The 947,523-nt window shown below is 42.3% G+C and overlaps 2 protein-coding genes across 8 annotated transcripts; one reads left to right on the top strand and one right to left on the bottom strand.

The window, feature by feature from the left end:
• Nucleotides 1-2,816: 2,816 nt before the first annotated feature.
• Nucleotides 2,817-15,449, bottom strand: GRPEL1 (GrpE like 1, mitochondrial). Its single transcript, XM_074992448.1, has 4 exons — nt 15,337-15,449; nt 12,650-12,818; nt 11,866-11,947; nt 2,817-5,013 (listed from the first exon to the last, which is right to left on the bottom strand). The coding sequence occupies exons 1-4, from the start codon at nt 15,405-15,407 to the stop codon at nt 4,667-4,669; spliced, it is 669 nt and encodes a 222-aa protein (XP_074848549.1). The 5' UTR covers nt 15,408-15,449; the 3' UTR covers nt 2,817-4,666.
• An 81,467-nt stretch (nt 15,450-96,916) lies between these two features.
• Nucleotides 96,917-919,507, top strand: SORCS2 (sortilin related VPS10 domain containing receptor 2). 7 transcript variants are annotated; one of them, XM_074992445.1, is made up of 28 exons: nt 96,917-98,032; nt 361,608-361,675; nt 570,885-570,984; nt 779,661-779,825; nt 785,003-785,076; nt 803,562-803,626; nt 806,558-806,676; nt 813,528-813,617; nt 831,805-831,984; nt 842,577-842,723; nt 844,206-844,308; nt 856,505-856,581; nt 868,179-868,270; nt 869,764-869,871; nt 886,987-887,107; nt 889,140-889,273; nt 890,365-890,493; nt 893,057-893,228; nt 897,229-897,415; nt 898,029-898,162; nt 899,486-899,609; nt 901,893-902,005; nt 905,650-905,775; nt 908,397-908,496; nt 910,001-910,103; nt 912,635-912,738; nt 915,871-915,932; nt 916,295-919,507. In XM_074992445.1, the coding sequence occupies exons 1-28, from the start codon at nt 97,466-97,468 to the stop codon at nt 916,316-916,318; spliced, it is 3,588 nt and encodes a 1,195-aa protein (XP_074848546.1). In that variant the 5' UTR covers nt 96,917-97,465; the 3' UTR covers nt 916,319-919,507. The 7 variants fall into 7 exon arrangements, with proteins under 7 accessions (XP_074848546.1, XP_074848545.1, XP_074848542.1 ...); XM_074992444.1 differs by having other exon boundaries at nt 915,871-915,950; XM_074992441.1 differs by having other exon boundaries at nt 912,635-912,792.
• The last annotated feature ends 28,016 nt before the right edge of the window (nt 919,508-947,523 follow it).

Raw genomic sequence — 947,523 nt, 5'->3', positions numbered from 1 at the left:
TAATTGTCAGAGTTGAGGTTGTATTCAGAGTAACTACCCTATAGTACAAATGCAATGATACCCTCTACTTTTAAGTATGCTACTATATCATAGCCCGAACACTGTATATCTGCGGTGATCCATGAAGTTCCAGTGAAGACTTACCAAACCAGGCTTTTTGTTTGGGGGTAGGGAGATTGGTTTGTGTGTGTAACAATGAAACATTTACGCTCGCTTTACAAATGCGTACTAATCAACTTTGGCTTTAGCACTTCTTGTTGTAGAAGGGTTTGTATCAGAATGCTGGAAGCAGGAAGACCATCCTTAGTACTAGTACCTAAAGCACTTTAACATTTTTTCTTATGTAGGGCTGGTGCAGTGACAGTGTGCCACTCAACCTCTTCCAAGATTCTTGTGCTTGTACAGGTGGGAAGAGAGGAAAAATGAAGGGAGTAGTTGATAGTAGATTTGGTTTTTCGGAGTGATGCAGCTGATCAGGCAAATGACTTTTCTCCTCAGTAGGCTAGTTTTAAGCTGCAGGATACACTCTATTCAAGTAGCTTTTTCTGTCCTACACCATGGATAGAGTATTCAGTTCTGATGCCTCAAAAAGGGCCCAGGTTGTCATTTTCCTACTGATACTGACTTCAGGCTGCTTCTCCTCTTTCATCAAACCCTGCTTGGCATACTTCCTGTTATCTCATCTCCTCTTAATCTTCCACCTGCCCCTTTCGTGCTAGATTGTGGGGTGGAAGGAAAGAGGTTTTAGGTAGCAGCTTTCAAAAGGGTGTTACAAAGAGGGAGGAAAAATATTCCTTCACCTCTGATGCTAGGATCAGCAGCACTGGGTTTAAATTCCAGCCAGGGAGGTTTAGGTTGGACATTAGGAAAACTTTACTGTTTATCAGGGTGGTTAAATACTGGAATAAATTGCCTAGGGTGGCTGTAGAATCTCCATCATTGGAGATATTTAAGAACAGGTTGGATAAATACCTAACAGAAGTCACATAAATGGTGCTTGGTCCTGTCATGAGATGGGGGACTGGACCTGATGACCTCTTGAGGGTGTGTCCAGTTCCAGTATTCTATGATTCTAGGCATGCCAAGTCCCTCAGGACCTCTGGTTTTTGTGATATAGCTTAGCTAGTTGCTGTTGTTCTGACTCCTCAAAGAGAAAAGGAGACAATGGTCACAGACATGCTAAAATAAAAGTAGTCAATACTCAATTTTAAAACAGGTTCAGTTGCCTGCTTATGGATGTGTGCTTAGGTCTGTATTTATCTGTTTTGAGCCTGTTAAGGGTAGGGTGCTGTGTGTGTGCGCAACATATGAATCAGTTCACCGTGTTGTCTTCTTTCTACTATTATTTCAGGGGGCTGGCTTCCACTGTAGCAGGCTCTACCCTGTTTCTAAATGGGACTAGCTACCTCTGAAATAATTTTGCTAGCTCTGAGATTAGTAGAGCATTAATTGTTTTCTCATTTTGATCAGACAGGTACTCAGTTCAACAACTGTCTAAGCTGGTGCTGTGTATAACTAAAGTAACATTACAAACATATACCACTGCTCAGTAAGTAGGAAAGCAGTACAAAGCTGCCAGTGGATATAAGAATATTAAGAATCCATCTGCCACTTCTATTCTGCCCTTGTGAGACTTCATTGCATAGGCACTTTTAGTGTTAATGATGCTTTCAGGTCAGCTGTTGTGCTTTGCAGGTCAATTAACCCAAACTGATCAATGCTGCAGCAATTATTCTTGTTAATGCTAATGTCACAAATGTTCAGGTCCAAAAGCACCAGGCTGTAGCCAGCATTGCGTCCCAGGCCTCAGATACTTAGCTGAGGCACTCAAAGTGCAAAAGAGAGGTCAGAGCATACCGACATATTTTGCGCACCTACTGTTAGCAAAATGAGGGAGTGTTCCCTGACAGTGATCAAAATTGTTTTGGGAATGGAACATAAAGCACTACCTGTTTTTCTTCCTTTCCCTTCAATTCCTGCTGTACAAGTCACAAAAATAAACAGTATAGTGACAGCTACGTGTATACACTGATGCAAAGTATGTCAGTACAAGGTGCTTTCTTTTTAAGGTGTTAAACATGTGGCCCCAGCATGATTTAAACATGACCAGATTTGGGGGTTTTGCTATCACTGCAATTTTTCCAGCATGTTATGCATTAACTAAAAGAATGCCTTTAAGGACAAAGACATGATGGCTATTTAGTTTTTGAGCAGTTAACAGTCTGAAATCTGCAGCTGCTGATCAAGGCACAAGAGTAACTCAAATCTCTCTCTTCCTGTATACATACAGATGGGGAGAGGGAGAGATATTTAGCCTTCCCCCTGCCCCAAGGTAAGGAGTCTCTAATATTACAGAGCAACAGACTCTTCCCCCTCCCCCCCTTTTTTAAGTTTAATTGGCTAGAGTAGGAACTAATTAAGATGCTGCTGCCCTACATTGTTAAAGCGGACAAGTATGCATGTGGAGAACAGTTGAACAGTAAGGAACTAGCACTTTTGCTTTTACAAATGCATGACATGGTATTGTCAAACAATTCACTGGGGTGTGTCAGTTTAAAAATCACTCCCTTCCACGGCTAAACAGACTGGATTTAGAGAATATGCATATAGAAGTGCTCCAGTAAACAGATAAGAATGCCTCAAACCTGACTCCTGGGTTTAAGGGAATGCATTCCTATACCACAAAATATCCAAAATTTGAGGATGGAATTTTTAAACAGACCTCGGTCTTGACCCAACACAGCCATCTGCAGCCAAAATAGTGAGAAGAGCCATTCTTTCAAATTCAGCTATAAAAATCAATCCTTCAAGAGCCATAATGCAAACTGTGCTTTTATTCACCCCTATTTTAAGAACAGTGCACAAAATGATTTGTACCAGTTAGAAAGATGTTACCCCCTCATCTCCAGGCTTTACACTTCTCAGCCCCCAAATCCTCCTGCCCCCATCCCCAGGCTTAACTTCTCTGAGCACCCCCCTGGGCTTAACTCACCTCAGCACATAATTCCGCCACAGATGCCACTGACTCCATCTCAGTGCAGCTGCATGGCTCCAACAGGGGTAGGCTCAACCACCCCTCCTGCCAGCTTTCATGATGGCTTAGACTTCTACCCAGATGGGGTGGCTCCCTACCCAGCCAGCTTTCCCTGCCCTGCCTCAGCTGAGTGGCTCCAGCTGTCACCACTTAAACAGAATTAAATTTACTTCATTCAACAGCATGCAACTAAATTCAGTTTTTTGTTTAAGTGGTGGTTGGTTGCAGCAGGCTCTGGAAGCACACGTGGAGTCAGCACCAGTAGCTCTTGGAGCTGCAAGTCACCCCTCCAAGAGCCAGAGGTTGCCAGCCCCTGACCTAACTATTCCCACTGAAGTCACAGTTTTTCCTAGACAGCCCTGGCAACAGTCAGGCCACTGAGCACCTATGAAAATCCCACTCTGCCCAATGGGAGGGATATATAGAAGTGATAAGGCTGAGGGAGGGATATACAACATGTGCACTTTTTGGCCAAGTGGACGAGTAGGCTCGGTTATAACCTCAGGTACAAGTGGCTAACAAAGGAGCAGGACTGATGTAATGTCCAGCATAACTGTTATTCTGTTCATAAAATGTTGTGGTTTCCCAGCTAGCAGTCAAGGCTAAAATGTAAACCAATACATAATAAAAGTAAATCACCTGTTGCATTTAGCATGGTTTCTGGTAGCAGCACAAGTATCTAGGCAGGAAAGTAAGTCTTACTAAAGAACGTAAATAAAGAAGGGTTCATTTATGTTGTTTGATCCAGTTATTTTGACAGCGATCACCAGATAGTTATACAGCCATGTGAATTATAAAAGGGTTATAGATGCCCAACCACTTTTATATATTTAAGTTTTCTGGTGGTTGCTTTTTTTGACCTTCAGTATAGTTGCAAATAAAATTCTGCATAGCAAACTGACTGGATTTCAAAACATCCAGAGACTGAAGTAACTATAGAAAAAAACCTGTCCAATGCCATACAAATATTAAATGGTTTCCTTGCTAAAAGAATTAAAGCATATGAATATAGAAGAAATGAAGTCAATCCTCCTCCCCTACCCCTCACCAGGTCACATTTTATTTACAACCTCTTAAAACCAGATCTGGAATCACAAAATGTGTTGAGAAACTTTTGCTGTTCAAAAGCCCTATTCTAGGAAATAGACGCATGACAACGAAACAAGTGAGCAAACAGCTGAAAGCTGGTGTGGACACCTACAGACAGATAATTATAAGAACAGCCTCATGGACACACTACTGTGATATTAGAAAAGTAACACAAAAGGACACAAAGGGTTTTTCATTTCAGGTACTAATCCAACAGTTAACCATGCGGTTTCCTGCGGATATATTTTGTTTCAAACATATCTTCAGTAGCCAGGATTATTACAGATGAAATGTTATCCAAAACAAATGGTTTAATGGGTCTCGTCAGCTCTGCTTTTTATGTGCAAAATACAAAAACTTCACTGTAGCAGTCCAGCAAATTACTTATGGTCCCTTAAATACAACGTCTACATTTTTCTAATTTACTGGTTAATTTACGCTTTCACAGTGTGTGAATGTGGGGAAAAAATAGATATTGGAAGAGGAAAATTATTGAGCCGTCTAATAGTTGTATGGCATTTTTAATTCTTACAAATTGAGCCACTATGCTTCTTTCACAACCCCCACCAAAGCAGGTCTCAAGGTACGCCCATGCAGCTTATAGCCAACCTTGGATACCAATGCAACAGAGCCAGGCTCCTTCCCTTCCATGGGAGCATGGAACAAAGCTTCATGTTCATAGGGATCAAACTTGGCTCCAACAGGATTCAGTTTGAGCAGGCCATGCTTCCTGAAAACTTTTTGAATCTGTTCTTCTGTCATGACAAGACCATCATACAGGTTCTTCAGATGAGGGTTTTCATCTCTGAGTTCCTCTTTTGGAACACACTCTGTTGCTTTTTCCAAAATGTCAGCAACTTCTAATAAGTCCTTGCAGAAGCTCTGAATCCCTGTTACAAGATAGGCAGCCATAAATTACAAGTAAAATCCAGTGAATTCTTATTAAGGAGATATAGTTACTTTTTTTTTTTTTTTTTTTTTTTTTTTTTTACAAAAACGTGTTACAATTATGGGCTGAACCTCTTTAGTCCCACACACTTTGGTCTGGCAACATCCATGGTTCGGCATCATATTAGTTAGCCCAATGTCCACTTATCATAGGTATGGCCAAATTTCCCACAGTCCCCTAAACTTTGTTTATAGCCACCAGTCTAGCCTCTCAGTGTCCCGTGCTGTTGTTTAGCTCTAACTTTCCCCTAAATATCTTCTAGGAGTCCAGTAAACTGTAGAAGTGTTGGTAATGCTGCTAGACAATACTGACCTGTGTGGTTCAGCAAATTCTCTGGGTGGGCACCAGTTGGGTTCCTAGGGTACCATGCTAGAAGGGTTCAACATTCTTTAAGACTAAACATACCCAGGTTTCTTAACTTTTCCTTACAAATCAGGTTTTCTAAATATCAAATCTCCTTTGGGCTCTCTAATTTATCCACATATTTCCAAAAGCGTGATGCCCAAAGCTGGACCCAATACTCCACCTGAAGCTTCACTATCACAAAGTACAGTGTGACAGTTACCTCCCATGTCTTACATACCACAATCCTGTTAGTATGCTCCAGAATATTAGCCTTTCATACCTGTGTCACACCACTGACTCATTCAATTTGTGATCCATTAAAATTTCCATCTATTCAGTTGCTCCCGATTCTGTAACTGCATTTGTTTTTTCTTTCCCTTTCTAAGTGTAGTACTTCATACTTCTCTTCAATTAATTTCCATTTTGTTGAATTCAGACCAACTCTTCAATTTGTCAAGTTCATTTAGATTTCTAATCTGGTCCTCTAAAATGCTTGGAAGCCTTCTTGATTTAGTGTCAGCCACACTTCACTCAATTACCCAAATCATTAATGAAAACTACTTAGTGCTTCCAAACCCAGGACTAGTTCCTGCAGGAACCTCAAGATATGCCATCCCCTTTGATAGCCCACCTCTGATAACTATTCTGAGTACTGTCTTTCAACCGGTTGTGTCTCCCCTTGACAGTAATTCCATCTATACCACATTTCTCTAGATCACAGTTTACAAGTAAGTTATGCTTTGCACTGCTACAGATTTCTGAATGAATCCCAGCCATCAATTCCCTCAATGTAATAGTTAGTAAAATTGTCTATTAACTTGTGGCCGTCAGGCATCTGAAATTTTGCTTTTACACAAAGTCTTCCTGAGCCTTTTTTGTACTGCTGTAGCATCAAGGGGTATCAGAACCCCACAGTGCTAAGCACCATAATAGCACAAATGCTGTAAAGAGCGCATTTCAAATTAATGTATTCAAATGTTCACAGAAATTGCACAAGAGTCCTGAATACTGTTGAACTCCATGAAGTTTGCTGCTTTTAATCTTTAATTGGCAGTCTTGTTTGAAGCTTGAACTGTGGAGTTAAATTGATGTTATAACAGCTCATATGGCTGTATTTTCTCAACTGCAGATTAAGAAAGAATATGAAATAAGTATAGATTCACATCATATAGATTCAGATCCACAAAGGAGCTTAAAACCCAGTTTTAGGAACCACTGCAATCCAAAACATATCAGCTTGGCTGATTCCTAATTTGGTAGATGCCTAAAATCAATACCTACATTTATTCTTTTATGTTAGTCTATAAGGTGCCACAGGACTCTTCGTTGCTGTTAACATTTATTCTGTGTCTCCTAAATGCCTAAGTTTCTGCTCCTAAGTATGCACATCGCTACCTCACGCCTGAGCTCCATGACGATCCTCAAATGAAGTGAAGATAGGTAGGCCAATTCCTATCTTGTCCACAGAGCCCCATCATCTGGTGGGCAAGTGTTTAGCTAGCCTAACAACACAAAACTGTTGCTGTCAGGAAGACAGAGAGGAGAACTCAGTTGTTATGTCATTTACCTGGAAGGTAGATTTTTGTTCAACCCTCCCCTCTGCTTGAGCCAAAAGAAGATGGTGATAACTGCATGTGCTCAGCCCTCTGAAAGTCTAGCTATTTACTTACATTAACCTTAAGCATTCATGAGGTTCATCATTCAGCATTACCAGAAAGTATCTAAATTTCCAAAGGCTTTCAACACAGTAATAAGAAAGCAAGTAGTTGAATATTCCTGGGTTCAAATCTCTTGTCCTCAAGCTTAAAGAATGAATGGGGGTCAAGAGGTAATATGGGAAGAGGAAGAGAATTCAGACCACAGATGCACTGAGACCCAACTGATCCTATGTGAATTGGGTTTGGCTCCTTCACTTTTTACAATGAAAGCTTATAGGCAATTAAATTCATAACATAGGCTCTGGTGCCACCCGTAGGCATTAAACAGCTAAAACTTTGCTAGTAAAAGCAACACTTCATTGCACTACAGTAAATTCTTTCCTTATATAATGTCTGCACTTACATGTGGCATCATACAAATGGTCATACTGGATCATGTCAGTGCACAAATATTACTAGAGTCGAGAGAGACACTGATTGTCAGCCTCTTCAAGAAGAATGACAAGTCAAGATGTGGAAACTAGCATGGCATCTTCCTCCTTGCAACAGCAGGGAAAAATCTTAGCTCGAATCCTTGCAATGTGAAGATACGGAGAAGAATTACAGTGAATGTAAGACCAGGGAGGTATATAAAACAATTAGGAATATTAATAGGAAATGGCAAACAAAGCAGATGGCGATCAAAGATGAGAACAAAGAAGTGCTCATGAACAGGGAGAAGATTGGTGCAATATCTTGTCCATCACTGCACAAATCTATACAAAGCACAGTTGGACCCAAGTGTCTCAGAGAGACTGACTGAAGAACTGAAAGAGATATCTCCCCTGAGCATCGAGAGCAAGATAAATATTTTGAAGTAGGAAGTCAAAAAAGCAGTGAAACGACTTAAGAACAACAAGAGCCCTGGAAATGATAAGATCACGGGAGAGATGATCAAATACGACAGATAAAGCATGATTCAGGAAATAAACTGACTACGTAATATAGCATGGAAAGAAGGGAAGGCGCCTAAGGAATGGACAAGATCTGTGCTAGTGACAATACACAGGAATGCAAGAACTACAGAATGATTGCCCTAATGAGTCATCTAGGTAAGGTGCTGATGATGATACTGACTGAGAGATTAAGATCGCAGATAGAGGAACATACAGCAAACGAGCAAGCGGGATTCAGAAAAGATAGAAGTACCATACAGCAGATACTGGCCCTAAGACTGATAGCGGAGAAAGCTCAACGGAAGAAGAAGAACAAGAACGTATACACTTGCTTTGTAGATTTTCAAAATGCATTTGACAGTATAGATCAGAAAGTGACTTGGGTGGTGTTGAAGTCATATGGAGTGGATAACAGACTGATATGGTTGTTGAAGGATATCAATGATAATGCAGAGGCAGCGGTGAGAACATGCAGGGAGTTGGGAAGTTGGTTTGAAACAAGTAGAAGTACGAGACAAGGAGATCCAATATCGCTAAGTATCTTCATTGCACATCTGGAAAGAGCGATGGACAAGATACAGGAAGAGGTAGAAGGGCTATCTGTGCACGGGGAAAAGAATTAACTTGAGATTCATGGATGATATATAGTTATTGAGGAAGATGAGGAGAAGCTAGTGAAAACAGTGCAGGTGTTAAGTGAAGAAGGGAAGCGGTACGGACTGATTATGAACATAGATAAAACAAAAAACAGTGGTATTTGGAGATAAGGAAATAGGAAGGAAGATCAGTGTCAATGGTATTGAACTAGAAAACGTGGAGAAATTCACACATCTGGGGAGCAACATAACGTATGATCTAGACTGTAAGAAGGAAAGAGCAACCAGAATAGCGAAAACAAGAGTGAGTTTGAAGGCGATGGATATGATCTGGAAAAGCAAAGCAATTAGCTTAAGAATGAAGCTGAGTGTCTTGAAAACCCGTGTATTCAGCAGCATGTTGTATAGATGTGAGACATGGGTGATAACGAAAGATTTGACAAGAAGAATATTGGCATTCAAAAGGAATTGTTATAGAAAGATTCTGAGAATAGGATGGATGCAGAAGGTCACCAATGAGGAATTATGTAGGAAGATACAGCTGAAAGAGAACCTGCTGCAGAAGGTTATAAAATGGAAGCTACAACTATTTGGGCATATTTGCAGAGTGAACAAAAAATCAAGACCCTGGTATTCTACATAATGGACCGTTCGAATAGGAGATGCAGACCCCACAGAGAATGGATAGATGATGTAGTAGATTGGTGCAGAGCTAGTCTACAGAAACTAAGCCTCTCCACAGTGGACAGGGAAAGATGGAAAAAAAATAGCGAGAGAGACATCAGACACCAACAGGCGCTGAGCCCATGATTATTGATGATGATGAATCCTTGCAAACACTCCTGCTACTCTCAAAATCCCAGTGTGGCTTCCAGTCATTCTGAGGAACAGCAGACATGATCTTCACTGCCCTGCAACTGCAAGAAAAACGTGAACTAAACCAAGCCTTACACATGAATATCATTGACCTAACCAAAGCGTTCAGCTCAATCAATCCTAGCACCCTGTGACCATCCTCTCAAAGATCGACTGCCCCCAAAAAGTTATTGACATTCAGAGGCTGCTTCACAACAACGAATGCCAAAATGACCCCTTTGAGGTCAAAATGAGAGTCAAGGCTGTGCCATTGTCACCTCACTGCTCTGCACCTTCACTGACATGACTCATCAACGATTTAGATATTGGCATATACAGTACACTTATTAAGTTTGCAGATGATACCAAGCTAGGAGGGGTTGCAACTGCTTTGGAGGATATGGTCAACATTCAAAATGATCTGGACAAATTGGAGAAATGGTCTGAAGTAAACAGGATGAAGTTTAATAAAAACAAATGCAAAGTGCTCCACTTAGGAAGGAACAATCAGTTTCACACATACAGAACGGGAAGTGACTGTCTAGGAAGGAGTATGGAAGAAAGGGATCTAGGGGTTATAGTAGACCACAAGTTAAATATGAGTCAGTGTGATGCTGTCGCAAAAAAACATGATTCTGGGATGCATTAACAGGTATGCTGTGAACAAGACAAAGAAGTCTTTCTTCCACTCTACTCTGTGCTGGTTAGGCCTTAGCTGGAGTATTGTGTCCAATTCTAGGCGCCGCATTTCGAGAAAGATGTGGAGAAATTGGAAAGAGTCCAGAAAAGGGCAACAAGAATGACCAAAGGTCTAGAGGGCACAACTTATGAAGAAAGACTGAAAGAATTGGGCTTGTATAGTTTGGAAAAAAGAAGATTAAAGGGGGACATGATAGCAATTATCAGTTATTTAAAAGGGTGTCATAAGGAGGAAGGAGAACATTTGTTGTTCTTGGCCTCTGAGGCCAGAACAAGAAGCAACAGGCTTAAACTGCAGCAAGGGAGATTTAGGTTGGACATTATGAAAAAGTTCTTAACTGTCAGGGTAGTCAGACACTGGAATAAATTGCCTAGTGAGGTTGTGGAATCTCCATCTCTGGAGATATTTAAGAACAGGTTAAATAAGTGTCTATCAGGAATGGTCTAGACAGTACTTGGTCCTGCCATGAGGGCAGGGGGCTGGACACGATGACCCCTCAAGGTCCCTTCCAGTCCTAGCATTCTCTGATTCTATGACTCTTCACCTCATTGATGGCAAGCTTTCAGATGGTGTGAAATATGTCTATAGAACAAACAGGAAGCTTTTCAAACTCAGGAGACTGAAGGCTAAAAGCAAGACATCCGTGACTTTGATCATGTAGCTCCAGTACATGGATGGCAACATGATTACCACTCTCTCTCTCTCTCACAGCCCTTCAGACCACTTTAAGTGCCTTCACCAAAGCATACAAGAATCTTGGCCTTACACTGAACGTCAAAAAGACCGAGGTGCTCCACCAACCTTGCCAATGAAAGCTATTGCTACTGACGTCAACGGAGACTTGCTGGAAAATGTGGAGCACTTCCCATACCTTGGAAGTCATCTTTCTCCTAAAGTCGACATTGATGCAGAAATCCAGCATCATCTGAGCTGTGCAAGCTCTCATTTTACCTGCCTGAGACAGAGAGTCTTTGAAAACAGGGACATATATGCCAAGACAAAGCTCCTTGTATATCATGCAGTGGTTATTCCAATGCTACTGTATGCATGTGAAACCTGGAAAACAATACAAGCATAATTTGAAGGCACTGTAACAATATCATCAATGCTACCTCAAGAGGATCCTACATATCTCTTGGCAGGGTAGGCGCACCAAATACTAACATCCTGAAAGAGTCAAACATGACCAGCATTGAAGCCATTATCATTCACCAACAACTTTATTGGCCTGGTCATGTCATTTGGATGTCTGATCGGCACCTCCCAAGACAGATTGTTTTCCGAGTTGGAGGAAGGACAGAGAAGCCCCTTGGGGGCTAGAGGAAGCAATATAAGGACGTGCTGAAGATACACAAAGCGCAGCATTGGTATCAACACTTGGGAAAACTCTGCCCAAGACTGTCCCCAGTGGAGAACAATAATCCATGAGGGGATGCCACAATTTGAGAGGTCCTGCCACAGTGCAGACAAGGAGGAATGGTGAAGAAGAAAAGAGCGGCAAAAACTGCACAGCGCCTCTGCAAACTTGGCCCGGCGCCCCTTCTGTGATAAGACCTGTGACTCCAGAATCAGGCTGATCAGATATCAATGGATTTACAAATAGGAGAGTGACATGAAAACATCTTACTTGTTATAAAGTCACCACCACCAGAGAGAAAGCACCTTATAATACAACACATGCACAAAAATAAAGTCTCCACCTACCATATAACTTTGCCTCTTCTACCAATTTCTGGCTTCTTTGCCTCAAGTTTTCTGTATCTGCTAGGGCTCGCTTATATTTGTCCTGAGGAAGAAGATAAGGCATACTGCAGTAAAGATCCCGTTACAGCCAATCTATTACATAATAAACTCATACCAAGGCTCTCGTTCTATTAATTTCATTACAAAGGAATAGTTTAACAAGCAAGGCTCTATGGTTTATTTTGTTATTAAAAGTTGCATCCAAATTCCAAACTATTTGTACTTCGCATGTCAAATGAGGGTGCAAAAACTAGTCCTCATGCCTTCGTGATGAAGGCCTGCATTAGCCTAATTTCACAGATGGAAAAACAGGGGAGGGGAGAAAATCATTACTCCTGTGTTCACGCTCTTGCCCACGAGGTTCTGTTGTTGTTCTTGTTGTTTTAAGGTACTTGAGGTGAGAAGGAATTGCAAGTTACACCTCCCTGGTCTAGCATGGTCAAGACCCGACTGGTCCCAAAACAGAAAACTGCAGCCAGCCCCCAAGCTCTAGTCCTGTGCCCTGGGGGGATGCTGTGGCTCCCAGCCCCTTCTTCTGCAGGACTACCAGGTTCACAGGCCTGGCCCAGTGTTCCACAGGGGACTCCAGCCCCAGTACCATGTTCCCTGGGTCTGCTGTGGGGCTATGACTCTTGCAAAGGCAAAACTACTACAACATCTCATCCAGCCTGCGTACAGCTTGTGCAGTTGGAACTTCCTACTTTTCCTAAGATGTGTGCACCCCAGCTGACAAATAAACCCTTACTGTAATTTCCTTTAGTTGCTCTTCCAATCTGGCTTTTTCTTCAATTAATGTCTTCTCAGTAGAGCTTGGTTCAGCCTTAGCTTCATTCTGGCTCTGATTCTGGTCATCATCTAAGTTTTGTCCAGTGCTTTTCTGCTGGGTTGCTATGCAAAGCAATCGCGGAGAAGTCCTAAAGCAAACACACAGCATTAGTCAACTGTTAATCCTAGGAAAAATATATGGGGTTTGGACATACTGGACACTTGATTTGCCTTTATCATATCTAAAGGCACCACCATCCTAAAGCCAGAAAAATTATTTGTGAAGTAATGAAGGCTACACACCTGCTTACACATGCTTAACTGAGAGTAGTTCCACAGTGAGTAACATTTGCAAGACTGAGGCCCGAGTCTGTAGTTCCTTCCTAACTATAACTCAGTATCCAGTGTCATGTGGAATGGCATCCACAATAATTTCTGCTGTCTTGACAGCCCAAAAATAGTAAAACCCTACTAGTTGGCTTAATAATTGCTTCATATCCCCACATAAACACTCCTATTTATTCAAACTATCCTGGCAGAAAAATATCTTGGAAGCATGCACAGAAAGCTAGAAATCACTGCCTCATCATAATGGAGACAATTTTCCCCCCGTATTTAAAGTGAGGTGTCTGCTCACTGGCTTTTTCATCTGCAATTATGAGGCCTAGCACATTTTGAAATTAAAACTTACGTGAGAACACCTTTAAGAGCATTGGAAATCACTCACTCAGTCAAGCTTGAAAGGTATGCTGAAGCCTCAAGCCTTTAGTCACACTAATTTATTGTTCTCTCGTGTTCAAATATGATGGAAATTGGCTTGAAATATGGTTTTTTAGCTGGATTCAGGTGCTCTAGGCAGCTGAAGGCTTTTCTCTGCAGCAAGACAGTCACCAGCAGGCTGTACTAGAAAACACATTTTAATTGGTTCAAATAAAGATTTAATATATTTACTAGGGAAAATTTCAGTGGCTGGAACAAAAATGAGTGCCACTTCCTTTTCATTGGTATTTCATTACAAAACAAATACCAATAATTTAGTTTCCTACAGTCCTCATTAATTTACATGTAGGGCTGAAGTCTCATGATGCAACGATCTGCAACACTTCTGTCAATAAGTTTTGTCTACCACAAAGGGATTGGAATAACTATCGGCTGGTTAAAAAAAAGATGCTAATCCCCCACCAATTTCAACTTTAGGATGATTTTGTACCCATTTTTCTCAAGTGAGGAGAGCATGCATGTTGGGATGGCATGTGCAAAAATAAGACAGCACTTGAGGACAATCCTCTTTCCTTCACTGTTTCTTTGCCTCTTCCCCTATGACTCTAGGAGCTTCTTCACAAAGCTCCATGTATTTACCTCCCTCTTACCATGCATCAAAACTGACAATTTATAACCTCCAAGCTGACACAAAGTTAGGTACTGCCATTTTTATTTAGATGCAATAATATATACAGATCCAGCTGATTAACTTGTGAATGAAAGTTGTCTAAGAGTCTCTTCCTTCCAACCTGTGATCTCTTTTGAGAAACGAAACACACTCACCCTTGAGATCCATTGCTGAATAACAATAACTACTGTCATCTCTTCGTACTCGGCAGCCATGTAAACTTATAGCTGTATTTACTCTCAATATACTCTACTTATGGAAAACATAACTAAAATTTACTTATGGTTAAAATGCTGGTTATTTGAGAGTTCTGGATAACAGAATGTCAGATATGAAAGTTTACTGTACTAGTTCCTACTCATTTGCCTTGTCTACCTGATCACCATGGTAGGACATGACAGTGTTGCAACAGAATGGGTTTGGCTTCTATTTATTTTGCTCTTCTAGAGGATTCTCCCTGCTGTTGCATGAGTCACACAAGACTGGCAATAGTGAGGATTACTACTTAAGTGTTTAAAGTACCACGGAGTTGAAGATGAGGCATTTTATTACATACAAACCTGCACCCTCTGCTGGGAACGTAAAGTGTGACCAACAGAGGTAGAGTTTTGTGCAACTTCCATTGTGATGTTTCCCATCAGTAAATTACTGATGTCCCTCACAGTCCTGCCTCCCTCCCAACAGGTGGGTAATGCTTGAACCCAGTCCCCCATTCTTGGGGGGCGGGGGGGAAGCAGATGAAACTACAATAAGGAAATTCTTCTCTTTTTGACAAGGAAAAATGCCACATGGAGCTGCATCACTCCATCCCTAAAACAGACGGACGACCTTCTTCCCCCTCGACTCAGTGAGTCACTCCCTGTCGCTGCAGGGCTTTTGCCCGCTTTCCCGCTAGTGGGTGTACACGCACGGCGTGGGATTCTTCGCTACCGTCGGGCCAGGAGAGCCAGTCACCCCCCCCCCCCGCCCACCGGGCACGGGAAGGCGGTCCAGCCTGGGGAGGGACACGGCAAAGTGAGCAGAATGAGCACAGGTGGTGACAGCGGGCAGAGACCCTGGGGCAGGCGGGGCTCCCCGGGACCCGGTGGGTAAAGTACAGGCATAGGCAGCCGCGGGAAAGGGCGGCCAGGTCAGCCCGCCATTCAGCAGGGAGCGGGCCGAGACTCAGCTGCCTGAGTGGTGATCCCCACATCCCTCTGCGCCCTCACGCGGCCCCAGGCGCTGTGGGTTCACAGCCAGCTCCGTGACTGGGGGAGGAGGACTCGTTCCGCCCTTACCGCAGCGGGCAGCTCAGCAGCGCGTACAGCCGCGGGCTCAGCAGCAGCCGGACACTCCGAGCCGCCGCCATGATTCCTCCGCGATGAGTGCGTGCTGTATGCTCTCTGCCGAACGCCCAGGGTCACGACCCCGCACGGACCAATCAGCGAGCCGGACACCTGGCCTGCCCTAAGAGTGACAGTAACAATTTCCTATCAGCCTGGTCGCCCTCCCAAAGGGGGCGGGGCTTGTGAGTTCCAAGCTCTGAGCAAGCTTGAGGGAGAAGACGTTGAAAGGTTGCTGATGACGCGCGTTTGTCTTCGCTTAGGGGCGGGGGCACTGGTGAGCAATGGGCGTGGCCATCGGGAAGGGGCGGGGTTAGTTGGGGAGGTGAGGGAAGTGGCTTTTCCTGAGGTGGGAAGGCGGGGGGCTCAGGCTCTGCAGAGCTCCCCAGGGAAGGGGGCTAACGCTCCCACTCGTGCCTTGCCTTTCCAGGGCTGTCGGTGATCACTGCTGTCTTCTCTGTGCCTAGGGCTCTCCCCACTTCCAAAGCCCAGTAAGGTATTTACGTGCAGTCACAAACTCATAAAACGTTGGGATTAGAAGAGGCCTCAGGATGTCCTTGAGTCCAACGCCCCTGCTCAGAGCAGGACCAAGCCCAATGAAATCATCCCGGTCAGGGCTTCACGAAGCAGGGCCTTAAAAACGTTTAGGAATGGACATGTGGAAGTCCATGGGGTCGCACCTAATGCATCCGCAGATGCTGGAAGAGTTCTCTTTTGTGGATTTTATTGTCTGTTTTTAAGTAGCCCAAAGGCCTGGTCCTTGCTCAGGGCTCCCGAGGAAGGCAAAAAACCAGAATCTCTGGCCAATCTGCCCTGCAGGAAAGTTCCCTTCTGAACCCCAATGTGATGATCAGTTTGACCTGTGCAGGCAAGCAAGGACCCGCTGGTCACACACCCTGTCCTATTCCACCCCCAGAAACAGTGCATGTCCCAGTATTAGCCATTCTCCAGTGCTTTCCACTTGTCCAGTGCAGACCCCTTCTGCTTGCATCCCAGCAGATGTAACTAGCTGTTCCTCTTAGCCCAGTAGGTATCCCCATTCAACATTGTTTCCTGTGTACTGTCCACACTGGCTATGTTTCCTTCATCTGAAAATATAACCAAAGCCAATGAATTGCACTTGGAAGCGATAAGCAGGTTCCTCACCTCCTGATAAAGATTAATCCCCTTTTATCTGCTACCACTTAGATCTTGAGATGTGTGATAACCAATAACAAACCCTTTGACACAACATAAATTAGGAATTTTGTGGAGCTGATTTTAAGATCGTTTGTTAGGTCTACCAAATGCATCTCTTACATCTCCTCAGACCCAATTCCATTGCTCCATTGAATGGCATGTTTGTGGTTTCATATCTTAAGAGAGCCAGTCATCCTTCCAGGTGATAGAAAGGGCCATGAATGGATCCATCCAATTTGTACTTGAAAAGCCTGAGCATTATTTGTAACACTTACATCCCAAAAAGGCAAATCACCTTCACAAGTTAGTTCTTCAAAAGCACAGCCATGGCTGTAGGGATCAAAATTTGCAAGTAATTGGTTGTTCATCAGTTTTACATGTTGCCAGAGGAAGTAGATCATGAAGTATCTTGTAAAACAGAACCACAAACACTCACCTCTTTGTCAATGTGCTGCATACTTGGTTTGAAACTTGATGGTGATAAGTGTCTTTCTTCATTGTCTTCTCATTCTAGTTTTGGAAGTCAACTTTTCTTTCCTCTCTGCAGGTCTGGCCATATCTTCCTTTATTCTTAATAATGTGACTGTTTATAGCTTTCAATCTCTCTGAGGTTAGACCAGCTGCATTTCTGTCACCTGAAAAGGAAATGCCATCCGTTAATTCTTCCTGCATTGTTCTGAGGTGAATTCCTTATCTCTTGGCAGCAGTAAGATATCCTTTAGGAACTTTCTAAAGTTTTCTCACTCTCAAAGTTCAGATCAGCTGTATTTCCAACATCTGAAAGTATGGGAGGATCCATTCATTTCCACTTGAATGCTAAAAAATGTGGGGTTTTTTTTTTAACCATCATATATGCCTGGTTCAGCTCATTGCAATTGCATTAATCCTTTATAGAACACAATGGCCTGCTGGTCTTCTTTCTGAAGATATGTGATCTGCTGTAGCAATCAATGTATGCCAGATTACTTGATTTATTTGGTCTGTAAGTGTTGCTTTAGATTCATCTGACAACCAGGAAAACTTAAGTGCTCACCTGTGTCTGTGGTGTTCTGATGAATTGCTTCAAATTCAGATTTGCAATTACTAGAATTATTTGAAGTAACTAACTGATGTTTCCTTGATTCTGATCACAAGATGCTGTTATTTAGATAGAATGTATGCTGTTTTAAGTCTTGCATCTGCTTTTCACACTCTCCTCTTGACTAGTAAGGTCAACAGCAGTTATTCTACCTGAAAGTAAAATTGATAGTCTTTGATTTTCACATGGATATTTGAAGTCTGGTATTTATTACGTCTTGCCAAAGACAGCCATATTCCCTCATTTCTTCCTGATAGGAAAGGCTACCTAATCTGTTCACATCTCGAATTAGGAAAATTTGCAATTATTAATATTTGACAGAATTTTATTTATTACTCTTACCAGCTATGAAGAGTCATCAGTGGGGATGGTTCCTTAGTAGCCTGATCATTGGGCTTCTAGAGACTTTTCAGTGCTCACCTACTTGTCATGAAGTTATACCACATGACTTTGATTCTTACAAGTATGACCAGCTATGTGGGTTAAAACCCAAAGTACAAAACTGGCTACTTTTCTTTTTCTGAACCAGGAGCAAAAGGTGCTATTTTCCCTCTGGGAAGGGAATTTATCCTTAAATTCAGCAGTCTCTTCCTCCCTTTAATTGTAAGACCTTCATTTCACCTTCTGACAGGACAGACTAGGCTCAAAAGGCCCTGCTGAAACTTGTGACCATGCCTGATCCTGAATACCATAGAGGAGTCCTCCAAACCACAGGACTATCTGTATAAAAAGCCCCAGCTAGAAGTCCAGTTGGAGACCAGTCACTAGAGAAGGCAGATGCCAAATTTGAGCTCCTAGGTTGGGAAGCTAGTACAGCCCTGTAGAAGGCTGAGGACTGGCCCAGATATCTGGGTCTCACTGAAGAGGAGCTGCAAGTGGGGATGGAGACCTCACTGTACTCAAGCATGGAGGAATCTATTGTCCCTTGAGATATGAGCCGGAGAGAGAGTCTGGAAGTGGCCCAGAGATAGCTGGATTAGTGTGCAGTTTGGATTGCTGCTGACCAAAGTGGCAGACTGTTCTGCCATTAGTAGGAACTTGTGCCAGGCTGCAGTTGAGTCATTGGGCCTGTAACCCCCTGTCACTCCTAACCTCTCTCTTGAGGCAGCCTGTCCCTCTTGATGTTCTAGGTGCATGCCTCTGTTTGTTGTCCCTCTACCTTGCGAGGAAGCCTGCCCTTTGTGAACTGTTGTGTGTTTGTTGCCCTACCCTGAACGAGGGCGGGGACCTAGTGAGGCCTGAGAACAGTTGTAAGACTTCCTGGCTGACACCATCACACACCTGAAAACAGAAATGGAGCCTTTTACACTTGGCCCTGGGCCATGAGGAGATGGATTCCTTACCTCTTGATAGAAATTATGAGTTCCACCTATTTATTCTTTCTTTGATAAATAAGCAACAGTGATCAATCATGCAAACTACAATCTGTGGAATAACTCATCTCTGGAAATACAGAAGGTTAAAGCTCCTTTTCATGATGGGGTTAGTTTAACTTTTTCTTCAAAATAGCATCACTGCTACCTCCTTGTAGGAACAACCAACAGTATTACCTAGCAAGAAAAATGAGGCAATATCATATTCACTGTTAAAACAAGAAGTCCTGTGGCACCTTTATAGACTAACAGATTTTTTTTTTTTTTGAGCATAGGCTTTCATGGACAAAGACCATGAAGTAGCTCTTTGCCCACGAAAGCTTATGCTCCAAAAAAATCTGGTAGCACAGGACTTCTTGTTGTTTTTGTGGATATAGACTAACATGGCTACCTCTCTAATAATAGTCACTGGTAGAATTAAAGGCTGCTTTCCTCACATCTGCTCCCAATATTTGCTGCTTTATTTTACACAGCAACTTGCTGTCTTCAGAGAGTTGTAGATTTTATCAGTTACCATTTCTTCCACCCAAGAATAACACCAAAACTGTTGATAGTGCACATTCCCATAACTAGTAACAGAGAGGAAGCTGTGCTAGTCTATACACTATCAAAAAACAAAAAAAAAGCAGTCAAGTAGCACTTTAAAGACTAGCAAAATAGTTTATTAGGTGAGCTTTCATGGGACAGATCCCCATAACTGTATTTCTTACCTCTTGAAAAGGACAGATCAGGTAATTTATTCCTGTAGGCTGCAGCCATCTGACATACTTGCATCTCAAAATCTGACCTGCTGCAAAGATCTATGTTTGCCACACGGTATTTTTGTCCACCAACAAATATAATTGACTTGTTATGGGATTAATTTTGTAATGGTGAGTATAATGCATACCTTTTGTGTGTTGAATTGCTGTATTGGCTTGTTTCCCTCAATACACTTAGATATATTTTTAAAATATATTAGGTATAAATTACTGTTTCCTTATCCTTGATTAGAACATGTAGATAATGTTCTAATCTTTTTAGGAGCTTTGGTTATGCTTTATTCTTTATCACTTGCTTTATTCTTTATTATAACAAAACAAAAAAGCAGTAAAGTAGCACTCTGTTACTATTCTTTATTTTGTGCTTTATTCTTACAAAACTTACTAGCAGCCTCTGACAGCAAAGGATAGATTCACTTCCTTCACCTGGAAGTATGAGCTGGTTGGTTATTTTCCACTCAGTTGCTATGAAAAAGTAAATTCCTTACCTCTTGATTGGAATACCCAGTTCCTCTTGTTGCTATTTAATTGGCAAAAGTTTCTGACAGATAAGTTGCAATGATCAAATCAGCAGAAATAGGTAATTGAAATGTAATCTTTTGAAAGGTTACATGGCACCTGTCAGTTATAGCCAATTGTACAAATGCCTGCATTAAGCTCTAGTAGTTACAATTGTTTGCTTTGCTTAGATCTTGGCAATAACATTCAGAATTCTACCTGATGCTAAAAAAATTAGCCACAGTTCCTGACCCCACCTACTCCTGTGCCTCTTCTCCTTTCTCTTGTAGCATCTTTGCCCATTCCCACCTTGCCACCAGGCCCAGGGTGGCCATTACTGCTGCTGCATATATTGCTGTACAGCACATCAAGACTTTTCTGGGCCTGTTGCTCTGGAATCCATGGCCTTGAATGAGAGTGCAGGCTTTGTGGCAAAGCCCAAAAGCAGAAAATATCCACTGAAGCAGGCTAGCTTGGTCAGTGTGGCTGAGGAGCGCTGAGGGTGGCTCTGTGGCCATAGGAATGGAGAATACTGGGGTATTAATATTGTCTCCTGAACAGCAGCTCTCTCTGGTCTGTGAGTTTCCCTTTAGAGGTCTGTAGTGATTGTGAGTCTGAGAGATGAGGGATAATGAACTCATGGATTCATTGGGTCCTGCACCCCTGATGGATGGGTTTCTGGTTGGGACTACAGAAAAACATGGTATAGAAGTGGCAGCTTGGTTTCCTGCCCTTAAGCTGTTTTTGTCATCTGCTCAGTACACCATGAGGCACATCCCTGTGTCTGAGTTTCACAGATGGAAGCAGTATAAATTCAAGAAACTGATCGCTCAAGTGCATGTCTCTGGGACCAATGGAAATATTGGGTATTGAAATATATGGAGAATTTAGTGATTTTTGTTTTGAAGTTTTGGTGGCTTTTTTTTCTGCGTGTTCTGCTGGGTGCTGATCTAATGCACAATTTTGTGTATGGGTCTCTAACTGTACCTGCTGGGATACAGAGAAATGGAAAAAAAAAGTGACTCTTTTTGAGTACCTGCCCTAGAAAACCATTTCATTTTTGCATGCTGGCATGAAACACGCAAGCTGACAACCAAGCTGATGTCCTGCTGATCGGACAGGGAAGGTTTTTCTGAGCCATGAGTCTCCCAGCACAGGAGTTGCCACTCTTTTTGCAGATTGGATGAAGCCTGATTAGGTTGCCATGCAGAATGTTGTTCCTGGCCATTTATTGATGGTTCGAACTACTTCAATTTAAAATACACCCCCATCTTTATGTGTCTGTTCTCTGACTGTAGGGAAAGATAGTGTATTTTTTTTTTTCAAAGCTTGGCTGTTCTGACCAATTGTTTCACATGTGATATTTTAATGGGGAGGTGTGGGGTGTTTTTTTTTGTTAATTGTACTTTTCATGAGCGATTGGGTCGGAATCATTTGGAACCACATTACTGAGTGTTCATGGATTTCCTATGGTCTGTTTGGACCAGTTTATTTTTAATCATCACTTGTCTCATTTTGCTCTCTAGTTGCAGTGTAATGTTCCAGTTACATGAACATTATTATTTGTATTAGGGTACCACTTAGGGACCTCTGCTGAGTTTGGAGCCCAGTTACACTAGACAATTCTACAGGCAAAAGGCTTAATTTCATTTCATACTTAGAATAAGGAAAGGATGTGCTTACTCTCTTCAGTATTAAAATACTCCAGTTTGTATTGTTTTGGTTATGGTGCCACCTAGTGAGTTCATTTCATATATGCGGATAAGAGTGCCAATAACTATTTGCTGAACTCTTCTATGTAGTATAGTAACAGAGAGAACTTCTGTTTTGTCAGAATACAGACTAACATGGCTATGTAGCACTTTAAAGACTAACAAAAAGATTTACTAGGCGATGAGCTTTCGTGGGACAGACCCACTTCAGATCTATGTAATTTCCAGTCCAGACCCAGATATATATCACAGAGTTAGTCTGGCGATACCATCACTGGATCTAACCACGTTAATTATAAGATCAGGGGCTCACTCTCATGTTCCTTGACCAATATTTTATATGCCAGCAATGCCCCTCTATAATGTACATTGGGCAAACACTTCTCCGAAGGATGAATAGGACACAGAGCAGACATCAGAAATCTCAGTACGCATGTCTGTCAGTGAGCATCTCAATGGAGTGGACCATTCTGTTAAAGACCTGAGAACATACATCCTACAACAAAGACTTTAAAACAGATTACATAGGGAGATTTGTGAACTGAGCTTCATATTCAAATTTGACATGTTAACACTTGGTATAAACAAAGACGACAACTATCTCATGCAGTACAAGAACAGCTCCCCTTCCTTTGATGTTCGTAATGATCAAGCCCCAGTGCTGCTCTCAGGGACCCAAGTCCTTCTGATCAGGCAAGACACTTAACTTCCCTCACCCACCTCCTTCAGTTAATGTATTTGATTTAATTTTTATTGCAATTTTTTTTGGACCTCTGTGCTATATATCTGAGTCTGGACTGTATCGAGGATGTGAGTGACGTAAGAATAAATTTGAATATTGATTAGGCTAAGTCAGTCACACCAGAGCAATGGACTGGACTAAAACTAAGTCCTTTCCAATGCTCCCAGGATTTTACCCCACGACCCTGCTCGCCGTCTACGGTGGGTCTAGTCACAACGGGGTTTCAGGGTGTGTGAACTGCGCTGCTGCAGTGTGTTTACCCAAGGAAGAAATACGGACAAGGTGTTAGGTTTAAACAGGGAGAAAGGGTTTATTTAACAAAATAAAAGTGTGGATTATGATAAGCTAGGTGACACAAAATATGTGGACCCTTGTTTTTCTGAAATAAGCACAGGATTTGAATACTAATTGGCTTATAGCCTTAAACAATAGGTAACTGCTATAACAGCACTGCTATCTAACCCCTTAGCTACTTACTGCGCTTCCGGGACGGGCCGTGCAGCCTTCGATGCGTGCTGTAAAATGGAAAGGATAACTTCAGAGCTGAATATTGTATTTATTTATTCCTGGATATTCCTGAGGTTCACCAGGTCGCTCAACCCTTGGCCGACTACCGCGGGGAGCAGATCTTACTTAGAATAAGAATTTGCCTGCGCTAAGCTAGGTCAATTCTCTAGTTAAGTGGGTTGCCCTGCTGGCCAAGCAGGGGAGAGCCCAGTATATGCAGGGTTTCCTTCTGAGAGGTTATCCCCTTAGTTAAATGGTGGGGTTTTCCTAGTTAAAGCTTATCCCCTCAAAAAGGTACTGCCTATTTCGACCACCTTGTTATGGTAGCCCTTTATTGCAGACCTTCATTACCCTTAAAGGGTTACTAAGAACACCGGGGTTTTCCCTTTATAGGGTTATCCCTGACCGCTCTACCCTCCTAAATAGGGGGGAGCTTATAGCTCTGGATTATAATTATAAAGCAGTTTGCCTAACTATTCTTCTGTGTGCATGTAATAGTTTTAGGCTAGACCAATAGCATTGGCCTCCTGTGCCTTTACAAAGAGACAAGGGGTACAAAATATAAGACGCAGATCATGGACTTGGGGAAGTCCCAATCCACTCTCTGTTACAAAACTATATAAAAACATTAACTGCTCACCTAATTACTTATATTAGCCTTAAACCCAGACCACAAATACCTCCTTATTCCTGCTCTGTAATCCAGGCACTGGGCCTGTAGTTCTCTTCAAGCTAGGAAGATATAACCCTCATGGCACGTTTGTACGGCAGCCGCGTCAGGTCAGATAGTAAAGGAGGAAGGAAGAAAAAGAGAGCCAGGAGACAAAACCGGCTTGGTTAACAAAATCTCCTGTGTCTTTTCAGGAACGACCGTGATATTTCAGACACCGGCCCGAGCTAAGGTCGGTGACTGGAAAGGCAGAGTCGCTGCTGCAGTTTCCCCGTGCAGGGCACCGTTGTTTAGGTGGCGCGGTCTGCCGGGCAAACCCTCCGGATAAAAGAACCGGAGCCTTACTAGTGATTTTTGCTCTTTGTAGACTGGAGCTCTTCTGGTCTTCTGTCTGGAACTCTTCTGTTCTTCGTCGGCCCACGGCGACTAGCAAGCGATGACTGACACGCAGGTCAGCTTCGGCTCTTCCGCCAGCGATGTTCGGCTACAGGCTCAGTCCAGCTCTTAGCTCAGTCCTTCTCTGTAGTCTTCTTTCTTCTTTGTCTGTTCTCCTCTGAGGTCTGGTCCAGAATGCCCCAAGCAGCGCTGCTCTCCTGAATATATGCAGCCTGGGTGGACCTGTTTGACAACCTCTGCCTGCTAGGTCCTCCCTTAGTGCCACAATGTATCAAAGGGGCATTTGACTACTACATATGTATAAGGATTCTAAATTAACCAATCAGTTTGAAACCTTTCAAACCATAACTTCATACATATTCATAGCCCGCCAAATATTAATTGCAACTGTCATTTTCCAGCGGCCATTTTGTGTATCTAAACACCATTTTAACAGTGTGTAAATACATTTTAAAATTTATCTAATTTTGATGTGGTTTGTGAGGGAAATATGTCACCACTGCTGGTAAAGCAGATTATAAATTTTAAATGCTTAGCTTAAAGGCTGTTTGGTCAGGATGCAGGGCAACCACACAGACACCACGGCTCATGGACAGGGACATATAAATCACCTCAGAAGAGGATTTTTCTACAGACTGGAAATTATATAGATCTGAAGAAGTGGGTCTGTCCCATGAAAGCTCATCACCTAAGATTTTGTTAGTCTTTTAAAGTGCTGCTGCTTTCGTCTATGTACACCAGTGTTTCCTGTAAACTGAGCGCTTGGGTGGCCACCCTGGAGAGATTCAGGGGCTGACCAGCTGATTAGCAGAGCACCCTTACCCACGCAGTGAGCAACAAGTTTTTCTCTTGGTAGTGCACATCTACACATGTCTTGGTGCACATAACACTTATTCTGCCCATTAACGGAAAAAATTAGAGGGAGCACCACAGTATATCTGTGTTATTGACTTGTTCTCACAATGGCAAACTGGGCTTTCTTTTGTCCAACACATAAAATACTGTATTTGTGTAATGCATAACACTGTGCAGCCATGTTCTTCATGAGTTGTCGTCCAAAATCCCAAGTGTTGAGAGATGAAAGAGATTCATGCAGTATTTTGCTCTAGAGGGGGATGAAGTGACTCTGCTATACCTTATTTATGTGCGCTAATGGTCTGAATATGGTGCACAAAGCCAGGAATCCCAGAGTATGAATCCAAGGTCTGCTAATGAGACTCTCTTTGTGGCCCATGCCAGTCACTTAAATGCCTGATGTTAGTTTTTATTAGAGCTGGGTGTGGGAAACAGTTTTCCTAGTCTGTGAGTATTTTCTAGTCTCACATCACGATCAAAAGTTGAAATCTAAAATGTGTGTGAAATGAAAAGCCAATTCCTTTTCCATTGGTTGGGGCTGTAAAAATGTTTCATTTCACAAACTTTGAAGTATTGCATTTGTAGTTCAACTTTTTTTTTTCTTTAGCTTTATTTTTAGTCTGAAACAACTTTTAGGTTAAAATTTGTTAAACAGGAAAACTAGAATTTGTCATTTAGAAAATGACCAAACAAAATATTTTCACAATTTCAAAACTTCTCAACCCCCTTTGGGGCACCTGTCACTGGCCACTGTCGGCAGACAGGATGCTGGGCTGGATGGACCTTTGGTCTGACCCAGTATGGCTGTTCTTATTTTCCAGATTTGGCAATTTATCAAACCCAAGAGGTATTTATTTCAGTTTTGACCAACTGATGAAAAAATTCACGGAAAACTCTCAACTAGTTCTGTTTTCTGTATCTCCTGATGTAGGGCCATGTGACCGGTGCAAGGATTCTAGAGGGTGCACCATCCACATCCCCCCTACCTAACCCTTTTCCTGCCCCTGCTCTAGCCCCACCCAACCTTTTTGCAGAATCACCATGATGATTCTGGTGGGTGTGGAGTAATACCCTCCTTTCCCCTGGACAGAGCCTAGGAATAGTGCTTTTGGGTCACAACACTATGTGGGAGAGTGGGACTGTACCTGTAGACATTGGAAGTGGCGCAATGGTCTGGCAAGTGTGGAGGGAGGAGACACGGGAGGGGTTGCATATGTCCCCTGTATGTTGCCCATGTGTATAGTATTCTGGAGTGTCAGATAAGCGGTAAGGTGTTTTTTTATTTTTTTAAAATTTGTAGTAAAAGGGTTTGGAGTCTTTTGGGATGCAAAGTGCTATATAAATGTAATGTTTGTTCTTGAATAAGCTCTGCTTTAGTGTGAAGCTAAATTAAAATAGTTTTTATTTCAGTGAAGAGACACAGTAATAGTTCTCTCTCAATACTAAGATTCGGTCCATTGGTATTCAGCAGGCAATTAGAATCCTATTACATTCTGCTACAAATGTGAACCATAACTGTTAACTATGGCTGTATCTACATTGGCATTCCTCTTTTGAAAGAGGCATGCAAATGAGGGAAATCAAAAATGCACATGAGGTTCAGATTTACATATCTGGCGCCTCATTTGCATACTCTTTCAAAAGAAGAAAAGCAGTGTGGACATGGCTCTTTTGAAAGCAATTCCCATCTTTGAAAGTAATTACCATCTTTGAAAGAACCCTTCTTCCTAATATTTTTTAGGAAGAATGGTTCTTTCGAAGATGAGGCTTACTTTCAAAAGAGGTGCATCTACACTGCTGCTCTTTTTGCAAGAATATGCAAATGAAGCACCAGATATGTAAATCTGAACCTCATCTGCATTTTTGATTTCCCTCATTTGCATGCCTCTTTCAAAAGAGGAATGCTAGTGTAGATGTAGCCTATGTGTTAAGGGTAAAAGAGCAAACATGATTTTTTTTCTTTCCTTATTAAAGGAGATAGAATATTTGTATGTAAGTTTTTTTTAATCAAAATCAAATACCGAAGGGAAAAAGACATGTGAAATACAAAAATCTTTTGCAAATATTCTAGCACTCATCTTTCAAGGCAGTTATACAGAGATGTAAAATGAACTTCATTTTAAAAAAAACTATCCCATCCGCAAGAGCGTTACCAAGTAAGCTACCAACAAAATGAAGACAAAATTGTTACTCCCACCTGTGCTCTTTAGAAAAGATCTTTGACAAGACCATTTACCCATAATATAGTGCAGTGTGTTCCAGGGAGTATTCCAGCTGGAAAAAAATCATTATGGGAACCATCTTTGAACAAGATAATAAAAAGTTATGCCAATTAAACAGACTATTAGGATTGATAGTCACATACACCATTGATCCACTGCAAATGAAGAGCAGTAAATGGACCTATAACCCAGTGCCTGAACAAGGAAGTTTTTAAATCCCTGCAACAAGAAGTGGAGGGAATGGTCTAGTCTTACCTCCTTAATTTGAACATGACTATGGTGATGAATCTGATCATTCAAAATTTACAATTTTTAGTGCAAGCTGGGAGAAGTTACCTACCAAGAAACAGTGAAATATTTTGTTTTTACTCTCCACGTAGGTCTGACAGAGAATATGTGGAATAATTTATTTGTGGATTATAAAAGGTGACACTTTACTCAAAATTCCCACAGCTATTTTTAATGTCCGTGCTCAGAATCAGAAGGATATGTGCTATTAAGGTCTTGTTTCCTGGAGAATGTTGTCTGTATCTCAGAAATCTAACAGTTATAGCCACAGGGCCCTGAAGAGAGCAGTTTGTGGAAGCACGGTTTCTAGTCCTGCATGGACAGTGAAGAGCTCATGCCACATGGGAGCATACCACCACTCTCCGGGAAAATTTATTGTAGTGTTCCTTTGAGTCATCTGGTATGACAAGGGTTTGCAAATCTATCTGTTATGGTTTGTTTTCTTCACTCTTATGCTATTATGGACAGTCATGGATGTCCTGTAACCAGAGCGTTTTTTTTGGGGCAGCGCACCTTTTTTTGGAAGCTCTTAGCTGCCTGTCCAGGACTTGGCAACCTGTGGCTCCGAGCGCTGATGCCACTGACTCACTTGTGGCTCTGGAGGCTGCTGCTGCTTAAACAATGCCTGCCCTTATGAAATTCAGCTTTATTTTTTGTTTACGTGGCAGCAGCCTCTGGAGCTGCTGAGCAGTCAGCTGCAGCAGGGAGCCCCAGAAGAGGAAGCTGGTAGGGCAGGGAGCTGCCTGCACACTCCACGCGGAAGGAAATCTAATCCTGCAGGAGAGCTGGGGGACGGGGCGGCTGAGGCTGCCACTGCCGGAACCGCCCTGACAAGGAGGAGGCAACGGGGAGCAGTGGGGCAGAGGCAGTGGCCATGGAGGAGCAGAGCACAAACCTGACTCACCACACCCCCCAACTGCAGGTGCCCCCGGTCGTGCCAGGGGAAGAAAGCAGCCAGCTCACCTCCATGGCCAGTGCTGTTTCCTCTACTCCCAGACTGGGGCAGGGGGTCTCATCCTCCTCTTCTTCCTCCAGCTGCTGCCCCCTTTACCAGCAGCTAAGGGGAGAATGAGTAGCGGAGAGCTGCAGCAAAAGAGGAAAGAGGTGGCTGCTCTCCTGCCAGCTGTTTACTCTCCCTTCCCTGCTACTGCCGCTAGCTCAGAAGCACCCACCTGCAGCGCCTGACATTGGCACCGCCACTGCCCAGACTACTATGAGGGGATGGGGTGAGCACTGGCTTTGGGATGCCTCCTTACACCTCAGCGGCGGGGAGGGAACAGAAGGGAGAGCTGTTGTCTGAGGCAGGTAAATCCTGGGGATGGGGGGGCAGGTCAGGGGCTGCAAGGGGGGTTAATTCTGGGGGTGGGACAGGGAGCGGTTAGGGGCTGCAAGGGGTTTAAGACTGAGGGTTGTGGTGGGTGGTTGTGGCTGAGTTCAAGTACCTTTTTTCCTTGAAGAAAAGCACTGCCTGTAACATTAATAAAAATGGAGTAACTCTGACAGCCAAGCTTCATCTATCAAGGGTCTAAGAAATTGCTAGTTACAGATCAAAGCCAAGCTGCTTCTGTGCATTTGAACAATCTTCTGTTCTAATGTGAAGAAAAGCAGTGTAGACACAACTCTTTTGAAAGTAATCCCCATCTTCGAAAGAACCCTTCCACTAGGATAGCCTCCGAATTAGGGAGGCCCTCAGGCAGGCCTTTGGACAGCCACCTGTGACCCACACTCATCCCCCATGCACCTCCACCCCTCACCGTCCCCAGCACCCGCAACAGCACATCACCCCTACATCTGCCACCCACCATCCCTCCACAAAGAGCATGGCACAAGGGGGTGTATGGCAAATAAACATTTATGCACACAATGGAATGATACACGAAACTATGTACAGTGGGGTTGGGGAAATAGTGTACAGGGGGGCAGGAAGTCTTGGTCCAGGGCTGGGGTGCTGGGATGCAAGCCCCATCAGCCCCAGGGTCCCCTGCCCACCTGGGTGTGGGGTCCCCGGCAGGGTGGGGAGCACTGGCAGGTAAGGCTGTGGGAGGGACTCCGCAGGCATGGCAGTAGCAGGCTCGGTGGGGCAGGTGTGAAAAGGGGGACCATGAGGTGGGCTGCGTTGGCCGTGTGCTCCTGGAGTGTGGTGCCGATGCCCTCCAGGTGGTTAGCAGCCTGTCCCACGCCACCCTCCACTGCCCTCTGCCATTCCAGGTTGGCCTCAGTGAGCTGGAGGTGCTGCTCAGCCACATTGGCCTGGAGGCAACTGGCCAGGTCTTCCTCTGCCCGCCAAGGGGCCCTCCAGCTGCAGCCCCGATGTCGTGCCATGTTTGGTGGGGCCTGGCCACCCTCAACATCCACTGGGGGGGGAGCGCTCTCTGGGACCAGGGGTGGCATGGAGCTGTCCCTGCCCCCAGATGTTGCAGCTATATGGGAAGAGGGGCAGCCTGTTGGTACTGTATTACAGCTAGAGGAGCCTGACTGTGGGGTTGGCATCTCCCTTTCAAGTCACCTGCCCCCCTCCCAGGGCTGGTATCCCATCCAATGGTGCGGCAGCTGGGGGCTATCTCAGGTAGGTGGAGGTTCCAGGCCTGTGCTGAGTGGTCCCCGGGTGCTGTCCCGCCCTGACTGCCTGCTGCCCAGCTCACGGCCCTGTCCACTAGGGGAGGGTGCTGGCTATTGCCAGCAGGCCGTCACATGGTGCCATGTGCCACGCTGGGCTCGGAGGTGTGCAGCCCAGGACCACTGGTCCTGTGCGCAGTCGGCTGGCTGATGCATGACCCCCACTCCATGGATCAGGGTGTGTGCCCTGGTGTGCACATACCTGAGGTTCCCTCAGCGACATCCAGGGATGGCCCGCTCCTGGTTTCCTAGCTGAATGAGTGGGAAGGGATGTGTATGGTCAGGTCCCCTCCTTGCTTGACTGCTCTGTGGTGCCCTTGGCCTCTGGGTCCCAGGTCCAAACTGCTTCTCCACCTCTGGCTTGTCCACCGACATGTTGAGGAGCACTGGGGGTGAGGAGCTGTCCTGGGGACCCAAGATGCTCCATAGCTCCCTGTAATGGGGCACATTGCCAAAGCTGGCCTGGTCCTGGTCTCGGACATGGTCCTGCCAAAGTTCTTTCACTTTTGAGCATATTTGCTCAGCAGTACGCTCTGGGTGGCCCCCATGAGGAGGACCTGGGCCAGGCAGGCAAGTGCTGTGGCATTTCACTGCTTGACACCCATCTTGCGGAAGACCTCCTCCTCTTTCTAGAGGCCCATGAGGACCCTCAGCTCCCACTCCGTCCAGGAAGGGGCCCATTTTTTTTCTCACCCCCTGGGACTCTGGGAGCCCTGTGAGGGCTCAGGGTGGGGGCCATGGGGCTCCTGAGGGGGCTGGCTGCTGCTCTTGGTCTGTGCAGAGGGTGTGCTGCTGGAGCTCATGCTGGGGCTGCTCTGTGCTGCTTTAAGGTGACCATGTGCCGACCTACTCTGGGTCCCATGGGTGCGTGTGGGGTTTGATACAGCAGGGGGAGTCGGGTGGCCCGGGACCAACCACCCCACCTTTATAGCAGCCTTATATAGTGTAGCAGCAATATGTGAGTGTGTATCTACTTTAAAACCTAGGTTTCCACACTATTATGAGTACCAGGAACAATAACACTCTGTTTGTGAACACCACAATGCCCTGTGGCTGTTCTAAGTCCCAATAATTCTCTATACAGCCCCAGCTAGTCCAGCTAGTGGTATTTACCAATAGTGATTGATTCATTTATTCGTAACTACAATTACTTAACGCTTGTCTTATATGTATATTTATTTATTTGGCATAGGCTAAACACTAGGTTACATATAGCTGTATATAATTACATGTGACTTACCAATAACATCCAATGCTCCCACATCTCACCAACAACTACGTTACAGCGGCCCTTCAAGTCAGAGATACGGCTTGGTTGGGACCTTTCGTTGTGGTGACGTCCAGGTGATCAGGCCGGGGTCTGCTGTCTGGACTGGAAGTTGCTAGCCTCCGCCTGAGCTGCGTCTACACGTGCACGCTACTTCGAAGTAGCGGCACCAACTTCGAAATAGCGCCCGTCGCGTCTACACGCGTCGGGCGCTATTTCGAAGTTAACTTCGACGTTAGGCGGCGAGACGTCGAAGTCGCTAACCTCATGAGGAGATAGGAATAGCGCCCTACTTCGACGTTCAACGTCGAAGTAGGGACCGTGTAGACGATCCGCGTCCCGCAACGTCGAAATTGCTGGGTCCTCCGTGGCGGCCATCAGCTGGGGGGTTGAGAGATGCTCTCTCTCCAGCCCCTGCGGGGCTCTATGGTCACCGTGGGCAGCAGCCCTTAGCCCAGGGCTTCTGGCTGCTTCTGCGGCAGCTGGGGATCTATGCTGCAGGCACAGGGTCTGCAACCAGTTGTCAGCTCTGTGTATCTTGTGTTGTTTAGTGCAACTGTGTCTGGGAGGGGCCCTTTAAGGGAGCGGCTTGCTGTTGAGTCCGCCCTGTGACCCTGTCTGCAGCTGTGCCTGGCATCCCTATTTCGATGTGTGCTACTTTGACGTGTAGACGTTCCCTCGCTGCGCCTATTTCGATGTTGGGCTGAGCAACGTCGAAGTTGAACATCGACGTTGCCAGCCCTGGAGGACGTGTAGACGTTATTCATCGAAATAGACTATTTCGATGTCGCAACATCGAAATAAGCTATTTCGATGTTGGCTGCACGTGTAGACGTAGCCCTGGTGTCCAGGAGCCCACACCCTTATTCCTGCTAAATCACCTTTTGTACTGTTTCTTACTTGGGGGGTTCAATACCTGCCCAATTAAAGTGTTTGTTACCTAATTTGGGCTTTCTATGCTCCCGGCCTGTCAGAACATGTTACAAGATTTCCTCTGTCCTTGGTCATTTCCTGAACCTCCCCACAGGACCTTCTGATATTGCACAACCAAGATGTTCTCTTTGGGGGGCTTCCAGCTACTTGCCCCAGCTGTTCTCTTTGGGGACTTACTATCTACTTGTCAGGATGTTCTCTTTGGGGACTTTCCAACTACTTGTCAACTTTCTGATTTCTTTCTCCTGGCCTGGCTTCAGACCTTCCTGCCATTGTATGATAGCGTTCCAAGATGGAGTGTATGGTCATTCTGTCTTGCGAGTGAGGCCCGGCCACCAGGTGCTCATGCTCCCACATAAGGGTGGCCAGATTCAGGGATCATAGAGCCCTGCTGCTGCCGGCTGGAGTGGCCCTGCACTCCAGCTGGCCAGTACCATGGCAGACCCCTCTTTCGAAAGAGAGGGCGGTGGAATGTCTACAAGTGCACTGTTTTTGAAATAGAACAACAAGAAGTCCTCTGGCACTTTGTAGACTAACAGATATTTTGGAGCATAAGCTTTCATGGGCAAAGACCTGCTTCATCAGATGCATGACTCACGAAAGCTTATGCTCCAAAAATATCCGTTCGCCTATAAGGTGCCACAGCCCCTCTTGTTGTTATCAAAGATACAGACTCACATGGCTACCTCTCTTATTCTTTTGAAATAGTTTCTCAAAAGGGGGTGCTTTTCCTGATATGGGATCGGGGTTCAGTTTTCAACATCTGCGCCTCGTTCCTTTGATTTTCTTTCCGAAGAACATGTTGCACATGTGGACGCTCCTTCTGCTCTTTCAAAAGAGGGACACACATTTCAAACTTTTCATGCACATGTAGACACAACTGAACAGACAGGAAATACCACGTATTTCAGTGTCGCTTCTTAGGACACTGGTAAACCAAATAACTCCTATGGGCTTGGCCAGAGCTGGCAACTGACAAACTCATAGCTTGATACCAAATTGTCTCTGCCTGTATTTTAGTTTTCTTCAAAACAGGGATCAGTTTTACAAGAATGTATTCAACTAACCACAAGGTTGTGAGTTCAATCCTTGAGGGGGCCTTTCAAGGGTCTGGGGCAGGGCAGATTAAAAAAATCTGTCAGGAATGGTTATAGGTCCTGCTGTGAGGGCAGAGGACTGGATTCAATGACCTTTCAAGGTCTCTTCCAGTTCTATGATATGAAGTCCTTATAAATTGCTGCATGCATTAATCTCACTTAGAACATCTGTATTCTATGCAACAAAGTAAAGGGTTTGTATTATAAATGTAAAAAATGCAACCTTGTGAACTCATAAGAAAATGGCTCCCCCAACCCTTCTTGTAGTGAGTTTTTTGGTTACCCCATCTACCCATGGAGAAGGCCTTGTACAATTGGTTTGAATGCTGAAAGAGGGGAAACAAAAATGGCTAATACAAATATGTTTCGTCTTTGTGTGGCTACTTACAAGGGCTGGAACTAAAACAAGAAGCAGAAATCCCAGATTCAACCTGTTAGACCCTAAAAAAACATTCACTGCTGACAACTACATTTGCTGCTGTTTGAATCACAGCGTGAGACTCAGTTCTGTATATATGCTTGGTTACTCTAAACTGCAAATTACTCTTAATTTCCTTTTCCTAGTTAATAAATCTTTAGTTAGTTTATTACAGGATTGGCTATAGGTGATGTCTTTGGTGTGAGAACTGGAGTAAGTGACTGATCTCTTGAGACTGTGGAAGGAGCCTGCATGTTATGTGATATATATATATAATTTAGGTTTGTGACCATTTTATCAGGAAGTCCAACTTACCTAGATGGCAAGATAGACTGGAGAGCCCAAGGGGACTGTCTTGTCTTCATGGTAAAACTCTTACAGTGATTTAGGAGTTCATCTTTGTTCCTGCCTTGGTGAATTCTAATAATAGAACATACCTCACTTTGAGATATCTGCCCTATTTTTGACAGTCTTCCCTGAAGCTGATGTACTCAGTCATGAAGCACTCCAGAGAGTATAACATAGCTCACTTCATTCAACCAAAAAGGCACAGATGGAATTGGTTTGAGATGCTTGGTGAATGTATTTTTGATGTTTGTGCTCCAGCAGCTTTGTTTGAATGCACTGAGCAAAGATTGGGAGTTTGAATCTTTGGTTTTGTATTTTTCACCCTGATCACTGACTCACTGTGTGACACTGCAATAACAATACATTCCCTTACCATAATACATGATTATTGTTTTCTTCTAGCAGGGCATCTCCATTGTCACATCCTGAACAAGCTGCAAGCAGCATGATTTCCACTAGTTTAAGGAATTGTGATCTCCCTGCATCTATCCTGTATATTTTCATCAGCATCCCATAACATGGTAGTCTAGGAACTGGCTGTGTAAGTCACCTAATCATAATGGTATATGTAATTACCATCTGCTTTGCTGGGTTCCACAACTGTACCTTAAGCATCATCATATTTCTCTCTGATCACATTTTCCCCATCTTTGAATTTCTGCATTGGCATTCAGTGATCTGTATCGTCAAGCTGCTGCTTCTTGAAATTACCCAGTGGTTCTATTGTTGGGGGTGCATGGTGTTTGCTTTTTCTTTTAAAGAAGGGGGAAAAAAAAAGGAGCCAACCCTGGGGCTGCTGAGGTGCCAGTACTGAGTAGCGACACAAAAAAGCACTGCCATTAACATTCTTTTGCTGAAACTACGTGGTTCCAACATTGTCCAAGTTTGCATCCTTACACCCTGCTCTCTGCCTTTATCTCACCTCCATGCTTTCTATCACATTGTCTGAAATAGCTTCCCACCAAGCTTGCTCCATCTCATTTACAAAAAGGTGGTACCTGCCTAGTTTCTTGAACGAATTGCTCAGGCTCTAAGAGGAACTGCTGCCTGTTAGCACTCTGTTCTTGGGGAACCAGAGTGCAGTATCCAGCCTGTCTCACTCACCCCACCCTTCAGCCTCTGTTTGAGCCAAAACTGATCAATGAAAAGTAGGGGAAAAACACACCTAAACTCCTCTGGACAAGGGTTATATGATTAAGGAAACTCCCATAGCCTCACACATATCAAAGATGGGACAGGGAGGCATCTCCATTAGCATACAGAATAGAGAACAGAGACTCCAAGGCAAGAGCTGCACTGACCTTGACCAAGAAAGCATGGAAACATTGCGTAATGGGAAATCTCTGTTCTTGAGGCCAGTGAACTTAAACCTGCACACATGCAGCTCAGTAGTTATCAGGCCAATTTTAGTAATTAATCCTCCATTATTGTGGAAGATGACTGAGAAGTCGCTTCAAGTAGTCTATAATAAGGTTGGAGTGAGGGTGCCTCCTGAGGTAAGAGCCACAATTTCTCCAGAATTTGTAATGACCTGCACAACTTACGGGGTATTAATTAATCTTTTTTTATTACGCTTCAGCTTGCTAACCTTCTACAACTGAACTATTTAAAGCAGAACAGGTAATGTATTTAACAGATAGTTACAGCAGGTGAAGATATATACAGGCTTACAAAAACAACAAACACCATCCTTGTGAGGTGCTAGCTACCTAACCAGACACTTTCTTCTCTGTTCTAGCTATATGGTACCGTTTTCTGAGTCTTTCGCAATGTCTCCAAAGGTTTTCGGGGCAGGCGGGAGGAGCAGGCAAGGGTGATCAGTTCTAGCTGCTGCAGACAGGATTTGGTCTTCACCAGTCTCCAGGAGATCCTCCTCAATTTCTTCGCGCTGTTTGTATTTATACTTTGCCATCCCTTTGTTCTGCCCCAATTCTGGAACTTTCCACTCTGTTCCTCCCTTACTTTCCTTATACGGTTCACCATAGTATTACATATTCATGTAGTGTTACATATTCATTTGCTTCCTTATTTGGCAGTTGGTTAACCCTGCTGGCTGGATCTAGATGTAGGTCTAATTCACTGTTTAGAGATCTTTTAAAACTGCACTTGTATCCATTTAACTATCACTGTCTCTTGTTTCTCGTCCTTGTGTTACTGCACCCTTCTTTATAGGGCTAGGCTCTGCACGAGGTAGCAACAAGCAAACCTCTAGGCCCCTTTGGCAGTAAACACAATGTGAGTGCCCATGCAATACACCTGAGAAGTGTGGCTGTTATGTTTAAGCCTTGAGGGAAATTTTCCACAATTATATCTATGGAACACACGATTGATGCCATTGGGAGTCTCACACTAACAGCAGGGTCACCCATGGTGACAAGATCAAGGGAGAGGGTCAAGATGAAGAACAATCCTAGAAGCCCTCGATGGCAGAACAGGCAGAGGATAGCAAGGGTAAAGCTACAATGGCTGTGAAGGTGGATGAAGGCTGGAGCTGACAGGAGACTCCCAGTCATCATGGATCCCATGCCATTGGACCTGAGCCTTCTATCCGGCAAGAACTGTGTGGTGACTAAAGTGCAATAGTCCCCCCACGTTAAAAGAAGTCATGCACAGGCCTCTTCCTTTGTGTACTACTCTCTTAAACTTCAGCCCTACGGCAAAGGGTGAAGGGAGCAGAATTGTGAAATCTGGAAGCTGGTGGGTATGGGTATCAGTCATTACATTTTGAGGAGAGGTTGTAGAACGGTCCAGCTGCTGCATCCCTGACTGACTAGCCCTATTGAGGATCCACTCTGCTTACCCTGCATAGGGAGGGGGCTAGAAAAGGTGCCCTAAACATAGTCCACTTCAACGCCCCACCTCCCGGACTTGGTAACCTCGCTCAGTGGGTTCACCTCTGTGGCCAAAATCGAACAGTAAACTTTGGAACGTGTAATATTCGGACTCTAATGGACAACCCAGACAGTGGGTAAACCCAAAGACACATGGCAGTTATTGCCCATGAGCTGCAACAATTCAACATCAGTATATCCGCAGTCAGATGAGGAGAAGTGGAATCAAAAAAGAGCATCAAAAACTGCCCCATTCCCCTTCAACAGTTACCAAATTCTACCCCTTCTGTTATAAGATCTGTGGCTTCAGAATGAGGCTGATCAGCCATCAACTGACTCACAAAGAGGAGGGTAACATGAAGACGTCCTACTTGTTATTGAGTGACTGCCAAGAAGAATATCTATAGAATATATACTGATATTGAAAATACTGAAGCTGCCTAATTTCCTTATGAGCTCCCTCGAAGGCATACCACCCCATAGTCAGGAGTCATCAATTCCTGTTATCTAGATTGAACAAAACAACTTTTGATATACTCCCTTAAATCATCTGTTTTTCCATAAACAATTCTAGTGTTCTCCTTTGAACCCTTGTTGGCGGCGTCATCATTCTACTCCCCACCCCCCAAAATGTGCTACCCCAGTCAAGTAAAGTGTTCTGATGGCTGGATCCAAAATCTGCATCAAATCTATTGGGACTGCATCTCCTGACTGATCATGCTAGAGGCTCTCCTCTTCCTGTCTTCACTACTCCAAACCGTCCACTGCCACCTCAGAATCCCAGTTGATTCAAACTTCACAGAGTGGTGAGAACCCTTTCTTTCTCTAGGTAGAGCGTTCTGACCCTGACTTATGTGGTCAGTCCTAGTTTGCTAAGCCTTACTTTTATAATCAAATATAAGGTAGATTTAATGTTACAACTGTTTTGTTTGTTCAGTTCTCCTTGTGTGGTTACTACCTGGAAATAACAACACTCTTGGTTAGGGTGGTTGATTCTTTCTTTCTCTCTCCCTCCCTGTGATACTTCTAATGCTGAGGTTCTACCATACCAGATGTCCCAACAGGAGGTGCTTAGGAGGTGTGTCCCCTGCCACAGCTCTGTTTTTCCAGTTTTTGCTTTGATTTTTCTTAGATGCAATCAAAAATTCTAAACTAGGAGGTCAAACACTCCACTGCTTCAGTGCAGTGTACAGCAGGAGCTGTTTGTATGCCTCAGGTTTCCCATACAAAATTTGTATCTGTCCCCACCCTCCTATCTTCCTTTGGATTCAGAAACTCCCTGCAACTCCACCTGCTGCCCCTCCCTCATGCCAGAGCTCCTGTGTCCCCTATTTCCTTTGGCACCGATTTTGTCTTCACCCATCCATCTTTCAGAACCCCTTTTTGTTAAATTATTTCTTCTCTCTGTCTGGAAGCAAAGTCGTACAGGATGGTAACTATAATGCAATAATGGGTAGAACTAGAATGGAAGTGTAGTTACAGTTGAAGGAGATGGGGCTGCCATCAAGAGGTTATTGATCTACAGACAGTTATGAGCCTAGTTAAAGCTTATCCACGTGATTTCCAGACAGATGCCAGTGGCTCTGTGTGTCCCCAGTTTTAATCCCTTTTGGTTTTTCTCACTTTCACCAATAATGATGGCGTTTTGCCCCTCAGCACCCAGACCATGCCCTGAAATCTTGGAATTGATTGGAGGTAGTATTCAAGTTGTCTTTTATCAAAACAGACAAAAAAGCAGAAAAAAGGTTATGTTGAACATAGCTCTCCTTAGTTTAGCCAATGATGCTACTTTACCAAAAAACAAGCAGTCCTGTAGCACCTTAAAGATGAACAAATTTATTTATTAGGTATTTATTAGTGGGCAAGACCCACTTCGGATTTGGAGCAGGTGATAGGAATCCAGGGTTTATATAGTAGGAAGCGGGGAGGGAAGGAAGGAGGAGGAGAAAGGAGGGAAAAAAGTCATCTGTCTTTAGTAGGCCCAGTGGTAGAAGTAAATTAAGAGGGATGGGTGCTACCTATGATGATAGCAGAGTTCTGTGTTTCACTCCATGAAGTCAGAATTGTGCAAGTTTCAGTTCTGGTGAACATTTGCCATTGCAAACCTTTGGACAATTTGGGGCTTTTCTCAGCCCCAGCCTTGGCCTAAGGAGGCTTGTGGGCTCCCCCACCTTGCAAACCCTGACAAATTTTTCATAAGGCTTTGGGCAGATAAGTTGCCTGACAGATACATGGAATTCCCTAACCCCCAGTTCTTAAGAGGCTTTTGGGGCCTCCATGAACTTTAAGAGGTTCCTTGTGGCCCTCCAGTCCCACTCTGGACAGTGGAAGACTTGTATCTCTCCTCCTTGAGACTTGTGATTGTGAGGCTGGTTCTCAGTCCCCACTCTGGGTACCTTAAGTGCTCTGGAAGGGCTACTGAATCATGCACAGGTCTTAGGAAGTTCATTGGTCATGGATGAGTCAGCCACTAATCAGACTCAATAGGATCATTGGGATAAAACTGTCATATTTGCCCCCAATGACTTTCAGTGGGACTTGGGAACTTTTGAAAAGATCATCCGTAATCCTTCTGAGAGACTTATTTTAGCTCATTGGCATCTACTGACCAGCAAGCTTCCTAAGGATGGGGTAGTTGTGAGGGTCCTGTCATGAGCCGTTGTATATGTACAGTGGCAGCCCCAATTAGCTTCTTAAACTATCCGGGAGAGATGAAATGTCCATTTGTTCTCACTTCTGCTACCTACCTTTCTGCTTTGTATACGAACACCTCACTCTGCTGGTTGGCTGGTATCCACTGCTCTGGTGCCTCTTACCTGCTTTTAAGTTGAGAGGTCTGAGGAGTAATACAGAAAGCCCATGAAGTGGTGGGAAGGGGTCTGAAATGAATTAATTGCTCAGATTTTGAGCAGAAGTTCCATTTACCATCCCTTCTTCCACACCACCTACCAGGCCCCCTTTCTCCAGCCGGGACCTGGAGTATACTAAATGCGCATTACTTGTTGCTGATGTTTGTTGAATACCAGGTTGGTGATGCACCGTATAAATACCTATGCAGATGGATGAGATATGTTGGCATTAGGATAACAATTCGTTCACTTTTTGCAATGTACTGCACATGCACCCTGATTTCTGGACAGATGAACAGAGCAGATTGAACTAAAGAAAATGATAAAATGTATTTCATGGACTATAAAGCATGTAGCACTAATGGCAGCTGTGCAAAGACTGCTGGTACCACTGTGTTCTACCTTATTTCTCTTTTCAGTCATGCCATATATTATGTGTTTGTGCCTACTCGTTAATTTATCAGGACTCATGCTGACTTATATGTGACACAAACATAAATGTTAGCCAGGTGCCCTGACCGTACTGGAGATGAAACGCACTATGTTTCATCATAAATGCTGTTTCGTGCTACTCTGAAGCGGCAGCTAATACACACACCAGATTGAAAAAGTCTTCAGTTCTTTTTTGTTTCCCCTATAGATTTGCAATGAAAGCAGCATGCTGAGTGTGTTTTTAATATTCTCACTTCCTGTATTTGTGTCCTATAAATGTCTCTAAAAATCAATAAGAACAAATTAGATCCAGTGTATTATGTTATGAAAAGATTGTATTTTCTTATATTTATTCATGCTGGCAAAGGTGTTATTGCAGAATAGAATCTAGTATAAAACCATGATTCATAATGTTTGGGAGCCTCTTCCCAAAGAGGAGCAGAAGGTATAGAAGTGATTGGCTGTAACTAATAAGAGAAATATTTTTATCCTTTGGCATGTATTTGGCACATAGGATGGTCTGGACATCTTTTCCTCTGAATGTCCTCCTTCTGAAGTTTTGTTTTAGTCAGCTAATCCATTGCTGTAGTGAACAACTGCTGTAGTGAATCTGCCTTCAATGTTACACTAGAGGTGCAACCTCATCCATGGCATAACTTCTCTAAAGACATTACAGTTAGACAGCAGGCCAGCTTCACGGCTGCGATCTCATTGTCTCTGGCATAGTTTGTTGTTTTAGAGGGAACTGAATTCTAATGCAAAAATTCCTCTCTCCTTTTGCATACATCTACACTTTATAAATTTTAGAGAAGAATTGTCTTTTCATAATTCAGTATTTTTTAAATAGAGCAAGTTTTTGTGTGGCATGGTACTATATAAATATACCTGCATATTCATATAGATACCTGTTTTGTGTTTGTGAAATTAAAGGAAGTAATCTTTCACTACAAGCCAATAATCATCTCTTTCACTGCTAACAAGTGAATGAATTAAGTAGTAAGTAGGAATGGTTAGTGCAGGTGGCTAGCAAAATCACTTTGTTTATGTATCTAAACATTTAGCAGAGCAAACAGGAGAGAATGAAACACTCCGTACCATGCCTCACTTTCCCCGATCCCCCTGCCATGCAGAACTTCAAAAGTTAGCAACCCCACAGTCAATATCTTTTTATCAGCATTTATCTTCCCAGTGTGATCTTTCTTGGTGATGATGACGAATATGTTTGTTCAGTCTGCCCTTGCTGCTTATGGGAGCAATCTGTGCTCCTTCTGGACCCAGCGTTGGAAGTAATAATGCACATGGCTAACTTTACTTATGCGAGTAGCCCTCTGGAGATATATTTACAGATGAAATTTGTTTGCAGGTCAAAGCCCAGCATATGTGTAGAGACTAGGTGTGATTCAGGCTATGTGTACTCTACCAATTATGCTGATATAACTTTGTTTGCTCTGGGTTATGAATAAGACACTCCTGAGTGACCTAAGATAGCACTATGTCAGCAGGAGAGCTTCTTTTCCCTAGATAGCTGCCACTGTTCATTGCAGGTGGACTAAGTACATGGCTGGAGAGTTCTTTAGAGAACTTACAGCTATGCTACTGTAAGCTCTGTAGTGTCACCATAGTGTTAGACATTGCAGCTTTCAACTTGTGAGATGATGTAACTGTTGCTTCAGGGGAGTGTTTTTATTTCATACCCTATAACAGCAGTGGGCAAATATTGGCCTGTGAGCTAGATCCAGTTTGCCAGGGTTAGCCCCTGGCAGGCCATTGCCACTGTATTTACCCATACCTCCACAGGTATGGCCACTTGCCGTTCCAGCTGCCACGGATTGCAGTTCCTAGCTAAAGGGTGAGGCAAGAAGTGGTGTCACAGTTGGTGCTGCTTCCTGCAGCTCCCATTGCCTGAGAGTGGCAATCCACAGCCAACAGGAGCTGCAAGCACCTGTACCTGTGAAGGCACAGGTAAATATAGTGGCAGCAGCCTGCCCTGGCCTAACCCTGGTGAATCACTGCCATCTTACTGCCTGCCCTGCACTGTAACCTCATCTTTCAGAGAATCTATTCCAGAATAATCCACATTTTGAACTTACAGAACAACATCTCTCCTCAGAAGCAGAACAGTACAAACTAATTGGTAGTAGCTCCTGTATGACGGTCAGGTTTTGGTAGCCCAAACAAGTTCTTATCCCTGCAGTAGCATCTTTTCTTACCTTTATACAAGAATAGCTGATGGCTCAAAAGGGACGAGGCTAGCACAATCTTCCCTAAAGTTTCTATTTTCAATACATGTTTTAAGTCAAAAAGAAAGGGAGAGGAGAGGGGAAATAAGTTTTTTGTAATGGAATTAGGTTAAACGTGAAATCCCACATCCAGTTCAAAATCAGATTTTCAGCTGACCACATTTTCACAGTCAGCTCTTATCTCTGTAGGGAGCCTTAAACTCCTGCTTCGCAACATGAAAACCAAATCTTTCTTTATAGACAAGCACAATGTTGGGTATGAACATGTGATTTTTATTAAAGCTGATTCTAATGTTTTATCCCTTGAAAATATCAAATAACCAAAAATGTACATGCTCTGTTACTGTCTTTTGTTTTTTTTTAATTCTCAGGTTAGTTTAGTTTGGAAAAGAGAAGACTGAGAGGAGACCTGATAACTTTCAAGTACCTAGAAGGGTGTTATAAGGAGGAGAGAAAAAAATTATTCTCCTTAGCCTATTATGGTAATACAAGGAACAAGGGGCTTACGTTGCAACATGGGAGTTTTAGGCTGGACATTAGGAAAGACTTCCTGTCAGGGTGGCTAAGCACTGGAATAAATTGCCTGTGGTGACTGTGGAATCTCCATCACTGGAGATTTAAGAACAGATTGGAAAACCATCTGTCAGGGACTGGACTTGATGACCTATTGGTTCCTTCCCGTTCTAGTATTCTGTGATTCTATGTAATAATTCCACTCTGCTCAGGTGAGTTAGCATGACACCCTTTTTTGTGATACAGAACAGAGCAGGGGTCGGCAACCAGCGGCTCTTTAATAGAGTTAGCTGCAGCTCTGGAGGTTGCTACCACTGACCCCTCTTGTGGCTCCCTGTCCTGATGTCTCTTAAACAAAAAACTAAATTCAGATTGTTTAAACTAACTGAATTTCGGGCTTTTTATTTAAGTGGCAGCAAGCAGGGAGCTGCAAGAGGAGTCAGGAGCAGCAGGGCAGTGAGCCTGGAGAAAGCCACAGCATGGGGAGCCCCAGAGAAATCTGTGGTGCAGGCTGAGGATCCACACCAGGTCCGGGGAGCCCAGAGAAAGTGTAGACACAGCCTAAGTGAACATAAATGCTCTGACACTACTAGCACTGTTGATAGTGTCACAACTGTTCACTGAGTGTACCTTAATAATCTAGGTGTTAGGTAGGGCGACCATATCTCCCTGTTACGTATGGAGGGGAGGGGCAGCACCTCCTAGCTGCATCCAGTCCTGGAAAAGCAGCAACCGCGGGCACTCCTGGCCGCAGAGTCCCGGGGAATTGGCAGCTGCGGGTGCTCCCGGCCCCACCGTTAGCCCCCAATGGCCTAATTATGGGACAATTGGTCCCTTTTAAAAAATGTTGGGATGCCTTTTTGGCACCCCAAATACAAGACCATTCTACCAAATACGGGACACATAGCCACCCTAGTGTTAGGAGTCTAAAAGTGTCAAATCTCCGAGCTCAGGAAACAGGGCCCATGTGCTTCTTGGTGCCACACATGCCTTGCGAGGGGTAAATGGGGTGAGACTTTCTATGCTGCCCCTACCCTCTGCACAACCCTCGCTGTTACCATTGGCTGGAAATCACACTCCACACCTCTGCTTAGCTTTCAGGGCATGGCCCAGGCAGTGCAGTGGCCCGGGCGGTGCTGAGAGCTGGCTACCCCAGTACTAACCCCTCTGGGGGTGCAGAGCCAGGACCCCTCCACTCACCTTGCCTGGGAGCCTGTAGAAGATTTCAGGCCCCCCTGGGCCCATGCGTTTAGTTCCAACAGTCTCATGTTCAATCCTGCCTGCCAGCAGCCTGGGTTCATCAGCATTTCACGTGTTTTCCATCCCCTTGCTTCAAGGTGTTGCACTGAACCTCTAGATTGGACAGTGGCAGAATGGATGTTCGCTGCCATCGCTCTTATTACTGAGCCAGACCTCATTTTCCCCACTGAGCAATTACCTCAAATGAGAATGGAACCCAGATTTGTTGTATGGCAGATACCCTTTATGTCGTCCCTTATTCATCATAAAACTAAATCATTTTTCTTCACTGCATGCCTCCTTTTGCAGCCTCTGTCTGATTTTAGTTATGCTGTGATTATTGGTCTCTTGTGGTCTTATAAAATCTGTACAAAAACAATGATTCTCTAGTATCACTGCAGAATGTATTTTATTACCATAAGAAGCCACAAAATTGTACTTTTGTTTGATCAGCTTTCAAAAATTGTCCTAATGAACTGAGCTCCCTGAGAAAACTCAACCCAATGTAACAATACTTCTCAAAACTTCTGGTTTGGTTTTGGGTTTATGGATTTCTGTAATGATTCCAGTATTGAAATACAACATATGTATGTTATATGGGACCCATTTGTGTTGTACTACTTGCATTACCACAGATCAATAAATGCACTTAAAAAAACAAACCCAAACAACAAGAGTTAGACATAGGCAAGGGTCACTCTACCAGTCAAGCAGGTCTTTGCCAATGAAAGCTAATGCTCCAACATCTGTTAGTTTATAAGGCACAACAGGACTTCTTGTGGTTCTCATAGATGCAGACTCACACAGCTACCTCTCTGATACTTGTCTACCAATCAAAGTCTTCCCCCCTGCGTACCCACCTCCCTTATTTCTTGAACAAGATCAACCCAAGATGCAATTGCTTGGTCTAGTGAAACTATTTACCTGGCTGGAGTAGTATGAGAAAAATGAGGGGGGGTGGAAAGGATTTAAAGTAACTCTCTCATGAAAGGGCTCTCCTGGATTATTGACTAGGCCAGCTAATTCAAATGGAAACTAGAAGCTCCCATGTTCTCTCAGCAGTATAATTTATACATCACACCACATAGAGCTTCCAGTTGTCCTGATCTAACAATGGCTTTGGGTCCACCTGTACAGATATAGTAGCTCAATAGGGACCTAAACTGGTATTCTACCAAGTTCAGGTCACTTTTTTTTTTTTTAAGAATGTTCCAAACTAAATATCTGAGCATTTTCTGACATATTTCAAGCCCTGACTGCAGAAATAAAATATGGAATTTAAATGCTGTTATTAATTTTACCAAATACTGCAATGGTGACAAATTTCTTTCAAAACCATTCATTCCTGGAGATGAATACAAAGGAGATACCTAGATATATTTGTCTGAGCAATTTAACAGTAGACAACTGTTAAAAATAATCAATCTATTTTTTGTGCGTTCATTGTTTTTTCTGACTTTCTATTTGAATTTCAATTCCTTGTTTAATTTTCCTAGCAAAGTTACTATGTGAACATTGAGATAGTTGTGGAGACAGTAATTGTGTAGTTATTCACAGAACATTACAGCCTAGACAGTGGTAATGTAAGTGCCCTTGTCTTGTCTGGCTAATATCGCTCCAGTCCAGAGACTCCCAGCCTCTTTGAGATGGGGACCTATTCTGACAATTCAGGGAGATCCTGTGACCCAAGGCAATTGAAAATCAAAGGGTGGGGAGAGGGGGTTCTCCCCTGGGGAAAAACTTCCCCTCTACCCCCCCCCACTTAAATCCCTTTCAGCCCCAAAATACCCCCCACCTCCAGGTTTAAACCCTTCCTTAAGGGTTGCCAGATTTTTGGAAAGCTTATGTGGGACAGGCAGCCCCACCCATAGGATCCCCATACAGTGCTGTCCGTCCTGCATTAGATTTCTGAAAACCAGGTTGAGGGGGTGGGGACCCTGGCAGCCCTGTAGCTGGGAGCTGTTTGGGGCATAGAGACCTTTATGGCAGCACCAGCTGTGGGTTCCCTGGTTGTGGTATGGGGGAGTCTCTGCAGCCCTACAGCTTGAAGCTGTCTGGGGTGCTGAGCCCTGGCCAGCAGCACCAGCCACAGGATCTCAGGTGGTGGGGATCCTGCAGCAGCTCCAGGGGAAGCTGGCTGGAGTGCAGAGCCCTGATTGGCTCTCAGCCCCCTCTGCTCCCCATGTCCGCCGGCTTAAACCTGTCTTAGCCCCCTGGCCCCCCAATCTACCTTACAGGGGAGTTCCAAACTGCTACTGCTGACTCCCACTGCTCCGTTGTTGGGCTGCCTCCTCCTCTGCCTAGCTCTCCCCAGCCCTCCTACTCTCTTTTCCCCCCGGCCTCCAACCTGCAGCAGGGCGGTTCCCTGCCTTGCACGCTTAATGGTACTCAGTTTAATTGCTTTCAGGGTGGGCTCCCTCCTGCCGGCTGTTAAACCAATTAAATTGGTTCCATTTCAGCACCATAGGGCAGGGACTGGGAGCTGAGAAGAAGTCAAGTGGCTGCAAATGAATCCTTAAGTGCCCAGCTGGCAACCCTTAGAAAATATAGTAACAGAGAGGGAGCCATGCTAGTCTATATACTATCAAAACAAAAAGCAGAGAATTTATTTTGCTAGTCTTTCAAGTGCTACTTGACTGCTTTTTGTTTTATTAGAAAATATAATCATGACCCATGTTGGGGTCCCAACCCATAGGTTGGGAATTCCTGCCCAGTCTATTCTAAAACAGAAGGCCTACCTCTACAAGTCACAGCATACAGGAGTGGCAGGTTTGCCTAATTTTTGGTGTCCAAGTCCCACCTCACCCACACACACCTGCCTAAGGCTCTGGGAAGGGAGTTTAGGTGAGTTTGGGTTCGGAGTGCACGCTCTGAGGTAAGAAATGCAAGCTCTAGAAGGAAGTTTGAGTTCAGGCAGCAGTTTGGGGTGTGGGCTGTGGGCCAGGGCTGGGGTTTAAGGTGTGGGGCATGGGGACAGGTTGGGGATCAGGAGTTTGGGAAGCAGCAGGAAGGCTGCCCAGGGGTTGGGGGCCAGACATGACTCCACTTGTCCCAGTCCATTCCCTGCTGGCATCAGCGAGCTCCAGGGGAAATGTCCTGCTTCTCCTCCCTCAGCATGACACTCACCCAAGCCCTCCCAGGCTGCTGCTGAGGAGGTCCAGTCAGGATAAGCCCCTCTCAGAGATGTCTGCTGGTGGGGTTATGGGGGCTGCCAAGCACCTCCTTTCCTCCTCCATCCACATATGCAACAGCTGCCTCCAGCGCTACATCCCTCTAGCAGTCTGCTGCCCAGGGCAGGGTGGAATGCCCAGGGCAGGCACATGGGGGTGGGTTGGTGGGGACCAAGGGATGTTCAGGGGAGGCATGTGTGGGGGCACCAGATGGGGCTGGGGGAGACACGCAGTCCCCAGAATGTTTGTGGAACCCAGGCAGCATGTACCCATACAATTTACTGCCCCCAAGGGCACATACACTTTCCATTGTGTTTTGAGCCTGATTTGCCATTGCCCTGCCCCATATGCAGTCACCTACACCAATGCCATTCTGTATTAGTAGCATTTCATACCATTCTGCCTTAGTTTGAATTATTACCTGCAGTATGGGACAAAGGAGATTAGAATTATATAATGCATTAGCGATCATACTGTAAAAGATGCACCATTTTTTAACTTGTGAGCAAGGCCAAGGTGTCTAATGACCATATTGTAAATGTACAGTACAGGTTGAACTTCTCTGATCCGGCAATCTCTTATTGCGCAACCCCCGTAATCTGGCATGATTTTAGTTGTCCAGGCAACCACTTACCATATGTGTGGCCAAGTTTCCCATGGTCCCATAGAGTTTATTTACGGCACCAGTTCTGTGCTGTTACTTAGCTGTAATTTACCCCTAATGTCTTCTAAGACCTCAGTAAGCAGTGGAAGTGTTGGTAATACTGCTAGACAATGCTGACCTCTCCAGTCCAGCAAATTTACTCATTCAGCACCAGTCAGGTCCCAAGGGTGCTGGACAAGAGAGGTTCAACTTGTACAACCTTAAAGTTTACAAACACTTCGGGATTGGAGGTTATTCATAACTCTGAAATGTTCATAACTAAACAATGTTATGGTTCTTGCAAAAATTTACAGCTGAACATGGTGTTAATAGAGCTTTGAAAATTTACTATGCAGAAGAAAAATGCTACTTTTAGCCATCTTAATTTACATGCAAAGATCATGAAAACAGTTTATTTAACTTGTCAAATCTTTTTTTAAAAACATTCCTCTTTCTTTTTTAGTAGTTTTTGTTTAACACAGTACTGAAATACAGGAGTGTGTGTGTGTGTTTGTTTTTGTTTTTCTGTGTCTCTGCTACCTCAATGCCTTATTTCAGTTCCAAATGGGATGTTTGGTTGACTGATTATGTTTATAATGGATACTTGTAAATCTGAGGTTCTACTGCACACCTGTTTTCAGAGTGTAGAAGTGCCCTTGGCTCTATGTTGAGAATGCAAGGTGCCAATTAGTACTAGTGATGATGATGTTCTTTGTGATGTGGATATTTTTCAAAAGGCTGGTTTATTGAAAAATGTGATGTTAAACTGGTGTCAAAGGCTGTGTGGACACTTATTTATCTTTGCTAAGCTTGCACCTACAAATTACAAACTAAACAGGTACCAGCTTAGTTTACACCTGCTTATACAAGGCCAAGTCTAAACCCAGGAAATAAAGTTTGAATTTTAGTTAAACTAGTGTAACTTGGTATGTAGACTGGGAGTAACTTTTGGAAAATATTCCTCCCCAAAGTCCCGTTTTTCATAGTTTCTTACAGTTTGAGATCAGACAGGGCATGTAGGTCATCTAGTCAGACCTCTGGCATTCAGGAGCCTATCTCATTAAAAGTCAGTAGAATTTAGGCTGCTACATAAACCAAGTGCTTTTGAAACTTTTACCCTAGGCCTAGTAGAAACTCATTTTGCATAAACCACAGAAGAGCTAAGTTAGATCTGGACTAAACTTGCTCCAATGAGAGAAGCTGTAACTAATACTGGCCATGTAGCTCAAAAGCTTTTATATCTTTATATTGTGGAAATATAAAGAAAGTGGTAGAGCAGGGGAGGAGAACTGTCTAGAGGAAAAATGGTCGCCGGAACCTTTGGCAAAGATTTGCTGGGAAGAAACTAAAAGTGCCAAATAACAAATGAATATTGCAAAAGGAATTTTACATATAGAGATGCTTCCGCAAACGTCAAGTACACTTAGGTTCTGAAAGGTTTTTTGTTTTGTGTTTTTAATTTTGAACTTTCCCAGAAACACTTCAATAAAGCCATATTGGTTAAAATAACATCTTGTTTAATTTATTGAGCTTAATGCTGCAGCGTTTTCCAAGTATTCTGCATTCCTCTAGCTCTGTTTAACTGTCAGTGTAGTAACAGATGTTTCTGATTTTAAAAATTCTGTCATTAATTTTGAATTACAGGGTGTTTTCAAGATGAAGATTATTATTGATTCCACTCATAATTGGCAATAACTGGCTGTGGTGCTAGATTTCATATATCCTGAACCTGATTCTCCTTTCATTTACACCAGTCTTATATTAGGCTTACAATATTTGAACTTTCAAAAAAGAGAACATCCTTGAGAAGCAGTGGTCCTGTATTGGCACTCAGATTGATAGCAGAGAGCTCAACAAAAGAACTTCTACACTCTTCAATCAATTTTTTTTCTCAGAAGACACTTGACAGTATAGATTGTAAAGTGACTTGGGCAGTGTTGGAGTCACATGGAGTGGATAGTAGGCTGATACAGTTGTTGAAGGACATCATTGACAATGTGGAGGCAGCAGTGAGAATACGTGGAGAGTTTAGAACAAGTAGAGGTACGAGACAAGGAGAGTAATATTGCCGAGTATCTTCTTGATGCATCTAGAGAGAGCGATGGACAAGATTAAGGAAGTGGTAGAAGGGATATCTGTGCATAGGATAAGAATTAACAATTAGAGGTTCGTGGGTGATATAGTTGTCATTGAGGAAGATGAGGAGAAGTTAGTGAAAATGGTGCAGGTGCTAAACGATGAAGGGAAGCAGTATGGACTCATTATGAACATCAATAAAACAAAAACAATGGTATTTGGAGATAAGGAAATAGGAAGATCAGTGTAGATGGGTTTGAACTAGAGAATGTAGAGAAGTTCAAGTGTCTGGAGAGCAACATAATGTATGATCTAGGCATCAGAACAAAATCGTTACTAGAATAGCAAAAGCAAGAGTGAGTTTGCAGGCGATGGATGAGACGTGGAAAAGCGATTAGCTTAGGAATGAAGCTGAATGTCTTGAAAAAGTATGTATTCAGCAGCATGTTGTACAGCTGTGAGACATAGGTGATAACCAAAGATTTGAAGAGAAGAATATTGGCATTCGAGAGGAGTTGTTGTAGAAAGATCCTGAGAATAGGATGGATGCAGAAGTTCACCAACAAGGAATTATATAGGAAGATACAGCCGAAAGAGTACCTACTGCAGAGAGTTATACAATGGAAGTTACAGCTACTTGGGCACATCTGCAGAATGAATGACGAATGAAAAGTCAAGACCCTGGTATTTGGCATAAGGGAAGGTTCGAATAGGAGAGGCAGACTTCACAGAGAATGGATAGGTGATATAGTATATTGGTGCAGAGCTAGTCTACAGAAACTAAGCCTCTCCACAGTGGACAGGGAAAGATGGAAGGAAATAGTGAGAGAGACATCAGACACCAATGGGCGCTGAGCCCATGGTGGTTGATGACGATGATGATGAAATGAAGATGATAATCTTTACAGGTGCTGCAGATCTTAATTAGCATGAAGTATTTAGGTGGCAGAATGATCCAGCGTATGGGGCAGCGAACTGGGTGTCTGACCTGAGTTTGTCTTGGCTGTGCTGTATGTGAATTGGGGCAGGTCACTGTTAGCCGGTGGCCAGGTAATGTGCGGTGAGGTACTCCCCTGGGTCCTAAGCAACCCAGTTTTTTACTGTTAGAGCAGGCAGCTCCTAGCACTCTCACCCACGGCCAGGCTGTAGTAACCAAACGGTTGAAGTTCTTTTGTTGTGCCGGCTGTGTTGCAGTGACAAAAGGGTTAACAGCAGGGTCAGGCTCAGAGCTTAACTAGTTACAAGTTTATTAAGCTACAGTTATAAGCGTGCGGTTACAAAGGCTATTGTTTACTTCTTATATGCTAGCAAAGTACAGGTGTTAACAAGTTATGTTACAATCCAATACAAAGATATCTGTTACCATCTAACACAATGATATCTTGACACTAGTTACAGAGCTCTAATTCTTTAGCTGTGCACAAAAAAAAGTCGGAGACCTAGCATGGGTGTATCTTACCCTCTCTGCATCTCTCGATACCAGCGTAGCCAAGCTGGATCGGTCACTCAATTCCGCGGAAAGACGAATACGAGGTTGGGTGTCCCCAGTTGTGGACCTCGGGAGGCAATCACCTGACCCGACCAGCAGGTAGTTGGTGGAATGCACTCAAAGTTAGAGTTCTGCTGGACCCATCTTTTATACCCCTCTGAGTTACGTATTTTCTTTCTTATCTATGGTGCCAGATCATGCTGGTCTGTCTTTGTGACGCCAGTTTGTTACAAGGGCATTTCTTACTTAGTTTGCACTTGTAAGACAGAAGATAAGCAATTTGAGAGTACAGGACATTCTTTTGTGTGGGCGGGGCACGTCCCCTTCTGGGATGGTTGTGTGTGTGTGCATCATATCGATCAATGCCAGCTGGGGTGATTTCTTGAGGGTTCCCCCCCTCATGTTGACAGTCTGGCCTGTTAGCCTTCTAGCTGTACTTTCTGCTTCTCAGGGTCACGATAAGCCAGCATATCTGGGCCGCAATGAGGGCATCAAAGACTGTGCTGTCAGCAGCCATTTCCATGCCCTGTGTGCTCCTCGGTGGGTGGGTGGGGCAACGAGCAAGCTGGCTTGTAAGGGGGAGACTCTGTCTGGCTACAGTCACCTACCCTCTCCATGACTCAGTTTCTTCCCCTTCTCTTTCTCTATTTACACAGTAAATTTGATAAGAAAACAGATGGTCTTTTTTACTGTTTGTGCAGCTCCTAGCATAGTGGGGTTGTCCTCTTGTTGGGGAACTCAAGGTGCTACTTATCATAATACAAATTATAATTAACAAGGTACTTTTATAGCCAGAATTATCTTCAGACAGCAACTGCATTGTTCTTAAATTGGCCAGATGGGTCACTCCAGTCATTCAAAGCGTTCCTTCTTGCCTTCCTGTCACCGGAGCAGCACAAATCAGCCAGAGTGAACGTTCCACTTTCCCCAAACTTCTTGATCTCTAATTTTTTTTCTCCTCCCTATTTTTGCATGCAAACTCTCTGTCCTTCACCCTCTAGATTGTATTTTGTGTGCATACACACACCCAAGTTCAAACCTGGGTGGGCATTTCATTGCCCTTCTCCAGTACCTTAAAAAATAAACGCCAGTTCCCATAGAAAGGTAATTGGAGACCCAGAGCTCAGCCTCTAAGGCTATGTCTACACTACAGCGATCTGTCAACCGAAGTTACTGTTGGAAGTGATCTTCCGTCAAAACTTCTGTCAACGGATGACATCCACACGCAAAAGCAGATCGAACAGCAATCTGCTCCGTTGGCAGAGAGCCACCAGACTACCCAGCCACTCTCTCAACCGAATGGACAACCAGAAGCCCTGTGTGTTAACAGAGATCCCTGCCAGAGCCTCTACATGGCTTTTTTTTGTTGACAGAAACTGTTGACAAAGGCATTATTCCTCATCACAGAGAGGCAGAATGCTGTCGGTAGAAGTGCCGAGTTTTGTTGACAGACTGTTGGCAAAATGCATTTTGTGTGTAGACACTCCAAGTTTTGTCAACAAAACCGAGGTTTTGTTGACAAAACTCTCTAGTGTAGATGTAACATAAGAATTTTCAGCAGGGATTGTACATGGTTAGCCTCCTCACATTCATGTCCTGAAAAGAACTAAAGAAATGAACTAAAGAATTTAATTTAATCAAATCATGTTATAAAATCTTATGATAAAGAAACAATCTAATTTTTACAATATCACTATTTTATACATCCTCAGATATTATCCTGACACGTACAATAAACATATACAACAAAGAGATTGAACACTTGAAATTTGACCACTTCTGTCCACGCAAAACAGAGTCAGCAGCAACTGAGAGATCCCCAGTGCTTAGTTTACTTCATGTAAGTCTCAGTGTGTTCAGTCACCAAAATAGCACACTTTGCTGAGTCTGAACCATCTTCCTTCCATTTGCTTGTTGGAATCCAGGCAGATTTTCCTCCATTGTGGACTGCTAGACAGTCAGCTAACAGATTGAACTGAGTGATGGGTTAGTCACAAGTACACAGGTTTAAAGGAAACTGTTACAAGAAAACACAAAATCTGAGAATAACAAACTAGAAATGACTCTCCCCTTTGCTACCTTAACACTGCCCGTGCTCCCTTGGAGAGGATTAACACCATCACTAACTGCTGAAAAATACTTCAGAGGGAAGAGTAGCAGCCTGCTATCTGCTCCTGAGCTCAGCTGCTCCCAGCTCACACAGGACTGCCCTTTCTGCTGTCCCTCATGGAGTCTGTCCCCAGCAATAGACACAGAGCCCACTGGAGCAGACTCCATAACTACCACACCTGATTCCAGAACCTTCTGAGTTAGTGGTGTTAAATCTGCGGAGCAACAATGACTCCGGCACCACTCATTCCTACTCCCCTCCAGGGGTCTCTTAAAGAGATCTCCCTATTAGGTACTGTAGTTTGGTAGATTTACTGCCATATTGTGTTCTCATAGGTCTATAACTCTGTTGATGATAACCAGAAGGCTCTGTGTGTGTGTGCGCGCACGCGCGCACGTGCATGTTCAATGATATGGGCCCAATAATTGCAGCCCCAAAGACCACAAACCAGATAAGAGTCGAAGGTGCGCGGCCAGGGTTTATTGCCAAGCAAGTTACAAATAACAGTTGTCAAGTATACCTTTCTGCTCCAATGTGCATATGTACCTGCTGCAATGGACTGATGCAGTCAGTCGGAATTCCACTGCCCCCACTAGGTCAAAGATGGTCCACCCCCAAGACACCACATTATATACAGGTACAAACAAAGCATGCCTCGCTGCTGACATATCAGGCTGCCATCTGCTGACGTTGTCAGGTTACTGCCCATAACCCTGTACCTCATGGTTTGGTTAGATTATCTCTTATCCATTATGTTGTCATTGTAGACCCTTTCCTGAACCTAGATCTGTATGCATGAGGAGTAGGTACCAATGTGCATTTTAATTAGCTGGTGGTACCTTTTATGATTTCAACTTGTACCAATTATTGTTCAGCACCTGGGCTGCTTACCAATTTAGTATTTTGTACTCTCAGCCCTGTCTGAGCCAAGTTCTGCTAGCAGAGGCCTGCCTCTTGCTCACAGGTTAGCTTTGCTTTTAGCCATGTTTGGGTCATTATTGCTAGGTCTTAGGCCTCAAATCAGACCTCTGCTGTATGGCCTTAGGCTTTCATCTTATCACAGGAACATGGGTTACACATGTGCATGCTCACACACACACACAAGTTCCATTGTACTCATGATTTGTCACTTCTATGCTCTACTTAAGTAGATTTGGTTGAATGGAAAACCTTTGAAAAGAAAAAAAGTTAGGTTTAATGGTAATATTTTGCCATTTTTCATAACTGAAAGATTATCTGACAGCAGAAGTCTCTGGAGTAACTCAAAAAATGGATGGCATACCTTTGTTTTCAATGGGACTGAAGTATAGCTGCCTTCAGTTAAAGTACTTGCTTTTAAAGCGATTACAACTTCCCATTATTTCCAGGGAGACAGAAGTTAGCAGCCATCTTCATTATGATCATCCTCTGGCCTCCTGAGGATCTTTTGAGATCTGTGGAAGATGCCAGCCATTTTGAAAGAGTGCATTTCTACAGGCTATTCTCCGTAGTAGAATGTTACCTTTCAGCCCCTGCTGGTGCTACCAGTATAGCTCATGTATAAGATTTCCATGAGGCTTATCTGTAAAGGAAGCTTGAAGTGTCCATTATTCAGTTAAGAAAATCTGGGGCCAAAAAACGATTGCATAGTAGTAGTAAGCCTCTTCCACTCCTACATCTTGGAGCATAGGTGATTGATAGCCATTTACCAATGTCCCCTGTCCTAGGCAATCTTTTCCGGTTCTGACCAGGTATATGCCCCCTTTTTAGTGTCTGCCTTCAGGTCTCTATGCTAAGTGTTTCTTGGGTGCCCACTCTTCTGTTTTCCTCGTGGGTGTGTTAAATTTCTTAAAAGATCTTTCTTTTAACTATTTTAACTTTAATAAACTGTCCAGTTTGCTGAGTATTCCAAGTAAACTAATTCAATTCTCAGAGTAAATGCTCTAATTCTGATAGGGAGGGGGTATCATAAGTCTTGGAGCTAGGGGTGCCGGAGGTGCAGCAGCTCTGATGGTTTGAAGTCGTTCCCAGTTCAATTGCTTTCAGGCCCCCTTTTGAGGCCGAGGGGTTTTATTTATTCTTCATACCGAACAGTGGTTGAATCCCATTTTTAATTGTAAAGCTCATCTTAGCCTTAACTACAAAACTGTACTTATACCCTCTCCTCTTGCTCATTCCTCAGTTGACCTAAAGGAGCCCAGTTTTGGTTGACTTCAATAAGGATTGTAGGTGCCCAGCATCTCTAAAAACCAGGCCTTCAGTATTTAACATTAGGTCTCCCAAAAAGCAGGCAATCAAAATTGGAACAGGCTTAAAACTAACAAAAGGAAGTTTTTCTTCACACAGCGCATAGTAGCTTGTGGAGCTCCTTGCCAGAGGAGGTTGCAAAGACCAAGACTTTAACAGAGTTCAAAAAATGTATCCTGGATATTATCCAGGATAGAGAATGGTGCCCTTAACCTCTGTTTGTCAGAGGTTGGAAATGGATGTCAGGAGAGGGACAGCTTTCATGATTACTTGTTCTGTTCACTCCCTCTGGGGTATACTCGGAAGACAAGATACGGAGCTAGATGGACCTTTGCTCTGAACCAGTAAGTCCATTCTTATTTTGGAGGCTCCTCTTGAAAATGTAGGCCTTTTCAAGGTAGCCTTACTTAAACCCCTCTGATGTAGGTGTTACTACCTCCCATTTCTGAGATAGAGGAAGAGAAGTCCTCAATTAAGTGTCTTTGCAAAGGTCACACAGAATGTGGCAGTTTCAGAAATAGAACCCAGTCCTGGCTCTCAGTCTATACTGCCTGTACCACTAATTTGATTGGGCCAAATTCTGTCCTGACAGTCCTCTTATTTCCTTTGGTAAAATTTGGCCTTTAGCCATCAGAATATGTTACTATGATTTCATAGACTGATATTTTTGGGAATAGTCATTCTTTATAAACTATGATGTCCTTGTGTGCAAGCCTGTAATAGGAGACGCTGAAAATAAATAAAGGGAGGCTGACGCTACTTAATATGTAACAGTAGGGAAAATGAAAATGCTCAAAGCTGCGGTGATACCAATAACAAATGCTGACTTTGCTGTGATGGTGGTTAGGGAGTGTGAGTGCGTTTGTGCAGTGGTGGGGAGGGAGAACTAAATGGCGAAGCTAATCAACATCCTTCTCCCGGGTGATTTAAAGAAGAATCTGTGTTTCTCAATTGGGAACCAGTCCCTTTGCTGGCTCACTTCCCCTCTCTTCTTATCCATTTCCCCACTCTCCAAATTTAAAAAATAAGATCTAGTAGCAAGATTTATGCAGCGTATTGCTGGTCTTTCTCTGTGCTGATGTACTTTCAAGCCTAGAGGGCGAGCATTCTCCGCTCCCACTGACTGATGCAAGATGCTTGCAGGATTAAGAGCCAAAATTGTAAAGAAAAATACCTGTTCTGTCAGCCTCTGCTGAAGCTGCCAAGAGTGCCATAGGGTCCTGAAATTCTCCTTTGGCAAACTTTGCTGCTACTAAATCCATTCCTGGCAAATTCTCTCACCATTACAACTTTATTTAAGCCTTCAAAATGAAAGGAAACTTTTAAATGTGTCATGTGCAAACTGTGTGTACGAAGCAGCAGCACCAACAGCTGCTGTGGGCCCTGGAGCCAAGGTGGGCGGAGGGCCCAGCTCTATGCCCGGAAGGGGCAGGGCCAAAGGTGGAAGGGGCAGGGCATAGGGCATTCGGCCCTCCATGCTGCCAGGAATGCAGTGCTAGGCCCTTCCCCCACCCTGCGGTGGCAGTTCAAAGGGGGCTGGAGCTCTGGTCCCCTTTGAAATTCTGAGCCACACTGTAACTGTCCTCTTTGCCCCCACACCTGTTGGTGGGCCTGGTATGAAGTGCTATACTGCATTGGTCCCAACATATGAGATACAAGGTTGGTGAGATAATATTTTACTGGATCATCTTCTGTTAGCGAAAAGATACAAGTTTTCAAGCTACATGGATGATATTCCTGTAATTTGAATCCAGGGGCCAAGATTCTGATTCCTACAACATCTGCTTGCAATCACTCTGGCAGTGCCAAGTAGCCATAATGTAGGCTTATCTGCCTGGTGGAGGATTATACTTGTGCAAAAAAATCCACCAGTGGCATAGAGAGGCCTTCACAGTCTGTCATTACCTCCTTCTGTCCCTGCAGCAGTTGGCAGTCTAGGAGGCAGAAATAAAAAGGGATTATTTGGAAGCTCCAGCAATGTCAAACTGCCAGAATAACAACTTGGGGTTCAGATTTGTTTGGCCCCTGCTATAAACCAGAACAATCAGGGAGCTACTGTCACAAACTGGGGTGTGCCAGATTTGGGGTCAGAAGCAGTGGAAATCAGGCCTAGAGGTCAAAGGCATAGTCAGGAACCAGGCAAGGGAACAGGAACTGGAGCATGACAGGAAGGCAGAGTGTGGGGGGCAGGGCTAGAAACAAGGCAAATACTAGACCAATTGTAGTTTGAAGTGTAACTGTTGAGCAATTGCTGAGCTCGAAAGCACGTCTAACAATGTCTCACAGCCCATCACAGGGCCTGCTTATTCAGGGTGTTCAGTTAGGGCCAGTCAGCTGCAGGTCCCCTTCCTGACAGAACTCCCTCTGAAGGTGCCTTGTAGATATCGTGGGGCCAGAATTTTTACACTGTTTGATGGAAATCCTGTAGCATATTTAGAACATGGATGTTCTTCTCCTGATTCCAGGCCTGGATATCCAGGCTGTAGCCCTCCCAGTTCATTAAGTATTAGAGCTTTTCCCCAACTCATTGTGAGTCAAAAATTCATTTGACCAGCTAGTCTTTCTGCTGTTGAATGGTTGTGGGTGGTGGCAGTGGGTCAGAGAGATTTGCTAATGGGTTCTCAGTGTAAGACTGTAGAAGCAAGACCTGAGGTATAGAATGAATCTTTGAGGACTCAGGTAGCTGGAGTTTGAAAGTTACTGGGTTGACTGGTTCTGAGAGCATGAATAGATACAGGTTCCCATGGTCTAGCTTGGGCTGATGGGCAAGCTTATTTAAGACCCAGCGTGGATAACCAAATCCTGGCCTCTGTGGCAAGGTTGGAAATGACCTGGGGCCTTGAGAAGCATCGCACTTTAAACCTTATTTAGTGGGTTTCAGCTGTTCCCTGAGTTCTTGATGCACTTAGTGTGGGAAGTTGACTAAGTCAATAGCAGCAGGTACTGAGGAACTCAGGGGTGTGTCTGGATGGAAAGGAGAATGAAAGACACAGCTGGCAAAAGAATAGACTTTACCGGGTGGAGTTGTGGGTGGAATTATTATAGGCATATTCTATAAAGGGGAAATAGGGAAAACCTGTTGTCTTGGCAGTAATTGGAAATACAGGAAAGATACTGTTTGACTTGTTATATTTGCCCAAGGATTTGCAGATTGATGCAGTAGGAGCCACCCTGCCAAGATGACCCAGAAATTCCCACCAAAAATAAGAGGAACTGGGGACTGTGGTTCAAAACTATGCCAGTTGGTAATCCAATCACATAACAGAAGGTGTTCTCTAAGATATGTGATGGGGATGGCATGGTGTACTGTTTTAGTGAGGAAGCTGATCATGACACAGATAATAGTATGTCTATGAAAGCAACATAATTCCACAAATGATAGACTAAGCCTGGGGTGGAATAAGCCAAAGGGTGAGGGAATCTGAGTGGTCCTAAGCACAGGCCCTTGGTTCAGCAGCAAAGGTCACATGCCTTTTTTATATTCTTTGACTGAATCTAGGCTGTCTGGGACAAAATGAAATCCTGTGACAGAGAATGTCATTCTGTAGCTTGAATTTGGAGTTGGACTGGGAATATGCACCATGCACAGTCTGGTTGCTTTGGGTTGCAAATGGATCACTGGGCAGCAGAGAATGGGACTGCTGTCTACTGGAATGTTGACACAACTGGGCACCTTAAGATTTGTGATTCACTGTCAGGTTTTAATTGCTTATCCTTGAGAGACAGATCGTCTGCTTTTCTTTTTTGCCCATGTACAGTAGGTTACCACAAAATCAAAGGAGTGGATCGGGCATTGATTGAGATGTCTGGTTGTTCAGGTTCTTGTTTGGTTTGTAAGGTTTGCAAGGGAACTGGGTTCCCTCCAAAAGATTACATCATTTTTCGAAGACTATCTTGACAGCTAACAATTTCTTATCCCACATATCATAACTTCTTTCCACTGGGTTTAATTTATAGGAATGAAAGGCACAGGGATGAAGATGGCGATGGGAGCCTACTTGTTGAGACAACATTGTGCCTATGGCAAAATTTGATGCATCTGCTTCCACTATAAATGTTTTAGAAAGATCTGGATGGGTAAGGATGGGTACTATGGTTAGTTAGCTAATTCATGCATCCTGGGCAAGAGCTGACATCTGGCCTGCCAGAGTCACACTGTCTCTTTAAAAATATTTTATTATTAAGTGCTATATAAAGAGCATACTATAATAACAATTACTGGCTTCAGGAGTTGTAAGATATGGTACCTTCAACCATAACTGAAAACTAATATGCACCAATAGTAAAGTCATTGATTTTCACAGGATTATAGAAGATGGATAGAAATTGATACTGCAATGATGTCCTGGTTAATTGACCATTGCAGTGGTTCAGTAATACTGCTATCACTGTGAGAAGAGGTGTCCCTTTCTTCTGGGCTTTTTTCCCTATTGATGAGCTTTCTTTTCTCTCTCTTTTTTTTATAGTACAGATTTGCCCTCCCTGGTTCTGCACTCTCAGGACCTGAATAGTCCCGCACCAGGGAAGGTCAATGCCCTCCTCCTGGCCACCACCCCTGCTGTCCATTCCATATGTTCATGGCTGTGGCTGGAACTGGCTGCAGGCTGTCCCTGGCCAGTGCTCTCAGCCCACGTGGCCCCCCTGCCACCAGCTGCTGGTCTCCCTGCTTGCCCCTCCTCCCAGCCACCAGGGCTTTATGGTCCCACAACATTCATGGTGGTCCTGCCAGGCCATGGATCTTACCAGGCAAGAGAGTTCCAGATTTCAGAGGTACAACCTGTATGGCTCTAAGTTTCTGTTTTTGAGGTGTGAGCACTCAGAACCTTACACAGAACCAGATCTTGCATTTGTCCAAACCTACTACATTTATTTTAATTGTATCACTGCTTCATTGTTACCCAGAACTATATATCATCTGGGAAGCATATTGAAAGGGAGAGAGCAAAGACACTTTTTGTAGACTGAATTGGGAGAGAGTTGGAACCAATTTTAAACACTAGTGTAAAAAAATTTTTGTTGAGTATTATTTTCTCCAGCAGAAAAGGGCTTACTTTGTGAAAAGAGCTTTAACAGATGTATGTTTTGCCCACACTGTCTGGTGTACCTTTGGCATAACTTTGTAAGATGTTTATAGTAATCTTATAATGCACAGTCATACATGTAACTAGTTTATAATGTATTAATTTAATTTTATAAGTTATTTATAATGAATCTTAATAAAAAGGTGATCTTTTTAAAAATCTTTTTGCTTTCACACACAGTTTTCAGTGCATTCAGTGTTTTGTTTTTAAGTACAAACTTGCTGTTTCTGATGCATAGCCTCAATTTTAATCTCTTGGTCATTCCTGGTGATCAAAGTGGCAATTGCTTCTGGTTCAAATTTAAAAGTGGTCACTCAGTTGAACTATTATTCTCCAGTGGTGCCATCCACTGACCAATTACTGCCAAATGGTACCATGAAGATTCTCTGCCATATGCCTGTAGGGTGCATTTGGCTTTGTTTCCTCACATTTACTAGCTGCAAAGAAGGTTGCCTCAGTTGAGTCTGTTTCTCTTACAAAAGCACATTTTAACATAGATATTCATTTTGTTATTATATTCTGCACTCTGATTTGATGTTTCAAAGCCCAGGGTCTGCTTTGCTCTCTAGGCTTCTGGCTGACCTCTACTCTGGCCTGATTGCACCCCATGTCCCACACTCACTTTAGCCAGCTTGGGTAAAATGGTGCCACTGCGATGGGAAAAGGCTTTGTGGGCTATGTGTTGGTTACCACTGTCCTATACAAGCCTGCTAGCACACTGGCTCAACTCATATTTGGATTATGACTTTTATTGAAGTCTCTAATTTTACTTTGTCTTTAATTTAAACAAAAATTCTAAGTACTTCCAGTGTTCATGCCTGGTACAGCATTAATATATCTGGAAACTAATGCAATTTCTTCATCTAGAAAGAGTTTGACCAATTCTATTCTTTATGAATAATTCTGGTTACAACTCTACCTTTTTGGCTCATGATCCAATGCCAACTAAAGTCAATGAAAAGTCTTTCCATTGCTTCAGTGCTTTGGGTCAGGTCCCTGCTCAGTTCATAAGCAAAACTGTTTTTTATATAAATGTATTCATTGTACTGAGCAGTGTAACAACATTTTAATTATATATTAAAAGAACATTATGAAGACTGTACAGTCAAGCTGTGTTATTAGGTAATGTCAGAATTAAGATGGCCAGTCCCAGCCTCCCGTCTAACCCAAGGTACCATTATTCTTGACCAGTCAATCCCAGTTTCTCTTGTTGCCTCTAGTCCCAGTCTTGGCAGATTTCTTGTTTCAATCAAATCCTTTCCTTCCCCTATTTCCCAGGTTCTGGGAGGCTACACAGCAATGAAGCAGCCCTTTAGCCTGCACCACTTAACCCATCAGTTGGTGCTGGCCAGCCATGGGCATTTAAATACAGTGTAAAGAGAACTTCAGTGTGCTGGATATAGGTCAGCCCTGCTGGGGTAGGGCGACCATTTCTCCCTGTCCCAGTATGAGACAGGGAGATATGGAGGGGGACCCCCGTCTTTCCTTCCTGGGTTACTTGGGAGTAGGCAATACTCACTTTTGTGCCTAAGTCCCCCTGGTTTCAATATTAAATATCGATATTAAAGGAGATCATCAGTGTTCCAGTGGTGATGTTGATCAGTTGAGTCCCCTTTCCACTGCTTATTTCTAAAGTTATATAAAATGGCAGTACCCCCACCTGGCTTGGCTCCTGTATACACTTAATGGCATGACTTGGGAACCTCCAGGAATACTTACTCCAGTAATAATCTGTGTTTAACTCCAAAACAGCAATTTATAAATAATATACATCTAATTGCTCAAACTAGAATTAACATCTTAACTTAAGGAAACAAGGTTACAGGCTAAACTTGAATAAAAGGAATTGATGAAGTACACAATATGTATATGAAACTCATCTAGCTGGCATTTGTCAGTTATCCCACTCCACAGAGTACAGTCCTCTGATATCAGAGCTGCAGATATTTGCTTGCATTGGCGCACTTGCAGGTTTTCACCTGGGTTGGAAACAGCTGGTAGAGGTTCTGTGTGTCAATCCAGGCACGGCAGAAAGTTGAACAGCATTTCTGACACTGGAGTTGGCCCTGCAGCACTTTTAACAGGCATAGATAATTACACCACTATCTGCCTAGTTCTTCAGGAGCCTCTAGCTTCTAGCAGCAGTTCCTGGATTGGGGAAAAGGCTCCACACGTGCCCTTAAGTGGCCTGTTTGATCACAGGCCACAGCGTGCCTTCAACATCGTTTCCCAAAATCTGGCAATCCCCCTCTTTCCACACTGCCTGGCACTAAAAACAGTGTTTCCTTCCTTTTGAGGCCCAATGCATCATGGGAGTTGTAGCCTTTAGAGCCAGATTGCAGCACAAAGGATCCTCCCAGTAAAAGTCATAGGATCCTATAGACTGAGAAGCCTATACTAGTAAAGTCAAGACCATAGAGGCACAGCAGAGAATCTCATTCATTAGAATTCAAATTTAGTGGGAATTCCAGGCAGGTGAACATGAATACACCTTTCTGATTTCCATTGACATATGTATTCCTGACCACATAGTTTAAATGAAAACAGCTTATCAGCTCATGATTTGCTAATTTTTAATGAGGAGTGAAAACCAGCTTTTGAGAAATGCAGTCAAAGTCAAGGACTTCTTATTTTTTGACAACCCGGCTTTATTAAAATAGAGATGTTGGAAGGCAGAGTGTTTTGTTTGTCAAAAGAAAACTGATGTTTTTAATAATCTCAAAGGGTATGAGACTGGTTCACCAGGGAGGAATACTGTTACATATGCTGAATGGCATCTGATTCTGCAAGTGCCGCTTGTTTCAGTTGGACCATTTGTGGAGTAATGTGGAGTAATTCAGCATGTAAAAGAGTATCACAGTCTGTTCCTCTGTGCTCTATTTTCCTGTTTTCCCCTATTTGCTTCCCTCTGGCCCACCTCTGCCCTTTTTATATCCAAGAGCGCTTAAAAATATAATAGGAACAGGGAAATTGGATCAACAAATGCAGTTTACCTTTGGATATGAACTTCTTGTAAAAAATCAAGAAAAGATTCATTTGGTTTGAAAATGCTAAGCTGCATTTTAATTGTAAGGTTTCTCTGTGCTGTGTCTTCAGGTTGCTCTCAGTGGACTTTAGATGTTATGTGATGAATGACATATTGATTGTTAGGCTTCAGATGACAGATGCTATTAAATCTGAACAAACATTTTAACTAATACAAAATTCAAATTCTGATCAACTGGAAGACTAATATGAATTTCATATTTTGTTTTAATAAACATCTATCTTGCTAGCAGCTGAGAACATTGCCAGGCATCGCTGAGCTGGAACACCATTTTTCTGGGCTTAGATGCCAACGTAAAGAGTGGTTTGTCTGCTGGTAAAAGCAAACCAATTAAATTTCAGAAATAATTGAAGTTGATTTTCTCAGGTGGAAATAGTGGTAACAGCTTAGAAAATTGAAACTATAATATATTTTCGCACTGTGACAGGTACTTTATGCTGGTCTAAAGTGGGTAAAAATATGCAGTTGTGTGCAATACATGTTATCTTGTACTGTCACTGAAGACGAATAGGGACCAAGTTGAAATGAAATATCTTTGTGAATAATGTGGGTGAAAACAAAGGAATTGCTGTACAGGCCAGAACAGTGCACCAGCTAGTCTATATTCTGCTTCTAATAGTGGTCTATATCAGATGCTTCAGAGGAAGGGGAAAGAAACTTGACAGTAGGTAAAAATGTGCCTCTAGAGGACAATACTACTTTCAATAAGTGGTTTATACCCTGAAACATGAGGATTAGTCGTCCTTCAAGAAGAGAATTTTTTATTTTCTCTAATGTGACTTGGATGGTCTCTGTAAGAGTGTGAGAGCAAGGCCAGGCCGGGCAGGGGTTAAACAGAACCTGTTGGCCCTATCAGCCCCGCCCTGGTTCACCTGCAGCCAGTGTCAGGCATGGGGGAGTATAAAGGGAGGAAAGCCAGCCCTGTTTGGTGCTAACCAGCCACGGGGCAGGAGCTGGCTCTAAGGCAGCAGGGCCCGAGCCAGAGCTGCCACCTAGTTAGCCGCTGGAGGGCAGAGCCTCAGGCCTCTCTCCCAGGCACAAAGGTGGGGAAGCCCCTAACAGGGAACCCCTCTCCTGCCAGAGGGGAAACTAGGTTCTTGGGGCCACACCCCAAACTTATCCAATAGACTCTCTGGTGGGGCTGAAGACCCACACTCCAGGCCCCCTGCCAGGGCCTAGCCACTAGGCCATCCTGTCACTGGTGGGAACGGTTCATAGTCTCATTATACATATTAATGTCTAAGCCTTGTATGCATTTGTCCTCGGTATCTTGTGGCCATGAGTTTGATAGGTTAGCTATGCATTGTGCATTTAAACATACTTAATCAGTTTTAAACATCATATTTCAGTTAATGCCCCCTTGCTCTTCATGGAGAGAGTAAACAAGCACCCCATTCACCTTTGCTCTAGCATGCATGCCAGCCTCCCCTCTCCTTGGAGCACCTCTCTCACCTCCCTCAGAGGCACTGCAGCAGGGCTACTCACAAGAGGCTTCCCCTTCTTTCTCAGGTGAGGATGCAGGCTTTTCTCCTCACTGCTTTCCTCCCTCAAGAGCTCATGGGATTGACAAACAGCCTCCTTACCAGCCCTGTTACAATTATCCATGCAGTGGTATGGTCACCCATGGGGGCCACCACCCCTACCTCTCTGGGGTTCCTGGCCATATTGTAGCCCATGGGGCCCTGCCACATCTTACAGCAAATGACAGGACTCCCCTCACAGGAGCACTATCAAATCTACACCATTACCCCCACAGCCCACTGAGGCAGAACGGGACTTACCTGTTGCTGATCAGCCAGAGGACATACTGGATGATGGGTCTTCTCAACCTAATGAGGCCCCTGTGCCATTGGGTGAGGCTGCTCCACCCCCACTCCCACACATACTAGATGATTATACCGATTTTCAGGACCTGTTTAAATGGGTAGCAACAGAACTCCAAATTGTGGAGGAGGTGTCAAAAACCCAACATGAGTTGTTTCCATACTATATATGGTTATTTCCCAGCTTGACAAGGTCCTGGCTGGGATGAGTTAGATGGGATTAATCCTGCTTGAAGCAGGGGGCTGGACTAGATGACCTGAGGTCCTTTCCAGCCCTGCGATTCTATGATTTCCATAATACAGTCACACTCCTTGACTAAGGTTACTTTACTTTACCCATCAATGCAGAGGTTCTAGACCCAGCAAAATCAGTGTGGGAGACAGCAGCCACAGTGGCACCCACAGGCAAGAAATCTGATCACAAGTACCGTGTGCCTCCTAAGGCCTCAGAATATCTTTTCACCCATCATGCCCCAGATTCTCTAGTGCTGGAGGCAGCAAATGAAAGGGCCAAACTACAACAGTCCAGAACTACTCCAGCAGATAAAGATAAGAGACTAGACACCTTTGGCCGCACTCCAACTTAGGGTCACAAATTACTCTGCACTACTTGCCAAATGTGACCCCAAAAACTATGTGAGGTTTACAGATTTTTTTAAATGATCTCCTAGAGGACAAAAGACAGTCATTTCAAGCCCCCTTCGTGAGGGACAAACAGTTGGACGCACTACACTCCAAGCAGCTCTTGATACCGCAGATGCATCTGCGGTAACCATGGCCATTGCAATAGTTATGAGGTAAACCAACTCCACCACATTCCCTGAAGAGATCCAGAGCACCATGGAAGTCCCTCTTGACACCAAAAAGCTTTTAGCAGAGACGACCAAAGACATGCTTCACTCCATGAAAGATGCGGGAGCCCTCTGTCATCTTTGGGCATGCAGACACCTTCCACTACAAAATACCAGTTCAGATACCAACCATACCAGGGAAATAGATACTCTCAACAACAGCTGTACTCATATGATCAATGACGACAAAGATACAGACAGAGACTGCAGCATCGTCAACCACCCTCGAATGCCACACCACAACTTTCATCCTTGACTAAGCGCATTTTAAGTTTTGGTCAAGAGTCCAGGAGATCTCTCCCTCTGTCTAATGCAATCAACCCTCCATTTCTCCAACTGCCTTCACTACTATCTTGAATGTCTTGCAATTACCACCAGCAAATGAGCGTTAAAGATCATCAAATCTGGCTACACTATCCCCTTTCTTTCTATGCCATCTATCCTTCTCATGAATAAATATTACATCAGATGGTAGACCATCTCCTCAACTTGGGGGCCATAGGACCTGTTTCTCAGGGAAATGTTTTCATTTCCACTATACTGTAATCTCCAAAAAGACTGGTGACCAGTTCTCAACCTAAGAGGCTTAAACAAATTTGTAAAGAAACAGAGGTTCAAAAGATCACCCCCTCCACAATAATCCCAGTGCTAGAACAGGGGAACTGGTTTTCAGCCTTCGACCTGTAAGATGCTTACTTTCATGTCACCATACACCTGGTTCACAGGCTTCTGAGATTTACAGTAGAAGCTGCCACTACCAGTACAAAGTTCTGCCCTTTGGACTCTTCACAGCCCCCAGAGTATTTTCCAAACTCCTTACAGTAGTGACTGCACATCTCGGAAAACAAGGAACCATCATCTTTCCTTACCAGGACAATTGTATTATGAAAGCTGCAACATGGGAGGAAGCAACTCAGCACCATCACAGTGAAATGCTCTCAATGCTTGGGCTTGCAAATAAACACACAAAAAGCAATAACGCAACCTACACAGCATCTGGAATTCATGGGAGCTCACCTAGATGCCACCACAACTACTGCCTCCTTCCCTTACCATCGCTTCCAGGCCATCACCCAGCCTTTTAACCTCTGTACGAACTGCCCTGCAAACTACAGCACAGCAATGCCTACAAGTACTAGGCCACATGGCTGCATGTGCCTTTGTGAGCAGACGTGCACAACTACACATGTGAAGTCTGCAAAGTTGGCTTGCTGCTGTTTACAAGCCACAGAAACATACATTGACACTACCACTCACAATTCCTCCCAAGGTGAAAGACTCTCTAAATTGGTGGACACAACCCAGAAACCTATGTTCGGGAATCCCACTAGTTCAAGATTCACCCACACATTCATACCATGCATGCCTCCTTCACAGGGTGGGGAGCTCATTTACGACAGGATCTCTGGTCCATGGCCGAGCAGAATCTTCACATAAAGGTACTGGAATACAGTGCAGTCCACTACATTTACCTCTATTTCCTTCCACATGTAGTGGGCACTATGATTTGGGTTCTCGCAAACAATATGCTCTGCATGTTTTACGTAAACAGATAGGGTGGAGCTTGTTCCCCCTCTCTCTGTGCACGGGCCATCCAAGCTGTGGAACCAGTGTATACGCCACAGTATTCGCCTCTCTGCCTCATACCCGTGTTTTTAACAGATTCTCCTTTTTCATATGTTTGAAATACTAGCCATGCTGCTAATGTAGGGGAAGCTGCAGCTTATTAACTCTTCACATAGTTTTATTGTGTGTGCTTGCATGCGTGCGTGTGTGTGCACACATACATAAATCCCAGGAGTTTCTCTTATGTTGAAGTTTGGGGTTTTATTGAATTGATCAAGTCATTTGAAGTTTTCAAAAATAAATCATTCAGTGACTTGACAAAATAACCCACAAGCTCTTAAAGAGGAGCTCAGTCAGATTCTGGTCTTGCTTTCTACACTAATCTCAAGTAATTTCAGTGAAAACACAGAGTCACTTAGTGCATGGGGGTGCAAAGTGGGGGGTGCAAAATTTCTTCGGGGCGTGGGCTCAGCGTGATCGGCCTCCCCCACCATCCCGGCAGCCATGGAGGCACAGGCAGCATCATAGTGGCTGAAGGAAGGAAGCACTTGCAAAGAGAGGGTTTCGGTGCTAAAGCCCCTGGGAATACCACAGCATCAGGAAATGGATTCAAGTGGTTAACACAAGACAAGTACACTGAATGCTAGTCTGTAGGGATTCCCTTACTACAGAGAAAGACAGCTCTTAGCGTGATGAATCTTATGATTTTACAAATTCCAATGCCATCTTATCCTGTGCTCTGTCCCTACAGCCCTGGCATAGTGTGTAACGTGTCTCTTACAAATTTTACAGCTTTTACCTCCTGCATTGTAGCAGCTTGACAAGAATAAAAAATAGGTAAACTCAACTGCTCTAAACTGACTAGTAATAGAGAGGTAGCCGTGTTAGTCTGTACTCCAACAAAACAAAGTAGCAGAAATGTAACACTTTAAAGACTTACCACTGAATAAATCGTTTTGTTGAGTTTTCGTGGGACAGACCCACTTCTGAAGGATCTGGTCTGTCCCACCAAAGCTAAACTGACTAGCCAGCCAGCTAGATATTCAGATTCAACCAAAAGAGCAAAAGAAGTGATTCCAAGGGATAGATAACTGTCTGGGGAAGGGGGAAGAATAATTAGAGTTAGATAATGCAGTGACTTCCACATCGCTTCTAGGAGACTGCCACTTGCTTCTGGGGTCACCTGAGAGTTGCGGGGGAGGGTTTGCTAACTGCAGGGATGAAAACTGGGGTCTGACATAAAAAGTTCACTCACCCCTGACTTAGTGGACTGAAATCAGAATCTAGCTCTTTTTATTTAAACCTGGGCGGGGGGAAGCCAGGTTATTTTCATGAGAAATTTGAAATGATGGAGGCAAATGCTATAAATAGGAGCGAGAAGAGATCTGGGGGAGAGAGTGGTGATGGGAGTAAGGTTGTCATGTTCCTAGTCTTATCTCTATAATTGACCTCTGTCCTTAACGAAGCCCCTTCCTTAGGGTGAAGTGCGCAACTTCTAGAAGCTTTTTACTTTTCTGTTAGGCTTCCTACAGCTGAATCCAGTCTTTTACACCTAAACAATGAATTAAATTGTGACTTTGCAGCTGACTGCATAGCTTGGTATATACAGTAGTTTACTTTCTCCGGGAACTGCAACAGCCAGTTAGCCACCGATAATTGCTAATAATAATAATAACAGGGGTCACATGTTTTATCAGGGAGCTTAAGAAACCATTAGAAAAACTAACCAAGTGATATGGCGTACTCTCACTTAAAGTCTTTTTGTAAAAGATAGGTGCTAAATTATTAGGCCTTATTAAGTGAAATTCTATAGCCTGTTTTATCGAGGTTCTGATCATTATGTTCTCTTCTAGTGGTAAAAATCTATTAGAAATTACCTTTCTACTGTTGTAGAAGCACCTTCAACTACTAATGTGTTAAGAGGAGTTGAAGGCAGACTGTTAATGTGATAAATACATGGCTACCTAATTTCGTGCTTGTCATCCCTGGAAATATTAGAGCTACGTCTACACTAGAGAGCTCCTTCGAAATAATGTCTTTCAAGAGAGAGCAGTCGAGAGACGCCCTTTCAAAGGGGAGTGTGTACATATGGGCCGGGGCTGGTGCCATCGACAAGCGCCATCGAAAGGGCGACTTGCCACATTGAAAGGAGCCATCCAGGATGTCGAAAGAAAGCATCTACACTCACCAATGGCCTCTTTTGAAGAAAGGAGCAGAAAATGCTGTGGATGGGGTCACAGGGCAGCCAAGGCCTTCTGGATCCACAGCAAACCGCTCTTGTAAAGACTCCCCAGCACCCTTGGCCTGCACAGCACGGGGCCTGCAGAGCTGCCACAAGCCCTGCAGGCACAGTGCTCACAGAAATGGACATGGAGCATCAGCAGCTCAATACGCTGCTGGCTGCCACGAGCAGGGTAGGCGCCCTGCTGACCACAGCACTGGTGGCCTGGTGGCTGCCCTGCAGCTCCTGACAGGCCCCCCACAAGGGGCATAAGAGGATGCTCCAGACCATGGAGTGCTCTGGCCCCCAGGCCCCATGTGCTCTGCCGGCTCTGGGGCTACCCCACCAGCTCTGAGGGGTGGGATCAACTGGTCATGAGGGAGTGGGATGATGACTGGTGGCTCTGGAATTTCCACATGTGGTGGCAGACCTTCCGGGAGCCATGCCAATGGCTGTCCCTGGCCCTGAGATACCACAACACCTAGATGCAGCGCACCCTCCCCGTGGAGAAGAGGGGCATGATAGCGGTCTAGAAACTGGCCGCTCCAGACAGCTACCACTCCATGGGACGCCCATTTGGTCTGGGCAAGGCCACAGTTGGGGCTGTCATGATGGAGGTAGGAAGGGCCAGCCATGCACCCACTGGAGGGCAGGGTGCCCGGGGCAGGGGTGGGGGGGCCGGGCATGCCCTGCACACCCTCGCGGGTGCCCATGTCTTCTCCCTCACCATCCCCACAGGTGATCCACGCTCTAAACGCCCTGCTCCTCCAGAGGGTCGTCCACTTCGGGGACCTGGACTCAGCCATCATGGGCTTTGCTGCACTGGGGTTCCCAAATTGCTTTGGGACCCTCAACAGGACCCACATGCTTATCCGTGCCCTGGAGCACAGCGGAGGACAGTTCATCAATAGGAAGGGCTACCATTCCATGGTCCTGCAGCCATGGTGGACATCTGGGGCCAGTTCCAGGACATGCATGTGGGCTGGCCTGGCTGCACCCATGAAGCCCGGGTCTTCTGAAACTCAAGCCTGTGCTACTGGCTGGAGGCAGGGACCTACGTTCCCCAGACGGAGATCCTACTGGAGGACACCACCGTGCCCCTCTGCCTGGTGGCTGACCCGGCATATCCACTCCAGCCCTGGCTCATGTGGCCCTCTATGGGCCACCCCAGCCAGGAGCACTTCAACAGCTAGCTCAACCAAACCCACCAGGTGGTTGGGCGCACCTTTTGCCACTTGAAGGGGTGGTGGTGCTGCCTCTTTCCTGCCTGGACATGGGCACCATCAATGTCCTGCAAGTCATAGGCACCTGCTGCACGCTCCACAATATCATGGAGAGTAAGGGAGAGGCCTTTGTGCAGGGGTGGGCGGCCGAGACTGGCACATACTAGCCCAAGCCAGCCACCTCCCCTAGCTGCCAGGCCCCCGAGGATGGGATCCGCATGTGGGAGGCCCTGTGCCAGTACTTTGATCAGGGGCCCCAGTGAGCACCACCCCGGCTACCCCCGGCAGGCCTCCCACACACTCCACCCACCTCCCGCACATTGCCCCCACCCCACAAGCGAGCACACAGGGGTTATGGAAAAATAAAATGGTGTATTGTAAACTGCAAAAATTGTGTGGGTAATCCTTATTGACAAACATAACGGAACAGCTAACTACATACAGGAGCGGGGGGCTAACTATGTACAGGGGGAGGGGAACCTAGGTGGCCCACCCTGTGGGCCATCACTCAGGGGCAGGGGTGGAAGGGTACCCCCCCACCAAGGGTCCCTTGCAGGGCTGAGAAGGGGGAGTACAGGGACGTAGGGCTGGGGATAGGGCTCAGGCTGGCGGTCCAGGCCAGCAGGGTTCCCTCCAAGGGGGCAGGCAGGTGGGGCCATGGCAGGAGGAGGGGCTGCCAAGGAGGCAGCAGTGAGTACAGCGGGAGAGGACAGCCTGGCCAGAAGCTCTCAGTAGGAGGCCAAAATGTCTTGGAACGTGGACAGGAACGCCCACTAAGTTGCCTGGCATCAGGTGGTCTCCCCCTCCTCCAAACAGAGCCAGCGCTCGGGCAGCTCCACCTGGTGCTGGATGGAGGCGGCGAGGTGGGGGTCCTCCGCCGGCTGCCTCTGGCTCTGCAGCAACCAGGCCTGTCCTGGTGTTGGTGGCAGCTCTGGCTGGTCACTGTCCCTCGCCTCCGGGGGGCTGTCCAGGACCATAGATAGGGCAAAGCTCTCCCAGCCCTTGGATGGTGCGGCTGTGGAAACGGGAGGAAGAGATGAACAGTCTGTGAGTACCAATCCCTGCACCGTGGCCCATGCCCCTTGTCCGCCATCTGTGGGTGCAGTGGCCCTGTGGCTGGTCTCCTTGTGTGGTCTGCCCTCCACTCCCTGGGGGAAGGGTGGGGCGCTGTCTGTGGGAGTGGGTGCTGATGGGTACTAGCAGCTGTGCCGCTGTCATGGGGCCATGGTCCGCCTGGGTCCTGGTTGGCTGGGGTTTGCTGAGGTGCAGGGGGGCTCCCAATCATGTATGGTGCACCCACCCCATGATCTGGGGTGTGTGCCTTGTTGGATACGTACCTGAGGGTCCACCACCAAAGTTGAGGGATGGCTGTCTGGCTGATGCCCAGCTGGAGGTGTGGGAGGGGAGGTCAGTGACCTGGTTCCCTCTTCCGACCGGACCACTTTCTGGCCGAGGCTGGCTCCGTCTTTGGCGCTGGTGTTGTGGGGCTGGCTGCTGGTCCTGGCTCCTGCTCTTCTTTTGGCTGGGGCTCCTTGGAGGAGGTGTCCTGGGGACTCAGGATGCTCCGGAGCTCCCTGTAATAGGGGCAGGCAGTGGAGGTGGCTCCCAACTGGCTGGTCGAGTCCTGAGCACAGGTGTAACCCTGCTGCAACTCTTTAACTTTACTCCTCACCTGGTCAGGAGTGTGGGCAGGGTGACCCAGGGTAGTCAGGCCCTTTTCCAGCCAGGCAAAGGTGGCTGCATTCTGCCACTTGCTCCCCATCACTGGAGCACCTCCTCCTCCTGCCAGTGCCCCAACAGGTCCTGGAGCTTGTGCTCGCTCCAGGTGGCGGCACGCCTTTCCCTGCCTGGCTGGACCTTTTGGGAACCCTGGGTGCACTTGTGGGGCCTGTGGCTCCTGACCTGCCCGGCTGGTGGCCATCGCAAGCAGGGGGCTGCTTGGGGTCAAACTGGGGCATGCAGGGGCAGCACATGTAGCAGCTGCTGCCTGCATGCTGTCAGCTTTCTGCAACGAGGTTTCCTGCTCCATGCAGCTTTAAGAACCACGCCACACATATATCATAGAGCCCCACAGGGGCTGGGCAGCACGTCTCCACTTGATAGCTGATTGCCATCGGGGCGGACCCCGCTCTTTTGAAAAAGCAGGATGTGGAGCATCTACACATGCCCTTTTTTTTGAAAAAAGACACCTTAAGAGCAGCCTCTTCCTATTTTCTGTTTGGAAGAGCAGTTTGGATTCTCGCAGCACCTAACGTTGATTTCATCTTCAAAAAGCACGTGGCATGTATAGACATGCCATGTGCTACTTCGAAGTGGGGCCTGCTATTTCGAAAGAATTGGCTAGTGTAGACACATCTTCGAACAAGAGCAAGTATTCAACTCAGATCTTCCTGTTTCAGGAACCGTAACAGCCTGCCACTTGACCTAAAGAAGAATCTCCTTTTAATCACCTGCAGTACAAGACCTCTGAGACCCAGAAGAGCAGTTCTGAGTCTACCAGAAGAGGACTCTGGCACACACATTCTCAGTATATCAGACACAATCGGAGTGTACAGAGCTTTCTTTGTTGTAGGAGGTGGGACATACTAATCCTCATTCTCAGTCTACACTGACTTCTTACTCATTTAATTGTCCTTCTGCTTATCAAATTTCTCTCCAGATATAAGCCGGCTGACTTTTCCAACTACCTAGTCATCTCTGCGCTCCCATATGCATTCTGCTTCTGCAACCTGGGCCCCTTCCTGTTTCCTCATTTAAACAATTATTGGCTTGATTATTTCAATACATCTGTTATTCAGTCCTTCAGCAGGTAAACTAAGGCTACAAGTAAGATAAAAATAAAAAAGTCTACCTAACGGTTATAATTCAGACAAGAAAAATTATTCTGCAGGAAGACTGGAATGGTAGTAGCCAATAAACTGAGGAGGAAAAATTAGCTTCCAGAGCCTCTTTTATGGTGGGATAGTATGTCAGGACAGTAAAAAGTTCAGTCATGAGGGTCAGTTAAATAAAATTTGTAGTCAAATCCAGCCAGTATGCATAATGGCCCTGTAGCACTGTGGCAGCTTCTGAGTAATGGAGACCATAAGTCTGTAAAATAGTCCTATTTGCTCAACTGTTTGTAAAGCTATTTATCATATAAAAGAATCTAATAGAAAATGTACCCTCTAGCCAAATGAGATGGAACTGAGCTCTGTTCATGTCAGTAAAATACACTTTCTTTTGGTTACTGCTACTGTTCAGACGGAGGCAGATTAAGATTTACTGGGACCCTGAGTACAAAGAACATGTAGGGGCCCCACACCAGGAGCCCAGAGGCACCAGGACCAGGAGGAACATGGCCTCCCCACTTACAGAAGTGAGAGGGACATGTCCACTCACTTTGTAGCATGGGCATTGTAGCCTTGGCTTGGTGTGTAGTTTGCAGGAGGCAGTGGAGACAGCAAGCCTAGAGTCCTCTCCCACTTCATTAACCCTCATTTCTGGGCCAGCCCAGAGCTTGGACTCTCAGGTGGAGCCTTTGCCCCCCTTGCCCGCATCCCAGTTCTGAGCTCCCTCCTGCACCCCATCCCCCTGCCCCAGCCCAGAGCCCTCTCTTGCATCCTGAACCCGTCATTTCTGGCCATATCTCTGATCTTCAACTCCCTCCCACATCCCAGTCCTCTGCCTCAGCCCAGTGAAAGTGGGTGAGGGTGTAGGTGAGGAAGCAGTGGAGCGAGGGGGGATGGAGCAAGCAGGGGCATGGTATCAGTGAAGTGGTGGGGTCGTGGAGTTTGGTTGTATGTGATTAGAATGTTGCCAACCCCAGCAGCGGGGCAGGAGGCTGGCCCAGAGCCCTACCCTGGGTCCCACTGACAGTGTTGTGCACCAGAGGATGGGGAAGTGAGCTGGAATCTCTTCTCTGGACAGGGCTTGGGGTGTCAGATAATTGGACGGTCCAGGGATCGCAATAATGGCTCAGCTCTCAGAGAAGCTCTTACCACTGCCTGGCTCTGGCTTCCGGCCGGGCCAGAGGCGGTGCCCCTGGAGGAAGAGGAGGAGAAGAGGAGTTTTCGGGGAAGCTCTTACCATTGCCTAAGTCCTGGTACTCCTGTGGGAGCCCCCAGATTGATCAGGGACCTTGATCATGGGCTATTAATTCAGGTTTATGATCTATGTTTTATTTTCTAACAACATATTGAATCCTGCTCCCATTAAATTGAGTCAGAACTCTCATGCATTTTAATGAGAATAGTGTTAGACATGTAATCACTATGCTAGGTTTGTGATAAAACTGTCCAGATCTATATAATAACAGCTCTTGTATCTTCATACTAAACCACAATCACCTACAGGTTTCTGATCTCTGGATTTCATACAAGTGAGCAGTAAACATATGGAAAATCCATTTATAATTAAATCTTAACAATGAAGCTGCCCCTATAAGGAGGATTAGAACTGATTGTAGAACAATTTCTCTGTTGTTCAGGAGCTTAACAGTTGGTAAATTTCTTGCCCAGTTCAGCATTACTTGAAGCCTAAGAGTTTTACATTTTAGACAAAAGTAATGGCTCTAAGTGTTTAATAATAATCTATTTATAAGGGAAACAGTCTCCTGTCTGATTTTTAAGGCTAAGAATTTAAATACCAGAAACGAAAAGTGTGCTGCACGAATGCAATCTGTCCCAGTTGTCTGTCCCAGCTATCCACAATGCACATGCTAATCTGCCATTGTGCTTTCTTGGAGACTGAGTAATTTCCCCTGTTTTTAAATCTTATTTTTTTTCCTTTTCTTTTAATTTACAATTGACTCAGTATACAATGTGTTCCATCATCCTCTGTAAGTATAGAAGGAGTCTAGGATATACTGCTGTGTCTTGTGACAGTTCTGCTACAGAGCCTCCTCTGTTCTCTGCTACATACTCTATATTGCATTTTCAAGGTGCCACAACATTCCTCTTTGTTTTTGCTGGAACAAACTAACACAGCAACCACTCTGATACTTGTCCCTATACCAGGAGCTATCTGAGACCTCCCCAAAATTCTATAAAAATTCCACAGTCCACTTATGCTGCAACAACTGAGCTTTTCAGTAAATTAAAAGCCACGACTCCTATTTGGGCATGGTAAGCAGAGCCACAGGGGACTGTGCATACCTAAGCAACTCAGATTTTCTGCCCATGGCAGAGGGGCTTTAGCTTTCTGTCCCACGCCCCAGTGAATCTAACACTGGCCATGCGCTGGTTTATTTTGGTAGACCCCCGAGATCTACTCATGCCCCTCCAAGGAGCTCTGGCTTTAAACTCTAAGGTCCTGATTCTGTACTCCATCCTATTAGTGAATACAGTAGAATTATACTGTAAAACAGAGATAATTGAGATTAGAATTGTGCCCTTGGCCTTCACATATCTTGCTGGGAGCCATGATGTTCACCTGGTTGACTTGCTCAAAGCTTGTGAAAGAGAATACATTTATAAAAATAGTCACTACTATATTATCCATTTTCATTAGGTTAATGGTAACATGATGATGTTCTGATATTTGTCTTGTGAATTTGGTTAAACCTTTTAAAACTAGTGGAAAGTGTTGAGTAAATAAATAATTTAATTTCACATCCATTGGGCTCTCACGTTTTGCCGTCATCACTCTGTGCCTGGAGCTACAATGTCCTTGCAGAAACAGTAAGATGTGTTTCTGTCACTGCTCTTCTGTAAAGCTCCCCGACTCATTTCAATGAGTAATGGTGAGACAAATAAAATTAGGAGTGACAGTTCTGGAGGATCTTAATACATGATTGATAAGTGTTTGGCCACTATGCCCACTGTAACTGGAATGACAAAATTGCTTGAAGCATTTTCACACCACCTCAGCCTGTTTCTCGAAAAACACACACACAGCTCCTCTTTCAGTCACTGCAAAAATTCCTGTTGACTTCAAAGGGAGCAAGACTGCATGCTTGCCCTTGTGAATTCATTGTTCCTAATGAGCTGATTTAAGGCTAATCTGAAGGCCCAGTTTTCTTGGCTGGCTCAGAAGTTGCTTACTCTCAGGGGCACTGGAACAGTTTGTACAGTAGGGGCGCTGAGGGCCATTGAACCAAACTGTGCATCCTGTAGATTATGGAAACTACTTCGAGCCAAAGTTGGGGCAGCACCCTTAGTTCCAGCACGATGCTCACTCTTCCACTTAATATTCCCTCCAAACAGTGTGCACTTTCTTAGTACTGCATGCTTGCGGGAAACAACTACTTTTCCCTGCATCGGCTATGTGGAGGTGCCGCCTAACATGTTCCTGCTGCTCTGCTTAGTCACCTTGTTCATTCAGCTCCCCACATAGAGTGCAGTTCCCCTTTCCTACATCTCCTTCCATGCTGGGTTCATTTCTCCTTCCTCCCCTGCTTCCCCTCTGCATCGCCCTCTTTTCCACTCATCTGACCTCATTTTTCTTTCCCAACCCTCCAGACCTATCATGTATGAATAATAATACAGTAGACCCTCGCTTTGCGTGGACTCAACTTACGCATTTTCTTATTAAAGTGAGTTGAGTCTGGGGCACCCTACTTATGGTACCCTGCCTCTCTGCTTACCCCCATGCTGCCAGCCAGCTCAGGGGCTCGTTAGGAGACATCTCCTGCCTTACAGCTGCCCAGCAGTGCAACGCTGGGGTGGAGAGGTGCAGGCATGGGTGGAGCTGCCCAGGGCCCCGGGGCCAAGCTGCAGTGCAGTTGAAGATGCCACTGCCTGAGCAGCCCCAGGGTCAAGCCGCAGCACAGCTGGGGGGCCACATGAATGTCATGAATATTCTGCATGGCCAGTGACTGGAGGAGAGGCTCTAGCTGCCCGCTTCCCCCAGCTAGGGAAATTCCAGGGATCTCCCCCTCCCCCAACCTAAACAAAATTTGATTTACATGGAGGTTGCCCAGGAGGCAACTTCCATGTCAGTCGAGGGTTTACTGTAATCTGTTTGTTTTTTTTTCAGAATTATTGTGCAATGTCTGACACAGTAGGAGCTGTAAGTCCAGAGCCCCGATTGCACTTGGCACTGTACAGAAGGGGAGCTGACAGCCTCTATGGCCCCTCGACAAAATGTTTGTGTGTGTTTGTGGCAGTAGGGAGAGGGCTGGCTCTGTGCACCTGGAAAACTGAGGGCTTCAGGTGGAAGGGGCAGGGCTGGGGGCAGCCAGCTCTCTGCATACTCTAGAGTGTGGTGTGCTGCCCTCCTCCCCTCACTTTCAGAGCTGTACGGACAGTGCGGTGCAATGCGGTGCGATGCAGGGATCCAGCCAGCTCTGCTGCTGCAGTAGAAGCAACAGCTGCCCAGAGCCCCAGACCCTTTTCAATTATTGTCCTGGAGCAACTGCCCCCTTTTGTCCCCTCTCTTGCCGGGCCGGTGTGCAAACCTAACAAAAAGACAATCCCCACCCCAAATATAAAAGTATGACAAGGGAAAGGAGGGAATATATGGTAATAATTACACAGTTATGAACCATACACAGAATAAGCAGCAGTCACAATTCCTTTAAAAGTAGATCTGGGTCTGAGGTGAGCCCTGAATATCCTTCAACTTTGGTCAGTGAATTGGGGCTCAAAATCCAAATTGAAGTGTTGCTAGTGCCCCTGTATTTACAACTAACTGAGTCAACTGATTTATTCATACATCTCAAAACTCTGAAAAAGGGACATTAAAATCCAGAGCTGCATCTTTCATAGCATGGACGAATGTTTAGGTAAAAGTGTTTGGTTGGGGGGCAGGGGAAGCTTTTGTACTGTACTGAAAAAAACAAAACAAAGCATGTGGCTTACTACAGCAACATTCTTTATTGAAACATTGCAGGCATACAATACTCAGGAAGGCTTTTGCAGGCGTGACATCCTAACAAAATACTCCACTATTAAACCATTTACTGCAGAGGTACTTTTCTCCTCTTGCTTAATTTTGTTATGGTATCCTAACCTAAGAGGTTATGTTGGAGCTGTACATACAGCATATAAACTTTTGGAGAATAATAAGGTGAAAGTCACTACAGGAATAATACTGGAGTTCTTAAGAATGACTTTTAAATGGCTCAGTGAAGTAGAAACTGGAACTGCAATCTAAATGCTATCAGACAAGGTAATGGAAGATAGAGAAACTGGTATGTAGAGTGACTGGAAAACTAAAGGATAAAGCTTAGGGTGGAGAAGTATTGTTGAAATTTGGTATTATTTGGGAGCACTGTAATCTGAAACAGGACTATCCAATTTGAAGGCTGTGGCTACGCTACCCCCTCCCTTTCAGAAGGGGCATGTAAATACAGCGGTTTAAAATGCAAATTAGGTGCTAATATGAATATTCAACACCCCTTCTGCATAACTGTGGCCACCCGGCCCACTAAAAGTGCTGATTTTGAAATAAAAATAGCTGTGTAGCCAGGGTTCCTTTGAAAGGGTGCCCCAATTTCAAAAGCACCCGTCTTTCCAAAAAATTTTGCTTGATTTGCATTTTCAAATGGCTGTATTTACATGCCCCTTCTGAAAGGGAGGGGTAGCATAGCTACAGCCAAAAAGATGCAAGGAGAGGATGTGGCCATGTTTCTGCTCTCTTATGGCTTGGCCCAGAGTAACTGAGACTACTGCAAGTTTTCAGTATTTTGGTTAACCCTTGTACAGGTTAGAGCTCATGGAATTCTAAATAGGGTTCTGCGCTGCTTTCGTTGGCCGCAAATGGTGATCCACAGCCAATGAGAGCTGTAATCACCCAATACCTGCAGCAGTGCAGGTAAATATGGCGGCAGTGGCCTACCAGGGATTAACCGTGCTGGCCACCACTTTTTTATTGCCCACCTCTGATCGAAAGGGAATCCAGTCCCGTGAAGTGCAGAATGCCTTTATTATACCAATATTGATGGGTGAGAAAGATGCTTAGCAGAACCTTGCAGGAACTACTTGGCACCATGCTAGATTAGGCTTTCCTCATCAGGTAGACAGGTACTGCTGTCTAGTGCCTGATCTTTAATAGGTCCCTTGGCAACATTTTACCAGGTTACATTTCATATCCACTTTTCTCTAAAATGAGGAATTCCCATCCTTAGTTCCACTCCATTTGTGTTCCACAAACATTTTTTGTTGCGATGTCAAGGTAGGTTTATTATCCCTATTACTTTTCACACTCTATTGACTTCAGAGAAGTTGCATCTGCATAGATTAGCAATGTGTGGTCCTCTGTCTTCATATGTGCTTAATCTCCGTTTCCTTAGAAAATCAGACCTTATACAGTGCTAGCTCAACTGCTTGCCTTTAAAGATACTGCTCCAAAATTAAATATGCATTAGAGATGCTGATACAAGAACAGCATTAAATCACAAAGTGAACCAGGTGCTCTGCAGCCAGCTTGCTACAGACCCACCACAAGAGGGGCTATGATAGTGTGAACAGCCCAGCTAATTAGTGTAGTCTCTTAAGTGGGCACACTATCTAGGGAGACAACATGAGGGCAGCTGGAGCATGAACTGATTCCGCTCATGCCCCAGACGGCACTTATCAGTGTGGCTTTTATAGACAGGAAATTGAGTTTGACCTAACAATCAAGTAAGAGGGAAAGCAAATTCTTCAGGTGAATCTCTCCCTGGGATACAGTGAGCCAGACTGGTTCACAGAGGTGCTATTTATACTTAGTTTGTCAACAGCAGTGAATCTGGCCTGATATCTGTAACGGTTAAATTTCAACCAAAGGACTAAGGAGTGACTGTGGTCAATTATTTGAAGGGCAAAAACATTGTAATGAAGAGATGTAACTGTTCAGGTTGGCCCTGTAGACTGCTATCTAATTAGGAGCAACAGAAATTGAAATTAAGACAATTCAGGATGCTATTAGGAAAACAACTGAGCTGTGGGTTTAATGCGGTCACATCAGGGTATAACTTACCTACAAGTTTATCTGCTTTATAGAGGGTTTTATCCTGGTATACTACATAAGCATTACATTCACTTAAAAACAAAAAGGAAATCTTAGGACTGCCCTGTATGTTTTACGGCTAGACTGCCCAATGGCTGGAGAGAATGATTCTTAGTATGAGCGGAAAATATAGAAGTAGATGGTTATGATTATGAGGCCACCATTAGGTTTGGTCCCCAGCACACCCTTTAAACTGTGCTATTACTGATTCCCTTGACTGGATACAGTAGATAAGCCCTCAATATAGTTTGTGAAAATCCAGAATTACACCAATACAGTAATGTGCATTTGCATTATAGTGCATCTTTATATTGCAAACATGGTACTTATTTGGGGCTGATACTGCATGTGCTTATCATCCTCTGGTGTGGTATTCAGACTCAATGAACTCAAGAGATGCAGGATTAGAAGGGCTAAGGCACAAAATGAGCTCAAACTAGCTACAGGCATAAAGGGAAAAAGAAGGTTTTTTTATAAATATATTAGAAACACGAGGAAGACCAGGGACAGGGTAGGGCCATTGTCAGTGAGGAGGGAGAAATGGTAACAGTGAACTTGGAAATGGCAGAGATGCTTAATGACTTCTTTTTTTCGGTCTTCACTGAGAAGTCTGATGAAGGAATGCCCAACATAGTGAATGCTAGTGGGAAAGGGGTAGGGTTAGAAGTTGAAATAAAAAAAGAACAAGTTAAAAACCACTTAGGAAAATTAGATGTCTGCAAGTCACCAGGGCCTGATGAAATACATCCTAGAATACTCAAGGAGCTGATAGAGGAGGTATCTGAGCCTTTATGTATCATCTTTGGAAAATCATGGGAGACAGGAGAGCATTTCAATCGGTCTTGCATGATATTCTTATAAAAAACCTAAGCAAACACAATTTAGATGAGGCTACTATAAGGTGGGTGCATAACTGGCTGGATAACCATACCCAGAGAGTGGTTCTCAATGGTGCTCAATTCTGCTGGAAAGGTATAACAAGTGGGGTTCCGCAGGGGTCTGTGTTAGGGCCGGTTCTGTTCCATATCTTCATCAATGATTTAGATATTGGCATAGAAAGTACGCTTATTAAGTTTGCAGATGATACCAAGTTGGGAGGGGTTGCAACTGCTTTGGAGGATAGGGTCATAATTCAAAATGACTTGGATAAATTGGAGAAATGGTCTGAGGTAAACAGGATGAAGTTTAATAAGGACAAATGCAAAGTGCTCCACTTGGGAAGGAACAATCAGTTTCTCACATACAGAATGGAGAGAGACAGTCTTGGAATGAATACAGCAGAAAGGGATCTAGGGATTATAGTGGACCACAAGCTAGATATGAGTCAACAGTGTGATGCTGTTGCAAAAAAAGCAAACATGATTCTGGGATGCATTAACAGGTGTGTTGTGAACAAGACACAAGAAGTCATTCTTGCGCTCTACTCTGCGTTGGTTAGGGCTCAGCTGGAATATTGTGTCCAGTTCTGGGCACTGCAGTTCAAGAAAGATGTGGAGAAACTAGAGAGGGTCCAGAAAAGAGCGACAAAAATGATTAAAGGTCTAAAGAATGTGACCTATGAAGAAAGGCTGAAAGAACTGGGCTTGTTCAGTTTGGAAAAGAGAAGATTGAGGGGAGCCATGATAGTGGTTTTCAGGTATCTAAAAGCGTGTCATAAGGAGGAGTGAGAAAACTTGTTTTTCTTTGCCTCTGAGGATAGAACAAGACACAATGGGCTTAAACTGAAGCAAGGGAGGTTTAGGTTGGACATTAGGAAAAAGTTCCTAACTGTCAGGGTGGTCAAACAGTGGACTAAATTGCCAAGGGAGGTTGTGGAATCTCCATCGCTGGAGATATTTAAGAACAGGTTAGATGTCTATCAGGGATGGTTTAGACGGTACTTGGTCCTGCCATTGGGGCAGGGGGCTGGACTCGATGGCCTCTCGAGGTCCCTTCCAGTCCTAGTATTCTATGATTCTATGACTAGACTCTGGGGGGGTGCTGTTCTTATGCAGGTTTAAACCCTGATCCTGAAAACATGAACACACTTAATTTTAAACACCAGTATATGTAAACTAGGGTGGGCATGTCATTGCCCTTCTCCAGTGCCTTTAAAAATAAACCATAATTCCCATAGAGAGGTAAATGGAGATCAGAGGAGTTCAGTCTCTAAGGATTTTCAGCAAGGACTGCACAGGGTCAGCCCCTTCACTTTCAAGTCCTAAAGAGAACTAAAGGAATTAATTTAACCAAATCATATTGTAAAATCTTACGATAAGGAGACAAGTAATTTAACTTTTACAGTAGAACTATTTTATACACCCACAGATATTATCCTGACAGTTGCAATAAACATAAAACAAGGGAAAACAAAAGTAAAACTTGAACAGCTCAGTCCACACAAAACAGAGTAAGTAGAAACTGACAGATCCCCAGAGCTTACGTTTAGTTCACCTAAGTTTCAGTGTCTTTGATCACCAGAGCTGCACGCTTTGCTGACTCTGAACCATCTTCCCTCCACTTGCTTGAAGGGATTATCAGTTGGAATCCAGGCAGATTTTCCTCCACTGTGGATCACTGCTAGACAGTCTGCTAACAGATTGAACTGAGAGAGGGGTTAGTCACAAGTACACAGGTTTAAAGAAAATCCTGTTACAAGAAAATACAAAACTGTTGCTACTTAACAATGTCTCTGTTCCCTGGTAGAGGTTTAACACCATCACTACCTGCTGCAAAGTGCTTCAGAGCCAAGAGTACCAGCCTGCTATCTGCTCCTGAGCTCAGCTGCTCCCAGCTCACACAGGACACATGGTCTTAGAACAGCATCTGCCCTTTCTGCTGTCCCTCGTGGAGTGTGACCCCAGCAACAGACACAGAGCCCACTAGAGCAAACCCCAAAACCACCACACCCAATTCCAGAAGCTTCTGAGTGCATAGTGCTAAGCCTGCCTAGCAACAATGACCCAGACACCACTCACTCCTACTCCCCTCCAGGGGGTCTCTGAAAGAGAGCTCCCTATTAGGTACATGGGTTACATGAAACCCACAGAAGTCATTACTGGCTAGTCACATGCATAAAATTAAGCATGCTCTCAAGAGTGTTGCTGAGTTGGGGGCCTTTGCACAGAATGTTTCTTCCTTGATGTTATTAAATCATAATTTAATATGTTCCATAATTTATAGTCTGACAGTGACAGGCACTCTATCAAATCCTGCTATACTTCTTAATGGTTGCTTGACTGAACTAATTGAAAGTGGGAGAATGGTCCTGCTCTTGTGGGGAATTTTCCTGGCTTATACACTACCCTGGAGAAATGGACTAGTGAAGGGATCTGAGTTGTTGCTCCTACCTCCTTTAACCAGGAGCCCGCCTAAGATCCAGAGCTCCTCTTCCACTCTCCTGTGTAGCAGAGTCCTTGTAGCACCAACAGGTTCAACCCCCCAACTTTATTGAGGTGACACGGCAGGGATTAGAGCGTCCCCACTTCAGGTGCTCTGTCCATACTCTACATTGGGGTGGGCAATGATGTTTGCCAGGGAGCCACTCCACAACTTTTGATAAGCTGTCAGGGGGCTGCACATTTCTCATGTCTGTCACTATCTTTCATTTGTCACCATCTATTGGAGGGGTGGGCAAGGTACATCCAAGGGCAGATCCAACCCATGGGCTGCATCTGGCTCATATACTATTTATATCCCTCTGCTGGAGTAGCAGAAGGTGCTGGGAGCCACAGTCTTTTTCAAGAGCCATGGGAACCCCAGGCAACGCTCAGGTAGCATGGTAGGGGAGGGGACAAGGAGCCCTTTAAATAGCACCAGCTTGAAGGGATCTGGGGTCACAGCTCCTGGACCCTGCCACTAACACTCTGCCTGGCTGCCACCTTGGGTCCTGCGGCTCCCAGTCCCCACCACTACTCCGGAAGTGGGATATAAATAGTATGTGGGCAGATGCAGCCCCCAGGCTGGATCCAAGTGTTAGGCAGGCCAGGTGCAGCTTGTGGACCGTACCTTGCCCCCTTCTGCTGAACATGGTGGTTGGCCAATGGCAGTGTGAGGGCAGCCTTTGGGGTTGGGACAACATGTGGTGCTCCTTGGCTGCCTCTATGCATAGGAGCTGAAGCATGGATTTTTATGCTGGTTGCTTCCCAGGAGCTATACAGTGCAGAGATTAGCAGGGAACCTACCAGCTCTGCTGCATGGAAGCACCAGCTGGCCAGTCAACAGCCGAGTCAGCAGTGCAGATTGGAGACTCCAGAATCCCTTTTTTGACTGGATGTTCTGGTTGAAATATGGACATCTGGTCACCTTAGTTGCTACAGCTCCACTTCCAGCACTGCTGTGCTCTCCGGGCTGCTTTTGAGGCTCTGCCCCAGCACTGACTTGCTTCCTGGGCTGTTTCTGTTGTTCTGTTGTTGCTGAAGCCCTGCTCCCACTATAGATCTGCTCCCTGGGCTGCTTCTCTGGATGGTACAGCTCTGCTCCACAGCTCAGCTCAAGCCCCTGTTCTCTCTCCTGAGATTGGCCCACTCTTTTCCTGGCAGTTCCAGCTCTTGGAGGAGACAGGACCCTGCTGGCCTCCTGCCTTCCTCATTAGCTTGTGACCCCTATCAATCAGGCTGGACTGGAGCACTGGTGTCTGTCTCCCCATGGCCCTGGAACTGCCAGTCTCAGGGGCCTGATTTCACATCGACTCTTCCTCTTTCTTTTGGTGTTGGGAGCTAGCCAATCAAAAACTCCTACTGAGTTTTAGTAAAGGGGCAACAGTCCCCTTACACAATGAAATCCAGAAGACACATGCCGTATGCAAGAGATCCAGACAGGTCTTTGACAGTATGTTTTCAAAAATCAGAGGGTGACTGATCTAGTGTATTAAAAACTTGAATGGCTCTAACTCCATTTACCACTGATATAGAACCACTAACACCCAGTAACTGCAGCTAAGAGGTAGAGAACATAGAAAAGAAAGATATCATACAGATGAAAAAGAATAAACGAAAAAGAAATCTGGATTAGGTAAACTAACAAAGCATCTTCAGCGATATTTTTCTACTGAAAACAGAGAGACCCCCCCCATGAGATCATTTTCCTCTCCTTTTTCCACAACAGAAGATTTGTATGTCTTTCAATGTAGTTTGATGCATCTTGAAACTATAAGAGCAGAGCGCTGCTGGAATATTGGGGAAACATTTATTTCTTGGCTGAAATCTGAACAAGGAAAATACATAAACACTGCACTATAGACTCAACATATGATTATTTTTGCCACATGAAACAGTATTTTTTTCTAAATTCACAGGGAAAACTAATAAAGTGTAGGTATTTTAGATTTTATAAAAATCTGTCAAAGAGGTTTGTCAGCAACTGCTATCTCTGCTCTGGTATTCACAGCTTGTTTATGGTTTTCTCATGTAAAAGCAGGATTATTTGTTTATTGATGGATGAATTTGTATGATTATAGCAGACTCAAGTGACAAAAATCTAGTTGAGACAAATCATTTCATAATTTCAGTTTGTCTTGTAAATAAAATAAAATTCCACATGTATATTCTGGTTGTTTGCTTTTTATTTAAAAATACATATTTTGAGGATAAATGCATTGTTTTTCTAGCTACCATGCTCTGTATCTCATATGAAATCATAGTAAGTAATTTGTATGTGATTTTAAAGTGCATCTTGGCACTAAAATATTTAGAAGTTGCCTTCTGTTTCGTTAACATATTTTACAATTTAGGTGCTGAAAACTCAGATTTCCGTATGCACTCTCATAAGACATAGTGCTAAGGCTAGGATGGGAGAAGGCACTCCCTGCCTGGCTACTGTGGAAAGACCCACATCAGTGCACTTGCTTACCAGTATTGCCAACTCCAAACCTTCAAAAATTACGAGTCACGTCTGCCCCATCATTAAAACAAGGTTCTTTTTCTATGGTTTCTGAGCCTTTAAGGTAGGGGTGGGCAATAAAAAAGCAGCAGCTTGCCAGGGTTCATCACTAGATGGATCACTGCCACTATATTGACCTGTGCAGGTATTGGTGATTGCAGCTCTTGTTGGCCGTGGACTGTCATTTGTACCCAATGGGAGTGGCAGGAAGTGGAGTGGAGCAGGACACTACTTCCCACCACTCCCATTGGCCATGAGCGGCGATCTGTGGCCAACCAGCCTTGCCATCACCTGATACCCATACTAAACGTAACTGCTAATTACACTATGAATTAAAATGAAGGGCCTAAATTTCTGGGGCATAGTTAATAGGAACTGCAGTGACAAAAATACCAAACAAATATATGAGGACTCTTGAGAATTCAGTAAACAATGATAGCTCGCATTGTTAGAACTCCACATTCTGTTTGAGTTACAATTTTGATGCAGGAGTTGAAAGACAGAAATGCTAAATGAAGTCAGAACTTTTCAGATATGGGGAAATGTTATAAATGGAAAGCCAGATGTCCAAATGTGGATTTAAATTTATTTTATGAACCTAAGAGCCAAAAGGAGACAATAGATATAAAACTGAAGTGAATCTATTTAGATGAAAAGTAAAGTGATTTTGGCAAATACATACAGATAGATTTTAAAAGAAAAAACCCAGGAAGAATAGGGATGCTATATTGTGCTAATGCTTAATTTTGATATACATCTAAAAGAATATCCACCTTTTCTTTTTAGCTATCCATGACAGCTACACTAGGGATGACCTGGACATGGAATTTGTGCCCAGCAATAGCAATGATTTTTTTTAAAATTTAGTATCGGGCCTTGTGGCAACAAAAAAGGGTGTGTTCCCTACGTAGAAGTGATTTAACCAATGAAAATATATTTCTAAGTAAGGAAACAGTACAGATAGGGATTCATGTAGCATTAGCTTGTATCCAAGCAGATGTTAAAATAAAAGGAAATGAAATGGTGAACAGTGCAGGTAAGAGTGCAGTAGGAAGATTAATACATCCTTGAGTAAACAGGAATTCTAAAGCCTAGTGCAGAAAAGAGATGTAAAACAGTTGGATCGATTGGAAAATGGAGGCTTTTTTGACACATGCTCTGGAGTTGGGGTTAATTACATACTGCAGGGCCCAGATTGTTTAGTGTACTGACTACTGTGGTTTAAAGGAAAATCTTTTTTGAATATGTGAACACTGAGGTGGACTATGTGAATGGTGTAAGGTAAAAGAAACAACTGATCATTTTTATTGCATGTAAATGCTTTGATAAAGAAAGGGAAAAGCTTTCTGAGGAATTTCAACCACAGAAGGTTACAAAGGTCACATTACATTTTGGAATAAAAAGATAGGAGACATAGAGTAATATTAGCAAGCACAGAACCTGAGTGTAGCAAACACCTTTAATAAAAGAAGTAACTCAGCATTAATTTTGGAAAAAATCAAAAACAAGGGTTCATAAATGTAAACCATGAGTCAAAAGACCAGCACCCATGTACTTTGGGCAGCGTCCTTTCTTTCAGGTGCTTAAGTCCAGCAGCCCCAAATCCCCTTTAATGTGCCCTCCACTCACAGTTGCTGTTCTTGGTTAGTGCAGCACCAGAGTTCAGAACTTCATTTGCAGAGGTCACCGCCCAGCATGAGTGGAAGGAGGCAAATAGGCATCTCAGATGCTCCACTGTTCAGGTGTTCGCTTGCTACCTTGATGGCCAATGGCTTGCACCTCTGTGGAGCTCTGCTCTAGCTCTCTCTGCCAGCCATCCTGCTGATCACTGGTCATGCCTCTCTGCCATTCACCCTATGGGCCACATGGCTCCACCAACTGCCTTGCTGGCCATTCACAAAGATATCTTCAGGGCCCCCATTTAACTCAGCTCCCAGCAATCTCAGCTGCTAGCCAGGGAGCTTCATTGCTGGTACACACTTAGCAATCTTCTTATATCAGAAATACTGTCCCAAAGTAGGTATAATGCTTCAAAACAGTAACAGTGATTTCAGCTCTGCAGTATGTAACAAAACTCACAACTGAGTGTAAATTAGTTCCACTATTATACCACAAATGGGGAGGACAGTCAAATAATGCTCAGAGCCCACAGCACAAATATGTTTTTTATAACTCATGGGGCTTTGAAACCCAGGTCCCCGATAAGTGCCATTCAGTTGAGGGTGAGTCCCTCCATTGATGTGTGCCATATACAGTTCTGCTGCCCTGCATTCACACAAGAAGGATAACAATGCTTTATTACTCATGCCCCCAAAAAAAGAAACCAGGGGACCCAATGCCAGCTAAAAGTGATCATTTCAGCAAACAATCCCCTCATGCTGGGCACCTACGCAGCATGTATGTGCACATGCAAATGAGATCATCTCTGAAGTCCTCTTCCTCAGTTTATCACTAGATGTCAGGGATTAACTCATTCAGACTTTGCTTACACTTGCCTGAACAAATAAAGCTGGGGAGAGGTCAGGAGCTAGAAGGAGCAGCCATCAGGGTGGAACAGGTGCGAGGGTGCACCCTGAAACAAAGGCAGGAACTGGACTTCTAGGGAGAGAGCCTTGGAAGAGTTGGAGAGGAACAGTGAGTGATGAAGGGTCAAGCCTGGGAATGGCAGGAGTGAGTTTGTTTATAGTTGTATGCCAGTATTTATTGGAGGATTGCTGGAGAAAAAAAAAAAAAAAATTCTAGCCCAGCAAGAAAAGGAGCTTGGAGAGGCTATGGGGAGTCCTGCTGACAGCCTCAGGTAGGAAAAAGCCCAGGAAGATAGCAGGGGAAGGAAGTGAATGTAGACATATCTTCCTTGCTAACTAGTGTATCTGTGGGCTCAAACACAGAGGGAAAAGGGGGTCTGAGTTCCTCTCCCAGCCACCAGAGAAGGTGATAAGGATGAAGAAGAAGAATTAGAAGAACATTGGGGCCAGAAAACCTGATATAAGGGCACCAAAATAATATTTTGTTATGTTGGATGGCCAGTTATCTCAGAAAGGAAGAGACTTAAATGCCCAAGCCACAGGAGACTTACTCGAGTGTCTGTCACTGGGGGCATTACACATGAGAGAGATGTTATGTCATGATACGGTCTCTCATGATATTCTTATAAAAAAACTAGGCAAATACAATTTAGATGAAACTACTATAAGGTGGGTGCATAACTGGCTGGATAACCGTACTCAGAGAGTGGTTCTTAATGGTTCTCGATCCTGCTGGAAAAGTATAATAAGTGGGGTTCCGCAGGGGTCTGTGTTAGGACCGGTTCTGTTCAATGTTTTCATCAATGATTTAGATATTGGCATAGAAAGTACGCTTATTAAGTTTGCAGATGATACCAAGCTAGGAGGGGTTGCAACTGCTTTGGAGGATAGGGTCATAATTCAAAATGATCTGGATAAATTGGAGAAATGGTCTGAGGTAAACAGGATGAAGTTTAATAAGGACAAATGCAAAGTGCTCCATTTGGGAAGGAACAATCAGTTTCACACATACATAATGGGGAGAGACTGTCTAGGAACGACTACAGCAGAAAGGGATCTAGGGATTATAGTGGACCACAAGCTAGATATGAGTCAACAGTGTGATGTTGTTGCAAAAAAAGCAAACATGATTCTGGGATGCATTAACAGGTGTGTTGTGAACAAGACACAAGAAGTCATTCTTGCGCTCTACTCTGCGTTGGTTAGGGCTCAGCTGGAATATTGTGTCCAGTTCTGGGCACTGCAGTTCAAGAAAGATGTGGAGAAACTAGAGAGGGTCCAGAAAAGAGCGACAAGAATGATTAAAGGTCTAGAGAATGTGACCTACGAAAAAAGGTTGGAAGAATTGGGCTTGTTTAGTTTGGAAAAGAGAAGATTGAGGGGAGACATGATAGCGGTTTTCAGGTATCTGAAAGGGAGTCATAAGGAGGAGCGAGAAAACTTGTTCTTCTTTGCCTCTGAGGATAGAACAAGAGGCAACGGGCTTAAACTGCAGCAAGGGAGGTTTAGGTTGGACATTAGGAAAAAGTTCCTAACTGTCAGGGTGGTCAAACAGTGGACTAAATTGCCAAGGGAGGTTGTGGAATCTCCATCGCTGGAGATGTTTCAGAACAGGTTAGATAGATGTCTGTCAGGGGTGGTTTAGATAGTACTTGGTCCTGCCATTGGGGCAGGGGGCTGGACTCGATGGCCTCTCGAGGTCCCTTCCAGTTCTAGGGTTCTATGATTCTGTGCCTAGCCAAAAGGAAGTGCTCAGGCAGCGAGTCCTCTCTTACACAGACCTCTAGATGCTACTGCTGTATAAATAAATCATAATTAACAGAGGCTTCAGCTACAGGACTCCCATTGAAATTAACAAGTGTTAGATGGTTATAACCTCTAGTGGGGTCTGAAAGCCTCCTTAGGCGTGCACTACAGCCGTATAATATAATACTGATGTTATTGTGACCATTTCCCTGTTACACAGTCACAAACCTTTTATCATTGTGAATTATTTATATCTAAAACATGTTATTTTATGGTTGTTTAATAATATGGAACACTTTTAAAAGCTGATTGGATTTCTGTAAAAATTGCTGGTCTGCTAGAAGTCCCCTGTATTTATCCAGAGCGTTTCTGTGTCATGTTAGTAGTAGCTTTTTTCCATGGTAGCATTCCCCAATCAGTCTTAACTCTGTGGCTAGCTCTGAAAAGGTGGAAGAAAGAAGTTCAGGCTTCAGGCTGCCCTTTCAGTGTTTGGCCATTCCTGAGCTGGAGACAAAGGGAAGCAGTGACAAGTATATTCCAGCATGGTTTGATGCAGACACACATATACCAGCTGCATTCAAATGCCATGGTGAAGGATGTAGGAAGATGAGAATTGCCTGACCCATCTAGTCCAGTTTGCTTTGAAATCCTCTTGATTACATTCCAGTGGTATTCTTTCCTCTATTTATTGTGGGAAATCTGAGTGACTAAGAAAGTTAGGGAACTTGACTCAGTAGAACCACATTTATATAATTTGATCTGAGCTGTGCCTGGACAGACTCTTCTCCACATGGGTGATATGCCACCTCCTAAATAAACCAGACAGGAGCATGTTTGGAGCATGGGAAAGGCAGGTAGAAGAAACAGGAAATGGCCACCCATGTTCTGCTACAGATTATCCCCCTACTTCTGCAGACTTTCTGGCGTCCCTGCCCCTGGGCCATACTCATGAGGGCTGAGACAGCAAACTAGTTCAATTAATACCTTGTAAAAATGAAAATGTTTGCTTTACACTTGTGTGGATTTAGGAGTGATTTTTATACAGCAAGTCTTCATTGGACACTGGATCTGCACTTATAATGGTTCCTTTCCTTCATCTCTTCCTCTATCCCTGCAGCGAGGCTCTCCCAGATAAGTTTAAGACAAAAAAGGATATACAATGATATGTTTAATGGGAGAATTAACACCTCTGTGTTAGTGGACACTGTGCAGAGGGTGTGAAAGATTGTTCTCTAAGAAAAAAATGAACAGGGACATTAGGAGCAGGACGTGCAACAAGAGATACTGGGAATTCCCAAGGAAAAAGGAGAAATTTTGAGGCATCTTGTTAACCTTTAGGAGAAACACTTTGAAGCTCAATTTCATTTACAGCCCATTTCGATCGGCATGTCCAGATCATTGTAGTCCTCCTCCTTCGTCACACGTTGGCTTGGAGGACCGATGCAATATCCCTCCCAATCAAAAGTTGGGGAGGGTGCACAGAATCACACTTGCACATACACAGATGTTTGACAGACAAGGCCAGTGTGTTTTTGAATAGAAGATAAATCTGTCTTTTTTCCCCCCTCACAACTGTATTCCCTTGTATTTCCAAGCTCTACTGTAGTGGCACATATTACTGATTTTATATCTGTGTTCAATAAGAGTTCATTTCTTTAAAGTGAAATCATCTTTATTACTTCAAAGCTTGAGCATGTGGGGAAAAGCTGAGGCACTGAGAATGTGAATTAGTTCACATAGTGCCAGGACTATGGACAGAACCCTAGAGTTCTGGTTCCCCTCCCCGTCATGCTTTAAGCCATTGCGCGTACTCTCCTCATTCAGTGTAGCCACCATGTTGGCCCTTGTAAGGTATTCACTGGTTGTTGAGGAAGAGGTGCCAAGTTTTATGGCCTCCATTTTGTTCCCCTTCCCCAGGATGGCTGCCAGCCCTTGGTCACCCTCTCCTCTCTGGAAAGTGGGAGGGGAAAAAGGAAGAAAGGCGGGAAAGTGGAAAAGGCAGAGAAGATGGGTCACATGAGCCTAATCTGTCTGGTAACTGGACAGTTCTTAAGGGGTGGGAACCTGCCCCTCAGGGCTCTCTGTGTGCTTACCACCAGCAGAACCAGTGGTGGTAGGGCAACAGCTGGAGGCTGTTAGGCCTTGTAGGCTGTCTGGGCAGAGAAGCCAGTCAGTGCTAGGGCAACTGCCATCAGGCTGATTTAGGCTTCGTGGGCCAGTCACAGTCATAGCGACAGCTAGTGAGTCAGTTTGTTTAGGTTGGGAGCTGCGCCCCCCAAAACAGGATTCAGTCCTGATCTAGCAGGTGAGACTTAGCCCATTCTGTATGCACCAAGCACCTCCTGCCCCCACTAGCAGGAACTGAATGGAGTGTAGTGTTGTCTTCCCAGCTGTAGCAAGGGAGGTGGCTCTAGCTGTTGTTGCGGGAGGGACTGGGAGTCATTTTCAGAGTGAAGCAAGAAAGTATATTTCCAAGGCTACATGACTACACACATGGCAGCCATAGCAAGGTTCAGACAATTGGCAGGCTCAACATGCAAAAGCAACACACATTATCATGGGTCATTAATAAAGTAGGTTTTCAAAGCCTCACTGAGCCATATTTTGTTCCCCATTGAACTCTTCATATAGCCCTGTTATGTAGTAGTATCCATCTCTATGTCCCACCCTTTTGGAAATGTCCCTACCATCGCTTTGGAGATCTTCTGAGACAGCAACCAGCTGACCATGGAGATATTTTTTTTTCACTTGAGTCTGACCAAGTGAGAAAACTGCACCAGCAACTCTTCAAAAGGCCAAAGGTACCTCCAACCAGCATTCCACACCTGCTGAAGAAATTGCCGAAGTGCCCCTCGCAGCTGTCCTTGTGCCTGATGTACTGCTTCATGAGCCATGAGAGTACAGGGTAGGCTGGCTCTCCCACAATCATTCCAGCTCGCAGTTTTCTGATCAGGCCTGTGTTTTGAAAGATGTACATGTCATGCACCTTCCCAGACCATCCTAATTTTGATGTCAGTAAAACATCCCCAGTGATGCGCCAGTGCCTGCAACACCATGGAAAAGTATCCCTGTATGTGCTCTGTGGCAGGGTGGTCTGATGCCAAGAAAGGGCTATGTGTGCCACACCCAACTGCATTTTGGGAATCCCATTGGTTCCCAAAGGTTGGCAAAACCAATCATTATCTCCTGCACACTGCCCACAGTCATAACTCTTCTTAGCAGAACGTGATTAATAGCCTTGTATACTTGGATCACCGCAACATCCACAGTGGACTTGCTGACTCCAGATTGATTGCTCATTGACTGGTAACAGTCTGGAACTGCAAACTTCCATACTTCACTGTTACAGCATGTCTCAGTTTAGTTTCACTGCACTGCAGGGCTGGAGCAAGTGCTGCAAAAATGCCTGGAAAGTGGCCTTTTGCATCTGAAAATCCTGCAGCTACTGCTCATCATCTCAAATCTGCATGATAATGCAATTCCATCAGTCAGTGCTTGTTTTTTGGGACCAGAACTGGTGCTGTACTGTGTTCAGCTGCTCTGTAACAGCCAACAGCAATCAGGAATTGTTTTGTTTCATAGCTTCCAGTAAGGCTACTTGAAGGACGGTGACATTGCTGTATTCTACATGACAGTTCCTTGAGACTCTCATAGCTCTTAGCAGGCCTGACATGTACCATACCTTCACAGCTCCTAGCACTGACCAAACTGCATACATTTCAACACCAGTGAGCATGCTTCAGCCTGCAAGGAGGCTACCAGGAGGACTACAAGGAGCTGAAAAAGAAGGATTTTCTCTCTAATGTCTGGCTTCTCCAGGTGAGAGTGGAACCAGATTCTGGAACTGAAACTGAGAGCTGGGAAGTTGTTGCCAGAGGATGTTGTGAAGGCCAGAACTTTAACAGCGTTCAAAAAAAGAACTAGATAAATACATGCAGGATATGTCCATCAATGCTTATTACTCAGGATGGATAAGAATGGTGTCCCGAGCCTCTGTTTCTTAGAAGCTGGGTCTGGGTGATGGGGGAGGGATCTCATGATTACCTGTTCATTCCTCTGAGGCACCTAGCATTGGCCACTCTGAGACGACAGGATACTGGGCTAGATGGACCTTTGGTCTGAGCCAGTATGGGCATTCTTATGTTATGTTCTTATGTTACTATTGCATTCTCAGTAATCCCACTGCTGGTATCTGTCAATGTCAACAAGGAAGCTGTCAGACTCAGTCTGCATTTGAATGAAAGCAAGGCCAGCACTAAGAGCAATGAGTAGGCTGAGGCAAAGAGTCTGGTGTGAGGTGGTGGTGGAGGAGACTGTAACTGAAATGGTTGCTCAGTGAGACTGGGAGACATCGGGGAGGGGAGTCTGGGTCTTGGAGTCTTGAGTAAAATGGAGATGGACTGTAGCCAACAGAAAGAAAGAACTGAGATTTCAAAGAGCTTGGGAGACAGGAGGAAGCTGGGACTGGCTGGACAAAGTGAGTGGGACTGTACACCATTGGTGAAGAATGCTACAGAAGCACTGACATGCAGTGAATACTGAAGTTGCCTGGAGCTGTCTTTAGTTACATAAAGTTCTGTATAATGTTGAATGTTCTGAAAAAAATAGATCCTAGATGTCTGAAGTTGGTTACCCAAAATTAGTGGATACTTTTGACAATCGCCTATCCATGCCTCAGTATACCATCTGCAAAAGGAGAAATTCATGTGGCTATTGTGAGAACAAAACTTTTGTGAAGCACACTAATACCACAGCAATGTAGGACAGGGAAAGCCCTTGAGGAAATAATTCTGTCTGCGGGGTTTAAAGAGTGCTATAAATGAGATCTAACGCTAGCCGCTTAACAAGGAGGGTAAAAATTGAATAATTGCTCTTTAATTGAACACCTGTGCAGCACACTCAATGAGGTAGGGGGTCCTATGGAAAAATATATAATCATGTAATTAAACTATTTGTATAAGGTTGCACAGACCACCTGAATTCTGGCAATGCCTGAGTGCTTGACTTTACAACCTCAGTGCTTTTTTAAATGTGATTTGTGAGTGTAATTACATACATATAAAATACGCACATACCGTTTTTATCAAGCAGTGACAATGTATAAGGTTGAGCACAAGTCACATAAGGAAAGTTTATATGATTCAAAAGCAAGAGGTAGGCTGTGCCCCAGACATCCGGATTAGGAGGAGCGGGGAGGGTTTCTGGACACTTCTAAATTGATGGCCAAAGAACATGAAGCCTGCAGGAGTTTAGACTTTGCGGGCCAGGATCTATCAGGCAGCCGCGCTGCCCCTGTCAGCTAGCTGCCCGTTATTTGCGGCAGGGAGCGGCCCCAAACCCAGGCCCGCGAATGATCGCACAGGGCGTCTGTGGGTGGGTGGGACGCCACCGCCCCCCGTGCGTTCTGTGCAGCCGAGCTGCCGGCGGCTTGGGCTGCAGAGAGGCGCCAGCAGATGGCGGCGCCTCTCCTCGGCTGGGAGTGGAGTCCCGAGCACGTTGTTTCCAGTGTAAACCCTCGCTTTGGTTACAAACCCTGCCTCCCTCCCGTCCCTCCCCCCTCCGGAGGCTGTGTATCTCTCGCACATTCACATCCCAGCCTGTCACTATCGCATCCGAAGGCGAGCATGGCGCAAAGGGGGCCACGCGTGGCTCCAGAGGGGACCCTCCCCAGGACAGCCCGTAGCCTGGCGCTGTTGCTGCTGCTGCTCTGTGCCTGCTGGGCTGCGCGCCCCGTGGAGCCGTGGGGCGGCCCGGGCTCCCGCGGAGTGACCCGGGCAAGGAGGAGCTCGCGGGGGCTGCTGATCCGCGGCGGCGGCGGCGGCGAGGAGGAGGCAGCTGGGGCGCTGGGGCGTGCAGGCGAAGGAGCCGGGGCTGCTGCGGGGAGTCGACCCAGGAGAGCATCCTCCGCTTCCTCCCGGCCGGTCCGGGAGCAGGTCTCTCTGATCAGCACCTCCTTCGTGCTCAAAGGGGACGCGTCTCACAACCAGGCGATGGTGCACTGGACGGGCGAGAACAGCAGCGTAAGTAGAGACGGCGGACGGGGACCTTCCCACTCAAAGCCCTCCAGCCTTGCGGGGAGGCAGCAAGTCGTGGCGCCGCCCAGCGGAGAGCCCAGCCGCCGTCCCTGCTCTGTAACTTGCGAGGCACAGCGCTGGGCGCGGTGATAGGGGAGCTGCGCCCTGGGGAGCCTGGCCGGGAGGGGGCTTGGCTCTGGGACTCTGGTGCAGCGGTGCAGCCCCGGCGTGTGCGGCTGCGGGCATCCCCGGCCGGGGCTCGAGGCAGGTCCGGCAGCAGACAACCAGTTCCTCCTTGCTGGGCCCCGCCAGGGTGGCTCTGAGTGGGGGGAGGCCGGGAGGGCGGAAGCTCGGCGCAGGGCAGCGGCTGCAGCGAGCCCCGGGCCGGCCGAGCGATTTCTCCGCAAAGTTTGGAAAGTTTGCGGCGTGTTTCCCGCACATAGGTGGAGAGCGGGGGCTGGGTCGAGCCTGCGCCGGGAGCAGGTCTCTGGACTCGGGCTGCCGCGGCGGGTTTGGAGGTGACCGGAGGGGCGGATCGGGCCCGAGAGGCGGACAGTTGCTTCACTTTCTTGTCCTCGGGCGGCTGTTGGCAGCTCCCGGCCGGTCACACCCACCCGGTGCGCGGAGGAAGGAGAGACACATTATCCCCTCCCCCCCCCCGCCGGAAAAGGGCCCGATTGAATTGCCGACCTTCAACTCAGGAGCCCGCTTCTAGTCCCGGGGCGGGGCGGCGGCTCACAAGCCGGAGGGGGGGGGGGAACAACCGCAGCGAACGCGCTTGGCCATAACCTTGGCCTCCCGCCGGGTCATGGGCTTCAGCTGGAGCGTCAGTCCTGCGGCTGCCATGGCGCGGGGGGAAGGGGCCGGGGAGCGGAGGTGCTGCGGGAGGCGCTTTTCCATCCAGCGTGTCTCTCCCCCCCCGCTATCCATCATTCCAGCCTCGCCCTGTCCCCCCGCCCGCCGGTGTCAGCCGGCCTCATTGCACACTTACTGGGCTCCATTGTTGTGCAGCCCCAAACGCAGAGCTCCCGGTGCTGCCGCTGAGACGGGACCTCTCCAGGGGCACCACCCTGTCCTGCTCGTACCTGGGTCTGTAGCACACACCTGGAGGCGCCGGCGCAGTGTGGTTGGCTCAAGATGGAGAGAGTGTATGGAGTCGGCTGTCTTGATCTCTCAGCAAGGGAGCCCAGGGACGGATTTTACCCATTGGTGTAAATGAATGACGAACACTTTATTTTAGTGTAGCCACCCTACTTTCCTATAGTTGCCCCTTTTTGGAACCTTTTAACAAGTGAGTTTAGGTATCCATTGTGCTTTTATTAAAAATATGTTGCTGACACTGATGCTTCTTTGTTTATGCACAAAGTTACTTAACTTTTCATAGTTAGGGCATCTTGTGATTTTGTAATATTAAGTAATTATAGGAGGCCAACTTCTCAGCTGTCAACTTCCCATTGATTGAGCCAATTATCTGTTTTTAACTAATATTCAATCTGAGCTCTTCTTTATTTCCTCTCTAGCTACAGATGATGGGTATATAGTTGCACAGATGGTTTCTGGGGTTTGCTGCTGCTGAATTTATCCGGCAGCAAATAAGACATTATTTCATAACACTGTGCAACATAGGTAAATATTACACAGCACCAGGCATTCTGTAACGTCTATATAAACACATAGGCAGTGAAATCTTGTTATGAAAAATCTAGTATGATTTTCTCATCAAGATTTTATCATTGGAAAATCTCTGCTTTTTTTTTCTTAAAGTTTTTCCTGAGATCTTGGCCTGTATTTGAACCTGAATGTTGCAAATTATGCATGGTGTTCATTTAAACTTGACTTGGTTCAGAAAGCTTATGTTTTATTTCGCATAAATGTATGGATTAGCATCTTCCACTCTGGGTTGTCAAATCCACTTTGTGACAGTTCTGCTAGTGGGTCACACAAGAATAAGAGCTGTCCAAGGCAGATGGTCCAGTGAGCCAGCTGGCTGCTGGTGTTAAAATTTATGACATAATCTGATACTTTCAGATCGGCATTGGCATCAACATCGCAAAGCTTGACACCCAGTTTCTGATTTACTTAGGAGGGAAATGTGAACAGATGAATATTTTCTCTTCATATTGCAAATCACTAGCAGTATCTGCTTCTCTGAATTTTTTCTTTTCCTTTTCTGCTTTCAAAATAATGCCATTTATTTTCGTGAGTAGTGCTTGCAGGTTGCTAGAGCTACTTTCTTAAAGAAATCTCTATTAAAAAGTTGGCTTGAATTCAGATTTTGACATTCAAAAATATAACAGTTTGTACTCTAAAACAAATACAGTAATACCTTGCTAATCCTCACACTATAATCTGTACTTAAAACTGGTGGTTTCTCCCCATCTCGCTGCAAAGATTTAATATCGGATTCTGCATGCCAGTCTGTGTTGCTAACATTTCATCATTTTTTCATGATATTCTACAATATGCATGCTAGTATATGATGTGGTTTCCTCTGTAGCAAAAATTCATGACTCTTAGAATTGCTGTGAGAATGGAATACATTTGATGCAGTATCTTGTTCTTTTATTGTTTGTGCACTTACTGATTTACTAAATTAATGTGTGATGGAATTTCACATCATTAGTGCAAATAGATGTTCTCTACTGCATTTACTAATTCAGTGACAAGAATGTTTAGATGTGCTGTACTGTTTTGAAATCCTGCTGTTGCGTATGCCTGCTCCCAGCTGGACTATCTTATAGTGAGCTGGGCCAATGCTGTGTAGGGGAAAGGCTCCCTAATGCATTACCAGGTATCTGAACACCTAGTTCCTTTGCTTGGCCTGTTTTTAACATATAGGTAGGTGGCAGAAACTTGTGTATTAACCTATTTGTTTGGATGTGTTGTAGACTGAATTAATGGTAATTCTTTGAGAACAAAAGGGAACCAAAGCTGCTACAAAGAAGTGGTCTGAGGACTGCAAAGCTTGTAAAGAACTAGTCTGTCTTAAAAAAAAGTGGAGGAAGAGTGTCAAGTTCATGCAGTAAAGATGAGCTGAAAATGATACAAACACATGACACTGTTTTTCACTCTGTTATGAGTTTAAATACCTCAGGCAACTAAAAACCTTATTTAGTTTAACAAAGGACCTGATTTACAATCTATTGGTGTCTGTGGGAGTCTTCATTGACTTCACTGGGCTCTTGTTGAGGACATATAACCATGTTATGAAGACAGGAACTTTTTATTAACTTCTGATAAGTATTTGGAGTCAGGAACAATCATCTAAATGAAGAAATTTATAAAACTGGTTGCCATCCTTCTGCCCTATCCTTCACTGTTATAAGAATATCCTAACTCCCCTTAACTTCAGGGGGAAGGATGGAGCCAGGACCTACTCAGGGCCTGATCCAAAGTTCTCTGAACTCAGAAGAAAGATTCCTATTGGTAATAGTGGTCCTCATTGTGAGGTGCTGACCAACTTCAGATGATGCTGACCGAGGGTATGTTTACACCACAGCTGTGATGCACGATTTTTTTTTCAACTCACATAGGCTCATGCTAGCTTTGGTTGACTTCATCATCATCAACAACCCATCAGCACCCATTGCTGTCTAATGTGTCCCTCACTATTTCCGTCTGTTTTTCCCTGTCCAGTACAGAGTGCCTTAGTTTCTGTAGACTAGCTCTGCACCAGTATGTGATATCATTCTCTGTGGGGTCTGCCTCTCCTGTTTGAACTGTCCATTATGCCGAATACTAGGGTTTGACTTTTTGCTTGTCATTCATTGTGCAGATCTGCCCAAATAGTTGTAGCTGCCATTGTATAACCTTCTGCAGTAGGTTCACTTTCAGCTGTAACTTCCTATATAGTTCCTCATTGGTGACCTTCTGCATTCAGCCTATTCTCAGATGTTTCTGTAACAATTCCCCTCGAACACCAATATCCTTCTCTTTGAATCTTTTATCATCATGTCTCGCAGCCATATAACATGCTGCTGAGTACACACGTTTTCAAGACACCCAACTTTGTTCCTAAACTAATTGCTTTGCTTTTCCAGATCTTATCCATCGCCTTCAAACTTGCTCTTGCTTTGATTACTCTAGTTGCTATTTCCTTCTTACAGACTAGATTATACATCATGTTACTTCTCAGATACGTGAACTTCTTTACATTCTCTAATTTGCTCCTGTCTACACAGCTCTTCCTTTGTATTTCCTTATCTCCAAATTCCAGTCTTCATTTTATTGATGTTCATAATCAGTCCGTACCTCTTCCCTTCCTCATTTAGCACCTGCACCATTCTCACTAGCTTCTCTTTATGTTCCTCGATAGCTATATCATCTGTGAATCTCAGGTTGTTAGTTCTCATCCCATACACCGATATCCCTTCTACCTCTTCCTTGCTCTTGTCCACCACGCTCTCTAGGTGCGTGATGCAGATAGACAGCGATATCTGAGCTCCTTGTCTTGTACCTCTACTTGTTCTAAACCAACTCTCCACACATTCTCAGCATTGCCTCTGCATTGTTGTTGATATCCTTCAACTGTATCAGTCTGCTATCTGCTCTGTAAGACTCCAACACCACCCAAGTCACTTTCTGATCTATACTGTCAGATGCCTTCTGAAAGTTGGTGAAGCAATTGTAGATGTTCTTGTTCTTTCGTTGGGCTTTCTCCACTATCAATCTTAGTGCCAATATCTGTTGTCTGGTACCTCTGTCTTTCCTGAATCCTGCTTGCTCATCCGCTAGATGATGATCTATCTGTGATCTCAGTCTCTCCATCAGTATCGTCATCAGCACCTTGCCCAGGTGACTTGTTAGAGCAATCATTCTGTAGTTCTTGCACTCCCACATGCTTCCTTTCTTGTGTATTGTCACTAGCATGGTTCTTGTCCATTCCATAGGTGCTTTCCCTTTCCCTTCTTTCCACGCTATATTACATAGCTGGTGTATTTCCTGAATCATACTTTCTCTGCTGTATTTGACCATTTCTGCTGGTCAAATTATAATTTCCAGAGGTCTTGTTCTTGTGCTTGAGTTACCATCATAAAAATAACAGCATGGGTGTTGTTGCACAAGTGGTGGTTTAGGGTAGCCGCCCCAACTTGGATGTAGTTGGTCAGGCAAGCTTGGATTTGGTTGGCTGGCATGAACCACTACCCATGCTACTGTTTTTAGCATGCTCGTTCCAGCAGAGCTAGCATGAATCTGCCCACCCGCACTGGGAATCACAGCTCCCAGTTGCAATGTGGCTGTAAGCTGAGGATGATGGTGGTAGAACAGTTTTTATCCTGGGGGTGCTGAAGGTGGAAACCTTGTTGTTACTACTTAAAGTCAGGGGGTGCAGCAGCAATCCTTGCACCCTTAGTCCCAGCACCTATGCCTGAGGATGTGAGAACCTCTTTGGAGGCTTTCAGCACTTTGTAGTTGCAAATGCTAAATTAGTTCTCATGCACTTTGCAGGAGTGGTGGTTGAAAATTTGATAGCAGTGAGCTCTAGACAACCATATATCCCATTAAACACCTTACTGTGTGAAGTAAATAAAGGAGAAACACACAGTAAGATTGTTTCCTTGAGCTGCCTGAAGGAGAGAATACTCTTAAATAGTGAGTGGGCAGTTGTTTCTCGGAAAGATGTTCACCTGCATGAGTAGCTAATTGAAAGCACTGCCGTAGAACACTTGTGTGGATCAAGGACAAATAAATAAACTTGGAAAGGACTTAGCGTGCTTGATGTAAATACATTTTAGAAAGTTCGTGTTCATCTTGTAAATCCTACTGTGCCTCAAAGGAAATCCTTAATTTTTGTATGTGGAGGCCATAAATTAAATGCTCCTTCTCCTTCTCTCTGCTTTAAAGCTCTACTGTCTACTTTTATTATCCTTTCTTAATGTAATTATTTTCAGAATGAAGGAAATGTTGGGCTTGCTAGCAGAGAGGCATATACAGTTATAAAGTGAGCTTGAATATCTGGGAATATCAAACACTTCCTCATAGTGTTGACAGGGACCTCTGCAGGGAGCCGGCTACCTTGCTTCCTGTTTTTTGTCCTCATTACTTTGTTTTGTATTCCGAAGAATTAATTATTTATGAATTCCATAAAGAGCAAGCTTGTCCGTGACCTTTTCTGACGGTAGTCTGTCCAGCTGAAACATTGGGAATGCAAGCCTTGCAGTGCTGGTACTTTTAATGTCAATAGAGTAGCTGGTTAGTTCCTTCCTACAGTCTGTGTTTGCACTCCTGCTTCCCCTATTGATTCGAAAGTGCAAGGAGACCTGTCTTGCACTTTGACTTGCAAACAAAAGTTCTTGCAAGTGGAACTAATTTCCTAACCTGTCCCAAAAAATTATGTATGGGAGGCTTGACAGCTAGGTTGCAGAGTGTGCTGTTAAAATCCACAAGCGTTACTGATTGGTAGTGACTTACCTGATAAAGTAACAACATTTTTTCTGTAGGATATATTTCACTATATTTAAAATTTGCCATTTGTACAAATTGTTATGATGTGTGAAGTTTAACATAAATCTTTTAAAGTTTACTAGGGTTATGATATTTATATTTGAATTAGGGAAGTATAAAAGTGAAAAGATTTAAATAAAATCTTTAGAAGTAGATGACTTAAAGCCATTCAGTGTGCTGTGATTACAAAGTAAACAGTTTCTTCACAGTATTGTACTCTGACTAGCCCCATAGGGAATATCCGTTTTACCTTAGTGTTCACTTCTGTTTGAAAAAATCAAAATTCAGAGAAATATTTGAAGAATGCATCTCATATTCTGATTAGGTTTTGATTCATTGAACAGTGTGTGTAGACTGCTAAAGTGTTGTGAACAGGACTTCAGTCAACTGGTTCTTAAGTCTTCACTTTCTGTGTCTGTACATCTTTCTTTTTGTTTGCTCGACAATACTGAGACTGTGCAGTCACCCACCTGCCCGTTAGGTTTGTGTCTTGGTCCGGAATAGCCCTCATAAATGTGTAGCACAAGTATGCAGTAAATGCATTTAAATACCTTTAATAAGTTTCAGTATTTAGTAGTTGTTTATCAAAGAAAGAAAGAAAGAAAGGACTTGTGTGTAAACACACACATACCTAGGAATTTACCCACTTTAATAGCCTAGTTAATCCAGATTTTTCATTATTTGACAAATAAGTATTTTGCTTCATTTAAAAATGTTAGGTTTTGTGGTGCAGTTTCACCATATATGATTTATGTAAGTTGGTGAGCACTAAATGTATTCTTTTGCGAGATATTTTATTCAATTGGCTTTCTGTTTTTGTTCAGTTTGCAATAAATTGCGCGGGTGGAATCCATAAAGAAGATTGACTTCACAATTACTGTAGCAGTATCTGTCACCGTGAATGTAATTATTTATCCAAACTAAGCAGCACTCCATCTTGGTGATTTTTGTTTTTGTTTTTTATCAAGCATGGCCAGATTACTGCTTATGGGACAAAAAATAAAAGAACACATAGTCAAAAATCCTGACTTCCATGACTTTGATAAATGACAGATGTATAGGAGACTGCAAGGCAAGTTTCCCATAGGGAAAGATTTTTTTAATAAAAAGATTCTTTGAGGTGTTGGTGAGAATAAAAATAAGTCACTTGGAAGGGACTTGCAGAATCTTACACCAAAAGCTTTGAGCTTCTCAGTGATTTCTTAACTGGCTGAGCTATATTCCAAGATTAATATAATAATAAAGCAAAACATAAATGTTGCAGTTTGTATTATTTTCCCTTCCTTTTACAGCCTTTTTTTCCTTTTGGAGGCTTTCTGTACCCCAATTCCACTGGGAAAAGGTAGGGTGCAGCATGTTTGTAGACACACATGCCCAAGAGTCAATGTCTTCTAAGCAGACCCATGAAATTGACCCAGAAGTGCTTAATTAAGTATGTGCACCACTCCTTCCCGCACCCCCAGCCTCTGCTCTTTTTGAGGGGAGGGGGAAAGATTATATTAGTTTTCAGAATTACATGAAGGAGGAGAGCAGAATATTGCTATGACCAGGGTGGAGTGTGTGTGGGAGAAAAGAAGACAAAGGTAAAAGAAGTTTAGCAATTGGTAATAAAGATATAATATATGAAATGGTAACATGTCTAAAACTGTAAACACATAATGCGTGCATGGATAAACCATACCAGTATTTATATCATCTCATTAGAGATGTATCTAGGTGTTTTGGCATCAGAAATATATCCTGAAATGGAAATTTCAGACACTATCTTTCATAGTCATGACAATATTAGAAACCTATAAATAGAGACATCTGGAGAGGAAAATGAGAATGGCTTTAAATGCTACTGATTTTCAGTGAGGCACAAGAAGTGCTTGGAAGGATGAAGTAGGGAAATGATGATTATTGTAACTGAAGAGCAGGGACTTTCATTCTGAATCAATGCTTTTAGTATATATGTATTCACTGAACAGAGATATATTGGGGAGGCCAGGAGGTAGGGAGTGACATTAACTTCAGACAGAGGAAAACTTTGTGCCATCAGAGATCTGAGCCCCTAGTGTATTGCCAAATACGTGTTTCTATTTGTCAGTTAAGGCCAGCTAGATTGGCTTTAAGATAAAGAAAGACTCTATGACGTAAGTAGAGTTCTTGTTGCAACTGCAAATAAAACTTTATTTATACAAACAAAAACAAGTTGGAGCTGTGTTTCAGTGGAGTCTTATTGACACCATAACATCAGAACCTTCTTTACAAAAAATTTATACCTTTAAATAACCCACATGTCTCAGAATAAACTGTTAAGTGTCCCAATGGGTTCATCAGTTCTTATATTTTTGCATGGGTAGTACCTAGGAACTCCAGTCATGGAATAAGGCTCTCTTTTGCTAAGCATCGTACACACATAGAAAGATGCTTCCTGCCTCAAAGAGCAGTCTTGCAAACTGCAGTTTAGTCCTTCCTACACTCCCTGGGTGGAAGAAATGAGGATTTCATGTGCAGTGGGCATTGGAGCATAGAGATTGTGTACATACACCAAGCATCTGCACAAACAATTCCTCCTCACATGTGGATATGTGAGCAGGGAAAGACATGTTGCAAACTTGTTTGAAAAGAATTTCCTAAATATTATTCATAATATTATTCATATTATTGATGACTTTACAATTAGAATCATGCTGTTTTGCAATATTCTTGTTTATATACATTGTAATAATGGTCATAGCTAGAAAGAATAATATATGTATATGCTCTACTGTTTTTGGCAAGTAGTGTGTATCATTAATTCAGTAATGGATGGAGAGCAGTGGAAAGACTTTGGCCAGGATCTTGCAGATGCTTAAGCATCCCAGAATGGTATTAACTGTGATAGCCCAGTCACTTCAACAGAGCCACTCTCGTGAGTAAAGTTATTCACATGTTTGACTGTATTAAGTACTGGGGCCATTGACTGCAAATTCACCTGGTGAAAGTTAATCAGAATTCTGAAGGACATTAAGAAGTGTGGTCCAGTCTTCAGGACCCTTGTTTGAGACTCACTTCAGTTTCCTGCTCCACCACAGAGTTCCTACATAAACTTGGGAAAGCCACTTTGGCTATGGCTACACTTTTGAAAAGATCAAAGTTGCTGCAGTCGATTTTCTAGAATTCAATTTGGTGTGTCAGGTAGGGATGCACTAAATTGAACTCACAAGGCACCTGCTTCAGTGTTGGTACTCCTGCCCCTCATTAAAGGTAAGGAAGGCGATTGGAGCAAATTTATTTAGCCTGTGTTTTCTTGTTTTTTCTTATTTTTTATCTCATTACTTTTTTTTTTACTCCGTTATACCACCTGGCATAATTTGACTTCCTCCTTTGTCTTCATATCCTTCATATTCCTCGAAACAATAATCATCTTTCCTCTTTAGTCATCATTTCATTAAGTAAAATGCATTTAAATCTTCATTCTTAAAACACATTTGCCAGCTCTGTAATCATGGCATGTGACTCACCTATTATTGTAAACAGGGACAGAGCAAGTATAGTTCTTTTCTGAATTTCCCTCAGTTTCTCTTTCTTTGTTACCCTGAGTCCTCTTCTCTCTCACTGTAGAAATTTGCTACTTCTGTTAAGATTAAAGACAGATCTTAAGGAGGAGGAAGGTTTTGGAACATTCAGTTTTAGTTGCATGTACGTTGTTCACATGTACATCCTTCTTCAGAATTGTAACTAGCCATTCTAGTGCCCAAAGTGAGTAAGCATCATTTGTGTCCCCTAGAGGCAACGTGGGTTGGGGGGATATCTAAGATCACAGCCCCTTGCCACCTGATTTTTGCTTTTAGCACAGAGATTTTCAAACTCTGAAAGGAGGTTCACCAGCACCTGCAGGAGAACCAGGAGCACCAAGGCAACAGTGAGCAAGTGCCTTGGGGAGCATCTCTTGGCAGCCTGGCTCTGCCACAGGGGTCAGCTCCAGGGTTGTGGTCTACGAAAAATAAAACTGTAGAAAAGTGTAAACTGTGATTTATATTTCATTATGAGAACTTTAAACTACTTCAGCTAATGTGGCCAATACTTACATTTCAAAGGGTTAAAGCTCATTTTTATGCATAATTGAAAATTACATTATTTATTCATGTTTTTTCTTCTTCTAGATAGAATCAACAAATTAACAATTCATGTGTGTCCCTACCTATTTTCTACGAGATCAGTCTTTCTTATGTCTTCCTTTTTAAGCACATGCCAGATGGCTGAGCTACATGTACAACTGGAGCTGGGCAGGGGTGTTTCAATATACTGTATTTGGGGCGAGGGAGGAGGCATTGACTCAAAAATGTCATTTCATCAAACTCATAACAGTTCGCAAAACAGGGTTGATTTCAACAAAAGTCCAGGTCTGAACAACGATTGGAAAACAATTTTTACAATTGTCAAATAGGCACGTTTTGACATTTTCTAAACGAAAAGTTCCTCTTTTGAGTGAAAAATGACTAAATTAGTAAATACTGATGCAGACTTAAAAAAGTTAAGTCAAAATTTTCAAAAATTTGCAACTGACAAGAATGAAAAAAATCATTTCCAGTTCCACAATTTTTGTTGAGATTTTTTGACTTTTTATTCTGAGGGCTTTTTGTTTTTTTTTAGCCTAAAATTTTTGAGAACCATTTTCTTCCCTCTGGGCTATGCTGTAAAAGTCTGCTGGAAAGCAGAATTGTGTCCCCATCCCTACTGGGACCAGGGCACATTTTGTATCATACTCAGGCTATTTTGTGCTGGCTGGACAGGTGGCAAGCTACATTGTTCAGGGCTAGTCCATGCAAAAACACATTATCATTATTGTTGCTGTTACGTCTCCTCCCTCGCATAAAATGTAAGAGCTGTGGAGATGGGAGTGTCTTTTTCTCTGTTTGTGTAAGAACTAGTACAGTGGTGCCCTGATCCTTGACTGGAGCTGTACATGCTACTATAATACAAATAAATAATGGCAGCATAATGATGTCTTCCACCCTTCAGTTCTAGTTCTGTGAAATTTCCATCCACTTACTAGGCCTTCTCCATTAAGGTATTGCATAAGGTAGTTGTTTTTCTAAGGTACTGGAGAATAGCCTGCTTATGATTAATGTGTTCCCACACTTGCCTCCAACAACCATCATTGCTGTAAGGCAGATGCTTCAGGGAACGAAGTGAGAGTGTTAGCAAGAATATATTTAAACTTCACGTTCAGCTTGGGGCAGCATTTCACCTTGTTCAATGTGACCAGTTTGTGGAAGTATTTGTTTCAGTATCACAAACATGATTGTACCAGGGGATTGTAGGCTGTCAATAGATCTTCCAGGAGTTTAGTTCTGTAGGATATTCTTTGGTGTCTAGCTCCCTTGGAGTGCCCTTACCAGGTTTTCCTTTTGCTAGATCAGAGTTTCTCCTGAATCTGTCAAACAAAAGTCATGAGCAGCGCTCATTAAGTCTTACTGTTGGCCTTCTCTGGTCAACAAGAAGTGTTCTGAATGACCGTGTTTCTTCCTTTTGTGGAGCTGCATGCTGCCTTGATTCACCAGCTACTGGCTGCTTGCAGCATGAATTTTCCATCTCTGTAATCTTTCTGATGACTTTAAAAGACACTGTCAAGGGTGGGAGACCTAAAATTAGACCTGGCAGCTGTTCTTTGGTTTGTGGATCTGCATGTGTACGTCACATCTCCCATCCTCTGTCTTCTCATTCTGTGACCAGCGGGAATATTAGTGTATGAGAAACACCTGGTCAGGATTCATATATATTTCTGTCTTATTTGTGGTTAGAATAAAGCAGGCAGCTGTTTAGTGCTCATATGGAATCCTGTCACTTGGATTAGACTGCCCAGCAGAGAGGTTGTGAGTTCATCTAAATTGCTCTTGTTTAGAGAAACTGGGCAAACTTTGGTAGCGTTCTGGAATGGGGTGGGCAATAATTTTTCTAGAGGGCCACAACATGAATTTTGGAAAGGTGTCAGGGCTGCATCTTTTACTAATGAAATTACTCGCAATCTGTTGCAGGGGCAGGTAAGAAACGGCCCATGGGCTGGATCCTTCCCTTGTGCTGCATTTGTTTGGCATGCGATTTATATTCCAGTGCTGGGGTAGAGGTGGGGACTGGCAGCCATGGGCTTTTTAAATAGCCTCAAGACCCACAGGTGGTGGCCTGGCAGCAAGATAGTAAGGGGGGGAAGGGGGGAGCTGTGAGCCTGGAGCTCTTTAAATTGCTGCTATTTAAAGGCCTCCTAGCTCCCTGCTGCTACTGCGCTGTCCGGACACTGTCTGGGGTTCCTGCATCTCTTTAAAATGCCCATAGCTCCTGACCCCCACCAGCTCCCCGCAGTAGTGGGATATAAATAGTATGCCAACCAGAGGCAGCCCGCTGACCGGATGCAAATATTGGGCGGGTTGGATTTGACCCGCAGGCTGTATTTTGCCCCCCCCGCTGTAAACCATCCGTGTCCAACTTTTCCAGCTTACTGGCCAAATACATTATTTCAACCAGTCACAGCATGCGAGAAACAGTTTGGGGCAGATTTTCTGTCTTTTTGTGCTCCCTCTCTCTGCCTCAGGCAGCCTGAAGGGAGCAGAACCCACCCACAAGTTTTGGTTGGATATTGCTTTGCTTCAGGAAGTATAATGGGTTTCAAAGAGGGAGCCACATTCTTGCCTTCACCAATGGAGGTATAGCTGGTAAAGGTTAGAGAAACTCCCAGAGTGCTCTTTCATCCATCACGGCTGGGATGTAGAATCAGGGAGTCATAACAGCTGTTGGTTCTTCTGAGCCTTTCTCCTTCTCCTCGCCTGGGTTGGTGTGGGTGGCTGTGTAGACCTGGGGAGTCAGTACTGGCAAAAGGACCTGCGATCTGATCCCTCCTCTCTTTGGGGCTCCCACAGTCTGGCAAGGAACCAGAGCTTTTCTCACCTCTCTTCGTCCTTTTTTCAGGCTGTCTGTAGACTCGCTCTGTGAGGCTCACATTTGGAAGATTGCCTCTGTGGCCACCTGGGTCTAGAAACTTGTTTTTAAAATGAAAGATAAGCATATCCTGTGGTTTGAATGTGGTCTGTGGGCCATGTGTTTGATATCCTTACCTTGGAAGGTAACAGTTTTCCTTCATCTGTTCCCTGGGGGGATTTGATTGATCACTTTGGAAATGAAATGTTCCATATCCTCTTATCAGTCATCCAGTTTTGTAATCTACCTCTCCATCTGTAGTTCCCTGAGCTAAGAATTTATGTGTTTCCCCTCACTGTGGTATCTTAGTTCTTCAACCTCACTCACCCACTGTAGTAAAACTCCTTGCATTTTATGTTTAATACATAAATGAGACTTGGAGCAGGAGGGGAAAAGAAGGCCATGTGCTTTGCTGTATCCCTGATACCACCATTGATTTTGTCACCTGAATTTGGTTCAGATATTAGAGGATACTCTTAATTCATATGACACAATCAAGACTGGAAGGGACCTCAAGAAGTCATGAAGTTCAGTCCCATGTGTGGAGGCAGGGCCACATAATCTAGACCATCCCTGATAGGTGTTTGTCCCATCTGTTGTTAAAAACCTCCGAGGATGGGGATTCCGCCAGCTCTCTTGGGGTGTCTACACAACAAAGATTTTTTTTTGAAAGAGTGTTATTTCAAAATAAGTATCCTAGCATCTATGCAGTGCAACCAGTATTTCAAAATAATTTCAAAATAGATGTTGTCTTATTTTGAAATTGGTAAATCTCACTGCATGAGGAATAGTGCCTATTTTAAAATAGTTATTTCAAAATAGGTGCTATTAAGACAGGGGCTGTGGCTACACTAGCTCTTCCTTTCGGAAGGGGCATCAGAATGAGCCACTGTGGCAGATGTCTATGAGGCGCTACCATGAATATGCAGTGCCTCATTAGCATAACGGTGGCCATGTGGGTTCTGAAAGTGCCCCTTTCAAAATGCATGCCGCCTGTGTAGATGGGGCCTTTTGACAGGACCCCTTGATTTTTGAAAGCCTCTCCTTCCCATTTGTTTGTAGGAAGAAGGGGCTTTTGAAATCAGGGGGTCCTGTCAAAAGGCCCCTTCTACATGGGTGGTGTGAATTTCGCAAGTGGCACTTTTGAAACCCTCATGGATGTCATTGTGGTAATGAGGTGCTGAATATTTATGGCAGCACCTTATTAGCATCTGCTGAAGTGGCTCATTATCATGCCCCTTTGGAATGGAGGGGGCCAATGTAGCCACGGCCAGGGAATAGAGTCTATTTTGAAATAAACCATAGTGCATCCAATGGTTCTATATTGAAATAAGACTTTATTGTGTTTAGATGCTAAGTGGTATTTCAAAATGCATTTTGTGTGTAGCAGCATTATTTCAAAATAAACTATTCCGGAGTAGCTCATTTGGAAATAAGGCTGTTGTGTAGATGTACCCTTGGAAGCCTACTCCAGATTTAACTACTGTTATAGTCAAAAAGATATTCCTAATATTTAACCTAAATCTTCCTGGCTGCAATTTAAGGATATTACTTCATGTCCTTTCTTCAGTGGACATAGAGAACAATTGGTCACAGTACTTTTTATAACAGTCTTTAACATATTTGGGCGCTGTTCTCGGGTCCCCATCTCTGTCTTCCTTTCTCAAGAATGAATATGCCCCAGTTTTTAACCTTGTCTCATAGGGCAGGTTTTCTAAATCTTTTTTTCATTGTTATTGCTCTTCTCTGGACTCTCTCTCCAATTTATCCACTTCTTTGCTAAAGTCTGATACCCAGAATTGGACACTCTATTCCATCTGTGGCCTCATGACTTTTTGCAAAGTATTCCATGTTATTTTTTCATTGCAACCTATTAGTAACAAATCCGATTCCCCATGAAATTAAATATTTACAGGCTGTGACACAGTGCAGCTATTGAATAAGAATACATCTGCAAGAATTAAAATGAATGACACTGCTTTGAAAAACAAATGTGAGCTGCGGGGAGTACAGACAGCAAGTGTATGTGAAGCTGTCATGATTGGGGACTCTGCAGCTCAACATTTAGGCTAATCTGCTTATGCAGCTGTAACTGAGCCTTGCAAAGGTGAAGTTAAAAGCAATAAACACAGCTGATGCCACTAAATGAAAACAAAGTGCGAAGGCTATGTAGCGTGCCTGGAGTAAGGTGTTTCACTGATAGCAGTTGTCGTGCAGTCTCTGCAGTTTATGGACTGAAGGAGATTGGTAGAATTAGAGTGGTGTGCTCTGATATGAAAGTGACATTGTTTTAAGGCACTGAATTAGAATAACTGAAAATGGAGCCAAAACAAACCAGCAGTCCTGTAGCACTTTAAAGACTAACAAAATAATTTATTAGGTGATGAGCTTTCGTGGGACAGACCCACTTCTTCAGATCTGGCAAACTTTGGTGAAAGTAAACTGACATGACAAGAATTTAACAGAAAGATAGAAAAAAAAATGAAATGAAAACTGAAGAATCACCTACGTAGGATGAAAGGAGGGGGATGAAGTGGGAGAGAGAGGGAGGAAAATTGCTTATTGCAAGTGTCTATTAAGTTAAGTGGTTTGCCTGATCTCACTACAAATATCTGACTGAGTGCCCTTGGCTCTGCCCATTCTGTCTTCAGCCCCTCCTCTCATGAGGTATATGGCATTGGCTCTACATGCACATTTCTCTGGGGCTGGCAGTGACTGATTCAGATGCTTTTCATATACCCCCTCTGAAACAAAGAATGCCTTATTGGTGTATCTGATTCCATAAAGTCTCATAGATTGTATTCCCTAATTCTCTGAATTACTCTTAGTACTTCCTTGTTCATCTTTGTTATTGTGCAGATGCATGCCATTGTGCTATTTAAGTTCTATTTTAATAAGAAATACTCATTGAAAATATGTATAAGTACTTGGTGGTAGTTTCAGTAGCGACATTGCTGCATTTCTAGTATTGCCCTTGCTGTGTTTCTGTGATTTCTAATTTTGGAATTTTTAATTCTGATTTTTTTCTTCTTAGTTTTGGAGCACAAATTTATTCCTTTGGATCATGTGGCTTCCATTGTGACTAGTTTTCTGGCCTAGCCTCTCAAACCATTTTTTTTCAAACCTTCAGTCCGCCATTGGTAATTGCCTTTTGCAACTACTATTTTGCCTTTCAATCTAGCCTTTAGGCTGTGGCCACACTTGGCCAAAACTTCAAAATGGCCACGCAAACGGCCATTTCAAAGATTACTAATGAGGCTCTGAATTGAACATTCAGTGGCTCATTAGCATTAGGACACTTCCAGCCATGGTACTTTGAAAGCACCGCTTTCGAATGCTCGTGGCTCAGCGTGGCTACATGGGGGTCCTTTTTGAAAGGACCTCGCACCTTTTGAAATCCCCTTATTCCTCAGAGTGTTTTTGTGCCTCCCACAGTGCAAGTTAGGGCAAGTCAGCAAATAAGAACAAACTTAGGCATCCGTAAGAGAACATAGGAACTGGCATATTGGCTCAGACCAAAGATCCGTCTAGCCCACTGTGTTGTTTTCCAACAGTGGCCAATGCCAGATGCCCCAGAGGGAGTGAACAGAGCAGGTAATAACCAAGAGTTCCATCCCCTTTTGCCCATTTTCAGCTTCTGGGAAACAGAGACTAGGGACATAGTTTCTACCCCTCTTGGATAATAGCAATTGATGGACTTATCCTCCATGCACTTATTTTTTGAACTCTGTTAAAGCCCTGGTCTTCACAACATCATTTGGCAAGGAATTCCACAGTTTGACTGTGTTGTGTGAAGAAATACTTCCTTTTATTGGTTTTAAACATGCTACCAATTAATTTTGTTTGGTGACCCCTATTTCTTGTGTTATGGAAACAAATAAAGAACTTTTCCTTACTCACTTTCCCCACACCAGTCATGATTTTATAGACCTCTGTCACATACTCCCTGCTATTAGTTAAAATTTGCTACCCTCTGCCACAACACCTGTGTGACAACTGTTTCTGAATTTAAAAGCCAGGGCCAATGTTATGGGTAGCAGGGTAGTTGACTGGGGTCCAATGCTGCAGGGAGCCCTATAAAGCTATGTTGTTCAGGCCTTGGCTTCAGCACTGGGTGTCAGGGTTTGAAGCCCTGGCCTTCAGCACCAGATTGTGGGAGTTCAAGCTTTTTGCTCTGGATTCCAGCAAGTCTAGTGCTGGTCCTGCTTGCTGGAACCCGCCCCCCCCCACCGCCACACAAAAAATAACCCCTCCTTGTGGCCTCCATAGGTCCCAGACCCCTGGTTGAGAACAAACGTCATAAATATATTTAGTGCTGACTTATTCCTTTGACTCTTGTCACCTTTTGGAGTCATAGACTCTAATGTGTGTATATGTTGCCTGCTGAAACCTGTAAGTAACTCACATAATTTTTCGTAGTTAATATAAGCCTTCACTTAGTTTATTACAGAGTTGGCTATAAGCGTTGTCTTTGGTGTGAGATCAAAGGTACAAATTGACCTGGGGTTAGTGACTGGTCTCTTGGGACTGAGAGAAAATATTTTGGGACTGAATATTTTGTAATCTTTGATATGAATGATCATTTATCGCTAAGGCTAGCTTGCCTGGGCTGCCCAAGGGGCCTGCCTGGGACTGTGGTAAGACTGCTATAATACATCAGGAGTTCACATTTGTTGCAGGGTTGGTGAAATGTAATTAAAGAACATACAACCAGTTTGAGATGAGTGCCCTGCTTTTTGACAGTCCGTTCTGAGGTTGGCATTCACAGTTGTGAACCACTTCAGACAGCTTGACACCCCTCATGCTGCAAATTGAAATGGGTTCAGATTTGAGGGTTTGGCTTCTGAATATGCTAAGTAGCAGAAATATTAAGCATAGTAGCTAGAGCATTGAATCTTGAAAATGATCCTTAAACATTTTGATGTAAATGGTCTCTTATTTTCAACAGCGGTCTTATTTGCTATTTTTAAGACACAGTGAGGGTATGGTGCTGCAGGTTGAACTTCTGTCATCTGGCACCCTTGGGACCTGACTGGTGCCCAACGAAAGAATTTGCCAGAGCACAGGAGGTCTATATTGTCTAGTGCATTACCAACACTTCCACTACTTACAGGGCTCTTGGAAGATATTTAGGGGTAAATTACAGGTAAATAACAGCACAGAACACTAAGAATCAGCACTGGTGGCTGTAAACAAACTTTATGGGACTGTGCGAAACTTGGCTACACCCATGATAAATGGCCATCTGGCTAGTTAAAATCATGCCAGATTACGGATGCTGCCGGACGAGATACTGCTGAATTAATGAGGTTCAACCTATATTACAAAACACTACCACACCCTGCAATGTGTTATTATTAAAATAACATATTGTTTTCATTTACTCTTAAAATCCAGTAGCAGGCTCTGATTTAGCGGGGGACATGTATTGTTGCTGGAGGTGGAAACTTATTTCAAGGGGTGAGACATACATGGAAAACTGTCATGTTGGTGTCTTTTTGCTGTTGTGTTTTGAAGCATTTTTTAAAAGACATATTCAATAATTCATTAATCTGAAAGATGGGATACATGTCCTGAATGTTTTCTCCAGTTATGTGAAGTTTGATTAAGGCTAGGTAAATGGCAGTCTTGTCTGCTTGAGGATTAATCTTGAATTCAAGACATTAGTCTCCTGGTACACAAGCAGTCCAGTAGATGCTCTTAACTACAAGTGAGACCTCATCTTTTATTTATAAAAGTTTATCTGACATTATTCAAATGTCTGGCCCTTTCAAAATCATTAAGAAAAGGAAGTCTTTGATGTCTGAATCCTTGACTTTAAATAGTCAATCCTTCCTTGTGCTGTGTGGGAAAGCTGTTTTGATGTGCAGAATCTTTGCTTTTTGTTAGGTCAAGATTTCTGTGGCATAATTAGGCTTGGTTTGCTGGTTCAATAACAACTGTTGGTGGAAATATTTTTTAAAAATTTTAAAAATTGATTTTAAAAAAAAATCAAACAAAGAACCCCACCAAACTTTCTGCTCCTATGGAGGGACGTGGCAGTGACCTGGCGACCAGTTAGTGTGTTACCTGACCACAGCCTGCCTGCCCCCTAGGGTTTTGGGAAAGGTTGGAGATAAAAGGTCATTTGGAAACTTTCTTGCCTTCTCTTATTTATGACTGTCTCATGATCTTTTAAAAACGGTATCTGGATATTCCTCTACAGTTTTGAAATTAACTAGTAGGGCACCAATTTAATCAACCTGCTGTGAGATAATCTAGTGGGCTCTCCCTAGGGGCCAGGGGACCTCGCAGCTAGAATAAATCTGCCTAGTGCCATTAACTTCATTGGAGCTATATTGAATTACATCAACTGTGGATATATCTCCTATCTTTTAGTCTCTTTTACAGTTCTCAGTGGAAGAAAAAGAGGGGAAACCAGTGTGTGATGGGCTGTCCACCACTGATAGGCCCTGAGGGGCCAATCGGGTGCTTGGCTATACCTCGTGGGAAAACCAGGCTTAACTGAACAAGAACCTGAGCTGGACAAGGGTGGGTTGGATTATAAAGCCATGAAATTTGCAGCAGAAAAAGTCTTCAGAGAGATAATCTGCAGAAGATGAGAATTAAGTCTGGGGTTCCAGACAGGGAAGAAGGGCCATCCCAGAGGAGCTGTGGGGAAAAAGAGAACCTGCAAGGCCTAGGTATGGGGAAACAGCAACAAGGGGAAGGGCTGTGCAGACTTTGTGTGCTTGTTTATAGGATCCCTGGGCTAGAATCCAGTGTAGGGGAACCTAGACCCACCCACTGTCAGTCACTGTGAACTGTTACAGGAGCACTGGAGATAACACCCCAGTTGGCTGGTCTGGAGAGACTTGGTTACTTGGGAAGGAGGGGGTTATATGCTGACCTGGCCAGAGAAACCAGTAACAAAGAGGGAGCATCCTCATATGAGAAGAGCGAGAGGGAGTCCCAGCTAGATAATGGTTGAAAGAGCACACCAGGCCAGGCAAGGGTTGATCCCCAGAGCAGCTACACAGAGGTAGCATCTGCCAGGAGTGAACCTCTTCCAACAGTGTGGGAAAAAGGGAGGAGGGAAGGTACAGGGGATCAAGAATCATTCACAACAGTCCAAGATAACATTACACATTCTTCTCTCTGCTTTTGTTGTCTTCTTATAGCTTTATTACTCGCTTTCTCTGACATTTATATTATACTTCTGTAGAAAGAATCTATTATCTCAGTCATTGATCCCCCTTTCCACCTTCCTGTTTCCTTCTCTTTGGACTTCTGTTTTTACTCCCTTTTTTGGTCCCTTGCCTCCAGTCTGTGGATTTGTTTGTTTCATCTTTTTTCTTCTTTGTTTTTGTGTTTTTCAGTATTCGCAGGGTCAGCATAAATTGACAAGAGCAATACTTTACATATGGAAGGGCTGGCAGCTGAAAGGAAACTAATATCCTGGTGTGTTTCCCTCTGCAGCCACTTCATTCAGAAAGAAATCGACTGGAATTAGTTAATGGCCTTCTGCATCAATCTCCCTGCACACAGAACCAGCTGCACAGGAGAAGTGGCCAAGTCACTTTCCTTGTGCAGAAGGCTCCCTATGCAAGGTTGTGTCTGAAGAGATGCAGAATACTTTCATATCACAAGGTATACAGTAGGGATCAGCAACCAAAATAGCAAGAAGAGCCATTTTTTCCTTGTTGGTAAAAAACTCAATAATTCAAGGGCTGCAGTGCATGTGAATATGAGGCAGTCCTTAAAAAATAATGTCATAATTTTTGTAATCTCTCTTTTAAGAACAGTTCACACACAATGATTTGTACTGCGATACATGTTGACTGCAGGACATTCGCAAACTTTTTGCGTACTATTTCCTCATACTTTATGTGTGTGTTTGTACCACTGTCTTCCTGACTTTTACTCCTGAACCTTCTCTCTCTGGAGGATGCTAGGGGGAGTTTTCCAACGTTCTGAGGTCACATATCATTTGCTATTTAGATATGAGTTATTGACTTTTGGGCTTTTAGGTGTTCATTGAATTAAACTCTTGTACATCTACATCTCCTCCACTTCACTCTGTCTCAAGACAAAACTTCTAGCTGTCTACAGGAGTTACCCCAGTTGTTGTTCTTCAATCTCAGTGGATGCATGTTGACTGCAGTCTTCCTCTTTTGCATTTTCCTTATGGGTTCCATGTGAAAGCTTGACAGAGTATGCTGGATGATGGTTTTCTGATAGCATGGCCTAGCCATCCCCACTTTCTTCTCTTGATTTGAATGTCAAATGGTTCTTGCCCCACTCTGTTCCAAAGCTCCTCATTTGTGACCAAATCTTGCCATTTGATGCAAAGGATGTACCTCAGGCATCTGTTTATGAATGTCTGTAGCTTGTGATTTGAGACTTTTTAGCACGCCGGGTCTTGCAGCCATACAAGAGCACATTCTTCACATTTGTGTTGAAGATCTGCAGTTTAATTTTCGCAGATATTATTTGTGAACTCCATATGGGACAAAGAGTTTTGAATGCAGCTGTTGCTTTCCTTGTCCTGGCATTTGTATCCTTGTCTGTTCTTGTGTCTCTGCCCATAATACTCCCCAAGTAAGTGAACCGCTCCACATCTTCCAGGTCATCCCCTTCCAGTGTGGCGGTGGTGTTGTTGGACTGGTTGATCCTCATTGTCTTGGTCTTTCCCTTGTTAATGCTCAGTCCAGTCATTGAGGCAGTTTTGTCTCATGTTGTGACCTTTTCTTCCATGCTTTCATATTGATGTGAAAAGAGGGTGACATCATCAACAGCAAAAATCAACATCCTCTAGCTGTTTAAAAAGTGTCCACTGAATGCCCCACTGATTGTCCTGCTCATAATCCAGTCCATTGTGATTAAGAACAGGAAAGAAGAAAACAGGCATCCTTGTTGCGCTCATGAGAGTATGCTGAAAGATACTTCAAGAACCCATTTTAAACAACTTTGCATGTCAAAGGTTTGTATTTTGAATGGATCTGGATAATAATTTTGGATGCAATACCATGGTGTTGCAGCTGTTTCCACAAAGGGTCTCTTGATAGAGACACTGACGTTTGGTAAAGGTACATTAAAGATTGAAAATGTGCTGAGGTACTGTAATAATTAGAACCCTACCAAATTTATAGTTTATTTTGGTCAGTTTCATGGCTGTGGGATTTTAAAAATTTGTAAATTTCATTATTTCATCTATTTAAATCTGAAATGTCATGGTGTTGTAATTATAAGGGTCCCGATCCAAAAAGTGGTAGTGGTCTCGTGACAAGGTACCCCACCTTGGTACTGCTATCCTACTTCTGTAGCCCTGGCTACAGAGCTGGGGAATTACAGAATGGCAGTTTCAGGTTGGAAGTAAGGAAGACATGGTATTGCCATCCTTAAGTCTAGGCTGCTGCTTGCAGAGCTGGGCCCTCAGTCAGCAGCCACTATTCTCCGGTAGCCGAGCTCTGAAAGCAGCCCAGAAGTGAGGGTAGTAACGCTGTGTCCTTTCCTCCCCCCCCACTAAGCTTGTGACTCCCCTGCAACTTCCTTGGAGTCAGAACCCCCAACTTGAGAAGCACTGCTCTCACCCATCAATTCTGTGCAATGCAGGGTAAAAGCATGTAAAACACCAGGTTTCACAGTCTGTGACACATTTGTCATGGCTGTGAATTTGGTAGGGCCTTAGTGATAATGAGGGTAATATAAGGCAGCTCAGATAAATGGAAGGGGCAGAGTTGCGGGTTAAATAGTCAAGTCCTATTTCTGATGTTAATACACTATAATTTGTTACAGTGAGCTCCCATGTGACTTAAAGTTCTAAACTATGTCACTTTTTATCATGCCAAGAATGGGGTCTTAAGAATGATCTTTCTTTTAAATAAAGTTCACAGAAAATACATGTTTCTTACCGTGTACATTTGCTGTGCTGAACAAAATAGGTGCATGTTTCTGTTGGATGATACGATGATTAGCTAGCAACTCTACCTTCCTTAAACATTTGTTTAATGCATTTTCATTACTTTATCTTCTCTGCTTTAATTTACTAAGAATCTTGCAAGTTTTTCTGAAGAATCTTCATGCATAGAGCAGTTAGAAATGCATCATGCATTATTTCGCTAAAAACAATCTGGATGGCCTGTGATCTGAATCTGCAGGGCTATAAAATATATACAGCACTGTATTAAATTTTACAATGCTCATTACATCAGTGGTATACCTGTTGTGTGGAAAATCACTGAGGCGGATGAGGAGTAGTGCTGTTTGAACAGCAGAGTATTAGAAATGTTTTTATAGGGGTTCTTGGAGGTATGCGTTTCAGCGTGGGGTCAGCAAAGAAAATAATTGGTATTTAAGGTGTTTGCAAAGTAATACTGCTATTGCTCCACAGTGGAGGAATTACAAAGCAGTGAAGTGCTGTAAATTTTTTTCCTTTGGGCTAAAAAACCTGCCATATAAAGTTTTAGTTCTATAATGAGATGTCTCTGTGGTCTGGTGAACTGAGCACAAGGCAGGAAGTGAGAAGACTTAAGTTTTATTCCTGGCTCTACCATCGTGACCTTGAACAAATACTCTCATGGGTCCTGCTCCCACTGAAGCTGATGGACAATTTAAGTTGACTTTGATGGGAACAGAATCTGGGTCAGAATCGTTTGGTACTTCAGTTTCTCCATCTCTGAAATGAGGATGTGAATATAATTTGCCCTTCTATTAATTTTAGACGAATCTTTGTTCAGATGTTTAGGCTACAAATTCAGCTTAGCCTAAATGTACCTATATCATGATCTGTTAAGCTGTTTCTGCTGGAGGCTTGGAATCTACACACCTGCTGTGCAGCTGCAGTAGGCTTTAAATAGTTAAATAGCTAGATGTTTAATGTTGAATACTCTGTCTATAATTATAGACATAATAAACTTCAGTATTTATCTTGCACCTAGATATACTTGAATGGGGTTTTAATTTATGATCTGCAGAGAATTCATTTTTAATGGGCTTTGCATTAACATTGCTAATGGTTGTAATGCATTTGGTTTGAAAGAGCTACCCTATTTTAAGATTTATTGGAAAATAATGAATATTCCACCATCTGCTCCAGGCTGCACATGAGAAATTAATGTAAATATTTTAGGTATTGGGTACTGCATCCATAGCTTTCACTTCCATTACCAGTGCTCTGATTTGCTTACTGTGGATGGCAATGTAGAACATAGGTTATTATCCTCGACTGAATCAACACATTAATTGCCTGTTGCAAAACAGCTACTGGAAGTGTCATAAAAACATGATACAAGGCCATTATAAGGTCTTGTAGTCCTTTGTTAGGCAGCTCAACTACGGAGCCAGACAGGGTCAACAAGTGGGGGCATGGCAAACCTAATATCAAGCACGCCAGTCATGAGCTAACAAGAGGAGCCAAGGCCTGACTGGCATAAAAATAGGGAGGGATGAGGAGAGCAGACACTGTTTCAACAAAAGGAGATGTATGATTGGTTTGGAACAGCCCCACTGATTGGGGGAGGGTGCAAGTGCTCCAGGACCCAGCAATTCAAGATGACCAGAGCCCTGGCTCTTTTAAATTTCCACTGGAGCCACACGTAGCACACTCTGGGCAGTGCTGAGGCCTGTCTGGGGTAGGTGTGGTGTGCTCTGGATGGCATTGAGGCTGCCTGGGGCCAGCTACCTTCTGCCCACACCTTCTGCCCAGGGGCCCGCAAGGCTGTTGGCCCCACTGGTCTGGAATGGAGCTCTGAAATAAACAGGGCTTGCAGAATGCTAAAGGCAACTGAAAAGGAAACCTGGCAGGAAACTTCTGGGATGGACTGCTGTGGCCCATTTCCCTTGGCTGAGATGAGCTTGCCCCCAGCCCACTCCTGATTGAATCCAGGGACCTGCTCTGGTCAGTTCTAGCTGCTGGGCAGGATTATAGGCTCGGAGGTGACCACCTAAATGCTTAGAGACTAGCTAATGAAGTGCTTTGTGTAACATTAAGGCCCTGGATTGAATTGCACTATTGACTGCCACTCCAGTTCTCTGGGGGCTGCATTGCTCCAACCTAGGCTCAGCTGAAGTCAAAGCCTTCAAAACAGTTTAAAAGAAAGCCCAATTAGGAGTCCTTTACAGTTGCATAGCCTGGATGTGACATGGGTACGTGTGTAGCATTCTTTTGATGTGTGTGGAGTTATATACAACAATCCATCATATGCTGCTGTGAGAATGGAACCCAGCAGGTGCTTGGTGGGAGCATTACACAGCAGGAATTAAAGAACAGAAACATAAGGAAATCTCTTGTGTGCCCCCAAATCTTATTGCAGTCTTTAGCTGTCTTGCATAAGGCAACTTACACTAAACTGTTACAGCCACATTGGCAAACTTGTCTGGCTGTGTTCACAAAACTGGTGTGTACATTAAAACACTCCCCAGCCAGGCCTGGCAGTGGGCACAGGGGAGGATTCAGCCTGTAGAAGGTACCTACAAGCAGTGCTTTTTTTGTGCCAGTAATTGCTGGAACTCAGTACTGGCACCTCGGCAGCCCCAGCTTTGGGATTGGCTGAGGGTGAGGGTTGGGGACAAAAAAAAAAAAAAATGGTACTGCCTACAAGTGCCAACTGATGTGAGCGATTATCTGTTTTTTCCATGAAAGCAATTACCGTTTTTCTCATGCACAGATTTTTGTGAGCTTAACTTAGACAGCCAGTCTTGAAAACCTATTCACAAAAATAACTGCTGCCGCCCAGCTATTATTTACACTCCTTTGTCCCTTGCACTTTTTTTTGTTGTGTTGCCTCATCTGGCTCCTAAACATATACTATTGCATAGATGAAGAGCAGATGTTATAAGTGGCTTTTCACCATTTCATGTGAAGTTTCAGCTTCTGTTGTTTCCTGTGTATCTTTAACTTGCTAATACATTGCTACTTGTATCAACCCCTGGTCACTGGGGGTGTTATCAGCCTTCATCTTCCATTGGTCTAGTAGGTCTTTCACCTCTGCTTTATAGGCTTTTTTTTTTTTTTTTGCTCCAACCTTCTCTATCCCAGTCCCTCATAGCACCTTTCCTGCCAGCCTTATTCTTTCTGCTCTTCCATAATTCATCTCCTCTTTCATTCCTCTCACAGTTTGCCTACTTTCCTGTCACTTCCTTTCTTTTTTCTATTAACTAATCCCCTTTGTCCTTCCCTCTTCACTCTAAGGCCATTTCTACACAGGCCACTTTCTTTGAAAGTGTCATGGTAATACATGGCCTGAAATATGCTAATGAAGTGCAGATGCAAATTCTCCGCGCCTCGTTAGCATACAGTCACGTGATTTGGAGTCTGGAAGACCGTTCTTCCGGACTCCAAAATGCCATGTAGAAGCACAGCCCCGGGGGCGCTTCCGGAAGGAAGTCCTTCTTCTGGAGGCCCCTTCTTCCCGAAAATTTTTGGGAAGAAGGGGCCACCGGAAGAAGGAATTCCTTCTGGAAGACCCCCCCGCCCGGGGGCCACGCTTTTAAATGGCGTTTTGGAGTCCCGAAGAATGGTCTTCCGGACTCCAAATCACGTGACCGTATGCTAATGAGGCATGGAGAATTGCCTCATTAGCATATTTTGGGCCGTGTATTACGTACCTGTATAGAAACAGCCTAACTGTGCTCCATAGATGCTTACTGCATGTGGCTGTGTAAAGGCAAAACTGAGTACTGGCACCTCTACAGCCTGAGCCACAGGATTGGCTTAGGGTGTGGGGAACCTGCTGAGTACCAACTCCTTGTGCTCTCTCTCTCTCTCCTTTTTTTGAAAACAAAAAGCACTGTGTAAATATAGTGTAAATATCCACAGCTTAATTAAAATCAATGGAGGGTCTGATCCTACATGTACATATTAATACAGGGTGTTTGTGTGCATAAATCTTCATCTTCTCCCTTCCCAGACCTCTCTTGAAAAGCATGGAAATGTTTGCAAACCATTACTCTGGTCACTTTGGTTGTAAATTGCATCTCTCATTGCCTATATTGCTTATGAGGCGTGTAAGCTTTCAGAGCACTGACATTTTCTTACTATAGCTGCATCTATATGGCCCCTCCATTTCAGAAGGGACATGCAAATACGGCTGCTCAGACATGCAAATGAAATTTAAATATCTTGCACCTTCTTTGCATATTCTTGCATGATCTGGCTTCTAGAAAAGCCATTTCCATAAGCCAAAGCAGCCATGTGCACAGGGTTGCTTTGAAAGGAAACCCTGCTTTCGAAAGCACCCTTCTTCCTCAAACAAAATTAAGAAGAAGGATGCTTTCAAAAGCGGGGTTTCCTTTTGAATGAACCCTGTTCACATGGCTGCTTTGGCTTCTGGAAATGGCTCTTCTGGAAGCCATGTCATGCGGGAATATGCAAACAAGGTGAGAGATATTTAAATCTAAGCCTCATTTCTGATCAGTCACATTTACACGCCCCTTCCAAAGAGGAGGGGCTGTGTAGATGCAGCTTATGGGTGCGTATATCACCTATGATTTTGGTAGGAGGCTCTAGGTGCTACTGCAATACAAATAATAACAAATACTAGTGCTCAGTTTTACATGGCAGAAGTTTAGAAGCAGGTATCTCAGTTACCGTACAGCTTTTAATTGGCCCAAGCTCTTTCTAGACAGTGCAGTGGAATTTATTGAGTGACATTAATTGTTTCAGGAACTTGAAGAGCAGCAAAATGACAATATGGTGCAATAATGATCACAAACGCACCATTCCCTCCCTGTGCGACTTCCTAGAGAAAAATAAACCTGAGCTATGATCATGCATGTACTAGGTATTCAGAGAAATCGCAGTCTGAAGGTTTCTGAATACAAGATTAGCAAGATATAGCGAGGGGGCTAGTATTAAAGTATTATGGCAGCCAGCATGTAAGGTGGTACAGATGATAAGAACCTTTAAAGAGTAATCAGCATTGTAATAGAAGACAATATAATAACAAACATCTGGGGTGCTGTGTAATTATTATTAAATGCTATTTAATTGCATTTGGCACAGTTCATATGAAAATGTTTCACAGCTGATTACATATTCTACAAGTAGTATAAGCTGTGTAAGTTACTGGAAGCTTCTCTAGCAATAATTGAGGGCTGTAGTAGCCAAATATCTGAGTGAATGACTGAGCACAGGACAACTGAGGTGTAAAAAAATAGGAGGCTATTGATGCTATATAAACCTGGTGTAAGATATGTTCACTCCACTGTGGGACCTGTAGCGTGAAGAGACCTTTAAAGGATATAGTGCATCAGTTGGCCTGGGCTGAGTCACAGGTGATCAGTGGCTGTGGAAAGTTCATGGGCTTTAACAAGAGATATGAAGAAGAGGGAGAAAGCTTGGTGTGCAGGAAGAGTGAGGATTTAATTGTTTTGTAGGGCCTTAAGAAACTGTTCATTGTTCAGAAATATCCACACTGAGCATGAAAGACCTCTGAAGTTGACAGTGCTGCTGATTGGAGTCATTCCTGGCTATGGGCAGTGACTTAAAATGCTTTATTAGTGAAGGAATGAGATCAAGGATTTTTTCAGCCCATTTGGCTCAGAGAAAGAAATGGCCTCTGAAAAATGGTTCAGGAGACCACTAGGGACGGAGCGGTAGGGAGACTGTCAGAGGGTCAGCCATCTTGCAAAATTGCTCTGTCATCTAGTGTGAGGACAAAGAAAGAAGTCTGATAATTTAAGGACCTTAGGGAACAGGCTGGAGGGTGGAGCTGTGCTCAGAGAGAGGAAAAGAGATAAGTCAAGTGAGGAAGGATGGTCTTGCAACTAAGGTCATAAGGCTCTGTTATGGGGCTGTGTGAATGTGGACAAATCATTTGTTAGTCTCTGTCACTTCTCAGTTCCCCATCTCTAAGGTGGGAATCATTTCTTTCTCCCCTTCTTGGTTTGCCTGTTAAAATAATAAGCTGTTCAAAGCGCTAGCTTTCTCTTACCATGTGTTTGCAAAAAATGTCAGACTTTTGTTTTGACTTCTCCTGTTTTGATAATCTGTCCTGTAGCAACCCATGCTCCCACATAAAGCAGCTATGGACTAGATGAATAATTTTGCCTCATCTTCTCTCCCTCTATCATATCAAATATGTATCTGGACTGCAGCATTTCCAGGGCCAGTGCTAAGTCATTGTTTTCTTGAAGAGAGTCTGTATACCCTGGTACCACTACATACACTAATGTTGAACAGTAATAATCCAGATCTGAATTTTGTGGTTTAGACCCCTCTCTGACAGGGAGCATTCCATCCAGTACAGGGGAGGGGGCACAGTTGTTTCCTGTTGCTATATTAATCTTCAACACTCACACATGCAACTTCCCACAATCTGGAGTGATTTAAACCTTGGAGCTAAATGTTTGAGCCTCTGTTTGGCAAGCCAGGGGCATTAGCGGGGTTCTAGAAAACAAGTGTTTTAAAAAATTACAAGCACTGGTGCACAGGAAGTTTTAACTCCTGGGGGGACTGCATGTCCTGTGTCATCCATTTTAGGGCGGTGAAGAATCCTCCCCTCTCAGCATCTGGGTGGATTCACTGTAATTGCAGTCATATCTTTCTGCCTTTCTTGGAGCCTTCATTTGTGACTGACAGGGGTATAGATCTGTGGTGTCCAATACGGTCGCCACTTACCACAGACAGTGAATGGGGCATCGTGGTGTGGCAATTCTGGCTCTGGAGCAGCATGTGGCTCTTGGGGCCTTTAAATATGGCTCCTCCTAGAGCTGCATGTGAGTGGCCTGCCTGTGCTCTTGCCCCAACCTGGTGGGAGAAGTGCATGTTGACTCTGGCCCTGGTGGTGGCCCCCGTGGCAGCTCCTCTGGCCCTGATAGCTCTATTGAGTCTCTGGTATTAATTTAGAATGGGGAGCTGGCAGTGCCTTGCTCTGGGGGAGGTCATTTATTTAGAGGGGGACTAGGGGAGCCTGGCTGGTGTGGGGGGCTGTGGCAAATATAGAAAAGTGATAATCATAAGTGTGGCGATCTTTCAGTTCCCATTGGACACTGCTGGTATAGATGGGTAAAGAGAGAGAGGAGGAAGGCTCCTTATTCCATCCCTCTGTTTACTCACCCAGGGACCAGTTACAGTGTGGTTTTGGTTAGTACTGACCCTGGGGCGCTAGTTCTAAATCAGTCGAATGGGGTAGAGTTTGAGTGAGATATACAAAGAACGCTATGGCTGAGCCAAAGAAGCAATTACGATAGCACACGTAGCTGTTAACTCCTTAAACAACAGGTTTGTCAAAGAACAGGTTTTTTGTTTGAGACTGACAATGATTTAGGATTTTCAAAATAATTGAAGTGGCAGGTTGTTTCATCACACTTAGGTTTATTGATTCCATTAGCACATTGACCTCCTTTCTGCAAAACCTACAGTTTGAATCTGTGCTGCTTGGGATAGCTGAACAGAATATGTGTCTTCCCAGACCTATGCAGACTCCAGAGCTTTTTATGGGACAGGAAGGGAGAAATAATGCTGCTCTGATTCCCCTTAATTTAAATATGTTGTTTTAAAAATCTGGCAGGAGAATATTTTATTTGTTTTTTGCTGGTGATGCTGGTTAGGTGCTGAGCTGGCTTTTCCAGTGTAAAGTGGCAGCATCCATATGCCATTTTAATAAGCAAAAATGTGGAAGATAATAAAAATTCATATTAATAGGTGAGTAAGATAATCTGTCACAAGAGGACTGATTTATATCAAACAAAGATTCAGGACCTCTCAGCAGCCTCTGGTTCCCAGTAGCAAGGATATTTAGTGAAGCCATGTCACAGACTCCAAACTTTCAACAGAGTGTTTTGTGCTTAGACTATCACAAAGGTGAAGAGACTTCTGTTGAAATTCCAAGACCAGCTTTTCATGGGAGATGGCCCAGGCATGTTGTTTCCATTAAAGTGAGAGTGGACAAACATAGTGGAAGAAATAGTAATCTGGATCTCCAAGTTACCCTTTTAAAAAGTTTTCTGAACAGTCTTAAAAGGTGGAAATATTCAGGTACAGGATTTGATACAAAAAGCCCATTGAAATGCATGGAAAGATCTGAATTAAGTGGGAATTAGATTAGCCCTGTAGTAGGAAAGCAGAAGACAATGAACTGGAAATGGCACCTGCTTAGAGGGTCTGAGTTTCCATCTACTGACTTGTCAGGAATTATGCCAGATTTACACTGGTGTGCTGGGATGCCATGGTGATAGGGATGGGATAAGAACTTGAAAAGAACATAATTAATCCTGAGGTCTTCTACGTTGGTGCAAACAATGTGGCCACGTCATGTAGATGGTCTCTCATCACCCTTTTGGATAGTGTGACTCTAAATCTGGGCCATCTATGCAGGGCTATGTTTAGTATTGTCCTTCGTATTTACCATCAAGAATTTACAAGCTTTTTTAGCAGCCAAGTGGAGGGCATTGCTCCTTATTGTTTTGACAGCCTAGGCACTAACTGCTTGTTATGTTCACAAATGGGTGTAGAGATTCTTGGCAAAAAGAACAGGCCAGATTAAATCGTGCATGAGTACAGGCCTAGTTAAAGTATGTCCAAAGAGAATCTATCCACCCACACTGAACCTTTTTTTTTTTTTCATTTGTAGGAAATGAGGGTAGATTGTTTTGCCTTTCATGTGAAACAAGGGGTGATACATTTTAGAACTGGAACAATGTATTCTAGTCTCATTTAAAAATAAATTGACTCAACCATCTCCCCCACCGCAAATATAATCTTTTTTTCTCCCTGTGAAAAAACTGTTTTCCTAGCAAATTAGTGTTGAGGAGTTTCTGGTGATTTGTGTCGAGCAAATACTTGCCATGTGACAGGAATGAAAGTCAGAGTTGCCAGGAAACAGGAAGACAAGTATGATGTTAATTACAGGAGATGATCTGTGTTTGCTTTTGCCATCTAACTTCCTTCGGCTGTCGTTACATCACTACGTAGAGGAAGCACAAGAGGTGATAAAGATGTAGCCTTCAGCTGATTATGTTGTTTCTAGTGCAACCCTTCTGCAAGGTGGAGTTGGCAGCAATAATTTGGAGTCCAAGTGCTTTCTTAACTGTGCAATATGGAACTGGCTTTTTCCCCTTATTAAGTAATCTGGGAAAATTAACCACCACTCCTGGGTGCCCCTAAGAGGCAATGCTCCCCACTTGCAAGCACTGAAATTGTGCACAGCAGAGATAACTTTTAATAAAAAAGAGAAAGAAACCAAGTGTTCATATTGAAAAATGCTGCAATTATGATCTGAGCTCATGTGACCATAAGCAAAACTCCCAGTCCAGAGTACATTGCTGCTGTATTTTTAAATTATATTAGAGTTTGACCTATTTGACCTCTGATTTTTCAGAGTGAGCTTTCACTCAGTTTTTCACTTTTTACTATTGTCATTAGCCTTTGTCCTGCAAACATACATGTAAGCTTTGCCTTAATGGAACTTCAGTGGAACTACTCACGTGCTGAAGGTTAAGCACATATCTAAGTGTTGACAGGATTGGACCTTCAGGTGAAAAAGGAGGATTGTTGACTGAAAGTCAGCAGCTTTGGGTTTGATTTCTGGTTGAGCCACAAACATTCAGTGTTGCCTTTGGTAAGTCACTTTGGCCAAAATTTTCAAAGTGAATACTTTGCGTGCAATGACTTTTTGCACGCCAAGTTGAAACCTTGGTGTCCCAGACCCTTAAACTCTGTCCTTCGGTTTTATACCTGTAAAATGGGATTAATATTACTTCCCTAGCTTGTAGGATTACTGTAAGAATTCATAAGGCGAATCTGGTGATTTATCTGATATTACAGTGATCAGGACCGTATGAGTACCTTGAGAGATTGTTAGTATTATCTAATCATATGCCTTTTAGGCTTAATTGCACAGAACAGCTGAAATACCTTCTAGGTAGAAGGTGATGTTGCTAAGTATGCTGAGGCTTGGGCAAATGTGAAATTATGTGAATGAAGACTTCATCTTTTGTTCAGTCTGAGTTCACATTTTTCTTGTAATTTAAAACATTATTCCTTTCAACATTGGTTCACTTAAAAAAACAATCACGTGTTTTTTCAGATTCAGATAATTCTGTTTTGTATTACAGGAATAAAGCCCCAATACCATCCATTAAATAGTAGGCTGGCACAAATAGTGTCTTGCATATGGTATGAAAAGTACATACAATGGAAAAATTCTTCCATAGGAAGGACCCAATCCTCCAGTGTGCTGAGCATTTACTTCAAGCTGCTTAGTGTTCTTGATGGCCAAAGAAGTCTCTAGACTAAGTCCCTCCTATCTTGCAGCTCATGGAACCCAGAGAGGTTGCGTGAATGTAACCCAGTCCTCTGTATTTATACTTGAGCTGATTTTTTTTCTCATCACCTTTCTGCTCCTTTATTCACTTTCTCCTTTTTATAACACTCCTGCTTTCAGTTCTGTTATTCACCTTAGATTATTAATGGGATTTTCCCCCCGCTCAGTTTTCCCTACTTGAACATGAACTCCACTACCCAAGAGGAACCTATGAAGTTCGAGCAGACTGGCAAAAGCTGTGTCCCCCAGCACCACCACCTTATTCCAATTGACTGCAAATGTAATCTCCAATGGATTTGAATAATCATTGAAAGAAACTAGCGTATGGGGTATTTACATTTCATTTAATTTCTGTGTTTTGTGTTTGTACATACCTGTGCTTTTATTTAGTGCTTTAAGGTGCTCCATTGCTTTCTTTGTGAGTGGATTGTTGTGATGGTTGGTGAATCAGGCTCCTGCCTGTTGTTGTTAGTTGACACTATGACCATCTCTGATGTGCATCCACATGCTGTTGATGCTCCTGTTTATCTGCTGGCCTGCTGTCACATTCAGGATTTACTGAAGTTCAGAGATAATTTTTAAGGAAGTGATATAACTAAATCCACTTTAAGCATCTTTAAATATGGAGTAGTTAGAGCATGGGACTGAGAGCCAGGATGCCTGGGTTCTGCTGGGGAGGCAGTATTCTAGGGGGAGGCGTCGAGTCAGGTTTCTGAATTCTGTTGCTGGCTCTGCCATTACAATTGTTTTATCATCTGTATTACTGTAACACCCTGGAGCTCTTGTCACAGACTGGGATTCCAGTGTGCGAGGTGTGCTGTATGAATGTTACAAAATGAGATGTGGGATGCCCAAAGTTAATGCTCTTGAATGCATATTTAAGACCTTTAAATAAAAATGGGACTGACTTTCAAAAATCTTGAGCATCTGCAGCTCCCACTGCCTGTAGGTGGTGTTTAGTGCCAGTAAAATAAAGCCAGATTTATTCTGTAGATTAATACCAAGAGTTTCAATAATGTTTATGGGTGCCTCAGCTTTTGGGTATGCAACTTGAGGCTTCTTAAAGGGATTCTTAGAGGGTGGATGCTTGGTACTTTCTGAAAATAAGTTCCCTTTAAGTCACTGTACAATCAAGGCATCTAAAGTCACTGATCATATCTAAAAATCTTGAGTTCCGAAATTCATGTTCAGATGAACCTCAAACACTTAGATTTGGAAACATTGGCCTTAACTTTATCATGCTTCAGTTTATCCCTTTTTAAAATGGACATATTCATACATACTACACCAATGTTTATAAGAGACTTTGAAGTCCTTGCTTGCTATAGAAGAGTAAAGTATTCATTTATGTGTAATTCCTGGCTCTGCTGCTTTGCTTGTCTAACTTTTCTGCATCAGTCTCTCTCTAAAATTAATATAATAGTAGTAGTCTCCATTAATCTGGGCATTAGGCATATGCATTTCCAACAGCAGATGGAGACAGGAAGTCCACATAAAATAAGCAGCATCAGTCCCTGTCATAGTTAGTTACAATAAAGAAATTGACTTTTTCTTTTCTAAGCAGTTAGAAACAGCTGAGATGAAAATATTTGCTACTGCACCACTCCTTCCCCGCTTCTCTCATTTTGGGACTTATCCTTTGATAGTAATGTCTCTTTCTCCATCTTATGCATACTACCTCACACCTTTGTGTAGCTGTGAAGTGTGAGTCATCCAAGACAAGAACCGCTGTGCAAGGCATCAGTTTAAAAGCATAAAAGGCATTTCAATCCAAAGCCGGTTTATATTTATATTCAAATCATGGTATTATCTATCTGTGAAATTATTCATCATATTCATGTGTGAATGCTTTAAATGGCTTAATGTGTTCAGCTGATAACAAACTGCATGCTCAAACGTAATGTTGCTCTTTTTAGACTTGATTAAACTGCATCCTTGATTGTGATTTAATGGCTGTTCACAAGCTTGTTCACTCTTGCTGTTGCATATTAAGTACCATAGTATCCAGCCAGGTCTGCCAAACTCTTTTAAGAGCCCAGGCTTTCCCAAGGGAGATGAAAAGCCCTAAGTAGGCTAACATTTTGATTCGAGCTTGGGCTTGTGTTCGATTGCTCTAGACCACCAAAGATTTTGTCTGTAAATCTCCTTTGAAATGTTTAAGTGTTGAAAAACCAGCCTCAGTGCTGGATTTTTCTCTTCCTAAAATCCTGTTTAAATAATTAAGCCAAATCCTTTCAAAGGCAATTAAGCAAAAGCAATGGCAGTCAAAACAGTCCCAGCTATGAGGCCCTGTCCATTTTCCAAACATCTGTATGAGGAAACAAATATTGTCAGTGTAAAAGTTGGCAAAGGGCTAGATCCTGCCATTTTGATTCGTCAGGGTAATCCTTATTGCTCAGCAAGTTCTATTAGCATTAGGGGGACTGTTCACCTGGGGATTATTTATGTCAGTAAGTGGGTCTGGATTTGAGGAGATTTATTGTGCCTGATTCTTTACATGAGTTGCAAAAAAGAATGTGACCTGCGAATCAACCCAGTCCCCCCCATCTTTAATTGTTCAGTTAAGGTGGCAGTAAAGAAATCACCCAAACAAGCACTATTTCTTCTTATAAAGGAAATTAGTATATCAAAGGCTTTGGCCACATCTGAAGTTTAGGGACCTTTGGCTAGATCTGTAACACAGGGGAAGGGAGTGGAAAAGCTGAAAGTGGGGATTGAGATTTCCTAGGGTCTTTTCACCTGAATATACCTGGCGTCGAGAATAGAGGCATGTCGTCTTTCCAAGCAGCTTACATGACGTGGCAGGGATGCAACACAAGAAGGCAGTAAGTGCTCATAAAGCTATTCTTTATACGGCTTAAGCTTTCACAGAAACCCATGTTTCAAATGCTGCTTGTGTAGTGGATTTTGATAACTTTCTCCTTTATGGAAGGAGTGGGAGATGTCCACTTTCCCCTGTTGTACTTGTACTTCCAGCATTGTCCATCTTCAGGATCCTTGTTGTAGCCACCACATTGATCCCAATCGTTGCAACACAGGTAACTGAAGGCTGTTAGGGAAATTGAACCCGGCTTCCCCACCAGAAGTCATGGAGCAACACAGCTGAGCTATCACGCCAATCCAAAGCAAAGCATTTAGATTCTTTATACTCTCTGCACATCATCTTATTACAGTATGTTGAAACTGAATATCTATCCTAGAGATTATCTAGCTCCTGTTATCATAATATCTGAGCACATAAGAATTTTTCATGTATTTATCTTCAGAACACTCATGTGATCTTATTTTACAGATAGGGAACAGAGGCACAGAGACACAGGGACTCTCCAGGATCACATAGCATCAGGGATTTGAACCCAGCTCACCTAAGTTAGTATCCTACCCATTGGACCTTTGTTTATGTATATAACCATACACTTACTGTATACCCAGAGCACACTACCTTTACAATTTATGAAAGGTATCAGTGAAAAATCAAGAGAGAGACATTAATTAGGTGGGAATTTAAAACTAGCATGGACTTGTTTTAACCTGAACAATTTCTAGACAACATTGTGAGTCATCTACTTGAACCTGTCAGTGGAGGAAAAGGATGTGAATTGACATGTGGTGAGGTAGTAGGAAAGTGCGACTGAAGAAACTCCAGCACATTTAGTAGAATGATCTCCTCCTGGCAAAAATATCTTATATTCTGATCCCTCTCTAATTCTGGATCTCTCTATATAAACATACCAACCTGCATAAACTAAATGAGCTTTGGGCCAGATCAGCAGCTGCTATAAATTAATGCCTCTGGCGAAGTGGTTTTTCCCCCCACAAAAGCTTATGCTCCAAAAAAATCTGTTAGTCTGTAAGGTGCCACAGGACTTTCATTGTTTTTGCGGATGCAGACTAACATGGGGACCCCTCTGATACTTACAAATTAACTGAGCTCTGATGTCAATTGAACTGATTTCCACCACATTATCTGGCCCGTTGACTTGTTTTATTAATGAAATACAAGATTCCGAAGTCCTGATTCCTCGCTTTCTTACACCATTGTCACTTTTCCGTCCTCAGCAGGGGAATGATTCGTTTACACTTATGTAAGAGGAGAATCATGCCCTCTGTTGCCTGTGCCTCTTTCTTATTTTTGTGAGATTAGTGTAGCTTTTTCTCAACCTGAATTCTGAATATGGAGCATGTCTTGGGCTATGGAGCTTGGATATATTTCAGTCAATGTACTGACTGATTTGTTTTATCTGTGGTCTGTTTGTGACTCAGTCCTTCAGCTAGGTCATTACCGTGGTTCTCCCTTTTTGGGGGAGGAAAGGGAGGTCTCTTCATTTAGACAGGCTCAGGAGGTCTATCTGTGCACTGCTCCACCAGTGCCACTTCCCTGGTAGCTGGCTGGGGAGCTCAGGTCCACGTGCTAGTCAGGTGCCTGCTCACGGACCCACTAATGATCATTTGTCATTTTAATCCCTCTGCCTTGCTGCATCTCCCTGAGCCTTTTCCTAATCTTCTGGCTCTCCCTTCCTTCTCTGGGTCTGCTAACTTCACTGTTTCCTCCTCCTGGGGAGCAACTGGGGAGCTGCCCCATGTCTTCACAGCCACCAAACAAACTTTCCCCACTTAACAGGAAATGATTGTTTCCTTTCCCAGCAGCAACTTCTGTTGCCAGCTTTCTAGCATTATATAGGCCCTGCTTGTTCCTGCACTGGTGAGCTTCTTCTAATCAAGACTTTTCTGTAGTTTTAATTCTCTCCCCCAGCCCTCCATCTCAGTTTTCCACCTAATAGGCCAATTGACCTCTCTGACCTACCTCAACCTTTTTGGACCCAACCTTTCTATCCCATCAACAGTTAGAAAGCAAGAAGATCAGAACTTGGTGAGAGAGGGGTAATAGTGAGATGCCATAAACAAAGATTAAATTCATGGCTTTTCAGAGACAGTGACAATATTGTATTGAAAGTAGGTGGCCCTCCAGTACCCTGCTTTGGCTCACTTAAAAAGATTAAAACTTCTACACACGTATTCTGGTACAAGTTTCTCTTTTGTGCTTCTCCTCACCCCCATCCTTTGCCACTGTCTGCTAAAAGTCCTTCATTTTTCCATGGGGAAATAGTCATTCATCTGGAGTGGATTGTGAAATATTTTAAACTCAGTTTAATTACAGCTAAAGTGGTAGGCTTGTGATATGCCCTCTCTTCTTTGGCACCACTGGAAATATATGGCAGAGTAAGAACTGCAGTGGATCTTCCAAAGGAGTAACTCACTTTTCTGACTTATATTAATAGGTGATTGGGGTATTAGCTAAGATGTACTTTGAAATTCTTCCCTGGCAGGACTGAGAGTCTGCATAATGCTACAATTATGCCCTTACCCAAAAATATAGGACCTTACTTTCAGCAAAACATCCTGTAAGTATAAGTTGAAATACGATGGTTTTACTATGGCTATCAATTTTGTATTTTGTTGATATTTAATGTAGGCATTTTATTGGTCCTTAATAGAACCCAAGAATTAAATCATGCAAGTTGTAAATATTAGCTGTTTTGTGAAAACAATGTAGCTATTTACTTGAGCTTGATGCAACTGATTGAGAATTATTTACAGTGAATGGCTGTTTTAGTTACAGTGAAGCCTGAAGTATTTGTGTAATGAAATCCCTTGTCCCTTCAGTGGTGTTCATGGAGGAGGAGAAATGTGGTTTTCTAGAAGGGTGGGATTTTTAGAAATAGTTGGCAGTGGCTCAGTTCTGCTTCCATTAAAACCAATGGGAGTTTTACCACAAACCATGGTAGCAGCAGAGCTAAGTTGTGTAGAATGTTGATCCCGAATGAATAGTTTACTGTACATATCCAAACATTTGTTCTGAATAATTTTTAGAAAGTGTTTGGTTTAACATTGTTATATAATTTTAAGCCTACTTGCTAAAATCAGGAATCTTCTTCCAAAGGCAAGATGGTTTTGATTTTGCTTTCTATAACACATCTTATAGTCACAGTAATGATACCTTCTGTTTTGTGAGCTTCCCATTGAGTTCAGTTCAGCTCTTTCAGAACCAACCCTGATGTTGCCATCTTAAAGTAGTGCAAGAAATCACTCACCCACTCTAACTATATCAGACATTCCTTCTCCTCTTTTAGTGATGCTCCTTCAGCTGTTTTTTCATTGGTCCTTTTCTGCACCAGTCCTTATGCTTAAATATCCTTCCAATGGTTTGCTAGATCTCTCCCTCATTCAAATAACTCGAGTCACTGCTCACTGTGATGCTCGCAAGAAGCTAGTCAGTCAAGACTTTTGTGTTATAAAACTTATTAATTTATATAACCAAACACTTATCACAAATCAGACACCATTCATTTTTGTTCAAGCATGCTAGGCATATGTCTTTGCTGTGTTCTAAGCAAGACATGAAAAGCAAAAGCATCATGTTATTGCCCTGATCCATTGTTCCCACTCTTGTTTGTCCCTTCAGTAAGTCACAAGAAAAACTAAATTGTAAGTCGTTCAGAGCAGGGAATCCGTGCTATCCAGCACAGCTCTAGCAAGCTTCTTGGGAGCTGTGAAATAACAATATTCCACATTAAGAAAATCAGAAAAGAAATTTGGAGATACCAAACACACAGATTTTAACCCACGGTTTTGGCTTGGCTCTCGATGATATCCTTGGAAGCACTGTGATGTAGTATGATACTGTGTGGGATTCTCTAAGCACAGTGGGGTACATAGCAGATAGCATTGGAGTCTTAACTTCAAAGTCTCCATTATTTTGAAATATTCAGTGCATGATTCTGTACTCTCTCAATGGCTACGTCTACACGTGCCCCAAACTTCGAAATGGCCACCCAAATGGGCATTTCGAAGTTTACTAATGAAGCGCTGAAATGCATATTCAGCGCTTCATTAGCATGCGGGCGGCAGCGGCACTTCGAAATTGACGCGCCTTGCCACCGCGCGGCACGTCAAGACTGGGCTCCTTTTCGAAAGGATGCTGCCTACTTCGAAGTCCCCTTATTCCCATGAGCTCAAGGGAATAAGGGGAGTTCGAAGTAGGCGGCGTCCTTTCAAAAAGGAGCCCCGTCTGGACATGCCGCGCGGCGGCAAGGCGTGTCAATTTCGAAGTGCCACTGCGGCCCGCATGCTAATGAAGCGCTGAATATGCATTTCAGCGCTTCATTAGTAAACTTCAAAATGGCCATTTGCGTGGCCATTTCGAAGTTTGGGGCACGTGTAGACACGGCCTATATGTGAATGCACATGCATGCTGGGCAGAGGAGAAAATGCATAGGGAGTCGCCTGTCAATGAGTGTACCTGTGCAGCAGCTGGGCAGGAAGCTAACCTCATGCTCCTTTGAGTGCTAGACCTTTGCCTGTCCAGAGCTTACAGCCCCTGCCTCCATCTGAGAACACTAGTTGTTTGGGCATCCCATACGGTAGAACAGGACAGTGAACCATTAGTCCTATAGAATGTTAAATTGCACATGCTATTTCTGTCTGTGTCTTCTTCCCAGAGCATTGAAGCAGTCAGGTTCTTTCTTCTGCCTCCAGATTGATTGTTCCACTTTTGTGGCTGGTCTGTATCTGGGAGGGTAGAAAGTGGAATTTCCACTTTATCTATCCAGCTGATCATCTGATACCCTGAAACAAAAGATTAAAAGTCTAATAATGTTTTATGAATTATTGTTCTTGATAGTATTGTAGGCTACCCATAACACTGAATTTTAAATAGATGATTTGTGGAGCCATAAGTATCCAGAGGGTGGCCATATGTTATACAAAGAGGACAGTTTTTAGTAATCTTTCTGGATGCTAAGTGATTCACAGATAAAATAAAGAATGGAAAGCACATTGACCAGTGGCTGTCTCCTATAATGATTTTTTTAATTTGTAAAAATGAGAGCTGGTTTGGAGGTTGGCTCTCTTCATCCAAACGTTCTTCTTGATGTAAGAGCATAAACTATAGCCTTGGAATTCATTGCTGTAGATATTGAATATAATTGCTTTTGAGAAGTAGTTATATTCATTTTAGGGTACTGTATTAAGCATCTTTATGAAAGGGGAGAGAGCTTTCCCTGCACAGTATATTTTATGCCGTTTGAAAATCTGTTTCCACAGCTGTTTTTCTGCCTAAACCATCAGCTCAGCTCTGGGCTAGAAATAAAAACAAATTGTACTTTTGTGTACGAGGAAGGCCATGTGTCCAGGTGTTCACTCAGGGGACTGATGGTTGGGTCTTCAGGATTTTACGCCCAGTCTTTCCTCCTGACTGACTTTGTGATTTTTAAAAATTTCTTAGTTCAGTACTTTTGAACCTGAGTGCTTAAAGTTAGGCTCCTAAATCTGTGTGTAGGCCCCTAAATGGAAGCAATATGACTTTCATAGGATCTGGGCCCTACAGTCTCCTTAATCGCAGTAGGGATTGTGCACAAACATCACTTCTGATAATTGGGCCACTTCAGTGTAGGTAGCTAAATATGAATCTAGGAGCCTAACTTTAGGCATCCAGACTTTTGGCCTTGACCTATGGTTACATCATCTGTTCTCCACTCTGTCAAACTGACACAATAAGTCTACCTTGCTCAAGGGATTTGCTATGAGGATTTGTAAATGTCAATAAAACCCTTAGAGAGTCTCAAGTTGAATTTTCTTATGGTTAAACAGTGGCTGGTATTTTACAGCTTATGAATAAAAATAAATATTGTTACAGCATAAAGAAGACATTTATTTTGAATCCATTACCCTAAGAAAGTGCAGTCCTTTGTGTAGCAAGGGAGATATCTAGGACGTTTCTGAATGTTAGAAGTGTGATGATAAATGTAACCTATCTTATTTTGCCCCTGCCCAAAATGGATAATTCATAGTTTCTAATGAGCACTGGACTAGCTTCCGAGCCACATGTGCAATATCAGATTGGTGAGATAAAAGTTCATTTGCTACAGTCTCTGGCTTCATGAGCACACTGTCTGCATGTCCTGAAATGAAATTGCTTGAACATATCACAGAAAAGTCAACTGATTTGGTAGAGTTTTTAGTCCAAGATCTCATTTATACTGTTACCATTCTGTGTATCCCTGTTGAAGACAATGGAAGTGCTTGGCTTTGTACAGTCCTTCTGATTCAGTTTAATCGCGTGCCTCCTAGTTTGGACCAAGCAGCCAAAGGCCTGCCTTTAAATTACTTGATGTCTATTTCCAAAGAGGGTCTATGCATCTATGCATCAAGTCAACATGTTAAACCCCTTCTTAATATAGGAAAATGTGAGGTGTGGCGGGTTTAAAATGACTGGTTTAATAGCAAGTATGTACTGGGTATAGGCAGTTTCGGCTTGACATGGAGGTAAATGAATGATGAAAAGGTTCAAACGTATGTACGGTTAAGTGGTTCCAAATGTATATTTATACAATTTTGAGCCCTGAAACTCTAGGCATCCCCACCTCTACTTTACTTTAATATGGAATGAGTGAGCAGAGTCCAGGGGCAGTTTGGTGCAGTCTGAAATCTAATGCAGTTTAAAGCATGCATTGCTGCACAGCTCCCACTCACTGAAGCCTGCTTTTGCTCCCACTGAATTTAATGAATTTTGCCACAAGTGACAGCCAGAGTGGATCCCTATTACTAGTAAGTTACTATTACTAGTTTTCAAGAGTGGTGAAGGTCTGCAGCTTCCATTGACTGTCCTCTGGAGCTGAGCACCTCTGGATTTGTGCAGAACACAGAGAAGGACATGCTTGCTCATCCAAAGAGCTCCCTGTCCACCCAGACAAAGTAATTCAGAAATAAATTTCCCTGGATGGGCCTTGAGAGGCTCTGTGGTGGTGAGAAGAAAGTCAGTCTTGGCTGCACTTGATTCTGTAAGAGGTATGTGACAGCATTCTTCTTTTCATTGCATTCATGTTGAAAGGCTTCATTTCGTTTGATAAAAGGATGTAGTTTTCCTGAGAGAGAGTTTGATCCATTGCTCACAAGTTCTCTTCATGACTCTCTGGAAGAGCAATCTCTTAGCAAGTAGGTTCGATAAACCCTTGATTTAGATCTTTCAAAATCCAGCTGTTGGAGAGAAGTGGTGTGAGAGAGTTCTGTTTTGTATTTTTAAATAATCATAATTTATAAAGATCTTGATTTCAGTGTTTGTGTTTGTGGTGGTTCTGGGGGTGGGTGGAGGTTTTTTGTTTAAATTCCAAAGTGGTACAGCTGCTGAGCCTTTTTTTTCATTGGGACTAGAGTTGTTCATGAAGTGTGGGGACTGTGTGTGATATGGCTGCTTGAATTGTTTCTTTTTTTAACTTCTGTAGCAGCAGCTAGTTGGATGAGTCACATACATGGGATGAATTTTAGCTGGTGTATACATATTTGCAGAATATGCCTGAGAAAACATTTATTTGAAGGGGTGAGAGAAGTGAAGTCAATTCTTTTTTGGGCTTCTTCAAAGCCTCCTTTGTCTGAATCCTTCCCCTCCACCACCCCACGCTTTGTGTAGTATTGCACAATCTGTCCACAAATATTTATCATTTTCCAGTCAGGATTTACCTAATTCCTTCATCTTCAAAGAGTTTACTAAGAGAGAATCTAGAGTGCTAAAGCCAATTATTTCATTCTTATAGGGGTGTGTTTGATTGGTTTGCACTCATGTTCTGAACTTAGTAAAATACTGAGCACAATCTTTGATGCCCCTCTTTCTGTGCTAAGTCCCCCTACTTTAGGATCAAGGAGATGGGATCCAAGAGGCTGCTTGCTTTGTATGCTCAGAGGCAGAGCGTCATCAAGTGAAACCTGCATCTCTTCTCTTCTATTTTTTGTGGTGTTTCTTGTTGGCCATTGGATAACTTTATGTAGTTAAATACCATATCTTGTTTGTATAAAATGTACAAGTAGTGCAGCGTATTCCCTTTAATCAGGAAATCTAGGGAACTGCTTAAAGCCCCATGCATATAGTAATAGTAATTACTGTTTAATGGGGAGAACAGTTTGCTTAATGGGGATGTCTTCAGGTGACTTACTGGCACTAGTCATTTCAGTTTTGTACTGGTTCTGTTTTCTCCTAAAAAAACTCTGTCTTGTCTTAGCTTTGCCGAGTAAGGGACAAGCTCATTTCATATCCCACTACAGATAGTGCACCTTCTATGTGCGGGGTTACTCCATTATACCGAACACATTCGGCTCTTTTGTTTCCTTCAACTTTCCCATTTTTCCCTCAATGAACTACCATTTCTGAAGTTACATAAATCCTCATGGACATTACCATTCCTGTAATATCAGAAGCTCCTCCAAAACACTACTTTCAACAAAATGAACATGGGGTAAGAGCACAAGTGGTTGCCATTCCTAGATCTCCTAAGGCAGGGCTCAGCAACTCCTGGCTCATTTGCCAAGAGTGGCATGCAAGCCGATTTTCATCAGTGTGCAAGGTGGAATCTCAGCCTTGCCTCTGCTCCCCCATGCAGCTGGGAGCTGGCTCAAAGCCATGCTGCCTGTGGATTAACAAAAGACCAGCTAATGCTACCAACCACCACCAGAACAGTAAAGCTCTGCAGTGTAATTTATTTGTTAATGAAGCTGTTGTAAGTAGGACTATTAATGATTTTAAAAAGTGTCACTGGCACTCAGCTCATACATAGAGGTCAAAAGGTCAAATTTCGGCATTCTGCCTTGGAAAGGTTGCTGACATCCCGTCCTAATGTTTCTGTATTCTGTGGACTTTAGAGTGGAGATGATTTACTAGAGGGATTGGTATGAAACAGGAGAGGTTGGGGCACAGGGGAACCCTGGGGGCAGAAGTAATGCTAGTGTAGGAATCATGGAGAAAACAGGAAGCAACTCCTCATCATTGTAAGTCCCTTTGTATCACAGGTCCTGAGCAGTTCTCCATCTCAGCTGCACCCTTGTCCTGAAGTCCACAGGAGGCATATAGGGTGATAGTGGGGCAAGTAGTGATAAAGGGAAGGTTTTATGAGGTAAAGAAACCGAAACAGAAGAGATGCTGTCAGTGTGTGTTGGATGGGTTTTGCAAGCCATGGACAGTAATATAAAATGTATTAAAATCTATAAATGTTTAAGTCAAGAAAGTTTCTTCCTAACCCCTGATAGAAATTGTCTTCCTTGAAGCAGGAGGGTGTCTTTCCCTTTGAATACTGTGGGGTGAAATCTGGGCTCCAATGGAGAAGCTTGCATGGACTGAATTGTACCATTATTTCACCACACACCCCAACCTTTTTATAATTCCTACTATTGTAATACTGTATGGTCTTATTTTGACAGGGCCTTCCCCAGGCTTTATGAAAATATGCCTGTGTCTATGAATATGCATAACTGGAAAATGCTTAATGCAAAATAATTCTTGTAAGGTGTCATTCGAAAGCTTGCAATTTACTGTATATGTATATTCTATTTGTATGCTTGTACCATTTTTGTGTCTGAAATTAGAAATCTTGTGTAGATTAGTATCCATATGTTCATATTAGGAAAAGCCAGTTATCGGCCTATCGTGAACAATAATGAAGAGGGCAGACAAAAAGATAGCAGCCCATTAGCAAGTGACAACTGAGTGGGGGAGAACTGTCTCATGCTACGCTGCTGCTGACTCATGTACTCTACATGCTACAAAGGCATGTAACTATGTCATCTGATACCAGAATCCATCTTGGTCCTTGTACTTTTTCCACTGAAGGTTAGAACAAGTTTTTAAATCTATATAAAGGTGAGAAACCAGACAATAGGAGCAGTTGCCAGACATCAACACAACCCGATTTACCATCCAAGATGCTTATCACCCACGATGGCCACTGGAAACATGTAATACTGAACAGGGGAAGGATCAGGCCCAGGCTGTGAGGTTTTTCAGCTTGTGAGAAAAGATTATTAGAACTACTGTTAAGGTATGATATTGCAGGTAGCAATTTTCTTAGGCTGTGTCTACACAGCAGTGTTATTTTGGAATAAACTATTCCAGAAGAGATTTTCTGGAATAGCTTGTTTCGAAATACAGCATCCACACACATTAGAGTTTATTTCGGATTAGATCCCCTGGAAACACTACAGCTTATTTTGAAATAGCCCCTGTGCCCTGATTACACAGCCCCTATTCCCAAATATCTATTTGGAATAGGCGCTATTCCTCATAGAATGAGGTTTAGAGAATTTGAAATAAGATGTCTGCTATTTCAAAATTATTTCAAAATAGCAGTTTTTGCTGTGTGGAGGCTCACAAAGTTATTTTTGAATTATGGCCTTTATTCTGAAATAACTTTGCTGTGTAGCCACATGCTTAGGACTTGTCTACACTAGACCCCTCCTTTGAAGGAGGCATGCTAATTGTCCCCATCATAGGAGGCTAATGAGGTATTGCAATGCATATGCAGCACCTCATTAGCATAATGGCCGCCATGGGAACTTCAAAATTGCTAACTTCAAAGTGCTGACAAGCAGTGTAGCCACAGGTGCTTCGAAGTATGCACCAAACTTCACAGTTTCCTTATTCCCAAAATGTTTGGGGAGTAAGGGAATTTCAAAGTTCAGCACATACTTCAAAGTGCCCACAGCTACCCTGCCTGTCAGCACTTCAACTTTGAAGTTCCCGGGGTGGCCATTATGCTAATGAGGTGCTGCATATGCATCACAGCATCTCATGAGCCTCCTCCAATCAGGCTCGTTACTATGGCCCCTAGTATACACAAGGCCTCAGTGTAGTAGGCTTAACTGGCATGTTTTATTTTGTTTAATAAACTACATTGTTTATCTGCTGTCCCTTATGAGCTCTTAAATCCTACTTTTTATTCTTAATAAAATCATTTTTGTTTATTATTTAACCCTGTAGGATTAAAACAAAATAAAACAAAACATGCCAGTTAAGATTACAAATACGAGTTAACAGTTATCGGAGGGGGGAGCAAATACCTGTGCATATTTATCTTTCTCTGTTAAAGGGGGTGAACATTGTATGAGTTTGCTTGGTATACAACTTTATATAGAGTAAGATGGATTTAGCTGAGGTTCTGTCCCATTGGGGCTGTGCACCTGGGTGCTGTGGGAAGTCTGTTTGAATGAGCCATCTCTGAGTGGAACTGATCCCTGTGTCTGTATTACTGTGCTGTGGGCTGTGACCTCAACTTTGTCAGTGCTGGAGGGGACTATAGCAGGGTGGGTGTGTGCGTCTGACTTGTCAGGACAGGGTGCTTGGGCTCCCTGAGGGGCAGGTAGGCACATTCAGTGGTATTTTAGCACATCGAGTGACAGTTTCAAGGGGATCTCTGTAAACGAACCCATCACACTCATTATCCATGTCAATATTCCAGTTCTTCTCTTGAATCCTTAACCTGTTTGACTCAGTATGTTTGTTAATCAGTGACTTCCTTAGGCAAATTCTAATCCTAGCCTCCAAAGTGCTAGCAACCCATCCCATTTTAATGTTCTCTACAAAAATCATAAGCATCCCTTTCCATTGCAATATTTCCATTAATGACCAGGGTAATGAATAGTGCTAGTGGTTGAACTGACCACTGGTGCATTCCACTAGGTGCGTCTTTCCAGTTAGACAGTAAATCATTGAGAACTGATCCTGTGCACCCACCTTAAGGTAATGGGGGACTTGTATCAAAGCCTGACTGAAAACAGATATATCTTGTATACTGTTCTCCCTCTATTCACTAAGCCAGTAACCCTGTCAAAGAAGGCAATAAGGTTGGTTTATTCTGATTTGTTCTCAACAAGCCCATCCTGGCTATTCTATATAATTCTACTATCCTGTAAATTCATACATGTTTAGTATTTAATAACTTGCTCCAGTATGTTTCCAGGTATTAAAGTTTGGCTGACTGCTTTATAATTCTCCATGTCTTTGTTCCCGTTTTTAAAGATAAGTACTGTGTTTGCCATTCTCTAGTATTTTGGGACTTCATTTGTCTTCCATGAATTCTTAAAGATAATTTTTAATGGTTCCAAGATTGCTTCAGCTAGTTCCTTAAGTACCCTAGGCTGAATTTCCTCAATCCCCACTGAATAGAATACAGCTAACTTTTATCTAAATATTCTTCACTCTCTAACCTTCTACACTGATACATGTTCAATTGGGAATTCTGTTGCCTACCCAGACAAATTCATTGTTTTATGAGTCAGGTACAGTACCTTACCTGGCCTGACAATATCTGAAGTTATTATTTTATATAAAGTCTTTTACATAGTGTGTATCTGCCCGTGTAACAGTAGTAAGCTCACAAAATCACATCCACCAGTTAAATGACCGTTGGGGTTATCTTTGAGGACTGGTAATGACACAAAGTTGATGCCAGCTGATAGTTCTTGATTGACTAATGTGAAATGAGTTGATAGTCTGAGTCCAGTCCCTTGTAGAAAGACATGTAAGAGCTTATTCCAAAGCCTATTCAAATCAATGGGAGTCTTCTTGCTGATTTGAATGACTTTGATTCTGGCCCTAACTCATTAAACCACCACTGCACTTGACACTAATTAATACTCTTGTTGACAGGCTTAGCAGAGTGTCCAGGAATAGAATAGGCACATAGAAACCAAATTGCACTGTCTCCAGAGGTTGACTTTCCCATTCATATCTGAAGCATAACATTTTGTGGGGAACTTGTATTGTCTGTGCCCATGTTGTGCCAGTACGGTGCACAAATGAAAGATTTTGCTCTCCACTGTTGTCTGCATGGTATCCTTCATCATAAAATAACAAGAATAACAACATCTTTAAAGACTGAACCACAGTAGAATTAATACCCAAATTATGAGCAACGGTCTAATAATGTTCCATCTTCACTATGTTCTTTCTTGCTTCATGATAACGCAAAGTACTGTGGCACCTTATAGACTAGAAGATTTTTTGGAGCATAAGCTTTCATGGGCAAAGACCCACTTCATCAGATGCATGTCCGATGCATCTGATGAAGTGGGTCTTTGCCCGCAAAAGCTCATGCTCTAAAAATTCTCCAAGGTGTCACAGGACTTCATTGTTTTTGCGGATACAGACTAACACGGCTACCCTTCTGATACTTCATGATACCTCTGTGAAATTGCAATGTTTTAAGAAAATTGGATCTGCTAAGTCTTGCCATTGTTGGCAAAGAGGAAGCAAAACTTAAATACTTGTTTTGATTAGCTATGTATTTAATGTAGATTATAACTCCCATTAGGACATACAGATGAGATTATTGTGGTCAGAAGGAAATTTCTCTTATCTCTTCCCCATAGGCTCATAACTGTTTTTTATGGCAGTGTCTACTTTGGTCTTTGAGATATACACATTTCAAAAAGCCTGTGTCTGATCTACCAGAGTTGCATTGCCAGCAAGGAACAGAATGTATAGCCTCTCAGGCAGAGAATAAAATTACATGCTATTTATTTATTTGCACATTGAGGCCTTTTTATGAATAAACTGTACATTCATTTTTCAACCCCCCCCCATCAGATGTGGTTTCTCTTAGGTAAGATATTTACAAATTATGTAAATGATTGTGATTACTGAAACTAATCAAACCAAGGATGGAAGTAATCATAGCCTCTCATGTAGGGTATGGCTTCCTCACTCGACTTCAGACCCATGTTAGTTTTCCCTTCATTAAAATATATATGAATGCCATTCAAGAACTAATTTGGGCAAAACCATTATACTTTTTTGTCAGAAGCTTGTTCATTTTTATGGACAAACAGCCTGCTGAGTTTGAGTCACCAAGGTTACTTATATGCATAGGGGAAGAGTGACAGACGGGACTTAAGGGATGGTTTGCCACGACCTGTTGTCATTTTTGACTACACCCTCTTACGTGATATTCCACGGGGGATCACCTCTAAACACTTCACAAAAACGCATGGATTGGTTTTAAACACATTAAGGAGAAGGGAGATGTTATTGGACCAATAGAAGCAAAGTTGATGATTGACAATTGTTCTTAGTTGTTTAACATAGAATGAGTTGATGATCTCAGTCCAGTCCCTAGTTGAAAGGTGTCTTTAGGTCTGATACAAAATCTTTCCATTGACTCCAATGGGTTTTCGATCACACCCAAAAGCCACTGTTCAATGTGTCTGGATTTTTGTGTGTTTTAAAATCTTCTTTAGAAAAGCTATAAGCAGAAGGAGGCTGCAGAAATACCCAGAGGGAATACAGACCCAGGATCCCAAGGTAACTTTTACTCCAATAAATCCAATTATTTACCATCACCAATCGCAAGGTTGTGGGGAAAATGTTGGTGACTAAACTGTCACTTATGTCTACCAATGCGTGGTGTCAGTATAGTCTTTTTCCCTAGAACTGCAATCCTGGATATCAAGTTATGCTTCAGACTGGCTGACTGACTGAATCACTGGAACCTGCTTTCTTTGTGTGCTTTATCAGAGATCATCAGGCAGGCCTCAGTGTGATTGACTGACTGTGCAAAGTGTCAAGCAAAAGTAACTGAAATGAAGTAAAATGTGTGACAACTAAAGAATAAGCAACGATCTGTTTCTTCCAGTGAGTTGTTCTCTTTGCAGTTTGACAAATTGTGCTGATTTAACTGAAAGTTCTGCTGATTATTACTTGATTTAAAAATATATTCTGTTGAGAGCTGCTATTTAAATTCTTCCAGGCAAAGTGCTTACTGATATCAGTACAAATAAAGTAAAATGGATCTAAAAATCCTAAAATGGTGGAATTCTTCTGAGGTTATTTTCCTACAGGTAGACCCCAGAGCTCAGAGTGGTTGACACAGGGCTAAAAATCACATAGCTAGTATGGGTTAGCTGACCTGGGCTCACAGAGCTCAGAGTGTGAGGCTGAAAAAGCTGTGTTGATGCTCGGGCTAGAGCCTGAGCTTTGGAAACTTATAGGGGTCAGGGTCCCAAAGCTCAAGGTCTTGTCTGAGTCTGGACTTCTGCACTGTGGTTGATAGCTGTGCAACCCAACTCAACTGCCACAGGGCTGTGATCCCTGTGTAGTCATACCCAAAGAGCCCTAATGAGGTGGGAAATGTCTGTTTGAGCCTGTCAGCTGAATCCAAAGGCATCTGCCAGTAACCCTCAGTGAGGTCATCTTAGGTCAGGAGTTAGGAGCCTGTCCAGTTTGTCCAGTGTTTTTGTCTGTTCTAGGCGTGGAGTGTGTATCAGATGTCATGATAGTATATTGCATATAGTATATTCTGTAATCCTCACAAAATCGAATTGACCCACCATTCTTAGGCACCAGTACAAGGGGGAATGCCCATGGACTATTTGGAGCTCTTCTAATCCCACCATGTTGGTGATTTACTTCTCCAGGCCCTGGCCTGCTTTCTCAATAACTCTGAAGAAGGAACCTTTGAATGGATGCCCAACTTCTCCTAGTAGGCACCAAGTGTGGTTCATTCAGGCTTATGAGAAAATACCTGTTAAAAAGCCAGCAGTACCTTCAATCTTATCTTAAGGTGTAGAGATTAAGTGATCAGAGATAGGATATAGAATTCAGGAAGCGGGCTGGCTTCTGTTTTTGCTACCAGACTGATGAGGGCATCCTCTCCTTCCTCCCAGTGATCGCTCAACGTCTGGTCCAGATTTTCTGTCATTATATGATTTCATCATAGTCACACTGGGAGCAGAAAGACAGCTCCAGCACACCATTCCCCTCACTGACTTGATTAATGACTTCAGAGGGCTCACCACTTACAGCCTGGAGCCTATTCCTTGGTACTGGAACAAGCACCATAGCTTGGTCCCTGTATCAAAGGTCTGAGCACTAGATTTTCTGTTTTTCTTGCCTAGATTATTGAAGGCAAAGGTGTTTGGCTCTCGGGGAAAAACTCACAGACCTCAATGTGTATTCTAGCATGGCCTCTTCACTCAAGAGGCCGTACCTTCCTATTCCATCCTTGTTAGGTCCGGGCTTCTCATGTCCTCCTGTGATGGAGCAGTTCAAAGGGAGACGGTCCTGTGGACTCCTGGGGAAGATCCCACTAGGCCAAACAGTAGGTAAGGTAACCATGTATCCCAGTCACTGGGATGTTTAGTCAGTGAAAGGTTTCAGCATCATTTTAAGGATTTCATTACATCTCTCAATCAGGCTGCTAATCTAGGGGGAAGATGATCACAAGTGTTGCACATCATATTTCTCCCAGAGTCCTTTTTGCAGTGCAGGCATGAAATTCTCCCTCCAAAATGATCAAAACCTCATGGAGAAGCCTCGCCTAGCTGAATATTGCGAGCAAAACATTCTCCATCGCCTCTGCGCCACCCACTACCCAGAAGCAGTAGCACCGTCCTTTATGACCTGCTGCCACCAGAATAGGTGGTGATGATGAAGCCTCTTCCGCTTCTATATCTGGAAGCATAGGCCATTGGTGACTGACCAGTGGCCAGACTATAACCCTGTCACCCCAATGTCTACAGTGATCATCTGAAAGGGTTCTTTTATGATGGGAATGGGGATTGGGGCAGCCTTGCCATTACTCCTGTCCTTTCCAAGCCTTTGGCATGGGTCACAAGACTTAGTGTTTTGCACTGCCTCAAAAACCCCAGGCCAGGAGGAATTCTGGAGTAAGAGCTGTCCTGTGTGCAGCATTCCTGTGGCCCCAAGAATGGCTACTCAGTCTGGCCTGTGATATGCCCAAGATGGTACCTTTGTGTTACCACCAATTATACCTGTATCCCAATGACTCAACATTTACAGAGAGCATTCACTGTTGCTAGATTAGCCCCAGATTCCGGACAAAGTATTCCAGACATCCTCATGCCAGCAGACTGCCAGAGGAGGCTACTGCAGCTCTAGGTTTTTTCCAGAGAGGGGTCAGTCAGTTGCTTCTGCTTGAATTCCAAACTGGGGGCATTGAGGCTCAACTCAGCTGATTAGTGAGGCCCACACCTCTCCCTCTCAAGGAGGACAGTGTAACAGCAGGACTGTGTGTGGCCCTAAGTCATGTAGTCTCGCTGTCAGGTAGCAGCATCTCATAGCTGCTTCTCCATTTGCAAGTCAGGGTTAGAATCTAGAGCTTTCTGCTTTATGTCATAACCAACAAAATGATCTAAACTCATGTTAGGTTCTAACAGAGAGCCCTCTACTTCAGCCTGGGGAGTTGGGGGGCAGCCGTGCGGGTGCACTCCAGGCTTCCCCAATTATGGGGCAATTAGCCCCTTTTTAAAAACAATTCAAGATGCCTTCCTGGTGCCCAAAATATGGGTCTGTCTCGGTGGAAATGAGATGGATGGTGACCCTATTTGATCCAAACCCAGAACAGAGACTGGCCAGATCAGTTATTTCTTTGTATAGCTTAGGCCTTTCATCTGGGCTTCCTATAACAAGTTATCAGCAGAAAATGACTTTTTTCCTCAGGGTACAATTTCAGAAGGTTGGTTTTTTTGGATAACCAGAGTTGGGAAATTTTTGCATGAATTTCTCCCTCGGGAGTCTCCATAAAATCTGCTTAATGTTTATGGTTCCCAAAATCCATATTTGTCCATTGCGCTGTCAGTACTGTCTTTTTGAACTCACTTTTGTATTTGTCACATCTCACTTGTAGAGAGGTTACATAAACTCCTGGACCATAATTAGTACATAAACTTTGTACAATAAAGCTTTTCAGGGATACTGTGGAAAATGGCCATGTCTGTCAAGGTAAGCATCTAACAGTTTTGAGTAAAATTGATTTTTCTTACCTCTGATATTGTGGTTGTGTAGGAAGTAACGAAAATGGTATGGTAACACCTAGAGGTCACAGCCAAGATTGGGGTCCCATTTTGTTAGGTACTGTCCAGATGGATGGTAGTAAACAGTCCCTGCTCCAAAGAGTCTACACTATAAATAGACAAAAAAGACAAAGGATGAGAAGGGAAATAAGTTTGTTTCCTTAACTGAAGTGTCCACAAATTTTTTTTATCTATTGATGTTGTTCTGAGTAGGGGATAGTCTGGTCATTCTAAGTTGTCTTCAGTCAGTGGTTGATTCAAGACTTAATCTTTTTCAAATTAAAAATTTATGTGGCTTGAGACCAAACTTCTCTGCTTCTACGGGGACTGTTTATATTCTTCATTTAATAAATGCACTTATTAAGGAAAAAAAACCTGCTTATTCAGTTACTGTAGATCAGGCATCAGACACTAGGGTAAGCTACATGAAGCATAAAGTTGATCAATAAAATCTATTTTATCATCATTTCTTAGCAATCTCCCAGACCTAGTCTAAATAATTTTTTCAGATGATGTGACTTGAAGTGCTAAATGCATTACAAAACAAACAAAAATATCCTTTGCATTAGAATTGTGCATGATCAGGGGATTTACACTACGTATGAAGTTTGCATTTCATTCCAGGAAAAAATACCTACATGAAATACATATTTATGTATTCTAAAGTATACTAAAGTGAGATATATGGATCTCTTGACTGAGAGAAGCAATATAAAAATAACATACATCAAAACTTTGTGAATCTAATCTGAAGATTGCAGTGCGAACTAATAACTGCCTGGGTATCCAGGGTCAGATTTCCACGACATTGCTGACTTTTACTTCTTGTCTCCTTCCTCACCCTAGAAAATATTTTAAATTCTTACTCAACTCCTACAGAAAACCCTTTTAATTATTTCCATGGTACTAAACCTTTCTTCTGCTTTGAAGGTCCAGCATCAGTGTTATTGCCTTCCTGTGACTGGAGACTGAACACAAGCCTCTCTTCCATGATGCTGCTTGGATGATGAGCACCCTACTTCTATGATTTGCTGTGACTTGTAGAATCAGAGGCCTAGATCTTCAATAGAAGTTAGGCACCTCCATATCTTTGAGGATCTGGGTTTGAGAGATCAAAATTGAAAATTTGGACATGATCCAGAGTCCTGCTGTTATCTAGGCAAAAATTTGGAAAAAAAATCCAAAAAAAATAGGCTTTGGATTAGGACTGTAGTAGTGCATTCTTTTGACTGCCATTGTTAAGCTTATATGACTAAAGTTAGGTGCTTAAATCTCTGTTTTGTCACCTAAGGGTGTGACCCGTAACTTTTGGAGGTGATGCACGCACATAACTCCCACTAACTGCAGAAGCGCTCAGGATGTTGGAAAAGCCTGTTGTGTAGGTGATTTATTGTGATTTCTCCCATTGCAGTCAGTGTTATGGACTCAGGCTCTTAGACTTTTGTCTTCAGTCACCTCCTTTAAAGGAAGTACAGCACATATTCACTTTGAGCCCAGGCAATACTCAATGCTTTACAGTTCTGGCAATGTAGTCATAACAATTGCTTGTCTTACTGTTCTCTAATTTAAATTCTAAATATGGTTTCACTCTCTTGAGTTTTGATGAAGAACAATTATAGTGTCAGCCTTGGCACTGGGTTGGCATATTTTTAAATGACGTCTAACCATGTTCCTCCATTCCATTAAACCAGTTTTGTGTCAGTTTGATTCTCCTGAACTCTCATTTTAGGACCATGAAGGTTGTCTGTCAAGTACATACTATGAGTGTAGTCTGAAGACTGATTCTGGTCCCATGCTGATTAAATTCCAGTGGCTTCCGTGGACTTACTTTGGATTTACACTAGCGTAACTAAGATCAGGGTCTGACCTTTGTTGTTGGCTGGAGACTGTAATTGTGCTTTTTATTCAAATTGATTGTATTCTGCTCAGATGTTTAAAAAGTGTCAAGAGAGCCAAAAGGATTATTGTGTAGTGGTCTGGAACCCTTCTTACTCTTTTTGAGCAGTTTTGTTCTGGGAGTAAAATTATGTAAGCTGATCTTAGAAAGTATTTTACAACACACGCTGAACACCATCTCTGTGCTCTGTGGTCTTGTTACAATCTCTTACAGCAAAAATCTGCTTGGTGACTACAGAAGGCCTTGGAACTTAATTTTAAGCACTATCTTAATCCATGCTTACTCAAAAGGTATTTAAAAATGTGCTTAGTACTATTGAAGTTCTGATAAAGTTAAGCTCATACTTAGATGTTTTGCTGAATCTAGGCTTACGCTCATTCCAATGTGTGTTACGGTGATTGTGTTGTTTCATGCAGCATGTGTGCTGTAATCTCTAGGCATCATTCACTTGCCTTATAAGTAGAGCAAAGACCCCCGTCCTGGCCAAAACAAGATGGATTGTCACCCTATCTGGGGCACCGCAAACAAGGCTGCTGCCCCTCCAGCAAGGCTCCTGGCATCCCCAAGCTGTGGATGGCAGCCTGCACAGTTGCAGAAGTCCAGCTCCTGGCTGCCCCAGCTGGGGGAAGCCGGGTGGCTCCAGCTTCAACCCCACTGCGGCCATAGTTCACCCACCTCTGGCTCAACCCCCCCCATGGCTCCGGCTTCAGCGGCCCCACTCCAATTCCCCCAGCCCTGGCTCCTGCTCCAACCTCCGCAGCCCGGCTCACCCCCCCTGCGGCTCCAGCTCCAATCCCAGATCCTGCTCCAAGCCCTGCAGCCCTAGCACCTGCTCCAACCCCCTGCCTCTCAGGTCCCTAATCCAACCCCACTGAAGCCCCGTGCCCCTGCGGCTCCGGTTCCAACCCCCGAGGCCATGGCTCAGCTCCAGGCCCCACTGGGGGAACCCGGTGAACCACTGTGAAATATGAGGCGCTTTGCCCCCTTTGCAAAATAAATAGGGATGCCAGAATGGAACCAGAAATGTGGTTCTGTCCCACTGAAAACAGGATGGATGGTCACTTTACCTATAGGACATTATCACCCTCTCTGAAACACTGAATTTCCTTTTAAAAGGCACAAGTTTTCTTCAAATACTAAGAGACACATCATCTGTAGTACATCACCTCAGCAGTGATGTTCTGATGCTTCATAAGTTTGTCATGGAACTGGACAGTGAGACTGGCTGTATTTTTCATTAAATTTCATTTGAAAACATAAATGACAAAGGATGAATTCTAGTTCTATCCCACTCTGTAGACTTTGTACAGAACTTTAGCTTTCCCTCCTTTGGCTTATTATGTGCATCACAGTTAAGAGATCTCTTCACTTGGATTGAAAATAGATTGTCCAGACTCTGGGTAAAACTTGAACAAGAAATGAGCCCAGGTATAACTAGTCATAGTAACTTCGTGGTTAGAAAGAAAGTTTGTTTACAAAAGATTTAAAAAAAAATCACTCAGACCCATCTTAGGAGCTTTGGGCAAATATCTAAATGATTGTTGCCAAGGCCCAGCCCCTTAACTATTTTAATTAATATTCAGGAATTTAACACCAAGCATCACACTTTGAAGTGTCCCTATCATCTGCCCTGAAGCTGGTAATGGACAACAGGGGTTGATGTCTTGAGGATTACCAGTTCCATTCATTCACTTGGAAGCTCTTCAGAAGACAGGATATTGGGCTAGAAGGACCATGGCTTGAGCCAGTATGACCATTCTTATGTTCTTATCCCTAGGAAATATCAAAGTTGTTATTTTTTGTGGATATCAGCTGATATTATTCAATTCAGACAGCAGTTCCTGGTTCCTGATTTGAAATTCTACCATGTGATATGTAATGGTGTGAATAATATAAAGCGCCTGCTTACAAGTCAAACATTGTATTGGGAAATCTGGATGGGGGTGGTTCTGTTGATACCTCTAACCACATGATGAGCTGAACCAGATACAAAGATTAAATTTCAAAATATATGCAACTTTGACTGAAAAAGATGTTAAGAAAACAACCCAGATGAAAATGTGGGAGAGTAGCTGGAGAAGTAAAGTGATCTGGATGGGTGGGTTTCCACATAGGAAAGAGGATATGGGTGTTCACTTTTTGTGTGGATCATAAAAATGTATTATTTACAGTACAGATGAAATTTGACTCGAGTCATCATATTTGAGAAGTAGGAAGTGCTCTGTTAAAGGTGCAGCTGGGAAAGAGGAACATGATGTTTGTGTGCAGGAATTTGATAGTTTTGGGAGGACATTATAATCTCATGACAAAATGCCAGCTTTCCAGAGACTCCCTGACTTGACTACTTAATGCTTATTTAATGCTTCAGTAAAGGGTCTATATTTTAAACAGAACAATAGAAATTAATTTATTTTAATGTTAACTGAACTTTGTAGGGCACATTTTTGGACAAATGTGGGTTCTGGCCCTCCCTTGTGGAACTCTGATATAGAATATATGGACTGTCTCTACAATGGAAAAGCTTTCACATGAAGTATGTAAACAGGAGAAGCCCAAAAAGAGGATAGATATTTAGAAATGCAGTCACCTTTTTAACGAATCTCAGAGAAGGAGCTGTCCCCAGCCAGCAAGTCACAATCTTTGTCCAGGATCTTCAAATGTTAAGCTGATCTTTAATGTATGATGTAGTATGTTAACATTTTATTGCAACTTTGCCTTCATAAAAAGGTGGAGTTTTTTGGTTTTGTTTTTTTTTTTTCCAAGCTTAGCCGGCAGCAGTACCTCTGGCCAGTGATCTCTGACCTGCACAAGGCTGCAGCAGTGACCAGCATGCTGATGGGGCTGCTATTGTTAGAGGGCAGTGGTCAGCAACCTGCAGCTCTTTAAGGAATAGCTTGTGGCTCTGGGCGCTGCCACCACAGACTCCTCTTGTGGCTCTCTGCCCTGCCCGCACTGCAATAATGGAACTAAATTGAATTGGTTTAGCAGTCGTCAGGGTGGTGGGTGGGATCCGGCCATTCAACCAATTCAATTTAGTTCCATTATTTCAGTGGGGGCAGGGCAGGGAGCTGCATGCACAGCACGTGGGGGAAGTGAGCCCAAGCAAGGGTGGCCGAGTCTGCCCCACCAGAGCCACGCTAAGACAGAAGAGGCCATGTGGGAGCCTCCTGGGAGCCGAGCACAGCTTCCCTCCCTGCAGGGCCAGCACCTCCTCTTGGGCAGCACGATGCCCTCCAGCTCTTCCTCACTCTGCAGTCCGCAGCCCCTCCCCGTTTCTGCTGGCAGCCACTGGAGCCATGTCCCGGTGCAACTCAGCTCCCCCTGGACCTTGCCCAGCTGAGAGCAGCAGGTGGGTAAGTAAGATCTGGGTTCAGTGGGCAGGTTGGGGCAGGGTGGCTGAGAGGGGTTAAGCCTGGGTACGGAGGCATGGTTTGGAGCTGAGAGGGGTTAAGCCTAGGGACAGGGGTGGGTGGGTTAGTGGGAGGGGTGATAATACTTTGGGATAGGGCATAGATTTGGTAACAACTTTCTGATTGCTACAAATCATTGTGTGGGTGCAGTTCTGAAAATAGGGTGACAAAAAGTACTATTTCAGGGTATTTATTAAGGAACATAAGAACATAAGAACATAAGAATGGCCATACTGGGTCAGACCAAAGGTCCATCAAGCCCAGCATCCCATCTGCCGACGGTGGCCAATGCCAGGCGCCCCAGAGAAGGAGAACAGAAGACAAGTGATTTATCTCCTGCCATCCATCTCCTGCCCTTGTTATGAAGGCTGGGGCACCATACTTTATCCCTGGCTAATAGCCATTTATGGACCTGACCTGCAAAAATTTATCAAGCTCTTTTTTAAACCCTAATAGAGTCCTGGCCTTCACAGCCTCCTCGGGCAAGGAGTTCCACAGGTTGACTGTGCGCTGTGTGAAGAAAAATGTCCTTTTATTAGTTTTGAACATACTACCCATCAATTTCATTTGGTGTCCCCTAGTTCTTGTATTATGGGAAAAGGTAAATAATTTTTCTATATTCACTTTCTCCACACCATTCATGATTTTATATACCTCTATCATATCGCCCCTCAATCGCCTTTTTTCCAAACTGAAAAGTCCCAGTCTCTCTAGCCTCTCCCCATATGGGACCCTTTCCAAGCCCCTAATCATCTTAGTCGCCCTTTTCTGAACCTTTTCTAATGCCAATATATCTTTTTTGAGGTGAGGAGACCACATCTGCACGCAGTACTCGAGATGTGGGCGTACCATAGTTTTATATAGGGGAAGTATGATATCTTTTGTCTTATTATCGATCCCTTTTTTAATAATTCCTAACATCCTATTTGCCTTACTAACTGCCGCTGCACACTGCGTGGATGTCTTCAGAGAACTATCCACTATAACTCCAAGATCCCTTTCCTGATCTGTCGTAGCTAAATTTGACCCCATCATGTAGTACGTGTAATTTGGGTTATTTTTTCCAACATGCATTACCTTACACTTACCCACATTAAATTTCATTTGCCATTTTGCTGCCCAATCACTCAGTTTGCTGAGATCTTTTTGTAGTTCTTCACAATCCCTTTTGCTTTTGACTGTCCTGAACAACTTGGTGTCATCTGCAAACTTTGCCACCTCACTGCTTACCTCATTTTCTAGATCATTGATGAACAAGTTGAACAGGATCGGTCCCAGGACTGAGCCCTGGGGAACACCACTAGTTACCCCCCTCCATTGTGAAAATTTACCATTTATTCCCACCCTTTGTTTTCTGTCTTTTAACCAATTCCCGATCCATGAAAGGACCTTTCCTCCTATCCCATGACCACCTAATTTACATAAAAGCCTTTGGTGTGGGACCGTGTCAAAGGCTTTCTGGAAATCTAGGTATATTATGTCCACTGGGTGCCCCTTGTCCGCATGTTTATTAACCCCTTCAAAGAATTCTAATAGATTAGACAGACACGACTTCCCTCTGCAGAAACCATGCTGACTTTTGCCCAACAATTCGTGCTCTTCTATGTGCCTTGCAATTTTACTCTTTACTAGTGTTTCTACTAATTTACCTGGTACTGATGTTAAACTTATCGGTCTATAATTGCCAGGATCTCCTCTAGAGCCTTTTTTAAATATTGGTGTTATATTGGCCGTCTTCCAGTCATTTGATACCAAAGTGGATTTAAAGGATAGGTTACAAACCACTGTTAATAACTCCGCAATTTCACATTTGAGTTCTTTCAGAACCCTTGGGTGAATGCCGTCTGGTCCTGGAGACTTGTTACTATTCAGCTTATCAATTAATTCCAAAACCTCCTCTAATGTCACTTTAATCTGAGTGAGTTCCTCAGATTTGTCGCCTAAAAAGGCTGGCTCAGATTTAGGAACCTCTGTAACATCTTCAGCCGTGAAGACTGAAGCAAAGAAATCATTTAATCGCTCCGCAATGGCACTGTCTTCCTTGATTGCTCCTTTTATATCTTTATCATCCAAGGGCCCCACTGCTTTTTTAGCAGGCTTCCTGCTTCTAATGTATTTAAAAAACATTTTACTATTGTTTTTTGAATTTTTGGCTAGCTGTTCCTCAAACTCTTTTTTGGCTTTTCTTACTACATTATGACAGTTAATTTGGGAGTGTTTATGTTCCTTTCTATTTTCCTCACTAGGATTTGACTTCCACTTTTTAAAAGCTGCCCTTTTCTCTCTCACTGCCTTTTTAACATGGCTGTTTAGCCATGGTGGTTCTTTGTTAGGTCTCTTACTGTGTTTTTTTATTTGGGGTATACATTTAAGTTGGGCCTCTAGTATGGTGTCTTTAAACAGTTTCCATGCAGCTTCCAGGGATTTTAGTTTAATTACTCTACCTTTTAGTTTCTGTTTAACTAGCTTCCTCATTTTAGTGTAATTCCCCTTTTTGAAATTAAATGCCAGAGTGTTTGACCGCTGCGGTGTTCTTCCCAACACAGGAATATTAAAAGTTATTATATTGTGGTCACTATTTCCAAGCGGTCCAGTAACAGTTACCTCTTGGACCAGATCCTGCGTTCCAGTCAAGACTAGATCGAGAATCGACTCTCCCCTTGTGGGTTCCTGTACTAGCTGCTCCAAGAAGCAGTCATTTAAGGCATCAAGAAATTTAATCTCTGAATCCCGTCCTGAGGTGACATGCACCCAATCAATATGGGGATAATTGAAATCTCCTATTATTACTGTGTTTTTTATTTTGATAGCCTCTCTAATCTCCCTTAACATTTCAGCATCACTATCACTGTCCTGGTTAGGTGGTCGGTAATATATTCCTAATGCCATATTCATATTAGAGGAATGAATTGTTATCCATAATGATTCTATGGAACATTTTGATTCCTTTAGGATTTTTACTTCATTTGATTCTATATTATCCTTCACATATAGTACCACTCCGCCACCCGCACGACCTGTTCTGTCTTTCCGATATAATTTATATCCCGGTATGATAGTGTCCCACTGATTGTCCTCATTCCACCATGTTTCTGAGATGCCTATTATGTCAACTTCCTCCTTTGATATGAGGTACTCCAGTTCACCCATCTTATTAGACAGACTCCTAGCATTAGTGTAAAAGCATGTTAGAAAACTACCACTATTTATATGTCCGCCTTTCACAGACGTGGTGGATTTTTTTATGCACGACTGTTTCACATCTGATCTTGCCCATATATTATTTCCCACGTTCCCTATCTGACTAACTTCTAGGGAATCCCTGTCTATGGAGCCTCGTGTAAGAGAAGTCTCCGTCCGATCCAGGTGCTCCCCCGCACCAATCGGCTTTCCCCCACCTCTTAGTTTAAAAACTGCTCTATGTCCTTTTTAATGTTTAATGCCAGCAGTCTGGATCCACCTTGATTTAGGTGGAGCCCATCCTTCCTGTATAGGCTCCCCCTACCCGAAAAGTGTCCCCAGTTCCTAATAAATCTAAACCCCTCTTCCCTACACCATCGTCTCATCCACGCATTGAGACTCTGAAGTTCTGCCTGTCTATCTGGCCCTGCGCGTGGAACTGGAAGCATTTCAGAGAATGCCACCAAAGATGTTCTGGATTTCAGTCTCTTTCCTAGTAACCTAAATTTGGCCTCCAGAACATCTCTTCTACCCTTCCCTATGTCATTGGTACCAACATGTACCACGACGACCGGCTCCTCCCCAGCACTGCCCATAAGTCTGTCTAGATGCCTCGAGAGATCCGCAACCTTCGCACCAGGCAGGCAAGTCACCATACGGTTCTCCCGGTCATCACAAACCCAACTATCTATATTTCTAATGATCGAATCCCCCACTACTAAAACCTGCTTCTTCCTAACAGCTGGCGCTCCCTCCCCCGGAGAAGTATCCTCGGCACGAGAGGATACAACATCACCCTCTGGAAGGAGGGTCCCAACTACGGGATGGTTTCCCTCTGCTCCCCTTGACTGCTCTCCTTCCCTGAGCCTTTCATCCTCCGTAACAGCCTCAGGACTGTCAGATTGGAGGTGGGACAGCCCTACTATGTCCCGGAAAGTCTCATCCACAAACACCTCTGCCTTCCTTAGCTCCTCCAGTTCAGCCACCCTGGCCTCCAAAGCACGCACTCGGTCTCTGAGGGCCAGGAGCTCCTTGCATTGAGCGCACACATACGCCACCCGCCCACAGGGTAGGTAGTCATACATACTGCACTCGACACAATAAACAGGATAGCCCCCACTCTGCTGCTGGGCTTCTGCCTCCATTTCCTACTCTAGTTATATACGAGGGTTAATTAAATGTTTCAGATAGAGGTTGTTATAAAGGATTTAGTTTAAGGGCAACAGAAGTAAGTCACTGGCTCCCTCTAAACTCCCCTCTCCAAACTCCCTCCTGTTAGCACGCACCCTGTTTGCCAGCACCCGGTCGCAAAGCTCCCTGGTCGCTTACTAGCAGGGTTTAAGTGCTCAGCCTCCCTGATAGCTCCTCCCTCTGCCTACAGCTCAGCCAATCAGCACACGGTGTTTCAATTCAAACCTAATCAGCTTCCAACTGCCTGCCTGCCTGAGCACACGGCCTTTCAAACAAACAAACACACACTCAGCTCAGCACTCCAAACAAACAAACTCCAAACTCCAAACTCCAAACAAACACACAAGCCCAAAACCTCCAAATATAAGCAGCCACTTACCCCAAGGTGCTTTAGTTTGCTCCTTCCTTCTCCTCCTCCAGGAGAGCCTCTCCAAACTCCCTCCTGTTAGCACGCACCCTGTTTGCCAGCACCCGGTCGCGACTGTCTCATATTCACATGCACTGCAGCTCTTCAAATACTGATTTTGTAACTGCATTTGAAAAAAAAAGTCTCTTCTCACTCTTTTGGTTGCAGACCCCATTAGAGGGACTGACAGACTGGCTGGGCCCCTGGGCAAGGTGGGGGCAGGGGCTGTCTCCATACCCTGGAAGGAGCGGGGCTTTAGGCAGAAGGAGGGGAGCTCACCCAGGCAGCCCTCACTGCTGCCTGGAGCACTCTGCACATAGCTCCGGTGGCGACTTAAAGGGCCCAGAGTCCCGAACAGTGGCATTGCTTCGATAGTGGCAGTTAGGAGCCAGGGGCCCTTCTGAATTGCTGGGACATGGGGCAGCTGCCACCTTTGTGGCCTCTGCTATTGCTGTAGGTTCCGCATTGCCGATGCACCAGGGTGCTGAAAGTAGGAGCTCTGGGGGTGCAGCAGCACTCCCTGTACGGAAGTAGTTTCCTTCATAACGAGATTAACAGTTTTGCTCAATGGCTTTCAGTACGCCCAGTATAAAAACATGCGACAGTGCAGCAGGCCAGTTATGGCGTGTGCTCCATGTATGCATGTGGAAGCTTCTGTGGGATGGTGTTGCTTGTCAGTCCCCCGCACGCTAGGGCACCCTCACAAGAGCAGCCTTACTCAAACCCAAAGATAGTTTGTGAAGTGTAGCATTTACCTGCAACAGCCTTAAGTGGTGCTGTGGTTAAAAAATAAATTAACACACCAGATTCCTGTTCCTGCTTGAAGCAGGGGGCTGGTTTAGATGACCTCCTGAGGTCCCTTCCAGCCCTGTGATTCTGAGATGTTCATCTTATATCATTCTCAGTACTGGTTCATTGGCTTCAACGGAGCTACTCTTTTTTCATGTGTGTTCCATTCTGGGATGTTGTACATTCAATAGATATTTAAAATGCAAAGGTGTCTTTAGAATGAGGACAGAACACTGAGGGAGAATAAATGTTCGTAATTGACTTCCATTTAGCTTCAAACCTTCTTTGGGATTAGATTTATTCTTCGTGTTTCTGGGGCTGATATCTCTTCAAATCATCAAAAAGGGCAGCAGTCTTTTTAGAGTGAGCTTTTGCACTGTACCATCTCCCTCATCTGCACCATTGGACATGTATTTGAAAGGGATTTTAAAAAAATGGTAGTTTTGATTCCTTGCATAGTGATTTCCAGTCAGACTGAGTTTCCTCATGGGATATGGTTTGTCAATCACCTGCCAGTCATTTAATGTGCTTTGCTTTGTTGAATTCTGAAAAGGTATAGGATCCTGCTTTCAACCTGGTGTTATGAACTGCTTTTACCCATGATGAGTGGAATTTTTATGAGACTCTGGCTCCTGGAGTCTTTTCTTGATATGAATTGAGGTACTTCAGGCTGACCACAGAGCCGGGGTCAAGAAGAGGAGTAAAGAAAGGTGATCATGGGAGTCCTTTTACCCCCTTAGTTTTTATTTTAATAATAGAGTATTTGACAATGGCAAATGGAGCAGCTCTGTGAACGTCAGAAGTACTACTGGTCTCAATCTTCTGTTGAATGTTCTCTTGATTAATGGAAAAATTTAAAATATTTTATTGCCTTTGGAAAGTAAGGGGAGAATGATGTTTGATTGACTCAGTGTGGAAAAAAAATAACAGTATAGAGTGCATTGGTCAACTCCCCACAATGCTGGTGGAGATCACAGCAAACTATTGAATTTGTTTTAAATGAAAATGTCTCAGTTTGAATTTTTCAACAGAAGAAAGGGACAAACTTAATACGTGAAAATTTTTGGCATGCTCTAGGCAGCTCTACTCTGTTCTTTCTTTTGCAACTCTGTTATGGCAGTCATCTTGGGAAAAATGGATCTGTTCAATAAAATTCAGATCCATGGGTATCCTAGAGCTCAGATGTTGAGACAAGCTGGTTTTGAGTTGGCTCTATTTATATTTAAATATTATACTGGATGTAGTTAAATGTGCATAAAAGGCAATCCAGCCCTGAAACCTTACAGTTCCAGCTAGAGTTCAAGAAGGGGAGTACCTTATGTGCAGGAACCAAGTGGAATTGCCCATGCAGAACAGAAAGTATCTTCCAGGAGTAACAACATTTTGAAGGTTACTGGTTTTTACCCAGATGAATGCAACCTAATAATAAATATTGCATAGCACTGCATTTCAATATAAAGGGAAAACAGCATCCCTACTGATTTTTTTGTTCCATGTCATGCCTGTATTTCTTTATTTGAAGCTGATATTTTGAATTTTTAAATACTGTTTATATGAGTTAGTTGACGTTTGTTTGCTCTTTATGACTAAATATTTGTGAAGGATGATACTTCTGAAAACTATTTTTAAGACTGATTAAGCAGATGTTTCCTTTTTTTTCTTGTCAGTTAATGAGTAGAAAATAATGCTCATAAAAATCTTTCTGGTCTAGTCAGCGTTAATACAAAAAAGCACAGCAGTGTTACAGAAGATAGGAGGACAATATATCCAGGTAATATAGTCTGTAGCTTGTTACTTTGGAAAGCAGCTGATATATTTACAGTGTGTCAGGGGAGAAACATTTCAATTATAGCTTTTGATCATTCTAGCCATGCAAGACCCTTGTGGCTGCAGAATCTCCAGTCAATGTGTGCCTTTTCCTCTCTGAATTAATCATTGAAGTTTTACCTCAGCAATATTTAAACTCTGCATAAACTCTGATAGTATTTAAATGCCATTTTGATGCAAATATTTTAATCACTTAAAAAGAGCAGTCTTACCTAGTCGCAAAACAAAGGTTACTGAATATTTCATGTCAGCTCTGCATTTAACACCTGCAATGTAAATTTCACCTGTAGTCAAGCCATACTTCTGGATAGGAAGCAAAGGTAATAAATGATGATCATTTCACATTTATCCTGTAAGGTTAATTTCTTCTTGTGAAATTAGCCTGAAGATTTATCAATTTCAGTTTAGTCAGTAATGCCCCTCTCCCCCAAATTAATATATTGAGCATGACAGACATCAATCAGCCTTTTATCATTTCCATTTTCCAAATTGCTGTTTATTTGGGAAGGACTAGTGAGTGGAAACAATTGGGTATATATGTTCACATATCCCTACTGTAGAAGATATTAGTGTAAAATAAACTTCTAAGTGGTTCTGAGGTCTAACCTGCTGAGGTGGCTTATTCTCCCTCTACTCTAATCTATCATAAGACATTCCTTGCTAATATACTGTGCTGTGTCCTATCAGGGAAGTGTAAAAGATTACCTCAGAAGCTTGGTTCTCTGTGTCTTAAATATTGAGTCTGTTCTGGTCTGGCTATGGTCTGAAGAAGTGGGTCTGTCCCATGAAAGCTCACCTAATAAACTATTTTGCTAGTCTTTAAAGTGCTACTTGACTGCTTTTTGTTTTGATAGTGTATAGACTAGCACGGCTTCCTCTCTGTTACTACTCAGAAGCTTGATGTTTTTTATGTCAAGGGTTGTAAAAGCTGTGGGTTCTTTTCTTAGTGTAAGAAAAATAACACTTATTACTTAAAATTTGGTGCTATGCTCATGCTTGCTGGCAGTGGTAGGTTTATTATGTTCAAAGACAAATGTTATTGAGAAAATAATATTTGCCAGGTGGTCAGAGAGAGATCACTTGTTGTTCCTATATGTGAGAGCAAATGGAAGCAACTAAATGATTTTGGCTAAAATTTTCAAACTGGGGTGCCTAAAATTCCTATTGCCAGCCCAAATGTCTTGTCTTCTAAAGGTGCTAAACACCTGCAGCTCCTGTTTACTCTGCTGGGATTTGTAGGTTCTCAACACCTCTTGTATTTATGTACTTAATAATGAATTTTTTAACCTGATTTTGGGCACCTTGGTGTCAGAATTTGTCCACTATATCAGGGACATTGTTTCCTAAGTTTAAATTTCTTTGCACTATAGCTGTCTACTTGTTTAGGAGCATGACCCTGTGATTTGGCAAGGAATGTCTTCCCTCTTTAATTAAACACAAAAATGCAACACTGTGTCCTTCTTTTTCCTAGAGTGGGCCTGCATTCCCAGAACCTTTAGACACTTGCCTTTGACACCAGTTGAAGTCTTGTATTGGAAGGGAGCCCCAGCATGCATATTAACTGTACTGCAGCTTCTTTGAGGCTGAGCCCATCACTTATTTATCTGTTTGCAAAGTGCCTATGAGTGCATTAGCATTATGCAAATAATAATGCAATTTAGTGCAATACCATGAAGTTAATGTGCTACACAACAGTAAGTTATCTCTGCAAGCAATGCTGCCAGTGGGCATCTATTTTAATATATTAAATGTTAATTTATTAGAAGACAAAATGAGTAAATGGTGAAAGAAGTTTGTGATAACAATCATATTGAGTGGTACAAGGAAGAAACCTTAAATATAGCCATCAAATATGTTGCCACTTGCAGGAAACATACAATGGACTTTTGGAATCTGATTTTATGTTGAAGGTTATCTCTTCATTTCTGTAAGTTTTCCTGCCTTACTGAAAGGACCCACCTTATACTGTAGCTCATTCATGTAAACATCCTCTAGAGTTGTACTTGTCCTTTCTCATAGTCATAATTCATGTTGGCTCGGAATTTATCACCTGTCTCAGCGGTGTTTGTTTATGGAAGACATGTGTCTTAATGCACTAGGCAGCCTTGTATATTGTCAGAATGAGAAGCTGGACTTCAGTCTATCTAGGTCGGGTTTGATATATAGAGAGAGCGAATGTACAATTTGGTGAAAGGCAGGAATTGATGCTTCTGATCATGTTTTGACCATTGTATGAAATTCTGATATGGTGCAAAGACTTTGGTGCTGCTGCTGGCATATGTTGGAAGGCTGTAGCTATAAAATATATATGGTATTAATTCCAGTAAGTCATCTGTAGTAATTTTAATTGGGAAGGTTATTTTTTATTTGTTTGGTTCAATGCTGTAACTCTATTAACGACACTAAGACTTGTATTTGGGAGAAAAATATTGGAAATGACACTTATGTATTTGTCAAATGGATTGAATTTCTGCTGATAGTTACAGTGGGCTTTTGCTGTGGTAGTAATTTTGAAATTTTGCATGCATGCATGTGCAGTTTTGAGCGACATCCATTTCTCTTACATAACTGTATTTTGCATTTGTAGGTACTAGTGCCTGGCTGTTATCCTCGAAAATAAACAGATGATAATTCAGGCAGGTCAGTGATTTATTTCCACCTAAGTGGCTACGTCAGGTATTTCACACACTTCCCTCAGGAGGGAAATGCTGTCTACAAACTAGGCAGTGCAATAGTTGGCTTTGAGGCTGCTCTCCTTAGCATCTCAGATCAGTGGCTTAAATTGCTCTTGGCGTGTGGCACTACCCAACTGTCCAGTCACATAGGCCAGGATGAGGCACTGATTAAGCCAACTGTGGCTCCTGCTCTGAAGTTGTGGTGTCTCCTCCTCTAGTTGTGGTGCCTCTGAGTTCAAAACAAGCATTCTCCCTGAAGGGTGTGAGAATACAATTGTCCACTATGTTCCTGCATGGACAGCGATAAAAGCCAAGGCTCTCCCTTACAGGTTGCAGGTGGTAATGCATCTTCTGCCGTGACCAACGGAGCAAAGCAAATTTCTTCCTTTTTGCATGGAAAATACGTATGACAGGTCTGACAGGAATGGCATTTGAAAAAAATCAGTGTTTTTCTGAGGAAATTTTGTTTTCTTTGAATTTTTTCAATCACCTCTGGTAATTATTGGGCTGCCCAGGAGCTTAAGGAGCTAAAACACTGCGCATTTGCTGTCCAAGCTCAAGCAGCTTTCATTATTGGTGTCTAGCTGTAAAGCTGCAATCAGCAGACTGGCTGGTTTTCTGCAAGCCCAGGGAATGCGGTGTATATAGTAATCACTTTGTGTATATTGTACCTTGTTGAAGTGTTTATAAAAGTCATCAGCCTTTGTATTATAGTAGTCAGCTTAGTTAGGATTTCAGCTTGCAACATGATCTGAGAAGCAGCAGATAAAAACAGCTTCTGGGGAGACTTTGTGGACTGTTTTTAAGGAACTTACACTTGCAGGGCACTTTGCTTTTCAGAGGGTAGGTTTGCAATTAGGATGACAAAGCCACTGAAACAAGAGAGTATTTGACAGACCATTAATTTTTGTATGCGCCCCCCCTTGTACTTATAAATACCTTGCATCCAACCTGTAGAAACACACCCAGAATCCACTGTATCCTGCACAACAATGGCTGATAGTACTTGCCTTTATCTTTCTTGAACATTGATTGCATTGTGGTCTTCTTTCTGCAGTTCTCACTCACTTAGTACAGTAAACTCTTTCATATCTGGCATTCTGTCATCAGGAACTCTCAACTGGAATTTAAACCATAAATAAATTTTAGTCACTATTTTCTGTAAGTACGCTAGTGAAAGCAAATACAAATAAATACAGTAGACCAGAGACTTACGCGATTTTTGACTTATGTATTTCTTGCAATAATGCGAGTCAAAATTGTGAGTGGCAGGGATCTGGCTCCCTGCTACTCACTGGAGCCAGGAAAGTGACCAGTGCAGCAGTGCTGTTCACTTTCCCAGCTTCCGCAAGCAGAGGGAAGCTGGGAGCCAGGCTGCCGCTTGGTTCCTGGCTCCCTGCCGCTCCCAGGAGTCAGGAAACTGACCAGAACTGCTGCGTCTGGCTCTGGGCTCCCCGCTACTCATGGGAGGGTCAGGGGACCTGAAGGCGGCAGTGTCCCTCCCCCCACCCAGTCCCGACTTATGTGAAATTTGATTTAGATGTGGTTGCCCAGCGGTCTACTATACAGCAAACGTACAGCACTACTGTTGTTGGTAAATGAAGTACTCTGCATACATTTTTGTTTGTTTCTAAATATCTAATCTTGTTTTTATTTAGTGTTATGCATTGTGAGGTATAACTCTCTATTGTCCAGAATATTTGAATATCCAGCAACCTCTTGGTCCTGGAGCTGCTGGATATGAAAGAGTTTACTGTCATACTTATTTGTGTATAACCCCAGCTCAACGGGAATGCTTCTGTAAGTATTACTTAGAATAAATGGTGCAGAATCAGGCAAACATTCTTATATTTAAAATGTGTTCATCACAATGTACGTATAGGAGTTCTTAAAAGAAAACACAAAACAAAGTAGAAATCAGATTAACTTAACTTCAGTGGTCCATATATGACTGTCTACTAAACTCTTGTGACACGATGTCTTTTCCTTTGAAAACACTTGATTGGCCAAACAGATTTGGTGTTCCCAAGTGATTCAGGCATACAAAATTTTACTGTTCATCAGTAAAAGTAAATAGGCTTATTCTAGGGTTAAATTATACATGAACAAGCCCCTCAGGTTTAAATACAATCAGATTGGTGTATTTGTTTAATCTAAAGCATATATTAATTTAGGCCACGATTGCCAATTATGGATGTCTTAAAATTAAGCTCCTAAATTCTTATTTAGGTACTTAAAAATGGCTTGTTTTTTTCCCAAGGGTACTGGGTATTTACAGTCTTATTGTTGGGTGCTTAAAAAGAAATTCATGTTTTTTCCTTAAGGATGGATTTAGAAGCCTAACTCTGGACACTCATTTTTAAAAAAGAAACCTTGAGCTCTCTACCTAACTGCCCTCATATGTTGTTATATCTCTGTGTCCTCTTATGAATGCAGGTTGTATTGATTTATAGGTTCTAAGATTTCATATCTGGGGCACTACTATTGAGAACACTGTTCTCACCACTTTTCTTGAGTGGTTTTGTTTCTGTGGATGGTAGGGAGGATCTTGGAAAATGAAGTTTCTTTTAAGGAGGTTAAGAACTTTATAGAAAAAAACAACTTTAAAATTAGTTCTGAAATGAATAAGGAGCACTCATGGGCATAGACATTATGTATTCACATTGATCTTCCTTACCTGTGCAGTTTCGTGGTTTGAATCTGGATGGAGCATCACATGCTGGGATTTGTAGGCTTGGGGATTGTACTTCCACTGTTCAGACCAAGATGGATTGTTGTTATTTTACTGGATTTACAGCCTGTGATCCACATTTCATTGTTAATGAGAAGGATGGGGTAATCTGTTTTGTGCAGCTTGCTGTAAGTGTAAGCTTTGGACTGCTAAGAGCATGTGGATATGGTCCTCAGTTAAACAGTGTGAATGAAATTAAAATATTTAAAAAATTTAAAAAAAATTAAAGGAATTTAAAATAAAAGTGTGTGATCTTACTTTTCAACATTTGAGGAAGGAAACATTCCTGATTGACAGTGCTTAGCAGGACTTTTTGCAATGAGTTATGTTTGATTCAGGCTTATGTAGAAATTTAAAAAGTTCAGTCTCTTAGGAAAGTAGCTGACATAAACTATTCACCTGCAGGCAGCAGGACAGTCCAAATGTACAACAAGTGGTTTTTGGCCCTTGCATTTTTGTACATCTAAACTGGTGTTAGAGCTATTTACCTATAGAAGCTGTGAAGCCCTAGCTGTGTTCAGAAAGCTCCAAATCTGGAGCTTGGGGAAAAAATAAAAGTTTTTCAGGTGTGATTGTTTACCTGAACTTCACCTGAAATTTCAATGGGAATTGGCTGGTGTAAAGGAGAGCATAATGTAGAACTTAAAAACATGGCTATGGGTTGGACTAAACCTCTTTGAAACTGGAGGCATAACCAATGTCCTTCTTTTAAAACAGTTATAATAAGCTGTTCCCTATATAATCAGGTAGGTGATAACAATAACAGCCTCCACCCCAGAAACAGTTGCATGTCACCACCCAAACAATGGCACATGTGGCTAGAGATATTTTGCAATTCTGGTTTTGCAATTTGTGTGTCACAGACAGCAGGAATATCCAAGATGCGAGAGGAGGTAGCAAGGAAGCAGCAGATACAGAAACACCGACAGCTTGACTCTGAGTAAAAGCTGAAAGTGAGCATGCATGTGTGTGACAGAGAACAAACACATTTAGGCCATGTCCTGTCAGAAATGGGCTTGGAACTGTGAGTTAAGGCCAGGTCTACACTAGGGGAATAAGTCAATTTCAGATACGCAGTTCTAGCTATGGCAATTGCATAGCTAGAATTGATGTATCTGAAATCGACTTACCTGAATGTCTTCATGAAGGAAGGTCTACAGGAGTGTTTCTCCCATCGACCTCCCTTACTCCTTGCAATAGTGGGGAGTATAGGGGTCAACTGCTGATCCCAGACAGATCGATTTTGTGCGTCTCTACCAGATGCATAAAATTGAACTCTGGAAGATCAACCCTCACTGGGTCAATCTTCTGTATACTGTAGACAAGCCCAAAGCAACAGCTGTTTGGTCATTAATATGTCCACAGAAATAGGACTTTTTGTACATTCATTCTAAACAAAAGGCATTGCATCAAAGACACCCAACTTCACCATCAGCATCTCCTTCTTGTGGAAACAACCTTTTGGCTGGGTCTACACTTGCCCCCAACTTCAAAGGAGGCATGGTAATCAGGGTGATGGGAGCTTAGTAATGATGTGCTACGTCATTATGAATATGCAGCACTTCAAAGTTGCCACGGGGGAGAATTAGCCTAATGAAGTGTCAAACTTTGAAATGCTGGCATGTGTGTAGCCACGGGCTCTTCGAAGTGCCTGCACTACTTTGAAAGTAAAGGCACTTCAAAGTAGCCCTTGGCTACACACATGCTGGCATTTTGGAATTTGACACTTCGAAGTTGCCGGAGGGGAGAATTAGCCTACTGAAGTGTTGCATATTCACCTCAGCCCTTCATTAATGATCTCCCATCACTCTGATTACCATGCCCCTTCGAAGTTGGGACCAAGCGTAGACAAGCCCTTAGACACCCAAATTTTGGCTAACAGCTCAGGTTAAAAATTAAAAAAAAATAAAAAAGTTACCATGGTTTGCTGAGTAAATGGACCTGAGACGACTTATACAGCAGTGAAACAAATCTTCTAAAGATAAAGATCTGTGTCACTGATGTGATTCACTCTTCTCTCTCTCTCTCTCTCTCTTTATTTATTTATTTATTTATTGCAAACCCTTAATCTGTTTTAAGTCTCTTTTGTATATTAGATCAATCTAAAGGATTTAAATAGGGAGTGTTCCTGGTATTGAATTCTGAAGTACTCATTTAATTAAACATAATGATCTATACAATTCAATTTCAAGGAAATTCATTCTTTTCAATCAGTGGGTCAGTCACAACCTGAGCTGACAGGAATAGTTCTAGGACCAATTGTCATAGGAAATTCCTTTGTTCACTTTATTCTCTTTGTATGTTTTTCCATCTTGTCACTGCTCTTCTCTTCCTTCACTAAACAACAAAATAACATCCAGTACCTGGTCACCTATTGTTGTCTTGCAGCATTGTCTCCCCTTTGCTGCTGTTGACTGTACTGACTCCACTGCAGCTCAGATTGTGATCCCTGGTTGGTGCAGCATGCATGTCAGTGAGCAGAGCCTGGCAGTAGCAAGAATGTCACAAGACAGTTTTACATAGGGGGCATGGTACTGACAGCAAATAATTTAAAAAAAGGGGGAACCTTCCCCCACCAGTGGCAACTTCAGGGCTGTCTGGGGACCTTAGAACATCCAGGCTTTTGGAGTAATTTCATTCTAATGCCTTCTCTGCTGCTGACAGTACAGCTATTGCTGCTGTGTGAAGTAACATCAGCTGCCTGTGATGTCAGTCTATGAAATCAACTGTTTATGCAGGTCCTCAGGAGGCGTGGTCTGATGATCCTAACACAAGAGCTCTTGAGTCCTAGTCTTCATTCTGAGACACTGACTCCGACTGTATCCTTAGATGGGTCACTCAGGGTCAGATTTTCAGAGGTATTTAGGCGCTAAAGATGCAGATTGGCTCCTGGTAGAATTTTAAAAAATGAGTAAACATTGGTTTCAGTGGGAGTTATGCAGCCCTTAACCACTCATGCAAAACCACCTAGTGGGATTTTCATAGTTACACACCTGAATACCTTTAAAATCTGAAACCATGGGCTCTTTACCTCAGCTTATCCAAATATAAAATGGATATAATAATACTGACTTTTCCTCAAAGGGGTGGTTTTAGGATTAATCAATGTCTGTCAAGCATCCCAAGAATGAAGAATACTTGCAATTCAGAGGGCAAGAGGTTTGCAATATTCATTATATCTTCACTAAGTTAGTTTGAAATACATAGGGCTATTCCCAAAAAGGGTATGGTGAAGCAGTAGTTAGGTTGCTCAGGCTCCTACTAAGGAAGTAAAAGGCTCTTGATGGGCAGAACTCTAGAATCCTGCAAAGCAGGATGCAAACTGGCAGAATTGGTATGTTAAATGAAATGAATTAGCAAACAAGTAATTATATTTGCATGTAACTGCATTAAATTAATATCCTGTCCATCTTAAACCTACCTTTATTAGATGTATTTAATCTTTGTGACGCATGGAACAGTATATTACCTTTGACAGTTTCTAAAGTAAGAAGGACAAGAAGCTCTAATTGGAATACTGGTATTGTATAATGATGCTGAGCATTTTCATCTTCAGAGGGCTTTCCAGATGCTCACTAGCTAATCCCCACGTCTCCCTGGTGAGAGAGGTAAATTTTATTCCTGTTTCACAGATGGCAAAGCTGAGATGGAACAAGAGTGAGTAGATTAAAAACTTGCAAGATCTTAGGTCCGAGCATCCCTGTGCTAAATCACTGCATCCTCACACCCGGTTCTGTTTAGGTTCTTATGCTATGCCTTTCACCCTGTTATTTGACCCTTCACTTAGGACTTCCACTCCACTACCAGTTTCATGGAGTTCTGTGAGAATATGTAATAGTCACAACAAGTAAATTTAAATGTGTGGTAGGGTTGGTTTGTTTTCCTCATTTCTGAAAGGCTCTGCATATAGGATGTGGGAAATATCAGAACTCTTATTGAGATCAATGGGAATTCCATCCTCAGAGGGTGTGGAAGATCAGATGCATTGCATTGCCAATATCTCTGAGGAGCACAGGGCTGTACATTACATTGCAGAGGTCTGGCATTTAGGGAATTTGAGTTTACTGGTAGGTGCAATGACAAAATTACTAGCACTGCTGATGCTGTGGTTTTGTTAGACCACATCTACACTAAAGGGGAAGATCAAATTAAGATACACAACTCTGGGTACGTTAATTACATAGCTGGAGCCAGTGTACCTTGTTAGAGCTTCCGTGCGGTCTCTACTGCAGGCGGTTGATTGGGTCAAATGTTCCTATTGATTTCCCTTACTCCTTGAGAGGAGCAGGAGTACCAGCACCTGTGGGCGTGCCCTTTGAGTTCTATTTAGCATGTCACAACCAGACACTCTAAATCAAACTCTGAAAGATTGATCATGACAGTATTGATCTTCCACTTAGGGAAGACATACCCTTAGAAACCATTGTGTTGGGACATCAGCGTACCTTTAGAAGACACACTGTGGTTAAAATTAGCGTATTTTTCAAACTAAATTTCTTTACCTATATTAAAAAGCTTTAATATGCCACAGTGACAGAGAGCTAGCCATGTTAGTGTGTATTTTATCAAAACAAAAAAGCAGTCATGTAGCACTTTAAAGACTAACAAAATAATTTATTAGGTGATGAGCTTTCATGGGACAGACCCATTAATGTGCCATGGATTTCTATTGAAGAATGTATTATTTGTGTTAGTTTCACTCTGATTTTCCAGGTGTAGTGCATTAGTATGAGGGTGTTGATGTTTGAGTTGCAAATAGAGGTTAAGAAAACTTTTATTTATTTAAAAAATTTGGTTTTGGTCAATGAATAAGTCCTTTCCTTTGGTCTTCAATTTTGTAAAAGTGTCCCTTTGCCTGACATATCTTTGAATATGAATCCAGATTTGACTAGACAAAGTAAGGCTCACTTTAGAATACAGTAATGACATTTCTAGAATGATTTGGGCAAATATACAATATATGTTATATTATTAAATAATAAAATACCTAATATGCCATTGTTTTCAAATACTTTTTTACAAATTAAGTATAAATAAGAATTAAAATTCTTGATTTGTATTATGAAATTAATGCAACCAACAGTAGCTGCTGCCCTTTCTCCCTATTTCCAATTCTCCCATCCCATCCCTTCCTAATAATTTGAAGAGATACTTTTTTCTTTTCTTTTTCTCTTGTTGCCTCTCTTTTCCTGGGGAACTCCTATGTGGACACACTTGTTCCCCAATAAAAGGGAACATTGTCATTTAGCCTTTACATGAAATCTATTGGCTGAAATGACAATTCTGTTAAAAAAAATCAATATCCAGAAAGTCAGATCATTACTAAGGTTCTCCAGTGAACTGTTCAGGCAATCACTGAACTCAGGAAAACAGCCTAACTGAGTAAACGGCTCTATGATTGATTTCAAGTGCATCTGCCAGAATATAATTTTCTACCCATTCATTCTTCTCCCCTCTCCACATATACTTCCCATTTTGGGACCAAATAATCACTAAGAGTAATCATAAACAGCAAGTGTAGGAACAGAGTACCTATAAACTATACTCTCAGTTTTGCTTTCGATAGTTTGGTCAGATTTCTTACATGCCAGTTGTCCGTTCCCAGTTTTCACTTATATGATTACAGTATTTTTACAGCCCTTGAGTGGAATCCTGGCCTCACTGAAATAAATGGGAGTTTTGCCATATACTTCAGTGGATGCAAGATTTCACTCTTTTGTCTTTAAAATATCAGTTTTTTCTTTTTTTTCCTTTCATTTCATTTGCTAAAGAGTGTGTAGTGAACCAATCCAGTAAAATGCTAAGCACCCTAAAGTTCTTCTGATCATAATATGAATCTATGGCATTCAGTTTCTCAGAGAACAGGGTCAGCACATTGGCAGATCAGGCTGTAATTGAAAATTTTGTATGGAAATAGAATATGAGTTTAGAGCTGTATTCTGCTCTCTCCTCAACAGGTTGGAATCCAGAGTAATTGGGCGGAGGACTTGTATCTCAATAGAGTTACTCAGATTTTGTCCAAGTTCCTTACATATATGCTAAACTTACATCAATATGAACTGCATTTACCATTTCTATCCTGCAGAGAAATCCTGCAGAGAAATAAGTGAAATTAAAAATGTATTTTTATATGAAAAAGCAGGATCTGCCACTATATATTTTACTTGTCATGAAAGTGGGTCCCTGGACACCACCTAATCAGCATCTTGCAGTTCATGAGTGATGGAAAATTTTCAGCATAGTGTCATGTCAAATGGTCCTCTAAAATTATTCTATAACTAACATTTTATATCTAATACAATGGATAAGAGGCTGGATATGAGTCAATGGTGTGCCCTTGTAGCCAAGAAGGCTAATGTCATATTGAGTGCATAGCAGGAGCATTTCCAGCAGATCTAGAGAAGTTATTGTTCAGCTCTATTCAGCACTGGTGAGGCCTTATCTGGAGTACTGCATCCAGTTCTGGGCCCCCCAGTATGGGAAGGAGGACATTGGAGGACAATGTCCATTGGAGGACAATGAAAATGATTAGGGGGCTGGAGCATATGACCTACAAGGAGAGGCTGAAGGATTTGGGTTTATTTAGTTTGGCAAAGAGAAGAGTGAGGGGCTGTGTGGGGGAGCTCTAAAGAGGATGGAGAGAGGCTGTTCTCGGTAGTGAGGGATGGGAGAATAAGGAACAGTGGTCTCAAGTTACAGGGGCCAAGGTGTAGGTTGGATATTAGGAAAAACTATTTCACCAGGAGAGTGGTGAAGCACTGGAATACATTACCTAGAGAGGTGGTGGAATCTCCTCCCCTAGAGGCTTTTAAGTCCTGGCTTGAGAAAGTTCTGGCTAAGATGATTTAGTTAGGGTTGATTTTGCTTTGGGCAGGGGCTGGACTTGATGACCTCCTGAGGTCCCTTGTAGCCCTAGGATTCTGATTCTGATAATAAAAAAGCTTATTCCTCACCTCTCCATTAACACATTCAGTTTTTCATATTCATGACACAAATGGCTATTGAACTGACTATATTTAATTCAGACCTACTGATCTAGATATAGTCATACGATGTCCATCACCCTGGTATTAGATCACCTGTCATTATATGGAACATCATGTCAGCGTTTTGTTGTTTTTTTGTTTTTGTTTTTAGTATTACATGAATTTAAGTAGCATAATGAACTAGCACAATGTTCTTGTTTCATATATAAGACTTCTGTTTTTTGCGGGGGAGTGGGGGTTAATAATTAAAGTTTTCAGGGTTTATTGTTAGCAGTTTTGTTTGGTTTTTTTTTAAGTTTTATGTACATGTCCAAAATTGAATGATTTCAGGTCTTTAAACTGTAATGAGTAATAAATGTTATATAATATATACATTACTCATTACAGCATATATAACCCTAATCTCTTTGTAATGTTCCCTAGTGATCTTTAAACAACACTATGCTTAAGTGGACTACGGAATCTATAGGGTGTACTAGCAAGGTCTATATGAGCCAATTAATTTGTAACATATTAATGCACTTGGCTATACTTCAATGTAAACCCAGGGTTAGTGGAACTCAAGTCGATGAGCTGTGTTAGAGAATTCTGGGTTTGAGTAATTGCATCATATTTTAACCCTTTGTTGAGACTTTTCTCACCCATGCTTAAACCTAGGGCTCTGGGGTACACACATATCCCAGAGTCCTTAGCTACACCCCTGAAGTTCTAGCACTAGGTGAGTGGTGCACTGTGGGAAAACTTTACTTTCTGCCCTACATGTTACCTAGAAGCAGCTAAGATTATTTTGATCCTTGACCTGGCACAAGGGTTGATTGGTTTGGTTGCAAACACAGGAGAGTCTGGTAGTGTGCTTGAAGATCAAAAGAGAATGGACTAAAACCAAACTGAGCTTCTGCCCTTTGAAAAGGGAGCGTGGCTTCTGTTTTCAATAGCATAGACTGTAGATTTTTGGGATGGAGAGGGCTATGGAAGTTGTCCACTGGGAATGTGGGAAATGTCTGCTGGCTCCTAAGCAGAGCTGTGTCTTCACTAGAAAGCAATTAGCCTGAGTCCCAACTTAACTTGAGCTTGGTCTCTCCAGCCTTACAGGACCATTGGACCCTGAATCTGAACTCGGGGTTAGCACAGTTGCATGTAGACACAAGGGGCAGGGGTTGTTAGGCAGTGCAGACATACCCTCCGAAGTCATACCTCCATAGTTGTCATTCACACCATTAAAAGCAAGTAATAATTTGCAGTGTTTCCCAGATTTTATATTCTTTTATCAATATTTGTCAGTTAAAAACCTAAAATCAGAAGCCCTACACGCATAGCATATTACATACTTATCCAGAAGTGTAATGTGCTTTCATGTTTGGTTAAATATTACAATGTGATGTTGAATATCATGTCTCTTAATACTTTTTATTTTAGTTCTATAATAATGTTCTTAAATGCTCTTAAAAATATGGTTGTGAAAATGGCCTGGTGTTTCACATTTGTCACGTCTCTATGATTCATGTATGAAATATACTCAATTTACAAGTAAAACATTTTTTTTCTGGAGTTCCCAGCCCTCCACGCTTAACTTGATATCTCAAAGGTAAACTGGGCTCATTACTTGTTGCTTACCTCCAACATTTTTTTAAAAAAGGATTCTGCAGGCTAAACTAAGCCCTCTAAGACACCTGTTTAACCGTTGATTTTCAGTTGTCCCCTTGGTGGCCCTTCTACAGTCTCATGGCCTTCAGTGGGTTTGTACAGGGTGAAAAGGAGTAGTTGCTGTAATGTGTAGTTGCTTTTAAAGTCCTAGTCAGATTTGACTCTGAATTATACACAGAGAGCAGTTTTGTTGAAAGTGTCGGGTTTTTTGCTCACTTTTCAGAGTACAGTAATCCTTGACTATCTAATGCGGGCATGTGGAACCTTTTTTCTATCATGGGCAATCGAGCCACAGAAAGAATCAATCCCAGGCCGCGCACAGAGGTCTTGGAATCTCAGGACTTCCTCTGCAGCAGGGCGAACTGGTGATTTTGGCTTCCACGCTGTTGGGGGAGAGGGACTGCAGTGCAGAGACATGGAGTGGAGTCAGAAGTGAGGGGTTCAGATGACAGGAGGAAGCTCTAGGACTGCTGTGCAGGAGGGGTGAGGGCTTGGGGGTGGGGAGGAGGGATTTGGAGTGTGGGGGAGGGGGTGGTCTGGGCTGGTGCCAAGATGCTTAGAGTGCCAGAGTGGTTTGAGGGCTATGGTAATAGGTTAGGATGTGAGTGTGGGATATTGGAGGGAGTTAGAATGTGAGAGGTGGTTCTAGCCTGGGGCAGTGGGTTAGAGTGGGGGTGAGGGTGCGAGGTGCAGACTTAGGGAGGGAGTTAGGGTACAGGAAGAGATTCTTACCCGGGGCAGGGTGTTCAAGGTGTGGGCTTTGGCATGGCGGAGGCCACCCTGGTCAGCATCACAGTGGGACTAAGACAGGCTCCCTTCCTCTCCTGGCCCTGTGCTGCTCCCAGAAGCGGATGTCATATTTGATACCTACTCAGAGGTGCCGAATGACTTTGTAAATTAATGATAGGGGGCCATTTCCACCCTGACTGAATAGGCCTTGTCAGCTCTGGCCCTCCCTTTTACTGAGGTCCCCTCTTAAAATACTCCTATGAAACCCCCTGCCCCACTCATGCATCTGGTGAAGTGGGTCTTTGCCCACAAAAGCTTATGCTCCCAAATATCTGTTAGTCTATAAGGCGCCACAGGACTTCTTGTTGTTCTCGAATGACACTGTGGTCAGCCAAAGGGAACAGTTGCCTTGGGGCCTGGCATTTCATATTGGCAACAGTTGCTGCTGGAGCTCTAGGTCCCTTAGAAACACAGTGGCAGCACTGCTCCACGTGGCTTGGGTGAGGGGCCCAGCACTGTGGTCTGAGAGGTGCTAAGGGCTATCTGCCCTAGGCTCCAGCCCTTCCATCCTTGGCCCTGCTCCTTCTGGGGGCACAGAGCTGGGCCCCCTTTCCACGTTGCTCTAGGGCCTGCGGTGACTGTTGGCCCCACTGTCCACTAGTGCTGCCCTCACAGCTCCCACTGGCTATGGTTCCCAACCAATGGGAGCTGTGGAACAAACACTGGGGGCAGGAGCAGCACATGGCATGTCTCTAATCTCCCCTGTGAATAGGGGCAGCAGGGACATATCAGATTTGTCACTGGCCAGATGGAAGTAAGCAATGAGCTGGGTGCGACCTGCAGGCTGGAGGTTCCCATCCCTGATCTAATGAGTGAGTTTTCCCATCACTTTCTTTGAAAGATTATTGTCTAGTCATAGTTTCATTTTTTCTTGATATTGACTCCTTGCTGCACCCTTGCTTTTTACCATGCTAAATAATCCCTCTCTTTCCATCTTTCAATTATTTACAGACCTTTTTTTCTGTTTTCTTCCTTTCTTGCCTCACGACAGAGCTATTTCTTAGCCTCGGCTGTACAGATTCAGCTTTATTATTCTTTCACAGAAGTCAGTCCCTCCAGCCTTTAATCATGTTGTTCTTGCTCATCTCTGAACTCTCCAATTTGTCTACATCTTTCAGGTAATGAGATATCCAGAGGTGGTAATATCAGTCTAGTGACTTAAACCTTCTAAATTATATTAAAATGTATACATACAGGAGATGTCTATTACAAATATATTGACGAACACATTTTTCATATGAAATACATGTTTAACTGCTCTTCCTACACATTTCAACAGTGTCTGTAAAGGAAACAGCATGCATTTCTGTTGTTCTGAATGAATCCCTGGGCATATGTCACATGAATATATTTATGGGAAACCTGGCTCAAACCTATTCTATTGAGTCAATGTCAGTTCTGCCACTGGTCTAGATAGGAACAAGATTAGCCCTATAAGATGCATGTTGTAATCAGCAGTGGCTTTTGTCCAAGTATTGTGTGTAATGGGTCACTTGGTCACTTTTTAAAATAAACATGGATGGAAAACACTTGGGCAATTAAGGTTATTTTCAGAATTGTTAAGAAAAGATCTATTCTTTGTATAATAAAGCTTTATTAAGCATAATTAGTATGTTACAAAGTATATGAAATATAAGCTTTATTTCATTTCTCCTTATCCTGGTGCATGGAATATTAATTTAGAATTTATTTGGATAAGCATCAAATGAGAGACATGAAAGGGAAGAGAACACTGATCCAGCATAGAGATCTTAACAACTAGTGAATCCATACAGACAACAATGGTTGGGCTGAATTCAGATGTGGCTGCATCATTATTACATGTTGACCCTCTCTAGCCTGGGACTCTAGGGACCTGATTGGTGCTGTACTAGAGAATTTGCCAAATTACAGGCGGTCAGTATTGTCTAGCAGCCTTGCCAGCGCTTCCAATGCTTAGTGGGTTCTTAGGAGACATTTAGGGGTAAATTTGAACTACACAGTAGCATAGAACATTGCTTATAGTCACCAGTCCTGGCACTCAAGCTTTATGGGACCTTGGGAAACTTGGCCACAGTCATGATACATGAACATCCAGCTAACTAAAATCATGCTGGATCATGGATGTTGCTGGACCAGTGTGTGCTGGACTAGAGAGGTTGAACCTGTAGTAAATAAAATACAGGATGTGATGAATGCTCTACCCAATTTAGCTGTCTTGACAGACTTAAAGCTAACAGGTAAGCAAGATGTCTCAAAGAATAACCTACATTTCAAATATTTTATTTTTTTCACTTTAGATTATTGACTGATGTGAACTGCAAATTTGTGAGCAGGATTCAGATCGGAGGTTTGTTTCAGCCCATTCTAGAGTAGATCTAGGGAAACCTCTGAAATTTGAATCTGGCTCTGGGATAAGACTCAGAACTTGCCATTCTGACTATGTTTGATGGAGTTTGGATCTGTGGTTTTGTTTATTGGCTCTGTCCCCATTCAGATCTTCCTATAAAATCTGTCTGTTGGAATCAGCTTTTCTCTGAAACTCTCACATATGTCAATGGTGAACTTCATTAGTGGTGGGAAAGATAAGGCTTGTATTCTGTCAAAGTTAAGATATTTTACTTATGATGAAATCCTTCTTAGTTACACATGCATAATCAAATATCTGGCTTTACTCCTAGGGGAAATACTACTAAGATAAATGTAACAGCCAATACTACATTATTTGTGCCTAACTCACAGGTCTGTTCCAATTGCACATTAAGACACAGCAGGAGATATTTCTGATCTCATCTGATTCCAAGCACAAAATTGCATGTTGTTCCTCATTAGTAATGTTTTTTAAAATAATAAAAGGATGAAGGGAAACTTTGGGCAGAGCTTATCAGATATAATAATACCCTGGAACATTAAAGATATTAATGACTTTTGATCTTTATGGAAATAATGACTTATTAGAAAAAGAATGTGTATCTCTGTGTACCACAAAGGCAATGAAACTCATGTCTCTCTCTCTTTGTCTTGGTAGATCTGCGGTGGCTGGTTTCCAGCTCTGTATTTCTATATATTTAACCCATACCTGTCACCATACATCTGTTTCTGATTATACTTCTGTATATACCATGTACATCAATATTGCAGTCCAGTGCAGCATAGAAGAGATAGTGGTGGGCAAGTTACTTAGTCTCTCTAATCCCCTTGTTCAAAGATAAACAGTGAAACACATATGAGGTTCTGTGCTGCATCTGTAAAGTGGTAATGATAATATTTCCATATCTCCCTGGGGAGTTGTGAGGATAAAAGCATAAAAGATTATGAGATGCCCAAATGTTATGGTAATGTGGGGGTCTTGTAAACATTTTAGATAGAACTTATCCAACAGAAGAGCAGGAAACACTCACTCCCCATGTCTCACACACATACTCTCTCTCTAAAATACTTTCCCAATAGTACTACAAGTTCCACCTCCCTGGTCCAGCACCCTGCTGACCTGAGCATTCCTGCACCACAGATTTTGATAGACGGGGGAGGTTAATCATCTCCTGGCCCCTTGCCCTGCCCCCAAGCTCAACTCCTGGCCTCTGGCCACTTCCTGGCCTCAACCCCGGCTCCCTGGCTTGGCTCCAGGCCGCCACTCTGCAGCCAGGCTGCAGGCCTTTGATCACCAGCCCCAGCCACGGTGCCCTGGCCATGGGCCACTGCTCCTGGCCCCAGCTGGATGCTACCATCCCCTGCATCTCCTACCTTCCAACCCTCAGGAATCCAGGGCTCATACTGGACCACAAATGTTGCCGAACCAGAGAATCACATTTTTTAGAGGTTCAAGCTGTAATAAATACCAGCTCTGATCTCTTCCCCTCAAGAGAATGTTGCCAAAATAGAGGGTGGAGGGAAGGGATCCATCAGATCATGGAATCAAGATGGCATATTCTTGCACTTCCTTTTTTGAAGGCCATCCTTCATCCCTATATGGTGTCTATTTAGCTGGTAAGATCAACATTTTTCAAAGTTGGGCCCCTGTTACTATGCACCTATTAGAACTGTTGTTAATGTAGGATACTGTCACAACATTAGTTTAACTAACACTTCTCTTATTAAATCTAAAGGCTGGATGGTATTTCTACAATTGCTCTTAAGAGTGTGTGTGTGTGTGTGTGTGTGTCTCTATCTGCCCATCCATCCACGAGCTCCTAAATGGTAAGAGCCAGGACCGCCAAATTTGGCAGCGTCCTCTTATCACAGCTTACAGCCAGGTCAGGGTTTGGTTGTGTCAGGATAATGGAATGTGATTGTTTTGTAAAGGGAGGGGTGTGAGAGCAGGGACAGTTGTGTTCATCCATGACCACAGGGGGGCAACAAGCACAGGAGACAGTTATACTCATGAGTGACCCCAGGGGGCGCAGCAAGTGTTCCAGTGATGACTCGTGTATCAACAGTATGGCCCCTGCCACCATGACCTGCCCTGGGGAGCCACTGCTGGCCGCCCCATTGCCCTTCTGCCCTGGCCTGTCCCCAGGGAGAGCAGGCAAGGTGGCCTGTGCAGCACAAACCAGCCCTGGGAAAAACCTGAATTGCATTCCCACCCTGTCTCCCGCTCCAAGGAGCAAGCAGTGGATGGGTGCCTGGCCCCACCTTGCCCCAGGGAGAAGCCAGCAGGGTGCATGTGTCCCCCTTCTTCCATGACCCCTGCTGGGCCCAGGGAGCAGCTGCTGGGCACCCTGTGGCCCTGCTGTCCTTGGCTGGCAAAAGGGAGTGCCAGTGGGTGGCCTGCATGGCCTGATCCTGCCGCCAGGCTGGCCATGGGGAGTACAGGCTGGGGGTCTGCCCACGCCAGCCCAAGGGGAAGCCTGCTGCCTCAGTGCACAACCCCCTCCCCACCATCCTGGGGAGCAGCTGGCAGGTGAGATGCTTGGCTTCTACCTGACCCAGGCTGGCCGTGGGGAGAAGCAGAAGGGCAGCCTGCATGTCTGTCCTGACCTCCCTCCCGGATCCAGACCCAGATCTGGCCAACACCAGATAAGTCTATTAGTAATAAGTAATTAATATAATCTAAACAGTAACAAAACATATAAAAGTGTAGCCCCAGAGGCACTCAGACAAGTGAAAGTGAAATCTCTTCTGTGACAGCTTTAGCTGAGGCCCAGGGGGTTTTTAGCTCATGAAGTAAAGCAGGTGACTTTAGCCCCTAAAGTTTCAGGTTCAATCCCTCCTGCAAACCACACAGAGCATAGGCCTTACATAAACACGTGACTAAAATACTTACAAAAAAGCTAAACCCAGGGACAGTTCAACTCATACTTATCAGCTCTAGTTTGGTCAGGCAAGTGTTAGCAATGAACCATTTAAGGATTTACTATTTTATACTGTTTAACAAGCAAGTAATATCAGGGCCTATTGTTGCATCTTAGCTATGGAAGATGAAGCATTTTTTCTCTAAATAATGCATTAAATAAACTTATATACCCAATTATTTACTGTACCTGGCAGGGAGTTAAACATGTTTAATTTCTGTTACCTCAGATCAGGTCTTAAATATGACAACACTTGTATTTGGAAGGAACGCTACAAGTGTAACACCACAAATATTCTTATGCATTATTTGGGACTGTTGCTTATGCTCCTAACCCAAATCAGTGTTTCCTGTGATGTTGAATTAGCTGTTTTGACATGGGTTGAATTTCATACCAAAATAATTAACACAGTGATACAGAATTGAATCAAGGCTTTTACTGAATTAAATATGAAAAAGGATACTATAATTTTGAATTATAATGAAAATACCACTGAATTTCAGTGATGCTACCTGAGAATTTCATTTAAGCCAAGGGTCTTGCTATACTATTCAGACCCAGCTTGTAAGGGAACCCTGAAAGTTTACATTAACATAGGATTTTCAGTTACTCACTTTGAATATCAGTGAGCTTGAGAAATCGGACAACTGATTTCATCAGTGTCCCACTTATTTTGGTTTTAAAATGTTGGTGCTGTTTTCTCTCCTTACATTGCGGTAAATCAGGCACAACTCCATTTGCAATTATGTGACAGTGGAGTAAGCAAGAGAATCAGTATGCTAGTCATTATCTGGCAGTGGTTGTGGAATGCCCCAGACCAAGTGTTCCTCAGAAAATGGCTCATTGGTTGAGGAATCATGGAGTATACAAGGAAAACAGGGATGACTGAATGTAAATAAATGAAACCAAAATTAAAGAGTTCTGTGCTCTTCTAATTGTTGTCAATTATTTAAATATACAGAGCAAGTTTGATCTGTTAGTCTTGTAGTGAAAAGATAAAGAAAGCTTGTGGTGGGTAAAACTGAGCCTTCGCAGTAGTGATGGAATGTTCTCTTCAGAGTCTCTGGGAAAATTTTTCTGGGAAATCCACCTAATGACAGAGCCAGAAAAGAAACTGAAGAGGGATTATACTGACAGGAACCTTCATAAAAGGGAATGGATTGAGATTATCAGAAAGTAATACGAGAAGACTGAAGTGCCAGATATCTTGGCAACCTGTCAGAAGAGTTGTTCTCTCCCTGTTCTGAAACACGCTGTATGCAAGACAAAGGGACGAATGATAAAAGACACCTGACAGGTGACATTAGAAAGGAAGCCATTGAGGCATCAAGTGCCAGCAAAGATGATATGGCTGAAGACTGACATTTCTGGCCTCATAGAACCTGAATCTCGTTTACACTGAAGCTTCTTTACATCATTTTGGCAGTGCAAATGCATCTTTATTATAAATATATAAGAATTGGTCTCTTACTATTTTATGCATCTCTTTATAGAGAAGTCCTTATATGGAGAGGACTTGAAGTCCTGCCACACACCACTTTTGTGGTCCTCCTAGACTAAGACTCTGCCAAGCTAGTCAGTGTCCTAACAGTAGATCTACATTAAAGGGCAATGCTGACCTAAGGTACATAGCACAAGTTACCTGAATAGCATAGCAGTTGACATACCTTAGGTTGAGCTGCTGCAGAGTTACCATTGCGGAGGGTTGACAGGAGGGTTTCTCCTGCCGACTTCATTTAGACTTACAATTCCAGTGAAGTACTGGAGTTGATGAGAATGATCAGTGATCGATTTAGCGGGTCTTTACTAGACCCACTAAATCAACCCCTAGGGGGATCGATTGCCAGAGTGCTGATGTCTTGGTAAGTGTAGATCCACACTAAAACATTAGAGGTGAATTTCCTCAGCCAGGGTTTAGACAAGGAGGCTCTCTCAGTTGGCCCAGATCTTGGAGAGAAGTGGATTATGCTGAGTAGAAGCCAGAGAAAGGAGTTTTGTAGAGGAAACATAGGAAATATTTTGTCTGTGTTGTCTATATTTTATACTTTAGAGTTACTGCTTTTAAAACAGCCTGGGAGAAATGTACAACTAGAGACTTTTGCTAAATTAGTGTCAGTTTGGGTTAGATCAGAATCTCTACAGTAAGACCTTAGCTGGTGAAGGTGACTTGCAGTCAAACCGAACGACCCACTGATCTTCTCCCTCCTCTCCCCCACTATTCTACTGCTGGATGTCCTACCTTCCCAGTGTTCTCACGTTGCATGCCAGTGCGCGCTCTCCTGCATCCATTCTCCATTAAAAGCAATTGTTAAGGTTTTAGAATCAAGCACTCAGATGCTAGGAATTGCCAGAATTCAGGTCAGTACTGCTATGTGCATTTGACCCTCATATGCATATGCATCATGGTATCACCTTCAATTATGTCATCACATTCACTTTTTCCCATCAGGATTCTTGCATTATTCAGTGCACAGGATAGACAGTATTCAGTTTTTCACTCTTTTGTTTTCTCCTCATTGTTCAGTGTATGCGCTCAGGCCTTATTTACTGCACAGAAACTGTTCTGAATGAAGAATTATTAATTTTCTCAAGGGCTATACCCATTACTAGAGCCTGAGGGCTTCATAAATATCAATGTGTTTATCTCCACCACACCACTGTGAGGCGCAGGTGAGAATATAGTATTATTCCAAAATGCCATGAAGAGATTAAGCTCAAAAGTTTCCACTAATTTTGGGTAGCTAACCTGGGACCCCAGGGGAACTGAGTTTTCTCACACACACACAGAAAACTGGAAGAGACCTCAGGAGGTCATTGAGTCCAGTCCCCTGCCCTCTTGGCAGGACCAAGCATCATCCTCCCCACCCGCCTTTTTCTTTTTCTTTTTTTTTTTTGTCCCAGATCCCTAAATGGCCGCCTCAAGGATTGAACCAGGCGTGTCCAGCCTGCGGCCTGCGGGCCGCATGCGGCCCTGGACAGCTAGTAATGCAGCCTCACAAGATCGTAAACTTTTAACATCATTATGTGATTTATATACATTAACTATATTATATATTTTATATATGGCCCAAGACAATTCCTCTTCACTCAATGCGGCCCAGGCAAGCCAAAAGGTTGGACACCCATGGATTGAACTCACAACTTGGGTTTTAACTGGCCAATGCTCAAACCACTTAACATTGTATAGCACTTTGTATTATCAAGCATAGCTCTGATGATTTCAGTTGCAGATCTGAGTGTGCAGCACTTCTGCAAATCAAACCTCATCTCATGTATCAAGTTGGGCACCCAGAAAATAAAGAATGCGCGGTCACCATCTATGAAAAGCTTTGCTTAAATGACTTTTAGCATCACAGAGGATTGCAGACTGAGATTCCAATTCACCAGAGCAACATTGGATAGCTATAATCAGGAAACTGTGCTCTCTATTCCTGCTACTTTCCTGCCTCCTTCACTACACACCGTCCAATTTATGTGACAAATGAGTCAAGGGTCCTACAGACAAAAACCACCATTCATTACACAACCTTGACTCATCTGTAGACCTGATCTATTCCGTGCACAGAATGAGGTTGAAGTTTTGTGGAAAAAAGTAAAAGACGATCATGTAATTGAAGCCTGATGTGTAATGTTTGCACACAAGAGGCCTGAATTAGTGTTGCACGGGCAGTCTGGCATTTCTTAGCTTTTGAGTGCTTGATAATATTCTTTTAATAATGTATACTGTATAGTGACTGTGTGTATAATTTTCTAGTTTTTAGAAAAGCAAACTTAAAACAAATCAGTCAGTGACTGATAGCAGTAATGGGTTGCCATCCTTTGTGTGTATCAGCAGTAAAATACCTTGTCATCTCTGTCTCATCTCCTCTTTGCCCCATTTCTCCTTTCTGCCGTTTCCTACTCCAGTCAGTTGCAGTCTCCCCACTTTCTCTCAGCTCCTTGTCTGCTTTCCATCTCCCAGACGTTCGGCTCCCCGTCGCCACCCTCTTTCCCTCCTCAGCACCCAATGAGGTTTGTCAACTTTCTAATCACACAAAACCAAACATGTGCCCTCCTCTGAGGCCCTGCACCTGCCCTGCCTCTTCATGAGGCCCTGTCCCCACAATTGCTCCATCCCCCTTCCTTCCATTGCTTGCTGTCTCCCACACACTCATTCTCACCGGGCCGGGCAGGGGTGCAGGGAGTGACTGCTTCAGCTGGAGCACTAGGGTGGGGCTGGGAGTGAGTGTGTTGGAATGGGGGGAGGGTGTGTGGTGCAGCTCTGGGAAGTAGTTTGGTGCAGGAGGAGACTCTGAACTTGAAAAGGGTGTTGGAGAGTGGGGTATGGGGTCCTAGTGGTGCTTACCATGGTTTCTAGGAAGTGGCCGCCAGGTCCCTGCAGCCCCTAATTTTATTTGGGCTCCACACGCTGCCCTTACACCTGCAGGTGCTGCCCCCGCAGGCAATGGGAGCTGCATATGGGGTGAGGGTCGTGCACAGAGTATTCCTGTACCTCAGGAGTACAGGGACCTAGTAGCTACTCCTGGGAGCCCCATGAACCCGCTGTCCCAGCTCCCCAGTGAACCTTTGACCAGACTCTTAATACCCTAGTCAGCAGTGCTGTCCAGAGCCACCAGGGCTCCTTTTCAACCAGGAGTTCTTGTAAAAAACTGGCTTGGCAACCTTACACCCAGTCCTAGTCTCCTGCCTCTTACAGCCTCACCTACTACCCAACCCTAGCCTCTCTGCCCTTTGTCCTGGCTCCTAGTCACACTCCCCACCCCATCCCAATCTCATCAGATTATTTATCTCAGTTTATCTCTTCCCTTCCTATTTTTATGGAACACCCCCTTTTCCCCATATCCCAGAAAAACTAACTGCCTGAGAGAGATACCCAGGATAAATAATTTAATCCAGATGGGTTAAAATTTGGCAAAGTTATGAGCAACTGAAATTTATAAGGGGATGTGTCAGGCAATAATAGGTGATGCTACCAGCCACATCTAATATATCAGGATTCTCTTATTGTTTGAAAGTAAGGCAAAGATTTAATCTGCAAAGATTAAAACACATTCTTTGTTGTGTTCTTTTCTTTTGTGGGAAGAGAAGGGTTGACAATCTAAGCTTCAGATTTTAAATTTTTTCCTGGTACAAGGAGGTCACATCTTAGCAAGGCTGACTAAACTCTTCATCCATCTAAAGTACTTCTGTGGTCCCATTACGGCAGTCGTTTAACATCTCACCATCTGTAATATGTTTATCCTTTCAATGCACCTGTGAGGTAGTGAATGTTGATGTCCTCAGTTTACACACAGGTGACTTGTCCAAGGTCATATGGGAAATCAGTGGCAAAGCAGCATAATTTTATGTCACAGATTAGTGGCCCATACTTCCTCTCTGAGTTAGGCATACTGACTTCTATTCCATTCACTATCATAGAGGAGAGGACTTTAAAAACTACATCCTCTCTGCTGGTGTGGGACTGGAAGTTCCACCGCCTTTTCAGATAATAGCATAAAAAAATACCCACTCTTCTGAGTTTTGCAGGTTGGTTTCTCCTTTGGGCCAAAGGTGTCTGCATGTCAGTGATATGTATTTTGTGAAAGGCATAGGAATTTGTGCCATCAAGGGGCCATGCCTGATATAGTGAGGTACTGAGCACTCACCACTCCCATTGACAGCTGAAAGATTGAAAGTTGTTTGATATTTTATACCCATACATGTGATGGTGTCGGGGGGGAGAAAATGAAGAGGCTGAGAATGTCAATGAAAATTGGCTTGTTGAGCATTATTTCCTGTCCTTGCTGTAGATGCTGCAGTGTAAAATCATTATTGGAGTGAGTATGTTAAAAGCTGCCACTTGTGCAGGATTTGGCACACACAGGGGTTTCCATTCAGCTGGCAAGAGATTAAAATTACACACAAAAGTGGAGGCTTTTTTACAATGCTGCCATTGAAATGATAATGGCTGTAACCTGGGCTTTGAGTCTATTTACTGTAGGTTTGGCAGACTAGACTAGAGTGCTATTGAACATCCCCTGCTCGTCTCCCGACGAAGAGGACTAATTGTGGACGCTATGCTTGAGATGTCTTGGAGTCCATAGAATAGATTATCTGTTGCTTTTTAAGGCAGAAGTTACAATAATTGAATTGATTTGTCTTTCATTCGAGTCTTGACTGAAAGGAATAAAAAGCTTTAAGTTTATTGATTTACCTTTGCAGTCAAGTATTTTTCTTTTGTTTTAACTTCCCATGGGACCTAGGCCTTAGACCACATCTGCAGTTGTGTGAGGGCCTAATGCAGTAGAGATAATGCAGTTCTACTCTGCAGGAGTCTGAGTCAGCAGTGCATCCATGAATTGATCTCCATAGGCTCGTATCAGTCAGGCATCGCTGTAGCATCTGAGTCACTTCCATAAACAAATTAATTAAAGGTATGGCCCATAAGTAGTTTTTATTTATTCAGCCTGTCTGGGAGGTTGCTGGAGTATTTTTGTTGTTTATGCCTCTGGGAAGCAACTTCAGGGTAAGTTCTTGTTGGAGATTGCAAAGATACAAAATAGAATAACCAGGACATGTCCCATCTGATCAGTGACCAAGACTTTACAACAACTAACAAAGACATTAGCTCAGAGAATCCATCTCAGGTCTGCCACTGAGCCCAGTGGAATAAGGATTTAGGGTTAGTTTTTCACAACTGATCAGCTAATTTGCTCCTGTTGAAGTTGCTGTCTTTAGAGGAAATGGGGTTACATCAACACTGGAAACTTTTGAAGATCCCATCCTGGGAGACTGGTCAGCTTTGTGAGAATAGTCATGCAAAGGGACTTAAATTGTAGTGCTTTAATTTTAATAGCTCTCCCTTCATTTTAGTGCTGTAGGTAAACCACAGGAATTTGTCAGAAATAAATCAGGGTGTGGATACCAAGTCCACACACACAACGACACCAGATGTTTAGAAATCATGTAAAGGAGAAATGAGCAGCATATGCTACACTTCCCAGTTCCAGCTGCAGCATTTCTACCCTGTAAAAACAGGTGACTTGTTGGAAATACACATGTTGGAGCTAAGAATCCCTTTCCTCAGTTCTCCCCCCACCCTGCCCTTTACCCTCCTTCCCTTTGCTTACTGTGTACGGATGGAACCTCTCTAGTCTGACGCTCTTTCATCCAGCAACATGCATAATTCAGCATGATTTGGTAGCAGGATGACCACTTATCATGGGTGTGGCCAAGTTTCCCGTGGTCCCATACTTTCTCTTTACAGCCACCAATTCTGGCTCTCAGAGTTCTATGCTGTTATTTAGCTGTGATTTACCCCAAGTGTCTTCTAAGAGCCCAGTAAGCAATGGAAGTGTTGATAATAAGCTAGAAAATATTGACCTTCTGTGATCTGCCAAAGTCTCTAGTTGAGCACTGGTCAGGCCCTGAGGGTGCCAGACTAGAGAGTTTCAATCCATATCAGTTCTTTTCTCTTTGTCTGAAGGTTGGGATGTACTGTAGAGTAAATGGTCACTCACAATAGGCTCTTTTTTAAACATTTCCAATTGGACTGTGGCTTTATTTTAAACAACATGTTTTAGGAAGAAATATAAACAATGTGATGCTTGAAATCCAGTAGAACAATTATGTAACATAACTAGGATACAGAAAAAAACCATGAAATTAGACAGAGCAAGTGAAACCAATTACATAGTGGTTGTCACGTTTGGAACACACAGACTTCCTCTAACCACTAGCTGAAATGTGAGCAGGCACAGTAGAGCTGTTATCCTTCTGCATCATATATACTAAGACCTGTATTAATGTGTGGATACTTAGGACAAATCTTTTTTTAAATGAACAAAAAAACGAACCCCTGCCTTCTCTGCACAGACATTAAACGTCCCACTTTGGCTTTTTCATGTAATAATGAAAGTTTGTCTCATTGTCCTTGGCCGAAATTACTCCTTTCCCTTTCAACTGGCTTGCAGCAGCTGTAGGCTGGCTCCCTGCCACCGTCTGCCATAAAATTGTGTTTCAGTGTTGCATGTAGAGTATTTTAAGAGCTTTGGGAGGAAAGGCCTTATTAAATGTAAAATTATTTTGTTATGTTAAATATAGTCCTTCCATTAATTTTACCTCCATCTCCATCTTTAGAATCAGTAGGCTGTGTGTATTAGGAGAGGTTGCTTGCTTTGTGAAGAAACATTTCTATGAAGATAGACTTACTGTATTTTCAGGCTATTTCAAAGGAGATAGTCCTGGAGAACAGAGCACTGGACTGAGACTCAGAAAACCTGGGTTCCATTTCCAAGCTCTGCTGCTGGATGACCTTGAATAAGCCATTTTCCCTTTTCTGTGCCTCAGGGTCCTCACTGAAAAAAGGAAATTAAATAAAGACTTAAGTCCTTTGCAAAGTGCTTTGAGATCTACTGATGAAAAGTGCTCTCTAACAACTCAGGATTACTGTTTGTATCCCTAAAATCACTTCTTCCTCAGTAGATTTTTGTGAAAGCATTAAAGATCATGATCGATCTCCCTCACTGAAACTTGACTCATCCCTTTTAACAGCTGTTATTCTTATATGGTATGTCACATTCAGTAGATTCATAGCACTTCACGAACATGGGTAAATACCGTTATTTCAGTGTTGCAGGTGAGAATGCTTAAGCTCTAAGAATTAAGAGACATGTTTGTCAGCAGCTACATGGTGACCCAGGTTTCCTGTCTCCCAGGAGTTTTAATCACAAGGCCACTGTGCTATGCCATGTTGGAGTCACCTTGCAAAAGCCAAGCTGCTCTGTGGTTGCTCGGTAACAGTGTGCTGTCTTCAGGCCCGAACCGCATTCCCTGAGTTTGTGACACTGTGTGGTAGCTAAAGATTTTCCACCTTAGATTTGTACTCAAACTGGACTGTTCAGGTTAATTGTGTGAACCTAACTACATAACCCAACAAGGTATACGCTCAACTAGGGAAGCTAGATTTAGCTTTAGAAGAAAAGCTGCTCTTTATATTTGCTTGCTGAAGCCAGCAACATGGATGACTTTTTTTAAAAAGTGCTTTTAAACAGAGAACACTAACACTGTAGACATTAGTAAAATGCTGCAATTTATGTAAAGCTTTTCATTATGGCTCTATGGGGAGTTTCCAAATGTATTAGCGTTTTTTAGACTCTCTCTTATCAGCACTTCAAAGATAAAGTGGTGTGGGTGAACGCTTCTCCATTAACACTCGGCATACCGCTTATGCTGATGAACATACCGTATGTGCCAAATATAGATAGGAAAATCTAAAAGGGGAATTATAAACAGATGTTTTAAAATTGCAGACAGTTAATTTCTTTGGGTTTTAATTGCGATCTGTCACTGGGACTCTTATAGAAATGTTATCATGAACCAAAATATCAGCGGAAAATCTCTTATGTTAAGAGGGGAAAAAAAGTCCCCATCTCAGGATATTTTTTGCGAGTGGCTGCATGTGTTTCATTAATGTTTATCTCCAGTTTGTTGCAGTCATGGAAGCTCACGGTCAGCATGGTGATCCATCTCGGCACAGAACTGGATTATTGAGCCTAGTGCATGGAAGGCTGAATTTAATAAGTAGCAGCATTATCAGCCCTAAGGCTTTCACAAGGACTTTTGAAACAAACGAGTATACACCTCTAAGGAATTTTTCAAACCAAGCATTCCCATTTTTGCAAATAAATAAGCATTACTATAGAGAAGCGTCTTGCAATGACTGAGAATGAGATTTTAAAGCCCTTTAAGTGAAATTTCAGTTCTTCTCCTTAGGGTAGTTAGGCTGCTTTCAATCCCTTGTAAGAGGTTTGTGCCCTCTGAAGGAGACACTTGTGTAAGCTGTAGATGAGTAGGGTGACTATCCGTTCCATTTTTCCTGGGACAATCCCTTATTTAAGTTGTCCCACAGACATCTTGACTTTAAGAAAATGGGCAAATTGTCTCGTACTTTGTGGGGCTTGGTTCCCTGGCACCCAGTGTCTTAGGGTGGCAGCCTCTGCTACCAGGGAGCCCTACTGCAGGCAGCTTTCCAATTCCCTGGCACCATGTGCCTTGGGACGGCACCCCCACTGCCAGGCAGCTCCTCAGTGGGGAGCCTGCCCTGTTACCTGATGCCCTGTGCAGCAGCTCCTGTTGCAGGGGATTGCCTCCATGGGGCAGCTGCCCCATTCCCTGGCACCCCATGGTGTCAGCCCCGGCTGCCAGCAAGCTCTGCCACAGGACAGCTGCCTCATTCCCTGGTGCTCTCAGCCAGGGGAGGCAGCTCCCACTGCCACGGAGCCTCTCCGTGGGGTGGCTGCCTCATTCCCTGGCACCCCCGGTGCCTCGGTGAGGCAGTTTATGCTGCAGGGAAGTTCCTGTGTAGGGCAGTTGCCCTGTTCCCTGGGCTCCCCTGCTGGGAGGCTGTGAAGCCCTTATTCTCAGCCACTCCCCTCCCCTGCCACGAGGTTGCCAAGTCCCCATCCTCTGCTCCCACTCACCACGAGGCCTTGGTGTTCCCATCCTGAGTACCTCACTATGGGGCATCAGCCTCCATCGCCAAGGAGCCCTGACATGGGAGAGCAGCTCCCCCATCTCCAAAGGCCAGTGTACCGTATTTGCCATAAGCCAATGTGGTCACCCTATAGATGAAGAGAGCAAAGCTCTGACTTCGATGCTGTTGGTTGCAGTGAGTCTGGAAATTGGGAAATCAAAGAAACTGAAAAATCTTGCCAATACATGGAGCAGAACAGGTAAGAGAGAGAATCTTATATTCTCTTAAGGAGGTTAGCGATGGCAGTTTCTTGATTTGTACCTTTATGAGTGGGAATGAAGTTAGTGGTAGTGAAACTGAGTAAATTCCATTGCATTAGAGATGGAATCTTCAGAAGTAAATTTTACTGGAATGTGGGGAATTCTTTTGTGTCATCCTGATGTAAGAAATTAAAACGTTTCAGAGTTTCAGTAAGAAGAGGCAAAATTCAGAAAAGGCCAGCACATGTGCAGAAAACTCGGGTGAGCAGTAAGAACTTGGCTTGCACGTGTAAGCGTGTTCAAAAAGCAACCATGTTAGATCCTTCACACATTTGCATAGGGTGAAATATCAGAGTAGAGCACATGCTGAGAACCCATTATAGTGGAGTTGGAAGGGTTGTGTTTTGGAGAGGAAAAAAAAAATTAAGGAGTCCCTAGAGAGAGGGCAAGTGCAGATTTTGATGTGGTAAATACAATTCATTGGCTGTTTGTATGCGACTGCTTAACTAATTCCGCCCTGTGGCCAGTGGTAAAGGGATTCTCCATGTGTTCCAAATCCTAGCACTTAAGTTTTTGTGCATTGTACATTGTTCTGGAGCAAAATGGCTTTGCCACATCTTTTCTACATTGTATGTGTTTTTTCCCCTCTGTTTGCTGAAAGGGCTTGGCCTTTGCTCAACATAGAAATTGCTGCATCCACCACTAAGATGAAACATGGTATCTGTGTGAGAGAAGAGCAACACTATGCAGCATGTAAGGGACAGATCTGATGCCTGTTAAAAAATGAGAAGTCCTGTGGTACCTTATAGACTAACAGATTTTTTTGGTGCAAAGGCAGATGCAATTTCTGCCCACGAAAGGTTTGTGCCAAAAAATCTGTTCGTCAATAAGGTGCCACAGGACTTCTTATTGTTTTTGTGGATACAGACTAACACACCTACTTCTCTGATTGCATGCCTATTAAAGTAACTGGAAAGATTCCAGTTTGTTTCACTGGGGAGATACATTGTCCTTTTAAAAACATATATGAGAGCCATCAAATAAAAATGACAAAAACAGTGTGGGTATATTTCTGGAAAATAACCCAGTGGTGGAATTAGAAGTGGATGAGAATATGTGCCAAAAACCTGAACAACAAAACCAAGATACAGGTTATTTAGAGACTTTTAAAAGATCACTTAGTCCTTTTTAAAGTATATGGAGTGCTTACCACAGGTGCCCTCACTGAATTCTAGCACAGATAATAATCCAACATAAATCCATCTTGTCGTACCAATGGGATGTGATCATCTTTTTTTACTTAATATCCTAAAGTGCAATTAAAATAAGTGAGCACATTTTCAGATTGAACCTCTCTACTCCGGCACCCTCAGGACCTGGCTGGTGCCGGACAAGAGGATTTGCTGCACCATGAGAGGTCATATTGTCTGACAGCGTTATAAACACTTCCACTTCTTACAGGGCCCTTAGAAGACATTTAGGGGTAAATTACAGCTAAACAACAGCACAGAACATTGAGAACCAGGACTGGTGGCTGTAAGCAAACTTTATGGGACCTTGGGAAACTTGGCCACACCGACGATAAGTGGACATTTGGTTTACTGATATCATGCCAGATTGTGGAGTTTGCCTGACGAGAGAGTTCTGGCACAATTTTGGTAATGTTTTTCTTACCAGAGGTGGTTGGACAGCTACCTAAAATTTGCATGCCATGTTTCTGTGAAATGTGTGTGCACTATTGTGGTAACTGTGAGTACATGAGCATGTAACCCTTTCCACATAGACCATTGCCCTCTGCTGTTTATCATTTGTGTCCCATCTGAAATGCAGAGCCTAATAAAGGGGTTTAAGTACTAATGTGAATGAATGGGACAATCTAAATTGGAACCACAGAAGAAACCTGGCTTTGGTCATCATGTTTCATTTGACATTCTCATCTGTGAGTTCAACATGGTTCTCCTGAACACCTCTGAAGAATTCTTATAGCCACATCGTAAGTATTATCAGATTCTTATGTGCCAGTCCTATATATTCTTCCTGGCCATGAAGATGTAACAATACTTGGCAGACTTTCTCCCTGAAGACTGAATATGTAAGCTCTGTCTTTGGAGAATATGTACCAATTCTAAAACAACACTGCTCTGTAAACAGAAGCAGGTTTTAATGATAGCTATTGTCTTGTGAATACAGAACTAATGCAATCAAAGCATAATTTTTTGATTAGTGCAAACCTGGGGCATTACCAGCAGTGCTGCCAGTGCTTTTTGGCTTTGAGCAGTAGGAAAATAATAAAAATTTCCATAGCTCTTTTGCTCTGCAAAGCACTTTTAACTATAGAAAGTTGTATTCTTGCAGAACACATGCTCAAAGAACTAGGCCAAACTGCTCCTGACCAACGGTTTGTGTCTCAATTTCTTGTCATAAAATAATTCCTGCAACAGCTCTTGGTGAAATTGTATTTGATGGCAAAGGAATAATGACTGGATATAAAAACATTTTCTTTAAACACCTAATTTATTTAAGTGTGTTTACAGCAAACTTTAATAATGGTATAGTAATAACGTCTTCAGAGCTGTATTGTTTTGGATCAAATACTGCAGGATTTTTCATAAAGGTGCTTGCGAAAATGCCAAGGCATTCTTATTTCATGCAGTCATGGAAAGTCGGGGCAGGGGAGCGGAATGGTAGGGTTCAGCACAGGGGTGTTGAGGATGTGGGAGTGCAGGAATCAGGAAAGGAGTTGTGAGGGGGCTCAGGGCAAGGGACTGGGTTGGGGAGGAGCTCAGAGGCCACCTGTGCTTGCCCAGCTGCTCATGCACCAGAGTGACGGGGGACTGTGCTTACCTGGCTGCTTGCACACGGGGTGGTGGGGGTCCATGCTTACCTGTCTGCTTGCACACCAGGCCTGGACAGGGTCTCACCCCAGCCAGCCAGCCTCTTACCAGTGCACCAAACTGGGGTGCATCAGCTTATTCCACCTTTGCATACAGCATTGTCCCCATTACTTCCAGGCATAGTGGGACCTTCTGTTCTAACGTTTCTGGTGCCTGGCAGCCCAAACGTAATAGAGGTAGAAATTGTGGTACCTAAAACACAGTGTAAAGTCTGAGAGAACTTCGTAAACTTACGTGACAGAGGAGAGGTTGAAATGAAAGTCATTTTCTTCTCTAGTTTTCAAGCCTCAAACAAAGAGAGTGTGCTAGGAAAAAAAAAACATTTCCTTCAGCAATTAGAAATAAGGTCTGCTCTACACTTAAAAATGGTGCTAGCATAGCTGCTCTAGGTTATGATCATAGGGAAGAAAATCACATCTCTGACCAACATCAAAGCCCAAGTGTAGATGCAGTTTGCCTGTAGAGCTTATTTTATTCAAGGCACTGGTATAAGTCATTGGGGCAAAAGCACATTTTGGTGGGGTGAGAGAGTATCACCTCACTCCAGAAGAAAGAAGACTATTGAGCTCTGAAAGTCTGAGACAGCACTAACCAGACATGCTTGTAAGGCTTGTTGTGCCTGTAGGTAGGAAGTTTAAAAAGGGAAAGCCTGCCACTGGAAGGTAAGGTAATGAGGAGGAAGATTACTGGGACCAGGGACTTCTGGCTGCAGGGACAGATCAGCAAAGAGGAAGACAGTTTCAGATCTTGCCACTCATGAGACTACATATGGACCAAGTGTAAAGATTGAGGCTACATCTGCACTGATCACAGAAGATCGACTACTCAGCTTCAATCTTTGGGGGTGCTGTTTCATGCATGTGTGAACTGGCGCCTTCTGGGGTCAACGTCAACCCCAGAATCCTCGTGAGCTGTGAGGATTAAGGAAGGTCGACAGGAGAAGCGCGCCTGTCAACCTTCTGCCATGAAGACGGCCGAAAGTAGATGGCGGAATAGTCATTAAGTACACAACTGGCGTACCTAAAATTGTGTATCAGCTGTCAATCTTCCAGGTGAGTGTAAATGTAGCCTCAAAGGAGGGACTGAAGGCAGATCTTAACCCTTATTTATGACACTAGATAAGCTCAACCCCAAAGGGGTGACTAAGAGACTGACTACCTCTGCTTTTTTCTTTTACTCTCTTTCTCCTGAGGTAGGAAGAAGGAAAAGAGCCTGTTTTGTGTTTGGAAAATTCCTTGTGTGTTACAAACAGTGGAAGGACTCTGCAAGCATCACAAAGCATGGTCTGGTACACAGTGGGGCGAGGCAAGGGGGCACCCAGGACAGGCTGGAATATACTTCTCCACTAGGAAGGTCAAACCTTTCCTACTGTCAACAAGAACTTAGACTTTTCATCTCAAAGCTAAGAGGGAAGTGCTATAGTTAACCCTGGAAAAATGAAAAGAGGCAGTAAAACTGGCATCCTGCTAGTGAATTTGGGGGTATGCAATTATGGCAAATGGATATGAGGTAAAATTCGAGGCCAGGAATCTGCAACCTGCAGCTCCACATGTGGCTCCTTAAGGGCTTCTTTGTGGCTCCCAACACTATTATGGAAAGTTTAAAAAAAAAAAACAACTTTCCTGATTAATTTTGATAGTTCAGTGTACATCTAAAAGCCCAACAATGAACAACTCATATCTGAATTGCAAATGATACATGACTTTGAAATGTTGGATAACTCCCTCTTTAATATGTGCAGTGTATTGTGGGATATATGTGTGCACTGTTCTTAAAACGGGTTACATAAAGTATGGGTAGACATTGTTTATTAAGGACAGTCTTGTATTCACATGCATTGTGGATCTTGAATTGCCGATTTTTTTTTTAACTGAATTAAAAAAAAAAAAAGGCTCTTCTTGCTCTTTTGGTTGTCAGTGCCTGCCCTAGCCAAACTGGAGTTACCTCAGACAAAGACCTGATGGTTGCACAGCTTGTCATGCCAGTGAAATATAAAGAGGATTGGAACTCACTGATGTTGGGGATGCCAGTATTGGTACTTTTATCACAGATGCTCCAGGTTCCCATTCTTTTACTCTATCCTTTGGTCTCTATAGGAGTTTAGTATATGCTTCCCATTTTATTGGTTTAACTCAGCATTTCCCAAACTTATTTGGCTACGGAACACTTTTGGGCTTGGAATATATTGAGAGAACACCTACATGCTGGTCAAGGGAGGGAAGGGTTTTGCTGAATGTACTTCTCAAAAGTTGATTTGAGTTAATTTTTAGATGTCTTATTTCACACAAAAAAAAAGAAAAAAAAGAAAAGAAAATAACAAGAGAAAATCACCTGAATGAAAAACTAATATCCATCTGATAGGAAGATGGTTAGCAACCCTATAATAAAGTATAACAATTAAAAATTAAGTACAAACCAAACCAAAACATCAATATAAGAGCCAAAAGAAGGATGATTAGTGTCATTCTTTTGTACAGAAATAGAAAGGACAATATTATTCAAAAAGGACTGTCCTTCCTTAAAACTTTAAACAACAGTTTTATGAAAAAGGAACAAAAAATAAAGTAGGTGTGGAACGACGTTTTTAAATTTTGTGTTTTTATAAATTTATTTTAATAGAAAACTACTGGAAGATAAAAATAAGTAATATTTGGCAGTGTTTTTAATGGGAAGAGTGGTTTTGCATCTCTGTTTTGGCACAAGTCGCATAACAACTTTATATGAATGCATCATAAATATTAATATACCTACAATCAAAATACTATTCAAATACCTTACTATTTTTGATACACAAATAATTTCTTATTTAATGTCCCAGAAAGAAAAGTATCACTAGCATTGATAATTTTAGGCGGAACACTAGTCACATCACATGGAACACCAGTGTTCCATGGAACACAGTTTGGGAAACACTGGTTTAGCTCATAATGGAGCTCAGTTTCTCCAAGCCCAAGTCTTGTAAATGATGAGGTGTGGTGCAACTCTAGCTACATTGCTAAGAGCATTTGTGACTCAGAGGCTACGTCTACACGTGCCCCAAACTTCCCATGAGCTCATGGGAATAAGGGGACTTCGAAGTAGGCGGGGTCCTTTTGAAAAGGAGCCCCGTCTGGAAGCGCTGCGCGGCGGCAAGGCGCGTCAATTTCAAAGCGCCGTGGCCGCCCGCATGCTAATGAAGTGCTGAATATGCATTTCAGCGCTTCATTAGTAAACTTCGAAATGGCCATTTGCGTGGCCATTTCGAAGTTTGGGGCACATGTAGACACGGCCAGAGGCAGTGGAGAATGATTCTACAGATGAAGTCTTAGCTAAATGGTACAGCTGCTTGAAAACGCATTGGTAACCACTAGTCTAATCCTTTTGCCCCGCAAAATGTTCAAGTGCCTTGAGTTTCCTGTCTGTTTCCCATTGTTCATTTCCCCCAACCTCTTTTTATGCTGTCTTTCCATCTGGTGTTCTAGATAATCTTGTTAATATTTTGTTTAGACCTCACCTGATATATAAGATTGCAAATGTTAAAATACATCTTGTCATGTAGTTGTGTCCTAATTTTCACATTTAATATGCTGTGCTTTAGTACAAACACACGCAAGATGTGCGTAGATCATCTAGCTCGGGCCCGGGTATGAACGGTTAAGTGCAGCTGATGTCAACAATCTTGACTGACCAGATATGGGAACTATAGCCTCCCTTTTCTTCTGCACATAGTAAGCTGAGCTATTCATGGAAATTGCAGCTTCTTTTGAGTATTCTTTATTGCTATTATTCTCCACAAATGAAACGTGGCTCCTTCATCCTAAACAATGCTCAGGATTTAAAATGTTGCATCCTGGAGCATAAAGTCTGTTCTCCTGTAGGATGGATGTTTTGCTCTGCAGTCTGTTAATTATGGTCCTTTCTTTCAACAGGAATAATTGTGTTATTAATAGTCTTTTCATGAACAGAAGAAAGGCCTCTTTGGAAGGGGAATACTCTTGCTTCACAAAAGGTTTCCGATAGCCTTAAGGTGGATTTATCTGGTGTTGCCTTGGCTAACCTTCATGTTAAGTAGTCAGAGGTAGTTTGGGGCATATGGGGATGTGAAGCAAATTACAAAATAAATTAAAAGCATTATGGCTCAGCAGTATAAATTAATGCAGCTGCTGTAAGCTTCATCCTGAGAGAGTTGTCAATATCTGCTAAACTGCTACAGGAGAAAAATAAATTAAGGTGCACTTTTGTCATTTTTGTTTCCCATAGCACCACAATTTCCAGGGTCACACGTCTTAATTCGTTCAGTGCCAGTCCACTGTGTATACTCAGGGGATCACAGTGGGAATTGGTAAAAACAGCCAACCAGCTGAGGAAAGAATCTCCAGCATAAAAACTGTAAAAATCAGACATCAGTGACATCATTAATGCCCAAAGTTTGCCACTGCAGCTGCTTGTTTCTGCTTTTGCTGGCTTGTTTTCTGGAGGGCTTTTCCTGTCAGTTGCTCTCTTCCCCAAACCTACACGGTTTAGTGGAGGTGTCCTGAGAGAAGGAATCTTTTCAGTTCAGTTCTGGATCTGTGGGGTTGGTAACTCTGGCATTATCCTTCCCCATGAAGCTGTATCTGCTGTAGGCACTTGTTCTGCTCCCACCAGCTGTTAGTGTTATCCCTCTCTCTCCTGCTCACTCTCCTGGGATGTGGTCAAGTGCTATCAAATAAACTCTAGTCCATGGGTGTCCAACCTTTTGGCTTGCCTGAGCCACATTGAGTGAAGAGGAATTGTCTTGGGCCACATATGAAATATATAATATAGTTAATGTATATAAATCACATAATAATGTTAAAAGTTTACGATCTTGTGGGGCTGCATTACTAGCTGTCCAGGGCCGCATGCGGCCCATGGGCTGGACATGCCATGATCAAAGAGGGTCATGGGGACTACCCCCTTTGCTCATGACACAGAAAAGGGAAGGCTGCAGCAGGAAAACAAACATCCAAAGAGATGCTTTGAACAAAGAGTCTAAAACAAAACAGTTTGGGGGATCCAGAACCTGAACACTGAGGTGGACTAAGCAGTCTGGCATCATCAGAAGACTTGAGATTTAGGATTGTAGGAAAAATCATGATTATTATGTATTTAGAATAATTTATTTTTAATCTATTCTATGTTTGTGGGTCACTAGTTTGTTTAAGGCACTTCCAGGGAGGAGAGACTTCCAGACACTTGTTCCTGAGACAAAATGGAATTAAAAACATTTTTATTACTACTTATTGCAGTAGCTCCAGAGATATTCATTTGGATCAGTCCCCATTGTTCAAAACGTTGTCTAAATTAAGACAACATGTAACAAATGGATGTAAAAGATCACGGAATCATAGAAAACTAGACCTGAAAGAAATCTGGAGAGGTCATCAAGTCCAGTCTCCTGCATTCATGGCAGGACCAAGGACCCCCTAGACCCACAGTTTCCAAAACAATTGCCAAACAGGTTACTGCAGTATGGCGAAATGCGTCTCCTTAGAGCCCCACACATGGAGCACCTGCCGCCTGCTCCATGCAAATGCTCCACCACTTGGTGGGACAAGCCTGTGGTGGCAGTGGCAGCAGCAGAGGTAGCTTCTCTTGTGGCTCTGGTGGCCCCGGCAGCTGTGGCACAACACCTTCAGGGGTGGCGGCTCTGGTGAGTCACTGGCAGTTTGCATGGGGGGGCGGAGCCTGGCTCAGGGGGAGGGGAGGACATTTATTTTGAGTGGGATTGGGTTGTGGCAGTCCTTAAATTTCTATTTGACACCAATGATCTAGGCCAGCCCTGAGATGTGTTTGTCTAACCTGCTCTTAAATATTCCCAATGACAGAGATTCTACAACATATCCACACACTTTATTCCAATGCTTAATCACACTGACAGTTGGAAGTTTTTCTCTATGTATAACCTAAATGTTCCTTGTTGCAGTTTAAGCCTGTTGCTTCTTGTCCTATACTCAAAGGTTAAAGAGAATATTTTTTCTCCCTCCTCCTTGAAACAAACTTTTAGATATTTGAAAGCTGTAATCATGTCCATTCTCAGTCTTTTCCATATTAAATAAACCCAATTCATTCAATCATCCCTCATAGGTCATGTTTTCTAGACTTTTAATCATTATTTTCGATCTTCTTTGGATCTTCTCCAATTTTTTCACATCTTTCTTGAAATGCGATGCCCAGAACTGGACACAGTACTCCAGTTTAGGTCTAATCAGTGCACAGTAGAGAGGAAGAATTGCTTCTAGTGTCTTGCTTACAACACTCCTGTTAATACATTCCAGAATGATGGTTGCTTTTTTGCAATAATGTCACATTGTTGTGTCTCATTTAGCTTGTGGTCCCCTATGACCTTAGATCCATTTCTTCAGTACTCCTTCCTAGACAATCATTTCCCGTTCTGTATGTGTGAAACTGATTTTTCCGAAGTGGAGAACTTCAGACTGGTCTTTGTTGAATTTCATTCTATTTACCTCAGACCTCTTCTCCACTTTGTCGAGATAATTTTGCAATTTTAATTCTGTCCTCCAAAGCACTTGCAACCCCTGCCAGCATGGTATCATCTGAAAACTTTATAAGTGTACTCTTTTTATGCCTTTACCTAAGTCATTTATGAAGGTATTGAACAGAACCACTCCCCAGACTGATTCTTGTAGAATCCCACTTGTTATGCCCTTATGGCATGACTGCAAACCATAAAGAACTACTCTCTGGAAATGGTTATCCAGCCCGTTATGCACACAGCTTATGGTAGCCCTGTCTAGGTTGCATTTCCGTTATTTATTTATAAGAAAGTCTTGTGAGACTGTATCAAATGCTTTTCTAAAGTCTGGGTACACTACGTCTACTTCTTTCTCCTTATCCACAAGGCTTGTTATCTTATCAAAGAAATCTATCAATTTGGTTTGAAATTATTTGTTCTTTATAAATCAATGCTGATAAATGGAAAGGGAAGGGTTACGTTGATACAACTCAGGGTTACATAGATTAGTACCAATATGTATAAAATTAGCAGAAACTGATTGAAAATAATATATAAAATGAGATCTGAGAAGTCCCTAAAGGCTCCTGGCTAGGCACAGTCAGTTGCAAATTAACCCTACGCATTGTGGTTAAAGCGAATCTTGAAGGACAAGATTGTGCTTTGATGGGTAAGGCCTATAATGGTATGTTGCATGTAAGGAGTGGCATAGAAGAAAGCACAATGGAATCTGCAGCAGAAACGGGCAAATTGCCAGTTGAGGCTGATATCACTGGTGTAGTAATGACGTGGGTGACCCAAGATGTGAAATAAAAGAAGTAGGGAGAAGCATATGAGGCGATTTAGCATATGACAGTGGGTGCAAATAGTTACACTTGAGTTCACCTTCCAGCACTGATGAAAATGCTGTTACATTATTAGGAACAGAGTTGTACAATTGACTTGTGAGAATGGGACAGAAAACAAACAAACAAACAAACCAGAGGATAATTAGACTTGACCTGTCACTATGGACTTATGCAAACAATGAGATTAGTAGGGAACAAGGGAGGATGTTGTGAAAAAATCTGTTATCAAATGAGGAAAGAAATGGTAAAAAAAAAAAATTAAAAGGGCAGGGAGGAGAAGGTAACCAAACAATAAAGCTAAACATGTAGGTTTGCTGTCAGGAGTTAATTTCTTTATTATGTTTTGTTCTCTGAACATTAGTGATGGTTAGACAAAATGGTGCTTGCTGCAAACATTTAACCTGAGTCATAATAGCTAAGAATGAAGGATGTAGAAAGAAAATTGTATTCCAGTGAGTGAACACATTGTAAAGGAAACTGTTTTCAGTAAACAGAAAATGTAAATGAAGTAGATGGAAAGGAGCAATTGATTCTGATCAGCTTTGCTCTTTATTTTCTGTTTCCCTTACTGCAAGTTCTTTCACCTTATGCTGACTATTGGTATTACGGTATCTATTTTCATATAGATTACGATGAGTTGAATAAGTTTCTTTCTCAAACCATCTGGCTTAAGACGTCAAAGAATAGCTGTAGGTGGCTTTGGCTTTTAATGTAGGTAAGGTTCACCTCTATATAAAATAAAATAGAGCTGCCTGTACACTGACAGTGAGATGGAGACTTTGGGCCTTCGGGAATTCTGTTTCTAATTTTCAGCTTCCTCACTTCCAGACTTTCTTTCCACAGAAATTCAGAGCCAAATCTTACTCATCTCATTCAGGTGAACAGTTCTGGGTGCCAAGCTATACAAGTGCTAAATGTAGGTTTGGTTAAATAAATAAAACTTAAAGGATAGGGGGCTTATAAAAAAACAAACTAGGGCCATGGAAGTGTTCTAATTATTTTTCAATTTTAATGAATGTTTTTTCAAGTTAAATATACCTCACTGGTACTGTGAATGGAGAGGCTGGGTTCTAATATCACATTCATGTAAATATAGAATAAGCTCAGATTTACACCACTGCTAGAGTGGCATCTGGCCCAGAAAGCGAACCTAATCACTTCTGTTTTGCATTCCAAGCTGAGGGAAGAGGGGAAATTGAATAATAAACATCATGCCTGAAAGGTAAAGTAGTCTTTTAATAAATTCTGAAGTCTTAGAAGTAGCATTAAATTGCAGCCACTGTGGAGCTACAGAAATCTGGGAAGAACATCATATGGTCTTTGGCTCAAGAAAACCCAGTGCTTCCAGGAGTCCTGGGGAACATAGTTATTTCCCCCTCCTTGATGCATAATGGCAGTCCCTATGCTTGGGTCCAGGTCAGGTGGAAAGAGGAAAGGTTTGCGACCTTTCCCGTCCTTAAAGCCCATTGGGAAGACCAACAAGAACAGCATTGCTAACCTGGAGATGCTCTTGTGTTCAGGGAGTGAGGAGTGTTGTGTGACCATGCTAAGGGATGCATGAGTCTCCTTGCACCCTCTCCCTGCCTTTTTGTGCACCTGCATTATTCTGCATGCAATCACACTCGTGGAGTCTATCTTCTTCATGTAGGAAGTTCTACAGCCCAGACCTGAAATGAAACAAGCAAAACTCTGTCGGTGTTGCTCTTTTAGTAATAAGTTGAGCTGTCAAAATGGAGCAAAGGAGGCATGAACTATGAAAAGGGAAACTAATCCCAGGCTTATATAAAACCATCTTCCTTCGGTCTCTTTGAGAGGAACAAAGAGAACGGAGGCTGGGAAAGAGTGTGCAAAACTGTGTTTCAATTACGTTTTAGAAAATAACTGTAAACGTTCTACTTCAAAATTTGCCAAGCTTCATTGATTTAACACTGCACTTCACATGGGAATTTTCCTCCTGAGTGGTTAGGTTACATTACACCTGACCTCTTTCCTGTTCTTTTTTTTTAAAAAGCCTTTTTTGATAACTGTTTGAAAAGCAAAATTAATTTGCTTGTATAAACTGTCTGTACTATACTGTTGTTAGTGGCCATTGGAGTAATTGCTTATAGGGGGTGATTATGTTAACATTCAGCAAAAAATCTATAAACACAGTGTATCCAAATGCGTCTCCCTACTCTGAATGGATTCATTTTTAAGATAAGGGGCACTTGTATGAAGTCTAATGTGTAACAAAATCATGCCGTCTATAAAGTGCGCCAGCGAAGCTAAATGAAATTGGTATTAGGTTGGATGAGTTGCAGTGTTTTGTGCTTCTTGAATGGTGTTTCCGGAGAGTTAATCCAACCTTGTCTTCCTTTGTAAAATATGGGCTGCCACTAAGGCAGAGAGCAAGAAAGAAAGGGAACTCAAGGCTAGAAGAATTATTATGGAGGGTAGAGGACTAAAGGGAAAGTTGAAAATTTCAGCCCAGCTAATGTTTATATTTATACTGCAAATTGCTAATGAAAGGACAAAGAAGTTTATCCCAAGTATGCTGTAAAATATACAATAATGATTCCCCTAGTTATAGAGTAATCTACCCAGAGACATGAGCATGTTTTACGAATGTCAGTTAAACCTCATGCCATGAGGCAGATAGGAATTATTAAAGCCTTTGTCCGAAAGGGATAATTTGAAACAAAGACAAAGGTTAAGTGATTTGCCCCGGTAAGTGAATCAGTGGCAAAGCTGGGAGAAGAACCCAGGAATTCCATCATGCAAATTTTATCAAGGAAAAATGACAAGACAGCAAATTGTGTTCGAGTCAATTAGCCTTTTGCCCAAAGAGGTTGAATGAATAATTCCTCCTAATTGCGGAATGTTTTTCAGTGCTTTCTTCTAAAATTTTTCCAACATTCCCATGTGACATACTCTCTGTTTGATGCCAAGTAGAGCATTGCTTGGCTGGATTTCAGAGCTGCAATACCATGGCATCTCCTTGGGACAAGGGCCGTGTTATCTTATATCTCTAGACATCTGCAGACACAATAGGTACTATGCAAATAATGCCTAAAATCTTAGTTTATATCCGCTTTCTGTATTCGGTTTAACTTCACTCATATTTAAGCACTTCCAGCAAGGGACTCTAGAGAATCTGACCGGAGTTCATCATTCAGCAAGAATGATCCAGCTTTCACTTATGTCCTGGTTCAGCAAGCTGCTTAAGCACATGCTTAACTTTAAGCACATAAATAGCTGCATTGACTTCAGTCTTACTAATTATGCATAAATAGCATTCTGATCTGGTCCATTAACTGATTTAACAGCATTGTACTTACCATTCAGTAGCTGTTTTTTGTTTTTGTTTTTTTTAAGTTATAGACTGCTAATCAAAAGGCAGAAATATACTGGGAAAGTTTCAAATTAGTTCGTAGTACTAGGGGAACATTTTTTCAGATTTCAGTGTGTCAGCTCTTTTTTAAAATAGAATGCACAGTACCTGATAATTGATCAACTCTGAGGGTAGAAAGGCCAGACATTGCCTTTTGTGGCCTCTGGTTTGAATAGTAACAGTACATTTTCATGCTGAGTTTAGATGAATTGGCTCCTGCTTGTGCATGCTGGGCAATGTCCTTTCAAATTCTTGGTACTGGCAGTGAATATGAATTTGAACATGACTTGCAGATGTTAAGCTTATTGTAGGAAAACCCATCACAACGACTTTGCGCATCTAGTGTGTGTTCAAAAGCCAAGGGGCATATTGGAATTACTGAATTAAGTCAGTTGGTATAGGTTTTTTCCCTGCTCTGTGATGGCCTCTCTGGGCACGTAAACATGCAGTTGGTGACAGCTTATCTAGCCCCAGAACTCCCAAAACTACTTTGCTGTCTGAATATTGTTTCTGAAGAGAAATCTCAGGAAATTTGGCTGTTTTTGAACTAGATAGGGGTCTCCACTACACCTAGAGTGACTCCTTTTATTTTAGTGGTATATCTGAGATCAGAATCTGGTGTTACTTTTTTTTAAATTAAAAAAGGAGCTGTGTTAGGAACATCACAGATAGGTGCAGGGAGATCTCACAGCAAGAGTAGGTGGTATTTATGGCATACAAAGAGGCATCCTTTGTTTTACACACAGTGATTTATTACTCGTGTGCCCATTGCACTCTTAAAACTGCCAATTTCTTATTTTGATGGGGATTTTCCTGACTAATAAAATAGTAAGAATGAACATCAACTAACAAACAGATGTTACTTTTTAGGAAATACTGAGTTTTGAAGAACCTTTGTTTTTAAAATCAGAATAATGATATGGAAAAGTTGGATTTAGCATAGTGTATTTTGTGCAAGAAGGTCACTTATTTCAGCGACAGCATTAATTCTCCCTTCAAAAGGGAATGGGAGATAGTGTCAAAGTGCTAAGGAAGGAATATTATTTTGTCCTATGCTATGGTTCTGTTCTTCATTACAATTTTTCTCTGATGATGTGCAGTGATAGAGTGCTGTTAGCGGGGCTCCACAGGTGTAAAGGCCTGAAATTCAGTTAATGGTCCTGTTCATGTTCTGTGAACCAGATTAAATTCCAGCTCACTCTCTTCTTCGGTTGTGTTGGATTTGAAGACAAACTATTACAAAAAAACAGCATACCCTTAATTTTGGTGGCTATATATGGTAGCTCTGACTCCAAAGATGCACGAAGCAGATCTGTGGGTAAGAAAGTGAAATCAGGTAGATAGCTTTCTGAGTAAACAATTACGTTCCTAAGGTGAGATTCCCCATTCACATAACAATGTTGTTACAGTGCTAGATCCAAAATATACTGTGCAAAATAATGGAAAATGGGAATTTACAAGGAAAATATTAGGCAAATGAATATATCACAGGTCTGCTATTGTAACCCTAACCCATATATAATCAGCCCATTGTCGAAATAGGGAAATAGTTCCCTTGCACAATCTAGTGTGGTTCCAGCAAGTGTTGGTGCCTAGTCTTGCCACCTGCTGTGTTCCAATATGTAGAAGGAGGATGTTTTCATAACTAGGGTTCGGGTAACTATCCGTCCCGTATTTGGCAGGATGGTCCCACATTTGGGACGCCAAAAAGGCATCACTACTGATTTTTTAAAAGGGACTTACTGTCCTGTATTTGGGCCCTCCTCACTGCTGACCTTTTCCGCCAGCAGCTGTGCATGTGCAGCTGCGCGCTGCTGGCTGGAGAGCACATAGATCACTTCCCCAAGCTTTGGGTAAGTGGGGGGAGCGTGGGTAGCTGCCGTGTCCCTGTAGCTTCCCTGGGGCTCCTAGGGAGGGCCACTGGCTGCTGCTTAACTGGGGCTCCCAGGGAGCACTGGGGGCTTTTGCTTCCCCAGACTTCCAGGGAGGGCTGGCGGCTGCCACTTCTCCAGGGCTCCTGGAGCACACCGATGGCTGCCACTTCCCTGGGGCTCGGGGAGGGCAGGAGGCTGATGCCTCCTTCCTGGCTCCCCTGGGGCTTGGTGGAGCTAGGAGGAGATGCCCCCCCACATCTCCCTGTCCCGTATTTGGGACAGGGAAATATGGTCACCATAACTAAGGTGTTGGGTGAGGGCCAGGAGTTCTGGGTTCAGTAGTGGTCTCCAGTGCAGAAGTTCAGTGTGAACCTCTGCAGGTCTATTGAATCTTTCCTTCCCTCAGTTCCCCTCTGTTTTGAGGGCTTGTTCCTTAGTGCTTGTAAGGTGCTCAGATATGGTGGTGATGGGATCTGTATGAGGAGAGAGTGACACAACAGTCTCTTACAAGAAATAGCCCTCTCAGACAAGGTTTTGTAGCAATGGAGAAAAACTTCCTAACATTTCATAATCTTCTTGGTAGAGCTCTTTTCTAAATGACAATTGACATCAAACAATTTAATGCATTTTCACAATTTGTTAAAACTAAAGCCTCCACATTTTTTAGTAGGAGTGAACAAAAGAAATAGCAATCGCAAGGAAGCCCTTTGAAGTCTACAATGTCCTAGCATATCTTTGGGGAGACTTAAAGAAAAATTCATAGTAAAACAAGGAAAATAACTGAGCAGCCCTCTCAAGTCTTCTCTTTCTGCACATCAACCAATATTATCTAAGAATATTCTGGGACTGTGTTCCGGGAGTAAAAGGGGTTCGCTGGATGAGTGGTGGACGGAGACTAGATGAGCAGTGAATGTAAAAAAGCTTTATTAACAATGGCTTAATCAATGTTATGAGGGGAATTAAGGGGAAATACCTAGCATGCTCTAGTTGTCCACCCCAATACGATGTCAGGTGATAGACAGGGGAAAGCCTGTACTTAAGGGGCAGTTACCAAACCGCAGATGGTGAGCAGAGCCCATGCCAACATCTAGCTAAAAGGGTCTGGATTTTCGACAGGTGGGACAAATGACTTAGGCCGGCTGACAGGTTTATCAAGGTAGATGTCTTCAATTTGGGAGTGGAGAGTTAACTTTTTATCGGGGTTTGGACACAGAAGCAACCCCTGGGCCAATGCCAATGCGTTGTGCCCTTTTGCCCTTTTTAAGAGCTAGGAGTTTTTCCTTTTTAGGACCTTTTAATGCTTGGTGAGGCGGTGGTCTCACTTTTGCATATGTGACTAAGCCCTTAGCTGGCCCAGCTTCCTCATATGTGACTGAGGCCTTTCCTCCTCGACGGTGGTTTGTCAATGCACACTGGCATGCCCGGTTCTGATTGGGTAGCGAAGCCTTGATCATGCACAGGGTGCGTGCAGGCTGTGGCTTGCAACACTGTCATGGTTACGCCACAAACGGCTGTGCCCACAGAGTGTTGTGAGCTTCACTGAACAGTGGCATGACTGAGAAGACCACTCTTGCTCTACCCAGCTATATAACATGAGATCACAGCAGAAACTCTGAGAAAAGTGAAGGAACGAAAGGACAGAAAATAATGTCTGCAACGACGAAATTCTGGATCTTCAACATGAATGTAAAGAGTGTGCTCTTGTATGGATGCAAAAGCTGGCATACTAAAAAGTCTTCAAATGATAAACTGCAGCCATTCATAAACACATGTCTGAGGTGCATCCTTTGCATCAAATGACAAGACTTTGTCACAGATGAGGAGCTTTGCAACACAGCAGGACAAGAACCGCTCGATGTTCAAATCAAGAGAAGAACATAAGAACATAAGAATGGCCATAGTGGGTCAGACCAAAGGTCCATCCAGCCCAGTATCCCGTCTGCTGACAGTGGCCAATGCCAGGTGCCCTAGAGAAGGAGAACAGAAGACAATGATCAAGTGATTTATCTCCTGCCATCCATCTCCTGCCCTTGTACTGAAGGCTAGGGCACCATACTTTACCTCTGGCTAATAGCCATTTATGGACCTAACCTGCAAAAATTTATCGAGCTCTTTTTTAAACCCTAATAGAGTCCTGGCCTTCACAGCCTCCTCCGGCAAGGAGTTCCACAGGTTGACTGTGCGCTGTGTGAAGAAAAATGTCCTTTTATTAGTTTTGAACCTACTACCCATCAATTTCATTTGGTGTCCCCTAGTTCTTGTATTATGGGAAAAGGTAAATAATTTTTCTATATTCACTTTCTCCACACCATTCATGATTTTATATACTTCTATCATATCGCCCCTCAATCGCCTCTTTTCCAGTCTGAAAAGTCCCAGTCTCTCTAGCCTCTCCCCATATGGGACCCGTTCCAAACCTCTAATCATCTTAGTCGCCCTTTTCTGAACCTTTTCTAATGCCAATATATCTTTTTTGAGGTTAGGAGACCACATCTGCACGCAGTACTCAGGATGTGGGCGTACCATAGTTTTATACAGGGGAAATATGATATCTTTTGTCTTATTATCTATCCCTTTTTTGATAATTCCTACCATCCTATTTGCTTTACTAACTGCCGCTGCACACTGCGTGGATGTCTTCAGAGAACTATCCACTGTAACTCCAAGATCCCTTTCCTGATCTGTCGTAGCTAAATTTGACCCCATCATGTTGTATGTGTAATGTGGGTTATTTTTTCCAATGTGCATTACCTTACACTTACCCACATTAAATTTCATTTGCCATTTTGCTGTCCAATCACTCAGTTTGCTGAGATCTTTTTGTAGTTCATCACAATCCCTTTTGGTTTTGACTGTCCTGAACAACTTGGTGTCATCTGCAAACTTTGCCACCTCACTGCTTACCTCATTTTCTAGATCATTGATGAACAGGTTGAACAGGATCGGTCCCAGGACTGAGCCCTGGGGAACACCACTAGTTACCCCCCTCCATTGTGAAAATTTACCATTTATTCCAACCCGTTGTTTTCTGTCTTTTAACCAATTCCCGATCCATGAAAGGATCTTTCCTCCTATCCCATGACCGCCTAATTTACATAAAAGCCTTTGGTGTGGGACTGTGTCAAAGGCTTTCTGGAGATCTAGGTATATTATGTCCACTGGGTGCCCCTTGTCCGCATGTTTATTAACCCCTTCAAAGAATTCTAATAGATTAGTTAGACACGACTTCCCTCTGCAGAAACCATGCTGACTTTTGCCCAACAATTTGTGCTCTTCTACGTGCCTTGCAATTTTATTCTTTACTATTGTTTCTACTAATTTGCCTGGTACTGATGTTAGACTTATCGGTCTATAATTGCCAGGGTCTCCTCTAGAGTCTTTTTTAAATATTGGCATTATATTGGCCGTCTTCCAGTCATTGGGTACCGAAGCGGATTTAAAGGATAGGTTACAAACCACTGTTAATAACTCTGCAATTTCATATTTAAGTTCTTTCAGAACCCTTGGGTGAATACCATCTGGTCCTGGAGTCTTGTTACTATTCAGCTTATCAGTTAACTCCAAAACCTCCTTTAATGTCACTTCAATCTGGGAGAGTTCCTCAGATTTGTCACCTGAAAAGGCTGGCTCAGATTTAGGAACCTCTGTAACATCCTCAGCCGTGAAGACTGAAGCAAAGAAATCATTTAATCGCTCCGCAATGGCACTGTCTTCCTTGATCGCTCCTTTTATATCTTTATCGTCCAAGGGCCTCACTGCTTTTTTAGCGGGCTTCCTGCTTCTAATGTATTTAAAAAACATTTTACTATCATTTTTTGAATTTTTGGCTAGCTGTTCCTCAAAATCTTTTTTGGCTTTTCTTACTACATTATGACACTTAATTTGGGAGTGTTTGTGTTCCTTTCTATTTTCCTCACTAGGATTTGACTTCCACTTTTTAAAAGCTGCCCTTTTCTCTCTCACTGCCTTTTTAACATGGCTGTTAAGCCATGGTGGTTCTTTGTTAGGTCTCTTAGGCTGCGTCTACACGTGCACGCTACTTCGAAGTAGCGGCAGTAACTTCGAAATAGCGCCCGTCACGTCTACACGTGTTGGGCGCTATTTCGAAGTTGAAATCGACGTTAGGCGGCGAGACGTCGAAGTCGCTAACCCCATGAGCGGATGGGAATAGCGCCCTACTTCGACGTTCAACATCGAAGTAGGGACGTGTAGACGATCCGCGTCCCGCAACATCGAAATAGCGGGGTCCTCCATGGCGGCCATCAGCTGGGGGGTTGAGAGATACTCTCTCTCCAGCCCTTGCGGGGCTCTGTGGTCACCGTGGGCAGCAGCCCTTAGCCCAGGGCTTCTGGCTGCTGCTGCTGCAGCTGGGGGTCCGTGCTGCATATACAGGGTCTGCAACTAGTTGTTGGCTCTGTGTATCTTGCACTGTTTAATGAAAGTGTGTCTGGGAGGGGCCCTTTAAGGGAGCGACTTGCCGTTGAGTCCGCCCCGTGACCCTGTCTGCAGCTGTGCCTGGCTCCCTTATTTCGATGTGTGCTACTTTGGCGTGTAGACGTTCCCTCGCTGTGCCTATTTCGATGTTGGGCTGAGCAACGTCGAAGTTGAACATCGACGTTGCCAGCCCTGGAGGACGTGTAGACGTTATTCATCGAAATAGCCTATTTCGATGTCGCAACATCGAAATAAGCTATTTCGAAGTTGGGTGCACGTGTAGACGTAGCCTTACTGTGTTTTTTTATTTGGGGTATACATTTAAGTTGGGCCTCTAGTATGGTGTCTTTAAACAGTTTCCATGCAGCTTCGAGGGATTTTAGTTTAGTTACTCTACCTTTTAGTTTCTGTATAACTAGCTTCCTCATTTTAGTGTAATTCCCCTTTTTGAAATTAAATGCCGGAGTGTTTGACCGCTGCGGTGTTCTTCCCAACACAGGAATATTAAAAGTTATTATATTGTGGTCACTATTTCCAAGCGGTCCAGTAACAGTTACCTCTTGGACCAGATCCTGCATTCCAGTCAGGACTAGATCGAGAATTGACTCTCCCCTTTTGGGTTCCTGTACTAGCTGCTCCAAGAAGCAGTCATTTAAAGCATCAAGAAATTTAATCTCTGAATCCTGTCCTGAGGTGACATGTACCCAATCAATATGGGGATAATTGAAATCTCCTATTATTACTGTGTTTTTTATTTTGATAGCCTCTCTAATCTCCCTTAACATTTCAGCATCACTATCACTGTCCTGGTTACGTGGTCGGTAATATATTCCTAATGCCATATTCATATTAGAGGAATGAATTGTTATCCATAATGATTCTATGGAACATGTTGATTCCTTTAGGATTTTTGCTTCATTTGATTCTATATTATCCTTCACATATAGTATCACTCTGCCACCCGCACGACCTGTTCTGTCTTTCCGATATAATTTATATCCCAGTATGATAGTGTCCCACTGATTGTCCTCATTCCACCATGTTTCTGTGATGCCTATTATGTCGACTTCCTCCTTTGATATGAGGTACTCCAGTTCACCCATCTTATTAGACAGACTCCTAGAATTTGTGTAAAAGCACTTTAAAAAACTACCACTATTTATATGTCTGCCTTTCACAGACGCTTTGGATTTTTTTATATGCAATTGTTTCACATCTGATATTGCCCATATATTATTTTCCATGTTCCCTATCTGACTAACTTCTAGGGAATCCCTATCTATGAAGCCTCATGTAAGAGAAGTCTCCGTCCGATCCAGGTGCTCCCCCGCACCAATTGGCTTTCCCCCACCTCTTAGTTTAAAAACTGCTCTACGACCTTTTTAATGTTTAATGCCAGCAGTCTGGATCCACCTTGATTTAGGTGGAGCCCATCATTCCTGTATAGGCTCCCCCTACCCCAAAAGTGTCCCCAGTTCCTAATAAATCTAAACCCCTCTTCCCTACACCATCGTCTCATCCACGCGTTGAGACTCTGAAGTTCTGCCTGTCTATCTGGCCCTGCGCGTGGAACTGGAAGCATTTCAGAGAATGCCACCATAGATGTTCTGGATTTCAGTCTCTTTCCTAATAACCTAAATTTGGCCTCCAGAACATCTCTTCTACCCTTCCCTATGTCATTGGTACTGACATGTACCACGACCACAGGCTCCTCTCCAGCCCATAAGTCTGTCTAGATGCCTCGAGAGATCCGCAACCTTCGCACCAGGCAGGCAAGTCACCATACGGTTCTCCCGGTCATCACAAACCCAACTATCTATATTTCTAACGATCTAATCCCCCACTACTAAAACCTGCTTCTTCCTAACAGCTGGCTCTCCCTCCCCCGGAGAAGTATCCTTGGCGCGAGAGGATACCATAGCACCCTCTGGAAGGAGGGTCCCTACTATGGGATGGTTTCCCTCTGCTCCCATTGAGTGCTCTCCTTCCCTGAGCCTTTCTTCCTCCGTAACAGCATCAGGACTGTCAGATTGGAGGTGGGACAGCCCTACTATGTCCCGGAAAGTCTCATCAACAAACACCTCTGCCTTCCTTAGCTCCTCTAGTTCAGCCACCCTGGCCTCCAAAGCACGCACTTGGTCTCTGAGGGCCAGGAGCTCCTTGCATTGAGCGCACACATACGCCACCCGCCCACAGGGTAGGTAGTCATACATACTGCACTCGACACAATAAACAGGATAGCCCCCACTCTGCTGCTGGGCTTCTGCCTCCATTTCCTACTCTAATTATATATGAGGGTTTAATTAAATGTTTCAGATAGAGGTTGTTATAAAGGATTTAAGTTTAAGTTTAAGGGCAATAGAAGTCACTGGCTCCCTCCACGCTCCCCCTCTAAACTCCCCTCTCAAAACTCCCTCCTGTTAGCACTCACCCTGTTCACAAGCACCCGGTAGCAAGGAAAGTGGGAATGGCTAGGACACACTCTCAGAAAACCACCATCCAGCATAGTCCTTCAAACTCTCACATGGAACCCACAAGGAAAACACAAAAGAGGAAGAACTTGGACAGCATGGAGAAGATCTACTAAGATTGAAGGACAACAACTGGGGTACTCCTGGAGTCAGCTAGAAGTTTTGTCTTGAGACAGAGTGAAGTGAAGGAGATTTGTAGATGACTTTTGCTCCACTCAGAGGACAAGGATTTAAGTCAAAGTAAGTCAGAGCAACATCAAATCAAGAGCTGGCATTGTCTTGTTTGCTATTATAGATGGGAAAGTCTTTGTAGTGTTTAAAGGAATATGGGATGGTAATCCTAACATCTCTCCAAGAGATTTGACTTGTTGCAGATAATGTTAGACTAAAGTCAGACTCTGCCTTCCTTTTTTATCTTCCTTGTGCCTTTGCCTTCCTTGTGCAGTCCTAGCACATACTATCTCATTCTCCAATGACCTTCCAAGTCCTCGGTTTCCCAGTTTGTGCTATGAAGTAGGTATTGTGCTTGATTTCTCAAGGCACTTCATTTTGTGGAAGAAACATGAAATGAAGGTGTGAAACACTTGGGCCGTGGTTCCACTACACCTCCCTTTTGGAAGGGGCATGTAAATGCAGCTATTCAAAAATACAAATGAGGTGCTGATATGAATATTCAGTGTCTCATTTGCATAATGACAGCCACCAGCCTGTTGAAAGTGCTGATTTCAGAATAAAAATAGCCATGTAGCTGGGGTTCCTTCAAAAGGGTGCCCCAGTTTTGAAATCCCCCTTCTTCCCAAATTTGCTTTCGAAACCGGGGCACTCTTTTGAAGGAACCCCAGCTACATGGCTATTTTTATTTTGAAATCAACACTTTCAAGAGGCTGGGTGGTCATCATTATGCAAATGAGGCACTGAATATTCATATCAGCATCTCATTTTCAAACAGCTGCATTTACATGCTCTTTCCAAAAGGGAGGGGTAGTATAGCCATGACCTTGGAGTCATTAAAGATTGTACGTCTGTATGTACCTTTATTAACTAAGGCATCTCCTGGCTTGAGTAATTACATTCTGCCTACCTGAATTCCCTGTTTAGTTTCAATTGTATATGGCATTTGTATTCACAGCCCATTTTTCATTGATATGTAGAACTAGAAGGGACTTCGAGCTGTTGTCTAGTCCAATCCCTTTCTGTCAAGGCAGGACTACATCATAATTGTTACTAGACCATTCCTGACAGCTGTTTGTCTAGCCTGTTCTTAAAAACTTCCAGTGACAGAGACTCCACAGCCTCCATTGTCATATTGCCCCCAATGCTTAACTACTTTTCAGTTAGGCAGTTTTTCCGAATGTCCAGCCTAAACTTTCCTGGCTGCAATTTAAGTCTATTGCGTCTTGTCCTAGTCCCAGAGATTAAGAAGAACAATTTTTCATCCTCCTCCTTATAAACAATCTTTTATATACTTGAAAACGGTTATGTCCCCCTTTTCTCTTCTCCAGATTAAACCAAATTTTTTCAACCTTTCTTCATAGGTCATGTTCTTTAGATCTTTAATCATCTTTGTTACTCTCCTCTGGACTTCCTCCGTTTTGTACACATCTTTCCTGAAATATGGTGCCCAGAACTGGAGTCAGAAACAGAAGAGTTATTTCTCATGTCTTGCTTACAGCACTCCTTCCAGTAGAGTTGTGATGGGGTGTTCTGTCTAAGGTGGCCAGGCAGGCCTACTAACTTCACAGCTGCACATGGAAGAAGAGCCAGAGGGCAGGGGCTGATTGCAGCAGGCTCAACTGGGAAGGAAGAGGCAGGACATATGTAGCCAGCAAGCTGGCAACAGGCTGGGAGGAGGGGAGGAACCAGAAATTGTAGCAAGCAATCTGAGAAAGGATCAGTGCGGGTCAGGAGAGTAAGCCTAGAACTGCTGGGCTGAGGGTCCCTGAAGTGGAACCCATAATAGATCCTGGTTCTTCTACCAGCTGCAGAAAGAGTGGCACCTGAAGGTTTGAATGGGAAAGACAGGTGAAGGGGAGACTTTGACAATACGCTGAAAGGGGGAAACGCTGAGTGGTCTGGATGGAGGGCTAAGTCACTAAGAGGAGACTGCAGTTCCTGGAGTGGGAGAGGGTCTGCAGGCCAGAGAAGGAGATGGAGTGAGGGCATGCAACTCCAGGAAGAGGAAACAACCCAATGAGCTAATCCCCACAATAGCCAGGAGGAGACACCAGACTAGCAGTGAGTGGAGCACCCCATTGCAGCAGCCCAGACTGATGTTTCCCTTCCCCCGCCCAAGAGTGTTACACTGCTGACTCATATTTATTTTGTGCTACGCTATGACCCCCAGATCCCTTTCCATAGTGCTCCTTTCTAGGCAGTCATTTCCCTTTTTGTATGTGTGCAGCTGAATGTTCCTTTCTGAGTGGAGTACTTTGCATTTGTCCTCATTGAATTTCATTTTCCATATTTCAGATCATTTCTTCAGTTTGTCCTGATTGTTTTGAATTTTAATCCTATCCTTTCAAGTATTTGCAATGTCTCCCAGCTTGGTATTGTTTTTGAACTTTATAAATGCCATTATCTAACTCATTTACAAAAATACTGAGTAGAGCCGGACTCAGAACTGATCCATGAAGCACCCACTTGATAAGCCCTTCCTGCTTGACTGTGAATCATTGATAACTGGCACCATTCCTGGAGAGTAGCTATGCGCCCACTCTACACAAGGTCCAACTTGGTTGTATTTCCCTAGTTTGGTTATGAGAAGATAATTCAAGACAGGCTCAAAAGCCTTATTAAAGTCAAGATACACCAGATCAGCTACTTCCCTCCATCTTTGCTACCCTGTCAAAAGGAAGTTTTTAGGTTGGTTTGACATGATTTGTTATTCGCAAATCCATGTTGACTGCTACTTATCACGTTATTATCTTCTATATGTTTTCAAATTGATTACTTGATTATTGGCTCCTTTATCTTTCAGTGTAAGGTGATAGGTATGTAATTCCAAGATTATCCCTTTTTTATAGACTGGTACTGTATTTGTCTTCTGAAATCTCTCCCATCTTCCATGAGTCTTTGAAGATAATCAGTAATGACTCAGATATTTGCTCAGTCAGCTCCTCAAGTATTCTAGGATATATTTTATCAGGGCATCGTGAGTTCACATCTAACTTGTCCTGTCTTTACCTGAGTTCCTACCTCTTTTTCACTGGTGTTCCCAATCTAGCTACTATTTTTTATTTTTGATGGAAAAAGAAAAAAAATTGTCACTTGTAACCACTCGCATGCATTCTGTTATCTTTTCGCCCTACACAACGAGTATCAGACCTTCCCTATCCTTGGCCTTTCTCTTGTTTTAAAGAATTTGCAGAATGGCTTTTTTTAATCACTCATTATATGTTTGGGTAGTTTAATCATTCTTTATGATGTGGCCTTTCTAATTCTGTCCCTACATACATATGGTGTTCGTTTATAGTCATCTTTGTAATCTAACCTAGTTTCCACTTTTGTAGGACTCTTTTTTTTGAGTTTTTGATTATTGAAGATTTCATGATTAAGTGAGTGGTGTCTTGCCATTCCTCCTGTCCTTCCTATGTAGTGGGATAATTTGTTCTTGTGCCTTTAATAATGTCTTTTTGGACAGTTGCCCACTCTTGAATGTTTTATGAATTATGGTGAAGAATTAGTTGCTCAGACACTGTTCCTATGAGCAAAAGGGTCTGCATAGATAAAGTCCTTGGCCTACACAAGCCACTAGAGATTTTAGGTGTCCCCATTTTTGGCTGCCCGACTTGTGATATCTTGAAGGATCTGATTTGAAGGGAAGATGGTGAGCAGTTTCTGAAAATCAGACCCTTTTAAGACATTGCAAACAGAATAACTGAGATATTCAAACACAGTAACGGAAGTATTCAAAGTCCCTAGTAACTTTGAAACTTTAGGCCTTCGGTGGTAGTAAACATCTTCTGTATTCCCTATGAGAGATGTTCACTTTCTATCTTTAACTTGTCTTACAAGAATATTTTGAAGTTTAATTAGTTAAAATTTGGAAAACACCTTAAGATCCCTTGACTGATGGCTACAAAGAAGATCAAGTTATTTGTTATCTGTATTGCATCATGACCATTCTGACTGTTCTTAGTTACAAAAAAATTATTGTTAGCAAAAGACGTTGCCAGAACTTTGATTTATGTCTCAGTATCATCCCACTCGATTTTTTACAAGGTTTGACCTGGTTTATATTATAACACATTGTTCTTGAGAGAATTCTTTTGAGTAATTTCTGAAAAATGTGAGGCCAAATTTGCCCAGGTATTTTTGAGTAAACTTCCTTGTCTCAGAAAAGTTTGTACAGATCTCATTGAAAGCAGATTTTGACTAAAGAGTTTCAGCTGAAAGAGAAAATTTTCTGTTACATTCTTCATGCAAAAGCAGATCACAAAAAATAAATATCTCAGAAGAGAAACCCTTAAATTTTACTTGGAAAAGTCCTTCCCCTCACCTTTCTGGGGGAGATTAGAGAATGAGTGGAGCAGCATAATTAGTATGGACAACACGAATCCTCTAAACCAAAAGATGCTGGAATGAAAGCAGTTAGAGACACTTGTTCATTATTCTGCCCTAACAAGTTTCCCCAGAAGCTATTTCATAGGTCTGAGACATCTCAAGGTACAAATAGCACAAAGTTCCAGGAGCACAAGTAGTTCAGGGTGTCTGTTCTTGAAGTCGTCCTTTTTTTTTCCCCTCAGAACAGTATTTAGGGTAAATAGTGCTGTCATAGACCAGAAAAGCATATTGTGTCATATTGCTTCATGAGCATACTCCCTTAAAAATCAGACATGCGATTAGAAAGACTCATTAGCATCTTACGAGGCCACACCCTTGTCTGAGTACATAATTAGAACACAGAACTGACTTTATCCCCTTCGTTTATTTAAAAATTCAATTTTACAGCAACAGGACACTCCAGCAGAGGCTCTCAGGGGACTATTGTATTTGTTAAGTGGTTAATGTCACTCAGACTAAGATCTTTTGTTTCCTAATGTTGCCTGATTCATGCTGAACATTCACAAGAACATATTGCCTACTGTGGCTAATATAATATCCTTATGTACAACTTTCTGTAGTTTTTATTGCATTATTGGAGAGTGATTTCAAAGTGCAAATTTTGAAAGTCAGCAAAGTAGTTTTGCACTAATTAATAGTATTAGATGTATGCTTCATGGGTCTGCGAAGAGATGTGTATATATATGAGAGAGACAGCCTCTCCATTTGTAAATCCGAGGCTGATATCATTATTGATCGCTTCAACAAATTGTAGTTTGATTTCTGGGGCCAGTCAGAATTACAACAATTTATTTAATGGATTTTGATATGTCAAGTAAGCTAAGTTAGAATCTTACAAAAAGTGGAAACATAGGCAAATTACCAATGCTTAATTTGTAATGAAAGAGGCACCAGGGTTTAAGCCTCTAGGTGGCAGGGCTCAGGCAATTTTTGAACATCCATGACTGATGCAGCAAGCCCAGAGGTACCTGGGTTATGAACTGACAACACTAGAGATGCCAAGGGTCAGCCTTGTCAAATCCTGGAACAAATTAAACAGTGTGAATCATGCAAAGTAAAAGGCAATAAGAAGATTATTAAATACACGGGGAGCAAGAGAAGAAGGAAAAAAAGTGAAGGTCCTTCATGTAATGGCGGAGAGCAATAACCAATGACATCAAGACAGCTAAGGTGTTTAATGCCTATTTTACTTTAGTAAGCAGTAAAAATGTTAATAGTGACCAGAAACTCAACACAAAAAGGGGGAATGAATGCAAAACAAAATGGGAAAAACAGATTAAAGAATATTTAGATAGGTTAGATGCATTCAAGTCAGTAAGGCCTGATGCAATTCATCCTAGGGTACTTAAGGAACTAGCTGAAGCAATCTCAGAACCATTAGCAATTATCTTTGAGAACTTTTGAAGGCTGAGTGACATTCCAGAGGACTAGAGAATGGCAAACATAGTACCTATCTTTAAAAAGAGGAGCAAAGATGAGCTAGGCAATTGTAAACAGTTCAATCTAACTTAGATACCTGAAAAGATAATGTAACGTTATTAAAGAATCAGTCTATAAGAACTTTGAGGATAATAGGGTCATAAAAATAGCATGGATTTGTCAAGAACAAATCATAACAACAAACCAAACTTCCTTTGACAAGGTTAGTGATCCTGTGAATGGGGCGGGTGGAGGGGGTGGGGGAAGATGTAGATATGATATTAGTAAGGGTTTTGACACAGTTTCACTTAACATTCTTGTAAACAAACTGGGGGACTGTGGTCTAGATGAAATTACTATAAGGTAAGTGTATACCTGGTTGAAAGTCTACACCCCTAGGGTGCATCTACACTAATAACTAACTTGAAAGTTAACTTTGAAGTTAGACACTACTTCAAAGTAGCCTGCAGAGAGTCTGCACACGTTTTCCCTTACTTCAAAGTTAAGGGAGTCCAACTTCAAAGTCCTTACTACATTCCCAGCAATGGAGTAGCGCCCTACTTCAAAGTTTAATTTCAAAGTAGGGTGTGTGTAGACGCTCAACTTTGAAGTCTGTTACTTTGAAGTTGTATTTCAGAGTAAACAACTTCAAAGTTATTTTAGTAGTGTAGGCAGGGCCTTAGAGTAGGTATTAATGCTTCTCAGTCAAAGTGGGAGGAGAGCGCATTGGACTGGTGTCCCAAAAAGGTCAGTTAGAAGTCCAATACTGTTCAATATTTTCATTGATTACTTGGATAATGGAGTGGAGAGTGCACTTAGAAAACCTGTGGATCACACCAAGCTGGGAGAGGGTTGCAAGCATGTCAGAGGACAGGATTAAAATTCAGAATAGTCTTGACAAATTAGAGAGTTAGTTTGAAATTAATAACTTGAAATACAGTACAGATAGGAAGGAAAAATCATGAGCATAACTGTTAAGCAGAGAACATCAGGCTGGGTGGTAGTACTCTTGAAAAGTATCTGGGAGTTATAATGGATCAAAATTGAATATAAGTCAGCAGTGTGATGCAGTTGAAGAAGGGCTAATGTCACCCTGGGGTGTATTAACAGAAAGGTTGTATGTAAGACATGGGAGGTAATTGTCCTACTCCACTAGGCACTAATGAGGCCTTAGCTAAAGTCTAATCCTGAGCACCACACTTTAGGAAAGATGTGGACAAATTAGAGTTTTCAGAGGAGAGCAAAAGAAAAAAAGAAGTTTAGAAAAGCTGACCTATGAGGAAAGATTTTAACAAGTGTTTTGTTTTGAGAAGAGAAGACTGAGGGAGTATCTGTTAACATTCTTCCAATATGTTAAGTGTTGTTATGAAGAGGATGGGATGGTGTTCAGTTATTCTCCATTATCCTCCTATAAGTAGGACAACAAATAATGGGCTTAATATGTAGCAAGGAAACTTTATGTTAGGAAAAACTTTCTAAGTACAAGAATAGTTAAGCTCTGGAACAGGCTTCCAATGGAGACTAAACAGGGTTTTAACAACAGTTTGGATAAACATCTGTCAAGGATGGCCTAAGTTTACTTTGTTCTGCTTCTGGGCAGGGGACTTGGCATAATGCCCTTTCCAACCCTACGTTTTTGTTATTTTATGATAAAATTCTTTCCCTTTCTTAGATGTGTCTTCATCATTAAAGCGGGATCCAGGAGAAAGAATTTAAATATCTGTTGCTGCAAGCTGACAGTGCAAATTAAATTTGAATTGGATGAGCAGCATCAGAATAGGACAGTGCTCAATGGAGTTCTTGATTCTTTGCCACCAGCGATTTTCGTGTGCAACAGTGTTTGAGAAGTATTAAAGACCTCCTCGTTGAGCTGCTCATCAGTGATGTAGTTCAGCTGATTTCACTTGATTCCATATAAAAGGCCCAGTCTCACTCATTACAGCAAATTGAGACATTCTCTTTGACTTTGTTTGTGGGTTTTGGGACAGGTCTTAAACCTCTGTGGCCCTTCTGCAGTGTCCGCTACTGAGGACTAAAACAGGTCCTAAGTGACTGTCTCATTCCTAATGTGGAACCCAGTGTGTCAAACTCATCCACTTCTGATGTCAGCCTTATTCCATCCATCCCCATTGCTAAAATACCTGAAGAAATATAGTCACTCCAATGGTCTCAGAAAGGTAGCCATGTTAGCCTGAATCTTTGCATAACAAAGCAAGCAGTCCTGTAGCATGTTAAAGACTAACCATGTTATTCATTAAATAATGAAGATGCATGGCAAAGACCCACTTCTTCAGATTCTGGATCAGAATTGAGCGGAATTTTGAAGAAGTGGTCTTTCCCATGAAAGCTCATTACCTAATAAATAATATTTCTAGTCTTTATGGTGCTACAGAACTGTTTGCTTTATGATTCCAATGGTGACTTTTATTTTTGAGTACATTGGTGCCAGTATTTATTTTCTTAAGTCTACTTTTGCCCTTCCTGTCTCTCTTCTGGACTTACTTGGCTGGTTGCTGTGGTTTTCGAATGTGGTCTTTTATTTCAGTGTTTTTATTGCATTTTAAATAACTTTTTGAAGTGTGGTCTTAGGTATGAGGATCAATAGCATTGGTCAGTTGGTGCAACTGGGAGAAGTGCGTTCTTCTCGTTCACTTATTCCTAATCCATCTACAGTTTTATCCCAAGACCATAACTAAAGTATCTAAGTGCCTTCTGCAAACAAACAATATGCTGTTGCTTTTCATATTTTTCTCCCCAAGGAACTTTAAAGCATAGTTAATACTGGTAATTGAGTGACAGCACTGGAGAATAAAGATGTTTGTTTTTGGACAGTACAGTCATCCCCCTGACTCTGTTGATATGATGTTTAGAAACTATCTTTGTGGGTGCAAAAATTAATGTCTCTTCTGTGAGTAGAACGGGGCTGAGATATGCAATGCATTTTCTCATAGGCCACTGAATAGCCATTTGATGATAACAAGCCCCATCTTCAGAAGCTATACATTTCATTTACACTAGCTGAGGATTTGGCACAATATTCTGATCACTGCTGAGCAAGATCTGAGCCAGTGACCCAGAGGTGAAAAGCTCTGTATCCCATTATCAGTTCCCCCAGGGGATTCAATCTTTCCAATTTTCACTGTGTTTAAGGATTCATGCTTTCTCAATGATGATTGCCTTTGGCAGAGGTGAACCATTCATAACAAATGAGTTTGGATCATTTCCCTCACTACTGCACTCCCCCTCCCACACCCTGTTATAACAGTTTAGATAGGCAAGAAAGCAGTTATTTACTAACATTTGTAGGAGTTGAGCAGAAGAGCGGCACAGCCTCCTTCTAACGCAATCTTCAGCTCGAAATCATGCAGCCTGCTGTCATGAATGAGAGGAAATGGGGGTGGCTGTACAACATGCACGTATTTATAGTCCAAATCTTTGCCATTAACTAAAAATGGAAACCCTCTAAATCTGGACATTTTATAAGATTTGAACTTTCCTTATCTATGGGCAGCATAAAACCGAAAATACCCCTCTTTTTCATACTGAATAAGAAATGCAGCATGGTTCAGACTCTGATCTAAGTTAAACCCTGATGGGGTTTCTTGAACTTATTGTAAAATATAAGAAGTGCAAATCTGGAGAAAGTTGACGGTTTGATGAATTTCAGCTTCAAAGTTCTCAGAAAGAATTAGCCTTCATCAGTAGAAGCTATTTCCTTATTCCCAGAGAAAATGAGTGGACCCGGGATGCTGTATTCTAGCCGAATTCATTTACAATATCAAAATATCACAATTTTACCAACCTACCTTTAGACTCTAGGATAAGGAATTTGATGCAGGAGCCTAAGAGTAACTTAAAAAAAAACCAACCAAACCAAACAACAGCAAAAAACCCCACCAGCAAACCACATCCATTGCAGTGAGTCTTATAACTGGTACTAAGTATAGCATTGTAGCAATTGCAGCTTGGTCTGGGGTATGGGCTTTGAAACCTGGTGAGGAAGTTTGGTCTCAGAGCCCACGTGCCAGCCAGCATCACATCCTCTTTTCAACAGGGATATTGGATGGGCCAAAGAAGGCCAAAACTTAAGACTAGTGCACTCGTAATACAGCCAGGACATAGCTATTGCCAAATCTCTCTCTAAAATCTCTCTGCCTGATTTTTGTGTTTGTTTACACTGATGTTACATCCATTGATTGCTTGTGACTTACACTATTGTGAATGAGAACCAAATCAGATTCTTTTGGGCCAGTTTTGCTCTTGGTTCTGCTGGTGTTACTAAACAACATTTGGCCCGTTTTGTCAAACTACTGCAGGACTCCAAGTATTTAGCACCCTCTGACACAGTTAATCCTTTATTATTACTGGTTGCTATTGAGACCTGTAAGTACAGACACTGATGGGGTCTCCTAGAGCTGGGACTAAGAGACAAGAATCTATTCTGTTAGACAAACAGCATTAGCTTGCAGCCAAAAGTCTCTCAGTTCTAATCCTTACCTTTTATAGAGATTCCCAATGAGATGAAGTAATGTTATATCCAAGAAGTCATGCAAGTGAGAAAGTATTTCAGTAAATGCTTTTGGCCATGGTATTTAGACAATGAGCTGCTTGGAAACCCAATTTCCTTGTTATATATAATATAAGGGTGTAGCAAGGACAGGCTTTTACTCTAGAATTTCTGATTAAATAAGTGGGTGGAAAATGGAGATTCTGTGATTAAATTTGTAAGATAAAAAAAGATTTGACACAACTGAAGTAATCCCTGTTTTTCATATTGAAAAAGCATGCTGTGTCTCTAAGCACAAATGCTTGTGAGGATGATCATATTCAGCAGCCTGTTAGAAGCAAATTTAACAAGCCAGCTCTTAATACGCAAGGAAAATCAATTTGAACTGATTGTCCGAAATGGTAGTCAGTCACTAAAAGTCACAATGCCACCAGCGGAGTCTGATCACATTCCCAGTGGAACCTTATGGAATTCCTCAGTGCAACGTGCCTTTGCCACCTGTCTTAGTTCTTTAAAGTGTGGTTCAATCCATTCTGATTCAATTTTGTTTTTGTTCTTTGAGTGTTTAATAACCATTTCCAAATCCTCACACGGTTGGAGAATGACATTGTCAGGAACAGGTGCAGCCCCCTAAAATTGTATGTGATAATACTTGTAATAGTACTTGGGAGAAAGGAAATGGAAAATTAGTTCCTTCAGGACAGAATTGAGTAAACTGAATTGAGAGGTATTAGTATAAAATTATGATGATTTTTTTTCTCTTTGGTTCATTTTCTATAGTGAGGGAAGGAGGCTGGGCTTGTGGAGGTGGGAGTAGGATGACCTACATTCTAATGCCAGTGGTGACTGGCTCATTCTCTCACCTTGGAAAGGTCCTAGACTAAAATTTTCAATCCAGACTGCTTGTGTCCACAGTCAGATGCTTAAATAAGTAACCTGATTTTCAGAGGTGAATGCACAATTTGTTGCAATTCATAATGAGCATCATCCAGAGCTCTGAAATTTAGGTCATTTTATTTAGGTACTGAAATTCAAATGGAGGCACCTCAAGATTGCAAGTCTTGGCTTAATATCTCTGTGCTTGTTTTTCAATGATGCTGGGTATGCAGAACTCCCAGGGAAGTCAGGGGGAGCTCATCACACAAAAATGTGGTCCCTTTTCCCTCTGTTTCCTTGTGGTTAAATTGGGATGGTACTACAGGCCTTACTGGGATGTTGTGAGGCTTCATCAGTTAGGTCTTGAGCCTGTAAGTTACTGAACATCCTCAGCTCCAACTGATGCTAATGGGATCTGAGGGCACTCAGCACTTGTGTGCTCAAGACTCTTCTGGGAATATATGTAAATATTAAGTATTATGAATCTATACCTTAATGTTCGTGTCAGAGTCCCCATCTGTTGGGTCCTTAGCCAGTGACACTAGCATCTGCATCACAACTACATGCTGAACATCACCCTGACAAAATAGCCCAAGTGTGCAGTGCCTGTGGCCCCACAGCAACCATGCCCCAGGCCGGTGACTGGCTGGACACAAGCCCTCTCATTGTATAGCTGGACTGTAGAACCCCAACAGGCAGAGAAAGCTATTGAAACAATGAGCTACTGCCAGCTGCCTATTACCAAGACTCACTCAGTACCTTGTGTAGCCTCCCACTGTCACCTGTTCCCCCACCTATATTTACCTTTCTAACTTGCTGGTTGACTCCTTGGAATGGCTCTCATGGGTACTGACTGCTGAGAGAATGAATACCAACCATTGCGTGTGGCTGCTTCTGATAAAGATTGACCTGCCAGCAGTGTAACAAACTGAACACAGTAGACTGCAGCTCTGAACTTCCCCATCTTCCAGGCTGTTCAGGAGGCAGAAGTTGCAGTTAGCATTCCCTACTGCAGTGTTCCTTATGTTGTGTTTGGTGAACAACTGGCAGGTGTGCTGCGAGCATCTGATATTTGTTTGATATCATACACTGGTATGTGTTTTCTGTTATTAAAACCAGGTACAGTGTTACTTCTTCATTGCTATGATACCTGATTAAATGACTTTTTTTGTTTTTGCTGTTTATGTTGCTGTTTTGGGTTTTGTGAGGTGTTTTTTTATTTTTTTTATGTTTTTGGTTTGACAAAAATTTCTTTGAAGAAAATTTTCATAGGTGTTCCACATTAAAAATATTAATGTTTGGTCTCAAAAATGTTAAGAAATACTGCCCTACTTCACCTTCAGTGGGGACTAGCCCTTCATAGCAATGCTAGTTTATTTTACTTACTTTTTTACTTTTGGTTCTCTGGTTTTTTCCCCTGGCTGTTTCACAGAAGCGGTTTGAACTCTTTTCTTTAAAGAGAACGTTCTGGTGACTGTGCAAGACCCTCCCTTCCTTTGGGTATTTTCATTACCCTTTTCAATTTCTTTTTCTGGGTAGTTTGCTTAGACTTCCCTATGCTGCTTCAGTCTCGTAAAAAGCAGACACAGCCATCCGTCTCCTTCAGAGCAAAAGGATTAGAGGGGTCAGATGGTGTAAAAGTACATACTGAATGGAAACAGAGAGTAAGCCGTGCTAGTCTATACACTATCAAAACAAAAAGCAATCAAGTAGCACTTTAAAGACCAGCAAAATAGTTTATTAGGTGAGCTTTCGTGGGACAGACCCACAAGAAGTGGGTCTGTCCCACGAAAGCTCACCTAATAAACTATTTTGCTGGTCTTTAAAGTGCTACTTGACTGCTTTTTGTTTTGATACTGAATGGAGAATTCCCCACTAGAAAATCAGTTTATTGACTAAGGGAAAGTAGCTGAGGTGAGGAAGGAATGACAGGAACACTTAAGGGTATTGCTGTCATGGGTAACCTGTGGATCACAGAGTATGTCAACCCTCCCCTCAGTTTACGAGCCTCCTTTTGGCAAATATAAGTGATCATTTAGTAGGAAACAACCTCCCTTCCGAGTCAGTACTGAACCCATTAATCAACCAAGATACTGATTAATTAGGATAAATAAAGGTCTGGTAGCAGGTTTGCTAAGAATAGCAGTGTTAAGCTTGCTATCCTGGCCAAGTTGTAACTTAGGCAATTACATTCTGTTCACCTCAGTCATTTATCTTGTAGATGGTACCATCGGTGAGTATGATACGTTACAGGCAGCAGGTCTGATTCTCGCTTTACACTGGCATAGATTGGTTACTTCAGTAGAGTAACTGCTTGTTTACATTTGGGAGAGACCCTAAAGGTGTGTAAAATCTGGGAAAATATCACCCGTTGTGGGGTGCAGCTTGTTGCTGGTAGAATGTGAGTGCTGTTTGGAGTAGGAGTTGTTTTTTTATTGATTTTTAGAACAACCCTCTATTAGAATCCTGACTTAAGTATTCTAATGCAAAATATAAATACTGTTAAGACTAGAGTGAATGGTATGAGTTATTTATGCTGCTGGGGTTTTTTTTGTTACTTTTACTATCAAAATATTTTATATTGTGAGTTAGGTTTTTCTATGGTTGATTAGCATTGCATAAGTGTTCATACAAGTCTTCAAATCATGAGCCAGGCCACAAAAATCATGAGATGTAAAAAGATTCCACGGTCTTTCTATTTGTTTTATGGCTTTTGAGTTTTTACTGGACGTTGGGATCATGTTTGCAGGACTAGAAACTTACTATTTTTTGTTTTTAATGAATGCTGAGAATGGCCATGATCACGTGACTCCAGAAGCTTGGAGAATCAAGAGCATTGTTAAACATTGCAAGATTCCTGGTAACATTGCAAGTGTTTTCAACAGTGGCATTGATTGTCTAATGTGCCTGGTACGTTAATCAAATTAAATGTTCCCATGCAGAAGTAGAGGCGGTATGGGGAAAGAACTTAAAGGGTGGCCTCCTCTAGTGTCAATTGGATGATATACTGTTTTATTTCTTGTCCTGAGCTATATATATGGATCAGAGTTGCTATAAAAGTGCAAAGAATTATTATTTTCATACATCTAAATGTGTATTTCTTTGCATGAACTCCTTTACAAAACCATACTGTTCTGATGCTAGTCCTGACTCGAAAAACAAAAAATTATCTGTAATTGTTGCATGGCTATATTTTATTGGTTTATATGTTTATAGATGCCATGATCCAATGGGGAAATAAATCCTCCTATTCCCTTACATTCAAAGCAAATATGTCTTTAGATAGAATGTTCCACTAGAAGTTTTTATTGTTTCTGTCCATGAAAACAATACCAAAAAGGAAAAAGGTCTTAAATTTATGTTCTATAAACATCTAGATTAGCTATTTGTAGTCAAATTAACAAAATTTATTCCACTAGCTGGCTTGTATAGTCACAATTTCACATACAATATCTACATACACTGAAACCTGCACACAGAGTGCTGCATTTGATAGAGCTAGTAGTCTGTTATACAGATGTAAGCAACCACTCTAAAGTTGCCTGAGGGTTTACCGTACAGTAGGGTCTCAATGTTCGCAAGGGTTCCGTGTTGAGAACCCTCATGAATATTGAATTTCATGAATATGGTGCCTGGCTGCTGGCACTTCTGCCTGGGGTCCTGGGGGAAGAAACAGCTGCCAGCTCTCCTGCCTGGAGCCCCGGGGGAAGCGGCGGCTGCCAGCATTCCTGCCTGGAGCCCTGAGGAAGTGTCCGCTCGCGAATAAATGAATTCGCGAACACTAAGTTTGCGAATAGTGAGACCCTACTGCATCATCTTGTTCAACATTTAGTTGAAGATCTTCTCTACTCGGCATACGAACTTTGCACGTTTTTGAGAGTTTACTGTGGCAGAGCTATCTACCACTGATGAAAGCGAGCCCAAAAAGAGGGAGAATATTAAAGGTTTAATAATGAAAACTATCTTAATTTGAAAATCCTTTCTTAAACTTTATCTGATGAGCCACTCCATAGGGAAAGATTCTCCTATGTAAATAAAGAACCATAAATAAAGAACCACATGAGAAGAGCTCTCCTTTGTCTTGCCCTTTACATTACCAAAAGCAGAAAGACCTGGGCCTTCTTGCCCAAGTGGAGTGGGTTTTTTTTTTTTAATGTTTTCTTGATTTGCTCCAAGAGAAGCCAGCAGTGCTTACCTCTGGACTTAACCTCACATATCTATTCGAAGGTAGTGAAATTGGAGTTGATTTTATCATTACACAGCATCACATGTTGGCAGTAAAGAAGTACTGCAATATCCCATTGAGAAGAATTGGGAAACTGACAAATACTAGTTGAGTTGGCTTTGAAGATCAGGGCACTGAATTTGAGCTATTATTCTGTGGGAAGCCATTGCAGTGTCAGGTGGACTTGATGACCTCTTGAGGTCCCTTCCAGTTCTATGATGCGTGAAGCATATGTTAGCAGTAGCTGTGATTGCTAATGTGTGGGGAGCAACATGTTGTGTCAGCTGAAATATGTGCAGACCTCTAGTTTTCAGTCTGATGTTGAGTGCATTTCATGAGTTAAGCATGGAGGTCACACATAGTGAATGTTGCCCATACATGGATTACCTTGTCTGTCTTGTACTGTTGACGAGAACATGCAAGCCTACGTGCATTTAACGTATTTCACATAATGTTACCATTTTTATGGCTTCTAGGTAAAACAAGATGTAGTTCCAACTATTAGCACCTCAGAAGTTCATTATCTAAGAGCAAATTTCTTTTAAATATTTGTGTACTTTGGATTTTGATGTTCCTATGCTACCGCATCTAGCACCACCTGCTTCAAATCTTCCTTCTCTTATCTGTCAGTACATCATTTCATGCTTTACGAAGTGATGCAGATTGCAAAACCATCTGTTCATTACTCATGTAGGCATTTTGTGAAATATGAATGAAATATTTCATGTCTAAAAGAATCATTGTCACCTGAATCCAGTTTGTATAGTACTTTGGATCTAGAACTTAGTTATTTTCTTAATGGTCCTCTATCTCAGTACAGTACTGGTTTAACCAACGGCAGTTTTCAATTTTAAATCTCCCCACCCCCTTCACCCCATACCTTTTCCATTTTAACGTAGTTTGGGGTGTGTTTACTTTGTGGAGAGTTTGCCCTGGTTAGAGGTCACATGTCTATTTACTCAGGCCTCTGTGTATGTATATGTATGCATAAGTATGTAATGAGTGTATACATACACATGTGAGGGAGCAAGATTAAGTTACTGAACCTTACAGCAAATTGACAATGAAAAATATTGCAGACCTTTTCACTGAAATTTTTTACAATTGTAATTCAAAAAGTGTTAACCCCACATTACTCTGAGCTTTACTTCCCCATCTGTGTGCTCTATCAGAGCCACTTTTGCCATCTTCTTTTGATTTGAAGGAGTTGTACCTTTTAAAGCCACTGCCATCCTTATTGTATGTGTCAGATAGTACTGGTTTCTGCAACAGCAGGTTAATATCGTTGTCTGACAGAATTAAACGATCAAGAATAACATTCCGAGCTTTTTCAGAGCTATAGGGGCCAGCCATATGCAATAATAGAGATATGACATTATTCAGCACACATTAGAGAGTAGTTAAATGACATGATTGGATCTTTTGTGGGCTCATAAATTTGACTATAGTGAACTACTCATCTCTTGTCTTCTGTTGAGTCATTTGGCTAAGATGTGCCTCTAAGAATCAGGATCTCATTAATTTTCCTCAGGATGATCTGCATTCACTATTTTTTTTTAAGTGTTACAAGATATGGAGATGTTACGAACTCCATCCCAGATCCCTAGCTGGTATGAATCAACATAGTGTCTTTGATTTCAGAGGAATGATTCTAACTTGTGCCAGCTGAGGATCAGCTGTTTTCAGAGCAAAATAGACATTTCATGAATGAAGAAAAATACGATCATCTTTACAGATCAAAGAATAAAAATGCTGTGGAGTTTAAAATTTCATATGTAAAGCCCCATTAGTGTGTGGAAGAAAAAGGAAGAAAGTCATATTGTTCCACTATATCATTCTGTGATTAGGCAGTAACATCTGTAAATGTTCTTAATAATAGTAACAATGAATACAGTACTTTAAAAGTTGAGCAGTTATTCCATTTCCCCAGTTTTGTGTGTGTGCGTGTGCATGCATGCTAATGACCGCTGTAACTTAATATTGATTTAAATACTATTAATCTTGATTATCTTTGACTGTAGCCTTGATTGTCTTGAACCTGGTAAACTGTCTGTATTTTTCAAGCCCAAAGCTGTGTGGCAAGTGAAACTTTTTTTTTTTTTTATGGGAGGGGGTTTGGGGGCAGATTTTGAGATGCACATGTTTGGAGATCTTTAAGGCACTTGGTGGAATGGAAACTTGTGAAATAGAGGTATGGCCCTGTATGTAGCTTTTGTGCTTTGCTGGCATGAGATTTCATGCAGCTGGAAAGCATACACATGCTATGCCTTACAATCTAATGAATTGCGCTAATCCTAAAATCTTTGCTCCGTTTTTTTCTCGTGGACTTGTCAGGAATTAGCCTTCAATATAAGTGGAATGTGCAGCTGCATACTGATACCACATTTTAAAACTGCTTATTGAGGGACAACTTGGTCGTGGTATATATTTTTCTTTTATTTTCATGTTGTCAGCCAGCGAAGAATGAAATAATCATGTTCTAAAATCTGAGAACAATACACATAACTATATACATACATACATAACATGAACAACTCTTTGGAAAAATAGAAGTTGATTTGAAAGTGACTACAGGCTGAAGCTCTCTAGTCTGACACTTTCCGATCTGGCATCATCTGTGGTCTGGCATGAATTTAGTTAGCTGGATATCTACTTATCATGGGCATAGCCAAGTCTCCTGCAGTCCCGTGAAGTTTGTTTATAGCCACCAGTTTTGGCTGTCAGTGTTCTATGCTGTTATTTAGTTCTCATTTACTTTTAAATGTCTTCTAACAGTCTTGTGAGCAGTGGAAGTGTTGATAATGCTGCTCGACAATATTGACCTCTTGTGATTCAGCCAATTCTGTGGTTTGGCACAGGTCAGGTGCTGGATTAGAGAGGTTCAACCTGTAGTGGCTTGGTTACTGTAAGTAATCCCATTGACTGTTGTGCGATTGCAAATATTTTTGGGGAGAGCTTCTCATCTGTGAGGGGCAGCATGGGAGAGGGTGGAAAGGTGCTTAACTTTGATATTTCCAGATTTTGCAGTGCTTGTGCAATTTTTGCTTTCCTTTAACATCATTTTTATGTGGAATAATGTATAATTTTCAGAGAAGGAAACCAGCTGCACAGAGTTTGCTAGGCTAGCCTGTAATTTAAGACTGCATTGTTGCTTTTTAACTTAAATGTTTGTAGCCATCTGGAATAAATCTTTTAACATCAAGAACAAACAAAAGGGGATTCCTCATCCCCCATGTTCTATAGCCTCAAGTGATCCCCATTAAGGGAGATTAACCCTTATGTCACTGAGTCTGACCAGTTGTCGTGGGAGTACATATTGAGTCTACAGGTTCATGCTCTGTGTGGTTTCTAGGTTTATACAATGTGAGCTGTGCTGGGTCAGCTCTGATTCTACAAAATGACTCCAGCTACAGAAATCTGGAAAGCTGCTGGTGTTTGCTTTACTAAATAAAGCAAACTGTAAGTCAGATGTTTAATCGTGCCGTTCTGATAGGTAACGGATGGCCTGGTTTAATATAGCTCTTTTATTCACTCTGGTGTATTTCAGATATAATAAAGGCTGTTGTGGTGGATAAACTGTTTCTTAATACAAGCCTTCTGTGGAACCTTTTTCAAGCATGAGTGTTCTATAACAATATGAATCACCATCGTGAAAACTGTGCTGAACGAGTGTGGTTTTTTGTTCAGAAAATAACCTGCTGGCTTTATTAATGTTTAATTTATATCTTTACAGTTATTATTCTTAAATAGACTTATCCATTTGCTTTATCACAGAGGGGTATAAGTTTCTGAATGGTGGGTGGATTGGAATGTTGAGCCTCATCTCCTGTGAGGCTGTCCCTGAACATGAGAGAGAAGCTCTTTGCTTTTCTCAAACATTCCAACCCACGGCCACGCCTGCATATCACTTGCAGGTGTACATTTGTGAATGTGGCTTTTCCAGTTTCTTAGAAGACAGTTGTGAGAGGGGAATAAAAGAAGGGAGAAGAAGGGCTCCTTGTTTCCTTAACAAGGACATACCATTATGTCCTTTCAAATTTTTAGACAGGAGTCTTTTTTAATCCCTTTAATGCCTTGGGACATTCTTCATACCTCCAGTTAAAGGGAAATTTGTGGCTGTAGGGCCAAGCATTGAATGTTCTGCCAGGCAGTTAACAAGCGGTGTTATTTGTGAAGCAACAGTCTAACTTGGCTGCCCCTCTGAGACTACTTGCACAGACAGCAGAATTCAACAGGACCATGTTCACATGGGGTAGCCTGTGGTGTGGGCACTGCTGTGACATGGGAGACATGTAATACGTGTTTTTAAAAATGACTTTATTTTACTTTGAAGAGGATTGTACACTTCCTGTGCATAATCAGTCTGGGAGGTATGTGTGCCTGCAATTATTCTTGGTTTTGTATTAAAGGATCTGGCTTTGCATCCCTTTTTTCACAATAAAGGATGTGGCACCTCCCACCCCAACCCCCAAAATCTCAAAGAATGGAAGATTAGTCAAACATTGAAACTTAAAAATGAATGAATCAGTTTCTGATTCCACTTGCACTAGTGTAAATTTGGAGTAACTCTCTTGGAGAGCAACTCTCTTGGAATTATTTGAGTTATTCAGGATTTATACTGTTATAACTGAGACTGAAATGTGTTGATATTTTTTTGGTTGATATTTAGTTGAATTTTTCTATTCAGGTATGTGCATGTAAACTGTATTCACTAAAATGTTACAATAGACCCCCAATTTATGTGGAGGTTGCTTTCCTGCGCCATCGTGTAAGTCAAAATTTGTGTTACTTGGGGGAGCCAGGAAACTGACCAGCACTCTAGCACTGGGCAGTTTCCTATCTCCTGTGAGTGGCATGGAGCTTCAAGCCAGGCTCCAGTTCCCCACCGCTCACAGAAGTGGGAAGCTGGAGCCTGGCTCCCAGCTCCCAGCTGCTCACAGGAGATAGGAAAACTGTTCAGTGCTGCTGCGCTGGTCAGTTCCCAGCTCCTGTCAGTGGCGGCAGCCAAGAGTCAGGCCACCACCCCAACAGAATCTGTGAAACTGCTCCTGTCAGGGATGGTGAGAGTCAGGCTGCTGCTCATATCGGTGGTGGCAGCTGCTGCTGTCGGTGGTGGCATCGAGAGTCAGGCTCTTGGCTGCCACCACTGACAGGAGTGGGAGAACTGACTAGCGCTACTGCATTGGTTAGTTTCCTGGGTCTCCTGAGTGGCGGGCGTCCCGGAGGCAGGCGCCAGCTCCCTGTCACTCAGAGTTGTGTTAACCCGACATTCATGCAAGTTGCGAGCGTGTATCTTGGGTTTCTACTGTACGTTCTTTACACCATAATGGCAGGACTAATTAAATTTCTCAATACTCACAGCTCCAAAATTCTTTCAGAAAGATTGGCATTGGTTTTCTGGATTAGATTTAGTCTTTCAATCTGTGTTTGTTGTTTTGGCTTCCTGTAGCGGCAAGTTCCTGGTGATTTAAAAGAAGTGGAATACTTCTTCCTCATAGTGACCTTAGCCAGTGGAGTGATGCACTAGGTGAGGATTTGGGAGATTTATTTTCCTGATCTTTGCAAAGATCAGTTTATGCCTTCAATCATGAGATTTAATTTAGCACTCTGACCATGAATACACTGTGCAGACTTACTTATGCATATTTTAGAACAGAGCATTGAACAGTGGGTTTTCCCAGTGTTGATATACAGTGGGATTCAAGTCTTGGTGATCATTTGGCTCTTGGGGGAGGGGAGTAGTTACTATCCGAAAACACTTTGCTGTGGATGTTGATATTGTTAGCATCTGACAGTTGGTGGGGATGTTAGGAAGAGGTGGCAGGTAGTTTTGAAATTTTTCATTTACTTAGTTATGAAAATTGGTTTCACCTTTTTGGACTTGTTTCTCATCTTTAAATAAAAAATGTTGAAATTTGTGGGACTCCTACTTGGAGCCATTCATAAGCTGATGAACCTGCCTTAGTATTAAACTATCATGTAGAATTTGTTCTGCCTGTACTCTGGCACTTATCGCTGGTTTTGCATGTTCAGGTTTTTGATTAAAAAAAAACAATATGTTTACTGTGCATTTTGCACATCTAAAATCATATTCCCTGTTTCAAAGAGCTTAAAATCTGAGGTAGCACAGTAGTGATAGTATAATGACACCTAGAAATACAGGTTGAATCTCCCTAATCCGGAACTCTCTTGTCTGGCAGCATTTGTAATCCAGTATGATTTTAGCAGCCCAGACAACCACTTATCATAGGTGTGGCCAAGTTTCCTGCAGCCCCATAAAGTTTGTTTTCAGCCACCAGTTCTGGCTCTCAGTGTTCTGTTTACCCTTAAATGTCTTCTAAGAGTCTGGTAAGCAGTGGAAGTGTTGGTAGTGCTGCTAGACAATATGGACCTCCCATAGTCCAGCAAATTTGTCTGGCATGCATCAGATTCCGAGGGTGCTGGGCTAGGGTAAGAGACAGCATCTGCTCTGAAAATCTTACAGTTTAAATAGACAGAAGAATGGTAATAAGAAAAATCAAAGCAAATAAGGTTAAGTGACTTGACCTTGGGCATGCAGACAGTCTGAGGTGAAGCTGAGAATAAAACCTTAGTCTCCTGAGTCTCAATCCAGTGACCCAACTATTCTGCCTCAAAAGAAGAAACACTAGTTCCAGTAGGGAGAGTGGAAATCGGAGAGATAACATTAGTAAGAGTAAGATGAAGGTATATCTGGATGCAGCAGGCTGGAGAGAAGGCCTGTGAAGGCACTTGCTAGACAGTTAGAAATTGCTCTAGGCATAGGAGGCAGTATGATGGAAGGTACAAAGCTATAAGTGTGATGTGAGGAGATCAAGAAAGCCAGAAAGAGAGGATTGGGCAGGCAGTTTGGCAGCATAAGCATCACACATTGAATTTAGAATCCAGGATCCCAATCAATAGGGGAGATGTTAAAGTACCAAGAATCATAAATGATGATCAGGATTGCAGTACTTAGCGGTGACTTGAATCTTAGGCATCTCATGATTCAGTCATTATTTGGTGACTAATACGTACGCATGTGACTCTGCTGCTTCTGGTGCTGCACTGAGAATCCACCGGCAACATACCACTCAGAAAAAAAGAAGAGCTCTGTGTAGTTGAAAAGCTTGTCTCCTTCACCCACGCATGCTGGTGCAATCAAAGATATTTTGTCACCCACCTTGCCTGTCTAATGTTCTGAGATCAGCACAGCCACAACACTGCAAATATAGCACTAACCATAAAGTTACTCACTCTCCCACTTACGCCCAGATCACAGTTTTTCTGGAGTTTCTTTACTGTTACACAAGTTTGAGATGAAAATACAGGTCTGTAAGAAGACAGTCCTCAAAAATATGAGACTTGGGTCAGAGTATTTTAAATTGATTCTGAATCCACATGCTGAAATTGAATGAATTCTCTTTTTTTATAGCTGGAACAAACGCCTACCCACATTTATTGTGAGCAAGGTGAATCTAATTTTCATTAGGCTCCTAGAGGTCTCTTCTACACGCCTGTAACCCTGAGTTCCCTTTGTTGCTAAAGACTGTCATGGCTGCTATGAAACAGCCAGGCTCTGGATTTGAATGAGGGTGAAGATCACAGCGGGCCCGGGCACAGGAGTGAGAGACAGTGACAGATGGTTGTGGGGAATGCCATATAGGTGCTGCTCATGTTACACTTACACTGTGGCCACAGGACATCATTTTCTATCAGTGTGTCACTTTTTCCCAGGCACCACATTTAATATTTGGAATAATCCAATTTCAGATCTTAGGCTGTGTCTAGACTGCAGAGTTTTGTCCACAAAACAGAGGTTCTCTCCACAAAACCCCAGGGCACAGCAACATTGCAAAGTGCGTTCTATCGACCGTAAGTTGACAGAATGGAGCAGTTTTGTCCACAGCTGTACCCCGCTTGCCATGGCTCTTTCTGTCGTGAAAGATCTGTCAGCAAAAGCTGAGTATGGGCATAACCGAGGGCCCTCTGTCGACAGAAGAGGACTCCGGGATGCCACACAGGTCTTCCCGTCCCCACTCCCAACCCCTGAGCTCTCCAGCAGCTCCCCCTGTGAGGCTGCTGCCCAGCAGTAGGGGTCTGTGAGAATGGGATGGCACAATTCCCCAGGGGTGGGGCATCCCCCTTTAGCAGGATGCACCCCACCCCTGTGCAGAGACTGCAGCCTGAGAGTGCATTACCTCCATGAGGAGGGCCCCAGTGGTGGACTTCCCCATGCCAAACTGGTTGCACACCAAGCGGTAGCTGCTGGGGGTGGTGAGCTTCCAGAAGCGATTGCAACCTGCTTCTCCGCAGGGATGGTGGGCTGCAGCTGGGTGTTGCATCTCCAGAGGGCAGCGGGGAGCCAGGCACAGAGCTCCAAGAAGGTGGCCTTCTGCATGTGAAAGTTTTGGAGCCACCACTGGTCGTCTCACCACTCTATGACCAGCTGGTCCCACCAGTCCGAACTGGTGCAGTGCCTTCAGAGCTGCCTGTGCCCTGTGGGTTGTGGTGGACAGTGTGTAGCTCCTGCAGCCGGGACGATGATCCCGAAAATGATCTTGGGGTTGGCCTCACTGAGGAACAGGAAAGTAGCTGCCAGAAAGTGCAGCACAGGCTGCAGCGCATCTGTGTGGGGGCATTGCAAGAGCAGGGGCAGCTCCAGCAGCATGGCACCCAGGGACAAGCTGTGTTGCTGGCAGGCCCGCAACAGGGGCAGGGAACAGCTGTCTGGAGGGGTCCCTTTAAGCGCGTGTCTCTTCAGGGCTCCAGCACTTGCTCTTGGAAGGTACTGGTGACCTGCAACCCTGGTTGACGTGGTTCTGGTTGGCCATTTTGCTGAGAGAGCATTCCATCTGTCTCTGTCGGGAGAGCGGATCACTCTTTCAGCGCACTTTGGTGCCTAGACACACTCCATCAACAGAAGGTTTATCGGAAGATATCTTCTGATAAAAGCTTCTCTCGACAGAAGCCAGCAGTCTAGACATGGCCTTAAGAACAGTTTCATAATGCGAAGAAGGCGAGAACCTAATTGCAGAATGAATGCAGACTCTTTGGCTACCAGATTGTGTTAGCTGAGCGGTAATAATTCCTCACCAGTCCCCCCGTCATCTGCAGTTTAAAGTAAGCTATGTTCCCCTTTCCCTTTAAGAACTGCCCCTGCAACAGAGCTGGCTGTTCTTTTACATCTCAGTCTTTAAAATACATTGTAAAGAATAGTGAAAAAAAAAAAAAAGAAAATGGAACATGAACAATTTGAAAGTGGGAGCTGTTGACACTAGAAAAACACAGACAGGGATTTTGACAAGTTGGCATATCTCCTTCCACGTTTATAACCTTATCATTGGGAAAAGAGTCCCCTAGGCAGTCCCCTGATTTATGGCAGACCTTTTGTACATCCTATTTTGACTCAGAGCTCATCTTCAAACAGAGGATGGGCTGTGACTCAGAAACCTCAGTAGCTGTGCTGCAATTTATACAGGATTAGTATTTTACAGGAATGGTGCACGAGATTTAAGTAGGAGTAGGATCCATCACAGCAGAATGTCCTTTGCTGTCAGGGATGCAATCATAAGTTCATTTCTTTAAAGATGCTCCAGGCCAAATGTCAAGAAAAATTAAATCAAGCAGTGATGTGGGCCTGTGTGGAAAAGGTGTTTCAATTGTGAAGTATTCACAGATGTCACCTGTCATCTTGTGGGTTCTGACTTTTGGGTGCAATTACAGGCATTTGGGCCTGGTATTGCTACTTGCTGTGAAATTTGCCTATGATAAAAGATTATTTTTTCAGAGAAGACTTTAAGGATACGTGTAGCAATAGACAAATCCTCGGTGATACAGCATCTTTAACAGAAGAACATCAGCTCCCATCAATCACTGAGCAAAGACACTAGAACCATGATGGGCAACCAAAGCTAATGAGTGGGCTGCCTGAATGACCCTTCTTTATCTCAGTGGGCTGCAAGATTGAAATCTGGCATGTGACCCCAAAAATAAGATTAAATACATTGCAGTTGATTCTCCTTTTTTCAACACAAAGTGATCCATTATTACGGGCAAGTTCAGTTGCTGGCAAAAGTAACATGAAGCAGAGGAAGTACACGTCTCTCACAGCGTTGGAAGCGGGAGGAATGGCGTACAAATAAGTTGATTCACAGCACTCCAGAAAGTTCTGGAATGGGGAGGGGAGCTGGTAAGTGCAGGGCCACTGGCGCACAAGAGGCACAGAGCGACGGGGTGAGGGTGGGTTGTGAACCCCACATGGGCCACATGTGATTTTCAGGCCACAGGTTGCCAGCCTCTGCACTAGAATCTTTGAGACTTTTGGGTTCTGGAGTTTATGTGAGAATCATAGTGGATGATGCTTATCCAGATTTGGAAAATGAGGTTCCTTTTATGGAGTACTATAAGCATTACCAGTACCTATGTTTACAAACTAAAGAGGGAGCACTAAGGACTTTCTGGGATTACTGTTGCAAGATCCTGTACAAAACGTGGAGGAAGTAACACTTATACTTTGCTTGATCTTTGAAATTTTGCTACAAGTTCTGTCTTTCCTTCTACTGTGGCCAGTTTTAGCCCAAGCATGAATAGCTCAGTCCAAAGTCACCTGAAGCCAGTGAACGGACCCCATTGATATCAAAGAGCTTTGAATCCGATCCACATGCAGGAGGATTCCCATTGACAGATTATCCTGAAACCCCAACTTGGAGTCCTTTCTCGAGAAGTGCAGAATACCAGCTACTTTCTACCAGTCATCAGTGGTAAGGATACAGTGCTTCCCAGGACAATAGTCTTGAATTGATTCTTTTGCTGTGAAATGGACTGACGCCAAATTTCTACATGTTCCACTAAAATATGGTCCAAAAGTATTTTCGAGGGAGAGGGGAAGAGGAGAAGAGAAGCTACAGTTTCCATAAAACCATTTTAGCACTCAAGCATTTCAGATGTGGGTTTAGAGCAGTAACTGGCCGGTGGCATGCAATTCACACAAGGAGATCAGGGAAGGGAGGATGAATAGGAAATAAAGAAGGAGGGAGAGAATATACCACTCCCTGAAGGTGAAAATCAGTAATTCATATTAAACCATGTGACCATTGGAATGGACTATTCCCCAGTCTTATTTACTAATGCAAATGTCTGGGGGATTCTCAGTGACAGATGCAGGACCAAGGCCCAAAAATATAGGCTATGTCTTTGCTACAGTGATTTGTTGACAGAAGTTACCCTTGGAAGAGATCTTCTGGCAAAATTTCTGTCGACAGCTCACATCCGCACTCAAAACAAGCGATCCACTCCATCGACAGAGAGCAGCCAGACTTACTGGTCGCTCTCTCAACACAATGGCCACCCGGAAGCTCAGCAAACAGGACTGTCTGGTGAACTGGAAGCCCTGTTTATCGACAGAGGAACCCCTGGAGGATCTACAAGGCTTTTTTGTTGACAGAAACTGTGGACAAAGATGTTAGTCCTCATTGCGGAGAGGCAGAACACCGTTGACAAACCTCTATAGTGTAGACTTAGCCACAGCGCTCTCTCACTGTTAGATTCCATCCTGTATAGAACATTGTATTAACTCTTCTACTTCTTTCAGATGGTGTGGGATGGCTGTGGCTTTTTTATTGCCTTTAATTATAGACAGTAATAAGCCTTGTTATCCCAGTAGCCATGTGCACTGGTGTGTGGCATTCAAATATCCATGTCATACTCAGACATATTATTTGATTATTTTGAAGCGCTACACTTGGACGGTTCATAACACTCCAGACGGGAACCTGTTCAAATGCAAATAGGTGTTTAATGCCTTGCACCAAAACCAAGGCATGTTTGCTTGCAAGGCTTTTCATTTTGGAAGGGTCACATTGTTTATATCTTCTGCTGCTTCCATTTTAGAGACAACCACATTATTTCCTAAACAGCTGTAAATTAATGAGAAGTCCTGTGGCACTTTATAGACTACCAGATTTTTTGGAGCATAAACACTCGTGGGCAAAGACCCACCTCTTTCCCACATCTTTGTCCATAAAAGCTTATGCTCCAAAAAATCTGGTATCTGTAAGGTGCCACAGAACTTCTCGTTGGTTTTGCGGATACAGACTAACACGGCTAACCCTCTGATACTGTAAATTAAGATCACTCCTTTGACTTGAGTGACTTTACACCATCTGAAGATCTGGCCTGTTGTTTTGTCCATGTGTGAAAAGAGCTGAATCCAGTCAGATCTTTTATGGGATGTTGACAGCATCGTGGACATGAGTGGCTAGATTCTGCTGTTAATTACACTAATGTAAAGCCAGAATAACACCAATAGATTTACTTTATATTTATACCAGAGTAGCTAAGAGCACATTTTAGCCCTTCATATTTGAATTAAAAAAACATAAGCAAAACAAACTAGGACAAATTAAAGAATCTTGAATTATGAAAAGCTCTGAATAATTTCATTGTGCGATACCTAATGCGAGGGGTATTTTATAAAGCGAGCACATTGCATTCAGGCCCGCTGATGCGAGAAGCAAAGGGAACTGCCGCTTTGGGGCTTGGCAATTTAAAAGGGCCCAAAGCTCCCAGGCCCAGTAAATGTCTGCCAGAGCCCTGTGCAATGCTGTCTTGGTGTCAGACCCCCGCCATCCCCCCCCCCCGAGGCTCCATCCCATCTAGGAACATGGCAGTAGGCCTCCCACCTTTCCTGGGATGAAGCAACCCCTCTGTTGCCTACCCCCCTCGGTTGCACTGAGTTTTGAACAGAGAAACAACCATAAAGAACAGCAGTTAACTCTTTTCAGCTTGCACACATATATTAACGTTGCTGGCAGTGAGAATTCAACTAGTATTCCCAGGGCTCAGCTGCAGACAGCTTCAACTGGGTTCAACTTGCTCAGTTGGCTCTTATGGTCTGGTAATTCAAGCTGATGTTTGCCATGGCTGCATTACAAGGGGTCAATTTATGGCAGGGTGAACTGCTCTTGATCCCTTTCCAGCACACATTATAGTGGGTCATTCAGAGATGTGTCATGAGTATCCCCTCACCCTCCTAGGGGCATTGACTAAACTGTCTCATTTTGAGGAGAGTAAGAAAAAGCTCCTCCATGAACTCTTTCTCTCTGTGTATTTCCTGGCATCTTCTGTTATGGTATATCCCCCAAGAGTCAGGCAGTATATTACAGGAGCTGTAGGGACTGAAGGACTTTGGAAAACAATTACTACTTCAGGGAGTAGTTCTGCATTGGTGGGAAAATGAGTTGGATGATGGAATGGGTCTTTTCCATTACATTGGGCAAAAGTTTTCCTTGAGCTGCCCACACAAACAGCCAGGTCTTTTTATTGTGCGGTTAAGGCTGATGTAGAATCCATTTTCTTGTATCAGTGATTCAGACTGTTCTTTCCAAAGTGCATTACTTTGCATGGATTCACCATGAATTGCATTTGCTATCATTGTACAGACACCTCACTTTATTAGCTCCTACAGCAGTTTTTCAGCAATCTCTGGCCATTAATCTAAGTAATTATGTATCCTCACTAAGCTGTTAATAAATTATTAGATGTTAATATACAAAATCTAACCAGCCCTTGTATGAAACATTGGGGTGTCCATTTTTTACTTTTCATTTGGAGAATGACCACCTAAACCTACTCTCCACTTGCTACATTTCAACCAGTTTCTAATCTATGATGGAATTTTGTCTCTCTCTCAATAGCAGCAATAAGTTTTTGTTGATTGCTAGTTCTTAGGACCGATACAAAGGCTATTAAAAGAATTAATTAGCATATGTTGTTTATCTGTTGCTTTTTCATTCCCTGAAAGAATTGTAGTAGATTAGATAGGCATGATTTTGCTTTATGCAAACTGTACCCTTTTTGGCCCTGTCATATCTTATTCATACAAGGAATAGATCTTTATATGCCATAAATCATCATTCTGTTGACTTCTGTGCATCTATCACAGCCTACACCATCTCAGGATCTGTCCCTAGGTGTTCTATAATTCTTTCTTTAATTGCTACAACTAGTGTTTCTGTTATAGACAAAAAGCTAATTGGTAGACCTGATTTACCTTTTTTGAATTTCAAAATTAAAAGTATTTCTCCCTTCCCCCACTATAGAAATTATATTTAAAAGTGGTGGTGGTGAGAAATTTACCCTCCACCTCCCAAATTATACCTTTTTTCCCACCCTGTTCTCCTTACTGGTTTCTAATTGTTACAGTCCTTTGCTGTGTTTCAAAAGAGAAGTACAGCACTGATTCCCCTCCAATCCTCTAGAATTTTATCTGTATAGGTTGTTATATTACATGATGGCTATGTCTACACTAGCCCCAAACTTCGAAATGGCCATGCAAATGGCCATTTCAAAGTTTACTAATGAAGCGCTGAAATGTATATTCAGTGCTTCATTAGCATGCGGGCGGCCGCGGCACTTTGAAATTGACGTGCCTCGCCGCCGTGCGGCGTGTCCAGACGGGGCTGCTTTTCGAAAGGACCCCGCCTATTTCGAAGTCCCCTTATTCCCATGAGCTGAGGGGAATAAGGGGACTTCGAAGTAGGTGGGGTGCTTTCAAAAAGGAGCCCCGTTGGGATGAGCCGCGCGGCCGTGAGGCGCGTCAATATTGAAGTGCCGCGGCCGCCCGCATGCTAATGAAGCGCTGAATATGCATTTCAGTGCTTCATTAGTAAACTTCGAAATGGCCCTTTGTGTGGCCATTTCGAAGTTTGGGGCTAGTGTAGACGTAGCCGATGAGTGCCTTTTTGTATGGCTCTAAGTAACTTTATTAATATCTATCATATGTTTGTTTCATCAGCCTCCCTTAAGGAAGATGATTTTATACAGAAACTACAGTAAAACCTTGAAATATGCAACCAAGTTGTGCATGTCTTGGGTTACCACGACTGCTGTCCCTGGCAGGACTGGGGAAACTGCTCCTGTCAGGGGCAGCAGCCTGACTCTTGCCACCACACCTGACAGGAGCGGCTTCCCAGTCTCTGGAGTAGTGGGGAGCTGGGGACTAGGCGGCAGCCTGACTCCTGCCTCTCCTCGGCTTGCAGAGCTGGGAAACTGAGCAGGACAGCAGCCCTGGTTAGTTTCCTGGCTCCAAGGAGTGAAGGGGAGCCAGGAGCCAGGCTGCCCCTAGTTCCTGACTTCCCTCCACAGGCTGGAGCCAGGAAACTGACCAAGGCTGCAGCCCTGGTTAGTTTCCCAGCCCTGTAAGAGGAGGGGAGCCGAGCCAGGCTGCTGCCTCGTTTCCAGCTGCCCGCCACTTGTGGCACCCAGGAACTGACCAGCTCATGGCTGGTCAGTTTCCCAGTCCTGCAAGCAGTGAGGAGCCAGGAACCAGGCTGCCCCGTGGTTCCCAGCTCCCCGCCACTCTGGGAGACAGGAAACTAACCAGCCCAGGTGGGCTGGTCAGTTTCTCAGCTTCTGCAACTCCAGGGGAGCCAGGAACCAGGCAGGGGCCTGGTTCTGGTCTCTCCTTGACTTGTACGAAAATTTGAGTGACGTGGGATGCAACGCAACCCCCTGTAACTCAAGGGTTTCCTGTAATTTGCTGGATTAATTATGTTTTTAAGAGCTAGATTAATTCACTTGCTGTCTTTATTATCTGACTTATCATTGTCTGGTTAGAATAAAAAGGCAGTCCCTGCTCCACACAGCTTACAATCTAAGTATGAAACGCAAGACAAGAGATGGAGCAGACAAATTAATGGGGGAGTGTGAAGAAATAATGAGACAGTATTGGTCAATATGACAGGCAGTGGTCTCCATGCCCCAGCAGTCTAACAGCAGCCAATATTTTTATAAGTCTCACAGCCAAGGAACATTTTGAGGAGGGACTGGAGAGAGAGCAATAAGAAGTGGCTCTGGAATGTTGAGGAAGAGTATCTCCAAGCATGTGGGGCTAGAAAGCGAAGACAGGCAGCTTTTGTGTGATGTGTGAGAGAAGGAGGGAAATGATCTTTACTGTGGTGGATATATGTGAGCAGGGAAAGACTGTATTTTATGAGGCCATAGAAAAGGTGATGAGGTGAGCTGTGTGGATGGATAGGAGAGTTGGTGTCTGAGAGATGTTACACAGAATCTGCAAGACTGAGGCTCTGTCTACACTTGCACTTGATCAATAAATCTTTTGTCATTCTTGTGTGCTTGATCACTCCTCATGAATGGGACAAACGGAAGTGTGAATGCTGCTTTGTCAACAGCAGCACTCTGCTGTTGACAAAGTGAAACCTCTTCATATGGGGTGGAAATATTTTGTCCACAAAAGTGCCAACAAGCAGTGTTCACACAGGCTGACTTTGAGTGACAGGATGGTGACGACAGCCTTGTGGCTGAAAGCAGCATTGTGTAGATGCACCCTTAGACGTAACCCACAGAGAGAGAGGTCTGAATTGATGATGAGTCCCAGGCTGTGGGCCTGAGTGGCAGGCAGAATGGTGGTTTTGCCCACAGCAATGGAAGAGGGAGGTTATAGAGAGCTGGATACCGGGGTGGAAGGGAGATTAAGAGCATCGTTTTAGTCATGTTGAGTTTGAGTTGTCTGCTGCAAATCCATGAGGAGATGTCTGAGACACAGGTATTTTAGTGTGGACAGAAAGTCCTTGCAGCTTGTGGATGAATTATCCCTCATTTCCCATGATATACTACAATTTTAATGACCAGTTTCCTCTTTTATGGGCACCTCCATCTCTGACAGTGCCCCTTCTTTATTACCTGCACAAATGGCTTGGGGATAAGAATTTCCCTATTTTCATCCATTATGAAAAATGGTGAAAAGAAGTCATAAGCATTATATACTACTGTGCTGTAGTCCTTGCAGAGTTTGACAAGGGTAAAAGACGGCTTTTCCTGGCTCCCTTTAGCCACTGCGTGCATAGGAAAACGCAACAAGAAGTTAACAAATTCTAATCTTCAGGCACTCAAAACATACATAGAGATACACATCTCATAGACCCGGAAGGGATCTTGGGAGGTCATCGAGTCCAGTACCCTGCTCTCTTGGCAGTACCAAACACCTTCCCTTTTTTTGATCTATTTGCCCCAGATTCCTAAATGGCCCCCTCCAAGGATTGAATTCACAATTCTTTATTTAGTAGGCCAATGCTCAAACCACTGAGCTATCCCTTCCTCTATAACTCTGTTAACTAATTTTTCTGTCTCTCCATCTTGCATTGGAACCTCCAGTTCCTTTCTCCCCTAATTCTTCTCTCCTTCTCATCAGCTTCCCTTTCTTAACCTTTTATTCTTCCTCTCAGCATCTGTGCTTCCACTTTCCAGCTCCTCTCTTCCCCATTTCTTATAGTGGGTCTGCATCCCTTTACAATCTCCCCATTATTTCTGGCTCCTTTTCTCTGCTCCATCCTATACGCATCTTCCCTTTTGTGGTCAAGGGTGATCTCGAGTGGCATCTGTTTAGCTAACCCAGGCACCTGCTGTAATTACCATGGGCGCTGAAGCACAACCAAAGGATGTTCTCAAAGGCCTGCAGAAGTTTTATTTCCTTTCCGAGCTTGCTGTGGCAGGAGCCTGTGTGATAGATGGCACTTCCTCTAGGCAGTTAAGTTGAGGCTTTCAGAACTGAAGTAATAAGTGTACTACTACAAATAATAAAGCTGTCTGAAGAGATCGGTAGAGTAATGTAGTAATTCCAGTTCACTGTGCTGCAGCAAACCAATTCAACTATTTACTTAGTGGTATGGCATCATGAAGTGCAGGATGTACTGACTTTTTTGAGCTCTGGAGCTTTCCTTTCTAAATCGTGCCCAGTCCTGATTCAGCTTGGCTTAGGAGGTTCAGTGAGATTGTATGCCAGAGCTGTGTGGCTATAGTGTATGGTGCACTGTTCTGCCAAAAGCAGCATTGGGAACGGAACCAACTTCTCTCCAGTCAATGACATCTAGCAGCTTATTCTCTGTTTGTGGGACAACACGAGTACATCTGTGTGTGTGTGTGTGTGTGTGTGTGTGTTCTTTTGAAATGTGTCAGTTCAGAGTTTCAAACTCATTTATGTAGCACCGTGCGTATTGATAAATTAGTGGTGAATATGGTTTTTGTGATAAACGCTCGCAGCAGATCTGCTATGTCCCTTTACTGTTTATAAAGACTTTGGAGATTCTTTCCAAGCCATATGACTCACAACATTGAAGTCAGTGAGCAGAGATTCAGCCTCTTCTTCGCTCAATAGACACGTTCAACTGCAAATCCTACTTGTACATTCAGGGCTAAGATCTTGTCTATTGAAAGGGCTGTAGCTTCAAAACGTAGTAGAGCTGTGTTAACGCTTCATTTGCCACAGTGAATCATTTTGCCTATGAATGCGTAAGAGCTTGGGACATTAAAAAAAAACAAAACAACTCCCCATGCTGTGGAAGGGATTCTTTTCTCTTTCTCTGGATAACTTTATACCATGACAGCAGTAAAATGCAGTGATATAGAATAATTATGTGTTTTAAGCCTTTCCAGTTGATATACTGTTGGGTAAATATATGCACTTGATTTCACCTGAGTGACTTTGGACCGCAAAACACAAGAACATTATGAATAAAAGAACCACTCACTTACATTTAAATTATGGGGTATATTAACCACATTTACATCACTGTCAGGGTCTATTCAAGATTAAAGTAGGTACATTGACAGAAAAGTGATTGTAAAAATGACCTTGTGAGGCTGCATAATTTATCGTCTCCCAATGGTTTCTATATTCAAATTTGCTCCATTTCCAAGTCCAAAGGTGATTTTTCTAGATGCCTTAAAATTTAACTTGGAATCAGAAAATCCAAGCTCTGCACTTTATACTTGTACTAGCATCAGTGCTGGAAGGAGGGGTGCTTCAGCTGGAAACTGACTGACGACTTGGTTAGTGTTGCAAGAGACGGAATGGACTCCAGCTCAGGTTCCTCAATTGTCTTTTCAGTGCTAGCACGATTAACAATTTGACTTAGCAAAGTAAACTATAGCATATCAAAATACCAGATATGAGGAGTAAAAAATGCCAATTTTTCAAGGTAATTTTTCTGAGTACACCTAATTTTAGAGGGAACATTCTTTTTAACTCCAGCTGTTGGACTCCCTGTAAAAGGCTATATATTGTGAAGAAGAAATGTGGAGAGGATAGTGTATCACAGATCAAAAATCTGCTTCATATATTATTTTTGCCTGTTTTTCTTGTTTTCATGTAGTGAATTCGACAGCAGCATTCATAAATCTATAGCAGTAACAACAAATACCAGTCAAATGAGAGATTCGTAATTTGAAAATTGAGAAATAAGAATTTATTGAAGAATTTGGACATGTCAAATAATATGATAGTTAATGTACACACTGTTTTTCACATTATTATTAGTTACTGCAGAATTAATCACTGTTTCCAAAAAAAGAGCTATATAAATTGGTAAAAAAGGTAGCAAATAGAGTGATCTCCTTGTACAGCTAGAAGTTTGGCATTTTATCTGGGTCTATTCTTATGGGACAGGGAGATATGGGAGGGAGGGGCAGCTCCTCCCTGCTTCACCAAGCTCGGTCGAGCTGGGAAGGAGGCGGCAGCTGCTGGTGCTCTTTGAGAGCCCCAGGGAGGCAGCAGCCCCCAGTACTAACCAGGAGCCCTGGGAAGTGGCAGCCCTCAGCACTCCCCAGGGAAGCGGCAACCCCCAGTACTCTCTGGGAGACCCAGGGAAATAGCAGCCACCCATGCTTTCCCTGCTTCGGCGAGGCTAGGGGAAGTGACCTAGTGCTCTCTGTCCAGCAGCTGTGTCTGCGCAGCTGTTGGTGGAGAAGATCAACAGATGGGGGAACCAAATATGGGACAGTTAGTCCCTTTTGAAAAATAAGTAGGGAGACTTTTTTGGTGTCCCAAATATGGGACCATCCCACCTAATATGGGACAGATGGTCGTCCTATATACACTACAAAGTTCTGTCCACAGAAGTCACCATCAACAGTTTTTCCAACAGAACTTCTGTCTACAGAACACATCCACACCTAATAGGAGCTCCCCCTGTTGACACCCTCTGACGACAGAGAGCGGCCAGACTGCCCAGCCTTCTGTCAACAGAGGGTCCCACTGAGTGTCTACGCTACTTTTCTGCCTACAGAATCTGTCTACAGAGGTGCTATGCCTCAACCTTTCAAGACATAACTCTGCTGGGAAAAAGGTTGTGTTCCATCGACAGATTCTAGACAGAATGCGTTTGTAGTGTGGACGCTCTCTAGTTTTGTTGGTAGAAGGCCTCTTCTGTAGACAAAACTTTGTAGTGCAGACACAGCTTTTGACTGTTTATGATTATTTCACAGGTATTTTTGTGACTTTTTTATTTTAAATCACAAAACAAAAAAGAAAGGTCTGGAAAAAATATTTGCCAGTCCAGAGGAAATAAAGATAATGATGTGGAAAATCTTTCGATAGACATGAAGGCAAAGAGCACTGGAGGATTCCTGGTAGGAAGAAGCACCAAATCGGGAAAAGGTTGCAGCTGAGTTCCTCTGAGAATATAACATTAAAATCTAGTACGATAGTAACAGTGTGTGGGGATTTTTATGTGCCAAGATAGGTTGGCTATCGAGCTGCTTTAAAAGAAATTGATGAAATAATGATTGGGTGAAGTTCTATGTTATGCAATGAGCAGATTGTTGTGATTCAATCTCATCTTAAAATCTATGGCAAAAAGCCCCAAACTTGTTTCTGAAGCTTTGTTTGCGAAATTCCCCATCTTGATCCCATACACAGCAATGAAACTAATCCTCATTCCATGTGCAAAGTCTGAGGAAATGGCCTTTGTACATCAACTCACACAAGTGTTTAAGGGAACAACTTCACAACCCCACCAGCAGGTTGTGGAACACCTTCACAAGCTCACCACAGCAGCTAGGACAGTATTATTTGCAGTCCCTAATGTGGCAGCAGTATGTGTTTTGACCAGTGCATTCCTATTACGGAGCCACTGGTCATTTCTCCTGCTCTGTGCTTCTGTGCTGTGCAGTCCCACTTAATCATGATGATGTGGAGCACAGGAATGAGAAGGCCCCAAACAAACATGCACCTTGGCCACACTCCATTCTTTCATCAGAACCTTGCAAATCCTGCTTACTATGAGGACTTCTGTGGCCCTTTTTTTAATTGGAAGATTCAGTCGTCTGAGCTGCAAACTGCTTTTGACTAAGGATGAGGAAGTAATTAATTTTTCATGCCCATCTCAGCAGTGATTGTTAACAAGGATAATTAAGAGTGCCAATTTTGGAGGTGACAACCTCCCTCTACTTGTAAAGGGATTGGTCATGTCCCATAAGCATTTGAGATCTGGCAGAGAAACATGATTCACCTATTTTTAATGCTGCATAGAGCAATGTTACTGCTGTTCCTACATAAATGTGCTGTACAGGTTATGACTTATTATTTAAGGCACAGAATCAGTGAAAGATCTAGACATGGCCTTAGCCTTTAATTGTTGCTGCTGTTAGCACAAAGATTAAAAATGCTGCGTAGACAATGAGAACTTCTCAGGTGCAAGGGGTTGGTACATTTGAAGACAGTTTTCCTTTATTTATATGTGTGTATTTTTTAAAATGGCCTTTTGGCGATATGCATGGCTAATTCCTCAGGGTAGTTACAGAGGTGCAGATTGAGGCAGAATTTTGCCCAGTCTGTTTTTCTTTTTTCTTTGAATCATTTGTTTGCATTTAACAGTGGAAATCTTGCAGCTTGTGGTGGGGTGGCTGTCACAATTGCCCCGTAAATGGAAAGAGGTAATATTATCCCCAGTCTATAAAAGGGAGAAATTGAGATAGGGAACCCAGATCTTGGATGTGAACAAGTTCTCTTTGCTCTGTGGTTACAAGTTGCCCAAAGGGTATAAGTCAGAACTAATATTGGCACATAGGTGTTTAACTATTTGCCCAAAGTCTGTGAGGGAAATTGTATCACAGGCAGGATTTAAAGGCAGAATTTCCTGGCTCCCAGTTCTGTGGTCAGGCAGCTGTACTACAGTGTCTGTTCCTGGAACTGGACTGATAGAGCTGTTGTTTGGAATACACATAATTCAGAATTTCTGACAAATAAAATGCTGGACCTGCTTTTTGCTCCAGCTGTGGTCAAAACTCCTGTTGACTTCAGGATCATGGCTTTTTTACTCAGTCTGACCAGTTGGCTTTGTAATTATGTTTGTATTATTTTTCTTTTTTTCTGAAGTTCTCTGGCACGTTTTGCTTTTTCCCATCAGTCTCTGTCCAAATAAGAATGGTTTGTGAGGTTAGCTTTAATTCTTTTACTGCATCATTATAACTGAGCAGCCTGTCAGTGCTTCCATTTTAAGCCCTGTTACGTAGGGCTTTATAACTCAGCGGTATTGTTCTGAGTGGAAACCTGGGTTTAAATGACTGATTTGTACCCTTCCCCCAGTCTTTTTAAATCCAGATAATTAAAATAAATTGGCATTAAATGCTTTTTTAAGTTGGAGGATCAAGGGTGTGTCTACACTTGCATTCCTCCTTTGAAAGAGGTATGCAAAAGGTAAATCGAAAATGCAAATGAGGTATAAATTTGCATGTTCAGCACGTTTGCATAAAGAGAAGAAGGATTCTTTCACAGATGGGTTTACTTTCGAAAGAGCAGCATCTACACTGGCTTTCTCCTTTTGAAAGAAGCTCTTTTGAAATTAGAATATGCAAATGATGTGTCAAATATGCAAATTTACATCTCATTTGCATTTTAAATTTACGCCATTTGCATTCCTCTTTTGAAAGAGGAATGCAAGTGTAGACACACCCCAAGGCCATTTCTACACAGGCCACTTTCTTCAAAAGTGGCATGGTAATACATGGCCTGAAATATGCAAGTGAGGCACAGATGCAAATTCCCCGTGCCTCATTAGCATACGGTCACGTGATTTGGAGTCCAGAAGACTGTTCTTCTGGACTCCAAAATGCTGTTTAGAAGCGTGGCCCGCAGGGGGTCTTCTGTAAGGAAGTTCTTCTTCCGGAGGCCCCTTCTTCCCAAAAGAAGAAAGTGGCCTGTGCAGAAATGGCCCATATGTTTAGATTTGGAATGGTTCTGGAGGTTAGTGTTTGATCCTCTTACTTAGGGGAAAGGTGTATCATTAGTACTTCTAGCATATACTTGTAATTAATACATAGAAGAAAATCACTTCTAATTTATGAGCCTGGTTCTTCTGTCATTCCCACCCGTTTTACACTGATGTAATTCCATTGACTTCAGTGGGGTTACTCCTGATTTACATTGGCACGAGTGGGAAGAGATTCAAGTCCTGTATGTATATAGCCCTCTTCAAATTAACTTGTAACGCCTGTACATACGGAGACATCAGACTTTCACAACTTTTATAGCCCCTGGTGTATACATTTATTGTACTGATAAGTTAGATAAGGGTCAAATTATAGTTAGGGCGTTGGCTACATTGGTGAGCAATGTGGATCTGTATCAGTTAGTGACACTGGAATTTATTCTGCTTCTACCTACACCTAACTTCACTGATTTCATTGGAGTTACTTCCTGATTTATATTCCAGTGAGAGGAGAATTGGATTCCTCAGAGCTCTCTCTGTCTCTGTCTCTCTCTCTCTCTCACACACACACAAACACACACCCAAGATAAATAAAACATACTTTTAAAGTAATTGAATCATCTTACGATCGCATCTTGCTAATCCTGACTCTGATGACACGTTTAATTTTGAGAAAAGACGACTGCGGAGACACCTGGCAATAAGTCATCAAATGTGTTAAGCAGTGTAGTAAACGGCACTGGCACCAGTCATTTGGCACATCAACTGAAGGAAGGACAAGTAATGGGCTTAATATGCAGCAAGATGGATTTATATTAGATATTAGAAAAACTTTCTAACTAGAAGGGTGATTAAGCTTGGGAATAGGCTTCCAAGGGAGGTTGTGGAACCTCTGTCCTTGGACTTTTTAAGATGAGGTTGGACAAACACCTTTTCAGGCATGATCTAGGTTTACATAGTCCTGCAGCAGTACAAGGTGCTGGAGTTTGACTTCTTGAGTTCCCATCAGCCCTACACTTCTGTGATTCTGCATACCTGTTTCCCCAGTCCTATATTGATCTAGGCATGTGAGAAAGAGTAATCACCACACTCATAAGTGTTTGCAGAACTGAATTCCTAGTTATTATTTTGAAAAACTGGGATGTTGAGAAACTCATTTTTTAATGTTTTTAAATACAAATTGTATAGATTTATACCATGTTTGGCTATGATATGTTCTAATAGCTCTGAAAGAGCTGCCAACAAATACAGTCTCTAGCAACAGGTTTGTGATTTGAACATTCGCCTTGTAAACCCAGTTATGAATTCAGTCCCTGAGGTGGTCATTTAGGAGTGTGGGGCAAATAGATGTAAAAAAAATCTGTCAGGACTGGTGCTTGGTCCTACCGAGGGGGTAGGGGACTGGACTCCATGACCTCTCGAGGTCTCTTCCAGCTCTGTGAGATGTGTGTATCTCCATATATTTAAACATCTTTCAGAGTACTCAGTAGCCTAATGTACTGAAGGAGCAAGTGACAGTGATCCGTATAGTGACCTCTTTGAAAAAGAGGTCAAGAGAATCTATCATAACTAAATACGTCTAAGGTGAATGATCTGTGATGTGTTGAGCTGGGGAGAGCCGTAGCGCATTCGTTTAGCTCATGCCTCATCTTTCACTGAGACCTGGATTGAAGTGAAAGTTTCTAGAAATTTTTGTTTGGCTCTCATGACAGGCACTCATTCCTGGAATGCTCCCTGACATCCCAGCGTGGTAAATTCTTTACTTTAGTTTCACCTAGTGGACCTTCTATAAGTTCACTGAGGCTGGTATAAAGTTACTTGTACCAGGGGGTAGTTACTTAAATCGACTACCAATTCTGGTAAACAAACAAGCTTTCTTCTTCTATAAGTCCCCCAGGCTGTAAAAGGGGAAGGTGTTCCTTAATCAATTTACTACTACCTGCCATATAGACATCTGGATTGCCACGTTCTCTTTAGTGGAGCCTTTCACAGGAAGGGTGAATGCCAGGTCTCTCGGTGTGTGCACTAGGAATTACCTTTGAAGCTAACTTCAAAGTTATGCACTACATCGAAGTAGCCAGCAGAGAGTCTACACACATTGTCCCTTACTTTGAAGTTAACTTCGAAGTAGGGAGCCCAACTTCAAAGTGCTTACACCATTCCTGGGAATGGAGTAGTGCCCTACTTTGAAGTAGAGTGTATGTAGATGCTCTATGTGGAAGTAGCTTACAGTAAGCAATTTCAAAGTTATTTTTGTAGTGTAGACACACACTCAGAGAGCTACTCTCTGTGGCAGTAGCTATGGGAGTTATTTTTTTTTAAAGAAACCTTTTAATACTGCCATTAAAAAACTCAAAAAAGTTAAAGGAAGGTTCACAGTGATGCCTCCAAAGTGCATCCAAATAACAAAAGGATGGCACAAACCAAGGTTCTCAAAAGCAAGACTGAACTGAACCTTCTGGGCCTCAGTATTGCAGCATGTGACTCGAGCCAATCATAGCTTTTGATATGAACAAGTGCAACCCCCAGTGAGGTCAGTGACACTCATTCTTGACTTCCCTGCATTTTGTGGAGGGAATTACACTTGTTCCAAAAGGTGCATAAAGTGCTACCAAATCAGAATGGTAACATTTTATGCCCACTTAGCTTGGGGTAGATGGCTTCTCAGAGGTGTAGGCAATGGATAATTAAGCCCCAATGTAACTAGTTAACTTCAGTAACACTAATGGCCCAGTCGAGCCCACAGCATATAAGACCACACATGGTGAGTATGGAATCCTGTACAATATGCATATGGGCAAAGACTTCAGGGAGGGAGTCCTGGCTGCACCTCAGCGTATGGGCTTTTTGCAGTTAATTTCTGTGGAATCAGGATTTCATCACTAAAGTTCACATTTCTTATGGCCTCTTGTGTAAACATAGATAATGGCCCAACCAAAACTTTGAGCCAGCGTTTTGCAAGTGGGCACAGGCTGGAGAGGCATTGCTGTAGGAGGAATTCCTGGGGATATCAGGGCTGATTTACTCCAGCCTGGCAGGAGAATACAGCCTGATATCTTTGAGAGAGAGCTGAGGAGAAAGCAGTCCCTGAAGCACTCCTAACAGAAGGCAGCAGGCATTCTACCAGTGTTGGCCCTGGACTAGTACAGCTTCACAGGCAGGGTCATGGCTCTGCCTGACCTCTTCCCACTCACTTTGAGAAGGCTCTCAGGGGGATTTATCAACTAGAATTATGTCTGGTCCTTGCGCTTATTGTGTGCATACTCCTCCATCTCACTGTCATTGTGTATTTGTGTAGTGCTAGTCGGAGTCCAGACCTAGATATGTATTTATAAAATAAGCTGCTTTTTATTCAAACAAAAGTAATGGTTTGTTTGCAGCCATCAAGGTCAGCTGCATATATATATCTTTTCCCAGCAGCTATTGAAGAAGGAAAGATTCCCCCAAAGTATTTTTGACTTTTCAGGACTTAAGATCAAAAAATTGACTTGCTTTTTCAGAAGTCCAATATGGAAGGTCTTATCTGAAAATAACAATGTATTAAATATCTGCTGTCACTACTTACATATTTTGTTCATTGTTAGTTTGACAGTGCATAATGTACTGAGCATTTTGGGTGGAGTATTTAAATTAGCCAGAGGTATACAGGAATGAGTACAAAAATATTCTTAATTCTTTGACTTCAGGCAAAACTATTCTGGATTTATGTTGGTTTAACTAACAGTGAAATTTGTGCCATTGTTGGATTACAGATAAGAATGATTAGATTGTCAAAATGGGTAAATTTGTTTAAGCTCTACATCTTGACAATGACCCTTAAAAGTAACACAGAGGGATTTTTCACTTTCTTGTTTACATAATAAACTAAAAATGTGTGTGGGCTATGACCATTTTGAGCATGAATCTTATTTCTCCTGAGGCAGTTCTCTAATTGCATTCCAGCCATTATAGGCTGTAGTAACACCTTTGCTTTTTCTGGAGTTGCATTTGCATAAAACTGGTGTAATGCATTTGACAGCCACATCCTGACTGCAGTGGATTTTTTCCTGATTTACCGTGGTGTAACAAAGAGTGGGGTGTGACAGGCTTTTGCTAAACATGGTAAATTGTAAGTAATAGTGCATCTGATATATGCAGTCCCTCGTGAGCTTTGTCCCTGACCCATTTTTACTGTTCCCTGGGTTAAAAATCTTACAGTTGAATGAAAAAATAAGTGTTAGGGTTGTACAGTGATCAATCATGAGCAGGAGGGAAGTAAAAATTATTTTTACATGTGCCCAAGTGGTACAAACGGGAATGAAGGAAAGCCCCTATCTGTAAGCCTGAAGGAAAAACCATAGACTTTCAACACATGCCTGCATTTTTCCATGTGTTTATTTACAAGAGCAGCATCTTGACATGGTATTAGCAGTTAATCATGTGAATGAAGACTTAACTGTGGCAGTTCTTAAAGCAGAAGGCAGAGATATGCAGGAGTGCCATATGCTATGTGTTTAGTTCAGCTAGGGAGAGGGGGAAAACAACAAACCAAACAAACCCACCCAACATCCCGGAGTTATTAATCAGTAACTTTCAAATGAGCATGGCAATGGTTAAAAATATCTTTAATTCCAATAAGCATTAAGATAAGATAAATAGTTGTATTTTTGTTGTAAAAGTCTCATAGGGCCCCTGTGGCTAGCATATACATCTTTTATCACTGTTAACATTTTATTTTACATTACAACAAATGCAACTGCTCTGACCAAAACAACTCTTACAAGTGAATACACTGACTCAGTGGGCGTAGTACATTAAAAATGTCCATCTTTTTGTATTTGAGTACATTTTAATACAGTCTGTTTGCATATGTGCAGACTGATGCCAAGAAAAGCAAAGTTGCACATGCCTTATCTCGCTTTCTTACTCTGTATTTTTTCTGTCTTGAAAGCTGACATATTTTAGTCATTATTACCCCTGTAGTTTTCAGATATTTCAGATAAAAGGCTATAGCTTGATCTTTTGCAACTAGTTCACGTCTTCAGGCATAAAGCTTGTGTTCTTCCAAAATGTAAACGGCACACATGTTGGTAACCAGATGAATTGTGTGGCTGTTTTAACACTGTTTTCACATGGGATTAGTGAAATAGAGATGGCTCATAGAATCAGAACAGAAATACAAAACTCTCCAACTCTAGGTACTTTGAATCTAATGCAGGTCTGTAATGACTACAGGTCACCACCTTCTGATGACTGTTGGAGGGCTTTGTTAAATTAATTTGCTCCCAATGCAGTTATGAATGGAGGAATGTTCCCATCGTCAAAAGGTACAACAGTTAGCACTCTCAACAGGGCTAAATGAGATTGGTCTCTTTACTTCTGAGGGGAGCAGAAGCACATCAGTGGGGCAGCGAAGGAAAACTTGCATTTCTTTTGTCTGTGCTGTACCTACATTATACACAACTAGAGGAGCTGGCAATTAATTGGGCACGTTTCTTTCTTTAAAAAGATGAATCTAAGGTTATGTCTACTTTTTACTTAATATGGTCAAGAAACCAATGCCCTTCAGTAATCGAAATGAGTCATTGTTCTCTTATCCTTAAACCATCTTGTTTGATTCCTGTGGGTGCATTTTCTTTCCACGGTCACCAGTAAGAGCTGTCTTCTGAAAAGGCAGAGGTTAAGGAATTCAGTGAAGAAAGGAAGAATCTTTTCTTTGTTACAATATTGCGTGAGGAAAAGATCAGTAATACTTTGGTTGTTCCGTTTTTGAAAATGATACGATGCAGATCATCAGTGGCTCACCCCTGCTAAGCATGTGTGACTCTCTCATACACAACGAGATCAATATATGAATGCAAGGCAGGTGTGAAAGACAAGTTGAATTCTTTATCCTCGGATGCTTTGCTGTTTCTCACCAAACTCTTTGCATGGGTGGCTCTGTGAGGTCGATGTGATAACATAGTTTAACATAGTTTTGCCATGTGAGCTTCATCTGCTCTAGTAAAATTCAGGCACATAATTTTCCACAAGCGTAGGCAGTAAGTGCCCATAGATGCTCACCGCTGCTGCTAACCACCATCTCTCAAGATGAAAAGGGGCCGTAGGCAGTAAGTGTGGTAGTAGCTATGATGTAGGCCTGGCATGCACATTTTTACCTCTGCAAGAGAGAAAGTTAGGGGCAGTGAAGAAATTGACTATTATAAATTCATTTAGAAGCTGCATTTAGTTTTCTGTTGCGTACAGTGATCAGTGTGGGTAACACCCACACATTTATTCTGCACGCACGCATGCTTGAATGGGATGTAAAGATAAATGACACCACTTTTTTTCCTCCTCAGTTCTTGTTTCTTTCCTGTTATGCTTTTGTTTACTGTTTTTTTTTTTAAACCATTAGCATTTGGTGCCATGGTTGTCCTTTATGTTCCAGACACTTGGGAATTTGAACCTAGAGGAAGTGATGTGACACAAACAGCTGGGTGCAGAACTCTTGGTGTTAAGGGTGGTGTTTATTTTATTTACTTGTTTAGAAATTAGCACAAATTTTAGGAAAGGTTGAAATCTGAACCCAGCTCTGAATTTTGCCAATGTCCCCTAACTCTGTAGTAGCTTAAGCCAAAAAGTCAGACAGAAACAACTCACATACGTGGAGGTAGGAGGGTGTTTCAATAATAGATGTAAGTTAGTTATCTTTTGTCTCTGCTTTTTATTGTGAAATGCGAATAGGGAAGGTAGGTGTCCGTGTGTGTGCACGCATAATGTTCAAGGATTTTTTAAAAATCCCTTCTCCCTGGAATTTCACACGCATAAGCCAGCATGGGTTTTTTTTAAACCAATACTCTGGTCTTTACCTGCTCTGCAGACATGCGGGTGGATTGGCAGGCTGTTTTGAAGCTGCTGTGACTTGAGGAAAAAGCTTGTCTTCAAAGGAAAGCCAGTGCTGGAGGAAAGTAAAGCTGGCATTATTATGACAGGAGCTGAACACTGATGTTTTTAAAGCTTAGGCCCCCTCAGATTTTTTTTCAAATAAAAAAGCTTTGCTTTTTCTGAAATTCCAGCTTTTTAAGTGAAGATCATGCTGCTCTCTGACCCACAGCAATTTCAAATATATTCTGCCTGCAGTGGTTACACAGATTGGGCTGAAGCTGCTGGATGACACAAGATGCTATGGGCTTTGAGATCTCATAGGGTGCCAAAGTATATAACCAAAAGGCTCTCATTCATTAAAAACGGAATACAGAGTTAAAAGAAATATGGAAAAAAGACGTACAGTTTTTTTAAAAAAAGACTTGAAATGCTCCTTGAGTAATTCAAATGAGGATGTTAGTGGCTCCCCCCTCCCTCCTTGAAAGCTCCCGTCCATTTAACCTGTGAAAAATAGGCCTACGCATTAATATTAGTATTTGTTATTTATATTTTGGTATCACCTAGAGCCCTCCGCCGGCCCCTGTTGTTGACTGGTGCCTGACTGATGCCTCCCTCTGCTATGTGCCCTAGAGGTAAGAACCAGTGCCTGCCCCCAAAAGCTGACAGTCTAAACAGACAAGAGAGAGAACATGTAGGGCAGTGGTTCCCAAACTTTTGTGGCATCAGCCTGTCTTTTGATTTTTGAGAAGTCCTCACGCCCCCCACCTCTTCTTTACCATCATCCAAGCTCCCTTTCACAAAAACTTCCATATGTAATTTGAAATAAACACAAAAACTATATATAAAGTGTTATTTAAAATTTAAAATAAGCACAAATGGTTTTTCTTGGCTCCTTGTGGGTGCCTGGTGCAGCCCCAGCTGGCCAGCTGCCTGAGCCCCAAGCTGGTCTCCAGAGCTGTCCACACCAGATGCCCATCCTCCTGAGATCTGTGCTGCCAGAGCCGCCCGCCTGAGCCTCACACTCCTGGGGCCAGCCACCTGCTCACCCGCCAGCCGCCCAAACTCCATGCTGCCAGGACCAGCTGCCTGCCCACCAGCCACCCATGCCCGCCGCCCAAGCTGCCCACCCAAGCCCCATGCTCACAGGGCCAGCTGCTCACCCACCATCCCAAGTCATCTGAGCCCCACACTGCTGGGGCCAGCCACTGAAGCCTTGCTCTGCTGGGGCCAGCCACCTGAACCCCACATGTCCCACTGCCCGAGCCCTGCAAACCCTGCGAGCCACCGAGCTGAGCCCCTCCCCTGCCCTCCCACAAAGCCAGGGACCCCCAGCCCTTTATCTAACCCCATCCTCCTCCTTCTCCCCCCCACAATCCACACTCACTCTCATTTTTAGAAGGCAGATGGCTCCACGTGTGTCTTTGCCATCTGCCTGCTTTTTACAGCGGCTGTGCCGGGTCACTCATGTAAAATGGCAGGGGCTTAGAGCCAGAAGCAAAGGCTGGATCTTTCTTCAGGTGGGGGTAATGATGGGGATTCTGGGACGCCTCACCCCCCACAGGGGACACCCCCCCCAGTTTAGGAAACCATGATGTAGGGAAAAGGAAACATTCCCATTTCAAAGATGCAGGTAAGGAGGCAGAGAGATTTAGTGGGTTGCCTAAGGTAAAACTGGAAATATGTGGCAAAGCAGGGCATTGAACCCAGACCACTTTGGTGCTGATCAAGTAGCTTAGCCACATCCTTCTGTCTCCATGGACCTGTTTCAGACCTCACTAAACTCAGTAGGATGTTTGGTATGTTTCTCTAAAAACGTGACTGGGTTTTGTTCTTCTGTGCCTTCCACATGGAGAGCTCCCAGGTCTTTGCAAACAATAATGAATGCATCCTCTGAAAATCTGTGTGACATGATACGTGCTTTCTTACCTATCTGAGAGGAAAACAGAGAGAGAGAAATTGTCACTTTCCCATGTGTCACAGGTTTAGTTGCACACCCCACTTGGCCACTCACCAGACCACTGTAAGGGAATCCAGTGGCTGACTTGTTTGAAAATCTTTGGGCCTCTTAACATGATGTCTGGGCTGAGATCGTCTATCTGGCATCCCTTCTTGAGCACTGAGACCACCCAGCACTGGATGCGGCTCCTAGAACTAGTTCCAACCCCCTAGACTTTCCCTGTTGCTTGTGTAACCGCCCATGGGAAGACTCAAATCTGAGACCCCTTAGTGCAGGAGCCTCCGTGGAAAGGGTCAGCAACCTTTCTGAGGCGGAGTGCTGAAATTTGACCTTTTGACCTCTATATACATGCCAAGTGCTGATGACATTTTTAAAGACACGAATAGTCTGACTTACAACTTCATTAATAAATAAATTATGATGCAGACCTTTACCGTTGAGGTGATGGTCGGTAAAGTTAGCTGATCTTATATTAATCAACTGGCGGCCTGGCTTCGAGCCGGCTCCAGGCTGCTTGGGGAAGGAGGGGTGGGGCTGAGCTCCTGCCTCGTGTGCCGAAGAAAATCATCTCATATGCCGCTCTTGGTGCGTGTCCTGGGGGTTGCTGACCCCTGTTCTACAGTTGAGCTAAAGCCTGATGGCTCTCAGCTAATGCTGTAGAGGAGACTCATTCCTTCTCCGTGTAAATGGTTTAGGTGCCACTACATGGGACAGTGAACAACACCCCTAGGTGTGTGTGTTACATTCGCACCTTCTCCAAGAACTCCACTCAGACATTGCAGCTTACCTCTTCCGGGGGGCATGCGGTAGATGTAAAGCATGTACTGCACGCAGAATTTGTGTAGGATTCAGACACATTGCTCTTTAATAGAACAGAAAAAGTTCCCAGATCTGTCGAGAAATAATAAGACTTACATGTCCTTCCTCGGCTCAGAGTCCTTACCACTCCTGAGCATTCTTTGGGATGGAGCCCTTCTGCTGCAGTGCCAGTTGTGGGTGCCCGCCTCAACTGGCCATTGTCCCAAAGTGCTTCACCCTGTATAACAACTTGCTGAGTTTCAGTGACCCACTATTGTCTTTTGCCCATCAGTGAATTATCCCAGCCCTGCTAGCCTATGGTGGACTCCACATGTGCACACTGGTATTTCACGATACAACATTTTTTGTAATAACAATTTCATAGTATCAGCAAGAATTTACAAGTTGCCCAAAGAGATCCTCCAGTTAATTGCTCTGTGTCATCCCCAAGCCTGACATCTCAAGTAGGAATTACAGGACTGGTGCAGTTTTATATCTGCAGAACTCCATTAACTTGAGCAGAACTGTGCACCACTGCTAGTGAGAATGCACTGCTTTACTAAAAGGGCATATATGTATGAGATTGTGAGCTTGGTTCCCAGCTGCCTTGCACACACACCTGTGCAATGCAGGTGTGAAATGCTACCACTGTTGGAAGTCAGTATAGAACTTTGCTTTTGCAGAGCTGTACACTCACTTTGCATAGGTGTAAATTACAATGTAAAGTGTAAAGCCTTTCAGAGCCTTGTAAGTGATCACTTTGTGTTTTAGCCTGGCTGACTTTATACCATTTTCATATCATAATTTCTTTATATTCATCTGCTATTTTTACACAGCTGCCCCTTTATTTGATGTCAGTTTCACAGTTGGAAATAATTTAATTAATCCCAAAAGGCAAGAATTAATATAGTTGCTTCAACTTTTTACAGTTCCACTGTGTTGGTTCTAAGTTCATTGGCTCTACTATTTTTTAAAATCAGTTTAATTTTGGTTAAGAGTTTGAGCGTAAACATTTGACTGGCAGCTCCATGGACTAAGTATTCTATTGATTTTATCCTCTTGTAAATATCTGTTTATTGTAACAGTGATGCCATTTATAGTAGTGATGCCAACAGTGAAGCCATTTATAAACTCACCCCAGTATCAATATGAAAGTAGTCACCTGGAACACTACCTATAATTTACATATCCCTGTGACAATATTCTGGGATCACACAGCTGTAAATCCAGTATATCTCCAAGCACATTAGAATAATCCCATTTGCTTCCGTGGACTTACTCAAGGTTTGTACTGATCTAATGAAGAGAAAAACATGGTTTGGTGTATGCATCATATAACTAATTCAGTATCAACCAGAATGCATGAGAAGTAAATCTAAATTTTATTGCTGGTCTAATAAATTAACTGGCAACCTTTGTAATTAAACTACAAACTGGTTCATTAGATACAAGTAGTATAACTGGATTGTTTCTCATATAAGGTAGGTGGTTACCAAATTTGAGAGCGTGATTGGGAGAATTAGTGCTGTGACAACAATAGTTAATTCAACTGATGATAGAATTTTAATAGACAGCATTGTCTGACAGAATTAGCAAAAGAAGTTTTGCTGAATAATTGGTTCTTTCTTAGTACAGTATATCACTGATTCCCTTCTCCCTCCCACCAGACCTCTACAGTTGCAACCATCAATTTGTTAAAGTGCATTATAGTCTGGGAGTTTTTAAAGTTACAAGTGCAGAAATTGGACATTGATCATTAGGAAGAAATAACATCCATGGCAAATTTGAACAAGATTGGTAGACAAAATGCAGTATCATCAAAACAAACAAATCATGAAGCCAACAGAACCATAGATCTTAAGATGCACACTATGAAACAAGAGAGGAGATTCATTCAAGAGTTACAAATTACTGCTCTTCATTGGAATGGCAGCCTCCGACACCAGCAGTTTGATAAGCATAAACCTGCTGTGCTATTCTACCTGCTTCTAGTTTTGTTGAGGAAATAACTTATCTAATCTATGCTTTGAAAGGGAAAACTACTATTCTTGTAAAGCAGGTCTTACATAATTGTTCTAGTCTTCACTTATTTCTTAACTTGATATGTTGTCACATTTCTCTTTTTTAAAATAATGTTTGAAGCCTTCAGATTAATGTTTACATGTGGTTATCATTCTGTTTTGATCACTAGTACTTTTGTATTTACATGAACACTTTGTAAGGTACATACCAACATCTTACACCCTCCCAACTTCTGGTGCAATATTCTTTTGAGTGCTGCAGCATTAACATTTCACAGTAAAAATCTGTATGATGTGACCTGATGTGTTAGTTAATATAATGCAATTTTTGTATGCATTCTGATGTGCCATGGATTTGCTTCCAGCTTCAGTATTAGGGACCAGAGAATTGTTGTAATGCATACATTTTAATTACCAAGTCAAACAATTGGATGCAGATAACTAGAATTTTGGGGAAGTTTGGCTTTCCAGAAGTGCAATCAAACTTTGCCTGTGGCTTCTGTCTGTATAACATCTTATACAATAATATCTGTAAAGACTGGGAAAGTTTGGGTATGGATCAACATTTAGCAGTCCATGGCCCACCTCTGATTTTAATTTTACATTCTCTAGAGTCCCTATCGGGCCAAATCAGAGTTAACTTGCTCACCTCGCAAGAAGGTTGCTATGGTGACGAACATGTTATAAAACCCCATACAGAGTAGAAAAGAACGAGTTATATAGGTTCATCAATGCTCATTTTCTTGTACCTAGGCTTCCAGACTTGTCCTGCAGCATATGAACTGAGTAATCCCCTGCTGCTGTGGCTACCAGGATTTCTACACTTCACTCACATATAGATTTTATTTTTAAAGCGTGTAACTGAAAATAGGGGTTGGGTAATTGGGACAATCAGCTCTGCCAGTCTTGCAGGCCCTACAGGGCTGAAACACAGCTAAGGGTTGTTCCTGAGTGAAGGCTTTAGACACCTCCACAGAAGCAGGGATGTCTGCAAGTACCAATAAGCTGTTACTCTCTGTCAGACCTTGCCATTGCCTCTCTCTTGAGCTGTGTCTACACGTGCACGCTACTTCGAAGTAGCGGCACTAACTTCGAAATAGCGCCCATCGCGGCTACACGCGTCGGGCGCTATTTCGAAGTTAACTTCGACGTTAGGCGGCGAGACGTCGAAGTCGCTAACCTCATGAGGGGATCGGAATAGCGCCCTACTTCGACGTTCAACGTCGAAGTAGGGACCGTGTAGACGATCCGCGTCCCGCAACGTCGAAATTGCTGGGTCCTCCATGGCGGCCATCAGCTGGGGGGTTGAGAGATGCTCTCTCTCCAGCCCCTGCGGGGCTCTATGGTCACCGTGGGCAGCAGCCCTTAGCCCAGGGCTTCTGGCTGCTTCTGCGGCAGCTGGGGATCCATGCTGCAGGCACAGGGTCTGCAACCAGTTGTCGGCTCTGTGTATCTTGTGGTGTTTAGTGCAACTGTGTCTGGGAGGGGCCCTTTAAGGGAGCGGCTTGCTGTTGAGTCCTCCCTGTGACCCTGTCTGCAGCTGTGCCTGGCACCCTTATTTCGATGTGCGCTACTTTGGCGTGTAGACGTACCCTCGCAGTGCCTATTTCGATGTGGTGCCGCGCAACGTCGAAGTTGAACATCGACGTTGCCAGCCCTGGAGGACGTGTTTGCTACATCGAAATAAGCTATTTCGATGTTGGCTTCACATGTAGACGTAGCCTTGTAGTCCTGTTCAAAAGGTCAAGCTCTGCTCCTTTGCGTATTGTGTCCATCAGAGCATTTTCACATTGGGTAATGTGTTTCTCCTGCCACCTTTCCTGTATCTCCTGGCTCTCACTTGATGATGATGAATGCTGACCCACTGCTTTACTTATTTGGCCGTGTCTGCCCTTAACGTCTATTCTGCTGTTACACATTTGCCTGTTCTCTGCGATTTCTATGTGGCATGGTGTGCTCAGCAAAGTTTCCCTTCTCTCACCAGCCATTTCTCCTTTGAGCTGTGTGTTGCTGGACTTTTATGAAGGGACCGAATCATAACTTTCAGGATCTATGTGGGCCTGACATACTCACCGGGATTCCATGCTGGGCATACATTTGAAGAGGAATAATAGCTTGCACATTGAGCCATCCTATCTCTGGACATTTTTAGTACATTTGGTATAATCGAGAGATGTGTGTGACCTCTGAGGTCAGGCTGTGAAGTCAGTTTGTATCTCAACATCTTCAAAGTTGAGGAAGGCAGGAGTAGAATTCTGAGCCTGGATTTAGTTCCGGCCATTAATAGCAGAGTGGGGTTTTGCACTGAACCCCAGGGAATTGAGACAGTAGAGCTTTTTTCATTTCTAATTTCTAGGATTCTCAAGAGATCTTTTGCAAATAGATTTCTGCTCTATGAGCTCTAGGCTGGTCTTCAGGAGTTTACTGAATCTCTCTGGAACACTTTCTGCAGCTTTTCTTGATAAGGAACAAATGGTGCATCCTGGATCAGATACCTATCTACCAGCATCTAAAATAGTACATCTCTTGTCTGTATCATGAAATATGTGTTTTACTCCAATATTTAATGATTGGATAACACTGACCGTTGCACTTTAGGGGCAGAGCCCAGTTCCAATTAGTCTTTATGGTCCTTATATTATGAAGATATAAGATTAGGTGTAAGTGCTAAAGTCAGACCGTTTCTCAGAATATTGTCAATGCCACCCCTGAAATCTGGATTTTTCTGTGAATCTTCCATTCTGCTTTTGGTGATATGGGAGCTGGTGGGCTTTCTTTCTGACTTAAATAATAACTGAACCAATTAGAGAGTCCAGATGTCTCCTCCAATTGGAAGCTTAGTGGGTGGTGCCAGCTAGGGTCTACCAGCCCACATGCTCTGCTGGCACCACTGAGCTGCCTGGTAGTGGCTGCAGTCTGAGGGCTGTCTCAAGACCCACAGTCCCTCACACTGATAAGGATGAAAACATTGGATTTTTTGTGTGTGTGTGTATTAATTTTACCTATTTGCCTGTTTCAATTTCTCTAGTTTTATGTTTCTCTTTCCACCACCTGCCTAAATATAAATTTATAAACCATATGGTATAAATACGATACATTTCCATTGCATGTTTTTGTCTTTGGTGTGCTAGAAACACATAGGATGGGGTACAAAGCATGTCAGCCTAAGTTTCCCTATAGATTTAAAATTCTGGACTGGCTGAATATGCACTAGTAATACTGCAACTGAGCATTACGTTGACAACCAAATCACTGAGACATTCTTGGCGGGTTTTCCATTTAATTCAGTATTTGTTGGACAGATTAACTTTCAAAGTTCTGTGCTGGAGTAATGAAGTGTCCACTATAAAACCTTATACGCCTTTAAAGACTAATGCGGAAAATTGACCCTTGACAATAATTATAATTGTGATTAATCCTTAAAGATCCAATAGATTAAGCTAATTTGGCATTTCCAGCATGCCACTGTAATAATCTAGCTATTTAAATAGTTGTAAATTTAGTTTGAAAGTTAAGCTACTTAACAATGGGTAAAACACAAGTAGAGGCCTAGTCTAATACTTAGAACTAGAGACTGGGAATCAGGTCTCCCACGTTTATTCTGTCTTCCACTACTGTTTAGTTTCCCAGTCTGTAAAATGAGCACCACAACTCTCAAGTTGTGAAGCATAATGTTTGTACTGTCAGAGGGTTAGCTGTGTTAGTTTGTATCCGCAAAAACAATGAGAAGTCCTGTGGCACCTTACAGACTAACAGATTTATTGGAGCAAGCTTTCGTGGGCGAAGACCACTTTGTCAGATGCATGTGCAATGTTTGTAAAGGTCTTAAAATGTCTAAGGCTATGGCTACACTAAGTAAAAAACTTCAAAATGGCCATGCTAATGCCAAATCAGAGAATACTAATGAGGCACTGAATTTATATTCAGCATCTCATTAGCATGCCAGTGGCCACGGCACTTCCAAAGTGCTGTGGTTCACTCCCATGCAGCTCGTCTACACCAGGGTCCTTTTTGAAAGGACCCCACCCACATCAAAATCCCCTTATTCCTATGATCCTATGGGATTTTGATCTTGGTGGGGTCTTTTCGAAAAGGACCCCGGTGTAGATGGGTCGCACGGGAGCAAACTGCAGCACTTTCAAAGTGCCACAGCTGCCGGCATGCTAATGAGGTGCTGAATGTGCATTTCAGTGCCTCATTAATATTCTTTGATTTGGCCATTAGCACAGTCATTTTGAATTTTATACTAAGTGTAGACACAGCCTAAAAGGTATTCTAAACTACAAAGTGAAATTCTCAGGCTACCTAAGAAAGTGCAGTCCTGTTTTTCTGTTTGTGTTTCTGGTTGCAATAAAATAAAATGAAGTACAAGATTGAGGCTAAAGGTAAAACACAAATCCACTGTAGAGAGCTGAATGAGGAGGACATCTGATGTTTTAATATTTCTTTCTGTAGGTCTTCTCAAGTCTTGTCCTGTGCACATGTTGCTCTGTTTCAACTAAAAATCATTTTGAAAATCAGTTTACTTAAACTGATGTGGACATATTTGTATCAGTTTTAAAAGTGGTTGTAACAGCTTAGCTAACATCAAGCTAAACCAGGGGTTGGCAATCAAAAGAGCAAGAAGAGACATTTTTTCCAATTTGGTAGGAAAAAAAAACCTCAGTAATTCAAGAGCTGCAATGCACGTGAATATCAGATGGTCCTTAATAAATAACATAAAACCATACTTTCTGTAACCCCTATTTTAAGAACAGCGCAGGCACAGTGTTTTGTAATGTGATACATGTTTACTGCAGGACTTTCACAAACTTTTTACATATTTTGTTTCCTCACACTTTACCAGTGTGTGTTCATACCACATCTTCCTGACTTTCACTCCCAAATATTTGCTCTCTGAAGGACACTGGGGGAGTTATCCTGTGTTTCGAGATCACATATCATTTGCTATTTAGATATGAGTTGTTCATTTTTGTGCTTTTAGACATTCACCATTTATCAAAAATAATCAGGATTTTTTTTTTAACTTTGCAGTTATAGAGTTGGGAGCTACGCAGAGGTCCTTAAAGAGTCACATGTGGCTCCAGAGCTGCAGGTTGCAGACCCCTGAGCTAAACTGATTTAAAACGGGTTTCAATCCATTTAAGAGAGTCCATGCTGTTTTTGTACTGGTTCAATGCACAACTGTCCCATTAACTGTGATTAATGGTAAAATTAAAAATGTAGTTGTGGTTAACTGCAATTTTAATTGCACTGTTAAACAATGACTGAATACCATTTATTTAAGTCGTTTTGGATGTTACATGCTTGCTTGTGTGCTGTGCTGCGGCACATGGTGCCTGCCATACAACCTGCCATTTGAGGCAGGCTCTGTGCTGTTGCCTGGGGGCTGCATCTTGCCAGAATTCACAGACATCGTGCACTCCTGGCTCACCAGAGATGCCATTTTAGTTTGGGGTGTATGCCTGTCTGTCTTGTGGGAGCGCTGTCCCTTTAAGCAGACCATTCAGGAGCCAAAATGCATTTTCAGCCAGCAGCAACTGCTGTGAGCAGCATTCTCCCCTGAGCTGTCCTCAGCAGACAACTGCACCTTTCCCTCAACTGCAGCTCAGTAGCAACTGAGTGCTGGGAGAAGGGGACACTCTGGCTGTGTCTACACTAGCAAGTTCTTTCAAAAGGTTTTTCGAAAGAAAGGGTCTCTTTTGAAAGGTCTTGCAAAGCGTCTACACACACAAAGCATTCTTTTGAAAGTAAATTGAAAGAACGTGGGTCTCCTTTCAAAATCACTCTTCCTTTCCCATTTGAGGAAGAGCGCCCCCTTTTGAAATCTTCTTTAGAAAGAAAAAGTGTAGACGCTCCACAGGCCTTTTTGTTCAAAAGGGAGTCCTCATGGGGCCTGATTTTTCCATTCCCAGTCAGTTTTTTCAAAAGAGCAGGGGCTGTGTGGACGCTCTCTTTCAAAAGAGCAGATTGCTTTTTTGATCTGCCTCTTTTGTGTGTGGATGCACTCTTTTGACAGAAGTTCTTTTGGAACAGATCTCCGGAAGGGCTTCTTTCAAAAGATTGCTGTAGTGTAGACGTAGCCCCTGACATCAGCTCCTCACCTTCTCCAATCAGGAGACAGGATGTAGGCTCCCAGGCCAGAGCAGCTTGACTAGGGGTGGCTACAGGGGGTAGGAAGAAGAGATGGGGACAGCAGTGGAGCAGTGTAGTGGGAGGAGGGGAGGTATGCACTGGCATCCCCCTGGGAGGTGTCCCTCACCTTGCTCCCCTGAGGCCATCTGTGTCTCCCTTCTTGCCCCCCTTGCCACCATGTCCCATCTCCAGAGGTATGTAATTAATTCATTTTTTAAAAAAGTATTTTTCTCTGAGTTAATCACGTGCAATTACTGAGACTGACAGGCCTAGTTCAACCAAATTAGTTTAAACTGACACGTTGGTTTAACCTTAGGTTATAGATCAGTCTTAAATCTCTCTTGTTTGTTTCTCATTCTTTGTCTGTTGTTTTTATATACACTAAGGCCAAGATTTTCAAAATGGGGTACCCACAGTTAGAGTTCAAAGGAGGGATTTTCAGACACGCCTAATGAAGTTAGACCTCTGGGTTCCTGTATGTACTGTGGAAAATCCTGTCCATAGGCTGCTAATTAGGTGCCTAAATGAATGCCCTCATTTTAAGAAAAATCTGAGTGTCCCGTAGCTCCCATTGATTTTAACAGGGGCTGCTGGATATTGAGCACTAGTCAAAATCAGGTCATTTATTAGGATCCTACACAGGGAAGTCAGTAAGAGGCTGTTCACTGAAGTCAATGACATTGGTTCAGACCCTCATTGAGTATTTATATTTTGATTTGCAATTGTTACTAAACATTTAAAATACTTAAAAGCAGTGTTTTTTGTGCTGGTGCTTGACAGTACTGAGCACGTGCACCTGTGCAGCCCCAGCTGTGGGACTGGCTGGGGGAGGGGACAGGTAACGTGCGTTGGTCAATTGCATGTGCAATCACAGAACCAAATATTAACATGCTTCGGAAAAAGTTGTTTGTTCCCAAACCTATGCAAAATAGGTCAACAAATGGAAAAGCACATTCTGTTTAATTTACATGGTTAGTATTGCTTATTGTGGATGTATTAGTATGAAGAAGTAAACAGAGCAGGTTGAAAAGCCTTTGACTATGCTTTTTCTCTGTTGAGAAATGCTTTTGTTAAAACATATCAGTTTTGATGAACTTTTTTTGAGACTATTTCTCAACTTCAGGATGGAATTCTGGACAAAGAGAGAGAGAGTCCTGAATAGCGATGAACTCAGAGACCCAGGTTCAAGTCCCTGCTCTGAATCAGGATGACTGGGTCTCTCATGTCCCAGCTGAGTGCCCTGCTTCCTAGTTTACTGGATGTTCTGAAAGTGCTTCTCTTTCTTGTATTTTCATGAACAATTTTGAAAGGTCTTCATTTTGCTCCACAGTGACATGAAAACAGATTTTGAAACCTGGAATATTTTTTTAAGAGAATGGAATGATTGTTTTCTGGCTATCTTTATAAATAGTGAGGGGCCTGAATTTCACTGACTGGATTTGGATCTAAAAATAAAAATATTAAGAAGAGCTTGTGGTGTTCACGTATAGTTTTGGTTTGGGCTATTCCTAAAAAAATAGCACAAACAAGTCACATCGCATTTCATAACAGTGACTCAAACAGTGGTCTGAAAATGTTACTTCCCAGGATCAGGCCCTACATTACTAACTACTCTGGTCCTGATCCAGCAAAGCACTTGTATTTAAACATGTAAGTAATGTGATTGGACTTAAATTCTGTCAGTAGTTCAACCATCACCAACCCTTTCACAAGCAAACATTATCCGTGTACCTATTGTAGTCTTTAAGCAGGAGAAATGAAAGTAAGTAGAAGGCAGAGGGGTGTATTGTCTGTACCTTGGGGACTTCAGCAGTTAAGGGCAGAGTTCAGATTTTTCCATCTCCGTGGTTTTGCTTTTTTTTCCAACTCAAATTACTATGTATTTGTAAAGGAAGATGTATAAAATGAAGATGAAGCTTTTTGCTGCAACCACATTTTTCAGCAAATTAACCTTTATAAGATCTTTAATGCCACGTAATAGAATATATTTTCTTAGTAATTCATTAAAATTGTCAAACCAGATATGATCATACAATTAATGAGATTACATTTGATGTAAATTTTAATTCACTATTACAGTCACTGTGTTCATAGAGTCTTTAATAATATCAGTATACCATGATAGTTCAAAAGGACAGCTCAGGTGTGAAATGCATTCAGTGAACAGATGCAAACTTGGCAAATATCTTATACACATTTTGATGTATTTCAATATTGTCAGATTTCTGTGATATGCTGGTGATTTGCAGATAAAAAAATTAAATAGAAGTTAATTAAGACAGTCCTCCATGCTAGCAGAAAGTGTTAACTACTGTAATGAAAAGTTGTCTTCTAGATGGTTCTTTTGTCTTCTTAAACCTCCTCCCTGGCTGTCTCTTTAGATTTCACCTATTTTAAGTAATTCTTATGGAAATAACTAATAATCATGTGGAAGCGCCTGGTGACCTTACTTGTTATAATTGTTACAAAAATGTTTAATTCAGCATGAAAAGAATAACTTATGAGCAACTTATTTTCTGTCTTGCAAGAGACAGAAACTAACATATGTTATCTTTGTAAAGGAAGCAAGAGAATTCTTCACTTATCCAATTTGCTGGTGCAAACTATTTACCACTTGTCATGGATCCTGCTCCTTGTTGGCTTCTCTGGCACTCTTTTGTGAGCCACAGAGGTCCCTATATTTTCTTTTTTAGCTTCATCGATTACTCACCGTTAAGCAAGGCCACTTGGACAGGGTTCTGTTCTGCAGAATATAAGGGAAAGAGGGAAGGAAATAATGCCTGAGTTTACAACATTTCAGGGAAAGCCGATGGAAAAACCATCATGCCATGCTTTGTGGTGGTGGATAAATCTCACTGAGATCCTCCTGAAAAAGCAAAAGTTTGAAACTTTAAAAGAACAACAACATGATTGTTTTAATTTGAAGATGAGAAGATGCTTGCAAAGAGGGATATATACGAGGCTTGAACCTGGAAGTATGGCAGGCTGCCATCCTTCAGGACAACCCCAAGAGGTAAGGACATAGAGTGTATGAGTTCTAGGAATTAAGAATTCAAACTTGAATATGAAGCCTGAGTCTCTGTGTGGCATTGCGTTCTGCTGCTGCTACATGGATGGGCCAGTTAATATGGCTTACACTGGTGGTGGGAGGAAAGGAAATCTTTTAACCATATTTTAGAAGAGGCCAACTAACAGTGTGGGCTCCTCACCCATCTTGGAGTCCTTCACAAACGGTCTTTCATGTCTCTTGCTTGTCAATACCTCTGTGAGTTTTAGGAATGATACTACCTCCACGCCTCCATTACATTCCCTTTGCAGAACTTCTAACAACAATATCCTCCAGTCCTTTCTCCAGGAAGTGCAATGGTCCCACCAGCCACTGACCTAACTTCCCTGGGACTCTGCTAACCCTGCCCTTCTTTGTGCTTCCTTCCTGTGCTTTAATCAGTCACCCCAGCCAATGGGATAACTAGCTTCCTAGCTCATGAACCCTCAGTCTGCTTAGACAATTAAGTACTCTCCTCCTCCACCAGTCCCTTCCTTGTGGAGCTAAGTAATACTCAAGTGACCAGAGTGCTGGGTCAGCTACTGGCTGTCGGAACTCTGTCATAGGTAGCTATTGACTTTCTGTGGTAGGTCTGAGCCCCCTTGCTTTCTTCCGCAGAAAGGGTAATAGCTGCCTTTGCTCCAGGGAGCTGAGATAAGAAATTGAGTCATTCTGATAGCTTACTTTTCATTATCCTGTCAGGAGGGAGAAGTCAATCCCTGTTAAGATGATAAAGACCGATCTATCACAAACAAGGTCAGAAGCAGAATTGGCTTCATTCTCCTAGAATTACTGTAACTCTGCAGGAGTTGGGTATTGCTGGGATTTCCCTTCTCTTGGCTTTGTGCACATCAGCATACAGCAGATTGTCATGCAACAATATGTAGTCAGTTGTCTAACAGGGTGTCTGTAGGTCATCAACTTTATTCAAATCTTAAGTAGATCTGATATTTCTTAACACTGGTTACAGAAAAATGGTGTTTCTGTCTTGCATCGGGCACCTCTCCATTCCTTTCAGTAGCATCCTTATTTCTTCTTCTGTTTGTTTTGTCTGTTTTGGTTGCATAATGAGATTTCTGTTGGTCATGAGTAAGGTTGTCATAAAATCTCACTACATAAAGATCATTATCACATAGCCACGTAGAGCTTCTCCTTGATTAATTTAATCTTTTAGACGATGTGGTGCCATATTGTATTCTGAATCCAATCTATGCAACCCAAAGCTTTGCCATCATTGCTGTCTTGTTTGCTGATATTACAACGGAAGCACCAATAAATGTATGTTAGTGGTGAATTGGCAGGCTCTGAGGGATTGGTAAAGGATAATGGTGTCATTCAGTAAATGATTGCTTGTCCAACTCTAGCCTTGGTTGAGTATTCTAACTGGCTAGCATGTGATGGCTGAGCAGTGGCCCATGCTGTTGCTCAGTGTTTAGATACCAAGCAACGGGTATCTTGTCAGAGTGGTGATTAAAATAACAGAGTCCCAGGAGTTTTCCTCTTAAAGACAAGTTAAAATGAGTTTGTTGCTGAACCTTGGTAGGAAAGTGGGAAAGTTTTTATTGTTACTGCTCTTCTTGTACCAGTTTCATAGCCTGTCAGGGAGCGCCTGGCTTTCAGGCTGTTAATATAGCATACCCAGAAAAAAAAAGTGTTTGTTTTTTCCAGGTATATCATCTGGATCTAATCCTAGTCTTTTGATAAGAATTTCTGAACATGAATTTCTCTTTTCTTTTGTGGGCAGGTGCTGTAAATTGGTTGTCACTGTAGAACACCTCTCAGCTGATATACATTTTCAGCCCTTTCCAACATGAATTTTCCCACCCTCCACCCAACCACAAAAGCTTTTATTTGGGTTACATAAGTCCATCTTCATGTTTAATTACTAGTTCATTGTGACACAGTCTTTTTTATCCATTGTGTTTGGAAAAGCTCAATGGGTCAAGTTCTTTTAATGAATAGAGAAAACTTAATATACAACTTTGGTTAATGTTTACATTGTCCTGGTTACTGGTAATGCCTGAAATCTGTAGAGAGGAGTCATGGCCTCATTGACAACATTGCACCACACTGAAGAATGGTGTACTTGGCCAAAGGTGCCATTGACACCGACTCCAATAAGTATATTTTCTTTTTCTTGGCTGAATTTGGAGGCCTTATACCTACCTCTTGCAAGAAGATAATTTTACTTTTGTAATTTACTAGACTGATGATCTTTTGGTGCACTATTATAGAAATGTTGCATTTAATATTCGTGCTCTATGATTCATGACAAATGGAGGTGAGCAAAATTTCAAGATTCTGTCTAGCCCAGAAGATAATCTATCATGTCCTCTGTTGGCATGATCAAAGGTTATATTCGATGAAGCTTTTAGCTCATCAGGAACATCAAAATTAAATGTGTGATATTACCCATTACATCTTCTAGATCTTTTGGAATTTTGAAAAGCACTAAGATTTGGCCTAACTGTACTACACTAAGGTCAAAGGTATTTCTACTGTTGACTTAAATGGGAGCAGCATTTTTGGTCATCTCTGAGCATTTTTGAAACTCAGCTCCCTATTGTAGTTGTTGGGATGCAAAAACATTCTGCTAAATGTACATTATTTAAACGCAATCTCCTTTGAACCTGTATCTGCATGTCCTCCCCATGACCTTGTTAAACAGGGAACCCTTTAGGTATGAGTCTTTTAACCTTAACTATAATGTGTTAGTTTCTTTGCATGATAATATCTTCGGCCACAATTTTCCCTATTTCAAGAAAAGACTGCTTTCCATTGCATAGAGAAGACAGGAAGTCTGGCTTAACCAGGAGTTCTTGAATGATGTGAAAACAAAAAGGGGCTTGTCTACACTTGCCCCCAACTTTGAAGGGGGAATGTTAATCAGGGCAACAGAGATTACTAATGAAGTGCTGCGGTGAATATGCAGAACTTCATTGTGCTAATTCTCCCCCACAGCAACTTTGACGTTTCAAACTTTAAAGTGCCAGCATGCGTGTAGCCACGGCACTTCAAAGTGCCTGCGTTACTTCTAAGTCCTTTTACTCCTTAAGATTTTGAAGTTTGAAGCTTCAGAGTTTCTGCGGGGGAGAATTAGCCTAATGAAGTACTGTGTAGTCACTGCAGCACTTCATTAGTAATCTTCCGTGGCCTTGATTACCATGCACCCTTTGAAGCTGGGGGTAAGTGTAGACCCAGCCAAGGAGTCCCATAAAAAGAGGTCAAATTACAAAGGATGAATGTAAATAAATAACAAGTATGTAGGATCAAAATTGGGCTGTGTTGGATCATATGGAGTGGATAGGAAACTGATATGGTTGTTGAAGGATATCAATGACAATGCGGAGGCAGTGGTGAGAACATGCAGACCGTTGGGAAATTGGTTTAAAACAAAGAGAGGTACGAGACAAGGAGATTCAATATTGCCAAGTATCTTCATTGCACATCTGGAGAGAGCGATGGACAAGATCAAGGAAAAAGTAGAAGGGATATTTGTGCACGGGAAAAGAATTGACAACTTGAGGTTCATGGATGATATAGTTACCATTGAGGAAGATGAGGAGAATCTAGCAAAAACAGTGCAGGTGCTAAACGAAGAAGGGAAGTGGTATGGACTGATTATGAAAGTCAATAAAACAAAAACGATGTTATTTGGAGATAAGAAAATAGGAAGGAAGATCAGTGTAGATGGTATTGAACTAGAAAATATAGAGAAGTTCACATATCTGGAGAGCAACATAATGTATGATCTAGACTGTAAGAAGGAAATAGCAACTAGAATAGTGAAAGCAAGAGCAAGTTTGAAGGCGATAGATAAGATCTGGAAAAGCAAAGCAATTAGCTTAGGAATGAAACTGAGCATCTTGAAAACATGTATTCAGCAGCATGTTCTATGGATGTGAGACCTGGGTGATAATGAAAGATTTGAAATAAAGAATATTGGCATCCCAAAGGAATTGATATAGAAAGATTCTGAGAATAGGATGGATGCAGAAGGTCACCAATGAGGGATTATATAGAAAGATACAGCCAAAAGACAGCCTGCTGCAGAAGTTTATAAAACAGAAGATACAACTATTTGGACATATTTGCAGAATGAACAACAAATGAAAAATCAAGACCCTGGTATTCGGCATAATGGACAGCTCAAATAGGAGAGGCAGACCCCACAGAGAATGGATAGATTGGTGTGGAGCTAGTCTACAGAAACGAAGCCCCTCCGCACTGGGCAGGGAAAGATGGTGTCTGATGCTTCTCTCACTATTTCCTTCCAACAGTTGCTGAGCCCACGGTTATTGATGATGATGATGATGATGAGGGTCAAAATTAGAAAGGTGAACACAAAAAATGAGCTCAGTATAGCTAGAGACTTAAAAGGTAACAAGAAAACATTCTACAAACAAGTATCCCTGGCATAGAGAATATGTTTATAAAGTTTGCAGATGATACCAAACTGGGAGGGGTTGGAAGTGCTTTGGAGGACAGGGTTATAATTCAGCTGGAAGAATGATCTGAGCTAAACAGGATGATGTTCAATAAGGAGAAATGGAAAATGCTCCACTTAGGAAGGAACAATCAGTTTCACACATACAAAATGGGAAATGACGATCTAGGATGGAGTACTGCAGAAAGGGATCTAGGGGCCATAGTGGACCACAAGCTAAATAAGAGTTAACAGTGTGACAGATTAATAGGAGTGTTGTAAGCAAGATACAAGAAGTAATGCTTCTGCTCTACTGCTACTCAGTTGGATCTGAGAATGGAAATTTTTTTATCCTCTTCCCTGGTAGATTATGGGTAGAATTTGGTCACAGTGAACACAAACAGAAATGCTTCCTTAAAGAAAAACACAAAGCCCAAGCACTCTTTGGATGGGTCAGGTGGTATCATGGGAATGTTAGCTGTGTATTCCATCTGTGCTCAGGTGTGAGTGAAATGGTTATTAGAATAGGTCATGGAGCACCACACCTGCAATCCAGTCTCTGTCTCTGTGGAGTCAGTAATTACGTGTTAATTAATAAATCTGGAATGAGTGAGAGTTTGCATGTCAGCAGATAATCTATATGGTGACTAATAAACTGCAGAATGTTTTCAATTAGCCGTCTTGAAAAGGAAATCCCATTGAGCATTTTGCTTGGTTGGGAAAGGACTGAATGAATGCATTTTGTTGTTACAGCTCATGAAATAGGAAAGTGGTGAATTGAGAAAGTACATTGTAAAAATTGAGACCTTTAGAGTGAAACACTTAAGTTACAGATCCTAGTGGCTGCTGTACATCAATGAAGTAATTTAAAGTAACTGCAGCAAAATGTGCTAATGTATCAGACAAGGGAAAATGTCAAGAATTTTCCACTTTTGCCCAAAGTGTTCATTAAAAACCTGACTGTAAGGATGAAATATATTTTTAATAAAAATTTAACAGTCAAGCTGGATATGAGTCAAGGATGAGTGGAAATAAGTGCTGCATTCCTTCTACAAGGTAGATGCTGGAAGCAGAGGAGTAGCTCAGACACTGTTCTGAGCCTCAATAAAGCATTCATGGTGATCCCCGCATATAAAATTCCTTCCATGACACATTTACATAGTCACATAAAGAGAAATGTTATTTGCCAGTGACCTGTTTCCATGATCTGTCTATTTTGTTTAGTTTATTTCTGCGCCAAACACCATTCGCAATATCAGCCATATATTCAAGGGCTGTGTTTGGTGAGGTTATTTCTAAACAACTGCATGATGATTTTAGTTTTACTCTGTGAGACAATATGAGATTGGCAGGCAAAGGTTTGACCTGTTACAATTTAGGATCACAACTTTCAGTGAGATATGCCCAGGCACAGGGAGCATAGCTATTCATTCTGGCTGCTACTCACATTGTGGACAGATAGTAAAACATTCATTTTGTGCATTCCTCAGATGTTTTAAATAGACCAAAGCTGGTAAAACCAACCTAAAGGAATTATTTTAAAAATGGAATCTGACTGGCTAGATTGTGTCAAAGCTATAGTCTAGGATGATGGCAAAGGCCTAGGTCATCACCTCATATGGAAAAACCTTGCAGAAGGGAGCGCTGTGGAAGAAAATGCTTACCAAGAGCCTGCTCAGAAATCCTGCTGTATTGTCATGGTGGAGTTTTCTTCCTATTGTGTCCATCTCAAAACCTGGTGGATCCCTGTGGCTCATGGCATGCCACAGCCATTCATGTGGAGTCCACAGCAGGACCTGCCTAGGCACCCTGGTAGTTTGGCTTGATTGCTGCTATGTTATCAGGGCCACCATCGCATGAAAGTATTTCTGAGGTCCATGGGGAAGCATGAGGAATCTATACAGGAAAGATCATATTGACTTCCCTCATGCACTCCTCCATCCAGACCACCCCGTATCTGTACCCCACATTGTGAGCTGTGTGAAGAATTCTCTGCTGGGACAAGGGCAGCAGTGGCTCCAGAGCTGACTGAATCTACTTTTCATGTGGATGTGCAGAGGAGAAGGAACCTTCCATATGTGGGTTAGGGTACCCAGTTGGGCCAGGGTTATAGAGACCACAAAGGGAGGGTCCTTAATGGAACTGGTGACAGACGCCTAGTTGTAGCACTACTGACATCTCATTATGTCTTTGGCTATAAACGTATTGCAGCTATTGAGAGTTCATTACAATCTTGGAGTAATCACAATTTGAGTGAATGATAACAGACAGGTTTGGTGCTTATAGGTCACATGGATATACCCTGAGGGTCTAGTTTACAGGGGATGGCAATACTTTATTTGTAGAACAATGTAAGGAAATCACCTCTTTAGTTAGGTCACATCCTGCCCTTCCCAAGGGAACTACTATACCTTAAACCAGAGTCATGTGCAGATATTCATGACCTGGGCCCCAGCTGCACTCTGTGAGCTCATTCATGACTTCAGAAGGACCAGTGCTACTTCCACATCTTCTAGCATTGGTAGGCAGGATTGCTGGCACCCAAAGCCTATAAGGATGTTGAAATCTAATTTGGACATTATTGCCACTGTGAGAGGATGGAGTAATCTGTGGCATGTGTGGATGCCGGGCTCCTGTTTGGATTACAGTGTGAGAGATGGGAGGAGGCCAAGAATATACAAACTGAAAGTATGAAGATTATGCAATTGAAACCAGGAACAGATATAGAAAGCTTTTCGTTTATCGAGTTTATTATAGAGTTTAAGGCTAGAAGGGACGTTTATATCATCTAGTCTGGCCTCCTGTATATCACATTAAATTTCACCCAGGTATGCCAAAAATGAGTCCAATAGTCTGAGTTAAGCAGGAGCATTTCAGTTCTCAAGAGACTAAGCTGTTGTGTGCCATAGGCAAAAAACATGGGAAACTGAGGTGTACAAATATCTAAAATGTCTGCAATGGCAGGCAGTTTATTAGGAGAATTATACCCAGATGTTCTCCTCCTCGTGCACTGGTGCACATTCCATATCTGCAGCTGCGCTGGGATCCTGAGTCACTGACAGATATCCTGACATATTTGTCACTTCCAATTTGGGCAATTCTTTATTTATCTCTTCTTCTTGGTTCATGGAGCCAACTTCTTCCTCTTTCTCACATGATTGAAGTCCAAGGACTGATGTGTGATTTGCTCATTAATTGGACTGGGGTGAAGGTGTGAGTCTGAAGGACTTGGTCTAGTTGTAGGTAAAATGGGAAGACATTTTGACAAACCAGGCCAGCTGTTACAGTAGATCTCAGCTCCTTCAACTTCATGGCGCCTGGTGTTTCCAGTCTTTGCCGGTCTTTGACAGAATACATATGTCACGCTGCACAAAAAGGTGTAACTGGAACCTAGAGAGTTTTATTGAGGTATCTGGTTGCAACTGCAAGCTGTGCCAGGACTAAATGAAGATGAAGCCCAGCTGGGAGAGAAGCTAAGTAGTGGGTATAAAGGGAAGAAGCCCAAATGAGAAGGAGATCTACAGGGAGAAGCTTCTGTGTTTGTGCAGGGAAGTGGCTTTGGGCTTGCTTATTCCCTGTGCTGCATGTGTATCATAGAAGCCCACAAAGTGTGTCTGAAATGCTGTAGGCAGTAGTGTGAAATATTGTTCTATGGTTAGCGATTAACCCAGTTATCTCTGTCTACACTGCCACTGCACTGAAGGAGACTGCTACCATGGAGAACAACATTATGACGAGTCTTGTTTAAAGCAACTAATGGTGGTACCGTTGGGATGTTCTTGTGTATGGATGAGAGGTGTGTTTCAGCTGTATTACACAATGGTTAGCATCCCAAATTTCTTTTTAGTAGGCAATGCATCAGTGAGCATGGACAAGTCATTAAACCTCTCTGTATCTCTATTTCCCCATCTATGTAACAAGGATAATATTCATTACTCTATTTGCACGGGCATGACTACCTGCCTTTTCCTGGTTACTCTTTGCATGTAGTCCAGAGTCATGCCCAGAGAAAGAAAAATATAATTTAAAATATAATTAGTAATCCAAATTATTAAGTATTTATTACATATCTTAAAACTTCATATATAAAACGGCAGGTGAAAATGTAGCCATGGATATAAAGATACTGAAAATCAATACTCCATGATAAAAAACTAAAAAAAAAACCAAGTTAAAATATTGAGAAACATGTATAATATAATAGGGTACTCGGAGTGAAGCTCTGGGATTGCTATTTGTCTCTGAATATGGCCATCATGTCAGTAGTGGCATACAACACAAGTCAACATATTTTTTCCTGAAAATTAGAGGAATGATACTTACTAGAATTATTTTCTGAATTTTGTAAAGTAATAACATATGTTTGCTAAAAGACTTGTTCCAGCCTGGGCCAGTTTAATGCACACATTGCCAGAAATAAAACGTTAACTTTTTTTTAAAGCAACTTTCCAAATGCCTCCCTGTTTCAAAGTGCACTTAGAGACAACTTATTTGCTTGCACTTCCCATCGTAGAATCTGGAGATGCATCTCATGCATTTTGAATCTTAACTTTGACTTGCTGAATGTATTACACAATATGCCAAAATAAAAATACCAGTGGAAGAACTCCATCAACTCCCAGGGATGCCTTGTCTGGTTTGACCCGACCAGGAAAAATTCTGTGAAAACAAAACACACTAAGAGGGGGGAAGGGTGGGCGGTGTCCAAAGAGCCACTGTCAAATTGCTGCCTTGCTTTAGGCAAATCACTTAATTTGTCTGCACCCCAGGTGTCTCCATTTGTACAACAGGAATTCTATAGTAACAGAGAGGTAGCTGTGTTAGTCTGTACTTCAGCAAAACAAACCAGCAGAAATGTGGCACTTTAGAGGCTAACAAAATGATTTAGTCTATCACATCCATATTTTTACATGGTTCTCTGGAAGTTTTATTCATGAGTGCCTGTTAAGTGCTCTAAAACTCTTTAATGCAGAACTGCAAAACTGTTAATAGATAACTAAAACAGTTTCCTCCTCTGTTTAAATTGGGACCCCTTCCAGTGGTTTTAAGGGCAGCAGTTCTCTCTCAAACTGGTAGAAACTTCCTGAGAAGGGAAATAATTTGTAAAATGTTGCCACTGTATGAAATCCCAAAGAGGCTGATCTCCATTCTTAATTCACACATATGGCAGGGGTTCTCAAGCTTTTTCTTTTGGAAGTCCCCTCAACATGGTATAAAAGCTTCATAGCCCATCTGTGCCATAACAAGCATTTTTTCTGCAAATACACTAGGTAAAAAGCCATGACCAGCATAAAGGGAAATTAAGCAGTGCAATTGCTTAGAGCCCCCTACCAGAGGTGACTCCAAGAAGCTGAGTTGTCTGTAGCCCCATGCAGCAGGGTTCAGGCTTTGGGTTCGGCTCCAAACAGTAAGGCTTTGGCTTTCATCCCAGGGTCTCAACAACTCTAACACTGGCCCTGCTCTCTATTTTATTTTGATGGATTCCTTGAAACCTTCTTCTGGAGCCCCAGAAAGCCTGCGACATTTGGTCAAAAACCCCTGGAACAAGGTACGTGATCCTCTGATCAATTCCACCTTGGCAGAAATGGAAACGAGCACGGTTCTGTATGGATGCAGGTGTCCACTCACACAGATTGCAAACGAGGTTGTTAAACAAAATCTGCCTTATTCTGAGCTCCTTGAGTGGGACCGAGTTAACTAAAGATGGAGCCACATTCTGAATTTGGCATTTTGCCCCTTTAAGGCATTTGAAATTGGATCTTTGCTGTTATTTTTGCATAGTTTTAGGTATTTAATTTTTTATTAGCCATAAGAAGCTGAGGACTCATGAATGGGTCTCTTTTTGAGAAGCATAATGATTTCATCAGATAAATATTTAAAACATGGCTAACTCAATAGTCAACCATGATACAGACACTCAGTTTCCTCTGAGATTGTCTCTTAACTGTATACATATTTAAAAACCATTTTTATCATCTCTTTAAAAGTCACATCACTTCAGTAACCATTTCTGATTCTCCCTTGCAGGTAATATTGGTAATTAGTAATAAAACAGTTGTTAGCAGCCTTTTTTTTCAGTAAAATGCATGTCAGATTACCAAAAAATAATTGGGTATTTATTTTGTTTTTCATATGCCCTGCAAGCTGCAAACAGCTGTGAGAGATAGACCAGCAACATTCTGCTAAGACTGTCTCTTCTCTTTTTGTCTGGTTTCTTTGTACACTGCCTCTGAGGGAACTGCAGTCTAGATGCCAACTACCCTGGGAGAAAGGAGAGGAGCAGAGGATGAAAAAGAGGATTTCTTGATTACTAAATGCATGAGTAGATGTTAACTTTTCATGAATTACTATTGTCTCTTTCCTCCCTACTACACAACACGTAGGCTGTATCGTTTTAAAAATGATTAATGAACAATAACAGCAGAAATTAATTAGTATTTTTACACCAATTGTTTCCCCCAGTGACGGATAGAAAACATAATGGAATAAATCTGGCTGCATGGCTGCTGCTGGGTGCATATCACAGTAATGGTTTTGACCTATAAAGATCTGAGTGGTTTAGATCCTGGTTACCTTAGAGATGGCGTCCCTCTCTATTACACCAGAGCTGCAACGCTCCAGGTATAAATAGGAGAGTAAAGTGGCTGCAGGGCATTTTCTCAATAGGGCTCTTGCAGTGGGAATACTGGTTTTGTCTTTAAAACCCTGGCCTGCGATACTGAATTTAGACAGACCACCTCCTGGCTCTGCCACAGTGTTCCTGTGTCACTTTGGGGAAGTCGCTTAATCTCTCTGTTGCTCAATTCCTCATCTGTGAAAGGTCAGGATAAAAATACTCTATACCTCACAGGGGTGGTATAAGGCTACATGTATTAATATACAAATAGACTCTGTAACGAATGCCAGATAAATTTCTTTGTACACAAGAACTTACTTCCACCCACACAGGGCCCAGGTCAGTTCTCTATCAGAGCACTGCAGGGTGAGCCAGTCACCCAGACTCATGAGAAGGGGTTAGATTCTGCACACATTTAAGTGAGTACATAACATTACACCTATGTGTATCCCAGTAAAATCATGGGGCCACGTGGGGGTACAAAGTTACGCATGAGCCTCAGTGTTTTTTTTGGGACCCAAATACGTTAATGGGCAATAGAGACCATTAGTTTTGATATTTTGAACATGTGAGAGAAGTTTAGTTTGGAAGTGTTTCCCTATTACATGCTTGTCTAGAAAATAGGATGTAGGGTGAATTTTGTAAATTAAAAATAAGCTATATAAAGGAGCATATCTCAGGTGCATTTGTGCACAATCACAGAGTTCTTAAAAGAAGTTCACCCTACCAGTTTAAGAGGGAACATAATGCAAGTTAGTTCTCTGTCTTACTAGAGGGTGGGGATTGGTGACCAGCCTTGGCTTCACTAGCAATAACCCATGAGGCAAGAGTTTATAAGATTCTGTATGTGTCCTGTTTCACTGCGAGTGTCTGAACCATCCATGCAACCACAGATTTCAAGTTCCTCAGTGGTAGTTCTGAAGCTGGTTTGCTGACAGGGCAATTGCATTACTTGTGGCTGATTACAAGACCATGGTCCATCAAACTTGAGAGATCAGTTTGCTAATTGAATGGTATCCATAGTTATTTTCTCTTCTCTGCATATTTGACATGTGCGGAACTTTACATTTCTCAGGCTTTGTTATCCTTCAGAATTTTTCCAAAGGGATTTAAAGAAATATATATTTAACTGCAGTAGAGTTTCTCAAGCTATAGACCGGAGCATGTTGCCAGACAGCAAGCTGCAAATTAAAATTCTGCCTGAAAGTGCATTCCTTCTTCTTATGTTAAAAAAAAAACAACCAACAACCCAACCTCAGACAGCCCAGCTTCCATTATATAAGGAAATCCTTTGGTAGCTGTAATTATGAGGTTTGGTGGAGATGCTACAAAATTACCAATGCACGAGTGCTACAAATAAGAAGATGGAGATGAGAAAATAAGGCCATGGCTGCCTCCTGCAAAGTTTGTCTTATGATTAGCTCCATTGGTTTACACAGGGACTATTCACTCAAATAAGGCTATACCCAATGGGCCCCACATCTTTTAATTTTGCTTGAAAGGCATTGAAGTAAAAGAGCTGTTTGGAAGGACAGAATAGCTTCTTTCTTTGCCTGTGTGTGACCACTCAGCATATAGGAGTGAGCAGCAGACTGGGACATGTTGAATTGTTCTTTTAGTTTCCACAGCACACTTTCTGCTCAGCCTTGTGAGCTAATCTTGTGGTTTACAATGTGAACCATTTTAGAAGATCTCATTAGCAGAGCATCATGGTTTTATTATGGGGGAGGGGGTAAGTAATAAAACCCCTTCCTTTGGTTAGAAATGAGCAATTTAATTTTAATGTGATGACAGCCCGATAGCAGGGATTAATCTGCATTAATGCTGGAGCTTGGGAGTGACAGAGAGGGAAATGATCAGCATGCATACATATAAACCAGCCCCAGTGGGAAAAAAAATCAAAAGGAAGAAAATCTGTGGTGTGTTTAACTTCTGAGGCTTTTCTCTCCTCTGTCAGCTCAGTGGACATCTGTTAAGTAGCAAAACCTTTATATGAAATACCTTTCTCTGAATCTTTGTTTCTGGCTGTAAGAAGCCATCATTTGAAACTACAGCTATGAGTAAAATACGAAAGAACAATCCATCAGATGGAGTTTTTGACCTCTAGTTATGAAGTAAGCATTTAAATAAAGGACTATACAGACCTGTGTTTTGCCACATTGGAACTCGACCCACAGAAAAATGTTTCAGAAGGGTAACAGGGCTGGTCTGTTTCAGCAAAACCATGAGGAGTACTGTGGAACCTTAAGGACTAGCAAATTTAATTAGCCATAGGCTTTTGTGGACTGGAGCCCACTTCATCACATGCATCTGACAAAGTGGCTTCCAGCCCACAAAAGCTTACCCACAGAAAATTTCCATGGTGTCTATCCTAATGGCAACATTTAATTCAGGAAAATATTTCAATAAAGAAAAGATTTTAAATAATCTCACCACCTTTCCTTTTCAAGATAATATTCATATGTGTCACCAAATGCTTTGTAAAGATGGGTGAGTGGTGTTCTCCCCATTTTACGGTAGAGGCAACTGAGGGCAGAACTTAAAGTCGGTCCTAGATATGTAATTCCAGGTACGTAGCTGGAATCAATGTATCTATGATTGACTCCTCTGGCCGTCCTTACTGAGGGAGGTTGACAGGAGAAACTCTCCCATTGACCTCCCTTACTCCTCACAATAATGAGGAGTACAGAGGTTGACTATTGACCCCTGATAGTTCAATTTTGTGCATCCCCACCAAAAGCATGAAATCAAACCCTGGAAGATCAACCCTGACTGGGTCCATCTCCCAGTAAGTGTAGATTTGCCCTCTGATGCAAAGGTAAGTAACTTTCTGCTGCCTTGTGGCTCTTGTCCTTTCTTGACTGTTCCATCTCTCTAGTGCATCTCATCTCCCACAAGACTAAACTCAGAGGTGTAGGATCTGTCTTTTTCCAATATAGGTTGTATTGTACAGCACTAAAATAGCATTAATATATGCCTTTCATTCGAGGTCTCACAGAACAGGGAATAGAACCCAGGTCTTCTAACCACTAGACCATGCTGCTTTTCTCTTGTTCTTCATTGCTGACATTTTAGTGACTTTCAGCTAAAATGCCACAAAGGAACTTACATGCATTCACAGATGAAACAGGAGTTCATAATAGTGTGTTAGAGCACAGTGCATGCATGTTCCATCAGTATAAAATGTTATAATCCATAATCACTGACATATCAATGCCACCATTGCTACCTATTTGCACAGGGGTGCCCTGGGGACTAGAATTTAAGATCTTTGTCACCAAAGCCACGAGCCTTTAGTTGGTTAACCAGACTAAACTGTAGATGGAACTAATGTGTATCTGAAGGAGATTTGACATCCCCACTTTATTACCGTTTAATTGATTGAACGTATCATCCAGTAGAGGGCAGTGCTAGATATATGTATTCTGTTAAAGACATGTGCATTTGAATTCCACAGGAACCCAGTCCCTCCTCATAACATGGTGAATGTACAACTCCACTGGTAATTGTCTATTATAAGCCTCCCTATTGTGCCTGATTCACAAGGGTATGAGCCTGCTAGTGTTACTAGCAAGTGGAGTTGGCCTTTTTGCACAAGCTGTGGAACATCCTGCTTTAGCTCAGGAGATATTAGAATAAATCCCAATGGCAGTTGAGAAGGGAGTTGTGTTAGAGTATCCCCTGCTGAAGTAGAAAATAATGCTAGGAATGAATATTTCAGAATGTTCGTGGAAATAACCAGAGATTAGAAAGGGCAGGGAGATGGGATATTTCAGTTCATAGTTTGGGCATTCTGAGTAGAAGTTGTTCTGACTGGAGACAGTTGCAGTTCTATCTTCTTTGCCCTAAATTTGCTAGGCATTATTACATCCTTGTGGCATCCCCAATGTATGTATACACATGGAGAGAAAGAGTGCTACAGATGCATGAAACATCTAGCACTCAAGGGGTGGACTCAGTAGCCTAAAAGGGACAGTTGGGTTTGGTGGGTTGGTCACTGAACAGGGGTTCAGGTGATTTGGGTGTCACTGATCTTTGTAACCTTGGGCAAGTGGCTTCACCTCTCTGTGTCTTTTCCCTCCCACCTTTGTCTGTCTTGATTGTTTTAATTGTGAGCTTTCTGGGGATGAGACTGTGTTTGCATAGTTCCTAGCATCCTACAGGCCTGATTTTGTGAAGGATGGTTTTATGTGCTACCATATGGTTCATAATAATAATATCTTTTTTCCACCTCTAAACTTTGATAGCTTATACATAATCTTTTGTGAAATGTCTAGCTGTTCATTGTCGTTCTGTGTAGAGAAAGCTGAAAGAACGTTAATTTGGCACTAAAAATATTGAATCTTAAAGTAAGCAGATCAGTTATAAACATTTTGGGTGTTCTGGCACATTTGTATTCTCCAGGTTAAGTGCTATTTATTCTCAGTACTGTTGACCTGATTTTAATCCTAGCTACAGTAATGCCTTTGGCCATTGAATGGAATATATTGAGTAGAAAAATAAATTTAATCTTACAGAATGATGATATAACAGTGCTTTAAAAAGGTCAAAGACGGAATTTATTTTCCATATGTTGTTGAAACTTGCATGCTTGAGCATTCTGAAATTCAGTATGCCCTTATGCCAGGTGAATACTTGCAGGGAACAAGGGCTTTATCTTGTTAGCTGGTGAGCATACTTGCCGGTCATGTTGTTCAGTGGTTGTTCAGGGCACTCAGTATCTCTCAGGATTGAGCCCTGTGAGTACTTTCTGAACAGCCCCATTGTATTATTCAAGAATAATCACGAATAGAGTTCCTGGGTACATCTGAGGAAATTGGCATTTGTGGGGGTTGCAGACTAAGTATTAAATATTCACATCTGTCAGTCCTAGCCACCTTGGAATGAATGGGGGTTAGCTCTGGTAATCATGATGTGTATCCGAAGTGATTTTGCACACAGCCTCAGAAATCATGAGTGGCATGATTTTAAATCTGAGCACCGACTCCTCTCTAGTTTTCCTTTTGTTTTCAATTATTGGCTTGGCACTGTGTGCCCTTATTATACTGTTGTCTATCTTTTGTGAAGTGCATTGACTTGTCTTGGCAAGATAAAGTTCCATGTAAGTGAAAGTCAACAGTAGTTGGTGATAAACATTTGGGCTAGGGTTACACTTTAGCCATAGCTTGAAAAAAAGTTATGCAGCTTGCATTGTGGAAATTGAGTAACTTGTTTTGAGGAATCTTATTTCAAACCCAGTGCAGGCTACACGGCTACACTGCAAGTGCTTATTTCAAACTTCCCGGTAACCCTCATACAACGAGGGTTACTGGGAATGAAACACCACACTCAAACTAACCCTGCTGTATGGAGCACAGTGTTTGGCCGTGCAGTTTCTATTTTGGGATACAAATGCATCCCGAAATAGAAACAATAGCGTAGCCTTAGCCTGGGTGAACAAAGCCAAGTTCATAGTAACTGTTTTCTTCTGAACTTAACCAAGGCCATATACAATTTAAAGGCAGATGAATCCTGTACTTCGAAGCCAGATGCGGAAGAACTAGAGATGTCCAAAACAGCCATAAAATAGTATTTCATGAAACAGCTCAATGAAATGAAATATTCAGGATGGATTTTTGCAGATTTGTTTTTGATTGAGTAGAAATATACTCTACGAAGCTGCCACGGGTGCTGACTTTTGTTGAGGATAGGTGCTCCAGCCCTGCTCTGCCCCAGGGCCCCCACATCCACTCAGCTTCTTTCTGAGCCAGCTCCACTTCCTCTCCTCAGTGCCACCTATGCACTCCTATCTGACCCCTCTCCCAGCCACCTTTCCTGACTCCCTTCTGCCCCCTCCTGTTTTAAGAGTGAATGATGGGGGAAGGGTGCAGAGAACAGTGATGGGCAAGGGCCTCAAGGGAGGGAGCAGAGCAAGAGCACAGCACGGGTGGAGCCACAAGGACAGAGGCTGAGCAGGGGCAGAACCTCAGGCTGTGTTTTTTTCTGTGGGTACTTGAGACCCAGAACACCCACAGAATTGGTGCCTATGGAAGAATGTACATAGTGACCTCTGTTTTTTAACTTGATATACTCCTGTGAAGAGACAGAGAAGTTTATTAATGGGTCAACTGATGATTAAGCTGATTTCTTGACAGATGCTTTCAGCCATATCAAAATGTCCAATTAATATATGGATTTGGGTATAATGCTTGACGGTGGGACATGAATAATTTTACTATTACATTGGCTGAAAGCAAGACTATACGCACAATCTGATCTCCTTCTTATTCATGTCAATGACTCAACTCCTGTTCCCTTCAGTGAGAGTTGGAGTAGGTCCAAAGTGTCTGGTTAGAAATAAATTATTTTTGGACAAAAATTCCATAACTCTCTTTCTAACACCTGAGACCATTAAAGCTACCAGGATTTAAAAATTGATTTTTCTTTTCACCATGTGTGTGCCTTTAGTTTATGCTGTTTTTCTCTCCAACTGAACAATGAACCTACACTAGTTAGTTTCAATTCTATTTTCTGGAATATTTCACTTCCTGGGTCTCTGGGGAACATTTAATGCTAACAGCATGCCTTTCACTGAATTGTTAAAACAATTTATTTAATTTATTTAATTAATACTAGTTTTTAAAAATCTTTTTGTTTTAAATACACCTACATTTTGGACCCATATGACTCACCCCTTTCAAAATGAGAAAAGAAAGGTAAAGAAGATAGAGGAATTATTTTGGATACACCTTGCATTAATATACATAAACATATAGCAATACAAGAGCAATGAAAAACTTTTCCAGTGTTCTGTTTTTTGTGGGTGGCTCAGAACATACATAGGCAGGTGTACACACCTGTAATGAGAAAAGTTCTCAACAGTGTTTATAGATTCAAAGGGCAGAGGGGACTAGTCTGTTCTCCTATATAACACAGGCCATAGAACTTCCCCAAAGTAATCCCTAGAGCAGTTTTTTTAGAAGAACATCCAACCTTAATTACATTAAAAAATGGGCAGTGATGGAGAATCCACCATGACCCCTGGCAATTATTCCAATGGTTAATTACCCTCAGTGGTGATAAGAATTTACACCTTATTTCCAGTCTGCATTTGTCTAGCTACGACTTTCAGTCTTTGGATTGTGTTATAGCTTTCTCTGCTAGGCTGACGAGACCATTATTAAATATTTGTTATCCATGTAGTTACTTACAGGCTGTAATCATGTCACTGCTTAACCTTTTATTTAAGCTAAATAGATTGAGTTCTGAGAGTCTATCACAATTGACTAACTTGACTTAAACCCTTGTATTTGGGGTGCAGCATAGGTCATTTACAAATCTCCTCCACTTCACTTTGTCGCAGGACAAAATTTCTAACTTTCTAATTTCTAACTTCCCCAGGAGTATCCCACTTGTTTTCATGGAGTCTGAATAGATCTTCTCTACATTGTCCGAGATCTTCCTCTTTTGCATTTTCTTTGTGGGTTCCATTTGAGACCTTGACGGACTATGCTGCATGAAAAGCCATGCTTTCTTCTAATCATTCTGGAAGTTCTTTTTGAGGCCTCTCCAATTTATTTACATCCTTCTTAAATTGCAGGCACTGAAGGATTTTCTAGCAGTGATCACACTAATGCCAAATGCAGAGGTAGAACAATCTCTCTACTCCTGCACTGGATTTCCCTATAAATCATACAGCTGTGGAAACAAAAAACAAATTCTTCTTTACCCGGTCAGACAGAAGCATACATTATCTAGATGCGCCATTGTTCTATTTCTAGCTAACTTTTTTCTTTTATGCAAAGGTGATGGTAAAAAAATGGTTTTTGTCATTTTGGGCATTTTGATATTTAATAAATAATTTGGAAGTGTCTGTCTTTAATATTATTTTGAATTAGAAAGGGTTGGGAGAGTTGTAAATACGTAGCTGTATGTTGTCCCCATTAGGTAACATTTTTCTTGTACTCCAAAAGAAAAGGCAGTGGGACAAATTCTTCCCTAGTGTAAGATCTTTGAGATGAGGGCTATGACATGTACAATGCCAATGGACCCGGGTTATCAGCAGAAGGGATTGAACCTATGACCATAGGGTCTGAAGTCCACATCAGCTAAAAGCCAACTGGCTCTCAGTCCAGATTGTAGAGCAGAGACTTCACTCTCCCTAGTATGTGGTCTCAGTGCCTCTGGGGTTACACATGGATGAGTTTTCCCAATATTATTTTTACTCAGAGGAGCTGGCGGTCATTCTTGTCCCCTGGACAAGGTGCAGGGAGCAGCTCCTTGCTCCTGGAAGGGGTGGGGCTAAGGGCAGGGCTGAGGGCAGAAGGCCCTCACTGCCTTTTGGACCCTGGTGGTTCCTGCCTGGAGTGAGCTGCATAGCATCCCCCTTTCTCTGGCAGCCCTAAAAGGTGCATGGAGCACCATGGCAGCACTGACCGGAAGCAAATTAAAGGGCTCGGAGCTCCAGGCGCCACCGCTGCTGCCCTGAACCCCTTTAAACCCTGAGGGCAATTGCTCCCAATGCCTCCTAATCAGTGGGCCCGTGTTCAGTAACTTAATTTATGCTTAATTGTTTGGCATAACTGCCAAGTGTACTGTCAGTTTAATGATGGTTTATGAGACATGGTCTCTGTCAACTGTTGCAAACACAACGACTCTGCAAATGAAAGGTTGCATCACAGGCATAATTATTTTTTTGGTAAGTAAACAAATGAGGTGACACAAAGAGATGTGGGATGAGTTCACCCAGCCTGAGGAGAATGAATAATTGTTCTCCACCCCACACCCACCTCCGCTGCCCATTTCAGCAACTCCCTGCACGGTGAGACCCAGTATAAGCTGTTCCCAGAACAGAAGGACCGGTCTGTCAAAGATAATATCAGTTGTTTGTTTCCTGTTTGGTATCCTTGGCACATGGATGGACTGTAATAACAGCATAGCAATTGAGCACTGTTATTAGAATCACATTGGAGAGCCTGCTGCTTATGAATAACAGTTTTATAATGTGGGAGGGGCTAGGGGCAAGCCATGCAAAATAACTTGTGTGCCATCATCCAGAACAAAAAGCTAGTGTTTCTTAAACCAGCATTATAATTTGACAGACCTGGGGAGAGTACTGTCACCAGCAGCTGTGGTGCTATATAAAAACTGACCAGCATGGTATTGTGAAAAAAACAGACTCAAACCCTTAAAATGAATTTGAATGAATAGGGGTTCTTGCTTTAATTTTGGGAATGTAATGTAGTGTCATGGACCCTTCCAGCTGTCCAGGGTGCCTTTCTACTGCAAATGTAACAGTCCAATTTCAGACATAATAACCCTTATTATTCCAGCATCAAGAAAGCAATTGAGTGGATGTGTCAAAAGTGTAAGTTCAGCAGAGAAGAAACAGGGTTGGTCTTTTGCTATCCAGCAACCAGAGATCGTGTAAATATTAATCTTTGCGTCTGTGAAAAGAAATAACAGGGGCAATTCTCGCAGTGAAGTAGCCTCCCTGTAAATTCCCCTATATGTGAGTAATGTACCTTCACATTCAATTACATTCCCGATCTGTGACTTGTAACCGTATTTTCGTTAGTTGCTCTATATTACCCACAATTTTTAAGGCCTCTTTCAAGCTGATCCATTAAATATTTGAGGAAGGTGAGCATAGCCTTATTGAAATGCTAAGGATCTAGGACTAGATTCTGATCTGCTTCACTTGTGCAAATATGGAGTGTTTCAAGCTGGGTGAATTATTCTGGATGTATACTGGTGTAACTGATATGAGCCCATGGTCCTTAATCCTAAGTAGTGTAACTGAAATAATCGTCTACTCCCCTAATTTATTTGATTGATGTGCGTAATGCCCTTTATCCTTGGTGACTGTTTCATACATATTATAAGGGAAGGTCCTATTAGAAAGCAAAATGAAAATGACAAAGACTTGGTCTTGGGTGAGACATTGTACAGCCTATGGGGTTTTAAAGGATATTCTAGTGTTTAAATTATATGGTGTATTAGCAAATATTTTAGCTCTATTTGAGTAGATTGACAGCAGTGGGTACCTTTTTGAAAATGATCCACACTGGGATTTTAATTTTGTTGCAAATTATATTATTTTTGGAGAGAGAAATTGCTTTTGCTCCCAGAGGATGAAAATAGTTTGTCACTCATTATCTGACTTTTAGCAATAATTAAAATGCACTGGTGAATTAGGCTCAGGTAATGTTAATAATGAAGCAGGGCCTCTTTGCTTATGTGTGTGAGTTCTGTGTCCTCAAGGAACCTGAGGAGCTCTATAGTAAAATAAATTGGGTATCCTGTGCTTCATGTTTCAAATCACCCTTCTCAGTTTGCGTAGCTTTGACATTACAAGGAGGCCCAGGTAATCTGCTCCAGAGACAGGGCTACAGGGTCTTTCACTTAAATTGAGAATGGGCCCATTCCACCTCAGAATTAAGGGAAATTGAAGAACTGATTAGCAAGATTTTACCATTCCACATCTTGCATTGGCTACAAGGAAAGATTCTATTTTCCTGTGCTGCTACTCCTGGACTATTTATTCAAGGCTGCTGAAATCAAGCGAGGAGTAAGGTTTAAAAAGTAGGTACTGTGCGGTTTTAAAAGAAAACTTATTGTCATCTGAGTTGATCAAAGACCACAGTCTTTATCTTCTAGGTTTATAAAATGGCTGATGGGGAGGAGCCAAGGGTAGATAAACAAGATGAGTCATTCTTGCTTGTACACTAAAGCTTTTTACCAATGGTTCCAGTTGGAAGGTGTTATTTGTTTCCACAGAAAAGAGAAAAATAAAATAACATTCGTGTCAGCTGATGAGCATCAAATCGAGTGGATAATATTTACTGAGAGTAGGTGGCAAACATACGTGTCACCATCTCAGCAGAACTTGGCAGTTGTAAAGATTGTTTCCATCATAAATGTAACAGCTGGAGGTTGTCATGCGATCAGGGATGGGCAATAGTTTTTGTTGGGCAGGGCCACGCCGAGATTTTAGTAAGTGGTCAAGGGCTGCACTTTTCTGTAGAGAAGGTGAGGGGTCTGGGATGGAGTTTTAGTGCAGAAGGGAGCTCACAATAGGGGCTTGGAGGGTGGGATGGAGTTTGGGTGATGGAGTGGGTTGTGACATGGGGCAGGGTATTGGAGTGCAGGATTTAGAAAGGAGTATGGGAAACTGGCCAATTGGAGCTGAGAGATTTTGCAGGGGTCAGGGATAGCACGTGAAGCTATCCCACTCTGCAGCGCAGAGGGCCCCAGACAGATGCCTTGAGCAGTGCTGCTCCTTGCCATAAGGATGGGCTGCAAACTGGGTTTAAAGGTTTGGTGGGTCAGATTCAGCTTGCAGGCTATATCTTGCCTGCCCCTGTCCAAGGTGGATGGAATGAATGTGAGAGGATGCTGAGGATTCTTTTGGTTGTGTAACTGAAGGGAATGGAGAGAGCCTGTTAATCTTTGAGGGACAGAAATAAACATTTTATCATCTGTCTCTCAGTGTGCAGCTTGATGCAGAGAAAGAGGCAGACTAAGTATGGATATACTGAGAATAAAGCGTCTTGTTTATTAACAGATTGTATGTGTGTTAAACTACCAGTTTACTGCTTGCCTTTGCTTAATCGAAAGCTACAGGAGGTTAACAAACCACTGAAATGTTTTAACAGTTGGGGGCTTGGCTGAAGTCCAAAATTGGAATTTGAAATAGCATTAAGGTCTTGATGTAAATCCACAAAAGAAAGGCACTCCAGAGCTAAGGCGCACAAAGTATCTTTGGTGTACCACATTGTCCCCTACACATGGTAAAAATGAAAGTAGCTTTGCAACCTAACTATAGCATTGCTATGGAAATCCCTGTAATGTTCAGGCACAAGGGGACCAGTTAAGACTAGATTTATAGTTTGGCTCTGAAGTTTCATGCTTTTTTTAGCATGGGGGTCTTGCAGCCACTATCTCAATACAAGAATTTAATTTCCTTTCCTTAAAAATTAGGTCCCAATCCTACAATTTATAATGTGGGGTAGACATCAGCTCATGCAACATTGCACATTGTAGCACTGGAGGCTGAGGCTGTAATTTCCTTTAGGGATGGGAACCCTCCCGTATTACGCACACAGAGGACTCTGATTCCTGTTTGGGGTCTCTAGCTGATACTTCAGTACCAGTATAAGTGCTATAGAATAATAGTATTATCATAAAATTTGATGTCAGCCATGTCAATCTGCAGTATCTTTCTCCAAATTAGTTCTGAAAGTTATTCAGGGATGCGAGCACTCCAAGATTTTTAATATTCTTGTACTTATAAAAATAGTGTAATGAAAAGTAAAGTTTCCCTATCTTTTCTAACAAACCAGGGTGTCCTGGCTAAGGTGCCTTGTGTACAGGGAATACAGATCCAGACTGCACTAAAGGCATAGAATCAGGAATACAGACTAAATGCTGTACACACAAACATGTAGTAATTAACAAGCTTGGTATGCAGCAAACACAAGTGTTCCACATACAAAAATGTTGAACAAGTTGCTGTTTCTACCCAGGAGCTGAGTTTCCAACTTAAATATTTTCTGCTTCAGGAACACCAGAACTCACTCCCAAGATTTGCCGGCTCTTACTGCTCCAGTCAAGATCCTGATCTTAGAATCTGACTTGTAGGGGGAGTTCCCTATCCCTGTGTGTGGAATCCTGTTCAAGTCAATGAGGCGTCTGTAGGAGTGGAGGTGTGCTCATACAGATCATGTTGCGGCATTGGAGCCCAAGTCATATCTTTGTCCTAGAATTAACTGTCTGGGCTACCATCCCCGTGTTCCATGGAGGGAAACTGACATATGGGAAGCTTAGTTTCATATGTTTTATCAATTCCTTTTTTTCTACCTCCTTCAACCTCCTGCACTAATTGGTATTGAATATGTTGCAGTCCTATCTTCTAATTAAATAAAAGTCTCTCCTCCCCCTCCCCTCCCCTGACCTTGCTAGGGATATCTCCACCACTAGACGGAAGAATTGGTGGTTATTGCCTGATCCTCCAAACACTTGGACATCTATTTACCTTTGCATGTGTATTGCCCATTCATCTGTGGACTACACAAAATAGTTGACCTCAATGGGACCATTTTGGATACATAAAATTATTCATGTGTATAAATGCTGGATCAGAGACTGCCTGTCTCTCCAAGAAAAATCTTGACTGAAAAAAAAAAACACCGACAAAAGGAACACAAAAATTGTCATATTACAGCACAGTAATGGACTGTCTAATGCAGTCACTGTCACTAATGTTGGTCAGTGTCTAATGCTTCAAAGACAAATGCAAGGAACATTATAGCAAGCAGTTATGGATTACTATCAAATGCATATCATAAATTCTAATGATGCTGAGCTCCACCATCAGCTGAACTGAAAAGAAAACTGTAAAAATATTTCTTCAGAGGATTGTAGTACTTGTAAAAAGAGCATGTCCATTGTGTTGAAGTGCCTTTGATGTCTGTATTTTTGAATTTTGAACCTTAGTTGTACACCATGAAGTTTCTATTTCTCATGTACGGTCTTGTTTAGTTAAACAAAAATCTCTTGAGCTCAGTAATACCAATGTTTGCCTGTTTGCAGCTGCATTTTTTTTAAAATAACTCAGTTTTTCCCTGCTGTTCTCTTCCCCATCCCTTGTCCCTGTAAATCACTGACCTCTTCTTGGTCACTTCCAATCATCATTTTCATCTCCAGTTTCTAGTATTTGGAACAGTCATGTTGTATCTCTCTGCTTCATTGACTTAACCTTATTGACTCTCCATCAACCATCTGGTTTAATCTGAAAATATCTCTTTCCTCTCTTGCTGATATCTCTTAATTTCTCTCTCCCACTCTTATTCAGTGTTTGTCATTAATTGTATTTAGCTTTTTAAGAAAGTTGGAGATCCTGTTTGCTTTGAGGGGCTCTATACAGGAAGAAGTTGTATAGTATTTGCTTGATTATGTTAATTTTACTTGGTGCCTCTCTCTCTGTAACAATGAGATTCATGAATTCATGGATATACCCTGTATCACATCACATCTCTGTGTTATAAAACTGCATAATCCAGTTGGTGTATCAATGTTGATTAAATGAAGTAGTCTGGATAGTGAAGAGGGACAGCACTATTATTTTGCTACAGTTGCCCATTAAAATGAATGAAAACATTCATTAGAAATGTAAAGAAATGTGCTGCCATCCTGGACTGCTGTTGTGAGGGTGAAAGACATCAGAGGAAAAAGCTTTGATGTGGAAATATTTCTCTGTCTTCTGGAGCTGAAACTTTTACACAGTGAACATCATTTTGATATCACCACAGTAATTCTATTCACTTAATGCATTGGTCTTGATTTACCCAATGCATGAGCAGAGGAAGTCCCCGCCGGCCTGATGTCACTTCACTGACTTTCACTTTTGTAACTCTTTACCCCACTACCAAGTGTGTATAAAACTATCATTCTGATTGATGAAGTATTTTGTATCCCCTTTGCACAGGTGTAAATGATCATCCATGGGGAATGGTAGAGTAGAATCCAGACCACGTGTGTGGGACAGATTAAGGCCAGACCTACACTACAAAACTTTGTTGATATTATTACTCCCATCAGGGAGTATCTCTGATCAACATAGCTGTGTCAGCAAATGCCCTAGTGTAGATGAGGTGATCTTGGTAAAACTAAATTTTTACATTTTCCCATTTTTCATCTCAAGAAGAAGGTCTTACCCACAAAAACTCGTGACCTAATAAATTTGTTAGTCTCCAAAGTTTTACAGAACTGCTTGTTGTTTGTGAAGCTGCAGACTAACACGGCTACCCCTCTGAGACTACATTTTACCTCTGTGTGTGTGTGTGTGTGTGTGTGTGTGTGTACATTTTGTCAATATGGCTTACACTACTCCCTGTCCATGCCCAACCTGCAGTGAACTGATACTGACAAAAGTATATCATTTGTTGTCATAAGCTACTTCCATCTAGGGGGTCTTTCTTTCTACAGTGTCTTTATAAGCTACTTCCATCTAGGGGTCTTTCTTAGTACAGCAAAGCCTTCCAAGTGTAGAGCTGGCTTATGAGAGTTCAGGGAGAGAGACAAGTCCTTTATAGCTTTGTTCCAGTGTTGGTTAACATTCTAGCCCAGAGGTCTGCAACCTGTGGCTCCAGAGCTGCATGTGGCTCTTCGAGGACTTCTTTGTGGCCTCTAATGCTATTATAGCAAAGTTAAAAACAAAAAAAACCAAAACAAACCTCATGATTATTTTAATAAATGGTGAACGTCTAAAAGCTCAGCAATGAAGAACTCACATCTAAATAGCAAATGACATGTGATCTCAAAACGCTGGGTAACTCCCCCTAGCATCCTCCAGGGAGAGAGAAGTTCAGAGTGAAAGTGGTAGACAGTGGCACAAACACACATGTAAAGAGTGGGGAAATAGAATATGTAAAAAGTTTGTGAATGTCTTGCAGTAAACATGCATCACATTACAAATCATTGTGTGCACACTGTTCTTAAAATAGGGGTTATAAAAAGTGTAGTTTGACATTAAATATTAAGGACCATCTTGTATTCACATGCATTGTGGCTCTTGAATTATTGAGTTTTTTACCAAATTGGGAAAAATGGCTGTTCTTGCTATTTTGGTAGCTGACCCCTGTTCTAGCCTGTCCTACTCATATATGTATATAAGAGTGTTGCTTTCCAAACATGCAAAATGGCTTTGCATCAGGGAATAGCACTATCATGTGGGAAAACTGCATGTTCTGGTTTGTGTTCCTGAGGAAAGATGTTTTCCTTATTGTATTAAAGGTATTTTACAAATGAGTCTCTTAGTCTGAATTCGGTACCACAGAGCGTGAATCAGTGGATCCACACAGGATCACCTCCATTGCAAGGGGTGCAGAATGCCAAACGTACTCAACAATCTTTTGTCATAAGGCAACATAGGTACAGGCAAGAAGCCTGCAACTACCACTTGCATTAATCGTAATTACCTGTGAGCAGCCATTATAGGAGCAGAACCCTGAATGGTAATGTGTTCCGATTGTTATGCAATACATTTTCACGTTTCTGTGCTTTTTCCTCTCCCTTTTAAAAAATAGATTTGAGAGGACCGTGATAAATTCTGCCACCTCGCTGTTGGAGGGCAGAGCACTGACAAGACAGTGGCTAGACAAGGTCTTTTTCTGCCTTTTTCAAGTTTAGAGCTAGTTGTTTAATATTCAGTCCAACTTAAGATGTTTTTATCTTGTCAGACTGGTCTGTGTTGCAGTTGGAAATCCTCCTCCCTTGATGTGCTTCAGAGACTTCACAGCAGTGATAACATTTTCCTGTCCCATTTGTCAGCAGCTGTATTGGGCTGTTTGTTTATATGTTGTAATAAAATAAAGTGACAGTTAACACAGACATGTTTCAATTCAGATTTGTTATATTTCTTGATGTCTGTATGCATGTCACTGATTAACAGAATTACCAGGCTGGCACACTTACTGCATTTGCAAGTATAACCAACCACTGAGCATGTTTATCTTTTTCTATCAATTAAATAATATCCATTCTCAGAATAAATTACATCATATTCCCAAATGGAAGGATTTTAAATATTTTGAACCTGTCTTTAATATTCACTTTGATTCGCTCACTTTAATATTCAGTCTCCTCAATACACCTTGTTGAATTAAATGTCATTATTTTAAGAGTATTAAAAACATATCAAGTAGGCAAATGTGTATGTCTTACAGTTGGATTTTAGGGAGTAGGAATGACTAATATAAAGCTTGAGAAGTGCTATGAGCTTCAGAGGACTTCTGGAAACCATGTGCTAGAGTTAAAAAAAAGTGGGATCCTATGAAGTACTTGCAGAGTGAGAAAAGCAACTTCTCACCTCTGGACCCAACCTTTTGAAGCTGTGTTCTAAAGAGAAACCCATTGTATGCTGATTGCCTGGTCCAGAAGGATATCATCAGAGGTTCAAAGAGGATAAAAGAGTGACACACAGATTCATGGGGGTGCTTGATCTCAAGTACTAGACATTTTGGTTGAAAGTGTAATGAAGAACAGAATTATAAATTATTTTGTTAGTCTTTAAAGTGCTACTGAACTGTTTTTTTTTTTGTTAGATAAACCCAGTTGGTGAAGTCAGCTCAGCTTTAGGAAAGGGAAATCACACCCCGTTCTTTGGAAGTTGTGGGCAAGAAGCACATGGACAAGTGATCCAGTGGATGTTGTGTACAAGGCTCTTAATCATAAGATAAGGCAAAGTAACAACATTGTTTAGAGTCTCTGAGGAAGAAGCAAAACAGGCTCGGTAGACAGTCTGTTTTGCTGGGGAATTCACAGGATAGGCAGGGAATGGCGCAGCCTGGAATAATATGTTCAGGAGGCAGAGACACGCCACTCTAGCCAAGAGATGGGACCGTTGTGGAGCTGGAAGCTTGAAAGCATGTGCCTTTTCTGGACCACCACAGTGAGAAGAAAATACAGGTATATTTGGCCTGGAATGATACCTACAACTTATGGAAATTCCTTAGATATTATGCCCTCACATCAAGCGATTGCTCTTTATAGTGTGTATTAAGTTCTTACTGTCTCATACCTTCTTGAAATAAGACAGAGTTATGAAAAGGTTAATAGTGTTTTTTGGCATTGAAAACAAATCTGCTGAAGATCGGATCAGCTCTGTCCTGGCCCATCTGAAAGAATAATCCTTTGCCCTGAACTGATATTGCTCATCTTCAGGACGCTTCACCAACATTAGTTAACTGACTCTCACAACACTGAGGTAAATATCTTAGTGCTTATTGTGAAAGGTGGGAGGTGAAAGGTGGGAGGTCAATTGAAGCAGAGAGGTTAAATGACTTGTTCAAGGCAACAATCTGTGTCACAGCTAGAATTAAAACTGTGTTCCTGGCTTTTAATTCTGGGCTTAGATCACCAAGACATTCATTCTGTCTTTCAGTGAGTGCTGTCCCCAGTAATTGCTGAAGGGAGCTTTGGGTGAGAATAAACAACAAGGAAAGGGAAAAATGCAGAAACAAGAAAAGAACGCTACTAATCTCAGTGGCTATGCTTAGACTGTGGATACTATTTTGGGATACAAAGGTATTCTGAAATAGCAACTCCGCGGCTTTTCGTGGAGCTTGGAAAGGCACTATTTTGAGCGTGCTATTCTGGTTCCAATACCCCTCGTCATCAGATGGGCAACAGAATTTTAAAAATAAACTTTTATTCCAAATGTCTGTGCTGTTTGGACAGCACCGAGTTTGGAATAAGGTATTTTGAAATAATTTACGCAATTTACATTGTGCAAATTGCTTACATTATTTGGAAACAATGACGCAGTCTAAATGTAACCTAATTGTGAATTTAAAAAGGGTGGCTCAATGCTGCTACCTTCCCCTTCCTTTGTGAAAACCTCTGGAAGAAATCACTTGGTAGCATTTCTTAGAAGGTATGTCTACACTTAGGGACAGTGTGTAGAATACCAGCACTGCATGCCTACTTATCATGGGTATAAATAGCAGTGTACCTGGCTAGGCACAGCTTAGGTGAGTGGAGGGGAATACCTTATATTTCCATGGGTAAATAACCTACCTGGTGCTATATATGCCCAAGCAGAGCCTTCCTGTTCTGCACTTCTGTTTTTCACCATGTAGTGTCCTGCAGCTGGAGTCTTTCACCTCAGTGACATGTGCAGTGCCTGTACTCTACATTCTGCCAGAAGTGTAGGCAGTGCCTTGAAAAGTACAAGACCAATTAAGAAGAGAAGATATTCAGAAATGCACGTAGTCCGACTGCAGCCTGGGTTTTCAGAGTTGCAATGCTAGGCTAAGGAATGGCAGTGGAGGAATTTGGAAGTGAGGGGGTATGTACTGTTTATTGTATTTCAGGTCCTTTGTAGGAAAGTTATGATGCAGTGAGCTTGCAGTAACCCAGATTCTAATAACATAATTTGGGGGATGGGTATTTTTGTATGTCCTATTTTAAAATAGTAACGTACACATAGTGGATTTGTGGGGTGCATTTTTCTCTTAATATCAAAGTTCTCTGTTTCTGTGTATGAAAATAATCTTCTGTCCTATATGGAGGATAAATGAGACTGTGGGCCTTTGAGCTGCTAACACCTCTTGTGAGATTACAGTACTGCACTGAGAGCTATACCCTATACCCCCAGGCAGGATGCTGGGCAGCTCATGGGATGGGGACCTTGAAGAACAGAAATTGTTGCTAAGGCTCAGTGTCCCAGATTGCCATCAATAGCTCAATACACCTAATAGTTATTCATTTCATTCTAAATGGTGGCTGGGGATTAATGGTAGAAATCCCTGTATTTGCAAAGTAAGTGTGAGTTTTACAGAGTCATGCTTACAGTGAAGGTGGTAGGATACAGAATATCCTTTGCACATCAGTAAATGTATCACTGGCAGTAGTTATCATTTTTGGAAAAATAGAAAAAATTGTAACAGAACTATGGTGTGAACAATGAATGCTGGCTTCTGTGGTATTATGGATGGGAGTAGGGCTTATTGTCTGTTTGACAGGGCTGGAACAGGAGAGCTGGGTTCTGGTTTTGCCACTTACTTAATTCTAAGAACTGAGGCAAGTTAATGATCTCATCTGGGAGGTCTGGGGACTCCTGGGAGCCATGCGCAGGTTTCAGGGGATCAGCTACCAGAAAAACCAGGGCCAACATTAGACTTGCTGGATCACAGGGCAGAAATCCCAAGCCCCACCATTCACCGCTAAAGCCAAAAGCTGAGCAATTTTATGTTCTTAATTTAATTTTGTGGGGTCCCCATGGCATTTATCCCTTGGCATGTGCACAGCAGTTGAAAAGCAATCAACACATGCACTTTACACAGGCTAATATAGCTATGTCCTTCTGCATGGGAATCATGTAAAATGCTGGAAAGTACAGATTATACGATAAACACTGAACACATGTCCTGTGTCAATATCCATTGGGATATTGTTCCTTGGGATAATGTTATCCAGAGTCCTTGGAGCCACCCAGAACTGCTGACCCAGTAGTGTGGGAAGAGGGCAGTTGGCCATTGACCTGGCAGTTTAAAAGGCCTCTGGGCTGCTGTTGCAGTTGCCCCAGACTCTTTGAATCACTGCTGGAGCCCCATGTGGTGTGGTCTGGGCAGCACTGAGGGGTGGCTTGGGGAGGTTAACCCCTTAGTCCTGCTACTTCTGTCCCAGAGCGCATCACTTCTGGGGATGTCCTGGAGCCAATTCCCTCCTCCCCCTATATTGCCAAGGGCCTGGCAAAGTCCGTCTCCATCCCTGGAGCCACCTGGACTCAGGAATGTGGACAGGTTTCCCTCGCCCCATGAGCCTGCAGGGTGGTGGGTGACTTCTTTCCTAGAGCCCCTCATCTAGCTTCTCTGCGTTCCTTTGTTTAAACCCTTCCCAGTCACCTGGTACCTTTTTTCTTTTCCCACCTCTTTTTTACATTGCTCCTACTTTCCCCTTTTCCAGTTCCTTGAAGGAGGCAGCTATTTATTTACATCTTTATTTATTTATCTCATGCACTTTTGTGAGGTTTAAGTATTGTTGTTAACATTAAGACTCCTTCTTGTTACTCTCTTGGGTTTATCTCCTACACAGCCTGTCAGCTGTGATATAGGTACATACATATATAGGCACAGATGATACAGTAGTTTTTCATAGTATCTCCTTCTAATATCAGAATTTGTAAATTGTTCAGATGTAGCCCCAGTCATCACACTCTGCCTCTAGGAGTTTACAGTCTAAAAGACAAGATTAACAAGTGGGGCATGTGGTGGCGGGGAAAATGGTAAGAATAACAATGTAATTCCTGGTAATAATTACAGCTTGCCTGTCTAGCCATTAGCAGAGACCCCCAGTGACAGACCACGAGGGGTGGCGAAATAATTAATGGAAAATAAAACACTCTTGCAACTTTTTACTCTTCCCCCTCAAAATAATATGGCTAAAAGCACAGCATGATCTGAGAAAACAGGTGCCTATACAGTACAGTATGGACTTCATACAGCCTGCCATCAAACCAAATGTTCCCTTTTTGCACCAAAACCCAAAGGAATGTCATTTTGGCAACACTACCTGTCCGTCCTCATGATCAATCAGCTGCAAAGGGGCCTCCTAGTTCAGTAAAATGTGATTTACATGACCCTTATCCAGCATTTACAGCCTTGGCCCACAAACTTGGTAATCTCCATTTTACTGCCTGTGATGATGACTCTTAGGATGCATGCCATCTAAAATGCACGCTGTCTAAACATAAGGAAAATAATATGCAGGCGGGATTATAGCACTGCATTTCTCACTCTTTCTGTATTGACTAGAAGGGGCTTAGCTCCTGAAAGGCAACTGCTTTCTAAATGAAATATGTGGAGGGAAACCCTCCCCCCCATCATTAAAGGCCAAAGCTTGCAGCCTGCATGGAGATAATACTCTATTGAATGACAGCCGTGGCCTGAGTAAGGGGCATGGGGTGTGGCCCACAGGAGGTCTATAAAGGGGTGATTGTTGTATGCATGTACCTTCTTCATTTAAAGCCATACTGTTACTAGTGTTAGGAATCAGTCTGTCGGTTTATCTATCCATCTATCTATACCACCACCACTACCACCGTGGATTGGAATAACTGTATAGGATCCATCACAGTCAAATGTATCTAGAGGTTGTGTTTTGAATAGTCTTTCTAGTTACAGGTCTGAAGGCACAGCTCATTTCTTTCCCACCCCATACCATAACTTTTAATTACATATTTATTCAGCAAAACAACAAAAATAAACAAATTTCCTCATGCTGTATTGCCTAGAGCCATTACAGACTATTGATGGATAATTAAGTAGTTAGAAAATTGTTAAAATGTACACTGACTTTGGAAGAAGGCTTTTTTTTTTCATGCTGCTGGGAGTGCAAAACAAAAAGGAAATTCAGCTAAGAAATGTAAAACCAACATATAGGTAATATGTAGGGGTTTGGCTTAAGCTCAAAAATTCAAGGGAATTGAGAGTTCAGGCTGAAAGCCTATGCTGACAATCAGACTATTAGAACACTATTGTGCCACGTTTTTCACAATGGTGTGATGTGAGGCTCGGGTGTCAGCCTGGATTTTCAGCCTCAGCTTCGAATTTCTGTGCTGGTGTGGCTGTAAATCAGTCCCTTTCCATTTCATAAGCGCTGAGGGTTTTTTGTAACAGATTTGGTCACGATGGTACACTGCTGTTACTGTGAAAGCTGAGGCGAACCTGAAAGGGAAGTGATAGTCACAATAAGTACACTATTGAAATAATGAAGTATCAGCATTGGTGTGGTCCTTATCACCAGAGATAAAGGATTATCCTGTGGTCAAAGGAGAGGACTGATCTGGAACCCAGGAACCAGTGAGTTCAAATACTGCAATATTGCAGATCCCAAATTACCCTAAATCACAACGTCAATCCCCCAAAATCCTATTTTATTGAAAAGAGTGGTGGGTTCTTATTTCCTTTTTGGATTTTGAGCCTTTCAGTGTATACTCATTAAATATGTTCAAGATTTGTTCTGCAGCCGCCAGTGCTAGAAATATTTAAAAAACATCTTCAATTCTTGTCGAGTATCGTGACATGAGCAGATAGCACTTCAGCTTCTGCTCCATGCTCTGAAAATCACAATAGCAATAAAGATTTTAGAGGCAGCAGTGCTAGTCTCTTTCAACAAAAACAACAAGGGGTACCTAGTTAAAAGTACTAAATTCAGGAATAAGAAATGTCAGTCACAATTTTTTTAGTACTCCAATACCTGATGTGTTTGCAGCTTGTAAATATACTAAATCCCTCTTATTGATCCTGGGGGACACATAATGACAAGCACCAGTTAAAGCTAATTGAGATATCTCTGTCCTTTTGTCACACAATAAAACAAGGTACCATCACTGGACCTAACCACGTTAATTACAGAATCTGGGGCACATTCTCCTGTTCCTCAGCTAGCATCATATATGCCATCCTGTGCCAGCAATGCCCTTTGTATATTGGGCAAACTGCAAACACTCTTCGCCAAAGAATGAATGGATATAGAGCAGACATCAAAAATCCCCAAATACACAAACCTGTCAACCAGCATTTTAATGGAGTGGGCCATTCCGTTAATAAAGACCTGAGAGTTTGTGTTCTGGAGAAAAGAAGCTTTAACAACTGTCTACAGAGAGTGAGTTCGGAACTAACATATTCAACACATTAACACATGGTTTGAACAGGGACAGCAATTACCTGACCCATTATAAGGACTCTTTCACATACTTGGATGTTTGACCTAACATTTAACTTCTCCACCCCACACCCCCTCCCACTGCTCTTCTGATTTGCCAATCTTGATAACAATTTTTCTGATTTGTCAACCCTGATGATAATTTTTGAACCTCTGTGATTTATATCTTGAGTCTGTTCTGGTGAGGCTATGGTCTCAAGAAGTGGATCTGTCCCACAAAAGCTCACCACCTAACAAATTATTCTGATAGTCTTTAAAGTGCTACATGACTGCTTTTTTTGTTTTGATAGAACACAGATTAACACAGCTACCTCTCCCTTACTATTCACCAATAAAACAAGGCCTCACCAGCAGCTGGCATTTGCCTCATGACGGAGAAAATGACTGGAATCAGACTGCAAAAGTTGCCACCTCATTCTCACTACTTCATACAAACAAACTTGAGCTCTTCCTGGCCGCGTCTACATGTGCACGCTACTTCGAAGTAGCGGCGCCGACTTCGAAATAGCGCCCGTCACGGCTACACGTGTTGGGCGCTATTTCAAAGTTGAAATCAACGTTAGGCGGTAAGACATCGAAGTCGCTAACCCCATGAGGGGATGGGAATAGCGCCCTACTTCGAAGTTGAACGTCGAAGTAGGGCACGTGTAGACGATCCACGTCCCGCAACATCGAAATAGCGGGGTCCGCCATGGTGGCCATCAGCTGAGGGGTTGAGAGACACTCTCTCTCCAGCCCCTGCGGGGCTCTATGGTCACCGTGTGCAGCAGCCCTTAGCCCAGGGCTTCTGGCTGCTGCTGCTGCAGCTGGAGATCCATGCTGCATGCTCAGGGTCTGCAACCAGTTGTCGGCTCTGTGGATCTTGTGTTGTTTAGTGCAACTGTGTCTGGGAGGGGCCCTTTAAGGGAGCGGCTTGCTGTTGAGTCCGCCCTGTGACCCTGTCTGCAGCTGTTCCTGGCACCCTTATTTCGATGTGTGCTACTTTGGCGTGTAGACGTTCCCTCGCAGCGCCTATTTCGATGTGGTGCTGCGTAACGTCGAAGTTGAACGTCGACGTTGCCAGCCCTGGAGGACGTGTAGACGTTATTCACCGAAATAAACTATTTCGATGTCGCTACATTGAAATAAGCTATTTCGATGTAGCGTGCACGTGTAGACGTAGCCCCTGTGTTACATATTGTTTCAACAGTAAGCACCTCATCCAATGAATAGGAATTGCCAAGAGATGTGGATCCAGTCTGTAAAATACAGGCTGGCTACTGCTTTAAATAAACCACCCCTTTAGCTCACAGAACCAAGAAGGGATCCATTTTTTCCTTGCTCTGCCCAGTCCCACTTTGCTGTCCCTGGCCCTGATTCCAGAAATGATCCAGCCCTCCCTATAGCAGACACATGCACAGCGTAAGGCTAGCTGGCCTACCTGCCTCTCAGTCTAGCTCTTTGAAAAGTGATGATGGGGTGTAAAGCCCCAAATTGAAACTGTTCTGTTATCCAAGGCAGTGCCGTACTGCATAAATGAAGCAGACAGGTTTTGGAATTGTAAAAGCATTTTGCATCTTCTCATCACTTTCCATCTGCTGACCTCAAAGCACCTACCTCAAACCAATGAATTTACAGAAGCTCCTGTGAGGCAGGCCAGTACTTTTATTAGCCCTTTTTCAGATGAAGAAACTGAGGAACAAAATAATTAAATTCCTTATCCACTTAGAAAACAGTCAGTGGAAAAACTCCAGACTTAAAGAGATCCAGACTTAAAAGGAGTCCAGCATCATACCAGAAGTCTGTGACATAAGAACATAAGAAAGGCCATACTTGGTCAGACCAAAGGTCCATCTAGCCCTGTATCCTGTCTACCGACAGTAGTCAATGCCAGGTGCCCCAGAGGAGGTGAACCGAACACAATGGTCAAGTGATTTGTCTCCTGTCATCCATCTCCCGCCTTCGACAAAAGGGTAGGCACCCTACCTTACCCCTTGCTAATAGCCATCTATGGCCCTAACCTCCAAATATTTATCGAGCTCTTTTTTAAACTCTGTTAGAGTCCTGGCCTTCACAATGTCCTCTGGTAAGGAGTTCCACGGGTTGACTGTGCGCTGTGTGACAGGAAGCCCCTTAAGAAAACCCTGGGTCTTCATGTTTCCAGCAGCCAGGAGCACAGCCCACGGGCTGTATGGCATAGGGGGAGGATCACTCAGCCCCAAATTTTCATATGCAAATTTGACACCATAAGAATGGGTCTGAATAGGGCCTAAGAATGAGCTCTCTCATTACAATAAGTAATTTCCCATTTTAGGTATTCTCACCTTCTTATCCATATCTATCCTGATTGAATTAGCTCTAACACAATACTCCTGTCTCTATATCTCTACTACTTGTTTCTTTTTTTTCCCCCCACTTTATACATCTTATGAGGTGAGTTGAAACTCACAAAAGCTTATGCCATAATAAAATTGTTAGTCTTTAAGGTGACCTGGACTTCTTATTGTTCTTAATAATAATAAAATTACAAAGTTGAAAACGTTGATACAGACTCCTTTGGTATAGCACAAGTCTCTTAGGCCCAGTTTTTAAACATACCGAGGCTTTGCTGTGCTGAGCCTTGCAAGGCCTAACTGATTTAGTAGATAACAGAGAGGTAGCCATGTTAGTCTGTATTTTAACAAATCAAACAAACAAAAATGTTTTTATTTAGTAGGCTTAAATCTAAATGTGTGAATTCCTCTTGAACAGGAGGAGTTTAAATTCCATTGACAGACCCTCAACAGGATTCTAAGTCTCTGTCTAAAGCACTTTCAAAACTGAACACTAACCAGGCATTGCAGTGCTGAGTGCATGAATACCAAAACACCTACAGACCTTCTGTCTCCCAGCTTGTCACAACGTTGGTCATAAACATAGCCAAACAAGCCCTTTCTGACCCCTAGAACACTCCAGTGCTTTCTTAATCTGATACAAATTAAAAATCATAGGCTTTGAAGGGAATGCCTAGGCTGGAGAACAGCTTGCTTTTATGCAGTGCCTTGAAGGTGCAGAATAAATGAGGGATTGAGGCAGGATTCCTTGAGTCTCATGAGTTGTGCATGAGATCCCTTTAAATAAAATCAGAAAAGACAATTTACAAAAATGCCCTTTCTGAGGTTCTGTGTTGCCTGAATTAATCTTCAGAGCAGTTTATGCTAACAATGATACATACCTATCTCATAGAGCTGGAAGGAGCACTCAGAGGTTATCAAGTCCAGTCCTCACAACAGGATTTATCACCATCCCTAACAGTTCCCCCCAACCCTTTTTAAATCTACTTGCCCTAGAGCCCTAAATGCACCCCCCTTTGGGCTCACAACCATGAGTTTAGCAGGCTCCCACTTAAACCACTGAGCTATCCATCCCTTGTGCTGCTGTTTTGAGGTTTCTATTTCAACACTATGCAAATAAATATTTGAATCAGCCATAAGTTTTCAGCTGAAATTCATTTGATGTACAACTGTTACTTGTATCATAACTATTTACAGTGGCAATAAATAAATAAATAAATAAAAAATACAAACTTGTATTTTTCACTGAGTGAGCTATTATCTGGTGCCTGCCTTACTCCAATTTTTATCTCGAATCCAGGGATTTATATTCTAAACCTATCTGGAGAATTGCCATGCAGTTCGGAGTGGTCTGGGGATGTCTGGAGTTTAAATTCATGAGATGTTTCAGCAGGATTTTTAACAAACAATGCTAATATATTTCATTGGAAGGTAATGTTGGAGACTTGAGGTTTTCAGCTGAAGTTAACAGAAACCCCAAACAAATAACCATTTCTCCTGCTAAGTTATCTGACATTTCTGTTTCTTTTTTTTGGAGATAGAGGGAACAATAATGCCTTTAGCTCCTGAGTAGCTGTACAGATGTTATGAGAGACACAATCTGTGTTGTAGTGTAAGCAGTGACACTCTAGTATATAAAATATACACAAAGCACCCTTCTTTGAGGACTTGTGTGGGAAAAAAATCAGGTGCCAGAAGCGAAGGACAGTTCTGCCAGGCACAGCTTAAATAGTTTTGTCATTCTGTTCTCCCCCTTCTCCCCTTTTCCTTCAATCAGGAAAAACTGTATTGTGGTTTCAGATAGTCTTATTATTCTGTAGGCTGGAAAGACGACTTGAACTTTTCAGATTCCCTGCTGTGAATAAGTTTCCTACTAAGGCTTGCCTTTTTCCTAATTCTCCATTTAAATGCAGTTTCAGTGAAGTCTTTGGAGCTGACAGTCTTTCTGGGAAATTGTAGAGGTGGTGAACTTTTGGTTCTAAAATTGTGAATGAAGATCTGATTCAGAGGCAAAAACCTAATTCCTTCTCTCCCCTCCCCTGAGACTTGCTTTCTATTTGAAACCAAATAAAAAGCATGAAAGACATTCCTTTAAACATTGCTAATGACAGTTGTTTGCATTCCGCACTTTTCTTCTCTTAGGAGCACAGTCTGTTTTCACAACTTATTATCCGAATGGGAGAGAGATTTATTCATTTATTTCTAATCGCAAATCTTTTTATTTAAACTCCTGGGCGAAGCCTAAACCCAAGAACCAACTCAACTATTACACTGCATATCTAATGGATGAGCAGTATGTCAATGAATGTTTCAGCAGTATATGTGAAAAAAGGGTTAGCTTTAAGTCCAGGTTTAACTTTATCTGGGACTTATTAAAGAAGTATACTATTTACTGATCATTGTAATGGCAAGATGTTAATTGGAAAAAAAGACTAGATTAGGTACTAGTTAGCTCACTATTGGGTTGCTAGATTAAATCTAGCCCCGTTGTCTAAATTGTTTTCCATGCTTTGTGATGCAAATTTATCATGCACAGTACACTTTCACAGGTGTATCCACTAATAAAAGCCACCATCATAAATGGCTATTGGCTATTGTCAGTAGTCTTGGCAGAAAACATGGGCTAGATTTTTAAAGGTGGTTAGGTAGAATTTTCAGAAGCACTTATTTTCAGCTTTAGACATCAGAATGCCTTTAAAATTCAGATCAAGGAAGGCTGAATTCCCCAAATACTCCTGAAATGGCTCCTGTATGTTAGGATTAAAGTGTAAAGGCATAGCAGTGTGTCTCCACACAGCATAGGCTTATGCTGTATGTGTTGTTTGAATAGTCAAAGACTTTCTGTATTTAGGACTGATAGTTTTTTCAGATCCTAAATTCACATGGAGGAAAATGTAAGTAAATGAGAATACTCTGTCTCAAAGGTAGATCATTAAATCTCTGATCAGTTGCCTATGTTAGGGTCACTTATTAATGGTAATACAACCTATACTTTCACTATTTATTCAGCCACTAGATGTCTCTCTTTACTCAAGGAAAGGTGTGGTTCTTGCTGCATAAGGGACACAAAGCTGGAACTCAAGCTGTGTGGAATTATCTGTTTCACTGTAGTTGTTTTGTTTAACCAAATGAGTGTGATTCTATATATCATGATTAAGACCCTGTATAAATCACCATTCATTCATTTAGAAAATTCATTGCAGTACAAATTGGCAAAATGTAGCATTTCAGCATTTGCACAGAAGTACTTTGTTTACTAACGACAGAGAGATGTTCTTTCTGTTATATGAAACAATAGAAGAATAAAGGGATTAAGACTCAGGAGACGGAATCTCCTCTTGGATGGCTTATTGTCCTCTCGGTCAATATGACAAGAAGAGAACTCCTATTTTTACCTCCATACTCCATCCACATATCCTGTTCTTTACTACTGCTGACAACATCCTTCTCTATATCATCAACTCTTACAGCCTTAGGGGTTTTCCTCTCCTTCCATGTCCCCCTGCTTACTGTCGAGACTGTGACCAAAATCATACTTCAGTAATCTGTCTGTCTTGACTTTTTCTGCCTTGTAGGCTCCAGTCATCTCATGGTTTGACTATGTCCTTCTCCTCCTCCTCATCGGTGTTCTTAAGAGCCATCTTGGTGCACTCTAAGCCATCCAGAATGCTGCTTCTTTTTTACACCTTGCTCGGACCATGTAAAACCTTCTTTGGGTCCTCATTGTACCTCTGTCAAGTTCAAAAGTCCAGGCCTTCTTTTCAAAGTTTCATATAATTTAGTTCTTGCTTATAATCCCCTGACCCTGCCACCATACACTTCCTTGCAAATTCTCCAAGTCCTTCCATTCCACCAATGACAATTAACATCCCTTTAATTTTCTTCTCCAACTTTTTGTCTCTCTGCCTTTTTTCATTGAATTGATCTTGTACATCCCACTGATCTTGTACATCCCACTACTCTGCACTGCAATCCCAAAAGTGCATGTCTGTTTCAAATTCCAGTATAAATAAGCCAAGCTGATAATAAGGATATTGATTTTTTTCTAAGAAAATATTGCTAGCAAGAGCTAGAAAATATGTTTAGCATCCTGTTGGCTTTAATCTTTAGTGAACACAAAGTTTACAATGTGAATAACCATCTCATGGGTAAAATTTGTTCAGTGAACTCTGCCTCTCTTTCAGCTTCCTTTCCAGCCTGTCATCTCCAGCACCTTTCTCTTTATTCTTTCTTTCCCATTTGGTCTTCCTTAACAGCTGCAAGTCCTAGAATGCAGAAGTTTCTTATATCAGTGTATCACCCAAAGCCTGGATGAATGTAGCAGAAGAATCTGCCCCATAAAAATTTCTTCCCCAATTGTTAAGGGCTTATCTCTGTTTCGTCTTGAGACTCTTGCACTGGGGAAAATCATCTCATATCTCTCAGCTGTAAATCTTGCCTTTCTTGTAAACTATCATTACATTTTTCAGTTATTCCTTGGCAAGTGAATGCATTGCAGTTGTTTTTTCCTTATTCATCCTCCCCAGTGATCTTCATTCTTCTAATGTCTGATTCTAATATTTTACGTAAATTGGAATCTTTAATGCATCAGCACTACTTGCTTATTGGTAGAAATTTGCACTGCCATTTGGTCTTGGCAGCTTGGTATATGGGTTTCCACCTGCATTTTTTCACCCTGGCCCAGATTTTAAAGGTATTTAGCCATTGCTCTGATCAGTGTCCCAATAAGTAACTTATTTAGAAGTCTAAATGTCATTCCGATATGATTTAGAATCCTGCCATGCCTAAATTTCCTTTGGAAATGAAATGAAATCTCCTAAATCAGTTAGGCATGGTGACGCTGGGCACAATGCCCTAAATACTTTTACAAATCTGAGCCTCTTCTGGAGTTTGTTGACTGTACATTCTTATGTCTTATTAGCTGCATGAATGGTGCAGGCCCTTAAGAAGTCTGGGAAAGACTGCTCTGTCCCTTTTTTGTGTGACTCCATATAACAGCTGGGAGGTGTATTTCCTAGGAGGTGTACACATGTGAGTGCTAGCTCCAGTCAAGCCAGTGCCCTAACATCAACTGTGTTGACACAGCGGCTGGCACAGGAGCTCAGTTAGCTGCCAGGGTACAATTCTGCTCTGACCCCGGGGTATGTAGTTCTAGTGGCTAGGCTGAGCCTCTGCCTGTGTCACTGCAGCCTTGCTGCTATTTTCAGCTAGCCCTTGTCAGCCTACCTGTTCTGGGAAACACCCTCCCAGTCACCAAGTAAACATAACCAGAGATGTGGTAAGTAAACACATGGAATAATCTGGTCACTCTTCATTATAGATTCAGCTGCATACATCAGTAATTTTTTCCCCTTCAAGATGGCACCCAAGTCTGAATCTCCAACCATCTTTTGAGTGTTCTAAATAGTTTTAAAATAGCTTTTCTTACCATAGCTGTTTGGTGGGTCTTTTACCTGACAGCATGCAAATTTGACTGACTATAGGGAAGAAATGATGAAACTATACATCAGATTCTGTAAAATACAGAAGTAAGCAAAATGAGGGATGAAATTAAGAAAAGTAATTTATAAATGAAATAAAATAAAATAATTTATTCTTTTCTACTCGCTTTTCTTTAAAATAGTCTTTTTGGTACTTGTAACAATAATAGCTAAAGAATGTTTCAGTGAAAAGCGTGCTTATTAAGGATTGAATAGTGATGGTGTCTATTTTCTTGACTCTTGGGTCAGCTGTTTGGAAGAGGATTTTATCAGCCCATTGCTTAGTTTGATACCTACAAGAGCCTCATACCAAAACAAGTTTTCTGTTACATGTGTCCATTCCTGTTCATCTGCTTCTTTTTTGCAAATCATTCATTTTTTGGGAGAAGATGTACTGGCACCTTGAAATTTGTTTACGTGTTTTCAGTCAGTGATGATAGTGTGCATGCAGATTTGCCAAGTAAGATGTTGTCTGAATAAAAATAGTCTCTTTGTATTCAGATTGCGGAATCTTCCATCTGGGGTTTTAGTAATTAGACTTCTTGTTAATGAAATGTAATCAAGCTCTCCATAAAGTTAAAAATATATTCAAAATTGTGACATAAGTATTTGGTTGATGAATTTTTTGTCCTTTAACTGTAAATAAAATGATGATGATAGTATATTCAAGATGCCCATGGTGTCTCCCCTTTGCAGGTTTTAAAATTCCTTCTCAGTCATTCATGACACTTCTGTGGTTGCTATGGTGATGTCAATTTCCTGTTTCAAATTATTACACTTCAGAGAGATACAAGGCTTTTTTAAATCTCAGTTTTTTCTTTTTAATTTCAATTTTAGATTTTACAGATGCTCTTGATCCAGGACAGAAATACTTACAACTTTGCTCTATTTTCCTATTGTAGGGAACAGAATATGTTTAATGCTTTGTGCTTTTTTTATTCATAAGCCTAGAGAGAATTCTTGCTGTTTTATTGTTAGCGTTACTGCATATGTTCCAAGTTATCCACAATATGCCTTACAAATCCTATGTTCTGTTTTTATATGTGCCATTTAATTATGGGAGCACAGATCAGTCACCTAGCAGACCAAATCAACAACTGAATCTAACTTAAACTTATACATGTATGAAAAACAACCTTCTAAGCCATATGAGTACTAGTATGGTGATGTTGACAGCTAGTCTTAGAATTGCATTGCATTTGCATCCTAGTGTCCAAATGGCACTTTAGTTGAGGCGGGATTAAGAATAGAATAACTTGCGTGGCTGTGCTACAGTAAAAAGATGGGAGTGATGGTTACTCCAGAGAGAGTAACCAGCTTATCAGTCTCCCAGACTGTCTGTATGTGTAGGAAAGGGCATCCAGTGTTTCATTTTACTGAGGGTCTCTTGCAGCTTGGGGATCAAACTCCTCAACTGATACTTCAAGTTCTTTCATTGTATCCATGTTGCCACATCCTCATGGTCATGTTTATCAGTTGACATATTGAGTCTGGCAAGTATATCTTGTGATGGAGTATCCCTATTGATGCATCCATCCCAGTAGTCTCTATAGCCTTATGCTATGCCATGATTGCCTTGATCTTCTAAGAACACTTGACTTGGGCATGATTTATGATACATTTAGCCCAGTGCAGCTTTGTTCAGCAACTTTTATCAGAAAACATTGCGTATTCTGGGGCAATTAATTCAGTACTTGCTTTGGTAAAACCTCAAAATGTATCCCTATGCCACCAGTCTGGAGTTGAATACATTTATGGAGTTTAAACAATAGCAAAGGGAAATATTAAGAATAAGCAAAGGAGAAAAGAAGGGATTTGAGAGGGAGGAGGAAAGAGATTTGCAGAGAGATAAAGGAAAGCAATTCCATATGGCATGGGCTGCTGAGGGGGAAAGGCACATGTGGGAAGATCATATGAAGTGAGCGGGAGAAGCCAGTGATAGAAAAGCCCAGGGAGCAACAAGGGCAAAAGACAGAGACAAAGCCAATATCCATGAAATAAGCTTGAGGAGATTTAAACCAAGGAGGGCAAGTTTGAACTGGTCCAGGGATGAATGCATGGCTAGTGGCAGCACTTTTTTATATAAGAGAGAACACTGGCAACAGTATGTGAAATGTTCTGGAGATCAGTTTCTATTTAATGTACTTCTCCTCTAAGCATCCTTGGTTGGCAGGCCTGGCCTTAGGGCAAGGTGAGAAAGGCAGCTGCCTAGGGCCCTGTGCTCCAGTGGACTCTAGCATCCACCGCCCACTGGCCATGCATTGCTGTCAGTGTGCTGCCTTGGGCCACACTGGGTTGGCTGTGTTGGTGCTGTTGAGGTTGTACCCTTTCATGTCTACACAGCAGTGTTATTCCAAACTAAGGTATTGAGGAAGAGATTTCAGAATAGCTTATTTCAAAATAATGCTGTTACACACAAAATGCATTTCAAAATAGCACTTAGCTATTTTGAAAAAGAGCATCTACACACACAGAGCCCGTTTTGAAATAGAGCCATTGGACACACAATGGCTTATTTCGAAATAGGTTCTCTTTCTGTCGAAACAGCTATTTTGAAACAGACGCTATTCCTTGTGCCATGAGATTTACTTATTTCAAAATAAGCCAATTGCTATTTTGCGATTACTTGAAAATAGCGATTGTGTTGTGTAGATTCTAGGAAAGCTTTTTTGAAGTAAAGGCTACTATTTCAAAATAACTTTGCTGTGTAGACATATCCTCAGTTAACATAGATAGGGTTACACCTGTGTAAAATGATGGTGGGGAAAATAGAACTGTGTTTTAGTCCCCTTTCAGTTCCATTCTGTTCAATCCAAGAGCTGCTATTAATAAGTCCATCTCTAAGAGCTGAGGTGGGAGGGATGGGTGTGCTTCAAGAGCTGCAGCTAACTGTATTACTGTAGCATACCATTTGTAGGGTATTAAGACTTCTGGAAAGTCACCCCATGGTATTTCGTATTTAATTTTACTACTGTACTGAGCATCTTGCTTTAGATTATTATTTTAGCTGCCTGGGTAAAGGTATAAAACTAATACTAGTATCACTCTGCTATGGTTTTATTAGCAGAAAAGAGATTTTCATCTAATTTGATTCTTTGGGATTTTTTCATGCAGAGGTGACCACAATATTCAACTCTTAATGTACACCACATGGGCAAGGGCTTATACTTTTTAGCTTCCTTAGCTGGAAGATAACTACATTTCTTTTTCATGCTAGGCCTTGTTTTTTTAACGTTGGAAATTCAGGTCTTGCCTACCTTGGAACACTGTGGAAAAGAATTGTTTTCCCTTATTTAACTCTACCACCTAAAGAACACCTAGTTGAAAGGACTTTTTAAAATTTAATATTTCAGTACCATCTTCCCTCCAGCTAAGGTAAGAATACTTGCAGTAAACATATCCAAGAATCCCAAGGAATAATCCAGATAAGCAAAAAAAGATGAGTTCTGCCTTTCCTGTTTGTTTCGCAACTTAAAAAGTGTGTGTGTGTGTGTGTGTGTGAGAGAGAGAGAGAGAGAGAGAGTTCAACTTAAAACACTCCTTTGAGGTGACTATTTGCATAACATTTTTCATCCATATTAGAGTTTAAAGCTATGTTTGTGGCTTTCTGTGGGCAAGTGAAAGTTGAAAGCCTGTCTCACCTTTGCTGGAGCTCCATGTAATAATGAGCAGACTGCTCAGCCATCAACCTCTGTGAAGAAGAAATGGATGACTTGAGAGGAGGCAGAGGGCTGACAATCTGTAATGTCTTAACTTAAAGTCATCTATTTTTGCCATGTTTAGAAGTGGCAGGATTTCTGTTCTCTGGGATTCCCCCCTTTCTGTGCATTCATTCCCTGCCATTGACCTTTACTCTCCCAAATGCTGTTACATGTAAGGCAAAGATTTTCTTTGCTTCTGTATTGGCCATTTGCTCGTCTTTCTTCTGAAGCCACAGATCAGGACTGATAAATTTTGCACAATCAGTTAATAGGTAATTGGTACATCAAGTCCCTTAGACATTTCTTTCCTTCACTGAAGCTTGCCTAGGATGTGTTATGATCCAGTTTTTGTCATTCAAGGAAGAAAATCTACATGCCATTCAAGAACAGGGAATGCCTGTTCCACTCTTGGTCACACCCCCAGTAGTGCCGTCCTTGGTCACACCACTGGCTGATTTTTAAGGTGATTATCCCTCACCTGCAAAGCCTTATTGGAATAAGTGTTCTAAAGCCAGTGGGTTACCTTGCATGGCTAACGATTTGTACGAGGGCCCTATGGTATTCATGTACAATTGATCTTTGTTGTGGGTTAGGACCTCATTGGGTTTAAGAGGCAAAGATATTTTTATACTGCTTCCATGCCTCCTTTATTCTGGAGCCACAACACTGCTCTATATTGTCCCTTGTTGTCTGTAGCCTGAAAAGGTCATTGTGGATGTTGAATATAGCTGGAGCATAACTGTGCTCCAGTCCCATCCAATTTCCTCAGCCATGCTATCTAGATTGCAGTCTGCAGAGGAGCAAGGATTGTGTGGAATTGTTAATGTAAACTCTGTTCCATGCAGGGACTCCTCCCACATTGGAAAAATGTTTGATAGCTGTCTCTAATGGGCTTATAAACCTATGTGCTTTTTTAAAGGGATCCGTGCAATGTTGACTCTCAGGCCATTGATCTCCTGTCCCCTTCCCTCAACCCCCAAAACCTTTGTTTTGCTGCTGCTGTTAAGGGGCCATCCTGAGCGCATTAGTCAGCAAATTCCCACTGACTTATCTGATTTGTGGTCACCTTTTACTGGGAGTTCTCGTGGGTCCCTTTGTTTTAAAAACTTGTTTTTAAAAAATACTATAATGTTTGTCCCCTGTAATCCATTGGTCAAAATCTCATCTCTTAATTACAATGGCAAAAAAAGATGAAAAGTAAATTAAATGTTTACAGTTCTTTGTGTGTCATCAATCCACATAGCTAAGGTAGCATTTTAAAAGTATTCTGTATTTGTATTTCAGCGGTACCTTTAAGACCCAGCCATGCATCAGGACCCCATTGTAGTAGGAACTGTACAAACTCAGAACAAAAAAATGGTCTCAGCCCAAAACAGATTACAACCTAAGTATAAGACAAGAGACAACAAGTAGATGCAGCCAAGAAATGTCAAGTTTCTTATGAACTTTCTCCTGCTACTATCTCTTGCCCTAATGTGCAACTCAGTATTGATAGTTAACAGTCTTTTTCCCCTTTTTGGTGGAAGAAAGAGGCAAAAGGCCCTCAGTGTACCTTATACATTTATTATTTTTTTGGTTCATTATATGGTCTAGTTAGCAGGATGCAGTTTACTTTTTAGGACAGTTAGTTGCCATGACTTTGATCAGTGATTATAAAAGCATTTCATGCACTTCAGGTGAAACCTTTTACTAAGCAGGAGATTGAAAATGACACAGACTCATGTAATGTTTGTCCAGCATATTGCTTATTGGTGATAATCCCAGAGCTCCCTTATTACACTACGTTGCAGTGCTCAGAGCATATAACATTGCACACGGATCACAGATTCCCCCCCAGCTGGAACCTTGCTAAGGCACATGCCATTTTGTTGCCACACTTTCCCTGAATTCATTGGTATTCTAGTGATAATTCAGCATTGCTAGGGCCCCACTCCTTCTGTGGATTCTAGTACTAGCAGAAGCACAAGAACAAGGGTAGTTCCCCATTATAAATTTATATCACTGTAACTGCCCTGATGCAGCTGTGTCATTGCAGAGCACCTGGTGAACATGCTTTAAGCTAATGGATGAGTGCTCTCCCATTGGCTGATTAACTCTACGCCACAAGAGACAATTGTTATGTCGGTGGGAGAAGCCCTCTTTCCAATATGGGAAGTCTGCCATCTGAAGAAGGGACTCTAGAAAAAGGTTTAGTGGTCATGGTGGATAATCAGCTGAACATAAGCTCCCAAAGTCATCTTGGAATGCATAAATAGGAGACTCCTGAGTACAAGTAGAGAGAATATTTTGCCTCTTGTGGCACTGGTGTGACTGCTGCTAGAATACATGTCCGGTTCTGGAGTCAACAGTTCAAGAGGGATGTTGATAAATTGGAGAGTGTTCCAAGAAGAGGTAAGAGAATAAGTAATGGGTTAGACAAGGTGCTCAATCCATGTAGTTTAACATAGAGAAGGTTAAGGGGTGATTGGATTACAGTCTGTTAGTACCACACTGGGGAACAAATATTTGATTCATGAATCTTAGCATAGGTCTATCATGATCAAATAGCTGAAAGTTGAAGGTAGATAAGTACAGACTGTAAATAAGGCACATGAAAGTAGTTGATCTCAAGAACAGTTTACCACAAGTCATGGTGGATTCTCAATCACTGGCAATTTTTAAATCAAGGTATGATGTTTTTCTTAAAGATCTGCTTGAGGAATTATTTTGGAGAGGTTGTTGTGGCCTGTGTTTATTGTGGTCTCTTCTCAGCCTCCCAGTGCAGGATAGGCACCCATCACACTGAATCAAAAGCTGTCATGACTGTAACTACACCAATGCCCACTGCAGAGACGTCCTCCCCCAGCTTGTTCCCAACTTACAAGTCATGTAGATTCAGCTCCAGATTTCCTTCTAATTTGTAAACCTCAGAACAGAGTCTAATTTTTGATGTCTTTCTTGTTCTGGTCAGACACCTGATGCCCAACTATACACAAAATACTTATTGAACTCATGAGAGAATCTACCTTCTTATCTGAAAACACTCATAGGACTTATACTACTCTTACTAAAGGCCAGATGTTCAAAACTGGCACCTCCATTCCTCCCCCACTTTGTACCTTCAACCTGTGGATGTAAATAATTTCAGGTGAAAATCAGGTCGTGTTCGTGACTAAGCACCTGAGTGACCCTATAAATCAAATATGTTGAAGAAGAAATGACCATAATTGTACCCAAAATCGTTTATGCAAAAAAATTGAGAATGCACAGTTGAGAATAAATTAAAGGTTAAAATCAGACCCTGCATACCAATCAACTAAAAGTAAAAATATCTGGCTTCCAGAAAATCTCCTACTGTTTAGTGCAGAGAATACTCTTGTTGTAGTGGTGTTGTTCAGACAACGCTCTAGGCCCTCTGCCAGGGGATGAGTACTACAGATTGAGACTAATGAAAGAAATATTAATGCCATATACCATGTCAATTATCTTGGAAAGGTCTCCAGGAGCCATTTATCACTTAAACGTCCCATCATAAAGCCAACTACTAAATTGTGCTACATGTTTGGATAGTTCTGCCAAGTTTGATTCATAATTAACTTTCATTTGTTGATAATTTGGACATGAATTTTTATTCAAGTTATACATCTTTGTCAAGTTCATGAAATAGCTCGAATTTTAATGTTGTCTTAGCTGAATGATGTTACTCTTCCATTTAGAATGAGCCATATCCTCAAATACTTGAGTGGAAAATGTGCCTAGAGAAGTCAGTTTTTTTTATTGTTCACTTTGTGAGCCTGTGGGGTTTTGCGACCTAAATTGAGCTCTCTTAGGTGAGTGATGCACAGGTGAGGTGAGCCACTTGAATTTGTAATAGGTCTGTTATTGCATAACCATGATAGATTATAATAGGGTTTATTATTAGGATAACCGTATTTCCACAGTAAAGTGGGCCAAGTATGAAGGTGTATCATTTGTTCAGGTGTATACAAATGTATTATTTTGGTGGTGTAGGAAGGGGAGTTTGTGTCAGCTATAAGAGCTATGTCTGCACAGCCAAGTTATCTCAAAATAACAGCAGTTATTTTGAAATAACTTAGGCAGCCTCTAAATGATGCACACACCTTTTTGAAATAAATTTGAAACAGTGGGTGTGTTATTTCGATTCCAGTACCTCATTTCCTGAAATAGGCCATAAGGCTCCAATGGCACTATTTTGAAATAGTGCTATGGACCCAGAAATGTTTTTTCTCGTTAGCTGGGTACTATTTCAAAATGCATTTTGTGTGGGGTTGTGTTAGTTTCAAATAGCCATTTCGAAATACCTTACTTAGGAATAGGGTTGTCATGTAGACCTAGCTAGGAAGAACAAGGAATCATTGGGAGATCTTACAATAGGAAATATGATAGGCAGGGTGGTGACATGTTAAGCTTGCTGTGGCCTGGCATGAATAAAGGACCCCCACAGAACTCATCAGCTTCTGCTCTAAATGCAAGACAGCCTTCTGGAACATTCCTTCTCTAACATAAACACACAGCAGCATTTGTGTTTAAAACTAACCAAAAAGGCCACCCAGTCCTTCCCAAAACAAACCACTACCACTGCACATGTAAGTCTCCCCTTGAGGAAGGGAGGAGAGAGGATGAACCATATCTGACAGTTGTTAGTCATAGTTTATTGTACTACTGGAGGGAGCTCAGATACTGTGATGATGAATGCTGTGTATAAATCTGAGTAGAATAAATAGACTGCCAAATGGGGTCCTTGCTGCACATATACATTTAGTCAGGCAATATACAGTTTCAGCAATCGCAGCTGGCTTCTGCAGCTGGGTAGTCAATAGAGGCTTCAGAGAAGGACCAAATACTTGTTTGTTGGTAATAATACACAATGCTCTGAAGAGGGAGGTGGGAGAATCCTGCTATCCAAGGACACATGGACACATATTCATCATGGATACTCCATCTCAGTTTGTCTTGTCATCATAGGAAAACATATTTAAAATATAGCTGATTAATCATAGAACACTAGAACTAGAAAGGATCTTAAGAGGCCATCAAGTCCAGTTCCCTGCCTTCCTTGCAAGAGCGAGTACCATCTAGACCATTCCTGATGAGAATAATAATTTACACAGCCAGTACAAATGAATTTTGTTTGAAAATGCCCTTCTGTCTTGTCCCCACTTTCATTTGATTTTATTTATCATGGATTAAATCCTATCATTTAAATAATTTAAGTTTATTAAATCCCACATGCACCCATGCAGATGATACACACATGGCCGTAGGGCTTTTCTAAACTGATTTAGTCCAGCGACTAGATCACTAGGCTTTGAGTCAAGAGGTTGGGGATTTATTTTCTACATGTCCACTACTTTATTCTGTGGCTGCGTCATGGTCATTTGACCCTTGTACCACCTTTCCCCATCTTTACAATGGGCAATAGTTATGCATCAATATTTTTATGAGTTCATTGACCTCAATGAGACTACTCAGTTGCTTAAGGTTGATGTTACTTATTTGTATTGTGGTAGTGCCTGAGATCCTGGTCCACGATATGGGCTTCTGAGATGCTAGGGGCTGTACAATTTGTACTAATAAGGTAAGGTACATAGAGAAAACCCGCGATATAATGGATTAATGCGGCGAGGGGCATACGTTAAAACTGAAAGTCCGTTATATTGGGTGATTTACTGTGGGGGTTTGCTCCTCTGGCTCCCAGCCTCCCATGTCCTGTCCTGAGCATGGCAGCTCCTTAGGCTCCAAGCCGCCTGTGCTCAGGGCAGAGCATGGGGGCTACTCTGGCTCTAAGCCACCACTGCCACTGTGTGTCTCCCCTCACCCCCGCAGCTGGGATCACCACCACAGATCTCAGTGGGGTAGGGGAGCATGGCAGTGGCAGCTCTCCAAACCATGGCCTGGGCCCCCCACAGCTGTGGTGGTTCCAGCTGCTGCCATGGCAGATCCAGCCGCGGCTATGGACGCCACAGCCGCAGCAGTTCCAGCCATGGCCAGGGACCCCACAGCTGCGGCAGTTCCAGCCATGGCCAGGGACCCCACAGCTGCGGCAGTTCCAGCCACAGCTGCGGCAGTCTCAGCCACATCCAGGGAACCCATGGCTGCAGCAGATCCAGCTGCAGCGGGGGGCCCCGTGGCTGTGGTGGTGTCAGCCGCAGGAGGACTGGTGGCATCTGTGATGAATCATCATTAACAGTACTGTAGAGTACACTACTGTACTGTACTTTCTTTGGGGTTAGGTTAGAGGATGTCTGTTATTACCAATGCCCGGTAAAATGGGGTCTGCTATAGCAAGGGTTCACTGTACTTAACTACATTGCACAATCAGAACTTATATACATAGATTATTAATTGATGGTACCGTAATGCAAAAGTGCCAGTCTGCTACTCTGGCTCTGAGCCACCGCTGCCAATGTGTCCCTCCCCCTGCACCCCTCAGCTGGGATCACCGCCATGGATCTCAGTGGGGTGGGGGACCATGACGGTGGGAGCTTGGTGCAAACAGCCCTAGACATTTCGTCATCTGCTCCCAGTTTTAAGTTATTTCAAAATGCCCATGTTTCATTAGTATGGTGCTAAGACAAGCCTTACAAGTGATATCTCAATTTACTTTGTTTGCAACAAGTTGAGTAATTCTCTAACAGAGATGTGGAGGATTCTGCTTATCTGAACTGTACTATAAATAATTCTGATGCGTGTGTCCTTTCAAATGTACAGCTGAAAGAAGCTGTCAAACATCATTTTCATTCCTTAATGTTTTGTCTTCATCAGAACAAATGCAGTATTACTCACTCTGTGTTATGTTTTATTTCTTAGGATTATGTATATCTTCGGGGAGCTGTTGATAGCCTCCAGTTTTTAATTACTTGCTTTTATTTTAGTATCTCGTCTGGTTAATGACTGCTAGAAATGCCTTTTTAGAAACTGAAACACAGAATATAAATATCAACATAGAAAAAATATACAGATCCTTCATTCACTTTTACATAGAACTGGAAAAGACCTCCTCCTGGGTCATCAAGTCTGGTCCCCTGCTTTCACAGGCAAACTCACTTTATTGTTATAAACTTATAAATCTTCATATTAAAACTTGTTGAGATGTTTGTTCCCATAAGAAATTTGTGTGAGAAGGCTGTTCCTGAATTTTACTCCTCCTTTAGATACTGTAATGACATAGTCTGCCATAAAGGACAGTACTGCCTAGTGGTTAACCCATCCAACCATCTGGTATGGATCTGTAGGGTTCATAAGGGACTGACAGACAAACATGGAGACCTATGAATTCTGGGAATGACTGGTGCTTCAGGAAAGAATTCTGACACTGTATCTTTTTGGGCTTGAAGCTTTGCAGAGATGGCAGGGCAAGGTTCCCCTCTCACCTCATCAGATGGGAAGGAAATGGGCAAAGGGGACCACCATAAACAGTCTCTTCCCTCACAGCAAATGGACACTGAGAAGGAAGGCAGCCATTGGTAGGCTAAGGCAGAGTGTGGGTGGGTGGGGGGGATGTCTAGCCACTGACATTCCAAGGCAAAGCCTGAGACACAAACCCCAGGTCCAGAAGCAGGCTGAGGGAAAACACCTGCGTGGAGAGGAAGGTGGGCTTGCTAAGGACAGCTCGCCCTAAACCAAGAAGCTGCAGAGGGAGGACTGTGGGGAACTCCTGACTGGAGGTGGGAGATAGCAATTCCTGTAAAAGCAAGGGACACAGGAACTGTTCACAGTATAAGCCATACTTGGAGAGAAGGGCTGGGAGTGGTCTTTGACAAAGCTCCTCCTGGGCAGGTTAAAGGTAAGCTCTGGGGAACCACAGACCCAGACAGTGAGAGCAGAGTCAGGAGACCCACTGAAGACATTGATAAGCAGTGTGAAGAGAGGCACAACTCAGGGAAGCGGTAAAGGGATTGAAGAAACAGCCTAGGATTGGGGTTGTAGACTGAGTTTAAAAAGACATTGGACTCTGTGTTTTCTTAGTCTTCTGTATTTTCCCTGAGAGGGGAATGAACTGAATCATATCCTGGCCAGAGGGCTAGGCCACATAAAGTGACAAACTGATGTGGCACCAGAATAAAGGAAAGAGGTACAAACTGAGAGAATCCATGTGATCTGCTCCTGAATACGAGGAGATGTTGTTTAGGTGAGATGTGCAACTACAGACATCTATTTCCCACTTAAATAAATTTTTGCCTGTTGCTACCCATTTGTTCTCATGCCACCATTAACCTTTAGTTTAAAGAGCTCTTCTTTCCTAGTGTATTTGTGGAGATCATTCCTAACCTTTCTCAGCCTTAATTTTGGTAGGCTGAAGAATCCAAAATCTTAGTATTTTCTTGTAAGATGGGCTCTCCATTCCCCTGATCATCCTGGTTGCTCTCCTCTACTGTACCTTTTCCAGTCTGAATTCATTTTTCTTTGACATCAGTAATAGAATGTACACAGTATTCCAGATGAGGTCTTACCAGTGTCTTATACAATGGCATCAGTACTCCTGCATATCTACTAGAAATACATCATCTGATGTATTCTAGGATTATACTTGACTTTTACACAGGTCCATCACTGTGGTGGTTCTTAATCATTCTGTGACCAACTAATGCATATAGACCTTTCTCCTTGTTTGTTGTTTCCAAAAAAATTCTCATTAGTCTTTTGACTTTGAACTAGAAAATTTCATTTCACATTTATCACTCCAGACCTCAGGGTCATTTGATCCTTCTTGTCTAATATTCTAATCCTCCTGTGAATTGTTGATGCCTCCCAACTTTGTGTCGTCAGCACACTTCATTAATACACTCTTAAATAAGAGCTGTATCAAGACTGATCCTTGAACCACTTCACTGATACCTCCACCACACCGCGACCCAGTAGTTCTCCTTTGAGTGCAACGCACCATCATCTCCTCTTTAGCCAGTTCCTTAACCATCTAGGGTTATATCTAGATGGCACCCTAACCTTGAAATAGGCTATTTCAGCATGTGGCGCTGTCTAAATGGTGCCACATGCTGGAGTAAAGCCTTATTTTGAGACATGTCTGTACTCCTTACGTGATGAGGTTTACAGGGATGCCAGAATAGCGTGCCCGTTATCATGAAAACTGTTTCAAGACAACAGGCGCATTGCACAGACGTGGGCAGCTATTTCAGGATACCTATTTCAGGATACCTTTGTATCCTGAAATAGTGCCTGCCATCCTGACATAGCCATACAATTCTGCTAATTCCTGTCCTCTCCAGCTTAACTAACAGGTTTTCATGGGGTGCTGTGGTACAGGTGTGTTACTAATGTCCAGATGGACTAGGTACCTTTTGTTTATCGTGTCTTAAAAAAATCAGTTATCAGGTTAGTTCGCTATTGGCAAACCCATGCAGAATGTAACACTTTTTCCATTTACCATGCTTTCCTTCAAAATTTGTACAAGTTGAACCTCTCCAGTCCATGGGACCTCAGGACCTTACTGTGCTGAACAAGAGAACATGGGAGATCAATATCACGTGATGCAGCCTTCACCTTACCTGACTTTTTGCCACAGCACCTTCCAGGGTCACATAGGCCTTCTAGCCACTTGTGGTCTGGCCATTTAGCACCTTTGATGTCACGTGGCCTCTGTCCATGGAGCCTTCTGGGGATTACACGTCTGACTTCTTGGCCAACTGTGGTCAGTTGGAGACCACCTGGGGGTCATGTGACCTGTTTCCCTTAGGTCACATGACTTTCATCCATCTTTGATACCCTAGGCGCTCCATTAACCACGTCTTCCACTGTCATGTGAAGGCTTGTGGTCCACGTGGCTTGCTCTTCTTGTCCCGTAGCTGCCTTGATGTCACATGACCCACCTTAAGCTAGCCTGCCCGCGCCATAGGAACTCACATGACCAGGCCATGGGGTCCCATGACTCACTGCCGGGTGCCATGGCCAGGAGGAGGGGCTGGATCAGGGCCTTCCACATTTTACCTGGTATTGTCCTGAACACAGTCCCCTTTTGGGTACAGACCCTTGGTACCACCGCCGGCCCAGCACCGACAGATCTCTTTTTTTTCCTTCCAGAAAGATCCTTTTTTGTACTTTTTTTAATACTGATCTTTTACAAAAAACACTTTTTTGAGACATTATTTATAAATGTGCTTTGTATTAAAAAAATGGGCTGTTTTTGAAAGGTCGTTTTTATCGCCACCCCCCAATCTTATCTTTCCTCACCACCAAACTCACCTTATCGTTGTGTCTCATATATGGGGGTCCCTTCCAGCCAGCTGTGCCCTCCCCATAGAAATGCTCAATTACACTCTCCCTGGCACACCCTTACAACAGGGGTGGGGGTTCCCCATTTTTTCAGCCACCTATATACACTACTTTGTTGTGAGATCAATATTGTCTAGCAGCATTACCAGTGCCTCCACTGTTTACTGTGGTCTTAAAAGACATTTAGGGGTAAAGTACAGCTAAATAACAGCACAGAACATGGAGTGACAGGACTAATGGCTGTAAACAACTTTATGGGATCATGGGAAACTTGGCCACACCCATGATAAGTGGTCATCTGTGTAACTAAAATGCCAGCCTATAGATGTTCCCAGATGAGAGAATGCTGGACTAGAGAGGTTCAACCCTGTAGCTGCAATGTTGAACAAATGGAAGGTGTTTTCAGAACCCTCTAGTGGATGGCATTGGAAGCTTTGTACTTTGCAGGAGGCACTATACTGCTAATGGAGATGTTCTTTTAGCTCAGATGTCTCTGGAACAGTGAAAGTCGAATTCCATACTCAATGACATCAGGAAGATTGCAGGATTACTTCCTATGGTGTTATCTATATTTCACTCTGCTGCCTTAGGCAGAGTCTTAGAGAGGCTTCATTATCTGTAAGAAGTTATCTGCATGGAAACTGTTTAAAGAAACCATACTAGAGGCCCAACTTAAATGTATACCCCAAATAAAAAAACACAGTAAGAGACCTAACAAAGAACCACCATGGCTAAACAGCCATGTTAAAAAGGCAGTGAGAGAGAAAAGGGCAGCTTTTAAAAAGTGGAAGTCAAATCCTAGTGAGGAAAATAGAAAGGAACATAAACACTCCCAAATTAACTGTCATAATGTAGTAAGAAAAGCCAAAAAAGAGTTTGAGGAACAGCTAGCCAAAAATTCAAAAAACAATAGTAAAATATTTTTTAAATACATTAGAAGCAGGAAGCCTGCTAAAAAAGCAGTGGGGCCCTTGGATGATAAAGATATAAAAGGAGCGATCAAGGAAGACAGTGCCATTGCGGAGCGATTAAATGATTTCTTTGCTTCAGTCTTCACGGCTGAATATGTTACAGAGGTTCCTAAATCTGAGCCAGCCTTTTTAGGCAACAAATCTGAGGAACTCACTCAGATTGAAGTGACATTAGAGGAGGTTTTGGAATTAATTGATAAGCTGAATAGTAACAAGTCTCCAGGACCAGACGGCATTCACCCAAGGGTTCTGAAAGAACTCAAATGTGAAATTGCGGAGTTATTAACAGTGGTTTGTAACCTATCCTTTAAATCCACTTTGGTACCAAATGACTGGAAGACGGCCAATATAACACCAATATTTAAAAAAGGCTCTAGAGGAGATCCTGGCAATTATAGACCGATAAGTTTAACATCAGTACCAGGCAAATTAGTAGAAACACTAGTAAAGAGTAAAATTGCAAGGCACATAGAAGAGCACGAATTGTTGGGCAAAAGTCAGCATGGTTGCTGCAGAGGGAAGTCGTGTCTGTCTAATCTATTAGAATTCTTTGAAGGGGTTAATAAACATGCGGACAAGGGGCACCCAGTGGACATAATATACCTAGATTTCCAGAAAGCCTTTGACACGGTCCCACACCAAAGGCTTTTATGTAAATTAGGTGGTCATGGGATAGGAGGAAAGGTCCTTTCATGGATCGGGATTTGGTTAAAAGACAGAAAACAAAGGGTTGGAATAAATGGTAAATTTTCACAATGGAGGGGGGTAACTAGTGGTGTTCCCCAGGGCTCAGTCCTGGGACTGATCCTGTTCAACTTGTTCATCAATGATCTAGAAAATGAGGTAAGCAGTGAGGTGGCAAAGTTTGCAGATGACACCAAGTTGTTCAGGACAGTCAAAAGCAAAAGGGATTGTGAAGAACTACAAAAAGATCTCAGCAAACTGAGTGATTGGGCAGCAAAATGGCAAATGAAATTTAATGTGGGTAAGTGTAAGGTAATGCATGTTGGAAAAAATAACCCAAATTACACGTACTACATGATGGGGTCAAATTTAGCTACGACAGATCAGGAAAGGGATCTTGGAGTTATAGTGGATAGTTCTCTGAAGACATCCACGCAGTGTGCAGCGGCAGTTAGTAAGGCAAATAGGATGTTAGGAATTATTAAAAAAGGGATCGATAATAAGACAAAAGATATCATACTTCCCCTATATAAAACTATGGTACGCCCACATCTCGAGTACTGCGTGCAGATGTGGTCTCCTCACCTCAAAAAAGATATATTGGCATTAGAAAAGGTTCAGAAAAGGGCGACTAAGATGATTAGGGGCTTGGAAAGGGTCCCATATGGGGAGAGGCTAGAGAGACTGGGACTTTTCAGTTTGGAAAAAAGGCGATTGAGGGGCGATATGATAGAGGTATATAAAATCATGAATGGTGTGGAGAAAGTGAATATAGAAAAATTATTTACCTTTTCCCATAATACAAGAACTAGGGGACACCAAATGAAATTGATGGGTAGTATGTTCAAAACTAATAAAAGGACATTTTTCTTCACACAGCGCACAGTCAACCTGTGGAACTCCTTGCCCGAGGAGGCTGTGAAGGCCAGGACTCTATTAGGGTTTAAAAAAGAGCTTGATAAATTTTTGCAGGTCAGGTCCATAAATGGCTATTAGCCAGGGATAAAGTATGGTGCCCTAGCCTTCATAACAAGGGCAGGAGATGGATGGCAGGAGATAAATCACTTGATCATTGTCTTCTGTTCTCCTTCTCTGGGGCACCTGGCATTGGCCACCGTCGGCAGATGGGATGCTGGGCTTGATGGACCTTTGGTCTGACCCAGTATGGCCATTCTTATGTTCTTATGTTCTTAAGTTTGAGATACTAATGTGAATGATGCTACAGAAGGAAAAACATGACTTAAGAAGCACTAAGTGCATGGATCTGGCACTGTTTTCCATGATGAAAAACATTTCATTTTACTAATAGCCCCACTTAAATCATGGGACTATTCCCAGAGTGGGTTCTACCCAGTGAGTAAGAATGAAAGGCTTTGGTGCATAATATAGCACACTCTTCTTAGATAGAGGAAGTGTGTTTTATAAATATTTTGTCTGGCCAGACAAGATATTTATAAAACACACTTCCTCTATCTACAACTGGATGTGGTCTGAAGAAGTGGGTCTGTCCCACAAAGCTCACCTAATAAACTATTTTGCTAGTCTTTAAAGTGCTACTTGAGTGCTTTTTGTTTTGATAGTGTATAGACTAGCACGGCTCACTCTCTGTTACTCTTCTTAGATGTGTACTTTTATCCTGTCCTAGTGACACTAGTCCAAATTGACCACTGGCAAAAGCAGTTGTGGTTTCATAGTCTACAATGGAATAGTGAATTTCGGTAATTATTTGCTATGGCTACTGTGGCCATATTCTGTCCTCTCATGCATATTCAAGCTCACATTGCTTTCTTACTGGCTTTTGTGGTATTGCCTTTTCTCACTGACAGATGGGCTTATTTTCTTTAAGAGAAGATTTAAATCCCAGTGTAAAGGCCAGCCTAATACTGGTGAACCCAATCAGATTGACTGTATCTAGAGGTACTACTTTGCCATCCCCTCCTTTTGTTCTGAGTTCTCTTATTGATATACATGTGTCAATTTCACCTGTGCGCATATTCTGTTTTTGCTTATAACACATAATGCCTATTTTATGGCACCAGATGTTAGTTTTAAGACTGCAGTTAATTTTACGATTGCAGTGGTTGCACTGACAATGTCAGTACAACTCACAGCCTGAGTGGTTCATGGATTCTGTAATGCTTAAGATAGTTCTGTCCCAAACTACACCTGTGTCAAACCATTGAATTGAGAGGCTGTGCAACTGAATTCTTCTGTTTCCATGATCATAGAGTGCTTGCTAAGTTTCTGTAAAGTTATTGCTCTTACACTGACTGCAAGTGAGAGAGGAGGTTTGTCTGGCCACTGGATCTACATAATGGTGAATTGACTAGCTATGCCTTTGTGCCCCTCTTAAATGACCATGAATGAAAATTTGTCAACACAGTCTGTCACGAAGTTATACTTGCATGGGATTTCCACAGGACCACAGCATGTCATCCCTCCTCTCTCTTTAGTCTTTGGCGCCTTCTGTACTGGCAGGGAATGGAGAAGGATGGAGTTTTGACCTGAGCATTAATACAGCCTTGTTCATTGGGTAGACAATATTCTGTTCTCATACTAGTCTAAATCAGAAATAACACAGGGGAGTACGTTCATGTAAAGTTGGTGGTTTGGATGTTCAAAGCTATCTAGGGGACTTTGCCAAATATCACACTGAAGTTTAAAGGGAAATGTTTGGCAAAATTCCCCGGACTGCTTTGAAAAGCTCTGTCAGCATGACAGAGAATTGCTCTCAATTAGTTTTGTAGCTAGTTGTAACCAGCAGTTCATGTTGGGTAATCCTAAATTTAGATTTAAATTAAATCATCTGGGCAAAGCTACTACACTTGTGAAACTTCATTAAGGTTAATCTCAATGTAAACAAAGCACAATTTGGCTCATTACTTTAAAAAAATTCTAACAAAGTATTTAAAAAACCCTATTTCTTCATAAGGTTTTTCTTGCTACACTCCCAAGCTTGTACTTTTTCCAATATTTCTTTTTTAGGGGAGAAAATCAAGCCACAATGACTCTCTCTTTGGTTATTGCAATACCAGCAGAGCACTTGCTGGTCTGGAGATAATGCCTGTTAGCTTTGCAGCTCACCAGTTTTTTGTTTAATCATTTTTGACCTAAATAATAATAATAATAATAATAATAATAAAGCACTCATTTGTGTTGTGCTGACTTTCAAAAAAATCTATAGCACTCATTGTTGTAAATGTCCTGCACATCTCTCTCCCACACAAAAATTAGACAAAATTCTTCTAAAGGCATTTTAAAGTCCTATATTCAAAAATTTAATCTTTTAGCACGTTAAACTGATGACTGGCTTCAACAAAAGGCAGAAATGATGATCACTTAAGTGGATCGCTATCTCACAGTCTGCAGTAGAGACTGTTACACAGTCATCTCTCTAGGTAGGTGGCCATATAATTACCTTGCAGAATTCACTGTTGCAGGATATTACTAAAGCAAATAATGTAACTTTTAAGCATTATGCATTTACAGAATTAATTCTGGAGTGACAATATCACAGGCTTTAGGGCATAAGATTGTCTGTAAGAGGGAATTAGGAAAAGATACTCGATATAATGTCTTGTTGCATAGTTACATGCATTATTGAAGGTTTACCTTTCCTTTGGAGAATTGGTGTCTCAGGCTGCGTCTGTACTTGGAGCTAAGGGTGTGATTCAGAGCTCAAGAAGACATAGATAGCATCTCTGTGCTGGAAACAGGATTCAGGCCACAGGGTCAGGGTGTGTTTGAAGTTTGAAAGCAGAGTGGTTAGTCCCTGCTGCTGCCTTGGCTACCATGGCTACGCTACTATTATTAGAGTATTAACCTGTGGAAAGCTAATGTGAGTATATTGTCTTCAGCTGGGAATCATTAAATGAACCATTAGGTATCTCCAATAAAACTGGCTCAGGCTTCTTACCAAAGACCCAACATTATAGCGTTAACAATATATCAAATTTGGAATGAATTTGGGAATTGTTGTCCACATTTTTGTGCAGAACAGTTTGAGCAGTACAATTTTTTAGCTTGGAGGACAGATGGATTTTAAACAGCTTCTTCTGAGTCACCACTGCCAAATAGTTGATAAAAAGTGATGTATTACAAATGCCTGCTTTTAAAAATTTGTAACTTGATATAGAAAAAGGAGCAGATGTAATAGAATACATTCTTCTTTGGATGTATTTGCATAGCAACTAATAGGAGCTATCCTAGTGCATGAAGATGGACTGTACAACTGGTGATATTCACGTAGACCATGATTCTTTAACACTGGCTGAGTCTACTGGGGCATGGGCCGGGGGGCGGGGGTGTGAGAAAGACTCGTAATAGGAAATTCTTAACTGCCCATCTTAACCTTCCAAATTAAGACATGCTTAAAAAGAAGTCCTGAAGTTCTTTTACTGAATGAACATATGGTCACCTACATGAGAGAGGACAGAGCGTAAGATGCTGATGTAAAATTTCTGCTTTTAAACACAGATCAACAACTTGCATTTTGCTGTATACTCAGTGCTTACAGACGTGAGACAGAAACTTCACCTCTTAAGCAATTACTGGTTATGGCTATCAAAGATCTGAAAAATGCAGCTGTCACCAGGTGCTGAAGGAGTGGAGAGAGTAGTTTACAAAATTGTTCCACATGTTAGGGGAACAGTGTTAGTTTCAGAATAAATTAAATCGCTCTCCTTGTGTTCATTATATTAGAATTCGCTCAGGTTTGAAGAAATTCACTCAGGTTTGAAGAAATTAAGCCTCAGAGATCCCAGTTTTGATCCTGCGCACTGACGCCTGAGGTCTGTCAGCATTCTATTTACACCACAGTTTTACAGCCTGTAGCCTGAGTCCAAGTCAGCTGACACAGACATGACATGGAGCTGTGTATTAATGCAGCATAGACCTACCTTTGGGTGCAGAGTGATGAGGAGCAGAGATGGGACAAGAACCCCAAGCAGAACTGTCCCATCCCTAGGATGAATAGGGATGGCTGTCCAAATCTCTGCACTTTTGGGGGCCCACAGCAGCTGCCCCTCCTGTCCCGTAGACAGGAGAGACCAGGGGAAAATGGGGGCCTGGCACAGGATGGCTGCAGGGCTCACTTCCTATCCTCTACCACCCGGATGGTGGCAGCCAGAGCACCCAGCACCCTGCTCCACCCCATTGCACCACCCTCCCAACCCACTGTGCTTGGCTTCTCCACAGCAGTGGGAAATGGAGCATCCCACCCCAGGTACTCTGCTTGCTTCTACAATGGAGAAGCCAACTGCACAGAGCTAGGAGAGGGCTGTGTGTTGGGGTGGAGCAGGCTCCAGGGCCGCTCAGGGTCTCGCTGCTTGCATGGTGGGTGGTGGCCAGGAGGAGATGAGCCCTGCTGCCACTGCCCCTGACCTCCCTGACTGCGTTGCCTGGGGGACAGTGTAAGAGGGCAAGGTGGGGGTGGAACAGGGGCAGAGCTTGGGGAATTGGGGGAGTGGGGTGGTGCCTGAGGCAGGGAGGTTTGCTCCAGGCCTTGCAGGAGGATGTCCCAAGCCCTTCATCCCACTTGGGATGACCCTGACCTCGGTATGGGATGAGGCACACAGGAGTGAGGGGAGAAGAAGAGCAGGGATAACTAGACTTCTGGCACTTCTTAACTCTTAACGGCTTGATTTTGAAACATTAACATTCTTTCAGTATAGCTTAGTTGATCATTTACATCACATTAGTACCTTGGAGCCCCATTGAAGGTCACAATCCCATTCTACCCCATGCTGCACAGAAACAACAAGCTTACAATCTACATGAATGGGACGAAATGTGGTGGGGAGGAAATGCTATTGTCCCTGTTTTGTACCCATTACTGAGAAGTGCTTGCAAATGACCAGCATGATATTCTTGGGAAGCTTCTGGCAGATATCTTGATTCCAAATCATTTCATTGAATTCATCCTGTCTGTTACCACCACCAACCTCTGGCATGAACTGCAGGAGGTTACACTATGGGGCTTTCCAGTAGGCTTGCGTGAGACAAAAGCCACAACAGGTGGGCGGATTTGTTTATGACACAAGCCCTGGAAGATTTTGACTGAATGGAAGGAACTGGGAATTTCCATTGGTGGCCACAGCATTGACTGATGTTGGATACCCTTTGCTCAACCACTAAAATAATGCAGTGAATGTTGGAGTGTGTAAAAACAGTAAAGGAGGAATATCCCAGAATATGACAAAAACTAAACACACTGACCTACCAAAAACAAGAGGCAAGTGGACAGGACTATGATTAATAGTCTAGCGGTAGAGGCAGCAGATAATTAATTAATTATCTGGAATTATGCAGCTCAAACTAAGGAGGCTGTTGAAAGAAATCAGAAGTCTAGGAATGGCTCGATCTACAATGACCTCCCTTAAGGATACTTGGGAAAAAAAGTGTAGCTTCTTGAAGTATACAAAGCTTCAATTGGTGAAAAGCTTGATTTTTTTTGCATATGGACATGAATAAAGGGAAATTGGTGCTGTGAAGAAGATAGACATTGGAGCCATGAAGAAGGTAGACATTGGAGCCTTTGAGATGTGGTGCTGGCAAAAAAAACAAAACAAACAAAAAAACCCAAAACAAAACAAAAAACTTTAGGTGTTTGCAAGACAGAAATGAATGCAAGTGCTTATGTTAGGATATTAGAAAGAAGCAGATCTTACTGTCGCAACTCCACAGGTACAACCATATGTACTTTGCTCACATCAGGTGCAGAAATGGAAGTTGTTCTTCAGAAAGTTATTACGGAAGGGAAGATGGCGAGGTCATTATAGTAGGGGATGACCAGCAAAGACAAGGTAGAAGGCTGTTCGTTTGGGGGTCAGCTACTTAGCACCCAAAGTTAGCAATGGATTGAGAAAGGTTTTGAAAATTCTGTTATAATATTAGCAATATTCCCATATGAATAAATGGATTTTTACTTACACTTGTGGAACTGAAACTCAGAGAAGGGGACTTGCTAAAGATGACACAAAGTCCTAGCTGAGGTGATTTAGTTAGAATTTAGCCTGCTTTGGGCAGGGGGCAAGACTCGATGACCTCTTGAGGTCCCTTCCAGCTCTGGGATTCTATGATGCTATGACACTGGGCATTGCAGTAAGCTGGGAAATGAGCTCTGTCCAGCATGTTAACCACAAAGTCATCCCTCTGCTTTTCTTGACCCTAGTAAGGTTCAGCCTAGCCTTATCTACCTTGTCTCTGCACAGACTCCTGGAATCCTGGCTGTATTCCCTAAATTGCACAAGCCAATGGCACCTGTTCTGTTCCCAGGGAGTCCTCTTCCACAGCTATGGGTTGAAGCTTTATCCCTGAATATTTGCTCTTTTCTAGACCCAATGCATGCTGTCAGCTGTGGTAAGTTTCAAGCTAGGTCAGCTGTGTTTCAAAGAGGAAAGGGTGGAGAGGGATGCAGCACATAACCGTCTTTAAGGAGTCAAAATGTAAATCTTAAATTACCAATTGCATGGGTGACCGGAAAAGAAAGTGTGGGGAGAAAAAAGAATTCATAAACAGGATGATTAAGTGGATCCTATTTGGAGTAAATTATAGCATTCCTGAATGAAAGCTCTCTCTTTAACAGAGAAGTCATTAAATGTTAAACTCACACTATTATTTGCATTCACTGGAAAGACTTGCATGTGCAGAAATATTCATTTTAATTAGGGCTTGAAAAGAAGTCTCTCTTATAGAGCTGTGCCTGGTAGGTATTTTTATACTCAGTGAACTCATTTTATATTATGATGATTTCCTCTAATTTTTAATTAACATGTCTAAGTTAGACTTGGGGAAAATGATCAGTGTTTCATTAACTGGCTCGCCCTTGGAAATCTATGAAGACTTAATTGATATGGTGGCTACAGGGTCCTTTGTCAAAGTGAGCCATTCTGCCATTACCTTTCTTTCCCTTTCCTTTCATTCATGAATAAGAGGCAAATTACACTCTTATTTTTTAGACTCTAAAGTGACAGAACATTACTATACTAGTAATAGTAATGGGTTACATTTCCATATAGCTTTTCATTCAAAAGGATCCCAAGTATACTTGACTATGCATATAGTTCACTCATCTGTCAGTAATGTTACATGGCTATTCCCCACGCAGAAAACTACACAAGAACGTGTAGGAGGGGACGTGAAAGTGTTTCCTGCTGTCGCTATGTGTGAAAATAGTGTCAGCTAAAACATAAGCCTTCGGTTAGAATATGCCTGCTACACCACTCCCCACCCACCTCCTCATTTACAATATTGTTATGATCACAGATAGTCAGAACCTTACTTTTTCACTTGTGATCATAACAATATTATACAGCAGAACCTCAAAGGTATGAACACCAGAGTTACAGACTTTCCTGTCAACCAGACATCCTGTTGAACTGGAAGTCCAAGCAAACAAACATTGTATGGCTTGGGGCTCAGGAGTTTGCATCCTAGGTTGTTGGGGCTTCAGCCACAGGGTTGGTGGGGTCATGACTTGTGGGGGGAGGGGGAGTTTGCAGCTTTTGGTCTTTGAGAACACCAGAGTTTTAGCCCAGGGCGAGTGTTGGGGCTCAGTTCTTCAGTTTGCAGCACTAGCCCCAAGACTGTATTCCTGACTTAGTGCAGCAGGTGGCACTGTAACTCTGGGCCTTAGCTTGGAGAGTGCATGTTTTAGCCCCATTCCCCCCCACCCCCATAATTACAGTATTCAGCTCTGGGACGCTCCCCTCAAAACCAGCACTCACCATGGGACAGAAGTCCTGAGCCCTGGCACCCCCACTGTGATGCTGAAACTTTAAGTGGAGCCATGTGGCTGAAACCCTGAGTCCCAGTGCTCTCCCTGCCAAGTCAAAAGCCCTGAGATCCATTGTTCCCACTGGGCAGAAACCCTGAGCCCCCTGTCTGGAAACCTGGTTGGTCAGAAGTTCTGATACTCTCACTTCTACTGCAGCTGCAGTTTCAACTCTCCACGTGGCTGAAGTTATGGACTTCAGTGTTAAAGAACATTTCAGAGTTGTGGACAACTTCCATTCCCAAGGCTTCTGCAACTCTGAGGTTCTTTTGTGTATCTGAAAGAGAACAGCATCATGGGGAAATGGGTTCAGGTGTTTGAAGACAGTGTCTCCTGGTGGGTAGAGCACTGGACAGGGATTCAGGAGACCCAGTTCTGCTGTTGACCTCCTGGATGATCTCGGGTAAGTCACTTAACCTCTTTGTGCCTCTAAGTCCCCATCTATTGATTGAGAAGTGATCTGTAAAAGCAAGCTACTGCTGTTATTTTAATGCATTCATAATGGGTAAGGGGGTGATGTTTAAGCTCTTCCATTATGGTTTTGTTTAACTGTGGCAAATAGATACAGATATAAAGATACAAAATATATATTTAAAAAAAAAAAGAAAATTGAATCCACCATACTATGCATGGAAAATACATATTATGTCATGAAAGTGAATTAGACATTGTAGAGTCAAAGTTTGGAAACAAAGGATGGTTATACTGGAGATGCTCTCCTCTCTGGACTCACCATACTGCAGTGAAAACTAAAGTCCCGACTGTTTGCATAATAAGTAAATGACAACAAAAAAGACATTGCAATAGAAGTCATATTGATATGTTACAAATGATGCAAATATGACTTTGTAAGCCATTATTAAAGGATAGTATATATTTTCATGCTTCTATACATTGGACATCTTTTGTGATTCAATGTTAAAAGCCACAGCTAAGTATTTTTTAAAATTCAAAATATCATGCTGGCTTCCTGGAAGCTAACCTTAGGAACAACTGTAGGGATTTTATATAAACTATGTCAAAATAATGTATGAATAACCTCGGCCCGTTGGCACATAGTGAGAATAATAAGAACTCACTTTTCTTTCAAGCATCTTTCATCCTGAAAGATCCCAAAGTATTTTATAGCCCTTTCACAATAACTGTTGCTCAGCTAGCACTGAAATGGAACCACTGTTGGGAAGCCAACCCACCAGGAAGCAAAATGTTAATTTCCTCAAACCGTGTCATCCTCCTGCTTTAGCTGGTTTCAAGAGAGAAACTATTTTATCTGCCAGTTCACTTAACACCTTTACTTGTTTCCTTGACACGTATGGATTCACTGTGTATTAAGATTTAGAACAGATGAATTTATTTGAGTGCTGTGATCATTATTAGCTAGAAAGACTTCAGTATAGTATAGTATCAGAAAGCACAGCTCTAGAGTTAAGGTTGCATTAGCTGTTCCTTCAGAAATTCCTTCATGGGTTTGGAATTGGACTTAAAAAATTGGAGTAAGGGTAAGCAGTTATTTTTATTTAATGGGTTTTTATTGCTGTTTTTCCTTTATTTGAAGTATGATTTTGTAAGCCACACAAAGGCAATTCTTTTGAAACAGGCTGTCAGAGTCCCACTCATCCCTCTACATTTCCTCCTTTACTTTGCTTCAGGACCTCACATCATAACAAATCTGCCCTTCCAGATGGGTCAGATGAGACACTCTCGGTGATCTGTTAATGGGAAACAGGAGTTGTTACACAGCAATATGGTGGCTAATAATTAAAGATCCAGAAGAGCGTGTGTATGACTAGACTCTTCTCACAAAAATAGATGGTGCCATATGAAAGCTGCAGCGTCAGAGAATCACAATCAAATTTTATTCTAGCACCTTTCTGTTACTCATGGTAATAAAACAGTGAATTGGACATGCAATTAGTAAAGGTTTTGTGTATGTCAGTCAGTTTCACACATCTTCAGTTGGAGCTTTGATATCAGTTACATTGGAGACAGGATATGCAGAACACAAGAATATGGCTATCACCAAATATCGTGATATATTGAAGTTCCTATTGATTAGTGACCTGGGATGAAAGTTCCTCACTTTAAGATTTAATTTTCTATGGAATTGGAGGGTCAGTGGTCCTAATGATATTAACAGAAGGGAGACCATGGCCAGAACAGAACCCTAAAGAGCCTGATTTGTCAAAAATAATTGGGGTTGGATCAGGCCCCAAAAAAATCAACAACCCAGAACTATAATTTAGGACTTTATTTTAACTTAACTGACTGATGTACCTGCCCACTAGCTTAGAAGAACTCTTACGGTATCCTGTTCCTGGCGAGTTTCCATCGCTCCCATGGAATACTGACAGTTCCCATATTTTTTGCCCATTATAAACCTTTGGCTGCCTTTAGCTCCCATATTTCAGCTACTCTTTCCTCACTGGGGAGTGGACTGCAGCCTCCACTCCCCTGGCCTTGGAGCCAGTAGTTCCAGTAAGCTGGGTGCTTGTGTGGATGCTCAGGAGAGATTCAGATGCTGCCCAGTAGATAGGTTTTGTTTCTATTGGTGGTGCACATTTGCACATGCCTGGGTGCACATAAAATATTCTGCACATTGGTGGAAAATATTAGAGGAAAATATAGCCTGGAACCCCTCATTTTCATGACTTAGTTGGGCAGAGTGATTGTTGGTGAGTGACATGGATTTCCCCTTCTTCCCAAGGGACTGAACGCTCTAGATAGCATTTGTCATACTTCTAATGATTTAAGGGGAAAAAGCTGTCATTTGAGTTAAACTGCTGTCTGCAGAGACTAAAAAGACCTTTCACCCTCTCTAAGCCCAGGATGCCTTTTAATAAGGAAACATGGTTTCTTTCCCTGGTACATGCAGAATCATTGTCTTTTAAATTGAACAGATTTCTGCAGATTGGGGATGGATCTCAAAACAGAGCAGTCTGTAAATACAGGCAGAAATCAGGTTTTTATGTGTTTAATTCTAAATACCTCCTGGTCTTACACTCACATTAAAACCCTTCTATTGCTTTAAGAGTGCTCTTTCATTTGGGAAATACCAGTTCTTTTCTTTGTATAAAATTCAAAGCTATGCTGTGTTAAGTAACTAAGCTTGTTCTCGCACATTATATTCTCTCCTTTCAAATCTTCAAAGGAAGACTTTAATCTTTTTGATGTATATGTTCTTGTAGTAATCATAAAGGTATTTTTGCTACATGCATAGAACTGTTTGGAAATCAGATTAAAGCAGAACTGAGCTAGAACAAGTATCAGTGGGGCAGCTGAGTCAGTCTGTAGCCTCAAAAACAAAAGCAAGAAGTCCTGTGGCACCTTATAGACTAATAAATATTTTGAAGCATAAGGTTTCGTGAGCAAAGACCCACTTTGTCAGATGCATGAGTGTGGGTTCCAGAGGAGGGTAAATATATAGGCTCATGCAAAGAAGGGAGTCCCTATCAAGAAGAGGGCCAGAGTTGACAAGGTTAATTCAGGCACTGAGAATGTGTCCCATTATCAGTAGCTACTGTGGAGGTGTGAATGTCAAGAGAGGAGAAACTGCTTTTGTAATTGGCCAACCACTCCCAGTGTCTGTTTAATCCTTGGTTGATGGTATCAAAGTTGCAAATGAATTCCAGCTCTGCAGTTTCTCTTTTGAGTGTGTTTTTGATTTTTTTTTGTTGTAGGACTGCTACTTTTAAATCTGTTACTGAGGGAGATTGAAGTGTTCTCCTACAGGTTTGTCTATGTTACCACTCCTGATATCTGATTTGTGTCCATTTATTCTTTTACATGGAGACTGTCCAGTTTGGCCAATGTATATTGCATTGCTGGCACATGATGGCATATATTATATTAGTAGATAAGCAGGTGAATGAGCCCCGATGGTGTGATTGATGTGGTTAGGTCCTGTGATGATGTCACTGGTATAGATATGTGAGCGGAGTGGGCACTGAGGTTTGTGGCAGGGGTTGGTTCCAGGTTTAGAGTTACTGTGGTGTGGTCTATAGTTGATGGTGAGAATTTGTTTCAGGTTGGCAAGGCTGTCTGTAGGCAAGGACAAGCCTGCCTCCCAAGGTTTGTGAGAGTGAAGGATCAATGTCCAGGATGGGATGTAGATCACTAGTGATGCTCTGGAGAGGTTTTAGCTGTGGGCTGTATGTGATGGCCAGTGCTGTTTCTGCTCTTTTCATTGTTGGGCCTGTCTTGTAGCAGGTGGCTTCTGGGTACACGCCTGGCTCTGCCAGTATGTTTCTTCACTTCCATAGATGGGTATTGTAGTTTGAGAAAAGCTTGGTAAAGATCTTGTAGGTGTTTGTCTAGGTGTTTGAGCTAGAACAGTTATTTCACCATTTGTGAGGCTGATTTGCCTGGGAGACTCCATTCATTTCCTAGGGGGAAGGTGGAGGTAGTTTAAGACATCTAAGGCTTAGTCTACAATAGGAAAATGAGCAGATTTGAGATAGGCAATGCTAGCTACAGCAATTGCGTAGCTAGGTTTGACTTATCTGAAGTCGACTTACCTGACTGTCCTCACTGAGGAAGGTAGATGGGAGAGTTTCTATCATCAACCTCCCTTATAACTCGTGATAGCAAGGAGTACAGGGGTCGACTGCTGACCCCAATAGGTCGATTTTGTGCATTCCTACCAGACACGCAAAACTGAACCCCGGAAGATAAACCCTGAGTGGGTTGATCTTTTGGGTATTGTTGACATAGGCTAAGTGAAAATTGGGAAATAAAAAGGGGAACAAGAGCATATGATTTCCATAGGGAAGAGCTAAACCATCAGTATGCGCAGATTACACTTCATTGGTTGTGTCCACAGTGGCAACAACCCATCTGAAGGAAATTCCAGCAAGCCGCCTCATGTGGAAGAATAAATGCTCTATTTTCTCGCATTTTTCTTCCAACAATGGACTTTTGTCCCCTCTTCTAGGCCTGTATCTCAGGAAATGCTGACTTTTGGGGGATCTCAGCATTCTTTCTGTGCTGAGGAGAGGAATGCAGAGTTTGAGAAGCTCTGGTTTAGAGCAGTATCTTGTTAGTTTGGTTGGATGTAACTTGCTTAAATTTTAAAATGCAGGTCACTAAACTTTGACTCTTTGATATCATGTGTAGGGCAGCTAAATAAGGAGCCTGATTTTTTTTTTCAGGTATGTTCACAGGCACTGGGATATGGATTTAAGTGTCTAATTCAGGCACCTATGTTTGGTAATCATTTCCTAAATGACTTGTCTGTCCCAGGTTGAATGAAAAAATTGCAAATGGAAAGGTGGAGACCTCCTGATTCTGTTTTGGGATTCAATTACTAAGTACTAGAGCATCCATCTTGTCTTGAAGTGAATGGAGAATTTAGCTAATAATTTGTGACCACTCTGGGCTCCTCTTCCTCAGAGACCTTGATTCTGCTTTCCAGCACCATGATGTGCATGTGGAATCAGCTACAGAAATTTGTGGCAATGTCTGTAAAAATTTACAATTTATATTGGTGCACACTTAAATTTAGGAGACAAGAGTGCAGCCCTAAAGATAAATATATTTGCATTGTAAATCATAATGAACAAAGAATATATTTCTCTAGAGGTGTTGAGGCTAAACAAGTTGGACGTTATTCTAGGTATGTATTTTTTTAAATATTTGTAGTACTGAGAGAACTTTTGAGAAATATATAAGATTTTAGTTTTGGTGTACAGAGAGCCCAGTCCTACACACATGTGAAATTATCCTGTTTAGATTCATTTCAGTGGAGCTGAGATCTTTGGTCTGTCTCCATCCATCTTCTCTGATCTGTGGTTACAACATTCTTGTATCTAGCACTGAAAGTTTGTTTAGTAGACTGACCTTCAGAAGCACATTTATTGGTCCATCTTCAGAATACAACAATGTGTATCATTAAATTTAATTAGCTCTCACCTGTAGGGTTTGCCTAGAGGTCTCTTGTGAGTTGCAATGTTATTAAGTCACAAACTGTGAAGTTCTGTGTTTATTTGAAAAAAAAATACAGCATTGGTTGTATTTGCTGAATATAAGACACATCAAATCCTGGAGTCCTTTGGAAATTTTTGGTTTTGTCAGCAAGGATTTCTTTTTTGCTATTAAAGAACATTTTTCAGGGTCAGATTCACTTTTAACCCCTTCACAATTCCTACATCTTCCAGGCTGCTAGTTGTGGCTTTGTTTAGATTTCTGTTAGCTTCAGTGGACTTTGGACTGGACTCAAAATAAATGTAATGGGTGGGGTAGGAAGGAAAGACAAAGAACACCTGGTTAGTAGTAGTAACTATGTAATTAAATTGCACATATGTCTCTTGGGCCAATTGGCCTATACTATGTTTGTTAATCCATCTGTCAGGACTACGGCTATTACTCCAATCCTTTGGCTGTTTGTAGCCTCTCACTTTTGTTATTGTTTTTGTAGTGAGTTCATTTAAAATAAACAAAAAAAAATTCTCTACTGTCCTGCTCACCTCCTCCCCCTCCAAACAAAAAAATGGTCCAATCAGAATTTTAATCTTGTCTCATTTTTATGCATATACTCCTGCTCTGCTTGTCTCCTTTGTGACCCTGAGCAAGTAGCTTAGTCTCTTTCAGTATGTCTACAATTGGACATAAGATGTGGCTGCTCTGTTCCAGCTGACTTGGGTTTGCAGGGCTCAGATTAAGGGACTGTTAAATTGCAGCATTGGTGATGCAGCTTGGGTTGAACCCACACTCTTGCACCTTCCCACCTTGTAGGATCTCAGAGTCCAGGAGTCAGTCTGAACCTGACCATCTACACCACAATTAAACAGTCTTTAGCCTGAGCCCTGCAGGCCTGAGTCAGCTGGCATAGGCCAGACCCAAGTATCTAAAATGGGGATAATAGCACCATCCTACGTCACAAGAGTGCCAAGGAAGAGTACATTAAAGATTGAGAAGTGTCGATGTTCTGTGATAATGTCCATGTATCAAAACAATGGTAGAACATTTGTTTCCAGGGGGCTAAAAGTTAGTTTTCATTTTCTCTTCTGCTCTGCTGTATGCTATTAAACATCACACCAACTTTTACAGACAGAGGGGTAAAAATGAGCACTCCCAATAACAACTCAAAGAGCTCACTTAACTAATTTTAAGATAATTTTGGGCGCTTTTGGGAGGAGACCAGCTATCTAAAATTTCAGGCCTGAGGGAAATAAGTCCATTAAGAGGTTTCTCTGAAACTGCACTATGGCTTTAATGATACCCTGGCAAATACTGAACTATAAAGGACTTCCTCCAAAGAATCTGTTCCAGTCTTAATTCTTTATTATAGTGAAATATGTATATAATTAATCAGGGCCTGGCATTCTTTTCTGCTTGTGTCTTCTTGATCTGGAGGTCACTTTGAAAAACGCAATGGAGCTTTAAAATTGGAACTGGTGAATTTCTTGAAACTGGGCTTTAAGATATCCAGTTGCATTCAAATTCTGGAAAGTGGCTGTGATAGAATGTAGTTTCTATGTGATAGAACTGGTTGGTAGCTGTGCAAACTACATAGCACCTCAGTGAATAGAGGCATATCTCCTATCAGATGTGGTATGACTTTGACTTGATTATGGTGGTTCTGGACTGTTAAAGTAACTGAGACTTAGGAGAGGGTGGTGTGAATTTATGTCTAAGAGAAGGCTGGAGGCTGCCAAAAAAACCCTCTGTACTTTCAGATTAGAAAACTTCAGGTTTGGCTTTGGATCTTAATGTAGTGATATCTCCAGTGCTCCCCGGCCCCTTCCAGTGTTCCCTGCCCCCGATGTAATTGGGCTGCTACCCAGTTTTACAACTGTTCTTAAGCCCTTTCTCATCTTCTGGAGCATTTGAAAGCTCCTTTAATTCCCTCCTGACCTCCTCCCCTGCCCCAGACACTCTTTCCAGCGATGTAGATACTTGATTTCAGCTTCTTCAGACAAAATGTAGAAGTTTGCATGTACTTAGCACCTTCCAAGGGGCCTGGTGCTGATCTACTATACAAGTTGAGCTTCATACTGGAGTTAGTCCTATTTTTTCTTGCTGCAAGAGCAGAATGTCCCAAAGTGGATAGGGAATCTCAGAAGCTGAGCCCTAGCTAGAGTGACCATCCATCTTGTATTAGGCGGGATGGGCCCATATTTGGGACACTAAAAAGGGACACTAATAAGTCCTGACTTATTTCTTAAAAGGTGCTAATTGTCCCGTCTTTGGGCTCTCCCCCACTGACCTTTTCTGCGGGAGTCACTTCCCCAAGCCTCGGGGAAGTTGCGGGGGGGTGCTGGGTGGCTGCTGTGTCCCTGCCACTTTCCCAGGGTGGGCCAGTGGTGGGGGCCAGCAACCTGGGTCTGTCAGTGTTACACTGGGAAACAATAGCTCTGTAAAAGATGTGTGATTTCTCCCCACCCTCGTGTCCCGCCCCGACCACAAATGGCGGGACCTTTTACCACCGTCGGAGGGTGGGGAGCCCCGGTGGGCCAGCCTCTACTCCACCTTGGTCCCGCGGCCCACCGGGGACATCAGCTGGAGAATCCTCCACGGAGCAGTGAGCTCGGGTGTGTACCTGGCGCGGTTCACCCCATCCCAGATACCTGCACCTTTTGCGGCATGAGGGAAAACCTGGCACACATCTACGTCGAGTGCGCCAGGCTGCAGCCCCTCTTCCGGCTCCTCCAGAACCTCCTCTTGAGGTTCAGGCTGCACTTTTCCGCACACCTTATTTTGTCACACCCTATCCGCGGCCCCACAAAGTCGCGGGACTTCCTCGTCAGCCTCCTCCTGGCTAAGGCCAAAATGACCATCTACAAAACCAGGGAGAGGAGGCTGGCAGAGGGGGCGACCTGCGACTGTGGGGCCTATTTCCATTCCTCCCTCCGATCATGAATCCGAGCAGAGTTCCTCTGGGCGGCGTCCACCAACTCCCTGGACACCTTCGGGGAGCGGTGGGCGCTGTCCGGGGTCCTCTGCTCGGTAGCCCCTTCCGGTTCCCTTATTTTAAAACTCTGACCCTCACTCCCGCCCCTGTTTTTTCCTTTGTTGTCCCCTGAATTCACTTGGGACAGGGTGTTTTTAGTAGCCCCCCCCCCCGCGTTGTGAGAGGGGCCTTTTAGTCCCCCCCGGTACTCCAATATGAGGGTGAGCCAGTGGCTGCTGCTCATCTGGGCTCCCAGGGAGCCCGGGCGCCTGCTGCTTCCCTGGGTTTCCGGGGCGGGCTGGTGGCTGCTGCTTCCCTGGGTTGCCCAGGGAGTGTTGGCATTGGCAGCTGCTGCTTCCCTGGGGTGGGCTGATGGCTGCCACTTATCCAGGGCTCCCGGGGCAGGCTGGCAGCTGCCACTACTCTGGGGTTCCCGGGGCAGGCCAGTGGCTCCTGCTTCCCAGGGGCTCCCATTAAGGGCTGGCAGCCTCTGCCTCCTTCCCAACTGCCTGAGGCTTGGTGGAGCCGGGAGGAGCCACCCCTCCCCCACATATCTCCCTGTCCCGTATTTGGGACAGGAGATATGGTCACCTTCGTCCTAGCATATCCTTTCACATTCGTGGAAGGGAGTTTTAGCACTCCTGAAGAAATCAAAACAGGTTTTTGAACCAAAGAAAAGTTATGGAAAGGGTGAAAGAAATGGAAGGTTAAAATGAAATAAGGAAAGTAGAAATGGCAAGGGTAGAGAAGGAGGAAAGAGGACAGTCCACTCGAACTGTTTATGTGGTTTCACGAATAACAAGCAGCCCTGTATTACTTTAACAAATTTATTAGGTAATGAGTTTTTCTGGGTAAGACCCACGTCTTCAGATTATTGGAGTGGACAATGATAATTTGAAGAAGTGGGTATTTCCAACAAAAACTCATTACCTAATTAATTTGTGAGTCTTTAAGGTGCTAGAGTACTGCTTGTTATTTGTGAAGCTACAAACTAACACAGCTACCCCCGAGACTGTTTCTGTGGTGTTCAATTATTTGACTAGGGTCTGTGGTGTCCGTCCAGTTTTGAAGCAGTAGACACTATAGCCATACAGAAGATGACCCTACAGTGGGCTAGCCACATTATTCTGAAAATATATTTATTGTTCAAGACAACTAGCCACACTCAACTGGCCAAATAGTCACATGTGACTAGTGGCTAGCGTGTTGGAAACCATGGACTTAGCATTTCCCAAGACTTTGCTTTTCAGACCAGACTTAAGACTAATATCTTAGTTGGTTTATCTAATATATTATTATATGGCTCCTATTGCCGTAGTATTTGAGCACCATACAGTTTTCCCATATCATTATCCTCCCAATACCCCTCTAAAAGACATTATGGCCTACTGGATAGAGCACTGGGCTCAGACTCAAGGCTTGGGTTCTGTTCTCAGTTCTGCCACTGACCTGCTAGGTGTCCATGGGCAAGTCACTTTACCTCTGTCTGTTACAGTTTCCTTATCCATAAAATGGAGAAAATGATACTGAACTTAAGTGCTTTGAGATCCACTGTTAAAAAGTGCTACGTAAGAGCTAAGCGTTGTTATTATCTCTTTCTAAAATGTCATATGCTCTTATAGCAGGTTTTCACATATGTAAAGCACCAAATTTAGGTAAAAGCAGCAGCACCTTCGCCCCCCCACAGGGTGTGCAAAGTTCAGAACAATTTTCCAATTTAAACATACATGAGATTAAAGGTTTAGGCATAGGTTCTGAAATAGGAATAACAAGTAGAAGCAACTCAGGGGCTTGAGGAGTCATGTTAACTAATATGATAAATGAAATTTTGTAGTCAGAGTGGATGGGGGACAGGTTGTGATTAACCTCATGTGAACTTGTCATGATAAGTCATCCTGATTCTGGAGATCTCTCTAAATCAGACGAGCATTCTTCGTAAATTATGGTATCCTCGACAGATGTTCCCATATATCCTGCATTATGTTGTTTTTCAAAACTAAGATCTTACTCATATAAAATGTAATAATTAAGATAAAAACTCTTGCTTGCTTTAAAAAGGATTCAGTGACCCAGACCAGAAATATATTTAGATTTTCTAAATGTTACGTTGTACTTTCGTAGTACCAGAGAGATAGCTCTTTGTTTGTAATCTATCAAAACAAAAAAACACCCTTCCAGAACAGACTCTATATAAAGCACAAAGGTCCAAAAATTGTTATCAAGGTTGACAAATCAGTGAAATTGTTATCATGGTTGGCAAATCAGATAGAAGAGCAACAACAATGATAATTTTTCTGATTTGTCAACCTTAGAAACAAGTTTTGGACCTCTGTGCTTTATATATTGATTCTCTTCTGGTAGAGCTGTAGATCTGAAGAAGTGGGTCTGTCCCATAAAAGCTCATCAACTAATAAATTATTGTTAGTCTTTAAAATGCTACCTGACTGCTTTTTTGTTGTGCTTTCATGTGATTCAGTCACATGACTAGGAGTAATAGGGAATCAGCAACATAGGATTCTGTCTTTGGTAAACTGTCCACAAACAGCTGATATCTAAGGCACCTGATAACTTTTAATATTGGGCTTTTGGAGTATCTAGCAAAGTGTAAAAGATACTGTAAATGTTAGTACAAAAGTCTGCTAGACAATCTGGAATTTTCATTGGGAATGAAAGAGAATGTTTTAACAAAAATTTAGCTTCTGTTGGGATACCCAGTCATTTTGGGAATACATTCTTCGAGATACAAACATATATGGTCTCCTAATTCATGTTACTGTGTAAAAAAAAAAAAAAGACATTTGGGATCAAGAGGAAAAAGCAAAAAAATCACTTCATGCTTTGGAAATTTATTCTTAAACATACTTCTAGGTAAACTCCCTCCCTGTACTCCCTGTTGTAGGGCTACAACAAATATACAAACATCTAAAGTGAGTTTACAGCTTGCTTGGGAAAAGAATATAGTAGCAAATTTGAGATGTTCATACTAACTAGGGCAATATTTTTATATCTTTGGATGAGAATGGAAAGCTTAGTGGGATAGACAGTTAAAATTAGGACAATTAAAACAAAGGACTAATGCTCATAGCCTGTTGTGGGTTAATTGTAAGGATTTGTCTACATGGGGATATGCAAGAAAATGAACCTGAATTAACTACTGGTATAAATTTGAAGTGGATTAGTTAAACCATTAAATTCATGTGGGGTTGCTTTTATTCAGAATTAAACTGAATTAAAGCTACGTTATCTTAAGGCAGTTCTACACTAAAGGGGAAAGTCAAGTAGAGGTATGTAATTCTGGCTATGTTAATGTAGCTGAAGTAGATGTATCTTAATTCAGGCTTCCACGTTGTCTCCTCTAAGGGAGGGTGGTAGGAACCTGTGCTGTCGTCAACTTCTCTTATTTCTAATTGAGTGCAGGAGTACCATAGTTGACTGAGGAGCCCTGTAAATTCAATTTAGCGTATCCTTACTAAGAATGCTAAATTGAACTCCGGAAGAACGACGACGGCAAGATGGATCTTGCCTGTAGTGAAGACATACCCCTAATTAGCTTCTAAATTGACTTAATTCACCGTGAATTAAGCAATAACAAATTCACTTCCAAAGTGAATTAAGATAAACCAAATTAAGACCATTGTAATTCTGAATGAGAATGTTCATACAGAAATTCAATGTGTTTTAATTAATCCACCTTAAATTCACAGTTTTAGTTAATTTGGATAATTTTTTATGGATGTCCTTGTGCAGACAAGATCTAAGAATGCTGAGGAACGATGGCAAACATCTCAGCATAACCCGTGTAGATGCTGGCCAAGTGGTAGACTGTTAATTTGAATAAGGACTCAAGTGTTGAGATAGGAGATTGAATGAACAAAACTGTAGATTTTCTTGCACCAGCCCATATGGTAGGGGTGTAAGATTTTCTAACCCTTATCCAGGCCTGGGGCCAGGAAATAAAGATCCATCTCTTACCAGTGTTCCTGTGTTGATTAAAGTAGTTCTGACTGGACAGCATAGAGAGCACTGACCACATTATATACCTGCATGATGCTCAGTCCTGAGCCAAATCTGACACACTGTGGGGTGGGATGCCTGTGAGGGTCAGGGGTCTCGTGCCATCCTGCCATTGTTTTTAGTTCCTATATGTCACCTCCATATTACATGGTATCGAAAAAAAAACAAAAAACATTGGCAAAATTGGAGCAGAGGAAGCAACCTGAATCCAACAGGCAGGAAGGGAACCTGGCAAACTGGAGATTATGCCTACTGCTTTACCCAATGTTCATGGAAGCAATTGGCATAGCAGAAAAATCAAAAGGTCAAATATTCCACGTAGTTCCTTTGGCCACATGAAGCAGCCTTGAGAACAAGAAACAGCTGTGTTCTCAGAAAGCCACTGATGTACACTGATGGTTGGAAGTGATGGATGTCCACTGGACATCTGTTGATACCTGACTGCCCTGATCGCTCTATTTTTTCATACTCTAGGTTGATATTTTTTTCGTTTTTCCCCTTTTTAAGGCTTTCCATCTCCTTTAAGGTTTCTAATTTTATTTTGTTTTGAGCTTGTCAGGCAGAATGAATGTGGGAGTAATGACGGCAATGAGAGCAGTCTGGTGAAGTGGGGAGGAGAAAGACTGAGCAGAAATAAGACTTACAGGCAGGTGTGGGGAAGGCAGAGAGAAAGGGGTGTACTTCCTGTGCACATTTGGCCAGGAGCATTCCACAAGCCATACTACACAGTCCCAGGCATGTAAGAGCAGTGGTTCCCAAACTGTGTGCTGGTGGAATGCTGGTATTCTGCGAGCTATTGCAAAGTGTTCTGCCAGTGAAATTGATTACTGGTGATCTCTTCCCCATTCTCAGGGAAAGAAATAAACTTTGGGATGCAATTTGCTCAGTTTTGCTCACCACTGGCTTGGACCTACAGTAAACCATGGCTCAGTCCCCTGGTCCCAGCTTAACGCCCCCCAGCCCTGCATGGCTGTGGCTCAATCTCCCTGGCCCCAGGCAGCTGCAGCTCAACCCCCTGGCCCCAGCTCACCCCTCCGCCCCATGCAGCTGTGGCTCAGCCCCTGCCCCAGCCCCAGCTCAAACCCCCAGCCCTGCGTGGCCCTGGCTCAATCCCCCAAGCCCCTTGTGGCCATGGCTAAACCTTCCCCAGCCCCAGCTCAACCCCCTGGCCCTGCTCAGTCCCAGCTGAAACCTTCCAGCCCTGTGCGGCCATGGCTCAAACCCCCTGGCCCTGCATGGCTGTGGCTCAACCCTCCCCCACTCCAGCTGTGGCTCAGCCCCCCCAGCACCAGCTCAAACCTCTTGGCCCCACGCAGCCCTGGCTGAAACCTCCTGGCCCCGCATGACCATGGCTCAGACTCCTCAGCCCTGGCTCAAACCCCATGGCCCCAAGTGGTGGTGGTGCAAACCCTGCCCCCAGTCCTGGCTCACGCCACTTGGCCCCGTGTGGCTGTGGCTCAACCCCTCATCATTAGTATGAGGTATAAAAGCTGAAGTGTTCCACGGAAAGAGCCATGATGTCCAAGTGTTCCACAACCAGAAAAAGTTTGGGCCATGGGCCACCTTCTTTGAGTTGGTCCGTGGAGTGCATCAGAGAATTCTGGGGGATGTCTGTGGTAAAATAGTTGCAAGTGGCTGAACAGGTTGAACTAATATTTAATTATAATAGAGAACCTGTTTAGCCTAATTCCCCTCCCTCCCTGTGTAATAAATTTATTTGGCATTGCCCATTAGTTAATATAATATAGTCTGCAGAAGAATCAGGTGCCATTTCTTCATGTCTTTGTGCACCAAGCCTCTTTGCTCACAGGCAGCTCTATCACTCACTAGGGCAGCAGCATGTACAACAATTTGGCTGCTATCCAACCTGCAAAATGCTTTATAATTAAAAAGTCCCACTGAAATGAAATGAAATGCCTGCTCGGTAAATGAAGGACCTGCTTTTCTAAATGAAACGTGGAATGCAAAACGTCCAAACAGACTTACCTTTGGAATATTCTCAAAGAGATTCCTGTAAATGTTTGGCTTCATCCATTAATGGTCTGAGATAAAAAACAACTGTGGTTGGTAAGAGATTTTCTTTAGATAAAATGTAAAAATGGATTACATTCAAAGATGATTGTAGAATGGTTGGTGTATGTTTTTCAGATTCTGCGGTAAAATGCTTTGGCATAATTGAAATGGCTGTCAGCTTCTCCAACAACCTTAGTAGTCTGAGATTGTTGGAAGCCTGGTAATGCTCTATAAGGGCCTAAAGATGGCCATGGCTTTGCCTAGCCACTAAAGCTGTTTTTCAGAACTTAATTTCTGGTTCTGCGTAGGTATTTTCCTTTTTAATTAATTTACGAGCCCCCACTTTGGATGACAAAAATGACATCACTTCTATAACTCATTATTTGTGGATCAGAAGTGGCATACAGAATGGGTACCTCCGTGAGGCATTCCTTTACTACACATGACTGCTACAGAATACAATTTACAATTATCCTGAATGAATGGTTGTCAGATATGCTCTGTACACTGGCTTTCTGATTAGGTGAATTGCTGACAGTCAGCGATGTAGTGGGAACACTGGAGTCCCTTGTTTGAACCTTTCCATTTGTAAGCCTGTATTCTTTGGAAGGATTTGACAATGCTGTGTGACAGACTTTGCTTATACTGGGGGCATCTTGGACTGTTAGCTGCAAGAGTTAAGAGAAAAGGTCACAGCTGAGATTTTAAAAAATCAGAACCTAATGAGATTTTCTTCAGGAGATATCCAGGTAGCCTAATTAAAGACTAAATTTTCCTGCTTGAGCTTGACAGATGATGACTTCATCATACATTGCATCATCACTGAAAATCAGGAATAATTTTAAAATTACACATATGGGCTGCACAAGGATGAAACAGACTGATTTAAAACAATTTAGCTTCAGTGCTGTGTTTCAGCATGTGTAATGAAACGTAGAGTAATATGGTATGCCACTTTTCTTATCTTATAATAATTTTTCCTCTGGTCTGATGGGCCAAAATTATATTCTCATACATCATAAAAATACTCTGGGTAGATCTCTGTGATCTGAACAAATATCTAATTGTTAAAGAGCATGTTGGCCCTGTCTCTGTTAATAAGCAGAGCCAATGGGAATTTTTTCTGGTAGTAAAGTCTCCTTTTTCTCACTACCCAGACTGATTGCCAGCAAACCTGTACTTAGATACTAGCAACAGAAAAAGCAGTTACCTGATTGGAACATGCCTGGCAGGAGCCAGGAGTATCGGCAGTAAATCTCTGTCTTTTTTGTCAGTTCCCTGAGAACCCTGGGGTCATGATTCTTTCTCTTAGGTTGTAACATGACTTATAAAGCCATTAGAACTAACCAGTTTGATTTTTTTTAACTAAATTCTTTTGCAAGATGCCCCCTAGCTTTTATGTTTCTATACCAAACACCAATAATAGCAATAGAACATAGTGGCCTTCAGGGAATGTGAAAAAGTTAATATCTTTTAACGAATTAAGGTCTAATTCTGCAGTTTTTTGCACCAGTATAAATCCAAGAGTAACTCGTATGAATTCAGTAGCAATACACCATGGGGAGTGAGAGCCAAACTGTATCAATTTTGTATAGCATCCTTTACATCTATGGCATTCTGTAAATAATGCAAATAGCCTGAAAATGTTGAGTCTTTGTTCAGTCTTAATCCCCAAGGTACAGCAACCTTCATTCTGACCTACTGTAACCAAGGTACTAATTACTTGGATAATCAAAGCAAATGGCTAAAATTTCTGTTAGCAAAAGACTTCATCTGGACGTTGAGAACAAAAACTAGCAATAGGTAAATAAAAGCATGCTCCACACTGTTGGAGATGACTGATCTTGACCCCACATTAACCAAACTAAGAGCTGAGCAAAAAACCAGAGGTTCTTCTAATTTTACCTCTCGTAGGGTTGCCATGGTAACTGGTGTAACTGTAGGAAGAACTAATATGGTCTGGCAGTGAGTGAAAGGAAATTTTATTTAAGTGATCTGAATCTAAAATATAACAGCCAGCATGATGCAGGCGTTGCGGAGTAACATTTCACCCTATGTGGCCAATGCGTTTGTCGTAATTTGCAAAAAGATTATGACCTAACAGAACAGTTCTTGTTCCAGGGTTTTCTCTATAGACTGATGACCTTATTTTTCAATGTGATTTAGTCTTATTTGTTAATTTTTATTTTTTTATTTTTTAGTTCTGGTAATGTGTGAGTAACACAGATAACACAGTGCTCTCTTGGAAAACAGCCACCTCTTCAAGAAAAATCATAAGATGACATATCTCTGCTAGTTTTAATCTTGCACAGAAAACCAAAGCGACTCTTTCTGGATGAGATCCAATAACATTGTTTAACGCTTTGGATAAGATAAATTCATGTCCGTAGATGCCAAGTGAGCTGCATTGCAAATTAGGATTGTAGGCTAACTCGGCTGATCCTGCTGCGAAAGTCATTCAAACTGATTGGACCTTGTGGTTTGGAAGCTGAGGTGAATTTATGTGATGATTTCCTCTTCTCCCCTCAGAAATAAACCAGAAAAGTTTTACAAATGGAGATATTTACAGAAGACTTGTAATTGCCCCACTCATGCCTCTCCCCACAAGCCCTGCTCTCCCCAAGGACTCAGGAAACTAGTTTTTTACTACAGAAATCAGAATAGCTCTGAAAATGCATTTTTTAAAAACTATATTTTAGTCCATTAATCTGTACTTACTTTTACTCTCTCTCTGTGTAGGTGATCCTGATCCTTACCAAGTATTACCATACTGATATGGGGAAGGTGCTGGAGAGCTCTTTGTGGAGGTAAGTACTTAGCCTTTTCATATAAGAACATAAGAATGGCCATAGTGGGTCAGACCAAAGGTCCATCCAGCCCAGTATCCCGTCTGCCAACAGTGGCCAATGCCAGGTGTCCCAGAGAAGGAGAACAGAAGACAATGATCAAGTGATTTATCTCCTGCCATGCATCTCCTGCCCTTGTACTGAAGGCTAGGGCACCAAACTTTACCCCTGGCTAATAGCCATTTATGGACCTAACCTGCAAAAATTTATCGAGCTCTTTTTTAAACCCTAATAGAGTCCTGGCCTTCACAGCCTCCTCTGGCAAGGAGTTCCACAGGTTGACTGTGCGCTGTGTGAAGAAAAATGTCCTTTTATTAGTTTTGAACCTACTACCCATCAATTTCATTTGGTGTCCCCTAGTTCTTGTATTATGGGAAAAGGTAAATAATTTTCCTGGTTCCTATGCTGACCAAAGTTCCTATGCTGACCAAAAAATATTCCTGATTCCTAGGCTGACCAATGTTGGATTGTGTCTTGCTCCCTTTTACCTTTGGAGGTTGCCTAATGGGTTGAATTGCTGACTCCATGCCAGCTATAGGGTTGCCCAGACTTGCATCTTTTTTATGACTTGTGGTTGAGGGAAGGAGAACTTGAAAGGGGATTAGCAATTTGTGCAGGGGATAAGATATCTTTCTGAGGACACATAATAAAAAAAAACAGAATTCTAATTGTAAGTTGGCGTCGAGACATAATTATCCTCCTCCTTCTTTGTTTTAAACTTCCCGAGCCTTGGAAGTTTTGAACCAAAGTTAAGGCTGTTATTTTAATTGTTAGTAGCTTTTTCTGTTCAGCTCTGTATTTGGGTTAGTAAATTATCTGTAGGTAATGTGTATCTTTCTAGCCGTAACTTGGAAGCTGTCCAGGTTGTGTTGTATCTTTTGATGTTTGGAGACTTGTAGTACTTCAAATGTAACTTTTAAAATAATTTTTCATTTTTGACTTTGTCAGCTTTGTCTCTTGTGCACATACGCACACACACTCTGACACATTCACACAGAGAGACTTTGTGTAGGGTTTCAGACACTGATACAGAATCAGTGAAATTCTCTGTTACACCACTACAACCCCTTCCTATCATATCCTTGTATCCTTAACAACTTTTTAAGAGTGTATGAAGCAGATGCAGGGCCATTAGCATTCTATATTGTTGTTCTGTCAAAGTAGGTTTTTCTTCTGGTTTTTTTTTTTTCCTCCAGGGGAACTTGAAGTCATGGGTGCAATTTAATGTGTGTATTAAAACATAATCATAGTTCCTTTTGGAAAATCTTCCATTATTTAAGTGCATTAGTGCTAAACAACAAGTCACATATTATACATTCAAAATAGATATGTCCTCTGTTGCTGGATATATTTTGTACACCCTGCTTTTACATTCACCCAGATGGGTTTTTAACATAATGCTCATGTGACATGCATAGATCACATGCATTTTAAATATATGAGTGTTTCCAGTATGACTGATAAGCAAGGATTTTAAAAATCACTTGACATGGACAACATTTTTATGGATAATCATTAGTTTTTACATTTTGTGTTTATATATCTATAAATATAGCTATAGATACCTAAATTTTACTGAAAGTTCCAATGTCACTTATTCAATGTGCACAACCTCTCCTTGTGGTTGATTTTTGAATACGCTTTAAATTTATGTAATTAAACATACTCTAATAAACTGCTTCCAGAGGATAAAGGTTACAGAGTATAAAGGTTACTGATAGGGATTCATGTTTTAATTCATCTCAAATTTTCCTTCAACTCAAGGACTAACTCAGAAAGTGAGTAGTAATAATAATCTAATGACAATTCCTCACCTTGTGTAGCTCGTCCATGGGTCAGCCATGAACTTAGGTGTGTGCAAGAGCTGCTCCTTATATATGGCTGCAGGGATGTACATCACACTGAAAGGGGACAGGACAACACAAGATCTATAGTCTGGCCTGGCTTCACACCCACTTTTGAAGTAGTCTGGGTGCACTCATTGGAGGAGGCAGCGCCTTCTTAATCTGCCCAGGTTTCTCATACAGCAGTGCATCCCTGCACCATTCAGTATTTGTGCCACTGGCTAAAGCATGAACTCTGCTCCAAACTCTTGCTCTAATATTGTACATGTTGCATAAAGGTAAATAGTATCTCTTTGCTTCAGTCAAGCTCTGTGATAACTAGCACCTCTGAATGTGAAAGTTGACGAATGTGACCCTGATCTGGCCATCTTGTGCAGAGAAGCCTTGGCTCCCACGGACATCTAGTGGGAGTGGAGGGCATGGAACATCTCAAAAAAATAATGATTTGCATGAACTGAAACTATCTGAATGTTCCAGTTTTTGCCAGCAATTTTATGGGCTAAAATTAAAAAAAGAGACAAAATGGTTTGTCCGGACACTTTTGAAGCAAAACATTTCAGTGTCTCAATTCAGGGCTTGTTTCTTCAGCCCGCTGTAGCGTGGCAAGCCAGGGTGTGATCTGCAGTGCACTAGCACTCCCATGCTCCAGGCTTTACTGAACTGTAGCAATGTTCATCTTGGATATTCCTGGATGGCAAGTAAGGTGCCATGCAGACAAGGTTTTAGCTAGATTTGTTTTGTTTAAAGTCCAACCTCCTGCTTCAAAACATAACCCAAGGATGTGAAAACCCCACAATTTCAATATGCTAATATATTTATGGCTGACCTGGAACAACGATTCCTCAGCTCTTGTCCCCTATTACCACTCCTCTACTTAAGATACATTGATGACATCTTTATGATTTGGACCCATGGTACAGAGGCTCTAGAAGAATTCCACAGAGACTTTAACAATCTACACCCCACCATCAACTTATGCCTCGATTACAACGTGCAAGAGATACATTTCCTGGACACTACAGTACTAATCAAGGATGGCCTGATCAGTACCACACTGTACCAAAAACCTACTGATCGCTATACTTATCTACACCCTTCTAGTTTGCATCCTGCACACGTGACTAGATCCATTGTTTACAGTCAAGCTCTTAGGTACAGTCGCATTTGCTCTGATCCAACTAACAGAGACCAAAAACTACAAGAACTTTACCAAATATTCATAAACCTGAATTACCCTCCAGGAGAAGTAAAAAAACAAATCGACAGGGCCAGACGAATACCCAGAGACCAGCTACTCCAAGATCGGCCCAAAAAAGCCAAGAACAGAACTCCACTGGTTATTACCTACAGCCCCCAACTCAGACCACTGCAACGAATTATTAAAGACCTACAACCTATTCTTAATCAGGATGCTACACTCCAGAAGGCCCTGGGTGACATGCCTGTTCTTTCCTACAGACAACCTCCCAGCCTCATGAGGATCCTCACTAACAGCCACAGTCTATACCCCAGGAATACCAGTCCTGGAACGTTTCCCTGCAACAAAGCCCACGGCCAGCTTTGTCCACATATCATCTCTGGAAATACCATCACTGGACCTAACCAGGTTACTCACAGAATCACGGGCACTTTCTCATGCTCCTCTACTAACATCATATATGCCATCATGTGCCAACAATGCCCAGATGCTTTGTATATTGGACAGACTTCTAACTCCCTTATACAAAGGGTCAATGGGCACAAAACAGACATCAAAACACTCCAGATCCACAAACCAGTTAGTCAACATTTTAATGGAATGGGGCATTCTGTCAATGACCTAAAGGTATGTGTGTTACTGAAGAGGAATTATCGCACTGTTTTGGAAAGAGAAGTGGACGAGCTGACTTTTATATTCAAATTCGGCACATTAATGCATGGTTTAAATCGTGATGGGAACTTTCTGAGTCACTATAGGGGCTTGTCTGCATACTTGGCTCAATCTAATTCTTGACCTTCCCCCCCACCTCTCCACTCTCTGATTTGCTCACCTTGATTATCTTTTTCTGATTTGTCCTCCTTGCTTACTGTTTTTGGTTCTCTGTGTCTTAAATATTGAGTCTGTTCTGGTCTGGCTATGGTCTGAAGAAGTGGGTCTGTCCCACGAAAGCTCACCTAATAAACTATTTTGCTAGTCTTTAAAGTGCTACTTGACTGCTTTTTGTTCCCACAATTTCAGTTTTGGTTGGACCCAAAGCAATCCTTTTTTCAGATTTTTTGGTACCATCAGAGTATTGAAAAATTGATCATTAGATACTCCTGAGACTGCATAACCGCATGTTGTCTTCCAGCTATATTGGCCCATGGAATATATGTGCCCAGTTAGGTAAGTACAATTTAGTATAGTCGTAGAAATATAGGACTGGAAAGACCTCATTAGGTTATCTCAGGTTCCCCAGTGAAGCCGGACTAAGTTTTATCTGGATCATTTCTGACACGTTTGTCCAATCTGATCTTAAAATCCTCCAGTGATGGAGATTCCACCACCTTCCCAGGTAATTTGTTCCAGTGCTTAACTATCCTGTGGTTTATTGGCTCATTGCTTCTTGTCCTGTCCTTACAGGACTGTAGATACTTGAAGACTGTTCCTCCAGTCTTCTCTTCTCCAGACTAAAAACCAATTTTTGCAATATTTCCTTGAAAATCATGTTGTGTAAACCTTTATTTTTCTTTTTTTCTTTTTGCTCTTCATTGGTTATTCCCCAATTTCTTCCCATTTTTGCTGAAGTGTCTGGTAATCCAGATCCAGTAATCTGGTTGAGGTTTTATCAGTGCTGAGTAGAGTGGAAGAATTACTTCTCATATCTTGCTTACAGCACTTCTAGTAAGCCCCATGAAGATATTGCTTTTTTTGCAATAGTGCTATATGTTGCAGGAGATCATAGACTAATGTATATTTGTTAGTGATTCACTATAAACCCTGATACTTTTCTGCAGTAGTCCTTCCTAAGCAGTTATTTTCCATTATCAGAGGAGAAGCGAGCCCACAGAAAGCACAGTAAGGACCTGCCAGACACCCACTACACATGCAACAAATGCAGCAAGGACTGTCGCTCTCGTGGGGGCCTTCACAGTCACAGTCGACGCTGCAAATGATGATCCCAAATGGAACTACGAAGGGCGTGATCCATAGTGTACGTAGACTGAAGGATGCCTGCTACTATTTTCTATTACGTATTTGTGCAGCTGATTAGTCCTTCCTAAGTATAGTATTTTGTATTTGTCCATATTAAAGTTCACCCTATTTATTTCAGACTGTTTCTCTGGAGTGTCACGAAAATTTTGAATTCTAATCCTGTCCTCCAAAGTGCTTACAATACTCCCCACCCCTACCCCGCCTCCAAGCTTGGTATCATCTATGCCATTATTCAGATCATTTATCTCTCTATATCTGAAGATACTCTAGTTAGAAGCAGTCCCAGGAGTGATCCCTATGGCACTCCACTTTATATGCCCTTCCCCCTTGAATGTGAACTATTGAGAACTGCTCTCTGAGTAAGACTGAATATATATCAGACAAGAATCTTTCAAAATTATCCATTGGGACCCTGGACTTTCAACATAAACATTAAACATGCTATATATAACTCTTTTATTTAAGACAATTGCTTTAGGCTTGATTCTGATCTGAACATTCATGTAAATGAGGAATAACTATACTGAAACCAGTGGAGGTACTGTATATGATCATAAAACTACTGTGAGTCAAAATCTGTCCTTTCGTGTAATGGATTTACAGGATAATTTGCTTTTTAAAACCAGGATGAAGCACTGCATGAGGAAAATGCTTAGAAGCAGACTTGGAAAGAGTTGGGTGTTGATTTTAACCGTCAACTTATGTTTCTGGAATGCAGTTTAAATAGGAGCTTAGAGCAGAGGTTTGGAAGTAGTAGTGAACTTTGCGGTTTGGACGTAAATCTGCATTTCTGCAAATGGGAGATAATAAGTGAATATACTCAGATTGTAGCAGTTCTCAGGTTACAAAATTACCAAAGGCTCCAAAGACAATAGTAGCATTTAGAATAAACCCTGTTTCTTTTGAAAACTTCATGTACTGAACTTTGTGCAAAAAACAAGAAAATTGGTAAACAGTGAACCATAACATAATAGAAAACTGAACAGTGGTACTTTCACTATATAGTTAGTGAGAATAAATTGCTGTGTTTCCATTCACTTTCAATGTAACTACAATAGAATACCCAAACTGATGACATGTCCCAATATGTTCCTTTGTAAAAAGGTGTATTTTTTAATTTTGTTTTTTTGCCCTTGACACTTTATTTGCATCAGAACAAATATGCAATAGAACAGATGTGGAAAAAATTCATAGAGACTTTTGGCTATGTGTAAAAGCCATTCGTCTCTGAAATGTTCGTATATTCTAATAGGAATTGCTGTTGTACTATTTACTGAATGTATCCAGTATTTGTCCCTGTCTTAACTATCTTCCTGGCTAGAGCAATCCCACACGTTCATTGTTCTCTGTATGGGGGAAATAGTTACTTTACAGTCTTCCTTCCAATTTGATTCTGTAATGTCTTTGGTTTGTTGTCCTTTAGTCCCTATTGCACTTGCTGATCAGGAAATTGTAGGTAAAGCTACTGTGGCACTGAGATTGCTCTCACAGTAGCATACGAGGTTTTCCCCAAAGCCCTGCAGAATCTTAAACTTAAAACAAGCCTTCATAAAATGTGATTTTTAGCTTAATGAAGTCTCTATTAGCTTCATAACAAAACAGCTCTTTGTTATTGTTTCTTATTGCAGCTCATGTACAGGGTCTATTTCAGATCTTGAATACTACGGATTTAGTTGAATTCATTATGTTTTGCAACAATGTAAAAGAAATCAGAATCAGTACCACAGTAAAATTATGCTAATTACACAAATTTGAAGCCTCAGAGATGAAAGTGTCAACCTCCAGGCTGGAGTCCTTTGGCCCAGATAATTATATCTAGCTAATCAACCCTTTTTGCAATTAATAGCATGTTGTTTCGTGTTACTCTTATGCCCTTAAGGGGCACCAGTCTCACTTGCTATGCTAATGCCATCCGTTCCCTGAAATCCTCCATGGTTTTTAATTTACTCATGGATTATTTTAAAAGGAACACTTTCAAGGTTTTTTTAATCCTTTTGATGAAGACCTTCAGTTCCTGCCCCTATATCCTTTATCAAAATCCTTCACTAAAATCTGACTCCAGACACTATTTGGAGAATTCCTTTATTTGGTACCCAGTTGCGATCATTTGATATTGTGTGGTTAACTCTGATCAGTGTATTCTGAATCATTAGTGCAGATCTGTCCCATTTATCAGGCCACCAGACAATTTTGTGTGTCTGCTGAGAAGCTGCAGATGTTATGGCCTTGCAGTCAGCTATCTATTGGAAGATAAATTACTGACGCTTTTTCGACATACGCTTTATTTAACTTGTTTAATTTAGGGCAAGTCTGCTCAGCAAAATGAAGACCCCTAAGTTACTATAGCATTCAGCCACTACAGTAGTTAACATTGTTTTTGCATATGCACACTATGCTCCTTGTGCTAGCATCCTTAGCAGGAACACTTGCACTCATGTAACTGTCATTGTAGGGCATTGTGGGATGGCTTCTAACAGCCAGCAACAATTGATGTAAGCAAAGCAGTGTCTACACTGACATGGCATTGACCTAAGTGCATTGAGTTACTATGCCTTACAGCTGGAGTTATTAAGTTGGTGTAATGGTGATTTACATTGATGGGAGTTACATTTTAGTGAACATGCTTACGGCGTTAGGTTGATGTAAGCTGTCTTACGTTGACCTAACTCTGGAGTGTAGACCAGGCCTTGTATACCTACATCAGCCCTGGAGCAGGGGCAGTCTCGCAATCCTCTCTTTCAGTGATCTCCATGCAGACTCTCGAGCCTAGTTCCTGGAAAGCAGCTATGCCTCAAGGACTGATTCTTGATTAAAAAAAAAAAAATTAAGAGGCAGAGAGGAGACTTCTATGCTGCTTATTATAGCTACTCCGGAGAACCTGCACCAGAAAACCAGTGCACAGCATTTTCTTCTAACACTAAAAACTCATGCTAAGAAAAAGAGACAGTAGCAGTGCCATGTGGTGATCTCTGCCATTTGCAGGCTGGGTGAAAGTCTATAGCCTGTATTGTGCAGGTTCCAGGCAAGATGATCATACTGATTGTTTGAGGTCTTTAAAAAGCATTAAATCTATAAATATTAACTAGTATTCTTGTTCTCAGCTATTGAAAAGCCTCTGTCTTTTCTTCTGAAACTTGCTTTGACGTTATCCCTCCCTCTCTTTCCCATCTTACACATTTCATATAGACTAAATTAGGTCAAACTAGTGAGCTACTGGTACTAAGTAATCAAAGTGCTACATCAGAGGCATTAGCCAGTTCCACAGAAGCCCAAATCATCATGGAAGCCTAGCCAGGAAACTCCATGGTTGATTTGTGTACTCAGCTTTGTGTCTGCTGCTATGTATATTGTTTTTTCCTTCGTAGTTATTGATCTTATTGAGACTATGATAAATTTCTGTCTACTTATCTAGGTGAAAGCAAGCAAGATAGACAGGAAGCCGTTACCTTGTTTTCCTCTCTGAATATAATTTACCAGAACTGATCCTCATTACAAGTTAAGATGATTGTCCATATAATTCTTATTCGAGAGTTTTAATGAAAGTGTTAAACCCCAGGGATATGAGGCAAACATCATTTTAGCTATGTTAACTTAAACATAAAATATATTAAATTAATCAAGGGCTAGAACTTCACAACTGCCTGACTTGTGCAAGCAAAGCATGCGTGTGCATGGGGAAACCAGTCACATGGACCAGGGGTTCTCAGCTTTTCTTTCTGAGGCCCCGCAAAATGGTATAAAACCTCCCTGGCTGGCCTGTGGCACAACAGCTGTTTTACTGCAAAAAGAAGCCAGGGCCGGTGTTAGGGAACAAGCAGGGCAAGTGCCTGGGGCTCCATGTCACAGGGGTCCCCACAACACTAAGTTGCTCTGGCTTTTGTTTCAGCCCCAGGTGGAAGAACTCAGGCCACCTCGCTTCAGCCCTATGTACTGGGGCTTTGGCTTTCTGCTGTGGTCCCCAGCAAGTTCAACATTGTCCCTACGTGGAGGACCCCCTGGAACCTGCTTACAGCTGCCCACACCAAGGGCCCAGGATCCCTGGTTGAAAATCACTGGCATAGACAGGATACCATTCACCACAGAGGGTACAACTTATGAGTGAGGCACAGGGTATTGAGAAAATTTACTCCAAGTGCTCAGTTTTGTACACAAGAACAGATCAAATTATGCACAGGCAGATATCTGTATGCACTTTGTGTGCAATAGAATCTCTGTGTGCATACAGGCATATGGATGCATCTTTGGGCATATACATTTGGAATATGAGACTAAACATTCTATTTTAAATAAACAACAGTTAGGAAATTCATACTCTCTGCACCTTCTGCAGGCATGAACTCATTAGTCATCATAACACCTCTTGGAAAAAGGTCAGTAAGTATTATCTTCATTTTACAAATGGGGTGATTGAGATGTTAAGTGATTCACTGAAAGTTACACAGTAACTTTGAAGCATGCGTACCCGCAGTGGAAACTGGCCAATTTCTGGCTCTCAATCTTTTTGTCAGACCACTAGACAACACTCTGTCTCTGATATGGATTCAGCCTTCCCCTGCTTAACTTGTTATAGATGATGAATAATAGATTATGATGATTACTAATAAAATTTTAATTGTGTAGTTATCAGGCTTTAATGATATGGTAGTGTTACCGCCACTCACCATGTAATTGCCATTGTTCCCAGTGGCATTATCATGTGGGTAATGCCTAGCTGCAGCAAAATACCCTGCATTTTTCATGCTAAGTATGCTGTCTAACTCCTCATAGCATTCTATGCTGAATCCAGCACTTGCCAGTTCTCAGAGCTATGGGTGATTTTACACAATCTACCTGCTGTCAGCAGGCCATTGCTGAATGACTAGGTCAAAAAGGTCATACTCTTAGGAGAAGCAGCTGCTTCATTACACACACACACACACACACACACTCTCTCTCTCTCTTTCTGCAACTTTTCAGACATCACTGGGGCATCAGCGTATAATGATCATAGGCTGTCATAGCTAATATTCTCTTCAGAGAGAAACTTGTTTGTTTTGGCATATTTCTGAAAAGTGCCAACTCCCAACAATTCTAGGCACTTACACAAATATACAGAAGAACAAAATAAAATATTTTGCTCTTTATAAGCCTGACGCAATTCAGCACATTTCACCCAGCAAAATAACATCTCCATGCAATCACCTGTATCCTTCAGACAATCCTTTCTAGCAAAATCTTGGGGAAACCAAAGAACCTTCGAGAATTCTCCGTAGTTCAACAAATTCAGGAGGGAGGATCCCTCACAGAAATTACCCTTCCACCATTTAAATAATGGAGTTTTAGTTTAACGAGATCGGTTGATTTTAACTGCAGTGGTGTCTCTCACAGAGACAGACTAGCTAGCTTCCAAATGATGTATAGGAAAAGAACTATGTGTAACTTCCTGGAAAATAATAATAATAAAAAACAATACAAAGTAGACTGTGGAGTAATATTCTCTGTGGGTAGGTCTTCACTACAGGGAAGATTGACCCTACCACAGTCTATCTTCCAGTGTTTGGGTTAGCACGTCTGGTAGAGATGTTCTAAATCAAACTTGATGGACACCTCCAGTGTTACTGGTACATCTGCTCCTTGCATGCAGTAAGGCAAGTCAAAACGGGAGAGTTTTCTCCTGTTGACCTCCTGCATTGGAGACAGCATGGAAGCATAAATTAAGGTAAAAAATAGTCATTACTGTGCCTGATGGTAGTTTACATAAATTCATAAGCAGTTTTAATTAAAATTACCTGTATTGTCTAATCCACTTTTTTCAAGATAACAGCTTTATTTCAATTTAACTTTGTTGTCATCTATACTATGTGGTTGCATTATTTCAAAATTGGTAAACCTCATTGTATGAAGAGTAGTGCCTGTTTTGAAATATGTGCTATTCCCTGGCTGTGTCTACATTGAAAATGCAAATTAGGTGTGATTTACATATTGGACACCTCATTTGCATATTATTCCTTCAAAAGAGCTTCTTTCAAAAGAAGAAAAGTGGTGTAGATGCGGCTCTTTTGAAGATGGGGTTTACGTTTGAAAGAGCTACATCTACACTGTTTTTCGTCTTTTGAAAGAAGCTCTTTCGATGGAAGAATATGCAAATGAGGTGCTTGATTTGTAAATATGCACCTCATTTGCATTTTCAATCTCCCTCATTTGCATTCCTCTTTTGAAAGAGGAATGCAAACGTAGACACAGCCAGGCTGTGGCCATGCTCGCCCCTCCTTTCTGAGGGGCTATGGTAATATGGCACTTCTGGATATGTTAATGAGGCATGGGCATGAATATGCAGTGCCTCATTAGCATACTAGTGGCCACGCATGCTTCAAAACTGCTGGTTTTGAAATGCACACTGCCCGTGTAGCCAGGGGGCCTGTAGAAACGACCCCCTGATTTCAAAAGCCCGTTATTCTCATCTGGTTTTGGGAAGGGGCTTTTGAAATAAGGGGTCAATTTCAAAAGGCCCCCTGGGTACATGGGTGATGTGTGTTTTGAAACCATTATGCTAATGAGGCACTGCATATTCATGGAAGCACCTGATTAGCATATCCCAAAGTGCCACGTTACCATAGCCCCTCCAAACGGAGGGGCTAGTGTGGCCACAGCCCCAGGGAATAACGCATATTTCAAAATAGGCATTACTCCTCCTGCAATGAGGTTTACCAATTTTGAAATAATGCAACTGCGTAGTATAGATGACGGCAAAGTTAATTTGAAATAACAGCTGTTATCTTGAAATAAGTTGGCTGTGTGGCCTCACACATTAAAAAAGGGAAGAAGGGTTCTTCTGAAGGTGGGGTTTACTTTTGAAAGAGTCGCATCTACACTGCTTTTCTTCTTTCAAAAACTCTTTCAGAAGCAGAATATGAAAATAAGGTGCCAGACATGTAAATGTGCACATCATTTACAGTTTTGATTCCCCTCATTTGCATGGCTTTTGAAAGGGGAATGCAAGTGTAGACAGCCCCTGTCTTCAACATTCTTATTTTGAAATGGGCACTATTTTGAAATAAGTGCTATGTATATAGACTATGTATTTCAAAATACGTGAATGCTATACATTTTTGTGTAGCCTCCTTATTTTGGAATAGTTATTTCAGAATAGGAATGCAAATGAGGAAAATCAAAAATGCAAATGAGGCGCTGAGTTCTTGTCCTCTTGCCCTCTGTTGGCTCTTGCATGCTCTCAGTCCAATTTCTAGTGCAAAGTTATCTACATCACAAAAGATACTACCCCAACTAAATTGGTATCTTTCTTTAAAGTCTCATAATGGAAATCACAGATGAACATGGAGCTACAACTGTGCCCTTGAGCTTTAGTGGTTTTTCATGCAACTCATGGCTAAAGCATGTGTATAGGATGGGGAAACTTCTATTGCCATTGACACCTATTCTTTGACTGAACTGAGAACTTGTGTCTCCTGTGCTTTCATTTTGGCAGGTTTCCCCTACATTAAGGTTATATGAAAACTAGTTCAGGTACAGTGTTACTTAACTGGAAGAAAGACTAGGATGTGTTATGTGGCAGTTCATTAAGGCTATGGCTACATGGTAGCCATAACTTGAAATAACTTATGCAATTTGCGCAATGTAACTTACATAAGTTATTTCAAGTTTACTTATTTCAAACTAGGTGTTATCCAAACAGCACCAAAGTTTGAAATAAGTGCTAGTTCAAAGTTTCTGCTACCCCTCTTGCAACAAGGGGTTGCAGAAACAGAAACTGCTTGAAATAGCAGGGCTATTTCCAGTGTGTTGTTTAGTCACAGGGTTGCTAAATTGGGATACAAATGTATCTCAAACTAACAACCACAGTGGAGCCATAGCATAACAGTGCAATCCAAGCCTAGTTTTCCATGTCAACAGACTAGAAAAGTACCATTTCTCTTAGGAGTCTTTTCTGTTTCCATTCCCAGAGGGGGGGAATAAGGAATGAGACATATATAATGGCTGCTAGTTAGTTTGTTTATCACAGTGGCTCTCAGCCAGGGATATGTGTACTCCCAGGGGTACTCAGAGCTTCTCCCAAGTGTACATTAACTCAGTGTTTCTTAATCTTTTTTATTAATAAATACTGGACTTATTTTATGTTCATCTAAATTTTGCATGTCTGAAAATTGTAGTTAGTGGGGAGACATAATTTTTTTAAAAGGGGTACTGTATAAAAAACATGTTGAGAAACACTAATTTAGCACATTTTTGGAAGGTTCTCAGATACCATAGTGATGGACAAAGTATAAAAATCTGAGTACAATACAGTAAAAGCTCAGTTATCTGGCACCCAGAGAACATTGGGTTAACTGATGTGCCGCAGCTGCTGGGCTGGCAGCCATGGAGCCCGTTACCCAGCTGGGGCTGGCTGACCAGGGAGGGCCAGCTGCTGTGAGGCTGGATGCCCAGCTGGGGCAGAGCCAATCTCCAGTACCCCAGTTCCCTGGGGGTGCTGGATAATAGAGATTTTACTGTAGTATTTATTAAACCTCCTGAGAAATGGAGGCTCTGGGTTCACAGAAGGCTATGGAATCTAGAGGCTTGGGCTTTGGAGTGGGTATGAGAAGGTCTGTGTTCTATTCCTGGCTTAGTCCTGTGTGGTATGGGCAACACACTTCACCTTTCTTCACCCATTCCCCTTTCACTCCCTTTGTCTTCTCAGGCTAGACTGTAAGCTCTTTGAAGAAGGGACTAATTTTCATTACGTTTGTACAGGGCCTAGCATGGTGAGGCCCAATTGCTGTTGTGACTGCTGAATGCTACTGTAATTAGGAACTTCTCAAGTTCAGTGGCTTATTATAGCATTCTGTCTCCTTATGGCTCTTGACGGAAGGGTGAGTGAATAGCAAGTCCATCAGATGACACTTGACATATATTGAGCATCCTCTAAGAATGCCTGTCCTGCTCTTGAGGCAGTGGTTGTCTGTGCTGGCTGACAGTAACATAGCAGATCTTCTCAGCTGTTGTTTGCAAATGCTCTCCTGCGACAGGCATTCCTCCTGTTGAGCTCCTCATGTCCCTTGTGCAGTGTGTGACCTCCTCACGCTTAGTCCTGTGGTATGCAGAGAGTCTGCTCCAGTGCACCTCCTGCTAACGGATTGTGAATTAATTTGGTTGTTGAGGCTGACTGAATGAACAGCTGTGTAGTTAATTATGCAGAATGGTATAGAAAAATGTAGTGATAATGTTTTATCCCCTCATTATCCCTGCAGTATGGAATATATTTTTCAACCTGACAATGGCTAAGGTAATATTTCCCACATAATTTATTTATTACAGATATAGTGTAATATGCAGCTTTCACACCCTTAATTCTGGAAGAAAGGAAGGGTTTGGAATACTAAAACCTCAGTACAACTCTCTTTAATTCATCTGCAATTGAGGAAGAAGGTCGGGGGGAAAATGCAGTGGATACATTCACCATGTAGACAGATCTAAATATGCTGATTTGCCTTGCTGTTTTGCGGTGCAGCAGATGTATCAATGGATGGTCCCAATTTCACCTCCCTTTCTCCTCTCATCAATTGCTTGGCTGTTGTTCACTCCATCATTCCAAATTGCCTTTCTACTCTCTACTGTTTTATTTCTCTTCTGCCTTCTCCCTCTCTGCTATGATTTCCACTCATCTCATGCAGAGCACTTTCAAACCACCATGAATATAGCAGCAAGAACATATTCCCTCCATCAAATCATGTTGCTGATTCTCCCTCTCTTTTTTAATTGCCCACTTCCTCTGTCATGGGGTTGTCTTTCTTTTCATCTTCTCCTTAATCCTCAAACTTTCCTGCCATCTTCCACTAGCCCTCAAACTTTACTGTCATCGGAGAAACTGGAGCAAGCTTAGTTCCTCAAAGCTATTTAGGCACCCGACTCTCATTGAAATCAGTGGGAACTAGGGGCCTTGACTGCCTTTGAGAATCTGGGTCTAAGTCCTTACAAAAGAGGTGTGTCTTGTTTTTAGATCCAAACATGTCAAATGACAGCTCTGTCTAGCTTCCTTTGGAAGATGTTTTTAGCTGCCGCCTTTGTGTTGACAATATTCTTTCCCACAATGCCTCAAACCTGGACTTGTTTACTAAGAGTGGTCTTGGTCACTTGTGGAAGGATTAGTGGTCTCTGAGTCAACTTGGTCTCAGCCTTGTAGCTTGGAACCAAATTTTTGAATTAAACCCAGAAAAAATGTGTAGCCAGTGATTCATGTGTTCATGCCTGCCTTTGTTATTTAGTAGAGAGCAGCCGTATTAATTGTAATTTTTATCTGACATATACCTTAATTACCAAATAGATGCTACTTCCCTTCATGGGGGTGTAATCCAAATCAGAGCCTGTTCCTTTCTGAAGAGAAATCTCATCATCAGTCAAATCAACTAAGCCTGTGCAAAGAGCAGAAGTTAGGGTGATTGGCAATAGAGAGCTCATTGTGCAGTAGTGGGATATGTCATTGAATAAAGAACTTTAATACAACACACACACCATGCCCAAACTTCTGATAGGCACAAAGGAAAAAAGATGGTGAGGTTTTTTTTTCCCACAGAATGCAGATAAAGTGTTACAAGGTATGTGTGTGTGAGGTCACTTTCTAATACTTGAGCTGAGGTCACATGGATAGCAGAAGTGTTTCGGGGGAAATTATTTTGAATTTACTTCCTTCAAATATTCAGATATTGTTATCCATTTTTATTTTAACACTTACCATATGTTGTTTTCTATTAATTCTGTAATGTCACTTCAGGATATAGTTTGCTTAGAAAATTAGTTGAAAATAAAACTATTGTACTGAAGTGTACTGACCCCAGATTTATGATTTCCTTTCCATCCTAAGAGTTTTCAAATAAATATAGGTCTCTCAGATTTTAGAAGCATTTCAACTTGTCTTTTGTCTGACTTGCCTTATAAACCAGGATAATAGTCATTTTTGTTATATTTTAGGTTTTAAAATAATCCAAAATGAAATTTACTTATTGGTTCTGTGGCAATTCCAGGTGAGCTGCATTTAACCTCCGAGCACCTTTTTGGCACAGTTAGCAGGAGCTTACTTGGGAGGCTTTCATGCAAGAGAACCAGGTTTAACTCCTATTCAGAGTGCTTTCCTAATTAAATCCTCATGGACAGCAAAATATTCTGCTGCCTGGCTAGGAGGCAGTGCATCCAGACATGGTGAAGAATATAGTAAACTCTTTCATATCTGTCCTTCTATCATCCAGAACTCTCAAATAACTGACATTTTAGCTATAAGTACATTTTAGTTAAATTTTCCAGAAGTACAGTATAGTGAAAGCAAATACACATAAATACTGCAAATATAGTATAAGTTTATAGTGTACAATACTGCTTATTGTTGGTAAATAAAGTACTCTGCATACATTTTTGATTGTTTCTTAATATCTAATCTTGTTTTTCTTTAGTGTTATGCATTGCTAGGTATACCTCTATAATATCCAGAATATTTGAATATCTGGCAACCTCCTGGTTCTGGGCTTACAGATATGAAAGAGTTTATTTTTATTGTATGCTGGGTCGGGGGGAAGAAAAAACAAAACAAAACATTCCTTTGCATTTTCGATGGCTTCAGGTGAATTTATGAACCTTCCAGTGTTCCACTGTGGAAAGGTTGCCAAGAAGCACATTTAAATAAAATTAAACAAGGAGAGAAAGTTAATTATTTAAAGATCAGAAAAATGTGTTGTGTACAATAAGTTTTTCTTTGTTCAAATTATTGCGCTGTCTGAATAGTTTAAAATCAAGAAGCTCTTAGCTGCTTTCTCACAGCATAGAAGAAAGTGCAAAAACATGAGGAAATTAGTTGACTGTAAAAGAGAGAACTGTCTTCATAATATGCCTGCAACACTGACGGACCAAAGAGGAAAAAAAAAGAAAAAAAAGCTAGGACATTTTGGAATTCTATCCTTTCTTTAGCACTATTACTTGAAAAGCAAATAATAGGGTTTCCAAAGAGCACATATTAATAATCACACTGAATTTCTATAGTACCTTCCATCTGATGATTACAAGGAACTCTACGAATAACAACATTCTTATAGCATAGCTAATGCACAAGTCAGCAACGAATGTTTCCTGAATTTCAACTCTCCAAAGAAATCCCTCCATTTTATAGAGATTTCCTGAAATTCCTTTTTTTTTTTTCTTTGAGCTTTCTACTGTTGTTATCCTTATTTCTCATAGCACATCTGTGGAGGGCTGGGAATAGAACTCAGGTTTCCTGATTCACAGATTTGTTTCATTAACTGGTGACCAGTTTTCCTCTTCTCACCATTGGAAAATTAATTGTGTATTGCAGACACAAAGGCCGTGGCTACACTAGCACCCCCCTTTCGAAAGGGGGATGCTAAAGAGACACTTCGGCAGATGATAATGAGGCACTGCCATGCATATGCAGTGCTTCATTAGCATAATGGCAGCCACGTGCGTTTCAAAACTACTGCTTTCAAAACACACACTGCTGGTGTAGACGGGGGCCTTTCGAAATCACCCCCAGATTTCAAAAGTTCCTTCTTTCCATTTAGTTTTGGGACGAAGGGGCTTTTGTAATCTAGGGGGTCCTTTTGAAAGGACTCTTTCACTGGCGGCATGAATTTCAAAAGTGGCAGTTTTGAAACGTGCACAGCTGCCATTATGCTAATGATGTGCTGCATATGCATGGTAGCACCTCATTAGCATCTGCCGAAGTGGCTCATTAACATCCCCCTTTCGAAAGGGGGTGCTAGTGTAGCCACGGCCAAAATGTGTAACAGCTTTCATTTGTATTAAATATTTCAGGTCAACTTCTGTGGATAATTCTGTCTTCATAAATACTTCTGTGTGCCCTATCTGTTGCTTTTTATGAAGTCAGCAGATAGCTCTGTTGAGATTAGGTGTGTTATTTGTGCTTTTCTAGCTACTTTAGAAAAGCAACATCTGCTTTGCAATACGTGGCCATAGCCTTGCCCCAGCCACTTATTTTCTTGCTGTTATTCAGGCATGAAATCAAGGTTTACTTAAAACTTACTTAAGGATGTTAGTGACTGGAAATTGTGTACAGGGGAATTTGTGAATTATGAATCTGCCTGCAATTTTTGCATATGTGCCTTTGATGACTTCTTTTTGAAAGTGTAATGTAAATTTTTCAAGACCACTTAAGATAGTAAGAAGCCTAAATTCTGTTTTCAAAAGTGAATTAGCCACTTAGGCTCTTTGAAACTCAGTGGGACATAGCTCCATTTCCAAGTTATTTTTTAATGCAGGACTTAGACTTCTAAATCACTTAGGCACTTAAAATTTGTACTGCTAATCTTATATGCTCTGAACACTTAGGCAGCATCTACACTTGCCCCTGAGCAAGTTGGGAAGATGCTAATGATGCACTGCCATGAATATGCAGCACCTCATTAGCATAATAGAGGCCACACACGATTTGAAAGCACCACTTTCGAGTCACGTGCCGGCCGTGTAGATGGGGGCTTTTCAAAAGGACCCTCTGGACTTTGAAAGCTCCTTCTTCCTACTTGGTTTTAGGAAGAAGGGGCTTTCGAAATCTGAGGAGTCCTTTCAAAAAGCCCCCGTCTACATGGTGAGCATGAGATTAGAAGGTGGTGCTTTCGAATCATGTGGGGATGCCATTATGCTAATGAGGTGCTGCATATTCATGGAAGTGCATCATTAGCATCTTTCCAACTCACTCATTACCATGCCCCTTCTGAAAGGAAGGGACTAGTGTAGATGTAGCCTTAGTCACAGGGAAGTTGAATTTAGGATTCTGGTGTTTAACTTTGTGTCTTCTTTTGGTTAAGTGTCACAATGTTGATGGCTTTTTTATTTTAATTCTCTTTATTTAATTGCTTGAATATTATTTATGATATTGTTTGCTTGCAACTGCTGTAATCTATTTCCTGGTCTATTATTTCTAGCCACAGAATTATAGTCTGTTATGAAGTGATTCCCATGCACTTAGACAATACGTGAAGCAGTTGGGTCCAATATAGGTCATCCTAAATAAAACATAAATCAGGCTGGTGACAGGTTTGAGCTGTATTTTCCCTTTAAAGAACGGTGTGCCACAGATAAATGCTGTGACTTGTCACAAGGTGATAGAGATCAATTTTGGCAGAAAAGGAAACAAAACTAGCACCTGTCCTTTGCAATATTTTAGTTATACAATTTTTCTGACATTTACAAGGTGAAAACTCACAAAGTAAGTTTTGTGAGGGAAAAGAATTCACATGCCTCTCCCAAACTGTGAGCAGGCCAGGAGTGCTTGTGTAGGGGTGAACTTTATATAGGTTTTCAGAGCCACAAGAATAGGGATGAACAACCATGAATGGTGAAAGTGCCACATGAGTAGCCCTCCTTCACCTCAGTGAGCTGCAGCATGCCACAGCCCACTGGGGTTCACATTGCAGCCCTGTAACTCCTGATACTGGTGTTCCTTCATTCTTACCATAACCTCTTCCCTTAAAAAAGTCATATATTCAATCTGGAAAGCTACTGTTGAATTTTCTCATGAGCTTTCTTTTCACTCTTCCTCACAGGCTAGTGTGGTGAATACATTACTGCATATTTACAAAGCAAATACTGTAATGGCAATCAGAACAGGATCCCTGGAAATGAGACCAGCCAGGTGCTTACTTGCTTTTGTACCTTTTACCTCCCTGAATACCTCCACCTCTGGTATTTTGTTTGTTGTGGGTGGGAGGAAGGAGGAAAAAAAACCTTAAAACTCACTGTAAAAAGTGTTATATGCTTGCTTTGTATTACTCACGGGCAGGCTGCAAGTCATTAAGCTGCAGTTTCCAATATGCTTGCCGTTCTCCACATGTGGCAAACTGGACACCACAGTGTGGCAAAATGCAGATTCTTAGAGCCGCACACGTGCAGTGCCCACTCTGGGCACGCACCCCACCACCAGGTGAGAGAACTGTGTGGCCATAACGGTGGTGGTGGCTCCTCCTGCACCTTCATTGGTCCCAGTGGCTGTGGTCTGGTGCAGCTTGTGAGGTTCTGGCCCCCGCTTGGCTCTGGTGAGTTGCCAATAGTTTGTGCAGGGAGGGCTGTTTCTGTGGGGGGACTGGCTCTGAGGGAAGAAGAGGGCATTTATTTTGAGTGTGGAGGCGGGGGGGGCGGGGTCTGTGGAGGTCCTTGGATTTCTTTTAGACGCCATTGCATTAAAGGTTTTCACTGCAACAGTCACTCAGAAAGACCGCAATGGTATATAATTGCCACAGAAAATGAGCTTTCCTACTTGAAATTTTTAGTAATAAAACACCAAACAAGTAGGATTATGGGGACCAAAAGTGCAGTAAAACTACTGCAAGCTGGAGAACTCTGTCTTTAGTTGGGGTAAACTGACCTCCTTTCAAGTCAGTGGAGTTATACTGTTTAATGCCAGTAAGCATCAAGTCCTGTTGCTCAACACTCTTATTTATACCAATTGACCTCTACATTTTTATGACAAGTATGGCACAATTCTGTGGCATTTATTTCAAAAGAGGTAAGTTTTTTTTTTTCCCTTGATGGTTTGTTCATGTTGGCAAGTTTTCTGTGGATGAGTGGAATGGTAAGGAGGTTAATCTTGTATATATTTTGCATATCAGCCTCTGAAGCAATGAGAAGGTTAATTTTCAGCTGAATATTGAGTGTTTTCCTCAGCTTGACAATTAAAGCATGGCAGTTTTTCTTGCATCAGAAAGCATCTTCATCTGTGCAGAAACTTAGTGATCAGACTTCAGGTTGGAGAGTGGGAGAAAAGGGAATGCACAGGCTAGGCTGTTTTAATACTCAATTATGTAGGCATGAGGGCTTCTCAAGGGATTTTATTTTTTCTGATGCAGAGGCTGATTATTTTCTTAATTTAGACTTCATTTATTTTTTGCAACTATGAATTAGGCCATAAACTTCTCTTGTATTTGTTACTGGCCTTTCTACCTACCCTCTTATTCCACAGGTAAGTGTCTTCCTTCCTTATTATTCTACCTACCCCATTCTTCCACAGACAAGTATCTTCCTTCAGCCTCATACTTCCTTATTTCGTATTTTTGTAATTTAGTTTAGTGACCAGAAGATGCTAGTTGGAAAAGTGGGTGTGAAATAGATTACTAGTTAACCTCGGTCTCCATGTTGTCACTAACCGCAAAGGGCAGGAATCCCAATGATATGTAGAGTGTAACCCTCTCCCCTCTTCTCACTGCCAAGTTCCCCCAGTCCCACCTCAATTCTCAAACTGGGGCAGATGAGTAATGGTGAATTTGCCACAGGGCTAAAGGCAATAGTTAGCTGTGCCACAATTGGCTCACAATACCTCATTGTATGTATGTGTATAAGTAAATAAATGTTTTGTAACCACTGCCATTATATATAAGCATTAGAACCTGATTCTGACAGGTTCTGAACACCTCTGGCTTCTTGGTGCCACCGCTCAGATCCCATTATTAGGGTGTTCACTTGACATGGCATTTGTATCTGTTTTTTCTAATAAACAGCTATGGCTCATCTCAACTTAAGACTCAGTGGCATTGTTGGAAGTTATACACCTTGTGTTGCTAAGGCCTGGCCTAAAACTCATTGAAGTTGATGCAAACACTCGCATTCCCACAAAAATAGGCTTGGGAACAGAATCTATACAATCTAAAATAAGGCAAAGATTGTCAAAAATGACTACTGATTTATGGGTACCTAAATATTGGAGTGACCTGCTGTAGACTAGAGTCAGTCAAACCTTAGAATTTCTAGTTCATGGGAAATTTTGACACTTTTTAATTTGATTTCAGTCCAATGTGGAATAAAACCTTTAGTTTTCTTCTAAAATTTTCCCTGAAATTTTGGAGGCAGGCACTCGGTGATTCTGAAATGAAGTATCGGAGGGGTAGCCATGTTAGTCTGGATCTGTAACAGCAACAAAAGGTCCTGTGGCACCTTATAGACTAACAGAAAAGTTTTGAGCATGAGCTTTCGTGAGCACAGACTCTCTTCATCAGATGCTGGTCATGGAAATCTGCAGGGCCAGGTATAAATAAGCCAGAGCAAGGCTGGGGATAACAAGGTTAGCTCAGTCAGCAAGGGTGAGGCTTACTACCAGCAGTTGATCTGGAGGTGTGAACACCAAGGGAGGGGAAGCTGCTTTTGTATTTAGCCAGCCATTCACAGTCTTTGTTTAAGCCTGAGCTGAGGGTGTCGAATTTGCAGATGAATTGTAGCTCAGCAACTTCTCTTTGGAGTCTGGTCCTGAAATATTTTTGCTGTAGGATATCTACTTCTAAGTCTGCTACTCTGTGGCCTGGGAGATTGAAGTGCTCTCCTAAGGGTTTTTGTATATTGCCGTTTGTGATATCTGATTTGTGTGCGTTTATTCTTTTATGTAGAGACTGTCCAGTTTGTCCGATGTATATAGCAGAGAGGCATTGCTGGCACATGATGGCATAAATAATATTGGTAGATGTGCAGCTGAATGAACCCACGATGGTGTGGCTGATCTGGTTAGGTCCTGTAATGGTGGTGTTGGTGTAGATATGTGGGCAGAGCTGCTCCCCAGGATCCCAGCAGCTGATGACTTTTGTTTGGGTTTCACCACTGCTGTTTAGTGGAGAAAAAGAAATTAAAACAACCTTGACAATCTTCTTGGTTTCAGTCAGCAGCTGCCAGGGCTCCAAGGTCTGCTGCTCCAGGGCCACCCTGTCATGAGGCTTCTTTTGAGATAGGGAAACTTGGAGTTGCTCGGTTCTGAGCTCTGTAACAGGGAGCCTGGAAGGAAACTCTGGCACGATGGAACCCGCCTGGAGCTGTGAAATCTAGACATCTCAGGGTTCCCAACCATTCACTTTATAAGGTGGTAGGGAGTCAGAAACATTTCTGTTTAACACTGCTTGTCCTTTGACAAAATTTAATTGCCCTTGAACTGTTTCAAAAATTTCCAACTTATTCTAAGAGATACTTTAAAGAAACCTAATTCTCAGATTGAAAATTGGGTTCCTTTGAAGTGTTTCAAGTGGAATACCAAAAAATTTGGGAAAATTTAGAAATTTAAGCCTCAGTGAGAAAAGCCACTTTGCCTGGAAGATTAACAGGCTCAGGCTCTTCCCATCTATCAGAAGGTGTAGGAGCTGCAACAGCAAATGACCTTATTGAGAATGTCCTACTATTAAGCCTGGAAGAGTTCTCTTTTAAGAGAACCCCACTGGTCTTAATCACTGTGACAAGGCATGGGAGTCAAGACCCACGGCCTCTTAAATAACTGGGTTTCCATTCCTTCCATTCATAGGGAGTGGCTGTCATTAAGGAAGAATGGGTTGTGATTAAGAGACTCTGCTGGTCCAATCTGCCTTGCTGGGGTGCCTTAATGAATAAGTGTGTGTTGTGTTTGCATGTGATCAGCATCAGCTCCCTGTGCCTCCATCCTTTGCCAGTAAAAGAGGGATCATAATATTTCCCTGCCATGCAGGAGTATTGGGAACATAAACTCATCAGCATTTGTGTTGTGCATGAACACCATGGTGGTAAGTCCTTAAAAAAGTAAAATTGAAAAAAAGAGTAAAACTAAACAGTGGCTTTGTACACAGCAGATGTTAGATGTTGGCTACTGAGTTGTGAGTCCTGGCTTTGTCCTTTCCCTGGAAAGATGGATCCTGCTCTGTTCATACTATGGGACAGAAAGCATCACCAGAGGAAATTTTCATACTCTGCTTCAGTGATCTGGTAAGCAGTTGTCAAAGCCTTCATTTCCTTATGTGTCCCAATCTGTGCCCTGAATCCTCTCCCACACCCAAATGCCAGATGATTCTGGGTGTGCTGAGTGCCAGAAAGCACTCCAGCAGTTGCTGACATGGCTGGCTGAGGGGCTGCTCACACTGCTCAGGGAGCCCTTGGGCCAGCTGGATTGACAGCTGCAGTAGATACAGAAGTCCCAGAAAAACATAGAATCTGTGACCTCCATGACAGACTCACAGTCTTAATAGCAATACAGTCAAATATTAAGTACTGCTTCTACTCAGGGGATCCATGTCATACAAATAGAATGGGGGACTGTCTCTGGGATTCTGAAATGGATTTTGGTGCCGTAGAGGACAAACAATGTAATAGAAGCTCCTAGTGAAATGTTATGGCACATCAGCTAGCATGGTCTTTGTTTATATAAATAGAGGAGTGGTGAGTAGGAATAGGGAGGTGATTTCACCTCTAGATAAAGCATTGATAAGACCAGTACTTGGATACTATATGAGGTTGTAGTCCAGGATATCGAAAAATGGGAGAGGATGCAGAAAAGGAGCCTGACCAATGATCTGAGTGCTGGAGATAATGCCTGTTAGTGAAAAACTTAAAAGAACTCAGTATATTTAGCTTATTAAAGAGCACTCTAAGGCTATGTCTACACTATGAGATAATATCTATTTTTCCAAGTGCCTGTCTTCACTGTAAATTCCATTAGCTCGATTCATGGAGCACTAAAATCGACATAATATCAATATCATCGTAACCTGACGGGTGTAGCATTCAGTTCGAGTTTCAAATTCCAAATGAAGGGTACTGAGGAAGTGCCATGTCTTTAGATCGAACTCATTAGCCTCCAGACATGTCTTGTATGTGCTCCACAGTTCTCGACTCTGGCCTCTTCCATCTCCACTGGTCTCAGATGCAGAGAGATTAGGCAACAGGAAGATCGTTTCAATTTGGCACCTGGAAGCCCATGGCTGTAGGGTCATGAGAGGCTGAAAAATCTTTTTTCTTTTTGTTTGCTAGTAGTGCGACTATGGGGTCTGTTGTTCTGTGCATACTTCTGCTAACTGCCTTTTTTTCCTCTGCTGCCTGGCACCGCTACCCCTCCCCGTGCTATATGGCACATGTTGTGCTTAGATGAGAAACTTCTTTTCAGCCACTTACTTTTTGTCCTGACCCCCACATCCCTTCCCTTCCCTCCCCGCAAGAGGTGCAACGCAGTCTGGAACTTTCCCGCGCCCAGCCGTATCACATGACTTGATCCTGAACCAGTAATAGGACATGCTGTGCAAGGTGCCAGGCAGCTTGTGTGTGGTGAGGGTCCTGTAGCTGACCAGGGGAAGTCTCCCTGGTCAGTCATGATTTTTGAGCAACTGAAGAAAATACTTTGTCACTAAGGTGGTGGTCCTCTCTGAGGCAATTTTTGGATGGGCTTTAGCTAAAGGCCAAAGGACCGGCTGTAGCCGAGGGTCTATTAGCCACCCGGGGATATCTCCCTTGGTGGTCATGATTTTGGGTGCTGGCTGTATTAGGGAGCCTTTTAGCCGTCTGGGGGATGTCTCCTTTGGTGATCATGATTTTCGGGTGCTGGCTGTAATCTGGGGTCTTTTAGCTGCCCTGAGCCATAACTGTTTCAATGAAGGAAATGTAGTAGCTATACAATTACCACAGTTCTTGAAGTAAGTCTTGCAGCGAGGAGTATTCTTGTTCTGAAGGTCTTTTTTGGCAGGTCTAAACCTGGTTGTAGTCTGGGGTCTTTTAGCCACCTGGGGGAAGTCTCCCTGGGTGGTCACAAGTTTCAGGGCTGGCTGTAGCAGGGGGTCTTTTAGTCGCCCTGAGCTGTAACTGTTTCAATGGTTCATTCCAGTTTCAGTGTAGCACCCATGTCTACTTAAACATATTCTTCTTTTAAGGATCTTCTTTTTCAGGAGGCCTAAATCCAGATTCAGGACAAAAGCTAGAACCAAGCCTAGGTATGCTGTTAATAGGGGCTGGTGGTGGTCTCCCTGGATGATTACGATTTTTGGGCTGGCTGTAACCGGGGGCTTTTTAGGTGCCCCAAGGTGTAACTGTTTCAGTGATTCATTAAAGTTTCGGCGTAGCACCCAAGTCTACTTAAAAATATTCTTCTTGTGACGGTCTTTACCAGGAGGTCTAAATCCTAATCTAAGCCTGCAAAGATCCAGTGCTTTTGTATCTCGTTTTCAAAACCCTGTCACTTGGGACAGGTTTACTATCCCTCCTCTTCCCTCAATTATAAAAAGCACATCTCTTGTAAAGGCAAGCCAGACCACCATCTGGAAAAAGGGTCATTTGTTTAATACAGCAGGGGAAAGAAGGTGTGAAATGTGGGAAGATGTCTTCTGATACCCACATCTACTTGTGGGGCATTTTTTTCCCATGCTGCACCAGTGAAAATAGGCAGAATGCTACAGGGCTCAGGGAACTGTGGGATAGGCTCCCACAATACACTGCTGCAGCACTCAATTTAAGCTACTTGTGTGTGGCAGCAATAAGTTGATTTTTGTGGAGAGCATGTGGGAAGACAAGAATGCTCAAAATCGAATGGATAAAACCCAGTATTAATAAATGGATTTTAATAAATTCAATTTTAGCTGGTAGTGTAGACGCAGCCTCAAGCTATCTACACTAGGAAATAAAGTTGAATGTATTACAGTCAACTTTATACCACTAGATGTTATAAAGTTGATGGTGAGTGTCCACACGTTTAGAAAGTCGACATAGTACGTCCCCATTACCTTTGCTAAGTTCAACTGTGCTAGTAGTGCATTGTGGGTACCTATCCCACAGTTTCTGTGCCCCCACTGCATTCTAGGCTCCTGTGCCAGTGTGTGATGGGAAAAAAATGCACTGCAAGTGGTTGTGGGTGTCTGATGTCATCATCCCAGAGTGCATTGCCCTCACTCTCTGCTCCCATTGAAAACAAACTGCCAAATGCATTTTTATGCTACTTCTTTACAGCCTGCCTCCAGCACACACCATTCCAAGGCTAGTGGGCCAGTCCTGAGAAATATAAAATGCAGAAATAAAAATTTGAAAAGTTTCAATATGGAGCTATTGAAAAGTTGTTTTTTCATGTGGTTGAAATGCTTCCTTTTGATAGTGTTGTTTTCATTCATTTCATTTTGACCCGGCAGCTGCATGATGAGGGACAGCTATGTGATGTGGGGGGCAGCTGGAGAGCCTGGAAGCTCTATGGTGTGGTGGGCAGCCAGAGAACCCAACAGCCTCATGCGGGGGACATGCAGGGTACGGGGGAAGCCGTGTGGTGTGGGGGACAGCTGAAGAGCCTGCAGTTGTGTGGTGCAGAGGGCAGCTGGAGAGACTGGGCTGATTCCTGCTTCCTGTTTCCTACTTCCTACTCACCTGGAGAACAACGGAGGTGAAAGAAATGGTCAGAATGGACTCACTGGGGGCATTGTGGGGTACTTTTGGAGGCCAATAAAACTGAATTAAATAACACTGTTTCTACACTAGCATTATGTCAGCCTTATAAATTCACATTTGGCATTGCTCCTCATGAAAAAGATCCAGTATGAAAGTTGACCTTAGGACCCCTTAAAATTGACCTAATGATATTTGTAGTAAAAATATGTATATTATAAAATCGACCTAGCTCCCTTAAAATCAGCTTTATGCTTTAGTGTAGACATAGCCTGAGAGATGATCATGCAATGTATTTTATGGTGAGAAAATGTCAGATATTAAAAATGCTCTCTGAAATCTAACAGAGAGAAGCATAACAGGAATCAAGGGCTGGCAGCTGAAGGTGGACAAATTCAATAGGACAGACATTTTTAACAGTGAGTCTGAGAAGAACGACTACAGGAAGTGGTTGACATTTTTTTTCCTTTGTGTTTAAATCAAGACTAGATTCCTACAGGGAAGATATGCTTTTAGTCAAAGTCAAGTTATTGTGACCAATGTAAATGTAACTGGGTGAAATGTAGTAGTTTCCTTTATAGAGGAGGTCGGAAAAGATGATCTAATGGTTCCGTCTGGCCTTGAATCTACCAATCTTCTCTACAAAGTTGTTCAGCCTGAATGGCTGATTTCTTCCAACTTAGATCATTTTTGTATTATGTTTCCCTGTTACTAGGGCTGGCAAGGAAACAAAAATTCCATTTTACAAGAAAATTAAGCTTTACATTTTGCTTTTGTTCTGTATTAGGAGAAAAATCAAAACTTTTCAGAGAGAGAGAGACACACACACACACAGACACAGTTCAGGTTTCTGCAATTCATGATTCAGAGCAGTAATTTGAATCCACATCTTCCACACCCCAGGCTATGGGGTTCTTATGGATGGAGCTCTCTAAGAAATTCCTTCTTAGATCTGAAACCCCTTCTCATCCAGACAAAAACATTTCCACAAAAAGTTTACGTTTTTATAGATCAGATGAGAAACATCGTATCATATTTCCTGGCCCAGCTCTAGATGTCACCGGTGTGACCAATGTAAATCTGACTTAAATACTTAGTTACATTTTATTTATTAATGCATCTTACATGAATCATTTCATGAACTCTTTCCAGGGTGTTTTATATAGCTGCTGTTGGGAACAAACGAGGGTGAAAAGATCTTGCTTTGAGGCAGCAGGAGAACAAGGAACATCCTGCTGTGTGGGAAAGAGGGCTATGTTGAACCCTGAACATGTCCCATCTAAAGAATCCAAACCTATTGCTCTTTGTTACTGGCTTTGTTTCCCTTTGCATTAACATCTGCAAATGTAGAGATTTTTGGGTGAAATCCTGACTTCTTTGAAAGTAATGACAAAATTCCCACTGGCTTCAGTGGGAGTCAGAATTTCACTTTATTAATTACACTCTTTGAAAACAGCTTGAGTTCTGTTAATGGAGTCAAGAAACTTAGAATCTCTTCCCAACTTAATTGTCATCTTTCTGTATGACATCAGGTGAGTCATTCAACTTTTCTGCATGCATCTGCTGAAGCGGGTCTTTGCCCACAAAAGCTTATAGTCCAAAATATCTGTTAGTCCATAACGTGCCACAGGACTTCTTGTTCTCAGATATACAGACTAACACGGCTACCTCTCTGATACTTGTCAACTTTTCTTGCCACTCCCTTATAATAATGCAGTGGCTGGACAGCCACCAGAGAGCACATGAGTGCAAAGCATTACTATGCTAAAAATTATACATATTGTGAACAGAAATCCCCTTCATGAACATCCAACCCTTTTTCCACCTGGAAAGTTTCCACTTGTGCCTATACTTTATCTCCTGCTTACAGGATAGTTTTCCTGCACCCTACTTATCTCCTGGACTGATTCTTTTCCATTCGCCTGTGAGATGAAATTGTGTTAAATGCATTATTAACTTTCTTTAAGTAGATTGCATTCAAAGAATCTTTACCACTTAAGCCCTTCCATTGATTCTAGGATGATGAAAGTATTTTCAGTGAGTTTCAGGAGATTGTATAAGCATAATCTTCCTTTACTGACACCCATGCTGGATATCACCATAATCAAACTCTTGCTTTCTACCTTCTCCTCTACTTTATTCCTTGAACACAGACCTAAGAGAGTTGAGAATAGGAGAACTGTTCTTCCATCCCCCAGAATAGCCAGGCAACAACTCCTCCTGTTCATATATTAGAACAATTTCAGGAATGATCTGATTTACACCTCTTTTTCCACACTCCCGATTCCCCTGGCTTAGAAAATGGGTTGCATTCTCTGCAAGTCCAGGTTGTACTGATTCATACTAGCAGACAATTTGGCCAAGTAATACTAAGTGATTGTGGAAATTAGCCACCTAAATGTTTTACAGGGCCTATGATGCTTTAAGGGTGAAAGACTGAATATTTATCATCAGAAATTGTGATGTTTTAGAGTTGGTATAACAGCACTTTTATTTATGTAAAGGTGGACTGGAATGTATTATCACGGGTACTTCTGCTCTGCTCTGCTGGACTATCAATTAGTATGACATTCCAAGGCGTTAAATGCAGATATTCCAAACTACTGCCATTTTTGCTGCATCCTTTTCAGTGCATTTGGTTACTGACACATAAGGTCTTGATTTGTCTTCTCTACCTGAAAAATAAGTTGTGCCTGTTCTTTGCTCTTGGAGGTGGGAGACATACTGCCTGGTACCGAGACACAGCTAAGAATACCAATCTCGGGTCAGACTGCATTAAGGGCCGCCTTGTCCCTCATGCACCATCCAGACAAACTGGACATCTGTGGTAAATTATTGTCAAAAAAGAGAAATTGTACATAGTAAGTTCTTCGAGTCCCAAGGAACCAACATACCCCAAGTCAAATTATACTTCAGATCTTACCTAAAACCCAAGTTGGTGGCCAATCCTTTAGTAACTAAAAACTAAAGGAAAAAAAAGGAAGAGAGTTATTACAAGGTTAAAATGAAGCATATGTATTACAGTTAATTCCAGATTTTTCTAGATCAGGATAATAGCAGTGTCTTTAAATTTGCCAGTTTGCAATAAGTCTCTCTGGTTGATCCCAAGTATTGGAATCTTCAGTCATTGTCCAAAGCTCATCTTTGCTAGAAGTCATAATCAAGATGTATGGAACAGGAAAGAGGCAAAATAATGATATCACAGCATTCTCTTTATATCCTCAGTTCATATGCATGGAAAATTACTGGTACAATCATGGAATATTGGGTCACGTGTTCTTGCATGCCATCATTGAATCATGCAAGAGGCATCCATTGTCTGCATGCCCTCTGAGGCATCCTTGTGAGGGGCCCACTCGAAGAGTTGCTTCTCCTTACTGATCCATCAACCATGGCTGACTGTTTTTGACGTAAATTTGTCATGTATCTGTCACCTGGGAACATGACATGTTTGAGATACAAACACAGCAAATACTCATAATTTCAGCTACAATGATGCAACACAGATTTAAACAGGGTAATAATACTTAGCAGTTCTTCACTCTTCCAATGATACCTTAAGATACATTCTTTACACAAGATTTACTGCAGTTGTATAATAGTGTTAGCAGCAGTGATATAAATGATCACCTTTCTTTTTATGCAGTGTCACAGTGGGTTTGGAAAAAGACACTTTTTTATCTGCTCTGCTATGTAGGTATGTTATGCTCATTCTCTTATTGCCAGGAAAAAGTTAAAAAGATAAATATTCTTCTTGAAAATAGCTTTCTTAAATTTTTGGCATGTCAAAATATTTTAAAATGATGGTGCACAGTGAAATATTTACACAGTTGATAGACCTGACCCCCATAAAATTTAACGTTACGTACCATTCAGCAAATGTTGAAATGAATCAGTGGTTTCAATTCTGTTGCTGCAGGCAAAGGAATCCAAATAATCTTACATTCCATCAGTTGATACTGATTTGATCTTTGCTGGCAGTCTTTGTTGCTGGAATGTAGTGCTGGTATGGACTCTTCTTCCTGGAAGTGGTCTTCTGCAGGTCAAAGTTTTGGCACAGTAGATGATAGATTAAGATAAATTTGTACTGTAACAACCTGTTCTTTAGGTGATTTGTGGATAAATGCAGGATGCAATTTTCCTGAACTATTAGTTGGACACGTTTTTTACTAGCATTGGTGTTTTTGAATACTGAAGTGCATTTGATTCATCCTTACTGTGCAGTCTTTGAATTTTAGTTGTTCCTGCCAGATGATGATCCCCACATGCTTTACTAATGCTAATGCCTCTCACTGAAACCACTTAGGTAGGAAAATTGTAATAACAGCTACACAATAAATGAGTAAAAGAAATCACTAACCTTATAGATGCAGACCTGAGAATGGGGAAAGGCAAATCTGTATCGCTCACTGGGAACTTGAGAAGGTGGTACACCATAATGGGGCCCAGCCTTAATTGTTTGACCTGAGCCTTAGTCTTTAGAATGTGTAGCATTATAGGGAACAGTAGCAGAGACTGAAATTCTGCCCACCATTCTCCATGGGACACACATCTGGAGGCTTCTTATCCACAAGCTATCTTTCCTTCCTCTCCCAGCAGGGGTATGCCATCCAATGAATTATGCAGAACTGTGTTTAAATTATAAAGGGAAACCCAAATGTTAAAATCAAAAGGTTGAATGAACAAATCTTTCTGGTTACTGTTATTTTAATGTTGTACAAAAGGAGAATCATAATAAAGGGAGGAATCAGTTAAAGACTTAAATTTGCAGTATGCTAAAATGCAGTACTTACAAATGCCTTGTTGTATTTTAATTACCTAAGCGTTTGTAAAATGGGGATGGCACAGGAGACAAGGAGAGACCAACATCTAGAATTCAGAAATGCTTTAAATTACATTTCCCAAATATGGGTTTCATTTGAGTTTAATAACAATGCTAAGGGAATAGCACCTGGTTATTAAAATATATTTACTGATGCTTGACACTTATGGTATTGTTTATGAAACTTCTTTGTGTATAAAATATTTTAATGACCACTTTCTGTTTCAGTAACTCTCTTGTTAAATCAGTCAAGTGTGTATTTGTTCATTAATTTTATAAATTTATCTGTTTTGAATTGAGCTTCTAAGCTTGGAGTACATGAAAATGTTAGAATTTATTTAATGCCAATGGACATGAAGCACAAAATATTTAAGATAGATCCTCTGTATTGGGAGGATATGGTTTATATGATTGTAAACTGAAGCCATTCTAAGTGACCTTTAAAGACACCCTGAGATGGCAGTGACAGATTCTCTGTAGCACTGGGAATCCTAGCACATTGTAAAGCTAGCATAGCCAATTTTTGCCTCTCATTCCTTCCCTCCTTCTGTGTATGGGGCGTGTAGGGTGAAATGAGAATAAGGACAGCTAGGTGTGGAAAAGGGTAGGGCAGGAACACATATGAATGATGAAAGGATTAGATAACTTGTCTGATAGTGGTACCCAAAGAGCTCAGTCTGTTTTTTTAAACAAATAGAAGGTAAAGGGTAACTTGATTATAATCTGTTAAGTACCCACATGGGGAACAAATATTTGAGAATGGGCTTTTCAGTCTAGCAAAGAAAGGGATACCATGATTTAATGGCTTGGAGTTGAAGATAGACAAATATAGACTTTTTTATAGAATTTTTAAATCAAGATTAGATGTTCTTCTAAAACATCTTCCCTATGAATTATTTGGGAGAAGTTACACAACCTGTGTTATATAGAACATCATATCATGATAACCACAATATTCTCTTCTGGTCTTGAAATCTATGGACAAACCTCTCCAGCCAGCATAATTCCAAGGAGCCCTTAGGCTGCACTAATTATACTAGAGAGTCCATTCCAAACCGCAGCAGCTCCAGGGTCAGGGTAGGAGAAATCCATTAATATTGGACCCATTATGAGGAAGTTCTCTTTAGGAAAAAATAGAGACAGGAAATAGATTTTGGGATGCAAACTTCCATGGAAAGGAGAATCATACCCCAGAAAAGCACATGTCCCTTCATTGCAGGGCATTGGTTTTAAAAGGCTCATGTTTTCTATGGTGGCAGTTGCAATGCTGAGTGATGCAGATTTAATTATGTTAATCAGAAAAGCAAAAGAAAGCAAATAAAATTTTTTCTTTAAATTCCGATTGGGTCTAGAATTTATTCTTCTATGTCAAATATGTTTAGAAAGGTTTGCTGGTTATGCATGCATTTTGTACATGGGAAATCTGGAAAAAGTTAATCAAGAATGGTCTTCATTAAGATAATCTATTGACTTCAGCCAAAATGGAATGTAACATAGCCTATAACCTCAAATATTTTACTATAAATTATCCTTCCACAGAAATATTTCTAGGTTTTTTTCTTATCATGTGGCCATCACCACTGTTGACTTCAAATGCATTAGTGAGGAAAGACGCTGTAATAACATATTGTCTGCATTATATTTTTTAACTGTAAAAACATGTGAGTGATGTTAGATAGCATCTATTCCTTTTATGTTTGCTGCCCAGATGACATTTTGTCAGCCTGTGTTTGGAAGGGGAGGTGTTAGAATTGGGGTGCATTGAGACTGATTAAGAAAGGGTGCCCATGATGAGAAAAACATTCCTCCCCCCTTCCCCCACTCCCAGCTGCATCTCTGGGAAAATACTCTTTCAGAGAAGTGGATTTCATAAAATATTTAGCCATGTGTTCTTTGTACATTTGCCATCTGGCCTCTTTTACTTAATAAAAAAAAAAGAGTTCAGATACATAGTATTTAGCCTGAGAAGAAGTTGAAGATAACCAAAGACAGTTGCTTTGGTGAACAAAACAAAGATATCGTTCATAAAATTGAAAAACAGTGGATGTTTGTAAAAGCTTTCCACAATAGTTACAAGTATCAGTCAGCGTTCTGCGTAGCCAGGATTTCAGTGGAGGCAACCAGTACAGGGGTCAATTACATCAGTTAGTTCAGCAGTTGTACAGACCCCCTGTCCTTTGACTGTGATGGTTAATTATATGAAGCTGCTGTTGTGACTATTTGTGGGTTTTTTGTCTTGTTTTGTTTAAGGATAGCTGCCACAATTATTCCTTTTCCTGTGTACTGAAGTAGAACCAACCTTGGGGACGGCAGCTGCCCATGCTTATGAAATGTTTGTAACTCTGCAGAGAGTACCATTTGAGCTCCAGATCTAGCATCTGACACTCCAGGCTGTACTTCAGCAGCAGCTCAGCTGCTGCCTACTGCATGAGTTTGCATGCTTGTTACCCTCCCAGCAGGGCTCTGTGTGAAAACAGCCGATTCAGGGGAGGGGTGAACACGGTGCAGGCCTCAGTCTGCTCCTGCTTTGCTGGCTGGATCTGACTGCCCCAGCATTTTTCTGTAAATGGTTGCACCAATCATGGAGGTGGAGTAAGGACAGGCATCCCACATGTGCCCACCTTTAAGGTGCAATACAGGCAGAATGCAGTATTTACTTTTTTTTTTTTTTTTTCATTTTCTTTTTGTTTTGGTCTCTGCTCCTGCCTGATTGGTTACTTCTGGTTTCACTTGGTGTCTGGTTGACTGGTCAGTCCATAACACAGGTATCTTTGTCTCTGGGGTTCTACCTATGCCTCCGCTGATTTTGTATTACTAGTTATGAATTATTTGCTAGATTTATTTGTGTACAGTTTTGCCTTGAGTATTTGTGCATGTGATTGTGAATCATCTATCTATCTATCTACTTACTTGGGAGGTGGTAATTTCCCTCTTTTATTCAATGCATACAGGTAAAGTGGATCAATAAAACAGGAAACTGAAAAGTCTTGAAAAAATAAGCAGACTGTGTGAACTAAGTTCTTTTCAGAAGTTTTTAAATGTTTCCATGGGTTTAATTTGGGGTATCCATACGTTTGATTTGATGTATTCTAGAAGAATGTTTTTAAAATGTATATCTTTAACCCTTGATCTGTCAATGGTCTACAAGTAGACTAATTGGTTGCTATAGAGTGGTTTATGAGGATCTCACACAGTAAGCAATGAAAAATTGGATTACCTCAGAGGAGGTGGATGAAGTTGTAAAACACTACTTACGTTTTCAGCAAGGGGATTCAAAATCTGTGCGAAGAGAGAGGACAGTAGCAGAGAGAGCTTTTTGTGGTCATAGATGAAAAAAACTGCAGAAAAGTCCTGTGGAAATAATCTCATGTTCTCTCACCTTTTATTTTCTTGCAGGCAATATAGATGCCATTTGTAAATATAAATGACCTAATGGAAACCAACTAAACTGCCCATTGTTTTATATAGTAATTGAATGGTGAGCTCATTAATGGCAGCTCAACTACATATACTGTGTGTGTATGAATATATTATTACACTTGCACTTCTATGGAAGTGCTAGACTGTATACCCATGTAATATTTATGTGTATATGTGTGTATGAAACATAAAATGTGAGCCATGTAGGGTGTCACTAATTGCCCTTTGTGTGGTTTTTTCATTGGTTCTCATAGTTGAGACCAAACCAGATGTAGCTACTGAAGTGTATTATTTAATTGCTTTAGCTGCTGATAGCAGCAGTTTCTTTTGGAAAGTCTGGATGTGCCAGATAGATACATCCGGTAAATGAATGTGTCTGATATGACTGAATGACTCTGTTATGCCGTTCAGCAGGGGAGCCATAACCACTTCAGGCTGTGATCTTATCAGATCTAATAAGCAGGGGAGGGATGTATCAACTTAGAACTTCTATTCCTGACCAAGTATGGAAGCAAGTAGTGATTGCTAACTGAGGAAGTGACATTATTTTTCTGAGTTATCACTGAAATGGTGCCCAAATATGATGCAGAGGCTACTGTGTGTCTGGGCATGTTGGCTTTCTGATGAGGGGCTAAAACAAATTTCTGACTGCTTCTGTCTGGTAAAGATCCACTTTTTATTTGGTTAACTTTTGTCTGGAACAAATCTTGTTTAGGGCATTACATACAGTCCTCCTAAAATTTCCCTGGAAATTTCAGTTGGATGTGAAATTTTCACATCTTATCCTGTAGCATTGCTTTGCACTCCCACAGGTGATGATCCTTCAGTGATGTGCAGTGTTCTCTGTGTAAACACACACACACACACAAATGTTAGCATATACCTTCATGGGAAAGAATGACAGGTACATACTAAAGGGTTCTTCAGTCTAGCAGTGAAAGGCCTAACAAAAACCAATAGCTAGAAGCTGAAGCCAGACAAATTTAAATGAGAAATGAGGGCACATTTTTAACAGTGACAGTGATTAGCTATTGTACATCCTTGGTGACTTCAATGCTAGAGTTGGATGCAACCATCAGTCCTGGCCCATCTGCCTCGGTCATCATGGTATTGAGCAAATGAACAAAAATGGTCAAAGGCTTCTCAAATTCAGCTTTCAGAATGAGCTCTGTATTACTAATTCTTTAACTTGAAAGAGTGTCATAAAGTTTCATGGCACTACCCCAGATTTGGTCACTGGCATCAACTTGACCTTGTACTGGTATGCAGGAAACATCTCAACGCTGTCAAAATTACATGCACATACACAGTGCAGATTGTGACATTGATCGCTCCTTGATCATCAGCAGATGGAAGATCATCCTAAAGAAACTCTACATGACAAAGGAATGCAATAAGCCAAAAATCAATACTCTCAATACCAGATATGCACTGAAATGCTCTGTCTTCACAGATGATCTCATTCGCAAAATGGAACACAAACTTGACCAACAAACCATTGATGAAACATGGTCCATGCTGAGAGACGCGATATACGAATGTGCCAAATCTGCCTTTGGCACATGTAAATTCTCTAAGACTGGATCAATGAAAATGCTGACATTCTTAGGCCTCTTCTTGAAAAAAACACAAGGCACACCTGAATAACATAGAGAACCCATCTCAAAGCACAAGAGATCAAACTTCGACATGCAAGATCTGTCCTTCAGAGAGAATGTGCGAACAAGCGTTGGGCCACATTATATTCTAATATTCAAAAGGCATCTGACTTGGGTGACCTGAAAACCATGTATGATGGATCGAAGAAAGCACTTGGACCAAACATTACCAAAGTCACCCCACTGAAGCATTTAAATCGACAGGTGATCGCAGACGAAAAGCTGCATATGCCCACATGGGTGGAACACTACTCAAGTCTTTATTCCCACAAGCGTACAATACAACCTGAACTTGACAACCTCATCCCAGCTCTTGCAGAAATGTCTGAGCTAGGTGCAGAGCCTACAGAGGAGGAACTTTCTCGAGCTCTTGATGCTCTTTCCAATGAACAAGCACCAGGAAACCACAGAATTCCAGCTGAAGCCTGGAAGCAAACTAGGCTGTGCTCTTCCCCTTCCTCTATGATTTACTCCTAAAATGTTGGAGAGCAGGTGATGTCCCACATGACATGAAGGATGCAAACATCATCACTCTCTATAAAACAAAGGTGACAAGGGTGACTGCAACAACTACAGAGGCATCTCACTACTGACCATCACAGAAAAAGCATTTGCCCGTGTCATTCTCAAATGCTTGCAAAAACTCGCAAATTAAGTCTATCCAGAAACACAATATGGCTTCAGGGCTGGAAGGTCAACAATGGACATGATTTTCTCACTTCGACAACTACAGGACGAATGCAGAGAACAAGGAAAACCATTATTCATAGCATCTATGGACTTAATGAAGGCATTTGACACAGTCAGTAGATTGGGACTTTTCAGAGTATTAACCAAGAGTGGCTGCCCACTGACCCTACTCAAGCTCATAACATCCTTTCACAAAAACATGAAAGCAACAGTGCAATATGATTGATCTACATTGGAGTCATTTGCAATTAGCAGCAGAGTCAAACACGGGTGTGCCCCTACCCTTGTGACTTTTGCCCCTATCCTTGTGACAAAGCCTCGCTTGTCCTTGTTGGATCCTGCACTATGTGGCAGTTTAAAATGCAACCTCGGAGGCCCACTGTGTCTCCTGCTGTGCCTCCTGCTCTTGCAGAGGCTTGGTCACAGCATCACTGAGTCATTCTCATCATCGACGAGTCCAAAATACAGTCATTAGTGGAGGAGACCCTCCCCCTTGGGGTGCTCAGTCTCTTCATGCCCTTGGGCTATCCTGGGGTGTGGGGTGATCTGGAGGGAGCCTGGACCCCACACACACATACCGGGTTCTGGCCCAGGGACCCTAGGCAGCTGAGGCTAGAGGGGCTTGCCTCCCTGGGCCCTTCTGGTGCAGCAAACTGCCTCTGTGGGCCACTTCCAGCAGACACTTCCCCAGTACCTTCCTCAGACAACTGCAGCCCTCTCTTCTTGGGAGTCCTCCTTCCACAGTCCTTGTCTGTGCTCTATCTCCTTCCCCGCTGCTTACCTGAAAGAAACCCCTTTGAAGGGTTCCATAGGCATTGATTAGCCACGGGTGCTAAATTGGCCGCTGTTCTAGTTTAGCCTACTGCTGCTAGATGACCCTGGTAAGCCCCAGTCTCTGAGAAACATAAAGGCACACACCCAGCTGCCAACATATCTCCCTTCCACAAGGCTGCTGTAGCTGGCTGTGGGCTGGGGTCTATCATATCCTCTTTGGCATATTCTTCTCAGTTCTACTAAATCGCACATTTAAAAACTCAAACAGTGATGTATCCTTCACACAAGATTAGATGGCTCTCTCTACAAGCTGGCAAGACTCAAGGCCAAAACTAAGGTCAAGAAAGTCCTCATCAGGGAACTGTCCCTTCGCAGATGATGCAGCTCTTGTCACTCATAATGAAGACACGCTACAGTCACTGATGGATTGTCTATCCACAGCCTGCAAGTTGTTTTCTCTTGACATAAGCGTGAAGAAAACTGTTGTATTCGCTCAAGGTATATCTCAGTGACCCAATGTCATTCTGTATAACAGACCATTAGATATCAGAGGGATAGAGTCTGTGCTCACGAAAGCTCATGCTCAAAACTTTTCTGTTTGTCTATAAGGTGCCACAGGACCCTTCGTTGCTGTTACAGACCATTAGGTGTGGTTCAACAATTCTGTTACCTTGGATCTACTGTCACCACAATCCTATCTCTGGACAAAGAACTGAACATCAGAATCGGGAAGGCAGCTACTATTTTTGGCAGACTTACAAAAAGAGTATGGAACAATCCTAAGCTAACAGCAAAAACAAAGATATTAATCTACCTGGCATGTGTATAGAATATCCTGCTTTATGGTTTGGAGGTATGGACCACCTGCCCGAACCAAGAGAAAAAATTGAACAGCTTCCATCTTCGCTGCCTCCACAGAATTATAAATATCGACTGGCAAGATGAAGTTTCAAATGCAGATGTCCTGTCAAGATCTGGCACACCCAGCCTCACAGGGATCCTCAACAGCAGAAGACTGCAATGCCTTGGTCACGTGAGAAGAATGGGTGATGAACATCTTCCCAAAGAAATCCTCTCTGGTAAACTGTCACGTGGGTTGAGAGCAAGAGGAAGACCAAAGCAAAGTTCACCATTTCTGTAATGTCAGGGTCTTTGAAGAACAAAATAGGCATAAACAGACACTCTGACTAGACATCAGTTCTCGGTTATCTCTCTCTCTGTCTCTCTCTCTCTGCACTGTACCTGACAGCATTTTGGCGGCCAAAGACTTTTACCATTCTCTATGGCATACAGAAGGAATCTTTGGATCAGGTGGACATGATCAACTTTCTGTAACTGCAGAGACTTACACTGATGGCCCCTGCTCCCATCCATCTTGTTTGTTTATGTTTGTATAATTTTCTAATTAATTTTCTTACAGCTACAGTCAGAAACCCTAATTGTTTTGAGCAACAGTATGTTAAAATTTTGCATACCCAGTAGCTCTGGGGAATCCTTTAATGAAGGTGTTCTTAACCTTTTTTGCCCTCACACCTCCCCTGAAAGTGAACTTAATGTTTAACCTCCCCTCCTTCCCCAAATTAATCAATGAACCAATCAAGACATAATTAAGATGATAAAGGGATTTTATTTCCAGCCAATTCGTCACATACACAATAAATAAATAAATTAAAAAGTTCTTCAGGACCACCTTAATGAGATGGCCGTTGCTGCTTTTGGTCAGTAAAGACAGAAGTTCAAGGGACAGTCTTGGACAATGCTAAGCACATGTCGTGCCTGGCATCCAACTGATTTCTAGCCTTTGTTTTCACACTGACCAATGTTGAAAATCCAGATTCTCAGAGATAGGTTGTAGCAAATGGGGTCAAGGCTGAAAGAGCTTTCTTTGCCAAAACTGGGTAGGCAGCTATTTGAGAGCACCAAAATTCATCAAGATTTTGATTGGAGAATCTTTGCTTCAGCAAAGCTTTGCTCTGCAAATCATGCAGGTCATCCTTCTGCATGTCAGCATCATCCATCGAGTCCAAATTAAAGGTGAAAGGATTTTGAATCCACTCGTCATTTTTCAATTAATCTTTAACAAAGTAATTATTAAAAGAGTCCATGAGATTTTCCAGATGCCTCAAAATACCACCTTGAATCCAATCTGGGTACACCTCTAACAAACCCTCTCCAGAGAGAAGAACATTTTCCAGAGTAGGAAAATTTGCATAATTGTTCTTCTCCATGCTTCTCTTCCAAAGAGCCAGTTTTTGCTGGAAGGCAGCAATCTTTTCATTTGCATCCAGAACAGTCACTTCCGACCCTCGAAGTGAAATGTTGAGGTCATTCAATTGCAAAAATATATCTGCAAGATAGGCCAACAACTCAATGAAACCTTGGGTTTCAAACTCTTCACACAGTTTGCTTTCCTTTTCTTGATGTAACATGGCTATCTCAGTTCTAACTTCCATAACAAGAATGAAGACTCTTCCATGTGAAAGCCAGCTTACTTCTGTGTGATATAACAATACTTCGTGAGCAGCTCCAACTTCTTGGCAGAATATTTTGTAGAGTATGTGGTTCAAAGCTTGAGACTGGATGAACTTCACTGCTTGAGCAGTGGTATCCATGGCTGATTTCAGTCTTGGAGAAAGAGTTTTTGACACCAATGCATGGCAATGTAGAAAACAGTGGATGACCTCCACCTGTGGGACCTCCACGTGCACCAATGCTCCAAAGCCAGATTTCTTCTCCAGCATGGAAGGTGCACCTTCAGTGCATATGAAGCCCAATTTCACCATCCAGTGCAGTCCATTTTTTGAAGAGAACTCATTGATTAGCAGATACATATCAACAACTTTTGTGGTAGCCAACAGGGGTTCACAGAATGAAAACTCTTCTCTGATGCACGTTTTGGTGGCGTATCTCACAAAAGCCAAGAGTTGACTGTCTTGAGCCTCATCAGTACTTTCATCCAATTGAAGTTCAAAGGGCTGAGTCAGTTTCTTGACTTCCTCCAGGAGTTGATGCAAAATAACAGATGACATATCCAATATTTGACAACTGATGATGTCATTTGACAGAGGTATTTCAGCAATCTGTATCCTCTGTTGCTTTCCGAGAACAACTTCAACCATTTTAAGGGCACAGAGCTTGATCAGTCTCACCGACTGTATGAGGTTTTTTGTTTCTTATGATGAGATATGCCACTTTGTAGGAGGCCTCAAGGAGTGGCTTCTGAGTAGATCCAAAACCCAACTTGGGTAAAGTGACTGATGAGTGAACTCAAGCTTTCTTCTGCTTCAGTGACTCCAGCAAGTCTCCAAAATTTCTTGGGTGCACATTTACTAAATGGTCTCGGAGTTGGGCAGGCCACATGCTAGCATTACAGAGAACTTTTGCACATAAAAAGCACTGAGGTTTTTCTGTTCCAGCGCGGTCAGGATAGCATGTGAACCCAAAGTTCACATAATCCTTTTCTTTGACATTTTCTCATCTTCTTGAGGAGACATAAAAATGTAAATGAAACTATCGATCGTGGTAGAGTTAAACGCAAAAACAACTACCCGCGCTGAACACAGACAGCTAACTGAACCAGTGCATGTGGGCAAAGTACAAGACTATATGGTGTGATGCAAGAGAAAGCGGTACTCATGACTTTGAACAGGCGTAATCAAGGCATGGGATGTGTGTGAAGATTGCAGTAATTCTACAAAGGCGCAATATTGTGTCTGACCTAATTTTTTGAAAGTGTCAACCTTGAGGAAAAAAATATCACCTCTTGTTGCATTGGCCAATCAAAACGTAACACTGTTAGCAAGATGTTAGTTTCTGTCATAACCAGTTTAAAGCAATTTGGTGGAATAAGGTCGAATAGCTCTAAAGGTGAAAGTAGACATTCTCTTAAGTATCCAATCTCACCCCAAGTTCCCATATAATTAATAAGCAATTAATGTTAATAATTTCAATTCATAATATTAATTATAAAGAATTCTAAACTTTAGAATTTTATACAGTGAAAAAGCAATTGCGATACTTTTTCTGGGAGGCACCTAACACCTCCCCTGCATCCCCTCTGCACCTCCGCACCCTACAGGTTAAGAATACCTGCTTTAATGTATAAGTTGCCCTTAGAGGTCCACTTATTTTTATTTATTGATTTTGATATGCACATTTACCCAGGAAGTCAAGAACTTTTTCAAGCTGTTTTCTCAAATTTCAAATAGGTTAGGAAGACTTCTATGAAGTCATTTCTTATGTAGTTACTGCACATTAATTTGTTCCTAACTGTAACAGGTTTCAGATTTCTAGCCTGTGTCAGAAACCCCCACTAACTACAGACAGCTGCAGCTAAACAGAAATCATAACTCTGCAGAAGCATGTTACACAGTACAGGAAATTGGGTCGCTGGTACAAAAATGTTTTTTTAGCTCTGTGTGTGTGGGGGATTGACCATCTGTCCCGTTTTTCCCAGGACATTCCCTTATTTAAGTTGTCTCACAGGCATCCCAAGTTTTTTAAGAAGATGGGCTTATTGTCCTGTATTTTGTGGGGCTCCTGTTCCCTGGCACCTGGTGTCTTGAAGTGGCAGCCCCCGCTGCCAGGGAGCTCCTCTGCTCGGCAGCTGCCCCAGTACTGGCACCCCACAGAGGCAGACCCCACTGCCAGTGAGCTCTGCCATGAGGCAGCTCTACATTCCCTGGCACCCCCCTGCTGGGAGGTTGTGGAGCCCCTATCCTCCACTCCCCCTCATCAGGAGGCTGTGGAGCCCCCATCCCTGGTGCCTCACTGTGGGCGTCTGCTGCCCATTGCTGAGGAGTCCTGACATGGAACAGCAGTCCCCCATCCCTGGAGGCCAGTGTCCCAGATTTGCCATAGGGCAATGTGGTCAACCTATGTGTATGGCTATATGCCACTTCCAAGATTGGATAGGGTATTGCAATGATATAAATTTAAAGTAAACCTTCTTGTTACTTTTCGTACTGTCAAAGCATTGGGGCTATGGCTACATTACTGTTATCTGTCAACAGAAGTCACTGTCGGGAGAGTTTTCCTGACAAAACTTCTGTCGACAGAGTACAGCCACACACAGAGTCAATCGGGAGAGCACTCTGCTCTGTCGACAGGGCAACCAGACTTCCCAACTTCTTTCTTGACAAAACAGGCACTTGGAAGTACAGCAGATAGGGCTGCCCACTGTTGTGGCTGCCATGTGTGTCGAGAGAGTGACCCACCAGAGTGACCACACAGCTTTTTTGTCGACAGAATCTGTTGACAGCAGCTTTATGCCTCAAAGCTTTGAGGCAGAATGCTGCCGGTGAATGTGCTGTGTTTTGTTGAGATACTGTTGACAAATCTCATTTTGTGTGTGTGCACTCTATGAGTTTTGTTGACAAAACTGGGGTTTTGCTGGCAAAACTTGCTAGTGTAACTGTAGCCTAAGAGTAATTTAGATTCAGGGACTTGTGTTCAGTGATCTGGATTAATTTGTTCTACCCCACTATTCAAATTATTTGAAAATATTTAATAACCTCATAAGTAAAGGAAGTGGGAGGAGGATTCAGGGCATGAAAACTTTAGGGAATAAGTCCAAAGGGACCTGGTGGCCACCTTTGGGGACTGAATGAATCCAGCACAGATATGGAGCCTACCTTTGCTCTGGGCTCCTCTGCACTGATGATTAGACTTTTAATGGTCACTCACAGTTCTGACTGGAGCCACTAGCATCCATTTTTGAAAACCAGATACCTGGTAACCTTAGATAGTTACTAGTGAAGTCCATGGTAAGATGCCATGTGGAATGAAAGCCACAATCTACAGCTGTGGGTACCTGGACATGAGAAAAGATTTTAGAGGTAGCTGTGTTAGTCTGGTTCACCAAAACAACAAGGACTCTGGTTACACCTCAGAGACCAACTACTTTATTATGGCATAAGCTTTTGTGAGCTGTGACTTACTTCATCAGATGCATGAAGTGAAAGAAAAAGAAACAGATAGTAGGGATACAGTGATGGGAGTATTACATCAGAGCTAATTCAATCAGGCGGGATGTGAATAAGAGGGTGATGAGAATACAGAAAGTAGAGAATTTCTTATTGTAATGAGAGAGCCATTCCCAGTTCTTGTTCAGACCCATTCTAATAGTATCACTTTTGCATATGAATTTCAGCTCAGCAATTTCATTTTCCAGTCTGTTTTTGAAGTTTTTATTTGGTTAAGCATTGCAACTTTCAAATCTGTAAGTGCGTGTCCAGGAAGGTTAAAATTCTCTCCTGTTGGTTTTTGCTTATTACCAATCTTGGTGTCCAATTTGTGGCTACTTATTCTGTTGCATAGAGACAGTCCAATTTGTCAACATACCTGGCAGAGTGGCATTGCTGGCACTTGATGGCATATATCACATTAGAAGGTGTGCATGTGAATGATCCCTTGATGGTATGGCTGATGGCTGTTTGTAAGCACAGGGAAACTAACCTACATATCACTCAGTTCAAAGGCTTATGCTTTTACCCCTACTTTGTACATGATTTTGCAGGGTAGTAGATGAACTGCATAGAAGTTTTCAGGGGGCCAAGGGCAAAATCTAAAATTGAAGCCCACTGTCAAATATTGCCATGCAGATGAAAGAAGGAAAGGGAACAAAGGATCACAGGGCATTGGCCTACAGGGTTGCTGGCCCCCGAATGAGCACTAAGCATGGAGCATTCCAAGTCCTGCCTGTCCCAGAGCCTGGCTCCTGGTGGGAGTGGTATCTCCCAGCCAGTACAAGCAAGCTGCTCCTGATGCTACATATGGCACTTGCCAAACCTGGGTGAAAATGTGACCCTATACACCAGGTCACAATGCCTCTCACCAAAACTTGGCATGGCCACCCATCCATCACTCTGGGGAGTCCTATTAAAGAGAAGGCCAAAGGAAAACTCACTGCTTCCCAGGGCAGTCCTGGTAGTGGAGACTGTAAATGCTGTGGTAGTAGGCTCAGCATATACTGATCTATTTTTCACTTTACATGACTTTAGAGATGTACAGAGTGGAAATTCCCAACCTCCTACTATCTTTCTCTTATTTTCCCCCTTCAGAAGTCTTAGATGAAACAAGTGCTTTTGAATTATGCTAGATTGACAGCTCTGGAGACTAAAGTCCTCTGTCCATCCACAGATTTGGTGCAGCAACTGTTGCAGGGGTCACAGCTTCTCTGTCAATGTGTCTACCCTTTTTTAGAAGGGCCATTTATAGCGGTGAGAATTCAGTCTCTGTTGGTCATTCAGTCTATGGCATCTAGGCTGAGATTCCAACCAGGGTGCCAATTAGTGCTAATTTTGTTGGTAGCTTTTGTAAATAAAACCATTCATACTATTTCTTTGCCCTCAGTGGTTTGTTTAGAGTTGCCTCCTGTCTGTGCCAGAAAGCTTGTGCCTTGTGCCATACTTGATAGTTAAAGAACTCTGACTCTCTGACAACTAATTATTCAGGTCTTGCAGAACAAAAAAGCAGTCTGGTAGCACTTTAAAGACTAACAGAATAATTTATGAGGTGATGAGCTTTCGTGGGACAGACCCACTTCTTCAGACCATAGCCATACCAGAACAGACTCAATATTTAAGGCACAGAGAACCAAAAATAGTAATCAAGGTTGACAAATCAGAAAAATCAGACAAATCAGAAAAATATTATCAAGGTGAGGAAATCAGAGAGCAGAGGGGCAAACTGTGGGGAGGGAGAGTCAAGAATTAGATAAAGGCAAGTGTAAGGAAATGAAACTTTCTTATTTGTAAATGTGAACTTTCGAATGGAGTCCGCATGTACAAGTGGTAAGGGACACATTTCACCTGCCATCATTTGCCCATCAGTTTAAGCAACTATTATATCCAAGGCCAAGGGAGAAGAGTCAGTGGGCCAGATCCTCAAGTTGCTTAAGTCAACATAGCTTCACTGACTGCAATAGAGTTACACTGGCCCAGATCCTCACGTGCTGTAAATCAGTGTAACAGAATGGTGGGCGTGGTTGTGTGTACTTGCACATGCTTACAGGAAAATGTGAGGCAAGGAGCACGGATCTGGGTTAGGAATCTATCATCGTATAGGTAAGTAATCCCAGTCTAAGGCTGATCAAATAACAGCCTGAAGACAGATCACTTTTTAATTAATATTTTCCTAGCTTTACTTAAAGGCTGTTGGAAAGGTCCCCAGACTAAACTTTCTTTTAGGCTTCTCTGCAGGGTAAAATCAATTTTTCAAATAAATATTTTAAACTTTCAGAATGTTCCCACATTCTTTGGCATATTTTTTCAGGAAGTTGGCTCTTCTTCCCTTGCACAAGCCAAATTACCTTTCCTCTTCTTTTGTTTTTCTATTTTTATTTCAGTAGTGCCTGGAGCCCTCAGCGGCATAGTAACCCAGAAATGTGGCATTACACATTGGGAGGGCTGGATTTATGCCTGTTAGCCGGTGGCCAGGTAATGTGTGGTGAGGTACCAACTATGCCCTTGTTATCATCCAAGTTTAAAACTACAAGAGCAGAGAGCTCGTCGCTGCAAGCAGCCAAGACAGGCTGACGGATTCCCCTGGGTCCTAAGCAACCCAGTTTTTTACTGTTAGAGCAGGCAGCTCCTAGCACTCTCACCTACGGCCAGGCTGTTGTAACCAAATGGTTTAAGTTCTTTTGTTGTGCCGGCTGTGTTGCAGTGACAAAAGGGTTAACAAAATACTAAGGCTTGGATCTTAACTAGTTACAAGTTTATTAAGCTACAGTTATAAGCGTGTGGTTACAAAAGGCTATTGTTTACTTCTTATATGCTAGCAAAGTACAGGTGTTAAGTTACGTTACAATCCAATACAAAGATATCTGTTACCATCTAACACAATGATATCTTGATACTAGTTACAGAGCTCTAATTCTTTAGCTGTGCACAAAAAAAAGTCAGAGACCTAGCATGGGTGTATCTTACCCTCTCTGCGTCTCTCCATACCAGCGTAGCCAAGCCGGATCGGTCACTCTATTCCGCGGAAAGACGAATACGAGGTTGGGCGTCCCCAGCTGTGGACCTCGGGAGGCAATCACCTGACCCGACCAGCAGGTAGTTGGTGGAATGCACTCAAAGTTAGAGTTCTGCTGGACCCATCTTTTATACCCCTTTTGGGTTATGTATTCTCTTTCTTATCTATGGTGCCAGATCATACTGGTCTGTCTTTGTGACGTCAGTTTGTTACAAGGGCATTTCTACTTAGTTTGCACTTGTAAGACAAGAGATAAACAATTTAGGAGTACAGGACATTCTTTTGTGCGGGCGGGGCACGTCCCCTTCTGGGTGATTGTGTGTGTGCATCATATTGATCAATGCCAGCTGGGGTGATTTCTGAGGGTCCCCCCACCCCCTCATGTTGACAGTCTGGCCTGTTAGCCTTCTAGCTGTACTTTCTGCTTCTCAGGGTCACGATAAGCTAGCATATCTGGGCCTCAATGAGGGCATCAAAGACTGTGCTGTCAGCAGCCGTTTCCGTGCCCTGTGTGCTCCTCAGTGGGGGGGGGGGCAACGAGCAAGCTGGCTTGTAAGGGGGAGACTCTGTCTGGCTACAATGCCTTATATGCCTCTAGGCACAGTAGCTTCAGAACTTGTTCTGCCTACAGGTGACTTTTGAGTTGCACACAGTCTAAGAGTTAAGGTGTCCTTAGACTGCTGGCACCCCTAGCCACATGCCTATAGAGCCTAATTGTAAATTCATGGCCGAGAGTGATGACTATGGGTTATAATTCTCTGACAGATAAAATAAATTGCAATGGCTTTTGTGGGTGGGCCTACCCTTCTGTTCAGTGGATTGACCAACTGCAGATTCAGGATCTGTCATTTTCTGGGGAGTTGTGATTAATGGAGTCCCAAGCGAAAATTCTTCATAGTAATTAATGAAAATATGAAGCCAAAAACTCATTGTGTCATCAGGCTGGCATTCCCTTTGAAGAGACCTATCATATGTTGAAAATGTTTACTGTACATTATATATATTTTTTTAAATGGAGAAAGGGGGACAGAGGCAGTGTAATCAGCTCGGGTGTATAAGTGTGAGTTAGGCAATTTGGTTCAAATATAGATTAAAGGTTCTTGTAGCACTTGTAAATTCTAAGTCATGATTGGTAGAAGATGCAAAATTTGCATTTGGATCCAAATCCAGATTTTGACATTCTTCCTTCCCACTGCTAAAACATGATTATGTTTGAATAATTGCTCTGATTAGAACAGTTCTGAAGTTCTGAACCTAGATCTTGGTTCAGAGTCCAATCTCCACTACAGCCAAAGTTTGGGGTTTTTTGCTACACGTGTTTTGGTTTGACCTCATGGCTTCCAGCTCTGCCAGTGATTTGTGGAAATGAGACACCTATCATGATTTTGTACTGTACATCGGGAGGAATTCCTTTTACAGTCAGGAAACATTTAAGGAACCTTACTGCTGAAAATAATAGAGGAAAATGAAATTCTGCTGGATGTTGCTTAAGACTTATGACTTATGGACATAAAACACATGGACAATAATAATTACTTTTAAAATTTAACTGGAAAATTATAAAACATTTGGCTAGCAACAATATATTCACAATTGTTTTTTGTATATGATGAGGAAGTCTCAGTTTTTCTTTCATGTAATGTCTACACTTGCCTCTTGGACATAGTGATTCAACTCTCTTCTCACAACTTCTTTCCTTGAAGTCTGAGAAAATGTCCATTGTGATCTTGCTTAAAGAGGCCGTGTGTACACTAGCCCAAAACTTCGAAATGGCTCACAAGCATTAATGTAACAAACATTATAAACAAAAATAATAAATCACATCCTCGGCTATGAAGCTATGACAATTTACACCAACTAATGCTGACAGTTTTTGGTGGCTCTGGCCATGTCTACACTAGCCAAAAACTTCGAAATGGACATGCAAATGGCCATTTCGAAGTTTACTAATAAAGTGCTGAAATACATATCAGCGCCTCATTAGCATGCGGGTGGCTGCAGCACTTCGAAATTGACATGGCTCACCGCCATGCGGCTCGTCCCAACAGGGCTCCTTTTTGAAAGGACCCTGTCTACTTCGAAGTCCCCTTATTCCCATCTGCTCATAGGACTTAGGGGACTTCGAAGTAGCTGGGGTCCTTTTGAAAAGGAGCCTTGTCTGGACAAGCCACGCGGCGGTGAGCCGTGTCAATTTCGAAGTGCTGCGGCCGCCCGCATGCTAATGAAGCACTGAATATGTATTTCAGCACTTTATTAGTAAACTTCGAAATGGCCATTTGCATGTCCATTTTGAAGTTTTTGGCTAGTGTAGACACGGCCAGAGACACCAAAAACTGTCAGCATTAGTTGGTGTAAATTGTCATAGCTTCGTAGCCGAGGATGTGATTTATTATTTTTGTTTATAATGTTTGTTACATTAATGCTTGTGAGACAATTCTCATCATGCAATGATTCTTCTGATTGCACTGTATCAGCATTATGTATGCATGCGTGTGTTTAAAATGACAGTCTGTGGAAGATGAGGAGACAAGGAAAGCATTTTGAAAGGTAGATTTTTATTGGGTCCCTTTTTACATTTATTCACTTGCCCTTCTTAAAGCTTGCTCCTTCATCATGCTTACTGGAGATGGATCTTATCTCTCTAATGAGAAAGAACAAACTCCTGATTATAAACACAGCATCTTGACCATAGTGAGAATTTGCATCTGGATCACCACCATGAATCTCTGCCTCTTCTTTATTGAATAAAATAAATGTTGGTGAATGGTAAACATTTGTATGAAAATAAAGCCTTATGAAGAGCACCAAGATTTATAAAATCTGACCTGTGCCTATCATGCAGATCAGGAAATAATGCAAATGTGTATTGTTTGGGGATGGAGCACATTGCCATTATTTTTTATGGAAACTGCAGCTTCTGATTGAAGTGAATGAATCTTAACATATTACAGCATGCAAAACTGCCTGCCTGAGACAGAGGCCTAGACGTGTACCCCATTCCCTGATGGAAGCCTGAGTTATCACTTCTTCTCCCCTGATTTATTTAAAAGTATGACTACTGATGTTTTGATCTGTTTATAGCTACCCACTCATATGTCTTTCAACCTGTGTATAAATTTAATTAAGAGAAGTTTAAGAATACTGCCAGGCTAAAAACTTATAGATATATTTTAACCAGGTTGTGTGTATGTGTGTGTGTGTGTTCTGTGACAATGAAAACTGAAACTTTGAGCAAAAACCATTTACTTCTCGCTGTTTATAGTCATTTAATATTTTCATTGTACTTCATTTGAACAATGAAAATAGATGTGACAACTTGTATTTGAATGTACTTACTGATCATCGTTGTCCAGTTGACAGATGTGCTAAGACAAAGTGAAATTGGTTCACTAATGGCACATTTCTAGGAAGTTTCACATTTTATTCTCTAACTTTTAACATAGTGCTGCAATATTTCAGTTGCAAATGCTAGACCTGATCTTTCAGGGTATTCCAAGGTCCAACTTCCAAGGCCAGAAAGGACCACTGTGATGATCTACTCTTATGTCCATTATAACACAGACCATAAAACATCCTCAAAATAGTTCCCAGAGCATCTCTTTTAGAAAAAAAACAAAACATCCAGCTTTGATTTAAAAATTGCAGTGATGGAAAATACAGCCCATCCCTTGGTACATTTGCTCAAAGTTAATTGTACTCTATTAAAAAAAATGTTTTTACCAGTCTGAATTTGTCTAGCTTCAAATTCCAGCCACCAGATCCTGTTTTACCTTACTCTGGTAGATTGAAAGACCCATTGTCAAATATTCCTTCCCCAAAGGGTACTTAAACTGTAATCATGTCACTTCTTCACCTTCACTACATTGATTGACCTCTCTGCATCTGTCACTATAAAAGGTGTTTTTTATTCTTTAATCATTCTTGTGGCTCTCCTCTGAATCTTTTTCAAGTTATCAACAGTCTTCTGGAATTGGGAGCATCAGAACTGGACACAGTATTGCAGCAGTGTTCATATAAGGAAGTAAAATAATCTCTCTACTGCTACTGGAGAATCCACTGTCTGTACATCTCAGGGTCTCATTGGCACCTTGGTCAAGCATCATACTGGGAGCTTATGTTCAGATAGTTATTCACCCACTCAAATCCTTTTCAGAGTTGCTGCTTTCCAGGATAAAGTCCCCCAACATATAAATATGGCTTGTGTTTGTTCTTTCTAGGTGTATGCAACTATATTTAGACATATTAAAAAAAACATATTGTTTGCTTGTGTCCAGTTTACCAAGTAATCCAGAGCACTCTGAATCAGTGACCTCTTCATTATTTACAACTCACTCATTTGGTGTCATCTGTGATCTTTATAAATGATTAATTGTGTTTTCTTCCAGGTCACTGATTAAAATGTTAAAGTAGGGCCTCAAGCCAAACCCTGTGCAAGAACTGGAAACATGCCAGCTTGATGACATTCCCCATCTAGAATTTCATTTTGAGACCTATCAGTTAGCCAGTTTTTAATCCAGGTAATGTGTGCCAAGTTCATTTTATATTCTGTTTTTTCAATTCAAAATGTGGCAGGGCACCAAGTCAAACATCTTACAGAACTCTAAATTTATTATGCCAACCCTATTATCTTTATCAACTAATCTTGTAATCTTATAAACATTAAATTGGTTTGCTCTATTTTCCATAAAATCATTTTGAATTGCAAAATTGCATAATTACTCTTTTAGGCCTTTATAAATTGTCACATATCAGCTGGTCTCTTATGTTTGCCTGGGATTGATGTTAGGCTGACAGGCCTATAATTATCTAGGGCAGCCGATGGACCCTTTTCTTAAAAACTGGCACATTAGTTTTTCTTCTGGAACTTCTCCCCATGCTCCAAACTGTATTGAAAATGAGCAATGGAACTCCAGTGCATGCCACAGTCAGAGTTATTTTATGCGAGTTATCTTGCACCTGTGGATTTAAGAAGACTAACTTCAATAGCGTCCATCTAAGATCCTACAGAGACGCTGGTAAAATGAAAGACGTTATTGCCAAATGATGAGGTTATATAATTTATTCCTCCAAAAACAGAAGAGAAGGATCTATAGAAAACTTCTGGCTTGTCTGCATTATTATTGTTAATTCTACCATTTTCATCTAGCATTGACCAGTAGCACCATCAGGATTCATTTTGTTCCTAATACATATAAGAAACTCCTTCTTGTCCTTAATTCTCCTGGCCATAGATTTCTTCTTATGTACCTTTGTTTCCCACAGCAGTTTTCTGTGATTCCTAACTTCTGATTTATATGCATTACTATGCACTTGCCCTTTCTTTCATTTGTTGTGTATTATTTTGTACAGATGCCTTCACTTCCTACCTATTCCAGGTCAGTTCTTTAGCCAGCTTAGCTGCCTTTCACTGTGGGTTTTTGAGGCATTTATTGAGGTGTTCTAAAATGATTTCCTAACTATTGTAGGGAATGTGGCAGAAGGAATGCAGTGCTGCTGAAGGCTGGGAGGAATGAGTCTCCCAGAGGTCATCTGCATGAGAATGCAAAAGGTATGCATGTGTGATACCTTTTCAGGCAAAGCCTAATGGGTAGCAAGTAAGCCATGAGATTTGGTCTATTGTAAACATGTAGTTGTAAAATCACAATTTAAGCTGACACTTAAGGTGGGAGTTGTGAGATCTCACCAATGCTCTGGGTTGTTGTGGGGGACAGGGCAGTCGCCTTAGCTGTGTAAGACATTGATTACACAGGGCTCCCTGGTTTAAAGCATTGTGAGAGAGCAAGGGGAGGGGTACTGGTTGAGCCAGCTTGCTGAGTGCCTTGGCCCTGCCTATGCCTTGGCCATATAGCTATAAGCCTGGCTTGACTAACCCTCCCCACCTGTTAAAAGATAGAGCTGGATACTAGCGTGTTTGTGAAACCCCACACTAGAGATACCAAGAGCTGAAATCACAGAGTGGCAGCTGAGGCCACACAGAGCTGAAATCACTGGGTTCTGCCTTAGGGCAATCCCAAGCAGTGGGGTTAGGACTGGCGGACAACAGCAGGACCAGCGGGTGGCTGGTAGGAGCGGCGGCAGCGGCGGTAGACGACGGTGACCAGCGGGCGACCGGTTGGAGCGGTGGCGGACGACGGCGACTGGCAGACGGCTGGTGACAGCAAGGGGAGGCTACAGACAAGTGGACAGCTGGTATTGCCCTGGTGATGTATCTGTGGGCTTTGAGTTTGGGACTGCACCGCAGAGGGTACACCTTGTAACTGTGTGTGTGTGGAAAAGGGCCAAGAGCCCCAGCAAGAGACTGGGTTCTACTGCATGTGGGGATGGTATCTGGGTAAAAGGGGTTTTGTCTCTTCTGTGCTGAGATATACTGCATCTGTCGCTGTAACCTTGGGGTAGGTTACGGTCATTAAACAAGCCATTTCTATCTCAGACTCTGTGCTTGCGAGGGGGGGGAGAACCGCCTTACAGGCACCCAGCACGGGGGTGAAATTGTCCCAGGCCACTGGGTGGGGGCTCGAGCCGGTTGATTGTATCCTTGATAGGAAAACCCCACAAGAGTTGAACCCGGCCCTTCTGGCAGGCATCTGGCGTTAACAGAAGGGTTACATTATCATTCACCTTTTTTTTGATTAAATTCTTTCCCCCAGATTACTTGTCTCATAATTGTTTTCATCTTTGTGAAACTGCCTCTGTAAAGCTGCGTCTACACGTGCACGCTACTTCGAAGTAGCGGCAGTAACTTCGAAATAGCGCCCGTCGCGGCTACACGTGTTGGGCGCTATTTCGAAGTTGAAATCGACGTTAGGTGGCGAGACGTCGAAGTCGCTAACCCCATGAGGGGATGGGAATAGCGCCCTACTTCGACGTTCAACATCGAAGTAGGGACGTGTAGACGATCCGTGTCCCGCAACATCGAAATAGCGGGGTCCGCCATGGCGGCCATCAGCTGGGGGGTTGAGAGATACTCTCTCTCCAGCCCTTGCGGGGCTCTGTGGTCACCGTGTGCAGCAGCCCTTAGCCCAGGGCTTCTGGCTGCTGCTGCTGCTGCTGCAGCTGGGGGTCCGTGCTGCATATACAGGGTCTGCAACTAGTTGTTGGCTCTGTGTATCTTGCACTGTTTAATGAAAGTGTGTCTGGGAGGGGCCCTTTAAGGGAGCGACTTGCTGTTGAGTCCGCCCCGTGACCCTGTCTGCAGCTGTGCCTGGCTCCCTTATTTCGATGTGTGCTACTTTGGCGTGTAGACGTTCCCTCGCTGCGCCTATTTCGATGTTGGGCTGAGCAACGTCGAAGTTGAACATCGACGTTGCCGGCCCTGGAGGACGTGTAGACGTTATTCATCGAAATAGGCTATTTCGATGTCGCTACTTCGAAATTAGCTATTTCGATGTAGCGTGCACGTGTAGACGTAGCCTAAGAGTACCAAATACATATATCACTGAGTAGCTTCAGCTGTCTTTGCAAGATTAGACCCAATGGGCCCAGTATGTGAAATATTCAAACAACATTACTGAAAACTGTATATTAATGCTGGATTTAAAAAAACAACAACTATTTTTACAAAATCAAAATAGAGGTACAAGTTGAACCTCTTTAATCCAGCCCTGTTGGGACCCGTCCCATCCCAGACAAGAGAGTTTGCTGGACCACGGGAAGTCAGTATTGTCTAGCATCATAACTAACACTTCCACTGGTTGCTGGGCTCTTAGAAGACATTTAGGGGTAAATTACAGCAGAGTAACAGCACAGAACACTGAGGCTGGGTCTACATGAGCCCCTTCCTTTCGGAAGGTGCATGTTAATGAATGGGTTTGAAAGATACTAATGAGGCGCTACCATGAATATGCAGCACCTCATTAGCATAATCTGGTGTTAGGGAGAAGGGGTTTTTGAAAACTTGGGGGTCCTTTCGGAAGGCCCTCGTCTCCATGGGCAGCGTGCGATTCGAAAAGCCGAACTTTTGAATTGCCGTGGCTGCCGTTATGCAAATGAGATGCTGCATATTCATGGCAGCACCTCATTAGCATCTTTTGAACCTGCTCATTAACATGCCCCTTCCAAAAGGAAGAGGCTCATGTAGACACAGGGGTAGAGCCAGGACTGGTGGCTGTAAACAAACTTTATGGGACCATGGGAAACTTGGACACATGCATGATAAGTGGTCATCCAGCTAACTAAAATCCTGCCATATTACAGATGTTGCCTGACGAGAGAGGTCTGGATTAGAGAAGCTCATTCTGTACTTTACAATGTCTCCATAAATCTTCTCATATAATCTTGTGTGGTTTGGGATACTAAATATTATTCTTTAAAACAAGGTATTATTTTCCTCTTGAAGTTGTAAGTGATTCCATGGTGTTACCTTTACAGTTAGTCAGCTTGAATGAGTCGAACTCCTTCTTATGTGGCTTCTGCGTTTTTGTCTTTCTAATCCTGTAATTGCCCCTGCAAATAAAATTCATTGCAGTGTACTGTGGGACAACAAAAAATGTGCACTCTATTTCCTTAAAATGGAGAAAGCCAAAACATCCCTCTTCAATGTTTGGCATGAGGTGGTTTAGTGAAATCCAGATTTTGGAAACCGAGCTCTTCTGTCCAATAAGCCTATTTGTCGATAATCTACTAACAGTCAAGACCTGTTATTTGCTTGTCTTTCCCTTACTGAGCTGACTGGCTGGCTTAAATTTCATGACTAAATGAGTTTCTAAGCAGTAGTTTGTTCCATTCTGGGTTTAAGGCTTAATGAGAATGTAAAATGTACCCAGCCTGAGGTTTCTGTTTGATCTTATAATAGTAGGAAACAGACAAGGATATTGCACTAATCATTAACAATTGTTAGTGTACTTATTTCTCTCTACTGTAATTCAGAGTGACTCTCTAATGCATGGTTTGTAGTGGGTCATACTATCAAAAAGAAAGGTTATATTATCTTGCTTATGTAATGGCAGAAAAATAATATTTGTCAAAGTGGTTTAGAGAAGGCTGGCCATCTTTGCAAATGTCACTATGGTAGAAAATTAACTAGAAAGGGAGGAATCCTTATAGGACTACAATGAACTGTTCAGTGCATTCAGTGTGCATCTCTCCCCCAGGCTACTTCCGGTCTCACAACTGAACTTTGCCTCACATTCTTGCAACTCAGAATTGGCATCCTTCCTAAAATTAAAGCTCATTTTCCTATCTTTCAAAATGCTCAAGAATCCTGCTCCTGACGGCATCTTTTCCTCCAACACCTCTTGCTGTTGTAGCTTTATCTGTAGTTCTGGACGAGTTTAGCCAGTTACTTGCCTTAAGGAGAGGGTTTATGTCTACTTTAATCTGTGAGAGTTCAGCCCCAATTGATTACACTAGAGAGATACACAAGGGGTGGAGTGCTCAACAGTGACAACACAATATTCTTTTTGTAATTATTTTTATTAGCCCACTCTATGACTGTATGAAAACTGCAGTCTGGTAGAGAGAGAGAGAGAGAGCAATACGGCATGTCTAGCATTGCATAATAGGAGAGGCCCACTTTGTCGTACTCCTCATCATCATGCTCTCCACCATCAACATGACCAATGGTCTTCATCCAGGCATCTCCCAAGGCACACAGGCAGCAGTGCACTCTTCACAGTGTCACGTATCTTCACAGTGTGTTAGTCTGATGTCTCCTGGGTTTATACATACTTATGAAGGTTTTAATCCCTTTTCCTTATTTGAACTTCACATTTTTGAGGTGCTGTTTTGATTGTTAGTTCCTCTTCTATGTACATCATGTCATCACCAAAGTAACAGACAGTTACCTTAAGGAAGTCTCTAACATTTCACCTTGTCCATAAGCAGTCATTTATTGTATCTGATTTCTGGTAGATTTTATCCAAACTCTGCAATTATTTTCAAAACATAGGCACAAGATCAGCATATTTATTATTAGCTAACTAATGCTAACTTATTTGTATACGAGGATAAATTAGCTCTATGTCCCAAGACATTAGCTTTATGTCCCAAGCATCTTCTAAGCCTGAGGCCTGTAGGCCTGGGGTTACAACATTAATTAATATTTCTATTTCACCTCTTTTCTAAATATACATGATCTTTTTATGCTTGGCTACACCTTTCTCTCTGTACCCCTGAAGGTTCTCAGTTCACCGCACCACTAGATACCTCTTCTTGTGGGTCGTATGACATTTGGATGCTGAATAAAAATAAACACAGGGCAGGAAAAAAAGCATAATTTCTCTGTACTGGTTATTTATTATATTTATTACACAGTGTCTGTGCCATCTGAGAACAGAGCCTCATTGTGCTTGGCGTGGTACACAGAATAACAGAGCTTGTGTGCCCCAAAGAGCTTCCAATCGAAATAGATAAAGGGTAGTGGAAAGGACTAGAATATGTTAGTAGAGTGAACAGTGTGATTGTAACCTGCCTGGTGATTTTGTCTCTTCTCTTTATGGTTTTGTGAGAAACAATGCCATTCCAGGCATGTCCTGTTTTCCTGGCAAAACCAAATCCTGACTGTGCTTTACGTTATGACAGAGCAGAGGAAGCTCTGTACAAAATTTGGTGGTTTTACCACTTACTGTTTAAGAGGAGTTCTTAGACAGACAGACAGACATTCTCTCAAATACATAGTAGATGGGAACTGTGATTTTAAGATGCTTTGTGTCTGCTTGCCTGTTTAAAGGGTCAGGGAGGATTTTTCCTCTTTGGGCTCAGATTGGCTGAGTCCCAGTAGTGGGTTTTAGTTGGTGGTTTGTTTGTTTTTGTTCCTGTCCTTATATTAGTACATTGGAGAGAGTGTTGTTTTAAACAGCAGTAGGACTTAGTAATCTAACATTAGGAATTATGTGAATGTTTAGTCTGTTGCAACTTTTGGCCAGTGTCCAGTGTGGATAAAAAGAACAGAGGTCCAGTCCTCAGAAATGAGAGGTCTGGGATTTTGCTGGCAGGACTATGAGCAAAAGGGAAACATGAAGTCTTCAAACTATGGTCCCTCTTGGGTACCTTCTGTCCTCTTCTCAGTGTTGAAAGTGAATGGAGTCAGCAGAAGAAGCTGAGTCTGAGCTTATAACCAGTGGATAATCTAGCTTGAGCCATGGGCAATATGATAGAAGCCCTGTGAACCCCACACCAGACCCATTTAAATGTCTGGTTTGAGGAGATAAGGGAGGTGGAACCCCATTCTGCTATCAAGTTTAATAAAGTTGTGACCTGCTGCTTCAAATCAATCCCTCAGTCTGTTGTCCTTCACTTGAGTGAATCAATGTACTGAGTGAAACTTGCAGGAAACACTCTGACCTTGTTAATGTCTCTTGGGCCCTGCTTGAACTGCTTTCAGCAGCTGATGTTCCTGCTCCAGTGCATTACTGGCTCCTCCCTGCGGTTTCTTTTCCAAAGTGTCTTCAGGGAACAGGGATGCTGCATGGCTCCGGGAATGCCGCCAGAGCAGATGTGTACCTTGCACTGAGATACAATGTTTTATGAGACCAGGTGACTGTGGAAGAGCAAGTTCTCAGAGGTGAAAGTGAAGAGTAGCAGCAGAAAAAAGAAATGTGGCCTTCCTGCAAATAATTGGTGAGAGTCCAACAAAATCTGTAAGTGTGATAGGATCCCTACAAAAATGATTGCAATACCTGGCCAAAACTAGATGGCAAGTTTTTGATAGGGAAACTTCTAGAAATGCCTTTACACCTGTGTGAATCTTGCTCTCAGTTACCCTGGTGTAAATCTGGAGAGCAAATTACTTCATTGAAATTATTCAAATTTACATTAGTGTCAATGAGAAAAGAGCTGTATCCATGCATTAAGCCAACAGCATCACTTTAAAATGTGTTGCTGCCGAATGGACTGACATGACAGCTCCACACTGCTTCATATAAACTCTTTTGAATTTTGTAGTGCAGACTTGCAAACAAATATAAATATGTAGGTCTGATCTATGCTACAGAATGTGTCAGTGTTGACACCACAGCCTTCTTCCCACCGAGGTAAGTGCCCTGCTACAGATGTTCTCAACCTTCATCTTTCTGAGTCCCTTCCCCTCCCCAATGTGCTATAAAAGCATTACAGCCCAGCTCCGCCACAGGACATGCTTTTCTGCATATCCAGTAAATTAAATAACAGGGCCAGCTTTAGGGGGTAGCAAACGGTTTTGCAGTGACCCCTGGCCTAACCTGTTTTCAGCTCTGAGTGGCAGGGTTCAGGCTTCAGTATCAGCCCTGCAGAGAGGGTGGCCAGTCATCTCTTTTCCACCAGGGTATTAAAAGCCCAGTGGGTAGCACAAGCTCTCTGCCTGACTTTGTGTGTCTCCCAGGAAGCAAACGACATGTTTGGCTCTGAGGCAGGGGGCCACCGCGGGAGGGAGGGGGGGTCCATGCAATGACCCCAGCTGCAGATACTGCCCTGTGCACTGGTTCTGCAGCTCTTATTACTTGGGAACTGCAGGGAGGACACCTCAGAGCGTGGGCAGCACATAGAACCTCCTGGCTATCACTCTGCCTAGGAGTTGGAGGGACACATGGCCAGTTCCCAGGAGCTGCCTGAGGTAAGCAGCACTCAGAGCCTGCACTGCCCCAGCCCTGTGCTCCCTCCCATACCCAAGCTCCTTCCCACAGCCTGCACCGTGCAACCCCTCCCACACTCCCAGTCTCTCAGGCCCAGTCTGGAGATTCATTCTATACACCCAAATTCCTCATCACTGTCCCCATCCCTGAGGCCACACCTCCAGCTGGAGCACTCACCCTCTCTGCCATCCCACCCTACCCCACCCTCTGCACAAGACCAGTGAGCAAGCGGTAGGGGAGTGTGACTGATGGAGTGAGTGGGGGCAGAGCTTTAGAGAAGGAACAGGGCCTAGGCCTTAGGGAAGGAGCCGAGCAAGTGTGCTCATTTTTCTGCAGTTAGAGTGTTGGCAATCCTATCTGCATGGCAAGGCTTGAGCTTGGGCTTTCTTCCCTGGGCTCAGTGTCTCTAACACCAGGCCTGCTCTCTGCTTTATTTGGGCAAACAGTAAGACCTTCCTCATGACCCTGGCTCTCTACACAAGGTGTAGGACTTATGTTGGTGTAGTTAGGGTGACACATTGTCAGTGTAAAGACTACAGGTTACTTATGTTTGGCTGTTGGCTGTCATGGTCCATGAAATAGACAAGACAGTCCAGCTTGGATCTTAGGCTGTCACCTTAGGCAGGTGGGGTGCTCTAAGCCAGAATGCTGACTGGGTTCCCTCCCCTGCACCCTGGTCTCCCCATGCTGAGTGGGGCTGCTGCTTGGGCTCCCAAGTCCCCACTCTGTACTGGGAGCCCAGTCTTCTCCCAGCTGTCAGCAGGGAGTGCATGTGGAGCTGACAGCCCAGGCTCTCAGTCCCCTGTGCAACCCCTGGTAAGTCAGTGGAAGTGCTCCTGGTGCAGATGTGCATCACTGGCAGGAGCGTAGTGAGGACACGAGCCTCTGTAGTAATTGTAGCTGTGGTGGTAAATTAACCTAGTATAGGTTGACATATTTGTAGTGCAGCCACACCCTTAAGGTGTTTTTGAGTTAGTTCAGTGGTCTGCTTTTTTAACCCCAGAGCCTCCATAGTGAATATAGTTTGTAATTCACTTATGGTTTTAATTTTCCTACCCTCAGCTTTCCCCCACAGATGTCATATGGTTCCCTCCTCCCCTGATTTTGCTTTGGGAGTGTCCGATCCAAAACCTATTCAAGTAGATGGGAGCCTTTCTACTCACTTCAGAGGGCTTTGGATCATGCCCAATATGAAGAAGTTGCTATGCTGATGTGAGCTCTGCAGTTAGCTGTTGCTCTCTGCTTTGGCAGCAAAACAGTGAGGGCACTGCAACTCAGGTTCCCTTCTGAGCCCCTGTGTCTTTTGGCTCTTGTAGATATTAGACTGGGGTGAGCAAGATACAGACCACAGGCTGGATTCAGCCAGCAAAGCTGCCAGATCTGGCCCATGGACTGACCTACTGGAATTCCAAGGCACACAGCAGGAAGCCACTTAAAGCAGCATTGGTCTTCCTGCTCCATATGCCCTTCTACTGCAGAACCCAGGAGGGAGAGGGAGGCTTTGTGTGATGCATACCCCTAGCAAAAATCTGTCAGCTCCCATTGGCTGGTTTCTGGCCAATAGGAGCTCAGAGATTTTGCTGGCTGTGGGAGAAGCATGTGAAGCCTCCCCCTCCCTTTGGCATCTGGAACAGAGAACTAGATGGAGCCTGTGTGACAGATCTGGGGTTTTAGCAGGCAGAGAAACTTTCCTCAGAGGGCTGCTGGCCGGGAGCCACCTAGGTAAGTGCCTCCTTGTCACAGTCTGCCTCTCCCACCCCAGCCTCTCCTTCTCCCCAACTCCCTGTTTTAGGTCACCACCCAACCCTTGGCACCTCGTCCTACATCCCTTCCTCAGGCCAGAATCCTCTCTTGAACCCATACCCACTCCCAGATCCTGGCCCCCAAGCCTCAGCTCCCGACTCTCCTGCATCCCAGCCTGCTGCCCAAGCTTCTTTCTACACCCAGCCTCCATTCCAGACCCTGCACCACCTCTGTAGAAAAGTGTGGGCCTTGACCACTTAAAAATTCTGGGAATAATGCCCCCAGGCCAAAATTATTGCCTAGCCCCTATTAGACTGAAATAGCAATCTAGCCAAAATGTCCTGAAATGAAAGTATGTCCTGTAGGAAAAAATGTAAAATTAATCATCAAAAGGAATTCTATGGTTTCTTTTAAATACGTAACTTAAGCCCTGATGTAGTTTTCCTATCTCTTGGCTTGATGCCAGCAAGACTCACACTTTCAGTGTGGAAGCAAAGGATGCTAATGAAACTATAAGCAAGAATTCAGTTCTTTGGCACATGGCCAATCCTGGAACATGTCCAAACTGGACACTTGCAGAGGTGTTACAGACTTAAGCTTCAAGCCCACAGACGTTGCCTTGGGAGATCTACTGATCTGAAGAAGTAATAGGAAATATGTCTTAACACATCAAGACAATGACATAATGTATATAGTTAAATGAGACGTTATCCCTGGCCCTTTGAAAAACATCTGGACTTTCTTGTTTCCTTTCTTTCCTTTTTGAAGTTAGGCAAATAGCTACAGATATTAAGTCCTCTGGGGAAAGAAATTTCTTGCAAAGTATAAGGGTCCACTGTTCGTACAGCAGTTTCCATTGTTGTTTTTTTAAAGTGTCCATCTGACGTAGCTTTGTTCCTCAATTCCCTCTTCCCCACTCTCTCTCCACCCTATCCTGCACTACATCAAGACTGTCAGCTCAAGGGTAGAATAGTGTTAGGCCTGTTATGGGTGATGTCATAGTGATAAACTGGAATGGAAGCAGATAGGACCTAAAATCTTCCAGCAGTTTTTCACGGTTGAACTCGCTTTCCACAGACACTGTGAGCTGCCCTTAAACACTATGGTGATGGGCAATAATTTTTATTTGGATAATCTCAGTTTGAAGAGCTGAAAGTTTGATTGAGGTGCAAAGAAAATGACCGAGCAAGTGTGGAAAATATGATGCATTGCTTTAGAAAGTGATATTGCTATTAAAAAATAACCTCTTCTCCTTTTCCTGCACTGGTTATACAAGCAACTATTGCCATTAAAACTTTTTGATTTTGGACTGGACAGATGTCTTAATTTTTCATCAAATCATTTTGTATTTAAACAAATGTCCTGTAAATGGTCCATTTAAACTTAGATGCTAATGTAACAATATCAAAAAACTAAAGCTAAAGGAAGGTAAAGGGAAGGCAAAGGGAGCTATTCATGTTGTGGCTTGGGTGTAGGAAGCACAGGACAGCTGCCTGTGTTTTATGTAATAGGAATAGACTCTTAATGTGTTGTCTTACGCTCTGTTTACATCAGCGTACAGTTTGCAGTTAAGGTTGTTTTGGTTTTTTTTTTGTTCCCCCTTTTTTTTTTTTTTTTTTTTTTGCATTTTTTCCCGTTTTTTGCAATTCTTAGTGTTGGTCTTCATTTTTGTGGGCGTGATCCTCTACTACCTTTGTTCCTTTTTCACGATAATTGCAGGATGAACATAAAAGGCTGTATAAATTGCAGGACAGAGGACAGTCTGACTACTTAGCTGCAGACACTGTGAACACAGAGTTTGTCAAACAGGGAGGACTTTGCTTTCCTTCCAAAACAACCGTAGCGCTCAGAAACATTTAAGAAGATGAAGACTGTAACAACTGGATTTGTGAAACACTATACAGTTTTTTTTTTCAAGATTATAGAAAATGCTCTCCAGACACAGCCAGGAGAATCCTGTCACCCTGTAGCTCACCTTCCCTGTTACTTTATAATGTTCCTAGATCATTAAAAACGATGCCCTGTGAGTACTGACAATGGTGAAGTGGTAGATTTTTAAATCACCCCCTAACTCAAAGCGACCTGCTGCATTCTTCTTTTGGTTCTGGATATTCTTAAAATAAAGCAACTTAAAGGTTACCTCCAAAGATGTGATTTAATTGTTCATGATGAGGGAAATGACAATAAAGAACCAGATTTTGGATAGCTGCTTACGGCCAGAATCTTTCATGCTTTCTCTCAGTGAGTGGTACCTTATTCCTTCTGAACAGTACCCCTGAAAGCAATGGCAGTATTACAAGTAAAAGCTCATTCTCCATGGGAGAAAATTACAAAACTGGCACTTAATTTTATGCTTTCTTAAGAGACCTAAGGTAAGGGAAAGTCCAGAAGGAAGATTCTTCTCAGGCTCTTCAAACTAGCATGCTCATGGAGCTTTTTCTTGCTGAAAAGATCTAATTTGAATATCTTGATTCAGATATGCTTATTTTCTTGCTTTTTGTTCTCAGTTTTTTAGGATTCTTTATTTAGATTTTGGTAGAAACCAAAATGGCCTAGGTGTATTCCATATAGAAAGGAAAATTCTATCCCTGCGGTGAAGATACTTTTAGACAATGAAGAGAGTGATATGTATAACATGTTTTGAAGTCACTTCTGCATTTACTGTATGCACAACTCCAACTTAAGGAACCTTTCAGGATGTTCAGCGAGAATGTTGGCAGAAACTGTCCCCTGAAACTTTTTAGGCAATATTGTTCAGCAGTTGGAAAAATACTGGATCAAATCAACTCCTCAGTTGTGGGTTTATATGAATGATCATTTAATGTGATCATTTGGATCTTGATGCAAGATATAGTAAGGGATTTTTTTCTCTAGTAAGTTTGCTCCTGGTGAGTGACAGTAAATAAGAGAAATGGAATTGTTTCTTTATGATGCAACATCAGTGAATAGAAACTACAAGGAGTGTCCTTTCTCTACTTATCTGCTAGATGCATCATTGTATCCTCTTATTTTTCCTGGTGTCCAATAGATAACCTCTTGCATTATCATCTGTTAATGGCAGAGGCTATGTTGAAATTCAACTGCAGTTGCTGCTCCTCCTGCTAGGAGAATGAAATAACTGGCCTCTGTGAATGGAGCCCAGCAAATCCATGGAGATCCACTTTAAATGCATGGGTATCTGTGCAGAGCTCTGTCTATGAGACTTGGTGTAACCCATGTGCCTAAAAGGGAGATATCTCTTTAACAGGTTTGTGGCAGGTGGGATAGGAATGAGTTGTGTCTGGAAGTGGGTGTGGTAATTTTGGATATCCTCAATAGGTTCCGTGTAGCTGGACTAAGGCTGCTGCTACACTACCATTGTCCCGTTGGAGGTGCCATGATAATGAGGCAATTCGAAGCGGGCTAATGAGGCACTTGCATGCATATTCAACACCTCATTAGCATAATAGTGGCCACACCAACAGACTTCAAATTGCACCTTGACAGAGAAGATGGGGGCAGCTTCGAAATAAGTGCCCCGCTTCGACATTCCCTTACTTCCACAGAACTAGATTGGAGTAAGGGAATGTGGAATTGGGGTGCTTATTTCAGAGCTGCCCCCATCTTCACTGTCAATCTGCGATGCAAAGTCTGTTCACATGGTGGCCATTATGCTAATGAGGCACTGAATATGCATGTCAGCACCTCCTTAGCCTGCTTCAAATTGCTTCATTACCATGGCACCCCCAACGGGACAATGGCAGTGTGGCAGCAGCCTAAGACTTCATTGAGGGCAAGTGGGGAGGGCAGCTGTATTGCTGAAAAAAACAAGGCCTGTCGGGTGCCACAAGAGCAGAAAGCAGGCTGGATTTCCCTAACTCTAGAACATAAGAACATAAGAACAGCCATACTGGGTCAGACCAAAGGTCCATCTAGCCCAGCATCCCATCTGCCGACGGTGGCCAATGCCAGGTGCCCCAGAGAAGGAGAACAGAAGACAATGATCAAGTGATTTATCTCCTGCCATCCATCTCCTGCCCTTGTTCTGAAGGCCAGGGCACCATACTTTATCCCTGGCTAATAGCCATTTATGGACCTAACCTGCAAAAATTTATCGAGCTCTTTTTTAAACCCTAATAGAGTCCTGGCCTTCACAGCCTCCTCGGGCAAGGAGTTCCACAGGTTGACTGTGCGCTGTGTGAAGAAAAATTTCCTTTTATTAGTTTTGAACCTACTACCCATCAATTTCATTTGGTGTCCCCTAGTTCTTGTATTATGGGAAAAGGTAAATAATTTTTCTATATTCACTTTCTCCACACCATTCATGATTTTATATACCTCTATCATATCGCCCCTCAATTGCCTCTTTTCCAAACTGAAAAGTCCCAGTCTCTCTAGCCTCTCCCCATATGGGACCCGTTCCAAGCCCCTAATCATCTTAGTCGCCCTTTTCTGAACCTTTTCTAATGCCAATATATCTTTTTTGAGGTGAGGAGACCACATCTGCAGGCAGTACTCAAGATGTGGGCGTACCATAGTTTTATATAGGGGAACTCTGAAGTATTTCACAGCAGGTTAGTGATTCTGTTAACCTCCCACAGGGAAGACTTGGCAGTGTTAATTGTAAAAAGGGGAAAATGGGAGAGAAAACTCATTTCTTTTACTTTAAGTGTATGCTTTGAATATTTGATTTTAACTGAGCTGCTTTAGATAAATTCTCCCCTAGTATGATTCACTGGCTTTTCTCTTATTTGAATGTGATGCTGGGGAAAGTCATTTTATATTTTGCCAGCTTCAGTATTCTATTTTTCTTATAACAATGTTTTTCATTTATATGCTTAGACTGGTTAGTTGGTTAACTGGTTAGCTGTTTACTCAATGGAATGATTTCAGCAGAGGAGGAGGACAAGTCTGCATGGCTACCAGCTGGTGGTCCTCAGTGGTTCCAACAGCTGCTGAGGGCCCTGGAGCCCAACTCCACACTGCAGAAGGGTCGTAACCAGGCGCGGAAGGGGCGGCGCCAGAGGCAGTAAGTTCTCAGTACAGCTCCCATTACCCAAAGTTGCATGTAGCTGGACAAGTGCAGCCAAGTGCTGCTGCACCACTTCAAAGTAGTAGTGGCAGCAGCTAGAGCTCCTGGCCCCTTTGAAATGTCAGGCCTGGTAGCAACTGCCCCCTTTGTCCCCATCCACCATCAGTGGGTCTGTGGTCCTAGAAGCAAGAGAAAAGAAGATATTATTGCAGTGCTTTTGACTCAGCACACTGTATAGATTTTGGTGACCAAAATTTGAGACTCAGGTAACTCAACCTAAGCAGTTGGGAACTCCAGCTTACTTCTCACTGTTTCTATGAAGACTGAACTATTTAGATTTAATGTGTTTTCTTTATTTACATTTTTGTATTTCTGAAACTATGTTGTGTTGGAGAAACTAAGTTATCAATATTTAGTATTATTTCTCTTTATCATAAGATTTTATAAAAATAGCCACTTAAGAATTTAGTTAATTCTTTTTGGTATTTCTGGACTTGATTTTGGAGAAGTTGAACCTGTGTAGTCTTTGCTCAGATTCCCCAATGACTAAATTTTGGGTCTCCATGCCCTTTCCTGTGGCAGTTGCTTTTAGGGACTAAGAGGACAGGCCAGTAAACTCCAGCCCACCCAAAGGTTTAGCATTGCTAAGGAGCAGAGTGTTCAGGGAACAATCCCAGATGCAACTGAAGAGAGGACTCTTTGAATATTCCAACATCAGAAAGCTAACAGAAAATACAAATTCAATTTCCATTCACAACTGGAATAAGTTCAATGAGGCTGGAGCAGTAGAGAATCATGGCTTGAGAGTTCTGAGGTACACTTTGAACAGGAATCCTTTTATGGAGTCACATCAGTTAAGGAGCTGGTTGGTGAAATGGTTTGTTATTTATCAGTTTTGTACATATGTACTGAAAGGATTTCAATCCTTCCTGTTCACAATAGCTTATTAGAGTCAGCCTAAGCAATGAGGCCCATATTTTGTCTTTATCTGTACCTCACTTCATGTGGCCTTCCTTTACGTGTGTCACTTTGCTCGTACGAGTAGGAAGAAAACTACACGGATGGAGATCAGTAGAATCTGGCAACCCTGTGCATGAGCAACAGTAAACAACATGCCTTGCAGGCCATGCACAGAACCCCAGTGTGGGCAGCATTGCCGAACACTATTGAGCTTTTGTTCAGGCTCTTCCACAGACTTTATATATGATGCTGTTAATTGGAAGAGTGTTCTTTGGGCATGTTGCTGAGGAGTTTGTTTTTTAGAATGACTGCTTGACTTCTTTTCCCATCATTTCTGTTGATACACCTTGTTTCTGTTGTTTATAACACCCCACACCCAAAAAACCCCACCAACCAACCAACCAACACCTTCCTCAGTCCTCTCAAGGGGCATCTGTAGCCTGCAAAGACAATATTTAAAAACACATCAGCACCTGTACTGATAGGAAAGTTTAATATAAATAACTGAACAGGGGACTGGTCAGTGGTTTCTAAAACCAGATATTGGTATGTGGAATATGGAGCAGGTATCTGGCAGTTTCCACACATTTTTAGCTCATAGCCCCTCTGAGGGGACAAGGGACTTCTTGCATGATTATATGTCCAGCAAATGAAGAGAGAGGTGTGTGCCTCCTAGAATCTGCTCTGCATTTGAAGCTAGAAAATCTGCCAACATGAGGACTGTGAATGAGGTTTGGCAGATGGCATCTGCAAGTACCATAACCCTTCAATGATGTTCAGTGCTATTTTGCACAGAAGAACCCTCTGTTCAGACCCTCTCCTCCATGGGCAATACATGGAACTCCTAAGAACCCCTGCAGGCCTTCCTTTTCCCCGTACAGTTTAGAACTGAAGGTAGGGCGAACACCATTTATGTCCTGTTAAAACAGGAAATAATGCTAACCCAGACATGAGGTAGTATGCAGTCTGGATCGATAGACTGTATTGCCTCTCACTGACCCCCTCCAGGTGTCCTCTACATTGTCTAGTCCAGCTGACAAATCACACACACTGAATTCCTGCCTAATTTGGGCTGTCTAGCAATTGGGCTGCAGATGTGGCCCGTAGGATGTGCTCTAGATATGCAGCAGGCAGGCTGATACTATTTATGACCTCAGTGGGCCTTTAAGGGAGAAGGCATTAAGGCTGCCAAGTGTAACAGTGAGCCAGTCTAATACAGAGAGGGCCTGGAACCCCTTTCATCTCAACACTGGTACAGGACAGGCTGAGGAGTGCTTGTGCCTCTGTCTGCCACAGTGAGTCTGAGGATTGTCTGCTGATATGCACAGACCTTGTTAGGATCTGATGAAGTGGGTCTGTCCCACGAAAGCTCATCACCAAATAAATCATTTTGTTAGTCTTTAAAGTGCAACATTTCTGCTGCTTTGGTTTGTTGGAGTACAGACTAACACGGCTACCTCTCTGTTATTTGTTAGGAAGGTGAGAGCACTTTTCTGTGCTGAGCCTCAGACCCTCTTGCCAGCTGCCTCTAATCCCTGAGTTGTCTGGATAGTGGACAAAAGTCAGCATTAATTTATTTATGCATCCATCAAGCTGTGTGAGGGAGGTGTCTAGTGACTTACTGTGGAGTCTAAAGGAGAATTACCTGCGGGGTGGGGATTTTCTGAAGTTGTGTAGTCTAACTACAGGGATGGGAGGAGAGTCTGGATTAGATTAGGGGTGGGGGAGGAATCTGATGAGGGCAGATAGTTGAGCATAGATATACAAAGATTTGGAGGAGGCATCACCAGCAGACTGAGGGACAGCAGAAATGGAGTTGTATTAACCTTAATCCCATAACCCAAACCTTAACATACATGATCCTACATCCTTTCACTACTACTTCTAGTCCCACCTCCTAAATCTTGATGCTTCTCCCCGTCTCTAAGTAAATCCTCTATCTTTTTAAAGATACATTGTCTCTAGATACTGTCCCTTCTGTTATTTGAAGCATTGTAATTGCTAATGGTTCCTCAGTAAATTTTCAGTCTGATGGCAGTGTTCACAAGCTCTTTTATAAGGGCATGGTATTGCACACCTTATTAAAACCCAGCTATATTCCATTCCGCATTCTCTTAGCAAACACCAGTTCTGTAATTGTGGCACACAAAACCACACCAGGCTACTCTTCCGAGCCTTAGTTTGTTTTTGCTGGCTACAGAATGTATGTTTGTATGCAAGGGCACTCTGTGGCTGCTTCAGTTACATCTTTGTTTGGGGGCACGTACATCCCAGCAGGAGCTCTGCTCTCCCTCCCACCATGGCTTCAGACCCTAGCAAGGTCTTTTTTACCCAAGACCTCTGGCCCTTGCCCATTCTTGCCCTGAATGGAGCAGTAAAAGTGATTTTATTATGAACACCGTTCTAAATGATCTCCATAGCTAGGATAACCTATTTTTCAGTTTAACTAGCCAGAGCTAGTGGCTCTTGAGAGATGAGCTTCCCCGCTTCTTTTGTATTTCCTCCAAAATCTGCAGTGACTAAATAATCTTGTACTTTGCCATGTTGTACACGTGACAAATGCTTTAGATGCTTACAGAAAATTAGTGGATAAAATGTGGCCAAGACTTCATTAAAGTGAATGCAGATGCCAAACAGATAAGGAAATAATGAGAAAAACTGCTTTACATAATGTTCCTCTTTTTATTAGGAAAGAATTTGTAATTTGTTTCCAAGGCTATATTTGTAAACAGGTCTTTTTGTTTTGTTCTTTCAATGTCCTCTGCTATAGGCAGTTAAGAATAATGAATGCAATAGGTAAGTTAAAGGAAGAAAATTTGAAATTGGAGTACTGGAAGCTTGCCTGTAAACCATCTATAAATTAGTGATTGTGTTCTTGTTGCAGCTCCAAGCAAAGCAAAGTTCTTGCATGTCTGTTTCTCTTTTTGATACATATACTCAGCCTAAGGGTGTGTCAAAGTCAGCAATAGAGCTCCATGTGTGAGACCTTTGAGACAAACTGAATGGAACGGCAAGAAATCAGCAGAGCAATTCTAGATCTTACGTTGATCTTAAGTCTTTTGGAAGGGCTTAACCTCTCTCAGCTCCAAGCCGTGTCCCCATCCTCAGGTGTAACCCTTCTCAGCCCCAAACCACTCCTCTCATTCCCAGGATTAACCTGCCTTAGCCCCAACCTCTGCCCCACCCCATTCCCAGGATTAACTCACCTCAGCACATGAATCTCCTCCAGAGCCACCACCTTCTACCGCTGCTCCCTGCCACCTTGATGGAGCTCTGCAGCTCTGGCAGGGGCAGGATTGGCTGCCCCTCCCCACAGCTGTCTTGTGGGCTTAGTGTTTCCCCCATGTGCAGTGTGGGTGGCTCACTGCCAGCTTTCTCTTCTGGGGCTCCCTGCTCTGCCATGGCTTTCTTCTCCAGGGCTTTCTCTCATAGCTGACTGCTCAGTGGCTCTAGAGGCTGCTACCACTTAAATAGAAAACCCTAAATTCAGTTGGTTTAATGGTGGGCAGCTAAATTTAGTTTTTCTGTTTAAGCAGTGGCAGCCGCCAGAGCTGCAAGAGGAGTCAACGATGGCAGCACTCAGAGCCACAAGTGGCTCCTTAAAGAGCTGCATGGGGCTCCAGAGCCGCGGTTGCCAATCCCTGGACTAGCTCAAATTTGGGGGAAGAAGGGTATGTATAATGTCAGCAGATTCTTGGGCATCCCTGGGCAGAATCAAACATAGGACCTCTGGAGCTTAGCACACAAGCTAAAAGATAGATGACTGCTATCTAAAACTGTAGAACAGATTCATTTTCTCTATCAATGGTCTCAGTGCCACAAGGTGGGACAGTACTTGACTTATCTTGACTTAAACCCTTGTGCTCTGTGTGGAGCTAAGTCATCTATAAGTCTCCTCCTCTTCACTCTGTCTCAGGACAAAAATTCTAGCTGACTCCAGGAGAACCCCAGTTGTTGTCCTTCAATATCAGTAGACCTTCTCCACATTGTCCAAGGTCTTCCTCTTTTGCGTTTTCCTTGTGGGTTCCATGTGAGAGCTTGATGGACTATGCTGGATGAACGTTTTCAGATGATGGACTATGCTGGATGAACGTTTTCAGAGAATGTGGCCTAGCCATCCCCACTTTCCTCTTTTGATTTGAATGTCAAGTGGTTCTTGTCCTGCTGTGTTCCAAAGTTCCTCATCTGTGACAAAGCCTTGCCATTTGATGCTAAGGATGTACCTCAGGCATATGTTTATGAATGTCTGTAGCTTGTGATTTGAAAATGGGACAGTACACCACGCTCAAAAGGTGTGTGGCTTACGTATGTACAGCACATTCCACTAAGTGGGTGTTTCATAGAGCAGAATCCTGTTCATGCAGTCTGACAGGTTTTCTTCTGGCATAACTCTATCCCATTGTGCAATTTCCTCCAGCTATTGGCATATGAGCATGCTCATGATAATGCTGAGGGCTCAGGGAAACATGCCATTCAACATGGATTACAAGCACAATCATATTGTGTTATGTGGTATTTTATTTTATATAAATATTATTTACGAAAAACAGATTTTATAGCCAGCAGAGAGAATCTACTATATTTGAGTTCATAAAGAGTTCTCTGAATTTTTTGCTTGAAATCACTTATGACCATGAAGATAGCGATTGCTATAGCGTAGCAAAGCAGGCCTCAGAGCAACAAGAAGGATCAAAGGTCTAGAGAATATGACCTATGAAGAAAGACTGAATGAACTGGGCTCGCTTAGTTTGGAAAAAAGAAGACTGAGGGGGGACATGATAGCAGTTTTCAGGTATGTAAAAGGGTGTCATAAGGAGGAGGGAGAAAACTTGTTCTTCTTGGCCTCTGAGGATAGAACAAGAAGCAATGGGCTTAAACTGCAGCAAGGGAGGTTTAGGTTGGACATTAGGAAAAAGTTCCTAACTGTCAATGTGGTCAAACACTGGAATAAATTGCCTAGGGAAGTTGTGGAATCTCCATCTCTGGAGATATTTAAGAACAGGTTAGATAAATGTCTTTCAGGGATGCTCTAGACAGTACTTAGTCCTGCCATGAGGGCAGGGGGCTGGACTCGATGACCTTTCAAGGTCCCTTCCAGTCCAAGTATTCTATGATTCTATGATCTTCTTTCTCTTATTCTGGAATGGTTTGTCTCAAGCATGATTGCTCACTTTGTAAGCAAAATAGTCTCAACAAGAATCTGGAACATTTAACTGCCACAGTCTGAGTGCATCTTCACGAGGGAAAGATCAGTTGCTTGCCTGGTGATCTGTAGCTCTTCAGTAGCTCGAAAGACTGAGGTTAGCAGTCTCATGAAAGAAGTTGAAACAGCAGTTGCCCTTCCTGAAGCAATACAGATAAAGTGCAGGACATAAAATACCTCTTCTTTTACCATTAAAGCAGGGCATTCCAATTTTGTGCAATCAAGCGGTTGAATTGTTTTCCTTGGAATCAAGAATCCTGGAGGTTAAATATACCCTTCAGATAATCAAGCAAGAAAAAAAGGTGCTCTTCAAAGACTCCAAACTAGAGAAGTGCAAAGAGGAAAGGCTCATCTGACATCCTGTCAAATCCACATGAATTTGCCTGTGTGCTGCAAAATCCTACAAAATCACTTTAGAAGTTCTCTGTAGAGGTAAGTATTGGAGGGGTTAGTCTGGATCTGTAACAGCAATGAAGGGTCCTGTTAGTCTGGATCTGTAACAGTCTGTTAGTCCAGTGTTAGTCTGGATCTGTAACAGCAACGAAGGGTCCTGTGGGACTTTATAGACTAACAGAAAAGTTTTGAGCATGAGCTTTCGTGAGCACAGACTCACTTCATCATCTGGACCAGCATCTGATGAAGTGAGTCTGTGCTCACGAAAGCTCATGCTCAAAACTTTTCTGTTAGTCTATAAGGTGCCACAGGACCCTTCATTGCTGTCTGAAGAGGTAGACACCCAGAATACAATAAATAGCCATAGCAACCAGCTCAGATGTGAAAGTTATCTACTGTATGTGGCACAGAGATAGGGGTATTCAATGACATCTACTGAAGAGGGTAGAGAGCTAGTACAAGCCTGAAAGGTCAGAGGATAATGAGAATGTGATCCTGAATCTCAGGAAAGAGAACCCTGGCAGTGGAGGTCAGATTGTCAGAGCAGAAAACCTCTGACTTCAGTGTAAGTACATACAGCCATTACTGCTTTGTCATATATTATTTCTGCTGTACTGATGCACATCTATCAGATCTGTCCCATGAAAGCTCACCCAATAAACTATTTTGCTTATCAATCTGGAGTGATGCTTCTTTCATACATGTGTTGTTGGAAATGCAATACACAGTCACAGTCAAAAATTCAGAAACACCATAAGATGAATGGAGATCATAGATGACTGAGCCATTCAGATATGCATCTTTAATAAAGACCATGAGCTCAGTCAATTACATGCACCTGAACATCATAAAATCTGTGTCACCCTTCCACGTGCATGTCATTGGCATAGTAACAATATGAGTTCCACATGGCAAATAAGTCCAGTATTATATGAATCACTGGTAAACCAGAATTCCCCAAGAACCAGACTGCAGAGAGGCATCAGTATCTCCTGTTCTAGGAGTGTCATAAATTAAAGTTGAATCATCCAGAAGAGGGTAGTTTCCTTTCTGTCGGCTTCTGGGAGGGATAATACTGACTAATGGTCATTTGTGATTATGCCTCCATTCTGGAAAATTAGACCCACTTTGCTGAAAATATTACATCTTGTTCAATGTATCTAATACCCACTTTACTATCTCACTCTGCTTGGGAACACCAAGTGGTTTTTGAAGTATTGTGTCCTCTCTTTTCTTGAGAGTTGTGGGTGTAACTTGTACATCTTTTGTCAAACGAATACTGTATATCAACGGTGATAATCAGGAGACAGGATTTCAGTGCCATTCCCTTCTCTGCTGCTGATCTGTGTTGGATCTTGGGTAAGTCTGCATGTGGAAAAGAGGTTGTCCCTTAATAAAGTTGGTTGTCATGTCCCATAGTTTACAATAATGTAAACTGCTGCTCAGTGGTTCGGGAGGTTGGACAGGACGAGGTGTGTGGCAGTACTGGGAAGTCAGATGGGAAGTGTGGGGGAACCAGGAGGCACATTTAAGGGATATAGGGGAATAGAGTGGAAGAGATGTGGGGAGCTGGCAGAGGGAAACAGGGAAAATGTTGGTCTTGCAAAAGGGTATTGTGGCAGGGCCAGGGCGGAGGGCCCCCTCCAAGGGAGCCCAAACAAGCAGAAGTGCCTGCGAAGCACCAGTGGGGCAGTCACAGGCAGCTGGGCGGGCGATGGCTCAGCCTAATTGGGCCAGCTGACTCCATGACTGGGCTAATAAGAGGCCTTTAAAAGCCCTTCACAGGGGAAAGAGCGGGGAGAAATTGTGAGAGGCGAGTGGAGAGTGGTGAGGAGATCAGAGTAGTGGGAGAGAGCAGGTTTGAGAGGAGCAGAGGAGGGGGTCAGGAACACCAAAAAACACAGAGGGAGAGTGAGGAGCTTCAGCAGATCAAGAGTGTGGACTTGCTACTGCTGCAGCCTGGAGAGAGTACCGGGGGGAATCATCTGGGGAAGTGGCCCAGGGAGAAGAGCTGCTGTTCTAAGGGAGTCAGCCCTTCCCATTAGCAGCTGCATAGGGTCCCTGGGCTGGAACCTGGCACTAGTGGGCGGGGGCCGTGTTCCCCCCAGACCACCCCTTACCCCAGCAAGGGCAACTGGATGCTTAAGTGGGACCGGTGGACTGAATACTTGATACTTCGTCACAGTATCAAATTCCATTTTTATTTTACTATTATATTATTACTTGTATGAGTAATTTATACATGTTCAAGGTTCTTTAGTATCTATAGCTGTAACTCATCAACCATAAAAAGTATTGTAAGTTCAAAGTGGAAGTGTGAATCATGAAATATTAATTGGGTTTCTGGTTCTCAAATTATTTATCATTTAGTCCTTCTTTAGCAGAAGAAAGAGAGGGAATCAATGCAGTACTATGGAATGGCTGGCAATTCTCCTGACTTAAGGGTGAAGAGGTCACAAGTGAATTCTCCTTCTGAAGAGCCATGAAAAAGTGTGTGTGTGTGTGTGTGTGTGTGTACACACACAGGGTGATGTTTCTGAAATTACCACACATACTCTACTGGAGAAGAATTCAAGGAAGACGAGCAAATGATTTGGTGGCTTTTTAATAAAATGTCCTGATATTTGGGGATCCGACCCATGATATTTGATCTCTTGATATTGGAAAACCCTCAGTATTTTCACCATACTCATGGATAGGGATGCAGATATCCATAGCCCATTTTTGTGGATGTAGATGCGAATACAGATTTTGTATCTATAGTTCTGCAAATTTGCAGATACTTGCTTTGTACCTGCATCTGCAGATGTGGATATCCATAATCATTGTTACAGATGCAGATACCAGTGTTGTATCTGTGCAAGGCTCTAGCCATGAGAATAGTTGTGAAGTAAGGTGATATGCAGCCTGAATAAGGACTGGCTCTAATTAAAGTAGGTTTTTTGCTAGAATCTTGTCCTACTAAATTGAACATGTTTGGACTAAATACGCTGTTTTCCAAAACAGCAAAGTTTAGAAATAAAACAGTGAGTGCTCAAGTAAGTACATCAGGGCCAAGTGACTAGCTAGTATTGCAGTACATGCTATAAATCCTCAAAGTTCTGATTGCTGAGTCAGTACCCATTTTGGTTTTTTTTTGGATGCTATTGCTTCTTTTAATAGGTTTTAGCAGTAATGGCACTCAATCACAGAAATGACATTCGGAGAGCAAACTCAGTAAGTAATCAATACAAAACCTTTAGGAAGGAGATCTTCAAGCCTGTAGTAAAGATGTTTTGTAGTTTGTTGTTTACTCTCGCCAGGAGGAGTATAATTTTGCTTCCAGTTTAGAAAGCTAGCACAAACGTGTGTTTGAAAAAGCAGCTTCCAATGGCTATTCAGAGTCAGTCTGGTTGTTTATTCTTAAATTCCTTATGAACAAAGCAGTAATCTAGGTTGTTACTGAAACTACTCAGAAAGTTTGCATGGTTACCTGTACTGTTTGATTTAGATGGGCTACAGGTTCCAACTAGTGGATGAACGCACAGAAGATTTTAATTTTACTTATTTTTTTTAAATGAAGGAAGACCTCCCACGTTACATTTTCATTGTCAGGATAGAGCAACCTTGTCCATTATATATGTAGAGCAGAAATTTGCTTTTGCTACAGGATCAGCAAAGCAACCTTAAGAGAAGATTTTATTTCTTTTTAAATAAAAATGTCAAACTCTCCAAAGCGTGCATCATCGATACTGCATGTCGCAGAAATGGCTTGCACGCATTTTCTCTCATAAAGTCTACGGGGTCCAAAACCTCACATACAAAGAATATTATGTGCAGTCCATTCTATCCAAGACACATCACACAATCCATTGTCTACAGCCAAGCCCTAAGATACAACTGTGTCTGCTCCAGTCCCACTGACAGAGACAAAAACCTACATGATCTTTATTGAGCATTTGAAAAACTTAATTGCCCATCTAGAGAAGTTAAGAAACAGATTGACAGAGCCAGATGAGTACCCAGAAGTCACCGACTTCACAATAGGCCCCAAAAGGAAAGTAACAGAACACCACTTGTCATCACCTATAACCCTCAGCTTAAACCCTTCCAGTGTGTTATTGACAACCTATAACTTATACTGGAAAATCATCCTTCACTCTCACAAATCTTGCGTAACAGGTCAGTCTTCTCCTACAGTCACCCAACCTCAAGGAAAAAAAAACCCTCAAAACTATCAGGGATGCTGCTTGGTCCTGCCAAGAGGGCAGGGGAGTGGACTCGATGATGTCCCAAGGTCCCTTCCAGTTCTATGAGATGTGTGTACCAACCAGCAGCCATGCACCATACCACAGAAACACTAACCAGGAATCCATCCTTGCAACAAACCCTACTCCCAACTCTGTCTGTATATCTATACTAGAGATACCATCATTGCACTTAACCACATCAGCCACACCGTTAGGGGCTCAGATACCTGCACGTCCACTAATCTGATATATGTTATCCTGTGCCAGCAGTGCCCCTCTGCCATGTACACTGGACAAACTGGACAGGCTGTGCACCAAAGGATGAATGGACATACGTCCGACACCAGGAATGGCAACACACGTAAACGTATCGGGGAACACTTTACCCTCCAAAGACAGTCAACAATGGATTTAAAAGTAACCATTCTTATGCAAAAGGATTTTACCACAAGATTACAGAGAGAGACATCTGAATTGGAATTTGTTTGCAAATTCAACAAATTTAAATTAGATCTTAACAGACATCTCAATTATCTTACACATTACAAGGGCAATTTCCCTACCTTGGAGACGCACAAAAACAGCACACATCCTACGTAACTTAATTTGCTTCTTCTGTTGGTCCTGTTAGTGAAAGGTGACCACCTTTTTTTTCCACTTCTCTCCCCTGCCTGCCAAAAAATATCCTGGATTCATACTCCAATAACCTGGAGAAGTGGGTCTTACCATGGCACCTTATTACCTAATAAATTTGTTAGTCTTTAAAGTGCTACACTGTTTGTAGTTTGCTCTTCCCACTACTCAATAAGTAATATGGTAGCTCAGAAATAAGATGCAATAGACCGGACTCCTTTCACGTATTTCTTTAAAGTGAATTACTGTTGAGCATGAGGTTCGCAGATGAGATAGTTATCATTGAGGAAGATGAGGAGATGCTAGCGAAAATGGTGCGGGTGTTAAATGAAGAAAGGAAGTGGTATGGACTGATTATGAACATCGTTAAAACAAAAACAATGGCATTTGGAGATAAGGAAATAGGAAGGAAGATCAGTGTGGATGGTATTGAACTAGAAAATGTAGGGAAGTTCACATATCTGGGGAGCAACATAACGTATGATCTCGACTGTAAGAAGGAAATAGCGACTAGAATAGCGAAACCAAGAGCGAGTTTGAAGGCGATGGATAAGATCTGGAAAAGCAAAGCAATTAGCTTAAGAATGAAGCCAGGCGTCTTGAAAATGTGTGTATTCAGTACCATGTTGTACTGATGTGAGACATGGATGATAACAAAAGATTCGAAAAGAAGAATATTGGCATTCGAAAGGAGTTGTTATAGAGAGAGTCTGAGAATAGGATGGATGCAGAAGGTCACCAATGAGGAATTATATAGGAAAATACAGCCAAAAGAGAACCTGCTGCAGAAGGTTATAAAACGGAAGCTACAACTATTTGGACATATTTGCAGAATGAATGACAAACGAAAAATCAAGACCCTGGTATTCGGCATAATGGATGGTTCAAATAGGAGAGGCAGACCCCACAGAGAATGGATAGATGAGGTAATAGATTGGTGCGGAGCTGGTCTACAGAAACTAAGCCAGTCTGCACTGGATAGGGAAAGATGGAAGGAAATAGTGAGAGAGGCATCAGACACCAACAGGTGCTGAGCCCATGGATATTGATGATGATGATGAGGATGGTGAGGAGGAGTGGCCAACCAGTTAGCGACGAAGAGACAAAACAGCAGTGGATAGAGTGCAAAAAGCTGCACATTATATATTTATTTAGGTTTAGATTTTATATATCTATTTTGATATATAAAAATAAATATAGGTCAAGATATAGCTATATAAAAATAAATATCTAATACATGGCTCAATGCCCTCCCCGAGAGCCAGGAACCCCCAGCCCCTGCCTCAGAGCCAGGTGCTGTCAGCCTCACCCCACTCTAAATGAATGCCCCCCCCCTCAACCAGGCAACACCAGCCCTCCCTTCCCCCGCTCTAAATGAATACACTCCTCCTCCCACACAGCCAAGTGCCTCTAGACACGCCCCCTCACTCTAATTCGATGCTGGGCACTCACCAGAGCATCTGGAGCCACTGCCGCTGCTGCTGCTGTGCGCTTCTCCCGCAAAGTGGTAGGGCATATGCAGCAGACAGCACTCCCAGTATGTGATTCTGAGAAGGAGCTGCATTTAAAAGCTCAAAGAGCCCTGGGTTGGCACCTCTGCTCTTGAGTAATGTTGCTGTTAAGAATAAAATGATGTTTAATATTTCAAAAGCTAGCCATAAAGCTGTCTATAGCCATTTTGATGTATTTCATGCTAAAAACAACTGAAAGAAGCCGTACTTGTGGCCTCAAAAATCCTTTATTCTGTCTCTCAGCTTTATCTTAGTGCCACATAAATCAGATACACCTTTTATTGTTGCCTTGGGATATTGCCTTCATTACTTACCTTGGAAATGCTAAATTGTTCAATTATGGGTGGATATGTTTTAAAGAAGTAATTTCTGCTTCCTAGTAAGCTCCATATTTGGTTATAAAAAGGCAGTCCAGTAGTACTTTAAAGACTAACGAAATAATGTATTAGGTGATGAGCTTTTGTGGGACAGACCCACTTCTTCAGATCTTAGCCATACCAGAACAGACTCAATATTTAAGGCACAGAGAACCAAAAATTATTATTAAGTTTGACAAATCAGAAAAATTGTAATCGAGGTGGGCAAATCAAAAGAGCAGAGGTGTGGTAGGAGGGGGGAAGTCAAGAGTCAGATAAAGCAAAACATGTAAAGAGTCCTTCTAATGGCCCAGGTAATTGCCATCCCAGTTCAAACCAGGTGTTGACGTGTCAAATTTGAATATAGAAGAGTGTTCCGCACTCTCTCTTTGTAGGTGATTCTTAAAGTTCCTCTTCAGTAAGCCACAGACTTTCAGATCATTAACAGACATATTTGGTTATGTTTCTCTCCACCCCATATACTTCCCTTTTGAGTGAGTCTTTGTCTCTGACTTGGATCTTGGCAGTGAGAGCTTTTCAGGGAAAACTTCATAAATGCTTTACAAATCATTAATAAATTAGGCTCCAAGTTACATCAAAGTAACATTTGATCTCACTGTCCATGAAAGCATGTCTTGCTACAGAATTTAATAGTGATTATGGAATGAGGTGATTTTTGTGTTCTGGCAGGTATAGTTTCCAGTATAGATTGATAAAAAGACATGCAACAGGAACTGACATTTAGCTCTGTGTTAATGACTCATAGAATAAACAGAACAAATCCAGGACAAGGAACTGCTGAAGAGGTGAAGAAAGTGCATTGTCCAATAGATACTTTGTTATTGATCCAGCTACTGTTGAATACCTTAAGGACCTGATTAAGTTAACCTGACAGATTTCACTTTGTTGTTAATGTTAAAAGGGACTCGCCTAATTCACTGTGAAGCATGAATGACCTGAATTCTCACAAACAAGAAATTCAAATGCACATTGTCTGTCTGTTGACTAACTACAACTAGAATCACCATGGCTGGTGATGAAGGCAGAGTGTGGCAGCTGTACAACTACTTGTTTTCATCATCTCTGTTAATCCAGCTACCATTGAAAATGGTATTCACATTGTTTTAATTGCAAAACAGCATGAAGGCAATAGACCTGATGGCGTAGCTGAGTGAGAATTCTCTTCCTGTCCTGGGTCTGAAGGTGAGAGAGCAGAGTCTCTTCAACATCAACAGACAACAAATAAAGTGGAAAAAAAAGATGAAAACAAAAGGCATATTTAAGGCTGAAAAAACATTTTCACCAAAATTTAACAAATGATGGTAAATTATATGTTTTCCCAGGAACCAACATATTTTGTGTGTATTGCGGTGCTTCAGACAAAATTGGACAAATGCTCTTGAGAACTAGGCATCTGAGTGTAGTGATAGATGAGAGCATAAATGAGTATTGATGCTAGAGGAAGCACCAAGCCTGTATGTTATCAGGTTTCTGAGTGTTGTTATACCACTGCTATAGGTTAGGTTTCTCTGGGGCTCTGATGAAATGGAATAGAACAAGCATCTGTCCTGTTTTATTATAATATGACTGCTCAAGACTCTCAGTATGTGACACTAAGGTCAAATAGAAAAACTCTTCTCAGCCTATACTGTACCAATAGATGTGGGTGATACTGCTAGTTTTTGGTTGGTGTGCCTACAAGATCTCTTCAGGGATGCTCCTGTCAATCTGGAGTGAAATGTGTTACATCTAGCAAGGGAGAAGAAAAGGCACTAACAAGAGGCTCTACAAAATACATTAGAATCAAGAGAAAGACAAAGGAAAGTGTAGGTCCTCTTCTTAGTGGGGAAGGAGAGCAAACAGTGAATGATATAAAGAAGGCAAATGAAGCCTGTTCTGCCTCAATCAATCAGATTTCAAATCAATCAATTTGATTTGCCTCAATCAAAAAGGCAAATTCAGGTTGCATAGTCAATATTAAAAATGTGTTGGGGAAAGAATGCAAGGAAAAAAAGCAGCTTAAAGACTGTTGAGATAAGTTTAGATATACTCAAGTTGGAAGGGCCTGATGAATTTCACTCTTGGATCATACGCGCTGATGAGGGGTTGGGTGCAGGCAGGAGTACAAGGAGGGCAAATGCACATGGACCCAAAGCTTCAATGGGGCCCAGAGCTCCTGACTGCCACCACCACTACTGTGGCAGCAACAGTGACCAGAGCCCGATGACTTTTTGGATTGCCACTGGAACACTGGTCCATGCAGCTCTGATGGGGGTTGGGTAACGCAACTCTGAGGACTAACTTTCTGAGGCTTCAGCCCTTCCATCTGAGTCCTGCTCCATCCAGGACATAGAGTCAACCCCGTACCTTGTCCCATAGAGCCAACCCCCTACCTGGTCCCATGGCCTGAGGTGGCTGCCAGCCCCTCTTTCCAGGATACTTAAAGAAGTAGTTTGAAACATTGTTATCTCTGATAACTCATGGAAAGCAGGAGATGTTTATAAGGTGGGAAAAGGAACAAAGCCTTATCTCTAAAAAGGGGAATAAAGAGGTTCCCCAGGATTTACAGACAAGTCAGCCTAGTTTTGGTACCTGAATAGATAATGGAACAAATTTTAAACCAATCAGTCTGTAATCACCTAGAAGATAACAGCATTATAAGGAATGGCCAGTATGGATTTGTTAAGAAATACCAGACTAACCCAATTGCCTTCTTTGACAGTGTTGCTCACCTACTGGATTATGGGGAAGCAATAGGCAAGATATTTCTTGCATTAGTGAGGCAGTGGTCCCCCAAATGCACTGAAGAGGAAGGAGCCCCTCCCAGCTTAGCTCCGTCCCTGATATCTCCCCCCAGCCCCACACCTAACAACCAGTGTCCAGCCTGACCCTCACTCCCAACTGCAGCTATCAGTGCCTGACTCTGCCCTCACCTCCCCAGTGCAGCTCCTGGGCATATGGGCCAAGAAAGGCAGGGCATGAGCAAAGAGGTTTGAGAACCATTGTAGTAAATGTTTTGACACAATCCCACATGACATTGTTGTAAGCACACTGAGATAATTTGTTGCAGGTAAATTAATGTAAGGTGCATTCAGGACTGGTTGAAGAAACTAGTCAAAGAGTAGTTATCAATAGATTTCTGTCAGACTGAGAGAATATATCTAAAGAGGGACTGTCCAGAGTCTGGACCTAGTCAATATTTTCATTAATGATGTGGGTCAGGGAGTGGAGAGTGGATAACACCTAGCTGAGTGGTGTTTCAAGTACTTTATAGGTTAGTACTAGAATTCAAAATGACCTTGACAACTTGGAAATCTGGTCTGAATTCCACAAGATTAAATTCAATAAAGACAAGTGCAAAGTACTACATTAAGGAAGGAGAAATTGATCACACAACTACAAAATTATAGTACTGCTGAAAATGGATCTATGGGTTATAATGGCTCAGAGTGAGTCAGCATTATGATGCAGTTGTCAAAAAGCTTATATTCTGGGATGTATAAAACATGAGAGGGAATTGGTGCTACTCTGAACTGGTGAGGTCTCTGCTGGAACACTGAGTCTAGTTCTGGGCACCACACTTTAGGAAAGATGTTAACAAACTGGGGAGAATCCAGGAGAGAGCAACAAAAATTATAAAGGTTTGGAAAACTTGATCTCTGATGAAAGATTTAAAAGCTTGGGCATGTTTAGTCTTGAGAAAAGAACATTGGGGTGGGGGGAAGCTGATAACAGTCTACAAATATATTAGACTCCTGTAAAGAGGATGGTGATCAGTTTTTTCCATGTCCACTGAAGGTAGTGCAGGAAGCATGGACTTAATCTACAGCAAAGGAGATTTAGATTCGAATATACTTTCAATATCTAATTATGTGAATAGTTAAGCCCTGGAAAAGGCTTCCAAGGGAGTCCCTGTCATTGGAGGTTTTGCAAAAAGGTTGGACAGACACTCTACTATGATGATTTAGGTAGACGTGGTCCTTGAGTTCCCTTCCAGTCCTACATAATGTGAAAAGACTTGACTGGAGACTCACTATCCATCTGCTGGTTATGGTTATTTCACCACCCATTGTCTCACTAAGGGTTTACTTGTCAGAGTTTTACAGCTCTGATATAGTTCAGAAATCATTTATCAGGCTTGCTCATAGTCATCTAGTTCTGATGTAGACTTTTGGTAGTGTGCACATCACCTAGATATTCACTTTACAGATTCCTAAGTTTGTTTGGCTAAATGCTTCCTCAGAGTAAGATTTTACTTTTGTGTCCATACTGCTGAAAGAGAAGATCATCTTTTACTGCAACTACATTTCCTGATAAATATCTTAAATTCTTTGTCAAAGGAACTGTATCTGAAACAGAGCAGATGGCTATAACAAGGGTAGCTTAAATGTTTGCATTCTAATTTACTCTTTTCCAAATTTCTCCTGATAGGCTCTAACAGTCCAGGTTTTGTCTCCACCCAGAGTTGTTTTATTCTGTCCTTTTAGAACTTTGAAGCCAAAATGGATCCAACACTTTTGATTAGCAGAAGAGTTCATTATGAAGTTATTTGTTTCTCAGAAGATCCCATAGCAAACACAGAAACATAAAATCTTGACAAAAATAAACTGAGGGGAGACAGACAGAGGAAGAGATCCCCAAAATATCACAAAGAGACACATTTTCAAATAACTTTCAAAATTGCTAGAGTGTGATTTCAAACTTCCACAAACCAACCAACCAACCAACCAACCAACCAACCAATTCAGAATTAACTCTTAAAACACTGCAGGGTTTCCAGCTACAGGGGAACTGAAGATTCCAAGGCATGAATTCATGTCTTTGTTAAGGGAATAGCAGCCAGGTCCAGGGTACTTGGCTAAGCAGCTGTGCTGGGAGGCGGGGGAGGTTGGTCAATGAACTTGGAGGGAAATGGGCAACAGTTTTACCTAGTTATTTTCTCACATGCTATACTGCTGAGCATGGTACAAAAATCTGCAGTGAATAGATAGGAGAGACAAAGGAAGAGTTTGACAGCTTGTAAGTGTAGTTTCTTTCTGGGAGGTTTTGGCACCTGACTAGAACATCCATGTAGGAAACATGAGTAGTTCATCTTTCAGCACTGGAAGGCATAAGGGTGGTGATGGCTAAAGGTGCTAGTAGTGCTTGTGGCACCAGAAGGAGATGTTTTTTGGGTGGGTGGGGGAGCAGGGTAATGGATAGACCGCTGGCTGTAGGGGTTTGGTATTAGTTGCTCCTGTTGGTTAGACTTTACTTCCCTGGTCCACGACTTAGGGCTCTTAGGCACTATGGTAATACAAATAAAAATAACAATGAAATAAGCAATAGATAATGATAATGTCCTGCATGAGATGGACACCCGCTATCACAATGAGCCATTCATTTAATTCCAAATTCAAGAACTCCCATCAACACACGCTTAACTTTAAGGATGTGAATAGTCCCTTTGTTCCTAATGGGAATACTCATATGCTCACAGCTGGGAACACGGTTGGCGGAAGAACACCGGAAGCAGATCAGACCCATAGTTTATCGAGTCCAGTCCTCTCCCTGTCACTGGCCAGTGCCAGATGCTTCAGAGGAATATGCAAAAAGCCTCCACATCTTGTGTAATTAGTGACTGGGTTAAGCCTTGAAACATGAAGCTTAATAGCTATTCCAAAAATTGTTGATGATATAACTCTGGAAAGTCTTTTATTCGATGTAAATGCCCAGTGCCTTTTTTGGATTAATCATCATCCTGTGGCAATGAGCTCCACAGTTTCTTTATGTTTGAAAAAGTATTCCCCTTTGTCAGGTTGAATTTTAAATTTCACTGAATTTGCTTTTTTTTTTGTGTGTGTGTTTATGAGAACTCTGGAGCTTCAGCTTTCAGTCTATCTTCTCTACACCAGACTTTTGTTGTGTCTCCTTTATTTGTCTTCTTTACAAGGTAAACAATCTCCAATATTCTCAGTTACTCTTCATATGAGAGTTTTTCCTAAGGATTCTCTTAACTTTTTTTCTGAATCCCCTTTAATTCTTCACACTTCCATTGGGATTAATAATATGCTGAAGTACTTAGCTTTATAAGGACAGACTTAACCACATGTTTAAGTACTTGGCTGAAGTGGAGTGTAAATGAATAGCACAGCTATTTATAATAATATTTTAGTATTTCTAAATGGGCCTAGTTCATTCACTGTGAACATTTTTATTTTTATGTGTTTTACTTATTTTACTTTAGATGCAGATAGTAAAATAACTTTTGAACACACCAGAAAGGATGAAATAAACATATTTTTAAAACATTCCTAATTTTCAAGGTTCCCTCTGGCTGAGGACAGAATAATGCAGGTTGTCAAAGGGTCTCTTTGGTCCTGCTCCTGTCTCAGTCCACAGAAACCCTTGTGTTGGTTCAACACCTTGTGCATTTTTTAAATAATTAATTCACACAATTTTTACAGCACACCTTGTGCCCTTACAAGCAGGGGAAGAGCAGTCTCTCTCTCCCTGTCACTGCCTGCTTTCCCTCTGTGGTCTTCCTTCCCATGACTCCTTATGGGCTCTAACTAATGTCCTAAATAGCCTGTCTGCCTTGTCTTAACTAATGTCTTAAATAGCCTGCCTGCTCTCTCCCACCGACCAGTTAGGCACAGCCTTGTATAGGCAGCTCCAATCTGACTGGAGCTGCTGTGCAGAATTCTGACTCTTGCTTTTATACCTGATGCTCTCACACACTGGTTCTAAAAGACAACTTGATGAAAAGGCTCATAGGAGAAAAAAATAGGGAAATCAGCTCCATGTTTTAGATGTCTGGACACAAAAGCAAGGAGTATAGGACCTAAGCAGGAAAAAGTAATATTAGTACCATAACTAAATTATGACTTAATTGTGATATTACAGAGACTTGATGGGATAAGACTTATGACAGGGATATTAATATAGAAGGGCTTAGCTTGTTTAGGAAGGCCAGACAACATAAAATATATGTTACACTATACATCAAAATGTATACATGTTCTGAAGTCTGAGTTGGAGAGTCTCTGAGTGAAGATAAAAGGAATGAAAAATAGAGATGATGTCATGGTAGGGCTCTACTGTAAACAAAAAAAAATTGGAAGAAAGTTGGTGAGACGTTTCTAGAACAAATAACAAAAATATCAAAACCATGGTAATGAGCTGTCTGGAAGATGCTAATGAGGCATGGATGTAAATTTCCCACACCTCATTAGCATATGGGCATGAGATTCCAAAATACACGTGCAGATGCGCAGTCAATGGGGATCTTCCGGAAGAAGCCCTACTTCTGAAAGCCCCTTCTTCCCCAAAATTTTGAGAACACAAGACTAAGGGGAAACCTGAAATAAAGAAAATGGTGGTCAGTAGTTCTCTATGTCCTGTAAAGCTTGGACTAGAAGAAGTGGCCTTAATCTGCAGAAGGGAGATTTTATGTTAAATATCAGGAAAAAATCTGAAGTGTAGTTAAGATTGGGAATAGCTTCCAAGGTGTGATGTGGAATCCCCGGTACTGGAGGTTTTAAAAAAACACATTGGAAAAAAAAATCTCTCTTGGGGTGGTCTAAGTTTACTTCATCTTTAAACATTGGAGGAGGCTTGACTTCTTAAGACCCCATCCATGTCTACACATCTATGATTGTGTGAGTCTATGACACCACTTTATAAGACCCAAATTTGCATTTATGTTGGTAACCTATATGCCAAATATTTGCCCAGTGATTTTAAGTGATCAAGTTATTAAATCCCACACCAGATAAATGAATTTATTGTAGAAAGTTTTACTGACCTTTAACAATAATAATTGCGTAAAATAAGAGCACCATATGGGGTTTCATTTGAAATAAATTGATTTATTTTAAAACGTTATAGGACTTTGGAACACATCTGTTCCCATTAGTTATAACACATCTTAATTGTATCTTATGCTATAGTAGTCTTGCTAATCTTTCAATGTATATTAGACACGAAACATTTTAAATCTGTGTGAGGGAGTAGATATCACTACACAAACAATAAAACGATTGTATGAATTTAGTGGAAAAGTTTTGTAATGAGGATTTGTTAGGATTAATTTCGTTCAAGGTCAATCCTTTTGTAAAGTGGGAGTGTTGTGGGAAATGTAGTATGGTTTGGCTGGTCCTTCTCATTCTCCCTGATTGTTCGTTTCTCAGCTCGTAACCTGAAGCTTTAACAAATCCACTTTCATTCCACTGGGATAACTTTCTGGAAGACAGTCAGCCTTCTAGTCAAGTGTGTCTGTTGTTGGGTATTGACATCTGTGGCCCTGACCTTCCTGTGAACTCTCTAGGAAGTCTAGAACAGTTTTTTTTTCTGTTTCGTTCGATATACATGGTAGAGATTCATTAATTAAATTTGCTATGGTACGCTACATTTTGAATCACTATGCATTGCTTTTAGAATTTTCCTTTTTTCTTTTGTAATTCCCTGTTTCTGCTTTCTTCCACAATTTCTGGAGTGCATCAAAAATAATTGTCATAGAGTACTGGCTGTCAAAGAGAAGAGATTTGGAATTTTTTGTGCTTCAGTGACAAGCAGATACATAGGCTGTTGAAGGATCTAGTATACAAATGGGTCTATAATGACGTCAGTCCTGTAGAAATTATTATTCAATTATTAATACATTAATTTCCAAAAATTAAATTATGCATAATTTCCAGGCTTGTAATAAAATAATTACTGCCTGCACTTTCTCATTACCAACTGGTTTGCTCTGATTTCTCTATGTGAAAGGGGCTCTGTCTCTTAGTGAGGAGTCTTATTATAATCACAGATTTTTGTATATTTTACTGTCTTAAGTTCAACTCCAAGAATTATGTGTCCGGTCAGGAAATGAATTCACAGCACCACAGAATCCGGCAAGCTTCCAGATTTTAACAAGTTAATATGGGGTAAAGGGCAAGCTGCTCTTCCTCTGATGGAAAGAATCAAATAAAGCAAAAGTCAGTTGTGCTAAATAAGATAGAAAATACCTTCCTAGAAACAATAGTTATATTGATGAATAACACATGCAAAGAAGGCACACCAGTCAGTGGTCTGTTACTTAAATTTGCCTGGATTGAACTAACGATATCTGGGAAACTAAGCAAGCACAATAAATAGCAGCATAGGTTGTCAAGACATTTGGGTCTGGGGAGGCTGAATGAGGTAGCTGACAGACAGAGTGACTACAGACAAAATACAGTAAACTCTGTTTTAACTGGTATTCAATTCAACTCTCAAACAACCAGCACTGCCACCAAGTGCTATACCTGTGACTACGTTTCTTCTTCGAGGTGGCTATGCTGCACGTAGATGGCGAAGGGATCCTGTGCTGTCCCAAGTGAGTGGGTGGCAGGACAGGTGGCCAGACCACGGGGCAAACTCTCTCTCCCCTCCCCCAATACAGCAGCACAGGCCAGGGCCTGAGACATAGGGGCACCCCTGTGAGAGGACAGCAGGGCAGGTTGCCAGAGCGTGGGGAGCTGCCCCCATCACCCTGGCAGCATGGGCCAGAGCCTGAGCTGCTGACCCCAGTGGTGAGTGTAGAGTGGGCTGTGCAGGCAGAGATGGCTCTCCAGAAAACAGGCTGTTGAGGGCTTTGGAGAGGGGAGTCCTGCTGTAATGTGGCCCCACTGTTGAAGAACTGGTGGGGAAGGGATCCCTCTCTATTATCCTTAATATTTTCATATCCAGGAACCTCCCAGTCCCGGGGCTGCTGGATAAGAAAGAGTTTGCTGTAGTGATATTTGAGTGTGAGAGAGGCTGAGCAGGAAAATGGCTGGAAAAAGTCCTGTTGCAGAAGGATGCAGAAGTAAGGAGGATAAGTTGAACTGAGAAATGAAGAGGTCAGAACACTTACATGCAATGTAGCACAACTTAGAGAAGCCAGGAGGTAACGAGGTAAGATAATTGATTTGAGAGTGATGGGATCTGGGTATTGTAGGATCAGAGCTTGAGACGTAAGCCATTGTACTGGAGGCTTGATTCTAGTACAGATCCATGGGGGACCCCGCTACTTATTTCTCTCTGCCATAGAAACAGACCATGTGTTTTTATTCTTTGTTTCCATTCTTTTAACCAGTTACTGATCCATGAAAGAGCCTTCGCTCTTATCCTATGACCTTACACTTTGCTTAAGAGCCTTTGGTGAAGGACCTTTCCAAAGGCTTCCTGAAACTCCAGGTACACTATCAACTGAACTACATTTGTCCATGTTCCTGTTGATGTGTCAAAGAATTGTAACACGTTGATGGGGTATGCCTGCCCTTTACAGAAACCATGTGTGACTTTACCCCCAACAAATCATATTCATCTATGTTTTTGACAATTCTGTTCTTTACAATAATTTAAACCAATTTGCCAGGCACTGAAGTTAGGCTTACTGGCATCATCCAAAGATCCTTTTTTAACAAATCTGCATTGCATTAGCTACTCTCCAGTCATCGAGTACAGCGGGTGTCTTAGTATTGTTTATTTAAACTATGTGTTCCAAATCCTCCTGTAGTGGTACTGCAGTATGGGCAGTTGCTCAGATTTGTCACCTAAAAAGAGTAGTCAGATGTTGGAATCTCCCTTATTTGCAAAGAATTAATTTAGCTTCTCCACAACATCCTTGTCATGCTTAAGGACTTCTTTAGCATTTGTGTCACTCAGGGGCAGCACTGATTGTTTGGCAGACTTCCTGCTTCCAATGTATTTAAGAGATTTTGAAGGCACTTGAAAAAGAGGAATGGGATTTTGTAGTGGATATGGAATAGAGGGAGAACCACTGGAAGTCTTTCGGGATGGGTCTAAGATGAATATTTTTTCATGGAGAGATGTGGCATTGTAACATGCTTGAGTTTGAACATGAGCAGCTTTGGGAGGCTGCAGAGGAGGGGAGAGGTGTAGTAATTTACAGCAGTAGTCAAGTTTAGTCAGATAGCAGCCCCTGGAATGAAAGAAGGACTTTTACTTGGGGATTCAGTTTCTATGGTTTGTTTTCTTGGAAGATGGGCTATACTTTCAGCCTGACATCTGGCTGTCTTCCATTGAAACTAAGGCTCTCTACTTCAGTGCTACTCCTGAGCTTTCCCTTCACACCTGTTAATCATCTTAGGCTGACACTTGAGCAACCCTTTTGTTTTTCATTCTCCTCACCAGCCACCAGGGAAATCACAGGAAAGATTATTAGCCCAGCTTGGTTATAGAAATACATTCAAATACAACACCATACTACCATTTCAAAATATTCACTAAACAAAACATGTTCAGCTACGACACAATACAACCATTTCAAAATATTCAGCAAACGAGAAACTTATCACTTATATGATTCAAAAATCTCTTATTTCTGTTAACAGTTAAATGCGCCAGCAGATAAACTCTTGAATCTCAAAACAGAGTATAACAATGCAAACACTAAGTTCTGGTTAGATTAATTAGATCCAAACTGTGAGCTTTGCTGTTCATTCTTTGATGATGCCGCTTGATAATGCTCGTGGTTGTCACGTGTAACATTTATTAAAATATCATCCAGATTCATTATTGTACTCATCTATCTCTAAATCAGATTTACAGATTGCCATGCATTTTTACATTAATTTTACTATCTAATGGATGGGGATCTATTCAAACACTGAGCACTGCCCATGCTTCCTTTTCTTTTGCAGTCAGTAGGCTCCCATTCATGAATAACAGAGAGAATAGTGCTGACATGTGCATTTTGAGATCTCAAAGGCATTAGTGCCAAGTCTTATTGCAAAGCTTGGTCAGATTAGTGAATCATTGTACTTTGCTTTTTTCCACTTATGCATCCCAAGTCCGTAATTCTGATTCAGGAATGCCCCCCAAAGAATTGTATTTTTGTGACTGGATTAACTGATATTCCTGAGGACTCTCCACATCGTTTTCTTCTAGTCAATTTCCATCTCTGAGAAATATGTGGGAGGTGGTTCTCTGGTAGGTAAAGTCTGGCCTCCCTTCCAACGTTCCCCAAATCATCCATGTTAAAGGCAGCCCTTATGCACATGCTACATTTCCATAAAGGGAAGGGCTTAAGAACATGCTCCATTGCTCTCTTGAACTGGATCATAGGTACAGCTTCTTTGCCTGTATATGATAAAATCATAAGTCTATGATATAGATAGGACACATTATATCTTCATATTTATCCCAAATAATGTTCACAAAAGAGGTAAAGAGATGGGAAAATTTGTGCTCTCTTTACTAATAATTAGAATCATAGAATCCGAGGGCTGGAAGGGACCCCAGGAGGTCACTGAGTCCAGCCCCCTGTCCAAAGCAGCATCAACCCCAACTAAATCATCCCAGTCAGGACTTTGACAATCCAAGACTTAAAAACCTCTAGGGATGGAGACTCCACCACCTCTCTAGGTAAGATAATTATAACTCTTCATTATTATTCAGCATAGCCTCCAGTGCTTTGTCCTGTACATTTTTGTTTCAAGTGATGTGGTTTCCCTCACTGTCCTTAGCCAAGTATAAATGTCAGTCTAACAGATCTCCTCATTGGGATTTATACCCTTCCTATCTACCGTGTTTTTTTTCCAATGACTGTTCCATGTGTCTATCGGACAGCATTGTTAGAAAACAGCGTGGTGCTCTGAGTGTTCCACAGATGAGCTCCATCTCTCATCAACATTCCCAGGCCCTCTTAGCTTTAGATCATTTTCCTGGACCTTCTAAAGTTTGCACCTGTGAGCTTCTAGTCTAGACTTTAGAAATGCTGCAATTGTGGAAAAGCATTTCCAAGCTGTGTTTTTCATTAACAAACTTAATAGTAAAATACAAGTTTAAGGTACAAGTATTTTTTTCCTTTTTGTCTTTCTCGTGTATTTCAGAACCCATGGATGAGAAATGCTGTAGGTTTTATTGAACCATAAACATTTCTCAAAATGTTTTTTTTGCGGGGATGGGGGCTGGAGTTGGGACTGGAGGACGGTAAGTGGAGTGTCTGCTCATTGCATGATGAAGTTCCAAAAAAGAATTCTCGGCATGGGCAGAAATACAGTATGCTCTTCATGATAAATTGTATATCACTGAAGTGGGAGCCACTTTAAAAGAGAGCAGCTTTGAACAACTGTTCTGTAAAACTTGATGCAACACAAGAATCCCCAGTGCTGATCTTCAATGCCTGACTTCTACGCTAACCTCACCAAACCTGGGGTACCTACTATTTTCCAAGGTATCTTTTGGGAGCTCAGTTTTGCATTTGGCATGTATCTCTGAAGAAGGCAAGAACTAACTCCCTTGTTTTTTGCATTGACCTTCTGAATCTGCTGCTGCTAACTGTGTTGATGTTCTCAGTTGATTGACTAGCCTTTGCACTGAGCCCATTCTTTAGCTGCCAAAGTCTGTCTCTTTTTTCACCCATTTTTCTTTCTTTTTTTGCTTCATCATCTCCTTTTTTCTTTGCTCTACCTAACATGCTCTTCTGAGGATTGTCGTTGGGGTGGAAACCCATCTTGCCAATTGGAAGACTTTGTCTGTCATGTGTAGGAGGCTGTGAGGTGAAGATCTTTTCCTTTTCCTCAGTGAGCATTTGGAAGACCAGCAGTGGCATTGCAAGCATGGAAATCAATCAAAATAATAAGTTTCCAAAGCAACATTCTAGCTATAAAAGCAAACATTTTACATCTTGCAAATTATAGTTCCAAAAAAAACTTGTGCCCCACGGTATTGGAATTCTGTAATAGCCACTGTGTGGATTGTCTTGAGAGAGATGCTCCCATGTGATGCTCACATTTTGGGAGGTCATCACTTTCCCTAGTATTTGGCCTGTATCTCCAGCATGATTAGAAACACCTACTATGCATTTATTTAAGAATTACTCTTTACTTTTGTGAACAAACCACAAGTAGGATAAAGATTGGTATTACTCAAAGAGGTAAATCATTTCCATATGAACACCAGAAAGAGACTGGCAGAGCATCCTGTATGACAATATTACAGCTAGCAAACATTCTGGTGCTTTTTGATGAGTTTTATATGCAGTCAGACGATCATTTTGGGACTGGGGAGATGCTGTGCTGCCCCACTTATGGCAGAGTTTTAGGCCTAATGTCTCGAGTTATTTTGCTCTCTCAGTCTCTAGCTCAACAAAGAGCTGTGTGCTAGCCCAATGGGTGGTTGGCGTAAAGAGAAACTGAGCTGTGGTCCTTTTCCTTGAGTGTGGGCATCTGGTGTATGCTGACCCCGGAAGCATTCAGACAAGAAAAGCCATGTTATGTTTGTCCAGATTCTTAAGTTCAAGCATCTTGTTTGTACCATCAAAGTCTTGTGCAATTCTGTCTCTATTTCCTCATCTGCCTTTCAGCCTCCCCTGCCCTCAGGCATCTTTCCCAGCCACCCCAGTTTGTCTGTCATCCTCATATCTTTTTTCCTCATACCACTACTCAGTGCTTAAAAGGTCTTTCATTTGTTGAACACTAAATAACTGCTCACTTCCCTCCTTCCAGAAACTTCTTCTGCAAAACCTTTCAAGAATGATTTCCCCTCCCCATTTTTCCTACAGACAAAAACCAAATGAACATATATGCCTCCAGTGAGATTGGATGCTAAAATGTTTAGCTTAGGATAGCACATGCACAAGCCCCTAAAGTCTCTCCATAAGTACAAGAAGACTAGGAAGCTCCCTTAAAGAGTTTACAGTTTGAAAAGAGATGGAGAAAGACTTGAGGACATAGGGATTACAACATGCCAACAGAGTGAGTAGGACTGTTGCATAAACATTCTCCAAATGATCTTCTGCGTAATTATTTCTTGCAGTCTTAATGGCAGTGGTACATGCTGAGGAGAGGGCAGTAAAGGGTCATTGGTTTAGGAAGGACAGTCCATGCGTGTGGTTGGTGTTGGGTTTAAAATAGAGGTATGGCAACAGAGCTTGGGAAGTGATCCCATCCAGGGGTTAGCAAACCCCAGCACAGGTGCCAAGAGTGGCATGCAAGCCCATTTTCATTGACCCATAAGGTGGAAGCTCAGCCCTTCCCCTTCACCCCCATGCAGTCGGAAGCTTGCTCAAAGCCATGCTGCCTGTGGATTAACAAAAGACCAGCTAATAATACCAACCACCACCTAAATGGTAAAGCTCTGCAGCTTTATTCATTTATTAATTTATTAATGAAGCTGTTGTAAGATGGACCATTAGTGTCTTTAAAATGTATCACCGGCACTTAGACCATACATAGAGATCTAAAGGCTGAAAGATTGCTGCCACCTGTTCTATTCTGTGAGCCTGAACTGGATTGTTTGTCTCAGATTATGGTAGAAGCCTGTTGGGACAGCAATCACATGTGCTTCTGTTTGTTACAGACTTAATGGAACATTTTTAGATTGCCTACAGCTCTGAATATATCCTTATCAAGCAGTTATGTCAGATACTCTCCTATGTGTCTTATGGACAATTATTATAATTAAGTATTCACAACTATGCATATATCAGGAAGAAAGCTTACTATGTGCTTTGAGCTGCACTGGCTCATTTTAACTGCTGAAAAATCATGAAGTTGTTTTTCTTTTCTATGTAGATCCAAACCATGCTTTATGACTAGGGCCTCACCAAATTCATGGTTCATTAAGTTCAATTTCACAGCTTAGATGCTTAAATCTGTAATTTCACAGTGTTGTAACCATGTGGGTCCTGGCCCAGAAAGGGATTGTGAAGGAAAGTGTTGCAAACTTGTTTTTTGGTTTTTGTTTTGGGGTGGGCTGTGATATGGGATTGCTATTCTTATTTCTGCACTACTTTCAGGACTGGATAAAGTAGGGAGGAAGTATTGCAGAGGCATCTGCAACTGGGAGAGATACCCAGCATCCTGCAATGAAAGAGCAAGTCCTGTCCTGTCTCAGCCCTGCCTGGACTAGAGGGAGACCTCCCTGCAGCACAGGAAAGAGTGCGCCCAACTCCACAGGTATCCTAAAGCTGCAGGAACCTTTGGTGCTGTTGCCCAGTCCCTGCCCAAATCCCAGAGCATCCTGATGCCGGGGGACCACCTGGATGCGGGTGTGGTCTCCCCTCGCCTCCCACATGCACAGATCTACAAAAAGATGGATAAGTCCTAACCCTCCTCAATTCAGCTGAGCCTTGGAGACCCCTTTGCTGGAGTACTCCTAGCAAGAAGGGGACATTGGACTTTAAGGGGAAGGGCTTATTTCCTGGTCTATAACATGTTTTTCACAGACGTGAAGTTGGTAGGGGCTTATTGCTGACACCACATAATTAAAAAACCCTAAAAAACAGGCAAATTGTCCCATGTATTATGCCTATCTGTCTCTCCTCCCCCTGCTCCTGGGCGAGGGGTGCAGACAGTGGTAATGGGGCGGGGGCATGACCATGAAAAGTCTCGTATGGAAGGGCTTCTCCTGTCCACACACCCTTTGATACACTGGCAATTCTTAGTGAAGTATTTCATTGTAGTACAGAGAAATATCCTGAAGTACAAGTAACTAAAGTTGGTCGAAGCTGAACTCCTCTGAGACGGTGAAATATCCCATGGAGTTAATGGAACAGTTAGCCAGAGGGAGTTAATAGAATATTTATCCAGAGAGAGGCAGCAGTTGGAAGCATCTGGTAGTTTCTCACAGGATTAAACACATTGAATAGGTAAAATCAACTCTATGAGTATGGAATGATGAAAGAAATATGAGCAGAAAGATTGTCTTGGTGGTCATGAGACAATGCGGCACTCCACCAAATGAAAACGAGATTGAGCCTGAGTTTGTCACTTGGATTGCCAAAGTCACCCTAGGGTGAAGGAGTGTGTACCTCACATTTTCCATCAGTGATGAACCTGCTTCTTGAAGCTTGAAGAGAAGGCTTCCATGACTTGAGAAACCTCCTGGGCATCTGAGGTTGACAGGAGGTCGTATCCAAACTCTAGGTTCTAGCCTGGAATGCATGTATGTCTGGCATGCAAACAGCACACACAGATACCAAATGAAAGGCAGGACAGAGAAAGACAGCTTTAGACCTTATTTAGCTGTAGAAATGCTGCTGAAAGAGAACTCCAGACATGTGCTCGCTGCAGCAATCAGTTCATGGTTTGTCTCTGCCAGATTCATGTGACTGGAAGGGACCTTGAGAGGTCATCAAGTTGAGTCCCCGGCACAGATGGCAGGACGAAGCACTGTCTACACTATCCATGCAGGTGTTTGTCTAACCTGTTCTTAAAAATTTCCAATGACTGAGATTCTACAATGCTCCTAGTCCATTTATTCTAATGGTTAACCACTGTGATAGGAAACTTTTTGTAATGTCCAACCTACATCTCCCAGGCCACAATTTAAGCCCATTATTTCTTGTCCTTATGCCTAAGGCAAAGGCAAGTTAAAGTGAATTCTGTTGTATCTCAGGGAGCCAGATTCTCCTGTTGAGTTTACAGAAAAGGGGATTGGGCGGGGAAGGGAGTGTGGATGGAACAGCACGTGGGTCTCACAGTAATGATTTAAAAATCTAACTTTATGGTGTGAATCAAATCAGAAATGGAGGCCCAGTAAGAAACAGACCTGAATCTATTTGGTTTTCCACGACTGTATCTGAGATGTGAAATTTGGCTTTTTAGAAGAGATTCTGATTTATCTTATGTATTTTGAAACTCCACTGCACTTGATCATCCATTGCCTTACACCTATGGAGAGTAAGTAGAAACCAGGATGACTTCATGGTGTACTTTGTGTTAGTGAAATGGACACAAAATGCATACGGTGGTAGAGAATCAGGCTTATTAGTTTCAGTAGGGTTGCAGTTGGAATAATTGACATCTCACTTTTTCTTCAGTTTTAAGGAATTTTCAGCAACTACAAATCTTGTGAGAAATTCCCCACATACATCATGTCAGGTTGTACCAACTTATTTGCATGTATTTTTTTATCAACCTGTTTTCTCAATATATCTATTCACTTTGACAAGAAACTTTATTGCAGAACCATACCAACTGTAACTATAAAAAATCTACTTAGCATGTGTCAGTGTGGTTCTTCTACAATGTAAATTGCAATCTGTCTATACAGTAAGACACTATGGGCCGAGACTTGGATTAGTATATAATTGTTTGTTGATCGTAGAATTTAGGAGCCTTAGACACAAGACCAACACCTTATTGTGCTAGGTGCTGTACATACGCACACTCCCTTAACTAGTCAGGTTTGTTTCTGCATGTTCATAGTGACAAAAACATTATTTTCAGTAAAAAAAAAAGCAGTAAAGTAGCACTTTAAAGGCTAACAAAATAATTTATTAGGTGAGCTTTCGTGGGACAGACCCACTTCTTCAGACCATAGCCAGACCAGAACAGACTCAATATTTAAGGCATAGAGAACCAAAAATAGTAATCAAGGTTGACAAATCAGAAAAAAAAAAATCAAGGTGAGCAAATCAGAGAGAAGAGGGGCAGACGTTGGGGTGGGGGGGGGGAGATCAAGAATTAGATTAAGCCAAATGTGCAAAAGAGCCCCTATAATGACCCAGAAAATTCACATACTGGTTCAAACCACGTGTTAATGTGTCAAATTTGAATATAAAAGAAAGTTCAGCAGTCTCTCTTTCCAAAGTAGTGTGAAAATTCTTCTTCAGTAAGATGCAAACTCTTAAGTCATTAGTAGAATGGCCCACTCCATTAAAATGTCAGCTGACTGGTTTGTGGATCAGGAGTGTTTTTATGTCTGTTTTGTGCCCATTAACTCCTTGTGTAAGAGAATTTGAAGTCTGTCCAATATACAAAACATCTGGGCATTGTTGGCACATGATGGCATATATGATGTTAGTTGAGGGACATGAGAATGTGCCTGTGATTCTGTGACTAATCTGGTTAGGTCCAGTGATGGTATGGCCAGAATAGATATGTGGACAAAGCTGGCAGAAGGCTTTGTTGCAAGGAAAAGTCCCAGGACTGGTGTTCCTGCAGTATAGACTGTGGCTGTTGGTGAGAATCCTCATAAGGTTGGGAGGTTGTCTGTAGGAGAGAACAGGCCTGTCACATAGGGCCTTCTGGAGTGTGGCATCCTGATTAAGCATAGGTTGTAGGTCTTTAATAATGCATTGCAGTGGTTTGAGTTGGGGGCTGTAGGTAATGACCAGTAGTGTTCTGTTCTTGCTTTTATGGGCCTATCTTGGAGCAGCTGGTCTCTGGGTATTCATCTGTCCCTTTCTATTTGTTTTTTTATTTCTCCTGGAGGGTAATTCAGGTTTATGAATACTTGGTAAAGATCTTGTAGTTTTTGGTCTCTGTCAGTAGGATCAGAGCAAATGCGATTGTGCCTAAGGGCTTGACTGTAAACAATGGATCCAGTTATGTGTGCAGGATGGAAGCTAGAAGCGTATAAGTAAGTATAGCGATCAGTGGGTTTCCAGTAGAGTGCGGTACCAATCAAGCCATCCTTGATTTGTACTGTAGTGTCCAGGAAATGTATCTCTCATGTGGAGTAATCGAGGCATAAGTTGATGGTGGGGTGCAGATTGTTTAAGTCTCTGTGGAATTCTTCTAAAGTCTCTATACCATATATATATATATATATATATATATATGAAAACAATGGATCTAGTTATGTGTGCAGGATGAAAGCTAGAAGCGTATAGTTATTATATATATATAATATAGTATTATTTTATATACATAATATGTATAATAAAGATATATAATATATATATTATTTTCAGTAATAAAGGGAATGAACGTGACATGGTGGATGGAATAGTTAAATACTTGGTATCATTTTGAATAAATTAAGTCTACTAAAAATAATCAAAATTAGAATCACAGGCTTGCAAATAAGGGGAAAGTCTTCTTTCATCCCTTGTCTCTTTAAAAAAAATCACTCATTTAAAAAAAAGCAACATACAATTTAATGCAAATGAAGCTACCTCCTTGTAAGGCCATTGGAAAGACCCATAAATTGCACGTAATAACTGATAGGTCTAAACAAGAGGTTTGACCTATAATGTATTATTACTGGGGAGATTTATCTTGGGGATAGGAATTGGGAATGTTGAGATTCTGAATTGTGGCTCTGCCAATTGAATTGTTCTGTGGCTTTGCACAAGCCATTTAACCCCTCTCTAGTCTTTCCTTGCATCTCTGAAACCATGGATGATAGTTATTTGCCTGATGGAATGTTATGTTATGACAGTGTTTGCTATGATACTATTTGTACAAACACCAAGGAGTCTTGAAACACCTCAGAGACTAATAGATTTATTAGGGCATAAGCTTTTGTGTGTAAAACCCACTTCATCAGATGCTTCAGGGCTCTTTGTTGTTTTTACAGATATAGACAAACACAGCTATCTCTCTGAAACATATTCTTGCTGAGTGATTATTATCACCAATCTTGACCCACTACACCAGTGGGAGGCAGAAGAGTGATTTTAAAAGTGTTGCATATGTATCAGTCTGAAAGAGACTACAGCTGCTGAAAATTCAGTCACCTGAATTGAGTTTGTTAAAATACAGTCAAAACTCATAGTCTCTGCATTGCAACGTGTCTCCCTAAAATGGATGGAATTGTTCCTTGTAGTCAAATCATAAGGTACTTATCAGCTCCTTCACTATCCAGCATTAAAAAATGATAAGTTTCTGGGTTGTTTTAAACAAGGGTCTTGGTGTTGCTCAGTTAATTCAAAACCACTCAAAGCATTCATTTGAATTAAAAGTTTATTGATTAAACACAAGAAAAAAAAAGACTTTTTTTGCATTGGCTGTAAGGCCTGCCTCCTTTAATGTGTGTAGAGTATTAGCAATGTGTTGAAGATCGTCTTCCCAGTTGATACTTTACACGGCGATATTGTCAGTGTATGTGGTAGCACAGTAGGGTCTCAATATTTGCGAGGGTTCTGTGTTGCAAACCCTCGCAAATGTTGAATATTGTGAACGTGGGGAAGCTGCAGCTTCCAGCAGCTATGCCTGGAGCCCCAGCTGTGGGCACTCATGCCCAGAGTCCCACTGAGGCAGCAGCTGCTGGTGCTCCCCACCCAGGGCTGTGGCGAGGCTGCGGCTGCTGGCGCTCCTGCCTGGGGCTGTGGCGAGGCTGCGGCTGTTAGCGCTCCTGCCTGGGGCCCCAGGGAAGTGGTGGCCACCAGTGCTCCCTGCCCTGGAGCCCCAGAGAAGGGGGATGGCTGCCAGCGCTCCTGTCCAGGGCTCTGGGGAAGTGGCTTTTGCTGGAGCTCCTGTCAGGGGCCCCGGGGAAGCAGCGGCCACCAGCGCTCTGCTCCCTGGAGCCCTGGGAAGCAGCAGCCGCCAGCACTCCCTGCCTGGAGTTCCAGTCTTGCAAATAATTGAATATGCGAACCTGACATTCACGAATGTGGGAGCTTTATTGTATACCATCTGTGGGGTTGCAGTATGCAATCTGTAAGTTGCTGGATGGTAGGTTTTGTTCTGTGTAATCTGAACAACATGGTCGCAAATTTGTGTGGGCCGAATAGGACTGGAAAGTTTGTTTGAGGACATGAGATTGGTGTCAGGGAGGTCTGCCACTACCCCTTGTTGAGATCCAGAGCTGACAACAACTTAGCTGCCCCGCCCCCAGTCTCTGAAAGAGTTCATCAACCTGTGGAATTGGGTAGACTTTGAATCTAAATATATATGTATTGTTCACCTTTCTAAAATCAGTACAGGATCAAATAGAGTAATTCAGAGATTCTTCTGTCAGCTCGTGTGTGACATTACTTCCAATTTCATCTGAATGTCCTCCCACATCTTCTTGAGCAGGGATTGTGGGTTGTGTACCTTCTTTCCTGACACCATACAACATGATGATTCATGACAGTTGTCCCTCCTGGCTGGCTGGACAAGACGTCTGGGTAAGACCACAAAAGTCCTAGCAGTTAATCTCTCTGGGTTGAGTTGAGGCTTGTTCCTATTGTTACAAGCCTGTCATTGAGGGATTCATCCATCAGGGATTTTAATTCTAGTTTGGGAGGGTAGGGAGTAATCAGAAACAGCTCTCTGTTCACCCAGACTTTTGAAAAATAACCATGGTATGTGTGGGTCTCATGGCACCAACTTGGAAGCCTAACTTCATAATCGGCCATCTGGCTTGATCCACCATGGGACTTCAAAGGGCCTTGCCACTTAGCCAGTAATTTGGATTCAGCTGAGGACTTGATCTCTGGGTTCAAAGCACCCTAACCTGGCTCCTTTATTATAGAGATATGTCTGACAACTGTGCCTGCCCCAGATTCTCACTAGCAAAAGTCCTTAGCATCTGAAGCCTCTCTCATAGCTGTAGCACATGATGAATGACCATCCTCTTCACCTGGGTCTCCTGCTCTTCCCAGCCCTCTTCGCCCCCTTTGTTTCTTGCCCTCAGGCCCTGGACAATTCCTTACAAAAGTCCTTAAATTTGGGGCATGGCCCCAGGAGTTCAGGTTCTTCTCACTTGGGGTTTCTCTGTAGGTTTTCTTTTTCCTTGCTGAGACAGTTAGGAGTGGAAATGATCCATCCTGAGAAAAAGAAATCAGCAAGAAGCCTGTGCTCTGCCTTTCATACCCCTGTGTGTGTCCAAATGCCCCATCCCCAGCGACAGAGATCTGTAGAAAATCTCCCTAACTTCCTGTCTCCTCCGAATGCTCTCAGGAGAGGTGGCTAGGAAGAGGACTCCAAAACCCCATTTATCCTCTTTCCTCTTCAAGCAGACTGAAGAGAAAGACAAGGTGGCCAAGCAAGGAGCACTGTACACTTTCTATTGTGTGTTGTCACTGGAATCAATATATTTGAAAATGAAGAAAACATCCAAAAATATTTAAAATACAGGGTACCCCATGGATGTTTAAAACAACGATTAATTGCAATGAATTGTTTAAATTGTGACTAGACACAGAGAGGTAGCTGTGTTAGTCTGTATCTTCACGAAACAGAAAAGCAGTCGTGTAGCACTTTAAGACTAACAAAACAAATTATTAGGTGATGCGCTTTCATGGGGCAGATCCACTTCCTCAGATCTGTAAGAAGTGGGTCTGCCCCACAAGAGCTCATCACCTAAGAAATTATTTTGTTAGTCTTTAAAGTGCTATGTAACTGCTTTTTTGTTTTGTTTAAATTGTGTCATTAATCACAATTAATTTTTTAAATCTCTTGACTGCCCTAATTCTGACCTTTAAAATATGTAAGTTCCATGGACAATACATTTTCCTATAGCTGGACCAAGACTACCGTATATTCAAAGACCCAGAATGGCTTAGCTGTGAGGTCTTTTGCTCATTTCAATCTAGTTTAGGCTGGTAGGGGCTAAGCAATGTTACCCCTGTGCTCTGTGCCTGTATTTTTATCCACTGAATTTCTCTCACATTAACAAGTCTCATTGGAACTCCAACTCACCACTTTTCTCAGCTGACCCAACCAGCACTGTTGCCTCCTGCCATATGCACTCTAGTTAGGCCTCTAATGTGATACATTGAATTCATTCAATGGTATGTGTATGGTAGAAAAAACAACAAAATGCTCCATTGATCATTTGATTTTCTCTTCCCAGAGTCATGAAGATTGAGAGGCAGTATTACACAGGTTTAAGCATACAGGATTGGGCTTGAATAGGCTAAAGGCATAACTGATATGATAAGCTTCAAATAATCCGTGTTTTATACCTATGGTAACACAACAAATACCGTACAGTAAACTCAGTTTTAACCGACATTCTGTGATCTGGAATTCTCAAATAACCAGCATTTTACCCATAAGACACATCACATTTCACTATTTCATCTACCAGCATCAAAACAGCGTTTCATATAAGCACAGTACATGTATTGTGAAAGTTTAACTTAAACAATACTGTATACTGTATTTATTTTAAGATCAAGTACATTTTATTTACATTTTCCCTAAACACAGTATAATGAAAGTAAATGCACATAAATAAAGCAAATACAGTATAAGATTACAGTGTACTACTGTTACTACTGTTGCTGGTAATAAAGTACTCTGCATACATTTTTGTTTGTATCATAGTATCTAATCTTGTTTTTCTTTAGTGTTATGCATTGCTAGGTATACCCCTGTAATCCAGAATATTTGAATATCTGGCTATTTGCCAGTCCCAGGGCTGCCAGATATGAAGGAGTTTACTGTATTTTAGAGGATGAGGTTGAGACAGAGGGGGAATAAAAGATCTTTCAAAATTTGCAGGTTTTTCTCTTGAATAGGGATTTTTCATAATTTCCCTACTCTTCTTCAGAATCTGACTTGCAGTTGTCTAAACCCAGTTCCCCAACTGAGAAAAAAACTGGGTAAATACATATGCTGCAAAATGGTTAATGTTCTGAATATCTGATGTGCAGATTTTAAAATATATGTATTGAATTTGGGCTTTACTTCTTGGCTAAAACCTTGTTAATTTATGGTTTGACATCATTGTTTGCCTGTGAATCTGGAAAAATTACTGGTTTGGGCTTTCTGGTAATCAGGGTTTTTTTAACACTGCTATTAAAATTGCATTGGATCAGGCAGAAATGGTCTTTGTAAAAATTTGTGCATTGTTACATTAGTCAGCATAAGCAACATTCTTGTCTATGGAACAGATGGACCCAGATTCAAATCCCAGTTCAGAGACCTGGATATTCTCCAGCTGCAGTCTCAGCACCCAAGCAGAGTGTTGGGTTGCATGGGTGAGACACCAAACCGTATTTGTCCTAGCAGTCTGGGAACAGAAATTGGAATGGCAACGTGCAAAGGAGTGTAGAGGAATTCAGCATGGAGCAATGTCTAAATTCTTCTTCCCTCTCTCTTTTTTTGGGGTTTGGGGTGGAGGGGACATTTACTTCACAATCGTTATAGCTGGGACAATGCCTCTATAGAAACTAGCACTGGTATTCAAAGAGCTTTCCTTTATAAGTGTCTCCACTAAGTAAATAGATGTAAGAGTCATAGCAAAGCAATTTGTTGTTTAGCTTTAGAAAACAGCAGTGATGTGTGCTTATTGAATTTTTAAATAGCAGGGAAAAGTTAGAGCAGAATTTGGGAAATCGCTATGCAGTCGTTGTTCACTGCTACAAAAAGTTGAGTGATGCATACAAGTAACACTAATTAATTTTTCAGTGGGAAGCCAACACTTCATGCATACTGATTCTCACAATACTGGCATGAAATTGGTTTCACTATTGTTATACTGGGAGCAAGAGGCATTACTGCTGAGAATTATAATGTGAATAGAAGTGTACTATATAATCAGCGGCACTCAGCCTTGCGATCTCATTGGGTAAAAGGCTTTAAAATGAGAAAATCCATCATCTTTCTACGTTTCCCTGTTATATTTTCCAAGTGGGTATATTTAACCTGAAATATTAGGTGACATTCACCATGAGTAATTATGATCAATATATAAGAAGTGCTAAGGTTGCCAGAGTCCTTAAATCAGAATAGATAGCTAGCGTGGTAAGGAAAGACAGACGTGAAACTGGAAAAAAAATGTTGCATGTGAAACTGTTTGCCTACAAAATTCAGGAGTACAAGAGATGTAATTATTTAATCCTGTAAATTCTATCCTAGGATCTCCAAGTGCTCCACATTGATTAGTTAAGGCTCAAAGCATGGTATAATAATTGTCCTTTTATCTAGCAGAGGTCTGCAAGAGGAAAACAATATACCTGTGATATAGGTAAGGGCTTTAGTTGGCATTGCCACTTCCTTGCATTTAATTTTTTAAAACAATCAAAAACTAGAGGATCTGAGCTTTTTCTGCAGCAGATACTCTGAAGTGTAACATGAAGAGTGAATACTCTAAAATGATCTTAGAACAGACCCGTTCAGAGGAATAATAAAAACTTAATAGTTAAAACTTCAAATCAGTGGAGGTAAATTGATTTTACAGCAGTTGAAGATATTGTGTTTTGCATTTGTGTATTTTAGGGTTGTTAAAGCCGAGACAGTAACGTATCTATCTCATAGGTAATGAAGTTCAAAAAGTTTTTGGTCTAGACCCTTTTCACTCCCAATCCACAGGTCTTCATTAGTAGGTATTCATCATGGGACCAAGGGTAATACTGACTGATGGAAAGATGTTCCAGTGGTAGGGCATTTTCAGGTGCAATTTCATGCTCTGCCACAGATTTCCCACATGAGCCTGAGTAAGCTACTAGCCCCTCTCTACCACAGATCCCCATCTGTAAAGTGGGGGGAGTAATAGCACTTCCCTACTTCATGGTGCTTTGAGGATAAATATTGTACATGAGATAGATGTTATATAATATGATAATGGGGCCATATAAGTATCTCAGAGAGTTGAGGTCACTAATCACTGGATTGCAAATCTTATGGTTTCTGTGCTGAAGGAGGGTGAGCAAATTAACACAAAAGGCACAGAATACTTGCAATAATCTTCAGTATGGGCAAGTGTCACTTTAGAGTATAATAAATGTAGCATTGGCATACCACTTTATGGATTCAATATTTCACTCATTAAATCACCAGTATTGCCATTGACTTCACTGGATGCAAGATCAGACGTTCCATATTTAGAGCACAATGCAATCTTCAGAATTAATTTTGATTTAAGTAGGTCTTCTAGTTTCTAGCCTCACTTTTTAAAGCCTCGTCTATGTAGCAAGTTGATCCATGGCAAATCAGGGTGTGAATTTACCACACACCAGTTTGCCGTGCAATAACGTACTGTAACTGTGACTCAGGGGGTATAAGTTGATGTGGAGTCGATTCACACCCTGGTTTGCCTCAAACCATGCTTAGTGCACCAGTTGTCTGTGTATTAACATTCCATGTGGCCACTGCTATAGTACAGTGAAAGTAGTGCATGCTGGGACAATTTACTATGCTCTAGTGGTGACCAAAGAGGATAGCAGTGCATGGCAAACTGGCAAGTTTCAGGTGCATACCCTGACTTGCTGTGTACTAATCTGCTGTGTAGACTAGCTCATGCTGCCTCTCTTTATGGCTTCTTTAGAATATTATGGTATTGATTAATCTGCTGTTATTTGGAGTGTTCACAAAATTTCTTGAGCAGCTCCTACTCAATTAGCTGGCAATAGCAATTCAGGGAGAAGGGGGGACAGAAAACAAATAATTTCCACCTAATTATTTTATAAGGTGGCTCTTCAGGAACCATCAAACTGTGTTGCTGTTTCAAACTGGGGAGCAGCAGAGAATAAAATTTCACAATTCTAGTGGTCTATGCAGGGCAGGGCCTTGTTAATAACACTTTTTTTCCCCAAATGAAAGATTTGAATCTAACTGAGATGTAGCTTAGTAGTTCTGATGATTTTTCCAGTCCCACGTCCTATGTAGCAAAACGGGCAGTCTAATAGATCTGCTGTGTAATATCCTATTGCTCTGTCTGTAGTCACACATTTTCTGTATTCCTTAGAATCCAGAATTCATGCTCTAAATTATTTGGGGCATATTGGAGCACTTCCTGGTCTTTGTGCAAAATTCCTATTGATGTCAGTTAGAGTTCAATATGAAAAACAAGCGCTGAAGTGGATGTATGAGTGTACAATAGTCCATTGTTGTTTTTTAACAGGGATTTGTTCTAGTAAGGAGATTACAGACTCACAATAGAATGATTTCCCTGTATGTGAGGAAGTGGAAAACTTTAGTGCCAGCCAAAACACCAACTAATTTAGGACTATAAAAATCGACTAGAGCAACGGTTTGAAAAATGATTTTACTGCTGATGTTATAGAATTAAGTGGGGTATCTCAACTCCTGGAATTTACATATTGTCAATAACCATTTTCATCTGAGGATTTTAAAACAGTTTATAAACATCACATTTTGTTAATTCTTCATTCCTGGGATTAAGCTAATTCTTATGCCTAGTTCACAGTTGAACAGTAACCTGTATACCACAATTGGCTGTTAAAATGATTAACAACAACCAGCTTCATAGTGGAAGAGGGGAATAGAACCACGAATTTTAGACTTCTACTAGATTGTACTTCTGAGCAAGAACACAGTCTACGTTTTCTTTATTTATTCCCTTCAGAATTTTGTATATCCCCAGATTTTTGTTTTGAATGTGTTGTGGTATAAAATTATACCCTTTCCCTGTGTTTTTTGTTTTTTAATTTTAATCTAGAGTTTTTAACTTCTCTTTCTCTACAGTGTATCGTCTAAACTATTTGTCTGGTAGTACCCTTAATATATCTAAATAATTAAGATTTTTTTGCTTGCTTCTGTATTAACTTTAGTTTTACACCATTAGTGCATTTTATCTTTTGCTGGCTTCCTTCTGAGTCACTGATTAACAAAAGAAGCAAAATCAGTCTTCGTATGACTCATTTTTTTAGTTTCAAGCCATTGTTCCCTTCTCTACCCTTCCCTGACCGTCTTCCATTATTACCCTGTATATATAACATTTGCTTAACCTTTCTAGAGATCTGATCTCAGATTCCTTTCATCATTTTGGTTGCCCCTCTCTGACTTCTCTTTAATTTATTAATGTCTTTGTTTGTAATAAGGTGCCCAAGACTGTATGCAGTACTTCCAAGCATATCCAACAAATAATTTATGTGCAATGAATATTTCAATCCGTATTCTATTAATGGACTGATCCTATTTTCTGTGAATGGATCCAGTATTTGTAACCATTTGCCAAACAGGCTGAAGTTTGTATGCATAAACTGTGGCATTGAACTGTTCATGGAATATAACTCATAATCTAAGGTCCTATTCTACACAGAAACTTGCACTGATTTAGTTAAACTTGTGCAAAGGTCTCATCTTTCACTGTGAGAAAGGGTAAACAAAAATAAGACAAAGCCTGCGCCAAATTGATTTAAGTCGGGTATAAGCAGAAATAAGGGGGTTCATATTCGTTGCACATAAATTTTACTAAATTGATTTCAGTCCTCCACAAAGCTTAACCATGCAACTTTCTGGATATAGCAAAAAGCTCAGCTAAGTTGTTTCTGCTCCCTGATGGCACGAGTAAATAGGGACATTAAATATAGCAAAAACTGACAAATAGCAAAAATGAACAAAACATATATCCAAATATATAAACAAGAGTAGCCTTAGTGCATCAGCACAGTGGTCCACTAACCCAGGATCCTGTCTCCTGACAGTAGCCAGAACCATGTGCTTCAGAAAAAATGACCAGAACAGGGCAGTTATCGTGTGATTGATGCCCTGTTCCAGCTTCTAGCTGTCAGAGGTTCAGGGTCATCTGAAGCCTTGAGTTCTGTAAATTTATCTAGATTTTTTAATCCATTTATTCATTTGATCTTTCCACTATCTCATGGCAGAAAGTTCCACAGGCTGTTTGTTCTGCATGTTGAATAGTAACAGAGAGGGAGCCGTGCTAGTCTATATACTATCAGTTGTGTGAAGTTGTTCTTTTTCTAAAACCTACTGCCTGTTAATTTCATTGGGTGACTCCTAGTTCTTGTGTTTTGTGAAGGGGAATGTAACATTTCCCTTTTCACTTTCTCTGTGCCATTCCCATTTTATATCCCTCTTTAAGCATCTATTTTTTCATTTGAACAGTCACAGTCTTTTAAATCTCTCCTCATGTGGAAGCAGTTTGATATCCCTGAGCATTTTTGTTGCCCTCCTTTGTGCTTTTTGGAGGTGGTATGATGACTGCAGATGGTATTCAAACATGTGGGCATACCTCGAATTTATCCAGTGGCATTATATTTTCTGTTTCGTTTCCTAATGGTCGCTAAAATTTCTACCTTTTTTGGCTGCTGCTGCTCAATATTGAAAAGGATGTGTTCAGATAATTTTTCACAATGACTCAGATCTTTTTTCCAGTGGTAACCATTAACTAGGCCCCCTCATTTTATATATGTAGCTGAGATCATGTTTTCCAGTTTGGATTATTTTGTATATCAACATTGGATTTCATCTGTTTTGTTGCCTAGTCATCTGGGTTTGTAAGATGCTTTGTAACTTTTTGCAGTCAGTTTTGGACTTTATTATCATCAGTAATTAAGTGGTATCTGCAAGCTTGGCCAGCTCACTGTTAACCCCTTTCCAGATAATTTATAAATACATTGAACAGGAGAGGTTCCAGTATAGATGTTTGCCAGAATTGTGCTTGGTAATATTCATGCTTACGTAGACTAATCAAAAATTTGCTCCATGTCGTGGGAAAACCAGCTAGAGTGGGTTAGGGGGGAAAAATATCAGAGGTTTCCTTTGTGAAGATTTCTTTTCAGGCATTCCCTCAAAATCTATTTTGCGCCCGTGTTCCTGTGACACAGACCATGGAGTCTTTTCCAGAGTAGATTGATTTAAATCTCTCTCTCTCTCTCTCTCTCTCTCTCTCTCTCTCTCTCTCTCTCTCTCTCACACACACACACACACACACACACACACACACACACACACACACACACACACACTTTAAGTCAAGTTTTCCCTGACATTTCTTCATATATTTCTTCAAATAATGATGTATATCTGACCACTAGAACATTTTAATTTACAACTCAGAACAGCATTTTACAGCATCTAAGAGGGTATACAGTAAACAGAGGGTATATAGTAAACTCTTTCATATATATTTCATCACTTCCTCATCTTTCATATACAGCCACTCGGGGAGTGGGAGGTTGCTGGATATTCAAATATTCTGGATAATAGAGAGATATGCCTAGCAATTCATAATACTAAAGAAAAACAAGATTAGATATTAAGAAACAAATAAAAAAGTATGCAGGGTATTTACTAGCAACAATTGTATTGTACACTGTAAACTTATAGGTCACGTCTACATGTGCAGCCTCTGTTGACAGAGGTCACTGTCAACAGAGAAAACTTGGTGGTACTTCTGTTGACATATAGCATCTACACACAAAAGCAGCTAGAAAGAGTATCGACAGAGAGCAGCCGGACGGCCATGCCCTATCTTGACAGAATGACTGAGCAGAAGGTCTGCAAACAGGGCTGCCGAGGGAACTAGGGCCTTGTCTACATGGCCCTGGAGCATAGGGCTGCTGCCGGCAGTGCTATGCTAATCAGGTTTCTAGAAATTGCAGATTGTTCTGTGTTTGCATACTTGTGTGGCTAATTACCATAGCCGTGTGTGGTTTCGCTCTTGTCAGAGGGGGCTGCTGGCAGTAAAGAGGCCATGTGGATGTGCCTCTGCCGGTTAACCCCCCCGTCTGTCACCAGTCCTTTATCCCTTAATTTTTTCATGGCTTCTTCACTGTCGGCAGCCCCCTCTGCCAAGAGCAAAATGTCGCGCAGCTATGCAAGTAGGGAATCGTTTGCAATTTCTAGAAACTTCATTAACATAGTGCTCCAGTGCTGTGTAGACATGCCTTGGAAGCCCTCTCTGTTGACAGAAGGGTCTACACAGGCTCTCTGTCGACAAAATGCTGTTGACACAGGTGTTACTCCTGATGGGAACAGGGCTAATGCTGATGACTGAACAGCTGGGTTTTTTTGACAAACTGTTGACAGAGCACTTTAACCATGGAGACGCTTGGCAAGTTTTGTCGACAGAAGCTGCTTGTGTTTATTTGTATTTACTTTCACTGTACTGTACTGGGAAATGTAATGTAAATTTACTTATGGTTAAGTTCCAGATGGTAGAATGCTGGATATGAAAGAGTTTACTTTAGTTTATGTGATTTTTTTTAGACAACTTGATTTTTATTAATTTATGAAATTGTACACACTGAACCTCTTTAATCTGGCACCCGTGGGTACCTGACCAATGCCAAATGAGAGAATTTGCCTCATCTGTTTAATTACAGTTTACATCACAAAGTTTTATGAAAATAGGCCAATTCTTAACAAATTGTTCAAAACAATCACAGAATTCCATCAAACTTTTTGAGGGAGAGTTACATTGGATCTTTCTGCTCTCTTCACCAAAGCTGAAACAGAATGGTTATTATGGAAGTAATTTGTGATTTCAGCAATATTTTCTTTTGTTCCTGGAGAAGATGTACTCAAATCTTTGCCATGTTTGTAGCATTGTCTGTGACAAATATACACACATGAATTTTGAAATTTTGTTCACAGTTTATTGTAGCTTTGCTTTCACTGCCATTTCACAACTTAGAATACTCAGGTAGATGAATGAGAAGATAGTAGAGCCATTAGCTATCAATTTTGAAAAGTCTTGGAAGATGGGTGAGATCCCAGAAGATGAAAAATTGTAAATATAGTGCTCATCTATAAACAAGTGTAATAAAGACAACCCAGGAAACTACAGACCAGTCAGTTTTAACTCTGTGCCAAAAAGATAATGGAAAAAATTATTAAGGAACCCATTTGCAAATATCTAGAAGATAATAAGGTGAAAAGTAAAAGTATGGATTTGTAAAGAAGAAATCATGTCAAGCCATGTTATGGTGTAAACAAGACACAAGAAATAATTCTTCTGCTGTACTCTGCACTGATTAGGCCTCAACTGGAGTACTGTGTCCAGTTCTGGGCGCTAGATTTCAGGAAAGATGTGGACAAATTGGAGAAGGTCTAGAAAATGGGATCTATGAGGGAAGATTGAAACAATTAGGTTTGTTTAGTCTGAAAAAGAGAAGACTGAGAAAGGAGATGATAACAGCTTTCAGGTACGTAAGAGATTGCTACATGGAGAAAAATGGCTCTCCTTACCTTCTTGGGTTAGAACAAGAAGCAATGGTCTTAAATTACATCAAGAGAGGTTTAGGTTGGACATTAAAAAATATTCTTAACTGTCAGGGTGGTTAAGCACTGGAATAATTCCCTAGGGAGGTTATCAGAGCAATTAGCTATCATCTTTGAAAAGTCATGGAAGATGGGAGATCTCCATCAGAGATTTTTAAGATTAGGTTAGAAAAACATCTGTCTGGGATAATCTAGATGGTGCTTGATCCTGCCATGAGAGCAGGGGACTGGACTTGGTGACCTCTTGAGGTTCCTTCCAGTTCTAGTGTTGTGTGATTCTATAATTTTCTTGAGTTGTGGGTAGCAGAACTGAACACAGCAGCAACTGTACCAGGGCCAAATACATGTCTAAAATATCTTCTCTACTTTTACTGGAGATTCCTTTGCTTATGTACTCCCAAATCATAATGTCCTCTTTGGTCACTGCATCACATTAGCAGCTGGTGTTCAGGTGATTATCCATCATGACCCTACATCTTTTTCAGAGCCACTGAGTCTCAGGATAGAGACCCTCAGCAGATAAGGGTGGCTTACATATTTTGGTCTTAGATGTATATAAATCTGCACTTAGCCCTATTAAAATGCCTATTATTTGCTTGCACCCAGATTAGCAAGTGATCCAGAACCCTCTGACACAGTGACCTGTCCTCTTCATTATTTATCACTTCCCCAATTCTACTGTCACCTGTGAGCTGTACCAGTGACAATTTCATGCTTTCTTGCAAGTTATTGAAAAAAATGGTATAAAGTATAGCACCTGCAGGATCCTGCTGAAAACACTCCAACTTATTTCCCATTTACTGTTATATTTTGAGACCTATCAGTGAGCCAGTTTTTTTACCCATTTAATATGTGCCATGTTCATTTTGTGCCACTCTAGTTTTTCATCAAAATATTGTGTCGTGCCAAGTCAGTCTCATCAAAAATGCATAAAGTTTAGTTTGATAGTATCTGTCTTCCATAAAACCCCATTGATTTGCATTAATTACATTACCCTCCTTTAATTCTTTATTAATTGAGTCCCATCTCAGCTGCTTCATTATATTGCTTGGTATTGTAGTTAGGCTGACAGGCCTATAATTATCCATTTACCCTTTTTAAAAAATTGGCACAACATTAGCTTTCTTCTCATTCTCTGGAATTTCCCCAGTGCTCCAAGACTTATTGAATATGAACAATAATGGTCCAGTTAGCTGCTCATCCAGCACTTGCTTTTAGATGCAAATGATGTGAAACTGCTAATATAAAATGTCAAACTTCTGGTAGATTCTGTTGTAACATCTTCCAGAGTTACTAATGGAATGGAAAGAGTATTATCATCACATGATGAGATTTTATCGTCTGTTTTTAAGGAAGGCTTTTATTCATAAAGCTAAAATGAACAGAACATTGAGGTTTAAATCAGCCAGTCTAATGTACATCATATTATTTCTCCAATAGAAAATCTACTTAAAATGCATTGCCCTTAAAATGTCCATAATTGCATGGGATTTTTTCATTTTTAATCTTGTTGCAGCAATAACACCCATGCAAGTCATTTCCCTGGAATTAGTCTTTTGCAGTTGTCTCACTTGTTGCCAAAATATGCATTTCTACCTCTGAAATTTGAAATAAGCTTGGGAATTATACGAGAGTATGTTTTAATGAATAAAACTCAGAAACCTCATCAATGGGAGGGGAAAAATGAATGCAGCAGAATGGACCAAATGGTAGAAAATAAAAATATAATACAAAATACAAGTGAAATATAAATAATTTCCTGGACAAACCCTCCGTCTATGTAACACAGCTGAGCTCTAGTAGCAATGTATAGCCAAAGCATCTAAAGAACAGAAAAAAAGAAGGAAAATACGAAAAAGAACAAAGCTGTCAGATAAAAATCAAATGTTTTAATTGTTAATTAAATACAACTGTATTAAAATCTATATATTAAATTACAAATTTAATTTTAGTTTAGGTCTAAACTACTTAGCTATAAAAATAAATACAAAATGTTATCAGTAGATGTTTCTGTAAAGTTTTAAAGTAAGTTCTACCAACTCAGTGGTTTGAGTACCTAATATCTGGACCCACGGTTTAATTGCTAACTGGGCTTTTGACAACAGTAGACTCTTCTGTAGGTATAGAGAGAGCATTTTTTTAAATGTTAGTTTATTCAGATAGTGCAGTTCAATGACTAGTGTGTTGAATGTTGAGAAACTAAAAGGGAGTGGAAAAAACAGAAAAGCTTGTTTTCCTCTTCCAGTCTATGCAGAAAACATAGATGTGAGGTGATGGTGAGGTTGTGTTGCCTACAGTGTGTAGGAGGTTAGACTAGATGTTCTTGATGATTCTTCTGATCTAAATGTCTTTGTGATCAACTTACTCTAAAATGTTGATGGACGTTGTGAACAGACACAATTATTTCAATTCAGTGATTATAGATAATACTTCCTTTGCGTAATAAATCAGCTAGTTTTAACTGAATAACATGTTTGATAAATTAATTTTTATGAATCCAGTACATTTTAGATGGGATTTTAATTTTTTTTAATTACAAAGCTGTTTTATGCATTTTAAATTGAATTTGAATTCCATCCAAATAGAGCTTCACAAAATAGTGAATTAAAATATTAATCGTTGTCAGGAAAGTACGAAATCATTTATCATTTTCTCATATACTGAATATTTACTTTTTTAATTATCTGAATAAATGCAAAGTTAAGCTATATAATTTCTTACATAAAAGTCTATTGATATATTGCAGTCTTCTGGCCAGCAAAAAGAAGCTCCAGATTTAGTTTAGAGGCTATACATAGCACAAATAAACATGTTTAAACAATTATCAACCAATAAGAATGAGCCTCTGGTTAGGAAAATAACTAATGAACAAATGCAAACTGCCCTTAAAATTGACTATGTAAAATTAAATTAAGTTTTCCTGTTTGCTGATTTTAAATCTGTGATTTAATTTCCTTTGATTTAAATTGGAGCACTCTGAGAGCTGAGTTAGTTAAAATTGGTTGCAAGAATAAAACAGAATGAGCATTTGAAGCATGGATCCTGCAACAGATGTGTGAGAAATAAGAGAATTCTGAGTATTGGTTTAAAGTTTTCTTTTCAGTTTGTAAGCGGCGCAACCAAACTAGGACTTCAACATCTCTTGGTGACTCTGGGGGCCACTATGAGATATTTACTATCCTTGCACTTCTATACGCTGGTGTCCCTGATCCAGGAACTCTCATGTTGCATTCTGGTGAGGGGAGGAGAAAGTTGCTCTATTGGGGATCAGCAGTGCAGTGATATACTTCTACAGAGGCTTTCCCTGCCGCTCCCATATTGGTGGGGAAGGGTGCCTGGGAGCAGTGGGGAGCACAGAGCCATATGTGTCCGTGGGAGTGGGGCACCAGGTAAGTGCCCCTCCTCCATCCCCCTCACATAGCCTGCTGCCTTCCATGACCCAGAAAATTCCTTAATCTGGCATACTCTGTTTCCCAGGGTTGTTGGATTAAAGAAATTCAAATATAGTACTAGTACTTTGGTATCACCAGCAAGACAACAGCCTCACCCAGCCCCTGGGCAAGACTGGGGAGTGGGGTCTGTTCTGCACCCTGAAAGGGGTAGGGCCACACTGCCTGGACAACAAAGTGTTGTGCCCCACCACCCCCAGCCCTCAGGGCTGTCCAGAGCATCATGCTCAGGCAGAGATTTAAAGGGCCCAGAGCTCTGGCTGCCACTACCACCACGAAAGTAATAGAAGTGTCCAGGACAGCTGGGCCCTTTTGTATCACTGGGCCCTTGGGCAATTGCTACCTTTCCCCTCCCTCCTACTCATCAGCAGTCCTGGGCATCACTGAGATGTATAAGCAATGAGATCCAGCAGACGTGGCATTGAATGACTATGGCCAAATCTATGCACCTAGCAAGGGCTTAATCTTTTTATCTTTTGTTTATTGCATAGGGCAACTGCCCTTGTCTCTGTGTAGAGCTTGTAATGCTACAATGTCATCTGCTACTGATAACTAAACAGTGAACTTTAAATTTGGAATGGCAGTTATACAGCTCTATTTTTTCTTAATTGAAAGATCGTATCTACTTAATACCTTGTCATTATCTTTTAAAGGTACAGGTTGAATCTCTCTAGTCTGGCCCCCTGGGCCATGGGCCAGATGAGAGAATTTGCCAGACCACAGGAGGTCAGTATTGTCTAGCAGCATTACCAACACTTCTACTGCTTACTGGGCTCTTAGAAGACATGTAGGGTAAATTACAGCTAAATAACAGCACAGAACACTGAAAACCAGGACTAGTGGCTATGAACAAACTTTGTGGGACCATGGGAAACTTGGCTATACCCATGATAAGTGGCTGTCTGGACAACTAAAACCACGCTGGATACAGATGCTGGTGGACAGGAGAATGCCAGAGTTTCAACCTGTACCTGATGTTACGTTAGCTATATTCACAACAAAGTCTTCAAAATTGTGTGCTGATTATACTGGTTAAATAATGTACAGCAGCCACTGCCCAGTGAAAATATGGTACATGGGTGGAAGTGAATAATCTTTATTGTCCAGTTGCATAAGAAAATGTATTTTCAGTTTGGGTTTTGAATTTTCCTTCTTAGCAGGAATAGTATGATTTTAACATTGTGGAAAACAAACCATAAAATGAATAACCTTTAAATACTCCCACATATTAGCAGTAGTTCTTGGAGGGATATGGTAGACTGATCAGAATCTTATGTATCCTGGAGATATTAGGTTGGTTTTTTTTCAGTTACACTCATGGAAGGCTGTTGCAGTCTGTAATGGTGCCCCAGTGTAAATGGGGCTTGAAGTTGGATAAGTGTAGGTATGCCTTTGCATTAGAATCAGTTCTAATATAAATCCTGATGGAAGAGAAAGACAGCTATAATCCATGTGTATAATCCATATCTTCTTCTACCACTGCAAAACTGTTTGAAGGAGTTAGAAATTGGAAATTGGAAGCCTGAAAAAAGTTCTCCTTACTCTATTGATAATTAGCCTCCTTCTGCCAGAAGAGCCATTCATCTTGTTGGATTTTGAAAAACATATGTGTTAACGCAGGATAATCAATATGAGCAATGAGAAAAAGTAAGTAAAACATTGTAATTAATTTCAAAGGACACATGCAAAGTCAATATTCAACCAAAAATAAATACAAACTTAACTCTGTTATGTAAATATAATTCTGGCAAAGCTGACCCTGTTTTCCTTACTGAAGTGCTCTTTTCTCAATTGATCTGCTGGTTTGTTGTATGGCTTCTTAGACCAGCAGTGCTGCTGGCTTTTATCATGATTTTTAAAGAACACAGAAGCATCTTTTGTGAAAGAAAAACAAAGGATTGCATGGTATTTTGCAAACCGATAAAAATCCATTTAGGTAGTGTCCATTTAAAATGACTGCGAATGGAAGAAATCTATTGTAAGCTCCATAAGCTAGGTAGCTATTTGTGTATGTTGCACATAAAACATGTGGCTTTAGGTAGCCAACATATAGAGAGTTGCAAACTATCCTTACAGTTGAGAACTTCCCTGTTCTCACATTCATGGAGGTTTTGTGGGTATGCAATGCTACATACAAAATATTGTGAATCAGGAAGGTTTCTGTAAAAGCTGAGCATGAAATTCCTCAGTCAGCATGGCCAGCCACAAGAATAGAAAACAATTTTTCATGGTGTATTGTTTCAAGATGAGATTGGTTCCAGGGTGAAATTACATGGTACCATTCATTATTTAGCCTTTCTCATTTTAATTATTTTCTGGGCCATTCATAGATTTTATTTGTGCACTCTAAAACTGGAGAAATCTTAGTCTTCTATTTATCCAGGGCCCAGAACCCTTGAGTTTCTCTGGAAATCACTTTTTGTTTATATGCCATGTCTCTTCCCCCAGCTGCCAGTGCAGCAATTGTCAGTAGCTTGGTGCTACTGCTTGTCACTGAGTTTGCAGGTCTCTAATTTCTCCATAAATTCTTGTGGGGAGATAAGGAGAAATTTCTTATTAAAATTTTAGGGAAAATGAAAATTTCAGGAATGCAAAATTGCTTGAAATTGAGAAGACTTTTGACAAAGTCATGGTTTCCCCCAGTTCTAATTATCATAAAGAAACAGAAGAGTACAACCTTAATCAAACAGTACAGCATGGCAGGAAAAGAATTCTTTTGGTTGAGATGAGGATGAAGTAGATGTGAATGATGGAGATGGAGATAAGAAAGTACATGTAGATTCATATCATGAGATCTATTGAAATATAGAATATTTTGCCTGGGTAAGCAGGTGAGGTTCTGTCACTTAAGACCTTTAAAGCATGATTGAATTAAATGCTACTAATACAGGGATTTTGGAATTGATGACCTATCAGGAATTTCTTATTATCAATTTCTGTTGCAAAACATTTTAAAAGAGGTAAATCTATAGTGTGCTCATTTGATTTTATCTAATTCCTCATCTTATATTTTCATTAATGTAGATGTTTTTAAATCTGTAAATGAAGGAATCCAGCCAGTTTGCCATTACCGTACAATGTTTCATCCCACTTTTGCTGCACCATCATACTCATCCATCAAACTTTTACTTTTGTTCTTTTTTAATAAAACAACCTCGTAATGGAACTCTGCTTTTAGAAGTGTAGCAAAGTGTGTGTGTGTGTGTGTGTATATATAAAACACGCATATACACAACCTTGTGAGCTATGTGATTCTGCACCAAACTCATTTGCTGGGAGTTGTAACAGACTAGCATCTGTGAAATGAGCACAGAGGGGACATATATAACACACATATAACACAACCAATCAATGATTTCTATAAAACCAACTGAAATTAATGTCATTCTTTCCATTAACTTCAGTAAGGTTTGGATTAGGGTCCAAAATAAAGAGCCAAGAGTTTGAAAGGAAAATAGTCTCAGGCTACTTTCTATTATGTAGTGTATTTTATGTTTTCTCATCATTTCCTGTATGATGGAATAGAAGAAATATATAACGAATAGAAATTGTAAGGACTGATTTGCCTGGTACTGTGAAATATATTAAATGTTGAATATATGGTGTAGATTTCTATTAAGTCTATATAAACCTTGTTCCTATGTATCTTTTGTTATACTTTGTAACAACTATATTTTGGAAATGTGTGGATATCTGTGTTGTAATACTGTAAATGGACCCCTTGAATTGGAAATGGGAATTCATTCATTCATTCATTCATAATCTTCTTGCAATTATTTAGAGTTTGGATGTATGTTTTAAGTCACTGGAGTGTTAATGAGTGATGAAGGATTATTTGTGGCTTAACCTAAACTTTAACTAGCCTGAACTGTAATTATGGAGTTTGGGTGTGTGCTCCATCATAATTATAATGCATCCAAAAGACAGAATGTGGTGTACAAGAAATGAACATGTATCACAGTGTGGACTGAGTTCCAAATTTTGTCACTTTCAGGGAGCTTCAGTCACTGTATGAGGGGGAGGTTGATACAACATTGTGTGAAGATTACTGTGGCAGAAAAATATTGAACAGCAACAGTAAAAAAATAAAAAGCAAACAGAAAAGAAGAAAAATTAAGACAGTGTTTGCAAGAAACACTCCATCAAGCAGTGAAAGAAATTTGTTCTTTCTCAGTGTGCTAAGATAGGTCTATATTGTTTCAAGCTGCTGAATCTTGTACTCACTCATTCTTCCCAGTTCTTTGACTAGTCTGTTCCTTTTTTTAGTTGTTGACAGTAAAACAAACCTTCTCCAGAGAATAGTGGTGATAAATGAATAGAAACCAGGACATCTAGTTTAGTTATAATTATAACCTTGTGACTTTTCAGGGGCACTTGAGGGATTTCTTGTGCAAAAATTCCCTAGAAAATGTTCATTCATAATAACAGCATGCCCAAATGACACTGGCAGCAAGCGTTTCTCAAGGTCAGTGAAGTAGTAAATCATTTAATATTAGTTAAAGGTGGGAAATTGAACTCTTCAGTCATGATATTGTCACTTACATAGTATATGTCCTCAAGCCTGGCATCAACAGATTGCTTAATCCTCTCTATGCAATGCTGACATTATGTTGCAGACTTAAAGAGCTGACATGGAAGTGGAAAAGTAATTAACAGAAATGCATTAATACTAGTGTACTCGATTCCCCTCAGTTTCTTAGACACTGATAACTGGGTAAGCTGTTCTACATGGAACCTGAATCTGTTGTGGGTACCAAAAATATTATTCCCAATAAAACGGTTTGAGAGTTGCATAAAATGTCACCCCATAATTATTATGTATTTGTTCTTTGGTATGAAGGATTTATTTGCAAAGCCTCTAGCAAAGTGGAGCACTGATCTTTGATTGGAACCTTTTAGTGATGATGAAATATGTCAAGGGAAAGATAGTACAGGTTGAACCTCTCTAATCCGGCACCCTCAGGACCTGCGCGGTGCAGACCCAAAGAATTTGCTGGGCCTTGCGAGGTCAATTTTGTCTAGCAGCTTTACCAACACTTCCCCTGTTTACTGGGCTTGTAGAAAACATTTAGGGTAAATTACAGGTAAATAATCACACAGAACACTGTGAGCCAGGTCTGGTGGCTATAAACAGACCTTATGGTACCATGGGAAACTTGGCTACAGCCATGATAAGTGGACATCTGGCGAACTAAAATCATGCTGGACCACAGAGTGCTGGACTAGAGAGGCTCAGCCTGTACCACAGAGGCTGAGTTTAGCTATGGAAAGGCATGCAAAAAAAGGCAGAACTTTGCCAACTCTTTCCATTTCCTCTTATTCTGTGTGAAGCATTTCTTGGCTTCTCTAATGCAGTCTATTTTCCCTTGAAGAGATTTCCCCAGTGGTATTTCTGTCCAGTATTTCTGCCCTTCATTTTGCTGCACAGCTTTCTCCACTGTATTTCTGATTTAAGTCACTCCTGATAAAATATATCAGTCCAGTTATGAACTTTGTGGCTTAAAATGCCTATGATAATTTAAGGGGAGGGTTAGGCGTTTCCTGCTATTAGTGGCATATATTATTCTTTAAACAATGTTTAGCTTGTTGAATGATATTTTTTTTGACACATCCCTGTGTCTGTGCTAATTGTCAAGTACAAAATAGTGGCATTTTTGCACAGATGATAAAACAACTGCAAAATATGTCAATGCCTAAGCAATACAAATAGCAATACAAGAGTAAGATAGCAAAATGTTGCATTAACAGTATTTTTCACTGAAGCAACGACAAGTTGTTGCATTTTGTTCTTTAAAATCATTATCATAGCAATAGGACTAGCTTAGTTAGCCAAGCAGCCATTCCTAAGTATGAAAAATTGTATGTAATCTGAGAGGGAGGAAAATGGAATGGAAGAAAACACATTTCTTAATATGCTGAATAGGTGGTATTGATTGTGAAGCAACCTTCAGCTTTCCATTACAAGAACACCCCATTTGTTATCTGTGTCTGCCTCTGGTGAAAGAGGTGATCTGGAGTATATCATGTTAGAATTACTTTCCACAACGGAGCCAGCACAGATAACAGCACAATGTCATGTACAAGCAGACAAAATAATGCCCATCATCATTATGTGGCACTACTCCTAGAAAACTATTCTAAATCTCCATTTTGGCTCTGAAATTGGTTAAAAAAAAGCCTGTGTGCAGATAATTCCACCATTGTTAGAGGATAGTCCTGAGGATGGCAGGGAGATGCATAGATAAATATGGTATCTTTTGGATGCAGTCTTTTAAAAATATTTATGTAACAACTGAATTATGTCACGTAATATACAGGGGAAGACACATGTCCCTTTCCTGAAAGTCTCCAAGATACTTTGAGTCTTTGTCTCAAAGTTGTCAAACTTCTGTTTGAAATTAGAAAGTTTATCTTCCATCTTATTCTCCAAAAAAAGTGTCAGTTACTCAGAGAACAGCTCTTCCTGAGTCCTGCAAAATTTTCAAAATCTGAGCATAAGTCATGAGGTTGCAGAACAGGAAAGAGGAGGTGGAGGATTGGTGTAGTTCAAGCTAGACAAGAAGAAATTAAAGCTCAACTGCTTTGAAAGATGGATGCCTCCCAACAGGAACTGAAAGAAAAATTGCAGATAAGAATAGAATGTGGAGACAGGTTGCTGGGATACGAATTAATGAGCTGGAAGGTAAATTGAGAGGAAAAACTAAACAGCAGAAAGACCCTGCCTTTAATGTCACAGAGACTGATAACCATTTCCGTGTAACTGTGGGAGCTGTGAGTAAAATTTTCATTTTATATCTTCATGCTTCCAATTTTCTAACCTCTACATATTTTATGATAACCCCTGCTCAACAGAGAACAGGGATCTGACTCTTCAGTGGTCTTTTGAGTTGTATAAAGATGAATACACCTTCTCAGAGTGAGTATAACATGTTACCACTAGTCTGAGTGGAGAATTCTAATTGGGTAGTACAGTAAACCCTTGAGATACACCCATTCAGGTTGTGCGTGTCCCGGGTTAATGTGACTGCCGCCCCAAAGGGTTTCCTGCTCCTGTCAGGGGTGGCAGCTGCTGCAGCCAAGGGCATCAGGCATGAGTCAGTCTGCTGCTCTTGTTAGGAGCAGTTTCACGATCTCTGGAGTGTCAGGGAGATAGGAACCAGGTGGCAGCATGGCTCCCAGTTCTCCTCCGGTTGTACATCCAGGAAACTGATCAGGGCAACAGCCCTCGTCAGTTTCCTAGCTCCAAGGAGCAGAGGGGAATTGGGAGCCAGGCTGCCCCTGGTTCCCGGCTGCCTTCCCCTGGCTGGAGCCAGGAAATTGAGCAAGGCTTCTGCCCTACTCAGTTTTCCCCCCTCTGCAAGTGGTGGGGAGATGGGAACTAGGCTGCCTCCTGGTTCCCAGCTCTCTGCCACTCTGGGAGCCAGAAAACTGATGAGTCATGCTGGGCTGGTTGGTTTCCTGGGTTCTGCAAGCCCCAGGGAGCTAGGAACCAAGCTGCAGCCTGGTTCTGATCTCCCCCTGACCTACACAAAAATTCAAGTTATGTGGGGGCAACTCCCACATAACTCAAGGGTTTACTGAATTTATACCCTGACTGCAGTCATTGTGCTTAGGTGTAAGTGACTACGGAATATGCAAAAAGGGTGAATTGAGACTTAGGTACCTATCAGGACAACATCCAATGATCTACCCTGTCTGAGAAGATTTTAAGAGTTGGAAATGTAGTGATATGGGTATGGGTGGTGCAACTCGACTCATCCATTCAAGCCAAAAACAAAAATATCACTTTTCAAGATTAGCTCTTGACCTGTCAGATGACAAATGAGGAATTAACAGTTAAATGCATGGAGATATCCAGGGCTAACACCTTGTTATTGAATAATTTTATAAATATATTTTGAAGAATCTATACACTTGTAGATTGCTGTCAATTACAAACTTCATACTCTTTTCTTTTTGCAAAATCTTCTATGGCTAGTTGCTACACTCAGTTACCCAATCCATTGATTTCAATGGATTTTTCTGAATTTCCACTAATGTAACTAGCAACAGCATTTAGCCCGGGGTCAGCAACCCCAGGCATGTGTGTCAAAAGTGGCACACCGGTCAGTTTGAGTTGGAGCTTGCTCAAAGCCCTGCCACCTTTGGATTAAGAAAAGACCAGCTAATGCTGCCAACCAGCACCTAAACGGTAAAGCTTTGCATCTTTGTTAAAGAAGTTGTTGTAACTAGGACTATTAGTGACTTTAAAAAGTATCACCAACACTCAGACCATACCTAGAGACCAAAAGGTCAAATTTCAGCACTGTGCCTCAGAAGGATTGTTGACCCTGGTCTAGCCTCTGCTTTACAACATGACATTGGACAGAATGCAGGGGAAAAGCATTTGAAAAGATCCCATATAAGGAAAACTTGGCTAGAGCAATAGGGGGAAATAATGATTTTTGCAGGAGAGTTTTAGGTGGAATGAAGGAAAGTGATATTATGGTGGCCAGTGAGAAGGCTGCAGTAGTCATGCATCGCCGTGGCATGAATTAGAACTTTGTGAAAGGGAGAGAGAGAGAGAGATGGCTAAATCTTGATTTATTTGCCAGGATTTTGTGGAAGTCTGGATGTGGTGGTATAAAGAGAGCAACCAAAGATGTCACCAGGCCTGCATGTATAAAGTAACGGTCTCTACAATTTTGGGGTTTGACTCTGCTCCAGTTGACTCCATTGGTGCAGGATTAATGCAAGAAAATTGGAAGAAGGAGTATTTCTGTCTCTGAAAGACTGGATACAGCAAACCCTTTTTTGGACCATATCTAGTAATGAACCCGTATACACAGAACACATGTGAAGAGCAGTTAGAAAAGAAACATTCAGGGCGTTCTAAATACATTTTTTTTACTTGTGGAAAGGTCAGGGAGAGAGCATTTTTAACTGACCCACTTAGGATGGCGTGACTTACCTTAACTAGCATGCCAGTTTGCCATCTATTTTTCAAACTAATAAGCTTTATTCACCAAATAGATTGAGGTTCCACACAGATTGCTTCCATAGTTCAAATAATGCTTTACAGATTAATTTTGAAAATAATGAACAATCTCTTGAGTGGGTTGGCTCCTTCAGTGTCTCTCCATGAAGATGATTATTTAGTCAAGCAAGGCCATAGGGACAATCAGTATCACAATCCTCACTGCATGTTCCCAGCTTTTATTCTCTTTGTTCTTTGTCAGGTTCTGAACAGATATATGTCAGGTGAAGCATCTGGTCAATCTTTAATTCTGTAGTGAACAAATTCTTCTGCCTGTATCACTGATGTAAAATAATGGGTCTGACCTTTAATTTCAGATCAAAGTCTTGTGGGAAAAAATGAAGCATAACATGTTTTTTCTCCTTTGCTTCTGGAGGTTACCTCTTTACTAGAATCAAAGGCATGGCATGGCAGTAACAAGAGTCAGAATCATATTTGGGGTGTGCCAGTGATTTCATTTAGAAGCATTTAGGAAGATGATAATAAAGGCCCTTTGTAAGAACTCACAATTGGCATCTGGGTGAAGCTTTTTAGTTGGGATTCAGTGTAGAGCTTTTCAGGGTCTAGAACGAGAGAAAGGCGTTTTTTAAAGGTCATTGCATCAGATTTTTTTCTTTCTCACATTTAACTGTTCCAAGAGGCATTTTTGTCCATCATCAGATTTTCAATCTCTTCTTTCAGTATATTTCCTAATTATTTTATTGATCTTCACTTGATTCACATGCAAGAGAGATAATGTGTAAAGTCTGTGGACGTTCCTCAGAGTCATATGTTCCTTATGCTCTACCAGAACATGGGAGTTAAATTTCCAAAATACACCCATTGAAGAATGTAACATAGAAGTACCCTCACAAGAATAGTCATATCACACTAAAACAAACCACAGATGTTAGAAAACTGAATCAAATCACCACCAACTTATACTGCAAATTTTATCCAGATCCCTTGGTTAGCACTGCAGTTTTCAGAGCAATCTATGCATCTGGGGTTTAGAGTACTTGAAACAACTGGCCGTGTCTACACTAGCCAAAAACTTCGAAATGGCCATGCAAATGGCCATTTCGAAGTTTACTAATGAAGCACTGAAGTACATATTCAGGTCCTCATTAGCATGTGGGCAGCCGTGGCACTTCGAAATTGATGCGGCTCATCGCCGCACGGCTCATTCAGATGGGGCTCCTTTTTGAAAGGGCCCCAGCTACTTCGAAGTCCCCTTATTCCCATCTGCTCATAGGAATAAAGGGACTTCAAAGTAGGTGGGGTCCTTTCGAAAAGGAGCCCTATCTGAATGAGCCGCGCGGCGGTGAACCGCGTCAATTTCAAAGTGCCGCGGCCACCCGCATGCTAATGAAGCGCTGAATATGTATTTCAGCGCTTCATTAGTAAACTTCGAAATGGCCATTTGCATGGCCATTTCGAAGTTTTTGGCTAGTGTAGACACGACCACTGGCTTTAAACAGAAACTCTGGCACAACTTTAAATATTGAGTCGCTATTGCTATGGCATTGTCATATGTTAGCTAAAGGGTTTTCAGTCCAACCAGCCATGGTGATTTGGTTTTCCTAGCCCTTTATATTATGAGTTCTCTTGTTTACTGTTTCCACTGATAATGGAACAGCAAATCTTCTTAGTGTAATCTGATGTATACATTAATCTGGAAGGTTTAATCTCCAGGTCACTTGCTGCTCAGAAGCTATATGATAATTACATCTCTGCAACGTTTCTGACATGCATCTGATGAAGCTGGTCTTTGCCCATGAAAGCCTATGCTTCAAAAAATCTGTTAGTCTGCCACAGGACTTCTCAGTGTTTCTGAAAATGCCCCTGTTATGTGAGATACAGTTCAGTAGGCATCAAATTAAACAGTGGTTGACAGCATGCAATAGTTGACTGAAAGCTGACTAGAAAAGAGTTTGTTCAAATAAGCGATGACAAGGTAAGACTGCTCAACTGTTGCCATAGGGCAGTGTTGCCCAGACCTTTCTCTTGTGCTGCCCCCATTCCCACACCAGTAGTGGAATCTGCCCACACACATCCCACCCCACTACTGCACAGTTTGCTCAGCAGACACGCTTGGACTGACAGCAGAGCTAGTGGAAGTACTGGGGTTAGGGGAGGAGCTGGGGATAATGGTTCAGCTGGCCTTGGGGCATAAAGGAAATAAGGGCACAGCTGCAGCTGGGGGTTGAGCCCCAATGCATACACTGCCTAAACATTTCCTCCTGCCCCTTTTATAAAGATACTTGAATTTCCCAGTGTAATCATTCCTGTGTTATGTGTAGAGCTTACCACTCAAAACAAGCAAAACTGAGTTAGTTGGGGGGGGGACTCAAGGTCTCTGGTTTCCTGTGTCCTTGATACCGATACGCAAGGAGGTTTTGTGAGAGACTCCTTGCCCTATTGAAGATAGTGGCAAAATTCCCATTGATTTAACTGGGACCAGGATTTCACCCAATTCCATTTGTGGACAGAAAATTTTCACATTTTGATGAAAAGTTGAATAGAAGTTTTGGTAGAATATTAATGAGTAGTTTTCTCTTCTTCAACCAATTCAATAGTACGTTGGCTACTTAAAATAAATTTTGGATTTTTTTCCCTAAAAGTGGGAGGAGGTAGGAGGAATTTGAGAATGTTTGCACCATTTTTATTAACTCTAATAATATACGTTGCTTGTGATATACAGCATAAGGAGAATATTAGCATAGAGGACTGATCCTGTGACTCTCATCTGCACAAGTAGTCCTGTTGTGAGTGGGGACTGTAGGATCAGGACATCAAAAAGTATACAGCACCGCAGAAGAATTCCTTCATATGTTAGGAAGAAACTTTTTTCACTGGAAACTGGAAAAAAAATTGACTTTAATGTCCAAAGGCTGCAACTTTTCATTAGCAGTGTATTACTAAGACATTATTAATTAACTAATTTTTGCCATTAGAAACATCCATAAATAATTATATTTATGTGCATTCCAAGGATGTGGTGAGGTGCATTTGTAAATACCAGGAAGTCTTTAGATCAAGTACATTTTGTGCTAACTTCATTCCGAAGCCCTCTGAAGTCAATGAAGAAAAAAAAAACTCCATTGATTTGAATTGTTCAGTAAGCACAAAAAGTTTTCTTTTGATTAATATTATTTTAAAATATATATTACAAGATTCTCTTCACTGGGTCAGATTGTGAAGCGCTATAATGAATTTGAAATCATTCCCCATAGTTGGTAAGGATCATGTACACCAAAGAAAGCAAAATAGTAATGGCTGTAACCAGTGTGTGTAGCTGAAAGAGACTAATGATGCCTTCATTTCTTAGGTTTTGAATATCTGTCTTTTCTATGCTTTTCTGCCTACAAAGACAGTTAGTTTTCATATTACCAGCTATTGTAGTTAGGATAATCCCTTGAGTTTAATTTATTCTCTTAAGGAAAGAAAAAAAAGTGGATTTCAAAGTCAGGAAATTACCATTCTTTGGGGATGTTAGAGTGGGGTTATAATTTCTGGGTTTTGTGACATGTATAAACAGATCACTGATCATAGTCTGCCACTTGTATCTTCTGAAATTGAAAAATGATTTTGCTATTCAGGAGCTGGTTTGTCTTAATCTAAATTGCATAATGACTCAGTTAATCAAAACACTTTTAAATGAACTCATAAATTGGACTAAAATCATGCTTACTTTTTAAAAACTGCAAGTACAAATTGCACATCTTTGTTTTCTGGAGAGGGGAAAAACATGAAATGTGGGTGGTCCAAATCTGTGCAGCAGTAGAGGGCTCTAAATCTTATAGAGGTGCTGAATGTAATGCATAAATGTTTATAGTCTTAGCTGGGTGAAGGGCCTAAGAAACTATTGTATAGTCATGGATTTGTCATCAGGACAAAAACTCCCTTCTGTTGTGTGTATATGTAGGTGCATGTGAACACTTGTTTAGAATGCAGTTAACTATATACATATAGTTGCAGTAATCCTTTCAGCCTTCTGTTTTACATCTCTGGATTGTTCATGTTTATTAAACCTCTCTTGCTCTATTAGCTGTGATTGGCTCATCCCATATGTCTGCAAGCTAATAATGAAATTATAAAAGGATTGGTATTTTTGGATGTCTGGTGACTTAAGTCTCCCTGGTATTAAAGAATTCTAATTCAGTGTCTCTGCACAGAATGCATCTTTAAGACTAAATTGTTTTTATTTCACTCTTCAGGGATATATTTGTAGGACTGATTAGCCTTCTTTTCTTTTCTTTTCTTTTTTTTTGCCCAGAGCATATTACAATAATTGACAATGTTGGAGATTTTCTTTGTTTCTTCCATTCCCAGTACCTGCAGTTTCACTTTAACTTATTTTCCAAAATCAAAGTTTCAATCCCATTCTCTCCTGTAATGTTCAAGTTTCATTCCTTGTCTGCACTAACCCAAAATAGCATAGTTAACCTACTTATCGCAGCCTCTTGTGTGTGGTAAAGTCAGTGGGGGCTGCTTGCCCATTGATGTCAGCTACTCTTCTCTTACTCGTGGAGTTCCTGTGTTGATGGAAGGAAACTCAAAGATTGATTTATTCCACCTAAGCAGACACAAGAAATCAACAGCCAGTGGCTTGATCATTGCAGCATCAGTCCCCAGAGTGGTGCGAGTAAGTCCTCCGTCTGAAAAGGGGTTGAGTACTCAATCAATAGACACCTAACACTCCATACTTAAAATGGACACTGGGTAAAATTTCCAAAAGTGTCTAAATCCCATTTAGTTAGATGGGACTGAAGGTCCTAGGTGACTTAGATGCTCTTGATGGCATTTAGGGTCCGAAGTCACTATAGCACTTAGATGTTTTATTCATTTTTTATTTAAAAATATAATTGATGTAAGCAGCTCATCCCATCACAGATAGGTGAGAACTGTAGCAAACGTTTGTATCAGGAGTGATTGCCAATTTTTCAGAGACTGTTTTTCCAAATTCCCCTGAGATAAGAGGGGACAGTGTAGTACAGCTGGAAGTTGACAAATGTGGAGAGCAACTGGGACTCAACCAGAGAACATCTTGTTGCACAAAGAACAACTTGCAAGCAGCTCTTCTTTCCTGAGGAGAGAGCAGCATCCCAGACACTCCTGTGATTGCAGTGTTATAATATAGTATGGGGAGAGAAATGAACCCTCCCAGAAAAATGTTCAAAAACCATTTAGGTCGTAATACCCTTACTCAACTGAGGAATAGCAATTAGTGGGAATATTTACAAGTGAAGTACTACTCAGCATGAATCAAGATATCCCCATCAGTCCCTTGGGGGCTTTACAGATTTAACTGTGAAATCCTAAATGACTGCAGAGTTCTTTAATCTCAGTACACAAGCTCCCCTGCTGTCAGATGAGAAACTTATTTAAAGGCTATAAGGAGTAAGGAAAAGGTACAACAGATATACTAAACTTGGGGTATAAACAAGCCATTTCTCATCACCCATGGTTCATATAAGAGGTACCTTCTTAAGAAGACAAAATAACACAATCAGATTTCCACAGACTTGTTTATCATTAGCACCTATAAAAGAGGTTGTGAAGTGGAGGGCAAAAATGGTAAACAGCTTACTTCTGTGGTAAGGCAGAAAGCTTCCTGCACCATGACTACCTTGTAATGAGATAACAGACCATTGCACACAGACTGCTGTAAATCTGCCGAGACTTTTCAGAACATTATCAAAACATAAACCTGACAATAATCCTCAGTAAACAGACTCCTCCTTCTTGAAATGTCCATCAGACATATCTGAAGAGTGACAATTCAGCTGGATGTAGATATAAGTAAAGAATGAAAATCCTGAATCTGTTAAGAGTCTGGTCAAATGCTATTATATGTATCTAAAGGATTTTCCTTGTCATACTTCAAATGATTAATTGTGCCTTATCCATTGGAAAAAAAACCCTTCATTCTTCAAACATGCTCCACTTTGCTATTTCTTAAAACAAATAAGGTGCTATCCAGATACATCTTCAATTGACTCAGAAAGTTGCAGGCATAGTTGGTGGTGCTCAGGTCTTTAACTGAAGTAATTTTTTGAAAAGAAATGGAAAAAAGTGTACATACTTTATTTCAATGATAGCATTTTTCAAAAATGAAGGAAAATGAAGGCTGGAGTGAGGGTTCAGGAGTGTGCAAGGGCAGAGGGTGGGTGTGCTAGACAGAGGGTTGTGAGGTGTGGGGGGCTCAAGGCAGGGGGGAGAGGCTCAGGGTTGTAGAAGTCATGGCAGGTGGGAGGTGCAGGACTCCTAGGTGCAGGGGACTTAGGACAGGGGGGCTGGAACTTGGGGAGGGGCTAACTGGGACCACCCGTGGCAGCGCAGGTGGCACTGCTTCAGTGGTGTTTCCTCCTAGGGGGCTGGGGCGGTGCTCTCCAGCTCGTCTGGAGGGAGAAGAACAGTGACACCTCCTAGAAGTGGGGACTGGGGCTGTGTGCTTGTCAGGTGGGGGCTGGGTCTCTACATTATGGTGATGGCCTTCAACTGCACCCTGCTGGCCTGCAGTTTATCTTGAAAGGACAGCCCCTGGTCTACTGCTTGCCCCACTGCCGGCAGCTGCTCCAGGGGAGTCTTTGCTTGGGGAAATGGCCTCTCCCATCCTGCAGCTTGTTGAGTGTGCAGTGCTCTGCAGGCTGGCCTCATCCTCCAGCTGCTCCCTGCCCCATCCTCAGCTGGTCTGGGCGGGTGACATGTTGGGGCCTGCTCCTCCATCCAGTACCTGTTGAGATAGGGGCAAGGCTCTGGGGATGCCTCCAGCATCCCTCTTGCAGGCTGCCATGGGTGGGTGGCTCTGGGCACTGCCCACAGTTACCAGTGGCCTCACCTCCCTGCAGACTGCAGGCTGTCAGGGGTCGGGGGAGCTAGGTTCTAGGCGCAGTCCCATCCTCCAAGGGCTCCTCCACATCCTGCAGGCTGTCTGGGGGGCCAGAGTCCAGGAGCTGGCCCCCTCTAGCTGGCCCCCATGGTCTGCAGGCTGTGGCGGGGTGGGAAGCTATGGAGGCTGCCCCTGGCCTCCAGTGCTCATTCCTGTGGCCTGCTGGCTGTCCCTGGGTTTGGGGCAGGGGAGCAACTTTGTCTTGTCCTTGTGGCAAGCAAGATGGTCGAGTCCCAGCTCTGTTGATCACTCTTGGTGCTGCAGCTGTCCCCAGTGGCCAATTTCAGTATCTCCTCTGTGTGCCCCTCCCTTTTACCTCTCTCATTCCTCTGCCTCCTCCCTTTCCATATTCTGGAAAATGGCCTCATTCCCAGCACTTCCCATTTTCTGGGCATAATCAAACCCTAATTTTAGTTTGTTAGGGTAAGATGAAGATACATACCAAATTTGGTGGACCTAGTTGTTAAGATTTAGGAGGAGTTCTTGAACAGACATTCTTCTTCGAGTGTCCCCGTGGGTGCTCCACCATAGGTGACGGCTTGGCCGGCGCCGCAGATCGGATCTTCCAAGCAGTCTCTGCCGGACCGCGCATGCGCCGGCACGCGCCGCTCCCTGGCGCGCTCCTGGCCATGTGCGCGATCCGGTCCCCGCCAGTTCCTCTCAACCGCCGTCGGCTGCAGACGGAATCCGACTAGGCTAAAGCCACATAGCGTATTCAACGACTTTATTTGTTTTTCTCTTTAAAGTTTTTCAGTTCTTAGGATACCATAAGTAACCGGTTGTTATTTTGCAAAAAAAAAAACAAACAAACAACAAACAAGCTACGGAGGGACAGCTCAAGCCAGTCCCAGTAACCAGCGCCGGAGGCCGGGAGCTAGGGCCATCAGCCCTCCTGCGGAGGCAGGCCATCGGACGGGGAAACAGCACAAAGAAGTGCTAAGTACCCACAAGCAAACTCAAAGACTCACCAACAATGTCCTCCTCAGGCTTTAAAAAATGTGAGTCCTGCCGAGAGGCGATGCCAGTGTCCGATGGGCACAGTCTATGCATAAGGTGCCTGGGGGAGTCCCATGTGGCACAAAAATGCGCCTTCTGTGCAAAGTTAACGACCAGAGCACGGAGAGACAGGGAGATGAGAATTAAACTGCTGCTTCTTGACAAGGCCCTCCAGCCAGACGTGCCGGAGCGGCCGCAGCAGGAGGGACCCTCCGGGGCCCTTAGAAGGAAAGCTGCCTCCCTCACTCCATCAGCGCAAAAACGGAGGAAAGTTTCTCCAACCCGATCCCTGCCGTCAGCAACAGTGAGCGGGACGGGAGGAGCGAGCAGCCCCCAGCCGCAGCAACAGCTGATCGGCGGCGGCACGGAGAGCCACGTGGAAGCGGCTCAGCCTCCGATGATCAGCCAGCCGCCCCGCACCGCAGGCAGGGCGGCGGCTAAGCAAGCGCCGGTACCAGCGGCACCGCAGGCAGCGGCACCGATCCCCGGGGAACCGGCGGTGCAGGGCGCGCAGGCACGTAGCCTGCAGGCGCACAAGGACTCCGCACGTGTGGCACCGCCCTCGAGCGTGCCTAGCACGGTGCCGACGGGGCCGGGATCCCCCGCCCATCAGGGGGCGGAGTTACCTCCTCAAGGGAGGGGGAAGGCTGCACACAAGAGGAGGCATTGCAGCCCCTCTCCAGACAGGGCTGTGGAGCTCTTCTCTCACAGCCCTCCGCTCATGTTGCAGACTCCAACCAGAAGGCAGGGGCCCCCCCTAGCCTACCCGGAGCCCCCTTCTCCTTTCCTGCAATCAGCCTCCCCATGGCTGGCACCACCCTCGCCCTTCCTGGGATTTGAATCGCTGGACTATTATGCAAAATCGCTCTCTCCAGTGTCTCGACAATCCCCCTCTCCCAGACACACAGGGTACGTGCAAAGGGAATGGTCAAGGTCACCTTCCCAGGAACAGTGCCTATACTGCCATGGTCGTCCCTACCACGCGGGGCATGGACACCATCGGCAATCTACCAGGGAGAGATCCCCACATATTACCTCGTACCCCCGAGGGCAATCGCGATCGGGGACGGAGACTCAAGCATCCCAGGGGGGGCTGGCCGTGGACCCACGAGATTTTCCCTCGCAAACCTCCAGCGAGAGGGCGCACCATCACCATCAAGAACCGGAAGGGTCCAAAGAAATGTACCCCAGCGGTTCCTCGTTTTCCTCCCCGGATGAGGCCACGGCCTTAGGGGACGTCCATCCCAAGGACGATCTCAAACAGTTTCAGGAGCTGTTTAAGAGGGTAGCTTTCACGCAAGGCATCCAGACAGCACAAGTGCAAGAGAAACATCATAAGCTCCTTAAAAATTTGAGCTCCCCGGCCTCCTCCAGAGTAGCAATCCCGCTTGATGAAGCGATCTTGGAGTCCGCCACTACCATATGGCAGACCCCGGCAACTATTCCGCCTGTCCAAAAGAGAGCGGATAAGAAATACTTCGTGCCGGCGAAGGGCATGGAGTTCTTGTTTAGCCACCCCCAGCCAAACTCCTTGGTGGTGGAGTCCTCGCAGCAAAGATTAAAAACATCTCAATTTAAAACAGGGGGAATGGACAAAGATGCCAAGAAGCTAGAGCTGTTCGGCAGAAAGGTCTACTCCTCCTCCACTTTAACCTTGCGAATGGCAAATTATGCAGCGCACTTGGCGAACCATAATTTCGACAACTATGCCAGATTAACTTCCCTCATGGACTCGCTTCCAGAGGACAAAAAGCCGGTCCTCAAGGCCATAGTGCAAGAGGGCTACGCGGCTGCGAGGATGGAAGTTCAGATTGCTTTGGACGTTGCGGACACGGCAGCACGTTCCACAGCAACTGCAGTGGTGATGCGACAGGAGTCCTGGCTCCAGACCTCGGGCATACCGAGAGATCTGCAGGCGAAGATAATCGACCTTCCCTTCGACTTGCAGAAGCTGTTTGCTGAATCAACTGACTCGGTCCTTCATTCCAGTAAAGACTCAAGAGCCACACTCAGGACCCTGGGGATTTACACCCCTCCATACTCAAAGAAAAGGTACTACCCACAGCAAAGGCGGTACCAATACCAGCAACAGCGCCCCCAGTATCACAGGGGTTACGAGCAAGGGCGGCATCAGCAGCACCAGCAGTACAGAACCCCCAGGCGACGCTCACAACAGGGCCGTCCGTCCTCGGGGCGGGGCCAAAGGCCACAAGTTTGACATACAAATCCAGGGCTGCGCCATCACCACCATTGCACAAGATCATCCGAAACGACTTTTTCACCATCGCCTCCGACCATTCTACGACCAGTGGCAAAGGATCACCACAGACAAATGGGTGCTGGAGATCATAGCCACGGGGTACGCCATCCCCTTCCAGTCGCTCCCGCCGCCGCGACCCCCGCCCAAGCCCCACCCCCAGGAGGCCTCCCATGTAGCCAGGCTCAGGCAGGAGGTGGCCCACCTAGAGTTCATAGGGGCGGTGGAAAAGGTGCCGGAGCAACTGCAAGGGAAAGGGTTCTACTCTCGGTATTTCCTGACGGAGAAAAAGACAGGAGGCTGGAGGCCCATCTTAGACCTTCGTGGCCTCAACAGGTATCTGCGCAAGCAACGTTTTCGGATGATCACTATTGCCTCCATCCTTACAGCACTGGACGATGGAGACTGGTTCGCAGCCCTCGATCTACAAGACGCGTACTTCCACATAACCATTCATCCGGCTCACCGACGTTTTCTCCGGTTCATGGTGGGCAACGAACACTTCCAATACAAGGTCCTACCGTTTGGCCTTTCCTCGGCCCCCAGAGTCTTCACCAAGACCTTGGCAGTGGTGTCAGCCTACCTGCACAGACAGGGGGTGTTTATTTTCCCGTATCTGGACGACTGCCTGCTCAAAGGGACCTCGAAAAGGGAGGTTCTCCGCATGATACGCGTCACAGCAAACACGTTCTCCGCACTTGGCCTGGTTATCAATATGGCAAAATCAAAGATAGACCCCTCACAGGACATAGAGTTCATAGGGGCTCGCATAAACTCAGTCTCGGCGAGAGTATACCTTCCAGAGGCTCGCTTTCGAGCCATCGGTTCCCTCGTGCAGGTCATCACCTTCAGCCCTACGGTGCCGGTCTTGACGTGCTTGCAGCTGCTGGGCCACATGGCAGCGGCTACGTTTGTGGTACAGAACGCCAGGTTGCACATGCGCGGCATGCAACATTGGCTGGCAAGTGTATACAAGCCGGCAGTACACACCGTTCACAGGGTGGTGTCGCCCCCACCTGGGGTGCGCGAATCCCTGCAATGGTGGGTAAACCCCAGGAACTTGCTAACAGGGGTACCCTTCCATCAGCCGCAAATATCGGTTTTCCTCACTACGGATGCCTCCCTCATAGGGTGGGGAGCGCACATGGGCGAAGAGGTGGCTCAAGGACTGTGGTCACCCACGGAACAGTCTCTGCATATCAATGTTTTAGAGCTCAGAGCAGTGTTCAACGCCTGCAAACACTTTCGAGACCGTATACAAGGCAAAGTCGTCGGGATCAGTACAGACAATACCTCCACCATGTTTTACATAAACAGGCAAGGAGGAGCTCGATCCCGTACCTTATGCGCGGAAGCAATCCGCCTATGGAACTGGTGCATCGCCCACGATATAATCCTGAGAGCCTCCTACTTGCCGGGCACGCACAACGTGAAGGCAGACCAGTTGAGCAGACGTTTTGCGCTCACCCACGAGTGGCAGATCCGTCCCGATCTACTACGGCCTATTTTCCACGCATGGGGGTTTCCCCAAATAGATCTGTTTGCCACTCAGCACAACAAACAGTGCCCACGATTCTCCTCCAGAGCAGGGCTGGGCCGGGGGTCCCTGGGGGACGCGTTCGCGATCCCGTGGGGAGGCCCCCTGCTTTACGCGTTTCCCCCCGCAGTGCTGATCCACAAGGTTCTGCAAAAAGCCAGGAGAGACAAGGCTCGGATGATCCTGATAGTCCCAACATGGGATCGCCAACCATGGTTCCCCCTACTCCTGCGCCTGTCGGACCGCCCACCGATGCCTCTTCCGGTGGCGCCGGACCTGCTCACGCAAGCCCAGGGGTCCATAGTGCATCCGCACCCCCAAAGCCTGCGACTGCAAGCGTGGCTAATCCATGGCTCAGCTCCCTAGAGAGCACATGCACAGTGGAAGTACAGCAAGTCCTAGAAAGTAGCAGGAGGACTTCCACTAGGAAAACCTACAAACAAAAATGGACTCGCTTCATGGCTTGGTGTTCTACCAAGCAGCTGGCCCCCCTTTCGGTGCCTATACCTACAATTCTAGAGTATTTACTGGACCTCAAGAGAGCAGGACTCTCGCTATCCTCGTTAAAGGTCCACCTGGCCGCCATCTCGGCGTTCAGACATGAGGAGGGAGGGCACACGGTGTTCGCCCACCCTATGGTTACCAGGTTCCTCAAAGGGTTGGTAAACCTATACCCCCCTCGGAAACCGATTCCACCTTCGTGGAGCTTGGACCTGGTGCTTACCACACTCATGGGACCACCGTTCGAGCCCTTGGCCACGGTTCCCCTTCGCCTCCTTACAGTAAAGATGACCTTTCTTCTTGCAATTACGTCAGCCCGTCGGGTGAGCGAGCTTGCGGCAGTCATGGCAACGCCACCCTGTACTGTCTTTTCCAAGGAGGCGGTAACCATACGGCTGCATCCAGCCTTTGTTCCCAAAGTTTCTTCCGAGTTTCACATCAATGAACCTATTGTTCTACCCTCGTTCTATCCAAAGCCTCATAACTCCAGCGAAGAGGCGCGCCTACACCTCCTGGATGTGAGGAGGGCGCTAGCCTTCTACGTAGACAGGACCAAGTCCTTCCGAAAAACGGATAGACTCCTGGTCTCCCTCGCTCCCAAATCTAAAGGAGAAGGTCTCTCATCGCAGAGAATCTCAAAGCACATTGTATCCTGCATAAAAATGTGCTACGAGCTCAGAAAGACTCCTTTGTCGGCCACTCCCAGGGCTCATTCCACCAGGGCGGTGGCAGCATCAACAGCCTTTTTCAAGGGCGTTGCATTGAAAGACATTTGCAGAGCGGCGACCTGGTCATCCTACGACACGTTCGCCAAACATTACGCCCTTCACAGGGTATTCCAAGAGGATACCCGTCTCTCTGCAGCGGTCCTCTCGGGGACCAGCTGCACATAATCCGATTACCCACCACCTATCTGGGTTACTGCTGGGTAGTCACTTATGGTGGAGCACCCACGGGGACACTCGAAGAAGAAAGAGAAGTTACTCACCGTAGTAACGGTGGTTCTTCGAGATGTGTCCCCGTGGGTGCTCCACTTCCCGCCCATCCTCCCCGCTTCGGATCTCTGTTAGTGTTTTGCAGGGGCAACCGAGGCGGTTGGTCGAGGAACTGGCGGGGACCGGATCGCGCACATGGCCAGGAGCGCGCCAGGGAGCGGCGCGTGCCGGCGCATGCGCGGTCCGGCAGAGACTGCTTGGAAGATCCGATCTGCGGCGCCGGCCAAGCCGTCACCTATGGTGGAGCACCCACGGGGACACATCTCGAAGAACCACCGTTACTACGGTGAGTAACTTCTCTTACTCACAGATACACAGACAGACCAGTACACTGTAAAATATATATAGATGTAATTGAATAAACACATTATATCTCTTTCTTCTCTCTTTTACTAACCCTTTTCAAGTTGTGGTAGGAATGGCTCAAGCCTTTTGGCCTATCTAAGTGGATCTTCCTTTTTTCATAGCATTACTACATCTGGAAATATCAACTGCAATGGAGCATAAGGAGAGATAGACACAGCATAGGCCTTAAGCGATTAATGAACTTTTAGAGAAAAAGGTATGATAGTGGTAAATTAAGATTTTAGTAACCCAGTATTCTATGTCATCAGTATTTCCAAATGAAACTAGTGTTGTATAAAGAACCACTTTGGACAAGGTATTAATTCTATATGTTTGAGGAAACTTTTTGGAAAATGCCAGGCATGGAACCTTATGTTGAAACAACTTTTCATTCTAGTGTGAGACAAGAAGCATTTTTGCAATGTCACATTCCTTGTAGAATAGAAATTCAGAGTTTTGACCTACTCTAATATCTAATCCTTGCTTGGCTGGCTTCTTTCTCAAATGTTCTTTCTTTCTCCCTTCCTGAAAGCATTTCCTCATTGAGCAAGCTCTGTTCTTGCCAGAAGCTGATTTCCCTTTTTTCTTTGGTCACCAAAGTTGAACTAAATCCCTGTTATGTATACATTCTTTTCAGACCTATTTTTTGTGTCCTTTGAGTATCAGGAGAATTTGTTGAATATATTTGAACTTTTTTTAATTTCTGCTTGCTCAGAGCAGACGTACTGGAAAATTGAAAAACCTGAACATCTTTGAAAATCTGAAAAAAAGAGGAAAGAAGAGATGGAGACCATCTATTCTTATTGGCAACCTCTTACAAGTTCTGGTATGCTTCAGATCCGTTCACTGATAGGGCTGAGGTTTTCCAGCTCTTTTCCACATACGAGAAAAGCATGTGTTTCCATGTATCATGTGGCAGATCATTGCCTAATGTAAATTAGCATAGGTCTACTGAAGTTAATGGAATTGTGACAGTTTACAGCAGCTGAAAATTTGCTCTTAGGATACTATTCTTGCCTCTACCATGAAAGATTGAAAAAAAACCCCAAAAGTATACAAGGCTGAGTAGCCTAACCATCTTTTCAGTAACATTGCTTCTTCTCTGAGTGATTGTCGCTGTTACATATGTGGGTGCACCTTTGTTAGCAATGTTTGTTGACCCAAACGTGCATAGTGTACCCCCTTACGCTTACAGCTAAGGCCATAATAGATCATATGAGTTGATGCCTCTTCAGTTTCCTCTTACTTGTGCATGGCCAGAGTCAGAACCCTTGTTCTTTCGTGCTCTTACTTTTTGCTTCAAAGAGTGAATTCTTTCTGTCTGGTATAGATAGTTATATAAAACTGCAGATCGTTTAGTTAGTAAAGTTCTTTCTCTGTTTGGAGGCCATCACCTCCTGCCCTCCATGCACCATAGGGCCTATACCCTGGATTCCTGGATGCCTGCACTTGTCCTCTGTGAGCCAAGAGCACCAGAGATGCCTTTACTGCCTCAGTTAGTTTCACACCTTGGCTTGCTACCCCAGGAAATTTGGGAGCTCCTGCATTGTAGGTTCCTAATGGAAAAAGCTACATGACTGTGTGCAGACTTGGATCTGGGACCATGAGATCCCTCTTCCTTCCATACAGTTGCTGTCACCAATGGTGAGCACCCATATAAATACCTTGCATGCCCTGGATCCAGCAGAGGTGAAGATGGACAACCCTGACATAACAGTAAGAGATAATCACCTAGGCACAAGAGAGATACCTACCATAGACTGTTCCTAAGTACAGCCTTTCCTCCCTGAGCAGGGCATGGCTCAGGCTAGATGAGCACACAGGCTTCCCCGGGAGGAAGGAAGAGCTGCCGGGGCCCTCTCACATCTCCACTGGCACATCCAGGACTCCTAGTTTCATGGATCCTCTTTGGTTGGCAGCAGAACTGCTACTCCTTTACCTGCCGTGTTCTCTGGTCACTGGATGCCCACTTGTTTGAGATGTCCCCACCTCAGAAGACTAAGGATGCCATTTTGGGAGGGCATGAGGGGGACAGCAGCTCTTCTTCATGTTCCACTGGCTGTCAAGGAGTGAGTGGAAAGTACATGGCTCGTGTGGATGCCTCTCACTCCTGGCCAGTGAGGGAAAGGGGCAGAGAAGTGACTCTCACAATCCGTGTACTTTCCCCTCCTCCTTGCTAGTCAGAGAAATGGGAAGAAGATCAACTGACATCACAGTATGCAGGGCTGCTTTTGTTCCCCCCATGCTCCCAGCTTCCAAAATGGTGTCCTTGCAGAAATCAAACCTCTTCTGCTGTTGTTGGACAGCTCATGCAGCCCTTGTACTGCAGGCTGCACTTACCCAGTCTGGCAGCCCTGGGACCTCAGTGGTCCCAGATAAGAGATTTTGCTGGACCAGGGAAGATGAATACCCCCTGGCCCCTGGCTACCCCTGCAGTCTCCCTGGCCCTGGCTCCTCACGGGGCTTCCAAAGGGGTGCCAGCTCCTTGGCTGTAGCTCTGCATGGGGCTGCCAGGAGCTGCTGTCCCTAGCCCTGCTGCCCCTTCTTATTGTTGAGCATCCATTTCCCTGGTGTCAGAACAATACTTGGAGGCATTTTCAGAGCCAGAAACCTCATTCTCATTACATGTAGGGTCCACCGCATCTGCAGGACCTTTCTCGTTGTTAGTAGTGGGCATTGGAGACCACAAACGCCAGTGCCATGCACCTTCCCCTGCCTCCTATTGCATCTCCCCTGCTCCTACATCAGCACCATCAGCTTCTGAGGAAGAGGTGGTCAATGAACTGGTACTGCCAGTTCCACTGGTTGCAGGAACCACTTCCTCTTCCTCTCCTCTTGCTTTCTCTGCCAAATGACCAAATGATTTGCTCCAGATAATCTACTGCTGTTGTCAGGAGTGAGATTTACCTTTACCTCTTATTAGGAGAATGCGACCTGTAGCTCTTTAAGGACTTCTTTGTGGCTCCCACCACTATAACTGCAAAGTAAAAAACAAAAACAAAAAAAACCCCAACTTCTGATTATTTTAGATAAACAGTGAATATCTAAAAGCCCAAAAACGAACAACTTACATCTAAACAGCAAGTGATATGTGATTTTAAAATGCTGGATAAATCCCTCTTAGATATGTGCAGTGCATTGTGGGATATGATATTGTGTCTGTGTTTTGATCATATTGCTAATAAAGTTTTGATTTTGAAAAGAAAAAGGAAACTTGGAGCATTCGTGCTGTGAAGGGCAACATACGTTTGAGGAAAGAAAACTGAAATTAAACATGAAATAAAATTGGCATAATTAAAGTGGGGTTGGAATGGCTTCAAAAATAGGAAAATCGAAAATGAACAGAGAGAATTTAACACTGAATGGACCCAGTCCTTTGCATTTACCTCAAGTTTGACTAGAATCCCTTCATGTCTCAGTTGAAATAAGAAATTCATCACCAGCAAAAGATGAAACCATTTGAGAATGTCCTGCAGTAAACATATATCGCGTTACAAATCATTGTGTGCGCTGTTCTTAAAATAGGGGTTACACAAAGTATAGTTTGACATTATTTATTAACAACCATCTTGTATTCACATGCATTGCAGTTCTTGAATTATTGATTTTTTTACTGAATTAAAAAAATGACTCTTTTTGCAGTTTTGCTTGACAGTCCTGCCTCTGACAGTAAAGGGCCACGCTTTTAATACTGCATTTTCCAAAGCCAAGCACCAGCCTTTGCCCAAGTGGAGTATATTACATGTTCATAATTTTTTGTTTTATTATCTATAAATCAAATAATTCTGCTGAAAATTGGGACAGAAATAGGCATATTTTAGGCATTCAACAAACTATTCTTTTGCCAAACTCCTTCACTCCCCTTTAATTTCATTTTTTTACTCATTGGGCGGATGGTTTCTTCAGCATCCTTGTAGTTGGAACTTTTGTCCATTCCGTTGCTCTTGAGTAATCTAAGCATTTTCTCAGCTTTTTGCTTCACCCCATTCCTGTCCCTTCATCCACATCACTCTTTCAGAGCAATTTTGCGGTTTATCAAGGCCATTTTGAATTTTAATCTTGTACTCCAAAGGGCTTGTAATCCCTCACTTCTTTCCATTGTTGTCATCAATTTTTATAAGCATACTCACCATTCCATTATGCAATCATAATGAAAATGTTGAATAGTGGTGGACCCCAGACAGATTGAGGAAGGACCCTGATAGACAAGTCTTCCCACTTTGACAATGTACCTCTGAAAACTATTGCTTTATTTGTATTGAGTTATGGTCCCATGTTACAGTAATTTCCTTTGGAACAAAAAGCAGTCAAGTAGCACTTTAAAGACTAGCAAAATAGTTTATTAGGTGAGCTTTCGTGGGACAGACCCACTTCTCTGAAGAAGTGGGTCTGTCCCACGAAAGCTCACCTAATAAACTATTTTGCTAGTCATTAAAGTGCTACTTGACTGCTTTTTGTTTTGATAGTGTATAGACTAGCATGGCTTCCTCTCTGTTAATTTCCTTTAGGCAGTGTTTCTCAAATCCTGACTGGTCCCTAGTATGAAAAATACTGAAAAACCCTGATCTGGATTATGTTCCCTTAGTTTTCCTATGAGATTGTCATGTGGGACTATGTGAAAAACTTCATTAACATCAGTGATATATGTTATAGGACACACCAAGCTAAATTTGACAAGTGATATTGGTGTGCACAGTTTAGAAAATAAGCAACATGTATTCTAATATCGCTTCCTAATTGTACAGTTATTGCTTTTGATTTTTAATGTGAAACTTAAGGTGCCACTACAAATAAAATTTATGAGGTAATACAACACAGATTATGGCATCAAAGAGAAAAATAGTTAAATGTTAATAAAAACAGCCTATTGCCAGGAAGCTCAAAATAAACTACAAAAATTACCAGCGAGATTTCAACAATATAATTTGACTTGTTAAAACATTCCATGGTGATTTGTAAACATAGCTTTGTGTAATATTATCATCTGAATATGCGATATTCCATTACATTTTGAAATTTTTATCTGTTATATGCACAAATGTTTTCAGTATTTTTGTAGCCATACTTATCCCAAGGTATCAGAGAGTCAAGGGAATATGAGGTGATGGTGAGGTAATATCTTTTGCTGAATCACCTTCTGTTGATGAAATACAGACAAGCTTTTGATCAACAAAGCGCTCTTCTGCAGGTCTGAGAGACATACTTAGGGTGTCACAGCTAAATACAAATGGAAACAGATTGTTTAGCACATGTAGTTTTCACCTATTGTAATAGACTATTAAAGCTGAAGTAGCCATTTAACACCTCTGCAATCACAGGACACCAAAAAAAAAAGGGGGGGGGCAATTAGGTTACAGATTGTTGTGATAAATCATGAATCTAATATTTTTATTAAGATCATAATTTCTAGGATCTAACAATTATGAATTTAAGTTCCCAGGCTTATCGTTTGAAGGTGTTGTGCAGATTTTCTTTGAGAATGAGCACTCGGAGGCCAGATACAGAGTGATTGCTTTACGAAAGCTCACCTAATAAATTATTTTTTTAGTCTTTAAAGTGCTACTTGACTGCTTTTTTGTTTTGATAGTATATAGACTAGCACGGCTCCCTCTCTGTTGCTTTAGGAAAAGTGTTTGTCCATGGGTGACATACAGTATTTGTCTTGTATCTTTTGTTTATTTTTCTGTGAGTTCATTTGAGAGTATAAGGATTACCTGGTTTCAAGTTGTTATAGCTGCACTTATGAGTTATACCAGTTGTTTTTGTTATAGGTGCACATAGGACCCATGAATTTTCAAGATGGATTGTGCAAATGTTGATCGCTGTAGCAGTGATGTGTCTACAGATATGTTTTGCATCTATGATGGCAGGACCTGATGCTGCTTTGATAGATGTCTCCTGTCTGTGGGAAGCTTGCTTCTTATTTTGCACTCAGAAAGATTGGGGAGCTATTTGAAGGTTAGAACAGTGGGTTCATGAAAGATTTCTTTCAGGGAGGGGTGCCCATTGAGTATGGAATGTAAATGTTTGATGATACCTTGCACAGTTTTCAGCATGAAGTGTTAGGGGCAGCACTGGATCTGTGCAATATGGGTCTAAGAACCCCTGGGGGTAGCTGGTTTGGAAGTAGTTTGAGCAAATGTTTATAACATGTTTTCTACTGTAGAAATTTGCTTATTATTTAGGCCTTTTAGGCAATTTAGAGCAGCTGCATAAAATACCATTTGGACTTTGTGTAGTAAAGGAATTTATAGTTAAAGTTTTTGTTTATTTCCCATGTTAATAATTTTAAATATTATTAATCATTCCAATAGTAGGAGAAAGGTAGTATTGTTCTCCATGTTTTAGCACTGGAAAAGTGAGGATCATAGAGTTTAAGTGACTTGCCTGAGGCCACAAAGAAAATATATTCTGACAAAACCAGGCGTTGAATCCAGATCTCCTGTGCCCTGTCCTTTTTGCCTTTGGCCCTGCCCATTCCAGGGCATGGAGCTGGGCCCCCAGCCCACCTTGTCCCAGGGCCAGCATTGACTGTTGGCCCCACTGTTTGTAATATTATCTGATTTTTTTCCTAAATCACTCCACAGTTTGAGGTTCAGTTTTATACTCTTACTCATGAGAAGTTATTTACTTCACAAATAATCCCACTGGAATCAATGAGTATATATGCACAGTAAAGTATTACAAAACATAAATGAAAGTAGTCCATGATAAAACTAGAATGTTGGAGTGATAAAGATACACAAAACTATAGTTTGCAGAACAACATAAACAAATATAAATGGAGCTTTGGAAGAAGTATAGGGAAGAAGATAACAGAAAAAAGAATGGCTTTAAAGTACATTTTATAGAGTTATTCTTTTTGTTCTCATTTGATATTCCGTTCACACAATTTAGAAAAGAAGAAGAATGGCAAGTTAGTTTTCCACTGCTGTTAACATTTTCTCCAGGGTAGACATCAGTTTGTGCATTATTGACAAAATCTAAATTGAATTATAAAATATTAAAATGTAGTTGTTCCAATTCTGTTATCTTTCCATGTCTGTGACAAATGAGAAGGTACTTGCCTCTACCTTTTTAGAAATCTCAAAGGGACATGCTATCTATTGGGGTAACTGGAAGTTAAAGTTCTGTTCCTGCAGTTGAGTATATGCTGGCACTTTCCTGGCACAGCATGCAGTCAGTTGGATGAATGAGGTGCAAATATTCCATTCATTTTATTGAATGTTGGCTTACAGTGAAAAAAAAAATCATAAAGCTATAGAAATGCAGGACTGCAAAGGAACATCACGAGGTCACCTGGTCCAGTCACCTTCACCATGGTAGGACTAAGTGTTGTCTAGACCATCCCTGATGGGTGTTTTTCTAACCTGTCTTCAAAAGCTCCAATGACAGAAAGATTGTACAACCTCTCTAGGTAATAATTTGTTCCTGTGCTTAACTCTTGTTAGGAAGTTTTTACTACTATCTAACCTCAATCTCACGTACTGTGGTTTGAGCCCATGACTTCTTACCCTGTTCTCATTACATAAGGAGAACAATTTATCACCCTCCTCTTTATGATGATCTTTTACATACTTGAAAACTGCTATGCACCTCCTCCAGTCTTCTCTGCATGCAAAGTACCCAATATTTTTTTCAGTCTTTCCTTGATAAATCATATGTCTATATTTTTATTCATTTCAGTTGCTCTCCCATCCTCCACAAGTCCTCTGGACTTCACTTGGTTCACATCCCTCCAAAAATTTTGTGCCCAGCACAGTACATAGTGCTCCAGATGAGGCCTTATCAGTGTTGAATGGAGTGGAAGAATTACTACTTAGCTGTGTCTACACTAGCCGGTTCTTTCGAAAGAGCAAGCCCCACTTTGAAGTAGTGTGCAACACATCTACACACACCGCGTGCTCTTTCAAAGGTGAAATCGACATTAGGCACTGCAGGAATTGAAATTGTAGACCTCCCTTTCTGCACCTCTAGCTGGACATCGGCCAGATGGCCATCCCCTGATCTCAGTGGTGGACCCTGAGGTACGTACCTAACAGGGCACAAGCCCCAGATTATGGGGCGGGGGCACCATACATGACTGGGGGCCTCCCACAGCTCCAGCAGACCCCGGACTGCCAGGGCCCAGCCAGACCCTGGCTCTGGGACGGCGGCAGAGCTGCCAGTGTCTGTTGGCACCCGCTCCCGTGGGCAGCGCCACATACTGTCCCCAGGGGGAGGCGGGGGGGGGGGGCAGACCACACAAAGGGGCCAACCACAGGGCTACCACACCCACAGACAGGGGACAGGAGATGGGGACCCAACACCCCTGAGGGGATGAGGGGTGTGGGCACAGGGCAGGGGCTGATACTCATGGCCTGTTCCTCTCTTTCTCTGTTTCCACAGCTGCACCATCTGAGGGCCGGGAGAGCCTGGCCCCATCCCTGGTACTGGACAGCTGCCCTGGAGGCAGGGGATGGTGACCAGCCAGAGCCACCACCAGTGCCAGGATGGGCCCAGTCGCAGCGGAGTCAGAGGCAGCTGGCGGAGGATCCCCACCTTGCCACCTCCATCCAGCACCTATTGGAGCTGACTGAGTGCTGGCTCCGCTTTGAGGAGGGGGAGGCCGCCTGGCACTGGGCGGCCTGCGGGGAGTTCCTGGCCACCTTCTGGGATGTCACAGCCACTTACCAGGAGCTCCTGTCCCAGCTGCCTCCTCCTGCTGCACCCACTGCTGTCCCCCCACTGCGCTTCCCACTGACCCTCCTGCTGTGGTTCCACCTGCAGCCCCCCGGGAAAGAACCCCATTGGCCTGGACCACCGGCTCGAGGCTGATCCTCAGCCTTACCTCCCCATACTTCTCACCCCCTCCCAGCTCTGCTGGGGGCCCCAGACAAGGAGTGGGGTGGGACATGGGACCGGCACAGATCATGTCCCTCCACCCCTGCCCTGGAGTGATGGCTCACTGGGCGGGCCACCTAGGTCCCCCTCCACCTGTAAATAGTTAGTCTCTCCCCCTGTAAATAGTTAGCCATTATGATATGTTTAACAAAAAGTATCACGCACACAATTTTTGCAGTTAACAATACACCGGTTTATTTTGCAAATACCCCTGTTTGCTGTGTCTGGGAGTTAAGGGCCAGTGTGCGGGAGGTGGGAGTAGCATGTGGGAGGGCCACCAGAGGTGGCCAGGGCAGTGCTCACAGGGGCCCCGGTCAAAGTACCGGCGCAGGACCTCCCGGATGTGGATCCCATCCTGGTAGGTCTGGCGGCTATGGTTGGCAGCTGGCTGGAGGTAGCCCACATCGGCCTTGACTGCCCACCCCTGCACAAAGGCCTCCCCCTTACTCTCCACGATATTGTGGAGCATGCAGCAGGCACCCACAACCTGGGGGACATTGACAATGTCCACATCCAGGCAGGTGAGGAGACAGCTCCACCACCCCTTCAAGTGGCCAAAGGTGTGCTCACCCACTTGGCAGGCATGGTTGAGCTGGCTGTTGAAGCATTCCTGGCTGGGAGTAGGGTGGCCCATATAGGGCCGCATGAGCCAGGGATAGAGTGGGTATGCCATGTCGGCCACCAGCCAGAGGGGCACATCTGGGGGATGTAGGTCTCTGTCTCCAGCCAGTGGCACAGGCCTGAGTTCCAGAAGACCCGCACATCATGGGTGCAGCTGGGCCAGCCCGCATATATGTCCGGGTACCGGCCCTGACTGTCCACCATGGCTTGCAGGACCACAGAATGGTAGCCCTTCCTGTTTATTAATTGTCCTACGCTGTGCTCCGAGGCGTGGATAGGTATGTGGATCCTGTTGAGGGCCCTGAAGCAAAGTGGGAACCCCAGTGTAGCAAAGCCTGTGATTGCTGTGTCTAGGTCCCTGATGCAGATGACCCTCTGGAGAAGCATGATATTACAACATGGACTACCTGTGGTGGGGGACATAGGTACCCATGAGGGTGTGCGCGGTGTGCCCAGCCCCCATCTGTCCCCACCCCAGCCCCACCCTGGATCCCCGTGCAGAGGCCTCCTTACCTCCATAATGAGAGCCCCAACTGTGGATTGCCACACCAAATTGGTGTCCCACAGAGTGGTAGCTGTCTGGAGTGGCCAGCTTCCGGATAGCTTTTGCAACCCTTTTCTCCACTGGGAGGGCGCACTGCACTGCATCCGGGTGTCCTGGTGTCTCAGGGCTGGGGACAGCCACTGGCAGAGCCAGGAAGGTCTGCTGCCACATGTGGAAATTCTGGAGCCACCAGTTGTTGCCCCACTCCCCCATGACCAGTTGCTCTCACTACTTGGAGCTGGTGAGGTAGCTCCAGAGCTGGGGGAGTGCCCGGGGTGGGGCCCAGAGGATCCCACGGTCTGGGGCATCCCCTTCTGCCCCTTGCAGGGGCAGGGGCTGCCAGGAACTGCAGGGCAGCAACTAATGTTGCAGCCAGCAGGGTGTCAAGCTGCTGCTGCTCCATGTCCATTCCTGCGGGCACTGTTTCTGAAGGGCTTGTGGCAGCTCTGCAGAACTCGTTCTGTACAGGCTGAGAGTGTTGGGGAAGGGCCCTTTAAAGGAATGGCTTGCTTCAGACCCAAAAGGGCTTGGCTGCCCTGTGCCTCCATGCACAGCGTTTCCTGGCTCTTTCTTTCGAAAGAGGCCATAGGTGAGTGTAGACGCTGTCTTTCAACATCCTGGATGGCTCTTTTCGACGTGACACATGGTCCTTTCAACAGTGCTCATCGACGGTAGCAGCCCCGGCCTGTGTGTAGATGCTCCCCTTTGAAAAGGCGTCTTTCCACTGCTCTCTCTTGAAAGGTGCCCTTTTGAATGAGTACTCTAGTGTAGACATAGCTCTTGCATCTTGCTTACAACACTTGTTTTAATAAATCCCAGAATTCACTTAAAACCAATATTGTTGACTTGTATGTCATTTATGATAGCAGTTAGGTGTTTTTCTTCAGTACTGCTGCCTAGTCAGTCATTTTTCTATTTTATATTGTGTAACTGATTTTTCCTTCCTAAGTGTAGTACTTGGCATTTCTCCTTATTGAACTTCAGTCTATGTATTTCAAAACATATTTCTAGTTTGTCCAGGTCATTTTGGTGTCTAATTCTGTGTTCCAAAGTCCTTGCAACTCTCCCCCACTTCGTATCATCCACATACTTTATACTTTTACTATCTATGTTGTTGTTGGAATCATTTATGAATATAGTAAATAGAACTGGACCCAGTACAGATCTGCGAGGGATCCCACTGGTTGTGCCCTTCTAGCATGGCTGTGCTTGGTTGACAACTGTGCTCTGAGTATGCTCTGCCAGCCAATTGTGCAACCACCTTCTAGTAGGTTCACCTAGATTTTTCCCTAGTTTCAGAACTACTGACAGGGGGGACCAGGGAGCAGTTGCCATGGAGACTGGCATTTGAAAAGGCCCTGGAGTTCCAGCCACTGCTCAGGTAGGCCCCTTTGAAATGCTGCAGAGAGCTAAGCCTCCACTCTGTGCACAGCTCTGAGGGAGCGGGGTGGGGACAGGGCCACCCCTTCCACCCTTTGCCCCATCCCTTCCAGAGCACCTACCTTGCCCTCAGGCCCATGGTGGCTGTTGGCCCCCAGTGCTAATTTGCATAGTTTCTCCTCTATTTGTAAATAATGAGGCCACATCTGGAGTATTACATCTAGTTCTGGGCCCCCCAGTATAGAAAGCATGTGAATGCATTGGAGCAGGTTCAACGGAGGGCCATGAAAATTATTAGGGGGCTGGAGCACATGACCTATGATGAGAGGCTGAGGGATTTGGGCTTATTTACTTTACAGAAGAGAAGAGTGAAAGGAGATTTGATAACAGCCTTCAACTTCTTAAAGCAGGCTCAAAAAAGGATAGAGAGGGGCTGTTCTCTGTAGTGACAGATGGCAGAACGAGAAGCAATGGTCTAAAGATACAGAGGAGGAGGTGTAGGTTGGATGTTAGGGAAGACTATTTCACCAGGAGAGTGGTGAAGCACTGGAATGGAATTCCACCACCTAGAGAGGTGGTGGAATTTTCATCCCTAGAGATTTATAAGTCCTGGCTTGACAAAGTCCTGACTGGGATGATTTAATTAGGGTGGATCCTGCTTTAGACAGGGTGCTGGACTCAATGACCTCCTCAGGTCCCTTCCAGCTGTCGGACTCTATGATTCTATGATCAGGTGATGCAGTATGAAAGCCCTTTCTAAAGCCAATCTATAGCATGCCTATTGATTCCCCATCCATGCTTATTACCTTGTCAAAGAAGGATACGAGTTTGACATGGTTTGTTCATGGTAAATCCAAGTTGACTGTTTACTTATCATATTATTATCTTTAGATGATTACAAATTGATTATTTGCTGCATTATGTTTCCAGGTAGCCAAATTGATCTATAATTCCCTGGGTTGTTCTTATTGTCTTGGATCTGTCCCATCCTTCACAAATTTGCAAAGATATTATCTAATGGCTCAGAGATCTCTGCAGCCAATTCTTAAGTATTCTAGAGTGTATTTGGTCAGGCCCTGCCAACTTGAAAACATTATCTTGTCTAAGCAATTCTTAATTTGTTCTTTCCCTATTTTAACGTCAGGCACTATTCCATTTATGTTGATGTTCAGTATAGTCACCTTTCCCTGATGACATTTTTGGTGAAAGCTAAAATGAACCAGGTGTTTAACTCTGCAGTTATTTTCTGTTATGTTATCCTGTTCTTGGATTTCCTCTTGCTTCGATTTGTATTTTAAAAGTATTTTCTTGTTATCCTTTATGTCCCTAGATATTTTAACCTTATTTTGTTACATACTCAGTCTAATTTTGTCCCTTTATGGTTGTGGTGTTTGTTTTTGTTATATTCATCCTTTTTAATTTGAGGAAGTTTCTACTTTTGAGTTTCAGATCATTGATGATTCCCTGCTTAAGCCAGAGTGCTCTCTCACTATACCTCCTGTCTTACTTAAGCATAACACATTCCAATCTTTCTTAACCTTTCCAGAAGTCAGATTTGTCTTGAATACCCGCATGTTTCATCTCACATAAAACCTGCTTGATTATGAAATCAGACATAAAAAAGCAAGGCTGCCAGCAAATTACTGACCTTCCATTTGTTACCATATAAAAATAAAGTAAACTAGTTGAAATATAAATACTGCACTTACATTTTGGTGTGCATTATATTGAGCATGATATTTTAGTTTGTACTGACTTAACTAGTCCTTTTTATGTAGCCTGTTGTAAATCTAGGCAAATATCTAAATGAGTTCATATGTCCCCTAGAAGCCCTCCACAGGTTCCCAGGAGTACATGGACCCCTCATTGAAAACCACTGACCCATATCTTCTGTTAGTGGTTAACTCAGACCTTGAAGAATGCTTGTGTGCATATGTGTGTGTGTGTGTGTGTGTGTGTGTGTCTTGTTCTTGGAATTGCATTATTTTTTGTATGCTGTATATTCAGTTCTACTATATTTTCCTCAATTGTCTTTTTAGTCTCACTCTACTAATCCCACTCAAATAAAAAGAGCTAAGAATATAACAACAGCCATACTGGGTCAGACCATAGGTCCATCAAGCCCAGTATCCTGTCTTCCAACAGTAGCCAATGCCAGGTGCCCCAGAGGGAATGAACAGAACAGGTGATCATCAAGTGATCAATTCCCTGTCGCCCATTTCCAGACTCAGGCAAACAAAGGCTAGGAACACCCTCCATGCCCATCCTGGCTCATAGCCATTGATGGACTTATCCTCCATGAATTTATCTAGTTCTTTTTTAAACTTTACTATAGTCTTGGCTTTCACAACGTCCTCTGGCAAGGAGTTCCACAGGTTAACTGTGCGTTGTGTGAAAAAATATTTCCTATCGTTTGTTTTAAACCTGCTGCCTATTAATTTCATTTGGTGACCCCTAGTTCTTGTGTTGTGAGAAACAGTAAACAACATTTCTTTATTTACATTCTCCAGTCATGATTTTATATACCTCTATCATATCCACACTTAACAGTCTTTTTTCCAAGCTAAAAATTCCCAGTCTTATGAATCTTTCCTCATATGGCAGACGTTCCATACCCTTAATCATTTTGTCGCTCTTTTCTGAACCTTTTCCAATACCAATATACCTTTTCTGAGATGGGGCGACCACATTTGTACATAGTATCCAGATGTAGATGTACCATGGATTTATATAGAGGTAATATAACATTTTCTGTCTTATTAGCTATTCCTTTCTTAATAACCATATTTCAGTTCTTTGATTTGTTAGAATATTATGGTATATTTTTGCATCTAAGTATTTTGTCCATGATGCACTCTGCTTTTGCTGCATCATGTCCAGGGCAGGTGCTTTTATGTTTCAGATGTTTCCCACCCTCCCAATATGAAAGATTATTTTAGTTGTCACTCAGTGAGGGCAAACATTAAACTCAAGTTAACACAACAGATGTATTTGCATATGATAATATAGTGGCTTAGATAGAGGAGCAAAGATCCAGTGAAAACTAAATGAAAACATATGAAATGAATGTAAACTCAGTTTGGCCTTAAAGGACTTTTCAATTTGTTGTTAATTTAGATAAATGCCACAGATTACGTTTTTGACAGCTCATTCATTAAGTTGATTATAATATTGCTAAGTATTTTAAAATGTGAAGTGAGAATTTTGATTGCAAGATATCACTGAGAAATATAGTGGAGAAAATCAAACTCTTTCTTGTGCCATCTTTAATGCAGTTTCTTATTTTTAGGCAGAATCAATGTGTTTTTATGCCTCTTTATTAAAATATTCCAAAGATATTAAAGATGCCAAATTTAGTTCAGATGATTTTCTTTTGAGTTGAAAACTTGAGTATGCTATTCACATGCTGAATTTTGGGGCACTTCTTAGGATCTGGTGGTATAAGGGGATCTTCATTAGCGTCCCCAGTTTTGGTCCCATGCTTCCAGGCCAGCAGGGACTGAGCAACTGTGGATCTGGTTCACTTGAAGGGCAGAAAGAGGTAAGAAAGATGGCTTTGTGAGTAAGTCACTGAATAGGGATGTAAGTGATTTGTGTGGCCTTAGGAAATAACTTAATCTCTGTCTATGGGTCTTCCCCACCTATAAAATATACATGTTTACCTGGCTCAGTATTGGAAGTCAGTGAGAGCATAGGGAATAGTAATGTTGCCAACTCATGATTTTATCACAAATGTGGCAACATCTCAGCTTTTCTTTATTTATGGTGAGGCAGAAACGTGTAAAAATTGAGGGGCAGATACCTCAAATTTAAGGAGCTCAGAAAATCACTGCATGGATATAAATAAATAAATAAAAAGGACACCAAAATTATGATTTGTAAATTATGGATGTTTTAAAATAAGTCTCAAATCTTGTGATTTTGGGGAACTTTACTCTCATTTTTTCCCCCGGTTTATGCATGCTTGGGACCAGCAGTACTCACAGGGTTGGGCCTTTTTTCATATTTGGCTATCTAGCAGGAATCAATATTCATAATACATTTTATAACCTAACTCTGATATGTCTGCATTTGGATTTAGCCTTTCAAATAGCATTTTGATAACTTGGGCCAAAATTTGTAGGCCAAGCTGCTTCCTGGAAATGGAGCTTTGGCAGGACAGCAGACATACTTGGATTTTTGCAGGATCAGCATGGTCTCCTACAGTGAAAATTTGGCATCTCATGCATGAGAATAATTAAAGTCTCTTTGATTGCTGGGTTATCGGTTAAAATGTTTCTAAATCAAGAAAACTCTAGAACAATAATGAAATAAGAGACACATAAGTGGCATTACTTAAATGAGGGTATCACACAGTATAAGAAGAATACAAAACACCGATTATCTCCTCTTTGTTAAGAGCATGTCCTGACAGAAAATTAAATGACAAATGAATGTTAAAATGAATTAACTGTATTTTATGTATGACAGGAATCAACCAAATCATCATTAGATTTTAGTTGTCTCTTCACCATTCTGATATACTGTATATGGAAGCCAAGGATTTTGAACATACATTTTAAGGAAATACAGGTTGACCCTCTCTTGTCAAGCACCCTCAGGACCTGACCATTGCTAGACAAGAGAATATGCTGGAGGTCAATATTGTCTGGCACATTGCCAACACTTCCACTGCTTATTGGTCCCTCTAAATACATTTAAGGTAAACTAGAGCTAAATAATGGCACAGAGCACTGAGAGACAGGACATGTGTCTGTAAACAAAGTTTATGGGACCATGGGAAACTTGACCACACCCATGATAAGTGGTCATCCAGCTAACTAACATCATGACAGACTACAGATGTTGACAGATGAGAGAGTTCTGGGTTAGAGTTCAACATGTAGTGCCATAACCAGAGATCCTACAAAACCCTTTGTCACAGAAAAGTGCAGCATTTTTGTTTTAAGAAAGACTCTTTAGTTTTCACAGTAAAGTCTTGTTTAATCGGTATCTGAGTAAATGACACTCTCAAATAACCAGCATAACCAAGAGCCAAGTAGCTCTGGTTAGGGGACCCCAGGCAGGAGTGCAGGGAGAGCAGAGGAGCCTGACGGCTACACTCACACACAGCACAGAGGGACGCAGGGCAGTGCTAAGCAAGCTGCCCCCCGCAAGGGGCGGGCCATTGCTCATTGTCTGCAAACAAACCCCTGCCCCAATATCGCTTCTCCTCTCTGCTCAGTGGACACCAGGAAGGAGCATGGAGAGAGCAGAGGAGCCTGCTGGCTGCACTCAGATGCAGCACAGAGGGACACAGAGGTGAGCCCATGCGTATGTTGGGTGGGATGGACTCAGGGCACAGGGCACTGGCCAGGCGTGCTTGGACAATGGGTCACAGCAGGAGAATCATGGCAGCATGTTCCCTGGTGCTAGCATTTGGGGCAGTTGGGGAGAAGGGCCAGGGCATGAGAGTCAGGGAGCGGGGCCCCAGGCACGTGCACTGGGGGGAATGCATTTGCTGGGAGGGCAACAGTGGGGCAGTGACTGCAGGGACCCATTCACACGCTGTTGACTGGGGGCCCACACGGTGGGGCTGTCTCCTCAGCACAGCCAGGGATGGGTTTAGAAAAGAAGAAACTGGGTGGGGACATGATAGGGGTGTATAAAATCATGAGTGGTGTTGGGAGGGTGAATAAAGAAAAGTTATTTATTTGTTCTCATAATATAAGAACTAGAGGACACCAAATGAAATTAATGAGTAGCAGGTTTAAAACTAATGAAAGAAAGCTCTTTTTCACACAGTGCACAGTCAGTCTGTGGAACTCATTGCCAGAAGAGACTGTGAAGGCTAGACGTGTAAGAGAGTTCAAAGAAGAGCTAGATAAATTCATGGAGGTTAGATCCATAAAAGGCTATTAGCCATAGGGTAGGAATGGTGTCCCTGGCCTCTGTTTGTCAGAGGCTGGAGAGATGGATGGCAGGAAAAAAGTCACTTGATTATTGTTTTCGGTCCACCCCCTCTGGGGCATCTGGCACTGGCCACTGTTGGCAGGTGGGATGCTGGGCTAGATGGACCTTTGGTCTGACCCAGTAATGGCCATTCTTATGTTCTTGTGTTAATGAAAGTCTTGTAAATGGTGTAAAAATCATCCCTAAAGACCAAGCGACTGAGTTCAGCAAGGGTAAATTACATGTTTGTGGTAATATGTGGTTGTATACCAGGGGACAGCAACCTTTCTGAGGTGGAGTGCTGAAATGTGACCTTTCGACTTCTGTGTAGGGTTGAATGCTGGTGATACATTTTAAAGTGACCAATAGTCCAATTTACAACAGCTTCATTAAGAAATAAAGATGCAGAGCTTTACATTTAGGTGGTGGTTGATAGCATTAGCTGGTTTTTAGTTAATCCACAGGTGGCCTGGCTTTGAGGAAGCTCTCAAATGCATGGGGGAGAAAGGGCTGGGCTGAGGTATCATCTTGTGTGCCAGTGAAAATCGGATTACATGCCACTCTTGGCACTCATGCCGGGGGTTCCTGACCCCTGTTCTATAGTGTATTCAGCAAGGCTGTAGATTACAATTGAGAGCAAGCAACTGTAGAATATATGGAAAGAAAGAGCCTGAGGCAGCATGGCCATTGACAACAGCAAAGGAACACTTTGACTTGATCACTGTACTAACAGTATTATATTTTATAATGATTGATGGCTCTGGTAGGTGTTGAACTTGCTTAACTGTTTAAATGCATCAGTAAAACAGTGCTCAGCTGATACTTATATAGGTTGAACTGCTCTCGTCCAGCTCCATTGGGACCTGACCAGTGCCTGATGAGAGAATTTGCCAGATGACAGGAGGTCAATATTTTCTAGCACAATGCCAACACTTCCACTGCTTATTGGGCTCTTAGACGAGATTAAGGGCTAAATAAGAACACCGAATACTGAGAGCCAGGACTGTTGGCTGTGAATAACTTTATGGGACCATAGGAAACTTGGCCACTCATGATAAGTGGTCTTCCCACTAACAAAAATCATGCTGAATTACGGAGTTTACTGGACGAGAGAGTTCCGTATTAGATAGGTTTTTTTGCTGCTAGGAAAACTGAAGTTCAGTGTGTCATTTTAGTTGTGGACAAAAATCACATTTTGGGTGGGGGGGTTATTAATCAGAGAAAATTTTAATCAAGGAAAACTATGATATTTTGTATTAACAATAATGATAAGAATGGTAACATCTTTAGTAGGCACCCAAGAAGTAGCAATGAGTAGAAAAGGAGCTTACATCAGCAAGACCAAGAGATGGAGTGGAGTGAATCACACTCTCCCCCACCCCACAGCCTTTGTAATTTAGTTCTTATGTTTATTGGAACCTGCTAAACTGACTTTGTAGGCTTTATTTTGTTACTGTAACACACAACTGTGTTCTTGAAGCCATTTACTTGGCTGCATATGTGTCAAGATACACCCTTCTGCAAGAGTGTTCAATTTGCATTCGGTATGCCAGCTAGAATCATAATAAAGGTCTAAGAAGAATTTTCAAACTTCAGGAGCCTTGTTAAGTTTGTGAGAATCATTTCTTTTGATTTAAAAATTTCATTTGTACTTTCCTTGATTAAACTTACATTCCTACTTTTTCAATGACCACAGTAGACAGCTAAAAATGTAATTGGATATTGATTACATTTTAACCTAAAGAGATTTCTCTTGCTAAAGATAGTGACAACAGCTCTGTTCCAGATTTGAAAACCTCTATAAGTCTACATTGAAGGAAAAGCAAATCTAAAAGTATTTTAGCAATTTTTGCATGAATAATACTGTCTGTGCTACAGTAAACATTTGTTGCTCATGTAAACGTTACAAAGGTTTCTCCATGGCACCTTTTCATAGCAAAATAAAAGCATAAATCCATCATCATATATTTACCTATAATTAAGTATTGCTCACAATTGTGTAAGCTACAGATAATTTTCCTCCTTTATTTGACAGCTGAAGCAAAGGGGACATACATAGACATATTTCCTTTCTTGCATCTCCTTCAGATGATAACGAAGGACTACTTTGGGAGGGCAGATCAGCTAACATGGGGGCATGCAGGAGGGAGGGTTTTTTAAGTTCTACCATCTGCAGGGGTAGAACATTGAGATGTTGAAGCAGATATTCTTTGGAACAGTTCTGGAAGCTGGTGAACACTCAAGAAAAGATCAAGTCATGTTTTGCTACGTTGTATTTCAATACCACTTACCAGTAATATTTACAGTATATGTATAGTTCCCTAATATACTATAATTGTTACATGTTCTCATTTATATCCGTTTATATTTACTATAACAATAGCCAGAAAAGTCAAGGAATCCTAACTGATTTAGTTAACAAACTAGGGCAGGGGTGTTCAAACTGTGGCTCCAGAGCCTAAGGACTTCTTTGTGGCTCCTAATGCTATAATTGCAAAGTTAAACAAACAAACAAACAAACAAACAAAACCCCTCTTCCTGGTTATTTGATTAACGGTGAACATCTAAAAGCCCAGCAATGAGCAACTCATATCTAAATAGCAAGATATGTGATCTGGATGTGTTGAATGACCCCCCCTTTAATATGTGCAGTGCATTGTGAGGTATGATACTATATCTGTTTTGATCATGTTGCTTAATAAAGTCTTGATCTTGGAAAGGAAAAGGAAGCTTGCAGCATTCCTACTGTGAAGGGCAAACACACATTTTAAGAAAGAAAACTGAAATTAAATGTGAAACAAAACTGGCATAATTAAAGTGGGTTCGGGAGTGAAAGTTTGGAACGTAGTGGTACAAACATACACATGTAAAGTGCAAGGAAACAGAATATATAAGAAGTTTGTGAATTTGTAAACATGTATCACATTACTAATCATTGTGTGTGCGCTATTCTTAAAACAGGAGTTACAAGAAGCATTGTTTGGCATTATTTATTAAGGACTGTCTTGTGTTCACGTGGATTGTGGATTTGAATTGAGTTTTTTACCAAAATCAAAAAAAAAAAAAAGGCTCTGCTTGCTATTTTGATTGCTGACCACTGAACTATGGAAAAGAAAGCCACTCCAGTGCCTAAGGAAAGGGATGAATAGATTGTCTGTTTGCTAGAAAAAGAACTAGGTAGTCAAACTGCCAAGTATTATCATATAACACTGCAAGGGATAGGCAGAATGGCAAGGCGTTACCGTATAGAGCGAGTCAGTGTCCATACTAAAATAAGGGAGGAGTCAGAAAATAGTAATGAGAAAGTAAAGAGGATTTATTATGATAAAATGAGAAAGCTTAGATGTTGTAATATTGGATTTATTTCCAATTAGCATTTTAGCAATATGGACTGAAAGCCAAACTAAACTTTTTAAAGTTTGAACTCCAGGGAATCAGTGTGCATAGTAATTTAATACAGTAGAGGACTGCGAGCAACACAGGAGGTGATCAAATTAAAAAAATCATATAACATAATTAAGCAAACAGGCATTACAGTATAACCATGCACTACATTTATACTCACATGCAGCATGAAATGATGCATTTCTGAGTGATCATTCCCTGAATGGGAAGAATAGCTATAATCTTTTCTCTAATGATGGTGGATAAGTATGCGAATGTAAGATCAGGTGCTACTCTTTTTATAATTAGTTACAGTAACACCCCCTTAGTGAATTAATGTTTAATTTTCCTTTTATTGTATTTATATTTCTATTACAATAGTTAAATATATTAAACTCTCTCATTGGCTAGTTAACATGATATAAACAGAGACATCAAAATTACCTCACACATTACAAAGACTGTTTCCCTTCCTTTGATGCTTGTAGTTATTTCAGTAAGGACAATTAACAGCCCCCACAGCCCTTATCCCCTCCTATGTATTTGATTTGTCAGTTTTTATTGCAATTTTTTGTTTTGGTCCTCTGTACTTATAAATGTCAGTCTGTATTGGAAATGAGATTGATCTGATGAAGTGGGTCTGTTCCATGAAAGCTCATCACCGGATAAATCATTTTGTTCGTCTTTAAAGTGCTACATTTCCGCTGTTTTGTTTTTTTGGCATACAGACTAACATGGCTACCTCTCTGTTACTAGTTAACATCATGTCATCTTAAATAGCATCAAAGTATCATATCAATTTTATCAATATACATTAACATTTAATCTAAAACATGTAAAAAAGAACTAAATCATATTTATAACTTGACCTGAGATTAAACATGCCACTTATTCTAACTTAGCTATGAGTTCTCACTTTGTTTTACACGTATTTTTTAGGTCTTGTTAACTATCGTTAACCCTATTTTAGGAAATAGATTTCTGGGCCTTACTAACATTTTGACACATTTCTATATATCATACACAAACAATATATCTATTGGTTACAATATAAAAAGAATGATGCAGAAAAAGAATCAAATTAGGAGATATAAAATAAGAGAGAAAAAGAAAGATGTGAAGCAAGATGAGTTTTAATTATGCGGAAGAGAAGTGATTAGGGCAACAGAAAAATAGTGTAGAAATGAGAAAACCCTATTAATTAAATTATCCCATACATCTTGCTACTGCAGTATGTTTTTCTAATGCAGTGATTCTTGATCCTTTTCACACAACACCCTTGTCCATTTAACAGTACTGAAAGGACCATTGGTTGCAAACCCCACGCACTTGGTTGTAACCTCCAGATTAAGAATTGTTGTGGTGCTTTGTCCCCGCTAATTATAAATTATTGAGATTTTATTGGGTTTTTGCAAATATTCATTCAATCTGTCACCTCAGAGGAGAAACTCTGGTTTAACAGCTCTCCTCCAAAAATAGTTATCCCTGTTGTTTGGATTCCATTTTAGACGATGACAATGAGAAGTCCTGTGGCACCTTATAGACAAACATATTTATTGGAGCATGAGCTTTCATGGGCAAAGATCCACTTTGGCAGATGCATGGAGTGGAAATTCCAGAGCACTATGTTACTTTTGAATATGTCTGCTGTCATTCATTTCCATGTTGTTTTATCCAAGCTGAGTGAGTGAAAGCAGCAGTATGGCAGACAGAAAAACACAAGGCTCCAACTGGGGAAGGATTCTTGCCATATTAGCTTATTTTCTTATAATTTAGCTTTGCACTGTATGTCTGATACCAGGGCTCTTCTCTTGTTTCTTGGCTGTCTCTTGCTCTTCTTTTTCAGATATGATGAACAGACAGGAAAATCCACTTGTCTATTCCTCGAGCAAACTACTTAAGAGACATTTACATCACAGTGAAAATTATGGGTTCTTCAGCATCATTACATTCTCAAAGATGTGACCTTGTTCTTTGGAATCATGTTACTGAGGCTTAATTTGTCAAGAGTGTACCTTTCAGTTGAAATTTGATTTATCTTTGTCTGCAAGGTAATGATAAGAATGTCTTTCACTGAAGGAACACCCAGCAAAATTAAGTAAAGGATCTCCACTCAATTTCCATCAGAGAACAGTTTAGAATAACTGAATCATTGGACTGGAAGGCTACATTCATACAGCAGCCTAAACTTGAGATAGGCTAGTTCAGCATTTGGTTCTGTTTAAACAGCACCAAATATCAAAATACTGCGCTATTTTGAGGCATCCCTTACTCCTTCTGCACTGACGAATATGGAGATGATGAAACAGTGTCCATTATTTCAAAAACTATTTCAAAATGATTGACACATGTCAAAGATACGGAGTAGCTATTTTGGGATAACTCCAGTAACCCAAAGTAGTCCTGCTGTGGAGACGTAGCCAAAGAGACCTCAAAAGGTCATCTGGTCCAGTGCCCTGCACTCATGGCAGGGCTAAGTATTATGTAGACCATCCCTGACAGGTGTTTGTATAATTTGTTCTTAAAAGCATTCACTGATGAAGATTCCACAACACCCCATTGGCAATATTCCTGTGCTTAACCACTCTGACAGATAGTTTTTCCTAATGTAGAACCTCAGCTGCCCTGGCTGTAATTTAAGCCCAATGCTTCTAGTCCTGTGCTCAGAAGTTAAGGAGAATAGATTTTAATCCCTCCCTGTAGCAAGCTTTAATATGCGTGAAAACTGTTACACAGTCCCTCTCAGTCTTCTCCAGACTAAAGAATTTTTGTTGCTGTTCTCTAGACTCTCTCAGTTTGTTCACATCTTTCCTGAAGTGTGTCATCCAGAACTGAACATAATACTCCAACTGAGGCCTAATAGTGTGGAATAAAGGAAAACAAAATAAAAAGAAACAGAAGGGCATCAGAAGTACTTCTCTTGTAAACTGATAAATTCTCAGCCAAAGTGACAGAGATTTAGTGAACCACCTCCTAAGGTAGAATGAGCAGAAGGAGAGGATGTGCTGCTGTAGAGCGTAGATAATGAAAGCTATCCTGTAACATTGCAAGAAAAAATGGTCCAATGTGCTAGGAGAAAGGGGAAGAAGAGTCCAACTTAAAATGGCATAAGGGGGCTGGGAAAAAGCTAAAGCTACCACTAGCTGCTTTTGCAGGTCCTAAATAGTTTAATACTGGGTATTAACCATTTTGTTTTCATCTACACTATTATAAAAGGACAGGCACCTCCCCAGCTGTGTCCCCAGGGCTGAGGCTGCAAGGGTTCCCCTGGCCCCAGCCAGATCCCCAGGGTTGGAGCTCCCATCTGGTTCCCTGGGGCTGCAGCTGCTGGCAGAGCTCCATGCCACAGCCAGCTACCAGCCCTGTGCTGTCAGGGTTCCCCCAGCCTTGGCTGGATCCCTGGGGCTTGAGCTCCCAGCCAGGTCCCCAGGACTGGAGCTCCTGGCCAGTTTCCTGGGGCTGGAGATGCCAGCAGAGCTTCAAGCCCCAGTGTTGGCTGGATCCCCAGGACTGAAGCTCCCAGCCAGGTACCTGGGACTGGAGCTGCTGGAGGAGCTTTGTGTCCTGGCTGGCTCCTGACCCTGGAGCTGCTGGAGTTCCCCTGGCCCTGGCCACATGCCTGGGGCTGGAGCTGCTGATGGAGCTCTGCACACCTGCTGGTTCCCAGCCCCAGGGCTTCTGGACTTTCCCCAACCTTATCCTGGTCCCCAGGGATGAGGCTGTTGGGCTTCCCTGCTCCAGCCAGATCCAGGGGACTGGAGCTGCCAGTGAACTCCTGGCTTGCTCGTATTTTCTAAAAAGGTACTTAGCATCGTGAAGAAAAGGCCCCCTAGTTCGGAAATTAAAACCACTGGTCTGAGTATAAAATAAAGAAGATTATGCAAATCACCTTGAAATAGGGTAGCAGACCATAATATATGGTTTGTCTTTCTTGTAAATATGAGATTGAACATGAATGAGAGAATGCTGCACTGACCCTTCCACCTCTCTGCCCTAATACTACCACAAATCTATGAGATCTGCCGGTAGTACACAGCAAAACAGTTCTCTTAAGAGAAGCCTGACATTCACCAAAGTCCTTGGTTTGGAATGTCACAAAGTAGCCACGTTCCGTTTAGTGATGGTTCCAGTCACAGAAAGCTGGCTGAAATCAAGCTGAATCTAAAGCAACCTGCTTTTATTTCCCCAAATCAGTGGCTAGTAAATCCATTTCCTTATTTTTTTCCCAAGTGCTAGCATTGTTTACTTATTATTGAGCCCTAGATGCCATTGGCAGCAGTTTAGTGGAACAGGCTACTTAACAAAAAATGGTTACCCAAACTGGGCCTAAATACCAAGTATTTAGGGAGTATGTATAAATATGGGAAAGTATTCATTGTGACTATTGAAAGAGCAAAAAATGCCAAAGTGACAAAGGAAGTTTTAAAAGAGAAATAAATTTATATATCCAGCTGTATGCATAGGAAGTTAACAGCTGTACATATGTCCCCAAAATCAAATTTTATGTGAAATGAAAGTAGATGAAGGCTGCTGAAAGGAATTTTTAAAGAAGTATGAAACAAAATATGATAGAAAAAGGAAGTGAAAGGAAGCTTCAAGTGGCAAGAACAGAGGAAGTATTCTAAATTTATAATGGCAATTAATTATGCATTCATAGTTTTGAAGAGGTCAGACATGATGAATTTCAATTGAACGTGAGGATGAAGGCAGTGCTTTGGATTGGGGTCATTACATCAGGGTGATGCAGGAAGAGAAGGGTAGAGAGAAAAGTAGATGAAACAAAAGGGAAAAATTCGAACTTTGAGGCAGTAAGTAACAAGGATATTAAATCAAACAGATCTGCTTTGTGGCTAAAATGATTAATGATTCCTAGGCAGTTGAAAATGTTAATAAGTCATTAACCATAACATTACACTGAAAGGATGTTGAGATTGCTGTGGATGTTCATAAAGCAAGGAATTTCTTACTGGAGTCTCATCTCCATACAAGAAGTGGACAATCATTCAAGAAGTTGTTAAAGAGGCACTCCATTGTATGGAATTTAAAGGTTGATTCTCGTCATCCATTCATATATTTGCCCATAACTTTAATGGGTCATGTATGTTTTAATGAACAGGACAATAGACCTGTGAGAGAGTCATCTACAAACCAGACTTAATGATTTCTTGTGGCTTCTGTAACTTTTATGTTGCACCATTTGGTTAGTAAATGTTTTTAAAATCTAATTTTTAAAAAATCAAAAAGGAAGTGTAACTGGGGCTTGGGGCAGTGCAACTTATTTTATAGGTAGGGCCAAATTTCAATGAGTCATTTTGGTATAAATCTAAAGCATCTTCTTCTTGTTTGTTTGACTGGGTTACCATGTACGGCTGTGGCTACACTAGCCCCCACCTTTCAAAAGTGGGATGCTAATGAGCCACTTTGGCAGATGCTAATGAGGTGCTGTCATGAACATGCAGTGCCTCATTAGCATAATGGCGGCCACGCGCTCTTCGAAAGTGCTGCTTTCGAAATGCATGCCGTCCTTTTAGACAGGGGTCCTTTGAAAGGCCCCCCCCCGGACTTTGAAAGCCCCTTTTTCCCATTTGGTTTTAGGAAGAAGGGGCTTTTGGAATCCGGGGGGTCCTTTTGAAAGGTCCCCGTCTACACCAGTGGTGTGTGTTTCAAAAATGGCACTTTCAAAATGTGCACAGCTGCAATTATGCTAATGGAGCACTGCGTATTCATGGAAGCACTCATTAGCATCTGCCGAAGTGGCTCATTAGCATCCCCCTTTCAAAAGGCAGGGGCTAGTGTATCCATGGCCTACATGTTTGGTATTTGGGTGTGACAGTGGTCGGTTCCTGTCTAGTACCACAGATACTAAGATGATTGTGTAAGATTTGCACAATTTTCTTTACTATGGTATCTGAGCATCTTCTGTAGTCAAGTTGTTTGATGCAAGCTATTACAAAGAGCATAAATCAGAAATCAGATCCTTTTATAGCTTTTTCAGTCATAGACGCAAACTTAATTACATAAAGAAGGAGTCCTTCAAGAATTTCATTACTGAATCCCTGAGTTAAATATTGGCAAAAGAGAGCTAAAGCATAAAGGCTTAATGGCTAAGAAAAGAAGTAAGTAGAACAGAAAATAGAATTTGTTTATCACCTCAGGCTTTTACCATATCACATATAAGCTTAAAAACTGTTGTTGTTTTATTTTTTTTTCTTTCTTTTTCCTGGAGGGTGTTTTCATCACCAGATTATTCCCTGGATATGGGGCCACTAGAACAGGACACTGATCAGCTAATTCCCCTATGGCAGTTACTATGATTTGCCGATTTTAATGTTGTCTCGGGATTCTGTAGGCAAAAGTCTGAAACATAGTGTTAGAAATACTGTTTTTAGTCTGTTGTTATGTAAGGTTGTTTATTCTCACTTTAGCAGTGACCTAATACTAGGAGAGACACATCAGTAGACTTAATCAACTCCCCTTGTCCAACATTGCATATGAAACTTACATGATAAGGCACTGTTCTTTTCACCACCCTGTTCAGTGCAGTGGCCCCCACACAAAGCCCAATGAAATGGAGTTTTTCTACTCAGTTCAGAGTGTTTTGGATTAGTTCCACTGTCCCTTGTCATTTATTTACTTAGAGATTAAATGATAGCTAATAATTATCAGTAAATGTGTCTCATTTTCTGTTCAGGAGAAATTATGCCTTGACAATGGGTAATATGGTAATTCTCCGGTGGCAGGGGGGGCATGGAGGTTTTAACAGCTGACCTTGGACCACTGAATCTTTTGGTACGAGGGAGGTGAGCGAAGTAGAATTTTCATACCCAGAAGGCAGTGATGTTCAGGAGGGGATCTGTTCCTCTTTTCTCTCCCTCTTTTGGAAATGAATTCACCGTTCAGGTGAGTAAGGGTGGGTCTACACTAGACCTGAAAGTCAATCCTAGATATGCAGTTCCAGCTACAGCAATTGCGTAGCTGGAATCGACATATCTACGATTGACTTATCTGACCATCCTCACTGAGGAAGGTCAATGGGAGTGTTTCTTCCATCACCCTCCCTTAATCCTCTTGACAGTGAGGTCACCTGTTGAACCCTGATATTTTCATTTTACGCATCCCCACTAGATGTGCAAAATTGAACCCCGGAAGATTGATGCTGACTGGGTCAATCTCCCAGTAAGTGTAGATGTATCCTGAGCCTGAGGGTGGGTTTTAAGCTACTTGTTTTTTCATCCCAGAAGCCTTTCACAGTAGTTGGTTCAATTCCAAATCTGCCACTGTACTCCACACTGCTAAATCATTACGTTAGCTTGATGTTTCAAATAAAGTTATCTGCAGTGAAACAGTTAATTCTGACTTATCTGTCTTTGTTTTAAGATTTCAGTTAGCACCCACCTGAGGTGTACAGGACAAGTTCACAGCTATTTGATTTATCATTTCAAGCTGTCTGCTGGTTTAGACAGTGTAGCATTAGTTTACACTCTTGTCACATTATGAAGGTTTTGTTAGGGACTGTAAGTTCTAGAGAGGTAATTTTTCAAATAAAATTTTAGAATCTGGTGCAGCAATGGGCAATTTAGGCTAAAGAGTGGTCAGCATGAGTGCCCCCCCCCCCTCATTTCAGCAGGCCACAAGATTGCTGTGATCAAGAAGGTCTCCCAGGATGGGGTAATTTATTGCAACACTTTGACTGGATGCAGAAGGAGTGCACAGCTCTCACAGACAATGTTGCTTGCAGCCACCATGCACCTCATTTCACATGCCCTTGTGTGTGTGTTACTTCAGTAATTCTGGAAGGAAAAAAAACTACAAAGATGGAAACTGGTGGAATCTGGCAACCCTGGCAATGCAGCATGGGAAATGGTAAACAAATTTTTTTGCAGGCCACGCAGAAACCTGATGGGCTCCATGCGGCCCACAGGCAACAGGTAGCACACAAATGATATAGAACAGTGGTTCCCAAACTTTTCAGCATCATGCCCCTCTTTTGATTTTTGAGAGACCTTTATGCCCCCCACCTCTTCTTTACCGTCATACAACCCCCGCCTTTTAACCAAAAATTCAATTCATAGTTTCAAATAAACACAAAAACTTGATGTAAAAATGTGATTTAAAACCAAAAATAAGCACAAATAGTTTTTCTTGGCTCAAAAGTTTTATGTAATTTAACAGCAGAAACAGCAGAAACAAAATGAATTTAATGTGAAGGATGACACTGCATTTTGTCCACAAGTTGGGAAATCCTAGGTTTGAAAGACGAAAGTGTGCAGCACAAATAATTTTTGACATCCTGTCTGTTTCTTTGTTTCGTTTTTAATGTGAGTAATCTTGAAAAGCTTTTTTCACAGGTATGTTGACAAAAATGGAAGAATAATAAGTAGCACTTCTTCCCCAATGTTCAAGTACATTGGGAAATATTTTATCCAAAATTCCTCCAAGCTTGAGTTTTTGAAATCTTTTGCACTCGAATCATATTTTATTTTGAGTGCTTGTTTTTGCAATACTTCTGGCAATGTATCAACATCCATATTGAATGGATTGCTTCCTAATTTATGAATGGAGTTGCCAGAAAAGTTGTCTGGAAAATAGTGGATAGCAGACTCAGTGGATCTGTGCCATCCCACCCCGAGCCGTGCACCAACCGCCGAAGCCTTAGTGTTCCCCCCCAGCCTCGGGGCCCCCTTACCTCCCACTGGACATTGAGCCTTGCTGGTCTAACACCAGCCCAGCCACAGGCTGTGACAACTGGTTCCAGCCACATGCTGGACATGGCCTGGATGCCCTGGGCACCAGTTCCACCCCGAATGGGCTGCTGGCATGGCCCCACAGCTAAAGGCATAGCCCAGGCCCTGTAGAGATCAGCTGCAGCCCTGGCTGGGGTGCTGGACACTGTGCTGGCCCCATCCAAGCCCAGAGGCCAACTATGGACCAGCTAGGCTAACAGCAGAGCCCCCACGTTGCGGATGCCTGGTGCAGCCCCAGCTGGCCAGCTGCCTGAGCCCTGTGCCAGCTGCCAGAGCTGCCCACACTAGCTGCCCACCCACCAGATCCCTGCACTGCCAGAGATGGCCAGCTACCTGCTCACCCACCAGCTTCTGGGGCCAGCCACCCACCTGCCAGCTGCCTGAGCTGCCCACCCAAACAGCGGGTTAGCGGCCTGAGCCCTGCACTGCCAAGGCCAGCTGCCCAAGACCCACAAGCCTCCCCCCACCCCGGGCTCCTCCCCTCCCCCAAAGCCAGGCACCACCAGCCCCCCACTTTTACCCCATCTCCCTTCCCTGCCCCAAGCCAGGCTCCCCCAACCCCCGCCATCTAATCCCATTCTCCTTCTTCTCCCTCCCCCTCAGCCCACACTCCTTTGCAAGAGGCAGCTAGCTCCATGTGGGACTTTGCTGGCAGCCTGGTTTTTACAGCAGCTGTGCTGGGTCACCGACATAAAATAGCAGGGGCTGAGAGCTGGAAGCAAAGATCGGCTCTTTCTTGGAGTAGGGGGAATGAAGGTTGGGGGACTGTGTCACCTCACCCCCCCCCTGGAATTTCTTCACGTAGCCCCAGGGGGGCACTCTCCCCAGTTTGGGAAACCATGATCTAGACCAAGGTTCAGCAGTAGCTTTTATAACCGTGTGCATTATACAGCAATTCATGCAGTCAGATAGTGACAATGTATACAGAGAGTTGGATTTAATAAGCATTTATCTTTTTACCCACAAGCAAGTCAATTATGCTGTTGCAGAGGCCAAAATCACTGTGACCAAACTACATTCCAAGTCAGTTACATCAGTGACCACCAACAAAATAGTTGGGCAGCCGGCTAGTGGGAGCTATATGGTAAGACACGCAGATTCCAGAGATGGAGATGGTTTCTCAGAAAGGCAGTTTACAAATTAGGATCAGAATCTCCATTTTTTGTTCATCTTTAAAGTCACCATTTTAATAACCAGTGCTAGATTGGCAACATTTTAATTTAAAACCCTCTGCTGAGGCTTTTCTTTTCTTCTGTATTTTCCTGGTGATTTGACTTGCTGTCATTCCTACACTCTTCCTCTTCAAATAAAACTGTGCAGTTTTTCTCCTTTTTTAATAAGGCACAACAGGGAAAATCCCTCCCTGCTAGGACCCAATCAAATTGTCTCATCAGTTAAGCTTGACAGCAGTTTTAATAAATTTCCTCATTATAAAGGCAGTTACTTTGATAGAACAAACAAGATCCCAAACCTTTCGGAAACCTGTCCAGATTAATGAAACCTTGAAAAAGACTTTAAGGGTAAAATTCAGCTAAAATGAGAGGGGAATGTGGTTTACAATTATGTCACTGTATGTTACTGATCAGTTCTCTCTCCATTTCTAGGAAAATAGTAGTAGGCTGGCAACGGTGTAAAGAAGGATGACTATATTGGGTGATGAGGTCTAAACAGAGTGTCTCAAGTGTTAGAAGCTGGTGCTTGAGGATCTAAGATTGCTCCTCATGGACTCTGTCATGTTTTCATGGTTTCTGTACCCTTTCTCACCTCTCTGAGTGAATGAAAATTAATGATTTAAAAAAAGATAAAGTTGGATTTTTATTTAAATCAGTATTTTTAGAATAATCAATAAAGTACTAAATTTCTCATTTAAAAGTAACAATTACAGTTAAATTTCATCACAAACATGCTACACGTACACGTATAGAGTCATAAAAATAAATAAATGGCTTTCATCTGTCCAGCCTAAATACTAGCTCTTGCTTCTTAAAAGTTCTGGGCTTTCAATTTCTGTTTCTCAAGAGACTAAAATATGTACAAAGAAAGACACAAGCTGGATAGGATTTTTTTGTTCTGTCCTTATGTGGTAGTGGACCAGGGCCAAGCACAACAGAAGAGTTAGCTAAAACATTGCCTTAAGACAGAGAGGCAATATATAGGAAAGGACAGAGAAGCTATGTCTACACGGGTAGATTCTGTTGACAAAACTGGGCTTTTGTCAACAAAACTCACCAAGCATCTGCATGGTTAAAGCACTCTTTTGAGAGTTTGTCGACAAAACTCAGTTGTTCAGTCAACAGCATTATCCGTGTTCCCAGTCAGGTATAATGCCTCTGTTCATGCTGTTTTGTCAACGGAGTGCCTGCATAGACCCTTCTGTCGACAGAGAGGGCTTCCAGTTTCCTGGGCAGCTCTGTCTGTAGACCTTCCAGTCAGCCATTCTGTCAAGAGAGGGCAGGGCACTCTGGGTGCTCTTTGTAGACAGACCAGCTTGCTGTTTCAATCTGCTTTTTTGTGTAGATGCTATCTGTAAACAGACATACTATCGAAGTTTCTCTGTTGACTGAGACTTTTGACAGAGGCTGCCTGTGTAGACATGGCTAGACAGTGTAGAAACAAACAGGGGAGTGGACTGGAAGGAAAAAGGGAAGACATTATTCAGCAGACGTATAGCTTCCTATAATCCCCCACACTTTTGCCACAAGAAAAACTGCCATGGTTTCTGTGCATAAGAGAGACTCTATCTGGGAATATTTTGAAGAAATTCATTCCCTAGTTATTAAAAAAGAGAGAGAGAGAGAGAAAGAAACATGTTAAGTATAAGCAGTGCAAGAAGAAAATGAAGGGCCTATTTGCAAGAATGAAACATCATAAGGAAAACTGCTTGTTTGGAAAAAATGATGTGGATGAAGATGTCGATATGGCTGAACGGATCACCTACTTATTAAATTAAGTAATTCACTTTGCAATGCATCATTCTTCAGTACTGTCTATGCCTTTTAGTATATGTGTGATTTGACAGGTAAATTCCCAAGTTGTTTGCTATGTTGAATGTTTCTGGGGAAAAAATGTTGAGTTTACCTAATCCTTATGGCTTGTTTAATTAGTTAGCTAGGTTTCGAATCTGTCACTCAAGTATGCAAAACAGAACGCTTCAGTAAGAGAAATCGAGTAGCCAGTTGCCACAGAGAGTCATTTTCTTGTTTTTTATTACTTAACACGTGCCCCTTATTTTGCAATTTCATGGCCGCAAACCATAAGGATAATGCCGTAAGTCTATTCCCTATTTTACTTCAGCATAACTCAGCTTTTCCAAGGGAACCTAACTCTGTGCTCATTTTCTCAAAAAGCAGAAGTGCCAGTGAGTTCAATGGGGCTTACTCCAAAATTAAGTGCACTTTAAGTTTAGTCACTCTTAGCTTTAAACCGCTGACTTTTCTGGTGATTTAAATCATGATTATTTATTAAAATCATGACTGTTTATTTAAATCTCTTCACACCACCTCTGCATCTGCACAAGGTCTTAGGCCTCGTGTCTTTCTCTATAAAAGTGGAATTCTACAATTCTTGCCTTGTAGCCTATGTATCAATCATGCTTGCCCAGACAGTTCAGTCGCATGTTTGGTGTCTGTGATTCTTCCCTTATGGAGTCTGGAACCAAAATCCTTTTCAAATACCTTTTATTGTAGCAGTTGGAAAAAACATGTAGAGAAAAAAGCTTTGACATGTCTGCCTGCCTTACCTAATGGCTGATCAGGCCTAACTTCACATATCCCACTGACACCTCTCCCCTTGAGAGAATGTTCCTTTCTAAACTGTTATAGTTCTGCTGGTTCCCTGGCCTTGGCCCTGCTCAGCAAAACCAATTCCCTATGTAAACTGGCTGGAACCATGATGTAGAAGCTTCCATGTTAATAGCTTGAGCTTTGTCACTTAATGACCCTTAATTATTTACTGGAGTTGGCTTATCTTAAGCAATTGTTTCCTTGCCTGCCTGTACTTCCTGACAGTCACCCTACTAAATTAAACCTATGTATTCAGACAAGTCAACCTAGTGTTTATTCATTATTGTGGCACAATTCCACTTCCTCTGTAGACAGACTGGGAGATTGGAGTGATCATCTACTCACACGATCAAGTGCTACACTGAGAGATTAACAGATGGTCCCACTAGTTTTACATCAGAAGGCAGATGTGGTGGTTAAAATGCATGGCAATAGGGTTAATTATTTAAGGCTTTGGGTTGTATTTTAAATGTATTAATAGGGCCAAAATTTTAGTTATGGGCAAGTCTCAGTGTTTAAGATACAAAAATGACATGTGAACCTGCTGTATGCATAAAGCTCACATTTGCTTGTGATCAGAATGTAAGTACTTATTTGAAACAGGTATTCACCAAGTGTTTCCAGTCTTGAAGATTGCCACGCATGTGTTTTCCAGGGTGTAAAAGAAACTGCCTTTTCACAGCTGTTGAACCTCCACCAAATTACACTATACTTTAACTTGGGAGCTGGAAAACAAGACCAACCATATTTACAAATTCTACATATACCAATTTAGAATACATGGAAGATATCAGTTTGTGTATAAGTTTAATTAAACAGTATCACAAGGTAAACAGTGTGATCACAAAGCCACGCCATGTGCCATCTCTCTTGCCTTCCCACACTGCACCTACTAACAAGCCCTTTCCTTGCTACAAAGGCTAGTTGAACGGCTGTGTCTTATTCCCACTCCTGTAGATGAACATAGATACCATTTCTAGGCTGCAAGGATCACTGCACTCCACAGCTACAGGACCTCCAATACACTGCCGCAAACTTCAACTTGGAAATCAGCAAACAAGTATTTATGCTAGCCATGGACCATGATTCCACTTATCACATAATTTCAGAAATACAAGAATTATTTTTTGAAGATCCAATAAGGGTTTTCCTTTTTCATGGAAGTGCAAAGGAATACACATGGTGCTACAAGTTGTTTGTGTATATTCTGCTACTGAGCACTAAAAGTTACCTAATATTTGTGACCTGCTCTGCTTTGAAAGGGAAGTAGATCAAATAACAGAAGGGAACTTTTAGCTCCAGGCAGCAGGATCCACATGAACAATTACTGTCTTGCAGGTGCACACTCAAGCTCGCCACACACAAACTGCTTCTCAAGTTCTTTGCTACACAAGTGCATATCTAGGTTTCTCTAGTGTAAATCTGGAATAATTCCAGTTGAATCAATGGCTGAGAAGCTGGATATGAGTCAACAGTATGCCCTTGTAGCCTAGAAGACTAACAGCATACTGAGGTGCATTAGCAGAAGTATTATCAGCAGATCTAGGGAGTGATTATTTCCCTTTATTCAGTATGGGAGTAGTACTAAATAAAGTACCACACCTGGTGTAGTTCATCTAGTTCTGCCCCTTGTTACAGAAAAGATGTGGACTCATTGGATGGAGTCAAAAATGATGAGGGGGCTGGAGCACAAGGCTTACGAGGAGAGGCTGAGAGATTTGGGCTTATACAATCTACAGAAGAGAGGAGTGAGAGGGGATTTGATAACAGTCTTCAACTATCTGAAGGGGGCTTCAAAAAAGGATGGAGAGAGGCTGTTCTCAGTGACGGCAGAATGAGGAGCAGTGGTCTCAAGTTGCAACGGGGGAGGTATAGGTTAGATATTGGTTGAAACTATTTCACTAGGAGGATGGTGGGTTACTGGAATGGGTTACCTAGGGAGGTCGTGGAATCTCTATCACCAGAGGTTTCTAAATCCTGGCTTAAAAATCTTGGACTGGGATGATTTAGTTGGATTGGTCCTGCTTTTAGCTTTGGATTCGATGACCTCCTGAAATTTCTTTGAACCCTGTGATTCTATGATTGTTGTTCTAATTATATGCTGTTGTAATAGAGAGTTGAATCTGACTCCATTGCATTATTTTCTATGGCTATAAGACCTGATTTTTCCATTACATTACACATGGCTAATACAAGTGCAATGCCATTAGTTTCAGTGGAGTTACCCCAGTGAAAAAAAAATTGTAATTAGAGCTGTACTCAATAGGTGAGGTGATCATGAAAGGAGAGAACCTGCCGGCAACATATTGTTTGAAGAATGTAGCTACTCCCTCTCCTGCTCTGGTATGATTATTGGACAACTTCCATTATCATTCATGTTTTAAAATAAATCAGCAGTAAACTGAAGTCATGACAGTAAAAAAATTAGCATTCATTTTTCCTTTTTTTCTGAGCCAGAATTTATCTTACATACCTGAAGGGTTAAAATACCAGTTTTTGTTCTATTTTCTGTTGTCAAATCCAGACCATGTCTGACAGAGGAAAGGGAGGTAAAATGTGTCACATATGTCTATAAAATACTGAGCATGGAAAAATATGATTAAACTGTTTACAGGATTTATAAGTGAATATAGAAAAATTATTTACCTTTTCCCATAATACAAGAACTAGGGACACCAAATGAAATTGATGGGTAGTAGGTTCAAAACTAATAAAAGGACATTTTTCTTCACACAGTGCACAGTCAACCTGTGGAACTCCTTGCCGGAGGAGGCTGTGAAGGCCAGGACTCTATTAGGGTTTGAAAAAGAGCTCAATAAATTTTTGCAGGTTAGGTCCATAAATGGCTATTAGCCAGGGGTAAAGTATGGTGCCCTAGCCTTCAGTACAAGGGCAGGAGATGGATGGCAGGAGATAAATCACTTGATCATTGTCTTCTGTTCTCCTTCTCTGGGGCACCTGGCATTGGCCACTGTTGGCAGACGGGATACTGGGCTGGATGGACCTTTGGTCTGACCCAGTATGGCCATTCTTATGTTCTTATGTTCTTTTAATAGACAGGTATTTATTTTATTCTCTTGTTTTGCATCATTCCTATTATCATAGCATTTGATCAACTTTGTGTTATATAATATTAATATAAATAATAATAAACCAAAATAAAGTGTTAAAGAAGTAACAAACAATATATGGGAAAACTGTTAGAACGTGAATTAAATACATTGCATGATGAAGAAGCAATTCGAAGTAGTATGTTTACCAAAAATTTGATTGAAAACTGAAAGCAGTGATGTGACATATAAATAAATCTGAGAACCGAGAACATAGAACATAAATTCTTTTCCATTAAACAGAAGCTTAATCTCATGAAAAAGGGTAAGTATTCCTATCTACAATTTGTTCCATTGAAACTAAGATTTGTAATAGGTAGTATTTTGTTTTGGATAGGAAGTATGGTCTTGTCATGGAAACAAAACCCTTACTTGTATCAAGAGGTCTATTCTTTTCCTGATTGTGCTGGAGCCTTCTAATATGACTTTTGGCAGAATGTGAAAGTCAGAATTTTCAGACTTATAGGCACTGGACTTTAGACTTAGGCAAATAAATCCATAACAGGATTTTCAAAAGTGCTGATCTTTGGTAATTCCTGTTAAATTCAATGGGATTTACAGATGATCAGGAGTTTTAAAAATCTCACCATTTATTTAGATTCTCAAATCCAGCTTCAGACGCCTTACTTCAACTTTGAACATTTTGATCATAATTTTTCTAAGGCTTATGGACCCCTTTTTGTCTTACCTGATGGGACTCAGCTTCTAACCGTTGATTAGCTTTCCCTTCCATGTACTTTCTTCTCTGCAAGCACAAAGCAGAGGAAGCATGGAAACGCTGAAGCAAAGTCAAGATCGGGCTGCTGACAGCTGACCTCTACCTGATCAGCACCGCACTTGTAGTGATAGGAGGCCATCATAGCTTTAAAATTACCCATTCTCAGCTTTTATATTTCCTCCGTCCTTTGCCTAGATTGTATGGATCCTGGGAGGATTTTTTTTTTGTTTTTAAATGGGACTGTTGACAGCTGTGTTGGATCACACTGGCTAGCTCTGAAGCACCTACTTGGAAAATATGGTAGTTTACTTAAAATGATCATAACTTAGAACGTTACAAATGCCTTTGCAGGTATTTCACAGGGGTACCTATGCTACTCCCCACATTTGCTATAGGGACCATAGAGTATTGCTGTCTAGTTGCAAAGATCACATTTTCGGTCTTTCTGGATGACATCCTGCTGTTTTCTTCCCATCTTTCTGTTTGCTTTTTTATTTTATTTTATTTTATTTCATTTTTTTTTGCATCTTGCATTAATTCCCTTCCTCTGTCAGAGACAGATGGCAAGTTGGCAATATTAATGAGTTCCCTGCTGCCCAGAGAATTTGGACAGAAATGGTTTGTGTTCCTGGACTATCAGACAGCTCACGCTTCCTAACAGAAGGTAACTTATGTGCTGAGGGGCTTGACGCATGAATAGTACAGCACATAACACTTTTCTTCACACGCACCTGTGGTGTACGCTCCCTACTGAAAAGAAGAAGGAAAAAAAATTTAACCTCAGCGTAGTATGCTTATTTGGTGACTGCGATTAATTATACAATATTCATCTCCATAAAGTCTGGGACACATGGCAAATGAACGCCCTGCTTCTCTGGCATTAGCATGCTGGCAAATAAAAACAAAGAAAACCTGCTGTTCCTTAAAATTATTTTTAAACACTTTAAATACTGTTCTTTTGGGGGCAGGGAGCACAATGCTATATTTTACTAGACTAACTACAAAATTAGCACCATTAATTATGGGAGCTTCAGGCCTCCAAAGTAATTAAACACAGTTATCCAAGGATTCAAGATGTATTTTTATTTTTTCTTTAAAATTAGATTGGATTGTTAGGAGAGGCATTAAAATCTCCACAATCAAAGGAAATTTGCCATAATTCAGAAGCTTTGAGTAAATGGGGAGCAAATATGTTTTAAAATGTGACCTTGGACAGTGACATATTGCGACTAACCTCTAACATATTACTATTGGAGAGTTGTCTCTCTGGTATCATGGTTACTTTCTCTTCTAAAGGTAGGGAGTAAATAACATACGTGACTTAACACAGGTTGTGTCTGTGCTAGCCCCCTTCTTTGAAAGGGGCCTGGTAATCAGCCTGAGTGGAGAATACTAATGAAGTACTGAGATGAAGGCTAATTCTCCCCACAGCAACTTCAAAGTGTCAAACTTCGAAGTGCTGGCACGCTGTGTAACCATGGGTGCTTCAAAGCTCCTGTGCTACTTCGAAATGCCTTTACTCCCCCAGAATTTTCAGCCTGCCCATAAAAAAGGATCCAGTCCCAAGGGGATTAGTTTACTCCAGTCATTCACATTACAGCCAAAAGTAGCCCAGATTATGAAGATGAGTTTGAACTGTTGCTATGGAAGGAGTTGATAAAATCTCAGCTTTTGTATTTAACCATGCATAAATGTATTGACATATTTCCTAAATGAAAAATAAGGATTTAGACCATTTTTCAATTACATCCAATCAAGGAGAACCAATTAGGTAGATAACTGAAGGAATGATGAATTAACTCTAGCAAGTTTAAGTACTCTGCATGCTAAACCATAAACCATGCACACAAATGCCATCATGCCATGGTACACATAGGTGACAGACACTTTCATTTTCAGAAGCTCTGGGGAAATTTCTTTTACAGGTATGCATCTGATACTTAAAAACAGAAGTGGGCAATTCTTAGAAAAATGTATGGACCTTTATAAAAAAAGTTATTTTAATTTTAGGTAAAGTTGAGTACCTTTTGGAATGTAGAAGTAGTAACCACCGGTACAGTCACTTATTTCTGGCTGTTACTGAAGTTATTGTTGGTCATGCTAGTTATAATGGAGGAGTTTTTCAAAGAGAGAAACAGCAGTTCAGCACCCAATCAGTGTTAAGTGTTAATTTGTATTATGGAAGTTTCAGAGAACTTCAAAGAATAGGACTCCCATTGTGATAGGCACTGTACAGGCATAGCTATGAAAATGTCTCCATTCATGGTAAATTTAAGTACAGCTTTTCCTCCTAGGCAATCTCACATCACTTTTCAAACCATATATGTACTTGAATCACTTCATGCTACAGGCTGAACCTCTCTCGTCTGGCACCTTTGGGACCTGACTGGTGCTGGACAGGAGAATTTGCTGGACCATGGGAAGTGAGTATTGTTTAGCACGTTACCATCACTTTATTGCTTGCTGGGCTCTTAGAAGACATTTAGGGGTAAACTACAGCTAAATTACAGCACAGAACACTGAGAACCAGGACTGGTGGCTGTAAACAAATTTTATAGTACCACAGGAAACTTGGCCACGCCCATGGTACGTATTCATCTGGCTAACTAAAATCATGCCGGATTATGGATGTTAGCAGATGACAGCGTTCTGGAGTAGAGAGGTTCAACCTGTACAGAACTTCATCAACCTCTGTTGTATAGCTGAAGTGAGATTGTAGGCAGGATTTAGGCCAGGACAGGCAAAATATGGCCTGTGGGCCATATCCAGCCCCACAAGCTTTTTAATCTGTCCTGCAGAAAAATGTCTCAGCTCCCATTGGCTGGTTTTTGACTAACAGGAGCTCAGAGATTTTGCTCGGGTCGGGAGCAGCATGAAGCCCTCTGTCACCCCCCAGCACAGAGAGCCACATGGAACAGTCAGTGGCTGCAGTGGCTGGGACTAATGGTAGTCAGGGAAGCCTGCCTGGGAGTGCTGATGGCCAGGAGCTGCTTAGGTAAGTGCTTCCCAGCCTGAACCTGCCTCTGGAACCCCATCCCCTCCCACATTTCAGCTCCTCCCCAGACCCTGCACCCCCTCCTACAGCCCTCCCCCAGGCCCGAAACCTCTCTTGCACTCATACCCCCTCCTAGTCCCTGTACCACAATCCCCTGCCCCAAGTCACCACCCAAACTCTCTGCAACCTCCTTCCTTCCCACCTCAGGTCACTGCTCCCTCTCAGACCCTGCACTGGCTTTTACATTCTTACCACAGATCAGAATCCTTCCCTACATCCATACCCCCCTCCTGGACCCTGAACCTCAATACTCTGCCCCAGGTCACAACCACCTCCTTCATCCAAACTCCTCTCTGAGCGCCCCCCCACACCCTATCTCTGGCAACCCAGACCCCTAAGCTGAGCTCCCTTCTGCACCCAACCTCTGCCCCAGACCCTACATCTGCTCCCTAGAAAAGTGCAGTCCTTAACCTCTTACAAAATCTGGAGTTCCCTCCCATCAAAAACTATTGCTCACCCCTGATTTAGGCTGTTAGGGCTGACAATACTTTGTGTGGAAAAAAAAGAGACATGGAATCTGTAAGTATTACAGACGATCAGTTATTTGATTTTACATCTCCCTGAAAAGCACTGTACAGGGGGGCTGATCGAACCAGGCCTGTGGGAAGCAGGAGGCTCCACACTCCCAGAAGGAGTGAGGCTCTGGCCACCACCATCAGCTCTGTGCCGAGGACACTGTGCTACTCCCACCCCAGCCACAAAGTAGCTTGGAGTGCACTGTGCAGTGCTCCAAAAGTGATTTAAAGGACTTAGGGCTCCAGCTGCTGCTGGTCCTGCAGTACAGCAGCCGGAAGCCCCAGTCCCTTTTGAACTGTCATGTTCCAGGACAACTGCCCCCTTTCACATCCCATCTGCCATCGGGCCTGCCCTAATGCCATGTTGTGGCATTGATCAGAGAACAGAGGTCACTGATTGAAGTGGCCAACACTAGTTCTTACTGTGGTTAATTTCTTCTTGAAGATATAAATTCCATCTAAGTATTTCTAGTCCCAACTCTGTTTCTTCTGAGACCACAGCCTGAAATGGAATGGTTATATACAGTTATATCTGATAGTCTTCTGTTTGTCGGAAATATTGGACCTTGCATTTTTTATAAATATTCTGCAGTATCCCTATAGTAAAGTGCTAGTAGTTTCAGGGAAGTATTTGCTGTGTGGTACGATTAGCTTTGGACTCTTATACTATTCTTTCACTTGTTTTGTATGAAGAGTACTTACCTCCAGTTTCAGATGGATGCGGTTACGAAGTTTTCACTCATTAACATGCTTGTGTTGTATAAAATCAGGTCTGGGATTCGTTCTTTGTAGAGGTTACATTGAAGGATGATGTCTGGTGGGGAGAAAAAGAGTAGAACTTGAATTCAACATCATGAAACTGCTTCTAAGAAATCATAAGGGATCCCGCCTGCCCAACCATTTTTATAAAATGCCTCTTCTCCCACAGACACATATTGTAGGAAGGATTTGGGCTAAAACTCTGTACATGGGCATGTTTATGCTTCCTAGTTCAAACATATGCTTCTGATACTATATTTCAAGCAGAAACGTGGGGATTCTCTTCCAGGAAAAATAATGTGAGAAAAGACAATTTTTTCATCTTGAATAAGCCACCTCCGCTTTAAATATGGAGAAGCTTCAATATTTTGGATTTAATGAGGCCTAAATATGTCAACATTGGAGGCTGTTTGCATTTGTTAAATATTTGGCATGCTACACTAGCTGGGATTGTTATATTTGCTCTGTCAGAATCCTTTTTTAACTTGCTGCTTCCTAAATCATAAGGATTTAGCTCTTTGGTGCCTGCTTTTATGTTAGGTCAAGTCTTTCAGTCTTGTCTTGTCTCCTTTCTTCTCTGTATCTCTTTGTACAGATGCCTTGTGTGTTTTATTTTTGTGGTGGTAAGGCAGCTGTTGATACAGGCCCATCAGCATGGCTAAAACAAAGAGAGGAAAGCAATGTCTTTGTGAACACTGAGATTTGCCTCACCTGGGCTATGAAATAGGCAACCTGTGTTTCTATTCTAAATTAGTATCTTGCTGTCTAAGGATCCTTAGTCCCATGCGGTCAGTGGCAAAATTCCTATTAAAATTAATGGGAGCACGATTGGTCTGGTAAGCCATTAGTCTGGAATCAATGAGTTGGAGCTCTCGCTTTGATAGGTCTCCCAGTAACATCTTGTGATTGATTGGGGCAGAATATGGTTGTAAAATGATCTCATTTCTGATTTCTAGGCAGAACATTGTGCTGGTGCTGTGAGGCATGTGTTTGTTGTTTGGTTAGCATTTGCTAACAATTGTTACTGTTACAAAACTGTGGTCAATGTAAGGCATTTGTCAGCATTTTATGCAGTCTCATTAGTGAAATTACATAAGTTCCAATGCTGCAACACAGAAATCGGTGTGAATTTGAGCATTAATATGAATTGCAGCAAGATCGTGACACAAGTCTTGAGAACAGTACATATTTAGAAAAGTCCATATTGGCCCATCTTCCACAAATTTTGGTACCTTATCTGATCCCTTGGCAGGAGGGAAGTGAATGGTTAAAAATATATAATTGAATAAAAAGTTACCATTTTGGCTTTGATATTATCTGAAAATATGGCATGCCATTAGGACTGCTTATTACTTTATTCATATGACCAAAAATAAATAAAAATGTAGTGCCAGCAATGAGCACTGTTAAATTTAACTGATGGAGAAGTTTTTTACTAGATCTGTGCTGAAATACTGATACATAATTCTTTAGTGAAGATACAGTGAATTAACATCACATACTCCTATCAATGGTGAATTGTATCTCCTTTTAGAGATCTGTAGGGGCTTATGAACATGCCTAAAATAAGGTGATTTATTAATAATAAACTGGTAATTATTAATTAATAATAAACTGATTCACTGATACCTTGATGGTAAATTAAACATACTGTTACCATTATGGGTTATTTTAGCATGAGACTAATTTTTATTTCTACTGTGGCCTCTTGAAAGTGATTATTCTTTTAAAAATTGTAAGAATGGGGCTTTGGACTATATCTTAGTAACATCAGTAGAGGTATCAGAGAGGTAGCCATGTTAGTCTGTAGCTTTGAGAACAACAAGAAGTCTTGTGGCACCTTATAGACTAACAGATATTTTGGAGTATAAGTTTTTGTGGGCAAAGACCTGCTTCACCCCTACTCATGCATCTGATGAAGTGTGTCTTTGCCCATGAAAGCTTATGCTCCAAAGTATCTGTTAGTCTATAAGGTGCCACAAGACTTTTTGTTGTTCTATCAGTAGAGGTGTCCCTTTTGGGCCATGAGGGAACCTGAGTCCATGGGTTTATTGTTCAACTGGTACATGCAATTGTAATGCTGACAGACAGGAGATGCCACTACTGAGGAGTGAGCCTAGGAGCGAAGGGTCCAAAGCCCTGTACTCTACCACATGAGCTGAAGGCCAGCTGGGTTGCAGTTGAGTCTGTGGATCAGAGACTTCACTCACCCTAGAATGAGGGCTCAGTACCTCTGGGTACTACACAATGATAGGTTAATATGAAAGATAGGTTAGTGTGTATAGTAATTTAAGATGGGAAACATAGAAAATCTGTCACACAGTAGAATAATCTAGGGCTGTGTTTTATGTAAAGAGGTAGGAAAGTGATGATGTTTCCTTTGTCACTATAGTGTAATTAGCTTAATTATTATGGAGAAGGTCATAAGAGAATGCAAAAGCTCTCTTTTTAACCATTTAATATGGAACAACTGGATTAATCTTTTGTAGTGATGAGCACATGCTTTATATATGAGGTAATGCTAGAAGCCAGGAACTTTAGAAACTATGCAATTTAATTTTCCTGTCAGGTTACTTTGCAAAGTCTGGATTAAATGCAGAAAATGTAGATGTAGGTTTTGAAACAGAAATTGTATGCAAATTACAAATTGGTAGAGGGAGAGGAACTGCAAAGCCAAGGAAAGGTTCCCCTAAAGGATCTCAGTCTGAAGGTTTGTAAAAAAAACCAAGAAGTTCTGTAGCACCTTAAACACTAATGAATGTATTTATTAGGTAATGAGCTTTCATGGGTAAGACCCACTTCTTCAGATCCGTTACAGAGAGGCAGCCATGTTAATCTGTATCGTCACAAAACAAAACAGCAGTCGTGTAGCACTTTAAAGACTAAGAGAGTAATTTATTAGGTGATGAGCTTTCGTGGGGCAGACCCCCTTCTTCAGATCTGGAAATAGTGCTGAAAGTGAACTGGCACAACAAATGTGTAACAGAGAGATAGAAAACAAGAAAAAAAGGAAAAGAAAAGAAATGAAAACTAACAAATCAGCTGCAGGGGCTGGGGTAGTAGTGCCCCTCTGCTATGTATATTGAACAGACTGGGCAATCCCTTCACCAAAGAATAAATGTGCACAAATCAGACATTAGGCATCTGAATACACATAAACCTGTCAAGCAACGAAGGGTCCTGTGGCACCTTATAGACTAACAGAAAAGTTTAGAGCATGAGCTTTCGTGAGTTAACTCACTTCTTCAGATGCTCCAGATGAGTTAACTCACGAAAGCTCATGCTCTAAACTTTTCTGTTAGTCTATAAGGTGCCACAGGACCCTTCGTTGCTCTACAGATCCAGACTAACACGGCTACCCCTCTGATACTTGATAAACCTGTCAGTGACCATTTCAATGGAGTAGACCATAGTATTAAAGACCTGAAAAATTGCTTCCTACAAAAAACAGAGTTTAACACCAGATTATAAATGGAGACATCTAAACTGGAATTTATTTTCAAATTCAACACTTGTGACTTGGTCTTAATTGAGATAACAATTACCTTATGCTTGCAAAGACAGCTTCCCCATCTTTGATATTCACAGTGATCCCAGGCATGCCACTTAATAGACACTTGCAGTAAGTAATTTTCCTCCCCCTTTGCCCCTCACAGCTGATTTGTCAGTTGTCATTTAATTTTTGTTTGTTTGTTTTCTATCTCTCTGTTATATATTCATTGTGGCAGTTCACTTCAGCACTATTTCCAGATCCAAAGAAGTGGGTCTGCCCATGAAAGCTCATCACCTAATACATTATTTTGGTAGTCTTCAAAGTGCTACATGACTGGTTTTTTGTTTTCTTCAGATTTGTTAGTTCAATTTGTTATCAAGTTTGTGTTAATCATTGGAAAACATTAAAGACTCCTTCACCTGATAATGGAGTGCAATGTGGAACCAAAAGCTTGGGAAAATGGTTGGAAGTCTGGTCTTACTTCACTGAAGTCCCAGAGGCTATGTCTAGTCTGCAGTAAAATACTTGTGGCTGACCTGTTTTAGCTAAGTCAGGCTCAGGGGACTTGGGTTGTGGGGCTATACAATTGCAATGTAGATATCTGGGCTCTAGCTGATGTGGACCAGCTCAAAGCCCCCTCATGCACACCAAACCCCTCATTCCCCATCCCACCCAGAGCCCATGCCCCCTCCTGCATTCCAACTCCCTTCCCCAGACTGGAGCCCCCTCCCACAATTTGGATCTCTCCTTTCTGGCCCTACCTGAGCCTCCAAGCTCCACAGGCCTGGCTCCTGGCAGGTGTTTGTGTGTCCTGCCATTGATTTTTGCTGTGGGTCAGTGGCCGCTGATGGAGAAGAGGCTTTCCACCCTGGTTTAGCATATGGTGGAAATTCTTTCATTCCTATGTTACAGTATTTTGGAACGCTGAGCTGTTTTTTCAACGAAGGAAGAATGGGCAGATAGCCAGTGTGCCACCGATGCTCTTCTCTAGTCCCTGGGTGGTTTTTCTCAAGTCAGTAATAAGCATTATGCTGCTGTTTTCACGTAGAGTTGTTTTGATGGAAAGCGTTCCCATGACACTGAACATGTTAGCAGCAGCCTCAGAAGTATCATTTCTCTCATGCTCATGTTTGAACAAAGAGACCAAAAAACAGTATGGAACTGGCACAGGTGGGCGCCAATAGAGTGACTGTGCCCATTAGTTTTCACTTGGATGTCTTCCTCCATTTCAGTGCATTTGAGACTATTACTGAATTTGGTTTTAGACAGGAAGCATATGGCAGTGGGCCGGAGAGCCAAGACTTCAGTTAGATAAAGAATACACAAAAGAAACTGCATGAATAATTGAAGCCACTTGTTCTGGATGAGCAGAGCAGCTGAATGTTACAAGTGTTTTTTGGAAATATTAGCTAATATTTTAAAATTAATTTACTCTAAGTATGTTCATGCCCCTTTTATGTTCTTGGATATAAATTTTAGCAAATGGCACAATCTGCCAAATCAGGTGGTGATCAGTAATATGGCAGAAGGATCATAGAAAGCAATTCAGAATTCCAATTTTATTCTAAGAGTCCCAGCCAATCAGTCAGGGATTAAGTACTTAAATTATATCACCTGTGTGTCCAGTCAAAGCTGCTCAGAGTTCATATACTGAATACCCTGAACAAATTTCTAGTTACAAGTTACAGACAAGGAATTACTTAGGAAATAGTCTGACTGCAGCTGATTTGCAGACAATCTGTGAACGGAAAAGCAGATGAAATGCACTGAATAAATTATTTATTGTTCAGTGTTTTACATATTTATGTGGTGAAATCAATTTAGATCTTAGTATGCCTAGGGACTACTGTGATTTTTGTGGTGGTCTGTTAGTCAGGTGCCTTGCTGTTAAATCAGTGAAGGGTTGGAAGTTTCCCACCGTTCTGGGTCTTGGAATATGACTTTCTACACCAACATGGCCATCCTCACCTTTTCCCATGGTAACAGAAGGGTGTTTATGGGGGGATGGATATTTGTGAGAGAGAGAGCATTGAGGGAGAGGGGAATGCCAAGGGATGAGGGGCAGGATGAATCCAAGGTGGCCAAAAGTGAAGGTCCCATAGTGTATAAATATACATGTATTGATAGTATAATAATAGGATGTCTTGAAGCACCTAGGAAAGACACATGGAAGGGGATAGAGTAAATAAAAAAAGATCCTGCCAGATAAGATGGCTGTTGCAGATTCAGATACACAACATTCTGAGTAACTTTAAGATTATTCTTGCTGGGGTCATACTGCAGCATAAGAACATAAGATCAGCCATACTGGGTCAGACCAAAGATTCATGTAGCGCAGTATCTTCTCTTCCGACAGTAGCCAATGCTGGGTGCCCCAGAGAAAAAGATCAAGATAAGTAATCATCACCCCCTGTTGCCCGTTCCTGGCACCATTTCTGCCCATCCTGGCTAATATCCATTGATGAACCCAACCTCCAAGAATTTATCTAGCTCTTTTTTTAACTCTTTAAAGTCCTGACCTTCACAACAGCCTGCAGCAAGGAGTTCCACAGGTTGACTGTGCATTGTGTGAAGTAATACTTAGTTGTGTTTGTTTTAAACCTGATATCTATTAATTTCATTTGGTGATCCCTGGTTTTTGTGTTATGGGAACAGGTACATAGCTTTTCCTTATTTACTTTCTCTGCACCAGTCATGATTCTATATACCCCCTCTCCTTTGTATTCCACTTTCTAAGCTGAAAAGTCCTGCTCTTATTAATCTCTGCTTATATGGCAAATGTTCCATGCCCCTTATTATTTTGCTGCCTTTTTCTGAACTGTTTTCAATGCCAGGGATATCTTGTAAGATGAGATGACCACATCTGCATGCAGTATTCAAGATGTGATCATACCATGAATTTATATAGAGGCAGTAAGATATTCTCTATCCCCTTTTAATGATCCTAACGTTATGTTTGCTTTTTTGACTGCTGCTGCATGTTGAATGGATGTTTTTCAGAGAACTATCCACTGTGACTGCAAGCTCTCTCTCAAATGGTAATGGCTAATTTAGTCCCTATCATTTTATATGTATAGTTGAGATTATGTTTTCCAATGTGCATTACTTTGCATTTAACAACATTAAAATTCATTTATCATTTTGTTGCCCAGTCACTTTGCTTTGTGAGATACTTTTGAAGCTCTTCATAGTCTGCTTTGGACTTACCTTGAGCAGTTTAGTATCATCTGTAAATTTTACAACCTCACTGTTTACCCTGTTTTCCAGATCATTTATAAATACATTGAATAAGATTGGCCCCAGTACAGACCACTGTGGGGCACCACTAGTTACCCCTCTCCATTCTGAAAACTGACCATTTATTCCTATCCTTTATTCTCTGGCTTTAATGTCTATCATTACATATTGGCCTTCAAGGTGTCTCTGCAGTTGAGGATGGGTTAACACTTAAGGGGGTTTCCAGGCTCAGTTGGTTGTAAACTACCACTTTGTGATCCTGGAAAACTTCATGTAGGCCTGGCGTGTGGTAGTGTAGATGAGTCCTGATGAACTTGCTCTTGATGTCAGAGATATGGCCTCTCTCCTGGACTTCAGCACTGGAGATATTTTCCTGTGATTTCATGTTGCAGATTGATTTGGAAAGTGAAGGCACATCTCCCTGTTTCATGGCAATGATAGAGTCCATATCTCACAGCTGTATTGGATTGAGAGGAATACCATAGTATGAGAGATTTCTATCTTGGTTCTGAGACAGACTCCATGCTCCTCCCAGTACTTGGAAGTGAGTCTGCCAAATCTACTCATCCAACATGCTGTTGCTGGAAAGTATGTTACCCAGGCAGCAGAATTTCCTAACCAGCTTGAGGGTGTTTCGTCAGTTGTGACAGTAGGATCACAGTGCTTGTGATGCTGGTGCTGGCTGATACACAAGCTCTGTCTTTCTCAGACCAAAGCATTTTAAAGCATAGGCAAAGTGATCTATGATAAGCTGCATGTTCTGTAGTGTGTGGCAATGATGGCACAGTCAGAAAACAGGAGCTCTCTTGCTAACGGTTGGTTATTTGGTGTCGACATTGTTTTACTTTAGATTGACTAGACCCACATCCAATATAAACTGGATGTGTATGCCTCTGTTAAAGTTCTGAAATGCAAACAAGAGGATGGGTGAGAAGAGTGGAGGAATTGGAGCCATTAGCCATACTTGTTTGGTGCCACTGATGTTGGGAGGATTCTGATGATTCACTACACTCCATCACCATGGCCATTATACCATGGAGAAATGAGCAGATGACAGCTCTCTTCTTTTCTGGGAGCCAAATCTGTGAAGGACAGGCCCTCATGATTCACCATGTCAAAGGCCTTGGTCAGTCAGCTTTCCCCACATACATGGGTCCTTGTTCTGTTCAGAAGCCTTGTCTTAGGTTTGTCAGCCTGCAAAAATCATGTCTCTGGTACCACAGCCAACACTGTGTGACTGTGGCTAAACTGAGTTCACTAGGTGAGAGATGAGTCTGTGCAAGGATCCTTTCTGCTGCAGACATAAGGGAGATTCAGTGATGGCTGTCAAAGCTGAATATATATCCCTTTATTTTGTATATGTACCTCCCCTCCTGTTCACTGGCCCAGTATGATGGGTTCGAGGTGGGTTATGGCTGCCCTGTGGTTTTTTACACAATTTGGGCCTAAGGCTTCTCTGTGACAATGTTGTGTGTCTGTGGGTGTTCACTTCAGAGCAGACCCACTCAGACAAACCACTGGAAACAAGGTTTTATTCTGTAAAGAAACTGAGTAGGGTTACAGTCCATTCACTTTCTTTCTGCTTGATTGTCCTGTGCTCCTGGTTTCTGTCATGCTGCAAGCTCCAGGAGGGCAGAGGGAACTTCCTGGGAGAATTCTCCTGACATGCCTCAATTTGTAGTCCATGACTTCTATTTCTCTCTGCTTCTAAATTACACTGTATTTGGGGCTACAGATAGATGGGTTATGAAAAGTGTCTTAAATCTTCTGGAACATAGTACTCTGTTCCCATACCATCTCAAAAAGGCTGGTGAGCTTCCTGACCAGGTGAGCACCTCCTTAGTTGTATACTTTAGATGAAATACCATTAGGACAGGAGACACATATGGACAACTGCTTAAAGGCCTTAATAACGTCATCTAAGGAAGGGTCCACAGAGGGCTCCTCCTGGAGAGATATGCAGCAGAACTGAGTTGGCTTCAACAGACATAGTGGACTGGCAGTTCAGGAGACTATCAAAGCTCTCTGGCTGGCAAGAGAAAACATTGACTTTGTCTATGAGTAGCCAGTTATCATCTTGTGTGAGAACAGGAACTATACAACTGGATTTGGGGCCATAGACAGCAGAGAGACCTTGATAGAAGACCTTCAAGTTATATATGTCATACTTCCTGGAATTCTGTAGGCTTCTGCTCCTATCACTTTTCTAATCTCTGTAAATGCTCCATTGAAATAGAAACCAGGTGCGTTCTTAACTTAGAAGACTCTTCCTTTTTATTTTCCACTTGATGGTATAAATGCACCGATAGCTGATTTCACAGTCTGATGGAAAATGAAATAGCAGCTAGAACTGAAGGGATCTTATAAATGGCCATCTTAACCTTGGTCATAAATTTAGTGGTATTACAATAACAAATGAATTAACTCCAAATATGTCACAAACATATAATGGTTTTTTGGCTTTCATAACTTGATGGTGATGCATCTCTAATGGCTTTGTAGTGGTATAATTTTATTACTACTTAACAAAAACAAATAACTACAAGAACTACTTTTATAGGTAGCTAGAACTTCATGACTACTTAATTAATAGATAATGGAAAAATAATAAGGAGTTTAATATAAATGTATCGCATTTGAAACAAATCATATTGTTTTTCACATGAGTAACTGAATGCTTCTTAATAACTTAAAATTCGCTAAAAAGCCATCACTTTTGTATTGTCTTATGAGTTTGTCCCTGCATTTAGGAAGTAAGTGACCTTGAGCTCACTTTCTCTTGTTTAATGTACCCTTTTAAACGTGTGTATTTTTTCATAAAGTATCAACTTTCCCCTTTACACTCTTCACTATGCAATTGAAAGAGGATGGATAGAATGTTTCTTCTAACTTGGTTTTAAATGGAAGGTTCCTCTGCCCTCCTTTAATAGGGAGGTTGAGGAACCTACAGTTAAGTTAATCGTATTGGACATGTACTTGTTTCTCTGTATCATAACATGGTAGTGATCATTACAAAGCTCTGGAATGGATATACGTACAAGGTATAACTGAAAAAATCAAAAGCTCCAAGTTCTAATAAAATACAGTCAGGGTATCTGCTACAGAAATTGTAGGTGGTTGATGCAAAGACAAGTGCCACGTGACCATTAATTATAGATTAGCCAGTTCTTGAAGATATAACATGAATGCTAAAGAACAATTTTTGTGGCTCTTGATAGATCATCTAATTTACATATGTTATGCTTGTTGATGTCATATTGTAATGTGGCTAAAATGTGAAAAGACAAAATGAGCCAATTCTATTGGAGAGGAGTTGAACAAATGATCACCTTGTCTTCTCAGAGAGAGCTATGCATTAAAGCAATAGCTCTGTGGTAAATATGAATATTCATTGTAAGTAGTTTTGCTAGCATTTGATAGGAAACACATCCCAAGAGATGGATTTTGTTTGATTATCCCATGCAGGGTGACCAGAAATCCTGTTTTTAAAGGGACAGTGCCATATTTAATTTCTTCTGCAGGTGTTCCTACTTTTCCTTAAAAGTTGGCAAATTGTGCTGTATTGTCCGACTCTCCCCTCCCACCACTACCGATGCATCCTACTGCTGGCGAGATCCTTTCTCAGCAGTTGCCCTCGCAGTGGCTGATGAGGGGGTAGGTATGCAAAGCTACTGGCTGGGCAAAGCTGTGGGTTGGGCACAGGTGCAGCGCGCAGTGTCAGCCATGCCCTCTTCTGGTCTATCACTGCAGTCTCTGCTGTGTGCCAGCTCTTGGCCAGAAGGCCCACTGCCATGCTCACCCCATTTCCAGCCACCACTGACTGCTTGCTGCAATGGATGGTAAGTGCGTGGCCAGCAAGTGGATGGTAAGAGGGTGGTCAATTATGTGTCACCTCAGTTACTCACCTATTGGCCCTTTACATGTTCTCCGCCACTCCCCTCCCACTTACATATTTCTCTTATATGTCTTCTCCCTGCTGGGTCCTTTCACCCCCTCAGCCCTGCTGCCACTCCTTATCCTCTCCTCCCCACCCCGTTGGGTCACATCTAGCTCCCAGCACTGTGGAGAGAACCAGCACTTGGCCATATCATTCAGCTCACCAACAGCCTGGCTCCTTCCATCCCCTACTGCCTCTGGCTGGGCTGTCTGCTTTGAAACGCTCAAGACCTTTTGGCCTGTGATGCTGTGCAGGAGTGTCCAAGCCAAGCTCTGGAGTGGTGGGGAAGAAGCTGTTTCCAGCCTAATAATGTCCCAACCCTACAGGCTTCACAACAGCCCCCTGGGCAGGGGCCCTTAGAACATTCTTCACATTCTGCCCCATCACTAGGTCCTGGCCCAGTCTGTTCCTTAGACACTGCTGAGCCACCTCACTCTGGATAGGTTCACTGGAGATCCTGCAGTCGTGTTCCTTGTACCCCATTGCACAACGCATGTTTGGAGCTTTAACCACTTTCTTCCCCCACTGTAGCCAGGGGATAAGAGGTGCCTGGGTTATGTTGGTGGCCAGCAGCAGATTGTAGGTATTGGTTGCGTTTCTAGGGGCAGGAAGGGACAAGGTGTGTCTAGCTATGGGGGAACAGTGAGGATAGGAGAAGGGATGACCTCTGCAAAGACATGAGTCAAGTCATTACTGCCACCCACCTCCACTCCCTACACCTGGAAGCTCTTTCCTCTTGCACAGTGCCAGAAAACTGCTGCTGGCCATGATCTTCTGTGAACACTCACAGAAATCTGGAGAGGTTGGTCTGTGACCCTGTCTGCCCCCCGCAGGTTGGCTCAAGATGTGGCACCAGAAACCAGGATAGGTGGGTCCATCCTGGGGGCCAAGACAGGCACAGGGAAAGTTGACTCAAGTTGGTCGGCTACTCCTATCCTCATGTGAGAAAAGTATATGTGTGTGTGTGTGTGTGTGTGTGTGTGTGTGTGTGTGTGTGTGTGTGTGTTGAACTCCCTTGACTCATTTTACCAGGTGTTGCATATGCAGGATAGGTAAATATGGTCACCTGAATCCTGTGAAATAATCTTAATGCAAATGGGTGAATTGGAAGGAAATAGTGAAAGAGGCATCAGACACCAACAGACGCTGAGCCCACAGTTATTGATGGTGATGCTGAAGTCTCTGAATAAGAGAGAAAACCAAACAAAATATTCATTTAATTTTGAATTTTAGGTTGTGTTATGTTGAGTCTCACCTAACAGGTTTAGTGTTGGGGATCTGGGAAAGAAATATGCCTTTTCCCCACTTCTTGGTACGTTGTAGTTCCTTGGTTTGAAAGAATGAAATAACGCTGAGTTATACAAAACTTCCAAAACTTGGCAACAATCAGATGACAGGTGCTCCTACTTTTTAGCTTTTTAAGAAGTCTTTGAAATAACTCTAAATCCCTTTCCGCGAATATGCATTGGCATCTGTCACTTAAGTTCTGTGTCCAGCACTGAAGAGTGTACGTTGTCTTCATCATTTCTGTACAATGGCATGATGCCGAATGGCCCCCTGAGATGATGTCACATTCTTCCTAAATCAGAAAGTGGAATAATGAAGACTTCTCTCTTGCTTAAAGTACAGTCTCATTCAATATTCTTAGATATTTTCAATCTTAAATTTGCTGACTGTAACATGTCCAGAAACGCCCAGCCCCTTGACCTAGGGCGGGCGGCAGCAAAAAGGGGGTTAGAGCACCAGCCCGTACTCAGTTCGGGTGGTCAGCGGCTCACCGCTACAACACCATACAGGCCCCCAGCCCTCAACCTAGGGAGGGGCCGCAGTTCACAAGAGTAGTATAGTTCTGGGCCCAGCCCTCAGTCCAGGGCAGGGCAGCAGTTCACAGGTAATAGTACAGTTCTAGGCCCAGCCCTCAGTTCAGGGTAGGGCAGCAGTCCCAAGTACTAGCACAGTTCTGGGCCCAGCCCTCAGTCCAGGGCAGGGCAGCAGTCCCCAAGTACTAGCACAGTTCTGGGCCCAGCCCTCAGTTTGGGGCAGGGCAGCAACACAAGGTTTAACCACAAAGCCCAACCCTCAGTTTGGGGCGGGGCAGCAACCCAAGGGTTTAAGTGCAGGCCCAGCCCTCAGTTTGGGGCGGGGCAGCAACACAAGGGTTTAAATGCAGGCCCAGCCCTCAGTTTGGGGCGGGGCAGCAACACAAGGGTTTAAATGCAGGCCCAGCACAGGCTGGCCCTGTCAAGGAGGGGTGGGGGTAGGGGGTCGCAGGCCCTCCCACTCCACTGCGACCCGGCCTGGGGCCCTGGGGGTCGCTCACACGCAACCCCGGCAGTGGGGATCTAGACCGCAACACACTGCCATTGGTTCGTGTGCGTCGTTCCCCGGGCCACTTCCTACCTCACCCTCTGCTGGCGGAAGGTCCCGGTCCATCTGGTCAAGGGGTCCCCCTAGGTCGGTCTCCGCCGGGTCATCCACCTTCGGGGGCTCCGGCCAGTCATCCATAACAATGTCGTTAGGGTAGTCGGGCGGTGGTAATACAGGAGACGCGAGGCGATCCTGGGTCTGAGTGCTGAAAGGATCCGCCAGGACTCTGGGGCAGCCCGCTCCTGGGGCCTCTTCCAATGCGGGGGGTATCTGCCGGCGGGAAGGTCCTGGTAGGTCTGGGAAGTCCAGGTAGTCCCCTTGGGGCATATGGACCCGGGATTGCTTGGAGCCTCTGGGGGCCTGCTCCTCCAGCCTGGCTGGGTGGCCGCAGGCCCTCTCCCTTTGGTGCCAAGGAGCTCGTGCAGGCACATCCTCCCTGCCTGGAGGCCCAGGCCCGAATGGGTCCTGAGTCCCGCCTTTGGCCCTTCTAGCCCTTGGCCCCGCCCTCTGAGGGGCGGGCCTCTGGTCTCCTGGCTCCGGCCCCGCCCACCAGGGCCTCTGCATAGTCTCCCCTGCCTCCGGGTCTGCAGGAGGCCATACTGACTCACTACACTGACATCTTGCATTTATCCTCTTGTAAATTCTGAAGTAATCAGATATCAAAGACACTTGACTGGTAGTGTGAAGAGATGGTCAAAGAGTTGAATGATGAGTGCTTCTGGTACTATAAGACTATCCATCAATCAGTTCTGCCAGGAAGTTCTTTTAAGAAAGACGAGAATGGAACATGACAAAATAATGCATTGAAAAATATATCTGAAGGAGGTCCATTTCAGCATTCTTGGACTAGTTCATAATGCGTAATCAATTATGTATGGTTTAGAAATGGGGATGCTCAAAGGTGTCTTGCCACTAAGTCTAAAAATGAATTCAGAAATTGGAAACAAAATCCATTTTGTCAAATTAAATCTTTTTCAGTTCCATCACCATTAGCAGAAGAGTGTGGTTAAGTGCACACAGCTGAAATAAGTGAAACCCATTAATGTGGTCTAGAAAACATCAAAAAAGTGAAACATTAATTTGTGCTAAGAAACATAACATTAGTACTGCTGACTTTCTGATGGTCTCACATTCTTAAATATAGTTTGACTTCAGTTCTTAAATAGTCTTCATGGTGTGAGCTGGAGGATATTTTCACTACTGAGTTCAGCAAACATGGAATTCAGATGCTCACTTGGACATCTACCACATTTTCTTTAACAATGAACTTGTTGCAATAGTGTTACTGTAAATTTAAGGGAACAAAATGTAATGGCACCACAAACACATGTAGTAGAATAGCGTAAGTTTCAAAAGTGTTCGTTAGAAAATTAGGTCTAAAAGTCTCATCTTTTGAACTATGTCCAAGGGTGTGTCTACACGGGCACAAAGCTTCAAAATAGCCATGCTAATGGCCATTTTGAAGATTACTAATGAGGTACTGAATTGAATATTCAATTCAGTGCCTCATTAGTAATCTTCCAAATATGGCTATTTCGAAGATTTGTGCCCGTGTAGACACACCCTTGGACATAGCTCAAAAGATGAGACTTTTAGACCTAATTTTCTAATGAACACTTTTGAAACTTAGGCTATTCTACTACATGTGTTTGTGGTGCCATTACATTTTGTTCCCTTAAATTTACAGTAACACTATTGCAACAAGTTCATTGTTAAAGAAAATGTGGTAGATGTCCAATATTACATACAGCTCTTCTATGCTTTTTAGAGTAGAAGGAATAGTACTAAATTTAGATGGATTGTTTAGAGGTATTGGAAGAAAGGATTTCTTCTCTCATATAGATCAGTGTACAGAAAAGAAAAAAACTAAACTCTTATCTGTTGCATAGAAATTATGGACTGAGTGTATCTCATTTTTATTTGCGTGTAATAGTTTTATTCTTTTACTTTGCCGTATCAACATGCTGAATTACTTCACAAGCATTCAGCACAGAGGGCACCTTAGGTTATATTGGAGGTTTTTTACGCAGGGAGGGAGAGCCGTGTAATTACTGTATTGGCCTGGGTTCAGTTCCCAGTTCTGCACAAACTTTCTATGTGCTCTTGAGTACATGACTTGATATCACCCTGGCGATTACAATACAGTCCTCCTCCTCCTCTTTATCTTTGTAAAAGATGAGCGCAGAAGGGCCTAACTCTCAAATGTCAGTACAGCGCTTAGCAGAATGTGGCCCCAATCTCTGTTAGATACTTTAGGCATTACTGCAATACTAATTAATTATTAATGTATAATCATTACTTAAAATTACAGAGCTCCTCAGAAAGTGATTGTGTATTCATTAGCAAAATAAGATTTAAATGAAGTGTTAAGAATGCTTTTAAAAGGCCCCCTGGGAGTAGGCTTCATGCTAACAGACACAAATTTTTGTAGATACAAAGGGTCTATGGATGCATTCATTTACCTCTGTGTTGTTCCACTGAAGTCAATGGGGTTGCTTGGGCAACAGTTTGTATACAGAAGTTTGAACAAACACATAAAGTCCATCAGTGCGAGAGAATGACACAGAAGGCTGCTGAAGAAACACAGTTTTCCCTACGCTGTTTTTTTCTATTCCACACTTTGCCCTACTAACTAGGACATTTGCCCCGGCCAGTGTTTGACATCTGATGTCTTGCTTTTGTTTCATGTCATTGATTTCCACTCTTGGTGAATGTTACCTGCTTTGAGTTATATCAGGATGTGACATTTTACTTCATGCTCTGAGAAATCCTGAAAATACCACAAAAAAGTGGGAGCGGACACATGAAGGGACTAATTATGACAGTTGAAATGGCCCTGAAGATTTTTCTTCTAATCAGAAGTGACTGAACAAAATAACTATCATTTAGGTAGATATAAAGTTGTAGGTGTTTTTTGGAAAGCACTGTAGAATATGTGTGTTAAACATGCCTGTCTTGTTAATTCAATGAGATTTGTTGAAGTTTCCCCTGTGATTAAATGAGTCATTAAGGAAGAATTGTTATAAATGTGTTTCCATCACATTTTACTCTGGAAAAAAAATTCAGAGTACTTGGAACATTTTTTTCAAGTAGGATCTCAAATACAATTCAACGGAAGAATTGTATGGAACCAAAAAAAAACTATCTAGTCATTGGTTGGAGTATTTTCCAAGGACCCTAGAATCTAGATGCCAAATCTGGTAGTCTCCATTCAGGTCTTAGCTATTTTCTGAATTACTTCTAAACCATCTTTTGATCTCTGTTAACTCAGTCAGAAACCAAGGAGATGAAAAGGAGATCTTAACTTCAATTTACCCCTGTGTAACAGGAGTGAAGTTAGTGCCTCCTATTTGTTGCCCTAGGTATTAGCTGTGTATGCCAGTGCTGTCTTTTCTTGTGTAGTCTCTCTACCATCACTTCTATTCCAGGGACTCTTGTTGCTCCCTCCAGCTGTGCAGCATTTTGTATTCACCTGCTTTGAGGGGACAGAATCACAGTCCCTTGCTCCAGCCATTTCCCTGGGATGTGGGATGAAGTGGGATCAGGCTCACCCATTGCAGTAGATTCCCAAGTTACATAAGGGTTATGTTCCTGCGCCACCTCATGTAACTTGAATTCCGTGCAAGTCAGAGGAGCTGGGAACGAGGCAGCAACCTGGCTCCTGCGAGCAGAGGGGAGCCAGGAGCCAGGCTGCTGCCTGGTTCCAGCTCTCCATCACTCCTGGGGACTGGGAAACTGCTCCAGCAGGGGCAGCAGCCTAGAGTCAGGCTACCACTCCAGACAGGAACAGTTTCACCACTTCTGTCAGGGGTGGCAACCTGACTCATGGCTGCTGCCCCTGACAGAAGCAGTTTCTCTGCTCCTGTCAGTGACAGCAGCCTGACTCTTGGCTACCGCCTGTGACAAGAGCAGTTTCCCTGCTCCTGTTAGGGGTGGCAGCTGGTCAGTTTCCCCATTCCTCTGAGTGGTGGGGAGCTGATGCCTGGCAGCCCAGAGATGGGCACCAGCTCCCTGCCACTCAAAGTCGCATTAACCCGAGATAAGCACAAGTCAAATGTGAGTATCTCAGGGTTCTGCTGTACATTGGGTCCTGGCTCACAGATCCTGTAGATGTCTGCTGCTTATTGTGTCTCTTCTGACACCTCTGTAGAGCTTCCAGGGTCACTTCCCTGTGGTCCCAGCAACTTCTTTGCCCTTGCCTCAGGGCATCAGCTGGCAGATCCTTGCAGCCCACCAGGAGCTGTCTTTAGCTCCCTGGGTCTGTACCTATAGCACTGCTTTTTCCCAGGTGTTTGCTGCTTTCTGCCTGCAAGACAGCCAGCCTGCCTCTTCCCTCAAACTCCTCAGAGTGACTGTGATTGTTCTGTCTTGCAGCTCCACTTATATGGCTCTGCCTACCTCTGGATTGGCTGCTCCTATAAGCCCTTCTGTGTTTGGATGCCTCCTGTGCAACCTCCATGGGGCTCTGTGTGAATGCTTAACAGCCCAGTGTGGGCAGGTGCCCCATCACACACAGTTTATTTAGATAGTGGAAGAGCCCAAACCTACACTACACTTCTAACTATAGAGCAAGACACACACTTGCCCAGAAGCGTATTTGGTCTCCCAGGCCTGTGCTCTGATGTTAGTTGGCTCCTTTAGCCTGTGTGGAAACCTTTTAGTTTTGGGTGTGCTCCAACTGGACCCAACGACCCCCACCTGCATGCATTTCATTGCAGGGTCAGAATCTAATGTTGTTTAAATCAAATATAAACTCCACAAAAAGTCATAATAATTACTTCAGATGTATTCCTGTGTTAGGTAGAGAAGAATCTGACCCACTGAGTTCAGTGGATGTTATTCTCAAATAGAAACTGCAAGGCTCTTGTCTGTAAGACAGTGACTCCTCACCATTAATTTCCTTTTCTGCCTCTACAAGTGGTTAACTAGGTTCCTTCACTTTTTTTTCCAGTGTGGGGTAGGATGTGTTCAGTGGAGCCAAGAGCCTCACTGGGCCCCTGCACAAGATGGCTGGGGGACCCTGCTCCATACCCTCATAAGGTTTGGGGCCTCGTGTGACAGGGCAGGGCTGGGGACAGCCACCCAGACCTCCACACCATCACAGTAGCAGTGGAGGCAGCTGGGAGCTGCAGACCCTTTCGTATTTGCCATGCCCCAGGGCAACTGCTCCCTTGTTCCCCCCAACCCACCCCCTTTAGCAGGTCTGGATGTGTTTTAGGGAAACTTCTTGGAGTATGATTTGAAAGTGAGAGGATCAAATTTGATCTTAATTTCCAAAATCACAAGCCAGTCTGTTTTTTGTGATTTATTTAAAATATGCCTATGCAGCATTCTGGTTTCATGTTTCAAAATTTACTACTGTTAATATGGCTCTCAGAGCCAGTGTCTCAGACATAAGAAGATCCTTAACTTTGTGAAATATTATGGAAGGAGGATCACAATGGAAATGAAAACAATGTGAAGCAAGCATAGTTTTGGCTTTTTGTTAAAAACTGAGGCAATGACCAGGTATACACAAATATTTGCATAAGTGTTTATAACTTTCGAGTGAACTTGCATTCATCTATGGAATCTATATCAAACTATTTGCTATGTAAACCAAAGTGAAATTTCTTTTAGTTTTGACTGAGTTTTCTTTTGGGTTTTGAAGTACACTGAAAGCAAATGCTAAAGAAAAATCAGCTTATGAATCTATGAAAACAGATGCAAACAAACAGGCAAACACAAACAGTTCACTCATTACTAAACAAATTGAAATCCTGTCACATGCAGCCATGAACTTGCCATCCACATCCAAACATCAAAGTTTGAAAATGTTGGACTCTTCATACCCATTGTGATATATTGCCTTGATCTGTCTGAGTAGGTGTTAGATAGACCACCTAAAAAAATGTGCTATTTCTTCATAGAAGAGCTGTGAGAGCTCTCCTACAGCATGAGTAGTGGAGACCTTCGTTTTTGGGAACTGAAAGACCAGCAGAGAAATCCTGGTTCCATTTAACTCAATGGCAAAAATCTCATTGATTTCAAAAGTAGGGTCAGGATTTCATCCTGGGAAAGCTTCAGTCAAGTTCTTTTTGTGAGTTAGCCAGTAATTGTGTTTGTTATTTGCAAAATATGGTCTTCTTACACAGTCTACCAGTGAGAGTAGCTCCTGAATGCTATTTAGATGTCCTGGATGAGCTGTAATGGGCATAATAGTATTTGCTTCTAGCACTACAGTAGCAGTTCAAAGGGGTCCAAGGGCAAGCACCCTCTTCCCCCCATCACCAGGCTGGCTCTCCTAATGCCAGGTGTTATTTTGTGCTTGGTATTATCTTCACTATAGTAAGCTCATCTTACTCAGGGGGGTGTCCTCCCATTTGGAATTACATGGCTGTAATTTATGGTGGTCCAAGTTTCCATAAAGAGCCATTAGTCGTCATCAAGAGGCAGACGATGTCTGTACAGCATGATGTCAACTGTGAGCATTTCTTATTGAGAATTTTTTTATAAACAGGATCCAGGTTGACATTTTGTAAAAAGTCTTGGCTGAACCAAATAGCCCCTCTATTTATATATTATTTATGTAATATTTACTATATTATTATATTTTAGAACAGTACATCATCATAGTGGCTCCACTTGGGTGTTAATTGCCATAAAATAAAGCCAATAAAATAGGTTGATTCTCAACTTGCTTCTATGAAATGTCATGTTCTCAGTTTTGAAATTCCTATATAAGAAGCTGCATTTGTACTTTGATACTGTTTCATGGTGAAGTGTGAAGGTGGTCAAAATTTAAAGCATTTTCCCTGGATGGCCTTTGTAATCACTCTGCATAATTTATAGGAACACTTCACTGCCTCTTCTACTGGTAGTGGTCTAGCTGAGACCTGCAGAATAGTTTGGTTCTGCCCTCTAATTTTAAGAGTTGCAGTGGTGTCACTGCACTCTGAATCTTGCTTCTAGATCTCTTTTGGATTTACGCCTGGGCAAGGGCTTGGAAGAGCTGTTATGAAATCAAGAAAATCATCTGCTGGGGTTTCATGAGTTGCCCGCTTGCCAAGTTCAACAGCAGACCAATCTATTGTGGATCGGCTCTACCCTCACCAGGTGTAATGTCGTTTACAGAAGAATGACTACTGAGAATGTAAAGGAACTTAGGGATGATTTGGCCACACAAAGTTCTAAACAGAATGTGTATAAAAAGATTTAACCACTGGATGAAACAATTAGAAGATGATGACACCAGTCATTAGAAACACCCCCCCCCCCCCCCAGAAATGGATACTGTTGAGATGATTATGGGGCAATTTGGACTCCCAGAGTTACCCTGATTTCTCCTCCCTGCATTTTCTTATTAATTGTGTACTTTTTGAGTCTGCATCACAAAATAATAATCCAGGTTACACTCACACTTTGTGATTTTAATTTGTGTTTGGGAAATCAGATCTTGTTACAAATCTATCTGAATCTTTGAATAACCTTCGATACAGTGTGGCAACCTGACTAACGGTCAGATACATCTGATGCTGCGGGTGTTGTACAATACAGCTAATTTTTGAAGTAGATGTAGATGTGTATTCCACTAGCGTATGGCCATGCCCAGTGTGCTGGGAGCTATTGACTTTTGCCAGGCAGTACCTGTAGAGTTCAGTGCTTGCTTTTTTCAGTTTTGAATTTACCATCTTTCACTTTCATTGAATATCTTCTCTGTCAAAGAGGAACACACTGTGGCCACATGCATACACCCATAGCAGTCATAAGTGTGAATTGAAGCCAAAACGTTTGCCCTGAAGAGTGTAAATCACTTCAGCTGGACCTAAAGAGTTTCTTCTTTTATGTATGAGTAAGTAGCTGTTTATTATAGTCAGGGAGTTAAAGTTAGTTCCAGTCAATAGAAGTTGATGCACACGCATATTAAAGTTAATTGCAAGATCACTACCTCTTTCTGGGGACTTCTTGTTGCAAGCAGAAATGTTCATTTCGCAAATGCTCACTCATCTCGTTCACAGAAACAAATGCCACAAGCTACCTCATTAAAAAACAATGCTAATTCTTCCCTCAAAAACATCTGTACAACTTCATTGACTTTTCTGGTTATGGGTATTAACAGAAGAATCCAGTAATACTTTCAGTTGTGTACCTTAGTGCAAGTAAAAATTAATGAGAAAGAACTAGCATTTTTGTGGCATATCATTGTAAACAGGCTATAAGTCATGGGATTTTTTTTAACAAGAATATATCTGTTAATTATTATCAGTCAGAGCAGTCACGCAGGAGTAATAATACTGGAAGAGATGTAAGAATTATTCTGTTCTTTTGCATTCTAACTAGTAAAAGAAATGTTGAAAAATTGCTTTGTAGTCCTGAGGGCTTATTTTTCCAGCATTCTTTGCTTCACCCCTTCCCCAGATTGATGGGTCTTCTGAAAAACATTATAATGAAGATGGATTTGAAATGCTCATTTTGATCATTTGAGGTACTGGGCAAGTAGTTATTTGAAACCACTCTTTTTTTTAACTCAGTAATTCCAGAAATAGGTTAACCTTGTGAGGCAGAATCTCTGTATTACAATTTTTATGCATAACAGTCAACTTCCTCCCACATTTTCTGATCCAGTTAACATTTTTATGGCACCAAAGAAAACAAATTTATATTTATCACTTTATGTAATGCTGTATGAATATGAACAGTGGTATTGTATTTATGCTTTTAATGTGGCATATTCCCAGGTGGGACCTCACTCAATGAGATGTGGGATTCTGTTACTTAAATTTAAAACCCATCCGGTCTTTTTTGTGCACATTGAAGACTGCATTATAGAAGTCATAGAAATGTAGAACAGGAATGGACAAGACTGTGAGAGGTCTCCCTGAGAGAGGTTTAGTTTATCTCCCCCAAGTTGTGGTACTATTAAATATGGCTAGACCATCCCTGTATAGATGTTTGTCTTGACTGCTCTGACTTGGGAATGCGCTAGCCTGACCCACTTCTTTATGTTTCTGTATCTCTAAAACTGAAATTACTGAGAAAATATTGGTTATATGATATACACTTGACATCTGAGGGAAAGATTTGGCCCTGTCTCTTTTGTCAGTAGAGGTTAAACCTCCCTTGTCCAGTACCCTTGGGACCTGATCGGTGCCAAATGAGAGAGTTTTCTGGACCACGGGAGGTCAATATTGTCTAGCAGCATTACTAACACTTCCATTGCTTACTGGGATCTTAGAAGACATTTTGCGGGTAAATTATAGCTAAATAACAGCACAGACCACAAAGAGCCAGGACTGGTGGCTGTAAATAAACTTTATGGAACTATGGGAAACTTGGCCATGCCCATGATAAGTAGTTATCTGACTAACAATAATCATGCTGGGTTACGAATGCTCCTGGATGAGAGAATTCTGGATTAAAGAGGTTGAACCTGTAGCATGTTCTGATGTGTACCTTCCAGTGTGTGTTGTCCGAAATATCTAGTGTTCTGATGAAGCATGGCAAACAGCCATTTCCAAATGGAAATCCTAGCTAATTTGTCAGCCTTTCAGTGAAATAGCAAAATCATTGGTTTTTTGTTTTTTTGTTTTTTTTTAACTCATCAAGAATGTTTTCTAAAAGTCACAGTTACAAAACCTCTGAAAGTTCAAAATATCAGGAATTCAGAATTGGGATAGCCACTTGCATCTGTAATAATGTTTCTTGTTTTTTCTAAGCAAATGTATTGAAATTTAAGCTCCTTCTTCCAAACAATATTAGCATTGAATCTATGTTCCTGTTATTAAAATGACAGGAATAAGAGAATTACTGCTTAACCTTTGCTACTCTATGATGGGCAAAATTTTTGGACTAATAGTTCGTAGCTCAAGGTTCAGTGTGCTTCAATAGCAGCCGTGGGAATTGTGTTGTGGATGAAAAACTGGCATGTTGGAAGAACAAGCTTTATTCTGTAAAAGGAATAACCCAGGGTTAGAGTTTGGTGGCCTCCTCTCTGCTTGCTTGCTCTGTTCTCCCAGTTTAGTCAGTGGGGGAGGAAGAGCTCAGTGGTTTGAGCATTGGCCTGCTAAGCCCAGGTTTGTGAGTTGAATTCTTGGAGGAGGATTTAAAAAAAAAAATCTGTCAGGGATGGTGCTTAGTCCTGCCAAGAGCGCAGGGGACTGGACTCCATGACCTCCCAAGGTCCCTTCCGGCTCTATGAGATGTGTATCTCCATATATATTAATGCTGAGATCCTGTTGTGGGGGAAGGGAGCCAGGAAGTTCCTAGTGGTTTATCTAGTGGGTGTAGTCTGAGGTGAAAGCCTATCAATCTTCTATGTAATAGCAAACGTGCAATGTCAGGGCTGTTTATGGGGTCATGGGGGAAGAAGGGCACAGTTAGCAGTTGCCCTGGGGCTTATAAATTGCCACTGGAGCAGACAGCACTGGCTGGGTGAAGCCTCTTGGTATGGTGCAGTTTGGGCAGCTTTGAGGGCCAACTGTCACTGGCTTTTCCCCTTCCACCTGAGGCCCCGCTCCTTCCAGGAGTCCCAGAGCTGAGCCCTCCCCCACATTACTCAGGGACTGAGTAAGTCTGTCAGCTGCCCTGCACGACGCAGAGCATGCAAAGGAGAATACAGCATACCCAAACTTTTGGACAAAGTCTCAGGCAGGCTTGGAACAACCTCATTCATGTCCAGTGAACAGCAAGAGCAGGGGGCTACCATCTATGTCCACGTCTCTCTTGACAGAGGCATTCTTCCTTGTGGTGAGCAGGGTATTGCTGTCGACAAAAATCCTCCGTTCTGTCTATTTACTGTTGACAGAAAGCGCTTGGCCACGTGGGCGTGCCCTGGGTTTTGTCGACAACACCATGCAGTGTAGACATAGCGTAAGAGCGATGAGGAAAAAGATTTGAAGGAAGAACAAAAGGAAGAAGATGAAATTTAATTGAAATAGAAGTGTTATTTATCCATTCTTGACAATGGCAGGACAATTAGCCAAGGGGGTGGAAGAAAATGAGAGTGCAGTATTATGTGGAAGTTGTCAGTGCATCAACGTGTACTTGAAAGTTTTCAAGCAATAGTGTAAATGATCCAATAAGCATGCCACATTATTTGTAGAATTAGGCACATCCAGCTTTCCATAGGAGTGTAATGTACATGTGATTTGAATCATAAGAAGCTCAGCGCTTGGCAGAGTTTTCCAATAGCATCTTAAAGTTATTAGTAACCTCCAGCTAAGAGCCAGCATGAAGAGAGCAGTGTATCTATTGTTTATTGTTTTTCAAATTATTTCAATTTTGCCTTGCAGAGTAATCTTGTATCCCTTGAAACACCTCCATTACAATTTTTCCACAGAAAACAGCAAATTAACAGAATTCCTCTTAGCCATAGAGATTCCTTTTGTTGAAAAAGCGAGAATTAACCCTTAAAAGGACATGTCATTAAACACATTTACAACACACTTCTTTCCTTCTCCAGTGTGCTTTTCTTGAGAATGAATGAAAAATGGAGAACAAACACAGCAGCAGTGTTTATGTTTAAATAAAAAATGACTAACAAAATGAAACATGAGTAATATTGAGTGGTTATAATGTTAGTTATCAGTGCAAAGCATGCATATAACTAGACTAATTGTAGTGTTTCTCAAATTGTGTGATTCCAAATTTTAGTTTGAAATGTTTAAATCTCTGGCCTGGTTAACCTGAATTTCATGGAAGCTTTTCCTAGGTATTGCTGGAGCTCACATCAATACCCATGTAAAAAGTTAAAAATACACTGTGCTGTGCTTGCTGTAATCCTATTATTTGCATTAGATGAGTGTTATTTCAACATGTTATTACTGATACAGGTGATTTTTCTTTAATAAAACCATCAGGGAGAATGGCATATATTTCAGTGAGGCCATACACTTTTAAAGCAATCATTACTGGCCATGGGGGCTTGTCGGAAATAGGTTGTTGCCAGTGAGTTTTTCCATGAGTAATAATGCAGCTCTGAGAATCTGGTGGCTTTACCTCTGCATCTGTGTCTTGAATAGCATGTGCCCTCATTGTTGAGGGCTTTTTTGTTTTTAATTCTTGAAACCCACTTCATTAGGTTTCACTGCACTAAAAAAAATGCCTATGTGTCTTTGTGTTTGTAGGAAAATGTATTCCCTTTAAGCCAGATGACGTAGTGACTTAGAAGGCATCAAGTGGTAGGTGTCACTTGCAGGACAGGTTGCTGGCTTTCCCACACTGTTCCCCAGGATAGCACCGCTTTCCAGTACGGGCTTCCCTGCAGTGTGTCTGTGAGGAGCTCAGGGGTTGGCAGTCCGCTTCTGCACCATGGAACTGCTCTACTGGAGATCAGCACTGCTCCAGTAGCTGCTCTCATGCGCACTACTCATCTGCAGGTCACTGAGTTCTGTCCGAGCAGCCAGCATTCTCCAGGGACCTTTCACACTGCTTGTCCATGTCTCAGGGATTGGCATCCTTGGCTGGAGAACAGTATTGCATCAGCATTTGCTCCTGTTCTCCCAGCACTGTATGCTTCATAAGCCTATGCTCAGATCAGTCCTCAGAGCCTCCATCCATTCTGACTTCTTAGGTAGTGCAGATAGGTTACCAGATGGCTCAGTGGTCTCAGGCCTAGTCATCCCAAGGGTTGCGCATGGAACCTAAGGGCTGTTCCAAGTACTGTGCTTGGCAGCCTGTGCAGCAATGGCACCATCAGACTCCTCTGCTAAATGTCCTATCGCACCAGACATGTTCTTCCAGTTACCCTCATTGCCAAGATCCTCATGAAGGGCAGAGCCAAGGTCATTCTCATTGTGCCAGCATGGCTCCACCAGCATTGGTTTGCTACTCAAATGAGCCTCTCAGTGCTTTCTCCATGGTACTTGCCTCTATGGCAAGACCTGCTCTCTGAGGACCAGGGCTGCCTGCTCCACCAGGACCCGTCATCACTTCACCTCACAGTGTTATTGCTCCATATCTGAACATGGAAGAACAGTCATGCTCTGCAGCAGTTCAGCAGGTTCTCTTAGGAATCTGCAAGCCATTGATCAGGCAAATGTGTATGCCTGTGTGGACTAGGTTGTCAATGTGGGCCATGCAAAAAGGACTCACCCTGGTGCAGACTCCTACTCATACCACCCTTGGTTATCTTCCCCATCTGAAGGAGAAGGGCCTGGCGTTTGTGTCCAGTGGAGCGCACCTAGCAGTAATCTCTGCTTTTCATCAGCCAGTTCAAGGACAGTCTGTGTTTTCATATGACATGACTGTTGGGTTCCTGAGCAGTCTTGAGACATTCTTCCCACATGTACAGCCTCTTGTTCCCCAATGGGACCCTAATCTGGTCCTCGCCAGATTTACTGGACTGCCTTTCAAACCTACAGCCATATATGTGTCCCTTCTGCACCTGTCTAGGATGTTCCCATTCAGGACATTTGCAAGACTGTGCTGTGGTCCACAGCTCACACTTTCACTATGCACTGTGTTATTACACAGCAAGTCTGTGAGGACACTGCCTTCGGGAGGGCTGTGTTATAATCGACATATCCTCAGACTCCTCCTTCCACTAGAGATACTGCTTGCAGTCCTCTACGTTAAATGGGCATGAGCAAGAACTCGAAGAAGAAAAGTCAGTTATGCATTTCCATAATTGGTTTTCTTTGAGTTATGCTGCTCATCTCCATTCCACATCCCTCACTCCTTCCCCATGGTTGGATTTTTGGGTACGCACAAAGGGAACTGAGGCTGGAGGGTGCCCAGAGGCACCCTATACAGTGTAGTACTTGCACCTCACTTCAGGGAGCGCCAGAGCTGGTTTCACCTAAGGATATTGCTAAGGGAAAATCTTCCAGCACCATTCCGTGTGGCGAGCACACACACCTGTATCGAATGGACATGAACAACACTTCTCAAAGATCACCAGTTATAGAAATAAGTAACTTTCTTTTTCATTTCTCACCTATTTCTTTATTGGTGTATTTGCATAGGTAAAGTAGTATGAGCTCAGTTTAACAAAAACAATCTATTTGTTACTGGAAGGGAGGGTTTTTTCCCTTAAAACAGTTTCCAGAAGGCAGGAACTGTACATTCGTCAATTTTTCTCACTTCCTCAGGCAGGAGGTACTTCCCATCTGGAAAAGTTACATCTGTATAAGAAGAAATCCCGTCCCTGTTAGACACTGAAAAATGACAGCTGTTTGTTTATGCAAAGTTCTTTTGAACTTGGATCTTGCTTAACATTATCCAAGTTGGACATTCTGTTTGTCGTGCTGCCTCTGACTTCGATATTTTGCACAAATAATCTTTGTCAGGACCTCAAGTCAGTGGAGGCTTCCCAGGATCGACTTAGTTCCTTCCAGAAGCACACCACAGGGGTATGTAGTGATCTGTGCTTGTTTTGCATAGGATATTGCTGGTGCAGAATTAGAAGCTGGGATGGAATGTACAGATCCTACACAGATACGAAAGATAGGCCTGTATGCCACTTAGAACTTTCAGAGAGCCCAAATGTGTCCTACTAATAATTTGTAGTTGACACATCCTTCACTTTCTGAGGGCAAAATATCCCTGGGGAGCAACTGTGGGGCATATCTTGAGCTAATGTATATCATTATAATTCCATTGAAATCATAGTGAAAGTAGAAGACAGAAGGGTACATTAGGTTCTCCATGGAGTCTACTGGCTTTCATTGCAATTTCAGTTGTCCCAGAAATAGTTGTCCAAAGAGAGAAGACCCTTGCATGGAACTTGTGTGTTCAACCATATGACAATATAGCTCAATCTGCTGATACAGTAGAAGGATGTAGAACTGGGGGAAAATGATAGAACAGTGTAGAGTGACAAGGTGACAGGAGTGGTGAGAGAAGGCTGTGGTAAGGTCAAGAAACAGAGAGGGAGTCAAGAATGTAACAGGATTCTGCTTAGTAGAGAGAAGGATGGCAGCAGGAGGATATTGCAGGTGGAAGGATGGGCAGTATGACCTTGTGATATATGACATGGGGTGCAGCTCAGCCAGAGGTCTGTTTATCTTTGCACTCCCATGTTCCTGAATGTAAACTTGTCCAATGGGTGCGTGCTGGACACATGCTCTTATTCTGTCACTTAATGTGCTCTCTCTTGACTGTAGAAATTCTGGGTACTGATAAATTTGGACAGAACATCCTCATTTTTTCTTGAACTATTTCCAGTTTTAAATTTGTGTGCTGGCAAATGTGGTTGCTGGTGAAAACAGTGCAAAGAAGACATGTTTTTTCTGACTGAGGAGAATCCTTGTGTGTAGTAAAATGGGCACAACAGAGTCTGTACTCCCTACTCTCCACTATAAGAAACAGACATGAGCAGGGTAAGTGGCAATATGCCTAAACGACACAGTGCTCTGGACAATCCATAGCAAAGTGGCCTGAAGAGGACCCTTCTAACTAGAGTAATTTCAAGCAGCACTTAAGCTTTGAGCACCTTTCAAGAATACAGTCAAGGAGTTCCTTGCTCTGTTTTCACTCTTGCTGTACTCAGTCAAGTCTGGCTTCCTCTAGAATTGTTTGGGGCGAGAATTATCCGTGTGAGAGTAGTGACCCCCTATGGCCTGATCTATCTGGAGCTGCACTGACAGGGCTTGAATATCTTACGCTGAGTCCTTCCACTGAGCACAGAGTTCCCTCTGAAATCAGCATCTCCCACTAAAATCATTGGAAGCTTCATGTAAACATGATGAGCAGGATTTGGCCTCTTTAAATACATCCTGGACCTAAGAAATAACCTGAGGTTATTAGTACTGCTGGCTTCTGGTAACTGCAGTGGTGATAAGCATGTTCATAGGCTTATCTAAACAGTCCGGTGCCAATTTATCTCCTTGTGGTGATGGACAGGTATAAAGTCATAACAATTCCTGTGGTTTTGTATGTATTTTACATCTCTTGCTCTGAGCACTATTGCACTGCACCAGCAGAAATGCTATCACCTTGTAGAACTGGGTGATACAGAGAGGCCAACAGTTTTTTCTCAAGCCTTGCCCATTTTTCATGAGTTGCAAGTCCATTCTACTGCCTGATGATCTAACAAGATAAAAAAATAAATTGCTGGTAGACACCCGGTATTACAAAGCTCATTTCAGAGGTGCTTGAAATAATCGGCCTTTGGGAAGCACTTACAGCTGTTCCATGTTTCTTTCAGGTCATCAGATTTTGGAACATTATATACAAAACTGAATCTGCAGCCTGGGATTACTACAGTCATTGACAATTTCTACATTTGTCCCACCAACAAAAAAAAGGTATGTGGCAAGAAAGTATTCTTCTTTCCTAGAGATCCAGTAGGTCAAGCCAGAAAACTCTCCGAGAGGAGTTAAGATGCCAGTTCAGCAAAGCACATTCTCTAGCAGTAATAGAAAAAAACATTTTGATGACTTTCACTATTTTGGAAATGGGATATGGATTGTAGAGCAGGGGTCAGGAGCAGCATGGGAGCTGATCTGCATTGGCATGCGAGGCGGGGGCTCAGCCCCACCCTTCTTCCCCCATGCAGCCGGGAGCTTGCTCAGAGCCAAAGCTCAAAGCCTGTGGATTAACAAAAGATCAGATAGTGCTACCATCCACCACATGAATGGTAAAACTCTGCATCTTTATTTATTTATTAATGAATCTGTTTTAAGTAGGAATATTAGTGCCTTTGAAAAGTATCACCAGTACTTGGACCATAAATAGAGGTCAAAAGTTCAAATCTTGGTACTCTGCCTCGGAAAGGTTGCTGACCCTGTTGTAGAGGGACTCTGCAAGCAATGATCACCTTATGATCTTTTAATTTTTAAAATGTCAGTTTGGACAAAACAGTGGAGATGCCTGGGGGGAGGGTAATTTGTGAGGCCATTGATTAAGGAACAGAGCTTATCCCCCACAATCTGTAGCACCTCTGGGATCCACAAAAATCTTGGGATACCCTGAGAGAAAGGACCATCTGTATACAGGGCTTGTCCCACTGCATCAGCTTTTGGGCCTCCTCTTTCTATTTGTTTTGTGTAGCAGGGCAGCTGCATTTGAGCTCTACTCCCTGCTTCTCCCCTGTTCACAGTTTCTCTCTGGAGCTGACATTCACTAAGATTATTGCTTGCCTCACTCTGTGAACAGATTCCCAGCCTCCTGTATGTTCTTTGGCAAGGTCCAGGGCTGGGATGGCAGAGGCTGTGTAGAGGGTTGGCAATCCCTCCACTTGGGAAGAAGATGGAAATTCTTGTGCCAAGCTTCAGGAAATCTCACTCTACATCACTGAAAAGGTTTTTAAAATAACTTATTTAAAAATTTCCCTGCACTGTTGATGACATCAGTTGCATTTAGGTTAAGGCATGAGGAACTGAATGTGAAACAGACTATAAACAAAGGTGAAACTGATTAGTCAAATATGGCTACATTGCTGCCTGTGATGAACAGAAAGCAAAATGCAAAGAAACAGGGTGATTGTATGTATTTTTTACAATTGTTGCTGTTTTAATTATTCATAGGATTGTAACTAATAGTGCAATAAGACATCTTTGAAATAATAATTTTGTCTTTAAAGGTTCTTTCCAAACACGGTATAAAGTAGAAGAATTGATTTCATGCAGGCTCCATTGATTAGAAAGACAGTGTTAGTTGTATTTATCTCTTTGTTCAGCCTAATCAAAAATCACTGATAAACTCAAAGTTTATCTGGGGCTGGGTGGGTGGTAAGTGCTGTTTTTACTTCTGCTGGAGTTGTAGCAGGAGTCTTCTTGACCAGCTGAAACAGTAGATACATTAGATAGTATGTGTTTAATCTGCTTCAAAGATTGTAACAATTTTGTTAGAGTAGAACTATCGCCAGGCACAAAATATTTCTAAGTAGCATGCATGTCGGAGCTGGGCTCCGCAAATTATTTCAGGGCGTAGCAGGGTGGGATGGCGACCCCACTACCAGAGCAGGCAGGCCTACCTCCCCCGTCACCCATTTGCCGGTTGGCAGTCTCCCCGCCTCTCTGCCAGCATGGGCAGCCAGTGAGACTGTGGTTGTGTTGCCCCACCCTGCACCAGGGCCTGGACCTGCCCTGCCTTACTCCAGGGCTAGGGCTCTTCTGTGTTTGCTTGTTGCCCCACCCTGCATTAGGGCCTGGGCCAGCCCCACCTTGCTCCAGGGCTTGGGCTCCTTTTGATGTGTGCTGCCCTGCCCTGAGCTAGGGCCAGGGCCACCTAAAGACTGTTGTATCCAGCCCCCACCTTGCTCCAGGGCTTGGGCTTTCGTGGGCTTGCCGCCCCACCCTGAGTGAGGGCCGGGGCCATCTAAACACTGTGGGCCTGCTGTTGCCCAGACCTCGGGCTAGGCCCAAACTCTAACTCATTTCCACCAGCACCTGCCTGAGATAAGGTAGGGGGCTTGATCTGTTGCCTCTCACCCACCTGAGGCAAGGTGGGAACCTCCTGAATGAGTGACTTGGGGTTGTGTGGGACTTGTGGCAGTGGGGCAGGATGACTGCCCACTGACCCAGAGGGGGAGGAGCCCTTCCGGGAACCTGAACCGGCTACACAGGGCAATACGTAAACAAATAATAGAAACTTATTAGTGTAATTTTCTAGAATGAAAATACAAAGTAGGATGGGAAACCTATGGAAAATTCTGTCCAGCTCAGCCAGCTACCGTGTTCTACAGGACATTAAAAAACAGCCCACGGGGCTGACAGCTTTGCCAGGTTGCTGGGAAGGCAGGGAGGGGGCCCTGATCTGCACTTCCAGAAGGCACCAGGCTGGGGCAGCCAGTCCTCCACACCACCTGTCCCACAGTGCTCCCACCAGCCTCAGTGCTGCACAGCGCTCCAGCACTGATTTAAGAGGCTCAGGGCTACGGCCGCCACTTTGGCTACAGCAGCAATAGTCATGGTGGCTTTGGGCTCCTTTGTCTCACTGGGTCTCAGGGCTACTATTCCCTTTGCCACCTCCCCACACACACACTGGTGGACCTGAAACCAGCACAGGCTTATAGGCAAGGATAATGTAAACCTACCAATTGCAAAAAAAAATTAAGAAAAGAAAAGAAAATGAGCAGTGGGGGCAGGATTGTTGCTAAGACTCAAGAGCAAAGGACATTCTCATACACAGAAGAATGGCATGTTAACCCGAGCTCAGATTAATCTGATTTACGTTCAAGGTAGTTCAAAGTATGTAGCACTTAGCACAAAGACCCTCTTTAGCAGTTCAATGCTATATTGGAATTCAGCTATTAAATTCATTTCATTTTGGTCCTCTGTGAATTTGCTAGTTAAAATGCTGTACTTTGCTCTTAAACTGTCACCCTGCTTTAAACATAAAAATATTCTTTACATTTTAGTGCCTGTTTAAGGTGCTAAAGTTAACATTTCTAGAAATAAGTCCTCCAAGATGCAAGCATAACAAAAGCTGTGGGATAAAATCGCTCTGCCAGTATACTTAAAGATTTGCTGGGAGGAACCATGCCAAGGTGTGAAAAAAAAGATTCAGCATCCATGCCACAAAACCAGAAGCAACCATGCTAGCCATTCTGATTGCTTTTGTGACAAATGGTAGGACTCTTCTGAAATCACAATCCATTTTGGTCAATTTCATGGTGACAGGATTTTCAAAATAGTAGATTTCATGATTTCACGTATTTAACTCTGAAATTTCATGGTATTCTAATTATAGTCATCTTGACCCAAAAAACAGTTGTATGAGGGTTGCAAGGTTATTATATGGGTGTTGTGGTGGTGCTACCCTTACTTCTGGGCCCTTTGTCAGTAGCTGCCACTCTCTAGCGACCCAACTTTGTTAATAGGAGTAGGGAAATGAGGGTGGCATGGTATTACCACAATTACTTCTGCACTGCTGCTGGCAGGGTGCTGCCTTAGGCAGCTAGCCACCATTACAACCACATCTCTCCAGTTGCTCAGCTCTGAAGGCAGCACAGAAGAAAAGGCAACAATACTGTAACCCTCATAAAATAACCTTGTGATCCCCCTTGCAACTTCTTTCGGTCAGGATCCCATTCGCTAGCTGTCATTCTGCACAGGTCAATGGACTGAAAAGTGCAGTTTACAAAGCAAATCTGAAACTGTACTGGAAATGTTCACTGCCTGTGGGTTGTATAGGTTTACATTTTCTTAGGAAGACCTGTTGTAGAAAGGTGACATTTCTTTCCTCTGTAGACAACTGTTCACAGTGTTAGAAGTTCATAGAATTGTATTTCATTTTAGTAAGAAGTATATCTGTAAATGTAAAGGTTAAATTGTTAGAATCATGGTATTTTTGCCATCTGCATGAGAAAGCGAATTGCGTAACAGAATCAATTACAGAATAAATTGAAGAGTAGACTGGCGACTACCAGCCATGCAGTGGAGGAGAACAAATCCATTTAGAAAGCTATGGTGAGTCTGTGCTCAGGAAGAGGAAGACTTAAGTAGGATGTTGCCCCTGTACTATATAATCCTCCTTTGCATTGGCAAATTATGCTGCGTTGGGTCCAAAGGAGGGACCGGGAAGAATCCCCATTAAGTGACATATCTGACTCCCTCAGTACTCCTTCCAAAAAAAAAAAAAAAAAAAGCCCTGTGCATTAGCCAGCAGAGAACTTTATGCTGCCTGAAATAGTATTAATGCTTGTTCCACACTCTGTAATACCTCTGTTAGCTCAGGAGGAACCTGCGGTAAATGATAACAATGCTATTGGTCCTACCATGCTGACCTGAATGAGGAGGGAAAGAGGCACCTGTGCAATTAGTCTGGCATTAATTTGTTTGTTTAGATGCATGTATGCCACATGACAGCCTTTGAACTGACCTGTGATGTCAAATTGTCTTATTAGTTCAGCACATTAGGGCTTACGGTCATCCATGACAAGCTGCATATATGTCCCTGACTTCGTATTTTCTTAGATTTTAAATAATGGAACTGATTTAATTATCTGCCTCTCTGTTTTTTGTTTTTTTTTTTTCTAGTATTGCCTTTAGTAGAAACCTGGTGCAGACATCCTTGAATTATAGATGCACCACGGGAAAATGAAGTCTGATCTGTGGTCTACTGTTCCTTGGGGTAATAGTGTCTGACTGTGGATTGGAAGTAATGTGCTTGGGCCACCCAATGCCTGTATTATATAGAATCAACCTTTTAGTCAACCATAAAGGAAGCCTTTCATGTGGAAGGGGATTAGTTATAAAATAATAGGGATAGTAATTATGTACCATTTGCATTGAGATAAATTACAAGTGATAACGTACAGTAAGAAATTGTTATTGTGGTGTGTGCTGGGTTTTGTAAAGACAAATTTAATTCAGCTTGAATAGTGTTTGTAGGTCCTAGAATTAATGTCCTTGGGCTTTTATAGGGAAAATCTTTACAGATTTTGCTCTGAACATAATTAAATATACATTTAGAGAACATTTTTGACTTCTATTATTCCAGATGTTGTAGCTGTGCTAAAGTAGTGCTTATGCAGCATACGGAATGTATGTCTTGTTTGCATTCAAGAAAACTAAACATTCTCACTGTGTCTACATGAGCCCCTTCCTTTCAGAAGGGGCATGATAATGAGCATGTTCAAAAGATGCTAATGAGGTGCTGCTATGAATATGCAGCACCTCATTAGCATAACGGCAGCCGCCATGAGCTGAAAGTGCGGTTTTCGAATTTTGCGCCACCCATGGAGATGGGGACCTTCTGAAAGGACCCCCCAGTTTTCAAAAGCCCCTTCTTCCTGATACCAGATGGAAGAAGGGGCTTTTGAAAACTGGGGAGTCCTTTCGCAAGGTCTCTGTCTGCACAGGTGGCACATGATTCGAAAGCCACACTTTCAAATTGCTGCGGCTGCCATTATGCTAATGAGACCCTGCATATTCATCACAGCACCTCATTAGCATATTTCGAACCCGCTCATTAACATGCCCCTTACAAAAGGAAGGGGCTCATATAGACCCCGCCTCTCTGTTGCTATATTGATGTATATGTAAATATGGGCTGAACAACAAAGCTTGCTCATTGCTACAGTAATCAATAACTGCACATTTTCCTTATCTAAACCATACGTTAACAAGCAAAACTCACGTGCCTGATGAACCACACAGAACCTTGCTATAATCAGGAGGTGGGCTGTATGTGTAATATTTAGACTGATGGTACTTTAAAATTAGCTGAAGTGTAAAATATACACTATGGACAAGGGAAATCTCCCGTGGAGAAAAGAACATTTCTCTAGTAAGCAGAATGGTTTGAGACATGTTTGCAACCATTTGAAGATAAATATAGGGCTGCCACATTTTGCCATTTCTCTTGCAGGACAAATTAATTGATAATGAAACTTCCATGAGACCACTGTTTTGAGACAGTGACTTCCTGTCTTGAAGAGACATATGAGACATCCAAACATGTCAAGTAATTTTTTGTTCCTCCTTGTTAGAAGACAGTTTCTATGAAGCAAACACATTTGGTCTGTTCTGTAAATGGTTGTTTAAAACATGTTTAACTGTACTTAGCTGTGAGGTTGAGTTGTGACGATCTAACATGTGCCTTTGTGTGTTGTGAAGATACATCAGTGCATCCACTAGCTGTGACACAGTGTCGATACATGATAATATCCTACTAATCTAGCTACTGATATAATATTGTGTGATATAATATTGCCTTGAAACATGAAATCAATCCGGGACACTGTAATTGGTCTATAGCTTCCAGAACAGTGTTTTTATTCCCCATTGTGAGGGTACGTGGAAAAAAAAAACAGGGTTGCCTGTAAATTTGGAATTAATTCACCGGTCTAATTGGCTTACAATAGGAGGCCACTGCCATCTAGAAGAAAGAACTAAAAGTAATGGGACTGAGAGTAAGAAGTCCTCACAACAGTCCAATTGCTAGGTTAGGTTTGGGCAGATTAAATGTTTGTTGGTAAATGTTAATACATGTTGATTTCACCATAGACATAAAATGGTAAATAAATATTTCCATTGACTATAATAGAACTATATAGATAGGCAAAATAAAAAAAAATGGCTCTTGACCCATAGAATCATAGGGCTGGAAGGGACCTCAGGAGGTCATCTAGTCCAGCCCCTTGCTTCAAGCAGGATCAACCCCAACTAGGTCATCCCAGCCAGGACTTTGTCAAGCCAGGACTTAAAAACCTCTAGAGATGGACAATTCACCACATCTCTAGGCAATGCATTCCAGTGCTTCACTACTCTCCTGGTGAAGTAGTTTTCCTAATATCCAACCACATTTCTCCCTCTTTAACTTCAGACCATTTCTGCTTGTTCTACTATCTGACACCACTGTCAACAGTTTCTCACTATCCTCTTTAGAACTCCCCTTCAGGAAGTTGAAGGCTGCTATTAAATCACCCCTCAGTCTTGTCTTCTGCAAACTCAATAAGCCCAAATCCCTCATCCTCTCCTCATAGGTCATGTGCTCCAGCCCCTTAATCATTTTTGTTGCCCTCTGCTGAACCTGTTCCAGCACATCCACATCTATTTTTATACTGGGGGACCCAAAACTGGGCGCAATATTACAGATGCGGCCTCTCCAGTGCCAAATAGAGGGGAACAACCACTTCTTTAGATCTGCTCAAAATGCTCCTCCTAATGCACCCTAATATGTTGTTGGCCTTCTTGGCTACAAGTGCACACTGTTAACTCATATCCAGCCTTTCATCCACCATAATCCCTACGTCACTTTCCGCTGTACTGCTGTTTAGCCAGTTGGTCCCCAGCCTATAACAATGCTTGAGCTTCTTCTGTCCCAAATGCAAGATTCTACACTTCTCCTTGTTGAGCTGCATCAGATTTCTTTTGGCCCACTCCTCCAATTTATCTAGGTTATTCTGGATCCTATATCTACCCTCCAACATATCTACCTCTCCCCCTAGCTTTGTGTCATCCGCAGACTTGCTGAGGGTTCAATCCAGTCCCTCATCCAGGTCATTAATAAAGATGTTGAACACTGGCCCAAGAACCAAGCCTGGTGGCACTCCACTTGACACCAGCTGCCATCCAGATATTGAGCCAATGACCACTACCCGTTGGGCCTGAATGTCAAGCCAGCTTTCTTTCCATTTTATAATCCATGGATCCAATCCATACTTCCTTAAATTACGGGCAAGAATGTTGTGGGAGACTTTATCAAAAGCTTTGCTGAAGTCAAGGTATATCACATCCACTGACTTCCACATGTCCACAGAGCCTGTTACCTCATCATCGAAGCTAATCAGATTGGTCAGGCACGTCTTGTCCTTGGTGAATCCATGTTGGCTGCTTTTGATCACTTTCTCCTCTTCCAAGTGTTCCAAAATGGATTCCTTGAGGCTCCCCTCCATTATTTTCATGGGGACTGAGTTAAGGCTCACCGGTCTATAGCTCCCTGAATTGTCTACTTCTTTCCTTTTTTAAAGATGGGCACTACGTTTGCCTTTTTCCAGTCATCTGGGATCTATCCCAAACCCCAAGAGTCTTCAGAGATAATGGCCAAAAGTTTGGCAATGATGTCTGCCAATTCCCTCAGTACCCATGGGTACATTCAAGTCAAAATCCAGTTGTTTAGACTTCCGAATTAGGCTAGTTACAAATGGTCTAGCAGATGCATAATAAAATGGGTATGATCTATAGATTTAAGAATATTTACATTGTATATTTTGACATGTGATTATGACAGTTTGTTGTAATGATTTAACTTTCTGAATGTTAATGTCTGCCATCATTAAATAATTGTCTGATTTTGCTCCCCCCTACTAATTTCCAAGGACTGTGAAAATATAAAGTAGATTAAAAATATAAAGTCTTAAAAGGAAACATAGGTAACAGCTGTATGCAATATAGTTATAGTCATGTCAGTCCCAGGATTTTGGAGAGGCAAAGTGGATGAGGTAATACCTTTTGGTAGAATAACCTGTCTTGATGAGAGACAAGCTACACAGAGCAATTCTTCTTCTGAAGAGCTCTGTGTGGTTCTAAAGCTTGTCTCCCCAACAGAACGTGGTCCAATAACATATATTTTCTCTCACCAATCTTGCATTTCTCTGGATGTTATCAGTCCATTATAGAAAAATAGAAATCTAATTCTAAAACTCATGCTATTGAAGGTTTTCTCATTGGTGTCAGTGGCACCTGGATTGTGTTCTATATGATTTTGGATGTTACTTCCCTGCTTTTGTTTTCCCATTCATAAAATTAGGGGTAATACCTTTTAAAAAATGAAATCACAATATAAGTACAGAGTATTATTGTTATGTGTTACTAAGTCAGCACTCCCAAAACAATATAGTTACAATACATGTACTTTATTGTATAGTGTTATAAAAAGAGATTTGCAGACACATTCTTTGCCATTCCTTTCTCCTGCCACCCAAACCTGGTTTCTACAATTCCCTGTATTGAGCTTGCATTGTTACTAAAGTCCATCAACTGAATTTTTGAGAGAATGCAGTTCCACTAGAACACAGAAGCTTGCTTTTTAAAAAAGATAATATAAGCCTTTTGATTTAACTTTTACTCAGTTTAACAAAGCTAGTACATAATAGCTAACTGGTGAATTATACATGGCAATGAGTGAGCTGTAGATTGTCATGAATTGTTTGTGAATTTATCATGGCATGTGGGATAATTGCTTGTTAAGATCAAGGAGTGGTGCAGGTGAAATGGGTTAATGTTTGAAAAGTCTTGTATTATTAGTGTATGCTATAATTTCTGTGACATTTAACTTTGACAACTCAGTTGATTTCTGAAGTTGAAGTTTTGCAGTGACTGCGGCCTGACATGTAACTTCTACATTCTGGTCTTTGTATTATTCCTAGTTAAAGAGATATAGTTCCTCCCCTAACTTGCATGCTTAATAGGTATTATTTAGTTTTGTTTGAAAATAATCAGGAGAGTATTGCTTTGGTTTTATTTGAAAATAATCAGGAGGGGTTTTTTTGCCTCAAATTTTGCAATTATAGCATCAGGAGCTACAAAGAAGTCAGAGGTGCAGGTTGCAGACCCCTATCCTAAGCATTCGTCTTTCTCACAGATGACTTTCAGTGACTTAGCCCTCCAGACACATTGTGTTTGCAAGTACATCCCTTTGGGGGTATGTATAAAAGATCCACAGTCATGGAAATTTTCAGGATCAAGTGAGGAATTCAGAGCTACCCTCTTGGGACAGCTCCCCAAGGGTCAGTCCTCGGACCAATCCTATTCAACCTATTCATAAATGATCTGGAAAAAGGGATAACCTTTGAGGTGGCAAAGTTTGCAGATGATACTAAACTGCTCAGGATAGTTAAGACCAAAGCAGACTGTGAAGAACTTCAAAATGATCTGACAAAACTGAGTGATTGGGCAACAAAAATGGCAAATTAAATTCAATGTGGATAAATGTAAAGTAATGCACATTGGAAAAAATAACCCCAACTATACATACAATATGATGGGGGTTAATTTAGGTACACCTAATCAGGAAAGAGATCTTGGAGACATTGTGGGTAGTTCTCTGAAAACATCTATACAGTGTGCAGCGACAGTCAAAAAAGCAAACAGGATGTTAGGAATCATTAAAAAATGGGATAGAGAATAAGATGGAGAATATCTTTTTGCCCTTATATAAAACCATGGTGCACCCACATCTTGAATACTGTGTACAGATGTGTTCACCTCATCTGTATAAAAAAATGTATATGGGTATTAGAAACGGTTCAGAAAAGGGCAACTAAAAAGATCAGGGCTTTGGGATGAGTCCACTATGAAGAGAGCTTAAAGAAGCTAGGAATTTTTATCTTAGAAGAGAAAAGACTAAGGGGGGGATATCATTTAAAATGAGTCAGATATAAATTATGGTATAATTTTAATAAAATAAAATTAGGTATATAAAATGATGACTGGTGTGGAGAAAGTGAACGAGGAAAATTTATTTACTTGTTTCCAAAATATCAGAAATAGGGCACACCACATGAAATTAATGGGCAGCAGATTTAAAACAAGTAAAAGGAAATTCTTCACACAGCACACAGTCAAAATGCAGAACACCTTGCCAGAGGAGCCTGTGAAGGATTATAACAGGATATAAAAAAGAGCTAGACAAATTCATGGAGGTTAGGTCCATTAATGGCTATTAGCCAGGATGGGTAAGGAATGGTGTCCCTAGCCTCTGTCAGAGGCTGGAGATGGATGGCAGGATGGCACTTGGTATTGGCCACTGTCAGCAGACAAGATACTGGGCTGGATGGACCGTTGGTCTGACTCAGTATAGCCGTTCTTATGTTCTTACTCTTGCATCTTCAGGGTCTTTCATTAGTTATGTGCTATGTTAAGGGATAGGTTTCCACAGTCATCCCCTAATTAGGGGCTGTAGGGGAACCGAGACCCACCTTCTACTCCAGAGCCTGATGTAAAACTCTGGAGTATATCCTGCACCTTGGGATATTATATGAGTATCTCTGCGGATCACTCCCTACTGGCTTTTCCACAGATTAAAGTAAAGAACTGAACATTAAAAAGTTTCTGATCTCCGAAAGCCACCAGTCCCTTCTTTGGATTGGATTACTCTTTCTAGGTCTCAGGCAGTGAGAGCTCTCATGATGCTCCTTTCCAGGAGCTCACAGTGCATGTCAGCTCACCTCCACTGCCTGTCTGTCTCTGAGCTACTTTACTTCCCTTTTTAAAATTCTTCTTCCAGTTTGTGTAGTTGCAGTAGGTTGGGTCTGCAGGGGCCCAGAGCAGCCCCTTAACCCCTTGTCCAGAGTGGGGTTTGTTTAACAAATTTAGAAGTAATAACAGAGAGGTAGCCATGTTAGTCTGTATTCTAAAAAACAAAACAGCAGTTGTGTAGCACTTTAAAGACTAACACAATGATTTAGTAGGTGATGAGCTTTCTTGGGACAGACCCACTTTAAAATGCTACACAACTGCTGTTTTGTTTTGTAAGTTTACAAGTAGAGTGAGTGTCAGGTGACTAGCTCTCTTCTCCAGATCCATCTGACTACATTAATTTCCTTAGGAATGATCTTTCACTTGCTCTTTAAACTCAATAGCTGTCCTGTGCTTTTATCACATCTGTAGGAGATTGTAAATTCATAGGATTTGAAGCTATGCTGTATACACCTCACAGGGAGCAGGGAGACAAGTGAAATAAAATGTCTTGTTGGGGAGAACAGTCAGATATTGTCTACACCTCACAGAACTTTGTTACCTGATACTTGGCTTTCTGGTCTGAAAAAGGTCTGTAGCTAGGACTGCTTAATTCCTCGTTTCACTTATGATAAAGACCGACAGCAACCTACAAGGTGACTCACTGCAAGGAACTACAGCTCAGAGAAACATGGGTCTACCTTGAGAAATAGGGTGAAATTTATAGGGGTAGGGCAACCCATTTCCCATTGGACTTTTGTTCCACCACTATTTCATAGCGTGGTGCTACAGCTCTAGTCTAGCCTTGCAAAAACAGCTCATTTACACCAGATGAGGATTTTGCCTAAATCTTTTGTAAGGTTCTGAATACTTCCCTGCTACAACTGTGTAAACCCTGTAATCGTGATGGCTAGAGGTATGAAATTAGCCAACTGTTCAGTTGGCAAGCAATTCTTTAAAAAGAAAAAAGACTCAAACTAATCCTAAGGATGTAAGAGTGGCCATACCTGGGTCAGACCAAAGGTCCATCCAGCCCAGCATCTACCAACTGCGGTCAATGCCATAGACCCATGAAGGAATGAAGAGAACAGGAAATCAGCCAGTGGTCCCTCCCATAGCACCCATTTTCAGTCAGGGACCCAGAGCTCAGAAGAGCTCACAGAGGCCAACATCATCATTCCTACCCATCCTGGTTAATAATAATAAGGATCATTGCACTTATCCTGCATGAATTTATTTGCTAAAGTTCTGATCTTTATAACATCCTCTGGCAAGGAGTTCCACAGGTTGACTGTATGCAGCAGAGTCAGCAGACATCGTGGGCCCCAGGATTCCCTGCCCCCAGAAAGGGAGTGGCAAAGGCCAGAAGGGGCAAGGCCTGGGGCAGTCAGCCTTTAGCCCTGCCTGGACCAGGATGCTGACTTTCCCTTTCCCCTCATAGCCACATGCAGTGGCTGAGCAATCCTGCCACAGCACTTCAAAGGGGCTGGGAGCTCCAGCTGCTGCCACTACAGGGCAGTGGCTAGAGCTCTGGTCCCCTTTGAAATGCTGGGCCCCTGGGCAACTGCCCCTTTGTCTCCCCTTCCCCATTGGTGGGCCTGACTGTGCTGTGTGGAAAAAATAGTTCCTTTTGTTTTTTTTTAAACCTGCTACCTATTAATTTCATTTGGTGACTGCTAGTTCTTATATACCTTTTTTTTGTTTTCAGAATTTTTGGCTAATCAAAAAGTCAGCCTGGCAGAGGTTCAGTGGTTAGGAGTCTTACTTAGGATGAGGGAGATCTGGGTTCTGGGTTCAAATTCCTGCCTCAAAGGGGGAATTTGAACATGGATCTCCTATATCACAAATAATAGGTGTGGTGTGAACAAGACACAAGAAATAATTCTTCTGCTCTACTCTGCTGGTTAAGCTTCAGTTGAAATGTTGTGTCCATTTCTGTGCACCACATGTCAAGAAAGATGTGGAGAAATTTGAAAGGGTGAAGAAAAGAGCAACAAGAATGATCAAAGGTCTGGAGAACATGACCTATGAAGAAAGGCTGAAGGAATTGGGCTTGTTTATTTTGGAAAAAAGAAGATTAAGGGGGGGACATGATAGCAGTTTTCAGGTATCTAAAAGGGTGTCATAAGGAGGAGGGAGAAAACTTGTTCTTGGCCTCTGAGGATAGAACAAGAAGCAATGGGCTTAAACTGCAGCAAGGGGGGTTTAGATTGGACATTAGGAAAAAGTTCCTAACCGTCAGGGTGGTCAAACACTGTAATAAATTGCCTAGGGAGGTTGTGGAATCGCCATCTCTGGAGATACTTACGAACCAGTTAGATAAATATCTATCAGATGTGGTCTAGAGAGTAGTTGGACCTGCCATGAAGGCAGGGGGCTGGACTCGATGACCTCTTAATGTCCCTTCCAGTCCTAGTATTCTATGATTCTTAAATGAGTACTTTGATCAAGATGACCAGGGGTTATCAACACCACTGCCTCCTCTGGTTTTCTGAAAGGTGCCAAAATCCACTTCTGAATCTGTTTTGAAAAACTGGGATGATTCATTTTGATTTAGTCAAAACAATTCAATTTTGTTCAGAATTTTTCCCCTTATTTTGGTTTGGACTGTAACATTTACCCACAAGTAACCAAAATTTATAAAATGTTTTAACTGACCCAACTCTACATTTTTTTTCAATGCATAACATATTTTGGTCAAAGAATTTCACTCTGCTGTAGTGATAGCTTCTCCTGTGCAATGTGGAGCCCCAAATTTCTGCAGAGTTCAGTATCACGGATAGTTGAATAATAATGTATAATAGGGGAAGCAAATATAGTGGCCGGGGAGAGAGTGATTTCATATGATGATTGAAGAGAGAAGGGTTTGTTGATACAGAGAGAGGCAGGATATCTGCTCCAGATGGTGGGAGCTTTGGAGGAGGAGGTTGTTTCACCAACAATGCTGGACTTGTGTGAAGGAAAAGAGAGGAGACATATGCTAGATGAGCAGAGAAAATGGGAAGGTGATGATTAACAGTCATTTAATAATACAAGGTACCAAGTTTTATGCCTAAGCAGTTATCACAGAGAACATAAATGGGCAGGGGAGAAGGAGGCTGGAAAATTCAGTTGTGTTCTTTGGAAATTCTTCTGAGATAACTTTCTTTTTAAGAGAAACAATACTCTGTAACCCATATGCCATGGAATATCCTGTCTCTATTTATTACAATACTTTTCCTTTTCCTTTATTACAATACTTTTCCTTTGACATTTCTTTAAATATTTTAGAGTGTTTTATGGACACTTGTGAAGCTTCACCCTACATCTAGATGTGTGTGTTACTGTTCCCATGTTAGAGACTGGGATGAGGAAGCCAGATGCTGTTAAGACTTAATCAAAGTCTTGCAAGAAATAAGAAGAGCACGTAGGAGGGAGTGAAAAAGCTTGTAAATGTTCTTTGGAAAAAAGGTAATACTGTACAGAAAGTCTGCAAGGACATAATGGTACACGTGTTCCACAGCGAGACAGAAAATAACTATCATGTATTTAGAACATAGTGTTCCTCATGCCCAGGCATCTTGTATCTCTCCGAGAATCTGTGCATTTCTTCATTGTTTCACCAATAATAAAAAGGCAGCATGACTCCCAAATTCCACGCTTCATGCACTGTTAGCATTTTGAAATCTGTTGATGTGTCATATTCTGTTCCCTTTGCTACAGCTGTTCTGCTTCCTCCTGCTCACGCTGACGACACAACTGCCTCCTGTCCTGGGAGAAGAGGTGTGTCAGGATTTCTTTTTCTTTGTCAGTGCTTGTTGTGGAAGCACAGTGGCAAGTAGCAGTGCTTAAACCTCTGATGCTAACATTTGACATGGCTGACAATACCCACCCATGGAGAAACCCCTCTGGCTGCTCACCCCTCCATGCCCTCAGGAATGGAAATAGTGCCTGAGCTGGTCAGCTGCTGTAGTCATGTGGTCACCACATGAATGTTCATGGCAGTGTACAGCACCATCCTCTCTTAACTTCATGGCTAAATATCCTGGTGTTCTTGCCTAACAGAAGTGGTGACATTTGTTTTGAGAGATGAGAAGCAGCCATATGCTACCTGCTTCTAGTGTATTTATTTTTTGTACTTATTAAAAGCAAATTCTGTGCACTTTTAACTCCATTTGGCCTCAGAGGATGTAGGTGGTTATCAGTACTTTGTAGCATTAGTCTGTTAGTGCTGGGATAGGGCTGGTCTGAGGAATAAAAGTGGAAAATATTATTTAACCCAGTCTTAGCCCTGCAATTGGGCTTGTGGCAATGTAACTGTCAAAGTTTCAGCAAGAGGCTAAGCAGAATTTTTGATTTTCTCATGCCATATAACCATGTGGCTCTGAAATAGTGAACTCTTATGAAAGAGCCTGAATTTCCCTCATGGAGCTTGAAAGCATGTGTATCTTCCTAGATCAGATATTCTCTACTGTGGGTCAGAACCCAAAAGGGGGTTCGGACCCTGTTTTAAAGGGGTTGCCAGGGCTGAATGGAATATGGTGTGTCTGTAGAAAATTGCTGGCAACAGAATTCAGGAGGCCTGACTTCCATTGCTGTGCTAAATCCTCCTTTCCACACTGCCTGTCTGAATATTTAAGTGGAATTCAAAGCTTAATGAAACTGGAAGTTGAGCTTTTCCATTCTTTTACAAAATATACTATATGTACATGCGGAGTCAGTGTGATGAGGGCTGGCTAGATAAATGCCTGCCAGGTAGCACTGGGGAGTTCCAGAGTGTTTGTCTTGCCAAAAGCTGATCTGCTAGTTGCACAAAAGGCTAAGCTTCCGGCGTCTCTATGACTACCGGCATCAGAACTGGATCTCTGGGAACAGAGCAAGCATTTCACGTCAGCTTAAGACATTACATGCACTGCTTTTTCTTTATTAAAAGGTAATACATGAGAAGTTATTTTAAATCAGCTGCACATCTGTAGAACTAAAGTTTGTTACATTGCATCATATTTTTCAGGTGGACTGTACTTTCAAGTCCAGTTCCTTTTTGTGCTCACAGTTTCTGTGTTCCGTGGTGGAGGCATGAACAAACAACCTTTGACTGAAGGTCAGATTTTTGCCACCTTCTTTCCTGCTGCATAGCATCTTCTCTCTCAGTGGTCCCACTGAACACAATGGGCCAGAACCTCAGTTGGTGTAAATGAGCCTGGTTCCACTGAAATGAATTGATCAATGCTGATTTACACCATCTGAGAATTTGGCAAAATGTTGATATTCATATAATAATGTGCTACTCGGCAAGAGAAAAGGTGACAAATCTGGCCTAGATTAATATGCATAGACTCTTTAAGGCTACATCTACACTAGAGAGTTTTGTCGACAAAAGTGGGGTTTTATTGACAAAATTCGTGGCGCATCTACACACTGAATGCATTCTGTTGACAGAAACTGTAGACAAAAAAGCTGTGTAGATACTTCAGGAGCCCTTTTGGTTGATAGGGCAGATCAAAAGATAGGTCCGCTTTTATGTGTAGACGCAATCTGTCGACAGAAGTTTTGCAAGAGCATCTCTTGTGACAGTAACTTCTGTAGACAGATGCTCATAGTGTAGATGTAGCCTTTGATTGCAAAGACTGCCACTGTGTTTCAGTTGCAAAGAAAAGGGGTGGGGCTGTCTCCATCAGACCCTGGGGATTTAGGAATAGTTAATATTATTTTCATTTTACAGGTGTGGAAATAAAGGAATAGAAAGATTAAGTGACTTGTTCAGGGAAATATATGGAAGAGATGTGCACAGATTCCAGGTTTCTTAATACCCTTCTTTGAGTCTCAGTCACAAAAACAGCCTTCCTTCTCCTTAGGTAAAAGCAATAGATGGGTTAAATACCATATGTTTCTCTAACAGTCCAAAGGGGAGATTACTGACTCAAGGAAGGCCCATTGATATCACAGTTACTACTAGCAGCCAGATATTTAAGAGTTCATTAATGGAAAAGGATAGATATCCCTGGCTTGGAGAAGTAAATCTAGGAGAGCCTTACAGTGGAAGAAATGGTAGACAGTTTTATATCAAGATTAGCAAATTCTGTGGTGTGTGGTGACTCTTTGGAATCTGAAGAAACGTACTGTATAGATGTAGGTGAACATGTGTTTTTAAAGATATATATTTCAGAGAAGTAGTTGTGTTAGTGTAATATTGTTAGTCTTTAAGGTGGTACAGGACTTTTTTGTTTTGTTTTGTTTTGTGTTAGCAGATATATGTTATAAGTAAGAGTTGTTAATATTTATAATGGGTAATTTATGCTAATCATAAAATAAAAAGTTATCAAAAACATTCTTTCAAACGCTTGGAGGCAATGTAAGACACAGGATGTGAGGACCTATGAATATCTGCAGATTTATATACATGCTAAATATGGATTTAGGTGTGTAATGGAGGTTCCAGGGGATCCACTTTGAGATTGCATCATTAGAACAAACCCTAAAAAATGGAGCAGACAACCTCCAAAGCTGCTGATTATTCTAATACATAGATTTACCTAGCCAGCAGCACAACAGCTTCTACTGTACCTTATTGGTAACCTAGAAACCAAAACACAGTTCCCTTAAAACAAGCCAACTTTGGGCTCCCATCCAAACAATTAAGTCAAATAGGATGAGGAAAATCTTCACAAATAGCAAGCGGTCCCTTGCTACCTGTCTGAGGCTGAAAATGAAACATGTTCATCCTATTAAAAAGTTCTACCAATTCCAGAGGATTGGACACATTACCTGCCAGGTTAATGTGTCTCAGATCTTAACTCAGTACCTGCATACAGTCAATTCTTATTAACTAAACTAAAGATATGAAGAAAAAGGAGAGAGGAAGTATTGGTTAAAAGATACATACAGGAGTGAATAGAGTTCTTAAGTCAATTTCATAATAGAGATGGTGACATTTAGAGTTGCCAGAAGTCCTTTTCAGAATCAGTTCATCAGGTTATAGTTCAATGTCCAAATATTCAATATCAGGGCAGTCCAGAATCTCTTGGACTGTTCAGTCTTGCCACTCCAACTTCCCCTGACAAAGCTTAAGCTGGATGCAGGATCAGGCTCCAAGATTTCTTTATATATCACAGAATTCTAGGGCTGCAAGGGACCTCAGTCCAGCCCCCCGCCTAAAGGATCAACCCCAACTAAATCATCCCAGCCATAAGTATGTCAAGCTGGGACTTAAAAAACCTCTGGGGCTGGAGATTCCACCACGTGTCTCAGTAATGCATTCTGGTGCTTCACTACCCTCCTGATGAAATAGTTCTTCCTAATATCTAACCTACACCTCTCTACTGGGGGGAGGAAGGGGGCAGAACTGGATGTAATACTCCATAGGTGGCCTCACCAGAGCCGAATAGAGGGGAATAATGACTTCTCTAGATTTGCTGGAAATGTTCCTCCTAATGCACCTCAATATGCCTTTAGCCTTCATGGCTACTGATGAAGTGAGTCTGTGCTCATGAAAGCTCATGCTCAAAACTTTTCTGTTAGTCTGTAAGGTGCCACAGGACCCTTTGTTGCTGTTACAGATCCAGACTAACACGGCCATCCCTCCGATAAGGACACATTGTTAACACACATCTGTCATCTCATCCACTATAACCCCAGGTCCTTTTCTGCTGCACTGCTACTAACCAAGTCAGTCCCCAGCCTGTAACAGTGCTTGGGATTCTTCAATCCTAAGTGCAGGACTATGCACTTCTCCTTGTTGAACCTCATTAAATTCCTTTCGGCTCAATCCTCCAATTTGTCTAAGTCACTCTGGAACCTATCCCCACCCTCCAATATATTTACTTGACCCCCTAGCTTAGTGTCATCTGCAAATTTGCTGAGGGTGCAGTCCATCCCCTCATCCAAGTTATTAATAAAGCTACTAGCCACAGAACCGATCCTTGGGGTACTCCAGTTGGAATCAACTGCCAACCAGACATTGAGTCATTGACCGTTACCCATTGGCCATGTATCCAATCCATACTTACTTAATTTATGGGCAAGAATGTTGTGGGAGACTGTATCAAACGCTTTGCTAAAGTCAAGATATATCACATTCATTGACTTCCCCATGTCCACAGAGCCAGTCACCTCATCATAGAAGCTAATCAGATTGGGCAGGCATGACTTGCCCTTCATGAATCTATGTTGACTACTCTTTATCATTTTCCCCTCGTCCAAGTTCTCCAAAATGGATTTCTTGAGGATCCCCTACATGATTTTTCCAGGGACTGAGATAAAGTTGACAGGTCTATAGTTCCCTGAATTGTCCTTCTTTCTTTTTAAAAGATGGGTACTATATTTGCCTTTTTCCAATCATCCGGGATCTCTATTGATCTGCATGATTTTTCAAAGATAATGGCAAAAGGCTCTGCAATGACATCTGCCAATTCCCTCAGTACACTTGGATACATTAAATCCAGACCCCTGGATTTGTGTACCACGAGCTTTTCTAAGTAGTTCTTAACCTGTTCTTTCCCCACTAAGGGTTGCCAACCTCCTTCCCATACTGCATTGCCGAGTGCCATGGGATGGGAACTGATCTTGTCAGTGAAGACTGAGGCAAAAAAAAGCACTGCGTATTTCAGCTTTTCCTACATCAGCTATCACCTGCATACAGTCAGTTATCTGTATCAGTTAGCTCCCTCATCCAATAGAGGCCCCACACCATCTCTGATCACCCTCCTATTTTTAAAATGCCTGTAGAAGCCCTTCTTGTTACCCTTCACATTCCTTGTTAGCTGAAATTCCAGTTGTGCTTTTGCTTTCTGGATTACTCCTCAGCATTCTCCAGCAATATATTTATACTCCTCCTTAGTCATCTGTCCAAGTTTCCACTTTTTATATGCATCCCTTTTGAGTTTGAGCTCACCAAGTATTTCCCTGTTAAGCCAAGCTGGTTGCCTACCATGATTGCTTTTCTTACTGCACATCGGTATGGCTTGCTCCTGGGCCTTCAAGAAGACCTCATTAAACTACTGCCATTTCTCCTGAATGCCTTTCCCCTTCACATCTGTTTCCAAAGGGATCCTGCCCTGTTCTCCGAGGGAGCTGAAGTCTGCTCATCTGAAATCGAGTCTGTATTTTACTGCTCACCTTTCTTCCTTTTGTCAAGATTCTGAAATCTACCATTTCATGGTCACTGCAGCCCAAGTTACCCCCCACTTCTACGTCTCCTTCTAGTTCTTCCCGGTTTGTGAGCAGCAGGTCAAGCTGTGCACAGACCCTGGTTGGTTCCTTCAGCAGTTGTGTTGGGAAGTTATTTCCAACATTCTCCAAAAACTGCCTGGATTGTCTGTGTGCTGCTGTATTGGTCTCCTAACAAATGTCTGGGTGATTAACGTCTCCCATGAGAACCAGGGCCTGTGATTTGGAAACTTCTCTTGGTTGTCGGAAGAAATCCTCATCTACCTGATTGGGCAATCTATAGCAGACACCAACCACAACATCACCTCTGTTATTTCCGCCTCTAAGCTTAAGTCAAAGACTCTCAACTGTTTTTTTTCCCTCCATATACTGGAGCTCTGAGCAATCATATAGCTCTCTCACATACAGTGCAACTCCTCCTTTTCTTCCCGGCCAGTCCTTCCTGAACAGTTTATACCCTTCCATGACTGTCCTCCAGTTATGTGAGTCATCCCATCAAGTCTCCGTTATTTCAATCACCTCATACTCCTTTGACTGTGCCAGGGCATCTAATTCTTCCTGTTTGTTTCCAGGCTTCTTGCATTTGTGTACAAACACCTTAGATAGTTAGCTCATTGGCCTACCTTCTCCTTTTGAATCCAGGGTCCTCCTTAGTTGTTCCTTCCTCCTTCCCCAATTACCTCAGAGTATGTGACACTGTCCCTGATGAACCTAGTTTAAAGCTCTCCTCACTAGGTTTTCAAGCCTGCCCATGAAGATGCCCTTTCCTCTCTTCATTAGGTGGATCCCATCTTCTCCTAGCAATCCTTGTTCCCAAAACAGAGTCCCATGGTCGAAGAAACCAAAGCCCTCTCTCTGACACCACCTGTGCAGCCGCATATTTACCTCCACGATTTGATGATCTCTCCCTGGTCCTCTTCCTTCAATGGGGAGGATGGACGAGAATGCCACTTGTGCTCCATATTACTTGATCTTTCTTCCCAGAGCTACATAATCCTCAGTGATCTGCTCAAGGTCATTCTTGGCTGTGTCATTAATTCCTACGTGTAAGAGTAGGAAAGGGTAGTAATCCACAGGTGTGATGATTTTGGAAGAGACTGTCACATCTTGGATTCTAGCTCCTGGTAAGCAGCAAATTTACCAGGATTCCAGGTCTGTACAGCAGATGGATGACTCCGTCCCTCTTAGGAGGGAGTCCCCGACCACCACCACCCGTCTTCTTCTTTTAGGGGTGGTGGTCATATATCACTGGCAGGTTATGATACCCTCTTGATAGCAGAACAAAAAAGCAGGGTTGTAGCAGCACTTTAAAGATTAACAAAATTATTTATTAGCTTTCATGGGACAGACACACTTCTTTAGATCTGGAAATATGAACGAGTAGGTCTGTCTCACAAAATCTCGTCACCTAATAAATCATTTTGTTAGTCTTTAAAGACTACAAGAATGCTTTTTTGTTTCATGAAGATACAGACTGTGACTCTTGATAGCAGGTATTGTTCTTAACAAAGAACCACCATGGCTAAACAGCCATGTTAAAAAGGCAGTGAGAGAGAAAAGGGCAGCTTTTAAAAAGTGGAAGTCAAATCCTAGTGAGGAAAATAGAAAGGAACATAAACACTCCCAAATTAACTGTCATAATGTAGTAAGAAAAGCCAAAAAAGAGTTTGAGGAACAGCTAGCCAAAAATTCAAAAAACAATAGTAAAATGTTTTTTAAATACATTAGAAGCAGGAAGCCTGCTAAAAAAGCAGTGGGGCCCTTGGATGATAAAGATATAAAAGGAGCGATCAAGGAAGACAGTGCCATTGCGGAGCGATTAAATGATTTCTTTGCTTCAGTCTTCACGGCTGAAGATGTTACAGAGGTTCCTAAATCTGAGCCAGCCTTTTTAGGCGACAAATCTGAGGAACTCACTCAGATTGAAGTGACATTAGAGGAGGTTTTGGAATTAATTGATAAGCTGAATAGTAACAAGTCCCCAGGACCAGATGGCATTCACCCAAGGGTTCTGAAAGAACTCAAATGTGAAATTGCGGAGTTATTAACAGTGGTTTGTAACCTATCCTTTAAATCCACTTTGGTACCAAATGACTGGAAGACGGCCAATATAACACCAATATTTAAAAAAGGCTCTAGAGGAGATCCTGGCAATTATAGACCGATAAGTTTAACATCAGTACCAGGCAAATTAGTAGAAACACTAGTAAAGAGTAAAATTGCAAGGCACATAGAAGAGCACGAATTGTTGGGCAAAAGTCAGCATGGTTTCTGCAGAGGGAAGTCGTGTCTGTCTAATCTATTAGAATTCTTTGAAGGGGTTAATAAACATGCGGACAAGGGGCACCCAGTGGACATAATATACCTAGATTTCCAGAAAGCCTTTGACACGGTCCCACACCAAAGGCTTTTATGTAAATTAGGTGGTCATGGGATAGGAGGAAAGGTCCTTTCATGGATCGGGAATTGGTTAAAAGACAGAAAACAAAGGGTGGGAATAAATGGTAAATTTTCACAATGGAGGGGGGTAACTAGTGGTGTTCCCCAGGGCTCAGTCCTGGGACCGATCCTGTTCAACTTGTTCATCAATGATCTGGAAAATGAGGTAAGCAGTGAGGTGGCAAAGTTTGCAGATGACACCAAGTTGTTCAGGACAGTCAAAACCAAAAGGGATTGTGAAGAACTACAAAAAGATCTCAGCAAACTGAGTGATTGGGCAGCAAAATGGCAAATGAAATTTAATGTGGGTAAGTGTAAGGTAATGCATGTTGGAAAAAATAACCCAAATTACACGTACTACATGATGGGGTCAAATTTAGCTACGACAGATCAGGAAAGGGATCTTGGAGTTATAGTGGATAGTTCTCTGAAGACATCCACGCAGTGTGCAGCGGCAGTTAGTAAGGCAAATAGGATGTTAGGAATTATTAAAAAAGGGATCGATAATAAGACAAAAGATATCATACTTCCCCTATATAAAACTATGGTACGCCCACATCTCGAGTACTGCGTGCAGATGTGGTCTCCTCACCTCAAAAAAGATATATTGGCATTAGAAAAGGTTCAGAAAAGGGCGACTAAGATGATTAGGGGCTTGGAAAGGGTCCCATATGGGGAGAGGCTAGAGAGACTGGGACTTTTCAGTTTGGAAAAGAGGCGATTGAGGGGCGATATGATAGAGGTATATAAAATCATGAATGGTGTGGAGAAAGTGAATATAGAAAAATTATTTACCTTTTCCCATAATACAAGAACTAGGGGACACCAAATGAAATTGATGGGTAGTGGGTTCAAAACTAATAAAAGGAAATTTTTCTTCACACAGCGCACAGTCAACCTGTGGAACTCCTTGCCCGAGGCGGCTGTGAAGGCCAGGACTCTATTAGGGTTTAAAAAAGAGCTTGATAAATTTTTGCAGGTCAGGTCCATAAATGGCTATTAGCCAGGGATAAAGTATGGTGCCCTAGCCTTCATAACAAGGGCAGGAGATGGATGGCAGGAGATAAATCACTTGTCTTCTGTTCTCCTTCTCTGGGGCGCCTGGCATTGGCCACCGTCGGCAGATGGGATGCTGGGCTTGATGGACCTTTGGTCTGACCCAGTATGGCCATTCTTATGTTCTTATGTTCTTATGTTCTTATGTTTGGGTGAAGAATAGAAACTTTAAAGTAGAACCACCTATTTCCCATGTGTATACGAGTATCAGAGGGGTAGCTGAGTTCGTCTGTATCTTCAAAAACAACAAGAAGTCCTCTGGCAACTTATAGACCAACAGATATTTTGGAGAATAAACTTTTGTGAGCAAAGAACCCGCTTTGTCAGATGCACGAGTGAGGGGGTTCCAGAGGAGGGTTTAACGAGGGAGTCTCAGTCAAGGGGAGGGCCAGAGTTGACAAGGTCTGTTCAGTTATGGAGGATGAGGCTCATTGTAAGCAGTTCATATGGAATTGTGAACATCAAGAGAGGAGAAATCAGGTCAATTGAGGCAGGGAGGATGAGGCCCATTTTCAGTAGCTAATGTGGAGGTGTGAACATCAAGAGCAGAGAAGCTGCTTTTGTAATTGGCCAGCCACTCCCAGTCTCCGTTCAGTCCTTGGTTGATGGTGTCAAATTTGCAAGTGAATTGCAGCTCTGTGGTTTCTCTTTGGAGTTTGTTCCTGAAGTTAAACCCTCCCCTGGAATGTCCCCACTCATGCATCTGACAAAGTGGGTCTTTGCCATGAAACCTAATGCTCCGAAATATCTGTTAGTCTATAAGGTGCCATAAACAGTACTTCTCGTTGTTTATGTGTATACAAGTATCTAATTGGATACATGAGCATATAATAGTTGCCCAGCAAACAGTTCATAGACAGTTTACTGAAAACTTCAAAGATGCATACAGACAATGACATTATTACACCAAAGTTTCATCTAAATGTTAATATTCCTTTTTGATCTCTGAATTAATAGCCAGCAACAGTCTGTTTTACAAGGTTAACATCTAATAAGATAAAAGTAAACACATGCAATTAGTATTACCTCTAATTTTCTAACAACCCAGGTTTGCATTTCAAAGCTCTAGTCCATTTGACATGCTGTGTTAGCTATTTATAAGGCATATCCCTAATTACCATTTATATGCTTCTCTAATTTGTCTTTAAAGGTTGAATGTGGGTCATTTAGCTTGCAACTTGCTTAACCCTTTCTGGCCCTGGGTCACAAGAGCCAAGTCTACATGAGCTGGCTACTTCGAAGTAGCCGTGCCAACTTCGAAATAGTGCCCGCCACATCTACATGTGGCGAGCGCTATTTCGAAGTTGAAATCGACGTAAGGCGGCGAGACTTCGAAGTCGCTATCCCCAACAGGAGATGGTAATAGCACCCTACTTCGACATTGAACGTCGAAGTAGGGCATGTGTAGACGATCCGTGTCCCGCAACATCGAAATAGCGGGGTCTGCCATGGCAGCCATCAGCTGAGGCGTTGAGAAACGCTCTCTCCAGCCCCTGCGGGGCTCTATGGTCACCGTGGGCAGCAGCCCTTAGCCCAGGGCTTCTGGCTGCTGCTGCTGCAGCTGGGGATCCATGCTGCATGCACAGGGTCTGCAACCAGTTGTCGGCTCTGTGGATCATGTGCTGTTTAGTGCAAGTGTGTGTGGGAGGGGCCCTTTAAGGGAGCGGCTTGCTGTTGCCCCGGGAAGTGCTAGTCCGCCCTGTGACCCTGTCTGCAGCTGTTCCTGGCACCCTTATTTCGATGTGGGCTGCTTTGGCGTGTAGACTCTCCCCTGCAGTGCCTACTTTGATGTAGTGCTGCCCAACATCGACGTTGAACGTCGACAGCACCAGCCCCGGAGGACGTGTAGACGCTATTCATTGAAATAGCTAATTTCGATGTCGCTACATTGAAATAAGCTATTTCGATGTAGCATACACGTGTAGACGTAGCTAAGGAGTCCAATATTGGATACCTGGTCCTTAAAATCTTGGCCTGGAGTAAGTCATACAGTTTACACAATGGCAGGGTGAGGACATAGGCACAAAGACTGCATATACGCTACGAGATAAATTGAAATGTATTTATATTGATTTTCTAATTCTGGAATTTATAAATACAAATTTGGCCATCCTCACTTCCCATGTGCACCTCACAAATTCAAGTCATTGCTGCCACACACTAATTGGCTAAAATCGACTGTTGCAGTAGTGCATTGTGGGAAGCTATCCCAGAGTTCCCTCATCGCCATAGCATTCTGGGTATGCTTGCTGGTCATGACATCATCTTCCAACATTTCATTTTCCTCATTCCCATCCCAATCCCTGAAAATATGCTGATCCCTGGAAATAATGCAGGGACCCTCAAAGTTAGAAGAAAGACAATAGAAAAGTATAGTAAAAAAGAAACCAGTGCAGAGAGGCCAGTTGACATGGGGAATCAGATCCCCAGCTCATGAGCACCCCCCCTCCCCGTGCTTCAGTTGTGGGCTTTTCTCTAGTGGCAGCAAAGGCCCCTTTTATCTTAGCCTCTGGGGGAGACTTCTCCCTGGCAGCAGCAAGCCCCAGTATGTGCAAATTGGGGGGGCTCAATGGGGAGCTAGTTGAAGTGGTCCTTCCCCACAGTGGCAGCAAAGCCCCCAGTGTCTTGGCCGCCAGGGGAGTCTTCTCCATGGCAGCAGCAAAGCCCTGAATATCTTTTCCACTCTTGGATCCCTAAATGCGCAACTGGCAGCATGGTCAGCGTAGAATGGCAGGCACATCCTTTTATTGGGTTGGGTACCCATGTGATGTGGCTGAGCTCAGGAAAGACCCAGACAATATGGCATCTGTGGGGGAGGGAAGGGGGCTTGCACACAAATATAAACCACTGAGAAGACGTTTCTCAGTGTGTTATTCAAGCACAGCCTTGTTGAGATGTAGAGTGACAGGGCATGGGCTGGCACCAGGCAGAACTGAAAAAAACTAGTGTGCACAGAGAGAGCCAAGAACTACCTGCAGGGGCTATCTGAATGGGCAGATGCACTCACAGCACTAATAGCAAGGAAAGAAAGACATTTCTCAGGCTCTCTTACTAACATGAGCCCACAGCTAAAGGCTCACTGTCCCCACTTGAAAGTTCACGATCTTCTTGTTACTGAAGAGCAGCCTGTAATCGAATTTCTGAATTCGATCTTGACGCTATACCTGTCAGGGAACTGTGATATTGTAATCTCAAGATTAGTGTGCCCTAAATCAAGCTAATGGTATTTACAGTGAAGACAGTCACAGGGTAATATCAAGCTAACTGCCTTGAAGAACTCCCTCATCAGGAAGTTCCAACATATTATTAACCTTCACAGTTGCTGCGGGCTGCAGAAGTCATTTGGAGCATTCTCCCCATCTCACTCCTAAGGCTGAAGGAGATTTGTCATCCCCCCATGCCACTGCTGATGGAGAGCTGCTCTCTGGCTTTCACCACCACAGCCCAGGAGCAGGAGGCCCCGGGACTTGAGGAGTTTGCTCTCCCACCCTCTCCCTCCTCCAGAGGAGTTCTGAATCCCCACTGGTGCCTCTGCCCCGGAAAACAATGTAATTTAAATTCCTGCATATGCCCATAGGTTTGATCTTTGTTTATGGTTCAACCCTATTCTATCAACCTTGGTGGCATGATCCTTGGCCAACTCACACTCAACCTAGATGGCCAACTCTCTAATCACATAAAATCAAATGCCCTGACCCTGTGAATTCATGGAGGCCCCACCTCTGCCTTGCCCCTTCCTTAAGGCCCTGTCCCCTCTCTGAGGCCCTGCCCCCCTTCACTCTGTTTCCACTGTGCTAGGGCAAGAGGCTGGGGTATGGAAAAGGGTGAGGGCGCTGGCTGGGATTGTGTGCTCTGGGATGGGTCCAGCGACAAGGAGTTTGGGGTGCAGAAAGGGGCTCTGAGTGGGAGCTGGGGTTTTGGCTTGTGGAAGGGGCCTCAGGACTGGGAAATAGGGAGAGGTAGCAGTATGTGTAGAGTCTGGAATGGGGCTAGGGATGAGGTGTCTAGGGTGTGAGAGGAGATGCAGGTTCTAGAAGGGAGGGGGCTCCAGGTTGGGGTGGGAGGTTGGAGTGCAGGAGTGTCTGTGGGCTGCAGGCTCTGGGAAGCTGTTAGGATTCAAGAGGGTGTTCTTACATGGGGAAGGGGATTGGGGTGTAGGAAGGAATGCAGGGTACTGGCTTTGGCTGGCAGCATTTGGTGGTTCTGAGAAGCAACCAGCGTGTCAGGCTCCTGGGTGGAGGGGCCAGGGGCTCTGCATACGCCCTGCTTCCGCAGGTGCTACCACTGCAGGTCCCATTAGCTGGGGTTCCAAGCAAGGGGAGCTGAGGGGCCATTGCTCAGGGTGGTGACACTGAGAAGCCAGATTTGCCATCTGTTTTTGGAAGCCATATGGAGCAACTGAAAGCATGGAGCGTGCTTATCCTCTGCTGTGCTGACAACCAGACTTTTAGCAGCCTTGTCAGTGATTCTGGTTGAAGCTGCCAGGGTCCATTTTCAACCAGTTGTTCCGTCAGAAAACTGGATGCCTGGCAACTCTAGGTCAGCCTCTCAGGCCCAACCACCCACAGTTCAGTTCCTGTCAGATTTCCCCATAGGGAACAGAGAACTGTGCTCCAAATGTTCATGTTAGAAACGTATATTACTAAACTATTCTGCTCTTGTGTCACTGACAAATAGATGGTGAGGCAGAATCCAGGAGTCCTACTTCCTCTTTCATCTACAGATCAATTTGGATTCTTCATCTAATGAAATTATGCATGACAAGCACTGAGATTGTAAATCAGCCCTGGGGTCTGTCAGTAATGGGTTAGGAGAAGCATTTCAACAACAACCTAAAAAAGGCTCAGCTTGAATGAGTACCAGGTTGTTTTTTTGTTTTTTAAACCATATCACAATGGAAGACTAAAAAAATTACAGAAAAGAGAACTGAGAATTCATTGCTATGTGGTTCAAGCTCCACCCTCCAATCCAGTTATAACGGTCATGTTACTATTACAGTTTTGGGAAATATAGAGACAAAGAGATTTTTTGCTCTTTGATCTGTAAGTGATGATATGCCAGGTGGTTTTGATGGCTGAGGAAGGAAGCTGCATAGCTGAACAATAGTCAGCAAGAAAGCTCTGAATGTGGCTCTCACAACTTTATTGTACATGATTCTTCAGGAGCACAGTGATATGGAAGATCCTATGTGGCTGAAAGAGGCAGGTCCTCAAAGAATTCTAGTGTGTTGGAGATTAGTACCTTGATCTCATATTGGATCTGATGATCGGTGGGTATCAACTATAGTGAAAGGAACACCTGGCTGATGATTTTCCACATAGAGGAGTTATTCAGTAGTGTACAGTGCTACAACCTGGACTTTTATTGGGGGTTTCATGTTGTGTTCGAGGTGTAGAATATTGCAATAATAAAGTTTGGATATCCTGGAATATTATAGTCTGGCTTGTCCATTAGTGATGGTGGCAGCCTTTTTAATCAGTTTAAGTTCCGGGAAGTGTTTAGTGGTTATGACAATTTGGGTCTAGTCTTGGCCATCAATCACCTGGAGAAAAGGCACTGATTTTGCTTATATGGGCAGATTCTCTTGAAAAAAGGCAGTGCTGGGTACCATCTTTTTCCTCAAAAGCTTACATGAATTCAGTTTATTTCAAAACCTCTGGGGTATGAATCCTCTTAGTAGTTGGTTAACAAGATGACAGATGCCTTAGAAATACCAAACACAGAAAATCAGATGATCATTAATGAGTTATTCATAATCCCTCGTGGTCCTTGATACATGTGACTAATTCAGGGTTCTATTTAGAGGGGCTATGATCCAAACCAATTCTCTCCACACCAGCACAAGAGTATGTATTGTGAAAAGCAGATCTGTCTAGCAGTTATGGATGGCACTTGGAAGTCAAGACTTCTGGGTTCTGAACCAGCTTTGCCACCAACTCCCTGTATGATCTTTGACATTCTGCTTGACCTCTTTGAGTTGCATCTGAAAATGGGTATTTTATCTCACCCAGGTGTTTGAAGAAGTAATGGATGTTTGTAAAATATTTTGAAATCCAATATGCTATTTTTTATAGTTTTATTTAAGGTAACTCTTGGTCTGTAAAATATGCAGATTATTTCCTAAAGGAGTTCAACTGGGAATCAGGTGGACATAATTACTTATCACAGATAACTACCAAAAAATGACAAGTTTACTTAGCTCATCTTGGTTGTAACAGTCTGAGCATATATAATTTTATGATAAATGTAGTACAGTTAGTATCTATTTGTGAAGCCCTTACTAATTTTCAGAATTCTTTGGTAAAGTAATTAGTTATTAGTGACATTGACCTATTGGATGAAGACTGGCAATTTGTTCTCGAAAGTAACAGGGCAACACACGTTTCACTGAAGCATGACTGACAGTCTAGAGGCTTACAAAATATGTTTCTGCATTCAGGGAATATAAACATCAACTTCCAACATCTCAGGAGGTGTTAAAACCACATCTTATGAGTCAGGCTGCAGACAAATTAACTTTGTCAAGTAAGAGCAAACAGCACATTCAAAGTGCTGTCAACTCTGTCTACCCTCCTGTTTCTCCTGTTTGCCTTTTTTCATTACAGGAAATTTGTCATGATTTCGCTGAAGATTTCCTGAACATGACTGAGTGGGGATGTGCACTAAACCACTAACTTCTCTGTCACTCAGATGTCTTCAAAATTTAACCCCACCTGTCTTACTTTACATTTCCACCTCTACTCTCAGAACTCTCAGCAAAAAGTTAGATTTATTTAGTTAAACTCTGATGCAGGAGGGATTCAGGGAACCTTTCTTTATCCTGAAGGGAAATCAGTGCAAGACTGTCATTTTTTGGCAGGGGGACGGAGGGAGAAATGAGGGCTTGCCTGTCAGACCAAGAACCCTTGTCATGTGACAGTTTAGTGGCATATGTGTCCATTTAGTTTACATAATCACAGAAGAATGGTATGATGGGGTGTTTGTGGCACATTAACTTGGAAAAAGTTTCTGAGACTGAGAAGAAAGTAATAAACTGGATAGTCCATCTCTGAGAGGAATTAAGTGGCCTAAGCGATCTCTGACTGACGATGGAACCTGTTAAGAAGGAACACGCAGGATAGTATAAAGTCAGGAAGGTGAGGTGGGAGGAGTCTCTGACACCGAATGAATTCACTCTGAAAATGGAAAAGAGTCTATTGGAGAGAGAGAATGGCTGCAAAGTGGGGAGAGGGGAGTAAATGCAGAATCACATGATGATAGGGAAAAAAAGCTGAGGAAGTAAAAACCAAATGTGATAATTGTAAAATCCCTAGCCAGAGTAATAAGATTAGTGATGTTAACTGGATTTCAGAATGCATAGGAGATATTGTAAGAGCAAGAGGGCTATGAGATGATGATTTTTAATCTTAATAATAAAGAGCAAGCTGATAATCTGTTGAAACCTAAAATGCTAGGGAAATTCAAATCAAAGTTAGCTGCCAGCTACCAAAGTATTTGACTGAAATATGGTATCATTAGAGCTGACCAATGATTTCAGGATTCTGACAAAAGAAAGGGAAGTGAGCTGTAAAATACAGACTCTTGATTTCAGAAGAGCAGACTTCAACTCGCTCATAGAACTGATGGGCAGGATCCCTTTGGAAACAGATGTGAAGGGGAAAAGAGTTTAGGAGAACTGGCAGTATTTTAAAGTCTTATTGAAGGCATAGGAACAAACCATCTTTATGTGCAGTAGGAAAAGCAAACATGGTAGGCAACCAGCTTGGCTTAACAAGGAGATCCTTGACAAGCTTAAGCTCAAAAAAGATGTATATAAGCGGAAACTTGGACAGATGACTAAGGAGGAGTATAACTATATTGCTGGAGAATGCCAGAGAGTAATCCAGAAAGCAAAAGCAAAATTGGAATTCCAACTATCAAGGAATGTGAAGGGTAACAAGAAGGATTTCTACACATGTTAAAAATAGGAGGATGATGTGGGGCCATTACTGGATGAGGGAGTTAACCTTGTGATAGATGATGTAGGTAAGCTGAAGTATTCAGTGCTTTTTTTGCCTCAGTCGTCACTGACAAGATCAGTTCCCAACCTACAGCACTGGGCAATGCAGTATGGGAAGAAGGGGAGCAGCCCTCCATGGGGAAAGAACAGGTTAAGAACGACTTAGAAATGTTAGAGGTACACAAATCCAGGGGTCTGGATTTAATGCATCCAAAGGTACTGAGGGAATTGGCAGATGTCATTGCAGAGCCTTTGGCCATTATTTTTGAAAAATCATGGAGATCAGGAGAGATCCCAGATGACTGGAAAAGGGCAAATATAGTGTCCATCTATAAAAAAAGGAAAGAAGGACAAATCAGGGAACCATAAACCGGTCAGCCTTACCTCAGTCCCTGGAAAAATCATGGAGGGGATCCTCAAGGAATCCATTTTGAAGCACTTGTAAAGGAGAAAGTAATCAAGAGTAGTCAACATAGATTCACCAAGGGCAAGTCATACCTGACCAATCTGATTTGCTTCCGTGATGAGGTAACAGGATCTGTGAACATGGGGAAATCAATGGATGTGACATACCTTGACTTTAGCAAAGCTTTTGGTACAATTAATGATATATGGAATGGATAATGGACTGTAAACTGGATTGAAAGCTGGCTTGAGGCACTGGCACAGTGGGTAGTGGTCAATGGCTCAATGTCTGATTGGCAGCTGGTTTCAAGTGGAGTGCCCCAAGGACCAGTTCAACTGGCAAAACTGTTCAACATCTTTATTAATGACCTGGATGAGGGGATGGATTGTACCCTCAGCAAATTTGCAGATGGTGCTAAGCTAGGGGTCAGGAAGATACACTGGAGGCTAGGGATAGGGTCCAGAGTGACCTAGACAAATTGGAGGATTGGGCCAAAAGAAATCTGATGAGGTTCAACAAGGAGAAGTGCAGAGTCCTGCACTTAGGAGAGAAGAATCCCAAGCATTGTTACAGACTGTTACAGACAGACTAAGTCGCGGTGCAGCAGAAAAGGACCTAGGGATTACAGTAGATGAGAGGCTTGATATGAGTCAACAGTGTGCATATTGGGGTGCATTAGGAGGAACGCTTCCTCCTAATGGAAATGCCTGGGTTGGGGAGATCTGGAGAAGTTAGTATTCCCCTCTATTTGGCACTAATAAGGCCACATCTGGAGTACTGTGTCCAGTTCTGGGCCCCCCAGTATAGAAGGGATGTGGACGCATTGGAATGGATTCAGTGGTGGACAACAAAATGGTGAAGGAGCTGGAGCACATGACCTATGAGAAGAGGCTGAGAGATTTGGTCTTATTTAGTTTGCAGAAGAGAAGATTGAGGGGCGATTTGGTAACAGCCTTCAACTTTCTGAAAGGGGGCTTTAAAGAGGACGGAGAAAGTCTGTTCACAGTGGTTACAGATGGCAGAACAAGGAGCAAAATTCTGAAGTTACAGAGGGAGAGGTGTAGGTTAGATATTGGGAAAAAATATTTCACCAGGAGGTTAGTGAAGCGCTGGAATGTGTTACTGAGAGAGGTGGTGGAATCTCCATCCCTGGAAGTTTTTAAGTCCTGGCTTGAAATGGTCCTGGCTGGGATGATTTAGTTGGGGTTGATCCTCCTTGGGGTAGGGGGCTGGACTAGATGACCTCCTGAGGTCCCTTCTAGCTCTAGAATTCTATGATTGTATAAAATCACCCAAAAGCACAGGAGATGATGAAGTGTGAGTAAGGCTACGTCTACACGTGCACGCTACATCGAAATAGCTTATTTTGATGTAGCGACATCGAAATAGGCTATTTCGATGAATAGCATCTATACGTCCTCCAGGGCTGGCAACGTCGACGTCGAACGTCAACGTTGGGCAGCACCACATCGAAATAGGTGCTGCGAGGGAACGTCTACACGCCAAAGTAGCACACATTGAAATAAGGGTGCCGGGCACAGCTGCAGACAGGGTCACAGGGCGGACTCAACAGCAAGTCGCTCCCTTAAAGGGCCCCTCCCAGACACACTTGCACTAAACAGCACAAGATACACAGAGCCGACAACTGGTTGCAGACCCTGTGCATGCAGCATGGATCCCCAGCTGCAGCAGCAGCAGCCAGAAGCCCTGGGCTACGGGCTGCTGCACACGGTGACCATAGAGCCCCGCAGGGGCTGGAGAGAGAGCGTCTCTCAACCCCCCAGCTGATGGCCACCATGGAGGACCCCGCTATTTCGATGTTGCAGGACGCGGATCGTCTACACATTCTCTACTTCGACGTTGAACGTCGAAGTAGGGCGCTATTCCCATCCCCTCATGGGGTTAGCGACTTCAACGTCTCGCCGCCTAATGTCAATTTCAACTTTGAAATACCGCCCAACACGTGTAGACGTGACGGGCACTATTTCGAATTTGCCGCCACTACTTCGAAATAGCGTGCACGTGTAGACGCGGCTACAGTAAGCAACTAATTAATAAACAAGGAGGAGAAAGCATGCCATCAACAAATAACCTGTTTACATTCAAGGAAGGGACTTCACCTGAAAAAGTAACAATAGTGTTCACAAAAACAATGAGAAGTCTTGTATCACCTTATAGGCTAGTGGATTTTTGGAGCTTAAGCTTTCATGATCAAAGACCCACCTTGTCAGATGCAATTGTGTTAAGATATTCATAACCAAATGGAGTAACTGTGGTGGCAATTACAGTCCAGCATATAAAGGGTTTAGCGCAGCAAGGAAAACTAAAGGGCTACAACAGAAAAAAAATTGTTAATGACATCTTATACAGAAAGGTTAAGGAGATTTTTCACATCATTAGGAGGAGAAGGAAGAAACAGTAGCACAAGAAAAGGAGAATTGCAGCCTCAGTCTATAGAAGGATAAATACAGGTTGAACCTCTCTTCTTCAGCTCTGGTCTGGTCCCAACATTGCTGTGCTGAACCACAGTAGGTCAATATTGTCCAGCACAACGCCAACGCTTCCACCGCTTACTGGGCTCTTAGAAGACATTTTGGGGTAAATTAGAGCTAAATAACAGCACAGAACACTGAGAGCCAGGACTGGTGGCCGTAAACAAATGTTATGGGACTATGGGAAACTTGGCCACACCCCTGGCCATCCAGCGAACTAAAAATACGCTGGATTGTGGATGTTACTGGACGAGAGAGTTCTGTATTAGAGAGGTTCAACCTGTTCAGTGGAAGGGACAGGCAATGAAAAAGACATATTGCATTTATGGTAGAGGTGATCAGTTGTCATATGTATCCAAAGAATGTGGTGAGCTGACAAGCTTTAATTTAAAATTTCTATAGGCAAGACCAAAAAACTAGAAGAGGAGGAGACATTTGCACTTTCATAAGGGAAAAATTAAACTACATAGCAGTAAAGAACAGATAAGCCTAGAGTGTAATGTTGTTGTGATCTCAATGCTTTAGGACAATATTTCTTTAAGGATTTATAATATCTATAACTCATGCAGGATATTGGAAAGTTAAGAGCTACAAGTAGGACTTTTTTTTCTGCTGGAACTCTGCGCAATGGCATTCCAGCACCGTTTTTCCTGGTGCCTCCACCATTTTGGAAGGTGATTGGGCTATGCTCCCTGTTTGCCAAATGTGCGCATTCAGTTGAGTGGGCTGGGGGTGCCTGGATCTGGGGGAGGGGAGGGCATTCATTTAGAATGAAGAGGTGGGGCTGAGGAATGTCTGGTTCTGAGAGTGCCTGGCTCTGGGGAGGGCATTCATTTAGAGTGGGGAAGGCTGGCTGAGAGTGTGGGTGAGGGGCTAAGCCTTGGAGTGGTTTGGGGCTGTGGAGAGGGTTAAATCTGGGGGTGGGAAGCAGGGTGATTTGGGGCTGCGGGTGTGTGTGTTACATTTTGGGGCAGGAGTGGGGTGGGATGGGGCTTGAGTTCCAGCACCTTTTTTTCCTCAAAGAAAAAGAAAAAAGCACTGGCTACAAGGAATAGTAAAGAATGCTCAAAGACTAGCTATTGCATGCAGGCTGTGTCTATACTTGCATTCCTCTTTCAAAAGAGGCATGCAAATGAGGGAAATCAAAAATGCAAATGAGGTGCATATTTAAATATCTGGAACCTCATTTGCATATTCTCCTTTCGAAAGTGCTTCTTCTGAAAGGAAAAAAGCAGTGTAGACACAGCTCTTTCGAAAGTAAACCCCATCTTCGAAAGAACCCTTCTTCCTATTTTGTTTTGGAAGAAGGGTTCTTTCAAAGATGGGGATTACTTTTGAAAGAGCTGCATCTACATTGCTTTTTTTCTTTCGAGTGAAGCTCTTTTGAAAGGAGAATATGCAAATGAGATTCCAGATATTTAAATCTGCATCTCATTTGCATTTTCAATTTCCTTCATTTGCATGCCTCTTTCAAAAGAGGAATGGAAATGTAGACACAGCCAAATATTTTTAATACATTGTGGGAAAGTAAGACAATTGATATAAATGATGCATACTTAGACAAGTTCATGATGAAAACAATCTAGACGTTTTAAAGAGTGGTACCCCACCTAGCTTTAATACAGTAGATTACAGTTTTTCCTCTTTGGCCTGCAAATTACAGCAGCAGATATTGCCAATAAATGCAGCTTGGAAATATATACGGAAAAAGAAATGAGGAATGATCATATCCCTATAATTATTACTTTTCAATGACAAGGTAAGGTTGAAGGTTAAGGAAAATTACTCACCTTGAATTTTAAGAAAACTAACTGGGAGATATCTACAAGTAAATGCACTGAAGTTGTGAATAACCGTTGTGTCAATGTTGACAAAGTATTTCAGTGGTAATATAATAAGGGGATTAATAGTAGCTCCTGTGGCCACATCTAGGAAATTGAAATCCCAAAGCTAAAAACTCACTTCCATAGTAGAATGAGGAGTGCGGACTGTCAGTTAAAGCAAAGAACAAAACCTATACAGAAGAAAAAAAAGTTGCAATCAATGGTGTAGCATAATAATAAAATATGAAAGTAGTAAGGATATAGCACAATTTAAAAAAACCAGAGAGCTTTGGAAGAAGCATTGTTTGTGGATAAACAAAGAAACCAGAATTTGGAAATATACAGGAAAATTAGAAGAATAAACGGGTTCAGACTAAGAGCCACATCTCACGTTTTATGCAGCCTGACAACACAGAGTTCTAATAATGAGAAAGCAGAAGCTTGAGAAGAAACTTTGTGGGGGTGAGTAGTGATGAAAATCAAAATGAAGTTTTCTTCAGATGAAAAAACAGTATGTTGAAGAGAATCATTTATGTACTTTGGAGAAACATGAAGCTACTATACTGAATGAATAGTTTTATGTGTGAGATTTTGAGAAAGCTATTGATAATCAGCAAGACTGCCTCCTCAGGTAAAGATAATGTAACTTAATATTTAAATAGCTCTCTGCAAGCAGTTTGAAGATTACTTTGGGATTATGTATTACTATATGGCTACATCTACACTAAAGTGATCTGTCGACAGAAATTACAGAGATCTTCAGACAAAACTTCTGTTGACAGAGCATGTCCACACACAAAAGTGGATCAAAAAAGTGATCCACTCTGTTGACAAAGTGGCCAGACTGCCTGGCTGCTTTCTCAACGGAACGGCCAACCATAAGCTCAGCAAACAAGGCTGCCCAGTGACCTGGAAGCACTGTTTGTCGACAGAGGGCACACAGAGAGTATTCACACAGCTTTTTTGTCAACAGAATCTGTCAACAAAGGCATTATGCCTTGTAGGGGAGAGGCAGAAGACTGTTATTATGGGAAAGTGGAGTGAATACAGATAAGGCTAAAGCATGCCGTAGTAATTCCAGTATGAAAACCAGGCAAACTATCCACAAAAGTGTGTGCTTGTACACCAAATGCCCTCATGTCTTGTCTGGGTAAATTATGAAGAGACTGGTAAATGAAAAATTGGTTGCCTATTTGTAAAACAATGCAGAATAATTTTAGGAGAAGATGCATTACTGATCACATTGCTAAATTAGAAACTAAAGCACAAAAAATGTGAGGCACATGGGTTCATGGTAGATGTCCTTCTAGATAATGAAAAGACATATACTGTAGAGGGAAGGCTTATTGTTGAGAGTAGGTACATTAAGATTAAAGGAAAGAATGTGTGGGTGAACTAGAGGCTTTTTGAGTAAAAGCCCATGCAGGTCAGAGCTGGGAAAGTTATGTTGAATATATGGATAATATTATAAATGATACACCACAGGGAACTGCTATCAGTTAATAAGTTGATACATGTGCTTCCAGAACAAACATGTGCTCCTGTTGGTAACACTTGCACATGATTGTGCTGTGTAGGTGAGGAGCAGGAATAATGAGATGGAAGAAAAGAGAACCAACAAAATTTTAATGAGAGACCTGTGACTGAGGAAATATGTGTGGTTTCAAGTTTTCCATTGATCAGACCAAAGGACTGAGCCTTGTGCGAAGAAATGTCACACAGGAATGTAAATTGTACCTCTGTGGAGAACAAATAGATTTAGTTGAAAAGTTCACATTCTTGGGAGTAACATTTGGTACCAAATTAAGTTGGGACGAACATATAAACTATGATAAAGACAAATGTACAGAAAGGATTAACCTGCTTAAAAATCTTGCTGGGACTAGCTGGAGGGCAGATAAGAAAACGCTGCAACTGGTATACAAAGCCTCAGTCAGCCCAAGCCTTTAGGTCAGCATCAGGGTTAGTACAAGCTGAGGCATTATGACTTGTATATGGTGCATTTATTGCAAGATCTCTGTGTGATAAAGATAGCTACTAGTGAAATGCCAGCTACAGAAAGGAAACCTGTAGGCCTCACTTTTTGAGGAAAAGTTAATGGGGACTGCAATGATGACAGTAACAAACAAATGTATGAGGATTATTGGGAATTAGACAGGTAAACTATAGCACTAGATGCTAGAGCTCCCCAAGTTGTTATAGATAGTGTGGATGCAAGTTGAAAGGCAAGGCAAAATGGAACAAAGTCAAATTTTCCAGTCATGGAAAAATTAGTTATGGATGGAATGCCACATGTCCAAATGTGGATTTAAATATTTTTAACCTAAAAAGAGACAGTATGGATTAAAAATGAAATGTATAACAGATGAAAAGTGAAGTTTGTTTTTATCAAATGTACAGAGATGAAAAAGAAAAAGGAAAAACAAGAAAAGTAAGGACAGTATTGTCTATACCAACATGGAGAGTTAATACATCTTTAAAAAAATCTGACAATGTACCTGTCATGACAGCCAAACTATCAGCAATAATGCTAGCATTAAATTAAATCTGGGACATGCACCCAGTATCAGTGGCCATTTTCTTTGGATGCTGTCTTGGGATTTAAAATGATGAAAGCATAGAGGTGATTTAATCAATGAAGTTATATTTCTTACAACAGAGTTAGCACAGATGGGTATACATGTAGCATTAGCTTGGATCCCAGCGCATATTGGGATAATAGGCAACAAAATGGTAAAATGATGTAAGAAATGAAAGGATTGACATAGAAGTATTTTGAGTAAACAGGAATTCAAAAGCATAGTGCCCTTGTCTAAAGTGGTAGCTGGCTGTGATGGCAAACAAAAATCTTTGTTGTATACAAAGACACGGAGATGGACTATGCATGCAGGTGAAAGGTGGAAGAAACAATGGCTCAGCATTTCTGGGTATATAACAACTTTGATTGTGAAAGAATGTATTTGTGAGGAACTCAAACATCTTGAGGTAAAAGATATATAATGTGATTTAATAAGCACATTAGATGGGTATTATTTTAAAATATGTTCTTACATAACCTGAGTGAGAAGATGTGAATTGTGAAGTACTGTACTGAGGAATTGCGGCTGGTGGTGGCAATAGACTATTCTGTGGAGTCTGCTTCACCATAAAAGGAAAGGGGAAAAAAAAGCTGCAGTGATTAAGTTTGGAGAGAGGGGAGTAGAGAGGAACGGAGAAAACCCAGGTGAAAGTGTAGAAACCAGAGATAGCAAGGCCCTGAAAGGAGGAGTTTATCTAGAAGGGTGGTGGAGCAGAAGCTTGTGAGAGGGGGAGTAGCAAAAGGCTCATGGAAATGGCAGCAGTGTATGAGATTGCGGACTTGACTGCTAATTAGAAGTTCTGTGAGTTGAAACCCAGAGGAGGGGGCAGACCTAGGTTCCCCCAAGAACCACTGAGGAAAATGCACAGTCAGTGCAGTGGATTTGATGACTGCCTGAAACAGTTCAACCTGTGCGACTTTGATATCCTGGATGGGGGAAAGCTCATAGTGACCTGGGATGAGAGTCAACCCATAAAGAGAGAGCATACTGAACAGAGAGAGGGAGAGAGAGAGAGAGAGAGAGAGAGAGAGAGTGCAAGGCTTGGGGAACAAGAATGAGTGATGGAAGGGGCATCACAGCTGGAAGGAGCTAATCCTTGAAGAAATCAGGATGAAGAACCCTAGTGGGCTGAGTGCATCCTGTGACAAATGGTCATAGTGTGCCAGACCAATGGGCCATTCAGTCCATTATCGTGACAGTGCTGAGAGCCAAAAGCGCAGAGATAATGAACAGAACAGGACAATTTTGAGTGATGTAGTCCCTGTTGTTCAGTCCCAACTTCTGGCAGTTGTAGGTTTAGGGATATCAGTGGCATGGGGTTGTATCCTGACTGTGTCTGTGACTATTAGAGTAAAACCCAGACTAATGAGTGCCTGTGTCACTCCTGCTCTCTCACCTGCGGTTCCCTTTACAATGCTTTTCTGCTGCAGCCTCCAGCCTTAGCATGGCAACTCACACCCAGCTATGTCCATGTGTGTGTGCTGTAAACAGTCAGCCACACCGTGGCTCTGCCCAGCCTTGGCTATATTGCAGTCTAATCCCAACAAAGTCCTACTCTTAGCTTTTCGTCCAGAAATATATATCCTGTATTGCCCACTCCACCTCTGCACTATGCACTTTTATATAAAGCCTGTTATTTCTTTAATAGACATAGGCAGGTCTACACTAGACCTGAAAGTCTATCTTAAGTATGCAATTCCAGTTGCAATGTAGCTGGAATTGACATGTTGAAGATCAATTTCTCAGGCTGTCCACCTAGAGGGAGGTCGACAAGAAAGTTTCTCTCATCAACCTCCCTTACTCCCCATGAGAATGAGGAGTATGAGGGTTTACTGTTGAGCTCTGCTGGTTTGATTTAGTGCAGCCCCACTATGCATGCTAAATAGAAACCTGAAGATCGACCCTGACTGAGTCAATCTTCTGCTAAGTATAGCTGTACCCTTAGTATGCATGCAACTTGCTATCCCAAATGGAGTTTCACAAACAGTTCCATATAAGCATATTTAAGAACACCGGGTTAGGTAAAACAATGGAACAAGTTTATTAACCACAAATAGAGTGATTTGAAGTGAGTATACATAATGGGGCATAAAAGTCAGAAAAAATTGCAAGAAAAATAAAAATAAATTAAGCAGGTGCCTAAGTTAACAAACATGTTACATTCAAAGTATTTTCATCACATAGTTTCAGTAGACAAACTTCAGTAGCCATAGGTCATGACCATTCTCTCAGAAGCAAAGGAATCCAGCTTGACAGTCCCTCACCACCCTCAGTGGCTGGGAGCCACACCATGGCTCCTTTACCTCAGTGGCTGGGAGCAGTGGTGTGCCCCCACTGCCACCGGTAAGGTGCCCCAGATTTTCATGAGCCCTACACAACTGCATGTTTTTTGTATGCCTAGGCACAGCTGTGGACTAGAGGCTTCTGGATGACAGCTGCATATCTTACCAGCTGACAGCTCCAGCCCCGGGTCAACAAATGTCACACAGGTCTCTCTGACATAATCGTTGCCTTATAGTTAGAGTGGAAACTTATATTAATGTGGTGGTGTATGAACAATACTGTCCTCTATCGATGTGTATATGTCAGTATGTTTTCTCAGCCTCTGGTGGCTAAGCTAAAAAGAGTGATAGCCAGCTGTACAATTAGAAAGTTTTACAGACTCAGAACAGATGGGTTTTCAGATATTAGCAAAGAAGCATTTAGCAACATATTACGCAGAACATAAATTAATTTTACCTATGCCATGCTTGATCTATTCAGACTTTATCAGCCACCAGAGCCTACAGTCTTTTATCTGTCACAAAAGTGTAGCATTTTAAACAGTTTCTTAATTATACAGTGTGGTATGAATATCTTTATATGATTACATAACTGCAGTACACAGTATAACCACAGATATACAATATGTACTAAAGGTATGATAAAAAAATGTCACCGGAGCTCATCCTTGCTTACGAATTCATTTCATTCTGTTCTTAACAAGGATTGACTGAATCATGGGCCATTTCATTTAGGAGGTTCTGTGTCAGAATGGTTGATTTTTAATTCTCCTCCACTGATTGTCAGCATCCAGAGAGCACTTGTTCCCTAATGGCTTTGTATGTTAGTGTTTGCTTGCAAATTGAAGTCAAAGATAAATGGCTGTCAGGATAATACATCTCAAAGGTCTCTCACTTGAGGGCTGATGGTTGTTAGGAACGCTGTGGTGGGTTTAGAAAACTTCTGTGTGAAATATAAAGAGCATTTCCTGACTCTCTAAATGCAGAACAAAAATGGTTTATTTCTTGGCCTGATGTTGTGACAGCCTGCAGCTGATCACACAGAATGGTCCAATTTGCCCACATTTCCGAATAAAATTGAAAAGCCTTACACTTTCCTTAAGGGACATTCACATATTTTTTCACTACCACTGGTTTTCCTCAGTGCACCATCAATTTTTAAGTAAAGCAGAAAAATGTGAGATTCTTGTATTTGCATTCTTTATAAATGTCTTCAGGTTTGTGTTCAGCACAGCAGCAATGTGTATTTTCTAAGACTAAAAGGTTTCTCCTGTCTAATAGAAACCAACACTTTGAGATGGCTACTGATTTATTTTTTTGAAATCTGAGACCATTTGTAGAAAAGGCTCACATGTAAATGAAACCTGATGATATGTCAGGATATTTCCGTTTTGGCTGTGTGCATTCACGAGGACACCCCCACAGCACTGTTAAATATTGTTACATTTTGTGTCTATACCATTATTGCTCACTCGGGGCCGGTTTGGTACTCTTTATTGACTTCTTACTGAGGTCAGATTGTGTTTTGTATGCCACATGAGTGGACCCACAATATATACCTTCAACTACTATATATTTGAGAGAGTTTGTATGTCTGTGTGTCTGTCTGTTCATCTGTTTGTGAGTTTATTTGTTCAACAACTCCTCCTAAAGAGAGTTAGGGTGTGCAGCAGCTTTCTCTTACCATAACTTAAAGCAAGATTAGGGTTTGTTTGTGCCAGGACAATGGGATGTGTGTGGAATGTGATCCTTTCTCACCAAATGGAAAGGGAAGGAATCTGGTAGGAGGGACACTTACACTCCTGAATGACCATGGGGGTGGGTGGGGGAGGCAGCAAGCAAGTGCGTTCTGGACAGCCCTGGAGAGTTGTGGAGCAGGCACCAGCTGGAAGAGTGGCCCCTGTTGCCTAGCCTGGCTCAGGGCAGAAGCCGCCAGCCAGCCAGTGCAGCCACTGCTACCCTAGGGAGCAACAGCACAGGCACAGTCTCCACTGCCCTGGGCCAGCCCCAGAGAGCAGCCACCCCATCCCCTGCCCTTAACCCCCTGCCCTGACTTCTGCAATGCCATGCCCCTATGCTCTTGCCCTTAAGGACCTGATCAATGGTAGGTAAAACTTCTTGTATTGTATATAGGCTAATATGTGTCACAAAAATCTAATATGTAGAACATAATGCTACTTGCATGACATTTACCCCTAAATCACTTAGTTATTTTCCCCACATGCATCCAAAAAAACCAGTGAGAGTTTGGGCTGAGGAATGACTACTGAATAAGAACCTATTTAAATCCTCCTATGCCATACTCTTTTGTGTCTTTATTTGTGGTGGGATTTGTGTTTCTTCAGTAACTGTACTTGTTTTCTTTTTAAAGCCTTCAACTGCAGCAACTCAGGAGTTCTCTGAAGAAATGGAAACTTAAATACTTTCTACTTTTTCTTCAATTCCACCCCCCTCTAGAAGAGCCAATATAGCCTGTAGCAAACAGAGTGCACACTATTTGGCTCTTCATATTTTTCTGTGCCTAGAGCACACCACAACATTAAGAAGGAAAATTTCTGGCCAGGTTTTCTCCTTGGCTTCAGTAGATGCAGCAGGGACAGAGCTGTGCTCTGTAGCAACATGGAATGGGCTCTGTGACACCATTCTCCAAAAGGAAGTCAAATAAACCACAGGGGATCGTATTTTGATGGACATAATCTGTTCATCCAGAAAATGAATGAGTATTACAACCTTCAAAGACTCAAGAGCAACACCTCACTCTGAGGGGGAAAGCAGCGCAATCAAAATAATCTCTGAGAAAGAGTCAGAGAATGCCAGGCAGAATGCAGATTGTCCCCGCTTCTTGCTTCTCTCAGTTCAGGCCTCCTAAAAAGCAGTTCTTTTGGTAGGATCTGTAAGAGCTGCAAACCCGTTTTCTCAGTAAGTCTACTCAGCTCAGTTTTCTTCACTCTTTTTTTGGTGATTGTCTAGCTTTTTTTTTCCTTGGCATGGAGCCATATAACATCAGACAGATAGCTTCTGGAAATCGTCATTGCCAGGTATATAATAGAGCGCTATCACAACCCCTTTCCCTGTCCCTTTGAGGGACCCTTCTCATGAAAAGTTATTCAGGCAGGAGCTTCTTGCTCCACCTGAGAACTCTAATCCAGTGCCATCCCATGCCAACAAAAGAGGATTTTACTGAGACATTTCCTCATCTCAAAGAAGAAAAGAGTGTATAGGTTTATAATGACCGCATTGGCCTCTGTATTCTCCCTGCTAAAAATAGGTGACTGTCTTAGATCTCTGTTTGTAGGACAATTTATTTACACGTAGATTGATGTTCAAAATGGAGATTCCTGCATGTTACTTAAGGCCTAGAACAGCGATGGCTAGGCTAGTGAATGAGTCATATGAGTAATCCTCCTTCATCTCAGAGTGCCACAAAAATGTCATAACCAAAATGGTCTCCTGGGATATGGTAGTTTTGCCAACTGTGCTTGCAAAACGTAGAATTTGTGGGTTGAGCTGATTGAATCCTAGCAGCACTTTGCTTGGATGCAGAGGGAGCATATGGCTTTCAATCAATGTTGTGTACAATCAGCATGCACCTTACTTCATGTGACCTTGCTTTACATGCATCTCACTTTTGTAACACCAGTAGGGAAAAGCTATATGGACAGAAACAACTCTGGCAGCCCTGTGCATGGGCAACAGTAAACAATATCTCGCAGGCCACACATAAGACGCTGATGGGCCACAGGTTACCCACCATTCATCGAGATCATTACCAGTGCATAGTTACTCCACTTCAGCCTCTTGACTGCTCCAGACATGTTCATGATGGTATGATTGGTATCACCAGTAGATCTGCATCATCAGGTCATGTCAACACTCCTCTGCCTGAATGACTGACTGCTCACAGTAAAGTCATGTCAAAATGTTCAGGTAGGAACTCTATTCCTAGGACTTGAAACAAATGCAAAACTACTCACTTTAGCTTCCTTGCAGCATATAAACTTCATAGGAGCAGGCCTGGATTTGGTCACTGGCAGAGTGTATCTCTCCAGGACTGGTTCCAAGCTATCACAGTCCCCAGCAACAAAGGGTCCTGTGGCACCTTCCAGATGACTGTACAGTGCTGTCTTGCCCTCATAGGGTATGTACATGTGTCACATATACATATTTGACATGCTTTGCAAGATTCCATATGTGATTTCTAAAGGTGTCATTTCAGACAGTCTGTACACTAAGCAGGCACAGTTTGGATCTATAGAGTCTTGACCACACTCTTCTGGTGTGAAACAATTAATAGGTGTTCCCTTTATCCTGTTGCAACCTATGAAATAGATTGACAGCTATATCCCTGCTATTTTGGGGAGCCTGCCTGAAGGAACATGTGCCTCCTGCAGAGCTCAACTAACTTCTTTTTAGGTTATACATAAATGTTTTAAAACTGTATGCAGTACATGAAGCTTGCAAACACTTGGTTATGTTGAAAAACATGGCAACAGTTTGTTAACGTCAACAAGGAAGAAAGGCACAAAATCTACCCTTTTATGAATACAGGCTGTCAATCTTTGGAACTAGTATATTCACCATCATATCACTCTCTTGGTAATGCACCTGCTATGCTATGTAGAACACTTGGGCAAGTAACCTCAGCAGGCATTTTTCCAAAGAGCACAGGTAGGAAATACACAAGTAGATGGTGCAGAACATCTTATTGTGGGATCACTTTGTGTCCCATGAGAACAGGAAAAGTCCACCTTGTTGCTCTACGCAGTTCAGAGTCCCAACTCCAGAGTATGAGGGCTGGAACTGCTAATACACACATTTCCACCATCCCACTTTTACCGTGAATCCTTAGGAATATCAGGCAAAACCAAGAGACAACAATCCTTGTAGCTTGCATGAGGGTGAGACAGTTGCTGTTCAGCAGAGTCCTCCAGATGGCTGGGAAATCCAGGCACCTGAGTTCAGCTCTTTCGAGACTTCTTTACCCAGGTTAGAAACAAGGTTTTCCATCCCAATCCAGCACAATTCCATCTGGCATAGTGGGTTTTGGATGGGAAGTAAATTTAGAAAGCTCACACTCAGTGGCTGCACAATACTTCCTTAGAGGAACGAGAAAATACTCTGCAAGGAACTGCTTTATAGCAAGATGGAAGATGTACTCTATACGATATCAACATCATCACCTGTCCCCAGTGTGATCTGAGATTTCCAACACTGGACTATCTCTTTTCTCTGAAAATGTCTGTATGATCACTTAGCTCCTTCGGAGTGCACTCAACAGCTTTTTGCTCATTTTACTCCCTGAACAACTACACAATTTTTGTTCACTAGGTTACAGAGAGATTTTTAAAGGGCCTTGTCGGAACTTTTCTTCTTGTACTGGAATCTGTCCTCATGTGAGACCTCAGACTAATCCTGTCTGCATTAACAAATTCTTCCATTTATTCCTTGCCTTATCTGTCTATGGACCCATATACATTTGGCCTGGGAGGCATGTTTCCCAGCTTCCGTAGGTGTTACCTGTGTGACCTCTGCTCAAGCTAGTTCCTAATAATAGCAGATTGCCCACAGCTGCTTAGGGTAACTGCCTAGCTACATACCTAGTGGTCAGATGGGATTGTACATCGGGTGTCTAGAGATGCAGACATAGTGCTACTTTTAGGTGCTAGAGTAAATGCCACTAATGTGTGTACATCTATCTGATCTGGAATCCCAGTGCAAAAGTAGACACACCTTATGAAAGTTGCCTTTCTGGTGGCAGTCACCTCACCAAGAGAAGTAGGAGATCTGGGTGTCTTTATAACATAGGGATAAACTTTCTGGGAAGTTACAGACTAAGTTTGTTCTGAAAGTCACCTCAAAGTTTGACGTGAGCCAGGTCATCTATTCACCTGGCTTCTAATCAAAACCATGTGCTGGGATGGCAGGAAGTTCCAGTCTCTGGATGTCTGATAGGCCTTGGATTACAGAGGATGAAACCTCTCAGGAAATCCCTGTCACATTCCAGGGTGCACTCCAGAAAAATGAGTGGTTGCCCTTCAACCTTGGGTGCCTACAACCTTCAGTGTTGTAGCTTCCAACTGGGGCTGCTTGCAAACAGCCTAAGACCATGCATGTCACATTCAAATTGTGTCTATACAGCTACAGCCTTGATCCAGCCACTCTGTCCGCAGCAGCCTGTCTGCAAACTCCAGTCATAATCTGGCTTCCACCAGCCTTGGTTACTGCCTGCAAGGTGACCTCCAAAACACTTCCAGGTCGATATTTTGCCAAAAACGCATGTTTTGACCTCTACTGGACAGTTAGCTGTTAAAGGCACATTGCCATGTAAAGCATCAATAAGCAATAGTTTGTTATTTTAACTGGAGTTACCAAACAGTTCAGTTTAAACACAACACTGAGTTGGTTTAGATTAAAAAGAAATCAAATTTATTAACAAAAGAAGATAGGATTTTAAGTGAACTCAAGTATCAGGTGTTGAAGTGAGAAAAGGTTAAATGAGACATAAAGATAAATGATTTCCCGTAACAAAAACTTAACAAACAAGACATGTTTCAAGGTAAAATCCTCACAAGTTCCCAGCAATATGACTTCCCAAATTCTCAAGTCAGGTCTCCTCCTTCCCCAAAGTCAGAGGACAGGTTCATTTTTCTTCTTATGTGGAAGGAAGAGAGAGGGAGCTTAGGGGTTGCTGCCCCTGTCTCTTATGGAACGGTTAACCTTTAAAATTAAAGATTCTTTTGAGGGCTACCACTCAAAGTAAAATGTATTCAAACAGTAGAGAAGTGGAGTCTGGGGGTGAAGGAGGCTCCATATTCATTCTCCTTAAATTTGGTGAAACTCAAATTTAATTTTTGTCCTGCCACTTCTCCCTGCTGTCTTTAGAATGCTGTTTACACATACTTCATTCAACATACTTTTGCCTGGGCAGGACTGTGTGGTTTTGCAAGTGCTATTATCTTTATACAGGGTGACTTCATAACTTTACATACAATGTTGCTACTTATGTTTCACCATGATATTGTTGACAGCAATACATTAGTTTTGATACCTCATAAGGCATAATACTTACCCATCTTATAAACTACATGGAAATGAACATTTTGTCAGACAAATAGTATAACTGAAATCCTCCATCAGTATGTTTCATATTTAGTTGTGAATTACTGATATACTGTTTGTGCCACAGAATTGTGAAATCTTTTGTTGTCTTTGTCTTTTTGTCGTCTCAGCACTTTTGGGTCTTTCTGCACACCTCCGCTCTGTAACTATGCTCATCACATCAAATGGATTTTTATTTTGTTTCTTCACTGCAACTTTCCTGGTGACCTCTGCCAACATAAAAGGATTAAAACCACCATGTGGTTCCCTACAGTCTCAGTTTGCTCAGTTGTGCAGAGATGGGCAAATTCAGTGTTCTGAATACAACTGAAATTTACAAAAAAAGCCAGAACTCACAAAGCTCTCTTTTCTGTGTCGCTCTGGATTGTTTGCTGCCCAAATATATGTACAAAAGAGTGCTTACAGGAGGGAACGTTAGTCAATGGCGTTTGTTTTATTTTTTTTAAGAGAGTCATCTTTTTGACAATACCATTGAAGTTAATTTGGAAATTGCTGGAGCGGAGTATTTACTCCCTGTCAATGGAGGAGCACAGCAGAGCATGAGGGAAGGTATTCAAAGTTGGTGGGGTGGTAGCTGGCTCCAGGCTGCAGTGGAGGGTGCTGGGGTTACCTACTTTTCCCCTTGCCTGTTCCCCTACCTCCCTTCTAGGTCTCAATCATTTCTCTCAGACTCACTTCCAGGCTTACACTTCGGCAGTTCAAGCCCTACAGTGTCCTGTTTTCTCTTCCTCCTGGATTGATGTGGGCTTACTCAGGGGCAGATTCCCTATAGTATCTCCACTGTAGCCTCTGCTGCTGCCAAGCTGGTTCCAGACAGCCTGAGAAATTCATCTCCCAGTTGTCTGTTCAGTCTGACTGCTTTGAGAATAATCTGACATCTTGGGCCTGATTCTCCCTTGCTTTGCTTTTTTGCAGAATCATTTAAACCCAGTCAGAACAAATGTAAAATGTATATAAAATGCCATCACATTGGAATGGTTTAGCCAGATCCTAAACTAATGTAAACCAGGGTTGCGCCATTTAAGTCAATGGAGTACTGACCATTTACGCTTACTGTGACTCTGGTTCCAAGTGTTTTACACTGACTTTTGAAAGGGAATAAATAACTGTACAAAATGTAAGGCAGAGTACTATCAACCCCCCTCCTATTTTCTGTTACAAAATTGGCAAATATGTATCTGTATTATGATTATTTCCTTAACAATAGAAGAGGAAACCCTCTATAAAACAAATGAAAATAAACTCCAAATTACTGTATATTGTTTTGGAGCCCACTTCTTGGAACAAACAAAACAAAAAAGATATCTTTTAAACAATCGATCCACTATGATGGTTTCCTGTGGAACAGAGAAGAATGGTGCTAGGGGAATGACACCAACATAAGACCTAAAAAATAGCACAGAGAAGGTTTTCACAGGTGTTCTTTGTAATGAGGTGAACAGCAAGGGAGAAGATAAGCACTGAAGAGTAGTATAAAGTGGGAAACCAAATGTTTCTGGGGACTTAAATCTGCTAATTCTGTCTGTAAAGAAAACCGCTATTTGTTAAGTCATTTGAAAAGTGGTTGTCAAGAAATGTGTGCTGTCTTCTTTCCAGGGTCTTCCTAATTCTGTCCTTTATAAATGTAACTTCTAAGATAAACAGATACATTGAGGCAGATTCCCTGGGCTGTTCTGACTGCTTTGTGTTGATCCAGGATGCAAACAAACTGGAAAATAAGCCAGTTTTATGGCTGCTTTGCAGTAGCCCAGAGGAGTCAGAGTGTGCTGTTAATCTGGCCTATTACATGTGCCGCCTTTAAAACCACAATAAAAAGGGAAACTCAGATTCAGCTTATTTAAATTGTTTGTATTATTGAAATTACTCTAAATGAACTATCTGTATATTTCATAATTCATATTTTTTCATTAGTTTTAAAAAAAATTCACCGTAAAACAAGTGACAGATTTTATACCCTTGGGCTATGGCTACACTACTGAGTTTTGCCAACAAAACTCCAGTTTTGTTGCCAAAACTGGTGGAACATCCACACACAAAACGTGTTTTGTCAACAGTATGTCAACAAAAGTTGGTACGTCTGTTGGCCACCTTAAGCCTCTCTCAGAACTGGAAAAGTGCCTTTTGTCGACAGGTTCTGTCAACAAAAAGTCTGTGTGGACTCTCTGGGGGGCGGGCCTTCTTTCGACACACTGGTAATCCAGGACAATGGGCAGCTTGTCTCCTGTGCTTCCTGTGCCTGTTTTGTCGAGAGAGCAGCTGGGGAGTCTGGCCACTCTGTTGACAGAGCAGAGCGCTCTTCCAATTGGCTTTTGTGTGGCTGCACTCTGTTGGCAGAAGTTTTTTCAGGAAATCTCTTCCAACAGTGACTTCTGTCAACAGATCACTGTAGTATACCTGTAGCCTTGAGGCTTACCTTGAGAAGTCACTTGCTCACTTTGTGCTTGGTACCCTCATTTCCTTGGTGGATAATAACATTTGCCTTTGACACAGGGATATGAAGGGGCTAAATCAAGGCATTCTCAATTCCTCAGGTGAAAGGTGTTAGAAGTTCAAAATATTTTAGTCGATATCTGCTGCAATACCTAAAAACAGCCAGGCAAATTCAGTGTTGTTTTAGTACTAAGTGTCTGTCTTCAGGTTTTTTGCCTCTCATAGTCAAGGCTTTCAAGTTATTTTCAGTGTGTTTAATTTTGTATTTCATGCCTTTAACATTTGTCTAAAACAGCAAATGAATTTGTTTTGCAAATCAGTCAGCGTGAATGGGACCACTTACACAGTCGGCCCAGTTATATACTGTAGAAGTACAATGCACCTTGGCAAGGTAAAATGCTATGAAGCAGGCTGTATAAATCCTTTGCAATAGGCCTTCTGAGCTGTTTGCTCCTTTCCTACCATTGGCCACAGATTCAATTTTAAAAATCTATAGTATTTCACATTTCCTCTCCTTGGCATGCTGTCCTGTTTATTGACAGTATTTGAGTTGGACATTTTCAAGATTGCAACATTTCCTGGACTTAAAAAAAATCTCCTTGTGTCACCCCTGCTTTAGTGCCTCTAAGCCAGACAAGAATTGGTATCTTATTAGACTCAGAGCACCAAGAATCCATGAGGGGAAGGCATGAATACTGTTGTAGACAAGATGACCCAAAGTGGCTTGCTTTTGTTGCATTATGTTTATTGATATTGGTTCTTTTGTCACTTGGCTGACTTGTCAATTAATCGCTTCCCTGTTTTTAAGCTCAAATGACATTTTGAAGACCAGTTGGACCTAGTTTGGTATTGGGGCTCTGTTGTGTAAGAGGGAAAGATGTGTGAAGGTCTAGTTTGGAATGCACTGAATGCTGCTTAGTTGTTGTGGCAGATGTCATTAATTATGGTTTCCCTCTGAGCAAAAGGCTTGCAAGTACCTTTTGTGGCTTGTTCATTGGTAAAGCAGAGCTGTGTTGTGGGAACACAGTGAAATGCACTTCTCTCCAAAGTTTTATTTCCTTTTTCTATGCCTTCTATACTTAGCTATTTATTGTCCTCCTTCTCTTTTCTAATTAGAAAGGGAATCTACTCCCGCCTTCTCCTCCTCAGGGGTCTCTTTGGGATGGCTACATGTAGCTGAACAAATGTGTACTTTGAAAGGATTCTATGCTCTTTACAAATGTGAAAGAATTACCTCACGGTTGTGCTCTGTGATTTAAATGTTATCCCACCTTTACTTTGCTGTCTGAGGTGGGATTTAAGCATGACTAGAAATAACCAGAATAGCTTTACTTGAAAGGCTAAGACAGCAATGTAGATATAGTGGCATGGGCTAAACTAGCTCACCAGGGACCCATAGCACTTGTGCATGTTGCTAGTCTGTGCCACTATATCTACATTGCTATTTTTGGCCACATCGTGTGGGTACTGCTAGCATGGGTCTTTCTGCCCAAGCTCCAGTCACCCCTCAGAGCATCGTAGGTATATTCTAAGGATGTGTCGATACTGCGCACCTTTCAGCAACACAGCTGTAAGGTAAGCAGTATAGCTGCTCTTTGCAGCTGGAGAGAGCTTCTTCCCAACCAAATAAAACCATTCCCAAAGAGGGCAGTAGTGTTGTAAGTGGGACAACAAAATGCTGTCCACACTAGCAATTTTCATCACAAAACCTTGGTGGTTGAGTGAGTGATTTTTTTTCGCACTCCTGATGGCCAAGGAAAGTGCATCAGGGGTATTGCCTAAAGACATCAGGACTCGTCATTGCAGCTCCTGTAGGCATAATGTATCATAGCTTGTTTGAGTAACAGTAGCAGCATAGCTGCATTGGCAGGAGTTGTAGCAAAGACAACCCTGCCAAGGACCTGGGATACCTACTCAAGTAGCTACTCTGCACTGGCATCCTGTCTGCAGAGTATACAGGTCCTGAGACCCAGACAGGTGAAATAGTTTGCCCAAGGTTGCACAGCAAGTGTGTGGAAGGGTCAGGAACAGATCCAGATGGCTGATTCCATTCTCACCAATAGTCTATGTGCTCTCTGCCTTTATTTGGTTGAACACATGCTTCCGCTATGGTCAGTGGCTGTACTTCTGGGTGCTTGACTGTGCATCAGATTTTAGGAATCTTGAATTTAGGCTTATGAAGGATTTTTAAGGATGCTCTTTATAGAGTTAGATTTACAATATCTCCGTATAAAAAATATGGAATGGGGCCACAGGCAATGTACCTTTTATGGCCTGTCACATCTGGGGACTCATTTCAGCTTTCCCACTAATGCACATATTGATGAGCTTTGTTCTGCATTGGCATTTTCGTTAGTTTTTCCAAGAAACACTTTTGCTACCCAGATCAGTAAAGCTCTTGTGGATTTAGTGGTTACACAATTCTCTTCTCCCAAGACCAACAGCAAGTTAGCTGTTGCTCAGAGCACTATATTTTCTCCTAGCTACACTCTTTTACCCTGTTAGCTAGGGTGGGATAGTAAAGATTGACAGAGAAGAAAAAGGGTTCAGTTGTTCTCCTCCCCTTATGCCACTAAGATTTACTAGGAGTTTCTCTGGTGAAGGAAAAAAATTAAATTTTCCAAGTAACAGGCTTGGATCCGAAAAAGGCCTAAGGGGCAGTGACCATCAAGTTGAAACAAAGGTCGCATCTACACTTGACCCTCCCTTTCGAAAGGGGCATGTTAATGAGGGAGTTCATAAGATGCTAATAAGGCACTTCGATGAATATGCAGCACCTCATTAGCATAATGACGACTGTGCAGGATTCAAAAGTGCTGCTTTCGGAATGCACGCCGCCCATGTAGACTGGGGCCTTTCAAAAGGACCCCTCAACTTTGAAAGCCCCTTTTTCCTAAAACCAAATGGGAAGAAGGGGCTTTTGAAGTCTGGGGGTCCTTCAAAAAGCCCCCATCTACATGGGCATCATGTGTTCCAGAAGTGGCACTTTTAAATCATGCATGGCCACCATTATGGTAATGAGGCGCTGCATATTCATCAGCACCTCATTAGAATCTTCCGAACTCCCCCATTAACATGCCCCTTTCGAAAGGGAGGGGGCAGTGTAGACACGGCCTTTAAGCTGTTTTGGCTTCAGTCAAAGAGTAGGTGACCTCAGTTCAACTGATGATCTAGAAAAGCTGCTTAAGAATAAGACCTAGTCTTCATCATTGTATTATATCATAATGAGCACACTAATTAATAATAAAAACATAAGCTGTTAAAGTGAGCTACATACCAACTGTTGAGTATTTATATTTTATTTCTGACAAGTGTAACGTTATTTTTATGTTTATTGCCAAAAGTGTGCTAGAGAGTTTGGAGAATTTTATTTTTGCTAATGTATTTTGATAAAACTATGCATATAGTTTCCTTTAAAATTTACAGAAACAGTCAGTGGAAGTGAGGTGGTGCATTACACCCCCATATGTAATGCCCTTGTGGTATGATAGAACACCAAACCTGTTTCTGACAGAGAAATAGGTGACAGCATCAAATAGCCAGTGCTCTAAAGACAAACCTTTATTTTTCCTTTGCTAAATAAATTGATGAATAGAGGCAGTTCTGCCAGGAGTTCAGCACTGTGTGGACAGCTTTCTCATTCCAAAGTTCACAAGCATAAAAGCATATGAAAGGTCAGTTTGGTGCCCTAAAGGTAAACACTGTGTATTATGGCATTCGTCAGTTTCCTTCTGAGGTGACAAGAACTAAGCAAGCGTAAGGGGCGGGGTGCTCTGTTTTGGGTTATAGGCAAAGAGCACATATTTCTGTTCTTCCATAGATGACCTAGAAACTGCAGTAATGGATCTCAGGGGATGCGAGTTCAGCTCTCTTGATATCATTTAATTATGGTCCCAGGGAACTTGTATTCATGACAGTGCTGGATCTGACCATTGGTCACCTCAGTCTTCGGCAGTGAGCAGTACAATATGTTAGAGTCAGACAAATAAGAATTAAAAAAAGCTAATCTTCAACACAATAGATGGAGGAAAAAGCTCTCTCATTAGCCACACATGAAATTAGTATGAGAAGCCAGAACTGAATTATCCTCTCAGCCTCTAGTTTGCATATCTTGAGATAGTTTAATTTGTTTTAAATTACTTTGTTACATTTATCAAATGTTAAATTTCATCTACAGCCCAATATATAGATCCATCCAACTAAAATTTCAGCTGGTTTTACTTTTTTCAAGGACAATAACAATGGGCCTCAACCCCACTCTCAAAATTGTATCCATCAGTAGGAAATCCATTTAAATGCGAGGATTTACAGCAGTGAAAAACCACTGTAAATGAAAGACAAATTAGATCCACCTGCTTTGGATCCCAGGCCAGTTTCTAACATGAATTAGAGCATGCCTGGTTGCCAGCTGTGCCAGGATATGGCTATCCTACAACTGTTCCTCAAAAACATCTTAATTCAGTTTCTGGAGCCAGATTTGTTCTCCCTCTTATGCACCTCAGTAACATTAATAAAGTTTTTGAATAGGCATCATGAGACATAGAAATTGTGCTGTTTACATCAGTTCACACACATTGCATAGAGGGAGTCCTGAGAGGTCCAACCAGTAGAGATTTTAGCTCTTTCCACTCAGCAGAGCAATATACAGCACCCAGAGGAAACCCAGTGCTGTGATGTACTTCCTCTGTAAAAGATCAAACTCAGACTAGAAAGTCAACTGCACAGCTAGGCTCACATTCTGCAAACTGCCCAGATTCTTCCAAAATAAATGGGTTTCAGGGTTGTGAAAACTCAAAGTTTGTCACTGGGAAGGGCAAATAGCAAATTAAAAATCCAAGAAAGTGAAATAACTATGGGAAGCTACTGTAACCCACACACCTGCTGTGTTTGGTTCACTGTCCTGTGTAGCCACACTTAGACAGAGGGAGAAAGAATGAGTTTCCTCTATGCCTTAGCTGAGAGGCATTTGGCTTTTAGCTCAAACTGCAGAGGCTTGCATACTAAGCCCCAGAGGTCCCAGCTTTGGTACTGTCCATCAGCAGTTAAAAACTACCACTAAACCTAATGCACTTTCTGTCTGTCGAGCATTGGAGAAGTACTGCAGCATCTCTAGCAAATTTCCTTTTCGACAGCAGCTTTCATGTTTGTCAGCTTTTCCTGAATGTCTCCACCTTTTGAGAACGTATAATTTTATTATAACTATTGCAGAGGAGGCTTTGTGTTCAATTCTTAGAGCTGCGATCTCCATTCATATGGAGCAGTGGCTTGGAAGATGCCCCTCCTGTCATTCATAATAGGATTTCCTTTAATTTTGGCTCTTCAACAAAGAGAAAACCATTAGTTACTCAGCCTTGCAATGGTGAATGTCATCTGAATAGCTGGCTGAGTCATATCAGAGTTATTTAATGTGTTGGGAGTAAGCCTAAAGGGAACCACCAGCCAAACGGTATCTACATGGATCCTTAGCAACTATGAGCAGCTCTACTTTCTATGTTATTTTAAATTTAAGTTCTTAAATTAATGAGGAGTGATACTCTGATCTTTGTGAAGCCTTGTTGTTATCTTTGAATGCCAGTGAGCCCAGTAAATTCTTTATTTTACATTTTAAAGGAGAAAGGAATGGTAAATGTTGAATAAAGAGCTGTGGCAGTTTGTTGTTTTGATAACATAAAAAAAAAGAAAGAAAGATCACCAGGTTGTCTTGGTAACATCTGAAACAGTAAAAATGTGATCACAACCACAATAGCAGTATCATTATGGAGAAATGTGAGTTTCCCATCTGCTTTTCTCATTGTTTAAGGAATGGTGATTTGACATAGAAATTCACAAACGGGATTGCTAAAAAATAGCATTATTTTAAGATCCGCCCCAGTCAATGATGGAGAGATACAGTCACTTGCTTCATGTTATCTGACATTCTCACACTGCTGCTTTCATTATCTTGGAAGCAACCCAGGATTAAGTCCATGTCAAGGCCAAGTAAGAATAATGAATTCCCTTCTAGTTCAAGGCATCTGCTGACAATACAGATTTGGCACCCAGAGCTATGATTCCATTGCAGCAAAGGCAAACAGACCCATCTCTGAGCTGTCCCAGTGTCTGGACAACATTAACACTGGGAGGAGGAGCAGCCAGCTGCGGCTAAATCCCTTGAAGACAAAATTGATGCTGGTGGGAAAGAGGGAACATTTTGAAGGACTTGGCACTGCCCTGCCATTATTGCAGCAGTGTTTCCTCTTGAGAGCATTTGCTTTCAGGGAGCCAGAACCTCAGCTGCTGCAAATCGATGAAGATAATGGAATAACATAGACTTACATCTGAGAATCTGTCCCAGAGGGTCCACAGTCTTGGCATACCAGCAACTAGAGTGGTAAGAAATGCCACATTATGTCAGCAGCTGTCCAAAAGTCCTTCATCCCATCCTGTAAGATTCATACTTGGCCAAGGGGATTTCCACAAAACAACCAACCAAACACTGTGTTCCCTGTAACCATTTAACAAGCGAGTGAAATTCTGTTTAGAAACAAATAATAAAACTTGTATGAGGTCATTAATGAATGGATTGTGCTCCCAATTGCATTGGTATAAGAGCACTTTGATTTCACTGGTTTTATTCCAGCTTTACAATGGTGTGATTGACAGCAGAATCTGGTCCTAAGAATTTACATGTCTGTCCCTGAAGTTGTAAATAAAGGGAACATTTGAGATTTTGAGTGTGGAAGAATGCAAGAACAGGGCCAAATAAAGTTTAAAGTATACCGGCTGGGGTTTAGTTTAAGAGCCTCTCCTCACTTATGAAATCATCCTATATAATTTAATATAAAATTATATCCCTGCTGAGGAATTTTATAGGCTGTTCAAGAAAGTTATAGAAAAAAAAGATACTCTGTTAAATTCTGTGGGCCGGGTTCTGCCTCCTTTATTCATGCTAAATAGCACTCATGGGGAAAAATCTGTGGTGTTGCTCAGTATAAATAAAGGTGGCAGAAAATGGCCCTATGTGTTTTGGAGCAATTTCTTTAGAATCCTTTTGATTTTATCTCTATGAATTTACAAGAGAACTTTTCCATAAGTATTGCCAAGAACTGAATTCAGAATTATGTTTCTTCTCCAAGAGTTAATGAATGTGTAATATAGTCACTTCTTTTCTGTGAACCAAGTCTTTCTCAAGTATAGAGTGCAACATGAATAAAGGGACCAACCTATGAGTGAAAGAATGAGACACTGGGGATTACTGAAATGGGAGATAAAAATCAAGATACCTTTCAATAAAAATAAAACCATACTTGTATTAACCTTTCATTGCCTCCACCATAAAGCTCAGCAAAGGAATGAATTAACATTATATTAAATCGTCCTACAAAATCTGACTGTTTGTAATTTAGTAATATATATAACAATCTGTGCATCTGTAGCATCTTCCATTTAAGGATCTCAAAGTTCTTTTCACGTGACTGTAAGCCAGCCATGTGATATTGGTACCCATTTTACAGGGGGGAAACTGAGACAGAAATGTGGCTAAATGACATAGCCAAGGTCACCCAGGAAATGTGTAGCAAAGCAAGGAACAGAATCAAGTCCGTGTTCTGTCACCATGGGCAGTGAGTGAAGGCCAGGCTTGGAGAGCCCCAACTCCACCAGAGCCATTGCCCACCAGAGCCCAGCACGCATTGTGGCCATTGGTCCCTATCCTGCACCCTCAGGCTCTGCCATTATGGCTGCTGGCCCCCTAGCTAAGATAGCACATCTCCCACAGCAAAGGGCAGCCACATAGCCCCCAGTTTCTCCCAGCAACATGCCAGGCAGCTCTAGCCTCCACCCCAGCCCCAGCTCCAGTCTCAGGAGCACACAGCAGCTGCACAATGGATCCAGCATTTTGGGCCAGGAAAGCAGCTGCGGGGCTGTCCCAGTGATTAACTTTCCCTTCATGTTTACAGACTAATGCAGACCTTCAAGTGTTTTCCTTTTCTCATGGAAACCTCAAATTTGGCAGTGACTAGAGATCTATTTGCTACTAAGAGTAAAATATCACAGTCTTTACCAGGATCAGGGCTGTTTTTTTGTTCACTATTAAATGACACTATATTTAGACTGTGTGTGCTATTTTTGGGATACAGAGGTATTCTGAAATAGCAATGCCACATCTTTTCCCCACTCTTGCAAGAGCACTGCTGTTCCAAGTGCGGTATTACGTTCCGCTACCCCTCATTGGCTATGTCTACACTAGAGGGTTTTTCATCAAAACAAGCGTTTTTGTTTTTTTTTTGACAAAACCCTCAGAGCGCCCATACTGTTGACAAATGATGGCACACTTTTGTCAACTGCCTTCTGCCTCTCTTCCATGAGGCAGAAAGGCAGAGCACCTCTCTTGACAGAATCTGTCGACACAAAAGCCACATGGCTGCTCTTGGGGGATGGAGGGTGCAAGAGGGACTTTTCCCAACATAATAGTCCTCCATGGCACCAGCCAGCTCCACAGCAATCACAGCTGTATGCTCTCTGCCTCCAGCCATTCTTAAAGCCGCAGGGACCACAAGAAATCCCTGGCAGCAAGCTGAGAGCATGCAAGCAGCAGAGCCGTACTCTGCCAGCTGCATGCCCTCACAGCTGCCCTCTGGGACTCAGGAATGGTGGCTGAGCCCACAAGAGACCATCTGGACCCTTGTGAGACCTGCCTGAGGGCATCCCAGGATCCATCCTGAGGGTCAAAGAAGCAGGCATTCTTTCTGGTCTGGGTTGGAGCTCCAGGGTCTCTGGGTCGAGGAGGCCATACAGCTGGAACCCACAGCGAAGAGTTCCAATAGTCACATACCTCAGAGTGAACCTCTTGCAAGATTACTACAGTGCAGATGCTGTCTTAATGGCTGTTGAGCAGTTGTGCACTGCTCTGCACCTTTCCTCAGTTTTTTAAAGAAGATTCTGTTCTCTAACAAACACACAGCATCTGTTCACTCAGGCTTATTTCAGGGGCTGACAGATAGGCTCTACAGCTTTCAACCTAATGTAAGGACAGAGAACTTGATTCATCCTAGAATGCCATGTGCAAATCCCTTGGTGATGTTACTGCAGCACACAGAGGAGAGAGCAGACCCCTTGGAGACTGCAGAGAGCAATTTCAGATGTTCCAAAAACTACAAAAGAGTTAATTTTGTTACCAGCCCTATGAGTTTAATGAAGCCTCTGTGTATTCCTCCAAGATGGGATTTGATAGAACTATCACTGAGAAGTCACCAGCTAGAAGCAGTGGTGAAAGTAAGCCGGTGCGCCCTGACGTGCCGCTCCTGCAAGGAGCCAGCTAGCAGGGGCACTCAGCTGCAGAACGAAATGCAGTGTGCTCCTAGCCACTTTCTTGGGGCTCTTTTGCACCCTGCCACGCTATGCAGGTGGCAGGTGAAAAGGGCTGGCTGAGGTCCCACAGTTCTGGGACTGCCCTAGCCCTGAGTGCCCCTTGTGTGCCCTGATTTGTACAGGGTTGCTGCTGGCTGTTCCCCTTCTGTCTCTGTCAGGGAGTGAGAGGAAAGTGCAGTGTTTTCTGCATTCCTCTCGGTCTGGCTGCAGAGGGCAGGGGGCAGAGGAACTGTGCACTGTCCTCTCATTTTCCTGACAGTGACAGGCAGGAAGAGCAAGCAGTATCCAAGTATAAATGTTGGGGTGGGGCTTCAGCCCCTTTCCTGTCCTCCCAGAACACCCTCCTACCTAGACACACCAACCCCTTGCCCAGAACCCCCACACCTCCAGCCCAGTTCTCTGATTCCTACACCCCTCCACATCCCCACACATCTCCAGCCCCCTGCTTGAGCCCCTCTTCATCCCTCAGTCCTGGTTTCTGCACCCCCCCCATCCCAACCCTCTGCCCTGAGCCCCTCCTCATTGAGATATAGTTGTGTAAAGATGTGCTGAGCAATGGAAATGGGCTTTACTGATCTCTAAATAATGTGCCTAATGAAGGTGCATGTAGAACTTATTCCTGTTTCATAACAGTACCTTGGCAGGTTGGCAAGTATGGATGAAATTCTGCTGGGTCACATGGCAATAAGTCTGGAGTAACTGTATTTGAAACTTTATTTCACTGCATAAAATACCTTGTCTAACCACAAGGCTGAAGATCTGTGCTTTGCAGATTGACTGCTGAGTTAGGGCAGGCACTTGTATGTGATGAGGCCAAAGAGTAATTGATGTTTAGGCTAGTACCCAGAATAGCTGCTTCAAGTAACATAGTAATGGTGTGATATACAGATAGCTGTTAATCTCATTTCTTGGCCTAAGCCATGCTTGAGATTGCTAGTGGTATGCCCAGGCTTTCTGAATGGCTCGGTGAAAACATGATAATTTGGAACAACTTATATTTCTGTAATTTTATTTATAAGCAAATTTCTCAAAAGGTTTGACAAAGATTTTAGTTATAGAACTTCAGTAGAATGAGTATCCACAGGAAAATGCAGTTACCCTTTAAAGCTTAGCTATGTCACTCCTACAGCTGTCAACATTAGTTTCAATTAATGAATAATGGTGTAGAAGAAGAAGGGTTTTGGCAGGAGAACCATGGCTGTTCTTAGTGCAAAAGGTCACTGAATTTTTAACCTTTCAGTGCACAAACCACAACTTAAACAGGCAGCAAGGGAGACGTATGTTGAAGTTACTGCCAACATATCCAGCAATTGCCACTGTAAGGCAGCATAAATAAATAGATGCACAAGAAGGAGAGGAAATCACCATCTAGAGCCTGAACCCACAGCCAGTTAAAGTCACTAGAAAGATTCCCATTGGCTTGAAAGGTGCCCATAATGAATCAGCTTTGCAGCACAAGTTACTCATTTAGTTCAACATCACTGACCCCTTACTCACAATTATGAAGAAATACTCATGGACATTTATTTGTTGACATTAATTGCTCACCAATATGTCTTAAGGGTTCAAAATCTGTCCCTTAATAATAAGCATTTCCATCCAAAAGATCTCAAAGCATTTTACAGACATTTTAAGTATTTTCCCCCCTACCTTTCCCAGTTTCCAGCTGCCCTCACCCTTCAAAAGTTGTGATACTTTGGAAGCCAAGATGCAGAGAGATGAAATAATTTGCCTGAGGTCATACAGCAGTTCGGTGACAGGCCTGGGAATGTGGTGCTGGTTTTTTGACTCCAGTTTCTGAATCTGATTGCTGTTCACTAAAGCATTCTGTTGCCTGTAAGTAGAATTAGTCACAGGTGGTGAATGTCCAAGTTCTTCTGCTCAATCCTGACTTTGGCTGTGCCTTTTAGTGCAAATTATATCATTCATTGGGTTATCAGATAGACCATATGTTCCAAGCTGAAGGAAGGATGGAGGAGAATTAAGCATGGGCGGGAGCAGAGGAAATGAAATAAAGATGTCCTGGAGGTACACATGAAAAAAGTATAGCATTGGTGCTGACACTTGAGACAACCTTGCCCAGGACCAACCCAGTGGAGAGCAGTAATCCATGGCAGACTCAGACAACCTGAGAGGTCCTGCCACAAAGCAGATGAGGAGAGGTGGAAAGGAGAAAAGAGTGGCAAAAAATGCCCTATGCCTCTCCAACAGCTGCCAGCAACTGCCCATGCTATGATAAGACCTGTGGCTCGAGAATCCAGCTGCTCAGCCATCAATGGACTCACAAATAGAAGTATGATATGAATATGTCCTACTCATTATTTAACAACCTCCAAGAGAAGAGACTGTTTGTCTATGTGCTTTACTTACACTTCTGTTTGCTCAGTTATCACCATGCTCAACTCAAGGTTTGGTAAATTACAGTCTAATGTTTCTGGTTCATTTAACATTAAAAAATTTAAACAGTGCTATCCATAGTCCTGTTCATCTTATTTGTAACTGAAAAGATTAGGTAGTGCTTATCTGCTAAAATATAGGGGCTAATAATAAGAGAGACTACAGTATATTAAACAAAAGATAAATGGAAGGATGAAAAGGGCAGGCTGTTAAACTGTTTCTGCTTTGCCATAATTTAGACATTGAAGTATTTTCTAAAATGTAAAGTCCTCCAGTTTTTTCCCAAAGGGTATAATTTTTTCTAAATATTAGCCACTGTGACTGGTAAAAAGGAAAAATACACTTTTTAATTTTCAGAGATTTTTTGAGCAGATTCAGAAGTCATATAACGTCAGTAACTCAGTATAAATGGGTGTAAATTACACATTTTGTGATATAAGAGTGGGATTACATCTGATAAAATGACTCATGACAGGGCATGAATTTGGTAGGCCCAAGTATCAGAATTCCCTGAATTCTGGAATGACAGGTTCAGCTACTAGCAATTACCACTGATTCTCTTCATCTTAATCTTTCTGAGACAAATGAATTATCTACACCGAAATGTGCCTTGTCCTTTCATTGAGATTCTAACAAGTGAAGTTGGTTTTCCTCTGTGTGGATGCTAAATAGTCTATAGCACTTTAAATAAAGGATGACTATTGCCTTGGTATCCTTACAAATAAATAATTCTCCATTGTCAACTGCTGCATGACACACCCTCTGCAAATTGGTAACCATCCTTCAACCACAAAAGCAGCAGCTTTTCAATGGCACTATAAATATTTAGTACAGGTGGTTGGGATCTTTCACGATCTTTCAGTATTTTTGTGTAAAGTACCCATCGCAAAATGCAAATATGGAAGACTGCAGATCTACTGGGTGGGCAGTTCTTTATAGCATAGCTCTTGTGATGATCAGGAGCAGTTGGGATACTGAGATGAGCAAAGCCAGTTTTTGATGCTTCAAAAATGTATAGAAGGCAGAGGCAAATTGACAGTTCTTTGAGATTGTAGATGGGAGATTGTGCTACCAGGCTTTTGGCAGATGGGTTTCTGCAATAATGTCTGCAATCTATAGCCTGTGCTACTGCTGTTGATTTAAGAATTCAAAGGAGTTAACACTAGATCAGCAGGGATTTCTGGAGGTCTCAAGGATTATAATGGGAGGTGGTCATGTGATAATGTTGGAACAGTCAAGGTTAGCTGTGATAAATCAGGGAAAACCGCAGAATTTTGACAGCAACAACAATAGTACTGAAATTATTATAAATCTTGTGTGCAAGGGGTTCTTTGCAGCTTTAAAACCTCACTTATGAAATTTAATACCTTCACTGTTATTTTCTGAGGGGGTAACACAGCACAATAGTATTCTTGGAAGTGCCATTGGTCCACTGGAAATGACACCTCTAATGTTAATGCCACGTATTTGATAATAACTTTGAAACACTGCATCTGATGAAAGTGCGTCTTTACCTACAACAGCTTACGCTCCAATATATCTGTTAGTCTATCAGGTGTCACAGGACTTCTTGTAGTTTTTTGTGAATACAGACTAACATGGCTACTCCTCTGATATTTGAAACACTCATGCTCCAGTAGAATATGGGAGAAAGTGGATAACAAGAATGCCCAAAGTTTTTATTATTAATAATGCTAAATATTTTGAAAGGCATATGCGTTGGACCTTAAACAATCTCTAACTGTTAAGAAATTAGTATGAGGCCTAATTGGGGGTTGGATGTGATTATCCTAAATCTGTTGGCTTATTGCACCTTCCTTTGAAGCATAGTATTATTAAGCCATAGGGTTGGAAGGGACCTCAAAGGCCATCTAGTCTATCCCACTGCCAAGGTGGAAGATTTCAATTATCTGGTGCTGGAGAGAAGCTACAGGACTAGGCAGACCTCAGATCTAATCTGGTCTGTTAATTCCAATTCAGAGATAGGTGTGCATAGTAAGAGGGCACAACAGAAGAGTGTAACTGAACAGCTATCGAAATCGTTACTATTTTAGTTGGAAGGAGGTATAGAGTTAGATAACAAGGGAAGGTAGTCTATAATGGCACAGCTTATGGGAAATCTATTTGTAAGTGACAAAAATGCCACAGAAATAGTGGAAGAAAAACCTAATATATGAACTAGTAATGACTTTGCACGTTGCCACATGAATCCATTACACTCAACATAATGTAATAGTTAATTGTGCCTAGATATACGTAAACACATCGGGATTCTAATCATGGCTGGGGCCTCCAGGCACTAAAGTGATATGAATTATGAACGGAGAAGCATGAGAGATGCTGTTATCATGGTAAAGGAAACACAAATAAAGCTAGCTTCCTTAAAATTTTGATACTGGAAAAAACTTTAAAATAAATTAGGTTTAATCCAAAAAGCCATTTCACACATTTATTAGGGTCATATCACTGCCTCTTTGGAAAAAACAGTGGACAATCTAAAGATACAAAAAGAATATCAGAAGTTTACACTAACTGCACAAACAGAGAGTGGGAAGTTTGGGATTCTTGTCACACTCAGAAACATGATTATCCAGGGCCGGTGCACCACAGGAAATGTTACAAATAACTTGTCACACACATTCAAAAGGGCATCTTGTAAGCAGCAGATGGACAATGCTAATGAGATTTGGACTCAGGAAAGTGAATGAAAGAGAGAGCGTAGCAGGAAGCCATAGGTGTCATTTATCTGAGGCTTTTCTAATAAACGTGCATTATTGCAATAGAAAACCAGTAAAAAGTAATATAGGGCTAGATAGCATAGAGAGAAACCCAGGCTCTGGTGATAACATGGACAGGCAGCATGGTCCAGTGAGCATGAATTCAGAAATTCTGACAGAGGACTGTATTGCGGAAAACAAACCGTGCTGCAAAAACCTGGTCTTTGTGAAACTCGAGTCAAATGATTGGCATTAACCAGTTACAAAATACATAATGATAAGTCTAGTGTGAGAGTTTCAGTAGCTTTTATTGCTACCCTGACTCTTCTCTCATTGAAGGCAATAGTAAAACTCCACTTGACTTCTAGGGGAGGAGAGTAAAATCAACACTAAGAGCTTTGAAAATCCCACACTATCTTGCTGATGATTAAATTTATGGGGACAGTGTGTCCTCTTCCTCTTACTGTAAAATCATCTGCGGAGAGGAGGATGTACAAAGCTGTAAGGTATCAGAGAGGTAGCCATGTTAGTCTGTATCTTCGAGAACAAAAAGAAGTCCTGTGGTACCTTATAGACTAACAGATATTTTGAAGCATAAGCTTTCATGGGCAAAGCTGTAAAATAACTCATCTATACGTCAAAAAAGTCAATGTTAAGGTATATTTTCTCTGAGCCTTCATGAGCAAGAAAAGAGTTCTGAGTACCATTGGAAACTGAATTCCATACACATATTTGTAAACTACACACACAGTAATGGTACTGGTAATATTGCAAGGTTTGCCGTAAGATAGATAGGAAAAAACTGTCTGTAGAAAGCATATGTGAGCATCTCTATTACTTCCTTTTATATTCCCATATTTGCTGTAGAAAACACCTTGAATACTGCCAATCCTGAGGTTCTGTAATATTACATAGGCAGTTGGAGGTTTTCAAGTATCATCACCATAAAACAGTAGGACAGTTGGCTTATAGCAGAGACTCATTGTCCGTAGGGCTGCAGAAAAAGGTGGGTTTTCAGAATGAAGGCATTTGTTGTATAAATAGTTAAAGAGATGGGGCTAAATTCCACCTTCAATTAAACCAGCTTAAATCCAGACCAAATCCAAACCTCAGTGGAGTTATCGGAAATTTCCATCCCTTTGATTGACAGGAGAATATGGCCTGTGCTTTCTATTTGCTTCAGATTATATTATGATTATAAGAATTAGCTGACAAAGTTCATCCCTCATATTTTACCTACGTCTGACTGTCATGCAGCATCTTCCTCTTAGCTGCAGACCATGCAAACAGCCTCCTTAGAGACTGTTGGATGTGTCATTTGTGAATGAGAGCTTGCAAAATTCCTGTGAGAAAGAAGCATCTCCTTCTTCCCTCAAGAGACAGAGCATGTCACCTGTAGGCTGCTTTCAGTTTTCTGAGTCCATCAGGCAGGTTTTGCAAGAAAGTTGTTTTCTGTATTTGAGTTGAAAAATTCATGAAGGTACTTGACTGAAAGACCAGGAATCAGATTTAATTAGGTTTCACAGTATAAATATGTGGGATTTCGCTATAGCATTCTGCTGATGTTTTGCTGAAAAAAAGCATTGCCAAGACTGGAGGTGATGAGAAGGCCCATATAATTCTAAAGTAAAAATATGTTCTTTCTGATGGTAGTTGCTTGGTTTATTCATTAATTTGATTTATCTTAAAGGTTTTTTTTTTATTTTTGCAACAATATATGAAGAATTTGTAATATTGGCTGTTCGGGAGACATGAAAACAAACATTACTTCTTGCTTCATAAAGAAGCATATTAATCTCACTCCATCATACCTTTCTAAACCTTTTCAGTGGATAAATGATATTGTAATTCTTCAAGCATATAAGGATGGGAAAGCCTATTGCTTTACTTACACTGTCAGCTATCATAGGATAAATGTTGTTTGCTTACAGATGTTGACAGTTTGTAGAAGTCATGGGAAAAATGAATTTTTAGTCAAATATACTGATTACTTACTGGACATTGTTAATGCAAGGTTCTATTTCTGGGTGGAATATAATATTTCTTCAGTAATTCTATTTTGATTTTATTATTTCATTTTCCAGTCTGTATGCTATAATATATAAATATATGCATGTGATGATTATAATGTTACACTCACCAAGTATGGTAACTCCTAGATAAAATCCATTTTTTAAAAAAGGAAAATTAAACACATGGCTACGTAGTGTTCCGATATCTCTCCCTAGCTGGGATCATATAATAATGTCTTTAATATATCACAGTATATAAAAAAACAAAAACCATGTAATGACTTTGTTATGGCACGATAATTAAAAGAGTAATTCTGCTTTATAATCATAAGTGTTGACTTCTAATCCAAAGTGTGCCTTGCAGAAGGACTCCAAATGTAATAATTTGTTTTGTGTGGGTCATAAATAAGTGGATAAGTACACTGCAGTAATATGAGTTTTAATTGTTGTGTAATTATAGAACAATTAGCTGGCAATTGTCCCTTATAAATTGGTGGCTATATATCTTGTTAATGTCAGCTGTATCTTTTAAAAGGTTTTGATTATCTGTGCTACAAATGAAGTAAAATGTCATTTCCCAGTTGACCAAATCCCACATAAATATAGTAAATATAAAATTTTAAAATGTCAGCAACAGCTTAACTTGAAGATCATTATAGTTCTCTCTTTCTCTCTGTCTCCTTCTCTCTCCATATACTCATGCATGCAGATAGTGGTGAAATGGAGATCCATGGTTTTACCATTGTTTAGGATGCGATTTCAAACAGTGTTATTACTCTCTCTATCATAAACTATATGGTGTAAAATAGTGGTTGCAGATTTAATTATATTCAAAGGGACATGCTAACTTGCTTAAAGCACCAATCCCTGAGGAAAATCTCAAGGGGATACCATGGAGAATTGGGCAGCACTTAGCATGAATATGGATGGTGTAGGGTGCGAGAAGACATTGTAACGGTTGAGAGTGCAGTCCGACCCCTCTGTGAATCCTCAGGAGAATCTAAACAGACCAGTCAGTGCAAGATGAAAAGCTGCAAAATAACTAACCCTGCCATGGGAACTACTGCAGAACAAGGCACGCTTGCCAAGACTTCAAGGTTATGCTGGCAGTAGACCACAAGAGATAGTGATAGGAATGCAGAGGCAATTTTAGGCAATCTTATGTTAATGAGTTGAGCTTTATCAGCTAGTGTTAGGAGGCCTGTTACAGAGCCTCTCCCCAAGCAAAGCTCTGGCGCATCAGGTCGTCTCCCACTGGTGACTGCGGCGTCTCCGGGCATCCCGTCGCAGGAGTCACGTGCTTTCAATAAACCAATTATAGCACTCGCCTTCTGGGTGCAGCCTCATTTCTGGGGAACCTGAGCCCGGTTGGCTACAGATGGTAAAATATGGTCTTTGATTTTTATGGGCATGAGTGGAGTTTCAGACAACCCTTACTTTATTTATATGAATAGATTTCTTCAGGATTTAGAATGGTAATAAAAACTGCTTATGGGATATAACAGTTCTCATTGTTATGGTCCCAAGTACAAAAGCTGTGTGCTGGTACAACAGAATCAAATACTGACACTGGCATAAACAAATATGGACCTGCAGAGGAGCTCTGTGCACAGGCATAGTATCTTGGGGTGCAGGCCAGGGGAAGTTTGGCAGCACTGCCAGCCAAAACCTGGGGTCCCTGCTGCTGGGTCCACATGCCAATGGCTTTCTGTAATTCCTGTCCCATTGGTCATGGCTGCCATCCCCATTACTGGAATCCTAGCTTCTTCCCCTGTGCACCGGGGGGCTGTGCTGCCAGGCCCATGCCTGAGGTTCCACTTGCTGCCCTGTGCTCCTCTGCAGCTATGAGGGAGGGAGTGGACAGAGTAAGGGAGCTTAGATTTCAGCATCCCTGCTTTTAAAAATGTTCCCATGCCACTGGCTCTGTAGCTTGAAAGTTTTCCCTCCCCATGCAACAGAATTTGGTCAAAGAAAAGATATTGCCTTATCCACAATGGCCACAATTACACTAGTGAGTTGTGCTGACAAAACTGAGTTTTGCTGAATGTGCACACACAAAATGCATTTTTGACAGTTTGTCAACAAAACTAAGCACTTTTTCCAGCAGTGTTCTGCCTCTTAGCCACGAAGCATAAAGCTGCTGTCGACAGTAAGGCTGTGTGGACGCTCTGGGGCGAGGCGGGGTGGGGGCGTCTTCTCTTGACAGACAGGACATCCAGAAAAATGGGTAGCCCTGTCTTCTGTGCCTGTTTTGTTGAGAGAGCAGCTGAGCTGAGCTGAGCTGTTAACAGAGTGCAGTTCTCTTCCAATTAGCTTTTTGGTGTGGACGTATTCTGTTAACAGAAGTTTTGTCAGGAAATTTTTTTCGACAGTGACTTCTGTTGATAGAGCACTGTAGAGTAACTGTAGCCCTTGTGTCTTCAACATCCTGAGACCAAAATGGCTACAAAATCATTGAATACAAACCAGTCGGAACACAAATAATTTTTAAATTACCTAAAATAAGTGAACTACAGAATAACTGGTGATAAATAATTAGATTTCATATCTCTTTGTGCTTGGGACTCTGGCAAACTTACAGAAGTATGGCACAAGAATACATAGAAGCTATTTCTTTGTGACATGGGGGATTAGAGATGAGATAGTAAATCTTTAAATGGCAAAATCCCCATTTTAAAATGCACTTTCACAGAAAGCTTAGACTTCTGTTTTCGTGAGAAGCTGTTTTTATTAGAAACTTTTTCTTCCTGATTATGGAAAATAAACATGGTGAGTAAGTCAATTTCTTGGGTAATTGCAATAAGTAAATGCAAACTGGGTGCTTAGCATCTTCATTTTATGGGTAACTGGAACCTTGTCGCATCTTACATTTATTAGGATACATCATTAATATTTAAGTAAAGTTGCTTGAATATATTTTGCAGTTTCTTGACTGTTATTAGAACTATAATAAATACAAGAGATACACGCTTAAATGGAACCCATGTGAATACTGCAGTAACAGTGCTTTGTTTATTTAATGAAATCATCATTAAGTCATACACTTCAGACTGGCACTATAGTTGATGTAAATCTACATAGCTTCATTTATTTACTGGTGCATTGTTAATATACATCAGCCTGAGCCTGTGACCCATGATTTCTATGAGTTTCCCCAAGATAAGGATGATAAGGATGATAATAGGCATTGGTCCCTTATTTTACTGCTACAGAAAAAGGTATTCTAGCCATCTAGTTTTTGCCAGATAAACATTGTCTGAGATTTTCAACTATTTCTCAAACAATTTATAGCTCAATATTTTAAATGATTTGTTTTGGAGCTATTGAGGGAGTCTATAGAAATCTTCACAAGATAAGGAGACAAGGGTAACACAGGTTGACTCTCTCTACCCAGGCACTCTCTGGTCCAGGAATATCAGTGGTCCAGTGTGATTTTTTTGACCACACTCATGATAAGTGGACATCCGGCTAAGTTTCCAACAGTCCCATAAAGTTTGTTTAGGTGAACCGGTCCTGGCTTTTAGTATTGTGTGCTGTTATTTATTTCTTTTTTACCTCTAAATTGTCTTCTGAGAGTCCAGTAAGCAGTGAAAGTGTTGCCAATGTTATTAAATAATATTGACCTCCTGTGGTTTGGCAAATTCTCTGCTTTGGCATTGATCAGGTCCTCCTAAAGCTGGACTAGAGAGGTTCAGCCTGTAGAAAATTGTTGAGAATAGGTTTCTTAAAAACCAAGTTAAATTGCAGTTTTGTTTTCTTGTAAGTTTTTAGTTTAATTACTCAAAATATCTAAAAAAAATTCAGTATCAATTACTATTTTTCCAGGGATAAGGTGTTGATTAATGGAGTCAGAAATTATTTATTGGATTGCTCCACTGATGTGATTTTTTCACCCAGGTATATTTTAAGAATGCCTCAGCAAAACCATTGATTGAGTGCTCTGAGAAGGATTACAGTACGTTGTAATAGGTTAGCTCTTGGTGAGTATTAACGCAAACCTTCAGGTCATAGGATTTCAACTACAGAATTGTTTATTTCTTGTTCTTCAGAGAGAAGAGTGAAAACAAAAGCAGGACATTTGCTGGAATTATAAATAAAAATAATTTGTAAAAATCATCAGTGATTTATTTGAGATGTGAGGCAAACCCCCCCAAAACAGCTCCAAAACCTTGTAAAATATTCTCCTACATTTCCCACATACTTGCATAGTTCCAAGGTGGCTAAATTGATGTTTCCTTTGAAGAGAAAAAGCATGAGAAATTTCAGAACAAAACATTCATATTGGGAGCTGATTAGTACAAATAGATCTTAAGAATGGAAAAGACTTTTCAGACATAATGTTACCACTTTCACTAACTGTATCTATAACTGTATCTATATATCAATATATAAATAGATAGATAGATAGATATAAACTATGGTATTGATTCCTTTAACAAAGGTCTCTATAATAAAGCACACATACTCAATTCTCTGATTATATTTGAGGATTTGCTTGTCTGGATGATGTTTTCCTTCTGTTCTTCCAGTAATTGGTTCCGCTGACATTTTCTTTTGATGATTGAGCTGATTCCTTTGAAGGCTCCCCTGCTGATGAACATATCAACAACCATTCATGATTACAGCAGATGTTTATGTTATATTGGGTAAAAACATTTTGTGGACCATGTTTTGCTTTCATTATTTCTTTGCCAGAAGTAAATGCTAGCATGGTTCTTTGTAATTCATTATTTTGCAACATGGGTTAATTGTAGGATCAGCTTTAACTTCAGAACGTGAAATGTCTCCCTAACAGGATGCACTCTGTAAACTATGCAGGCATTTGACGTAGAGTTGTACCCATTATGACAAGTACTTTAAGGTAGTTGCAATCTTTAAAGTTAGAGACCTGACTGGCCTATGGAGTGATTCTTTGCCTATTAAGAGGTGTTATGTCAGGGGTGGTTTATCTGACCCTCCAAAGTACATCACATTTGTCTCATGTAAGTACAGCTGTAAGAATATTTGTCTGGCACAGAACTCAACTCTTTAGACATCTGCTCACATATAACAGTTTCAGTTCATTCATCCCTCTAGTTTTTATCTATTGTGAAAAGCAATGCCAGAATTTTTGTCTGTCATGTGACAGATAGATTCCTTAGGATGCTTTGAAAATAAATCTGACATCTGCAATTTAACTTTACTGATGTGATAAAATGTTTCTAAGGAGGTTGAAGATGCAGGGAAATACCAGGAGAAGCATTGGGTGTTTGGTTTTACAAGCAAAACAAGGCCTCGTGCCGACGGTGGGAGAAAAATGGGTCAGTAATTAGGTCTGCATAAAATTTGCTAAACAAACCAAGTCTTCACAGATTATTAGTTCAGTAGGGGAAGAGGAGACTATTCAGTTGTTAAATAGCCTGAACCAAAGAGAAGTTGAGTGGATTTTAAAAGCAAATGTCTTTGTTTCAGACATATTGGAAACTTTTGTTTTTCGAGTAGTAAACAAGCGGTAGAGGTGGGCCAAATCTCTTACCCAATTACCTACAGAACTTCCAGTGTTCAAATGTGGATCTGAAACTTTTGGTTTGTTCCTCTTACCATAGTAGGCTAATCTGAAATTGGATTAAAGCACCCTAAGACTCTTGGAAGGTTCAAATCTGAACTTCATGGCTTTGGCCCTTCCCTAAGATTATAGTAGACATCCCCCTAAAACCAGATTAAGGTATTATTATAATAATTTTACAGAAGTGGGTACTGTAAGTATCTTATCTAAGCACCTACAACCAATCGAGGTAGGTGTGGGATTAAAGATCAGGACTCAGCTAGACCATAGCTTCTATACTACATTAAACTCCTTACAGTATATCATCTCATATTCCTGTACAACAAAACTTAGAAAATCAATCTTTTCCTGTGCATTGCAGACCAAGCACAGTTTACTGAATGTTACTACGTAAGCACAGCAAAGGGGGAGGTTCTGTTTTAATGCTAAAGTACTATGCATTCTAATCTGAGTTTCTGAAATGGTTTAACTGCTGTTTAATAAAAAGTAGTCCTGCAGAATCATAGTGACTAATGAATTTATTGGGTCATGAGCTTTTGTGGGCAAAACCCACTTCCTCAGATGAAAACTGGAGAGGAAAATTGAAGTGCATTGTTTGTTTAGTGGGGGTTGAAGGTGAGAAAAATAAATGGTTACCTGTCACTAGTAGGACCAGGTGAAGGTCAAACGTGGGGAACAATTTTGACACCTCTAGCCATGGTCTGAATAGTGATCTTAAGGTAGTTATGCATTTCAAGGGCCATTGCACCATCTTTGACATTTGCAGGGATGAGAAGCATCCTACTCAATTCGCTTAATTAACTGGTCCTATTGTAAGCTTGAAAATAACTGATCTGACTCCATGGAGAGTTCCTTATTCTTGGTACACAAATAAAGTATTCCTCCTAAAAGAAGAAATACAATATGCACAAGCTGTTACGTGTTAATAAATCAGTTTGTTCTATATTTCATATTTGCTAATTGACAGGTTCATGGAATGCACCTGATGTTAGGTGCTGTGACTTTTCTGTCACTTTCTAAGTCTTCCTCCAAGTGTCAGGGACAAGGTAAGGATATAGTGCTTTGCATATTGAGGGAATAGGTCTTTGAAGCACACCTTCGCACCTAACAGCACAAAAACTTCAGTGAAGGCATTCTTTTATAGGTAAGCATTTACACTGTACTCTTCATCCTGGTATCTATATACATGCGCTCATCATTAATTAGAGGGAAATGGCTTTGTTCATTTAAATCAATTTGTTATGCTAAGCAAATTTTGAATCAGAATTTTTGTTGGTTTTACTAATCTGAATGTCTGAGAGACAGCTTCTGAGGAAGAGACTGTATTGATAATATATAAGTAGATTGTCAAATGAAGGCACAAAATGTGTCACACATACTGGTAACTATTAAAAGCCACATTATACTCACCTGTCATTGCACAATGCAGCTTGTCTTTCTTTTAGTATTGATTTGCTGCTATGCATTATAACTGAAATGGAATTTTTATGTTAAAAACCTTTTTTAGGTAACCACTCATTCAAATACTGGCTGCTGTGTGGGTCTTTTTTTTTTTGTTTTTTGTTTTTTTAATATTACACGATCTCCATTGTGGAAGGGCATACATTACAAGCAAGCTGATGTTTGGTGCCCCTTCAGTCATCTCTGAGTGACGGCATAATCCCAACAAATGTATATTTACATTGATTTTCATTGTTTTTTAATTGAATGCAGTGTTGTGAAAGGTGCCCAAACTGATTGCCCATGGCTATGAAATCCTTCATTCAGCCACAGAAACAAGCACAGCACATACGGCATCCGTGTAAGCTTCTGAGTGCCACCCTTTCAAGAAAGGATCACCTCTAGGGCCAAGAGACCGATAGTCTTCTATACCCATTCAGTGTTTAGCCTCTTGGAGGAGACAACTTGCAAAGACGACAGTTGCTGTTGGCACCTGTCCATTAGCAAAAGGGCTAAAATTACCATTTTACTTAATGTAAGTGAACCACATCAGGTAATGGATTTTGGTTAATGAGAACCTGAGCTACAAAGTGGTAGATGTTATACTCAATCAACCTCATATGCAGGAATTTCTGGTGTGTGTGTGCGTTTTTTTGTAATTAGGGACCATCACCCCGACCCCATAGCAGGTCCTGTCCTTCTCTCCCCACCCTCAGCTCTCCGGCTGACCCTGCTCCTCCTTACCTCTTCCAAACACCCCCTGTCCCCACTCTTTTTACTTGACCCAGACACCCCCCTCCTCAGCCCAAGGATACCCCTGCTCAGACTAACCCCTCACCACAAGCCCCCAACATCTCCCCTCACCCGAACACCCCAGTCCCAGTCACTCACCTTTCCCCTCCCACGACAAGTCCCCAACATCTCCCCTGCCCAAACACAGCCCCCTCTCACCTTAGCACACCACCCAGCTCAGCCCAAACACTTCATCCCCACTCAACTGACTCCCCCACTTGAACACAGCGCCCCCCAGCCCAACCTCCCACCTGACACAGGCCAAAATTCCGCTCCCTCACTCCCCACTTGGCCCAAGGTTCTCCCCCACCCACCCCAGTGTGACCTGAAGATTCCACCCATCCCCCTGACGCGGCCAAGGATGGGGAGGATTACCAGGGCAGGGAGTGGGCACACAGTAGCTGCCACAGAGGATCATCCCCCTCACGACCTCCAGTCCCCTCACTCACCATGTGGAGCTCTGCTTCAGCCTTCCAGGTTGCTGAGCCTCGCTTCTCTGTGAGCAGCTGGGAGGCCTCCAGCCACCCAGCTCAGCCAAAGGCAGTGGCGAAGTGCTGTGTGGTGAATGCTGGGGGCCAGAAGCCACAGGGAAGTGATTCTGCAAGGCTGCTGCTGTCACTACCTGCCTACCCCCTACCCCAATAGGGAGGGAGCCAGGAGCCAGCATGGGTGTGGAACAGGGAAGGAGTGGGATGGCCCATGGTGGAGGGAAGTGTGTTTGACCCATCATCCCCCTTGCACCTCCCCCGTCTCCCAAACATTGGCCTGTCAATTTCAGTTCCACTAAAGTTTTACATATCTAGGAGCAAACCAGATGTTTTTTAGGTGTGGTTTTCTCATGTGTGATTTGGAATTAGAGGGTTAGTCCACCACATATTGGATTTAGAGCAGTTCGTCTTGCTTCTGAAAAACATAATACAACACTTTTTACCCAAAATGATTGTCTGATACCAGAATGATTATGGCCCAAAGGAGCCCTTCCGGTCTCTCAGAGTAATGCTGTGCATGCACCACGTATAATGCATAATAAATGTCATTGTGATTTTTTTTCTTGCCAAAGTCATAGCTGTACTGCATAACAACATCCTGAGGCAAAAGATTTTCCCATATAACTCCCACTAGCATTGATGGGAGTTTTCATGTGTAAAGCCTCCACATGGAGATGAGAATATGAAATAATTCCTCACTTCAATGGTGGAGAAAACCAGGTGGTTTCCAAACAGAATAAATTAGAATCTATTCCTGCATCTTATTTGTGAGAATAGGATCACTAATTTCTATGTTCCTCTGTGACCAAGGAATGTTCACATATGTAATAATTTGCAGGCCAAGGCTTTTAGTTATTTCCTATTCACTTTTGCCCTAGAAATACAGCCAGAAGTTACCCATGAGTGACACTAATAAGATACAATCACTCATTTAAACAACAAAACGTGTAAAAGTTTAATAAACAAATACGAATTATAATGTTTTAATACGAGATATTATTGAAAATATTAAGCTTTATTGTGCAAATCTTGCCATACAGTTGACCCATTGATATGAGGATTTGTGAGTGATCTCTATATCCATTTCCTTGGAAGAAGAAACTCCATCCCATCGGCTACGTCTACACGAGCCCCAAACTTTGAAATGGCCACGCAAATGGCCATTTTGAAGTTTACTAATGAGCTCATGGGAATAAGGGGACTTTAAAGTAGGTGGGATCCTTTCGAAAAGGAGCCCCGTCTGGACGAGATGCGCGGCAGCAAGGCATGTCAATTTTGAAGTGCCGCGGCTGCCCGCATGCTAATGAAGCGCTGAATATGCATTTCAGTGCTTCATTAATAAACTTCGAAATGGCCATTTGTGTGGCCATTTTGAAGTTTGGGTTCACATGTAGACATAGCCCATGTGTATCTTTTAGACTCTGATCGCACCAGCACAACTAACTATAGATGTATGAGTAGTCCCTTTGAGTTCAGCTGGGACTGTTTTTGTGGGTGATTGCCACAAGATCACATTCAAAGATGTAAATTCTTTGAGGCAGGTATTATCTGTAGATGTCTCACACTGCTGAGCACACTGTCTGAACTGTACACAGATGATAAATAATAATAATAATAATTGATCTGGTTTATAGCAACCAACTTGAAAAAAAAAGTAAAAAGAATAGAACACTTTTCTTAAGTGAAAAATGCTTTCTCCTTTGTGAGTGAAGGATAATTCAACAGGGGCAGAAGAAATAGTGTATTGACCTTTCCAAACTACTTTCATTTTGAGCGAAAAACCAGGCATGAGAAATTTCATTCCCAATGGTACATTTGTGAAAGGGTTACACATGACTGAAGACTCTGAGAATGAAAGTGCCATCTCAACTCAAACTTTAACATCCATCTCAAAATGATGCTCTGATATATGTCCCAACTAGTTTTTACTTTGGAAATTTGTGTTTACAGTAGATAGCATCATGGACTAAAGCATGGCGTGCCAAATTTCCTCCCAATATGAATCATAATCAGCTACAGCTAAACCTCTGATAGTATATGTTTTAGACCCAAAAATGCTGACATAAATTGTGGTGTTGGTGGAACTGATGGTCAATGAGCCAGATTAAGATTATGGTTGCTTAATGACAAGGGCAGGTGTTACCCAGAAGGACCGTGGGTGAGGAGCAGCTACAGCAACTCATCCCTGCTTTCAGAAGAGTGTGTGTTTGTACTATTTGCATATCTAGACCATGCATCCTTCCCTCTGGGAGAATAATATCACCTTCAACATGCAGAGAACAACCCAGTTTATTATACTTAGCACTTGGGGAGTGATTAACTAATTTCCTGCAGTCCCAGAAGGCAGAGCTAGTCTTTGTACAGCAAACCCTTTCATATCTGGCATTTTGTCATCCAGAACTCTCAAATAACTGGCATTTTAACCACAAGTAAATTTTAGTTATGTTTTCCATAAGTACAGTATAGTGAAAGTAAATACAAATAAATACAGCCAATACAGTTTAAGTTCACAGTGTGCAATACTACTGTTGTTGGTAAATAAAGTACTTTGCATCCATTTTTGTTTGTTTCTTAATATCTAATCTTGTTTTTCTTTACTGTTATGCATTGCTAGACATACCTTTCTATTATCCAGAATATTTGACTACCTGGCAAACTCCTGGTCCCAGGGCTGCTGGATCTGAAAGAGTTTACTGAAAGTAGAATGAGGAAGCTGGAGGTAAGAGGAAACTGCAGAGAAGACAGGTCTCATGGTAGAGAAAACTCTTGTGAGAGTTTTTAACTGACAAAAGGCCGTGGAGAAAGAGCTCTACAGAAGAGGAAGGCACCAATAAGAGTGCTATAATGGCTCCTGAGAGGGGCAGAGGATGATTGAAAGTTTGGATTTTAATTTGGACTTGCTCTGTTAGTCCAGAAGCTGATTTACATGTGACTTAGTTGGAGGGTAAAGACACCTAGAGAGAGAGAGACGGGCGAAGGCAAAGACTGGGAAAAGCCATTGCAGGGCCAAGGGAGAGTCAAGCAGAGTGTGCCAGGGACAAGAACTCTATTCAACCTTGAAACTAGACAAAGGGGAATGCACTAGGTGAGGACACACAATTACCTAAATAAATAACATCGACACTATACTGTGGTCCTGCAGCTATTGCTCTGTAGTTTAATTCATATCAACTAGCATGTATTCCATACAGGACTGCCAATGGTCCATCAGTTGAAAAGGGCCTGGGGCTCCAGGTCACTGCTGCTGTGGCACAAGTGGCAGCCAGAGCCTTGAGCCCTTTAAATCACCATGGGAACCCCTCACAGTGTGGTCTAAGACATTGCATATTGGCTGTGTCTAACCCCGCCCCTTCTGCTAAGGGTCCTGTCTCTTCTGGGGGTCCCAGAGTGGAGCCCTCCTCCCTCATCCATTGCCAAGTTCCAATGACATCTGTCACCAGCCCTCATTTCATAGCCTATATGGCTGGACTGGAACAACCATCAACAGGCTGACATTTCCTCTTCTTTCCCAGTGGTACTCCTATGCCATGTTGGCTGTCAGCATATTCTGAACCAGACCTATTCTTCTGTATGACTCCTGTTATTTTGTATTGCCCAATTTAGCTTGTTTGCAGTTTGTAAAAGTTTGCAGCTCTAGGAAACCTCATCACCCATTCGGAAGTACAGCACATGCAGCGTAGTGTGCAGGCAGACTTGCAATGAAATTTAGTATCAGAGAGGTAGCTGTGTTAGTCTATGTCTTTGAGAACAACAAGAAGTCCTGTAGCACCTTGTGGACTAATGGAGTCGTTGTTATCCTATGGCCGGGGGGTGAGATACCACGTGTGCCCTCACTTCATCCGAGTCTTTAACTGCTAGGACAGACAGTCCCTTCGCAGCGGGCAGCCAGGGTTGGCTGATGGATGCACCGAGGATTTACCACCCGAGTCTTTAACTGCTAGGACAGAGAAGTCCCTTCACAGCGGGCAGCCAGGGAGGCTGAGGGGTGCCCCAAGAGCCTGCCTCATGGAGGTGGCATGACTCAGCACTCAGTTCTCAGTACGTCTCACCAACGACCATGCTAATACAGCTGAAAAACTGGCTGGGTTCTTTTATTTGTGTTCAGTTTGCACAGTAACAGGAGGAATCAGATTAAAACTTAAACAGTTACTATTTATTTGATAAGAAAACTTAACTCTTATGGTTCCAGGCTTATATTTTCACTTCTTTAATTACAAACAGCTAGCATACAACAAAAGTATGTTAATTCATAGATCTATTACTAAATGCATGCAAAACCAAAACACATAGCAGGTCTTATTCTCGCCTCTGCGTTACCCGACTTGGCATGACCAGCGTCTGTCACTCAATCCCTTGGGAAGAAGAAGTACAAGGAGGTTGTCCCCTGGGACCTCAGGAGGCAAAGACCTTCCTGACCAGCAGGTATAGGTAATTGGAGCTCAATTAGAGGGGGCTGCCGGACCCTTCTTTATATCCCTTGGGTCATGTACACTCTTCCTTATCTTCAAAGATGCCAATTGTGTTGAATCGTCTCGTGACACTAGTTCTCACAGGGAGTTTCAAGGGCTTAATTCACACCTGCAAGGTGGAGATAATTTAGACATTCTTTTTTTATGGGCAGGAGATTCCTTTCCTGGAACGATGTGTAGGCATATCAATCACCGGTACTAGCCAAGGGCAGCCTGAGGCCCTGGTCGTCTGCTAGCCCATTTGTCTTTTGTTGTCTGGTTTCGGTCCATTCAGGGCCATGATGAGGCAGTCTGTCTATGCTCTGAGGCATCAACGACTGTGCTTGAGATTAGCACATCTGTGCTCTCAGGCATTCCAAGACTGGGCTGTGTCCTTTTGCTCCTTTGTGCTCTGAAGCACCTAAAAGGGGCAAGATGGAGTAGAGCAGGGCGGGATTCTGTCTGGCTACAATCATGCATCTGACAAAGTGGGTCTTTGCCCATGAAAGCTTATGCTCCAAAATATCTGTTAGTCTACAAGGTGCCACAGGACTTCTTGGTGAAATTTAAAGCACTAAATGGTGATAAAGTAAAAATTAGGTTATAAGTATATTATAAAAGCTTTTAAACTGTAATTTCTCTATAGCCCAGAATATCATGTGACTTAGAGAGCCCTATAAAGGCAGCTTTTCAAACTCTGAGATTAGCAATGGCACAAGGTTACATAGGAAAGATGGAGAAATTGTTCTAAGGGTACCTAATAATGTAATGGGCAGATTGACAAGCAGTGGCTGACATATCAAAGTGCTACATACATTTTGAGTCCTTTGTGTAAGATGTTAATAGTTTATTTGAAGTGCAAACAAGGTGAACTAAATTTTATTACAAAATTCAAAGTCCAACTTTGATGTGGGATTATGGAAAGAAAACTTCTGACATTTGGCTGCAGTTTCTACATCGGCTGAAAGAACCCTTGGAGATTTGCTTTTGTTGCAGTTAAATCATGCAGTAGCCTAACAATATTTTTTTTCAATAAAAGTTCCTTTCTTCCAAGGCATCAAACAGAGTTGCTGTTGTGGCTAATTTTTTATCTCAAGTGGACTTGAAGTTATGTAGGGGGAAGAGAAGCAGGACATGTGTACTGACATTCAGATATCCTTCAGACCCCTGTTATTTACTGCTCAACTTATACTACTGACTGCTGCTCAGTAACACTTGATTGAAAAGGAATGAAGAAACAAAAGCCCAAGAAGGTCTCCTGAACACACCTTCTTGCATTGCTTGCGTGGAAAGAATGCACTTACTACCTTCAGCTTTCTGCCTTTGTGCTAAGGTTCAGTGTATCCGGGCTTAAAATGAAAACCTCCTCAATTTTAGGACTTTTCTGGATTTTTTTTGTTTTTTGCACTGAAAATGTGTATTTCTGTTTTTGCAGAACCATATTCTCCAATGTCCAGCACAAAATTTAGGCACTTGTACTGCCATAAAATATGTATATAAAATGCTACCATTCTTCTCTAGTAGTATTCTGTGACCACTTTGTGAATTATCACCTACCTTGCAAGATAGTGAAGAATCAGGTCCTGAGAGTTTTGGTCTAACAGGTACTACTGAAAATCTTAATATTTTTGGTTTGTTGTTTGTGTGGCTTAACCTGTGTCTTATTCTTGAGCTTTCTAGCATTCAGGAAGTGTTGCCAAAGCAGGTCAATAGGTGTTTAATTTGATTTATCTGAACAGGAGAAAACTCTTTCACTACCATAACAAGACCACAAAAACAATGGAATCAGGATGAGCATCAGAAGGGATAGGAAGATGAATGTTACAAGGAACAATATTACTAGTTTTGTAAAAAATCAATGGTACACCTTGATCTGGAATACAGTACTCAGTTCTGGTCACCCGTTCTCAAAAAGACACAGCACAGATAGTTCACAAACAGAATATGAGACTGATTGGACACGGAAGAAACTCACATGGAAAGGGATTAAAAAAATCTTTAAAATGATGAATGAGGGAAAAATTAATGACATAGTTTAACAAAGGTACAGAGTAGGCTGACAGAACTTCCAGTCATGCTTTTTATAAAACAACAACAAAGGGACGCTGATTAAGACTTAAACCACTAAACTGAAAACTGTTGAGAAAATGCCTTTCCCTAAAATACACAATTAGCCCATGTCACCCACTGCCACATGCAGGGCCATCTTAAGGGGTGTGTAAACATTACTGCTGCAGGCTCTGCCCCTCCCCCATTCCACCCCTTCCTAAGCCCTGCCCCTGCTCCACCCCCTTCGCCCAAACAAAGTGGCCCAAAGGCTTATAGGAGCCTGAAGTGGCAAAAAACAGGGTTAGCCTCCCACCTTCAGCCTCACTTGCAGGCGGCAGGTGCCAGAGTGGCCCAGCAGTCTGCTCCCCACCACCACATTACCCTCCCTGCCTGCTGCATCTCGCTTCTCTCTAGCGGTGGGAAGCAGAGCACCCTGGGGTGGGGTGCTCTGCTTCTCTCTAGCGGTGGGAAGCAGAGCACCCTGGGGTGGGGTGCTCTGTTTTTCACCACAGTGGTGAAGTTGAGCACAGAAGGCCAGGAGGATGGTGTGATGTGGCAGAGCAGGCTTCTGGGCCACTCTGGCTCCTGCCGCCTGCATGGTGAATGGGAGAAGGTGAACTCTACTGCTGCCACATCCAGGTCTCAGAATCTCCTGGGTCTCTCTAATCCATAGGGGGGCCCCAAAACTGCAAGATCTGGGACAGTGGCCCTGATTTATCATATGCACAGAACAACTCTGGCCACATAATGTTATTGAGACCAAATGTTTAGGAAGATTAAAAAAGAGTGGACATTTATATGGGTAACAAGGATATCCAGGTTGATAATGTACACAACCCCCCAAAAAAGTCTCCGTTTTGGTTTGATGTTAACCTTTCTGCTTTGGGGCAAAAACCAGCCTGAACTATAAGAATTATAATTTCATTATCTTTGGGCAAGCTCATAACTACCTACTTCATCTAGTACTGTGGTCCTACAAAGAGTGTAACTTGGGAATTATTTTTAGCTTACTTATCTTTACTTTGCAGAGAAGTGAATGGATGAGGTAAAAAGCAAATGGTCTTAAGGGAAACATTTCAACAGTAAGTGTATGTTTATATAAAATAAATATACTTTCTGAAAGCATTGGATCTGAGATAGCAAGATTATTTTACTTCCTCATTTTTTCAACTTTATGCAAAAATTATCTGTTATGTAAATGGAGGCATCTTGTTCTGTTCCTGATGTATTGAAGTCAAAATAACAGCAAAATTTTAAAAAGCATATATTAAACTAGTTTCAATGCATTTTTGGCTGGAAAGATAAACTCAAAGGAAATGCAAAGGAATTCAAACACATTGAAGCCTTTAAATGATAATTAGTGTTTTTCTGCTAAGTTGTTGGTACACCCCATAAAGAAGAGAGTGGGAACTCCTTTTTGATGCAGATAAATAGAGGAAGAGAGAGTGTAAAAACAAGAAGACATGTTTTTCCTATAAACATGTCATTTGCGTACAGTTACTAATGGCCAGTGCAATGTTTTTTCTTTCTATTGTGCTTGAAGTTTAACAACTCCTTAACATTATAATTACTATAGAAATGCCTGTTCTATTGTGCTAGACATTAGAGCAGATTAGAATTTTCTTTTGCTTTTTTATTATTTCTGCAAAAAATTAGACATTTTGATAAAAAATGAAATTTCAGTTCAGAAATGCTGCCATAATTGCATTGTATTCATTTTTTTCTCACTCCTCTTTATAGATTGTTTTCCCTGACTGAGTTTCATCGGTCATGTTTTAGTGAGGGGCAGGAAATACATAAAAAGAGTCCAACAGTTGTGATGCTTCATGAGACATGAAGTCTAGAACCCAGCCCATTAAGGTGAAGGGGATATCAGATGTTTCAACTACAGTTCCATAAGAAACTGCAGCAGCATATTAAGTTAAAATACATCATTTTTTCATTTCATATATGCAGCGGTGGATGCCTACTATTAAATGGCTAGTTAAACTGGGTTCAAGATTTATAGTTGCTTTGCTTTAATTGTGCAAAAATATTAAGAGTATACTGGTGAACCTGGATCTGTATTTTTAGCTTTTGTTTATAGAACCTAGGCCATTTGCTCCGTTGGAGTAAGTCCATGAAGTTAAGCTACTTGAAAGTGGTGTAATTAAGAAGAGAAGAAGAATTAATAGTACCATAGGATCTAGAGGCCTCAGTAGATACGCATCCTTCAGTCTGCATAGACTATGGATCACGCCCTTTATAGTTTCAATTGAGGACTTCATTTACAGCGTCTACTGTGACTATGAAGACCCACATGAGAGTGACAGTCCTTGCTGCATCTCTTGCAGATGTGGTGGGTGTCTGGCAAGTCCTTAGTGTGCTTTCTGTGTGGTCGCTTCTCCTTTGCTAGCTGTCTGATCCTCATCTCGCCCTTCTGAAGGCCCTTGTGTAACCCCTGCCTCCATCTGCTGTGGTCATCTGCTAGTTCTTCCCAGTTGTCCAGCTCGATGTCTACCTCTCTGAGGTCTCTCTTGCAGACATCTTTGTAGCGCAACTGGGGGCGTCTGGGAGGTCTTTTGCCAGAGGCTAGCTCACCATACAGGATGTCTTTTGGAATCTTCGCATCATTCATCCTGTGGACATAGCCAAGCCAGCGGAGCTGACGCTGCCTGAGGAGGGTGTGCATGGTTGAGATTCCAGCTTGCTCAAGGACAGCGGTGTTGGTCACTCTGTCCTTCCATGATATTCCAAGGATGTGCCTGAGGCAGCGCAAGTGGAAGACATTCAGCCTCTTTTCCTGGTGGGCATACAGGGTCCAAGTCTCGCTGCCATAAAGGAGGGTGCTGAGGATGCAGGCTCTGTAGACTTGCATTTTGGTGTGAGTGTACAGCTTGTTGTTCTTCCACACTCTTTTGCTGAGTCTGAACAGAGTTGTGGCCACTTTTCCGATCCTCCTATTTAGCTCAGTGTCCAACGACAGGGTGTCAGTGATGGTGGACCCGAGGTAAACAAACTCGTGGACTACTTCTAACATATAGTTGTCAATGCTGATTGATGGGGATTCAGCAACATCCTGACCGAGTATGTTTATCTTCTTTAGGCTGATGGTAAGCCCAAAGTCCTTGCACGCTTTGGAGAACTGATCCAGCAGTTTTTGAAGCTGGTCTTCTGTGTGAGACACTACAGCAGCATCGTCTGCGAACAGCATGTCTCTGATGAGGACTTCCCACACCTTAGACTTAGCTTTCAGCCTTGCAAGATTAAACAGTTCCCATCAGATCTTGTGTGCAGCAAGATATCCTCTGTTGAAGATCCAAAGGCATGCTTCAGGAGGAGTGCAAAGAAGATCCCGAACAATGTCGGAGCAAGCACGCATCCTTGTTTGACGCCGCTCCTGATTCTGAAAGCATCCGATAATGCACCGTCATATTGGATGGTTCCTGTCATGTCTTCGTGGAACGACTGGATCATCTTGAGTAACCGTGGAGGGCAGCCTATCTTGTGGAGCAGTTTGAACAGACCATCCCTGCTGACCAAGTCAAAGGCCTTGGTCAGGTCGATGAAGGCTATGTAGAGTGGCTTCCTCTGCTCCCTGCACTTCTCCTGCAGCTGCCTTAGAGAGAAGACCATGTCAACGGTAGACCTCTCTGCGCGGAATCCTCACTGCGATTTGGGGTACACCCTCTTAGCAATCTTCTGGAGTCTGCCAAGGAAGATGCGAGTGGACAGTTCACCAGTGACGCTTAGGAGGGAGATTCCACGGTAGTTGTTGCAGTCGCTTCTGTCTCCTTTGTTCTTATACAACGTTACAATGTTAGCATCGCGCATATCCTATGGAACCTCACCCTCTTTCCAGCACAGGCACGGTAGCTCATGTAGGGGTTCCAGGAGCATGTCCACGGCACACTTGATTACCTCTGGTGGTATACCATCCTGGCCAGGGGCCTTTCCTGCTGCAATGCTGTCGATGGCTCTCTTCAGTTCATCCACAGTCAGTTCCTGATCCAGTTCGTCCATTACTGGTAGAAGCTCGACAGCATCGAGGGCTGCGTCAACCACAAAGTTCTTGCGTGAGTACAGCTCGGAGTAGTGCTCAACCCAGCGCTCCATCTGTTTGGCTTTGTCAGCGGTGACTTCACCAGATTTGGATTTCAGAGGTGCCATCTTGTTCTGGGTGGGTCCTAATGCCTTCTTCATGCCCTCGTACATACTTCTGAGATTACCAAAGTCAGCACAGGTCTGGATGCTGCTGCATAGTTGGAGCCAGTGGTTGTTGGCACAGCGCCTGGCTGTCTGCTGTGCTGTTCTTCTGGCCTCTCTAAGTGCTTGCTGGGTACTCTGGCTTGGTGAGCGTTTGTACTCCAGGAGTGCAGCGCGCTTCTTTTCAATGACTGGAATCATCTCATTGGAGTTAGCTTCGAACCAGTCTTTCGTGTTTCTAGCTCTTCTTCCAAACACTGACAAGGCCGTGTTGTAAATTGTATCCCTCAGATGTTGCCATTTGGATGTCACATCAGCGCCCCCAGGGCCGCTGCGCAGATTTTCCTGGAGAGTCTCTCTCAACTTTTCAGCTTTCTCTGAGTTTGCCGTCTTTCTGGCGTCAATGCGGGGGCCTTCCAGCAGGTTTAGAGCAGTACCGCTTCTTGGGTCTCAGCTTGAGCTTGGAGCAAACTACCGAGTGATCTGTATCAGAGTCAGCACTATGATAGCTGCGTGTCAGAAGGACGTTTTTGAGGTTATTACGCCTAGTGATGACCACGTCTAGTTGATGCCAGTGCTTCGAGCGTGGGTGTCTCCATGACACTCTGTGCTGTGGCTTCGTTTGGAAGAATGTGTTTGTGATGCACAGATTGTGGTACGTGCACAGTTCAAGGAGACGCTGTCCATTGTCGTTCATTTTTCCCACACCAAAGTGTCCTAAGCAGGAAGGCCATGAGGCCCAATCAGCTACAACTCTTGCATTGAAGTCACCCAGGATGTACAGTTGTTCACGAGCAGGTATTTGCACTACAGCAGCACTAAGCACATCACAGAACTTGTCTTTTACCTCTGGTGTGGCGTACAGGGTTGGAGCATAAGCGCTGATCAGGTGGACGGGACCGGCGCAAGTTTGAAGAGTGATCCGAAGAAGTCTTTCTGATCCGCCCATGACTAATTCCACCATTCGTAGAAGGGTGTTTCTGACAGCAAAGCCAACACCATGCTCTCTGGGTTCTTCTTGGGCTTTACCCTGCCAGAAAAAGGTGTAGTCCTTTTCCTTTAGAGATCCCGAATCTGCGAGTCGTGTCTCTTGCAGTGCAGCGATATCAACTCAGAGCCTCTTCAGTTCCTCGTTGATGATAGCGGTCTTTCGGGTGTCACTGATGGCCTGAAGATCTTCAGTCAAGCCGGTCAGCATGGTCCGCACATTCCAGCATGCAAGCTTAAATTGTTGATGTTTCTCATTTCTTGTTGATTTTCTTATTTGTTTGCCTGGTGCCCAAATTTCAGTCACTTGTCAGGTTCATGAACCTTAAGCCTCACGCACCCAGCAAGGCGGGTGAACTGTGGCGGGACAGTACCCTGTTGGCTGGGGGCTGCCCAGCTTGAGGCGGGCGGTGACTGTCCAGAGATATGCGAAGATCTCTCCCACCGTCGAAGGCAACCCCTGGCACTCATTCTCTATGCCAGTGGAGCAAGAGCTTATAACCGGTATCTGTTGCCTCCCGTGTTGATGCAACGCTGTTCAGCGGTGCCGGAGTACCTCTCCGTGCGTGAGCCTGGGCACTTATTATGGAGACTTTGGGCTGCCCAGACACCAGTGTCCCGCTCTCGGCTTTACTGATATAGTCCAAAGGAGAGGATAACTTCCACGTCTGGTACCAGCTCTGCTGCAGGAGTTGCCGGGACAGTGCCAGAAGTTGACACCGAGCCGCCTTCGGACTCCACTCCGGATTTTCTGTCAGGGTTTACTCCCTTAGCCTTGCTCCTTCCCAGGATAACCCACAAGGCAGTGGGGTGTGGAGAATATGGCTAAGGATCCCACTACTTCATACAACAAGAGGCCTCACCTTGATGGTTTATTGTGCTGTACAACAGTGGTGGACCACCTACAGCCCATTGGCTGAAAGCAGCCCATCAGGGTTCTATGTGTGGCCCACAAGATATTTTAGTTACCCTTGCCCACATGCAAAGTTGCTAGAGTCTGCTGGTTTCTCTGTGTGTAGTTTTCCCTACTGGTATTACTAAACATGTGCATGTAAAGCCAAGGGCACATGAAGTGAGGTGCGTGCTAATTGCACACAACATAGACTGTGAGAACTGTGTATTCCTGTATCCAATCAAAGTGCAGCTATGGTTGAATCATCACACCTTGAAAATTTTAGGTACAAACATGCGTTTGGCAAAACCTCCCTATCCTGGGAGACCATCTTTGTTATGTCAATCTTGTGTCTCTCTGAGAGGAAGAAGGGCCACTCGTTAGCCTAGGTTGCTCATTGCTGCTCTACAGGTACATCATACTAATAGTCCCTTTTTCCAAAGAGTGTGTAATCCACGTAGACAAGATAGTCTATTTTATGAAATTTTCCTAGTATAGGTGTGGACAAGAATTGATTATGCCCATGGAAAGCTGCTGCTGTAACTTGGCAAAGTTTTTATTTCATTTATGTTCTTGTATGTTTTTGCCTTCCTTTCTCCCATGTATTTCAATGATTTCATCTTCCCATGCTGCTGTTCAGCCTTGAGATAATTATTTCTCTTGGTGAATAAAGAACACTGATTTAAGCATGAATTTCAGACAAAGGGTTTTCTTGCTCATGAGGTTCATGTACAAAGCACTTTCCTATGTTATCACATTCTCTGCAGCTGTGGCATTACAATATAAATATAATAATGTCCTCTTGAAGAAAATTAATATAGTTGAAAACAAAGTATAGCTGCATGTAAATCTGATATGGATAGGCAAAGTCATTGCCCTTATCACAGTGTGTGTCCACATTCACACATTTGGTTCGCATCCAAAACAGAAATCTTTCTTGGAGTTCTGTATTCTTAACTTCAGAATGAAACTACATAAACGCTCACATTGTTTCAGGATTACCAGCCTAATAGATACGGGGGAAGCTACTGATGTGTTATTTCTGATTTCAGTAAGCTTTTTGAGACAATGTCACAAAATTCTCAAAAGCAACCTAGGAAAACATTGTCTAGATGAAATTATTAAAGGAGGTACAGAACTTGTTGAAAGACTAGTTATCTATAGTGGACTGTCAAATCTGAAAGATCTTTCTAGTATGGTGCTGCATGTATCAGTCCTAGATCCAGAGTGTTCAAAATTTTTAATTTATTACTTGTATAATGCAGTGGAGAGTATGCTTATAAAATTTGCAGATGATACTAAACTGAAAGGATTTATTCACATTAGAGAACAGGATCAGTATTCAAAATGAACTTGTTAATGGGTCCACAAAAAACAAGTAGTCTGTAGGACCTTAAAGACTTAAATTTATTGATTAGGTAATGAGCTTTTCTGGATAAGCCCCACTTTGTCCTCTTCTTCTTCTTCTTTTTCTGTGTATAGTTCTGGGTGTCACACTTTAGGACAGCTGTGAACAAACTGGAGAGAGTTCACAGGGGATAAACAAAAATAAGATGAGTTTTGGAAAACCTAACCTATAAGGGAAGATTTAAAAAAAAACTGGGAGTGTTTAGTCTTGGCAAAAGACAACTAACATGAAACTTGATAACAATCTTCTGGTTTGTTAAGGAGTGTGTGGCAAATGACCAGCATTACTGTGGTGGGTTCTACATTTCCCCTTGGTGGGGTTGGTCAGGGTTCTGGCCCTTGCCCTTATTCTTGGGAATTATTTGTTTTATTTGTGCTCTGGTGGGAGAGAAATGGGAATGCGAAAAGGACTGGGATCTGAGTCCCAGCCTCTCTCAACTGCAGTGGATTTCTTACTCTCTTCCCCCCGCCCAGTAGGATTAGCCTGGATCCTGGTTGCTGGGGGAGGGAATCTTTCTGCTTAGTTAAAGAAAGCTCTTCCTTCTTCCAGTACTCTGATCTTCTGCAACACATCTCCAAATTCTGGTCCTCTCTCCTTCCTCAGTCATGAAGTGATGAGCGTAATCTGCAGCAAAGGTGATTTAACTTAGGAGTCTAACTATAAGGATAGTTACACACTGGAAATTAAGGAGTCCCTATCATTACAAATTTTAAGAATGGTTTTGAGAAACACATGTCGGGGTGGTCTAGGGATAGTCCTACTTCAGTTCATTGGACTGGACTAACTGAAATCTTGAGGTCCCTTCCAGCTCTATTCTTTGGTGATGCAGTTAATTTCTTCAAGATGAATTGATTCTGCTTTTTTCCCCTGTATAGGCCCTTAGGTTTTATTTGACTGTCACCCCCTCCTCACAATGATTCAGAAGAAAACACAAACCCTTTTATACTATTTTATGCCATTTATACTACCCAGGCCTTTTATACTATTGACTTGGATCTAATGAGAGCCATCCTGTGTAACAGACAAGAAGTGTCAGTCGAATGGTACTTTTTCACCATGCAAAGTCCAAAATTTGACAGCACGCCACAATTTCAGACTTTTGGGGCACCTAGTTAAGAACTTAAAGTTTTTTGTCTTTTTAGGCAGCTACATAAAACCCCCAATTTATAAAGGTGCTGATCAGCCAAAGTTCCTAAAGACTTAATTAGCAGAGGAAGATTATTGTCCTTTTTGCAACGAATTCCACATATTTTGAAGGGAATGTGGTCAATTCACTTCAAGCCTGCACTTGAAAATTTGTCTTAAGCTCTTTGTTCCCGAGATGTTATGAAGATGAATTAATTCATCTTTTAAAGTGCTTTGGTCTATTACATATATATGGTCTATTAAGTGCTAAATAAGGGCCATTATTAAAAGGACAAGAAAGATAATCTAAGCAAACAAAATTCAAAATGGTTAACAAGCCCTGTATTCAAGACTTATCATCACTAAGTGAGGAAGATTTAAATATAGCTACTGCCTCTAGTTTTGTTTTTAATTAATAGCTGACAGGTGAAAGAAAAAGCAGATACACCATTAACTGGGACTTGTTTCAACTTCTGCCAAGTACAAGGTCTAGGCAGCGAGATTAATTGAACTTCTTTATATTTTGGTTCTTAATGAAAAAATGAGCTTAAGGGAGCAAAAAAGAGTTGGTGGGCTTGTAACTCCCCATGCAAAACTTGAGTTCTTTATCTAATGAGGGAACTGGTGAAAGGCTACATTCACACTTGCCCCCTTCTTTGAAGGGGGCATGGTAATCAGGCTGATGGGAGATTACTAATAAAGTGCTGTGATGCATATACAGCACTTCATTAGGCTAATTCTCCCCCCTGCAGCAACCTCAAATTTGACACTTCAGAGTTGCCGCAGGGGAGAATTTGCCTAATGAAGTGCTCCATATGCATCACAGCACTTCATTAGTGATCTCCCATCAGCCTGATTACCACGCCCCCTTCAAAGAAGGGGGCAAGTATAGATGTAGCCAAAGTTTCCTTTGCTCTGCTTCTGTATGTACATATATGAGTCATCATAAATCAGTTATCAGAGGGGTAGCCGTGTTAGTCTGGATCTGTAACAGCAACAAAGGGTCCTGTGGCACCTTATAGACTAACAGAGAAGTTTTGAGCATGAGCCTTCAGCATGAGCCTTTTCTGATGAAGTGAGTCTTTGCTCACGAAAGCTCATGCTCAGAACTTTTCTGTTAGTCTATAAGGTGCCACAGGACCCTTCGTTGCTTTTTCATAAATCAGTTTGCATTCTAGCCCAGCCTTGTTAAGCAAAAAAGAAGCTTTCTAAAGTCAGTGTATATAACAAAGCTTTGAGATCACTAACATGTAGAAATGTTTCAGAATGGGGATTTAAAAAATGGAAGAACAAGTGGTATCATATTAAGGAATGAAACAATGACTTGATCCGGCCTATTATCCTGTGCTTAGCAAGTCAACTCTCCAGGATCACCACCTTGTAGCAGTGGAGAGGCTTGTGTGTTTTAAAGAACCCAAGAGTGATGCCGCCTGGAGTCATGTACTCCCTTAGGATCACCCAAGGATCATTGTCAAACTAAGAACATCAAAATAAGCTACTTTGATGTGTATCATCTACACGTCCTCCAGGGATGGTGCCGTCGACGTTCAACATCGAAGTATTGACGGGGAACGTTGAAAGGAGCCGCCCTGGAAGGAAATGCAGAGTGTCCACACACACAAGCACTCCCCATCGAAATAAGGGTCCAGCAAAGAGCCCGCAGACCGGGTCACAGGCTGGACTAGCCCTTCCGGGTCAGCAGCAAGCCGCTCCTTTAAAGGGCCCCTCCCAGACACACCTGGCCTGCATAGCACGAGGTCTGCAGAACAGTAGCCAACCTCTCTCAGACCAAGTCACAGCAGCAGCAGCAGCAGCAGCAGCAGGAAGAGGAGGTCCCCCAGGTAGTCATCCAGGGGGCAAGTGCCCTGCTAGGTGCTGCCCGGGAGGCCACCCAGTGGTTCCTGCCAGAGGAGCCTTCCCCAGAAGCAGATGGGGATGCCCCTGACCACCGGTTTCCCCTCTTCCTCCCCTGCCGGCTGCTCCCCCACCTCTGGAGCTACCGCACCAGCTCCGAGTGGTGGGAGCAGCTTGTCATGCGGGAGTGGAACAACAACATGTGGCTGCAGAACTTCTGCATGTGCCGGCAGACCTTTCTTGAGCTCTGCCAGTGGCTCACCCCCACACTGAGGCACCACGACACCGGGATGTGGCGCGCCCTCCCTGTCGAGAGGAGGGTCGCAATAGCCGTCTGGAAGCCGGCCACTCCAGGCAGCTATCACTCCATGGGACACCAGTTTGGAGTGGGAAAGGCCATGGTCGGGGCTGTCATCATGGAGGTAAGAAGGCCCGGGCACGCACCCACTGGGGGGCAGGGGGGCCGGGTGTGGGGCTGGGGAGGGAGGGGTACTGGGGAGGGAGGGGCTGGGCGGGTGCGGTACCTGGGGAGGTGCCTGGGAGGGGGACCTGGGGGAAGGGCCCTGGGGCACCCTGCACAGCCTCATGGGCACCTGTGTTCCCTTCCCACAGGTGGTCCGTGCACTTAGCGCCATGTTGCTCCAGAGGGTCATCCGACTCGGGGACCTGGACGCAGCTATCACTGGATTCACCACCATGGGGTTCCTGAACTGCTTCGGTGCCCGGATGGGACCCACATCCCCATCCGTGCCCCGGACCACAGCGGAGGAAGATACATAAAACACTGGGGCTACCATTCCGTGGTCCTGCAGGCCATGGTGGACAGTCGGGGCCGCTTCCAGGGCGTATACGTGGGCTGGCCCGGCTGCACACACGATGCCCGTGTTTTTAGGAACTCGGGCCTGTGCCGCCAGCTGGAGGCAGGAACCTACATCCCCCAGAGGGAGATCACTCTGGGGGACACCACTGTGCCCCTCTGCCTCATGGCAGATGCAGCCTACCCCGTCCAGCCCTGGCTCATGAGCCCATGCACCGGCCACCTCAATGCCAGCCAGGAGCAGTTCAACGCCCGCCTGAACCATGCCCACCAGGTGGTGGAGAGGACATTCGGCTGTCTGAAGGGCCTCTGGCAGTGCCTCATTGCCCGACTGGACATCAGCCTCCAAAACATCCCCCAGGTTGTGGGCATGTGCTGCACGCTCCACAACATTGTCGAGAGCAATGGGGAGGCTTTCGTCCATGGGTGGGTGGTTGACGCTGGCACGGGCTTCACCCAGCTGGCCACCGCACCCAGCCGCCAGGCCCACTATGAGGGGGTACGGGTCCGTGAGGCCCTGCAGGCTCACTTCAATCAGGGACACCCCTGAGCACCTCCCTGGCTTTCCCTGGAAGACCCCCTCCCACACACAGCCCACACTGCCCACACACCGCCCCCAACACCCACACGCCACCCCCCCAACAAGCACACGCCTCCAGCTTTTTTGAAAATAAAACCTTTTTTTTCTGAAAACTGCTAACTTGTTTTGTGCACAACAGAAACTGCAACCAATATACAAAAAGGGGGACCACTATATACATGGGGGCCCAGTGGACGGCTCGGCTGTTGGCCCATCAGTCTGGGGTGGGCGTAGAGGGGCGCGACCCCCCCCCCCCATGTCCGCGGTCCCCGGCGTGGCCGGCTGGGGGCTAGGAGGACTGGCAAGTATGGCTGGGATGCCTCCACTGGCTGGTCTTCCACCCCAGTGGGCTCTGTGCAGCTTGCAGGCAGCTAGGCGGGTGGGGCGGCAGGTGGGGCAGCAGGCAGCAAGGTGGGTGGGGCAGCAGGCGGGGCAGCAGGTGGCGAGGCAGGTGGGGCGGCAGGTGGTGTGGTGGTGGGGCCTCAGGTGTAGTGGCGGGGAGGGTGGCCCAGGGGGCAGAGGGGGGTGGGAGCCGAGCGACAGCCTCCCAGATCGACCCGGCTATGTCCTGGAACACTCCCATAAAATCCTCCCACGCCACCCAGCACTGGGTGGACTCCACCCTGTCAAAGCGGAGTCTCTCCTCCTTCACCGCCGGAGAGCTGCCAGGAGCTGGGGGGTCCACAGGGGCCATCCCCAGGGTCTGGCGGTGGCGGGACCGTCCTGCTGCCCTTGGGGGTGTCTATGGGTATTGGTGGTGGCTGACCTCCAGCCAGCTGTCAGGGACAATGGAGGGTGCCTGACTGCCTGGGGCGTTGGATGCTGCAGCTGCAGAGCGGGGGAGAGGGAGGGGAAGGCTGTTAGTACAGTGCCCTGGCCCGTTCCCTCCACCCCACCCTTGGGTGCTGGGTCTCTGTCCCCGTCGGTGGGTGTGATGTCCCTGTTGGCTGTTGCCATAGCATTGTCCCCCCGCCCCTGGGGTTAAGGCACAGTGCTGTCCATGGGTGTGGGTGCTGATGGGCGCTGATGGCCGTGCCACTGTCCTGGGACTGTGCTGTGGCTGGGCGGTTGGGGTCCACTGGGGGTGTGTGAGGCTCCCGTTCGTGTCTGGTGCCCCCGCCCCATGGCGCATGGGTGTGTGCTCTGTGGGTTATGTACCTGACCGTCCATTGCTGCCGTCGGGGGAAGCCCGGTGGGCAGACACCCGCTGGTGCTCCGGGAGGGGAGGTTGATGAGGAGCCCCCCCCCACTGCTGGACCCCTCCTCTGCTGTCCCAAGAGGGGGCTCCTTGGGGGGGCCCCGGGGTGCGGGGCTGGCCTCCGGGCCGGACTCCAGCTCCGAGGCCTGCTGGGGCTCATCAGCTGTGGTGTCAAGGGTGGCCGGGGGGCGGGGAGGAGGTGTCCCAGGGCCCAGAATGGCCCTGAGCTCCCTGTAATGGGGCAAGCAGCGGGGGCAGCCCCAGACCGGCTGGCCGAGTCCCAGGCCCGAGCGTACCCCTGCCGCAACTCCTTCACCTTACTCTGGACATGATCTGGAGTGTGGGCAGGGTGACCCTGGGTGGCCAGGCCCTTGGCCAGTCGGGCGAATGCTTCTGCGTTCTGCTGCTTGCTCCCCATCACGTGGAGCACCTCCTCTTCAGCCCAGAGCCCCAGGAGGTCTCGGAGCTCGGCCTCCGACCAGGAGGGGCCCTGCCTCTTTTTGGCCCCCCACTTGGCTGCTGGGGGTGCCTGGGTCCCCTCAGGAGGGGAGCCCTGGGGGCGCTCGGGGGGCTGGCTCAAGGCCATGGGTGGTGGCAGCGCAGATCGGGGCCTCTGGGAAGCGTGCAGGGCTAGCACGGACGTGTGCTGCTGCCTGCACGCTCTCAGCTTCCTGCCACAGGAAATCTGGGTCCATGGTGCTTTAAAGGCTGCTGCTCGCGGGGACCATAGAGCCCTGCAGGGGCTGGACAGAGCATCTCAATCCCTCAGCTGATGGCCGCCATGGAGGACCCCACTATTTCGAAGTAGCGGGACGTGGATCGCCTACACACACCCTACTTCGACGTTCAGATGGGAATAGTGATTTTGACATCTCGCCCCGTCGTCGATTTCAACATTGAAATAGGACACGGCGCGTGTAGATGCAATGGGTGCTCTTTCGACATTGTGCTGGCTACTTCGAAGTAGCCGGCTAGTATAGACACACCCTATCTGTCAAGACTGTGGTGACTGGTGTGCATCAGTCTCCCCACTTTAAAAGAAGTCCCACACAGGCATCTTCCAGTTTTGGGAAAACAGTACACAGGGCAAAAAGTGGAGATTTGCAAGTGGCAACATGACAGTGAGATCCAGAAGTTCCTATTCACTGACTGACACACAGGCAGTGGGTGTGTGGTTCGGTCATCTTACTCAAGGACTGAGGCAGGTTGAGGATTTGGGCAGCTACATCCCTGACTATAGTGAGTGCCTGTGTACAAACATTGGATGCTGATGAGGATGTAAAGGAAGAGTTTTACTCTTTGCTGGAAACCTTTATATCAGACACCCCTAAAGAAGATAAGATCATCCTTCTGGGATGTTTATATGGAGATATATATGTGTCTACACTATCTCCCTACCTCCCTACTTTAAAGAATGGGTGTTGGGAGATTATTGATGAAGTGCTGCACTGCATATGCAGCACTTCATTAAGCTAATTCTCCCCCATGGCAACTCCAAAGTGCTGGCTCATGTGTAGCTGTGGCTAACCTGCCAGTACTTTGAAGTGTTTGGGCAACTTGGAAGTCCCTTTACTCCTCAGAATTAGGAAGTAGAGAGGTAGTGTAGACAAGCCCATACAGTTGGAAGTGACCTTAAGAGGTCATCAAGTCCAGTTCTCTGCCCTCTTTTTGGCACCCCAGATCCCTAAATGTCCCCCTCAAACATTGAGCTTACAACCCTGCTTTTAACAGGCCCATGCTCAAATCACTGAGCTATCCCTCAGTGCCCATGTTGAGCAAGACTCAAACTGAGGAAAGAAAGAAGCAGGAAAGAAGAAGTTGGCAAAAGTAACTCAGGTGGAATTCTGCCCTTGACCAAGTATGCTGAACATGAACTTATCAAGAACACTGTTTTCCAACAAAAGGGCAGGTTCAAAACATCTTGGAGACAGCCACGGTCAAAGCACCAGCATCTACGTCATCCTTCGTGCCAGAGATTGCAGTGATTTATTTCTCACAGGACCAATGACAAGTACCAATAATCTTGGGACCCATCCCTGCTTCCTGTGATCCACAATGAAAAGTACAATCACTCCCAAATAGAGGCTGCAAAAGAGGCAGGTCAGGCACAAGCTGAAGGTTCAATATCTGAAGAACCCCAATAAGCATGACTGCTCCCATAAAAAAAGGGAAGAAGGATTCTTTCGAAGATAGGGTTTACTTTCAAAAGAGCTGTGTCTACACTGGTTTTCTTCTTTCAAAAGAAGCTATTTTGAAATTAGAATATGCAAATGATGTTCCAGATGTGCAAATGTGCACCTCATTTGCATATTTGATTTCCCTCATTTGCATACCTCTTTCGAAAGAGGCATACAAGTGTAGACACAGCCTGAGGGTTTAACAGGCTGAAAGCTAACAGTAAGAGTTCTGCCACATCTATCTTGGAACATCAGTATGCTGATGACAACACAGTTTTTGCCCACTCTGAGAAAGATCTTCAAACTATTCTGAAATTTTTTGGCAATGCTTACACATGTCTTGGTCTCACGCTTGGTTGCAAAGTTCCCCATCAGCCTTGTCCAAATGAGATACCACATGCTCTTATTAAAATCAGTGGAGAAGTACTGGAGAATGTTGACCATACCCTCTACCTTGGAAGTTCTCTCATACAAGGCTGACATTGATGCAGAAATCCAACATAAGCTGAGCTGTGCCAGTTCATTTACTGTGCAGGGTTTTCGAAGATCATGATATTTAAACAGATGCCAAGCTTCTTGTTTGTCAAGTGAGTCTCCCAACATTGTTTTGTGGGTCTGAAACTTGGACAACCTACAGATGTCACTTGAAAGTCCTTGAGAGGCATCACCAATCTTGCATCCACAAGATCTTGATGATCAAACGGGAAGACAGACCCACCAACACTGGTGTTTTGGAAGAGGCAAAACCCACCAGTATTGACACAATGGTCACCTGTCATCAGCTCCACTGACCTGCTCGTGTTGTCCAGATGCCAGACCATCACCTCTTCAAAAAGGTCCTGATCTCTCTACTGAAAGAAGGGTACCATAACATAGGAGGCCAATGGAAGCATTATAAGGACTTGCTGAAGAATAATTTAAATTAGTGCAATACTGACATTGACTCTTGGGAAACACACACCCAGGATCACTCAAAATGGAGAGAAGTAATACACGAAGATCACCTCTATTTTGAACTTGCCTGCCAACAAACTGAGGAGGACAAAAGGTGGAGAAGGAAGTAGAGACTGTCTTTTATTCATGGTCAACAGCCTCCTGTACCTGAAAACAGCTGTCTTCAGTGTAAAAGAACTTCAGGAACAGGCTTTATCAGCCACCTGAGGATCCACAGCTCCCATGAAAGATGATCCTACTCAGCCATGAGTGATGGTCATTGTCATCAGCAATTCACTTTCACATGAAATAAGATGTAAAATTAAGAAAGAAAGAAATTTTGAATAAGAACCAAAAAGGGTGTTAATGATTTCTCAAGACAGCTATGTTTTTCTTCATTTCACTAAAATCTGAGATGTGTAGAATGCCAGCGAATTTAATTATTTAAATCTCTAGTTTTATATTTCCCTATTTGAAAAGACTCATAACAAAAATAATTAAGTGATGTGTTACAGAACTGTAAGTGTGATTGAAAATAAATGAATTTGTGTTGAGACAGAGTAGTTTTGATAAACCTGAATTTCTTCATATATATTGATATTCAAGGAGATGAGTAAAAAACATTGACTCAGGAATATTATTATTGCTCTTAATTCAGTTGCGCAGGTGAGATATTGACACCAAGTAATGACATCAAGGTGATGGCCATTATCTGAAGAGTTGTTGTAGTGTTTATTTCAGTCATTAGCAGTCACACTGTGGTCCACAGACTGCTGTGGTCCACTGGAACATTTACAGTTGCTCTCTGGAAGTGTCCTTGTCACAATGGTGAAGCACCATGATATTCACTACTTATTATGGGCAAGGTGAACACTTGCTTAGGTTTTCCATAAGTTATTTTGACCAATTACACTAAAAATAATATTCAAAGCCCATTGGGTACCATCTGTATGCCTGTTTCTTATCTCTCTTGGTCTAGTATTTTTAATGCTGTTTCAGTGATGGTCAGATTTCTGGAGGACACCAGTCACCACATAATAAAACAGGGAACATGCTAATTTAACCTGGGGAGATTAAAGAGGTGGGAGCTATAGTCATTAAAGCAAGATTCGGTACTAGTAAAGTCATGTACCCTCTGTGTACTAACAAGAAGGAGTTGTAACCAAGGCGTCACTTGGATATATTTCAGTTGTCTGTTTCTCCTTCCTCTCAAACCAGGGTAAACTGGCAATTAGTCTGCTAAAGTCAATGGAATTTCATCAGTGTAAAGTTGGTGAGCAGGATAAAAAGGTCTGTCATATCTTCTTAGTGTGCTCTGGCTGTTTTTTGCTTCCCCAGTGAATCAAAGCATCTGTAAAACTGTCTTAACATGGGTTTAAATAACAAAGAATTTATGTAAAATTAAATTTCATTAAATGGGGTTTACAGCTGCATTGTTTTGTTGAAGCAGTGGAAGGCAGCCAGAGTATATCAGTGAATCTAGCCCAATATTTGTATTTTATTTACTGCAAAGAAAGAGGGGGGTTGGAATTTAGAAGGGAGGTATCCAGGAAAAAATTGCTTTAAGCGATTAGCATTCTGAAAAACCTTGAGAGCCATTACCCTAAGACATTAATCATGCCAAGCTTAGTCCTCCTCATTCTTTCTCTACGTTGGATCTTCCTTAATCTCTGGAATGTTTACTGAAGTTTCAGAAATTATTTTCTCAGTCTGAAATGTTTACCAAAGTTTTATCTGCCTCTTTGGTGGGAATGAGTTCACAGTGGCAATGTTCTGAAAGAATATTTGTAAGAAAAATTCCTCAGTGTTTTAAGGGAGTTCAGAGTTATCCTAACAATTTGATTGTAGTTGCAATCTTAACTATACAAAGGCTGTTGTCCCTATTTTGCCCCTCCACCATAAACCACACAATACAATAAAGGATTTGACAATTTTTTCTGAGCATCTAACTATATGCATACAGAAATAGAGCTAAACCCATGCCTCAGCTCAAAAAACACACTCTCTGCCATTCAATTAAATCAGGATTAGCTTTATATTTTCCTTTGTCATCAGAACTATCAACATCAATCATCATTAATAGCTGCTTCATTACAAACTACTTTCTTCAGATATAAGAGTACCAAGGAGATTTAGCCATTTGGAAAATATGCGGAGGTAGCAAGAAATTATTTTTGAACTTCTTACTTGTTACATTGAGTACTTCAAAGCTGGGACTGTGTGGCTAGAGCCTGTTGCTATAGACTGGGATGTAGGTCATCTGGTTTATTAGTCAGAGCAGGCGTCATGTCTAATGGTCAGAGCACACATTTGGGTTACAGAATGAAGCCAAGTGTCAGCATCAGAGTGAACTGCCAATAATCAGAGTCAGAGGTCAAGCCAGAGTCAGACTCAAGACTCAAAGCCAAGGATTAGAGTCGAGGTCAGATTCCGTATCTTAGAGATGGGGTCCAGCCAGAGCCCAAATTAGACATCAGAGGTGCAGCCAGTGCTGGTCACTGGTGATTGGAAGTGAAGTGCAAGAACAGGAATTGGAGGAGAAGCAAGGAATAAAGCACAGAACAGGACCACAGTGCGAAGAGGAATGAAGATAATGGTGAGGCTGGAGTCAAGAATGGAGCAGGAAATAGGAACACGTTTGGGTGCAGGAGGCAGGTATCAGCAGGGTCCAATGCTGCCAAAGCAGAAAATCACCCTTTTGCTCAGAAAACTTCCTGTGCCTCCTTCTGACTTAACTAGTGTGGTTGGACCTGTTGGTGGAACTGGGCAGTCCTCCAGTCATTGCAGGTGCTGCCAAAATACAGATAAATAATAATGATATCTTTAAAATGAAATACATGCTGAGCACTGTGCTCAGACTCTGTATATACACAGTCGGATTCTTCAATATATTCCATAAACTTTGTGGTGATCAGATGGCATAAAGAGACCAGATTCCGTCTGCAGTTGGATGTGAATTCTGTCTGGATGTGAATTCTCATTGGCAGACTGTTTTTCAGTCGATAGCAACCCTTGTGCGTGAGTGGTATGCCATGGAAAAAACAGGTGAATGAGGAGTGAAAGTAGAGTTATGCTATGTTAATACACTTTTGTTTTAAGTCAGAGCAGCCCCCGGGCTGTTCTAACTGACATTAAGACATTCTAACTGACATTAGGATTTTGTAACTGGCTCATTGGTACCTCACTCTCTCATCTTCCATGTTGAGTGAAATTCAGGTGCCAGGAATAATTGACTCAACTATTATCAATCAGTACATAAATAAAGCAAAGGGGGCATGGGCTGAAGCAGATAACTGAATGAGAAGTGATGCTTATCATCTTGCAAACTTTATTGCTTTTGCCACTATTTTGTAAACTTCTGTTGTTTTGTTAACACCTCTGAAAGAGTATCTAGGGTTTAAAGGCCTTATAGAAGTGTGTTTGCAGGATGGAAAAAATTAGAGGGAAAACAGGCTATGAGATACCATGTTATGGTGCTGTTATTCTAGTTACAAACAAAGCCAAACCCCAGTAATGAGATGATTTTAGAGACTGGCTCAGGGATTTTGCAGTGTTGAGGATGTGACAGGGCTCAGACCTTCGTAGGGACATATCGAAGAAGGTCTGGAGATGAACATAGGGAATAGGAGAAGGAATAATTTGTGGCACTTGTGCCAATGAACTTGAGCATGAGGAAGAAGAATGAAAAATGACAAGACCCCAGAAGTAATCAGTAACTAAATCAGTGGAGGGCAGCCTGAGGCCCACGGACCCCTAGTCTGCCCCCCTCTCCCACGTACTTCTCATGCACTGGGGCACCAGAGCCTTGTACTTCCTACTCCTCCACGTCCATCCCAGCTCTTTTGGAGCACCGCAAATCACCTGATTCAAACTTTGTCCCTGCTTTCCGAACCCAGAGCTGGAATGCCATGAATCAGCTATTGCAGCTGTTCAAGCTCTGGGAGTGAGCAGGAAGAGTGGGGACAGAGCATGAATCAGACGATTCATGGCTCTTTCGAAAGTGCTGGGGGGCAGGGGGTGGGAGGACAGGTAAATGTGGGATCCCAATGTGAAAAAGGCAGATGGGGGAGGGGAGCAGATGTGGGGGCTGCAGTGCTGCAGGTGGAACCCCAGTTCTCTATAGGCTGCTGCAGCCCACTGAAATGGAGGAGGGCCACTCATGCGGTCCACTCACAATTCATAGTTGCCCATCACTGAAGTAAACTATGCAGAATCCAGAAGGTAAGACCCAGGTAAACATTTTAAGCACATTTTACGTGTAAGATGGTGGTAAGAAATGTAAACTGGGGCTGGGTATGAGCAGAAAAACAGGCAAGATAGTTAATATTTTGGAAAGACTGAATGTGAGAGTGCAGGGAGAAGGGAGAGGCTCTCTGGAAGAAGTTAGATCAGCCTGATATACCTTACTGTTTTCTTTGGGCTGGGCTCGTGTAACACGTCCCGTGACGCCCAGCCCCTTGGTCTAGGGTGGGCGGCAGTTCACCCGAGTTATATAGTTCTGGGCCCAGCCCTCAGTCCAGGGCGGGGCAGCAGTTCACAAGAGTTATATAGTTCTGGGCCCAGCCCTCAGTCCAGGGCGGGGCAGCAGTTCACAAGAGTCAAGCACCTGCCCAGCCCTCAGTTTGGGGCGGGGCAGCAACACAAAGGAAAAACACCAGCCCAGCCCTCAGTTTGGGGCGGGGCAGCAACACAAGGATACGCACCGGCCCAACCCTCAGTTTGGGGCAGGGCAGCAACACAAGGGACTATAGACAGGCTCAGCGGGGGCTGGCCCTGTCAGGGAGGGGGGTAGGGGGTCGCAGGCCCTCCCGCTCCACTGCGACCCGGCCCGGGGCCCTGGGGGTCGCTCACATGCAACCCCGGCAGTGGGGATCCAGGCCGCAACACACTGCCATTGGTTCGTGAGCGACGTTCCCCGGGCCACTTCCTACCTCACCCTCTGTTGGCGGCAGGTCCCAGTCCATCTGGTCGAGGGGTCCTCCTAGGTCGGTCTCCTCTGGGTCATCCACCTGTGGGGGCCCTGGCCAATCGTCCATGACCACGTCGTTAGGGTAGTCAGGCGGTGGCAATACAGGAGATGCAGGGCGGTCCTGGGTCCGAATGTCATAGGGATCCGCCGGGGCTCTGAGGCAGCCTGCTCCCGGGGCCTCTTCCACGGCAGGGGGTCTCCACCGGCGGGAAGGTCCTGGTAGGTCCGGGAAGTCCGGGTAGTCTCCTTGGGGCATACGGATGCGGAGTTGCGTGGAGCCTCTGGGGGCCTGCTCCTCCCGCCTGGCTGGGCGGCTGCAGGCCCTCACCCTTTGGCCCCGGGGAGCTCGTGCAGGCACGTCCTCCTTGCCCGGAGGCCCAGCACTGAATGGTGCCCGAGTCCCGCCTTTGGCTCTTCTAGCCCTTGGCCCCGCCCTCTGAGGGGCGGGCCTCTGGTCTCCTGACTCCGGCCCCGCCCACCAGGGCCTTGGCATAGCTTCCCCGGCCTCTGGGTCCGCAGGAGGCCATACTGACCCACTACAGCTCCTTTCTTTGGTTTTTCTATTGTATCCTACTCAGAGGTTTGTGCAGCACACAAAAAAGCGGGACAGCCGGTAATGTTTATTGTGTCTGCACTGGCCCAGCTGCTTCTGAGATTATGTGGGTATTTTACTGCTACTCAAGTATAGCGGCTGCTGACTGTGTGCTGTAAGAGTAATTACTGTTTTCCCACTTTAACAGGATTTTTCCTGGAGAAATCAGCCCCTGTATATGTGTTTCTTTCCTGATAATTTAGTGCATTCCTGGTGCATTTGAATTGTTCATTAACCAGATGCTGCCTAAAAGAAATGGGAAAAGGTAATCTACCATGTAGGCTCACCTAGTACTTGTGACAAAAATGATCTAAATTCATTGCAAACAATAGTGAATAATGTGGGCTTCTCTCATGGGCTTTCCCCTGAAAATTTCATACACAGCTTTTAAACATGGCATCTATGGGCCTGTGCAGTGTGTACAGATGCCATTTTGTCTATACAGCTATCTTGTTGGTACTGGTGTGAGTCAGAATAGCATTGCAGGAGCCAGAGACCACAGTCTCTTTTGAATTCAGACCTTTTTTTTTTTTTTGTTTGTTTTGCAGAAGTGGGTGGGAGGAGCAGGGGAATGACTGGAGAAGTGTGAATCAATACAAGAAAAGCAGAAAATGCCATGTTCCTTTCTGAAGCATATTCATATTGGCACCTGGTGACGCTGACCATAACGTAGCATCACATCCTCCAGATAGATTTGCACAAGTGGGCTCCTGCACCTGTGTGACACCTCATTGACTTCTCTGGTGCTTCACGAGGACATATATGGATCTGATGGTAAGGCTCAAGATAGGAGGCCTAAACCCCATTGAAGTCGATGAGATTTAGGTGATTTAACTCAGTTAGGCACTTCTGTAAATCTCACTGGGTGCCTATTTACATCTTTAGGCACATACATTCCTTGATACATATGAATCCAAAAGCTTAGTTCTGCACACAATTACTATGTCTTCAATTTTGTGTGTATCCCCTGTACACCTATGGGCAGGAATAAAAGTAAGCATGATAGTAACTAGTAGATCAGGTAACAGGCTTGTCCCTTTTCACATTCTGACTTCTACTATTATAATTGCTTGTTTGTCATGCACTGACAATGTGCTCTATAGACAGCACAATAGAACACATGGTCTTTACCCTAAGGACCCCGCAATTGCAATAAAAAAACTTCAAGCTTTACCCTAGTTTATAAGCTATGTGTGAAATGGCAGTTGCAGCCAAAACTGTACTGTCATTTCTGGTGCCTTAATTTTTCTGTATTTGCCTTTAACTATGTTTGACCTGATTTTCAAAAGTGCTGAGCACCTAAAACTGCAGCTGAAGCCAATGAAGACTAAGGGTGCTCTACACATCTTAATATTAGAAACAAAGAACGATGGGACGCTCACAGCTGGACAGTTTTGCAAATTGGGCTTTAAATACATAGATGAGAAACAGGCAAATATGTTGGGGCTACATCTACACTATTCAAACTTTCGAAATGGTCATGCAAATGGCCATTTCGAAGTTTACTAATGAAGCGCTGAAATGCATATTCAGCGCCTCATTAGAATGCCGGCAACCGCGGCACTTCAAAATTGCCCTGGCTTGCTGCTGCACAGCTTGTCCAGACAGGGGTCCTTTTCGAAAGGACCCCAGCAACTTCGAAATCCCCTTATTCCTATCTGCTGATAAGCTCAAAAAAAAAAAAAAGAAAAAGAAAAAGAGAGAGACAAAGACTGGAATGACCCATTTCTGCAAATTGTGCTTACTGTAGTTCACAAACAGCACTTCAGTCAATTAACATCTAGTACTGTGACATAGAGTTGGCACCATTCAGTTGAAGAAAAGCTGTAATATAGTAATAATAGTAGTAAAAGATTTTCTAATATTCAGATCTAATTTCAAAGAAAAGTTATATCCTCAATAACTTTTCAAATATGTGAACTGTGTCAATCTCCAAGGGGGAGGGAGAAGACAGGATGCTGGGCCTCATGCATTTCCATGCCAGCCAGGAGTGCTGACTTGCTACGGTAGCTGGCAATGAAACAAAAACCTCAAAATTAAAATCTCAAAATTGTTTTTGTTTCCTGTGATAAGTGTTGGTTTTGAAAAAAAGGTTATCTTGCTACAGATATATATTGCTGAAAAAACTTTGACCATGTCTATTTACTTCAAAGTGACCTGCACACTGCATCCTTCTGTGACAGTGGTTCTCAAACTTTGGTATTGGTGACTCCTTTCACGCATCAAGCCCCTGCATGTGAAACCACCACCCAATAAATTTAAAACCCATTTTAATATAGATAATGGAGGGAAAGCAGGGTTTGGGATGAAAACTGACAGCTCATGATCCCCAGAGAATAGCCTTGAGACCCCTGAGAGGTCACAACACCCAGTTGGAGACTCACTGTTCTAGGGCATGGTACAGCTTGCAGGAGGCATTCTTAACTCAGAGGAACAGTTCTTTATGATGCTCCCCCATCTCAGTAAGGCTCCACGCTGGCCTGAGTTGGAACCTATTCCTACAAAGCATTTATCTACTAAGTTGCTTCTACACTAACCGGGGATAACTGCAGAGGCAATCGATCCAATGGGAGAGTTTCTCCCATTGGCTCAGTTTCTCTTACACTGAGTCATTGTGTAGACACTGCAATAAGTTGATCTATGTTAGGTCGACTCCAGCTGCATGACTGTTGTTATAGGCTGGGGACTGACTGGCTAAGCAGCAGTACAGCAGAAAGGGACCGAGGGGTTATGGTAGATGAGAGGATGAATATGAGTAAACAGTGTGCCCTTGTAGCCCAGAAGGCTAATGGCATATTAAGGGGCATTAGGAGGAGCATTTTGAGCAGATCTAGAGAAGTGATTGTTCCCCTCTATTCAGCACTGGTGAGGCCACATCTGGAATATTGCACCCAGTTTTGGGTCCCTCTGCATAAAAATAGATGTGGATGTGCTGGAGCAGGTTCGGTACAGGGCAACAAAAATGATTAAGGGCTGGAGCACATGACCTATAAGAAGAGGCTGAGGGATTTGGGCTTGTTTAGTTTACAGAAGAGAAGACTGAGGGGTGATTTAATAGCAGCCTTCAACTTCCTGAAGGGAAGCTCTAAAGAGGATGGTGAGAAACTGTTCTCGGTGTCAGATAGCAGAACAAGGAGAAATGGTCTGAAGTTAAAGAGAGAGAGATGTAGGTTGGATATTAGGAAAACTACTTCACCAGGAGGGTAGTGTAGCACTGGAATGCATTGCCTTGAGAGGTGGTGAATTCTCCATCTCTCGAGGTTTTTAAGTCCCGGCTTGACAAGGTCCTGGCTGGGATGACTTAGTGGGGGTTGATCCTGCTTGAAGCAAGGGGCTGGAATGGATGATCTCCTGAAGTCCCTTTCAGCCCTGTGATTCTATGTAATGCTGCTAGACAATATTGACCTCGTGTGGTTCAGCAAAGGCTCTGGTTTGACACTGGTCAGGTTCCAAGGTTGCAGGACAAGAGAGGCTCAACCTGTAGTTTCTTTTTAATGACTACATTCTTACTGCTTGTTGTAGCATTTAACCGTGGCTTTAAATAAAATGAATTAGTCCCATTTGTATAAGTGTCCAATATGAAATGGTTCTATCATGATTAGAAAGGTAAATGATTGATTTATTCTTTCCGTCAGTAATTTGACAAATTGACTGATCTGAGTTCATAATTAAGAAATTAGTTTCTTGGAAAGCTCTAACTTAAGAACTAATGAAGTAAAGACCAGAGAGTTTACTGTGGATAGTCACACCTCAGTGCACTTACAAGATACTAATTACTGGTTTAGAGCTGTGTGTGCTGTGACTTGTGTATGAACGGAGGCCCTTTGATAGGTTAAACAAAGCATCTGACAAATCTAGCATTAGTATTGCCTTCTCACACAGTGAAATTAATTGTGCCATTAAATAATATTCTTTATTATTAGTATTGTCATAGCACCTAGGAGCCCCAGTTCTGGACCAGGATTACTTTGTGTGAGAAACACAGAACAAAAGTTTCTGCTCTAAAGAGTTTAGAGTTCCAAGCTGTACCTCTGTTTCCTTTCCGCAAAACTATATTGCATGTTTGGGATTTGTCAGTACACTAACAATATAATATCACTTCATAGAAAAATGTTAATAAAGACATTATCTTTCAAAACTATGGAAGTGGAAAGATTCATTTTCTAGGGGATTTCTTGTTAAAAAGTATGAAATTCCTGCCCTTAATTTTGCATGGTAAAAATAGTACTAATATTGGCAAGTACTACTAGTCAGTATATATCAAAGTTCATTTCTTGTATGGTGGCATCACAATTCAGTCCAGCTTTACCAGTAATCAGATAACTTTTTTTAAGTAGGATAACTGTGACTTAGATAACTCAACCAATCATTATTTGTCCTTTACCACTGATTTTCATTCAATAATTCTATTGGTTGTAGTGTCTCAGTGGCATGACAGAATCAAGACCTCTCATTGGTAGCTCCCTGGGCTCAGCAATCACAGTTGTTTATGAGATTGAAGGCCCATGTACAGCTTGGGTATTGGTACTTGAAAGGGTTCCAGTGGAATTGCTGTATTCTGCTGGGAAGATGAAGCCAAGCACTTTTGGGTCCCCTTGAAGCACACAGTCATTGACTCTCAGGTGCTGGGCTCTCCTGGCACCCTTTCATATAATGTCACTCTCACTACAGTCTTCTAAACCCCATAAGTCAGCTATAATAAAGGGTCATTTTGTGGCCATTTTGCATTAACTTGATGCAATCAATTGTAAACCCAGCTTAAAAAAAACAAAAAAAATAAACGAGAAGTACTGTGGCACCCTATAGTCTAACAGATATATTGGAGCATAAGTTTTTGTGGGCCAAGCCCCACTTCATCAGATGCATTGAAGTGCATTCAAACACAGCAAGAGTCTGGTGTGCTCTTGCTGCTTTGCACGGTACTGTTTTGGTCTGCTGGTGAACCTTAACTCTACCCTGTCAGAATGCTATGAGAGGAGAAAAAAATTGTCTTTAAAAACCAGCTTAATCTAATCTGGCCTCACAAACTGTAAAATGCCTTAATTATAATCAAATGGTTATTGCAGGACATCACTACAGGGCAGAGTTAAAGATGCTTGGGTATCTTAATTGAATACTTCTTACCCTAATATGTTTGGATTTCTTTTAAGTATATCATAAACTCTGAATTTCCAGGGTTTATGACATTTGCTTTAGGGATAATTACAAGATTGCAGCTTTTTTTTCACTCTTAAATTACTGATACTGTGAAATGGAACTCATTGTAATGTAGTTTTCGGTCTGTGAATTGAGACTCTGAGTATGAAGGAGGATAAGAAATTAGTTGTGCTGATGTTTACAGGCAGCTCTTCCCAAGCTTGACAGGTAGCCTGGAAGAACCATTATGATGCTTGTTTGAAAAAAATGTAACAAGTGGGCAATGGAGGCTAGCCTCATTATCCAGTTGATGGTGGAAGTCTACCTCTCCATAGTGAATGAGAGGCGATAAGCAGAGTGGAAATAAGCCATAAAGGGCTTTGAAAATAAGTTAAAAAAACAAACAAAGAAGTAGCTCATCTTTGATGTGATAGAAAAGGGAAAGCCAGTGGAGGGATGCACAGAAAGGGTGACAAGTCAAAGTAAAGGATGAGGGAAATTATCCTTCCCTCAGTGTTCTGAATGGATCTATGTGGCATAAGTTGCATTTGTCAAGGGCAGAGAAAAGGATGTTTTGGTAATCATGACACGAAATGCTAGGAGTCTGGATGAGTGCTTTAGCTGCATGGATGAATGAGAAAGGCTAAGTCTTATAGATATTATGCGGAAAGAATTAGCAAACTGTAGAGGGTATGTGAATGTGAAGATCAACAGAGAGGTCCTCATCAAATATGGATGCCTAGGTTACAGGCCTAAATGTAGTGAAGGCAATGAACCTTCCTACTGTCATTACTCTTTAATTGGCTTTATTTGTGACTGAATTGATTTAACTTGAGTTGGACATTTACTGACACAAACCAGCATGGTTTAAGAAAGAGTTAAACTGGTTCGAGTGTGTATGCATTACACCAGTTTATATATCAACTTAAAATTGATTTAGTTAAACTAGTGCAACTTTTCCTGTACAGATAACTCCACAGATACGTATCAAAAGGTTAAGGCTAAGACTTTCCATAATGAGAGTACTCAACGTCAGTGAAAATCAGACTTATGTGCATGCCTAAACATGAATTTAGGAGACTAATTTTAGGCATCGTTCAGAATCTTGGTTTAATGAGTTGCCCAAGGTCACAAAGTGTATCAAGGGCAGAGATAAAGAGAACCCAGGAGTTATGTTCCCAGTCATATGCACAAACTGTAAGAAAATGTTTCTTCTGATTTCCCTACTGAATGGATGGCACTCCTGTGTTTAACTTTCCACCCCAGTTACCAGGATAAAATGCATGGCTGCATTTAGTGAACTGTACTAAAAGAATACTGAAGGGTTTATGTATGAAAACAATTATAAAACATTAAGTTTTATCATTGTTACTTATTATTTGCAAAAACAGGAATTCCATAAAGTTACTGGTAAAGCAGACTTAGCACAGAGCTTGAGTTTCTCATTGTCTTTGTGTTCCAAAAGCTTTATTTGTCAGTTAAAATATTTAATTGAAAAGTGGTTGCTAGCATAACGTGGAAATTTTGTGTGTAAATTAACATAGGAATGAATAATTACAAAAAATCTTATAAATTAGCAACATTTTCTGCTGCCACTTTCGACCTTTGTTCTTAGAATGAAGGTCCTGTGGCTCTGTGCCACAAAAGTCAAGCAGCGCAGGTCTGTGATGTCAGGGTTACATTATTGTCACTGGCAATACTACAAGGGGTTTTCTTTCAATTACCAATCATATTGGCCATGCCTACACTGGCACCTTCTGTTGACAGAACGGGGCTTTTTGTCAACAAAACTCACAGAGCATCTACATGGCTGAGGTGCTCTCTTGAGAGTTTCTCGACAGAAGTGAGCTCTTTAATTGGCAGAATTATACCTCTCCCTGTTCAGGTATCATGTTGACAGTTACAATGTAGACAATTCTGTCGACAGGGAAGGCTTCTGGTTGCTGGGCAGCCGTGTTTGCAGAGCTGCCATTCCGTTTTCTGGCACCAGAATGCAGTGCAGTCTGGCAGTTCTTTCTTGACAGAGCAAGCTGTGTGTAGCAGGAATGTGTCGATAGAGGTTCTATTGAACTTTTTCTGTCGACAGTGACTTCTGTGGACAGAAGCTGCCCATGTAGACGTGGCCATTCATAAGATGCCTGGAGCAGGAAGATATAGGAGATACAGTTATATTCTATCCTCACATTTAATTAGAAGATAAAGTGATAATCACTCATGCCTATGTTGGGATGCGCAGCGATATGCCAAATGCCTCATTTCTGGACTGCGTTTGTCCAAGAAGGAAATAGAAATCCATTACATAATTGCACTAGTTCATAGTTGTTGTGCCGCATACATGTCTTTGTTGGGATTGCCAAACCGAAACTCCTGTTGCCAACTACAGCTACTGCTAGAAGGGTCAGAGGAATGCATAAAACCTCATATGCCATGGGGTTTGGGGAGATTTCTTTTTTATTCCAGTTGATCAGCTTATGTCCTGAAATGTGAGGCTAAAATTCCTTTTTGCTTTAACCTAGCTAGAATAAATGCAGATGCCATTCTTGTTCTTAGGCATATCTAATCCTTTGAAAATGTACTCTGTTGTTTGTGTCGATAACATGCTGTAGTCAGGAATATCATGGATTAAGTTTATGCCATATTAAACTACATATCACTGTATTCATTTTGTAGGGAACCCTTGTTTGTTACTTGTGTGAATTCAGGTTATAAATATTATCTTTTGAGGAAGCTCTGGTGGATTGAAGCTCAGTTTTGTTTCTGCTCGGTCTCTCTGCTAGTTCAAAACCCTATACTCAGAATAGGGAGTATGAAAGTAATACTAATTACTTTCAAAGACCTTTGGAAAACATATAGGCCATGTCTACATGGGCAGCTTCTGTTGAGAAAACTGGGCTTTTGTTGACAAAACTTGCCGAGCACCTACACTGTTGAAGTGTTCTATCGAGAATTTATCCATAAAACTCAGCTGTTCAGCTGGCAGCTTATACCTCTCCCTGATCAGGTATAGCACCTCTGTCGACAGTGTTTTGTCAATGGAGTGCCCATGTAGACACTTCTGTCAATAGGGAGCGCTTCCAGTTCCCTGGCAGCCCTGTTTGAGAAGCTTCTCGTCAGCTGTTCTGTCAAGGACAGGACAGGACAGTACAGCCATGGCTACACTAGCACCCACCTTTCCAAAGGGGGATGCTAATAAGCCACATCAAAAGATGCTAATGAGGCGCTACTATGCATATGGAGTGCCTCATTGGCATAATGATGGCTGTGCATGTGTCAAAAGTGCCACTTTTGAAACAGCCTTTTGAATGACCCCCAGATTTTGAAAGCCCCTTCTTCCCAAAAGCAAATGGGAAGAAGGGGCTTTCAAAATCTGGGGGTTCCATTTGAAAGCCCCCTGTCTACACCAGCAGCGTGCATTTTGAAACATGCGCAGTCGCCCGTATGCTAATGAGGCACTGCATATGCATGGCAGTGCCTCATTAGCATCTGCCGAAGTGGCTCATTAGCATCCCTCTTTCAAAAGGGGATGCTAGTGTAGCCACGGCCTCTGGCTGCTCTCTGTCAACAGACCAGATTGCTCTTTTGATCTCCTTTTGTGTGTAGATGCTGTCTGTTGACAGAAGTTTTGCTGGAGTTTCTCTGTCGACAGGGACCTCTGTCAACAGAAGCTGCCCGTGTAGACATAGACATAGTGTCTATCTCTTTGCCTCTCATTTAAATAAAATCATAATAGTACTGAAGGGATATTTGCTTCAGCCTTTCTAATATTGGCAGGTAAAATATGGAGAGTGAAATCCTGCTGACACCAAAGTCCATGACAAAACTCCCATTGACTTTAGTGGGCCATGGATCATTTTAGTTAGTGCGTAGAAAAACAGAGCATCTCCTCTCAAGAAGGTACCTGCCACAGCAATGTTTGATGCTAGACAGGCACACATGAGGAATGTTCACAAAATATAAATAGAATGTTAATGAACAGAAGAACAAATACAATATGTTAATTTATAGCCAAGCAAAGCTTAACTTTGTTGCAGGAGCTTGCTACTTTCTTGATATGATTTGTTTGTTTTGTTTTTCGTCCTTTCCCTCTGTTGGGATTCACAGTGTGACAGGAAAAAAGGGTTTGAGGCTATGTGTCAGGCACGTGACTCAGGAATGGGAGAGGTTTTAGATTGTTTGTTTCTTTCTCAGTCAAGAGAAGTGAATTATATATTCAGCACTTCAGTGATAAATTAAAAGCAAAGGGGAAATGTACAGAATTTATTGCAAGCTCCTGAAAGCAGAATGTGGCAAGAGAGATATCAAAAATGACGGAAAGCTATACCTAACATTGGACAAAATAGTATGGTGCCATTGAATCGAAACTTCTTCCAGAATGCTGATTTTTAATGACATGTTGTAAGGTTAACATGATGATACAATGACTGGATAGGCTGAGGCCTACGTACAGTGGGTAATTTGAAACCTACATTCTTTAAGCAACTGCATATGACTCAGACACATAAAGCTGGCCCATGGCACAGTCATACTACTGGGCCACCTGCACATAATTGCACTGTGGCTCTCTTTCTTCCTTTCCATTGCAGACCTATGTCAGCAACATTTCACCACTGCAGCAGGGTCAGAAATAGGTTTGCCTTTCTTTTTCACATGTTAACTTTGTCTCTTCATAAAAGTTACTAGAAGTTCTGAATTTGGGGTGAGGGGAAGAACTGTCACTGAGGTGTCTTCAAGCTCACGTAACAGTAAATAGTTTCCTATTATTTATATATTTGTCTTTTTAAGCAATTAGGTGCCTGCAGCATCCCTCCAGCACTTAAGGAGGGAAGTGGATTTTCTGGCCATGAAATCAGTTTATGACTTAAACCTGTTTCCTTACAGTCATGAAATACAGTCTTGGAGCATTATTGTTCCATGTGTCACACAATACAGAAAATGCTGAAAATTGTTGTTTTTATTAAAAGAAAGAATCTCTCTTCCACAAAAGCAGGTAAAGCTCCTAGTTTGCAGGTCTATACTTCTCGCAAAATGCAGTAGGCTGGCATGCTGCCTGCATTTAGAATGTAAATACAGATTTCCATTATTGCTGTTACACAAAGTGGGTCTGTCCCACGAAAGCTCACCTAATAAATTATTTTGCTAGTCTTTAAAGTGCTACTTGACTGCTTTTTGTTTTGATAGTATATAGACTAGCACGGCTCCCTCTCTGTTACTGTTCAACTTTTGTTAAGTTTGTCTCTCTAAAAAATAAAGTTTTGTCATTTGTTTTGGGTAGGGTGTAAGATGTTTGATGCAGGGGATGTCCTTATCTTTGTATCTTGCTCTTATCCATCACTGAGTTCAATGCTTGGATCAGGAAGGGATAACCCACTTGCCCCTGGTCTCCTGTATATTCTGTTTCTTTGATGGCGTTTGTTGTTTACTCCCCATGAAACACCAGGGATTAGAAATGGTCGCAGCTGGAGGTAGGACACTGGATAGAGTGGGAGGATACTCTGAGGTAGTTCTGCAAATTTTTTTCCTCTTGGTACTGGGACAGATTTTTTTTCCCTCAGGGTATCATTAATCCCCTGACATGGAGTCAGGAAGTAACTTCCCCTAGGTCATATTGGCAGTGACCAAGGAGGTTTTTGACCTTCTTCTGCTGTTGGAGTTTCAGTCACTTGCCAGAATCACCAGAGTACATATCACTTAATCAGTTTCCTGCCACACTGGGGTGTCAGGCATTACAGCACCTTGGTTCTTCCTATTCTTTGCATATAGCACACAGTATTGCAATGCGCTGGTTTGATTTCAGTTGTTAGGTTTAGAATACAGGTGCCAGGTACTGTTGGCGGCCTGTGATATATGGGATATAAAACTCAATGATCTGTCTGTAAAGCCTATAATTGCATGATTGAAGACTGGATTGTGCTACCTCTAATTCAAACAGATTACCTTTAGTGGGACTGGTAATGGAGTAAGGTATTTCTTAGTATGAGTGAGGCTATCACAATCTGATCCAAAATTAAAATAATATTTTGAGTGTTTTGATGCTAAGAATGAGGAGACATTCCAAACATTCCATAAGTAAAGGTTGATGAGGCGATAGCACTATATGCAAAGGAACATGCACAAACTAATCTTCCCAGTCTTTGCAAGTAGGGTTTCCAGGCATCCGTGTTTCGACTAAAATGCCTGCTCTAAAAGGGACCTTGGTGGCCTTAGTCAGTGCTGCTGACAGAGTTACTAAAATTCAAGTCGGTGGCACAAAGCAGAGCCCTGTGCAGGTCCTGGAAGCAGCTGATATGTCCAATTCCTATACACAGGGGTAGCCATGGGGACTCCGTGCAAAGCCCCAGCCTGGAGCACCTGCTCTGCAGCTCCCATAATAAGAACAGTGTAAATTGGGAGCTACAGAGGCAGAATCTGCAGGCCTGGAGAGTGCATAGAGCCACCCTGGCCTCTGTGACGTGGAGCACGACATGCTGGCTGCTTCCAGGAGATGCTTGAGATACGTGCTACCTTGAGGAGCCCACATCCCGAATCACCTGCACACCAATTCCCAACCCCAGCCCAGAGCCTCTTCTGCACCCAAACACCCTGCCAGAGGAGACATCCCTTCCTGCACCTCAACTCCCTGCCCCAGCCTTGAGCTTCATCCTGCATTCTGAACCCTTTGGCCTCACATCAGAGCCCCCACCCCTGCACCACAATTGCCTCATCCTTAAACCTTCCCCACAATCCACACCTCTAGCCAGAGCCCTCACCCACTCCCACCTCTTACCCCAGCAGGGTGAGTGTGAGTGAGGGGTGGAGAAGACTGCAGGAAGAAGGGATAGGGGTGAAGTGAGGGGGGCTGGAGCTCTGGTGAAGGGACAGCAGTGGGGCCTTCGGACAAGTGTGGGGACAGGGGGGTTTGGTTTTGTGCAATTCTTTTGGAAAGTTGAGAATGGTGTTTATAATGAAGTTCCAAAAGTTGATAATTCCAGTTAGTCTGATTATTGAAAATATAACTTGGATGTTTGTGTTCAGTCCAGTCATGCTTTTTCTCTGTTTATGGTAGCAAGTCTATGATAAACAGTTTTCACTTCAGTACATTGTATATCAAGCAATGAATATTTCATAATCAACTAAAATATGTTGAAACTTCGCATAAATAAAATAAATGTTGCTAAATAGTTCAGTCCTACATTTTTGCTTATTGTAAATGTTGAAGAGTAACCAAATATGCAAGTTGTCATTTTTAATCAAGTCATTTTGCTATTGTTAAACATTTCCAAATATTTGTAAGCCATCTATCTAATGTGTTTTCCCAGCTAATGGTAGTGACAATCCAAGCACCCAGTAACACAAAAAAGTGTAACAGTGCAAGTATTACACTAATGAGTATACTTGCTATAAATTTATGTGTACCTGTGAGGAGAAGGTAGAAAGCAAAATTTAGGGATTAAAATAGCATCTGTTATTTTCCTCATTACTCTGCTCCTGGGGCCAGATTCTCAAGCCTGGCTGTGGCAGTTATGTTCCACTCAGGAAGCATGAATAAAGAATAAACCATGTACATGTGACCAATGAAAAATTCTCCTGACATAAAAGAACTTCCTGCAGGTGTATCTATGCTACTGCCAAGCCCTTCAACTTGGGGCAGATGTTCCTCAGCGTGAGAGGTTTAGTGGAGCTCTGCTATGTTCTCCAGTGCACTAACTTAATCTCTCCCTGGTACCAGCTGTAATTGTCAGCACCAAGTTTGACTCCAACCATGGAGCAATTATCAGCTCCCGCTTGCCTCCCTAAATACGGGCGATAGTCCGTTCCTGTGTTAGAAATGCAGGGAGCTTCTGCTGAAGCATTTCTGATTCTCTCTATTGCAACACCATGGTATAAGGGGAAGACACAGTGCCAGCTCATCAAGCACAGTTACACATATTCCTGACTTTAAACATATGCTTATGTCCCACGCTCAAGCATGTGACTAATGTTAACCATGTGCTTAGGTGATTTGTTGAACAGGGAGCATCTGCAGAATTAGGTCGGAAGAGAAAAAGTATCTGCTGCTAATAATGCTTGAATAGAAGATACCAGCAAAGATGAGTTTGTAATGACCTTACATTGCATTTCTTTCAGAGGTAAAAATCTTTTCCACTTTAGGCAGTTCCACCATTCATGCGTCATAGTACCTACTACATACTCAAAATTATACATGTTGGAGGAGGTCTCTTTTGTATATAAAATATAGGCAGGGTAAGATAAGTGCTCTCTTCTTTTGGCAGACAAGGGATAAGTTCGGTGTTAATATAAAAGGGAGGCCACAGCCCTATGCTGACTAGTGTCGCTTCATAATCTTTCCCTAAATCATGTCTTAAACTGTAAGGAGTTATTTAAGTGAACTTCTGACTCTCTTACAGTAAGCAGTGTATATTGTTATAGATATTGAAGAAGCCCATAGTACCACAAATTGATATTTATTTAACATATTTCTAAATGTTATGCCTCCATTTATTAGGACTTCTTATGCTAATATTAAGCCTTTTCCAAGCCTCCATGCAATCACAGTTGTTTGTTGTATGTTCAGTAACTAATAAAATATGCTTCTAACCTAACAAGCTTTTATTACTGCTTGCTTGAAAAAACATATCATTCTTAGTAATAGGACATAATAATATGTATTTTTTCAGAACACATTGATTGCAGCATATTGAAATTAGGATAATTAATAAATTGAATTTCAGGCATGAGGTCATGTTTTTTCTTATAATGGAATATTTGAGTAATGCCATTTTTACCCCATCCATTAAAACCTCACAATTGTGCTAAGAGGAAAAACCAATGATTTATGAGGGCGAGAAGGGAAATAAATTATTTTAATTTGTTTGTGCCCTTCCTCATTAAAGCAGTTAAACATGTGCCTAAATCAATGGGATTTAAACATGTTCTGAAATGTTTTGCTGAACTGTGATGAGATTACACAAGTATTTAAGAATCTTGATAAAGCACAGCCATAGCACATGTATACAATAGGTTATCACTGAAGTAATTTTGTATGCCAGACCCTGGAATAAATTATAAGAATGTCACTTCCAAATTCTCTTCAAAACTGTTAGAAATCATCGTGGTATGAACAAGAGTGTGTTTCAAGTGGTACCGGAAGTGTGGTAATGGTAATTCTTGCCTTTCATCTTTTTTCTATTGTTTATTAGACTGAATGAAATTAGAGGATTGTTTTACTTGGGTGTTTGAAGTAGGAAGTGAGGACCCACTGGAAGCATCTAAAGCACATAATTAAATTCAAGAAGGATATTCCTTGTGAAATATTAATTTGAGATGTCCAGGTAAAGTTAAAACACTTCAGAGGTAGACTATTAAATATTTTATTGTGGTGTAGAATAAATTGGAATACATCTTGCAAATAATTTTTTTAACTTTTAAATATTGTGTATTCTCTTGACAAATAAAAAAAGTCACAAAAGGAACAATGTAATGAGGCCACAACAAGATTGGGAGTGCCTAAAATTTATCATGGATTATTTTAAATTCTCAGTATGAGCAAAAAAAAAACAAAACCATCAACACCATAACAGATTATCATTAGCTTTGACAAAGAAAATTTAGGTTTTGACCAAAATATACTGGGAATTTTGACCCTCAGTTTGTAATTTTTCGGTCTAGTTATTTGGATGAAAAGTTCCATGCAAATGACAAACAAAGGTGAATAATATATTGACAACAACTTAGACTCAGGCTTTTGTATGCAGCTTTAAAACATTTTAGGGAATTATTCCTGAAAATTGCATTTTCTAAAATACTTCCAACTAAATACTTGCAGTCTACACCGTCAAAATCTCTTTTCTAAATTAACTAAAGAACTTCAGTTTATTTTATTTATCTGAATAAAGCCACCAATTTGAATGTCTAGTCTTTACTGAAGGTAACTTTAATCCCTATTTAAATATTATGATGTAAATCTTTCATTCTTAAATCCAGCATTTCACATAATATTTTAATATAATTAGAACAGAAGCTTTACCAGCTACTGTCATCTTAATCTCCTCACTTTTGTGTTTTTCTTGTTTGCTTGTTTGTATTCCCATAATTGCATGCATCATATCTTGGAGAAATAAATCATCATCCTATCTACCTCTTTATGCATTCTCCAGCACTATAATATGTGAGAAGCTCACAATATTAATTAATTCAACCTCAAAATTCCCCTCTGTGGTATGAAGAGATATTTTAAGACATTTTCATTTGTTCAGGTTCATATAGGAAATATGATGTATGGAATTTGAGTTACCATCAAATACTATAACAAGATTATGAACGTTCCTATAAGAATAGTATTTTTTCTAAAAGTCTTACAAAAATCAAAGGGGCTAGGACCATTATGGAATATAAGTTTGAAAACTCCCAGAAGAACTTCCTTTTTTATTTATGTCAATAATTATGCACCTAAGGGGTTACATCTAGTCAATGTAACAGCATCCAAAACTTATAATATTTTATATGTTTTTAAATAATTCAGTCAATTTTTATAATACTTATAACATTTACAGCAGTTTCTCTATCACTTGTTTTGTATAGTTGTATTTCTTCTGCACAAAATCAGTGCTAACATTTTTAATTTTCAATTACAAAGTGAGTAATTTCACTGTTTCACAAAGTTCTCTTCAAAACATTTGCTTTATGCATCAGTGAATTTACTGTTTTCTTCTGTAAAATGAACATTTGATTTTTTCTTCTCACAAATTAGTTTTTATAAACCCTTAACAAGTCCATCTTTTGTGAAATTGTTCACTTTATAGAATGTCTCAGATTGTGGAATATATTAAAAACTCTGCTGAATTTATTTTGGCATTTTCACTGGCATAGACAAAGAGTACAAAGAGATATTTCTTGTCTGTCACACTGCAGATGAATTTCTGTTTGTTACAGTTACAAAAAAAAAATTCATTCTGTTAGCTAAATTGACTCCTCAGGATATGATAAAGCGTAAGCTATTGTCGAGCATATTGTGTCTCCAGCAGGTAGAATAGCTTATAAATCAGTCCTTTTTTTCTGCCTGCTAGAATGCCTCTGTTGTACATAACAAACCAGCAGTCATGTAGCACTTTAAAGACTAACAAAATAATTATGATTATTATAATTATAACAACTATTTTGGTAGTCTTTAAAGTGCTACATGACTGCTGGTTTGTTTTGTTAGAATTCAGACTAACACAGCTACTCTCTGTTGTACATAACTTTGAAACGTTCTGCATATTTGTTGGAGTAAGATGATTTGTTATTGTTTTCAACTGAAAGATAAGCCATATTGATAGCTTTTTAACTGACACCAAAAAGACCTGAATTACAGAAGTACTATCTTCAGGTTAACTGGGGACTATAAAATCCTTGGGTCAGATCCACAAAAGGATTTAGGGATCTTCTCCTGACAACAAACATTATTATGTGACTTCAGAAAGGGGGACCAAAGCCTGAGGCCAGCTGCCCTATGTGATAGGGTTTCATCCCCAGGCAGGGGTCCTCTAACCTGAGCCCCACCACCAAGGGCTGAAGCTCTTTTGGCTGTGATCTTGGGTGATAGGGCTCAGGTTTTAGCTTTGGTCACAGGACCTAACAGGTTTGAGCCAACCCTGGCAACTGTATTAAAATTGCATCAGGAACCACAGTTTGAGAACCAGTGTCCTAACCTATGGGACTTACAAAGTGATTCTTGCTCTGTCAATAATTAATTAAGTCCATGAAAGATGTTGGCAGTCACCCTTATTACCCAATGGCTTAGGTGTTCATCAGAGTAGTGAGGAACCTCTGTTCAAATCCTGTCTCCTCACAAGACAGAGGGGAGGATTGAACCAGGACAGAGATCAGCAACTTGTGGCTCCAGAGCCACATGCAGCTCTTTAAGGAGTCATTTGTGGCTCTGGACACTGCTACCACTGACTCCTCTGAGGCTTCCTGCCCTGCTGCCGATGAAACAATAGAACTAACTTCAGTTGGTTAACTGGCTAGCAGGGTGGAGGAAGGATCCATCCATTAAACCAACTGAATTTGGTTCTTTTATTTCAGCGGTGACGGGGAAGGGAGCCTCAGAGGAGTCAATGGTGGCAGCATCCGGAGCTGCAATTACTCCATTTGGGCCCCAGGACAGAGAGGTCTGGCCCTGGAGGGGATAACTAGAGGGGAGTCGGTTCTATGTCCTCTCCCTCCCCCACCCACCTGTGTCTTCCATGTTGTCCGGCTCCAGCCAGCTCCCTCCCTCCCTCTGCCTGTTGCAGGTCCATGTATCTGGGAGCTGAGAGGGGAGGGGAAGGCAGAAAGGGCATGGGGGGACGGAGGGAGAATTGCCCCCTCTGCTTGCCTGCCTCTGTCTTGGGCAACAAGCATCTCCCAGGCAAGGCCCAGCCACAGAGCTTGCCTCAGGTGGGCTTCCCATTCCACTGGTAGCACACAGGGCAGGGAAGAGGCAAGGTATGCTCCGGATCTTGCACAAAGCAGCTGCTGCCTCTGCTCACCACTGCTCCTGGGAGCACAGTAACTTGGGCTGCCTCAAATCATCAGCAGCAGCAGTTCCTGGGATGCCAAGTGGGGCCAGTGCTTCTGCTCTGGATGGAAGAGTGGGTGTGACATTGAGTGCCACCTGCAGGGAGCTTGCTGCCCAGTTCATCCTCCTCAGTGTGGAGAGCTGATACAAACATTGGTCCTTCCTGCTTAAGAGCCTGTCTCCAGGCGCAGCATTTTCCTTGTACTCATTTGCTCTCCAATCCAGGGGTGCCTGTAATTTAAACTTTCCAACTGGTGCAAAATCATTGTGTGTGTGCTGTTCTTAAAATAGGGGTGACAAAAAGTCTGGTTTGATGTTATTTAATGAGGATTGTCTCATATTCACATGCATTGTGGCTCTTGAAGTATTGATTTTGTAACCGAATTTGAAAAAAAAATAAGTCCCTTCTGACTATTTTGATTATAGACCCCTGAACTGGGGTCTCCCACTTCCTGGGGAAGAGCCCTAACCACTAGGCTAAATGTTATAAGGGATGCTGCATAGGATGCTTACTGGATTGTGTTGTGTTAGACAGGTGGTTTGCTTAATTTGTAGTGGAAGAGAATGTGAGCTCGAGCAACTGTTTACATTCATCGTTGATGCAGCACACCAAGATGTGTCAGGTTGCTCAAGTGCCAAGTCTATGTGCTGGAGCTAAGCTTTGGCACAAATTAGACCCTGCTAAGATGACAGGCTCCATCCGGATTTAGCAGCCTAAGACCTTGAAATGTGAGTATACCTCAGGATATACCCCTCATGTTGACATGTCCATGGAGCTAACTTTAGCAGCTCCCCCATTAGCGTACTGTGTTTTGTGGGTTCCATGCAGAGGCACCTGTCTCTGCCCATTCATTATATAGGGAGTATCAGTGGATTCCAGTGATTTTCAAGTACCCAAGTCTCTTGTGGAATTGGGTCCTTATTGCTCAAGAACACTTAAGTGGTCTTACTCTGAATGAGAACAGGTAACTCTGCTGGTATGTTTCCTCTAGACATTGTGGGGTCTTACTGTGGTGAGCATTGCTGACTGTGGCCAAGCTGGGTATGAACTGTGGCCTCTGTAATTTTGATACTTACATTGTACTGTTTTTTTCTTTTTAAAGAACTGTACAGAGTATAATAATGGAATCATTTCTAACTTACGTTACCTTCAGGATTTTGAGGAGACAGATGACAGGGGACTAACTACTGCACCTTTACTACAATATAGGAATTGCTACTTTTTTACATATGTTACCACTCTTTACATCCATGTGAGTGATAGTGTCGCTCTACAGATCACACAGTATTCAAGCTTAGGTCCCTCTCTTCTCTGAAAACTATATAGATAACTTTGATGAAATTCAGAGAAAAGCAAGAAGTTATATACTCGTAAATTAAATGCAACTCGAAGTAGTAGGATGAAGCATCAGTACGAAAAATATAGGATGAATTTCAACAAAATCTTCCAACAGTGATAGCCATAGCACTTTACAATAGGCTCAGAATGAAAGTGGAGAAAACAGTTTGAATTGTTTATAGCCAGCATGGACCTAAGACACTGGATAACATACAGCAGGGAACAGTCCTGCATGAGAAAGGAACATGATATCACAGACTAATTTCATGAACACGTTCAGTAGATTTTTTTGTCTAGTGTGATGTCCTAGCTACTATGATGATGGCATATGACGGAAATGCTATAGACTGACAGTCTTAGAAATATTTTGTGTCTCTAATTTCTTTGAGTCTGTGACAACTGACTGTTATATTTTTAAAGTGCACTGAACCTAACATCTCCATGCAAATATAGTCTACTAATGCAGTCACACATCACTTGCTCAAATAAAAAGAAGAGTTGACACGTGCTATAGTAAGTACTATTTATCAGGGGAAAAGGAAGGGGCTTTTTCTGCTGTATTTTATGTAGGGAGAATGACTTCTCAGTGGTAAGTCCATTGTGTCAGGGCTTTATTTCACCCTAATTATGGACTCAATTCTGCTGGAATCACACATGACTGAAATCCAGCTGCGAGAAAAAGGAAATGATGTTCTGAGGGAAACTAATTAACACTAATTCACTAACTTCTATCTGCAACTCCATTTTTAATAATAAAATATTTATAACTGAACATATTTGCCCCTAGTAGCTTTGTATAGCTGAGATTACCATGAGAATCCGTACCATAACATCTCTTTTGATACTCTCACATTTTGGCAGCACATTTCAGCTTTCAAGAATCTTTAAACACATGACTTCCATAATTGTAAATTAATTGGCTGTCATGGACAATGGAACGTATCATAATACCTGGAGTACATGCCACTGAGAAAACAAGAGGGCTGCCATATGTTGCAGGATATTTGCTAATTGAATTCAGCCAATATAGCAACGCATATTTAGCCCTCTCTCCATCCACCTTCTATTCCCCCACAACAGCTGACACATCTGCTACTGGTGAATGATTATGGACTCATTAAAGGAAGCCACTATCACGGTGGATTTGTGAAATTATGACACTCCAGTAAGAAGCTGTAGTTCTGCTTCAGCTCACCCACAACTGAAACTTCATAAATTAACTTAAATGGCAGTGAGCAGGATCCCAAGATGGAGGAACTTTAGGAGTAAGAGCAGGCACAAAAGGCTGCTGATAGGCATAGGTGCTGTAACTAGAAATGCAGGGCAGCCTGGGGGGGAAGGGGAGGTGACTCGGGGGGGTGGTACTGCAGCACCCGTTGGTTTGAGGAACCCATTATATACAGGGTTTAGAGTTTGGATGACTGGTTCTCAGTACCCCCACTAGAAAAATTGTTCAAGGATCTGCTGATAGGAATTATTCAAGGATCTGCTGATAGGAATCTTTGGAAGCATACTAATGATATTTGGCAGCAACCAGATGTCAAGATTGAAGCTCACCCATAAAGTTAGGCAACACTACATTTGTTTCTGAGCTAATAGAAAGAGTGGTGGGACTGCTATAGTGGCAAGAGGATGCGAAAGAATGTATTGTATTCACATCAATACCAGATGCAAAGCAATGTATTGCATCCAAATGGATTCATATGAACATACAGGGTTACTATGTGTGGCGTGATTTAACATTTTTAGCAGTATATCAGGATGTAGCATTGTAGGACGTATATGCCCTAGAGCCTCGGAACTAGGAAACCCTCTAAAACAGAGGTTGTTTGTAACTCTGAAATGCCTGTAAATCTAAACAAAATGTTGTTTTTCTTTCAGAGGTTTACAACTGAACACTGACTTAATGCAGCTTTGAAACTTTTCTATGCAGAGGAGAGATGCTGCTTTTAAACACCTCAGTTTGAATGAAACAGGCACAAAACAGTTTCCTTGCCATGTCAAATCTTTTTTAAAAACTTTGTCTTGATATTTTTAGTAGTTTAACACAGTACAGTACTGTATCTGCTGCTTTTTGTGTGTGCATGTCTCTGCTGGTGCCTGATTGTGTTTCCAGTTTCAAATAAGGAGTGTTTTTGACCGGTCAGCTTGTACATCTAACAATCTTCTGCAGGGGTCAGCAACCCCTGGCACAGGTGGCAAGAGTGGCACATGAGCTGATTTTCATTGGCATGTGAAACAGGAGCTCAGCCCCACCCCTCCTCCTCCGTGCAGCCAGGAGCTTGTTCAAAGCCAGGCCACCTGAGGATTAACAAAGGACCAGCTAATGTTACCAAATACCACCTAAACGGTAAAGTTCTGCATCATAATTTATTTATTAATGAAGCTGTTGTAAATGGGATTATTAGTGACTCTAAAAAGTATCACCAGCAATCAGATTGTACATAGAGGTCAAAAGGTCAAATTTCGGCACTCCGCCTTGGTAAGGTTGCTGATCCCTGGCTTACTATATGGAGACAGAAAGAAAAAGAACAGCCTTTTCAGTTACCGCCTCATTCCTCCCATACAAGCTTATCTGCACCTTATGGACTGCTGCATATGCTCGAAAAGTACCCATCGAAAAGTCAGGAGGAGGGCGTGGGTCTGCCTCTGGCTGCCCAAGTGATCTGAGCTGCTGTTGCTGTAGGTGGGAGATATGCTTGAGCAGGAGTTGGTGCAGGAGTACTGCTCCACTGCATCTCTGGTAGTGGAGTTTCTGCTGAAGAATAGTGGCTTTGCACTGCTCCCTGCTTAAATCTTTGGAGCACGAGATTGGATAAATGAGCTCTGGAGCTGAACTACCCATTTTTTGTGTGATTTTTTCAAAACTTGATAACAATGGTATTGCGAATTTAAATCTTGCCTGTTTTTGCTGTCTCCTTTAATAACTGTGTTAGTAGCCACCATGCTTCCTTTTGTTCTGCCACTTGTGCAGGCCTAGTTGGGATCACTCATTAAATGCTATTCTTAAATGTCAGTTCTGAAGACACTTTTCTGTTGGAAAATGGATGCCTTTTGGTTTTGTTTTCAGACAGAGGAGGGCTGCATTTCAGGTCACGCTGTTCATTGGAAAGGCACTTCAGAGATAAAAACAAGAAGGCTGTATTTATCTTTCAGGCACAGCAACATCCAACAACTAATGCAGCAGACTCCCTTAGCTCCTGTGTCTGAGAGACCAGCCAACCCACTAAAGAGAGTTGTTCACGTCAATATAGATTCACAATTTAATCACTAAATATCAAAGGATGTCTGTGTTAGCTGTTTTCTCAATTACTCAATTGTTTTTCTTGTTTGGAAGGTAAACAATCCTAGTTAACTTGAGTCATAAAGATTCTCATTCCCTTTGCCTTCGGTGGGAATAAAAGACATTTAACAGCTCCCACCATCAGGGGAAAAATGTGACAGCTACTGTTTGTTAGCAGTTTTAACAAAGGGTTAACCAAATAAAATAGGGAGGTTGTTGGAGCTTAGTGCAATGAATGAAAACAAAATGTTACAATGGAAAAACCTGGACTTATTCCAGTATTTGATCAAAATAGTAATTAAAGGCAACTTTAAGCGTGAGCATACATGATAAATGTGAGTATTGGTCCCTTTAATCAAATGCTACCTAATCTCTTTTCCTTTTTTCTTTTTTTAATAGCATGAATCCTGCTTTTTTGAAGGTGGCATTCTTCTCTTTTGAATTGTATTTACTTAAACATTTAATTTGTCACTAATTTAGATATTGCCGCCTGCATTGTGAGCTATGTCAAAAGAGACTTGTTTTCATGAATATTCAGTTAAAGTTATTTGTTAGGGTATAAAAGAATTATATTTATGTAACTAATGTGTAAATTCAGAGTCATATCTGCTGAACTTCAGCATTTGTCCACTAGCACTTTAAAGATTAACAAAATAATTTATTTGGTGATGAGCTTTCGTGGAACAGACCCACGTCTCCAGATCATAGCCATACCAGAACCAGAGGGTCTGTCCATGAAAGCTCAGTACCTAATAAATGATTTTGTTAGTCTTCAAAGTACTACTGGACTGCTTTTTTGTTTTGATAGTATATAGACTAGCACGGCTTTCTCTCTGTTACTATTTAGTATTGAGTTTTACTACTGCTGGCTAGGGAGAATAAATTAGATTTTCTTCCTGCTTATGTATTAACTGTACTGTTTACTAAATCCCCATTTGTAATACCTTTTGAAATTCACTGAAAATCATAGAGTCATGGAATACTAGAACTGGAAGGGACATCGAGAGGTCACCAAGTCCAGTCCCCTGCACGCCCGGCAATACCAAGCACCATCTAGATCATCCCTGACAGATGTTTACCTAAACTTCTCTTAAATACTTCCAGTGATGGAGATTCCACAACCTCCCTAAGTAATTTATTCCAGTGTTTAACCACCCTGACAGTTAGGAAGTTTTTCCTAATGTTCAGCCTAAAACTTCTTTGCTGCAATTTAAGCTCATTGCATTTTGCCCTACCCTCAGAGGTTAAGGAAAATATTTTTCCTTGTAACACCCTTTTAGGGTCTTGAAAGCTATTATTGTGTCCTTTCTCAATCTTCTCTTTTCCAGACTAAGCAAATCTAAGTCTTTCAAAAAACCCTCATAGGTTTTTAATCATGTTTGTTGCTCTTCTCTGGACCTTCTCCAGTTTCTCCACATCTTTCTTGAAATGTGGTACCCAGAACCAGGCTCAGCTCAGCTCCAGTTGAGGCCTAATCAGTGCAAAGTAGAGCGGAAGAATTATTTCTCATGTCTTGCTTATGATACTCCTGTTAATGCATCCCAGATTGATGTCTGATTTTTTTAAATGACAGCATCACGCTGTCGATTCATATTTAGCTTGTGGTTCACTGTGACCTCTAGATCACTTTCTTCAGTATTCTTTCCTAGACAGTCACTTCCCATTTTCTATGTGTGACACTGATTGTTCTTTCCTAAGTAGAGTGCTTTGCATTCATCCTTATTGACTAAAGGCATAATTTAAGACAGTGGGGTTACACAGGTGGTATAGTATAGTCTGTAGAACCTTTATTACTGATAGTAATGCATTTTAAAAATATCCAGTGACTTTCAGCTTCCAGGTTGAATTTGTAGAGGTGGCAGATGGGGAAAAATGCCATAAACTGAGCATATTACATGTGGAAATCACTGAGAGACAATAAATCCCATGACACAGCTTCAGTCACTTTTAAAAGGAGAATTTCACTTTAAATAAGATTTGGATTTGGATCACTGCAATGAGGGAAAATTCTTGTTTTGTCCAACTATCCCTTCCTTAGAGACAAGTCACTTTTTTTCTGCATAGATTCTCATCCATGGTAACAAATTATATTATCAGTCATACAATGTGATACAAAGACACCAAAGTTTTGGAAAGCAAAGAATAAGAGCAAATATGTTTGCAGTTGCAGGTCCCATTCTTAGGAGCAGAACATGAGAAATTCTCAGTGAAGGAATAACTTTGAATATTTAGAACTGGACATTTGTCAGGTTCAGAGGCAAGCCTTGATCAAATGAAGTTGTATTAATGAAGATGGATAATTGGTTGAAGAATTCAGCACTATATCTTTAACATCTCTAAAAATTGCACCTTTTTTGGATGCTGCCTTTAGAGGAGTAAAGGAGATTTTAGGTGGTTGTTAGAAGTGGATTTCACTGACGGCTTTGAATAAAATCTTGATCTCCTATTCAAAAGAAGATATAAAGCTGTAATTCTTTCTTTGATGAAGTCCACCACTGTGAGATTTGGCACTTGAGTCCCCATTGTATTCTGTACACACATGATGGATTTCAGATAAAAGTATATGCTGCTTTCTCATCTGGCTTTGTGTGTGTTTACATGGGGTTATTATAGACGACATAAAACATCTCTAGCCATTTTGTTGTCTGTGTTCTGAGGATAGGTAATAGGAGTTCTTCTAAAAGAGTTTATTGTATAAATGTAATTGTAGATAAAGAGAAATGCAGTGGTTCATTGCTATGAGAGAGAGAGAGAGAGACCACCCCAATCTCTCCTTTTAATTGGCAGTGGCATTAAAAATAGATTTACTTTGCTTTCTGAGGAATTTTGTAAAGCTGTGCTCAATGGAATTTTCCTCCCTCTTTAATACTTTTCATAAAGATGAAGAATATTAGTTTTGAGTCTTTGACATGGAGAAGTTTGGCATAAAAACTAAATCTAGCTACAGTCAGAATATTTTGGAAGATATCCTTCAAACCAGTTAAAACTGGATTAACACTTTTATCCTGACTTTGCCCTGCTTGAATAAAATTGCTGTGGTAAAGTTATAATCTCCTAAACCTAAAATATTTCCATCAGATCTTCTTTTATAAAAAAGGAAAAATCCACGGTTTTGAAGCCAGTATTGCTAATGTAATCCTAGGTGATGTGTAGTCATGAAAATCCCAGAATGCACTTTTTTACAGAAGTGCTAGTTATATATATTTTCTTCCATCAAGCCTATTATGACATCTATGTTATTTCCCTTCTTTTCTTCAACAAAGTTATATTATTCTGACCCAATTTGATGCTTTTTATTTAAAGAAAATTCAGGCAGCTAGTACAAGACCTTTGCTATCTTAGTGGTGGGGTTCTATGTGCCACACGAATACATGTTTCAGGTGGTTTGTGGAATGTATGCACATGGTTGCATTGTGTCTCTCAGTAGTAACCCTTACAATGCTACCAGATATCATGGTGGATTACACATGGAAACTGGAACATCTTGACTGCTAGTTTGATAAAACAAAGATGTGCAGGTCAGCAGCATCAGGTGTGGTGGTATGAGGCTTGGGCCAAGCTGATATCCCATCTGGGGACAATCACCACCATCCTGAGGGAGCAGTTGGCCCAGCCATCTGCCCCCACCCCCTCACTCCTGCTCCTGCTCCTCCCCCACCACTGCTGTCCCTCCTCCCCCCAAAATCCCCACCCACTAGGCTTCATGGACTTCACCTACTCACTGATGGACACAGTGGGACCTGCTATTCCACCCCACCTCTGATCCTCCCTGGTCACTTCCACTTCCCCCCTGCCAGACCTAAGCCTGCTGCACCCCTCCCACCACCATACCTCCCCATGTGAACCCTAACCAATCCCAGCCCTGACAGAGACCCTGAATCCAGAGTGGGAGGGGATCCCATGGCCACTGTGGCTCACAGTCGCCTACCCCCTCCAAGGACTAATATTCCCCACCCTCTGTCCCAAGCACCGGCATCCAAGTTGAGGTTCTCCCCCCCGTGAAAATCTCCTCCCATTGTAAATAGCTACCTGGTCTTGGACATTGTAAATAGTTTCTGTGCACAGATATTTATTTCCTACATACACATTTTCCCAGGTTAAACTGTTAAGTAAAACATTCACCACCCCCATGTCCCTTGTTATTGCAGGGAGCAATGAGGTGTGGATGGGCAGGAGGAGTCGTGGTGGGGATGGAATGGGGCTGCAGGCCTGAGGACCCTGCAGGGGGTGCCCTGGGGAGGGCCATTGGGGGTTGTGGGCAAAGCTTTCCTGCAGGGCCTCCTGGATTTGCACCCCATCACAATGGGCTTGGCAGTTAGGGGCCACACTTGGCTGTTCATATTTGGGGATGGAGCCAGCCATCCACCCCAGGAGAAAGGCCTCATCTTTGCCCTCCATGATATTGTAAAGGGCACAGCATGCCTCCACAACCTGGGAGGCATTGTGTTCCCCAACATCCGGGTGGTGAGGAAACACCTGAACCGATCTTTGTGGCGGCCGAAGGCACAATCCACCAGGTAGCATGCCTGATTGAGGCAGCTGTTGAACAGGTCCTGGGTGGGGTCCATGTGGCCTGTGTAAGGTCACATGAGCCAGGGCTGGAGGGGGTAGGCTGCATCCCCCATCATGCTCAATGGCATGATTATGTCCCCAACTACAAATCCCATTGGGGGACACGGGTTGCTTTCTTCATCCTCTGGCAGAGGCCAGAGTTGTGAAGACCTGTGCATCATGGGCCTGGTCCAACCAGCCCATGTAGACATCCATGAAATGTCCTTGGTGGTCCACCTAAGCCTGTAGCACAACCAAGTGGTAGCCCTTCTGGTTAATATAGCAGCCTACGCTGTGGTCTGGGGCACAGATGGCCATGTGAGGGCCATCGATGGCCCTGAAATAGTTGGTGAAGCCGAGGGCAGCAAATCTGGCAACAGCTGTGTCCAGGTCAAAGATGCAGATGACCCTCCAGAGCAGGAGCACGTTGATTGCACTCATGACCTTCATGGGATGGAGAGTGAACACACTTATGAGTGCATGAAAGGGTGCCCCTGGGCCCCCATGTGCTCCACTGTCCCCTCCCAGACCACTTACCTCCCCTGACCTTTTCACTCCCCCGCAAGGCTGCCTCTCTGGACAGCTCAGTCCCCCTGGGTATAGGCCTCCCTGCGACCCATGCTGGGTCTGCGACCTGAGTGTGCCTTACCTCTCTGAGGACAGCCCTGATGGTCGACTTGCCCACCCTGAATTGGTGTCCCATGGACCATTAACTGTCCAGGGTGGCCAGCTTCCACACCACAATGGCAGTCTGCTTCTCAAGGGGCACGGTGGGCTGCATGCAAGTGTCCTGGCCATCACAGGGTGAGGTCAAGCCATGTGCAGAGCTCCACAAATGTCTTCTTCCTCATGCAGAAATTCTGGACTGCGTGTCATCCCATTTGCCCATGACCAGCTGATGCCACCAGACTGAATGGGTAGGGTAGCTCCAAACCCACCTGATCACCTGCAATGGTACATGACCATGGCCCTGTGGAGTTGGGCTCCTCAGCAGTGATGGCAAGTCTGTCCCACCGGAGGAGTTGGAGGATAGCCGCAATCACTGTGGCCAGCAGCCCAACCACAACATGGATCTGGCAGCAGCCGGGGGCTGCTATGGGTCCATGGCTAGCAGTTTCTGGTCCCTGCACTGGCTCTGTTGTGCTTTGTGTAGCATGGTAGGCCTCATTGTGTGCAGGGTGGCGGGGTGGGAGGGACCCCTTAAGAGAGCTCCTGGCCAGATCGCTAAAAGGGTTTGCCAACCATGCAAACCAATCCATGGTGTTCTCTGGCAAATTCTTTCTGAAGACTGGCCAGGGCAGTGTGGCCACTCTCTATCGATAAAATGAATTTTTGATCCATTTTTTTGTGTGTGGCTACAATCTGTCAAAAGACGTTTTGTTGGAAGAGATTTTCTGATACAACTTCTTTCAATGGATCGCTGTGGTGTGGGCAGAGATTATGATTCTTAGTCACCAACAAATCTCAGGGAAAAAAGAGCAAAATAAATCAACCTCTCAGGTGTTTATTAAAAATATACAGGCAACAATAGGCTGGTGAATTATCCATAATTAGGTTTTTTGTAAGATGAAAACCATTTTTTCTCAGACCTCCAGTAAGCTCTGAGAGTTGAGAATCATACATTTTTCATGAAATCTTGAAAGATTCATTTCTTTCCTCCATGCTGTTGTATTCCAAAGATAGTAAATAGTTGTCAAAGACTCTTCTCTCTTAGTGCATGCTCCTTGTTTTGGTTAGAGTACGTAATGATTTGCATTCTAAATCCTACATCCAATCACTTGAAATTTTGTGAAATTTGTATTTTAAGACTGCTGTTTTCCAAGTCATGTACAGATTTTTAAAAATGTTTTTTGCCAGGTTTGAGCAAAATTGATTCATAAAGTCATTATAAATTTGCTTGAATGAGCTCTTTAAGAAATGTTGTATTTTCTTACCAATTCCTTACCTGATAATGGGTGCCAGCTTTCAGTTTGGATGCTGTGATAGTGTAACTTTCTTATAGAAATTGTTGTTGGTCTTCCACACATTGAAGATGTGTTGACTGTTCCCTCACATATAAATGGTTCATAAAACCAATGTAAGTTATGAAGTGATATTCTTTTCCCAACTTTTCCTCTTGAGGATTTTAGCAGAATAGTGTTGATCCACTGAAGTGGAGTTCTGGAGCCAATGGAAGCAGGAGGAAGAGTAAAACAGGAAGGAGCTGGTAAGCAAATGATAAATTTTGAGAACTTAGGAATGTCTGTGATGGGTGGGAACAATGGTCCAGCTGAGTATCAAATGGTCTGACGATGGCTAGTGCCAGATACTTCATTCAGAGTGAATAGAACAGGGTAATTTGTTGAATAAACCATCCCCTGTCATCCAGAACAAGCTTCTAGCAGTTAGAGGTTTAGGGACATCCAGAATATGGGGTTTAATCCCTGACCATCTTGGCTGTTCTCCATGAATTTATTTAATTCTTTTTTGAATCCCCATGTGCCTTTGGAAAGCCTTGCAACCAATTCCCTGGGTGGACTGTGTGTTGTGTGAAGTTCTTCCTTAATTTTAGTTTAAGCCTGCTGCTTATTAATTTCATGGAGTGACCCCTAGTATTTTGTGAAGGAGTAAATAACACTTTTTCTATGCTGTTTGTGATTTTATAGTTCTGTATCATATTCTTCCTCAGTTATCTCTCCTCCAAGCCAATCTCAGTCTTTCTATTTCTCCTTGTATGGACGCTGTTCCATATCCCACTCATGCTTGTTGCATTCCTTTTTACTTTCTCCAGTTCTAATGTATCTTCTTTTGAGAAGGGGCAACCCAAACTGCACATGGTATTCAAGGTGGAGATATAGTGAATTGAAGAAAAGAACGTTCAAATGAAGGAAGTCAACAGAACGAGAGACAAGGAAATATACCTGTTTGCCTTTGTAATTCTTCAGTTCTGTCACAGTAGATTAAGAGGGTACAAGAAATGTGCTTCCTGACAGAGATGTCTAAAAGTACAAGTAATGCCAGTCCTTTCACTGTGTGTTTGCATTAGACACACAAGCATTACTTTCTGTACTTTGAAAGAGGAAAAAAAGTTCTCCTATGGAGCTGATTTTTTTTCTCAGTAAATATCTTTCCAGATTCTCTTTTATTTTTGGATTCACTGTATTCAGTGCCAACCCTAAGCAAATACAGGATTAATAACACCTGCACTCTTCTGTCTTTTTCAGTAGATTATTTCTGTGGGTCTTTGTGAAACCTACTGCTTTATGGGTGTTGTAATTTATTGGCATTAGTATTTATATGACTGCTTCTGAAGGTTAGGGATATCAGGCCAGATCCACATATCTCTATGCTTTAAATAGAACTAAGCCAGAATGTATCACAGGTATGTGAAGGCAGAATCTGGCTCATTGTTTCTATCACAATCAGAGTGGGACATGAAGAAATAGTATAGCTACTGTTGTTTGTATTTTTTATGACCAGAGTGGATCATCAGATCATCTATGCTGACCTCCTCTTTAATACAGACCATGGCATTTCACAGTGACCCCTTTATTGGTCTCACTAATTCTTATTTGTCTATAGGACAGGAAAAGAGGTGCCTAAACTTATCACTAAGCTTTAATGTTTTAACGCTTTAATGTGGTTTTTAATACAGTTTTAACTGAGTTTGTGTTCAAACAAAAATTAAAAATTCTTACTCGGAACTCCAAATTTATGAGGCTTATAGCACACGGAATGTTAAAGGAACACCAGACAATTGTCAAGATTGTTGTGATAGTCTCCCTTACTATGGGGGATGTTTGGAAAAGGTAATTTCCTATTGAGGATTTTTCCTTTCTGTCTCAGGCATTTTCACTAGGTTCTGGTCCTGAAAACGTCTATAATTTCACCTGGAAAATAGTTCAAAAATATTCCTCCTAAACATGAGCTCTGTTACTGTCAAGCTGTCATATTTGGAGATGTTCTATTTCAAGACTGCCACTACTGCCAACATGTACATTTGTGGAAAGATTTTTTTTTCAAAAAATCTCTCATTTGTTTACCTCTTGACTAACCCCCATTGGTTCACCCTATTTTCTTCACTTTCATCTCAGTCTTTCCTTTCTCTTCTCAGGGAACATCATTCACACTTATCTAGGATTTTGTAAATTGGCTCTCTTGACAACTGCTTGTCATTCTCACTGATGTTGAGCAGGCTATTGCTAGCTTCATTCAGATATTTTTGGAATGATCTCTGTGATTTACTCACAGCAGTAGAACCCACAGGTAATGAAATTCCTTCCTTCACTTGAATCTTTTTTATGGAAAGGTAACAGAATAAAAATGCTGAACAGCTATATTTCTGTGTTTTTGTAAATAGCAAATTCAAAAGTACAATGTATAGGTTGTATCTATTTGTTATTCTGTTGTACTTCAGAGGGAAATATTTGTACAGAAGGTACTATAAATCCAAGTTGCCGTAAAGAATCACCCATAATTCCTAGCATATTCAGCAATGGCAACATTTTTTCAGCTGCAAGTCAATAGTGTAGCCTCCTGTGGAGTGTAATCATTAGTTTAATTCATGTGGTTGGGTTCAGTGTGCAGATGGCTGAATAGTGTTGATGGTCTGTGATATACAAAAGTTGGATTGGATGATCCAATGTGAGGAGCAAATATACTGTGCTCCAAGTCCTAAATAAGGGTGGAGGTGAGAGGTGAGTGAAGTGTTGAACTGGGAAAAAGGAAGGCTGCTTCTCGGTGATGACCCGCACCACTGAGATTGATTCTGCTACTACAAAACTGGTGTAGTTGTAGCCATGGCTTACACTACACTACTAACAGGAGGAATAGGATTACGCCCAAAAGAAAGAAAAGCACCCCCTGGGGTTTTTCTAACTCCCAGTAGTTATCTAAAACAGCCCATGGGTTGGTGGAATTCATTGGCTGTTATCTATCCCAGTTTCTAAGAGCTGTTATCTATCCCCAAGACATGTGAGTTTCAAGTTTCAGGGAATGGGACTACTTAAGGGTTAATAGGAGAGTGTGAGGTACAGACACAAACAACACTCTGTCCTGTAGAACATGGAGGTTCAGTGGATCATGCTTCCCAGCTGAGCCAGGTTGCTTTCAGAACTTCCCGGTCATTGGCTCAAAGCCATTTTGGGGGTTCTGGGGCTTCTTTACCTCAGCCTTGCATGTGGCCCTTACAGGTTCATGAAACTAAAACATAAACACATCAAACATATAGACAGACTTGTCACAGGACAGGATACAAACAGACAGAATACGAACAGAGTTAATGAGAGCATTTACTTACATAGTTAAGCAGATACAGGAATAAGACACACTGTTGCATCATGTTACTTGAGCTAGCTATACTACTAAAACAAGTTTTCGTGGTACTGATAGGTATACGTGCCCTATTCTATCTAACTTGCTAGCAGGCGGGAGGAGCGGCGAAGGGTGATCAGGACTTGTCGCAGACAGCGTCCGGTCTCTCCAGGATTTGGGAATTTCTCCTCCTCCTTACGTTGTTGCCCCCTCGTTATGGTCCTGCTGTTCGCTCATGGGAATAAGGGGACTTCGAAGTAGGCGGGGCCCTTTTGAAAAGGAGCCCCGTCTGGACGCGCCGCGCGGCGGCAAGGCTCGTCAATTTCGAAGCGCCGCTGCCGCCCGCATGCTAATGAAGCGCTGAATATGCATTTCAGCGCTTCATTAGTAAACTTCAAAATGGCCATTTGCATGGCCATTTCGAAATTTGGGGCACGTGTAGACGTAGCCTACATCTCATACTTATTTTTTCCTTTTAAGGTATGCAGCTGGTGCCTCTGGGCTGCTAGGTCAGAGGCCATTGGTCTTTCCTATATAGGTTTTTCCTGTTTGTCAATTTTAGACCAGGGGGATGAGGTTGCTGAAGCCACGTACTACTGGCAGTGCAGTCTGCAAGCAATTCAGTAAATTCCGGTGCTAACTGGCTTAGACTTGCCCAATTCACTTGGTTCCTCAGTTCTTGCCCTGGGGTTGGTGTTTTAGCCCTTTTGTGCTGAGGCATATTTCTCTATAACATTTTAAAAGGGTCTCTGGACCCTGCCTCCATCCCACGTACCTCACCGCATTGTTCAAGTGCCCATGAAATTCACCCTAACATGCCTGAGCGTGGCTGTTCACTCTGGGGTCACCAGGTAATTTTGCACACAATGGTCCCTGCTGGCCATAAACTCTATGACTGTTTGATGCTTCTATTGATCGGTTGTTGTCTTTATCCTCTACATCTGTCCTGTCCTCTCTGTTCTGGCTGGAGTCAGTTTCTCCAGGTAATCAGTAAGAGAGATGTAGTTGTTGCACTGAACTCTTGTCATTTTGGTGACTCCATTGTAGGTTGTGCTGAATCCAAGCAACCCATTTCAGCTTGGAACAGAGGGCAAGTAATAGGCAGAGAGAATAAAGACTACAAAGTGATGGAAAATGGTACCTGCACACACATAAAAAGATGTGGGTGAACAGACCAAAAAAAACAATAATAAAGAGAGAGAGTGAGAGAAGAGAAAGGAAAGGAAACAAAAATCCTTACAGAAATAGGGCCTCTTTGCAAGTAATAGTTTGGAAACAATGGAGAAGACCATAGAGAAAAATCCCAACACTTTGTCACATTTTTAATTGCAAACAAAAGGAAAATTGGTATAGGTTAAAAAGCTGTTTAAGTGCACTATGGATAGTGTCACCAAGGCTGTGACTACGCTAGCCCCCATCTTTCAAAAGGGGATGCTAATGAGCAACTTCAGCAGATGCTAATGAGGCGCTCCATGAATATGTGGTGTAGACGGTGGCCTTTTGAATGGAACCCCCAGATTTTGAAAGCCCCTTCTTCCCATTTGGTTTTGGGAAGAAGGGGCTTTCAAAATCTGGGGGAGTCCTTTCCAAAGGCCTCCATCTACACTGGCGGTGTGAGTTTCGAAAGTGGCACTTTCAAAATGCGCGTGGCCACCATTATGCTAATGAGGCGCTGCATATTCATGATAGCGCCTCATTAGCATCTGCTGAAGTGGCTCATTAGCATCCCTCTTTCGGAAGGGGGTGCTAGTGTAGCCATGGCCCAAATGACGTATAGGTGCCTGCAGTGATCCAACGTTCTGAATATGAGCCCCAAACTCATTTACTAGGCATGGTGGCACCATCTACTTTACTCACAAGATCCAATCTATTCTAGTTATAGCATCTCTTTGGCTATGTCTACACTAGCCCCAAACTTCGAAATGGCCACGCAAATGGCCATTTCAAAGTTTACTAATAAAGCACTGAAATGCATATTCAGCGCTTCATTGGCATGGGGCGGCCACGGCGCTTTGAAATTGACGTGGCTCGCTGACGCGTGGCTTGTCCTGACAGGGCTCCTTTTCGAAAGGACCCCGCGTACTTCGAAGTCCCCTTATTCCCATGAGCAGATGCGAATAAGGGGACTTCGAAGTAGCCGGGGTCCTTTCGAAAAGGAGCCCCGTCGGCACAAGCCGCGCAGTGGCGAGCCGCGTCAATTTCGAAGCGCCGCAGCCACCCGCATGCTAATGAAGCGCTGAATATGCATTTCGGCGCTTCATTAGTAAACTTTGAAATGGCCATTTGCGTGGCCATTTCGAAGTTTGGGTCTAGTGTGGACACGGCCTTATCTGTTTAAATTTTAAAAACTCTAGCAGTACTCTTCATCCCTCTGTGGTGTGTTGCAGGAGTAGAAACTTGGCTCGGATGTCATCTCTGATTTTCACCGAGGTCATAGATGTTCAACAAATTTTTTCAGCTGAACTGAATGAAGCACAAGGAGGACCTGCCCAAGGTCACACCATCAAGTTCATGGTTCAGTGACTAATTTTCCCATTGCTTCTGATTTAAACACCTTATCACACATTCTCATAAAAAATGAACAAGAAACAAGAATGTGTAAAAATCCCATGAAAAATAGTGACATGGTTGGAAACTCTGTTATTCTCGCTGTGTGATTTGATCTTAAGCAGAAAACAAGTGCTGAAACAGTGCTATTGAAAATCACCACATCAGACAACCAGAAAGGGAGTCATTAATTTCAAGTACTGTCAAGACTGGAAATAGTTAAAATTATTTTCACCTCTACTTAATAAATATACTATTTGAGCAACTTTATGGAGAACAAAACACACATTTAGTAATTGATTTCAGGTTTAAACTTGACTAAATGTATTTTATAATCACTTTAGAAATAAATATGTGCAGAAATATCCAAACACATTTTCTCTTTGAGTGAGACTGTTTTGTTTGTTCACCAGTTTTCTCATCTCTGACAGTTATTGGTGCTGTTACTTCACAAGTCTTAAGGTGCAGCTTGACTATAAATATATAAAAAACCATCCCTCTTTTACAAAATGCCTTGTAGCAGAGACAACAGGACTGCTCATTGTAATAATTGTTCAGTGCAAAGAGGGTTTTGTGCATTGCTCAAGATATATAATATAGGCAGTCCCTGCCTTTACAAGCTTAAAGTCTAAAAAGATAGAAAAGGAGTAGCAGGATCTTAGAAGTTCAGAAGATAGATTGCCTTAGATTTATTGTGGTTGTACTCATTTCTTGTGGTCACTGATCTAGATCTTCAGACAGTGAATTCTGCTGCATGTAAACTCAGAATTTGTACTTAATCTAGATTATTTCTCATTAGTGTATTTTTGTTTAAAACATTAGGGCCGTTTCTACACAGGCCACTTCTTTTGGAAGTGGCATGCTAATACAGGGAGCGAAAGATGCTAATGAGGCATGGATGCAAATTCCCTGTGCCTCATTAGCATAACATCACATGACTTGGAGTCCAGAAGACCGTTCTGCCGGACTCCAAAATGCCGTGTAGAAGCGCGGCCCCGGGGGAGCTTCCAGAAGGAAGTCCTCCTTCTGGGGCCTCTTCTTCCCAAAAATTTTCGGGAAGAAGGGGCCTCCGGAAGGACTTCCTTCCAGAAGCCCCCCCGGCAGCCACGCTTCTACACGGCATTTTGGGTACTCCAAAATGCTGGACTCCAAATCACATGACATTATGCTAATGAGTCTTCCAGACTCCAAATCACATAACATTATGCTAATGAGGCACAGGGAATTTGCATATGTGCCTCATTAACATCTTTCGCTCCCTGTATTAGCATACCACTTCCAAAGGAAGTGGCCTGTGTAGAAACAGCCAAGAGGTATATATTGTTGCTGGTCTTGCTGTGAAGAGCAGCATGTGTTCTGACTGAATCTCACTTTGGCCCAGAAATTAAATGGAACCTTTGGGGGAGGGGTTATTAGTTTGTATGAACTCTGCCACAGGGATACATGGAAAAATGGAAGCTTAAGGCCTGCTCTTGCTGCCATTGGACTCAATGGCAGTTTTAATCCATATAGGCCTGATCCACTGCAATCCCTGGGTGTTTTCTGTTGACTTAAGTGGGCTTTGGAGCAAGAATATGTCCATAAACAACAGCAACACAAGGATACTGGACATCTGCCTGGGACATTTTATTATGTTACCTAGCTTAAGGAACTGAAGATGAGAGGATTACTCATCCCTTTGAAGGTGCTAGTTGCCAGCCTCTCCCATATTTACTGAAGTCATTGGGACCTGAGGGCACTCAGCACTACTTAAGGTATGTCTATACTTATGGGAAGATCGCCACACTGCAATCGATCTTCTGGAGCTCATTTTTCCCATATGTTTGAAGTCACAGGAAAATTGATCTCTCTGGGTTTGGCCCTTGACCCTGGTACTCCACGCTATCATGGGGAGTAAGGGACGTTGGCATGAGCCCCAAAAGCCCCAAACTACACAAGAGCAGAAAGTTGATTTTGATATGTCAATTCTAGCTATGTGAATAGCATAGCTAGAATTGCGTATCTGGGATCAACTTTGTGCCCTAGTGTAGACCAGGCTTCAGAAAGCACTAAGTTGCTTTCCAGAGCAGTGAAGCATCACTGTGACAAGCTCATAAAGGATGAATTAACATTTCTATAGAACATATTACAATACTAATTTAATTCTCCTGTCTGCTGATTGATTCTGTCTGACCCTCCTTCCCAGTGAGATATATTGCCAAATCTCACTAATTCTAATTAATGACTTGGAAACTTGAAATGCAGTCACAGAATTTGGGAACTAGTGAGAAAGCAAGCACACACTTTTTTCTTTTTATACAAAAGGCCAGAATAATGTATCGTAAAATATAGTTCCTTCATTTATTTAATTAAAGACTTCCTAGGATACTGATAAATAGTCTATGGCATATTTAATGAAACTTATGACTTTGTAGTAAGCTGCACAGTAAATAGTGAACCTCACTACTCATTTAAGGTGTTTGTCCTGAGAACAGACAATGATTTCTTTTTCTTTTTTATTGCAAGTGTTAGTGTGTGCAAATAAATAACTACTAAGGTGTCACTCTATTTAACTTTTAGGATCTTTATTTTCTAAGATTAATAACACCACTTTATTCATTTTAAAAATAAATTGTCCTGTGGAATCTATTTCTACTGTATATTAGGCTAAGGTACATTAAAAACTTTGAATTCATAGTTAGGCTGTTAATATAATAATATTTATATATTATGAAACTGCTTTGCTCCCTCTTTCTCACCCTCTCTGAAATTTTAACATACTTTATTTCACTGGCTGCTTATTAACAAATGGGAGGAAAACTGATTTGAGCTGGTATGACAGGACTTCCTGGGGGTGCTGCGCATTTCCACTGGCCTTAATTTTTCAGGGTGAGCTGTGACTTTCCTATTGAATTACCATGTTTTCTTTCCTAAAAGAGAGATGCTCACTGCTCCTTTGACACCCTGCTATGACTATGTGATTGCCAGGAGCATTTACCCTTTCTTTTGTTCTAGATAAACAGGATTCAGTTGCTGCAGTGTTTTTACCTCTGTGGTAACAACCGTGTGTTTGCTGAAAGGTTAGTTACAGTTGTGTTGGTAAAGGCAGGGCTTCAGAGATACGAAGCTGAGTTGTGACTAATCCAATCTATCTGTGACCAGCACAAAGGTGAGGCTTGGAGTAGGAGGCCAAATAATTCAGTAAGTGTTTGAATTGTGCAGCCTGTATGGAGACATTGTTTGTAAATATCAGGGTAGCACAGATTAATAAGTCTTACTCTAGTCAGATTCACACATATGCATAGGTGAATTGTGGTAACACTCAGGAGCTGCATCACAGCCCCCCCACAATGCCCTGCCAAAATTGCAATTGCAAAATGGGGTACCCACGTATGCCTCCTCCCTGGGCATATATATTCACTAAGCCTCCAGTCCTGTGAGGTGTCCGGAGCTCTCATCTTCTATTGCCATTGCAGATACATTGTTGAGAGGAGGGTCTTTACACCTTGTAGTTTCTGGCTGGGGAGAAGTCTACCTCTGTGCAGTCTGATCTCCTTCCTGCAGCTAGCTTTTGTGCCAGACAGCCATGTTTGAATAAGTGACCTTTTCTATTCATAACTATGTATTTTGCAAAAGGGCTTCAGCAGTTTCATCTCACTACTACATCTCACAATTACAGTGCTTTACCCTGGAATGTAAGATGATTAGGGCTATAAAGTCAGGCTGGATGTAAGATGTGTCTTGTAAATAGATGAGGAGCAAGATAGTTGCTGTGGGCTTGTTAGCAATCCATGCATTATCTCTTTGTTGCTGTTTAGTCCTAGTTCTGTGGATCAGGTTATTGCTTCATAGAAGTGAGGAGTTCAGAACGTGAAGAACTCCTGCTGGAATGTCTACAGACTGCTGAATACCACACACTTTTAGCTTGCTAGGCTTGCACAGTGTTTAGACACCATCCCTTATTTCCTGACTCTAGGCATGCATGCCATGTGCAGAACTCACATCTGTCCCCATTCCTGTAGGTGGAGGACCTGCAGCCCAATTGCCTGGATCCTGAAACCAGTCTTGTCTTCCCCTGAGCCTCACCAGAAGCTATTGCATATTCCTCAGAATCCCATTGCAGCTGTGAGTGTAACCCACACACCTATGTTTGGTTAACTGTTTCATGTAGTGGAACCTAGACCACTTCACAGAGACAGAATAAGTGTCCTCTACAGCCTAAGCTAAGGCAGATGGCCTTTAGCTCAAGCTGTAAGAGGCACCTGCCCAAAGCTCTAGAGACTCCAGATTCAAATCTGCCTGTCAGCAGTTACATGAGCATTCTGGTTTATCCTTTACCTTTGCAGGGGCATTTGACTGAGGAGCAAACAGACATGCAGACTGTATTCAAAAGCACCACCGCTTTTCACTTAGGTAGCATGAGAAGTACATAAAACTGTATAACATGCTAAACACACTATTATGCATTCTTTACCTTGAGTTTTTCATTACTCTTGGAAATTTGTTGGGCTTGGGCAGAGTTTTCTGGAGTGTGTGAGATCTTTGCCCTTCCATTTCATGATTTCTTTTCAGTATCATGGAGCCTTTTAGGTCAGATAATGTTCCCAACTTTCCAAACCCTTGGTCGGACACTGGCATCTTCTCTACTGACCACAGCTTTCTGAGTTTATTTGTCTCCCTACAAACAATAGGCTTCATATGTGCTGGCTTTCCAAAGTTTGGGGGAGGGGGTAGTGCTCGAGCCCTGGCTGTGGCCCAAACCCCACTCCCCCATTACACCCCTTCTCCCATAGACTCCCTTCCTCCCTCCCTATCTCTTCCCATCCTGTTATAACGTGCAGTCTTGGGGGACACTTCCAATTCAGGGCAAACTGCTTAGAAACAGGGTTGCTTACAGCTCAAGTCTGGAGAACCTTCTGTATATAAAGCATGCCAAACCTTTGACAAAGGCTAGGGTTATACTCACCGCAGAAGATTGAACACTTAGGTTCAATCTTCAAGGGGTCAATGTCAACCCCAGAACTCCTTGCGAGTGGCAAGGATTAAGGAATGATGATGGGAGGAGCGCTCCTGTCGGCATTCTGCAGTGGAGACAGGCACACATATCGACGGCTGCAAAATTGATTTTTGGTACACAGTTGCATACCTAAAATTGCGTAGCAGCTGTCAATATTCCAGGCAAGGGTAGACCCACCAAAGAGAACTTCTGTTTCGCCACATTGACCAACAATAAGTCATACAAGCAATTCTGTCAGACACTTCGGTTCCCCTGTATTGCTACCAGTAGCTCTCCTTGTACAGATAAGTAGCTATGAAAACCAATCTCATTCATTCTTCCTGCCCAAAAAACAGCTACATGCCCAGGTCAATGTATAACTCAGATCTTACCCAAAAATAATGCTGCTGCAAGATTGGTCCTTTAGTATATAAAATAGATAGATGAGAGTTAGTATTAGTTAACGGAATCAAATAAATAGAACAATTTCAAAGTTCTTTGTTCAGACTTGTAGCAGTGATGGAATAAACTGCTGGCTTAAATCAAGTCTCTGGAGAACATCCACAATTTGGATGGCTTGTTCAGTCCTTTATTTAGAGCTCCAGTTTGTAACAAAATACCTGCAGAGGTGAGAAGCTGGATTGAAGGCGAAATGGAGGGGTTTTCAGTGCCTTTTATATCTTCTGCCATATGGAGGAAATCCCATTGCTCTTGCTCTGGAAAAGCCCAGATGCAATATGGAGTTTGTCAAATGAGCCACCACATGGGCAAATCACCTGTCCATGGATGACTCAGTTCTTTGCAGGTAGACAGCACTGCTAGTCTGTGTGTCCACCGGAAGGCTCATCAGATGTGGTTGGGCGTCTCCTAAGGCCCTTAGTCAGTCAGTTACTCCTCAATGGGCCTTTCAGTTGAATAGGCCCTTCACAGTTGGGCGAACCTACTGTTGGTGTCTTCCAAAAGCAAATATTAGAACTGTAAGCATAGAGGCAATACTCATCACTCCAAACACGAAGTGATACATATGAATGGCATAATCATATGCAGTGAATTAGGAGCTTTACAAAGACACCTCACTTGGCACACTCTGCACAAGATATGTTGTAAATAATGTGGCAGGGTCAGTGCCACTCCTGAGCCCCAGCTCCTTGTCTGAATGGGGCTGGGGAAGAGGAGTCCAAACACTTCCTGTGGGGGCTCTTCACCTCTTCTCTGTGGTTTCTTACAATGCAGGTATTCTCTTCTGCTTCCTAACTCTCCTTCTTACTCTTACTTTCTCTGCTTTCTCCCCCTCCAGCTTCCTCCTCTGCTCTCTTCCCTTTCTCCCAGCAAGGGAGTTTTTTAAACAGTCTTGTGACAGGCTCAAGTGAGCTCAGCTGGCCCTAATTGATTGATAGCAACTCTTCCTCAGCCGCTTTCCCAGGTCAGCTGCTCCGTGCGCTTCTTGCTGCCCTGAGCTATCCCTCTGTTCGTTAGCCTGGTGTTCCCTCTCTGCCTCGGAGCTAGCCTTCTGGCCTGACCCTGCCACAATAACCGTCGTTACAACAGTGATCTATAGGGTCATATTTTAATCAGATAATGTCACAGCCTCCTCTGGACCCCTGCCCTGCCTCTTCCTGCCCGCTCCACTCTGCCCAGTTCTGCTCCCTCCTCCAAACATGTTGCAGCCTCATACCTCTGCTCCTGTCCCCGCCCCCAGAGCTCCATCCTGCACACCATGAAACGATTGATTGCAGAGGGAAGGAAGTGCTGATCCATGGGGCCCACCAGCAGGCAGGAGGCAATACAGAGGTGGAGGAGAGATAATGTGGGGTGGGGGGTTGCACACTCCATTTTTTCCCTGTGGATGTTCCAGCCGCTGATCATCCTTAGGAGTCAGCACTTATGCCTGAGTTCTTTGTTCCACTCCATCACTCTACAGTGAAGTTGGAGGAACTACTGGTTCCATACAAGTGTATAATGGTCCCAAGGTGCTTTCCCCTGTATAGGTGACCATTAAAGCCTAATTATCCACATTTGTAGCTGCTCAGAGTCAGATGTGCTACAGCCCCTGTCAGCAAATAATGGATTTCTTATCCACACAGAGGCATACCATGATACAACAATTTCATAATAACAACTTCATAACATCCCCCAGAATGTGTATATATAGTGCACAGACAGATTCCTGAGCCACAGTAATGTCAGTTAGGCAAACGATAAAATTTTGAAACACTTTTATAACCACTGAAGAACTGGTCTTGTGTGAGACTTTAATGATATATTGCTCAACCATGCAAGTCCAGTCTTGACGACACTACAGAGAGGTATGCAGTATACAGATACACACTCTGCTCCAATGCCCTTATCATTTAATGAATATACTAAATGAAATGTGTGCATATGGAGAAAGCAAAGTAAAGATAGTTGAACTTACAAGATATGTGCTGGGCTTCACCATGCTCTGATCTTTCCACTGCCTACTCTTACTTTACTATCTCCAATTTTTGTGCTCTTCAGGGCAGGATTGTGTTTATAAAGAGTTTAGCATTTTGTTGGCGTTTTGCAAATAGTTAATAAAAGCTTGGAAAAATACAATTCTACCTATCATGTTAGAAAGGAGAGTCCTCTTTTTCTAACAGGAGCTCAGCATTATTCACTTAAACTCATTCTGTAAGGGAGAAAGTGTACCACGTAGAACAAGCAGAATTGTAAGTCTTCAGGAAAGCATAATCTCAATTTTCAGATGTTGTTCCTAGGGGAAATCAGAACAAGATTTGCTTAATTAGGAAAATTAACTTGATTGACTAACCCAGTTACCCAGAAAGTTTCTTTTCTTTACAGTGAAATTAAAACTCTTTGTAAAGTTCATATTCTTCTATGAAATGAGATAGTTTGATAATTATTCCTTAGTCCAAATTTAGTGTATCTCAGTGATGGATGCAGAATAGGCAGATCTCGTATTTCAGCTGTGAATGAATGCCTCTCAGGACCTGCTCATCAGCGGGGGCTGCAAGCTACATTTTTGAAGGACAGGGTGAAGGTTGAAGTTTCACAAATGTTTTTTTTTAAATGGCATGTTCAGTCATTTTTGCCTGTGAAAAGTGCATGCAAATTGGGTAGTATCCAGTGTGCCAATTGCAGACAGAAAGACAAAAAGTTCATGTGCAAATTTCAAAATGAGGTTGAAACCACTTTGAGAGACAGTCCTGCGGGTTCTTGCTTTATAATGTTCAATGTTGCTTTTGGCCAGAAATGTCAATAGTTCAAGTTCTGTGTATGCTCAGTCAAACACTGTATGCTGTTTTATAAGTGTATTTGGCTTTCAGAGTTTCCCTGAAGGAAAAGCCTATGTCCAGATAACAGGGCTCTTCTAAAGTATGATCTCTGCATCCTAGCTGTTATGGTGATAGCAGTGGGAATGCACTGAAAGGCATTGACCCAGGGCAATAGGTCACATCTGACTTAAAAGTTTTACAAGCCTTAATATGGGGTTTAGTCTCCAGAGTAATATACAAAGGCCAGAAGAGCACATCATCTGATACAAAAAGTATGGGAATTAAGTGAATAAGGGGATGGAGTGCTGCCATCTTTGGGTAATCTACTATAATAGCATATGTCAGCTATATACAAATGGTTATGTAAATTAGCAATTTGCAAATGAGCAGGATGGTGTTTGATTATATCGAGCCTGGCTATTGTTAGAAAACCAAAAGATAAGCCTAGGCATCCTTCTTTCCAAATATCCCTATTAGAGATACACACTTTACTTTTCATGAGTTGCAATGGTGGATGGTTGCTTTGGCTCAGTCAAGCTTTAATAAATTGTTATTAATAATTTGTCAGCAAAAAAGTTTAATTAATGTTATGCTGTGTGATGTGCAATAACACAACACAGAAGGAGGTCTACTCATGTAACTCCTTCAGCATATCATCTACAAAATATTAAAAGAAAATATCTGCAAGTCACCAAATTATTGTTCCTTTCATGAGTGGAATTGGTCAGCAATTTTCTAATCCACTGGACTTTTTGTGTGCATAATTGGTTAATGAAAAAAGCAGTAATGTGCATATGGAATATTATTTGTAATATAACAAACCAGTAATCCTTGTATCTCAGAACTAGAGTTGTACAAAGTTTAGTGGTTTTGCTTCTGTAAACATTCTCTTTTCATCTGCAAGGAAGACAATACCCAAATTTCACTTTGAACTTCCATTGTGAAGAAAGGCAAATTCTCAGTCCCAAAGTCAGTCAGAGCTGCCTAATTTTAGCTGAGTTTGCATAGGAACCACATAGACTTGCATATGTCAAAAGATTTTGAAAGAAAACATACACTAGTCCTATGTTTTGGGGAAGGTAGAGAATTATCCTCTTGGACTTTTCAAAACTCTGTACATATTTTAGTGAACTGAGCTTTTATTTTGAATATGTAAGGAACAAAGACAATAGAATAATGAGAAAACAACCCACAATTTATTTGATTGATGAAAAATGACAGTTGAATACATTGTGAACCCCCATATGGCTTCCGATTTGGTTGCAATCATTTCCAAGGCTATCCCACAATGAGGGGAGGTCTTGTAGTTTCTTAAATCCATTGGCAGCACTGGCTGTCTGAATGCAACTGTTGGATCATGTTTTGTGGTTAGCAGCATTCTCAAGCCCGGTGATTCCCAGACAACCACGCACAGGCAGAACTAAGGGCAGAATTTGTCTCATTAACACTGCATGTGAATGAAAGGGAATGAGAACATACTAAATTTTATACAGAAAAAGTGATTGGACTAAAACAGTCATCAGCAACCTGTGACCCTGAAGCCACGTGCAGCTCTTTAAGGATCCACTTGCAGCTCTGGAGGCTACTGCGGCTTAAACAAACATCTAAATTCAGTTGCCCGCCATTGAGCTGACTGAATTTATCTTTTTTGGTTTAAGCAGCACAGCCGGAGCTGCTGAGCAGTCAGCTGCAGCAGGGAGCCTAGAAGAGAAAGCCAGCTTGGCATGGAGCCGCCTTACGTGGTCGGAAGTCTAAGTCAGCAGGAGAGCTGGGGGGATGGCAACCAAGCCTGCCTCTGCCAGAGCCGCAAAACAATGCTGAAAAGGAGGAGGAGATGGTGGGGAGTAGCAGTGGGAGGCAATGTCCACAGCACTGCAGAACTGCGTGCGCTGAGACAAGTTAAGTCTAGGTGCAGGGGTGGGGATAGGGTTCAGAAGGGTTAATCCTGGATGTGTGTGGGGTTGGGGCTCAGAAGGATTAAGCCTAGGGATGGGGGAGGGAGGTTGGGGTTCAGGAGGATTAAGCCTGGGGGCAGGGGGGAAGTTGGGTCTCAGAGGGGTTAAGTCTGGGGGCAGGGGACAGAGGTTGGGATTCAGGAGGGTTAAACCTGGGATGGGGGGGGGTTGTAGGATGCGGGGGTGGGGGTAAAAGCCTGGGGATAGAGGGCAGATTTGGGGATGAGGCGGTTAAAGCCTTGAAGCCTTAACTTTCTGAGTGGTATAAGGCATTGTCTGTGTGTCCTGTTCTTAAAAAAGGGGTGATAAAAAGCATGGTTTGATGTTATTTGTTAAGGACAGTCTTGTTTTCACATGCATTGCGGCTCTTGAAGGATTGATTTTAACTGAATTTGAAAAAAATGGATTTTCTTTATATTTCAGTTACAGACTCCTGGACTAACATCTGTCTCAGGGGTCAGCAACCCTTCTGAAGTTGAGTGCCAAAATTTGACCTTTTGATCTTCATATAGGGTCCAAATGCCAGTGATACTTTTTAAAGTCACTGATAGTTCTACTTACAACAGCTTCATTAACAAATAAATTAGGTGCAGAGCTTTACCATTTAGATGGTGGTTGGTAGCACTTGCTGGTCTTTTGTTAATCCACAGGCAGCCTGGCTTTGAGAAAGCTCCAAATGAAAATCATCTCGTGCCACACTTGGCACCCATTCCAGGGGGTGCTGACCCCGATCTATTTCCTCATATGGCAACCCTCACCATAGTCTCTTGTGAGACCAGAAGCTGAGTGTGACCGTATACCTGGTCCTTGGTCAATTATACATTAATATCAGTTCTAATACCACTACCACTGCAAAGGATGCAAAAAAAAAAGCCACTATGGCAGACAGCTGGGGAAGAATGTTAATGGAAAGGCAATACTTCATACCCAAAACTGTAGGACTGAATAAAATATTATGCTGATGGATAGGGTTTTCTGGTTTATTATTATTATTATTATTATTATTATTATTATTATTATTATACATATTTTGATTTCTGTTTGTAAATCTCCTTTGAGGAAAACTCTTGCTGACAGTTCCTGTATTTTGCTTTTGCTAAGACAAATTTATGTTGAATTATTTTTGTTGGCTTTCAGTAGCAATTAATCGCAATCCATACCAACATGTAATCAGCATGTTTGTTGCTCTGATTGCTGAAGAATTGTTTCATTTCTGTGACTTCATGGTTTCTCTGTGACCATTCAGCAGTTTTGAGTGTCATCGGTCATGCCTGTTTCCCTTTTTAAATGGTTTTGCATGTTGCTAATTTCTGAATTTCTATATCTATCTCATATTTTTAATCTGTATTATTAAAATGATTTGTGCTTTAGAATTGCAATGTAACAACAATGGTAAAATTATGGAACTTGACAAATGTAATGATGAAGACATAGAATTTGGTTGATTTACATGGTTATTAATTAAAGTCTAACTGTGCTGGTCACTGAAACTTACTGCAAGGAAGCATTTTATAGATGTATGTTTGGTTCCCTCAAATGTACACACATAGGCTATGTCTAGATTGACGAGAATTGTCAACAAAAGAGAGACAAATTGCACAATGCATTTGCGTATCTCCTGCTGACAGTTCTGTTGGCAAAAGCTTTCCCAACATTTGGCCTATCCACATGCCTCTGCCAATGCATCTCTTCTTCCTTGTGGAATGACGAAGACTGGTATGTCAACAGAGGGCTCCTGACTTCTGTCAGGACTTCCGTCAGGAGACCTAGACATAGCCATGCAGAGCTACAATTCAGAGATAACGTGGTTAACAATAATTGCCAATACTCATTCTGCAATATTATGTATGTAGTTGTAAAAAACAGTATCAAATGACTGTTATCTGGAACAAGAAAATCTTTTGGTCTTCAGGAATCATAACCTAAAGTCACGATGGTCTGTGTCTAGGATTGGATGGTACCAAATTCACTAAGCAGTGAAATGCGGCACTTTACTCTTTAATTTCTTGGCAACTGTCCTGTAAGAATATTTCTGTTGCTAGTTTTAATTACAGAGATGCTTCTAAAGGGATATTTTTAAAAGAACCCTTCTAATTGTTTTTTAACTTATTTATTTATTTATTTATCTATTTTAAAAAGCCCTTTAATTGGCAGAGCTATTTTTGTCTTTGGCTTTCATGGCCACATCAGAACCTTAACATTTTGGTAGTTCTTGATTGAAGCTAACCCCTGTGGGATGTGATTTTATTACAGCAAATTTCAAGAAGATTGGGAAATTTCTTCCCTATTATTTAAATATAGTATGTCAGTACAGGTATAAAATGAGTCTCATTAATGCAAGCTCTCTGAGGGTACATTTTTCATTGTGTCAGTGTACCGTTAATCAGCATAAAATTTAACTCTATCTAGTATGCTTTGATGATTGCTTCTTCATTTCCAGCACGATTGTAGTGACACTTAACATTTAAATAGTGCTTCTCATCTTCCAACTCCTTATAACCCATTAACAATCCTTGTACCATGCCTATGAAACAGACAATTGTTATCATCTCCCCTTTACAGAGGGGTCTGCTAGGACCTAAAAAGGTGAAGGGACTTGGCTACAATGAGCCAGTAATAAAAAAAAAAAATTAGTCAAACACAGCCAGTATTAAGAATCAGTCATTCAGACGTTTAGGTGTCAGACCGTGTTGCCTCTCTGGAAGGAAAAATAACATAGAATTATTTTTTAAAAATTCTGTCATGAGCATAGATGTGGCTGCATTAGGAAATAGGACATCTACTATAAGACAAATATGGCTATTGTATTGCTGGAAAAGGAAGTGTGATTACGAAGGTTCCAGACAGATTTGTAATGATTTTTATTCAGTTAATAGGGCAGACTAAGCAATTTATTTGTCTGGGTCTGTATCTTTGTAAAGAGAATTCCAGCTTCCAGTCAAATGGCACTTTGCCACTTTGTCATTTTATGTGGATGTTTGATAGTTGCAGAGAGTCATTTCTAAAATGAGAAAACCAGTTGCCTTGTGAACATGTATACACTCAGACACCATGACCATCCAAAAAAGCTACTTTGGTTTACTCCTGCTGAGGAACTGCCCAGTAAATTATTGTATGATTAGTTACAGTTAATATTTGCTCATATTACTGTCTGACTACTAGGAAACCATAGATTCATGCTGTATATAATTAAGGTAATTGAGGAGTAATATATTGGAAAACAAATATTTCAGTTATATCTTTATATGTTAATTATGTTTTCATAACTGCTGTCAGTCTTCAAAGTTGTCTAAGGTAATTTTTAAGAATGCAGTATTCTTTTTCTCTTGGGCATATGTATGTGTGTTCATCAAAGGGGGAGAATGTGGATTCAATGCTTGTGAAAAGTATGGTTGATGTGAGATTGAAATTCTCTTTATCCCCAGGATCAGCAATGCTAGGGAGAGATTTTCCCATACTGCCCTGAAAATCTGCCGCAGTTTCAACCAAGAGCCTCTGGCTACCCACAGGAATGAGAGAACAATTCTGTCCTAGGTGTAGTATGACCACAATCCTCTATAGCAAATACCAGACACTCACCTGCAGGGATGGGGTCTGCTGCCACATGTCAGGGCTCCTCAGCAATGAAGGCTGCTACAGCTTCATGAGGAGGAAGAGCGGAGGATGGGGGGTTCCACAACCTTCTTGCAGCAGGCAGGGGTTCCTGACAGCAGGGGCTGCTGTGCTGGGGAATGGGACAGCTGCCCCACAGAGGAGCTTCCAAATAGCAGGAGCTGTCTCTCTGAGGCGTGGGATGCTGGGGAATGAAGCATCTGCCCCTTGGAGGGACTCTCTGGCAATGGGACCTGTCTTCCCTAGATGCGGGACACCAGGGAATGAGGCAGATGCCCCAGGGCAGAGCTCGCTGGTAGCAGGGTCTGCCGCCATGGAGTGCTGAGGAGTGGGGCAGTTGCCCCACAGAGGAGCTCTCTGGCAGCGGGGGACTTCAGCCCCAGGACACTAGGTGCCAGGCAACAGGAGCCCTGCAAAATATGAGGTAATTTACCCATTTTCTTAAAAAAGTGAGGGGCATCTGAGAGACAGCTCAAATAAGAGGCTGTCCCGATAAAAACAGGATAAATGGTCATCCTACCAAGGCGTCGCTACAAAGATAGTCAACATGGCTAACAAGAGCCGTATTCTGCAATCACTTTAATTGCATTCTCATGTTCCCAAAATGGAATATAATCTAGTCTTCACTTCCAAGCAGGGGCTCAGATTATATCTGTAGTGGATGAAGAACTCCCCCTTACAGATATTCCTGTATATTAAATGTTATTTGAGAGTACAGCAACGAAAGCTTCAGAAATATTGATGAAAAATATAGTTGTTAGTGGACTTTCCAGTAATTTTAAACATGGAATCCTGTTGAGCAAATTATACAACATTTCATTTTATATATTTTTCAAATTTTACTGTGTGTGCATTGATAAAATAGTAGCACAATACTAACACCAAGTACTAATCTATTATGTGGAGATTCCGTATTACAAATGGGCTGTATATCAATATACTATTGAAACATGACCAGCATTTCACTGAAGTATTAGCAAATTTCTAGAATCTGAACATTCTTAATCTGGCAAAAAATAGAAGGGTTTTTAATATGGAGTAAACATAAAGTTATGTTGATAGTTTTGAATTTCCCTGAGGTGAAAAGTCCAGGGGACTTCAAGTTGTACAGATCGGTCGTGAAATATCACTGAAAGAGCAGCTACAGCCAAATGTCCATTATGTTTAGCTAAAGGTAATACTCTTTCAGACAGTTCACTATACAAATACTCAAACCTTGAAAAAAAGTGGGTGTGAATAAATGACACAAAGAACATTGAAACAAAGCTCTAGAAAATCCCACAATTTCAAATGTCTAAAAGTCATAGCACTATGGCCATCCCCTAATTGTTCTGTGATGTAAGATTTGTGCAGTGGTGCTTAATATTTCCTACACACATAGTGTGTGCTTCATCACTAATGGGAAGAATGCCATAAAAACTGAAGGTAGCATCTATATATGAGTATCTACCATGCTCTTTTCCTTATAAAAAGGAAGATCCTATTCAGACTGCAAGCTTTCAGGGCAGAGAACAGCAAAGATTCATTGAGCAATTCTGCAGACATACAAGTACTGCTCTTTTGGGCTTATTGCAAAGGTTCTCTTCCCGCCCCTCCACACATTTGTTTCTTTGAACATCTTTTCCTCTGGCCTCTGCGTGCAGTTTCTTTTACAAAATTGATTTTTTGGCAGGTAAACCCTAGGATGCACATCCAACACACACGTTGTATACATCTGTTCCTCCCTGATACTAAGCTCTGCTAGAAACATTCCTAAGCCTTTCAACTGCCAGGTGGCCTTATGTGTTTTTCAGCAGAGCTTTTTCTTTTTGAACCTGAATTCAGATTATCCAGGTCTTTTCCTCCTGCTTCATAATTGTGAACAGAGCATTAGGAAAATACAGGAATGCACGATCATTTGCTTTAATGATACTTGCATGCCAGCATCTCCAGTTATGTGCATGCTAACATTTAGGAAGGGAAGGGATCCTTGGGGTGCATTAAATGGGGGAGTCACTGCATTCTTTTTTTGCATATGTTCTGTTGTTTGGCAGTTGAGTACAATATACGCTAGTTGAACCATAAGCATTTGACTGTGTATGGAGCAAAGAGATGCAGACAGCAGATCAGAATTGATTTAGCTTCTGTCTATCTTGTAAGATGCAATAAATGGGTTTTGTTCTTTCACTGTGTTAATTGATTTTATAGTTTAACTGCATGTATTTTGATTTAAAGATTCCTATTGCTTGCTGAGTACAACAAGACTTTTTCCCTCTAACCCTGTGTTAGGTCTTTATAAGGTTAAAAAGATTAGAGTCTAGTGTTTCTCCTTTGGTATAATCATGCAACTGCCATTAATATTAATAGCAGATGGTGCATTCATGGTGAGATGCTGCAGGTCATTCAGTCTGGTTTTATATCCGTTGCGTTAATTATCAACATAGTAAATTTTTCGGTCACTTGAGTGACTTAGCCTAAGCCCTTGTGAAAGCAACATTACATCTATAAATATAGATGTAAATTCTCTCTCTCTTGCATGCATGCACATATGAACTTTTCTGTAGTCTTGATTTATGGACCTTATTGCTGAATATTATTTGTGTCATGGGGTAAGTAACAGATAATTAGGGTCCTAGCAAATTCATAGTCCATTTGGTCAATGTCATAGTCTTAGTATTTTAAAAAGTGTACATTTAATGGTTTCAGCTATTTAAATCTGTAACATTACAGTGTTGGAACTGTAGAGATTCAGAGTTGTGTGTGGGGTCACAAGTTTGTTGTAGGGAGAATTGTGGTACTGATACCTTTACTTTTGTGCAGGTGCAGGAACTGCCTTCAGAGTTGAATCCCTGTAAAGCAGCAGCTGCTGGCTGTGAGACCAGCTTGAAGCCAGGGATTCTACCAGCGACAACACAGAAGAAGGGATGGCATGGTAGGGTATTGCCACCCATACTTCTGCACTGCTGCTGTAGATCTGAGCCATCAGTCAGCAGCCACCACTCTCCAGCTGCCCAGCTCTGAAGGCAGTAATGCAGGAGTAAGTGTGGCATGATATAGTATTTCTGTCTGGCAGGGCTCCTCCTTCAGAACTGGGCACCTGATTAATAGCTGCCACTGCCCCCCGCCCACACTCCACCCCCAGCCGTGATGGCAGTGCAGAAATAAGGTTAGCAATAGCACAACCCACAACATCTAAAATAACCTGGTGACCTCCTTCAACTCCCTTTTGGATTAGGACCCCCAATTTGAGAAATGCTTGTCTCCCCCCTGAAACCTCTACAGTACAGGACAGGACGCTGCAACCAAAATAGCAAGAAGAGCCATTTTTTCTAATTCAGTTACAAAATCAATACCTCAAGAGCCGCAATGCATGTGAATATGAGACAGTCCTAAATAAATAACATCAAACCAGACATTTGTCACCCCTATTTTAAGAACAGCGTGCACACAATGATTTCTAATGTGATCCATGTAAATATTTAACCCTTTTCTGAGTCCCAGTAAGTTCCAAGATCAGTCCTATCTAGTGGCATTGAGTACCAGAAATTAATTAGGAATCCAAAGGGGGGGGTCAATTTAGGAGCATACAGTATAGTAATCGTATTTACAATGGGTGCTCTTTGCATTTCTATAGAAATTACAGCTTATTTCTATTTTATTATAAAATGTTTGTGTTACAGGTTGAACCTCTCTTGTCTGGCACCCTGGGTACCTGTCTGGTGCCAGATGAGAGAATTTGCCAGACAACAGGAGGTCAATATTTTCTAGCACATTACTAACACTTCCAGACCACTCCCTGCTGCCCTGAGGACCCCTGACCTGGCCAGACGTGAGAGGAGGAGCAGGGAAAGTTGAGCACTGGCCAGGCTGGAGATAAGAGCTATTGTTCCAGTGCCAGCAGAGCAAAGTCATTCCAGCATCCAGAGCTGTAAAGGAGTCAGAGTCTGGAGCTGCAAATGACTGTTTAAAGAGCCGCATGTGGCTCCAGCGCTTCAGCTTACTGATCCCTTGTATAGGGTAAATGCACACAAATGCATTTCACTGGGGAGACTGGATTCCATGGCCCCTGATGCTTTTTACATGGCTTTGAATTTGATAGGGCCCTATAATTAATAAAGGTAATGTGAGATGGAAAGGAGCTGAGATACTTGTGTATAGTCTGCTGAATGCTCATGAGCTTGGTGCTTCATATGACTCTGCTAGTGAGTTGCTTCATGACCTGAAGTAAGACAAATTCTGTGCTCTCATTTTTCTCCATTGTAACCTGGGGCTCAGGGGGCTTTATCCAGAGTCCGTGGAAGTCAGCGTGTGTTTTCGTAGACTACAGTGGGCTTTGAATCAGCCCATAATGCAAAATTAACAGCCTCTGAGGTTATTATGAAAGTTAATTGGTTGATGTTTGTACAATGCAATGAATATGTAAATGACTACCTACTGCAAGTGGTGGCTCAGCTTTCCAAAGTTGTCATACACTATTTACAAGCAAAGACATGAATTATTCATTTTCCACTTGCCATGATGGTGGTTGATAATGAAAAGGAAATGCATATTTTCTCTTGACAATATTGCCACATCCAAGAATCTCACTTGACTGTGCTAAGTATTATTTCTTTAACACCGTAGGGGCTTGTCTACACTTGCCCCCAGCCTCGAAGGGGGCATGGTAATCAGGGCCTTGGGAGTTTGCTAATGAAGTGCTGCGGTGAATATGCAGCACTTCATTAAGCTAATTTCCCCCATGGCAACTTCAAAGCACCAAACTTCGAAATGCCAGCATGTGTGTAGCTGCAACCACTTCAAAGTGTCCATGCTACTTCTAAGTCCCTTTACTTCTCAAAATTTGAGGCTTTGAAGTTGCTGCTGTGGAAAATTACCCTAATGAAGCCTAATGAAGTGCTGCATATTCACCGCACTTCATTAGTAATCTCCTGTGGCCCTGATTACCATGCACCCTTTGAAGTTGGGGGCAAGTGTAGACCCAGCCTGAGTGTTTTTCTTTCTGGATCTTTGGCATGCTCTTCTACCCCACAACAGCACCTGTGATTTGTGTTTGTCCATGATAGGGACATTAAATTATTCTAGCCAAATGCACGGATATATTCTTTGCTGAGGTATTTGAATACCAGTTGGCATAAGAGAAAATAGTATCTTAACATGAACTGCCACAAGACACAGCTTGTTAAACAAGTTAAATACAACTGCCATCCCATTTGAGAACCCAAGGAAGTGAAGGCCAGAGAAGATCGGTCAATAAGCAATGCAGAAAGTCAGACCACTTGGCCAGGCAGAAGAATCCTGCTTTTTCTCAGTGATGTCATATTTGGAATACTCAAACCAATTAGAACCACTCTGAGCTTGTAGCGCCATCCCTTTGGGCATGCTACGAGAGTAAATGAGGCATTAATTTTCACTTAGTATTGAGCAGCTTTAAAGACACTCTGCTTCCTGTTCTCTGGTATGTCGGTGTGTCTTCCGTGTAGAGATTAGTTTGAAATCCCAGTGTGTCACAGGAATCCACTGTTGTGAACAGTATTTCAAAATACGAGTGCTTAGAAATGAAAGCTGCTGTTTAAAAAGTGATGCAAATACACCAAAAGGTCTTTAGGTTTGCTACTTTTTTGTTTTATTGATTACTAGCAAACTGACCTGGTGATGCTTGGGTATTTAAGTGAAGTAAGGTTTATTTTCTTGTTTGGAAATAAAAGGAAAATGTATATGGTTTATGCAAATGATTGCATTTTTGGAAAATGAAGGAAAAATATGTTTTTATTAATAAAAGTCAGAGTGAGCTGAAGATTACCTAGAGCTAGTTGGTGAGACAACACTTGCAGTCTTTTGTCTAAATAGAAGGGGTAAGTGAGTGTTGGGTCTGGGAGGGCTGACGATAGAAGGGTGGGTGGCATACGAGTGAGAGAATTGGGTTGGGGGAGTTGAGGGGGTCAGGGCAGGTGTGGAGGATGCTTGCTTCAGTGAGGCCATGGGATGGGGCTAAGGACCCCAGGCTTGTTGTGTGGTGGGGCTGAGGATTGGGGGTGAGGTGGAGAAGTGGGGGAAGGGGGTTGTGTGTGGAGCAGCCCTTCCCCCTGCCCCAGGGTGAACTGGATGTTGGGTGGAGCTCAGGGCAGGGAGTGGGGCCTGGAGTGAGGGACTAAGAAAACTGCATTTCGTGTGGGTGATGGGAGTGTCAGTAGGGGATGGGGGTGTAGATGTCACACCAGGGGTTTTACTGTGGGGCTGCTTAGGGCCAGAAGAGAAGGGAGAAGGCAGGGGCCAGGGGGCTGAGAGTTTGGTGGTGGGGCTTAGAAGTGATGTTGAGACGTGGGGTGGGCTAAGTCCAGGGACTGGGAGTGGAGGAGTGGAAGGGGTGTAGCTGGTGTGGTAAGGGTGAAGGCAGATGATTGTGGGGGCTCAGAGCAGAGGGTGGGAGTGCAGACATCACAGTGGGGGGTGGTTCAGGGCAGGGAGTGGAAGGTAGTGGAGTGAGGACAGTGGGTAGGGGCTGAGGGCAGAGGATTCAGTGTGTGGTGGGGGTCAGGGCAGAGGGTTGGGAGTCGCAGAGCTTATAGCAGGGGCCTGGGAGGCCTCAGGAGTTTACTGGGGGAGGCCACAGCTGTGAAGGTGGAGCTAATCTGGGGCAGGGGCAGGGCTTTGCTGCCTGGCCCTGGCCTCTCTTTTCAGGGGTCTGGGTTGCAGTTCCTGGCCCCACTGCCTCTGGAGTGGGGAAGGGCTGGGCCTGGCTGGCTTCTGCTGTAGCTCCTGCGGGTGGGGAAAGGCACGTTCCTCACTCCAGGGTGGGAGGGCCCTTCCCCTGCCCCAGTGTGAGCTGCGGGGGTCGGGGGACATTGCTCCTGCAGCCTTGACACAGTTGGGAGGGAGTTTTCAGGGCCATGACATAGCAGCAGTGGAGGAGACGGAGCAGGAGCTGGTGACATGGCTTTCTTCCCTGGCCCCAGCACAGCAGCAGCAGGAGGGCTGGGGCAGAGGTGGAGCCGGGGCTGCAGCTCTTTCCCACAAACTCAGCACAGCTGCGGGGGCTGGGGGGTCAGGGCTGTTTTCTTTGGCCCTGTTGAGCATGGATCAGGGGGACAGCCGTGGGCCATGGCAGTTTCCTCAGCCCCAGCATGAACTTTGGAGCAGGGACAGAGCCAGGGTTCACGGCTGCAGCATCTCGGGGTGGGAGGGGGCTAATTGTGTGACAGAGTTGCAGAGGACATTATGCCCAAGGACCGAGGTGTGGTGGTGGTTGGTGTAGAAGCGCACTTATGTCTGCCGGCAGGTAGGAGAGCCCTGTCTTCACATGGCTACTGTTCTCCTGCTGCAGCTGCCCCCAGATGTCACTGTGCAGTACCACTGTTCTCTGCACTTGCAGCAGCCAGTGGTTAGTCCGAAATATGTTGTCCCCCTGACTGTGCCCCTCCTTCTCCCTATTCTAGGAAATCCTGGTATTTCAGGCACTTCCCACTTTCCAGGCACAATCAACCCCTGATCTTGGTTTAAGTTAGGGTAAGAGATGGCAACATACGTAATTTCATGATTGTAGCTCGTAAGATTTAAGAGGAGCTGTTGGTGTCTACTGACAGATGCACACTAAAATATATAGGATGTAGGGAATGTGGCAGAAGGAATGCAGTGCTGCTGAAGGCTGGGAGGAATGAGTCTCCCAGAGGTCATCTGCATAAGAATGCAAAAGATGTGCATGTGTGATACCTTTTCAGGCAAAGCCTAATGGGTAGCAAGTAAGCCATGAGATTTGGTCTATTGTAAACATGTAGTTGTAAAATCACAATTTAAGCTGACACTTAATGCGGGAGTTGTGAGATCTCACCAATGCTCTGGGTTGTTGTGGGGGACAGGGCAGTTGCCTTAGCTGCGTAAGACATTGATTACACAGGGCTCCCTGGTTTAAAGCATTGTGAGAGAGGCGGGGAGGGGTACTGGTTGAGCCAGCTTGCTGAGTGCCTTGGCCCTGCCTATGCCTTGGCCATATAGCTATAAACCTGGCTTGACTAACCCTCCCCACCTGTTGAAAGATAGAGCTGGATACTAGGGTGTTTGTGAAACCCCACACTAGAGATACCAAGAGCTGAAATCACAGAGTGGCAGCTGAGGCCACACAGAGCTGAAATCACTGGGTTCTGCCTTAGGGCAGTCCCAAGCAGTGGGGTTAGGACTGGCGGACAACAGCAGGACCAGCGGGTGGCTGGTAGGAGCGGCGGCAGATGACGGCGACTGGCGGGCGGCCGGTAGGAGCGGCGGCGGCAGTAGACGATGGCGGGCGGCCGGTAGGAGCGGCGGCGGACGACAGCGACTGGCAGACGCCTGGTGACAGCAAGGGGAGGCTACAGACAAGTGGACAGCTGGTATTGCCCTGGTGATGTATCTGTGGGCTTTGAGTTTGGGACTGCACCACAGAGGGTACACCCTGTAACTGTATGCATGTGGAAAAGGGCCAAGAGCCCCAGCAAGAGACTGGGTTCTACTGCATATGGGGATGGTATCTGAGTAAAAGGGGTTTTGTCTCTTCTGTGCTGAGATATACTGCATCTGTCGCTGTAACCTTGGGGTAGGTTATGGTCATTAAACAAGCCATTTCTATCTCAGACTCTGTGCTTGCGGGGGGTGGTGGAGAACCGCCTTACAGGCACCCAGCACGGGGGTGACATTGTCCCAGGCCACTGGGTGGGGGCTCGAGCCGGTTGGTTGTATCCTTGATAGGAAAACCGCACAAGAGTTGAACCCGGCCCTTCTGGCAGGCATCTGACGTTAACAGAAGGGTTACAAGTATATTATTGCTAAGAAGATTTTATTTATTTTAATACCTGACATTTTTCTGCCTCGTTATCCAGCAAGGTGCAACTGAGATCAGGCAGGAGTTGTGAACTTTTGAGGTTAAAATCAGGGATAGCTGCAAGGTATATTTTATAGCCAGACAGAATTGCTTATTATGAGGAATTCTGCATCCACAGAGTCATGAGGTAGCTTGTCTTTGTACATACCATTGCAGAATAATTTAAAGATAACAAAAGGTACTGTGAAGCCTGTTTTTAATCCTGGTTCTTTCACCAAAAATTCCAGAGACATGATCAGTGAAGCTTAGAGAACACATTCAAGGGCTGAAATAAATAAATGCATTTTTCTCTGGCTGAAGAGTGTAGGTCATAATGCCCTATGGACCTGAATAATGCCCTATGTATTAGCCAGAGGGTTCAAAAAAGTATGAGCATCTCTCATTCACTCAGGAGCTATTAGTAATCATACATAGAGCATACATAGCATTCTGACAAATTTGACTTATATTGGAGCCCCACATTTGAAGATTTCTGAATGGTTTAAACAAAACAAACAAACAGAGAAACAAAATCTACACTGAAATCATTTTTTCCCCAAATAAACTGTATTGAGGAAAAGGACAAACACATATTGAGGGCATAAAAATCCAACACACTATAAATCAAACAAATACCCTGTGAGAATAAAGCTCACACACAAAGGCAGTTTGATTTGAATCTGGTCTGAAATATTCAGGAGTTGTAATGATTCAGAGAGAATCACAGACGTTTATGGAGACCGTATCAGCTCATCCGTATTGTACCTTGTATGGTCAGCAGTTCTTTTTCTACCAAATGCAGCTGGCTGCTCAGAGAATCAGGTAATAGGAAGTCCTCCAGGTAAATACCACTGATATTTCCCCTTCCTTAAAATACTAGAAATAAATCAGGCATTAACAGGGATCTCAATTATCATATGCATTACAAGGGAAATTTCCCCACTTTTGGTATGCTCAGCAATGGCACACATCTTAATTTGCTTCTTTTACCGGGCCTCCTAGTGACAGTTAACCCTCTTTCTTTCCTTCTTCCACATCCTCCTCCCCACATCACAGCTGGATTCTAACTGTCTACTGCAAAATCTGAGGAAGCGGATCTTACTCATGAAAGCTCATTACCTAATAAATAAAATTGTTGGTCTTTAAGGTGCCACAGGACTGCTTGTTGTTTGTGAAACTAAAGACTAACATGACTCTCTCTCTAAATGTAGAAATAAAATATCAGTGATTACATGCACGAAAATAAGCAGGATAATACAGGCAAAAGCCTGTAACAACCCATCCAGAAGTGACAAATATGAAAAAACTGAAAACTATGAATATCCATAAGGTTGGTGCATGGGTGATGGGGGTGGGCATTTCTGGAAGCTGCTAAGAGTGCAGCACCCAGTTAAGGTCCCACTCAAAAAAAAAAAAAAAAAAGTCCCCTTGCTTAAGTCATCCAGATCTCCAGTGTAAATAGATATTGCTGGAATAGGAAAACAGCATCCTTCAGAAGTTTCCCACACCAAAGAAAAAATACCTTTGTCTCTTTTTATATTAAAATTTATTTCTGTGTCCATATTATTACTATTTTACATTTATCTAGGGCAAGTTTATGCCAATTGTTTCACATACAGGCTCCATCTATACAGCAGCACTATTCCAGAATAAGATATTTCAGAATATCATATTTTGAAACAACAAATGTGCTACACTAGCATTCCTCTTGCGAAAGAGGCATGCAAATAAGGGAAATTGAAAATGCAACTGAGGTACAGATTTACATATCTGTCACCTCATTTGCATATTCTTTCAAAAGAGCTTCTTTTGAAACAAGAAAAGCAGTATAGATGTGGCTCTTTTGAAAGTAAACTCCATCTTCCAAAGAACCCTTCTTCCTTAAAAAAATAGGAAGAAGGTTTCTTTTGAAGATGGGATTTACTTTTGAAAGATCCACGTCTACACTGCTTTTGAATATTCATGTATTCTATTGTTCACAGTGTTGTTCTAACTGTCTCTGTCCTAGGATATGACAGAGAAGAAGTGGGTGGGATAATACCTTTTATTGAACCAACTTCTCTCAGTGGAAGAGATAAGCTTTTCTGTTTTACAGGACTCTTCTTCATGTCTGGAAAAGAAACCAATGTGGCACAGCTAAATACCAAGTGGAGCAGATTGTGAAGTAGTTAACACATTGCACAAAACCACTTAACATGAAATAGGCAATTAACACCTCCACAATGATAGAATAGAGAGGTTAGTATATTACAAAAGGTTGTAATGAACTATAAAACCAGTGTCTATGTTGAAACCATGATTTTTAGTGTCTAGCAGAATTATGAATTTATGTTTCCAGGTTTGCCACTCTTGAAAGTGTTGTGCAGATTTCTTTGAGCATGAGGAGTAAAAGGTCACATATGGAGTAATCACTTTATGAAAAGTGCTTACGTGCATATTATATTGATGCATGCAGAGTATATTGATGTTTCTTTAGACCATCATCCCTGCTGATTCCATGACATTAGCTGTTACTGGCAACTCAAAGATTTGTTAAGCATTTGCAATTTTGAATTGTCATCTCTGTTACTTTTTGGGCTATTCTCCTGAACTCTAGGGAGACAAACAAATGCCAGCCTTTAGAAATTGCATCAGCCCATGCAAACACCCATGATCTAGCTGTTGTTTCCGCCTTCACTGAGTTCTTCATGGGTCCAGTCCATTCTCAGAAGTGTATACATGCTTTTAGTTTGCCTCTCCAGACCTCAATGAGAGCACTGACATTGCCCAGGACTCTATTTTTTCCATCTCAAGCAGGTTTAAATTGGGGTTTTCCTCCTCTTATGTGAGTGTTCAGCCATAGCTAAAGGATCCCACCTGCCTTGAACAGCTTGATTTTAAGATACCAGCCATTTGTCTTTCACACACTCACTTTTTGATTGAATCATCTCCTTCACCAGAAAACTTGTAGTGGGACTTTTTAAATACTGGATGTTAACTCTTGTGATTTGGAGCATTTTTATAGACTGAGATTTCATCCTCAGCTCCCTCCCTGGCCATGGAAACACGTTAGCCCTTTTAGGGTCTAGTTATTGGCAAATTGAGGAAAGCACAGAACTGCCAGCAAGGTGACAGTTCTTCAGGATAAACGTGTGTCCAGACTTTTTAAGGGACAAATATACAAAACCGTGGAAAAAACTGTTCTTCTGTGTTGATGAGAGACACGGACAACCAAGCAAGGCAGATGAAAATACAGTGGGGTCTCAATATTTGCAACGGTTCCGTGTTGAGAACCTTCACAAATGTTGAATTTCGTGAATATGGTGCCCACTTCCTGGCACTCCCTGCCTGGCGCCCTGGGGGAAGCAGTGGCTCCCAGCGCTCCCTACCCAGAGCCCTGAGGGAAGCGGTGGCTGCTGGTGCTGCTGCCTGGAGCCCCGGGGAAGCAACGGTTGATGGCACTCCCTGCCCAGAGCCCCGGAAGAAGTGGCAGCTGCCAGCGTTCAGTGCCTCGGAGCCCTGGGAAGCAGCTGCTCGCGAACAATTGACTGTGGACTGACCTTTGGTTTGCGAATATTAAGACCCTACTGTACTTAAAGCCTTTGAAATGAGATGTTTGAGGGCAGCGAGAGGGGTGATCTTGTTGGACCACAGGGGAATTATATGCTCGGTATCAGAGAGGAACTGCAGCACAGGAGGCTGAGATAGTATAGACGTATATAAAGGATGAATGAAGGGAGTCCATTACACATTTGAGACTAGCGTTTGTGCAAGAACAAGAAGATGGTAAGGGAACAATGGACAAACTGTGTGCAGGATGGCTATGGAACAAGCTTTGGATTGGCAAGCCTGGAAAAGAGAAAACTGGAGAGCTGACCCCAGGTGGCTATGAAAAAGGGAAGAAGAGGTGAGAGACTCTGATGCTTCTGACTCTGTGCACTACAGATGCCAACATTAACAAAGTGAATGTCCTGCCACTGAACATGGTTGGCCAAGCAAACAAGACTGTGCTGATGATGCTAATTAAAAATGCATTAATTATATTTTGACTGAACTCCATGGGGGGAAGTCATATGCCTTCTCTTCTCTTTTACTCGCATTCTGCCATATATGTCATCTTAGAGCAATCTTGTGTGGCAACCCAGCATGTTTTTTTAAGAATATTTCCACAGTAGAGCTGACAAAATGTAAAGAAGGTACAAATGTGAGATTTCTAAAACTAGCTATGTCACCTGATCCAAGGTTTAAGAATCTGCAGTGACATCCGTAACCTGAGAAGGACAAAGTGTGAAGCATACATGCAGAACTGTTAAAAGAGAAACACTCCAATGGAGATACTATAGACCCTGAATCACCAAAACAGAAAATCTACCTTCTTCTGGAAGCACTTGATTCAGATGATGAAAATGAATATGTGTTGGTCTCACTCTGCTCTGGATCGTTATCAAGTAGAACTCATCATCAGCATGGACATGTCCTCTGGAAAGGTGGTTGAAGCATGAAAGGATATTTGACTCTTTATAGCATCTGCCATGGAAATATCTTGCAATGCCAGCTATGGCAGTATCATGAAAGGTAGTGAAGCACCTAAGGCGGTTCTGTGCCAACTTCTGGCATTGACCCGGCAACTCCTGCAGCTGAGCTGGTACCAGACGTAGAGGTTATCCTCTCCTTTGGACTATATCAGTAAAGCTGAGAGGGGAACACTGGCATCTGGGCAGCCCAGGGTCCCAATAATCGCCCAAGGTCATGCCTGGAGAGGTACTCCAGCATCGCTAACAGCATTGAACCAACACAGGAGGCAACAGATACCGGTTATAAGCTCTTGCTCAATTGGCGTAGAGAACGAGCGCCAGGGGTTGCCTCTGACGGTGGGAGAGATCGTCGCATCTCACTGGACAGTCACCGCCCGCCTCAAGCTGGGCAGCCCCCAGCCAAAAGGGTACTGTCCCACCACAGTTCACCTGCCTCACTGGGTGCGTGAGGCTTAAGGTTCCCAAACCTGACAAGTGATCTGAAAGCTGAGCACCAGGCAAACCAATAAGAAAATCAACAAGAAAAGGAAACCATCAAAGTTTTAAGCTTGCTTGCTGGAATGTGTGGACCATGCTGACAGGTCTGACTGAAGATCTTCAGGATGTCAGCGACACCCGAAAGACTGCTGTCATCAATGAGGAACTGAAGAGGCTCCAAGTTGACACTGCTGCTCTGCAAGAGACATGTCTCACAGATTTGGGATCTCTAAAGGAAAAGGACTACACCTTTTTCTGGCAGGGTAAAGCCCGAGAAGAACCCAGGGAGCATGGTGTTGGCTTTGCCATCAGAAACACCCTTCTACAAATGGTGGAATTAGTCATGGGTGGATCAGAAAGACTCCTCGAGGTCATACTTCAAACTCACACTGGTCCTGTCCACCTGATCAGCGCTTACGCCCCAACCCCGTATGCCGCACCAAAAGTAAAAGACAAGTTTTATGACGTGCTTAGTGCTGCCATAGCGCAAATACCTGCTCGTGAACAACTGTACATTCTGGGTGACTTCAATGCGAGAGTTGGAGCCAATCATGATTCGTGGCCTTCCTGCTTAGGCCACTTCGGTGTGGGAAAAATGAATGAAAATGGTCAGTGTCTTCTCGAACTTTGCACGTACCACAATCTGTGCATAACAAACACATTTTTCCAAACCAAGCCACTGCACAGAGTGTCATGGAGACACCCATGTTCAAAACACTGGCATCAACTAGACGTGATAATCTCAAAAACATCCTTCTGACACGCAGCTATCATAGTGCTGACTGCGATAGAGATCACTCATTAGTTTGCTCCAAACTCAAGGTGATTCCCAAGAAGCTGCACCGGTCTAAACCAACTGGAAGGCCCCGCATCGATGCCAGAAAGACGGCTAACTCAGAGAGAGCTGAAAAGTTCAAGCGACCCTTGAGGAGAATCTGCGCAGCAACCCTGGGGGTGCTGATGTGACATCTAGATGACATCATCTGAGGGATACAATGTACAACATGGCCTTGTCGGTGTTTGGAAGAAGGGCTAGAAACACAAATGACCGGTTCGAAACTAACTCCGATGAGATGATTCCAGCCATTGAAAAAAAGTGCGCTGCGCTCATGGAGTACAAACGTTCGCCAAGCCAGAATACCCTGCAAGCGCTCAGAGAAGCCAGACAAACAGTACAGCAGATGGCCAGGTGCTGCACCAACAACTACTGGCTCAAACTATGCAGCAGCATCCAGACTAGTGTTGACTTTGGTAACCTCAGGGGAATGTACGAGGGCATCAAGAAGGCATTAGGACCCACCCAGAACAAGATGGTACCTCTGAAATCCAAATCTGGTGAAGTCATTACTGACAAAGCCAAACAGATGGAGCACTGGGTCGAGCACTACTCTGAGCTGTACTCACACGAGATCATTGTGGTCGACTCAGCCCTCGATGCCGTCGAACTCCTACCAGTAATGGACAAACTGGATCAGGAACCAACGGTGGATGAACTAAAGAAAGCCATTGACAACATTGCAGTAGGAAAGGCCCCGGGCCAGGATCATATACCACCAGAGTTAATCAAGTGTGCCACAGACACTCTCCTGGAACCCCTACATGAGCTACTGTGCCTGTGCTGGAGAGAGGGAGAGGTTCCACAGGACATGCGCGATGCTAACGTCGTAACCTTGTATAAGAACAAAGGAGACAGAAGCAACTGCAACAACTACCGTGGAATCTCCCTCCTAAGCATCACTGGTAAACTGTTCACTCACGTCATCCTCGACAGACTCCAGAAGATTGCTGAGAGGGTGTATCCTGAATCACAGTGCGGATTCCGCGCAGAGAGATCTACCGTCGACATGGTCTCCTCTCTGAGGCAGCTTCAGGAGAAATGCAGGGAGCAGAGGAAGCCACTCTGTATTGCCTTCATCGACCTAACCAAGGCCTTCGACTTGGTCAGCAGGGATGGACTGTTCAAACTGCTCCATAAGATAGGTTGTCCTCCACGGTTACTCAAGATGATCCAGTCTTTCCACAAAGACATGAGAGGAACTGTCCAATACGATGGCACATTAACGGATGCTTTTCGCATCAGGAGCGGCATCAACAAGGATGTGTGCTTGCTCCGACATTGTTCAGGATCATCTTTGCACTCCTTCTTAAACACGCCTTTGGATCTACAACAGAGGGCATCTTTTTGCACACAAGATCTGATGAGAAACTGTTTAATCTTGCACGGCTGAAAGCTAAATCTAAGGTGCGGGAAGTCCTCATCAGAGAGATGCTGTTCTCAGATGACGTTGCTGTCATGTCACACACAGAAGACCAGCTTCAGAAGCTGCTGGATCGGTTCTCCAAAGCATGCAAGGACTTTGGGCTCTCCATCAGCCTAAAGAAGACAAATGTACTTGCTCAGGATGTTGCTGATTCTCCATCAATCAGCATTGACAACTATATGTTAGAGGTAGTCCACAAGTTCGTTTACCTCGGGTCCACCATCACTGACACCCTGTCCTTGGAGACTGAACTAAATAGGACGATCGGTAAAGCAGCCACAACTCTGTCCAGACTCAGCGAGAGAGTGTGGAAAAACAACAAGCTGTACGCTCACACCAAAATGCAAGTCTACAGAGCCTGCATCCTCAGCACCCTCCTTTATGGCAGCGAAACTTGGACCCTGTACACCTGCCAGGAAAAGAGGCTGAACGTCTTCCACTTGCGCTGCCTCAGGCGCATCCTTGGAATATCGTGGAAGGACAGAGTGTCCAACACTACTGTCCTTGAGCAAGCTGGAATCCCAACTATGCACACCCTCCTCAGGCAGCGGTTGCTCCGCTGGCTTGGCCACGCCCACAGGATGAATGATGGAAGGATCCCAAAAGACATTCTGTATGGCGAGCTAGCCTCTGGCAAAAGACCTCCCAGATGCCCCCAGTTGCGCTACAAAGATGTTTGCAAGAGAGACCTCAGGGAAGTAGACGTCAAGCCAGACAGCTGGGAGGAGCTGTCAGACGATCGCAGCAGATGGAGGCAGGAACTATACAAGGGCCTTCAGAAGGGTGAGTTGAGGATCAGACAGCTAGCAAAGGAGAAGTGAGCCCACAGAAAGCACAGCAAGGACCTGCCAGACACCCATTACATATGCAACAGATGCAGCAAGGACTGTCACTCTCTCGTGTGGGTCTTCACAGTCACAGCCGACTCTGCAAATGAGGATGCTGAACGGAACTACAAAGCGCACGATCCATAGTCTATGTAGACTGAAGGATGCTACTACTACTACTGTGCAGTTCTATGTTGTATTTGCTATGCTAGATAAGATCTAAACCCTGAAATTGTATCATAGTATGTTTATTGTTTTCCTGAGTACAATCTGTTTGTCTGTCTATTTGTCTGTTTGTCTGCAAAGGGAGCAACTGCTCTGGGGCCTGGTGATTCAAAAATGCATGGAGCTCCTGGCTGCCACAACAGCAATGGTGATGGCCAAGGCCCAGGGGCCCTTTAAATTATTATTGGAGCCCTGCATGGTACATTCCAGGCAACACTGAGGGTTGTGAGGCTTCCGGATTTTGCAGCAAATTCCAAATCCTTTTTTTTTAGATTAGGATGCAGAATCATTTTTCTTTCTTATTCCCTAGTTTCGGTCTTTGCTCTCAAACTAATAATTATACGAGTCTTTGGTAAAGTTCACCACCTGAAGGAGTTTTGCAGTAGTGCCATTTCCTAAATTGTGAAATGTCAAATATTTTAAGAAGGTCTAATTAAAGCCTATACAATAAACTGCTATTACAACAATATTAAGGGGGCAACGGAGGAACAACATCAATTATACCATATCCCTATCTATTTTAAGCAGTCCAGCTGAGCCACCAGTGTTTAAAAACCAGAGTGTATGTGTCTCATCCTCTTCCTAACTCCATGAGGTTTCTTCTATCCTTACTGCATTCTGAACAGGATTCAGAATTCTGAGCTTCCTAAATATCTCATTACTAGGTATTATCAGCATCATCTGAATGTTTCAATTTTTGTCATTCTTGAGCGTGGTTTGTTCCAGTGTGATCAGGGTCTTATGCAGCATCCATCACTGTGATTGTGTGTGCGTGTTCTGATTATATGTCCTGCACTTTCCTATGTTTTTTAATCTTCTAAAATGGTATTTGTGCGGTGTGCGGTGGCTTGTTTTGGTGATTTCCAAACCATTGCATCATTTTATATGTATTATCTTGTGGTAAATTTCTGCCTGTTTTTTTGGGAAAATCTTGGGTTTTATATATACTCCTAAATTTTCTTAAAATGCTCAAGCCAAGAATCATAGAACACTAGAAGTGGAAGGGACCTCAAGAGTCCAGTCTGCTACCCAAGCACCACCTAGACTGGGTCAGCAACCAAAATAACAAAAAGAGCCATTTTTTTCTCAAATGTGATAAAAACTCAATAATTCAAGCACCTCAATGCATGTGACTATGCAACGGTTCTTAATAAATAACATCAAACCATACTTTTTGTAACCCCTCTTTTAAGAACAGTGCACACACATTGATTTGTAATGTGATACATGTTTATTGCAGGACATTCACAAACTTTTTACATATTCTGTTCCCTCACACTTTGTATGTATTTGTATCACTATCTTCCTGACTATCATTCCTGAAACCCCTTTAATTACGCCAATTTTACCTCAAGTTTAATTTCGGTTTTCTTTCTTAAAAGGTATGTTGCCCTTCACAGTAGGAATGACACAAGCTTCCTTGTTCTTTCAAAATCAAGGACTTTATTAGCAAAATGATCAAAACACAGATACAGTATCATATCCCACAATGCACTGCATATATTAAAGGGGGAGTTATCCAACATTTCAAGATCACATATTGCCTACTATTTATATATGGGTTGTTCATTTTGGGGTTTTTAGACATTCGTTGTTAATCAAAAATAACCAGGAGGTTTTTACTTTGCAATTATAGCGTTGGGAACCACAAAGAAGTCCTTAAAGAGCGACGTGAATCCGGAACCGCAGGTTGCAGCCACAGATCGAGACCATGCCTGATCTAACCTGCTCTTAAATATCTTCAGTGATGGAGATTCCACAACCTCTCTAGGCAATTTATTGCAGTTTAACCACCCTGACAGTTAGGAAGTTTTTCCTAATGTCCAATCTAAACCTCCCTTGCTGCAGTTTAAACCCATTGCTATACTTAGCTTTATACTTAACATACTTTTTTATTTGGTGTCTCTCTTGTCCAACAAAGAGTTGTTTATCCATGATTCATCAGAGTTTTTTTTTTCTTCTCTGTTGGTTAGAAATGCAAGATAAGACTTAGTTCTGTGTGAAGGTACCTGCAGAGTACTTACTAGTAATCACATAACCCTGATCTGGCAAGTTCAAGTTGTACCTCCAAAAACTGACATTCTCTGGTCTGACGACATTCCTCATCCAGCAGTATGAGGGATGCCCCTGGACCAGATGGCTGGTGCAGGAGGCCATGCCAAGCTGGCCTCCTGGCAGCTCCACAGAGGGCAGCAGGGCTAGGTCTGGAGGTGGCATCCCCCAGCCACCCCACAGTGGGCTGTGGATGAGTTTAGGTGCCAGAATCCCCCAGCAGCCCTGCCTGGAGCCAAGGCCGGGCAACCTGCTGCAGCAGGCCAGCAGGGGCAGCCTTCCTGGTCTGGCAAAATACCTCATCCAGGACCACTGAAGCCCCGAGGGTGCCAGACCAGGGAGCTGCAACCTGTACCAAAAAAGATGCTCAAATTGATTATATACGATTGTTTTGCTTAAGTACTATGTGGAAAATAACTGTTGTTAAGAGAGAAATTGTGTTCTCGCTCCAATATAAATCCAAAATCATTTAAATTTATTGGACTGACTGGGATTTAAACCAGCGTCTAATATTTAGCCAGTAATGCACAAGGTGGAATGCTGTTTTTGAGCTTATTTGCAAACTAGCCATCCTACAGCTGGAAAAAATATCTAGAGTAGGTGCACATATAGAATAATCTACTAATGGTTCTTAGGTTTTTTCGAGGTTGGTATCATTATCTGAAACGCAAACTAAATAAATATAAAATATGCAGTGACCTTTTTAACGTTGCTTGGTTTTAAAGGGAGGTGTTCAGTGCTGGCTAACCTAAACAGAATATGTCAGTCTGTCACAATGTCACTAATGGCATTGAACTGCTCTTAAACATGGACCACTTGACTGTTCATGTGGGGAGCACCAATTATTTATCATAGTTAACTTTTCAAGTCCTACTATAGTGAAAGTTCACCCTTAACTGCTGTAGGCCCTTTATCAATGGACATATTCTTCCATTAATATAGAGGCAGATTGGAATACTTGGACAGTAATGTTTCAGTGAATGGTAGTAAGCCAGCCCCAAGCTATTCCAATGCTCAGTTTCAAGGAAACAGGGGAATCACTTGTCTGATAGTCCTGTGCTGATGTTAATATGACTCACTGTTGCTTTTGTCCTTTGGTTCATTTTTTGGAAACTAATTCTTTTCCACTAGCTGAATTATATTATTAAAACAAATTAAAAGAAAAAAATTATTTATCAGGTATTAACCTGGTGCATACAATCACACCAGTTCGAAGCTCAGGGCCTGGTTCTGTGTTTGTGTGTTCTTATACTAGTGACAAGCCAGACAGAAATGTAGAAGAAATATAAATACAAAGTAACTCCATTCAGTCAATGAACCTACACAACCATAAATATGATGTGAAATTGAGATTGGAATCAAGCTCTGACTGGCCAGTTAGAAACCTGTGCTACTACCAAAAATAAATCTTGGCAACATTTCATACGCACAAATTAGATGATCACGATGGTTCCTTCTGGCTTTAAAAAGTATGATTCTATTTTTTTTATAGTTAGGGAAATTGCTCAGGATTTGTGTTGTAAATTAGTGTTCTTTTTAAAACTGTTTGGTGTTGTTATTGTTAACAACTGAAATTATCATCTGCACAAACTTGGGTCAAATTATACCTCCTAAAATCTGGGCAAATGTGATGCTTTCAGTTAGCAGCCTCCTCACAACTGAAATAGCGAAGAATCCTCCCATTGTACCAGTCTGAAGGCACATTGCAGAACATTTTATGACCTTTCCTACAATGCTTCATTGTCTGTAGTGTACTGCATATAAAGAGATGAAGAAATTCATCCTTTAGTCTGCTAAACTTTTGCACCCATGCCCTGTACTTGAACAAGAATGTTGCTTAATAAGGGCATATTATAATCCTAATTAGCTGTGCTGAAACCGTCATCTTTCATTATTTGATCACTTCTGATTTGATCCTGTTGTCTAGTCTGTAAATTCACAACCTGACACAAAAGTGACAGTGTATCAAAACCTGGTTAAGAAGCAGAAGCTCAGAAGGCAGGATATGAATCTCAAATACTATACCTTTGGAACTGTGACTTGAAACCACAGGAGAAATTATCAGATAACAGTAGGTTGCTGTCACAAAAGTTTGAGCAGGGTCCAGTGTGTCATCCAGAAAAGAGCAGTGGCATATATCTGTGCTAGCTTTTCTGGGAATGTCTACGCTGCAATTAATACCCTGCAGCTGGTCCATACCAGTTGACATGGACTCACATTGCTCAGACTAAGGGACTGTTCAACTTTGGGGCAGAGGTTTTTGCTGGGGCTGGAGCCCAGGTTCTAGAATTGTGTGAGTTGGCAGCCACCCAGAGCTCAGGCTGCAGTGTACCTAATTTCAATGTAGACCTATTAGTAGCCATTTTTCATTCTCAGTTATACCTGTCTGTTGAATTCTGTGGGGTTACGTGGGTGCAAATGGAGGTAGAATTTAGCCCTAAATGTATAGGAAAGAGATACCCCATGCAAAATGCTAATGTCTGAAATTTGCTGACTGCTGTGTGGATACTAGACTGTAACTGCACTGAGAGAGGATCTGGAAAAAGAGTGAATAAGAAAGAAAAATGCTTTCACAAGGTCAAACTCCTTATTCTAATGGATGTTGGTTGATTATGTAATTTTCAGGTAGATTTGAACTGAAATCAATAACGATAATAAATTAGCTCAGGCAGCTCTGTGGAAGTAACTGTTAACTTTCTTAAGAGAAAACTTGACAGCCCAACTTTCTTAAAGGGCTTTCTGTCTGTTTTCCTTTTTAAGGGAGCCTGGTGCATGATGAAAGGTAACACAGGTCATTCCATTAAATAGAGAAGGCATCAGAGCCATAACCTAGCCATGCAAACTGGATTATATCTGTTCCATCTGATTGGAGGAATCTGTAACATTACTAGAGTATTTAAAACAGTATCTCCAAACTTTTACTATTACTTGTTTTTGGCATACATTGAGAGCACCATGCAGAATTAGAGTATAGAATAGAATTAGAAAAGAAAAATAAAAGAGTAAAAGGCTAATTTCAGTATTAAGCTTTGGAGTGGAAGTAAAGTTCTGGGTTCAGTTCCTTGCTCTGTCACAGACATCCTGTCTAAACTTGAATAAGTCATTTGGGCTGCTGCTTCTTCACTTTCTCTCACTTCTTTTTTAAATAAGTGTACATTAATAGAGATTAAAGTAATAACTTACAGCATTAAGGAGTTGGATTTCGTGCAATCCTCTGCTTTTTTGCCTTGGTCCTTACTGGCAACTTGGCAGCCCCAGGTGTGGGATTGGCTGGAAAGGTGAATTGGGGGAGTCGGGGATGGGGAAGCAGGCTGAGTGCCAGCCCCTCTATTTTTTTTTTTTACATAAAAAGTACTGCATGCAATGGATACTTTATTCACAGCAGTGAGCTATCTAGAATGATTTTTAATGTATTGTCTTTTCTCAGAATATCAGCTGCTTTTATATTTCACCTCAGATTGTAATACAAATATTGTTGTTAGTGTATCCTGTAAGGAAACTGGTCAGTGTGAGGATAAATCTGATATTTTCCAGTCAGAATCATAAAATGTGAAGGTATTATGACATGAGTGAAGGCTGGCTATTGGGCATAGTTGATACTGATTTTTATAAGATTGTACTAAGATTTTTGTTCTTATGAAGTCTTATATTAAAAAATCAGCAAGAAAGTGTCTTTGGGGGCCCTTAAAATATTTTATGCATGTTGCATAGCACACAGCATAATGAAGAGATGCTCTCAGGTTCAGTGAGGGCTCTGAACAATTTTCACCAACATGTTTCTTGAACATCACTGCCATGATGTATATCTGACTTTGATCAGAACATGCTATTATTGCCATTAAGCCATAATCACACTCACAGTATTCGCACCTGAAGCACTTTTCAGTTAGCAAGCCCACTATGCCTACGTGAAAAGTTGGGGTATGTCATAAACACTCATCAAGCTGCCATTCCATGTATACATTTCAGAACTTGGATTCAAACCACAGATAAACAAAGGGATGTGGTGGCTACAGTAGCACAGTGCTGTCTTCTGATTATATGCAAGACTACTCTCTCCACTGTGAGTCAGGTGTTTGTGGATATATGGTCTCAAAGACACCCTCTCTCTCTTCTTCCCAGCAACCATCCTCCTTGATATGAGTAGTTTAGGACTTTGGGAGGTGTGTTGTGGAATTAGCAGATGAATCACTAAGGCTGTGTCTACACTATCAAAATAACTTGGAAGCTGCTTACTGCGAAGTACAACTTCGAAGTAAGCAACTTTGAAGTTGGGTGTCTATACACACCCTACTTTGAAGTTAAATTTCAAAGTAGGGAACTGTTCCTTTCCTGGGAATGGAGTACAGACTTCCAAGTTAACTTCGCAACTCCTTCAAATGGACAGGGAAAGTGTGTGTAGACTCTCTGGTGGCTACTTCTAAGTAGCGCTTAACTTTGAAGTTAATTCCTAGTGTAGATGTACCCTTTAAGAGTAGAAGGAGTGAGAAGATTTACCACCAAACAGGTAGGCAGCTGGTAAAGCACAGTTGAACCTTCACAGTCCCAGACTGCATTGACATCAGAGTATATGCACCATTACTGATTAGTGGACTGTCATCTGTCAAACACCAGCCACTGACGGTGATCTTCCTCAGTTTCATGGCCAACAGCAGCGTTTGGGAGAACTCTGAGGGCCCCAATGCACTCACAAGTCCCTGGGACAAATCAGCTGAGGGAGCTGAGGGTATGCTTCACTTTTTAATTAATCAATGAGGTGGGACAGAGGGGAGATGGGATTGTCAGTATATAAGAATGGAATAAAGAAAGTAGTTAACTCACAAAATAGTCAATACTCTCAAGATCATTATTTTTCTGGGATGGACAGCAGTAGATTTTAAAAGATCTGGTTCTGTCACAATTGCTTATCTGAATTATAACCATGAAAATCCCACAGAAATCAATAGGAGTAAGAGTGGCAGAAGAGAGCACAGGCAGCTGTGGTTTGACAGGAGTCTTTTAAACATTAACTTAAAAGCAGAAAATACAAATAAACCTTTAAATGATCCAGCTTGTCCATTACTATTACGTATATTACTCTTGGGCCTAGATGTTTCCAAATAAGATCATTGTTCTGCACTGGGTACTGTTTATCAATTTTGCTGGATAACACCTTCCCTAACGAGCTTACAATTTATATGGACAAGACTGACAAAGGTGAATAAAAAAATACACAGAAAGGTTGAAGGGGTTTTCCCAAGTTTCCATGTGAGGACAGTGCCAGAACCAGTCAGAGCCCACATATCTCTTGGTTCCACTTCAGAACCGCAAGCACTAAAACACACAATCTCATGTTGTGAACTTTTGTTACCATGTTATCATATTGCTGCTTTAGGATAAAGAAAACTCTCTAAAATAAGGAGGGAACACAACTGTGCAGGAGTAAAGATTTCCCATGGGCCAGTCTGAGTCTATAGAATGAACTCCCAAAGACCATCACAAACTTTTGCCTTTTGCTCCAAGTGCAAGGTGTGATCTTATCTTCGTAAATATACACTCTGAGAGGAAAAACAAAACCCAACAATAAATAAATAAAAACATCTACCAAAACACCCCATTCCCTGTGGGAAGATGATGAAAGAAAAAACTACGTACCGGATGTTAATGTCACTTCATGAACTACTCAGATGTGCTCTGATCCTACCATTGTGAGCAAAATACAGAACCTATATAAAATAGAAATATGGAATATTAAACTTTATTATTCAACTGAACCCTAAAGGACTCAAGATTTAAAATATATGCTATGAGAATGGCTTAGAACCATTTCATTTATCAGAGCAGTAGCCCTGTGAGTCTGTATCTGCAAAAACAATGAGAAGTCCTGGGGTATCTTGTAGACTAACAGATTTTTTGGAGAATAAAGGTTCCTGGCCAAAGACCCGCTTCATCAAATCATGTGCCACATCTGACAAAGTGGGTTTGTGCCCATGAAAACTTATGCTCCAATAAATCTGTTGTTCTAACCATTTCAGTCACACTCTGATTGTGAATTAGAACATTTGACTGATTCTCAGTGCCCCAATTATATCGCATACCTCATGTGAGCATCTTGAGAATGCACTCATAACTCTTTTAATTATTTTTTGTTATGCTAGGGGCTATGGCATATGAAAGAATAGGAAAATAAAGCTAAAATTAATAAGTCAATAAGGAGAATAATATAGGCACTGGTAGTTTCTAGTTCCTGTCAATGTCCAATCATTAATGTAATAATGTAGAAATCAAATAATATATAACTAACTATTTTGTGGTTTCTAGAGCCTGTTTTATTTTCCATGTCTGTCATTAAAGAAAAATAGTAACAGTTAGATGTCACTGGGTACATTGCAATATTACATATTATTACTATTTGTATAAGTTTAGAAGCAGGAATACGCACATTTATTTTCAGCAATAATTCTTTGTCACATTTTAAAAAGTTCTTTTAGATCTTCTTTCTAATTCTTTTTTCTCTTAATTCTTCTCTGACTTACACCAGTGTAAGTCAAGGCTAATTCCACGGAAGTAAACAACATAAAACTGGTGTCACTGAGAGAAGAATCAAGTTTTTTATTTATCTTAAAAATTACAACATAGATTTTATAATTTTATAATTATAATTGTCAAGAAACTTATTAATAATTTTATAGTCAGTAGAATATGTGGCCACACAGATGAATGAGGACTATGTATGAACCCATGAGGTTGGAGATTTTAGCTGCCATTTGGACAGGTGAGCAGAATTAGTAGGTGAGCAATAACACGTTTCATTGTGGTTTTGAAAAAAAAAAAGTTCTTTCACAAAAGTAACGCTGTTTAAAGCCTTAGTTTTGATCTCTGATCCAGAAATTCATGCAAATTGGCCTAGGTACTTTAAAAGGTTAGTAGTAGCCATCTCTCTAAAATATATCTTCAGCATGGTATGCTTTCCTCCAAGACTCACATTAGGATAAAGATGTATCTGTGCTGAAAATCAATAAAGAGTAGCTTTGTAGTTTGACCAAGGATGAAGTTCCTAATCTTGTGCACTGGGATGAGATCTTGACCCTGTTAAAATCAGTGACTAAACTTCCATTAATGACTGTAGGGCCAGGATTTTAACCAAGTTAGTTCATGTATCTGAAACTGGGGCATGTCTCATAATTGCTACATATTTTCATCAGATAAGTTGTGGGATGCAATATTTTTATTGGACTTATATTCTGTAAACTTTATCTCTTTATGGACAGAAGTTGGTCCAGAAAAGAAATTACTTCTCCCCACCCTGTATATCTAATATGCTAGAACCAGCCTGGCTACAGTAACATAGCGTACGTATTTTCATGTAAGCTGTGCCTACAAGTGCAAAAAACTTTGAAAAAAGAGGCCCTTTTTCAAAAGAGTGGGAGGAGCGTCCACACGTATAAACCCGTCTTTCGAAAGAAAATCGAAAGAATGGGGCTCAGACTTCGAAATCCGAATCCCGATCCCATATCAGGAAGATTGCTCTCTTTCAGAATAATAAATAGAAAGAGTACACGTGTAGACGCTCCACAGCCCACTCTTTCGCCATACAGGTCTGCCATGGCACCGATCAGCTGGAGCTCAGGGCTGCTCCAGCTGGCAGCAGCAGGGCTCTATGGTCCCTGCGTTTGGCTGCTTTAAAGCCGCATGCACACAGGAAACCTGTGGCAGGAAGCTGAGTGTGTGCTAGGAGCAGCCTGTGCACGAGCTGCAGCTGCACGCTCCAGCGCCCACATGGCCAGCAGCCAGACCCCCCCGCGAGCCCCACTGCCCCCCTCCGGAGCCCTCACAAGGCTCCCAGGGCTCCCGGGGGAGAAAAAAAAAAGGGCCCCCTCCTGGACGGAGCAGGAGCTGTGGGACCTCCTTGGCCTCTGGCAGGACGAGGAGGTCCTCCGCCACATGGGGGTCAAGCGGCTGAATGCTGCAGCCTTCGGCCGCCTGGCAATGGGCCTCCGCACCAGGGGCCACCTGGAGTGCACCCCAGACAAGGTACGCCCCAAGGTGAAGAAGATGTGGCAGGGATATGCCTGGGCCAGGGACCAGGCTGGACACTCCGGGGCAGGTCCAGCAACCTGCACCTTCTACCGGGAGCTCTGGAGCATCCTGGGGCCCTAGGAGAGTTCACCCCCCGTGGCCTTCCTGGACACCTCCGGGGAGGAGCTGCAGGAGGAGGAGGTGGAGGAGCAGCCCAGACCAGGGACCCAGAAGGGTGAGGGGACCACTGACTGGTCAAGTGAGGAGGGGGAGCTGACCATCCTTATCCCCTCCCGCTCCTCCAGCCGGGCAGCCGAGGGCTCGCCATCCCTGAAGGACCCTCTGGTATGTACAGGGAGGGATGCACACTACTCCAAGGGTGGGGGCGATGCAACGGCTAGGCGCCCGCACATGGAACTGGTGGTCCTGGGTCGTACACAGGCCAGCCCCCACATGGGATGTGGCACCCCACAGTGGCGCATCAGTGATGCCCAGCACCTGCCCTCAGTGGACAGCGCCGTAAGCCATGCAGGAAAGCTGAACTTCGATTTTTGCCCTTTCAAAAGGGCGCTTACATGTAGACACAGCTGTAGTGTCTGGAAGAAACACAGCACAAGTGTGTTCTTGGAATAGTATCCAGTATGGAGCCTGTAGTAGCTTAGGTGTGATTTGAACACATCCAACCAAATTAAATCAGACAACCTTATGAAAAAACCCACATTCAAAACTACCATGTGAACTTGTAACACTCACTGGGGGACTCTGGTGCTCAACCAATGACTGGATTATGCTTGCTCATACTCAACATATAGCTTTTTTCACTCATATAGCTACAGTATAGCTAATCTTTCTCAATTCATTCAGTAATCCAAGTATCATCCATTCCAAGTAACATATTGATGGGTGGTAAAGTAAACATCCTCTTCTGATCATTAAGGTTGCCTAGTGATCATTATTAGAAATATAGAACTATTAAATTGTATATTAACTCTTTTAATTAAATGGCACTCAACTGTTTGCTGAAAATGCCTCATATGGCACAAAGTGACAGGCATCATATGTTCTGCTTATGACTGAAAACAGCCCTATAGGTAGCCTTATAGCTCCAGCTATGCTGTAGACAAAAAACCAATTTTCAGTAAAGTCTTTCATTTCACTCAGAGGCAGTACCCATGTCATAAAACATTTCAGTCCAAAATTTTTCAGAGGGGGGTTGGATGATGGTAAAGAAGAGGTGGGGTGTGAGTGTTTCTCAAAAAGTGGGTGTGATGCTAAACAGTTTGGGAACCACTAATGTACATAAATAGAGGCATAGAAGAAAGCAGTAAGCAAAGAGGCCTTTATTATACGATAAGTCAATGAAACACTCTTACACTGTATGATCATGTAACAATGTGAGAAAAAAGGAACTCTAAACCAACAAAATGTCCTTCCTAAACTGGCTAAGATCCAACACAACTACATGGTGGGCAAGGCTATTTTTTAGCCAGCCTTTTTGATGGATATGTTTATATAAGTGCTGCTTACTAAAATATTCTGTAACTTACGTTATTTGTTCTCCTCCCCCTTCTATGATGGTGCTTGTCAACTTCCAATTTTACTTAGAATGAATAATATAGACAAGTTAAAGGATATACCTTGGGGTTAGGAAAAAATAACTACATAAATTCCCAGTGTGAGCATGATAAATCCTGGATATTGATGACAATGTTAAGTGGAAATACTTATTGTAACATGATATCCCATGAGCCTTTCTGGTGCATTGCAGACATGCAGAGTTTAATCTGCCCTTCATGATGCTGGCATAAACCAGAAGCAACGCTACTGAATTTCCTCATGCAAAACTTTTCTTGATGGTGGGGTATGTTTTACCCCACTTAATGGTATATTATGTGAACTCACAGGCAGCAAAATACAATGTGTTGTCTGCTGCGCTACAGATAAACCTCAGTAATAGGCAATATGTTTCAGTAACATGAGGCATAACACCACTGTACAGCTAGTTTTAGATTGGAGTCAGATATCACCCATGTGGTTGTAAACTTCTGAGGGTGCATCTATGTTTACACTTGGAGGCATGTCTCATTACATGGAGGTGAACCCATATTAGTACAGTTAAGTACATACTCCAGGGCCAGGCAGGCTTGTACTCCACGGGCTGGTGGAACTGCCACATGTGCCACCCTGACAAAGCTGCTTTTTGTAGGCAATATTTCAAGCAGAACAAATGCAAGTTCATCTACATGAGCTGGGAATCACACCTCCCAGCTCAAATATTCCACAGAGCCTGCAAGTTGTATACATATTTGGCAAAAGTAACTTTTACAATAAAAAAACTAAATCCCAGCAATAACAAAGATTTTGCATTAGGAAATTTTAAAATCCTTGGCGTTCAGAATTCTAAAACTAGGAAGAGAAGCAATGGAGGCTGGAGAAACAGACTTTTACCTACAGGGAAAAATGACAAAAACAGTGGCACCTTATAGACAAACATATAGTTTGGAGTGTAGGCTTTCGTGGCCAAAGACCCACTTCTTCAGACGTATCTGGTTCACAAGGAGCCAGAATTGGGCAGCAGCCGCTCTACCTGCAAATACAGGGCAATTAGCTGCATTTTGAAAATAAATGGGGACGGCTTCCTAGTGCCCAAAATACACAGCTGTCCCACCAGAAATGGGATGGATGGTCACCCCATGTTTAAATATACAACCCGATTATTATAATGAAACAAAAAAACAATAAGCCAAGGATATTACATAAACAATGAAAATGGTTCTAGAGACATCTGCCATTAGTGACTGCCTACCCAGGTAATTTCTCTCTCCCTTAAAAGTAAATTGTATGTCAGGTCTTCTTGTGCCCCTGGAGGCTCTTTGTTCTCAGAAGCAATAATTAAGTTATAGGCATATTTTTCCATACACTTCTCCTTCTTGTTTGCTCATTAATTCAGATAAATGCCTGGGAGAAGGCTGGTGAAGCAAGGTAGATTTGAATGTGAGACATGGTTGTCAGAGAGGAGGAGAGGAAATGACCTTTTTTTTCCCTCACCACCAGGCTGTTTAACTTGCAATAAATTATCAAGAACTCTTAGTAAATTAGTAGGCCACCTGGGATGGGATGTGAAATAATTGTGTGATTTCTATTTACTTTTCTGGAATGGGCTGCAGTCTCAGATGAGTGCTTCTTTTAGGAAACTTACTTGAATAAATGACAAAAGGCCATTTTGGGGGGAGCCTAGATTACACCAACAGTTTTTAATTAACTTTTAATTACGTGAAGGAGCCTCTTCATATCTCTTTTTTTTTGTTTTATGACTCATCCATTGAGGCTGTTATTGCAGCCCATGCGCCACGTAGCAAGTTATGTTGTATTACTGTGGTTTTGTAGGTGGTCAGAAAGATTTTTTGAGCAGTGTTACCTCAAGAGCACTTGACAGCAAAGCCAGTAAAACATCCTGCATGTTTAATCAGTGGCTAAATGTGATCTGAGACTGTGGTCAATTAAAATAGGAGGGGAGGACAAGGGTGCTGGAGAGATATGTGGAAAAGGCATTTATAAATGTAAGAAAATAGTCTTTGATGTAGCCAGCAGTGGAGATAATATTAATAGGTAGAAAATACAAAGAACCAAAGTATGGAACATCTTAATTAGAAGAGTAATCTGTGGATATCCAAGCTCAAGAGGGGCAGGCAATAGTCAACCCTAATTTCATATAGTGCTAGAAAGTTATGACCAGGCCAACTCCCACAATGGCGCAAAGCCAGCTGCAGCAGTGGACTGATGGATTTTCAGGCTCCTTCCCATCAGAAAGAGGCTGACATGGAACGAAGCTGAAGCTCCAAAAAATGAGGTGAGGAGTCCAGTCTGTGGCAGATTGCTTTAATATTTGTAATAAGTTGAACAAACCCTACAGAATCAGGATACATTTAATGGAATTAAGTTAAACCTTACTGAATTAAGGTTAATGCCTTTGGAGTTCATTGTATTAGAAATACAAACCTTTATGTATTATTCCGAGATTGTATGGAACTGCTTTAGCATGAAGATTAATGCAATCCCTGACAAGTATTAGGAACTTCCAAAGTCTTTTTGGAAAAATACGTATGAAATGGATTTCCTGGGAAATATATTAGGGTGATGGGCAGTCAAATTCTTCCCTCCAAGGCCAACCGATTGAAGGTACACTGTTAGGAGGGACTCCCTGTGTACAAATCACATTCTTCTGGAAACGCCAATTCAAAGACCCTGATTTCTTTAAAGTGGAAATTGAACATGTTATGAATGTGCTTGTTCTGAGCTAAAGCTCTGGTAAACTTGTAATCACAAGGAAGCCACTAAGGTGAATGTTGAAAGATTACTCTTGCCAGAGCCCATGTGAGAACCCTGGGCACGCTTATCATAAAATCATAGGGCTAGAAGGGAACCTCAGGAGGTCATCAAGTCCAGCCCACTGCTTCAAGCAGGGTCAACCACAGCTAAGTCATCCAAGCCAGGACTTTGACGAGCCTGGACTTAAAAACCTCTAGGATGGTGGTTCAACCACTTCTCTAGGCAACGCATTCCAGTGCTTCACCACACACCTGGTGAAGTAGTTTTTCCTAATGTCCAACCTATTTCTCTCCATTTGTAACTTCAGACCATTGTTCCTTGTTCTGCCATCTGTCACCACTGAGAACATGTTGTTTCTCTCCATCCTCTTTAGAGCTTCCCTTTAGGAAGCTAACGACTGCTATTAAATCACTGCTCAGTCTTCTGTTCTGCAACTAAATAAGCCCAAATCCCTCAACCTCACTTCATAGGTCATGTGCTCCAGCCCCTTGTAAGCAGGCGTGTAGGTTCTTTGACTTGTTTTAGTGTTTTCTCTTTAATACTTTTGCTTTTAAGAATGAAGGACATTTGCCTAGAATATTCTATATCGTACCGAACATTTGTAGAGGTCTCTCTGCTACCAGTTTCTGAAAAAGAATCAAGCATGTTTGCTTTGTAAGGCTGTCTTTGCTGGGAAAAAGGAAGGGGAAATAAGAAATGGCCTAGGATCTCCACCTGAGAAATACAACAGCTGGGTAACTGGAAGCCTGAGAAAGGCTGCTCCTGTTGGACTAGTGAGGAGAGGTACAACTTATGTCTGAACATTGACTGTGTTAATTAAAAACTCTGTTCTTTTCCTCTATGGTTTCTTATGCCATGCTTTTCACTGTAGCTGTCTGAGCACCTTCCAGTAATGCATTAAAGCCTTGCATTGGGTAAACTAGATGACCCTAGTAGTGCCTTCTAATCCCATGGTTTTATGACTCCATAGTTAAGGCCTGTAATTTAGGATTGCTGTGTGTTTTTTCTCTCCTCCTCTCTTTAGGAGAAGTGTGAGTGCAATGCCATGCTTTGTTTTGGAAGTCTTATTGCATGCACGTGCAGAGCTATATCTGTTGGTAGATCGAAGTTATAGTAAAATGAGCAGTCCTGTAGCACTTGAAAGACTAACAATTTTATTTGATAAAGTGGGTCTTAATAAATAAATTTGCTAGTCTTTCAGGTGCTGCAGGACTTCTTTTGTGTGTGAGTGTGAAGTTACAGACCAATAGTAAAAGTTTGTGAGGGTTATGAAGACCTTGTACAGTCATAGTTCACTCCACAGTCTCAAGATGGCCCCTGCAAAAGTGCCATTTTACCAATGGAAAGGAGCTGTGAACCGCAGTCTCCATCCCAGCATTTTAACCAGTTTTTTAGGTATCCTGGGCCCAGGCTTTTGTGTGCCTTGAAGATGAGGACTGAGTCCTTGAACTTGATTGAATAGTCTATGAGAAAATAGCATAGGGAGCTGAGGACAGGTTTGATGTGCTCCTGGTGTGTTGTGTTGCCATGGAGAAACACTGAAATGTTCTATAACAGCTGGGCTGAAGGCTTCATTCCTAGATATATTGTATTCCTGTAGTCCAGTCCAGAAGTGCTGACCAACATGAAGTACTGAGACCAGCTAATGGTTTGCCAGGATATGAGAGTTTTCTACCCAACTGGAGATGATATAAACATTACTTGAGATTTTGCCATGGGAAACCCAGGAGCAACCCTAATTTTTGGAGTGCATTGACCAGTTAGGCATATTTGCCTTCAACCAAAGGAAATCGCACCATGGCTGCAATCAATTCCAGATGTTTTCTTCTGCCTGTCAGTGTAACTTCTGTCTTGCTTGCATTCAGCTTCAGCCAGTTGTTCCTTATCTACGTGCTGATCTTATCCAGACACTGGTAGCAGGGTGTGGTCATATGTATTGAGAGAGAAGGAGAGCTGTATCATCTGTACTTGTCTAGTGCTTCAGTCCATGTTGTCATACCTATCCATTTAGGGTTTGCATACAGGTGCTGAAAGCATTAGTAAGAGAAAGAATCATTATGGGACGCCACAAGAGAGGAGTCTAGAGGTGGAGGTGCAGTTTCCTATCGTCACTTGTAGTGTGTGCCCCTCTGGGAAGGACAAATTCCATTTCAGCACATTGCCCTGTACCTTTTTCACAATTCTTAGTGGTCAAGGCTAGTGGATTTGGTGCATGAATTCTCCACACACAGTTCATGCAACAGCACCACAGCTGCTCTGCAGCCGCTGTTGTAGCCTGGAGGCTGCACTAGTTTCCCATAACTTCTACAGGCCTACTCCATGGGGCCAAAGGCAGGGGACCATGTATTGGCAAATTTGCTAATCTGAAAACCATTCTGCTCTGGCCTCATTGTCACTTCCCCCCCACCCAACTTTGCTTGGTTGTGGTAGGGTGACCATCCATCCCATATTGGGTGTGACGGTCCCATATTTGGGACACCAAAAAGGCATCCCAACTTATTTTCTAAAAGGGACAAATTGTCCTGTATTGTGCCAACCCCCCCTCCTCCCCCAAGCCTCAGGGAAGTGTAGGCAGCTGCTGCTACCTCAGGGCTTGGAGTGTACCAGGGCTCCTGGTTCCACAGGGCTCCCAGGGAGGCTGGCAGCTGCAGCTTCCCTGGGGCTGTGGGGGAAGGGCCAGTGGCTGCAGCTTCCCTGGGGTTGTGGGGATCGCCAGCAGCTGCAGCTTCACTGCAGAGGGTTTGCAGCTGCCACTTCCCTGGGGCTGCGGGGGATTGCCAGCAGGTGCTGCCTCCTTTCTGACTCCCTGGGGCTTGGAGGAGCTGTCCCCCCCACCCATATCTCCCTGTTCTGTGTTTGGGATGGGGAGATATGGTTGCCTTAGGCTGGAGACATGAAGGGAGCCACATGGACTAAGGTTGTAATTCGCAGTAGACATAGACTTCTTCTGTGGGCTCTTTAGATCTTGTTCTATAGCCCATCCCAGCTGTGAGCTGTGAATATGCACCTCAGAGCCTTCTCAGTGACACAGGAAAGAGTAGCATTTTCTCTATAATAAAGAGTTAGGGGACAAATATTACCTACCCATACAATTGTTTTCTACTCTGGTGTGTGCAGAAGGTCCTCTCCTAAGCTTTTGAGGGGTCTAGAGGTCAGCAATCAATAAAGGAGCAAGGGAAATTAAAATAAATGCACAGAAAATAGTTATGGTCTCAAAAGTGAATACATATTCGTACTCATTGCTGAACTCAGTAATAAACTTCTGAACATATGTATTTGTACATTCCAAAGTGTTAATTCATTGAAGTCAATGGAGCTTCATCACATTAAACCAGACGGCCCTGAGTTACCATATAAAGGCCATATTACATCCTTATTCTTTGCATAGACTTCCTCTTTTATGATCAGGAGAGCTGTTGTGGATTGAGGGGTATGCAGTCTTAAATTTACATCCCTAACCCGAAAGAGGAAGGATTGTCTAATGGTAAGTGATTGCCAGGGATTTAGGAGATTTGGGTTCAAATTCCTGCCCCTTTTGTATGAGCTTGGCCACATCAAGCTGTAACTCGGTTCCCCATATGTAAAATGGGAACAATAATACTGCTGCAGCTCCTGGCTGTGCAGTGTTATACATTAATGATTGTGAGCTATCCAGATGCTATGTTAGTGGTAGCCATATAAGTAACTTGGGTAGAGAGAACATGATTAAAATGAAACTGGGCTTTCTCCACAGGCTGAGTTTGAAATTGCTGTTATAGAAGGACATTTGTTGTGCTGTTAGACATCAAGGAACAAAGAAGCTTCTTCTGCTTGAAGTCTTTGTCCTGAGCTGTACCTGGTGAATAATTTGCAGTATCCAGTGCCTGTCAGGGATCATTTAACACTGTTGTTGGTCTGAGGGAAGAAACAGTTGCTAAGAGTGGGCTGAACTCTATTTGCATCTTCTAAATCAGATGTCAATCTGGAAACAAAAGGAGAGAGAAAAACTGTAGAACTAAATCCTGCAAATTAAAGTTGAAAGATAAGTTTTTGACAGAGCACCTGGGCAATTTTTAAACATAGGAATGGTGCTGGAGCACAATAGCAAATCTGTAAATGAGGTGGGTTATTTTTATCTTTTCTGACTAACATAGGCTTTTATAAGAGTACTCATTGGATTCCAAAGTAAAGATAAGCAATTCAATGTTGTTTTTCCTATTGGGCATTTGTATGTCAGTACAATATCTGATTTTAACAAGAGATGTGCACATCTGCATATCTGAAATTAGAAGTTAACCTTGGATTAAATGATGCTTCACCCCTTTATAAAGTTAATCCTAAAACATTGAGACTACCACCTAGTATCCAAATCTCAGCTGTAACCATGAATAGAGGGGTAATTGAATGAAAGTAAATGGCCTGTGATGTGTAGATGTCTGACTAGCTGATCTAATGGCCCCTTCTGTCCCCAAAAGCTGTGAGTCACTGAAGGGGTTAATAAAAGTTACCTTACAAAATAATTTTGAATGATAAAAACAAATAATACTGGGTATGAACCCTGATTAATATTTACTTCCACATGAGCTATCATTGTTTGTTTTAGAGAAGTTTTTCATTAAGAGCATTGATCAGGTTAGGGTGCAATGTGAAAAAATTCTGGGGGGGGACCATTTTCCCCCATTGTTGCTCTATCAATGTGTGTTAGCACTTACCTGTATCTGTTTTGGTACTTCCATGGCCTCCATTCCTATAGTACCTGAGTGCTTTGCAAGGATTAATTAAGTCATTTGCATAACACTCCAGTAAATTAGAGAACTATTTTCTAAAGCTGGGAAAATAAGGCCCAGAGAAATTTAGTGACATGTCCAAGGTCACTTGGAAAAGTTCTAGCAGAGACAGGAATTCAGCTGATCTGTCTAATTTCCGTTCAGTGCATTAACCATAAGACAATACTTCATCTTCAGTCCTAATCTAGAGGAACTAACTTCATGATCTATGAGTTTGATTCCACTCCCATTGAAGAATATGGCTAAGCTCCCATTTACTTTAATAAGGCAATGTCACGCTCTGTATTAACAAATGTGACTTACTTGAGGCTGATATTTTCAGAACTTTGTATAACTTTTTCTAATCCTAGTGATACTGAGACCACTGACAAGGGAGAGGGGAGCCTGCTCTACAGCCTTGGCTGAGAGCCAGATAAGAATTTAACAATTAAATCAATTGCTTGCATTGTCTTTTCTTGTTGCTGCCATACCTCTTTGCTGAATGTCCTAAAACTTGCATATGCTAAAGCAAGCTCCCGAACTCTTTCATGCTATGTACCTCCTTTATCAGTCTCCTTATGCCTAAGTACAGAAAGCTTTGCAATTTAAAAAAACAAAAAACAAAAACAAAAACAAAAAAAAAAACTTGAAAAAACCCAAACTAGCTAGAGATGGTTGGAAAGCTTCTACCAAAACAAAATTAAGTTAAAAAATAAGTAAGATGATTTGTTCCCTCTTTTCCTATTTTATTTCTGTCTTTCTGTCTTTTCATTAACATGTGGCCAAAATAAGAAATCGTCTGTAACATGTTGTATTTCAAGTGGGAAACAATATATTTCTTAGTTATGATGAACTACAGATCTGAGATAGGGAGCTCTGCCCTAGAATAGCCTATAGCCCAATGGCTGGGGCACTCAGTACAGGAGAGATATCCAGGTTGAAGTCCCTGCTCTGTCTAATTTGGTGCATGGATTTGAACATATATTTTCCACATCCCAGGCAAATGGGTCAATGAATACTTCATTATTTATACAATCTGAAACCCACTAACAGGAATATTCTCTCTTTCTTTCAGCCCTGGAAGGGCAGAGCTTCCCCAATAAACTTTTGTCTGCACAGATATATTTACACAAACCTTGTCTGTTTTGAGATAAAGTTAATTTTTTCAACCAGATATTGCTAAAACTTCTGTCAGCAGCTCTAAGACATACTGCATCAGCTGAACATGGAAAGAATCAGAACAGTGAGTTATCTTGGCTGGTTTGTAGGTTTTCTAAAAAACTGTCTTTATAAAACATGGGCACTGCAGAGCAGAACAATCCTGAACCCTGATCTAGAAAACATGCTTAGGAATTAATCTGGAGTTCTGTGGCTTGTGTTAGATGGGAAATTATGCTAGTTGTTCACCACAGACCATTCTGGCCTTGCAATCTAGGGAAAGTTTGCTATACGCAGTTTTGCTAGAATCAGGCACAGGAGCAGTGAATGATGTTTAATGTAAACATTCTATTCTCCAGAGAAGTCCTTTCTTTTCTGGTCCCATCAAGCTAAATCTTATTAACAATTACTTTAAAAGACATTTCCTTTCTACTCTTCAAGGGCTTTTTTTCCCCCCAGCATTTGGACTGGATATCAACGATAAGGGAAATACCTCACTAGAAGGGGCTTTTATAATTAAGCTCTGAAGTCCATATGAGTGAGATGTAGCTTAATTCAAGTGGAAATTAATTATTATATTTCCAAGGCATGCCTTTGGTGGCCCAGTATATCACAGGATCTGCTGTGTATTTCAGGGTACAGGCTTAAAGCACTTTTTTCCTTAAGGTGCATGTGTTACCCTGTACTTTGGAGGAGATGGGCTGTGTAATTTTTAGTGACAGCTAACTACCTATATGTTCTTATAGGAGTAAGTACTTTCTCAGGTGCTCTCAAAATCCCACTCAGGTTTCTTCCCAGTCCCAGCTACCTTTCTTGTTCTTTTCTGTACCTTTCAGGAGAGAACTGGGTCAAGAATCTAAATAGGTGAGCAAGTAAAATGTATGGGACTGGCTTTTTCTATGTAAAAGTGACCCCGTAGGTGGTGGGAATAGATAGGAGAAAGGGCACCTCAAACAGAAATATGTGTGCAGTTAGAATACATCACAAAATTCAAATGATTATAAACATTAAATACACTAGACTTAATTCCCCAGGCAGCCTGGCAAGGAGAAGAGCAGTTGCCTCTTGAAGCTTGGTCCAGGATATTCCTATGAGAGTTAATTGTATTCTGTGAAGATGAAGTGAAAATAAGGCTTCCAGCTGGGAGAGTAAAAACAATTGGTTCCCCAGCATAAACACACTGCGATCTTGTTCAATACCCATATGCTAAATTTTTAGCCATGGAAACTGCTTTTCTCTCCTTCCTGTCTTCTCCTTAGTCAGTATACGCTAAACTAGTTACTGCTATTCTTGTAATTCCCCTTAGAGCAAGGGTAGTCAATAGGTGGACTGCAGGCCAAATCTTGACCACCAGATGATTTTGAACAGATGCAACAATCCTTTTATGTACTTATTATTCTTGGGGAATTTTATTATTTTTGTCTGGAGTCTGGACCTGCACTACACTTTGACCAAGAAATGTGGACCTTGATAAAAACTAATTGATTACCGCTGCCTTAAAGTTTAGGGCTGTCTTTGCTGCCAACAGATTTAAGGCCAGAGAGTGGGAACTGTTTGCTCTGTGCCTTCATTAGATTAAAGAATATATTCAATCATTTCTTCTGCATGAAGTATCCTGCACGGAAAATGTTGTTGTGCCTTATGATACCCTCAGGCAGAAAATATATGCATACTTAATGGAAGGAGGTGAGATGGTGGGGGTCTGTAAAGCAACTTCTTGAATGATAATATATGGAAAAAAAAAAAGGTCTAAAGATTAAAATCTGCCTGCTCCATCTGGGAAATCGTAAGCAACTGTGGAGATGTTAGTTCTGTCTCACATTCCGCCTTTTCAAATATGTAGAGAAAAATTTGCCCCTTTCCATTGTGTAATCTAATTTTCATTATTTCTTCAAGTTGTGCAGAATGTCCATGTTCTATGAGAAGTGTAAAAATTGGTTATAAAACATTCCCCTACTGTGACAAGAATTGATGGTATGCCTCCCCCACTGCCATTCCAAATCAAACTGGAAAGACTATCCTATTTCTTTCTTTGACTTTAAAGGAAACCAGCTGAGACAGGTGTGTATATTTTACCCCACATAACAGGATGATTTAAGATTTTGCTGTTTTTAGATACATAAATTATATGCCAAATATACTAGATGGTCTGTTCACTCACACAGCTTGGAATAGCCATGCCAGTGATTGACCTTGAAGAGAACCAAAGAACTTCTCTGTTTTTCTTCTGCCACTCAGTGAGCCCCAAACATGATGCTATAGGAATATGCAAATGTAGTCCAACCATGTAAAATTAAATTATTTCTCTTAATCCATATTTGCACTCCAAGGGGTACATCCACACTGGAATAAAACAGGGTGGTTAGCCCAAGTCAGATGACTGGGACTTGCAGGTAGCTGTGGAGCTATAAAATTTCAGTGTAGGTATTTAGGCTTGGGCTGGAGGCTAAGCCCCAGAACCCTGTGACTGGAGAGAGTTATGGATCTTGGACCTCAGTTTCAGACATGTTCTTATAGCTCCAGCCTGAGTCTGAACATCCACGCTGTAGTTTTATAGTCCTGAATCCCATGCCAGCTGACATGGGCCAACTGCAGGTGTTGTGTTGCAGTTTAAGCATCCCATAAGAACCTAGAACACTTACAGCTTTGCTTAAGTGCTGAAAGTTAAGAACATGCTTGCATGCCCTGCTAGGTTGACTAGGTGTGCTAGTTTAGACTTTCATTCTCTTTCCAGCACGCTTCTTGTGCTACCATTCAACCTGGTTGTGAGCTCATCTTAATATCTTGAGCATGGTAAGGTTCATTGCACATCAAAATTGTCTAGCATGCAGTTGATACTACATAATAAATAATAAATAGCACAGCCACTGGTGTCACATTCAGAATGATTAACTAACTGCCAGACATGGTTTCCATTACCCCTACAAGGTGTGTTTCCAATGGTCTTAGATTTTTTTCCATGATTTTATATAAGTCCAGTAAGTTTCTAAAGAACCCTTCTTAATATTCCCGCCTTCTATAATTGATATTTCCTATTCACAGTTCACTTGGAAACCAGCTACTATTCTGGAATGTATCTCCTGAGATTTACCAGATTTATTAAACATTTGCCAGAGGCCCCTCGCGTAAACATGAAAAATGCTGTAGATCTGAAAAAGCTATGAACAACAGGAGTTTAACAATAACACAGTATTGAGGAATATAGACATGTGGGTGGTGTTTGAGCACATGGGGGCACTTTAAGCAACTCACACATACGCATTAATAACATTAGGGATAGTAAGAAATGATTTAGGGACAGCCATAGGAGAACACCTGCAAGATAAATCTTGTACCTGCCAGGCATTTTATGCCTCTCTCTGCTTGAAATTATCTTGGGTTGGTTTTTTAAATATTGTTTTTCACTGGTACAGGAGTAAGGGACCCCATAAGTTCTTTCAGCTATGCCACTCATGAGTTATCTCTCATACTGCCTGAGATAAAAATCATAGCCCATGGCAGTCCATTTTGTATGTTTTATGCATGCCTTTTGAGAAACAACATCTCCTTTACAGCTGGAACCTGGAGTGAGAGTAATTTCTGCATGAATTGAACACATGAATAATGTAAATTGTGAAAACAACAAAAATAGACAGGTTAGTTACTTAAGATTGAAATATGTTGAGAATGCGGCTGCAGTGCTGATGAATTGTTACCCACTATCCGGAAATGTGTATTTTGATACTAAGAAATGGTAGGTCCAAAACTCAGTGTGTATGGTATATGATGCACACTAATCAGCAGTTTAAAGCTATTTCATCACAAATGGCTGGATCCTTCAGAATATTGAGCACTCTTGCCCCAGTCCAGCATAGCACTTAGTCTCTGCTTAACTTTGTCCATGTCCCATTAATGGCAATTAATCGACCTCAGCAGCACAGCTCCTGAGTTTAAGCACATTCTTAAATGCTTTGCCATATGGAAACCAGAGTATTCAGCATTTGGCAGGATTGAATCCTGACAGCCACTGTTCCAACTTCAATGGAAATTCATTTTAATGGAAAATCTTCAACAGGACTTAAGATGATCAATGGCTCACAGGCAGCATTCAGCATCTTACCAGAAAGGGTGTGAAATATTTGAAAAGAGAATTGACACATTTATTTCACCCCATAGTAGACTGCAATATTTTAAGCTTGGATTATAATACATAAAGATATTAGTTCTTTTAATTTAAAATATTTCAGGTTTTGTTCTTGTACAACTTCAAGAATTGAGTGCTCTCTCTATACTTACAAACAAAAGCTCTGTTACTGGAAGACCACAGATAATTTCTCAAGATTGTTCATTCCTCAGACTACTTATCTATTCTCTGAGTATTTTGAGAAGGAACAGAGAATCTGGTCTGGAATTATGGCTTAAAAACAACTGCTGAAGCTATAGAGTAGACAGTACAACACTAAAACAGATATTATGGGATTACCTGTATGCTTTGGGCATTTTGTTTGTTTTGTAATCTTTTAGATGTGCTAATTAAGATAAACTTTTATGCTGAGTTTAGATTTTTCCATTGAGCTTTGCTTTGTCCTGCTAGGAGTCCTGGTAACACATTCTCAAAATATCTCAAATTATGATGGAAATGAAACAGTTTTTGCTCAAGTCTGGATGAAAGTGGGTTCTGTAAACTGTGATTCATTTAAAGTAGGTTTAGGAGATAACAGTAGCTGTACTAGCAGGATGTTGCATTAGTGGATACAGCAAATTTCAGCCCCAATACCAGAAGTTACACTGCAAGAAGTTCTTTACAGAACTGGGGCCTCTCTTGCAGTACAGGAATGCTTATGTGCTTAACTTTATGCACTGTGAATAACATTTGCAGTTCAATGGGACTGATTTGTGTCAAAAGTTAGGTGTGTATATTAGGTGTTTCTGATATCAGAGCTTAAATTTGCTAGTTTCACAAATGCAACATCCTGTTACTTTCAATGAACCAGATGATTTACAGATGGCTATTTTGCCCCATTGTGTGTGTATGTTAGGGGGCTGGCAGCATGAATTTGGAGACAGTTTGTCCGGCTTCTGGTAATTTTATGATCACTATAGTTATGTTCAGATTGGAAGCATTTAATGTACACTGGCCCCGTGTAACCATAAATATGAATATAAAAGTAAACGATAAATGCAATTCTAACAGATCCATGTCTATTTCCCATTTTTTGACCTGTAGAAATGCTAATGAACTAGTTTTATAGCTCATTTTTCCCTTGAGCTTTTCTTCTCTCTTCCTGTTGGAAGATGAGATGGAAGTCTTTCAGTTAATTTAAGACTGTCAGGTGCTGGGACTAAATCCAGAATAATCTCCAGTTCCTCATTTCTCCCACCAAAGCCGTTATTTACACTGTACTACATGCTGGCCAGATGTAGGGAAAGGAATCAGGGAGGCCTGAGGTAACTAACTGCATCTTAGCCTGTTCATTAATGGCCTGATTCAGAACTTGGAAGTCACTGGCCATCTTTCCACAGATTTCAGTGGGCTTTGTATCATGTAGTCCATTATCAGCAGTGTTCCCTCTAATTTTTTTCCATCCCTAGGTGGAATAATTGTTATGTGCACCAAGGCACATGTAGATGTGCATCAGCAATAGAAACACATGATTCTGGCTGTGGATGGCTGTGGGTGGCTCTGCTAATCAGCTGGGCAGCACCTGAATCCCTCCTGAGCAGACGACCAAGGGCTCAGCTGACAGAACACTGATTATCAGCCAGAAATGTGAGTTGAGGTACAATAGGTAGGGCTCCTACCCTGAGCCCTATTTAGTACTCCTTATTGTATTGACTAGTATGGTTGATCTGATTGGGAGTTTTGATTAACACTCTTGATTCTCAGTGGGTGCCTCTTGTCTTAGCCACAGAGGTTAAGGAGAATACTTTTTCTCCCTCTGACTTGTAACAGTCTTTTAGGTACTTGAAAGCTGTTATCATGTCCCCTCTCAGTCTTCTCTTCCCCAGGCTAAACAACCCAAGTTCTATTAATTTTCCTGCAAAGGTCATGTTTCTAGACGTTTAATTGTTTTCTGTTGCTACTATAGATGTTTTCCAGTTGGTGCACATCTTTTCCTAATGTCGCACCCATGACTGGACACAATGCTTCACCTGAGGCCTAAGCAGTGCAGAGTAAAGCAGAAGAATTACTTCTACTATCTTGTTTGTGACACACATGCTAATATATCCCAGAATTATGTTTGCTTTTTGCTTTCATTGTTGCCTTATATTCAGTCTGTGATCCACTATGACCCCTAGATCCCTTTCCTCTGAACCGCTTCCTAGACAGTTCTTTCCCACTTTGTGTGTGTACAACTGATTGTTCCCTCCTAAATGGACTACTTTGCATTTGTCTTTATTGAATGTCATACTGTTTACTTCAGACCTTTTCTTCAGTTTGTCCACATCATTTTGAATTTTAATCCTATCTTCCAAAGCACTTGGAACTTCTCCCAGTTTGATGTCATCCACACACTTTAAAAGTGTGCTCTCTATGTTAGTCAAATCAGTGATGAGAATATTGACCACAACCAGACCTAGAACTGGCCCCTCTAGAACCCCATTCTTTATGTCCCTGCAGCATGACTGTCAGCCATTGATAACTACTCTCTGGAATGTTTTTTCAGCTAGTTATGCACTCACTTTATAGTAGCATCATCTAGGTTGCATTTCCCTCATTTGTTAATGAGACGGTCGTGAGAGACAATATAAAAATGTTTACTAAAGTCAATACATACTATGTATTGGCCATCCACAAGTTCTGTTATCCCGTCAAAGAAAACTATCAGGTTGATTTGTCACAATTTGTTCTCTGTGTTTGTAAATTGATTGCTTAATTAATTGCTTCATTATCTTTCCAGTAGAGAAATTACGCTGAGAGGGCTGTAATTCCCTGTGTTGTCTTTTTTTCATTTTTATAGATGGGCATGGTATCTGCCCTTTTCCAGTCTTCTGGACTCTCTCACATAGTCCAGGATTTTTTCCAAGATAATCACTAATGACTCAAGTATCTCCCCCATCAGCTCCTTGAGTATTCTAGTATGCATTTCATTAGGCCCTGGTGACTTGAAGATATCTAATTTGTCTAAGTAATTTGTCACTTTTTCTTTTGCTGTTTTGGCCTTTGATCCTACCTCATTTTGATTGGTATTCACTATGGCTATGTCTACACTATGAGATAATATCAATTTTAAGTAATTTAGCCCAATTTTACAAAGTGCTTGTCTTCACTGTAAATTCCATTAGCTCAATTTATTGTGCACTAAAATCGGCATAATACTGATAGCATAATATCATAGTAACCTGACGGGTGTAGCTTTCAGTTCAAATTTCAAATTCCAAATGAAGGGTAATGAGGAAGCATCATGTCTTTAAATCAAATTCATTAGCCTCCAGAGATGTCCTGTATATGCCCCACAATACCCCACAGTTCTCTGCTCTGGCCTTTTCCATCTCCACTGGTGTCAGGTACAGAGGAATTAGGCAACAGGAAGACCGTTTCAGTTTGGAACCTGGCAGCCCATGGCTGGAGCGTCATGAGTAGCTGAAAACTCTTCTTTCTTTCTTTGATATTAGCACAGCTGTGGGGGGTCTGTGTCTTTTTTTTCTGCGCTGCCTGGTGCCGACTGCTGCCTCCCCCCCACCCCCGCAGCATCTGACAGCTAGGCTGTGGGTGGGGGTTGTGCTTGTATATTAGGATGAGAAACTTCTTTTCAGCTGTTTATATGTTGTTTTGCTCCCACGTCCAATCCTTTCCCTCCCCAAAGGCACCACACATTCTGGGAATTTCCCTTGCCCAGATCACATGGCGGCTAGTCTGTGGATGGGGGTCATGCTTGGATAAGAAACTTCTTTTCAGTCCTGATCTCCCCATTCCCTCCCTCTCTTCCCTCCTCCCAGAGGTGCCACGCAGTCTGGTACTTTCCCATGCTCAGCCACATCACATGGCTTGGCCCCAAACTGAAAAAAGGATGTGCTGTGCAAGGTGCCAGGCAGCTTGCATGTGGTGGGGGTCCTGAAGCTGGCTGGGGGGAAGTCTCCCTCAGTGGCTAGGATACTGGGGGAGCTGGCTGCTATTTGTGGGTTTTTAGCCGCCTGGGAGAAGTCTCCCTCGGTGGACATGATTTTCGGTCAACAGAAGAAAATACTTTGTCGCTAGAGTGGCTGTTCTCTCAGAGCAAATTTTTTGTATGGGCTTTATCCAAAGGTCAGGGGGCTGGCTATTGTCAGGGGTCTTTTAGCTGCCCAAGGGAAGTCTCCCAGGGCAGTCATGATTTTCCAGACTGTCTATAGTTGTGAGCTTTTTCCAAAGGTCATTGAAGGCAATGTAGTAGCTCTACAATTACCACAGTTCTCAAAGTAAGGCTTGCAGCAACCGACCAAGGCATAACTAATTTTATGATACATTACATTTTCACTGTTGTGCTTGTGTCTACTACTTACACATGCATTTCTAGGTTTTTCAGTGGTTGCAAGGATGAAAATTCTTGTTCTGAGGGTCTTCTTTGCCAGGTCTAATCCTACATCCAAGCCTGGGCCCTCTGGTAATAGGGGCAGGTGGTGGGTCCTGCTCCGGAGTATCAGACACTATCCTGGGTCTGGATGTAGCCCTGCAGGAACTTCTTCACCTTTGCCTGGACTTTATCCATGCTACAGTGAGGGGTGGCCTTGTTCTGCCAGGGTAGTGGCCATCCATTGTAGGCTTGGGCATTATGGCGCTTCCCCGTGGGGTCTTGGAGTAGATCGTCCTTGCCCCACAGGTCCAGGAGGGTCTGCACCTTTTGCCCAGTCCAGGAGAGACCCTTCTCTTGGTGCCATGGGTTGGCTATTGGAACTTTGAGACAAAATTGTTGACTTGAGGATCTTCTTTGACAGGAGGTCTAAATCCAGATCCAAGCCTGCAAAGATCCAGTGCTTTTGCATCACGTTTTGAAAACCTGATGGTTGGGAAACCCATAATTTTTTTCTAACCTTTCCTTACCACTTTACTACATCTCCCCTCCCCTCAATTATAAAAATCACATCTCTTATACAGGCAAGCCAGATCTCACATAGAAAAAGGGACATTTGGCTTACACGGCAGGGGAGTGAAGGAAATGAAATGTATGAATATGTTGTCTGATACCCACAGCTGCTTGCAGGGCATTTTTTCTCCCATTCTGCATCAGTGAAAATAGCCAGAATGCTACAGGGCTCAGGGAACTGTGGGATAGGTTCTCCCAATACATTGCTGCAACAGTCAATTTAAGCTACTTGTGTGTGGCAGTAATAAGTCAATTTTGTGTGGAGCATGTGGGAAGATGAGGATGCTCAAAGTCGAACTGATAAAACCCAGTGTTAATAAATCAATTTTAATAAATTTGTGTAGACCCAGCCATAGTTAGATGACGAGTCCCCATAATCTTCTTGGTGAAAACTGAAACAAAAATGCTATTAAGGGCCTCTGACATTTTCCCATTTTTAGTTATTTCTGCCTCTCTCCCCCTAACAGGCTTACTTAATCTTTCTCTTGCTTCTAATGTATTGTAGAATTTTTTCTCGTTATTCTTTATCTCTCTAGCTAATTTTCTCACATTTTGTACTGTGACCTTTCTAATTTTCTCCCTATGCACTTGTTATTTCTTTATATTCATAGTTTGTTTCAACTTTTTGAAGGACTCATTATTTTTAGACCATTGAAGATCTCATGGTTAAGCCAGAGTGGTTTTCTGGTTCGTTCTCCCAACACAAAGCAAAGATACAGTATTCTAGCTACTTGGTGATGGGGAAAGATTACAGTAGCTTTTTGGTACACCTGCTTCTTAAGCATGTATTAATGGGTCAGTAAGAACATAAACATTCTTAAGTCATTTTTACTTAATATATTTTTATGCAACAATTCAAATGATCCATCGCTTTGAAATGTTCTTTCTATACCCCTGTCAGTTTCATAGTGGGATTATTGGTTTTACTTTTTTTAATGGCATGTGACGTGTCCCAAAAAAAAAATGTTGTCGAGATTAAAATGATCATTGAAGTCAGTGCTTTGATTCCTTATGAAGAGGGTGACCATATCTCCCTGTCCCACATACAGAATAGGGAGATATGGTGGGGGAGGAGTGGTCCTTCCTGCCTCCACTAATCCCCAGGGATCCAGGAAGGAGGTGGCAGCTGCCAGTGCTCTCTGGGAGCCCCTGGGAAAGTGGCAGCCCCACGTACTCCCTGGGGAAGTGGCAGCCGCTGGTCCAACCCTGGAGCCCAGAGAAGCAGCAGCCCCCACCACTCCCTGGGAGCCCTGAGAAAGCAGCAACTGCCGGTCTTCCCCAGAACCCAGGGATGTGGCAGGGGTATGCGCTGGTCCCCCGCACGAGCCTCAGGGAAGCAACTCCCGCCAGCAGCTGCACTTGTGCAGCTGCTGTAAGATAAAGTCAGCGGGGGGGAGGGGCCCAAATACGGGACACTTAGTCCCTTTTTAAAAATAAGTCAGGATCCCTTTTTGGCATCCCAAATACGGGACCATCCCACCTAATATGGGTCAGATGGTCACCCTACTCATGAAAGATTTTATTATTCTTTTTGATACTATCTGAGGCATTCCAGTTCATGTGGTACAAGATCCTAGTCGCCTTCTCCAACCTTCTAGAGCTTTTTGAGAACCTTCTGAATTGATTTTTTAGTGAGATGCTGCTGCTTCTTTGAGTGCAAGAATAGGATTCTATTCTGCCTCTTTCTTTATGAAGAAGTTCCTGCCCAGTGCTTACTGGCACTTTTAATGCCAGCACAGTTTTGAGTATGTACCAAATTTACAGCTAAGATTTCCCAGTCATCTTTTCACTGTACATCCCTATTTGGTGCTTCATTCATGCAGTTGTAGTGGGGTAAGGTCTCAGATCCTGCTGCTCTTATTAGTTCAAGTCTGTACAGCCTAAACCAAGGAGAATTGTCGTTATCTGTTAGGGACTACAACATCCAGCAGATCAAGCCAGGGGAGCAAACATCCTTGCCAGGCCCTTAGATCGGGTGGTGGAGGAGGAACTGGCTCCAAGAAGGGACGTGGCTGAGGCCAGGAGGGCAGGGCCAAGGGCAGCCAGTCCCCAGTGCCTTCTGCACCATGGCACCCACTCCCAGCCCTGCCTGGAGTGTGCAACATAGCACCCCCCCATCCCCAGACAGTCCTAAGAGCCACATGGAGTGCCGCAGCATAGAGTTGTAGTGGTGCTCTGGTGGCAGTTTAAAGGGCTTGGACCTCTAGGACAATTGTCCCTTTGGCCCTGCCGTTGGTGGTCTTGACAGAAGCCAGTCCATTATGACAGATTCAGATAATCTCCTTGGGTTTAACTAATCTTTGGCTGCATTTGTGATCTGTGCAATATAACTACCAAGTTAATTCTACTTCTATATTTCTTTTTCACAGTCTTCTCCCTGAAATTAATGGTAGTAAAACACATAAGTCTAAACCCTTCATTGCGCATCTTTTACTACATATGCAAGCAATTATGTTAGTATTTTCACTTATATTATAGGGTATTTTTTTGCTGCCCTCCAAGACAGTGACACAAGTCTATACTTGATCTTAACAGCTTGCTTGACAATGTAAATGACAAGTTCTCTTTCTGAAACACTAGCATAACTCCAATTAATGTTAATGTGCATTATGCATGCAGTTCAAGAGATGAATGCACACTTCAGTGTCTTTTATCAGAGGGGTAGCCGTGTTAGTCTGGATCTGTAGCAGCAACGAAGGGTCCTGTGTTAGTCTATAAGGTGCCGCAGGACCCTTCATTGCTGCTTCAGTGTCTTTGTTGTTTATTCAGATGCTATAAGGTTAAACAAGAAAGTCAGAGATACCTTAATAGAATTCTATAATTTCACTGAAAAATAGTGGAGGATTCTAAAAGGAATGATGAAAAGTTATAAAATTGTTATGAAAAGGTTAATTAAAGTTAAGAAGGGATTAGAATCTATTCTGGTTTCTGGAACCAAAGCCATCCAAGCATTTTCAGCTAAAACCATCAACAGTCTCCATTTGTTTCAGCTCTCCTGACAATTTTTCCAAGATATATTTGCACAGCGGTTCCAGGATTTTGTGCTAAGAGAAGATTTATTGGTGCTTGTCGCGCTTATAAACCTCAAAAGTTGTTATGGAAAGTGCCCGACGAGTGTGCAGTATTTTATCTGGAATATTGCCCTTCATAAACAGTAATCATGGGGTACATGAGAGTATTTATGTGTAAGCAAAGTGATAATGTGGGTATCTAGTATACTAACAGTGGTGCATTTGTAAAATACAATAGACTAAAGCAATTGAATGTTTATGAATAAAATATAAAATATATCACTTCCGAAATACAGGATGTAGCACTCTCCTCCATTATCTATGAAGGGTGTAGGGAACACTTTCAAACATGGTATTACTGTCACTTTTATTAAGCGTCTCACAATATTTGATGTTTTTCTTGAAGACCAACTCCTGGAAGCAAGTTATTTGATAAGAATCTCAGTTTTCATTTTAAAAAAACATTCTAAGTCACAAGCCCTCATTGTTTCAGGGGAAAAAGCTTGAAAATGTGACCCCCACATAGCTCAACAATATTAGCAAGCTCATAAGAAGAGCCCCATAATAATTATTTTAAACTCAATCTCACAGTATTTTGGGCCTGCCTCATGGTGGTGTTGACAGGACTTCAAATGGCCAGTAGCTGTGGATGGATAGAAGAAGTTGAACTTATGTATAACCATTACTTCCCTCTCTCAGTCCTATGAATCCCCTCTCCGTAATTGCTGTCATGTGGTTTTATGGGTTTTGTTCTGTGTTTGATGGAGCCATACAAGAGTCTGTCTGTACGTCCTGATTCCTACTCAGATACATGTGTATAAGGCTATGGGAACTGATGCTTCACAAAAAACAGTCCTGTAGCATCGTAGAGACTAACAGATATATGTATTAGATAATGAGCTTTTGTGGGTTAGACCCACTTCTTCAGATTGTTAACATTTAATGCCTATAGACATTTTCCAAGAAACCTGGTTGGGAATGGTGCTAACATCTAGGCCTTACAAACTCAGCTCTACCCCTCTGTGGATGGCTTGAGATTTGCCAGATTTTGGAACAGCTGTTTAGAAAAACAATCCGTATACAAACCTTGGATACCCAAATTTAGGATTACCAGCAATTTTTTTTTTTTGCTGGTAATTGCTGGTACTGAATACCTGCACCTCAGCCCCCACAGCCCTGGGAACCCCGGGAGCTGGGAGAGCAGGGAGGCAGATGAGTACTGCCTCCTCTTCTTTTTCCACAAAAGCATGGAGAATTACCCTTTTAACTCTGTCCCTGTAATATCTTTTTAGATGGATGCATAATCAGTTTTGTTGTTTACTTTAAAGTCTGCCAAACATTGAGCCAGGTGGACAACTGTGCAAGAATAGGTTTAAAGGGATGAACAGAAGTCAGCTGGTCTTCATAAAAATCTGTAAATAATCACAGAGGCTGACAGAATTGGTGGGCAAGGTGGGAAGTGGGACCAAAGCTTTGTGCTCCTGGAAGGAGTGGGGCCTAGGAGAGAAGGGGACAGCCAACACTCAGCACAACCAGGACCACACCACACTGCACACACCAGCCCTTAGCGCTGCCTGGATCACACCACTCTGTGCTCTGGCAGTGATTTAAAGAGCCCAGAGTTCTGGCTGTCACACAGTGTTAGTGGTGGCCAGGAGCCCTGTACCCTTTTGAATTGCTGTTGGAGAGAAGTCAGGATTTTATGCTGGCTCTAAGTTGCCAAGCTTCTGTTTTTTTACCAGAACACCAGGATGCAAAGGGATCCTGGCAGCATCACTGACAGAGCTGTTAAAAGTAATGTCAGTGGGGCCATGGGGCTAAGGCAGGCTCCTGCTGTGCTCTGCTTCTGCCCCCAGCACCAGCTACCCAGCTCCTGTTGGCCAGGAACTGCTGCCAATGGGAACTCCCGGGGTGGCTTGCATGGATAGCACATAGCACCCCCTGGCTCCTCTGCCTAGCAGCTGGACATGCCAGCCACTTCCTGGAGCCACATGGATTGAGGGCAACCTGCAATCCTACCATATCCCTGCTTGCACTATTGACTGGGAGCTATCTCGTTATCAACCCCACCCCAACACCCTGTCCCAGCTCTGAGGAAGGGAGTGAAGGTGGGGGAGGGTGATCCATGGGAGGAGAGGGGATGGAATGAGTAGGGGTAGGGCAGGGGCACAGCCCAGAGAGGGGACGGCACAGGGACATGCAGTTTTATGCAGTTAGAAAGTTGGCAATCCTAGCTGGTTCATGTACCATCAACTGAATATTTTAATTGTGTTATTGCCAAGTGTGTATTTTTAGAGATGTGTGAACCAGAAGGAAGGCAGCTGGACTTCAAAAGTCAGTGTCGCATTTTCTTGGTTTGTGGTTAGTAAAATCATCATCTTTTATTTACAGGCAGAGTAGGGCTGATTTGGAGACATAATAGAAATGGAACCTCACAGTGCCATTTCCAAACTCCACACTGTAAGACTCAGACAAGCTTTCATGATGAAGAAGCTGAAGGGATTTTCAGTCTTCTTAGATTCTGCAGCAGAAAAAATATTTCTTTGTTACTGAAAGCCCAATATGAAGTCCAGGCAAGCAGAGAGCCAGCAGCTGTAACCTTTATTAGGTTTGAGTCAAAGTAATATCCTGCGTTAGAAAGGAAAGGCAGATAATTAATTGGCATTTATTTCTACAAATCATCAAAGTAAGATTGCTATCTGATATGAACTGAGGGATGACTGTTCAGCCATATATGGATATTACAGACAAATTTCATCTCTGGTGTGTCTCTATTAACTTGAGTTTAGTTACAGCAATGATTAAAACAAAAATCAGTCAAATAGCACTTTAAAGACTAGCAAAATAATTTAATAGGTGAGCTTTCGTGGGACAGACCCACTTCTTCAGACCATCGCCATACCAGAACAGACTCAATATTTAAGGCACAGACTCAATATTTATTTATAACTATTCTCTGTGCCTTAGATATTGAGTCTGTTCTGGTATGGCGATGGTCTGAAGAAGTGGGTCTGTCCCACGAAAGCTCATCACCTAATAAATTATTTTGCTAGTCTTTAAAGTGCTACTTGACTGCTTTTTGTTTTGATAGTATATAGGCTAGCACGGCTCCCTCTCTGTTACTGTTCAGCAATGATTAAGGATTACTGTTTAGGAAGGAGTATGGCAGAAAAGGATCTAGGAGTTGTAGTGGACCACAAGTTAAATATGAGTCAACAGTGTGATGCTGTTGCAAAAAAACCAAACATGCTTCTGGGATGTGTTAACAGCTGTGTTGTGAACAAGACATGAGAAGTCATTCTTCCACTCTACTCTGCACTGGTTTGGCCTCAGTTGGAGTATTGAGTCCAGTTCTGGGCCTCGCATTTCGAGGAAGCTGTGGAGAAACTGGAAAGGGTCCAGAAAAGAGCAACAAGAATAATCAAAGGTCTAGAGAATATGACCAATGAAGAAAGGCTGAAAGAATTGGGCTTGTTCAGTTTGGAAAAAAGAAGATTAAGGGGGGACATGATAGCAGTTTTCAAGTATCTAAATGGGTGCCATAAGGAGGAGGGAGAAAACTTGTTCTTCTTGGCCTCTGAAGATAGAACAAGAAGCAATGGGCTTAAACTGCAGAAAGGGAGGTTTAGGTTGGACATTAGGAAAAAGTTCCTAACTGTAAGCATTGTCAAACACTGAAATAAATTGCCTAGGGAGGTTGTGGAATCTCCATATCTGGAGATATTTAAATACGGGTTAGATAAATGTCTGTCAGGGATGGTCTAGACAGTACTTGGTCCTGCCATGAGGGCAGGGGGCTGGACTCGATGACCTTTCAAGGTTCCTTCTGGCCCTATCATTCTATGATTCTATGATTCGTTTATAAAAATAGTTTCACTACACAAAAGAATATCTATTTAAATGGTCAAGTTAAACAAGCTATTACCAGAACTAATCCTGCTCTGGCATGTGGTTTTATGAATTCTGGGACACGGACCACAATGGAAATAATAGGATTAAACTCATTACCTTTCAAATATAAATTGGGTTGCCAAGTGTTAGTTTGTTGAAAAGGGGCCAGGCTGCTAAAAGTCCAGTCAGCTGTACAGCAGAGCTAAGGCAGGCAGCCTGCTCTGGCTACTTGCAGCTCCTGGAAGTAGCCAGCATGTCCCAATCCTAGGCACAGGGGCAGCCACAGGCAGTGTTCCCCTAACTTTTGATATCCAGGTGCAGAACGAAGTTTGTCATGTGCATCGATATGAAGTTGATATGTGACATAACAAAATTAATTCCACATATGAACTGTGTTTGGTGGGAAGTGGCTGAGGGGTTCAGAATGTGGGAGGGGAGTCAGAGCTGGGGCAAAGGGTGCACGGCGAGGGCTCTGGCTGTGGGGTGTGGGCTCTGGAGTGGTGCAGGGGATTAGAGGATTGGGGTGTAGGCTGCCATGAGGAGAGAAAACTAACCCCAGCCCTCCCACACCACAGGATCTCAGGGCCAGGTCGCAAGCCTCTCTCTGTGGCTCTATCAGCTCCAGTAGGGCTGGGCTGGGTGAGAGGCACCTGTCACTCTAGCCATGGCAGGTCCATGTGGGGTCTGGATTGGGGCTGTGATGCATCTTCCCTGGCTAAGCAGGTTCTTGCTGGGGCTGGCAGGGAAAGCACTTTACCCCACTACAGCATGTCTAGAGCTTGGGGAGAGGCATCTCTCCTCAGCCTCACAACAGTCCCAAGCCCCTGTGTGGGGTTTAATAGACAGCTGTTCAACCAGGAGGCCACACAGCTTAGAGGGAAATTGAGCCAGGGGACTCTGTATGCTGCGTCCACCCCAGACACCACCTCTGGAGCTCCCATTGGCTGAGAACTGTGGCCAACTTTCCAGGAACCATGGCCTACAGGCATAGGCTGCATTCAGAGGCCCCTGCTTCCTCCATCTAGGAGCCAGACATGCTGGCTGCTTCTGGGCACCACCTGAACTAAGCACCCTGGCCAGAGCTTGTATCCTGCAGCTGTTGCCCAGGGAGGCTGACAGTCCTGTGGGACCCCAGGGCAAGGTGTGTGTGAGGTGAGGCAGCTCTTCACTCAGTGAAGGGACATAGTCTCCGATGGAAGGAGTGGGGATGGGGGCAGCCAACCCTCAGTGCCATCAGAGCTCACGCAGTGGCCCACTGCAGCCCTCAAAGCCACCTACTACAATTTAAAAGGCCTAGGGCTGTAACTGACACCATGGTTGTAGAACTCACAGACCCTTTTGAAGCACCAGGTTCCAGGGTAGGTTCCCTTTCTCTCCTCATTGGCAGGCCTGCCCATGCCACATCCCAATCCCCTGCCCCAGTCCTGAGCCCCCTCATGTACCCCAAACCCCTCAACCCTAGTCCCATGCATAACCTGCACTCCCAGCAGGAGCTCACACCTCCACTCCCTGCTTCAGCTTTGAGTCCCCTCCCATACTGGAGTGCTCCTCCTGCAGCCCTCAAACCCCTTATCACTGGCCCCACCTCAGAGCCTGCACCCCCAGACAGAACCCTCACCTCCTCCCATGCCCAAACTCTCTGTTCCAGCCTGGAGCCTCCTCCCACATTCTGAATATCTCATTTTTGGCCCCACCCCAGAACCTGCACACTCAGCTGTCAACCACACACCCTTCTGCACCCCAACCCTTGACCCAGCCCAGTGAAAATGAGTGAAGGCAGGAAAGAGTGAGCAACAGCGAGAGGGGAATGGAGCGAGCCAGTGGTGAAGCCTCAGAATAGGGGGCAGGTCAAGGATGTTCAGTTTTGTGTGAGTAGAGAGTCAGCAACCCTAGATATTAGGTAGATACTTTGGGTATAAACCTATAAGAAGCTTAGTACAATCACTTTGGACTGATTTGAAAGACAGCTCATGGAACCTTGCACCTGCCTTAGAAATTAATCAAAACTGGGTTTCCAAGTCCTCTAGATGTCTATAGCTGCGTCTACACATGCACGCTACTTCGAAGTAGCGGCACCAACTTCGACGTTAGGCGGCGAGACGTCGAAGTCGCTAACCTCATGAGGAGATAGGAATAGCGCCCTACTTCGACGTTCAACGTTGAAGTAGGGACCGTGTAGACGATCCGCGTCCCGCAACGTCGAAATTGCTGGGTCCTCCATGGCGGCTATCAGCTGGGGGGTTGAGAGATGCTCTCTCTCCAGCCCCTGCGGGGCTCTATGGTCACCGTGGGCAGCAGCCCTTAGCCCAGGGCTTCTGTCTGCTTCTGCGGCAGCTGGGGATCTATGCTGCAGGCACAGGGTCTGCAACCAATTGTCAGCTCTGTGTATCTTGTGTTGTTTAGTGCAACTGTGTCTGGGAGGGGCCCTTTAAGGGAGCGGCTGGCTGTTGAGTCCGCCCTGTGACCCTGTCTGCAGCTGTGCCTGGCATCCCTATTTCGATGTGTGCTACTTTGACGTGTAGACGTTCCCTCGCTGCGCCTATTTCGATGTTGGGCTGAGCAACGTCGAAGTTGAACATCGACGTTGCCGGCCCTGGAGGACGTGTAGACGTTATTCATCGAAATAGCCTATTTCGATGTTGGCTGCACGTGTAGACGTAGCCTTTGAAAGTCTCAGCCACATTGTTCTTGTGTAGTGTCTTGCTTATTTCCTACTGTCTTCCACATTTATCAGACAGAAATAAGGCTGCATTGGCTTCTAATACTGCAGTTAAATAATTCTTTATATAGAAACTATGATTTTAAATGTATTACCCTTTTTCTTTTGTAGATAATTCTTGTGAGTTCATCACATAATGACCGGGACCAGTACCTTTTCACGAGCATAGATGAAGGAGCCACTTTTCAAAAGCAGCCCATTACCTTCTTTGTGGAAACCCTGATTTTTCATCCCAAAGATGAGGACAAGGTGATTGCTCACACCAAGGAAGGCAAGGTAAAGCTTGTGTGACTTGATCATCATAACATGTTTTATATTAACCTAATGAAATTGTCATGACTTGGTAATTAGTTAGATTTCCATCATGGAAACAATACCCAGTTCTTGAAACATTGCTTTCCTTATTTCAATAAACTATATCAATCTCAAAATTTATTTGTCTTTTTATAGTATTTCATAAGTTGTCAATACTGATATTGGCAATATAATCTTTTCTCTAACATAATGAGGATTAAATAGACAGTTATTTTTCCCTGGAAATTGTCCATAAGCAATTGCTTTTTAACTTACAGCGTAGCAGAAAATTAACTGAGATGAAATATTGGCTCCAAAGCCTTTCTTGGGTTGTGAAGTAAAATAAAGCTCTGTTTATGTGTAAAGCAAAATAAGATCCCAACAAAACAGTAGATCTGTAGAAAAGTAAAACACTCCCTTTGAAGTATAGATTGAACCTCTCTAGTCCAGTGCCCTTGGGACCTGGCCAGTGCCAAGTGAGAGATGTTGTTGGAGCACAGGAAGTCAATATTGTATAGCAGCATTATCAACACTTCCACTGCTTACTGGGCTCTTAAAAGACATGTGGGGTAAATTAGAGCTAAATAACATCACAGAAAGCTGAGTCAGGACTGATGGCTGTAAACAAACATTAGGGAACCATGGGAAACTTGGCCACACCCAAGATAAGTGGTCACCTGTGTAACTAAAATCATGCTAGATTACGGATGTAGCTAGACAGGAGAGGTTCATTCCGTATTCAGACCACATAAAAATATAGAAGTCACAGACTTCCAGTAGTGGTCTCTGTTACCACTCCTTAAAGCATAAAGATTTATGGCAGGGTTAGGGACCCTCTGGCTCATGGGCTGCATGTGGCTCATCAGGGTTAGCTTCTGGTGGGCCTCCAAACATTTTGTTTACTTTGGTGTCCGCAGACATGGAGCTCTGCAGCTCCCAGTGGCTGCAGTTTACCGTTCGTGAACAACATGAGCTGTGGAAAGCAATGGCCCAGCCTGCGCCACTTCCCACAGCTCCTCTTGGCTGGAACGGTGAACTGTGGCCAGTGTGGGGCTCTGTGCCTGCAGACATTCAGGTAATAAACCACCTGGCATCCCACCAGCTGCTAACCCTAACCAGCCATGTACAGCCAGCAGGCCAGAGATTCCCCATTCCAGATTTATGGCATTCTTTGGAATAAATTTATGTGGGAAACCTGCAGTTGAACACATAATTCAAAGAAAGTGTATTTGCAATCTCTTCATAGCACCAGAGCTAACGCTGTAAAATCGCAGAAACTGTTGGCCTGATTCTGATCTTCCCCTGGGATTGCACTAGTATGACGCCATTGTCACGCCTGCTATATGCCATATTGACTGAGATCAGAATCAGGCCCTTTAAGCTTTGTCAAGGTGTATGGATGGTTTTTATTTTATTTTGGGGAGCAAGCCGTTCCTTTTGCAGCCAAGTATTGAACAGATATTACTGAACTTTCATTGAGTAGATATTACTGAACTTTCATTGAGTAGCCTTTCACGATTTGAATCCAAAGCTATGCTCATTTGATCATTAGTAGTCCATGCTGTTCCACTATTTGGAAAGAAGGCTATCTGACTACATGACAGCTTTGGCTGGGTCTAACTTATCTGCTTTGCAAATGTAATGGCAGATTTTTTGGTGGTGTTAATTCAGTTTTAGGCCCTAACTTACATACAGAAATGTTTTGAAAATGTTATGTGGGGAAAATACAGCACAAAAGCCATCAGACTGGAAATCCCTGTTTTCAGTTTGATTTCTAATGGAATTATCCACCAAGGGAAATGGAGGAATTTACAATTAAAATCAGACTGGACAAAACACTAACAAATGTACAGTAAGTCACAGTTCTGTGCTGGTCAGGAGACAGAGTAGGTGATCTAACATATCGTTCCTTCCTATCAGTCTTACAGTTAAAAAAAGGTAATCTAAGGGACAAATAGATTAAATCATGTATTCTCTACTAAAAAAAGTATGCAAGGAAAGCTGTAATTTTCTGGAAGTGGAGAATAACTTGTGTAGGTCTTGCAGAAGGACTGCAGGATTTGGTCCACTGAGACGAGGAGAAAGAAATGCAATTGTAGAAAAGAGGGAGAGAGAATGAAGAGATGGAGGACAAAATCCAAATTTGTCATAAAAAGGGAATCACAGTGTTGAAATCCATGGTCAAAGAGGTAACATAGGCCTGGAGAGATTTCGTAATTGTGAGTTTCATTATTATATTTCTACGTAAGTGAAAAAAAGATGTATCAGACAACTCATGAGAACAAGGTGTCTCATTTTTACAGCCTAAATTTGACCCAAGAAGCTCATGTAATTTAGATAAACTGAGAAGCTTCTTAATCAGCCCATTATTTGCAATAGCATTTTTTCAAGTAAACAAGGAATGAAAAATTGAGCTCTTTGACAAATAACAATCTGTAAGCTTCTGTATCCTGGAGCATCTCAGTGTACTTGTGATTTTTGGCTTGATTTAATACCCACTTTATATAGCAATACCTGCATTGTTCTTACATTCAGTACCCTGTATTTTATCTAAATAAAACTCCAATCTCTAACTGACACTCTGTAAATGAATACAAATCTAGTTGTGCGGTTGGGTTAATCCACTTATTGGCTCAAGTCTATGCTTTCTTTTTTTGGCTACAACAATAATAATGAACATCAATCAGTTGTGCACTGAGACAATATAAATGCTTCGTTTCATTTTTAAGACTTGACAGGGATCACAGGAGATTTTAATTGTTACTTTGAAAACTGTGTGAGGGTGGGAAAAACTTAAAAACTGAAGTCATGTATTGTATGGTCATGCATAGTGACTGTTAATTTAGTGCAAGGTAGGTCATAGAATAAAAAAATAATTCAGACATGTTTGCTGGAACTGAAACTTTTGTCTTTCCTATTAACACAACTTTACACTGCAAATCTAATGTCAGTTTTGATTTTTTTGTGTGTGTCATGAATAATCAAAAAGTAAAACACACAATAAGCCAAAGTTTCTCTTGCTTAGGGCCTGATTTGGTAAGATTTTAGCACATGCATGAATTTAAGCAGGTTAAGTAGTCTAATTGAATTCAAGTTACATGCCTTCTTAAATGCCTTGCTGAAGTAGTGTCTAGTTCAGTGGTTCCCAGACTTTTTGGCATCACACCCCTCTTTTGATTTTTGAGAAACCCTTGCACCCCCCACCTTTTTTTAACCACAGGCCAGCCACCCCAGCCACCTGTGAGTCACCTGCCTGAGCCCTTCCCCTCCCCAAAAGCCAGGCACCCATCCTCCTCCTCTCCCCAACCCACACTCACTCACCTTTGCAGGAGGCAGGAAGCAGCTAGCTTCATGTGGGCCTTCGCTGGCTGCCTGTTTTTATAGCAGCTGCGCCAGGTCACCCATGTGAAATGGCAGGGGCTGAGAGCCTGAAGCAAGGGCTGTTTTTTTCTTTAGGTGGGGGCAATAACTGGGGGGGGCGGGTTGCCTCACTCTCCCGCTGGACTTTCTTCACACACTCTGGGGGAGCACACCTCCCAGTTTGGGAAATCATGGTCTTGCTCATTATTCTTAGATGTACTGCTTTTCATTATAATAAATTATTCCTTCCATTCTTGGTCTTTTCAACCCTTCAAGTTTGTGTTCATTTGATTGGTTTGGGACAACCTCTCTGTCTACATGTGCATACGTACACGTACGCACCAATATATTTTTTATGTTTTTTCTAATCCTTAGCACCCAGTGAAGGATGGTATATCAGAAGTGTTGTCAATAAATTCTTCTATGTCATATGCACAGCCTAATACAACTTATAACTTTTACTATAAACAGTAATGCCCTGTACCGCAATACTGTGAACTTTGCCTTCTATCCTGGTCACGTCACATACCAGTGGAACAAAGCCCTGTTACTATGCTTTATGCCGCATGATAGCTGGATAATGGTTTTTGGCTGTTCATATTTTTTCTAATTACAAAAATTACTCAAGAAATGTTGTGTAGCCTTGTGTTCTTTAACATGTAAATAATGCAGTACACAATAAAAGTGCAGTACGTGCGTAGTGAACATAAGAACATTTGAGCCTCTCTTGTTACAAACAAGTATCTTTCTGAGTATTCTGTAGGAGGCTCTGCACTGCAACACAGATTTTGCCTTAACGCATAAATGAGGCATGCCCTGAAAGAGAGTAGCTTTCCCCATGATTTTTGACAGGATGGACTCAATCACTTGTTTATCGAATGAAATAACAGATGCAAGGGACTTCAATGTCTGTGTATAACTGATGTCTTAAAGTTGTGCAGGGTTACTTTGTAGGTAGAGAGGAGACTGCAACTTGAAGGCTCTGACTGAAATGAGGCACTTGGAATGGATAATATTACCTACAGCAGTGTGTCATGGAACAAGAATAATATCTGTGCTAGCGACATATACCTTGTCTCAGTGTTTTTGTCATTGTTAGCATGTTCATTTCTGGAACAAGAAATAAAACGGGGAAAGAAACCAAGCCTAGTGTTACCAAGTGTGACTAGTGCAGAAGAAGGGAGGAAGGCCACAGCCCATTCACTATCATCCCCACCTCAGCTCTTATGACATGGCTGTTGCTCCCTGGGTTGCAATCACACAATAGTCTCTGTGCTTATTAGGATCCCAGTTAAGCAAGTGTGTACATCTATCCATGTCCAACAAGGCTATTAAGTGTCTAAGTAGCTTCCCAGGAAGATGACCATTAAGCACTTTTATGCTTTTCAGAACTGGGGCCTTGAGCCTTTGTACTTGGCTGGCGCTGGTGCAGGAACAACCAGTGAAGGAGAAGGTCCCTTGCACGCCTCCCTTTTGCACAATCACAGTAGGATTAACTACAGGCTGATCCAGAATGAAATTGTGCATTGCTATCATGGGAAATTAAGGTGCTGACTAAGGATTTTTACTCTTAGATATATGTGTGCACTTTAAGAAAGTTTATCTTGGCTTTACTTGATCAAAAAAGATTCAAATATTGCTTTGGAATCCTTCCTGGAAAGTTCCGTGACCTGATTTTGATTGACGTGAAATTTGTCTTTTTAATAGTTTATTTCAAAAAACCTTGGTTAGCCACTGCCTTAAAATTTTAATTGTTAGCAGCGCTCCATCAGCTAATATTTTTCTTTTTTCCTTTGAAGCTTTATGTGTCAGTTGACTTGGGGAAAAAATGGACTCTTCTGCAGGAACGAGTATCAAAAGACCACATATTTTGGTAAGAGCCGTAGCTTGTTGTCAGTCTCCAATGAATATATGAAAAGAAAATGTGGCTGATACTAATCATGCTAGGTCTTTCCTGAAGCAGGAGGAAGCATAAGAAAACAAATGTAACTCTTTTGCAGGGGCAATTCTAGTGTCCTGTTCACTTGGGTCCAATCTTGCAAATTCATACTTATTCAGGAAAGGAGCTGCCGTGGATTTAGTGTAAGAGTGTTCAGCATTCTGTTCAGGGATTCTGTTGGCATCCATGCGGCTGAAATGACCGGTCCACTGTAGTTGTGACTCATGATCATCATTTTGATGCTTGTCATCTGGGCTCTCTCGAGGACCTCGAGATTGGGCACTTTGTCTTGCCAGTAGATCTTCGTGATGTTACGGAGGCAGCGCATGTGGAATGCTTCGAGCTGCTTGATGTGATGCCTATATAGTGTCCATGTTTCGCACCCGTACAAAAGAGATGAGAGAACAACAGCTCTGTACACAAGCAGTTTTGTTGACATGCGGATGTTACGGTGGTTTAGAACTTTGACAGTCAGACAGCCAAGTGCCTGGCTCGCTTTGGATATTCGCGCGTTGATCTCATTATCCAGTGATCCATCACTGAATATGACACTACCCAGGTATTTAAAGTTCTCCACTACTTTAAGCCAAGTGCCGTCAATGGAGATCCTCAGGACAGGAGCATTTGATCCAGGTGCACGTTGATGGAGAACTTCTGTCTTTCTGAGGCTGATAGTTAGTCCGAAAAGTTGCGAGGCCTCAGCAAACTTGTTGACAATGTGCTGAAGATCGTTTTCAGTGTGAGCCATGAGGGCACAGTTGTCGGGAAAGAGTGCCTCAGAAAGGCGTTTCTGCACTGTCGTAGCTTTGCATTCAGGCGACGGAGTTCAAAAAGTGAACCATCATGCTGGTATTTCAAGTATATACCTCAGTCCAGATCTTTCATTGCATGGTTAAGGACGCATGCAAAGAACAGGTTAAATAAGACAGGAGCGAGAACACATCCTTGTTTCACGCCGTTGGTGATGTTGAAGGGGGCTGATGTGGCTCCCTCAGACAGTACTTCGCCTGTCACGTCGTCATGGAAAAGGCATATAATCTGGACAAATTTTCTTGGGCAGCCAAGTCATATTAGAATGGTCCAAAGGGCTTCCCTGTTGACGGTATCAAATGCCTTTGTCAGATCTATGAAGACAGCATACAGGTGCACGTTCTGTTCAATGCACTTCTCTTGTATTTGTCTGACAGCAGACACAATTTTATTTCTGTGAAAGCTTAAGCTTCTTATTTGTCACAGGTGATTGTAACAGTATTTAAAGTAAATACTGTTACTCTGTGTGTGCATGTGTGTATAAAAACAGTATATAGTCTGTATGTATTTATATATATATATATATATATATATATATATATATATTGCCTGGTGCACATTTACACATACACGTACAAACACACACATACACAGACACACACTGGAAGGAGTGGATTAAAGAAGCTGAGAGAGATGCAGACTCCCCCAGGTCACATGAAAAGCCTGTGCAAAGAGGGGCAATTAATCCAAAAGAAGAATAGACACTTACAAGGCAGCAGACAAAAACTTAGACTAAATCTATACAGCAGTGCTATTCCGAAATAAGATATTTCCGAATAGTTATTTCAAAATATTGTATTTTGAAATAATGCATTCACACACAAAATGTATTTTGAAATAGCACCCTGGTATTTTGAAATAATGCTTCCAAGTCCATAGCTCTGTTTTGAAGTAGTACCACTACAGCCCATAACGGCTTATTTTGAACCAGCGCTATTCTGTGTCTTAATATCACCTATTTCAAAATAGGCACTATTCCTCATGGACTGAGGTTTACCAGAATAGGAGTAGTGCACCTGGTATATTAATTTTATTTCAAAACAGTGTGTGGTTTTGTCTACACTATGAACTAACTTTGGAGTTAGGCACTGCATCGAAGTAGCCAGCAGAGATTCTACATGCATTTGCCCTTATTTTGAAGTTAATTTTGAAGTAGGGAGCCCAACTTCGAAGTCTTTACTCCATTCCCAGGAACAGAGCAGTGCCCTCCTTCAAAGTTTAACTTCGGCGTAGGGTGTGTGTAGATGCTCAACTTTGGAGTTGCTTACTTCGAAGTTGTACTTAATCTATACTTAATCTGTACTTAATAATCAATTTCAAAATTATTTTTGTAGTGTAGACACGGCCTTTGTGTGTTATTTAGATGCTACCAAATTATTTCAAAATAACGTTATTTTGAGATAACTTTGTCATGTAGACACAGCCTTAGTGCCTGCAGACATCATTATAGAATGTAGAGATGGAGAATCATCCACACAAAGAGGAAGGAGTCTCATCGGAGAATAACTTCTTAGACTCAGAGACAAGTGACAGAGAGACTGAAATAAGTCACTCTCTGGTCACTCCTAGTGTGGGTGTCTGCTGAGGAATGTTTGTCAAAGACTCTGTAAATGGCTGTGTTGGTGGTAAAGGTGAAATTCCAGTTCAGCTATGCCCTAGCAACCCCTAGGCATCAAATACTTAGTTTTAATGTTTATATTAAAATGTTTATACAATAGGAAAGATGTATTATTGTCAGTGTGGTACCAGATTCAGAGCGTCCACATTCCATGTTTACTGAGGGACTGTTGTTGACAGGACACCAGTAGAACAGGGAATATGGCGAGTTAGGCTGGAAGCAACCCATTTTTGGTCAGTGCAAAGGGTGGGATAAAGTTCCACTTGTTCAACATAACCTGAATTCAGCTTCACTATTTGCATATGAAATGCTTGTATAAGGGTAGTGCATAAAAGGTAGGGACCGAGTGGGTTTATACTATATCTCCTTGTCTTAATTATATCATTCAAGTCCTCTATACTGTTAATCTTCATTGCATGCTTGTTAAGCATTCCACCAGTATGCCTTAAATTAACTTTCCTCTGGCAGACCTGGAAAAATGAACCTTGCTCTCTTTTAACTTTGGGCTAATTTCATGGCTGGTGAATGAGAAACAGTTAAAATCAATTGAAGTGTGTCTCTTCACACCAGAATTAAAATTGGCCCCCTCTCTATCTCAGCTTTACAGCACTATTTTCACATCTTTTAGTTATACATGTATACATCCAAAAAACTATGTTGGCTTTTTATCTGGAGTTTTTTGCCCCTTGGTTTTTGGTGTTAATTCTTCTGCCAAACAAAGACCACAAATCCCCTGTCTTTTACACTTCAGTTCAGAAGTCAGAAGGCAGAACCAGACTGGTCAGTTAATAGCAAAGAGGATGTGGCCCATCCATAAAAGAGCCAATCAGAGTTTTCTTGGTTGTTGTTTTGCCTGCTCAACTGCTGACATGAGGGAGAACCTGACACACACCGACCTCTTCCTGAGGTTCTGGCTGCACTTTTCCTCTCACCTGTTTATTTATGCATACACCTTCTGTAGCCTCACAAAGTCACAGGACCTCCTTGTCAACCTCCTCCTGGCCCTTCCCAAAGTGTCCACCAGAATGCAGATGCTAGTTTGGGTGTGGGGTGGGGGGTGTTCTGTTACTGTGGAGCCTATTCCACTGCTTCCTTGTCTCACACATGTGGGCAGATTTCCTCTGGGTGACATCCATTGGCTCTCTAGACAGCTTCAAGGAGCGGTGGTTGTTCTCTGGGTTCTCTACTTGGTGTCCCCCTCAGGTTCCCTCATTTTACACCTGTGACCTGCACTTCACCCCTGTTTTCTTATCTACTGTTGCCTGAAATCATTTGGTACTAGGGTACAGTAGACCCTCCCACTACGCTGGGGGAGGGGCCTTAGCAGTGGTTGGGCTTAGGCCCGCACACTTCCCAGCATCCAAATAGTGCTCAGCTGCAGACAAGCTTTTCCAGGTCTCCTTGCTGCAGAGCAGAGTTCGTCAGAAAGCAGAATATCTGTCCTTCGGGATATGCTAATGTTTTGCTCTTTCTCTTGTCAAGTATGGGGATGAAAGGTCAAAATATGACAAAATTTGAGGACTTGATTTTTTTAAAAAATCAGTATAAAAATATTGAGAGGAAAACTTTTGATGTTTTTCCTAATACAAAGAAATGTAGATTTGCAAAGGATATTTTATGTCAAAATGTCAACACAAAACTAATTTCAAGTCAACATTTAGAAATGAATTGTTTTGCTCATTTAAAAGTATCACTTCAGAAAATTTAAAAATTCCAACAAAATTACCATTTCTCCATCAAAAATTTAAATTTCAACAAAACATTCTTGTCACAAAGTATTGATCTGCTCTGTTGCCGAACAGAAACTAGAACCTAACAAGCCTGATATGGTTCAACAAGGAGAAGTGTAGAGTCCTGCACTTGGGATGGAAGAATCCCAAGCATTGTCACAGGCTAGGGACTGACGGGCTAAACAGCAGTACAGCAGAAAGGGACCTAGGGATTATGGTGGATGAAAGGCTGGATATGAGTAAACAGTGTGCCCTTGTAACCAAGAAGGCTAATGCCATATTGGGGTGCATTAAGAGGAACGTTTTGAGCAGATCTAGAGAAGTTGTTGTTCCCCTCTATTAGGGTGGTGAGGCCACATCTGGAGTATTGTATCCAGTTTTGGGCCCCCCAGTATAGAAAGGATGTGGATGTGCTGGAGCAGGTTCAGCAGAGGGCAACAAAAAATGATTAAGGGGCTGGAGCACATGACCTATGAGGAGAGGCTGAGAGATTTGGGCTTATCGAGTTTGCAGAAGAGAAGACTGAGAGGTGCTTTGGAAGCGAACTTCAACTTCCTGAAGGGGAGCTCTAAAAAGGACAGAGAGAAACTGTCCTTAGTGGTGACAGATGGCAGAACAAGGAGTCATGGTTTGAAGTTATAGAAGGAGAGAAGTAAGTTGGATATTAGGAAAAACTATTTCACCAGGAAGGTGGTGAAGCACTGGAATGCGTTGCCTAGAGATGTGGTGGAATCTCCATCCCTTGAGGTTTTTAAGTCCTGGCTTGACAAAGTCCTGGCTGGAATAACTTAGTTGGGGGTGATCCTACTTGAAGCAGGGGGCTGGACTCAATGACCTCCTGAAGTCCCTTCCAGCCCTTTAATTCTGTAATAAGCATAAACAAAATGGGATTATTTTATTACAGTTAACTCTGATTAACTTGTGTTTTATTAGGATGTAAGGAATTTGGGAATTGCTTTAGATAAAGCATTATTTGGCTTTTGTCCTGAAAGAGGCCAGACACTCACAACTCTGACCAAATTTTGTGGCTCTTGTGAGTTAGGCCCATTTCAGAAAATAAAATATGTAATGTAACAGCAGTCTCCAACAGCAGAAAATTTAGTAGCTTCAGATTCCTCTTACTCCACTGCAATACGATGAATTAAAGTCTACAAATCTTACTCATATAAGGTGCGCACAAAGCTAGCACAAAATCTCTCTCCCAGTTAAACTCTGCTTAAGTAAAACATCAGTAGTGTATACGTTGTATGTTGACTGTCTACACAAGGGCTAACCTCATTCCAAAATAGTAAGTGTTAGTTGGTGAGACAGGGCTACCAAACTGGACCTATTTAATCATAGAATCAAAGAACTGGAAGGAATCTCAAGAGGTCATCAAGCCCAGTTCCCTGCACTCATTGCAGGACCAAGCACCACCTAAACTAGGGGTCTTCAAGCTGGGACTCCGGAGCTATATGTGGCTCTTTAAGGACTTCTTTGTGGCTCCCAACACTATAATTACAAATTTTAGGGGGAAAAACCCCTTCTGATTATTTTTAATGAACAATGAATGTCTAAAAGCCCAAAAATGATCAACTCGTATCTACACAGCAAATGATATATGATTTCAAAACATTGAATAACTCCCCCTGGCGTCCTCCAGAGAGAGAGAGAGAAGGTTCAGGAGTGAAAATCAAGAAGACAGTGATACAAAGACACATGTAAAGTCTGAGGAAATAGAATATGTAAAAAAATTGAATGCCCTGCAGTAAACATGTATCACATTATAAATCATTGCGTGTGCACTGTTCTCAAAATAGATGTTACAAAATGCATGGGTTGACATTATTTATTAAGAACCATCTCATACTCAAATGCATTGTGGCTCTTGAATTATTGAGTTTTTTACCAAATTGGAAAAAATGGCTCTTTGTGCTATTTTGATTGCCAACCCCTGCTCTTAAAAATTCTCCAGTGATGGAGATTCCACAACCTCAAGAGGCAATATATTTTTGTACTTAACCAACCTGATAGGGGCCATTTCTACACATGCCACTTCTTCCAAAAATGGCATGCTAATAAACATCCCGAAAAATGCTAATGAGGCATGGATGTAAATTTCCAGCACCTCATTAGCATATGGTCACACGATTTGGAGTCTGGACTCCAAAACAGCATGTAGAGGTGCAGCCCCTGGGGAGATCCCCCTTTCCTCTTTCCTCCCAGGAGATCCCCCAGGAGCTGTGCCTCTATGTGCTGTTTTGGAGTCCAGAAGAGCTTATTCCGCACTCCAAATCATATGACCATATGCTAATGAGGCACCGGAAATGTACATCCATGCCTCATTAGCATTTTTCGGGCTGTTTATTATCATGCAACTTTCGCAGAAAGTGACGTGTAGAAACAGCCAGGAGGTTTATCCTAATCTCTACCTTAAACTACCCTTGCTGCAAATTAAGCCCATTGCCTGAGAGGTTAAGGAAAATACCTTTTCTCTTTCCTTCTTGTAACAACCTATTAGATACTTAAAATCTATTTATCATGTCTCCTCTCAGTCTTTTCTTCTCCAAGCTAAATGAACCCAATTCGTTCAATCTTCCCTCATAGGTCATTTTTTCTAGACCATTAATTGTTCCTGTTTTTTGCTCTGGACCTTCTCCAGTTTGTCCACATCTTTCCTGAAGTGCGGCACCCAGAACTGGACATATTTCTCAAGTTGAGGCTTAATCAGCATGTACTGGAGCAGAAGAATTAATCTCGTGTCTTGTTTACAGTGCTCTTATTAGTACATCCCAGAATTATATTTGCTTTTTTGCTGCAGTGTCACACCATTAACTCATATTTAATTTGTGGTCCACTGAGATTCCTAGATCCCTTTTCTTGGTATTCCTTACTAGATAGTGTCGGAGGGGTAGCTGTGTTAGTCTGGATCTGTAACAGTAACGAAGTGTCCTGTGGCACCTTATAGACTAACAGAAAAGTTTTGAGCATGAGCTTTCGTGAGCACAGACTCACTTCATCAGATGCTGGTCTTGGAAATCTGCAGGGCCAGGTATAAATAAGCCAGAGCTTATCCCCACCCTTGCTCCGGCTTATTTATACCTGGCCCTGCAGATTTCCAAGACCAGCATCTGATGAAGTGAGTCTGTGCTCACGAAAGCTCATGCTCAAAACTTTTCTGTTAGTCTATAAGGTGCCACAGGACCCTTTGTTGCTCTTACTAGATAGTCACTTCCAATTTAATATGTGCGCATCTGATTGTTCTTTCCTAAGTGGAGTACTCTGCATTTGTCCTAATTGAATTTCATCCTATTTACTTCGGAGCATTTATCCAGTTTTTCTAGATAATTTTGAATTATAATCCTGACCTCCAAAGCTCTTGCAACTGTTCCCACCTTAGTATCTTCTTCAAACTTTATGTAGGTCACTGGTGAAGATACTGAACATAAATTTGGCCCCAAACTGATCCCTGATCCAAACAGAACCCCACTTGTTATACCCTTCAAACATGACTGTGCGCTATTGATGGCTACTCTCTGGGAATGGTTATCCAAGCAGTTATGCACCCATTTTAAAGTAGCTCCATCTAGGTTATATTTCTGTAGTTTGTTAGTGAGAAGGTCATGCAAATACCTTAATTAAGTCTAGATACATCACATGTGCAGCTTAGCCACAAGGCTTGTTAACCTATCAAAGAAAGCTATCAGGTACTTTAGACACAACTTGATTTTGGCAAATCCATGCTGTTACTTATCTCCTTATTAGCTTCGAGATGTTTACAAATGTATTCCTTAATTATTTGTTCCATTATCTTTCCTGATACAGAAGTTAAACTGACTAGTTTGTCATTCCCTCAGTTGGTCTTTTTATACTTTGGCACTATATTTGCCATGTTGTAGTCATCTGGAATCTCTCCTTTAACCCATGACTTTTCAAAGATAATAGTTAATGATGTCTCCTCAGTCAGCGGCTTGAGTGTTCTAGGATGCATTTCACCAGGCCCTGATGACTTGAATTCTAATTTTCAATTAGAATTAGGGAGATTGGTTTTTTTTTATTACTGTATCTCAATTCTTAAAGAATTTGTTTCGTCAAATCAGCCAAGAATATTGATCCTGTGCTATAGAAATCTGTTTTTTTAAATACAGGCTCTTTTTCATGCATGGTTAATGGAGACTTTATTCGTGTGGACCTATTTTACTCTGGGGATCAAAGTTCAATTCCTAACATGAAATCCCATATGAATAATCAGTCATAACTGGAGTCACTGGTGTCAACTGTAGTGTATTTCTGGCTGTTCAAGTGCCAAGTGAAAATGTGGAGGTTAAACATGTTATGCCCTGAAGGGAAGAGAGGTAGATACAGGATTTCACTGTATCTGTGATGCTGAATTTTGTGTGAAAAGCTTTTGAATGTTAAGCCAAGAATCTTTATGTACGGTTGTTCTGACATTTGGCTTGACCTGTTAAGATGATATTGATTTTTTTTTTTTAAATTTCTGAGTGGTGATCAATATAACAAACAGTACCAGCACTGCTATTATGGTGAGATGGGCTGGAAGAATATTTTCATTAGAAAGCATTTAAGCATGAGGGGCAGACCCAGAGCAGCAAATATTTGCCAGGTAGGACATTGAATGAGCAGTTGATGGGATGGTTTTCAAAGATGACATAATAAATTGACCAGGAAATAAAGCAGTCATAACTAAACTGCATTATTATATTGTGTAAATCAACTTATATTTATCTCCCCAGTTAATTCAAATTCCTAGGAACTATTCTCCTTTTAAGCCAGTGAAAGCAGACATCTGCAACAGTTTTTTTTTTTTAATCTCCACAGTACCATATGTTCTAAAAACAGTGTTTGAGTTGGCCTTTCCATTGTGAGCAGTGAATAATACTCTTTTCACTGGATTTCTAAGTGGTGCTGTGCCCTTGAACTCACACTATGAATTATAAAAATCAGTTTCGGTTCCAAACCTTGAACCTATTAAAGTTCTGATAAGAATAATGTTAACTGATTAATGCTGGGGAACAGACAGACCAAACCTGGGTCTTTGATCGGAAGCTCATGTAAGATCAATGAAGGGCTTTTTGTTGTTGTTGATTTTAGAAAAAGCTTATATTGGAGGATTTCTCAGCATCAGCATGCACCACAGTGAATTGCATCAAATATTTAACAATGGAGGCCTTTTGTGTGCTTCTCGAGGAGCCTAATTAGTGTAGATGAACTACACATCCATGACAGATTCCACCTGATTAGATGCCTACTTCTTGCTTCACTTGAATAACAAAGAGATTTTAAAAAGAGAAAAGAAACTATTCCTCCAAATAAGTGAAATCTGTTACAAGCAGCTCACAAGGATAACAAATAATTAAATATAATAATCCTTTGTTAAAACTATTAAAGGCTTGACAAACTCAGAAGAACAAAAAAACTCAGAATACAGAAATGCTTTGTGTTCCTACTGAGAAATGTAAAATGCACACAGTGTGTGAGAGTATATATGTGTAGACATAGGAGCTTATTTTTCCACTCCATTACATCATTGTTATGCAGATGTAACTCCCTTAAAGTCAGTGGTTTGCACTGTGTAAAAACTGATGTAGCAGCGTTACATAAGAGGAGCTAACCTCTCCTCTCAGCTGCAGAGTGCTCTACATAATTAAGAGGCCTAAGTGACCACTTATTAATAGTTACAAGTATAGAATCTATCCAAAAGATGAAATTCAGACCACTCTTGGTGGGTATGTAAGGTACTTGAAAGCTGCTCTCATATCCCCTCTCAGACTTCTCTTTTCCAAACTAAACAAACCCAGTTCTTTTAATCTTCTTTCATAGCTCATATCTGCTAGACCTTTAATCATGTTAGTTGCTCTTTTCATGTACAGTTGGGGTGAGTTACTGATATATCAGACTGTTAATCTTGCTCACACTTTGCTACATGTATACACAACTCTGCAGTAGAGTTGGTCATGAGAAAAGAACATAAAAAAGTAGGACTGGAAGAGACCTTCTGGATCATCAGGTCCAGCCCCCTTCCATTACGTGTGACCCCATAATTCCTTTCATGCACTTACAAGCTCCATTTTCAAACCTGTTAGGGTTCTTGACCCCCGTACACCTATTCGGAAGCTTTTTCAGAACCTCCTTAGGTGGTTAGAAAACAATTTGTAACTTTCATCCTAAAGTTCTTCATAGGCAGTTTAAAGCCATTTGTTCTTGATAAACAGCGTCCTTTAGTTTAAATAACTCTTCTCCCTCCCTAGAGTTCAGCTCTCTGATATGTTTTAATATCTTCTCTTCCCCAGCACCGTGCCCCAGCAAATTTCAGCCAAACTAAAAACAAAGTCAAAATTTTCACTAGAAACTTTTGAGTTTTTATAAATAAACTAGCCCCTTCCCACAAGTCAGCTGCTGACAAGCAACTATTGAAATATGTTTCACTGAAAAATGTCAAAAATTGAGAATTTTTTAATTGAAGATTGATGATAATTGAAAATGTTTGAACAAAACATATTTTTTCTTTTCAACACAAAATCAAAAATGTTCAAGGAAAGCAGGTACCTTGTGTGGGGCAACCATACCTCCCTCTCCCAAATACAGGACAGGGAGATATGGTGGGGAGGAGTGTCTCCTTCTGGCTGCACCAAGCCCTGGGTAGCCAATGTTCCCAGCCCCCTCAGCTCCAGTGAAGTGGGGGCTGTGGGCACTCCTAGCCTGGAGGCCCAGGAAAGCGGCAGCTGCAGCTGCTCCCTGCCCAGAGCCCTGGGGAAGCAGCAGCTCCAGGTGCTCCTGGCCCGGAGCTCTGGGGAAGCAGCAGCCACAAGCACTCCTGCCCAGAGCCCTGGGGAAGTGGAGGCCGTAAGTGTTCCCCGCTCAGAACCCCAGGGAAGCTGTGGCCGCAGGCGGTCCCGACCCAACCACCAGCTCCTGAGGACCTAAATACAGGACAATTTGTCCCTTTTAAAAAATGAGTCGAGATGCCTTTTTGGTGTCCCAGATATGGGACCATCCTGCCAAATATGGGACGGATGGTCACCTCAACCTTGAGAAAGCGTTTGTTTCCTTGAAAACCCAAATTGATGGAATGGTTTTGGACAACTGTAGTCCCAAAACTGCAAGCCAACTGAAAATCAGGCATTGCAGAGTCCACAGTCCATAGATTCTCCAGGGCTACAGAACTGCTAGTCAGGGTGGATGGACCACATGTTGTACAGCAGGTGCCCACAGGTTCCCCTATGCAATCCACACTGCTGATATCAGAGTTATGCACTTGGTACCACTGATATGTATGAGTGTCTAGAGTGATATGTATGAGTGTCTAGAGCTGTTAGAATAATATTGCTTGTGTATCCATAGTAGTTTTGTCCGCAGTTGAAGACAAATTTAAAGAGGCTTGGATATTTCCCACAGAAAGTGTAACATCCAACTGAGCTACCCTTACTGTACGTGTTCTATATATCAGTGTTTCCCGTGCTTTTAAAAATGTACCCCGGGATCTGCAACCACATGCTTTACTAATTCATACATTCCAAGGCCAATTATCTGTTTAACTGCGTATATAATTTGGTTTCACAGATTTTTTCTTTCATTCCAGTAGATAATATACGGTTTATATTAGCACATTTTATCTTTAGAAAAATTAATTTTCACAATTTGGGAAACTATGGTGGGTGGAGGGTCAAACAATAATTATGGAATGAGAGCAGCTGCTGAGAGTCATAAAGCTAAAAGCTTTGTAATCATGAAAAAACACAAATTGTCAACATCACCTATTGAAATATGTGAAGTAAAGAGCATTAAAGCAAACCTGAATAAGTTCTCAAGCAGCATTTTATTCTTATTTTGCCTGTCTATAAATTCTGATTATCATCAGTGCAAGGCTATGTCTATGCTACAGAGATCTTTCGAAAGAGGCCCTTGTGGAAGATCTCTTCTGAAAGAACTTCTTTCGAAAGCATGTGCCCACACACAGAAAAGTGGATCAAAATAGAAATCTGCTCTTTCAGAAGAGTGTGTCCACACAGTCCCCGCTCTTTTGTAAGAATGGGAAGAATGGGCTAGGGATCAAAACATCAGGTGCCATGAGGACTGCTCCTTTGAAAGAAGGGCCCTGAGGAACATCTACACACATTTTCTTTCGAAATAAGCTTTTGAAGAAGGCGTTCTTCCTGAAACAGGAGTGGAAGCACTCTTTCAAAAAGAGTGCTGTATTCTTTTGATTTACTTTGGAAAGAATGAGAAAGAATGATTTTTGTGTGTAGACATTCTACGGGATCTTTAGAAAGAGCCCCCTTTTGAAAGAACTTGCTAGTGAAGACACAGCCAAAATATTTTTTTCATTGGCATCTGTCTTTACGGGAAAATGAATGTTTACTGATAAAAATCGAATCCTTCCAAGCCTTTTTTTAATAAAGAGGAGCCAGTACTCAGCTGGCTCCCTACTCCTCTTCCCCCACACTCTCCAGCCAGGGATCCTGTAGCTGGGGCTGCCAAGGTGCTGGTACTCAGTACCAGCAAGTATTGGCACAAAAAAGCATTGTCAAGCCTATATATAATACACACCATAGAACTTCCAGATGCGTGTAGATCTTCACAGTCAAATACTGGGTCTTGTTTGTTACATGCTTTAAGGACCAATTAAATAGTTAACATTGTTACTGAATTATTTAAATGAGGGACCAGTTCACACTTCAGAGTTATTGATTCAGGCTGTCTGCAAACTCAGTGCATTGGTTACACACGTCCTACATCTACATTTGCCTCCTTCTTTGAAGGGGGCTTGGTAATCAGGCTGATGGAAGTCTACTAACCTGCTTGTTTTATTGTTTGACTATTAGTAGGACTAAGTCCACATCTAGTGACTGATGTTTAGTTACAGCAAATGATTGTATTGGAAGAACACAAGAAAAACATCTGAACCAGAGCAAAAAAAGCCCAACCATACATTTCCCCCCAGGGAGTTAAAAACTAACAAACAGCCCACAAACCTCTCATTTATCCATATCTGCTTAAGTACATTTTTAAAGAGACGAGCACTTCTGGAATGCGATATTATACTTTAAATGTCAGCCCACTCCACATTATAACAACTCACTTTCAGTCTCTCATTCCAGAGTTTTACTACAGAAATGAAAATGTACTGCACAGATGTAGACTTGACTGCCATGCTGTCAGATGCCACCATTGTGAGGACCAAAGCTGTCAGGAGACCATTGTCAGTCCTGGGACATTAGGAGAAGTGTGAAAAGGCTAGACATCTCAATCTATGCTTATGAAACCTCTACTGATAAATTATGGATCGGAGAGGTTATTTAAAGCATACCCCAAAAACAATATTTGCATTATTTATGACAGTGGTGTCTCTGTCTCAGCTTATGAAAATTTCAGTTTAAAGTTTTTGCAGTTTGTTGCTCGACTGTACAGGATCAAGTGAACAAAGTAAAATATTCAGCATTCTTCTTCCCTGAAAAGCAACTGTTGAGCTATCAGGATTGATTTGACATATTACAAGTATCTAGATAGATATGTTCCACTCTGTGAAAATAATTTAAAATCTCTTTGCCATTCACATGTACCAGAGCTTAAACCATTCTGTGGGTTAGAGAGCTTCTCTGGCTTGGGATATTGTCCACAAAATATCACAGTAGAATTTGCATTTTGCAGACTGATTTATCAATAAAAGCAAGATTTTGCTCTTGTTTGTGATCAAGCAATTTCCTGCCTTGTCTTATTTCTCTCGCCATTAATTTTGCCCACAATACTACTACAAATACTTTTCTCACCAGTTTGTCTGATCATTATTTCCCTTATTATTATGGTTTTTCTACAAGGCCTGTGTGTGGAACAACATGTAGCTTATATCATCCTAGGAGCATTGCAGGGAAGACCTTGATCTCCTCATAAGCATGGTTCCCTCCCTGCTTCTGCTTGTGTACAGGAATATTAATTTGCCACTGGTATGCTAATCTGTTGCTTCAGCTGTTCTAGCTACCACACTGTGTGGTAGAGTCACGATTCCCCAACACAACATCTACATGCACGGGACCAAGTCATATTCCAGTTCTGAATATGTCACACAACCCATTTTACAACGCCCACTTTTTCCTTGAGTAGATCAAGCGTTTCATCTGCACCTTTGAAGAACACAGGAAGCATCTCCACTCATTCACTTCTCTTGTTGCATTTTCTCCTCCACACCATTTTATTGCATCTTAACCTTCTCCTCCTGGAGAACACTTCTACCAACCCTACTTGGGTTTAAGTGGGATTGCAGTGGTGCATAGACCTTGGCCTGGCCCCCTGCACACAGATGAACACTATTCATTTACAATAGCACTTTTAAGAATCAATTTTGACTAATAGGCATTACCTGGCACTGAGAGCAATGTGGAGGAATTCTGAGTCAGAAAGGTAGAGCTCTTCTCCCTGCACACAGGGGACATCCAAAACCATTCCCACTCCAGTGTCTCTTCAAGGAATGCAGCAGCCTCTTCTCCTCCTTATTCCCCTCACTCCCAACAGCCCGCATGTCTGTCTAGCCTTGCTGACTAGATTATCAGGAAAGAAGGTTATAGACCCCATCATCTCCACTCTTTCCCCATTGATTTTTCTCCTAGCGGGTATAAGAAGCAGCCCTGAAACTGTTTGTAGTTGCTGTGCAGGGATGGGATATTTTTATACCCTCCCTGTAATTTCACACTCCCGAAGTAGCCAGTTATACTCTGGCCAGTGGTGGATTGGAGTGGGCTGACAAGGTCCATGTCTAGGATCTCAAACCAGCTGGGGTGCCCCAGAAAAAATCCGCTCCTGGGTTGTGGAAATCAAGAGCTCCAGGCCACCGTACAAGGGGAGTGGGAGAAGTTCCAGTGCTGTGACTCCATCCCCAGGAGAAGCTGCAGGACAGGGGAAGCCTCAACACCATCCAGTCCTGTCCCCAGTGGAAGCCACAAGATGAAGGAAGCCTCAGCACCACCCAACCATCGTCCTTGGCAGAGCTGCTGTAGCAGCTAGGAAAGGCTCAGCACCTTGTGACCCCCATCCCCAGTGGAAGCTAAAGGGTGACAGTGGAAGCCCCACTCCCCCAGCACTTCCTGAGCCTGTCCTGAGCAGAAGCTGCCAGGAAAGCTCCCAGCCCAACTCTGGCAGACCTGCTAGGTGGGTGGGGAAGAAGAAGCCCCAGTACCCTGACCCTGGTTCCACATAGAAGCTTGGGGAATTGCAGAAGAAGCCCCAGTGCCTGGACTTCCCCTCCCACACACAGGGGCACAGGGATGGAGCTTCTCTAGTCTTGAGGTCTCAGGGAAGGGGCATACAGGAGGAGTTGGAGTGGGGGGACCCTGGGAACAGGGTGGGCCCCAGATAAGGGGCAGAAGGGGTGGCATCATGGGCAGGTGGGAGGGACAGAATGAGGGCAGGACCGCAGTAGGGGTAGGAGGGGACCCCCACTTGCTCCCATCAGCATTGTCTCTTCTCCCAGCTCATCAAGGCCGTGTCTACACGTGCCCCAAACTTCGAAATGGCCACTCAAATGGCCATTTCGAAGTTTACTAATGAAGCTCTGAAATGCATATTCAGCGCTTCATTAGCATGCGGGTGGCAGCGGCACTTCGAAATTGATGCGGATTGCGGCCGCGCGGCTCGTCCAGACGGGGCTCCTTTTCGAAAGGACTCCGCCTGCTTCGAAGTCCCCTTATTCCCATCAGCTCATGAGCTGCATGGGAATAAGGGGACTTCGAAGTAGGCGGGGTCCTTTCGAAAAGGAGCCCCGTCTGGACGAGCCGCGCGGCCGCAATCCGCATCAATTTCGAAGTGCCGCTGCCACCCGCATGCTAATGAAGCGCTGAATATGCATTTCAGAGCTTCATTAGTAAACTTCGAAATGGCCATTTGCGTGGCCATTTCAAAGTTTGGGGCTAGTGTATACGTAGCCCAAGCTGCCCAAACTCCATCTGCAATGCTGTGTGCCATGGCTCCTTAGTTGGAGCCTGCAGTCTGCATCCTCCTGCTTCGGCAGCCTGCCCAGACTGAGTTGGGCTGCTTCCTTTTGTACTATACCTGCAGTCTGAATGTGCCCAACAGAGTTGGCAAGGTGGGGCTTCCCTATCCGGCAAAGCACACTTAACCCTTTCAGGACTGGTGCAGAGTAGGTACACCCTGTGGTGCTGCCTCTGACCCTTCATCTTTCTCATGTCAGTCTTATCAATGCCACTAGCCAATCAGTAATTAACATACAGTTTACCCTTTATTGCTCTTTATCATTAATAATCAGACCTGCTGACCGGGGGGCAGCCAGGGAGGTATTTTCTCTTGCCTCCAGCAATTCAAAATAGCCTGGAACTCCCAGACATTATTGCAGCACCACTACTGTAACAGTGGCAGCAGCCAGAGCCCTTGGCCCTTTAAATCCTGCTGTAGCAGCGCATGTCACACTCCAGGCAGCTCCCAGGGCTGTGGGAGTGGGAGAAGGCATGGTGTGCTCCAGGCAGCTCTGCCCCCTTCCATGAGGCCCCACAGGGCCTCCCCCCATACCTTTCAAAGGGTCCCACAAATCTATTCCCTCTCCCAATTAATAACCATATCAAAATCATCATTTGCTCTAAGTATTTTAGTGGTTTTTAAAAATCTCAAAATTGGACATATTGGTTGTATTTGCTCCCCGTTTCTTTATGTCATGTTTGGTTCACTTACAGGCTTGCGTTGGCACTGAAAAGCCGCTGCAGATGTGGGAGTCAGGATTGGATTCTGTTTTGCTGGATGTAGGGTCAGGAGAATTGTCACCTTCATTTTCCTAGGAGAATCTTCCTTACAAATGCTTTCATAAGAGGCAGAATGACAATCTCTTCATTTTCTAATGCTAGATTGTGATTAAAAACTCTGAGGGTTAAAAAACATCTTGGCTACGTCTACACGTGCACCCAACTTCGAAATAGCTTATTTCGATGTTGCGACATCGAAATAGGCTATTTCGATGAATAACGTCTACACGTCCTCCAGGGCTGGCAACGTCGATGTTCAACTTCGACGTTGCTCAGCCCAACATCGAAATAGGCACAGCGAGGGAACGTCTACACGGCAAAGTAGCACACATCGAAATAAGGGAGCCAGGCACAGCTGCAGACAGGGTCACGGGGCGGACTCAACAGCAAGTCGCTCCCTTAAAGGGCCCCTCCCAGACACACTTTCATTAAACAGTGCAAGATACACAGAGCCAACAACTAGTTGCAGACCCTGTATATGCAGCACGGACCCCCAGCTGCAGCAGCAGCAGCCAGAAGCCCTGGGCTAAGGGCTGCTGCCCACGGTGACCACAGAGCCCCGCAAGGGCTGGAGAGAGAGTATCTCTCAACCCCCCAGCTGATGGCCGCCATGGAGGACCCCGCTATTTCGATGTTGCGGGACGCGGATCGTCTACACGTCCCTACTTCGATGTTGAACGTCGAAGTAGGGCGCTATTCCCATCCGCTCATGGGGTTAGCGACTTCGACGTCTCGCCGCCTAACGTCGATTTCAACTTCGAAATAGCGCCCAACACGTGTAGACGTGACGGGCGCTATTTCGAAGTTACTGCCGCTACTTCGAAGTAGCGTGCACGTGTAGACGCAGCCCTTGTGGCTGAACAAATTCGACATTGGAGAATCAGTCTGGATCTCTGTTATGTCTTTTATTGAGTTAAAATGCAGTTTGAGTTCAGCTGAATTTCATTCTCAGAATTTCCTACTGAAAATTATTCTTCGTTTTCAAAATTGCTTTGTCAAAATAGAATCTATACTTCCAGCCAACAGGCATAACAGATTAGTTATAGGGGCTGTGTGTCATGTTAGAAGATTTCTAATACAAGAAGATCACCAAACATTTCTTGATAATACAGTCTCCCTAGCATTACTAATGTCAGGCAGAGTTGTCAAAGAGAATGTGCTAATATTAAGTACTCTATCTTTCCTAAATTAGAAAAGGTTTAAACTGGGATTGCCTCAGAATGATCCAGTTTTATTTACTGTTCCTTTCCAATATCTGTTCTTTCCTCCAATTGAACTTTATATATATCCTAGTTGAATGTGTGTTCTAATAATGGAGGTTCTAATAAAACAGAAAAAGCAAAGCATAATACCGAGCATAGGAAATGTATGATTGCCATCAAAATGTTAGTAATCTAAAATTATAAATGGGGTTTATTTTGAATAGCCATCTAGGATGTGGGAGCAGTTTCTATTTTTCCATCCATGTAATTACTATTCTTATAGCAGATGCAAGATAACTTAATTATATTATGTTCTCAGGGCTGTTGCTGGAGTTGACAGAGACCCTGATTTGGTTCATATGGAAATCCAGGACCCCAGTGGAGGTATGCTAATGAAAATGTTAGAAAATGATAACCTGGCTTTGGCTGTTTCTTTTGGTTTTAAAGAATGCTTTTTGTATTCATTTATAAAACAGTGGGAAGAAACATTTTCCACCTCAGGTACCTGCTGTTTATATATATTCAGCAAAACTGTCCTGCTATATAAAAAGGTAGTATGATTTAAAATGTAACTTGTTTTCCACTCTGAAATAAATTGAAGTCAAGATGCTATGCTCCGGTGAAAAAGTCCATTAATAGTGCAATTTGTTCTGGCACTTAAACGTTGAACATTTTTTCCTGATTTACAAATACAGCTGGCAGTGCAATGTAGAGCCTGTTGAGTGTCTGCTAGAGTGAATCCTCGCATATGTCAGTTCCACTGAATTAACAGTCTTTGCCAAGAAATTCCTTGTGTTATACATTCAATATAGATTTGTTTCTAAATGTATTAGTAGATTCATGCAGTGCAATGTAAACACTACAGTTACAACATATTATGTTGCTGTATTCTCAGGACCCGTACCCTTGAAAGATGGTTTCATGCTGTGGATGATCATCCTAGCTCCTAACCACATTGTAAAGGGCATATAACTTAACTGTTCAAAACATGATAGCTCTTTCCCCCTTCTTCTGCCCTCAAAGCTATGAAAAATTAAGACCACCCCTTACAACTTGGTACTTACAAGTGGTGAGATTTCACAAAGCTCAGAGCAGTTGCAGCTCCCAATGAGTTCCTGAATAGCTGGTTGGGTCTGCTGAGGGGAGATTCAATAGGAGCTGAATGGAAGGAAATTTATTCATTCAGCAGAATAGTGTTGAGATTACCATGAGACAGTGGCACTATCCTAATGCAACATCAGCCTCTACTGCCCTGCACCCCTGTTCTTCAGAAGAAAGTGGCCAGTCAGGCTTACAGGAGGCAGAAGATCCATTGTCATAACCTGACTCTTCCTATGTCTCACTATTCTCACACTTCTGTGTGCCAAAAGTTCCAATTCTTAGATTTAATAGATTCTTAAAATGCTTCAGACTGGGCCCATGAAGAGCTGGCACTCTTTTTTTCACCTGTACATTTTCTCTTACCTCCATCTTGACTGATGAAATCATTTCCATTACATCTGAGCCTCTCCACAGTTAAAGGTAAAGGGTAAGGGATTTGTCCCTTGGTATTTTTTTAAATTAGATATGAACTCAGCTTTGGCATTTTGGCTCCATAGCTCATCTGCCATATTTTATACTGGTAGTGGTCACTGGTCCAAACCACATATAGGTTTGGAATTCGAATTTCTCCAAAATTCCAGTGGGTGGAGAGGGCATTGGGGTTAGGATGTTTGATTTTTTGCCGAGTTCTTGGTTTTATAACTCATTTTATGACTTCAGAATATGGTGGCAAAATGTGAATTGAATGACATTTAGTAATAAAATTTTTCATCCCCCATTTTTTTTTGTTAAGTTCAATGACAGGCCAACCATATCAATTTAACCCGGCTTTCTCAAATGAACTATCACAATTGTGTTGTGTTTATTTTCTAAAGAAGAACTTGACAAAGGAACATTGTTCTCTTACATGATTTTTACTGTATTTTTTTCCTGGCTGAGAACTTTAATTCTTTGAGATCAACAGACGTTTTGCCATTGACTTTAGTGGAAGCAGGATTGAGCTCTTTGTACTTTTATTAGATTAGAGGCTTTAGTGTTTTCATGCTTGTCAATGGGAATTATGAATAGCTAAAGAAATTTTGAAGGCCCTTGGCTGTATTCACCCCAATTTACTTGAGAAAATAATTTAGAGATAAGCAGTAGAGTGTGGACTCAAGAGGCTTCAGATCCTGGTCCAGAATTTAAAACAGTTCCAAAAATTTGCCATGTTTTGGACTTGGTGTTCTGGTTTGGAAATTGTCTAACAAAAATCATGACAAATGGGGTGCAGGAATAATGAAACACATGAGCGGTAAAGCTTTGTTCATTCAGACTGGGGCAGAAATGATGTTAATGTGTAATGTTCTTAACTCAGGTTTGAAAGACAGACTTTTCCTTCATGGTTGTGGGCAAATCAGTTAAGGCTGGTCTCACTGTGTGCTGTGCACAGAGCCCTATAGTTAGACAAGAATGTGCAAGGCTCCACCATAAAAGGAGTTCTGTCCCCTACCTGCTTGATGCACCCAGTAGGTGGGAACACTTTGTTTCATCCATTAGGTGGGAACAGCTTGCCTCTCCAATGCACCAATACCACTTGGCATTCCATTTTGGGTGACTCACTAAGTGGAGAAGAAGTGAGCCCTTCTTATGATGGGGTGCCAGATATTGTGGGACAGTGCAACCAGAGCCTCAGCTGATGCAAATCAGCACAGGCCTTTTTTTGCAAGCCTTTTACCCTTCAAATGGACAGTTACCCTGCAAGGAAAATTCTAAAGCATTTAATAGAGAGTTATAACATGTCAGCAGAACTTGGAAACCAATCTTTAAAATTCCGTAGCAGGGATTTTTGCATTCTGTCTTAAATTCTACGCACTTGATGCTCACATAGTTTTACACATGGGGAACTCCCTGGATTTCAGCTACAGGATGTCAGATCTCCACTGAGTTATCCTGCCATGTGATTCACCTTGTGCAGGTCAAGCAAGTCCCCCACTCTTGAACACCTCCACAATGGCCATTCATCATCTGTTCCTTTCTCCTTCTGGGCCTCATCTTTTGTGACCATGAAATGAGATTAATACCTTTTTACCTCTAAGGAGTGAGGCGAGGATTCAATAATTAATGTGTGTCTAGAACTTTGGAGATTTACACAGTTTCTGTGTGAAGGTGAGCTGTAATTATTTTATAGCTGAATATATTGATGAAGGTAGAGCTTCCCCCACACAAACAGCATTTCAAGATGCTTGCTTCTCTGTCTTTGAAAATTCTGTAACATGTTTCTCCCTCTGTCCTTAGGTTATCACTACATCACCTGTCAGATTCAGAATTGCTCTGATAAAACATTGGCAGTCCAGTTTGCTGGCAGCATTGACAGGGATTCCTTGACTGTGCAGGATGACTATATATTCCTCCAGGTAATGTCACTTACTGCATTCACAGGCCAACGTTAAACTCAAGTTTGAGAAACATAAGCCATGAAGTAAAACAGCAGCATAAGAAAACAAAGCCTGTCTTGGTGTAGAGGTGGATGACCAGTCTTCACACACAACACCAAATTCCGTTCATCTTAAGAAAGAGGATGCATTTTTGACCCAGTGCAGATCAGCTGCTTTTAGCCCCTTGGAGTTTGATTTATCATTTGATTTTGATGTCACTAGACTCATCAAGATTGGATTATATTGGCAAAATTCTTGTTAATGCTCATGGAAATTAGGCAATGTTTAGCATTTTGGGTCAAATCCTCATGTTCTGTTCTGGTTTATTTTCACTTTTTTGACAGCACAATGCAGGCAGCAGGGTGGTTGAGTCACAGCCAGGGGAATCCTTATAAAGCCAGTGTAGTCATTTTTTTCTCCCCAGCTGCTTACATAGTGAGCATGTTGGGAATAGCCCTGGAACAAGCAGCACTGTGTCCAGTGCTTGGCTTGTAGAGTGACCCTGGTGTCTCTTTAGCACCACTCCAGTTGTATAATTTAGACTAGCCTTCAGAAGGCTCCAAATTACATTCATCCACGAGAAGCCACAGGACCTGGGAATCACCAATATGGCAGCAGGCCACATGGCTCCCAACCAGCTACCTCATGTGTGAACTTGGCACAACAGCAGGTAGTAACATATCCCAGATACAGGCCAGAAATCCTGGAAGGAACAGCCAACACTATTCCAAAGGACAGAGCAGCCTTTGCTTTCCTACTGCAGGATACTGGCAAGGATTCCTGCCAAGCCAGTCCTGAGTTCCCCGTAGACAGGCCCTCTCAGGTGTCCAGAGAAGCCCAGGTCTCTTCCAGTTCCAGACCCCCTAGCCATAATAAAATAAAAAGTGATGACACATGAAAACAAACCACCAAAAGAGAGTTAGACATAATCTGAATATTTTTCAACTTAACAAAAGCTTTTTTAGCCTTTTTCAGTGCAAATGCACTAATTATTGAGGTATTCACATAAAAACAAGTTGTAAAACCTATCAAATACCAAAAAATTAACAAGTGTCTCAATTTGAGGGCACCCCCCCCCTTGAGCTTAAGGCCAAGGCCATATAGCCCCCTTGACCTCCCCTTAATTGGCCCTGCCCTTAGGTTAGTTTTTCTGTGTATCACCCCTTACTCTATCCTGTGGCAAAATGCCACAGTTTAGCCCCAGTATGATGTATTCTGCTTGCCTTGTCTCCTACAGGAGGGTTATATTAGTTTTGCTGGTGATATTAGAGGAGTTCTCTGCTCCACAGCCTAGGGGTACATTAGATTGGCTTTTCTACAGCTTTTTTTCCTTTGGGCCTACTTCTTTCAGAAGAATTGTGCATGCTGGTACAGGGACAGAAAAGCTGCCATCCATGTTGCTGAGCACAGCAGTTTGGAGGCATGTATGGCATAAAATACTTATCACCACAAACCAACTATGCAATGCAGTTGGAAATGAAATTTTGAATTAAAATTGGCGCTTTCCAGCCCAAACCATGCATTGGTGGCAGGCATTGTACTCAGTGTGGCTCCCACGAGGCACATTTTGAAATCCATTTCACAGTTAGTAGATGGTGAGAAGTGTTTTTCCTCATGTGCACTTACAGACTGCTGTGCTCAGCAAGAGACAGGCCGTTTTCTTGTCAGGCATCAGTGTTATTTTAGGGCAGTACACATTTGTAAGCAGTGTTGTTCTCATAGGATGTCAGACATAGGCAGGCACAGCACATGTGATTGAACTGAAAACCTACCCAGTCTAAACTAAAAGGTAACAGAAAACTACGTGCAAGAAAGCCAGCCTGTATTTTCATTTGCTGATGCATTGGCCATTAGTGATCATAGTGAAAGTGATGTACCCTTACTCCACAGGAAAAATAGATCCTCTCAGTGTTTCCTTTCATGGTATTTGTACTAAATCACATTGACAAGGTGTTTTTCTTTCACTGGATCATTGTAAAAGTCACCTAGCGTAGACATGACATTAGATCATGTTTTTACACATCAGTGTTTCTTAAACTATGTTTCATGGAAGACTGGTGTTCTGTGAACAACTTGCAGGTGTGCCATGAGCATCTGACACTGTCACTTTTTTGATATCATACACTGATGGTATGTATTTTCTGTTATTAAAGTCAGATACAATGTTGCTTCTTCATTGCTATGATACCTGATTAAATGACTTAATTTTGGTTTTGCTGTATAAGTTGCCGTTTGTTTGTTTGTTTTCATCTAACAATTTAAAAAAATGTCATAGGTCATATTACAAATATTATTGTTTGGTGTGCTATGGTCTTAAAAAGTTTATGAAACACTGCCCCTAGCAAGTGAGTTCTTCAAGACGGGAATCATTTCTTCTTGAATGTCTGGGAAGCACCTAACACATATGGCAGTTACTACTACTACTACTACTACTTCCTCTTGCTCTTCCTCCTCCTATGTTTAGCACTTCCAGCTTCCATGCAGTTAGGGACCAATACTGGGAGAGGAAACAAAATGAATGTCTCCCAGAGTACCAAATGACGTTGATAATATTGCAGTTGTAAAGTACAGAATGTAAAGCTGTTGTCAGGCTAGCATCATGGAGGAAGCCACTTTTGGGTCATGGGGAAGTTGCTCCACTCATTACTTGGACTAGACATTATCAAGTGTGTCTCCAGTTTTGTTTCCTGGAAGTAATTGCCTACCAGATTCCAACTGACAGGTGAGGATATCAACATTCACTGATACGATGGATAAGATTAGTATTTAACAAAAATAAAAACAAATGGGAGGGGTTTGGTTTTATCTCATAGGTTAGGACTACACTGTAGCCCTAGCTTGAAATAATTTACACAATTTGCATAAGTTATTTCAAGCTACCTTATTCCAAACCCAGTGCAGGCTACACTGCACCAGGGGTTCGAAATAATCAGCTATTTTGAACTTCCCAGTTACCTGGAACAAAATACTGCACTCAAAATAGTCCTGCTGTGGTGTTTGGCCACACGGTTTCTATTTTGGGCCACAAATGTATCCTGAAATAGGAACCATAGTGTATCCTTAGCCTTAGTTAACAAATCACATTCATTCTTAAAGCTTCACATTTGTTATGCCAATAAAAAGTAGATGGGTGGGAAAGAAGCGTATCAATGATGCCAGTGTTTAATTCATTATTACATTTAAAATATTCAGGCAGATATATCTGTGGTCATGCATCAGTTCTATTTTTATTGGCAAAGGTCAAATTTTCATGTTTCAGCATAGTTTGTTCTGCAAACCAATTCCTTTTTTTCAACATGTAATTATGTACATGACAAATTCCAGGGTCCTCAATTAGTTTCAACTATGGCAGGCTCCAACTGATTTAAAGAGGTGTTTTGTCTGAGGAGAATCCCCAGCATTTAGTCCTAAAAGTTTATTTTGAAAAATACATTAAAACTTAGCTTTTTTCTGTGTACTTTCCATGAAAAGGACCAATGCATTCCTTCAGGACTTACATTGCCTTAATAGCTGCTTTTCATTTAGTCCCCACATTGTAATGTTTATATCCATCATCCCTCCCTATGCTCTGAGGTGATGCCTTTTTGGAGACAGAGGCCAGAAGTATTTGCACATTTGACCTTTAAGGAATGTTCTAGTATGACAACAAAGCTTTTCTTCTGTATTAATCAAGCTTTGTTTGAGAGCCTGGAGTAGAAATTACCACATATGTTCTGATAAATAGGAAAACCTCCTTAAAAAACCTTTTTCCTCTCACAGTGAAAGTGGCTTTGTCAGATGGGTAACTTTATTATTTTGATTTAGGATATCCCCCTTCTACAAAAGGAGTGATAGAGCTTGAAAGGGAGAAAAAGAAGAATCTGAATAATTGTTCAGTGCATGGGGTTGGACTTAGTAAGGGATCCTAGCCATCCTTAGACGCATGATTCCACCTGTTTCATTGCAGAAGAAAAGTAGCAAAGACAGGGTTAGCATGCTAGATATATCTTCTAAAGCACAAAGTTTAGGTCTTTAGTTTTGCTGACCTATAATAGAGCTTTACTTTGCACAATAATAAACCAGAGGAAATTTTGGGGTCATAATGGACCACAAGTTAAATATGTGTGAACAGTGTGATGCTGTTGTGAAAAGAGCATTCTGGGATGCATTAACAGGAGTGTTGAGAGCAAGACACAAGAAGTCATTCTTCCACTCTACTCAGTACTGATTAGGCCTCAGCTGGAGTATTGTGTCCTGTTCTGGGAACCACATTTCAACAAAGATGTGGACGTGTTGGAGAAGGTCCAGAGAAGAGCAACAAGAATGATTATAGGTCTAGAGAACATGAGCTAAGAGGGAATGCTGAAAGGACTGGTCCTGTTTAATTTGGAAAAGAGAAGATATAAGCTGCATCTACACTACAGCGATCTTTCGAAAGATGATCCTCCAGAAGATCTCTTCCAGAAGATCTTCTTTAGAAAGAGCATGTCAGTACACAAAAAAGTGGATCGAAAGATCAATCTGCTCTTTCTGTAGAGCGCATCCACACAGCCCCCATTCTTTAAAAAGAACAGGCCAGGGATTGAAAAATATGGCACAATGAGGACTGCTCTTTTGGAAAAAGGGCCCATGGAGCATCTACACGTGCTTTTTCTCTACAGAAGCTTTTAAAAGAAGGTGCTTTTCCTGATCTGGGGGCATAAGAGGGCTTCAGGAAGAAGAGGCATGTTCTTTCGATTTCATATTGAAAGAGTGCATTTTATGTGTGGATGCTCCACGTGTTCTTTCAAAAAAGGACCTGATTTTCCACAAGAACTTGCTAGTGTAGATGCAGCCTTAGAGGGGACATGATAGCAGTTTTCAAATACCTAAAAGAGGGTTATAAGGAGGAGGGAGAAAAATTGTTCTCCTTGGCCTCTGTGGACAGTACAAGGAGCAATGAGCTTTAAATGCAACAAGGGTTGTTAAACACTGGAATGAATTGCCTAGAGAGGTTGTGGAATCTCCATCACTGAAGATATTTAAAAACAGGTTAGATAGACATATATTTGGGATGGTCTAGACAGTGCTTGGTCCTGCAATAAGGGCCCAGGCCTGGACTCAATGACCTCTTGAGGTCCCTTTCAGTTTTAGTGTTTTATGATTCTATGATTATAATTTTTTCAGCCTCTTGTGTTTTGTTTGAATAGTGCACTTGGAATCAGAGGTTTAAAAGAAAGACAAGACAGATGAGGTTGTATCTTGTATTGAACCACCATCTGTTAGTGGAAGATACAAACTTTCAAGCTTCATGGAGCTACTCTTCTAGTCTAGGGAAGGTAACCTGAGTGTCTGAGCTAAATATAAGTTGAACCAGATAGGTATTCATAAGTTATTGACATGTGCTCTAGAAGACCACTCATAATAAAGTGAGTAATTACGAGTTAGCAGACAATGCAATGTGATAAAAATTCTTATAAGAAGACATTAAACTATTGTTTCTGAGCCCATGATTTTGTAGGGGGTCATGATGGAGCCCATAGTATATTATCAAACAATTACAACACACATGGGATGGGGACAACATCCTGAAAAACCCACTCATCTGACCTTCCAACAACCACTCGACTTCATCATTGGAGGCAAGCTCCACACAGACCAGACCAGACCAACTGAAAGTGCTACCAGATCCTTCCAGAATAACAGATGCAAAACCTGCACAAAGGATTCATGAGTCCTTCACTTACCAATTGCTACTTGTGCTATGATTCATCCAGTGCACATGATTCATCCAGTGCAGAATAGGTGTGTGGGTGAAACCAGACAATCACTACATTCTTGAACTCTCACAGAAAAATGATAAAAAGACAGAAACACCCCTATCGCCACTGGTGCACACTTTTTTTTTTACAAAGAGATCACTCTATATCTGACTTCTCAGTCCTTTGCATGAATCCCCATTCTCAAAGGAAACATGCACAATAGTCTCAGAAGGTGAGTCTGGAAACTTAAATTCAAAACTATGCTCAACATCAAAAATCATGGACACAAGTGACACACTGGATTTTTGGCTTGTTACCATGTGTACTACGCTACACTACTAACCCTTCATTGCCTATTTTTAATGGTCTTCTATAGGAGAATTGTGTGGATCTCTAATGCTTAGCAATTTGTCCCATCTTACATTTATCTCAGACACCCTGATTACTATCCCAAGACTTGAAGAAGAGCACCTTACTTGTACTTTTCACCATCAGAAGTTGGTTCAGTAAAAGATATTACCTCATCTACATTCTGTCTCTCATACCCTGGGATCAACGTGACGAAAAACAATAGTGCAAACAAGTTTTAAAAGATGCTAGTGTTCACTGCCAGTTTACAGCCTCGTCTTCCTCTGTAGGCTGAGTCTCTTGCCCAATGTTTCATTCAGCAGGATGTGAGGGCGGAACCCTGAGGTGACCACAGAGTGAGACACTAGAGGGGAGGGCAGAGGATGAGGAAAAGATGGAGTCCTAGTGCACAAGCCAGCAGAGCTGGGATAGCACAGAGGAGACATCTATACTAATATTGACCAGAACAAGGGAGCAAATTATGATTGTTGGAACCTGTTGTCTATTTTTTTGGTGACATAGCTATATACTACTCCTTACTGTGGGCTGAGAGTAAGGTGTAGCCTGCTCTTTTATCAGCAGTCTGCAGTACCACTACTGGAATGTTCAAATACTGTGATAAGTAGAAATGACAAAAATGAATCCAATACTAATACTGATGTGAGAGCAAATCATGAGAGAAACAAAAAATATTTCTGCCTTTAGGCATGCTTGAGCTTAATGCCAAACTAATCCTGGTATTCCCTTTATGTCTTTGGATAGACAACATCAGCAAATCGGACCAAATATTATGTCTCGTACCGTCGAAATTACTTTGTTCAAATGAAGCTACCAAAATATGCGTTGCCAAAGGTAAGGGAACACAACTTTTTTTTCTTTCCACTAGCATTTTTGTCTTTGTTTCCCTTTTGACCAGGAGTAGGCTTGTTCCATGCCTTTAATCCTCATTATTTTGTTTAATTTTGCTTCCATGAGGATTTCTGAAATCTCCCTGAGGTCTGTTGTTGTTTTGTTGCCTTAGTATATGTTCTTGAAACATAGTACCTTTCATTGCAACTCATAGGAATGTAGAGCAGAGGCCAACTTACTTGTCACCTATTTATTTTGGTAGTCTTTAAAGTGTTACATGACTGCTTTTTCATTTTGTGATGATAACACGACTAACACGGCTACCTCTCTGTTGCTTGTCATCTGTTATCTCAATAACATTCACTACTACAAGGCCAACGTTAATGTATTGATAGTGAGTAATCTTTCTAGAATCAATTGCAGTTTAATGTCATATGGCGTCTTTTCTGGTAGAAAAACAAATGGACGTATAAGAGAACTTTATCACCCTATGAATGTTTACTGTTGCCAAGAATCCCAAGATATTTTCTAGTCCCATCGATAGGATTGAGAATGTTGGTAAAGCTAATTGAGGAATTCCTGCACTTGACATATTTTTGTAAGGACACGGCATATATTGTGTACACTGGCAGTAAAATACAGACATAATATTTTGCATAGTCTGTCTGAAGTCACACACACAATGCTCCATGAATGTATGAATAGCTAGAAGGTTCTACAGTCCCTGAAAAGAATGGTTTGGTTAAATGCATAAGTAGCTTAACAGGTTTTTTCTGAATTTTCTGGATGGAGTATATTTAAGTCACTGTGTTGCTGTTAAAACTATGTGGAATTTCTCTGCTTCTGTCATTTTAAAGCAAAAAATAACTTGAATGATTCTTTTGATTCTATTTTTAATAAGTCAATATGCTGTAGTTTATTAATGTTATATATACAGCATAGCAACTTATAAACCCTCAGATAAGGTTTTGGCTAAGAAGCTGGAACCCCCTTCATCTCCTCTGGGTATAGCTGTTTAAAAGAAAAAGAAAAAGGAAAAAGAAAAAAGTCATAATCAGGGCCAAATAAATATATCAAACCCATCTACACAATATTTGAGTGTTCAGAATGGCATTCAAAGTAGCCTTTGGGGTCTCTTGGGTGAATGTGTAATTAGGAAAGCAACAGAAGAAAGAATATTAAGTTTTAAACATGCAAAAAATCAAAGTGAACTGTATAATTTGCAGAGTTAGAGAGTTTAAGCCTTATTACACATGATATAAATGAGTGTGAGAGTGTTGACAGAAACAATCTCTCTCAAATAAATGTCATGATTTGCTGTGTAATTCAAGAAACATTGATTGCAGTGTCTTAGCACATCAATCAAAGCCTTTGGCTGACTGTTTGTGTTTCTTTGTGCTTTCATTTATTATTTGTTCTCAGTTACACTGATTGTCAGACCAGGATTTTAATACAAGCGGGTGTACATAGTGGAGAAGAAAGCATAAGGAGCATCTTTCTCTTATCCCTCAAATCCTATGCAGTAACCTCCACCATTGAGGTGCTGTCTCTACTATCATACCTGGTTTGCTGCTGCTCTGTGGACATAACTAGCCCTGTAGCCCCTCAACTTATACACTGCTGTCCTCTATAATACATATTGACTTAGCCTGGGGTTGTGAGCCTAACCAATTAGTGTTTGTAAATTGTTTTGTGGTCTTCAGCTAAATGGCCCCAGACAAGTATGAAATATTATTCCATCAGCTTCCAGGAGATGTAATATATTTAAAGATTTCAGGAAACAGACTTTTTTAATATATGAAAGTTGATCATAACAAAACAGATGAAAGGTGAAGATCCTTAGTTCCAAAGGATGTCCTTTGTCAAATTTTATTTCATTTTTATGAGCTTATAAGTTTAGTTGCTGGAGGTAACCGCATACTTGTAACGCATTTACAGTTTTGTATGGCATTTTACTTAGTATGTACAACATTCAGTTTTAAAAACTGAAGTACAGTATCAATAAAGTTTATGTTAAACGGGTTAAGAGCTGGCTGATGGATCACAAAAGTAGCTTTCAGCATAGAAACATTCATTGGGGTTGAGGGGGATTTGTGGTGGGATTCTGCTGGGGTTGGTATTGTATCAGAAACTATTTGTTATTTCAATCAATGGGCTTGAAGAAAATTTAAAATTATTGCTAAGTTTTTCTTTGTTTTTGTGTTGTGTTGTGTTTTGTTTTGTTTTGGGGTGGGGTGTCAGGTTGCAAGAGACACAAACAATCTCAAAGAGGTGAATAATTATAAGCATAGCACTATCTGGATCACTGGGTAATCTGGGACTATTCAAATAAAATTTATCTTAATATGGCCAAATCCAAGGTTATATATCAAGGAACAAATTATGCAGGCCTTAGCTGAATGGGCTACATCCCCACCAGAATGGGGAATTGTATTCTTACAAAAGATTTAGTAGTCCCATTGGACGAACAGCTGAGCATGACCTCCCAGTGCAAAGCTGTGGGAAAAAAAGGCTGAATGTGATTTTTGGATATATAAGTAGGGAAGAAATGAATAGGTGTTGGAAGGTGATTTTACCTGTATAAATGGCATTGTGAGATAGGTATTGGAGTATTCATTTTTGATGACAAATTCATTTTTCTTCCTTTGGGGTTCCCTTCCAGAAAGACATGTACCCTCCGCCTTCTTCTCTATGCTTAGGGAATCTTTTCTAGCCCACTCCCTAATGTACAATAAGCAAAGCAGATCGTAAATAGGGCTGCTCAATCATGGATACAGCATCCAGACCCTTCTACCACCTCAGTCCTCCAAACGGAACTGTTGATACATATATCTACCACCTACGTACTAGTCCATGACTAGAAGCTTCCAGATTTCACAATCCTGCTTCTGAAGGATTCACCAGGTGCTGTAGGGCTTAAGTTTAGGAGCATCCTATGCAGAAGAAGTTGCCTGTGCATGACTTCTTTTAACATGGGAGGACTCTTGCACAGCAGCCACCACACGGTTCTTGACGGATAGAAGGCTCAGGTCCAATGGCATGGGATCCATGACAAATGGGAGTCTCCTGTCCACTGCATCTTCATCCACCTTCACAGACATTGTAGCATGACCCTTTGTATCCTCCACCTCTTCTGCCTTTGAAGATTTTTAGGATCGCTCTTCATCTGGACCCTCCCCCTTAACCTTGGCACCATGGGTGACCCTGCTGGAAGTACGAGACTCCCTACGGCATTGCTCTCATGTTCAAAGAAGGTGGGCCAGAGCTCCACAAACAACTCCACCGCATGATTCTCAATATCTGGGATAAGGAGCAGATGCCACAAGAATTCAGAGACACACTGATCATCACCCTCTTCAAGAAGTGTGCTAAGTCAGACTGCGGAAACTATTGCAGCTTTTCCCTCCTGGCAATGACAGGGGAAATCTTAGCTTGAATCCTTGCAAAATGAGTCCTGCAAGTCTCAGAAGAAGTTCTCCCAGAATCCCAGTCTGGCTTCTGACAATTCCGAGGAACAGCAGACATGATTTTCACTGCCTGGCAACTGCAAATAAAATGTCATGAACAAAACCAACCCTTACAAGTGATTTTCATTGACCTGACCGAAGTATTTGACTCAGTTAGTTGTAGCACCCTGTGGATCATCCTCTCAAAGATTAGCTGCCCCAAAAAAAATCACTAGCATCTTGAGGCTGCTTCATGACAACGTGACTGCCACAGTATTGAACAACAGTGGATCCCAAAGAGATCCCTTTGAGGTCAAAATGGGAGTCAAATAAGGCTGCATCATTTCCCCATCATTCTTCTGCATCTTCATTGCCATGACTCTTCACCTCATTGCTGGCAAGCGTCCAGATGGCATGAAGAGTGTTTGTAGAATGAATGGGAAGCTTTTCAATCTCAGGACACTGAAAGTTAAAAGCAAGACCTCCATGATATTAATCAGTGAGCTCCAGTATGCAGATGACAACTGCTGGAAAATGTGGAATACTTCCCATACTTGGAAGTCATCTTTGTGCTAAAGTTGACATTGATGTGGAACTTCATGAGACAAAGGGTGTTCAGGAACTGGGACATCTATCCCAGGACAAAGCTCCTTGTTTACTGTGAAGTGATTGTTCCAACCCTACTGTGTATGCATGTGTAACCTGGACAAAATACAAGCATCATTTGAAGGCATTTGAACAATATCATCAATGCTACTTCAGGAGAGTCCTAAATATCTCTTGGGACGATAGGTGCATGAACACTAGCATCCTGGAAGGGTCAAACATGACCAGCATTGAAGCTATTCATTCATCGACAACTTCGTTGGACTAGTCACATGGTTCGTATGTCTGATCAGTACCTCCCAAAACAGATTCTATTTTCTGAGTTGGAGGAATGCCAGAGGAGTGTTGGGGGGCCAGCAAAAGTGATATAGTGACATTGTGAAGGCACACATGAGGAAGTGCAGCATCGGTGTCTACACTTGGAAGAACCTTGCCCAAGACTGTCCCCAGTGGAGAACAGCAACCCTTGATGGGGTGTCACAGTTGGAGAGGTTCTGCTGCAATGCAGATGAGAATAGGTGGAGAAGAAAAGAGCATCAAAAACTGCCCCACGCTCCTCCAACAGCTACCAATATCTCTCCTTGGCTATGTCTACACTAGCCCCAAACTTCGAAATGGCCATGTAAATGGCCATTTCAAAGTTTACTAATGAAGCGCTGAAATACATATTCAGCACCTCATTAGCATGCAGGCGGCCGCAGCACTTCGAAATTGACACGGCTTGCCACCGCGCGGCTTGTCCCGACAGGGCTCCTTTTTGAAAGGACCCTGGCTACTTTGAAGTCCCCTTATTCCTATGAGCAGATGGGAATAAGGGGACTTCAAAGTAGCTGGGGTCCTTTCGAAAAGGAGCCCCGTTGGGACGAGCCGTGTGGCGGTGAGCTGCGTCAATTTCGAAGTGCCGCGGCTGCCCGTATGCTAATGAGGCGCTGAATATGTATTTCAGCGCTTCATTAGTAAACTTTGAAATGGCCATTTACATGGCCATTTCGAAGTTTGGGGCTAGTGTAGACACGGTCCTTCCGTGATAAGATATGCGCCTCCAGAATCGGGCTGATCAGCCATCAATGGATTCAAAAATAGGAGGGTGACATGACTATGTCCTACTCTTTATTGAGTGAACATCGAGACAGAGAGAAGAAAACTAAAATATTGCAGACTGTTCTGATGTCCTCATTTTAAAATGGAGAGAATGCAGAAAAGAGCCATAAAAGTTATCTGAATGTTGGAGAAAACTCTTTCAAGTGAGAGGCATACAGACTGCTCCCTGTTTCAAAAAAAAACCAAGAAGTAACTTGTTGGTAAGTAAACACCTTTATCAGGAGAAAACATTGGGTCGTAAATTGCTTTTTAATCTAGCACATAAAGGCATAACAAGAACCAATCACAGGGAGCTAAAGCTAGACGTATTCAAACTGGAAATAAAGCACAATTATTTATCAGGGAGGATGATAAACCATTGGAACAGACTAACAAGGGAAGTGATTGATTCTGCAGTTCCTGAACTCTTTATATCATTACTGGATGCCTTTCTGGAAGGTATACATTAATCAAATACAAATGATTGTGTTCAATACAGGAGTAATTGGATTAAACTCTCTAGTGTGTGTTAATCAAAAGGTCAAAAAAGGTTGATCTAATGGTCCCTTCTGGCTTTAAAATCAGTGTATCATCTATGTAGGATATGCACATGGCTTATTGAGAGCATGAAATTATCCAGAAAGTATTAACTTCCAGTATTTCTTTTATATACAAAATTTCTACACATAGCCCATTTAGATAAGATTTAGATGTAGCCCAGATTGTTCGATGTGCTCTTGGATGCTGAGTCCTTAGTCCTGGATTGTCCAGTCTTGACTGAATAAATAAATGAGATGCTAATAGGTTTCATTTGTAGTAGATTCAATAACCTATCCAGGAATAAAAAGACTATTTTATCAGGCAAAGTATGCATTGGTGCTGTAGCAGTGTTACAAAGACAAGGTGCAGGAGCTAATATCTTTTTATTGGACCACCTTCTTTTGCTGAGAGAGATGAGATTTGTGATTACGCAAAGCTCTTCTTCCATGGATTAAGGTACCACATCTCACACAGGTGAATTAACTACATCAGAAAATCCCCTTTTCATTACTGTGCCAGTATGGTGGTTATAATGTAAACATCCTGTATGTTTCTGCTTTGCAATAAGATGGAGTGAGGCATCAGGTGAGTTCTGAGGCCCTGTGTATGCTGGACAGCACAATGGTGAACTCTTACGTATATAGGGGAATTATGGGCAAACCAGAGAATGCTGTAGGCTGGGAAACTGAGTGTGTCTAGTCAGTTGGCCGATTCCATGGGTGCTCCAGGGCTGCAGCACCCATGGGTGGGAAAACTGGTATATGCTAAGCACCCACCTGTAGCCCGCTATCAGCTCTCCCAGCACAACATGATTGCTGTTGGGCCTCACAGATCACCCCCTCCCAGACCCTCCAAATGCCTCCTGCCTATTGTGATCAGCTGTTCGGCAGCATTCAGGAGGCTGGAGGTGAGGGGGAGGAGTGAGGACACCTAGGACGGGGGCTGAACTGGGCAAGAAGAAACAGGGTGGTGCTTATGTGGAGTGAGAATGGGGCCTGGAACAGAGCCATGGGGGGTGAGCACCGCCTAGAACTTTTGAAAGTCGGCATCTGTGTGTGTAGTATGAAAAACAGTTGTGCTGGAGCACCAGATCCTTTGTGTGTCTTAGGGAAATCATTTTTTACATACCTTTCCCCTGTGCAAATGTCCTCTGTTCTGCATTTATGTGGGGAGCCAGGGAGAATATTTAATCAAAATCTGATCAGTTTTAAACTCTGGTTTGAAGTCTTAAGTTTTCCTTGGAGACTTAGAATGATTTAAATGAATGTCTTCTTGATTTTGTATGTTTGTAAATGGGAGAGAGATAAGTGTATATTTTGGATCTAATTCAGGCCACCCATTTCACAGGTGTGTATGTAACACATATGCAACCATCCTGGATGTCCACAGTATTGGACCCAGGACCTTCAGCACCAGAAGCCTCCTTTAGATGAAGACTGACTGAGGTCAACTTCTAGTCGACTTCACATGTATTAAGCAACTATTTATTATACTGCTCTGTTTAGCAAACTAGATTCTAGCTCCACAAGAGTTCCAGTTCCACCTGGCGTAGCTTTTTGCAGCATATCCTGGCTATGTGCTTAGAAAACACCACGATCCTCATAGCACAAAACTCTGGTGCTGTCGCCAAGGCAGAGTTCCTTTAACTGGGAGTGTTAACATCTCTTAGAGTCTTATGAATCAGTCGCTAGAGGGAGACTGAATCATACCATACCAAGTAAGCCCTGTGTGTTGCTTGAGCAGAGGAAAAGACATAGCCAAGAGTTGCGGCTCACTATAGTCTTTTCCAAAATGTACTTTGCAGGCCAGCCACAGCTGGGAAAGGGGTTTCTGGAGCATCTTCCACACATCAATGTCAATTCTTAACCCAGCAGTGCCATGATTTATGTAACTGACTCTGTATTTGGTAAGACTGATCATAGAATCATAGAATTCTGGGGCTGCAAGAGATCTCAGGAGGTCATGAAGTCTAGCCCCCTGCCCAAAGCAGGGTCAACCCCAAATAAATGATCCCAGCCAGGACCATGTCAAGCTGGGATTTAAAAACCTCCAGGGATGGAGATTACACCACCTCTCTCAGTAACGCTTTCCAGTGCTTCACCACCCTCCTGGTGAAATAGTTTTTCCCAATATCCAACCTACACCTCTCTCTGTAGCTTCAGACCTTTGCTGTTTGTTCTGCTATCTGTCATCACTGAGTACAGTCTCTCTCCATCCTCTTTAGAGCTCCCTTTCAGGAAGTTGAAGGCTGCTATCAAACTGCCCTTCAGTCTTCTCTTCTGCAAACTAAGTAAGCCCAAATCCTTCAGCCTCTCCTCATAGGTCATGTGCTCCAGTTCCTTAATCATTTTCATTGCCCTCCACTGAACCCAATCTAGTGGGTCCACATTCTTTCTATACTGGGAGGTGTGGGGGCAGAACTGGACGCAATACTCTAGATGTGGCCTCACTGGTACTGAATAGAGGGGAATAATATCTTCTCTAGATCCGCTGGAAATGCTTCTCCTAATGCACCCCAATATGCCGTTAGGAAGGCTAACAGGGCACACTGTTAACTCATATGCAGCCCCTCATCCACTGTAATCACCAGGTCCTTTTCTGCTGCACTGCTACTTAGCCAGTCAGTCCCCAGCCTGCAACAATGCTTGGGATTCTTCCCTCCCAAGCGCAGGACTATGCACTTCCCCTTGTTGAACATACATTGCTGTCTAGACTGCTCCCAGTCAGAATATTGACCCACTTGTGATGTCCAACTGCTCCCGAGAACAGAAAATGGCTTGAAAATCTGACCCTATACTTTCAATACCCAGTTTAAGGGTACCAGGGCTCCAAACTCAATTTGCCTTAGGGTCAGTACCAGTCCTCAAATCCTCCTCATGGGCCAGAGGGCACCCCTGTCTGGTAGGGCTCAGGGGGAAAGCGCCACACATACTCTCCCATGCATCTCCCAGTCCCACTTGCCAATCCACATGATCCCCCTCCAGGCACTCCCCATTCATAGAATTGTTTGGCATGGCCATTCCAGGCCCCATGCTTTGGGGGGCCCCATGGCAGCTGCCCTAGCTGTCTAATGGACAGGATGAGCACTCATACTCAGGTTAGCCTGTGGAATCCTGGGTGGGCTAGGGCCAGCAGCAGGGTCACCCCCCCCCCAACATACATACATACACTCAGTGTGACAGTGGGAGCCACAGGGAAGCAGAGCTCTGCAGCAGCCTTTTCTACTCCGCTGCCCTCTCTCAAGTTTGGGGGAGGGGCTTGAGGGAATGTGCAATGGGGGAGGGGGCGAGGCAGGGCTGGGAAGAGGCAGGGCAGGAGCAGAGTAGGGGATGGAGTTGAGGGGAAGGCTATGGACACACACGCCCTGGCTGTAGGGGCTCACATGCCAGCACACGTGTGGGTCAAAGTGTGCAACTGCTTGGGCTGCAGATGACACCTGAGCCATGAGTTTGAGACCCTCCATACTTACCTCCATATTTGATACCTCCAGATCTTATGTGATGCTGAGACAATTATAGATTAGCGTGTAAACTGTTTAGTGTATGGACCATTAGTGAAGTCCTGGTATATCATGACTAGGCTCCAAGATGGTATGGTAATGCAAGTAATAAATAATAATGAAACCAATTTACTGTGTTGCATGGAAGATTCTCATAATTCTAATCCACTTCTTATATTTGCAAATACCCTTTTTGGTGATAATATCTCTTCATAGGCAGCTAGAGCATTTTCTGCATTTAATCATTCATTCATTCGAGCTTAACATAACTAGATACAGAAATTTTATAATGTAAAAACAACATGCTCTTTTATTTCCTACTGCAATTTAGGAAAGCATAACATCTGGCTCTAAAAAGATAATGGAATGGAAATATCATGAATGAAAACTTCTATTATTTGACTTGATCTCTAAGTAGCTGTACTGTATTTCCAAATGGGTAATAAAATAAAAGTTTCCTGGTAATAGAAACCAAGTTAAAAGAGAATAGGAAATAAATAACCCATTATTGCCTCACAAATGACTGTTTCTTTCACTCCTCTAAGTGGTACATGGCTCTTTGTATATGTTTTGTCACCAAATAAAGAGAGACTATTTTTCCTTTGGCTACCACCTAGAGATTTTCTATCAGTGAATATTTATTTTTATAAGTCTTAAAGAAAAATACAATTTAGGAAAACAAAGTTAAACTTCTCTAAACAATTTTGTTAGAGACAAAGCTTTTATTTCAACAAAAATATAGCAGTGCATTCGCAGATTACCCTTCCCACAAAATAAGTCACATGTAGATGAGGCCACATCTTCTCTTAAGTGGCTCCAACTGAAGCCACACGTTCCGTTCGACAGCCCTGGTGAGGTGTGCACCCATATTTAAACAGGAGCTTGCTCCAAGTTGTGTATGTTAACCAGTGGTACATATGTCAGTCCTAGGATGAAATATCATATTCTTGTCAATCACACATAACTTCTGTACCTTTTCCCCTTTGTTCAATCCCTTTATTTCTGTATTTATTGACCCATTATGCTCTGTCTTCTCAGGACCTCTTGAAAGCTTCCTAAGGTGACTCCACTCTGGTAGTGGTTTCTTACAGCAGCAATGGTAGCAGCAAGAACATGTCCTGCACCCTTTTCTGACTACTTCCCACTTCCCAGCTGCCCAGCTCTTGCAGGATCACATTGAACTCCTGCACCTAAATCTTGCCTCTCTGCACTTCACAGCTTGAATTCTGCATGGCTGAATCCAGCAAAATGAGCCTGCTATAGTCAGGTACAGCAGATTCTCTTGGAGAGCAGAAAGCCACTCCACCAGAGCTACTTACCTGACAAAGTGGAAGTATTTCACCTGCTGGGTATGGAGCAGAATATGTTCCTGACCCAGTCATCTCTACTGGATTACTTCTTGCTTCATTTATAGCACCAAAGTCTTGCCTGCTCTTTGATGAAGGTGCCTCTGGCAGCCATATGAGCCTTCCATCCTCATCTCCAGGGTAGATTAGTATTTTTGCATGCTATGTTGTTCAGGTTACTCAAAGACATGGGAGGACTCTTTCCATAGATCCAAGATCCAGTTCCCCTAAGTGACCTTAAACTGGTCCTTCCCAGGCTTATGTCTCTGCCCTTTGAGCCTATGGCTTTTTGTTCCTTTTCCCACTTGTCATGGAAAGTTGAATTCCTTGTAGCTCTTATATTGGTGAGACACATCACTGAAATTAAAGCTCTCATTTCAGAACCTCCATACGTGGTATTCTGCAAGGAAAAGCTCCATCTGTGTCCCCATCCAGCCTTTCTGCCAAAGGTGGTATGATACTTCCATGTCAACCAGAATATCTTCCTCCTGGTCTTTTGGCCAAAGCCTCTCATGACCAACAAGGAGACAGCTGCACACTCTAGATGTTTGGTGTGCCCTGGCTTTCTACCTGTTGCAGATTGACTCAGCCCTTCATCATAATAACTGGCAAGATGAAGGGCTTTCATGTGTCCTCTCAGAGGATTTAGAATTGGATGATCACCTGCATCAATACTTGTTATGAGATTGCACAGGCTTAGGTTGCCTTCCTGGCTCATGTCCCTCTCCATGTCATCTTCAGGGCTGTGGTGTGATCTTCAGTATATATGTTTATGATGCACTAGGCCATCATGCAACTTACCAGAGATGACATTGGATTTGGCAGTTTGGGAGTTACCTGTAATGGAATGGACATGAGCAAGCACTTGAAGAAGCAAAGATGGTTACGTTTTGTAACTGTTGTTCTTCGAGTTGCATTACTCATGTTCTTTCCATGACCCACCCTCCTGCCTCTCTACTGGAGGTCCAGCAAGTAGGAACTGAAGGACTGGGTGTGCTGGTGGCACCCCTTATATTAGCACCTATATGCAGTACCCCAGAGAGTGCCAGAGCCAGTCACCCTATGGATACCAATGAGGGAAATACTTCCCACACCAGAGAATCAGGTGAGCACGTGCACCTGCAACAGAATGGACACAAGCAATACATCTTGAAAAACACCCGTTCTGAAAGGTAACTGGGTTTTTTTAAGTGCAACCAATTGAGTGGAAGAAAATATTTCCAACTTGTTTAGTCTCTGCATTTTACAGAACTTTGTGGCCAATTTTACTATTCAGGGGTTGGGTTTACACTCCAAACATATCCCTGCTCCCCTAGAGTTGACTCCTGTGCAGTCCCATTGATTTCAGTGTGAACTCAAGGAATATGAGGTTTAGCTTTGATAGTATTGTAGAGAGTCATGAATAGAGCAAAATCAATTTTGGACCAAAAATTTTTGCCATCAAAAAATGAAGATTCAGGTTTACTGAAATATTTTGTAAATTTGTATAGACTTTGTCAAATTGTTTTGACTGGGGGAGGAGAGAAACCTGAAAAAGGGGTGCAGAACAAATGGAAAATATTTATTTTTGATATTTTTGAAACAAAGTATTTCATTATTTTTTTTATTCAAAATGACTTTTTGTTTCAAAATTTACTTCTGTTTTATGTTTCAAATTGTGAAAGCTTCTTAAAAATCAAAACAAAATGGTTTGTGTCTGGTCAAACTAAATATTTCATTCCACACAAAATTATTTTTTTTTAACTTTTGAAGCCAATTAATATTTTTTCAGCCAGTTCAAAATATTTTTTGCAGGTTTTTGAGGTCTGCTACACGAAGTGATAAATCAGGTGATCACACTCACGACTAGAGCTGTGTGAGAGGTGATGATGAACTGGAGGGCATGACAAGATTAATTGTCAGATCACTGTGCTCAAGAAAGGGGTTAGAGGAAAAAAGTAGTGAGATGTGGATGGGGAGGCATGATGAAAGTCTTAGGAGAGAGGACTGTTATCGTCTATGCGAGCAGAAATCTTTGAAATGGCCATGGAAATTCCAATCTGCTGATAAGAATAAGGGGATTTCAAGGTTCCTGGGGTCCTTTCGAAAAGGACCCACATCTGGACAAGCAACATGGGAGCGAAACACAGCAATTTCAAAGAGCCGCAGCCAGCGGCTTGCTAATGAGGCGCTGAATATGCATTTCAGTGCCTCATTAGTAATCTTCAAAATGGCCATTTGCACTTGCATGGCCATTTGCATGGCCATTTCAAAGATTTGTGCTGGTGTTGATGCGGCCTTAGTTAGTGCTCAGTGTTGTACAAAGCATTTAGGGAGATGAGGCCCCTGCCTCAGAGAGCTTACAATCTAAAAAGGTAAAACAAAGCAGAGACAGGATGCAATGAGATGACCTGGATGGCCTTTGAGCATCAGTGCTTTCTAATGATGGAGTGATGGTGTTTTTCTGACATGGATTATTTGGGAGAGGGAGGAGTGAACTTTGAGGTGAGATTTCAGAGATGGAGGGAAGGCATGTGGCCTTCCAGGTGCATTCCAGACATGTGGTTGATAGTAGGAGAAGGAGCTGAAAGCTGTGAGGCAGGATTGACTGATGGAGCAAAGGTGTTGCAAGTACTGATGAGAGCAGGAATGGAAATGATGCACAATATAGGAAGCCAGCGGAGAAAACCCATTAGAAGGGATGCATGGTTGGAGAGACAAGCAGGGAAAGACATTTTAGCCGCAAGGAAGATCAGCTCTGCCATAGGGGGCCAAATTTACAGCTCTATAATCTGAATATGGAAATGAAAATACCATCGATCAAGTATTACATGAGCACAGCAAATGTGCGAGAGAGTACGTCAAAGCCTGACTTGGCACACTAGGAGCATTCCAGGTTCTTAAGGACTTTTAAAGTCAGCTGAAAGGCCTTGAATCAGTGAAATCAAATAAATAATGTGTGTGTAATGTTTACGGCAAATTAAAAGAACAGCATGGCTTTGAGTAGCCTGCAGAAGGAAGAAGGAAATGCATTGCTTACAGGATCTGATGAGTTCACAGCATGATAGTGTGGCTGCAGGCAATGAATTAGATATAGCAATAAAAGTTGCCTTCTTGGAACCAGATATTTTCTCTCTGACTACTTAACCCCTCTCTCTGCTGAAAGGAAGTCCTTCCTCATGAAGTGTTGAATATCCACTGTAGTCAATTGGAACTGCAAGTCTATGTCTATACTAGAGGGTTTTATTGACAAAACTGGCATTTTGTCAACAAAACCCGGGGACCATCCAGACTCCTAAGGCGTTCTGTCAGCAGTAAATCGGCAGAATGCAGTACTTTTGTTGACAGTCTTATACTGCTCCCCACAATGCATAATGCCTCTGTCAACAAAAAACCAGTCTGAATGTTTTGCGGGCGCCTTATGTCAACAGACATAAGGGAAACCAGGCAGCCATATCTGCTGTGCTTCTGGTTGGCTGTTTTGAAGAGACAGCAGTTGGGCAAACCTGCTGCTCTCTGTCAACAGAGCAGATCAATCTTGTGGTCCACTTGGTGATTTGGCTGCCATTTGTCGACAGAAGTTTTGTCAGAAGATATCTTCCAAGAAAAGCTTCTGTCGACAAATTGCTGTAATCGAAACAAGCCCAAATGCTTAGCACTTTAACAAAACTTGGCTCCATGTCTGTTAAGTTTTTATCCTCGAGGACTATTTCTTTGGCTTAGGTTGAAATGTGGAAGATGGTAATATAAGTATGGAGAGAGAATAAGAAGAGGAATTATCTGTAATGTTTTTTTTGCTTGGTCTGCACAAAGTTTAAGAGATGTTTTAACACCGGACATGAAACTTGTAGCTTTCCTTACTTCAGTAAATCCCCTCAGGGTTATATCAGCATCATTTGGCCAGGTGATGTTCCTAGGGACTTCTGGAAACCAGTATAACCAAGTAATAATGTTGCAAATGCTTGGGAAAATGTGCTGAAACAGACCATGCTGAAAAGATATCAGTAATCCTGAACTGAAAAATAAAATCTGCCATGTAAAATGTGAATCGAACTGGCTATCTCCAAGAAGAGTGAAAAGCAGATTTGGTTACTCTGTTAATACCAGCATCCCAATTCCTGCCAGACACACAAAAAGAAACAACTGATATTCTGAACAGGATGAATGCACACTTCACATTTTTACTATTGATAGTTGCAGTTGGAAGAGAAGAGCGAGTGAAACATACTGTGACAAGGTCAGAAGAGAGGACTGCTGATGAATAGGGAACAGGCAGCCCAGGAAGGGTAACAGGTGTGCTAGGTGGAGGTGGAGGGCAGCTGGCCAAGGAGCTGGCCCAAATAGATTGTGGTCAGCTGACTCCACTTCAGGCCTTCTGGAAGCCTTTAAAAGTGTCCCCAGTTAAAAGGAGGAAGGAGAGAGAAGGTGAAGCAGAGCGCACAAGAATAAGAGATCGGAAACGTACCAACAGCTATAGACCCACAGACAATGGCGGAGGAAGCCTCAGGAGGAGTGGCTGGGCTCCCTACCCAGCAACAAGCTGAAAGCCCAAACCCCGGGCAAAGGCTGTCAGCCCAAATGCTGGCCAAGGTTAGGGGGCCCTTGCCACAGTACTTATTGGTATAAACTCCTCCAGTCGCGACTTGCCTTCTAGCTGTCCCTGGCCCGTCTGTCCAAAATCCTTCTTTAAAGGTATCTTCTCCTCTCCGCGTTAGCTCCTCCTGGATTTCCACTGACTTCCCATGTCCTACCACATAAAATTAGAACACCTCATCCTGAAACACAAAATCACATCTATTCTTGGATCCACCCACTTCTCTCATCTCTTTCCTCTCTTCCCAGTGCTCTTGCCTTGTTTCACTAGTGTTGGGTTCTTCTCTCATTTACATTGGTGCAAATCATGAGTAATGTCATGGAAGTCTGTACAGCTACAATCAGAGTAAAACTGATATAAGCAAGATGAGAATCAGATTAGCTACATCTCTCCTTCACAGCTTTGTTCTCTTGGACCTGGTACCAGTCTCACATTTATCACTAGATGGCTTTCTCTTTTCTCTTTTAAGTTCACCTGTGAGCCCCACCTCTCTAAGTAATCCCTCCTTCCACAGAGTGATCAATAGGAGCACTCAAGAGCACCCTCTTTTGCAGTGCTGCCCTGTGTTTCATCCTACATTTGCTTTTTTTTTCATTTGATTTAGATTCTAATCTCTTGGCACAAGGAACATGTCTTATCTGTGTTCTATAAAGTATCATGTATGTTTATGACACTGTATAAACATTTTACTATAATAATCCTCTTAAGACTTCTGCTGAAGGCTTGATAATAGATATGATAACAATTTAAGAGGGTTTTAAAACTTTTCACTAATGGATTCCCTTTCAAGCTCTTCCTATACTCTTTAGTAATTTATTTTTCCTCCATGCCCATCCCTGTTTATTGGCTTGACTATTCTTAGGCAAATATGATGTTAGTCATGGGATATGGTAAACTACCAGCTGTTGCATGCTCATTCCCTTGCTTGCTTATGATTAGTGCTGGTAATTAAAGACAGCAGAGAGAGCCATTAATGGGATTCTTAAAATATCTATTTCTGATTCAGTACAAAGTTTTACTTGCCAGGCATTGTAGACTCGCTTTTAGAACACCACGTGAGAGATTTTATCTGCCACAAAGCTCTTTCCCACACATTCTTTTGTTCTGGCAGATGTATCAATGACATTTTTAAAATAGTTTGGAATGGTGAATTTGATTCAACATTGCAGTTAACGCCTTTTATATGCAAAAATGTTTTTGTCTAGCTTTTCATTATACATACCTTCCAAAGAGGTATTTTTGCATGCCCCTTCTGCCCTCTCTACTCTCTGATTTGCTCACCTTGATCATTTTTTTTCTGATTTGTCCACCTTAATTCCTGTTTTTGGTTCTCTGTGCCTTAAATGTTGAGTCTGTTCTGGTATGGCTATGGTCTGAAGAAGTGGGTCTGTCCCACGAAAGCTCACCTAATAAACTATTTTGTTAGTCTTTAAAGTGCTACTTGACTGCTTTTTTGTTTTGATAGTGTATAGACTAGCACGGCTTTCTCTCTGTTATTTCCAAAGAGGTGCTGGCTATGCAATGTATTTATCCATATATATATATGTACTTACCTCTTGTTCTGCAGCTGGTCAGCTCTTTTTACTCTATGTGAAAAAACAGAAATATTATAAAGGTGTTGTTACTTAGTTATTCAGAGATCATTCTCTCCTGCTACCTGTCTATTTTTGGACATTCTTCTTTGAACAACAACTAGTTTATCAGTATTTCTGCATTAATAAGGTAAGCAGCCTGGATACAATATGCAAGGAGTTGTTGCAACCAAGTTTGTAGAAAGAAGTAATAATCTCTCTCCCATGATATGATGCTTCTTTGTATGCAGCACAAAATGGCATTTGCCTTTTTTGCTGCTGTATCCTATTGCAAACACAAGTCCAATTTTCTGTCCTCTATTATTGTCTGTTTGAGCATTACTACTTTCTGATTTCTTCCTATGATTGAATATTTGTGTATTGGACTATTTTCCTCAAGATGAATTAGCCTACGTTTTTCCTTGCAGAGGATGGAAAAAGGAAACAGGAAGTACAGCAAAGAGGCTATTGCAGTAATTCAAGCATGAAATTATGGAGGAATGACTTCTGAATGTTGTTGTTGTTATTTAATATTTATATTACAGTAATATTCAATGACCCTGCTGTGCTCAGCACTTGGCAAATATGAAGGAAGACATAGTCTCTGCCAAAAAGAGTTGTTGTTGGTGGGTTTTTTTTAATTTTCTAGACCTCTTTGTAATATGTGCCCTAATTGGTGGTTTAGATCATATGGAGATTTCATGGACTTTCATCTGTGTCTTGTGAGAGTACATCGCATTCTGGCTCCATCTACATTACAGTGATCTTTCAAAAGATGTTCTTCTGGAAGCTCTTCTTTCGAAAGAGCACATCCACACACAAAAACAGATCAAAAGAGCAATCTGCTCTTTCAAAAAACAGCGTCCACACAGCGCCCACTCTTTTGAAAGAGTGGGCCAGGAAGCGAAAAATCCAGCACCATTAGGACTGTTCTTCCAAGAAAAGGGGCCCCAGATCATCTACACATGCTTTTTAGCTGAAAGAATCTTCTGGAAAAAGGTGCTCTTCTTCATTTGGGAGAGGAAGAGGGCCTCCAGATGAAGTGCCGCATTCTTTTGAAAGAAATTCGAAAACGCATTATGTGTGTGGATGCTCCGCTTGTTCCTTCAGAGGACAGCCTGATTTTCTGAAAGGACTAGCTAGTGTGGACATGGCCTCTGTGTCCCTTCAGTCATAGATATCTCTGCCACAAATGTGAATATTAGTGGAGACTTTATGATGCAGAAACTTGTTGATTAAGAATTGAGAGTTCCAACTCATTTCCAGTAAGAAAAAAAAGACACCTCTTTCAGGCATTAATAATTTATTTGGATTCCAAAGTCTAGATGAAAATTATATCCCATAATCTGAGACAGGTAGTATATAGTAGATTTCTTAGTACGTAGTCTGAGAGAGAACTCATAGTCAGGGATCTTGAACATGTGTGTATTTTCTCTCAAAACTAGTTTAGTTTTTTGTCATGTACATATGATGGTATATTTTAATTGCCAGTTATAATTTATCTTCTCTCTTATTTCTTTTTTCTGCAGGATTTACAGATTATCAGTACAGATGAAAACCAAGTACTTGTGGCTGTTCAAGAATGGTACCAGACAGACACACACAACCTGTACCAGTCTGACCCACAGGGCGTATACTACTCGATTTTACTCGAGAATGTCAGGAGCACTAAGCAACCAGAAGAGAATGTCTTGATAGATATTCTTGAGGTAGGCAGCTGTGCCAATATTAGAACTTTGTTGCTTTCTGCCTCTTCCTTTGCCTCTCCTACTTTTTATTATCAGCAACTCTAATAATGAATGTAGTTAATTTATAGTGATAACATTCTCCCCAGTTCTCTAGAGTGATGACAAGTGAATACAGTATTACTCTAATTCTCTCTCTCTGCACTCTTCCTTGTAAAGTGTTGGCTGTTTTATAAATACAGCGTTTCCCGAATTCCCAAGAATATTCAGGAACAAGTTCAGTATTTTTCACTTTCTTCAAATACGTGGTCTGGTGTTTCAATACTGAAGAGTCAGTACTACAATTCAGTTAGCACTAGTTTATTGTAAAAGGAGAAATATAAACAGCTGTAAAACTGCCATAAGTAACAAAATTTGTCTTATAAGCTATACAGCAATATTCTTTTTAGCTTACATTTCAGACACTAGCTTCTTTTTTTGAGAATGTAATTGTCAGATACTATGTAAGTCCATTCACTGAGTTTTGCTTACAGACTTAAGTGTGTGTGTGTGTTTTTTAACTAGGAAGCTTTTTTTTGGCCCCACAAGAGGGTCTAAGTAAATAGCTGTTATGTAAACCTAGTTCAGGATCTTACATGTTGACCTAGACAAATGAAGAGCCAGCAATATTTGGGTCAGATCACAAATCTTCTTGCTTTCTGTAGACCCTGTTTTCCTAGAGGCTACTGCGAGAGGAGCAATCATTGAAATGCTCAGCTCTGCATTTTAAACCTGCAGCAGTTGGCTAAAGAAAAATGGGAAAGTAGCTGTTTAGGAAAAGTTTCCCATCAATTCTCTTGTTTAGCAAGATGGTGATGACAAAATTTGAATTTAATAATCTGTCTCCACTGCAGCATTAATAAAAAAATAATTCTTACCAAATGCATCAGATTCACAATACTCCTTAGCTTGGCACATAAGCTGAGAAAGAAGTTTATGTGATTCTCGCCAGTTGGAGGGAGAAAATGATGGTACAGGTTGGACCTCCCTTTCCTGGCACCTTCAGGACTGGACCGGTCCAAAATGAGAGAATTGCCAGACCAGGGATGCCATGCTGCCAGCTCCACTTCTGGCCCTTTGTGGCCAGCCTCCGCTGGCCCCAGCCAGTTTGCTTGCCAGTGGCCCCTCTTCTGCTAGCTGCTGGCTGCCCCAGATCCCCTGCTCTCCTACTCCCTGAGACCTCAGCCGCCGGTGCTCGCTGGCCCAGGAACATACTTGGTCCTTTTGGACCACGGATGTTGCCAGACCAGAGATTCCTGGTTTAGGGAGGTGCAACCTATATGCTCCAGATTTTTATTATCTCTTTTACCTTTCTAAAACCCCCTCTTTTTTCAATAGACTGCAGTGACACAAGGAGGTGTGACATATTTTCCAGTCCACCATCCCAATTCAAGTACTGACTACCATTCTGTGGGGAAAGGAGATTATGGAAAAGGCCACATTCTTCCTCTTGTATAATCAGGGTGCCATATACTGATTTTAATGACAAAAAATGACTGTTTCTACAGAAGCCACTTGTTCCAAAAGTGGCATGCTAATAAACGTCCTGGGAAAATGCTAATGAGGCACAGGTGTAAATTTCTGGCAACTCATTAGCAAATTTCTGGCACCGGATTAGCATACAGTCACATGATTGGGAGTCCAGAAGGAGCTCTTCCAGACTCCAAAAAAGCATGTAAAAGTGCAGCCCCTGGGGGATGTCCTGGAGGAAGGAGGATTTCCTTCTGGGAGATCCCCCGGGGGCCGCGCGTCTACATGCTGTTTTGGAGTACGGAAGATCTCCTTCTGGACTGTCAACCATGTGACCGTATGCTAATGAGGCACTGGAAATTTACATCCATGCCTCACTAGCATTTTCCTGGACGTTTGTTAGCATGCCACTTTCGGAGCAAGTGGCATGTGTAGAAATGGCCAATATAATTTTGCTGCTTTTTGCTCCTTTTAGCTGGGCACAGCCATCACAGCCAAAAGGAAAGAAGCTGGGTTCTCTTCCTTCTCTGGCATCTTCTAGAACATTGGTTCTCAATCTGGAGGTCATGAAGGGTCACAACTGCTCTGCTCGTCTCTTATTTTTAAGGAATTGCTGGTATGGGAAATGCTTGGGACTACTGATTTAGGCTACGTCTACATGTGAAGCCTACATCGAAATAGCTTATTTCAATGTAGCAACATCGAAATAGGCTATTTCGATGAGTAACGTCTACACGTCCTCCAGGGCTGGCAATGTCGATGTTCAACTTCGATGTTGCGCAGCACCACATCGAAATCGGCGCTGCGAGGGAACGTCTACACGCCAAAGTAGCACACATCGAAATAAGGGTGCCAGGCACAGCTGCAGACAGGGTCACAGGGCGGACTCAACAGCAAGCCGCTCCCTTAAAGGGCCCCTCCCAGACACACTTGCACTAAACAATACAAGATACACAGAGCCGACAACTGGTTGCAGACCCTGTGCCTGCAGCATGGATCCCCAGCTGCCGCAGCAGCAGCCAGAAGCCCTGGGCTAAGGGCTGCTGCCCACGGTGACCATAGAGCCCTGCAGGGGCTGGAGAGAGAGCGTCTCTCAACCCCTCAGCTGATGGCCGCCATGGCGGACCCTGCTATTTCAAAGTTGCGGGACGCACAATGACTACACAGTCCCTACTTTGACGTTGAACGTCGAAGTAGGGCGCTATCCCCATCTCATGATGAGGATAGCGACTTCGACGTCTCGCCACCTAACATCGAAGTTAACTTCGAAATAGCGCCTGACGCGTGTAGCCATGACGGGCGCTATTTCAAAGTTAGTGCCGCTACTTCGAAGTAGCATGCACGTGTAGACACGGCTTTAGAGTGTTGTTTAATAAGCTACATTCAGCTTCACTTGTACAGCCCCACAGAGATTCCAGGAGTTGCAAAAGTTTCACTGAGGGCAATGTCTGTACTGTAGAACCTCTAGGAAAATTTGCAAATTCTGGGATTAATTTGTAGAGCTAGTTTTTAAAAAAATAATTATCAACTGAGCCTATATAATAAGGTATGATTGTGAGACAATAAATATGGAGCCATTTGTACATGGTCAGGTTTCAGAGAAGAGCGTCACTGCAAGGGTATGTCTACACTACAGAGTTATTCTGGAATAGTTTATTCCAGAGTTATGATTCCAAAATAAGATATTCCAGAGTAACATGGCCACACTACAGGGAAGCCCAAAATAAGCTAAACTTATTCCAAAATAGTGTGTCCACACACAATAGAGCCTGTTTTGGATTAGAGCCCCTGGAAGCACTGCTGTCAGGAGCACTAATCCAAAAGACTATGGCTAAAACAGCAGCTTTATTTCAGAATAAGCTTTCAAAAGAGCGGGGGGCTGTGTGGATGCTCTCTTTTGAAAGAGCAGATTCCTCTTTTGATCCACTTTTTCATGTGTGTGCATGCTCTTTCGAAAGAAGAGCTTCCAGAGGATCATCTTTTGAAAGACTCCTATAGAGTAGACACAGCCAAAGTGACCTGCCTCTAGCAGGTCTATAGCAAAGCCGAGCATAGAACCCACAGCTCCCAAATCTCACACTAACACTTTAATCACAGGATGATCTTTCTTCTCTCTGAGCTTTGCATGAATCCTGTAGAACATTGTCACCAGTTCAATAAAAAAATAATTGGTATAACATCTATACCATGGTCTGCCATCCCATAAATCTGCATGGGGAACTCTCATTAATGTTAATATCAAAAGGAAGCTGGTATTTGGAATGAGAGCAGAATACACTCTTAAATATTACAAATTGGGAGGGATGAAAGAGTATGGAGAATAAAAATGTCAGTGAAAACTAGCTATTCCAGATCATACTGAGAGCTGACGACATTTATACAAGTACAAACCAATAATAAATCCTCAGTTATGTTAAGCATCCATATCTGCTGAAGAGAGGGAGAAAATATTTTGGCCTAAATTCAGGGGATGTCATTTAATTTGGCAAAGTATTTTTTTTCATTTTGATGAAAATTTTCAAGAACGTCATGCCAACACGAAAGAGCAAGCGCTCTCTTTTAAAAGTGTCTCTGGCCACGCACAGGCACTCTCCTTGCTTCTCTTTTTCCTTTAATACATCTCTGCCCCTCTATACACCTCACTCCCCCAAAAGCAACATTCTGGCCCCTTTTTGTACTTCCGTTATATTGTGGGCCATGAGATTCCTCTGAGCAGGCTCTGAAAGCATAGATACTCAAAGGGATCATTGTGATCATGTGGTCTGACTTTCTGTATACCACTGGCCATAGAATTTCCCCAAAAATGCTTCCTAGACCAGATCTTTTAAAGTAACATCCAGTCTTGATTTAAAAATAGTGAATGATGGAGAATCCACCAGGATCCTTGGTAAAGCGTTCCGGAAACTAAGTATTCTTGCATAAAAATGTACAGATTGAATTTATCTGAGTTCAGCTTCCAGACATTGGACCATGTTACACTTTTCTCTACTAGATTAAAGTGTTCATTATTAAATATTGCTCCCCATGTGGGTTCTTATAGACTATAATCAAGTCACCCCTTAATTGTCTCTTTGTTAAGCTAAATAAATGGAACTCCTTGAATTCACCACTGTAAGGCATGTTGTCTAATCCTTTAATTATGCTCATGGCTCTTCTCTGAACCCTCCAATTATCAGCTGTCTTCTTGAGGTGTGAATACAAGAACTGAGCACAGTATTCCAGCAGCAGTTACCAAGCCAATATACAAGACAAACAATCTCTGTACGCCTACTCAGGATTCCCCTGTTCATGCATCTCAGGATGACATTAACTGTTTTTGGTCACAGGGTCAGACTGGGAACGTCTGTTCAGCTGATTATTCACTACAACCCTCATATATTTCTTCAGAACAGGTATTTCCTAGGACAGAATTCACCAGGGCTTACTTTCTTGCTTCTAGATGTATGTATTTACATTTAGTTGTGTTAATATACATATAATTTGCTTCTACCCTGTGATCCAAATCACTCTGAATCAGTAGCCTGTCATCTTCATTACTTACCACTCCCCCAGTTTTTGTGTCAGCTGCAAACTTTATCAGTCATGCTTTTAAGTTTTCTTCCAGGGCATTGATAAAATTGTTAAACAGCATAGGGCCCCTGCAGAAACCTAGTGCAAACACACCCATTCTAGCTGATTCCATGTTTACAATTACATTTCAGTTAGCCATATAATGGGTGTCATATTCATTTTATATTAATCTACTTTTTGAATAAAAAAATATCGTGCAGTACCAAGTTCCCTGCCTTACAGAAATATGTTATGTCAAATCTAGTGTTGTCATCAACAAAACTTATCTCATTAATAGGTATCAAGTTAGTTGGAGGGACTCTATTTTCCATAAATGTGGGTTGTTGCCTAAATTATAATGCCTTGCTTTAATTCCTTAGTAATCAAATACCTTACCAGATCCTTTATTATCCCACCTGGGATCAGTGTCAGCCCAACAGACCTGTAATGACACTTGACATCCCATTTTCCCCTTTTTAAAAATTAACACAGTAGCACCTTTCATCCAGTCTTCTGGAACTTCCTCAGTACTCCAAGACTTACTGAAAATCACTGTTAATAGTCCAGTGAGCTCATTAGCTGGCTCAGTAAAAACTCTTGATTGTAAGTTATCTGAACCAGCTGATTTTAAAATGTCTGATTTTAGTAGCTACAGTTTAACATCCTCCTGAGCTATTAGTGGAGGGTTATCAACACCACTTGGTGAGATGATATCATCTTTTTGTCCTCCAAAATAGAAATATTTATTAGATACTGTTGCCTTTTCTGAATTATTACTATTTATTCTGCCATGTCCACCAATACCATAGTTGGAAAGTAAGAGAGATAGCTATGTTAGTCCATCTACTATCAAAACAAAAAAGCAGTCTAGTAACACTTCAAAGTCTAACAAAATAATTAGGTGATGAGCTTTCATGGGACAGACCCACTTCTTCAGACCATAGCCATACCAGAACAGATTCAATATTTAAGGCACAGAGAACCAAAAATAGTAATCAAGGTTGACAAATCAGAAAGATGATGTCTGTCTGGATCTGGGCGAATTTTTTCATGTAGTTGATGGATCTCCATTCCAAACAGCTGAAAGTAGTTCCTTGCATGTTGAATAGTAACAGAGAGTGCTGTGTTAGTCTATATACTATCAAAACAAAAAAGCAGTCCAGTAGCACTTTAAAGACTAACAAAATAATTTATTAGGTGGTGAGCTTGAACTGGGACGCCAACTACCTGGGCTATTATATGGACTCTTTTACATACTTTGTTTCATCTGACTCTTGACTTCCCCCCTTCCTACCGCCCCTCTGCTCTTCTGATTTGCCCACCTTGATTACAATTTTTCTGATTTGTCAACCTTGATAACTAGTGAGACACAGAACTCAGTGGCTCAGGAGCCAAATTAGTGATCAGTATTCCCCAAAAGAGCGACGTAGTGTGAATTCAATTTAACTGAGCAACTGAATACTTCAGGCCAGTCCTATATGCATTGTACACAAAAACTCTTTTTCTGTGAGGAACATTTAGGGTTGCCAGAAGTCCCTCAATCTGCTGGACAGTCCCAAATTTCCATGACAAGCCTGCATCCCACATTTATGGAAAAATATTCTACAGGGCATTTTTGTATAAATGCAGGATGTGGGACTTGTTGTGGGAATTCCCTGTCCCAGGGTTCTCATGGCTGGAGCTGCTGGTGGGGCTCCGTGCCCCAGCTGCCTCCCCACCACGGGACTTCTGGGGTCCCCCTTCCCCTTTGGCCAGCAATCCTGCAGCTGGGGCTCCTCGTCTCACAAAGCCTTCCTAAAAATCTGGCAACCCAAGGAGCATCTGAACGATGAAAGAGCTTGTATTACATTGATCTTTCTTTTTCTTTTAACGTTAATTTTATTGGAAAAGTTTTCATTGTCTTGTTCTTTTAAAAAGTCTGATATAAAACCAAGAAATGAAAAGCTCTGTTCAAATAGCTTACTCCATAGTTTTTACATACAATACCCAGTCACCCACAGTTTTTATTGAATGATGGAACCACATAATAACAAAACCAAACAAATGTCTAGGACCAGACCCTGAGGCGGAGTAGCACAGCTCAATTCATTAGGCTGGCTTTCAGTCTTTCATTACATTATTCTTCTGTACGTATTGTAATCTATGCACTGTCTTTTCTGGAGTTTTTATTGCTGTAAATCTAAGAATACATAGTTACTTTGATTCAAAATAGCAGTGCATTTTATTGTGCAAATGGTATTAATATTTTTAGCATAGCTGCTATACGAACAAGGCAAAATAAAGCAGCTACGTTATATTTAGGAGTTGCTGTTGTTTTGTTTCTGTTTGCCTCTGCGATATCTGCAATAGCTATAACAATATTAGAAGAGATGGAAGGACTGATTGTAGAAAGTAATCATGGTAAAATGAAGACTGGGTACTGCTCTGGAGTTTCACTGGAATAAACCTGGCATAATTCAGTATTCATTCAGGCCCAGAGTGTTTATAAATAGCTGTTGAGTTGTTATATATCTCATCATGTTAGGCGGGTGGAGGAGAGATAATCAGAGAATGACCTTTAAAATAATCAGTAGAGGAGAGAATTATATGGATTTTTTTTTCAAAGTATATTTTCTATTGATTTGTATTAATTAGGAAAAAACACTTGAGTATAATTCACTTTGGATGTTGAACTTCAGTTAGGGTAGCATTGAAGCAGAATGAAGCAGAAGGGTGGAAGCTGTGACTCACGATCAATGCAGTGTTGTCTTTTGTTATTTGAATGCTGACAATGTGCCCACATACAGGACAGACAATGGTGTGAATGAGTCCTTGCCTTGAGGAGTTCACAGCGTAAGTTTCCATACCACAAAATCTTACTATCAAGTGTAGTCTTAATTATGGTGAGTAGATACAGCAACTTCTTACATCATAATTTACAAAAGCGATTTAAAAAAAATATTCAGGTGCTATTTAAAAGTGATGGTGAAGGCCCAAAGTAGAGCCCTACAAACAAGCTGTGCAAGAAGAGAAAAATCTCAAAACCAAAGTCGTTATAACTAGAAATTAATAAAAGAAAACCTGGGGCCAGGTCCTCTGCTCAATGATAAATCCCTGATTTATACAACAGGGGATCTTGAGTAGTGAAAACAAAAACATAGGCAACAAAAATATTGTACAACAAAACTAAGGAATCATTTTAACTAAACACTTGCCATTGAGACTTTTAATGGCAGTAACCAATATGTTCCCTGGTAAGTTTTTGCATGATCAGTTCCTAAAGTTGACAATCTATGAAAATTCTTTTTAGCCTTTCTCTGACAAGTGGTAAGCAAAAAAGTGGTGCCTCATTCCAAAGGATTGCTGCATCTTCCACTACAATGATGAGCTTCATTCCTATGAGCAGTCTCATAGATATCAGTGGTATTATACAAAGTTACACACAAAAGCAGCCTCTGAGTGGCTCATATTTTAAGAACTGGAGAAATAGTTCAGAAATTGCAATAGTGGGAGGTGCAAGAGACTACAAATGGAATTTACTTAAGTAGCTGTAGATACTGTACTAGATTTCTCAGTGTTCTAAGTACTAATACCTGATTGAAACTAAGACCTGGTCTACAATACAGAGATAGATCAACATAGTAGGGCATGTGTCTAAACTTAAATTTATTTCCTCACAATATAAACATCCCATTATGGTGAAACAGTAATGCTACTTCTCCAATCAGTATTGAGCAGTGGGCAATGGGCAATGAACTGCAGCTCATGCAGTACAAGCATAAACACTACACTTTCTACATTGACGGGCTGCCACAAGTCCAGTTTTTGACTAGCATGTGAACTCAGAAAGGGATCCTCATGGCTCTGGTCAGCCCTGCTAACCAGAACACTAACAGTCTAGTCAATGGTGTAGCACATCTAAGGCAGGCTCCCTGTCTTTCCTGGCTCTGCATGGCTCCCAGAAGCAGTGACATGTTCCTGTGGCCCGTAGGCACAGTGGCAACCAAAAAGTTTCTGTGTGCTGTCCCCACCCTGAGTGCCATCTCCACAGCTCCCACTGTCTGGGAACAGCAGTTAATGGGACTGGGGGTGGAGCCAGTCTACACATTCACCTGTTTGCTGCACCTGCTGAGTTTGTAATTGATTTTTTTATACTGTTGAGGTGACCGTGTACTGCTTCATGAGCCAGGGAACAAGAGCTAAGCAGAGTCTCCCAGGGTAACTATTGGCATTTCTACTTCATCAGTTGTTAGAAAAGATACTTTCTCACCAGTCATTTGTTCTTAGAAATGTGAGTGTCATTCACTGTCCCTCAGAAAACACTGATGTCAGTGAAGCATCCCCAAGACCCACAAAAGCTTGCATGACCCTAGAGGATTAGCCTTTTCTGTTGATTTATTCTGTGACAAAGTGGTCCTGTGCCAAAATGGAGATAAGAGTGCCATTTATTATCTCATTACATTTTGGGAATCCCATGGGTGCAAATCCCTCTATTATTGCTTGCCCATTGCTGAAATCTCAGTCTGTGTAGCAGGAGATAATTAATGGCCCTGCCCACTTACATGTGAATGGTCCCCACAATTCCAAAATGATATCCCTTTGATCAATAAGCAATCTGGTGTTGTAAGCTTCCATGGTGCAATTGACACTTATTTCTATACCGTCAATGCGGCTGTATTCTGCTGTCTGGAACATAAGGACTGGGGGAAGCTAAGCATACAAAGAGTTGTGCAAAGACTCAAGAGCATGACCTTGCATCTCTGAAAATTCTGCAACCACTGCTTGTCATCCCAAGACTGCATTGTGATACAGTCCCACCAGTCAGTGCTTATTTCTCAGGCCCAGAAGTAAGGTTCCACCATCAGCAGCTGCTCGCTGAATGGACCAACAAATTTGATTTGGTTCTTGCTATGTCCTGCAGCAGTCATCATCACAGTTCTTCCTGATTCATTTTTCCTTGTGGCTTTGCAAATACTGGAAAAGCATGCATCTTATGCTTTCAATGCTCTTTATAATAGTTCAGAGCTGTGTAGGCTCTATGCTTCTGTCTAGAATGGTGGGCAGTGAAGAGAGCAGATTGGGCTTGTGGAATTTTTTAAAAAGCATGAAAATTGTAGGATATAGATGACATCATTGGAAAGCTGCATGCTGAGAAGCTTGACCCATGGCCCCCAGTGACCCCTGCATGATTTGTTCTGCCCCACCAGAGATTACCAGAATGTCCCAAAAGAGAGTGCAGTGGCTGACTCCTTGACTCATCACTGTGCATAATCATTAGGAATGCTTGTGCAATGCACATTCCAGTATACCATGGGTGAGTATCCCAATGTGTAACTCAGTACCAAGTATTCACATGTGCTAGCAATATGGTAACTTGCACTGGCAAAATTTTGTATTGTAGACATGCCATTGAGAAACCAAGAGCGTGAGCTGTCTTTTTAAATGTCCATTCTCTTCCCCTTTAAGAGTTAGTAAATATCTGGAATATTCAGTTTCTGATGAACTTCTAACCAGGAATGAGCTATACTAGAAATGTGTTTTCAGGCTGGTCATTAACCCTCTTGAATGTTATGCTCTAGGTCAGAGGTGTTAAAGGAATCTTTCTGGCCAATCAAAAAATTGATGGAAAAGTTACAACTCTAATAACCTACAACAAAGGCCGTGACTGGGACTATTTGACCCCACCAATCTTGGATATGAATGGTAAACCAACCAACTGCAAACCTGTAAGTGGGTCCTTTTAATAACTCCTTCATTTTTTCCTGTGTAGAATATGTTGGAATATAAACAAGTGAACAGTATTTAAGTCATCTCAGTCACCTTGTACCAAGCTACATTCCCCTCTACTTACACCAGATGTAGATATTAATTTGTCTGTGCTAACCATGCCTTTATGAGTTATTGGGCCAAAGTAATCTCTGGTTTGCACCATCTACAGCATTACACATTCTCCTGTGGGGGCTTCATTTGATTTGTATAGAACAAGTGTGCTCTGACATACTGCCGATGCATCCTGACTCAAGACAATTGTTCATTAATTATCAAAGATTTTACACCTCAGTGGACCTATCTGGAAAAGAGAGCACTTCATCAATAAGATTAAAAACATGTATACTTTTTCCTGGTTTTGCATTATATTGTTTTATCTTAAAATGCAATTGCCCTGTTGTAGGGGGGCGGGGACAGTTACACAGCTGCCTGGAAAAATATGTAAAAGGGCTAGTGCTATCAAAAGCCCTTTTCATTTTTGTGAATGGATGGTTTATTTTACGCGTCAGCTACCCATAAGGGTTGCGACAGCTCTGACAGGCAGATTCCCTGTGTCTTTCTGATGGGTTCCCTACTCCATTTGACTCTTAGATCTCTGCATTTTGGGGCAGAAAACAGTACATGTCCAAAATCAAGGGACAGACTAATCTTTATACCACTTAATGTACCAGGAGTAAAAGACTGAGATCAGGGGAGATACTGTCTCTCTTTAGAAGACTGGGCAACAGCAATGTATGTTTCATGCTACAGGGCCTGACCAAAGCCACTGAAATCAGTGGGAAGATTCCCCTTGACTTCCGTGGGCTTTGGATAAGGTTCTCAGTCCTCACTTAGAGTGCATTCTTGTTCTCAATGCTTATGTTAACTTAAGTACGGGAATTCAGCATATTTAGCGCCACATTCCAATGTGGGAAGAGCAGAAACCAGTAAGTTAATTAACGAGTGATACAATCAAGCTCTCTCTAAACGAACCATTAATTTTTTTCGTATAATGATTTTTTTTCCTGACAGAAGATGTTTCAGTAGAAATAGTTGTTTTAATCTGATTCTCAGTTAGCTGATAAATGCTAAAGGCAGCCGAGGGATGATGATTACCAACAACAACAAATAAATCTTTGGTGCTTTTATTGCCTCTCCAAAGGATCACAGCACTCATTCTGTCACAAAGTTATTCTGTGCTATAATTTCCCACTGTCTGTCTCTGAATTGCAGACCTTGTTTTAAGGGCATGGAAATATACAGAGCCAGGGTAATTGCTTCCCACTAGATACATCAAACTAATATTTTATTCTGGACCTTGCTTTGTGAAATTCAGCCACTTCCCTCCTTTTGTAAGGCAGTTGTCACTGCATGCTTTCTGATTATGCACTAATTACCAAAGTAGCAAAACTTCTGTTAACAGCTTGTAAAATACTGTGTTTTTCCTCTTATCCTTAAAGCCTGATTGCCATCTTCATCTCCATCTCCGCTGGGCCGACAATCCATATGTGTCAGGAACAGTCCATACCAAGGACACTGCACCAGGGCTCATAATGGGGGCAGGTAAATGGACAAAAGTGCCTTCTTTTCCCCATAAAATGTTCTTGCAGTTCTCATTTAGTCCCAGGAAGAGGAATATAATTTTGGCTATATTATAAACATTGCCACTGAATACCATTTAAGTTATGGAGTTGGACTGGTTAAATATAATTGCTCCAGTTACTGAATAGGAGGTCACTGAACTTTCTGCTGGATAGCCTGCAGTGAGTGGAAGGAATTGTTAATCCCAAAATGTCACAAATAGGCAGGTGCATTGTGTGTATCTAGCTATCTATCAATCATATATAGCTCCCCACTACCATTGTATTTGAGCCCTTCACAACCTTTAGTGTAGTTTTCTAACAGGGAAGTGCTATTACCCCTGTTTTCCATGTGGGGAAGTGAGGCCCCATGAGCCTAAGGCTATGTCTATACTCGAGTGATCTGTCAGCAGAAGTTGCTATTGGAAGAGATCTTCTGACAAAACATCTGTCGACAGATCGTGGCCACACATGAAAGTGGATCTCTCTGTCGATCCACTCTGTCAGCAGAGAGCAGTCAGACTGCCTGGCTGGTCTCTGGACAGAATGGCCAACAAGAAGGACAGCAGACAGGACTGCCTAGTGACCTAGAAGCCCTGTCTGTCAACAGAGGGCTCCCTGGAGTGTCCACACAGCTTTTTTGTCGACTGGGTGTGTCAAGAAAGGCATTCTACATCATGCGGGAGAGGCAGAATGCTGTTGGGAAAAGTGCCGAGTTCTGTTGACAGTATGTCGGCAGAGCATTTTTAGTATGGACACTGTAGATTTTGTTGAGAAAACCCTCTAGTGTAGACCTAGCCTAAGAGATTTGCCCAACGTTAGACAGGAAGTCTGTGGTGGTGCAGGGAACTAAATCTAGATCTCCCATGTCTTGGGCTATTGCCCTAATCACTGGACTAGTTTCCTCTGTTCTTATTTTTTGTGGTGAAGTGTTTCATCTTGTTCTGCATGATAGTGTACTGGCCTCTCAGACCATGGTTCTTTTTTTTTCCTTATACCTAATGCCAATATAATTATCTTAAAGCATTTATTAACTTCTATATCCATGACAAGGAAGCCATGAGAGATTAAATGAGTGACAATCACAGGAGTGTAAGAATCAGGTTAATGCCCCATGTACAGTATTGTGTTAGAGCAAAGTGATTGACTACATATAATAAATAAAATCCCTATTGAGATGATGACCAGTCACTATAAAAAATGTCCGTATAAGTCTGCTTTGCTCTTTTACTTTGTTATAGAGCAATTCAGTTCCTCTGAATGCTATGTTTCTTCTTCAGATTATTGAGACATCAAGTTTCAGCTATAACAACAGCTGAAGAGTGGGGCAGAGGGGAGAAGGGAGCGGGGAGGCAGAGGACAGAAGTGGGTGATGGGCTGGGAAGGTCAGTGCATCATCATACAGTATAACCACTGGGATATAATGGACTTTCGGCATTAACAGACACCCCTTCCCCCCATTAGTCCATTAAATCGAGGGTTTACTGTACATCCAAGGACAGACTGTATGTCTTTGGGGCCTGGTCAGAGAAATTGCTGAACCTATGCAAATCAGGAGGGTGTTTCAGCATGTGTGAGAATCCCAGTGTTTGGGACCCATCATCCTCTGATTGAAATAAATGGAAATATTACCATTAAATTCAATGTGAGTAGTGGTAGGATGTTGGTGTGCAAATCACCAGGCTCAGGATATTGAACTGTATGTTTATTGTAATTTCAAACAATTATAGTTAAATAGAGATTAACATTAATACCTACAATGCTTGGAAATAATAGGATATTACCATTGCTTCATTTTAAGCCCCAGCATTTGTGATTTACAGAATGAAAATTCTACTTTATTAAAAGTTCATAAATAGATCCAAGAAATATATATATATATAAGCAGTTAAATGTATGTAAATTATGCAGACAAAATATTAAATTTAATAGCTGCACATTAAACCATTATTTTAAATGAGTAGTCTGCTCCCTTTAAGGAATGTAATAGGATTTTATATTTACATTTGATTGTTTTACTGTATTTAGTCTTGGCAAATGCTTCTATGGTATAAGCCATTCAACGTGGAGCAAATGATGTGTAAATTTTTTACTTTCAGCCTCAAACCTGTAAAGGATTCTTCTGTGGAAAATGCTAAGAGAAGGTTAAAATTTCAGATTCCAGTGAGCTCTCTTTCTGTTCGCAGCCTCTTTCCAGATAATAGATCAAACTTATAGTGCACATTGCACTCTTGAACAAATTACAGCGTAATTTAAAATATATATTGAGTACTTCAGCTGCTGTACTAAATGGCTGTTACTCTTCGTCATCTCTGGTCCTGATGTGCCTTAAACATATTAAAGTTTCTGTCTTCATGCATGGAGATGGCATGTTATGACATAACTGCCATTAAGGAAAAAAAGAACAGGCAGATGTTTGACGGACACAGATTCTGGGGAACCCTCACAATTTCTCCTCCTGGGACTCATACACTCAGATCCACCCCTCCCCTCTACACATGCTGGCTACATCTTACACTGCATTCTACTTTTGGAAGTGGAATGCAAACGAGAGAGATCAAAAATGGAAACAAAGTGCAGATTTACGTATCCTGCACCTTATTTTCATATTCTCACACAATCGTGCTTCCAGAAAGGGCTTTTCCAGAAGCAAAAACAGCTGTGTAAGTGGGGTTCCTTCAAAAACAAACCTCATTTTTGAACGACACCTTCTATTTTGTTTCAGAAAGAAGGGCTCTTTCAAAAACAGGGTCTGTGTACCTGGCTGGGAGCTCTGGATGCTTTTGTATTGCCAGGGCCCTCCCCCACACCCTCTCCCCCACACCACACAAACACCTGTCAGCAGGCCTATGTAGGATAAAAGGCTTGCCATCCCAATAGCTGCTACTACTGCTGTTTAGTTTACAGAAGATCTTCCTTTAACCAAGGTACTTTGCAATTAAAAAAATAGTTATATTGGTTGATGAACAGAATTACCAATACGAGAAAAAAAGATACAAGAATACTTAGTATTATCAGCATATAAATGATAGGAAAAAGAAAAGTAGGAGTGAGTTGACTGCTAAAATCTGTACAAAGGAAGCAGTGGCCAAGAACACAATCCTTTGGTATGGAATGAAATTGGAAAGAGGGTTTGTCAACGCATGACAGCCAAAAGAAATGCTAAGAGAAAAATCCCAGGACAGGCATCATGAGTGTATGGCACTTTGTATTCCAAAGAAGCGGGTAGTCAGTAGTAATTAAAGTGGTACAAAGGGCAAGGAGACTAAGAACATGAGAGGGGAAGAGAAACAGAGGAAACAGACAGGAAAGTGGTCAGAAGAATAGCTAGAAACATTCTGGCTTTACAGGAGATCAGGTAGCATGGTGTGAAAGAGAAGTTGAAAGTTAGGAGTGAAAAACCATGGTCCAGAACTTAAAAAAAAAAAGAAGATCATAGATTGTGGTTTAATCCCTGGAGCTGGTTCACCTGTCTTATTCTACTTGTTTGCAAGTGTGTGTGTGTGTGTGCGCCATATTCATTATATTTCCTCTTATTAGCCCATTCAAATTATACAGCTGTCCCTGTTCTTTTCTTAGCTTTATATTGGTGTAATACACATTACATAATATCATTTATGCACAGCTACCCAAAAAGATGGTGAGATGGTTTGTGCTTTAATTTGATAGGAGTGTTGCATAGGTTTTGTTCATTCTTGTAACCTTCAAATTTAATACTCTAGTATGTCTTTTAAATTTGATGTTCTAGTGTTTAAAAGAAAATAAAAGTCCCAGATTCCTCATCATGGGGTTGATCCTGACAAGTGCTATTACAAGCTTCAGAGTCCACTGACATCTGTAGAAGTTGAGGATATTTAAATCAACTTATCTTTTCTTCCTTTCCTTATTTTGGTTGTAGGATTGATAGTAATGGGTTTATTTTTTCAGGGTTAGTAACATAATTTTTACCAAGTTTCTTAGAGTTAATTTGCATGCCTCAGTGCACATAACAAAATTTACTGCACACATGAATGGAAAAAAAAATTAGACTGAACATTGCTTGCTTACCTCTTACATCTTGGAGTAATCTGCAGATTTTATAAGCCTATTATCCATTCCATTAGCCAAGTCATTAATAAAAAATATTGAATAACCAGACCCAGGAGTGACTCTGGTGGAACCCCATTAGTTAAACTCTCCCAGTTTGACAGTGAACTGTTGAGTATGACCTTTGAGTATGGTCTTTCAACCCCTTGGGCAACTACCTTATAGTAATTTCATTTGGCCTTGTGGGACAGTGTAAAAAGTCTTACTAAAAGCAAGATCTATCATTTCTATAATCTCCCGTTCAATAACTAGGCCAATAACACTGTCAACAGCAAAAAAAGTATGTTCTTGACAAATACATGCTGGCTAAACCTGATAATCCTATTATCCTCTAAGTGCTCACAGGTTGATTTAATCATTTATTCTACTAGTTGTCCATGTACTGAAGTTAGTCTCCAGGTCCTCTTTGTTTCACTTTTTAAAATCTACTTGTCATGATCAGTCATGATCATTTCATAGTCACCTGCATTCATATTGCCTTGCATGTTTAGATTCACCAGCAGTCCCTCCCTGTTTGTCAGAATCAAGGCTAAAATGGCTGTCCGCTTGATTTTCTCCACTTTCTCAAACAAAATGATGTCCTAATATTTCCAAGAATTTACTGGAAATTTTGTGTCTTGCTGTACTACTTTTCCAACAAATGTCTAGTAATTAAAATCCCTCATTATTACCAGAGCTTGTTTTGGAGTTATTTCTGTTGTTTCTTCTAGAAATGCCTTTTCTAGATTTGGTGGTATGTAGTAGACCCTTACTAAGAGTGTCGACCAATTTTTAACACTTTATCTTTACCCAAGGAATTCCACCTGGCTTGTTTCTGACTTCCTTCTAGACCTCTTGGTGTATAATGCAGTACCTGCTCCCTTTTTACCTTTGAAATCCTTCCTGGAGAAGCTATATGTCTCCATACCAATATTCCAGTCATGAGATTTATCCCACAAGTCTTGGTGATGCCAATTAAGTCATAATTTATCTTATATAGTAATGATTCTAGTTCTTCCTGTTAATTCCCAATAAAGGTCACATTTAAATCTAGATATCTGTGATGTTGAGTAGATTCTCCTGTTGATTTCATACTTTGTTGTACTTTTAGCCTGTTGTATTTCACTCCCATCATATAGCTCTCTGTTAAGGTTACCTTTTTATGCTCATGTGCGAGTTTTTGTTACCTGCATCCCTTTGAGCCTAGTTTAAAACCCTCCTTACCAAGTTGGCACATTGGTGCAAAGATGGCCTTCTACATCTTGGTCAGGTAGATTCCATCTCTTTCTAGCAGATCTTCTTTCCAGAACAACATCTTATAGCTGAGGAAGCTAAAGCCCTTCGACTGATGTCATCTGCTCAACAATACACTCATCTCCAGGATGCACAAGTCCCTCTATAGGCCCAAGCCATTAACCTAGGGGATGGACAAAAATACAGCCAGCATCCCCAGCTCCTTCACCTTTTCTTCCAGAATGCTGTATTGTCTGCTGGACTTAGCATGCAACACAAGTAGTAGGCAGGGGCTGTGCAGCCTCTTGTGCGTCCCATAATGACCAAGGGGGACTGAACTATATGTCTGGTCTCTGATCCAGAGTGTATTCCCCAATCACAAATCCTGCATACACTTCATCCTTACAAAGTTTGATTAGTTGGGCATTATGCATGGAAAGTGAATTCAGCCCAGCATGTGTCGTGTAATCAAATTGCATGTTTTACTGTCTAAGGTGATTGCCAGTACACTAGTTTTATCAGTAAATGGCAGTATATTCAGCTTTCACCAAACACCCAGAAAGAGACAAAAATATTTCTATCAGTAACATTACAATTTACGAATAGTCAAAGTAATAAAAATGCTACTTGAGAATTTACAAAAGCTAAAATCTAAAAAACAGTGCTTAGATTTTGGAATAAGTCTTGTTAGTACCCTTTTTTGTAAAAAATGAGGAGCTGGTACTCAGCCGACTCCCCATCCCCCACCCTCAGCCACTCCCATGGCTGGGGCTGCCAAGGTGCCATATTCACTACAAGCACGTACTGTCAGAAAAAAAGCACTGAGTCTTGTTACAAATGCTGTAACAAATGTATAGTGTGAACAGAATAGTCTCAAAAGGTATGTTTTGTTGATTTGAGTATTTGATTTGAAATATGATGGTGACAATCTGTGAGTTATCATTTTAATAAGCTTTAACAGTTAGGATATCAAAGTCTGCTCTCACTAAAAATTGTCTGACTTTCACTATAATTTCCTACAACTATGAAAATTCATATTGCTAAATAGCTTTGGAAAATGCTCAAATACATATTGAATGCTGCCAATCCCATTTGTACTGGTCAAGAAATAATTTCCCCTTCCAAGAATCGCATAGGTTGTTTAGTTGCATTTTATTTTATTTTATTTTGTTTTTCAGAATGAAGTGGGGTTGTGAGGGAGGCAGTGATCACGTAGCATATCGATTACAGCCACTGCCAGATACCAGTACCAGGCTGGCTGCAACAAATTCTGTAATACAGAGAATTTTATGATCTTATCTTAGTTGTAATTTAGGTGAAATAATTAAAAGTTAAACTATTAAAGAACCAGGTACTCATAATCTTGATGGTCTAAATAGAACATATACCTAGAACCCTGTGCAGAAGGAATATTTGTATTTCAATCTACAAAAATGATCCAGGGATATTTGTATTCACATCTGTGGGTGCCTGCAGATATAACCAAGATATTTGCAGGACTCTAGATACAAAATTTGTATCCACATCTGTAGCTAGAATAATGAGCTGTGTATAGGCACATTTCCATCCACGGATGTGGATACCCATGGAAGTAAAGCAGATACCTGTGGATTTGCAGGGCTCTTCATATAACTTTGGGAAGTGTTTTCTGTCATTCTTTCTTTAAAATTCCTTGCCTCCTGAATAAAACCTAAGAATGTGGTGTTTGGTATCAAACACATTTGTTTATATAGTATGTTAGCAACATTTCATAATACTATCCTAATCCCAAGTGATTCCTTATGTCTCTTTTGCTTAAAAATATCTGACAACTTTCATTTGTTTTAGCTAAGAACATACAAATCATGTATTAAAGGCAAAAATCCCCTCAGTAGTATCACTTCTGTGCAAAGCATAGTGTGATTGCATCTCTTCTAGCTTACTGTAAACTGATGGTTTAACAGTGTGCTATTTGAAGAGCACCTTGTCACAAGAAAGAGATCTGTGCATTTGGAACTGTATTTGTTGACATTTTGTGGCATAAGTTTTCTTAGCAGTGTTTATTGTCAAAGTTATGAACAGCTTTTTGACCAGTGTCAGAATAAAGCATGATTCTACTGCAGAATCTTTATTATTATTATTATTACTGTTATTATTATTATATAATATAATATTATAATATAATAAAATAGTAACTGGGCCATGTGGTGTAGGCAAAATGAACAACAATGGACTACTCCTTTTGAGCCTTTGTTCTCAAAACGACCTATTACCAACACTCTGTTCCGACAAGCAGATAAATACAAAACGATGTGGATGCACCCTAGGTCTAAACAGTGGCATCTGATAGATTATGCCATTGTCAGAAGGCGAGACATCTGAGACATACTGATCACCAGAGTAATGCAAGGTGCAGAGTGCTGGACAGATCACAGATTAGTCAGGATGTCTCTCCAACTTTACATCGCTTCCTCTCGGCACAAATGCCTTAAGCGTGTGCAACCTGCTTTTAACATAGCCAAACTGAAGGATGCCCAATGTTTCAACAATTTTCAGAAGAGTCTCAATGACAAATTAACATCCCACGGTCAACTGATCAGTACTGTAACCGAAAAGTGGGATCAGTTCAAGCAGATAGTGACTGACACAGCAATAACATCGCTTGGACCAAAGAAAAGAATACATCAGGATTGGTTTGATGAGAACCAAAAAGAAATATGTTCAGCACTGGAAGTAGAGAGAAAAGCCTTTATTGAATGGCAGAATGACCCCTCCTCAGCCTCCAAACAGGACTATTTCAAGCACCTTCAGAGCAAAACACAGAAAGACCTCCGTCAGATACAAGACAGCCAGTGGGAGAGCAAAGCCAAAGAAATTGAGCACTAAGCTGAGACCCACACCTCAAAGATGTTCTTTAGTGCTATTAAGACTGTCTTTGGACCTTCTAAACCAAGGACTACCCCATTGCTCTTATCAGACAACACAACACTGGTCAAAGACACATAAGGCATCAACGAAAGATGGCGAGAACACTTTAGCAACCTCCTTATCAGATCATCGACCGTGAATAATAATGCCCTCAATGAAATTCCACAACAACCCGTCCTGACAGATCTTGACTTTCCGCCCACTATAGATGAGATTAAGAAAGCTGTTAGCCAGGTGCGTTCAGGAAAAGCTCCTGGAAAAGATGGGATACCAGCAGAGATGTATAAAGTGGCAAGTCCAGCAGCACTAGCAGCATTCCATAGTGTGATCATCAACATCAGGGAGGATGAAAACATACCACAGGACCTCCGTGATGCTATTATTGTCTCCCTTTTCAAGAATAAAGGCAGCAAAGCAGAATGTGGAAACTACAGCCATATCCCTCCTTGCTGTTGGAGGGAAGATCATGACCCACATCATCTTGAACCACCTAATAACCAGTATTTCGGAGGCAAATCTACCTGAAAGTCAATGCGGTTTTCAGCCTGGCTGGAGCACAACCAATATGGTGTTTGCTGTCAGATAAATACAAGAGAAGTGCATTGAACAGAACATGCACCTGTATGCTGTCTTCATAGATCTGACAAAGGCATTTGATACCGTCAACAGGGAAGCCCTTTGGACCATTCTAATACGACTTGGCTGCCCAAGAAAATTTGTCCAGATTATACACCTTTTCCATGACGACATGACAGGTGAAGTACTGTCTGATGGAGCCACATCAGCCCCCTCCAACATCACCAACGGCGTGAAACAAGGATGTGTTCTCGCTCCTGTCTTATTTAACCTGTTCTTTGCATGCGTTCTTAACCATACAATGAAAGATCTGGACTGAGGTATATACTTGAAATACTGGCATGATGGTTCACTTTTTGACCTCTGTTGCCTGAATGCAAAGCTACGACAGTGCAGAAACTCCTTTCTGAGGCACTCTTTGCTGACGACTGTGCTCTTATGGCTCACACTGAAAACGATCTTCAGCACATTGTCAACAAGTTTGCTGAGGCCTCGCAACTTTTCGGACTATCTATCAGCCTCAGAAAGACGGAAGTGCTCCATCAACCTGCACCTGGATCAAATGCTCCTGTCCCAAGGATCTCCATTGATGGCACTCAGCTTAAAGTAGTGGAGAACTTTAAATACCTGGGTAGTGTCATATTCAGTGATGGATCACTGGATAATGAGATCAACGCGCGAATATCCAAAGCTAGCCAGGCACTTGGCTGTCTGCGTGTCAAAGGTCTGAGCCACCATAACACCCGCATGTCAACAAAACTGCTTGTGTACAGAGCTGTTGTTCTCTCATCTCTTTTGTACGGGTGCGAAACATGGACACTATATAGGCGTCACATCAAGCAGCTCGAAGCATTCCACATGCGCTGCCTCCGTAACATCATGAAGATCCACTGGCAAGACAAAGTGCCCAATCTTGAGGTCCTCGAGAGAGCCCAGATGACAAGCATCGAAATGATGATCATGAAGTCACAACTACGTTGGACCGGTCATGTCAGCCGCATGGATGTCAACAGAATCCCTCGCCAGCTTCTGTACGGTGAACTCTCTCAGGACATCCAGGGTATAGGTCATCCACGGAAACGCTACAAGGATACTATCAAAGCCTATCTGCAGTACAGCAGTATCAAACCTAGGGACCTTGAGGACGCTGCCAGTGACAGAACACAGTGGCATGCAACAGTCAGAAATACCTGCATTGCCTTTGAGGAAGACCGCTGCCGGCGTCTACAAAAGGCACGCAAACGATGTCACAGAGCATCAGCAATGCACAACCCACAGATTGCAAACTTCCCATGCACCATCTGCAGCAAAATGTGCACCTCTAGAATTGCCTTATATAGTCACCAGAGGGCGCACCATGAGACCAATAGCAGATGATCTGCACAGATTTGTCATCATTGGATCAATGGATTATTATTATTATTATTATTACTATTATTACTATTATTATTATTAACAACACATATGTATTGTTGTAAAGTGTTGTAAATGGTTCCTTATTTGTAAAAAAAAAAAATAATAATGATAAAAAATAAAGAGGAGCCTGTACACAGCTGGCTCTCTGCCCTGCTGCCTCCCTCTATCTCCCCCTGCCCCCTGCAGCCAATCTTGTGTCTTTTTCAGTACCAGTAAGTACTGGCACAAATACGCACTGGTTATAAAACTTCCTTCTGATGTTCCTACCACTTAATATAGTCAGCCAGATAAAATGTGAACAGAGGTTTAGGATGAATAAAGAGCCAGAGTTGGTGTTTTACATAATGCCATCAGAGATTTGGCCTCAGCTATACCAAAGATATGGGCCTCTCTAAGACCTAAATCTTAAATATGTTGATTTTTCTTTTATTTTAGTATGAACTAACTACATGAAAAGAGAACTGCTCATTCATGTTTATTGTTAAGTTTGTGCAGAGCTTCTGTCAAGGAAACCTCAAAAGATATTCGCATAGCCTGGCTCAGAGAGATTTGTATTTCAAATACAGTGCTCCTTGCTTAATATGCTAATCAGAGTAATTACACTGTTATCTTGTGCTATCCCTCTTCATTTAGATCCACCATTTGTCTTCTGTCCCATACTTAGATTGTAAGCTCTCTTAGACAGGAAGTCTCTTTTTTGTTATATGTGTATATGGAACCTGGCACAGTGGGGATCTGCTGCCTAACTAACAGGTCAAAAGGATACTATAATATTACTGTAAGGGAGTAAGAGGAAGGCTGGGCAAAGCAGGGGTTAAACAGAGCCTATTTGCCCAGTTAGCCCCACCCCAGTTCACCTGCAGCCAGTGTCAGATTTGGAGGCAGTATAAAAGGGGAGAAACTAGCCTCCAAACCCTTCCCCAGGCACAGAGGGGGAGAAGCCCACAGAACCTCCCCCTGCAGAGGGGAAGCTAGGCTCCCGGGGCCATGCCCCATACTAAGACTACACCCTTCATAGATGGGCTCCAGATCTACACCTTGGGCCTCTATGTGCCACAAGGGGCCTAGCCATTAGGACACCCTGCCATCAGTGGGAACTGCTTACAATTACTAATAAATAATAGCTCTAAATGTAGTTTATTAAAGAGTAAGCAAGAGACACCTTTTAAACCTTAGGGACTGACCATTTTCCTAGGGTTAATGGAGATGCCGACATGGGGCAACGTGTCAGAAAGAGGTACCTTTGTGGAGGAGGCTGGGACTCATGATGTGTGTTCCATTCTGCTACCCTGCCCCTCCCCCGCATCCCCCCACACCCATGCTAGAAGAAACTGTAGTAGATGGTTAGATAAGTTAGGAAGCCCAGAGTGGTTGTCCATATAGTACGTGATGGCAATTTGGCACTTTTGCAGAGGCAGCTTCTCTCAATATTCACCACACAGGAGTAGAAAGGTAGAGAATTGGCTTGAGTCAGAATGAAGAATGAGTAAGAAAATGAGTGAGCCCACATACAGGGAGAAAGTTGTGGTAGGGAAGGCTGTAGGAGAAATATAAAGGAGATGACACAGTTTCAGTCCCCCAGAGAGCTAAGAAGGTATGGGGGGGTCTCGGTAAGTCTTCTTATGGGCCTGTCACAAACCATGCTGTTTCTGCTCCGGGGAGTCATTTTAAATTAGATGGATTACGCTGACTCTTCTGGTCCTTAAGTTACTATCCATCATTCAACAAACAATAATGTGGGAATTAAAAATGCATCATAAAAACACATCAGAAAATACAGTAACCCCAATGTGCACCTGTGACTTTCATTGAAATAAGGCTAGCCTCAGTCAGGTATTCCAAAGCAGAATTTGTCCCACTGTTTTCTGCCTATTTTGCTAAGGATAGAGGTGACTATATGGTGAGGGAGGTACTATATAAATGCAAGCTTCACCTTTTGCTTTTTGTTTGTTTGTTTGTTTATATGCTTTCTCTGTATCTAGGTAATCTGGGCTCCCAGCTGGTGGAGTATAAAGAAGAAATGTACATAACATCTGATTGTGGAAGAACCTGGCGGCAGGTAAGCAAAGAAAAACAAGACACGTGAAACTAATTTTGAGCATCAATTTATTATTTTGATTGATTGAGTGATTGAGTCATGCTAACAATAATTGTCACATTTAATGCATTGAGTAATTAAGCCTTTTAATCCTCCTGAAGAGATAGGTAGAAATTATTATTCACATTTTACTTTAAAACTGAGAATAAGGGGAAGATTTTCACAGGCAGTAATGACAATTAGATTCCCAGCTGCTGTTGATATTCAGTGAGAATAGGAAACCAATTTCGTCTCTTTGAAAATCACCTCCTAAGTAACTTGCATAAGGATAGTGGAAGTCTTTTGAGTTTGTTTGTTTGTTTGTTTGTTTGTTTAATGTTAACTATTACTCTTATTTCAGGATACTCAGAATGTACATACTAACAGGTCAGACTTAGGATGCTCACAGTTGAAGATTTTATGCCTGATTAGCTAGAAAGGAAAGAATTCTTCTATTTATCCAAGTTTAAAATTGTTGGTGTCAGACCTTTTTTGGCTCAAATGATCTTAATAACTGAATAGTAACAACACTTTAAGTTTTCCACAGCATTTGAAACATTTAAATCTTGTGCTCTCCAAAGTCATGCTGGAAGAGAATAACAAGTGTTGTTCTACAGGGGTCAGTTTTGGGGCCAGTTCTGTTCAGTATCTTCATCAGTGATTTACATAATAGCACAGAGAGTATGCTTATCAGGTTTGCAGATGATACCAAGTTGGGAGGGGTTGCAAGTGCTTTGGAGATAGGGTCAGAATTCAAAATGATCTGGACAAACCGGAGAAATGTACTCCACTTAGGGAGGCGCATTCAGTTTTATGTATACAAAATGGGAAAAGACTCCCTAGGATTGAACACTACAGGAAGGGATCTAGGAGTAGGTCTACACTGCAAAGTTATTTTTGATATAACTATCCTTGCCTCCGCACAACACATCCACCATTTTGAAATAATTTTGCCCTTTGATTTTTGATCAATGCAGAATTTAATTTCATAGGATAAATTCTCACCAGGTGTAAGTCAGCATGACTCCATGGCCTTTATGCTGATTTTTACCAATAGAGAATCTGTCGTGATGTATCTACAGCTGTTGCAATAACAAAGACAAACAGTGCACCAGGAGAGAGAACAGTGGGCGTTATTACTAATCCGATAAAATTCTCTAAACATTACAGAAGAGCTGCAAAGGCTGAAGGATGCGTGAGATTCCAATGGTGTTGCCCTGTAGCAGCTGGCCATCTATGGAGATTGACCAAGTGCTAGTTGGTGGAGATTATCGCTGACATATTAATTTGACTGTAGACAGTGAAAAGAGTTATGATTTGCACAATTTACACGTGCATATCTGAGCACACATAAGCATGCTCTAGAGGACTAGAAGCCAATGGTGCTGAATTCTAATGTCATCTCTAATACTAACTTTGCTTGTTGTTTTGGGAAAGTGTCTGAGATTTCCTATCCATATTTCCCTATCCAAAAATTTGGGGTAATATTTATTTCTGTGGTGTACTTCCTGGGTGAATTAGGTCATGGTATTCCATTGTTCCGAAGATGAAGAGCTACTCCTGTAAGTGTTCAGTGTTTATAATGCAAACAAACAGAAAATTAGGGAAAGACAGAGATACACATTGGTTCTATACTCTGTGCATCTTAACAGAAACAGAAGAGTTGAGCAAACTCACCCAGGCGTAATTTACTCCACTTGCTCACTAATGGAAAGTAGAAGTTTATCACAATATGATTTAAAACTCCTCTGAGTTAAAGAATTGGCAGTGTAGTGGTATTATTCACTGAAAAGTGATTTAGTCCTGGAACACTTTATGCCCTGTTCATCTCCACACTCAAGAATAAATAACACACACTACATTGTATTAGATTCTCATGTTGTTCATAAATACATTCTATTGGCTCTGCCATTTTGACGGTTTAGCTTCATTTTAAAACAGGGTTAAAGACAGTCAGTCTCCGTACAAGTCGACTGTGATTTTTTCAATGGGTATGTTTCTTTTTATTATTCACTCCCCAGGTATATCACACAAAGGAAAATGCACTAATGAAGTTACTTTACATTGATATGGGGCCCTTCATTAAAGGATCTGCAAGCACTTTTTGTACATAATGTTATGCTTCTGGCATACATGAGAAAACTATGGCACAGCTAGAAGTTAATTAAGACTTCCCCAAGATTGCAGATGAGGGCTGGGATGGAGCTGACAATAGAATCAATAAACCACACTGTGTCACATTAATTGTATAGGTTTAACAGCAAAGAAATATTGACCAGGAGGAGACGCATATTTGTTATATACAATATAGTATCACCTAGGAATTAAATCTTTGTCCCATTCAAGTCGATGACAAAAGACTCATTGACTTCAGTACAGCCAGAATTTTACCTTCTGTATTTAAACTACTATGAGTCTTAAATTATATGGATTACTGAACATGCATATTATGTGCCCAAGTCATAAGTCCTTCTAGTCTAGTCATAGACGGAATAGGGACTTCATAACTATCCCCTATGGGCCTGGTCTGATGCCCATTGAATTCATTGGCAGTCTTCCCACATTTGAATCAGGACTTGATCTGAAATTCTTCTGTTTGCCTCCAAGGTGCCACAGGACTGATTTTATTTGTGAAGCTACAGACTAACACAGCTACCCTTCTGAGACTATTTACCGTTCTTCCATAGATACTCATTCAATAAAAGTTCCTGTTTCTAATTTGTCTTGTTTACCTTTATTAATTCCAGTCCTTTTCTCTAAAGACTGTATTTAAACCAAACATACAAAAATATTCCAAGGAAAATGTGAAATTAAACAAGGAATCAATATTAGCAGAACAGAATCACAGCTTTAAGCAGAATATGGTGTAAAATTATGGTACCCAATTTGTATAACCATGAGCTGTACTGCCAGTCTGCCTGAGATAAGAAAGATTCACCTAATTTGGATGAGTAAGGAGGTATAGCTCTCGGAGTAAGCAGTAAAGAGGTATAGCTCTCGGAGTACTTCGCATGCCCGCATATACTGTTTCATTTTTCTCTGAGCGATTGCTTTGTGCTCCCTCCACTGTAAGTGTATGTGCTTGCCATATATTCCAGAGCCAGGAGTTTTTCTGTTAATGTTATCCCTAGATGGCCTGGTTCTGGCAGCCTCTGAAGTGGCATATGTGTACACTGGCTCCTACTTCCCTCAGTTTCTTTTGACTGCCAGTAATGGTGCTGACAGGTCTCCTTGCCTCAGCAGGCTTTCTTTCTCAGCTGTGCCCAGCTGGGAATCTCTCATCTATAGTTCTTAGAAAGTTTGTATAGTTCCCTTTGTGCATAAGTTAGAAATAGTCTGTCTGCTGTGGGACTGGACATGCTCCAATTTCCAGGCATCAAGCCTTGTGACTGCTGCAAAAAACTTATGCCAGTCAGTAATCGCCATCAAAGCTATCTGAAGACTTTAGGGGGACCCTTGTGAGCATCAAGTGTTACATTTGTCCAAGTGTCAGACTCCAAACCAAAGAAGACTGGGACATTTGAATTAGAGCGCTCCTTTTGGAGTTGGTCCGCTCACTGGCCTTAGAGTCAGCTAGATTGGGCTCTACTCCAAGCACCACAGCATCAAAGCAGAGTGTGCCACTGATGCCAGCCTCTGACCAGCACCAATCCCCACCATCAGGACCAGCTGAAAAGCGAAAAAAGGCTTGGAGGGAGCATTCTCTCCCATCTTAGAAAGGGAAGGTGAAACCACCCAGAGTACCACCTCCCCACCCAACAGTGGCCAAACTCTGACTCCTGCTGAGCTGTCAAGCTCACTTCAATACCCGACTGCCATCCTGAAAAGCATCAGAGGTACTTGGCAGTGCCAACTATGCCAGATGCCTTTTAAACCAGTAAGGACACGTTGTCCCTTCTGGTGGCATCCACACCAGTCAACGAGGTGCCCTGTTTGAGGGGCAAACCTACTCTGGGACCTTTCAGATGTCCCAACACTGATACAGGAGGCACCCATCCAGCACTTGCCTGAGTAGAGTGACCAGCTCCCAGATACCTGTCAGCTTATCTGTCAGAGTTCCTAATATTCCCCAGACTCCAGGCAACATTATCTGGGATGTGTTACTCATGTCCATTCCATGACTCCCCATACCTTCCCTCTGTTGGAGTTCTGGCGAGAAGGAAATGAGGGAAGTGTGGAACCACGAGTGCTCCTTATGCTCATGCATTTGTATGTCACTCCTGAGGGTTCTAGAGCTGGTCCTCTTATAGATACCACTGTGGGAAAATCTTCCAGCATCAGTGCAAGTAACAAACACACATCCCTGCCATGGAATGAACATGAGCAACACATCTTGAGGAACAACTGTTACAAAAAGTTAGTAACTTTATTTTTTTAATTTGAGCAGAAGTGTAGAGAAGGTTTGAAGGAGAATTCAGATTATGCTTATCTGATTACAACTGATAAGATCCTTTTGAAGTGCAGCTAAAGTTAATGTCTGTCATGATAAAATTGTCTAAAATATGCAGCCGTATGTAATAAGGGGACAGGACTATAAATATCTTATCTCTGGTGCTGGTCTGTAAATGGAAGACAGCCAAAGGGATTCTTGAGACTACACAATTCCTTTTAAATATATTTCCGCTGAAGTGCAAGAAAGGTAACCAGATAAGGTTCTAGCTGGGGTTTTCTTGCTTTTTAAATACTTCCTTGTTCCTGAGCTTGAATGTGAATGTGCTTGGGGTGAAGGGTTTTCTTCTAGAGTTCAGTCTATCCTGATTAGGCCTTCCAAATGAGTCAAGAGAAGCTTTTAGCATTGTCAGTACTTTTCTCATTCTCAAAGGCAAAGTAAAGTAAATGTCTCATTCACTTTCTTTTGTCAGGTTGTATAAGGTTTAGAATGTATGTATATCAATTTTCAAGGAGGGTGCATTAATTCTCACTTTATCTCATGCTGCTGTGTTAAATGAAGTTTGGCAGACAGCTAAAGCAAGCAGACATAGTCTTAAAACAAATCTCAGCTGTACAAAGTTAAAGATATTTATTTATTTAGTGCTTCCAGTGATTGAGACTAAGAGTTTGCCTTTTTTTTTCTTTTTTCTTTTCCTTCCTCATCTTTCATCAGTGACTTCAGCTCAGGGCTTTTAAGTTATTATTTTAATTTTCTTGATATGTAGTCTCCATTAACCATAGCTATTGCTTACAGACCTGACTATTGAAAAGCCTGCACTGGCTAACAGCTGGTTCACAATAGTATGTAAGGTAGCTAATATTTTCCTAAAGTAGGCCTTAAAGTAGGATATAATTATGTCTCCTAGATAACATTGTATTTTAGCTTGATAAATGTAGCCTTTGTAATGGTAATCGCTATACTCTTATTTCTCTTTGATTGTTTGACTGCAATTTCAATAGTTTCTGATCCTCAAAAGCATTGAGATTCAGGACGTCCACTAGAGAGATTTTTTAAACAAATTGTTGCATTAAGGAAAAGAAAACCCTACATTTTTCTTTGAATGCTTGTTCATCTCATGTCCACTCTACCATAGGTTTGTGTGCTCATCATGTGCAGTGGTACTGGAAGTTTTTCCCTCTGCAACATTTGTAGGGGGAATAGCTCTGGCGCCCACTGGAGTGACATCCACATGGCACAGGGTAAAGGGGTATCATCTCTTCCCCACACCCTAAGTTCCTTCTTGCCACCAATGATGGTGCACTGAACATTCACTACTTTTACTAGCACTGCTGGTCCCAGGTTTTAAGCTCTGTGATTACTGTAGCCAACCTATGCGCATCAGCGATCTGCACAGAAGTTGTCACAGGTGCCTTGGTGTAAGGTACATAAGTGACAAGTGTCACATTTGTAAGTCCTTTAAGCATAGGACTAATAAGGAGTGTGAGATCAGACTCAAAGTGCTCCTGATGGAGTCAGCACTTATTCCATCCCTGGATAGAGCAGGAGTGAGGTAAGACCCATACTGGGCAGCTCATCTCTCCATTCGGGAAGTTGGGCCTCAGCTTATGTTGAGTGGTGCAGCCCTTCCTGTTCTGTGCTTGGAAGCCCAGATACAGAATCAGGTCTCCATCAGCTACAATGGAAACAGACAAACAGGTCCAAAGATGGACTTACCCTTAGGTCTGATCACCACCTGGGCAAGTATGGGCAACACTAGGAGAGTCAGAATTTCCTACACAACCTGGAGAGCTTCACGTTGATGGCCTCCGACTCCGCAGCTCATGCCATAGCATTCTGCCATCTCCAAGTGGCTGGCTGCTCCTCTGTATGTTATCCACTGAAGCTCAGCAACCGATTCAAGAACGACCCTTCAATGTCCTGTTTGTAGAACAGACAAGTAATATATTACATGTGCTGAAGACTCCCATATCACTCCAAAAACCTTGTGGCTCTATGTGCTGGACCTAGCACAAAAATAGTTCAAACTCCAACCACCCTAGGGACAAAGGAACCAGCATCAGCAGGACCCACCACACAGGAAGCCTGAAGACAGCAGACAAACCACCTATCCCACACCTTTGGCTCGGTTGGGCTCAACCTGCTCCAAACAAGATGTGATTTTGAGGGTGTGGCTGAGGATGACACACTTGACTGTTCCCGGGATCCAGTCTACCCAGATTTTGGCAACCACCTTTTCCATTTTCTCCCAGCATGGTTGGCAATAACTTTGGATTGCTGGATCCTCAATACAATAGTTCATGGCTGCCCCCTTCAATTTATTTCCATCTTTGCACCCCACCTCTCTGTCCCTCTTCTGGGACCCTTTTCATGAGAGTCTTGTTAGCCGATGGTCAGGTGCTGGCTACAAGTCTCCTCACGTAGGAGCTTCGGGGGCTTCTGCAAATGGGAGTGATGGAAGAGGTTCTGCATCCATACCAGAACAAAAGTTTCTGTTCACAGTATTTTGTAATCTCAAAGGCCAAGGTTGTCTACATCCCATTCTAGACCTACAAGACCTTAAGAAGTACCTACAGAAACTATAATTTTGTATGGTCTCACTGACCTTCAATATCCCCTCTCTTTATCAGTGGAACTGGTATGCTGCCCTCAGTTTGAAATATGCACTTTCATGTGGCAGTCTTCACAGGGCACAGACACTGTCTTTACTTCATGGTGGGTTCAGACCACTTACAGTTTTTGAATTTGTGCCCCTCCTATATGGCCTTGCCACAGCTCTGAGGGTGTTTACCAAGTGCATGGCAGTATTTGCTCAGGAGCTAGAGTGTACATATTTACCTGTCCCTTGATGACTATTGAGTCAAAATTAGCTCCAAAGAATAGGGCCAATGCAATATCAAGGTGCTGCAAGCCACATGGTACTCCCTGTGGCTGTAGGTCAATGACAAGAAGTCCACATTAGTCACAGTCTTAAAGATAGAATTCATTGGGGCAGTACTTGACTTGATCCATGCAATAGCATTCCTGCCCTTAGACAGGGTCCAGTAACAGTTGGTCTCATCATGGAAGTTTCCCAGTTTCCCCTAATGATGATCAGAGTATGCCTGCATCTGCTGCAGCACATGATGACATGCACTTACATGGTCTGCCATGCCAGACTTCTCGTGAGACTCCTCCAGTAATGGCTGGCACTGACATAATCCCAGGCTAGAGACCACTTGGAGAAAATAATAACTATTCCCTTGATAAGTATCAGAGGGGTAGCCATGTTAATATGTATTCACAAAACTGATGAGAAGTCCTGTGGCACTTTATAGACTAATACGTTTTTTGGAGCATAAGCTTTTGTGGGCAAAAACTCACTTCGTCAGATGCTTCTGAGGAAGCGGGTCTTTGCTTATGAAAACTTATGCTCCAAAAATCTGTTAGTTTATAAGGTGCCACTGGACTTCTCTTCGTTCTCTTGTTAATGCTCCCCTCATTGCAGATTAATCTGGAAAAGGTCCTACAACGAATCCCTTTCAACAGTCCTGCTTCCTCCCTTAAGCAGGTGTCAGATGCTTTGTACCTCATCTGGGCCTTGATATTCTACATCAACAAGCACAGAGGAGAACACTTGTCAGCCCTCTGGCAACAGGCACTCCATCTCTGGGACCTGACATCCATCTGAAAGCTTGTCACCTCCCTGACGTCAAGAATGCCCTAGTAGATCACCTCACTAGGGATTACTCCTCTCACCACGAGTGGTCATACCACCCAGAGATGATCCTCATGATCTTCCAGAGTTGGGGAACTTCCCAAGTAGAGTTGTTCACCTCCAGACAAAGCAGAAAGTGCCATCATTTTGCTTCCAGCAGGGCCTGGGCAAGGTCTTCCTTGCTGATATCTTCTTCCTGCCATGGCCCAACGGTCTGATGTATGCATTCCTGCTGATCCCTCTCATCAGCCAGGTTCTAGTAAAGCTCAAGAGAGACAAAGCATGTGTTATCATGATTGCCCCAATGTGGCCTTGCCAACATTGATTCAGAACACTCATGAGCATAACAGTGGGCCATCCCTTGCCCCTTCCTAAACATCCAGATTTGCTGTCACAGGACTACAGTTGGCTCCTACACCCCAACATTGAGTCTCTGCATCTCTTAACATGGATACTCCATGGTTGAACCTGAAGGAGTATACAAGCTCAGAGCAGGTCCAGCAAATCCTCCTGGGAAGCAGGAAAGCATTCACAAAACTGATCTATCTGTCCAAATGCATTCCACCATCTTTAAATTCCCCCAGGTGATCCAGGGACAGATGGTGTTTTCTCATGAGATGGCAATGAGATTCTTGAGGCGGCCTTAAGAGACATTTTTTCCCACAGGTGTGGCCTCTTGTTCCATAGTAAGATCTTAACCTGGTTTTCTCCAGGCTCACTGGGTCATCCTTCGAGCAGCTGGTCTCCGGCTCCCTGTCTCAGTTGTCCTGAAAGTTTGCTTTCTTAGTGTCACTGAATTCAGTGAGATGAGTATCAAAGACCTTGACCTTGAAACTGCCTCACATACACTTTTATAAGGATGAGGCTTAGCTGCTCCCCCTTCCCCGGCCTTCCTGCCAAAGGTGGTGTTTTCCTTCCATCTGAACCAGAATATATTCCTGCCTGTGTTCTGTCCCTAGACACACAAGACAATGCATTTGCATGACCTGGATATATGGAGGGCCTTGGCCTTTTACTTGGAACATACCAAATATTTGCACAAGTTGAACCAGGTCTTCATCACTACAGTGGATAGGATGAAAGGCCTTCCAGTTTCCTCCCAGAGGATTTACACTTGGATCAACCCTTGTATTAGGACCTGTTATAAGATGGCAAAAGTCCCATTGCTGCTGGCCATCTGAGCCCACTCAACTAGACCACAGGCATCTATGGTGGCCTTCCTGGCAGCATCTCAGTCCAGGATATGAGCCTCAATGTGATCCTCTGTCCACACATTCACATCTAGTTATGCCATCGCTCAGCAGGCCAGAGACGACACAGCTGACCTGTGTTACAATCGACACAGCTGTGAACTGCTGCCCACCTCTACAGGTGGTTTGAATCACCTCATGTGGAATGGCTGTGAGCAATCACTCGAAGGAGAAAAAACAGTTACCTGTTCCATAACTGGTGTTCTTCAGGAAAGAGAGGTAGCCATGTTAGTCTGTACTCCAACAAGACAAAACAGCAGAAATGTAGCACGTTAAATACTAACAAAATAATTTATTTGGTGTTGAGCTTTCGTGGGACAGACCCACCTCATCAGATCAATCTCATTTCCAATACAGACTGACATTTATAAGCAGAGAGGACCAAAAAAATTGCAATAAAAATTGACAAATCTAATACATAGGAAGGTAATGTTAATTACAAGATCATTACACACATCAAAGGAAGGGATGCAGTTCTTGTAATGTGTGAGGTAATTGATGTCTCTGTTCATACCACATGTTAATGTGTTGAATTTGAATATGAATTCCATCTCACAAATTTATTGCTTTAATCTGTTTTTAAATTCTTTTTGCTCCAGAACACAAATTCTCAGGTCTTTAACAGGCTGGCCCACTCCATTGTTGGTGTTCATTGGTGTTCTTCAGGATATGTTGCTCATGTCCATTCCACAACTCACCTTCCTTCCCCATAGTTGGTGTTTCCAGCAAGAAGGGACTGAGGTGGGAGGGCGCGCACAGCACCCTTTATGCGGCACAATGGAGGCACCCTAGAAGTACTGCTGAGGAAAAACCTCCGGCACCCATACACGTGGGGAGCACACACCCCCAATGTGAAATGGTCATGAGTAACACATCTTGAAAAATCCCAGTTATGGAATAGGTAACTGCCTTTTTATTCCCATATCTTGGTTGTGATTCATCACTTTGTCACCCAACCAATATCACATTTGTCCTGACAATTAAAAAAAGTCACAAAGTGACCTCATTGTTCAACAGCACAGAGTCACTGGTTAGACTAGCTAAGTATCAATAGTAGCTTCCTTATCCCAAAAAGGAGAAAAATCTATATCCTGTTCTGTACCTTTGTATAATATGTTCGAATGCCAGAGGCAGAAATGTCTTTCCTCTTTTTTTAAAATTATACTTCAAGGCATGCTGTTTTGCAAGACATATAGGCTATGTCTACACTAGCCAAAAACTTTGAAATGGCCATGCAAATGGCCATTTCAAAGTTTACTAACGAAGCGCTGAAATACATATTCAGCGCCTCATTAGAATGCCGGCAGCTGCGGCACTTCGAAATTGACATGGCTCGGCACCGCGCGGCTCATCCAGATGGGGATCCTTTTCGAAAGGACCCCGGCAGCTTCAAAATCCCCTTATTCCTAACACCATGTCATTTTGAAGTGCTGTGGCTGCCAGCATTCTAATGAGGCGCTGAACATGTATTTCAGCACTTCATTAGTAAACTTCGAAATGGCCATTTCCATGGCCATTTCGAAGTTTTGGGCTAGTGTAGACATAGCCTATATGTCTTGAGAAACAGCATTCCTCAAAGTATATTTCTAAAAAAACCAGGAAAGATATTTCTGCCTCTAGCATTCTAACATATTATTCATTCCTATCTGCTGTTAGGAATAAGGGGATTTCGAAGTTGCCGGGTCCTTTTGAAAAGGAGCCCCGTCTGGACGAGCCAAGCAGTGGTGAGCCGCGTCAATTTCGAAGTGCCGCAGCTGCCGACATTCTAATGAGGCACTGAATATGTATTTCAGTGCTTCATTAGCAAACTTCGAAATGGCCATTTGCATGGTCATTTTGAAGTTTTGAGCTAGTGTAGACACAGCCATAGAATATGAAAACTACACTAAGTAAGATGATAGGTCACAAAGAGGTGTATAGTGGGAAAGGATGAAGAATGCTAATTGTTATAAGCACAAGTCAGAGGTGAGATCACCTAGAGGTAGTTTTATTTGACTGTGATTTTAATCTGAAGATTTCCCTGTTCACCAGTATGTATTTCTTTTTCTTCAAAACATACAGAATGTGATCCACATGGTAGAACCCATTTTTTAATAACTGTGCACAATATAAGACTAACACTAATCTTATGTTCTTTTCAGTTTATTTTAAAAAGCAGACTGTTAAAAGCTATAACTTCACAGGTATTTTAATGTTTTCACTATGCATTTTATGTTTTCAACCTTTTTTATCTGGTTTCTAGGTCTTTGAAGAAGAACATCACATCTTATATCTGGACCATGGTGGAGTCATTGTGGCCATCAAAGACACTTCTATCCCTCTGAAAATACTCAAGTAATGCTGCAGTCAGTTATAGTAGGGTTATTACATATTCAAGACCTCAAACGTACTTCAGAGTTAATCAGTAATGAGCTTTTCAGTAAGTTTGTGTGAGAAAATCAGATGGAGCCACTTTAATTTAACATTCGTTAACCAACAAAATGCAGGTGGACATTTTATTAAAGGATTCCTAGTAGAGTTGTTGGTAAAGTAGTTTGCTACCTGTTTAACGATAACTCTTGTTTTGGAATGGTATTGCCCTGTTCATTCCAGAGCTTCGTAATGTGGACTGCAGTACAGCGTATGCATAGAGGTTACTTTATCTGCCACTAAAATCCAGTAGCTACTTTACATTAATTTTGCCCTGCAAGTAGAAGTGATGAGTGACAAAGCATAACATTTAGGTAGGCAGTGTATAATTGCCCATATCAAAATTTTGGAATAGTGTGCAGGGCTTTGACCTTTAGAATTATGAAAAGTAATGTATATATTCTCAATGCGAGTGATCAATGCTTCAATTTTACATAATGATATTACTGAAACTTACATGAACTAAGTTTGTGATCATTTGACTGGGGTGAGCATATATGAGGAATTAGGATTAAATATAGAAAAGTGAAAAGATATAATGAAGAATGGGGTTGCTTCTATTTTCATTTGTTTTTGGAAAGGAAATAGCTGAGTGTCACACTAATTTCATGTACATTCAAACACACATACGCATTAACTAGAGAGAGTAACGTTTCCATGATAGTGTGTTCAACCTCTTTAGCAAAAAAATATATGGTCAGCACATTGACTTATTTCATTCTAATTGAAAGCCAGTTACATACAAGATATGATAGGGTATACACAAACTAGCCTTTAGAAACTATTTGACCAGGTGACTGAATATGTGAAGTGTCATAGTCTGGCTGGCTTCCTTTTTTCTCACTGTCTGTGTTTTGGTAACTGAGTGGTTTTGTCTAATCCTATTTCCCTAAATTCTGTTTGTCAAATTTAGATTTTATAAGGAGAGAAGTCTGAAAAATAAAACTGGGTGAAATGAAATCCCTTAAGCAAGTGTGAAGTATCGGAGTGGTAGCCGTGTTAGTCTGGATCTGTAACAGCAACGAAGGGTCCTGTGGCACCTTTTCTTTTTCTTTTTTCTTTTTCTTTTCTTTTCTGTTAGTCTATAAGGTGCCACAGGACCCTTCGTTGCTGTTAACCAAGTGTGGTCATCCAGCAAGATCATGCAGTGACAACCCTCAGTGCTGTCCTGGATGGAGACATCCAGAAACACTGACAATTTAATAGACATAGTTTAATAAGCATGATGAGTTCCAGAGCACTTTGTGGAGGGAGGAATCACATTTCATTTGCTAAAAGAATTCCCAGTTTTTGCAACTGTGTATCGATGGTCTTGAGCCCTAAAGTACAATGCTCTTGAGATTTTATCCAACATAATACAGTGATTATGATATTTGTGTAAGAGCTGCAATGAATTGAGGAAATTTCTCTCTCTAAAGGTTCAGCATAGATGAAGGCCACACTTGGAGTACGCATAATTTCACCAGTACGTCAGTCTTTGTAGATGGACTACTTAGTGAACCTGGAGACGAGACATTAGTCATGACGTAAGTTTCTATTTATTTAAACTACCCTGCAGCAGTGCACTGAAGCATGGCTTAACTTTGAACAGGTGAGTAGTCCCTGCAGCAGGGGCTTTAGTGTCTTGCAATCATATGGGCTTTCAGCATGACCAGGTCAGAAGAGTACTAAGAATCTGCCCATCCTTAACATGATCTGAAACAAGTATTTCAATTGTAAATATAAAACATTGTGATTTATATTTTGTTTTTCTTACCCATGACCCAGGAGAGTGGAAAATAATGGGCATACATGGGTATCTGAAAACAGTTCTTTCACATAATTTTTCCCTGTTTTCTGCAGACTCTAAGGAGTGGTTCAATAATAATAGGTTTCTCTCTTTTTCTGCTTTAGAAATTGCCTTCACAGTGTAAACCAATATGCTGTTATCCTAGTAACCTAGCATTCTGATAACTTGTCTGACTAAAATTCTTATAAAAATTACATGTTCTCCCCCACTTCTCTGTAGTTTTTTATGATGGACTGCATCAATAGAATAGAATATAAATATGGACCTAAGCCACAAAGTTTGGTTTTGTATATTCACTTTCCCAGGATGGTCCCAAATTTTAATATTATTAAACCATCCGAACCTCAAAAAACAAATAGTTGGTGCCTCTATCCTCTTGTTGATTGGAGAAATGATGCAGGGGAAAGACAAACCCCATTTACACACATATGGAAATTAAAGCTTTCTCTGTTAAATTTTTCTGAGACATTTCTCCTCTTCCAATCTCTGTTACCTGGAGTGTGCGGAAGGATGGGATTGTGATGGGTTGGACTCCTCTCCCTGTCCTCGATGTCACCTGATGCTCCACTAGCCTGGATTCCCTCTCCTAGTTTTGCTGAATTAAGCTCTCTGGCCTCTTGCAGCACATACAGAGACAGAGAGAGAGAGAGAGAGGGCCACACCTATCTTCACAAACAGGCTGATGTCAGCTGTGTGAGAGAAGATCAGCCAGGAGTCACATGCACACTCTTTTTTGGGAGGTAAACCCTAAGTTCTACTGTCTTGCACCACAGAGCACATACAACTTCACCCTCTTCCTCAATGTTGAAGAGAGATACCACCTCTTCTTGCCCCTCTCCCAGCAGCCAGTTAGAAGTTGCATAAAATGTGATAATAATAAAGAAAACAAGTTTGTTAACTATAAAAGGCTGATATGAAGTGAACACAAGGGCTATAGAATATAAGAAAGCAAAGCACTGAGTGAATAAAACAAAATACACAGAAATTGACAAAAATAGTAATTTCTCACTATAAATGTTGTCACAGGCAGATTACAGAGGTGCTTGAAACCCAGTGGTACTGGCCTGCAGCTTGAAACTTTAAATGTAATTACTCACAAGGTGGATCCCCTTCCATCCTGGGCTCCGCTCTTCTCATTCAGATTCAGTCCTTGCTTCCAGGTTTTTCCCAGTGTCTGTCATACATGTAACGAAGTTGGCTGGTGCCCACTAAAGCTTATGCTCCAAAATATCTGTTAGTATATAAGGTGCCACAGGACTTCTTGTTGTCTTTGGGTGAAGAGGCAAAGGAGGACCATGATGAAGTCACTCCCCTACCTTATATGGTTCTTGTGTATGATGGGACAACTTTGAAGAGCAGTGACGCATACGCCTAATTGATGCTTGTGAGAGGAAGAAAGCAACAGCAGCAGCCATACCAACAGAGCCAGGACAATTCCCTTGCCCCCACTGTGAATGTCCAGCATCTAACGAAGTTGGTTGTTGCCCACTAAAGTTTATGCTCCAAAATATTTGTTACTCTATAAGGTGCCACAGGACTTATTGTTGTCTTTAGGTGAAGAGGCAAAGGAGAACCATGATGAAGTCACTCCCCTACCTTATATGGTTCTTGTGTATGATGGGACAACTTTGAAGAGTAGTGACACATATGCCTAATTGATGCTCGTGAGAGGAAGAAAGCAACAGCAGCAGCTGTACCAAGAGCCAGGACAATTCCTTGGCCCCCACTGTGAACGTCCACGCCTTTCAAAGCTTGGTCTCCTCAGCCAAATGCGAGTCACAACTGAAGAGCCTGTGAAAGCTCAAGATGTCATCGTTGGACGTGGCAGACTACCTACTATATGATGGGACCCTTTTATCTTCCACTGGAAATACACTGCCATGCTAAATGGGGGGCAGGTCCAGTACCAGGTGACTCAGTGCCATGTCTCTTCAGGGATGTGACAGTCATTACTTAGAGGCAGTCTGGAGCGTCAACAGGAAGATTAAGCCTTTTCGCAGTTCATTGTCTTGTCTAATGGGCCGTCAGCCCTGTCTGGCTTTTCATCGTAGTACTTAAAGGGATAATTGGGGTGACTTCCAAAGTAGCACATTTGAAATACCGATAAATGGTCAAAATACAGAAATGATGTAGGCATACAAATTGAATACTCAAATTCAGTACCAATTCATAACCTTTTCAATGATACCTTATATGTCATCTCGCATAAAGTACATCTCAGTTATGCATATTTTCACGAAGAATTTGGAGTGCAACATCAGAGAGATAATTGTTTTGTGTCTTGTTAAGAACCACAACCAACCTGTGTACAAACCACTGGGCCTTTCCAGGGGATATTGAGAAAGTCACTATGCCTTCCTTGCACTTGGAAATTTTGAAAACAAACTTTTGCTTGCAAAATAGTTTATTAGGTGAGCTTTCGTGGGACAGACCCACTTCTTCAGACCATAGCCAGACCAGAACAGACTCAATATTTAAGACACAGAGAACCAAAAACAGTAAGCAAGGAGGACAAATCAGGAAAAGATAATCAAGGTGAGCAAATCAGAGAGTGGAGCGGTGGGAGGGGAAGATCAAGGTATGTGTGTTACTGAAGAGAAATTATCGCACCGTTTTAGAGAGAGAAGTGGACGAGCTGACTTTTATATTCAAATTCAGCACATTAATGCATGGTTTAAATCGTGATGGGAACTTTCTGAGTCACTATAGGGGCTCGTCTGCATACTTGGCTCAATCTAATTCTTGATCTTCCCCCCCCGCCCTCCACTCTCTGATTTGCTCACCTTGATTATCTTTTTCTGATTTGTCCTCCTTGCTTACTGTTTTTGGTTCTCTGTGTCTTAAATATTGAGTCTGTTCTGGTCTGGCTATGGTCTGAAGAAGTGGGTCTGTCCCACGAAAGCTCACCTAATAAACTATTTTGCTAGTCTTTAAAGTGCTACTTGACTGCTTTTTGTTTTGATAGTGTATGGACTAGCACGGCTTACTCTCTGAAACTTTTGTTGGGGTATGTCTACACAGCAAAGTCATTTTGAAATAACTATCCTATACCGTGTCTACACTTGCACGCTACTTTGATGTAGCGGCACTAACTTCGAAATAGCGCCCGTCACGGCTACACGTGTTGGGCGCTATTTCAATGTTAACATCGACGTTAAGTGGTGAGACGTCGAAGCCGCTAACCCCATGAAGGGATAGGAATAGCGCCCTACTTCGCTGTTCAACGTCGAAGTAGGGACCGTGTAGTCGTTGCGCGTCCCGCAACATCGAAATTGCGGGGCCCTCCATGGCGGCCATCAGCTGGGGGGTTGAGAGACGCTCTCTCTCCAGCCCCTGCAGGGCTCTATGGTCACCGTGTGCAGCAGCCCTTAGCCCAGGGCTTCTGGCTGCTGCTGCTGCAGCTGGGGATCCATGCTGCATGCACAGGGTCTGCAACCAGTTGTTGGCTCTGTGGATCTTGTGTTGTTTAGTGCAACTGTGTCTGGGAGGGGCCCTTTAAGGGAGTGGCTTGCTGTTGAGTCCGCCTTGTGACCCTGTCTGCAGCTGTGCCTGGCACCCTTATTTCGATGTGTGCTACTGTGGCGTGTAGACGTTCCCTTGCAGTGCCTATTTCGATGTGGTGCTGCGCAACATCGATGTTGAACGTTGACATTGCCAGCCCTGGAGGATGTGTAGACGTTATTCATCGAAATAGCCTATTTTGATGTAGCGTTCACGTGTAGATGTAGCCCTAGTGTCTGCACAATGCAATTGCTATTTCAAAATAATTTCAAAATAGCAGTTGGCTTATTTCAAAATTGGTAAATCTCATTCTACAAGGAATAGTGCCTATTTTGAAATAGCTATGCCTATATAGATGCTGTTAAGACAGGGAATAGAGCTTGTTTTAAAATAAGCCATAGTGCATCCAATGGCTCTATTTCAAAATAGGCTCTATGGCCACATCTACACAGCCTGGGTCGTCAGCTCCACTGCAGGCGGAGCTATGCTAAGCAGGTTTCTGGAAATTGCAATGATCTTCCAGACTCCAAATAATGTGACATTATGCTAATGAGGCGTGGGGAATTTGCATCCATGCCTCATTAGCATCTTTCGCTCCGTGTATTAGCATGCCTGTGTAGAAACAGCCTATGTGTGTAGATGCAGTATTTTGAAATAGCTAAATCGTATTTTGAAAATCATTTTTGTGCAAAGCAGCATTATTTCAAAATAAGCTCTTCTGGAATAACTTATTTCAAAATAAGGCTGCTGTGTAGACAAACCCTTAGAATCCTACATGGGAGAAAATGTGTGCACCAGTGAAAATTGGGTTTCCCTCTTAGTTGCCTCCTCCAACTGCTTGTTGCTGCTATGTTGAGCTATTGCTGCCTCCATGTACCTAGGTATATAATTGTATAGAGAAGCTGTAAGGCTACACTTTAAGATTTAAGGAAGTTAAAATGTGGTTCCATCTTGAAAAGTGACTATAAATTTCATGAAGAGATTTCATTTTTATCTCTCATTATTTTTGCATCTAATTTGCTTAGTTTGCAAGTCAGAAGATATATGTATTTCAAGCTGGAATCAGAAAGTCAAGCTTGGGTCTTTTTTTCTCAGGTATTGGGTAGAGATTGATCCCAGAGTTAAAGTTTTGTTTATTTGGGATGAGGGGAGATACTCTAGGACAGATCCAGTTTCCTCCCGAGCACAGCACAGCTCTGTCCATGGCTAATTAATACGAATATTTCAACTGACATAATGTGAGAGAATGCTGACAAAGTTCCACTCTTCCAGGGACCGGGCACACTACCTTCCCAGTCGTCCCAGCCTTCATAAGTGATATATCACTGAGCAATGAAGTTGGAAGCTGGAGCTCGCTATTTAAATTTTCACATACGCACTAATATAGACACTTTCATTCCCTGAACTCCCTCCGTCTCTTTCTTGCATACAACAACAAAGAAACAAACATTAAAATGCCCCAGATAGAGTTTTCCTCTGGTAAGGAAGGAAGCAAGAGATCCCAGTAAGTCCATGTTATTCACTTTAGATGGAAGGTACTCAGATTCTCCAGTGTCTGGCAGCAATTTAAATATAAAATGAAATATAAAATCCAAAATAGAAAAGCAGATAGTCCAACTCTGAATTAAAATTATTAAAATTATAAAACATTGTACGTGGAAATATTATACAGATATAGTATCACATGGTTTTGGTTTAATATACATGATGGAAAGTGTCTTCAGTTATTTCTTTCTTGGCATTTTGTGTATCTGTTAAATCAATAACTCATTCCACTACAATTTTTTTCCACACTTTGTTTGTCACTTTCTCACAGTAGAAACTACTTGCCAATTTCTAAGTAAGTTATCTCTTAGCTTTTACGCTTGCGTGAAGTGATTTGGCAAACATTCACTTCGTAAAGCTGGCATGTTTCTATTTCTTTTATCGATTTTTTTTATCTCATTCAATCTGTAGAGATATACCATCACTTTAATCTAACTTCTTATCAAACGAATATTTGGCAATTTCTGTGGGATGATTCCACAGAGGTCACTAGAAGTGGAGTAAGTTACAATTCAAGGGGTGGGTCTACACTTACCTGGAATATCTGCAATTGCTGAGCAATTTTAGGTACACCAACTGCATCCAAAAAAGTTAATTTTGCAGCCGTCGATATTTTTCATTGTCCCAACTGAAGAATACTGATGGGAGCACTCCTCCCATTCACATTCCTTAATCCTTGCCACTCACAAGGAGTTCCAGGGTCAACAATGACCCCGAATGTGTCATTTTGTGTATCAGTGAAACAACACCCCGGAAGATCCAACCTAAGCGTTCGATCTTCCATGGCGAGTGTAGAGACAGCCAAAGGGAATAGGAATACCACCATCTCATCCTTAAAGGATGTGAAACACTACCATATTCACCAATTTTGTATAAATTAGAGAAAAGAAAGCCTTCTGCAAACTATGTTGCTACCTGTAGTTATTTCAACTTGCTTACTTCACTTGCCAGAGTCATAGCTTATTTCTGAATAAGGCTGCTGTGTAGACATACCCTGTGACTTTTAGCTGTGGTTAAAGCTGAAAAAGGTTAAAGGCTAAAGCTAGCACAAGTGTGCCTCTGCAAACTGCAATCATGTCTTCAATTGCTGTGTGGACATACCTTTAGTGTAATTAATTGATCTCCTCTTAAAAGGTCACGCTTCTGATGTCAATGATTGATTTTTGTAGTAACTAGTTTCTTCTGAGAAATATCATCCACTGGTATACTTTTCTATAGAAAAATATCATCCAACTCTTCCATGGTTTGAGACAGAGGCTGAGTTTTCTACTGTGAAGACCAAGTAGTGCATAGTAATAATCATGGTACTGATAGCAAACTGATCATAGTATCCTCATCATGAAGGATCCCCAAAGCACATTAGGGAACTTTTATTTGGACAAAATTCTGATTGTGTTTTGGATTCTGTAACCTCCCTGCCCCCACAAAAAATCAGTAGTTCTGTCCAAGTAAAGAATGCAGGATCACTGTACTCTGCATATATCATGAGAGATGTAACCACCTCTGGAGCTGGAGGGCAGTAACCAGTGGGGTGTGTTTGTGGGAAGGGTAAATTATGGATAAGCCTTCCAAGGCAAATACAAGTTCCTTCTTTTAAGTACAGTAAACCTTCAAATGCGCGATTTCAAGTTGTGCTTAACTTGCATTAACGCGAGTTAAGTACAACTCAAAATGTTCCACCTGGCCTTGGCTCAGACCCCACCTCCAGCCCCGTGTGGTCCCGGTTCAACCCACCTCCCCGTTCAATCCCCCTGTGGCCCGGCTCATACCCCCCATGTGTCTCCAGCTCCTGCTCACCACCCCTGCGCACAGCTTCGACTCAGCCACCCCATACCAGTTCCACCCCTTCCCGACTCCATCTCCGGCTCTGGCTCCAGCTCCAGCTCATTCCCCCCACCCCATGTGTGGTTCCAGCTCAACCTTCCTGCCCCAGTTCAATTCCCTCCCGGGCTTCAGTTCAAACCTCCCTGCAGCCCAGCTCACCACCCAAGCGTATGGTTCTGGTTCAACCCCCGCACACCTTGGTTCAACCTCCCCTCCGCACGTGGCTGTAGCTCAACCCCATGGTCCAGCTCAACCTTCCTCCCCCGTGCACAGCTCCAGCTCAACTCCACCCCCTCACCCCCCCTGCAGCCCTAACCCACCCCATGGTTAACTCCCCTGCCCCCCTCCAACATCCCCAACCCACTGCCAGGCTTAACCCACCCACAGCTGTCCCCTCCAACTCCAGGAGGAGCTCCAGGTGCTCTTGCTGCTTCCCTGGCTGCAGAAAGTGCCTTCTGCTGGGGAAAGAAATCTGCCCCCCAACTTACGCGAAATTCGAGTTATGCGAGGGTGCATGGGAATGTAACCCTCGCATAACTTGAGGGACAACTGTATACACAGAACAGATACAACCCCAGGGTGAAATTCTAAAGTCAGTGGTGAAAGTGCAAATGAATTCAGCAGGGTCAGGATTTTCCCCTGAGCTTTTAAGATTTCATCCAGAAGTCCAGTGTCCTACAAATGTTATGGGGAAAGGCATTATTAGTAAGAACAGTTCTTTAATAGAAATAGCAGTTTGAAACCCAGTGTGTTTTTGTTTATCTACCTAAAGAGGTTGGAGAGACGAGGTGGGTGAGTTAATATCTTTTATTTCACCCAGCTTCTGTTGGTGAAAGAGACACGCTTTTGAACTACATAGAGTTCTTCAGGAAGACAGAGGTTGGACAGAGCCAACTTTGGATGTGACTTGAACCTATATTTTATATCTAAATCGTAAAACATTAAACCATCTCTCTAGCCATATCCAAAATAGAGAGATGCAAATGACAAAAAATGTGCATTCCACTCTGGTCTGCTTTTGATACAGCTAGAAGTGTTGTGTACTATTGTGTGTATGCTGGAGAGAATATGTACTATGTAGAAATCAACATGCAGTTGTATTATATTAGATTTCTGTAAATAAAGAACTACATTTTATCATTTATTATTAATTCCATGAGGGTTTGTTAGGGTTTTTTTCTGTATTAAATGAAATAAGTACAGTGTGGTTATTTAAAAACACTTTAATACAGTCACTTTTATTTTATTTAAGCTCTTAAAAAGTGAAAAGTACTACTACCTAATATTATGCTTTACTGTAATTGAAAAAAAAGGGGAAAATGTCTGTTTTGTATTTACTATAACTGAGTTGAGTAGTGGCTCCACTTAGTGGAAAAAGAAGGAACTTTATGTATTTGTGAACTACTGACAATTCTCTTTGAAGTAAGCAGCTTACATAGGGATGGTTTCAAACCTGCTTTTTTAAATAACATAAAACAATATTAATTAGTGCATCCCCAAGCCTAGTTTAAGTAGAATTGCAGCACAGTTCTGGTATCTGTGGCATCTTAGATACAGCAAGCCTCAAGGACTTGTGGACTCATTTGTTGGACCAAACATAGGGATTTCTTAAAGGGAGTTTCCTTGAAGGGATTCTATTCGTTCATGCAATGGAGCACCAAGATGTTTAATACCAGCTACTGTTCATCTTACTCAAGAGTTCCTTTCTGGAGTCTTGCAAGGTTTTATCATGTCACCCCCATGTTTAACATGATGAAAAGGTTGCTGAGAGAGGTCATGAGATCTTTGGACTGCAATACTATTAGAGCTGAAATTCAGATGTTTCTCTTTCAATAAACTCAGCTTTCCTGGTCCCTAGAGGAAGCAGGATCTTGGGTGAAAACAAGCTTTTGTAAACCTGATCCACACAAGATAGAGGTAATAGTGGTGGGTTACATATTACATGGAAACATTTGGCAGAATTGACTAAATTTGTGACTGCTGTCTCTATTTATGGTACCCAGTTTGAGGTTCTTAAAGATTCAGTTGCCTTTTTGCATGTGTTAGCAGTGACCCAATATATTGTCTACAGGTTAGAGCCATTTTTTGTGACATGGGACTTTTATCCAAATGTGAATCCCTTTGGCGCATGATGCTACACTGTACTATTTCCTGTTTCAGGAGGGCATTCCCCTTCTAATTCACAGCTCAATAAAACAGTGGAGAGGAGCAGGAATTAGGAATTAGGATCTAAAAAAAAATAAATACATGTTTTATTTAAACCCTAAATGGGCTTTTAATCCTTTTTATCATGTATTGCTGCAACTGCTTTAGTGATATAATGGTGAAATCCACATGCTAAGTGAATGTAGCCTCTGATCTCACCACTCTTATACATTGGAGTCCACAAAAGGATTATATACCTATCATAGAATACATAATGATTTTAAATAACTGCATAATTCTGCTAATAGGTAAAAAGTGTATGGAATATGTTAGTTAAAACTTAGTCTGTTATGGAAAATATTTTGAGAAATAATCAATGGAAGCCTGATTATTAAGTAAGATGACAAAATCATCTACACAATGTAGTAGACTTAAATAGAGGCATCCATTTATATAGCCTTATGTTCAGGTTCCTCCTGTAGTCAGCCTATTTAATCCACAGTTCTGTATGTATCTGCTCTTGCATGTAGTCTGACTGAAGTAAATGGATTGCGCAAACACATCTACAAGTGTTTGTAGATTAGGGTGTTCAAATCATGTGTCTCTGATTTTTTTGCACAGAAAGAGTGTTGTGTACACAAATATGGCACAAAATACATTTATCTATTTTATGCAGCCAGATAACTACTTTTGTGCAGACAAATGGTAGCATTCACAGTTTTTGCAGGTGCAGATAAGAAGGACAACTGAAAATGTAATTCTTTTGGAATTAGAAAAAAATGTGTTAAGTTGCTGTTTTGATGTGTAACAAAGCCATTGGAAGCAAGTTCAGAGAGCTTGATTCTATTCAGACTTGCATCAGATTTATATTGGTGTAACTCCATTGGCTTAGTTGAAGTTACTACTGATTTGCTTTGGTGCAAGGAAGATCAGAACATACACTAGAAGGCAAGCATATTCCTAAATGCTTTACTGATCTTAAACATCTAGGAGTTCCAATACCCTCAGTCGAAGGAGAAAAGTAACTGACCTTTCCAACACACATCCTCCTTGAAATCTCTCACCTCTGTGATGTCTACACACTACCCTTTTATAGGAAGGAGCTAAGCTATTAGCTGATTGTATGGTTGCACACTCACTCTGAAACTCATTGTGTTCATCTGTTATCTTCTTTTGACTGTTTAATCTGGAGTAGTTTAGATTCACTTAGATTGTGAACTCTGGTTATAGGATTTTCTTTTTCTCATGTGTTTGTACAGCACCTACCACATTAAGACTCTGACCTCTGTTGGCTCCCCTCAATGCTACTGCAATACAAAGTAATTAAAAGTAATAACAATCAACATGTAAAGAGATAGATAGTTTACTTTTTCTGTTAATTGTCATGGTTTGTAATAGCAATTAAAGACCTGAAGTAAAGCTGAGGGCCCTAAACTCCACATTTATAATAGTCAGCAAGCAGCTAACTCAGAGATCATTCTTAAGTAAACAGAGAAAGCAGCTGTTCTGATATCACAGTAAATTCAGTAAATGTCTAGGTGGGCATAAATGTGGTTAAATAACAAATCTGAAATTACATTAAAGGTTGCCCCTCCTTCATCCAGCATCCTCAGGACCTGACCGCTCCCAGATAAGGGAATTTGCTGGACAAAGGGTGGTCTGCTGCCCACTTCTCTTTCTCCTGCCCACCTCCAACCCTGGGGCCCCCTTACTTCCTGCTGGACTTTCACTCCTTCTGGGCCAACACCAACCTGGCCACTTCCGGCCAGCTGCAGATGCTGGTTCCAGCCCCATGCTGGCCATTGGGCCACCTGTGGCCCTGGCCATGTGGGCATCAGCTCTGCCCTGAATGGACTACCAGCATGGCCCCAGAGCCACAGGTACTGCCCAGGCCCCACAGAGCAGCTCTGGCCAGGGTGCTGGACACTGCCCCGGCCCTGCAGGTGCCAGTCCTGGCCCTGGCCCTAGCCTAGAATCTGGATCTGGACTGGCCAGGCAGCTGCCATAGCCCCCACTTTGCAGGTGCTTGGCATGGCCTCAGCCAAGCTGTCAGTGCAGTCCATCCCCATAGGTGTCTGGTTCAGCTCCAGCCAGGCTGCTGATGCAGTCCTGGTCCTGCAGATGCCTTTGCAGCCCCAGTCAGGCTGCTTACATGTACCAGCCCTGTGCCCCTACCCGACTTCCCTGCCCAAGGTGACTGGGCTCCCCTTACTAATCTCCCAACCCTGGTCTCTCATATAGTAACATCTGTGGTTCTTCTAGATGACAGATGTTGCTAGGTAAGAGAATTCCAGTTCTGGGAGGTTTAACCTGTACTCCCACAATAATAATTGTTGGGACATGAAACAGTTTAAAACATGTTTTCCTCAGACTATAAGTCCTGTGACAGTCCCAGTCCTAGTTAATATATTTAATGCAAGAAAAGAAGCCCTGCTATCATAAGCAAATCCCTAATCATGCTCTGCAGCATAATTTATTTCCATGGATGCACATAATTAAATGAAGACTTTGCTGTTTGGCAAGTAGCTTAAGTTGAGTGTTTCATAGGAGTCGAAGGGTGGAGCCCTACACAGATACAAAAATTTGAATCTGCATCTGACCCACAATCCACAACATGGTCCACATACATCCATGGAGACAAAGGGCTCTATTGAAGGGGACTAAATGCTGAATACAAAGGGAACTAACTCCATGGATACAAAGGGGACTAACTTGTACTGAAAGTCAATCAGACAGGGCTACTCAACTCCCCTAGAAGCTTGGTAAAGCTTTGATACCTTGAGAATATTTAATGTTCAGCACAGCAAATAATGGTCTGTTTTTTCTTATCAAAAATCTGGAAAGCAAGAGGAAACCAAGTCTAGTAAAAATAACAGCAGTGGAACTATGGGTCCTTTTCTGAGCTCTGACCCACATTTACTAGGGAATCTTAGGAAAGTTGCTTAACCAATCTGTTCCTCCATTACTACACTGTAAACTAAATGAAATTACTTCCTTATAACAAGGGGCAGGTCTACATGGTAGGGAAAAGTCTATCTAAATGACACTATTTGAGTTACATTATTAACGTAACTCAGGTTGACATAGTTTAGATCTACTTACCACAGGGTCTGCATTACACATTGTGCTAACAGATGAATATCTCTCATCAATTCCCCCTCACTCTTTTCCTGCTGGAGTATTGGAGTTGATAGGAGCACAATCAGCAGTTGATTTAATGGATCTTCATAGACCGCCTAAATCAATCCCCGCTGGTCCACCCAGTAGTGGAGACATACCCTAGGGAGTAATCTGAGGTCCTTGTGTATGTTGAAAGAAATAATATAGTGTCAGTAAAGTGGTTCAAGAGCAGATGGAAAGTACTAAAGAAGTGACAATATTATTATCAATGTGAAATAAGAGTCTGCATTGTAGAGAAATATGGATTTTATGTGAGAGAATCCTGTTCTATTTAATTCCTGTTGAATTAGTTCCCCTTGATTATGAGCTTTATCAGAGACAAAAATAGCCCACCATTTCTCAACAGCAAAGTTTAAATGGGTTAGGTTAAAAACTACAGTAATCCTGTCTTAGCTACCAAATGATTCAATCAAATTAAAAAATGGGATCATAAATGAACTTGGTACAAATGTATGAAGTTGTTATGACAAGTGGAACACTGAATTTTAAATTATGGACCCTAAACCTTAGCAAATAAAAGTAAGTGCATTTTTAAGGTAATTGGAATTTCTTTCAGAAATTATTTATCTTGGCACTATTTTTCACAGTTACTACAAAATTTATTTGATGGCTTTCTAATGAAATCCATTTAATCAAGTAGAATGTTTTACTAGCTAATGAATTAATATCATCTTGGTATTTATCTTATAATCATTGGTTACACTGTCTGCGCTATTCCATTTTTTCCCCTCATATGATTTTATTGAAATATTTTGCATTTGAGCAATTAGATTGTGATTGGTTTCATGGTAGCCAACATCAGATCCTTCATTTTTGGCCTTTTTGGGATCCCATTTACAGTGTGTTCTCATTTCTCTGATCTGAAGAATTCCCCTGTAGTTTACCTGTGGTGTTAGGGGTTTATTATGGATATAGACAACAGGTCTCGTGCAAAGATGGACGGCCTACAGATAACAGGGCTCATGGGGCAAAATCTTAAAAGTCACTCAGTAGGGTGGATACCTATTGGGTGATGAACTGTTTTGAAGAACTGCCCCATGATATTTCTCACCAAGGCAAGGCTGGGTGTGGCTGGTTTAATTTTCCTCTGTTGAATATATGAAGCCATAGATTAGTGCAGATCAGGTCCTGCAAACTTAAGGGTGAGGGGCATATTGAACATGTGATGTGTGTGTGTGGTGCTTTATCTAACACTGATCTTAGCTAGCTGGAATAAAAGCAGCCCAATTGTTCATGTTTATTTCTCTTTTAAGCAGATGGCCTGCTAGGAAAATATCATAGGTCCTGTTACTCTTATTAGCTAATGGAAATTATTTTTTAATTCATATAGTGGAGGTCTGAAGTTTTGGCACTGCCCATATTACATATATGTGGATTACTTAATAAAAGTAGTCTCCATATTTATGAACTCACATTTTATTACAGCCTCACTTTCTTACTTCCTGAGTTAGAATCCTCTGTGTGCACAGTGATCTTTTTTCTTTTTTCTTTTCTTTTCTTTTCTTTTCTTTTCTTTCTTCCACATAGTTTTAGTAATTTCACTGTTTTAATAGTTTGTACATAGGATGAGATAAGATTTTTAATTGTAGCAACTTCTTTTTGGTAAGAAAGACAATCTTCTGAGCTGCACAGAGCATTTCTCCAGATCTGGAAAGGTTCATAGATTGCTATAGCTAAATACAAGATCCATTATATAGTTTAGCATAAGTTGATGGCAAATATCGTAAAGGACAATTCAAGATGAAGTGGCCTGTAACATTCCTGTAGTCCCAGGTCAAAAAAGTGGGGGCAGTGGGCTACAGATTGTTGTATTAAGCCATTAATCTAGTGTCGTTATTAACACGATTTTTAGTGTCTAGCCAAGTTATGAATTTAAGCTCCCAGACTCATTTTTGAAGCTGTTGTACTCATTTCCTTTTAGACTGAGGACGAATAGGTCCAATGTAGAGTGACCACTTTGTGAAAAGTATTCACCCACTGGTGATATATGGTGCTTTTGTCTCATCGTTTTCTGTGTGCATTCTTTCAAGAGCATAGTGATTTTCAGGTTTCACCTATATATTTGTGAGGTACACCACATGTTTTGTACAACTTGTGCATCTTGAAAGGTGTTATTTTGGGGGCATTTATAATTTTAGTAATGGCCATATGTCTGATGGCTTCATCCTGGAGTATCATGATGGACTTGCCTTCTATCATGCTACTTCAGCAGATGGTGGATATGCCTTCCAATGCATGCATGCATATTTGCCTGTACCAATCTCTGTAACTCCCCAAACACAGGGATAAACTGAGATCTTTACCTCATGGGGGATATTTTTCTCTTGTTGTACTGACACACTCCCCTCCTATCATCCAGTCTTCCTCAGAGATGTCCTTGTACCAGAGGACACCATTTAGAGAAACCGGTCAGTGATCTACAAGTCACAACATTCTTCCTTCGGTACTGATGTATCAACAGTATAACATGAGCTGATTTCTTCATAAGAGTAATCTGTGTCCACTTTCAAAGAGACAAACCTGGGGACACAGATTATTCTGGTGAAGAAATCAGTTCATGTTCTACTGGTGATGCTGTCAGTATTTTTGTCAGTCTTGGAGCCATTCTGCTCTCATATAAAACTACAAAAGGAATTCTCATGCCCAGTGCCCTGTGGAACTCCACAGCCAATTGACTCCTCATGTTTGCCTTAATGAGGACTGTGGAAGCCATATACTAGACATTCTGGAACCATGCACAAATTGCAGCAACAACAGCTCCATCAGAGAATGTGGAAAAGGCAGAGCTGATTATTCCCATGGTGTGTCGTCTTCTTCACCAATGAAGCACTATCCCCATCCCCTTTTGGTGACCAAAGGCTGTACCAGGAGCTTGTACAGAGAACTGCAGCTCTTAACTTCCCCACCGCACACCCTCCTCCTGCCACCCCTCTGCTCTTCTGGTTTACTAACCTTGATAACAATTTTTCTGATTTGTCAACCTTGATAACAATTTTTGGACCTCTGTGCTTTATATATTGAGTCTGTTCTGGTATGGCTATGATCTGAAGAAGTGGGTCTGTCCCACAAAAGCTCATCACCTAATAAATTATTTTGTTAATCTTTAAAGTGCTACTTGACTGCTTTTTTGTTTTGATAGAATATAAACTAACTCAGCTATCTCTCTGTCACTGCTCTGCCCAAAGTAAGCAGGCCCCAAATCCTCCCATTTTCTCCTTACCTCATGGTTCTACTGCGGATTTTCACAGGACTTGACCAAACTTATGGACTAACAAAAGACGTAAAATAGTCAGGGGATACTGCTATAATCTTCAGCAATATGCTAATATTTTAAAATAAATTTTAAACTCAGGTCCTGTGGACTACCACAGTAAATTCAGAAACTGATAGTATATACATCTGTTAAATGATTTCATTACTACTTGAACGTCTCTTTCACAGGTTCTGTGTTTTACTAGTAGGTTTGCTAGAAGGCTATTTCATGTTTAAGTTAACTAGCTCATCTCCACAGGAAAGCCCACTAGGCTTCAGCAGCCACAGAAGAGGAATAGGAAGAAGAGGGCACATAGGTGGACATTAAGACCCAATGATTCCCCTACATTTTTACGTGTCCTATGCAGCTGTGTATTTTGCTCATGGGTAAGAATGGCCCAGCTGCTGGAACCTGGAATAGGATCTCTGTGGAAGCACTGAACATAAAATATTCACTTCATACTTAAATTCTTTGGCAATTAAGCCTAATCCTAATTTGAAGCACCAATACAACTGACTTTTACTCAAATAGAGTCCTTAACCTCCTTAATTTGTTGCTGTATTCAGACTTACTCATTTCAATTTGGAAATAAAAGGCTGCACTTCGGAAATTTTGACTATTTGGAAAGCACAGGCCAGTTTTTAAACATTAATAAAATTCCCATTTTGCTCAGAAGAAAATGGATCATTTTTGGGCTGTCCCCTTATGGGGATACTGAACTGTAGATATAACTCTTCAGGGGCAAGAGTCAGAATTTCCTCATGCAATGCATTGATGAAAATAACTATAAACAGTAATGGATAGTGTGCACTTATCCCAAATCTAAGATGATTTTATATATCATTAACTAATTAAACGTCACAAAATCTCTGTGAGGTTGAGCATTATTAATGTTTCCATTTCTTGGGAAGGTAAGTTATGGCACAAGCAGATTATGGAACTTGCATCCAGGTCACATAGCAGTGGACTTGAAATTGTATCTACCAGCCCTAACTCCCACTCCTTTAATGACTGACACTCACTCTCACCTGCCTTATTGCAGAAATCCAAAATATGTCTCCTGGAAAGAGATGATAAACTAAAATGGCTGGCCTTCATTAAAATCATGTGTATTTCTACCTCAATCCCAGACCAGTTTACTGGCAAAAATAGTTATTTCAATAAATGATAAATACCATTTCTTATGGTTCTGAAGACAATTGATAAATGTTTGCTCTCCATAGGGATCTCTTGAAAATGTATATCAAAAGAAGGGAGCAGATAAATTAAGAAGCAGCCTTTTTTTCTTTTTAGCTGAGGTCATTGTAAATAGAGGAGGGGAAGGAAATACAAATAATAGTTAGAAAACTGTAAAGTGTGGTATTGTTTATCTACTGGGTTTTTACTTTGGTGCTTTCTGTTCAGAGTCTTTGGACACATCAGTTATCGTTCAGATTGGGAGCTGGTGAAAGTAGACTTCAGACCGTCTTTTCACAGGGAGTGCACTGAAGATGACTATGAATCTTGGGACCTCATGGATCTACAGGTACTGCGTACACAAAGATCTTGTGTTAATAACACATGGTACCAGTGCCGGCACCTCAGCAGCTACAGTCCTGGGATTGTTGGTAGGGGGAGGCAAGGGAGCCAATTGAGTAGTCTCCTCTTTTTTTAAACACAAAAGGCACTGTGTATTACTTATATAATGTTTTAATATTCATCATACTGCATAAACATTCAATAATGAGTGTGCATTTCAGCATCCAGCTTTGACAACTCTAGGGTGGTAATCAGAAGGATGAAAACAGTCCATTGCTGTTTTTATCAGTGACTTCAGAATGGATTAATCATTGTAGAGAAGGTAGATTTTGTGTTCCTTTTATCACCTAAACTGGGCTGGGGAAGGAGGAAGTAAATTTAATTACTTGCCACAGTAATAGGTGGTTGTGATGGATTCTGAAAAGCTAGACACTCACTGGAAATTAAAACGCATCTCATTAATTGAAGCAATTTGAACATGGTGTTCTATGTTCTGCCAGCTTCTCAACCATGCCCTGTACTCATATGTAAAGTGTAACAGAAATAAAACCCATTCCAGAAATAATTTACAATCGCGGTGGACTAATCATGTATTAGAGTCTAGTTGATTTGGGCAATACAGTTCTGTACTCAGACATTAATACTACGTTAATCCCAGGGTTCTTGCAAAATTTGATTTTGAGCAACTACATTCTCTGTAGTATTCTCTTTACAGTATAATGTTTGTATAGACCACTTTGTAAATCCTTCTGCGTTAAATGAGATATATTCCTGTTAGTCTTGATGCTTTTTTCTCCACCCATGGTATCTATTCTTTTTTGTCTGTCTGTGTCTTCTTCTCTAAGTTTCTTCTTTATCTGCTATTCTATATTACTTCAACCAAACTTTCCTTCAGCACTTAATCTTTGGATACATTATCACTACTGCTCTGTTCTTCCTCCCCTGGGGCATGATAGGTATGTTCTTAAATTGTAACATAGACCCTGAGCCTTAAAGAGAAAAGTACACTGGGACAGTGAAATTATATCTCTCAGTGGAGTTTCAGAAACTGGAAACTACCTACGTTATTTGAAAAATTGATGGGAGTATTTCAAAATACCAACATACCTGTACAGGAAGTGTTTAAGTGACCATTCTTCTGGCAAAAGTAGCTTAGCTGTGCATATAAATACACATACACAATACACATGCATTTTAAATGCATATCCTTAGACTTCTGCCCTTTTGAAAATATGCCTCAATATCTGGAGATTACTCTGTTTTCCATATTTGTATTGTGAATGATCCAGATAGAGTGTTTTAACAAAAAGAAAGCAGATGTTATTAATTAATGTGCATCAAAATTGCACAGTTGCTGAACTGTACTAGAGAAAGAAATCACTGACTCAAACTGTTAATCACCATTTCTATTATTATTTATTTGTACTACAGTAGCACCTAAAGAATGAAGTGTGACCTGGGTTTGTACAGGTCTAGGGAGCTGTACAAGGATATACGGTAGTAAGAAACAGTCCCTGTCCTTAAGTCTAAATAGGCAAGACATACATAAGGGTAGGATGGAAGAAAAAAATATTAGTGTTCCCATCTTACAGCTGAGAAGATGAGGATCAGAGAGATTCATAAGATGTTCAAAACTGAGAAGATTTCAGAAGTTTTCATTTCGAGTGCCCAAACTGGGACCTCTAAACTGGTCTTGGTTTTCAGAAAGTGCAAATTAAATGCCAGTTGAAAAACCAGGCCCCTTTAAGTTCTGTCATGTCTGGCACCACCAATCAAGACACTCAAAATCACCTGGCACTTTTTAAAGTCTTGACCTAAATGTCTTGCCACAGTTCACCCAGGAAGCCTGAAGCAGAGGTAAGAATAAAACCCAGATTTCCTGAGCCTGAGTTCCTTAACTACAAAACCAGCCTTTCTCTGACTACAGTCTAAGTCACAAGTGGGTGGAATTCATGACAGCACAATTTGACCCAAACACAAAAAAAACCCAAAAACTTCTTATGGCTTCAGTTTTTACACTCCTGTGCTTTAATGTTCAGGGTGATCGCTGCATCATGGGTCAGCAGAGAAGTTTTCGGAAGAGGAAGGTTTCGTCATGGTGCATTAAAGGAAGGAGTTTCACATCAGCTCTCACATCCAAAGTCTGTGAGTGTTCAGCCTCTGATTTCTTATGGTAAGCCTTTCTACTGATTTTCAGAGTTTATACTCAGGATGAAGGGTGCGAAAGTCTGGGATGTGTAGCTTCCCTGTTTTTCTAAACTGAAACATTAAAGTAAAACACCTGAATGAAAGGTGGTTTTCCAAAATGTTACATCTGTTCCTGTATAAAAGACAAAATTACTTCAGTAACAGAGAGATAGCAGTGCTAGTCTATATTACTGTCAAAACAAAAAGGCAGTCCAGTAGCACTTTAAAGACTAACAAAATAATTTATCAGGTGATGAGCTTTCGTGGGACAGACCCACTTCTTCAGATCATAGCCATACCAGAACAGACTCAATATTTAAGGCACAGAGAACCTGTCAACCCTGATTACTATTTTGGTTCTCTGTGCCTTAAATATTGAGTCTGTTCTGATATGGCTATGATCTGAAGAAGTGGATCTGTCCCACGAAAGCTCATAACCTGATAAATTATTTTGTTAGTCTTTAAAGTGCTACTGGACTGCTTTTTTGTTTTTAAATTACTTCAGTAATACTATTACTGTTTTTGCTGGTGTCTTCTTCAAAGCAATTTTATTGAAATTCATATTGTGGCAGAAATTCATAGTGTGGCAGATGTTGTTATTGCCACAGAAGCTGTGGAGCTTTTTTGGAAAACAGAATCACAAAAGCATTAACATTTTTGAAGTAAGGTGGAGTTTAGACAACTCCTGATGTTTTATTCCAACCAACTCCCATGGAGCAAAATTTGAATAATGATCAGAGGATTTCACCTATTGTATTTAATGCAAATCCTTTCTAGTTATGAATGAAGTGAAGTTAAAAAAAGTTGTGAAACAGCTGCTTAAAAAAAAACTGAACTGCAAGTAGAGAGTATTCTATGGAACTCATTTTATAAAACTTTTTGGACTCATTTCTGCAATCAAGAATATATGATTCTCTTTGAAAGCTCCCTGTGGGCAGAACTGTCCTTGCTGTGTTGTATGTTGGCTTGGTATGAGAAAGTATTCAAACATAGGCTCTCCCTAACTTCTGCCATACCACTGAAAACAGATTTACTAATGAAGCAGTGGAACCAACTAATTAATTGTTTCTTTTGCAGTGATTATGGGTTTGAACGTTCAGCGCCTCTGAAATCAGAATCCAGCAAGTGCTTTGCTAACTTTTGGTATAACCCAGAATTGCCCCCTGAAGATTGTGTACTTGGGCAGGCCTACACAAGTAGCACAGGGTAAGTATTTGCTATTTTATTGGCATTCACTGGGGAGGGCACTCCAGCAGAGAATTAAAACATGGCCTTAGGGAAAAGTAAATACTCTTTATAGTTATATTGTTTACATCAAAATTGTCCATAGGGAAGTTTAGAGTATTGGAGAGTTTTAGTGGAGAGAAATTGCTAGAACAGCCTTTAAATAGTATGTCCTGATTTTTTTTTAATCCTTTCAAAAACTGTTTTAAGGGTTTTTTCTGCTCCTTGGAATCAAAAGTATGGAGACGTGAAATATGGCCAAGTCCCAAATATCCACAAATCTTGTCAAGCAAAAAAATAAAAAAGGGCTTAAAATAAGGAGATTTTGAAGGGCTGGGAGAGTGAACTAGAGGCTGTCTAAAGGGAGGAAGCCAGTTTCCAGCTTCTGAGGACAAAGCAGTCTGCAGGAGAGGGTCTTGACTGTGGGTAAGACCCAGCCAGGAGCATAGAGACCTGATTGTTTCCCTCCCTGGACTCCCAGGTGAAGGAGAATGATTGGACACTTGGAAGAGAGCTGAGATGCTCAGTTGACCAACTGACAGCTGCTGTGACTGGGAACTCCCGCTGGGGAATGTGGGTCTTCCCTCTAAGCTGAGCACTCACGCAGCTGCCCATGAGAGATTCAGGTGCCACCCAGCCGATTAGCAGAGCACCCACAGCCACTCACAGCTGTCAGCATGTGTTTCTGTTGATGGTGCACATATGCACATACCTTGGTGCACATAACAAAATTTATTCCATCCTTAGATGGAAAAAATTAGAGGGAACACTCACCACAACCCAAACTAAGGAGAGAACAATGAGGCAGGAAGCAGCACAGGGGAGGCAGGTCAGATGTACCAGAGGAGTCAGCTGAGGTATTCTACACCTCTCCACCTCAGGGCCTGGGCTGTGACCCAGTGGAGAGAGAGCTCTTGACTCCCTCAGTGCCTAGGTTAGTCCAGGAGAAACCTGAGGTACTGGGGAAATGATGGACAGGCCAGAGTGAAACACCACTGCAAGGTGCAAGGAATGTTGAGCCATGGCCTGTTGCTAGGGTTGCTGGCTTCTGAGTGAAACCTGCTGCTGGGGTCGTGTTTTCCCACTTTTCTTCACAATGATGAGAGTTAGACAATTATTTAAAAAAAACACATGAAGTCTGAGATTCTTAGATAATCACACGCTTCCAGGAGCCAGGGCTTTCAAGAAATCAGCAAAAGTGAAGAGACTAGTGGAAAATCACTAACATCAGCAACAGAGCACAGCTTTCCCTTTGTCTCCTGTATGCACCACTACCCGGTGTCTTTTCCATTTCAGCATTGCTGCTACTATTACTTAAAACCAACTTCTTGCAAAGCCTGAGTTAGAACATGTGAATTTACTCCCACAGAGCAGCACATGAGGGAGCTGCAACTCACCATAAAAAGAGCAGTCCTCGAAGGCCCAAAATAAACAATCAGAGGAGAGGGAGAGAGAAATATTTTTTTCTCTAAACTGTTTTCTGATCATTTTAGGAGATATTTATAACAATATTGGCTACACGTTTTTGGACATAACATTTAAGTTAACAGTGACCCTTTCAAAGTCTTTAGTTCTAAGTATTTACTTTTGTTTTGGAGCAATTCAAATAATTCAAAGTTGTAGGAATAAGTATATCCTCACTCAGCCTCCAGTGCTCCTTCTCCTTCCTTTTTCAAGGGTAAAGAATTCCTCAGAGAATGGATCCTTATCCTAATGATGTGCGAATCAAAAGAAAGCTTTAGTGAAGCATAAACAATAGAGCTCAGAGCATATACGACAAAGTAGTATGGTGTCTATGTTGAAAATAAGATGCAGCTGGCAATAACATCATCTTTTTCATTTGTATAGACTGGGACCAAATATTGATATCTCAGATCAGGCAAGAGAATAACAGTTTACTGGTATTTATTTTATTAGTGAAAATCTGTGAGGTTTCTTTGAGCATGTAAGGCAAGAGAAGGGTAATAACTGGTCAGTCTCATGTCATATCTTGGAACCCAAAAAAATGAAATGTAAACTGTGTTCAAAAGAATGGATAAAAATAACAAATCGGAATAAAGCTGGTCCTTGCAGAATTGCCACATAATCTTGAGTACGTCCTTGTTAACCCTCAGCCAGTCTTTGTCAGGATCTTTGTCCAATCTGAGGAAGTGGGTTTTCCCCAGGAAATCTTGTTACATAAATATATTTGTTAGTCTTTCAGGGGCTACAGGACTGCTTGTTATTTGCGAAGCTACAGACTAACATGGGTTAGTCCTCTGAGTTTGTCAGGACTATTTTTTTATTAGGCTGTTATGCAAAATTAGTGTTTAAGGTATTTTAAGAGCCCTCCTGGCATGGAATAATTCATCCACATTGGAATTAGCTCCTCAGAATGTAGGAGCTGTTTGGTCTGATTTCTGTCTGATCTCTGGGACTTTGACCAGCCCCATTTGGAAGTCAATTGCCATGTAGTAGCCATTGTTACACTGTCCTGTAGTGCCTCCAATGGCACCTACCTGCTATCCTCCAGTCCTGTGTACTCACTGCTTACTGTTTTATGCAGGTATAGGAAAGTGGTGTCTAATGTCTGTGAAGGTGGTGTCGACTTGCAGCAGAATTTAGCCCAACACATGTGTCCACTGATTGCTCCTAGAAGACTGCAGATCGGTATCAAAGGAGAGAACCTGGCTGTTAAACCTGGAGAAGACATCACCTTTGTAGTTACACAGGAGCAGGTAATAAAGTATTTCAGCCACTGAAAAATGTCACTGCTGGTTTTGGAATTATCCCAAAGCACTAATTTTCAGCTCTCTGGGTGGCAGATGAACAGGAATTAGCCCAGGGTTTAGAAACAGGTGCACAAGCCTTTCTGTTGTTGTTGCTCCCATGCATTTAACCTAATAGGAATATTCAGTGAACTACACAAATAACAACTCAGTCTCAGATGAGGCTGAGTCCCTCATCGGTGATTTTCTGCACTATTCCTTAAGGACCTCATCAACCTTAAAATCTTAGCTTACGTGAAATGCTCCAACTTCCTTGATCTGCTTTGAACATTTCAGTCTTCGGTGTTAGAAAGGAGTCAAGTGAGATATAAAGAAATTGTGTTTAAATCATGTGGAAAATGAAGTACAGATAATATTAATGCAGATAAATGTTCAGTCTCACTAAAGGAAAGGGGGGATGATAAAAATCAAGGTGCCTGAAGTCAATTTATGAATTTCAGCAAAGATAAAACCTGCACCCTAGATTCATTACTGCCTACGGACAGGAATTAGCCATTGTGTCCTGGATTTTCAAAAGAGTATAGAACCCACATAAGTGTTACAATGGAAGCTGCTAATGGCAGATTTGAAAATCTGGACTTTATTTCAGTGCCTAAAAGTGGAGCTCTTTGTCATTTTTGAATGTGTGGCCCCAATTGTGGGTACTGAGCAATGTTCCGTCTAATCTTTTCCATCCATGTGTGGATTAAATTTTTATGTGCACTAAGGGATATTTGAATGTGCACCACCAATAGAAACAGAAAACCTAGCTGTGGGTGCTCTGCTAATCAGTTAGGCATCAGTGGAATATCTCCTGAGCAGCCACACAAGTATACAGCTTACAGGAAACACTGGTACTGAGCACTTGAAAATCTGGCCCTGAGCTCTTTTGATCTCACCTATCAAAAAGTGAATCACATCTTCTTGGTAAGGAGGTAAAACACAAAATAAATGCACTGGGAAGCAAAGGACAATGACATTTGTGGTGTAAAGTCCTTATTGACAAGATTTCCTTGTGTTTTCTGAAAGAGGAAATAGCTTAAAGGCATGACCAGTTGGATCTGTAGGTCTCTGGTTCTTAACACTTATTCATAAAGGGACAGATTCTTCCAGGCTGACTGCTATTGTGTTCTGTCACTAATCTCTTTGATTTCTATGAGTCTGAAGAAAATTCATGCATTTTGGTAGGTCTGCATGGTATAATCATGTACACTGATTCATTCCTGCAGAAGCCATTGGTAATACTTGCCTAGTAAGTTACTACTTACTATGCATCAGAATATGGCTCTAGGTAGTTATTGGCCTGAGCTATGGAAAGGTCAAATATAGCTCCATTTGTTTTCCTAATTCTCTGTGCTGTCAACATTTCATTATTGGCAAAGAGACATTACTTGATTATAATCTGAGAGCTCAGCGATTTATCATTTCTGTTAACTGAAGGAGCATCTAAAAATGAGATCTTTGTCTGAGTAGGAATTCTGAGGCTTCAGTGTATTCCTTTGTCACCGGATAGAAAAGCTAAAGACATGCAGAGATGCTAACAAATGGTGTTCTCTCTCTATATTAGTGATTGTTGTGCATAATATTCTGAGCTATGTCTGTTTTACAAGGAACCTAACAATTTGCTGCCCCCTATGGCTGAAAGTCCATAAAAGTAGTTAGATACAGAAGGGGAAGTTTAGCACAAGGGGCCAATTAGGTCTTCTGAGAATTAGTGGGCTTAAAAGATATTTCCACTAACATCAAAGAGATGTAGTATTATATCTGTTGGTCACACAAAGTTAGTTTATTGAGGCATGAATACTGGTTATTAGTTTCACAGGGGCAAGGGGCTTTGGCTCACTCCTGTGTTTCTCTGGGTGATATATTGTTTGGTTTATAAATAGCAATAATACTAATAACAAGAAAACAAGGTGCCTTAGGCTCTGCTCACTCAGTCAACAAAATGCATGAATAAACAATGTCAAGAAAAGCCACTATTTGCAGAAGAACTATGTAGATGTTCCCAAGTTCCAGTGAATTTATCTGTATTTTTCCTTTGTTCCTCTTTTGTTGTCAAGCCATTATTATCCTCCTATTCTGGAGAAAGAAATCAGTGCTTTGAAAACAGCAGGGTCATCAAATAGTATTATGATAGGAAGGGCATTGTGAGAACAAACATTCATTAAAACTCGAATGTGGCTCACAACATAAAGCATGACTCCTGTACCCACTGAAGATAGTATGCAGGTGCTTTGCTAGCATAAGAAATCAAAAAAAGCAATATTTGTACTTTATTGTCACCTAAATGAATTGCACTGACACACTCACAGATACATTATCTCCTTTGCTGTAAACTCTAGAATGGTATTGTCTCCTCCACTCAATTCCATCCATGTGTCTCCAAACAGAATGGTGATCTGAAGGAAATGTTCCCAACACAGGAGTGTACAAGGCAATAAACTCCTTTTGTGGGCAATACATTCTGGAGATGAGGCATTTGAGAACTATGCAGGATCTTTATTGTGAATATTTTCTCATGCTGTGAACAATTTTTTTCCTTTTTTCTGACAAGACAGGAGAAAATTCATTCAAATGGCAGTATTTAAAAAAAAGCTTTCTTTGCCTTTGTAATGCACGGATCTGAAACTTCTTGTCTGCTGTTGCTTCCTTTGATCTTCTGTTAACATCATGTTTTGGAAGGAAGTTTTGAAGTATGCCATTTTCAGAGGGTGGCCTGAGTGGAAATGGAAAAAGAGAATTAAACATATAGGGTGCATCTATGCTAGAGAGTTTTGTAGACAAAAGTGGGGTTTTGTAGATAAAACTCGCAGAGCATCTACACGCAAAATGTGTTTGTTGACAGACATTGTCAACAAAAAAGCTGTATAAACAGTCTGCGGGGGGCCCTTTAGTCGACAGAGCAGATCAGATAATCAATCAGCTTTTATATGTAGATGCGATCTGTCAACAGAAGTTTTGTTGGAACATCTCTACCGACAGTAACTTCTGTAGACAGATGCTTCTAGTGTGGACGTAGCCATAGGGATTTCAGGGTCATTTGAAAGTCACATAATGATATGTCAGTTTTGAATGCTGTGATTGACTGAAATTCTTTTCTAGTCATGTAATTATTGTAATGGATGGTTAGGTAAGCAACTGCGTGACCGCCTTTCCTGACTCCAATCATAATTCTTAGCATGCATGCCATGGGCCTGGTACTGCTAATTGCTATTGGAGACTCTCCTTTAACTCCAGTTACATAGCTCTCTCCAGGTGGTATACTCACTGTCATGAATATCTATCCTGTGCAGCCCAGTGGCAATGTAAAATCATAAATGGTTACAGGTTTTTTGTTTTGTTTTTTCTTTGATGTGCCATGTCATTAAATCTCCATCATCGCAATATTTTAGCTGTGACTTTTAAAAGACAGTATAATTTTCATGAGCACTTTGCAAAGCTAAAATATATAATAAATTATGAATAATAAATAATAGCAATTGTTATGGTGGTGTACATGCTATGCTAGCAATAGTAATACTGTGCTAACACTACATTATTCACAATCTCACAATGCTTAGTCAACTGACTTTTCACTAGCACAATGAACAGGGCTTAAGACTCCTAGAGAAGGTCAAAGAATATGTATGAATTGGTATTACTCTGCACAGACATATTTATGATACCCAGCGGTGTAGTCAGTGCAGCATAACACAGTTACAACCTGCTGACTAATCTGGAATATTTTACCCTCATTAAATTAGAACTGTGTTACAAAAAAAGGAAATATGGACACACATACTCACCGTCTGCTTCCGCCAACATATATCCAAAGGTCTGCGGAGCAGGGATCATCCCTCTATTCTGTTTTTACAACACCTAGAATGATGGAGCTCTGGTCCATGGCTGGGGCTTCTATGGACTCTTCAAAGAAGAGCCTCTTTCTTTGAATCATGGCTCTTCCAAATATCTGATCTCTTTCTTCTGCTAGGGTGATATTCTAAATACCAAGTACCAGGTGGATCTTGGCGATGGCTTTAAGGCAACATACATGAACCTCACAATGACAGGGGAACTCATCCGGCACCATTATGAGAACCCTGGGATTTACCGTGTCTCAGTCAGGGCTGAGAATGTTGCTGGGCATGAGGAAGCTGTGGTGTTTGTGCAAGTGAACTGTAAGTTGTGATGGGGAAACATGCTGCTAAATCAAACAGAGGTGACTAGTTTAGGGATTCCAGAGGGAGCACCATTCCTCTACCTACCTTCCCATCCCTTCCCCCCATGCTCCCTCAGAGCCACTCCATGGCATTTCAAATAGGCCCAGAGCTTCCACAGTGGCTGGAGCTCCAGTCCTCTTTGAAATGCCAAGCCTGAGGACAATTGTTTCCCTCCACCTCCTCCTCCCCAGGTGGCAGGTCTGTTGAACAGTCAGCATTATTCTTCTGAGATTTTGCCATGAAAATATCACAAGCCTGATAGAAATTCTGTTGTTTATCTGTGATTTCTTTTCTTTCCAGTTTTTAACAGCTAAACTTACTTTTCATCTATATGAAACATTTACAAGAAAGACACCTGCAAGTGCACCAATACAGCACATTGCTCTGAATTTTTATTTGTGACCTCTTTTGCTAAATTAAAATGTCCAAGACGTGCCTTCAGCTCCTTTCATGGATGCATGTGGAAAATGGGGAGGGTGATAAGTTCAGGACTTTATTCTGTGCAGGTGAGACTCCTGCAGAATTACAGAGCAAGGGTCTTGGTTAATGGCCTTTTTGGAACTCTATTCAGCTCCACTGCAGGCTTTACATCTAGAAGTGGTTCCAGTCATTGGGAGAAACCAGGAAGTGAATTTGACAGCCATTGTATTGCCCAGGAACCCTAACTTGACAGTCTTCTACTGGTGGATAGGCAACAGTCTTCAGGTACACATATGATTTCCTTGGAGATTTTTTCTAGCTTCTCTTCAATAAGAAAAATACCTTCAATGACATTTTGTAGAATACCTTCTGTTTCAGTCAGTTATACTATCTATTAGATGTTCTCATTTCCCAGGGGTCTGCAGCCTGTGGCTCTGGAGCTTCATGCAGCTCTTTTAAGGATTTCTTTGTGGCTCTCAGTGCTATAATTGCAAAGTAGGAAAAAAACCTCCTGAATATTTTCAATAACGGCAAACGTCTAAAAACCCACCAATGAACAGCTCATATCTAAATAGCAAACAACATGTGATCTTGAAAAGTTGTGTGACTCCCCCTTTAATATGTGCAGTGCATTGTGGGATATAATACTGTATCACTGTTTTGGTCATGTCACTAATAAAGTCTCATTCACATGTACTGAGGCTTTTGAGTTATTGAGTTTTTTTACCAAAGTTATAAAAATGGCTTTTCTTGCTGTTTTGGTTGCTGACCCCCTGTCTCAACCCAATTAAATGATCATGAGCTTTCTCTGTTTATCCCATTACTGCTATTTTTGTGATTAATTTTATATTGATTTTCATAGATAAAAAAAGAAAAATACAGCTAGTATATGTTAACAAGTGCCACATATTTCACAGGATATCCAATAGATATATTCAATTAAGCACCTTTATAATTTTTCAAAGTGGCAAAATCTAACAATGACACAGATATAACAAAAAGGCAGAAAAGGGAAGGAAAGTGCCGTGGGTATAATAGAAGTCAGGCATTATTTGAGCCATCTCAGAATTCTTTATTCAAATGAGTCAAGAAACTGGTCCAATTTTTCGGAATGTGTATTACCCCTATCTATGTCAATAGGCTGTTCTTTCTTTCTGTGCTTACTTAGACAAATTCAAATACCACTGCTCTATTCTGGGAATAAATGTACTCTATTTTTGCAATATCGTGCACTCAATAATCATTGCAGACTGAGAGAACCAAAGTCTTTGAGACGAGTTAAACTCAACATAGTAGGTATATAACCTAGGGTAGGGATCAGCAATCCCTGGCATGGGTGCCAGGAGAGTCATGCGAGCTGATTTTCATCAGCATGCGAGATGGGAGCTCAGCCCCACCCCGCCTCCCTCACAAAGCTGGGAGTTTGCTCAAAGCCATGCCACCTGTAGTTCCCTGACTTGGCTACCTATTAATGAAAATCATAGGAAAACAATCAATCAATTATTTTATCCTTCCAATATATTTCAATCACTAGTTCATCATACACAATGCTTCTTTCATAATTCATCTGAACATTCTTCTATTTTTTAAATTTTCCTTCTATTTTAGCCACGTCTCACTTTGGACAGTTTCTTGGTAACAAGATTTGCTGAGACAGGTGAGGTGAGAGTTACAGTGCAGGCCTCCTGTGGGAACTCCATGCTGCAGGATTCCAAGATTGTCCAAGTTTTTGGTGAGATACTTTTACTTTTATTGTATTTTTTTGTCCATTGCATGTACTTGTATGTACATTACCGTTGCCCTTAAAAACCAGATCCTACTGTGAAATTTTATCTAATGCCATACCAAACTTCTAAACTTGATACTCTAAACCTATTGTAATGACATGTCCATTGAAATGAACAAAGAGAGACTAAGGAAGAATTTGGCCATGTTGTTCACGAGCACTATAGGTAACAGTTATGTTATAGCAGCTGTTTGGGCCGTGACTATAGAATACTGTAGAACTTACATGTTTTTATAATATTTTAATCATTCTATTAATCTTACTACAGAAACAATAATGTGAGAGAAGAGACACTCCCTGGGAACATACTTTCCAAATGTTGTGATAACATCTTTTTTGTTTAATAATTTGAGCATTTCTCTAGTTTGGATTAGAAACAGCTACTGAGAAATGCCAAATGACCCTTTAGTTAATGTGCTATGTTGTATCATGATGTATTTTGCTGTCCAGTGTAATATGCTGCTAGGGCATGATGTACCATGAAAAATGTAAGAAGGAAGAGGAAATATTTAAACTCGTATATGTGCTGTCAAATCTGGGTACCAGGGATCTCTAATAAGTCTTACTTGGTGAAGGTTTGCAACTATGAAGAACTAAAAGCCTTCATACATGCTGAACACGCATATAATGCTACTTATCTAGTGTCCTAATATTCTAAGCGGACCCTGTCATTTTTGATTGAAATATGCTTTTTAATATAACAGAATGCTAAACACCAGAATTCAAGATAAATATGAGTGTTTGCAAACCTCTTGCCCTGTGACAAATGGGTTTCATGAGTACCTGAGACATCATTTATAAACTCACCAGCTTCTTGGAAAGCCTTAAAAATATTAACCCCCATTAGAATGGCTTGTAAGCCTGTGATGCTTCTCATTTTTCATTACTGCAGCTGCTGTTAGGATTGGCAAACCCGGAGTAAAAAATTAAACGGGCACCGGGGTTGCGGAAAATAAAGAAATCCTTAGGAAAAATAAATGTAAAAATAGGATTGTCTAAACTGTTCAAGAGATCACGTTTGGATCATGCATGCATTCCAAGGGATCTCTTTCTCTGCTTTGCATTGGATTCTTCAGGTATGCTTCCAAAAAGACTTTTGACAGGGAGGAAAGAATACAGATTCCTGTTTTTTAAGGAACTGTCTGGTCCTAATATTTCAGTTATTTTTGGATTATATCCACAGAAATATTTTGAGAGTAGCTCATTTATTCTTTTAAACAATGCAGTAATTATCTTTTGCCATGTCAGGTTTTGTTCACATTTTCACAGCTAGATTACAAGAAAACATGAAGAAGCATTTTTTTTTCAGAAAAAAGGAACATGAAGGGGGCAAGAAACAGATGTTTATGATTCAGAAAGAATCAAGTCCATAGGATTATGCCCATTAAAAACAAAATAAACCTCTGCTTTATCTGTGGCATGATTACTTAACGAAAAACTAGTGGAAAGATAATTATCAATGGAGTACAGTAAACTCTCATATCCAGCAGGCCGAGGACAGGGAGGTTGGCAAATAGTCAAATATTCTGAATAAGAGAGAGGTATACCTATCACTGCATAACACTAAAGAAAAACAAGATTGGACACTAAGATAGAAACAAAAATGTATGCAGAGTACTTTATTTACCAACAACAGTGGTATTGTACACTGTACAATTGTACAATATTGTATACTTATACTGTATTTGCTTGTATTTACTTACACTATACTGTACTTAGGGAAAACGTAACTAAAATGTATTTGACATGTAACTTAAACAATACTGTATTTATTTTAACTTTCACTATACATGTACTGTGCTTATATGAAACTTAATTCAAATTCTGCTTTGATGCTGGTAGGTGACATAATAAAATTTGATGTGTCTTATGGTTAAAATGCTGGTTATTTGATAATTCTGGCGGATAGAATGCCAGTTAAAACAGAGTTTACTGCATATGAAAATTGATTTAACCTTTTCCTGGTGGCTAGAAGTACTTGGGCATAAAAGCCTGGAACAATGAGGAAAATACAAAACTCCAGTATTGGGCCAGACTACTTAGAATGTAAACTCTGGTTTTGTACAGGGCCTAGCGCAATGAAGTCATGGCCTGCAAATGGGTTTTGTAATTGCTTCTGAAAATACAAATAAAAACAACAGAGCTTTTTTTCAGAGTTACTGTTTTCTACAAAACTGTTTCCCCCAGTTCTCTGAATTGTTCAAAAAATGTTTCCTTTTCTGTTTCCAGATCATTTTCAAGTTCTTTCTCTAAAGTTTACTAAACATCTGGACATGTACAACCCCAACATACCGGAGTGGAGGGAAGACATAGGCCTGGTAGTGACTCGACTTCTTGCAAAGGTGAACCCTCAGTTTGCTCCTAAACTGTTTCTTCTCCAGTAATGAATTTGAAGGTTAACTTAATGCCTTCCCATTTAGAAATATGTAGGCAGAGCAGAACAACAAAATGATCAACAGGAGCCACATTTTGAAGCCGGCTGAGACCAGCGTAACTAGCGTATAAAGGCCATAAGATGGCACTACTGCAGTACTGTCAGTTAATTTCTAACAGCCTTATTGGGAATTAACAACAAATACTGTTCTCTGGGGTTTGGGGAGCAAGAGGAAACATTAACAAATACTGTTGACCTTGGGAAAAATTGTTGTACTGAGGGTACTATAATACACAACAATTAGTCTTTGTGTATTTTAAAAAATAAGAATTTACAGCTTTGCTTGTATAACTGAAAAATTACAGAAAATATGCAAGGAATTAATTTATTGGACCCACTTTCTGTAGACTGCAGATATGATTAAGACTTAGATTCAGATTCAGTGCTTAATTTTTGCCAGAACTGAATCCCAGCACTTCTAGGCTTGGCTGTTCATAGCTCTGCTACTTCTGGACTTGCCACATCAATTATAAAAAATGTTGCTTAAGCCTTAGCAACTGCTTGCTTGAGCCTTGGCACCTCTTTCATTAGAGATTTTATTCTACTCTGATTTGAACCCTGAATTATCCTGAAGATTATTTAAACCAAGCATCATGTAGTAAGAACAGAGATTAATGCCATTATGATAGGGAGCACCTGGGCCATGATCTGCAGGTGGACATGCTGTCAAAGAGAGGTGCACATTGAATTCTATCACAGAGCATATCAATAAGTTATGACCCAAGAAGTAAATATTTATAGAGATAGTTATCACCAAGGAAACACAGAGCCATATTGTCAAAGGGCCTCCAGTGAAGTCAGTGGACTTGCTCTGGATTTGCACCAGTGTAAACTAGATCAGGATTCTGCCGTTTTATGTTATGTCTCCTTTCACCCCAGTTGATAACCCCAATACCTGCACAATACCAAATTAATGGAACTCACTCTATCAAACATACCAACTTAAACGCACTTCATAGCAGACACGGGCCTGATGGGTATCTTACCCTGTCCCCTACCCCCGTCGAATTGATTCCATGTCATACCTTTTAGAAAATGGATTACAGTAAGGTGGATTTGCCCGGAGTGTTTGACCCAAGGACTGTAAGATTTGACTAGTGCTTTTCGTTAACAATCTCACCATAGCCTCCCTGTCTGTATCAAACAACACAAGAACTTGTGAAATGTGTCATCCTTTGCAGAAGCGATGCTCAAGGCTGGATTAAGAAAGGGGTTTTCAGGGCTGTAGCTCAGGGCTCCCTGTTCCAGCCATACCGAGTGGAGGGAGGGAGAAGAAAGGGGTCTCTGCACACTGCCATTCCTCCTTCTCTACCTCTCCCAAGCTGGGGCTGCATCACTGTGTGTGTAAGCGATTAGTTATATGGGCCCATGGCTCAGGCACCAAGACTATTCCTGCCCTGGGGGGCCTTGCTCCAGCAAAGTTTGGGGCTGGATCTCTCCCCTAGCCCTACCTCTGCCCACTACCCTGTGTGCTCCCTGGCCCATGCGCTTCCCACCGCATTGCATCCCCAGGCAAAAGGTTCTGGGGCCCCTACTGCCACCATCGCAATGCAATGGTGCTACAGCAGCTTCTTGCAGCCCCACGGGGGGAGGTTGTGTCTCCATTCTGTGCCCCAGCCCAAGTGCCCCCATTGGCAATGGGAAACTGTGGGGGCAGTGCCTGTGGTTAGCAGCACATGGATGGTCCCTCAGCTCCCGTCTAGGTATCTCAGGTAAGTGCCACATAGCCCACCCTGCACTCCCGCACCCTGTTTTATACCCCGTTTCCTTCCAGAGCCTGCACCCCCTCCCCTACACACCTATGACCCCGAACTTCCCCACCCCTACCCTCCTCCTGCACCCCCACCAACCCCCAACTTCCTCCCAGAGCCTGCACCCCCTCCCCTACACACCTATCACCCACAAACTTCCCCACCCCTGCCCTCCTCCTGCACTCCCACCAGCCCCCAATACCCTCCCAGAGCCTTCACCCCTCCTCTACACACCTGTCACCCCAAACTTCCTCACCCCTGCCCTCCTCCTGCACCCCACCACCAGCTCCCAACTCCCTCCCAGAGCCTGCACCCCTCCCCTACATACCTGTCACGCCCAAACTTCCCACCCCTGCCCTCCTCCTGCACCCCCACTGCCCCCAACTCCTTGCCAGAGTCTGCACCTCTCTCCCCCCTTCACCCCCAAGCCCCATGCCAGCCCAGAGCCTGCACCCAGCCCAGACTCCAACCCAGAGGCTGCAACTTAGCTCCCCACCCTCTCCCACAGTCCAAGCCCTCACCTCTTTTGCACCCAAACTCCCTCCCAGAGCCCGCACCCTCTCTGGGCCCCAGTGCCCTGCCCTCCCCAACCCAAATTCCCTCCCAGAGCCTTAGGCAATTGGGAAGAAAGGGAGTTTGGCAAGGAAGGGTGCAGGCTCTGAGCACCACCAACATTTCTGCAAACTTTACACCCTGCCAGTAAGCACTCAGGAGCTCTATCCCTCTGTGCCCTTTCCTGCAGGCTCCACCCCCACAGCTCCCATTGGCCAGCGATAATGGCCAATAGAAGCTGCAAGGGACAGCACCTATAGTTGAATGCAGGGTTTCACAAAGCCACCTGTGCCCCCATCACCACCACCAAATGGGGGGGCTGCCCCTGTGACCATCCCCCCAATCCTCTGGCCCACCCTGATCCCCTTCCTGCACACCAATCCCCCCTCCCTGACCCTGCCTCAAAGCCCACATCCTCACCCAGAGCCTGCAGCCCCTGTACCTCAACCCTCTGCCCCAGCCCTGAGCCCTCTCCCACACCCTAACTCCCTCCCAGACCTCACACCCCAACCCTGAGCCTCCTAACTCCTGCCCAGACTCCTCCACCTCAGCCTCCTGGCCTGAGTCCCCTCCCACACTCCAGACTTTGCCCAGCCTGGTCTGTTCTTCCCTCCTGTTTCCCAAATGCCTCATACCCAGCTCCACCCAAGAGCTTACCCCTCCCACACCCACCTTCCTTCATCAACCTGAATCCCTCTCCCAGGTACTGAACCCTCATTTTGGCCCTGCCCTGGAGCCTAGGGGGGCCCCAAAATATCTAACAGCCCTGGGTCTCTAGAAGAGTTAATCTGGCCCTGATGATGTGGCATCTAGAAGCCAAAGTCCTACTGAATTTCGAAGAGACTTAGGCATCTAAGTATCTAAGTCACCTTTGAAAATAGAACTTGTCCTTCTAGGTCACTTAGGTGCATTTTGAAAACTTTATCTTGGCAGATTACATTCTCTCTGCACAGTCCCAACAAACCTGCAAATCACTTAGGCTTCAGTTCACGCTTTCCTGCAATGCCTATTGGAGCTCTTTGATGAATGTGATAACACTTCCAATTTTCTGAGAGCTTTTCAAATCTCAGCTAATTAAAGTAAGGGTATGTGCTGCTTTCTAGTTATTTCTTGCTCTCTGAACACCAAAAATCTGAACAATCCAGAAGACAGGTAAACAAAGCTACTATTTTGCATAATAGTTTTATATACAGACAGTGTAATGTTAGTGTACAGGCCTATGAATCTCTGCATGTCACTGTCTCTGCAGGAAACTAATATCCCTGAAGAAACACTGGTGACTGTGGTGAAACCTGGTCTGCCCACAGCTGCTGATTTGCTTGTGCTGCTTCCAGAGAACCAGCCAAAGCGGAAGAGAAGTGTAACTAATGATAAGGTAGCCAGACCATTCAGTGTGTGATCTAGGCCAAATCTTCACCCCCAGGCAAAGGGGCAGTTGCCCAGGGCCTTGGCATTTCAAAGGGGTCCAGAGCTCCAGCTGCTGCCACTGCTACTTCAGCAGTGGTGGCTGGAGCTGTAGGCCTCTTTGAATTGCTACAGCAGGGTTAAGGGCGGGGAGGAGACCTCTTCTGGCCTTGGTGCCTTCCCTTCCAGGCGGCACAGAGCCAAGCCTCTCTCCCACCTTGCCCCAGGGCCCGCAGTGGTTGTCAGGCCTGTTGTTCATCCCATTGAAATCAGTGGCGATCATCCCACTGCCTTGCTGAAATCCATTGTCTTTATTTTGCTGTTCCCCCTTCGCCCGCTCCTTAAATCCGAAATGTCCTGGTGTTGTAATTGTAGGGGCCCTGACCCAAAAAGTAGTGGTGTGGAGGAGGGGGTCACAAGGCTATCATGGGACGGGGGCTGCAGAACTACTACTGTTACTTCCGTGTTGCTGCTGGTGGTGGTGCTACCTTCACAGGTGGGTAGCTGGAGAGGGCCAGCTGCTGGCTGGGAGCCCAGGTCTGAAGGCAGAGCCACTGTCAGCAGCAGTGCAGAAATAAAGGTGGCAAGGAATGGCATTACCACCCTTACTTATGTGCTGTTGCTGGCACGGTGTCAGCTTCAAAACTGGGAGCCCAGCCAACCACTGCCACTCTCCAGCCACCCATGCTGATGGCAGTGCAGAAGTAAGGGTGGCAATACCATGACCACCACCCCTTAAATAATCTTGTGACTCCCCTACAAGTGCCTTTTGAGTTAAGCCCCCCGATCGGAGAAATGTTGTATTCCCCTTTGAAAATGATGTAGGATAGGGTAAAAGCACACAAAGGTCAGGTCTCATGAGTGGAGACCAGACTTCATGGTCCCTGATACGTTTTCCATAGCTGAGAACTTGGTAGGGCACTACCTATACTTGTAAGGAGTTTTCTTGTACTAAAAATTCATTCTCAATCCGGTCATTAGCCTTGCAGCCCTTATGGGCTCTACCTTATATAGACTCTGAAATGTGGGTGAAATTAGCATCCCTTTAGACTTTTCATATTTCATGTAATTTCTTGTTCACTTGCTTGTCTCTCAAAGACACTACACTAGGAAGAACTACTTACAGGGTACATCTATGCTACGGGAAGATCGACCCTGCCAGGGCTGATCTTCTGGAGTTCAATTTAGTGGGCCTAGTAGGGAATGTGCTAAATCAAATTTACATCAACTTGGTACTCCTGCCCCCACTCCACTAGGATTAAGAGAAGTCGATGGGAGCTCATACTCCTGATGACCTCTCTTAATGGAAACAGTGCAGAAAACTGAATTATGGTACATTGACTTTAGCTACGTAATTAACAAAGATGAAATTGCTTACCTTAATTCAGCCTTCCCCTGTAGTGTAGATGCCCAGTAAACAATTGTCAAGTATAGAACTCTGTTTCAGACTACATCATATATTTTAGCAGTGGTTGCATTATTTTAGAAGCTGCTGTTAATTCAACTGTCATAACTATTCCTCATTTCAGACTTGGGACAGAATAGTGAAAGCAGTATTCTCCTGGAGAATTCTGAAAATTCAGAGGCCCAAATTATGTTATCTTTACACTGAGTTCACAAAAAGTTGTATTAAAGTCAGTGAAACCATTTATGGGCTGAGTGTAAGTAGGGGTATCAGAATTTGGCCCTTTGTGAAGTTCGTACACATACTGTAGGAGAAACAGCAGGGACTTTTCTGTCTACAAGGCTGTGCAGGCTTGTTAAAATGGAATATGGTAATAGATAACATAAATAGAGCCTTTCTTGATGGTTTCATATATATAAAGGCAGACTTCTCATTTGGCATCCTGTGGGGAGCAATATCCTGAACTAAGGAACACTCTATCAAGCTAGCCTTGATTCTCTGGAAAATTACCTTTGCTGAAGGTGCAAGCAAAAGAAACTAGATGATGTGTCTGACAGTCATGGGATGTGGTGGCACTTTTAATGGTGTAGTTCCACGAAAATGCAAGAGATCATATTGTAAGGAGTTTGTCCCATTAGAAAAATAGGAGAAATTGTTTCTGTGTGGATGGAAATATATGTTTTGACAGAATCATGGATCCCTCCTTAGAGATGAGCAAATGAAGGAAAGCTTAACATATCATGCATTATTGAGCAAGTTACTAAAGAAATCTAAAGTTCCAGAGAGGCCTGTCTTTTGATATGGTTAGGAGAATATGTACATTGGAAGTAGGTTTTCACTGGGGATTATTCATTGTGCAAGTTACAATGCGAGTACACCCAATAGCTCCTGTAAATGAAATGCCGTCTGTCACGTAATGTGGAAAAATTAAAGAATTCCTTAAGGGGAAAGAAAGATTTGGCTAGGAACAATTTCCAGTTTCCAACATTGAAAAGTTGCAGAAATTTGGATGATTTTTTAAATTGGAATTGCTTAAAAAGTTACAACTCTTTGAAACGGTCAACAAATGTTTCCTGGGTTTCTTTCCACATTGAATGCACTTTGCAGTTTTTCAGTTTCATGCACTAACTTTCTCAAAGTGGAACTAACCTGGAATGTGCGTGACATTATTTCACTTATGTTTTCAGAGAATAGCTGCTATAAAACAAGCCTTGAATGTGCATAACATCAGCTTTTTCCTGAGAGAAGGATACTGGGTCTTAGTGACGTTAGACAGCTCTAATTCAGGTAAGAATCCGACGCTGTGTATTGCTATTTGAGTTCTGGAAGAAGAATCACATTAACTGTTTTTTTATTCTGTTTATTAATTTAAAATGCACCACCCAAGCAACTTGTTTTATAGTTTTTCATTGTTCATTTGTGATACTCTGTTTTATAGTTTTTCATTGTTCACTTGTGATTGAAGACAATTTTTCTCTTATTTTTGTCCTTTTCATTAAGGCCACGTCTACACTAGCAAGTTCTTTTGCAATATTTTCTAAAGAAGGCGCTCTTTCGAAATATCCAGCAGAGCATTTAAACACAAAAAGCGTTCTTTCGAAATTAAAATTGAAATACCATGGCACTCCTTTCGAAAGCACTCTTCCACTCTCAGTTCAGGAAGAACACCTGTTTTGTTGAGAAAATGGTGGGGCAGTCTGACTGTTATCTGACAAAAGAGCAGATCGTTCTTTCTATTTGCTTGGCAGTCTGGCCACGATCTATTGACAGAAGTTCTATTGGAAGATATCTTCTGTTGACAAATTGCTCTAGTGTAGACAGCCTCAGCTATCAGAGTCCCCAGTTTGCCAGCCTGTATTTGGACTCAGAAATCCACTCTACAAAACAGAGGCGAGGATTGAAAACTTCTCTGAATTTCTGTGTTGATGTTTTCTTAGGCGGGTGTATGTTGAAAAGGTTCTGTTTTAACACCAAGGTTCTGTTTGATTTAAGTCCTCCTCAACAATGTCAGAGTGCCTTTGCGTGTATCACCATCCATGACCTCTCTGTTGTTTGTTGATGAATGACACAGAGCCAACAAAAGAAGTGAAAAGCACATTGGGCCATATTCAGATGTGCCATAAATTATGGTGCAAATTATATATTACCAGGCCAGTTCCTAGGGCAAAATAAGGTACATTCTCTCCAGATCTTAGGTTTTCCTCTAGCACCCATTATTGTTGTTTGTAATCTGAAAGTTACTGTAGAAATCACTTGCATTAAGAACCAGTGTTTGTTCTCTAGTGACAAGAAACAGGATTTAAGCTTAGGAAGCCTGAATTCCACTCTACACTCTGTCACTACGCAACTGGCCAAGTCAATTGACCTTGGTGTATCTCAGTTTCCCCGTCTGTAAAATTAATATAGCAATGTGTATGTATCATTTATAATGGAGAAATGTGGAGACTGATTGACTGTTACCTACAATACTTATTTTTGAGATTCTTGGAAAAATGACAGTATCTGTGCAAATTAATAATAATAGTAATAATAATAATAATAATAATAGTTCTTTTTGTTATTGTTATTAGTTCATTTACATTTTTCCTCTCTCCTCATCCATGAGTTGGTCTGCAAATTAGTTTATGCTATTGCCTATTTCAAGAAGTTACATGGCGTAGAGATGCGAAAAGGTATAAATAAAAATCTAGTGGCTTTTACTTAAGAGAGTCAGTAGTAAAGCAAACCCAACATGACCATTAGTCTGAAAGCAGATTTACTAAACTCTTCAAATATGTGTCTCTCATTTCAGACTCTCAGAGGATTGGAGGAGGCAGTGGATATTGGGTGATAGTGGTTCTCTTCGTTATCTGTCTAGTTGTAATTGGTGCCTTCATTCTCTACAAGTTTAAAAGGCAAGTACAGCTCATATACTTTTAGAACTACATTTGTTCAAATGTCAGCAAAACCACGTGTCATTTCTTGAAAACTAGACTTGTTTGAAGCAACGCACTCTATATTTCAAAGCCCTGAGCTTTTCAGACATCAGAGTTATAACTGATGTCAATGTCAGTAAACAGCAGCAAAGTGGGAAGCCATTCCGCTTGCCTCAGTACAACCACCAAAAAACAGTCATTATAAACTACATCCCTAATTTTCTACTCTTAGGAGTTATGAGTAGCCTAGGCAACTAAGACAATTAATTGATCCACAAGTTTAATTTCTTACCCAAAAAACAGATAAAACTATGTTGAATTTCTCTGAGCATGCTAGACTTTGATTACTTAAATTGTGCTGCACATGTTAAGGGCATACACTTACGATCAGGGGGCGAACAGAATTGTCAGGGCACTGCCTGGCTGCTCCCAGGGCTAGGACAGCTATTAGGCTGCTCCTGGGGCCAGGGCCACCCAGCAGCTCTCAAGGATGGAATCACCTGGCTGCTCATGGGGGCCATGCAGCCTCCCACCTGCTCCTGGCTTGAGGCCAGGGTGGAGCTGTGTGGCTACCTGTCTGCTCCCACCCAGATACTCCAGGGGGAAGCCAGGGCTGCCCCACTGGGGGAGCTGGGCCTGTGCGGCTGATCAGCACTGGGGTTGTGTGTACGTGATAGTCTTGGGTAGGGGCCACAGGACAGGAGGCCAGTGAGCATGGAAGGGGTGGGGTTGGGACTTGCCCCCCCAAGTGCAACCTTCACCCACTGACCATGGTTTTCCAGAATTCAGGGTCATAAAAACGTGGCATCTGCACTGATCTCCCCTAGGGTATGTGCAGTAAAGACACGTAGCCTGGCCATGACTGGGCCTAGCTGGCTGACTTGGGCTTGTGGGGATAAAAAATTGCAATGTAGCGACTAAGGTTTGGGCTGAAGACCAGGCACTGAGGTCCCATGACAGGGGAAGGGCTCATAGCCTGGGCTGCCTCCTGAGCCTGAGTCTTTATGCTGCAGTTTTTAGGTCTACAGCCCAAGCCCCGTGTTCCTGAGTCAGTTAATCTAGGCTCTGATACTAGGTGCTGCCAGGTTTTTATTGCGTCATGGACCACTAGAAAGCAAACAATATCCCAGGACTGGAATTCACAGAGCCCTTAGGCTGGACCTACACTTACTTGAATATCGACAGCTGCTATGCAATTTTAAGTAAGCAAATTGCGTACCAAAAATAGATTTTGCAGCCATTGATATTCGTCCCTGTCCTCACTGCAGAATGCTGACAGGAACGCTCCTCCCATCAACATTCTTTAATCCTTGAGGCTCTCACGGAGTTCTGGGGTCGACATTGACCCTGGAATGCGCTGTTTCTCACTTGCACAAAACGGCACCCCAGAAGATCAAACCTAATCTTTCGATCTTCTGTGGCAAGTATAGATACAGCCTTAGTTTTACAGGACTGGGATCAACAAGAGCATGTGATCCACCTAGACAGAGATTGACAACCAGAAGGTAATACAACCATTATGCTCAGGGGCTGTACCTCCTAATAAACTTTTAAAGTTATATACTTTACAAATACACACCCTAATTTTTCCATAGCAGCAATTAACAATTTTGAGTCCAACATTTTCTCAAATAATCATTAATACGGGATGGGAGTGAGGCAAAGGGCTAATTTCCTTGGCAGCAAAAGCTGCTGAATCAAGAAACAGTTCAGAGAACAAAACTGAATGTCTCAGAGACAAAAAGATCTCCTCTTCCTCTTGGTTTCAGAATGTATGTGTTAGACGGTTAACATGGTGCCTCAAGCTAATGATATGTTGTCAGATTCACTGGTCAGCTCCATCAGCTGAACCATCCAGATAATGGTTTGGGATCAGTGTGCTGCCTGTCACTGGAACAGCATAAAGCCCTTAGAAATTTCCAGTGCCTCTGGCCCATCATGTAGCAAGGATCCAGCATCCACATGTTGTTTTTCAAAGAAATTCCACTTCCATTAAATGCAATTCAATCAAAGAAAAAAAAACTTTCCCCCTTTCTTTTTGATGTTTTTATCATCTTTGTGTAACAGACATTTTGAAAATGCAAAAAAATTATTTTATTCTTGTTTACATGTTAGAGAGGAGTTTTTATTTGATGAAAAAAATTGTTGTTACTCGGGGGGCAGTAAATGTCTGAACAAGAAACAAAAAAATCTGCATTTATATAGAAATCCTTATAAGGCAATTTCATGATGTCCATCTAGAAAATTCCTGTAAAATGTAACAGAGATAAAACCAATGAGCTTCTGTAGATACTAATGGAAAATTTGTAGCTATTACTGGAAAGCCTAATAGAATTAAATAGAAAATGCATTACTCTAGAGTAATATACACTGGTTTAAAAATTCAGTGGAGATATTTTTCTTTATTTAATTCTATTGGATTTTTGCATAGGGATATGAGATTAATATGATCGGTTGTATATAAAATGAAGCTAAATTCCATCAAAGGATATTTTTTCTGTGCTTTTTAGGAAACTGCCAGGCAGAAATATTTATGCCCAGATGCACAATGAAAAAGAACAGGAGATGACCAGCCCTGTTAATCACAGTGAGGACACCCAGAACATCATTCAGGGTGAGGAGTTTATTGATGATGATCTGGATTCCCAAACACTAGGTAACGCAAGAGGTAACTTCACCTTCACTTTATTAATGTCTCAATTAGTATTTTGTTTTGAAAATTATTTTTAATTGCTTGCATTTTTAGTATCTTCGTTTTTATACTCAGCTTCAGGAGGGTTTGAATGATAAACTGCCAACAAGGAAACTGCCAACTGCTATTATCTTATATTTTTGTTTTGCTTTAAATTCAGTCTATCCTTTTGATTTTTATGACATGCCATATAAATACACAGAACAGCATCATGAGACATATGTGAACATTAGGAAGATCGAACAATAAACAGCGTAGATCATAGGCGGGCAATAAGCAGCCCACAGCCAAAGGCAGTTCACCAGGGTTAGCCCTTGATGGACCGCCAGGTTTCATTTACTTCTGTAGATCACCATTCCCAGGCAATGGGAGCTGTAGGAAGCAGTGCCCTGTTGTGGCGGATGCGAAGGTAAGTAAAGCGCTGATGGCCCACTGGGGGCTAACCCTGGCAAACCGCGTCCAGCCCCTGGGCTGCTTATTGCCCAGGCCTGGCATAGATTATAATTGCTGAACTTCACTAGCATTAAATTAACTTTTTCATGCGCTGAAATCAAAGTGTAATGGATTCTAGCCAGAGAAAAATCATATGTAAATGAATGTTCCTGTAATACAGGGTAGATTGCAAGGAAGATGTTCCCTTTTTTAGACACATGAAATTAATTCCCAAATTCAAAACTTCATTGAATTCATCCCATTCAGGAATCTTTCAAGAATGTCTCTTAGAACAGGTGATTCAAAGTTAGAGGAAAGTGCTTGTCTAGGCGATTCATGAGTGCACAGGAATTCTGTCTGCTGAATGTTATATAGAGAGCTAGTCTAAAAACTTCTAAACATTTCTCGTACAATGTACCAAATGTATTGAGAGAACAGAGCAATCTGAAAAAGTGTAGCATGCAAAGGAAGATCATCTATTGCTGTTTCTGACAACCCTGTGAAAATGGAAAATCTGGCCCTAAATCTCAGGTTTATAAAACTGGCTGAAATGGTGGTAGAGACAACTGTGCGGTTAAATGGCTTCATTAACCCTACATGAAGGCCTAGGATCACTCATGTAAGGTAGACATCCTGGAAGATCTTCTTTTTCACTTCCTTTTTTTTTTCAATTTTTATTCTGTGTTTCTAATGGTCTTTGTTGTTTTTATTTTCCTTATCTGAACCATATGCTGCTACTTGCTTTGATTTTAGCTCTGAAAGGGGAAAATACACATTTCACCTGCAAAATTGTTCTTGCCCAAATCCATACATTTTTTAACAAATTCCACACACTAAAGTCATTACAGTTTTCATTAAAGCCTACATTATACTACAAAGCACTACCAATCCTGGAGAATAGCAAGCAACCCCAGGGAACAAAATTGTGCATGACAAGATATTTTTCAATTATGTCATCTCTAGAATTGAGTCTTGAAGACCAAGGAGGTACTTTCAGGGTTCTTCAGATAGTGTGAGGCACTCATAGTTTCTTAGCTTATATCAGGTACATGACAAGCACAATCTTCATCTTGCAGTTGTGGAATATCTCTCACTATTTGTGCACCTGTGGCTGTTTACGATGAAAGATATGGGAATGAAGCCGTTCTATCCTGATTTACAACCTTTTCAAAAATAACTTACTTGTAAGCCATATTTGGTCTGATCCTGCATTCCTTTCTTAGCTAAAACTTCCACTGAAGTCAGTAAGAATGTTGCTTGAATAAAGAGTGAAGGATTGTGGACCAAGACCTCGCAATGAGGATGTTTTACATTAGACCATTAACAAATGCAGATCTGAATGTGACCTGTAGTTCTGCCAAGATGTCAGCCAACACCCAGAGGAACAGGAAGAGCTTGTGTCCTTAGGTCAGAGCAACCTACATTTATCAGCTGCCAGACATTTTCAAGACAATTTTTTTTCTCGTTGTACTTTTACACGCAGCTTTTTTTTATATATATTTGTCGTGTTTTCCTGTAGTTTCAATAGTATACAAGGCCACATAGGAAATCTTCCTGCTTTCTCATTATTGTGCTGTTTTTACTATCTTGGGCTGCGTCTACACGTGCACGCTACTTCGAAGTAGCGGCAGTAACTTCGAAATAGCGCCCGTCACGTCTACACGTGTTGGGCGCTATTTCGAAGTTGAAATCGACGTTAGGCGGCGAGACGTCGAAGTCGCTAACCCCATGAGCGGATGGGAATAGCGCCCTACTTCGACGTTCAACATTGAAGTAGGGACGTGTAGACGATCCGCGTCCCGCAACATCGAAATAGCGGGGTCCTCCATGGCGGCCATCAGCTGGGGGGTTGAGAGATACTCTCTCTCCAGCCCTTGCGGGGCTCTGTGGTCACCGTGGGCAGCAGCCCTTAGCCCAGGGCTTCTGGCTGCTGCTGCTGCAGCTGGGGGTCCGTGCTGCATATACAGGGTCTGCAACTAGTTGTTGGCTCTGTGTATCTTGCACTGTTTAATGAAAGTGTGTCTGGGAGGGGCCCTTTAAGGGAGCGACTTGCTGTTGAGTCCGCCCCGTGACCCTGTCTGCAGCTGTGCCTGGCTCCCTTATTTTGATGTGTGCTACTTTGCCGTGTAGACGTTCCCTCGCTGTGCCTATTTCGATGTTGGGCTGAGCAACGTCGAAGTTGAACATCGACGTTGCCAGCCCTGGAGGACGTGTAGACGTTATTCATCGAAATAGCCTATTTCGATGTTGCAACATCGAAATAAGCTATTTCGAAGTTGGGTGCACGTGTAGACGTAGCCTTGATGTATGAAACACATCACCATCCCAACTGAAATATGAAATTCTGTTTCATAATATTATTTGCAGATGGTTCATATGCTGTGGAGATTCCTACTTATTCCTGTGCCATAAAGATCATTATAATAGCCTCCTCTCCATGCACAGCAAGGGTTTTACAAACCTAGTTTTTTTATTTGATCTTGCTTTTTCAGTAACTTCTGAATTGTCACAGTACAGTATTTCCAGACTCACCCACCCACTTTTTTTGTTTTCTATATATTTTATGTTGCCTACTTTATCGCAACCCCCACCTTGGGACTCCTCAACTCCATTTCCTTGCAGTGACTCCTTCTGGGAGAGGTGGAAACTTGAACAGCTACAGAGTTCCCTTATTGCTGATGCCGGTCAGTGTCCAGTCCCAGGTCAGTGGCATGTTGAATGGAAGGCTCAGGTTCCATTCTCCTCCCTCACCTGCTCCCCTCAAGACAACTACACCTATTTAAGCTGCAGAGAGAACCACTTTGTGCTGTCACTGGGATAGAAACACTAGGAATTCACTACCAACCATTGTGAGCAGATTTTTTTTAAAGCTTTCAAATAGAAAGTTTGCTGTAGGTACACTGAGTTGCTGCACCACCTGCACCTGAATTGTTGTTTGACATGACCACCATTTAATGTGATTGAATTGTCTCTGCAATAAAAGGGGAATGTATAGTAAAATGTCCAAAATATACTAATGTTAGTGTTTTGTTTTTATATTTTTTAGGCAATCACTCAGGCGTGGTTTTGAGCATTAACTCCAGAGAGATGCACAGTTACCTGGTTAGCTGATGTTTGCAACTGAACACAAAAAACGAAAGACTCTTCTCTGTATAGTTTAATTTTTCCCTGGATGTCATCAAATTACAAACATGGCTGTGCCTGCTGGTGGAAAGCAGGTTCCTAAACAGTCCTGAAAATACAAGTGTCCATCATCTGTTACTGGGGGAGATACTGTAGAATGGGAACTTATTACAATTCAAACTCAAACTAAGGCAGCAGATTTGTAGCCCTGTTTTCTGTATATGTTTTAGTTCTTTATGTTCAGTTTTAGAAGAACTGGAATTTAGTTCTTTTTATTGGTTGGGGTGTTCAATGGAAGGCTGAAATTCAGCAGCCCTGAAGAGCTGACTTTAAAACCCAGAGACTAGTAGAAAGCAGATGGCTGCTTGAAAAAATTGTTTAAAAGGCTGTGACTGCCTGGGTTGGTTCAGCTCTAAGGGAGGAATCATCAAGGAGACAAATGTACTCCTTAGGTCCTCTTCAGTCCCACTTCTTACCTGTAAAATGTGTGTGACAGTCTAATGAGCATTAGCTGACTATGGGAGTCCCTGCTATAAACTGAAGGAGTCAGGTGTCAAGACTTGTCACAAGTGAAATGAGTCCTAAGAATCCCCCAGGATCTCTCCCCACACCTCACGCCAGCCCACCCCAAAATGCCCACTAGCTTGATGCTACTTCCAGTCCAGGTGCCTTTACTCCTAGAGGCTGGTGTAAGTTGCTCATCTCTCATCTTCTAACTTGAGCACCTCCATCTTGGCAGTTGCAAAACGATTTATTTATACATACAATAAACAGTTTTGACTGCCTGTCCCTTTTTCTCTTTTTTAAAAATGTAAATACCTCTTTTAAGTAGCTTTTTTGTATATTTTCTTAAAATTTCTATTTTGAGGGCAATAGATGTAAGAATTTTCCTCCAGACATGTCAATGTAGCACACCACAACCTTTATTCCTACAGATACTTGGAATATCTCTTTGCGTTCAGTTCCTGCCTCTGATTTAAGGATGGGCAAACTCAGCTTGGTCGTTTTGGACAATCAGGAAGGGTTGGAGCAGGAACAGATGAGATTTAAGGAGTTGTACTTTGTAAATTTCACCACTAGATGGCAGTCTTATTCCCTGATCATTGAGCTGAGCCATATTTCTTCAGAGAAGGGGCAGAGGAACTGTCAAAGCAGACAGTTTGGGAAAGTCACATGGGTCAGTTCAGAGTTTGCTTATCCCTACTTCTCTCTCCCCAGGGGTTGCGAATCCTAAATCCACACCCTGCAGTTTGTTTGTACATAGAGTGTTTTAGGGATTTGTGTAGGAAATGAACCACATCATCAGTCATCCAAATGTTTGGCATCCCATGTATCACCACTGTCTGGAATTAGGACATTCTCAGAAAGTCTATTTAATCTTTTTCACCTTTTGCCTTCAACAAGGGATGACTAGCTCTCTGTTACTCACTGAATGTTGTTGTAATGCTTTTAGCCAAGTGTCCACACTATTTTCCCTACATTTGTGAATTGAGCAAGCTGTCATGCTGATGAGACCAAATGGCACTATCTAACAATTCTCCTGTGCATCAGGTCGCTCTTCCATGCAGCCAGGGGATTAACGATATCATGGAATATGCTTTCTTCAGAAACAGCATGTTAGCACGCCACCTTCTGGGTGGCAATATACACACTCACAAAGCTCACAGAATGTGTGTGAAGCACAAGAAAATCTGCTTGAGGAACTAACCTCATGAAAGTGGATAGGAAAGCATAAGGTGCAAATGCTTGAAAAGAGGGGCAAGTAGGTGCCAGCTGTTCACATAAAGGTCTGTTTGTAATAATTTCACAGAAATTTCACTATGGTGTCCTGCAAATTAACTCACAGAGAGAGTTGACAATGCTGCATGCGGGACTATGAGTAATTCTGAAACAGCCCATTCATCCATCCATTAATGTCTGAGTCCTGGACTTTCACCAGGGGCTTACCTTATTCACCACTGCGAAATGAGCTAGAAATAATCTTGCAAACAACTTTTACTGAGAACTAAATTCGAAGCTGTTGATCTGTACAGGACAGAAGAGTGAAGGATTTAATTCTTGAACAGGGGTTGGTTTGTTGGTCTGCTTGCAAGCTAAGGGAATTATAGAGACTAGTTCGCATGCACTAGTTTTGTGCTTTAATAGTTATTTTTTATACGTTGACAACAGTTTGGTTCATGTTTCTGTTGTTGGGACGCTCCTGCTGCAAAACATAATATTAAACTGTTCTGCAAGGCTCTATTAATCAGTATCACTAATACTTAGCACTTATGTGTAGTGCTTGCACTCTTCCCAGCATTTGCCAACATTAACTAATTTAATTCTCAAAATACAAATGTGTTCAGGCACTGTTTTATGAGGCGTTTCCAGTATTGCTATGCTGGTACTGGTACATAATACCAGTAGATAATGAAGCAGGCCTTTTGAGTTCCTGATCAGAATAGCTTTATAATGGCTTATTTTTAAAATGGGAGAAAGTTATTTCCATGAAGTGTGGCTTGTTTTTTGTTTCAATGAAAACTCATACGAGTAGTAGGCTTTGAGTCTGTTCAACGATGCCCATGAGAAAGAGAGCACCCGCACGCTTTTATATCTCTTTATACAATGAGGAAGGACAATATTATGGCTGAGGAACAGGCGGTGGGAAATAGGTGACTAGGGTTTTATTCCTGTGTCATACAGTCTTTCCATATGACTTTGGACAAGTCACCTAGGTCCAGATTTTCAAGATGTTTAGATGTCAGACTCATGAGAATTAGGTACCTAAATAGTTTTAAAAGGCTTTGTCTACATTTCTGAAATTAAAGTGCTGCTGCAGCAACACATTAAAGTGAAAGCATGGCCACGGGAGGAGGGCTGGGCTAGAGTTCTCCCAGCACGCTCTGTAAACCACCTCCATCAGGGAAGTAGCTGACAGTTCTGGGATCCATTTACACTGGTGAATTGCAGCACTGGTACTTGCTGCACTCGGGGTGGGGGATCACACCCCTGAGCTAGAAAGTTACAGCTCAGTAATGTGGCAGTGTAGATTTAAGTTTTCCCATCTGAAAGGTGGGGGTGATAATGTTTACCTATTTCACAGGAGTGTGGTGAGGCTCAATGTATTACTCTTTGGCTATGTCTAAACTTGCCCTGAACTTCGAAAGGGGCATGGTAATCAGGCTGATGGGAGATTACTAAAGAAGTGCTGCAGTGAATATGCAGCACTTCATTAGGCTAATTCACTCTCCACGGCAACTTCAAAGTGTCAGACTTCGAAGCACCAGCATGCCGTGTAGCCACGGGCACATCGAAGTGCCTTGACTCCTCAAAATTCTGGGAGGCACTTCAAAGTACCACTGGCACTTCAAAGGGCCCACAGCTACACAGCATGCCGGCACTTTGAAGTTTGCCACTTCGAAGTTGCTGTGGCAGGCAGAATTCACCTAATGAAGCACTGCATATACATGGCAGCACTTCATTAGTAATCTCCCATCAGCCTGATTACCATGCCCCTTTCGAAGTTCAGGGCAAGTGTAGATGTAGGCTTTTTGTGAGATCCTCTGAATGAAAGGCCTATAAATGCAAAGTATTAATAGTCAATTATTTTTTTTTCTTAGTTATTGTTATGGTTGAAAGTATCATTTAAATGTTATGAATAAGTATGAAAACCAGTAGCCCCACACACAAAGATGTGAAGGGAGTTAAAAAGCAAAACAGAGTTTCAAAGATAGTTTGTGTAATAACTCATTGTTACACGTCAGCATCGTAACACCTCATTGATTTTGCTAATCTGCACACAGCTTACTAGTGTCTTAAATTTATTTGCATTCTGCAATGTTAATAGGTTAAAAAGCCTTATAATGTGTGTTCAGTGAGCTACCCACTGCACTGACATCTTCCAGTGCTGGTACTGGCCTATAGCAAAGACTATCTAAGCAAAATTGCCACTGTGTTGGCCTCATCTACAGGTTGTGCCCTGCTTAGAAAGCCAAGTGTCTGAAGCTTTATAAAGCAGGCCTTGAGTTCTAGAATTGGCCTTCAGCCCATGTCTCCTTCTCAGTGAGGCATTCTTAAAGAGACACCAGAGTTAGGGCTGCCATCTTGGCTCTCTCCTCTACCTTATGTGGAACAGCTTTCTGTGGCTGATGTAGACAATTTCATTTCAGTTTTAAAATGCTTCCTTCATCTCAAGCTGTAGCATACTCACAAAGGCATCCAAGAGGTTTATGAACACACACCCCCTCCTGCTCCCACACACTCACATACACACACCTTCCAGTGTATCAGTGAAGTTCTCAAAATGCACACCTTGGAGTTAATGATTTTTCTGTGATGCCTTTCGGACCCAGTTCATCGTGGTCCAGCCCCTTGTGTAGTTATTTTTACACCAGGCTCAGTTGGATGTAAAATACTTCCATATTAGAATGATGAGTAGATGACTCAGAGTGAGTCATACAGTTCTCTACTAACAATCACACTGAAATAAATGGAGGTACTAGAGGAATAAGGAATTAATTGAAGTGAGGAAAGGTGGTACAGTTTAGCCTTGTGTTAATAACTGTTCACTATTTGCATATGAAGTAAGTTGGCATTGTTCTAGTTGTACATACAACAAAAAGATTATTTAAGGATAGATTTTTTTATCCGCTTGCTCTAAGTGTACTACAGGTTGCACTTCTCAGATCTGGTGTGCTCTCATCCAGCAATGTCCATGGTTCTACTGGATCACAGATGTTCCCAGCTGAGATAGTATCAGGCTCAGGGTTGTTCAGGAGCCCTGCCTGCCCCATGGATGTGGGGCTGGGCGTGGAGTCCCTCTCTTGCCCCATGCTGATGTGGGTGCTGAAGCTTCTGCGTGCCTTGCAGCAGTTGGACTGGGAGGCAGAATTTGTGCCTACCCAGCGGCAGCAAGGGAGGAACAGGAGCCTCCTGCCTTCCCCACAGAGCAAGACGAGAGAGCAGCACAGGGCTGTTTGGAGCCACCTGGAAGCTCTGCAGTAGCCAGAGATCAGGGGCTGGAGCTCTGGTGCAGCCCTGGGGAGCCTGAGCTGGGGCTGGAGCCCTGGAGGAGGGAGGCTGGAGGCTGGGGTGCTGACCATGCCAGCCAAGGAAGGTGCAACCTCTATATATAGTAATTAAGTACATCAATAGCCTTGTTTGAGTTCAGTGGGATCATTCATGGAATAAACAGCTTAAATCTGAGTAACGAGAGGGAGATAGCCATGTTAGTCTGTATGCTATCAAAACAAAAAGCAGTTATGTAGCACTTCAAGGACTAACAAAATAATTTATTAGGTGATGAGCTTTCATGGGACAGACCCACTTCCTTTGAAATGGGTCTGTCCAACAAAAGCTCATTACCTAATAAATTATTTGTTAGTCTTTAAAGGTCTACATGATTGCTTTTTTGTTTTGAATCCGAGTAAGGGTGTCAGAATCAGCCACTGGGATATAGCAAGATTTTTCCTCTTTCATTCTCCATCCTATTTATCTCTGTTTTCTTTGGGCCAGATCCTGATACTCGCAAAGAATTGTATCTTACTTGAGTTGTATCATTTCAATGGGATTAATCAAGAATAATGTGCTTTAAGGAAATCAAATTCTGGTGCTTTAGTTTTAAAGTTATTGCTGGTTGGACTGGTGTAGCCTGATTAGTGTTTCTTCATGTATCACTGGAGGTTGATACAAGAATGAGGCATTTTTCATGTAACCCTTCAATGATTGCTAATGGTGGTTTTGCCTTTTAATTAAAGAGCCTCTCTAATGTTTTTGGGGAACTTCTGTCAGTAGATGGTACCTCTTGAACTGATGTCAACAAAATGTCACTATAATGGTGGCTATTCTCCTCTATGGTGTGTGAGCCTGTATGTGAAGAGATTCTTTTATTTCTCAAAGAATAAGAAATACATTTGTCTTCTTGACCATGAACCATTTTGGTTCTAGACATGTTTTGAATTTTTAGACTTACCAAATGTTTACTGCATCATAAATAAGCCTGTGGCTGTTTTCATTCAAATCATGGGTTTTCCCATATATTCAATTTTATTTCACTGAAAAAAAATAGATTTTGTTTTTTGGTGGAGGTTTTTTTTTATTTTATTGCCAATTCATACACATTCAACATCTTTATTGTACAAGAGCATTTGATTGATACAGCACTAAAGTCACCATCTTCATTTATATTTCATATTAAAATAAAAACTTCATATTCTCTCCAAAATAATAATTTTGGTTGGGAACTTATTTTCAAGCATTTACCTTTTAATTTGTATTTCTCAGATCATTTCCAACTCAAAAAATATACAACCTATCAGTTCATTTGTCCATTCAAACATAAACTTGTTCCCAGTGCATCATCTATTGTTTTCTGCAGTCTAGTCCCAAATGAATACTGCTTCCACAACTTTCCTTGTGAATTTTATACAGCCTACTCTAGCTAACCCATGGAAGTACTTCTATGATCTCCATCACTATAGTATCTGAGTATTAGTATCTGAAGGAGCAATGGTATCTGCCCAGAAAGATTTATATACTATTCAGTCTAAATGATGGAGTTCTTTATTTCTTCTTAGTATTTGTAGTGGTAATTCCCGCAAGCCATATGACTTAATAAATCTTTACCTCTGGTGTTTATACCCTTTATATCTGAGACTATCACTAGACAGTCTTTTAAAAGCTCAGCCTCTCAGTTAGGGCCAGATTCTCAAAAGAGCTGGATACCAAAAATAAGTGGCCAAGTTTTTTTGAAAGTTATTCAGTGTGTTGGGAGCGAAGCACTTTGAATAACTGGCCCTTGCAAGAAAGATGAGGATAAGGTATGCCTTAATCACAAGTTATGGGCCAGTCCCTCGGGTTCTCCTGTTAAAGCTGCTCCACGTTGCATAAATAATTAAAGAGTCAGGGGGACTGGGGCCCTCAGATGCTGTGTGAGTGCTCTAATCACAAGGCTATAGAATCCTTATGCTCACTTGTTTTCACACTTTCTTATTCTCCCTCCTCCCATCCCCATATCTGATATTGTGTGTGATTTTTCTTGAATGGTCTGCAACACTAAGTGACTTCTGAGCATTTCAGCCATATTGGTACCAACTGGCAAGTTAGGGGCAGAAATGCCTATCTTCTCCTCATTCATGCTTTGTTGCTTATGATTGCCCAGATGCCTAGAATGCGGCAGCAATGCACAGGCTCTCCTGCAGACACATAGGTCCCCTAGGGAACTTTTAAGGCAAAAACACAGGTGCCAAATGAGCATAAGCATCTACATCATTTATCATCGGCTGTGGGGGGGGGGAGGGTGCTAATATGTGTACCCATGCAACATGGTTCTGTGAGTGAGGTGCCTAAGTCCCTTTGTGATCAACTTCTATCGGTGGCAGAGGGAGCTATGGTTTAAGGACTGCAGAAACAAATATTTGCTGTCACATATGCGTGTCCTCTGCCTCTCTCTAAATGGATGAGAAAAAACACCCAGGGCATTAGTTGGTGTTAAAAGGAAAAAGTAAAGCCTTTTTTTTTTAACCTGACCATTCTAAAGATGATGCTTTCCTTGCAACACTTGAAAACTAACTGCATTTGAACTTTATTGGTTAGTTTTTGATTAGTTTTCGTAGAATTTACATCATGTTGTTCTAATTCGTTGCAATATAAAGGATGTTAAGCCTTGCCTTGTAGCAGTATACAACCTTTCTTCAATAGTATGCCTTGGTAGTATATTTTCCTAGTACTATAATAAGGTTATTAACCACTTGTGCGACCAGACTTTTAAATATCATATGTTGAAAATGTATCTTGTATTTTTAATTTTGCATGGTGCTAATGTTAATGGGCCAAATTCTACCTTTTAAATGCCTTTAGCCACTTCCTTTGGCCTGAACATTAGTGGCTCTAAGGGCAAAATTTAACCCACTCTGTGCAAATGTAATATCATTTTTCATTCTTTCTTGTTTATGTACTTCAGCTCAAATTTGAGTTCTGCACTATAATGGCTCATGTAGAAAAACAGCAGCTTTTTTGACCAGTGGCCTTTAAGGCACACGATCTGGTCATGGAGTATAATAAAAAGTAGGCAGTGTTTCGTGCAGTGAAGAATTTATCACCTGAATAGCTGGAACCCACACCTTTGTGTGCATGTACACACACACACACACACACACACACACACACACACACAAATGACACAAGGCAATAAAGCTACAACCTCAGGCTCATGAATGCAACTTTGCTAATAAATCACTGGTAAGTAATGCAAATTCATGGAAGAGCATTAACATCATAGATACTTTGTCAAATCTATTTTGCAACATTCTTGCAGGGCATAGTACATACTAAATTTGAAGGGTATAGTATATACAGGGCCACAGTACAGTACATACTACATTTCTAATTTTTTTAAAGGAGGAATGGGTAGTGCAGGAGAAATGCAGTAGGCTTCCACATGATTCTTTCCCTTCTGGTGTCCTGGAGTTAGGTGGTGGTTGGCTCATATAAGGTCACCTCAACTCATTTGCTAGTGGCTGGTCATCCACATCATAAAAAACCATTGTGTAGGGCAGGAAATGTTTATCTCCTCAATTTATGCAGCTGCCCCATCGCATAGTTTTGCAGAGGAGTTACAGGAAGGTTGCATGGATGGGAAAAGTTGGCTCCCGATGTGTCCTTTCCCTTGCAGAACTGCTTTACAAATTCTTCCCTTAGGTCCTCAGCTGATGTGATGGAATTCTGTTCCCTGCCGAAGAGAGAGGTAGGATCAGGAGAGGGGTGAATTTAAGGATAAGGGTATAATGGACCAGTGTCTTGTGGAATTGCAATAAGAGGGCCCAAAGTGGACTGGGACATCTGTCAGGCAAACAAGCCTCCTTTTCTCCATCTCCTATAAATCACATTTATTCCTGCGTACGTTCACACAAGTCACTGCAGCTAATGGTCTCTTCCTTGCCTGCTGTGCTGATCATTTCACCTCACTAATTCCACATCCTTTTTGGGTCTTCCTTTCTAATGCCACATCAGGTTCAATCTTTGACCTCATTTTCAAAACGCTACTCTGCTTTCAGTTGGGCTCCTACCCTGCCTTTCTTTGTGACTGACTTATTTGTCTGACATAAGTCATAGGTTTGGGTCTAGTATAGTATGCCAGGCACTTAGAAGTTTTGCTTCTAGCACTGTGGACTAGCTCCACAAATGGGCTGTAAGCATTACATTGTTCAGTGCTGCAATGCCTAACTGATCAGTGCCTTGCTACCTGGTGGAAGCCATAGCCCCAAATTAGGAGTCCAGGCTCCCTGCACAATGCCAGGAGAGAGTTAGGCACCTTAGAATGAGATCCATAGAAGCTTCCCTACTGAATGGGGAGCCTCTTAAGCCAGCCACTGAGGCAGGTGGTCTATGCTTCATCCATCAAGAGCCTAACTCCAGCCAGTGGGAGGACCCTGTCTCCACTTGGGATATGCTCCTTGAATTAGGTGTCTAGCCTGTTTTTCTACAAGATATGGAGCAGAAGGAGAAGATGGCAGGGATCCCACCACCTCCCTTTTAACTTTTAGCCTAGTGGTATGGGTATTTATTTGGGATGAGGGACACCCACGTCCAACCTCCCCTCTGCTTGGTGCAGACAAGCGAATTGAAGCAGGGTCTTCTGCCGCAGCAGATCATTCTAACCACTGTGTTCCAAGGTAACTGTATTTCCTCTTGAAGCTGTTCCATTGTGTAACTAACAAACAGTCCAGAACAGGCATCTGCAACTAAAATAGCGAGAAGAACCACTTTTTCAAAATCAGTTACAAAATCAATACTTCAAGAGCCACAATGCATGTGAATACGAGACAGTCCTTAATAAATAACATCAAATCAGACTTCTTGTTACCCCTATTTTAAGAACAGCGCACACAATGGCCGTATCTACACTAGCCAAAAACTTCAAAATGGCCATGCAAATGGAATAAGGAATAAGGGGACTTCAAATTAGGCGGGGTCCTTTTGAAAAGGAGCCCCGTCTGGACAAGCCGCGTGGCAGCGAGCTGTGTCAATTTCGAAGTGCCACAGCCACCTGCATGCTAATGAGGTGCTGAATATGTATTTCAGCGCTTCATTAGTCAACTTCGAAATGGCCATTTGCATGGCCATTTCGAAGTTTTTGGCTAGTGTAGACATAGTCAATGATTTGTACTAGTTAGAATTTTTTTTTTACTTTCATCCCTGGTTTGGAAAGCAGATGAAGTGAAGGCAAACAGTGTGCCTGGGGATAGACTTTTAAGCAGGAAGGACCAGTCTGAGGATTGCACTGGGGATTAGGCCAGAGCTAGGAGGCACCCAAGCTGAGGTGGTTGTGGACATACGCAGTGGCAGCAACTTAGATGTCTAATGAAATATCACAGTGCAAATTTAATACCTGAGGTGCCAGGTGAATTATGAAGATAATGAGACTCAGAGTGGCACATAAAAGTTGAACTTTTCCACCTGAAATGAGGTTTAGTGGCCTAAATCCATTTGGAGCTCTGCCTCAGCCCTCATTATTTTACCTCATGCTCACTAGCTCTTGGAACAGCTTCCGCTTCTTTTATGCAAACTCCAATCCTTCACATGCTTCCTGAAGTCACCCGTTTCAGACCAGATGCAACCATCCTGGCTTACCTCACCTTTAGTCCGTAATGTGAGCTCCGCTAAGAAAGCAAAGAACAGACATGTCTAGATGCATCAGTGATTTCGCTGGTGTACATCTTCCCTTGTCCACGTTTTAGCTAAGCTCTTCAGGGCTGCAGCCTGAACACTCACAGTATGTGGAGCTATTAACTAAGAGATCTGGCTGCTTTGATTGCCCATATGTTCATTCATTTATCCCAATTTCTAGTATCTCTTCACCCTTCCCTCCCACCTCTCCTCTGTGTATTTCTTGATTCTCTTTTGCTCCTATCTTTTCAAATGCATAGTTGTCTGGCGTTCCTGTCCCCAGCATCTGGTGTACATCTTCTCAGTCCTGTTTTTATACTCTCCTCTGCCTCTAGTGGGGTTTTATAAGAAACTCCTACACTGCAATATGTCATCTAATTATCACAAGCTAATAATAAAAAAATGACATGCTACCCATTGCTATTTCTTCCCCTATTTTCTTTTACATTAACTCCTTCTATCCAGGTATTTGTCTCTGGCCTCTTCATTGTTAGATGCCTCCCCTTTCTCTTCAGCATCCCAGTCTCTTTCCCCATTTCACTTTCTTTTAGCTCCTCCAATATGGGTTTTTGTTTCAAACTGTCTCCTCCTCCCATTATCTGTTCCCTTCTCTCTTCCAAGAGGCTCTTCTGAGCAACTCTCCTCCCCTCCCCCCAGGAACACGCAATATGATGTTTGGCTCTGTTCACTTCACCTCTGGTTCCCTCATTAATCTGACCCTGGGCTGTGATTTATGTGGGCAGTGCCTCACCTGCAGAGCATATCTGACACAAATGAGCTTCCTCTCTGACTCTGCTACGCCCTCACTGTCTGGCTTTGAGCTCTTTCCAAATCCCCCTTCTCTCCCTCTACATGGACCCCTGTTCCCCCACTGTCTTCTCCCTGGGGCCCTTCCCCATCGCAGTGTCTAGGAGAAAAGAGTGCTGCTGGCACATGCATGTGGTCACACATTATGCCTTCTTTTTGCGGTTTCCAGTTTTGTTTGAACATATTCCTGGTGTTTGCATCCTATGATATAAACTTTAATTAAAGATTAACCTTTAATTTTTGGAAACTTCAGGACAATCCTGGAGGGTTGGCAAACCCACCTTTTTGCCTGCCAAATGCTGATCCAAGTGCCGAAAGGAAGGAAAGCAGTGAGGTTGGGCAGCCCTGCACCCATGGACTTCTCTGTTTGCTTCACTGGAGACTGCAAAAGAATATGGCTTATTGACAAACCTGCTCTGGGACAGGGCTTTTTCTCATTACATGAGACAAGGCAAGTCATTCACCAGTGGGAGGGGCAGATGCAGTGTCTGTTTGCCCACTGGGAAGAGCCATTGTGCGGACCTCCTAATGTGGCAGCACTTGCCAGGCAGAACCATTGCTTGCTGCCTCTCAGATGGCCTCAGTGGGCAACAGGGAAGTGCTGAGGGGTAGAGCCTGTCCCTGGTGGCCAACTCAAGGGTAGCAGTAGCCAGGGTTTACTGTGGGGCCAGTCAGGTGGGCAAGAGGGATCTAGAGAAACCAGTGTGAAAGGAGGCAGGGAACTGCAAGCTGTCTGGGGCAGCTGTGGTGGGTGGAGCCTGTGGGTTTAGAGATGGAGAGTGAGGGAGGTGGTTAAAGTGGAGGGAGGAACTGGAAGGGCCTGAGGAATGTGCAGCTGGGAGAGCCTGAGGACCATGTAAGGTGGAGACTGGGAGCAGGGAAGACATTGATACCTGCTCAAAGAAATGGAAGTCAGAGACTGTCATGTAACTAACAAATTCTATGAGTGTAGGAGAGTCACGATAAAATCACAACAGCTGGCAAGTTTCTCGAGACCGTGCCTGGTTGAAAAGAGAATGCTGAGAACCTGAGCCCTAAATACTGTTACACCACAAGGCAAATCAGAAGAACCCAGACTTCAGATTTTTAAAATCTCACTTCTTTTACGCCAGTTACTTGGTGTCAGGGACCTGGCAGATGTGTTACAACCAGAAGGGGAGAGGGGAATGTGAGGGGCTGGTAGGGAGATGGTAAGGGGCCTGGAGGATGGACCGGCTCTTCCTATACACGGTCTTTGAGATCCTCCTAGCGTGGCAGTGCTCCACTGACAGCTGCCTCTGCCAGCCCTTTAGTGCCCCAATTCCACACTGTCTGGACACCAGTAAGGGACTGACAGCAAAGGAGAGAGTCTCCCTTGCCTTGGCTTCACAGGTTGCCTGGTGCTTGTGTATGATTCCAGCAGGGCTGCAGAACTGAGGAGCAAATGTGTGTGTCTTGCCCAAAGTGTGACCCTTTACAGCCCTGCATAAAAAGGTCAGTACTAAGTGCCCCAGCACTGCATTTGTATATGGGGTAATGACTGGAAGCCATATTCATGTTTGCTACCCATGCTTCTGCTCCTAGCTTTTCCTCTGAATCAAGAGGTAGGAAGAAGAGTCACCAAACAGCTATACTTTAATCCATAATGGCTGGAATTGAGGATATTTAAAGCATCACCAGTTACAGATGTAGCATCTGCAACTTCCCAACCTCATAGACAGGCTGGATATAGTCAGTGGTGGACATAGGAGGGACGGAGCTTAGAGGCCAAATCCTACCATATGAAATTAAGGTTGAGGTCCCTCACCTGATCCTGGTCATCTTCTTAGTGAGCCTTCAGGAATCTTATTTGCTGCTGATTCCATCGTCAAGGTGGGTTGACGGGGCAAAGTAGGAGCAATGCATGGACTGCATTTCTGTTTTCCCTTCTGTGCCCTTTAATGGGAGAAACTGAGAGTCAGAACAGCAGATCGGTAGAGGTAAATATTTGAATAAACTGGTAGAACTCAGTGGAGAAGTTTGCACAGTGTTTTCCGACATTTTAGCTGACTCAATCCATTGCTATTGTGCCTGCTCACTTTGTTGGGGGTGGAACTCATGTTAGTTCTCATCGAAAAAGATGTTGGCAAAGAGTATTGTGTTGCAAGCAGATCTGTGGATTATCACAGCTAACTCACACAATTAACTCAAACAAATCATGATAAAAATAATTAACCTAACCATGATTAATTATTTAATTACACTATTAAACAGTATAATACCCATTGAAATTTAGAAAGTATTTTGTGTTTTTCTACATTTTCAATTGTTAATTTAAAATACAACTCAGAATACAATATTACAAATATTTGCACTGTAAAATAATAAACAAAATAAATTTTGTTTCAGTTCACCAAGTACTGTAGTGCAATCTCTTATTGTGAGAGCACAACTTACAGATGTAGCTTCTTTTGATACACAACTACACTCAAAAACAAATCAGTGTAAAACTTTGGAACCTACAAGTCCATTCAGTCTTACTCCTTGTTCAGCCAATTGCTAAGACAAACAAGTTTATTTACATTTATGGGAGATAATACAGCCCACTTCTGATTTACAATGTCAACAGAAAGTGAGAATAGATATTTGCAAGGTATGTTTGTAGCTGGCATTGCAAAGTATTTATGTGCCAGAAATGCTCATGATTCAGTGACCATTTCAGCAGACGTATTTCCGTGTTGATTATACTTGTTAAAAATGTATAAATTAAATTTGAGACGCAACACCTCAGATGAAAATGATATGTCTACGGCTTCATTTTACCTGCATTCTGCCATATGTTTTTTTTTTGTTACAGCAGCCTTAGCAGATAGCCCAGCATATGATGTTCATTTTAAGAACACTTTCACTGAAGATTTTACAAAAAGGTACTTATGTGAGCTTTCTAAAGATTGATTTTAGGAAGACACTGCAGAGTCTTAAACCTTGAGAGGGATGAAGTGGGGAGTAAGTGTTCTGAAGTTTTAAAAGAGCAGCACTGTAATGCAGAAACTACAGAACCTGAATCACGAATAAAGAAAAATCACCCTTCTGCGAGTGCCATGTGACATAGATTATGAAAATGTACGTGGATCTGTGGGCACTGTTATCTACCAGAATTTGTCATCAGCATGGGCATGTGGCCTGTGGAATTATAGTGAAACCATGACAAACATACGAATCTCTAGCATGTCTGGCACTCAACTACCCTGTGACACTATCTACAACAGTTCTCGCTTTAAGGTGACATTGTAAACAAGATGTGGGTAATATTAGCTCCTCAAACTGGAAACCAGCTTGTTTGAATGTTAGGTATGAATGGACTTGTAGGGTCTAATGTTTTACGGAGTTTTTGGTACATAATTCTGTATTTGTACATTCAACTTCCATGATAGAGTATATTGCAGTACTTATAGTAGGTGAATTGAAAATACTATTTCTTTTGATGTTTCTAATGCAAATATTTGTAATAACTATAAAATGCACACTGTGCACTTTGTATCCTGTGTTGTAATTGAACTCAATTATCTGCAAATGCAAAAACCATCAAGAATAATTCAAAGGTATTCTATTATGGATTAGTGCAATTAATGGCAATTAATGTATTTAACTGCTTAACAGCCCTAGTTGTGAGTGTAACTTTAAGAGAAAGGAGCCATCCCCACTTCTGACTGAGGTACAGTAATTGCAATAGCATAATTTTATACTTATGAAATTGTAAAACTAAACAGTTTCATAACATTGGGGGAAAAGCATTGAGCTAGAGAATTTTTCATTTTATTGCTGTTGGTTAAATGTGACAGTATGAACTTTTTAAAGAACAGATATCACCTGCATTTGTAAATCATGCAAATGATCACCCATCCCTTACTGACATTGCACGTGTAATACAGATGAAAACGAGTTGGCAAACAGACTCACTCAAAGTCAGACTTGCAGGGTTTGGACAAATCTAATCATAGCCCTTGCTTAAAACGGGAAAAAAGAATAGAGCTGAAAGGTGACTTGTGAACCTTTGTAAATTACATTATCACTTTAGTGTATGCTAATATTTATTGGGCTATATTCAGCCCTCACAACTGCACAGCTATGTCGGCGTCATTGTACTCTTTGTGGAAGAAAGGCAGAATCTGCTATCTGACGTAGAGCGTGGACCAAATTAACTTCTCACTCCAACCATACACAGGCAAGCAGCTAATTATGCTCCCTGTAATTGTTATGTCTCTGTTTACTGTAACAGCATTTAACACAATGGAAAGATGCCACCAAGACACAACTTATGCAGCTTTCAGAATTCTTTGTTGCTTTTATGAGATTGAACAGCAAATGCTTAACATATTTATAGCTGAAAATTCTAACAAATGGCGCCTCCCACAACCCATGTCAATGCTCTTAGCAGTAATACGCCTTTAAACATCAGCAAATATGCAGTGCTCTCTTTTATCCTCCGCATGTTGTCAAATGTGCGAAAACAATACTGCCAAACTTTCCTAGAAATTTTGCCTTTGTCCAAACCTCTTTGTAACAAAGCATCAGGACTCACGGGACGAATGAAATTAAATCCATAACTGATACATTGTCAACATGAAAAAAAAAGTTATTTGTATATTTTTGTAAATATGTAATGAATTAAATGGGAGTTTTGTAGTGCTGTGCTGTTTTGGAAAACAAAGAATCAACTCTATGTTTGAATATGCTTAATGTAACACATAACTGTGATTGATTGCACAATCGATAGCCTAATCAAATGTTTTGTGCAATAGGTAGTGCACATACATAACCAAGTATCTGTTAGTGGTCCACCAATTTGGCAAAGTTTACTTATGTTTATAACCTGCACAATGCAGATTTAACAGCATTTTCAGCATCCAAACATGTAGCAGGCAGATTACTGTATACGTACCTGTGTACTCCACTGCATCCAAAGGTATGCATTTGTCTTGAGAAACTGCACTACAGAGTTTTCTTTAATAAAATTTGTTTCTAAACTATTTGCATTCATCTTTTTTTCTTTAATTTGCTTTTGACTGTGAAACAACCTAGTGGATATTTTGGTGACGCCAATTAAACTCTTTCAAATGAACAATACACTGACCCAGAAACAGCTGAAGGTTACAGTTCTCGTTAGTGGTACAGCTCAGAACTTCAACAAAGTAAAACAGCCACTACACATTGAAAGTTAAAGGTTGAGGCTATAAACGAAATTAACCAAGGCTGCTCCTTTTGCCAGACCAACACAGGTCAGCGGTGGTAGACTTGGCTTCAGTGATAAGCCTGAAACTGTGCAGGGATAACAACAAGAGGTCCTGTGGCACCTTACAGACTAACATATATTTCAGCGCATAAGCTTTTGTGGGCAAAGACCCCTCCCCCCACCGCCACTCATGCATCTGAAGAAGCGGGTCTTTGCCCACGAAAGCTTATGCTCCAAAATAGTTTATAAGGTGCCACAGGACTTCTTGTTGTGCTTGAAAATACAGACTAACACAGCTACTTCCCTGGTACTTGTGCAGTGATAGTGACATATGACTGGCCATGTTACGCCAATGGTCAGGCTACTTCAGCAGCTTGCCCGCTTGCAATGGTAAATGCCGGATGTGTCAAAGGGCACACACAGAACAGGAGAAGTAGCGAGTGACCCCAGCCCATGCTGGCTCATTCTTTACTAAGCCTCCCCTGCCTAACCAAGAGGGAGTTAAGCCTTTTGTAACTGGAAAAAAATAACAGCACATTAATGTCAGACTCCCTTAGGGCTTGGCTGCACACATGGCGGGATGGGAAGATGCTACTATGTCATTAGGACAGTGGTCACCAATCAGTAGCTCAGGCGCTACTGGTAGAATATGGTAGCTCAGACAGATGAGCTTGAGTGGTTTGGCTGGGAGGCTAAGACATGTCAGCTCTCCACTTGACCTCGTCCCTGCCCCTGTACTGCCATGTGTCACCTGCCCTCTGCTTAGGGGCTGCTCCTGCTTAGTGTGTCTGGTCCGGGGGTGGGGTGAGGCTGAAGTCAGGGTGTCCAGCAGGGCAGAAAGGCTAAGGCACACACTGCCCTCCCGCCGCTCCTGAATGCAACTGGCATGACCCTGCAGTCCCTAGAGGAGGCAGGGTTCTACATGCTGCCGTTGCTTGCAAGCAGCACCTCCACAGATCCCATCAGCTGGGAACGGGGACCCATGGCCAATGGACGGTATGGCAGAGAGAGTGCCTGCAGGCAAAGTCAGGGGTGGGGGCAGGGGGAGATGGGCCAAGCACAGCGCCACCTAACCCTAGTCTACCAGAGGCTCTTTTGGACATGCCTGCCACTTTCAGGAGTGGTACAGGACCACTGTGTGTGTGAGCCGGCCTTAGCCACCTTGTGTGGCTTGGTGCCGCCCCCCCCGGGAAGTAAGCAGTGCCCAACTAGCTCCTGCCTCATGAACCCCCTGGGTCCTGCTTGTAACCAAACTCCCGCATACAGGCTGCACCCTGAACCTTCCTGCCCCAGGCTACAGGCCCATCCACATCAGGCCTGCCCCACCCCCCCCCCCCCCCCACCCCAGCTTGGCGCAAGACCAAAGCCTGACTCAATTCAGACCCACCGCCCCCCCCCCCCCCGCCCCACGAGGTGAATGTGCTTGGGGGGGGCGGGGGGGTCCTCAGAGAAGGGGGGTGGGGCAACGTATATTTAGTTTTTTGTTTTTTTTTTCCCCACGAGCACCTGAGTTGAACTTACACTCATAAGCTGTCTCTACACTTGCATTCCACTTTTGAAAGAGGCGTTCTAAAGGAGGAACTCAAAATGGAAATGAGGCACTGATTTACATATCTGAGGCCTCATTTGCATATCGCTGTTCAAAAGAGCAAACCAGTCTGGACAGGGCTTTTTCAAAAGTAAGCCCCCCCCCCCCCCCCCGCCCCCCAAATCTGCGAAAGAACGCTACTTCCTACTTTGTTTCAAGAAGGGTTCTTTTGCAGCTGGGGTTTATTTTTGAAAGAACAACCCCTCTACACTGTGTTTTTTTTCTTTCAAAGGCAGACTATGCAAATGAAGCATCAGATATGTAAATCAGTACCTCATTTGCATTTTCAAGTTCCTTCATTTTTCATGCTGCTTTTGAAAGGGAAATGCAAGTGTAGACACAACTAAAAATGTGGTTATGCACATAAAAAATGATTGATGCCTACTCAGCTAAGTGAACTTAAGATTCACAGAAGCCGTTCACCCATTGGCCTGGTTATGGCACAGCCAGGGGCGTGGAAGGTGGCTGGCAAGCCTAAATCGTCAGAATGACTCTGTTCAGGGACATAAACAGTTCTTCTCCCCCCCCCCCCAGCTGTTGCTACAGATGCCACTTTCCTCCAAAAGTGGCGTGCTAATAAACAGCCTGAAATATGCTAATGAGGCACAGATGCAAATTCCTGGCACCTCATTAGCATAAAGTCACGTGATTTGGAGTTCAGAAGACAGTCTGCTGGACTCCAAAACAATGTGTAGAAGCGCAGCCTCCAGGTTTGTGTGTGTGTCTGTCTGTCTTCCAGAAAGAAGGCCTTCTTCCAGAGGCCCCTTCTTCCCGAAACTTTTTGGGAAGAAGGGGCCTCCAGAAGGAGGCCTTCTTTCAGGAGGGGACGGACGGACGGACGGACGGACGGACGGACGGACACACACACACACACACACACACACACACACACACACACACACACACACACACACACACACACACACACACACACCCCCCCCCCCCCCTGCGCTTTTACACATTTTTGGAATCTGGAAGAAGGGGCCTCCAGACACCAAATCATGTGACCTTATGCTAATGCAGCGCCGGGAATTTGCATCCATGCCTCATTAGCATGTTTTGGGCTGTTTCAACACATGCCACTTTTGGAAGAAAAAGTGATTTCCCTGAGTTGCATGAGGCTGTTTTAACCCACCCACTTAATGGTGAACTGTTAAAGTTGGCTGGGTGCCAGTGCTGGGCCCACGGCTGAATGCTTTTCTCTCCCACACACCTGCACACATTCTTTTCCTTTCCAACCACCTAGTCTTCTCAGCTAGCCTTTTGTAGCTTTTTTGAACACATTTCCTGCATTGTTTTTACCACCCATCCCTGTTCTGTGTTGGGTAACCAAAGCTCCCTAGGTCAGCTGGAGGGGGTAGGAGGCAGCTCCCCAGCTGTGGCAGCCAAGCAAGTGCATCCCTGGCTGTCCCATGCCTTGGGCCCGCAGGAGCACTTCATAGCTGTGGCAGTGGCTGCCCTGCTGGTGGGAGGGGCAGCTACATGGGATGCGCTGCTGTGGCTGGGATTGGGCTACCGCCCCACAATGGTTTTCCTGGCTGCAGGGGCAGCAGCCCCATGGAGGCGCTGCCCCACACTGCAGGGCACCAGCTCCCCCTTAAAAATCTTTGGGGGAAGGGGGAACAAGACACACTACCCTACTCACCGCCCCCCAACATATCTGTGGCAGGGCCCCTGGCTCGCTCGCCTGCTGCTGCCTCCACTTGCCAGTCAGTAAGTGCTGCATGTGCTGTCTCGCCAGCTCCTGACTGATTTTTTTTACCTGCAGTTGGGCTGACTTGGGGGAGGGAGGGGGCAGCGGCGTGTGTGTGTGTGTGAAAGAGGGAGAGAATATATGGGGCAATTAGCCCTTCTGTTAAGGCAAGGTGGAACCCCTGTCTAAAATACAGGACTGTCCTGGTCAAAACAAGCCAGATGGGCACCCTGGTTCTGGTGTTTTCCCACCAAGCCACCACCATTAGTAGTAGGTGAAGAACCACTTTGCGAAGGCTGGTACCCCAGCCTTGCTGTTTGCCTGAGGTGCCACTTGAACCATGTGCACCCTCCCACAGGAGCCCTGAATCCCACCACACTACAGCCAGTGAAGCTCCATGTAGCCTCTCCCAGCTGTACTAGCAGGTTCAGCCCTTGGGGCCAGCCAGAGTTGCCCCTTCCAGTCATGCTGGCTGCTCTGAACTGTTGGCCCTCAGCTGCCCCAATCACTAGCTGCTGGGCTGTGCCCTGAATTCCACACAGCTGCCTGGCCCTGAGCCCATGATGACTTTGGGGCAAACGGGAGCATGGCCCAGGGCCATGTGATTAGAGGCCACAGCCTGGGCGTAGTTGCCCCAGGGCTTCAATACCCACTGCCCATGGCTAGCTCTGCCTTCTGGCACCCATTCCCACAGAGGCCGTGCATGGCCCTGGCACAGGCTGAGGCAGTGGGGAAAAGCCCTTGCCAATGCCTTTACCTGCTGCTTGAGCTAGTATCTGCGCTGGGAAACAGTTATGCTGAGGGGTGGTGGGAAGGGGAGCTACCTGGCCACAGTGGGCAGTGCTGGTTTGTAGCAAACACTAGCGTAATTAGCATAAAGGGCTAGCATATTTTTAATTCTATTTTGAAGCCATAACTTAGCACCTTTGCTAGTTACTGCGGCAGGGAGCTGTGATATGGTGTCCAGCATCTGTTTGCTCTTCGTCCCCATAAGTGTAGGCATAACCTTGGAATAGCGTTTGCTCTTGAAGGGTGCAAACTGGGAACCCATTGTTAGTTCAGCACTTTACAATGGAGCCTGGACTATGCTGATCTCAACTGAGCTCAGCATTAAGTGGGAGTGTGCATGTCACACCAACACTGCACATGACCATGCTGGTTTACACTGCCAGCTTAGTGTAGGTGTAACTGTGCCTGTCACAAGGCACTCATGATACAGGGTGAGCAAGCTATTTGCTTTTGGTGGAAGGGTTTGCACAGCACCATCCTTGGTAATCTCAGGCTGTGGCCACCACTCTACTTACTATAGAATGGCTCTGCTGAACCTTGCCTTCGTTGGGCTGAAGCCCAGCGCCAGCAGAGAGTTGTGGGGGTTGAAGTTGGGGTGGGGGAGAGCCATCCTGAAGTCTCCTCTCCCCCCACCTCCATAGGACAGGGCAGGGGCTGAAGAACAGTCCGAGCTGCAAGTCTGAAGGGTGCAGAGGGTTTAACTCCATCCCAGGAAGTCTGCAGCTGAGGTGGGGGATGGGAAACCGAGGCCTGCCTACGAGGAAGGACTGCTGCTTTGAGCCCCCTCCACCAGAGGCTGGCACAGGCACAGGAAAGTCCAGAGAGCCACCTTCAAGAACTGCTTTTTGAGTGTATCAATTGCTGTTAGTGTGTGTGCTTGCAAACGGACCACTTCTTCAAGGTTGGCCCTGGCCTGCCCAGTCTCCCAGCACATGGTGAGGTAGCGCTGTGTTGTAGTATACGCAGTGAACATATAAGAAACCACCTCTATACTGCTATGGGTGCCTGACACCCAGTTTTCAACAAGCCACTCCCCTGATCAAAAAGGGATCCTGGCAGCTCTGGTGGACAGGGCTGATGAGCCTGCTACAAGTCCAGTCAGTGGGGCAGCACAGGCCTGGGGCTAATCTAGGTTCCTTGCTGCCCAGGTTCTGGAAAGCGGCCATAAGGTCTTGGCAGCCCTAGACTCAGAGGCTGTGATGGCAGCTCTGTGCTCTGCCCAGAGGTGCCCTCTACAAATGCCATTAGGCAGTGAATGGGAGCTGTGGGGTGTGAAGACAGGCAGTGGCCAGGCAGTGGGCCAAGTAAAATAAATTGCTTATAGGTATGGGATGGGGGGAGGGGGCCACATGACCCGCTATGTGACTCCACCCTGCCCCCCCCCCCGCCCTCAGAGCAGTGCAGCTACATTTCCTCTGGCTCCCTTCAGCAGCAGCTCTGTTCTCTGAAATTTCCACTGTAACTTTAACAGCCATCCCCTGTCCGTACACCTCTTGAACAATCCCAAAGAAGGCACCATACAGGCAACCATGAAGAAGAAAACCATGTACCTTCACTGAGCCAAGCATTCCACTCCCGCTCGCTATATCATTCTACTACATACCATGTGACACTTAGTTACTTGAACACCCGGGGAGAACCTGATTCAATACAGAAATAAAGTCCCTTTGATTGCTCACTCCTCGTGGGCGCATATCAGCTCCAGAGTGGCACCCAGACATATTAACCATCTAGAACACATACACAATTTCCTCTGCCCCCATCCTGAAAGAACTCGTTCTTGAAACTACAGTCTGTAGATGACTACACCAATTCAAAGTAGCTCAGACCCTGCCAGTGTAACAGTGGCAAACCACACCCACGGCTATAATGATCAACACCTCTACTGCCCACAACACTCCTTTCAAGATCTATGCATCCTACACATGCCTATCACAAAATGTTAGGTCTCACATCCAATCCACTAAATGCCCCCCAGTGTGATGGGGTTCAGGGTCCCCAAGCATTGCACCTCGTCTGCAGGCAGGAGTGACTCTCACTCAGTAGGTAGAATGGGAAGTTTATTAGTTGACAGAGGCACAGCTCAGTACAGAGGCATCAGTACAGCAGGCAGAGATAGTCATTCCAACCCATCCTGGGTAGAGGAGCTGGAGGCGTGCCCCATCTGGGGTCTAGCTTCCCCCTCAGCCAGGCTGGCTACCTCCCAACTCTCACTCCCCCGCCCCCAGCTTCTAACTGCTGCCTCCGATTCAAACCCCAGCTTGGCTCCTCCCTGCTTTTTCTTCAGGTCAGAAGTGTTACCTGCTAGCTTAGGGTACAGCCTCCAGGGGTCATCCTTAGCCACTGTGAGCTGTGCTGCGTGTCTCACACACACACCACACATCCAGCCTGACTCTCTCTCTCACACACACACACACGCTCTCCATCACACTCCCTAACTCCATCACACTTCATAGTCGGAACCAATCACTACGCTCTCAGATTAACTCGCCTATCAAAATGACAGGCTGTCATAATAGAGCCAGCCTTCCACTTTGTTTGTGCCACCAGAAGAGGTGAGGAGCATCAAAAACAATATCGGCATCATAGTCCCAGTAGTTTCTGAAAAGAACTAAGATTTTTTTGGTGGGAGACTGTGATGTTTTTTTTTATGTAACAGTTGTGTTCAAAAGTTGGCCAAATGGAATAAAAAGCTTCATAAATGTGTTGAATTTTTTTAAAAAGTACATTGCAATTTTCCAACAGTAATTACAGACAGACATGTTTTAAGAAATCTTGAGGGCGAAGATTTGTTTTCCCATGCAATGACACCTCATGCTTCCTATAACAGCTGGATTCATGAACGCATGTGAGCTTGAAAACATCATGTTGAATGTACAAAAGAGAAGTTACCTGTAGTAACGATGGTTCTTCGAGATGTGTCCCCATGGGTGCTCCACAATAGGTGTCGGGCTCGCCCAGCGCCGCAGATCGGAATTCTTCCAGCAGTTTCTCCTGGATCGCGCAAGCGCCGGTGCGCACCGCTCCCCACGTGCCCCCGGCCACGTGCACGATCCAGTCCCCGCCAGTTCCTTGACCAACCGCCTCGAATGCTCCTGAAAAACACCAGACAGAGATCCGAAGCGGGGAGGATGGGCGGGTGGTGGAGCACCCACGGGGACACATCTCGAAGAACCATCGTTACTACAGGTGACTAACTTCTCTTTCTTCTTTGAGTGGTCCCCATGGGTGCTCCGCAATAGGTGACTACCCAGCAGTAACCCAAGTAAGGAGGTGGGTAATCGGTTCATGTGCAGCTTGCCCCTGAGAGGACTGCTGTCGACAGACGAGTATCCTCTTTGAATACCCGATGTAGGGCATAATGCTTGGCGAAGGTGTCGTAGGATGACCAGGTCGCCGCTCTAGAGATGTCTTTTAACACGATGCCCTTGAAGAAGGCTGTTGATGCTGCCACCGCCCTGGTGGAGTGAGCCCTAGGCGGGGTCAGCAAAGGAGTCTTTCGAAGCTCGTAGCACATTTTTATACAGGACACAATGCGCTTTGAGATCCTCTGTGAAGGGAGACCTTCTCCTTTTGACCTGGGAGCAAGACAGACTAGAAGCCTGTCCATTTTCCGGAAGGACTTAGTTCTGTCTATGTAGAAGGCCAACGCCCTCCTCACATCCAGGAGATGCAGGCGTGCCTCCTTGCTGGAGCTGTGAGGCTTTGGGTAAAACGAGGGTAAAACTATTGATTCATTAAGATGGAACTCCGAAGAAACTTTTGGAACAAAGGCTGGGTGCAACCTTAAGGTTACCGCCTCCTTTGAGAATACTGTGCAGGGCGGCGTTGCCATCACTGCTGCGAGCTCGCTCACCCTGCGGGCTGATGTAATCACAAGGAGGAAGGTTGTTTTCATCGTAAGGAGACGGAGGAGAACTGTGGCTAATGGTTCGAAAGGTGGACCCGATAGTGCGCTGAGCACCAAGTCCAGACTCCACGATGGTGGAAGCGGTTTCCGAGAGGGGTACAGGTTTACCAGCCCCTTCAAGAACCTTGTGACGATAGGATGGGCGAATACAGTGGACCCTTCCTCTATATGCCGAAAGGCTGATATAGCAGCGAGGTGGACCTTTAGCGAGGATAGAGAAAGCCCGCCTCTTTTGAGGTCCAATAAGTATCCTAGTATTACAGGTATAGGCACGTCAAGGGGAGCTAACTGCCTGGCGGAACACCAGGCTGTAAATCGAGTCCATTTCTGCTTGTAAGTCCTCCTGATGGAGGTCCTTCGGTTACATTCCAGGACTTGTTGTACTCCCTCCGTACACATGCTCTCTAAGGAGCTGAGCCATGGATTAACCATGCTTGTAGACGCAGACCCTGAGGGTGCGGGTGCACTATGGACCCCTGAGCCTGCGTGAGTAAGTCCGGTGCCACCAGTAGAGGAAGCGGTGGGCGGTCCGACATGCGCAGAAGCAAGGGAAACCATTGCTGCCGATCCCAAGTTGGGACTATGAGTATCATGCGAGCTCTGTCCCTTCTGGCTTTCTGCAGAACCTTGTGGATAAGCACTGTGGGGGGAAACGCGTAAAGCGGAGGGCCCCTCCATGAAATCATGAATGCGTCCCCCAGGGAGCCCCGTCCCACTCCTGCCCTGGAGCAGTATCGGGGACACTTCTTGTTGTGCTGGATGGCAAACAGATTGATCTGGGGAAACCCCCATGTATGAAAAATGCGCCGTAGCAGATCAGAGTGGATCTGCCATTCGTGCGTGAGTGCAAAGCGGCTGCTCAGCTGATCTGCTTTCGCGTTGTGAGCGCCCGGCAAGTACGAGGCTTTCAACGTTATGTTGTTGGCGATGCACCAGTTCCACAATCGGACTGCTTCCGCACATAGAGCACGAACCCTTGTCAATTGATGTAAAACATAGTGGAGGTATTGTCGGTATTGATCCCGACTACTTTGCCGTGCAGGTAATCTCGAAAATGTTTGCAGGCATTGAACACTGCTCTGAGCTCCAGTATGTTTATGTGCAGTGTCTGTTCCGCAGGGGACCATAGCCCTTGCGTCACCTTGTCGCCGATGTGCGCTCCCCATCCTACGCGGGAGGCGTCGGTATTAAGAAAAATAGAAATTTGTGGTTGGTTACAGGGCACCCCTACTAGCAGATTCTTGGGATTTTCCCACCACGCCAGGGATCTGTGTACCTCTGTCGTGGGCGACACCACCCTGTGAACAGTATGGGATGCTGGTTTGTAAACGCTCGCCAGCCAATGCTTCAGGCTTCGCATGTGTAACCTGGCATTCTGTACCACAAACGTCGCTGCCGCCATGTGGCCCAACAGCTGTAGGCACATTAAGACCGGCACCGTGGGGCTGTATGTGATGACCTGCACCAGTGCACTGATGATGCGGAAGCAGGCGTCAGGCAGGTATACTCTTGCTGTGAAAGAGTTTATGCGTGCCCCTATGAACTCTATATCTTGTGTGGGTTCGGTCTTTGACTTTGCAAGGTTGATAACGAGGCCCAGCGAAGAAAACGTGTCCGCTGTGACGCGTATCATGTGTAAGACCTCTGCCTTCGAGGCCCCCTTCAGCAGGCAGTCGTCCAGATATGGGAAAATAAACAACCCCTGTCTGTGCAGGTAGGCTGATACCACTGCCAGGGTTTTGGTAAAGACTCTGGGAGCCAAAGAAAGGTCGAATGGAAGAACCCTGTACTGGAAGTGCTCCTTGCCGACCGTGAAGCAGAGGAAGCGTCTGTGTGCCGGGTGGATTGTTATATGAAAGTAAGCATCTTGTAAGTCGAGGGCTGCAACCAGTCTCCATTGTCCAGTGCCGTGAGCATAGAGGCAACTGTGATCACCTGAAAACGTTGCTTGCACAAGTAACGGTTGAGGCCCTGAAGATCTAAGATGGGCCTCCAGCCTCCTGTTTTCTTCTCTGTTAGGAAGTAGCGTGAATAAAAACCTTTCCCCTGGAATTTTTCCGGCACTCTTTCCACTGCCCCTATGAACATAAGGTGATCCACCTCCTGCTTGAGCCTCGCCTCGTGGGCAGCGTCTCTGAGGTGAGGCCTGGCAGGAGGCTTCGTTGGTGGGAGTGACTGGAAGGGGATTGTGTAACCCATGGCTATGATCTCCAGCACCCATTTGTCTGTGGTGATCTTTTGCCATTGCGAATGGAACGGTCTGAGGCGATGATGGAACATGAGATGAGAGTGGCATTGAGCGATGGTACTGATAGTGCAGCCCCCAACATACCCGTCAAACTTGTTGCCTTTGGGCCTGCCCCGAAGGCGTACAGTTTTGTTGAGAACGTCGCCTGAGAGTTCTGTACTGCTGCTGCTGTTGATGGCACCCCTGGTCGTAGCCTCATTGATATTGAGCACGCTGTGGATGATAAGCGTAGCATCTTTGCTGAGGGTAAAATTTTTTCTTCCTGTATGGGGGAGTATAAATGCCCAAGGTTCTAAGTGTGGCTCTCGAGTCCTTACTGGAATGGAGGACCGAGTCGGTGGAGCCTGCAAACAGCTTTTGTGTATCAAAGGGAAGATCCACGATCTTCGCCTGCAGGTCTCTGGGGATACCAGACGTCTGGAGCCAGGATTCTCTATGCATGACCACTGCTGTAGCTGCTGAACGTGCCGCCATGTCCGCCATGTCCAGGGCAATCTGTACTCCCGTCCGCAATGCTGCGTAGCCCTCTTGAACAATCGCCTTTAACACTGGCTTCTTGTCTTCCGGGAGTGAATCCATGAGGGGAGTAAGTCTGGAGTAATTATCAAAGTTGTGGTTTGCAAGGTGTGCCGCGTAATTTGCCATTCTCAATGGCAGGGTAGAAGAGGAATATACCTTCCTACCAAACAGCTCTAGCTTCTTAGCATCTTTGTCCGATCCCCCCGATTTGTACTGAGAGGCCTTCGACCTCTCCTGGGACGATTCGACCACCAAAGAATTTGGTTGTGGGTGACTAAAAAGGAACTCCATGCTCTTTGCCGGGACGAAATACTTCTTATCCACTCTCTTATTCGTAGACAGGATAGAGGCCAGAGTCTGCCATATGGTAGTGACTGACTCCATAATGGCTTCGTCCAGCGGAATAGCAATTTTGGATGAAGCCGGCGGTCTCAAATTTTTCAGGAGTTTGTGATGTTTCTCCTGCACCTCTGCCGTTTGAATATCTTGCGTGAAAGCCACTCTTTTGAATAGTTCTTGAAATTGTTTAAGGTCATCCGGGGGGGAGACATCCCCGGGGACCATGGCCCCATCTGGGGAGGATGAGGAGGAACCACTGGGGTAAACCTCCCTCAAACTCTCAGGCTCCTGTCGTCGATGATACACTAGCTCCCTGGAGGATTGTGAAGGAAAGTCCCGGGGTTCTAAAACTAACTCCCCTTGAGACAACTGTGTTTCCATCCCCGATCGAGAGTGTACATGGGGGTACTGAGCAGCAGTGGGGGATTGGTTGGAGGAACGGAGAGGCAGGTTCTGGATAAACTGGTGGAGTCACAGGCCTTCGGTGTGGCGTGTGTATCGTGAGGGGAGGGCTTGGTGCTAAAGGCAGCGCAGCCCTGTCTGGAGATGGGCTGCGGTGCCAGGTTTTTGCTTTAGCTTTGCCCCTCCCCTGCAGGGCCGGCACCGCCCCCTCCCATGCTGGGGATCTCGGCCCCACTGTCGGCGCCACGCTCGGCACACTCAGCTGCAGTGCCACGTGGGTAGTTTCCTCTGGCGCCTGCAGGCTCAGTGCCTGGTGTCCCTGCGCCCCTGGTGCCGTGGGGGCTGGTGCCGCCTGCGGCGGTGCCGCCGATTCCGGCGCTTGCCTCGCTGGCGCTCTCGGCACCCTGTGTGCCGGCTGTTGTGTAATCGGAGGCTCGGCCTCTGCCACGTGCGCTGCCGCGCCGCCACTTCCCTGAGCTCACGGCTGGGGGCTCTGCGCGCCGCTCGTCCTGCTCACTGAACTCGCTGGCAAGGATCGAGCCAGGGAGAGTTTCCTCCTTTTCTGCACCAAGGGGGTCAGAGAGGCTGCCTTCCTCTTATGCAACCCAGAGGGCCCTTCTGGGTGAGGCTTCTCTGGCCACTCCGGCTGGAGGGCCTTATCAAACAAGAGCATTTTAAGCCTCATCTCTCTGTCTTTCCTGGCCCTGGCTGTGAGCTTAGCACAGTGAGAACACTTCTGGGTAACGTGTGATTCCCCCAAGCAGCGGATGCATTCACTATGCCCATTGGAGGCTGGCATAGCTTTGCGGCATGACTCACACTTCTTAAAACCTGAGGAGGCCATCGTGGTGAGTCCTTTACTGTTAATAGGGTACTTAGCGCATAATCAGTGCCTTTTCGCCCCAAATAGCGATCATCGGCCTGCGGGGCAGTGGGTGGCCTAAGTGGGCCTTCTTGTCTGCTCCTCTCTCCTTCGCTCCTCTCTTTTTCTTTTTTTTGCTGATATTTTCTTTGTCCTTGTTTTCTTTTCCTTTTTTTTTTTTAGTGACAAAAACAACAAATCACACAAAAAACAGCTATCTTATCTGACTCTGGCCTTAGCCTGAGCAGATTCCGTCTGCAGCCGATAGCGGTTGAGAAGGACCTGGCGGGGACCAGATTGCGCACGTGGCCGGGGGTGCGGCGCGCGCCGGTGCATGCGTGATCCAGGAGAAACTGCTGGAAGAATTCCGATCTGCGGCGCCGGACAAGCCTATTGTGGAGCACCCACGGGGACCACTCGAAGAAGAAGCGTGAGTTTTCCCTCAGAGGGTCAACCGGGGTTTGAAATGGCTTTTTTTTTTTTTAAAAAAAAAAAGATAAAACAAAAAGATGTTCCAAAGCACTAGCAGCTTCCCCCTTTTATAAAAGAAGTCTCTCCTAAGCTTAGGTTACTGTTTTACATCCCAAGATCAATATACTAGCTGTGCAGGAGGAGAAGCATAACAATTGCTAAAGAAGAAATTTATTAACAGAAATAAACATATTGGACCTCTTTCTCCGAGTGGTGTACCTTTAGTGCTGTCAGGGGAGCACTCCTAATTTAGAGTGAAAAGTAAATCAGGCCTGTTGATGTTGACAGCCCAGTGTAGCATGGTAAAGTTTAGTGCAAAAGACTGGTTTTCTCCAGCTCCTCTTTTCCAGGGATAGCAAGTAATATAATACTTTTTTTAGTTTGGTATTGCCATTTTAAAAATAGACAACAAAACACCAGGAGTAGCTGTTTTCCAATCCTGTCATAAACTTGATTTAAGTTCTTTCATATAATTTCTGGGTCATAGTTACATGTTTTCCCATTTTCCAGTAAGCTTTTTTTTTTTTTTTAAATTACATGAGAAAAGCTACATTGTTTTCTGATGAAACTCACTACTCTGATGAATGCGTTTACTCTGACTCTAGGTTTTTTTTTTCTTTTGGTTTTTAAGGCAAAGAGAGCAGGGGTATGAGCGTGTGACAAGCTGCTCATTAGGGTTATGTCTACATGGCAGAGTTATTTCAGGATACCTCAGTATCGTGAAATAGCTACTCCGTGTCTGTAAAATGTGCCTGTTATTTCGAAATAATGGGCAAGCTATTTTGGCATCTGTGTAGTCCTCATTCCAGGAGGAGTAAGGGATGTTTTGAAATAGTGTATTCTTTCAGCCAAATGCTGAAATAGCCTATTTTGAAATGAACTCCAAATTAGATGCACAATTTGTGTAGCACAAATTGTGTATCTTATTTCGAGTTTAGGGTGCTGTGTACACGTAGTCTAGATGCTTAATCTCAGTTTAAGAGACATTCTCATACTTACATCACATATGCCAGCAGGTCTGAGATAAAGTATAAGGAGGAACAGGCTGGACTGAAAAAGGTTAATAAAGGCAACAACTCCAAGAAATAATTAATTGACAGCAATTACCAACCCATTTAAAAATTAGTGATGAAGCAAGGAAGAGCAGCTTTTTTCTTTTTAAAGTGTTGTCAGGAACATACAGAGCTAACTATAATGGATGAAAGAAAAAGTAGTTTTTCCAATTATTTTCTTATCCTCAGAAGGGATTATAAAAGAGGACTATCTTTGATGCAATTAAATTAATTCAATTATCTAATATAGGAGAGACATTATAATGTTTCATTGTTTTCATGTAGCGAAAGATGCAGAAAATTTTAAAAAGTGTCAGAATACTAAGGGACACATTTTTATGAGTTTTATTTTACAGGAAAAAAAAACTTTTGTAGCAGCTAAGAAGAACAGTTTGATGAAGAAGCTAACTTAAGGGACACACTGTCCCAATACGATGCATGAATGAAGCTTTTCCAATAAAGGGGACATTGTCAGCCTGTTTTGAATCCGTGAATATCAAAATATGCACGTCTGAACTTAGATTCCTTTGATAATCCCAGTTTATAAATGGAATTAGGTGCCCAAATTCCATTGCATTCCAATAGGATTTGAATGCTAAAGGGCCAAATTTTAAAAGATTTTAGGCTTTGCTCAGCT

This window comes from Carettochelys insculpta, chromosome 4, assembly GCF_033958435.1.
Source record: "Carettochelys insculpta isolate YL-2023 chromosome 4, ASM3395843v1, whole genome shotgun sequence".
NCBI classification, from domain to species: Eukaryota; Metazoa; Chordata; order Testudines; family Carettochelyidae; genus Carettochelys; species Carettochelys insculpta.
This window is presented reverse-complemented; position numbering and strand designations above follow the sequence as displayed.

Coding starts and splice junctions, on each gene's coding strand:
- GRPEL1 (XM_074992448.1), bottom strand. CDS start 15,407: ATGGCGGCGGCTCGGAGTGTCCGGCTGCTGCTGAGCCCGCGGCTGTAC. Junction 11,948..12,649: donor AGCAACTAAAGGAAATTACA/GTAAGGGTTTAT, acceptor CTTCTTCCTCAG/GACAAATATAAGCGAGCCCT. Junction 5,014..11,865: donor AGAAGAGGCAAAGTTATATG/GTAGGTGGAGAC, acceptor ATCTTGTAACAG/GGATTCAGAGCTTCTGCAAG.
- SORCS2 (XM_074992440.1), top strand. CDS start 97,466: ATGGCGGCGCCTCTCCTCGGCTGGGAGTGGAGTCCCGAGCACGTTGTT. Junction 899,610..901,892: donor CAAGATTGTCCAAGTTTTTG/GTGAGATACTTT, acceptor TTCTGTTTCCAG/ATCATTTTCAAGTTCTTTCT. Junction 910,104..912,634: donor ATTCTCTACAAGTTTAAAAG/GCAAGTACAGCT, acceptor TGTGCTTTTTAG/GAAACTGCCAGGCAGAAATA.